The sequence below is a fragment of the Saccopteryx leptura genome, chromosome 6, assembly GCF_036850995.1.
Source record: "Saccopteryx leptura isolate mSacLep1 chromosome 6, mSacLep1_pri_phased_curated, whole genome shotgun sequence".
Classification (NCBI taxonomy): Eukaryota; Metazoa; Chordata; class Mammalia; order Chiroptera; family Emballonuridae; genus Saccopteryx; species Saccopteryx leptura.
Window position 1 is genome coordinate 154,158,108 of NC_089508.1, and position 1,144,140 is coordinate 155,302,247.

The 1,144,140-nt window shown below is 42.5% G+C and overlaps 12 protein-coding genes, 4 long non-coding RNA genes, 9 other non-coding genes and 5 pseudogenes across 48 annotated transcripts; 17 read left to right on the forward strand and 13 right to left on the reverse strand.

Moving 5' to 3' along the window:
* Window positions 1-26,685: 26,685 nt before the first annotated feature.
* On the reverse strand, window positions 26,686-27,912 carry LOC136376455 (ras-related GTP-binding protein C pseudogene; annotated as a pseudogene).
* Window positions 27,913-40,756: 12,844 nt separating this feature from the next.
* On the forward strand, window positions 40,757-46,669 carry LOC136376719 (uncharacterized). Its single transcript, XR_010746230.1, has 3 exons — window positions 40,757-40,927; window positions 43,217-43,375; window positions 45,235-46,669. It is a non-coding gene; the product is annotated as an uncharacterized lncRNA (long non-coding RNA).
* Window positions 46,584-56,792, reverse strand: LOC136376720 (uncharacterized). Of its 2 annotated transcripts, none has more exons than XR_010746232.1 (4): window positions 56,113-56,792; window positions 53,634-54,012; window positions 48,422-48,492; window positions 46,584-46,625 (listed from the first exon to the last, which is right to left on the reverse strand). It is a non-coding gene; the product is annotated as an uncharacterized lncRNA (long non-coding RNA). The 2 variants fall into 2 exon arrangements; XR_010746231.1 differs by lacking the exon at window positions 56,113-56,792 and adding an exon at window positions 55,488-55,641.
* A 71-nt stretch (window positions 56,793-56,863) lies between these two features.
* Window positions 56,864-61,588, forward strand: RACK1 (receptor for activated C kinase 1). Its single transcript, XM_066343013.1, has 8 exons — window positions 56,864-57,112; window positions 58,025-58,196; window positions 58,731-58,878; window positions 59,091-59,186; window positions 59,562-59,672; window positions 60,289-60,429; window positions 60,938-61,048; window positions 61,473-61,588. Exons 1-8 carry the CDS (start codon window positions 57,004-57,006, stop codon window positions 61,536-61,538), a joined length of 954 nt encoding a protein of 317 aa, XP_066199110.1. The 5' UTR covers window positions 56,864-57,003; the 3' UTR covers window positions 61,539-61,588.
* On the forward strand, window positions 57,357-57,424 carry LOC136377898 (small nucleolar RNA SNORD95). Its single transcript, XR_010746510.1, has one exon. It is a non-coding gene; the product is annotated as a small nucleolar RNA SNORD95 (small nucleolar RNA).
* On the forward strand, window positions 58,500-58,578 carry LOC136377864 (small nucleolar RNA SNORD96 family). Its single transcript, XR_010746480.1, has one exon. It is a non-coding gene; the product is annotated as a small nucleolar RNA SNORD96 family (small nucleolar RNA).
* A 603-nt stretch (window positions 61,589-62,191) lies between the features above and the next one.
* LOC136376721 (uncharacterized) lies at window positions 62,192-495,056 on the reverse strand. The gene is made up of 2 exons (XR_010746233.1): window positions 494,994-495,056; window positions 62,192-62,536 (listed from the first exon to the last, which is right to left on the reverse strand). It is a non-coding gene; the product is annotated as an uncharacterized lncRNA (long non-coding RNA).
* On the reverse strand, window positions 63,493-73,062 carry TRIM41 (tripartite motif containing 41). Of its 2 annotated transcripts, none has more exons than XM_066343002.1 (6): window positions 72,251-73,062; window positions 68,355-68,450; window positions 65,923-66,153; window positions 65,356-65,378; window positions 65,051-65,115; window positions 63,493-64,628 (listed from the first exon to the last, which is right to left on the reverse strand). In XM_066343002.1, exons 1-6 carry the CDS (start codon window positions 73,034-73,036, stop codon window positions 64,024-64,026), a joined length of 1,806 nt encoding a protein of 601 aa, XP_066199099.1. In that variant the 5' UTR covers window positions 73,037-73,062; the 3' UTR covers window positions 63,493-64,023. The 2 variants fall into 2 exon arrangements, with proteins under 2 accessions (XP_066199099.1, XP_066199098.1); XM_066343001.1 differs by having other exon boundaries at window positions 65,051-65,178; window positions 72,251-73,059.
* Window positions 75,243-75,315, forward strand: TRNAV-CAC (transfer RNA valine (anticodon CAC)). The gene has a single exon. It is a non-coding gene; the product is annotated as a tRNA-Val (tRNA).
* Window positions 75,690-75,762, forward strand: TRNAE-CUC (transfer RNA glutamic acid (anticodon CUC)). The gene has a single exon. It is a non-coding gene; the product is annotated as a tRNA-Glu (tRNA).
* Window positions 80,795-80,867, forward strand: TRNAV-AAC (transfer RNA valine (anticodon AAC)). The gene has a single exon. It is a non-coding gene; the product is annotated as a tRNA-Val (tRNA).
* On the reverse strand, window positions 88,198-88,270 carry TRNAK-CUU (transfer RNA lysine (anticodon CUU)). The gene has a single exon. It is a non-coding gene; the product is annotated as a tRNA-Lys (tRNA).
* TRNAA-UGC (transfer RNA alanine (anticodon UGC)) lies at window positions 88,846-88,917 on the reverse strand. Its single transcript has one exon. It is a non-coding gene; the product is annotated as a tRNA-Ala (tRNA).
* Window positions 90,471-102,476, forward strand: TRIM7 (tripartite motif containing 7). 2 transcript variants are annotated; one of them, XM_066343004.1, is made up of 7 exons: window positions 90,472-91,560; window positions 92,430-92,525; window positions 97,479-97,709; window positions 98,743-98,765; window positions 99,034-99,149; window positions 99,581-99,616; window positions 101,050-102,476. In XM_066343004.1, the coding sequence occupies exons 1-7, from the start codon at window positions 91,045-91,047 to the stop codon at window positions 101,559-101,561; spliced, it is 1,530 nt and encodes a 509-aa protein (XP_066199101.1). In that variant the 5' UTR covers window positions 90,472-91,044; the 3' UTR covers window positions 101,562-102,476. The 2 variants fall into 2 exon arrangements, 1 of the variants encoding a protein (XP_066199101.1); XR_010746224.1 differs by lacking the exon at window positions 98,743-98,765 and having other exon boundaries at window positions 90,471-91,560; window positions 101,050-101,145.
* LOC136376718 (uncharacterized) lies at window positions 122,506-124,880 on the forward strand. 5 transcript variants are annotated; one of them, XR_010746228.1, is made up of 5 exons: window positions 122,506-122,779; window positions 122,919-123,159; window positions 123,874-124,113; window positions 124,202-124,280; window positions 124,459-124,880. It is a non-coding gene; the product is annotated as an uncharacterized lncRNA (long non-coding RNA). The 5 variants fall into 5 exon arrangements; XR_010746226.1 differs by having other exon boundaries at window positions 122,511-122,821; window positions 123,870-124,113; XR_010746225.1 differs by having other exon boundaries at window positions 122,516-122,779; window positions 123,870-124,113.
* Window positions 122,805-122,877, forward strand: TRNAT-UGU (transfer RNA threonine (anticodon UGU)). Its single transcript has one exon. It is a non-coding gene; the product is annotated as a tRNA-Thr (tRNA).
* Window positions 132,560-133,627, reverse strand: LOC136376493 (platelet-activating factor acetylhydrolase IB subunit alpha2 pseudogene; annotated as a pseudogene).
* LOC136376012 (olfactory receptor 2V2-like) lies at window positions 138,648-152,339 on the reverse strand. Its single transcript, XM_066341777.1, is given in 5 exon segments — window positions 138,648-139,005; window positions 141,895-141,967; window positions 144,513-144,647; window positions 151,398-152,087; window positions 152,090-152,339. Coding segments are annotated over 5 exon segments (1,506 nt in total).
* On the forward strand, window positions 294,672-295,619 carry LOC136376519 (olfactory receptor 2V2-like). The gene has a single exon (XM_066342623.1). The coding sequence runs from the start codon at window positions 294,672-294,674 to the stop codon at window positions 295,617-295,619; it is 948 nt and encodes a 315-aa protein (XP_066198720.1).
* Window positions 381,865-408,292, reverse strand: BTNL9 (butyrophilin like 9). Of its 5 annotated transcripts, none has more exons than XM_066341941.1 (11): window positions 408,155-408,292; window positions 395,899-396,030; window positions 393,904-394,248; window positions 392,022-392,303; window positions 388,853-388,984; window positions 388,709-388,741; window positions 388,403-388,423; window positions 387,595-387,615; window positions 387,339-387,365; window positions 383,621-383,647; window positions 381,865-382,729 (listed from the first exon to the last, which is right to left on the reverse strand). In XM_066341941.1, exons 2-11 carry the CDS (start codon window positions 396,008-396,010, stop codon window positions 382,101-382,103), a joined length of 1,629 nt encoding a protein of 542 aa, XP_066198038.1. In that variant the 5' UTR covers window positions 396,011-396,030; window positions 408,155-408,292; the 3' UTR covers window positions 381,865-382,100. The 5 variants fall into 5 exon arrangements, with proteins under 5 accessions (XP_066198038.1, XP_066198037.1, XP_066198039.1 ...); XM_066341940.1 differs by having other exon boundaries at window positions 393,904-394,251; window positions 408,155-408,291; XM_066341942.1 differs by lacking the exon at window positions 383,621-383,647 and having other exon boundaries at window positions 393,904-394,251.
* Window positions 437,659-457,794, forward strand: ZFP62 (ZFP62 zinc finger protein). Of its 3 annotated transcripts, XM_066342998.1 has the most exons (3): window positions 437,659-437,706; window positions 451,613-451,690; window positions 453,916-457,793. In XM_066342998.1, exons 2-3 carry the CDS (start codon window positions 451,633-451,635, stop codon window positions 456,630-456,632), a joined length of 2,775 nt encoding a protein of 924 aa, XP_066199095.1. In that variant the 5' UTR covers window positions 437,659-437,706; window positions 451,613-451,632; the 3' UTR covers window positions 456,633-457,793. The 3 variants fall into 3 exon arrangements, with proteins under 3 accessions (XP_066199095.1, XP_066199096.1, XP_066199097.1); XM_066342999.1 differs by lacking the exon at window positions 451,613-451,690 and having other exon boundaries at window positions 437,667-437,706; window positions 453,916-457,794; XM_066343000.1 differs by lacking the exons at window positions 437,659-437,706; window positions 451,613-451,690 and adding an exon at window positions 438,358-438,435 and having other exon boundaries at window positions 453,916-457,794.
* Window positions 443,405-445,704, reverse strand: LOC136376014 (ribosomal L1 domain-containing protein 1-like; annotated as a pseudogene).
* Window positions 461,819-463,455, reverse strand: LOC136375768 (activating signal cointegrator 1 pseudogene; annotated as a pseudogene).
* Window positions 495,057-498,203: 3,147 nt separating the features above from the next.
* On the forward strand, window positions 498,204-498,408 carry LOC136377724 (small nucleolar RNA U3). Its single transcript, XR_010746381.1, has one exon. It is a non-coding gene; the product is annotated as a small nucleolar RNA U3 (small nucleolar RNA).
* A 4,728-nt stretch (window positions 498,409-503,136) lies between these two features.
* MGAT1 (alpha-1,3-mannosyl-glycoprotein 2-beta-N-acetylglucosaminyltransferase) lies at window positions 503,137-530,041 on the forward strand. 5 transcript variants are annotated; one of them, XM_066343008.1, is made up of 4 exons: window positions 503,137-503,281; window positions 506,427-506,911; window positions 508,076-508,506; window positions 524,858-530,041. In XM_066343008.1, exon 4 carries the CDS (start codon window positions 524,977-524,979, stop codon window positions 526,318-526,320), a length of 1,344 nt encoding a protein of 447 aa, XP_066199105.1. In that variant the 5' UTR covers window positions 503,137-503,281; window positions 506,427-506,911; window positions 508,076-508,506; window positions 524,858-524,976; the 3' UTR covers window positions 526,321-530,041. The 5 variants fall into 5 exon arrangements, with proteins under 5 accessions (XP_066199105.1, XP_066199104.1, XP_066199106.1 ...); XM_066343007.1 differs by lacking the exons at window positions 503,137-503,281; window positions 506,427-506,911 and adding an exon at window positions 506,925-507,219; XM_066343009.1 differs by lacking the exons at window positions 503,137-503,281; window positions 506,427-506,911 and adding an exon at window positions 507,467-507,636.
* Window positions 530,042-726,728: 196,687 nt separating this feature from the next.
* Window positions 726,729-774,438, forward strand: FLT4 (fms related receptor tyrosine kinase 4). Of its 2 annotated transcripts, none has more exons than XM_066342122.1 (30): window positions 726,729-726,847; window positions 741,599-741,695; window positions 742,336-742,580; window positions 742,780-742,892; window positions 743,018-743,180; window positions 743,361-743,500; window positions 743,822-743,990; window positions 744,314-744,431; window positions 747,069-747,223; window positions 747,316-747,478; window positions 749,067-749,190; window positions 750,327-750,435; window positions 751,404-751,766; window positions 752,003-752,149; window positions 752,247-752,378; window positions 752,530-752,636; window positions 752,885-753,020; window positions 753,490-753,594; window positions 753,906-754,019; window positions 754,173-754,261; window positions 754,363-754,513; window positions 754,976-755,070; window positions 755,419-755,541; window positions 758,057-758,168; window positions 759,261-759,360; window positions 759,643-759,748; window positions 760,597-760,748; window positions 761,657-761,777; window positions 766,990-767,075; window positions 772,578-774,438. In XM_066342122.1, exons 1-30 carry the CDS (start codon window positions 726,781-726,783, stop codon window positions 772,774-772,776), a joined length of 4,101 nt encoding a protein of 1,366 aa, XP_066198219.1. In that variant the 5' UTR covers window positions 726,729-726,780; the 3' UTR covers window positions 772,777-774,438. The 2 variants fall into 2 exon arrangements, with proteins under 2 accessions (XP_066198219.1, XP_066198220.1); XM_066342123.1 differs by lacking the exon at window positions 726,729-726,847 and adding an exon at window positions 735,274-735,400.
* An 11,463-nt stretch (window positions 774,439-785,901) lies between these two features.
* Window positions 785,902-787,340, forward strand: SCGB3A1 (secretoglobin family 3A member 1). The gene is made up of 3 exons (XM_066343479.1): window positions 785,902-785,997; window positions 786,536-786,852; window positions 787,205-787,340. The coding sequence occupies exons 1-3, from the start codon at window positions 785,943-785,945 to the stop codon at window positions 787,226-787,228; spliced, it is 396 nt and encodes a 131-aa protein (XP_066199576.1). The 5' UTR covers window positions 785,902-785,942; the 3' UTR covers window positions 787,229-787,340.
* Window positions 787,341-824,045: 36,705 nt separating this feature from the next.
* CNOT6 (CCR4-NOT transcription complex subunit 6) lies at window positions 824,046-893,346 on the reverse strand. 6 transcript variants are annotated; one of them, XM_066343543.1, is made up of 13 exons: window positions 892,990-893,346; window positions 875,491-875,587; window positions 873,226-873,339; window positions 847,446-847,632; window positions 845,449-845,534; window positions 837,794-837,898; window positions 837,643-837,711; window positions 835,622-835,779; window positions 834,685-834,839; window positions 833,937-834,091; window positions 832,777-833,007; window positions 829,507-829,709; window positions 824,046-827,521 (listed from the first exon to the last, which is right to left on the reverse strand). In XM_066343543.1, the coding sequence occupies exons 3-13, from the start codon at window positions 873,335-873,337 to the stop codon at window positions 827,309-827,311; spliced, it is 1,674 nt and encodes a 557-aa protein (XP_066199640.1). In that variant the 5' UTR covers window positions 873,338-873,339; window positions 875,491-875,587; window positions 892,990-893,346; the 3' UTR covers window positions 824,046-827,308. The 6 variants fall into 6 exon arrangements, with proteins under 6 accessions (XP_066199640.1, XP_066199641.1, XP_066199639.1 ...); XM_066343544.1 differs by lacking the exon at window positions 875,491-875,587 and having other exon boundaries at window positions 893,056-893,346; XM_066343542.1 differs by lacking the exon at window positions 875,491-875,587.
* A 116,431-nt stretch (window positions 893,347-1,009,777) lies between these two features.
* On the reverse strand, window positions 1,009,778-1,010,416 carry LOC136376185 (histone H2A.V-like; annotated as a pseudogene).
* Window positions 1,010,417-1,076,617: 66,201 nt separating this feature from the next.
* Window positions 1,076,618-1,135,333, forward strand: GFPT2 (glutamine-fructose-6-phosphate transaminase 2). Its single transcript, XM_066343549.1, has 19 exons — window positions 1,076,618-1,076,700; window positions 1,088,415-1,088,522; window positions 1,089,309-1,089,407; window positions 1,090,280-1,090,405; window positions 1,109,464-1,109,522; window positions 1,110,172-1,110,306; window positions 1,113,911-1,113,972; window positions 1,117,187-1,117,266; window positions 1,117,702-1,117,819; window positions 1,118,111-1,118,274; window positions 1,119,638-1,119,733; window positions 1,119,816-1,119,913; window positions 1,120,193-1,120,313; window positions 1,122,547-1,122,704; window positions 1,122,847-1,122,961; window positions 1,126,800-1,126,927; window positions 1,129,222-1,129,389; window positions 1,131,477-1,131,638; window positions 1,134,442-1,135,333. The coding sequence occupies exons 1-19, from the start codon at window positions 1,076,694-1,076,696 to the stop codon at window positions 1,134,484-1,134,486; spliced, it is 2,049 nt and encodes a 682-aa protein (XP_066199646.1). The 5' UTR covers window positions 1,076,618-1,076,693; the 3' UTR covers window positions 1,134,487-1,135,333.
* Window positions 1,135,334-1,144,140: the final 8,807 nt, after the last annotated feature.

Genomic DNA, 1,144,140 nt, shown 5'->3' on the forward strand with positions numbered 1-1,144,140 from the left:
TTTGAAATGTATGAGAATGTGGGCCTCACTGAAAGAGGGGAGGAGCCAGGTCCACGGTCAGTGAATCCTTTCCAACCAGTACCCTGTGATCATCTCCCAAAAAGAGTTAGACACAGCTCTTCCCTCTCTTCCTTGCTCTCATCTCGCCTCCTAGCTGCCCATCCTGTCTCCAGCTCCGTGGGAAGCCTGTGTGAGCTGCATCACAGGAGCAGCCAGATAGAGGCACTGCTTGGGGTCACTGGATGATTTTCCTGACTTGAGGACACTTGAAGAGGGCTGCCCACACATTCTGAGTCCTCCGTGCCTCCTGTCTCCTGCTGCCTTCTCTGCAGGGACAGAGAGTAGTGCCCAGCCATAGACACAAGTGTGGAGGGGCAGCACTGAGGACAGAGGTTGGGATAGATGACCTTTCTAGAGCCAGAAAGCACTGACCTCAGACTTGCCCTTCAACATGGAGCTAGCCTTTCCAAGACTGTATGTCCCACCAGGTTTGCAAGGCCCCAGCCGTGTCCTTTGCTATCTGAGGCCAAGTTTGCTGCCATAAAGCAAGTTTCTCAGCATGAATTTGCCAAGACCACTACAGATCACTGTAGTTTCAAATCTTCTCTGAACAGGATCCATTGTCAACTCATACTTCTCTCTCCTTACCACCCCACCCATCCTGAGCATCCCTCCTGATTGTGGACTGTACAACCTTTCATACTTCTTTTCTTGACTCATCCTTTTCAGGGGGGCCAAACCAACTCTGGGAGGTGAAGGTTGGAAGAGAGGGCAACAGGTCCAGCCCAGAGCACTGTGGTGCCCTGTTGCTCATGAGCAGTAGCAGCCAGCGCTCCTACACAGGGAGACACCATGCTCCCTGAACCAGCAGGCATCACTTAGAACAAATATGTCTTGTTTGCCATCTTCCGTGCTTCCTCCTCCTTGCAAAGTTCTCAGGCCAAAGCAGTGAAGACCATAGCCAGAGGGCCTGTCATTGGCAGGTAACACTTTAGCCAGAGGTTGTGAAAGGTGAGAATTAATAGCTCCCATAGGCTATTAATAACAAGAAACCACAAAACCTTTGTGATCATCAACCAGTGACAATTCACTCCAGCAACCACACTTCTGAATATTAGCCCATTATCAACCACTGTGCATTGGCATCACTCTCAAGCTGAATGTAAGCACTCACAACTCTGAAGATGTCCCAGTCCCTAAGTACAGTGCTTCCCCAAATTTTCAGGTCATCAGCTTGGCTCAAAAAGACAGTTTCACAAGCTCGCTGGTGCTTAAGCACATAATGATGCAGCTTTCCATGTCAACATTTTTTTTTAATTAAGTGAGAGGCAAGGAGGCAGAGAGACAGACTCCCGCATGCACCTCTCTCGGGATCCACCCAGCAAGCCCCCTATCTGGGGGTGCTGCTCCATTGCTCAGCAACTGAGCTATTTCAGTGCCTGAGGCGAGGCCATGGAGCCATCCTCAGTGCCAGGGGCCACCTCGCTTGAGCCAATTGAGCCATGACTGCAGGAGGAGAAGAGAGAGAAGGGGGAGGGGAGGGTTGGAGAAGCAGATGGTCGCTTCTCCTGTGCGCCCTGACCGGGACTCGGTGAGGGACTTCCACATGCTGAGCCGATGCTCTATTGCTGGGCCAACCAGCCAGGGCTCATGTCAACTTTTGAGTGGCTCTTTATTTCTTACAAGGGGTTTTTACAATCAAATCAGGTACCCTGAAAGTCTGAGTTTCCCTGGTTCTCTCTGCAAAGGCTGACACACGTTGCAGGAGCCTGTGTAAGTCCTGACTTGTCTTTAGTTTATTTGTCTTTAGTCCTTGGGGCCAGGGCTCTGAGACCTATAAAATAATTCATTTTAATGACCTGACTTTGATGATGAGCCTCCCATTTGCTAAGAGCAGGCCTAGTATTCTGCTCCAGGACCTGGATCCTTAGCCCTGTAAGGTAAGTTGTCCCGTTGTCCCATTGGGAAGGACCTGGGGAATCTGAGATTCTCAGATGCAGCTACAGGAGGAAACAGTGGGAGAATCCCCGTGGATGTGTGGGCAGGAGATGGAGGAGAGTGAAGCCAGGGATGGGGGAGAGTTTGGCCAATGTGCCTGGAACACTATCAGGCACTTAGGATAGGACCTCCCATTAATTTTCAAATAGGAGAAAGTGCCCAGCTAAAAACTGTTGTCCTGAACATGGAGTCCCTGGTCAGAATTCAAGGGGTCTTGATGGGAAAAATAACCTAGACTTTCATTAAGCTCTGTCATTGAGCCATTCTTCTCGTGATGAACAGAGGTAGCAAAACGCAGTAGGATTAACATGCCTCTGACCTTGGTCCCCAACAGAAACCACAGGTGTTTTCTAATCACAGGAGTAGTTGTGGCAGACACCTGCCCTATTTCCCAAATGACAGTAAGGTTGTTTGGGCTCCACCGCTAGGTCTCGTTTCATGACGTAGTGAAGAAGGGTATAAGCCCTATTTCATAATTATCAACATGATTGGTTTTCTTTCATATTTTTCTTGGTTTACGCCTTCCAAAAACCAGCAGAGGGGATCGTGGAGGATCCACGGGAGCCGGGAATCCGAAGTAGGGCCAAAGCTGGGGCGGGGTCGGAGCGGGGGCGAAGGCAGTGCCGGCGGTGGGGGGGCGGGGTGCAGGGGGGTGCAAGGGCGGGGCGAGAGCGAGGCGGCGGTGCCCCGGGGCGTGGTGCCCGTGGGGGCGGGCGGCATTCTGGCCGCTGCGGGGCGTGTGCCTGAGCCGAAGTCGGGAGGAGCTTAGTGTCCTGCGACTAGAGACTTCGGTAACGTGGCGTCCGTGGTCTGACTGCTGCGAGTGTTGACGCAGGGCCATCACCCCCACAGCTGAAGATGGACTCTACCGGGACCAGCACCCTGGGTCAGCGCGCGAGGCTGGCGCCGGTGGCCCGCGGAGCCCCGCTTGCGCGCCGCCGCCGCTGCTCCTGCTGCTGTTGGAACTGGTGTGGGACAGCACGATAGGTGACAGGGAACAGAGGGGCGGGGGTGGCGGAGCGCGCTCCCTACCACCTCCCATCCGAGTGTGGTGGGGGTGGAGGTAGACGAAGGAGAATAGCTGAGACTGCGGAGGCCGCCGCCGGGTTGGTGCGATGGTGAGTTGGAGAGCTGACCTAGAATCTGCGAGGGGCACTGAACCCTGAGCTAAGCAGGGCTTCTGTTTGCCGTCTCCCACTGCGGCCCCCGTATTGGGGTGAGCGGCCTGTGGGTGGGGACCGTAGGGGACTGGCGGTGAACCCCTGGGACCCCGCCGACGCCACAGCTTCCTGGGGGTCCCTGGGGGTCCCTCCGAAGGATGCCGGTTGCGCTCGCACTTGACTTTTGGGGCCGGGTCCTCCAGAAAGGCCCCAAACACCTTGGCTTGGAATTTCCGATCTTTCTCCGTTTCCATTTGTCCTCAGAGCTCGCCCGGCCTGACTTCATCCTGAATTCCCCGCGGCTCCCAAAGGGCACCGCCCACCGCAGCCTCACAGATATCCAGTGTTTATTTGCAGAGGCGAGGAGATGTCCGGCATTGTGGCAGTAATAATAGCTGGAGTCCTTTATGCCAGCCTTTGTTAAAAGAGTTTCACTTACAAGAAGTCATTGCCGCCTCTTAGAGCATCCTCACCTTAACAATCCGGAAATTTAAAATAGGTAATCCCCAGAGCGGACACTAGGTGGCAGCACTGGGACCTGGAGTTGAAGTTCTTAAGCCTTTCTTGTGCCTTGGGTCCTAAGGCTTAGGAGACCACAGCTGTATTCCCAACATATACTCTCACAACAGCCCTAATATCCCCCACTTTCTGATGAAGAAACAGGCATAGAGAGGTGATCTAGTCCCTTCTCTCCTCCCCAGACTCATCTCTTGAATTTTCAATCTACCCTTGACCTTGGTTTTCCTGGATACAGTTTTTCTCTAGACATTCCTGCTTTGCTAGTTATTATTGCCAAGAGCAGTGGTTTTCAAACTTTAGGATGACCTGATTTCCTGGCTGGATAGCTTGGTTGATTGGAGCATCATCCGGAAGTGCACAGGTTGCTGGTTCAATCCCTGGTCAGGGCACAAACAGGAATAGCTAGATGTTCTCTCTCTCTCTCTCTCTCTCTCTCTCTCTCTCTCTCTCTCCCCCCCCCACCCACCGCCTCCTCTCTCGCTGAAATCAATAAATAAAAAAAAATTTTTTTTAATGATCTGAGTATCACCCAGAGGGCTTATGAACTACAGAAAGCTGGTCCCCAGCGGTAGAGCGTCGGCCTGGCATGCAGGAGTCCTGGGTTCGATTCCCGGCCAAGGCACACAGGAAAGGCACCCATTTGCTTCTCCACCCTTCCCCCTCTCCTTCCTCTCTGTCTCTCTCTTCCCCTCCCTCAGCGAGGCTCCATTGGAGCAAAGATGGCCCGGGTGCTGGGGATGGCTCTGTGGCCTCTGCCTCAGGCGCTAAAATGGCTCTGGATGCAACAGAGTGACGCCCCAGAGGGGCAGAGCATCGCCCCTTGATGGGCATGCCGGGTGGATCCCGGTCAGGCGCATGCGGGAGTCTGTCTGACTGCCTCCCCGTTTCCAGCTTCAGAAAAATGAAAAAAAGAAAAAGAAAAAAAGAAAAAGAAAGCTGGTCCCCCCACCTGAGTTTTTAATTTTATAGAGCTGGGGCCTAAGAATGTGAATAGCAAGAAAGAGGGTTAGACAGGGACGGGCAGACAGGAAGGAGAGAGATGAGAAGCATTAACTCTTCATTGCGGCACCTTAGTTGTTCATTGATTGTTTTCTCATATATGCCTTGACTGGGTCACTTCAGCCAAACCGGTGACACCTTGCTCAAGCCAGTGACTGTAGGCTTCAAGCCAGAGACCTTTGGGCTCAATCCTGAAACTATAGGGTCATGTCTGTGCATCCACACTCAAGCTGGCAAACCTGCGCTGGTGAGCCTGTGCTCAAGCCGGATGAGCCTGCTCAAGCCAGTGTGACCTCTGGGTTTCCAACCTGGGTCCTCAGCATCTGGGGCCACTGTGCCACTATCTGCTCAGGCAAGAATGTGCATTTCTAACAAGTTTCCAGGTGATGCTGATATATCTGGTCCAGGCATAACTTCTAAAGACTCCCTACCCATAATGTTCTTCCCTACTCATCCACCCCACTGCCTGGAAACTCGCAGCTGGTGAGGTTTCCTCTGGTCTCAGCTGACAACACCCCTGACCCAAGATCTGCCTGTCCTCAGGATGTTACCAGCACCTGGTACCTCCTGCACCCAATGCTCATCAGTTCCCACTCACCTTACTGGATCTGGTTAATTGTTCAGTCGACCCCCTCTCCCTGTCAGACCTGACCCCCCTTGAGGCCAGTCTGCCTCAGGCCATCTGTGTCCCTATACCCTCCCCCAACCGGGGTCAGAGCTGGAACCTGGGTCAGGGCTGGCAGAGCTGAGCAGGTAAGCATGCTGGCCAGGAGGTGCAGGCTCTCCACCTGGCAGCACGTGAGCATGCCAGTGTCCAGTCTCCCTCCACCTGGAACAACTGGATCTATGTCAATGACAGGATTATCAGAGCTGCTGGTGGTGCTGGGACAGAAGAGGGAAGCCTGGCTTTCCTCTTCTTTTTTTTCTTTTGGTGAGAGAAAGGGAGACAGAGACAGACTCCCACATGCACCCTGACCGGGATTCCACCCACTAGGGGGCGATGCTCTGCCTATCTGGGGCCATTGCTCCGTTGTAACTGAAGCCATTTTTTAGTGCCTGAGGCAGAGGCCAAGGAGCCATCCTCAGCACCCAGGGCCAACTTGCTTTAGCCAATAAAGTCATGGCTGAAGGAAGAGAGGAGAGGGAAGGTAGAGAAGCAGGTGGTCACTTCTCTTGTGTGCCCTGGTGCCGCGGACCAGCGCAGCTCCTAATAACGGTGCGGAATTGAGGAAACACACTTTGTCAGAACAAAACCGATGGGACCGGGAGGACTCCTCAAACTGCCTGGCAGTATCTGAGTGCCTCATAGCCCCAGTTCGCTTTATTATATAGACCTATGCAAATCAAGGACCCTGATACAAAGTTGCACATCAAAGGCTAAGACAAGAACTCTCCCAAGGCAAAAACAGGATACATTAGTGAAATTTACAAACATCTGAAACAAACAAATAGTCAGAGGAAGGGCATGTATATTGCTTCCAGCAACCCAAGGAAGCAAGTGGAGTGGGTGCAAATACTCAGCATCAAAGCCAAATATGGAGATGGAGGGGGGAGAACTTAGCCTTTTGCTAAACCTCGAATCTATAATGGCTTTTTGCCATTAACAGTCCACAGCATATCCCCCTTTTCTTTTTAATTTGTGTGCTGAGATTTGCACTCATCTGATTTTCTAATTTGGAGGCAGACGGAAAAAATACAGAACAAACACAAAATTAGTATAGCCAATGCTAACAGATACCCAAAACAAGTATACTAATACATCACAGTGATTAAAGCCTTTAAGCAAACTCTTTAAGCTAATACAACAAGAATCTATAAAAGAGTAATGTCCTTAAAGTGTTCACCAAGTCCAAGTTGGCACCAACACCATTCCAAATCTCTGCAAATGCAACCCAACCCTAGTTCAGTCCATCAAAAACTGTCACAGGAGTCCAGGAAAAGTCCACATTCAGGAAAAGTCCACATGGCACTGGAATTGCTGTCACACTTCCACACTCTGCAGTTAGCGTTCAAGTCCCAATGACCACTGCTCCCAGCTGGCAATGACCCAGGTAGACTGGAAAAGTCATCTGCAGCACACATGAAGACAGAGCTTCCGTTTTCTTTAAACTGGAAAGATGAACCCAGGGGTCCTATACTGGAGCTTTACAGCCATTGGGTGGTGAGGAGAACCTTGGGATACACTAAGCTGGGTGGCAGAGGTAAATTTGTAAGTTGGCAAAAAAGGGAAAAAGGAGCTCTGAATTAGGAGTAGGTCCTAGCCTAAAATAGGCATTGAGGCAGGAGGAATAAAGGAAAGACTATATATTAAACAAAGCAGCAGAAAATAGGACTATCAATACCCACAACAGAGATCTTCGAGGGAAGAATGAAAAAAACCTGAATATTCAGGCAAGACATAGTTAAGTGGCCCTTGTGTAAATGAGACCAGTCTACCGGCTACTTGGAAGAAATACCCCAGGCTCATCCACAGTGTCGTAGATGGGGCCGATGGCCCTGGGCACCTTTTTAGCCTTCAGTGGCAAATCCCAGTATTCTGGGCAAGGTTAGGTCACAGGTGGCTGGAGCAGGGCTGGAAGAGACTGAACCCTCCCTTAAAGGAGCGAGGGGGAAGCCTACCTTCCAGTGTGTCCCTTCTTCCTCACAGCAAAGGCATGTAAGCCTGGCAGGCTTTGGCTCAAATGACCATCCTTTCCACAATTGAAGCAGGGCCCTGATGAAGTTCCAGGTGGAGCGTTGGAGCCTCTGAGGGTGTATGCCAAGAGCTAGTATTTTACCTGATCTCCTTTGGGCTTTTTCGGCCTCTTGGTACCTTAAAAGCCATGCTCAGAGGATCTCGCTGAGGGGCTTGAGAGTCCCTATCTGCTTATATATCTGGAGCTATTTGGGAAAAGACAAAACAGTGTTATTAGCTGGAATCAAATAAAAATTAAAAAGGGGGTAGTAGTTTGCAGGACAAAAAAATTTGGCATCTCTTGTACATCAGCATTCAAAAGAAACTGGACCTGCAGGAGCTCCAGGACATGACTCCCCCCCCCTTTCTTTTTATATTATTTACAATTGAATCTTCAAGCAAATGTTAAGCACACTTTATAATATTTTGACTTCAAAGATTGCAAGAAATTCTTGACTTTGTTAACTTTTAACAAAAATAGAGTAAATGCACCTTCAAGCAACATTCCCACACTTATCAAAACACCCCCTTAATATTAATTAACAGGCACCTTAAAGGGTACATATCAAAACTGAAAAATCCCAGTGTGATCTTCATTATTCTCCTATAGTAAAAAAAATCTTTACACTTTTATTATATAAATCTATGCTGCTTCAAGCCTTTCACTTGCAGCCTGGAGCAGCCTGGCCAAACCAGCAAGTCTTTTGGATCCAAAATGAGCATGCTTTACTTATTCCAAACAAAATTATATTTATGTAGGGAAATGAAATTATTTTTATTTTGTTTTTAATACTAGAGCCGGCATTTCCAAAATTATTATTATTATTACTTTTCATGTAAGGACTTAATTCAGGCCTTATAAACAAAGACACTTAGACATTAAACAAAGACTTCACATATAATCACACAAATCAAGAGTGAAACCGGGGTTTTAGAGATTAAACTATGACCTGCTTGATCTTAAGTAGGGCTACCTTAATAGGAACGTAATAAGGATATATATCAATACTAAACAGAGATCTCTCTCGAAAAATCTCAAGACGGCCGTATGAGATTTCTGTTCAGCAACACCCAAATCAGGCCCGCCTTTCACCCTCTTTTCAAGCAATGGAGCAGGAAAGAAATAAAATGATCTAAAACATTTTTAAAAAATTAGATAATAGGCCTGACCTGTGGTGACGCAGTGGATAAAGCGTCAACCTGGAAATGCTGAGGTCGCCAGTTTGAAACCCTGGGCTTGCCTGGTCAAGGCACATATGGGGAGTTGATGCTTCCTGCTCCTCCCTCCTTCTCTCTCTCTCTCTCTTCTTTCTAAAATGAATAAAAAAACAAACAAAAAAATTTAGATAATAATAATTGAGAAAGGGAAGAGAGCATAGTAAGTCTTATGCAACTGCTCTTGTGAAGTGAGTCTCTCATCTAGAATCATGGTGTCTCACCAGTCATTCAGGGATCCACCGAGGAACTTCAGCAGACCTAGGAAAAACACACACATATCCTCGGCCCCATAAGAGAACAGGGTCTTGCCCTTGCCAGATTCCTGTGAGTGGGTCCCTCCATTGCACTTCAGGGAAGGCTTTCCTTGCAGGGTTCCAGAGTCTCTCTGCTGCTGAATGACCCTGTACATCAGTATTCAAAAAATTTAAAGTAAAAAGAGCATAACAAAGAAGATTTGCAGGAGTTTGAGGGTATAATTCCCCTTTTTTTATTTTTTCCAATTGGTTTTTAAGAGTTTGATGTGCACGCTCTACAATGCCTTGACTCTGGGGATTATAAGGAATTCCCATCCTTAGGTCAAGTCCGAAAGTCTGACAAAATGTAGTAAGTGCTTTTCCTACATATGCAGGAGCATTGTCAGTTTTAATCAGTTTAGGAAGTCCAATAATAGAAAATGCATACAAGCAATGAGCTATAACATGCTTAGCAGCCTCTCCTGTTCTGGCAGAGGCTACTATAAATCCAGAATAAGTATCTACTGTAACATGGACAAAGGACTGTTTGCCAAATGAAGGTATATGAGTAACATCCCTTTGCCAAAGTTGTCCCGGTAGGAGTCCTCGAGGGTTAATTCCAGATGAAGGGACAGATAGTAGTATAGGACACCTTAGACAAGATTTAACAATCTGCCGTGCTGCTTCCCGAGAAAGTTGAAACTGTTTACGCATGGCTGCAGCGTTCTGGTGATGGATAGTATGAGACTGGATTGCTTGATCTGTCATGGTTGCTCCAATAATTTTCTTTTGGGTAGCTTGATCAACAAGGGCATTCCCTTGTGCTAAAGTTCCAGGGAGCATGGAGTGAGCTTGAATATGTCCTATAAAACACGGAGCTGTATGTTGATGTACAAGTCTTTGAAGAAGGAGAAACTGCTGAAATAGTTCCTCATCAGCAGTTGTCCCTAAGATAGCAGTCTCTATAGTGAAAACAACCATAAGTAAATATCTGCTCTCTGTATATAGGTTAAAGGAGGAACATGGCAAATGCTGAAAAGCCATGATAATGGCATGTAATTCTACTCTTTGAGCTGATTTTAAGGTGACTGTTTCAGTATAAAGCTGTCCATTGATTATTAAGCCTGCTATTCCTGAGCTGGATCCATCAGTAAAGATTGTAGGTGCTTCAGGAATGGGCTCATTAACAATTGTCTTAGGAAATATAAAGGTAGTAATTAATGAAAATTGAACTATTTTATCAGCTGGGTAGTGAGAATCAATTTGGCCTGTAAAATTTGCAAAAGCGATTTGCCATTTTGTGGAAGTTTCCCAGAAGCCATTGTTGTTGATCCTTTGAAAAAGGAACAACAACAGTCTGTGGCTCAAAACCTATAAGCTGTAAGAGTCGCCTACGCCCCTTGATAATCAAGGAGGCAACAAGATCAAAATATGGAGATAAAACTTTCTTAGGAGAAACAGCTAAATGAATCCATTCAATAGGACCTGAAGCTTGCCACAATAGTCCTGTTGGAGTGTAACTCGAGGGACATATTAGTAAGGCAATTGATTCCTCAGGATTTATGCGTTTTAGTTGTGCTTGCTGCAAGGCCTTTTCTACAAGCTTTAAAGCTTGTTGTCCCCCAGGTGTAAGTAGCCGAGGAGAAGCTGGTTCAGCTGAGCCTCTAAGAATATCAAAAAGTGGCTTCAGTTCTCCAGTAGTTAATTTCAAGGAAGGTCTAAGCCAATTAATGTCTCCTAACAGTTTCTGGAAATCGTTTAAAGTTTGCAAATGATCTGTCCTGATTTCTATTTTCTGTGGGCGAATTTGTTGTCCCTCAATAATTTGTCCTAAATAAGAAAAAGGTCAAGATTGCTGTACCTTTTCAGGAGCTATATAAAGTCCTGATTTTTTTCAGAGAATATTCTAGTTGTTGCAAAATGGTCAACACAGTGTCTTTATCTGGATGAGCAATAAGAATATCATCCATATAATGAATTATGTATGCCTTAGGGTGCTGCCTTCATACTGGAGAGATGGCTTGAGCAACATATTTTTGGCACAAGGTAGGACTATTAGCCATACCTTGAGGCAAAACTCTCCACTGATATCACTCCATGGGAGCCTGGAAATTAAGTGAAGGAACACTGAATGCAAAATGCTTGCAATCATGAGGGCTTAAAGGAATAGTAAAAAAGCAATCCTTCAAATCAACAACTACAAGATGATAATTCCATGGAATGGCAGTAGGAGAAGGAAGTCCTAGCTGGAGAGGACCCATAATTTCCATAGTCTTATTTATTGCTCTCAAATCTTGTAATAGCCTCCAGTTTCCTGATTTCTTTTTAATGACAAATATAGGCGTATTCCATGGACTATTAGATGGTTCAATGTGCCCAAGCTGTAGCTGTTTCTGTACCAACTGAGCAGCTGCCTTAAGTTTCTCCTGAGAAAGGGGCCATTGGTCTACCCATACAGGATTATCTGATTTCCAAGTAATTGGGTCGCACAGTGCATTATTAGGGTAGCAGGAGCTACCAAGGCCCCTATGCTAAATTTTGATATCCTAATCCATGCCTTCTGGTATTGGGTGCCACTTCTATGGGGGTGAGAATTCCTCGCTGTTCTTTCCCTAAACCCTTAGTGGGCAAAAATCCCTGATCAAGCATTTGAGTGCTAACTAAACTATTAGGACTGACAAGCAACGCCCCCATATTTTCCAAAACATCTCTACCCTACAAATTAACTGGCAATCCAGGGAGCACATAAGGCTGAAAACCCCCCGAATGACCTTCTTTATCTTCCCATTGTAAAAAACTAGAACTTTGTTGAGGGGATTTACTCTGCCCTATACCCTGTAATTCTGTGGCTACTGCATGAGTGGGCCAGGAAGGAGGCCAATGTAGCTTAGCAATAACAGATACATCAGCCCCAGTATCTAAAAGCCCTTTAAATTTACACCCTTGTATTGTTAGTTCCATTTCAGGGTGTTCCTGACCTATTTTTTGAATCCAATAGGCAGTATCAGTGGAGCCAAATCTTTGATTCTCTCGGGGTCCCTTTAGCAGGGTTTGGCCTTGTCTTAAAAGAGGTAAAAGGATTAATTGAGCAATTTTAATATCAGGGGAGATAGTGACTATATTTCTCAAAGTGTGAGCCATTACTTTAATTTCCCCTGTATAATCAGAGTCTATTACTCCAGGAAGAACAAAGAATTCCCTCATAGTTAAACTACTTTTGCCTAACAAGATTCCTACTGTGTTACTGGGAAGTGGCCCAAAAATTCCAGTGGGTATGGCTTGAGGTCCCATCTCTGGAGTTAATACGAATTGGGAGGTGGGACTGAGGTCCAGTCCTGTACTGCCTGTTGTTGCCTGGGATAGTTGGGCAATGTTTGGCCTGCTGGAATCTGAATTTGGTGAGGAAACACTGACATTGCCCCTATTGTTTGATGGGGCCGGGGAGGGCCCCATTGTCCGTTTCCCTGCCCTCCGGTAGTACATTTAGGCCTCCCCTTATTCTTCCAATGTTTCCCTTGTCTACAAAGTGGACAGAGGTCCAGAGCCTTAAGGGCTGGCTGTCCTTGAGGGAGAGGCCGAAACCAATATCCGGGGAAAGCAGGGCAGTTTCTAGCAAAATGCCCCAAACCCCCGCATTAAAAACAGCTTCCACTGGCAGAAGTACTTCCCTGACCTTCCTTCCTTTGCTTGTTCTGTCCTTTATCAAAGTTTTGTCTTGAAAATCTTGCCTTATTGCCTGTGGTAAAAGCAAGACCTTGCATGTATGAAGGCCCAACATTGGCGCATATTCTAATATAGTCCTCTACATCTCCCTTCTTGCGGTGAGGCCGAAGTGCAGCCTGACAAGCAGAGTTAGCATTTTCATAGGCTAGTTGTTTTATTAAAACCTTTCCCACATTTTTATCCCCTACTATTCTTTCAACTGCTTGAATTAGCCATGAGACAAAGTCTTGAAATCGCTCGTCTGCACCCTGCCTAATTTTACCAAATTCTTCTGGTTTGGTCCCTGGAATAGGCAGGCATTTCCATGCCTGTGTGGCTATCTGATTAATTATATCATAAATAGCTGGTCGATACTCTAATTGAGTTGCTAATGGGCATATTGTCCTTCTCCAGTTAACATATCTACAGTAATAGCAACCTCCTCTTGCTGATTTTTCTCATCCTGCTCTATAGCCTTTTCATGAAAGTTTGACTTCCACAACAAATAATCACCTCCAGAGAGACAAGCACGAGCAATCGCCTTCCAGTCATTTGGGGGAAAAGCTTTTGCACTAATAGTATCTAATAAACCAAGAGTAAAAGGGGCAGTAGGCCCATACTGAGCACAAGCAAGTTTAAGCTCTTTCAGAGTTTTAAAAGGTACAGGTTCATGTTCTCGCACTAGTCTCCCTGTATCATCCTCTCTTTCCACAATAGGAAAACAGGCAAAGCCATCTATTGTTTCCCCTATATTTCGAGCCTGGTCTATAGATTGTTGGAGAGGGGATTTCCCAGATTTTGAGCTATAGACTATGGAATCAGCCCGATAAGGGAATGGAGGAGCAGAGGGTTGAATGTAGGAAGGAGCTGAGGGCAGCAGAGGCCCCGCGGCTAAGACAGCCATAGCCACGGATTTTTTATCCCCCCTGTCATCCTCAGACTCCAAGTTATCCTCATATTCACATCCCTCTGTTTCCAGCTTACCCTGATACTCTTCAGACAACGATTTGTCTTCAGACGGAAACATTTTTACAAAAAGGTCCCTTATTTTTGACCCTATCTGTCCCATATTCTTTTACTCCCAACTACACTTTCCCCAAAAACTTTCTTTACTCACTGTGCACACTTCACTTTGGGGAGTTCCATCACCCTCCTTCAGTTTTACTTTCCTCATACTCAAGTCCCTGTTTGGGCGCCACTTGCCATGGACCAGTGCAGCTCCTAATAACGGTGCGGAATTGAGGAAACACACTTTGTCAGAACAAAACCGATGGGACCGGGAGGACTCCTCAAACTGCCTGGCAGTATCTGAGTGTCTCATAGCCCCAGTTCACTTTATTATATAGACCTATGCAAATCAAGGACCCTGATACAAAGTTGCACATCAAAGGCTAAGACAAGAACTCTTCCAAGGCAAAAACAGGATACATTAGTGAAATTTACAAACATCTGAAACAAACAGAGTCAGAGGAAGGGCATGTATATTGCTTCCAGCAACCCAAGGAAGCAAGTGGAGTGGGTGCAAATACTCAGCATCAAAGCCAAATATGGAGATGGAGGGGGGAGAACTTAGCCTTTTGCTAAGCCTCGAATCTATAATGGCTTTTTGCCATTAACGGTCCACAACACCCTGGCTGGGAATCGAACCCAGGACATCCACACACTGGGCTGATGCTCTACCACTGAGCCAACCGGCCAGGGCTCTGGCTTTCCTCCTCTTTAGGTTGGAACAGTCGGGGCCTACCTTACAGGAAACTCCAATGAAAACACCGTGAATCAATATTTACAAAGCTCAGGAAGCACACCTGGTACTACGGCCTGGACTCGTCTTATTGGCTTTGCACTTGTGCTGGGGAAGTTTCCAGTGATTCCTGAGGCCGGCCCCCGCATCCCTCTTCCCTTCCAACATGCCTCTCATTGCCATTCCATACCCTCTCTCCCAAAAGACACGAGGCTGTGCAGGATAACTATGCCTGGAGATTCATAATTCTTTTTTCATTTCCCCCTTGCAGAGAGTCCCTGGCGGCTGCCTGTGGTGGTTGATGGCCCAGCTTCCAAAGGTTATGATGGCAGAACTGGCCAGCCTGAAGTTAAACAACAAGCCAAGGCCTGGAGGTAAGACCATTCCCACTTGCTGGAGGGACAGGATGGCAGAGACCAGGAGCCCCCAGTCTGGGAGTTTGGTGGACTGTGTCAGGGAGGGGACTCTGCTAGGGCAGGGAATGCAGAGGCCTCCGGAAGGTGCCAGGGGGGCGGGGGGGGGGGAGTTGGACCTGGTCTCTAGAGGGCTGTCTCCTCACTCAAGCAGCTTCGCCCACCCAGCTCTTACCTTCCCAGGCCCACTTCCCCCTCCAAACAGGATGGGGAGACTGGAGAGATGATGTCTGGGGGGCCCTTCTCCTGTGCCTGTGCTGTGCCTCATGTTCATTATCTCAGTGAATGCTCCAGTGCTGTGCGAATTGCCACTTACGGTAGAGGAAAGCAGGGCCTGGAACTGTGATATAACTCCCTCACAGCCACACAACTACAGCATTGCAGTGCCACGTGGATTGTGGAGAGGTGGAGCAGAGGCAAGAAAAGTCTCCTGGGGAGCAGGGAAGGATCCAGGTACCTCCCTCTTCACCACAGTCAGAGGAAGATGGAAACTGCTTAAGACAGAGATCAGGAACCTTTTTGGCTGAGACAGCCATGAACACCACATACTTTAAAATGTAATTTCGTGAGAGCCATACAACGACCTGTGTACGTTACGCATTGTCCAATAAAAATTTGGTGTTATCCCGGAGGACAGCTGTGATTGGCTCCAGCCACCTGCAACCATGAATATGAGCAGTAGGAAATGAATGAATTGTAATACATGAGAATGTTTTATATTTTTAACGTTATTAGTTTTTTTATTAAAGGTTTGCCTGCGAGCCAGATGCAGCCATCAAAAGAGCCACATCTGGCTTGCGAGCCATAGGTTTCTGACCCCTGGCTCAAGAAGTACAGCCCAGGGACCAGGGAGGGACTGTGGGGGGCTGTGGGGGGACACAGACAGGCCACAGCAGCAGTGGGCATGTGGCCACTTAGGCTATGTCACAGCAGGGTCAACTTCCCCTGCACTGCTGCCACGTGGCCCTCACTTCCTCCTACTGTGGCTCCATGTTGCCTGGCACTGACCCCAACTTGGCAGGGGTGGCACCTGGTACCTTCAAAGCCAGGGAGGTGGCCTGATGATTGCTCCCTCAGCTTATTTTGCCCCACTCTGGGCTGGAGCCAAAGGCATGATGATCCCTCCTGGGTCCCGGGAGCAAATGGGAGTCTAGTTAGAGCTCCTGGGGCAAAAAAGGGTGGAGGCAGTATGTGAGGTCCCACAGAGAACAGGCTGGCTGGGCCCCAGGTTCATCTGGTAGGTAGCAGACAGTGGTGGGATTGTCAGGGCAGGAGGATGGCAAGCTCCTCACTGGGTACCTGTGAGACAGTACCTAGAAGTCAGCTGAGTGAAGGGCTACAATAATGACCTTGTCCCTAACCCTCAGGATGGGCATCTAATGCCAGGGAATATGCCATAGGTGAAGCAATCTAGAGTGGAGCCGAAGTCAAGGCCTGGTAGGGAGGGCTAGATGAGAGGCTGTGTTCAAGCCATTCCAGCTTCCACCTGGACAAGCCTGAGAAGTTAGCATTCAATCTCTTCTTTCATCCCTGTTACTGCACTGAATCATACCACCATTTACTTTACCCTACGTTATTACAGCAGTTTCCAGCACCCTCTTGCCTCAGGATCTTTGCACTGGCTTTCCTTCTGCTGAAATGTTCTCACCATGATTTTTACATGGCTGGCTTTTTCAGGTCTTTACTCAGAAGTTGGTTTTTGGTGTGGGGGGGGGGAGCATTCCTGACTGTTCTATCTAAAATTTTAAATCCCTCCCCTAACATTTCATATATCTTGCTTTATTTTCACCCTTCAGCACTTACTGCCAGGCAGCCTACCTACATTTTGGTCCTTTCTCTTGTCAGCTTGCTGAGAGCAGGCACCTGGGGCTGTTCTGCTTACACCAGCATCTCCAGCACCTTGGAGAGGGTCAGGTAAACAGTAGGTGATCAGAAAGTCCTTACCAAAGGGTCGTAGGGAACTCCCCACTGAGCTGCCATGGTGGGCAGAGTTCAGCCACAACTGTGTTCACTAAAAGGTGGGTGACCTCAGGAGTCGGTGTGCTGTCTCTGACTTTAACGGTCTGTGACTCAGTTTCCCCATATGTAGATATAATAGTACCTGCCTATTGAAGTTGTTATGAGGGTGAACTGAGCCAAAATTTTGTAAAGTACTTGGAACAGAGCCCAGCACCTGTTTTATAAATTTTAAAAATAATACACTGATAGCCTGACTGGTGGTGGCACAGTGGACAGAGCATCGACCTGGGACACTGAGGTAGGTCCCAGGTTCGAAACCCCAAGGTTGCCAGCTTGAGCACAGGCTCACCAGCTTCAGCAAAGGTCATTGGCTTCACATCTCTGGCTTGAGCAAGGGTCACTGGCTCGGATGGAGCCCCCTAGTCAAGGCACGTATGAGAAGCAATCAATGAACAACTAAGGTGCCACAACTATGAGTTGATGCTTCTCATCTCTCTCCCTTCCTGTGTCTGTCTGTCCCTGTCTGTCTGTCTCTGTGTCTCTCTCACTGTAATAATAATAATAATTAATAATAATAATAATAATAATAATACATTGGTTAGATTGTCCTCATTTTTAACCAAAAATAATTGGCCATTAAAGTAGCTAGCCTTAATAAATACTGTAGTCCCCCTTGTCCATGGGGGATACATTCCCAAAGCATCAGTGGATGCCTGAAATCACTGATAGTACTAAACACTGTGTATGCTAGGTTGTTCCTGTACTTGCTTCCTCTGATAAAGTCTAACTTACAAATTAGGCAATTTCACTGACAAAAGATTCACTCTTACTGTGGATCTTAGCAAACTCAGCATACAATTTCTTTTCATTCCTTACGTTGAAAACTTTCACCTGTTCACTTAAAGGAAGCATTTCCCAGGTTCTCTTCGGCATATCCAAATTGCCGGCATCACTGCTTTTGTGCTTCAGGGCCGTTAAGTAAAATAAGAGCTTCTTAAATACAAGCACTGAGATACCTGAACAGCTGATAACCAAGACAGCTCCTATGTGACTACAGGCAGGGAGTTGAAATAGCATGGACAAAGTGATGATTCACATCCCAGGCAGGGTAGAGTGGGATGGATAGAGATTTCGTCACAACTACTCAGAACAGGTGTACAATTTTTTTATTTTATTTATTTATTTTTTTTAGCAAGAAAGAGACAGACAGGAAGGGAAATGAGAAGCATCAACTCATAGTTGCAGCACCTTAGTTCATTGATTGCTTTCTCATACATGCCTTGACAAGATGGCTCCAGCCAAGCCAATGACTCCTTGCTCAAGCTAGTGACCTTGGGCTCAAGCCAGCAACCATGGGGTCACATCTGTGATCCCACACTCAAGCCAGATGAACCCGCGCTCAAGCCAGTGACCTTGAGGCTTCAAACCTGGGTCCTCTGCATCCCATGCTGACTTTCTATCCACTGTATCACTGCATGGTCAGGCCAGATGTGCAATTTAAAACTTACAAACTGATCATTTCTGGAATCTTTCATTTAATACTTTTAGAATGTAGTTGACTATAGGTAATGTAAGAATGAGACGGCACTCCATCACCAGATGTGCAGGCTTTATTAGAGAAGAAAGACCTGCCGGGGCACTCCTCCAGGAGAAGTGCACCGGGTTACAGACTAGGGGCGAGTTATATAGAGCCTGAGGGGATACTGAGGCAAAAGTCCTGGTATGTCCGGAACGCTCCTCCTTGGGGGGCTTCGAGCATGTGGGTATTGAATCAAAAATCCTGGTATGTCTGGAGCCCCTCCTTGGGGCGGCTTCTCAGCTTTTTGGAATTCCTCTGTCCAGTAAGGGTGAGGTCTGACAGATAAGCGGAACATCAAGAGGGCAGTTTGGAATACACATATCTATCAGGTAACTGGAATTGTAGAAAGTGAAATCATGGATAAGGGGGAACTACTATATAGTAACATGACCAAGTAAGCAGATTGTCCACCTGCCCTAACAGAACAACCAGGTGTGTGTAGCTCCCTTTCCATCCAAGCCTGACCTTGGGATTACTTGCTCTTTGTTACCTTCCCACACCTGGGGAAGAGCATGTAAGCACTTCTGTGGCCTGTTTGCTTCCATGGAGAAACACCAGGGTCCCTGCACGCTACACTCCCATCCCTTGGGCCTCGGTTTTGGTGGTGACTGGGACTGGACTCGCTGCGGCTTTCAGAGGACATCCTTCCTTCCAGACTGTGCCTCCTCCTCGCGTTGTCTCAGGGCAGCAGCCATGACCTTCAGGGCTCACTGGTTTGAACTGTCCACCAAACTCACAGGGCGCAACCATATGTGTTCATTTCCTGTAGCTGATCTAATAGATGACTACAACTTGGTGGCCCAAGACAGAACACATTTATTCTCTTACAGTTCTAGAGGTCAGAAGTCCAAAATGGACTTTGCCAGGCTGAAACCAAGGTGTCAGCAAGGGCCGGCTCTCTGCAGAGGCTGGAAGGAAGGGTCCATTTCCTTGCCTTTTCCAGCTTTCAGAGCTGCATTCCTTGGCTTGTGGCACTTCCTGCATCCTTTTATGCTCCATCTTCATATCACCTTGTCATCTGACAGCCAGGGAATCTCCCTCTGCCTCCCTTTGATAAGGACACATTAGGACCTATCTAGACAATCAAGATAATGTCCTCATTATTTAATCACATCTGCCAAGTTCCTGTTACCATAGAAAGTAATATGCACAGGTTCCAGGGACATCTAAGGGGCCATTATTCATCCCACCCACTGTGCTTACTGTGGAGACAGAGACAGGCAGGAACTCCAACTGTATGGGAGGCTGCTGCAGACCAGAGCCAAGGAGAAGCTGCAGCCTCTGTTCCCCTAAGGTCTGTGTACCCATTCTCAGCTCCCAGTCCAGAAGCTTCCTCAGGGATCTTGACTCAGTGATTTGCAAGGAAACCTGAGAGAGATTCCAGTCACTTCCCAGGAGGCCTGCGCCTGCCAGGTCAGATAACCTTTCACTCAAAGACTCAACATTGCCTGACCAGGCGGTGGCACAGTGGATAGAGTGTCAGACTGGGATGTGGAGGACTCAGGTTCAAGACCCCAAGGTTGCCAGCTTGAGTGCAGGCTTATCTGGTTTGAGCAAAGCTCACCAGCTTGGACCCAAGGTCGCTGGCTTGACCAAGGGGTTACTTGGTCTGCTGAAGGCCCACGATTAAGGCACATATGAAAAAGCAATCAATGAACAACTAAGGTGTTGCAACAAAAAACTAATGATTGATGCTTCTCATCTCTCTCTGTTCCTGTTTGTCTGTCCCTATCTATCCCTCTCTCTGACTCTGTCTCTGTAAAAAAAAAAAAAAAAAAAGACTCAACATTGACCTCTCACCTCCACAAGGAAGTTGTCTGTCCATGAGAAGAGAGCTCCCTTTCTTTAGCTTAGCAGAAGGCAGCAGCCTATGGGAAAGTCAGGCTTCCATCTTCCTAGTGCATGCATTTGGGAGCTATGCTTGGCCTCACCTGAGCCTTGGTTACCTCATCTGCAGAATGGGGCCAATCACACCGACTTCTTAGGTTTATCCTTAGGATCAACTGAGAGAGTGAATGAAAAGCAGCTAGACCAATGCAGGGCACACAGCGGTAACTCCACAAATGGCAGCTGTGATTACTGTCACTGCCATTCGTGTTCTTTTTTGTCCAGTTGAACAAATGCAGGAAGTGCCCCCCAAGGCCTGTGGAAACAGCAATGACGGATGCATTGCCCACTGTCGTGGAGCCCATAGTCATTTCCAGGGCACTCAGAGACCCCTCTGAGGGATGTCGGGTGGAATCAGGGACTTCCTGGAAGGAAGAGGAGATCTCAGCCCAGAGAAGAGAGGGCAGTGCCTGGGGCTGAGAGAACCTCAGGTGGGGAGGGCTTGGCAGAGACTAGCAGGAGTGGAGCTGTAGCTGTGCGACATGTTTGACTCCTTTCACGTTTGAGCAAACATGGAGCACCTAGTGTGTGCAGAAAGCTGTGCTGGTGCTGGGGAAAAGAGAGTCCTGACAGGATTCCTGTCCTTGGAAGACAGACAATTAACAAGGTAAACAAGTGCAAAGATCCTCTAGGAGTTGGTAATGCTCTGGAGAACAAGAACTCAAAGACCCGAGTGGGGAGAGAGTAGATATTTCTGGGGTGGGCTAGGAAGGCCTTGCTGACAAGGTGGCATTTGAGCAAAAGACTTCTTAAAAAATTGGTTAAGGAAGTGAGCTGTGGCTATCTCTGAGAAAGGTGGGTCGAGTTGAGTTTTTAAAGATACAGCATTTGTTTTAATAGCTTGAGTCGGGACTGGCTGCTTAGTTGACTTTGTCTCCAGCACCAAGCTGAATGGATGACTTGGCACTTCTGGAGCACCAGAGAGAATAACCTGAGGCAGCACTGGAGCCCAAAGAGATCAGCAGGAATGTCTGCTGTGAGGGTGGGGGGGGCGGGAGGGAAGGCTGGGTGCCACCAGCTCAGCAGCCCTGATTCCAGCCAAGAACGATGGCCAACCTTCATTGGCTTCTCTGTGGAATGAATAATTTCACATAAAACCTTCCAAACAAACAACTTTTTAAAAATCATAACCTTTTACATTATGAGATGGGAAACCATGCGATCACACTTACTAGAGCTAGGTGTAAAGTATGAGAAGTAGACCCTGAGTGAGGGCGAAGAAAATAACTCTTTAGGAGTAAAGTCACGAGCCTTAGCACATAAACTTTGGCCTCAATGTTTGACTTATCAATTATTTAAACCATTCAGATGCTTTATTTTTGTAACTGGAATTGCCAGTTCTTGCTTTTCCTCAAGATAGCAAATACTCTGGGTAGGTTTTTACCCAACCCCCGAGCAGAGCCTGACAGTGCGTGTGAGCCTGAGACAATGCGTGTTTCCACAGGGATGCACCCCCTCCACTACCACTACCTGCCCTGTCAGAGCTGGGCCAGCCTCTCACAGGTCCTGGCTGTAGGCTATGTGGACGACCAGCCCTTCATAGGGTATGACAGTCCTGTGGGCGGGGCCAAGCCCCAGGCCCTATGGATAGTGCCCTTGGATGTGCAGTACTGGGAGACGGAGGCCCAGAAGCAGAGGGCCTGGACAGGGGTGCAGCAGATGGAGATGTAGACAGTGATGGGCTACTACAACCAGAGTGGCGGTGCTTTGGGCTGGCTTCCCCTACCCCTCCTCCTTCTTTCTGTTAGGGGACAGGGGTGCAGGCACACTCCTGAGACATGGCTCTTCCCAGTTCCTTCCCCCACAGCCAAACAGGAGCCACAGGGACCTTCAGAATCAGTTGTGACATCAGCAGCTGGCCAATGGGCCAGTGCAGGAAGCGTCCACAATAGCTGAGGGCTCACAATGTCTCCTCCTCGGTGTAAGGTCGGTGGATAATGGGGGATGGTCACGTGGGGAACTCAGACCCGCAAACTTTGGCTAGGACCTCCCACAACCAAGTGCACCAAAAGGAGGCTTTTTTCCGTTTGGAAAAAAGCCATCGTCTGCCAGCCAGTGGGATTTCACCATGTCATGTTAGCTCCACTTCCCTAGAGGGACCCTTTAAATATCTCCCACGCGGTTTAATCTTTGCAACTTCCCTAGCCTCCATCTCCTCCATCTTTCTTTCTTTGGGGCCAGGGAACCTTGCCGGGCGGGATGCACACTCTGTACTCAATAAAGCCATTTGCTATTCCACACTTTGTGGCTCTGGCCTGTTCCTTCCTTCTCGGCAGGGAAAAATACCTTACACTCAGCATCCTGGTGCTCCAGACCTCAGAAGTACGACAAGGCTTACCTGGAAGGCCTCTGCCTTGCCTCTCTGAGCAGGTGTCTGGAGCTGGGAGGCGAGAGCCTCACGTGGAGAGGTAAGGCCCAGCCTGTGGGAAAGCAGAAGGTGGTCCCCTGTACCCATTCTCAAGAGCTACCCCATTTGACACAGAAGCATGGGAATAGGGTTGGAGGGGCAGCCTGTGTCACTCTGGCTCAGACAAGACCTCTGGGGCCCAAAAAGATGGCTAATCACTGGAGCAAGAAGAGAACCGGGACCTCAGGCCCTCACTCCAGGTGAGGTGGAGGAGCTCTGGAATCCCCTGTCCAATGTGGTCTTGGGGAATAACCCCCATCCCCGCCAACTCAGCCTCATTTTTTTCATTTATAGAGTGGGTGGGTTAAACTTAATGGCTCATGAAGTCCTTTTGGGGTTTAATATCCTGTGGTTCTGCTCTTTGGGAAATGACACTAGGCCCCAGGGGATAGTGTCCTTCACTACTCCCAGGACCAGTGGGGACTTCTGGGGAAGCTGAGGCCTTTTGCCCTCACTCCTTCCACACAGCCTCATACTAAAACATGCTCCCCAAACCTGGGTGCATCCTAAACTTCTCCTGACCCTGGCCAGCAGGGTTGGAGGTATAAGGGCTGGGAGGGACACTAAGGAAGGAGGGTGCTTGGGTGCAAGGCAGAGGCTTCAGGCTGCCTTGGCATGGGTCTGGTCAGAGCACTCGGCACTCTGTGGATGCCTGCTGAGCGGTGAGGTGTGCATCAGCTGAGGTAATAGAGAAGATATTCCTCAAAGGGGAGGTTAGCCCAATACTGTCAGGGAGAGAAGACGTGATTATGAGAGAAAAGCATGGTCATTTAGAGTTCGGGTACTTGAGCCCAGCCTCCAGTTCCACATCCTGGCTCCAAGACTTGCTGACTATGTGCCTCAGCTTGCTGACTTTGAGCAAGCTGTTTGCTTTGTGCCTCAGTTTCCTCATCAGTATAACGAGGATGGTAGTTATACTTCATCCTGGCAGATTAGTCAGGTTATCCACAGAAACAGAACCAGCAGGGTTTGTATGGAGAAAGAGATGTAATATAAGGAATTGGCACATGTGATTATGGAGGCTGAGAAGTTCTAAGATCTGCAGTCAACAAACTGGAGGCCTGGGGTAGCTGATGGCCTGGTTCCAGTCCAGTTATTGACAGGCTCAAGATCCATGAAGAGTCTGAAGTCAGGAAATGACCAGTGTCCCAGCTCAAACAATCAGGAGGAGGAGTTCCCTCTTATCAGCCTTTTTATCCTAGTCAGACCTCCAGCTGATTGGATGAGGCTTACCTACATTGGAGAGGGAAATCTGCTTTACTAAGTCCACAGAATCAAATGTGAATCTCTCCCGGAAGCACCCTCACACCCCCAGAAAACTGACCAAATGCACCCCCATGCCCATTTGACTTGACATATAAAATGAACTGTCACACCTAGATTATGGATTCAGAACAACTCTGGGAAGAAGAAACAGTGGATCCCCATTAATCCCTGAGAGACAGAGGGTTGTGGATAGGAGTCCAGCCGGGCTTCAAACCCAGGCTGTCCAGCTCCAGAGTCCATACTCATAGCCATGTTTGTTCTAAGGTGAAGGAAGGGATGGGACATCATTTGTGGGTTTTTTTGGAGGGTGTAAATACATTTATTGATACCCATTTTATATAGTTCAATGAAATAATCTATAAATATAAAAGCATTTTTTCTTTTGGATATTACCATGGTCCATGCAAATACACAGCAGTCATCTACAAGAAGCACTCCAAGTCACACTGTTAGATTTACAGACCTGCATAGACATATTTAATTAAACAGTGGCACTTATGTACTCAAGTGATCCATTGACTTTGGAATACATGACTACTGGGTTTGTGGAGTAAAAATAATGTGTAAGTTTAAGTCAACAGAAAGGGTATCAACCACCAACAAAAAGAAACAATTATGCCTGACCAGGCGGTGGCGCAGTGGATAGAGCGTCAGACTGGGATGCAGAGGACCCAGGTTCGAGACCCCGAGGTCACCAGCTTGAGCACAGGCTCATCTGGTTTGAGCAAAGCTCACCAGCTTGGACCCAAGGTCACTGGCTTGAGCAAGGGGTTAGTCGGTCTGCTGAAGGCCCAAGGTCAAGGCACATATGAGAAAGCAATCAATGAACAACTAAGGAGTCACAATGAAAAACTGATGATTGATGTTTCTCATTTCTCTCCGTTCCTGTCTGTCTGTCCCTATCTATCCCTCTCTCTGACTCTCTCTCTGTCTCTGTAAAAAAAAATAAAAAATGAATTAATATGCTAGAGAAGGAAGTACCACAGTGACAATTGGTGTCAGAAAACTGGAGAGGAAGTATGTTGAACGACACGTGCTCTCTCCCACTCCCAAGGGACAGTCCACCAGTGCCTTAGGGTCATTCATGGTCAACAAAACAGCTGTACTTGAAGAATCTAGAATCTAGATCACTAAGAATAAAACATATGTAGCTGCTGATATCAAGTTTAAAGAAAAATGAGTTCAGTATTTCAATGACATAATGAATTCCTTCCCCAGGAGGAGACTGTGGGAAAAACAATTTTTTTAATTCCCTTTGTTACATTACCCATGATCATTCATTTTATGCAGGAGAAAGAGCACAGATATCTTGTACCCAAAACACAGGTGCAAAATTTTCTTGTTTTAAAATTATTTTCCTCAATACTTCCACTGTTGAACTTTGCCCTTGACCTGACACAACATAAAATTTTCTCATTTCTTCAGTTACAAATATAGGAATGTCATTTGCTGCAGTCAGACCATGAGTCTTCAGAGTTAGCAAGCAAATGCATTTAGAACAGGGGTCCCCAAACTACGGCCTGTGGGCTGCATGCGGCCCCCTGAGGCCATTTATCCGGCCCCCACCGCACTTCTGGAAGGGGCACCTCTTTCATTGGTGGTCAGTGAGAGGATCCACATCCTGTGATCCTGGAGTACTGTATGTGGCAGCGCTGCAAAGCGCCGCGTTGCTCACGTATAGTACTGCTTCCAGTGACGCAGGACGCAGTCATCATGGCTCCAGAAGCGCGTCATATCACTTGTTACGGCTAGCAGTGACAAATATAGAACTGGACATTGACCATCTCATTAGCCAAAAGCAGGCCCATAGTTCCCATTGAAATACTGGTCAGTTTGTTGATTTAAATTTACTTGTTCTTTATTTTAAATATTGTATTTGTTCCCGTTTTGGTTTTTTTTACTTTAAAATAAGATACGTGCAGTGTGCATAGGGATTTGTTCATAGTTTTTTTTTATAGTCTGGCCCTCCAACAGTCTGAGGGACAGTGAACTGGCCCCTGTGTAAAAAGTTTGGGGACCCTTGATTTAGAAGGTCTTAGGTACTCAATGTCCAAAACTGAAATCTGAGAGGCAGTGTTAGAACTTAATTTAAGCAAGGCAGCATTTTTAGAAACTACTCAAAAGAAAACCTAAGTGAAGCATATAAAAACTCAGTTCTATTATTTTCGACCAGTAAATGATGGCAACAGTCCCTGGAAAGGATGGGTAAGTGGTGTTTGTTACCTGCAGGTCCAAAATATCCCAACTACTTAAAAGTAGAACCCCAACTACTTAAAAGAGAGCAGAAACACACACTTGAGTTCTATGGTCTCTAAAATTCTTTTTTGCCATTTTTAAAAAAGAAGAAATAGTAACTTCACTTGCAGACCACTGGTTAGGCCCTGGCCGGTTGGCTCAGTGGCAGAGCGGTGGCCTGGCGTGCAGGAGTCCCGGGTTCGATTCACAGCCAGGGCACACAGGAGAGGCGCCCATTTGCTTCTCCACCCCTTCTCCACCCCTTCCCCTTTCCTTCCTCTCTGTCTCTCTCTGTCTCTCTCTTCCCCTTCCGCAGCGAGGCTCCATTGGAGCAAAGATGGCTCCGGCGCTGGGGATGGCTCTGTGGCTTCTGCCTCAGGCGCTAGAATGGCTCTGGACGCAGCAGAGGGACACCCCAGAAGGGCAGAGCATCGCCCCCTGGTGGGCATGCCGGGTGGATTCCAGCCGGGCGCAAGCGGGAGTCTGTCTGACTGCCTCCCCGTTTCCAGCTTCGGAAAAATGAAAAAAAAAAAACCAGACCACTGGTTGAAGGGTTTTCATTCCTACCCCTCGTATCTAGTGGGACAGGCACCAGATTCCCACAAGTGGCAACTCCCATGTCCTGTACCAATTGGCATCTGACCCAGGAGTGAAGAGTAAAGGCCAGCACAGAGCCCCAGCCACTGGAATTCAGGCTAGATGGCATTTCGCGGTGTGCCATTGTGTGCCAATGCTTTCAGGCTGGGAGCACTGGTCTGGTGACCACACCCCCTGTGAGAAGTCACACCCACTTCAAAAACCCCGTGAAAAGCTTTTCGGAAACAGTGGAAGTTGTAGTCTATTAAACCTTTTTGTTCAAAACTTTCTTCCCTAAGAATGCAGACAAGTGCTAAAAATTTAGTCACCTACTTTAAATAAAGGACAGTTGTATTATTCAGCTTGATAATTGCCATAGATTCTTTGTCATAAGCACTTCCACTGCCATCTTCCTTTAAGCCATATATACAAGACACATCAATTACAACATCAATCATGTCACAGCAAAGTTCATAAGATTGCATGTCCACAGGAGAACTGTCTGTTGCAATGTAGATTTTGCTGACCACATTGAAGAGAAAAGCTTTTTTAATACCTGAATTTGATATAAAAATATTTAATAGGTTTTCCAAGGTTGGCAGTTGTGGAATGAGTTTCTGTGCCACCTTACTAAAGACTTCAAATATTGAGTGGTCATAGATACTAGTCAAATAAAAGGTAAGGTGGAGTTTTTCTAGCCCAGCATCTGCAAGGTCATCATTGGCCTTTTGATGAATGTCCCTCTATGTTTCTATTTTGTGATCATCAGACAGACCATCAACTTTGTGAATAAAAACCTCAAAATTCATGTCTGGGTTAACTTTGTAGGCTTTAGAAACAGTAATGTGGAGTCTTGTTAAAGCCTCCATGTAGTCATCCTGCACATCAATGACATATACCAACGCTCCTGTTCCCCTGAAGATCATCTCGTAGTCAAAAGTGGAGTAAAAAAAGTCCATTTGCCCAGGAAAATCCCACATTTGGAAATTCACAAAGGAGCTATTGGAAATGTCATCTTTATATTTCTTGTTGGTATTTTCCAAAAAGAGGGTTTCGTTGGGTGACATTTTATGAAACACCATCTTCTGGATGGAGGACTTGCCGCTGCTCCGAAGGCCCATGAGCAGAATCCTCAGCTTGGAGCTGTCAGCAACCTCCCCACTCCCCCACTCCAGCCACAGCCTCCACCAGCCCCCGCCCCAACCAGCTGCCCAGGGCTGCCGCCTCCTCACCTCCTCTTCCTCCTCCTCCACACAGTAGCCCAAGTCCTTTGGGAATGAATCCCCTGGGGGCCGGCCGTAACTGCTGGCGAGGGGTGCCTCCTCCACCCCATACTGCAGGGACATGGTGCTAGAGCCTCGCTTCCGCACCCTGACAGGCCAGGCTCCACCCGGCCAAGCCAGGCCGCCGCCTCTGGGACATCATTCTTGACTTCATTTAACAACCTCTTATAATGCACCTGCTGTATACAGGAGGTTCAGGAGGGAAGTATGTAAAATTTCTAAGAAAACCCTAGGATCTCTGTGGGAAGAAGGGGGTGGTCAATATAGGGCCCGATAGCCCCACCCAGGACCCTCTTGGAAGTGGGGGTAAGGAAGTCACCTCTCCACCATGAGAATTCCAGGACATTGCCCCTTTGGCACTGCTGGCAATGGGTTGTCCCTGCCTCTGATGTTGGTTGAATGCCTTCCCTGAAGAGAGACCTGTCCCTGTCTCCCCTGTTCTCCACATGGAAGATGCTGAAGGAGCCCAGGTCAAACATGGGGGACAATCAGAGGGGGGCCACTCACTAGTCTCCCTCTCCACCTTTCTCTGCAGAACCACCCACAGTGCTGGTGACTAGGCACATGACCCAGAACAAGGGTGTCACACTGAGGTGCTGGGCCCTGGGCTCCTACCCACAGGAAATCTCACTGAGCTGGTGGCTGGGTGAGGAGGAGCTGGCCCTGGAGATGGAGTACGTGGAGACACACCCCAGTGGAGACGGCACCTGACAGACGAGGGCCGCTGTGTGGGTGCCGGCCAGGGAGGAGGCTGGGTACACCTGCCACGTGCAGCACTCTGGCCTGAACCACATGCTCACTGTGACTTGGGGTGAGAAGCTGGGCTTGGCTAGGAGGGGTCAATGAGGGCAGGGAGGGTTCCAGGGCCCCCCAGAGATAGTCTATGGTCTGGAGTGCCCCTTTCCTCTGCCTTCCTTAGAACCGCCATCTCATCAAGGACTCACTGCCATGATCATCTGCCCCATCCTGTTTATGCTGGTGGGTGGAGTTGTGATCTTGACCAGGACGTACCTTCAAGGTAGGTGGGATAGAAACAAAGTAGGAGGCCCTCCGGCTGGTCCAGCACCACAGAGCAGAACTCTGTCCTGTCCTTTCAGTTACAACTGTTCCCCTCGGGGGCCCTGGTCCTGCCCCACAGCCGCACCCCATCCTAGGGCACTGAGGATCACACAGCCAGGGGACTGCTGGGCCTGACCTTGGAAAGGACCCGGAGTAAGAGGGAGAGAGGAAAGGTGGAGACTCAGGCCACCACCTCTACCCACCATTCATCTCATCTCTGGTTTCGTGTTCTTTTTCCCACAGCCGGGACTAAGGAGTCTTACAAGCAAGCCCTGGGTGATTGTGGGATGGGCGGTTGGAGGGAGGAAGCCCCAGGTGCTCCTATGTGTGGCTGAGGTGCCTTAAACCACAGATGGTGGCAGAGCACTGGGGCAGGTGGTTTCCCTTTCTTCAGCCTGGCCTCAGCCCCTTCTCCCTCCCACAATCCTGAAGCCAGTCAGAGGGGGCGTGGTAAGGGAATTCCTGGGAACCACCACCTGGGTTTGGTGGGGATCAGGAGCAGCTAGGGGTCACCTTCCTTCTTCCTCCTTTCTCCCTGCAAGTGGAGAGCAACCCCCATAATTCCCAAAGCCCAGCGGGAGCAGAAGCTGCTCTGCTCCTCTACTGACAGAAGTTCACTGTCACAGACGAAGGAGGTGTTCCATGGGGGGTTTAGTAGCCTGGAAGCCCCTGCACTGGCTGGCTGGTGGATGTGATCCAACCATGATGGGCCTATCTTGGCCCAGAACTGAACCCTCCTCACCGTTGTTACACATGGTCTGTGCCACTGAGATGCCTTTGTCATCTTCCTGATGTAGTTGTTTCCTGTTTGGGGAGTGGGGAGGAGAGCAGTAATAATTCGTCAGATCTTTCACACTTGACAGTTTGCAGAAGGACTTCATGTTAAGTGTAAATCTCACTAGAGCCTCTCAGGTACCCTGTGAGTTTGGCAGTGTTATTCTCAACCCGACTTCCCCAACATAGGTGTGTGCAGTGTGATTGTGTAGGTGAGTGTAAGCCTGTATAAGGGTGTGTGGGTTATGTATGTGATGTGTTGGTGATAGTGTGGGTGTCCTTGTGTATCTGAGAGGGAGCTTAGAAGGAACAGATGCCTAGGGGCCTGTCACTTAACCCTGGATGAGAAACAACCTGGTCCATATTTTTTTTCTGTCCTGAATGGTTTGAATGTTTACAGTAAGCACATGTTACTATTACAGTAACATTTTTGCTATGTCCTATAGAAACATTTAGGGTATGTCTGTGATGGCCCAGTCTCACCTCTCTTAATTTCAATAGAGCAGAAACTGCCCTGGTCGGGGGTTTCAGAATGTTATCCTGTATGCCAAGGTTGCAGGTTTGATCCCCAGTCAGGGCACATACAAGAATCAACCAATGAAAAAAAAAAAAGAATCAACCAATGAATGTGTAAATAAGTGGAAATCAGTTTTTCTCTTCCTAAAATCAATACATTAAAAAAAAAAGAAACAGTACAAAAAAACCATGTCTTCTTTATCAATAAGAATGTCCTTAGGACTACACGGGACTGCATGTCTTTGTTTATTCAACAGATAGTTCCGATCTCTTCTTGGCTGCTTGATGGGCAGGTGGCTTGGATAGGGTGAGGGAGCTCCACTGTCATGAAGCACACAAAGCCAGGCACCCTCTGCCTCTCCTGAGGGGACATCTGAAATCTCTGCCAGCAGCCCTGGGAGGCCCAGATCCCAGGGTGTGAAAGATGTGATACTAGAAAAAGATTCCGTCTGCCCTGTGGCCTGCAAGACCTCAGCAGGGAGCTCAGAACTGTCAGACTGTGCTGAGGACATGTGTCTATCTCACGATGCCATCACATGTCATCTATGGAACCAGGTGCTAGGCAAGGTTCCAAGTGTTACCAGACAGCTTCTGCACTGGGGGCTGGCCCTGCCCAGACGTGGTTTAGTACCTTTCCTGTGTCGGGTGACCTCCAGGTTCTAGACTCACCCAGGATGAGTCAGTGTGAGAACAAGCAAGTTTTATTTGGGTAGAGAGAGGGCAGGGCGCAGGCATGACTGTGAAAGAACCAAAATGAGTTGCATGCATGATCAGTTCTTGGGATTGTGTGTGTTTCCAAGCAGAGTAGGGGCATCTCTAAGCTTTGTGGTACCAAATTCTGACTCCGCCTTCTGGTTTGGAGGGCATCTTGTTCCCTAATATGAGGCAAGTTTCCTGGTTTCTTACTAACCAGCCTCATAAGCACTTTCCATGTACTAAGCCTGTTTAATCTTCCTAGCACATGTGTGCACCAGGTGAGGAAACTGAGGTGCAGGGTCCTGTGGCTGGTTCATGCCAGAACTGGAACAAGCCATTCCATAAGTGGCAAATAAGTACAGGTCTGCAACCCCTTATCCATAATTGTGAATTCTAGAACACCTCCACAAGCCAGAAGTTTCTTCCTAACTTTGGCATCAAAACCTGACCTGAAGTGAAGCTATCTGTCCTCTTCATTTACATCCTCTAGTGTGCCTTTGTGCCTTTTCCCAGTTTTTCATATAAATACTGATACATTTGATTGTGGGATGTCACCCCAGGTCCCCTGGGAGTGTTATGCAATATTCGTCATCCACACCGTGGCACCTTTCTAAAGCCCAAAGAATCTAAATTCGGAAAGATCTGGCACTAAGGGATTTAGGTAGGGGATTGCAGACCTATTTTAATAATATTTTATGGTAATAAACATGTTATTTTTATAGCTTTCTGGCTGTACAGTGTCAGGGTGTGAGGCCGGGGTGGGCCCTCAGGGCTCCCTCAGCCCCAGATGTGCTTAGGCCCTTCCTGAGCAGAGATCAAAGCTTCTTCCTTGGGGAAGGGTGGGAGCCCGGTGTGTTTGGGAAGAAGCAGACTGGAGGAAGCTCATGGCCAACCAGTCTTCACTTTTAAGTGGTACAGTTGTGTCACTTTTCTGCCCCTCCAGCCACCCAAGATCTCAGGCTCCTCCATGGATCCCACAGGCCCACCCTGAGCTTTGGTCCTACCTGGCAAGCACAGACCTTAGACTGGTGGCTTGAGGACTTTTATGCAGGGGGATGTAAGGTCAGAGAGCCCTCCACAAAGGGACTGGCTTCTGTAAGGGCGAGGCCTGGCAGAATGGGCTGGAAGTTCCTGTCCAGTTCTGCAGTCGTCTCTGTCCACGACCCTGAGTACTACCTCTGGGGCTGTGGGATTATAGGACCATTTCTCCAGATGAGGGAAAAGGACCAAGAGGCCATGGACTGGGATAGGTGAGGACAGGAGCAGAGCCCTGCCCACCTGTGACCCAAAGGGCATTCATTTCCCTCTTCCTATTGGCTTCCTTGACTGCTTGGTTTAGAAACTGCCTAAGGGCAAGGGCCATGCTGTCCACATCTGTCCTGGATGTCCATCAGCAAAATCTTGTCTTTTGCAACTCACTGCCTTCTCCAGGTGGCTTTCCTCATCCTTCTCCCATCTGGCTTTCTGCCTTCTGGTCACAACATGACATCTACCAGGAACCTGGGCCTCAGGGGACAAAAGAGTAGTAGACAGAAGTGTCCAGAGGAGAGGTGTTGCCGTAAGAACATCCAAACCTATAGAGAATTTTCATAAGAGTTTATCTTAGCCAAACTGTTGACATGTGGGGAGAAAGATCTCAAATGCTCTGGGGAAAGGCAGTTTCTCTGTTTCTTTTATGCATTTGGCATTAAGGAGGGAGCTAAGGAACATGACTGAGGGGAGAAAGCAAGGTGGGGGTTGCATTACAGGGTAGTTAACAAGATCATGTGCTTTCCTAAGGGTGGTTATGCCTTCAATGGGTATTGCTTCTGGCATCAAAAGCTGTGTTAACCTAGAAGAACAAGAACAATGGACAGGACTGCTTAAGGCAAATAAACCTTTTACTGAAGAAGTTATATGTCTGGGGTGTGACTATCAGGCATGACCACCAAGTTAGGAATTTATGATCACCTGGTGAGGTTACTTTCCATAGAACCCCTTTTTCATCCACAGAGGGTGTGCTGCTACACTGCCCTCCTGATTTGGGCGGTCTCCCTCTCCTCTCCTGAGTCCTACTAACCTCGCCCTTGCTGGAGCCTCCCCCAGCCTGACATTACAAACTAGGGAGAATCTATCCATCTTCCTGCTGCCAAGAGCATTGCCATCCTGGCCTTCAGGAAGTGTCTACTTTGGAACTAGATTATGAGATCCTTGGAAACTGGGCATCACTTCACCTTTTTAAAATCATATTTCTCTTAAGGGCTAGTTCAGTGTTTTTTCCCATAGTACCATAAAATGGAGCTACAGGGGTCCTATACTGGCCCCTGATCACTGGAGACACTCACTCCCCAGCCGCCATCACGCTGCCTCCTTCCACGGAGGTCTGGTCAGGTTCCTTCCTGCCAGCTGTGAGCTCTCTCGAGTACATACCTCTCTTACTTCCCACCCAACCTCTGGCACAAATTGATCTGAGTCTGGTGCACCTGCAAAAATGAGGCCATGAAACATGAGTCAACCACCACCTCATAGCCAGGTAGGAGGTGAACCCAGGTTCCTAAGTCTAATTCCATAGAGGGATGAACGGGCCCAGAAAGCATGGTGGTCCCACCTGACCCAGGCCTTGCAATCATCTCCATTTTTGTTTCCTTGATTAGAAAAGGCTTCCAAAGATGGGGCTCTGGACTCAGCTGGACCAGCCTGGATGCCTGCTTCTTCCCTACTTCCTTCCTTGGTCTCCTGCCAGGAGAGAAAATTGTGAAGGGACAGAGCAAATGCAGGAGTTCATCTTAGCCTCGAGTGTTCCCCTAGATGCCACCAACAGCCACCACACTCTCAAGTGGATGAAGGGAGAAGACCCTGGCTCCCTTAGAAGCAGAAAAAAGGCCTGAAAATCTGGCAGGGGTGGGACAACAGCTTTGCAGGGGCTCTTTTCTCAAATCTCAGACCCATGGCAAAGCAGCCTTCCCACCCAGCAGGGCAATGACTTTGTGTCCTGGATCCAGACAGGGCTGACCTTGGCTCAGAACCATGGGATCTCCACCCAAAAACCTGCCCCTGGCTCAGAGGGCAGGGCATCACCCTTTGGGTGAAGTGCTAAGTCAGACTTCTAGTCTTTAAGCCACTCTGATCACCTACTCCCCAACCCGCACCACTAGCACAAATCTCATCTGCTGACCAACCTAGAGTCTCGTTCCAAACCTCGACTTTCTAGGACCCTCATATTCAGAACAGAATTCTCTGTCTGGAGTCATGCTTTTTGATTATGTACTGAATTAATGAATTCATTTATAAAAATGAATTGTGGATATTTAATAAATAATATTAGAATTCATACCCACAAAATGGCAAGGTTTTTAAAAACATTTATATATTAATTTTAAAGAGAGAGAGAGAGAGAGAAACATCACTTTGTTGTTCCACTTATTTATGTGTTCATTGGTTGATTCTTGTATGTGCCCCAACTGGGGATGGAACCTGCAACCTTGGCATAGCAGGACAGCGCTTGAACCAACTGAGCTACTTACCAGCCAGGGCAGCAAGGCTTCTTACAAGTCACCTTTCGGGCATCCTCACTCTCCCCATTTACCCCCCAGTTCCAGCCAAGCCTGCCTGTCTGAGACTTCCCAGAACTCTTCAGAATTCATGTTCAAGCCACCCTCCGGGAAGCCCTTCAGACATCTATGCTATAAGACCCCAAAGTGCCCACATGCAGATCTGCAGGATGCCATGATGAGTAATGCAGAGCATGCCCAAGCAGCCAGAAGCTGGCCTTGAAGATGGCACCAAAGCCAGCAGGAAGGCCTAGCCCTGGGCTCATCTTTTTCTTCACTTCTAACTTCCTGCAGAATCTCACAGACCAGGGCAGAAGCAGAAGAGTGAGGGAACAGGCTGTCTCACCTTTATCTTTTTAGCCTCTCCTTGCCCCTGAACTGTCACATAACTGAATAATAAGATCTAGAATGGACACACAACTCTCTCCTCAAGGGAAACACCGAGCAGGGAGTCAGCCTGTGGCCTGCCTCTGACCAAGGGCTGACCCTCCCTCAGTCAGGCCCCTCTTGGCTTCCTCGCTGCACAGTGACCCAAGGAGCCAGAGCTAACCACTGATACAGCTGGGCTTAGTTAAGGAAGAGAGAGGCTGTGCTGAAATCCCTCTTCCTCTAGAAGTTTCTGGAGGGTTTGCGGATGAACTGCAGGCTTCAAGGTGGATCTCCCACCCAGGGACTAAAGCCTGGGCCCTGCCTTACCTTGCTCCTGAATCAGATGGGGCTGAAAGCAGGAAGTGCCCAGAACTGGTCTTCTCAGGGGCTCTCCAGTGGGTTCTTTTTTTCCTCATTGATTTGAGGTAGTGGGGGGCAGGGGGGAGAAAGAAAGAGAAGCATCAACTCGAGTGTTCCATTTGGTTGTGTATTCATTGATTGCTTTTTATATGAACCAGCAACCTCTGGCTTGCCAGGTTGACATTTTATCCACTGAACTACCTGGCCAGGGTTCCAGTGGGTTTTTAAGCACACAGCTTGTCTGCTCTTCCCTGCCCACGCACCAGGGGAAAGAGTGCAGGCAGAACTGTCCTGGCTCCTGGTCTTCCATCCAGCCCCCAGCCCTCTCAGGAGATGAGGTGCCTGGCACTCATCATCTTCAACTCCTAGGGCAGCTAGGCAGGTGACTGAAGAGAAAGCCCACTGAGGACAATGAGTCAGGAAACAGGCTGAGCTAAGGTCTCCCCAAAAATCACTGATGGTCAGAATACTCCCCCTCCTGAGCTCCCTGTTTGTTTGCTACCTGAGCAGTGATGGTAGGTGCGAGGCTGGCCTGGCCTGCTCTGGGAGGTGCCTAGCAAGGAGGGACTTGGGCATGCACTCCAGCTCTCAGCCTCGGCGCCCCAGCCTGCTCCAGCCCAACCTGCCCCAGTAAAATTATCTAAGTGCAAGGGGACTTGAAGTCCAAGTTTTAAACAATAAGTAAGATGTACTAAAAACTAAATATATGTATCCCTCTGACCCAGCAACTCTACTCCTAATTGTCATGCCCAGAAGGAAATGCGTACTTATGTTCACCAAATTACAGAAGCATTGTTTTTATTTTATTTTATTTTTATGTTAAGAGGATGGGGGGATAGAGAGACAGACGCCTGCCTGCATGTGCCCTAACTGGGATCCATCACAATGGAATATTTACACCAAAAAGGAATAAACAATGATTACATATAATGACATGGATGAATCTCCTGGACATGAAGTGAAATGAAAAAAGCCAAGCATAAAAGCATGCATAGTATGATAGCAAGCATCCTACTGTATGACTTCATTTCTATGAAGTTCACCAATAGACAAAACTAATCCGTGGCTACAAAAGTCAGGATAGTGGTTGCCTAGGGGTGGGAAATAGGTGGAGGTGGACCCGGGATTTCTGGGAGTGCTCCATTTCTTCTTCTGGATGTGCACTTTGAAAATGTATTGGAGCCATATATTTATGATTTGTGCATTTCTGTGTGGATGTCACATTTCAAGGAGAGCAAAGAGACAGAACTACCAGTTTCCAGAGTTTATAACTGTTAAACCAGCCAAAACCTCACGACCAGACCTGAGGCTAACCCTTGGTCGCAACCTGTCCCACCACGACCTCTGGAATCCGACTGGGGGAGGGAATGCCAGGGGCAGGAGAAGAGCCCGAATCTTGTATCCAGTGGGGAAGAGAACAAGCTGCAATCGTAACATCAGAAGGCACTCTGGTGGTCCTGTATTCAGCTTTCTATCCCAGGGGTCAGCAAACTTTTTCTGTAAAGTGGCAGATAGAATTTTTTTTTTTAATTCAGTGAGATGAGGGGAGGCAGAGAGACAGACTGCCGCACATGCCCTGACCAGGATCCACCAGGCAAGCCCACTAGAGGGTGATGTTCTGCCATTTGGGGCATTGCTCCAGTGCTCAGCAACCCAGCTCTTTCTAGCACCTGAGATGGAGGCCACAGAGCCATCCTCAGCACCTGGAGCCAACTTTCTCCAATGGAGCCATGGCTGCAAGAGAGGGAGAGAGAGAGACAGATAGAGAAGTGAGAGGGGGAGGGGGAGGGGTAGAGAAGCAGGTGGACACTTCTCCTATGTGCCCTGACCAGGAATTGAATCTGAGACATCCACATGCTGGGTCGACACTATACCACTGACCCAAATGGCCAGGGCCAACTATTCTTGAGAATGGGTGTCCACTCTCTGTTCCTTTAGATCTCACCAGTTCCTTTGAGATGCCCCCTCTAGCCTTCTTACTATTTTCTCCCACCTTCACTCCACCTGGGCTCAGGTCCCCCCAGGAACTTGCTTTTGAGTAGCCCCCTCTTCCCTCCATTTGCTCCCCACCTCCTGTGTGCAGGAACAGAGATGAGAAGCTCGTAGTTGTGGCACTTCATTGATTGCTTTCTCATACGTGCCTTGCTGGGGGTGGGGGTGGGGCTCCAGCTGAGCCAGAGACCTTGGGTCATGTCTATGATTCCACACTCAAGCCAGCGACCACATGCTCAAGCTGGTGAGCTCACTTTCAAGCTGGATGAGCACACGCTCAAGCCAGCGACCTTGGGTTTCAAACCTGGGTCCTCAGTGTCCTGTCAATCTCTATCCACTGTGCTACCACCTGGTCAGACTCAGTTCCAGCTCTTGTTGCTCAGATTTCCCCACCACCCCACACCCTACCTCTTGCCCCTGTGGCTCCTTAGGTTCCACCATGACCTCCAAGAAGACTCCCAGATTCTATACTGTTAGTTCCCTAACGAATAACATCATGGATAGGAATCCTGCTTTAGACAGGTCAGGCCTGAGTTTCAACTTCTACCCTCTCCAGATATAAGGGTCTTAGAACCGTTAGGATGACACATGGCAAGCTATTATTCACTAGAGTCCCAATTACTTGACTTTACTCAAAGTGGGGAAAAAATAGTCCCGGCTGGCTACATAGCTCAGTTGGTTCGAGTGTCATCCTAATAATAATAAGCAAAGGTTGCAGGTTGTGCTCTGATCAGGGCACATACAGAAACAGATTGATGTTTCTGTCTGTCTCTCTCTCTCTCTTTCTCTCTCTAATCAACTTTTTCTTTGTCATTTTTCTGAAGAGAGAAGCAGGAAGGCAGAGAGACAGACTCCCGCATGTGCCCAGCCAGGATCCACTTGGCATGCCCACTAGGGGATGATGCTCTGCCCATCTGGGCCATTGCTCCATTGCAACTGGAGCCATTATGGCACCTGAGGCAGAGGTCATGGAGCCATCTTCAGTGCCTGGGCCAACCTTGCTCCAATGGAGCCTTGGCTGCAGGAGGGGAAGAGAGAGAGAGAGAGAAAGGAGAGGGGGAAGGGTGCAGAAGCAGATGGGTGCTTCTCCTGTGTACCCTGGCCAGGAATCAAACCTGGGACTTCCACACACCGGGCTGATGTTCTACCACTGAGCCAACCAGCCAGGGCTTTAATTTTTTTTTTTAAGTGGGAGAAAATAGAAGATGCAGGAGGGTTTCTTCCAAGGCACATCTACTACAGGACAGAAATATAGTGGCAGGTGATGAGAATTCAAAGATAACCCCAGTGAGCATTGTTCTGATCACTTCACAGATGTCAGTTAATACAACTTCACAACAACCCATGGCATGTGTCCTACTATCATCTTCATTTTGCAGATAGGAAACTGTTGCACAAAAATGTTAAGAAACTAATGCAAGTGGGTACTTGAATTATCAAGGGGAGGGGGGGGATCAATTTGTAAATTATATAATTGTCTTACCACTATGTTATACACCTGAAAGTAATATAATTTTGAATATCAAGGGTAATAAAAAGTTTTTATTGATTGATATTTTAGAGTGAGATCAATTTATTGTTCCACTTATTTATGCATTCATGGTTGATTCTTGTATGTGTCCTCAACGAGCATCAAACCTGCAACCTCAAAGTATCAGGAGAAGGCTCTAACCAACTGACTTAACCTGCCCAGGGCTTGAGGGCCAGTGATCCTTTAGGACAGTGGTCCCCAACCCCCCGTACAGGTCCATGGGCCATTTGGTACCGGTCCGCAGAGAAAGAATAAATAACTTATATTATTTCCGTTTTATTTATATTTAAGTCTGAACGATTTTTTTTTTCTTCTTTCTGAAGCTGGAAATGGGGAGAGACAGTCAGACAGACTCCCGCATGCGCCTGACCAGGATCCACCTGGCACACCCACCAGGGGCGATACTCTGCCCCTCCGGGGCGTCGCTCTGCCGCGACCAGAGCCGCTCTAGCGCCTGGGGCAGAGGCCAAGGAGCCATCCCCAGCGCCCGGGCCATCTTTGCTCCAGTGGAGTCTTGGCTGCGGGAGGGGAAGAGAGAGACAGAGAGGAAGGAGGGGGTGGGGAGTGGAGAAGCAAATGGGCGCTTCTCCTATGTGCCCTGGCCAGGAATCGAACCCGGGTTCCCCGCACACCAGGCCGACGCTCTACCGCTGAGCCAACCGGCCAGGGCTGAACGATGTTTTATTTTTTAAAAATGGCCAGATTCCCTCTGTTACATCCATCTAAGACTCACTCTTGACGCTTGTCTCGGTCACGTGATATGTTTATCTGTCCCACCCTAAAGGCCGGTCCGTGAAAATATTTTCTGACATTAAACCGGTCCGTGGCCCCAAAAAGGTTGGGTACCACTGCTTTAAGAAACTTTTTGATCAGTTGGAAGCTAATGGGGTCAGATCTAGAATGGCAAAACAGGGAAGAAGAAAGCCTCGATTTGAGAAGATAAAAATAAGCATGACTTGATTCATTTATGTACTCAGCAGATATGAAAGTACTCACTGTATACTCATCTCTATAATAGAGAATTTGCACACAATGAACAGCACATTTACCATCCTTGCTTAGTGATGCTTACGGTTCAAGTTTAGTCCCAGAGTTGGAAAGGAGGGGTTCCAGGGTGCATTGATGATTCCATTTAGGCAGGTGATGTTCCTCGGTGACCAATTACCCAGGGGTGCAATCACTCCAATGGATCCTGAACAGCATTTTATTAAAGTAAAATAGGACATACCAGGGTGCTTTCAATGTCATAAAGAAAAGAACAATTTCCAGAAATTTTGTTTCTCTTACACATGTGGATCATTATGTGCAATGTAGTTCTTACTGAAGGTCAAGTAAAAATAGAAAAACAAACCTTGTAAAACCTTCGATGAAAGGTAACCACAGTCTGTACTCCTTGGGGGGACTAATTATGTCTTAACTCTTTTTACTTATTCCTATAACTTGAAGAGATGAAAGCGGATGGTTAAATGAAGGGATGAATTACATATGCCTAAAATGAATGGCTAGATGAAAGAATAAAAAATGCATGGACGGGTGAGTGCATGGTGAATGGAAGGAGAGAGAATGGAGGAAGAAAAAGGATCTACAGGAGTCGGCATAGGGCATGAAGAATCTGAGGTGTCTGCGGGGTCGCGGAACAGTGGAGATGAACACAGACGCTAGGTCTGGGAGAAATCAAAACTAGGAGGCCCAGGCTCTGTATATGGCAAGAAAAGGGTACATCAGTCTAAAAATTAAAGTTGGAGGTACGCAAATCCCAGGGATACGTTGACCCCGCCTCATTGATACGTAGCACGTCCCCCCGCGCGACGAAAGGCCTCTGGCTAGAAGGACCGGAAGTATACGAGAGCACCCGAGCCGCTTTCACACCCTTCTATGTCCGTTTCGGGAAACCGGATCTACTGAGCGGCTGCTGGACCCTGAATCTCGATTATTAGAGAGCGTCTAACGCCGCTCAATGGCTTCGGACTCTTTCCGCCTCCGCGCACTTTCATCAGATAGCGTCTTACGTGGGGCGGCGGGGTGCACGCCGGGCGTCACGGCTGGCGCGTCTCCGGGAGGACACCATGGAGTTGCGGTCCGCCGTGGGCTAGACCACCCTCCCAAGTTGTAGGGTAGAGCGCCTGCGTCATTTTTGGTCGCCTCGGGCTGGGAGAGGAAAGTGGGCAGTTGTTGCTGACGCCGAGTTAGGCAAATTTGGCGGGAAGCGGGAAAAGTGCTGGGATATGTGTTTGCACGCTGCTCCTCGAAGGTAAGCGGGGGGTTGCAGTCTGGTGCTGCGCTCAGCGGGCGGTTGTGAATCTGGACCTGGGGCCTTCGCGCCTCGAGCTGCGAAGAGCCTGAGAGAGGAGAGCAACGCTTCTCTGCTGCCCTGAGGAGGGCTGAGGAGTCCTGGGTCACCACGTCCCCTGCCCCCAACTCCACGCTGACGCATCCACACCTGCCGACAGCGTATTAAAATAGCTGTTTATTCCATTACTCCCAACCCCATGCAGACCCTGCAGAAGGAGGCGCTGTGCGCCATCTGCCTTGTTTACTTCAGGGATCCCGTGTCTGTCGGGCACAACTTCTGCGGACAGTGTGTGACCAAGCTGTGGGGCAAGGAAGAGGAGAAAGACAGTGATGAAGAACAGGGTGAATGGGAGGAGGAGGATGACGACGACGTCTAGGCAATCAGTAGATGAGACAGCTCCACTTGAGAGGTTTTATACCAGGAAAGCACTGACGAGTTGTTCCAGGACCAAGAGAATGATAAATCCTGGGTTTTATCCTCCACCACTGGAGGAGGCGGTGCAGGAGTACAAGGTGAAAGGCGTGAGGGAATATGGGGATTTGAAGGGAGCGACGAGGAAACAAGGGGAGTGGGAGGGATGGTTAGCTGAACCTTTTTGTGAGGGATGGGGGGTACACTCCATGAGGGGGGTACAGTAGAGAGAGGGTACTTGTGGACAAAGGAGACATATTGGCTGAGGCCAACTGGCTTCCCCAGAGGAAGCTGAGAAAAAGTCATGACAGTCACCAGAAGCTGACCACTGCTGTAATTCCCTTTCAGTCTGCCCAAGTATGAGGGGTAGAGGGACAGATCCCTAGTACTTCATTTCCCTCTGATGTGAGTCCTGAGTATATCCCTAACCAAGACTCCAGGACCCTTAGCACACAGGAATGGAAAGCCACAGTACTTGAAGATAATAGACATTTGGGACTTGAGCACACAGGCAGTGTCAAAAGGGATGGCTGGTATTGGTAAACTGAAATGCCAGGTGTGAGTCCTGGACTAGTAAGAGCAACTGACCATGTCCCACTACTATAGTTTGTTTTTTTGTTTGTTTGTTTGTTTTGTTTTTGGGTTTTTTTTGTATTTTTCTGAAGCTGGAAACGGGGAGAGACAGTCAGACTCCCGCATGCGCCTGACCGGGATCCAACCGGCACGCCCACCAGGGGCGATGCTCTGCCCCTCCGGGGCGTCGCTCTGCTGCGACCAGAGCCACTCTAGCGCCTAGGGCAGAGGCCAAAGAGCCATCCCCAGCGCCCGGGCCATCTTTGCTCCAATGGAGCCTTGGCTGCGGGAGGGGAAGAGAGAGACAGAGAGGAAGGAGGGGTGGGGGTGGAGAAGCAAATGGGCGCTTCTCCTATGTGCCCTGGCCGGGAATCGAACCCGGGTCCCCCGCACACCAGGCCGACGCTCTACCGCTGAGCCAACCGACCAGGGCCGCCACTACTATAGTTTGGAGTTGCTTCCCCACCTCAGTAGGGCCCACTTTCCCTGTAGAGAAAGGCAGAGGACATAAACATCTGACAGATAATAATAAACATTATGTTTAAAAAGGCCCATGGAGTGTCCTTGTGTCCTCATCACTTTGCTTTCCTGGTAGGGTATTGTAATGGGAAGAGTGAAGGATTTAGGAAGAGATGACCTGGCTCTGCCACTTACTGTCTATAATCTTGGGCAGGTTTCAGACTGTTAGCTTTACTTTTCTCCTAGGCTTGTTACAATGAAAAGATATCGTGTATGTTAAAGTGTTTTATAAATCATAAGGCACTAATCAGATATTTGCTTTTTTGACTTTTCTCTTTGTCCTCCTTTCTTTGGGTTTTGACTTGGTTAATGCCCTGCTTTTTAGTTCTCATGAGAGTATCAGAGTTGACTCAGTGACAGTGAACACTGTCTTCCATACCAGAAGCCTAGGTGGATATGACTCCTAATAGTAACCAAGGAGGGAGAGTTGTTGTCAAGCCCCTAAAGTCAACCTGGCTATTCAGTAGCAGATGCTGTCATCACAGTAGTGCGTTAGAGTTTGCAAATTTATTTCCTCATGTTTTTCTACATCAGTGGTTTTCAAACTGGGTTTTGACCAATTAGTAGGTCTTAAAATAAATAGGTCATGCTCAGCATTATTTTAAAATGAAATAGAAGAGAAACTGTCAGAGTAAATGGAACATAAGAAGGGTAAGTAATGTTTTTTTGTTTTTTTAAATAAAGAACCATTCATGCAGTCATTGGTGGATTCTTTTTTATTTATTTTTTATTATTCACTTTTAGAGAGAAAGAGAGGAGAGAGAGAGAGAGTGAAAAAGGTGGGGAGGAGCAGGAAGCATCAACTCCCATATGTGCTTGACCAGGCAAGCCTGGGTTTCGAAACAGTGACCTCAGCTTTTCCAGGTCAACATTTTACCCACTGCGCCACCACAGGCCAGGCGGGTAAGTAATGTTTATAAAACTTAATTTATACGTACACATATGTACATACACTTGGTCTCAAAGTAAAATGTATTACTTATTCTGGGTTGCAGTCAAAAGAAACAGAACACTGCCCTGTGGGCATCATGTTAGATATTATCATCATCGCCCCCCCCCCCCCCATTTTACAATAACTATTGGTAAGTGCCCAGTTAAGACACAAATCTTAACTACAAATCACTGCTAATTCCTTCATAGTAATCTGAGTTTAAGGACAAACCCAAGCACCATGCTTTCCACCAGGGTAATAATTAAATTTGCCTACAGAAGAAACTACGGTTTACACTTCTGGGGTTTAGTACACCAAAGCTGAGGAAAGGATGTAACCTTTGAATCCTCTGCTAGAATTTTTCTGGAAATGATCTGAAACCAGAATCTTAATTAAAGGCCAATTTAAACAAGAGAAAAGAGATCATCTCTTCAACAGGGGAGGCCAAGATAAAGTTCATTTGAAACCTGAAAGTAACTTATAAACAGCAAATCAAATTTAAAAAATTGGGGATAATCCCTTTTGAAATATAGAATCTTTAAAAGAAAATAAAACTTTTACTTTCAAATACATATGTATATATACCAGAATGTAGGTAGATGGTGTTGCCAAATATAGGAATTACATTGAAGAGGTAAACATTTGATGTCAGTTGTGTAAATTAATAGTAACTGGCATAGTCTTTCATTCTTTATCTAGTTCATAGTTTTGTAACTTTCATTGGTGAATGCATGTTACAGTAGCCTGTTTAGAACTTTACTGAACCAAAGTCTTATTTAAGATGTACATTATCCATCACATACTTCTGGTTACACTACATTCTCTCGTCAACTTCTAATTCAACACAGTTTTTTTCATCTACTTTGGAGTGATCAAACTCTTTACAATAGTTTTAGGAGCTATGAGTACAAAGTTGTTACTCATCAGCAATTTTTAGGAATAGGAGAGAAAGGCATTCTTTTCTCCTCCCTCCACACTTATATCAGCATTGGCAGGGTAAAGGGAGTTATGTAAATATGATAATGTAAAATTTAGAAGAAAAAGAAGTTAATTTTTCATAATAAAGTTGGAAAGAACTCCTTGGCTGGTGGTAATACAAAGATAGCGCAAGAAACATTCAGAGTTAGACATTAATGAGTTGTAATGACATGCTGGGTAGCCACAGATGTTCATTTATACTATTCAATATCCAGGACAGTTACATTGTTTTGAGGTCAGTGTTCTTTTAAAAGTTTAATTTTGCATAAGAAGCTTTTTAGCTATGAAAACTTACTTATTTACATCTTCCATTTTGACCATCCCATGAGTTAGAGTTCATCTGTACTCATCAGGTTTCGGGCGGCAGATGGGTATGTAAAAAGAAAATGAACAAAGAGTTCCATTTACTGGGGGCTAGGCGTATCTTGATGCCTGGACTGCCCTACCACCTAGCTGCCACCTATAAAATCATTCATCACTCTGCAAGAGGGACCAGATGCTTCTGTCATCAGTACTTATTTATGTTTTCTCCTTTGATATAGCTAAAGATGGCAGCCAATTTTTTTTTGAGGTTTTGATCAGGTGTATATTCATATGATGCAGAAGACAGGATCAACTTCTTCAGTAGTTACCTGAAAGTATTGGGCAGTGACACCATGCCAAACACTGTTAACTTTATGCCATTAAGAATAGTGGACTGGGCCCTGGCCGGTTGGCTCAGCGGTAGAGCGTCAGCCTGGCGTGCAGGAGTCCCGGGTTCGATTCCCGGCCAGGGCACACAGGAGAAGCACCCATCTGCTTCTCCACCCCTCCCCCTCTCCTTCCTCTCTGTCTCTCTCTTCTCCTCCTGCAGCCAAGGCTCCATTGGAGCAAAGATGGCCCGGGCACTGAGGACGGCTCTGTGGCCTCTGCCTCAGGTGCTAGAATGGCTCTGGATGCAATAGAGCGACGCCCCAGAGGGGCAGTGCATCGTCCCCTGGTGGGCATGCCGGGTGGATCCCAGTCGGGCGCATGCGGGAGTCTGTCTGACTGCCTCCCCGTTTCCAGCTTCGGAAAAATGGAAAAAAAAAGAATAGTGGACTGTTCTGCAAAGCACAATTCTCTGCAGCTTTAAGACTGATCAGTATTGGAATATTAACAGGAATCTTAGAGGCAATCATAACTTATTAAGTAGCCCTTTTAACTGCAAAGGAGAAAAAAATGGAGAATCTTGTGAAACCCTGGATTCCAAGTGCTGAAGTTTAAGAGGAAATTGAAGAATTCCAGAATTTCTTTATCTTCTGCAGTTTTAAATCTGAAATGATGAGTGAGCATATCATTCTTCAGGTTTTTAAAAACATCAGTTCATCCTTCTTTGCTATTTAGTTGAGCTGACTCTCCTGATGAAGACAATTGTGTTTTTCTTAAGATTCACAATTAGGCTTTAAAAACCTTGGATGTAACTGTTGTCACAAACCTAGTATTTTACCACTAATGATAATATTTTTAGGTGAGTGGGGGCAAAAAATTGAAGAAAATTGGCATTCAAGATGTACTGCAATCAACACCAAGCATTGACTTCCATCAGTCTGCCCACAATTTACTGGAGATCTTTAGCCTTGCTGTCAACAGAACCGTGTGAAAAACAGTACCTTTGATCTCAGTTTACCCTGGGTTTTAAAGATCTGAATGATGCTCAGTGTTGTCCATTACACGCCAAAGAACTATATTTGGCTGAATTTATGGACAGAACAACTGAATTTGGAATACCAATGACAGAACAACCCTGATTTTGGAACACCAACAAAAAAGAATCTGTATTTTGAAATCTCAAAATTTAACACATTGAAGCTTAAAATTTGCTCCTGAAACGTCAAGGAGCAAAACTTCCCAAAAATCTAGCTACAAATAGTAAACTGATGCTAGGAATGTCTAATTTTCTTGGTTAGTCTTTTGAGGACCAGATTCATGAATGTTATTTGAAGAAAAAAATGAAAATATCCAGAACTATTTTGGGTGATGTGTTCTTGATCTTATTATTAAAACTTACCTATGGTAGCTTTTGGGAAGAAGTGTGTCACACAATGTTCACTGGAAGAACTTCAGAAGGATTTTTTTGAAACTCAAAGTCTGGTGGTTTTTACTAGCAACTTCCAGATACGCTAGAGAAATCTGGAGGTAAAATGTATAGACATTTCATTCCATTTGTTATTCCATTTTCTCCTCACCTCTTAAAAGCCTTTTTTGTTTCTTTGCTAGATTTAGCTGTGGGGAGAAAACAGTAAAAAAAAAAAAAAAAGTTGTTAAAACAGCTTGTGTTTCATTGCATTTTCTACAACGCCCAGGAAAAAAGTTAAGGTGTAACTGTGACATGGTTATACTATCACCTGAATAAAGTTTTGCTTTCCAAAATTACCATTTTTTTTGGATTAATTTTAGTTGAAGGAGAATGTAAGATTTTTTAGATATATGAGAAGTAGAGGTGTGGGTTACAAAAATGTTGAGGAAAACTGGTATATCCATATCCACCAGATGCTCATCTGTTTGCTGAATGTCTTCCCTACTAGGTTTAGCTGTTGACCACTGTAATCACCGGTCAGACTTTTTAAACTCCTCTCATCTCCTGTGGCTGTACCTGGGACCTCATCTTCACAGACTTGCTACACATCTGAAATCCTCAACTACACTTGCACTATGACCTTAGCTATTACCCTTCTGATGCAGTTAAATACACTCCAGTTATACCTGCCCTTCTGCTGCATGGAGGCCACTGTTCCGTCAACTCCTAATTTTTCCCCTAGCTTCTCAGACACTTGCTAGCTTTACTGTTCTACTGAGCCTAGGCCTCATGATTACTCTTGGCATGAAGAACTGATCCATGACCAGGGTTTCTCAACCTCAACATTGTTGACATTTTGAGTAAGATAATTCTTTGATGGTGGAGGCTGGGTCTTGCATTATAGGATGCTTAGCAGCATCTCTAGACTTTAGCTACTAAATGTGTAAGTAGCACCTCTCCATCAGTTGTGACAACAGATGTCTCCAGTCATTGCCAGATGTGATGATGGATGGAGGGTACAAGATCATCTCTGGTTGAGAAGCAATGGACGAAGGGAAACTGGTCATATCCACAGACATGCCATTGCCAGCATCACTTAGGCCCTGTAGCAGTGCCTTGCATAGGTGATCAGAGATGTTCAGTGGAAGAATAGCCTCACCTAGCTGGAACTTTACTAAATGTACTTTTTTTTTTTTTTTTTTAATTTGAGGGAGTGTGAGGGAGAGACAGGAAGGGAGAGAGAAGGTGAGAAGCACCAACTCATAGTTGCTTTCACTTTAGTTGTATTGTACATTGAGCTTCTCATATGTGCCTTGACCTACCTTGACAAGGTCGTGCCAGTGTCCCTTTGCTCAAGTCAGTGACTTTGGGCTTTTCATGCCAGCGACCTTTGGGCTCAAGCTGGTAAGTGCTGGGATCCCACACTGAAGATCCTGTGCTCAGAGCTTGTGACCTCAGCATTCTGGGTCAAAGCTTTACCCATTGTGCCACCATCAGTCAGGTTAAATGTAGTCTTAACACATGTAGTCTTATTTTTTATTTTATTTATTTATTTTTTTTCTGAAGCTGGAAACAGGGAGGCAGTCAGACAGATTCCCGCATGCGCCCGACCAGGATCCACCCGGCACGCCCACCAGGGGGCGATGCTCTGCCCACCCGGGGCGTCGCTCAGTCATGACCAGAGCCACTCTAGTGCCTGGGGCAGAGGCCAAGGAGCCATCCCCAGCGCCTGGGCCATCTTTTGCTCCAATGGAGCCTCGGCTGTGGGAGGGGAAGAGAGAGACAGAGAGGAAGGAGAGGGGGAGGGGTGGAGAAGCAGATGGGCGCTTCTCCTGTGTGCCCTGGCCGGGAATCGAACCCAGGATTCCTGCATGCCAGGCCGACGCTCTACCACTGAGCCAACCGGCCAGGGCCAACACATGTAGTCTTAATTGATAGGATCCAGGCTTCTCTCAGCTCTTGGTGTGCAGGTGGCAGGATCAGCAAGCCTTTTTAAACATACCTGCCCACTCTGGCCAAGTAGCTCAGTAGGTTAGTGAATCACCCTCATAATCCAAGGTTGTGGGTTTGATCCTGGTCAGGGCAAATACAGAAATCAACAAATAAATGTATGAATGACTGGAAGAACAAATTGGTATTTCTCTCCCTCTCACTAAAAAAAAAATTTTTTTTAATTAAAATTTAAAAACCAGTAAGAGCTACCTATGTCACTGCCATTTGGGAGAACAGAACTTGACAAACAGCAGTATATGATGTTAAGATCTAGAAATGATTAAGTAATAGAAGGCAATCACTTTAGCTACTCAGTTTCAGCAAGGCCACAGGGCAGGCTTTTTTGCTTTATTTTTTATGTATTATGCAAAACTAATACATAAGACCAGAGCTTATCTACTCTTGTTAGAGTACAAGTAGGTCTGGGCTGACAACATACAAACAGCCCCTAAAGTATTTCCGTAGGCCCTGGTTTGGGGGCTCCGTGGATAGAGCATCCTCCAGTGGTGCCAAAGTCATAGGGCTTGATCCCTGGTCAGGGCGCATATGAGAAGCAACCAATGATTGTACAACTAAGCGGAACAAGTTGGTGCTTCTCTCTCTCTTTCACTCTCTCTCTCCCCCATCCCCTTCTTCTCTCTCTCTTAAAAAGAAAAAAACAAAAAACCCCAACTTCCTTAAAAGCTAATACTCCCTTGGCATTGGCCATAACCTCTGGCCACTACGCTATGCCTCCTGAAACTTTTATAAGAACTACAGATTTCATGCTATATCCTGCCTCCATTCCCTGACCCTCCACTGAAAATTTTAACAGTTATTACAAATATTAATTGACTGATAAATGGGATTACAAAGAGGAAGACAGGGATACTAGTTCTCTACACCAGGTCTAAAAGGACTTTCTGTACTGATGGATGCGTTCTAAATCTATGCTGTCCAATACAGTAGGTACTGCTAGCTACATAAGACATTTGAGCTCTTAAAATGTGGCCAATAGAACTCAGGAACTGAATTTGTGTGTGTGTGTGGCAGAGACAGAGTCAGAGAGAGGGACAGATAGGGACAGACAGACAGGAAGGGAGAGAGATGAGAAGCATCAATTCTTTGTTGAGGCACCTTAGTTTTTCATTGATTGCTTTCTCATATGTGCCTTGACCAGGGGGCTACAGCAGACTGAGTGACCCCTTGTTCGAACCAGCGACCTTGGGCTCAAGCTGGTGAGCCTTGCTCAAACCAGATGAACCCGCGCCCAAGCTGGCGACCTCAGGGTCTTGAACCTGGGTCTTCTGCATCCCAGTCCGACACTCTATCCACTGCGCCACCACTTGGTCAGGCAGGAACTGAATTTTTTATTGTATCAATATTTTATTTTAATTGACTTTAAATAGTTATACTTGGCTGGTAGCTAACAAATTATAAGGTCTACCAGAAAGTTCTGTCCGTTTTTGGAATAAAAATATAAATTTTTCTTACCGTCAATAAACTTTATTAAGTGATATATTTCCACACCAATCCTATTTTCCGAATATGGTCCAAAATGGTTTGCTGAGCTGAATTAAGCCTTTCTGCGATCTCCGATGTTGTCAGAAAAGGATTTTTGCTCCAACATGGTCTTAACATCGTCATCGATCAAAGATGGTCGCCCAGAACATGGCTTATCAGAAAGGTCGAAATCACCTGTTTCAAGTTTTTTGAACCATCTTCTGCATGTCCTATCAGAAACTGTACCTTCACCAAACACTTTCAATAAATTTCTACATGCTTCTGTAGCATTTCTTCCTTGTTGAAATTCATATAAAATACAGTGGCGTAAATGAACTTTATCAGTAGCCATGGGTACACTATCGCTTCACACATAAGACTAACGTGAATCAACTTTGTTTTAGTTAATTTGCTATGTCAGTATGTATACATTAAGTGATAAAAATAAGCACACATGCGCCAAATAAACGTGCTTACGTGTCAAAACTTATTGTGATAGAAACAGACAGAACTTTCCGGTAGACCTTATATATTAACTACAGTTCTATGCAAAAGCAGGTTGAATTCTGCTCCTTCCTGGGACCCTAAGTGTGGTAGCAAGTAAAAAGGAAAGATGAAAAGAAATATGAGGGGAAAAAAGCATGACATCTTTTTTTCCCCTAATCAGGAGAGGTACGCTGTAAGATGATATTTTTAGGCATAAAAGTAGAAAATTTTTATAAGAAGGCTTTCTTGGATTTCTTTTTCATGTTAGAGTGGGGAAAAGAAACATTGATCTGTTGTTGCATTTATTTATATATTCATTGGTTGATTGCTGTATGTGCCCTGACCAGGGATCATGCCAGCAACTGTGGCATATGGGTTGATGCTCTAACCAACTGAGCTAACTGGCCAGGTTTCTTGTATTTTTTTAAAATCTAACCAAAATGTCACTGAGCTGGTTTCACTTGTGGGGGATATGACAAGGGAAAAACTAATGGGAACTAGTTAAAAAACCAAATTGTATTACCCCTTCCCCAAAATTCCTGTGGGGCTGCATCCTCAGAATAGGAAGGATATAAATATAAATAAGATTTTATATTTTGAAAATGGAATGTGGGGCAAAATCTAATATTAAGCAGGTAAGTGAGTTCTTTCTCATTTCACAACAAATCCTGCAGAGGATGTTGATGAGGTCCTGCAGTCTAGAAAGGAAAGCAGTTTGTGCTGGCAGTGTTAATGAGAGAAGTGAAAGGTTTAAGGAAAACAGGGCCGAAGAGACCATGACAGCTAACGGTGATGATGTTACACTTTTTTTTTTTTTTTAACATTTTACTTTATGATTTTAGAAAGGAGAGAAAAAGGCGGTGGGGCGGGGCGGGGGGGGGGGGGGCATCAACTCATAGTTGCTTTTCACATGTGCCTTAACCAGTTTGAACTGGCGACCTCAGCATTTCAGGTCAATGGTTTATCCACTCCACCACCACAGGTCAGGCACATTACACTTTTAATGATAGTCTTGGCCCACAAACCAGAGTCATCAGAGGTACAGTATGAGAATTCCTGTGCTTGGAGAAATGGCTCCTCTCTGCATATAAGTACAGGACAAGAAGCGACAGGCTCCTGTTATCAAGAGACCTGCAAAGGAGGAAGGAAATGGCATCCCCCCCACCTCCACCCCTGCCCTCTTCCTAAAGGGGGAAAATGGACACCTCAGGGATTTGTATTAAAGAACAGGGAGACTCAACTCCTTAACTATTCTACCCACTGAGGTTCATATTTTGGTCTTCCTAACCTTTTCCTTCATTCTAATGTACTTGGATCCAGAGTTGGTCTGAGCCTTCTGGCTGACATTTCCACTTGGCACCAAGCAGGGCCCAAAAAGATAAAGGGGGATCCAGGTGGCCTAGAAGAGGCTCCCTGAAGGCCAATACTACCTTCTGCCTGCCATTTCCTAGGCACATGGAATCCCCTCTCCCCTATAGCAATGGATGGAATTTCTCAGCAGGTTCTGACTTGGTAACCCAAGTGTGATCAGAGAGGACTGACTCCATTTCAGCCCTCATTATTTTGTGGTAAGCTAACCAGCCTCAGTGTTCCATTTCAACATTCTTCTCACCCCAGTTGATATGAAATTCTCTTCCTGGTAAAAAGCTCAGAAAAATCACCTTGGGTCCACTTTTATTTCTCCCTATCACCGAATGCTACTTTAAATCCTTTAACAAGGCCAGAAACTTGCTTTGTCCCTGCATTTCTTATAGTCCTGTCTGGGCCATGCCCACTTCCACAGCTTCTGACCGCATATACGCTAAAGCAACCAAGGCCCAGGAAATCCTACAGTCCATCTCCTAGGGAAGAAGACCCAACAGAAACACTTAGGATCTGTTTTCTGGGGGCCTGTTAGATCTCAGACTTCTACCTAAGATGGTCACTGAATCTTTATCAAGAGGAAAGAAAAGGCATGTCATTTTTTGTAAGATCTGCTCTCTGCCACTGATTAATGCCACAGCCCCACAGCTCACTAGAAAGAATGAAATAGACCCTATAATTATTCTCCCATGTTTCCTTGTCACCAACCTTTTCGAGCTAAATTCTTTAGGTGTCAATCATTAAGTAATTGCTATATACAATCAAATTCTAGACTGTGGAGTGAAGAGGTAGGATAGGTGAGAGAGATGGATTGGAAGAGATATCCACCCTTCATTCACAATATCTTTAGTAAGTCCTCAGTCCCTTCCTTCATAGGACAATCATAAGCCTCCTAGAGACCCTCCTATTCAGCTTTAGAACACTCTTATTTTTGGTCTTACTCCAACCTAGCCTCCACTGTGACAACAAATGCCTTTTAGCAAACTTTCAAGTCTAGGCAGGAGAGGGAAGAGAATCCTAAAGAGAACTCCCTAGCCTGACCAGGTGGTGGCGCAGTGGATAGAGCATCAGACTGGGGCACAGAGGACCTAGGTTTGAAACCCTGAGGTCACCAGCTTAAATGCAGGGTTGCTGGCTTGAGCCCAAGGTCACTGGTTTGAGCAAGGGGTCATTTGCTTTGCTGCAGCTACCCCCCGCCCCCCATCAAGGCACATATGAGAAAGCAGTCAGTGAACAACTAAGGTGCCACAAGGAAGAATTGATGCTTCTCATCTCTCTCCCTTCCTCTCTGTCCCTATCTGCCCCTCTCTCTCTGTCTCTGTCACAAGAAAAGAACTCCCTAGGTTTCAGGATAGCCTCCAAATTCCTTAGCAGTCAGTTCCCCCTGGACTAGAGCTCCCTGCCCACCTCAGGTTTCCTTTTCTCCTACCTTCCCTCCTGAAACTATCCCCCTTGAAACCGTTTCTCCCAAACTTTTGCATGCTACTTATACACTTCCTCCCTGTGCTGACCTGCTGATCCTGGAACACCCTCCCTCCCATTAGCTACTTCCCTTTTACTAAGTCTGAGGTTGGCCACCAAAATTAAAACTCTTCCACATGCCAAACCCTCTACCTTTTGCTGGAAATGCAACAGAAACAAAGCAGTACCTGGCCTCAGAGCACTCGGGAGAGCCCCAAAGGATTCAATGGCAAGTTGAGCTAAGTGCTATGAAGGCTCAGCACACTGTGAGGGCATGGTAGAAAGGAGCCTGACTGAGACTAGAGGTCAGAGAGTACTTCCTAATTTGGCAGCCTGAGCTGACACCTTAAAGAAGCTTAGATTTAACTAAGAAAGGGAAGAGGGGAGGGATACAGTGGGCCTTCCTTTCCTACCACCTAAATAGCCCTCACCTGAGCATTCAGTGGAAGACCTCTCTCACCGGAATGCTGGCAGGACGCGATGAAGCTCTCACGGGCCTCTGGCAAGAAGCCCAAGAGGCTCTTTCCAGCTGTACAGGTGTGGGGGCTCCAACAAGAAGTAAGTGAGACCAAGTTGAATTCCCCACTAGGAGTGGGGGGCTGAGTCCAGCCCAGAAGGGTTCTGCCTACAAGGGTGCTTGGGGGTGGGGGAGTTGGGGAGGCTCTGAAGACAGTTTGAGTCTTCTGCAAAGGCCAGTTGGTAGGCATGTTGGAGGCACAGCTGATTCTCAGACTCATCCCACAGCTGGGGGCATCATCCTGCTGGTTGGTGCTGAGCTCTTTTTGCTGACAGAGAGTGAATCCACTGATCCTGGTTGAGAGGAGTGAAGAGTACAGGTAGGTCCTTGAGCTGGGCCAGCTGGGAGCCTGTATACCTAGCAGGGCACCATGGGGCCCCTGCGGGAAGCAAGTGTGGATGGGGCTCAACTCCAGCTGGGCCTGACTGGGAAAGGATGCCCCACTCCTGTCCCCACACCTAGCTACACCCAAAGTGGTCCCCAGGGTTGAGAAGACACCTTCCTTGGCTCAAGATTGTCCCTCAGTGGCACTGTGGTCCACCAGCACCCCTCTGAGAGAGCAGCCAGGCAGTGGTTGGAGGAAAACTCCAAAGTGGAAGGCTCAAATTCTGCAGGCTCTCGCCCACAAAGTCCACTGTACTCCATTTCTCCCTCTCCTCCGCTGGCGTGGCCAGCTTGGACTTGGTGGGCTCCAGGACAAAATCCAAATTTCCTCCTGGTCCCCCATATGAGCGAGCACTGCCAGAATCATCTCATAGAGTAAAGGAGAGGCCCATGAGTGTGCGGGAGGCAAAAGGTATCTATTGCAATCACAGTCTAGCTGTCAGAAGCAATGCAGGGAACACATAGGGAGATAAGGGATAGCTTGGAAACCACCTGCTTCTGGAAAGGGGCCTGGTGGTATAGAAAGGCTCCATCCTTGCAAATGAGTGAGGGACTGGGAGGCTTGTTTTAAACCTGGTCTCCTGACCCTACCTCAGGGAGGCTGATTCCACAGGGACTCCCTGGGCAAAGTTCTAGAATCAAATGAGGTTTCTCAAGAGGGAAAAATATGACTGAGTTTTGATGTCTTTAAAAACAGAGGTAAGGTGTGGAGGAAGGAGCATGCTTGAGGGCAGAGCAGAAATCCCCTGTGTGTACATACCAACAGCCAGGGAACCAGGGAAGCCCTTGTGCAGCAGCGCATTTACAGACCCAGATACACAGAGCTGCTGGCCTGACCATAGTTATGGGCAGTGAGCTGATATTGGGGTGGGTAAAGGAGAAACAAAGCATGGGGGTTGGGGCAGGCCACAGTGTTAGAAAAGGAGAAGGACAGCCAGTTGGGGGTGCAGATGGCTACCAGGATGAGTCATCAAGCTGTGGAGGAGCACAGCCAGGACAGTGCCCTGAGGAGGCAGTGGAGTCTGCAAGACCACCAGGAGAGCAAGTGCTCTCAAGGGAGGGATCATGGCCTTCTCCACACACAGGAATGGCCATAGCCCATGGCAGCTTTGCCTTTACCCCTTACCTAACTTCTGCCCTCCTTCCTGCAGGCCACCCAGCATGTGTTGCCAGGGTCATAACCAAGGCTGTGAGGTCCCCTGACCTCCATCTCATTTTCAGTCTCAGCTTCTCCAACATTCCAGTTCTCGCCCACAGACATATTTCCTTTCACGTACATTCCCTCCAACTGGAACATTATCCCCCCCTATAGCCACAAGGTCTGTCCCACATCTCGTCTTTGCTCCAGTCTGCCCCCAACATCCCTTTCCCAAGTCCCACCTACCTCCAAAGAATTGGTCCATCCTCTCAAGACCCACAATGGAGCCTGGTCCCCAAGAGGTGTTAAGCAAGCTGCGTGCATTTACTCTGCCAAGCATTGTTCTGGGCGCTTTTTCTATTTTATTTTATTTGCTCTCCACAGCAACTTGTGAACTGGGTACTATGTCCCCATGTATAAGACGCACCTTAATTTTGGGGCCTGAAATCTGAAAAAAAACAAACTGTATTACATAATTATTGAACTCAAGTTTTATTCATCATAAACTTCATACAACTCCTCATCACTGTCAAAACTCCCATCCATTAGCTTGTCCTCATCTGTGTCTGATGACGAATCAGTCTTCAACAATGAGCGCAAAAACAAGAGCAAAAAAGCGGGTAATGAAAATAAAATACTTTACAACCACCTTATAAGACACACCCAGTTTTTAGACCCCAAATTTTTTTGAAAAGGGGTGTTTCTTATACATGGGGAAATACGGTAAATACTTATGTATTAGTCCCCCTCTATTTTGTTCCCCATCCTTTGAAAAAGCATATGAGGGGGCGCTGCCAGCATTGTCCCTTATCAGGCCGGCAAGCTGCCGAGTAATATTAAAGTGCTTATCTGTCCAGGGGCACGTCCTTACCGGACTGTCTGTAAGGTTAGGCCCGGAGCTGGCTTACGACTTGAGTTCCCAGAAGGTCAGAAACCGGAGGTCCTTCCCCTCTGGGCCTTTTGGTTTCCTGCGAGAGCTCTCGGCGCTCTTGCCGCGGCCGGAGCAGGTGACCGTCCAGCAGCCCACAGACCGATTTTTCTTTCATCCCGGGTTTCCTGCTCTTTGTTCTATTGTGGCCTTGATCCGGCGTGGACTGAGTCCTTCCGGACGTGGAGTGTCTCAGCCGAAACCATCAGAACATAAACCTTTTGAGGGATGACCCGTCCACTGCGCATGGAAACCTTTTTGGGTTTACTAGTCCTCCTGAGCACAATTTATATTAAAAATGTAATACCGTACTTGTCATATCGCCCACTCTTAACTCACAGCTGCGACCCCGAAATTGATTCTCTTGCGTTGCAGTCTGAGCCTCCAAGAGGATAAGGCGGGGCTCGCTCTACCGCACCCTGGGACAATGAAGCCCGCAGGCAGTCCTCAGGAGAATGTCTTGCAGGTCCCCTCTTCCGCTTCTTAGACATCATGTCCCAATCAGCGTTCGAGCAAGCTTTTTAAACGCGGTGGTTTTAGTTTCAGAATGTATTTGTATTTGTAAGTACTGCCAAATTATGCTGCGTGCCGAGGGAATCATAAGGTCTTATTATTTTACTTCGCCCTATGCTCTACAGGGCGCCGCCATCTTGCGCAGAACTGAATTATGGGGGCTGCCATTTTGCAAGAGGGGCGGGTATTTCCGGTTTCGGCCGAAGGCTGCTCGCTCTTTTCCTCCGCAAGGCCCGCTGCAGGAGTGGCGGTTCTGTTCGTTACTCTGGGGTATCCAGGTTCATCCTCGTCCCTGCGGCGACATCCGCACCCACCGCCACCATGACTGAGCAGATGACCCTTCGTGGCACCCTCAAGGGCCACAACGGCTGGGTAACCCAGATCGCTACCACTCCCCAGTTCCCGGACATGATACTGTCCGCTTCTCGAGGTAAGGGTTGAGATGCGGGGCAGAGGATTGGATCAATGGCACGCGTATTGGCAGCCGGGAAAACTTTGGGTATAAGTTGGGTATACAGACCTGTAACTAGGCCTCAGCCGGAATGCAGAACAGACATCGAGACATAGATCAGCTAGCGGCTGCCAGGAAGATTGCAGGGTTGGGAGGCTTTTTTATTTCTTGCTCACCTCCCCGCACGTATGTTTAAGTGTGCTCAGGAGCCTATGGGTTGGGCGGTGCGGTGATGACACCAACATGCCATCTGAGTGCTCGTGCTGAAACCCAGAGGCTGTTTCTGAGCTGTCGCCCGGCCCTCTGCTCGATGGGAAGTGGGTGGACTCCAAGGGGACAGAGCATAACTAGTTTTCCCATCTCTACCTGACTGAGTTTGGAAGCTTCTTGTCCCTTCCGTTTGCGCCCACACTATTAAAGATGGTCTGAGGTTAGGATGATGTCTGGCGCTCAATCGGAAAGCACCATCTTGTAGCATTCAAAGGAGTTTACTAATTCCAGCGCTTTTAGCAGCCCTCAGCTGTAGTTGCAGGAGGCCCTCAGCTGGTCTTCCCTCCCACATTCAAGCTGCTGTGTTTTGCATTAGACGTCAGATAAGATGGAAGTAGATGTTGATTTGGTCTCAGTCTCAAAAAGGCATCCATCTTTTCTGGTCGGTTTCTGCACACCTGAGTTAAATTCTTACCATACTGCTTAGCTCTACCTGACTCTTCTTTGGAGAGTGAGTCACTTGGCCTTGGCTAGTATTAGCCGGTATTGACCCTCCTTCCCTAAGTGTCTTTAATTTGTTAGAACCACCAGTGACCTTGAGGCATCCCAGATTATCAAATAGGTGTGTGTGTGGAGTGGGGTTCCTCACTGAGATTCCTTTTCGCTTTTACTTACCCTTAGATAAGACCATCATCATGTGGAAACTGACCAGGGATGAGACCAACTATGGGATCCCACAACGTGCTCTTAGGGGTCACTCCCATTTTGTTAGTGATGTGGTTATCTCCTCAGATGGCCAGTTTGCTCTCTCTGGCTCCTGGGATGGAACCCTTCGCCTTTGGGATCTCACAACGTAAGTAGCTACTCACTTAGTTCTGGGCATTGGGGAAAGCTAAGCAGAAATGAGGTATAGTAGATTCTGTTTGAAGATCGTTTCCCATGGGCCATCAGATCTTTGTGGAAATTGTAAGTCAGGAGACTACCTAGAGAGGATAGATGGAGTGTGACCTCCCTCTTTGTTGCTTTCAGTTAGTTGGAAGAAGTTCTGAGGAGCGTTCTGGTTGAGCAGTTTTGCTAGATACTGTTAGGAGTAGGGAAGAGTTTGAGCACGTTTTATCTTAAGAGCTCAGTCTTTGGCTAGTCGGGCATAATGGAGGATCCTGGTGATGACAGGTGACATTGTCATCCAATCCCCACATGGGAGTGAGGACATGTCCTGCAATTCTGAAGGGATCCCCTGACATTCTCAGCCAAAGGCCTGCTATGAACAGAGCCATCCATGTCCAGGATTGTGTGAGTAAAGGCAACTCGACTGGAGCAGGAACCAGTCTAATTGGAAGAAAATTTGCAAAGTCTGTCTAGACAATGACCAAGTCCTTCCTTTCAGGGGTACCACCACACGCCGATTTGTAGGCCATACCAAGGATGTGCTGAGTGTGGCCTTCTCCTCTGACAACCGGCAGATTGTTTCTGGCTCCCGAGATAAAACCATCAAGCTATGGAATACTCTGGGTGTGTGTAAATACACTGTCCAGGTAAAGTGAAGGTGCATGTTAAGGTTCTTTCCCACCCTTCTTAACCTGGGCCTTATGTGGTTATGTCAAGCCCCATCTGGAATCTAAAGGTTTCATTGATCTTGAAGGTTGGGTTCGCAGTGTGAAAGCAAGATTGTCATTATAACTGATGGGTGGGGGTCAATATTTTCAGGGGACAAGATGGTTGCCCCTAATTTCCTTTTCTTCCGTAGGATGAGAGTCACTCAGAGTGGGTGTCTTGTGTCCGTTTCTCACCCAACAGCAGCAATCCCATCATTGTGTCCTGTGGCTGGGATAAGCTGGTCAAGGTAAGCTTGGAGCCATGGTGTAGGGTCTTTGCCAGCTGGGATGTGTTCCCACTGTCTCCTACATGGCCACAGGCTCCAACTTTGAAAGATTCATTCCTCAGTATACTTTTTTACTCTTACTAGTTGGTCTAAAGTAGCTAATTGATGAGCCTGAGTCCCTTATAAGGCATTTGTTATCTCTTTTAATCCTGATTGTCCACAAGTGGCCAAGGTACTTGTTGGGGGTAAAGATAGAATGAAAAATGGTCACCTTATCCAGGAATGCTTTTAAACAAGGTTTAAAAAGCCCTTTCTGTTTGACATTAGCCGGTCTGACTCCGGCAGATCCAGAGATAGGTTCTTTACCTATAATCACCACTACCACCCCAAATATAGGTATGGAACCTGGCAAACTGCAAGCTGAAGACCAATCACATCGGCCACACAGGGTACCTGAACACTGTGACTGTCTCTCCAGATGGATCCCTCTGTGCTTCTGGAGGCAAGGTACTCAGTGCCTAGGACTCTTCTATTCAGTGGAGACGGTGTCTTAGAAGACTTAAGCCTAACCTATGGTGGCGCAGTGGATGAAGCATAGACCTGGAATGTTGAGGTCTCTGATTCAAAACCCCAGGGATGCCCAGTTGGGGCACATAGGAGAAGCAACAGTGAATTGATGCTTCCCCCTCCCTTTCTCTCTCCCCCTCTCTAAAATCAATAAGTAAAATCTTCTGATAAAAAATACTTAAGACAATGACATACCAATCTAAATAAGCATTTCTAAAGATCGCATTCTGAAAATGACATAAATAATGTGTACTGTTTAAAAGAAAAAGATTGTCTTCTATAAATCTGGTTTCTTGAAGCTAGTGCTGAGATTAGGATCATGATTTTCAAACTTATCGTAGTATGTTAGAAGTCACAGGCTCTTGGTAGTGTTGGTGAGGTGATGCATTAAAGGAAAGGTATAAAGTGGTAAAAATATTGGTACTTGAATCATTAGTTTGGGGGAAGTTCAAGGTATGGGGAGTAGGAATGGTTAAGAATTAGGACAGTCTGAGACAACTGGGATTAACATCTGGAAGAGATCACATTGCTCTGACTCATCTTTTTTCTCTCCCAGGATGGCCAGGCCATGCTGTGGGACCTCAACGAAGGCAAGCACCTTTATACACTTGATGGTGGGGACATCATCAATGCCCTGTGCTTCAGCCCCAATCGTTACTGGCTCTGTGCTGCCACTGGGCCCAGCATCAAGATCTGGGTGAGTATGGGCTACAGTTAAGACCAGGTGCCTATCTGTACTCTGTAAGCCCTGGCAACAGTGTGGTTCCTCAACAGCTATTGTTAGGGTATTCATGGAGACCTGGGAAGAGCTAGTTAAAACTTCCGAGTTTAGGATTTGCATTGTTTAAGAGACCTTTGCCTACCAAAGAGGATGGCCAGTTATAGCAGCTTATTCAACCTCAGCATGGTTGACATTTTGATCTGAGTAATTTACTTGGGGGTAATGGGCAATCCTGTTTCTTTTAGGATGTTTAGCAACATCCCTGGCCTTTACTCCCCCCTAAATGCCCATAGCAAACTCCCTTTAGAAACAACTAAAAGTGCTTCTAGACATTGCCAAATAGAGGAATGTGGCAAAAAATATCTTATTAAGAAAACTGAGTTATAAAGGGGTTTTTGAGAGGGGACCTATGTTTAGTTTATTTTTTAGTGTCAGTGGCATTCAGGTACCAAGTTTCCTTACCCTGGTTTTATTCCTTCCCCAGGACTTGGAGGGCAAGATCATTGTAGATGAATTGAAGCAAGAAGTTATCAGTAACAGCAGCAAAGCAGAGCCTCCCCAGTGCACCTCTCTGGCCTGGTCTGCTGATGGCCAGGTAAGTGCATGTGTCCTCGGGTGACTTGGTTTCTACTTTTTCTTTTCTTCTTACCTTCTTTTAGTGTAGTGTGTCTCATCTGCCCATTATATAAGACCAGCATCTTTGACATAAAGTAAAATGACAACATTAGGATGATTTGGAAGGACCTATATAGATATGCTAGTGAACAGAGAGAATGTGTTCTTGCATGGGAGAGAAGGTTGTGGCTTGTACAGCAGTGATTACATGTCTTCCATTAACATTAACTTGACCAGTTTATGAGTGTATGAACCCCTTAGTACTAGCTGTTGCTTCTTCTAGGAATAATCACCTCCCATAATCAGGTAGTTAGAAGAGTGGGGATCTTAAGAGCCATCTTTGCTGCACTAGTGGGACTGCAGTTGCATGCCTCAGACCTATAACTGTCATTTCTTCTTTGCAGACTCTCTTTGCTGGCTACACAGACAACCTGGTGCGAGTGTGGCAGGTGACCATCGGTACCCGCTAGAAATATATGGCAGAGCTTTAGAAATAAATTGGTTTCCTGGCTTGTAGAAAGTGTCTCCCTGATTAGGAAAAAAGCTGCTTTCTCTGCTGTGCTGCTTACAAATTTAGTTAAGATACTGGCAGACTGGGAGCATAGGCCAACTAAACAAGGTTTAGGGGGGAGAAGAGGGTAGATGTCAGTCAGTTATGGTCCCTATCACAATGTCCTATTTCTGATACATATTCTTAGGGTCTTAAAGGCTTGAGAAATTTTTTAGTGAAAGGTACTGATTATTCTGGTGGTCGCAATCAATTTAAAATTAGCAGAATCCTCAGGACTGACACAAGAATTGAACAAAGATGCATTTTATCATTCTTCTAAAGGGAAGATTATAATGCAGAAAACTTTCTGAAACTCAACAGGTTAAGTTAGCATAGTCTACATCAGTGGTTTTCAACCATGTCATATTTAGGAACCAGTGAAAATTGAATTATTTCACGTACCGCTAAGGCAGAAATCACCCTCTGCATAAGTGAATATGACTTAAGATTATTGGGTCTATAATCTTCTTACAGTATCAATGTTTAACTTGCAGACAGGCAGTTAAGAATCATTGGTCTACATCCCATTGGGCCTTTTGTTAAAATGGAGGGGTTTTTTTTCATTCTTGAAAGCAACTACCCAGGAGAACTGCTACTTCATAATTCCTTTTCACTCCTTCCGTAATTGGAGATTTTACCTTGTTTTGAGTTGTGTGGAGGTATTTTAAATCAGAGTTGGCTAAATGACAAACAGCATATTGAAGTAGCTTGTATATAACCTCCACTTCACAAACGGTAATGCAGGATCTCTGGCATTCGCTCCAATGTTGAGACTTCTAGATAAATTCACTAAAAAAAATAAAGGAAAACTTGACGAATGTATTTTCTAGGTTCTGGGCCTGAGACCCACGGATGGAGACTTGGGGAAACCAGACTCCTTGGGGAAAGCCTCAAAACAGTAGGGTAGAGGTCGGAAACCTTTTTGGCTGAGAGAGAGCCATGAACGCCACATATTTTAAAATGTAAGTCTGTGAGAGCCATACGACGACCCATGTACCTTATGCATTATCCAATAAAAATTTGGTGGTGTCCTGGAGGACAGCTGTGATTGGTTCCAAACCATGAACATGAGCAGTAGGAAATGAATGGATTGTAATACATGAGAATGTTTTATATTTTTAACATTTTTTTTTATTAAAGATTTGTCTGCAAGCCAGATGCAGCCATCAAAAGAGCCACATCTGGCTCGCGAGCCATAGGTTCCTGACCTCTGCAAGTAGGGGATAGAACTCAGCAAATCATCTTCAAGTACAGTCTGAAGTGTGTGCCAATAAATAAGTCTTAACAATGCTAACCAGAAAGGACAGGTGTGCAAAAGGCAGGTATCGAAGAGATGTGTGATTAACTATCATTTAGTGGAGGGGACTGGCTCCAGTGGAAGAAATGAAGGTTTCTAAGTTACATCCTGTTTATGCTTGTAAAGGAATAGGCTCCACAAAAGCAGCAAATAAGTTTATTTCCACAACACAACCCAACTTCCCTTTTCCCCAGGAACCTAAATTGACCTGAGCCATCAAAGCACAGGACAAAAGCTGGTAAGTGACAGAAGGCAAAGGGTTACTAGAAAAATAGATTATACCCAAGGCTTTCCTGGGAACCCAAACCCTGCTCCCCATCAGGGCTCATCAAATGGAACTAAAGACAGGAAGAGGATGGAAAGTGACAATAGGAACTTAACTGAACACAGGAGAAAGGAGCCCAGCAGTGAGAAGGGTAGGATGAGCTGGCTCCTAGATTAAGTGCTGGGAAAGAAGGGTAAGAAAATAATTTATTGGGGGATGTAATGGTATGTAGTTTCAATCATATCGACCATTCCAGATTTTTCACTGAAGCTAAATTCTGGCTAGTCTATGGAGGTAGAAATTGGGGATGGAAGAAGGTTTAGAATACCTCCTTCCCCCAAATAGATGGTTCTTTATTATCCAGCTCTACCCTTTGCCCAGCCTGTCTCCACCCCACTCCCCAAAAAAGCTTCCAAATCCCTTAGCTAAACCTTGCAAGAGAAATGGAATTGGAATGGGGGTGGTCATGAGTCTTGACCAAGTCTTCCAGCCTGGGAACTGACATGAAGGTTGAAGAGCAGGGGTGGGGAAAGAAGTTGATAAAATTAAGTATTCCCTCCCCTAGTCAAACTCAGGCCCTGGGCAGAAGGAAGGAGAGAAGACTAGGCAGTTATCAAGGGACCCATGCAGACCTGTTGGACAGATAGGTGAGAGGAAGCTGAGCTGGAGGCCAGAAGGGTTCGTTAGGCTCCTAGAGGGAGAAGCAGTGTCCTGGGGTCAAGGAAAAGTAAGAATGCAGTAACAGTTTTGGGAGCCTTTCAACCCCCAAACTTATGGGCCACCATCCACTACCACCCGCCCCACCAGTGCTGACCAGAGGGGCCCCTGCGGGTGGCAGGCTGATCAAGGGCACAGCTTGATGCGGGTGCCCTTGGAGAGCACCCGGAAGAAGGGGAAGACACGCTCGCCCAAGAAGGCAGCCGAGAAGGTGTGCACGTGGGCCAGAGTCTCTGCATTGTAGAAGCCCAGGCGCCCAGCCTCATAGTCCAGGTACACGCCAAAGCGCCGTGGTTTCTCAATTGGGCTCAGCAGTGTCTGCTCTGTTGAGCTCTGTGCCTGGTAACGCTTGCCATTGGTGCCCACACACCATATTTCCCGCTGGAGCAGGGACTGCTGGGGTAGATGGAGCCGGCGGCGGCGGTGGTGATGGCGTGAGGAAGAGCTGGCATCCCCAATGACCACAGAGGAACCCCCAGAGCCCACCTTCTCCTTATGACGGGGTGATTCACGGGCAGCACCCACCGCCCAGCCCCGCCGCCCACCCACCTCTACCTCCCAGTAGTGCCGGCCAGAGCGGAAGCCCTGGGCCCCCAGTACGCAGCAGTCGGCTGAGAAGAGCTTGGAATGGTCAGCAACCTCTTGCCGCCGCTCTGCGAGGCGGACCCCCCGGCAGTCAGGAGACAACATCAGGGCTGGGTGAGCCGTTTCGGGGTCCAGCGTCAGGTCCACTTGGGAAGGGGGAGGACAAATAGGCCAGCGATGGACCCAGTGTTCCCCATCAGCAAAATCCAAGGTGCAGCTTTTCCTAATGCCCTTCCTCCTCCGCATTCCCGATCACCAGCTGTCCTTAGTTCCCCACCCCTTCCTTCATGGAGGCCAGGCTCAGGCTCCTACGGATTCTACCTCTTTCCCACTCTTGTTTCCAAAACACTGGATAGGCCTTCCCTCAGGCCCTGCCTCTTTTTGCCAGCCTTCACCCCTAACACCTACCTGGGCTGGGCCAGAAGTCCTGACTTGAAGTCCCAGGTGGCCTGCCTGTAGCCTGTTCCATCAGCCCCCATTCTTCCCCTGGGGCCCATCTTCCCTCAGAACCCAATCTCAGGTCTGTGAAGGGAAAAGCCAAGGAAGGTCGTATAGGTGACCTCCCTACCTCGAGCAGCCTGACAGAACATCCGGCTCATTTTCCTCACGATGGCGTCTGTCAGGAAGTCATGGCTATGGGGTTGACACGGGTCAGGGGACCAGATCTCTGGGGGCTGCAGCTGTACCTCTTCACACCTGGAGGAAGGGGACCAGGTAGGGGGTGGGACCATAATATTCCCAGAGGGGAGAAGAGAAGCTGAGGAGAAGGAGAGGAGGGTATAGGAGGCAAGGAGAGGGGCAGGACAGCCAAAAGAGGCAGGGATGGGGAACCAGATGCCACTGGGTCACAAAGGATCAACAGTGGGAACACACCTATTGAAAGTCTCCTTGATGTCCTGGGAATAACAGAAACACAGAGAAGGAGAGGGAGAAAGAGAGAAAAAGAGAGTCAGCTGTGCAGGGATGGCTCCTTTCTCCCAGTCTGATTCCAGCTGGAGAAAGACTGAACTTAAACAGGACTGAGAAAAAAATACCTCAAGGCCCTCAATAAGCATGCATCCAATTCAGTCTTCCCTATGCCTCAGCACACCTAACTCACCTCCTTTTCTGTGAGCCCAGGAATAGAATTTCCAAACCCAGTTAAATAATTTTCACACTATGACTTGATCATCTTTTCAGGATATCATTCAAAAATTCTTTCAACTCTCATTTAAAATCCTCCTTTTACAACTGAATCTTCTTTATTTTCATTGGGTATAAATACACACACACACTTGGCAGTAACTATCTTCAGCCTCAAAAGACCTTTGGGTCTTTAGGTGAAATCCCTTTGGGTTCCTCCCAATGAGAAAAGGCAGCTATGGACAGGTGTTTGGTACACAATGCCTGACACAGCAAACAGGGTGCTGGGGAGCAGACATGGAAGGGGGCACTGCTCACCTGGAGCAGCCGCAGGCCTCCCTGTTGGCTCCGCTCCTGGGCCTCAGCCAGCAGGCGGCTCAGCTGGGCAGCCTGCTCCGCTAGACGGTTGGCCACAGCTCCCGTGCGCCCCAGTTGGGCTTCATGCATCTCTCGAAGGCGCCGCTCCAGCCCTGCCTGCTCTTCAGCCAGAAACCTTGTCAGCCGCCCAAACTCCGAGGCCACAGCTGCCAGCTCTGATTTCATCTGATTCTGGGATGATGCAAAGGGGATGGTGGATACCACCTCAACACACAGAAACATAAACCTCCAATTTTGCAACTGCTGCCCCTCAATCCAAGGCAAAGGAGCCCTACATCCCAAATGGAAAGAAGTATCTTACCCCTTCTCCACCTCCCAGCCCTACCAGGCAGGGATCACTCCCCCATTCCCACCACACTGTTCCAAAACTCATCCACCTCTGTCTGCAATACTTATCTCTAGGTTGGCTACTTAATTTGACTCATTCTTCAAGTCTAAGATATTCCCTGAGACCAGCCTTCCCTCCTCTCCAGATATAAATCGGGACCACCCCCATAAATATCAGTGTCTGTCTTCATGGTATTTACCTATTTTGAAATGTTATGTTTACATTGTAAGTATCCTTTAATATCCTTTTCCCTCACGGTACTGTAAATTTTGTTTGCCAGAGTCCTTTGACCCTGCCACAGTACTGACCACAGAATTAGTACTTGGTAAGAATTTCTTGAAATGAATAAAAAAAAACAAATCAAAATATGAAATTAGGGTTCTAATATACCACTGGCGACTTTGGCAAAGTCACCTAATTCTAGACCAGGAATTGGCAAATGTTTTAAAATTTTTATTTATCGATTTTAGAGGGAGAGAGGAAGGAAGAGAGAAACATGAATTTGTTGTTCAACTTATTTATGCATTCATTGCTTGATCCTTGTATGTGCCTTGACCGGGGATGGAACCTGCAACCTTGGTGTATCGGAATGACTCTGCAGCCAACTGAACTACCCAGGCTCATGGGAAAACTATTTCTGTAAAGGGCCACATAATATTTTATACTTTAAGGGTTAAGAGGCAAAATCAAGGATATTATTCCGTAAGTACTTATAATAAGAGAAAACACCGATCCACTCCCACCTCAGTTGCCTGGGCTGGGCAATCCCAGATAGTGGGCACACTTTTTGCCCGTGTATCATCAGCTGAAGACATTCTTGGAATAGAGAGTGACAGGCCAAGTAAAAAGTCAGTTTCTCTCTGTCCCAGGGCACTCAAGATTCTTATACCTTTTCTGCACACCAGGAGCCCAGAAGTCTCAATTTGGACAGCTGGCTGGAGGCAAGATAACTCCCCAACTCTGAGACCCAGATTCTACCACTCAATGCCAGGCAGTTGCCAGCAGCAGAGTCCCTAAAATGCAGGTGGGCAACAAGCACAGGCCCTGGGAAGTGGTAAGGCCTAGCCACTGGCCAGGGTGACAGGCACAGAAGAGATGGGGGGAAGGCATCTAACCAGAGCGATGTCCTGGATTTGGTCTCTAAAACTCAGCACCAGGCTATTCCAGTGCCTGGGGCCTTACAAAATCAGATGGGAAGAGAGATGGAAATTGGGGGGAAATACCTAAAAATACCATATTTCTCCATGTATAAGACACAACCTTTTTCAAAAAAATTTAGGATCTAAAAATTGGGTGCGACTTACACAGTGGTTGTAGATTTTTTTAACTTGCATTTCCCTCTTTTTCACGCAGATGAGGAGTTATATGAATTTTATGATGAATAAAACTGGAGTTCAATAACTTTATGTAATACATTTTTTTTCAAGTTTCGAGCCCCCAAATTAAGGTGCATTTTATACATGGGAGCGTCTTACATATGGGGAAATACGGTACTCTTTGAGGTGAAGTGAGCAATAATGAAAAATGGCTGTGAAACAGTGTACTAGAATATATCAGATGTCTATAATTCTAACATTCACCAATTCCTTCCCTCCATTATCTATGCTGGCCCCCTCTTCTCATGCTCCAGGCTGTTCTACCCACCTATCAGCCATCTATCCTGGGATCTGGGCTTCTCTGACAGCTACTATATGGATGTTGCCTTGCTCCCTTTCTGCCCTCTGCTATCCAGTGCAGTACACAGAGCATGGTGGAACACTGGCTCTGGGGTTAGCCTGAGGTGGTAAGCCTGCTCTGCAGCTTTCAGTTAGACATCCAACCTCTCCAAGCCAGGCCTTTCACCCCATTCTGGAACCTGAGAATGTACATACCTCCTGACCATCTAAGGCCCCTCTCTTCTCAGGACCCTGGGAGGGTGTCTATCTCTCTCCCAGGCCTTGGCTGCCCCTCTTCAGGAGATCAAGTCACCTCCTGTGAGTGGGCAGGCCATCATCCCTGCCCTGACCATAGAGCCAGTTAGCCCCTGTCAAGAACATTCACCCACCTTCAGCTCTGTCACCCGCCTCTCTTCCTTGGCTTTCATCTTCTGCACAGCCTCCAGGTGCTTCCTCAGAGGTTCCACATGCCTCTGCAGTTTGGCCTGAGGGAACAGTAAAAGGAAGGCTACTGGCCTAGCCTAGGAGAGCCACCTGCTCTCAGAACCCACCTCCCCTATCATCCTGCAGTAAGTTGGGTCTCAAAGCCTGATCCTCATCCCAGTTATCAAATGAGCATCATACTCCCTTCCTTGACTTCCAACTGATGACAAAACCTCCAACCCTCCACCTGCACTCATGTCCACAGCCCTTGATGTGTTCTCTAAAGGTTGGATCCAGATGGCCAGAGAGCCCCACACACACAGGTGGAGTGGGCCTGGCTTCAGCACCTCACCACACAGTCCTTCCATATGAATGTTCCTGCCTATGGTCCCTTACCCCTCCTAAGATATCTTCCTCATAACTTTCATCTCTAAGGACTTTTCTGATAATTTTCATGTGATAAAAATCCATCAGTCGTTCTCCATCACTTGCAAAATATGAGGCTCTACTCCTACAGTTTTAGCCTGCCCCGCCTGTATCTACTCCTTCTACAGACTCTTAAGTTTTAGCCACATAAGACACCTTGTCTTTTCCTGAGTATACTTCCATACCTTTATCTATGCTGTTCCCTCTGCCTGGGAATGATCTTCTCCACTTGGCCCGAGGCATTCTCTTAAAACCCAGCTACCTGACTATGGCCCTGATCCTCCCTGACCCCAACTTCCTGTGGGATCCTGAGAGACATAAAAACAAGCTTTATGCTTGACCTGTGGTGGCGCAGTGGATAGAGAATCAACCTGGGACACTGAGGTCACCAGTTCGAAACCCTGGGCTTGCCTGGTCAAGGCAAATGATAAGCAAGGAACAACTAAAGTGAAGCAACTATGAGTTGATACTTTCTCTCCCCAGCCCTCTGTAAAATCAATAAATAAAAGACAAACAAAAGGAAAAACAAGCTTTGTAATACTTCCTAGGCACTGTAATCATTACAAGTGTGCCTGCCTTCCCCAGGACACAGGGACTCATGGGGACAGGGTTGCCACTTTAATTTCTATGTTTCTCTCTGTCCATCTGCTTTCTCTTCCAATCACTTGCTAAATGAAAAACAAAAACCCTCTCCTCCTAAGTTTTAACCTTCACAGCAAATATGCACTCAAGCTCTGTGTTCAATCATTTGTAACAGTCTTTCTCTTTAAAGGGCTGGTAGAGAGACCAGAATGGGTGAGGCAAGCACAACCTGTTTATTATTTCCATTTTTATGTCCTCTGCTTTTGTGTTTCTCCCTCCTTTTCCTTGAGGGGTAACAGAGGGTAAAAGAGCTGAAGCCTAGAATCCAATCTGATCCTAAATGCAGCCAGGTGACCTGAAGCAAGCCAGGATTCTGTTTCCTCATCTTAAAAAAGCAATTGGGATAACAGAATCTACCCCTTGGACAGTCCCTTAGACAATAAACTTAGCATAGTGTCTGCCATGTAGCAACAGATCAGTAAATGTTATCTAGTATTCCCTATCCACTCCTTAAGCTGCCAATGACAACATGATAATGACCCTTGAACTAAAGAAGTTACTGACCCAGAGTACAAAGGCAGTTAGTCGTTGCACAAGAAAGTGGATGTAGAAAAAGTTTACAGTAATAATAAGATTAGAATCAATCCATAACATGAAAATAGCAAAAACTACACAAAATTTTGCGTTTCGATATTACTTTCTACTTTTCTCCAATACTGTCAATAATTTGAACTCTACTAATACATAATTTTTGATGCTTACGTTTTCCATTAAATATTTTTCCTAAATTGTTGACAAAAAATTCATAAGCAAAAGTCCAAATAGAGTACTATTTAAGAGAAATTTTCAAAGATCTTTCATTTTTTTGGAGATTTATACATCCCTTATGAGTTACTACCTATTGTTTTCTATCTATAAAACAACACAATGCCAAGCTAGTGCTTGTTAGTGTACATATCTGAACAGAATAAACTACTTGCCTGTAAAATAGCCTGTAACTTAGAAAGGGAATCACTCAAATTAGTTTTATGTAATAAAACTTACGTATAGACGTTTGTTGATCAATTAATGTCAGATTATTTGTGTCAGTGACCTCCCTAAATTGCAAAGCCCTACTGGACTGGCATTCAATAAATGTGGTTAACAAATTAAAATCCAGATTCAGAAGCCTTTGAAAGTCCTGCCAGGGGAGTGTGAGGAGAAAGGGGTAGAATGCCCACGGATATTCCATCCTGGGACCCAGTTAACAAAATGGCTACACATTGTTTGATGGGTACAGCTAACTAGCAACTGAAAGGATAAAAGAAGGGAAGGACAAAAAAAGTTCACAACCTCCCCTAATAATGCAGGGCCTAAAAGGCAAAGCAATATTACCAATGCAGTGAGTCCCATACGAGGCTGGGCTTTCTAAAGATACTCTCCTCATCACAGATTCAGAATCTCTATGGGTAGGGTCCACTCCAATTTTGAAAACCTCCACTAGCAATCTGGCCAAGTGGCCAGCTTTGCAATCACTGTGTGGAAGGAATTGTTAACCTGTCATGAGGGGGTGTAGGTGTGCCTCAGCTACCACTCGTAGCTGAGCTCTAGACACATTACTCTAAAATTGGGGTAATGATAATAACATCTAAATGAGGTTACTGTGGGAATCAGGTGTGAAAACACAAGTCATAAAATGAAAAAGTTCTGTGCCGATCACACAGAAGCTACCTTCTCCTTATCCCGGTTCCACTGCTTCAAACACATCCAGGCTTCACTAAGTAGTGATATTTGTGCTGGCTGTCTCACAGCCAAGTCTCCTTTACCTACGTCCAGAAAGAATCAGGGTCAGAAGTAGGGGGTAAGATACTAACCAAAACAGAATCAGACTCAAAGATGAAGTTGTATGTCAGAAAACCAGATAAACATCCAAATAGTTGTTAACAGTACTGTGCAGACCAGGGGTGGGGTAGGGGTAAGGAATAGGTCATAACCAAGTCCATCACTTACTAGTAGCTGTGTGGCCCTGCGTATATTACTTAAATCTGTTTCCCGATCTGTAAAATGGGAATAGAAACCATATCAAACTCACAGGGTTGTTTGGAGTTTTAACCAAGACAGTTCATGAAAAGTGCTTAGTACAGTGCCTGGGGTACCTAGTTATATATTCAATAAATATTAACTTTTAATCCTGAAGACAATAAAATTCAAAGACATTCAGAGACTTGCCCAACTGAATAAATGCATAGCTAGGACTTATGTTTTAAAAGTCTCTCCTTTTTTCTGAATTCTCAGGAAACATAAGAAGTTCTGGCCAGTACAAAAGACTGATGCAGATCCAACAATCCTCAGGGGGAGAGAGAACTCATCAGAAGTTCAGTGCATCTGGGTCTGACACTAGGAGTCATTACTATGCACCAAAGTCATTACTATGCAGTTCCTCAAAGCCCTTTCTTGTTCTTTGAGACCCTAAGTTCTTCCCATCTCCAGGGGTCTTAGTCAAGGATAGACTTAAGATCACCCAAAGGAAAATGGAACTGGTGGTAAAGCCCTAGTGGCCTGTCACCTGCACTCCACTTAGGCACAGCGAAGTGTGAAACAGCAATAGCTTTCCCCAGGGGTCACAGCCCAGTGATACTGAATTGCCAGCTTTGCCCAATTTCCTCTGAAGAAGCCAGTCTTACATAGTCTTCACTGTGTCTGATGTCTATGTACCAGATCCTTCTCACTCTAACCCTTGATGCCAGTAAATGCTAAGGTACGAGTCAGCTTACCAGTACATGAGTTTCTTTGGAAGAGGGAAGACATTTCCTTTTCACAGCTCCACTTACTTCCCCTCTTCCTCTACTAAACTACCACCTTCTACTTCTCTCACCTTGTATTCCTGCACCACCTCCTCCAATGGCACCACGCTGTGCTGTTTGTGGCTTCTGGATTCTCGGCACACCACACAGATGGCCTCTTCGTCCACCTCACAGAAGAGCTTCAGAGCTTCTTGGTGTTTGGGACAAATGCCCTGCTCATTCCCACGGCTCCCCCGACCAGGTGCTGGATGCATCTGCCTAATCACCTGGACCATGTTGGCCAGCTGCAGGTTGGGGCGGAAGCTCCGCCTGGGAAAGCTCTTTCGGCACTGGGGGCAGGTGAAGCACCTCCGAGGGGCTGGAAGCGGGGGCAGGGACGTGACAGGGTCTAACTCCTCTTCCTCGTCCTCCTCCAGAACTTCTTCCTCGTCCTCCTCCATGTCCCCCAAGTAGTAGTCCAGGTCTTCTTCCTCCTCCTCCTCTTCCCAAACGTAGTCCATGTTGTCCCAGCTGGACCCGCCCATGCCACCGGTCCAGAACACACCTTCCTCTTCCTCCTCGACTTCTTCCTCCAAGTCTCCCTCATAGTCTTCATCCCTCATGGGGGTGTCCCAAACCCCACCGGCCCCCACAGCCTCCACTTCCTCCTCTTCTGCGTCCTCCTCTTCCTCCTCCCGATCTAACTCGTCCCTGTCCTCCTCATCCTCTCCTCCCCACAACTGGGTTACACACACTCGGCAGAAGTTGTGTCCGCAGCCGATGGACACGGGGTCCGTGAAGTAATCAAGGCAGATGGCGCACACCGCCTCCTCCTGAAGGGTCTGCACCGGGTTGGGTGCCATGGCAACGGCAGCCATCTTAGTGTCCACTTAGTCAGTGTAGATGGTTGGGGGCGGGGGGAGTAGGGGGGATAGGGGTGGGGACGGGGGGGGGGGTCTTGCTTCAAAGACGCCCTGACGACCCGGCCCCACCCCCAGCCCTGCCTCCCCACACTTGCCTCAAGCGCAGGCAGAGAAATGTTCTCCCGACAACCCACCCCTCCACAGTTTCCTACTCTTAGACGACACCCGTATCTCTGCGAAGGGAGATGACACAGCTCAGCAGTACCGCCAAGTCCCTCAGGTGGCCCTGAGTGCAAATTTGCCCCAACGCTCCCTTGGCCTTCTCATAAACCCCGCCCCTCATCTCCTGGCTCCGCCCCCTTACTTCCGGTCTCCCTACCAACACTTCCTGTTTCAACTAGCACGCAAGCTAGCATGTTCCTTCCGCGGTCGCGCAACGCTCCCTTTCTCCCGCCCCGGGCCCCGGAGGGCAGGAAACGACGAGGAGACGCTCTAGCACCCACTTGGGAACAGGATGAGAGGGTTAAAGTAATGGAGGCCCACATTTCTCTGGTACGGGGGGAGCGAGAAACGCAGACGAAACAGGACAGGCTGCCCTCATCCCCCGCCACCGGGGATAAACTTTAGGAGACATTGGAAGCCTTTGGGGCTGTCCGTTGTCGATGCTGTGACCGCATCGGCCCAGCGCCACGCTACCGGCGGGACACGAAGCACTTCATCGAAGACACCCTAGCAGGCGTCCCCAAACTACGGCCCGCAGGCCGCAATCCGGCCCCCTGAGGCCATTTATCCAGCCCCCGCTGCACTTCTGGAAGGGGCACCTCTTTCAATGGTGGTCAGTGAGAGGACCACTGTATTTGGCAGCCCTCCAATGGTCTGAGGGACAGTGAACTGGCCCCCTGTGTAAAAAGTTTGGAGACCCCTGCTTGCCGGAAGCGGAGGGGTGGGTCCTAGTGAGCGTCCTAAAGTATTTCCGGCCATTCTAGGCAAGGACTTTGTTGTTTGAGGACTTAGAACGTCCCTAGAATCTAGGGCCTATGACCATCGGGAGGCGGGGTCTGAAGAAGCGCAGTGGGTGGGACCAGAGACCCTTCCCCTCCTCCCCTCTATAGTTGGCATTTCCACACCCATTTTAGAAACTGCCATTTGGTTACTGTCGCATTGAGGAACTTTCATAACTGCACATCAGTAAAAGGATAGTGGCAAGTCGTTACATGTACATTCATATAGTGGAACACTTCAGCTGTAAAAAGGACAACAAGGTACCGAACAGCGTGTAGTGTACTGCCATCTGCAAAAGAGGAAGAGGGGGGAGGATATTAAATGCATTTGATATTTTTATAATTCTGTTTATCCATACAAAATAAGGATAATAATTCCTATCTTAGAGAGTTTTGTAAAATTGAAGTAATGTCATACAAAGCGATAGAATGTTGATTAAAACATAGTGAGATAATAAGATTTAGCTACCCGTTACTATCATCATCGTCGTGTTTGGAACAATATTAGTAGCAGAGGTTCTCTGGGAATGCCGAAGGTCCGGGATAAGAAAGCTACTTTTTCATATATGTCATTCTGTATCTTTTGAATTTAGAACCAAATAAATCTATTGCCTCAAATTAAAAAAATAAAAAATAAAATAAAAACACGAAAAACTTCTAAGTCCATCGATTCATTGAACACTTCCTGAACTGTGCACCACTCCTGCTTCGCGCCCAAAATACCTCGAGGTCTGTTTTCATGAGGTCCCAGTCTCAGAGCAGGGACTCGGAATGGATTTGTGGTTATTGATCTTACTTCAGAGAATTCTATTAGTAAAGATATCGCTGTGAGCATCTCTGTCAAATAGATTATTAATGCGAGAGAAATAATATTTGATGCTTTTAAAAAAAGAATCGTTTAATTAAAAAAAACTGCGGTGGAAGTTGCAGGACTGTAATTCTTGTAGAGAATTCCCAATGAGTGCCGGCGCTGCATGACCCCTGCGGGGAAATTCCAAGTGAACCCATGCTTTTTAAGGGGGTGATGCCAAAACTACATACGAATCCTCGTGGGTGAGCTATATTAGACCATTCTGGGAGCTGCGGACTCTTCGGGAATATAAAAGTGCGGCCACAGCACTGCTCAGTGGGCCGGTTCAGGGAACTAAACCTTCTTGGTACCCTGCCATTTGCGGTCATGGATAGATTGGGATGTTATCAAGCAACTCCCAGAAATAAAGGTTTCCGTAGTGTAGTGGTTATCACGTTCGCCTCACACGCGAAAGGTCCCCGGTTCGAAACCGGGCGGAAACAAGTTTTTGGTCGTTTCCATTTGTACAGTAAATTCTTCATCCCAGCATCAAGGACAGGTGGTTGTCACAGGGAAGGAAGGAAGGTCGTGTATTTGGGGTTAGTGTTTGTCCGGGATACAATGACTGAAGAGAGACTACAGCAGGCACTCCATAAATGCTCGCAATACAAATTCAGGTCTCCAACCGCAAATAATCTTTTTTGATTGTCCCCTCGGAAGCCCGCAGGGCCATCTCTCCCAAGTCGAGGGACCTAATGACTAGGACAGAGTCAAACGCACAGCGGGAGCTTCACAATACCTGTGCAACTAATTCTCAAGATGTATTCATAGCCTTGTGTATGAATCTGTCTCTTGAAATAAAAAGTGAAATGTGTTTGCCCGACTAGTTCAGTCGGTAGAGCATGAGACTCTCAATCTTAGGGTCGTGGGTTCGAGCCCCATGTTGGGCGGAATAATTTTATAGAAACTACTTTCCATACAAAAGTAACGTATTTCCCAAAGGTGGGAGCCAAAAGTAGAAAGGTTCGATCACCAGTGGTTGAGCAAAGGACCCCAAATTGATATACAACCTACCCTAAAGCCCTCGTCAGGCCTTGAGGGATTGAGCGAGGAATTGGTGCCAAGAGTCGGCGGACAAATTCCAGGGTCCGGTCTCTCTGGCCTGCATTCCGCTTGCTGAAATCCGCCAAATTCAACATGTACCTGGCTCCTTCTCTACCAGAAGACTCGTCTGGGTGTCCGGGACAAGAAGCGTTGGGAGGAAGGCCACGGATCTTCCGGAAGCTGCGGTGGTACCCCAGGACGCGCCCTGGACGTTCATCGGTCCAAACCGTAGCTCTGTGATATGCTAGCACCTTTCTAGGTGATAACAGAGTTCAGGATTCTGCGCTCTCACTGCCGCCGTCCGTTTTCCAGGTCAAGAAAGACGGGAGTCCTTTGTAATCTGAGACCCTCACTTCAGGATATTCTCTTTACGCTCGATTTTAAGCACCCATCTTTTGCGAAATGTTGCCCCACGCATTCCAGCCTCCACATTTCACCCACACGCAAAGGAATGTAAAAATATCCTTTACTCTGGAACATCCTACCTAACATGAACGCCCTCAGTTTACTGGTCTTGTCACAAAATTTTTTCTTAACTGCAACTGAAATTCATTTTTCTTTGTTTACTGTTTCCTTAATCAGCCCATTTTCTATTATCCGGCCGGAGAAGTCTCCACACATACATAGCGGACCACATGAGAAGTCTACTGATCATGTAAAACTGGTTTATTAATCTCACTAAGCGAAGGATAGCCGAAATGGGGGAGTTTGGGAGGCGGTAGCATGACGCCGCACCTTCAGGGCAGTCGTCTGCAATGTTGCCAGCTAAGTCCTTGTGTATGCGCCCTTAGGGAATTACTGTCGCTATAGTCTTACCTTGCGATCTGGTATTGGAAGAGTGGACTTTAACATTTTGTCTTGCACAAAAGCTTGTGGAGTCAATTGCAAATTGCGGTTTCAGAATTTATCTATTTATTTATTTATTTATTTATTTATTTATTTATTAATTTTTACCACCTTCACTGGAACTGGAAATTCCTTCAAAAAATGCTTTTTAATTAAAGGGAAAATATAGTGGACAGGCTTCTCTTTCCTGTCTCCTAATAAACCTAGGGCTCCGCTGCTTTTTACTACAATCCCTGCTTTTCTCTCCTTTCCACACCTTCGGCCACAACCCCTCCTGCCAGACCGTTTGAAATGCCCCCTCTGAGTAAATGACCTACACTGCTCTTGGCACAACGAAGTCAAGTCCATCAGTTCAGATGTTCAGCAAAAGCATGGGATCTTTTGCCTTTGTCCTCAGTGCTGATGATAGTCTGCAGAGGCAGAGGGATTCGCTCTGGTTTACATTTTAGAGTTACCCTGAAGTGTACAAAAGAAAGGCTCTTAACATTAATAATTTTTGGCAAAACTTACTTTCTCTAAGACAAAGAGACTTTTAGTAGAACTTACTTTTTCTGAAAAGACTCCCTATTCCTGGCCTTGAGGCTGGTTTCCCAGATTGTGGCCTTAAACTAGCTTTGCAAAGTTGCAGATATTCTCAGAATGTTTCTCCCTGAATTAATCCTATAGATCAGGGGTCGGGAACCTATGGCTTGCGAGCCAGATGTGGCTCTTTTGTATTTTTTTTTTCTTTTTGTATTTTTCTGAAGTTGGAAACGGGGAAGCAGTCAGACAGACTCCCGCATGCCCCGGACAAGGATGCACCTGGCATGCCCACCAGGGGGCGATGCTCTGCCCATCTGGGGCGTTGTTCTGTTGCAACCAGAGGCATTCTAGCGCCTGAGGTGGAGGCCACAGAGCCATCCTCAGCGCCCGGGCCAACTTTGCTCCTGTGGAGCCTTGGCTGTGTGAGGGAGAGGAAGGAGAGGGGGAGGGGTGGAGCAGATGGGCGCCTCTCCTGTGTGCCCTGGCCGGGAATCAAACCTGGGACTCCTGCACACCAGGCCGACACTCGACCACTGAGCCATCCGGCCAGGACCTTTTTTTTTTTCTGAAGCTGGAAACAGGGAGGCAGTCAGACAGACTCCCGCATGCTCACCAGGGGGGGATACTCTGCCCATCTGGGGCGTCGCTCTGTTGCTACCAGAGCCGTTGCCATTTTAGCGCCTGAGACAGAGGCCACAGAGCCATCCTCAGCACCGGGGCCAACTTTGCTCCAATGGAGCCTTGGCTGCAGGAGGGGAAGAGAGAGACAGAGAGGAAGGAGAGGGGGAGGGGTAGAGAAGCAGATGGGCGCCTCTCCTGTGTGCCCTGGCCGGGAATCAAACCTGGGACTCCTGCACGCCAGGCCGATGCTCTACCACTGAGCCAACCTGCCAGGGGCCAACCAGCCAGGGCCCAGATGTGACTCTTTTGATGGCTGCATCTGGCTCGCAGACAAATCTTTAATAAAATTTAAAAATATAAAACATTCTCATGTATTACAATCCATTCATTTCCTACCACTCATGTTCATGGGGTGGCTGGAGCCAATCACAGCTGTCCTCCGGGACAATACCAAATTTTTATTGGATAATGCGTTAGGTACACAGGTCGTTGTAGGGCTCTCACGGAATTACATTTTAAAATATGTGGTGTTCATGGCTCTCTCAGCCAAAAAGGTTCCCAACCCCTGCTATAGATAAACGTTGTAAGAAAGCTTGTTTCACTGTTTTGTTTTACTGCTATGCTTCCTCTCCTCCCTATTCCTTAGTCAGTATGTAATTTTCCTTTTAAAAGCCAGCCCCAAGCTGTGTTCCCCACCGCATTGATTTGAACAACTTAGGTCTCCATGTGGTTGCGTAGCCATTTAATTAAAGACTCCTTAATTTCTTAATTTGGCTAATTGATTGTGTGCGTGGCAAGACGTTTGTTTCTCACTGTTCCGATACAACAATCCTTCAGAAATGATGAGCAGGAGTGTGGCTGCATCAGGAACAGAGGCTGCAAGGACAGCCATAATCCAGACAAAAGGCGGCTGACCAAGGGTCAGGCCTCAGCAGGTAAAGGAGTTGGATGCATGGTTTGTACCCTGGACTGGAGAGGGGCTACTGGATTTCTGCTTTAGATGGTTTAGTAACGGAGATCAGAGACTGAGTATCAGGGGTGGGGAGTGACAGGGGAGAGGGAAGTACAGTAGTCTCCCTTAAGAGTAATTTCCCTTTCCCTGCTTTCAGTTACTCAGGGTCAACTGTGATCTCAAAATATTAAATGGAAAATTCCAGAAATCAACAATTCATAACTTTTAAATTGCTCGCCATTCTGAGTAACTAGATGGAATCTCATGCTATTTCAATCCCTTCCACCTAGGAAGTGAATCATCCCTTTGTCCACTGTATCCAAGCTGTATATGCTACCCTTGGTTAGTCAATTAGTAGCCATCTGGGTTATCAGAGCAAATGTCAGGGTATTGCAGTGCTTTTGTTCAAGTAACCCTTATTTTACTTCATAATGGTCCTAAAGCACAAGATTTCTGGTGCTGGCAATTCAAATATGCCAAATGAATTTCCTATACATTCTCCTATATATACATGACGCACCTTTAGGGCAGTCGCTACGAGCACAAATTACAGTTTGCAAAATCTGCAGTGTTGCCAGATCAGTTCTCGTTTCTGCGTCCTTGTGGAATTACTGTTACTATAGTCTTACCTTGAGATCTGGTATTGGAAGAGTAGATTTGAACATATCCCTTGCAAATAAGGGGGTACTACTGTAGTGAGTTCAGCCTTCAACGAGTTGGGAGACGTCTAAAAGGACATGTCCAAGATACGTGGATCTGAAGCTTGGGGAGAGCAGTCATTGGTGGAGCCACAGCTGTGAGGACAAGGAGGTTGGGTCAGGCTGTGAGCATAGATCTGACTCTCGAGGTAAATGGCCTCCGGTAGACCGAGGAGGAATTGGGAAAGATGGAAAGCCAGCGGGGAAGTTTCCACCAAGGCCAAGGAAATAGAAATGTGCAAAAAGGGAGTTGGGGGTGTTGGGGACACAAATCAGTAGCATCAAATTATGGTCTAGAAAGGGAAAGAGGTAAAGCTTTCAGAGACTGGGCCATCTTGTGGTTCCTGGCGAATTGAATTAGGCTCAGACAAGAAATCTTCCCGCCTACGTTCTGGAGGAGGGAACTCTGCGTCAGACACATCAAGGATTCCTACTTGGTAGGACTCAGATTGTTCCAATTCTTGACTACCCAGGTCTACAGGAATAAGCCTAATAGACGGGAAAACAGTCTGCAATATTAAGCCATAGCTACTACTCTTAAATTTGCATATTATGTAGATCTATGTGTAACGTGTTAAAACTCACCCCAATTCTGGACATTAAATGGTCAGATCAATTAGTTTTATTTTCATAAAATTTCATTATATTTTCAAATTTTAATGAAATTTTTACCTTTACTTAAATATCAGTGATTTGACATTTGATATTCATTAATTTCCATCTCCCCTTTTAAAATAGATAATTTTACATACTTTTATTTTTACCTATTTATATTTTAATTTATATTTCAAAGAAAATGTATCCAAATTTTACATACTTTGAATGCATTTTCTGTCTTTTTAAATTCTTTAGATCGTAACTGTTGATAGAGCACAAATTATGTGAAATTTTAAACCCTGAAATTGTCTCCCTAGATAAAGAAATGGACAGAATTAAACCAGTCTCAAGCCTGCGGAGCTACATTTTCGGAGCTACATTTTACCTTCCCTCCTGAGAGACCCGCTGCTTTTATTCACTTTTTTTTTCTTTTGTAATTAGTAAACTTGACTGATTTCACGAACCACTAACGGGTTGCGTACTACAAGTTTGACAAAAATTATTACTCAGAGACACAGGAGTATTTATATTCTGGGGTGGAATGGTGCGGAAGACACTGACCTGGCAGATGTAACTGAGAAACTTGGGAGGGATCCATGATACAGATCTTATAGCATGCAAAGAAAGAAGCTCGGCATGCCCGTTTCCGTAGTGTAGTGGTTATCACGTTCGCCTAACACGCGAAAGGTCCCCGGTTCGAAACCGGGCGGAAACAGTTGGTAGTGGAAGTACTTTTTACCACCCACAAGGAGGTTTTTCCTGAACAGCGAATTTGCCTGATTTCGTTATTTGGGGTCGAAATGTATGTGTGCGTAATTATACGTGTTTTATTACAGTTTTATCTGTACTCTTGTCTTTTCCAATGCCTTGCCAGTTTGCTTCAACCAGGACATTACAGGTCTCTAGTTTTGTGGCGCTAAGAAGGTGGCCTATGTTGTTAGAAACTGCTTTTGAAGGGTTTACAGTCCTGGCCGATAAAAAGGCAACAAAAGGCTGGAATGCCACGCAACGACAAATGAAATATTAAAACGTGTAAAAAGGAATGAGTGGGAAATACATGGTGGAAGTGAGTCCAGGGAAAAGATTTTTTTTACAGGACGCTGGGAGTGGTCGCAATAGCACCTCGTGTGGCTGCTGTACCTGGGCCTGCGGCAGGTGTGCCCCTCAGAGGAACCCGACAGTCCTGTTCCCACGTGAGCCCCGAGGCTCAGACGCGTCCCAGGGGAGAAAACGCAGGCTAGGGAAATGGTAGATGGAGACAAAGGACGGAGAAGGGGAAAGAAAGAGGCCACCGGGAAAAATTTGAGTCAGCACAGCGGGGAACGTAGCTGGTTCCGCCCGCCGGCTCCTGGGGACCCGGGGTGGGGATGGGGGTGGGGCGCGCGCCGATGACTATCGCGACATCTTCCACACGAAGACACCGCCGCGAGCGAGTCCAGGATTCCAGGCGGACCGGTTTCGCTCCCAGCCCGCACCTCCTCACCCAGAGGTCCCCAGTGCGGTCATCTCCGCTTCTCCGCGGGCACCGGACGCGCCGGCTCCCCGCGTCCCCGGAGCCAGGGCAGGAGCACCTGGCATCCACCCTGCCACCCTCCCACTGTTTGGTGTCTTGTCAGCGGCGGTGCAAAACACAGGGACCGCCAGGGTCTCTCTCTTCACCGATCCTTGCCGGCCTCGGCTCGGGACTGTGGGACGCCCCAGGTATGCTGGGAAGCAGGGTTCCGAGGTCAAGGCGAAGAGGCAGAGAAAGCCTCAGAGAGCAGCCAGCGGCGCGCGGCGCCCCTATTCCCGAGCTGCTGCTGGAGAGATGTCAGTAGAGACACCGTGTGGACCCTGCCGACACAGCCTGCGTCCGCGCCTGCAAAGTAGGGTGCACGCTCTCGCACACCTACCTGTCGGGCAGACTTCCACATCTGACAAGCGACTTTCCTAGCACTTCTGCCCAACTTGGAAGTCAAATAAATAAAACATCAGAGTGGTGAATCAAATTCTCTTTAATGTTTCATATATCTTAAAGGTAGGCAAAGCATGACTCAAAGTATAGCCCAGTGATGGTAAAACTTGTGAGGCCATCCGCATTCTGTAAACAATAATGTAAAGTAAACGGAACAACTTTAAAATGGAGCTGGAGCTGCCTTACCAGAGCAACTGCCTTTCCATCTTATCCTTGGACCCTTTAGGATGTTAAAACAAGGCAAAATAACTTTGGACTGGGTCTAAGCAAACTTGTGCTTTGCAAAAGAACTGTTAGCAAAGATAACAAGAAAGCAGTTAGTATGATGACTGCCAGACAGGAAATTAAAAACGTTCCTTCTATTGATGTAACTGTTCTCCTTCTTATAAAAATACTCCTTGCTTTTGCCTCCTAATCTGAACATTATTTGGGCTTCTGCCTGACTAAATGCTTCACAAATAGCTATTCTTACTGAACTCAAATAAATGTTTGTTGTCTCTCACTTTGAAAGGCCTTTTTATTTGTTAACAATTTGAATAACTTACATGCAAAAATCCATATTGTGCTCATTTCTTTATTATTAATATTCCATACTTATTTGCATAGCTTCCCAGAACTTATAGACATACTCACCCAAAGAGGAGGGCCAAGGCCCAGCCATGGAACTTAGAGGCTAAGAGGAGTAAAGAGTGAAGAATTCTGCCCCACTCCTTGGGGAGAATTCTCCAAGTTCCCCTGCTGATTAAATTTATTTTTTCCATCATGTTTTACTGATTGGTTTGAGATGAGTCAGTACAGCTCCCCACCAGGCTTTGGACTGCCAGAGTGTTTCCTGACACACACACACACACACCATCCACAAGCTGACCTCCTTGGTGGCCCCAGGACTCTAGGAGGCCTGAACTGTAACTCAGTCCTGGCACTTTTTTCCAGGTCGATTTTGTTAGCCTCAGCTAACAGGAGTTCTCATCATCTTTTGTTTACTGTGGAGACAGTAAACAAGTCCAAAACAACGCAGTTAACCTCAGTGCACGACTAGGCTGGGCAGCAAGCTTGTGTGAGTCATATTTCTTTTGAGTTACACTTAATGGCAACTTGTCATTACAGCTTTGTAGCTTTCTTAGACTCATCTTGTTTCAATAACACTATTATTCTCTTTTTGAGGCTGAAATTGAAGCTGCTTAGCCTCGGAAGCCCCTTTCAACCGCCCCTTTGTCCTCTCAGCAGTGGCCAATTTGAAAGCATAATTGTTTCCTGGCAGCAATCACATTTAGGGCCTAACTCTAACTTTACTGGCCCTAGGATGCAGGCGGATGTTCAGTGAAGAGTAAAAAAAAAAGAGCCAAAGCTGGGTGTCAGGGCAGTACATGAGGCTGAAGGTCCCTGGCTCCCACTTTCAAGTTACCCTAAGGAAATGGTTTAATGCATGTGAGTTCACATTGAGGGTTCTATATAGTTGTAACTTTGTTAAATCTTTTAAAGATTTTAGTTATTGATTTTACAGAGAAAGGAAGGGGTGAGGAGCAAGAAGTACAACTCATTGTTGGTTCATTTTAGTTGTTCATTGATTACTTATCACATACGCTTTGACACAGCAGGCCTAGGGGTTCCAACCAGTGACCTCAGCATCCCAAGTTGATACTTCATCCTCTGTGACACCACAGGTCAGGCTTGGCTAGCTGTTCAATTTTTTTTTTTATCAAATAAACATTATAGCATCCTTACCCTAAAAAATTTTTAGCTAAATTTTTAATCTCTCACTAAAAAGTAATTGTATTACTTTTTGTTTGATTTTTAAACCTATTTATTAAGAAATTCAAAATAGACAAAATGGTATTATAAAACTCCAAGTATCCATCACCCAGCTTCAATAATTTTCTCTTTTCCACCATTTCTGTTTTACCTCTACCTCCACAACTTCCTACCTCCTCACTCTTTTCTTTATAGTTCTCAGGGTCCACAGATTATCCTTCTATAATCACTCTAATGACCACTGCCCCTTTCATCTGGTAGTTCTGGTCCTCTGTAGACCTTCAAAGTTTAGAGAAATAGCATTAATAGCTACAGATCTCATGTACTGGGCCCTAGTATGGACTAGGCACTTGCAATAAACCTATGCTGTGCCACTATTAGAAGGAAACTTTGACTATTTATTTGTTACATTGCAGTAAGAAATAGGCTAGGTTACAACCTGCCTGTTAATCTTCTTATAGCCGATTGAAATAACAAACAAGTAAACAGATACAGAAATAACCTCAGAGAGTTATAAGGACTGTGAGAAAATTAAAGACTATGATCTGATAAAGTGGCAGATAAGCAAGCGACAGCATTGGAGAAATGGGCAAGGAAAGATACATCAGAAGAGGTGACAAAGAGCTGAGGCAGCCTTCCGAAGATATTAGGGGAGAGGCCCAGAGTTAGGAGAGAGCTTGGTATGTTCAAGGACAGAGGAAAAATCAGGAACTTGGAGAATAAAGAGCCACAGCTATACCTCCTTGACTCTGTATCCTGATGACTCCATTTCCACCATTTGCTCTTTTTCTTTGCAAGTAGATTGAATAATGAGTGGAGGACACTGCATACACAGTCTTGGAGGACTTCCAGGCCAATGAGAAACACAGTAGGACCTCAATGTGGAGTTTTTAAGAGCAGATATATGAGCAAATAGGTTCATTCAGAAGACTGAAAATAAGCAATACACTGGGGATTTTTAGGTGCTGTGAGTTGGTGGTTAAAGGAAACAGTCTGCAGCAGCAATTAAGGTTCAGATACCAGCTCTGCATTCCAGCTGTGTGACCTAACCAGTGCCTCCCTCTCCTCCCACTAAATGAGGGTTCAGATAGATAAGTCTGTAATTGTCATTTGAAATGTCTAAGAGAATATCATCAATGGCTTAGATGTTCAAGATGACACCCTATTTAATGAAAGCGTTCTTTAAAAAATTGCTAGTTTATAAGACAAACATTAATATATAAAATCTTAAGAATAATTCAGCTTTAACATTTACAACTGTAATGTATTGAATATTAATCACAGAACAAGTATGCATTCTTTTTCATATTAAAAAACCTCCCCTTTGCCCTTAGACACTAAACATCTCAAATGACAACAGAGAGGGTTTCCCAAAATACCCAGTGATTTTAAGCCAGTTGGTCCTGATACAGAATGAAGGAGCAGGTCACTTGGGGTCATCTTTCTGGCCACTCTTCCTTTCGAAGACAGTCTTCCAGAATTAGGTTGCTCTGATTGGCATTTTGTCTTCCTCCTTACTCAGACCTTACACTCCCCAGGACATCAGCATGTGACTGAGACCTGTCTTTTATCTGAAGTCTTGTGCCCTAAAACTCATGTGATGTGACATAATCGGCAATGAAATAACAGGTTGAGCATATATGTAGGTTGGGCTATATCTCCTGATGCTACACAGATCCTAGAAGAATGACTTGGTAAAGTCTAGTAAAGGGAAACCAGTGACTATTTAAGAAAGAGCTAATACTATGCTGACTGAGTAGCTCAGTTTCTGGGCACATCCTCCTGATACACCAAAGTTGTAGGTTTGATCCCTGGCTAGGGCAAATGCGAAGAGTAACCAAAGAATGCACAAATAAGTGGAATAACAAACTGATTTTTTAAAATCTCAAATCAACAAATAAAAAACATTAGGCCTGACTTGTGGTGGCACAGTAGATAGAGCATCGGCCTAAACCCCAAAGTTACTGGCTTGAACACAGGTTCACCAGTTTGAGCACAGGGTTGCCAGCATGGCATCATCAACATGACCTCCATGGTCGCTGGCTTGAAGCCCAAGGTCGCTGGTTTGAGTCCAAGGTCACTGGCTTGAGCAAGGTGTCACTGGCTCCACTGGAGCCCCCCACAAGGCACATATGAGAAGCAATCAATGAACAACTAAGGTGCTGCAACTATGAATTGATGCTCCTCATGTCTCTCCCTTGTTGTCTCCCTGCCCCTCCACTCTGACACACACACACACACACACACACACACACACACACACACACACACAGCTGATACTGGAGTATTAGACTCATTATAAAATAGGAATGAATATATTAAACTTGGAGAGGATTTTCTGATTCAAATAAGTTTTTTTTAAAGACTTTATTTATTAATTTTAGAAAGAGAAAGGGGATTGAGGAGCAGGAAGCATCAACTCATAGTAGTTGCTTCTTCTATGTGCCTTGATCTGGCAAACCTGGGGCCTGGAAATGGCAACCTCAGCATTCCAGGTCAAGGTTCTATCCACTGCATTACTGCAGGTTGGGCTCAAATGAGGTTTTTAAATGAAAATATTTAAGTGGATGGTTGATTAATAACTTATATATAAATTATGTGTAATCATTATTCTTAGACCACTTTACAAACTACATGCATAATCTAAAAATTTGTATATGCCTTATGTGACACCAAAAAGTAAAAAAAAAACACACCACATGTATATATATTTAATTTCTTATATCTGGTTGGATTCTTCCTGTCCAAAGGAGAAAATTTGCAAAATAAGAAATAACTGTGTAGGCCTTTTCAATGATGTGGCTTTGCAAGAGAAGAAAATGTGATGGCTTCTACAGAAGCAGGCCCTATAGAATTAGATTATAAACCATAAACGAGAGTGACTGTGATTTTTAGACTCTCTTGTTTGAGTATGCCTCTGTGAGTGGCAAAAGAAGGGTTATTTCCCTGCCAGGTGGTGCCCTGCAGGCCCTGCAATGGGTATTGTCTTGTAGGATAGGCAGTGAGGAGCTCTGTTTAGATTTTTTGCTAAAGCAGCCCATTGCTACCAAAGCAGTGGAGAAACAGGCAAGCTCATTGACTATTGGTGGGAGGAAATATTAGCCAGTAGGATTCATAGCTGGGTTATTTGCCTATTTCTATAAATTGCAATAACATATATACCCTGACCCACACTTCTGGGAATTTGCCCCACAGATATGAGTGCAAAATTGCAAAATGACCATGTTACATGCTTACCAACTGCAGTATTAATTGTAATGACAAGAGATTGGAAATAATATAAATATCCATCAGTAAGTGATAAACTATGATTCATCTACAGCAGAATAATATGAGGCTGCAAAAAGAGACTGAGAAAATTTTATGTCTTGAGATAGAAAGATCTTCAAAATATAACAGCTATAATTATACTTTTGTGTGAAGAAAAATAAAAATATATTTTCATCAAAAAACTCTGGAAGAATATGCACACAGGTATACAAGTTGTTACCTAGAGAGGGAAGGTGGAAGTTAAACACTTTTTACTGTATATATTTATAGATAGTTCGATTTTTAAACAGTATTAGTGCATGTGGAAAATAGTATGCGGATTTCTCAAAAAATTAAACACAGAAATACCATGTGATCAGCAATTCCACTTCTAGTACATACCCAAAATAAGTGAAAGTAGGAACTGAAATGAATATTTGTACACCCAATGTCATAGCAACATTGTTCACAATAGGCACAATGTGAAAGGAACCCAAGTGTCCATTGATAAATGAGTGGATAAGCAAAATGTAGTACATATTTAAAATGGGTTATTATTCAACCTTAAAAGAAAGAAAATTTTTCCAGATGCTACAACATGAATGAATCTTGAAGACATTATGCTAAGTGAAATAAGCCAGTCACAAAAGAACAAATATTGTACGATTTATCTTATATGAAATACCTAGAGTAGTCAAATTCATAGACAGTAGAATACAGATGGGCTGGAAGGACAGAGTGGGAAGTAATTGTTTGCTGGGTCCAGGGTTTCAGTTCTGGAGATGTAAAAGTTCTGGAGATGGATTGTGGTGATGGCTACACACCAATGTCAACATATCTAAAGCTGCAGAACTATACACTTAAAGATATTTATAATGGTAAGTTTGTTTTGCATATTCTACACGTTTTCAAAGCTCATTCTGTTCCTAGATACAGGCTGGGTTAATGGATGAACAAGAATGAAGCCGTTAAATGTCCTAGCGAATATTGCTTACAGTAAATGTTCACTAGAGGGTTTCTTTGTTTTTCAGAGATGGGTCAGGCAACCAATTATTTCACATGAAATATTTAAGGACAAAAGTTATCACCTCGCCCAACGTGGGGCTCGAACCCACGACCCTGAGATTAAGAGTCTCATGCTCTACCGACTGAGCTAGCCGGGCGCCTGGTATTTAGCAACCTATATTTGCTATTAACAACTTTTTACTTCATAAATTATCGAGCCTATGTCCTAGTTGAGGTTAGCAGTTGAGTACGATCTGGCTATTAAAAGGCTCTGGGCAGCCGGAAACTCTGCGGATCTTGCTTTACAGTCCCTCCCACTTTCGTCTGTTTTCTCCGTGTTGTCCTTGGGAGCGATGTAGCGTTTTTCCATCCCTGGGAAGCACACGCTTGCGAAGGGAAACCGTCCGCATCCCGATGCCACTGAAGTGCTCACCCTGTGATTTTTTAATCTGAAGTTAAAAGTTGGCGTCAGGGGATCGGAGTGGGTGAGGGCCGCAGCCGACCCATCCTATGTGGGCAGAACGCTAAGATCCAGGGGCGGTGAACACATTACAATATATAGATGATGTATTATAAAATTGTACACTTGAAACCTATATAATTTTATTAACCAATGTCACTCCAATAAATTCAATAAATAAATATAAAAAAGAAAATAGGACTCGGCGTTTTCCCCAGAGCGGTAGAAACACAGGTTTTAAGAAATTGGGAAACGCAACAAAATGTCACCAAATGGAGATGCCGGGGATCGAACCCGGGGCCTCATACATGCAAAGCATGTGCTCTACCACTGAGCTACATCCCCTACCCCGATAAAAGTTCCCTCCTGTGTCTTCTTAGCTATTTATTAGCATAACCTTGGGTTGATGACTTTGGGTACGACAGTGCAGAGGCTGCGGTTCCCAGCAGGCAGTGTCGCCAGGGTTTCCAGGGTCCTCTTCTAAATGACCACTGAAGCACGGAATTCAGCGGAAGGACGCACGTCTTTCTGACGTGTTGCAGAAATAGCAAAGAGGTACACGTAGCAGGAGGAGAGTCAATAAGGGAGAATGATAAAAGATGAGAGTAGAGAGGAGGCCCGTGCAAAGGAGGGGAACAAACAATGGGACAGGGCTTTTAGACAATAGTAAAGACTAGAATGCCCTGCCGGGGTAGCTCAGTTGGTCAGTGTCCTCTGGATAAGCTAAGGTTGCCATTCGGTCAGAGTTAGGGAACATAAAAGAAGCAGCCAATGAGTGTACAACTAAGTGGAACAAATCGATGTCTCTCAGTGTCTCTCTCTAATCAATTAAAATTTTTTTAAAAAAAGAATAAAAAAAGAGACTGCTACTTTTACTCTGAAAAGTGGGAGCCACTGGAGGGTTTGAGCAGAGGAGGGCCATGACTTTACTTAAAAATATTTTAACAGAATTGTTCTCACATCTGAATGGAGAAGATAGGACAGGGGAGTGGGACAGAAGGGGAAAGACTATTACATCCCTCCAGGTGTAAAGGAAAGAGTGAATGACTGAGGACATGCTGAGAAACGGGGTGAGGTGTGTGCAATTTTTTCCTCTTGTAGTCACAGAGGACTCCCTGCTTTTGTCCTCAGCACCTGGAGGAATGGAGTTGCTGTTAAGTGGGGTGGGGTGGGGAAGGCTGTGGGAGGAGCACGTGCTGGGGCAGATCAGAAGTACAGTTTGTGGACACGGTGATTGTGTGGTGCCCCTTAAAACACACAAGTGGAGATGCTATCCTGGAGTTGGATGTGGAAGGCAAGCATCATAGGGGTCCTGGGCTGGGGTTGTGTACTGTGGTGTCAGCAGGGAAGGATCTTCCGGGATGGTAAAGAGATCACAAAGGATTGAGCGCAGACAGAGGCCCAAGGACTGAGTCTGGGCAGGGAGAAGAGATGAAGGTAGCAGGCCATGGAACTACGGGGGGGAAAGCCTGGAAGGCGCCCAGAAGGGGTGTCAGGAAAGAGGAGGCATCAGAAGAGAGGGCAGCTAAGGTGATGCCTGAGAAGGGGCTTTTTGCCTTTGGGTTAGAATCTCTGAGGTCACTGATGATTTTGGCCAGAGAGATTTCTGAGGAGGGTGGGGCGAAAGCTTGACCCCATTGGCCTTCCGAGGGCGTAAGAACACAAAGGACGGAAACAAATAATACTAGCAGCTCTGGAAGGGGGCTGTGGAGATAAGCTGGAGGGACAGTAGAGGACTGGGTTGTTTTTTTTTGTTTTGTTTTGTTTTTTTCAGGAGTGGGGGAATAACACCGAGTAAACTGGGAAATTTTATTGTGAATGTGTTATTTGTTTTAAAAAAGATAAAGAATAAACAAGGGGAAGGGAACTATCACAGGAAAGGTAGCTAGCTACAGAGGTGGATACAAGGCCATGATGGGGGGTGAGGAGCAAGAGCCAGTTTCCAGACTCCAAATTTAGCTCAGCCTAGAGCCGGGACAAACTGGCACTCCGGGAATCTGACACTGCGGTCCGGGCGCCAGGTCCTTGCCCCGGCGGTGCTGAGTCGGCCTCAGGCGGCAGCCGGGAGTGGCGCCCAGCTGGGCCTGTGCGCCCACCTGCCCCGGCCCGTTTCCCACGGCTGACTAGGTCAGGCTGGGGCGGTCCGGCCCGGCCCGCAGAGGGGCTGAGCGAGGGGGGCGACGGAGAAGAGGGTTGTCGCGGGGACTGAGGGGTCCAGAAGCAGGGCGCAGGGCGCTAGCTTTCACTTGGATCCCCCCTCTGCACCGCGTGGCCCACCCTCAACGCGCACCCTCCCGGCAGGCTTCCCCGCCGGACGCGCCCCAAGTGCCAGTCTCCGCCTGCGCGTGCCAGCCGCGCCCTTCCTCTCAGTGGGCGCCGGGAGGCCCGCCCCAGCCGCCGCGCTGCCAGCCGCACACAGTTGGGTCTCTGGCCTCCCCGGCGCCGCCAGACTTGTGTGCGCTGCGGCCGCGCATGGCGGCGGTGGGGCAGCGGACGGGCCCGGGCTCCGGGGCCGAGGCCCTGGCACTGGCGGCAGAACTGCAGGGCGAGGCGACGTGTTCCATCTGCCTGGAGCTTTTCCGAGAGCCGGTGTCGGTCGAGTGCGGCCACAGCTTCTGCCGCTCCTGCATCGCGCGCTGCTGGGAGCGCCCCGGCGTGGGTTCCGCCGCCTCCTCCCGCTTGCTGCCCTGCCCGCTGCCCTGCCCTCAGTGCCGCGAGCCTGCGCGCCCGAGCCAGCTGCGGCCCAACCGGCAGCTGGCCGCGGTGGCCTCACTGCTGCGGCGCTTCAGCCTGCCCGCCGCCGCCGCGCGCCGCGACAGCGACCGCGGGGCCCCGGCAGTGGCGGCGGCTCGGTGCGCACAACACGGCGAACCTCTCAAACTCTTCTGCCAGGACGACGGTCGTGCCATTTGCGTGGTGTGCGACCGCGCCCGGGAGCATCGCGAGCACGCCGTGTTACCGCTCGATGAGGCTGTGCAGGAGGCTAAGGTGAGCGCCCACCCCACCTCTGCGGGTCCCCGCGACTCCGGGTCCCAGTCCAGCCTTTCGGCTCACTCAGTGCAGACGACAGACAGGCAGGTAGACCGGAGGTTCAGGTGAGCTCCTATGTCTTTTCTCCTGCTCAGCACTGGATCTGGGGCTGAGCGTGACTGTCCCTCTGTCATCCCCACACCACCAATACCCCCGAACTCCCTCGCGTTTCTTTCTGCCGTCCATCGCTGGGGCGATGTTCCACGACCTGGCGATTTTCTTTCTGTGCCCGTCCTCTAGCGGATACTAGGGCACACCCACACATACACTGCCCCCACTCTCAGCTCCTTCTCCGAGTGAGACGACCTTTCGAGGAGGTGGGGGAAGGGTGGGTGGCTCCAGGGGACAAGGAGAGAGGCGTCTGGGTTGTGTCAAAGCCGTTGATCCTGGGCTTCTTTCTTTCCTGCCTCTTTGCTGGGGCCTCAGCTGAGGTGTCTGTGGAGGCCTTGGGCACACAGTACCGTCTTCCTTTGCTCGCTAAACTGCTCCAACCCTTCCATACAGATGTATTTCTGATGGTGGAGAGGGAAGAGAAGACAAGGTGGGTTGGGCTGCTGAGGAGTGGGAGGAGCTTGTGTTTCAGCCTGAATTGTGCATGGATGGTTGGGGGAAGAGAAACCCTTGGGCTTTTGGCGTCTCCCGGAAGTTGCCCTGTCCCTCAGTGTGAAGTCTGCGCAGGCTGTATCCATGGTGTCTGGAGATGGCTTCAACCTGGTCTCCTCCGCAATGAGCAGGGCCTTTTCTTTCTCCTGGATGGCTCTAGGAAGGCACCAGTAGGGGTTTCAGAATCTTTTCCCCACAATGTCTCCCTTCTCACTCTCCTGCAGGAGCTCCTGGAGTCCAGGCTGAAGGTCTTGAAGAATGATCTGGAGGACTACGAGATGTTTCGTTCCACCGAAGAGAAGGAAAGCAAGGAGCTCCTGGTGAGCCCTCCGCCCCACCCCCTTCCTAAATAACAGAGGGCCATCCACCACCCTGGCAAGGTTTTAGTGTGTGGCGTTGGAGTCTGTGCCTGTGAAACAGCAGAGGTGTGTTTTTTTAAAAATAATAAGATACATATTATAAAGAGTGACTGTATAACCAGAACTTTTTTTCCCCAAACTTTTTTTTTTTAAGATTTTATTTATTGATTTTAGAGAGCGAGAAAGGGGGGAGAGGAATTGGAAGCATTAGCGTGTAGTAGTTGCTTCTTGTATGTGCCTTGACCCGGCAAGCCCAGGGTTTTGAACCGGTGACCTCAGCATTCTAGGTCAGCGCTTTCTTTATCCACTGCGCCACCACAGGTCAGGCTATAACCAGAACTTTTGAAAGTAAAAATGCTAAAATAATCCTTCTGGAATAGCTGGCTTAAACTGGAACTGTCCCAGGGAATCAGAATATATAGTCATTTTAATATTACATAAACCCCAGTTCGTGCCTTGGAGCATCATAACTGAATGCAGTGTTTCTGCAGAGAAACATGAATATTCACACTAAGTGAAAACATAAAAATGGTAAATAGCCTCATGTTAGCCCAGGACATTTTTTGCCACCAGAAGAGTTATGAAAAAACTTTTTTTCTTTCATTTTTTGTTTTTTAGATTTTGAAGTTAGGTTACGGGGAAGGGAGCTCACTGAGTGTCAGACCTGCTAAGGGTGGAGGTTTGGCGACTGATTTCCAGCCGCCCCTGCTGCGCAGCCCAGTGTTCTCAGTGCCCCTGGTCGGTAGCAATGATATTTTGTCTTCTTTACAAAGGAACAGGAATGTGAATTGGAGCTCATTTTGATTCAGGCAGGCAACAGAGGTCACGAACTGTAATTTTCTACCTCGCAAAATCAGTTCTTAGCTCGATAAGTAGGTGTTAAAAGAATGAAAGTGTCTACTGGGGTCTGTTAGGATAAGACCATTCAGTTCTGGAGTTGGAAATTGGAGCAAGAAGAACTTGAGGACCCTCCTGTGCTCAAGGTGGGATGCGAGTAGTGTGGAGGGGAAGACCTTGAGTTCAGTTGCCCCCTTCTTGACCCTGAGCTGCACCTTGTGCACCTACCTCTAATATGCATCCCAGACTTTCCCTTCCCAAAAAAGGGCTCAATCTTCATCTCCAGACTTCTAGGAAGGAGTAAGTATGTAAGCTCTTCCACTCATGAGCTAGAGGGCCTGCCACAGCATGGGCAGCTTTGTCGTCTTTGGCCCACTTTTATTTTCTTTTGTGAGACAGAGAGAGGGGCAGGGAGAGAAATGAGAAGCATCAATTTTTTGCAGCTCCTTCGTTGTTCATTGATTGCTTTCTCATGTGTGTTTTGACGGTGGGGGGGCCTACAGGGGGCTAGTAAGCCCTTGCTCAAGCCACTGACCTTGGGCTTCAAGCCAGGAACCAGGGGTCATGTCTTTCTATGGTTCCATGCTCAAACTAGCAATCCCTTGCTCAAACTGGTAATCCTGCGCTCAAACCAGAGATCTTGGGGTTTCCAACCTGGGTCCTCTGTGTCCCAGTCCAACGCTTTATCCACTGTGCCGCCACTGCCTTGTCAGGCCCACCCTTTCTTTAGAAATATAAAATACCTGCTTACTGGGCCAGTGGTAGAGCAGTGGATAGTGTGTTGACCTGGTTCGCCCAGGTTCGAACCCCCACCCCCCTTCCAGGTCGCAAGATTGAGCACAGACTCCTCGGCCTTGGGTGCAGCTCACCAGTTTGAGTGCAGGGTTGAGGGCTTGTGGGTAGGATCATTGACATGACCCCATGGTCATTGACTTGAGCCCAAGATCACTGGCTTGAGCAAGGGGTTACTGGCTCAGCTGGACACCCTCCTCCCCCATCATGGCATGCATGAGAAGCAGTCAGTGAACAACTAAGGTGCCACAACTATGAGTTGATGCTTATCTCTCTCCCTTCCTGTCTGTCTGTGTCTCTTTGTCTGTCTCACTAAAACAAAACAAAACAAAACAAAACAAAAATACCTGCTTAATGAAACTGGAGGTAGAGGACAACTCTTGCTGCATGATAACAAAAAGATAATGAATATTTTTATTTGAAAATGCTCTTTCCACTTAGTAGTACGTCTCAACTGGGGGCAGTTTTGACCCCCAAAGGACATTGGGCAATGTCTGGATAGACTTCTCATTGTCAATACTGGGGCAGGAGTGCTACTGGCATTCAGTGGTAGAGGACAGGGTGCTGATTAAGCATCCTGCAATGCACAGGACAGCCCTCCAGAACAAAGAATTATCTGGTCCCAAATATCAATAGTGCAGAGGTTTGGAAACCCTGATTTAGAATATTTTGGCTAATATTATTCCACTATGTTATTTCTTTGGAGGGCCATGCGATATACACTGCTCACGAAAATTAGGGAATCAGAACATCCAGATACTCTAGTACTTTCAGCCTTTTGTACAGTGCGTTTTCACCAATGAAATGAAAGTTGGTTTTGCATCTCATCTGCATAATCAAACAACTTTCTTTGACTTGTCATTTGCTTTTCTGATGTTCTTGTTTAATAATAAAAATAATCAAATGTTTCTTTTTTTTTAATCGCTTCATATCCCCTAATTTTGAAATATCCCCTAATTTTTGTGAGCGATATAGTGGCAAGAAATTCCGATTCTGGGGGCAGACTTCCTAGGTTAGAATTCCGGCTCTCCGCTTGCTGGTGATGTGTTTCTCTGTCTCTCACCTCACTGGTAAAATGGGTTGAGAGTGCTCCCACATCACTGAGTCGTTGTCAGCCTTGAGTGGGTTAACACCCATACACACCAAACAACAGCCACCTGCTTGCCCAGTGTTCAATGGCGAAGGTCCTAGGGGAGCCATGGCCTGAACCCAGGACTCCTGACTTAATAACCCACCCACAGTCTCCTCTTCCAGCCATCCTTTCCTCCCTCAGAGTTTTTTTGTTTGTTTGTTTGTGGTTTTTGTTTTTTTTTTGTATTTTTCTGAAGCTGGAAACGGGAGAGACAGACAGACTCCCGCATGCGGCCGAGCGAGATCCACCGGCACGCCCACCAGGGGCGAAGCTCTGCCCACCAGGGGGTGAAGCTCTGCCCCTCCGGGGCCTCGCTCTGCCGAGACTAGCGCCACTCTAGCGCCTGGGGCAGAGGCCAAGGAGCCATCCCCAGCGCCCGGGCCATCCTTGCTCCAATGGAGCCTTGGCTGCGGGAGGGGAAGAGAGAGACAGAGAGGAAGGGGGGGGAGGGTGGAGAAGCAAATGGGCGCTTCTCCTATGTGCCCTGGCCGGGAATCGAACCTGGGTCCCCCGCACGCCAGGCCGACGCTCTACCTGTGACAGTCAAGCTTGCTTTGGAGGAACGAGTCCTTCTCACTTTTCATTAGGTGTGAGAGACCTGGCTTATTATATTATGTACAGTCCTTCTCACACATTCATGTAGGATTAGGAACATGCATCTGTGTCTTAAAACACAGGAATGAGAATCCTGTGGATAATGGCAATGGATATAATATGAAGCCTGCACATAGCATATCCTCACTTGGGTCATGTGGGTGTGCTGCTACCTCTGGTCACTGCCGCTGATTTTCCTTCCTTCCTCCCACTTTTCTGCAACTCCCAGACTTTATACATATTATGAGCATGTGTTACCTTCGTATTTGCTAAACAGAAATGGTGCTCTTTAAAATGAAGTACAGTGAGGAGTGAAAGTTGGAGGGGTGACAAATGTTAAAAAACAAAATCCAACTGAGTACATTTTAAAGATCTTATTGGCTTATTCAGTGATTGATGAGTTGGCCAGCATCTAATCTAGCGATAGAAAGAAGGCCTAACCCTGGCCGGTTGGCTCAGTTGGTTAGGGAATCATCCTGAAGTACAGAGGTTGTCAGTTCTCTTCTCAGTCAGGGCACACACAGGAACTGATGGATGTTCTTCTCTCTCTCTCTCTCTCTCTCTCTCTCCCTCCCTCCCCCCCCCATAACCTTTCTCTCTAAGATCAATAAAATAAACATAAAAAAGAAAGAAAGAATCCCCAAAGAGCTGAATAAGGTCAGAGATGATATAAACAGAGGTAGCAGGAACAAGGAAGTTATATAGGGCAAAACAAACAAAAAAGCAAAAACCCAACAAATGAAAACAAAAAATAAACTGGATTGCAAAGTTGCCCTCCCTATAGAGAATGGTAGGTTACTGACCAAAGGCAATTCCTGTGGACTGGTTTAAGATTCCACTTCTGGGAGAGCTGAAACTATGATGAAGTCTGTTTGATGAGGTGAAGCTTAGCATAAGCAACTCTATTTAGGCCCCGTTTTCTTGTCTTTAACATATAATAAATGTGTTTGGGAAAGAAATAGTGACCTCAGTTTAATCTTTATAGTGGCCCCAGGAGGCACTACTTTATCTCTCCCACTTTTCAAATGAGGAAACTGCAGCCATGAGCAGTTCTCTGGTGAGTCTGAAATTGCCCTACATTGATGGGAGAACTTAGGTACAAAGAGACACATGACACATTTGTGACATGGGAAGTGAGAGCATGTGTTGAAGCTGCTGTGCCCTTAGAGTTGGGAATATTTAAAGATTTTACTTATTGATTTAAGAGAAAGGGGCATGAGAGAGAGAGAGACAGACAGACAGAAAGATGGAGGGAGGAGCAGGAAGCATCAACTATAGTATATTCTCATATGTGCCTTGACTATGCAAGCCCAGGATCTCTAATTGGCAACCTCAGCATTCCAGGTTGACACTTTATCCACTGCGCCACCACAGGTCAGGCAAGTTGGGATATTTAAATTAGAGCTACACAGGGTGTGCATGCCTGGGTGAGCATGTGACCCCTGAGCAGTGAGGCAGATGAAACTCTGCCCTGTGGGATGGCTCAAGATCCCCGTCTAAATGCCAAGTCTTGATGCTCATGTCCCCTCACCTCTCCAACTTCTTCTCTCCTGGGACAGAAGCAGATGTCAACTGAACAGGAGAAGGTAGGGGCAGAATTTCAGGCACTGCGGGCCTTCCTGGTGGAGCAGGAGGGCCGGCTCATGGGCCGCCTGGAGGAGCTGTCCAGGGAGGTGACACAGAAGCAGAATGAGAACTTAGCCCAGCTTGGAGGTGAGATCACCCAGCTATCCAAGCTCAGCAACCAGATCGAGGAGACAGTTCGCAAGCCTGACCTTGACTTTCTCCAGGTGAGTCTGAATCCCCAGGGCTTTGAGTCATTTATGGTGAGGCATTGTGAGGACAGAGTTACATCCTGCGAGTTTAGTAGACTCACACAATCTGGAGCCAAAAGGGACTGGAGAGAGGTGCCCTGATTATCCTTTTAGAGGTCTGAAAGGATCTGATAAAACTTTCCTGACCATGAATAACAATATATCTTATATCGTATTCCAGTATGTACACACTTGAGATAAAAGTCTCAAAAAATAACACCTTTGCTAATGTGATGCATGTTGATGTTTTATATTCTATTTTATTTCACTAAAATATACAATGGTCTCTTGTCTATTGCAGGGGCTAGGTTCCAGAACTGCCCGCGATAGGCGAAAATCCACGAAGTAGCGACCTTATATTTATTTTATTATTTATATACATTTTAAGACTTTATAAACCCTCCCCACACTATTTCCCACACTGTTATTAACCTTTCCCACACTTACTTTGCTTACTTTACCGCAAAAATAATTAAAATAATAAATATATAAAAATACCTATATACCACAAAGTTGTGCAATATAGCAAAAAATCCGTGATACAAAATTAGATATATAGAATTCAAAAATCAACAATACAGTGAGACCACGAAAAGTGAACTGCGATATGGTGAGGGACGACTGTAGTCACACTCTACTAAATAAACTTCAGAAGTCACAAACGGGTCAAGAAGAGTCATTTAAAAGACACTCATCTGAATGAGCAGTCACTGCATAAAGGCTATGACTTGTCTTGGTGGTGTCCAGAGCAGAGGCAACGTGGCTCCAGTGATGATTCTGTAATAGCAGGAACATTTGTGGAGCTGTGGGCAGGGTCAAGGGATCCACCACGTTGATAAGATGCCAGCCACACTAGGAAGTCCTTGACACCCAGGCCCATGCAAGCAGGCGGTGTGGATACCTACCTATTGCTATTCCTCTGGAAGTAGGGCAGGGGCGATTTTATTTTTCCAAAGGCAAACGAAAGGTACCTGATGTTGATTTGGTTTTCTTTCATCTTTCTTTCTAGGAATTCAAAAATACACTAAGCAGGTGAATGGACCTAACAGTTCCTTGGGCCCCTCTAAGCTGGTTTTTCCTTCCCACTGCATGCTCTCTTTATTCCCTGCCCCTTACTTCTCACTTCCCAATTCCCAGTGCCTTATCTGCATTCCTTCTAAGGCAGAAGTCCATCTGTCTGGGTGCGGGTATCAGCATGTGATCAGGCTCTCCTTGTCCTATCTCTTCCCACCAAGAGGATCTCACCGTTCTAACTGTGGGAGTGGGACAATATTGGTGGGCCTTCCTCCTCATCCTGCAGGTGCAGCAGTGTGCCTGCCCCCAAGCCAACTACAGTCTCCTCTGAGATGAAGAATAAAGTCTGGAATGTTTCCCTCAAGACCTTTGTCTTAAAGGGGCTGCTCAAGAAGTTCAAAGGTAGAACACGTGTGTGGGACTGGGCCATGAGATGCCAGTGGCAGTGGTGTGGTTCTGGTTTTTCGGGGTCTGAAGATGGGCCTTTCCAAAAGCTGTGTGAGAAAACCAGAGCTGGGGTGTGTGGTGGCTAATTTATTCAGGCCCCCTCAGGGCATGGAGTTTCCTCTGGGGACAGACAGGATAGAGGGGCATTGGGGTAGAAAGAGGGATGAGGAAGAAGATCTCAGCTCTGACCAGCTCCAGGCAAAAGTGGCGGAAGCTGGACTGGGAAAGCCGGAGTACTGCCTCCCCACGTTGGGCCCAATGCTCGGGCCTATCTGGGGAGTAAGTGAGCCAGTGGGGCCATAAGTGTCAGAGGATGTGGTGTCACTGTTATTGCCAGATAGACAATTTCCTATCATTCATGCACACCCTGCTTTGTTTCTCCTCAGAGGATCTTCGTGAAGAGCTGGAGAAAGAGGAGAAAGGTATGATGGTCATGGTGATTGTGTCTGTCTTTTGGCCACATAGAGAATTCACTTTCTTGTGACTGTCTCTCTGGGCTTTGTGTGTGGTTGGTTCCTTCTGCCCACCCAACTCAGTGACTCTGCCATAAACTCCCTTTTCCCCCTGTCCTCACCTCACAGTGCTGACTCCCTCAGGCCACAATGGGGCCTGTAGGCTTATGGTCCAGAGCATGAGTGCCCTGCGCTTCAGGATATTTAGATTGGGGAAGGCTTGTCAATCACCTGAATAAGCCTCTTTCCCCTGTCCCCACTCTCAAAATTACTGAGACTTTGTACTGAGACATTTTCTGGGGACTGGAGTTGTCTGCAGTGATGAGGAGAAACAGGAGGAAACTGAGGACAAGATGGGTGGTTCTTACTCCTGCAGAGCTCTGGGGTGAGTGGTACCCAACCCCACAGGGAGGGGAGGGGAGGGCTAAGTCAGACTTTGCCTGGAAAGAATCTAAACCAGCTGAGTGAGACCATGCCCCTCCTCTGCTTAGAACCAGAACTGGCATCTTTCACTCAGTAAGGGCTGGAGTTCTCACAGTGACCTTCCAGGCCCCAGGGGATCTGGCCTTACTGCATAGTCTCCCCTGGTGCATGCACTCTGTGCACCACGCACACACTTACTGCGCCTGGAATGCATTTCACCAGGCAGCTGCCTGTCTGGTCTTTTCACCTTCTGTATATCTTTGCTTAAATGCATGTCAGTGAAGCCTTCCCTGGGCTCTCTAGAGTTGAAATCACAGCCTGCTGTCCCAATCCCTCTTATCTTCTGTTTTTTATTATTTATTCTCTCTCTTCCCTTCCCCCCCCCCCCGAAATGAAACTGCAGAGAGCTGGGAGACCCAGGGCCTAGAAAAGGCCTGGAAGACTGTAGTACATACAAGTGTGTTTATTAGAGCTTTTTATTATGGAAAATTTCAAACATACACTAAAGTAGAGAAATGAGCATAACAAATCTTATATATTCATCATACACACTCAGCGATTATTACTACCACCCCAACCCATTTCTTTAAAAGTCCATTTCTTCCCACTGGATTATTTTGAAGCAAGTCATAGATAATTTCATTGCTATAAATATCTCAGTATTTGGTTTCTAATGCAATAAATTTTTAAAAATCAACCATAAAATCATCATAATTAGAAAAATTAAGCGGCCCTCTTAGCGCAGCAAGCAGCCTCATAATTAGAAAAAATGATGATTCTTCTCAGTATCTAAATATTTAATATCCTCCAATTGTTTTTCAATTCGATTTGTCCATGTGTTCGAATTGAGAGTGAAATTAGATCCACGTGTTGCATTTGTTTGATTTCAGCATGTACTTGGAGGGGGGTAGGAATAAGGGGTGGGGGCTAGCAAGGAGCCTGCATGGGTTGTCTGTCTCTTGCTGCCTTCCCCACTGCAGTGGAGCTGACCTTAGATCCTGACACGGCCAACCCCCGCCTCATCCTCTCTCTGGATCTTAAGAGTGTGCGCCTTGGACAGAGGGCCCAGGACCTGCCCAGCCACCCGCGTCGCTTTGATGTCAACACACGAGTCCTGGCATCCTGCGGCTTCTCCTCTGGACGGCACCACTGGGAGGTGGAAGTGGGTTCCCAGGATGGCTGGGCCTTCGGCGTGGCCCGCGAGAGCGTGCGCCGCAAGGGCCTCACGCCCTTCACTCCCGAGGAGGGTGTCTGGGCGCTGCAGCTCAATAGCGGGCAGTACTGGGCTGTGACCAGCCCTGAGCGGACACCCCTCAGCTGTGGCCACCTGTCTCGCGTGAGGGTGGCACTGGACCTGGAGGTGGGCGCCGTCTCCTTCTATGCTGCAGAGGACATGCACCACCTCTACACTTTCCGTGTCAACTTCCAAGAGCGTGTGTTCCCTCTTTTCTCTGTCTGCTCTACTGGCACCTACTTGAGGATCTGGCCTTGAGAGACATTGCCTGGCCTCCCAAAGAGGGTGGGTCAATCAAGCGTGAACTCGTCCTGGCTGCCCATGGGAAGGGATGCTGTTCTGTTCTCCTTTGGAGCCTCCTGGTCACTTTGCGTCTGCCCTTCACTCTCCTGCCCCAGGCTGACTGAGAGAAGCTTCTAGAGACTGGGAAGTCTGGGGAAGGGGCTCTATGTTCAACTGAGAAGAGGAAAAGATGCCTCTGGCCCTGGGGTCTGTCCCCTTTCTGTTGTTCCTGGCATGTGGATTTGGTTCCAGGTGTGTGGAGGTGGAGGCTGGTGAGGATAGGAGCCCAGCTGTTGACAGGGGTGCTTCCTTTGGATCCCTGGAACAACACCAAGCCCTGGTCCTGTGCTGTCCTCAGTTGCAAGGGGCACGTTTAGGGCCAGGCCAGCCAGGTTTATGTTCACTTCTGTTTTGCCTTCTTGTCAGTTGCCAGCTCTGCCTTCAGAGACCTGAACCTAGCTTGCCTGACCAAATCATCTACTCAGGGAGGAGCACTATATTCCCAGCTAAGAGGGGAATCTGGGTCAGGACTGGAAAGAGATCCTTGATCTGTACATGAGGGGAAAGTTTCAGACAACAGTATAAAGGCATGGCTACCCTCTAACCTCTGAACTGATGATACAGAGTGATATATGTACACAGTGTAGTATCCTCGGCCACAGTGACAGCCATGTATTCTTACAGATGCCTAACCCCTTTCAAGTGCCAAAGTACAGTCTCCCTGAGTAAGGAGACCAAAGGTGTAGGAGACGACCCTGCACCAATATAAACGGCAGTTAGCTGCAGAGCAAGGGCTACTTGGAGACAAGAGATCTTGGAGTGTGTTAGCAATAAGGAGACATTGGCCTGGGGTACTTGAATGCAAATACGCAGGATTCTTGGAGGAATGCCTCCAAGAACCAGATGTCCTTTATGATTGATAAGCTCTGAGACTCTGATTCATCTGTGTCCTTGTTCATGAAAGAAACAATAGATGTGCAGGGTTGGGGATGAAATGGATGGGAAAAAAGTTTCCCTTGTGTAACTTTCTAGTTTTATCTGCTGAGCTGTGGCTTTTGGATCTCAATAAATATGCAGTGGCACAGTTTCTCGGGGCTGGATCCACCTAAGAGTTTCAGGCCTCTGCCCATTAACTTGCATCTGATGTGTCTTTTGCCTCGCAAGTCCTAACCATAAATAAATTTATAACATCTGGCACCCAACGTGGGGCATGATCCCACGAACAGGGGCTCGAAGAGGTCAGAATTTGCAGTCTCAGGACCATCAGACCAAAGGGGGTATAAGACCGCTCGGTAGGTAAGCAAATCCTTCGGGAGGCAGAGTAATGGGGAATTCTCATGCCAATTCCTCATCAATAGAGACCCAGTATATGAAACTATTGCAAGCATTATTAAAAGGGTCTGGTATAACTGTTAAAAATAAAAGTAAAAATATTAAGTTATTATTTAAAAATATAAAGAAGCATTGTTACTGGTTTTAGCCACAAAAGGCTGCGTTAAGTTTAAAAACCTGGAACCAAGTAATAAAAGCTTTATGGCGTGCTCTACAACAAGGAGACACTATTCCTCTTTCTGTTTGGTCTCTCTGTAATTTCATTTCCTTGGCTTTGCAATCTTTGCAGTCTGATTCTGAATCCTCATGGCCTCCAGCTCATCAGGTAATGTCTGATATTGATATAGGTTGAGCAGTAACTGTTAAAAGGAGAGAAGCTTGAAGCATTACATCAATTAGTACAAACTCAATTAGAATTAGGACATATAAAGAAATCATAAAGTCCTTAGAATTCTCCAGTCTTTGTAATAAAGAAATAATACTGATTTTCTTTGGTGTTTTGGCTATGATCCTCTGAGCTATCATTTTGTTTCTTTCTTGTTCTTTGCCTGGAAATTTGGACAGGGGACTCCTGATGGATCTGATTACAAAATCTCTTAGTGGTCACCGAGTTTTATTTTCTTCTCGGGAGATTTTGATTAGTTTCATTCATCCTTAGTCTCTGTCAGAAAATACCCTGACTAGAGTCAGGCAGGCATCTTTCTAGTCTGATTGTACTCTGAAATCCCAGGTTTCTCTCTGGTTTGTCTGAATCTAGTTTCTGTTTAGTTTTTGTTTGATGTTGTCTAAAATGTGATTTTTTAAGGCCTGAATTAAGTTCTTGCATGCAAAAATTGGAAATGCCGGCTCTTATATTGAAAAAATAGTTTCATCCATATATTTTTTGTTTTAAAATTAGAAATTGTAAGGAGCGCTCATTTAAATTTAAATTGAATAGAATATAGATCCTGCCTGACCAGGAGGTGGCGCAGTGGATAGAGCGTTGGACTGGGATGCAGAAGGACCCAGGTTCGAGACCCCGAGGTCACCAGCTTGAGCGCGGGCTCATCTGGCTTGAGCAAAGCTCACCAGCTTGGACCCAAGGTCGCTGGCTCCAGCAAGGGGTTACTCGGTCTGCTGAAGGCCCACGGTCAAGGCACATATGAGAAAGCAATCAATGAACAACTAAGGTGTCGCAATGAAAAACTGATGATTGATGCTTCTCATCTCTCTCCGTTCCTGTCTGTCTGTCCCTATCTGTCCCTCTCTCTGACTATCTGTCCCTGTAAATAAATAAATTAAATTAAAAAAAAAGAATATAGATCCTTAAGACTTGCTAATTTGGTTAATGCATTGTAAGGTGTATTCAAAGTTTTAAGTCAAATAGTAATTCAAGTATTAGGATTAATCAAAGTTATATGTTATACTTGTGTTTCTGTGCTGAAAATTGTCTTGTTTGTGTGTAAAGATATGCTCAGATCTGTAAAACAAAGGAATTAAGGAAAATTAAGTCATTTCAAGAATTTATCTCAAGCTGCTTCAGGCAGTTGGCTGCTTGTCAGACCTATTCTGCAAAAGGGGCCCTGAGGAAAGTGGGAATTTAGCTCCTCTGATGCCCTATAATAGTCTTAACAATACAAAAGACTTTTAGATATAGAAGCTAATGCATCTGTTATTACTAAGCAACATTAATTTTCTTTCTAGCTCACTTATGCAGTGTTCACTAAGCTGCAAGGCTTAGGGCAAAATCCCTAACAAAGCTCTAAGTTTTTGTTTTTTTTTAATGGGAAGATAACGAAGGTCATTTAGTCTCTAATGAAGAAAAACATTTATCTTCTAAACAATTAAAGGAGCGACTTTTTAAAGTACAGTCTAAACTTTCTAACAAGGAGTTTTTTATAGTCAATATGACCAAATCCCTGTCAAAACTCTTAAAGAATTAAAAATGGCTTGCTCCCAGTATAGAACTAACTGTCCTTATATGCAGGAACTGCTATCCTCCTTTACGGACTCTGAATTGTTTTATCTCAAAAAATTTAGAAATGTTAGCTCACACTGTTCTTTCAAAAGTGAAATAATTTATAACTTAGTAGGAGGATCAGGCTCGTATTCAAGCTAATTGGAATGCTAACGTTAACTGTTTTGTTAATATTACACAAGATGAACTTTTTAGACAGGGACAGTTTGCTAATTTACAACAGCAATGTAGGCAAAATATAGGGGCAAGGATTTGCTCTTATCTCCATAGATACGGAAGACCAGGAGATACCTTCCAGAAAATTGAAGCCTTAGCATGAGTCGGAAATCGAAGAAATAAAGAGACTAAGCCTAGAGAAATAAAGATAAAGGCAACTGCAACAAAGCAATCAATGAACAATTAAGGGGCCACAACAAAAAATTGATGCTTCTTATCTCTCTCCCTTCCTGATTGCCTGTCCCTATCTGTCCCTCTCTCTGACTGTCTTAAAAAAAAAAAAAAAAAAAAAAAAGATAAAGGCAACTACAACACAAAAAGCTGAACTGCATACTTAGGGGCAACTAAACAAACTTATCCAGGAGGCAAAAAATGTTTTAATTAGGACTAAGACTTCAAAAACATCCTTGACTCTGTTTCTAGCAATGTTAGCTGTTGTCTCTATAACAATAAGCTGAACTAACTATTCTTACTAAGTTTATATTCCTTCCCCAATGAATGTTAAATAACCTGACATTGTGTCAAAATTATGTAAATCAACCTTTAGAAAAAATTTGTCAGAAATATTCTCAATCTATGATAATCATTATATGAATGACATACTGATAGCTTGTGAAAATAATGATGAACTTTCAGTCCTCCTTAAAGATGCTTCTGAAACCTTGAATCAGTAGGGTTTAATTATAGCTGAAGACAAAATTCAAACATCTTGTCCTTTTACATATTTAGGGAATATAATTGAAAATCGAAGAATTATTCCTCAAAAGGTCAATTTACGAACTGACTCTTTAAACACCTTAAATGACTTTCAAAAATTATTGGGTGATATTAATTGGTTGAGACCCTCCCTAGGAATCCCTACTTATGCACAGATTTATTTAATATACTTCAAAGAGATCCTGATTTAAACAGTCCCAGAAAGTTAACAGAAATGTCTAAACAAGAGTTATCACTTATTGAAAAAATTATGCATACTACTTATTTAGATCAAATTGATACACATCAAACTATTCAATTAATTATTTTTCCCTCAGAACATTCTCCTTCTGGCATCATATACCAAGAAAACAAGATATTAGAATGGCAATTTCTGCCACATAAGACTCAAAAGAAATATGTACTTACTTAGAGAAAAATCTATACTTTACTAAAAGTAACTACTAAAAGTAGAATAAAATTATTGTACCTTTGACAGGTAATCAGATTTCAGACAACCAGAAGTTAAATGTTGATTGGCAAATTGCATTGGCTGACTATTTTGGTATTGTAAGTAATCAATATCCTACAAATAAAATAATCTAATTTCTAAAAAGAACACAATAGATTTTGCCGACTAAGGTATCGGCTCAGCCAATTCAAAAGTCTTCTACTTTTTATACTGCTGCAAATAAATTAGGTATCGCTAGATATACTGGGCCAGTGACAAAAGTGATAAAGACTCCATATACATTAGTTCAAAAGGCAGAGTTATCTGCTGTATTATTATTACTTCTTAGTGATTTTTCTTGCCTTATTAACATTGTTACTGATTCACAATATGTTGAACATACAGTTAAACTTATAGAAACTGTTTACATTTCAAATGATGGTTCTGAATCACACAAATTGTTTCAGGAGTTACAACTTTTATTGTAGGAACGAAATTCACCTGTCTATATAACTCACATTCATCCTCATACAGCTTTACCAGGACCTATGTCTACTGCAAATAATAAAATTGATCAATTACTCATTGGATCAATAGAAATAGCCACTAAATTTCAAGCAGAGACTCATACGAATAAAAAAGGTTTAATGCAAAAATTTAAAATAACCAGGCAAGAAGCTCAAAATATTGTTAGAAAATGTTCTCAGTGCAGTATTATAAACACTCCTCCATTACCAGGAGGAATGAATCCTAGAGGACAAAACAGCAATGATCTGTGGCAAATGAATGTTACTCATATTTTTTCTTTTGGAAAACTATCTTATGTACACTGTTCTACTTTTTTTGTTGTTTTTTTTTTATTAATTTTACTAGGGTGACAGCAATAAATCAGGGTACATATGTTCAAAGAAAACATGTCCAGGTTATCTTGTTGATCAATTATGTTGCATACCCATCACCCAAAGTCAGATTGTCCTCCGTCACCTTCTATCTAGTTTTCTTTATGCCCCTCCCCCTCCCCCTTCCCCTCTCCCCCCCCAACCACCACACTCTTGTCAATGTCTCTTAGTCTCATTTTTATGTCCCACCTACATATGGAATAATGCAGATCTTGTTTTTTTCTGATTTACTTATTTCACTCCGTATAATGTTATCAAGATCCCACCATTTTGTTGTAAATGAACCGATGTCATCATTTCTTATGGCTGAGTAGTATTCCATATAGTGTATATGTGCCACATCTTTATCCAGTCTTCTATTGAAGGGATTTTTGGCTGTTTCTATGTCTTGGCCACTGTGAACAATGCTGCAATGAACATGGGGCTGCATGTGTCTTTACGTATCAATGTTTCTGAGTTTTGGGGGTATATACCCAGTAGAGGGATTGCTGGGTCATAAGGTAGTTCTATTTTCAGTTTTTTGAGGAACCACCATACTTTCTTCCATAATGGTTGTACTACTTTACAGTCCCACCAACAGTGAATGAGGGTTCCTTTTTCTCCACAACCTCTCTAACATTTGCTATTACCTGTCTTGTTGATAATAGCTAATCTAACAGGTGTGAGGTGGTATCTCATTGCAGTTTTGATTTGCATTTCTCTAATAACTAAAGAAGATGAGCATCTTTTCATATATCCATTGACCATTTGTATTTCTTCCTGGGAGAAGTGTCTGTTCATGTCCTCTTCCCATTTTTTTATTGGATTGTTTGTTTGTTTGTTGCTGAGTTTTATGAGTTCTTTGTATTTTTTGGATATTAGGCCCTTATCTGAGCTGTTGTTTGAAAATATCATTTCCCATTTAGTTGGCTGTCTGTTTATTTTGTTGTCAGTTTCTCTTGCTGAGCAAAAACTCCTTTATTTGATGTAGTCCCATTCATTTATTTTTGCCTTCACTTCCCTTGCCTTTGGAGTCAAATTCATATAATGCTCTTTAAAACGAAGGTCCATGAGTTTAGAACCTATGTCTTCTTCTATGTACTTTATTGTTTCAGGTTACACTGTTCTATTGATACTTATTCTTCCTTTTGATGGCCACACCTTTGCCTGGAGAAAAGGCTGATTGTGTCATTCAACATCTTATAGAGCTCTTAATGTTATGGGTATTCCTAAAGCAATTAAAACTGACAATGGTCCTGCCTATACATCTGCTAAGTTTCAACAATTCTTAACATTTTGGAATATTAACCATACTACTGGAATTTCACATAATCCACAAGGACAGGCGATTATTGAGCACACTAGTAGCATTCTGAAAAATATGTTACTTAAACAAAAGGGGGGAGAAGGAAGGAGATTATCCCATAGATTTATTTATTTTTTTAATAATTTTTTTTTAGATTTTATTTATTCATTATAGAGAGGAGAGAGAGAGAGAGAGAGAGAGAGAGAGAGAGAGAGAAGGGGGGAGGGGCAGGAAGCATCAACTCACATATGCGCCTTGACCAGGCAAGCCCAGGGTTTCGAACCAGCAACCTCAGTGTTTCCAGGTCAATGCTTTATCCACTGTGCCACCACAGGTCAGGCCTATCACTTAGACTTATGTTACATAAAGCTTCATTTACTTTAAATTTTTTAAATACAGGAGAAGATCATTTGACTGCTGCAGACAGACATTGGACAAAAAAATAATAGTTCTAAGATTAATTGACCTGTGCATTATAAAAATGAGTTGGATCAATGGGTACCTGGTATAGTGCAACATTGGGGAAGAGGGTTTACTTGTGTCATTTCAGAATCTGGCAAAGTCCTTTGGATCCCTGCCCACAGAATTAAACTAACAACATGAGTAAGAGAAATAGATTCTTTCCATATCCACCCACTGCTGAGATGGAAGCATTGAACCTCAGAAGAAAAACCTTAAAGGTGCCGCTGCTTGGTATTGAAAAGGCTAAAATACCAAGTTGGGGTCAACTTAAAAAACTGACCTTTGAGGGTAAAAAGATGCTAAAAGCTACTAGAAAAGAACAAAATGCTACTAATCTGTTCTTAGTAATGATTGCTTTGGTAACAATTCTGGTAAGTAGACTGAAAATTTTATTTACTGAGCATACATCCCTAATCCTCCATTAAATAGAGCTGTTTATTGGGAAGATACTGCTGTTCCTATTTTTGTTAATGATTCTAATTGGCTTCCAGGACCTTTTGATGATAGAGGTCTCTTAGTACCTTTGGAAGAAGGCATGAAATTAAAAAATTATACAACAGGAGTTGAGGGATTACCTATATGTATAGGACATGAGCCACATTGTTTAGAAGCTCAAGCTTGGCTCTCTATTGTAAAAAATAATAGTAAAGGAAAGGAAAAAAAGTTTGTTTTTGTTACAAGGATACGTATTTAAAGGTAATACATCCGTACATGATCCAGAACCTCCACCTGATTTACTGCCCTGTCAAACTGCAATTGTTAATCAGCTAAGTGAATGGGTTCATTGGGAAAATTGCAGAGGAGAAACTGCTTGGGTTTTACTTAATATTTCCTATGGAAACATCATAGATTGAAGCCCTCATGGTTCCGCCCGAGTTAAAGGGCAGGGTGCTGATTTAATGTGATATAAGAACAATGGTTCAATTACAGCTGATGGTCAAGGTAATCATACTATCATATGGCATGGAGGAGGGATGTCACCTCAAGCTCCTCACATAAACTTTGGTCCTATACAATATCATTTGTGGAAAGTAGCCACAGCACTTAAACAATGTCCGTGAAATCTGGAGGAATTATCCTTCTAATCATACTATGTTAACCTTTAAGAAGAATGAGACACATTTTATATCTGCCTGTGTTAGATTGCCTTGTATGTTTATTATAGGTGAAACCAGATGGACAGCTGTAAATTATAACTTGCAATAAGTGTGCTTTTTATACATGCATTAACTCTTCTATTCTTTTTAATAAAAATAGTCAAAGTCTAAACACTTTAAGAGCCTGAACAGGAGTCTGGATTCCAGTACAGATGCATTGGATGTGGCCAGATACCCCTTCTATGATGCTGTTACAACATCTTATTAAGTCTTTGAAGCGAACCAAGAGACTGGTTGGACTGATCATTGTCATCATTATAGGACTAATAGCTGTAACCACCCTGGTTGCTGTATCTGGAATTGCATTACATCGAAGCATACAGACTGTAGACTTTGTACAAAAATGGCATGAAGGGTGACGTCATGGAAATGGCGCCGTGAGCAGCACGTCCAACAGATCTCCCCAAAATCTCAACAAATTTATCAACTAGAAACAGAAAAATATATCCTCGGAGCATCCCGGAGTTCCACACACACACTGAAAGTGAAAGGACTGTTGCCGAGGAGAGAATACGCCTGTGGTGAGTCAACCCACATGTGCAGCTGCCCGCGCCGCGGTTCGGAGAGTCCTGGCCACCGGAGTGCACTAAGAAGTGGAGCGCGCACCCTGTGCCGTGGTCCGGGGAGTCCTGGCCACCGGCGTGCACTGAAAAGCCACGCGCGCGCGCCCCTGTGCGGCAGTCCGGGAGGGGCGCCAAACCTGTCTTTCCTAGTCAGGAGATTCTCTCCGTGGGCGGGGCACTTCACCCAGCCATTCAAGATAACAATCAAGCGTTGGGGGAGGGGCGCGCAGGCAGCCTGAAATACTCTCTGGAGCACAGCTGCGGATCCAATCACTGAAATTAGCTTAACCCATGAAATTTGCGCAGCCACGGGGCTCTAATTGATAAGATCTCTTCCAGTTCACCGATCCAAGACAAGAGGCATAATATTTTTCAGTGCCGTTCGCTAAAGGGGCGGGGGCAACTTCTGATTGACAGAGCCTCCATATTCAGGATATACCTAACAAGAGGGACTTGGCAGATATTAAGATCTATACAGCAAGCAGCGAATAGTGCATCTTCTTCCCAGCCAAAACAGGCTACAAAGTGTGGAAAGCCTGGGTTGAGTGGTCCAACTGAATGGTAGGTGCTGAACAGTCACCTTGACAACAATTGACTCCCAGCCCCACCTGATTACACTGGAGGCTCTGACTGCCAGAGCCTTACCCAGAGCCTTGCGCTGAGTGAGGATAGAGTGGGGATTTCCCAGCTCTTTGAGCCTCTTACTCCCCAGACAGAAGCAGTGGCAGCCTCATAGCTGGATCACCAGGCTGCTAATTCAGGAAGGGGAGACTAGGGGAGAGACTCCAGGAAAGCAAACTCTCTCATTGTTGGACTCTGCAAATGCCAACACACCTTGACTACCAGCGAGACTAAAGCCAATTATATGACATTGCCATAGAATCCCATCAACTGCAAATCCCTACCTAAGCGTGACACAGGGGCAGAACCTGGGGTACAGAGTCACCGACTAGGAAGAGGGAGAGAAAAGAAAAAGGAAGAAGTTAAATAAAAATCCACAGACTTTATAACTTGTTCCACTAATTCTTTGTTGTTGTTGTTTCTTTCTTCTTTCTTATTGCCTTTATTATTATTTGTATTTCCTCCACCTCGGACCTTTTATTCTCTGCCTATCTTATGCTACACTTTTCTTGAACTACACTACCCATGAGTGTTGCATTTTATTTCTTTTCTTCATCCTTACTATCCTTTAGGGTTACACTCCAAAACCCTTAACTCTCACTCTCTCCCCTTTTGTTTTCTTTTTGTTTTTTTTTCCCTTTCCTTTTTTTCTTCTTTTGTTTCTCTCTTTTTCTTATTTTTTCCTTTCTATTTGTTTCTTCTTTTCTCCTTTTACTTTTCCTCCCAGTTAATCCTCAATCACGAACAAATTAATTAATTTGGGACTCAAGTTTTTTTTGTTTTTTTTTTGTTGTTTGTTCTTTTTTTTTTTCTTTTTTCTTTTCTGCTTTTGTTCTTGGTTTTCCTTTATTTGTTTGTTTTTGTGGCATTTTGGGTACTTTTTACATTGCTTTTTAACTCACTAGCATTCCTCCCAACCCAAAGTCTCCATTGTATTTAGTCTTCGCTCCACTTAATACAACAGATTTTTACTTAATATTTTTTCTTCTTTAAATATTATTATTTTTTCTCTCCTTTTTTCTGTTTCCCTTTTATCCCTCTCATTATATCTCTTAGTCGACCATCACTTACAAGCAAATCATTTTATGCTTGTCTAAGATATTCTCACATTTTTTTTTTTTTTTTTTGCATTTAGTAGGTCCCTACTCCCTTTTTTGCCCCTTGAACTCTTCACCCCAAATCAGGCCCTCAGTTATAGGCAGTTTTTGTTCTATTTAGCATAATATAATTCACAGGTCATCACAATATTTCCCTAAAGAGGTGAGAGGAGGGGAGGAGAAGAAAGAAAAAAGGGGGAAATAATAAATTATTACTTTTTTTGTGTGTGAAGTGTTTTCCCTTTTTTTCCCCCTTTTTATTCTTTATTAATTCTAATTAACACTATAAACAAGACCACCTTCAGATGCCAATAAGAAAAAGGAAATAGAATATTATGGATACAAAAGATAGAGAGGTAACACAAATAGATGTGGAAAAATCTATGGAGAAAAGATTTAACATATTGGAAGACTTGGAGCCAAATGACAGAGAAGTTAAAATAGAAATCTTAAAAATACTCAGAGATATAAAAGAAAACACAGAAAGGCAATTTAGGGAAATCAGAAAACAACTCAACGATCACAAAGAATATATTACCAAGGAAATTGAAACTATAAAAACAAATCAAAGAGAAATGAAAAACTCAATTCACGAACTGAAAAATGAAATAACAAGCTTAGCTAATAGTACAGCCCAGATAGAAGATAGGATTAGTGAAATAGAAGACAAGCAACTTGAGGCACAACAGAGAGAAGAAGAAAGAGACTCAAAAATAATAAAAAATGAGAAAGCCCTACAGGAATTGTCTGACTCCATCAGAAAGAATAACATAAGAATAATAGGTATATCAGAGGGAGAAGAGAAAGAAAATGGAATGGAGAATATACTCAAACAAATAATAGATAAGAACTTCCCAAGCCTGTGGAAAGAACTAAAGCCTCAAATTCAAGAAGCAAACAGAACACCGAGTTTTCTTAACCCCAACAAACCCACTCCAAGGCACATCATAATGAAGATGACACAAACCAATGACAAAGGAAAAATTCTCAAGGCAGCCAGGGAAAAGAAGAATACAACATATAAAGGAAGACCTATTAGATTATCATCAGATTTCTCAGCAGAAACTCTACAAGCTAAAAGAGAGTGGACCCCAATATTCAAAGCCCTGAAAGAGAGAAACTTTCAGCCAAGAATACTATACCCATCAAAGCTATCCTTCAAGTACGAAGGAGATATAAAAACATTCACAAATACAGAAAAGATGAGAGAATTTATCAGCAGAAAGCCCCCACTCCAGGAAATACTAAAGGGGGTTTTCCAACCAGATTCAAAGAACAAAAGAAAACAAAACCACAAGTAACAGCTCCTCCAAGAAAACAATAAAACCAAACTTAAACTGTGACAACAAAAGAAAAAAAGGGGGAGAAAAGATGAAGTTTAACAGTAGCAAAGGATGATGAAGCGCAGAAATACTCATAAGAAAGGGTACTACAATGAATATGGCAGGTACCCTTTTCATTACTTAATGGTAACCACCCTTGAAAAAACCACCACAAAAACACTTGACTTAAAAAAGGTAGCAACAGAGGAAAGAAGTATGGAATACAAACAAACAAAAACAAATGATAGAAAAACAAAAGAGAAGAATCAAACAAGATAAAAAACTAACAGAAAGCAATTTATAAAATGGCAGTAGGGAACCCACAAGTGTCAATAATTACACTAAATGTAAATGGATTAAACTTACCAATAAAAAGACACAGAGTAGCAGAATGGATTAAAAAAGAAAATCCAACTGTATGCTGCCTACAAGAAACTCATCTAAGCATCAAGGATAAAAACAAATTCAAAGTGAAAGGCTGGAAAACAATACTCCAAGCAAACAACACCCCAAAAAAAGCAGGTGTAGCAATACTCATATCTGATAATGCTGACTACAAGACAGAAAAAGTACTCAGAGACAAAAATGGTCATTTCATAATGATTAAGGGGACACTGAATCAAGAAGACATAACAATCCTTAATATATATGCACCAAACCAAGGAGCACCAAAATATATAAGACAGCTACTTATTGATCTTAAAACAAAAACTGACAAAAATACAATCATACTTGGAGACCTCAATACACCGCTGAAGGCTCTAGATCGGTCATCCAAACAGAGAATCAATAAAGATATAGTGGCCTTAAACGAAATACTAGAACACCTGGATATGATAGACATCTACAGGACACTTCATCCCAAAGCGACAGAGTATACATTTTTCTCTAGTGTACATGGAACATTCTCAAGAATTGACCATATGTTGGGCCACAAAGACAATATCAGCAAATTTAGAAAAATTGAAATTGTACCAAGCATATTCTCTGATCATAAAGCCTTGAAACTAGAATTCAACTGTAAAAAAGAGGGGGAAAACCCCACAAAATTGTGGAAACTAAACAACATACTTCTAAAAAATGAATGGGTCAAAGAAGAAATAAGCGCAGAGATCAAAAGATATATACAGACAAATGAAAATGAAAATATGACATATCAGAATCTCTGGGATGCAGCAAAAGCAGTAATAAGAGGAAAGTTCATATCACTTCAGGCCTATATGAACAAACAAGAGAGAGCCGAAGTAAACCACTTAACTTCACACCTTAAGGAGCTAGAAAAAGAAGAACAAAGACAACCCAAAACCAGCTGAAGAAAGGAGATAATAAAAATCAGAGCAGAAATAAACGAAATAGAGAACAGAAAAACTATAGAAAAAATCAATAAAACAAGGAGCTGGTTCTTTGAAAAGATCAACAAAATCGACAAACCCTTGGCAAGACTCACCAAGGAAAAAAGACACAGGACTCAAATAAATAAAATCCAAAATGAAAGAGGAGAAATCACCACAGACATCATAGATATACAAAGAATTATTGTAGAATACTATGAAAAACTATATACCACCAAATACAACAATCTAGAAGAAATGGATAAATTCCTAGAACAATACAACCTTCCTAAACTGAGTCATGAAGAAGCAGAAAGACTAAACAGACCAATCAGCAGGGAAGAAATAGAAAAAACTATTAAAAACCTCCCCCAAAATAAAAGTCCAGGCCCAGACGGTTATACTAGTGAATTCTATCAAACATTCAAAGAAGACTTGGTTCCTATTCTACTCAAAGTCTTCCAAAAAATTGAAGAAGAAGCAATACTTCCAAACACATTTTATGAGGCCAACATAACCCTCATACCAAAACCAGGCAAGGATGGCACAAAGAAAGAAAACTACAGACCAATATCTCTAATGAATACAGATGCTAAAATACTAAACAAAATATTGGCAAATCGAATACAACAACATATTAAAAAAATAATACATCATGATCAAGTAGGATTCATCCCAGAATCTCAAGGATGGTTCAACATACGTAAAACGGTTAACGTAATACACCATATCAACAAAACAAAGAACAAAAACCACATGATCTTATCAATAGACGCAGAAAAGGCTTTCGATAAAATACAACACAATTTTATGTTTAAGACTCTCAACAAAATGGGTATAGAAGGAAAATATCTCAACATGACAAAGGCCATGTATGATAAACCATCAGCCAACATCATATTAAATGGCGTAAAACTGAGGACTTTCCACCTTAAATCAGGAACACGACAGGGTTGTCCACTCTCTCCACTCTTATTTAACGTGGTGCTAGAAGTTCTGGCCAGAGCAATCAGACAAGACAAAGAAATAAAAGGCATCCATATTGGAAAAGAAGAAGTAAAGGTATCACTTTTTGCTGATGATATGATCCTATACATCGAAAACCCAAATGACTCCACAAAAAGATTACTAGAAACAATAAACCAATACAGTAAGGTCGCAGGATACAAAATTAACATACAAAAGTCCACAGCCTTTCTATATGCCAACAATGAAATATTAGAAAACGAACTCAAAAAAATAATCCCCTTCATGATTCCAACAAAAAAAATAAAATACCTAGGAATAAACATAACAAAGAATGTAAAGGACCTATATAACGAAAACTACGAGGCATTGCTAAGAGAAATAGAAAAAGACACAATGAGATGGAAAAATATTCCTTGTTCTTGGATAGGAAGAATAAATATAATTAAAATGGCCATATTACCCAAAGTAATATATAAATTTAATGCAATTCCCATCAAAATTCCTATGCCATTTTTTAAAGAAATAGAACAAAAAATCATAAGATTTATATGGAACTATAAAAAACCCCGAATAGCCAAAGCAATCCTAAGGAAAAAGAATGAAGCTGGGGGCATTACAATACCTGACTTTAAGCTATATTATAGGGCCACAATAATCAAAACTGTATGGTATTGGCAGAAAAATAGACACTCAGACCAATGGAACAGAATAGAAAGCCCAGAAATAAAACCACATATATATGGTCAAATAATCTTTGATAAAGGGGCTAACAACACAAAATGGAGAAAAGAAAGCCTCTTCAACAAATGGTGTTGGGAAAACTGGAAAGCCACATGCAAAAGAATGAAACTCGACTACAGCCTGTCCCCGTGTACTAAAATTAATTCAAAATGGATCAAAGACCTAAATATAAGATCTGAAACAATAAAGTACATAGAAGACATAGGTACTAAACTCATGGACCTGGGTTTTAAAGAGTATTTTATGAAGTGGACTCCACAGGCAAGAGAAGTGAAGGCAAAGATAAATGAATGGGACTACATCAGAATAAAAAGTGTTTGCTCAGCAAGAGAAACTGATATCAAAATAAACAGACAGCCAACTAAATGGGAACTGATATTTTCAAACAAGAGCTCAGATAAGGGCCTAATATCCAAAATTTACAAAGAACTCATAAAACTCAACAACAAACAAACAAACAATCCAATAAAAAAATGGGAAGAGGACATGAACAGACACTTCTCCCAGGAAGAAATACAAATGGCCAACAGATATATGAAAAGATGCTCAGCTTCATTAGTTATTAGAGAAATGCAAATCAAAACTACAATGAGATACCACCTCACCCCTGTTAGATTAGCTATTATCAACAAGATGGGTAATAGCAAATGTTGGAGAGGCTGTGGAGAAAAAGGAACCCTCATACACTGTTGTTGGGAATGTAAAGTAGTACAACCATTATGGAGGAAAGTATGGTGGTTCCTCAAAAAACTGCAAATAGAACTACCTTATGACCCAGCAATCCCTCTACTGTGTATATACCCCAAAACCTCAGAATCATTGATACGTAAAGACACATGTAGCCCATGTTCATTGCAGCACTGTTCACAGTGGCCAAGACATGGAAACAACCAAAAATCCCTTCAATGGAAGACTGGATAAAGAAGATGTGGCACATATACACTATGGAATACTACTCAGCCATAAGAAATGATGACATCAGATCATTTACAGCAAAATGGTGGGATCTTGATAACATTATACGGCGTCAAATAAGTAAATCAGAAAAAAACAAGAACTACATGATTCCATACATTGGTGGAACATAAAAACGAGACTAAGAGACATGGACAAGAGAGTGGTGGTTACCAGGGGTGGGGGGAGGGAGGACGCAGGAGGGAGGGAGGGAGAGATTTAGGGGAGGGGGAGGGGCACAGAGAAAACTAGACAGAGGGTGATGGAGGACAATCTGACTCTGGGTGAGGGGTATTCAACATAATTTAATGACAAGATAACCTAGACATGTTTTCTTTGAATATATGTACCCTGAATTATTAATGTCATCCCATTAACATTAATAAAAATTTATAAAAAAAAAATGGCATGAAGATTCTGAACAACTGTGGACTTCTCAACGTATAGATAGAAACATTAATGCTAAAGTTAATGATTTAGAACAGACTATAATTATGTTAGGAGATCAAATTGTTAGCCTGCAAAAACAAATCAAGCTAAAATGTGATTGGAATGTAACTACTTTTTGTGTTACTCCTATTCCTTGGAATCATACTTATTTCCCTTGGGAAAATGTTAAAACGCATTTGTTAAAACATAGAAACTTAACTATAGAAATTTTACATTTACAAAAGCATATTGATGCTACTTTTAAGGATCAGTTGAAATTGACTGATGGAGAAAATTTATTAACTGCTATTTCTGATGGAATCAAGTAACTTGTATCCTCTAAAACAATTTAAGATTTTTAGAGGAACTGTAGGAGGCATTGTACTAATCATTTGTTTTATATTTCTTTTATTATATATAGCTAGAAGAAGAGACAATTAGCATCAAAGCAAAATAGAGCAACAATCTGCCATGTTATCTCTTATGCTACATAAAGGGCAAGCAAAATAGCCTTTTATAGCATTCAGCTCTAGAAATTAGAAAGGAAATGTAGTATAAGTTTTTTAATAGGTAGAAACATCAGCTGCTAAAACTAAGCATTTCGGAAGGGACGTTGCTCCTCCCTCCCTCACATAACTATAACTAACACTGTTTGGCCTCTAAAATGGCTGGTTAGCCAAAGACAGGTAAAATTCCTGAAGGCAGGAACAACCTAAGATAGGCACAAAGAGGGGCCATCAGGAGAAGGCTTAAGAGCTAACAAGGGTGAGGTTCAAACCCTCACCCTGGAGAATACTGGAGACTGCTCCACTGAAGTAGTGGCCATCATCCACTGTCCAGGGCACCTAAAGAGGAAGACTCCGAAGAAACTCTAGAAAAACCAAGTAGCTGATGATACTACCAATAAGGTAGCCCTAAACCAGCAGGGTTTTTAGGAAATTTTAGTAACTTTTCTAGAACCCTTGTTGCATAAGGTTTTTTTTTTTTTTTTTTTTACAACCAATTAGAAAAAGATTTTTCCAGCAACAAAGGGATGACTAAAGATAAGAAGAAATGATTAGAAAAGTGAGTGCAAGCTAAATAAAAAAGAAATAAGGGCCCTGGCCAGTTGGCTCAGCGGTAGAGCGTCGGCCTGGCGTGCAGGAGTCCCGGGTTCGATTCCCGGCAAGGGCACACAGGAGAGGCGCCCATTTGCTTCTCCACCCCTCCCCCTCTCCTTCCTCTCTGTCTCTCTCTTCCCCTCCCGCAGCGAGGCTCCATTGGAGCAAAGATGGACCGGGCGATGGGGATGGCTCTGTGGCCTCTGCCTCAGGCGCTAGAATGGCTCTGGATGCAACAGAACGACGCCCCAGAGGGGCAGAGCATCGCCCCCTGGTGGGCATGCTGGGTGGATCCCGGTCGGGCGCATGCGGGAGCCTGTCTGACTGCCTCCCCTTTTCCAGCTTCTGAAAAATGAAAAAATAAAAATAAAATAAAATACTTTAAAAAAAAAAAGAATTAAGGGCGATATGTAGGAGACGACCCTGCACCAATATAAACGGCAGTTAACTGCAGAGCAAGGGTTACTTGGAGACAAGAGATCTTGGAGTATGTTGGCCATGGGGAGACATTGGCCTGGGGTACTTGAATGCAAGTACGCAGGATTATTGGAGGAATGCCTTCAAGAACCAGATGTCCTTTATGATTGATAAGCTCTGAGACTCTGACTCTTCTTGTGTCCTTGTTCATGAAAGAAACAATAGATGTGCAGGGTTGGGGATGAAACGGATGGGAAAAAAAGCTTGTGTAACTTTCTAGTTTTATCTGCTGAGCTGTGGCTTTTGGAACTCAATAAATATGCAGTGGCACAGTTTCTCAGGGCTGGATCCACCTAAGAGTTTCAGCCCCCTGCCCATTTACTTGCATCTGGTGTGTCTTTTGCCTTGCGAGTCCGAACCATAAAGAAATTAATTCATAACACAAAGGTTCTAGAATTTTGAAACACAAGAAAACACTTGTAATTTTACAGGTGCAATTCTCACCTGGATGCAGAGTAGAAACATGCCCCTCATATTTGAGGAAGAGAGAGAAAGACAGAGAGAGAGAGATGAGAAACATCAACTCATAGTTGTGGCACCTTTGTTGTTCATTGATTGCTTCTCATACATGCCTTGACTGGGGCTCAGCTGAGCCAGTGACCCCTTGCACAAGCCAGCAACCTTGGGCTCAAGCCAGTGACCTTTGTGCCTAAGCCACGGACCATGGGGTCATGTCTATGATTCCATACTCAAGCCAGCAACCCTGCGCTCAAGCCAACGACTTTGGGTTTTCAAACCTGGGACCTCAGTATCCCAGATGAAAGTTCTATCCACTGAGCCACCACCTGGTCTGGTGCCCCCTGACATTCTTTCTGGAACTTGCTAATATATGCCAACAGGAGAGGACACTGGTGCCAAGGCCAGCTCAGCCCATGTTGTAATGGCTATTATCACCTTTGCTAATTGTTCCCCAGTTTCTGTAAGGCTAAGCTTCTGGGAGGGTGTTGGTAGGCTGTTCCTGCTTAGTGCTTCCTAGGGAGGGGGGACGAAGATGGAAATACAGACTATGAGCTCATTTCTACTGTGGCTTATCTCACTGTTGACTTACCTAGACTGAGTGCAAGAGCACAAGTATGAGCAAGGATTTCTGCCAGACCAGGTGAGCACGGGGGCTTCTGCATGTAAGAAATATTTATATAAACACACGTGTTTATATCAGATTGCAGGGGCAGAGGGTGTGTGGACCTTGGAGAGGGCATGTGTGAGCACATGCATAAGGTCTTAAGTGTTGAAACAGACCTAGGTCAATTAGTCATACCCTATTATTGACTTCTTGTTAATTATTAGCCACCCCATAGTTAGGTGATGGGGCATAGGTTTCCAATCCCACTAATGGGCTGCCCCTCTAGATGAAAACCAGTTTCAGATCTAATTCTGTCCTGCTCAGATTGTTTAGACAGATACAGGGATGGTGATGGTCAAATAGTCTTGTCTGCACAAATCAGGGAGCTTCTATACTCTGTCCCTTGAGATGCTTTAAGTATACTTTACATACAAGTTTCTTGTTCTGTATGTAACATGTTCTAGAGGTGGACACAGTGTATACAGCATCAGGCAATCAGAATCCAGTGTCCTACAGGCTGGGGACAGGACCATTTAAAAGTCTACTCTATAGCAGCATTTCAGAAAGTGAATCTTATGCCCTGTTCATGCACGGAAAATAGCTCTAGAACACTGTAGCCAATCGACATATTGAATACCACTGATTTCCAAAAGAAAAACCCATTTCTAACATTCCTTTGCTAATTCAATTGCCTAATGTTATCATCAAGCCCTAATGTTATCTGGGATTGTATTGCTTTTGAACTGAGTACCACAATTACCCTTTATGTTATGTAGCAACTGGGCTGAACAGTATTAGAACACATATTACAGGTCACAGAAGATAGGGTGACTGGTGGACCACAGAGGTGGCTGTCTGTATGTATATTTTCAGTTTTTGTGTTTGTGTGTCCATCAGAGTTTGTAAAATAACTACACAGATATCTCTGTATCTGAAGATATGTTACTACAGTTACATAATAACTGCACTTGGAGGGTAAGAGAGATGCTCCCTCTTTGGTCACCAGGGCTGCTTGGTGACTTCAGATGTCTCAGTGATGGTGTGAGTATGGGTGCACATGTGCGTTTTTCTCTTCTGTCCTTTGGGCATCATAAGATCTCTGAGATCAAGGACTGTCCTAATGTGGACCCTTCTGACACCACCCATTAAATCCCAGATCCTTGTGAGCAGCAGAGCTGTGAGAACTCAGGTCCTTGCCGCCAGAGTTTCACACACCTCTTCATACAGACTGGATGTCACTGAGGGGTCTGCTTTTGGCCTGGCCATCCAGTGATCTAAGTCATCTGGCCTCGCAGGGACCAGAGGGCAGGTTGGTCAACCAGACCAACGTCCACCACCTACAGCTGCCCATTGCAGGGCTAGGGCTAGTGTCTCTCACCTGGGCTCTCACCCTCTCTCCCTGCTCTCAACCCCGTGGGCCCTTTTGGGGGTCCTGCCAGAACCAGCAACCCAAGAATCCAGGACGGGCCCTAAGACTCCCCTTTTCCTAAGTTGTCTAACGCTGCAATAGGGGCTAGGACCCCAGGCCCTAACCCGGTCCTTGGCATAGCACTTCCTCACACCCGGGCATTCTGATTTCTCCACCACTCCCAACCATCCTCTCCCTCCCAGTCCCCTACTACTGCTCCTTCGCGGTCCAGTCTCCCTTCCCAGCTCCTCGAATCTGGATTCCGGCCAGGACAGGCCTACTGACATAGCTTCCCTTTACTTCTTCCTCGCAACCCAGACCTAGGACTCGAAGGCTCATACACCAAAAGCCCAAGACGCCTCCGCTCTAGGAGTACTTGTCGCTGACCCGGCACTTGCACGGTTGACTGGGAACCTCTTTCCAGCCCCGCCCATCGGGGCCCCGCCCTCACAGGCTCAGCTCGGGCGCGTAAGTCGGCGGTCTCATCGTGGGGCTACTTCACGGGATTTGCTGCTACGGACGCGGCACCAACACTTACACAGGCTAATTCGCGGCGGCCGAGTAGGGCTCTTAAGGGCCTAAAGACGCTGGTCCCATCTATTGCTGTTTAGTTTCTCTGTGCTTGTCTGCGGCTGCGCGGAGACTGTTGCGGCATCAACTATGTGTAGGCAGAATAATCACTCACCGTTGGCTCCATAGCTCAGGGGTTAGAGCACTGGTCTTGTAAACCAGGGGTCGCGAGTTCAAATCTCGCTGGGGCCTAGCTTGGGTTTTGGTGTTTTTTTTGTTTTTGTTTTTTTTAGACGAAAAGGTGAATCAGCCTAAGATGCGCAAACCAACACGAATTCCGCCTTTCTCGGAGACCAGACCCTGGCGAAGCTTCCAGTTCTTTGCACCGTAGGTGAGCTGACACCTCCCATCGCTTCGCTCTGGAAGAGGCACATCCACTGCGTCCTTGGCCTTGTGATCACAGGCTCCGCTGTCCTCGAGCGCCTTCAACACCGTGGTCCTTCGCTCGATTCCTTTTGCGCGCGCTCCCGGCAAGTTCGTGGCGGTCTTTCCGTACCCCTCCTGGGCGGGGGGTCCAGTGGCTCGCCCCTCCCCATTCGCTCTTTTAAATAATGTGGGTACCACCTGTCAACACCTCTTTCCACCCCCTAGGAACCTACTGTTTTAACTGGGAGGGAGTAAAAGTTCCGAAATAACTCGCTGTGGGCGCTCGCAATCTGGCTTCTATAGAGAGGCGGCCTTCGGGTGGGTCGGCACGTGGGGGCCGACAAATCCCGGGAGACCAGGGCGCCGAAGTGGGGGCGGGAGCCTCCTCCTCCACGAACCCCAGCTACTCCGTTCACCCCCTTCTCTGGCGTCTGCACGGTTGTCCGTGACGGGATCTCTCCTTTGGCGCACTCGGCCCAGGTTCTGTTTTGTAACCCCGAGCCGCGCTGGAACGCTGTCCGGAGTCAGCAGTGTCCCCACTGGGAGCTGCGACTCGCACAGGAGCATCCAGAGGGTCCACTCTGGCCTGAAAGAAGCTCCTGCGGTCGGGCCACACCTCTGCCGAGGCCGAGGCGCCCCGGCGGCTGGGCGCCCGAGACCCTCTGCGGGCCTGGCAGCGCCCCCTCCGTTGTTCATTGGGATTTGGGCTCATTTGTACACTTGAATTCGTTGACAGCATAAATAAAAGTTAGAAGGTCAGCATGTATTATTCGTGTGGGGTTCAAATTTGTGTGCACTTTTCTTTATAATTCCATTAGGAAGAAAAGCAAATGCTTACAACGCGGAGGCGGTAATGCCCGGGAGGCCGCACGCTGGCGGGAGCGGAGGAGCGCCGCCCGAACCCAGTGAGCGCGGCAGAGGCGCAGACCAGGCCGGGAAGGGGGAGCGCTAGAGTCGCGGTCCCCGAGCTAGAGGCCGAGAGGAGCAGCGAGGAGCGGCAGCCCCGGGGGCTAAGCGGTCCGCGGAGAGGGGCAACGGAAGAGTGCTGCACCTCTTCTCCGAGTAGGTTAACCACCTCGCATTTCCTACACTATTTGGGACAAAAACAAACCTTTGGGCCAGCTCTAAGTGAATTCTGTGAAATTTACAGAATTACTGTTTTACTCTTAACCAACTAGTGCAATGAAAGCCTTTCGGGAGAGCGCCCGCACAGCCTCTGAACCCTCCAGGTAAGGGTGGCTGCTCCAGGGCGGGGGCCGGGGTGCACGCCAGCCTTGGGGGCCCGGGTTCCCAGGGATCTCTTTTCTGCCTTAGACGTCCCTACATTTCCTAAACACTTTGCAAAAAAATAGGTTGTTTAAAAAAGTTTTTTTAAACGATAAAGAAAAGTTCCTTCCCCTTTACCAGGCGCCCGCACAGGAAGAGACGACTCCGGGTTTCATTGCGCCAGTCGCGGCTGAGGCCCAGTCCGTGCGGCGTCCGGTTCTGCCCAGGAAGCTTCCGCCTCTTCCGGCCTCTGCGTCGGGACTTGGGCCTCCGGACTTGTCTTATTTAGGCTCCCTTGGGAGGGGGCTGCTAGTCCCCAAACGCGGAAGGATGTTCCTACTTGCTGTCTGGGTAGCCAGAGCAATCACCTGCTCATTTGGATTCCAGGACTTCTCAGAGGGGCCGACAGGGACGGAGCGCTGGCACTGCCCGAGTTACCTGCGGCTGAGGGTTAATGGCGGACGCCCAGGTGGCTGAGAGGAATGGGACAAGCATGGGAGACTCCGATATCCAAGGGGTTCTATTATGTTAGAAATAAAAGTCTACCTTCCTAGGGATAAAAATGACGCCACATAATGTCAACTTAAGGAATAAATAGGTGGGTTTGTCACCGCCTGGTTCGTTGGTCTAGTGGTATGATTCTCGCTTTGGGTGCGAGAGGTCCCGGTTTCAAATCCCGAACGAGCCCAGTTACAATTTTTTTTTTTTGTATTTTTCTGAAGCTGGAAACCGGGAGAGACAGTCAGACAGACTCCCGCATGCGCCCGACCGGGATCCACCCGGCACGCCCACCAGGGGCGACGCTCTGCCCACCAGGGGGCGATGCTCTGCCCCTCCGGAGGGTCGCTATGCCGCGACCAGAGCCACTCTAGCACCTGGGGCAGAGGTCAAGGAGCCATCCCCAGCGCCCGGGCCATCTTTGCTCCAATGGAGCCTTGGCTGCGGGAGGGGAAGAGAGAGACAGAGAGGAAGGAGGGGGGGGTGGAGAAGCAAATGGGCGCTTCTCCTATGTGCCCTGGCCGGGAATCGAACCCGGTGCCCCTGCACGCCAGGCCGACGCTCTACCGCTGAGCCAACCAGCCAACCGGCCAGGGCCTTTTTTTTTTTTTTTTTTTTTTTTTTTTTTTAACAAAGTTTCTTGTTATATGGACATTTTTGGTACTGGACCGGCGGTGGGAATCACCGAGTTCCAACACGGCCTCAGAATTTAGAGTCATCAGTGAGGGATTGAGTACAGAACCTCCGCTGTGTGATTGAAAGGATCGGTCCTTTCAGTTAAGGCATTACAAGAATGTACTGTAGTCATCCTAGGCTTTCGTAGCAATCTATTGATATATATAGAACTGCCGTTACCTGTCCTCAGTTTCCGTTGTGTAGCGGTCATCACGTTCGCCTAACACGCGAATGGTCCCCGGCCAGAAACCGGGCGGAAACAAAGTTTGGCGTTAGTTGTTTTTTTGTTTTTTTTTGTTTGTTTAGTTTACTATTTGAAACTTATTACACTGGGGTAAATTTGGAGCTCTATGAGACAACCTTCCTACCAGTCCAGTATATCATGTCATCATTTCTTGTTACAAAGGCGCGTGGTATTTAAGGGTATAGAACAGGAGCACACCGACGATTTGCCTCCTCAGCCACTGGCACCTGTAAAAGACTTTGTGCTCCACTTTTAGTGAAGGACACTGGTACGCACGTGAGCACACAGAACCCCATATAATCCTTCTTTTGTGACCAATGGGAAAAAATACTCAAAAGGAATGAACGTGCAAAAACCCTGACAGCGATAGAATTCAAGCCCACACCTCCGAAGAGACTGGATCCTTAATCCAGCGCCTTAGACCACTGGACCACACTACCTCCTCCGTTAGACAGTTTGGGCATCTTTTTTTCAGTGTCTATAACGTCCCCAGCACCCTCCTGAAAAAAAATTTTTTTTTTTTGGTATGGAATTTAAAACCAAGGGCAATAGGCCAAGGGGTGGTGAAGGGGTAGCCTTTAAAAAACAAACTGAAGAAGCTCATTTAAATATACTTTTGGGTAATCGTTCCTCAACACCTTCTAAGAAACTTCAGATGCCTTTAAAAGAGCTGTTAACTTTTACCCACAGAGGGCCAGCCTAAGTAATACTGCAGCCAAATGAAGGTCTGTGTGAAGGATCAGGGAAGTTAGGAGACTCGTGTGTTGAGACTGTTCACGAGTATGACAGAGACCAATCAACTGGCTGATTTTCTTAAATAAAGGCAAATGTAGGATTTATTGAAGAAAGAGAAGAGAAAGGAGTCTTGAACCTTACAGCGAGTCTTGAAATGGTCGTTTTTTTCCTCCTGGGTAAGCTAGTTGGCTGTTGGCTGTTGGCTGTAGGCTGTAGGCTGTAGGCTGGAGTGTGCCCTGGATGGGCTAGCGAGCCTTTGAGCAAATGATTATTTTGGTTCTACAAAAAAACAAACAAACAAAAACAACAACCCGAGAGGATTCAGCTGTGGGGCATGCTGTAACTCTGCAATGCCTGCAAAATTTGGGTTGTGTCAGCAGTTTTCCTCATTACAATTCTTGGAGAATTACACAAAATTTTATTTATTTTTTACTCAAGTCAACTTTGAAGCAACAAAACAGTGTGAATGAAAAGGGGACTGTGCTATAAACCTGACAAACTCAGGGGGCTAGGTGGCAAGCCTGACATGGCATTTCCTGACACACTCAGCGACCAAAAGTAACCTCACAGGATGGTCTGATCGCAAATTTCTAACCGGGAAGGTCAAGACGAGTAATCATGTTGCAGGCCTGAAGCTTCCTTAGCAAAGGAAGTGAGCCCCCTTCATTGTTCTTATGCTTCTAGGATAACATACCTTTGACATGTCAGGGTAATTTTCTTTTCCTCCCCTTCTAAGGCACAACTGCTGGCACCAGAACACAAGACCACCAACAAGAGAACACAGAACCCCTCATTGCTATCTTCTTGCCCACATGTTATCTCTATAAATGTTAAATGTTAACCACCCTTTACCACCAATGTCAAAAAAGTATGTGTTTCTCCATTTGCCTTTCATCCAATCCTAGCAAATTCCTCCCACTTTACTTTCTCCTACTTACTTAAACTATAAACAATAGATTTCATGTACCTTCCTTTTTTAAAAAATGTTTTTGATGTCTATTTATTATGGCAATGATTTTATTTTTAATTTAGAAAATTAAATTTAACAGGGTGACATTGATCAACAAGAGCACATAGGTTTTAGGGAAACATCTCTATAGCTTTTGAACTGTTGATTGTGTTGTGTACCCATCAGCCATGGTCAAATCACTCTCCATCACCACATACTTGTCCCTCTATTCTTCTCTTTCACAGTCCTCTTCGCCTGGTAACCACTCACTTTTATCTATGTCCATGAGTCTCAGTTTTATATCCCACCTATGTGTGAAATCATACAGTTCTTAACTTTTTCTGATTTACTTATTTCACTCAGTATAATGTTCTCAAGGTCCATATATGTTGTTGTAAATGGCACTATGTCATCGTTTCTTATGGCTGAGTAGTATTCTATTGTATATATGTACCACTTCTTTATCCAATTCTATATTGAAGGACACTTTGGTTGTTTTCATGTCTTGGCCACTGTGAATAATGCTGCTATGAACCTGGGGTTAAATGTGTCTTTACATACCAATGTTTTCAAGTTTTTTTGGGTAGATACCCAGTAGTGGGATTGCTGGGTCCTATGGTAGCTCTATTCTTAATTTTTTGAGGAACCACTGTACTTTCTTCCATAATGGCTGTACCAGTTTACATTCCCACCAGCAGTGAATGAGGGTTCCTTTTTCTCCACAGCCTCTCCAACACTTATTGTTACCGGTCTTGTTGATAATAGCCAATCTAGTATGTATGAGGTGGTATTTCATTGTAGTTTTGATTTGCATTTCTCTAATAGTGAAGATGAAAATTTTTTTATTTATCTGTTGGCCATTTGTATGTCCTCTTGGAAGAAGTGTCTGTTCAGGTCCTCTTCCCATTTTTTAATTGAAGTCTTTGCTTGTTTGTTGCTGAGCTTTGTGAGTTCTTTATATATTTTGGATATTAACCCCTTATCAGAGCTAGTGTTTGTAAATATCATCTCCCATTTTGTTGGCTGCCTTTTTGTTTTGTTGTGTTTCTTTTGCTGTGCAGAAGCTTTGTAGTTTGATACAGTCCCACTTATTTATTTTTGCTTTTACTTCCCTTGCCTTTGAGGTCAAATTAATAAATTATTCTATACGGCCAATGTTTATAAGTTTAATACCTATGTTTTCCTCTATGTAATTTATAGTTTCAGATCTTATATTTATGTCTTTGATCCATTTGAATTAATTTTTGTGTAGGGGGACAAAATATAGTCAAGTTTCATTTTTTTGCATGTTGTTTTCCAATTTTCCCAGCACCACTTATTGAAGAGGTTTTCTTTTTCCATTGTGTGTTTTTGGCTTCTTTGTCAAGATGATTTGTCCATATTTATATGGTTTTATTTATGGGCTTTCAATTCTGTTCTATTGGTCTTGGTCTGTATATCTGTTTTTCTGCCAATACCATGCTGTCCTGATTATTGTGGCTCTGTAGTATAATTTGATGTCAGGTAGTGTGACACCTCTGGCTTCATTCTTTTATCTTAGGACTGCTTTGGCTGTTTGGGGTTATTATACTTCCATACAAACCTGGCAATTTTGTGTTCTATTTCTTTAGAAAATGACTTTGGGCCTTACCAGGCTGTGGTTCAGTGGACAGAGTATTGGCCTGGGATGCAGATGACCCAGGCTCAAAACTCCAAGGTCTCCAAACTGAGCACAGTTTCACCAACATGAGCGCAGGGTCACTGGGTTGAGCATGAGATCATAGACATGACCCCATAGTCACTGGCTTGAGCCCAAAGGTCACCGGTTTAAAGACCAACATCGCTGGCTTGAGCCCAAAATTCCTGGCTTGAGCAAAGGGTCACTGGCTCAACTGGAGCCCCCTAGTCAAGGCACATATGAGAAAGCAATCAATGAACAACTAAGATCCCACAATGAAGAATTGATGCTTCTCATTTTTCTCCCTTCCTTTCTGTCTGTCCTATCTCTCTCTTGCAAATAAATAAATAAAATTGACATTGGAATTTAAATGGGAATTACATTAAATTTATGTTGCTTTGCCTAATATTACTATTTTAACTATATTGATTTTTCCAATCCATGAACATAGAATATTTTTCCATTTTGTTGTCTTTCTCAATTTCTTTCAATAATGCTTTGTAGTTTTCCGTATATAAGTCCTTCACATCCTTTGTTAAGTTTATTCCTAGTATTTTGTTGTTGTAATTGTGAAAGAAAATTTTTTTGAACTCATTTTCTGAAGTTTTATTGTTGGTGTATAGGAAAGCAATAGATTTTTGTATATTGATTTTGTACCCTGAGACTTGACTTTATTGGCTTATTTTTCTTTTTTTTTTTAAGTGAAATGTTTACATTTATATTGAAATATGCACTAAAACAGAATGAGTTCTACTAGTCAATGAAACTTTGCTAGAGCAGAATCACAAACTTCTGTCAGGAGGTCCAGTTAGCTAAGCAGCAGCAATCCCCAAGCAGGAACACTGAGGAGAAGCCTGGGAGACCCCATTCCAAAGAGCCTCCTTCTAAGAAACCCCAGCGCACTCCTCCCATATGCACCCACACAGACTCAGGAGCATGGACGTGCTCTAGTTTCATGTTTTTAGTTTCTCAGTGCAATGAATATAAACTTGGTAATGCTCATACACCATAGCACAGACAATATTTCAGGCTTTAGCATACAACTGTAAACAGTGACTAGGTCAAAAAATAAAAAAGAAAGTTGGACTTTAACAAGAGGCAGGATTCTTAACAGCAGGCCATAAGCTGCTCTAGATTAGTTTTTGGTGGGTTCATGTTTCTGATGAAAGATACAGTCCAAATAGGCCTGTGATGGTCTAGAATACAGTGGGCAGCAAAACGACAACCCCAGGTCACCCCTAGCAATACATCTATCACCTGCCACATTCAAGACGTGAACACAAAAATCTCTACAGTGCCATCACCAGCTGCTACTTAATTAAAATTTGCTGGGAGAAGAATAGAATAAGACCTCTGCTAGCTTCCTGGGAAGTTGGCCCTTTAATCACAATGACAACTAGGACTTTTACTTGGACAGTGCATTAAGTAGAGAGATAGAGAAATCCAAAGATTAAGCATTAAGTTCTGTCACTGTACCAAACTGGATGTCAATGAAAGAAAAATGGATGAACATGTCTGCCTAAAGCAGTGCAAAGAAAGCTGGCAGGAAATGAGAGCGGACTCAGTATCTGCACATTAACAATGGGCCAGACTTTTATTTAAAAGGCTAGTGGTTCAATACAATTGCTCGAATAGCTCTGGTAGACAGAAAATGTAGTAACATCTCAGGTCTATAAATACAAGGGAAGGAGTTGAAGGTCAGCTCACAAAGGGATTTAATCCTCAGGAGCAACTCAAAGCCCTGACACTGTCGGAGAGACCTCAGGGGTTCGTCTGGGCCACTTTCCCACCCTCCCACCCTGACAAACAAGAGGCCTGGCTGAATTATTCTCCCTAGAACTATACCCAGCTGAGAAAAAAAATATTTATCTGTCTTGAAAAATTCAAGAACCTGGGCTACTAAAAATAAAAAAGAAAACTTTTAATATAGTGAACTTAAGTTTAGTAAACACCATGTGTATTTTCTTTTGTTAATAAGACATGATACATTCAGAAAAGCATGCATTAAAAAAAAAAGACAAAATACCAAAACGATGTAATTCCTAGAAGGAGGCTTGACAAGAAAAAAAAATCGACCCAAGTTCTATCTCTCTCAATCAGAAGCACTGTTAGCACAACCAGCAATGCCCCTCGACACACACAAGCACTGCGTTCCCTCGCAGGTAGAACTTAAACCCGAGCCTCAGTTATGGAACTTGAACAGTAAGCAGGATCACTGCAGAGCACATCTGGATGGGTCACTGCAATATCCACCTGGTCCAGTTTAAAATATCTTTTTGTAGATCCAGTTTGTACACATTTCATTAGGTATATTGAGCAACAAACCATCTACTCTCCCATTATTTTTTAAATGGCAGTTCTGTAGCCCAAACCAACCATTAAGATTATAAAAAGCTCTCGTGAAAGATATTCTCAGATGAAAATACATTAAGGAGAAATCCTGAAAGTTAAACAAATCCAGTTCTTTATCACTAAAATGGTGGGATCAAGTAGGATGTCTATTCTGAAGATCAGCTTCACTTATTTCCCTATAAGAAAAGACCAAATTTTTCTGGACTGATATAATTTAAAAACTAAGACAATAAAAAAATAAAATGTACACCTTAAGATACTATAAAACTTGAAATAAGATCAGGCTAGGGAATCGAAATTAAGAGTTCTAATTCTGTAACAAGTTTTAAGGGACAGACAGAATAGAGCAGGACTCTGCATGTGGACAGCACAACAGTCTCTACAACACACAGTACCACACAGAAGGAGTCACACATTGGAAATACTGTGAGAGGAGCTGTTGGAGATTTATACACCCAACAGCAGAGCTCCTAGGTAAAAAATGTGTAATGTCAACAAGGATAAAAAAAAATAAAAGAAAATAAAGGGGGTGAGGTTGCATGTATGGGTCAGTTATAGACATGATACTCAACAGCATAAAAATAAAACCCTCCACAGAGTCCCCTAAATGTGGCAAAACCTATTTTTCATTGCTAAGCCTGGGAAAGATTAAGAGAGTGGAACAAATTCACTTGTAACTACAGCATCTCCCATATTTGAGTGACAAGTATGTCCAATATGATGCCATATATTAAAACATTGAGAATATATGAGTAAAGGAAAATAAAAACAAAAGACGAAAATATGATCCTTTAAAACTGAAAATATGTTTTAAAGCCAAGTAGGTGTGATTCTGGTCATTATTATATATGACATAATTCATAGAAAGGCTAAGAAAGGAATCTTCATTTTGTTCAGTACTTAGGCTGATAATTCAGTACTTAGTGATAATTCAATGAATGTGTCACACATACAACTAAAAATCCCCTCTGGTTTCAAATGAATTTCAACAACACTCTTCCTTGACTAATTTTTCTCCTGTGTCAAACAAACCTATGTACAGGACCAGTTTAAATCCCTCTTCCCTTTCAAACACTAGATATGAACATCCAGGAATATTCTACAATGCAAAGTGCCTTAGGAAAGAGAAGGATTTTGTAGTGTGAGTGACATAACTGATCTGAGGAAGCCGGATGTAGTGAACACTGATAGGAGCCAGTCACGCAATGGTGGTTTGTTTCTCCTTGGGGGTTTCCTCCAATAACTGCATGATCAGTTCATGGAGGGGTTTGCAGATATTGGTGTATCCCCCTCCTGTGAGATGCAGAAAATCAAACATGTTGTGGCAGGAGATGGCACTGTCCAGATGCATGAAACCCCCATCTATATCCAAGAGCTGAACATTGGCAAGCTTCGGCAGGGAGACCTTGAGGAGTTGGTTCATCTTGGCATTATTTTGCCTCAAAGGGTTGGGTTTCTCACCTCGAGGTAACAAACCCAGTAAATGATCTTGGCCTGTGGCTGCCTTGTGTTGATAAGTTGTACGATGTCCTCAATTCCACCTGCTACTTCTTCTGCCATATTTTCATGGTTGTTTGTTCCTACCCAGACAACAATGACCTTTGGTTTAATATTCTCCAGCTCTCGGTTCTTTAGCCTCCACAAAACATGTCTCATTGTATCCCCTCCAATTACAAAGTTCAGTGTATGAAGTAGGGAAAAAAGCTCATGCCATATCTCATTCTGCTGTATCAACTGCTCCATGGAGTCCCCCACAAACAGTACATCGAGCTCTCTGTCTTCACAGTCCAGGACAAATCTGTTGTGCTGAGACATCCATCTGATGTCTCCTTGAATATCTTCTGCTGCATGTGGAATGGCTGCTGGGTTTGAGTCTCCTTGGCTCATTCTACACTCAGATGGAGGGTCTGTGCGGGCCCCAAGCAGCTGCAGTGTCGGCGGGTGGCCCGTCTGTCACTCGCTCAGTCCCAGCAGCCGCGCTCTGGCACCTACCTCCTCAGCCCAAGCACCAGCAGCAGCCTGGCTTATTTTTCTTCAAAATATTTCTTAAGTGCGAAGCAGGGAGGCAGACAGACAGACTCCCATATGCACCCCAACCAGGATCCACAGGGTGATAATCTGCCCATCTGGGGCTGTTGCTCTATTGCTCAGCAATCGAGCTATTTTAGTACCTGAGGTGAATCTCAGTGCCCAGGGCCAACTTGCTCCAACATAGCTATGGCTGTGGGAGGAAAAGAGAGAGATAGAGAGAGGGGAGAGGAGGAGGAGTGGAGAAGCAGATAGTTACTTCTCCTGGGTGCCCTGATTGAGAACCAAACTTGGGACATCCATACACTGCGCCAACACTCTATCACTGAGCAAACTGGCTAGGGCCAGCTTATTTTTCTAATAGGTTTTCAATGGAGTCCTTGGGTTTTCTATATACAGGATCATGTCATTTGCCACCTTTACTTTTCTTTCCCGACATGGATGACTTATTTCTTTCTCTTGTCTGATAGCCCTGGCTAAGACTTCCAAAACTACATTGAATATGATGAGAGTGGGCAACTTTGTCTTGTTCCTGATTTTAGAAGGAAAGCCTTCAGTTTTTCACCATTAAGTATGATATTAGCTGATGGTTTGTCATATATGACCTTTATTATGTTGTGCTTTTCTTCTATATATATTTTATTCAGTGTTTTCACATAAATGGATATTGATATACTTGAATATCTTTTCTGATTTTTTTGATAGGATCATATGAATTTTGTTCTTTGTTTTTTTGATATGGTGCATAACTTTTATTGATTTTAATTTATTGTGTTTACATAGATTCTAGTGTCACCACAAATGCATGCCCCCCACCCCACATTCCCCTCAACATCTTCCTTGCCCCCTCCTCATAGCAGCCTCCCCTCTTCCCTTCAGGTTTATCCCATTCTATCATCCCCTTTCCCTCTGTCCTCTTTTCCTCTGGTCCCTTTGATCTCTCCTCTGTCTCAATTTCATCCCTCAGTTCACATTGTTCATTGGATTTCTCAAATGAATGAGGTCATATGATATTTTTCTTTCTCTGACTGCCTTATTTCACTTAACATAATAGTTTCCAGGTCCATCCATGTTGTCACAAAAGGTAAGATTTCCTTTCTTTTCATGGCCCCATAGTATTCCATTGTATATATGTACCATTGCTTTTTAATCCACTTGTCCACTGATGGGCATTTGGGCTCTTTCCAGATCTTCGCTATTGTGAACGATGCTGCCATAAACATGGGGGTGCATTTCTTCTTTTGAATCAGTGATATGGTGTTCTTGGGATATATTCCTAAAAGTGGGATGGCTGGGTCAAAAGGCAGTTCCATTTTAATTTTTTGAGGAATCTCCATACTGTTTTCCATAGTGGCTGCACGAGTCTGCATTCCCAGCAGCAGTGTAGGAGGGTTCCCTTTTCTCCACATCCTCGCCAGCACTTATTCTGTGTTATTTTGCCAGTACCAAGCTATTTTGAGTACAATGGCCTTGTAGTATAACTTGATATCAGGAAGTGTGATACCTCCCACTTTATTCTTTCTTTTCAAGATTGCTGAGGCTATTTTTGTTTTTTTTTTTGTTGTTGTTCAATATAAATTTTTAGAATATGTGTTCTATATCTTTGAAGTATGTCATTGGTATTTTAATTGGTATTGCATTGAATTTATAAATTGCTTTGGATAATATAGACATTTTAATGATGATTATTCTTCCTAACCATGAGCACAGTATATGCTTCCACTTGTTTGTATCTTCCTTGACTTCTTTTATCAATGTTTTATAATGTTCCGAGTACAAGTCTTTATCCTCTTTGGTTATATTTACTCCTAGGTACTTTATTATTATTATTTTTGTTGCAATAGTGAAGGGGATTGTTTTCTTAATTTCTCTTTCTGACAGTTTATTGTTGGTGTATAAAAATCCCTCCAATTTCTGAGTATTAATTTTATATCCTGCCACCTTGCTGAATTCATTTATCAGGTCCAGTAGCTTTTTGACTGAGACTTTAGGGTTTTCTAAATACAATATCATATCATCTGCAAATAATGGTAGTTTTACTTCTTATTTTCCAATTTGGATGCCTTTTATTTCTTCTTCTTGTCTGATTGCTGTGGCTAGGAATTCCAGAAGTATGTTGAATAAGAGTGGTGAAAGGGGGTACCCCTGCCTTGTTCCTGATCTTAAGGGGATTGCTTTTAATTTTTGCCCATTGACTATGATATTGGCTCTGGGCCTGTCTTAGATGGCCTTTATCATGTTGAGGTATGTTCCCTGTATTCCCACTTTGCTGAGAGTTTTGATCATGAATGGGTGCTGGATTTTATCAAATGTTTTTTCTGCATCTATTGAAATTATCATGTGGTTTTTCTCCTTCCTTATGTTTATGTGATGAATCACATTGATTGGTTTGCAAATATTGTACCAGCCTTGCCTCCCCAGAATAAATCCCACTTGATCATGGCGTGTGACTTTTTTCACATAATGCTGGATCCAGTTTGCTAATATTTTGCTGATGATTTTAGCATCTAAATTCATCAGGGGTATTGGCCTATATTTTCCTTTCTTTGTGTTGTCTTTGCCTAGTTTTGGAATCAGAATTATGCTCGCCTCATGAAAAGTGCTTGGAAGTCTTTCTTCCTCTTGAATTTTTTGAAATAGGTTGAGAAGGATAGGAGTTAGTTCTTTGAATATTTGGTAAAATTCACTTGTGAAGCCATCTGGCACAGGGCTTTTGTTTGTTGGGAGTTTTTTGATAACTGTTTCAATCTCATTTGTTGTAATTGGTCTGTTTAGGTTTTCTGATTCTTCCAGATTGATTTTTAAAAGATTATATGTTTCAGGGAATTTGTCCATTTCATCTAGGTTGTCTAATTTTTTGGCATAGAGTTCTTCATAGTATTTTCTTACAATCCTTTGTATTTCTTTTGTGTCAGTTGTTATTTCTCTATTCTCATTTCTAACTTTATTTGAGTCCTCTCTTTTTTTTTCTTGATGAGTCTGATTAAAGGTTCATCGATCTTATTTACCTTTTCAAAGAACCAGCTCTTGGTTTCATTGATCCTCTGTATTGTTTCTTTAGCCTCTATGTCATTTATTTCTGCTCTGATCTTTATTATTTCCTTCCTTCTACTACCTCTGGGCTTTACTTGCTGTTCTTTTTCTAGTTCTTTTAGATGCAGGGTCAAGTTGTTTATTTGAGCTTTTCCTAGCTTCTTAAGGTATGCCTGTAATTCTATGAACTTCCCTCTCAGGACTGTTTTTGCTGTGTCCCATATATTTTGAATTGTTGTATGCTTATTATTATTCATTTATAGGAATTTTTTTCTTTCTTCTTTGATCTCATTCTTAATCCATTCATTATTTAACAACCTGCTATTTAGTTTCCATGTGTTTGAGTACTTTTCTGTTGTGGTTGATTTCTAGTTTCATGCTATTGTGATCAGAGAAAATGCTTGATATGATTTTAATCTTCTTAAATTTGTTGAGACTGCTTTGTGCCCTAACATGTGGTCTATCCTAGAGAATGTAACATGAGCACTTGAAAAGAATGTATATTCTGCTGCTTTAGGGTGAAAGGTTCTGAAGATATCTATTAAATCCAGTTGATCTAGTGTTTCCAATAAGTCTGCTGTTTCTTTGTTAATTTTCTTTCTTGAGGATCTATCTAGTGATGTTAGTGGGGTATTAAAATCCCCTACTATTATAGTATTGCTGTTGATCTCGCCCTTTATATTCATCAAAGTTTGCTTTATATATTTAGGTGCTCCTATATTAGGTGCATAGATATTTATGATGGTTATATCTTGCTGTTGTATTGCTCCCTTTATCATTATGTAGTGACCTTTTTTATCTCTTACTATAGCCTTTGTTTTAAAGTCCATTTTGTCTGATATAAGTATTGCTACCCCAGCTTTTTTTTCATTTCCATTTGCCTGAAATATTTTTTTCCATCCTTTTACCTTTAGTCTATGTGTATCTTTTGGTTTGAGGTATGTCTCTTGTAGACAGCATATGAATGGGTCCTGTTTTCTTATCCACGTAGCTACCGAATGTCTTTTGATTGGATCATTTAATCCATTTACATTTAAGGTTATTATTGATATATAGTTGTTTATTGCCATTTTATTCTTTAAAGCTATATTCCTCTGTTACTATATTCTTTTTTTCCTTTGATTTGTTTACAACAAGCCCCTTAACATTTCCTGCAGCATAGGTTTGGTTGTAATAAATTCCTCAAACTTTTTTTTTTTTTTGTTCTGGGAAGCTTTTTATTTCTCCTTCAATTTTAAACGATAGCCTTGCTGGATAAAGTAGTCTTGGTTGTAGGCTCTTGTTCTGCATTACTTTGAATATTTCTTGCCATTCCCTTCTGGCCTCAAGTGTTTCTGTTGAGAAGTCAGATGTTATCCTTATGGGGGCTCCTTTGTTGATGATAGCCTTTTTTTCTCTAGCAGCTTTTAATATTTTCTTTTTATTTTTTAGCTTTCATATTTTAATTATGATGTGTCTTGGTGTTGTTTTTTTGGGGTTTCTCTTTAATGGAATTCTCTGTGCTTCTTGAACTTTGTGACTTTTCCTGCATCAGTTTATGGAAGTTTTCAGCTATGATTTGATTGAACAAGGTCTTTATCCCTTGTTATTTCTCTTCTTCTTCAGGAACCCCTATGATGCTGATGTTATTTCTCTTCATGTTGTCACAGAGCTGTCTCAGAGTTTCCTCAGACTTTTTGAGTCTCTTTTCTTTTTGCTGCTCTGCTTACATGCCTTTGTTTATTTTGTCCTCTAACTTGCTGATTCAATCCTCAGCTTCATCCATCCTGCTTTTAATTTTTTCCATTGTGGTCTTCATTTCTGATATTGTATTTGTCATTTCTGACTGATTCTTTTTTATTATTTCAATGTCCTTTTTTATAATTGCTATCTCTCTATTTAGGTGTTTGTTATGTCCATCTATTGTTGTTCTAATATCTTTGAGCATTCTAACAATCATTATTTTAAACTCTGCATCCAGTAATTTGGTTACATCTGACTCATTCAAGTCCTTTCCTGGAAATTTCTCTTTATTCATTTGAGTTGCATTTTTCTGCCTTCTCATTTTGTCTGTGTATAAGAATGTTGTGGTCACTGGAGTCCAATGGGTGTTGCCTCTGTGTTCCCTTGTTGTGGTCTGTCTGCAGGCACATAACCTGTTTTTCCAGTGCCTCAAGCTTTCAGATATAGGCGTTGCAGACGCCGGCCTGCTGCAGCAGTTTCTGTAGTTTCTGCCTCTCCTCCATGGGCAGGGCTGTGTTCATATGCCCTGGTCTACAAGCCTTGCCTAGCCTTGGCCTTTGCCCCGCCCCCATTGGTGGGGCTGTGTGCTGTGCCTGGGCCGCAAGCCAACACACCATGGGCAGGGCTGCACGCCTATGCTCAGCCACGAGTCTCTGCCTGTTCCTCGGCTTTTGCCCCACCCCTGCCAGCAGAGCTGCGCCCACATACCTGGTTGCAAGCCCTGGCCCCGGGGGTGGGGCTGTGTACCCGCGCTTCGCCACAGGTGTCTGCTGTTCCCTGGCTTTTGCCTTTCCCCTGTGGTTGAGATGCAGGTGAGACTACTTTTGCTCACCCAGCCTGCAGCTGGGTTGGACCGCTTTTTGCACCCCTTCTGCCCCTGCCGGTTGGGACTGAGCTCATGCCGGGCTTCAGTCGTGGCCAGCCTGGCTTCTGCTCCCACTGATGGAACCGCACTTCTGCATCCCGCCACTACCCACCCTCCAGAGAGCCCTCAGCAGTGTGGGTGGGGGTGATGCAGCTCAGACTTTAGCACTCAATACTGTATCTCTGATGGCTCCCTCCTTCTAAGTGACTCTGCTCTGAGTGCTGTGGGAGAGCTTATTTTGCTGGAGTCCTGCTTCCCTTTGTTGGTATTGCTTGTTCCAGGGGAAATATTCACTTTAGATTTGGGGGGTGACTCAGCCCAGGAGTTAGGGTGGCTGTCTTTCAAAGTGTTTCTCCCTGTGCCTCCTAGATTACACTCTCTTCCTGCTACTCCAGTCCTCTCATCTGTCCCCATTCCCCAGAGTCTTGGGTGAGTGGTTGTGAAAGAGGTTTTTGTGCAGTCCCTTTAAGAAGAATCCTGGGTCTGAGAAATCTGTCTCTTTCTCACAAACAGTATCCTAGCTTGTTTTGTAGTTAAATACTGTCCATACACCTTTTCTAGGCCCTGGGGCTGTAGGCTGGGGCTTTGTTCCTGGGGTCCAGGACCCTCCCCTCTCCGCTAAACTCAATTCCCACCATGCAAGTCCCTCCAGGCTGCTGTTCGCTTCCAGAAGTTGGGTAACCCTCTCCACGTTTCCACTTTTCCTACCAGTCTCAGTGTGGCTTCTTCAGTGATCCTTGATTAAAGAGTCCCCTTAGTTTAGTCCAAAGTTGGTTTTTTCAGATGATGGTTCTTAAAATTAAGTTGTAATCCAGTTTGGGTGGATTACTTTGGTTGTGGGACACTTTGGTTGTGGGTGGTGGAAGTTTGTACGTCTGCCTACTTCATCGCCATCTTGTCGCTCCTAACTTTTCTTCTTTAAAAAAAATCACTCTCTCAGTTTTTTAAAATCATGAGACTCTCCCCTCTTCTTTATGTAGTGTCTCTAGTTGCTGTCTTCAATCTCACTGATTATTTTCTCTATCTGGCTTTTTTCTTGCTGAGGTGTTTGTTTTGTTTTCTGAGCTCATTAATTTGCCTATTGGTGTCTTCTTGCATCTTATTGAGTATTTTCAGAACTTAAAATTTGAATTCCTTATCATTTAACTCCAAGGTTTCCATTGAAAAACCTTGAGATTTTTTTCTGGAGATTTTAAATTTTCTTTCTGAACTACATCTTTGTCTTGTGTAGCAATGGAGTTCGATTTCTTCTTTTTGATGGCATTTGAGAGTGGTATTGTTAAGAACCCTAACCAAGAAACAACTAAAAAAAAAAATGAAAAATTAGAAAAATCAATAAAACATATTGTTTAAAACGTTATGCCAAGTAAAGAAGAAAAACCAGAGATAAAAGATCAAAACCAGGCCCTGGCCGGTTGGCTCAGCGGTAGAGCGTCGGCCTAGCGTGCGGAGGACCCGGGTTCGATTCCCGGCCAGGGCACACAGGAGAAGCGCCCATTTGCTTCTCCACCCCTCCACTGCGCTTTCCTCTCTGTCTCTCTCTTCCCCTCCTGCAGCCAAGGCTCCATTGGAGTAAAGATGGCCCGGGTGCTGGGGATGGCTCTGTGGCCTCTGCCTCAGGCGCTAGAGTGGCTCTGGTCGCAACATGGCAACGCCCAGGATGGGCAGAGCATCGCCCCCTGGTGGGCAGAGCGTAGCCCCTGGTGGGCATGCTGGGTGGATCCCGGTCGGGCACATGCGGGAGTCTGTCAGACTGTCTCTCCCTGTTTCCAGCTTCAGAAAAATGAAAAAAAAAAAAAAAAGATCAAAACCAATAAGAAAAAAATCAAAAACAAAACACCCAGAAAAAAGTAAGAATAAAATATATAAAAATTAAAGAAAATAAAATTTAAAAGAAAGAGAGAGAAAAAGAATAAATGGAAAAGAAAAGAAAAAAGGGAAAAAAATGAAGGAAAAAAGGAAAAATAAATTTCTATTTTGAGAGGCTTCTTTCAGTAGGTGTCACTGTATTACATGATTTAGTGCTGTGAAGTTCCAGGACTGTCCCCGCTGAGATGTTGCAGTCTCAATGATGGGTGGGACATGTTGTGAGGCTTTACAGCTTTGGCTTTATGGATTTACATCTCTAGCAATGGTGATCTCAGGCTTCTGAGCACTCCTCCCCATGTCACCACAGACCTAGCGACCAGACACGGAGCACCTCTGTTCTTCAGGGAAGAGACTGGCTCTGGAGAGCTAGCTGTGGGGTTTGTCTCTGCCACTCTCCATACTTCAAGGTGAGTGAGGGGGGATCTGGGATGCTGAGGGGCTGCACTTTAGCTTTCTTTGTCTCTGCCAAGTGTGGGCTGCAGGCAGGCTGCAGGAACACTGGCCATGATCCTGCGCTCTGATCCTCTGTCTTTGATTTATCTCTCCCTCTGCCCCTCTGTCTCACCTCTCCTCCCAGTAGAAGGAGACCCAGTCACTCTGACTTTCCCACTCCATACCCCTGAGACAAAATCCAAATAGCCTGTGCCTCCCTCCTCCCTGTAGTCTGGCAGAGAAAAAAATAATCCAGACTGGGTTTGTCTCGTCCACAGAGGAGACCACAAATGTGTTTTATTTTCCGCCCCTCTTTTTAGCCTGTCCCAGCTTTAGTTCATTTGGTGCATGGATCTTTCAGGCACACCTGTGAGCCCAGCTGGCCCTTCTTCACTGCATTTTGTTGTTCAATTTGTTGAAATTTCAAGGGGAGAGATCAGGAGTATCTCTCACTCCACCATTATTCTGATGTCATTTTTTCTAGTTTTCTTTTTCTTTTTTTCTTCTAGTTTTCTTACAAAAGCTCTTTGGTGGCTGTTTTCTGCAGGCCCAGTGTGATGATGCAAGATGCTGCTAAAAGGAGAGGCCTCCCTAATTTTAATGAGGGTTATGGGTTATTAGAGTAACAGGGGCCTGGTGACAAAAATGAACTGCCAGAGACAAGGTGGATGCAATTGTCATCATGTACATGGGGGATGTACTGGCTAACTGAATTGCAAGGATGACTGGTAGGTAAAATACTTAGGTCCTGAGAACTTCTTTTGGTGGCTAATTAATCACAGTGTTTCTTAAAATGAAATGAAAAGTCTTTATCTACATATTTGGAAAAAGTCAAGGTCTGGTACTAGAAACTTGATATGTTATTACAACGGTGAGTCATGGCCTCTTACGTAGTTTCCAGACATAAGCCAGTTCACAAACCTGCAATGTCCTAATGAAATTGGGTCCTCTTAGAAAAAAACAAAAAACAAACTTAAAACATCACCAGAAATATGTACTGTTAATTTCCTTCTAACCCTTCAGCAAGAAGTATCTGTCGCCAGTAAATAGAATGACTGTGCATGGAGGAAAACACTCCAAACATTCAGGAATTAAAGCTGTTGTCTGATGAAGAGTGAGAGAGAAAAAGGCTGTGCTTCCATCAGGCCCACATAGAGAAGACAAGGGCAGAACCAACCTAAGAAACAGGCTGGACTGTGAGAAGTCCTACTGAATCAACTCGAAGGAAGTGTGTAATAACAGGGAGTTTTCATGGCTACAGGGAAGGGACTGACATGTGACATTTCTGATCTCACAGAGACAGAGTAGATTACTCAAGGCCTGAAACATGCAGAAGCAAAAAATGATTTGGAGCTGGGGAAAGAACCACTGAGGTGACCCTCTCTGTAAGCCTTACTAAAAACAACTTCAGTTCAAGATTCTGTCTTGCAGGAACAGTGTGAGCTGAGACCAAGGGTTTTTCAAAACAAACAAACAAGCCAACAAATAAACAACTGTTGTCTGTTGACTTTCCCAGAAATAGACACCAGAATAACCTGCTGGTCAAACAAGGCCAAGTTTATTTATTTATTTTTTTAAATTATTTATTTATTTATTTATTCATTTTAGAGAGGAGAGGGAGACAGAGGGAGGGAGAGAGAGAGAAGGGGGGCAGGAGCTGGAAGCATCAACTCCCATATGTGCCTTGACCAGGCAAGCCCAGGGTCTCGAACCGGCGACCTCAGCATTTCCAGGTCGATGCTTTATCCACTGCGCCACCACAGGTCAGGCAAGGCCAAGTTTATTACTTAAGTAGTAAAGGTAAACACTATCTTGACAGAACTGAATGTTTCAGGAGGGGAAGGTCAAAGATAAATTATAGAATTTAACTTTGTATATTTGAGTGATTTGAAGTACCTTCTGCAATGCAAAGATCTGACTGAAGTTGGTCAAAATTCATGGTACAATGAGATTGGTGGACAGAGTGAGTATGAGTTGTGGAGAAATCTTAATGAGAGAATAATTGTTTGGTAAGCAGTTGAGTTTGACCAATTATGTCATCTCTTGTTCTGAAAAGAGGGCTGACTGAGAAGTCCATTGCTCAGATAAAGCTAACAAGAAAGTTAGGTTCTGATTTACAGCCTTATCCTCCTGGGCAGAATTTCCTGAAATAAACAGTACAGTCTTATTGATGTAGAAGCTCTCGTTTTGAGTCTCTATAATTAAGGTATTTGAATGCAAATGGCCTTAAATTGTCATTAATTCTTTGTGACCAAACACCACTGTGGCCCACCAAAGTGAAAATTCATGATGATGAGGTGATAAATGATTTCAATTCAAATCACAGTGGTCAAACTGACCGTGTGTTTATTTCCCAGATTTTCAATGTGTTCTTGGAATTAACATACTCAGAAACTGGAAGAAACAGATTGTCTCTCTGAATTGTAGAGTGAGTTCCATTATGGTAGAAAGAGCAAGTGAAAGTTCAGGAACTTCCATTCTTTACCAGAACAGTAAACCAAACTCCATAATGTATTGCTGGGGGGAATTATAGGTATTGGTATCACCATAAACTTGAAATATGCACATCATTTTTTTTCCATTAAAGGAGATGAAAAGATCTTTAAAAATTACTGTAGATTATTATAAGTTAAACAGATGGTGACTCTAACAGTGGCAGTTACAATTGTGGTCATCTTTATTGCAATAAATAAACATAGCCTTTTGACAGCTGGTAGGCAGCCTATTGAAAATTCTTTTTCTCTGTAACAACTTGCAAGGAGCCCTCAAAGCAGGTTGCTTACCTTCCAGGTCCAGCAGTCATCTTAACAATTGTGATATGTAATTACATCAATTCTTCTGCTCTACAGTGTAGTATAAAGAGATCATGATCTTTCTAAATTTTTTTTAAATTTATTTATTCATTTTAGAGAGGGCAGAGAGAGAGAGAGAGGGAAAGAGAGAGAGAAGGGAGGGAGGATCAGGAAGCATCAACTCCCATATGCGCCTTGACCATCCAAGCCAGGGGTTTCTAACCGGTGACCTCAGTGTTCCAGGTCAATGTTTTATCCACTGTGCCACCACAGGCCAGGTCTATTGTGATCTTCTTAACATGCCATATGCAAATATTGATCAACTTATGACCTATGCAACTTACGACCATTAGACTTCACAACCACAATTGCTAGCCATGACTGCTCTGCCTCTGGCAGCACAAGCGTTGCCCAGCTGGGCGTACGATAGTGTGGACCAGCTTCCAGCAGCACTACCATTTCCGCCTGCACCGTTTCAACTGTTATCCCAGACTCGGTTCAGCAATTTGTGTTTTGTGTCTTGGATATTTTTCATCAAACCCCTCCCAAGATGTCTACCAAGAGGAAATTTTCTTTGCAAATATTAAACCAGTTGTACTGGTAATGCAGTGTTTTACTTAAACCTGATGAATGTAAAAATAAGAAACAAAATGGTGTAGAGATGATACAAACAGCATAAAATGAACAAAGAAAATTATAATATGTAACAATAATGAAAGAAAATTATGATAAGATATAACTTAAAGATTTTTATAACATCATTTCACAGTACTGTACATATAGCCTACACAACTTACGACCAAATCATGTTACGACTAGTCTGTTGGAACCAACCGTGGTCATAAGTTGAGCACTAGCTGTATCATGTTCTGTGGACAACTCTGGTACTTTTTTAATGGACAAGGGACAAAGGAGCAATGGTGGTAGGAACAGAGGTTATGCACAGGCTTATCAACATAGAGTTATCCTCACTATATTGCCGTGCCTAAACTCCCATCAGCAGAAACCGAGTAAAAAATTTAAAAAAGAATTTCTATTACCATTGATATACAATATTATATTATATTCAGGTGTACAATATAGTGATTAGACATTTATATAATTTACAAATGGATCAACTTGATAAGTCTAGTACCCATCTGGTACCACACATATTTGACATATATAATATTTAGTACATATACTATACTGTACTTTCAGTGGAAATTAATATTCAGTTACAACATGGTGTCTTTCCTTTGATGAATCACCTATCACCTAGTATCAGGTTATTTATATTTGATCCCTTTTGTCACAAACAAGATAGCAATTTGGCTTCACTGGAATAAACATTTATTCTAAAAATGAATTGCCTTTCATTGCCTTTAATGCTTCAAAAAGCACCTCATCTACATACTTATAGAATGCCTAGGATATTCTCAAAGTATTCTGTATAATATTGCATCTGATCAAGGAACTTGTTTCAAAACAAAAGTAACAATGGACGTGTGTCCATGGAACTGACAGGTCTTAAATACATCCCATCACCCAAAAAACAGCTGGTCTGTATTATGATAGCAACTCATTTATAGTATCAGTTCAGAAACAAGACCCTAAACAGATAGGGTTCTGACTCACAGAATGCAATATGAGCCAAAATGTATGGTACTATTTCTTCCATAACCTTATGTCAATGTTCACCTGGTCATTTTGGACTCCTTGTGCCTAGGAACCAACAGGCAAATAAGACACCAGTTCTGTTGGAGTCAAGTGGGGTGATTGATATTGACAACCAAGAGGAAATTAAGTTACTCTAAGCAGAAAGGCTATTTTCTGAGACAAGGGATTCTCTGAGTACTTTCATGTTCAAGAGTAAAAGATAATGGAAATATATAGCAATCAACCAAAGGCAATTTCATTGAAGATTCAGGTCCTTATGAAATGAAGATGTAGATTATACCACCAGGTAAATCATCCTAAACAAATAAGGTTATAGCTAAGAGCAAAGGAAATAGGTAGTAGAAAGTGGAAGAAGACAGTTATAAATAACAAGTATGGTGTCATGATCAATGGGGGTATTGTGAGTGTGAGTGTACATGTATGTAAGCTAATTTGTTCTCTCTCATTATTCCTATTATTTCTTACACACTGAGTGCAAGCAATGGCTAATCTTTTTTTTCCTTCTGAAGTGAGAATCAGGGAAGCAGAGAGACAGACTCCTACATGTGCCCAACCAGGATCCACCCAGCATGCCCACCAGGGGGCGATGCTCTGCTCATCAGGGGCATTGCTCTGTTGCAACCAGAGCCATTCTAGTGCCTGAGGTGGAGGCCATGGAGCCATCCTCAGAACCTGGGCCAACTTTTTTTTTTTTGCTCCAATGGAGCCTTGGCTGAGGGTGGGGAAGAGAGAGAGAGAGAGAGAGAGAGAGAGAAAAGAGGGGGAAGGGTGGAGAAGCAGGTGGGTGCTTCTCCTGTGTGCCCTGGCTGGGAATTGAACCCGGGATATCTATATGCCGGGCTGACGCTCTACCACTGAGCCAACCAGCTATGGCACAATGGCTAATCTTCAGAGGTATAACTGACATTGCCCAGAGATGAATACCATGACTAGTGAAGAATACCATGACTAATGAAGAATAGTTATATGTTGTCATCTTGCTGTTGCTCTTTCACAGAAGTTCAAATACAGATGAAATAATCTGGATGCTGAGTAAACAAAAGGGTGGACTGTGCCAGATGTTAAACCGTTTCCTCAGCTCCAAACCCACAACATCTACACTTCAACTTGTGATGCTGGGGCCCTCTGTCCTCAAGGTTCACGTTAGGATCTGCCAATAAGGGCACTGGAAGGGACTGTAAGCTAGGAAGAGGGCAAAGAAAGCAAGATCCTTCTTCATGTCCTGTTTTGTTTTCTTTTGTTTTCTCAAATCATCCCAGAAATGATTTTTCATCCTGGCAGTTGGTTCCACTTTGCAGATTTTATTTTCACACTCCCATAACCAGACTCATCCTGCCCTTCAGTAGAACAAGTACTGGCTGACCAACATTTATTCCTTGGCAGTCTGGAAACAGAGAGTGTCCTCTGAACTCCTGAGAAACTAGAACCAACAACACAACACCCACTTGTCAGAAGTCTGAGCCCCAGCTATGCACATCCCTCTTCTTCCTCTCTGGGCTCTGGAAGAACCACCATAAAACAGAGCAGGGAAGCCTTCTCAGAGGTCTGAGGGACACTTCATAAAGTTCCCTCTGAGGTATGAATGCCAGCTGGTCAGTGTCTCTTCAGATGATTGTGTCAAGATTTCAGGTTTTAATCACTCCAACTTCTCCGTTTACATCCCCAGGTCTACAAATAGTAACTTTGTTCTGTAGGCATTTTACTTGGCAATCCTTAGTGTTTGTTGTGCCATTTCAGTTTTCAAACATATGGTTAGCATCTCTTTATAGAGGAGGGAAGATACTCTTACTCCCTCTCGCCCCCCGACTGGCATCCACCCGGCAATCCCTGTCTGGGGAGGATGTTTTTGAATCAACCGAGCTATTCTAAGCACCTGGGGATGACCCTTGAAACAATTGAGCCACTGGCTGCAAGAAGAAAAGAGTGAGAAAATGGAGAGGGGAGAGGGAGGGGGAGAGAAGCAGATCATTCATTCTCATGTGCGCCCTGACTGGGGATAGAATCCAGGACATCCATACACCAGGCTGATGCTCTATGCACGGAGCCAACTGGCCAGGGCCTGTTAAAATATTTGATGTGAGTCTTTTCCTCACTGGATCTTGACTGATATATGCTTTAAAATAATGGCTCAAATTCTGTCTTTGTTTCTGTTCTAATCTTCATCCTTCAACCAGATACCTATGTAAAACTTGAAGTACTAAAGTTATCACAGCTGTTAAAGCAATTTGGCATGTGAACACAGTGCTTTTAAAAATGTTTTATGTCAGTACCAGGCTGTTTTGAGTACAGGCATATAGATCAATGGAACAGAACAGAGAACCCAGAAATAAACCCACACCTTTATGGACAACTGATATTTGACAAAGGAGGTAAGAGCATACAATGGAGTAAAGACAGTCTCTTTAACAAATGGTGTTGGGAAAATTGAACAGCTACCTGCAAAATAATGAAACTAAAGCCACCAACTTACACCATTCACAAAAATAAACTCAAAATGGGTAAAAGACTTAAATGTAAGCCGTGAAACCATAAGCATCTTAGAAGAAAACATAGGCAGTATGCTCTTCAACATCTCTCGCAGCAATATATTTGCTGATTTATCTCCACGGCAAGTGAAATAAAAGACAGGATAAACAAATGGGACTATATCAAACTAAAAAGCTTTTGCACAACTACAGACAATAAGAGCAGAATAAAATGACAAACTACACAGTGGGAGAACATATTCGACAATATGTCTGATAAGGGGTTAAAAACCAAAATTTATAAAGAACTTGTAAAACTCAACATCAGAAAGACAAACAATCCAATCAAAAAGTGGGCAAAAGAAATGAATTGACACTTCTCCAAAGAGGACATACAGATGGCCAATAGGCATATGAAACAATGCTCAACATCAATGATTATTAGAGAAATGCAAATTAAAATCACAATGAGATATCACCTCACACCAGTCAGAATGGCGCTCATCAACAAAATAACACAGAATAAGTGCTGGCGAAGATGTAGAGAAAAGGGAACCCTCCTGCACTGCTGGTGGGAATGCAGACTGGTGCGGCCACTATGGAAAAGAGTATGGAGATTCCTCAAAAAATTAAAAATCAAACTGCCTTTTGACCCAGCTATCCCACTTTTACAAGTATTCCTCAAGAACACCATAGCATTGTTTCAAAAGGAGAAATCCACCCCCATGTTCATCACAGCATTGTTCACAATAGTGAAGATCTAGAAACAGCCCAAGTGTCCATCAGTGGACGAGTGGATTAAAAAGCTTTGGCACATATATACGATGGAATACTACTTAGCCTAAGAAATGATGACAGTGGATCATTTACAACAACATGGATGGACCTTGATAACATTATACTGAGTGAAATAAGTAAATCAGAAAAAACTAAGAACTATATGATTCCATACATAGGTGGGACATAAAAATGAGACTCAGAGACATGGACAAGAGGGTGGTGGTTATGGGGTGTGGGGGAGGGGAGGAGGGCAGGGGCACACACACAAAAAAACAGATAGAAGGTGACGGAAGACAATTGGACTTTGAGTGATGGGTATGCAACATAATTAAATGTCAAAATAACCTGGAGATGTTTTCTCTGAACATATGTACCCTGATTTATCAGTCACCCCATTAAAATTAATAAAAAATGTTTTATGTATTTTATCTCATTCAATGCTTTATTCTTGCATTCAGTTAATAAGGTTGATACCTAACACCTGCTATCTATTTATTTTTTAAATCACATTTCACATTCAATATTATTTTGTATTTGTTTCAGGTATATAACATAGTAATTAAACAATTATATACTTTACAAAAGGTTTTCTCTGATATTTCCAGTACCCACCTGACATCATACATAGTTATCACAATATTATTGACATATTTCTTATGCCATTCTTTACATCCTTGTGATTATTCTGTAACTACCTATCAGTATGTGCTCCTTTCACCTTTTTTTCACTCAGTCTCTCAATCCCATTTTTCTCTGGCAACCATCCCTCTTTACTCTATATCTATGAGTCTGTTTCTGTTTTGTTTGTTAGCTTCTATTGTTCTTTAGATCCACATAGAAATGAAATTATATGGCATTTGTCTTCCTCTTACTGACTTATTTCACTGAGCATAACACTCTCTAGGTCTGTTAAAAATGGTAAGATTTCATTCTTTTTCAGGAATGAGTAATATTCCACTGTGTAAATTTAGCACAGCTTTTTTATCCACTGGTCTACTACATACATACTTTGGTTGCTTCCATTGCTTGGCCATTTTAAAAAACATGAGCAACTGTAATTTATAAGGCATGATAATGTACAAATAAACAAGACAGTACCATCACGGAGATAACTTCTAAATAGTAAAACTACCATTTTATTTTTTAAGAGAAGCTTTTAAGCCTCCAGTGGAATATGGGGAAAAGGTTGAAACTAAGCGAAATTATATAGGTCATTTCTGCCATCTAGAAAGTTTTTATTTAAGTTACCCGTGTTTATTATGTTGAATTATCAACTAATGTAGAGCTACGTAAAGGAATGAGACAGTGCCTATCAATTAGTAAGCGCTCAAGAAAAGATGTAATAACCACCTGACTGGTGATGGTACAGTGGTTAGAGCATCGCCCTGGGAATGCAGAGGACCCAGTTTCAAAACCCCGAGGTTGCTGGCTTGAGCACAGGCTCACCAGCTTGAATGAGGGGTCACTGGCTTGAGCATAGGATCATGGACATGATCCACTATTGCTGGCTTTGCTCAAAGGACACTGGTCTGAAGACCAAGATCACTTGCTTGAACCCAAGGTCACTGGCTTAAGCAAGTGGTCTCTCACTTGGCTGGTTCCGCCCGCCCCACTCCCCTTTCAAGGCACATATGAAAAGCCATCAGTGACCAACTAAGTGCCACCAGTATGAGTTGATGCTTCTCATCTCTCTTCCTTCCTGTCTCTCTCTCTCTTTTTCTTGATTAAAATAAAAAACAGTGTAATAACTAAGAAAGTTAAAAAATAGAGTGAATTTTCTTCAAGAACTTTATAAATGATGATTAATGACAACAATAGCAATGCATTGTTTCTCCATGGGACTTTAGAATTACATGTAGTGATCCCTTAGAAAATCCCTGTGTCATTATTCTCATTTATTTAAAAGAAAACATACTGACAAATGGTGAGTGACTTACCAATATTATGTAACCAATAGGTGTCAATACCAGACATAGGATGTCCTGGCCCTTCAATTGATGGCTGTTAATCTTATAACAGTCCAACCTTTTCCTCAGAGCCCCTATCACAGGGGTCAGGAATCTTTTTGGCTGAGAGAGCCATGAGTGTCACATATTTTAAATGTAATTTTGTAAGAGCCATACAATGACCCGTGTACGTTGCGCATTATCCAATAAAAATTTGGCATTGTCCCGGAGGACAGCTGTGATTGGCTCCAGCCACCTGCAACCATGAACATGAGTGGTAAGAAATGAATGGATTGTAATACATGAGAATGTTTTATATTTTTAATGTTATTATTATTTTTTATTAAAGATTTGTCTGCGAGCCAGATGCAGCCATCACAAGAGCCATATCTGGCTTCCGAGTCATAGGTTCTTGACCCCTGCCCTATCACATTCTGATTCCTTAAGACGTAAGTAAGGGGGTTGAGCATTGGGGTAAGGTCTGTATAGAAGATAGAGGCCACCTTGTCATGGCTGGGTGCCCTGTAGTGCCTAGGCCTCAGGTAGATGAACATGGCTGCCCCATAGAAGAGGGAGACAACTGTCATGTGGGAGAAACAGGTGTACAGAGCCTTTTTACCAGCCTGAGAAGAGAGTACATGGAGCACAGCCTTAAGGACATGAGCATAGGAGGCCATGATGATAGAGAAAGGAAGGAGCAGCATGAACACACAGCAAGCAAATATCACAGTCTCAAAAAGGCAAGTGTCTGCACAGGCCAGTTTCAACAAGGATAGCATTTCACAAAAGAAGTGGTTAAGTTCTCTTGAGCCACAGTAAGGGAAAATCATTGCCACCATCATCTGGATTAAACCATCTACTAACCCAAATACCCAGGAACTCCCTATAATCTGGAGACAGACTTTCTGACTCATGAGGATAGGATAGCGTAGTGTGTGACTAATTGCCACATAGTGGTCATAAGCCATGAGTCCCAGTAAGAGTCCCTCAGATCCCACAAGAGAGACAAGAAGGCCAATTTGTATGGTACAACCCACAAAGGAGATGGACTTCCTGCCAGACAGGAAGTGATTGCCATCTTTGGCACATTGCTACAGATCAATATGAGGTCCATGATGGAAAGTTGACTGAGGAAGAAGTACATGGGCATATGAAGTTGAGGTTCTTTGTAGATGAGGAAGATGAGAAGGAAATTTCCACAGAGGGCCACTGTGAACACCATCATAATCACAGAGAAGAGAACAAGGTCAGTTGGACTGTGGGAAAAGATGCTCAAGAGGATGAAGTCATCTGTGGATGACTAATTCAACCACATCTCCATGGCTAGGTTATTGTTCCTGGTCACCTGAGAACATGATAAAAAATATTGGACTACCTGGCATATTTAAAAGAAATTTTATGAGTTTATTGGAGCCAAACCAAGGACATGATTGGCATTTCTTTATTGACCTCTGCATTGCACACCTTCAGCCAGCTCTTTTGTTTATCACTCCTTAGACCTTAACAACATAAGCTTTGGGACTTGAAGAGGGTACACCTTTATATCTCTATGACACAGCAATAGAAGCCCTGCCAGTTTATAGAATGGTACACATGTCTTTATTGATATGTATTCTTACCAACAAGAATAGAAACTGAGTTATTTTATGTCATAGGACTTTTTTTTTTTTTTTGTATTTTTCTGAAGTTGGAAACGAGGAGGCAGTCAGACAGACTCCCGCATGCGCCCGACTGGGATCCACCCGGCATGCCCACCAGGGGGTGATGCTCTGCCCATCTTGGGCATCACTCTGTTGTATCCAGAGCCATTCTAGCACCTGAGGCAGAGGCCACAGAGCCATCCTCAGCGCCCGGGCCAACTTTGCTCCAGTGGAGCCTTGGCTGCAGGAGGGGAAGAGAGAGACAGAGAGGAAGAAGAAGGGGAGGGGTGGGGAAGCAGGTGGGTGATTCTGTGTGCCCTGGCCAGGAATTGAACCCGGGACTCCTGAACATCAGGCTGATGCTCTACCACTGAGCCAACCAGCCAGGGCCATTTTTTTTTTCTTTTAAAAATGTTTAAAAACGTTTTCTGTTGATGTGTGTGTGTGTGTGTGTGTGTGTGTGTGAGAGAGAGAGAGAGAGAGAGAGAGAGGGAGAGAGAGAGAGAGAAGCATCAACTCATTGTTCCACTTAGTTGTTCCATTTTGTTGTGCACTTATTGGCTGCTTCTCGTATGTGCCCTGACTAGGGATCAAACCCAGATATCAGCATGGTGGGTGGACACTCTATTCACTGAGCAACCCAGCCAAGACCATCATAAGCCCTTTTTGCAAGCAAAATTTTGGCTTTATTATATGACATTGAGTCTTTTATGTTATCACACAGACCCAGCAAACACCCTCTAACCAGGTTGAACAATTTAGTACAAGAGACCATTTGGATATGCTACAGAAAGGAAAAGGAAAAAAGCGTGAGTTGCACATTAGTGTATGTATTTCTCTATGTTCTGAGGGTTTTTCCAGGCTTGCCATTTGTTATATTTATAATATAGATAAACTGCTCTCTAGTGCCTCACATGAGAAGAGAGTTATGTTTGGATGCCATTGCTCTCTCAATTATGTTGGGTTGACATGAAAGATGCAGCACTAATGGGGAGAAGCAATGGTTTGGTGCTCAATCCTCAAGAACAGTAAAGTCTTGAGGAGAAAAAGATGGCAGCGGAGTAGGCGGACGCCCAGATGCCCAGCTCTCACCACCAAACTGGAATACAAATCAATTTAGGAAAAATCAGCATGAAAAACCAACTCTGAACTGTAAGAACAGCTCTCAAAAACCAAGGAGCAAAGCAGAAGCCACAACAAACCCGGTAGGGAGCGCCTGAATCTCCTCTGCTTACAGGAACAGAGGGGAGGGGGGTGAGGCTGAGAGCCCATAGGGGATCTCACACAGGGAAAAGATCAGAAACTACTGCTCACAGCCACTTGCCTGGCGACCAGGGAGCGAGGTGTGTTGAAAAGACTAGCTTATCTCCCAAGTGGAAAGGACAGGGAGAGGGACAGACTGTGAGGGGCTAAGGAATGCAGGAAATGAACTAAAAAACCTGACTCATTCATGCTGGAGGCGGCCATAGCTGGGGGAGGGACTGAACCTTTCACAAAACAGAGCTGAAGTGCTTCCGGATCAGAGATCTCTGGACATCTATCCAGCTCCAATCAGCGCAACAAGACACAGCTGAAAACAAGAAGTGGGGAGGAGGGGTAGTAACTCAAGTCTCCTTGGAGATCTGAGATACACCTCCCCCTACTGAATCTGAGAAAACATCCTGCCCCCAGTGAGATTAGCTGGCTAAAGAGGCCTTCAGAGTCTCAGGTTACAACCATCACATTCCTGGATACAGTTTCAAGGAAGCCCCCTGCTGAGATCAGTAAACAAGACTATCACCTGTTAAGAAAACAAACAAATCAAGACTTCAAAGCTGCCCAAATCCAAAAGTGGATTACAGATAACAGCTGATACCAACCCAAGAAGACCTAGAAATAACAACTGAAAACTGGAGGCAGACAACACCAAACCTAGACTCAACTAACTCTACAAATAAAATACCCAAAAACAGATAATGAGAAGACAGAGAAGTGCAATCCAAATGAAACCACAAGAGACACCTTCAGGAGATGAACTGAGTGATATGGAAATAATCAAACTTCCAGATGCGGAGTTCAAAATAATGATTGTAAGGATGCTAAGGGATCTTAGAACAACAATGGATGGTCATTATGAACACCTAAATAAAGAAATAGCAAGTATAAAAAAGAATCAGTCGAAGATGACAAATACAATATCAGAAATAAAGACCACAATGGAAGGAATTAAAAACAAGATAGATAGAGCTGAGGATCGAATCAGCAAGTTAGAGGACAACTGGAATGAAGGCATGAAAGCAGAGAAGAAAAGAGAAAAGAGACTCAAAAAGTCAGAGGAAACTCTTAGAGAGCTTTGTGACAACATGAAGAGAAATAACATCTGCATCATAGGGGTTCCTGAAGAAGAAGAAAAAGAACAAGGGATAGAGACTTTGTTCAATCATATCATAGCTGAAAACTTCCCTAAATTAATGCAAGAGAAACTCTCACAAGTCCAAGAAGCACAGAGGACTCCATTAAAGAGAAACCCAAAGAAACCTACACCAAGACACATCATAATTAAAATACCAACGCTAAACGATAAAGAGAAAATATTAAAAGCTGCAAGAGAAAAAAAAGTTATTACCTACAAAGGAGCCCCCATAAGGATGACATCCGACTTCTCAACAGAAACACTTGAGGCCAGAAGAGAATGGCAAGAAATATTCAAAGTAATGCAGAACAAGAACCTACAACCAAGACTACTTTATCCAGCAAGGCTATCGTTTAAAATTGAAGGAGAAATAAAAAGCTTTCCAGACAAAAAACAACTCAAGGAATTCATTACAACCAAACCAATGCTGCAGGAAATGTTCAGGGGCCTGTTGTAAACAGATCAAAGTAGGAAAAGAATATAGCAAAAAAGGAATACACCTTTAAAGAAGAAAATGGCAATAAACAACTACATATCAATAATAACCTTAAATGTAAATGGATTAAATGATCCAATCAAAAGACATAGGGTAGCTGCGTGGATAAGAAAACAGGACCCATACATATGTTGTCTACAAGAGACACACCTTAGAACAAAAGACACACATAGATTGAAGGTAAAAGGATGGTATCACACTTTCTGATATCAAGTTATACTACAAGGCCATTGTACTCAAAACAGCCTGGTACTGGCATAAGAACAGGCATATAGATCAGTGGAACAGAACAGAGAACCCAGAAATAAACCCATAGTTCTATGGACAACTGATATTTGACAAAGGAGGTAAGGAAATACAATGGAGTAAAGACAGCCTCTTTAACAAATGGTGTTGGGAAAATTGGACAGCTACCTGCAAAAAAATAAAACTAGATCACCAGCTTACACCACTCACAAAAATAAACTCAAAATGGATAAAAGACTTAAATGTAGGCCATGAAACCATAAGCATCTTAGAAGAAAACATAGGCAGTAAGCTCTCGGACATCTCTTGGAGCAATAGATTTGCTGATTTATCTCCAGGGGAAGTGAAATAAAAGACAGGATAAACAAATGGGACTATATCAAACTAAAAAGCTTTTGCACAGCCAAAGACAACAAGAACAGAATAAAAAGACAAACAACACAATGGGAGAACATATTTGACAATACATCTGATAAGGGGTTAATAACCAAAATTTATAAAGAACTTGTAAATCTCAACACCAGGAAGACAAACAATCCAATCGAAAAATGGGCAAAAGAGATGAATAGAAACTTCTCCAAAGAGGACATACAGATGGCCAATAGGCATATGAAAAAATGCTCAACATCACTAATCATTAGAGAAATGCAAATTAAAACCACAATGAGATATCACCTCACAGCAGTCAGAATGGCGTTCATCAACAAAACAACACAGAATAAGTGCTGGCGAGGATGTGGAGAAAGGGAACCCTCCTGCACTGCTGGTGGGAATGCAGACTGGTGTAGCCACTGTGGAAAACAGTATGGAGATTCCTCAAAAAACTGAAAATTGAACTGCCTTTTGACCCAGCTATCCCACTTTTAGGAATATACCCCAAGGACACCATAGAACGGCTCCAAAAGGAGAAATGCACCCCCATGTTTGTGGCAGCATTGTTCACAGTAGCAAAGATCTAGAAACAGCCCAAGTGTCTGTCAGAGGACAAGTGGATTAAAAAGCTTTGGTACATATATACTATGGAATACTACTCAGCCATAAGAAATGATGACATCGGATCATTTACAATAACATGGATGGACCTTGATAACAGTATACGGAGTGAAATTAGTAAATCAGAAAAAAATCTAAGAACTATATAAATCCATACATAGAAGGGACATAAAAATGAGACTCAGAGTCATGAACAAGAATGTGATGGCAACAGAAGTGGGGGGTGGGGGGAGGGGGGATGGGGTGAAGAAGGAGAGAGGGGTTGGGGGAGGGGAGGGGCACAAAGAAAACCAGATAGAAGGTGACAGAAGACAATTTAACTTTGGGGGAGGGGTATACAGCACAATCAAATGTCAAATTAATCTAGAGATGTTTTCTCTCAACATATGTACCCTGATTTATGAATGTCACTGCATTAAATTTAATAAATAAATTAAAAAAAACTAACTCAAAATGAATTAAAGACTTGAATGTAAGACCTGAAACCTTATAACACCCAGAAGAAAACAGTTGATAAGCTCCATGACATAGTGTTGGTTGTACATATATACTATGGAATACTACTCAGCCATAAGAAATGATGACATCGGATTATTTACAATAACATGGATGGACCTTGATAATCTTATATGGAGTGAAATAAGTAAATCAGAAAAAACTAAGAACTATATGAATCCACACATAGATGGGACATAGAAATGAGACTCAGAGACATGAACAAGAATGTGATGGCAACGGGGGGGGGGGGAGGGGAAAGGGGGGATGGGGCGAAAAATGAGAGAAGGGGTGGGGGAGGGGAGGGGCACCAAAAAAAACCAGATAGAAGGTGACAGAAGACAATTTGACTTTGGGGGAGGGGTATACAGCACAATCAAATGTCAAAATAATCTGGAGATGTTTTCTCTCAACATATGTACCCTGATTTATCAATGTCACTGCATTAAATTTAATTAAAAAAAAATCTGACACCAAAAAAAAAAAATGAACATTAAAGTCTTCAATTGTATGGCTATTTTAAAAATAACCCAGGATACAGACTCAGTAGGTCTTGGCTAATAAACACATACATGTAATATCTGCTTACTAAGTTATCTTCACTAGGAACCAAAGAGCCTTCTTTATAAAAAAATTTCCAATATCTTTCACATGACTTTCTGAATAAATGAAACACTTACTCTTGGTGTTACCTGTTTGAAATCCTGGGCTTGTCAGGTCAAGCCACATACTAGAAGCAACTACCATGAGTTGATGCTTTCTGCTTCGCTTCCATCTTTCTTTCTTTTTCCTTCCCACTCTCTAAAAATCAATAAATAATACTTAAAAAGAAAAATGATGAATTCAGTCACAAAATTCAACCCATTCTAGTGTGCGGGGGGGACACAAAAGCATCAATACCAGGAAACAGGAACCAATGGGGACCGTCTTAGAATCTGTTTACCACATCTTCCCATGTTTCATCTCAAGTCATGATTACTGATATAAGTAAACTGGACTCTGATTAATTTTATCTGACAAGAAAGGTGGTGTTTTCCAAGTTGCTTAGAAAACAAAGAATCATAGATGTAGAGTTTGTCAGCCTATCTCTCATCTGCTGAGAAGAGGCAGGACTTTGCCTGGCCTAAAGACAGGCAAAATTCAATCAGTAAAAATATATGACTTTTCACCCACAGTTCTCACATTCATTTTTAATTTGGCCTTATAATTGTCTGTAATGAAAGTATCCTGAGATTATTAACATAGAGATGGGGAAACTGAGCCTCTGAGGAGTTGGCTGCATTGCACAATGTTACATGGTTAGTAAATGTAGGACCAAGACTCAAAAACGGGCCTTTGAAATCTCCACTCTGGATATTTCACATTATTTCAGGCTGTTTTGAGTCAAAAATATCCATAGAAGAACAAGCTACCTTATTTTGGAGAAATTCTTAGTTAAGTGTTTCCAGTTTTTTTTTTCTGTGATTCCTGGTTCACCCATCAGCCTTCCAATAAAAATATGGACTCTTAAAAATTGGCGATACTTTTCTAAAGAGCAGTACATATTTCCTGTCAGATACAGTGTTCATCACTGTTAAATTAATTATACAAGGAGGCAAATAGGCTAGTTGGTCATTATATCTTAGTAGACTATAAAGCAAACCACATCTAAGCCCATGAATGTCTCAAGACCAAGCTAGTAAAACCTAACAAACAGCACTAGGATTTTCCAGTAAGTACAAAGACTTAAATATAACCAATTAAATAATTCCCTTGCTTCTGCATTTTATCTATAAAATTCTTTCCTCTGGTTCCTGTGTGTGTAGCCCTCCTGATCACGTTCTGTTTGATGTAGCTCAATTAAAATAGATTTTTGCTCAGCCCTGGTTGGATAGCTTGGTTGGTTAGAGCATCATCCTCAAGCACATAGATTGCTGGTTTTATTGCTGGTCAGGGCACATACAGGAGCAGCCCAATGTTTCTGTCTCTCTCTCTTCCTCTCTCACTAAAATCAGTAAATACAAAAATTTAAAAATCCATTGTGATATCAGAGAAATGGTGGTGTGAGAGATACTTCTGAGCTCTTCCTTTAAAATTTCAACAAATTGAACAACTATGATGCAATGAAGGAACGCTAGCTGAGCTCATAGCCATGCTTAAAACATCCACACAATGATGACTGAATGTGAGAAAGGATGAAAAGGGGGGTAGAAGATAAAATGCTTTCCTAATGGAAGCTGGACAGGAGATAAGGCAGAGAACTGAATATTTCTTTCTCCTTGCTGGACTCAGGGAGAGAGTTTTATTCTGAGCCAGGAGAGGTGGAGAGACTGAGAGGCAGTGGGGAAGGAGCTGATTAAGGCAGGCACAACCAGGCATAGGGTTACTGAGGACTGGTCATGTTGCTTGGCTTGTGATCAGCTGCACGCTGCCTGCACTCAGCCTGCAGCTCTCAGTGTGAGCTGGGCACAAAGTACTTGACTATTGGGATCATGACATGTGCTCCATTGTGCACTGGGCCCATGGGGCCAGGCTCACATGGAGAAGCACATGCTCCATCGGTGTATGTTTAGTCCACAAAGATCAGTCCATGCAGTGCTGCTCATGTTAGACCCACAACACTCAAGTACACTCTCCACAGCTGGCACTTTATCAGCTTCCCACACACTTGGCAGTGTAAGGAAAGACCAAAGTGTATCCCAGAGCCTTCTAGGTCACACCTCCCTAACCTCGCCAGACAAAGAGGGCCTGTGGTGGCCCCCTACAGCTGACTTTCTGAGGCCACTCCCTCCCCTGAGAGGTGGAAAAGCTCTCCGTCTGATCTCCTAGTCAGTTGAGATGTGGGGAAGAATGACCAGAGACCTGAAACTGTCACTGCTAAAGACATAAAGCTGAAACTGTAATGCCCCCACAACATGCCCCACCCAGGAATGGGACTGCTGCCCTACCTACATCATTAAGACTGTAGAGGTCTGCTAAAGAATTTTACAGAGCCAATACTTGTAGTATAGTGACACTTACTAGAAGAAAAAGTTCCTTGTTAGATTCTTTTTTTTTTCTTTTTTTTTTTTTTAAATAAATTTTTATTAATGTTAATGGGATGACATTAATAAATCAGGGTACATATATTCAAAGAAAACATGTCTATGTTATTTTGTCATTAAATTATGTTGCATACCCCTCACCCAAAGTCAGATTGTCCTTCGCCACCCTCTATCTAGTTCTCTGTGCCCCTCCCCCTCCCCCTAACTCTCTCCCTCCCTCCCTCCCATGTCCTCCCTCCCCCCACCCCTGGTAACCACCACACTCTTGTCCATGTCTCTTAGTCTCGTTTTTATGTTCCACCAATGTATGGAATCATATAGTTCTTGTTTTTTTCTGATTTACTTATTTCACTCCGTATAATGTTATCAAGTTCCCACCATTTTGCTGTAAATGATCTGATGTCATCATTTCTTATGGCTGAGTAGTATTCCATAGTGTATATGTGCCACATCTTCTTTATCCAGTCGTCTATTGAAGGGCTTTTTGGTTGTTTCCATGTCTTGGCCACTGTGAACAGTGCTGCAATGAACATGGGGCTACATGTGTCTTCACGTATCAATGTTTCTGAGGTTTTGGGGTATATACCCAGTAGAGGGATTGCTGGGTCATAAGGTAGTTCTATTTGCAGTTTTTTGAGGAACCACCATACTTTCCTCCATAATGGTTGTACTACTTTACAGTCCCACCAACAGTGAATGAGGGTTCCTTTTTCTCCACAGCCTCTCCAACATTTGCTATTACCCATCTTGTTGATAATAGCTAATCTAACTGGGGTGAGGTGGTATCTCATTGTAGTTTTGATTTGCATTTCTCTAATAACTAATGAATCTGAGCATCTTTTCATATATTTGTTGGCCATTTGTATCTCTTACTGGGAGAAGTGTCTGTTCATGTCCTCTTCCCATTTTTTTATTGGATTGTTTGTTTGTTTGTTGTTGAGTTTTATGAGTTCTTTGTAAATTTTGGATATTAGGCCCTTATCTGAGCTGTTGTTTGACAATATCATTTCCCATTTAGTTGGCTGTCTGTTTATTTTGATATCAGTTTCTCTTGCTGAGCAAAAACTTTTTATTCTGATGTAGTCCCATTCCTTTATCTTTGCCTTCACTTCTCTTGCCATTGGAGTCAAGTTCATAAAATGTTCTTTAAAACCCAGGTGCATGATTTTAGTACCTATGTCTTCTTCTATGTACTTTATTGTTTCAGGTCTTATATTTAGGTCTTTGATCCATTTTGAATTAATTTTAGTACACGGGGACAGGCTGTAGTCGAGTTTCATTCTTTTGCATGTGGCTTTCCAGTTTTCCCAACACCATTTGTTGAAGAGGCTTTCTTTTCTCCATTGTGTGTTGTTAGCCCCTTTATCAAAGATTATTTGACCATATATATGTGGTTTTATTTCTGGGCTTTCTATTCTGTTCCATTGGTCTGAGTGTCTATTTTTCTGCCAATACCATGCTGTTTTGATTATCGTGGCCCTATAATATAGTTTAAAGTCAGGTATTGTAATGCCCCCAGCTTCATTCTTTTTCCTTAGGATTGTTTTGGCTATTCGGGGTCTTTTATAGTTTCATATAAATCTGATGATTTTTTGTTCCATTTCTTTAAAAAATCTCATAGGAGTTTTGATGGGGATTGCATTAAATTTGTATATTGCTTTGGGTAATATGGCCATTTTGATTATATTTATTCTTCCTATCCAAGAACAAGGAATATTTTTCCATCTCATTGTATCTTTTTCGATTTCCCTTAACAATGATTTGTAATTTTCATTATAAAGGTCCTTTACATTCTTTGTTATGTTTATTCCTAGGTATTTTATTTTTTTTGTTGCAATAGTGAAGGGGATTATTTTTTTGAGTTCGTTTTCTAATATTTCATTGTTGGCATATAGAAAGGCTATGGACTTTTGTATGTTAATTTTGTATCCTGCGACCTTACTGTATTGGTTTATTGTTTCTAATAATCTTTTTGTGGAGTCCTTCGGGTTTTCGATGTATAGGATCATATCATCAGCAAAAAGTGATACCTTTACTTCTTCTTTTCCGATATGGATGCCTTTTATTTCTTTGTCTTGTCTGATTGCTCTGGCCAGAACTTCTAGCACCACGTTAAATAAGAGTGGAGAGAGAGGACAACCCTGTCTTGTTCCTGATTTAAGGTAGAAAGTCCTCAGTTTTATGCCGTTTAATATGATGTTGGCTGATGGTTTATCATATATGGCCTTTATCACGTTGAGATATTTTCCTTCTATACCCATTTTGTTGAGAGTCTTAAACATAAAATTGTGTTGTATTTTATCAAAAGCCTTTTCTGCATCTATTGATAAGATCATGTGGTTTTTGTTCTTTGTTTTGTTGATATGGTGTATTACGTTAACCGTTTTGCGTATGTTGAACCATCCTTGAGATTCTGGGATGAATCCCACTTGATCATGATGTATTATTTTTTTAATATGTTGTTGTATTCGGTTTGCCAGTATTTTGTTTAGTATTTTAGCATCTGTATTCATTAGAGATATTGGTCTGTAGTTTTCTTTCTTTGTGCCATCCTTGCCAGGTTTTGGTATGAGGGTTATGTTGGCCTCATAAAATGTGTTCGGAAGTATTGCTTCTTCTTCAATTTTTTGGAAGACTTTGAGTAGAATAGGAACCAAGTCTTCTTTGAATGTTTGATAGAATTCACTAGTATAACCGTCTGGGCCTGGACTTTTATTTTTGGGGAGATTTTTAATAGTTTTTTCTATTTCCTCCCTGCTGATTGGTCTGTTTAGGCTTTCTGCTTCTTCATGACTCAGTCTAGGAAGGTTGTATTGTTCTAGGAATTTATCCATTTCTCCTTGATTGTTGTATTTGGTGGCATATAATTTTTCATAGTATTCTACAATAATTCTTTGTATATCTATGATGTCTGTGGTGATCTCTCCTCTTTCATTTTGGATTTTATTTATTTGAGTCCTATGCCTTTTTTCCTTGGTGGGTCTTGCCAAGGGTTTGTCAATTTTGTTGATCTTTTCAAAGAACCAGCTCCTTGTTTTATTGATTTTTTCTATAGTTTTTCTGTTCTCTATTTCATTTATTTCTGCTCTGATTTTTATTATCTCCTTTCTTCAGCTGGTTTTGGGTTGTCTTTGTTCTTCTTTTTCTAGTTCCTTAAGGTGTGAAGTTAAGTGGTTTACTTCGGCTCTCTCTTGTTTGTTCATATAGGTCTGAAGTGATATGAACTTTCCTTTTATTACTGCTTTTGCTGCATCCCAGAGATTCTGATATGTCGTATTTTCATTTTCATTAGTCTGTATATATCTTTTGATCTCTGCGCTTATTTCTTCTTTGACCCATTCATTTTTTAGAAGTATGTTGTTTAGTTTCCACATTTTTGTGGGTTTTTCCCCCTCTTTTTTGCAGTTGAATTCTAGTTTCAAGGCTTTATGATCAGAAAATATGCTTGGTACAATTTCAATTTTTCTAAATTTGCTGATATTGTCTTTGTGGCCCAACATATGGTCAATTCTTGAGAATGTTCCATGTACACTAGAGAAAAATGTATACTCTGTCGCTTTGGGATGAAGTGTCCTGTAGATGTCTATCATATCCAGGTGTTCTAGTATTTCGTTTAAGGCCACTATATCTTTATTGATTCTCTGTTTGGATGACCGATCTAGAGCTGTCAGCGGTGTATTGAGGTCTCCAAGTATGATTGTATTTTTGTTAGTTTTTGTTTTAAGGTCAATAAGTAGCTGTCTTATATATTTTGGTGCTCCTTGGTTTGGTGCATATATATTAAGGATTGTTATGTCTTCTTGATTCAACTTCCCCTTAATCATTATGAAATGACCATTTTTGTCTCTGAGTACTTTTTCTGTCTTGTAGTCAGCATTATTAGATATGAGTATTGCTACACCTGCTTTTTTTTGGGTGTTGTTTGCTTGGAGTATTGTTTTCCAGCCTTTCACTTTGAATTTGTTTTTATCCTTGTTGCTTAGATGTGTTTCTTGTAGGCAGCATATAGTTGGATTTTCTTTTTTAATCCATTCTGCTACTCTGTGTCTTTTTATTGGTAAGTTTAATCCATTTACATTTAGTGTAGTTATTGACACTTGTGGGTTCCCAACTGCCATTTTATAAATTGCTTTCTGTTAGTTTTGTATCTTGTTTGATTCTTGTCTTTTGTTTTTCTATCATTTGTTTTTGTTTCTTTGTGTTCCATACTTCTTTCCTCTGTTGCTACCTTTTTTAAGTCAAGTGTTTTTGTGGTGGTTTTTTCAAGGGTGGTTACCATTAAGTAATGAAAAGGGTACCTACCATATTCATTGTAGTACCCTATCTTATGAGTATTTCTGCACTTCATCGTCCTTTGCTACTGTTAATCTCCATCCTCTCCCCCCTTTTTTTCCTTTGTTGTCACAGTTTAAGTTTGGTTTTATTGTGTTCTTGGTGGAGCTGTTACTTGTGGTGTTGTTTTCTTTTGTTCTTTGAATCTGGTTGGAAAACCCCCTTTAGTATTTCCTGGAGTGGGGGCTTTCTGCTGATAAATTCTCTCATCTTTTCTGTATTTGTGAATGTTTTTATATCTCCTTCGTACTTGAAGGATAGCTTTGATGGGTATAGTATTCTTAGCTGAAAGTTCCTCTCTTTCAGGGCTTTAAATATTGGGGTCCACTCTCTTCTAACTTGTAGAGTTTCTGCTGAGAAATCTGATGATAATCTAATAGGCCTTCCTTTATATGTTGTACTCTTCTTTTCCCTGGCTGCCTTGAGAATTTTTTCTTTGTCATTGGTTTGTGTCATCTTTATTATGATGTGCCTTGGAGTGGGTTTGTTGTGGTTAAGAAAACTCGGTGTTCTGTTTGCTTCTTGAATTTGAGGCTTTAGTTCTTTCCACAGGCTTGGGAAGTTCTCGTCTATTATTTGTTTGGGTATATTCTCCATTCCATTTTCTTTTTCTTCTCCCTCTGATATACCTATTGTTCTTATGTTATTCTTTCTGATGGAGTCAGACAATTCCTGTAGGGCTTTCTCATTTTTTATTATTTTTAAGTCTCTTTCTTCTTCTCTCTGTTGTGCCTCAAGTTGCTTGTCTTCTATTTCACTAATCCTATCTTCAATCTGGACTGTTCTGTTAGCTAAGCTTGTTACCTCATTTTTCAGCTCGTGAATTGAGTTTTTCATTTCTGTTTGATTTGTTTTTATAGTTTCAATTTCCTTGGTAATATATTCTTTGTGTTCATTGAGTTGTTTTCTGATCTCCCTAAATTGCCTTTCTGTGTTTTCTTGTATATCTCTGAGTATTTTTAAGATTTCTATTTTAAATTCTCTGTCATTTAGCTCCAAGTCTTCCAATATGTTAAGTCTTTTCTCCATAGATTTTTCCACATCTATTTGTGTTACCTCTCTTTCTTTTGTATCCATAATGTTCGATTTCCTCTTTCTTATTGGCATCTGAGGGTGGTCTTGTTGATAGCACTAATTAGAATTAATAAAGAGTAAAAAGTAAAAAAAAAAAAAAAAAGGTAAAACACCCCCCCCACACACACAAAAAAAACAGTAATAATTTATTATTTCCCCCTTTTTTCTTTGTTCTCTTTCCCTCCTCTCCCCTCCTCAGGGAAATATCGTGATGACTTGTGAATTATATTATGCTAAATGGAACAAAAACTGCCTATAATGGAGGGCCTGATTTGGGGTGAAGAGTTCAAGGGGCAAAAAAAGGGAGTAGGGACCTACTAAATGCAAAAAAAATAAATAAATAAAAAAAATAAAAAAAGGTAGAAAATCTTAGACAAGCATAAGATGATTTGCTTGTAAGTGATGGTCGACTAAGAGATATAATGATAGGGATAAGAGGGAACCAGAAAAAAGGAGAAAAAAAAAGAATAATAAAGAAGAAAAAAATAAAAATAATAAGTAAAAATCTGTTGTATTAAGTGGAGCGAAGACTAAATACAATGGAGACCTTGGGTTGGGAGGAATGCTAGTGAGTTTAAAAGCAACGTAAAAAGTACCCAAAATGCCACAAAAATAAACAAACAAACAATAAAAAAAAACAAAAACAAAAGCGAAAAAGAAAAATAAAGCAAAAAAAAAACCTTGAGTCCCAAATTAACTAATTTGTTCGTGATTGAGGATTAAATGGGAGGAAAGTAAAACGAGAAAAGAAAAAACGAATAGAAAGGAAAAAACAAGAAAAAGAGAAAAACGAAGGAAGAAATAAAAAAAGGAATAGAAAAAAACAGAATAAAGCAAAACAAAACAAAAACAAAACAAAAGAGGAGAGAGTGAGAGTTAAGTGTTTTGGAGTATAACCTTAAAGGAGGGTGAGGATGAAGAAGAGAAATAAAATGTAACACTCATGGGTAGTGTAGTTCAAGAAAAGGGAAGCATACGATGGGCAGAGAATAGAAGGACCGAGGTGGAGGAAATAGAAATAATAATATTAAAGGCAATAAGATAGAAGAAACAAACAACAACAAAAAAATTAGTGGAACAAGTTGTAAAGTCTGTGGATTTTCTTGATTTTGAGAGGTTAAGTTCTTCCTTTTTCTTTTCTCTCCCTTTTCCTGGTCAGTGACTCTGTACCCCAGGCTCTGCCCCTGTGTCACACTTAGGTAGGGATTTGCAGTTGATGGGATTCTATGGCAATGTCATATAATTGGCTTTAGTCTTGCTGGTAGTCAAGGCTTGTTGGCGTTTGCAGGGTCCAACGATGAGAGAGTTTGCTTTCCTGGAGTCTCTCTCCTAGTCCCCCCTTCCTGAATTAGCAGCCTGGTGATCCAGCTATAAGGCTGCAACTGCTTCTGCCTGGGGAGTAAGAGGCTCAAAGAGCTGGGAAATCCCCACTCTATCCCCACTCAGCGCAAGGCTTTGGGAAAGGCTATGGCAGTCAGAGCCTCCAGTGTAATCAGGCAGGCAGGAGTGGGAGTCAATTGTTGTCAAGGTGACTGTTTAGCACCTAGCATTCAGTTGGACCACTCAACCCAGGCTTTCCACACTTTGTAGCCTGTTTTGGTTGGGAAGAAGAGGCACTAGTCTCTGCTTGCGACTAGTGTAGTATAGATCTTATTATCTGCCAAGTTCCTCTTGTTAGCATTTATCCCTGAATATGGAGGCTCTATCAATCAGAAGTTTCCCCTGCCCCTTTAGCGAGAGGCACTAAAAAATATCATGCCTCTTGTCTTGGATCGCTGAACTGAGAGAGATCTTATCAATTAGAACCCGTGGGTGCGCAGATTTCATGGGTTAAGCTAATTTCAGTGATTGGGTCCGCAGCTGTGCTCCCGAAGGTATTTCAGGCTGCCTGAGCGCCCCTCCCCCAACGCTTGATTGTTAGCTTGAATGGCTGGGTGAGGTGCCCCGCCCATGGAGAGAATCTCCCAAGTAGGGGAGACCGCCTTGGCGCCTCTCCTGCTCGCCCTGCCGCTGGTGGCTGGGACGCACTGGCCGCAGGATAATGGGGCACCCTGGGTGTGCGGGCCAGTAGGGCGCTCTGGGCGCGTGGATTACCCAGGGCACGTGCACGAATGGGGTGCTCCAGGCACCGGTGGCTGGGGTCTCTCACTCGCAGTACGTGAGCCGATGGGAACATTAGCGGTGCTCGGTCTGCAACCAGACCGGGCGCGCACCGGCAGCTGCTCACGGCTCCCGAGTGTGGGCGGTACTCGCTCTGCAACCGGACCGGGAGCGCGCTGGCCGGCGGCTGCTCGCCGCTCCCGAGTGTGAGCGGTGCTTGCTCTGCAACCGGACCCGGCGGCTGCTCCCCGCTCCCGAGTGTGGGCGGTGCTCACTCTGCAACCGGACCGGGAGCGCGCCGGTGGGTGCTCGCCGCTCCCGAATGTGGGCCGACTCACCGTAGGCGCACTCCCTTCACGGCTCCCGAGTGTAAGCCGTACTCGCTCTGCAACCGGACCGGGCGTGCGCCAGCGGCTGCTCGCCGCTCCCGAGTGTGGGCTGACTCACCACAGGCGCCTTCCCTCTGCGGCTTGAATGAACGTCTCTGCGGTAGCTTCCTCTACACCCTTGTTTCTCAAATTCAAGTGATAACAGTCCTTTCGCTTTCAGTTTGTGTGGAACTCCGGAGTGCTCCGAGGATAAATTTTTCTGTTTCTAGTTGATAAATTTGTTGTGATTTTGGGGAGATCTGTGGGACGCGCTGCTCACGGCGCCATTTCCGTGACATCACTCCCCTTGTTAGATTCTTAATACCATTCTCAAATTCCATCAAGGAAGAAGAAATCAAACATCATGGATACACAAGGCAGAGCTATAGTTCAGATTGATAATAAAAAATCTCCAGAAAAAAATCTCAATTACATGGAAACATTATAGGTAAATGACAGAGAATTCAAAATTGAAGTTCTAAAAAATTCAGTAAGTTCTGAGAAAACATTGATAGACAATTTAATGAGCACAAAAAAATTAATGAACAAAAAGAGTATTTCAACAAGGAGATAGAAACTTTATAAAGAACCAAAAAGAGATGAAGAACTACATACATGAACTAAAAATGAAGTAACAAGTTTAGCAAATAGAACAGGCCAGATAGAGGAAAGATTCAGTCACATCAAAGACAGGCAACTAGAGATACTACTACATAGAGAAGAAAAGGAAGACTACAAATTTTAAAAAATGAGAGAGCTCTACAAGAACTGTCTGACTCCATCAGAAAAAGCAATATAAGAATAGTAAGTATATCAGAAGGAGAAGAGAGGGAAAAAAGAATGGAAAACCTATTTAAACAAATAACTGATGAGAATTTCTCAAGCCTGTGGAAAGAGATAGAATCTCAAATCCAAGAAGCAAACAGAATACCAAGTTACCTCAACCCAAACAGACCTACTCCAAGGCACATCAAATTGTCAGAAATAAATGACAAAGAAAGAATCCTCAAGGAAGCTAGAGAAAAAGAAAGAATATAAACATATAAGGGAAAGCTCATTAGGTTATCACCAGATTTCTGAGAAGAAACCCTACAAGCCAGAAGAGGTGGACCCAGACATTTAAAGTACCAAAAGAGAGGAATTACCAGCCAAGAATACTATATCCATTGAAGCTATCCTTCAAATATGAAGAAATAAAAACTTTTATGGACATAGAGAAGCTGAGAGAATTTATTACAAGAAAACCCCCACTGCAGGAAATATTCAAAATGGTTATTTGACCAGATACAAAGAACAAAACAAAACAAAACAAAAACCTACAAGTAAAAGCTCCAACAAGATCACAATAAAAACAAGGACAATCTGTGACAACAATAACATAGAAGAGGAGAGGATAAAGATCAGCAGTATCAAAAGATGATGTAATGCAGAAGCACTCATATGATAATGGATTCTTGTAAAAATGACGATTTTTAAAAATAACTTAAAGGTAACTACCCATGAAAATGACATTACTGAAACAGGTAGTTAAAAAAAATAAACAAGGAGATAAAGTATAGAATACCCTCAAACAAAAACAACTGACAGAAACACCAAAAAGAAGAACGAAATGCAACAAAGAGCTATCATAAAACAAAACATAAAATGGCTAAAAGAAATTCTCAAGTATCAATAATTATACTAAATGTAAATGGATTGAACTCACCAATAAAGAGACATGAAGTAGCAGATTAGATCAAAAAGCAAAACCCAACCATATGCTGTGTTCAAGAGACACATCTAAGGTGCAGGTAGAAAAGTAGACTCAAAGTGAAAGATTGTAAAATGATTTTCTAAGCAAATAATATCTAAAGAAAAGCAGGTGTAGCCATACTCATATTTAACAATGCTGACTACAAGACAACAAAGGTAACCAGAGAAAAAGATGGTCATTTCATAATGATAAAGGTGACAATGTATCAAGAAGACATAACACTTTTTTTTTTTTTACAGAGACAGAGAGAGAGTCAGAGAGAGGAATAGATAGGGACAGACAGAAAAGAATAGAGAGAGATGAGAAGCATCAATTATCAGTTTTTTGTTGTGACACCTTAGTTGTTCATTGATTGCTCTTTCATATGTGCCTTGACTGTGGGGCTTCAGCAGACTGAGTAACCCCTTGCTCAAGCCAGCGACCTTGGGTCCAAGCTGGTGAGCTTTGCTCAAACCAGATGAGCCCACGCTCAAGCTGGTGATGTTGGGGTCTTGAACTTGGGTCCTTCGCATCCCCATCTGACACTCTATCCACTGCGCCACCACCTGGTCAGGCTGAACATAACACTTCTTAATATATATGTACCAAACCAAGGAGCACCAAAATATAAAAGACCTCTAACTGATCTAAAAACAGAAACAGACAACATATTTATACTTGGAGATCTCAGTACATCATTGATGGCTCTAGATAAATCATCCAAACAGAAAATCCATAGATATATCAGCATTAAATGACACCCTAGAGCAAATGGACATAATAGACATTTACAGAACTTTTCATTTCAGGACCTCAGAATACACATTTATCTCCAGTGTACATGGACATTCTCCTTTTCTTTTAAAATAAATTTTTATTAATGTTAATGGGGTGACATCAATAAATCAGGGTACATATATTCAAAGAAAACATGTCCAGGTTATCTTGTCATTCAATTATATTGCATACCCCTCACCTAAAGTCAGATTGTCCTCAGTCACCCTCTATCTAGATTTCTTTGTGCCTCTCCCCCTCCCCCTTCTCCTCTCCCTCCTTTCCTCCCACTCCCCCCCCCCCCCGGTAACCATCACACTCTTGTCCATGTCTCTTAGTCTCGATTTTATGTCCCACCAATGTATGGAATTATGTAGTTATTGTTTTTTTCTGATTTACTTATTTCACTCCATATAATGTTATCAAGATCCCACCATTTTGTTGTAAATGATCTGATGTCATCATTTCTTATGGCTGAGTAGTATTCCGTAGTGTATATGTGCCACATTTTCTTTATCCAGTCTTCTATTGAAGGGCTTTTTGGTTGTTTCCATGTCTTGGCCACTATGAACAATGCTGCAATGAACATGGGGCTGCGTGTGTCTTTACGTATCAATGTTTCTGAGTTTTTGGGGTATATACCCAGTAGAGGGATTGCTGGGTCATCGGGTAGTTCTATTTTCAGTTTTTTGAGGAACCAGTATACTTTCTTCCATAGTGGTTGTACTACTTTATAGTTCCACCAACAGTGAATGAGGGTTCCTTTTTCTCCACAGCCTCTCCAGCATTTGCTATTACCTGTCTTGTTGATAATAGCTAATCTAACAGGTGTGAGGTGATATCTCATTGTAGTTTTGATTTGCATTTCTCTAATAACTAATGAAGATGAGCATCTTTTCATATATCTGTTGGCCATTTGTATTTCTTCCTGGGAGAAGTGTCTGTTCATATGGACATTCTCAAGAATAAACCATATGCTGGGTCACAAAACTAACATCAACAAATTCAAGAAGATTGAAATTATACTAAGCATTTTTTCTGACCATAAGGCTTTGAAATTAGAATTCAACTTCAAAAAAGAAGTAAAGAAGTCCACAAAAATATGGATATTTAACATACGTCTGAAAAAACTAGGTCAAAGAAGAAATAAAAGCAAAGATAAAAAGATATATACAGACTAAGAAAAATGTCAATATGACATAATCAAAATTTCTGGGATACAGCGAAAGCAGTAATAAGAGATAAGTTTATATTATTACAGGCTTATATCAAGAAACAAGAGAGATCTCAAGTAAACAACTTAACATTACATTTTAAGGAACTAGAAAAAGAAGAACAAAGGCAACCCAAACTCAGCAGAAGAAAGGAAATAGTAAAAGTTAGAGCAGAAATAAATAAAATACAGAGCAGAAAAACTATAGAAAAAAATTAATACAACAAAGAGCTAGTTCTTTGAAAAGATCCATAAAATTGATGAACCCCTGATTAGATTCACTAAAGAAAAAAAAAAAGAGGAAGGACTCATATTAACAAAATCCAAAATAAAAGAGAAGAAATGACCACAGACATCATTGAGATACAAGAGATCATAGTAGAATGTTATGAAAAATTATATACCATCAAATTCAACAACGTAGAGGAAATGGATAAACTCCTAGGACTATACAATTGCCTTTGACTGAATCACAAAGAAGGGGAAAGTCTAAATAGACACATAAGCAGGAAGAAAATAGAAACGACTATCAAAAACCTTCCCAAAAATAAAAGTCAAGGACCAGATAGTTATGCTGGTGAATTCTACCAAACATTCAAAGAAGATTTGGTACTTATCTTTCTCAAAGTCATCCAAAAAATAGAAGAAGAAGCAATACTCCCCAACACATTTTTTGGGGCCAACATAATCCTCATACCAAAATGTGACAAGGACATTACAAAAGAAAGAAAACTATAGGCCAATTCCACTAATGAATACAGATGCAAAAGTGCTAAACAAAATACTAGCAAATCAAAAACAACAACACAATAAAATATAATACATCACAATCAAGTGGGATTCATTGCAGGAGCACAAGGATAGTTCAACATACAAAAATCAATAAATGTTATATACCATATCAACAAAATAAAGAACAAAAATCATATGATCTTATCAATAGATGCAGAGAAGTTACTTGATAAGATACAACATCTTCTTATGTTTAAAACACTCAATATAATGTGTATAAAAGGGAAGTACCTAAACATAATAAAGGCAAACCATCTATGACAAACCATCAGCAAATATCATACTAAATGGTGAAAACCTGAAAGATTTTTCTCTAAAATCAGGAACAAGACAAGGCTGCCCACTCTCTCCATTCCTATTCAACATATTGCTGGAAGTTTTAGCCAGAGGGATCAAGCAAGAGAAAGAAATAAAAGGCACTCAGATCTGAAAAGAAGAAGTAAAGATTTCATTTTTTGCAGATGACATGATTCTGTATATAGAAAACCCCAAAGACTTCACAGAAAGACAAATAGAAACGGTAAACCAATACAGTAAGATCACAGAATACAAAGTCAATATACAGAATTTTATTGCTTTCATATCAATATATGCCAACAATGAAACTTTAAAAAATGAACTCAAAATATAATCCCTTTTACAGTTGCAACAACAACAATAAAAAAACACAAAATACCTAGGAATAAACTTAACAAAGAATGTATAGGATCTATATACTGAAAATTACAAAGCATTGGAAATTGATAAAGATACAATAAAATGAAAAAATATTCCATGTTCACGAATTGGAAGAATCAACATAGTTAAAATGGCCATATTACCCAAAGCAATATAGAAATTTAATGTGGACTTCAGAGTAATGGCGGGGTAGGGTAGGAAGCGATACCGATAAATCTCCCCCAAAACTCAACAAGATCTTCAACCAGAAACAGAAAAACCTATACTTGGAGCTTCCAGATGCTTCGCAATACACCCAAAGGTATGATTGAGTGAAAAATTGGCTAAATATATAACCAAACCCCGAAGGAAATAGGGAGTAAGAAATGCTCCGCCTTCCTCACTAACCTAAACAGGGCGGCTTTCTCTGGTAACTGTGAATATAGAAACTGAGGCGGGCAAAGGGGGTGAATACAAACGGCCGAACCAGGCTGTGGCACGGAGATCCAAGCCGAGGAAAATCTGATCCTGTGGCAACCTGGGCAATACAAGCTAATACTCGCGCCAAACCCAAACAAAGAAAGACAAGCGGCGCGGCCATTTTACCCGGTCTCCTGGCTGGTGCGCAGTTAGTGGGCGAGAGATTTCTTCCTAGGCCCCGGGAGTCAGTGCCCGTGTTGCCCCACGGAGAGGCAGGGTCAGAGGCCTTTCTGTGGGCCGAGGGCAGAGTCTCTGGGCAGCCCCAGCGCCCTGGGAAAGCCACGCATGGGAGGGAGTGAGAACTAATTCCAACGGTGGAGATTTTCCGTACTGGAGGGTGTTTCACTCAGAGGGAATCGCGGCCGGCCTCATATCCTGGTTTGCGCGCGCAGATAAGGAGTGAGCAATTCCTCCGAGTGCTTCGGCAGTGCGCACCCGTGTCATCGCACAGAGGAGCAGAGTCAGGGGCCTTTGTGTGGGCCAAAGCGGAATCTCGGGCCGCCCCAGCGCCTTGCAAAAGCTGCGCACGGGGACGGAGCGAGACTCAATTCGAACGCTGCAAATTTTCCCTGCGGTCGGGGGTTTCACTCAGAGCGTGAGACTGCTGGCCGGATATCCTGGTCTGCGCGCGCAGCCAGTGAGTGAGAGTTTCCTCCAAGCGCCCCGGAAGTGGGCACCCGCTTGTGTTACCGGACAGAGTGGCAGAGCCAGAGGTCTTTGAATGGCCGGAAAGCCCGCCTGATTATGCTAGCAGCTCTGACTGACTGAGCCTTACCCAGAGCCCTGTGCTGAGTGGAAATAGAGTGGGGAGTTGCCAGCTCTTTGAGCCTCTTACTATCCAGGCAGAGGCAGCAGCAACCCCATAGCTGGATTATCAGGCTACTAATTGAGGAAGGAAAGACTAGGAGAAAGGCTCTAGGAACACGGACTCTCTCACTGTCGGAGCCTATAAATGCTAATAGCCTAGACTGCCAATGAGACTAAAGCACAATACATGACATTGCCATAGAGACTTATCAACTGCAAACCTCCACCTGAGCGTGGCAAAGGGGCAAAACCCGGGGTACAGAGTCACCGACCAGGAAGAGGGAGAGAAAAGAAAAAGCAAGAAGATAACCTCTCAAAATCAAGAATAATCTGCAGACTTTATAACCTATCCCATTTTATTATATTTGTTCGTTTGTTTCTCTTATCTTCATTCTTGATACTTTTTTTTTCCTCCTCCAATTTGGCCGATTAACTCTCTACCGGTCTTACTCTCTCTTCTCCTTGAACTACACTACCCATAAGTGTTACATCTCCCATTATCTTTTCTCTTCTCTTCCTTTCTCTCTATGAGGCTTGCACTCCAAAACCCTTAACTCTCTCTCTCTCTCTCCTTTCTTTTTTCTTCTTTTAGTGGTTCCCTCTTTTTTTTTTCTCTCTCTCTCTTTCTTTTCTCCCTCTATATTAGTTTCTTCCTTTCTCCTTTACATCTCCTCTCACTCAAACCTCAATAACAAACAAATTATCTTATCTGGGACTCAAACTTATGTTTGTGGCATTCTGGGGGGTTTTTACTTCACCTTTTTAACTCACTAGCAGTGCTCCCATCCCTGGCTCTCCATATTATCTAGTTCTTGTTCCACTAAATACAATAGTAATTTTTTAATTTGTCCCCCCATTTTTCCGTTTTCCTCTTAATCCTCTCATCATAACTCTTAGACAACCAACACCTAAAAGCAAATCATTTTATTCTTGACCCAAATTTTTTCCTTATTTGCTTTTTGTGGGTCCATACGCTCTTTTTTTTTTCTTCTTTTTTTTTTTTTTGTTTGTTTGTTTGTTTGCCCCTTTATTACTTTTCCCCAATTCAGGCCCTCCATCACAGGCATTGTTTGTTATAATTCACAGTCCACCACAAGATTTTATCAAGCAAGAGGGGAGAGGAGAGGAGAGGAAAAAAGGAGGGGGGAATAATTTCCCTTTTTTTTTTTAATTTTTCTTTTATTATATTTTTCTTTATTTCATTATTAATTTTTTTTTAAAAAAAACAACTTTTTTCGATTTTTTTTTTATTTTTTTAAACTTTTTATTCTTTATTAAATCTCATTAATACTATCAACAAAACCACCCTCAGATGCCATTAAGGAAGAGAAAATCAAATATCATGGATACAAAAGAAAGAGAGGTAACACAGCTAGATGAGGAAAAATCTATGGAGAAAAAATTTAATATATTGGAAACCTTGGAGCTAAATGACAGAGAATTCAAGATAGAAATCCTAAAAATCCTCCGAGATATACAAGAAAACACAGAAAGGCAATTTAGGGAGCTCAGAAAACAACTCAATGAACACAAAGAATATATGTCCAAGGAAATTGAAACTATAAAAACAAATCAAACAGAGATGAAAAACTCAATTCACGAGCTGAAAAACGAAGTAACAAGCTTAGCTAATAGAACAGGTCAGATAGAAGAGAGGATTAGTGAAATAGAAGACAAGCAACTTGAGGCACAACAGAGAGAAGAAGAAAGAGACTCAAAAATTAAAAAAAATGAGATAGCCCTACAAGAATTATCTGACTCCATCAAAAAGAATAACATAAGAATAATAGGTATATCAGAGGGAGAAGAGAGAGAAAATGGAATGGAGAACATACTCAAACAAATAATAGATGAGAACTTCCCAAGCCTGTGGAAAGAACTAAAGCCTCAAGTTCAAGAAGCAAACAGAACTCCAAGTTTTCTTAACCCCAACAAACCTACTCCAAGGCATATCATAATGAAATTGACACAAACCAACAGCAAAGAAAAAATTCTCAAGGCAGCCAGGGAAAAGAAGAATACAACATATAAAGGAAGGCCCATTAGATTATCATCAGATTTCTCAGCAGAAACTCTACAAGCTAGAAGAGAGTGGACCCCAATATTTAAAGTCCTGAAAGAGAGGAACTTTCAGCCACGAATACTATACCCATCAAAGCTATCCTTCAAATATGAAGGAGAAATAAAAACATTCACAGATACAGAAAAGATGAGGGAATTTATCATCAGAAAACCCCCACTCCAGGAATTACTAAAGGGGGTTCTCCAATCAGATACAAAGAACAAAAAAAAACAGAGCCACAAGTAAAAGCTCCAAGAAGAACACAATAAAACCAAATTTAAACTGTGACAACAACAAAAAGAAAGAGGGGGAGAAGATGGAGATTAACAGTAGCAAAGGACGATGGAGTGCAAAAGTACTCACAAAATAGTTCGCTACAATGAACAGGGTAGGGACCCTTTTCATTATTCAAAGGTAACCACCATTGAAAAAACCACCACAAAAGCACATGAGATAAAAAAGATAGCAACAGTGGAAAGATGTATGGAATACAACCAAATAAAAACAAAAGATAGAAAAACAAAAGAGAAGGATCAAACAAGACACAAAACTAACAGAAAGCAAGATATAAAATGGCAATAGGGAACCCACAAGTATCAATAATTACACTAAATGTAAACGGATTAAACTCACCAATAAAAAGGCACAGAGTAGCAGAATGGATTAAAAAAGAAAATCCAACTGTATGCTGCCTACAGGAAACTCATCTAAGTAACAAGGATAAAAACAAATTCAAAGTGAAAGGTTGGAAAACAATACTCCAAGCAAATAACATCCAAAAAAAAGCAGGTGTAGCAATACTCATATCGGATAATGCTGACTACAAGACAGGAAAAGTACTCAGAGACAAAAATGGCCATTTCATAATGGCTAAGGGGACACTGAATCAAGAAGACATAACAATTCTTAATATATATGCACCAAACCAAGGAGCACCAAAATATATAAGACAGCTACTTATTGATCTTAAAACAAAAACTGACAAAAACACAATCATACTTGGAGACCTCAATACACCGCTGACGGCTCTAGATCGGTCATCCAAACAGAGAATCAACAAAGACATAGTGGCCTTAAACAAAACACTAGAGCACCTGGATATGATAGACATCTACAGGACATTTCATCCGAAAGTGACTGAGTATACATTTTTCTCCAGTGTACATGGATCATTCTCAAGAATTGACCATATGTTGGGCCACAAAAACAACATCAGCAAATTCAGAAAAATTGAAGTTGTACCAAGCATATTTTCTGATCATAAAGCCTTGAAACTAGAATTCAACTGCAAAAAAGAGGAAAAAAATCCCACAAAAATGTGGAAACTAAACAACATACTTTTAAAAAATGAATGGGTCAAAGAAGAAATAAGTGCAGAGATCAAAAGATATATACAGACTAATGAAAATGACAATACGACATATCAGAATCTATGGGATGCAGCAAAAGCAGTGATAAGAGGGAAGTTCATATCACTTCAGGCATATATGAACAAACAAGAGAGAGCCCAAGTGAACCACTTAACTTCCCACCTGAAGGAACTAGAAAAAGAAGAACAAAGACAACCCAAAACCAGCCGAAGAAAGGAGATAATAAAAATCAGAGCAGAAATAAATGAATTAGAGAACAGAAAAACTATAGAAAAAATTAATAGAACAAGGAACTGGTTCTTTGAAAAGATCAACAAAATTGACAAACCCTTGGCAAGTCTTACCAAGGAAAAAAGAGAAAGAACTCATATAAACAAAATCCAAAATGAAAGAGGAGAAATCACCACGGACACCGTAGATATACAAAGAATTATTGTAGAATACTATGAAAAACTTTATGCCACTAAATTCAACAACCTAGAAGAAATGGATAAATTCCTAGAAAAATACAACCTTCCTAGACTGAGTCAAGAAGAAGCAGAAAGCCTAAACAGACCTATCAGTAGAGAAGAAATAGAAAAAACCATTAAAAACCTCCCCAAAAATAAAAGTCCAGGCCCTGACGGCTATACCAGCGAATTTTATCAAACATTCAAAGAAGACTTGGTTCCTATTCTACTCAAAGTCTTCCAACAAATTGAAGAAGAAGCAATACTTCCAAACACATTTTACGAAGCCAACATAACCCTCATACCAAAACCAGGCAAGGATGGCACAAAAAAAGAAAACTACAGACCAATATCTCTAATGAATACAGATGCTAAAATACTAAACAAAATACTAGCAAATCGAATACAACAACATATTAAAAAAATAATACATCACGATCAAGTGAGATTCATCCCAGAATCTCAAGGATGGTTCAACATACGTAAAACGGTTAATGTAATACACCATATCAACAAAACAAAGAACAAAAACCACATGATCTTATCAATAGACGCAGAAAAGGCTTTCGATAAAATACAACACAATTTTATGTTTAAGACTCTCAACAAAATGGGTATAGAAGGAAAATATCTCAACATGATAAAGGCCATATATAATAAACCATCAGCTAACATCATATTAAATGGCACTAAACTGAAGGCTTTCCCCCTTAAATCAGGAACAAGACAGGGTTGTCCACTCTCTCCACTCTTATTTAATGTGGTACTAGAGGTTCTAGCCAGAGCAATCAGACAAGACAAAGAAATAAAAGGCATCCATATCGGAAAAGAAGAAGTAAAGGTATCACTTTTTGCAGATGATATGATACTATACATCGAAAACCCCAAAGAATCCACAAAAAGACTACTAGAAACAATAAGCCAATACAGTAAGGTCGCAGGATACAAAATTAACATACAGAAGTCAATAGCCTTTCTATATGCCAACAATGAAACAACTGAGAAGGAACTCAAAAGAACAATCCCCTTCACGATTGCAACAAAAAAAATAAAATACTTAGGAATAAACATAACAAAGAATGTAAAGGACTTATATAATGAAAACTATAAACCATTGTTAAGGGAAATCGAAAAAGATATAATGAGATGGAAGAATATACCTTGTTCTTGGCTAGGAAGAATAAATATAATCAAGATGGCTATATTACCCAAAGCAATATACAAATTTAATGCAATTCCCATCAAACTTCCAATGACATTTTTTAAAGAAATAGAGCAAAAAATCATCAGATTTATATGGAACTATAAAAAACCCCGAATAGCCAAAGAAATCCTAAAGAAAAAGAATGAAGCTGGGGGAATTTCAATACCTGACTTCAAACTCTATTATAGGGCCACGACAATCAAAACAGCATGGTATTGGCAGAAAAATAGACACTCAGACCAATGGAACAGAATAGAAAGTCCAAAAATAAAACCACATATATATAGTCAAATAATTTTTGATAAAGGGGCCAACAACACACAATGGAGAAAAGAAAGCCTCTTCAATAAATGGTGCTGGGAAAACTGGAAAGCCACATGCAAAAGAATGAAACTGGACTACAGTCTCTCCCCCTGTACAAAAATTAACTCAAAATGGATCAAAGATCTAAACATAAGACCTGAAACAATTAAGTACATAGAAGAAGACATAGGTACTCAACTCAGGGACCTGGGTTTTAAAGAGCATTTTATGAATTTGACTCCAATGGCAAGAGAAGTGAAGGCAAAAATTAATGAATGGGACTACATCAGACTAAGAAGTTTTTACTCAGCAAGAGAAACTGATAACAAAATAAACAGAAAGCCAACTAAATGGGAAATGATTTTTTCAAACGACAGCTCAGATAAGGGCCTAATATCCAAAATATACAAAGAACTCATAAAACTCAACAACAAACAAACAAACAATCCAATAAAAAAATGGGAAGAGGATATGAATAGACACTTCTCCCAGGAAGAAATACAAATGGCCAACAGATATATGAAAAGATGCTCATCTTCTTTAGCTATTAGAGAAATGCAAATCAAAACGGCAATGAGATACCACCTCACACCTGTTCGATTAGCTGTTATTAGCAAGTCAGGTAACAGCAAATGTTGGAGAGGCTGTGGAGAAAAAGGAACCCTCATACACTGTTGGTGGGAATGTAAAGTAGTACAACCATTATGGAAGAAAGTATGGTGGTTCCTCAAAAAACTGAAAATAGAACTACCTTATGACCCAGCAATCCCTCTACTGGGTATATATCCCAAAAACTCAGAAACATTGATACGTAAAGACACATGCAGCCCCATGTTTATTGCAGCATTGTTCACAGTGGCCAGGACATGGAAACAACCAAAAAGCCCGTCAATAGATGACTGGATAAAGAAGATGTGGCACATATACACTATGGAATACTACTCAGCCATAAGAAATGATGACATCGGAACATTTACAGCAAAATGGTGGGATCTTGATAACATGATACGAAGCGAAATAAGTAAATCAGAAAAAAACAGGAACTGTATTATTCCATACGTAGGTGGGACATAATAGTGAAACTAAGAGACATTTATAAGAGTGTGGTGGTTACGGGGGGGGGGAGGGGGGAATGGGAGAGGGATAGGGGGTGGGGAGGGGCACAAAGAAAACAAGATAGAAGGTGACAGAGGACAATCTGACTTTGGGTGGTGGGTATGCAACATAATTGAACGACAAGATAACCTGGACTTGTTATCTTTGAATATATGTATCCTGATTTATTGATGTCACCCCATTAAAAAAAAATAAAATTATATATTTAAAAAAAAAAAAAAAAAAAAAAAAAAAAAAAAAGAAATTTAATGTAATTCCCATCAAAATTCCAATGTCATTTTTAAAATATAGGTTTGTATGGAACCATAAAAAACCTCAACTAGGCAAAAAAAAAACCACAAAAAACAACAACAAAAAAAACAACTCCTGAGAAAAAAGAAAAAAGCTGGAGTTATAACTACCTGACTTCAAATAATACTACAGAACCACAATAATCAAAATAGCATGATATTGACAGAAAAATAGACACACAGACCAATGGAACAGAATTGAAAGTACAGAAATAAAACCACATAAATATGGACAAATCATCTTTGACAAAGAAACCAGAAACACAATAGAGGAAAAAAAGCCTCTTCAATAAATGGTGCTGGGAAAATTGGAAAGTCACATGCAAAAGATTTAAAGGACTACAGTTTGTCCTCCTTTACAAAAATTAATTGAAAATGGATCAAAGACCTAAATATAAGATCTGAAACAATAAATTCTATAGAGGAAAACATAGCAACTAAACTCACGGACCTTGGCTGTAGAGAACAATTTATGAATTTGACCCCAAGGCAAGGGAAATAAAGGCAAAAATCAATGGATGGGACTATATCAAAATAAAAACCTTCTGCACAGTAGAAACAAACTGACAACAAAACAAATACCCAACAAAATGGAAGATGATATTTGCAAACAGCAGCTCTGAAAAGGGGTTAATATCCAAAATATATAAAGAACTCACAAAGCTCAGCAACAAACAAGCAAGGGATCCAATTAAAAATGGAGAGAGGACCTGAACAGTCACTGCTTAGAAGATATACAGAAGGCCAACAGCTACAAATAACTCCAGATTCTCCATCAGATGACAACACCCCTCCTCAGTCCCAGCACTGGCCCCAAATTCCCAACTTCCTGAGGAATGTATGATCGTCTTCCTGACACCTCGAACAGAAAATAACAATCCTTACATGCATTTACCAAAAAATTGATACCTTCTAGTCTCATCTTATTTTTTTAAATAATACTTTAGTGTTTGAATTACTCAGGTTCAAAATGACCCACACTCCCTATCAAACAATCCCCTGGCCCTGTTGATTTGCCCTTTATGGAGACTCTAATCTTTGTAATATTTTCTATTTTCACCCCTGGTGTCACCATTCAGAACATCACCGTTTTGCCAGCATTTGTGCGCTGGCCCTGACTGCATCTCCTTACAAACCTCATGCTGTAGGCACCTCACAGAGTATCCCCGTGGGTCACGTCCCCATTCAAAACTGAGCAGAGCTCCACCTCTAACAGATTGATGTCCCCAATGGTCTGTTCCCCTTTTCTACCTTTTCATCCAACCACAGTTCTAACCAAGCCCTGCACTCCACCTAAACTTATATCTGCAGCTTGCCAAATACAACTTCTGTTTGCCCCTTTTGGATTTGCTTATGCTATTCCATTCATCCAGCATATCTTCCTTTGACCTGCTTCTGTTGACAAGGGGCCCCCAATTGCCCTTACACTAGGAGATGCCTTTCCCTGCGGTCTCCCACATCACATGCATTGACACAAGAACATTCCCCATGGGTGCAGTTGTAGTTCAGAGCTGCCTCAAACTGGGCTCCCTGCTTCCCCATCCAGCAGCAGGAGGATTAACCTCATCAAAAATTCAAGACAGATCATGTCACTTTGTGCTCTAGCTACACCATCACCATCAGGTCCCAACACACTCAGGGCCAGGCCAATCCCTACAAAGTCCCAAGCCATACAAGACCTGCCACTTACCCATCACTGTGGCTGCCATTCCCACACTCAATGCTAGGACAGCGGCTTCTCCCTCTTCCTCCCTCAGGGTGCTCAGTTACAGGAACCTCTTAATTTGTTCCTGGAGCTGCCAGACACATTCTTACCTTAGGGTCTTGACCTTTCCCTCTCAATGGAGTGTTCCTCCTCCCATTATCTCCATGGCTCCCCTGATTTCAGATCTGGTGCCATGGAGAACTCTTCTCAAATGCCCCACGTTTCTATACAGATGTGTGTTGACCAAATAACATCGTGCATTATTAATTGACATGGAACTGCAACCTCCGTTTCGAAGATCAAAGGGCCTGGACCTTTCACAGTAGGACTTGTTCTTGACCCAAATAGGAGTTAACCATTGGATTTCTTCATATGATGGACAGTGAATGATATAGTAAGAATTATCCTCAGATATTTACACAAGACAAGAATGTTCTACACAAATGAATGATAGTCACATCTGGAAGACATTTATTTTGGGTGTATTCATGTCTTCCTTATCTTCCTGCAAGTGGGAAATAAGGGCATGCCACAGAACATAATCTCTGTAGATATAACCAGGGTAATTTTTTAAACTAAAAAGGGCCTGCCCACATTCACACCAGGGAAGCAGGCCCCTGCCCCAGATGTGCCCTTGCAACTAATCACATGCAGGTGTGGTGTTGGGAGTGGTCTGCAAGAGTGACTCACTGCTCCTACAGCCTTCAAACCATCTTGGCCATATCAAGACTCAACCACTCAATTGAACTCACAGCAGAAATTCCTTCTCCTGTGCTGAGGACACTCAATCCTACATACTGTGCGCACACCTTCAAGGAGATACATGCCACACCTCTCCTCTCCCCCACCTGTCTTATGGTACTATGTAGTTCATTAATGACACTTCTCTCCCTATTCAGGATGGCTCCTTTCAACTATGAACTTTGCAGGGGTCCAGCCCCGGGGGGAATCCAAGGATCCCACAGGAAGAGACAGCATTGGCGCGAATCGAGTGAGAGAGCCAAATTCTTTTCTTTCTCTTTATCCTCTGGTTAGCATTTACTGCCAGGCATCTCTGCCAAATGCTATTATAGCTCCCTTTGTATACACACACACTGAGTTACAATTACATGGTATTAATCATTGCTTCTGTTTCACTATGTTTACATGTTTCCGGATAACAGTTAATTTATATCTATAAATCACAAACCAGGTAGCAAGTCATTCAAAGTAAAAAATAACTTGAATAGCGATAACAACATTGGTAAAAGCTTTTAAGGTATTAGTACTAATGTTAACTAACTTTACTGCTTTTGTGAGTCAAGGGGCAGAGAGAGATTAGCAGACGAAATCATTAAGGACTAACAATGGACCACCGCTTGCTCGGGTAAATGGCTTTGAGTTTATGCAGTGTCCTACTTTTTCTCACAAGATTCTAAAAGGCTTGTCTATAAAGAAATTGACATAACATTAAGAGTAGCTTTCACCCAAAGATATACAGAGTGCACTTGCAAGATAGCCTAGTAGCAACATAATTTCAGAAGACATTAACTGTTATTACTTCTATGGATTCCCCTACATTCCTCTCATTATCAAAGAATTTTGGAAAGTATATAAATCTCATGAGAACATCTCATTGAGAAAGCCTAGCAATTGCCTTTAGTCAAAAGACAATTCTCTTAGTAAAACATTCTTTTCTTGCTGACTGTGCTCTCATTCTAGGCCACACAATGGGCCATTCTACTATACCTTACCTAAGATACTATTGTCTAGTCAAATATTACTTATTTATTACATTTAAACATTAGTTAAGCTCGAACTCTATTCTTCTCAGAATGTACCACTATCTGCAGATCAAATAAGCAAGAAGAAAGGAATGTTTCTCTACTCTATCACATGAAAAGGCTAGGGAGGAAAAATGTTGAATTAAGTGAAGGCCGAAAGGTGCTCTGTGCACAGCCACTGCCTCCTACCCATTCACAAGTTACAATCTATTCTTTCTAACATGAATAAGAAGGAATTCTCCTACAAACTTAACCCTTTACGAGGAATATCATAGCCAGCCTCTTATGTCTATGAGCCCAGCTCAAGGGGCCCACAGGCTTTTCTGTGGAACTCACACCCTCTATCTTATTTTCAAAGAAATTACTACGAATCTACAGGGAAAGCACGGTACTATTATCCCTGTGCCATAAATAATAGCACACACCCAGAAAAGGGGGGATATAAGGCCAGATTAATTCAAAAAGTCAAAGGGGGAAGTATCGTTGTGTCTCTCCTTTGGGTGACTTTGTCAACCCGCAGCCATTGGTCTTCTCTGCTGTGACTTTGTCAATCAGCAGTTTTTGATCTTCTTCTGCTGTGACCTTGTCAGCCAGCAGTTGTGGATCAGCTCCCGACAGAACTTTATACCCACTGAGACCTCAAGATTTCCACCTGAATGGCTACTGGGCACGTTCCACCCAAGTGGCCAATTTTAGCCCTTGGTTTCCCCTGGAGAAATACCTCCTCTCAACTTTTTCCTTTTTAATTAAGGGCAGATCTGTTCAGTTGCCCAGGACACAGCACCTGAGTCTCCTCAAATCTCCTCTCTCACGTCCCAACCATCAGAAACCTCGGCTGGCTCTTCCTCCAAAATACATTATTCACCTCTGAGTACTTCCCACTGCTGCCTGCTCCACCTGGCCACAGTGTCATCTCTACTCCCCGGGATGATGATGATGGCCCCTAACTGAGCTTGCCTTCTATCTCCTCCCTCACCCCTACCCCAGTCTTTTGCTACATAGTGCTAGAATGAACACACGTCATCAAAATGGAAAGCTCAAAGGCTTCAATAACAAAGCCAGACTGTACTGGCGTGTCTCCCATCAAGACTTAGACCTCTTTTCATGCTGCTTTCCATGAAATTCCAACTCAGGGCTCACCTACTTCCTGTGTTTCCTCTCACACAACAGGCAGACACCAGGCTCAGGGGGCCTTACCACGCACTCTACCCACTTCACAGAAGGCTCTTCCCAGGTATGCTTCATATTATTCCATCATCTGTGCCTCACTTTCTCAGCCAGCCTTCCTCAGAACTTGAAATCCTTCTTCCCTCCCATTCTTTTTCTGCTGTGTGATTTTCATAGCAGGCTGCACAATGAGCATGCCATGTTTTATTCTTATGGATTTGTCTGACTTTTACTTTCTCAGCTAGAACCTATGTTCCCTGATGTCACTTTGCCCACTGTGGGATCCTAGCTCCTAAGACAGTGTCACCAGACATTATGTTCTCAGTAAGTTCATGTTAAATGATTAATTGTATTATTCAAAACATCTAAGGAAATTATTCTAGCATCTCACATGATCAATTTTCCTGCTCTCTAACTTAATTTCTTTTTCTGCATGTTTAGCTAATGGCATTTCTTCCTAGAAATCACATCATAAAAGAAACCATCTTGTCTCTACACTACTTTTCCAGGGATGGGGTGACTCTGTGCCCCATATCAGCCCTCTCTTTTCTCTTCCTCACTCCTGCACACTCACTCATCCTTTGTCTTTCTGTTTCAGCCTCCCAGAATTCATCACTAATCCTCCATCCAGACAAAGCGAAGAAGGAGAAGAAAAGCCCAATGAGACATTAAGGAAAAAAAAGACAAAGATAGGTCAAAAGAAGAGGACTAGAAATGTGTGAGATGAGATATAACAATAGAAAATGCATACACAACACCCTCCCTTACGCCTCCCCAAAAGTTCCCTGATAGAGGTCGTCAATAGAAGAAGACATGAAGAAATGAACCAGAAAGCAGTAACAGGAACTGCAAGGCAGAGACAAGAGGGGTTAAAGGAAAATGGCCACACTTACCTTAAGCTGGTTTTTCTGGAGGAAAAAAAAAATCAGCAGATATTTTGTGGAGGAGTTTCTGGGATAAAAGTCATCTCATTGTCCCTGCCATGTGTGCACTCACTGGGTCAGAGGGGACAGGGGATGCCTCTTCAGCTCTGACCTCCTACCTCTGCCCCTATCAACCTCCCGGCCTTGCTGTGGACTCTCCAGTTCAGACAGACAAGAGTCTTCTCTCAGCCACAGGGGGAGAGAGAGAAAGGAAACTTACTTAGTTAAAGACACAGTGTTGGGCAGATGGAGTCAGAGCCCTCAGTCTAAGGTGCAGAACTGGCTCCCACTTCCTACTTAGGTTCTTAACACAGAAATTGATGGAGGAGGGTAAAGCTGTCCCCTCCAGGGGAGCCCACAGGCTGCAGCGCAAGAATAGGAACTCCCAAGAGCACAATTAAAGAGACTCAAGGAGTTGGGGACAGAACCAGAAGGAAGCCCCTTGGAGACAGTGTGAGGAAACCTGGTCAGGGGAGAACCAGGGGAACGCAGCCAGGGCACAGGAGGGGGACAAGTTTCTGCGTGTCCAAACCTGACCACAGACACAGTCTATACTTTCCCAGTGATCCCCAGGGCCCTCATGACGTCCCCCCTGTGACTGCCCTACTTGTCTGTCTCCACACTCCACAATCCACACCTGTTCTTTACAAGCCCGCTGAGGTCAGCTCACATCGACTGAAGGTCCATGATATGCGGAGTACTGGGTGAGGTGTGTTTGATTCAAAGTGGGGCCTGAACACAACCCTGGCCCCAGCAAGTGTATAACCTGATGGGAGGGAGAGGACAGCACCCACCTTCATGAGTGTCAGATGGTGGCACTGGAGCTGGGTGTCACTCCCAACACTGTCAGGTGTTTCTCTAAGATCAGCACCTTCGAAGTTTGCTGTGGTTTGCAGTTGTGCCTGCTCTACCAGTGTAACCCTGAAAAGCAATCTCTTCACTCTCTAGATTGGCGTCGGTTGGAAGATAAAATTTATGGTCATTTTATTTTTGGCTTTATGTCCTACAGAAGGTAGTTGATTTTTTCACTGGCTAATACCATTGTATTTCACTTGCCAAATGGCAAAGTCATCTATCTCATTTGCTTCTTCTACATTTTTATTTGTTAGGTATCTTTGTTATAGCATTTTTTTGGTATGTACCTCTTTCTGTATTTCTGCCTCAGCTACTGTACCAAAGAGGTGGAAGCAGGAAGACCAGGGAGCACAGAGAGGAAGTGAAATGGTCACCTAGCAAACTGGGTCTAGGCACATTGACTTTTGAGAACTTGACCTAGAGCATTTATCACTCTTCTCTCTTTTCATTCTTCTCTTGTTCCCCTTATGCACCTGATGTTTTCCCACATCCATACCGTTGCTCAAGCCATTTTTCCCTACCGAAATTTACTTTGTCTTATTCCTATGTTCTTCTTCAGTCATTGCTAATTCTCCAGTATTCAGTTTAAATTCATCTTCTCCTTTCAAACTTCCCAAAACTCTCAACCCACACCGATTTCCACATGCTGGAAACCCTGAGGGCTCACTGTCTATACCTGGAGCAACATATGCTTTATTGCCCTGGGACATCTCCTCTCACCACTGATTGTGCTGACCAGGCTGAGATTGGCTATGTACAAACAGAGAAACTTCTTTATTTTTGTAGAAATCACCACTTTTAAATGTGATATCTCTTTTTTTCCCCCCACACTATCCTGTGCAGATTAAAGAGCCAATTAATACTCATTTAGCTATAACAAAATCCGGTCCACTGAAAATCAAACCTTCTCACCCATATCTAATTCAGTGTTTCTCTCCTTGACCCCCGCCTGAATCAAGATTAAGGAGGACCTGGGAGACCCCTAGTGGGAAAGAGAGGAGTCTGTTAATAGGTACTGCTTATCTTTTAAAATTGTAAAGACTATAAAAGTAGTCTTTGAAATGTCTCATTTTCTTCAATAAATTACTAGGAAGTCAGAACTGATCCTTTCTTTCTTACTTTGCAAACAGCCTTGTATTTAGAGAGGCATTTCCTTTTACTTTAATTTGTAAGTCTAATTAAAAACAACAGCGAGAGATGACGTCAGAGTAATGGCGGGGTAGGAAGCGATACCGATAAATCTCCCCCAAAACTCAACAAGATCTTCAACCAGAAACAGAAAAACCTATCCTTGGAGCCTCCAGATGTTTCGCAATACACCCAAAGGTATGGTAGAGCAAAAAATTGGCTAAATATATAACCAAACCCCGAAGGAATTAGGGAGCAAGAAATGCTCCGCCTTCCTCACTAACCTAAACAGGGCGGCTTTCTCTGGGATCTGTGAATATAGAAACAGAGGCGGGCAAAGGGGGTGAATAGATCCAGGCCGTGGCACAAACGGTTGAACCAGGCTGTGGCACGGAGATCCAAGCCGAGGAAAATCTGTTCCTGTGGCAACCCAGGCAATACAAGCTAACACTCACGCCAAACCCAGACAAAGAAAGACAAGCGGGGCAGCCATTTTACCCAATCTCCTGGTCGGCGCGTGCAGATAGTGGGCGAGAGATTTCTTCCAAAGCCCCGGGAGTGGGTGCCCGTGTTACCCCATAGAGAGGCAGAGTCAGAGACCTTTGTGTGGGCCGAAAGCAAAATCTCTGGGCAGCCCAAGTGCCTTGGGAAAGCCGCGAACGGGAGGGAACGAGAACTAATTCCAATGGTGGACCTTTTCCGTGCTGGTGGGGGTTTCACTCAGAGGGAAACGCGGCTGGTCTGATATCCGGGTCTGCGCGCGCAGATAGCGAGAGATTCCTCTGAGTGCCTCGGCAGTGCACGCCCGTGTTATCGGGCACAGAGGGGCAGAGTCAGGGGCCTTTGTGTCGGCCAAAGCAAAATCTCAGGCTGCCCCAGCGCCTTGCAAAAGCCGCGCATGGGGATGGAGCGAGAGCCAATTCCAACGCTGGAATTTTTCGATGCGGGTGGGGGTTTCACTCAGAGCGTGAGACTGCTGGCCAGATATCCTGGTCTGCACTCTCAGATAGTGAGCGAGAGTTTCCTCCAAGTGCCCTGGGAGTGGGCGGCCGCCTGTGTTACCGGACAGAGTGGCAGAGCCAGAGGTCTTTGAGTTGGCAGAAACCCTGCCTGATTATGCTAGCAACTCTGACTGACTGAGCCTTACCCAGAGCCCTGTGCTGAGTGGAAATAGAGTGGGGAGTTGCCAGCTCTTTGAGCCTCTTACTATCCAGGCAGAGGCAGCAGCAACCCCAAAGCAGGGTTATCAGGCTACTAATTGAGGAAGGAAAGACTAGGAGAAAGGCTCCAGGAACACGGACTCTCTAACTGGTGGAGCCTATAAATGCTAATGAGCCTCAACTGCCAACGAGACTAAAGCATAATACATGACATCGCCATAGAGACTTATCGACTGCAAACCTCTACCTGAGCGTGCCAAAGGGGCAGAACCTGGGGTACAGAGTCACCAACCAGGAAGAGGGAGAGAAAAGAAAAAACAAAAATATAACCTCTCAAAATCAAGAATAATCTGCAGACTTTATAACCTATCCCATTTTATTATATTTGTTCGTTTGTTTCTCTCATCTTCATTCTTGATACTTTTTTTCCTCCTCCAATTTGGCCGATTAACTCTCTGCCGGTCTTACTCTCTCCTCTCCTTGAACTACACTACCCATAAGTGTTACATCTCCCATTATCTTTTCTCTTCTCTTCCTTTCTCTCTATGAGGGTTGCACTCCAAAACCCTCAACTCTCTCTCTCTCTCTCTCTCTCCTCTCTTTTTTCTTCTTTTAGTGGTTCCCTCTTTTTTTCTCTCTCTCTCTTTCTTTTCTCACTCTATATTAGTTTTTTCCTTTCTCCTTTACATCTCCTCTCATTCAAACCTCAATAACAAACAAATTATCTTATCTGGGACTCAAACTTACGTTTGTGGCATTTTGGGGGATTTTTACTTCACCTTTTTAACTCACTAGCAGTGCTTTCATCCCTGGCTCTCCATTTTATCTAGTTCTTGTTCCACTAAATACAATAGTAATTTTTAAATTTGTCCCCCCATTTTTCTATTTCCCTCTTATTCCTCTCATCATAACTCTTAGACAACCAACACCTAAAAGCAAATCATTTTATTCTTGACCCAAATTTTTTCCTTATTTGCTTTTTCTGGGTCCATACCCCGTTCTTTTTTCTTTTTCTTTTTTTTTTTTTTTGCCCCTTTATTACTTTTCCCCAATTCAGGCCCTCCATTACAGGCATTGTTTGTTATAATTCACAGTTCACAACAAGATTTTCTCAAGAAAGAGGGGAGAGGAGAGGAGAGGAAAAAAGGAGGGGGGGAATAATTTCTTTTTTTTTAATTTTAATTTTATTTTAGTTTTCTTTATTTCATTATTAATTTTTTTTAAAAAAACAACTCTTTTTGATTTTTTATTTTTTTAACTTTTTATTCTTTATTAAATCTCATTAATACTATCAACAAAACCATCCTCAGATGCCATTAAGGAAGAGAAAATCGAATATCATGGATACAAAAGAAAGAGAGGTAACACAGATAGATGAGGAAAAATCTATGGAGAAAAAATTTAATATATTGGAAACCTTGGAGCTAAATGACAGAGAATTCAAGATAGAAATCCTAAAAATCCTCCAAGATATACAAGAAAACACAGAAAGGCAATTTAGGGAGCTCAGAAAACAACTCAATGAACACAAAGAATATATGTCCAAGGAAATTGAAACTATAAAAACATATCAAACAGAGATGAAAAACTCAATTCACGAGCTGAAAAACGAAGTAACAAGCTTAGCTAATAGAACAGGTCAGATAGAAGAGAGGATTAGTGAAATAGAAGACAAACAACTTGAGGCACAACAGAGAGAGGAAGAAAGAGACTCAAAAATTTAAAAAAATGAGATAGCCCTACAAGAATTATCTGATTCCATCCAAAAGAATAACATAAGAATAATAGGTATATCAGAGGGAGAAGAGAGAGAAAATGGAATGGAGAACATACTCAAACAAATAATAGATGAGAACTTCCCAAGCCTGTGGAAAGAACTAAAGCCTCAAGTTCAAAAAGCAAACAGAACTCCGAGTTTTCTTAACCCCAACAAACCTACTCCAAGGCATATCATAATGAAATTGGCACAAACCAACGGCAAAGAAAAAATTCTCAAGGCAGCCAGAGAAATGAAGAATACAACATATAAAGGAAGGCCCATTAGATTATCATCAGATTTCTCAGCAGAAATTCTACAAGCTAGAAGAGAGTGGACCCCAATATTTAAAGTCCTGAAAGAGAGGAACTTTCAGCCATGAATACTATACCCATGAAAGCTATCCTTCAAATATGAAGGAGAAATAAAAATATTCACTGATACAGAAAAGATGAAGGAATTTATCATCAGAAAACCCCCACTCCAGGAATTACTAAAGAAGGTTCTCCAATCAGATACAAAGAACAACAGCAACAAAAAAAACAGAGCCACAAGTAAAAGCTCCAAGAAGAACACAATAAAACCAAATTTAAACTGTGACAACAACAAAAAGAAAGGGGGGGGAGAGGATGGAGATTAACAGTAGCAAAGGACAATGGAGTGCAAAAGTACTCACAAAATAGTTTGCTACAATGAACAGGGTAGGAACCCTTTCCATTTCTTAAAGGTAACCACTATTGAAAAAACCACCAGAGAAGCACATGAAATAAAAAAGATAGCAACAGAAGAAAGATGTATGGAATACAACCAAATAAAAACAAAAGCTAGAAAAATGAAAGAGAAGGATCAAACAAGACACAAAACTAACAGAAAGCAAGATAAAAAATGGCAATAGGGAACTCACAAGTGTCAATACTTACACTAAATGTAAATGGATTAAACTCTCCAATAAAAAGGCACAGAGTAGCAGAATGGATTAAAAAAGAAAATCCAACTGTATGCTGCCTACAGGAAACTCATCTAAGTAACAAGGATAAAAACAAATTCAAAGTGAAAGGCTGGAAAACAATACTCCAAGCAAATAACATCCAAAATAAAGCAGGCGTAGCAATACTCATATCTGATAATATTGACTACAAGACAGCAAAAGTACTCAGAGACAAAAATGGCCATTTCATAATGGCTATGGGGACACTGAATCAAGAAGACATAACAAATCTTAATATATATGCACCAAACCAAGGAGCACCAAAATATATAAGACAGCTACTTATTGACCTTAAAACAAAAACTGACAAAAATACAATCATACTTGGAGACCTCAATACACCGCTGACGGCTCTAGATCGGTCATCCAAACAGAGAATCAACAAAGACATAGTGGCCTTAAACAAAACACTAGAGCACCTGGATATGATAGACATCTACAGGACATTTCATCCCAAAGTGACTGAGTATACATATTTCTCCAGTGTACATGGATCATTCTCAAGAATTGACCATATGTTGGGCCACAAAAACAACATCAGCAAATTCAGAAAAATCGAAGTTGTACCAAGCATATTTTCTGATCATAAAGCCTTGAAACTAGAATTCAACTGCAAAAAAGAGGAAAAAAATCCCACAAAAATGTGGAAACTAAACAAGATACTTTTAAAAAATGAATGGGTCAAAGAAGAAATAAGTGCAGAGATCAAAAGATATATACAGACTAATGAAAATGAAAATACGACATATCAGAATCTATGGGATGCAACAAAAGCAGTGATAAGAGGGAAGTTCATATCACTTCAGGCATATATGAACAAACAAGAGAGAGCCCAAGTGAACCACTTAACTTCACACCTTAAGGAACTAGAAAAAGAAGAACAAAGACAACACAAATCCAGCCGAAGAAAGGAGATAATAAAAATCAGAGCAGAAATAAATGAATTAGAGAACAGAAAAACTATAGAAAAAAATTAATAGAACAAGGAGCTGGTTCTTTGAAAAGATCAACAAAATTGACAAACCCTTTGCAAGACTTACCAAGGAAAAAAGAGAAAGAACTCATATAAACAAAATCCAAAATGAAAGAGGAGAAACACCACGGACACTGTAGATATACAAAGAATTATTGTAGAATACTATGAAAAACTTTATGCCACTAAATTCAAGAACCTAGAAGAAATAGATAAATTCCTAGAACAATACAACCTTCCTAGACTGAATCAAGAAGAAGCAGAAAGCCTAAACAGACCTATTAGTTGAGAAGAAATAGAAAAAATCATTAAAAACCTCCCCAAAAATAAAAGTACAGGCTCTGACCTCTATACCAGCGAATTTTATCAAATATTCAAAGAAGACTTGGTTCCTATTCTACTGAAAGTCTTCCAAAAAATTGAAGAAGCAATACTTCCAAACACATTTTATGAGGCCAACATAACCCTCATACCAAAAGCAGGCAAGGATGGCACAAAAAAAGAAAACTACAGACCAATATCTCTAATGAATACAGATGCTAAAATACTAAACAAAATACTAGCAAATCGAATACAACAACATATTAAAAAAATAATACATCACGATCAAGTGGGATTCATCCCAGCATCTCAAGGATGGTTCAACTTATGTAAAACGGTAAACGTAATACACCATATCAACAAAACAAAGAACAAAAACCACATGATCTTATCAATAGATGGAGAAAAGGCTTTCGATAAAATACAACACAATTTTATGTTTACGACTCTCAACAAAATGGGTATAGAAAAAAAATATCTCAACATGATAAAGGCCATATATGATAAACCATCAGCTAACATCATATTAAATGACACAAAACTGAAGGCTTTCCCCCTTAAATCAGGAACAAGACAGGGTTGTCCACTCTCCCCACTCTTATTTAATGTGGTACTAGAGGTTCTAGCCAGAGCAATCAGACAAGACAAAGAAATAAAAGGCATCCATATCAAAAAAGAAGAAGTAAAGGTATCACTTTTTGCAGATGATATGATCCTATACATCGAAAACCTCAAAGAATCCACAAAAAGACTACTAGAAACTATAAGCCAATACAGTAAGGTCACAGGATACAAAATTAACATAGATATATATAGTCAATAGCCTTTCTATATGCCAACAATGAAACAATTGAGAACGAACTCAAAAGAATAATCCCCTTCACTATTGCAACAAAAAAAAATAAAATACTTAGGAATAAACATAACAAAGAATGTAAAGGACTTATATAATGAAAACTATAAACCATTGTTAAGGGAAATCGAAAAAGATATAATGAGATGGAAGAATATACCTTGTTCTTGGTTAAAAAGAATAAATATAATCAAGATGGCTTTATTTCCCAAAGCAATATACAAAGTTAATGCAATTCCCATCAAACTTCCAATGACTTTTTTTAAAGAAATAGAGCAAAAAATCATCATGTTTATATGGAAGTATAAAAAACCCCGAATAGCCAAAGCAATCCTAAAGAAAAATAATGAAGCTGGGGGCATTACAATACCTGACTTCAAACTATATTATAGGGCCACGACAATCAAAACAGCATGGTATTGGCAGAAAAATAGACACTCAGACCAATGGAACAGAATAGAAAGTCCAGAAATAAAACCACATATATATAGTCAAATAATTTTTGATAAAGGGGCCAACAACACACAATGGAGAAAAGGAAGCCTCTTCAATAAATGGTGCTGGAAAAACTGGAAAGCCACATGCAAAAGAATGAAACTGGACTACAGTTTGTCCCCCTGTACTAAAATTAACTCAAAATGGATCAAAGATTTAAACATCAGACCTGAAACAATTAAGTACATAGAAGAAGACATAGGTACTCAACTCATGGACCTGGGTTTTAAAGAGCATTTTATGAAGTGGACTCCACAGGCAAGAGAAGTGAAGGCAAAAATTAATGAATGGGACTACATCAGACTAAGAATTTTTTGCTCAGCAAGAGAAACTGATAACAAAATAAACAGAAAGCCAACTAAATGGGAAATGATATTTTCAAACAACAGCTCAGATAAGGGTCTAATATACAAAATATACAAAGAACTCATAAAACTCAACAACAAACAAACAAACAATCCAATAAAAAAATGGGAAGAGGATATAAACAGACACTTCTCCCAGGAAGAAATCCAAATGGCCAACAGATATATGAAAAGATGCTCATCTTCTTTAGTTATTAGAGAAATGGAAATCAAAACTGCAATGAGATACCACCTCACACCTGTTCGAGTAGGTATTATTAGCAAGGCAGGTAATAGCAAATGTTGGAGAGGCTGTGGAGAAAAAGGAACCCTCATCCACTGTTGGTGGGAATGTAAAGTAGTACAACCATTATGGAAGAAAGTATGGTGGTTCCTCAAAAAACTAAAAATAGAACTACCTTATGACCCAGCAATCCCTCTACTGGGTATATACCCCAAAAACTCAGAAACATTGATACGTAAAGACACATGCAGCCCCATGTTTATTGCAGCATTGTTCACAGTGGCCAGGACATGGAAACAACCAAAAAGCCCGTCAATAGATGACTGGATAAAGAAGATGTGGCACATATACACTATGGAATACTACTCAGCCATAAGAAATGATGACATCGGATCATTTACAGCAAAATGGTGGGATCTTGATAACATGATACGAAGCGAAATAAGTAAATCAGAAAAAACCAGGAACTGCATTATTCCATACGTATTTGCGACATAAAAGTGAAACTAAGAGACATTGATAAGGGTGTGGTGGTTATGGGGGGAGGGGGGAAAGGGAGAGGGAAAGAGGAGGGGGAGGGGCACAAAGAAATCTAGATAGAAGGTGACAGAGGACAATCTGACTTTGGGTGATGGGTATGCAACATAATTGAATGACAAGATAACCTAAACTTGTTATCTTTGAATCTATGTATACTGATTTAATGATGTTGCCCCATTAAAAAAATAAAAATTATAAAAAAAAACAAAACAACAACAACAAAAAAAACAACAGGAACAATTTTTAAAATGGTTAAAGGCATTCAAATTATTTTCCAAAATTTGAAACACTATATGAAAACATTAACTGTCACGTAAATGTTCATGAGATGTCTCTATTACTTTTAGAAATCTTTTTAAAATGTTTATCATAATACCAATTTTAATGTCCTTACATCTTAAGGAAAGAGCATAGTGCGTACTGAGTAAGTTATTAGATTTCTGAAATTGTTTCTAAGTAATTCAGAGGTGAAGGATGCAATGAGAAATGGGTAGGAAAGTAGATAAAACTATCTAGGGCATTATTTAATTTTGAAAACTAAGTGATGGGTACATAAAAGTTTATTATACTATTCTTTTTTATTTCACATGCATAGCTCAAATTTTTCATAAGAACAAAAATCTAAAAGCTCACTCTAGGTGATCTGAGTAAACTATACAGACGACTTGAAAAAAGTACTACATAACCATAAGCAGGAACATGAAGTATTTCTATTGCTGTACTGGAGTGATCTTCAGAATATAACCTTGAATGCAAAACAGTATACATAGTGTAAGAAGGGATGATAATTATATACATATTTGTTTAAATTTCAAAATTAAGCAAGGTAAGGATCACTAAAATAAACTGTGGAGATGAGGCAGATAGAAACTAGGAATTTTAAATGTACTTTATTTTATTTTATTTATGTATTTTAAATTTTATTTAGAAATTAACTTTAACAGGGTGACATTGATCAATAGGAGTACATAGGTTTCAGGTGAACATTTCTATAGCATTTGAGCTGTTCATTATGTTGCATACCCATCACCCACAGTCAAATCATTTTCTGTCACCTTATATTTGTGCCTCTTTACACCCTTTGCCCCACTTATTCCCCCTTCCTTTTTCTCACCTAACCACTTCACTTCTATTTATGTCCATAAGTCTCAGTTTTATATACCACCAATGTGGGAAACCACAGAGTTCTTAGCTTTTTCTGATTTACTTATTTCACTCAGTATAATATTCTCTAGGTCCATCCATGTTATCATAAATGGCAACATGTCATCATTTCTTATGGCTGATTAGTATTCCATTGTATACATGTACCACTTCTTCTCTATCCCATCCTCTGTCAAATTGTTTCCATGTCTTGGCCACTGTGAACAATGCTGTGATGAACATGGGAGTGCACGTATCTTTACATATCAATGTTTTCAATTTTGGGGGGGGGGGGATAGATACCCAATAGAGGGATTGCTGGGTCATAGGTAATTCTATTCTTAATTTTTTGACAAACCATCATATCATATTTTCTTCCATAATGGTTGTACTACTTTATGTTCCTGCCAGCACTGAATGCGGGTTCCTTTTTCTCCACAGCCTCTCCAACACTTGTTATTACCTGTCTTGTTGATAATAGCCAATCTAACAGGTGTGAGGTGGTATCTCATTGTAGGTTTGATTTGCATTTTTTGAATAGCTGGTGAAGATGAGCATCTTTTCATATATCTGTTGACCATTTGTATGTCCTCTTAGGAGAAGTGTCTGTTCAGGTTCTCTCCCTATTTTTTAATTGGATTGTTTGCTTGTTTGTTGCTGAGCTTTGTGAGTTCTTTATATATTTTGGATATTAACTCTTTATTTGAGCTATTGTTTGCGAATATCATCACCAATTTAGTTAGCTCCCTATTTGTTCTTATTTGTTTAGTTGCCAGTTTTTTTTTTTTGTTGTTGTTGTTTTTTTTTTTTACAGAGACAGAGTCATAGAGAGGGATAGATAGGGACAGACAGACAGGAACAGAGAGAGATAAGAAGCATCAATTATCAGTTTTTTGTTGCAACACCTTAGGTATTCATTGATTGCTTTCTCATATGTGCCTTGACTGTGTAACACCTTGCTCAAGCCAGAGACTTGGGTCCAAACCAGTTGAGCCCATGCTCATGCTGGCAACCTTGGGGTCTCGAACCTGGGTTCTCCACATCCCAGTCCGACGCTCTATCCACTGCGCCACCGCCTGTTCAGGCATCAGGTCTTATATTTAGGTCTTTGATCCATTTTGAATTGATTTTTGTGCAGAGGAACATACTGTAGTCAAGTTTAATTTTTTTTTGCATGTGGTTTTTAAATTTTCCCAGCACTATTTATTGAAGAGGCTGTCTTTTCTCCATTGTGTGTTTTTGGCTCCTTAGTCAAAGATGACTTGGCCATATATATATATGGTTGTATTTCTGGGGTCTCAATTCTGTTCCATTGGTCTGTGTGGCCATTTCTCTGCCAACACCATGCTGTTTTAATTCTCATGGCCCTATAGTCTAATTTGAAGTCAGGTAGTATGATATCTCCAGCTTCATTCTTTTTTCTCAGGGTTGAGTTGGCTGTTTGGAATTTTTTGTTTCCATACAAACCTCATAAATTTTTGTTCTACTTTTTTAAAAAGTGCTATTGGGATTTTGATGGAAATTGCATTACATTTGTATATTGTTTTGGGTTATATGGCCATTTTAACTATGTTGATTCTTGCAATCCATGAACATGAACTATTTTTCCATCCATTGTGTCTTTTTCAATTTCTCTCAATAATGCTTTGTAGTTTTTCATATATAGGTCCTTCACATACTTTGTTTTGTTTATTTATTTTTATTTTTTGCAATTGAAAAAGGTACCTTATTTATTTTTTGCAATTGAAAAAGGAATTGTTTTTTTGAGTTCATTTTTTGAAATTTCATTGTTGGCATATAGAAAAACATTAGACTTTTGTATATTGATTTTGTATTCTGCGACTTTACAGTATTGGTTTATTGTTTCTAATAGTATTTTGGTGGAGTCTTTGGGCTTTTCTATATACAGGATCATGTCATCTGCAAAAATTGAAACCTTTACTTCTTTCTCAATATGAATGCCTTTATTTTTTTTCTCTTGCTTGATCATTCTGCTAAAACTTCCAGAATTGTGTTGAAAAATGTGGAGAGTGGGTATCCTTGCCTTGTTCCTCATTTTAGAGGAAAAGCCTTTGTTTTTTCACCATTTAGTATGATTTTAGCTGATGGTTTGTCATAGATGGCTTTTATTATGTTGAGGCACTTTCTATTTCAATTTTATTGAGTGTTTTAAACATAAAGGGATGTTGTATCTTATCGAATGCTTTTTCTGTGTTTATTGATAAGATCATATGATTTTTGTTTTTTGTTTTATTTATGTGATGTGTTACGTTGACTGATGTTCATATGTTGAACCATCGTTCTGCTCCTGGAATGAATCCTACTTGATTGTGGCGTATTATTTTTAAATGCGTTTTTGTATTTGATTTGCTGGTAATTTGTTTAAGATTTTTGCATGTATATTCATTAGAGATACTGATCTGTAGTTTTATTTTTCTATGTTGTCTTTTCCAGGTTTTGGTATCAGGGTTATGTTGGCCTCAAAAAAAGTGTTAGGGAGTAGTGCTTCTTTTTCTTTTTCTTTTGAAAGACTTTGAGAAAAATAGATACCAAATCTTCTTTGAATGTCTGGTAGAATTTACTAGTGTAACCATCTGGTCCTTGAATTTTGTTTTGGGATGGTTTTTGATAGTTGTTTCTATTTCCACACTGCTTATAGATCTATTTATGTTTTCCACTCCTTTGTAACTCAGTGTAGGAAGATTCTATAGTTCTAGGAATTTATCCATTTCCTCTAGGTTGTTGAATTTGGTGGTATGTAATCTTTTATAACATTCTACTATGGTCCTTTGTATATCTATGATGTCTGTAGTAATTTTTCCTCTTTCACTTTGTATTTTGTTTATATGAGTCTTTTCTCTTTTTCCCTTAGTGAGTCTAACCAGTAGTTGGTTGATTTTATTGATCTTTTCAAAGAACTAGCTTTTTGTTATATTAACTTTTTCTATAGTTTTATTTTTGTTGTTGTTCTTTGTTTCATTTAGTTCTGCTCTAATTTTTACTATTTTCTTTGTTCTGCTGACTTTGGGTTGCCTTTGTCCTTCTTTTTCTAGTTCCTTAAGATGTGATATTAGGTTGTTTACCTGGGATCTCTTTGTTTCTTGATATAAGCCTGTAATGCTATAAACTTCTCTCTTATTACTGCTTTCATTGCATCCCAGAAATTTTGCTATTTTGTGTGTCATTTTTATTTGTCTGTATATGTTTTTTGATCTCTGCTTTTATTTCTTCTTTAACTCAGTCTTTTTTTTAGAAGTATGTTGTTTTTTTTGTTTGTTTTGTTTTGTTTTTTGTATTTTTCTGAAGCTGGAAATGGGGAGAGACAGTCAGACAGACTCCCGCATGCGCCCGACCAGGATCCACCCGGCACACCCACCAGGGGCAACGCTCTGCCAACCAGGGGGCGATGCTCTGCCCCTCCGGGTCGTCGCCCTGCCGCAACCAGAGCCACTCTAGCGCCTGGGGCAAAGGCCAAGGAGCCATCCCCAGCGCCCAGGCCATCTTTGCTCCAATGGAGCCTTGGCTGGAGGAGGGGAAGAGAGAGACAGAGAGGAAGGAGGGGGGGGGTGGAGAAGCAAATGGGCGCCTCTCCTATGTGCCCTGGCTGGGAATCGAACCCGGGTCCCCCGCACGCCAGGCCGATGCTCTACCACTGAGCCAACCGGCCAGGGCTGTTGTTTAATTTCCACATTTTTCTGGGTTTACTTCCTCTTTGCTTTGAATCCTAATTTCAAAGCCCTGTTATCTGAAAATATGCTTGGTATAATTTCAATCTTCCTGAACTTGCTGATGTTAGTTTTGTAGCCCAACATATGGTCTATCCTTGAGAATGTTTCATGCATACTGGAGAAGAATATGTAATCTGATGTTTTGGGAGTAATGTCTGATAAATGTCTATTATGTCTATTTGGTCCATACTGTCATTTAAAACCGATATTTCTTTATTGATTATTTGGATTATCTATCTAAAGCAGATAATGATGTGTTGAAATCACTCAGTATAATGTTATCAAGGTCCATCCATGTTGTTGTAAATGATCCGATGTCATCATTTCTTATGGCTGAGTAGTATTCCATAGTATATATGTACCAAAGCTTTTTAATCCACTCGTCCACTGACGGACACTTGAGCTGTTTCCAAATCTTCACTATTGTGAATAATGCTGCCATAAACATGGGGGTGCATTTCTCCTTTTGGAACAGTTCTATGGTGTTTTTAGGGTATATTTAGGTGCATTTCTTCTTTTTAATCAGTGATATGGTGTTCTTGTGATATATTCCTAAAATTGGGATGGCTGGGTCAAATGGCAGTTCCATTTTTAATTTTTTGAGGAACCTCCATACTGTTTTCCACAGTGACTGCACCAGTCTGTATTCTCACCAGCAGTGCTGGAGGTTTCCCTTTTCTCCACAGCCTCTTGCTCTTATTATGTATTGTTTTGTTAATAAGCACCATTCTGACTAGTGTAAGGTGGTATCTCATTGTGGTTTTAATTTGCATTTCTCTAATGATTAGTGATGTTGAACATTTTTTCATATGCTTATTGGCCATCTGTATGTCCTCCTTGGAGAAGTATTAATTCATTTCTTTTTTTTTATTAAATTTAATGCAGTGACATTGATAAATCAGGGTACATATGTTGAGAGAAAATATCTCTAGATTATTTTGACATTTGATTGTGCTGTATACCCCTCCCCCAAAGTTAAATTGTCTTCTGTCACCTTCTATCTGGTTTTCTTTGTGCCCCTCCCCTCCCCTAACCCCTCTCTCCTTCTTCACCCCCTCCCCCCTCCCCCAACGTCCCACCCCTGTTGCCATCACATTCTTGTTCATGTTTCTGAGTCTCATTTTTATGTCCCTTCTATGTATGGATTCATCTTAGTTTTTTTTTTTCTGATTTACTTATTTCACTCCGTATAATGTTGTCAAGGTCCATCCATGTTATTGTAAATGATCCGATGTCATCATTTCTTATGGCTGAGTAGTATTCCATAGTATATATGTACCAAAGCTTTTTAATCCACTCGTCCTCTGACGGACACTTGGGCTGTTTCCAGATCTTTGCTATTGTGAACAATGCTGCCACAAACATGGGGGTGCATTTCTCCTTTTGGAGCCGTTCTATGGTGTCCTTGGGATATATTCCTAAAAGTGGGATAGCTGGGTCAAAAGGCAGTTCGATTTTCAGATTTTTGAGGAATCTCCATACTGTTTTCCACAGTGGCTGCACCAGTCTGCATTCCCACCAGCAGTGCAGGAGGGTTCCCTTTTCTCCACATCCTCGCCAGCACTTATTCTGTGTTGTTTTGTTGATAAGCGCCATTCTGACTGGTGTGAGGTGATATCTCATTGTGATTTTAATTTGCATTTCTCTAATGATTAGTGATGTTGAGCATTGTTTCATATGCCTATTGGCCATCTGTATGTCCTCTTTGGAGAAGTGTCTATTCATCTCTTTTGCCCATTTTTGGATTGGGTTGTTTGTCTTCCTAGTGTTGAGTTTTACAAGTTCTTTATAAATTTTGGTTATTAACCCCTTATCAGACGTATTGTCAAATATGTTCTCCCATTGTGTAGTTTGTCTTTTTATTCTGTTATTGTTGTCTTTAGCTGTGCAAAAGCTTTTTAGTTTGATATAGTCCCATTTGTTTATCCTGTCTTTTATTTCACTTCCCCGTGGAGATAAATCAGCAAATCTATTGCTCCGAGAGATGTCCGAGAGCTTACTGCCTATGTTTTCTTCTAAGATGCTTATGATTTCACGGCCTACATTTAAGTCTTTTATCCATTTTGAGTTTATTTTTGTAAGTGGTGTAAGCTGGTGATCTAGTTTCATTTTTTTGCAGGTAGCTGTCCAATTTTCCCAACACCATTTGTTAAAGAGGCTGTCTTTACTCCATTGTATTTCCTTACCTCCTTTGTCAAATATCAGTTGTCCATAGAACTGTGGGTTTATTTCTGGGTTCTCTGTTCTGTTCCATTGATCTATATGCCTGTTCTTATGCCAGTACCAGGCTGTTTTGAGTACAATGGCCTTGTAGTATAACTTGATATCAGGAAGTGTGATACCTCCCACTTTATTCTTCTTTTTTAAGATTGCTGAGGTTATTCGTGTCCTCTTTTGGTTTCATATAAATTTTTGGAATATGTGTTCTATATCTTTGAAGTATGTCATTGGTATTTTAATTGGTATTGCATTGAATTTATAGATTGCTTTGGGTAATATAGACATTTTAATGATGTTTATTCTTCCTAACCATGAGCACGGTATATGCTTCCACTTGTTTGTATCTTCCTTGATTTCTTTTATCAATGCTTTCTAATTTTCCGAGTACAAGTCTTTAGTTTCCTTGGTTAAGTTTACTCCTAAGTACTTTATTTTTTTGGTTGTAATTGTGAAGGGGATTGTTTCCTTAATTTCTCTTTCTGACTGTTCATTGTTGGTGTATAAAAATGCCTCTGATTTTTGATAATTGATTTTATATCCTGCCACTTTGATGAATTCATTTATCAGGTCCAGTAGTTTTTTGACTGAGACTTTAGGGTTTTCTATATACAATATCATATCATCTGCAAATAATGAGAGTTTTACTTCTTCTTTTCCAACTTGAATGCCTTTTATTTCTTCTTCTTGTCTGATTGCTGTGGCTAGGACTTCCAGGACTATGTTAAATAAGAGTGGTGAAAGGGGGCACCCCTGCCTTGTTCCTGATCTTAAGGGTATTGCTTTTAATTTTTTCCCATTGAGTATGATGTTGGCTGTGGGTTTCTCATAGATGGCTTTTATCATGTTGAGGTATGTTCCCTGTATTCCCACTTTGCTGAGAGTTTTGATCATGAATGGGTGCTGGATTTTATCAAATGCTTTTTCTGCATCTATTGAAATTATCATATGGTTTTTCTCCTTCTTTTTGTTTATGCGATGAATCACATTGATTGATTTACGAATATTGTACCAGCCTTGCCTCCCCAGAATAAATCCCACTTGATCATGGTGTATGATTTTTTCCATATATTGTTGGATCCGGTTTGCTAATATTTTGTTGAGGATTTTAGCATCTATATTCATCAGAGATATTGGCCTATAATTTTCTTTCTTTGTGTTGTCTTTGCCTCGTTTTGGAATCAGAATTATGCTCACCTCATAAAAGGAGTTTGGAAGTCTTCCTTCCTCTTGAATTTTTTGAAATAGTTTGAGAAGGATAGGAGTTAGTTCTTCTTTGAATTTTTGGTAGAATTTCGTTGTGAAGCCATCGGGCCCTGAAATTTTCTTTGTTGGGAGTTTTTTGATAACTGTTTCGATCTCATTTGGTGTAATTGGTCTGTTTAGGTTTTCTTATTCTTCCAGATTGATTTTTGGAAGATTGTATGTTTCAAAGAATTTGTCCATTTCATCTAGGTTGTCTAGTTTTTTGGCATACAGTTCTTCATAGTATTTTCTTACAATATTTTGTATTTCTGTTGTGTCAGTTGTTATTTCTCCTCTCTCATTTCTAATTTTATTTATTTGAGTCCTCTCTCTCTTTTTCTTGGTGAGTCTACTTAAAGGTTCATCAATCTTGTTTACCTTTTCAAAGAACCAGCTCCTAGTTTCATTGATCCTCTGTATTGTTTCTTTAGCCTCTATGTCATTTATTTCTGCTCTGATCTTTATTATTTCCTTCCTTCTACTAGATTTGGGCTTTACTTGCTGTTCTTTTTCTAATTCTTTTAGATGCAGGGTTAAGTTGTTTATTTGAGCTTTTTCTAGCTTCTGAAAGTGTGCCTGTAGTGCTATGAACTTCCCTCTCAGCACTGCTTTCGCTGTGTCCCATAAATTTTGAGTTGTTGTATGCTCATTGTCATTCGTTTCTAGGAATTTTTTTATTTCTTCTTTGATCTCATTCTTAATCCATTCATTATTTAACAACCTGCTATTTAGTTTCCATGTGTTTGAGAATTTTTGAGCTTTTCTGCTGTGATTCATTTCTAGTTTCATGCCGTTGTGATTGGAGAAGGTGCTTGCTATGATTTCAGTCTTCTTAAATTTGTTGAGAGCAGTTTTGTGCCCTAACATGTGGTCTATCCTAGAGAATGTACCATGAGCACTTGAAAAGAATGTGTATTCTGCTGCTTTAGGGTGAAAGGATCTGAAGATATCTATTAAATCGAGTTGATCTAGTGTTTCCAATAAGTCTGCTGTTTCTTTGTTAATTTTCTTTCTTGAGGATCTATCTAGTGATGTTAGTGGGGTATTGAAATCCCCTACTATTATAGTATTGCTGTTGATCTCGCCCTTTAAATCCATCAAAGTCTGCTTTATATATTTGGGTGCTCCTATATTAGGTGCATAGATATTTATAATAGTTATATCTTCCTCTTGGATTACTCCCTTTTTCATTATGTAGTGGCCTTCTTTATCTCTTACTATATCCTTTGTTTTAAAGTCCAATTTGTCTGATATAAGTATTGCTACCCCAGCTTTTTTTTCATTTCTGTTTGCATGAAATGTTTTTTTCCATTCTTTTACCTTCAATCTATGTGTGTCTTTTGTTCTAAGGTGTGTCTCTTGTAGACAACATATGTATGGGTCCTGTTTTCTTATCCACGCAGCTACCCTATGTCTTTTGATTGGATCATTTAATCCATTTACATTTAAGGTTATTATTGATATGTAGTTGTTTATTGCCATTTTCTTCTTTAAAGGTGTATTCCTTTTTTTTTTTTTTTTTTTGGCTATATTCTTTTCCAACTTTGATCTGTTTACAACAGGCCCCTTAACATTTCTTGCAGTGTTGGTTTGGTTGTAATAAATTCCTTGAGTTGTTTTTTGTCTGGGAAGCTTTTTATTTCTCCTTCAATTTTAAACGATAGCCTTGCTGGATAAAGTAGTCTTGGTTGTAGGTTCTTGTTCTGCATTACTTTGAATATTTCTTGCCATTCCCTTCTGGCCTCAAGTGTTTCTGTTGAGAAGTCGGATGTCATCCTTATGGGGGCTCCTTTGTAGGTAATAACTTTTTTTTCTCTTGCAGCTTTTAATATTTTCTCTTTATCGCTTAGCTTTGGTATTTTAATTATGATGTGCCTTGGTGTAGGTTTCTTTGGGTTTCTCTTTAATGGAGTTCTCTGTGCTTCTTGGACTTGTGAGAGTTTCTCTTGCATTAATTTAGGGAAGTTTTCAGCTATGATATGATTGAACAAAGTCTCTATCCCTTGTTCTTTTTCTTCTTCTTCAGGAACCCCTATGATGCGGATGTTATTTCTCTTCATGTTGTCACAGAGCTCTCTAAGTGTTTCCTCTGACTTTTTGAGTCTCTTTTCTCTTTTCTTCTCTGCTTTCATGCTTTCATTCCAGTTGTCCTCCAACTCGCTTATTCGATCCTCAGCTGTATCCATCCTGTTTTTAATTCCTTCCATTGTGGTCTTCATTTCTGATATTATATTTGTCATCTCTGACTGATTCTTTTTTAATATTTAAATATCCTTTTTTATACTTCCTATTTCTTTATTTAGGTTTTCAAACTGCCCCTCCATTGTTGTTTTAAGATCCCTAAGCATCCTTACAATCATTATTTTGAACTCCGCATCTGGAAGTTTGATTATTTCCATATCACTCAGCTCATCTCTCAAAGGTGTCTCTTGTGGTTTCATTTGGGTTGCACTCCTTTGTCTTCTCATAATGGTGTTTTATTTGTAGAGTTGTTTGTGTCTAGGCTTGGTGTTGTCTGACTCAAGTTTTTAGTTGTGTTATTTCTAGGTATTCTTGGGTTGGTATCAGCTATTATTTGTAATCCACTTTCGGATTTGGGCAGCTTTGAAGTCTTGATTTGTTTGTTTTCTTAACAGGTGATAGTCTTGTTAACTGATCTCAGCAGGGGGCTTCCTTGAAACTGTAACCAGGAATGCTGTGGGTGTAACCTGAGACGCTGAAGGTCTCTTCCACCAACTAATCTCACTGGGGGCAGGGATTTTTCTCAGCTTCAGTAGGGGGAGGTGTATCTCAGATCTCCATGGAGACCTGAGTTACTGCCCCTCCTCCCCACTTCTTGTTTTCAGCTGTGTCTTGTTGCGCTGATTGGAGCTGGATAGATGTCCAGAGATCTCTGATCCGGAAGCACTTCAGCTCTGTTTTGTGAAAGGTTCAGTCCCTCCCCCAGCTATGGCTGCCTTTAGCACGAATGAGTCAGCTTTTTTATTTTGTTTCTTGCATACCTTAGCCCCTCACAGTCTGTCCCTCTCCTTGTCCTTTCCACTTGGGAGATAAGCTGGTCTTTTCAACCCACCTTGCTCCCTGGTCGCCAGGTAAGTGGCTGTGAGCAGTAGTTTCTGCTCTTTTTCCTCTGTGAAATCCTCTCTGGGCTCTCAGCCTCACACCCCCCCCCTTCCATTCCTGTAAGCAGAGGAGATTCAGTCACTCCTTACCAGGATTATTGTGGCTTCCTCTTTGCTCCTTGGTTCTTGCAGTTAGTCTTGGTTTTTCATGCTGATTTTTCCTAAATTGATTTGTATTCCAGTTTGGTGTTGAGAGCTGGGCGTCTGTGCATCCGCCTAATCTGCTGCCATCTTCAAAAGCCCTATTCATTTCTTTAGCCCATTTTTAATTGGATTATTTATCTTTCTGCTATTAAGTTTTACAAGTTCTTTATAAATTTTGATTATTAACACCTTATCAGACATATTGTCAAATACGTTCTTCCTTTGTGTGGTTTGTCTTTTTAATCTGTTCATATTGTCTTAAGCTGTGCAAAAGCTTTTTAGTTTAATATAGTCCCATTTGGTTATCCTATCTTTTATATCACTTGCCCTAGGAGATAAATCAGCAAATATATTGCTGTGAGAGATGTTGGAGAACTTACTACCTATGTTTTCTTCTAAGATGATTATGGTTTCATGACTTATGTTTAAGTCTTGTATCTATTTGGAGTTTATTTTTGTTAATGGTGTAAGTTGATGGTCTACTTTCATTTTTTTGCAGATAGCTGACGAATTTTCCCAACACCATTTGTTGAAGAGGCTGTCTTCACTCCATTGTATGCTCTTAGGTCCTTTGTCAAATATCAGTTGTCCATAAAGATGTGGGTTTATTTCTGGGTTCTTTGTTCTGTTCCATTGATTTACATGTCTGTTCTTATGCCAGTACCAATTTGTTTTGAGTTGCAATAGTGAAAAAGATTGTTTCCTTAATTCTTTTTATGACAGTTCATTGTTGCTGTATAAAAATGCCTCCAACTTCTGAGTATTAATTTTATATCCTGCCACCTTGTTGATTTTATTTATCAGGTTCAGTAGTTTTTTTACTGAGACTTTAGGGTTTTCTATATAGAGTATCATATCAACTGCAAATAATGATAGTTTTACTTTTTTTTCCCAATTTGAATGCCTTTAATTTCTTCTTCTTGTCTGATTGCTGGGGCTAGGACTTCCAGAAGTATGTTGAATAAGAGTGGTGAAAGGGGGCACCCCTGCTTTGTTCCTGATCTTAAGGGGTTTGCTTTTAACTTTTGCCTGTTGAGTATGATGTTGGCTGTGGGTTTGTCATAGATGGCCTTTATCATGTTGAGGTATGTTCCCTGTATTCCCACTTATGCTTTGATCATAAATGGGTGCTGGATTTTATCAAATGCTTTCTCTGCATCTATTGAAATTATCATGTGGTTTTTTTCCTTCCTTTTATTTATGTGATGAATCACATTGATTGATTTACAAATATTGTACCAGCCTTGCCTCCCCAGAATAAATCCTACTTGATTACAATGTATGATTTCTTTCATATATTGCTGGATCCGGTTTGCTAATATTTTGTTAAGGATTTTAGCATCTAAATTCATCAGGAATAGTGGCCTATAATTTTCTTTCTTTGTGTTGTCTTTGCCTGGTTTGGAAATCAGAATTAGGCTTGCCTCATAAAAGGCATTTGGAAGTCTTCCTTCCACTTGAATTTTTTGAACTAGCTTGAGAAGGATAGGAGTTAGTTTCTCTTTGAATATTTGGTAGAATTCACCTCTGAAGCCATCTGCCCCAGGGCTTTTGTTTGTTGGTAGTTTTTTATAACTGTTTCAATCTAATTTGTTGTAATTGGTCTGTTTAGGTTTTCTGATTCTTCCAGATTAATATTTGAAAGATTATATGTTTCAAGGAATTTGTTCATTTCCCCTAGGTTGTCTAATTTTTTGGTATGCAGTTCTTCATAGTATGTTCTTACAATTCTTTGTATTTCTGTTGTGTCAGTTGTAGTTTCTCCACTCTCATTTCTGATTTTATTTATTTGAGTCTGCTCTCTTTTTTTCTTGGTGAGTCTGGTTAAAGGTTCATCAATCTTGTTTACCTTTTTAAAGAACCCTCTGTTGGTTTTATTGATCCTCTGTATTGTTTTTTATCCTCTGTGTCATTTATTCCTGCTCTGATTTTTATTATTTTCTTCCTTCTACTACCTCTGGGCTTTACTTTCTGTTCTTTATGTAGTTCTTTTATATGTAGGGTTAAGTTGTTTATTTGAGCTTTTTCTAGCTTCTTAAGGTATGCCTGTAGTGCTGTGAACTTTGCTCTCAGTACTGCTTTTGCTGTGTTCTATAAATTTTGAGTTGTTAGCTCATTATCTTTCTTTTCTAGAACTTTTTTATTTCTTCTTTGACTCATTGTTAATCCATTCATTATCTAATAACATGGTATTTAGTTTCCAAGTGTTTGAGTACTTTTCGGTTTTTCTGTTGTGGTTGATTTCTAGTTTCATGCCATCGTAATTAGAGATGATGCTTGATATGATTTCAATCTTCTTAAATTTGTTGAGACCGCTTTTGTGTCCTAACATGTGGTCTATCCTAAAAAATGTACCATGAGCTCTTGAAAAGAATGTATATTCTGCATTTTTAGGGTGAAAGGTTCTGAAGATATCTATTAAATCCAATTGATCTAGTGTGTCCTTAAGGCTCCTGTTTCTTTGTTAATTTTCTTTCTTGAGAATCTACCTATTGATTTTAGTGGGGTGTTAAAATCTCCTACTATTATAGTATTGCTGTTGATCTCACCCTTTATATCCATCAATTTCTGCTTTATTTATTTCGGTGCTCCTATATTAGGTGCAGATATTTATAATGGTTATATCTTCCTGTTGGATTGCTCTTTTTATCTCTAACTATAGCCTTTGTTTTAAAGTCTATTTTGTCAGATATAATTATTGCTACCCCAGCTTTTTTTTCATTTCCATTTGCATGAAATATGTTTTTCCATCCTTTTACTTTCAGTCTATGTGTATCTTTTGTTTTGAAGTGGGTGTGCTGTAGACAGCATACTGTTTTTTCATCCATGCAGCTACTCTATGTCTTTTGATTGGAGCATTTAATGCATTTACATTTAAGGTTATTATTGATATGTAGTTGTTTATTGCCATTTTGTTCTTTAAATCTACATTCCTCTTTTACTATATTCTTTTTTCCCTTTGATCTGTTTACAACAGGCCCCTTAACATTTCTTGCAGCATTGGTTTGGTTGTAATGAATTCCTTGAGGGTTTTTTTTTTTTTTTTTTTTTTTTTTGGTCTGGGAAGCTTTTTATTTCTTCCTGAATTTTAAATGATAGCCTTGATGTATAAAGAAGTCTTGGTTGTAGGCTCTTGTTCTGCATTACTTTGAATATTTCTTGCCATTCCTTTCTGGCCTCAAGTGTTGCTGTTAAAGAAGTTGAATGTCATCCTTATGGGGGATCCTTTGTAAGTGATTGACTATTTTCTCTAGGATCTTTTAATATTTTCTCTTTATCTCTTAGCTTTGGTATTTTAATTATGATGTGTCTTGGTGTAGGTTTCTTTGGGTTTCTCTTTAATGGAATTCTCTGTGCTTCTTGAACTTGTATGACTTTTTTTGAACTTGTATGATTTTCTCCTGCATTAATTTAAAATTTTTTCAGCTATAATTTCTTTGAACAAGGTCGCTATCCCTTTTTTTTCACTTTTTCTTCAGGAACTCTTATGATGTGGATGTTTTGTAACTTTCTGATTTTATCTGCTCAGCTTTTGCTTTTGGAACTCAATAAATATGCAGTGGTGCAGTTTCTCAGGGCTGATTCTGCTTCTGAGTTTCAGCCCTCTGCTTGTACTACTTTAATCTGATGTGTCTTATTTCTTGCGAGTCTGAACCGTTAAAAAAATCTTAACAGTTACCAAGAAGAGGGGAATATGGGGGAGAAGAAGAGGGTAAGGGTAAGGGTGTAAAGATGGACAATTCAAATATAAGGTGATGGAAAATGATTTGACTTTGGGTGATGGGTATACAACATAATTCAAATGCTATAGAAATCTTTACCTGAAACCTATGTATTCTTATTGATCAGTGTCACCTTGTTAAAATTAATTTTCTAAATAAAATTTAAAAAAGAGATGCAAATCAAAGCCACAATAAGATGTCACCTTATAACTGTCAGAATGGTCATCATCAATAAAGGAATAAACAACAAGTGTTGGTAAGGATGTAGAGCAGGGGTTGGGAACCTGTGACTCGTGAGCCAGATTGGGCTCTTTTGATGGCTGCATCTGGCTCACAGACAAATATTTAATAAAAATAATAATAATGTTAAAAATATAAAACATTCTCATGTATTACAATCCATTCACTTCCTACTGCTCATGTTCATGGTTGTGGGTGGCTGGAGCCAGTCACAGCTGTCCTCCAGGACAACACCAAATTTTTATTGGATAATGTATAATGTACACAGGTCAGAGTGAGGTCAGGAAGTAAACTTTCCTCCTTTTAATCAAGAAGTCAGCTAGCTAATTGCAGAAACCTTTTTGATGAAGAAGATGGCTAAAAGAAAAAACAATGAAGAGTATTGTACTTTTCAGCAGAAATAGAGGAATTCACCTTTGTGGAAAGAGCAGGTTCTGCAGTGTGTCTAATATGCAATGATAAAATTGCATTGATGAAATGGTCAAATATAAAGCCATTCTTCAACACACACCACACATTTGCATCAAAATATCCAGTGGGGGACAGCAGAAAGAAAGCATGTTAAGAGCTACTGTGCAGAATGAAAGCTAGTCAGCAGCAACTCCATGTTCGAACCCAACAAGGTGACTGGAATTCAGCTAGCTTTGCTGGTGCTTTAGCAATTGTGAGAAATGGAAAGCCATTCACAGATGGGGAGTATGCCAAAGCATTCATGCTTGATGTTGCCAATGAATTTTTTGACAACTTTTTGGGAAAAGGCAAGATAATCAAATGAATAAAAGACATGCCTCTTTTGGCAAGAACTGCTCACAATCGTACCATCATAATGGCAAATCAAATTGAGGCAACACAAGTGAAGGACATAAATGCAGCATCATTCTTTTCTCTTGCTTTGGATGAGTCAACAGACATAAGCCATTTATCCCAGTTCAGTGTGATTGCAAGGTATGCTGTCAGTGACACACTACATGAGGAAAGTCTTGCTGTTTTGCCTATGAAAGAGACAACAAGAGGGGAGGATTTATTCTTTCACTGAGTTCACTAAAGGAAAAAATCTACCAATGGATAAACTTATTTCCCATTGTACTGATGGTGTACTGATGGTGCTCCGTGCATGGTGGGGAAAAACAGAGGTTTCGTAGTGCTTCTTCATGAACATGAAAAGAGATCCATCCTAAGTTTTCACTGCATCCTACATCAGGAGGCATCTTGTGCTCAGATGTGTGGCAAGCAGCTTGGTGAGGTGATGTCGCTGGTCATTTGGGTGGTCAACTCTATTGTTGCCCAAGCTTTAAATGATCGCAATTTAAAACATTGCTGGATGAAGTTGGGAATAATTATCCTGGTCTGCTTCTGCACATCAATGTGTGTTGATTTTCAAGAGAGAAGGTGCTCAGCCATTTCACGGCTTGTCTGAGTGAAATTCAGACTTTTCTTGAAATGAAAAACATCGAGCATCCTGAGTTAGCTAACACTGAGTGGCTCCTGAAGTTCTACTATCTCGTGGACATGACTGAACATCTGAACCAGCTCAATGTGAAAATGCAAGGTGTTGGAAATACAGTCTTATCCCTTCAACAAGCAGTGTTTGCATTTGAAAACAAGCTGGAACTCTTCATCGCTGACATTAAAGCAGGTTGTTTACTACACTTTGAAAAACTGGGAGAGTTTAAAGATGCATGCACAGCAAGTGACCCTGCTCAACTTTACATCTAATCTCCTGCAGTCATTCAAAGTGCACTTTGGAGAATTTCATGAGTGCACTCATTTTTAAGTTTGTCACCCATCCACATGAGTGTGCAGTGGAGAGTGCCAACATGAGTTACATCCCTGGTGTCTTCGTCAGATATTTTGAGCTATAAGCTTCTGACCTGAAGGCCTCAGACATATGGGTGAATAAGTTCAAGTCACTGAATGAAGATTTGGAAAGACTTGCACGACAGCAAGCAGAGTTGGCAAGCAAACACAAGTGGGGAGAAATGAAAAATCTTCAACCTGCAGACCAGCTGATTGTCAAAACTTGGACCATGCTTCCCATCACATACCACACACTGCAGTGTCTCAACGCCTATATGAAGCATAACCTCATCACGTATCAACCAGACTACAAAGCCATCAGCAAAACCATGAAGCACCAGAAGTTGCATTAATGGTAAGAAGTACTTTATTCTTCATTGGTTAGCAACAACATAACAATGTTATTAAAAAGAATTCAGAGACTTATTGTACTTTAAAAGTGTTGGTCTTACATAAAATGCACACATTTACTTGTATTTAGTGTTAAACATATTGTATGGCTCTCACGGAATTACATTTTAAGATATGTGGCGTTCATGGCTTTCTCAGCCAAAATGGTTCCTGATCCCTGATGTAGAGAAAAAGTGAGATTTTAAGTTGATGGAAAACAGTATGATGGTTTCTCAAACATTAAAAATAGAACTACCATATGACCTAGCAATTCTACTTTGGAGTATTTACCTAAAGATATCTTAAAAACTAATTAAAAAAGATGTATACAGTCCTATGTTTTTTGTCACATTATTTATACTAACCAAGATATGAAAGCAACCTAAGTGTTTATTGATAGAAGAATGGGTTTAAAAAGAACTGATACATATATACAATGGAATACTACTTAGCTATCAAAAAGAATAAAATCTTGCCATTTGTGACAACGTGGGTGGACTTAATGGGTATTATCTAAGTGAAATAAGTCAGACAGAGAAAGACAATTACCATGTGATTTCACATATATGTGGAATCTAAAAAACAAAATAAATAAAAAAAACAAAATACTGTAGAACAAACTCATCGATACAGCGGACAAACTGATGGTCTCCAGATGGGAGGGTCATTGAAAGAAATGGGTGAAACAGGTGAAGGGATTAAAAAGTACAAATTTCCAGTTATAAAAATAGCTATGAGGATGTCAAGTACAGCACAGAGAATATTGTAATAAGTATGCATGATGTCAGATGGGTTGTTGAGGTGATGACTTCATAAAGTATTATATATAAATGTCTAATTACTATGTTGTATACCTAAAACTGATATAATATTGTATGTCAGCTATAATTGAAAAATAAATTTTAAAATGGAGAAGTCCAAGAGAGCGCTCTATCTCATGGCCAAGTGAAGATATAGAGCTGCCTGTAAGCCAGGAAACAGGAACTCAGCAGACAATAAATCTGTTAGTGTCCTTTTTAAAACGTTTTTTAAAAAGATTTTATTTATTGATTTTATAGAAAGAGGAGGGAAGAGAACAAGAAGTATCAAGTCATAGTTGCTTCAATTTAGTTGTTCACTGATTGCTTGTTGTATGTGCCTTGACCAGGCAAGCCTGGGGTTTTGAACCAGCATCCTCAGCATTCCAAGTCAATGCTTTATCCACCATGCCACCACAGATCAGGCTGTTGGTGTCTTTTTTTTTTTTTTGTATTTTTCTGAAGCTGGAAACGGGGAGAGACAGACAGACTCCCGCATGTGCCCGACCGGGATCCACCCGGCATGCCCACCAGGGGGCGATGCTCTGCCCCTCTGGGGCATCGCCTTGCCGCAACCAGAGCCACTCTAGCGCCTGGGGCAGAGGCCAAGGAGCCATTCCCAGCGCCCGGGCCATCTTTGCTCCAATGGAGCCTTGGCTGCGGGAGGGGAAGAGAAAGACAGAGAGGTAGGAGGGGGTGGTGGAGAAGTAAATGGGCGCTTCTCCTATGTGCCCTGGCCAGGAATCAAACCCGGGTCCCCCGCACACCAGGCCGATGCTCTACCACTGAGCCAACCGGCCAGGGCCTGTTGGTGTCTTGATCATGAATTTCCCAGCCTCCAGAGCTATGAGAAATAAACTGTTTTTCAAAAGTCAGAAGAAAGGATAACTATGTGAGGTGATGGTTATGTTAATTAGCTTGATTGTGGTAATCATTTTATATTGCATACACATATAATAATATTAGGTTGTACAGCTTAAATATATAACATTTTTGTCAATTAAACCTTAATAAAGCTAAAAAAGATATGCAATTATTATTTAAAAAACCCTCCAACAAAGAAAAATACAGACCCAGATGTTGAAGTCTAATCAATGTTTAAAAAAGAATTGACACAAATACATCTCAAATTCTTCCAAAAATAGGTCAGAAGGAAATACTTCTTAAGTAAATTTATGGAGCCAGTAGTATCCTGATACTAAAACCAGTAAAAACACATTATAAGAAAAAAACTTAACAGACCAATACCTCTTATAAATATAGATGCAAAAATTCTCAACAAAATACCAGCAAACTTTGTCTAAGAGCACACGAAATGGAGTATACACTTTGAACAAGTGAAATTTATTCCAGAATGCAAGGGTGGTTCATCATATAAAAATTTATTAATGTAACCCTCCCCATTAATGGAATAATGATATGGAAACCACAAGATCTTCTCAATTGCTGCAAGAAAACCATTTGACTATATCTAACATTCTATCATGATTTTTTTAAGTACTCAGAAAACTAAGAATGGAAGGAAATTTACTCAACATAATAAATAAAAATTTTATTATTTTTTATTAGTATACAATTTATGAAAAATCCACAGCTGACATCATATTCAATGATGAAAATTTAAGCCTTTCTAAGATCAGGCACATGACAAATATGCCCACTTTCACTGCTGCTATTCAACATTGTATTAAAAGTGCTATCCAGAGAAATAAAACAAGAACAGTAAATAAAAGGCATACGAATTGGAAAGGAAGAAATAAAACCATCTCTACTTACAAATACCATAATAGTATATAAAGAAAATTTCACAGTATCCACAAAAAACTACTGGAACTAATAAACATTCTGCAGAGGTTCAGAGTATTAAACCAACATGCAAAAATTAGCTATATTTTCATACATCAAAACTGAACACCCTCCAAAAATAAAAAACAATTTTATTTACAAAGAGCATCCAAAGAGCATCCAAAGAGTAAATTTTAAAAGGAGGTGAAAGATTTATATCCTGAAAACTATAAAACATTGCTGAAAGAAATGAAAGACCTAAACAAATAGAAAAATATCCCAAATTAATGTATTAGAGATTTGATATAGTTAAGATGTTTGCCATGTTAACATTACCCAAAGTAATCTACAGTTTTAGTGCAATTGCTATAAAAATTCCAATGCCCTTTCTCACAGAACCTATAAAGCCAATTCTCAAATTTATGTAAAATTTCAAAAAGACCTGAATATCTAAATAATATTTAAAAAGAAAAAAAATGGAAAGATTCATACTTTCCAATTTCACAACTTACTACATATTTATAGTAATCTAAATAGTGTGGTATTAACATAAGAATAGACATATAGACCTATAAAATAAAATTTAGATCCATAAATAAGCCTACATCCGTGGCAAATTGATTTTTTTCAGATTTTTAAAAATGTATTTATCAATTACAGCTTTCATTCAATATTATATTAGTTTCAGGTTACAACATAGCACTTAGATATTATTATACCTAATGAAGTAATCACCCTGATAAGTCTAGTACTCATTTGACACTATACATGGTTATTACAATATCACTGACTATATTCCCTATATTGTACTTTACATTCACATCCCTATTTATATAACTGGCAATCTGTACTTCCTAATCCTTTTCATCTTTTTCACCCATTCCCCAAACACCCCTGCCATCTGGTGACCATCAATTTGCTCTCTGTATCTATGAGTTTGTTTCTGGGTTGTTTGTTCATTTATTTTGTTTTTTAGATTTCACATGTAAGTGAAATCATATGGTATTTGTCTTTCACTGTTTAACTTATTTCATTTAATGTTACAAAAACCTCCTAGGTTCAGCCATATGGAAAAGTGATTTTTGATGAACATTTTAAGACTATTCATAAAGGAAGAATACACTTTTCAACAGATGATACTGAAACAAAAACTATCCATCCATATATTATACAAAAGAATAAAATTAAACCCTTACCTCAAACCATATACAACAATTAATTCGACATTGTTCATGACCTAAATATACAAACTAAAGTTGTAAAACTTTTAAAGAAAATAAAGATCAATCTTCATGATATTGGGTTTGGCAATGAAGTCCCAGGACACTAAAACCACAAAGAACAAAATGGAAATTAGATAAAATTCACTGCAAAAATTTTAAAACTTATGTGCATCAAAAAACACTATCCCAAAAGTAAAAGGACAACAAATAAATGGGAAAAAATATTTATACTACACATATTTAATAAGAGCATATTTTCCACAATATATAAAAAACTCTTAGAACTCATGAAAAAAACAAAAATACAATTTAAAAAATGGGCAAAAGAGCCCTGGCTGGTTGGCTCAATGGTAGAGCATTGGCCCAGCTTGTGAAAGTCCTGGGTTAGATTCCTGGCCAGGGCACACAGGAGAAACACCCACCTGCTTCTCCACCCTTCCCCCTCTCCTTTCCTTCTATCTTTCTCTTCCCCTCTGGCAGCCAGGGCTCAATTGAAGTAAAGTTGGCCCAGGCACTAAGAATGGCTCCATGACCTCCTCCTCAGGAGCTAGAATGGCTCCGGTTGCAGTGGAGCAATGCCCCAGATGGACAGAGCATCGCCTCCTGGTGGGCATGCCTGGTGGATCCCAATTGGGCAGATGCAAGAGTCTGCCTCTCCCCTGCTTCTCACTTCAGGGAGGAGAAATGGGCAAGATTTTTGAATAGACGTTTCTACAGGGAAAATGTGCAAATGGCCAAGAAGCACATAAAAAATCGCTCAATATCATTAGACAATAGGAAAATTTAAATAAAACCACAATGAAATAACACTGTACACCCACTGGGATGGCTATAATCAAAAATTAAAAAAATAACAAGTGTTGAGATAGTGAAGAAATTGGAACCCTCATACAATGCCAGTGAGAATTACAATAATTTAACCACTGTGGAAAATATTTGGTGATTCCTCAAAAAAAGTTAAACATAAAACTATCCCATAGGACCAGACAATCTAGCAATTCCACTCTTTCTTTTTAATTTTTATTAATTTTATTTTATTGTGTTTACATGAATTCAAGTGTCCCACTGAATATAACACCTTCACCCCCACCCCCCATGTCCCTATGTATACCCCCTTTGACCCCCTCTCCCTAGCCCCCTCCCCCCTTCCCTCTGGGATTTGCTGTCCTGTTATCTGTATCTCTGTGTTATGTATATAAAATTGCACTAATCCCTTCACCTTCTCTAATCTCCCCTCATCTCCCTTCCCTGTGAATGCTGTCCCTTTGGTCCCTGTGACCCACCTCTGCCTCTATTCCGTTCCTCACTTCACTTTGTTCCTTAGATTTCACATATAAGTGAAATCATATATTTGTCTTTCTCTTCCTGGCTTAGCAATTCCACTCTTAAGAGAATTAAAAACAGGTACTCAAGCAAATACTTGTACACAAATGTTTACAGCAGGTAATAGTGGAAATAATCCAAATACTCATCACTAGATCAATGAATAAACAAATTTTGGCATATACATACAATGAAACGTTATTCAGCCATAAAAGAAATGAAATGTTGATACATGCAAAATATGGATAAACATTATGATAAGGGAAAGAAGCCAGACTTAAAAGGGCACTTTGGACATCAGAGAAATGGTGCCGTAAGGAGTGATACCAATAAATCTCCCCAAAAATTCAACAAGATCTTCAACCAGAGACAGAAAAATCTATCCTTGGAGCCTCCAGAAGTTCCACACTAAACACGAAGGCAGAGGCAGCAGCAACCCCATAGCTGGATCATCAGGCTACTAATTCAGGATGGAAAGACTAGGAGAGAGGTTCTGGGAACATGGACTCTCTCATTGGCAGAGCCTGCAAATGCTAATGAGCCTCGACTGCCAACGAGACTGAAGTCCAATATATGATATCGCCATAGAGACTTATCAACTGCAAACCTCTACCTAAGCATACCACAAGGGCAGAACCTGGGGTACAGAGTCACCGACCAGGAAGAGGGAAAGAAAAGAAAAAGCAAGAAGATAACCTCTCAAAATCAAGAATAATACACAGACTTTATAACCTATCCCATTTTATTATATTTGTTCTTTTGTTTCTTTTATCTTCTTCTCTTATTTTCTTTCTCTTCCAATTTGGTCATTTAATTATCTGCTGGTTATACTCTCTCCTCTCCTTGAACTACACTACCCATAAATGTTACATCTCCCATTATCTTTTCTTTCTTATTTCTTTCTCTCTATGAAGGTTGCACTCCCTCCCCCCCTCTCTCCTTTTACTTTTTTCTTCTTTTTGTGTTTTCCTCTTTCTTTTTTTTCTCTCTCTCTGTATTAGTTTCTTCTTTTCTCCTTTACCTTTCCTCTCATTCAATCCTCAATCATGAACAAATTATTTTATCTGGGACTCAAATTTTTCTTTGTGGTGTTTTGGGTATTTTTTTTTTACTTCACTTTTTTAACTCACTAGCAGTGCTCCCAACCCTGCCTCTTCATTTTATCTAGTTCTTGCTCCACTAAATAATATAGTAATTTTTTAATTTTTTCCCTCTTTTTCCTGTTTTCCTCTTATTCCTCTCATCATATCTCTTAGTCAACCATCACCTAAAAGCAAATCATTTTATTCTTGACCCCAATTTTTTTCTTTTTTGCATTTTGTGGATCTATACTCTTCTTTTTTGCCCCTTTATCACTTCTCCCCAACTCAGGCCCTCCATTATAGGTAGTTTTTGTTCTATTTAGCACAATATAATTCACAGTTCACCACAAGGTTTTTCTAAAGAAGGAGGGGAGAGGAGAACAGAGGAAAAAAAAGGGGGGGGGAATAATAATTTTTTTAATTCTTTTTTATTTTTAATTTTTATTCTTTCTATTTTTTATTTTATTTTATTAATTTTTATTCTTTTTATTCTTTTTATTTTATTTTATTAATTTTTTCAACTTTTTATTCTTTATTAATTCTCATTTATACTATCAACAAAACCACACTCAGATGACATTAAGAAAAAGAAAATCGAATATCATGGATACAAAAGAAAGAGAGGTAGCACAGACAGATGAGGAAAAATCTATGGAGAAAAAATTTAATATATTGGAAACCTTGGAGCTAAATGACAGAGAATTTAAAATAGAAATCCTAAAAATACTCAGAGATATACAAGAAAACACAGAAAGGCAATTTAGGGAGCTCAGAAAACAACTCAATGAACACAAAGAATACATTACCAAGGAAATTGAAAGTATAAAAACAAATCAAACAGAGATGAAAAACTCAATTCACAAGCTGAAAAACGAGGTAACAAGCTTAGCTAATAGAACAGGCCAGATAGAAGGTAGGATTAGTGAAATAAAAGACAAGCAAATTGAGGCACAACAGAGAGAAGAAGAAAGAGACTCAAAAATTAAAAAAAAATTAGAAAGCCCTTTAGGAATTGTCTGACTCCATTAAAAAAATAACATAAGAATAATAGGTATATCAGAGGGAGAAGACAGAGAAAATGGAATGGAGAACATATTCAAACAAATAATAGACGAGAACTTCCCAAGCCTGTGGAAAGAACTAAAGCCTCAAGTTCAAGAAGCAAACAGAACTCCGAATTTTCTTAACCCCAACAAACCTACTCCAAGGCACATCATAATGAAATTGGCACAAACCAATGGCAAAGGAAAAATTCTCAAGGCAGCCAGGGAAAAGAAGAATAGAACATATAAAGGAAGGCCCATTAGATTATCCTCTGATTTCTCAACAGAAACTTTACAAGCTAGAAGAGAGTGGACCCCAATATTTAAAGTCCTGAAAGAGAGGCACTTTCAGCAATGAATACTATATCCATCAAAGCTATCCTTAAAATATGAAGGAGAAATAAAAACATACACAGATACAGAAAAGATGCGGGAATTTATCATCAGAAAACCTCCACTCCAGGAATTACTAAAGGGGGTTTTCCAACCAGATAAAAAGAACAAAACAAAACAAAACCACAAGTAAACCTCCACCAAGAACACAATAAAACCAAATTTAAACTGTGACAACAACAACAACAAAAAAAGGGGAGAGGACAGAGATTAACAGTAGCAAAGGACGATGGAGTGCAAAAGTACTCTCAAGATAGTGCACTACAATGAACAGGATAGGAACCCTTTTCACTACTTAATGGTAACCACCATTGAAAAAACCACCACAGGGAGATGACGTCAGAGTAATGGCGGGGTAAGAAGTGATACCAATAAATCTCCCCCAAAACTCAACAAGATCTTCAACCGGAAACAGAAAAACCTATACTTGGAGCCTCCAGATGCTTCGCAATACACCCGAAGGTATGGTCGAGTGAAAAATTGGCTAAATATATAACCAAACCCTGAAGGAATTAGGGAGTAAGAAATGCTCCGCCTTCCTCACTAACCTAAACAGGGAGGCTTTCTCTGGTAACTGTGAATATAGAAACTGAGGCGGGCAAAGGGGGTGAATAGATCCAGGCCGTGGCACAAACGGCCGAACCAGGCTGTGGCACGGAGATCCAAGCCGAGGAAAAACTGATCCTGTGGCAACCCGGGCAATACAAGCTAACACTCGCGCCAAACCCAAACAAAGAAAGACAAGCTGGGCAGCCATTTTACCCGATCTTCTGGTCGGTGCGCAGTTAGTGGGCGAGAGATTTCTTCCTAAGCCCCAGGAGTGGGTGCCCATGTTACCCCACAGAGAGGCAGAGTCAGAGGCCTTTCTGTGGGCCGAAAGCAGAATCTCTGGGCAGCCTGAGCGCCCTGGGAAAGCCGCGCACGGGAGGGAGCGAGAACTAATTTCACTGGTGGAAATTTTCCATGCTGGTTGGGGTCTCACTCAGAGGGAAACGCGGCCGGCCTCATATCCTGGTCTGCGCATGCAGATAATGAGTGAGAGATTCCTCCGAGTACCTCGGCAGTGCGCGCCCGTGTTATCGCACAGAGGAGCAGAGTCAGGGGCCTTTGTGTGGGCCAAAGCGGAATCTCGGGCCGCCCCAGCACCTTGCAAAAGCCGCGCAAGGGGGATGGAGTTAGAGCCAATTCCAACGCTGCAACTTTCCATGCGGTTGGGGGTTTCACTCAGAGCGTGAGACTGGTGGCCGGATATCCTGGTCTGCACATGCAGATACTAAGCGAGAGTTTCCTCCAAGCGCCCCGGAAGTGGGCGCCTGCCTGTGTTACCAGACAGAGTGGCAGAGCCAGAGGTCTTTGAGTGGGCGGAAAGCCCACCTGATTATGCTAGCAGCTCTGACTGATTGAGCCTTACCCAGAGCCCTGTGCTGAGTGGAAATAGAATGGGGAGTTGCCAGCTCTTTGAGCCTCTTACTATTCAGACAGAGGCAGCAGCAACCCCAAAGCTGGATTATCAGGCTACTAATTGAGGAAGGAAAGACTAGGAGAAAGGCTCCAGGAACACAGACTCTCTCACTGGTGGAGTCTATAAATGCTAATGAGCCTCAACTGCCAACGAGACTAAAGCACAATACATGACATTGCCATAAAGATTTATCAACTGCAAACCTCTACCTGAGCGTGCCAAAGGGGCAGAACCCGGGGTACAGAGTCACCAACCATGAAGAGGGAGAGAAAAGTAAAAGCAAGAAGATAACCTCTCAAAATCAAGAATAATCTGCAGACTTTATAACCTATCCCATTTTATTATATTTGTTCATCTGTTTCTCTTATCTTCATTCTTGATACTTTTTTTCCTCCTCCAATTTGGCCGATTAACTCTCTGCCGGTCTTACTCTCTCCTCTCCTTGAACTACACTACCCATAAGTGTTACATCTCCCATTATCTTTTCTCTTCTCTTCCTTTCTCTCTATGAGGGTTGCACTCCAAAACCCTTAACTCTCTCTCTCTCTCTCTCCTTTCTTTTTTCTTCTTTTAGTGGTTCCCTCTTTTTATTTCTCTGTCTCTCTTTCTTTTCTCCCTCTATATTAGTTTCTTCCTTTCTCCTTTACATCTCCTCTCATTCAAACCTCAATTACAAACAAATTATCTTATCTGGGACTCAAACTTATGTTTGTGGCATTTGGGGGTTTTTTTTCTTCACCTTTTTAACTCACTAGCAGTGCTCCCATCCCTGGCTCTCCATTTTATCTAGTTCTTGTTCCACTAAATACAATAGTAATTTTTTAATTTGTCCCCCCATTTTTCTGTTTTCCTCTTATTCCTCTCATCATAACTCTTAGACAAACAACACCTAAAAGCAAATCATTTTATTCTTGACCCAAATTTTTTCCTTATTTGCTTTTTGTGGGTCCATACCCCCCCTTTTTTTTCTTTATTTTTCTTTTTTTTGCCCCTTTATTATTTTCCTCAATTCAGGCCCCCCATCACAGGCATTGTTTGTTATAATTCACAGTTCACCACAAGATTTTCTCAAGAAAGAGGGGAGAGGAGAGAAGAGGAAAAAAGGAGGGGGGAATAATTTCCTTTTTTTAAAATTTTTATTTTATTTTATTTTTCTTTATTTCATTATTAATTTTCTTAAAAAAAACTCTTTTCAATTTTTTATTTTTTTTAACTTTTTATTCTTTATTAAATCTCATTAATACTATCAACAAAACCACCCTCAGATGCCATTAAGGAAGAGAAAATCGAATATCATGGATACAAAAGAAAGAGAGGTAACACAGCTAGATGAGGAAAAATCTATGGAGAAAAAATTTAATATATTGGAAACCTTGGAGCTAAATGACAGAGAATTCAAGATAGAAATCCTAAAAATCCTCCGAGATATACAAGAAAACACAGAAAGGCAATTTAGGGAGCTCAGAAAACAACTCAATGAACACAAAGAATATATGTCCAAGAAAATTGAAACTATAAAAACAAATCAAACAGAGATGAAAAACTCAATTCACGAGCTGAAAAACGAAGTAACAAGCTTAGCTAATAGAACAGGTCAGATAGAAGAAAGGATTAGTGAAATAGAAAACAAGCAACTTGAGGCACAACAGAGAGAAGAAGAAAGAGACTCAAAAATTTTAAAAAATGAGGTAGCCCTACAAGAATTATCTGACTCCATCAAAAAGAATAACATAAAAATAATAGGTATATCAGAGGGAGAAGAGAGAGAAAATGGAATGGAGAACATACTCAAACAAATAATAGATGAGAACTTCCCAAGCCTGTGGAAAGAACTAAAGCCTCAAGTTCAAGAAGCAAACAGAACTCCAAGTTTTCTTAACCCCAACAAACCTACTCCAAGGCATATCATAATGAAATTGACAGAAACCAACAGCAAAGAAAAAATACTCAAGGCAAGCAGGGAAAAGAAGTATACAACATATAAAGGAAGGCCCATTAGATTATCATCAGATCTCTCAACAGAAACTCTACAAGCTAGAAGAGAGTGGACCCCAATATTTAAAGTCCTGAAAGAGAGGAACTTTCAGCTATGAATACTATACCCATCAAAGCTATCCTTCAAATATGAAGGAGAAATAAAAACATTCACAGATACAGAAAAGATGAGGGAATTTATCATCAGAAAACCTCCAATCTAGGAATTACTAAAGGGGGTTCTCCTATCAGATACAAAGAACAAAAAAAAAAAACAGAGCCACAAGTAAAAGCTCCAAGAAGAACACAATAAAACCAAATTTAAACTGTGACAACAACAAAAAAAAAGAGGGGGAGAAGATGGAGATTAACAGTAGCAAAGGACGATGGAGTGCAAAATACTCACAACATAGTTCGCTACAATGAACAGGGTAGGGACCTTTTCATTACTCAAAGGTAACCACCATTGAAAAAACCACCACAGAAGCACATGAGATAAAAAAGAAAGCAACAGAGGAAAGTTGTATGGAATACAACCAAATAAAACCAAAGCTAGAAAAATGAAAGAGAAGGATCAAACAAGACACAAAACTAACAGAAAGCAAGATATAAAATGGCAATAGGGAACTCACAAGTATCAATAATTACACTAAATGTGAACGGATTAAACTAACCAATAAAAAGGCACAGAGTAGCAGAATGGATTAAAAAAGAAAATCCAACTGTATGCTGCCTACAGGAAACTCATCTAAGTAACAAGGATAAAAACAAATCCAAAGTGAAAGGCTGGAAAACAATACTCCAAGCAAATAACATCCAAAAAAAAAGCAGGTGTAGCAATACTCATATCGGATAACGCTGACTACAAGACAGCAAAAGTACTCAGAGACAAAAATGGCCATTTCATAATGGCTAAGGGGACACTGAATCAAGAAGACAACAATTCTTAATATATATGCACCAAACCAAGGAGCACCAAAATATATAAGACAGCTACTTATTGATCTTAAAACAAAAACTGACAAAAATACAATCATACTTGGAGACCTCAATACACCGCTGACGGCTCTAGATCGGTAATCCAAACAGAGAATCAACAAAGATATAGTGGCCTTAAACAAAACACTAGAGCACCTGGATATGATAGACATCTACAGGACATTTCATCCCAAAGTGACTGAGTATACATTTTTCTCCAGAGTACATGGATCATTCTCAAGAATTGACCATATGTTGGGCCACAAAAACAACATCAGCAAATTCAGAAAAATTGAAGTTGTACCAAGCATATTTTCTGATCATAAAGCCTTGAAACTAGAATTCAACTGCAAAAAAGATGAAAAAAATCCCACAAAAATGTGGAAACTAAACAAGATACTTTTAAAAAATGAATGGGTCAAAGAAGAAATAAGTGCAGAGATCAAAAGATATATACAGACTAATGAAAATGACAATACAACATATCAGAATCTATGGGATGCAGCAAAAGCAGTGATAAGAGGGAAGTTCATATCACCTCAGGCGTATATGAACAAACAAGAGAGAGCCCAAGTGAACCACTTAACTTCCCACCTTAAGGAACTAGAAAAAGAAGAACAAAGAAAACCCAAAACCAGCCAAAGAAAGGATATAATAAAAATCAGAGCAGAAATAAATGAATTAGAGAATAGAAAAACTATAGAAAAAATTAATAGAAGAAGGAGCTGGTTCTTTGAAAAGATCAACAAAATTGACAAACCCTTGGCAAGACTTACCAAGGAAAAAAGAGAATGAACTTATATAAACAAAATCCAAAATGAAAGAGGAGAAATCACCACGGACACCGTAGATATACAAAGAATTATTGTAGAATGCTATGAAAAACTTTATGCCACTAAATTCAACAACCTAGAAGAAATGGATAAATTCCTAGAACAATATAACTTTCCTAGACTGAGACAAGAAGAAGCAGAAAGCCTAAACAGACCTATCAGTAGAGAAGAAATAGAAAAAACCATTTAAAACCTCCCCATAAATAAAAGTCCAGGCCCTGATGGCTATACCAGCGAATTTTATCAAATATTCAAAGAAGACTTGGTTCCTATTCTACTCAAAGTCTTCCAAAAAATTGAAGAAGAAGCAATACTTCCAAACACATTTTATGAGGCCAACATAAGCCTCATACCAAAACCAGGCAAGGATGGCACAAAAAAAGAAAACTACAGACCAATATCTCTAATGAATACAGATGCTAAAATACTAAAAAATACTAGCAAATCGAATACAACAACATATTAAAAAAATAATACATCACGATCAAGTGGGATTCATCCCAGAATCTCAAGGATCGGTCAACATACGTAAAACAGTTAACGTAATACACCATATCAACAAAACAAAGAACAAAAACCACATGATCTTATCAATAGACGCAGAAAAGGCTTTCGATAAAATACAACACGTTTTATGTTTAAGACTCTCAACAAAATGGGTATAGAAAAAAAATATCTCAACATGATAAAGGCCATATATGATAAACCATCAGCTAACTTCATATTAAGTGGCACAAAACTGAAGGCTTTTCTCCTTAAATCAGGAACAAGAAAGGGTTGTCCACTCTCTCCACTCTTATTTAATGTGGTACTAGAGGTTCTAACCAGAGCAATCAGACAAGACAAAGAAATAAAAGGCATCCATATCAGAAAAGAAAAAGTAAAGGTATCACTTTTTGCAGATGATATGATCCTATACATCAAAAACCCCAAGGAATCTTCAAAAAGACTACTAGAAACAATAAGTCAATACAGTAAGGTCGCAGGATACAAAATTAACATACAGAAGTCAATAGCCTTTCTATATGCCAACAATGAAACAATTGAGAACAAACTCAAAAGAATAATCCCCTTCACAATTGCAACAAAAAAATAAAATACTTAGGAATAAACATAACAAAGAATGTAAAGGACTTATATAATGAAAACTATAAACCATTGTTAAGGGAAATCGAAAAAGATATAATGAGATGGAAGAATATACCTTGTTTTTGGCTAGGAAGAGTAAATATAATCAAGATGGCTATATTACCCAAAGCAATATACAAATTTAATGCAATTCCTATCAAACTTCCAATGACGTTTTTTAAAGAAATAAAGCAAAAAATCATCAGATTTATATGGAACTATAAAAAACCCCGAATAGCCAAAGCAATCCTAAAGAAAAAGAATGAAGCTGGGGGCATTACAATACCTGACTTCAAACTCTATTATAGGGCCACGACAATCAAAACAGCATGGTATTTGCAGAAAAATAGACACTCAGACCAATGAAACAGAATAGAAAGTCCAGAAATAAAACCACATATATATAGTCAAATAATTTTTGATAAAGGGGCCAACAACACACAATGGAGAAAAGAAAGCCTCTTCAATAAATGGTGCTGGGAAAACTAGAAAGCCACATGCAAAAGAATGAAACTGGACTACAGTCTCTCACCCTGTACAAAAATTAACTCAAAATGGATCAAAGATCTAAACATAAGACCTGAAACAATTAAGTACATAGAAGAAGACATAGGTACTAAACTCATGGACCTGGGTTTTAAAGAGTATTTTATGAATTTGACTCCATAGGCAAGAGAAGTGAAGGCAAAAATTAATGAATGGGACTACATCAGACTAAGAAGTTTTTGCTCAGCAAGAGAAACTGATAACAAAATAAACAGAAAGCCAACTAAATGGGAAATGATATTTTCAAACAACAGTTCAGATAAGGGCCTAATATCCAAAATATACAAAGAACTCATAAAACTCAACAACAAACAAACAAACAATCCAATAAAAAAATGGGAAGAGGATATGAACAGACACTTCTCCCAGGAAGAAATACAAATGGCCAACAGATATATGAAAGGTGCTCATCTTCTTTAGCTATTAGAGAAATGGAAATCAAAACGGCAATGAGATACCACCTCACACCTGTTCGATTAGCCATTATTAGCAAGACAGGTAATAGCAAATGTTGGAGAGGCTGTGGAGAAAAAGGAACCCTCATACACTGTTGGTGGGAATGTAAAGTAGTACAACCATTATGGAAGAAAGTATGGTGGTTCCTCAAAAAACTGAAAATGGAACTACCTTATGACCCAGCAATCCCTCTACTGGGTATATACCCCCAAAACTCAGAAACATCGATACGTAAAGACACATGCAGCCCCATGTTTATTGCAGCATTGTTCACAGTGGCCAGGACATGGAAACAACCAAAAATCCTATCAATAGATGACTGGATAAAGAAGATGTGGCACATATACACTATGGAATACTACTCAGCCATAAGAAATGATGACATCGGAACATTTACAGCAAAATGGTGGGATCTTGATAATATGATACGAAGCGAAATAAGTAAATCAGAAACAACGAGGAACTGCATTATTCCATACGTAAGTGGGACATAAAATTGAAAATAAGAAACATTGATAAGAGTGTGGTGGTTACGAGGGGGAGAGGGGAATGGGAGAGGGAAGGGGGGAGGGGGAAGGGCACAAAGAAAACAAGATAGAAAGTGACAGAGGACAATCTTACTTTGGTTGATGGATATGCAACATAATTGAACGACAAGGTAACCTGGACTTGTTATCTTTGAATATATGTATCCTGATTTATTGATGTCACCCTATTAAAAAAATAAAATTATTAAAAAAAAAAAAAAAGAAAAAACCACCACAGAAGCACATGATTTAAAAAAGAGCAACACAGGAAAGATATATGGAATACAACCAAACAAAAACAAAAGATAGAAAAACGAAAGAGAAGAATCAAACAAGACAAAAACTAACAGAAAGCAATGTATAAAATGGCAATAGGGAACTCACAAGTGTCAATAATTACACTAAATGTAAACGGATTAAACTCACCAATAAAAAGGGCACAGAGTAGCAGAATGGATTAAAAAAGAAAATCCAACTGTATACCGTCTACAAGAAACTCATCTAAGCAACAAAGATAAAAACAAATTCAAAGTGAAAGGCTGGAAAATAATACTCCAAGCAAATAACATCCAAAAAAAAGCAGGCATAGCAATACTCATATCTGATAATGCTGACTACAAGATAGCAATAGTACTCAAAGACAAAAATGATCATTTCATAATGATTAAGGGGACACTGAATCAAGAAGACATAACAATTCTTAGTATATAAGCACCAAACCAAGGAGCACCAAAATATATAAGACGGCTACTTATTGACCTTAAAACAAAAACTGACAAAAATACAATCATACTTGAAGACCTAAATACACCACTGAAGGCTCTAGATCGGTCATCCAAATAGAGAATCAACAAAGACATAGTGGCCTTAAACAAAACACTAGAGCACCTGGATATGATAGACATCTACAGGACATTTTATCCCAAAGTGACAGAGTATACATTTTTCTCCAGTGTACATGGATCATTCTCAAGAATTGACCATATGTTGGGCCACAAAAACAACATCAGCAAATTCAGAAAAATCGAAGTTGTGCCAAGCATATTTTCTGATCACAAAGCCGTGAAACTAGAATTCAACTGCAAAAAAGAGGGAAAAACCCTCACAAAAATGTGGAAACTAAACAACATACTTTTAAAAAATGAATGGGTCAAAGAAGAAATAAGTGCAGAGATCAAATGATATATATATAGACAAATGAAAATGACAATACAATATATCAGAATCTATGGGATGCAGCAAAAGCAGTGATAAGAGGGAAGTTCATATCACTTCAGGCCTATATGAACAAACAAGAGAGAGCCCAAGTGAACCACTTAACTTCACACCTTAAGGAACTAGAAAAAGAAGAAAAAAGACAACCCAAAATCAGCCCAAAAAAGAAGATAATAAAAATCAGAGCAGAAATAAATGAAATAGAGAACAGAAAAACTATAGAAAAAAATTAATAGAACAAGGAGCTAGTTCTTTGAAAATATCAACAAAATTGACAAACCTTTGGCAAGACTTACCAAGGAAAAAAGAGAAAGAACTCATATAAACAAAATCCAAAATGAAAGAGGAGAAATCACCACGGACATTGTAGATATACAAAGAATTATTGTAGAATACTATGAAAAACTTTATGCCACTAAATTCAACAATCTAGAAGAAATGGATAAATTCTTAGAACAATACAACCTTCCTAGACTGAGTCAAGAAGAAGCAGAAAGCCTAAACAAACCAATTAGTAGGGAAGAAATAGAAAAAACTATTAAAAACCTCCCCAAAAATAAAAGTCCCGGCCCAGACAGTTATACTAGCGAATTCTATCAAACATTCAAAGAAGACTTGGTTCCTATTCTACTCAAAGTCTTCCAAAAAATTGAAGAAGAAGCAATACTTCCAAACACATTTTATGAGGCCAACATAACCCTCATACCAAAACCAGGCAAGGATGGCACAAAAAAAGAAAACTACAGACCAAAATCACTAATGAATACAGATGCTAAAATATTAAACCAAATACTAGCAAATCGAATACAACAACATATTAAAAAAATAATACATCATGATCAAGTGGGATTCATCCCAGAATCTCAAGGATGGGTCAGCATACGTAAAACGGTTAACGTAATACACCATATCAACAAAACAAAGAACAAAAACCACATGATCTTATCAATAGACTCAGAAAAGGCTTTCGATAAAATACAACACATTTTATGTTTAAGACTCTCAACAAAATGGGTATAGAAAAAAAATATCTCAACATGATAAAGGCCATATATGATAAACCATCAGCTAACATCATATTAAATGGCACAAAACTGAAGGCTTTCCCCCTTAAATCAGGAACAAGACAGGGCTATCCACTCTCTCCACTCTTATTTAATGTGGTGCTAGAGGTTCTAGCCAGAGCAATCAGACAAGACAAAGAAATAAAAGGCATCCATATCGGAAAAGAAAAAGTAAAGGTATCACTTTTTGCAGATGATATGATCCTATACATCAAAAACCCCAAGGAATCTTCAAAAAGACTACTAGAAACAATAAGCCAATACAGTAAGGTTGCAGGATACAAAATTAACATACAAAAGTCCATAGCCTTTCTATATGCCAACAATGAAACATTTGAGAATGAACTCAAAAAAATAATCCCCTTCACTGTTGCAACAAAAAAATAAAATAAAATACCTAGGAATAAACATAACAAAAAATGTAAAGGACTTATATAATGAAAACTACAAACCATTGTTAAGGGAAATCGAAAAAGATACAATGAGATGGAACAATATTCCTTGCTCTTGGATAGGAAGAATACAATATACAAATTTAATGCAATTCCCATCAAAATTCCAATGACATTTTTTATAGAAATGTAACAAAAAATCATCAGATTTATATGGAATTATAAAAAACCCCGAATAGCCAAAGCAATCCTAAAGAAAAAGAACAAAGCTGGGGGCATTACAATACCTGACTTCAAACTATATTATAGAGCCACGACAATCAAAACAGCATGGTATTGGCAGAAAAGTAGACATTCAGACCAATGGAATAGAATAGAAAGTCCGGAAATAAAACCACATATATATGGTCAAATAATTTTTGATAAAGGGGCAACAATACACAATGGAGAAAAGAAAGCCTCTTCAACAAATGCTGTTGGGAAAACTGGAAAGCCACATGCAAAAGAATGAAATTCAACTAGATTTTGTCCCCTTTTACTAAAATTTATTCAAAATGGATCAAAGACCTAAATACAAGACCTGCAACAATAAAGTACATAGAAGAAGACATAGGTTCTCAACTCATGGACCTTTGTTTTAAAGAGCATTTTATGAATTTGACTCCAAAGGCAAGGGAAGTGAAGGCAAAAATAAATGAATGGGACTACATCAGACTAAGAAGTTTTTGCTCAGCAAGAGAAACTGATATAAAAATAAACAGACAGCCAACTAAATGGGAAATGATATTTTCAAACAACAGTTCAGATAAGGGCCTAATATCCAAAATATACAAAGAACTCATAAAACTCAACAACAAACAAACAAACAATACAATAAAAAATGGGAAGAGGACATGAACAAACACTTCTCTCAGGAAGAAATCCAAATGGCCAACAGATATATGAAAAGATGCTCATCTTCTTTAGTTATTAGAGAAATGCAAATCAAAACTGCAATGAGATACCACCTCACACCTGTTAGATTAGCTATTATTAACAAGACAGGTAATAGCAAATGTTGGAGAGGCTGTGGAGAAAAAGGAAACCTCATTCACTGTTGGTGGGAATGTAAAGTAGTACAACCATTATGGAAGAAAGTATGGTGGTTCCTCAAAGAACTGAAAATAGGCCTGACCAGGTGGTGGTGCAGTGGATAGAGCGTCGACTGGGATGCGGAAGATTCAGGTTTGAGACCCCAAGGTCACTGGCTCGAGCAAGGGGTTGCTTGGTCTGCTGAAGGCCCACGGTCAAGGCACATATGTGAAAGCAATCAATGAACAACTAAGGTGTTGCAACGAAAAACTGATGATTGATTCTTCTCATCTCTCTCCGTTCCTGTCTGTCTGTCCCTATCAAATCCTCTCTCTGACTCTCTCTCTCTCTGTTCCTGTAAACAAACAAACAAAAAAAAAACACACAACTGAAAATAGAACTATCATATGACCCAGCAATCCCTCTACTGGGTATATACCCCCAAAACTCAGAAACATTGATACGTAAAGACACATGCAGCCCCACGTTCATTGCAGCATTGTTCACAGTGGCCAAGACATGGAAATAACCCAAAAGCCCTTCAATAGAAGACTGGATAAAGAAGATGTGGCACATATGTGGCACACTATGGAATACTACTCAGCCATAAAAATGATGACATCAGATCATTTACAACAAAATGGTGGGATCTTGATAACATTATACGGAGTGAAATAAGTAAATCAGAAAAAAACAAGAACTGCATTATTCCATATGTAGGTGGGACATAAAAACGAGACTAAGAGAAATGGATAAGAGTGTGGTGGTTACAGGGGGGAGGGGCATAAAGAAAACTAGATAGTAGGTGATATAGGACAATCTGACTTTGGATGATGAGTATGCAACATAATTGATTGACAAGATAACCTGGAAATGTTTTCTTTGAACATATGTACACTGATTTATTGATGTCACCCTAGTAAAATTAATTTTAAAAAAAGGGCACGTTGTATAATTTCATTTACATAAAATATCTTGGATTGGTAAATCCATAGAGACAGAAGGCAAGATATGGTTGCCAAAGGCAAAGAGAATTCACTATAGGAGTCACTGATTAATGGCTGTGGGCTGCCCTTTGGGAGATAGACATTCTAGAAGTAGACAGAGCACTGGTTGCACAGCATTGCAAATGTACTCACTTCCGTTGAATTACTCGCTTTAAAATAGTTTATTTTATGTTACATAAAATGTCATCTCAGAAAAAATAAGTGACAAGAGACTAAGGCAGAACTTATACAGCTGGACACAGGAAAAAATGTGAAGGTTTTGAGAAGACTCTGCATTAAGTTGCTTTGCCAGGGGATGTCTAGTCTTCTCTACATCCACCAATCTCTTCCCTTGTTGCCTATGGCTTCACCTAATGTCAGATCTCAGCATGCTTCAAGGGGACAAATACAAAGTCCAACCCAGAAGAAAACAGATTTTATTTTAAAAGAATCATAAATTTGCCCTGGCCGGTTGGCTCAGCGGTAGAGCATCGGCCTGGCGTGCACATAGGAGAGGCGCCCATTTGCTTCTCCACCCCCCCCTCCTTCCTCTCTGTCTCTCTCTTCCCCTCCCGCAGCCAAGGCTCCATTGGAGCAAAGATGGCCCGGGCGCTGGGTGTGGCTCCTTGGCCTCTGCCCCAGGCGCTAGAGTGGCTCTGGTCGCGGCAGAGCGACACCCCGGAGGGGCAGAGCATCACCCCCTGGTGGGCAAGAGCGTCGCCCCTGGTGGGCGTGCTGGGTGGATCCTGGTCGGGCGAATGCGGGAGTCTGTCTGACTGTCTCTCCCCGTTTCCAGCTTCAGAAAAATACAAAAAAAAAAGAATCATAAATTTTGCTAATTTATACTTTCAAAAGCAATAGGAAATATATTGTGGAGTTGCTAAGAGTATTAGAAAAAGAAGAACAAAATGTAACTATGAGCTTATTGATATGAATATCGACGTAATGGGTAAGTTCAAGGAACTGAAAATCCCACTAACACTTTTCTTGATTAGTTGGTTAGTATTTGGACTTATGTGTGGCACACACTCAATGAAGTTTTCTTTCTTTTTCTTTCTTTTTTTTTACAGAGACAGATAGATAGTCAGAGAGATGGATAGATAGGGACAAACAGTCAGGAACAGAGAGAGATGAGAAGCATCAATTATCAGTTTTTTGTTGCGACACCTTAGTTGTTCATTGTATGCTTTCTCATATGTGCCTTGACTGTTGGCCTTCAGAAGAACGAGTAACCTCTTGTTCAAGCCAGTTACCTTGGGTCCAAGCTGGTGAGCTTTTGCTCAAACCAGATGAGCCCACAATCAAGCTGGTGACCTCGGGGTCTCGAACCTGGGTCCTCTGCATCCCAGTCCAATACTCTATCCACTGCGCCACTGCCTGGTCCGGCTCTCTCTCTTTTTTAATGTTTATTTTATTGACTTTTGAGAGAGAGGAGGAGAGAGACAGGAACATCTGCTCCTGCACCCTGACCACTGACCAAAGAGGCAACCTCCGCACTTTGAGGCAATGCTCCAGTCAAATGAGCTATTCTGCCAGGGCTCAATGAAGTTTTGACAAGACAGTACCTCTGCAAGGATACCTTCTAAGTAGTAAATTTTTGTTTCTTTTTAAATAATTTTTAAATTTTCAATTACAGTTGGAAAACAATATGATATTAGTTTCAGGTATATGCTACAGTGATTAGACATTATATAACTTACTAAGTGATCATCCTAATACATTTCATACCCATCTATCACCAAACTTAGTTATTAGAATATTATTGACTATATTCTCTATGCTTTACATCCCCAATACTATTTTGTAACTACCAAATTAGACTTCTTAATCCCTTCACCTTTCTCACCCATCTCTCTGCCCCCTCCCATCTGACAACCATCAAAATGTTCTCTGTATCTAATAGTCTGTTTCTATTCTGCCTGTTTGTTTATTTTGTTTCTCAGATTCAATTATTTTGTATGTGACAGAGACAGAAAGAGACAGAAAGAGGAACATACAGGGACAGACAGACAAGAAGGGAGAGATGAGAAGCATCAATTCTTTGTTGCAGCTCCTTAGTTGTTCATTGATAGCTTTCTCGTCCCTTGACGGGGGATGGGGCTACAGCACAGCAAGTGACCCCAGGGTTCAAGCCAGCGACCTTGGGCTCAAGCCAGTAACCATGGGGTCATGTCTATGATCCCACGCTCAAGCTGGTGAGCCCGCTCTCAAACTGGTGACCTCAGGGTTTCAAACCTGGATTCTCTGCATCCCAGTCCAATACTCTATCCACTGCGCCACTGCCTGGTCCGGCTCTCTCTCTTTTTTAATGACTTTAAGCATCCCAGTCTGATGCTTTATCCACTTCACCCCCGCGTGGTCAGACTCAGATTCAATTTTTGATAGATATATATTTATTACCATTTTATTGTTCATATTTTTTATTTTTTTTCTCTCTTCTTTTACTTAAAGAAGACTCTTTAACATTTCATGTAATATTGGTTTGGTGGTGTTAAACTCCTTTACCTTTTTCTTGTCGGAGAAGTTCTTCATCTGTCCTTTGACTTTAAATGATAGACTTGCTGGATAGGAATGTTGGTTGTAGGTCTTGCTTTTCATCACTTTGAATATTTCTTGCCACTCCATTGTGGACTGCAAAGTTTCTGTTAAGAAAACAGCTGATACTTATGTGTGAAAACATAATTTTTAGCTTTTTCTGATTTACTTATGAAATCTATGTACACTTATTGATCAATGTCACCCTGTTAAATTTAATTTTCTAAATAAAAAAAGAAATAAAGAAAGAAATTAGCTGACAGTCTGACCAGGTAGTGGTGCAGTGGATAGAACATTAACCTGGGACACTGACCCATGTTCAAAACCTTGAGGTCACCTGCTTAAGTGTGGACTCATCCAGCTTAAGCACAGGTTCACCAGCTTGAGCATGGGATTACAGCCATGACCCCATGGTCCCTGGCTTGAGCCCAAAGATCGCTGGCTTGAAGCTCAGTGTTGCTGGCTTGAGTCCAAGGTCACTGGCTTGAGCAAGGAGTCACTGGAGCCCCCGGTCAAGGCACATATGAGAAAGCAATCAATGAACAACTAAAATGATACAACTATGAATTGATGCTTCTCATCTCTCTCCTTTTCTTTCTCTCTCTCCTTTCCCCCTCCCCACCTCGCACCGCATGCATGCTAAAAAAAAAAAAAAAAAAAAAAAAAAAAAAGGCCATTTGTATTGAAAAGCTACTGGAAACAGCTTGGGTGGGCCTACAAGTTGGGTGGGGAGGGGCCTGGGCGAACACTGTAAGCCAGGTTAATAGAAACTCTGATATGGTGCCCACCTGTCAGTTCTGTGGGGATGTCTCAGAAAAGGAACAATGGCCTCTGCCAGCACTTTTGTCTGGCAGAAAGCTGTGCCCCACACCCAAGTTTTCACCTTGAAGTCAAGTAATTCAGTTCCTTCCCATATGTCCCTGGTTCCTTTCAAGCTGCTTCCTCAGAGCTGGAGCTCAATGGGATTGAGTCCATATGTGTGTGAGCCCTTTAAGAGGAACTGCCTGGGACACCTGAATCTCTCTGTCTCACTCAGCTACAGTCTCTGCTGGTTTTTTACATCCAGAAGTTATGGGAACTTCTCCTCTTGCCTCTGGAGCCCTACCCTGGGAGTCCTGGTGTGTTCTTGGGACCCCTTGCTCCTAAAGGGGGAACCTCCACAGCCAAGAGAACTCTTAGTTTTTCTCTGCCTCATGTGGGTGTGGGACTGCTTGTCCTGCATCTCTGCTCCTTAGAATAGTCTCAATGTGGTTTCTTCTTTATCCCTAGACATAGGACTTCCACTCAGCCAGACTCGAGATGGTGCTGAATGACAGTTGTTCTGTAATTTAGTTGTGAATTTGTTGTGGCTGTGGGAAGATGCGAGTATCTCATTTATGCTGCCATCTTGGCCAGAAGTCCCATGTTTATTTCTTAAATGAAGTTTTTAAACCTCCAGTGGGTAATGAGAAGTGGATACGACCTACTCAAGAAGTATTATAAAAACAATTTCTGCCATCTAGAATATATTTATTTAAGATATCCATGTTTATTGTGTTGAATCATCAACTAAATAATATAAAGCCATGTAAAAGGAATAGGACAGTGCCTAGCATCTAGTAAGCACTCAATAAAAGATAGTTATAATCAAGAAAAGTTAAGAAATAGAGTAGATTTACTTCAAGGACTTTATAAATGATGATCAATGACAACAATAGCCACACATTGTTTCTCCATAGGGCTTTAGAGCTACATGTAGTGATTCCTTGGAAAATCCCTGTGTAGGGCAGGTGTCATTATTCCCATTTATCAGTAAGGAAACACACTGACAAACGGTGAGTGACTTACTGACATTATGTAACCAAGAGGTGGCAACATCAGCCATAGAACACTCTGGCCATGCAGTGCAAAAAAGCCAATTTGTACCAGAACCCACAAAGCAAATAACTTCCTGCCAGACAAGAATTGACTGTGATATTTGACACAATGTTACAGACCAACATGAGGTCTGGGAGGAAAAGCTGACTGAGGAAGAAGTACATGAGTGTATGAAGTTATAGATCTGTATGGATAAGGAAGATGAGGAGGAGGTTCCCACAGAGAGCCATTGTGAACACCACTCTAACCACAGAGAAGAGGTCAAGATCAGCCTGGCTATGAAGAAAAATGCCCAAGAGGATAAAGTCATCAATGGATGATCGGTCCGGCCACATCCTAATGGCTCTGTTGTTCACAATCATCCTGAGAATGTAGACAGAAATATTCTGAATTAAGTGATATATCTTTATCTTCAAATTCTTCCCTGCCTTGTGTTTCTCACAGCACTCAACACATGGGCATGCTACATTTAATTCGTATGGGTTTGTTTCTGCTTTTCCAACTAGAACCAACCAGTTGGTTCCCTGATGTCACTTTGCTCATTGTGGGATCCTTTGCTCATAGAACTGTACCAGCATATATTATATTCTCAGTAAATATTATTAAATAATTAATTGTAACATGAAAAACAACTAAAGAAATTACCATCTCATATACTCATTTTTCCTTCTCACTGTCTTCACTCCTTTATGCTGGGTATTTAATTAATGGTGTTAGTTTTCTTTTTAGAAATGAAAAAAAAAAAGCCCCATTGGCCCTGGCTGGTTGGGTAAATGGATAGAGTGTCAGTCTAGTGTATGGACATCCCGATTTGATTCCTGGTCAGGGCAGACAAGGGAAGTGACCATCTGCTTCTCTCCCTCCCTCTTCCCCTCCCGCAGTCAGTGGCTTGATTGGTTTGAGCATCAGCCTGGGGCACTCAGGATAGCTCGATTGATTCGATCATTGGCCCCAGACAGGGGTTGCCAGGTGGATCCTGGTAGGGGTGCATGTGGAAGTCTGTCTCACTATCTCCCTTATTCTAAGTAAAAAAATAAAATAAAATAAGAAGCCCCCTTGTCTCTATAATATGCTTTCAGGGATGGGGTTACTTTATGTCTCATATCATTTTGAAAAATTCAGACTGAAGCACAAATAGGAAAAACTAAAGAATATAGAAAAACTATAAAAATATGTCAGAAGGGCCTGGGCCAGTTGGCTCAGTGGTAGAGCATCAGCCTGGAGTGCAGGAGTCCTGGGTTCGATTCCCGGCCAGGGCACACAGGAGAAGAGCCCATCTGCTTCTCCACCCCTCCCCCTCTCCTTCCTCTCTGTCTCTCTCTTCCCCTCCCACAGCCAAGGCTCCATTGGAGCAAAGTTGGCCCGGGTGCTGAGGATGGCTCCATGGCCTCTGCTTCAGGTACGAGAATGGCTCTGGTTGCAACAGAGCAATGCCCCAGATGGGCAGAGCATCGCCCCCTGGTGGGCATGCTGGGTGGATCCCGGTCGGGCACATGTGGGAGTCTGTCTGACTGCCTTCCCTTTTCCAACTTCAGAAAATTTTAAAAAAAATGTCAGAAGAAATTGGGGTCAAGATGTTAGAGAAAAAAAACCTTGCACTCACCTGCTCCCATGGAAACACTAAAATTACATCTGCATGTAGGAAAACTACACTGCTCACAAAAATTAGGTTATATTTTATCACTTCATATTCATTTGGAAATATCCCCTAATTCTTCTCACAAAAATTAGGGGACATTTTATAGCTTCATATTTATTTTGAAATATCTCCTAATTTTTGTGAGCAGTATATTGTTGCAAACAGATTACCTGAAGACTGGAAGAACAGATTTTCTAAAACTATGGATATACAGAAAAAAGCCACATTGAGATGAGTAGAAGGGACAGAGATGTGGTCTAGTTGGGACTCACACCACTAGTGCAGCAACTCACAAGTAGGAGGGATATCATTATCACAGAAGTATACTCTGAAGAGCGAGGGGTCCAATTCTTGTATCAGGCTTCCCAGCCCATGGGACCTGCACCAGGAAAAGGAAACCCCATAACATCTGGCTTTGAAAACAAGTAGGGCTTACATCTAGGGAAAGCCAAATGGTTGTAGAAAACTGAGATTTCACTCTTAAAGAGCTCACATACAAACTCACTGGATTTGAGTCCCAGCACAGAGGCAGCAGTTGAAAAGCACCTAGATCATATGTAAAGGAGATACATTGACTAATATTAGGGAGTTCTGAAAGAGCAGGGATCTATTGGAACTTTCCCCAAGGTCAAAAGTGCTGGCAGTGGCCCTGGCTGGTGCTTCAGTGTATAGAGTGTCAGTTGGGTATATGGATGTCCCAGGTTCAATTTCTGGTCATGGCACACAGGAGAAGTGACCATTTGCTTCTCTCCCCTCCTTGTCCCCCTCTCTCCCTTTTCCTCTACTGCAGCCAGTGGCTCGATTGATTCAAGTGTGGCCCAGGTACTGAGAATAGCTCTGTTGGAGTGCATAGCCTCAGGCATTAAAAATAGCTTGATATTCAAGCATCAACCCCGGATGGGGTTGCTGGTGGATTCTGGTCAGGGCACATGTAGAAGTCTGCCTCACTATCTCCCCTCCTCTCACCTAAAAAAAAAAAGTACTAGAAGTTACTATATTTTTCTTTCTCTCCTTCTACCTGGGTGGCCTGGCATCATTGGGCACCATTTTTAATGCTGTCCATTAACCTAACTAACATTATTTGCTCCACTCTGGAGTTCTCTTGAGGACTCCCTTGCCCAACCTGGCCACCCTGGATGACAACCAGAGCCACTCCAAAGTGACTCAAGCCATGCAATACACAGCAGGCAGCCTCAGGTGTCACTAGAGCCCCTTCAAATCAACTCCTACCTTGGCACATCTGACAAGCAGCCTTGACTAAAATCAGCACCTCTCCATAGTGGCTCCCATTTCAGGGAACCAGTCCTTGCTCTCCAGCTCACCTGCAGCAGTTGCAGATGAGCCTTACAGACTGCTGTGCCTTGGACCAACCCCACATATCAATATTAATACACCCACAGCAGCCACATCTGGGCCTCACAGACAGTAGAGCTGAGGGCCAACCCCACCCACCATGTGCTTGAAGCAATTGAGGCCCAACTACAATAGGTGGGTACATACAACCTACACAGGCAATAACCCTGGAATACCTTGCTCTGGTGACCTGAGAAAATTGTACCACCATGCACCATAAGACATCTTCTATACAAGGCCACTCTTTCAAGACAAGAAGATGTAGCTAATACACAAAATCAAACACAGAAATCTAGGCAAAATAAGAAAACAAAAGAATATTTTTCAAAATGGAAAGACAACTCTCTCTTTTTTCTTTAAAGTAAACAAAGTCTTAAAAAATGTTTAAAAAATAAAGCCTGACCTGAGGTGGTGCAGTGGATAAAGTGTGAACCTGGAATGCTGAGATCGCTGGCTTGAAACCCTTGGCTTGCCTAGTTAAGGCACATATGGGAATTGATGCTTCTTGTTCCTCCCTTCTTCTCTCTCTCTCTCCTCTCTAAAATGAATAAATAAAGTCTTTAAAATGTTTAAGAGGCCCTCAGGCCCCAGCCGGTTGGCTCAGCAGTAGAGTGTTGGTCTGGTGTGTGGAAGTCCTGAGTTTGATTCCCGGCCAGGGCACACAAGAAAAGCCCCATCTGCTTCTCCATCATTCCCCCTCTCCTTTCTTTCTCTCTCTCTCTCTCTCTCTCTCTCTTTCTCTCTCTCTCTCTTCCCTTCGCACAGCCAAGGCTCCATGGGAGCAAAGTTGGCCCAGGCACTGAGGAAGGCTCCATGGTCTCCATCTCAGGCACTAGAATGGCTCCAGTTGCAGCAGAGAAATGCCCTAGATGGGCCAAGCATCACCCACCGATGGGCATGCTAGGTGGATCCTGGATGGGCATGCAGGAGTCTGTCTGCCGTCTCCCACTTCTCACTTCTGAAAAAAAATGTTTAAGAAAGACAAAACAAAAACTTCACAGAACTAAATAAGATAGAGATGAGCAGTCTACCAGATAGTTCTAAGTAGTGGTTACAAATATGCTCACCAAACTTGGGAGAGGAATGAATGAACTGTGTGAAAACTTCAACAAAGAAGATGAAAAATATAAAAAGAACCAATGACAACTGAAAAATATTATAACTGGAATAAAAATACACTAGAGGGAATTAACAGCACATTAGATGGTGCTGAAAAGGAATCAGCAAACTAGAAGGCTAGAAATACCTCAATCAGAGTAACAATGAAAAAGTAATTTAAAAAATAAAGATAGTTTAAGGGACCTCTGTCACAATATCAAGCATGCCAATATTTGAATTATAGAGTTCCCAGAAAGAGAAGAGAGAGAGGAAAGGATATAAAACCTATTTGAAGAAATAATGACAAAATGTTTCTAACGTGGTAAAGGAAACAGACATATAAGTTTAGGAAGCACAGGAAGTCCCAAACAAGATATACCCCAAGGACCCTACAAAAAGACACATACTGAAAACAAAAAAGCCTAAAGTCAGAAGAAGAATAGAAATAATAAAAATTAGAGGAAAATTAAATGGCATAGACAAGAGAAAAAATTAATGCAACAAAGAGCTGGTTCTTTGAAAAGGCAAATAAAATTGACAGACCTCTGGTTAGACTCATTTAGAAGAGAAAGAACAGATTCAAATACACAAAATCAAGAATGAGAGAAAGAAAGTTACAATAGACACCACAGAAATACAAATGGCTCTACAAGAATATATGAAAAACTATACAACATCAAGTTTAGTAACCTAGAAAAATATAAAGTTCCTAGACTGAGATATGAAGAATTAGAAAATCTGAAGAGGCTGATCAATAGTAAGAAAATTAAATAGTAAGAATCACCACCACCCCAAAAAAAAATTCTAGGGCCAGATGTCTTCAGTAGTGAATTCTATCAAATATTCAGATTTAATACACCTCTTTTTCAAACACTTCCAAAAAATTTTTAAATTTATTGTGTTTACATAGATTCTAGTGTCCCCTCAAATATACCCTCCCCTTCCCTGTATTCCCCTGTACATCCCCCTTGTCCTCCTCCCCATAATGCCCTGCCCCCTTCCCTCCAGGATTTGCTTTTCTGCTCTCATCCCATCCTATCACCCTATCATCCCCTTTTCTTCTGTCCACTTTCCCTCTGGATCCTTTGAATCTGCCTCTGTCTCCATTGAGTTCCTCAATTCATATTGTTCATCGGATTCCTCAAATGAGTGAGGTCATATGATATTTATTTTTCTTTGACGGGTATATTTCACTTAACATAATAGTTTCCAGTTCCATCCATGTAGTCACAAAAAGTAATATTTCCTTCTTTTTCATGGCCCCATAGTATTCCATTGTGTATATGTACCACAGCCTTTTTATCCACTCGTCCACTGACAGACACTTGGGCTGTTTTCAGCTCTTGGCTATTGTAAACAATGCTGCCATAAACATGAGGGTGCATTTCTCCTTTTGAATCATTGATGTGGTGTTCTTGGAATATATTCTTAAAAGTCGGATGACTGGGTCAAAAGGCAGTTCAATTTTTAATTTTTTGAGGAATCTCCATACTGTTTTCCACAGTGGCTGCACCAGTCTGCATTCCCACCAGCAGAGCAGGAGAGCTCCCTTTTCTCCACATCCTCACCAGCACTGTGTTGTTTTGTTAATGAGCACCATTCTGAATGGTGTAAGGTAATATCTCATTGTGGTTTTAATTTGCATTTTTCTAATGATTAGTGATGTTGAACATTTTTTTATCTGCCTATTGACCATCTGTATGTCCTCTTTGGAAAAGTATCTATTCATTTCTTTTGCCCATTTTTTGAATGGATTGTTTATCTTCCTGGTGTTGAGTTTTACAAGTTCTTTATAAATTTTGGTTATTAACCCCTTGTCAGATGTATTGTTGAATATGTTCTCCCATTGTGTGGTTTGCCTTTTTATTTTGTTCATATTGTCTTTAGCTGTGCAAAAACTTTTTAGTTTGAGATAGTCCCATTTGTTTATCCTAGGGGTCCCCAAACTACAGCCCATGGGCCGCATGCAGCCCCCTGAGGCCATTTATCTGGCCCCCATTGCGCTTCAAGAAGGAGCACCTCTTTCATTGGTGGTCAGTGAAAGCAAAGTGTGGTGTGGCTCATGTACAGTACTACTTCTGGTGACGCGGGACGCACGCGTCATGGCTCCGGAAGTGCATCATATCACTTGTTACAGCGAACAGTGACAAATATGGAACCAGACATTGACCATCTCATTAGCCAAAAGCAGGCCCATAGTTCCTATTGAAATACTGGTCAGTTTGTTGATTTAAATTTACTTGTTCTTTATGTTAAATATTGTATTTGTTCTCATTTTGTTTTTTTACTTTAAAATAAGATATGTGCAGTGTGCATAGGGATTTGTTCATAGTTTTTTTTAATAGTCCAGCCCTCCAACGGTCTGAGGGACAGTGAACTGGCCCCCTGTGTAAAAAGTTTGGGGACCCCTGGTTTATCCTGTCCTTTATTTCACTTGCCCTTAGAGTTAAATCAGCAAATATTATATATTGCTGCGAGTGATGTCAGAGAGCTTATTGCCTATGTTTTTCTCTAGGATGCTTATGGTTTCATAACTTACATTTAACTCTTGTAACCATTTTGAGTTTATTTTTGTGTATGGTGTAAGTAGGTGGTCTAGTTTCATTTTTTTGCAGGTAGATGTCCAATTTTCCCAACACCATGTGTTAAAAAGACTGTCTATATTCCATTGTATGTTCTTACCTCCTTTGTCAAATATCAATTGTCCATAAATATGTGGGTTTATATCTGGGTTCTCTGTTCTATTTCTTTGATTTATATGCTTGTTCTTATGCCAGTACCAAGCTGTTTTGAGTACAATGGCCTTGTAGTATAACTTGACATCTGGAAGTGTGATATCATCCACTTTATTTTTCCTTTTCAAGATTGCTGAGGCTATTCGTGTTCTTTTCTGGTTCCATATGAATTTTTGGAATATTTTTTCTATCTCTTTGAAGTATGTCATTGGTATTTTATTTTATTTTATTTTATTTTATTTTTTACAGAGACAGAGAGAGAGAGTCAGAGAGAGGAATAGACAGGGACAGACAGACAGGAACGAAGAGATGAAAAGCATCAATCATTATTAGTTTTTTGTTGTGCGTTGCAACACCTTAGTTGTTCATTGATTGCTTTTTCACATGTGCCTTGATCATGGGCCTTCAGCAGACCAAGTAACCCCTTTCTCGAGCCAGCAACCTTGGATCTAAGCTGGTGAGCTTTGCTCAAACCAGATGAACTCGCTCTCAAGCTGGCTACCTTGGGGTCTTAAACTTGGGTCCTCCGCATCCCAGTCCGACGCTCTATCCACTGCACCCTGCCTGGTCAGGCTGTCATTGGTATTTTAATAGGAATTGCATTGAATTTATAAATTACTTTGGGTAATATAGACATTTTAATGATGTTTATTCTTTCAAACCATGAACATGGTATATGCTTCCACTTGTTTGTATCTTGCTTGATTTCTTTTATCAATGTTTTATAATTTTCTGAGTACAAGTCTTTAACTTCCTTGGTTAAATTTACTCCTAGGTACTTTATTTTTGTTGTTGTTGCAATAGTGAAAGGGATTGTTTTTTAAATTTCTCTTTCTGACAGATCATTGTTGGTGTATAAAAATGCCTCTGATTTCTGAGTACTAATTTTATATCCTTGCTGAATTCATTTATTAGGTTCAGTATTTTTTACTGTGACTTTAGGGTTTTCTATGTACAGTATCATATCATCAGCAAATAATGAAAGTTTTACTTCTTTTCCAATTTGGATGCCTTTTATTACTTCTTGTCTGATTACTGTGTCTAGGACTTTCAGAACTATTTTGAATAAGAGTGGTGAAAGGGGGCACCCCTGCCTTGTTCCTGATCTTAAGGGGATTGCTTTTAACTTTTGCCCATTGAGTATGATATTGGCTGTGGGTCTGTTATAGATGGCATTTATCATGTTGAAGTATGTTCCCTGTATCCCCACTTTGTTGAAAGTTTTGATCATAAATGGGTACTGGATTTTATCGAATGCTTTTTCTGCATCCATTGATATTATCATGTGGTTTTTGTCCTTCCTTTTGTTTATGTAATGAATCACATTGATTGATTTGTGAATATTGCACCAGCCTTGCCTCCCCAGAATAAATCTCACTTGATCGTGATGTATGATTTTTTTCATATATTCCTGGATCCAGTTTGCTAATATTTTGTTGAGGATTTAAGCATCTAAATTCATCAGGGATATTGGCATATAATTTTCTTTCTTTGTGTTGTCTTTGCCTGGTTTTGAAATCAGAATTATGCTTGCCTCATAAAAGGAGTTTGAAAGTCTTTCCTCCTCTTGAATTTTTTGAAATAGCTTGAGAAGGATAGGAGTTAGTTCTTTCTTGAATGTTTGGTAGAATTCCACTGTGAAGCCACCTGGCCCAGGGCTTTTGTTTTTTGGGAGTTTTTTTGACAACTCTTTTGATCTTATTTGTCTTTAATCAGTCTATTTAGGTTTTTTTATTCTTCATGATTAATTTTTGAAAGATTATATTTTTCAAGGGATTTGTTTATTTCACCTAGGTTGTCTAATTTTTTGGCATATAGTTCTTCATAATATTTTTTTAGAATTCTTTGTATTTCTGCGTGTTTGTTGTTACTTCTCCACCTTCATTTCTAATTTTATTTATATGAGTCCTTTCACTTTTTTTCTTGGTGAGTCTGGCTAAGGGTTCATTAATCTTGTCTATCTTTTCAAAGAACCAGATCTTGGTTTTATTGATTCTCTGTATTGCTTTTTAGTCTCTGTGTCATTTATTTCTGCTCTAATCTATATTATTTTCTTCCTTCTACTTCCTCTAGGCTTTACTTGCTGTTCTTTTTCTAGTTCTTTTAGTTGCAGGGTAAGTTGTTTATTTCAGCTTTTTCTACCTTCTTAAGGTATGCCTGTAATGCTATAAAATTCCCTCTCAAGACTGCTTTTGTTGTGTCCCACAGATTTTGAGTTGTTGTATGTTCATTTTCATTTGTTTCAATAAAAATTTTTATTTCTTCCTTAATTTTATTGTTGATCCATTTGTTATTTAAGAACATGCTGTTTAGTTTCCAAGTGTTTGAGTGTTTTTTAGTGTTTCTATTGTAATTGATTTCTAGTTTTATGCCACTGTGGTCAAATAAGATACTTGATATGGTTTCAATCTTCTTAAATTTGTTGAGACTTGTTTTATGCCCTAACATGTGGTCTATCCTAGAGAATGTACCATGAGCACTGGAAAAGAATGTATATTCTGAAGCTTTAGGGTGAAAGGTTATGAAGATATCTATTAAATCCAGTTGATCTAGTGTGTCCCTTAATTCTGTTTTTTCTTTGTTAATTTTCTTTCTTGAGGCTTTATCCAGTGATGTTAGTGGAGTATTGAAATCTCCTACTATTATAGTATTGCTGTTGATCTCTCCCGTTATGTCCATCAAAATCTGCTTTATATATTTAGGTGCTCCTATATTAGATGCATAGATATTTATAATGGTTATGTCTTCCTGTTGGATTGCTTCCTTTATCATTATGTAGTGACCTACTTTATCCCTTACTATTATATTTGTTTTAAAGTCTATTTTGTCAGATATAGGTATTGCTACCCCAGCTTTGTTTTCATCTCCACTTGCATAAAATATTTTTTTCCATCCTTTTTCCTTCAGTTTATGTGTATCTTTTGTTTTGAGGTGGGTCTCCTGTAGACAGCATATGTATGGGTCCTGTTTTCTTATCCATTCAGCTACCCTATGTCTTTTGATTGGATCATTTAATCTATTTGCATTTAAGGTTATTATTGATATGTAGTTGTTTATTGCCATTTTATTCTTTAAATCTACATTCCTCTTTTACTATGTTCTTTTCTCCCTTTGTTCTGTTTACAACAGGCTGCTTAACATTTCTTGCAGCATTGATTTAGTTGTAATAAATTCTTTGAGGTTTTTTTTGTTTGTTTGTTTTTTGTTTTTTTGTCTGGGAAGCTTTCTATTCCTTCTTCAATTTTAAATGATAGTCTTGCTGGATAAAGAAGTCTTGGTTCTAGGTTCTTGTTCTGCATTACTTTGAATATTTCTTGCAATTCCCTTCTGGCCTCAAGTGTTTCTGTTGAAAAGTCAAATGTCATCCTTCTGGGGGTTTCTTTGTAGGGATGGACTGTTTCTCTCTTACTGCTTTTAGTATTCTTTCTTTATCTCATAGCTTTGGAATTTTGATTATGATATGTGTTGGTGTGGGTCTCTTTGGTTTTTTTTTACTGGGATTCTCTCTGCTTCTTAAACCGGTGTCACTTTTTCCTGCATCAATTTAGAGAAATTTTCAGCTATAATTTCTTCTAACAATTTCTCTATTCCCTTTTCTTTTTCTTCTCCTCAGAAACCCCTGTTATGCGGCTATTGCTTCTCTTCATATTGTCACAGAGCTCTTAGAGTTTCCTCAGACTTTTTGATTCTCTTTTCTTTTTGCTGTTCTGCTTCTGTGTTTTCATTTATCTTGTCTTCTAAGTCGCTGATTCAATCCTCTGCTTTATCTAGCCTAGTTTTTATTTTTTCTAGGGCAGTCTTTATTTCTGATATTGTGTTTGTCATTTCTATCTGGTTCTTCTTTATTATTTTCATGTCCTGTTTGATGCTTACAATTTCTTTATTGAGGTTTTTATTAAGTGCATTCATTGTAGTTGTGAGATCCTTAAGCATCCTAACAATCAGTATTTTATACTCTGCATTCAGTAATTTGATTACTTTTGTTTCATCCAGGACTTTTTCTAAGGATTTGTCTTGTTGAAGAATATGACTTATGTTCTTTTGCCTTCCCATTCTGTGTTTGGCTTGTAGGCTTTTTCAGTTGTGGTCTCCTTTTCTAGTAGAGCTGCTTTGAAGTCTTGATTTGTTTGTTTTCAGATTACTTAACACAGTGGTAATCTTGTTTACTGATTTCAGCAGGCGGCTTACTTGAAACTGTATGCAGGAATGTGGTGAGTGTAACCTCTGAGAATCTGGAGGCCTCTTCTGCCAGCTGCTCTCTGGGGGCTGGGCACTTTCTTAGCTTCAGCAGGGGGAGGTGTATCTTAGATCACCCTGGAGACCTGAGTTACTGCCCCTCCACCCCACTTCCTGCTTTCAGCTGTGTCTTTTGCACTGATTGGAGCCAGAGAGCTTTCTGTAGGTGGGTCACCTGGAACCACTTTAAGCTTGTGCTGTGTGAAGGGATCAACCCCCCCCCCCCAGCTATGGCCACCTCCGCACTGGATGAGTCAGCTTCTCAGGTCATCCCAGGCATTTCTTTGCCCATCACCATCTGTCTCACTCTCCCCACTTTCCTTTTGGAAGACAAGCCAGTCCTCTCAACCATCCTTGTCCCCAAGGCCCCAGGCAAGTGCTGTGAGCAGTATTTTCTGTTCTGTCCCTTTAAGGCGCCCCCACTTCTTTCCACTCACAGATCTTTGCTCTTTTCATCTGTTTTCTCCAGACTCTGGATTTGTAGGCTGGGTCACTGGTTCTGAGACTGAGGAACCCCATCTCTCAGGGTCTCTCTCCTTGTAGTGAGAATCCTTCTGGGCTCTCAGCCTCACCCTCTTCTGCTCCTGGAAGCAGAGGAGCCCACACTACACCTCTGCACTCTCTATCAGGCTTGGTGTGGTTTTTGAGACCTGTCTTTTAGTCTAAAGTTGGTTTTGCATGCTGATTGTTCCTAAATTAATTTATAATCCAGTTTAGTGGTGTGAGCTGAGAGTCTGTGTGTCTGCCTACTCAGCTGCCATCTTTAAACTTCTCTTTTTCTTGCAAAAATAAAAAATTAATACTAATGATAGCTGTTGTTTACCAAGTTAGCTCTGTCTCAGGCACTTCTGTGCAAGGTCAACCACACCAAGTCAACACAGGACTTTAGAACATTTTATTTTTATTAACCTCACCCTTCTTTTGTGCCATTGTTTTTATATAGTCACATTCTACATATACTTTAAACCCCACACAACTTAATTAAGATTATTTTTTTTATCTTACACAGTCAGTATTCAATTATATCAATGCACACATGCCATTACTATTGCTCTTTAGCCCTCTGAATTCCCACACTTTCCCTCTGGAACCATTCTCCTTTTGCTTCTGCTTGTAGAATTCTCTGTAAGGTTTGTTTTTTTTACATTTGGTGCAGGTCTTTTTTTTTTTTACATTTTATTTATTCATCTTTTTAGAGAGAGGGGACACAGAGAGAGAAAGAGACAGAGAGAAGAAAGATATAGAAAGAACAGAGGAAGAAGCAGGAAGCATCAACTCCCATATGTGCCTTGACCAGGCAAGCCTGGGGTTTCGAACCGGTGACCTCAGCATTCCAGGTCGACGTTTTTACCCTCTACGCCACCACAGGTCAGGCCTGGTGCAGGTCTTTGAACAGAAAATTTTCTCAGTTATTGTTTGCACAAACTCATCTTTATTTTACCTTCACTTATGAAGGTTTTTTTCAAAACATAATTCTAATTGGACAGAAATTTAATTCCAAGACTTTAAAGATGGCATTTTATTGTCCTTTAGGTTTCATCATTAAAAAGAAAGAATAAAACAACTATTAATCTTTTACTGTGCATTAAAAAAAAATGTAATGTCTTCTTCTGGATATTATTAAGTTTTTCTCTTTGTTTTAATTATTAGCAGCAGTTTTATTTTCGTGAATCTGGCTATGTTTTTTTTAATATTAGTCTTGTTTTTGGTTAATAGAGCTTATTAATCTGTAGTGCAGTGTCTTTCATTATTTTTAGAAATCTATCTACAAATATTTTCTTTAAATATTGGCTCTCCCCCATTCTATTTTTTTCTTTTGATTTTGGGACTTCAGGTATTCTTAAGTTAGACCTTACTGTGTTCATATCTTTCTTACTCTCTTTTTCATGCTTTACATTCTACATTCTTATTCCTCTGTGTTTCAGCTTTGATTTTTCTATTGACATATTACTTAACTCACTACTCTTCATGTATGTCTAAACTGTTGCTAAATCCATGTATTAAGTTCTTAATCTACCTTTTTATTTTTTCAGTCTTAGAATCTTATTTTATTTTATTCATAGATTATAAATGTCTAATGAAATTATTCTTCTTGCTTTCTTTTATCTTTAGCACATTAATAATAGTTATTTTAAAGTCCATGAATGATAATGTCAATATTTGGGTCTCCTTTGGGTTTGTTTTTTTATCTTCTCCCTTGATTTTTGGTCCTTTTATCTTGTTTCTGGAATGTTCGCTAATTTTTCCTTAAATGGAAGGCACTGTGATTACAAATTATACAGAAAATCTAAAGTTTCATGTGATAATCTTTTCCTCCAGAGATGATGGTTTTCCTTTGTCATGTAGCTAAATTGGCAGCAAATTACATGAATCTAGCCCATGACTAAGCTGTGTGAAGCTGAGGCTGGGTTCAATATTTATGAAAATTTGATTATGATCTGATTAATCAGTTATTTTTAAAGGTCTTTGCAGAAACATTAGGATGTTTTTCAGGGCTCTGAACTTTAATTTTTTGTCTCCAAGTCTATGAGATTACAAAGAGCTCTGCTCAGATTTCTGGCCATTAAGCTTTGTCCCATTAGTATTCAGCAAAAACCTTGAAAGGAAAGGCTTCCCAGAATGTCCAACTCATGTCAGAGCATTTCCCGTCTCTCTGGAATCTCAGTCCCTCAAGTTATGGTTATGTTTGTGTTGTTATTGTTACAATGCTTTCAAAAACTTTTGTTTTCTTGTGTTTATTCAGCTTCTATAAATGTTCTCATTATGAAAGTTGTTCTGATAAACACTAGTTTATAATAGCTAAAATATTTTTCTTATTTAATTTTGGTTTTTAATTGTGTGAAGTATATGCCAAAATTTAAACTATAAAAGAAAGTAGGAGATGGTATCAGAGTAATGGTGGCATTAAAGATACTCCTGATCTCTCCCCTTGAAATTTCAACAAATTGAATAAGTATAATGCAATTAAGGAACCCCAGCTGGGCTCAAAGGTGCATCTGAAAGATTCATGCACCAAAATACTAAAGGTGGGCTTGACCTGTGGTGGCGCAGTGGGATAAAGCGTCGACCTGGAACACTGAGGTTGCCAGTTCAAAACTTTTGGCTTGCCTGGTCAAGGCACGTATGGGAGTTGATGCTTCCTGCTCCTTCCCCTTCTCTCTCTCTCTTTCCTTCTCTCTCTTTATCACTCCTCTCTCTCTAAAAATCAATAAATATTTTTTAAAAAGACTGAAGGTGGGGTGGGATAATAAAGGGGGCAGAAGATAAAACACATTCACAGTGAGCTTTGGAGAGGAGAAGAGACAAACCTGAAGTGACTGAATTTTTTTTTCTTTGATGTACTACAGGAAGAAGGGAAGTCTCTGGACTTGTTTGAGGAGTAAAAAGAGAAAAACTTGGAGTGACTGGGTCTCCTTATGTGGAGAGGAACAGTGAGATAGAGGGGCAGAAGGGGATATAAAACAAAGCAGCCAGAACATGGGGTCATAGCCAGTGTTCTCATCGTCTGCCTGCAGCCTGCACTTGGCAGAGACAGAGCCTACAGCCTACACTCAGCAGAAGTAGAGAAAATTAAACTGTGGTGCCAGCCTCCTAGATCCTGCTTCCCTCACTTTACAGTAAGAAAAGTGAGAGACAAACCCCAAAGCTAGCTCTTCAGAGCCACTCTCTCCCTTGAAGAACCAAGGTTCTCCACATCTGGTCCCCAGGTCTGATGAGATGTAGGGAGGAGTACCCAAAAGGTTGAGAGCACCTTTGCTTGAGCCTTAAAGCTGAAGAGCTGAAGATGACATCAGAGTAATGGCGCCATAAGGAGCGATACCGATAAATCTCCCCCAAAACTCAACAAGATCTTCAACCAGAAACAGAAAAATCTATCCTTGGAGCCTCCAGATGTCCCACAATACACACAAAGGTATGGTCGAGTGAAAAATTGGCTAAATATATAATCAAACCCCGAAGGAAATAAGGAGGAGGAAACACTTCGCCTTCCTCACTAATCTAAATAGGGGCTGCTTTCACTGGGAACTGAGAGTATAGGAACTAAGGCGGGCAAAAGGCATCCAGGCCACGGCAAAAATAGCCAAACCAGGCTGTGGCACAGAAATCCAAGCCGAGGAAAAACTGTGCTTGTGGCAACCCAGTCAATACAAGCTAATGCTCGTGCCAAACCCAGACAAAGAAAGGCACTTGGGACAGCTATCTGCCCCAATCTCCTGGTTGGCACATGCAGATAGTGGGCAAAAGATTCCTCCTAGAGCCCTGGGAGTGGGTGCCCGTGTTACCTGACAGAGGGGCAGAGTCAGAGGCCTTTGTGTGGGCTGAAAGCAGAATCTTGGGGTTGCCCCAGTGCCCTGAAAAAGCCGTACATGGGGAGGAAGTGAGAGCTAATTCCAACGCTGGAACTTTTCTGTGCAGGCAGAAGTCTCACTCGGAGTGAGAGGCAGCCGGCCTGATCTCCTGGCCGGTGCACACGAAGAGTGGGCAAGAGATTCCTTTGAGTGCCTCAGGAGTGGGCGCCTGTGTTCCCGGAGAGAGGGGCAGAGTTAGGGGCCTTTGTATGGGCCAAAAGCAGAATCTCGGGGCCTCCCCTGAAAAAGCCACGCATGGGGAGGGAGCAAGAGCTAATTCCAACGCTAGAACTTTTCCGTGTGGGCGGGGGTCTCACTCGGAATGAGAGGCAGCCAGCCTGATATCCTGGTCAGCGTGCACGGAGAGTGGGTGAGAGATTCCTTCGAGCACCCCGGAGTGGGCACCTGCCCATGTTACCGGACAGAGGGGCAGAGTCAGAGGTCTTTGTTTGGGCAAAAGCCCCGCCTGATTATGCTAGCAGCTCTGACTGACTGAGCCTTACCCAGAGCCCTGCGTGGAGTGGGAATAGAGTGGGGATTTGCCAGCTCCTTGAGCCTCTTCCTCTCCAGGCAGAGGCAGCAGCAACCCCATAGCTGGATCATCAGGCTACTAATTCAGGAAGGAAAGACTAGGAGAGAGGCTCCGGGAACACAGACTTTCTCACATTCAGAGCCTACAAATGCTAATGAACCTCAACTGCCAATGAGACTGAAGCCCAATATATGACATTGCCATAGAGACTTATCAACTGGAAACCTCTACCTAAGCATGCCACAGGGGCAGAACTCAGGGTACAGAGTTACCGACCAGGAAGAGGGAGAGAAAGAAAGAACAAGAAGATAACCTCTCAAAATCAAGAATAATCCACAGACTTTATAACCTATTCCATTTTATTATATTTGTTCATTTGTTTCTCTTATCTTCGTGTCTTGATTATTTTTTTCCTCTTCTAATTTGGTTGTTTAATTCTCTGCCAGTCTTACTCTCTCCTCTCCTTGAGTGTTACACCTATCCCATAAGTGTTACATCTCCCATTATCTTTTATTCTTCTTCCTTTCTACCTATGAGGGTTGCACTCCAGAACCCTTAACTCTCTCTCTCTTTCCTCTTTTTCTTTTTTCTTCTTTTAGTGGTTCTCTCTTCTTTTTTCTCTTTCTTTTCTCCTTCTATATTAGTTTCTTCCTTTCTCCTTTATGTCTCCTCTCATTCAATCCTCAATAATGAACAAATTATTTTATCTGCAACTCAAACTTATGTTTGTGGCACTTTGATGGTTTTTTACTTCCCTTTTTTAACTCACTAGCAGTGCTCCCAACCCTGGCTCTCCATTTTATCTAGTTCTTGTTCCACTAAATACAAAAGAATTTTTGAATTTTTTGCCCTTTTTCCTGTTTCCCTCTTATTTCTCTCATCATATCTCTTAGTCAACCAACACCTAAAAGCAAATCATTTTATTCCTGATGCAAATTTTTCCTTATTTGCATTTTGTGGGTACATACTCCCTTTTTTTCCCCTTTATTACTTCTCCCCAACTCAGGCCCTTTATTATAAGTATTGTTTGTTCTATTAAGCACAATATAATTCACAGTTCACCGCAAGATTTTCTCAAGGAGGGGAGAGGAGAGGAGAATGAAAAAAGAGGAGGGGAATAAAATTTTTTTATTAATTTTTAATTTTCTTTAATTCTTTTTTATTTTTATTTTTTAACTTTTTATTCTTTATTAATTCTCATTACTACTATCAACAAAAGCACCCTTAGATGCCATTATGGAAGAGGAAATTGAATATCATGGATACAAAAGAAAGAGAGGTACCACAGATAGATGAGGAAAAATCTATGGAGAAAAAATTTAATATATTGGAAACCTTGACGCTAAATGACAGAGAATTTAAAATAGAAATCCTAAAAGTACTCAGAGATATACAAGAAAACACAGAAAGGCAATTTAGGGAGCTCAAAAAACAACTCTATGAACACAAAGGATATATTACCAAGGAAATTGAAACTATAAAAACAAATCAAACAGAAATTAAAAACTCAATACACGAGCTGAAAAACGAGGTAACAAGCTTAGCTAATAGAACAGGCCAGACAGAAGGTAGGATTAGTGAAATAGAAAACAAGCAACTTGAGGCACAACAGAGAGAAGAAGAAAGAGACTTAAAAATTTTAAAAAATGAGAAAGCCCTACAGGAATTCTCTGACTCCATTAAAAAGAATAACATAAGAATAATAGGTATATCAGAGAAAGAAGAGAGAGAAAATGGAATGAAGAACATATTCAAACAAATAATAGATGAGAACTTCCCAAGTGTGTGGAAAGTACTAAAGCCTCAAATTCAAAAGGCAAACAGAACTCCAAATTTTCTTAACCCCAACAAACCTATTCCAAGGTACATCAAAATGAAATGGGCACAAACCAACGACAAAGAAAAAATTCTCAAGGCAGCCAGGGAAAAGAAGAATACAACATATAAAGGAAGGCCCATTAGATTATCATCAGGTTTCTCAACAGAAACTACAAGCTAGAAGAGAGTGGACCCCAATATTTAAAGTCTTGAAAGAGAGGGACTTTCAGCCACAAATACTATACCCATCAAAGCTATCCTTTAAATATGAAGGAGAAATAAAAACATTCACAGATACAGAAAAGATGCGGGAATTTATCATCAGAAACCCCCATTCCAGGAATTACTAAAGGGGGTTTTCCAACCAGATAAAAAGAACAAAATGCAACAAAACCACAAGTAAAAGCTCCACCACGAACACAATAAAATCAAATTGAAACTGTGACAACAACAACAAAAAAAGGGGAGAGGACAGAGATTAACAGTAGCAAAGGACGATGGAGTGCAAAAGTACTCTCAAGATAGTGCACTACAATGCACAGAGTAGGAACCCTTTTCACTACTTAATGGTAAACACCATTGAAAAAACCACCACAGAAGCACATGATTTAAAAATGATAGCAACAGAGGAAAGATGTATGGAATACAACCAAATAAAAACAAAAGATAGAAAAACGAAAGAGAAGAATCAAACAAGACACAAAACTAACAGAAAGCAAGATATAAAATGGCAATAGGGAACCCACAAGCATAAATAATTACACTAAATGTAAACAGATTAAACTCACCAATAAAAAGGCACAGAGTAGCAGAATGGATTAAAAAAGAAAATCCAACTGTATGCTGTCTACAAGAAACACATCTAAGCAACAAGGATAGAAACAAATTCAAAGTGAAAGGCTGGAAAACAATACTCCAAACAATTAACATCCAAAAAAAGCAGGCGTAGCAATACTTATATCTGATAATGCTGACTACAAGACAGCAAAAGTACTCAGAGAAAAAAATGGTCATTAAGGGGACACTGAATCAAGAAGACATAACAATTCTTAATATATATGCACCAAACGAAGGAGCACCAAAATGTATAAGATAGTTACTTATTGACCTTAAAACAAAAACTGACAAAAATACAATTATACTTGGAGACCTCAATACACCACTGATGGCTCTAGATCGATCATCCAAACAGATAATCAATAAAGATATATGGGCCTTGGCCTTGGCCAGTTGGCTCAGCGGTAGAGTGTCGGCCTGGCGTGTGGGGGACCTGGGTTCGATTCCCAGCCAAGACACATAGGAGAAGCACCCATTTGCTTCTCCACGCCCCCCCTTCCTCTCTGTCTCTCTCTTCCCCTCCCGCAGCCAAGGCTCCATTGGAGCAAAGATGGCCCAGGCACTGGGGATGGCTCCTTGGCCTCTGCCCCAGGCACTAGAGTGGTTCTGGTCATGGCAGAGCGATGCCTCGGAGGGGCAGAGCATCGCCCCCTGGTGGGCAAAGCGTCGCCCCTGGTGGGCGTGCCGGGTGGATCCTGCTCAGGCGCATGCAGGAGTCTGTCTGTCTCTCCCCATTTCCAGCTTCAGAAAAATACAAAAAAAAAAAAAAGATATATTGGCCTTAAACAAAACACTAGAGCACCTAGATATGATAGACATCTATAGGACATTGCATCCCAAAGTGACAGAGTATACATTTTTCTCCACTGTACATGGATCATTCTCAAGAACTGACCATATGTTGGGACACAAAAACAACATCAGCAAATTCAGAAAAATTGAAGTTGTACCAAGCATATTTTTTTATCATAAAGCCTTGATACTAGAATTCAACAGCAAAAAAGAGGAAAACCCCCCACAAAAATGTGGAAACTAAACAACAAACTTTTAAAAAATGAGTGGATCACAGAAAAAATAAGTGCAGAGATCAAAAGATATATATGGACAAATGAAAATTACAATACAACATATCAGAATCTATGGGATGCAGCAAAAGCAGTGATAAGGGGGAAGTTCATATCACTTCAGGCCTATATGAACAAACAAGAGATGGACCAAGTGATCCACTTAAGTTCACACTTTAAGGAACTGGAAAAAGAAGATCAAAGACAACCCAAAACCGGACAAAGAAAAGAGACAATAAAAATCAGAGCAGAAATAAATGAAATAGAGAACAGAAAAAGTATAGAAAAATTAATAGAAGAAGGAGCTGGTACTTTGAAAAGATCAACAAATTTGACAAACCCTTGGCAAGACTTACCAAGGAAAAAAGAGAAAGAACTTATATAAACAAAATCCAAAATGAAAGAGGAGAAATCACCACGGACATTGTAGATATACAAAGAATTATTGTAGAATACTATGAAAAACTTTATGCCACTAAATTCAAGAACCTAGAAGAAATGGATAAATTCCTAGAACAATACAACCTTCCTAGACTGAGTCAAGAAGAAGCAGAAAGCCTAAACAGGCCTATTAGTAGAGAAGGAATAGAAAAAACTATTAAAAACCTCCCCAAAAATAAAAGTCCAGGCCCTGATGGCTATAGCAGCGAATTCTATCAAACCTTCAAAGAAGACTTGGTTCCTATTCTACTGAAAGTCTTCCAAAAAATTGAAGAAGAAGCAATACTTCCAAACACATTTTATGAGGCCAACATAAGCCTCATACCAAAACCAGGCAAGGACTGCACAAAAAAATAAAACTACAGACCAATATCTCTAATGAATACAGATGCTAAAATACTAAACAAAATACTGGCAAATTGAATACAACATATTAAAAAGATAATACATCATGATCAAGTGGGATTCATCCCAGAATCTCAAGGATGGGTCAACATACGTAAAACGGTTAACGTAATACACCATATCAACAAAACAAAGAACAAAAACCACATGATCTTATCAATTGACGCAGAAAAGGCTTTCAATAAAATACAACACAATTTTATGTTTAAGACTCTCAACAAAATGGGTATAGAAAAAAAATATCTCAACATGATAAAGGCCATATATGATAAACCATCAGCTAACATCATATTAAATGGCACAAAACTGAAGGCTTTTCCCCTTAAATCAGGAACAAGACAGGGTTGTCCATTCTCTCCACTCTTATTTAATGTGGTATTAGAGGTTCTAGCCAGAGCAATCAGACAAGACAAAGAAATAAAAGGCATCCATATCAGAAAAGAAGAGGTAAAGGTATAACTTTTTGCAGATGATATGATCCTATACATTGAAAATCCTGAAGAATCCACAAAAAGACTACTAGAAACAATAAGCTAATACAGTAAGGTCGCAGGATACAAAATTAACATACAGAAGTCAATAGCCTTTCTGTATGCCAACAATGAAACATTTGAGAACAAACTCAAAAGAACAATCCCCTTCACGATTGCAACAAAAAAAAAAATAAAATACTTAGGAATAAACATAACAAAGAATGTAAAGGACTTATATAATGAAAACTATAAACCATTGTTAAGGGAAATCGAAAAAGATATAATGAGATGGAAGAATATATCTTGTTCTTGGCTAGGAAGAATAAATATAATCAAGATGGCTATATTACCCAAAGCAATATACAAATTTAATGCAATTCCCATCAAACTTCCAATGACGTTTTTTAAAGAAATAGAGCAAAAAGTCATCAGATTTATATGGAACTATAAAAAACCCCGAATAGCCAAAGCAATCCTAAAGAAAAAGAATGAAGCTGGGGGCATTACAATACCTGACTTCAAACTTTATTATAGGGCCACGACAATCAAAACAGCATGGTATTGGCAGAAAAATAGACAATCAGACCAATGGAACAGAATAGAAAGTCCAGAAATAAAACCACATATATATAGTCAAATAATTTTTGATAAAGGGGCCAACAACACACAATGGAGAAAAGAAAGCCTCTTCAATAAATGGTGCTGGGAAAACTGGAAAGCCACATGCAAAAGAATGAAACTGGACTACAGTCTCTCCCCCTGTACAAAAATTAACTCAAAATGGATCAAAGATCTAAACATAAGACTTGAAACAATTAAGTACATAGAAGAAGACATAGGTACTCAACTCATGGACCTAGGTTTTAAAGAGGATTTTATGAATTTGACTTCACAGGCAAGGGAAGTGAAGGCAAAAATTAATGAATGGGACTACATCAGACTAAGAAGTTTTTGCTCAGCAAGAGAAACTGATAACAAAATAAACAGAAAGCCAACTAAATGGGAAATGATATTTTCAAACAACAGTTCAGATAAGGGCCTAATATCCAAAATATACAAAGAACTCATAAAACTCAACAACAAACAAACAAACAATCCAATAAAAAAATGGGAAGAGGATATGAACAGACACTTCTCCCAGGAAGAAATACAAATGGCCAACAGATATATGAAAGGTGCTCATCTTCTTTAGCTATTAGAGAAATGCAAATCAAAACAGCAATGAGATACCACCTCACACCTGTTCTATTAGCTGTTATATATCCCCAAAACTCAGAAACATTGATATGTAAAGACACATGCAGCCCCATGTTTATTGCAGCATTGTTCACAGTGGCCAGGACATGGAAACAACCAAAAGGCCCATCAGTAGATGACTGGATAAAGAAGATGTGGCACATATACACTATGGAATACTACTCAGCCATAAGAAATGATGACATCGGAACATTTACAGCAAAATGGTGGGATCTTGATAACATGATACGAAGCGAAATAAGTAAATCAGAAAAAAACAGGAACTGTATTATTCCATACGTAGGTGGGACATAATAGTGAAACTAAGAGACATTGATAAGAGTGTGGTGGTTACGGGGGGGAGGGGGGAATGGGAGAGGAAAGGGGGTGGGGAGGGGCACAACGAAAACAAGATAGAAGGTGACAGAGGACAATCTGACTTTGGGTGGTGGGTATGCAACATAATTGAACGACAAGATAACCTGGACTTGTTATCTTTGAATATATGTATCCTGATTTATTGATGTCACCCCATTAAAATAATAAAATTATTAAAAAAAATTCCAATGACATTTTTTAAAGAAATGGAGCAAAAAATTATCAGATTTATATTGAACTATAAAAAACCTCAAATAGCCAAAGCAATCCTAAAGAAAAAGAATGAAGCTGGGGGCATTACAATACCTGACTTCAAACTTTATTATAGGGCCACGACAATCAAAACAGCATGGTATTGGCAGAAAAATAGACACTCAGACCAATGGAACAGAATAGAAAGTCCAGAAATAAAACCACATATATATAGTCAAATAATTTTTGATAAAGGAGCCAACAACACACAATGGAGAAAAGAAAGCCTCTTCAATAAATGGTGCTGGGAAAACTGGAAAGTCACATGCAAAAGAATGAAACTGGACTACAGTCTGTCCCCCTGTACTAAAATTAACTCAAAATGGATCAAAGATCTAAACATAAGACCTGAAACAATTAAGTACATAGAAGAAGACATAGGTACTAAACTCATGGACCTGGGTTTTAAAGAACATTTTATGAATTTGACTCCAATGGCAAGAGAAGTGAAGGCAAATATTAATGAATGGGTCTACATCAGACTTAGAAGTTTTTGCTCAGCAAGAGAAACTGATAACAAAATAAACAGACAACCAACTAAATGAGAAATGATATTTTCAAACAACTGCTCAGATAAGGGCCTAATATCCAAAATATACAAAGAACTTATAAAACTCAACAACAAACAAACAAACAATCCAATAGAAAAATAGGAAGAGGACATGAACAGACACTTCTCCCAGGAAGAAATACAAATGGGCAACAGATATATGAAAAGATGCTCATCTTTGTTAGTTATTAGAGAAGTGCAAATCAAAACGGCAATGAGATACCACCTCACACCTGTTAGATTAGCTATTATTAACAAGACAGGTAATAGCAAATGTTGGAGAGGCTGTGGAGAAAAAGGAACCCTCATCCACTGTTGGTGGGAATGTAAAGTAGTACAACCATTATGGAAGAAAGTATGGTGGTTCCTCAAAAAACTGAAAATAGAATTACCTTATGACCCAGCAATTCCTCTACTGGATATATACCCCAAAAACTCAGAAACATTGATACGTAAAGACACATGCAGCCCCATGTTCATTGCAGCATTGTTCACAGTGGCCAGGACATGGAAACAACCAAAAAGCCCATCAATAGATGACTAGATAAAGAAGATGTGGCACATATACACTATGGAATACTACTCAGCCATAAGAAATGATGACATCGGATCATTTACAGCAAAATGGTGGGATCTTGATAACATTAAACGAAGTGAAATAAGTAAATCTGAAAAAACCAGGAACTGCATTATTCCATACATAGGTGGGACATAAAAGTGAAACTAAGAGACATTGATAAGAGTGTGGTGGTTACGGGGGAGGCAGGAGAGGAAGAGGGAAAGGGAGAGTGGGAGGGTCACAAAGAAAACTAGATAGAAGGTGACAGAGGACAATTTGACTTTGGGTGATGGGTATGCAACATAATTGAACAACAAGATAACCTGGACATGTTATATTTGAATATATGTATCCTGATTTATTGATGTTGCCCCATTAAAAATAAAATTATTAAAAAAAAGAGATAAATTTCTCAGACTCAGGATTCTTCTTAAAATGACTGTGCAAAAAGAGCTCTTTTACAACCACTCACCCAGGGCTTTGGGGCAGAGGAAGAACTGAAAGGAACAGAGTATCAGGAAGAGAGTGCAATCTAGGAGGCTCAGGGAGAAATACTTTAAGAGACAGCTACTCTAACCCCTGGGCTGAGTCACTCTCCAAATCTAAAGTGAATATTTTTCCTGGAATCAGCAATACCAGCAAAGGGAAGCAGGTTATCAACCAAACAGAAGCTCTCCTGCTGTACTCAGAGCAGAGTTGTTTAGAAGGAGGGAGCCAGCAGGGGTACAGTATTGAGTTCTAAGGTCTGAGCAGCATCACCCCCACCCACACTGCTGAGGGCTTGTCGGAGAGTGGGAGGTGGTGGGATGTGGAAATGTGGTCCCATTGGAGGGGGGTTGGAGCCAGGGCTGGCCTCGACTGAGGCCTGGCCTAAACTCAGTCTTGCCTGGTGGGGGCAAAGGCTGTGAACAGGTGTGGCAGCAGAAGGGGTGCACAAAAGCGGTCTGACCCATGGCTGTGGGCCGGGTGAATAAGAGCAGTCCTGCCTGCAGTGGCAAGGTGAAAGCCAGGGAGCTGGCTGAGGCCTGCAGCTGAGTTCAGGTACACAGTCCTGTTTGGGAGACCAAAGCTTGTGGCCACGCCCACAGGGGTGTGGCAAAGGTCAAGACCAGCCAAGGCTTGGAGCCTGGGCATGTGAACACAGATCTGCCTGAAGAGTTGAGGTGAAAACCACAGCAACTGCCACAGTGGGCCTGTGCAGACAATGCCTGTACCCAAACACTTGAGGCGGCGGCAGAGGAAGTGGCAGGCCAGCAGACAGACCACATTTAAGGAACACAGAGGCCACACGAATCAGACTCTTGTGGCCATATCCTTCTCATACACAGACAAAATGGGAAGGCAGAGAAATGCAACCCAAATGAATCAAGAGAAATCCCCAGAACAGGACTTCAAGGAGTTGGAAATAACCAAATTACAGGATGCAGAGTTTAAAATAATGATTGTTAGGATGCTCAAAGATCTTAGAGCAACAATGGATGGACATAACAAGCACCTAAATAAAGAGATAGCAAGTGTAAAAAAGAACAATGAAATAATAAAAAAAAAGTCAGTGAGAAATGACATATACAATATCAGAAATGAAGACCACACCAGAAGAAATAAAATGCAGGATGGATGGAGCTGAGTATCAAGCCAGAGAGTTAGAGGACAAGATAAACAAAGGCATGGAAGCAAAGCAGCAAAAAAAAAAAAAAAAAAAAAAAAAAAGGCTCAAACAGTCTGAGAAAACTGTAAGACAGCTCTGTGACAACATAAAGAGAAATAACATCCACATCATAGGGGTTCCTGAGAAGAAGAGAAAAGTCGAGGGATAGCAACCATGTTCAAAGAAATCATACCTGAAAACTTTCCTAAATTGATGCAGGAAAAAGTCACACAAGTTCAAGAAGAATAGAGAATTCCATTAAAGAAAAACTACAAGAAACATCATAATTAAAATACCAAAGCTATGCCTGACCTGTGGTGGCGCAGTGGATAAAGCGTCGACCTGGAAATGCTGAGGTCGCCAGTTCAAAACCCTAGGCTTGCCTGGTCAAGGCATATATGGGAGTTGATGCTTCCAGCTCCTCCCCCCTTCTCTTTCTCTGTCTCTCTCTCTCTCTCTCTCTCTCTGTCTCTCTCTCCTCTCTAAAAAATGAATAAATAAATAAATTTAAAAAAAACCTAAGCTAAGAGATAAAGAAAAATATTAAAAGCTCCTAGAGAAAAATAATCAATCACCTACAAAGGAGCTTCCATAAGGATGACATCCAACTTCTCAAGAGCAACACTTGAGGCCAGAAAGGAATGGCAAAAAATATTCAAAGTAATGCAGAACAAGAGCCTACAACCAAGACTTCTTTATCCAGCAAAGCTATTGTTTAAAAGAGAAGAAGAAATAAAAAGCTTCCTAGAAAAAAAAAAAAACCTCAAGGAATTCATTACAACCAAACCAATGCTGCAAGAAATGTTAAGGGGCCTGTTGTAAACAGATCAAAGGGAAAAAAGAATATTGTAAAAGAGGAATGTAAATTTAAAGAATAAAATGACAATAAACAACTACATATCAATAATAACCTTAAATGTAAATGGAGTAAGTGCTCCAATCAATAGACATAGGGTAGCTGCGAAGATAAAAATACAGGACCCACAGATATGCTGTCTACAAGACACCCACTTCAAAACAAAAGATACACATAAACTGAAAGTAAAAGAATGAAAAAAATATTTCATGGAAATGGATATGAAAAAAAAAGCTAGGGTAGCAATAATTATATCTGAAAAAATAGACATTAAAACAAAGGCTATAGTTAGGGATAAAAGGAGCAATCCAACAGGAAGATATAACTATTATAAATATCTATGCACTTAATATAGGAGCACATAAATATATAAAGCAGACTTTGATGGATATAAAGGGTGAGATCAATAGCAATACTATAATAGTAGTGAATTTTTATACCCTACTAATATCACTAGATAGATCCTCAAGAAAGAAAATTAACAAAGAAACAGCAGAATTAAAGGACACACTAGATCAACTGGATTTAATAGATATCTTTAGAACCTTTCACCCTAAAAAAGCAGAATATATACATTTTTTTCAAGAGCTTTTAGTACATTCTTTAGGATAGACCACATGTTAGGGCACAAAAGTGGTCTCAACAAATTTAAGAAGATTGAAATCATATCAAGCATCTTCTCTAATCACAATGGCATGAAACTAGAAATCAACCACAACAGAAGAAACTGAAAAATACACAAACATTTGGAAACTAAATAGCATGTTATTAAATAACAAATGGGTTAACAATGAGATCAAAGAAGAAATAAAAAAACTTTCTAAAAACAAATGATAATGAGCATACAACAACTCAAAATTTATGGAACACAGCAAAAGTAGTACTGAGAGGGAATTTCATAACATTACAGGCATACCTTAAGAAGCTAGAAAAAGCTGAAATAAACAACTTAACCCTGCATCTAAAAGAACTACAGAAAGAACAGTAAGTGAAGCCCAGAGGTAGTGCAAGGAAGAAAATAATAAAGATCAGAGCAGAAATAAATGACATAGAGGCTTAAAAACAATACAGAGGATCAACGAAACCAAGAGCTGGTTCTTTGAAAAAGTAAACAAGATCGATGAACCTTTAACCAGACTCACCAAGAAAAAAAGAGAGCAGACTCAAATAAATAAAATTAGAAATGAGAGTGAAGAAACAACTGACTCAACAAAAATACAAAGGATTGTAAAAAAAAATACTATGAAGAATTGTATGCCAAAAAATTAGACAACCTAGGTGAAATGAACAAATTCCTTGAAACATATAATCTTTCAAAAATCAATCTGGAAGAATCTGAAAACCTAAAGGGACTGCTTATAATAATTAGATTGAAACAGTTATCAAAAACTACCAACAAACAAAAGTCCTGGGATAGATGGCTTTACAGGTGAATTCTATCAGACATTCAAGGAAGAACTAACTCCTATCCTTCTCAAGCTATTTCAGAAAATTCAAGTGGAAGGAAGACTTCCAAATGTCTTTTATGAGGCAAGCATAATTCTGATTCCAAAACCAGGCAAAGACAACACAAAGAATGTAAATTATAGGCAAATATCGCTGATGAATTTAGATCAGGAGTCTCAAACTCGCGGCCCGTGGGCCGCATGTGGCCCACTGAACAATTTTGTACTGATTTTTTTGTTGTTGTTTTCAACTGCAGTGAGAAAAGTGTTGCGTAACAGTTGCCTTTTGTAGACCTAGTGCGGCCCGCCGAACAGCTGTGATCTTGCTCTGCGGCCCACATGCTGAGTTGAGTTTGAGACCCCTGATTTAGATGCTAAAATTCTCAACAAAATATTAGCAAACCGGATCCAGCAATATATGAAAAAAATCATATGTCATAATCAGGTAGGATTTATTCTGGGGAGGCAAGGCTGGTACAATATTTGCATAGCGATCAATGTGATTCATTACATAAATAAAAGGAAAGACAAAACCACATGATAATTTCAATAGATGCAGAGAAAACATTTGATAAAATCCAGCACCCATTTATGATCAAAACTCTTAGCAAAGTGGGGATACAGGGAACATACCTCAACATGTTAAAGGCCATCTATGAAAAACCCACAGCCAACATCATACTCAATGGGCAAAAGTTAAAAGCAATCTCCTTAAGATCAGGAAAAAAGCAGGGGTGTCCCCTTTCACCACTTTTATTCAACATGGTTCTGGAAGTCCTAGACACAGAAATCAGACAAGAAGAAGAAATAAAAGGCATCCAAATTGGAAAAGAAAAAGTAAACCAATCATTATTTGCAGTTGATATGATACTCCATATAGAAAACCCTAAAGTCTCAGTCAAAAAAACTACTGGACCTGATAAATAAATTCAGCAAGACGGCAGGATATAAAATCAATACTCAGAAATTAGAGGCATTTTTATACAGCAGCAATGAACTGTCAGAAAAAGAAATTAACAATCCCCTTCACTATTGCAACTCAAAAGAGCTTGGCACTGGTATAAGAATAGGCATGTAGATCAATAGAACAGAACAGAAAACCCAGAAATAAACCCACACCTTTATGGACAACTGATATTTGACAAAGGAGGTAAGAGCATACAATGAAGTGAAGACAGCCTCTTCAACAAGATTGGTCAGCTACCTGAAAAAAAAAAAAAAAAAGAAAAAAAAAAAAAGAAAGTAGACCACCAACTTACACCATTCACAAAAATAAACTCAAAATGGATACGAGACTTAAACGTAAGTCGTGAAACTATAATCATCTTAGAAGAAAACATAGGCAGTAAGCTCTCTGACATTTCTCGCAGCAATATATTTGCTGATTTATCTCCTCAGAAAGTGAAATAAAAGATAGGATAAACAAATGGGACTATATTAAACTAAAAAGCTTTGGTCTGGCTGGTGGGCTCAGTGGTAGAGCGTCGGCCTGGCTGCAGGAGTCCCAGGTTCAATTCCCAGCCAGGGCATACAGGAGAAGTGCCCATCTGCTTCTCCACCCTTCCCCCTCTCCTTCCTCTTTGTCTCTCTCTTCCCCTCCCACAGCCAAAGCTCCATTGGAGCAAGGTTGGCCCGGGCGCTGAGGATGGCTCCATGGCCTCTGCCTCAGGTGCTAGAATGGCCCTGGTTGCAAAAGAGCAATGCCCCAGATGGGCAGAGCATTACCCCCTGGTGGGCATGCCAGGTGGATCCCAGTCGGGCGCATGCAGGAGTCTGTCTGACTGCCTCCCCATTTCCAACTTCAGAAAAATACAAAAAAAAAAAGCTTTTGCACAGCTTAAGACAATGTAAACAGAATAAAAAGACAAACCACACAAAGGAAGAACATATTCAACAGTATGTCTGATAAGGGGTTAATAACCAAAATTTATAAAGAACTTGTAAAACTCAATACCAGGAAGATAAACATTTCAATCAAAATATGGGCAGAAGAAATGAATAAACACTTCTCCAAAGAGGACATACAGATAGCCAATAGGCATATGAAAAAATGTTCAACATCACTAATTATTAGAGAAATGAAAATTAAAACCACAATGAGATACCACCTCGCACTAGTCAGAATGATTCTCATTAACAAAACAACACATAATAAGTGCAGCAAGGCTGTGGAGAAAAGGGAACCCTTCTGCACTGCTGGTGAGAATATAGACTGTTGCATTCACTGTGGAAAACGTATGGAGGTTGTTCAAAAAATTGAAAATGGGCCCTGGCCAGTTGGCTCAGGGGTAGAGCGTCGGCCTGGTGTGCGGGGGACCCAGGTTCGATTCCTGGCCAGGGCACATAGGAGAAGCGCCCATTTGCTTCTCCACCCCCCACCCCCTCCTTCCTCTCTGTCTCTCTCTTCCCCTCCCGCAGCCAAGGCTCCATTGGAGCAAAGATGGCCCGGGCGCTGGGGATGGCTCCTTGGCCTCTGCCCCAGACGCTAGAGTGGCTCTGGTCTCGGCAGAGCATCGCCCCCTGGTGGGCGTGCCGGGTGGATCCCGGTCGGGCGCATGCGGGAGTCTGTCTGACTGTCTCTCCCCATTTCCAGCTTAAAAAAAAAAAAATTGAAAATGGAACTGCCTTTTGACCCAGCCATCCGATTTTTAGGAATATATCCCAAGAACACCATGTTACTGATTCAAAAGAAGAAATGCACCCCCATGTTCATCGCAGTATTTTTCACAAAAGCAAAGATCTGTAAACAGCTCAAGTGTCCGTCAATGGACGAGTGGATTAAAAAGCAATGGTACATATATACACACACACACACAATGGACGAGTGGATTAAAAAGCAATGGTATATATATATATATATACACACACACACACACACACACACACACACACACACACACACTGGAATATTATGGGGCCAAAAAAGAGAAGGAAATCTTACCTTTTGCGACATGGATGGACCTGGAAACCATTATGTTAAGTGAAATAAGCCAGGCAGAGAAAGAAAAATATCATATGGCCTCACTCATTTGAGGAATCCAATGAACGGTGTGAACTGAGGAACAGAACTGAGACAGAGAAGGGATCAAAAGGACCAGAGGAAAAGAGGATATAGGGAAAGGGGATGATAGGATGGCATAAACCTGAAGAGAAGGGGAGAGAGCATTCAGGGGAGGGGGTAAGGGAAGTGTTGAGGGGAATACGGGTAGAGGGGATGCATTTGGGCAACACTAGAATCTATGTAAACAGAACAAATTAAAATCAATAAGAAAAAGAACTGAAGGAAATTACCAGCCAAGAATACAATATCCATCAAAGTTATCCTTCAAATATGAAGGAGAAATTAAAACATTTAACACACATACAGGAGCTGAGGGAATGTATCACTAGAAAAACCCCACTACAGAAAGTACTCAAGGGAGTTATTAAACCATACACAAAGAACAAAACAAATCAAAATGACAAGTAAAAACAGCAACAAGGTCACAATAAAAATAAGATTAATTTGTGACAATAATAACCTAAAAGAGGAGAGGATAAAGATCTGCAGTAACAAAGGAGGATGGAGTGCAGCAGCACTCATAAGACAAAGGACTCTTGTGCATATGAACATTTTTTTCTTAACCTAATAATAACCAACCATGAAAAAGCTGCAAACGAAACATACAACTTAAAGAAGAAAAAGTGGAAAGGAATATGAAATACCATCAAACAAAAACAACTGACAGAAACAAAAAAAGACACAGAGCTACCAGAAAACAAAACATAAAATGGCTATAGGAAATCCTCAAGTGTCAATAATTATACTAAATGTAAATGAACTGAACTCAGCAATAAAGAGTCACAGGGTACCAGATTGGATCAAAAAGCAAAACCCAACAATACGCTGCCTTCAAGAGACACATCTAGGCTGCAAGGACAAAAATAGATTCAAAATGAAAGGTTAGAAACAATTCTCCAGGCAAATAATATCCAAAGAAAAGAAGATGTAGCCATACTTATATCTGACAATGCTGACTTCAAGACAACAAAGGTAACCAGACACAACAATGATCCTTTCATAATGACAAAGGAGATATTGTATCAAGAAGACATAACAAACACTTTCTAATATACAGTCCTCTCTAGCCATTGCAGTTCACTTCACGGTCTCATCGTATTGCAGATTTTTAAATTGTATATATCTAATTTTGTATCATAGATTTTTTTGCTGTATTATGGGATTTTACATAGGTTTAAGAGTGTAGAAAATGTTTAAGAGTATAGGAAGTATTTATAAGAGTGTGGGAAAGGTTTATAAAAGTGTGGAGGGTCTATAAAGCCTTAAAAATATACAAATAATAAATATATATAATAATAATAAATAATATATAAATAATGAAAAATATATTAGGTTTCTACTTTGCAGATTTTCACCAGGGGGTTCTGGAACCTAACCCCTGTGAGAGATGAGGGACCACTGTATATGCACTGAACCAGGGAGCACCAAAACATATAAGACATCAACTAACTGATCTAAAAATAGAAGCAGACAACACAGTTATACTTGGAGATTTCCACACATCATTATCTGCTTTATAGATAATCCAGCAGACAATCAATAAGAAATATCAGTTTTAAATGACAGGCTGGAACAAATAGACATAATAGACATTTAAAGGACACTTCATCCCAAAATGTCAGATTATACATTCTTCTCCAGTGTGCATGAAACATTCTCAAGGATAGACCATATGTTGTGCTACAAAACTAACATCAGCAAGTTCAGGAAGATTGAAATTATACCAAGCATATTTTCTGATAGCAGGACTTTGAAATTAGGATTCAACAGCAAAGAGGAAATAAACCTACAAAAATGTGGAAATTAAACAACATACTTCTAAAAAAAAGACTGAGTTAAAGAAGAAATAAAAGCAGAGATCAAAAAACATATACAGACAAATAAAAATGACACACAAAATAGCAAAATTTCTGGGATGCAATGAAAGCAGTAATAAGAGAGAAGTTTATAGCATTACAGGCTTATATCAAGAAACAAAGAGATCCCAGGTAAACAACCTAATATCACATCTTAAGGAACTAGAAAAAGAAGGACAAAGGCAACCCAAAGTCAGCAGAACAAAGAAAATAGTAAAAATTAGAGCAGAACTAAATGAAACAAAGAACAACAACAAAAATAAAACTATAGAAAAAGTTAATATAACAAAAAGCTAGTTCTTTGAAAAGATCAATAAAATCAACCAACCACTGGTTAGACTCACTAAGGAAAAAAGAGGGAAGACTCATATAAACAAAATACAAAGTGAAAGAGGAAAAATTACCACAGACATCATAGATATACAAAGGATCATAGTAGAATGTTATGAAAGATTATATGCCACCAAATTCAACAACCTAGAGGAAATAGATAAATTCCTAGAACTATATAATCTTCCTACACTGAGTCACGAAGGAGTGGAAAACATAAATAGACCTATAAGCAATGTGGAAATAGAACCAACTATCTAAAACCTCCCCAAAACAAAAGTCTAGGACCAGATGGTTACACTAGTAAATTTTACCAGACATTCAAAGAAGATTTGGTACCTATTTTTCTTAAAGTCTTTGAAAAGAAAAAGAAACAGAAGCACTACTCCCCAACACTTTTTTGAGGCCAACATAATCCTGATACCAAAATCTGGCAAAGACAACATAGAAAAAGAAAACTACAGACCAGTATCTCTAACGAATATACATGCAAAAATCTTAAACTAGCAAGCCAAATACAACAATGCATTAAAAAAATAATATGTCACAATTAAGTGGCATCCATTCCAGGAGCAGAAAGATGGTTCAACACATGAAAATCATTCAATGTAACACACCACATAAACAAAACAAAGAAGAAAAATCATATGATTTTATCAATAAACACAGAAAAAGCATTCCATAAGATACAACATCCCTTTATGTTTAAAACACTCAATAAAATGGAAATTGAAAGAAAGTATCTCAACATAATAAAGGCCATCTCTGGCAAACCAGCTAAAATCATACTCAGTGGTGAAAAAACAAAGGCTTTTCCTCTAAAATGAGGAACAAGGCAAGGCTACCCACTCTCTCCACTTTTTTTCAACACAATTCTGGAAGTTTTAGCAGAAAGATCAGGCAAGAGAAAGAAATAAAGGCATTCATATTGGAAAAGAAGAACTAAAGGTTTCACATTTGCAGATGACATGATCTTGTATATAGAAAAGCTCAAAGACTCCACCAAAATTCTGTTAGAAACAATAAACCAATACTGTAAAGTCGCAGGATACAAAATCAATATACAAAAGTCTAATGTTTTTCTATATGCCAACAATGAAATTTCACAAAATGAACTCAAAAAACCAATTCCTTTTTCAATTGTAACAAAAGAAATAAAGTACCTAAGAATAAACATAACAAAGAATGTGAAAGACCTATATATGAAAAACTACAAAGCATTATTGAAAGAAATTGAAAAAGACACAATGAAATGGAAAAATAGTCCATGTTTATGGATTGCAAGAATCAACATACTTAAAATGGCCATATAACCCAAAGCTATATACAAATTTAATACAATTCCCATCAAAATCCCAATAGCATTGTTTAAAGAAATAGAACAAAAATTTACAAAGTTTGTATGGAAACATAAAAAATTCCAAATAGCCAACCCAATCCTGAGACAAAAAGAATGAAGCTGAGGTATCATACTACCTTACTTCAAATTAGACTATAGAGCCATGAGAATCAAAACAGCATGTTATTGGCAGAAAAATGGCCATATAAACCAATGGAACAGAATTGAGACCCCAGAAATAAAACCACATATATATGGCCAAGTCATCTTTGACTAAGAAGCAAAAAAAACACACAATGGAGAAAAGACAGCCTCTTCAATAAATAGTGCTGGAAAAATTGGAAAATCACAAGCAAAAAAATGAAACTTGACTACAGTATGTTCCTCTGCACAAAAATCAATTCAAAATGGATCAAAGATCTAAATATAAGACCTGATGCCTGACCAGGCAGTGGCGCAGTGGATAGAGAATCAAACTGGGATGCGGAGGACCCAGGTTCGAGACCCCAAGGTCACCAGCGTGAGCGCAGGCTCATCTGGTTTAAGCAAAGCTCACCAGCTTGGACCCAAGGTTGCTGGCTCGAGCAAGGGGTTACTCAGTCTGCTGAAGGCCCATGGTCAAGGCACATATGAGAAAGCAATCAATGAACAACTAAAGTGCCACAATGAAAAACTGATGATTGATGCTTCTCATCGCTCTCCATTCCTGTCTGTCTGTCCCTATCTATCCCTCTCTCTGACTCTCTCTCTCTCTCCCTCTGTTGCTGTAAAAACAAACAAACAAACAAAAAACTGAAAACAAAAAATAGGGAGCCAACTATATGGAGATGATGTTTGCAAACAACAGCTCAGATAAAAGGTTAATATCCAAAATATATAAAGAACTCACAAAGCTCAGCAACAAAGAAGCAAACAATCCAATTAGAAAATAGGGAGAGGGCCTGAACAGACATGTCTCCCAAGAGGACATACACATGGCCAACAGGTATATGAAAAGATGCTCATCTTCACTAGCTATTCAAGACATGCAAATCAAAATTATAATGAAATACCACCTCACACCTGTTAGATTGGCTATTATCAACAAGACAGGTGATAACAAGTATTGGAGAGGCTGTGGAGAGAAAGGAACCCTCATTTAGTGCTGGTGGGAACGTAAAGTAGTACAACCATTATGGAAGAAAATATAGTGTTTTGTCAAAAAATTAAGAATAGAATTACCTATGACCCAGCAATCCCTCCCAAAAAACTTGAAAACATTGATATATAAAGATACGTGCATACCCATTTTCATCACAGCATTGTTCACAGTAGCCAAGACATGGAAACAACCAAAGTGTCCTTTGACAGAGGATTGAATAGAGAAGAAGTGGTACATACACACAATGAAATATAACTCAGCCATAAGAAATGATGACATATTGCCATTTATGACAACATGGATGGACCTAGAGAATATTATACTGAGTGAAATAAGTAAATCAGAAAAAGCTAAGAACTCTGTGGTTTCCCACATTGGTGGTATATAAAACTGAGACTTATGGACATAAATAGAAGTGAAGTGGTTATGGGAGAATAGAGAGGGGGGGAATAGGTGGGGAAAAGGGTGTAAAAAGGGACAAATATAAGGTGACAGAAAATGATTTGACTGTGGGTGATGGGTATGCAACATAATAAACAGTTCAAATGCTATAGAAATGTTCACCTGAAACCTATGTACTCCTGTTGATCTATGTCACCCTGTTAAAGTTAATTTCTAAATAAAATTTAAAATACATAAATAAAATAAAATAAAGTATATTTAAAATTCCTAGTTTCTATCTGTCTCATCTCCACAGTTCCTTACCTTGCTTAATTTTGAAATTTAAACAAATATGTATATAATTATCATCCCTTCTTACACAAGAAATAGCACACTATGTATACTGTTTTGCATTCAAGGTTATATTCTGAAGATCACTCCAGTACAGCAATAGAAATACTTCATGTTCCTGTTTATGGTTATGTAGTACTTTTATCAAGTCGTCTGTATAGTTTACTCAGATCACCTAGAGTGAGCTTTTAGATTTTTGTTCTTATGAAAAATTTGAGCTATGCATGTGAAATAAAAAAGAATAGTATAATAAACTTTTCTGTACCCATAACCTAGTTTTCACAATTAAATAATGCCCTAGATAGTTTTATCTACTTTCCTACCCATTTCTCATTGCATCCTTCACCTCTGAATTACTTAGAAACAAATTTCAGAAATCTAATAACTTAACCGTACACACTATGCTCTTTCCTTAAGATGTAAGGACATTCTATTCCCAGCCAGGGCACACAGGAGAAGCGCCCATCTGCTTCTCCACCCCTCCCCCTCTCCTTCCTCTCAGTCTCTCTCTTCCCCTCCCGCAGCGAGGCTCCATTGGAGCAAAGATGGCCTGGGCGCTGGGGATGGCTCCTTGGCCATTGCCCCAGGCGCTGGAGTGACTCTGGACGCAAAAGAGCGATGCCCTGGAGGGGCAGAGCATCACCCCCTGGTGGGCAGAGCGTCGCCCATGGTGGGCGTGCCAGGTGGATCCCGGTTGGTTGCATGTGGGAGTCTGTCTGACTGTGTCTCCCCGTTTCCAGCTTCAGAAAAATACAAAAAAAAAAAATTAAAAAAATAAAAGATGTAAGGACATTAAAATTGGTATTATGATAAACATTTTAAAAAGATTTCTAAAAGCAATAGAGACATCTCATGAACATTTATGTGACAGTTAATGCTTTTGTTATAGTGTTCCAAATTTTGGAAAATAATTTGAATGCCTTTAGCCACTTTAAAAATTGTTGCTGTTGTTTTTAATTAGACTTACAAATTAAAGTAAAAGGGAATGCCTCTCTAAATACAAGGCTGTTTGCAAAGTAAGAAAGAAAGGTCAGTTCTGACTTCCTAGTAATTTATTGAAGAAAACGAGACATTTCAAAGACTATTTTTATAGTCTTTACAATTTTAAAAGATAAGCAGTAACTATTAACAGACTCCTCTCTTTCCCACGAGGGGTCTCCCAGGTCCTCCTTAATCTTGATTCAGACAGGGGTCAAGGAGAGAAACACTGAATTGGATATGGGTGAGAAGGTTTAATTTTCAGTGGACTGGATTTTGTAATAGCTAAATGAGTATTAATTGGTTCTTTAATCTGCACAGGATAGTGTGGGGGAAAAAAAGAGATATCACATTTAAAAGTGGTGATTTCTACAAAAATAAAGAAGTTTCTCTGTTTGTACATAGCTAATCTCAGCCCGGTCAGCACAATCAGTGGTGAGAGGAGATGTCCCGGGGCAATAAAGCATATGTTGCTCCAGGTATAGACAGTGAGCCCTCTGGGTTGCCAGCATGTGGAAATTGGTGTGGATTGAGTGTTTTGGGAAGTTTGAAAGGAGAAGATGAATTTAAACTGAATACTGGAGAATTAGCAATGACTGAAGAAGAACATAGGAATAAGACAAAGTAAATTTTGGTAGGGAAAAATGGCTTGAGCAACGGTATGGATGTAGGAAAACATCAGGTGCATAAGGGGAACAAGAGAAGAATGAAAAAAGAGGAGTGATAAATGCTCTAGGTCAAGTTCTCAAAAGTCAATGTGCCTAGACCCAGTTTGCTAGGTGACCATTTCACTTCCTCTCTGTGCTCCCTGGTCTTCCTGCTTCCACCTCATTGGTACAGTAGCTGAGGCAGAAGTACAGAAAGAGGTACACACCAAAAAAATGCGATAACAAAGATACCTAATAAATAAAAATGTAGAAGAAACAAATGAGATAGATGATTTAGCCATTTGGCAAGTGAATTACAATGGTATTAGCCAGTGAAAAAAATCAACTACCTTCTGTAGGACATAAAGCCAAAAATAAAATGACCATAAATTTTATCTTCCAACCGACGCCAATCTAGAGAGTGAAGAGATTGCTTTTCAGGGTTTCACTGGTAGAGCAGGCACAACTGCAAACCAGAGCAAGCTTCGAAGGTGCTGATCTTAGAGAAACACCTGACAGTGTTGGGAGTGACACCCAGCTCCAGTGCCACCATCTGACACTCGTGAAGGCAGGTGCTGTCCTCTCCCTCCCATCAGGTTATACACTCGCTGGGGCCAGGGTTGTGTTCAGGCTCCACTTTGAATCAAACACACCTCACCCAGTGCACCGCATATCATGGGCCTTCAGTCAATGTGAGCTGATCTCAGCAGGCAGGTAAAGAACAGGTGCGGATTGTGGAGTGTGGAGACAGACAACTGGGGCAGTCACAGGGGGGACGTCATGAGGGCCCTGGGGATCACTGGGGAAGTATAGACTGTGTCTGTGGTCAGGTTTGGACACCCAAAAACTTGTCCCCCTCCTGTGCCCTGGCTGCGTTCCCCTGGTTCTCACCTGACCAGGTTTCCTCACACTGTCTCCATGAGGCTTCCTTCTGGTTCTATTTCCAACTCCTTGAGTCTCTTTAATTGTGCTCTTGGGAGCTCCTATTCTTGCGCTGCAGCGTGCCGACTACCCTGGGAGGGGATGGCTTTATCCTCCTCATCAGTTTGTGTTAAGAACCTGCATGGGCAGCGGGAGCCAGTTGTGCACCTCAGGCTGAGGGCTCTGACCCCATCTGTCCAACACTGTGTCTTTAACTAATTTTTCTCTCTTTTTCTGTTGCTGAAAGAAGACTCTTGTCTGTCTGAACTGGAGAGTCCACAGCAAGGCCGGGAGGTTGATGGGGGCAGAGTTAGGAAGTCAGTGCTGAAGAGGATTCCCCTGTCCCCTCTGACCCAGTGAGTGCACACATGGCAGGGACAATGAGATGACTTTTATCCCAGAAACTCCTCCACAGAATATCCACTGATTTTTTATTTCCTCTAGAAAAACAAGCTTAAGGTGAGTGTGGAACCCCTCTTGTCTCTTCCTTGCAGTCCCTGTTAGTGCTTTCTGGTTCATTTCTTCATGTCTTCTTCTTCTATTGATGACCTCTATCAGGGAAATTTGGGGGAGGGGTAAGGGAGGGTGTTGTGTATGCATTTTCTATTGTTATATTTCATCTCACTTATTTCTAGTCCTCTTCTTTTGACCTATCTTTGTCTTTTTCCTCCTTAGTGTCTCATTGGGCTTTTCTTCTCCTCCTTTGCTTTGTCTAGATGGGGGATTAGTGATGAATTCTGTGGGGTTGAAACAGGAAGACAAAGGATGAGTGAGTGTGCAGAAGTAAAGGGAGGGCTGATATGGGGCACAGAGTCACCCCATTTCTGAAAAAATAGTGTAGAGACAAGATGGCTTCTTTTATGATGTGATTTCTAGGAAGAAATGCCATTAGCTAAACATCCAGAAAAAGAAATTAAGTTAGAGAGCAGGAATGCTAATCATGTGAGATGCTAGAATAATTTCCTTAGATGGTCTGCATAATACAATTAATCATTCAACATGAACTTACTGAGAACATAATATCTGGTGACACTGTATTAGGAGCTAGGATCCCACAATGGGCAAAGTGAAATCAGGGAACATAGGTTCTAGCTGAGAAAGTAAAAGTCAGACAAATCCATAAGAATAAAACATAGCATGCTCATTGTGCAGCCTGCTGTGAGGAGCACACAGCAGGAAAGGAATGGGCGGGAAGAAGGATTTCAAGTTCTGAGGAAGGCTGGCTGAGAAAGTGAGGCACAGATGATGGAATAATGTGGATCATACCTGGGAAGAACCTTCTGTGAAGTGGGTAAAGTGTGTGGTAAGGCCCCCTGAACCTGGTGTCTGCCTCTTGTGTGAGAGGAAACACAGGAAGCAGGTGAGCCCTGAACTGGAATTTCATGGAAAGCAGCATGAAAAGATGTCTAGGTGGTGATGGGAGACATGCCAATACAGTCTGGCTTTGTTATTGAAGCCTTTGAGCTTTTAATTTTGATGATGTGGGTTCATTCTAGCACTATGTAGCAAAAAGACTGGGGTAGGGGTGAGGGAAGAGTTAAAAGGCAAGCTCAGTTAGGGGCCATCATCATCATCCCGGGGAGTAGAGATGACACTGTGGCCAGGTGGAGCTGGCAGCAGTGGGAAGTACTCAGAAGTGAATAATGTATTTTGAAGGAAGAGCCAGCCGAGGTTTCTGATGATTGGGACGTGAGAGAGGAGATTTGAGGAGACTCAGGTGCTGTGTCCTGGGCAACTGAACAGATCTGCCCTTAATTAAAAAGGAAAAAGTTGAGAGGAGGTATTTCTCCAGGGGAAACCAAGGGCTAAAATTGGCCACTTGGGTGGAACGTGCCCAGTAGCCATCCAGGTGGAAATCTTGAGGTCTCAGTGGGTATAAAGTTCATAGTTGAAGGGAGCCATCCTGAATAGGAAGAGAAGTGTCATTAATGAACTACATAGTACCATAAGACAGGTGGGGGAGAGGAGAGGTGTGGCATGTATCTCCTTGAAGGTGTGCGCACAGTAAGTAGGATTGAGTGTCCTCAGCACAGGAGAAGGAATTTCTGCTGTGAGTTCAGTTGGGTGGTTGAGTCTTGATATGGCCAAGATGGTTTGAAGGCTGTAGGAGCAGTGAGTCACTCTTGCATACCACTCCCAACACCACACCTGCATGTGATTAGTTGCAAGGGCACATTTGGGGCAGGGGCCTGCTTCCCTGGTGTGGATGTGGACCGGCCCTTTCTAGTTTAGGAAATTACCCTGGTTCTATCCACAGAGATTATGTTCTGTGGCATGCCCTCATTTCCCATTTGCAGGGAGATAAGGAAGATATAAATACACCCAAAATAAATGTCTTCCTGACGTGACTATCATTCATTTGTGTAGAACATTCTTGTCTTGTGTAAATATCTGAAGATAATTCTTACTATATCATTCACTGTCTGTCATATGAAGAAATCCAATGGTTAACTCCTATTTGGGTCAAGAACAAGTTCTACTGTGAAGGGTCCAGGCTCTTTGATCTTCGAAACGGAGGTTGCAGTTCCATGTCAATTAATAACACATGATGTTATTTGGTCAACACACATCTGTATAGAATTATGGGGCATTTGAAAAGAGTTCTTCATGGCACCAGATCTGAAATCAGGGGAGCCATGGAGATAATGGGAGGAGGAACACTCCATTGAGAGGGAAGGGTCAAGACCCTAAGGTAGGAATGTGTCTGGCCTGCTCCAGGAACAAATTAAGAGGTTCCTGTAACTGAGCACCCTGAGGGAGGAAGAGGGAGAAGCCCCTGTCCTAGCATTGAGTGTGGGAATGGCAGCCACAGTGATGGGTCAGTGGCAGGTCTTGTATGGCTTGGGACATTGTAGGGATTGGCCTGGCCCTGAGTGTGTTGGCTTGGGACATTGTAGGGATTGGCCTGGCCCTGAGTGTGTTGGAAACTGAGGGTGATGGTATAGCTAGAGCACAAAGTGACATGATCTGTCTTGATTTTTTTTTTTTTTTCTGAAGCTGGAAACGGGGAGAGACAGTCAGACAGACTCCTGCATGCGCCCGACCGGGATCCACCCGGTACGCCCACCAGGGGCGACGCTCTGCCCACCAGGGGGCGATGCTCTGCCGAGACCAGAGCCACTCTAGCGTCTGGGGCAGAGGCCAAGGAGCCATCCCCAGCGCCCGGGCCATCTTTGCTCCAATGGAGCCTTGGCTGCGGGAGGGGAAGAGAGAGACAGAGAGGAAGGAGGGGGAGGGTGGAGAAGCAAATGGGCGCTTCTCCTATGTGCCCTGGCCGGGAATCGAACCCGGGTCCCCCGCATGCCAGGCCGACGCTCTACCGCTGAGCCAACCGGCCAGGGCCAATCTGTCTTGATTTTTGATGAGGTTAATCCTCCTACTTCTGGGTGGGGAGGCAGGGAGCCCAGTCTGAGGCAGCTCTGAACTACAACTGCACCCATGGGGAATGTTCTTGTGTCAATGCATGTGATGTGGGAGACCACAGTGAAAGGGATCTCCTAGTGTAAGGGCAGTTGGGGGCCCTTTGTCAACAGAAGCAGGTCAAAGGAAGATTTGCTGAATGGATGGAACAGCATGAGCAAATCCAAAAGAGGCAAACGGAAGTTGTATTTGGCAAGCTGCAGATATCAGTTTAGGTGGAGTGCAGGGCTTGGTTAGAACTGCGGTTGGATGAAAAGGTAGAAAAGGGTAACAGACCACTGGGGACATCAATCTGTTAGAGGTGGAGCTCTGCTCAGTTTTGAACAGACATGACCCACGGGGATACTCTGTGAGGTGCCTACAGCATGTGGTTTGCAAGGAGAAGCAGTCTGGGCCAGCGCACAAATGCTGGCAAAATGGTGATGCACTGAATGGTGACAGCAGGGGTGAAAATAGAGAATATAGAAAATAGAAAATAGAGCAAGAGTCTCCATAAAAGGCAAATCAACATGGCCAAGGGATTGTTTGATAGGGAGTGTGGGGAGTATTCAAATGGGTCATTTTGAACCTGAATAATTCAAACACTAAAGTATTATTTTTAAAAAATAAGATGAGAATAGAAGATACCAATTTTCTGGTAAATGCATGAAAGGATTGTTATTTTCTGTTTGAGGTGTCAGGAAGACAATCATACATATTCCTCAGGAAGTTGGGAATTTGGGGCCAGTGCTGGGACTGTGGAAGGGTGTTGGCATCTGATGGAGATTCTGGAGTTATTTGTAGCTGTTGGCCTTCTGTATGTCTTCTAAGCAGTGTCTGTTCAGGTCCTCTCCCCATTTTTAATTGGATCTCTTTCTTATTTGTTGCTGAGCATTGTGTGTTCTTTAAATATTTTGGATATTAACCCCCTTTCAGAGTTGTTGTTTGCAAATATCATCTCCCATTATGTTGGCTATTTATTTTTGTTGTCACTTTGTTTCTGCTGTGCAGATGGTTTTTATTTTGATATAGTCCCATTCATTTATTTTTGCCTTTACTTGTTGTATTCAGGGTCTCATGAAGAGGAGCTGCAAAGGAAAGAGGCAGCAACAATACTGCAAGTGAAGGACCCCAATCTCTCCAGGATTGAGGTGCCTTAGAGAGATCAGTTATCCAATTTATTAAGCAGAAACATGACATCATGGGTAAGAAACTAACAAATACAATACAGTGTACAATTTTGTTATTTAGTTTTGCAAAATTGATTAAATTGCTCTTGCCCTTTCTGAGACATAACACCACCACACTATCTGTTGTCTGATTCCTGCCCTGCAGATAGCTCCAGCAGGGCCAAGCATCACGTCCTTGGGCCTTCCTTGGATGCAACAGCCTTCAGTCATGTATGCTTGGTCTCGACTGTCACTTTCTCAGGATGGGAACAGAAAGTCACTTGGTGCTTTGGCTTTCCTCCAACATCTCCCCCCTTTTTCTTTAACTCGTTCTGCAACATTATGGTTTATATGAAGGCTCATCCTTCGGAATGACACAAGTTGCTTCTGCTCTTTCTCTAGACTAAGCAAATACAAAAAACATAAAACAGCAATGACAATTAATGCACTTATTGTAGAAGCTTCTAATAATTGTAAATATTTAACAGGGTTTAATCCAGATAATTTATCAGCAATATTACTTAATAAAGGTGTACTAAAAAGCATTTTGGTTTTTCTCTGAAAGTGTCATATATATCTTGTTGCAATTTTTGTATTTCTATAGACATATTACCTTGATTAAGAAAATATCTTCTAATTTTATCCCAAGGAAAATTATAAACAATCCTGTGATTTTTTTTCTTTAAGCAATAATTTCTTACACCTATACAAATGGGTAATCTATCTGAGCTCACAATATAATTTGATGTAACCTGTCTTTCTTCTTCAGGCCTTAAGGGTCCATGGCTGTCAAATGGTCCTGGAAGCCAAACAGAATTATTAAGATAAACAGAAAAAGGGGATGTCTTTCCAATGAACAGATCTATTTAAAGGAGGACTAGGAATATAAATCCAGTAAGAATAGTTAGTTCCGCTTACTGTTACAGACACAACAGCCAACATTGACAGAAACAGAGTCAAAGATGTTTTTGGAGTCTTAGTCCCAATTAAAACATTTTCTGCCTCCTGGGTAAGTTTCTTCAGTTGCCCCAAATAGACGGTTCACCTTTTTGTGTTGCAGTTGTCTTAATCTTCACTTCCCTGATAACCTTTGGCTCTAGATTTAGTCTCTCCATTTCTTCTTCTGATGGCTTAAAGATATCAAATCTCCCTCTCTTTCACTTCCAACTCATACCAAAGCTTCAATTTTCTGGAAGGTATCCACTGGTCTCCCATATCTGTGGAGATAAGAGCAAACTCTTGCCTCCATATTTTGCCCATATTGCTGTTATAAATCAGCAAACTGTCCCTGTCTAAAAAGCTCTTCTTGTGTAATATTAACCTGAGGGCTAGCGTTAGCATTCTGATTAGCTTGAATACAAGCCTGATCCTCCCACCAAGTCATAAATTGTAAATATTCTGCTCTTGAAAGAACAGTCTGAGCTAACATCTCCCAACAACAGAAGGAGGAGGCAGAAAGAAATTATCTTGGTCAGTTTTGAAAGGGTTAGTACTATGTCAAATCTCCACGTCAGAAAGTTTAGACTCATCAGTAATCATCTGGGAAATGCAAATCAAAACCACATGGAGATAACACCTCGCAATTATTGGAATAGCTGCTACCAAACTGACAAGAAATAAGTGTTGCGGATGTGAAGAAAAGGAAGCTCTTGGTGCACTGTTATCGGGAATGTCAACTGGTACAGCCACTATGGAAAGTAGTATGATGATTCCCCCCAAAAAACAAAAATAGAACTGCCTTGGGTATTTAGCTAAAGAAAATAAAAACACTAACTGTGAAAGATATCCGCACATCCCACTCCCACATGTTCACTGAAGCATTATTTACAATAGTCAAGACACGGAAACAAGTGTTCATCAGATGAATGAATAAAGAAATGTGGTGTATATGTATACAATGGAATATTATTCAGCCATTATAAAGGAAATCTTGCCATATGATCTTACTTATATGTGGACTATTAAAAATAAAAAGCTCTAATTGGTTGTCAGAGGGGTCGAGGAGGTTAGGGAAATAGGTGAAGAGGGTTAAAATGTACAAACTTCCAGTTATAAAATACCATTGGGGTGTGATATACAGAATTTTGTCTATTGTTAACAACAGTAACAATATTATTCACAATGGCATAAAAATTCCCTTCATAAAAAAAAAAAACTGGCCTGACCAGGCAGTGGCACAGTGGATAGAGCATCGGACTGGGATGTGGAAGGACCCAGGTTCGAGACCCCGAGGTCACCAGCTTGAGCGCGGGCTCATCTGGTGTGAGCAAAAAGCTCACCAGCTTGGATCCAAGATCACTGACTTGAGCAAGGGGTTACTCAGTCTGCTGAAGGCCCACAGTCAAGGCACATATGAGAAAGCAATCAATGGACAACTAAGGTGTTGCAACGAAAAACTGATGATTGATGCTTCTCATCTCTCTCCGTTCCTGTCTGTCTGTCCCTATCTATTCCTCTCTCTGATTCTCGCTCTGTCTCTGAAATAAATAAATAAATATTAAAAAAAACTCCATCTATCTATCTACCTACCTATACCTACCTACCTACCTACCTACCTACCTACCTACCTATCTATGTCTATCTAAAAAAAAAAAAACTGTGTAACTACCAGTATGTATGGTGATAGGTGTTAACTAGACTTACTGTGGTGATCATTTCACTATACATACAACTATACTGCTCACAAAAATTAATGTTTTATTTTTATCCCCTAATTTTTGTCAGCAGTATCAGTGCAAGTCATTATGTTACACACCTGAAAATAATGTTATATGTCAATACGTCAACTAAAAGAAATAAATACCTTTTTGGTCTTGAAAAAAAAAAAAAGAAAGTTTAGACTGTAATTCAGAAAGTTGCTCCTTTTGCAGGATGTGGCCTGGCAAGCAGCCAACTGCCTGAATCAGCTTGAGACAAATTCTTGAAATTACTTATTAGGGCCCTGCTTAATTTTGCTTAATTCTTTTGTTTCACAGATCTGAGCACATCTTTACACACAAACAAGACAATTTACATCACAGAAACACAAGTATAACATATAATTTTGATTAATCCCAATACTTGAATTACTACTTGACTTCTTCTAATTCTGAATATATCTTATAATGCATCAACTTAATTAGCAAGTCTTAAGGATCCATATTTTCTATTCAATTTAAATTTAAATGACACTCCATACAAGTTCCAATTCTAAAGCAAAAAATGTAGGGATAAAACTATTTTTTCAATATAAGAGCCAGCATTTCCAATTGTTGCATGCAAGAACATAATTCAGGCCTTAAAAAAAATCACATTTTAGACAACATCAAACAAAAACTAAACAGAAACTAGAATCAGACAAACCAGAGAGAAACCCGGGATTTCAGAGCACAATCAGACTAGAAAGATACCTGCCTGATCTCAGTCAGGGCATTTTCTGACAGAGATTAACAATGGATGGACTAATCAAAATCTCCCTGAGAAAAAAACTCGCAGCCGCTGAAAGATTTTGTAATCAGACCCATCAGGAGTCCCCCGTCTAAATTTCCAGGCAAAGAATAAGAAAGAAAGAAATGATAGTTCAAAGGATTATAGCTAAAATATTAAAGAAAATCAGACCATAACAGAAAAAGCTATAACTTTCCTGGTACTGGAGTCTCCTATCCATTCTCAAATCCTATAGCTGCTGCAACTGACAGTTCAGGTTGATCATGCTGAGACCTCTCCTCCACCCCAATTCCAGCTGAGTGGCAAACTAAGTTAAAAAGTTCTGATAACCCACTACCATCAAACCAGCCTTTTAAAGGAATAATTTCTCCACTCTGATGAGCTCTCTGGAGAGACTTCATTACTAATCTCCACTGTTGTATATTAAGTAAATTTTTTTCCTGTGGGGGTAAACCAATAACAATGCCTTCTAACTAAATACCAGAGTTCCTTTCTTAACTTTGACTTTGAAACTATATAACAATGTCTTAAGCAACTGTGAATAGGCAAAGGCTTTGTAGTCACTTGATGGGAAATTCCCCATTGCTCTACTATCCCAGAGTAGGGAATTACCCATCCACACAATCCCTCTAGTTCCTTTGGGTTGAAAACCAAAAGTAGTCTCAAAGACTTACTTCCTCCTCACGTCCCCTGTTCAGGCGCCATTTATTGTTAGTATTCAGGGTTTCACGAAGAGGAGCCACAAAGGAATGAGGCAGCGACAATACTGCAAGTGGAGGACCCCAATCTCTCCAGGATTGAGGTGCCTTAGAGAGATCATTATCCAATTTACTAAGCAGAAATATGACATCATGCATAAGAAACTAACAAACAGAATACAGTGTACAATTTTATTATTTAGTTTTGCAAAACTGATAAGATTTCTCTTGCCCTTTCTGAGACATAACACCACACCATCTGCTGTCTGATTCTTGACCTACAGAAAGCTCCAGCAGGGCGAAGCGTCCATGTCCTTGAGGCCTTCCCTGGACGTGACTGACTTCAGTCATGTATGCTTGGTCTTGACCTTTACTTTCTCAGGATGGGAACAGAAAGCTACTTAGTACTTTGGCTTTTCTTCAACATTTACTTTTCTTACCTTTGGGATTAAATTCATAAATTGTTCTCTACAGCCAAGGTTTATCAGTTTATTGCCTATGTTTTCTTCTATGTAATTTGTTTCAGATCTTAATGTTTAGGTTTTTTATCCATTTTGAATTAATTTTTTGCAGGGGGAGAAGTTGTAGTCAAGTTTCATTCTTTTTCATGTGGCTTTCCAATTTTCCCACCATTTATTGAAGAGGCTTTCTTTACTCCATTATGTTTTTGGTTTCCTTGTTGAAAATGATTTCTCCATATATATGTGGTTGTATTTGTGGGCTCTTGATTCTGTTCCATTGGCCTATGTGTCTGTTTTTCTGCCAATACCATTGTGTTTTGATTACCATGATTCTGAAGTATAATTTGAATTCAGATATTGTAATACCTTCAGCTTTGTTCTTTTTTCTCAGGATTGCTTTCGTTATTTGAGGTTTTTTATGGTTCCATACAAACCTGTCTTTAAAAAATGACAAACCTCTCTTTAAATAATGACATTGGAATTTTGATGGGAATTGCATTAAATTTGTATATTACCTTGGATAATATGGCCATTTAAACTATGTTGATTCTTCCAATCCATGAACATGGAATATTTTTTCATTTCATTGTATCTTTTTCAATTTCCTTTAATCATGCTTTGTAGTTTTCAGTATGTAGATCCTTTACATTCTTTGTTAAATTAATTCCTAGTTATTTTTTTGTCATGGTTATTGCAACTGTAAATGGAATTATTTTTTTAGTTTATTTACCAAAGTTTCATTGTTGGCATATATGAAAACAATGGATTTCTGTATATTGATTTTGTATCCTGTGATCTTACAGTATTGGTTTATTTTTTCTAATAGTCTTTCTTTGGAGTCTTTGGGGTTTTCTATATAGTGGATCATGTCATCTGCAAAAAGTGAAACCTTTACTTTTTTTTTTCAATCTGAATGCCTTTTATTTCTTTCTCTTGCCTGATTGCTCTGGTTAAAACTTCCAGAACTATGTTAAATAAAAATGGACAGAGTGGGCAGCCTTGTCTTTTTCCTGACTTTAGAGAAAAAGCTTTCATTTTTTTCACCATTTAGTATGATATTAGCTGATGGTTTGCCACGTCTGGCCTTTATTATGTTGAGGCACTTTCCTTCTATACCCATTTTATTGAGTGTTTTAAACATAAAGGGATATTGTATTTTATCGAATGCCTTCTCTGCACCTATTGATAGAATTATATGATTTCTGTTCTTTAGTTTTGTTGATATGGTGTATAGTGGTAATCTATTTACATATGTTGAACCATTCTTCTGCTTTTGTAATGAACCCCACTTGATTGTGATGTATTATTTTTTAATGTGTTGTCGTATTTGATTTGCTAGTATTTTGTTTAGTATTTTTGCATCTGTATTCATTAGAGATATTTGTCTGTAGTTTTCTTTTTTTGCAATGTTTTTGCCAGCTTTTGCTATGAGGGTCTGTTGACCTCATAAAATGTGTTAGGAAACATTGTTTCTTCTATTTTTTGGAAGACTTTGAGAAGGATAAGAATCAACTCTTCAATGAATGTTTGATAGAATTCCCTAGTGTAGCCATCTGGTCATTGACTTTTATTTTGGGGGAGTTTTTTTGGGGGGGGTGATAATTGTTTCTATTTTCTACCTGCTTATGGGTCTGTTTAGACTTTCCATTTCTTTGTGACTCAGTCTAGGATGATTGTATAGTTCTAGGAATTTATCCATTTCTTCTAGATTGTTGAATTTGGTGCCACATAATCTTTCATAGTGTTTTACTATGATCCTTTGTATATCTATGATGTCTGTGGTCATTTCTCCTCTTTTATTTTGGATTTTGTTTATATGAGACCTTTCTCTTTTTTCCTTAGTGAGTCTAGCCAGGGGTTTATCAATTTTGTTGATCTTTTCAAAGAACCAGCTCTTTGTTGTATTAATTTTTTCTATAGTTTTTCTGTTCTCTATTTCATTTACTTCTACTCTAATTTTTTACTATTTCCTTTCTTCTGCTGATGATAAACTAATGGGCCTTCCCTTATGTTATAGTCTTCTTTTCCCTAGCTTCCTTAAGGATTCTTTGTCATTTATTTCATTATGATGACAATTTCATTACAGTGTGCCTTGGAGTAGGTCTGTTTGCATTGAGGTAACTCAGTGCTCTGTTTGCTTCTTGGATTCAAGACTCTAACTCTTTCTGCAGGCTTGGGAAGTTCTCATCAATTATGATATACCAATTTTTTATTCTGATATACCAATTACTCTTATATTGCTCTTTCTGATGGAGTCAGACTGTTCTTGTAGAGCTCTCTCAGTTTTTTAAATTCATGACTCTTTTCTTCTCTCTATAGTATCACTAGTTATCTGTCTTCGATGTCACTGATTCTGTCATCTATCTGGCCTGTTCTGTTTGATAAACTTGTTATGTCATTTTTCAGTTCATGTATTGAGTTTTTTATCCTGTTTGGTTCCTTTTTAAAGTTTCAATATCCTTAGTGAAATACTCTTTTTTGTTCATTAATTTTGTTTTGAGCTCATTAAATTACCTATCAGTATTTTCTCACAACTCATTGAGTTTTTTGGAATTTTAATTTTGAATGCTCTGCCATTTAACTATAATGTTTCCATGTAATTGAGACTTTTTTCTGGAGATTTTTTATTTTCCATCTGAACTACATCTCTGTCTTGTGTATCCATGATGTTTGATTTTTTTCTTCCTTGATGGCATTTGAGAATGGTATTGTTAAGAACCTAACAAGAAACAATTTTTTTTAAGTAGGTGTCACTGTACTACAAGTTTTGGCTCTGTGAAATTCTTGAGCAGTCCTCTGCTATCCTAGTGAGGTAGGCAGGGACGCAGCTGCATTAGTGAGTGGGGCATGTTGTGCGGGCTTTACAGTTTCAGCTTTACAGCTTTGCAACTTTATGGCTTTAGCAGTGGCAGTTTCAGGTCTCTGCTCATTATTCCCCACATCTCAGCAGACCAGAGGGTCAGAGCTGATCCATTCATCCTCTCAGGGGAGGAATTGTCCTCAGAGAGTCAGCCGTGGGGGACCCACCACCACCCCTCCTTGTACCGGGTGGGGAGGGAGATGCAATCTAGGAGGCTGGAGAGATGCCCTTTGGTCTTTCCTGACACTGAAAATAGTGTGGGCAGCTGATAGAGTGCTGGCTGTGGTGAGTGCACTTGAGTGCTGTGGGTCTAGTGCAGTAGTTCTCAACCTGTGGGTCGTGACCCCAGCGGGGGTCGAACGACCAAAACACAGGGGTCACCTAAAGCCATCAGAAATACATCTTTATTTTTAAATGTATAAAATTGTATTATTTTATAATGTAATATTTTAAAATATTTTATAATGTAATTATTTTAAAATGTAATAAATATGTATTTTCCAATGGCTTTAGGCGACCCCTGTGTTTTGGTCATTCGACTCCCACCGGGGTCGCAACCCACAGGTTGAGAACCGCTGGTCTAGTGTGTGCAGTACCACATGGGCCAACCTCCATGGGCTAGGCATCCACCAATGGAGCACACATCTCTCTGCATGAGCCTGGCCCAATGGGTCCAGTGCACGACAATAAAGCACATGTCTTGATTTGCGAAAGCCCAGCACTTTGTGCCTAGCATGCATTGAGCACTGCAGGCTGAGTGCTGGTATGCCCAGATGATCACAAGCCAAGCAAAGTGGCCAGTCCTCAGTAACCCTGTTCCTGTTGTACCTGCCTTATATCAGCTTCTTCTCCCCTCAGTCTCTCCACCTCTCTTGGCTCAGAATAAGATTCCCTTCCTGAGTCCAGAAAGGAGAAAGAAAAATTAAGTTCTCTGCCTTATCACCTGTCCAGATTCCACCTTTAAAGCATTTTATCTTCAGTCCCCCTTTTCAAAGCCTTTCCACCTTCAGTCCATATGTTGTGCAGATCTTTTAGGCATGGCTGTGAGCATATCTAGAGTTCCTTCACTGCATTATAGCTGTTCAATTTGTTGAAATTTTAAGGGGAGAACTCAGAAGTATCTCTTACACTGCCATTTCTCTGATGTCACAATAAATTTTTAAAAATTATTTATTTTAGCAAGAGAGGGAGAGAGAGAGAGAGAGAGAGAGAGAGAGAGAGAGAAAGGAACATAGGTCTGCTCCTGTATGTGCCCTGACTAGGGATTAAACCAGCAACACTCTGTGCTTCAGGACATTGCTCTAACCAACCAAGCTACCCAGAGCTGAGCAAAAATCAATTTTAATTGGGCTACATCAAACTGAAAGTGATCAGGAGGGCTCCAAACACAGGAACCAAAGGACCAACTTTTATAGAAAAAAAGGCAGAAGCAAGAGAATTATTTAATTGGCTAAATTTAAGCCTTTGGACTTACTGGAAAATCCTAGTTGCTGTTTGTTAGGTTTCATTATCATGGTCTTGTGTGAGAAGCTTAGGTTTGGTCTGCTTCATAGTATATACTAAGATATAATAGCCACTTAGCCTATTTGCCTCCTTATTTAATTAATTTAACAGTGATGAACACTGTATCTGACAAAAGACACATACTGCTCTTCAGAAAAAATATCTCCAACTTTTAAGGTCCATATTATCATCAGAAGACTGCTGGGTGAGCCAGGAATCACAGAAAAGAAAACTGGAAACACTTAACTAAGAATTTCTCCAAAATAAGGTAGCTTGCATTTCTATGGATATTTTTGCCCCACAACAACCTGATATAATGTGAAATATTCAGAGCGGAGATTCAAAAGGCCCATTCTCAAGTCTTGGTCCCACATTTACTAACCATGTAACATACAATGTAGCCAACTCCTCAGAGGCTCAATTTCCCCATCTCTATGTTAATAATCTCAGGATACTTTCATTACTGAGGACTATAGGCCAAATTTAAAATGGATGTGAGAACTGTAGGTGAAAAGTCATATATTATTTTTACTGATTGAATTTTGCCTGTCTCTAGACCAGGCAGAGTCCTGCCTCTTCTCAGCAGATGAGGTAGGCTGATAAACTCCACATTTTTTATTCTTTGTTTTCTGAGCAACTTGAAAACACCATCTTTCTTATCTGATAAAATTAATCACATTCCAATTTATTTATTTCAGTCATCATGGCTTGAGATGAAACATGGAAGGATGTAGTAGATAGACTCTAAGATGGTCCCCATTTGTCCTTGTTTCCTGGTATTGATGCCTTTGGTCCTCCCCTCCCCAGCAGAAGGGGCTAAATTTTGAGACTCACACCTTTTTTTTTCTTTTTAGATTTTATTTATTGATTTTTAGAGAGGAGGGGGGGAGATAAAGAAAGATGGAGGAGAAGCAGGAAGCATCAACTCATGGTTGTTGCTTCTCACATGTGCCTTGACCCGGCAAGCCCAGGATTTCGAACAGGTGACCTCAGCATTACAGGTCAATGCTCTCTTCACTCTGCAACCACAGGTAAGGGAACTTCTTTTTTAACTTAAATTTTTACTTATTGATTTACAACAAGAGAGGAAGAAGGAGAGAGAGAGAAGAACATTGATCTGTTTCTTTATGTCTTCGGAGATCAAACCACCAACCTCTGTTTGGTGATTGCTCTAACCAACAGAGCTATTCAGCCAGGGCCTCACTTCTAAAAAACAGAATTCAGCAGAACTCATGTGAAATCATTTTCAGCATTAGGTTTTAAGACTGCTGCTTATATGCAAGGTGTTTTTCCTTTAGATCTGTCTTTGATTACCTTCATTGGGAGAAGTAAGTAAGTAAGGTTTCTCTGCAGTGAGGCAGCTCTGTGAAGAGGATGAGGGGCCCACTAACAGCCAATGAGTGATCTTGGAATGTAACCTCCTCTTCACCACCCTTGGCAGGACTGCAGCCTGGCCAAGAGCTTTGTGGTAACCTCCCCTGGGGCCTAACACCAGAGGAAACCAACAAAGTTACACTCACCTTCCTGACCCACAGAAAATGTGAAATAGCAAATGTTTCTTATTTTATTTGAAGCTGCTAAATTTGGGGGCTATTTGTTAAATAGCCGTGGATAGCTAATACAAATTTAAGAAAAAAACACTTCATTTTTATGCTACTTGTAGAACCACGGAAATGCTTGATAGTTCAGTCCTGCATGGATAAAGGGACAGGTGAAATTAGAAGAGGATGATTAGAGAGAAAAAGGGAGAAGCCTGAAAACTAGAAATGCCTTTGATGATGAAGATAAGATAACTGAATGAGAGTGTGAAAACAATAAAAGAGTTGTGGTTAGAATATGTAGTTATTTATAATTATATATTCTCTCTTCCCTTGGGTTTAGCTATTGTTACGATCTTCAAAGGAGTTATGTTAATATACACAACATTGATTCCTTAATTTGCTTATTTTCATGTAAAATTAGGCCATGTGTCTGGTTTCCTTTCATGTAACATATTTAGAAAATTTTCTTGACCAAAATCAAGAGAAACACCATTTCATTGACATGTTCCAAATAAATTAATTGCAAATTTTATAACACAAAGATTAAGTGCTTCATTTATTCAGAAAGTCATGTGGAAGATATTGGAAATTTATTTATAAAGAAGGCTCTTTGGTTCCTAGTGAAGATAACTTAGCAAGCAGATATGACATGTATGTGTTTATTAGCTAACACCTACTGAGTCTGTATCCTGGGTTATTTTTAAAGTAGTCATACAATCGAAGACTTTACTGTTCTTGAGGATTGAGCACCAAACCATTGCTTCTCCCCATTAGCGCTGCATCTTTCATGTCAACCCAACATAATTGAGAGAGCAATGGTATCCAAATGTAACTCTCTTCTCATGTGAGGCAATAGAGAGCACTTTATCTATATTATAAATATAACAAATGGCTAGCCTGAAAAAATCCTCAGAACATAGAGAAATATATACACTAATGAGCAACTCATGCTTCATTCCCTTCCCTTTCTGTAACACATCCAAATGGTCTCTTATACTAAATTGTCCAGCCTGGCTAGAGGGAGTTTTCCAGTTCTGTGTGATATCATAAAAGACTCCATATCATATAATAAAGCCAAGATTTTGCTTTCAAAAAGGGCTTATGATGGTCTTGTCTGGGTTGCTCAGTGAATAGATCATCCACCCAGAACGTTGATGTCTGGGTTTGATCCTTAGGGCACATAGGAGAAGCAGCCAATAAGTGCAAAACAAAACAGAACAACAAGTTGACACTTCTCTCTTTCTGTCACTCAAATCAACAGAAAAAGTTTTAAAAAGAAAAAAAATGTCCTATGACATAAAATAAACTCAGTTTCTTTTTTGTTGGTAAGGATACGTACCAATAAAGATATGTGTACCATTCTATGAACTAGCAGGGCTCCTAATGCTGTGTCATGGAGATATAAAGGAGTACCCTCAAGTCCCAAAGCTTATGTTGTTAAGGTCTAAGGAGTGATAAACAAAACAGCTGGCTGAAGGTGTGCAGTGCAGAGGTCAATAAAGAAATGCCAGTCATAAAAATAAAAGAAATGCCAATCATATCTTTGCTTTGATTCAAATAAATTCTTATAAAATTTCTTTTAAAAATGCCAGATAATCCAATATTTTTTATCATGTTCTCAGGTGACCAGGAAAAACAACCTAGTCATGGAGATGTGGTTGAATCAGTCATCCACAGATGACCTCATCCTCTTGGGCATCTTTTCCCACAGTCCAACTGACCTTGTTCTCTTCTCTGTGGTTATGATGGTGTTCACAGTGGCCCTCTGTGGAAATTTCCTTCTCATCTTCCTCATCTACAAAGAACCTCAACTTCATACACCCATGTACTTCTTCCTCAGTCAACTCTCCATCATGGACCTCATATTGATCTGTAGCAATGTGCCAAAGATGGCATTCAACTTCCTGTCTGGTAGGAAGTCCATCTCCTTTGTGGGTTGTACCATACAAATTGGTCTTTTTGTCTCTCTTGTGGGATCTGAGGGACTCTTACTGGGACTCATGGCTTATGACCACTTTGTGGCAATTAGCCACCCACTATGCTATCCTATCCTCATGAGTCAGAAAGTCTGTCTCCAGATTATAGGGAGTTCCTGGGTATTTGGGTTAGTAGATGGTTTAATCCAGATGATAGTAGTAATGACCTTCCCTTACTGTGGATCGAGAGAAGTGAACCACTTCTTTTGTGACACACTATCTTTGTTGAAGCTGGCCTGTGTAGACACCTCTTTTTTTGAGAATGTGATATTTGCTTGCTGTGTCTTCATGCTGCTCCTTCCTTTCTCTATCATCATGGCCTCCTATGCTCACATCCTGAAGGCTGTGCTCCATGTGCACTCTTCTCAGGCTGGTAAAAAGGCTCTGGCCACCTCTTCCTCCCACATGACAGTTGTCTCCCTCTTCTATGGGGCAGCCATGTTCATCTACCTGAGGCCTAGGCACTACAGGGCACCCAGCCATGACAAGGTGGCCTCTATCTTCTATACAGTCCTTACCCCAATGCTCAACCCCCTTATTTATAGCTTAAGGAATCAGGATGTGATAGGGGCTCTGAGGAAAAGGTTGGACTGTTATAAGATTAGCAGCCATCACTAAAGGGCCAGGACATCTTATGCTTAATGTTGCCACCTATTGGTTACATAATGTTGGTAAGTCACTAACCATTTGTAAGTGTAGTTTCCTTTTTAATAAGTGAGAATAATGACATCTGTCCTACACAGGGATTTTCCAAGGAATCACTACACATAGATCTAAAGCCCCACGAAGAAACAATGCATTGCTATTGTTGTTATTAATCATCATTTATAAAGTCCTTGAAGAAAATTCACTCATTTCTTAACTTTTCTTGGTTATTACACCATTTTTTCCTTTTTTTTTTTGGTGTGTGTGTGTGTGTGTGTGTGTGTTTGTGTGTGTGTGTGTGACAGAGACAGAGATAGGCACAGATAGGGACAGACAGACAGGAAAGGAGAGAGATGCGAAGCATCAATTCTTTGCTATGACACATTAGTTGTTCATTAATTGCTTTCTCATATGTGCCTTGACTGGGGTACTACAGCAGACCGAGTGACCCCTTGCTCAAGCCAGCGACCATGGCCTCAAGCTAGTGAGCCTTGCTCAAACCAGATGAGCCCACACTCAAGCCAGCAACCTTGGGGTTTTGAACTTGGGTCCTCCACATCCCAGTCTAATGCTCTATCCACTGCACCACAGCCTGGTCAGGCCTTTTTAAAAATCTTACTCAAGAAATAGAGACAGCCTGACCAGGTGGTGGTGCAGTGGATAGAGCATTGGACTGGGATGTGGAGGGCCCAGGTTCGAGACCCTGAGGTTGCCAGCTTGATCACAGGCTCATCTGGTTTGAGCAAAAGCTCGCCAGCTTGGACCCAAGGTCGCTGGCTCAAGCAAGGGGTTACTCAGGCTGTTGAAAGCCTGTGGTCAAGGCACATATGAGAAAGCAATCAATGAACAGCTCAGGTGTCGCAATGTGCAACAAAAAACTAATGATTGATGCTTCTCATCTCTCCATTCCTGTCTGTCTGTCCCTGTCTATCCCTCTCTCTGACTCTCTCTCTGTCTCTGTAAAAAAATAAATAAATAAATAGAGACAAAGACCAGCCTGAAGAAAGAGAGATGAGAAGCATCAACTCATAATCGTGGCACATTAGTTGTTAATTGATGGCTTTTCATATATGTCTGAAAGAGAAATGGCAGAGGCTCCAGCCGAGCCTGAGACCCCTTGCTCAAGCCAGAGATCTTTGGCTCAAGTGATTGATCTTGGGCTTCTAACCAGTGACTTTTGAGCTCAAGCCAGCAACCATGAATCATGTCAGTGATCCTATGCTCAAGCCAGTGACCCATCATTCAAGCTGGTGAAGCTGTACTCAAGCTAGCAACTTGGGATTTTGAAACTGGGACCTCAGCATCCCTGCAGTGATGCTCTAACCACTACACAACCACAAGTCAGTTAGTTATTTCATCTTTTATTTAGTGCTTATTCGGTGCTAAGCACTGACCTATTCCTTTTACATATCTCTATATTATTCAGTTGATACTTCATCAGAATAAACATGGATTACATAAAAACTCTAGATAGCAGAAATCTGTATAATTTCTCTTAGTTTCAACCCTTTTCCCATATTCCACTGAAGGTTTAAAAGCTTCTTTTAAGAAATAAAAATTCGGAGCCCTGGCCGGTTGGCTTAGTGGTAGAGCATCGGCCTGGCGTGCAAGGGGTCCCGGGTTCGATTCCCGGCCAGGGCACACAGAAGAGGCACCCATCTGCTTCTCCACCCCTCCCCCTCTCCTTCCTCTCTGTCTCTCTCTTCCCCTCCCGCAGCGAGGCTCCATTGAAGCAAGGATGGTCCGGGCGCTGGGGATGGCTCCTTGGCCTCTGCCCCAGGTGCTGGAGTGGCTCTGGTCACGGTGGAGCGGCACCCCGGAAGGGCAGAGCATCGTCCCCTGGTGGGCAGAGTATCGCCCCCTGGTGGGCATGCTGGATGGATCCCAGTTGGGCGCATGCGGGAGTCTGTCTGACTGTCTCTCCCTGTTTCCAGCTTTGGAAAAATACAAAAAAAAAATAATTCGGGGTGGCAAGATGTCAATGGAGTGGGCGGACATACCAACTTCCACCTCCCAGAACCAAAGTGGTTTACAACTTAATTTTAAGAACCATCATCTGGAAAAACCAACTTTGACTAAACTAAGAGGACTCTTTAACCAAAGATCACTGAGGAAGCCACACTGAGACTGGTAGGAAAAGTGGAAATGCGGAGAGGGCTGCCCAGCTTCGGGAGTGGACAGCAGCCTGGAGGTACTCATGTGGCAGGAAGTGAGTTTAGCAGAGTGGGAAGGGTCCTGGGCCCCAGGACCAAAGCCCCAGCCTGCAGCCCCAGAGCCTAGAAGAGGCATATGAACAGTATTTAGTTGCAAAACAAGCCAGGATACTGTTTGTGAGAAACAGACTGATTTCTCAGACCCAGGATTCTTCTGAAAGGGACTGCACAGAAAATCTCTTTCACAACCACTCACCTGAGATTCTGGGGGTCAAGGAGAAATGAGAGGTCCAGAGTAGCAGAAGGAGAGTGTAATCTAGGAGGCACAGGGAAAAACACTTTAAGGGACAGCCACCCTAACCACTGGGATGAGTCACTCCCCAAATCTAAAGCGAATATTTTTCCTGGAACCAGCAATACCAGCAAAGGGAAGCAGGATGCTAGCCAAACAAGCTCTCCCAAGAAACTCAGAGCAGAGTTGCTTAGATGGAGGGAGCCATCAGAGATACAGTATTGAGTGCTAAAGTCTGAGCTGCATCGCTCCCACCCACACTGCTGAGAGCTTTCTGGAGGGCAGGGGGCAGCAAGATGCAGAAGCACAATCCCATCAGTGGGGAAGGAAGCCAGGCCGGCCACAACAAAGGCCCAGCATGAGCTCAGTCCCACCTGGTGGGGGTGGAGGCTGAGGATGGCCATGGGGGCAAAAGGGGCATATGAAAGCAGTCTGACCTCGCTGTGGACCAGATGAGCAAGTGTGGGTCCTGCCAGCAGTCCTGCCTGCAGGGGCAAGGCAAAAGCTGGGGAAGATCTGTGGCTGAGCAAGGGTGCACAGCCCAGCCTCTGGTGCCGAGGCTTGCTGGGTGAAGGCTGAGGCTGGCCAGGGCTTGTAGCACCAACAAGTGAACACAGCCCCACCTGTGGAGGAGAGGAGGAAACTGCAGTGACTGCCACAGCGGGCTGATGCCAGCAATGCCCATACCCGAATGCCCAAGGCAGTGGCAAAGGGGGTGGAAGGTCTGCAGACTGGCCACACCAATTGGACTCCTGTGGCCAAAACCTTCTTATACATAGGCAAAATGGGAAGGCAGAGAAATGCAACCTAAATGAATCAAGAGAAATCCTCAGAAAAGGATACAATGAGTCAGATAAAACCGAATTACCAGATGTAGAGTTTAAAATAACGATTGTTAGGATGCTCAAAGATCTTAGAATAACAATAGATGGACATAATGAGCACCTAAATAAAGAGATATCAAGTATAAAAAAGGACATTGAAATAATAAAAAAGAATCAGTCAGAAATGACAAATACAATATCAGAAATGAAGAGCACAATGGAAGGAATTAAAACCAGGAAGGATGAAGTTGAGGATCAAATCAGTGAGTTAGAGGACATGATAAACAAAGGCACAGAAGCAGAGCAGCAAAAAGAAAAGAGACTCAAAAAGTCTGAGGAAACTCTAAGAGAGCTCTGTGACAGCATGAAGAGAAATAATATCCGCATCATAGGGGTTCCTGAAGAAGAAGAGAAAGAACAAGGGATAGAGACCTTGTTTGAAGAAATCATAGTTGAAAATTTTCCTAAATTGATGCAGGAAAAAGTCACACAGGTTCAAGGAGCACAGAAAATTCCAAAGAAATCTACACCAAGACAAATCATAATTAAAATACCAAATCTCAGAGATAAAGAAAGAATACTTAAAGTCATAAGAAAAAAGCAGTCTATTACCTAAAGAGGAGCCCCCATTAGGATGACATCTGACTTCTCAACAGAAACACTTGAGGCCAGAAGGAATGGGAGGAAATATTTAAAGTAATGCAGAACAAGGGCCTACACCAAGACTTCTTTATCCAGCAAGGCTATCATTTAAAACTGAAGGAGAAATAAAAAGCTTCCCAGGGACTACATCAGACTAAGAAGCTTTTGCACAGCAAGAGAAACTGACAACAAAACAGACAGCCAACTAAATGGGAAATGATATTTTCAAACAACAGCACAGACAAGGGCCTAATATCCAAAATATACAAAGAACTCATAAAACTCAACAACAAACAAGCAAACAATCAAATAAAAAAAATGGGAAGAGGTCATGAACAAACACTTCTCCCAGGAAGAAATACAAAGAGCCAACAGATATATGAAAAGATGCTCATTTTCATTAGGTATTAGAGAAATGCAAATCAAAACTACAATGAGATACCACCTCACACCTCTTAGATTAGCTGTTATCAACAAGACAGGTAATAACAATTGTTGGAGAGGCTATGGAGAAAAAAAACCCTCACCCACTGTTGGTGGGAATGTAAAATAGTACAACCATTATGGAAGAAAATATGGTGGTTCCTCAAAAAATTAAAAATAGAACTACCATATGACCCAGCGATCCTTGTACTGGGTATATACCACCCAAACTCAAATACACTGCTGCATAAAAACACTTGCAGCCCCATGTTCATTGAAGCATTGTTCACATTGGCCAAGACGTAGAAAAAACCAAAGAGCCCTTCAATAGAAGATTGGATAAAGAAGATGTGGTACATATGTACTATGGAATACTACTGAGCCATAAGAAACAATGACATAGGATCATTTATAACAACATGGATGGACCTTGATAACATTTCACTGAGTGAAATAAGTAAATCAGAAAAAACTAAAAATTGCTTAACCAGGTGGTGGCGCAGTGGATAGAGCATTGGAGTGGGACACAGAGGACCCAGGTTATAGACCCTGAGGTTGCCAGCTTGAGCGCGGGTTCATCTAGTTTGAGCAAGGCTCACCAGCTTGAGCCCAAGGTGGCTGGCTCAAGCAAGGGGTCACTCACTCTGCTATAGCCCCCGGGGTCAAGGCACATATGAGAAAGCAATCAATGAACAACTAAGGTGCTGCAACAAAGAATTGATGCTTCTCATCTCTCTCCCTTCCTGACTGTCTGTTCCTATCTTTCCCTCTCTCTGACTCTCTCTGTCTCTGTCACAAAAAGAAAAAACTAAGAACTATATGATTCCATACATAGGCAGGACAGAAAAATGAGACTCAGGGACATGGACAACAGTGTGGTGGTTATCAGGGGTGGGAGGAGAGGGAGGACATGCGAAGAGGTGAGAAGCCCAAAGAAAACCAAATAGAAGGTGATGGAAGACAATTTGACTTTGGGTGATGGGTATACAACATAATCAACTGTCAAAACAACCTGGAGATGTTTTCTCTGAATCTATGTACCTAATTAATCAATGTCACCCCACTAAAATTAATAATAATAAAAGAAAAACTTTCCAGACCAAAAAAAAAAAAAAAAACTCAAGGAATTCATTACAACCAAACAAATGCTGCAAGAAATGTTAAGGGGCCTGTTGTAAACAGATCAAAGAGGGAAAAGAATATAGTAAAATAGGAATGTAGCTTTGAAGAACAAAATGGCAATAAACAACTACAGATAAATAATATCCTTAAATGTAAATGGATTAAATGATCTAACAAAAGACCCAGGGTAGCTGCATGGATAAAAATACAGGACCCATACATATGCTGTCTATGAGAGACATAGCTCAAAATGAAATGCACATAGACTGAAAGTAAAAGGATGGAAAAAATATTTCATACAAATGGAAATGAAAGAAAAGCTGGGGTAGTAATAATTATATCTGAAAAAATAGACTTTAAAACAAAGGTGATAATAAGAGATAAAGAAGGTTACTACATAATGATGAAAAGAGAAAATCAACAGGAAGATATAACCATTATAAATATCTATGCACCTAATATAGGAGCACTTAAATATATAAAGTAGACTTTGAAGTATATGAAGGGCGAGATCAACAGCAATACTATAGTAGTAGGAGATTTCAATACCCCACTAACATCACTAGATAGATCCTCAAGAAAAAAAATTAACAAAGAAGCAGCAGACTTAAAGGACACACTAGATTAACTGGATTTAATAGATATCTTTAGAACCTTTCATCCTAAAGCAGCAGAATATACATTCTTTTCAAGTGCTCATGGTACATTCTCTAGGATAGACCACATGGTAGGGCACAAAAGCGGTCTCATCAAATTTAAGAAGATTGAAATTATATCAAGTATCTTCTCTGACCACAATGACATGAAACTAGAAATCAACTACAACAGAAAAACTGAAAAATACAAAAACAACTGGCAACTAAATAGCATGTTATTAAATAATGAGTGGATTAACAATGAGATCAAGAAAGTAATAAAAGTATTCCTAGAAACAAATGATGAGCATAAAACAAGTCAAGATTTATGGAACACAGCAAAAGCAGTACTAAGAAGAAAGTTCATAGCATTACAGGCATACCTTAAATAGATAGATAAAGCTGAAATAAACAACTTAACCATGCATCTAAAAGAACTGGAAAAAGAACAGCAAGTAAAGCTCAGAGGTAGTAGAAGAAAGGAAATAATAAAAATTAGAGTGGAAATAAATGACATAGAGTCTAAAGAAACAATACAGAGGATCAATAAAACCATGAGCTGGTTCTTTGAAAAGGTAAACAAGATTGATGAACCTTTAACCAGACTCACCAAAAAAAAAAAAAAAAAAGCGGACTCAAATAAATGAAATTAAAAATAAGAGTGGAGAAATAACAACCAACACAACAGAAATACAAAGAATTGAAAAAAAAACTATAAAGAACTGTATGCCAAAAAATTAGAAAACCTAGGTGAAATGGACAAATTTCTTGAAACATATAATCTTTCAGAAATCAATCTAGAAGAATCAGAAAACCTAAACAGACTGATTACAAGAAATGAGATTGAAACAGTTATCAAAAAACTTCCAACAAACAAAAGCCCTGGGGCAGATGGCTTCACAGGTGAATTCTACCAAATATCCAAAGACGAACTAACTCCTATCCTTCTCAAGCTATTTCAAAAAATTCAAGAGGATGGAATACTACTCAGTCATAAGAAATGATGACATCAGATCATTTACAGCAAAATGGTGGGACCTTGATAACATTATACAAAGTGAAATAAGTAAATCAGAAAAAACCAGGAACTGCATTATTCCATACATAGATGGGACATAAAAGTGAGACCAAGAGACATTGATAAGAGTGTGGTGGTTATGAGGGGAGGGGGAGAGGGAGAGGGAAGGGGGGAGGGGCACAAAGAGAACTAGATAGAAGGTGACAGAGGACAATCTGACTTTGGGTGATGGGTATGCAACATAATTGAATGACAAGATAAACTGGACATGGTATCTTTGAATATATGTATCCTGATTTACTGATGTCACCCCATTAAAAAATAAATAAAAAATTAAAAAAAATTCAAGAGGAAGAAAGACTTTCAAGCTCCTTTTATGAGGCAAACATAATTCTGATTCCAAAACCAGGCAAAGACAACACAAAAAAGAAAATTTTAGGCCAATATCCCTGATGAATTTAGATGCTAAAATCCTCAACAAAATATTAGCAAACCAGATCCAGCAATATATGAAAAAAATCGTACATCATAATCAAGTGGGATTTACAATATTCACAAATCAATCAATGTGATTCATCACATAAACAAAAGGAAGGAGAAAAACCACATGATAATTTCAATAGATAAAGAAAAAGCATTTGATATAATCCAGCACCCATTCAAGGTCAAAACTCTCAGCAAAGTGGGAATACAGGGAACATACCTCAACATAATAAAGGCCATGTATGACAAACCCACAGCCAACATCATACTCAATCAGCAAAAGTTAAAAGCAATCTCCTTAAGATCAGGAACAAGGAAGGGGTGCCCCCTTTCACCACTTTTATTCAACATAGTTCTGGAAGTCCTCGCCACAGCAATCAGACAAGAAGAAGAAATAAAAGGCATCCAAATTGGAAAAGAAGAAGTAAAACTATCATTATTTGCAGATGATATAATATTGTCCTTAGAAAACCCTAAAGTCTCAGTCAAAAAACTACTGGACCTGATAAATGAATTCAGCAAGGTGGCAGGATATAAAATTAATACTCAGAAGTCAGGGGCATTTTTATACACCAACAATGAACTGTCAGAAAGAGAATTTAAGGAAACAATCCCCTTCACTATTGCAACAACAAAAATAAAGTACCTAGGAGTAAATTTAACCAAGGAGATTAAAGACTTTTACTCAGAAAATTATAAAACATTGATAAAAGAAATCAAGGAAGATACAAACAAGTGTAAACATATACCATGTTCATGGATAGGAAGAATAAACATCATTAAAATGTCTATATTACCCAAAGCAATTTATAAATTCAATACAATACCAATTAAAATACCAATGAAATACTTCAAAGATATAGAACACATATTCCAAAAATTTATATGAAACCAAAAAGGAACACGAATAGCCTGAGCAATCTTGAAAAGGAAGAATAAAGTGGGAGTTATCACACTATCTGATATCAAGTTATACTACAAGGTCATTGTAACCAAAACAAATTGGTACTGGCATAAGAACAGGCATGTAGATCAATGGAACAGAACATAAAACACCAAAATAAACCCACACCTTTATGGACAACTGATATTTGACAAAGGAGGTAAGAGCATACAATGGAGTGAAGACAGCCTCTTTAACAAATGGTGTCGGGAAAATTGGACAGCTACCTGCAAGAAAATGAAACTAGACAATCAACTTACACCATTCACAAAAATAAACTCAAAATGGATAAAAGACTTAAATGTAAGCCGTTAAACCATAAGCATCTCAGAAGAAAACATCGGCAGTAAGCTCTCCGATATCTCTCGCAGCAATATATTTGCTGATTTATCTTCACAGGCAAGTGAAATAAAGGATAGGATAAACAAATGGGACTGTATCAAACTAAACAGCTTTTGCGCAGCTAAAGAAAATAAGAACAGAATAAAATGATAAACTACACAATGGGAGAACATATTCAACAATACGTCCGACAAGGGGTTAATAACCAAAATTTATAAAGACCTTGTAAAACTCAACACCAGGAAGATAAACAATCCAATCAAAAAATGGGCAAAAGAAATGAATTGACACTTCTCCAAAGAGGACATACAGATGGCCAATAGGCATAATGAAAAAATGTTCAACATCACTAATCATTAGAGAAATGCAAATTAAAACCACAATGAGATATCACCTCACACCAGTCAGAGTGGCGCTCATCAACAAAACAACACAGAATAAGTGCTGGCGAGGATGTGGATAAAATGGAACCCTCCTGCACTGCTGGTGGGAATGCAGACTGGTGCAGCCACTGTGGAAAAGAGTATGGAGATTCCTCAAAAAATTAAAAATTGAACTGCCTTTTGACTCATCCATCCCACTTTTAGGAATATAGCCCAAGAACATCATATTACTGATTCAAAAGAAGAAATGCACCCCCATGTTTATGGCAGCATTGTTCAAAATAGTGAAGATTTGGAAACAGCCCAAGTGTCCATCAGTGGATGAATGGATTAAAAAGCTATGGAACATATATAAATGGAATATTATGCGGCCATGAAAAAGAAGGAAATCTTACCTTTTGCGACAAAATGGATGGACCTGGAAATTACTATGTTAAGTGAAATAAGCCAGGCAGAAAAAGAAAAATATCATATGACCTCACTCATTTGAGGAATCCAATGAACAATGTGAACTGAGGAACGGAATTGAGACAGAAGAGAGATCAAAGGGACCAGAGGAAAAGAAGACAGAGGGAAAGCAGATGATAGGATGAGATAAACCTGAAGGGAAGGGGGGAGGGCGTTCTGGGGAGAGGGCAAGGGAGATGTTGAGGGGAAATGGAGGAGGGGGGATGCATTCAGGGCAACACTAGAATCTCTGTAAAGACAATAAATAAATTAATTAATTTAAAAAAACTTCAGGAGATTAAATTAAAAAAGAAAATAAAAATGCATTTTTACTATTTAGAAGTTATCTCTGCAATTGTACTGTCTTGTTTATTTGCATATTATTAATACCTGGCCCCATGCCTTATCGATTACAGTTGCTCATGTTTTTTACAATAGCCAAGCAATGGAAGCAACCAAAGTACACATGTAGTAGACAAGTGGATATAAAAGCTGTGCTACATTTACACAATGGAATATTACTCAGCCCGAAAGAAGAATGAAATCTTACCATTTGCAACAGACTTAGAGGGTGTTATGCTCAGTGAAATAAATCACTCAGAGAAAGACCAATGCTATATAGTGGATCTAAAGAACAATGTAAGCTAACAAACAAAACAGAAACAGACTCATAGATACAGAGAAAGGATGGATGATTTCCAGAGGAAAAAGGAGCTGGGAGACTGGGTGAAAAAAAAAGTGAAAGGAGAACGTACTGATAAGTAGTTACAGAATAATCATGGGGATGTAAAGAACAGCATAAGAAATATGTCAATAATATTGTGATAACTATGTATGGTGTCAGGTAGGTACTGGAAATATCAGGGGAAACATTTTGTAAAGTATGTTATTGTTTAATAACTACACTATATACCTTAAAAATACAGAATAATATTGAATGTGAACTGTAAATGAAAAAAAATAGTAGCTGCTATTTAACCTTATTAAATGAATGCAAGAATAAAGCATTGAATGAGATAAAATACATAAAACATTTTTAAAAGCACTGTGTTCACATGCCAAATTGCTGTAACAGCTGTGATAACTTCAGTACTTCAAGTTCTACATAGGTATCTGTTTGAAGGATGAAGATTAGAACAGAAACAAAGACAGAATTTGAGCCATTATTTTAAAACATATATCAGTCAGGATCCAGTGAGGAAAAAACTCACATCAAATATTTTAACAGGCCCTGGCGAGTTGCTCAGTGGATAGAGCAATGGCCTGGCTCATGGATGTCCCAGGTTTAATCCCCAGTCAGGCCACATATGAGAAATGACCATCTGCTTCTTGTCCCCTCCCTTCCCCCTCTCTCTTCCCTCTCTCTTTCCTTCTTGCAGCCAGTGGCTCAATTGGTTAGAGCATCAGCCCTGGATACTGAGGATAGCTCAGTTGATAAGAGCATCTGCCCCAGATGGGGGTTGCCGGCTGGAGGCTGGTCAGGGCACGTGAGGAAGTATGTCTCTCTATCTCTCCTCCTCTGTAAAGAGTTGCTAGCCATATGTTTGAAAACTGAAATGGCACAACAAACCTGAGGAATGCTAAGTAAAATGCCTACAGAACAAAGTTACTATTTGTAGACCTGGGGATGTAAAGGGAGAGGTTGGGGTGATTAAAACCTGGAATCTTGACACACAATCATCTGAAGAGACACTGACCAGCTGGCATTCATACCTCAAAGGGAGCTTTATGAAGTGTCCCTCAGACCTCTGAGAAGGCTTCCCTGCTCTGTTTTATGGTGGTTCTTCCAGAGCCCAGAGAGGAAGAAGAGGGATGTGCATAGCTGGGGCTCAGACTTCTGACAAGTGGGTGTTGTGTTGTTGGTTCTAGTTTCTCAGGAGTTCAGAGGACACTCTCTGTTTCCAGACTGCCAAGGAATAAATGTTGGTCAGCCAGTACTTGTTCTACTGAAGGGCAGGATGAGTCTGGTTATGGGAGTGTGAAAATAAAATCTGCAAAGTGGAACCAACTGCCAGGATGAAAAATCATTTCCGGGATGATTTTGAGAAAAAGAAATACAGGACATGAAGAAGGATCTTGCTTTCTTTGCCCTCTTCCTAGCTTACAGTCCCTTCCAGTGCCCTTATTGGCAGATCCTAACGTGAACCTTGATGACAGAGGACCCCAGCATCACAAGTTGAAGTGTAGATGTTGTGGGTTTGGAGCTGAGGCAACGGTTTAATATCTGGCACAGTCCACCCCTTAGTTTACTCAGCATCCAGATCATTTCTTCTGTATTTGAACTTCTGCTAAAGAGCAACAGCAAAATAACAACATGTAACTATTCTTTATACACATGGTATCCTTCATTAGTCATTGTATCCATCTGTGGGCAATGTCAGCTATACCTCTGAAGAATAGCCATTGCTTGCACTCAATTTGTAAGGAACAATAGGAAGAATGAGAGAGAACAAATTAGCTTACATACATGTACACTCACACTCACCAATACCCCAATTGATCATGACACCATACTTGTTATTTATAACTGTCTTCCTCCACTTCCTATTCCTTATTTCCTTTGCCCTCAGCTATAACCTCATTTGTTTAGGATAATTTACATTTGTTTAGATAATTGGTGGTATAATCTACATCAGGGGTCGGGAAACTTTTTGGCTGAGAGAACCATGAATGTCACATATTTTAAAATGTAATTCTGTGAGAGCCATACAATGACCCGTGTACATTACACATTATCCAATAAAAATTTGGTGTTGTCCCAGAGGACAGCTGTGATTGGCTCCAGCCACCTGCAACCATGAACATGAGCGGTAGGAAATGAATGGATTGTAATACATGAGAATGTTTTATGTTTTTAACGTTATTATTTTTTTATTAAAGATTTGTCTGTGAGCCAGATGCAGCCATCTAAAGAGCCACATCTGGCTCGTGAGCCATAGGTTCCCAACCCCTGATCTACATCTTCATTTTATAAGGGCCTGAATCTTTAATGGAATTGCCTTTGGTTGATTGCTATATATTTCCATTATCTTTTACTCTTTAACATGGAAGTACTCAGAGAATCCCTTGTCTCAGGAAATAGTCTTTCTGCTTAGAGTAACTTAATTTCCTCTTGGTTATCAATATCAATAACCCCACTTCACTCCAACAGAGCTGCTGTCTTATTTGCCTGTTGGTTCCCAGGCATGAGGAGTCCAAAATGACCAGTTGAACACTGCTGTAAGGTTATGGAAGAAATAACACCATACATTTTGGTTTATATTGCATTCTGTGAGTCAGAACCCTATCTGTTTAGGGTCTTGTTTCTAAACTGATACTATAAATGAGTTGCTATCATAATAGAGACCAACTTTTATTTGGGTGATGGGATGTATTTAAGACCTGTCAGTTCTATGGGCAGACATCCATTGTTACCTTTCTTTTGCTTTGAAACAGGTTCCTTTATCAGAAGCAATATTATGCAGAATACTTTGAGAATATCCTAGGCATTCTGTAAGTATGTAGATGAGGTGTTTTCAGAAGCAATACAGGCAATGAAAGGCAATTCATTTTTAGAATAGATGTCTATTTCAGTGAAGTCAAAATGCTATCTTATTCATGACAAAAGTGATCAAATATAATCAACCTGATACTAGGTGATAGCTGATTCCCCAAAGGAAAGACACCATGTTGGAACTCAACATTAATTTCTTCTGAAAGTACAGCATAAGAAATAGAGTAAATAACATGTATGTATGTGAAATATGTGTGGTGTCAGATGGGTACTAGACTGATCGAGGTGATCCATTTGTAAGTTATATAACTGTCTAATCACTATGTTGTACACCTGAATATAATATAATATTTTATTTCAATGGTAATAGAAAAATTGTTTAACATTTTTAAATTAGTTTTTGCTGATGGTGATAAGCCTATGCATAACCTCTGTTCCTACCACTATTGCCCCTTTGTTCCTCATCCATTAAAAAAATAGTACAGTTGTCCACAGAACATGATACAAATATTGATCGACTTGTGACCTATGCAACTTACGACCATTTGACTTTACGACCACAATCACTAGCCATGACTGCTCCACATCTGGCAGTGCAAGTGTTGCCCAGCTGGGCGTGTGACAGTACAGATCAGCTTCTGGCAGCACTACCATCTCCACGTGCACCATTGCAACTGTTATCCCAGAGTCGGTACAGCAATTTGTGTTTTGTGTCTTGGACATTTTTCATCAAACCTCTCCCAAGATGTCTACCAAGAGGAAATTGTCTTTCCAAATATTAAACCAGTTGTACTGGTAATGCAGTGTTTTACTTAAACCTGACGAATGTAAAAATAAGAAACAAAATGGTGTAGAGATGATACAAATGGCATAAAATGAACAAAAAAAATTATGATATATAACAATAATGAAAGAAAATTATGATAAAATATGACTTAAAGATTTTTATAACATCATTTCACAGTCCTGTACATACAGCCTACTCAACTTATGACCAAATCGTGTTATGACCAGTCTGTCAGCACCAATCATGGTCGTAAGTTGAGCACTAGCTGTATATGGCATCTTAAGAGGACCACAATCTCTGTATACTACACTGTAGAGCAGAGAAATTGATGCAATTATGCAACAAGATTGTTAAGATAACTGCTGTACCTGGAAGGTAAGCAACCTGCTTTGAGTGGTCCTTGCGAGTTGTTACAGAGAAAAAGAATGCTCCAGGTCAATAGGCTGCCTGCCTGTTGTCAAAGGCTATGTTAATTTATTCTAGTAAGATCGCCACAACTATAACCATTACTGTTAGAGTCACCATCTGTTTAACTTATAGTAGTCTATAGCAGTGGTAATCAACCTGGTTCCTACCGCCCACTAGTGGGCATTCCAGCTTTCATGGTGGGCGGTAGCAGAGCAACCAAGTATTTATAAAAAGATAGATTTAACTATAGTAAGTTGTTTTATAACAATTTATTCTGCCAAACTTAGTGAAAATCCAACATAAAGTACTTGGTAAGTAATTATTATTATATGCTTTTGTAAGGTTGGTGGATAAAGGGATGTTCACGTGGAGAACTCAGACCCGCCCAACTTTGGCTAAGACCGCCCATAATCAAGCCCGCCAAAGGAAGCTTCCCAGGAACCATTTGGAAAGAAGCAATCATCTGCCAGCCAGTGGAATTTTACCACGTCATAGTAGCTTCACTTCCCTAGAGGGACCCTTTAAATATCTCCCACGCGGTTTAATTCATGCAACTTCCCTAGCCTCCATCTTTCTTTCCTCAGGGCCAGGGAACCTTGCTGGGCGGGATGTGCGCTCTGTACTCAATAAAGCCGTTTATTACTCCACACTTTGCGGCTCGGACCCATTCCTTCCTTCTCGGCGGGGAAAAATACCTTACAGCTTTAACTTGCGTGTAACTCTGCTTTATAAATTTTATAAAGTAAAGTTACTTCCCTGTTTATAAATCACCATTACTGTGGAACCAGTGGGAGGTTAGAAAATTTTACTACTTAACAGAGATACAAAAGTGGGCGGTAGATATAAAAAGATTGACTACCCATGGTCTACAGTATTTTTTGTGTGTGACAGAGACAGAGAGAGAGACAAAGAGAGGAACAGAGAAGCAGGAAGAGAGAGAGATGAGAAGCACCAATTCTTTGTTATGGCTCCTTAGTCTCCTTCTTCTTAGTTGTTCATTGATTTCTTTCTCATATGTGCCTTGACTGGGGACCAGAGCAAGTGACCCCTTGCACAAGCCAGCGACCTTGGGCTTCAAGCCAGCAACCTTTGGGCTCAAGCCAGTGACCATAGGGTCATGTCTTTGATCCCATGCTCAAGCTGGTGAGCCTCTGCTCAAGCTGATTAGCTCGTGCTCAAGCGGGGCGACCTTGGGGTTTCAAACCACGGTACTCCATGTTCCAGTCTGATGCTCTGTCCACTGAACCACCTCCTGGTCAGGCTACAATAAATAATTTTTAAAGATCTCTTCATCTCCTTTAACAGCAAAAAATATATAAAATTAAAATTTTTTTTAAATGTGCATATTTCAAGTTTATGGTGGTACTAATACTTACAATAGCCCCAGCAATACAGTATGGAGTTTGGTTTACTGTTCTGGTAAAGAATAGAAGTTCCTGAACTTTCACTTGCTCTTTCTACCATAATGGAACTCACTCTACAATTCAGAGAGATAATCTGTTTCTTCCAGTTTCTGAGTATGTTAATTCCAAGTACACATTGAAAATCTGGGAAATAAACACACGGTCAGTTTGACCACTGTGATTTGAATTGAAATCATTTATCACCTCATCATCATGAACTTTCACTTTGGTAGGCCACAGTGGTGTTCGGTCACAAAGAATTAATGACAATTTCAGGCCATTTGCATTCAAATACCTTAATTATAGAGACTCAAAACGAAAGCTTCTACATCAATAAGACTGTACTGTTTATTTCAGGAAATTCTGCCCAGGAGGATAAGGCTGTAAATCAGAACCTAACTTTCTTGTTAGCTTTATCCGAGTCCTCTTTTCAGGACAAGAGATGACACAATTGGTTAAATTCAGCTGCTTACTAAACAATTGTTCTCTCATTAAGATTCCTTCACAGTTCATACTCACTCTGTCCACCAATCCCGTTGTACCATGAATTTTGACCAGTTTCAGTCAGATCTTTGCATCGCAGAAGCTGCTTCAAATCACTTAAATATACAAAGTTAAATTCTATAATTTATCTTTGACCAGCAGGTTATTTGGGTGTCTATTTCTGGGAAAGTCAACAGACAACAGTTGTTTATTTGTTGACTTATTTGTTTATTTGTTTTGATAAACTTTTGGTCTCAGCTCACACTGACTCTGCAAGACAGAATCCTGAATTGAAGTTGTTTTTAGTGAGGCTTACAGAGAGGGTCATCTCAGTGGTGTTTTCCTCAGCTTCAAATCTTCCTTCGCTTCTGCATGTTTCAGGCCTTGAGTAATCTACTCTGTCTCTATGGGGTCAGAAATGTCACATGTCAGTCCCTTCCCTGTAGCCATGAAACTCCCTGTTATTACACACTTCCTTCGAGTTGATTCAGTAGGACTTCTCACAGTCCAGCCTGCTTCTTAGGTTGGTTCTGTCCTTGTCTTCTCTATGTGGGCCTGATGGAAGCACAGCATTTTTTCTCTCTCACTCTTCATCAGACAATAGCTTTAATTCCTGAATGTATGAAATGTTTTCCACCATGCATGGATATTCTAGTAACTGGTGACAGATCCTTCTTGCTGAAGGGTTAGGAGATTTTCAGTACATTTCTGGTGAATCTGCCTGGCCTCGGCCACTGGCATTACATAGGGCAAAGGCAACTTTTAAAAGCCACCCATGTGATTCTGATTGGCAGCTAATAGTTTGGAACCATTGCTCACAGTGACCTCTTCCTACCGCTCAATCCTGGGCCTAGGAGGGTGAGTTGAGGTGACCACCAGTTCACTTGGAAAAGCAGGGCTATACAGCCACCATTCCCTGTGCACTGTCCACAACTCCAGAAAGGCCCATAATCTGTGGGCCTTGATTATGGGTCTCTTCAGGTTGACCATGCTTAAAAGTCACCCAAGCTGCTTTTTGATTGAACCCCCTTTGGGGGTTTATCCCAAAGTTCTGATTTAGTACATCAGGATTGGGCTCACCACGTCATTTTCCCAAAAGCCTCTGGGACAATAGCAGTGCAGGTGAGCCACCCACACCTGGAGACCTTGCATTCCTTGGTAACTCCTGCCCCTCCCCTCTGCAAAGCTGACCTAGTGCCTCCAACTAACTCAGCATCTCTCATTCTCACACTGGGAAGCCCCAGTTCCTCCATGGCCCTCCTGACATCAGCTGCCTCCAACAGCTTTCTCTGCCTTGGGGTGGGGGGGGTGGAGCATGTGGAGAAAGGAAAAATACCAACTCCTGAGGAAAAAGACCCATTCACCACCCATTACTTTTAGTAAGAGCTAAAGAAGGTATAAAACTCAATTCTCCTGTCCTCTGACCTCTCCCTGGCCCACCCTAGAAGCTTCAGGTCCATGACCTCCAGCCCCACCCCTCTTCCTGTGCTCAGTGACCACCATGCCAGTCATGTCCCCCAGGTCATGTATTCTCTCTCCCGCCCTCCACGCAGCCAGGCCTCATCCTGCCCTCCCAGTCCACACTGCCCTGGGCTCTGTGGCCTTTATCTCACCTTCCACCTGCTGAGTATCTTCCCCAACTGTTTTTCTCAGAAAAATCATCAGTGAAGGAGGAGTCAGTCAGTCCATCCTGGAGTTTGACGTGGGTAAGTATCTGACCTCATCTGTCTGTGGGGGCTCCTCTGAGATTTTTCAACTCCTTATTCGGAAACTCCATGCAGGTTGGGAAAAAAAATTAAGCCCTTAGCCCTAATTCCCAAGGGCATCTTGTGTTTGTCCTTTTTGTAGTTCAAAGACCAGCTGCTGATGGGAGCCTCAAGCGAGGCAGGACTGAACTGAGAAGTCAGAGAACCCAGCATTGGTGTGGAGAGCTGATGAGAATTGGGCACCCAAACTGTTAGCTCCCAGGAAGGGATGTGTGAAAGAAGAACTCATCTGCTCTAGAGAAGTGACCAGAATATCAGATGTCACTCACTGAGTCCCTCTAGAGGGTGCACAGTACCCTCACCCCTTGAGAACATCCAAGATAGTGTCTTCTTTTTACACTCATCCTTGGACCTCTGTCATTCATGGCTGCCTTTGGCCTCACTTGTTAGTCTCTACCTACAGTCCTTACACACCCCATCTCCAGGCCCTTCCCTTGACCCCACTGCGAACTGCTAGGAGCTGTACTGGGGCTCCAGACCTTCCCAGGCTGTGGTAATGACCATCAGCTGGTGGCTCCCCTACCCCGCAGCAGTGATTCTTCAAGCTTTTAAAATAAGACCACCTGAGTTAGTATCAGCCTGACCCTTCAGGTTCCAGGGCTCCCCTTCAGACCACCTGACCAGAGTGTGTAGAGTGGAGCCCAGGGACCTGCATTTCTGACTAGCTCTTAGGTGATCCCAAAGCACTTCCCCAAAGGGTGAAGACCAGGCCCCAGCATTGGTGCTGTGGGGGCTTCCCAAGCTCTGCTCCTTGCCAATTCCCTCACTTCACTTGTCCTGGGTCTCATCACTGAGCTACAATTGTTTCTTGCTTTCTCTCTAGCTTGGCACTCTTTGCAAACAGCATTTCTCTTTGGCCCCCAGTGCCTGGCACTTAGTGGGTTCTGATCAGTGCCCAACCAATAGCAAATGCCTGATAAAGTCTCTGGCACAGGCTTGTGGTGGAGGTGCAGAAAGTGGGCTGTAAGAAGAGCAGGAAACTGTGTTTGTGACTCGTTGATCACAGTGGCTCAGAATGCCTCTTCAGTGAGGACTCCAGTAGTCCCACCCAGCTCCACAGTCTGCAGGAGATGCTGAACCTACAAATAGGACATGTGAGTGAATACCACTGAAATGAAGCAGGCCCTCCCTCAAGAGCAGAAATAGAATTCCTAGTGAAAGTGGTTCAAATTGGAGATGAATGTGATAGGATTCAGTCTGAGGGTCCATATGGCCATAGAACCAGTGAACATCTCCAGGGAGGTGGGAAGGTAACAAAATAATAGCCAGGGTAAGACTTGATACAAACTCTACTTGAGCTGAGTAACATACTTCCCTGTTCCCCAGACTAACCAACAAAGTTACCGATGTAAATCCTGCTGCATTGACCAGAGCACATTCTGAATGTTTGGAATGAAGTGATGGTGAGCTTACTTCATTCCAGAAGCTGTAGTGGAAGGCAGGCAGCGGGCCTAGTACTGTATCCCAGTACCCTGAGGAATAGCTTGGTGTAGGTGTAAGGCCGAGGAAGGAAGGGACCATAGCCATGAAGTGTGGAATAGCAAAGGCTTTATTTAGTACAGCGCATCCCACCCAACAAGGTCCTCTGGTCCCAGGGGACAGAGGCCAGAAGAGTCACATGGAGTAAACTGCATGAGGGATATTTAAAGGGGTCCTCTAGGGTGGGCGAGCTAATATGATATGGTGAAATCTCACTGGCTGATGGACGATAGCTCTTTTCCCAAGGACCTCTGGGAAGTTTCTTTTGGCGTGCTTGGTTGTGGGCAGCCCTAGCCAAAATTCCCGGGTCTGGGTTCCTCACATGACCGTCCCCCATTGCTGACCACCCTACAGTAGGGAAAACAGCTTGCTTGTACTTTACATGATTAGTGCATGAGCACATGGCAGAAGCACATGTGTATAGCTTATGCTTTCCTTTGCTGTGGATTGTCTGCCCAATGCTGCAATGGGCCATTTTGCTGTGGCCTGCTGCCTAAAGAAGTGGTTTTCCCTTCCTGTTTGCTTGTTCATGGCTGGGAGACTATTATAAAGGGGAATGGCCCAACACTTTCTGGCTCCGCAGTTCCTCTACCATCTGTCTGAATCCACTGTGAACCTGCCTGGCTGTGTCCACTGGCATTACACTTGTCAAAGGGGGTTTGGCCTGAGGCAGGCTGGGAGACCAGAGGAGCTGCTGCTGTCATCCAGGTGCCAATGAGTGTCTAAGTGGTTCAATTCTGGGTTTATTTGGAAGGTAAAACTGACATAATTTTGTTGGAGACCAAATAAGCCAACAGGGTATTTTGCAATTGGGACAGAGGTGTTGGCCCAACCCCCCGCCTCACCTGCCTAATTAAATTAACAAAGGGCTGTGCTTCTCTGCTCTGCCCACCCATGTTCCCTGGAAGGACTGGAAACTAGTTACTTCTTTGTTTAAAGTCAAGATGGTGGGGGTTTTTCTGCACCTGGTGGTTTTCTTGGGTTGCCTTGGAAACGTCATTGAATTGTTAATGGCCCATCTTACCCAGAAAATAAAGACGGATGTCTTTCTGGGAGCAGCCATGTTTTTGCAGCTAGACCAAAACAGCAGTGATTGTGGGCAATGAGCTGTGGCATCCTACTGAACCAATCCTGTATATATCTTTAAGTCTCTATTTTTCATTCAATTTCATACCATTTCCCACTCGAGACCCTGGAATAGACTTGTTGCGCAGATCGCGGCAGAATTTGCTGACAGTCTAGGTTGGGATGTGACAAGGAGAAGTTAAGGATGACACAAAGGCTGTGTCTTGAGAGACAGGAAGAATGAAGGGAGTTAGCATTACCTGCAGTGGGGAGAGCAAGCTGGTTTTGGGAGGGGGAATGTAAGGGGCTCACTACTTGTGTTCAGGCTCTGTTTGCAGTACCTCTTACACATAGTTACTCTCGCTGCCACCTCAGCCACCATTTCCTTGTGCCTAGACCTGAGAAATGACCTGTCTCCCTACACTCACTTTTTCTATCCAGACAGTTCATCTTCTAACTTCTGTAGCCTGAAAGAATGCCTAAAAGTGAAAATCTGATTAGAATTGTGGGTTTGACTAATCTTCCATGCTTTCCATGTTGCCATTTGAGGAACACCGCTCCCTTCACATGGTCCCCAAGGCTTCAATTGTCTGGCCCCCAGAAATGGAATTACTGGATCATATGGTAGTTCTGTTTTTAATTTTTTGAGGAATCTTAATACTGTTTTCCTTGGTGACTGCATCATTTTGCAGTCCTACGAACTATCACTAGGGTTTTCTTTTCCCAACATTCTTGTTAACTTGTTATTTGTTGATGCATTAATTGTTAAGCCTAATCCGGAGGGACCCAAAACATTAAAGACACTAACGAAGTCCATCGATTACACATCAAAGCTTTATTGTCTAGCTTGGCCAAGCGGTGGCAACTCCGACAGAGGTCTGAGGGAGAGCGTGCGCCGGTCCTTTGTTCTACTTAGTTTTTATAGTTTTGTAACTGGGAAGTACAGAAGCAAAAATTGTAATTAGGAGCCCCTTACCACTATTGGTTATAGTCATATGTCCTTTTTTTTTTTTAAATTATTTTATTTGTCTGTTTTTTTCAGATAAATTTTATAAAAGCTTAGTGACTGAATTATTTTTTTAATAATTTTATTTATTTATTTTTTTAATGGGGTGATATCAGTAAATCAAGATACATATATTCAAAGATAACATGTCCAGGTTATCTTGTCGTTCAATTATGTTGCATACCCATCACCCAAAGTCAGATTGTCCTCTGTCACCTTCTATCTAGTTCTCTTTGTGCCCCTCCCCCTCCCCCCTTCCCTCTCCCTCTCCCCCCTCCCCCCCCCCCCAACCACCACACTCTTATCAATGTCTCTTGGTCTCACTTTTATGTCCCATTTACATATGAAAAAATGCAGTTCCTGGTTTTTTCTGATTTACTTATTTCACTCCGTATAATGTTATCAAGATCCCACCATTTTGCTATAAATGATCCGATGTCATCATTTCTTATGGCTGAGTAGTGTTCCATAGTGTATATGTGCCACATTTTCTTATCCCAGTCATCTATTGACGGGCTTTTTGGTTGTTTCCATGTCCTGGCCACTGTGAACAATGCTGCAATGAACATGGGGCTGCATGTGTCTTTACGAATCAATGTTTCTGAGTTTTTGGGGTATATACCCAGTAGAGGGATTGCTGAGTCATAAGGTAGTTCTATTTTCAGTTTTTTGAGGAACCACAATACTTTCTTCCATAATGGTTGTACTACTTTACATTCCCACCAACAGTGGATGAGCGTTCCTTTTTCTCCACAGCCTCTCCAACATTTGCTATTACCTGTATTGTTAATAATAGCTAATCTAACAGGTGTGAGGTGGTATCTCATTGCAGTTTTGATTTGCATTTCTCTAATAACTAAGGAAGATGAGCATCTTTTCATATATCTGTTGGCCATTTGTATTTCTTCCTGGGAGAAGTGTCTGTTCATATCCTCTTCCCATTTTTTTATTGGATTGTTTGTTTGTTTGTTGTTGAGTTTTATGAGTTCTTTGTATATTTTTGGATATTAGGCCCTTATCTGAGCAGGTGTTTAAAAATATCATTTCCCAATTAGTTGGCTGTCTGTTTATTTTGTTGTCAGTTTCTCTTGCTGAGCAAAAACTTCTTAGTCTGATGTAGTCCCATTCATTAATTTTTGCTTTCACCTCTCTTGCCTGTGGAGTCAAATTCATAAAATGCTCTTTAAAGCCCAGGTCCATGAGTTTAGTACCTATGTCTTCTTCTATGTACTTTATTATTTCAGGTCTTATGTTTAGATCTTTGATCCATTTTGAGTTAATTTTAGTACAGGGGGACAAACTGTAGTCCACTTTCATTCTTTTGCATGTGGCTTTCCAGTTTTCCCAGCACCATTTGTTGAAGAGGCTTTCTTTTCTCCATTGTGTGTTGTTGGCCACTTTATCAAAAATTATTTGACTATATATATGTGGTTTTATTTCTGGGCTTTCTATTCTGTTCCATTGGTCTGAGTGTCTATTTTTCTGCCAATACCATGCTGTTTTGATTATCGTGGCCCTATAATAGAGTTTGAAGTCAGGTATTGTAATGCCCCCAGCTTCAGTCTTTTTCTTTAGGATGGCTTTGGCTATTCGGGGCTTTTTATAGTTCCATATAAATCTGATGATTTTTTGCTCCATTTCTTTAAAAAATGTCATTGGAATTTTGATGGGAATTGCATTAAATTTGTATATTGCTTTGGGTAATATGGCCATCTTGATTATATTTATTCTACCTAACCAAGAACAAGAAATATTCTTCCATCTCATAATATCTTTTTCGATTTCCCTTAACAATGGTTTATACTTTTCATTGTACAAGTCCTTTACATTCTTTGTTATGTTTAGTCCTAGGTATTTTATTTTTTTTTGTTGCAATCGTGAAGGGGATTATTCTTTTGAGTTCCTTCTCAAATGTTTCATTGTTGGCATATAGAAAGGCTATGAACTTCTGTATGTTAATTTTGTATCCTGTGACCTTACTGTATTGGCTTATTGTTTCTAGTAGTCTTTTTGTGGATTCTTTGGGGTTTTCAATGTATAGGATCATATCATCTGCAAAAAGTGATACTTTTATTTCTTCTTTTCCAATATGGATGCCTTTTATTTCTTTGTCTTGTCTGATTGTTGTAGCTAGAACCTCTTGTACCACATTAAATAAGAGTGGAAAGAGTGGACAACCCTGTCTTGTTCCTGATTTAAGGGGGAAAACCTTCAGTTTTGTGCCATTTAGTATGATGTTTGCTGATGGTTTATCATATATGGCCTTTATCATGTTGAGATATTTTCCCTCTATACCCATTTTGTTGAGAGTCTTAAACATAAAATTGTGTTGTATTTTATCAAAAGCCTTTTCTGCGTCTATTGATAAGATCATGTGGTTCTTGTTCTTTGTTTTGTTGATATGGTGTATTACATTAACCGTTTTACGTATGTTGAACCATCCTTGAGATTCTGGGATGAATCCCACTTGATCATGATGTATTTTTTTTTTTAATATGTTGTTGTATTGAGTGACGTCACGGAAATGGCGCCGTGAGCAGCGCGTCTGACAGATCTCCCCAAAATCACAACAAATTTATCAACTAGAAACAGGAAAATTTATCTTCGGAGCATTACGGAGTTCCACACAAACTGAAAGCAAAAGGACTGTTATCACTCGAATCTGAGAGACGAGGGTGTGGAGGAAGCTACCGCAGGGACGTTCATTCAAGCCACGAGGAAGTGCGCCTGTGGTAAGTCATCCCGCACTCGGGAGCCGCGAGCAGCAGCCGCCGCCAGCCGCCGCCGCCAGCCGCCGCCGCGAGCCACCATGAGCAGCGCCCGGGTCGGTTGCAGAGCGAGCACCGCCCACACTCCGGAGCGGCGAGCAGCCGCTGGCGCGCGCCCGGTCTGGTTGCAGACCGAGCATTGCAGACTGAGCACCGCTAACGTTCCCAGCGGCCCGCGCATGGGGAGCGGGAGAGGCCCCAGGGCGGTATTCCCTACTTGGGAGATTCTCTCCGCGGGCGGGGCACCTCACCCAGCCATTCAAGCTAACAATCAAGCGTTGGGGGAGGGGCGCGCGCAGGCAGCCTGAAATACCTTCGGGAGCACAGCTGCGACCCAATTACTAAAATTAACTTAACCCGTGAAATCTGCGCACCCTCGGTTCTAATTGATAGGATCTCTCTCAGTTCACCGACCCAAGACAAGAGGCGTGATATTTTTTAGTGCCTCTCGCTAAAGGGGCGGGGGCAACTTCTGATTGATAGAGCCTCCATATTCAGGGATAAACGCTAACAAGAAGGACTTGGCAGATAATAAGATCTATACCACACTAGTCGCAAGCAGAGACTAGTGCCACTTCTTACCAGCCAAAACAGGCTACAAAGTGTGGAAAGCCTGCGTTGAGAGGTCCAACGGAATGCTAGGCACTGAACAATCACCTTGACAACAATTGACTCCCACCCCCGCCTGATTACACTGGAGGCCCTGACTGTCAGAGCCCTTCCCAAAGCCTTGCACTGAGTGGGGATAGAGTGGGGATTTCCCAGCTCTTTGAGCCTCTTACTCCCCAGGCAGAAGCAGTGGCAGCCCTATAGTTGGATCACCAGGCTGCTAATTCAGGAAGGGGGGACTAGGAGAGAGAATCCACGAAAGCAAACTCTCTCATCGTTGGACCCTGCAAACGCCAACAAGCCTTGACTACCAGCAAGACTAAAGCCAATTATATGACATTGCCATAGAATCCCATCAACTGCAAATCCCTACCTAAATGTGACACAGGGGCAGAGCCTGGGGTACAGAGTCACCGACCAGGAAGAGGGAGAGAAAAGAAAAAGGAAGAAGTTAACATCTCAAAATCAAGAAAAATCCACAGACTTTACAACTTGTTCCACTAATTTTTTGTTGTTGTTGTTGTTGTTGTTGTTGTTGTTTGTTTCTTCTATCTTATTGCCTTTATTTCCTCCACCTCGGTCCTTCTATTCTCTGCCCATCTTATGCTTCCCTTTTCTTGAACTACACTACCCATAAGTGTTACATTTTATTTCTCTTCTTCATCCTCACCCTCCTTTGGGGTTATACTCCAGGACACTTAACTCTCACTCTCTCCTCTTTTGTTTTTTTTTGTTTGTTTGTTTGTTTTTGCTTTATTTTGTTTTTTTCTCTTCCTTTTTTATTTCTTCCTTCGTTTTTCTCTTTTTCTTATTTTTTCCTTTCTATTTGTTTTTTTCTTTTCTCGTTTTACTTTCCTCCCATTTAATCCTCAATCACGAACAAATTAGTTAATTTGGGACTCAAGGTTTTTTTTGGCTTTATTTTTCTTTTTTGCTTTTGTTTTTGTTTTTTTCTTGTTAGTTTATTTTTGTGGCATTTTGGTTCCTCCCAACCCAAGGTCTCCATTGTATTTGGTCTTTGCTCCACTTAATACAACATATTTTTACTTATAATTTTTATTTTTTTCTTCTTTATTATTCCTTTTTTTGTCCTTTTTTCTGGTTCCCTCTTATCCCTCTCATTATATCTCTTAGTTGACCATCACCCGCAGGCAGATCAACTTATGCTTGTCTAAGATTTTCTTCCTTTTTTTTTTTTTTTTTTTGCATTTAGTAGGTCCCTACTCCCCCCTTTTTTTTTTTTTGCCCCCTTGAACTCTTCACCGCAAAACAGGCCCTCCATTATAGGCACGATATTTCCCTGAGGAGGGGAGAGGAGGGAAGGAGAAGAAAGAAAAAAAAAGGGGGAAATAATAAATTATTACTGCTTTTTTTTGTGGGGTGTTTTACCCTTTGTTTTTTTTTTTGGTTTTTTTTGTTTTTTTGTTTTGTTTTGTTTTGTTTTACTTTTTACTCTTTATTAATACTAATTAGTGCTATCAACAAGACCACCCTCAGATGCCAATAAGAAAGAGGAAATCGAATATTATGGATACAAAAGAAAGAGAGGTAACACAAATAGATGTGGAAAAATCTATGGAGAAAAGACTTAACATATTGGAAGCCTTGGAGCTAAATGACAGAGAATTTAAAATAGAAATCTTAAAAATACTCAGAGATATACAAGAAAACACAGAAAGGCAATATAGGGAGATCAGAAAACAACTCAATGAACACAAAGAATATATTACCAAGGAAATTGAAACTATAAAAACAAATCAAACAGAAATGAAAAACTCAATTCACGAGCTGAAAAACGAGGTAACAAGCTTAGCTAGCAGAACAACCCAGATTGAAGATAGGATTAGTGAAATAGAAGACAAACAACTTGAGGCACAACAGAGAGAAGAAGAAAGAGACTCAAAAATAATAAAAAACGAGAAAGCCCTACAGGAATTATCTGACTCCATCAGAAAGAATAACATAAGAATAATAGGTATATCAGAGGGAGAAGAGAAAGAAAATGGAATGGAGAATATACTCAAACAAATAATAGACGAGAACTTCCCAAGCCTGTGGAAAGAACTAAAGCCTCAAATTCAAGAAGCAAACAGAACACCGAGTTTTCTTAACCCCAACAAACCCACTCCAAGGCACATCATAATAAAGATGACACAAACCAATGACAAAGAAAAAATTCTCAAGGCAGCCAGGGAAAAGAAGAGTACAACATATAAAGGAAGGCCTATTAGATTATCATCAGATTTCTCAGCAGAAACTCTACAAGCTAGAAGAGAGTGGACCCCAATATTTAAAGCCCTGAAAGAGAGGAACTTTCAGCCAAGAATACTATACCCATCAAAGCTATCCTTCAAGTATGAAGGAGATATAAAAACATTCACAAATACAGAAAAGATGAGAGAATTTATCACGAGAAAGCCCCCACTCCAGGAAATACTAAAGGGGGTTTTCCAACCAGATTCAAAGAACAAAAGAAAACAACACCACAAGTAACAGCTCCACCAAGAACACAATAAAACCAAACTTAAACTGTGACAACAAAGGAAAAAAAAAGGGGGGAGAGAATGGAGATTAACAGTAGCAAAGGACGATGAAGTGCAGAAATACTTATAAGATAGGGTACTACAATGAATATGGTAGGTACCCTTTTCATTACTTAATGGTAACCACCCTAGAAAAAACCACCACAAAAACACATGACTTAAAAAAGGTAGCAACAGAGGAAAGAAGTATGGAACACAAACAAACAGAAACAAATGATAGAAAAACAAAAGAGAAGAATCAAACTAGATACAAAACTAACAGAAAGCAATTTATAAAATGGCAGTAGGGAACCCACAAGTGTCAATAATTACACTAAATGTAAATGGATTAAACTTACCAATAAAAAGACACAGAGTAGCAGAATGGATTAAAAAAGAAAATCCAACTATATGCTGCCTACAAGAAACACATCTAAGCAACAAGGATAAAAACAAATTCAAAGTGAAAGGCTGGAAAACAATACTCCAAGCAAACAACACCCAAAAAAAAGCAGGTGTAGCAATACTCATATCTGATAATGCTGACTACAAGACAGAAAAAGTACTCAGAGACAAAAATGGTCACTTCATAATGATTAAGGGGACACTGAATCAAGAAGACATAACAATCCTTAATATATATGCACCAAACCAAGGAGCACCAAAATATATAAGACAGCTACTTATTGACCTTAAAACAAAAACTAACAAAAATACAATCATACTTGGAGACCTCAATACTCCGTTGACGGCTCTAGATCGGTCATCCAAACAGAGAATCAATAAAGATATAGTGGCCTTAAACGAAATACTAGAACACCTGGATATGATAGACATCTACAGGACACTTCATCCCAAAGCGACAGAGTATACATTTTTCTCTAGTGTACATGGAACATTCTCAAGAATTGACCATATGTTGGGCCACAAAGACAATATCAGCAAATTTAGAAAAATTGAAATTGTACCAAGCATATTTTCTGATCATAAAGCCTTGAAACTAGAATTCAACTGCAAAAAAGAGGGGGAAAAACCCACAAAAATGTGGAAACTAAACAACATACTTCTAAAAAATGAATGGGTCAAAGAAGAAATAAGCGCAGAGATCAAAAGATACATACATATGAAAATGAAAATACGACATATCAGAATCTCTGGGATGCAGCAAAAGCAGTAATAAGAGGAAAGTTCATATCACTTCAGGCCTATATGAACAAACAAGAGAGAGCCGAAGTAAACCACTTAACTTCACACCTTAAGGAACTAGAAAAAGAAGAACAAAGACAACCCAAAACCAGCCGAAGAAAGGAGATAATAAAAATCAGAGCAGAAATAAATGAAATAGAGAACAGAAAAACTATAGAAAAAATCAATAAAACAAGGAGCTGGTTCTTTGAAAAGATCAACAAAATTGACAAACCCTTGGCAAGACTCACCAAGGAAAAAAGGCACAGGACTCAAATAAATAAAATCCAAAATGAAAGAGGAGAGATCACCACAGACATCATAGATATACAAAGAATTATTGTAGAATACTATGAAAAATTATATGCCACCAAATACAACAATCTAGAAGAAATGGATAAATTCCTAGAACAATACAACCTTCCTAGACTGAGTCATGAAGAAGCAGAAAGCCTAAACAGACCAATCAGCAGGGAGGAAATAGAAAAAACTATTAAAAACCTCCCCAAAAATAAAAGTCCAGGCCCAGACGGTTATACTAGTGAATTCTATCAAACATTCAAAGAAGACTTGGTTCCTATTCTACTCAAAGTCTTCCAAAAAATTGAAGAAGAAGCAATACTTCCGAACACATTTTATGAGGCCAACATAACCCTCATACCAAAACCTGGCAAGGATGGCACAAAGAAAGAAAACTACAGACCAATATCTCTAATGAATACAGATGCTAAAATACTAAACAAAATACTGGCAAACCGAATACAACAACATATTAAAAAAATAATACATCATGATCAAGTGGGATTCATCCCAGAATCTCAAGGATGGTTCAACATACGCAAAACGGTTAACGTAATACACCATATCAACAAAACAAAGAACAAAAACCACATGATCTTATCAATAGATGCAGAAAAGGCTTTTGATAAAATACAACACAATTTTATGTTTAAGACTCTCAACAAAATGGGTATAGAAGGAAAATATCTCAACGTGATAAAGGCCATATATGATAAACCATCAACCAACATCATATTAAACGGCATAAAACTGAGGACTTTCTACCTTAAATCAGGAACAAGACAGGGTTGTCCTCTCTCTCCACTCTTATTTAACGTGGTGCTAGAAGTTCTGGCCAGAGCAATCAGACAAGACAAAGAAATAAAAGGCATCCATATCGGAAAAGAAGAAGTAAAGGTATCACTTTTTGCTGATGATATGATCCTATACATCGAAAACCCGAAGGACTCCACAAAAAGATTATTAGAAACAATAAACCAATACAGTAAGGTCGTAGGATACAAAATTAACATACAGAAGTCCATAGCCTTTCTCTATGCCAACAATGAAATATTAGAAAACGAACTCAAAAAAGTAATCCCCTTCACGATTGCAACAAAAAAAATAAAATACCTAGGAATAAACATAACAAAGAATGTAAAGGACCTATATAATGAAAATTACAAAGCATTGTTAAGGGAAATCGAAAAAGATACAATGAGATGGAAAAATATTCCTTGTTCTTGGATAGGAAGAATAAATATAATCAAAATGGCCATATTACCCAAAGCAATATACAAATTTAATGCAATTCCCATCAAAATCCCTATGAGATTTTTTAAAGAAATGGAACAAAAAATCATCAGATTTATATGGAACTATAAAAAACCCCGAATAGCCAAAACAATCCTAAGGAAAAAGAATGAAGCTGGGGGCATTACAATACCTGACTTTAAACTATATTATAGGGCCACAATAATCAAAACAGCATGGTATTGGCAGAAAAATAGACACTCAGACCAATGGAACAGAATAGAAAGCCCAGAAATAAAACCACATATATATGGTCAAATAATCTTTGATAAAGGGGCCAACAACACACAATGGAGAAAAGAAAGCCTCTTCAACAAATGGTGTTGGGAAAACTGGAAAGCCACATGCAAAAGAATGAAACTCGACTACAGCCTGTCCCCGTGTACTAAAATTAATTCAAAATGGATCAAAGACCTAAATATAAGACCTGAAACAATAAAGTACATAGAAGAAGACATAGGTACTAAACTCATGGACCTGGGTTTTAAAGAACATTTTATGAACTTGACTCCAATGGCAAGAGAAATGAAGGCAAAGATAAATGAATGGGACTACATCAGAATAAAAAGTTTTTGCTCAGCAAGAGAAACTGATATAAAAATAAACAGACAGCCAACTAAATGGGAAATGATATTTTCAAACAACAGCTCAGATAAGGGCCTAATTTCCAAAATTTACAAAGAACTCATAAAACTCAACAACAAACAAACAAACAATCCAATAAAAAAAATGGGAAGAAGACATGAATAGAAACTTCTCCCAGGAAGAGATACAAATGGCCAACAGATATATGAAAAGATGCTGAGCTTCATTAGTTATTAGGGAAATGCAAATCAAAACTACAATGAGATACCACCTCACCCCTGTTAGATTAGCTATTATCAACAAGACGGGTAATAGCAAATGTTGGAGAGGCTGTGGAGAAAAAGGAACCCTCATTCACTGTTGGTGGGACTGTAAAGTAGTACAACCATTATGGAGGAAAGTATGGTTGTTCCTCAAAAAACTGAAAATAGAACTACCTTATGACCCAGCAATCCCTCTACTGGGTATATACCCCAAAACCTCAGAAACATTGATACGTGAAGACACATGTAGCCCCATGTTCATTGCAGCACTGTTCACAGTGGCCAAGACATGGAAACAACCAAAAAGCCCTTCAATAGAAGACTGGATAAAGAAGATGTGGCACATATACACTATGGAATACTACTCAGCCATAAGAAATGATGACATCAGATCATTTACAGCAAAATGGTGGGATCTTGATAACATTATAAGGAGTGAAATAAGTAAATCAGAAAAAAACAAGAAATACATGATTCCATACATTGGTGGAACATAAAAATGAGACTAGACATGGACAAGTGTGTGGTGGTTACCAGGGGTGGGGGGAGGGAGGACAGGGGGAGAGTTAGGGGGAGGGGGAGGGGCACAGAGAACTAGATAGAGGGTGGCGAAGGACAATCTGACTTTGGGCGAGGGGTATGCAACATAATTTAATGACAAGGTAACCTAGACATGTTTTCTTTGAATATATGTACCCTGATTTATTAATGTCATCCCATTACCATTAATAAAAATTTATTTAAAAAAAAAATATGTTGTTGTATTCGATTTGCTAGTATTTTGTTTAGTATTTTAGCATCTGTATTCATTAGAGATATTGGTCTGTAGTTTTCTTTTTTTGTGCCATCCTTGCCTGGTTTTGGTATGAGGCTTATGTTGGCCTCATAAAATGTGTTTGGAAGTATTGCTTCTTCTTCAATTTTTTGGAAGACTTTGAGTAGAATAGGAACCAAGTCTTCTTTGAATGTTTCATAAAATTCGCTGGTATAGCCATCAGGGCCTGGACTTTTATTTTTGGGGAGGTTTTTAATGGTTTTTTCTATTTCTTCTCTACTAATAGGCCTGTTTAGGCTTTCTGCTTCTTCTTGACTCATTCTAGGAAGGTTGTATTGTTCTAGGAATTTATCCATTTCTTCTAGGTTGTTGAATTTAGTGGCATAAAGTTTTTCATAGTATTCTACAATAATTCTTTGTATATCTACGATGTCCGTGGTGATTTCTCCTCTTTCATTTTAGATTTTGTTTATATGAGTTCTTTCTCTTTTTTCCTTGGTAAGTCTTGCCAAGGGTTTGTCAATTTTGTTGATCTTTTCAAAGAACCAGCTCCTTGTTCTATTAATTTTTTCTATAGTTTTTCTGTTCTCTAATTCATTTATTTCTGCTCTGATTTTTATTATCTCCTTTCTTCAGCTGGTTTTTGGTTGTCTTTGTTCTTCTTTTTCTAGTTCCTTAAGGTGTGAAGTTAAGTAGTTCACTTGGGCTCTCTCTTGTTTGTTCATATATGCCTGAAGTGATATGAACTTCCCTCTTATCACTGCTTTTGCTGCATCCCATAGATTCTGATATGTCGTATTGTCATTTTCATTAGTCTGTATATATCTTTTGATCTCTGCACTTATTTCTTCTTTGACCCATTCATTCTTTAAAAGTATGTTGTTTAGTTTCCACATTTTTGTGGGATTTTTTTTTCTCTTTTTTGCAGTTGAATTCTAGTTTCAAGGTTTTATGATCAGAAAATATGCTTGGTACAACTTCGATTTTTCTGAATTTGCTGATGTTGTTTTTGTGGCCCAACATATGGTCAATTCTTGAGAATGATCCATGTACATTGGAGAAAAATGTATACTCAGTCACTTTGGGATGAAATGTCCTGTAGATGTCTATCATATCCAGGTGCTCTAGTGTTTTGTTTAAGGCCACTATATCTTTGTTGATTCTCTGTTTGGATGACCGATCTAGAGCCATCAGCGGTGTATTGAGGTCTCCAAGTATGATTGTATTTTTGTCAGTTTTTGTTTTAAGGTCAATAAGTAGCTGTCTTATATATTTTGGTGCTCCTTGGTTTGGTGCATATATATTAAGAATTGTTATGTCTTCTTGATTCAGTGTCCCCTTAGCCATTATGAAATGGCCATTTTTGTCTCTGAGTACTTTTGTTGTCTTGTAGTAAGCATTATCAGATATGAGTATTGCTACGCCTGCTTTTTTTTGGGGGGGGGGGTATTTTTCCGAAGCTGGAAATGGGGAGAGACAATCAGACAGACTCCTGCATGCGCCCGACCGGGATCCACCCGGCACGCCCACCAGGGGGCGATGCTCTGCCCCTCTGGGGCGTCACTCTGCCACAACCAGAGCCACTCTAGCGCCTGGGGCAGAGGCCAAGGAGCCATCCCCAGTGCCCGGGTTATCTCTGCTCCAATGGAGCCTCGGCTGCGGGAGGGGAAGAGAGAGACAGAGAGGAAGGGGGCGGTGGAGAAGCAAATGGGCGCTTCTCCTATGTGCCCTGGCCGGGAATCGAACCTGGGTCCCCCACACGCCAGGCTGACGCTCTACCGCTGAGCCAACCGGCCAGGACCTACGCCTGCTTTTTTTTTGGATGTTATTTGCTTGGAGCATTGTTTTCCAGCCTTTCACTTTGAATTTGTTTTTATCCTTGTTACTTAAATGAGTTTCTTGTAGGTAGCATACAGTTGGATTTTCTTTTTTTGATCCATTCTGCTATTCTGTGCCTTTTTATTGGTGAGTTTAATCTGTTTACACACTTGTGAGTTCCCTATTGCCATTTTATATATTGCTTTCTGTTAGTTTTGTGTCTTTGTTTGATCCTTCTCTTTCGTTTTTCTATCTTTTGTTTTTATTTGGTTGTGTTCCATACATCTTTCCTCTGTTGCTATCTTTTTTAAATCATGTGCTTCTGTGGTGGTTTTTTCAATGGTGGTTACCTTTAAGTAATAAAAAGGGTTCCTACCCTGTTCATTGTAGTGCAGTATTTTGTGAGTACTTTTGCACTCCATTGCCCTTTGCTACTGTTAATCTCCATCCTCTCCTCCCTTTTCTTTTTGTTTTCACAGTTTAAATTTGGTTTTATTGTGTTCTTCTTGGAGCTTTTACTTGTGGCTTTGTTGTTTTGTTTTGTTTTTTTTGTTGTTGTTCTTTGTATATGATTGGAGAAACCCCTTTAGTTTTTCCTGGAGTGGGGGTTTTCTGGTGATAAATTTTCTCATCTTTTCTGTATCAGTGAATGTTTTTATTTCTCCTTCATATTTGAAGGATAGCTTTGATGGGTATAGTATTCGTGGCTGAAAGTGCCTCTCTTTCAGGACTTTAAATATTGGGGTCCACTCTCTTCTAGCTTGTAGAGTTTCTGCTGAGAAATCTGATGATAATCTAATGGGCCTTCCTTTATATGTTTTACTCTTCTTTTCCCTGGCTGCCTTGAGAATTTTTTCTTTGCTGTTGGTTTGTGCCAATTTCATTATGATATGCCTTGGAGTAGGTTTGTTGGGGTTAAGAAAACTTGGAGTTCTGTTTGCTTCTTGAATTTGAGGCTTTAGTTCTTTCCACAGGCTTGGGAAGTTCTCATCTATTATTTGTTTGAGTATGTTCTCCATTCCATTTTCTCTCTCTTCTCTCTCTGATATACCTATTATTCTTATGTTATTCCTTTTGATGGAGTCAGATAATTCTTGTAGTGCTATCTCATTTTTTTTAATTTTTGAGTCTCTTTCTTCTTCTCTCTGTTGTGCCTCAAATTGCTTGTCTTCTATTTCACTAATCCTCTCTTCTATCTGACCTGTTCTATTAGCTAAGCTTGTTACCTCGTTTTTCAGCTCATAAATTGAGTTTTTCATCTCTGTTTGATTTGTTTTTATAGTTTCAATTTCCTTGGAGATATACTCTTTGTGTTCATCGAGTTGTTTTCTGAGCTCCCTAAATTGCCTTTTTGTGTTTTCTTTTATATCTCTGAGTATTTTTAGGATTTATATTTTAAATTTTCTGTCATTTAACTCCAAGATTTCCAATATCTTACATTTTTTTTCCATAGATTTTTCCTCATCTATCTGTGTTACCTCTCTTTCTTTTGTATCCATGATATTCGATTTTCTCTTCTTTAATGGCATCTGAGGGTGGTTTTGTTGATAGTATTAATGAGATTTAATAAAGAATAAAAAGTTAAAAAAAATAAAAATAAAAATAAAAAATTGAGGGTTTTTTAAAAAAAATTAATCATTAAATAAAGAAAAATAAAATAAAATAAAAATTTGAGAAAAAAGGGAATTATTCCTTCCCCTCCTTTTTTCCGCACCTCTCCCCTCTTTCTTGAGAAAATCTTGTGGTGAACTGTGAATTATATTGTACTAAATAGAACAAACAAAACCTGTAATGGCGGGCCTGAATTGTGGAGAAGTAATAAAGGGGTAAAGGAAAAAGAAAAAAAGAAAAATAAATAAAATAAAAAATATATATATATAAAGGGGGGGCGGTAAGGACCCACAAAAAGCAAATAAGGAAAAAATTTGGGTCAAGAATAAAATGATTTGCTTTTAGGTGTTGGCTGACTAAGAGTTATGATGAGAGAAATAAGAGGGAAACAGGAGAAAGGGGAGGGAATTAAAAAATTACTATTGTATTTAGTGGAACAAGAACTAGATAAAATGGAGAGCCAGGGATGGGAGCACTGCTAATGAGTTAAAAAGGTGAAGTAAAAAAACCCCAAAATGCCACAAACATAAGTTTGAGTCCCAGATAAGATAATTTGTTCGTTATTGAGATTTGAATGAGAGAAGACGTAAAGGAAAAAGGAAGAGACTAATATAGAGGGAGAAAAGAGAGAGAGAGAGAGAGAGAGAAAAGATGGAACCACTAAAAGAAGAAAAAAGAAAAAGGAGGAGAGAGAGAGAGAGTTAAGGGTTTTGGAGTGCAACCCTCATAGAGAGAAAGGAAGAGGAAAGAAAAGATAATGGGAGATGTAACACTTATGGGTAGTGTAGTTCAAAGAGAGGCGAAAGTAAGACTGGCAGAGAATTAAACGACCAAATTGGAAGAGGAAAAAAAAAATTCAAGAATGAAGATAAGAGACACAGACGAACAAATATAATAAAATGGGATAGGTTATAAAGTCTGCGGATTATTCTTGATTTTGAGAGGTTATCGTCTTGCTTTTTCTATTCTGTCTCTCTTCCTGGTCGGTGACATTGTACCCCGGGTTCTGCCCCTGTGGCACGCTCTGGTAGAGGTTTGCAGTTGATAATTCTCTATGGCAATGTCATGTATTGGGCTTCAGTCTCGTTGGCAGTCAAGGCTCATTAGCGTTTATAGGCTCCAACAGTGAGAAGGTCCGCGTTCCTGGAGCCTCTCTCCTAGTCTTTCCTTCCACAATTAGAAGCCTGATAATCCAGCTATGGGGTTGCTGCTGCCTCTGCCTGGATAGTAAGAGGCTCAAAGAGCTCACAACTCCCCACTCTATTCCCACTCAGCACAGGGCTCTGAGTAAGGCTCAGTCAGTTAGAGCTGCTAGCATAATCAGACGGGGCTTCCGCCCACACAGAGACCTCTAACTCTGCCCCTCTGTGGGATAACACGGGTGCCCACTCCTGAGGTGTTCAGAGGAATCTCTTGCCCACTCTCCATGTGTACCGACCAGGATGTCAGACCAGCCGCGTCACACTTTGAGTGCAACCCCTGCCCGCACGGAAAAGTTCTAGCGTTGGAATTGGCTCTCGCTCCCTCCCCATGTGCGGCCCCCTCAGGGTGCTGGGGCGGTTCGGAGATTCCGCTCCTGGCCTGCTCACAGGCCTCTGACTCTTCCCCTCTGTGGGAAAGCACGGGCGCCCACCCCTGAGGTGTTCGGAGGAATCTCTTGCCCACTCTCCGTGCGCACCGACCTGGATATCAGGCCAGCCATCTCTCAATCCAAGAAAGCCCTCCGCCTGCACGGAAAAGTGCCAGCGTTGGAATTGGCTCTAGCTCCGTTCCCATGTGCGGCTTTTTTAGGGTGCTGGGGCGGTTCGGAGATTCCGCTTTTGGACCACACACAGGCCCCTGACTCTGCCTCTCTGTGGGATAACATGGGCGCCCACCCCTGAGGTGATCGGAGGAATCTCCTGTCCACTCTCCGTGTGCGCTGACCAGGATATCAGGCCAGCCGCCTCTCACTCCTCCGAGAAAGCCCTCCACCCGCACAGAAAAGTTCCAGCGTTGGAATTGGCTCCAGCTCCCTCCCCGTGCGTGGCCCCCTCAGGGCGCTGGGGCTCCTAGGAGATTCCGCTTTTGGCTCTGACTCTGCCTCTCTGTGGGTTAGCACGGGCGGCGCCCTCCCCTGAGGTGTTCGTAGGAATCTCTTGCCCACTATCCATGCGTGCCGACCAGGAGATGGGGAAAATGGCTGCCCCACTCGTCTTTCTTTGTCTGGGTTTGGCGCACATGTTAGCTTGAATTGCCCGGGTTTTTCCTCGGCTTGGATCTCCGTGCCACAGCCTGGTCCGGCTGTTTGTACTGCGGCCTGGATCTATTCACTCCCTTTGCCCGCCTTAATTTCTATATTCTCAGTTCCCAGTGCCCAGTGAAAGCCGCCCTGTTTGGGTTAGCGAGGAAGGCGGAGCATTTCTTACTCCCTATTTCTCCCGGGGTTTGACCATATATCTAGCCAATCTTTCGCTCAACCATACCTTTGGGTGTGTTGCGAAACTTCTGAAGGCTCCAAGGATAGGTTTTTCTGTTTCTGGTTGAAGATCTTGTTGAGCTTTTGGGGAGATTTATCGGTATCGCTTCCTACTACGCCATTACTCTGACGTCATTTCAGTCATATGTCCTTTAACATGATAGGACCACGTTCAATTTGCTAGCCATACATTATTTTGGAGAAAACAAAATTTACAAGTCAACACAATGGTAGAAAGATGTCTTTTTACATATTAAAAAGCATTCCTATGTTATCTAGTGTTTATCTGCTATCTCTCTGTCCAGAGTCACACGTGTTAACCACACGCATTTACATAGGAGAGGTAGTTTCTGTGGGGACAAATGCCCGCAAATGGTTCATTGCTATAAGAAAAGGTTTATTTTGGCTTTTCTCTCCCTGTACCTGGCTAGCCATTCACCCCTTTCCCCACAGGCATGGTGGAATGTCTGGGAATCCATGTTTTCCTCCCCTTTGCATTTACAGTACAATGCCAAGGGACATCCTGGTCATGCCAATCACACAGTACAGAGACTATTTCTCACAATTTCTCTGCACACCTTAACCCAAATTAATAAAATGTTCTTCAAGCCTCCCAAAATATTAATATTAATTCTGTAGCTTTTGGTACTTTACAACACCTGCGGGTGAGGTGGCACAGTGGCTCCTCATTAATAACAGCCATTCTGACAGGTGTGAGGTTGTATCTCATTCTGGTTTTGATTTATATTTCCCTGATGATAAGTGATGTTGAGCACCTTTTTATATGTCTATTGGTCTTCTGTATGCCCTCTTTTTTTATCAATGTTTATTTTATTGATTTTTTTTTTTTGTATTTTTCTGAAGCTGGAAACGGGAAGAGAGAGTCAGACAGACTCCCGCATGCATCCAACCGGGATCCACCCGGCACACCCACCAGGGGCGACACTCTGCCCACCAGGGGGCAATGCTCTGCCCCTCCGGGGCGTCGCTTTGCCGTGACCAGAGCCACTCTAGCGCCTGGGGCAGAGGCCAAGGAGCCATCCCCAGCGCCCGGGCCATCTTTTGCTCCAATGGAGCCTTGGCTGCGGGAGGGGAAGAGAGAGACAGAGGAAGGAGGTGGGGGTGGAGAAGCAAATGGGCGCTTCTCCTATGTGCCCTGGCCGGGAATCGAACCCGGGTCCCCTGCATGCCAGGCCGACGCTCTACCGCTGAGCCAACCGGCCAGGGCCTATTTTATTGATTTTTAAGGGAGAAATACAGAGAGAGACAGGGACATCAATCTATTCCTGTATGTGTCCTGACAAAGAAATGAACTGGCAACCTCTGTGCTTTGGGACACTGCTCCAATCAACTGAACTATCTGGCCAGGGCCATCTGCATGTTCTCTTTAGAGAAATCTCTTCATGTCCTCTCATTTTTTTATTGATCTTATGAGTTCCTTATATATTGATATTTTAGATATTAACCCCTTAATGGCTATATCATTTATGAATATCTTCTTCTGTTCAGTAGGTTGTCTTTTCATTTTGTTGGTTTACTATGCAGAAGCACTTTAATTTATGTAGTACCATTTGTTTATTTTTGCTTTTCTTGCCTTTGTCCAAGGAGATATATCCAAAAAAATATTAAGAGTGATATCAAAGAGTTTAATTCCTATGTTTTATTTAGGACTTTTTTGGTTTCAGATTTTAAACTTAATTCTTTAAACAATTTTGAGTTTATTTTTGTATATGTTGTAAGAGAATGGTTTATTTTCACTTTTTTGCATCTATTCGTCCAGTTTTTCCAACACAACTTGTTGAAGAGACTCTCATTTCTCCACTGTACATTCTTGCCTTCTTTTTCATAGATTAATTGAACATATAAGTGAGGGTTTATTTCTGGGTTCTCTATTCTGATCCATTGATCAATGTGTCTGTTTCTCGCTTGTGCTATACTGTTTTAATTATTATAGCTTTGTAATATAGTTTGAAGTCAGAGAGCATGACACCTCCAACTTTATTCTTTCTCAACATTGCTTTGAACTTTTGGGGTCTTTTGTGGTTCCATATAAATTTTAGGATTATTTGTTTTGGATAAAGAATTCTAGGTTGGTGGTTTTACCTTTCCACATTAAATATTTCCCCTCATTCAATTTTTGCTTGTATGGTTATGACAAGATCTCTGGTGTAATTCTTATCCTTATTCCTCTATAGCTAAGATGTTTTCCCCTCTGGCTTCTTTCAAGCTTTTCGTTTAGATCTTTGGTCTTCTGTAATTTGAATATAATAGGCTTAGGTATAGATTTTTAGTTGTTTCTTTTATCTTACTTAGTGTTCTCTGAGATTTCTGAATTTGTAGTTTGCTATTATTAATGTGAGTAAATTCTTAGCTGTTATTACTTCAAATATTTATTTTGTTCCCTTTTCTCTTTCTCCTCCTTTTGGTATTTTTTAAAATAACTTTTTTATTTTTCAATTAAAGTTGACAAACAATATTATATTAGTTTTAGGTGTACAAGATAGTGACTAGTCATTTATATAACTTACAAAGCGATCCTCCAATAAGTCTAGTACCCATCTGACACCATATATAGTTATTACAATATTACTGACTATATTTTATATGCTGTATTTCCATCTCTGAGACTTTTTATAACTGGCAATGTGCACATCTTAGTCCCTTCACCTTTTTTACCTACCAACCACCCCTCCTCTCCCTTCTGGCAACCATCAAAATGTTCTCTGCATCTGTGAGTTTATATAGTTCTTTAAAATCCATATATGAGTGAAATCATATGGTATTTGTCTTTCTTTGTCTTACTTATTTCACTTAGCATAATTCTCCTTTTGGTATTCTTTTTTTGTATTTTTCTGAAGTTGGAAACAGGGAGGCAGTCAGACTCCCGCATGTGCCCAACCGGGATCCACCCGGCATGCCCACCAGGGGGCGATGCTCTGCCCATCTGGGGCGTTGCTCTGTTGCAACCAGAGCCATTCTAGTGCCTGAGGCAGAGGCCATGGAGCCATCCTCAGCACCTGGGCCAACTTTGCTCCAATGAAGCCTTGGCTGCAGGAGGAGAAGAGAGAGACAGAGAGGAAGGAGAGGGGGAGGGATGGAGAAGCAGATGGGCGCTTCTCTTGTGTGCCCTGACCGGGAATCGAACCCAGGACTCCTGCATGCCAGGCCGATGCTCTACCACTGAGCCAACCGGCCAGGGCCTCCTTTTGGTATTTTTATATGCATATGTTATGCCTTTTGTATTGTCTCACAGTTCTTGAATATTCTGTTCTGGGTTGTTTTTTTTTTTCCTTCACTTTTTTTCTCTTTGTATTTCAGTTGGGAAGTTTCTGTTGATGTAGTCTCAAGCTCAGAAACTCTTTCCTGAGCCCTGTCCAGACTACTGGTGAGCCCATCAAAGGCATTCTGCATTCTAGTATAGTGTTGCTGTTTTTTTTAATTTCTAGCATTTCTCTTTGATAGTTTCTTAGAGTTTCAATCTCTCTACTTACAATATCCATTGTTCTTGAAATGTTGTCCACTTTTTCCATTACAATCTTTAGCATATAAATCATTGTTTTAAATTCCTGGTGTGATCATTCAAGAAACATTGTTATGTATGAGTTTGGTTCTGTTGCTTTCTTTTCCTCTTTAGACTGTTTTTCTTCAATTTTAGAATGCCTTGCACTTTTTGTTGAAAACCAGACATGACGTATTGGGTAATGGGAACTAAGATGGGTTGCATTTAGGGTGATAGTCTGTGTTGATCTGACCAGGACAGACTCCATGTTTACTGTTTGCCACAGCTGCAGTTGTTTGAAACTTCAGTTTCCTCTGGCGTCCTCATTTCTTTCTCCTCTAGAAACTCCTTCTTAAACAGAGTCTGAGCCTTGCAGTTTTTTCAACTATGATTCTTTGTTATTGTGCAGGAGTCCTGGTGCTATGGTGGTAGGTGTTGGGGGGCGAGCATTCTAGGGTACTATAATGAGGTCTCAGTCTGTTTGGGGGCCTGGGACCCAGGGATCTGACCTTCACAAATGTTTCTTAGTACCCCCCTTTCTGTCCTAGGATGGCTACTTACCCTTCCCCAGGTCAGATAAAGTAGTTTCCCTCAAGTGCTGGTCTTTGTTCCAAAGAGCTGGAGGAATAACAGAGTGCATGGTGTATTTCAGAGCAGTTGGTTTCCTTTTGCCTCTGCTGAAAGCATAAGGGGATTTCTCTGTAAGCTTCACAGTGAGAACCGGGTTACACTTTTGTAAGTGAAACTCAAGAAAGTGTGGAGACCTGCTAAAACTCACCTCCTGGAGTTTTGAACTCTCAAGCTAGTCCACACTCTGCATCCAGCAGTTGGTCAACTCCCGTTTATGTTCTGTGGGTACTGGCTCCACAAGCACGCTTTTCCTAGGCCTCTGAACCTAGTAAAATGATTCTCTGTGTCCACGTCTGTCTTCACTTTTCAGTACAACAGTCTGCCCCATGACCTCAATTCTCTGGTAGCTCTAAAGAGAGTTACTGTTTTTTAGTTTATCTAGTTGTTTTCTTATTGTAAGGATGAGAGTGATGCTTCTTAGCTCTTGGCATTGCAGAGCAGAAACCTAAAGTCTCAGCACTCTTGTTACTGCATCCCAGGTTCCCTCCCAGAAATACCCACAGAGGGACCTGATTTCACTTAAACAACCCATTTCTTTGCATTGATCTTGCTGAGTTTTAATGCTATTGGTTCCTTCTCTTGCTTCCTTGACCTACTGATAACAACTTGTTCAACAATAAAGTTTAAAATGTTTAAACAGACAGGTAAGTACCTGGACTTACAATGAGGTTGTGAGTTCCCAGGTTAGTAGAAGACAGATGAGAAGCGAGCCCCAACTTGTTTGAGTTTACCCTTCTCCAGGCCCAACAGGACTCCAGCCAGCCCCCACCCTTATCCCCATGCTGCTCAACTCACCGCTGCTTCTCTGTCCCCCAGTCCTAGGGGTCTCCCAGGTCTCTCACTGACCAGCTTTGCTCCAAGGTCACCCTCCAAGGGAAGTTTGGAGACTATCATAAGGCAGCAATGGCAGTGACAGATACAATGACATGGTTCTGGACCTTTGTCTGCAGAATCTTCTCCAAATTGTTGCTGCGAAAGACAAAGACAGTAAGAGTTCCTCGGCCTGATATGGACTGTGGCAGCCAGTATGCAGGGGTCTGCTGGCTGGAGAAGGAGCCCCCCAAGTCTGATCAGTACAGGGGGATTCCTAAGCTTTGGCCCCTGTGGGACGGAGTTCCAGGCCAGGACTTTGGAAGCAGGTGCAGTTACCAGCCAGAATGCTGTTTGGATCCAAGGTGCAGCTGCCAGTGGAGCCTGGGAAGGAAGCAAGCAGAGTGGTGGGATGGTGGTGAAGCCTTGCCCAGAGCCTTGGAGGCAAAACCAGAGATGACAGATGATGCCCATGCTAGAGTAATGCTGGGAAGGCACCGGCATTAAATTTGCAATAATTCTTTTAAATTATTCTTGAAATACTTTTTTTAACCTTTAAGAATCAAAATAGTTTACTTTGGAACATCAGTTTACTTTGGAATCAGTCAGTTTTATGTAAGTGTATCATTTACAACAGTTTTAATATAGAAAACATTTATAGATACAAAGTATGGTTTATTTGAACACACACTGATGAGCAGAGGCATCCTAGTGTCTGAGGTGGCCACTGTCTTCACGAGGAAAAGCGAGTGTGTTGTCCTTTGGAACACCTGTTGGATCTCATGCTGGTGTGTGTGTGTGTGTGTGTGTGTGTGTGTGTGTGTGTGTGTGTGTGTGTGTGAAACTGCTTTTATGCTATATTTTTTGTGTTGAATATCTGTTTTGGATTTGTATAGTTATGTTTTAATTTTTTTATAATTTTACATTTTATGGAGTAGTTTTGCATTGACTATAAGTTATAAATAAAAGAAAGAAATATGTGAAATGAGTGGTGAAGAAAGGAGCTGATTTCCTTTTAGGAGTGGGGGATGGGAAGGAGACTAGAGTCATTTGGAGGCCCTGGGGGGTGGAACATTCATGGGGAGAGGCATTTTCCTGCCCTCCATGGAGAGGATGATGGGGGTACTTGCCACTGCTCCAGCAGACCCAAATCATATGTAACTGGGGGATGCCTGCAAGAAGAGGAGCTTGGTATCTTGATTGATAGGATTGTTGATCTGCCCAGAGGAAGAGAAAACTGGAAGATGTGGCCCTTGGAGAGAGCCTACCCGACCCCTACTCAACAAAGCACACACAAAGTGGACGTTTCCTGGGGGGTCAAAGATCATTTGGAAAGCTGGCCAAAATGAGCCCCTCTGCTGCATCCTTCCCAAGCATGCTGTCTGTGGTGAAGGGCCAAGCATCACAGAAGCACTGGGCTGTCCTGCATGAACAGATAGAGTGGAGGTGAGGGAGACTGGGCAATGGAGAGGGCCCTGGGGATGGTGGCTGCATCTCTCCTGGATTCAGTGCAGAGGGAACAGAAAGTCTGTTAGAGGAAGAGGAGTTTTCTGGAGGTAGAACAACCCCCTTTTCACTGCAGGTCTCCAACCTGATGGGGGTTGGAATTGAATATGAGACAAGAGTTTGCAAACTGGACAGATTATTTAACAATGAAAGTTATATGAACACTATGAGCTCTGCCCAAGATGCTGTCAAGGGACAGAGATTATCAAAGGTAGCAATTTGAATACCAAAAACATGAAAACATGTCATGTCACTACTCCTGAAGTGTTAAGACTCTTCAGTCAGATAGCTTCAGTTGAATATTTTAAAAGGATTTTCTTGTGATTGTTTCCCATTGACACGAGGCAGAAAAAAAAGAATTGACATGCTTATTTTAATTATAAAAGCAATACATGATCCCTGTAAAAATTGATGTACACAATAAAAATGTATGCTGCCATAGTACGCCATAGTATGAACAGACCATATTTTATTTCTCTTTTCTCCCAGTAGCAAGTAGGTGATTTCCATTCTTGCTTTCACACTGATGCAGTGAATACACTTCTGTGTCTTTAGGTGTGAATATCTCTATAGTACAGATTCCTGGATGTGGAACTGTTCGGTCAGAGGATGCTCATATTTAGAAATTGGTTGACCTTACCAAAGTTGACTTCAAAATGGTTGCACCAATTTGTGAGCCCACCAACAATGTGTGGGAGTGCCTGCTCCTTGGGGGTCTTTGTCTCCCATGTAAGATTCCTGTGGGGCCAATGATAACTTCCCTGCCCCCTGCCTGCTGCCTCAGCTCTGCCAGGCTTTGTGCTTTAGTTGTTCCAGGCTGCCTCACTGGACTCATCACATGTGTGTTTGTACACTGGATTGGGATCCATAGGTAAGTACTGAGTTCACCTGCCACCACTCTGAGGGAGAGCAGCATGGAAAATGTAAACAGTAGGAAAAACTAAATATGTCATGTCCTATTCTTATAAACTTATCAGAGGGTCATGGGGCAGAGCTGAATGGTCCCACCTCTTGAGTGGCCTGCAGCACAGCCTTTATGGTTCACAAAACAAGAAGAAATGTGGCCCTAGCCAGTTACTCAGTGTTAGTGCATTGGCCCTGTGTATGGATGTTCCAGACTCGATTCCCAGTCAGAGCACACAGAAAAAGTGACAGTCTGCTTCTCTACTCCTCCTCCTCCCCCTTCTCTCTCTCTCCCTCTCTCTTTTCCTCCTGCAGCCATGGCTTGATTGGTTTGAGTGAGTTGGCCTTGGGCACCAGAGATGGTTCCATGGCCTTCTCCTCAGGACTAAAAAAAAATGACTCAGTTGCTGAGCAACAAGCAACATGCCCCAGATAGGCAGAGCGGCCCATCTTCACCTCCCAACCCCCCACCAACCTGGGCTTGCTGGATGGATCCTGTTGGAACATACATGGGAGTCTGTCTCTCTGCCTCCCCAACTCTCACTAAAAAAAAAATTAAAAAAAAAATAAATAAACAAGTAGATTATAAACAAGTATTCCTAAAATGCCCTCCAACCTTAAGATTGGGCTTCCTGTTATTTAAATGCACTAGAATGACTGGTTATTTTTTTTATGTTGATGTTATGTCCAATTACTCCTTTTTTCCTTTTATTGTGTTGACATGGTTTCAAGTCTCCCACTCAATATAACAGCCTCTACACCCTGCATCCTGCCCCCAGCACCATGCAAAGTCTCTTTCCACTCCCATTTCATCCCCTTTACCACCCTTGCCCCTGCCTCCACTCCCCCCTTCCCTCTGGGACTTGCTGCCCTGTTATGTGTATCTATGTGTTATGTGTATATAATTTGGCTAATCCCTTCACCTTTGACCCTCTTTCCCTTTCCCTGTAACAACTGTCCATCTGTTCTCTGTGGCCCTGCCTCAGCTGCTATTTTGCCTCCTTTGCCTCCATTGCAGTTTATTGTGTTCATTAGATTCCACAAATAAGTGAGATCCTACAGTATTTGTCTTTCTCTACCTGGATTATTTAATTTAGCATAATAATTTCCAGATCTATCCATGCTTTTGCAAAAGTTAAGATTTTTTTATAGCCATGTAGTTTTTTGATGGACACTTGGGCTCTTTTTAGGTCTTGGCTATTATAAACAGTGCTGCAGTGAACATGGTGGTAAATATCTTCTTTTGAATTAGTTTAGAATTTTTAGTGGTTTGAGCAAAAGCTCACCAGCTTGAGCCCAAGGTCGCTGGCTCGATCAAGGGGTTACTCAGTCTGCTGAAGGCCCGCAGTCAAGGCACGTATGAGAAGGCAATCAATGAACAACAATTAAGGTGTTGCAATGCGCAATGAAAAACTAATGATTGATGCTTCTTATCTCTCCATTCCGGTCTGTCTGTCCCTGTCTATCCCTCTCTCTGACTCTCTTTCTGTCTCTGTAAAAAAAGAAAAACAAACAAAAAAACATAAGATGATTTTTAGGATATATTCCTAGAAATGGTATCATTGGGCCATGAGGCAGTTCCATTTTTAATTTTTTGAGAAAACACCATAGTGTTTTCCACAGTGGCTTCACCAGTCTGCATTCCCACCAGCAGTGCAGGAGGGTTCCCTTTGCTCCATACCCTCACCAGCAATTGTTTGTTGATTTGTTAACAAAAGCCATTCTGGCTGGTGTGAAGTGATCTTTCATTGTGGTTTTAATTTGCATTTTTCTGATGATTAGTCACATTGAGCATTTTTCATATGCCTATTAGCCATCTGTATGTCCTCTTTGGAGAAGTGTCTATTCAGATCCTTTGCCCATTTTTAAATTGGATTGTTTGTTTTACTGGTGTTGAGTTTTAGAAGTTCTTTATAAATTTTGGTTATTAGCCCCTAATATAATAATATAATAATAATGTATATTATTGAATACATTCTCCAATAGAATGGGTTGTCCTTTTATTTTTTAATGGTATGTTTTGCTGTGCAAAAGCTTTTTAGTTTGATATAGTTTCATATGTTTATTGTGTCCTTTATTTCACTTGCCCTAGGAGATATAGCAACAAAAATATTATTTTGAGAGATGTCTGAGAGTCTAATGCCTATGTTTTCTTCTAGGATTTTCATGGTCTCATGACTCACATTTAAGTTTTTTATTCATTTTGAGTTCATTTTTGTGAATGGTGTAAGTTGGTGGCCTAGTTTCATTTTTTGCATGTACCTGTCCAGTTTTACCAACACCATTTATTAAAGAGACTGCCTTTACTCCATTGTATGCTCTTACCTCCTTTGTCAAATATCAATTGACCATAAAGACGTGGATTTATTTCTGGGTTTTCTGTTCTGTTCTATTGATCTGTATGCCTGCTCTTATGCCAGTACCAGCCTGTTTTGATTACAATGGCATTGTAGTATAGCTTGATATCAGGAACTGTGATGCTTACCCCTTTGTTCTTCATTTTCAAGATTGCTGAGGCTATTCCTGACTGGTGGTCATGCAATAGATAAAGGATCAACCTAGGGTGCTGAGGTCCCGGGTTTGAAACCCTGAGGTTGCTGGCTTGCTGGCTTGGGCATGGGCTCATCTGGCTTGAGTGCAGGCTTGCCAGCTTGAGTACAGGGTCACTGGCTTGAGTCCAAAGGTGACTGTCTTGAAGCCCTAGATCACTTCCTTGAGCAAGGAGTCACTGGCTCAGCTAAAGTCCCCCAGTCAAAGCATGTATGAGAAGCAATCAATGAACAACTAAAGTGCCACAACTACAAGTTGATGCTTCTCAACTCTTTCCCTTTCTCATCTCTCTCTCTCTCTCTCTCTTTCTCTCTCTCTCTCTCTCTCTCAAAAAAAGAAAAATATTGCTGAGACTATTTGGGTTCTTTTTTGGTTCCATATAAATTTTTGGAATGTTAGTTTAAGATCTAATAAATATTCCATTGGTATTTTAATAGGAATTGCATTGAGTCTACAGATTGCATTGGATAGTATGGGCATTTTTTATTTTTGTTTTTTTTTTTGTATTTTTCTGAAGTTGGAAACGGGGAGACAGTCAGACAGGTCCCGTATGCGCCCGAACTGGATCCACCCGGCATGCCCACCAGGGGGCGATGCTCTGCCCAGCTGGGGCGTCGCTCTGCCACAACCAGAGCCATTCTAGTGCCTGAGGCATAGGCCACAGAGCCATCCCCAGCGCCCGGGCAAACTTTGCTCCAATGGAGCCTTGGCTGCGGGAGGGGAAGAGAGAGACAGAAAGGAAGGAGAGGAGGAGGGGTGAAGAAGTAGATGGGTGCATATCCTGTGTTCCCCAGCTGGAAATCGAACCTGGGACTCCTGCACGCCAGGCCGACGCTCTACCACTGAGCCAACCAGCCAGGGCCAGTATGGGCATTTTAATGATGTTAATTCTTCCTCTCCATGAACATGGTATATGCTTTCACTTGTTTGTATCTTCCTCAATTTATTTTTTCGGTGTCTTATAATTTTCTGAGTACAAGTCTTTTACCTCCTCAGTTAAATTTATTCCTAGGTACTTTATTTTTTATTGTTGTTGCAATAGTGAAGGGGATTGTTTCCTTAATTTCTCTTTTTGACAGTTCATTTTTAATGTATAAAAATGTCACTGAATTTTGGCCTGACCTGTGGTGGCACAGTGGATAAAGCATTGACCTGGAAATGCTGAGGTCGCCGGTTCAAAACCCTGGGCTTGCCTGGTCAAGGCACATATGGGAGTTGATGCTTCCAGCTCCTCCCCCTTGTCTCTCTCTCTCTCTCTCTCTCTCTCTCTCTCTCTCTCCTCTCTAAAATGAATAAATGTCACTGAATTTTTTTGAATAGTAATTTTATATCCTGCCACTTTGCCAAATTCATTTATTAGCTCTAGTAGTTTTTTGGCTGAGACTTTAGGGTTTTCTACATACCATATCATGTCCTCAGCAAATAATGACTGTTTAACTTCTTTTCCAATTTGGATACCTTTTACAGTATTTCTTCTTATCTGATTGCTGTGGCTAAGACTTCCAGTGCTATGTTGACTAAGACTGGTGAAAGGGGATATCCCTGTCTTGTTCCTGATGTGAAGGGAATTGTATTTAATTTTTGCCCATTGACTATGATGTTGGCTGTCAGTTTGTCATATACTGCCTTTACTATGTTGAAGCATGTTCCCTGTATTCCTACTTTGCTGAGAGTTTTCATTGTAAATGGGTGCTGAATTTTATCATATGCTTTTCTGCATCTATTGATATGATCATGTAATTTTTATCCTTCATTCTGTTAATGTAATGAATTATGTTTATTGATTTGCAAATATTGTACCAGCCTTACCTCCCCAGAATAAATCCCACTCAATCATGATGTGTGATCTTTTTAATGTATTGCTGGATTTGGTTTGCTAATATTTTGTTGAGAATTTTAGCATCTATATTCATTAGGGATATTGGCCTATGGTTTTCTTTCTTTTTAAGTGAGAGAGAGAGAGGAGAGAGAGAGGGGGGAACAGGAAGGGAGAGAGATGAGAAGTATCAACTTGTAATTGTAGCACTTTAGTTGTTTATTGATTGCTTCTCATATGTGTTTTGACTGGGGGGCTTCCGCCGAGCCAGTGACAGCTTGTTCAAGCCAGCAACCTTTGGGCTTAATCCAACAACCATGGAGTTATGTCTATGATCCATCCCATGCTCAAGCCAGTGACCCTGTGGTCAAGCTGGCAAGCCTGTGCTCAAGCCAGATGAGCCATGCTCAAACTGGTGATCTTGGTGTTTCAAACCTGGGAACTCAGCATCACAGTTCATCACTCTATCCACTGCACCACCACTAGGGAGGTGGCCTATGGGTTTCCTTCTTTGTAGTGACTTTACCTAATTTTGGAATTAGAATAATGTATGCTTTTGTAAAATGAGCTTGGCAGTTTCCTCTTACATTTTTTGGAATAGTTTGAGAAGCACAGGCATTAGGTCTCCTTTGAATGTTTGGTAAAATTTGCCTGTGAAGCCACCCAGTCCAAGGCATTTGTTTGCTAGAAGATTTTTGATAACTGTTTCAATTTCATTTTTTGTAATTGGTTTGCTCAGGTTTTCTGATTCATCCAGATTCAGTTTTGGAAGATTGTATGTTTCTAAGAATTTATCCATTTTTCCCAGGTTGTCCAATTTTTTGGCATATAGTTCTTCACAATATTTTACAATCCTTTGTATTTCTGTGATGTCAGTTGTTACTTCTCTTTCATTTCTGATTTTATTTGAGTCTTCTTTCTTTTTTCTTGATGAGTCTGGTTAAAGGTTCGTCATTCTTGTTTATCTTTTCAAAGAACCAGCTCTTGGTTTGTACTCCTTTTTAGTCTTTATGTCATTTATTTGGGCTCTGGTCTTATTACTTCCTTCTTTCTACTTCTTCTGGGCTTTGTTATTCTTTTTCTATTTCTTTTTGGTGCAAGGTTAGATTGTTTATTTGAGATTTTTCTTTCTTCTTGAGGTATGCCTGTAATACTATGAACTTCCCTCTCAGGACTTCTTTCACTGAGTCCTATAGATTTTGAGTTGTTCTGTGTTCATTTTTATTTGTTTCAAGAATCTCTCTTGATTTCTTCCTTGATTTCATTGTTAACTCATTTGTTATTTAATAACATGCTATTTAACCTCTAAGTTTTTTAATATTTTTTGGTAGGTTTGTTTTGTTTTGTTTTGTTTTTGTAGTTGATTTCTAGTTTCATGCCATTGTGTTCAGAGAAGATACTTGATATAATTTCAATCTTCTTAAATTTATTGAGACTTATTTTGTGTACTAGCGTGTGTTTTATCCTAGAGAATGTACCATGAGCACTTGAAAAGAATGTATATTCTATTGCTTTGGGGTGAAATGATCTGAAAATATCAATTAAATCCAGTTTTCTAGTGTGTCATATAAGGCCACTGTTTCTTTGTTGATTTTCTATCTGGAGGCTCTGCTGTCAATCTCTCCCTTTATGTTCATGAATCTGCTTTATATATTTAGGTGCTCCTATATTGAGTGTACAAATATTTACAATGGTTATATTCTATTGTTGTATTGTTGTATTGCTCCCTTTTATAATTATACAGTGTCCTTCTTTGTCATTATAGCCTTTGTTTTAAAAATTATTTTGTGAGATATAAGTATTGCCATCCCATCTTTTTTTTAATTTTTTTTTTTTTTAATGAGAGGAAGGGAGGCTGAAACAGACTCTTGCATGTGCCCCAACCAGGATCCACCTGGCAAGCCCACTAGGGGGCGATGCTATGCCCATCTGGGGCTCTTGCTCTGTTGCAACCAGAGTCATTTTTTAGCACCTAAGACGGAAGCCATGGAGCCAGTCTCAGGAACCAGGGCCAACTTGCTCCAATTGATCCATGGTTGCAGGACAGGAGAAGAGAGAAAGAGATAGAGAGAGAAGTCAGAGGGGGAGGGGTGGAGAAGCAGATGGGCACCAATCTTGTATGCCCTGACCAGGAATCTAATCCGGGACATCCACACACCAAGCTGACATTCTACCACAAAGCAAACCAGCCAGGGCCACCCCGTATTTTTTTATTTACATTTGCATGGAATATTTTTTTCATCCCTTCACTTTCAGTGTATGTGTATCTTTTGTTCTGAGGTGGGTCTCTTGTAGAAGGCATATAATTTGGTCATGTTTTCTTATTCAGCTACATTATGTCTTTTGATTGGAGCAGTTAATTCATTTTCATTTAAAGTTATTATTAATATGTATTTATTTATTGCCATTTTATTCTTTAAAATTATAATCCTCTTTCTCTGATTTCTTTTTTTCTCTTTTCTCTTCTTATAGCAGGCCCCTTAACATTTCTTGCAATACTGGTTTTGTGATAATGAACTCCTTTGGCTTTTTTGTTTGTTTGTTTGGGAAGTTCTTTATTTCTCTTTCAATTTTAAATGATAACTTTGCTGGATAGAATTGTCTTAGTTCTAGGTTCTTGTTTTGCATCACTTTGAATATTGTTTGCCAATCTCTTCTGACCTCAAGTGTTTCTGTTAAGAAGTCAAATGTCAGCCTTATGGAGGATTCTTTGTAAATAATTAACTGCTTTTCTCTTGCTGCTGTTAGGATTCTTTCTTTGTCTCTTATCTTTGACATTTTAATTATGATGTGTTGACTGGGTCTCTCTGTGCTTCTTGAACTTGTCTGACTTTCTCCATTACCAGATTAGGGAAATTTTCAGCTATGATATCTTCAAAGAAGTTCTCTATTTGTTGTTCATTTTCTTCTCCTTCAGGAACCCCTATGATACAGATGCTTTTTTGTCTGATCTTGTTGCAGAGATCTCTTAGAGTTTCCTCAACCTTCTTGAGCCTCTTTTCTTTTTGCTGCTCTGCTTCTGTGCTTATATTTATCTTCTCCTCTAAATCACTGATTCAATCCTCCACTTCATCCCATCTGCTGTTGATTTTATTCTAACACAGTCTTCATTTTAGATATTGTATTTGTCATTCCTGACTGGATCTTTTTTTATATGGAATCAATGTCCTTTTTTAATGCTCATTATCACTTTGTTTAAGTTCTCACTGTGATAATTAATTCTTACTGTAGATCATTGAGCAAACTAATAACCATTATTGCCATGAACTAGCACAGCTAGTAGTTGTCCAGGTGCTGAGTGAGAACAGTGCAGAATGATGAAATAGACTCAAAGAGGAAAAGGATGGGATCAGAGGTCTCTGCATAGCCCATAGCTTGCAAGAGCAAAAGCAAAGCCCCCAGTTTGCTTTATTATATAGTGTAGAGCCATATGCAAATAAGGAAGTCTCTGAAACAAAGTCACACATCTGAGGCATAAATGGGAATCCTCATAAGACTCTACCCCCTCCCCACCATGCAATAGTCAAGGAAGTGGGGAAGATCTTACTCTTAGAAGGGTGTGGGAAAGAGCTTAGTCTTAAACTAAGCCCTAGGCTATAAGGATTTTGTTAGCTAACAGCCTGTATCCCACACATTATTTTAAACTGTATCTGGTAGTTTGGTTGTTTCCATTTCTTTTCATTCTTTTTCTGAAGATTTCTCTTGTTGATTCATTTGTGGCATATATCTTTGTCTTCCCATTTTGTCTGTGTATTAGGTAGCTCTTCTCTGACTCTCAAATTTGTTGTGATGTGTTTATGAGGAAGGTAAGCCCAGTGGTATAACCTCTAGGCCACCTGAGCTCTTTGCTCTAGGAATGTTTCTTCAGAGTCATATTTATCCTCTTGTTGTATGTGAGTCTTGGATGTTATTGGCCTCTTTGTGGGTGGAGTTAACCCTTCAGGCTGGTTGACTTTAAGGGTCAACCTTGATCATGTGTATTAGATGCTGTACAGTGTCTGTTCTCTGGAGCTAGTTATTTTCAATAGGGTCTGGTGCCTGCTGGACTCCTCCTTTGGGCATGCAGCATATATGGCTAGTTGAGTTTTGCATTGGTACAGTCTGCAACCCACTACTGGTTGTGTTGGTTCTGGGTCCTCTTGGGTGGAATTCAGGTATTGGTTGATGCAGACATTTGTAATCCACCATGAGCTACCTGTCTGGAGCTACAGCTTTATTCCCTGTTTGTGTCTGCATTTTCCATGCCTAGGTGTGTGGGGCAGGAGCCAACCTATGTATAAGGATTGACTTTCTCCTCCCTAGAGCTGACAGCAGCTCTATAAAAGGACCCAAATTCCTTAAGATTTGCTTCCCCTTTTCAGCTGCTCCACCCTCCTCTTGCAGTTGCCTGGTCTTCCTGTAGAGTTTTCTGTAGAAAGACTTTAGAGTGGGCTAAGACTGGCCTCACCCCACCAACCCCTCCACAGGTTGCAAGCTTGGTGGGTTAGGACAACTGAGGTCAGGACAATGTTAGTTGAACCCCCTACTTGGGATGTCTCTTAGTCAGTAGCTCAGTATGAAGAAAATTTCCCCTACCCCAGGGCCTAATCCCTCAGACACTGCTGGATACTTCAATTCTGTTTCTTCTCAGAGAATTGAGCAGCTGGTTCAGGTTAGGTGGGGCCAATAGTCCTCTCTGAAGAATTTCTTTTAGCTGAGGAGCCCCTGGGCTCAGGCGGGAAGATTGAAAGAGTCTTCCCCTGGGGCTGTTTGTGACCCTTTTCTTGAAGGTGGCTAAGCCCCTGGACCATTCCCAACAATAGTCTCCAAGGAACTCACATTTTGAGTGTCTGAGCTCTAAACCTCTCTCTTTTCCCCTGTGGAACTGAACCCAGTGAGGGTGGGTATCTGGAACTTCAGCTGACTGACTATGAGGCTCTACCTTGTCTAATGTGTGCAAGCTGCTGTGAAGGTGCTGACCACAGAAAGCAAAATTTGCCTCAGCTGGGTTTGGTGAATGGTCATTGGGTCTTTCTAATGTTGTCTTTAGCTGGGCACTTTATGTGTTGTTTTGGGGCCTCTGATGAAGGAACCTGGTGCAGACCAGTAAGACACTGTCCATCATTTGCCCTTAGCAACCTTTTTGGAGATAAAAGCTATTCAGAGTTTGTGGCTGCCTCTGCTGGGCTTAGTTGCACATGAAAGAACCAAGCTGCATACCTAGGCTGGCTTTTACAAGCATTGGGCCTGGGGACAAGTCAGCATAAGACCAAGGTTCCCTGAGATCTGCTTCCTGCTGCCTCTGTCTTCTGACTGTGGGATGCTTGGAATCTGCCAGACACTAAAAAAGATTGTGGGTATGGTTCCCACCACAGGGCCCCAGGTATTCATCTGTCCTGAGTTTTTTCATAGACCCAGTAGGGTGTGGCCACTAGGAGTCCAGTGGGTGTGGCCTCTGAAACCCAGAGATTTTGTCTACCCACAGTCTAGACAGTTTCTTAGGAGAGTATGTGTGGGAGGAGGGAAGTCCCAGCCTCAATGCCATAAAATTGAGTCACTGTCACCCCTGAGTCTTCTCAGCCCCCTGCTTACTGACAAAGGCTGCTTACTTTTCAGCAGGGCCCAATCTCCATAGCGTGGGGCAAAAGAGATTCTTGAGGGTGGGGCAGTTGCTTTCTCCCAGGCTGCTACTGTTCTACCCAAGAAAGACCGAAGTGACTGAGGTATTAAAGAGTGATTCAGCATAGGGGTTCTGGTTGCTGTCCTCCATTGTGCCTCTCCCCAGGCTGCCAATTTTACACTGTTCTCAAGTGACTCTAGTCTTCTCAGTTCTCCCTCCACCAGAGCCCCAACTAAGTGGCTGTGAATGAGATTTTCTGCATTGTCCCTTTAAGAGGGTGCCTGCATCTCTGAGATCTCCGATCTCTTTCTTGTACACAGAAAATTCACCTCTTTTTACTGCCAAATGCTATGTGGGCACCTTTTCTAGTTTCTGATGCTCTAGGTTGGTACACCCAGCTGGGGCTTAGGACCCACACCTCTCAGGAAACACTTCCCTACAGCTGAGATGTTTCTCCAGACCCTCAGCTGCCACTCGCTCCTCAGAGCAGGGACGGCTCTTTTCATATCTGCACCCTTCCTCCAGTCTCAATATTGCTTCTTCTGTGAAATCTTGGTTATAGACTCCTCTTCATTTAGTCCTGAGTTGGTTTTCAGGATGATTGTTTTTAAATATAGCTATAACTCCAGTTTGGTTCTGGGAAGAGGTGAGTGAAATGTCCATCCACCTACTCCATTGCCATCTTCTTTTCCAAATGACTGGTTATTTAAAAAGAATTTTTTTAAATAAATAAATTTGTATTAATTTTAATTGGGTGACATCAATAAATCAGGGTACATATATTCAAAAAAAACATGTCCAGGTTATCTTTGTCACTCAATTCTGTTGCATACCCATCACCCAAAGTCAGATTGTCCTCTGTCACCTTCTATCTAGTTTTCTTTGTGCCCTTCCCCCTTCCCCTCCCCCTCTCCCTCCTTCCCTCCCCCCACCCCCTGTAACCACCACACTCTTGTCCATGTCTCTTAGTCTCATCTTTATGTCCCACCAATGTATGGAATCCTGCAGTTCTTGTTTTTTTCTGATTTACTTATTTCACTTCGTATAATGTTATCAAGATCCCACCATTTTGTTGTAAGTGATCCGATGTCATCATTTCTTATGGCTGAATAATATACCATGGTGTATATGTGCCACATCTTCTTTATCCAGTCTTCTATTTTTTTTTACAGTGATTAAAGCCTTTAAGCAAACTCTTGGCCAATACAGCAAGAATCCATAAAAGAGTAGTGTCCTTAACATGTTCACCAAGTCCAAGTTGGCCCCAACACCATGCCAAATCCCTGAAAAATGCAACCCAACCCCAGTTCAGTCTGTTAGGAGCTGTCACAAGGAGTAGGAGTCCAGGAAAAGTCCGCATGGCACTGGAATTTTTGTCACAATTCTATACTTTGCAGCTCATGTCCAAGTCCCAATGACCGCTGCTTCTAGCTGGTAATGATTCAAGTAGACTGGAAAAGCCATCTGCAGCATGTATGGAGATAGAGCTTCTGTTCTCCTCTGCCTGGAGAGATGAGACCAGGTTGCTTTTCCTAAAAAGAATTTAATGTTGTTTTGTGTATCAGCTATATGTTCGCTTTTCCTATTTAATACATAAAAATGATCTTAAAGGAATAGATAATGGTTGCATACAGCCAAGGAACATATTTTTAATTTAAAAATATATTAGTGAGTTGGACCTCAAAATATTTGCACACTAGTGCAAATGATTATAGAAAATAAAACTTCTATTTTCTGAATATTATACATGCTATGCTAATAAAGCTAATATTTTCTCATAACAGGTGGCTAACATATTTTTATGGGCTCCAAAGTGTATTTATTTCACTTGTTAGAGAAACAAACCACAATAGATGGTCAAATGCCTTGTGTGGAATTGCATAGAACCAGTGGTATGCTGGAGCTGGGGTCTCACAAGAGCCCATCCTGTACATCTCTTCCCAGTTCTATCAGTGATGTCACACCTGCAGCTTGAAATCATTGGAGTATTGACAACATGGAAATTAACAAATGCTACACATTTTTTCCAAAACAAAGCTAGTTATTAAACATTTATCAGACACCACTTCATTCCTTTATCATTTTCCCTAATATCACTATATTTTTAATCAACCACTTGAGACAAAAGTATAAACATCATGTTCCATTACCCCCTAATACTTAAGAGTCTATTTTCTTGAACTAAGAACATTCTTTTACATAAAAATCAGGAAATTGATATTTACCCAATATTACTATTTGATTTGAGCCATTTTTCAAGTCTTTTTTTTTCCAAATAATGTCATTTATAGACTCCAGATCCCATCCAGGGTCAGCTATGGTGTTTAGTTATATTGATTTAGTCTCCTTCAATCTGAAACAATTCCTTTTTCTTGTCTTTTATGACCTTGACATTTTTAGAGCATCAGCCAATTTAACTGATGTTTCTTCATGATTTGTGAAATTGGGAGCAGAAATATGTCCAAAATGATGCTATTATAGCAGCACTTTATGTTGTTTTCACTGCATTGTATCAGGAGACATGTGGTGTAAATTTGTTGTATCTGATAATATGTAAATTTGTTGTATCTTTTGTCACTTGGTTAAGATGGTGTCTGCCAGGCTCCTTGCTGCTGTTACCAATCATTATAAAGTTGATTGATAAGTGTTTTGTAACTAAATTAATACAGAGATGGGTAAAAGTAGGTTTAGAGTTGTGAGTACATGAAACAATTTATTCTTGTATTATAATTTTATTAATTAGTGTATTTTTTATATGAACAACTGTAAACCTACTTTTGCCACCCCTGTAAGTAGTCAGTACTTTCTGGGGAAGATATTTTGAGACTTCAATTGCAGAGTATAGCCTTCTCTTCTCCCCATTTATTTATTTATGCATTTATTTACATATATCAGTGTAGATATACATACTCTGGGTTCTTATTTTCTCTGTCATTAATTACTTTGATGTTCAAATTTGGCCAGTGGGAGTCCCTTCAAGCTGAATTTTCTGTCTAATTGACATCTCCCCGTCATTCTTTGAGCATTTTCTTCTGGTACAAGAGTGTTCTAGACACATTTCAGTTAGTATTTTTCTTTCAACACCAACAAACTATTAACTCAATTTTGACAACTATTTACCTAGCAATAGAGTCAGATCCTACAAGAATGCTCCCTACCTCACATACCAGTTGCAACCTGGTCCACATTGTTACCTGTATTTCTGACCAACTGGCTATAAATTGGAGGTTCCTACAACACCCTAATTGGGTTTGATTAATTTACTAGAGTGGCTCACAGAACTCAGGAAAAAGTTTACTTACTAGATTCTGGTTTATTATAAAAGTAAATAATTCAGGTCTGGCCTGTAATGGCACAGTGGATACAGCATTGACCTGGAATGCTGAGGTCACCAGTTTGAAACCCTGGGCTTGCCTGGTCAAGCCACATACATCAAGCAAGCAAGGAAAAACTAAAGTGAAGTACTAAGCATTGATACTTCCTGTTCCTCCCCTCTCTGTAAAATTGATACATAAAATCTTTAAAGAAAAAAAATGTACAGTGATACCTTGAGATATGAATTTAATTTGTTCTGTAACTGAGCTTGTAAGTCAGTCAACTGGTATGTCAAACAAATTTCTCCCATTTAAAATAACTGAAATAGATTTAATCCATTCCAGCCCTGTGAAACATCCCCAAACCATCCTAAATTATGAAAAAAGACATTTTAATTAAAAAACACACATGTATACTTTACCAATGCATAACAAAATATATGAAATAAAAGAAAAAAGTGTTATTTAGTACAGTACTGTATTGTTACCTTGGAGACAGACGAATGCAGCTAACGGAGGTAAATGGCGGAGGAGGAGGGAGGGAGGAAGGGATGCAGGCACTGTAGACACATAAACTAAAATTGCACTTTCTTAACACTAAACGTAAACTAAAACTTCATTTTCTTTACTTTAAACAAAATTAAAACTCCACTTTCTTTACTTAAAATGAAACCACAAAAACTTAATTGTAAAAAAATGCACTTTCTTAACTTTAAACTTAACCTAAGCTTAACATTATGTATTTTTCATTTAATCATTACCTGCTTTTGCCTTTTTGGCTGCACTTTCACTTGCAGAACTTTTGAATAAAAATCTATCCAAAGAGGTTTGCTTTTGCCTGCCTTTTAAAATGTTATGGAAATGTGACAAACAAGTGTCATTAAAAAGCGCTGAAGCATGACCAGTTGAAACTTTTTTGGGTGTTTCTTTTCAGTGAAATTTAAAAGCTTCTCTCACATTGCCAGCATGTCTTTAATTTCACTTGTAGAAATCACTTCCATGTTTATGGCAGCATTGTTCACAATAGCAAAGATCTAGAAACAGCTCAAGTGTCCATCAGTGGACGAGTGGATTAAAAAGCTTTGATACATATATACAATGAAATACTACTCAGCCATAGAAATAATGACATTGGATCATTTACAATAACATGGATGGACCTTGATGACATTATACTGAGTGAAATAAGTAAATCAGAAAAAACTAAGAACTGTATGTATATGATTCCATACATAGATGGGACATAAAAATGAGACTCAGAGACATGGACAAGAATGTGATGGCAATGGGGAGGAGGGGGAGGGGCACAAAGAAAACCAGATAGAAGGGGACAGAAGACAATTTGACTTTGGGTGAGGGGTATGCAACATAATCAAGTGTCAAAATAATCTGGAGTTGTTTTCTCTGAACATATGTACCCTGATTTATCAATGTCACCCCATTAAAATCAATAAAAAAATAAAATAAAGGGAAAAAGTAAAAAAAAAATAGAAATCATTTCCTCTGACTCTACCTCCTCCTCACTACTAATCTCTTGCAGAAGCTCCGTATGTTGCATCATCTGTAGCTCCTTCAACTCCTCAGTTGAGAGTTCCTCCTCATGTTCCTCAACAAGATTGTTTATGTCACCCTCATCTACCTCCAGACCCATTGACTTTCCGAGGGACACAATCTCCTCCAACGCTTCTACCTCAGTCTCGGTCTCTGATTCAAATCATTTGAAGTCTCTATCTGCAACAACATCAGGCCATAACATTTTCCATGCCGAGTCCAAGGTTCTTCTTGTATCCTCTTGCCATGCCAAGTCAATAATGCATAAACATGTCATAATGTTGTAGTAATCTTTCCAAAATTCTCGAAGGGTTAGAATTGTATTCTCAGTCACCTCAAAATAGCAGCAGAACAAGTGCTTTGTGTAAAGCTTTTTAAAGTTGGAAATTACCTGTTGATCCATAGGCTGCAAGATTGAAGTCATATTAGGTAGGAGGTAGAGGACTTTTAGAAATTTGAACTCATCGAGAATGTCATCTTCAAGACCAGGTGGGTGGGTTGGAGCATTATCAAGGATTAGTAATGCTTTCATTGGGAGTTTATTTTCTTGAGGATATTTCTTCACTGCAGGACCAAAGATGAGGTTTACCCATTCAATAAAAAGCTGCCGCGTAACCCATGCTCTAGCATTGGCACACCACATAACCTGCAGTTTTTCTTTAAGCATCTTGTAAGTCTTAAAGGCTCAAACATTTTTGGAATGATACAATAGCAGTGGCTTTACTTTATAGTCACTGCTAGCATTTGCATTTGCACACAATGCAAGGATCAGACAGTCCTTCCTGGGTTTATGGCCTGGCAGCTTCTTCTCCTCTGCGGTGATGAAAGTCCTCTGGGGCATTTTTTCCAAAACAGTCCTGTTTTGTCACAGTTGAACATTTGTTGGGGGATGTAGCCTCCTTTGTGATAAGCACAGCAAAACATGTGATGTACTCCTCAGCTGCCTTAACATCAGCATTTGTAGCTTCACCATGCCTCACCACAGAGTGGGTGCCAGATCTCTTCTTGAAATTTTTAAACCAGCCATGACTTGCCTTAAACCTATCTTCTGCTGCCTCTTTTGAGGTTGATGGTTCTTTCTTCTTCAAGTCGCCATAAATAATTCGTGCCTTTTTGCATATTAAAGTCTTCGTCACTGTATTTCCTGCCAGCTCTTTCTCTTTCACCCACACCAGCAGAAGCTTCTTCATTTCTTCATGGATATTTGTCCTTAATTGGGACAGAATTGTAGTTCTTTTCACTGGATTTGCACTTTTGATGGCATCCTTTTGTTTAAGGATGGTACAAATTGTAGATGTATTGCGGTCATAGAGCCTTGCCAGTTCAATGATTTGTACACCATGTTCATGTTTTTCTATTGTTTTACTTCTATTAATATCATTCTCTTCGTCTCACCACTGTCCTTTACACTCATTTTCTTTGGCCCCATGATAGCACACACAAAAAAGTTAATAAAAAATGCAAAAATTGCCTGACCTCTGGTGGCACAGTGGATAAAGCATTGACCTGGAACACTGAGGTCGCAGGTTCAAAACCCTGGGCTTGCCTGGTCAAGGCACATACGGGAGTTGATGCTTCCTGCTCCTTCCTGCTTTCTCTCTCTATCTCTATCTCCTCTCTAAAATAAATAAGTAAATAAACAAAAAAATGCAAAAATGATGCAAGAACAAGTACAGCACACAAGATTCGACTTGATTCTGCAGGTAACACATGAGAAAGAACGAGATGCTGGTATTGTGTTGCTGATACTTGACCCGTGCACCAATGCGCCAACTAGAGGCAGCTTCCTGAATCACGACTCTTATGTCGGAATTTTGCTCAGATCTCAAACAAAAATATGGACCGAGTCGCAGCTCATATATTTAAAAACTCATATATTGGTCTACTTTTATCTCAAGGTACCACTGTATATAATTAAGAAATAGCCAATTTGAAAAAAAATTGCTTAGGACAAGGTATTTGGAAAGGGGCATAGAGTTTCTGTTCTCTGGGTGTCACTTTTTCTTCATCTCTGTATTCACCACCCTGGAAGGACTGAAACCCAGTCCTTCTGGACTTTTAGGGAGGTTTTATTACATCTGTATGTTTTATTAAATCATTGGGCACTGGCAACACAGCTTAATATCCAGCCCCTTCCAGAGGCTGGGATGGGGTGGGGCTGTTACAATTCTCTAATGATTGATTACTTGGTTTCCCAGGCAGCCATACCAGATTCTCAGGGCCTTTCCAAGAGCCTTGTTAAGAATATTAAAAGACATCCTTATTACTCTTACTACTTAGGAAATGACTAGGGTTCTAGGATCTCTGTGCCAGAACCTAGGTAAAAGAATATATAGATATATAAGTAAAATCTTGTGTTTTCCCTACCTAAGCCCTAGAGCTCATCATTTTTTTCTTTTTCTAGGAATTAAATTTAATGGGGTGACATTGATCAGTAAGAGTATACAGATTTCAGGTGAACATCTCTATAGCATTTGAATTGTTTGATTGTGTTATGTGGTGTGCTGTGCAGGAGGTATGGTACAGAGATGAAATTATTCACATGGATTTTAGGGGGAAATTTATTAAAATTAATAACAAAAATAATCAAGGCAAAATCAAAAGGGGTTTGAACTTATGTAACCTAAAGTAGAATAAAGGAAAAGGTTAGTATAATCAACACAACAATAAGCTATACAACATCAGCAGATGGAGAAACATCAGCCTGGGCTTTATAATAATAGCTAGTTAAAGCAATAGACTAAGGAAAAGAAAATTATGAGTATGCACAAATCCCCCAAACCATGGAGGAATGCATCACCAGACCAAGAAGCCTCAGCCTGGACTCCAAAGTCAGCCCCTCGCCCTGCACATTGACAAGAAAGAGTTCTCTAGAGCCTCAGAGTTAATCTGGGACCATGCCTGTTTTATGGGAAATTTTTGGCTGGAGGTCATTACACGAGGGCCTTTCATGCATAGCCTCTAGGAACAAAGAAATGTCACCAAATTCCAGAATAGTTAACTAGGCTTATAGTCAAGTGATAAGAATACAGTATCCCACTTGGCTTCAGGGGAGACTGCACACCTGGGCAGCCTTTGGGAAAGCAAAATGTCTTGTCTCATCCTGAGTAAATGACTCAGCAGTTCCTGTAACCATTTTTGTGACCCTTATTGTTCATGTTCAAATGAGTTCAAATTCATATTTTTATGTAATTTTCCTCCACATGTGCCCATCACCCCAAGTCAAATCATTTTCTGTCACCATATATTTGTCCCACTTTACTCTCTTCCCCCCACCCCTCCTTTCTCACATTTCCCCCCTTGTAACCACTTCACTTTTATCTATGTCCATGAGTCTGTTTTATATCCCTATAAAACACCTAAGTGTGAAATCATATAGTTCTTAGCTTTTTCCAATTTACTGTATTTCCTCATGTATAAACCGCTCTCATGTATAAGATGCACCTTAAGTTTGTGGTCCAAAATTTGGGAAAAAAATGTATTACATAAAGTTATTGAACTCAAGTTTTATTCATCATAAAATTCATACAACTCATTCACGTGAAAAAGCAGAAAATGCAAGTAAAATAATCTACAATCATTGTATAAGACACACCCAGTTTTTGTATATACCACCAAAACTTGAAAACATGGGTGATAGATACATGAATTGACCAGGAATTACAACTGCCCTTTTTCTGTTCCACTTGGCTGCCTGACCCCACCCTTAATTACCGGACAATCGCCCGTGGGACAGAGGGGTTCCAGGAAGCTGGTCGATCACCCCAAGGAAGAGTATTCCAGAAAGCCAAACATACCAGCACACCTTTGCTTGAGGTTATTCCCAACCCTCTAAAATTTTGCCTTAGTCTGTTTTAGGGGCCCTTCTTTTGAGAAGTGCCTCAGCAGGTCTTTCTCCTGTAATAAAGCCTGTACACCTGGTGTTCGAGTGCTGTCTCATTCTTACATCTGGTGCCGAAACCTGGGACAGGGTACTAACTGCCTGGATGATCCCTCTTTGCCGTCCAAAGTTACAACCAGGGAAGCAATGGGCAGCAGCAGCTCGTCCCGGGCTTACTCCCAGATTCTGTTTGGACATTGTAGGTTGATTGGCCAGCAGTCTAACCCTGTCCTGAACCCCTACTGGACCAGAGAAAGATAAGGAGTTTCTCCCTCCCCCTTCCCCGGTTGGCCTCCAAATTTCTCTCTAAAACACCCCTTCCTGGTCAGACGCTTTTGACTTTGGACCCCATATCTACGCGTGTTCTGCCTCTACTCCTTTATGGACTTTTATGAAAGTCTAGGCACACCTAGCCAGGCCCCTCTCCTACGTCTCAGGATCTCAGCCTTGGGGTGATGACCTCCTGTCTGAGACTCTCTTTCTATGGAGATTTTCTCCTCTTGGAACTGTGACTGAAGGCGGGGACGCCCCCTTCTCTCACCAGTCTCCTCTACTGTGGGCTTCTCCCAGTCCAAACCATCCAGCCAGACTCCCCTTGGAACATAGGCTCCTCCCAATCTCAGGCCTTAGAAACTATTCCTCTACTCCTTCGAGACTACTCCTTTGGGACTCACTCTACTCTCTGAGGTTCACAGTTTGGGAGGATTCTACTCCAAGCAGTCTGCTTCTACGGACTTCCTCGAAAGTCTAGGCACCTAGCCAAATTGCTTTCTACTGTTGTAAGGCCAGAGGCGCCATCATGGCCATTCACATGCAGGTTCCCATTGGATTCAAGCAAACAGTAAAGAAATGGCAGAGTTGGCGGATGGTGGGCCATTCTATTTATTGGTGTCTCACCAAGACAGGCAAACCACAAGAGAAGACAAGGGAAAAGCAGAAAACCAGCTTTTTCCATGAAGGGAAAGAGATCAGGGAGGCCCCTGCAATCATGATAGCAGGAACCGAGAGAGCAAGCTCCCAGTCTGCCCCACTTTATAGTGTAGAAACCAAAACCTTTAATCCAGTATACAAACAAGAAAGTCTCTAACACAAAGTCACTTATCTGAGGCATAATTGGATTCCTCATGAGAGTGCACTACCCCACATCATGCAATCAGTCAAGGGTATGGGAGAAAGCTTAGTCTTAAAACTAAGCCTAAGGCTATAACAACCCGGCCTGCTTACAGCCTGTCCCCCACACCCAATACAGACTATAAGAGAGCAAACATATATATCATATTTATAAACTTATTTGACCAACATTCCACCCCTTTTTCTTGCTTCACAATCTAAACTACAGATATCTTCCGTGATGGTCACTGTGCAAGGAGTGGGATACATTGCATAAACAGAAACAGTACCAACTACAGCAATAGGATTAACAAATCAAAAGCTATGGGTGAAATGAGAGAGCTGTCAGCGGCACCAAGAGAGGCAAATCTTTTCCCTCTGGCAGAATACAGGCCAGAGTTTTGTCTGCAGACAGCACTGTAGCTGGTACCAGAGGCCACCCTGAGCAGGCATACCAAACCTTACTGGCCAATACACCAGCATCTGCTGGTTCTATGTGTAGTAAAATAGAACTAGTTATTGGCCATAAAGAAATTACAAAGGTGCCCTTCATAATGCTGCCCCCCTGAGCACTCAAGGGATAATACACTTTTAGGTGGCCAGGTGCTGGTTACACAAGGAGTTAACTGGAGGTCCACCTCTAGCCCCTTTCTCCATGGTGCCAAGAAGGCCACCCATCTCAGATGGGGGGCCTGTACAGTCCAGGGCCAAGTCCATCGAAGCTATTGGCCTTTAAGAAGGGCTGTTGGAGGAGGCAAGAGCACGTTGCCCTGCTGTCCAAAACCTGGCTTGAGTAAAATGTCCTTAGTGTGTATCTGCAACTCAATGGGGGCAGCTGCCCAATGCAGGAGGGCCTCTACTGGAGCTGGGCTCCCCCATCAAGGTCTCTCACTCAAAATCCGGAATACTGTCCATAAGCAGCGTGTCCATCCAGGAAGGGAGCCGGTGCCCCCCTCCTGTCGCAATCCCTGCTTTAAGAGTCCATTATACCGCTTAATGATACCAGCAGCCTGGGGGTGGTAGGGAACATGGTACTTCCAGTCCACCCCCAGCTTTTAAGCCCATTGCCTCACCGGTTGAACCAGTGAAGTGGGTACCATTGTCACTTTCAAGGACCAGCAGTCGCCCGTATGCAGCACTCAGGCAGTCCAGAACCTGTGTGACTGCCTTCTGGTCAGGGTTACGGGCAGGGTAAGCAGCAAGCAGACCGGTGGCAGTATCTACACAGGTGACTGCATACTGGTACCCTTCTGACTTTGGTAAGGGTCCAATGATGTCTATCTGCCATCATGTCAGTAGAACATGACTTCTTTGGATCTGTCCAGGTGACACCAGTGGTCTCCGATGGTGCTCCTTGGAACATACTGCACATTGCTCACAGGCTGCAAGTACCTCTGCATAGGACACAGGCAAGTTCCATGCCTTAACCGTAGCCCACATAGTTTTCTGTCCCGCATGGAGCAGGCACTGGTAGAGCCACTGCGCCACATCACCTGCAGGTACAGTCTCCAATCATTGTACCCTTACCAACGTATCTGCCTCATCATTCCCAGGATGGGCTAGAGGGGCATGCCCCATGACATGATATACTGTCACCTGCTTCTGGTGTTCTATTTCCCCAAGTCCTGCCACATGGCTTGACCCCATAGTGGATGGTGCATTATCATCCACTGGTTAATGTGCCAAGTAGCAATCCAAAGGGTCAGTCCACAATAGACAGCCCAGCTGTCAGTACAGATCACCAGAGCTGAAGGTTCATTATGGGCAACTAGCCAAACAGCTCTTAATTCTGCCCATTGGCTGCTTTGGCCTGTACCCGTGTCCATCCAAATAGTCTCAGTGGCTGGATGGAAGGCTATAGCCATCCATTTGGCAGGTTGGCCCCTGCTGGAACCATCAATATACCAGGCATCCTCGGGGATGGGCACCCGCCCCCCCTGGTAGGGACTGACTTCAGGTTCTGCCTCCTGAGCCCCAGTTGCACCTGATTCTAAGGTCGCATAGGTGACTGGACCCAAGACTTCCTGCAGTTCTGCCCTCAACGGGCTGGTGCTAAGAGCACAGCGTTGTTGTAGGTAGGCACCCCACTTGGCCAGGGTGAACATTTGGGCCATACCACTACGTGGTTTGGTTGCCCAATCTCTCACCCATCCAGCAATAGGGTATGTTGTCTTGACTGTAACTGGTATTGTGGTTGTAATACTCTCAGTGGCCAGGAGAGCAGCATACACAGCAGCCAGCAGCTTCTCCACTAATGAGTAACAAACTTTAGCACCTTTCCACAATTGGGACCAAAACCCAATAGGTTGCCACAAGCCCCATCCAAACCTCTCCAAGGTTACATGAACATCCAGCTCACAGGGCCTGGCAGGATCAAACACATTCAAGGCCTGTGCCACCTTGACAGCTCTCTTAGCTGCTGCAAGTAAACCTTGTGCCTGCTCAGTCTAATCCCAACAAACCCCCTTCAGAATTAGGTTGTACAAGGGGCATAGTAACTGAGCCAAATAGGGTATAAATCCTCGTCAATACCCTAACAAACCTAAGAATTCCTGTAACTGTTTTACTATAGTGGGTACTTGGATCTTATCTATAACTGCATTAGGGATAACTTTTGTCTTACCCGACCAGACAACTCCCAAGAATATAACAAATAACCCAGGTCCTTGTAATTTGTTCTCATTGACTGCTCAGCCACATGCTTTCAAATGGGATAGCAGGGTAGGGACTGCTTGCTCCAATTCTGGAAGAGAATCACTAGTTAGCATAATATCATCAATATAATGGTACATGCTAACTGTCTCTGGCTGTGTCCATTTAGCCAGGTCAGCAGCCACCAGCCCATGGCACAAGGTGGGGCTATGCAAATAGCCCTAGGGTAACACTGTAAAGGTCCATTGTCTCCTTCCTAACTGAAGGCAAATTGGTCTTGACACTCTGCAGCTATATCAAGAGAGAAAAAAGCATTGGCCATGTCTGCCACAAAGTGGTCTGTCCCCAACTCATGGCTTGGCCGATCCATCATGTTAGCTATCGAGGTAACAGCAGCATGCAACAGGGGAACAACTTTATTAAGTTCTCTGTAATCCACTGTCATTCTCCAAGTTCCATCTGGTTTGCATACAGGCCATACTGGGGAGTTGTAAGGACTGTGTGCTGGCCTTTTCTAGTTGGAGGATTGTCCCTGTGACTTCTTCATAACCACCTGGCAGGCGGTACTGCTTGGTGTTAGTCACACGCCGAGGGATGGGTAATTGCAAAGGGGAATGTGATGCGTGTCCCTGCAACACTGCCTTCACAACCCTGATCCACAGCCGGAACTCCCTGGCTATAGTTTCCAACCACAGTCCTTGCAAGACATCTACCTCAAAAATATATTCAGGAATAGGAGATACATACACCTTATATGGCTTAGGAAGCAGTCTTCCTATCCCCAATGGAATAGTTATTGGCTTCACTTGATCAGTTTGGCCCCCATAACCGTCAATGGCCACTGGGGTCCCAGCAAACTGCTCTGGGTTCCCATAGAGGAGGGAACATTCCGCACCTGTATCCACCAAGGCCAACACCCGTTGTACATTGGAAAGGGACCAGTGGATAAACAGTTCCACGTGTGGCCTCTGGTCCCTGCCCATCTCTGTCAGACAGATCCTTTGGCCCCTTTCCTATTCAAACTGGTACAATGGGTCTTGGGAATTCTCCTCTCCCTCAGCCGTCTCTGTCATATAATCTTGTAACCAAGCTGCCCACGCACCAAAAGTTTTATTGGTAGCTGCTGGGGCCTTTAGTCTCAGTGGTTGAAACTTCTGTTCTGGTTTAAGCTGCCACCAAAGCTCCAAAAAATTTTTATTACACTGGCTAATTTCCCCTTATCTGCTTCAGCTGCAATCAAGTCTACCCACATCTGTTCGGGTAACCTTTATAGGCCCATTTCCCTTGTCGGTGGGGGAGAGGGACATAGACAGCAGCCCTCACTGCTTTATGATCCCGAGCGGCGCCTAGCTCTTCCAAATCTGCTACCATCTGTGTAACTGCATTGATGGGCTGCCCCACATAGGGGCCCAAGATAGCCACAAGTGACCCAAAAAGGGCTGACAGGGCACTAGCAAGGATAAAGTCCCTCATTTTTGCTGTAAACACTTCCTCATCTGGCCCACAGGACCCCAGGTTGAAAACAGCATTTTTCATACTTTTTTTCATAGTTCCCGAAGGACTTTACTAACTCACTGTAGCACAGCCACCAACTCACTGCCCCCAGCAATTCTCCAGCATTCTGCAAGACCATACGAATGGCGGCCATCGCCTATTCTAATAGGATATGGTCTCCTGGGTTGCCATGGCAGTTCTGAAGATGCTGCCTCAACGAGGAGTGTGTGGTAATGGCAGCCAATTTCTCCATCTCTGTTCCGGAGAGCATGATGCAATCCACCCCTATGTCCCATAATCATAATAACCAGACTACCAGGGATTCAGTAGGTTTCTGCCTAAATTGTGCCCCCAACTCCATAGCTCTGCCTGGGTATAGGGCCAGACCACAGAGTGTTCCATTGCCTGGGCAGGAGGCTGTGGCTGCCTCTGAGGGACTCTTTTTTTTTTTTTTTCCATTTTCCCAAAGCTGGAAACGAGGAGGCAGTCAGACAGACTCCTGCATGCGCCCAATCAGGATCCACCTGGCATGCCCACCAGGGGGCGACGCTCTGCCCCTCTAGGGCGTCGCTCTGTTGCATCCAGAGCCATTCCAGCGCCTGAGGCAGAGGCCACAGAGCCACCCTCAGCGCCTGGGCCATCCCCACTCTAATGGAGCCTCAGCTGCAGGAGGGGAAGAGAGAGACAGAGAGGAAGGAGAGGGGGAGGGGTGGAGAAGCAGATGGGCGCTTCTCCTGTGTGCCCTGGCCGGGAATCGAACCTGGGACTCCCGCACACCAGGCTGATGCTCCACCGCTGAGCCAACCAGCCAGGGCCTCTGAGGGACTCTTTGTTGCTGGGTTTTTACCTTCTTGGCGACCATTGGTCGGGCTCTCAGTGTGCATATGCAGCTTCAGCTTGAGCCTTCTCATCGTCAGAAGAGAAGTTGGAATCACCTGCTTCTGCTGACTCGAAGCTAGTCCATGCTCCTTTGGCAACCGTTTAGGCTCCTGTGGCTGCTGGCCTCTGGCCAGAAGCTGAGACTCGAGCTCTTAATGTTGTAAAGTACTATACCTCACTTCTGTAGGTTTAAGTAGAGACACCAAGTCCAGATAAATTTTGAAGGATTTTATTAAAAGGAGAAGATTTATTAATATGCTGGCTGCATATGACTGACATGGGGCATATCTGACCCAAATCGTGCAGCCCCAAATGTATCTCAGAGACTGGTTATATACCCTTTGACCACACACAGGTTGGGGGAAGCATGACAGCATGACACAATTGTTAACAAGACTATAATATTTGTCTAGGGGATTTAAAAAAAAACGTTTAAAACTTTCAAGATAATACAATCAAAGACATTCACAAATTTTTTAGCATTTATCTCCCCTCCTTTGCCTAGAGGTACATGTTAATCTCAGGATTCCAGGAAGGGAGGGAGAGCCAATATCAGTGTAGGGTGGTATGTAAATTTTGTCTCTTATTGAAAGGGAAAGGAAGTTCTTTAGATAACCTTAATCCTTTCAGAGAACAAAACCAAAATGATCCAGTTATTCTTGTAAGTCAGGAGACTTTCATATTCTTTTCCCTCCATTTTCCAAAGAAAGGACAGGACAGAAAGCCTGACTTTTCCTCTTTAAAATGGTGTAGCCAATACTAAGTTTTACAGTTCTCTGGCACCTTACCACATTGAATGCACAGTTCTTTCTTCAACAGCTGCTGGTGCAAACGTTCAGCTTCCAGGGCAAACTGCAACTCATGAACCCGTAATTCCTTCTCCAGTGCTCGCTCCAATTCCAGCCTTTTCTGCCTTTTGATTTGCAATTTATCCTGGAGCTTTTGACCTTGAGCAACTTCTTGCACAAAACTCCTGGTTTCCTCTTGAGTAAAAAACACCCAGCCCATGGCCCCTAAAAGGACAGCCATGTGGAGTCTTAACAGCAACCAGTCCTCTACTCCACTCCTCAAGGGAGGCGTCTCCATACCATCTCCGAATCCTGCTGACTATGCCAGTTGTATGGCCAGGGACTGCCATCATGGCCATTTACATGCAAGTTCTCATTGAATTCGGGCAGATGGTAAGGAAATGGTGGAGTCGGAGGATGGTGGGCCATTCTGCTTATTGGTGTCTCACCAAGACAGGCAAGCTATAAGAAAAGCAGGTTGTCTGCTTTTCCCATGGAGGACAAGGGATCAGGGAGGCCCCTGCAATGCTGATAGCAGGAACTGAGAGAGAATACCCCTGGTCTGTCTCATTTCATAGTGTAGAAAATTAAAGCCTTTAAGCCAATATACAAATAAGGAAGTCTCTGATACAAAGCCACTTATCTGAGGCATAAATGGGATTCCTCATTGTTGGGCAGATAAAATATATTGTGCTCACTTTGTTAAAGATGGCACTGCCCACATGGAAGCCTGTTGCCCAGGTGATATTAGTGTGTGTTGGGGGCAGGCTCTGGGCAGGCAGGATTCTTGTAGCTTGGGGCTTGGTTTTAGGACTAAGCCTTTTCCACCCTTTTTGATGTGGGGTGGTGCAATCCCATCATGCCTCAGATAAGTGACTTTGTATTAGAGACTTCCTTATTTTGTACTAGAAAGCCCGGCAGTCATACGAAATGACTGCTGTTCTAGATATTATAAATTGTAATTAAAATGATTTGTGCAAAGATGTCTGCTAATTCAAACTGAATTACCCAGGGCAGGCGGCGAGGACGCCCCTTTGCTTACTGCCCCATGGGGTTTCCCCCTTCTACTTGCTTAATTGCTTAAAGTAGAGTGCAATGAAGGAAACCACTGGCGGTACATTTCTTAAGAGCCACCGCTAGCTCAATAAATAAAGATGATTTAAATAATAAAATGTTAATTCACATGTCAAAGATCTCTTTGTACACATTTCTTGTGTAGATCTTTCCATCATTTTTAAGCTCACCTTGCAGAGGACCATCAATTATTTTTAATTTTACGTCCGTTCTTTCACGAACTCTTGAACAGGCAACATAAAGTTGACCGTGTCCAAATGCAGGCTCAGGTAAAAAAATGCCAACACGCTTAAGCGTTTGGCCCTGAGACTTATTGATGGTCATAGCAAAGGCAAGTTTTACAGGAAATTGTCTACGTCTCAATTGAAATGGCAACCCTGTTTGAGATGGAGCCAAATCAATTCTTGGAATGTGTAAAGCCAGAAGTCAGGGCCACCATCACAGCAGCCCAGCCCATGCAGGTTTGCATTGGATTCAGACAGTCGGTAAAGAAACAACGGAGCCAAAAACTGATGGGCTGTCATCTTTAATTCTAGCTTGCACCCAGCAGGCAAGTAAAAATACACACTGGGCTCCAAAACCCACTCACATTCAGTGCTCACAAAGCCACTGACTTATCCGAGTTTCCTAGAATCAAAGGTTTCTAGCTCACCAGCCTTATTCTTCTCAGTTCCCCATCTCCTTCCTTATTCCAGATACAAACTCTGTATAAACTGGCATCTCACTCAGCACTCCGCTATCTTGGCTGCTTCTCCTGGCCACATGGCCTCTTTCTGCTCTCTGCTCTGCTCCCTCTGCTCTCTCATGCTAATCATCCCAGGAACCAAGAGAGCAAACTCTCGTTCTGCCCCCATTTTATAGTGTAGATTCAAAACCTTTAATCCAATATACAAAATAGGGAAGTCTCTAATACAAAGTCACTTCTCTGAGGCATGATTGGATTGTACTGCCCCACATCAAAAAGGGTGGGAAAGGCTTAATCCCAAAACCAAGCTCCAGGCTACAATGATCCTGCCTGCCCCCCAACACACATTAATATCACCTGGGCAATGGCCTCCACGTGGGCAGCGTTATCTTTTACAAAGTGAGCATAATACATTTTATCTGCCCAACAGAATGACATGTATTTCACCTTTAGAGGAGCCAGTCAAAGACTTAGCTATTATGACATTATTTTTCCATTGGAGAACCTCTAGTCTTGTACCATGTACTGTTTGCTATTTGGATGCTAATTAGTCAATAATTTATTCAAGAGCGGTGGATAATTCTCAATTAGTAGAACTACAATGTTTCCATACTTGCAACATTAAGAAAATCCTTTCTTGCCATGGTCAAATCGATTAGTTTCTAACTTGAAGTTTAAGGACTGACAGTGTTCACATTTAATATTCATGTCACCAGAGGAATGCTCAAAAATTAAAGTTTCTCCGTTTGAAACTGTTTTAATCCTTTTTGCATTTCGGTCAGCATTACTCTGTTTTGTTTTGTTTGTATTTTTCTGAAGCTAGAAATGGGGAGAGACAGTCAGACAGACTCCTGCATGCGCCTGACAGGGATCCACCCAGCACGCCCACCAGGGGGCAACGCTCTTCCCACCAGGGGGTGATGCTCTGCCCCTCCGGGCATCACTCTGTTGCGACCAGAGCCACTCTAGCGCCTGGGACAGAGGCCAAAGAGCCATCCCCAGTGCCCGGGCCATCTTTGCTCCAATGGAGCCTCGGCTGTGGGAGGGGAAGAGAGAGACAGAGAGGAAGGAGAGGGAAGGAGATGGGCGCTTCTCCTGTGTGCCCTGGCTGGGAATCGAACCCGGGACTTCCACACGCCAGGCTGACTCTCTACCACTGAGCCAACCGGCCAGGGCCTTACTCTGTCGGGTTTTTTGCATTTATCCCCTGCCTTTGTTCAAGGGACTCATTTTGTCTTGCATCTGAGGCAAGCCTTGTTTCTCTATGCTCATCAGTCTCATTTTGCCAAGAAAGACGCATTTGCTCTGCGACTGAAGCAAGCCTTGTCTTTCTCTGCTCAGTGGTTTCTTTTTGTCGAGAAAGCCGTTTTTGTGCAGCTTTAGCTCCTTTTCTCTCCTCTTCAGTGCTGTATTTTCTAGGAGGCATTCTTAAAAGAAATTACGTTAAGACGTAGTTTTTATGTAAAACAGATGATTGCCAATGCAAACAAATGTTCACCTTCCCCCTGACCCGCTCAATTTGCGTTCAGCCATGGCAACTTCACCCCATTGGCTAGTACAGTTATGCAAGCAACCAATAAGTTATCTGCGACAAACAGACACTTAAGCTGCATATAATAAAGAGATATTGGATTAAAGGTTATGATTTCTGCACTATAAAGTGGGACAGACCAGGAGCTTACTCTCTCAGTTCCTGAGATTAACATTAGAGAGGAGAGCAGAGAAAGGCCATGTGGAGGAGGCCAGGAGAAGCAGCCAAGATGTCAGAATGCTGAAGGAAAAGCCAGTTTGTGCACAGTTTGTGCAGGGAGAAGGAAGGAGATGGGGAACAGAGGTGAATAAGTCTGGTGAGCTAAAACCCTTTGATTCTAGGAAATTCGGGTAAGTCAGTAACTTTGTGAGCACTGAATGATTGGGTTTTGGAGCCCAGTGTGTGTTTTACTTGCCTGCTGGGTGCAAGCTAGGATTAAAGATAATGGCCCACCAGTTTGTGGCTCTGTTGTTTCAAAACCAACTGTCCGAATCCAATAAGAACATGCATGAGCCAGGTGGCTGTGATGGTGGCTGTGTATACTGGCCTTACACTCATAAAAGTGCACCACCCCACATCATGCAAAAGTCAAGAGTGTGGGAGAAAGCTTAGTTTTGAGAAGACCTTAGTATCAGAAGGGAGGGAAAGGCTTAGTCTTAAAACTAAGCCTTAAGCTATAATGACTTTGCCAGCTTACAGCCTGTCTCCCACACCCAAAGTGAGCAAACATATATATTTACAAACTTATTTGACCAACACTTTCCAAGTATTTAAGTCCTTTTATAAGGAAGCAACTGAACCCCTACCTCCACCCCTACAGTCAACTAAGAACTTATTCCTTAGGATGATTGAGGAAATAGCCCATTCCCTAAATGTCACCTCTTGCTATGTATGTGGGGAACTCTAATGGAGGGTAAATGGCCATGGGAAGCCAAGGAACTAGTTCCCATTAGGGCTAGGCCAAATGTAACAACCCCCCACACCTCTGATGACAGCCAGTGGATTTTGAAACATGCTATCATAGGGCAGTACTGCTTAGCCAGAGTAGGAGGAGATCTGACTCAATCAGTGGGGGAACTGACTTTCCTTGGGCAATGGTATTATAATGCCACCTCCAAACAAAGTGTGTGTTGGGGAAACCAGATGGAGAGAAATCCGTTGGCCAGGTTCCCCGAGCTAACTGGAGCCTGCAGGACCCAGGCAGGGCCAGAGACTAGATAGCGCCACGTGGACTTTACTGGATCTGTGGGAACAGGAAATCTGTCTCCCCAAGAATTGGGAAGGAAGCTGTAAAATAGGTATGGTAAAGCCCTCCCTTTTTCCTTTTGCCTTTGGAAACAGGGGAATTGCTTGGCTATCCAGCTCCACAACCCTTACAATGGGTAAAAAGGGAACTCCAGATAGGAGACTGGAAAGATAATGAATGGCCCCCAGAGTGGATAATCCAATACTATGGACCTGCTACCTGGGCAGAGGATGGATCTACCCCCATTTACATGTTAAACTGTATTATCCAATTACAGGTAGTTTGGGAAATCATTACCAATGAGACTGGGAGAGCCCTAAACCTCCTTATGTTATAAAGTACTGTACCCCAGATTCTGAAAGGCACCGTACCTTAGTTCATCGGGTTTATGTAGAGACACCAAGTCCAGGTGAATTTGAAGTTTTATTAAAGGAGGAGATTTATTAAATATGCCAGGGCATAACACACCCAAATCGTGTGCTCTGAGTATGTTTCAGAGGCTGGTTATATTCCCTTTGACTACATACAGGTTGAAGGGGCATGACAGCATGACACAATCATTAATAAGATTAACATTTTTCTAGGGGATTTACAAAGAATGTTAAAACTTTCAAGGTAATGCAATCAAAGACATTCACAAATCCTTTTAGTGTCTATCTCTCCTTCTTTGCCTAGAAGTACAAGTTAATCTCAGGATTCCAGGAAGGGAGGAAGAGCCAAGATCAGTGTAGGGTGGTATGTAAATTTTGTCTCTTATTGAAGGAGAAAGGGAGTCCTTCAGATAACCTTAATCCTTTCAGAGAATTTAAAATCAAATGACCCTAGTCATCCTTGTAAATCAGGAGACTTCTATATTCTTTTTCCTCCATTTTCCAAAGAAAGGACAGGAAAGCCTGACCTTTTCCTCCTAGAATATCAATATTAATTTTGCAGCTTTTTGGTACCTTACAACAATTTTTCACATCAGCAAACTCAGATGAGAAACACCATCTACCAAAACAAATTGGCACTAGACTATCTGTTAGCAGCAGGAGAAATGTGTGGGAAATTCAATCTCACTAATTGTTGCCTGCAGATAGATGACCAGGGCCAGGCAGTTGAGAACCTTGTCAAGAAAATGACAAAACTGGCACCTGTGCCTGTGTAAATCTGGCATGGATGGAACCCCGATAGCCTTTTTGGGAGACGGTTCTCAACCTTTGGTGGGTTCAAAACCCTAATAGGAACCATCTTACTGCTCCTGGGAACTTGCCTGATAGGCCCATGTCTGTTGCCACTGCTAATGAACAGCATAAAGAACAATAAACTACAGATTAATGATCCTCCAAGGTACTTACACTCCCTCCTCCCATAGAGGAGAATGAGTCAAGGATCTGACCCATGATGTAAAACCAGTGGGGAATGTGATAAGGTGATAAGGAACTATAAAACTTAGCATTAGCAACACCATTTTAAAGAGTAAAAGTCAGGCCTCTTACCCTCTCCTTTCTGAAGAGAAAGTAAAGAGAAGAATGTAGGAGCTTCCTGGCTTGCAAGGGCAATTGGGTCAGATAAGTCATAACTTAACTACAGAGCAGGAAAGATGGAACTTACCTGAGAATCCCTTCACTTCTCTTTTCTTAAAAGCCTTTAGGGCCTGACCTGTGGTGGTGCAGTGGATAAAGCATCAACCTGGAATACTGAGGTTGCTGGTTCAAAACCTTGGGCTTGCCTGGTCAAGGTACATATGGGAGTTAATGCTTCCTGCTCCTCCCCTCTTTCTCTCTCTCTCTCTCTCCTTTCTTTCTAAAACTGAATAAATAAAATCTAAAAAACAACCAACAGATTTATTTGATTATTAAAATTTTTTTTGATGTTAAAAAAAAAAGCCTTTAGGGTGTAGCGGTGTTCTCCTTTTTTTTTTTTTAACAAAGACAGAGAGAGAGAGTCAGAGAGAGGGATAGACAGGGACAGACAGACAGGAACAGAGAGATGAGAAGCATCAATTATTAGTTTTTCGTTGCGCATTGCAATACCTTAGTTGTTCATTGTATTTCCGATGGCTTTAGGCGACCCCTGTGTTTTGGTCGTTCGACCCCCACTGGGGTCACGACCCACAGGTTGAGAACCGCTGCTCTAAATCTATGTACTCTGGTTGATCAATGTCATCCTGTTAAATTTAATTGCCTAAATTAAAAAAAAAGTTTTTAACCAGTTTTTAAACCCCAAATTGTTCAAAAAGGTGCATCTTATACATGGGGAAATATGGTACTTATTTCACTTAGTATAATGTCTTCAAGGTGCATTTATATTGTCATAAATGGCAATATGTCATTTCTTATGGCTGAGTAGTATTCCATTGTATATATGTACCAAATCTTCCTTATCTAATCCTCTGTAGAAGGACACTTTGGTTGTTTCCATGTCTTGGCCACCATGAATAATCCTATGATGAACATGGGAATGCATGTGTCTTTACATAGCAATGTTTTCTAGTAAAGGCATTAATGGGTCATATGGTAATTCTATTCTTAACTATTTCAGGCATCACCATACTTTCTTCCATAGTGGCTGTACTAGTTTAGTCAAACCAGCAGTGAATGAGGGTTCCTTTTCTCCACAACCTCTCCAACACTTTTTACCTGTCTTGTTGATAGTAGTCGAACAGGTGTGAGGTGGTATCTCATTGCAGTTTTTTTTTTTGTTTTGTTTTGTTTTTGCTTTGTTTTTGTTTTGTTTTGTTTTGTTTTGTTTTGTTTTGTTTTGTTTTCCAGAGAGAGAGTGGTAGATAGGGACAGACAGACAGGAACGAAGAGAGATGAGAAGCATCAATCATCAGTTTTTCATTAGGATACCTTAGTTGTTCATTGATTGCTTTCTCATATGTGCCTTGACCATGGACCCTCAGCAGACAGAGTAACCCCTTGCTCCAGCCAGTGACCTTGGGTCAAGCTGGTGAGCTTTTTGCTCAAGCCAGATGAGCCCGTGCTCAAGCTGGCGACCTCAGGTTCTCAAACCTGGGTCCTCCACATACCAGTCTGACACTCTATCCACTGTGCCACCACCTGGTCAGGCTCTCATTGCAGTTTTGATTTGCATTTCTCTAATAGCTATTAAAGATGAGCATCATTTTATATGTCTGTTGGTCATTTGTATTTTGGGGGGAAGTGTTCAGGTTCTCTCTCCACTTTTAACTGGATTCTTCGTGTTTGTTGCTGAGCTTGGTGAGTTTTTTATATATATATATATTTTGAATATTAACCCCTTATCTAAGCTGTTTGTGAATATCATATCTCATTTGGTTGGCTGCCTTTTTGTTTTGTTGTTGGTTGTATTTGCTGTGCAGAAGCTTGAGTTTGGTACAGTCCTATTCATTTATTGTTGTTTTTACTTCCCTTGTTTTGGGGGTCAAATTCATAAAATGTTCTCTATGGCCAAAGTCCATAAGTTTAGTACCTATGTTTTCTTCTATAATTTATTGTTTCATATGTATATTTAAGTCTTTGATTTTTTTTAATTAATTTATGTGCATAGGGACAAAATGTAGTCAGATTTCATTCTTTTGCGTGTGGCTTTCCAATTTTCCCAGTACCATTTATTGAAGAGGTTTTCTTTTCTCCATTGTGTGTTTTTGGCTCCTTTGTAAAGATTACATGTCGATATATATGTGGTTTTATTTCTGAGCTGTTGATTCTGTTCTATTTGTATGTCTGTTTTTCTGCCAATACCATGCTTTTTTCATTTGATGTTGCTTTGGCTATTCAAGGTCTTTTATGGTTTCATACAAATCTGGTGGTTTTCTGTCCTATTTCTTTAAAAAATTACTTTGGAATTTTAATGGGAATTGCATTAAATTTGTATATTGATTTGGGTATTATGGCCATTTTAACAATGTTTATTCTTCCAACTCATGAACATAAAGTATTTTTCCATTTCATTGTGTCTTTTTATTTATTTATTTATTTATTTATTTATTGTATTTTTCTGAAGCTGGAAACGGGGAGAGACAGTCAGACTCCCGCATGCGCCCGACCGGGATCCACCCGGCACGCCCACCAGGGGCGACGCTCTGCCCACCAGGGGGCGATTCTCTGCCCCTCCGGGGCGTCGCTCTGCCGCGACCAGAGCCACTCTAGCGCTTGGGGTAGAGGCCAAGGAGCCATCCCCAGCGCCCGGGCCATCTTTGCTCCAATGGAGCCTTGGCTGTGGTAGGGGAAGAGAGAGACAGAGAGGAAGAAGGGGGTGTGGAGAAGCAAATGGGCGCTTCTCCTATGTGCCCTGGCCGGGAATCAAACCCGGGTCTCCCGCACGCCAGGCCAACGCTCTACCGCTGAGCCAACCGGCCAGGGCCTCATTGTGTCTTTTTAAATATCTTTTATTTTATTTTATTTTTTAATGTGCCTTGACCACAGGCCTTCAGCAGACCAAGTAACCCCTTGCTTGAGCCAGCGACATTGGGCTCAAACTGGTGAGCTTTTGCTCAAACCAGATGAGCCCTCGCTCAAGCTGGCAACCTCGGGGTCTCAAACCTGGGTCTTCTGCATCCCCGTCCAATGCTCTATCCACTGCGCCACCACCTGGTCAGGCTTAAATATCTTTTAATGATGCTTTGTAGTTTTCAGCATATAGGTCCCTCACATCCTTTATTAAATTTCTTCCTACCCTGGCCAGTTGGCTCAGTGGTAGAGCATCGGCCTGGCGTGCAGGAGTCCCTGGTTCGATTCCTGGCCAGGGCACACAGGAGAAGCGCCCATCTGCTTCTCCACCCTCCCCCGCTCCTTCCTCTCTGTCTCTCTCTTCCCCTCCCGCAGCCAAGGCTCCATTGGAGCAAAGTTGGCCCAGGTGCTGAGGATAGCTCCATGGCCTCTGCCTCAGGCGCTAGAATGGCTCTGATTGCGGCAGAGCGACGCCCCAAGATGGGCGAGCATCACCCCATGGTGGGCATGCCCGGTGGATCCCGGTCGGGCGCATGCAGTAGTCTGACTGCCTTCCCATTTCCAACTTTGGAAAAATACAAAAAAAAAAAATTTCTCCCTAGCTATTTAATTAATTATTTATTTTTTGTTGAAATTGGAAAACAATTTTTTTTTTTTCAATTCATTTTCTGAAGTTTCATTGCTGGTGTATAGAAAAGCAGTAGACTTTTGTATATCGGTTTTGTATACTGAAACTTTACTATATTTGTTTATTGTTTCTGATAGGTTTTTGGTGGAGTTTTTGGGCTTTTCTATATACAGGATCATATCATCTGCAAAAAGTAATACCATTATTTCTTTCCCAATATAGATCTTTTTTATTTCTTTCTCTTGCCTGATTGCTCTGGCTAGGACTTCTAGGACTATGTTGAATAAGGGTAGAGAGAGTGGGCATCCCTCTCTTGTTCCTGATTTTAGAAAAAAAGCTTTCAGTGTTTCACCATTAAGTAGATATTGGCTGATGTTTGTTATTTATGGCCTTTATTATGTTGAGGCACTCTTCTTCTGTACCCATTTTACTGAGTGTTTTAACATAAATGGGTATTGTATTTTATTGAATGCCTTTTCAGCATCTATTAATAGGATCATATGACTTTTGTTCTTTGTTTTGTTGATATGGTATATTACATTGATCCATTAGCACATGTTGAATCATCCTTGTGCTCCTGGAATGAATCCCGCTTGATCATGATGTACTATTTTTAATTATTTTTTATTTATTTATTTTTAGATTTTATTTATTCATTTTAGAGAGAGGAGGGAGGGAGGAGCAGAAAGCATCAACTCCCATGTGTGCCTTGACCAGAGAAGCCAGGGTTTCGAACCGGTGACCTCAGTCTTCTAGGTTGACACTTTTACCCACTGCGCCACCGCAGGTCAGGCGATGTACTGTTTTTTAAAATGTACTGTTGTATTTGATTTGCTAGTATTTTAGAATTTTTGCATCTGTATTTATTAGAGATATTGGTCTGTAGTTTTCTTTTTTTTATGTTGTCCTTGCCAGGTTTTGGTATCAGGGTTATGTTGGCCTCATAAAATACTCTCATAAAATGGGAGTATTGTTTCTTCTTCTATTTTTTCAAAGACTTTGAGAAGGATAGGTACCAAATCTTCTTTGAATGTTTGGTAGAATTCACTAGTGTAGCCATCTGGTCCTGGACTTTTTTTTTTTTTTTTTTCTGAAGCTGGAAACAGGGAGAGACAGTCAGACAGACTCCTGCATGCGCCCGACCGGGATCCACCCAGCACGCCCACCAGGGGCGACGCTCTTCCCACCAGGGGGCAATGCTCTGCCCCTCTGGGGCATCGCTCTGCTGCGACCAGAGCCACTCCAGCGCCTGGGACAGAGGCCAAGGAGCCATCCCCAGCGCCCAGGCCATCTTTGCTCCAATGGAGCCTTGGCTGCGGGAGGGGAAGAGAGAGACAGAGAGAAAGGAGGGGGAGTGGAGAAGCAAATGGGCGCTTCTCCTATGTGCCCAGGCCGGGAATCGAACCCGGGTCCCCCGCACGCCAGGCCGACGCTCTACCGCTGAGCCAACCGGCCAGGGCCAAGGTCCTGGACTTTTATTTTAGGGGATGTTTTTGATAGTTGTTTCTATTTTCACCCTGCTTATAGGTCTATTTAGGTTTTTCACTTCATTTTGACTCTGGCTAGAAAAATTGCATAGTTCAAGGAACTTATCAGTTTTTTCTAGATTGTTAAATCTGATGGCATCTAATCTTTCATAGTATTCTACTATGATCCTTTGTATATCTATGATGTCTGTGGTAATCTCTCCTCTTTCATTTCAGATTTTGTTTAGATGAGTCATTTTTCTTTTTTCTTTGGTTATTCTAGCCAGAGCTTTGCCAATTTTATTTATCTTTTCAAAGAACCAGGTTTGTTGTATTATTGTATAGTGTTTTTGTGCTGTCATTTAGTTCTGCTCCAATTTTTAATATTTCTTTTCTTCAGCTGACTTTCCATTGCTGTAGTTCTCCTTTTTCTAATTCTTTAAGATGTGATGTCAGTTTGTTTACCTGGGATCTCTCTTGTTCCTTGAAATAAGCCTGTAATGATATAAACTTCCCTCTTATTACTGCTTTCACTGCATCCCAGAAATTTTGATGTGTCATGTTGTCATTCTCATTTGTCTGTAATCTTTTGACCTTTCTTTATTTCTTTTGTGACCCATTTTTTAGAAGTGTGTTTGTTGTTTAATATTCATATTTTTGTAGGTTTCTTTACTTTCTTTTTAAATTAAATTCTAATTTTTAAGCCTTATGGTCAGAGAATATGCTTGGTATAATTTCAATCTTCTTGAATTTTTGAGGTTAGTTTTATGACCCAACATATGGTTTATCCTTGAGAATGTTTCATATACACTGGAAATAAATGTATAATTTGATGTTCTGGGAAAAAATGTTCTGTGTCTATTATATCCTTTTCATTTATTGTGTCATTTAAGGCCAATATTTCTTTATTGACTTTCTGTTAAGATGATCTATCTAAAGCTGTCAATGGTGTGCTGAGATTTCCATATATGATTGTGTTTTTGTCTATTTCTATTTTTAGATCTGTTAGTAGATATATTTTGGTGCTCCTTGATTTTGTGCATATACATACATTAAGAAGTGTGATGTCTTCTTGATATAGTAATCCCTTTACCATTATGAAATGTCCATCTATGTCTCATTACTTTTGTTATCTTGAAGTCATTATTGTCAGATATAAGTATGGCTATACCTGCTTTTTTTTGTATATTATTTTCTTGGAGAATCATTTTCCAACCTTTCACTTTGAGTCTACTTTTGTCCCTGCAGCTTAGATGTGTCTCCTGAAGCCAGCATATTGTTGGGGTTTGCTTTTTGATCCAATATTCTATTCCATGCTTCTTTATTGGTGAGTTCAGTCCATTTACATTTAGCATAATAATTGATACTTGAGGACTTTCTATAGCCATTTTATGTTTTGTTTTCTGGTAGATCTGTGTCTCATTTGGTTCTTTTCTTTTGTGTTTCTGTCAGTTGTTTTTGTTTGGTGGTATTCCATGCTTCTTTCCTCTATTTCTTCTTTTTTTATGCTTTGTATTTCATTTTTTTTCATGAATTGTTACTATTAGGTTTTGTTTTTGTATTTTTCTGAAGTTGGAAATGAGGAGGCAGTCAGACAGACTCCCGCATGCACCCGACCGGGATCCACCCAGCATGCCCACCAGGGGGTGATGCTCTGCCCATATGGGGCATTGCTCTGTTGTGACCAGGGCCATTCTAGTGCCTGAGGCAGAGACCATAGAGCCATCCTCAGCGCCCAGGCCAACTTTGCTCCAATGGAGCCTTGGCTGTGGGAGGGGAAGAGAGAGACAGAGAGGAAGGAGAGGAGGAGGGGTGGAGAAGCAGATGAGCGCTTCTCGTGTGCCCTGGCTAGGAATCGAACCCAGGACTCCTGCACGTCAGGCCGACACTCTACCACTGAGCCAACCGGCCAGGGCTACTATTAGGTTTTTGAGAAAAAAAAGTTTCATACATACAAGAGTTCATCTTACGAGTACTTCTGCACTCCATCCTCCTTTGCTACTTCAGACCTTAGTCCTCCCCCCTTTTATTTATTTATTGTCACAGGTTATCTTTGTTAATATTGTTATTATATCCTTGTTGGAGCTTTTACTTGTAGTTTTGTTCTGATAGAATAATCCCCTTGCATATTTCTTACAGTGGGGGTTTTCTGGTAAAAAAACTCCCTCTGCTTTTATATGTCTGGAATTCTTGAGAATTATATCTTTGTCATTGACTTTTGACAGTTTTATTACAATGTACCTTGGAGATGGCCTGTTTGGTTGAGGTAACTATGTGTTTTGTGTGCTTCTTGGATTTGAGATTCTCTTTCTATAGCCTTGGGAAGTTCTCAATTATTTGTTTGAATAAGCTCTCCATTCCCTTCTCTCTCTCTCTTCTGAAATACCCATTATTTTATATTGTTCTTTCTGATGGAGTCAATTCTCATAGAGCTCTCTCATTTTTTTTAAATTCTTTAGTCTCTCTCTTCTTTCCTTTATATTATCTCTATTTGCCTGTCTTCAATGTCATTGATTCTCTCCTCTACCTGGTCTGTTCTGTTAGCTAAACTTGTAGCTAATTTTTCAATTCATGTATTGAGTTCTTTATCTCTTTTAAAGTTTCAATCTCTTGCCTATCACTGTTTTCTCACATCTCACTAAGTATCTTCAGAAATTCAATTTTGAATTCTCTACTGTTTAACTCCAACTTTTTTCTGTAATTGAGATTGATTTCTGGGAATTTTCATTTTTTTTCCTAAACTGTCTCTCTTTCTTGGGTAGCCATGGTATTCATTTTTCCTGCCTTGAGGTCATTTGAGAGTGGTATTTTTGGATACCAAGCTAAGAACAAAAATAAAGAAAACCCACAAAAATCAAAGAATATAAACCAAAAATACAATAATAAAAAAAACAACAGCAAAGAAACACTAAATAAAGAGAAAACAATTAGAAGAAAAATCCTTCCAAAAACTCAAGTAAAAAGAGGTTTTCTATTTTTCTATTTTTACCAGTAGGTGGCACTGGATTACAACTTTTAGCTCTGTGAAATTTCCAGGCTGGTTTCTGCTGAGAAGCTGCAGTTGTGATAATGGGTGGGCCATGCTGTGAGATTTATGGCTTTAGCAAGGGCAGTCTCAGGCCTCTGGGTGCTCTCCTCTGCATCACTACAGGCCAGGGAACTAGACACAGAACACTTCTCCTCAGGGGAAAGAGCGGCTCTGTAGAACCAGCTGCAGGGTATGTCTCTGCCACTCTTCCTACCCATGAGGAGAGGGAAGTAGGATCTGGGTGGCTTGGGGGCTGCACTTTGTATTTCTGTCTCTGCCCAAGTGTGGGTTGTCAGCCAACTGTGGGAACAGTCACAGTGACCCATGCTCTGCCGCTTTGGTTCAGTATCTCCCCAAGTTCCTTCCAATCTCCCTAAGTTCCTTCCAGCAGAAGGAGACCCAGTCATTCCAGGTTTCTCCTCTCCAGAGCCCCAGCAGACAAAAACCCAGACAGTCTGGGTTTCTCTCCTCTCTGGAGCCAACTGCAAGTTTTCAGTTCCCCTTCTCAACCCTTCCTACCTCTAGTCCATTCAGTGTACAGATCTCTCAGGCATGACTGTGAGCCCAGCTGGGGTTCCTTCAGAGTTATAGCTGTTCAAGTTGTTGAAATTTCATGGGGAGAGATTAAGGGTATCTCTCATGCTGCCATTACTCTGATGTCATCCAAGTATATCCCATAACTTCTTTTAGTGGAAAAGAGTAAAAAAAATAGTAAGTTCTGATTGCTATATGTGCTCATTGGTACTGGGGTATTACTGTTTTTAAGCCTTCAAAGCAAGAGCCAAGAACAATATAAATGCATAGACACACACATCTATCCATCTATCACATGTGTGTGTCCCATCTATTTATACATAGCAAAAACTGTGAGTTCTTTCTTTCACTCTCTCCTTTCCCCTTTCTATATCTTTTGTATTTTCTTTCTCTGAGAAAGATGACTCTCAGCACACTTAGTGAAATTTATTTGCTCAACCCCTTGTTGAGCAAGTCTTGTCCTTATTCATTCTTGTCATTATGGGGACAATCTGTCATTAATGTTCAAATTGTCCCACAATTGGTCAGTGGAGCCTCTTTGATTGTGGGATTGTGGGATTCCCATCAGCTTTTGAGGACATTTGTATTTTAAGGCACAATATGGTCCAGATTCACTTTGTGCTTTCTCAGTCCTAGCCCAGGGATCAGCCATTTCCCAAATTCATGTTAGTGAGAATTGACATTTAAAACTGGGATATGAGCCCTAGTTCATTTCTAATGAACTAAAAATGTACAGAAACAGATAAAATTTGCAAATTAACTGTTCCCTTTAACTCAATCATGTTTCTCCCTTCTTTCCCCCCTCCTAACTTTCTCCCCTTTTCCACAGTGGACAAACACCCTGGGCCCCAGCAACATCAACATATTTTTACTCATTTGCTCAATCCTTTGATACACATAGATGAGCTTTGGGATTGCCTCTTTTTCTTAAAGAAAATTATAAACACACACATACACATCTATATTGGCCAAGTCCCTCTTTCTGTTCCCCTTCTCCTGCACTGGGTCTGTCACCTTTGCTGGCAATTTGGTAGTGCTTCCACCAACTCAGACAAAGTCCCTCAGGCCCAGGCCCTGAGACCTCACCACAGGTCCAGGGCAGGGTCCAAGGGCTCATAGGGCTGTGCCCAGGTGTCATTATCATCCTCTTTAGGGACACATGCCCTTTGAACTGGCAATGGGCAGATGGTGAGCGGATTCGAGTGTTCACTGCCGTCAGGGGCTCTGGGTCTGAAGTATGCACAGAGCGGCCCCGAGAAGGTGTCAGTGAAGGTAAAGATGTGGGAGCCGTCAGACACGTTGAAGAAGGACAACTTTCCGGCCTCACAATCCAGGAAGATGCCCAACCTCCGGGGTGGCACACGCAGGGACAGCGCCACACGCTGCGGCTCCAGGACAAAGTACTCACAGCTGTTCCACAGCCCCATCACCCAGTAGCCGGTGGCTGGGCTCAGGCACACCTGCCCTGCACGCGCCACTCCCTCCAGGCAAGCACCCAGGAACCAGCGGCTGCGCCGGCCCACGTCCACCTCCCAGTAGTGGCGGCCGACCTGGAAGTGTTCCCGGCTCAGCACGCATGTCTGCTCCAGGAATCGCTGTGGGTCTCCCAGAACCGCCGGAACCGGCACTGATCCGCAGGAAGACACACTCCTGCCATCCTGGGAGATCTCCAGGCTGGGATGCGCTGAGGCCGGATTCAGGGTTATGTCCACTGCAAAGGCACTGGGTTAGTCACACAAGGATGGTTCTAGGTCCTGTCTCTTCCCTGGACAGACTAACCTCTAGTTCTGTCAGTGAAGCAATTGGTGGAAAATTCACTCCCACCCTCAATGGGAAACACCCTGGGATTGAAGTGGTATACAGTCACCCTGGAGCCTTGAAAGTGATAAGAGGAATCCTATTTCCTTCCTGAACTGGAAGCTTCCTGAATTCTCTATGGGTGCCATGGAGAGGAGAGATAACAAACAAGGAAGTCTCCTGGTGATGGATGAGGGCTCACTGCCCTCAAGTCCTGGTTAAGGGGAAGGAACCCATGGTTGGTGCTAGTCCACACTGGTCTCACCACCAGTGTGACCTAGAGACTATCACATGAGCTCTGGGCCTCGGTTTTACACAAAGTTTCGAATTTTGAAACTGAAGGGGACTTCTGAGATCATCTAGGCTAGTGCCCTGTACTCCAAACCACAGCTGCTAAAACACACTCATTTACTCATTTGATAGATGGAAACCCAAAGGTTCCCTTCCTGTCCAACCATGTAAAAAATTCCATACAAATGGTGTTCCCTCCTGCAAACAGCCTTCCTGCCAGATGGAAAGACCCATTAAACCCAGAAAGCTATATGCTTGCAGGAGCATGTGTGTACACACCAATATATGGATGGGTAAGTCAATCATATGTACACACACAAGCATGTATGTGTACATGTGCACATGCATGTGTGTGGGTCCTGTCATGTGTGTGTAAGTGAACTTGTGTGTTTGTGTGTGCAGGCTCATAGTTGGCTTCTGGACAGATACTTCCTCTAATTTCAGATCTCGCCACCTCCCTATGTTTAAGATCCAGCCAACCCAAGTCATGTCACAGTTCTTTGACTTCAGTTACCTGCGTATTGTTGGGCTGCTCTCCACTCTGAAACCGAACAGAGAGGAAAAAGAAGCTCAGAGAGCTATCAGTAACCCTGGAACCTTGAAAGAGGCTCAAGATGCATGAAAGACACCATAACACTGAGTGACTCCATTCCCACCATGACAGCTGGTTTAGGTCCAGATTGGCCTGGGTCCACAATAGCATTTTTCCCGGGACTCAAGATTGAGTAAGAGGCAAGTGTTCATGCTGGGTTATACCAAAGCTGCATGCAGACTGAAGTTGTACTGGAAACGGCAGAGAATAGAGTATGTGAGCAAAAAGAACTAATACAGGCAGCATGGGTTCCCTAAAGCATGAAAATAAAGCCTCAATCTCTGACTGGCAACCTCAGTCCCCAAGAGGCCCAGCTGTGGCTGGCTCCTGTCCTATACACATTCTCATGGAGGATACCCTATCTTGCCTACTTTCCTAATGTGAGCCATTCTGGGTGGATTTCTGCTTAATTACATCTTGTTCTGTTTTATAACAGAGAAATCACCAAGTCATAAAACAGCACAAGCAATAGAAGACATTTCAGTGCTCCATAAATTTATAGCAGGCCTTTTCAACCCTGGTTTTACATGGAAATAACCAGTAGAACTTTATATACACATAGCTCTTGCATAGAATATCTCAATTCTAGAAATATGTTGATTCTCCCTAAATTTAGCTATAAATTCAATGCAATCCTACGCAAAGCTACTTTTGAATTATTTATTTGTTTATTTATTTATGGAGAGAGATAGAAAGAAAAAGAAAGGAAGAGAGAGATGAAAAGCATCAACTCGTAGTTGCTTCACTTTAGTTGTTTATTGACTGCTCCTCATACATGCCTTGACTGAGGGCTCAAGCCAGCAACCTTAAGGTCACTGATATGATCCTACGCTCAAACCAGTGACCCAGGGCTTGAGTTGGCAAGCCTGCACTTAAGCCAGTGAGCCCATTCTTTAGCCAGTGACCTTGGGGTTTCAAACCAGGGCCTTCAGTGTCCCAGGCTGATGCTCAATCCACTGTGCCACCACTGGTCAGACATACTTTTGGATTTTTTTTAAAGGAAATTCATGAATTTATCCTTAAATTTACATTTGAAAAAGATTCATTAAGTTTAAAAAGAAAGTGGAAATGGAGAACTTTTTATAGTACTTTCAAGTACTATAAAAGCAATAGCAGCCTGATCAGGCCATGGCACAGTGGATAGAGCATTGGACTAGGATGTGGAAGACCCGGGTTCGAGACCCTGAGGTCACCAGCTTGAGCGCAGGCTCATCTGGTTTGAGCAAGGCTCACCAGCTTGAGCCCAAGGTTGCTGGCTTGAGCAAGGGGTCACTCAGTCTGCTGTAGCCCCCTGGTCAAGGCACATATGAGAAATCAATCAATGAACAACTAAGGAACCGCAACAAAGAATTGATGTTTCTTATCTCTCTCCCTTCCTGTCTGTCTGTCCCTATCTGTCCCTCTCTCTGACTCTCCCTGTCTCTGCCACACACACACACACACACACACACACACACACACACACACACACAAAAGCAATAGTAGTAGAAGCAATGACATAACAGGTGACCAACAGACAGACCCATCTAAACATGGAAAACAAATACGCACTAAAGGTGACACCCACATAATGGGGAAATCACAGATGGTGTAGTAGATGGCACTGGGAAAATCAGCTCTCTATATGGAAAGAAATCACTGGATTATCACTGAACACCACATATAATGGCAAAATTCAGACGAGTTAAAGACCTACACGTATAAAGTGAACAGAATCTTTGTGACTTAAGTTGAGGAAGTTTTACTTCAACAAAACTTCAGAAGAACAAGCCATAGATTAAAATGTCATGAATTATATTTTATCAAAAGTAATGACTTCGCCCTGGCCGGTTGGCTCAGCGGTAGAGCGTCAGCCTGGCGTGCAGGAGTCCCGGGTTCGATTCCCGGCCGGGGCACACAGGAGAAGCGCCCATCTGCTTCTCCATCCCTCTCCCTCTCCTTCCTCTCTGTCTCTCTCTTCCCCTCCCACAGCCGAGGCCCCATTGGAGCAAAGATGGCCTCTGCCTCAGGCGCTAGAATGGCTCTGGATGCAACAGAGCGATGCCCCAGAGGGGCAGAACATCGCCCCCTGGTGGGCATGCCGGGTGGATCCCGGTCGGGCACATGCGGGAGTCTGTCTGACTGCCTCCCCGTTTCCAGCTTCAGAAAAATGAAAAAAATGAAAAAATGAAAAGAAAAAAAAAGTAATAACTTCTTTTCAATAAGAAGCACCATGGACAACGCTAATAGAAGATGACAGAACAGAAGAAGGAATTCACAATATTTAATACCAATGAAAGATTAAAATCGTGTGTGTGTGTGTGTGTGTGTGTGTGTGTGTGTGTGTGTTCTGTGACTCAATATGAAAATAGTAGCCCTATGTGAAAAATGGGCAAAGGGACATGAACAGTCAATGTTCAGGAGAGGGATCTCCAACAGCCAAATAGCATGTAAGAGATGCCCAGACTCCTTGGTGTTCAGAGAGGTATAGACTGAAAGAAGAGTGAGAATCACTCCTCCCCACTGACTGGCAAACTTTGAGAGCTCACATGGAATGTGGCCCGTGGAGCCTCCATGCAGTGCCTATAGCAGCATGATGGCACTACCTTCAGGGATCCCTCTGTCCCACTTAGTGACATACCACTGTGGGCCAGCAATTCCCTTCCTGGATATATATCCCAGAAAAATCACCAAACAAGGCCAGAAGATGACATGCTTGTGTTATTGTCTGTGGTGGGGTGGAGTTAGAGGCAGGCTGGGTGCCTACTCCGGGAGGGTAGCTGGCTAAAAGGGAGGCCTTGGCAACAAGAAGGAAAAACAGAGCAGATGCGCATGTGGGGGCAGGCTGGATATTAATACACTGTGATAAGGTGAGAAAAGCCAGGAACAGCACAAGACTGTAAAACTAATTTACATAGACTAGGCGGTGGCACAGTGGATAGAGCATTGGACTGAAACACGGAGGACCTAGGTTCTAAATCCTGAGATCGCTGGCTAGAGCATGGGCTCATCTGACTTGAGTGCGGGGTCACTGGCTTAAAACCCAAAGTCGCTGGCTTACACCCAAGGTCACTGGCTTGAGCAAGGAGTCACTCACTCTGCTGTATACCCCAGGTCAAAGCACATATGAGAAAGCAATCAATGAACAACTAAGGAGCCGCAACAAAGAATTGATGCTTCTCATGTCTCTCCCCTCCTGTCTTTCTGTCCCTCTCTCTCCCTCTTTCTGTCTCTGTCACACACAAAAAAGTAATTTACATAAACTAAAATTCATGTGTACAAAGCAGAAATTCACATTTTTCCAGAATACATATAATATAAATATGATTGACTAGTTCCTTTATGGGAGAATGGACAGAGATACAGGGAGAAATGTCCACATGTAGGGTAACATGCCCACCCCAGAAGTCAGTCTGAGAGTGGGCACCAGGAGCCTAGAAGATTCTTATGTACAACCAGGATTGGCACCAATGGTTTACAGTATGCTTACACCTCAGGAAAATATAAAAAAAAAATTATGAAAGCAAAACTCGAATATAACCTCTATCAGTGACACAAAAGTAATTCATGCTGAGTGAGGCTGTGGAATAAACTGGATGAAATGTGGTTAATCAGGGAGAGTGAGGTGATGAGAGGTCAAAAAGAGACAAGCTTCACTCACCAGCCTGGCCTTCAGCCCTTCTCCAGTCTGAAGCAGTTAAAGAAAACTGAATTAGAACACTAGGTTCCTGTAGCTTCCCTGCTTACATATCCAGTTTGCACCCAACTCTGCCCCTCCTTCCTCTTCTCCTGCCACCCACAGAGCGAGAAGGATTCCAGCCTGGCCATGTACCCAACTGGAAGATGAGAAGAACTTACACGGATAACAGGTGCTAAAAGCTGGACAAGAAGAGATAGTTCTAAGAGGGGTCACTTACCAAGCTCCATCTGCAGTTCCTCTATAAGCAGAACACAGAAAAAACATCAGCCTTGTGTTGGCTAGAACCACCTTCAGTTACCACAATCCCATCTGAGTCATCATTAGCAGGATTCTACCACCTCATCCTATTCTTTGCTCTAGGGCAGAAATCCCTACAGAAGTGTGGTGGGGGTGGGGAGTGCAGGTCTTGGCACAAGAAGCCTCTTCTCAGGGCTCAGGGCTGGTTTGAAGGGGCTACTGCTCACCTGACCTGAAATCACCAGCTCTCCCAGGTAAGTCCAGACACTGAGCACAGCCTGTCTGAGCCTCAGGGTCACTTATGGAGTGCATTATTTAAAGGACTGGGTGGATGTCACAATTATTTTCCCTGGCTGGAGGCCAAGAATGATAATTTGCCACTAGAAATGCATTCCTTTGATTTCTCCACCCTATGTCTTTTAAAGGTAAATGCTCCTGAGAAAGGCAGCACTAGACACTAATTTGGGCTAATCTATATTTATGCTATACTCACTTTAGTGCAAATTCGAGATGCTACCCTTCCCAGTGGCATTTGAATTAAAAAGGAAGGTGAAGCAATGGGAGTAAACGTTTCATGGTGTAATTGTAAGTAAATCGAGTATTTGGCATGGAAGAGGGTTCGTTTGGAAGAGAAGAGGTGGAAGGCGCAGAGAAATGGATTAAGAATTAGGTCCTTGTCATCTACCGCTTTTCAAAGGGAGCCTAAAGTCACTGAAACCCTCCTTCCTCTGCCGCGCGTTACCCCACTACCCCGCAGCAGCGCTGTGTGCACAGCATCCAGAACATACCCAGCTCTGCTGTGAGTTTCCCTGGAGAAAAAACGAAAAAAAAAGAGGAAATCTCGATCAAAGAACACGGACGACTCGCTTCCCCAAAATGCAAAGACTCAATCCCCGTGCGTTCTGGGGACCAGGTTGGGCAGAACGAGCAGGAGGAGCGGGCTCTGAGGGGAGGGAGGAGGAAGCGCAAACCCGCCGCGTACCCCACCGGCTCCCAAGCCTCCGGGTCTGACTGCTCCCTCTCCCGGATTTGCCCCAGGGTCCCTTTCTGCCAGGCAAAGATGGGAGCGGAGTGCTCACCTCACCCTTGCTTACCTTTGTCCTTCTCCGCCTGCTTCTTCAGCTTCTCTGAAAAGAAAAGTCAAGGGGGCGAGCGTGGAGGCGCGCTGCCGGTGGTTCCACGGTTGCGCCCCGCCCCTCTCCTCCCCACAGAGCTGCCGGGGCCCACTCTGCGGGTACCTTGGGACCGCTGCTGCTTGTGGACGACGTACAGCGCCAGCATCGCGATGAGGCCCAGGAGCAGCGGCAAGCCACCCAGCAGAGTCCCAAGGAAAGCTGTCTTCCATGGGGAAGATCGAGGTAAAAATACGTCTGGAAAACACCCACAGGAGTTGTCTTGATATAGGTGCCACTAAACAGTTACAGACGCTTCTGGACAGTGTGCTGGGAAACCTCATGTGAAGAGCTGGCGAGTTAGGCCTCCTGGGCCCTGCATAGTCATCTGTAAAATGGGCGTGACAGCGGGGAATGCAGGGTCCCGAGGAACCGCGGAACATGGACCTGCTCCTCTGAAAGGGGAGGTGCTGCAAGGGAGGGAGGGAAAAAGAGAGGCGCTGGACGCCCTACCCACTCCCCAGCTTCCACCTGCTGTGACCAGGCCCTGACATCTCTCTGCTTCTTCCCACTCTTGTCCTGGGTCTGAATCCAAGGTGTTGCTGTCTGCCTGAACTGTTGAATTCACAAACCCCCTTGGTTTCTACTTCTCATCACACCATTGAAAGAATTGATAGCAAAGGAGCGTGGGGCTGACTGACTGACCCCTCTTACCTCCCCAGATTCCCTAGGGAGGCCTCTGCAGACAGTAAACTGATAGGTGCAAAATGGAGACTAACTCTTTAGAAACTCTTGTGGCAATTTCACAGAGTAATTTTGTGTCTGTTGAAGATGACTATTTTAAAATGGTAGTTTTATCTCAGTTGACCTTTTAAAGTATTTATAATTTTTATTGTGGTTAAATATACATAACATAGAATGTACCATCTTAAGCATTTTTTAAGCTTACAGTTCAGTGGCATTAAGTGCATTTGCATAGTCTGCAACCTACCGCCACCAGAACTTTTTTCATCTTCCCCAACAGAAACCTGTCCGCATTAAACAACTAACTTCCCATTTCCCCCTCCTCCTAGCTCCTGGTAACCTCTATTCTACTTTCTGTTTCTATGAATTGACTACTCTGAGTACCTTATAAATGTGGAATCATACAGTTTTGTTCTTTTGTGTCTGGCTTATTTCACTTAGCACAATGTGCTCTTTTGTTCTTTTTTTTTTTTTTTTTTTTTTTGTATTTTTCTGAAGTTGGAAATGGGGAAGTAGTCAGACAGACTCCCGCATGCGCCCGACAGGGATCCACCCGGCACACCCACCAGGGGGCGATGCTCTGCCCATCCGGGGTGTCGCTCTGTTGCAACCAGAGCCATTCTAGCACCTGAGGCAGAGGCCACAGAGCCATCCTCAGCGCCCAGGCCAATTTTGCTCCAATGGAGCCTTGGCTGCAGGAGGGGAAGAGAGAGACAGAGAGGAAGGAGAGGGGGAGGGGTGGAGAATCAGATGGGTGCCTCTCCTGTGTGCCCTGGCAGGGAATCGAACCCGGGACTCCTGCACGCCAGGCCGACGCTCTACCACTGAGCCAACCGGCCAGGGCCCTCTTTTGTTTTTTAAAAACTTTCTTGCCATGCATTTTTATTGTCTGGTACAAAACTATTGGGCCACAATGAATTGGTCTTTCACCAGATGGTTTGCTAAGCACTGACATAGGGGTTGAGAGCAAAGGTTCAGGGTCTGATACCACCCTGACCAGCTACCCTTGATCTTGTCTCTATTCCCTCCTATCCCACTTCCTTCTGCTCCTCCAATAGCCACACAGATTCACATCTCAGAAGCTTTGAGCTTGCTGTTCCCCCTACCTAAATGCCCCACTAACAGATAGATAGCCATGTGACTCACACCCTTTATAAAGGAGGAACACAAATCTAAAAGAGAAGAATTGGAATTTCTCTGGTGCAAGAAGGGAAAGAGATATACCTATTCCCCATTCTTAGACCATTTCCTTTGGAAAACTTGTAAATGTTTTCTCTATCCTATTGAGATGTATGCAAATCCTTTTGAAAGTTAAATAAGCTTCTTGCTGGCTTTATAATTCAGGAAATGTTTCTCTTCAGGAGCCTGGAGCCATTTCTTTGAAATGTAAACATCAAGGAGAAAGTACTTCTATCTCTGTGTCCTGGGTTTTAACTGAGGCTACTAGCTGCAAATTTTAATTACATTCTTATCATAAAGATAAGAAATGTTTTATTTTGAGACTTGTTTGGAGGTTCTAGCAGGGGAGCACAGCTACTCGTATGCCCTTGACCGAAGAACAGTCCTCTCCTCTAGTGGGGAAGGTCGTCCTTTTCGACCGAGGACCGAGCATGCAGCTTCGGAAGGGACGCACATGGAGTGGTGAGGGAGGAAGAGGACACCTGCTTAGCCAGCCAGATCAGCCAAATCAACCCTGGCGACCAATGGGGTGACAGATGTCACAGCCAGATCGCCCTCACATCCGAGATTTTTTTATCTTGTCTTTGGATAAAGACAGCTAACACAGATGGCCACCTCTGCGATGAACCAGCCATATTGTGCTGTCAAGTCCTCTTACCTGAGGACAAGTTATCATTTATAAGGCTGAGATTTCTTTCTGTTATTATAACTATTGATTTGGAACTATGTGGAAAATGGCTCATAGGTTGGATTTGTCCTCAAGACTTGAAATAATTAGAGCCATGAACATTAAACCTTTCAGTGGGTGCCTTATAAAAAGACTGATGTTAGATAGTGGCCTCACCTTCAGCCCATTGCCTAACTAATTTCTTTCCTTATCTACCACTTTTAAATCCACACACACACCCCACCATGTCACCATGTCCTATCACTCTTCCTTGCTTCATTATTTTCTATAGCACCTAACACCTTCTAATGTACAATGTAATTCACCTTTTTGTTTGTCTGTTTCCCTCACTGGAATGTGAACTTGAGGACAGGTATTTGGGGCACATTGAGAGCTTAATAAATATTGTTTGAAGGATGACAATAGGAACACTTGCCTCCAGTGAGTAGTTTTTGGGTTTCAGGTCATGGCTTTGTAATAATGTTGGATCTCTGGGGCCTTCCCTGCTTATTGTTTGGGTTGTCAGTTGTCTTCTTAGTAGGCTTCTGATATCTGAGCTGCCAACTTTCCAGATGTCAAGGTCAGCTCACCTCATACACAGCCAGTCCCTACCCCATTATGTGTCCTTATAGATGGCCTTTGTTTGGGACAAGGACCTAGAGGGTGTGATGATGAGGAAGATAAGGGTGAGCAGCACTCACTGACCTGCTATTTGGAGCACAAACTCTTTCTTCTGGAACAGAAGGGGGTTCTGGATGGAGCAGGACACGTTGCTGTGTGCCCCTCTTTGGATGACCACAGATGTTTCCAGACTGAACAGGCCCTGGGCATCCCGGATGATGGTCTTGAACTCTGAAGGCAGGCACTGTCCCCGATGGTCTGTCCATTGAGCCTGGGGCCTGGGGTACCAGCCACTGGAGCTGCACCTCAGTTGAATGCCTCCTTCCTTGAAGCCCACAAGGGAGATGTGAGGGTCTGACCCCATTGCTGGGAGAGGTGGGGAGGGGGGAGAATCAGGCTTCTTCCAGAAGTTGTGGGTGAAGCTCATCATTTGCAGTCACCAGAAGGCATCACAAACTGTGACTGCTCTTAACAAACCTGTGGGCTCATAGCCCCCACCCATGAACTGTAAATAACAGTCTGAATCAGTGTTGGCATGTGGGGCAGGTACTACTCCTGAGGAACATTCGTAAATATGGAGGGGGGCATTTGATTAGAGAGGGCTGTGGACATTTAATCATATTATGCAAAGGACAGTCCCTAAGAATGAATAATAATCTCTCCAGATTTCAACAGATTGTCTTCTCTTTTTCTCCTGAACCCCACCAGAGCTCAAGTACCTGTGATGCACTCCTTTATTGTCCCATCCTCGTGTGCTAGCTTTTTGTTTTAAATATGCAAAACATTTATATGGTTTAAATGCCAATACTGTAAAAACTGTATGTCAGGACAGCCTCACCCCCTTACTCTATCCTTTCTGTCCCGTTGCACCCCCTTCTTTACGTAATTAATTTTATTTGTTTCTAGTTTATCTTCCCTGTGTTTCCTTTTGTGTAGTGTTTCTCCCTCTTTCTTACACAAAAGTTTGTGTACTATAGAACACTGCATCTTGCTCACCTAGGTTGTTTCTGCTGACTTGCAATTACAAATAATGCTACAAAGATTAAATTTATACATATGCCTTTTTCATATTTAGCTGTGGGAGGTAGCGCTTCAGGGTAAACTCCTATAGGTGGGATTGATGTTCAAAGGTAGGTGCACAGACAATCCTGTTATTGACAAATTCCCAGACCCTGGAGCTTTGTAACTTTGAACTTTATCAATTTGGTGCAGAGCAGAGGGCCTGCTTTCCTGCACAGCTCCACCAAGAGTGTGTGGTCAAATTTTTAAAAGTTTTTGCTAGCCTGAGAGGTAAAAAAATCACACATCAGTGTGAATTTAATTTGCCTTTCTTTCATTATAAGCAAAAGTGATTGCCTTTTCATATGTTTAAGGAACATTTGTGTATCTTTTTTCATGAACAACTTTTTTTGTTCATTTTCTAATGGATCTTTCTTTTTAGTGTGTGTGTGTGTGTGTGTGTGTATGGTCTTTTTGTGGTTTTTTTGTGTGTTTTTTTTACAGAGACAGAGAGAGAATCAGAGAGAGGGACAGACAGACAGGAACAGAGAGAGATGAGAAGCATCAATCATTAGTTTTTTGTTGTGACACCTTAGTTGTTCATTGATTGCTTTCTCATGTGCCTTGACCGTGGGGCCACAGCAGACGGAGTAACCCCTTGCTCAAGCCAGTGACCTTCGGTCCAAGCTGCTGAACTTTGCTCAAACCAGATGAGCCTGTGCTCAAGCTGGCGACCTCAGGGTCTCGAACCTGGGTCCTCCGCATCCCAGTCCCATGCTCTATCCACTGTGCCACTGGCCAGTCAGGCTGTGTGTGTGTGTGTGTGTGTGTGTGTGTGTGTGTGTGTGTGTGTTTTAATGGAGCTCTTCCACTGTTCTCGGTGCTGCCTATCTACTCTTGAGCAAAGCAGCTTTGTCCAAATAGACCTTCTCCTCTCGCCCTGCTCCCGCTGTGCCAGGTCACGCACCTGCTACCTCCAGCTCCCAGAGAGCTTCCACAGAGAAGTTTCTGGAGAGAAAGTGACACCCATAGGGGCCCTCATCGGTGGGAACTACATTGGAGAGATGCAGGATCACGGTGCCATCAGCGATCTCGTCCTTGATGAGTTTGGTCCTGTTCTGGAACTGTGCCATCTGCCGCTGGCGGGGCTCCTGCCCCGCCTGGTACAGGTACACCACCTCCGAAGCCTGGCTTCGGAACCAGCGTATCTCCATGTGCTCTGCGTCCTGGTACGAAGACAGGTGGCACGGGAACTCTACCTCATCCCCGACGTTCGCCAGGATGTATTCCCCAGGGCCAATCACCTTGACCTCTTCTAGGATGAGAAGCCAGAACAATGGACAAAAATAGCTCTCCTCAAATATAAGTTTTGTGGTTTTTTTACAGGGACAGAGAGAGAGTCAGAGAGAGGGATAGATAGGGACAGACAGACAGAAACTGAGAGAAATGAGAAGCATCAATCATCAGTTTCTCGTTGCCACACCTTAGTTGTTCATTGATGGCTTTCTCATACATGCCTTGACCACGGGCCTTCAGCAGAACAAGTGACCCCTTGCTCAAGCCAGCGACCTTGTGTCCAAGCTGGTGAGCTTTTTTTGCTCAAGCCAGATGAGCTCGCGCTCAAGCTGGCGACCTCGGGGTCTTGAACCTGGGTCTTCCGCATCCCAATCCGACGCTCTATCCACTGTGCCACTGCCTGGTCAGGCTCAAATATGAGTTTTTATCATGTCCCTTTGCAACTCAGAAATCTATAGTAAAGTATTCAAAGGAGGAAGGTGAGACATTTCACAGGACAGCCTGCCAGGTTTCTCAAACAAGTGATCGTCATGAAAGAAGTGAATTGGATTGGTAATTTCTGCATAATGGGAATAGAATAGATTTTAGAATAGGTTGTTTTGTTGTTGTTGTTTTTTGCTTTGTCTGATTTTCTATTTTTTATACCATACACATACACTGCTCCTGTAACAACAGGGGATATTAAAATAATCTATGGGGGGGTTCCTTGTCTGATTTTTTTTTTAATCTAAAGGTCAAATATTGCCTTGGAACTGACTATTCACCAGGCTCTTTCATTTGATTGTCCTCTCTGATGGTGTCTACATCTGGTTCCTCCAGCTCCCCCCCCCCCCCAGCTAGCCTGTTTTCTGTAGTTGTCTGCTATCCCCTCTGCACCTGCTGTTTCCTGCCATCCCACATGCCTTGCTCTTGCCTCTGCCCTCTGTGTACCTCCTTTCTTTCCTTGGAAGATCAGCTAAAAACTATATCATCCCAAGCTTAGCTTCCCCCACACACACACAAGCTCTCCCTTCATGGATCCTTCCTACCCTTGACCTTGCAAATGGAGCATGGTGGTGTCTTTCTTTGTTCAACATCCTTCCAACCAGCTTCCCTCTTCACCTCTTCTCCCCACACCTGATGCCTGGCCCTCTTCCTGGGTGTACCCTGCCTCAGTTTACCTTTAATCTGCCATCTTTCTGGAGAATATGTATCCTGCAAGGCTCTGCTCCCACAATTACTCCTATCTAGGGCTCTTCTTGGCTTTCTGGGGAAAACCACGTGTTTTAGCTGTGCTTCTAAATCCTTGGGTACATTTCTCTTGCAGCCTGATCACACACAGTTGGACAGGTGGATTTAAAAGTATTTTCCAACTGGTTGGTTCAGCCCAAGCACAGGCTAATAAAAGTTTCCTGGCACCCTCTTGCTCTGCCCCTGCCATGCTTGTGAGCCAGCTGCAGGGTCGTTGGGAGTGTGTAGGAACACTGGGTGGCTGGAGAGATTGTAGAAGAGCACTGTGGGGCTGGATGGTGCTTGGGGCCAGCGGTTCTTTAATCATTGGGAAAGGTGTATATTCTAACACCTGGCATGGCTACAGATCTCAGCACTGGGAGCACCTGCAGGAGGGGTAGACAGAAGATGATGTGCTCATGTTCTGGCTGGCTGGGCTACAGATTGGATACATTACCTGAGTTCAGCTCCCCAGGCCGGAGGAGGAGGAGGAGATGGATAAGAAAGACGAGACTGCTGGGTGGAGGTACCCACTGAAAGGATTCCAGGGAGACTGGGAACTCTATCATGTCCTCAGCAGTAGGGCCACCTGCCGGGAAACAAGCAGATGCTGGGGTGACACAGGAGAGGTGGAACCTGGCCCATCAGGCCAGAGGTCCATCAGTGCCTCAATTATCTTTTGTCTGGTTCTTATCACACACAGTGCCTGACTTCTTTTAAACCATAGCCGGATGTGAGAGCTGATTCTAAATTTACCAGGGAACACTGCTAATGGGATTACTGGCTCCGACTCACAGAGCCAGATGGGGACAGAGCCAAAGGGTCCCAGAGGAAGCAGCTTCTGAGGTTCCCATTGTTTCAGAGCCAGAAATAGAGCCACACAGTGTATTGGGGCTCAGCTAGGAATTAGTGACTTTCTACAAACAAAGGGAAATCTATAAAAAAAAAAAATTCTCATGTGCGTTTTACTCTCCCTGCCCAACCTTGCTCCCACTTCCCTTGGCCTGGAACATCAGGTCCACAAAACAGAGGAACAAACACAGAGTGCTAATCTTTCAGAAATGGAACACATGCCTGACAGTTCCTGGTCAGCTTCAGACACCTTCCTCTGGTCTTAGAACCTCAGGGGTAGCCTGCAGGGGTTTAGCTGGTGTTTGTCCCTGAGTCTATAGTGTCCCAGTAGAGCCTGAGCTCTATGTTGATCAGGTGTCCCTGATTTGACTTCCCTGTGCAGTGGGACACTCCTGCTTAACGGCAGGACTGGCAGCCTCTTCGAGACTACTCTTGAGGTGGCCGTGAGGATTCTACTTATTGGTGCTGAGACCAATCACCACCAGAAGAAAGAAATGACCGACATACAAGTTAGTTGCAAGAATTACACAGGCAATTTATTACTCATAGATCCTATGGCATGCCTGGGTACAGCTTAAGGGGGCCCGTTGGCGTGTTCCTCTCGGTTGTCCTTTTTTATCTATTTATAATTTCACACACACACTAACTGGGCCCTGCACAGAGGGCATGGTCTTACCCAGGGGTCCCCAAACTACGGCCCGCAGGCCACATGTGGCCCCCTGAGGCCATTTATCCGGCCCCCGCCGCACTTCCGGAAGGGGCACCTCTTTCATTGGTGGTCAGTGAGAGGAGCATAGTTCCCATTGAAATACTGGTCAGTTTGTTGATTTAAATTTACTTGTTCTTTATTTTAAATATTGTATTTGCTCCCATTTTGTTTTTTTACTTTAAAATAAGATTTGTGCAGTGTGCATAGGGATTTGTTCATAGTTTTTTTTATAGTCCGGCCCTCCAACGGTCTGAGGGACAGTGAACTGGCCCCCTGTGTAAAAAGTTTGGGGACCCCTGGTCTTACCTATCATATCTCTACACACTAGATTAGCTCTTACCCAGAGGATGTAGCCCTGTTCACTTGCCCTAATGGCTTTTAATATTATATTCTAACTTATTTCCATATATTTTCTATATTTCTATACATTTAATTACTATAAAATTATATTACTATAACATATAGCATCTTTGAGACCACACAGTGGCGGTATGGTCCCATCTAGCTGTAAAGCCAGCAGCCAGGGCCAGGGCTGCCATCACAGCCGCCCAGCCCATGCAGGTTCGCATTGGATTCGGACAGTCGGTAAAGAAACAATGGAGCCAAAAACTGATGGGCTGTCATCTTTAATCCTAGCTTGCACCGGCAGGCAAGTAAAAACACACACTGGGCTCCAAAACCCACTCACATTCAGTGCTCACAAAGCACTGACTTATCCGAGTTTCCTAGAATCAAAAGTTTCTAGCTCACCAGTTTTATTCTCCTCAGTTCCCCATCTCCTTCTTTATCCCAGATACAAACTCTGCATAAACTGGCATCTCACTCAGCACTCCGCCATCTTGGCTGCTTCCCCTGGCCACATGGCCTCTTTCTGCTCTCTGCTCTGCTCCCTCTGCTCTCTCATGCTAATCATCCCAGGAACCAAGAGAGCAAGCTCCCGCTCCATCCCCATTTTATAGCGTAGAAATCCAAACCCTTAATCCAATATACAAAATAGGGAAGTCTCTAATACAAAGTCACTTCTCTGAGGCATGATTGGATTGTACCACCCCACATCAAAACGGGTGGGAAAGGCTTAATCCCAAAACCAAGCCCCAGGCTACAGGGATTCTGCCTGCCCATAGAGACACACATTAATATCACCTGGGCAACGGCCTCCACGTGGGCAGCGCCACTTTAACAAAGTGAGCATAATACATTTTATCTGCCCAACATAGCTCTCCTCCCTTCCCATCTGTGGACCAGGAAATCCAGCCACAATATAGGAGAGGACTGTCCCCTCTTACTCCTGACACTTGTTTGGGACTTGAGGAATGTCTCACTATCTGATAATCAGTGAGTGTGATCAGCTGATATATCTTGGGAGATATATAATCTTTCCACATTTGTTCTGTTTAGTTGTGGGACTTCAGGCAGATTTTGTAACTGGCAGAACCTCAATTTCTTTGCTTTGTGAACAAAGAAAAAAAGGAGGGCTATATGCTAAACTTGACAGGCTCAGATGAGGCCTGCTTGGTGGCCTTACAAACTCAGAGACTCAAAGTACCATATTTCCCCATTGTATGGCCAGTAGCCAGGGCCACCATCACAGCCGCCTGGCTCATGCAGGTTCGCACTGAATTCGGACAGTCGGCAAAGAAACAATGGAGCCAAAAACTGGTGGGCCATCATCTTTAATCCTCGCTTGCACCCGGCGGGCAAGTAAAAACACACACTGGGCTCCAAAACCCACTCACATTCAGTGCTCACAAAGCTACTGACTTTATCCGAGTTTCCTAGAATCAAAGGTTTCTAGCTCACCAGACTTATTCACCTCTGTTCCCCATCTCCTTCCTTCTCCCTGCACAAACTCTGCACTAACTGGCTTCTCACTTAACACTCCACCATCTTGGCTGCTTCTCCTGGCCTCCTCCACGTGGTCTTTCTCTGCTCTCCTCTCTGCTCTCTCCTCTAATGATAATCTCAGGAACCAAGAGCACAAGCTCCTGTTCTGCCCCCATTGTATAGTGTAGAAATCAAAACCTTTAATCCAATATACAAAATAGGGAAGTCTCTAATACAAAGTCACATATCTGAGTCATGATGGAATTGTACCACCCCGCATCAAAAAGAGTGGGAAAGGCTTAGTCCTAAAACCAAGCTCCAGGCTACAAGGATCCAGCTTGCCCACAGCCCGCCCCCAACATACATTAATATCACCTAGGTGACGAGTCTCTACATGGGCAGCGCCATCTTTAACAAAGTGAGCATAATATATTTTATCTGCCCAACACCCATGTATAAGACGCTCTAATGTATAAGACACACCTTAATTTTGGGCCTGAAATTTGAAAAAATATATATTACATAAAGTTATTGTGTGGTAAGGTGCCAGAGAACTGTAAAACTTAGTATTGGCAATGCCATTTTAAAGAGGTAAAGTTAGGCTTTCTGTCCTGTCCTTTCTTTGGAAAATGGAGGGGAAAGAATATGAAAGTTTCCTGACTTACAAGGACAACTGGATCATTTAGTTTTAGTTCTCTAAAAGGATTAAGGCTATCTGAAGAACTTCCTTTCCCTTTCAATAAGAGACAGAATTTACATACCAACCTACACTGATTTTGGCTCTCCTTCCCTTCCTGGAATCCTGAGAGTAACACACCTCTAGGCAAAAAAGGAGAGATAGACACTAAAAGATTTGTGAATATCTTTGATCTTATTACCTTGAAAGTTTTAAACGTTTTTTATAAATCCCCTAGACAAATGTTATAAGCTTGTTAATGGTTGTGTCATGCTGTCATGCTCCCCTGTTGGTCAAATAAGTTTTTAAATATGATATATGTTTGCTCACTTATAGTTTGCATTGGGTGTGGAGGACAGGCTGTTAGCAGGCACAGTGGTTATGGCCTACGGCTTAGTTTTAAGACTAAGCTTTTCCCCACACCCTTGACTGATTGCATGATGTGGGGTGATGCACTCTCATGAGGAACCCATCATGCCTCAGATAAGTGACTTTGTACCAAAGACTTCCTTGTTTGTATATAGAATTAAAGGTTTTGATTTCTACACTATAAAGTGGGGCAGACCAGGAGCTTGCTCTCTCTGGGTTCCTGAGATTAGTATTAGAGAAAAGAACAGAGAAAGGCCCCTTGGAGGAGAGGAGAGCAGAAAATGGCCACATGGAGGAGGCCAGGAGAAAAGAAGCCAGTTTGTGTTGAGTTTGTGCAGGAGAAGGAGATGGGGAACAGAGGTGAATAAGGCTGTTGAGGTAGATATCTTTGATTTTAGGAAACTCGGATAAGTCAGTGGCTTTGGGAGCCCTGAATGGAAAGGGAAGTGTTTCCCACTGTGTGTATTTCTTACCCGTCGGGTGCAAGTTAGGATTAAAGGTGATGGACCACCAGTTTTTGGCTTCGTTGTTTCATTGCCATCTGTAAAGCCAGTATTCATGGCCACCATTACAGCAGCCTGGCCCATGCAGGTTGTTGGGCAGATAAAATGTATTATGCTCACTTTGTTAAAGATGGAGGCCATCGCCCAGGTGATATTAATGTGTGTTGAGAATCCTTGTAGCCTGGGGCTTGGTTTTGGGATTAAGCCTTTCCCACCCTTTTTGATGTGGGGTGGTACAATCCCATCATGCCTCAGAGAAGTGACTTTGTATTAGAGACTTCCCTATTTTGTATTTTGGATTAGAGGTTGTGAAGCTACAATATAAAATGGGGACGGAGCGGGAGCTTGTTCTCTCGGTTCCTGGAATAGCATTGGAGAGCAGAGCAGAGAGAGGCCACGTGGATGAGGCCAGGAGAAGCAGCCAAGATGGCGGAGTATTGAGTGAGAGGCCAGTTTGTGCAGTTTGGAGCTGGAGAAGGAAGGAGATGGGGAACAGAGGAGAATAAGGCTGGTGAGCTAGAAACCTTTGATTCTAGGAAACTCGGATAGTCAGTGGCTTTGTGAGCATTGAATGTGAGTGGGTTTTGGAGTCCAGTGTGTGTTTTTACTTGCCCACCGGGTGCAAGCTAGAATTAAAGATAATGGCCCACCAGTTTTTGGCTCTGTTTTTTCTTTACCGACTGTCTGAATCCAATGTGAACCTGTGTAAAGCCAGAAGCCAGGGTCAGTATCACAGTAGCCCGGCCCATGCAGGTTCGCATTGGATTCGGACAGTCGGTAAAGAAACAACGGAGCCAAAAACTGACAGGCCATTTTCTTTAATTCTAGCTTGCACCTGATGGGCAAGTAAAAACACACACTGGGCTCCAAAACCCACTCACATTCAATGCTCACAAAGCCACTGACTTTATCCGAGTTTCCTAGAATCAAAGGTTTCTAGCTTACCAGACTTATTCACCTCTGTTTCTCATCTCCTTCCTTCTCCCTGCACAAACTCTGCACAAACCGGCTTCTCACTCAACACTCCACCATCTTGGCTGCTTCTCCTGGCCTCATCCACGTGGCATTTCTCTGCTCTGTCCTCTAGTGTTAATCTCAGGAACCAAAAGAGCAAGCTCCTGTTTTGCCCCCATTTTATAGTGTAGAAATCAAAACCTTTAATCCAATATACAAAATAGGGAAGTCTCTAATACAAAGTCACTTATCTGAGGCATGATGGGATTGCACCACCCCACATCAAAAAGGGTAGGAAAGGCTTAGTCCTAAAACCAAGTCCCAGGCTACAAGGATCCTGCCTGCCCACAGCCCGCCCCCAACACAATATCACCTGGGCGACGAGCTTTCACATTGGCAGTGCCATCTTTAACAAAGTGAGCACAATATATTTTATCTGCCCAACACTGTCCGAATCTAATGAGAACCTGCCCTGGCCAGGTGGTTATGATGGTGGCCATGGCTACTGGCTTTACATCCCCCCCAACATGTATGTGGTCAAAGGGTATATAACCAGCCTCTGAGATACATTTGGGGCTGCATGATTTGAGTCTGCTATGCTCCGTGTCAGTCATATGCAGCTGGCATATTAATAAATCTCCTTCTTTTAATAAAACCCTTCAAAATTCATCTAGACTTAGTGTCTCTATGTAAACCCGTGGAAGTGAGGTACAGTACATTACAACATTTGAGGGTATGGTACTTTACAACAATTGAACTCAAGCTTTATTCATCATTAAACAATGAGCACAAAGACAACAAGCATGAAAAAGCAGGAAATGCAAGTAAAAAAAAAAAATCTACAACCACTGTATAAGACGCACCCAGTTTTTAGACCCCAAATTTTTTGTTAAAAATGTGCGTCTTATACATGGGGAAACACAGTAACTACATAGGATGGCCTGAAAAATTAAAACTTTTTAAGTGAAAGCAGTGCGTGGTAGGTAGCCAGTTTCTAGGGCAGTATTTCTCTAACAAAGGTCAATGCTTAACTGAGCCTGTCTGTTGTTGTTTTGCATCCTGATAACATACCATTGAAATGTAAAATAATCTTTTCCTGCCCCCTCATGGCACAACTACTCAGAGCAGGAACCGCTAATTCCCCCATTGTTATTATTATCATGTTAACTGTTAACTATTTTAAGCAAGAAGTTTAGTCTTTTTATCCAATCCCAGGGATTTCCCTGTTTTGTTTTCTCCCACCTCCCTAATCTATCACTAATGGATTTCATGTAACCCCGCTTAAGTCTGCCCCTTTGATTCTGATGTATAAAATAAGGGGTAAAACTGTCATTTTCCGGAACATTTTCTCAATCCATTGAGATTTTGTTTCCTGGCAATTGTTGTCAGTTTAGTTCAAATAAACTCATTAAGAAATCTTACAGGTTTGGATATTTCTTCTGTCAAAGCTTGAACAATGGAAAAAAAACAATGCTAACTCAGAAAGTCACTAAGCCTCCCCTGGCTTGGATGAGTGCTCTAAATAAAAGTCAGCACCCCCTCCTTCTGCCTTGTTGGGCAGATAAAATGTATTATGCTCACTTTGTTAAAGATGACGCTGCTCACGTGGAGGCCGTTACCCAGGTGATATTAATGTGTGTTGGGGGCTGGCTGTGGGCAGGCAGAATTCCTGTAGCCTGGGGCTTGGTTTTGGGATTAAGCCTTTCCCACCCATTTTGATGTGGGGTGGTACAATCCCATCATGCCTCAGAGAAGTGACTGTATTAGAGACTTCCCTATTTTGTATATTGGATTAAAGGTTTTGAATCTACACTATAAAATGAGGGCAGAACGAGAGCTTGCTCTCTTGGTTCCTGAGATTAGCATTAGAGAGCAGAGAGCAGAGAAAGGCCATGTGGAGGAGGCCAGGAGAAGCAGCCAAGATGGCAGAGTGTTGAGTGAAAGGCCAGTTAGTGCAGAGTTTGTGCAGGGAGAAGGAAGGAGATGGGAAACAGAGGTGAATAAAGTCTGGTGAGCTAGAAACCTTTGATTCTAGGAAACTCGGATAAATCAGTAGCTTTGTGAGCACTGAATGTGAGTGGGTTTTGGAGCCCAGTTTGTGTTTTTTACTTGCCCGCCGGGTGCAAGCTAGAATTAAAGATGGTGGCCCACCAGTTTTTGGCTCCATTGTTTCTTTACCGACTGTCCGAATCCAATGTGAACCTGCATGGGCCGGGCAGCTGTGATGGCGGCCCTGGCCCTGGCCATGCCTACTGGCTTTACATGCCTCCACTTTCCAAACAACCACACTCTGCTCTGCATTTTTCTCCCAGAGCCCGCACTCTCTCCCTTCACTTCATTATAGCTCCCCAGGTTGGATTAAGTTTCTACTCTCAGTGTTCTCAGCATCCCTCCCCCTCCTCCTGCTAGCTCACGCCACTGTTTTGTTTTCATTTTCACACAGACCTGTGACTGCACGTGCTCCTGGGTGCTGTGGCTGCAAAGCCCCAGCTACACTGTCAGAAGTGCGGTTGGCAGGGTTTAGAAGAAGGACTCGAAAACTACTGGGTCATTCAGCAGAAGAGTGGCCAGAGGAGGTGTGCAGGTGACTTAATAGGAGAGAGAGACTTCCCAGGTGACCCCTGAGCTGGAAGGTCCTGGGTGGATGAAAATACAATGGGGGTGGGGAGTGATAGCCTATGAGGAGCTCTCATGCATGTGGGAAAGTGGAAGTGGGCAGCAAGTTGGACCAGCTTGATCTGTACTTCAGTAGGGGCCTCTGTAAAGCCAGAGTCCCTTCTTGAGTGGTCCTGGTTGTTTTAATAGCCAACAGCTGTTGGAATTACTATTCACACAACAACCAGCAGAACAGAAGCCTTGGGCCAGGGGCCAGGCTCTGGCCAGACAGTTGACTCTAGCCTCTCATCCTTTTGGCTGATGGCAGGAATGTGCATGTGTCAGGCTTGGAAACCAGAGCAAAGAACCCCAGAGCAGGGCTACACACTGTCTTTGCAATTTATTCTCCCTCTCCCTTTTCCCTTCTCTTCTCTTTTGGGCCTAGTCTTTTCCTATGGACTCTCAAAATAGAGCCTCAGGAGGGCAAAGCCATGAGTGTCTATCAGCACCAGCCAATGCCTTCCAAACAAGAGGGCTCAGGACACCTCACAGATCCATTTGGATTGGCTGGGTTCTTAGGAATTAAACTTGTTAGTTGTTAACTTGAGTCCTTGCCATGGCCATGGCTCATTAGGTCCACAGCTGGGCAGGTGCACTTTACAAGAGGAGTGCCAGCCTGTATCCCTGAGCCCCAACGCTCAGAGGTGTCAGCTTGTATTCCAGACTCTAAAATTGTCTGTTGTTATACACCCATGTGACTTCTGTCACTGAGGCTGCAAGAAGAGGAGGTTGTACACACACACAGAGTAATAAAAAAATTAGCATTAGCATAAATCAAGAGCTTAGTATCTCAATCCTTGTTGGTACCAGAAGTATTAATATTATGGCCCTGGCCATTTTGCTCAGTAGATAAAGCATCGGCCCAGCGTGCAGATGTCCTAGGTTCGATCCTTGGTCAGGGCACACATGAGAACCGACCATCTGCTTCTCTCCTCCTCCCTTTCCCCCCCCTCTCTCTCTTCCCCTTTCACAGCCAGTTGCTCTCGGTCCTGGGTGCTGAGGCTATAGCTTGGTTGGTCAGAGAATCAGCCTTGGGTGCTGAAGATAGCTCACTTAATTTGGGCATCGGCCCCAGACGGGGGTTGCTGGGTACATCCTGGTAGGGGCATATGCAGAAGTCTGTTTCTCTATCTCTCCTCCTCTTACTTGAAAAAAAAAAAAAAGATTATTATTGCCATAGGACCAAATCACAGATAAGGAAATGAGGCACAAGGAGGCGGTGGTAGAATGGGGCTTCACTCCAAACTTTGTGTTTCTATGATTACAGATTCCTTATCAGCTGTGCTGTGTGTCAGGACTGGGTGACCCTCAGTCTCCTGTCCCCTGGACCATCACAATCCCTGTTAGGGACCACTTGACCACAGACCACAACACTTGCCCTGGTAGCATCTCTCTTGCACTGAAGAAGATTGAGTCCCCAGATGCCAGGCCCAAGACCAATGACCAACCAACCAACCAATTAACCAACAAATGAATAAAAATTTTAAAACCCCACTTAAAACCAAAGTTTGCCTTAGAGCTTGTGAGCAACCATCTTCTCAAACAGAAGACACATGCTTTGTGAGTCCTTTGCTTCCAACACTCATGGATATGCCTTTAAAGACTTTAATCAGAGAGAGAGGATCTGGCGATTTCCTGAAGGGACTTCAGAGGGGCTGAACAACGCATGGTGCTCCCAAAAGCATCCATCTCTCCAGCGGCTGTCTGAAAGTTACCCTTTTCAACCTCTGTGGTTTAAAGGCTCTGGTTTTCCCTGGAGAGCAAGTACCCTGCTGAGGAAGGATCAAAGGCTCCCTTCTGCTTTGTGAGGGGAGAAACCAGAGAATACATGGAAAGGAGTTAACAGGGACAACTGACTCAGCCAGTTGTAAATTAACTACATCCCATAGTTCTCTGCATTTGCTTAGAACCACTTGCAACACAAAGCAAAAAAAGCAGGATCTGTATGTAGCTATGAGCAGTGAGCTGGAAACTCCTCCCCACTGCTGACCCCGCTGAAACTCCTCCTCCTTTCTCCTTGAGTCCTGGGAAACCTTAAACGAAGAAATCACGCGCCCATTGCTTAGATACTGTAAAGGTGTATAACCTGTGAGAACATCTAATTCAGGAAGCTCGTATTGTGGAGCTACTAATCCTACATGCTCTGCCAGTTACTAATAAATTCTTCTCCCTCCATTAATTAAGTTGTCAAAGTGTCTTATCCTCTGTCAGAGTCACTCCTGCAACACTGTGAGGGGGAACACTTTGCCACCTCAGCTATTCACACCACAGTGTAAATGGATTTCAGATCCTGGTTCCAGTGAGGAGGTTTTGCTGGGGAAAAGGTGAGGGTCAGGGTAAGGCCAGTAGCCACAACCACCGTCACAGCCACCTGGCCCATGCAGGTTCACATTAGATTCAGACAGACGGTAATGGAACAACAGAGCCAAGAACTGGTGGGCCATTAGCTTTAATCTTAGCTTGTACCTGGCAGACAAGAAATACACACAGTGGGAAAACAATTCCCTTTCCATTCAGGGCTCCCAAAGCCACTGACTTATCCGAGTTTCCTAGAATCAAAGGTTTCTACCTCACTAGCCTTATTCACCTCTGTTCCCCATCTCCTTCTCTCTGCACAAACTGCACAAACTGGCTTCTCCTTCAGCACTCCGCCATCTTGGCTGCTTCTCTTCTCCACATGGCCTTTTTCTGCTCTCCTCTCTAATGCTAATCTCAGGAACTGAGAGAGCAAGCTCCTGGTCTGCCCCACTTTATGGTGTAGAAATCAAAACTTTTAATACAATATACAAGCAAGGAAGTCTTTGATACAAAGTCACTTATCTGAGGCATAATGGGATTCCTCATGAGAGTGTACCACCCCACATCATGCTATCAGTCAAGGGTGTGGGGAAAAGCTTAGTCTTAAAAACTAAGCCTTAGGCCTGACCAGGCGGTGGTGCAGTGGATAGAGCGTCGAACTGGACCCAGGTTCGAGACCCCAAGGTTGCCAGTTTGAGCGCGGGCTCATCTGGTTTGAGAAAAGCTCACCAGCTTGGACCCAAGGTCACTGGCTCGAGCAAGGGGTTACTCGGTCTGCTGAAGGTCACGGTCAAGGCACATATGAGAAAGCAATCAATGAATAACTAACGTGTCACAACAAAAAACTAATGATTGATGCTTCTCATCTCTCTTCATTGCTGTCTGTCCCTTTCTGACTCTCTCTCTGTCTCTGTTTTAGAATAAAAAAGAAAAAACAAACAAACTAAGCTTTAGGCTATAACCACCCTGCCTGCTTACAGCCTGTCCCCATACCCAATGCAAACTATAAGCGAGCAAACATATATATCATATTTACAAACTTATTTGACCAACAGTCTAGATGTGTTGAATATTTGGGGAAGATAGAGGAGCCAGTGAGGGAGACGGCAGCCAGTAAAGGCGTCTCAGGCTTGAGCTAAGCTTTGCTGATGGGTACATTCTCTCCATTCTCCAGGGAGCCTCTGGCATGTTCCCTCACAAAGACACAGGGAGGAGTAAGGGTTGTGCACACTGGTGCCACAGAAATGCCACTACCTTACACCCAGGGGAAGCCATGTCCCCCCTTCTTCCTTTCCTTCTCATTTTCCCCCTGGCTTCACTCGACCCCATTCCAATTTTCTCCTCCTGCACCTCCAGTTCCTGAAAAACATTAGATGGTCTCTTGAGTGCCAGTCAGTCAGTTCTGGAGTATCTCTTCAGAGGCTACATTTTGCTTTAGCTAGTTTCGTGGATGTGGCTATGTCTCAGCAGTGTGTCTCGCCCTTCTCTCACCCCAGGGTCCCAAGCAGTAAGCCCCAGGGGTAGGGCTTTTGCACTCTTGCACCTGGGCCTTCTGTAGGCTATCTAGTGATGCCCACTGGCTTGCTCTGGTTTGATTTCAGTGAGCCCACAAGAGAGTTCCTAGTCTCTAAGGGACATGAACCTCTCCAAGAAGGAACCCTCAGTGAGGCTGGAAGGAAAATGTCAGATTCCTGCCTCGCTGTCAGATTCTGGGCATCTCCCTGTGACCACATCCCGAACACCCCATCCTGAAGCCAGGCTCCACTGATAAGATGGGGCCAGCTCATCTGTGCTCTCTCCAAAAGTCATTATTTTCTGCTTCCCATTTCTGAAAAGTGAAGGTTTAGACAGACACTGAGAATGAGCCACAAACCTGGCAGGTTGCACCAAAAGGTCCAAAATGGCAGATGAGTCCTGGCGATCTGAACTCTGCTGCAAGGGAGAGGATTGTTGTGAGGAGTCTTGGTCCCAGTTAGGGGGCCAGCTTATCTGTGACAGGATTATTCACCTACTTTCCACCTTAAGACACACGCTGCTTGCTCTACCCTTTGCTATAAAAAAAAACAAGAAAGATAGACAAAAGGAGGAAGTCCCTGTCACATCCTGTCTCTGTGAAGCAAATCATGAATTAAATTTCTATGGAAAGTGTCCCTCCAAGGTCTTAAAAAGAGGGGAAAGGTATCTGTGAGTTTTGTAGAGATTACAAACTGCAGCTACTCAAGAGTGGCAAGGGTTGAGAGGATGCTCAGCTGGCTGCCTAAGGTTTGGGGCTCCAGGAAGGCAGGATAGCCATCCCTAGGTAGCCCCTCGTTCTTCACTATCACAGCAGAAGATACCAACTGGACTGAAATATCACTACTACGGGTTAGGAAAAATCTGGAGTCCAGCACTTAGCCAGCTCTACCCTTCTTCACCGGGCAAGGGCATATGATAGACTGCGGTTATTGCCATAAGTAAAACTGCAAGAGCTGGGCACATACAACTTAGAAATTAAGTGGGGCACTGTTTTGGGATTTCTCTAATGGAGTGGAGCTCAAAAAAGAAGCAGTAGCCAATATCCCACTCTATCCCATTGCGCCGTAAGCCACTGTACTGTACAACTTTAGAATTAATGAGAGAGGCACAATGTGTCACGGTGCCAGCCACCTGGCTGCACCCCACACTGACATCCTCCCTAAGGGGTAGGTCAGAGCAGTGGCATATGGTAGTCTAGCACCTGTAGGACACACAGTCCTAGAGATTCCCAGAAATGCTCACTATTTGGGGAGGGGCCTGTGCAGGTGCTAGACTCTGGGTGAGCAGGTAGAGTAGGTGGCCCTTCATGTCCAGGCAGCTGTGCATGCATCCTAGGTTTATGCATGCATAAAGATATCCTGGGATGCCCTGGACAGTTGGCTCAGTGGTAGAGTGTCAGCCCAGTGTGTGGAAGTCCCAGGTTTGATTTCCGGCCCAGGGCACACAGGAGAAGTGCCCATCTGCTTCTCCACCCCTCCCCGTCTCCTTTCTCTCTGTCTCTCTCTTCCCCTCCCGCAGCCAAGGCTCCATTGGAGCAAAGTTGGCCCAGGCGCTGAGGATGGCTCCGTGACCTCTGCCTCAGGCGCTAGAATGGCTCTGGTTGCAAAGGAGCAACGCCCCAGATGGGCAGAGCATCGCCCCCTGGTGGGCATGCCAAGTGGATCCTGGTAGGGCCCATGCGGGAGTCTGTCTCTCTGCCTCCCTGCTTCTCACTTCAGAAAAAATAAAAATGTCCTGAGACAACACAAGGGACTGAGTGGTGAGCTCAAGTGGTGGGTGCAGATTTCCAGACTGGGAGGCCCAGGTGGGCTCAGAGACAGATTAAATTTACAATGGACCAAAGAGGAGAATCAGAGAAGTGATAAGGTGCAGGGAGGAGGACAGCCATTCTGAGGGAAGGGAGTGGTTAGCATGTGTGGGGTAGGACAAGGCTCTGGGCTTGCTAGGAGAAGGTATGAAAATCGCCAGTGGAAGGGAAGGCTGAATAAGAATAGGTGGAACCAAACTGCAAAGGTCTCTTCATGCCACACAAGGAGGAGCATTGTTCTACCAGCAACCAAGAGCCCATTGGAAGTTTGAAGGACCTGAAGTAAGTCAGGCTAAAGAAAAAATATGGCAACTGTGTGGAGGAGCTATTTGGAAATGTTAATCCTTTTCATTGCCCTTCCTCTGGGGTCCTCCATGCTACCTGGGGAGAGGTGAGACCATCACAGCAGGAACCCAAAGGCAGCACGCAGAGTCCACTTCTGTGACCCAGGACACAAATCCTGCTGGGATGTGGGAAAGACCCATCTGCCAGTGTGTGCACATTAAGGTACTCCATCCCAAAGCCCCAGGAAATGCATAAAGGCCCAGCATCCAAAAAGAACAAAGGTTGAACTCCCAGAGGGCTCTAAGTGGGAAGGGAAGGACCCTCATCTGCCCTTGGACAGTGAAGAACACAGCCATTACATCTTCATTGGGCCATTTAAGTAGATTCTCCTTGGTGTCCATCAGCCTTATCATGAGGTTGTTTGAGGGATGGGGGGGGAGGTAGCACGAAGGCCATTTTCACACATAGCATGGGACACTAGAGGAGATGGGAAAAAGTAACAGCAAACTCACAAGAAGATGACTTAATCTTTCTCTTCTGAGAGGAAATGATGGGAAAAGAAATGGAAAGTTAGAGCAGTTTAAGATAAATTTGTGAGCAGAGGTGGGCTTGGAACAGTGGAGAGTAACCTACTGTCCTGAGTTTGAAAATAAAATGTCTTCCCTCATCTTCAGACCCATCCAGGAATTTGTGTCAGCTCTCTCTCCACCTCTCAGTGCTCATCCTAGGTTTCCTACCTTCTCACTTTTTATTCTTGGCTCCTAACCTTCACCAGCCACACACATGCAGCTTTCACCCCCATGTTTTTGCACATGCATCCTGCCCACCTCTTCTCTCTTCCAATCCATGCTCTCTTTCTCCAAGAGCCTACTCAAAACTCCTTCTTCCAGTATCTTCATGAGTGAACTCCACCCCTCTGTGTAGACACCTCTTCCTTCTCTTCAAGTGCCTGATAAAGTTATAACTTACATAAATGTCTCATGGGACACATCTGCAAATGTCTTTATGTGACTGTATTGTTGTTTCTTTTCATCTACAATTCTGGCTCCTGGCATTCAGGGACCAAGCCTGCTTGGCCCTTGGTGTACTTTCACAGGTACCAGCAGAGATTCTTCCTTACAAGAATGCTAGCCAGCTATGTGGGTTGACACACAAAAGAGGAGACCATTGTTAAAGAAGATGGGTGTTTTCTGCACTGTTCATGGGCAGAAAGAATGGATTTACTAATTTCTCAATCTCTCCTCTCACCAACCCAAAGCATGGGCTGCTGAACCTTCATCGTTACATACATTCTTGTGTTGTTCTCCAAGGAAGTCAGACAGACAGTCCTGTGCCTATCAGTTGGCATGGCACCCACCCTTGTGCTTTTGTCACGCAAGTGGCAAAGTGCACACATGCGTGGAGAGAGAGGAAGAAGCCCACTGACACTTCCCTGAGCTGTAGGCGCTCATCACCAGCTGGGTCCTGAGGGATGTGAGGGGTGGGAAAAGCTGCACACACCCTTCCACTGCCCAACCAGCATGAACTCTCCAAGGTCAACAGGCATTCCACACCTCAGAGGAATCGCTATGAATTAAAGAACCAGCAACCTCTCTGAACTTGCCCAAGTGGCTGGGACAGGGACCTTGGGCTCCACACCTGACGGCACGTAGAATAAGGCACCATCAGCTGAATGCAGGTCCTTTGAGAACACTGCTCACAAAAGTCCTGTCCATTTGGAGGGGACAGTGGACTGGCTTGATGATGCTTTTTCAAAGAGCCAGCCCAAACTCAAAGTTTGGCAGAGACTGAGTTACATAAAAAAGTTGTAATAGGAAAAAATGATTAGATCATTTCTTAACGTGGGCGCTTCACATCCAAGGGCAACAACCCTTCCCCAGCCAGGGGAGGGCAGCACTGTATCAGCGGCACCCTCTCCTGGCTCCTTCAACAAACACAAGCACCTGTTTGTTCTGTTAGGAGAAAAGCATTGTAAGAAAAATTACTTAAAATTTCCAAATGAGGCAAAAAGGTGGGCAATGTGTGCTTTCAATGTGCTGTGGGAGCACTGGCACAGCCAAGGCTTATGTACTTATTGGAATGGACTTTTTTGACCATTGTTTACTATTACTGAAGATCCCAGGTTTAGTGTACTTGCATACCTAACTTGTAGATTTTTGTCCAGTAGAATTTCAAATAATTTCTGTCTAATAGGAAAGAATTCCCCAAATGTATTGTCCTGTGGAACATCAACTGTTAGGTTGAAGCTGCGGGTGGCAAGTTCACTGGGGAAGAGAAAGGCCTCCTTACAGCTTCTCTGGGCGACTGGCAGGTCAGTATAAACCCCCAACTAGGTCAGACCTGGAGAGAACCCTAGTGGACTGCCTTATCCCATATGAGATAGCTGACAGGCTAAACCCCTTCCCAGGTCTATGGGTGGGCACCAGGGAGAGCTGAACTGAAACACAAGGCTGGTGTATTCCAAAATAAAAATTTATTTTAAAAATGCCTGGATGCAAGCATGCAAGCGGGCTGAAACCAACAAGTGTCAGCCCCGAAAGGAACTGCGGGAGGGTGCATTAGATATAGGGGATTTGCTGGCATGGGGTCTTTGCACCTGGGCAAGCTTAAATTAACATCTCGGGGGTTTTGTGTCCTGGTTACTGACTTAAAGAGGGGAATTCTGCTGCAGACACAAGTTTTTTTGATATAGTACAGACTTAGTGTGCTGGGTAACTCCTGAAGACAGCCAAGAGGTCAGTCTCTCGGTAATAGCCGGGGGCCTGAGTCTGTGAGCCTGCTTTCACAATCAACTATTGTGATTCAAAGCTCCCCTAATTGTCAGGTTCCTCCCCAATGCAGACTTTTTAGACATTTCAAAGTGAAGGCCAGGCAGCTGTTAGGAGAGAGAATAGCAAGCAAATTAACTCTATCTTTACAAAATGTTTGGGTGAGGAGAATAAGAGTTTTACAGGGGCTAATTTAACCCTAACATTCCAGCCTTTTGTTGTTTATGGAAAAGGGCCTGAAGGTCTCTGTCTTTTGTATTGATAGTTTCTTCCTGCTGGTTAGGGCCAGTGAAGTATTTATGGGGAGAAGGATGCTTGGGAATCAGCTGATTGTTGATAGCGAGATTTTAGGGTCTGGTATGGGTGGCAGCTTGAAGCAGCACAATCTCTTCGATGGACTGGTTTGTAAATGCCCTTAGGCAGTCCTGGAGGAAAGCAGAAAGGAGATGCACAAGACATGGTCTGAAAATTCGAGTGTGCGATTGTTGGTGGTTATATTACCATTGAGAGAGAGATTTGTTAAAGTACAGATTCCTGTCCAGTTAGTTGGAAGGCAAAATTCTCATTGTAAAGAAAAATATTCCCTGTTGTGTTAGGCAGGGAGAGATATGAATTGAGAAGAGGTGAGAAAGAGGATAGGGAGGTATGTTTTTTGGGGGGTGGGGATTCTGCTGTCCCAGAGTGATGTGTGGTACCTTGTCAGGTGCAGTGAAAATGAGAGGTGACACCAGGGGGAAAGGTGATCCAGGGGGAAAGGGAGACGGATAGATAAAAGTAATTAAAAGGAAAGGTTTGTAATGTAGGAAAGGAGGAAAACCAGACTGGCTGGAGGAAGTGGTTGTTTGCATCAGGAGAGACCTGATAGTCTATCCCAGGGGTCCCCAAACTACGGCCTGTGGGCCACATGCGGCCCCCTGAGGCCATTTATCCGGCCCCCACCGCACTTCCAGAAGGGGCACCTCTTTCATTGGTGGTCAGTGAGAGGAGCACATTGACCATCTCATTAGCCAAAAGCAGGCCCATAGTTCCCATTGAAATACTGGTCAGTTTGTTGATTTAAATTTACTTGTTCTTCATTTTAAATATTGTATTTGTTCCTGTTTTGTTTTTTTACTTTAAAATAAGATATGTGCAGTGTGCATAGGGATTTGTTTATAGTTTTTTATTATAGTCTAGCCCTCCAACGGTCTGAGGGACAGTGAACTGGCCCCCTGTGTAAAAAGTTTGGGGACCCCTGGTCTATCCATTGAGACCAATGTGTGGTTGGAAGTTGCAGAGTAGTAAAGTTCCATGCTGTTTTTGGCAGATGGCCCACTAAAGTGTTTCCTGAAGTTCTGGAGAAGCATAGGGGGCTTGATTTAGTAGGGGTGTATGTAAATCAATAGGGTCTTTTATAGGGGGAGAGTTAAGAATGAATATTTTTTAAACTATTGACATAAGTCTGGAAAAAGAGGGAGGCTTGATAAGCACGGGCAGTTATATAGTTATTAAGAAGGGAGCTTGTCACTTCAGAAAAAGTAGTGGTACCATTTTGTTCTGTATGGGCTAGGGCTATTTTAATGGTATCCCATTGAGCAAGAGGTACTGGAACAGCAGTAGAGGCAGAGGACAACAGGGAGAGACAGAGCCAGCAATCCTGAGTTAAAGTAGGATTTGTTAGGAGGGAGTATATGAGATTAAGAGTCTGTTCTAAATTTAAAGGAGTTAGGACTTTAGAATGGTGTCAGACTTTGCATTGTTGAGACTACTGAAGAGGAGGAGGAAAGGAATAAGGGTGGAAAAGTGACTAGATGATTGGGGTTTTGTAGTCGGAAGATTGCTTTCCCAGGCTAGTCTAAATCCCCCATGAGGTAAGAGTCCTGTAGGAATGTGAAGATATGAACCCTTAATGGGAGAGGTGTGTAGAAAGAACAGAGAGAATTTGTTGAGACAGTAGGGTGGGGGAGGGGGGGGTTTCAAGCTCCTGGGATCAGATAGAGGAGTACAAAAGGGACAGTCACAAGGAATTTTACTTATCTGTTATATGTTGGATGGTAGTGGTTAGATTAGGGTGGATGACAAGAGGTTTCAAAAATTGTAGGAGAGGTTTATTCCTATATGAAAAGAATTATGAATAGACTGTAGGATAGAGAGAGCTATAAATTAAGTTTGTTGGTATAACTTCTAAGGGGAGGGATTTGGTCTTGAATAGTTTGGTGGAGGGAAAGGCTTGAATTCAGAAAGGAGAAAGAGTTTGTGTAGTTTCGTGAGATAGTAAATCAGAAAGATGGTAGGAGGAAAAAACTGTTGCTCATTGATTAAAAATGAAGTTTTTTGCTCTCTTATCTCATCCTAGAATGGGGAGTTGATCAGCTGGGAATAATGAGGAAAGAGTGGGTAATGGGGTGATTTCTTAGACAACAGAGGAGAGAGAGGGGGTAATAAGTGGGTTGGAGGAATACTGTGGACCCCTATAATTGAAATGGAGGAAGGAAACAGCAGTTTTGAAAACTTAAAGAGTGTCAAAAGAGTAGCCCTCTTATCTAACAGGAAATTAACGGCCTTCCCGGTGACCTGAGGAGCTACCTGAGGCTGTGCCACTCAGATGGTGGAGCTGTTTGCCTGTGGTGAGTCTGGGCCGTGTCAGTCTTCCCTTTCCCCCAGGATGACAAGAAGTGCTAGTACATCCAGGCCAGTGCCAGGGAGAGGCCTGGACAAGAAAGGACGGCTCTCATGTTTTGAGGGGCTTGTGGGCAGACTGAATTTCAATGGCCCATACAACTATAGAGAGGAGAGGGTCTGGCCGGTGGACTGGGATTGGGACAGGAGCAGTTCCAGTGTGCCTCCTGTTGCATTTAAAGCTGGCCCCAGGAGGAGGGTTAGTTTTATTGTGATTATAATGTTGGGGTTAGAGGAGAAGGTGACTATATTAAAAATGTTATTACAGGTAATATTGATACAGAAATGGCTGGAAACATCCTAGCAGGTAGTGTTCTGGCCAGGCCAACACTGAATTTTAAGACCACCTGCCGAGGTCCAGCCCCGGGGGGGATCCAGGGGTCCCACAGGAAGAGACGGCGTCGGCGAAATCAAGTGAGAGAGCCGAATTCTTTTCTTTCTCTTTATTCTCTAGTTAGCATTTACTGCCAGGCATCTCTGCCAATGGCTGGTCTAACATTACTTTTTATGCACACACACTAAGTTACAATCACATGGTATTTTGAATACATCATTGTTTTAGTTTCACTATGGTTACATATTTCTAGATAACAATTAATTCATATCTATAAGCTACAAGTCAGGTGGTAAGTTATTCAAAGTACAGTTATACAATAACTTGAATAGTAATAACAATATCGGTACAAACTTCTAAAAGATTAGTACTAATTAATAACTCTATTTTACTGTTGTTGTGAGTCAAGGGCGCAGAAAGAGATAGCAGACAAAATCATCAAGGACTAGCAAAGGACCATCGCTTGCTCAGGCAAATAGCCTTGAGTTCATGTAGTGTCCTAATTTTATTTTCACAAGACTACAAAAGGCTTGCTATTTAAGAAACTAACATAGCATTAAGAGTAACTTTTACTTAAAGATACATAGAGTGCACCTGCAAGATAGCTAGTAGCAACATAATATCAGAAGGCATTAATTGCTATTGCTGCTATGAATCCCACCACATTCCTCTCCTTATTCTTGGAAAATACAAAAATCTCATGAGAATGTTTTACTGAGAAAAGCCCAGCAACTGCCTTCAGTGACAAAACAAGTCTTTTAACAAAACATTCTTTACTTGCCAGCTGCACTCCTATCCAAGGCCACGCAACAGGCCACTCCACTACACTTTACCTAAGATTCTAATGTCTAGTTAAACTTTATTCATTTACTATATTCATACACTAGTTAAGTTCTAACTTTTCTTTCTAACATGATTAATAAGAAGAAATTCTCCTACAAACTTAACCCTTTATGAGGGATATCATGGCCAGCCTCTTATGTTTATGAGCCCAGTTCAAGAGGCTTACAGGCTTTTCTGTGGAACTTACACCTTCTGTCTCATTTCCAAAGAAATTACTACAAATCTACAGGGAAAGCATGGTACTATTATCCCTGTGCCATAAATAATAGCACATACCCAGAAAAGGGGGGAATTTAAGGCCAGATTAATTCAAAAGATTAAAGGGGGAAGTATCGTTGTGCCTTTCCTTTGCGGTGACTTTGTCAACCCACAGCTGTTGGTCTTCACTACAATGACTCTATCAACCAGTAGCTGCTGATCTTCTTTTGCTGTGACTTTGTCAATCAGCAGTTGTGGATCTTCTCCTGCTGTGACCTAGTTAGCTAGCATTAGTGGATCGGCTCCCGACAACCACCAGTGTCTAGATTTAATGTGTATAGAGTATAACTGTAGTTGAAGTGAGTTGGGACCTGTCCTATGTGCAAAAAAAAAAAAAAAGTAAAGTGGATCAAAACAGAGATGGTAATTTATTTAGCAGGCATTACAGTAACAGGGATTCCTGGATTGTGTCCAATATTAGGGGATTTTGAACTAGTCCAATATGCTTTTAGTTTAAGTATAATATATTGGTGAAATTAGGAGGGGCCCCCATACAATATGAAAAATTGGAGAGGATGGCTGATGATGGCATATTCAATGGTTGGAGTTTAAGGCAGGAAAGGTTTGGTGGCTAAGAATTGCTGTGGTGAGAAATAGGGAATGATTTCCCCATGGCTGGAGAGGGAACAAAGCAGACCAGGAATTTATGGACTTATAGAGAGGATAAAACTTAGACAAAATAAGAAATGCATCATGGATCTGGTATAGAAACAAGGGAAGAACAAGTTGTGACTATGTGGGATTTTGGGGAAGTGGAATAAAATGATATATGATATGTTCTTAATTGTGGTCTATAAAACTGTTTTGTAAATACTTGTTCCTCTGCACAAACCTTCTATAATTAAAACCACACAACTTTTTTCCATTAATCAGAATTCTGTTTTCAAAAATATTTTTTTTTTATTTTATTTTATTTTATTTTATTTTATTTTATTTTTACAGAGACAGATAAATAGGGACAGACAGGAACGGAGAGAGATGAGAAGCATCAATCATTAGTCTTTTTTTTTTAATTTTTTTTTTTAAGATTTTATTTATTCATTATAGAGAGAAGAGAGAGAGAGAGAGAGAGAGAGAGAGAGAGAAGGGGGAGGAGCAGGAAGCATCAACTCCCATATGTGCCTTGACCAGGCAAGCCCCGGGTTTTGAACCAGCAACTTCAGTGTTTCCAGGTTGACGCTTTATCCACTGTGCCACCACAGGTCAGGCAATCGTTAGACTTTTGTTGTGACATCTTAGTTCATTGATTGCTTTCTCATATGTGCCTTGACCATGGGCCTTCAGCAGACGGAGTAACCCCTTGCTGGAGCCAGCAACCTTGGGCTCAAGCTGCTGAGCCTTGCTCAAACCAGATGAGCCCAAACTGGTGACCTCAGGGGTCTAGAACCTGGGTCCTCTGCATCCCAGTCTGATGCTCTATCCACTGCACCACCGCCTGGTCAGGCTGTTTTCAAAAATCTTAACTTTTAGCGAGGACTATGTCACTAGTAATTTTAGATTGATACTTTTATGAACTGTGGGTGAAAAATAAAAGACGGGATTATGAGCTAAACCTGACGGTAGGTAAAAGCTGTGGGTGGCTGGTCTACTGGGGAAGGGGAAAGCCTCCTTTCAGCTTCTCTTGGCAACTGGCAGGTTGGTATAAACCCCCAACTAGGCCTGACCTGGAGAGAACTCCAGGTCTGGACTGCCTTCTCCCATATGAGATAGCTGACAGGCTAAACTCCTTCCCAGGGCTATGGTTGGGAACCGGGAGAGCTGAACTGAAAACACAAGGCTGGTGTATTCCAAAAGGATTATTTATGTAAAAGGCTTGGGTGGAAGCGTGCCGAGATGGACCCAAATGCTGCGTCGGCCCCAGGTAGGGTTGGAGTAAGGTATTTATAGTTTAGTCAGGGGTCTTGGAAAAAATGGCTGACATCATTGCCTCTATAGGTACAAAGTAATATTTTTTTCACATGTGGATTAGAGGGGCATCACAGTTTCTCCAAATCGTTCATCTCCCTGCTCAACTTTCTAAAGGAAGCCCATGCTAGTTCAAAAGGTCTCCGGCCGCCAGGCAGGCCGAGGCTTCAGGCAAACCAGTCCTCCCTCCTCACATTGGTTTGCACTGCCCTTGGAATGGGGGTGGGGGCTGCTCCCTTAGAAGACTGCTTATCAGAAGACAGTGCCCAATGTGGGGCCTATAGCTAGACTATTATAAACACTTATTGTGACTTAAACTCCTCTAATTGTCAGGTCCCTTTCCCTGACTAAAGATAAATTTTTTGCTGCATTTCAAAGTGAAGGCCAGGAAGCCACTAAGAAGAAGAATAGCAAGTCAATTAACTACAACCTCACAATGAAGGAGGAAAATGTGCTGCTTTGAGCCTGGGTAAGAAATTGGGTGAGGGGAATTTTAGTTTTAAAGGGGGCACTGGTTTTAAAAAGCTGCTCTGAACCCAAACCTTATACCCGACAGGCTCAGATGAGTCCTGCCCAATGGCCTTGTAAATTTAGAATTTGTCCTTTGCAGCCTTCCTGGATGACTGCAGAGGGGGGAGGCTGATCAGTAGCTGCTGCTTGATTTTAAAGGTGCTTCTTCTTTTTTTTTCTTTACACTGACTTTTTACTGTCTGGAAAGGGGGAGTGAGAATTTTTCCTCTGAGCTTTGTAGGAGAAGTAGGAGGGAAGCCTGAGCCGAAACAGGAGCACAGGTTGAAGAAAGTAAGGGTGGTATTTAATGTTAAAAGAACATCTCAGCTCCAGTAACGAGATAAGTAAAAAGATGTACGTGAAAGTGAGGGACCCTAGTGTGCGCTCTAGGAGTGTGGTCGGCATGTGTGGGGAAATTTGGCCACCAGTCTCCATAACAGAGACCACAGGCTGTTGGAGGGGACCTTCATATTTCAGTAAGCAGAATAAACTGTCTTGGTGTTTATAAGGAAATAATTAGCCTACCTGTCACCACCAAGTTTTTCCCCCCTGAGGCTCAGAAGGTGGGCATCAGTCCTCAGGCACCTTCAGTCTTCAGCAGCCAGGCCTATCAATTCTGGAAAGGAGGAGCCAGCCAGCTGGAGCAGGGATGGGGTCTTACCTAGAGACCTGCGGTCACAGTCTGACTTCAATAGGGCCACAGCAAAGGGGACAAGGTTTTGGGGGCTGGCCTGGATTAGGGCACTTGCTGGCCCAGTGACCGTCATTGCCACACTTGAAGCAAGCACTGGGCACAGCATTACTGCTATCTTGGCCCTTGGCCTAAAGTCTCTTTTGAGCTTTTGCGGGCCCTTGGTGGCAGAGGCTAGCCTTTGAAAGTGAGCTAGTTATTGCATTGGGGATTCTTTGTCCCTATTGTTAAAGACCTTGAAGGCCAGATTTAAAAGGTCCCATTGGGGAGCTTGAGGACTGCTTTCCAGCTTTTGTAGCTTGTGCCTGCTGTCAGGTGCTGATTGGGAAATGACATTCATGTGAAGGACTAGTTGCCCTTCTGCGCTAGAGGGGTCTCTGGTGGTATATCTCTGCGATAGGTTGGCTAAGGGAAGAGGGATGGACTTGGACAAGGCCCTTGACCCCAGCTACCTTGCGTAAAGGGCACCCTAAGACGGGTCGAGGTAAGGGAGGGAGCAGGGCCTAAGACCGTCCCAGAGCGGGTGTGTGCTGGAGAAGAAAGGGTCTGTAGTGGCGGCACTGAATAGGGAGGCAGCTCTGGTTGTGATGGGGATGACTCCTGGGAATCAGGAAGTTGAGGAGCAGAAGGAAGAGGAAGAGAAAGAGGTCCTTAGTCGGTGGGATAGCAGAAGGAAACATTAGAGGAGTCCTTCAGAGCAGGGGGCTCCTTCAGTTTTAAGTGGAGAAGGAATATCTGAGAGGGAGAGCAAGAATCAGAGAGTGGGTTGTGATCTGAGTGCAAAAAGGCCTGGACATAAGGAATTTCGGATCATCTCTCATTTTGCTGACAGCCTGAGATCTTGTGTAAGACTCAGCATTTGGAGAATATTTTTTAAGGGAATCAAAAGTGGTTGTCTTGGGGATGGTGGATTAAGAATTCCCCAATTCCCCATGATGTGGTGGGTGAGCATCTAACCATCTACAAGGAGGGAACGGACCATCCTGGATGGTGGGATGAGCATTTGGACAAAGCAGGCGTCTCCACTGTCTTAGGCCCAATGGAAATGGAGTCCAGCCAAGGCAAGTGCCTGACAGTGCCTGCAAACCCTCCTGACCAATGCTGGAGTTTTGGAACCGTCCTAGGCGGTGGAATGAGAGATGCAGGAGGGGATGGAAACTCCCACTTACAGAACTGCTAGGTTCACTCACCCGTATGATGATTGCCCAGTGTGGATGTGGCTAGGCGAAATGGGAGGGCAGTGTTTATCCCAATGTCTGCTTTTCTTTTGTCTCCATGCAGGAAAAAGGAGTTTCCCTTCTTGGTGGGTTCAAGAGGTGCAGCCAGAGGGTCAGGGAACTAGTCCTGCAACTCCACAGGCAAGGGAGGCAGGATCCTGGGGTTAGCCTGAGATGAGCTGCCTCCTCTCACCGCTTCCAGGGTGGCAAAACCTCACCTCTCCTGGAGTTGGGGTTTGACCCTCAACTTTTCTCTGGCACAATCACCTCCTGGGTTTCTGCACCAAAATGTTAGGTTGAAGCTGTGGGTGGCACATTCACTGGGGAAGGGGAAAGGCCTCCTTACAGCTTCTCTTGGCAACTGGCAGGTCAGTATAAACCCCAACTAGGTCAGACCTGGAGAGAACCCCAGCAGACTGCCTTATCCCATATGAGATAGCTGACAGGCTAAACCCCTCCCCAGGTCTATGGGTGGGCACCAGGGAGAGCTGAACTGAAAATACAAGGCTGGTGTATTCCAAAAGGAAAATTTATTTTAAAAACTCCTGGATGCAAGCATGCAAGCAGGCAGAGACCAACAAGTGTCAGCCCCGAACTGAACTGCAGGAGGGTGCATTAGATATAGGGGATTTGCTGACACACACCTGAAAGCTTAGATTAGCATATTGGGGAGGTTTTGTGGCCTTGGAAAGGACTTAGCCAGAGGAATTCTGTTGCAGAGACACAAGTTGTTGTGTGTTTTTTTTCTAGGGGAAAGTAGCAACAACCAACAGAATAAATAAGGATCTATTTAGCTTAATTTTTTTTTTTTTTTGTATTTTTCTGAAGCTAGAAACGGAGAGAGACAGTCAGACAGACTCCCGCATGCGCCCGACCGGGATCCACCCCCAGCGCCCGGGCCATCAGCCATCTTTGCTCCAATGGAGCCTTGGCTGCGGGAGGGGAAGAGAGAGACAGAGAGGGGGGGGGGGGGGGGTGGAGAAGCAAATGGGCGCTTCTCCTATGTGCCCTGGCTGGGAATCGAACCCGGGTCCCCCACACGCCAGGCCGACGCTCTACCGCTGAGCCAACCAGCCAGGGCCACAAGTTTTTTGATGAAGCACAGACTTAGTGTACTTAGTGTCCTGGGTAAATCCTGAAGACAGCCAAGAGGTCAATCTCTTAGTAATAGCTGGAGGCCTGAGTCTGTGAGCCTGCTTTCACAATCAACTATTGTGATTCAAAGTTCCCCTAACAGTCGGGTTTCTTCCCGATGCAAACGTTTCAGATATTTCAAAGTGAAGGTCTGGCAGCTGTTAGGAGAGAGAATAGCAAGCAAATTAACTCTATCTTTACAAAATGTTTGGGTGAGGAGAATATGAGTTTTACAGGGGCTAATTTAACCCTAACATTAACCACTTCCATATTTAAGCCAGTATCTCCTCTCAACATTTCTGTATTGTAACCTCTAAAATCCAATCCTTCAAGTGATTTTTGAGCCAGTTTTACCATATTATTGGTTCCATTATAAATTAATTGGTTGAATAAAATCTTTGACGCATTTTATTTTATATTTGAATGACTCTTGTTGTAATCTTTTAAAAATTATACTTTGACAAATCATTAGCCTAGACCAGGGGTCCCCAAACTTTTTACACAGGGGGCCAGTTCGCTATTCCTCAGATCATTGGAGGGCCGGACTATAAAAAAAACTATGAACAAATCCCTGTGCACACTACACGTATCTTATTTTAAAGTAAAAAAACAAAACAGGAACAAATACAATATTTAAAATAAAGAACAAGTAAATTTAAATCAACAAACTGACCAGTATTTCAATGGGAACTATGGGCCTGCTTTTGGCTAATGAGATGGTCAATGTGCTCCTCTCACTGACCACCAATGAAAGAGGTGCCCCTTCCGGAAGTGCGACGGGGGCCGGATAAATGGCCTCCGGGGGCCGCATGCGGCCCGCAGGCCATAGTTTGGGGACCCCTGGCCTAGACATAGCTTTTCTTGACAGGGCCCTGACCCTGGCCCTATAGGACCTGACAGGACTAGTCAGGATGCCTCAGCAGCAGCGCGCACTCATTCCTGCCTTGGCTCCAATCCTCTCCAAGGGAGCCAGGATAAAACGGGCTCACCAGGAAAATGTTGGCAGAAAAACTGGGCTTCAAACAAAGGATTTTTTTAATGGACTTCATTTTTCTCCCCAAAGGACCTTCTTTCACTAGAGGTCCTTTGTAGGGGACCCTTCTGTCTTTCAGGATTAGCTTTCTACACGTCTAAGTAAGATTGACAGTGTCACTATAAAAACTTTTTTAAAAGGATTCATAGCCTGAGTTGTTCACCCAACTCTGCACTTAAATCACTAGGCCTGGGGCCTGGTAAGTATGCAAATTCTCTGCTAAAATTGAGCAGGTATGTTCCCTTTACAAGGCCCAAGAGGGCAAATGGTAGCCCCTTCCCAAGTTTGAGACTAAGGATCAAGCTATTTTGAGCAACTGTCTCAGGAGAAAAACAAAAGGGGAACATGATTCAGAGTTGACTTTGTCTGGGAATGACTAAAATATTTGCCCACTATCGGGTGGGGGGGGGGGGTGATGAGGGGCCACTGGAAATGTGGGGAAGCCTGCAGCAGATGTAGGTAGCAAGCCAGGGCCCTTTCCTCTGCTCATGAACCACTGTCCTCAACACCCACATCTGGAACAACACACCAAATCTTGAGTAGACCACAGGAGGGAAAATGGAAGTGGGAGGAAGAGGCTAGAAAGAGAGGTGAACTCCTCCACAGAATTTAGGAGACAAGGAGACCAAGCCCTTCGTTGCACAATCCAGAACCAAAGGTGAATGAGTGTGAGTTCACAGGCACAATAGGGAGGCAGAGCTTCCAGGTGACCACAAACCTAGAAAGGTGCACACCATATGTGTGGGTTCATTTCTGAGAACCTGCTCCAGGAGGGGCAGAAAGGCCTAGCCATGGGCCCAGTGTCCCTGTTCAGACTTGACTCTGAAGCAGGGGTCCCCAAACTACAGCCCGCGGGCCACATGCGGCCCCCTGAGGCCATTTATCCGGCCCCCGCCACACTTCTGGAAAGGGCACCTCTTTCGTTGGTGGTCAGTGAGAGGAGCATAGTTCCCATTGAAATACTGGTCAGTTTGTTGATTTAAATTTACTTGTTCTTTATTTTAAATATTGTATTCGTTCCCATTTTGTTTTTTTACTTTAAAATAAGATATGTGCAGTGTGCATAGTGATTTGTTCATAGTTTTTTTTTTTAGTCTGGCCCTCCAATGGTCTGAGGGACAGTGAACTGGCCCCCTGTGTAAAAAGTTTGGGGACCCCTGCTCTGAAGCCTGCAAAGGTCATTCCATACTGCTCCATTCCTGTTGCTCTATTCCTGTTGCCCTGTGTACTATTTCTGTCATCTTGATGCCTGATATGCAGAAATTCATTGTTATAAAAATGCTGCAGTAAACATGTTCTGTGCATTTGTGTATTTATTTCCTTGGAACATATGGGGATTGCTGGATAACAGGGGGCATGCATATGAGGTTTTGATGACTACCCTCCAAAAATATTGTGCCAATTAATGTTTCTAGCAGCAGAGTTTAATGGTACCCATCTCTGTACACATATTAAATATTGATGTTGTATCTTCTGCATTTTCCTAAATTTATTTTAGTTTGCCTTTTCCTATCCTTAGTGAATTTGAGCATCTTATCATGTTGATAATCTATTTGTATTTCAGGTCTGTGAGTTGCCTATTCTATCTCATGCTTGTATTTATATTGGATTGTTTATTTTTCTTATCAAGTTGTGGGCATTTTTAAAATATCTTGGATACTGACTAGAATTATAGTCTCTAGTAATTAAGGCAGATATTTAACCCACTGTTTGTGTTTTAACTTTATTAATGGTCTCTTTCATCTTAGAGAGATGTAAAATTTTCATGTAGATAAATATGTTAATAATTTATTTAATAGCTTCTGGGTGTTTTATGTTTAGCATAAAAATATTATTTAAATGGTAAGCATACTATACAAATATTTCTAGTATTTTCTTCTAATAATTCTATAGGTTTTATTTCATTTATATTAATCAGAGGGGTGTGTGTGTGTGTGTGTGTGTGTGTGTGTGTGTGTGTGTGTTAGAGAAATATAGTTTCCAATGGAAAGCAAATGTCATATCCCTTTTTGGAAAAAAACACCAGTTTTCCCCATTTGAAGTTGCAGTTTTATTACTTACTACATTTCCATAAACTACGGGAATGCCTGCCTCTATTATACCCTATTGACCCACATCAGCAACACACTGTCCTAGTAACATTTTGATATCTGAAGGGCATCTCACTTCTGATTATGCTTCCTTTTCTAAAGTGTCTTAGCTATACAGTCATGTGCCACTCAACAATGTTTTCATTAACAAGGAACCACAGACTGACCAGATAGAGTGTCGAACTGGGACACAGAGGACCCAGGTTCGAGACCCCGAGGTTGCCAGCTTCAGTGCAGGCTCATCTGCTTTGAGCAAGGCTCACCAGCTTGAGCCCAAGGTCACTGGCTCGAACAAGAGGTCACTCAGTCTGCTGTAGCCCCCCGGTCAAGGCACATATGAGAAAGCAATCAATAAAAAGCTAAGGTGCAGCAACAACAAAAAAAAAGAATTGATGCTTCTCATCTCTCTCCCTTCCTATCTGTCCCCACCTGTCTCTCTCTCTGACTGTCTCTGTCACCAAAAAAGCAAACAAACAAAAAAACAAGGAACCACAAATACCACGGTGGTCCCGTAAGATTTTAATGAGGCTGACAATTCCTATTGCCTATGACTTAGTAGCCCACTGCATTGTTGTAGCAAAACACATTATTCATGTGTTTGTGATGATGCTGGCATAAACAAACCTACAGCTCTGCCAGTTGTATAAAAATATAACACATGCAATTATGTTCAGGATATAATACTTGATAATGATAATAAATACACATTGGTTTATGTACTTACTATACTTTTTATTGATATAGAGTGTACTCTTTCTACTTATAAAAAACTGTTTGCTGTAAAACAGTACACTGTTACACTGGCAGAAGCCTCGTGTATCTCTTATTAATCATTTCTCCTGATTGCATCATGTTCTCTTGTGCTTTATTTAATCCCATGTTGTTTTGTATGGTAACATGTTGTACAGGCTTGTAGCCTAGAAGCAACAGTCTATCCCACATAACCTCGGTGAATGACAGGCTATATATACTATCTGAGTTTGAGTAAGTGTACTGTATGATGTTCTCACAATGATGAAATTGCTTAATGATGAATTTCTCAGAACATGTACCTGTTGTTGCAAGCCTTTATTTACATATTTGCTCTTCTGTCTGAACTTCATAATCATCTCTATTTTTCAAAATAAATATCCTGGGATTTGGATTGAAATGACTGACATTTTTATGGTAGTCTCCTATTTGAGAATATAGTTGACTTTTATCCTTCAGTACAGTTTTTAGTTTTCTTCTTCAGGTAATTAATTTTTAAGCCCCACCCCCTGAGTTTATCTCACAGATTGTATGGGCATTATAAATGGGATTTTAAATAAATGTTCTAAACACTTCACAATGTATGTAAAACATATCAGTATGCTCTGCCTTAAACTTACGTACAATCTTTTCTCAATAAAACTGCAAAAGGGTGTTTTTATTCTTCACTGCATGTGTCTTTACATACCAGTCTCTTTGAGTTTTGGGGGTATATACCCAGTAGAGGGATTGCTAGGTCACATGGTAGTTCTATTCTTAATTTTTTTTGGAACTACCACATTTTCTTCCATAATCATTCTATTAATTTACATTCCCACCAGCAGTGAATGAGGGTTCCTTTTTCTCCACAGCCTCTCCAACACTTGTTATTAACTGTCTTGTTGATAATAGTCAATATAACAGGTGTGAGGTGGTATCTGATTGTAGTTTTGATTTGTATTTCTTGAATAGCTAGTGAAGATGAGCATTTTTTCATATATCTGCTGGCCATTTCTATTTCTTCTTGAGAGAAGTGTCTGTTCATGTCGTCTTCCCATTTTAATTGGATTATTTGCTTGTTTGTGGCTGAGTTTTGTGAGTTCTTTATATATTTTGGATATTAACCCCCTATCTGAGCTGTTTGCAAATATCATCTCCCGTTTGGTTGGCTATCTGTTTTTGTTGTCAGTTTCTTTTGCTGTGCAGAAGCTTTTTAGTTTGATATAGTCCCATCTATTTATTTTTGCCTTTACTTTCCTTGCCTTTGAGTCAAATTCATAAATTGTTCTCTATGGCCAACGTATATGAATTTAGTGCTTATATTTTCTTCTATGTAATTTATTGTTTCAGATCTTGCATTTAGGTCTTTGACCCATTTTGAATTGACTTTTGTGCAGGGGACAAACTGTAGTCAAGTTTCATTCTTGTGCACGTGGCTTTCCAATTTTCCCAGCACCATTTATTGAAGAGGCTTTCTTTTTTCTGTTGGGTGTTTTTGGCTCTTTTGTCAAAAATGATTTGCCCATATATATGTGGTTTTATTTCTGGGCTTTCAATTCTGTTCCATTGGCCTGTGTGTCTATTTTTCTACCAATACCGCACTGTTTTGATTATTGTGGCTCTGTAGTATAATTTGAAGTCAGGCATTGTAATGTTTCCAGCTTTGTTTTTTGTTTGTTTGTTTGCTTTTTTCTTTTTCCTCAGGACTGCTTTGGCTATTTGAATTGGGGGGTTTTATGGTTCCATAAAAACCTGGTGATTTTTTATTCTATTTCTTTAAAAAATGATATTGGAATTTTGAAGGGAATTGCATTAAATTTGTATATGGCTTTGGGTAATATGACCATTGTAACTATATTTATTCTTTCTACCCAAGGACATGGGGTATTTTTCTATTTCATTGTCTTTTCAACTTCCTTTAATAATAAATAGTTTTCAGTATATAGGTTCTTTACAGCAGTGGTCCCCAACCCCCAGGCCGCAGACTGGTACTGGTCCGTGGGCCATTTGGTACCAGTTCGCAGAGAAAGAATAAATAACTTACATTATTTCTGTTTTATTTATATTTAAGTCTGAACAATGTTTTATTTTTAAAAAATGACCAGATTCCCTCTGTTACATCCGTCTAAGACTCACTCTTTTTTAAAAATTATTTTTATTTATTTATTCATTTTAAAGGAGACAGAGAAAGAGAGAGAGAGAGAAAGAGAGAGAGAGAGAGAGAGAGAGAGAGAGAGAGAGAAGGGGGAGGAGCAGGAAGCATCAACTCCCATATGTGCCTTGACCAGGTGAGCCCAGGGTTTTGAACCGGCGACCTCAGCATTCCAGGTCGAAGCTTGATCCACTGCACCACCACCACAGGTCAGGCAAGACTCACTCTTGACGCTTGTCTTGGTCACGTGATACATTTATCCATCCCACCCTAAAGGCCAGTCTGTGAAAATATTTTCTGACATTAAATCGGTCCGTGGCCCAAAAAAGGTTGGGGACCACTGCTTTACAGTCTTTGTTATGTTTATTCCTAAGTATTTTTGTTGTTGTTGCAACTGTAAAAAAGATTTTTTTAGTTCATTTTCAGAAGTTTCATTGTTGGTGTAGATAAAAGTAATAGATTTTGTATATTAATTTTGTATCCTGTGACCTTACTGTATTGGTTTATTTTTTCTGTTAGTCTTTCTGTGGAGTCTTTGGGGCATTCTGTATACAGGATCATGCCATCTGCAAAAAGTGAAACCTTAACTTCTTCTTTTCCAATCTGAATGCTTTTTATTTCTTTCTCTTGCCTGATTGCTCTGGCTAAAACTTTCAGTACTATGTTGAATAGGAATGCAGAGAGTGAGCAGCCTTGTCTTTTTCTTGATTTTAGAGAAAAAGCTTTCAGTTTTTCACCATTTGGTATGATATTAGTTGATGATGTGTCATATATGGTCTTTATTATGTTGAGCTACTTTCCTTCTATACCCAATTTATTGAGTGTTTTAAACATAGAGGGATGTTGTATCTTATCAAATGCCTTCTCTGCATCTGTTGATAGGGTCATATGATTTTTTTCCCCCAGAGATAGAGAGAGAGTCAGAGAGAGGGATAGATAGGGACAGACAGACAGGAATGGAGAGAGATGAGAAGCATCAATCATCAGTTTTTCGTTGCAACACCTTAGTTGTTCATTGATTGCTTTCTCATATGTGCCTTGACCATGGGGCTACAGCAGACCGAGTAACCCCTTGCTCAAGCCAGCAACCTTGGGTCCAAGCTGGTGAGCTTTGCTCAAACCTGATGAGCCCGCGCTCAAGCTGGCGACCTCGGGGTTTTGAACCTGGGTCCTCTGCATCCCAGTCAGAAGCTCTATCCACTGCGCCACCACTTGGTCAGGCGGGTCATATGATTTTTGTTCTTTATTTTGTTGATATGTTATATTACATTAATCGTTTTATGTTTGTTGAACTATCCTTGTACTCCTGGAATGAATCCCACTTGATTGTGATGTATTATTTTTGTAATGTGTTGTATTCAATTGCTAGAATTGTTTAGGATTTTTACATCTGTATTCATTAGAGATCTTGGTCTGTAGTTTTCTTTTTTTGTAATGTCCTTGCCAGGTTTTGGTATGAGGTTTATGTTAAAATGTGTTAAGGAGTATTGCTTCTTCTTCAATCTTTTGGAAGACTTTGAGAAGGATAGCAATACTTCTATGAATGTTTGTAGAATTCACTAGTGTAGCCGTCTGGTCCTGGACTTTTATTTGAGGGAGGTTTTTGATAGTTGTTTCTATTTCCTCCCTGCTTAGGGGTCTATTTAGGCTTTCTACATCTTTGTGACTCAGTCTAGGAAGATTATATAGTTCTAGGAATTTATCCATTTCTTCTAGATTGTTGAATTTGGTGGCATATACTTTTTCATAGTATTCTATAATAATGCTTTATATATCTATAATATTTGTGGTAATTTCTCCTCTTTCATTTTGGATTTTGTTTATATGAATCCTTTCTCTTTTTTCCTTAGTGAGTCTTGCCAGGAGTTTGTTGATTTTATTAATCTTTTTAAAGAGCCAGCTCTTTGTTGTATTAATTTTTTCTATAGCTTTTCTGTTTTTTTTTTTCATTTATTTCTGCATTATTATTATTATTATTGTATTTTTCCGAAGTTAGAAGCAGGGAAGCAGTCAGACAGACTTCTGCATGAGCCCAACCGGGATCCATCCAGCATGCCCACCAGGGGACGATGCTTTGCCCATCTGGGGTGTTGCTCCACTGAGGCTGGAGCCATTCTAGCACCTCAGGCAGAGGCCATGGAGCCATCCTCAGCAGCCGGGCCAACTTTCCTCCAATGGAGCCTTGGCTGCAGGAGGGGAAGAGAGATACAGAGGAAGGAGAGGTGGAAGGGTGGAGAAGTAGATGAGTGCTTCTCCTGTGTGCCCTTACTGGGGATTGAACCTGGGACTTTCACACACCAGGCCGTCGCTCTACTGCTGAGCCAACCAGGCAGGGCCTTTGCTTTAATTTTTATTATTTTCTTTCTTCTGCTGGTTTTGGGTTGCCTTTGCTCTTCTTTTTCTAGTTTCTTATAATGTGATGTTAAATTGTTTACTTGGGATTTGTCTTGTTTTTTGATATGTCTGTAATGTTATAAACTTTCCTCTTATTGCTGCTTTTGCTGCATCCCAGAGATTCTGATATGTTGTGTTGTGATTTTTGTTTGTCTGTATATATCTTTTGATCTCTCTGCTTTCATTTCTTCTCTGACTCAGTCATATTTTAGGAGTATGTTGTTTAATTTCCACATTTTCATTTTTGCAGTTGAATTCTAATTTCAAAGACTTATGGTCAGAGAATATGCTTGGAATAATATCAATCTTTCTGAATTTGTTGATGTTAGTTTTGTGGTCTAACATATGGTCTATTCTTGAGAATGTTCCATGTACACTGGAGAAAAATGTATACTCTAACATTCTGGCATGAAATGACCTGTAGATGTCTATTATGTCCATTTGTTCTAGTGTTTCATTTAAGGCCAAAATTTCTTTATTGATTTTCTGTTTGGATGAATGACCTAGAATCATCAATGGTGTATTGAGATCTCCAAGTATGATTGTGTTTTTTGTCTGCTTCTATTTTTAGATGTTAGTAGATATTGTATATATTTTGGTGCTCCTTGGTTTGGTGCACATATATTAAGAAGTGTTATGTCTTCTTTTTTTTTTTCCTTAGTTTGTTACAGAGACAGAGAGAGGGGCAGATAGGGACAGACAAACAGGAAGGGAGAGAGATTAGAAGCATCAGTTCTTCATTGTGGCTCCTTAGTCTCCTTAGTTGTTCATTGATTGCTTTTTCATATGTGCCTTGACAAGGAAGCTACAACAGAGCAAGTGACCCCTTGCTCAAGCCAGCAACTTTGGGCTCAAGCCAGCAACCATGGGGTCATGTCTATGATCCCACACTCAAGCCAGTGACCCTGTGCTCAACCTGGTGAGCCCACACTCAATCTGAATGAGCCTGTGCTCAAGCCAATGACCTTGAGGTTTCAAACTTGAGTCCTCTGCATCCCAGTCTAATACTCTACCCACTGCACCACAGCCTGGTCAGGCATGTTATATCTTCTTGATACAATATCCCTTTTATCATTATGAAATGACCATCCTTGTCTCTGGTTACCTTTGTTGTCTTGTAGTCAGCATTATCAGATATGAGTATGGCCACACCTGCTTTTCTTTGGATATTATTTGCTTGGAGAATCATTTTCCAACCTTTCACTTTGAATCAACTTTTGTCCTTACAGCTTAGATGTGTCTCTTGAATGCAGCATACAATTGGGTTTTGCTTTTTGATCCAATCTGCTACTCTGTTTCTCTTTCATTGGTGAGTTCAATCCATTTAGATTTAGTGTAATTATTGTCACTTAAGAATTTCCTATAGCCATTTTATATATTGCTTTCTGATAGCTCTGTGTCCTGGTTGGTTCTTTTTTGTTTTTCTGTCATTTGTTTTTGTTTGGTGATATTCCATACTTTTTTCCTCTGTTTTTTTCTTTTTTTAAGCTATGTGTTTCAGTAGTGGCATTTTTCAGGGGTGGTTACCTTTAGGTTATTGAAAGAAAAATTCTCATATTTATAAGAGTCCATTATCTCATGAGTGCTTCTGTACTCCATCCTACTTTGCTACTGCTGATCTTTGTCCTCTCCCCTTTTATGTTATTGTTGTCACAGATTATCCTTGTTTTTATTGTGATCTTGTTGGAGCTTTTACTTGTACTTTTGTTTTGTTTTGTTCTTTGTATCTGGTTGGATCACTCTCTTTAGTATTTCCTGCAGTGGGGTTTTCTGGTGATAAGTTCCCTCAGCTTCTCTATGTCTGTAAATGTTTTTATTTCTTCTTCTTTTTTTATTTCTTCTTCATATTTGGAGGATAGCTTTGATGAATATAGCACTCTTGGCTGGTAGGTCCTCTCTTTTAGTACTTTAAATGTTTGTTTGGGTCCACTCTCTTTTGGCTTGTTAGAGTTTCTGCTGAGAAATCTGATGATAATATAATGGGCCTTCCTTTATACGTTATATTCTTTTTTTCCCAAAGTGCCTTGAGTATTTTTTCTTTGTCATTGATTTGTGATCATTTCATTATGATGTGTCTTGGAGTAGTTCTGTTTGGGGTGAGGTAACTCAGTATTCTGTTTGCTTCTTGGACTCAAAGCTCTAACTCTTTCCACAGGCTTGGGAAGTTTTCATCAATTATTTGTTTGAACATGTTCTCCATTCCCTTTTCCCTCTCTTCTTCTGATATACCCATTATCCTTATATTGCTCTTTCTGATGGAGTCAGACAATTCTTGTAGGGCTTTCTCATTTTTTTTAAATTCGTGAGTCTCTCTCTTCTTCTCTCTGTAGTATCTCATTTTTCAGTTCATATACTGAATTCTTCTTCTCTGTTCAGTTCTTTTTTATAGTTTCAGTTTCTTCGGTTCTTTTTTTATAGTTTCAGTTTCTTCAGTTTCTTTTGTTCATTAATATTTTTTTTGTGCTCATTAAATTGCCCGTCAGTGTTTTCTTGTATCTCATTGGGTAATTTTAGAACTTCAATTTTGAATTCTCTGTCATTTAGCTTCAAGTTTTTCATGTAATGGAGATTTCTTTCTGGAGATTTATCTGAGGTACATCTCTGTCTTGTGTATCCATATTTGATTTCTTCTTCCTTAATGGCATTTGAGAGTGGTATTGTTAATAATGCTAACAAGAGATAACTAAATAAAAATTGAAATAATACAGTGAAAAAAAGTAAATTCTATTAATAATGATAAGTAGAACAAAAACTACAGAGAACAAGGAACAAGAACTGAGGGAAAATGAAAAAAGAGGAAAAATGAAATTAAAAGCAAACAAAAAGTCTGAATAAAAATTTGAAGAAAAATGAAGATCATATGAGAGGGAAAAAGAAAAAAGAGGAAGAAGAAGAAAAGAGAAGGGAGAAAAAAGGAGTAAAAGAGAAAGGATCAGAACTAAAAGTCTCATAAAAAATAAAAAATATAATAAGTAAGGATAATGAAGTTCAAACAATAAAAAGAGAAAGAAAAAGAAGAAAAAATTGAGAAAAAGCAAAAACAAGTATTTTTTTTGTTTTGAGAGGTTACTTTTTCCTTTTTCCTATAGGTGGTGTTGTACCACAAGTTTTACCTCTGAGATTCTGGGGCGGAGTCCCGCATAGGCATTGCTGTAGTAGTAATGTAGGCAGGTCCACAGTCGTGTTGGTGGTGGTAGCTTGTTGTTAGGGCTTTGAAATTTTATGGCTTTAACAATGGCAGTCTCGGGTCTCCAGTTGCCTCTCCCTATGTTCCAATAGAGCAGGGAATTGAACGCCAGGCACCTCCACCTCTCACAAGAGAGAGGGATCCTGGAGAGTCAGCTGTGAGGGATTCGCCACCACCACTCTTCACACAGTGAGGGGAGCAATGTGGGACCTGGGAGGCTGGGAAGGGCACCCTGATCCTCTCTCTGATACCACTCACTCAAAGTGTGGACCATGGGCAGGGCAGGGGTTGTATGCTATGAGCCAGTGGCACAAAAGTGCCCTGGCACCCTGAATTTCATGAGTGTTACGGGTGCAGGTCACAGATCAAGTGTGCCTTGGTGCCACACAGGCCAAACTGCATGGACTGAGTGCTCAGATTGTTGGATGGGTCCCTCAGCCTTCTCCCTATTCAAACTGGGATAACAGGTTTGGGGATCCTCCTCTTCCACGGCTGTCTCCAACAAGGAATTTTGCAACTATACAACCCGAACACCAGCCATTTTCTTGGCAGCTGCTGGGACTGACCACTACCCCCACTTTTTCAGCAGCTGGAACCTCTGTTCCAGCTCAAGCTGCTGCCAATGTGCTAACAGGATTTTCATTAGACCTGCCATCCAATTTCTATCTGCCTTACCTCAATCCAATCTACCCACATCTGTGTTTGGACAGCCTTTACAGACCCGTTTCTCTTGTTAATGGGGTGGGGGAGCAGCACAGGTAGCAGCCCTCACAGCCTTATGGTCCCATGCTATCTCCAGCTCCCTGAAATCCGCTACCATCTGTGTAACCATGTTGATGAGCTGCCCTGAGCTCAAAATAGCATAGGGGCTCAAGATAGCTACTAATGACCCAAAAAGGGTAGACAGGGCACTATAGGGAATAAGGTTCCTCATCTCTGCCATAAACACTTCCTCATCTGGCCCACAAGACCTCAGGTTAAAAGCAGTATTCTCTTTTTTTTTTTTGTATTCTGAAGTTGGAAATGGGGAGACAGTCAGACAGACTCCCACATGCACCCGATCGGGATCCACCCGGCATGCCCACCAGGGAGCGATGCTCTGCCCATCTGGGGCGTCGCTCTGTTGCGACCAGAGCCATTCTAGTGCCTGAGGCAGAGGCCATAGAGCCATCCTCAGTGCCCAGGCCAACTTTGCTCCAATGGAGCCTTGGCTGTGGGAGGGGAAGAGAGAGACAGAGAGGAAGGAGAGGGGGAGGGGTGGAGAAGCAGATGAGTGCTTCTCCTGTGTGCCCTGGCTGGGAATCGAACCTGGGACTCCTGCATGCCAGGCCGACGCTCTACCACTGAGCCAACCGGCCAGGGAAAAGCAGCATTCTTCATACTTAGTTTCCAAAGGATCTGGGGCAGTTCTGTATATGTCTGCTACTGACTCACTGCCCCTGGCAAGTCCCTAGCATTCTGCCGAACCATATGAATGGCAGCCATCAACCATTCAATAGGGTATGGTTTCCTGGGTTGTCATGGCAGTTCTGAGGATGCTGCCTCAGGGAGGAGTGCATGGTAATGGCAGCCAATTTCTCCATTTTCTGTTCCAGAGAGCATGATGCTATCCACCCCCTTTATCCCACAACTGCAGCAACCAGGGGCTCAGTGGGTTTCTGTCTGAATTGTGCCCCCAACTTCATCAGCTCTGCCTAGGTGTAGGCCCAGACCACAGAATGCTCCACTACCTATGGAGGAGGTTGTGCCTGCTCCTCAGGCACTTTTGGCTGTGGGGTTTTTACCTTCTGGGCAACCACCAGTCAGGTTCTGAGTCCACAGAAGGCAACTTCAGCCTAAACCTCCTTCTCAGAAGAGGAGGAGTTAGAAATGCCTGCTCCTGATGACTCAGAGCTACTCCGCCAGCACAGATGCTGCTCCTCCTTCTTTGGCAACCATTTCAACTCCTATGGCTACTGGCTCTCAGCTTGAAGCTGAGACTCGAGCTCTTGAACCCGCAGTTGTTCCTCCAACAACTGTTGCTGCTAACCTTCAGCTTCCAGGGCATATGGCAGCTCGCAAACCTGTAATTCCTTCTCCAGAGACCATTTCAGGCGCCATTGGTGCTCAGCCTGCATCTCACACTGCAGCCCTCAAACCTGGTTGGCCTTTCCTCCAGTGCTCATTCCAGTTCACACTGTCATTGGCATTCGGTCTCTTCTTACAGAGCTGTTAAGAACACCTAGCACCCAGCCCCCAAAATGACAGCCATGAAACATATTGGAGAACAATGACCTCTCCTCTAACCTACCCTTCAAGGGTGTTGGTGGCTCCATTCCAATCTGCTCTGAATCCTGCACACTATGCCAGATGTCATGGCAGTGGCCGAGGCCAGGCAGGTCCACATTGGATTCAGGAAGATGGTAGAAAATCTGCAGAGCCAGAAAGCAGTGGGCCATTACTATTTAACAGATTCTCATAACACGGAGGAGCAAACATGCAGGGGAAAACCTCTTCTCACGATAGCAAGTGAATGAACAGCAAAGATACCTCACAGTGGCAGGCAGACCATCCACAATCTGCCACAACCCTCCCTGAGCACAAGCACCCATAGCCTTACATAGACTATCCACACATCGCACTGCCACATGCTCACACACTAATCAAGCAAAGAGCTTACAGCGGTAAAACAGGGAGCAAGCCTAACACAGCTGTTTTCCCCACAGTGAGATAGATGCATAAATAGATGATAGATAGATATCAATAGAAATATTACTCAGCTATATAAGACAAGGAAATACTAAGTGAAATAAGTCAGAGAAAGACAAATACCCTATGATCTCACTTATAGGTAGAATCATAAAATAAAATTAAAAAAAGAAAAAAACCCTCAGATACAGAGATCAGATTTGTGGTTGGTGGTTGCCAGGAGTCCTGGGGATAGAACATACAGCACACCAACTAAAGTTAATAATACTATCCTGTGCCCTGGCTGCAGAGCTCTGTTGGCTAGAGCATCATCCCAAAGCACAGAGGTTGCCAGTTGGATCTCCACTCAGGGCACATGCAGGAATGGATCAGTGTCTCTTGCTTTCTCTCTCTCTCTCCCTTCCGCTCCCTCTAAAATAAATAGAATAAACATTTAAAAAATAATAACACTATATTATATATTTGCAAGTTGCTATGAAAATAAATCTTAAAAGCTCTCATCACAAGAAAAAAGTATGTGTATGTGTGGTGATGGGTGGTAACTAGACTTACGGTGGTGATCACTTCACAATATATACAAATATTAAACATGTTTTACAGCTGAAACCAGCATGATATTAATTTTTAAGTGGTTGATAAACCATTGTGCACTTAGATCCATTAGATGCACTTGAACAAATGATAAGCAGTTGTTTTTTAAATGTCCATATTAACAGTATGCAAAAACAAATTTTTTTTTTAGATGTTAACTATAAAATAAAGGATTGTTTTCTAAGTCATTTTAGGCCAAGGGTTTGGGAGCCAACCTCGGGGAGCAGTGCCTCCCCCCCCCCCCCCCCCTCCGCCGGGATCTCTAAGGCGAGTAGCGCCCCGCCTCACTTTGTAAGAGTTCTGTGTTTAGGTACACGGGGCGTTATGTGTTTAGGCTACCTACTCACGTATTTGCTTTATTGTCAGCCCTAAGTAAAATGTAAAATCCACAAAAAACAAGAAGTTTCGCCTATATGTCTCCGGACGCACCCCAGCACTTAATAAATAGTAAGCGAATAACCCGCTCCTAACGCACCACGGGTCACGTGCCCCAATAGAGAGATTACCATCGAGTTAGTTCTCCAGCTTCCCAGAGAGGACTCGGAAGTGCCCCGGCGCCAGCGCGGGTCCTTCCGGCCGGGCCGTCTGCTCTTTTGTCCCGCCGGCGGCCGGACTCCTGCGGCGCCGCCTCAGCCAGTACGTGAGTACGCGGCTGCCCGCGCTCCCGCCCCTGGCCTTCGCTTGCCACGCCTTTCCCACTTGGCCTGGTTCTGGATGCCCCGAGGGTCGCGGGCGGGATCTGGGATGAAGCTGCCCCTCTCCATGCCCCTCGGCCGGCGCGTCGGGGAGAGTGGGAGGAAAGGAAGACAACAGGCTGGCCGAGGGGTGTGGGGGCGCCCCTGGAGCAGCCCGGACTCGCTGAGGGCGCCACTTCCGGCCGGCCGAGCGGCCAGGGTTAGGTTGGGGCTGCCTTATGTCCAGAGCAATGCCCCGTTCTCGTGTTTCTCAACTCTTTTATGCTGTCTCGGGTGGAGGAGAGTCGTGAAAATGAGCTCTTTAAAACGCCCTCCCCTCTGTGGCGTCCCGGTTCCAGCTGAGCTTGGCCCTTGGACACGAGAGTACATTAGGAGACTTGGAGGGACCCCTAGGGGTGATCTGATTCGTTTCCCTCTACCTAACTCCCACCCCCTCTTTTTTTTTTTTTTTTTTTTTTTAATTTGGTGGAAGGATGATATTGAGAGTCCTGGTTCAGGTGCGGGTCGAACCCTGGTGAGGCCCTTTTCTTGGGGAAGCTCACCGTATGCAAACGGGTGCTCCCGGAGGAGGCGGCCTACTGCGGGCTCCGGAAAGTAGGAGTTGACCGGAGAGAAGGCTCAGGAGGCTGCTCGACCCGGGACCGTCTGCGGGAGCCCAGGTGGTGGGAAGGTGAATGCTGTCAGGCTGGGTGTGCTGCTCTAACGTCTGCACTAGTTGCCCACTAAGCGTGTTTCTTTTTGAAAGCACAAGTGTTTGTTTTTTTATAGTAAAAGATGTAAATATATTCATACGGTTTAGATATTTAAAATATAAAAAGTTGTCAGCCGAAAGGTTTCCTCCCGTGCAGCTATCTTTAGGCCCAATCTCATTAGATAATCACATTTAATTTTATTAGTGTATCCTTCCAGAGTTTCTTTATGCAAATACCAGCAAATGTGAATGTAGTTAGTTCCCCATTTTCCCACATAAGTGGTAGGTCACTCTTCCAGGTTTTGCCCCTTGCTTCTTTCACTTAGAGATTATGAGAACACAAAAGGCTTTTTAAAATAATAATAACAGCGCTGTGGTATTGGATTAGCCATCTTTCGATGTTTTAGATAAAGTTCCATAATTTTTTAGGTCTAGTCAGGAACATTTGGGTTCTTTCCAATTTTTGTTACCTTATTTATTGTTCTCTCTTTTCTCTCTGAAGAAGGAAGAGATGGCTTGGTTATCTCCAAGTCAAATACAGTATCCAAGAACTTAAGATACAGAATCCATCTGTGACACTTGAGGGTAGATTGATTTGTGGAATATGGTTGGTACTCTAGAAATCCATTAGCTGCTGGCTTGCATGTTGCACCTGTTGCTTGCTGCAGAAAGTTGTTAATAGGCAGCAATTTATGCCAGAGGTGGTGAGTTATCCAGCCTCTTAAGAAGCGGCTCCTGACTATGGGGGCAGGGATAGCAAGAATTAAGGGCAGGTCCATACTGTTTGTGCAAGCTTTTCTAGGCATTGGTGGAAGAACATGAACAAGTGCAGAGGTGCCCAGAGGTTGTGGGTCATATGTCGTTTGGAAGGAAAAGACAGCTTTCTGTAGCTGACACTTTTGACTTATATAGCCAGGCTATTAGGTCATGCTTCCTGTTGAGAACTGGCTAGAGAGGAATTTCCAGTCTATCCTTTAGTACTGGTAAGAAATTAACTTTTCTGGCCCTTTGTATGCAGGACTTGTGCTTTTGGAGTGATTCTTTTCTTGTGTCATGGGGAACACATGACACAGCCACCACATCAGTTGTCTTGTTTGGATTATAATCTCCCAGGCTCTAAGACTCTGTTCTCTGTCCCCTCACTTCATTCATCCACTGCAACTAGTATAAGTAATCTTTCTTTTAAAAAAAAAATTTATCATGAAAAAAATTGAAACATACAGAAAAGTAGAATAGTGCAATGAACCGCATACACCCATAACTCAGATTCAACAGTTTCAGGATCTACATACTATATTTGTCTCATCTTTCCCTTTTTATTTTTGATTTGTTGAAAATTTTTTTTTGTATTTTTCTGAAGTTGGAAACGGGGAGGCAGTCAGACTCCCGCATGCGCCCAACTGGGATCCACCCGGCATACCCACCAAGGGGCGATGCTCTGCCCATCTGGGACATTGCTCTGTTGCAACCAGAGCCATTCTAGCGCCTGAGGCAGAGGCCATGGAGCCATCCTCAGCGCCTGGGCCAACTTTGCTCCAATGGAGCCTTAGCAGCGGGAGGGGAAGAGAGAGACAGAGAGGAAGGAGGAGGGATAAGGGTGGAGAAGCAGATGGGCGCTTCTGTGTGCTCTGGCCGGGAATCAAACCCTGGACTCCTGCACGCCAGGCCGATGCTCTACCACTGAGTGCCAACCGGCCAGGGCCTAATTTGTTGAAATATTTTAAAGAAAATTATAGACATCATGCCATTTTACCCTAGCATATTTCAATCTAAAAAAAAAAAAGGATACTTTTAACATAGCCAAAATGCTGTCACACCATTCCTAAATTAACTTATCCCTTGATATAATCTAACAGGTTGGCAAACTGCTGGACCTGTGGTCTGCTTTTGTATGGTCTGCAAGCTAAGAATAGTTTTTACATTTTTAAAGGGATACTAAAAAGCAGATTAAAAAATTACAGAATTAAATGTGGCCCACAAAATCTACAATATTTTCTATATGGTCCTTTATAGAAAAGTTTACCAGTTCCTGATTTAATGGAGTAAGTGATCATCCAAAGTGCATATCTGAGTTTGCTACTTCTTTGCCGAAAACTACTCATGATTGAGTGTGGACTCCGTAGTGTGATGCGCAGACGCTGGTACAGCCCTTGTGTTGCCCACCTGTCCGTTGTGCCCTCGCCCTCTGCCGCATATGTCCTGAGGGTGAACACTCCCTTCACTCCAGCTCTTCCCTCTGCTGGAAATACTCTTCCTGAAGCTCTTCCTAACCCTTCAAAGCAGTTCCGTCCTTTCCACCTCCATCGTCATGTGTGCCTTGTGTATGCCTCAGCCATTTTCATCATGTGTTAGTTATTTTTCTGCCAGACTCACCTACTCAGCAAGCTCCTTGATGGCAGGACCTTGTCCTTTCCATCTTTGAGTCCCTAGGACTGGTCCAGTGCCTAAGGAAAAAGCAGGATATAGATCATGATCTTAAATTCCTTGGGCAACACTCAGACTCAGAAATAACATATTAGAATGCATCTTCAGTATTGTTTATAAGGATAATGATATTTTATTACATTCTCTTCATTATGTTTTAGTGGCTGAGTCCATTCAGGCCACTATAAGAAAATACCACAGATTTGGTGCTTATAAACAGAAATTTATTTCTCACAGTTCTGGAGATTGGGAAGCCCAAGATCAAAGCACCTAGGGATCTCTGTGGGGGCTCTTTTATAAGAACACTCATCCCATTCATGAGGGCTCAACCCTTATGTCCTAAGCACCTCCCAAAGGCTTCCCTCTTAATGCCCTCATCTCTGGAGGTTAGAATTTTGTCATGGGAATTTTGAAGGGACGCAAACCATATTGGCAGCATTTATTTTACTGCTAGTTTTATATGTGTTGGTGCTTTTCTGCCTGTATTTTTGAACTTGGTCTCTGTTGATTAATATGAATTTCATTACAAACCGTCTCTTTTCATGAAGACATACATTTATATTGATCTGTTTTAATTTCAGTCATTAAGAGGAGTGGGTGAACTACATTGGATGATGGTACACTGTGCCCCCACCCAAACAGAAGAGGTTAAGTAGGGCAGAAACAAGGAGACTGCTAGATTCTGCTTGTCAGAGGGCTAAGCTGTGAGGTATTTGTGACACCAGGTCATCAGCAGCCAGCCAATCTAATAGCGAATCCCAGAGAACATGAAGGGGACTGAGAATTAACCTGTCAAGAGTCCAGGGAAAGGTCCTTTAGGGCCAAGGACTAGTGAGTACAGTGACAGAGAGGGATAATTTAGCATGGTCCATTTGGTGTCTAGCAAGTCACTTCAGGTGGCTGTATGCAAAATGCATCAAGTGCCACACTAGGTAGCCTGGGAAGATTTGGCGTTGGGGATTGACCATTTGTGCATTTTTCAAAACTCTTGACAGTTATTGGAGGAAGAATTGGATTGGGGTAAGAATGTAGGTAGGGAGACTATGGCAGGAGTTCAGAAGGGACTTTAGAAGAGCCTAACCTAAGGCCTAAGCAGTGGGAATGGAGAACTGTAAGCAGTAGGATCAGCTGGTCGTAGAAGCTCTTTCAGATGTGGAGGAGTGAAAGAGTCTACTTTTGATTTAGGCAAATGGGGTGGGGAATCAGGGATGGATATGAGGGTCTATAATTAAAGAGAGCGATCTGGGCCAGAGATGAGGCTCTTCGAGATAGCTTTTTATAGTGATAGGAGTCACGCATATAGATGGAGCTGCCCAGAAAGAGTATGTTGGATTAGGAGAGGAATGGTTCTAGGTGGAACAGGGCCAGGAACATTCAAGAGCCAGCAGGCTGAGGGGTGGGTTGGCTGGCCCAGAAGATCCTGCAGTATGGTCTGAGAGGAGGTGGGGACGTGAAGACTGCTTTTCACGACAACTGTGAATAAGAGGCAAGGTGGCAGAAGTAGTACCTGAAGGGAAAGATAGAGCTGAAGAAAATTTATATTTACTTTTTGACATTTTTTTAAACTTTATTTTGGAAATAGTTTATACTTTCATTTCCTTTTTTAAATTTTTTATTGAATTTATTGGGATGATATTGCTTAACAATATATAGGTTTTAGTTGCACAATTCTATAATATGTACATCATCTGTATGTTGTAATGTGTGTTCATAACCCCGTCAAGTCTCTTTCCATCACTGTTTATCTTGGAAGTAATTTCAAATATATAGAAAAATTTTAAGAGTAAAAATAGTGAAAAGATACCCTTAACTCATATTCACCAGCACTTAACATTCTTTTATTAGTTTTAATGGAGTGACACTGATAAATCAGGGTATATATGATCAGAGAAAACATCTCCAGATTATTTTGACATTTGATTATGTTGCATACCCCTCACCCAAAGTCAAATTGTCTTCTGTCACCTTCTATCTGGTTTTCTTTGTACTTAACATTTTATTTCATTATCTCTTTCTTGCTCTTTTATACATGTATATTTTTTACCCTAAAGTGACTTTAGGGCCTAAACCACATATTATGCCCTTTCCCCCTAAGTGCTTCAGTTTGTATTTACTAAGGATAAGAATATTCACTTAAATAAGTGCAGTACAGTTGTCAACTTCAATAAATTTGAAGCTGATACTACTTTTGTCTAACCAACCACATTCCAATTTTGTCAGTTGACACAGTTTACTTAGAAGCAAATGTTACACTTTAATAAAAGCACTGAATTTTCTATTACAATAGCAAATACATGGAAGAGCAATTTAAACATGGATTCAAAGTACTGATTTTACACGCACGAATATATATCAGCATTACTTGTGGAGGTTTTAAATATATGTATGTCTAGGCCTCACTCTTAAAGAAGGTTATTACAGGGGGTTAGGACCCAGGTGTTTCAAAAGCTTTCCAGGCAGCTCTGATGTTCCTCCTGGTTGAGTCACTGATTTTAGGTCAACTGGGGCACTTTGGGTTTGGGGGTCATTGTTTGGGCATGTGAGGAGATTTTCTTTCAGATTTATTAGCTGTAGTGAAGAACCTGGCCTCAAGCTCTTTTGGAGCATCTGTCTTGGGCCCTTTTTCCCCAACGGAGAGTTTCTTCCCTTCTTTTCTTCGATTCTTGGCTTCTTCCCTGAGCCTTTACCTGGGATTTTGGGCTCCACTGCTTTCAGGATCTCCAGAATTGGGAAGGCTTTTTTCTTCTTCCCATGAGGTGTGTTTAGACCAGGACTCTGTTTTGGAGACTTCTTTCCTATGGCATGCTTTTGTACCTCTGCATTTTCTTTGGCAAGAATTTTTCCTGTTGGAACTAGTAACGGAATTTCTTTTTTGGATTTGTCTTGCACTTTATTTGGGGCTTTCACTCTATGAGTCTCTTTCTTCTGGGGTCCAGGATTCTTCACTGGAAGACCACTAGTTTTAGGGGCTGCCTTCTCTGTAGTTAGGGCTGATGTAGCCTTTCTAGTCTTTATCATAGCCTTCTGTTTCTTCTCCTTTTGTTTTTTATTATGCTTTTTTTTTTTTTTACTTTGCTTCTTTTTTCTTCTAACTAGGAGTGCACACTCGTTTGCCTTCATCCTGACTGCTGACATATGAAGAAAAGATGAGATGGACAACTGATCTCTCAGTTTTCACATACAAGAGTTTCATGCTCTCGTACTTCTCTCAAAATTTCTGTGAAAGCTTTATGGGACAACAACATTTTCAGTGATGCACTGAACCTGCGTTCCAGTGTGACCAATGTGTGTATCGTGCTGCTCTTCTAGAGATGTTAAGACAGTTCTGGCCCTGGCCGGGTTGGCTTAGCAGTAGAGTGTCAGCCCAGTAGAGTGTCTGAGGGTCAATTTGGGTCAGGGCACACAGGAGAAGGGACCATCTGTTTCTCTACCCCTCCCCCTCCCTCTTTCTCTCTTTCTCTCTCTCTCTTCCTCCCCTCCCCTGCAGCCATGGCTCAGTTGGAGCAAGTTGGCCCAGGATGGCTCCATGGCCTTGTCTCAGGCTCTAAAATAGCTCAGTTGCCAAAGAACAGAGCAAGGGCCAGATGGGCAGAGCATCGCCCCATAGAGGGTTTGCTGGGTGGATCCCAATGGGAACACAGGCGGGAGTCTGTCTCTCTGCCTCCCCACTTTTCACTTAAGAAAAAAAAGGGCCCTGGCCGGTTGGCTCAGCGGTAGAGCGTCGGCCTAGCGTGCGGAGGACCCGGGTTCGATTCCCGGCCAGGGCACACAGGAGAAGCGCCCATTTGCTTCTCCACCCCTCCGCCGCGCTTTCCTCTCTGTCTCTCTCTTCCCCTCCCGCAGCCAAGGCTCCATTGGAGCAAACATGGCCCGGGCGCTGGGGATGGCTCTGTGGCCGCTGCCTCAGGCGCTAGAGTGGCTCTGGTCGCAACATGGCGACGCCCAGGATGGGCAGAGCATCGCCCCCTGGTGGGCAGAGCGTCGCCCCATGGTGGGCGTGCCGGGTGGATCCCGGTCGGGCGCATGCGGGAGTCTGTCTGACTGTCTCTCCCTGTTTCCAGCTTCAGAAAAATGAAAAAAAAAAAAAAAAAAAAAAAAAAAGGACAGTTCTGCCTATCAATGTTTTAATCTCTTTGGAAAGATTCTTGGTTTATTGGTTTACAGGTACTGGAACTTTCTCTTACAGAAATTTCTCCTGAGGTGTGAGGGTAAGAATTGCCTGATTCTTACATAAGTAAAAAAGAAGTCGAAACTACCCAAGAGGCCAAGCTTGGCTTTATAGTCCTTTTTTAAAGTTCGGGGGTGTGGGTAATCTGAAAAATGGTTTTAATTCCATGCTTGTTCAAAAGTTTATAAAAATGTTCCATTTTTTTTACCACTCTATTTTTTTATTGATTTTTTTTTTTTTAAGAGAGAGAGAGAAAAACATAAACATCCATCTGTTCCTATATGTGCCCTGACTAGGGATCCAACAGGCACCCTTTGCATATCGGGATGATGCTAACCAACCAAGCTTTCCATCTTTTCAGAAGTCACATTGGGTATGTTCTTAGTTTATTTACAGTTATCTGCTAAATCTGATTGAATACTGTGAGGCAAGAACAATCTGATCCTCGGTTCTTTACCTGAAGTTTTCTGTAATACCACTATTAAAAAGAAATTTTCATTCTCATTCAAAAACAATCCACTCGTGTTTTTTCTGGACCTGGAATGTGTCAGCTTTCAGTGCCTTTTATCCAGTTGTTCCAGTGCAGCTGGGATCACTGAGGTGGAGGCTGAGGTCATGGTTGAGGTTGTGGGTGGGGTTGAAGCTGAGATTCACATGAGGAACCCGACTAACACAATTATTTTTATTTTTATTTATTTATTTTTTTGTGTGGCAGAGACAGAGTCAGAGAGCGGGACAGACAGGCAGGAAGGGAGAGATGAGAAACATCAGTTCTTCGTTGTGGTTCCTTAGTTGTTCATTGATTGCTTCTCATATGTGCCTCGACGGGGGTGGGGTGGGGGGGGGGCTACAGCAGACCAAATGACCCCTTGCTCGAGCCAGTGACCTTGGGCTCAAGCTGGTGAGCCTTGCTCAAACCCGATGAGCCTGCGCTCAAACTGGCGACCTCGGGGTCTCGAACCTGGGTCCTCCTTGTCCTAGTCCGATGCTCTATCCACTGCGCCACCGCCTGGTCAGGCTTATTTTAATTTTTTAAAATTTTATTTATTTATTTTTAGAGAGGATTGAGAGAGAGAGAGAGAAAGTGGGGAGGAGCAGGAAGCATCAACTTCCATATGTGCCTTGGCCAGGCAAGTGCAGGGTTTTGAATCAGCAACCTCAGTGTTCCAGGTCGACACTTTATCCACTGTGCCACCACAGGCCAGGCCCACAATTATTTTATTTATTTATTTTTTTTGTATTTTTCTGAAGTTAGAAACGGGGAGGCAATCAGACAGACTCCCACATGCGCCCAACCGGGATCCACCCGGCACGCCCACCAGGGGGTGATGCTCTGCCCATCTGGGGTGTCGTTCTGTTGCAACCAGAGCCACTCTAGCACCTGAGACAGAGGCCACAGAGCCATCCTCAGCGCCCAGGCCAACTTTGCTCCAATGGAGTCTTGGCTGCGGGAGGGGAAGAGAGAGACAGAGAGGAAGGAGAGGGGGAGGGGTGGAGAAGCAGGTGGGCGCTTCTCCTGTGTGCCCTGGCCGGGAATCGAACCCGGGACTCCTGCACGCCAGGCCGATGCTCTACCACTGAGCCAACCGGCCAGGACCCACAATTATTTTTTATAACAGTTTTTCCCTCCAGTACGGATTGACTCCGGGTCATGTACTGAATTTAGTAGTCAAGTGTCCTAGCTGCCTTTAATCTGGAACATTTCTGTAGCCTTTCTTTGTCTTTTATGACAGTGATATTTTTGAAGAATACAAATACCTTTTAGTGGAATAGTCTTCATTTTGGATTTACCTGATGTTTCCTTGTGATTTAATTCAGGTAGGGCATTCTCATAGATGATATATCTTCACTTCGGGAAACATGATCTCCATCTGCCACCATTGGTGATCCTAATTTACACTTGGCCAAGGAACCGTCTAATTTCTCCAATGTGTAACACTGTTTTTCTCCTTGCAGTCTTTGGGGGAAATATTTTTACTACTCCTTGTCAAAATTTCCCCCTAGATTTAAAATCCGTTGATTATTCTCCCCAATTTGTTCTTATCTCCAATAGTTGCAGAATGCTAATTTTGTTTTTTTTACCAACTCTACTACTTGCTCTACTTTTACTACCTGCCCTGGCACTCTGCTGTAAGCAGGAGGCTTCCCTTTCTCTGCTGTTTGTATGGAATCATGAAATCCTATTTTCATTGGTTTAGAACTCATTACTGTACTTAATTATTAACCCTGAATTGGTATTCAAGCTGGCTTTTGTGGTCTGCTGACATGCCCTATCATTTTTTGAGCATCTCCTTACTTGCTAGTATAACAGGATGCCCCAGGTCATCTTGTCTGTATCCTGCCGTTAGCCTGTAACCCACCTGGTTCCTTTTAGTAGCAATGGTAGTAGAAACCGAGAATAGGTTGTTAGGGCTCCTTACCACTGAGGTGTTTTTGCTTTTTGGCAGACAAAACTAGGGAATATATGTACATAGCTATACCATAAGGTCACCAAATGAGGGACGCGCAGGGCCTAATAAGTTTTATAAGAAGTTTATTTATGCATCTGCAAATGGGCTGAGACCCTAGTGGCATCAGTGGAAAGCTGCAGAAAGAGAATGGCTGATACAGGGACCACTGCAAGCATCTGCTAATGTGGGTGTTGGTGCACCAGGAGTGCTCAGATTAGCATATCCTTGGGAGGGGGGTTGGCCTTGGCCACAGACTGCCTGTTTTTTCAATTTTGGGGCTCCTTCTGAATGCCTTGCCCCAAGGACGAAGGCTCCTCCTCGTGTGAGGGGATTTACTTGAGGGGGGTGTTGGATGAGGGAGATAATGAGGAAGTTGTCCCAGCAGGAAGTTGGGTGAGGGAGTTTGAGTTTAAAGGGGCCTTGGACCTAAACCTAACATATATAAATATACATGTGAAGGTACATACATACATACATACATACATTTATTTATTTATTTTTATTTTTTAAGTGAGAGGAGGGGAGATAGTGAGACAGACTTCCACCTGCACCCCAACTGGGTTCCACCCAGCAACCCCATCTGGCAACAATGCTCTAATCAACTGAGGTATTTTTAGCATCTTATGCTGATACTCCAACCAATTGGGAGGGGACGAGGGAGAGAAGGGGGAGAGGGAAAGGGACAGAACAGATGGTCGCTTCTCCTGTGTGGCCTGACCGGGAATTGAATCCGGGCCGTCCCCATGCAGAGCTTATACACTCTATTCACTGAGCCACCAGCCAGGGCCTGTATATACGTTTATATATGTATATACACACACATATAATTCAGTACCTCTATTTCACCCCCACAAGGTTCTTTCTTGCCTTCCCTATTCCATATTTTTATGCCCCTTTTCCTCAAGGAGAGCCCTGGCTCACAACTAAACAGACTTGCTGAGTTCCATAACACCTCTAAACTGCTTTGCCCAACACCACCACAGAAAACAAACCTGCTGGAGTCCATTTGTTTGTAGCTCTTTCACCCCCACCCCGATCCCTTCCAGGTTTCTGTGAACTGAGGGTATACAGCCTATAGTCACATGTTATGTCTGTAAGTCACATGGGTTTGCTCTTTTTGTTTGTTCTCTTCCTATGGTTGTGGTATTTATGAGAAACACAAATGAGTGCCTTTTCATTTGCTTTCTGGCTTAGTGGCTTTCCCCCTTTCCTGCTCTCACTGATTTAATTTTATTCTTCAAACTTGGAGAACATAATCATGCTTCAATAAGTAAAAACTATACAAAAAGCTATTCACAGAATGTCTTTCTCCCCTGTCCCTTCGCTCTATTCCCCCTCCCCACCTCTGTAGGTTTCTCTCATTACAGTTAAAAACAAAACAAGCAGATATGTGCTTGTTTTCTCATTTTTCTTATACAGAAATGTAGCATGTATGCTTTTTCACTTTACAATATATCGTTGAAATTGCTCCCTATCAATCAATTTGTAAAGATGTTTCTCACTTTTTTCTTGTACTCCATTATATATATGTGCCATATTTTATTTAACCATTCTTCTGTTGGTGTACTTGTAGGTAGTTTTCCAGACTTCGTAGTCACACATAACGTTGCAATGAATAACTTTGTATGTACATACTTTTGTATTGTTGGAAGTATATATTTTATCTTTTTAAAAATTTTATTTTTATTTTTTGAGAGAGAGGGGGAAAGAGATGAAGAGCATTAACTCATCGCTGTATCACTAGTTGTTCAATGATTGCTTCTCATATGTGCCTTGACTGGGGGTGGGGGAGGGGCTCAAGCTGAGCCAGTGACCCCTTGATCAAGGAGAGTTACCTTGGCCTCAAACCAGTGACCTTAGGCTTCAAGCCAGTGACCTTGGGATCATGTTGATGATCCCATGCTAAAGTTGGATGAGTCCAGCCTCAAGCCAGCTACCTTGGGGTTTTGAATCTGGGACCTCAGCATCCTAGGTGGACTAACCGCTGTGCCACCACTAGTCAGGCTAAAATTTAAATTTTAATTTATTATGTTGCCATGGTTTCAAGTGTACAACTCAATATAACACCACCTATATACCACATCATGCCCCCCTCACGCCCCACAAAAAGTCTCTTTCCACTCCATTTACCTGCTTTGCCCTTCTCCCCCTGCCTCCTACCCACCCCTTTTCCTCTGGCTATTGCTACTCTGTTGTCTGTATATATATGTTATAAATATGTGCTTTTTGGCTAATTCCTTCGCCTTTGATCCAGTCTCCTCTTTCTCCTTCCCTCAGACCATTTTAATGTTTCTTTTAGTAAACTGTCTTTTGCCTACTATTCTGTAGGATTTTTAGTCTATTTTTCTTAAGTTTTTGAAAATTCTTTACATATTAAGGGTATTAGCTTTTACATATGAGGTATGGTGTAAATGTTTTCTTCTGTGTTTTCATATCTTGATTTGCTTATGGTTTTTTTTTTTGTTGTTTTTTTTTTTGTACTTCTCTGAAGTTGGAAACGGGGAGGCAGTCAGACAGACTCCCGCATGCGCCGGACAGGGATCCACCCGGCATGCCCACCAGGGGGCAATGCTCTGCCCATCTGGGGTATTGCTCTGTTGCAACCAGAGCCATTCTAGCGCCTGAGGCAGAGGCCACAGAGCCATCCTCAGCGCCCAGGCCAACTTTGCTCCAATGGAGTCTTGAGTGTGGGAGGGGAAGAGAGAGACAGAGAGGAAGGAGAGGGGGAGGTGTGGGAGGGGAAGAGAGAGACAGAGAGGAAGGAGAGGGGGAGGGGTAGAAAGCAGATGGGCGCTTCTCCTGTGTGCCCTGGCCGGGAATCGAACCCGGGACCTCTGCACGCCAGGCCGATGCTCTACCACTGAGCCAACCGGCCAGGGCCGCTTATGGTATTTTTAACATACAATTTTTATTTATATAGTAAGAAATGTCAATATTTTCTTTTATTGCATCTGGGTCATAGTTAGAAAGCTTTCTATATAGCCAGGTTATAGAGGCTTTCACTCATATTTTGTTCTAGTTTTATGTAGTATCACCTTTTTATATTTAGAGTTCTGCTCCATTTATAGTTTATTCCTTTGTATGGTTTAAAGCAGTGGTCCCCAACCTTTTTTGGGCCATGGACTGGTTTAATGTCAGAAAATATTTTCACGGACTGGCCTTTAGAGTGGAACGGATAAATGCACAAAACAAAATTATATGACCAGCATAAAAACTGTGGTATTTTTAAATATAATTGTCGAACTTACGAGACAAGCATCAAGAGTGAGTCTTAAACGGATGTAACAGAGGGAATCTGGTCATTTTTTAAAAATAAAACATCGTTCAGACTTAAATATAAATAAAACGGAAATAATGTAAGTTATTTATTCTTTCTCTGTGGACTGGTACCAAATGGCCCACTGACCAATACCGGTCCGCGGCCCGGGGGTTGGGGACCACTGGTTTAAAAAATGGATTTTATTTATTAATTTATTTATTTATTTAGTAACAGAGACAGAGATAGGGACAGACAGAAGGAAGGGAGAGAGATAAGAAGCATCAATTCTTTGTTGCAGCACCTTGCACCTTAGTTGCTCATTGATTGCTTTCTAATATGCCTTGACCGGGGGGGGGGGGTGTGTGGCTACAGCAGACTGAGTGACCCCTTGCTGAAGCCAGCGACCCCGCTTTTCAAGCTGGTGAGCCTTGCTCAAACCAGGTGGGCCTGCACTCAAGCTGGCAACCTCAGGGTTTCGAACCTGGGTCCTCCGCGTCTCAATCTGACATTCTATCCACTGCGCCACCGCCCGGTCAGGCAGAATGGATTTTATTTTATCTTTTATCCAAATGGCTTTGTAGTTGCTCTAACACTAATAAAAAGATCATCTTTGCCAATAATCTGATATATTATCTTTATCATATATTTGATTTCTATATGTAATTAGGATTATTCTGGAATTTCTATTTAATTCCATTTGTCTGTCAGCTGAACCAATACCATGCTGTTTTGATTGTAGAGGCTTTGTGATATATTTTAATATCTAGTATGGCTGATCTTCTCATGGCTCTTCTTTGCTTTTTCTTTAGCAATTTTTGTATGTTTATTTTAGGGGATTTGGTTTTATGTCTGTAGGAACATAAAGGCCAAAGAGAATGGATGGAGCAGAGACCCTGGTGTGTGTGGAAGCAGGATTCACAGCACAGATAAAAGGTGTGTTGCTGGTGATGGTTCTGGAATCTCACTGCTCACTCAGTGACATGGGTAGCAAGGAACTGGGCCATGCCACCGTTTCTAAGTGACGTCTGAAGATCTCTTACTTGATACCACTTTTTACCACCTGTTAGTTTAATGTCTGCTGAGTGATGCTTTATTTTATTGTCCTGGTGATATTGAGTTCCTAGCTTCTCTTTTTCTGTGTATTTTAATTGAATCCATCATTATAGTCCCATAAGCATAAGTTGGATCATAAGTGTCATTCTTTATACATGTTCACTCCACAATGTATATCTTACTTTTCTTTTATTGCCCGTGCTTTCTCCTCACAGTAACATACAGAGTTTCTAACTAGGATTGACAGAATTTCAGAGCACTGACCCAAGAGAGTCAGATACCTGGGATAAGAGGAGAAATCCATATTTTAACTAAGTCTAATCACAAATGTCTAGTTGTCGAAGGTTGGGGGATAAGGAACTTTGAAATGTTTCTTTTGTTCTTAGAAGTCAGTTTGTCAGTAGGTGGATACTGATGGAGTGCCAGCTGTGTGGAGAGTACCTTCATGGGGACAAAATGACCCAACTTGGCTTCTAAATGCTTTTGGAAGTTTACCTTTCCTGAGTCCTGTGCTTTATCTTCAGATTCCAACCCTGATCCAATAACCTGACCTTGAATAAATAACAAAATAAATAGTAATAACAGCATATAGCACTCACTAAGTGACAGACATTGTTCTCAACACTTTACATATGGTCTTTCCTTTAATATTCACACCAGCAGTACTGATCTCATTGTACAGACAAGGAAACTGTGGCACAAAGAGGTTAAATAACTTTCTCAATTAGGTATTTACCCTAGGCAGAACTATTTCCTTTGCCTAATGGTTTGTGTTTTTGTTTTTGATTTTTGCTATTCTCTGACTGCAGTTAGCTTGTTCATCAAGTATGAGTGAAAGTCTCTTTACATGGCAGGCTGGAGTGTCCTCTCTCATACTAGAGTTCCTCCCTGACTACCCTGCCTAACCATTTTCCAGGGTCAGAGTTTTCCTTAGAGGAGAAATCCAGGAGGCCAAACCAACAGACTTGTTTCCTTTATCATCTCTATCATGATTATCCACATGATTTTATAACCACCTCCCTAATACTTCTTCTACCCAGGTACTGGTTTCTCCTCTCCTTTAGTTTTGCCTATCTTCTGTGATTATATCTTTTTTTTTTTTTTTGTATTTTTCCAAAGTTAGAAGTGGAGAGGCAGTCAGAACAGACTCCCTCATGCGCCCGACCAGGATCCACTGGGCATGCCCATCAGGGGGCGATGTTCTGCCCATCTGGGGCGTTGCTCCGTTGTGGTCTGAGCCATTCTAGCATCTGAGGTGGAGGCCATGGAGCCAACCTCAGGGCCCAGGCCAACTTTGCTCCAGTAGAGCCTTGGCTGTGGGAGGGGAAGAGAGAGACAGAGAGGAAGGAGAGGGGGAGGAGTAGAGAAGCAAATGGGCGCTTCTCCTGTGTGCCCCAACTGGGAATCGAATCTGGGACTTCCATACACCGGGCTGATGCTCTACTGCTGAGCCAACCAGCCAGGGGCTGTTGATTTTATCTTTTTATCTGTTGTCTTATTAATCTGTCTACTCTTCCTCAAAGATTTCTTTTACCCTCTGTTTTTCCATGACTTGGTATCATTTTTTTTTTAATTTTTTAAAAAATTTTATTTATTCATTTTAGAGAGGAGAGAGAAAGGGAGAGAGACAGAGAGGGAGAGAAAGAGGAGAAAGAGACAGAGAGAGAAGGTGGGGAGGAGCTGGAAGCATCAACTCCCATATGTGCCTTGACCAGGCAAGCCCAGGGTTTTGAACCGGTGACCTCAGCATTTCCAGGTCGACGCTTTATCCACTGCGCCACCACAGGTCAGGCTTGGTATCATTTTTTAAAAATTGATGTTGTCCTTGGTTTTGTACATCATTTTAAATCGTTCCAACTTACCCTCATGCTAAGCTGTTAAGCAAGAATAGAAAACCTCTCTGTTTCATTGAAAAATCCAGGGTTCTAGCATTTTAACATTAGCTTCACAGGGACAGAAGTTTTGGCATGTCCACCATTTATCCTAGTTGTTAAAAATGGTACCTATCACATAGCATGCAGTCAGTAAACACTTGAGTGAATGAGTGAATTTGGATGTAATTCTAAACAAAGTGAACAGGTATCATTTTCATTTTCTTGGTTTAGTGTCACATTTCAAGATGCGGAGCACTGAGGATGATGAATCAAGTGAAAAGTGTGAAAACATTGGAAATGCAGAACCTCTGTGGCTAAATGTGGAAGGTCTTCACAAGGAGCATATACAGGAATCTAAGGTTGGTGAAACTTATGATTGGGATAGCAAGGTAGAGAACCAAGTGGAAAAACCTGAGGGAAAAGGAATGAAGGAAGATAAAAGTAACATCAGGGAAAATATTGGAAAAGCCAAGAACACAGCAAATATAAAGACAGAACCTGAAGATGAGACATTTGAGAAAGGCTTACATCTGAGCTCAAAGCACATTACACACCAGACCATCCCTATAGAACAGAAAAGCAGTGAAAAAGACAAATGTGTGGAGAACATTAATGGAAACTCTTATCCCTATCTGAAGCAGAAAAGCAGTACTGTTAAGAAATCCCATAAATGTGATGAGTGTGGGAAATCCTTCAAATATAATTCTCGCCTTGTTCAACATAAAATTATGCATACTGGGGAAAAACGTTATGAGTGCGATGACTGTGGAGGGACTTTCCGGAGCAGCTCAAGCCTTCGAGTTCACAAGCGGATCCATACTGGGGAAAAGCCGTATAAGTGTGAGGAATGTGGGAAAGCCTACATGTCCTACTCCAGCCTTATAAACCATAAAAGTACCCATTCTGGGGAGAAGAACTGTAAATGTGATGAGTGTGGAAAATCCTTCAATTATAGCTCTGTTTTGGACCAGCATAAGAGGATTCACACGGGGGAGAAGCCCTATGAATGTGGTGAGTGTGGGAAGGCCTTCAGGAATAGCTCTGGTCTCAGAGTCCACAAAAGGATCCACACAGGGGAGAAACCCTATGAATGTGACATCTGTGGGAAAACCTTCAGTAATAGCTCTGGCCTCAGAGTTCACAAAAGGATCCACACAGGTGAAAAGCCCTATGAATGCGATGAGTGTGGGAAGGCTTTCATTACTTGCAGGACACTTCTAAACCATAAAAGCATCCACTTTGGAGATAAACCTTATAAATGTGATGAATGTGAGAAATCATTTAATTATAGCTCTCTCCTCATTCAGCATAAAGTCATCCACACTGGAGAGAAACCTTATGAATGTGATGAATGTGGGAAGGCCTTCAGGAATAGTTCAGGCCTTATTGTGCATAAAAGGATCCACACAGGAGAGAAACCTTACAAGTGTGATGTCTGTGGCAAGGCATTCAGCTATAGCTCAGGCCTTGCAGTACATAAAAGCATTCACCCTGGGAAGAAAGCTCATGAATGTAAGGAGTGTGGAAAATCCTTCAGCTATAACTCACTGCTTCTTCAACATAGAACCATTCACACTGGAGAAAGACCTTACGGATGTGATGTGTGTGGGAAAACCTTCAGAAACAATTCAGGTCTCAAAGTCCACAAGAGGCTCCACACTGGGGAAAAACCATACAAGTGTGATGTGTGTGGGAAAGCCTATATCTCACGTTCTAGCCTTAAAAACCACAAAGGAATTCATCTTGGGGAGAAGCCCTATAAATGTAGCTATTGTGAGAAATCCTTCAATTATAGCTCTGCCCTTGAACAACATAAAAGGATTCATACAAGGGAGAAACCTTTTGGGTGTGATGAGTGTGGAAAAGCCTTCAGAAATAATTCAGGCCTTAAAGTACATAAACGAATCCACACTGGGGAGAGACCTTACAAATGTGAAGAATGTGGTAAAGCCTATATCTCACTCTCAAGCCTTATAAATCATAAAAGTGTACACCCTGGGGAAAAACCCTATAAGTGTGAGGAGTGTGAAAAAGCCTTTATCACATACCGAGCCCTTATAAACCACAAAAAAATTCATCTTGGGGAGAAGCCCTACAAATGCAATGTGTGTGAGAAATCTTTTAATTACACCTCACTCCTTTCTCAACACAAAAGGGTTCATACTAGAGAGAAGCCCTATGAATGTGACAGATGTGAGAAGGTCTTCAGAAACAACTCGAGCCTTAAAGTGCATAAAAGAATTCATACTGGGGAGAAACCCTATGAATGTGATGTGTGTGGAAAAGCCTACATTTCACACTCAAGCCTTATTAATCATAAAAGTACCCACCCTGGCAAGACACCCTATACATGTAATGAATGTGGAAAAGCTTTTTTCTCAAGCAGAACTCTTATAAGCCATAAAAGAGTCCACTTTGGGGAGAAACCCTTCAAATGTGTTGAGTGTGGGAAATCTTTCAGTTACAGCTCACTCCTTTCTCAACACAAGAGGATCCACACAGGGGAGAAACCCTATGTATGTGATAGGTGTGGGAAGGCATTCCGGAACAGCTCAGGCCTCACAGTGCATAAAAGGATCCACACAGGCGAGAAACCCTATGAATGTGATGAGTGTGGGAAGGCATACATCTCACACTCGAGTCTTATCAACCATAAAAGTGTCCACCGTGGGCAGCAGCCCTATAATTGTGAGTGTGGGAAATCCTTCAATTATAGGTCAGTCCTTAACCAACACAAAAGGATCCACACTGGAAAGAAGCCATACTGGTGTAATGAGTGTGGGAAGGCTTTGAATAACAGATCAGATCTCACCAAGCATAAAAGAATCCATACAGGACAGGAATCTTTAAATGTGCCAAATATGGGAAGTTATAGTGGCACATCACAAAAGAGAACTTATGAGGGTGGGGATGTTCTGGATGGGACCAGGATGAGCTGGTCTCTGTAGGAGGCAGAACTTAAAAGTCTCAATTCAAATGGAAGAAAAACTTTATGAATGTAAGACTATCTGAGGTCCTTGTTCATGACTTATAATTGACATAGTACAAATGAAACAAGTAATCTTTTCTATGCTGCAATCATAGCCAGCAAGGAAACCTACATTGTGAAGGTAGTTGAGCTCTTACGGAATATAAAATAGTTCATACTGGGGATAAAAACTTTCAAAATGATAGAATGTTAAAATAAAACCTTCAAAATAAGCATACATTTATGTACATAAAAGTGAACATATGGATGAGGAAATGATTTCAATTATAAGTCACACAGTTGCCATTAGAAAGTTCATATTTGGGTAAATTCTGAGAAACTTAATGTGGGACATTCAGGTGTGGCTGTGAGTCCCAGTTGTACATTGGCTAGTGGGAAAAACCAAAGAACCTCCAACAAGCAAATTCAGGAAGAGATAGGTGTCAGAGAATAAAGTTTATTTAATAGTAGTGATCATGATATAATTGAATGGCTTGGGGGAGGTGATGACAAATTCTGAAACAATTTGAATTTTGTTGAAGGGAAAGTAAAAAGTATAGACGTAATTTAACAGATAAGAGTCACTCCAAAAAAATAAAAAATGCCGGTTGATTGGACTATATTGTTGTAAGGTGATATACTAGTTGAGTGGGTGAAACTTTTAAAAAATTTCAGGTGAACCCTCTCAATGAATGGTAAATGTGTGGTGAGTGAAAACCTCATACAGTATGCTACAAATAAAAGATTCTACCATGGAGAGAAATAACAGCACATTCAGTAACTAATGGAACATGTCTTCAATATGAATTTGCACAAAAAGAATTGTATCAGGGTCTCCTATGAATAGGAATGCTGAGCAGGAAGGCATTTTATTGCAGGAGCTAAAACACTAAGTAACTACCAATATCTGGGGATGGGAGGAAATTCATGCTTCTTAATCCTGTTAAATGATCAATTATTTTGGACTGTTATTGTTAAGATTTCATGCACTACATATGTGTGTATTGTCTATTGTAAAATGTAATGAATATTTTGTTCAGGGCTCACTCTCTTGGCCATGAAGAGCCAGATAGTTGTGGCAAGGTAAGGTGGTACTCCAATAAAGAAATTCCTCAAAAGTAAGCAGGCTGTGCTGGACTGTAGATGGAGCAGTGTGCAGGGAAAGCCATTTGTGTCACATCTTTGTGCTGGACTGTAGATGGAGCAGTGTGCAGGGAAAGCCATTTGTGTCACATCTTTGTGGGGCACGTTATGCCAGATACAAAACAGATGGGGCAGCAAGGGCTCATCCTCCAGGGCTAGCGGCTCCAGTTTCTCTAGAATTTAGGTGGTACTTCTACCAGGAGAAGTACAGACTGAATAATAAGTCCTGGGAATAGGCAGGCTCTGTGAAAGGTAGTCACCACACAGAAACAGTTCTTTTGGTGACAGATGGGATTTAACAAAATACTTTGTATAAAACTGTTAACTAGGTAGCTCCAAGGGTAAAGGAGAGTCTTCTGAGAGTAAGTAATCTGTCAAGAATCAAGGGGCAAGGGGGACTATCTGTAGAGGCTGACGTCTTCATCAGGTCCCTCTGGCTCCAAAATCCACTCTTTTTACAAGAAAACAATCTTTAGCCAGATAATTTCCTTGCTCTCTCTAAAACTTTTTGTAACTAGCCACAAAGTTCACAGGCCTCTCTCTAGGAGTGCAATTCTTTCACTTTGTCTCCAAACCCTCACCAGTAAATTTTGACGGAGGGAGTAGGGATGGGACTAGGAAAGGGAGAGGTAAAGCATTCCTGCCACTCAGCTCCACTTTGGAGTGTCACAAGCACACTGCTGTTCGTCCTCTACAACATGCAACTCTGGCAAACATGAACCTCTCTCCAGACCAGGTTTAATTTATTCAGAAAATACTTGTTGAGGATGTGCTAGGCACAGTCCACTGTTCTAGACACTAGGCAGCGGGAGTAAATAGTGGATATATAAGGGGAAAAGTCCACAAGCAAAACTCCAGTGGATGCTGAACTAAAATGCAGCATTTAGAGGAAAGTGAGCACCACCAATGGTCAGGAGGAGGAAGGTAACAGTGACATCTGGGCAGGACAGTTGAATTTTTCTTTTTTTTTTAAGTGGAAGGAGTGAGAAATGGGTTGGCCTGCTGAAAGGCAGCATCAAGAAAGCTCACAGGTCCTCCAGAGTGGCCAGTCTCTAGTAGGGCTGGTGCTCAGTGGGCAGAAAGGGAAGCCATGGAGTCACCAGGTATACTGATTCATTTTTCATTTACTAAAGATAAAAACAATGCTGTTTTAGATGATTGTGTTACCTGAGGTTTTTGTGTGACCAGGGTTGTCAGTGTGCCAGTGGCTCGAACCCCCCCCCCCCACACACACACACACCTACACCTGTTTGAGCTCCAACCTGAACTAATGCACCGCCTACTTTCAGGAGAGGCACAGGTTTAATAGGGGAGAGGATGGCCACCACTCAAATGGGGATTCTGAGTGCCCCAACCCACTGAGCATCGGGAAACTACTACAGATACCTCCATTGACTGATCCACAAGAAACGCACCCTTGGGCCTCTTGGCCTTGAGGCTGTCTAAGGATAGTTACACATAGCTCACGATGACCCCAGACAAGGAGGGGGTTTGGGGTCTCCAGCCATTCCGGGTGGACATATGGCACAGATCCAGTGGGATGGTGTGGCTGCATCTGTTCAGGCCCACTTCTAGACTTGAGCCAGTTTAGGGACCTCCATCCCCAACCTCTTTTCAGAGAAAATTTCTGATCTGCAGGAAGAAAAATAAAACTGCCAACATTTAAGTAAACCAAAATTTTTTTTAAAAAACAATGTCTAATTCAAAGCTAAAAATAGAATTGAAATGGGCCTGACCTGTGGTGGCACAGTGGATAAAGCATCGAACTGGAACACTGAGGTCGCTGGTTCGGAACCCTAAGCTTGCCTGGTCAAGGCACATATGGGAGTTGATGCTTCCTGCTCCTCCCCCCCCCTCTCTCTCTCTTGCCCCCTCCCTTTCTCTAAAATGAATAAATAAAATCTTTTAAAAAAATAGAATTGAAATGTTGGACAATAGCAAGTAAATCAAAAGCTGGAAGATCTGCATGAAAGCAGCCTACGGTGTTTGTATTGTTTGGAAGGAGGGTAAAGATGTCCAGGTTTAGTGCTGTTAACTGTGTATGATAAATTGTTATGGGCAAGCAGTAAAGGGATAGCAATAAAGGAAATGAGTTTAAAAATCTGGGCTGGAAAACCTCAAAGTCTAGAAAAGAAAAAACGTTGAAAAAGGACAATACTTTCTGGTAAAGATAGCCTAGGTTATTTGGGTCAATTTCCCACCAAAACAAAAAAAGACATTAAAATGTGGATAGTATGACTACCCTTTTGAGAACATTGAAAGTGAGAATACTGCAGTTTAAATAAGTAGGGCAGTTTAAAAATGGGATCCTGTCATCAGAGAGGGAAACACCAAAGCATCTTATGCCCTAGAGTGTTTGCTGATGCTGCACAGTTGTGCACCACTGCATTCACAGGGGGAGAGAGAAGGTCAGGACCAGGCCCATCTGTGGTGATAAATCTTATAGGAGACCTTTTCAAAGTTAAACTGTGTTCCCAAAGTGCTTTACTCTCAGGAAAGATAAACTAGGTTTAAACCCAGTTCCAAGGGACTGTAGAGACAGTGGCCCTATCACTGAAGAGAGTAAGAGAGGAAAAAGTAAGAGAAAAGAAAACATCTCTGACATACTGTGGTCACTTAGAACCTAGGTAAAACACACCTGGTAGAAGCAACACAAAACTTTGGAAGAAGACTCCTTCAATCTCAACTCAAGTAACCAGTCTACATAAATTTTCAGGGGCAATTAATAAAAATAATCAGGCACATAAGAGATAAAAGACAACATGACCGAAAGCCAGCAGAAAAGAACAGACCCACCTAGACCTCACACATTGAATTATTGGTTGCATTGGGGTGGTGGGGAAGAAACTGTCTTTAATTTTTTTTTTTTAAAGATTTTTATTTACTCACTTTAGGGGGCTAAAGAGGGGGGGGGGAGCAGGAAGCTTCAACTCCCATATGTGCCTTGACCAGGCAAGCCCAGGGTTCTGAACCTGCGACCTCAGCATTCCAGGTCAACACTTTATCCACTGCGTCACCGCGGTCAGCGTAAAGAACATTTTTTTAAGCACAGTGGTGGAAAACCTGCTGCTTAAAGTAATTATTCAAAGAACAGGAAAACCATAATGTTATGTAAAACTTTTCATGCTTCCAGGATGGACCTTCCCATTTTGGATTTCTCTAGTCTGAATCTTAAAGACTCTAAATTTCAAGTTTTCCAATTAAGCTAAAGTCCTTTGGCTCCCTCTGCTGTTCAAAAATGTACTTTAGTTATGTCAGTTCAATCTTTAATGATCAAAATAGAAATATGTTAAATGCACACATATGTACAAACACCACACCCCAAAATTTGGCACAGTCCCAGCAATCAGAGTTCAAATATTCCAGAATAAGTAATAACAAATTCTACCAATCCCACCCGTAATTGAAATAATTCAGTGGATAATGGAGGGTTTCTTCACCAAAAGCAGCAAACATAAGAAACATCAATTCTTCATTGCGGTTCCTTAGTTGTTCATTGATTGATTTCTCATATGTGCCTTGACCATGGGGCTACAGCAAAGCAAGGGACTGCTTGCTCAAGCCAGCGACCTTGAGCTCAAGCTGGTGAGCCTTGCTCAAACCAGATGAGCCTGCGCTCAAGCTGGCGACCTCGGGGTCTCGAACCTGGGTCCTCCACATCCCAGTCCAACGCTATATCTACTGCGCAACCACCTACTCGAGCAGCAGCAAACTTTTAAGGCATAAGGACCCTATATGTATTAGCTGAATTGTGGCAAATGCTTTTTATGCAGAAATGTGTATATACACGTCTTTCAAATACCAGAACCCAAACCATCACTACATTTTTTCTGTTTCTACCTTGGTCTTTTCTATCCCCAATGTTTCCTAATTAAGAGATTCTTTTCACAGCCTGACCTGTGGTGGTACAGTAAACAGTGTCAACCTGGAACACTGAGGTTGCCAGTATGAACCACAGGCACGTATGAGAAATAATCACTGAGCAATTAAAGTGATGCTCCTCTCTCTCTCTCTGCCCTGATCCTTAAATTGATTCTGGGACAAGCAGTCAATTAGGTCCACTCAGCCCAGTAGACAACCTGATGGATATTCGTTGGGAAATTCCACATCTTTCCCACGAAGAAAACGATATGTAGTCTGGAGTTCTGAGACTTCTTGAGGGGAGGGTCTTTTGGCTGTGGCTGCAATCCAAAGGCGTCCTCTGTGAGGGGTGTACCAGCTTCTGCCTTCCACCCTTTTAATCCCTCTGACAAGCAGAGAAGCCCAGGGCTGATGCATAGAGAGGCGCCAGCCACCATCGAAGCCTTGAAATTCATTATCCTGGATTCGCAACTGGTGCCGATTTGAGTTGAACTCTAGATCTGATTTTCCTGAATGGAAAGCCTTCTTCTGTGAGGCTGTAACTGTCGGGTCTATCCACTGGGGAGGGGGCTGGTACAGGTTGGGATTCACAAGAATTCCCAAAGGCTCTTCAGAAGATCTGTCCAATTGGGTCAGTGGTTGGTTCAAGGTTCCACTGGCAATGGCCTGTATTGTCTCATCTAGTTTGCTATGATACTCAGCTAGTGGATTTTCATCTTCCACGATCTTCCTTCCTGCAAAGTCAATGGTGATCTTCTTAGAGAGCCGAGAAGCATGTCGAAATTCTCTCAGTTCTTCCTCTCACTTCTGCAGAGTTTCCCGCTCAATTTTGGACAACCACTGGTTAGAATCACTGGCAAAGTAATCTGATTCATCATCAATTACCTGGGTCCTTCGAATGCTAGTTCTGTCAAATTCTAACAGTTTGTCTTTATGCTTGATAGCCTTTTCTAGACCAGACTTAAATCGCAATTCTTGATGAGGAAGAAGGTCCTTGATAGAGATGTCCACCTTTCTAGAATTTTCTGTCCCTGACATTAGCTTCCTGAGCAATTTCTGGCTCTTGTTTGAGTCACGCTGTAAAATATCCTGTTCTTCACGAGTACATACCAGAGTACCACAGAATAAGCAAGGGCCAGAACCCTCCTGTTCACAGACTATACGCCCACAGACCAGACCGTTATTGATCAGCTTGTGCTTCTGGCTCAGGCAATCACAAGGGTGGCGACCTGGGATCAGGACTGCAAGCTTGTCTTGTCCCTCTTTTGTGTATAAACTGACAAACTTCGTCTTCTTTTTTAAGGAGTTGCTGTTCTCTTGTGCCTTGGCCAAATCAAAATGGGTTTTGACCTCTACGGTTGTATCAGGTTCAGCAAATGCAGGAACTTCCTGTCTGTTTCTCCCTTTCTGCCTGCTCCTCTTTAGCTGGTCTCCTGATCGCTGCCCATCTAAAATTTCATCTTTTTTGAAGGACTGCTGCAGAGCACCAGAAATCAACTCCTGATCATTCTTTTGCCATTTGTCTATAAGCTCTTATATGAATTGACCTTTTTTGCCCTCACTTCCCTGAATGAGATCAGTAACGTATTCTCGTATCTCTTCAGCACTCTCAATTGACAAAACATACTGCATGATCTCCTCACTGACATCCAGGCCAAAAGTTTTCCGCAACTGCTGGGTGCACCACCCCACCAGCTGCTCCCGAGACACCGCCCCAGCCACCGCCATTTTCCTCAGCCGGAACCAGCTGGGCTGAGAAAGCCTTGAGTCCTGCACCGGACTAGTCCCTTCGCAACACCGACTTCGCTTGCGCGGGTTCCGCCAGGCTGCACCGCCTCGCGCCGTTGCTGTCTTTAAATTTTTTAAAGATATATTTGGTAACAGATTATGACAGGAAAAAAAGAATTAGTGAAAAAATATGAAATATAAGGGTGAAGAAATTACCCAGAATGCAGCATGGAGCTAGAAAAATATGGGGAAATGCAGAGAAGGAAAAGTTGCATTGGGAAGCTTAACATAAATATTTAATAGTTTCAGAAGGCAAAGACAGAATAAAAGGTGTAAAAAGAATGGGGCTGAGAAATTTCTAGAGCTGATGAAATATACATAGCAGGAGACATTAAAAGTCACACCTACACACATCATAGTGTAACTACAGAAAACCAAGGAGAAAACAGCTGAATAACAAAGAAATCCCTTCAAAGAAACAATAGACTTCAGCTGCAACAATGGAAACCCAAAGATTGGTGTGAAAACATCAGCATAGAGATAGAAAATAACTGTTAACCTAGAATTCTATACCCAGTGAAAATGTTTTTCAAGAGTGAGGACAAAATAAGCACATTTTAAGACAAAAATTTGTTTAATTTTTCACTGCTGACCCTCACTAAAGGAAATTCAAAACAATGCATTTTAATACAAAAGGACAGTGATTCAGATGGGGTTCTGAGATAGAAAAAGATGAGCAAAGAGGATAAGAAATAGTAGACAGACTGATCAGGCGGACCAGTGGATAGAGCATCAGACTGGGACACTGAAGACCCAGGTTCAAGGCCCCGAGGTCGCCAGCTTGAGCGTGAGCTCATCAGATTTGAGCAAGAGGTCACTCGGTTCTCTGTAGCCCCCCTGGTCAAGGCACATATGAGAAAGCAATCAATGAACAACAAAGGTGCCTCAATGAAAAATTGATGCTTCTCATCTCTCTCCCTTCCTGTCTGTTCCTATCTGTCCCTCTCTCTGTCACAAAAAAAGAAAGAAATAGTAGACAAATGTAAATGAAGGTTTTATATAAAACAAAATCTGGAGCCTGATCTCTGGTGGCGCAGTGGATAAAGCATCGACCTGGAAATGCTGAGGTCGCCGGTTCGAAACCCTGGGCTTGCCTGGTCAAGGCACATATGGGAGTTGATGCTTCCAGCTCCTCCCCCCTTCTCTCTCTCTGTCTCTCCTCTCTCTCTCCCTCTCCTCTCTAAAAATGAATAAATAAAAAATAAAAATAATAAAATGAAAATTTTTTAAAAATCTGGAATTAAAATAAGATAGACTTAAAATGTCAGACAACATCATAAGTCGAGTAAAAAGGATTGAAATATGTGATGGTAAAGGTTTTAATCTAAGTATATTGTAAAATCTAGAGGATTCAAAATAGAATGTAATTTTAATACTAGTAGATTAAAAATGAATTTTTAAAAAGTCAATAAAAAGTCTGGTAAAAAGTGGTTGTGACAGAGGGATAACAAGATAGTAGCTCTTAAGCCAAACATACCAGTATATACATTATGTTTAATTTCATTAAATGACAAAGATTATCAGTGTCTTATTCTCTCAGACTGCTATAACAAAATACCACAGACTGGGGGCTTATAAACATAGAGATGTGTTTCTGGAGGCCGGGAAGCCCAAGATCATCAGGGTGGTTGGATGAGGGCTCTCTTCCTGTTATTAGATTTCTAATTGTATACTCACGTGGTAGAAAAGACAGAGGTTCTATGAGGTCTCTTATAAGAGCACTAATCCCATTCATGAGGATTCCACCCTCATAACTTAATCACTTCCCAAAGGTCACACCTCCCAACACCATCACAATTAGTATTCCAACATGTAACTTGGGGGAACACAAACATTCTGACCATAACAGGACAAAAGTACAAAATACGCTGCAACAAGAAACTCATCTTAAAAAACAACAACAAATAATCAACCAAGTCCTGGCCAGTTGCTCAATGGATAGAGTGTTGGCCTGGTGTATGGGCATTCCAGGTTCGATTCCCAGTCAGGGCACATAGGAGAGGCAACCATCTGTTTCTCTACTCATTCCTCAACCTCTTCCCCTCTTGCAGCCAGTGGCTCAATTTGGTTCGAGCATTGACCACAGGTGCTGAGGATAGCTTGGTTGTGACCATCTGCCTCAGGCACTAAAAATAGCTTGGTTGATTAGAGCATTGGCCTCAGACAGGGATTGCTAGGTAGATCCTGGTTGAAGTGCATGCAGAAGTCTATCTCCCTACCTCTCGCTTAAAAACAAACAACTAAAATCATGGCCTTGGCTGGGTAGCTCAGTTGGTTAGAGAGTCATCTGATACACAAAGGTTGCAGGTTTGATCCCCAGTCAGGACACATACCAATGAATGCATAAATAAGTGGGACAGCAAATCAGTGTTTCTCTCTTCCCTTCACTCTAATATCAATCCATAATTTTTTTTTTCTAAAGACACAAAGCAAATAGTAAACAATAGAAAACTGGTGTAAGTAGCTCTATTTATGTTAGATGAAATAGAGGCTTTAAGTCACAAACCATTCCTAGAGACAAAGGGAATCATTACATTTTAAAAATAAAAGGTTCAGGAAAGGAAAACAGTGGGAAGGTAAAAATTTTAAGTTAGTATCTACCTAATGACATAACTTAAGAGTTGGCCAATATATTCAAACAAAGGAGAAATATAAAATCCAGTTACGATGGGATATTTGACACCTCTTGGTAATAGGACAATTAAAGTAAAAATTAATAAAGATAGAAATTTAAACTATGATTGAACAAGTGATCTAATAGATATATGTATACAATACTGCATCAATATATCAAACTTTTTTTTTTTTTTGAGAGAGGCAGGGAGAGAGAGAGATAGTAACATCGAGCTACTCCTGTACGTGCCCTGATTGGGGAATTGAACTGGCAACCTCCATGCTCTTGAACAATGCTCCAACCAACCAAGTTATCCAGCCAGGGCTTAATTTTTATTGATTTTTAGACAGAGGAGAAGGGGGAGGAGGAAGGGGAGCATTTATTGTTCCACTCAGTAGTGCGTTTTCTTTTATTTCCTTTTTTTGTTTTGTTTTTTGTTTCTTCTTGTGTGTGCCCTGACTGAGGATTGAATCTGCAACTTTGTTGTTTTGGAATGATGCTCTTAATCAACTGAGCTAATTGGCCAGGGCCTCAAGGGTAAATTTTTATTTTTGAGGAGGAGAGATAGTGAGACACACTCCTCTTGCATGCACCCTGACTGGGATCCACCCAGCAACCCCATCTAGGGCTGATGCTCAAATCACCCAAGCTTTTTTTTGGTGCCTGAGGCTGACACGCTTGCTTGGACCAACCAAGCTATCCTCAGCACTTGGACCAACACTCGAACCAAACAAGCCACTGGATGAAGGAGGGGAAGAGGGAGAGAAGGGGAAAAGGGAGGGGGAGAGAAGCAGATAGTCACTTCTCTTGTGTGCTCTGACTAGAAATCAAACCCAGGACATCCATAAGCTGGGCCAATGCTCTAGCCACTGAGCAAACCAGCCAGGGCAAATTTTTATTTCAAGCACACATAAAACATTTTCATAATTTGACCTACACAATGATACAAGTCAATTATATTTCAATAAAGCTGGAAGAAGAATATGCTAGCCCATAAAGTAAATCTCAAATTTTTTAAAATTAAAATTATACAGAATATGTTCTTTGTGCAATTAATTTAGAAAGTAATCAAAGATACCTTGGACATCCCCGTTATATTCAGAAAATTACAAATACATTTCTTAGTGATAATTCAAAAAAAAATATTTTGAGTGAATGATAATGAAAATACTACATATCAAGACTAGTGGGATATTGCTTAAGCAATACTTAGAAATTTATAGTCTAAAAAGATATTTTAGAAAACCAGAAAACCTAGGACCATCTGAAAAAGTTGGAACAATCAAGATAAGTCCCAAATAAGTTAAAATAAGGAAACAATAAAGGAAAGACATTTATGAAATAGAAAAACATACAATATAGAAGATCAATTAAGCCGATTGTGTGTGTGTTGGAAAAGACTAATAATATTGACAAACCTCTGGTGAGATTAATCAAGGGGGAAAAAATGCACAAATACCCAAAGTCAAGATAAGGGGACATATAGAAGACTAAATTCTTCCCTGTGGACATACATTGACTTTCTCCCTGATGCTGAGAAAATAACCCACTCCTAAATTCCTTGAGTCAGTTCTGAGAATAGAATGTAAGAAGATGAGCCTAGGTGGTTGGCTTGGTGGATAGAATGTGGCCCAGCATGCAGATGTCCTGGGTTCGATTGCTGGCCAGAACAGACAGGAAAAGCGACCATCTGCTTCTCTTTTCCTCCCTCTCCCCCTTCTCTCTCTCTCTCTTCTCCTCTTGCAACCAGTGGCTCCATTGGTTCAAGCATCGGCCCCAGAGTGGGGTTGCCAGGTGGATCCTGGTTGGAGTGCATATGGGAATCTGTCTCTAGCTCTCCTCCTCTCACTTAAAAAAAAAAAAAAGCCAAATTACAAAGAAATGACTAATTTCTGTAAGATTGTGATATCTACTTGACCAACGTCCACCAAAATTGCAGTGGGCACTGCTGCTGTTTCCCCTATAAAACCCCTCACATTCCTCACATTTGTTGAGACATTCTCTTTGAGGACTTGACTTGTTGCAACCACTTGAATAAAGCATTCGTTCCCTTGTAGTTGAAGTCTCAGAGAATTTCTAGTTTGATGTTATTTTACAATTTTATGCCAATAAATTAGAAATTTTAGATGAAATGAGGAGATTCACACTTGCTTTTCCAGCTTAGGCAGCCTGCCCACTCATGCTGTATGCATTTCGCTCCCTACCCCTTGGCAACAGGTGTGCTGGAAATTACTGCCGGTAAGGTTGGTGAAAGCCAAGCTTCCACCATCTTAACCATGACTGGTTTGGGTGAGTGTCCCTTAAGAGATCAAAGGATAGAGATCGTGGGGTGGGCAAGGTGAAACTCTGGAGGAGGGCAGAAGTTCCTCTGGTTTCGGATACAAACTTTAGAACCAATATTTCAGTGAATGCAGTAATTATGAATGTATTTATTTTCCTGCCAATAATTTCTCCATCTGGAAAATGAGGGAAAAGACCCAACTCACAAGTTTACTTTAAGAATTAATAAAAACACATTTTGTATTTTGTAAATCTCCATACAAATGTTATTGTAGACGACCTTATTTTTAAATGTTAAATGAACAAGATAATGAGAATGAGAACAAAAATTAATTAAACATTAAATAACAAAGTAGAAAGGATCAAAAGTAAGGTTGATATTTTGAGAACAGTATTAAAATCGATAAACCTCTTGTGTGATAAACAAGAAAGACAAAGTACTAATAATCACAACAGATCCCATAGGTTTTTCAGAATCATTTTTTAAAATTTCTAAACATAGACCCAAGGTCTTTGGCTCGAGCAAGGGGTTACTCGGTCTGCTGAAGGCCTGCGGTCAAGGCACATATGAGAAAGCAATCAATAAACAACTAAGGTGTTGCAACGAAAAACTGATGATTGATGCTTCTCATCTTTCTCTGTTCCTGTCTGTCCCTATCTGTCCCTCTCTCTGACTCTCTCTGTCTCTGTAAAAAAAAAAAAAAAAAAAATTCTAAGCATACAGGAACTTCCTAGTTATATTTTTGTTATTGCCTTGTGGCAAAAAAAAACCCTACTGTCTATGATTTCTATCCTTTGAAATTTGTTGAGACTTGCTTATGGCTCAGCACGTGTTTGACTTTAGTGAAGGTTCCATGGACACTTGTAAAGAATATATTCTGCAGATACTGGTGCTGTCACCTAAAGCCATTAGATCAAGTTTGTAATGCATTGTTCAAATTTTCTTTCTCTTAATGAATGGTTATCTGCTTGTTTTATCAATTAATGAGATAATTGTTGAGTTATCCATTTCTACTTATAATTCTGTGAATTTTGCTTTATATTTGAGGCCTTGTTATTAGGTGCATATTAATATGGAATTGTTATAGGTGAATTGAAACTTTAAGAAGTAAACATTTATCTGGCCTGACCTGTGGTGGCACAGAGGATAAGGAACTCTGAGGTCACCAATTGAGGCCCTGGGCTTGCCTGGTCAAGACAAATACAAGAAGCAACTATGAGTTCTGCCCCTCCCCTCTGCCTTTCTCTCTCTCTCTCTTCTCTCTAAAAGTAATCAGTAAAATCTTTAAAAATAAAATAAACATCTATCTGTAGTAATGATTTTGTTTACTTAAGCTCTCTTTAATTCTGGCAGTGATGACATCAGCTTCCTTTTGACCCTGTTACATGGCATATCTCCTTTTTACTTTCAGCCTTTCTGAACCTTTGTTTCAGATGTGCCTATTGAAAATAGCCTATAGTTAGGTGTTCTTTTAATTCAGTCTGATAACTTCTTTTAACAGGAACATTAGCCCTTTAATATATCATTTCTGATATTTAGGCTTAAGCTTATTCACTGCTTTCTATGTACCCCACCTGAACCAAGTTGTTATCTTTTTTCTTGCTCTCTTTCAGGTGAGTTAGAATTATTCTTTTAGAATTACAGTTATCTTATTATTCCATTTTCCCTAAATTGTTTTGGAAGTTATATACCTTATCTCTTCTTTTAATGGCCAAGAAATCAAAAAATTCATTCTTGACTTATCAAAGTCTAATGTTAATTGGTACTTTTATCTTCATCCTAGACAATATAAGATTAGAATTCTTTAACTTGATTTATCTCTCATCTTATATGCTATTGTTTTTGTGAATTTTAATTATATATATATGAAGGTATATAGCTATGTATTGCAATACATTATTACTGTTTTCAACACAAATTTTTATTTGGATTTATCCACATATTTACTATTTTAATTACTTCCCAGTGCCTCTTCAAATTTCCATGTGGGGTCATATTTCTTCTGTCTGAAAAACATCCTTTAGAACATTCTATCCTGTTACAGATAAAACTTAAAAATAGCTTTATTCCACCTTTGTTCTTAAAATATATTTTTGCTGGGAATAGAATTCTAGGTTGAGCATCACATTCTTTTGTCACATTGCAGGCATCAAGCCACCAATTTTTGACTTCCATTCTGGTGGGTGAGCAGTCCACTGCTAATCTGCCGGTTTAATGTAGTCTTTTTAAATGGCTTCTTTTAATATTATTTTCCCTCTGTTTTTGGTTTATTTCAGTTTTACTATAGGTTTAGATAAATCCTGCTTGGGGTTCTGTGGGCTTTTACATTTGTAGATTGTTCAGATGTTAGCTCTATAACATTCTCTTTATCATTTCCTTCTGGGACTCCAAATAAAGCTACTAGACATCTTTTGTGTCTCCTATGCCTGTTAACCTCTCATTTCCATCTGTTTGTCCTCCAATCCCACTCAGACTTCACTCTGGATATGACTTACCTTCTAGTTCTAAGTCTCTCCTTAGCTGTATAACTGCCATCAAATATATATTTTATTTTTCACTTATAGACTTTCTATTTGCTTTCCTCTTTTATAGCATGCCAAATTCTCAAACTTGTTGTTGTTTTTTTCCTTGAATGTTGCTATTTTCTTTCCTCCTTTTCCAAGTGAGAGGAGCAGGGAGATAGAGAGACAAACTCCTGCATGCACCTCAACCGGGATCCACCCGGCCATCCCTAACTGGGGCCGATGCTCTACCCATCTGGGGCCACACTCACCACCAAACTTTTCTTAGCACCCGAGGCGGAGGCTCTACGGAGCCATCCTCAGTGCCCAGGCCAATGCACTGGAACCAATCAAGACATGAGGGGAGGAGAAGGAAAGAAAGAGAGATAAGTGGGAAGGGGAGGGGTGAAGAAGCAGATGGTCTCTTCTCCTGTGTGCCCTGACTGGGAATCAAACCCAGTACTTCCACATGCTGGGCTGATGCTCTACCGCTGAGCAAACCGGCCAGAGCCCTTGAAAGCTGTATCTGAACATGTGTCAGTGGCTTTCTCTGATGCTGAGTGTGTCATACACCCCTGCATTAAATTCCTCTGTTCAAATACTTAGAGCTGTTTCTGTTTCCTGGCTAGCACCTGACTGCCAAGCTCTCAACCCTGAGTCTTACAGCTTTCCACAGTTCTTTCCCAGCTTACTACCCCTGTGTGTATGTGTGTGTGTGTGTGTGTGTGTGTGTCAAGACAGAGAGTTAGAAAGAGGGACAGACAGAAGGAAGGGAGAGAGATGAGAACCATCAATTCTTCATTGCGGCACCTTAGTTGTTCATTGATTGCTTTCTCATATGTGCCTTGACGGGGGGGGGGGGGACTGCTACAGCAGACTGTGTGACCCCTTGCTTGAGCTGGCGACCTTGGGCTCAAGCTGGTGAGCTTTGCTCAAACCAGATGAGTCTGCGCTCAAGCTGGCAACCTCGGGGTTTCAAACCTGGGTCTTCCACATCCCAGTCCAACGCTCTATCCACTGTCACCGCCTGGTCAGGCCCCTTCTTTATATTTTGTTAACTTTCAGCAAGAGGTAGTTCAGGAGAAAAAGTTGTGGTCTAAAGTCAAAATTTTCAAGTGCACCTAAACTGGGGTAAATTCTTTCTCAAAAGGCCCCTGGCCTTATTAAATAGTTTTTTAAATAACACTTGTGCGGCACACTGCCACATTTCCAATTCTTTTTCAGTTGGTCTGTTGTCCAGCAAGTTCATCTTCATCTTTCCACAAAACAATATCTGAGATACAGAGGTTAGCTATTTACTAATATCTAAGTCATCTTGAAAGCATTTTAACTATATAATATTTAAACTTTTTTTATTCAGAAGTCACTTATCAAAAAACAAAACAAAACTTTTTAGACCCTATCCTCTGAAGATACCATAAAACAGAAGGAAACAAGACACCTCAATGAGCACAAACCATGGAGCTCCTAGGTCAGGAGGCTTTTCTCCTCGCAAGACAAAGATCCACTCAAGCAGTTACAACAGAAATACTTGATAGCAACATTATGACTAATATTTTTCTTTATGCTGTGATCTTATCATGCTCCCCCTATCAAAACACATTTTCTAGTCATTTAGTTTATTTTGTTAGGACATATGCTGACTGGTGGGGCTTTAAGGGGCAACTTCAGAGCCTTCATCATCCCCACCTGCTCCTGTCATGGCCAGTGCATTTAGGAGAAGCCAGGGATCTGCCCTTGGACACACCAGCCCGTGGCTCAGACCACTCTCAACTGTGCCTAATTTGTCAAGAGTAGGGGACAGTGGACAAAGGCCATGTTGTAACATCACAGAACACAGCTTTGAGACTCAGTAGCCTTATACCTTTTGCTGTGGGGCCTCCACCTGGGGATCCCAACTCACCTCTCTTGCCTTTTTGACACCCTTTCTTTCAGATAATCCCATAAATGCGGTATTTCAAGTGGGCTCTGGATTGGTGAAAAGGGACCACAAAAATGCACCCTTGTAAGGTCACACTAAGTTTCTCATTAATTAACCAGGGATTCAAAATCTTATCAGAAGCAAGATTCTGGCTGAGGTGGGAAAGAAGCAGATTCAGCGCATCTTATTGAAGTTCCCCTTGGTGCCCAGGGGCCCTGATGGGATAGGATTCTATCAGATCTGGAACATTCATTTCTTGTCAGGACACAACCATTTTAAACTCATGGAAACATAGCTGTTCTAAAGCAGTAATCTCTGCATTTACACTTTAAGAAATGTATACAAACAGCAGGCTCTCACTGGTCCTAAACCAGACACAGTAAGTAGCATCAGGAGCATGGGAGGGGAAGTGCTGCCAACCATTTGCTTTTTTTTTAAAAGGTTTTATTTATTGGTTTTATATATATAGAGAGAAAGCCAGGGGAGAAGGGAGCAGGAAGCATCAACTCATAGTTGCTCCTTATAAGTGCCTGACCAGGCAAGCCCGGGGTTTTGAACCAGGGACTTCAGCATTCCAGGTCGACATTATCGACTGTGCCACCACAGGTCAGGCCCAACCATTTGCTTTTGTTTTTTTAACACAAAGGAACCTCACTGTAAATAACATTGATACATCTACATTTATATAATATTTTCCTTTCTGCAAAAGGACAAATACATCTTTTGACTTCTTTCTCATAATTTATTTAACCAGTCTCCTAATAAACATTTTGGTTGTTCTAGTTTTTTGCTACTGTAAACAGTGCTGTAATAAAATATATGTCCTCATCCTTTTCTGAAGGATAACTTTCTAAAGGAGGGATTGCTAAGTCAAATATATGCTTTTACATTTTTTGATAGATACTATAAAATTGCCCTCCAAAATTACTGCAAGAAGTTAGACATCCAACAAGAGTGTATCAGCCATCTATTTCCCCAAACCTTCCCCAACACTAGGTATTACCATTTTTCACTTTTGCCAAGCTAATATTTGACAAATGGTATCATGCTATTTAAAAACAATTTTTTTTATCTTGAAACAGTCTCAAAGAAGACTGCAAATACAGTGTAAAACTTTTTTGTCCTGAACCATTTGAGAACGGTTCTACAAGCATGGACCTCCAATTTCACCACCACACAACCATGAAAATTAGGAAATTAACATTTATTCATTACTACCATCTAATGCTCAGACCCTATCCAAGTTTATTAATTGTCCCAATAGTGGCCTTTGGAATAAGAAGATCCAGTTCAGAATTGTGTATTGCTAATAGGTTTTCCATCTTATTTATCTTCTTCAATCTAGAATAGTGCTTCAGTCCTAAAATAGTGGCTCTCAACTTGAGCAAGGGTCAGAACCATGTGTAGGGCTTGTTAAAATAGACTGCTGGGCCAAGAGTTCCCAATTCTGTAGTTTTGGGTGTCTGAGAATACCCATTTCTAGAAGTTATTAGGTGATGCATTTTCTTTTGGACTGGGGACTACATTTTGAGAACTGCTGTTCTAGAACTTCTTTACATTAAAGTCCACCAGCCCTGCTGGTCCCCAGGGACCTTATGAGGCAGTCAGTAGACCTGTGCACAAAATGGAAAGTGGAGATGTAGTCTTCTTAGAATGTAAAATAATGCTTCACACTACCAATAGGTAGTTTTTTGAAAGAGGAATTACCAAATGTGGTGTATTAGTTTTCCCATGCAGTTGTAACAATTTTTCATAATTTGGTGTCCTAACACAACATAAATTTATTATCTTAGAGTTCTGGAGATGAGAAGTCAGAAATGGGTCTGATTGGCCTAAAATTGTGTCAACATGAGTTGCATTCTTTCTGGAGGCTCTAGAGGAAAATCCATTTTTGCTCTCCCGGCTTCTACAGGCTGCCTGCCTCCCTTGGCTCATGGCCCTTTCCATCTTTAAAGCCAGCAAGTGCCAGACAATTCTTGCTCATGGTGCACATTGATACCGACCGATGTTCCTGCCTCCACCTTCAGTGATAAGGACCCTTGTGATTAGTTGAGACCCACTAGGAAATTTGAGAATGACACCCTCACTTCAAGATCTTAAATACCTGCAAATTCCCTTTGCCATATTCACAGGTTCTAAGGATTAGGATGTAGCCATCTTTGGGGTCTGCTGATCACAGTGGTGAAGACCACTAGCTGTCTACGAAATGATGTTTTTCCCTTCTTTGGGCACATAGCTAGACTACATTTTCCAGCCTTCTTTGTAGTTGGTTGAGGACATGTGACTAAGTTCTCTCCAAAAGAATGTAAGCAGAATTTTGAGTTCCTTCCATGCCAGGTCCTTGAGAACCTCCTGTGCATACTCCATATGTTCTTTCTGTTTTCTGGGGCCCTTGGAGGAGGGTGGAACATGGGTGCCTGAATGATCACCAAGGAAGGGACCACCCATTGAGCTGAACATCCATCTTGGAATGTTAAGTGAGCAACAATTAATTTTCTATACCATAAAAACTACACTACAAAGCCATTGTATTTTGGGTCTGCTTGTTAGAGTACTAATACACCAACAAATGAGAATATTTCTTCATATACCCCTGATTCCCAATGCCCATTTCTCATAAGGTCCAACCTCCTACTTCTCTAAAAAACTGAGGTAACCTGACCAGGCTGTGGCGCAGTGGATAGAGCGTCAGGCTGGGATGCGGAGGACCCAGGTTTGAAATCACGAAGTCGCCGGCTTGACCACGGGCTCATCTGGTTTAAGCAAGGCTCACCAGTTTGAGCCCAAGGTCACTGGCACAAGCAAGGGGTCATTCGGTCTGCTGTAGCTCCCTGGTCAAGGCACATATGAGAAAGCAATCAGTGAACATCTAAGGTGCCACAACAAAGAGTTGATGCTTCTCATCTCTTCCCTTCCTGTCTGTCCCTATCTGTCCCTCTCTCTGTCACAAAAAAATTAAAAAAAGAAAACAGGTTATCTGAAATAGACAACAACATTTTCACCTCTCTCTTTCAAACATTCGTTGACCAACAGGTACAGGGGAGATACACTGCTGAGACCTGTGCCACCTGCTTCCTTTGTCTCGAGGCATACATATCTTACTTCCATGTTGCCTTTTCTAAAACCAGTCTTTTTCAGCTATACTGCTCTATCTTCTCCAACTTTCTCCTCTCACTGGCTCCTCAGCTTCCACTTTCAAACCTGCTGGCCTTGATCCCAATGTTAAGTTGGTCTTGCCTTCACTCCACTGTACCATCAAACTCCTCCTCTATTCCTGTTTCCTTATGCTGTCAGACTCCAGGAAAGTCTAGGTGAAGCTCAGGCCTCAGCCCCCTCCCCACCTGTTTTCCACTGTTCAATCAGCTCTCCACTTATTTTTTTTTACAGAGACAGAGAGAGAGTCAGAGAGAGGGATAGACAGGGACAGACAGACAGGAATGGAGAGATGAGAAGCATCAATTATTAGTTTTTTATTGCATGTTGCAACACCTTAATTGTTCATTGATTGCTTTCTCATATGTGCCTTGACCGCAGGCTTTCAGCAGACTGAGTAACCCCTTTCTTGAGCCAGCAACCTTGGGCTCAAGCTGGTGAGCTTTTGCTCAAACCAGATGAGCCCTCGCTCAAGCTGGCGACCTCAGGAGTCTCGAACCTGGGTCTTTCGCATCCCAGCCCCAGGCTCTATCCACTGCACCACCGCGCAGGCAGGCCAGCTCTCTACTTTTGCTTATCAGATTTCCTGAGCCCTTCCTTGGTACTAAGGATTTGGCAAGAGTGAGAGGGTCCCTGCCCTTGTGCTGCTTCCTTCCAGCATATAAGACCATTCATTGCACAGGACAGGACAGAGGGTCAGAAAGTCTGGAGGGGCAGGGAGCAGAGACTGACCTGGTCTGGGGCTCAGGGAAAAACAAAATCTAGAGGCAGCCTTTAGGCCCAAGACTGATGGCTAAGGCAGAGTCTGCTTGGCCAAGCAAAGGAGGAAAACTTACAGCAAGCACTGCTGGAAGAAGGCTAAACTTGGAAGGCACCAGCAAGTACACGTGGTAACTGGGGTCAAGGACGTGTGCGAAAAAGAAAAGGAAGGTGCTCTGAGGGCAGGGTAGGTTTGGAGGTGGGGTAAACAGAAGAGTTGGTAGCGAGTGAGGCTCGCGGGGAGTGGCTGGACGAGTGGCTGGACGGCGAGTGCAGGCCGGAGTTCCACTGAGGAACTGGGCAGACTCGGCCCCAGGCCTGCCCGAGCCTCCCGGCCCCGCCCGCTTCGACCGCTCCGCTCTGAGGTCCAAGCTCCACAGGTCCCCACTGCCCCGCCACCTGCCCTAGGAAGCGGGGGCTCGAGTTTTGAGTAGGCCCGTTCGAATCCATAAAAGCATGAGAGAAACCAAGAAGATGGGGCAGCTGGGGCTCCCCTTCTCCCGGCTGGAATGGGAACGCTTTCTTCCTTAGCCGCCCCCCTTCTCGTGCGGTGGAGAGGGCAGCTCTGCAGCCGAGGAGTCCTGGATCTGTCGGCTCCCCCGGAGCCTCCCCAAAGATCTCAGATGTGAGCAGCGCAGAAGAGCTCTCGGCACCTCAAGTCTCCGCGCAAACCCTGTGTCAAGGGACTGAAACGCTGGCAGTCTGGCAGCTCGAGGCCACGTTCCTAGGGTGACGACTCCACCCTGTGAAGTTCCTAACTGGGAAAAAAGGCTGCCAAAAGAACGCGCTGTTTGTTCCAGCCAGCGCTTGAACGTGGGCTCCCCGTTTCCCAGGCTCTGTAGGGTAGGAGCCAGTTAGGTTCCAGCTAGCAAATCCTGGTGGTCTAATCCCGTGTTTGATTCTGCTGGCCTCTCTCATTTCCCCTCCCCACTCCCTTTTCTCCTTATTAAAACTCCCAGGTATCTCAAACACAAATGGTCGGTTCTTGTTGGACCCTCTCCCCTATTGCAGTCATTACTTAAAATTTATTCTACCACTTTAGTGTCAGCTGTGCTTTTCTTTGACATGGAAAGCAGTACTCCACCCCCATCCTACCCCCATCAATCAGGGGATGATTAAATCAGACCCTAAGGGACAGTGGCTTAGACAGATGAAGGTACTGAACTGCTGCCGTGGTGGACTGCAATGATCAGGGACCCGGAAGTGGGGCAACCTGAGACCCGTCAAACAGTATTCTTGTGTTAGATGAGGAGGATGAATATGGGGACAGCGAGCCCCCACCTCTACCCCATCCTAGTTTCTGGGTGAGAGGGGACTTTCGTGGTATTTACTGAGGAGTGAAGATAAAGCACATCCACTGTGAAGGCATTTCATGGGAACACCCAGTGACTACACTTGAAGCAAGATGGGATTTTTCAATCTTGGGATTCTTATTTTCTCTTGAAATTCAGAATTGTTTGGGGAATGTGGAAGTGTGGAAGTCAGATTGGGAGGGGGGAGTGGTAAAGCAGATGAGAGCTTCCTGCAGGAGGAGGTGGGGCCTGGCTCTGGACAGCAGCACCACCTCTCACCTCAGGTTCCCCTTGTTGAGTCAGAATGGCAGTGGCCAGGGACTTCAGGTACAGCCCTGAAGTGGAACAAGTACTTTTGCCTAAGTCACCTCAGTGATTTGAGCTTCTTTTTCCACTCTGGCAAACTAATCTTACCTAAAATGGTATTTAAAAAAAAATTTTTATGCAGAGAAACTTATTTATTTTTTATATAAATTTTTATTAATGTTAATGGGGTGACATCAATAAATCAGGGTATATATATTAAAAGAAAACATGTACAGGTTTTCTTGTCATTCAATTATGTTGCATACCCATCACCCAAAGTCAGATTGTCCTCCGTCACCCTCTATCTAGTTTTCTTTGTGCCCCTGCCCTTCCCCCTTCCCCTCTCCCTCCTTCCCTCTCGCGCCTCCCCTCCCCCCCTCCCCCCGGTAACCACCACACTCTTGTCCATGTCTCTTAGTCTCATTTTTTATGTCACACCAATGTATGGAATCATGTAGTTCTTGGTTTCTTCTGATTTACTTATTTCACTCCGTATAATGTTATCAAGATCTCACCATTTTGTTGTAAATGATCTGATGTCATCATTTCTTATGGCTGAGTAGTATTCCATAGTGTATATGTGCCACATCTTCTTTATCCAGTCTTCTATTGAAGGGCTTTTTGGTTGGAGAAACTTATTTTTTAAATACAAATTTAGATAGCACCCAAAAACAAGTGAGAGTGGTACTTCTTGGGTAGAGAGTGGGGTTGGGGGGTTGCCCACTGAGTCTTATGAACTCAAGGGATATGAATCACCTCCACAGACCCTCCTCTTTCCACTAGTAATCAGACCCCTTCAACAGAGTTTTGTCATGGCACATGCCCAGTGTCCCTTTAAGCTTCTGGTCAATGGGATGTGAAGCCAAATGGCAACTCTCAGGTGGTATCATGTTTTCTTTCTTTCTTTCTTTCTTTCTTTCTTTCTTTCTTCTTTCTTTCTTTCTTTCTTTCTTTCTTTCTTTCTTTCTTTCTTTCTTTCTTTCTTTCTTTCTTTCTTCTTTTTTCCTCCCTCCCTCCCTCCCTCCCTCCCTCCCTCCCTCCCTCCCTCCCTCTTTCTCTTCCTTTCCCCTCCCCTCCCCTCCACTCCCCTTCCCTCCCCTCCACTCCCCTCCCCTCCTTTCCTTTCCCTTCCCTTCCTTTCTTTTAGTAAGAGGAGGGGAGGCAGAGACAGACTCCCACAGGCTCCCCAACTGGCATCCAGCCAGTAAGCCCTCTAGGGGCCGATGCTCTGCCCATCTGGGGCTGCTATTCCATTGCAACCAGAGCCATTTTAGTGCCTGAGGTGGAGGCCATGGAGCCATCCTCAGTGCCTGTAGCCAACTCACTTGAGCCAATTGAGTTATGGCTGCAGGAGTGGAAGAGAGAGAGAGAGAGAGAGAAGTGAGAGAAGCATATGGGCACTTTCCTTTGTGCCCTGACTGGGAATCAAACTCGTGACATCCACACTCTGGGCCAACACTCTACTGTAGAGTCAACTGTCCAGGGCCTTTTTTTTTTTCTTCCCCAAGTGGTATCCTTTTCTTTAAAAAAATAAAATAAAATAAAAAATAAAAGCTGTCAGCCCTCTACTTTATCTGCCCCTTCTACCTGGCTGGGAAAAGGGTCAACTAGAGTGGCATCTTGAACCCACAGGTGGATACCATGTTATTGAGATGGCAAAGCCAACATACATGCCTTGGTCCCCAGGTGACTTCATGTACCAGTGCAACTACTGGTCTAGACCATCCACCTACCCAGCTCTGTACTGTTACCTGAAAGAGAAACAGGCCTGTCTTTTTAAAGCTACTGTGTTTGGGGATCTTCATGTACAGTGACTTAGCCAGTTACCTAACTAGGAAACCAGTGCTCAAAGGGGCACAATTTGATGACCTCTACATTACTTGCTCCAAGCCTTTAGCAGTGCTCAACTTATGGAAAGACATTTATTTATTAAGACACAGGTCCCCATGTGCCTTTGGCCCACTTTTAAAGTTTCCTCATCTCCTCTCCAATAAAGAAACCTGCAGCTTTGTTGCATGAGACAATCAGAAATCTGGTTCATCCAGTCATAAATGTAGATGGTAATTTATAAATTGATATAAGAACACAAAGCACATTAGTAGAAAATCTGATTTCTGTTCACTTTTCTCCTTGCATCATTTCCTGCCTACTCCCACCTTTCCTTTATTCTTACCACTCTTTCTCACTCCACCTTCCCCTTGGATTTCCTCTCCAGTGCCTAAATAAGTTGCTCAAACATATGACAGTCCATGGGTCATCAGCGATGGCTCATGGGACAGGAGAAAGGCAAAGCATCTAGGATGCAGCTGACTGCTGGCAACTCAAGCACCAGGACATGTTGAAACCACGTACGTGAGAGCTACACACTGTGGCAGGGAACTTTCTTCCTGTTGAGACATTGATAAACCTTAGAAGGAAAATGAAAAAGGTTGAGAGCCACCTGCAAATAAAGAGCATCAGTAAAAAGACAACTGTAAAATTGATAGATACGTGAATTCACCAGAACTTCCAACTGCCCTTTTGCTGTTCCGCTTGTCTATCTGACCCCACCCTTGCTTACTTACTTTCGCCCCTGAAGCAGAAGTTCTAAGAAGCTGGTCCACCGCCCCAAGGAGAAGTGTTCCAGGAAGCCAAAATCGTAAAACTGCAGAAGGGAGCATACCAGAACTGCTGACTCAACGCACACTTGCTCAAAGCTCTCCCCACCTTAATAAATTTTTGCCTCAGAATCTGTTTCAGTGCCCTTCTTCCCGGGAGAAGTGCCCGGCAGGGTTCCTTTCTTCCTTTCAATAAAGCCTGTTACTCTGGTCTTTCGGACTCCCATGGATTCCAACAAAAATGTTCAATGAACACTTTTTTCAAGTTGAACACATAAGAATTTCCACCATTTGTCAGGCATAGCTCCAGGTGTCTCACATATATGATCCCCTATAACAGAGTCAACAATACAATGGCTTAAGAATAAAGTACCAACTGATCTATTTACATAACCTGAGCTAGTATAATTATTTTCTTAGGTGTCTCAGTGTGGCTGATGAAAGATATAGAAACCCTACTTAAAGAGCAAAGGACTTTCTATCTACTCACTTTACATTCCAAAGTAAGCATTCCTGCCCTCAGTCCTTTTACAGATTTGCTCTGCAGACTTCAGAGAATGACCATCTGAAGCTGGGCTGCCCAAGTGGAGCTTATCATCAGTGCTTGCTTGCTTGCTTGCTTGCTTGATTTATTTATTTATTTATTTATTTATTAATGATAGAGAGATAGACTCCTGTAGGCACCCCGTCCAGGACCCACCTGGCAACCCCTGTCTGGGGCCAATGCTGAGACAAATGAAGTCACTGGCTTCAAGGGGAGAAGTGGGAGAGAAGGAGGGGGAGAAGCAGATGGTTGTTTCTCCTGTGTGCCCTGACTGGGGATCGAATCTGGGACATCCACATGCCCGGCTGATGCTCTATCCACTGAACCAACTGGCCAGGGCCGATTTTTAAAATGTTTTAATGTTAATCTAATTCCAATTATTAAAGAAAAGGCAAAGTGGAGGCTACAGTTTGAACATAGCACTAAACCAAACACTCATGAAATAAAAATTTCCCTGAAATGCTGATTCTGACCTTAAACAAAACTTAAGCTTTCTTAATTTCAGCATGACTTTATAGCTTCCTAAGAAGGAACTTCCTTACTTTACATGAGTATACAGTGCTCCTACCCTAAAAAGAATGTCAGTTTCTAGTAACCAATCATAATAGACAACAATGTATTTCCTCATTCACGCTTTGTAAATTGAGCTGTAACTACTGAACACCAAACTTCTAACCAATTCCAGTTTGAAGTCTCCCTGTTCACAATATTTTCTTGCTCTATAAAATATTCCTAACAGTAAAGCTCTCTAGATTTTCTTTTGACACCATTCTAGACTGTAAGCACAGAGACCAAGGGTTTTTCTTTAACTTCTTATTTTGAGATACTTTAGTCACACTCAGTTGTAAGAATACAGAGATGCTTTACCATATTTTTCCTCAAAAATAATATCTTGCAAAACTATAATACATTATCATGACTAGGATGTTGACACCAGTACAACCCGAAGATCTTGTACAGATTTCCCCAGTTGTATTTGTACTTGTATATTTGGTTCTATGCAGTGTGCACATTTGTAGGGTTGTGTACCACCAGTCACGATACAGAATAGCCAAGTTTGTTTTTTTTCCCCACTGTCATTTCCTCCAAAACATAGTACAATACCTGTCACAAAGGTTGAATGAATGAACGAATGAATGAAGTGGTATACTAGCTCAGGTTCTAAGATGCCATAAACCAGCAGTGCGAATATGATATATGTAATAGCCCAGAGGCAGAATTAGCAGGACAGCTGTGCCATCTGCCTTTTGGCCGGGTGACTGGGCATCCCAGTGTCCCTAGCTGATGGGTAGGGGGTGGCAGGTATAACCAGTCCTTACAAGGGCAACACATGAACGTGGCACACATTGCTTCCCATTACATCCCACTAGCCAGAACTTAGTTGCAAGGACAAGTGGCAAAGGAAGCTGAGGTCAATTTTATTATTTGCCTGCAATTCTTCCTCCCCTCCCTGCCCTTGGCAAGGTTCACCAAGATGGAGAGGGTTTCCCCATCCCATTGATGTTGGGCTTTGGCCAGTGGAATGTGGGTAGAAGGGACTATGTCAGTTTTGAGCTGAGGCCTTAAATAGCCCACTGTTTCTGCTTGTCCCACTGACACAGCTGCCTCCCTCAATAAGAGCGTGCCCAAGTTAGCCATTGGTCCAGAGGATGCGATACAAGTGGAACAGCCTCCATTTGTTCATGGCCTGCTGACCTGCAAGAAAAATAAATGGCTTTTTTGGTAAGCCCTGAGATACTGGAATTGCTTGTTATGCCTCTTTAGTGCCAAAGAAACCTAATGGTCATGAAGTCAGCCAAATGAGGAGTTCTATTACTGAAGAAGGAAAGCACCAACATGGATGGAGCAGAGACAACCTGACCTGTGGGGGATCTGTCAGGCGTCCAGAGCATTGCCTAGCCAGCTTTGCTGGCCTGAATACAACATAAGGAGGCCTGATATCCTGAGACTAACTTGTGGGTGGAGGCACTGGAGATGGGCTGACCTGGTGTCGGCTAGCATGGAAAGAGCAGACCAGAACACCACTGTAGAGGCATCTTGGGAAGGGAGGGCTGGTCGGGGATGGGAGGAATGGTGATAATGCAAAACTGTCACCTTAAAAGGAGTGTGGGAAGAGTTTTCCTGGTGAGTCAAGAGGTGGTATTAACAGAGGCCTGAAATAATGGTGCATTTTACCATATTAAATAGTTAATCAGTGTTTGCTTGTTGCCAATACAGCTGTAGAGAATAATGCCATTCCAATCTGCATCCTATACAAGATTAGGAGTGCTTGAAAAAGATAACTGACGCCTCTACCAGATCAATCAAGATGCACCTGTAAAGCCTCCTTTCCTGCTGTGCTGGGGCCTTGACACGCACTCTGCACACTAACGGCCGTCTTTTCGATACTACTTGCTGATCATTCGGCCAACAAGAATTTGGGTGTGCAAAAATGACATCCAAGTTTTTCCACCTGGGAAATTGCTAGAGACATGCAAAAGGTAAAATCTTTTGAAAGCATAGCAAATTTGGGTGTGAATATCCATTTTGAAGTGGATGAATTAGTTCCTGATAAAGTATTGGCTACTTACTTGAAATGAATTGAGGAAAATAAAACATAGTTAAAATAAAATATATTCTAAATTTTACCTAGTTTTTGTATTTATCTTCTTACTTTTATTATGAAATATTTAACACACTTAAAAATGTTAAAAGAATAGAGGTATATGTTTTACATTTGCTTTCTTTCCTTTCTTTCCAACTCCCGCTAACACAATGACAACACACATTTTCAAAATAAGTTAGGATGACCTCACGACCCCTAAATACTCTAGCATGAATCTCCCAAGAATGGCAATTTCCTGTATAACCACAATGCACTACCACACCTACAAAAGTTAACTATCATTTTATAATCACAACTAATAGCCAAACTTTCCCAACTGTCCCCTAAAGATTTCTGTGCACTTCCCTTCAGGAACTAATCAAGATTTGTAGATTCTAGAAAACCACTCAGCCTAAATTCTGCTTGATTTTGATTTATGACATTGGCTTTTAAAGAGTTCAGGCCAGGGGGTTCATAGAAAGCTGTACATTCTTCATTTGACCTGATTGCTGCTGCTTTCATCTTTTTTTTAGAGAGAGAGAGACAGGAAGACAGAGAGATGAGAAGCATCAACTTGTAGTTGCGGCACTTTAGTTGTTTGATTGCTTCTCATATGTGCCTTGTTGTGGGGGGTGTTCAAACCAGCAACCCTGGGATTATATCTGTGACCCTACGCTCAAGCCAGCAACCCTGTGCTCAAGCTGGCAACATCAGGGTTTCCATCCAGGACCCTCAGCATCCCTGACACTCAGTCCACTGTGCCACCACCAGTCAAGGTCAACCTTATTGCTTCTTGAAGGTGTCCTTTAACTTTTACTTTTAAGCCTGTATTTCCCTTAAAATACAGGAAGTAAGGTTTGGAGGCTTGATTAAATGTGATAAAACTTTTTTTTTTTTTAATTTGTAAGACTACTTCAGAGACATCTCAAGAGAAAGTTCATATGTTGGGTGTTCTTACTACTATGATCTAAGGGTGATTGATGACTTGGCTGGTGAGTGACTGGCATATCTCCATGGAGAAAAATCTGTCTGGAAACAAAGACTGAGGCAAGGTTTACAGGCTAATATTTTATGACAAGTGCAATCTTATGAAATCAGAAAGGGGAAGAACTAAGGCAGAAAAGACAGATGCAAGGGGGGGGGACAGCTTCATAGGCAGCTTGTTGGGTGTTTGGTCATGTGGGACATCTTCCATGGCACAGTGTGACATCACCACATCCTGGAGGAGTCCTACAGAACAAAAATTAAATACCTGAAACAATAAAGACCAAACCATCATAGGATACAATGTGTCATAACACTGGATGATAAAACAGTTTTATTTGTAATTTCTGAGTCAAGAGCTCATTGTTATATTTTTAAAGTTCAATGTAAAACCATAAACATACTTTTTTTCCTCTTCTCAAGTAAAAGCATGAATGAAATAATGACTCTTTCAATCGGGATAGCTCTGATGAATGAAGCCAAGTAATCTTCAAGGATTGCAAAATTGAAAATCCTTCCCTTTAGAGGAGGAAATAAAACAAATTTTAAAAGCCCCATGACTGTTGGACAGCGCCTTAATCCCACATCATCACTTATGTTTATTGCCCAAGATTGGGTGCAACAATATTAGGTTCTGATTATACTTTTAGGAAGTGACCACGGCAAAATGAACAAAAGGACAAAACTGGAAACTCAGAGTTTAGTGAAAAACTGGCTGTCCCTGTGCAGGGACTACCGACTCTATGAATAGGTGAGGTGGTTGCAGAAGGTGATTTTTCCAGAACAATGCCAAGCTTGCCCTCACCTGAGAGTATGACACTAACTCATCCAACTCATTTTTACATAGTAATGCCTAAAAGTCTCAATACCATACCAGAACTTTCAAATATTCTGGACTCTGACGACAGTAAGAATTATCATTAGCCATGTACACACACAGTCACTCACAGAAACAAATTTTTGAGACAAAATACAGGCAAAATACACTGATGTCCTCCTCCGACCCCTACCCTAGCTAAATGCTGGCTTGACCTGGAATCACACCTGTAGTCGTGGCTGGCTGATCACACCAGCCTGGGCAGAATATTTACTTTCCCTTCTTGTCCCACAAGACAAGAGGGAAAGGAATTGTCCCAGCTCCCAGAGGGAAGAGGAATTCAGTGCTATCAGAGGGAATCAGTAACCAAACCTTGGAGCCTGGGGGGGCTCAAAACCATTTGTGTAAGTTGCCACTACTGCTTTAACACCATCTTCAAAGATACTGAGGTTGCTTAGCATGTGATCCTGCCTCTAGGAATGACAGCTTTAGCAACAAACAAAACCGGGATGCCTAGTTACATTTGAATTTCAGATAAACAATGAAGACTATTTTTAATGTATGTCCCATGCAGTGACAGTAATTCCTCATTTATCTGAAGTTCAAATTTAGCTGGGTGTCCTGTATTTTATCTGACAACCCAATTGGTTCTATGCCCGGCCTATCCTATTTTATCTATTTTTTTAAAGATTTTATTTATTGATTTGAGAGAGAGAGCGAGAAAGGCAGGGGGAGGGGGAAGAAGGAGTAGGAAGCATCAATTTGTATTTGCTTGTATGATGTGTCTTGACCGGGCAGCCCTGAGATTTTTTTTTTTAAGATTTATATTTATTCATTTTAGAGAGAAGAGAGAGAGAGAGAGAGAAGGGGGAGAGGAGCAGGAAGTATCAACTCCCATATGTGCCTTGACCAGGGTTTAGAACTGGCAACCACAGCGTTCCAGGTCGACGCTTGATTCACTGCGCCACCACAGGTCAGGCTGCCCTATCCTTTTTCTTTGAAGGTCCTAAATCTTACAGATGGGTCCAGACTGGACAGGATGTGGGCACTGCTGCTAGGAGGAAGAGAGACATCCGGCTGGGCCTCCTTCTGTTCCCGTTTCCATTCCTGGCCACATACCCTGCAGCCCCCTGCAGGTTTCCTCATCTGGTGGGCACCCTCGCAGATAGGAATTTGGATTGGCAAGGTGGTGCAAACCCTCCTCCTGCTGTGTCCACTGACCCTGGTGTCCTGGAACCTTGGCATCCAAAGTTCAGGGATGCAGACTTTGCCACTGCCACCTCTAGCTCCTATGCCAAAGGCACACTGGCCAGCTGTAGTACTTACTCCAGCCCGCTAGGAACTACCAGTGTCACATGGAAAAAACATACTCAAGACACAAACTTACGTCAAGAGGAAGAGGGGGAAGCCTCCCACGGAGGCAAAGAAGACCTTATGAATTTCCTTCTCCCTCAGCTTTTATGGATCAGTAGAACAGAGGTAACAGGATTACAAGAGGAAGGCCAGGTGATCAGGGGAAAGAATAACTAATGGCTGTTTTGCTGACATGGAGAAAGGGCTAATTTGGGTTGGTACATCTTTTTTCTTTTGCTAATTAACACGCACAAAGGAAGGGGCAATCTAGAACCTCTAGGCTAATTTTCTAAAGCCTGTTCACATGCATTCCTTTGTGTGTGCACAAAGGTCACTCACTCACACAGCTTTTTGGTGTTTGCATCCAAGAGACATTCACTCAGGGCTTTTAATTAAAGTTCCCCAATCCAAGTCATAGAGGGTTCAAGGTTAGATGGTTGCTTCCTACAGCCAGCCCTATCCAGCTGTTGAACAGAATCCCATTTCTCTCTCCTACAGTCACTCCAGGCTCTACAAGCGACCTCTCCATGAGAAAGGGGTCACAGGGAGGACAGGAATCCTGTCCTACTGTACTCCTCAAGTCTACATCCCCTCTCCCTCCTGCCTCCATTGCTATACATCCCATCGTAAGTGTGCTTGCCTTTCCATCAAAGCACACTGCCTGCCCACATAGGCCAGCTGTTTATCTCCTCAGAATCAGGACCTTTGGACTTAGTTTTTCTTCTCATTCTCCTTTCCTCCCTACTGCCTCTGTCCCTTCTACCCCCAGCAGAAAACTGATCATTGTCTGAAATTGCTGACAGATGGTTTAGTGAAGGACTCTGACCTTCCCTGACTTTTTGCTGTTCAGGTGGTTCCCTTAACATCTGCTTAATAATAGCAAGGAGAAATGTTAGCTCCTGATCAAGGCTTCTCAAAGATGCCTGGCACTCAGACCCGGACTGAGTGCAGAGGCCTTGCAGGGCCTCCCTTCCCAGCCTGGATTGTGCTGGGAGGCTGTTGCAGCACCAAGAGAGGGAGTCCATATTTTCGATCAGCTGCTGCAGCTGGGCAAAGAGGAGCAGTTGAAAAGTACAGGCTATGATCCTTGCCGTCCTTTCCTTTTGCTTTTATCAAACTTTTTCAGGAAACATCTATCTTCTTCCCTTTGACTGCCAAGACTTATTGTGACTGCTGCCCAGGCCACAATTCCTCCTGGGCCTTCTCACCCTTTTTAAAAACTTACTTATCCATACTTTTCTCTCAGGGCCATCTGGGTCTTCCAAAGTAATAGATATGTGTATTCCAAACTGCCCTCTTGATGTTCTGCTTATATGTCAGACCTCACCCTTACTGGACTATTGCCCCTGAGACAGAGGAATTCCAAAAAGCTGACAAGCTGCCCCAAGGAGGGGCTCTGGACATACCAGGACTTTTGATTCAACATCCACATGCTCAAAATTCTTCTTGACTCCATATAATTTGTCCCTGTGGGGCAGATAAAATGTATTATGCTCACTTTGTTAAAGATGACACAAGGAGGCCGTCGCCCAGGTAATATTAATGTGTGTTGGGGGCAGGCAGGATTGTTGGAGCCTGGGGCTTGGTTTTGGGAGTAAGCCTTTCCCACCTTTTTTGATGTGGGGCGGTACAATCCAATCATGCCTCAGAAGTGTCTTTGTATTAGAGACCTCCCTATTATGTATATTGGATTAAGGGTTTGGATTTCTACACTATAAAATGGGGGCAAAACGAGAGCTTGCCCTCTTGGTTCCTGAGATTATCATTAGAAGAGAGAGGAGAGGAGAGCAGAGAAAGGCCACGTGGAGGAGGCCAGGAGAAGCAGCCAAGATGGTGGAGTGCTGAGTGAGATGCCAGTTTGTGTAGAGTTTGTATTTGGGATAAGGAAGGAGATGGGGAACAGAGGTGAATAAGTCTGGTGAGCTAGAAACCTTTGATTCTAGGAAACTCGGATAAGTCAGTGGCTTTGTGAGCACTGAATGTGACTGGGTTTTGGAGCCCAGTGTATATTTTTACTTGTCCGCCGGGTGCAAGCTAGAATTAAAGGCTATGGCCCACCAGTTTTTGGCTCTGCTGTTTCTTTACCGACTGTCCAAATCCAATGCGAACCTGCATGGGCTGGGCTGCTGTGATAGTGGCCCTGGCCGTGGCTTCTGGCTTTACAGTCCCCCTAGCTAGTACTGGTGCTCTTCTCCCGGAGAAGTGCCCTGCAGGATTCCTTTCTTCCTTTCAATAGAGCCTGTTACTCTGGTCTTTTGGACTCCCATGGATTCCAACACAAAGTGGCAAGGAAAGAAGGAAGGGAGGGAGGGAGGGAAGGAGTGGTGTGGAATGGAGGAATCAGCAAAGGAGTAGGATAAGGAACAGCTCTACCACAGTGAATTTCAATACCAGGCAAAGAACCAGCACTGACAGCTACTGAGGTTTCAAAAAGGAAGTGGCATTTGAGCTGGTAATAAAAGACTTCAGTGGACTTTTGGGGGTAGACAAGGAAGAGATGGCACCACCATCCCTGGCCTCTTCCACAGAACAAAGTACCGGTGGTGTGCCAGGCATTGTCAAAGCCCAGAAAAAAGTAAATCAAAGACATTTTTGAAATATTCTCCTCACTCTGGGTTATAGCTGAGTCATCTGATCCATTTCACACATCATACCCAGTTCTTTGCTGAAATTCCAATAGTTTTTCACCCATTCAAGATATGTCAGAATGTAAGTAAGCTTGCTATTCCCCCAATAAGACCTCAAATGGGTCTGATTTATTTAGAAATCAATCATCTGAAAGGTCAGCCCCTTAAGTCATTAGGGATGAACCAGTGACACAGCAGAGAGGTGATTGTCACACAGCAATTAGAGAACCTGGAGCTGGCAGGCAAGAAGTATTACTATCAAAGCCAGTGGCCTGAACAGTTTCCAAATAATCCCTAATGAGTGCTCATTGGAGGTGTTGGATTGCCTTTAACTTACATACTTTCATTCTTCTGAAAGAGTCTAGTGTTGGATCTGAAGAGGGGGGAGGGCATATGTGGACCACATCTTTGTCCCAAAATAAGGTGTAAAACAGTGAATCTAACAAGAGATCAGAGATAGCACTTTTAAAACATTAATGTATGTTTCCCTTTCTGTTATTAATAAATTACCATAGGACAAATAAACTGTGCCTAGTAATTAGAAATGATGCCCTGGCCAGTTGGCTCAGCAGTAGAGCATCGGCCCAGCGTGTGGAAGTCCCATGTTCGATTCCCGGCCAGGGCACACAGGAAAAGCACTCATCTGCTTCTCCACCCTTCTCCCTCTCCTTCCTCTCTGTCTCTCTCTTCCCCTCCCAAAGCCAAGGCTCCATTGGAGCAAGTTGGCCCGGATGCTGAGGACAGTTCCATGGCCTCCGCCTCCAGTGCTAGAATGGCTCCAGCTGCAATGGAGCAATGCCCCAGATGGGCAGAGCATCACCTCCTGGTGGGCATGCCTGGTGGATCCTGGTCGGGCGCATGCAGGAGTCTGTCTGACTGACTCCCTACTTCTAACTTCGGAAAAATATATATAAAAAAATAGCTGTCTGACTTAAACCCCATTTCAAAAAAAGATAACAGAATCATGGTTTGGGAGTAACAGTTGTCATCATTTTCTCCAAAGTCCTTTCCAATTGCTCCTCTACAAGGAGCTGCTGTAAAGGACTGGGAGGGTGACAGCTGGCCACTGTAGTCTGCCAGCATTCAAGATCAGACACAGGCCCAGCTTAGAGTACAGAGTACACATATTCCTACTGGAGCTCAGTTCTCCTTGAATAAAGGATTTACTACTCCCAAACCAGGGATTCTGCTCTGTTTCCCTTCAAGACCTTCCTGGTGTGAAAAGTGGACATAAGTGGAGCCATTTAAAAACAGAACCAGGGCAGCCATCCCAGAGGAACTGCTTGCATGTCTTGCTCCTTGAACCTTTTGTCACTCTAGGAAACTTCTGAACCTGTAAGAATTCTTATGAGTTTATTTGGGCCAAACTGTCGACAGTTGTTGGAAAGCAAAGTCTCAACGAATTGAGAAAAGGCTCCCGGAAAATGGTGGTTTTACCACTTATTTTATACATGAGCATCAAAGAGAAGGATGAAAGGGGGGAGGGTTTATATGAAATTGATTGGTAATAGATTACAGAGGCAGGAGAAAGCAAAGGGGAAATCTCTGGGATTGGATAAAAAGTAAAAATATATAATATATACTGAAACTTCTTTTACATAGGCAGGAATAAGACATTTAAAGAGTTAACAATTAACAAAACAATGAGGCCGTTTTTTGGTCCTGCTCTGGTGGGATGCTGCACTCAGAGAGGCAGGAAAAGATTAGTCTTACATTTTATTTATTTTTTGCGAGACAAGGAGGGAGATGAGAATCATCAACTGGTAGTTGCAGCACTTTAGTTGTTCACTGATTGCTTCTCAAATGTGCCTTGACGGGGGTGGGTGTGGGGGTGGGCTCCAGCTGAGCCAGTGACCCCTTGCTCAAGTTAGAAACCTTTGGGCTCAAACCAGCAACCTTGGGGTCATAGCTCTCACCCCATGCTCAAGCTAGTGAGCCCATGCTCAAGCTGGATGAGTGACCTCAGGGTTTCAAACCCGTGTCCTCAGCATCCCAGGTTGACACTCTATCACCTACACAACCACCTGGTCAAACCAGCCTTAGTTTTAAAGACATGTTATCAGGTACGTTACTGTTGATGAGCCACTGCGCTACCTTACCCGCAGGTGTTGTAAAGTACCAAAAGCTACAGAATCAATATTCATATTTTAAGAGGCCTGAAGAACATTTCTTTAATTTGGGTTAAGGTGTGCAGAGAAATTGTGAGAAATAGTCTCTGTACTGTGTGATTGGTATGACCAGGATGGCCCTTGGCATTGTATTGTAAATGCAAAGGGGAGAAAAACATGGATTCCCAGACATTCCACCACGCCTGTGGGGAAAGGGGTGAATGGCTAGCCAGGTACAGGGAGAGAAAAACCAAAATAAACCTTTTCTTATAGCAATGAGCCATTTGCGGGCATTTGTCCCCACAGAAACTACATTTCCTATGTAAATGCGTGTGGTTAACACGTGTGAATCTGGACAGAGATGGCAGAGAAACACTAGATAATATAGGAATGCCTTTTAATATGTAAAGAGACATCTTTCTACCATTGTGTTGGCTTGCAAATTTTGTTTTCTCCAAAATGATGTATGGCTTGCAAATTGAACACGGTCCTATCATGTTAAAGGACATATGACTATAACCAATAGTGATAAAGGGCTCCTAATTACAATTTTTTTTTTAAATCTTAGAGCTTCTTTTATTTATTTATTTATTTTGTATTTTTCTGAAGTTGGAAACGGGGAGGCAGTCAGACAGACTCCCGCATGCGCCCGACCGGGATCCACCGGGCATGCCCACCAGGGAGCGATGCTCTGCCCATCTGGGGCGTTGTTCTGTTGCATTCAGAGCCATTCTAGCGCCTGAGGCAGAGGCCATAGAGCCATCCTCAGCGCCCGGGCAACTTTGCTCCAATGGAGCCTTGGCTGCGGGAGGGGAAGAGAGAGGCAGAGAGGAAGGAAAGGGGGAGGGGTGGAGAAGCAGATGGGCGCTTCTCCTGTGTGCCCTGGCTGGGAATCGAACCTGGGACTCCTGCACACCAGGCCGACACTCTACCACTGAGCCAACCGGCCAGGGCACAATTTTTGCTTCTGTACTTCCCACTTACAATACTAGGTATTGTAGTAGAACTAGGTAGAACAAAGGGCCAGGCGCACTCCCTCAGATTTCTGTCGGAGTTGCCGCTGCTTGGCCAAGCTAGACAATAAAGCTTTGATGTGTAATCGACGGATTTTCTTCGTGTCTTCAACATTTCGAGTCCCTCCGGATTAGGCTTAACACTGTAGATGCAAAAGACAACAGACAATCGTTTTGAGAGGGGAGAGACCAGAAGAATGCAGAAGGGGCCTGCAGGAATGACTGGCTCAGCCAGTTCAAGACTATCCATATCTTTAACTCTAACAGGATATTTCTAACTGATCTCTTGGAGACTCTTATGTGGGACAGCTGTTAGGCTTGCTTGCTGGTGTACCAGCTGCAAGCACTTTGCTTGACTAATGCATGAGCATGTGGCAAAGGCACTGAGCATGTGGCAAAGGCATGTGTATATAACCCCATATAAGGCTATAGGTACTTGGGGGGAGGAAGAGGGGAGAGGGGAAGAGGGGAGAGGGAGAGAGATATGGGGGGCTGCAGATGCGTGAACTACCTGCTCGCCACTGTGAGAGGCCATTTTGCCATTTGTTTGCCTGAGAGGCAGTTTCCCCTGCCTGTGTGCTTGTCCACCACTGTGAGACTTCATTAAATGAAAAGGCCCAACGCTTTTACCGCTCTGCAGTTTTTCTGCCATCTGCCCAAATCCAAAGTGGACCTGCCTGGCCTCGGCCACTGGCATTACACTCTCACAATACCTACAAGAGAAACAAGATCTGTAAATATATAGATAGGGCCAGGGGTCCAGAAACCCCTTCCCCCTTGCTCTCCCACCCCACCTTGAGCCAGGAGGTGCATATAGGACCTCAGACAAAGGAATCACACGCCCCTTGCATGGACACTGTAAAACAGTGGTCTCCAAACCCCAGGCCACGGACCGGTACGGTCCGTGGGCCATTTGGTACTGGTCTGTGTTGCATCCACCAAGCGTGAGAACAAACGTCAGAGACTTTCAGGGGTTTAGATCTTACTTTATTGGCCAAGTTTAACCTGCGCAGGGGCAAACTCTCAAGGCGTCCGGAGACACCGTACCCACAAGGGGCTGCAAACAAGAGTCGCGCCTGGCGCTTACAACTAGGTCCTTATATATCAATAAGTGAGCAAGCATTATACAGAAGCAGATGTGGCAGTTCGCTATTCGCTAGGAGGGTTGTGCAGCATAGCAACAGGGGAAGGGTTTCGCTCAGTGGCGAATTTCAAACATAAACTTCTGATAAGGGTCTCTGACTCATAAATGCAGGATGTTTGCCCAACTCTGTGCTGATCAATTTGTTCTCGGCCTCACAGGGACCCTGTCAGCACTTCCCTGTTCCTGCTCCTCCAAGAGTTAGACTCTGGCAGCCACAGCACACCTCCCCGAACCTAACAGTCTGCAGAGAAAGAATAAATAACTTACATTATTTCTGTTTTATTTATATTTAAGTCTGAACGATGTTTTATTTTTAAAAAATGACCGGAATCCCTCTGTTACATCTGTCTAAGACTCACTCTTGATGCTTGTCTCAGTCACGTGATACATTTATCCGTCCAACCCTAAAGGCCGGTCTGTGAAAATATTTTCTGACATTAAACCGGTCCGTGGCCCAAAAAAGGTTAATGACAACTGCTGTAAAAGGTATATAAAAATGTAAAAAATCTAACTTTGGGGAACTCATGCTTTGGTGCTACTATCCCCATGTGCTCCATTGGTTCTTCCTTCAATGAGTTGTTTGGGCATCTATTATCCTCTATTTGCAGGCCACTTCCTGCTACAGTTTAAGGTAAGCATCAGCCTTTGTTTAGAGAAATATACCACCTGTTGGGTAAACAAGTGTTTTTCTTAGGTTTGCTCATTTGTATTGGGGCAGTGCTGTGTGTGTGTGTGTGTGTGTGTGTGTGTGTGTGTGTGTGTGTGTGTGTGTGGTGTCTATGGAAGGCTGCAGGGTGCTTCCCCTCAGGGCAGCAGATTGCAAATTGCAGACTGCCTTCCTGCTTGGGAGGGGCCATTGTTTGCTGGAGAGTGCAGAGAGAGGCTAAAGAGAGTGCTAAGGCTGGTGGGGCCCTGAGCCCAGAGGGTGAGTCCAGAGCAGGGGTCGGGAACCTTTTTGGCTGAGAGAGCCATGAACGCCACATATTTTAAAATGTAATTCTGTGAGAGCCATACAACGACCCGTGTACGTTATGCATTATCCAATAAAAATTTGGTGTTGTCCCGGAGGACAGCTGTGATTGGCTCCAGCCATTCACAACCATAAACATGAGTAGTAGGAAATGAATGGATTGTAATACATGAGAATATTTTATATTTTTAACATTATTTTTTTTATTAAAGATTTGTCTGTGAGCCAGATGCAGCCATCAAGAGCCATGTCTGGCTCGTGAGCCATAGGTTCCGATCCCTGGTCCAGAGGAAGAGTCTGAGTTGTGGCGCCTGAGACCAAGGCGGGGTTGGGAGCCCTGAGGGAGGGAAGTAGTTTTCCCTGCCTATTTGCTCGTCTACCATCAGGAGACTTTAATAACAGAATGGCCACCATTTTCTGGCTCCACAGTTCTTTTACTGTCTGCCCAAATCCAATGGGAACCTGAACTTGCATCTTTCGTGGCCATGGCAGCAGTGGCCACTGGCCCTACACCATCCTAGGACATTGCCTACCATGCACTGTGTTTAGTTAGAAAGTTTTCATTTCAGACCATCCTGTGTGGTTACTTTTAGGTCTCTGAGTTTGTAAGGACACCATGCAGGACTCACCTGAGCTTCTCAGGTTTATCTATAGCCCTGTTTTTGGTGGTTGTTTTTTTAGTGTCTGTTGGGCAAATGAGTTTATAAAATGTGTTTTTTGAGTTTGCTCACTTTTATTGTTAAAAATGGCACTGTGAAGTTGCAAATTACTTTCCTGCTTGGGAAGGGCCACTGACTTGCTAATATCTGCTGGAGAAGAAGTGAAAGAGGAAGAGTGCTGAGAAAGAAGCCAAGATGGCAGGAAAAGAAAGATAAGGCCAGTTTTGTGCAGAGAGGAGACAGTGTGCAGATGGGGAACTAGAGGTGAGAAGCTTTTGCAAGCTCCGCTGAGACTGGTGGGGCCCTTGATTCTAGGAAAAATCGGAGAAGATTCTCCTGGTTGTGGAACCGGGAAAAGTGTTGGTAGCTTTGGGAGCCCTGTGTTTGCTCGTCGGCCAGTGCAAGGTTTGAATAAAGGAATGGTCCACTATTTTTTGGCTCCACTATTTCTTAACCATCTGTCCGAATTCAATGAGAACCTTCATGATCATGGCCATGACAGCCACAACTATTGGCCACACAGTGTCCACACATTAGACTGCTTGAATTGGACAAAATAATCTTTGGACTGGGCCAAAGCAACACAACCTTACAAATAACTGTTTGTAAAACTAACAGGAAAGCAGACATCCTGACCACATGGGCGGGTGATTGTGGAATCATTCTGAAGGTGGAATCAGTAAGCAGCCATGTGTAGCTGAAGAGTAACACAGCTTTTCAACACCACTGGGAATTCTTCTCTTGTGTCGTTATTTCCCTTCCTAGTCTCATAAAAACCCCTTCCCTTCACCTTATAATGGAGACACAATTTAGGTTCCTGCATGAATCTTTGCCCACAGATTACAATTCTGGGATCTCAAATAAATACTTGTTGTCTCTCACTTAGGCTTTTTTTTTTTTTTTCCCAGAGACAGAGAGAGAGTCAGAGAGAGGGAGAGAGGGATAGACAGGGACAGACAGACAGGAACAAAGAAAGATGAGAAGCATCAATCATTAGTTTTTCATTGCGCGTTGCAACACCTTAGTTGTTCACTGATTGCTTTCTCATATGTGCCTTGACCGTGGGCCTTCAGCAGACCGAGTAACCCCTTGCTCGAGCCAGCGACCTTGGGTCCAAGCTGGTGAGCTTTTGCTCAAACCAGATGAGCCCATGCTCAAGCTGGCAACCTTGGGGTCTCGAACCTGGGTCCTTCGTATCCCAGTCTGACGCTCTATCCACTGTGCCACTGCCTGGTCAGGCTGGCTTTTTATTTTTAGGTTAATATTGATCCACCTACACCCTGAGGTATAGCTAATTAACTTTATATCCCTCTAAATAATTTTTTAATTTTAATTTTTGTTAATTTTTCTGAAGTGAGAAGTGGAGAGGTAAAGAGACAGACTCGCGCATGCGCTCAACTGGGATCCACCCGGCATGCCCACTAGGGGGCCATGCTCTGCCCATCTGGGGTGTTGCTCTGTTGCAACCGGAGCCATTCTAGCACCTGAGGTGGAGGCCGTGGAGCCATCCTCAGCGCCTGGGCCAGCCTTGGCTGTGGGAAGGAAAGAAAGAGACAGAGAGGAAGAAGAGGGGGACTGGTGAAGAAGCAGATGGGCGCCTCTCCTATGTGCCCTGGTGGGGAATTGAGCCCAAGACTGCCACACGCCGGGCCAACACTCTACCACTGAGCCAGCCAGCCAGGGCTAAATAATTCTTTACATCAGCACTTCTGAATTGTCTTCATTTTTTGCTTGTAAGTTTCTTTGTTCTTTGTGGAGAATGAATCTCCTTCCTGTGAGCAGACAGATTCTGAGGGCAAAAGACACTTCCATTTTGACCTACGCTCCTTTGACTGTTCCCTTCTCCCTCTCCTCCCCTCTCTCCACCATCCCCTGCCATTGGAAGCCCAGTGCAGGAAAAATAGGATTCAAGGTTTCAAATACTCAATAGGTAACTGGACAACCCCCACTGAGGGAGCTGATCTAAGGAAATACTGAACTGAATGCAAATTTAAAAGCCAACCCATCAACCCAGTATTATAACCAATGTATAATACAGTTAAACAAAGGTGTTTAAAGCATGCTGGCTTTCGGTATGGCATAGTCATATTTTGAGAACCCTGAAAAACAGTTGAGACACAGGAGCAGCTTTCTAAGGGAAGGGATGCTCAGGGCTGTTCTCAGGTAGAGGCACTGAGCGACCCCCTGAAAGCTCAATGTGACCCAGCACCTGGCCTTTGATTGCTCTCTATAAATTTCTGAACACCATATTTACATAGCTCTTTCAATTTTAAAGGGGTTCCAACATCCTTGGTTTAATCTGATACTCTTGAATACCTGGCCAGGCCAAGGACAGCTTTTAGTGTCCTCACTTTGGTGGAAGAAACCCAATCTCCCAAGTCCACAGAAATCAAGAGGAGCCAGGACCAGAGCCCACAGGTGATATTCACTGAATTGAGTAAATGCAGAAAGAGTGTTTTAAGATAAACAGAATCTCTTCTCTTATGAAACTCAAAATCTAATTGGGGAGAAATGCCCCAAATTGGCAGTACGAAGACTATGCTCTTTCAGGGATCATTTCTATAAGTTGTTACTAAAGAGGATTCTCCAAATGTGTAGGGCACCCAAAACCAGGAGGAGGCAGCATTCTTCCCTGAGCATGAAGCCGGCTCTTGGTGCTGCTTTTGCAACTGCTATTGGCCACTGATGATTGTTCTTCCTTTTCTTTGGGAGAAGGAAAGGATGCAGTCTGAGTGGTTAAAAAAATTTTAAGGCAAGACTGGACACTAGACAAAAACGCACTGTGCAAGGAGGCATCAGTGCTATGATTTCAAGTGTACTTAAATAACTTCCAGTTCTTGACTGAACTGAAATTCCCCTGTGTCCTCGACCTGCCAGTCACCTTCATCCCAAGTTTCTGCTTCATTCCCTGGGTTTCACTCAGATCCCTTACAACACCTATGTGGTCTCCAGCTTCACTCCTTAGCTACGGGGAAGTCTGGCCTGGTCACATCCTCTCAGTCCTGCACGTGAAGAGTAATTCCGGTCCTTTTCTTTTAAAGCCACAAGGGACATGAAGACAGCTGTGGGAGATAGGCCGTCAGTACTCCAGAGAAGCCCACCTGCACACTCTGGAACTGCTGAGAAGAGCAGGTTTTATAAAACGGTCTGAAGACTAAAGACTTACACACAAAGAAAAGGACAGAGGAGAAAGGCATTTCAGGAAAGCATACTGACAGGCCAGGGGAGGCTGAGTGAGAAGACAAGGAGAAAGTCAGAACACGCCCATGGTCAGGCCTGTCTCTACCTGACAGAACACAGTGTGTGAGGGTTATGTATATACTACCAGGAACAGCATTTCCAAAACCTAGGATAGCACTGGCCCACACCTACTGCCCTCCAAAGAGCACAAATCCCCCCAACCACCGTCCAAATACCTCCTCTTTCATATGGGATTCTGTACCTTTTATGGAGGGATTGTGGTCGTTTCCTATTCACTCTTTATATCACATTGGCAAAAACAGATGCACAGTGGAAGCAACTCAAATGTCCATCTAAATGAAAAAAAAAAAATTGGTACATCCGTAGAATGGAATTGCTATTCAGCCACAAAAAGGAATGAAGTGCTGATACATGCTATAACATGGATGAACTCTGAAAACTAGGCTAAGTGAAGGAAGACAGAAGTATATGTATGATTCATTTCCAACAAAGTGTCTAGAATAGGCCAAGTGGTAAAAAGTCAATCAGTGGTTGGCCAGGGAATAGGGGAGGAATGGGGAGTAACAGCTAACGGGTAGGGAGTTTCTTTCTGGAATGAGGAGGTGTTCTGGAGTTTGTGATGATGGTTGTACCACTCTGAATATACTAAAACCCCACAGATTTATACACTTTTTAAAGGTGAAAAAAAGAGAAACGAAACAGTTTTAAATTTAATGAAAATGTGGGGAAAAGAATTATTTCCCTAGAAATATTAGACATAAGAAACAAAGATATAAAAATGTATGAAAGATAATTCAAATGAATCCCAACATATTGGTATTCCGAAAGAGAATATAACTTTTTAAAGTGCTACATTGAAACTTTCTGAATTAATCATAAAAATAGAAACTGACATTTATTAAACACTTACTAAATATTCTGGGTATAGTTTTAAACACTTGACATGTATGATTTCATTTATGCTCACAACTATTGAATACGGTTAGATCTATTACCATCCTTATTGTATTCATGACAAAACTAAGGCATAAAGAGGTTTAGTAAATTGCCAAAGGAATAAAATAAAACTTGAACCTGCATATTTAATGGGTATAACGTATCCAGGAAAAGGTAATTTTACTAAATCATTCTGGTAAAGTTTATGGAACTTCATAGACAGCCACAATGGAAAATTCAAGTTTCTCCCAAAGGGAAACATTAACTTGGCTTCAGCTTTCTGCTCAGCATCAAAGAGTATCAGAAGGTTGAGCAAAGCCAACAAATCCTAAGGAAGTATGACTCAAGACTTTTATGGCTGGCCCTGTTGTCCTTCAAGTAGAAGGCTGAAACTATGAGGTTTGCTGCCTGAGAGAAAATTCTTGAAATCAGTACATCTTGGGAAGAAGCTGGTTGGCCAGGCACGGTCTTATGCCCCTCAATTCCCATGACCCGAGCAAGAGATATCATGACCAGCCAGCTTGGGAAGAGCACAGGGTCATTAAACAACCGGGAGATGAACTTCACAGGGTGTATTGACTGACAAGATGTGGGAACTCTGGGTAAGACTTCTGGGTTTCTGACACAATCAATTGGTTTCATGATGGAGCCACTCACTGAGAAGCAGAATATTAGGAGAAGAGCTGAGAGGCATACTGTTGGGTTGAAGTTTGGACACTGTAGTCAGAGATATCCTGGAGAGGACCAAGTTGAGAAGTCAAGCAGGCAAGTGGGTATATAGGCCTTGAGGGCAGAGGAGGAGGGGCTTGGGGGACTTATTTGAGTGTCCCTAGCACAGAAGTAATAATGGAAACCGTATGACTTCTGTGGGATCACCTAGAAAGAAAGTTGAGTAGAGAAGAGAAAGGCATGAGGGAAAGCTAGTTAGGAAGGCTGAGGAGTGGTCAGAGACGGAGGACATCCAGGAGAATGGTGGCATGAGAGTCCAGGACCAGGAGTGTTGGAAAGAGAAGTGCACCATCAACTGCGTCACAAGCTGCTTAGAGGTACAATAAGATAAAAGGAGAAATGAGTGAGGCTATTTCCTTAAGTCAGAATTTTAAAATATGTTCCAGGATAAAAAAGCATATGACAAATGGTAAACATACAAACTGCCTCTTGTACCTATCAGATTTTGGACTAAAAGCAGTACAAAGAATACTTGCCAAAGTAAGGAAAAGCCCAGTAAATCATAAAACAGTTCTAGTTTTTTTCTTTTTTTAATTCAAAATTATCATCCTCTGAAAAATATACCTAAAAAGATATATATATCTAAAAGATAGATTTGTGAAAATGGCCAAGAAAATATCGAAAAACAAGGCAGCATGAGAAGAGTCTTCCTGCCAGGTGACAGAAGAGATAACGATCTAACCAGGCTGGAAGCCTGCGCATTAGTTTGCTGGGGACTGGATTCGCTCCTTGGTCTCTGGCTACCTTCTTTCTAGTTGGAGAGCTTAGAAATCTAAGTCCCTTGCAATTAGGTTTGGCCCTTAAGTGAGATCTGGAAGGCAGAAGAAAGGTGGAGGCCATTTCCCCGCTGCTTCTGGTAGAAATATGAGGCTCCATGGGGAGGAGGGAACTACCTGGTGCAAACAGCCCTTAGGTCCCCCCAATCCAAATGACAGGCCAGGAGACTGCCTGCTGGTCCTCTTGGTGGAGTCTCTGGTACAAAAATCTCTATTTATTGATATTTTAAGTTTATTTGAAAGCAGAGCATGTGCAGAAGACTTCTTTCTGGCTCAGGGGCTTAGGCTCCTGCAATGTCAACAGAGCACACAGACATAATTAAAAGGTAAGTAACAAACTGAGAAAACATCAGCAACAAACAAAGAGTTCTTGCAAATGAGTGAGACAAACACCAGTCTAAATGGGAAAGAGATGAGCAGGCAATTCACATAAGGGATGCCTAAGAACAACTTTGACTTTACTAGTTATTAATGAAATAAAACTTGAAACAGCAATGCACAACCACTATTCTGAGATTAACAAAGATGACAAATGATTAAGATGGTCTGGCAGGGTGTAGATAAAAGGAACCTTCTGCCAGCTGATGTCAAGCAGTTCCACATTTCTGTAGGTCTGATGACAGCATGATTCATAAGCCTCTACAATGAGTGCACCAGTTCCAGAATTTTATTCTGAAGAAAGAACTAGAGATGTGCACAGGGATTTAGCTATAAGATTCTCATGTTCTGCAAAAGTGAAAAGTTGGAAACAACATAAATATACAACAGGGATGATGATTTTGGTTCATTTGCATAATGGGATATAATGCAGTCATTAAAAATGCCATAGGAAAAAAATTTCAAAAAAGTATATTTTGTGATATGGAAAAATGTTTGCCATATATTAAGCAATAAAAGCTATTTTTTAAAATAATTTTTTAAAAGACTATTCATTTTAGAGAGAGGAGAGAGAGGGAAAGGGGGAGAGAGGAGAAAGTGAGAGAAAGAGAAAAGGGGGAGGATCAGGAAGGATCAATACTTTATCTACTACACTACCACCGGTCAGGCCCAATAAAGCTAGTTATAACATGATCCCCAAAATGCATCTATATGAACAGAATAAATCTAGAAGGCTTGATTATTTCTGGCTGCTGCATTTCCATATGGTTTTTATTTTTTCATTTCTCTTATTTATAGTTTAATATTTTCCTGTGATGAGTGTCCATTTCTTTTATAATAAGTTTTAAAAACTGGCAATTAAATGAAGGTGAAAGAAAGGATATTAATAAATTCTGAATTCACTGGAATTAAACTGTATCTGACCACTAATAAAGAAGCAAATTATTAAGTGGTAGCATTTACCTTGCATTAACTAGATTTAGTTTTTGCCATCAGAGGGAATGAGGCCTAAAACAGAAAGTGACTTGAGTTATAGAAAATAAAGTTATAATTCAGGCATACTTGTATTTGAGCTGTGAAATTTACACCTGTTGCATATGTATGTGTGTGTGTATAGAGAATATTTGAAAGGATACCCACTAACTTTTAAAATGGTTCCCTTCAGAAGGGTGGGATTAGAGGAGGAGGGAAGATATGTTTCTTTACACAACTCTGTATTGTTAGACTTATTATAACAAGCATGCAATAATCTAAGTACATTTAAAAAGCAAAAAGTTATAACTATGAAAATACTTAGAAACATGGATAATATCCACGATTTGATGATACAAAAATCATAACGCAAAACATGTAAACTATGTTTATAACTATGTTTATGTATCTGCATGTGAGAGAGGCCTGGATGGGAATACTCTATCATGCAAGTAGTTGTTCACGTTCATTCATTTATTCCACAGATGTCTGTTGAGCACCTTCTATGGGCCATGCACATGGCCATTCTAGGAACTTGGGCGTCAGCAAGGAATCAAACAACCAAATACACCTCCCCTCGTGGAACTTATTGTACATTCCAGCAGGAAGAGATAGACAGTAAGCAGTAAACATAATAGTTGATTGAGTGCTGTGAAAAAAATGGAACAGGGTAAGAAAGACTGGCAGTGTGGTGGGTGAGGCCAAGGTTAAATAGGTTAATCAGGGAAGGTCTCATTGAGAAGGTGACATTTGAAAATTGATTCAAAAGAGGTGAAGGAGTGCTATGCAAATATCTTTTTTTTTTTTTTTAACTTTTTTTTTTTTTTTTGTATTTTTCCGAAGCTGGAAATGGGGAGAGACAGTCAGACAGACTCCTGCATGTGCCCGACCGGGATCCACCTGGCACGCCCACCAGGGGCGACACTCTGCCCACCAAGGAGCGATGCTCTGCCCCTCCGGGGCGTCGCTCTGCCGTGACCGGAGCCACTCTAGCACCTGGGGCAGAGGCCAAGGAGCCATCCCCAGCGTCCGGGCCATCCTTGCTCCAATGGAGCCTTGGCTGCGGGAGGGGAAGAGAGAGACAGAGAGGAAGGAGGGGGTGGGGGGTGGAGAAGCAAATGGGCGCTTCTCCTATGTGCCCTGGCCAGGAATCGAACCCGGGTCCCCCGCACACCAGGCCGACGCTCTACCGCTGAGCCAACCGGCCAGGGCCTATGCAAATATCTTGAAGAGTTTTATACCCAGAGGGAACAGCTAGTGCAAAGGCCCTGATGTTGAGTTCAGGGAGTAGAAATGAGGGCAGTGAGCCTGAGACAGTTAGCAAGGAGAGAGCAAGTCAGAGGGAAGCAGGCTAGTTAATTAGTTTTGCGTTCTGTAAATCACCCTAGGGTCTGTGGCTTTTTATTCCAAATGAAGTGGGGAGTCACTTTGGGGTTTTGAGCAGAGAAATGCCAGGATCTCTCTGGCTGCTGTGTGGAGACTAAGGTACTGGGATTGAAAGTGCGGAGAGGGCAGAGAGATCTGGTTGTCCAGGTGAGGGATGAAAGTGGCTGAGCAGATGCTGAAGTGTAGGATCCTAGACACAGTTTTGAAGGTAGAGCCAACAGGACTTCTAGACAGATTGGGTACAGGATATGAGAAAGAGGAGTATAAAAAAGGCTCTTGAGGTTTTGGCCTGAGTAAGTTAAATGGAGTTGATATTAATTAGGATAAGAAAGGCAACTGGGTGGAATACCTTTGGAGTTGGGGAAAGATCAGGAACTTATCTGTGGACCTGTTATTTTTGAGGGTAGCAGCAATATAAATTTTGTTTGCAGAATGTTTTAAGGGGAGAATAAAGGTAAGGAATATATAAAATGAAATCACTTTAACCAAGCTGCTATAATTATTCACATTATGAAGACTGAGGCATGAGGAAAGACTATTCTTATTCTAAGTAGTCTGGGAACTTAAAAACTTTTTGAACTTTCCAGTCCTGTGTCAATGCCTGGACATGCATGTGGATATACACCAGACCTCCAGATGGCCCTAAGTCCTGGCAAGATTCCATATGTCAGTAAGTGGATGACAAATGAACTCCAGAAATTAGTAGTAGTTCCTTGAGAATTCAGCTTGAAGAGAAGGTGAGACCAATATACAGGGTGGGGCAAAAATAGGTTTAGTTGTTCATACGGAAAATAATAAACAATACAAAAATAGACTGTTTCTACTACTCACAACTGTAAACCCATTTTTGCCCCACCCTGTATGTACTGGAAAAACTAGTCTTTCCTCCTGTGTTGCCTTTACTACTCAGAATACTTCACTTCTGACACCAAATTTGTGGAGTGTCAATCATTACTCTGTGACACCAACTGGTTGTCCTACAAGTTAACTCAATTCTGACACTATGCACTTGGAAACATCTAGCGTCAGATCCCACAGGGATAAAAGTCACCCCAATATATTTAGGAAAAAGCAACGAGGGCAATTTCAGAACCTCAGTCTCATTAGACTGCCCCCACCTTCAGCTGCCAATCCCAAGTAGTGGGTCCCCAGGTTATTCATAACTTCTGTACAACTTGGGATACAATTCAGAGGTTCCCATGACCCACTTCCCCTTGAATTTCATTATTTGCTAGGACAACTCAAAGAACTCAAGGTAACATTTATGCTACTAATTTATCAAAGGATATAAGGGATACAGAAGAACAGCCAGATGAAGATACATAGGGCAAGGTCTGGAAGGGTCCTGGGCACCAGTTTCCTTTCCGGTGGAGTTTGGGTGCATCACCCTCCTAGTAAGTTGATGTATTTACCAACCCGGAAGATCTCCAAACCCCATACTATCGGGATTTTAACGGAGAGTCCATCACATTAGGCATGATTGGTCACTGACTCCATTTTCAGGACTTCTCCTTTCTCAACAGACTGATAGGCGGGGCGGTTGAAAAATCCAATCCTGTAATCATGGCTTGGTCTTTCTGGTGACCAGCCCTGATTCAGAAGCCATCTAGGAGGACACCCAGTCACTTCATGGCAACAAGACACTCCTATCACCCAGAAATTACAAGTATTTAAAGAGCACTGGGTTAGCAACAGCAGTTAAGACCAAATATTAGAACAAAAGATGCTCCTATTGCTCTTATCTCTTATAAAATCTCTATAGTTTTAAGAGCTCTATGTGAGAAACAGGAAGGGTGGGTAGGATGGGTGGACTAAATACATATTTCTTAAAATTAATCACAACATCACAGAAGATATGCCGGAAGAGTGAGGTTTCAGTTTTCAAAAAGGGGAAAACAAAACAAAACAAACAAACAACACAGGGCTTGCTAATCGACCCATAGTCCTGGCAAGAGTCTAGAACATGTCATTAAAGGATGACATATGAACTCTAAAAATTACCAGTAACTCCTCTTGGATTCAGCTTGAAGGGCTGAAAAGTCACCCCAATATATTTAGGAAAAAGCAACGAGGGCAATTTCAGAACTTTTAAATCCAATGTTTGAAGGAAGGCAAAGGTTTCTTTGGAACAGACAAGTCTCAGGTGCAAGCAACAGTGGCACTGTTGGCTAGTGTTTCCGACGTGGCCGCCAACCCAATGGGAAGTTCGCCTCCCGCCTCGAAGTCTTTCCAGTCACCTCACCGTGGGCAAAGCTCTGCTGCTCAGGGGATGGTAACCATGCTCCCGATGTGGCTGGACAGAGAGGGGCTGTCCCGTTGGAAAGGGAGAGTTATTTTGATTATTCTTATCTTTTCCTTTCTCTTTTTACATCCGAAGGAGATCCTGCCACAGCAAGAAGTGCAGAGAGAAAATAAGCGAAAAGAAAACTTTCCTCTGGTACTGCCACAGAGGTCTCAACACAGGAACGGTAAACACAGGCCTTAACACTTTCTGAATAGTTTTTCACCGTGAGAGACCGCCTTCCAGAGACAGGAGCAGCCTGACGCTTTTCCAGAACCGAGGTCAAGCGGGCAGTTGCTAGGCGACCTTAGTTCCGAGGGAAAGGGACTCGAGGGCACCGTGCCGGCTCCGCCCCCACTTCCGCCCTCCTTGCCCGCCAAAATCCCGTATCAACGCTGGCGACTAATCGAGGCGCCTGACGCATGCGCCCTCCTTCCCGCGAGCGGCTGGAGGCGAGGCGCCCTCCAGTCTTGTCACGCTCTCTGCCCCGCCCCTTCTTGCTCTGCAACAACTGTCTCCCCTTGCTCTGTTCTCACCTAGACCCATTCCTGCCCACACCTTGACTTCAGTCCCGTTAACAGGTACTGTAGAACAACCTCAAGCCTTGCAGACCCACGTCCCACACCCCATGTTGGCAGTGGTGAAAGGCTGGGGCTCTGGGGTAGAAGAAGGAGGGATGAGGGGAAGTGACAGGTGCTGCGGCCTCACTTCCGGAGGACGGGCGGAAGTGGCTGCGGGGGATGAGAGTGGGGCGGAGCGCAAGGGGAGGGCCGGCCCGCCGGGGGTCGAGGGGTGGGGCCTGGGCCAGCCTTGGGGATCCGTGGAGGTTCCTGGACTCCGACCCGGGCGGGCGACGACTTCCTGCAGAGACGGGGCGGGCGGGATCCAGGTACCGACCCCTCGGAAGACAGGGCGAGGGTCGTCTGGGCGGTGGAGAGTTAAGGGTCGGCGTCTAGGGAGAGTCTCAGTCTAGGGAGGGTCGCTGTTATCTTCCCGGTGAGCACGGAGCACGGCGTTCTGAGAACAGAGTGGGAGGAGCTAAATTCTTAATGGAGGGGCGGAGGGGTGTCATGTGGACGCCACGCCTCTACAGGAAGGAAATGAGGGAGAGAAAGGATTTAGAATAATTTAGAAGGGAGGGGCGACCCGATGGGATTCCGGACTGAGGAACTGGAACCCTGGAGTTACTGCAGGCTGGACCTGGGCCGCAAACATTCCGGGAGTGTTCTTGGGAGTAGCCCCGGGAAGGAGTTTGACAGCGATTAGGAATTATATCCCTGGCACAGTTTTGGAAGCAGAGGGGGAGGTGAGGGGAAGGGAAAATAGCAAAGAATGCATGTGGAAGGTGCCAGCTACTAGGTCTGGAATGCATATATTTCAGTCGGGAGAGCTAGCAGATGAGAACACTGAACACCTTAAGCTTGGGAGATAGGGCGGATAATGTGTGGCACTAGCAAAACAAGGAGGATGTATATTTCCACATTTCTTAGAAGACAATTTTCACACAAGTCCGTGCTTTCGGTTACTTTTCTGTTGTGAGAGTAGGTGCAATCCTTTTTATCCTGAGCCGTATATGTATATACATATTGATGAGGTGACTGTTTTGTAGGGCAATGTGTGAGCGAAGTAGGGACTTGTATACCTTGTTTTCATGGTAGAGCATAGTAAAGGGATCAATTTAGGTAAGGAGTCTTAGGAAAACATTTGGGAATATAATAGTGTCATAATGTTTAAATATTCTGCAGGTTAACACAGAAATCAGCCTCCTGGGCCATGCCGGTTCTAAGGCCTGTTTCTCCTCATAAGCCCCAGCAGAGGACAGATGAGCGAGTTCTCACAGTGGATGACTTCCCCTCCCTGACCAAGAGATGGGATAGTACCTGGGATCTGCCCATCGCCAGACTCTGGGCTTAATAAACCAGCTGAATGAAGGGATATAACAGATCCCTGGGAGGGACACTGAAGCCTGCAGTGGGGGGAAGGGGCCTGGGCATACCCCTTCCCCCCCAGACTCCTCCCCCTCAGAGTACACTCAGCCATGGACTTTGGACTTGGATCAGAGGAGAAAAAGCTGCACTTTGTCTGGTGTCTCTGATTTGGGATTCTCAGTTTTGGAAATGGAGTGCTGGATGGGGGTTTGATGATCTCCAGGGAGCCCTGAGAGAAGAGAAGAAAGGTAAGGTTCCTGTCTCATTTTTCACTTGTTGTCTTGGTGCTTCTGTGCAGTGTTGAGTGGGGCAAGTCTGGGGTCACTGCCATTGAGGAAGTACCCTGATGAGAATCCTTCCCCTGCTGGGTACACTGGAAGCTTCACCTCCTCTCCCTCTCCCTCAACCTCTCTCTCTGTGCAGACTTGCTCCCAGCTCCTCTCACCCAGGAAGTAGTACTTTGTAAAGGGGTTGTGAGCAATGGCAATTTTAAGGTTAGACCAAGGGGAACATGAAAAGAATTCAGCCCTCTGAAGGTAGGTTGGATTAGGTTATCTGTAAGGGCCTTTGCAAAACTGAGATAAATAGGATTCCAAATCTCTTGGGGTTAAACTAAAGCTCTGGAATGGATTACCCAGGCAGAGGCAGGCTGTTCTGTTTTCAGGAGCGGAGTAGAACTGCCTTGAGGGGGTGGTAGGACATGGTCTAGATCAGTGGTTTTCAATGTTTTTACACTTGGGGACCGGTGAAAATAGAATTATTTCAGGGACTGCTAAAGTAGAAATCACTCTGAGCATAAGCAGATTCGACTAAGATCATTGGATCTAAACTCTTCTTATGACATCAGGGTGGTTAACTTGTGGACCAGCATGAAATTTCTGGCGAATCAGTTGAAAAACACTGGTCTAAATAATCTCCTAACTTGTTTCTCCTCCTCCTAAAAGGAAGTTTAGGCCATGAAACCTCATGGAAAGAGCAGAGGAACAGGACACAGGATTGGGCATCAGTAGGATTTGTGTTTTAGCTGTAACTTTCTTATTGTAGAACTCTAGATATGTTGGCTAATCTCTGCTGTGTTCGCGTCACCTGCAGCATGAGAACAACTAGCTTTCCAGGTTCTCACAGATTGTTAAAAGGAGCAAAGGGAATGATAGATTTTGAAGTGTCCAGAGCCATGCAGTACATATAATTCAGTAACATTGACATTGCTTGATATGTTTGTATAATTAAAAAGCTCTGTTCTTTTTTTTCATCAGAGACGCTTTCATATTTATTATTATTAATATTTTGTTAGCATTCATCTTTTTTTGACTCATAGCTGCCTGGTTTTTTTTGTTTTTTTTCTGACCCATTTTTTATTATTATTATTAATTTTAATGGGGTGACATTGATAAATCAGGGTACATAGGTTCAGAGAAAACATCTCCAGGTTATTTTGACCTTTGATTATGTTGCATACCCATCACCCAAAGTCAAATTGTCTTCCGTCACTTTCTATCTGGTTTTCTTTGTGCCCCTCCTTCCCTCCCCTCCCCCCCTCCCCCGGAAAAGCTCTGTTCTTTTATTGAATTAGTTTGCTGGCAAAGCTTTAGATGGCCTTAATTAAAGCCTACCCTGAATTTGTCTCTTCTTGTTGTTATTAAACAATACCTGGGATCACTGAGTTGAGGAAAGGTGTATGGGTCCAGGAACTTCGATTGAGGGACGCTGGTCCTCAGGGCTCTCCAGTCAGTGTGACAAGTGTGCCTTTTCAGGAAGGGGGAGGAGAGTTTAAGTTCCAAGGCCAAGTTTCTGGTTAGGAGCCGGAGCTCCATTTCTTGCCCTGAGCCCTCGGCTTTTTCTTCCTGTGCCATATCCTAGTTAGTTTTCTCTCTTGCTCTTTAAGATGACAGGTTCTTTTCTGACTGGCATCTAGTACCCCTTTTTATTTTCAAAGCTCCGTTCCCACTTAAAGGACACTTGTTCAGAGTTATCTTCTCACCTCCTGCCTGTTCTTTCTTGGAACTTCAGTTTAACTGGGCCAAGATACCTGTTTTTCTCAATGACAACAAAGGAGAAAATATTGGGAGAAAGGAGAGGTGTTTGGAATTCTGGTAGACAGTGGGGTATGGTGGCCTGGGTGAGGGGTAGGAGGCTTGGCTTTTAGCATCTTTTTGCCTTTCACTAGCTATGTAAACATCTGGGTGGAGTCACTTGTCAAGAGCTGTTCCTTCTCCTGTGGTCTCATGTCTAGGGGAGCCACTTTGGAGGCCAGGTTTCTATTTTAGAAGGTCCACATTTTAGGGAGGACACCTCTCCCAGCTTTGCCCAGCATATTACTGGTGTCAGTCATTGCTTAGGCACTGGGATCACAGCAATCCCTCAGGTAGGTGTGGTTTCCAGGATGCCACTGTGGCCTTCATCCTACCTGGGAGGCCTGTGAGTACTTCGAAACACTTGAAGTATCATGTAGTTGTGCTGTATTTGTATACTGTTTACATTATGTGAAGTGTCAGTTCTTGTTACCACATTGTTGTGAAGAGAAAGGAGAGGGGTTATTTCTCTGGTTTGATATATGAGGGGAAGTTACAGAAGCACTGAGCAGGAAGGGCTTGCCTGAGTATGGAGTAGCAGGCCTGTGATTGCCTGCCCAATGCTGTGCTGCTCCTGCAAACCCTCAGGGACAGGAACTTGGTCCCTTCAGGCAGCCTCTCTGGTAAGACATTTCCTTTTTGGAGAATTCCTTTTACCTATCACTTCTACTAGAAGCACTAGTGCTGCCCTTTGCCTGACCCTTCCACAAGACCACCTTCTCAAGACATCTGTTAGCCTTCTTACAGGGGCGCCAAGGATGCTCAGGCCCGTAGCAAGGCCCGGTGACAGACTGGACTAAATGTGGTATGTTTTAACTGAACTTATTTATACCCTGCTTTTTTCCAAAAGAAATTGTAGGTGGCTCATGAAAAGTTTCACTTCACACACATTGCTCAGTAACAATTGCTAATTGTTTCTTCATTTGATCTGGATGAGTTGAGTTTCTGGGTCTTCATGGGGAGTGGGGACCTTGGGAGGAAGGAAGAGGGAAAAATAGAAACAATATTGATTTAAAACATTACTTTTACTTCTGATGGTTTCGAGTCAAGATCTGTCTTAAGTGCGGAGCATGAATTCTTTCCAAATTGTAAATAAATTCCAGTTACATTGGCATGGTTTCTGGAAGGCAGTTTCCTGGAACAGTTTCACTTCCTTCTTATCTCTCTGGTCATCTTATGGAAGTGGTCAGAGGTGGACAGGATACAATATTACCCCTTCTATTCTCACTTACCCTATAACCAAATTTTTCTATTTTTTTCATTTTGACACAATCCAAAGCCAAGTTTCATCCCCGGAATCAGCCTCCTTGTTTCTTCTGTTCTTTTTCCCCTATAATTCCTCCCCATGAAACTCCATCAAGAGTCCAGAGCCTTGCCTGACCAGGCAGTGGCACAGTGGATAGAACATCGGACTGGGATGCAGAGGATTCAGGTTTGAAACCCTGAGGTTGTCGGCTTGAGCATGGGATCAAAGACATGGCCCCATGATCACTGGCTTGAGCCTAAAGGTTGCTGCCTTGAAGCCCAAGGTCGCTGGCTTGAGCAAGGGGTCACTCACTCTGCGGTAGCCCCCCCCCCCCCCACAAGGCACATATGAGAACGCAATCAGTGAACAACTAAGGAGCTGCAGTGAAGAACTGATGCTTCTCATCTCTCTCCCTTCCTGTCTGTCTGTCGTTATCTGTCCTCTCTGTCTCTGTCACACACAAAAAGAGTCCAGAGCCTCTTTAGTTTGGCACTCATCATCCTGCTCTCAGATCAAATTTTTCCTCTTGCTTCCATCTAAAAATTAAGACCATCCCAATTCTCTGAAGGACCTTTCTGCTTGGGACAGTCCTCTTGCAGTTGGTGAATTTCTACTTGGGTCTTCCTGTGAGGTTTGGAATTTAAACAGAGGTGTGAGTGCTGGTGCACAGTCCTCTATCTTGTTCCCATTGAACTGCCTTTGATGGAGAAGAATTATTGTTAGAGGTTGGTATCTGACATCTCATAGGCTGCTATGTCTTTTGTCTTGGAGAGTTATTTTTTCTGCTGATATCTTGAATCTACAACCAGGTTTCCCAACTTTTCACACTGTTAGGAAATTTTATTATTTTCTTTCTTGGCTTGACATGGAGTGTGAGAGTATAGGCCTCCCATATCCCCTACATGAGGAAAAGCTTAGAGAGGACAGGTACAGACACTGGTGGTTGACTGGCAAGTGAGTGTAGGCTCATATCTCCTGTTGCAGTCCGCATAATCAGCTAAGCTGGAGACCTTGGACACACACACACAGTCTAGCCTCACTGATGTGTCAGCTGTCCTGTCGGCACTGAGCTCCAGCGGCTTCTACCAAGATTTCCCTGCTGCCCCACTCTGTGCCTGTCATGCTGGACACAGCATCTTAGAGAGCACCTGCACTCAAGGATGCATGAGGACTCTGGCTTTGGAGGCACAGGTACCTGGACCTAAAACCCAGCCTGATCCCCTGCTAGGTCCTTTGACCTCCCACAGTTGGCACTTACCTGAGCCTCAAATTCCTCATCTGTAGAACAGGATGGTAATGCATACTCTGCAGAGCTGCTGGGAGGGTTAAAGGAGATAGAGAGAGGCTGAGGGAAGGTCTGGCATGAGGAGGCCTCAGTGTAATTTTGTTTTAGCAGCTTATGTCCATGCAGGCGCCTTTAGCATGCTCTGCCTTTTTTTTTTTTACTTTAGAACCCTGCATAATTCCAGTTTCATGTAGAAACAAGTTAGCCAGCAAAGTCAGTGAGTAACCACACAGCACAGAGCTTACGCTTGCTCTCTTCACCACCAGGGAGGGAAGAGGATGGGGGAGGGTCTGCTGACAACCACATGTTAGGGTTGGCCCTGGACTCAATTCTTCTCAGAAAAGTCATCTACAGAGCAGCCAATACTCAGCTCCTCACCCTCACTTCTCAGGGTCCGATACAGGCATCTGGTTTTTCTGGATTCTGTCCCCATCCTCTTCACAGGGCTACTACAAAATTCTGTCATTGAGTGCTTTCCTCCTTAGTCTGGGTCTTGGGGACAACATGCCTGTCTCTGCTTACATTCAGAACTAACCGCTCTCATTCCCCACCCCCCACCAGCTGAATGGAAAGAAACCACAGCTGGCCCTCCCCTGCCTTTGGCAGCAGGTGTTTCCCCCACCGGTTTCCCTTTTGGCGCCCTAGTTACTGTTCTGACATCCCTGCACCAGGGCCACTTTGTTGTCCCTGACTCCTTTTTCCCGGAAGCTAGCATTTGGGGGCGTTCTAGAGAGCTGTCCCCAGACCCTTGGCCTGGAGTTTGGCGAACGCGCTTCCCAGGGCTGCTCGGCTTCTCAGGCTGGGCTCTCCGCAGGTCCTAGGCTCTGGGCTCCAGGGCCGGGGAGGGAGAGATGCCAGCGCAGTCTGGACTGGAGGGGAGGGGCTGAGGGTGTGGTTGTGGGTGGGTATCGAACGCGCAGTTGCAGTCGGGAGCAGTAAAGGGCCCAATGGTAAGAGCTGTCTCCACATCGCCTCCCGAAGTTGGGGACCCGGGAAAACTTGGGCTATCGGGGCGAGAAGGCGGGCTCGTGAAGGGCGGCCCTGGCGTGTCGCGGTGGATGGCCCCGCCCCGCCTCCGGGGAAGGGCCACATTGCCCGGCCCCGCCCCCCCGGGGGAAGGGCCACGTTGCCGGGCCCGCCCCGCCTTCCCGGGGAAGGGCCACGTTGCCCGCCCGGCCCCGGCCCCGGCCCCGACGCGCCGCAGGGAGGGCGGGCTAGGCGGAAGGCCCCGGCAGCCGCGCTAGCTCCGGGGACGCGCCGGGGCGCTAGGCTCGCTTCCCACGGGCCGGAGGCGGGCCGAGTTTCGAGCCGTGAAGTTGGAAGGTCCTGGTGAGTAGGGGCTCCGGGAAGCCGACGTCCGGCCCTCGGTGGTCTGTCCCGGAGAGGGGACGGGGTCTGACTGAGTGGAGAGGGCGCTGCAGGGCTGTGCTCCCGGCTTGAGCAGGGGCATCTTTCCGAGCCCTTCGTGTCCCCCGACAGTCCCGGTGTCCATGAGCCCCGGCCGTGAGAGCCTGGCCCGGTCAGCCCGAGTCCCGTCGCCCCTCCAGACCTGGGAAGTGGCACGGTGCGTCCCGCTTTGGGAATCTCTAGCCTCCAGCTGTTGGAGGGCGGGCGGGCTCCTCGGGAAGGGAGGCCGGTTTGGGAGGCGGAGGTGGGGTCGCTGGAGAGGGCTCTGGTAGCCAGAATGGAAGGTGGCCTTTCCCCAAACCTACCCCAGCGTCCTATCCACAAGTTATAGGGGCTCTTAATGTGGAAGTGTGTTGTCAAAACTTTTTTCCTGTTTGCTAATGTGTGTGGAGTAGGGGCCTCTAAGACATGTAAGGTCCTTATCTTGTAAACCCTGGAGCAGAGGAACTGTAGCTGTTTTGTGGAGACACAAAACAGTAAAGACCCTGGCGTGTGGCTCCACCTTGGTTAGCCTGTGCCCCTGTAGTGTGTTTAATTAGTCTTTACTTTAGAACATTGATTTTCAACCTTTCTCATCTCATGGCACACAAACTAATTACTAAAATTCTGCGGCACACCAAAATGTATATATTTTTTGCTGGTATAATTTTGACTCATTTACACTGGACAGCTATTGTTGTATGGGCTGTTTTTATTTTTTAATTTCACAATCTAAGGGAAAGAGGTCAGAGCCCCTGGGTAAATCGTTGCATGTTTTAAAAATTCTTGCAGCTCACTTTCCAGAACATGTAGCCTTTCCTCTAAGATGCTCATACCCTCCGGAATCTGCCTCCCCTGGTGTATCATTGCCGCCTGACCCCATTACTGGAGACCATTGAACTCTCCGGGGCCCCACTTCCGTGTCCTTTTTCTCATAGTGGTACATGTGACCAGTTAAACTCACTTCCTGTTTGGGATTCAGAGAAATTGTCACTGTCCTTCCTCTTCATCGTTAGAGACCAAGGACCTTGATAATCCAGATCATCCCTCTCCCTGTTTAAATGAGGGAATCAAGTCACAAGGGGGTCAAGTGACTTGCCCAGCCTTACCTGGTTTGCTGGTAGTGGATTGCCTGAATCCCAGGACTTCATGCTCTTGCTGTGCTAGCATCGTACTTCCCCCTTGCCTTTTCTTTTCCAGGATGAATAACCTGCACCTCGTCTATCCTAGGTCTTAGTCTCTAAGCCTTGAATTATTTAGTATATCTTCTCTGACTCCCTTTCAGTTCTTCCATCCTTCTGAAATTATGGAGCCTGGTATGTGATAGAGAAGTCTAGTGGAAGTCTAATAATGAACAGGAAAGTAATTCAGTTAGGTTTCCATTACCTAACTGTGTTCTGTGCTTTCTGGATATTTTAGGCAGTGCTTTTTAACATATGAAGCAAGACAGAGATAGTCTTGTCAGTATTCCTTCAATCCTATGCTTTTTAAAAGCTAAATATGACATCTCCATTATTGCTCACAACGGGAAGTTGACTATGTGGGGTTGGTTGTCTTGCTGTTTAAGAAACATTTTTACCAGAGAGAAGGAACTGGCTAGAGAACGCCATGGAATCAGAATGTTAGGAAGGGATTTCACAGTCCGTACACAGCCCGTACATACGTCCTTCACATGAAGAAACGGAGACCCATAGGGGTTGGTGGGACCTGCCCATTACCTCCTGGGTTTTGACTGAGGGTTTTATATACTAAAAAAGTTCCCATCACGGTACAGGTGTCTTTGTACTTGGTGGTGTGGACCAGCTATATGTCATTTCCCTAAAGAAGTTGTGAAAACTCTAGCAAGTCAAAAACAGGTTTGTTTTTTTACAGAGACAGAGAGAGAGAGTCAGAGAGAGGGATAGACAGGGACAGACAGACAGGAACAGAGAGAGATGAGAAGCATCAATCATCAGTTTTTCGTTGCGGCACCTTAGTTGTTCATTGATTGCTTTCTCATATGTGCCTTGACCGCAGGCCTTCAGCAGACCGAGTAACCCCTTGCTTGAGCCAGCGACCTTGAGTCCAAGCTGGTGAGCTTTGCTCAAGCCAGATGAGCCCATGTTCAAGCTGGCGACCTCGGGGTCTTGAACCTGGGCCCTACCACATCCCGGTCCGACGCTCTATCCACTGCACCACCGCCTGGTCAGGCAAAAACAGAAAACAGTTTTAGCCTGACCTGTCGTGGCGCAGTGGATAAAGCGTCTACCTGGAACGCTGAGATTGCTGGTTCAAAACCCTGGGCTTACCTGGTCAAGGCACATATGGGAGTTGATGCTTCCTGCTCCTCCTCCTCCTCTCTCTCTCTCTTCTCTAAAATGAATAAATAAAAATTAAAAAAACAGTTTTAAGTCTGTGTCTTGCAGACAAATGTCATTAACAACAGAACAAATGTCAATAACAACAGAACATTAGAGACTCAGGTCAGAGTTATGGACTGTTGATTTATTTTAGAAAAGGAAGGTGTGGCAGATTATATTTTCCCCAAATGGCACACCCATAAATATCCCATTCCATGTGTTGTTACAACTGTACATTGTCCTCCTCCCACCCAGTGGTGGGATTCGTGTTTCTCTTGCCTTGAATGTGGGCAGGGACTGGTGATTCCCCTGGCCTGTATGTAAGGCAGATGTGATCCAAGGCCTTGAATTCATGAAAAGGATACTTGGCTTGCTGTCTTCTTGGGACTCTCACCTTTGAAACCCAGCTGTCATGTTTAGAGGAAGCCCAGGCCACATGGAGAAGCCACGTGTGGAAGGTTCCAACCAGCACTCCAGCTACTATTTCAGCGCACGCCAACATCAACCTGCAGACATGTGAGAGAATATGCATGTAGGGAAGTCCACCCTCCAGCTTTTGCATTTTCCAGCTGAGGTCTCAGACATTGAGGAGCAGAGGCAGGTCATCCCCTCTATGTCCCACTGTCCAAATTTCTGACCCATGGAAAAACTGAGAGGGAATAAATGATTGCTATAGTTTTAAGCCAGTAACTGTTACCATTATTCAGCAATGGATATCTAATAAGGAAGGAGATGTGAGTAGACACAGGCCCTCAGAATTTGGATGTGGAGCCTAAGCACAGAAGGCAAGAGAACTCTTGTCCAGCTTGGCAAGGCTACATAGATTCTTTTATTCATTATTTCAGGTACTTATTTCTTCATAACAAATCACCCTAAAAATTAGTGGCGTAAAACAACAGAATCATTTTAGTCCTACCTCAGCAACATAGTTCTTGCTCCTGGTCTTTTGTACATTTGCAGGCAGATGAACTGGGATCATATGCAAGACTTCCTTCATGTCTAGTGGTTGTAGCTGGCTTTCAGCTGGGACCTTAACTGGGGTTGTCAACCGGAATCCAACAGGTGTCCTGTCCATGTGGCTTGGGCTTCCTCTTGTGTTAGTGACTGGTGTACAAGAGCAAGCATCTCCGGAACGCCAGGTAGAAACTGTATTGCCTTTCATGAACTAGTTTCACAAGTCACGTATCAAAGAGAGGGAACACAGACCCCCACCTCCCTTACCTGTAGAGAGAGGACTATCCTTACCTTATAAAAGAAGCTTGGGATTTATGGTAGTCATCTTTGGAAAATGTAATCCTTCATTCTCATGCTGCTGATTTGGTCTTATTGTGCCCTAATTTAGTTAATGCTAGCAAGTCTCCTTCTAACTATTTGAATTTCATTCATGTGGCAAGCACTGTGATAAACTTTAGAAGTCATAGAGCCATTTTTCTAAGGAGCAATGTGAGAGCAAGGTAAGACACGGCCACAGATTCTGTTATAGTGTGGAGGAGAGAGACAGGAGGTATGGAGAGAGTGTGGAAAGAGTGTAGTCATGGGAAGGCCTGGCTCTGCAAGGGATGTTACAGAAGGGCTCACCTGACCTGGGCTCTACAGAATGTGTGAGTGCTTGTATGTGGGGCTGTGGACAATACTTCAGGATGAGGGACCAACCAGAGCAAAGACAGCCGCATTACAAGTATACTTATGGGCAAGTACATAGCCTGCTGAAGCCCAAGTGTGGGGTTCATGGAGAGTGGTTGGAGGTGAGTTTGGAAAGGGATGCTTGAGTCAGTTTGTTGTGAAGGCTGTGTGTGTCATAATAATGAGTTTGAGTTTTATTCTGCGGGTAGTGGCAGCCTCATGGTTTTTAAGATAGGTGACCAGACATGTACTTTAAGGAGGATGATCTGTTGCTTCTAGGAAGGTTGCTTAGAGGAAAGCAAGGTTCGTGATAGCTAGGTAGGCTCCATCAATAATTCAGGCTTAAAATAATGGAGGGTTTGAGGGCTTGAAATGGGATGGTGGCAATGAGTAACTTTCTCTTCCATTGTCATGATTATGAAATTTTTGGGGCTGGATATGTTTCAGAATTTAAATTTCTTTTGGATTTAAAAAATAAGATCTGTTGCATTTATGATGTAGTGTAAGGTCTAGAGCAGCACACCATAATCCAATAGATTTATTTCTGTAGCAAAATGTATGAATAGTCACACTAACTGGGATAAATAAAAAAACTAAATAGCTCGTATTTGATTAGATTATATTTCACCAAATGAGATTAAGTCAGATTTTACTGCCAAATGAGTATAGAAAACTTCTGTTTTTCAGCTCTTTTTGGACTTGGGAATTGCAGTTAAGGGATTGTGGAGGTGTGTGACATCTACACTGAAGTCAGTTTTTAGGTTACAGGCAAATCTCTGGAATATTAAGGATCCCAGCACAGCAGCTTGGGACACTGGGGCAACTGTCCCTCATCCTCAAGAGCTTGTAGCCAAGAGGAGGTCTGACAGATGTTGAGCAAGAGGTGCTGGTGTTGATGGTTTGAAGGGGAGGTGGACCTCACTTAGTCTTAAGAAATCTGGTAAAGTGTCCTAGTAGCCACATGAGTTAGAGTTTACCAGCTAGAAATCAAGGAGAAGCAGATCAGGCACACAGACATGTACAAAGGCCTTGAGGTGGGCTTGGTTGTTTAAGGGCCTGGAGGAAAGCTAATGCATTGAAGCAAAGAAAGTCACCAGAAAGGGCACAAACGAGGGACTGGCTAGTGTTTATGTTGTCATGTGCCAGGAACTGTTCCAAACATCTGATGTGGATTATCTCAACCCAGTGAGGTATTTGATGAGATTAGAAAATTGAGATGTGAAGAAACGTGGGGTGATGCCCAGCATTGTCCTAGGCTGTCTGGCTTGCCCTTATTACTCCCATGTCCTTATGATGGTAGGACTCAGAGTAGTGCTCTCTGGAGGAGGATGTGGGCTCTGCTGACCAAAAGCCTGGCCTTCTGGGCTTGCTCATCTGTTGGGGCACAGCCAGTTACTGGAGAGTACATGCTTGTGTATGTGCATGCACCACTAACTTCCAAAAAGAGTGGGCAGTTTTGCTCTGAAGAATATGTGGATAAGCAGTAAGAGATGGCACTGGGACTCTGGAGGAGCCTGTGGGGAGAAGCTGTGGGGCCTGGGATTGGGTGTGTTGTGTTCTTTTATGGGAAGAGGAGTAAGTTCTATTTGGGAAGTTAGAGAAAAGGATTATGAGCTGGAAAACAAGGGCCTGAGTGCTCAGGTGGAGGCCTGGCTGAACTGTGGCTGCTGTTAGCCTGTGGTCCATTAGGCCACTCACATATTTACAATTGTGCTGAGAATCCAGTCTGCTGAGGAGCCTCCAAAGATCACTTGAATCTGCATGGTAAAAGTTCCAACACTGACCACATCCTGAGGAAGAGACTGGCAATCCATGGGTCTGTCTTTCCTAGGAAACCCTGATGTGATCACTGATAAAATGTAAGTTTATGACACTGTAAAACGAAAATGGACTTCAGGTTTCGGAGAAGACTGGTGTTGTGGAGTTGTAGGATGGGTGATTTCTGGGAGGAAGACGGGTGTTTTGGTGCTGGCAGGCACTGGGGAAGTCTCTCCCAGGAAGGAGACAGAATCTAGTCCTAGAGGCCTTCAGGATCAGCCGTTGGGTACTGTCTGCCTACTTGAGAGCCAAGGCTAGCAGAGATTACATCTATGACCAAAGTTTTGACTAGGATTACAAAACTGGGTTGTGAGGCAGAGTAACTGGCAGAGCAGCTGGCATAGCAGGGCACAAACCTGAAGGTTTGGGGTGTAAAAGGATGAGACCAAAGGCAGGAAGGTCAAGGAGAGAGTCACATGGTCAGGAACAGCAGCTATCCAGGAGTTGGAGGGTATGGTAGATCCTTTCAAGTAATGAGTCTGACAGAGTGAGGGGGGTGGTGGAACATGCTTTTCTTTCTTCCTTCCTTCCTTCCTTCCTTCCTTCCTTCCTTCCTTCCTTCCTCCCTCCCTCCCTCCCTCCCTCCCTCCCTCCCTCCCTCCCTTCCTTCCTTCCTTCCTTCCTTTCTTCCTTCCTCCCTCCCTCCCTCCCTCCCTCCCTTCCTTCCTTCCTTCCTTCCTTCCTTCCTTTTATAGAGACAGAGAGAGTCAGAGAGGGATAGATAGGGACACACAGGAACAGAGAGAGATGAGAAGCATCAATCATTAGTTTTTCGTTGCTCAGTTAGTTGTTCATTGATTGCTTTCTCATATGTACCTTGATCGTGGGGCTACAGCAGACCGAGTAACCCCTTGCTCAAGCCAACGACCTTGGGCTCAAGCCGGTGAGCCTTGCTCAAACCAGATGAGCCTGCGCTCAAGCTGGCGACCTCGGGGTCTCGAACCTGGGTCCTCTGCATCCCAGTCTGACTCTCTATCCACTGTGCCACCTCCTGGTCAGGCTGCTTTTTTCTTGTTGGGTGTGTGTCCCAGTCCCTTTCCAGGGCCTGGCAGACAGCAGATGTGTGATGCATGTCATTGAGTGATTGAAGAATTCAGGCCAGACGGATTGTCTCATTGCTCTTAACTGCTGTGTCCAGCTGGGGTCATTTTGATGGATGAAGCTAGTCAGCACTGTGGGCCATTCCCCATATTTGATTTTTAAAGAACTTTATTTGGAAATAATTTCAGACTTACAAAAAATTACAAGAATTAAAATGGTATAAGGACACGCATACTCTGTACTCAGCTGCAGATACTGTTAACATTTTGTACCGTTTGCTCTCTCCATATACATGTATGATATTTTTGTTCTGAACCATTTGAGAAGTTTCATCTATTATGGCCTCTACCCCTGGTTACTTCAGTGTGTATAACCAAAGAATTAGGATGTTCTTTAAAACTGTCTATATAGGGGTGCGCAAACGTAGCTTTACAGTTGTTTGTATGGAAAATAGTACAATAAATAATACAAGAATAAACTGTTCCCTTGGATTCACAATTGTAAAGCTACTTTTGCCCACCCTGTACTCCAGTTTTGTCACTTGACCTAATATCTTTTTTTTAAAAAATATTTCATTGAGGTACAATTGATACATAGTAAAATGCACATATTTATCTATTTATTTATTTGTGACAGAGACAGAGAGAGAGAGAGGAACAAATAGGGACAGACAGGAATGAAGAGAGATGAGAAGCACCAATTCTTCGTTGTGGTACCTTAGTTATTCATTGATTGCTTTCTCATATGTGCCTTGACCAGGGGGCTACAGCTGACGGAGTGACCCGTGCTCAAGCCAGCGACCTGGGGCTCAAGCTGGTGAGCCTTGCTCAAACCAGATGATCCTGCGCTCAAGCTGGCGACCTCAGGGTTTTGAACCTGGGTCCTCTATGTCCCAGTCCAGTGTTCTATCCACTGTGCTACTGCCTGGTCAGGCAAAATGCACATATTTAAAAAGTATAATGTGATAAGATTGGACAGTTGTATACACCCATGAAACTATTGGCACATATCCACCCCCCCAAGTTTCCTCATCCCCTTTGTTATACCACCCCCACTGTCCTCACTGCCCACATCCCCAGGCAACCCCTGGTTTGCTTTCTGTCACTATAGATACTTTGTATTTTATTGAGATTTCTGTAAGTGGAATCATAGTGTATGTGCTTTCTTTTAGTCTTTCACATCTTGCTTAACTATTAAGTATACAAATTATCCATACTTGACTTGTGGATATCAATAGTTTCTTCTTCTTTTTTTTTTTTTTTTTTTTTTTTGTATTTTTCTGAAGCTGGAAACGGGGAGAGACGGTCAGACAGACTCCCGCATGCGCCGGACCAGGATCCACCTGGCACGTCCACCAGGGGCGACGCTCTGCCCTCCAGGGGGCAATGCTCTGCCCCTCCGGGGCGTCGCTCTGTTGCGACCAGAGCCACTCTAGCGCCTGGGGCAGAGGCCAAGGAGCCATCCCCAGCGCCCGGGCCATCTTTGCTCCAATGGAGCCTTGGCTGTGGGAGGGGAAGAGAGAGACAGGGAGGAAGGAGAGGGGGAGGGGTAGAGAAGCAGATGGGCGCTTCTCCTGTGTGCCCTGGCCAGGAATCGAACCCGGGACTTCTGCACACCAGGCCGATGCTCTACCACTGAGCCAACCGGCCAGGGCCAATAGTTTCTTCTTTTTTATTGCTGAATTTTATTTCATTTCATGGGTAAATACAATTTGCTTATTCATATTCCCCAGCTGATTGACTTTTGGATTGTTTCCATATTTTGGCAGTTATGAATAAAGCTGCTGTAAACATTCCGTATAGGCTTTTGTTGGGCATATGTTTTCATTTCTGTTGGGTATCTCAAGCATGGACTAGCTGGCTCATGTGGTACCTGTCTAGCATTTTGACAAACTGCCATAAAAGGATGTTAGTTCCATACCTCACACCATATACAAAGATTAACTCAAAATGAATTAGAAACCTAAATGTTAAAATTAAAACTAAAATTAAAAAAAAAACAACCCAGAAATCTTTGTGCCTTTTCAGTGGTTGGCAAACTCATTAGTCAACACAGCCAAATATCAACAGTACAACGATTGAAATTTCTTTTGAGAGCCAAATTTTTTAAACTTAAACTATATAGGTAGGTACATTCCTTATCAAGGTAGTGCCTGCACATGGTATTTTGTGGAAAAGCCACACTTACAGGGCCAAAGAGTGCATGTGGCTTGTGAGCCACGGTTTGCCAACCACTGGTCTATGGAGTATTGGCTCTTTATCTGTGTTGTATGTTGCAAATATTCTCTCCCAGTTTGTCATTTTACTTTTTACTTGGCTTATGTGTTTATTTTGCATCAGGATTTTGAATCGTGCTTAGGAAGCATTTCCCTGTATTTAGGTTATAGAGGAATTGACCCAGGTTTTCTTCTAGCACTTGTTCAGTTTATTATTTTTTTTATGTTTAGATCTCTGAGCCACTTGGAAATTGTTCTTGCACAGATCTAATTTTATTATTTTTTCCAAATAGCTATGTAGTTGTTATGACACTGTTGAAAAGACCTTATTTTGCCCCAGGATTTCTAAATATCATCTTTATCATACATTAGATTTCTATGTGTAGTTGGGTTTCTGGAGTTTAAATTCTATTTCATTGAATCATTTGTTTATTTATATACCTGCACCACATAATTTTAATTAGAGAGGCTTTGTAATGTATAATATTTTACTATCTGGCAGGGCTAGTCCCTCTTTGCAGCTCTTTTTATTATTTTCCTAGATGTTCTTGCAGGTTTATTTCTTTCATGTGAACTTTAGTATCAGTTTCTCTAGCTCCATAGGAAAGTATTATTTATTGAGATTTTTGATGATGCTGAGATGTCCTATGCAAGAATAAGGAATTTTTAAGTCTTTTGTGTCTTTCAGGAACTATAGTTTTATTTGTATAGGTTTTGAATAGTTCTTGTTAAGTTTATTGTTTTCACGGTTATTGAAATAAGGTTTTCTCACTCATTATTTCTTCTAATGAGATATTTGTAAAAATAAAGACTATTGACTTTTGCATGTTAATTTTTATATCCTGTTATCTTGGTTAATTCTTTAATTGTTTGCATTGGTTTTATCATGGATTCTCTTACAGTTTTTTAGGCACAACTCACAGAGTCAGCAAATAGGGATCGTTTGCCTCTTTCCCACTCCTTCACCTTTAATTATGTTCTGTATTCCAGTTGCACTTGCTTATCTCTCCAGCAGAATGTTAAATAGCCATGTAGATCATGGGTGCTTGGCTTTGCTCCTAACTTTTGTGGAATGCTTCTGGGGTTTCCTTATTAGTTAAGGTGCTGGCTTTAGTCCTGAATTGTGATATTTGACTTTTTAATTCAGTGATCTGTGGGCAACCTGATTTGATAATGGGAGGCAGATGGTCTCACCCACCTCTCCCCCTGAGCTCCGGATAGGAGATAGGAACTGAAATCTGTCAGGTAGGGAAGGGGACGTGGGGTTCCTTTGCTCCTTCTCTTCTACTAACATCCTTCTACTTCCCCTTCAAACATAGGCGTATTGCTTTCCTGAGGACCCAGGTACTCATTTTGGAGTAAAGAAGCATGTTGTCCCAGCCCTATTGTCCCACTCAGCTGACCACTCAGATTAGGGGACAGGCCAATCTTTTCTAAGAGAGCCCTGGAGTTACCTCCTGGCTTCCTGCCTTCTGCACTTTTCCCCTGTTCCTGGAATAGTGTCCCCCACCCTGCCACCCCAGGGCTGCCCATGTCTTTGTGATGATGGTTCCTTTTCTCACTTCTTTCCCTAGGTGCATGGCTGCTTACTAACCCCAAAGCCCAGAGAACACATCTCTAGAACCGTGGGGAGTCAGCCCAGCCAGCAGGGCAGCTTGGAGCCCCCTCCCGTGCCTCCCCCGCGGGGGCCAGGATGCTGAAGAAGCAGTCTGCAGGGCTTGTGCTGTGGGGCGCTATCCTCTTTGTAGCCTGGAACGCCCTGCTGCTGCTCTTCTTCTGGACACGCCCTGCGCCCAGTAGGCTGTCTTCTGATACTGCTCTGGATGACGACCCTGCTGGGCTCACCCGGGAGGTGATCCGCCTGGCCCAGGACACTGAGGTAGAACTGGAGCGTCAGCGGGGGCTGTTGCAGCAAATCTGGGAGTATCATGTACAACGGAGCCAGCGGTGGAGGGCGCCCTCTGCTGTCCCGCCTGCGCTGCCACACAGACCTGCGACCTCGCCACCAGCTGTGATCCCCATTCTGGTCATCGCCTGTGACCGCAGCACTGTCCGGCGCTGCCTGGACAAGCTGCTGCACTACCGGCCCTCAGCTGAGCGCTTCCCCATCATCGTCAGCCAGGACTGTGGGCATGAAGAGACAGCTCAGGTTATCGCCTCCTATGGCAGCGCCATTACGCACATCCGACAGCCCGACCTGAGCACCATCGCGGTGCCTCCCGACCACCGCAAGTTCCAGGGTTACTACAAGATCGCACGCCACTACCGCTGGGCACTGGGCCAGGTCTTCCACAAGTTCAAGTTTCCCGCGGCGGTGGTGGTGGAGGATGACCTGGAGGTGGCCCCTGACTTCTTCGAGTACTTCCAGGCCACATATCCGCTGCTGAGGGCTGACCCCTCCCTCTGGTGTGTGTCTGCCTGGAATGACAACGGCAAGGAGCAGATGGTGGACTCGAGCAAGCCTGAGCTGCTCTACCGCACCGACTTTTTCCCCGGCTTGGGCTGGCTGCTGTTGGCCGAGCTGTGGGCTGAGCTGGAGCCCAAGTGGCCCAAGGCTTTCTGGGATGACTGGATGCGGAGACCTGAGCAGCGGCAGGGCCGGGCCTGCCTGCGGCCAGAGATCTCCAGAACTATGACCTTTGGCCGCAAAGGTGTGAGCCACGGGCAGTTTTTTGACCAGCATCTCAAGTTTATCAAGTTGAACCAGCACTTCGTGCCCTTCAGCCAGCTGGACCTGTCTTACCTGCGGCAGGAGGTCTACGACAGGGGCTTCCTTGCCCGTGTCTACCGCGCCCCTCTGCTGCAGGTGGAGAAAGTGAGGACCAGTGAGCTGAATGAGCTGGGGGAGGTTCGGGTGCAGTACACCAGCAGGGACAGCTTCAAAGCCTTCGCTAAGGCCCTGGGAGTCATGGACGACCTCAAGTCGGGGGTTCCAAGGGCCGGCTACAGGGGTATCGTCAGCTTTCTGTTCCGGGGCCGCCGTGTCCACCTGGCGCCCCCGCAGACCTGGGACGGCTATGATCCGAGCTGGAATTAGCAGCGCCTGCCTGGCCCTCCTGGGCCCCTTCCTTGCCACCTGATGTGCTGAGACAGACCAAAGGTCCTGGGCTGCATCTCTTCTCCGTTTCTCTCTTGGGCTCTTTTATCTTTTCTTTCTTTTTTAAATTTTTTGAGTGGCATTCGAGTGCACAGATGATAAGGTGGAGATGATTCTCCCATTCTCGAGGTCGAATCAGGGGAAACATTCTGGGGTTGTTGGGAGGTATGAAGCAGGAACTCACTGTATGGTAGGGAGAAACTTGGGCTTTCTGGGGCCACAAACTTCTATGTGCCAGGTTTTCTCCCAAGCATCTTTTCCCTGTCCTGGCTCTTAACAGCCAGGGGATGAGCCCCCCTCGTGTACCTGACCCCTCCCCCCAGTTTGAGGGGGAGCTGGGATAGGTGAGAAGGGAACATATTTGTGGTCAAAAAGAGAGTAACCAAAGGGGTTTTATCGCCAGTGTCTGGGTAGAGCTGTTAGGTTGTCAGGGTGAATGCCTCCTGCCCATGTCAACCCTCTGTCCCTCTTTCCTGTCCCTAACCCCCTCACCACTTTTCTTTCCCTGCAGCCTAAAAGTTCATGATTCCAAGATGAAAACTTGAAGGGGGAAAGCAAGACCTCTCCCCAACTCATTCCTTGCAGTGGAGGAAGGTGGGGGGGGGGGGAGTCTTGGTATACTGGAGCATCTTCCCTTATCCTGCCTCAAAGAAACAGACTGTTCCCACTCCTGTCCTTCCTAAAAACTGGTCCCTTCCCTGTCACTCTGGGAGGGTTCTGTGCTGGCTAGGTGGAAGAGACATTAGCTTGTGTTCCTTTTCCCCTGGGGTTTGCTGCACACGCTCCTCCCTGAGACCGTGGTTTCTGCAGGCCCTCTCAGCGTAAAGCAGAGAAGCCAGGAGGGTGGCCGGCCTCTCTCCCCTCCCCCCAGACACCCTGTGTCTGTTCAGATTGAGATGCAGATGGCAGGTTGGAGAGCAATGTCTGTTTTTGTTTTTTGCCTGACCTCAGTTCTTGAAAGAAAGTTGAAGTTGCAGAATTATTTTCAAAAATAAAAGGCTGACTTGTCTGAAAAACATTGTGTGTATGTGTCCTGGAAAAGGAGGTGAAGGGTAGAAGGAAGAAAGGAAAAGGGAAGAATGAAGACTATAGGAAGGTGTGGGCAGGCAAGAAGAAGTGGATCAGTTGAAGGTAGGAAAACAAATGACTGAGGGGTGGGAGTGAGCCACAGGAGAGCCGAGGAGGAATCTAGTGTGAAATAGTCCAGCATGGCCTGACCTGTGGTGGCATAGTGGATAAAGCGTCGACCTGGAAATGCTGAGGTCGCCAGTTCGAAACCCTGGGCTTGCCTGGTCAAGGCACATATGGGAGTTGATGCTTCCAGCTCCTCCCCCCCTTCTCTCTCTCCTCTCTAAAATGAATAATAATAATAAAAAAAAATACAAAAAAAAAAAAAAGAAATAGTCCAGCGTGAAGGTGGGCAGGTTCAAAGCTACCCACCCCTATGGCCAGTCTTTTCTAAACGTGGGCTGTGGGGCTCCAGTGGACTTGGGCTTGCTCTGAGCCTTGGAGTGGGGGAAGTCTCTCAAGGACTGGGTGCTGTGTGCTCAGGCAGCATTTCCAGGACCTGCCCGAGCTCCAGAATGCAGAACTGATACCCTGGTAAGTTCTGGTAGTGGCACTTAGTGTCCTGACTTGACCCCATGCAAGTCAGAACACACATAATAGCAATTCTGAGAGTGTCTGCCAGGTTTTTAAAATTCTCCTTGTGACCTACCAATTTGATTTCATTAATGGATTTGAAAACCCCAGGCTAGTTGACTCTACTGATAGAAACCATTGGGAATTTCACACCAGATGGTCAGCCATCAAGGAGGTAGGAATCACTTGGTCACTACTGGGAGCAGCTCAGGAATTCCCAGTATCCTCAGGGAATTAGAGTCAGACATTTATTTTAACCTTAGGTTTTTGTAGAGCTAGTTTTGTTTTCCCATGTGCTTCTAAATGGATTATTGAACTTTATTTAACCCTGTTTTGGGTCTGTGGATAGGGAAAGCGGTCTTAATGGGGCACTGAGTCCCCTGGCCCAGGGCAGCTGCAGGGCTATTTAATCATTATTCACCAAGCGCACTGTTCTGGGTGCTTTATGATTAATATTAATTTATTTAATCCACAAAGCAGTTGTGGGTAGTAAATATTGCTCCTGTTTTACATGTGAGGGCATGGACACATCTCAGAGGTTCCCTTGCTCAAGGGCACACTTGGTTGGGTAGAGCAGGGATCTAAATGGAACCCACACTGGAACTACTACCTAGTACTGGATTGTTCCTTTCTCTCCTTTTCTATCCTTTTCCACCTTCATCTAAGGCTGCCTCCGCAGCCTCCCTCATGCTCTGGTCTCCCCTCTCTCAGGCCACAGGGTGGTGGTAGGTCTAGATTTCCAGGCCAAGCAGCAGGTGGTCTACTGGGACTGGGCAGGGGCAACCCTCCCAGAGAGGCTGCCAAGGAGGAACCTCTCAGAAGATACAGGCTATTCTCTCAGATTTCTCCTAGAGTGAGAAGCCCTTTCAGGGGTTTCTGTGTCCTTTTTTCCCTTCCCTTTGTGTGGGTCCCAGAGAGCCCACATTCACCATGTCAAAGCATCCTCAGGTTTGGTTCATGTGTGTATCACTGACACCCCTTAAAATCCCTGATCCTCCTGTGAAAACAAAGCAAGCAGAAATACCAAATAGTAAAGTACCATACTGTTAAATACGATGAAATTCTGTTAAACTTGAGTTGGAAGATTTTTAAAGACAATTTCACTGAGCTCAACAGGCTCCTCCAGCTCCCAGTCCCGGAATGACAACGGCAAGGAGCAGATGGTGGACTCGAGCAAGCCTGAGCTGCTCTACCACACCGACTTTTTCCCCGGCTTGGGCTGGCTGCTGTTGGCCGAGCTGTGGGCTGAGCTGGAGCACAGCTTGTACTGGTTGCAAGACTCCATAGTGGGAGGTCTCAACTTCCTGTAGGCAGCCTCTTGGGGACTCACTCTGTTTGTGGGCCCAACAGCAGCTTGGGCCAGCCCACCATCCTTCACCTTGACCTTGGCATTTCTGCCTCTTTCCAGACCCACAGTCTTTTCCTCCACTACTTCCTTGCCATTCTCCTGCTGCTGGTTCCTGAGAACTGCTCTTTCCACCTTCCCTCCACTCAGTGTGCCTCGCAGCCTTTGCCCTCCCCCTTTACCAGGGTGAATCTGACAGGATCTCACTTGTAGCGTGAGTCATCCGCAGTGTGGACAACTTGTTGGGTGGGGTCTCAGGGCAGGCCTCCCAGATCATTCAGTTCTATGTCTCATACCTTCCTCCACCAAAAAATATATCCTGTTTTTTACATGTAATCATTTTGCTTTATTCTCATTATTTTCCAGTGGTTTGTAAAAACCATTTTTAATTTTGATAAAGGAGCTTACACAGCAGTTTCTATTGTTAAAAGGTCATTTTCCCCCTTTTGTTTCTGTGAGCAATGTTTTGGGTATTTACATTTCAAAGACATGATAGATAGGACTTAGAATTTTCAGAGAGGCTAAACTTTTTTGCATTTATATTAACATATCTATGTAGATGTAATCAAAGGTTTAACATAATTCATTTGACAGTGCTTTCCATGTAAATTAACATAGCAAATAAGCCTAATTAGTTTAATTTCTCCCTCATATAAAGAGAGAAGTTTATTTTAAGGTGTTATAGGAATTATTCTGAAAAACTCCAAAGATCTTAAAAATCTCAAAGGTCAAGAAGAAGATTATATTTTAAATCTTGGGATGTCTGTCAATTATAACAAAAGTTTTAAACATTTGGTTGAATAAAGTCATAGGTCATTGTGGAACAAAAGTTAATTGTTTAATCATGGTGACAATGAATGACTTTGCAGACAAATAGAGAAAATTAAATAGTTGTAAGAAAAATTTAGCTCTTTAATATTAAGAAGACTCAGTTTACTTAAGCAATTCAAGACCTGATTGATAAGGAATACAGAATATGATTTAAATAAAATGAAATATTTGTTTTCCCTTTGTAACCTCTTAAGAGTATGCTAATAGTATAGGAAATTATGGTTTTTTAACAGAAATCACACTAAGTTTTAGTTTTATATAAGTACATCATTGATATTAAAACTTGATTTTTAAAAGCCATTATAATAATTTAATTTTAGCCAGAATACTTCTAAGGCAAAATTCTGTTTTGAAATAACCAAGACAAAATTCTTTTTATTTTTCTCAATGAAAGCATATCTCCATATCTTATCCCATCTTTTATTGAAAACACATATCAATTCTTTCCACATTATTTAGAATTTTTAACCCTAACAGAGATAGCATGAACTTATATTTTTGTATATCCAGATAAAATAAAAATATTAAATGTTGCTAACTTTAAAGACATATTTGTTTTAATTAAACCAACAAACAAGTTATCTTTAATATTAAATAATTTCCCAGACCTTATGATCCTGAAAAGCATACCGGGAATTTATGTAAACAGTTTCTTTAAAGCAAACGAGCTCTTCAAATAAACTGCTTCTAATAATTTCCTCTGGAGATAGACACATTTATAGACAGACACAACCAGATAGTTTCACTAAAAAAAATTTGTCCTGGCCGGTTGGCTCAGTGGTAGAGCATTGGCCCGTGTGTGGATGCCCTGGGTTCAATTCCCAGTCAGGGCACACAGGAGAAGCACCCATCTGCTTCTCCACCCTTCCCCCTCTCCTTTCTCTATCTCTTGCTTCCCCTCCTACTGAGTGGATCCCGGTTGGGCACATGCGGCAGTCTGTCTCTCTGCCTCCTCGCTTCTCACTTCAGAAAAATAAAAATAAAAAAAATTTTTTAGACCCTGGCTGGGTAGCTCAGTTGGTTAAAGCATTGTCCTAATACACCAAGGTTGTGGGTTCAATCCCTGGTCGGGAAAAACAAATTGATGTTTCTCTGTCCCTTCTGCTCTCTAAAAAAATTAAAAATTTTAAATCATGAGAGAACTACAATAAAATAAAACTTACTAGCTTATAACAGTTGGAGTAAATTATTACTTTAGATGGCTGTTTTTAAGATTTTTATTTGTCCTTGACAGTTTGCTTCTTTTCCAAGTGAAAGGAGGGGAGATAGACACCCACATGCACCTGACTGGGATCCACCCGCACCCCCTCCCCCCTTTTAGGGCTGCTGCTTTGCCCATCTGGGGCCATGCTCACAATTTTTTAGTGCCTGAGGCGAGGCTCCAGGGAGCCATACTCAGCACTCTCAATAATGCTAGAACCCATCAAGCCATGGCTGCGGGGTGGAGAGGTGGCTGCTCCTGTGTGCCCTCACTGGGAACTGAATGCAGGACATCCACATGCCAGGCAGTGCTCTACTACTGAGCCAAATAGCCAGGGCCCATGAACAGTTTTTAAGGAGATTGGGTGGGGTGGCGGCTGCTTAGGCAAGGGAACCTTTTCAGCTGCTTATGACTTTTAAACTTTTTTTCCATTTTATTTCCTTTGGTTGGTTGTCTTAGGCAGTGGTAGGCTGTGTTTATATTTCTGGTTATGGGTAAGAACTTGAAGGTTACTAAGAAGACTTTGAAAGAATTCTAATCAGCTTCTAATTTTGCCAGATTTATCATCATGGTTTTCAAAGTTTTCGAAATATCTTGTCAGGTTTCAGGCAGGACAAACAGTAAGCAATTTTAAACTACCCAGATGGGAAATTATTTTGTCTTTTAGAAACTTCCACTTAGTAACCGAAGAATGTATTCCATTATCCAGGAGAGGTTTGGATTCCTCTCCTTATAAAATTTCTTTTTATGACAAACAACATAACAGACAAGAAAGGAAACAAAGACGCACAATTAAATGAGCACTTACTTATCCGGAAAATGGCATCTCAGAGGCTTAGCTCCAGAGGCATCTCACAGGAGATGGTACCTGGGGCAGTTGCGACCGCCTTACAGGAAAAAAAACAAACAAACCCAGTAAAGGAGGGAGAGCCAGACACAAGAGGGCTTCCGGGTCAGGGAGACAGCAAGCACTATATGAAAGCAAGAGCACAGAGAGGCTGTGTAGATACATACTGATTTCAAGGACGCTGGACCACTTTAGGTTCCTCTGTAGTCGCCAGTTATGCTAACCTAAAAATAAAGGCTTTTCAAATTTAGAGGCAATAAGCATTTATTTGGATCATATGAAGAGCTGTTCAGGAGTCACTGATTCAGGAAGAAACCTGATGTTCAGATTAAGAAACAAAGGCGATAGATATTTTTGAAAAAAGGAAAGGGAACAATTACATCTGTAGCTGGAAGGCATTTGATGCAGAGGACACAGCAGTGATGTTAATTCTAAACATTGTTTTTACTTTTCAGTCTCAACCTAGTAGTGATAATAACTGCTTTCTCATTAGCTTTGCAAACAGCTTTGGGGCACAATAGTGCTTTAGGCCCAGTCCAAAGTTATTTTGTCCTGTTCCAACATTTCAAAGGTTTGAGGTGTAAGATGTGCAAGGCAGTTCCTCTGACATGGCAGTTCCAGCTCCATTTTAAAGTGGCTCCATTTATTTATTTTTTTGACATGTGGAAGGTATCATTTTTTTTTTTCTTATTACAAAAGTAATGTATGTGTAAAAGCAACAGCCCAAGTTTAGAGAAATCTGTCCCAGTGCTCTCCTACTTTTTCACTTTTGATCCCTGCTTTGGCCTTCTCTGCATAGATATTGAGAGAAAGGAACCAGAAAAGTCTAAAGATGCCTGACCAGGCAGTGGTGCAGTGGGTAGAGTGTTGGACTGGGACGCTGAGGACCCAGCTTCAAAACCCTGAGGTTGCCGGCTTAAGTGTGGGCTCACCAGCTTAAGCCAAAGGTTGCTGTCTTGAGCATGGAGCCTGAGGTTCTATGTGTCCATTCCCAAGAGATTTAGTTGTTGACCCCAAGAATGAATGCTCCTGTAGAGAAAGGCTCCTGGCAGCTAACTGGGCTCAAACTTAAAAACAGAGCCTAGCAGCCATGTTTCAACAGGGCCTCTCACTGTGTTCCTGCCACCTGAGCTAGCCCTTATAAAGGAATTCCTGGAATCTTATTTCAACCAACAGGACTATGTTCCCGGTCCAATCAGAACTGCATAGCAATAGTCCCATTAGCACCTTCACTGATCAATCAGAATGTTTGCACTAATTGGGACTGTGCTTTTTGAAGCAATCAAACTGAGGATTTGGAGTCCTCATTTACATAAATATAGACCAATCAGGGACTAGGGATGGGGACTTCTTTCTACATACCATATTTCCCCATGTATAAAATGATCCCATGTATAAGACGCACCTCAATTTGGGGGCCTGAAATTAGAAAAAAAAAAACAAAACAACGTATTACATAAAGTTACTGAACTCAAGTTTTAGTCATCATAAAATTTATACAACTCATCACTGTGAAAACTATCCGTTAGCTGTGCTGATCTGTGTCTGATGACGAATCACCGTCTTCAACAATGAGTGCAAAATCAAGTGTGAAAAAGCAGGAAATGCAAGTGAAAAAAATCTAGAACTATTGTATAAGACGCACCCAGTTTTTAGACCCCAAATTTTTCCAAAAAATGTGTGTCTTATACATGGGGAGATACGGTAAGTCATGTCCTCACTCAGAGAGTGCTCTTTCCCTTTATATCAAAGAGTAAATCTTGCAATAGTGGTTGGAACTGAAACACTGATGTTGCATTGCTGGAACACAGTAGAGCAGAGCAGGAGGAATGGAGCAGAGCAGAGCTGCCTAACCAGAGTCCCCCTCACCCAGTGGTTGTCTCACAGCTATGCTGTTCCACATCCATTCTGTATCATAATTGAGCTGTAACAATATTGAACTCTTCTATAGCCCTGTTCTTCTGCAGCTGTGTTATATCAATTGAACTGTTTGCACCGAGTAAAGTTTACTCCTTCATCACACGCCAAATTGGGGATTCCTACTGGTGTTGAGTTGATGCCAACAAACAGGGGTTGACACATAGTACACCTGTATTGAAAACAGAGGACCTTTATCTGATAGGGTATCAGTTTGGCAGCTAGAACAGAAACCGAACATAATTGTGGCCTAAGTAATATGGTTTATTTCTCATCCACTCAAAAGTCCATGTGGGTGGTGTTTTGAGGATTCTACAGCAGATCTATACCCACCAGGGACCCAGTCTTCTATTTTATTATCCTACCATTTTCAACACATGGCTCCTAGCTCTCAGTTGAAGATGGTGCCCTAGTTCCAATCAGGAAGGAAGAAAAGAGACAAGGAGGGCAAGACTCTTTCTTTTTAGAATGAAACCAAAAACTTGTGCATACCATCTTCCCTTACTCCCCTACTCACCAGAACTTGGTCTCATTCCACTAGTTGAGGGAAAACTGGGAAATGGAGTGGCAGCCACATGTTCAATGAAAACTTACCATTAAGAATTGTCTGCCAGGCCCTGTCTGGTTGGTTCAGTGGTAGAGTGTTGGCCCAGTGTGTGGAAGTACCAGTTTCAATTCCCAGTCAGGACATGCAGAAAAAGCGCCCATCTGCTTCTCCATCCCTCCCCCTCTCGCATCTATCTATCTATCTATCTATCTATCTATCTATCTATCTATCTATCATCTATCTATCTATCTATCTATCTATCATCTATCTATTTATCTATTATCCATCATCTTCCCCTCCTGCAGCCTTGGCTCAGTTGGAGTAAGTTGGCCCCAGGCACTGAGGATAGCTTCATGACCTCCACCTCAGGCGCTAAGAAGAGCTCAAACCTGAGCAACAGAGCAATGACTCCAGATGAACAGAGCACTGGCTTCAGAATGGGGTTGCTGGGTGGATCCTGGTCAGAGCACATTGGAAAGTCTGTCTCTCTGTCTCCCCTTACCTCACTTGGAAAAGAAGACGAAGAAGAAAAGAAGGGTCTGCCTTCTCTGGGTTTGAGCAATATGCCAAAAGCTGTCAAAGCTTCTCCTCAGAGTTTATGTTTGCTTACTTTTCAAAGTTTCTTTTTAGAAAAAGGCAGCAGTCCATCAGGATCCCAGAGTGGGTGTGTAAGTGGCAATCAGGCTCACCAGGGCGCTTGATGCCTTCCACAGTGGACCAACCGACGAGGCCTCTGTGAAGCTGTGTGGTAGGCTGCAGTGAAGTCAGGTCATGAGAGGAGACCAGGCTTCTGCTCGAGCCTGAAACTTGTGTGAAGTTTCCAGGTAAGAAGTCGGACAACCCTGAGACTGCCTTGGTGGAGAGGTCACAGCCATCTGACTGAGCCACCTGTATATCCAGGCCAGGACCTGTCAACAGCCCCGCCACTGTGTGGTAGACATGGCCCTTGAATTAATGGGTGTGAATTCCTTGTTTTTACTCCCAAAACTTTTTTCAATTTTATATTAAAAGTATTCCTCGAGTTTTTATTAAGAAAAATTTCAGGCCCTGGCCAGTTGGCCCAGTGGTAGAGCGTCGGCCTGGCGTGCGGAAGTCCCGGGTTTGATTCCCGGCCAGGGCACACAGGAGAAGCGCCCATCTGCTTCTCTTCCCCTCCCGCAGCCAAGGCTCCATTGGAGCAAGGATGGCCCGGGCGCTGGGGATGGCTCCCTGGCCTCTGCCTCAGGCGCTAGATCCCCGTCGGGCGCATGCTGGAGTCTGTCTGACTGCCTCCCCATTTCCAGCTTCAGAAAAATACAAAAAAAAAAAAAAAAAAAGAAAAATTTCAAACCCATAGGGAAGTTCAAAGATTAGTACCAAGAAGACTCACTTCTTTCCTTGAGGTGGTACGACAATGAATATTTTGCCATGACAAATATATACAATTTTCTTTATTATTTGACAGAAAGTTGCAGAATAAATATCTTATGTTTAAATAACGTTTTCACGATTATGTAACGAATATAGGATCATTGTATAATCTTGTAAAATATAGAAAAATAAGAGGGAAAGAAAGTTTATCCAAAGCCCCGTTGCCTATGAACTGTCCTGATTCTTGGCCTAAGGAGCATTTCTCATCTGAATTTGCTTTTCATTGAGCAGGGCTGCCCTCTACTGTGAGCTGGGGGAATTGTCAGAAAGTGGGACATTTACACAGCCTTTTGTGTATTCTGGTTAAATTGTTTCCTCAGACTTATGAATGATTTTTTTTTTAAATAGGTTTCTTTTTTTTTTTTTAACTTTTCTGTTTTTCTTTACAGAGACAGAGGGAGAGTGAGTCAGACAGAGAGAGAGAGTCAGAGACAGGGATAGACGGACAGACAGACAGGAACGGAGAAATGAGAAGCATCAATCATTAGTTTTTCGTTGCACGTTGCAACACCTTAGTTGTTCATTGATTGCTTTCTCATATGTGCCTTGACCGCAGGCCTTCAGCAGACCGAGTAACCCCTTGCTTGAGCCAGCGACCTTGGGCTCAAGCTGGTGAGCTTTTGCTCAAACCAGATGAGCCCACGCTCAAGCTGGCGACCTCGGGGTCTCGAACCTGGGTCTTCCGCATCCCAGTCCGATGCTCTATCCACTGCGCCACCGCCTGGTCAGGCTGAATGATTTTTTTTTTTTTAATCTGAGTTTCTGAAACCACAGAACAATCTTCCATAGCCCATACCTGAGAATTTATCAAAGTCTTGGCTGAGGGCTCATCTGAAACAGTTTGTCTGACTTACCTGTCCTTGCTATCCTGCTCTCTTTAATTGGGGCCCAAAGTACTTTTTCTAGATTCTTTTTCTTCCTTTGGTTTATCTGTCTTATCCTTTTTTCTCCCCTATCATCTTGTCTTGTTTATACTTTCTATCTTTTCGGGCGTCTGGTGTAAATTCACTTCACTTTTATTCTTTTTTCATTCTACCAATTTATGTCTCATTGCAAATTAATATATTCAAATATTTGTGTTCATGTAACAAAGATCTATAAAATTTATAAAAGAATCTTCTCTCTCTCTCTCTCTCTCTCTCTTATTCTTTCTGCAGGAAGTCACACTCTTCCTGCAAGCAGTAAATAAAGTAATTTACAGATGTCAAGGTTTACTGTTATTCCTCCTACCAGGGAAATAATTGGCTTTGTTGGAGTGTGGGGAATGGAGTGAAAGAGGAAGTGAAACATCTGAAGATTTAAATCACTGGCAGCATTAATTTAGAGTGGGCTGAAATGCAGTGAAGAGCTAGGATCAGTCACTCTCAGCTTTTTTGGTCAACCATCTTTTCTCTTTGCCTCATTTTTTAAAAATTATTTTTAATCATTGATTTTTAGAGAGACAGAGGGGGGAGAAGTGGGAAGCATAAACTCATAGCAGTTGATTCCCATATGTTCCTTGACTGGGCAAGCTCAGGGTTTTGAACTGGCGACCTCAGTGTTCCAGGTCAGTGCTTTATCCACTGCACCACCATAGGTCAGTCTCACTGCCTCATTTTGACTTATGTCAGATAGCTCCTTCTCAAGGGGATCCAGAGCCTCATTCAATGGAAGATGAGATCTCTAACCCTCTACTTTCTTGGCCCAATCAGAGAACCATGATGTGACTGCCAAAACAGTGACATGACTGCTCGAACAATGACATTGTCACTAGAGGAGATGCATTTCTCCTGGTGCTCTCCACTCAAGCTAACCTGAACATGCTCTAACCTTCCCTCCACTAGCAGGTGGGAAACCTTCTTAGATACTTGACCTCTGTCACTGCCCACAATGTCGTACTTAGTTTTCAGTGCGTCCTAGACAATTTCCCTGCTTCAGGTCACCCAGAGTTCTTTGAATTTCAAACATGTGGAGATAAATAAGCTTCATTTAGACAGGTATCAGGTCCCTGTTCTTGTTTTTCAAAATATTCTCCTTCCATCTTGGTCTGTCTGATGTTTGGCAGAGTGATATACATAAAAAATTCTATATTTGACCCTGAGTGAGAGGTCATATCAACTCAATAATTGTGATTTCCATTGAGCATCTTCATGTCTGGCCCTGAATAATGCTGAGGATCCATCAGTGAAGCCACCAGCCCAACCTCATGGAGTTCACAGAGCTTGGTGGGACTGGGTTGAAAAACACCAATGAAAATTCTAGAAATAAAAACGGTGATTTTAGAGATTTAAAACTAAATGAATGGATTACATATATCTCTATCCTTGGGATGAAGAAAGATTTCCCCTGCAATAAACTCTACTCATAAACAGAATGATGGCTAAATCTGACCTTATTAAATGTAACCTTGGTTGTCTAAACATACCTTTAAAGAAGTGAAAAATCAGGTCACAAGCTGAGATATGATCATTGTAATATATAGACAAAGGATTAGAACAAAAAAATAAAGAACTCATATAGATCCAGAACTATTCAAACAACTCAATATTCTGAAAAGAGAAAAAACTTTTAACCTGTAAATATATGAAGTGATCCCTAATTCTTTATTAATCAGGGAAATGAAAACCAAAACCACAATAAGGTAATTATATAGGCAATTCATTGGTAAAATTATGATGTTTGAAATGACCAAACATTATAGAAGTAGATCCATTGTTGGGGGTCAAGAAAACGTGAATTGGTGTAACCTCTTGGAAAACAATTTGGCATTATTTTGGATGGTTGAACATTCACAGTATGAAGTATTTGGTTAACACTTTTATTTTCATGAAAACATTTTATTTGATTTTCTTTGAAAATTACAAAAGACCATAGATTCACACACACCTCATACACAAATATTTCATAGCAATGTTATTCATAAGAGCCAAATGGTGGAAACAACTCTACTGTCCATCAACAGTTGAGCAGGTAGAGAAAATGTAATATATCCTGTTAACCAATAAATATTTGAGGCTGTAAAACAATTTAAAAGTTTACTTGGGGTCTTCAAAGAGTCAAATCCAGGAGACACAGATTCAGGGAAAGGCTTGCAATGTGCTCCGGGGGTGATAAGGAAAGGCAGGATTGATAAGGGCAAAACCACAGTGTAGTTCCTTCATACAAATTAAGGATTTCTGGCTAGGTCATCATGGCTTGATTAGTTCCAATATGCAATTAAGAGAGGTGAAAACTCCAAGGGAGAGGTCAAGTCTATGTGTGTCCATGCAGCTGTTCCAGGATGTTTATGGCTCAGTCTTGAGCTGAGTTTAGAAACAGATGAGCAATTTAATAGCAGCTCTGTGAACTGAGGCACAAGATGTGCATTAGCCTCACTTCCTTAAAAGACTCACAGCTTCATTTAAGTGAGTTTCTTAGCAATGCTGATTCCATCTTATTTTTTTCCATTATTAATCTATACAATGGAACATTATTTAGTCATTAAAAAGTAATGAAGTGGTGATCCATGCTACTACATGTATAAACCTTGAAAACCTTATAACTAAGAAAGAAGCTAGACACAAAAGATCACATATCTTAAAAGTTCATCTATGTGAAATGTTCAGAAAAGGCAAATCTGTATAAGTTACATCAGTGCTTGCCTGAGGCAGAAATTGAGGACAGGAAGTGATTACAAATGGGCGTGAGTTTTTTTGTTTTTTTTTTTTCCCCAGAGTGATGGAAATGTTCTAAAATGATGATACACAACTCTGAATATACCAACAGCCATTAAATAGTACACTAAATGAATGAATTGTCTGGTATGTGAATTATATTTCAATAAAGATGTTTAAAGTAATATATGCTAATTTTTGCAAATAAAAATGTTGTATAAAGAAATATTCATCAATATCTCACCACCTCTCGTATGCAAGACCTTTCAAATAAGAGCATAATTATGATAAGTGTGGGGGTCCACACTTATGCTTGTATAATAGCCCTCTCTCTCTCTCTCTCTCTCCCTCTGGCTCTCAGACAACACTGTATACATATATCACCAGATGCCTGTTTTGCTTATTCATACCTGGGTTTAGAGTCTAACATTGGGATTTCAAAGCTATGCAACTGTGAAAAACTTAAACTCTTTGTTTTACAGTGCCCTCTTTTTTTGAAGTCATTTTTAATTTTTAAATTATAGTTAATATATAATATATTAGTTCCTGGTGTACAACCCAGTAATTAGACATTTATATAACTAAGTGATCATCCTGATAAACCTTGTACCCATCTGACACCATACATAGTTATTATAATATGACTGGCTATATTCCCTATGTCATGGTTCTGGGAGATCAGTCCATTCTCAGCAGAGTCCTGAGGGTTAGGAAGCAAAACATATACCCCAAGGAGGGTGGCTCACGAGAGGTCAGGCAGGTGTCAAGACCTTGGCTGGGCAGGAGAAAGTCGGTGTGATGGAGCAGGAATAGAAAATAAAACAAACTTGATTCAGAGGCTTTGTAGATATCAGGATGCTTTTCTGACACATCATATTCCAGATAAAAAGCACTGGCTGAGGAAGGAGGGCTACACCTCATCTCACTTACTAAGTAGGACTGCAAGGCTTCTTGCCTTTCTAAGGACACATTACAGAGCTGGTGCAAGTGAGTGCCTGCAGGCCTCAGGGACTTTGTTGAGCACTTCTGTGTGCCAGTCATTGTTCTAGGTACTAAAACCATAATATTGAACAAAAGGACACTGCCCTGCTCTCTGTATGCTCTATTGTTGGTGGGATAGAGGAATAATTAAGCCAGAAACTAAAGTCAAATGTGGTAAATTTTATATAGGAAAGTACAATGCACCACAGGACCACAAAGTAGCGGGCTTGTAGCTCAAACAGGAGTTGAAGAATACATTTTAGAGGAAGATTTCTCAACCTCAGCACTATTGACATTTTTGATCAGATAATTTGTGTGTGCATGGGGCAGGGGACGGGGTGAGGGATGTCCTGTGCATTGTAGGATGTTTAGCAGAACTCTTAGCCTCAATCCACTAGATGCCAGTTATGTCCACCAAAAATGTCTCCTGACATTGCTAAATGCCCTTGAGGGGTAAAGTTGCTCCTGGCTGAGAACCATCATCTTTGAGAATGTGACATCCAAGATGATACTGAATCCAAAGGGAGGGTATAGAGGCTAATGACCAGTTCTCCAGTTTGGTAACATGTGTACCTGAGTAGTGCCCTTCCCTAAGAAAGGGCACACAGAAGGAGAAACAGTTTTATAGGGGGAAAAGGTGAGTTCAGGATTATACCTGCTAAGTTTGCAATAGTGAACGGGATTGTTTTCTTAATTTCTATTTCAGACAGTTCATTGTTGGTGTATAAAAATGCCTCTGATTTCTGAATATTGATTTTATATTCTGCTGTCTTGCTGAATTCATTTATCAGGTCTTGTAGTCTTTTGACTGAGATTTTAGGGTTTTCTGTGTACAGTATCATATCATCAGAAATAATGATAGTTTTACTTCCTTTTTTCCAATTTGGATGCCGTTTATTTCTTCTTGTTGTCTGATTGCTGTGCCTAGGACTTTCAGAACTATGTTGAATAAAAATGGTGAGCCTGACCAGGCGGTGGCACAGTGGATAGAGCGTCGGACTGGAATGCAGAGGACCCAGGTTCAAGACCCCGAGCTTGCCAGCTTGAGCGTGGGCTCATCTGGTCTGAGCAAAGCTCACCAGCTTGGACCCAAGGTTGCTGGCTCCAGCAAGGGGTTACTCGGTCTGCTGAAGGCCCACGGTCAAGGCACATATGAGAAAGCAATCAATGAACAACTAAGGTGTCGCAACGAAAAACTGATGATTGATGCTTCTCATCTCTCTTCGTTCCTGTCTGTCTGTCTCTATCTATCCCTCTCTCTGATTCTTTCTCTGTCTCTGTAAAAAAAAAGAAAGAACAAAGGAGAAATAGTACAACAATTGCCATTTCTTTCTCTTCTACATCCTTTCTCTCTTGAAAAAAAATAGTGAAAGGGGGCACCCCTGTCTTGTTGCTCATCTTAAGGGAATTGCTTTTAATTTTTGCCCATTGATTATAATGTTGGCTGTGGGTTTATCATAGATGACTTTTTATCATGTTGAGGTATGTTTCCTTATTCTCACTTTGCTGAAAGTTTTGATCATAAATGGGTGCTGGATTTTATCAAAGGTTTTTTTCTGCATCTATTGATATTATTATGTAATTTTTCTCCTTCCTTTCACTTATATGATGAATCATATTGATTGATTTGCAAATTGTACCAGCCTTGCCTCCCCAGAATAAATCCCACTTGATCATGATGCATGATTTTTTTCATGTATTGCTGGATCTGGTTTGCTAATATTTTGTTGAGAATTTTAACATCTAGGTTCATCAGGGATATTGATCTATAGTTTTCTTTCTTTGTCGTGTCTTTATCTGGTTTTGGAATGAGGATTATGCTTGCCTCATAAAAGAAGTTTGTAAGTCTTACCTTCTCTTGAATTTTTTGTAATAGCTTGAGAAGGATAGATGTTAATTCTTCTTTGAATATTTGGTAAAATTCACTTGGGAAGCCATCTGGCCCAGGGCATTTGGTTGTTGGGAGTTTTTTGATAACTGTTTCAATCTCACTTCTTGTAATTGGTCTGTTTAGGTTTTCTGATTATTCCAGTTTGGTTTGAAAGATTATATATTTCAAGGAATTTGTCCATTTCACCTAGGTTGTCTAATTTTTTTGGCATATGGTTTTTATATTATTTTCTTACAATCCCTTTTATTTCTGCTGTGTTAGTTGTTACTTCTCCACTCTCATTGCTAATTTTATTTACTTGAGTCCTCTCTCTTTTTTTCTTGGTGAGTCTGGTTAAAGGTTCATCAATCTTGTTTACCTTTTCAAAGAACCAGCTCTTGGTTTCATTGATCTTCTGTATTGTTTTTTAGCCTCTATGTAATTTACTTCTGCTCTGATCTTTATTATTTCCTTCACTCTACTTCCTCTGGGCTTTACTTGCTGTTCTTTTTCTAGTTCTTTTAGATGAAGGTTAAATTGTTTATTTGAGCTTTTTCTAGCTTGTTTTTTTTTTTGTATTTTTTTTTTTTTGTATTTTTCTGAAGCTGGAAACAGGGAGAGACAGTCAGACAGACTCCCGCATGCGCCCGACCGGGATCCACCCGGCATGCCCATCTGGGGTGTCACTCTGCCGCAATCAGAGCCATTCTAGCGCCTAAGGCAGAGGCCACGGAGCCATCCTCAGCGCCCGGGCAAACTTTGCTCCAATGGAGCCTCGGCTGCAGGAGGGGGAGAGAGAGACAGAGAGGAAGGAGAGGGGGAGGGGTGGAGAAGCAGATGGGTGCTTCTCCTGTGTGCCCTGGCTAGGAATTGAACCCAAGACTCCCACACACCAGGCCGACACTCTACCACTGAGCCGACCGGCCAGGGCCTTTTCTAGCTTCTTAAGGTATGCCTGTAATGCTATGAACTTCTCTCTCAGGACTGCTCTTGCTGTGTTCCATAAATTTTGAGTTGTATGTTCATTTTCATTTGTTTCAAGGAAGATTTTTATTTCTTTCTTGATCTCATTGTTAACCCATTCGTCAATAACATGCTATTTAGTTTCCAAGTGTTTGAATATTTTTCAGTTTTTTTTACTGTAGTTGATCTCTAGTTTTATGCCAATTGTGATCAGAGAAGATGGTTGATATCATTTCAATCTTCTCAAATTTATTGAGACTTGTTTAATGTCCTAGCATGTGGTTTACCCTAGAGAATGTACCATGAGCACTTGAAAAGAATGTACACCCCACTACTTTGGAGTGAAAGTTCTGAAGATATCTATTAAATCTAGTTGATCTAGTGTGTCATTTAAGGCTGCTGTTGCTTTGTTAATTTTCTATCTGGCAGATCTATCCATTGATGTTAGTAGGGTACTAAAATCTCCTACTATTATAGTATTGCTGTCCATCTCACCCTTTATGTCCATCATAATCTGCTTTATATATATTTAGGTGCTCCTATATTAGGCACATAAATATTTACAATGGTTATATCCTCCTGTTGGATTGCTCCCCTTACCATTATGTAGTGATCTTCTTTATCCCTTACTATAGTTTTTGTTTAAAAGGCTATTTTGTCAGATATAAGTATTGCTAGCCCTGCTGTTTTCTCATTTCCATTGGCATGAAATAGTTTTTTCCACCTCTTCACTTTCAGTCTGTGTGTATTTTTTGTTCCAAGGTGGGTCTCTTATAGACAGCATGTGTATGAGTCCTGTTTTCTTATCCATGCAACTACCCTATGTCTTTTGATTGGATCATTTAATCCATTTACATTTAAGGTTATTATTGATATGTACTTATTTATTGCCATTTATTCTTTAAATCTATAATCCTCTTTTTTTCTATTTCTTTTGCTCTTTTTATAGCCAGCCCCTTAACATTTCCTGCAGTACTGGTTTGGTTTTAATAAATTCCTTGAGTCTTTTTTTGTCTGGAAAGCTTTTTATTTCTCCTTAAATTTTAAACAATAGCCTTGCTGGAAAAGTAGTCTTGGTTTTAGGTTCTTGTTTTGCATTACTTTGAATATTGCTTGCCAATCCCTTCTGGCCTCAAATGTTTCTGTTGAGAAGTCAGATGTCATCCTTATGGGGGCTCCTCTGTAGGTAATTAAATGTTTTTCTCGCATCTTTTGGTATTCTTTCTTTGTCTCTTATTTTTGGCATTTTAATTATAATGTGTCTTGGTATAGGTCTCCTTGCATTTCTCTTTAATGGAATTCTCTGTGTTTCTGAACTTGTGTGACTATTTCTTTCATCAGTTTAGGAAAATTTTCAGCTCTGATTTCTTCCAATTTTTTATCCCTTGTTTGTTCTCTTTTCCTTCAGGAACCCCTGTGATGTGGATTTTGTTTCTTTTCATGTTGTCACAGAGGTCTCTTAGTTTCCTCAGTCTTTTTGAGCCTCTTTTTGTTTTGCTGCACTGCTTCTGTGCTTATATTTATCTTGTCCTCTAAATCACTGATTTGATCCTCCACTTCATCCAACCTGCTGTTGATTCCTTCTGGTGCAGTCATCATTCCTGATATTGTATTTGTCATTTCTGACTGGTTCTTTTTCTATGATTTCAATGTCCTTTTTGATGCTTCCTGTCTCTTTATTTAGGAACTCATTATGACCATCCATTGTTGCTCTAAGTTCCTTGAGCATCTTAAAAATCATTATTTTAAACTCTGTGTCTAGTAATTTAGTTACTTCCATTTCATTTAGTTATTTTTCTGAGGATTTCTCTTATTGATTCATTTGGGTTGTATTTCTTTGTCTGCCCATTTTGTCTTTGTATTAAGTAGTGCTGTCTGACTTTGAAATTTGTTGTGGTGTCTTTATGAGGAAGATGGACTTGGTGGTACTGACCTCCAGGCCACCTGATTTTCTTGCTCTAGGAATGCTTCTTGAGGGTAGTATTTTCCCTCCTATTGTATGTGAGTATTGAATGCAGATGGTTTTTTTATAGGTGCAGTTACCACTTCAGGTTGGCTGGCTCTAAGGATCAACCTTGATCATTGTCTTAGACACTGTGCAGTGTCTGTCCTGTTGAGCCTATTTATTCTCCACAGTGTCTAATGCCTGCTGGACTCCTCCTTTGTGTGGGATGCTTGTGTAGTTAGCTGAATCTAGGGTTCATGCTCTCAGCTACTCATTTCTTGTTGTGTTGGTTCTAGGTCTTCTTGGGTTGGCATCAGCCATTATTTGTTACCTGCTGTGGGCTACCTTTCTGGAGCTACTGCTCTGTTTTCTATTTGTGTCTGCATTTCCTCTGCCTGGGTAGTGTGGATTGGGCCAACCTGTACATAAGGATCAGGTTCCTCTTGCCTAGAGAGGTCAGCAGCTCTGTATAAGCCCCAAGATCTGTAAGATTTGCCTCCACTTTTCAGCTGCTCTTCATCTTCTTGCAGCTGCCTGGTCTTCCCACAATCTTCTGTGGATAGACTGTAGTATGCAGAGATGGGTTTAATGGAGGGCACATTGGGTGCACACCTGGGCCCCAACTTTTTTTTTTATAGGGATGGAGAGAGAGTCAGAGAGAGGGATAGATAGAGACAGACAGGAATGGAGAGAGATGAGAAGCATCAATCATCAGTTTTTCGTTGTGACACCTTAGTTGTTTATTGATTGCTTTCTCATATGTGCCTTGACCATGGGCCTTCAGCAGACTGAGTAACCCCTTGCTCGAGCCAGCAACCTTGGGTCCAAGCTGGTGAGCTTTTTGCTCAAGGCAGATGAGCCCACGCTCAAGCTGGCGACCTCGGGGTCTCGAACCTGGGTCCTCTGCATCCCAGTCTGATGCTCTATCCACTGCGCCACTGCCTGGTCAGGCTGGGCCCTGACTTCTGAAGGGCTCTGCAAAACCCCCAACTTTACACTTTTTTCTAATGACAAGGGGCCCAAGATTTTCTTCTGTGCCCAGGGCCTCAACTGACCTTAATCTGCCTCTAGTAGTATGAGCTCAGACTGGCCTCATCCAACCAACCCCTCTACAGGTTGCATGCTTGGTGGGTTAGGGAAGCTGAGGTTGGGAATACAACTTTAGTGAGACTCCCTACTTCAGGGTCTCTTGGTCAGGAGTTGAGTATGGGGAAAGTGGCCCCTACTCCAGAGCCTAATCCCTCAGCCACTGCTGGATACTCAAATTGTGAGCAGCAGGTTCAGATTAAGTGGAGCCAACAATCTCCTCTGTAGAAGTTCTTACAGCTGGTGAGATCTTTATCTCAGGGAGGTAGAGTGAGAGAGTTATCTCCTGGGGCTGACTGTGCCCCCCTAGAAAGTGGCTAAGGCCCTTGACCAGACCCAACAATAGGCTCACAGGGACCCATATTTTAAATGTCCATGCTCCAAGCCTCTCTCCCTTCCCCCTGTGGAATCCAGCCCAGTGGGGCAGGATATCCAGCACCCAGGCTGGCTGACTGTGAAGCTCCACCCTATCCAATGCACATGAGCCACTGTGCAGGTGCTGATCACAGGAAACGGTACTCGCCTCAGGCCAGGTGTGAGGAGCCCTTTCTCAGGACACACCACTAGCAAGGGTTGTTAGGTCCTGAGCCAATGCTCTCTGCAACTGGCCACTGCATGTGCCAGCCCTGGATTCCCTGGAGGGAACCCGGCACAGACCAGTGGGAGACACTGCCTGTGACTAACCCTCAGCAACCTTCTTAAAGCTACAAGCAATCCAGAGTTTGTGGCTGCCTCTGCTGGTCCCAGGTGCACATGGAAATACCAAGCTTCACACCTAGGCTGGCTTTTACCCACACTGGGCCTGGGAGAAGGTCCACTTAAAAGGTCAAGGTTCCCTAAGCCCTGCCTCCTACAGCCTATCTGCTGGCTGCTTATTGGGTTTGGCCACTAAAAAAAATCTCTGGCAGGGGTCGTCAAACTTTTTATAAAAACCACCCACTTTTGCAGTGCTGGTCAACCTGGTCCCTACCGCCCACTAGTGGGTGGTCCAGCTTTCATGGTGGGCCAATCGTAGCGCTGTTTGGTTGCATAGTAGGGACCAGGTTGACCAGCACTGCAAAAGTGGGCGGTTTTTATAAAAAGTTTGAAGACCCCAGAGTCCTGTGGCAATTCAGGGATTAGGAAGGATGTGGGGGTGGCTCCACCCCTCAGCCCCAGTCAGTCTGTCCAGACTTTTTTCATAGACCTCAGTTGGGTGTGGCTCCAGGAGTCTGGTGGGTGTAGCCTCTGAGACCCAGAGGTGTGGTCTTCCCACAGTGCAGACAGTTTCTACTGAGTCTCCCATGAGGTGGAAGCACCAGTCATAGACTCAAGAGAAAGTGTACAAGGCAGGGTGGGGGGAGCTTCAGCCTCAACACCAGAATACTGAGTCACTGACATGTCCCCCTGCTTTCTGGCTATCTTCTCAGAACAGCCAGATCTCCGTAGGAGAGGGGCAGGTGAGACTCCTGAGGGTGGGGCAGTTGCTTTCCCCCAGGCTGATGCCGCTCAGGGGGGACTGCTCCAAGCAAGAAAGATGGCCACTGCAGCATTGGAGAATTACTCAGCACAGAAGTCCTGTTGGCCATCCCCCACAGTGTCTCTCCCTGAGCCTCCAACTTCACACTTGCCTCATGCAACTCTAGTCCTCTCAGTCTTCAGTCCTGTTGGCCATCCCCCACAGTGTCTCTCCCTGAGCCTCCAACTTCACACTTGCCTCATGCAACTCTAGTCCTCTCAGTCTTCCTCCACTGGAGCCCCGGGTAAGTGGCTGTGAACAAGATTGTCTGCACTGGCCCTTTAAGATGAAGCCTGCATCTCCAAGAGCTCTGTCTCTTTCTCACAGAGAGAAATCTCAGCTCTTTTCATTGCCAAATGCTGTGTGGGTGCCTCTTCTAGGCTCTGGGGCTCTAGGCTGGGGCACAAGGCCTGCGGTTTAGGTCCCTCCTCTCTCAGGATGACCCTCCCCACAGTGAGAGTCCCTCCGGACCCTCAGCTGCCGCTCACTCCTGGGAGCAGGGAAGCCCTTTCTGTGTGTCCATCTTTCCTACCAGTCTCGGTGTGGCTTCTTCTGTGATCATGGGTTATAGACTCTTCTTTGTTTAGTCCAAAATTGGTTTTTCAAGATGATAGTTCTTAAATTAACTTGTAATCCAGTTTGGTCCTGGGAGGTGGCAGCTGGAACGTCCACCTACTCCATGGCCATCTTGGAATCTCTCTCCATTATATACCAACTTTCATCATCATATCTCTGCAAATGTTGTTACCCCATTGGTGTTCATAAGCTCCCTCTCACCAAATCTGTCAGTTCTCCAGTCTCAGCATTGAATTTATGTGTTACCCATTCCACTGCTGCTCAGCCCTTATTAGCATCTGAAGTTATTGCACTTGCCATCAGTCTTTGGAGGTAACTACAGAGACTGACTCCTTTCACAGTGATTATGGCCTCTTGAGTCAAAACAGTTTTTTCTTGCCCTGAGGATGTGGTTTACATATGTCTTTCATCTATTGAAATCATACTTGTAAATGAAATATTAGTAGATTTAAGTTCCATTGTTTTCTTTACAGCAGGTGTCCCCAAACTTTTTACACAGGGGGCCAGTTCACTGTCCCTCAGACCGTTGGAGGGCCAGACTATAAAAAAAACTATGAACAAATCCCTATGCACACTGCACATATCTTATTTTAAAGTAAAAAAACAAAATGAGAACAAATACAATATTTAAAATAAAGAACAAGTAAATTTAAATCAACAAACTGACCAGTATTTCAATGGGAACTATGCTCCTCTCACCGACCACCAATGAAAGAGGTGCCCCTATCGGAAGTGGAAGTGCGGTGGGGGCCGGATAAATGGCCTCAGGGGGCCGCATGCGGCCCATGAGCCGTAGTTTGGGGACCCCTGCTCTACAGGATCAACTACAGAATATTCTTGCTTATGTTTTGGTTCTTGCTACACTAATAAGAGACTTCACAATGGAAGGCAGTTTACACTTTGTGCTGTGCAATCTCCATGGCTGTACAACTTTGCAGAAGGATCTATATGTCTGTTCAATACATCACCTCCAACCACACTTGGGTTCACAGGATTTGGGTATTTCTGCATTGCAGTCATTGTAACAGTTTCCCATGGCTGGTCAAAGATGTGCTCTGAAGTCCAGATCTTCATGGTGCTGGTAGCCTGCACAGTGTCCTAGAGGCACAAAGAGGCAAAGAAGCCACATAGACCTCCACCTTACCCTTTCTGGTTGTACAGTTGTAATTTTGATGTGGGTGTGGGAGGAGGTGAACACAGTGTTTACCTATACCACCATCTTGACTGGAAGCCATCTACATTAGATTCTTAAAACCCAAGGGGTAAAGTCAGATCCTGTGTTGACAAGTGTACAGTACCTTTTGGGAACTAGTTCACACTCCTGGCTTCTCATCACCCATTAACCCTGATTTTTAGTTCACCAATTTCCCTTACTGTGAAATAATAGAAATATCTATATATTGGTTTCTAACCCTGATTCCGGGCACACAGTCTCTAAAACCCTTGTAATTTCCTAAGTGATAAATGCAACTAGAATATCTTTTATTTTTACTTTATTTTACTTTTTTCTTATTCAGTGTGAGGAGGGGGAAGCAGAGACAGACTCCCACATGCACCTGACCGGGATCCACCCAGCAAGCTCACTAGAGGGCATACTCTGCTCATCTGGGGCGTTGCTCCATTGCTCAGCAACAGAGCACTTAGCACCTGAGGCAGAGGCCATGGAGCCATCCTCAGCACCCAGGGCCAACTCACTCCAATTGATACATGGCTGTAGGAGGGGAAGAGAGAGAGGCAAGAGGGGGAGGGGTGAAGAAGCAGATGGACACCTCTCCTGTGTGCCCTGACTGGGTATCAAACCTGGGACATCCATTCACACACTGGGCTGACATTCTATCACTGAGCCAACTGATCAGGGCCAACATCTTTTATTTTAATATTTGTTCTAATATCAGGAATCAGGTTCCTGACACTGAGTTCCTAAATCTCTTGAAATTTTCTGGGTGGCAGCAGTGTCTTTTGTTTTAAAAAAGTGAGTCAGAGAGAGGGATAGATAGGGACAGACAGACAGGAATGGAGAGAGATGAGAAGCATCAATCATCAGTTTTTCGTTGTGACACCTTAGTTGTTCATTGATTGCTTTCTCATATGTGCCTTTACTGTGGGCCTTCAGCGGATAGAGTAACCCCTTGCTCAAACCAGCAACCTTGGGTCCAAGCTGGTGAGCTTTGCTCAAACCAGTTGAGCCTGCGCTCAAGCTGGCAACCTTGGGGTCTCGAACCTGGGTCCTCTGCATCCCAGTTCGACGTTCTATCCACTGCACCACCGCCTAATCAGGCTAAAAAAGTGACTCTTGCTGGACTGCTGGATGGGGGCAGGTCACTAGAAAGATCAGGCCATGATTAAAAGCTTGGCACTTGCAGCTCCAACCCTCATTATCCAGAGAAGGGCTGGAAATTGAGTCAATGAGCAATCATGCCTTGGTGATGAAACCTCCATAAAAATCGCAAAGGTATGAGGTTCGGAGAGCTTCCGAGTTGGTTAATACCTGGAGGTGCTGGGAAAGTGGCAGCTCTGAGGCAGCATGGAAACTCTGCTCTCCTTCCCAAATTCTGTGCCCTCGGTATCAGTTCCATCTTGGTGTCCATCTAAATCCTTTATCATATCCTTTTTTATAATAAAAAAATAGACTGAAGTAAGAAAAGTAAACACAAGTAAATGTTTCTCTGAGTTCTGTGAGCAATTCTAGGAAATTATCAAATCTAAGGAGGGGGTAGTGGAAACCCTGATTTATAACCAGTGGGTCAGAAGCACAGGTGACAACCTGGGACTTGTAGTTGGCATCTGAAGTGGCAGGTCTTGTAACCTGTGGGAGCTGACACTGTCTCCAGGTAGACAGTGTCAGAATTGAGTCAATTATAGGACACCCAGCTGGTGTTATATACCTGGTGTGGGGAAAAACCCCACACATTTGTTGTGAGATGTGCTCTGAGTGGGATAATAGTGTAAGGGTAAAGGAGAAACACACAGGAGAAGTGAGTTTTTCTTAACACTTAAATTTTTATTTTATTTTATGCATCACTGAAATCATCTAACTTCTTTGAATTCCACTGAGGATACAAATAAAGAGAACAAATGGATTATTCATCCTCTACCTGAAGGTGGAGCTAGATCCACTAATTCCTTGATTCCCCCCCCCCCCCCCCCCCCCCCCCCGCCAGCTCTTAGGAAAACTACTGATTAATTCCTGCATTTATTATCAGAGGCATTTTTGAACACAAATAATACATTTAAAAAAACCAGTTTCTTTCACGATTCCATGCATCGACTGCCTCCAGCTTGAGTGTTTTAAATTCTGAAGAATTCCTGCCCTGTACTTCTGTTGCTGACATTACTGTGTTCTTCCAGAATCTCACCCACCACCCACCCACACTACTTCCCTTAACACACACTTTTTAGTCTGACATGTTAAAAGGCATGTCCTTGTCCAATTCTTTATCATCCATTTACAGTTCTCCTAGGGAGAGATCTGAACTCTTGGGGAGAGGAGAAGTGCTTTGCTCCAAACAAAATCACTGCTGCAGTTGCCAAGGTGCGGAGCTATGTTTTCTCTTCACCAAGACCACGAAGCCTCCAGACTGTGTAAATTTATGTGCCACATGGCAGGGTAAGACCAGGGGCACCGATTGGGATTTGGCAAATCTACCAGTGCCTGCCTTTGTTTCTCTTCCTATTACTCTTCTTCCTTTAGCATACCAACCATTTGCTTTGTCTGGCTCTCAAAAGTGCGTGGAGCACCTACACTGTGTCCTTATTGTCTGCTCTCATCCTCCATCATCCCAGAGGTGGGGACAAGACATGACCCTGAGTCTTTAAAAAGGGTCTGTACTGTATCACAGGATAATGTATGTCTAGTACACCCAGGGCTCTATTAGCTAAGTCTACTGTAAACCTGTGCACTGCGCCCAAAGGCCCAGAAGACACTCATTTAACCACGTGACTGTGGGCTCTCTCTGCCTGTCCAAAACACTTAGTTTATGACTGCAGGCAGCTTTTATACTAAGTCTCTAAGGACCTGTGAGAAACGTGTTGAACCCACATGTAAATCCATGAGCAACCTTTACTTGTTTACTCCTCAGAAAGTTCTCTGAAGGAAGCACCCCAAAGTGATCAATTAGTGTAGAAAAGTGAGAGGCTCTGGGGAAGAAGAGGAAGGTGCTAATGGAAATGAAATAACTGAGGGCAATAAAGCCTATTTCTTCACACTTCCTCTGAAATTTAAAAAATTTTAGGTGAATAAACATTTTATTAAATTCTTAGAAGTATGTAAGTGGTCACCAGCATTTTATTAGTTCAAATATAAGGAAACTAGAAAGCCCGGTGGTCATACGAAATGACCGCTGTTCTAGATATTATAAATTATAATTAAAATGATTTGTGCAAAGGTGTCTGCTAATTCAAACTGAATTACCCAGGGCAGGCAGCGAGGACGCCCCTTTGCTTAGTGCCCCACGGGGTTTCCCCCTTCTACTTGCTTAATTGCTTAAAGTAGAGTGCAATGAAGGAAACCACTGGCGGTACATTTCTTAAGAGCCACTGCTAGCTCAATAAATAAAGGTGATTTAAATAATAAAATGTTAATTCACATGTCAAAGATCTCTTTGTACACAACATTTCTTGTGTAGATCTTTCCATCATTTTTAAGCTCACCTTGCAGAGAACCATCAATTATTTTTAATTTTACGTCCGTTCTTTCACGAACTCTTGAACAGGCAACATAAAGTTGACCGTGTCCAAATGCAGGCTCAGGTAAAAAAAATGCCAACACACTGATTAGTCAATAATTTATTCAAGAGTGGTGGATAATTCTCAATTAGTGGAACTACAATGTTTCCGTACTTGCAACATTGAGAAAATCCTTTCTTGCCACGGTCAAATTGATTAGTTTCTAACTTGAAGTTTAAGGACTGACAGTGTTCACATTTAATATTCATGTCACCAGAGGAATGCTCAAAAATGAAAGTTTCTCTGTTTGAAACTGTTTTAATCCTTTTTGCGTTTCGGTCAGCATTACTCTGTCGTTTTTTTGCATTTCTCTCCTGCCTTTGTTCAAGGGACTCATTTTGTCGAGACAGGCTTTTTTGTCTTGCATCTGAGGCAAGCCTTATTTCTCTATGCTCATCAGTCTCATTTTGCCGAGAAAGACGCATTTGCTCTGCGACTGAAGCAAGCCTTGTCTTTCTCTGCTCAGTGGTTTCTTTTTGTCGAGAAAGCCGTTTTTGTGCAGCTTTAGTTCCTTTTCTCTCCTCTTCAGTGCTGTATTTTCTAGGAGGCATTCTTAAAAGTAATTACGTTAAGACATAGTTTTTATGTAAAACAGATGATTGCCAATGCAAACAAATGTTCACCTTCCCCCTGACACGCTCAATTTGCGTTCAGCCTTAAATTGTTTCAAAAGCAGATGATTGCCAATGCAAACAAATGTTCACCTTCCTCCTGACCCGCTCAATTTGCGTTCAGCCGTGGCAACTTCACCCCATTGGCTAGTACAGTTACGCAAGCAACCAATAAGCTATCGGCGACAAACAGACACTTAAGCCGCATATAATAAAGATATAATACACTAGAAACAGGGAACAGTGGTAAGGAATCAACAAAAATCAAGTAAGACAGACTCCCTATTTATAACACAGTTTTTGTGTTCTTAATAATAATAGTAGTAAGATATGTGGTATTTATTGTAGCAATTTTGGGCTGCATTTACACAAATAAAATAGTTTGAAGGGAAAAAATGCTAAAATAAAGTTAGGTTTCAAAACTTTATACAGTTTCTGGTATGTCCTTTAATTTTCCCAATGAAAATTGGCATACTTTTCATTTCCATACAAGCATTTCCTTTGCATTAAGACTAGGAAGGCAGGCATTGAAACCGACTCACAAAATTCTGCCTACTTTTTATTAAAATTGTATACACTTACACCTTAAACTCTACTTGAAATAAGAAAATAACCTCAGAAAGCAAGTTATTCTCAACACTACCATGTTGCTTAACTGGAGGTAAAAGCAGTGCGGATGTCCTCTGACTGCGTAAATTTAAGTTTCGGGTTAACTGTTCTACTACCTGGTGAACGTGTCTCTTCACTTAAAATTAATAACATGATAAATTCACCTAAAAGAACTCTCTGCATGAGGGTGGGTGTTGGGGGTCATTCCTTTCATTCATTCTCTCTCTGTAGTCAGTGAGTTCCACTGTCCACAAAGCCGATTCATTTCCACTTTGCCTAAGTAGGCAATCTAGCCCCCGGGCAGGCAAGCCCCAGGGAGCAACCCTTTTGTGCTGCCCTAAAGCTAAAAACGGAGTCTACATTTTAAAGTGGTTCATTAAAAAAAAAAGTAAAATAATAATAATAATATTGCGACAGGTGAAAACTATATGAAATTCAAATGTCAGTGTTCATACATTAAATTTTTTTGAAACAGCCACATCCTTTCTGTGATTGATGCATGAATGAGTAGTGGTTGCCATAGAAACCGCATTGTCCACAAAGCCTAAATTTTTACAGTTTGGCTTTTTATAGAAGTTTGCACATATCTGCTCTAAAACCCAGTTTAAAAAGTCCAGCTTTTTATTTTATATTTTCAGAAGAAGTTTAATAAGTTATATTTTTTTTCTGGAATATATACATTTCATCCAAATTTCTAAATATCTTGACATAAAGTTATTTTTGTCTTTTTAATGTCAGTATTTGTTTTGATATCCCTTTTTATTCCCATACTGGCTATTTTATCCCCTTCTCTCTTACCTTTCTCAATAAACAATTATTTGTCAATTTTAATAAGCTTTTCAAAGAAAATGGCTTTTTGTCTGTTTATTCTTCCACCTACTCTGTGTTGTGTATTTCATTAGGTTATGCTTGTGTGTTTATTATTTCATTCTCAATTTTGGATGCTTTGCTCAAATTTTCCAGCTTCATTTCTATTGAAATGTTCCATTTAAGGCTACAAATTTCTGCCGAAGTACTTTTTAAAGCTCCATGCAATGCCTTCATCATATATTAGTTCCCTTATCTTTTAGTTTAAAATATTTTCTAATGTCCATTATGATTTCTTCTGTCTTCAAGAGGTTATTGGGAGTGTGTTTCATAATGAATTAGTTCATAGAAGGAGACATTAGAGGGAAGATCTGATGAATAAGGGCTTTTGGCAAGGGTAGAGGTCAAGCTGGCACCTGTGACCCCTGCATACTTCACACAGTGGATAGCCAGCTGGTCAGCTGAGTCCATCCTAAGAACATGAAAGCAGGAAAGCACAACATTTGTAATTAGGAAATTAGAACTCAAATGTGAGACAAGGGACTGAGAACCATAAAGCTGTTAATTTTCTGTACTTTTATTTTGTCTATTTTATCTTTTCTTCCATTTCTTTCCCACACACCCACATCTCCACTGAGGTAATGAACACAATTATCTATTCAATAAATATTGCTGATCGCCTATTTATGGGTCAATCACTGAAGAAGACAGACTTATATTGAAGTGAGCATCCAGTGAGATGATTATTATAGAGTTCGAACCAGAGTTCACAGTGATCGTGAAGATAAAGTGTTCAACATTTGAACAAAAACGAGTTGTAACAGTTGAGAAAGGTGTTTTGAAACAGAACTTGCTCAAGCAGAAACAGTGGAAAGGTCTCTTCATGTGAGAGCCTTGGAAGTTGGTAAAAGCATTTCACTTTGTGGAAATGCTAGAGAGCAGGTAGTGTAGTAAGAATTAACAGATAGGTATCCAAAAAGCTATCTGCAGAGACAAATCAGAGAACAACTGTGTGTTACACAATTGGATTTTGTGTTTCAGATCATGGGGAAAGACTAAATAATTTAAGTAAGATGGTGTTCTGATCAAAGTTATTATTTTTTTTTATTTATTTATTTATTTATTTATTTATTTATTTATTTTGTATTTTTCTGAAGCTGGAAACGGGGAGAGACAGTCAGACAGACTCTCGCATGCGCCCAACCGGGATCCACCCGGCACGCCCACCAGGGGCAACGCTCTGCCCACCAGGGGGCGATGCTCTGCCCCTCCGGGGCGTCGCTCTGCCGCGACCAGAGCCACTCTAGTGCCTGGGGCAGAGGCCAAGGAGCCATCCCCAGCGCCCGGGCCATCTTTGCTCCAATGGAGCCTTGGCTGCGGGAGGGGAAGAGAGAGACAGAGAGGAAGGAGGGGGGTGCGGGGCTGGAGAGCAAATGGGCGCTTCTCCTATGTGCCCTGGCCGGGAATTGAATCCGGGTCCCCCGTACGGCAGGCCGACGCTCTACCGCTGAGCCAACCGGCCAGGGCCTCAAAGTTATTTTTCAAAATATAATTTTTTTTTTTGCAGGACCAGGCGGTGACCCAGTGGATAGAACATTGGCCTGGGATGCAGAGAACCTAGGTTCAAAAGCCTGAGGTCACCAGCTTGAGCACAGGCTCATCTGGCTTGAGTGTGGGTGCTGCGGACCAGTGCGGCTAGTAATTGTCCAGGTCCTGAATGAGAACAGTGCGGAATGAAGAAATAAACTTAGAGAGAAACAGGATTGGTTCAGGAAGTCTCTGCACAGCCGATAGATAGCTTGCAAGAGCAAATCTCGACCCCCAAACCGCTTTATTTATAGAACAGAGTAAAGTCTTTAGCAAATCAAAGAGATCTCTGATACAAAGTCACATTTTTAAGGCAGCCCAAGAATTCTCCCCAGTGCAGAAAACCCCACCATACATAACATCTTAACTTCACAAAACAAAGGATAAAAAGAAAACTGCCTCTAGTCTTTCCGAAGGACATGGGGGACAGGATGAGTAAAAAACAATCCAGCATCACAGCTAACATGAAGGTGTAGGGAAAATCTTAGCTCTTAGCAACTTAACCAAGCAAGTGAGGTGGGGGGTTGGACAGATTGTCAGCTTACTGCCAGTCCCCCACACTTCTGTCCCCCAAAATCTAAACCACAAGGACCCTGTCAGCTTGTAGATTTCAACACGCAGGATCACCAGCTTGAGCAAGGGGTCGCTGGCTTGAGCGTGAGATCATAGACATGACTCCATGGTCACTGGCTTAAAGCCCAAGGCTGCTGGCTTGAGCCCAAGTTCTCTGGCTTGAGCAAGGGGTCACTCGTTCTGCTGTAGCCCCCAGGTCAAAGCACATATGAGAAAGCGATCAATGAACAACTAAGATGCTGCAACAAAGAATTGATACTTCTCATCTCTTTCCTTTCTTGTCTATCTGTCCCTATCTGTCCCTCTCTCTCACTCTGTTAAAAAATATATATATATATAATTTTTATATTAGAGAGAATATATATTTTATATTATATATATATATATTTTTTGTCCATGCAAAGAGTTCTAAGGAGGAAAAGTTTACATAGAGAAAGAGAGCTCCAGAAATTTGCACAAGATCATCTTAAGGTAGCAGAAAAGACTGAGCTTCACTCATAATCATGTCAGAGGTTCTCCCTCAGGCCAAATAACAGCCAGCAGAAGGCTGTCAGCCAGACAGCCCCAGAGCTCACACAGGTAAGGAGACATGCCAGACCAGACCACAGAGACAGGAAAGACCTCACACACACACAAAACTGTGTACTCACTGAAAATATTAAACATCGAATTACCATACGATCTAGCAATTCCACTCTTGGGTTTATATGCCCAAAAGAATTGAAAGCAGGAACTCAGAGAGTTGTCTGTATACTTATGTTCACAGTAGCATTATTCTCAATAGCATAAAGATAAAAACAACCCAAATATCCATCAAAAAATGTCATATATATATAATGATTTTTTTAAATTAAATTTAATTTTTTTAGTGAGAGGAGGGGAGGCAGAGGCCGACTCCTGCATGTGCCCTGACCAGGATCCATCTGGCAAGCCTGCTAGGGGCAATGCTCTGCCCATCTGGGGCCCTTGCTCTGTTGCAACCAGAGCCATTTTTTATGCCTGAGGCTAAGGCCATGGAGCCATCCTCAGTGCCTGAGACCAATTCACACCGATTGAGCTATGGCTGCAGGAGGGGAGGGAGAAAAAGAAAAGGAAGGGGAGGGGGGGGAGAGAAGCAGATGGGTGCTTCTCCTGGGTGCCCTGACCAGGAATCGAACCTGGGACATTCACACACCAGGCCGACGCTCTACCACTGAGCCAACTGACCAGGACCTACAATGAAATATTAAGTTTAAAGAAAAACAAAATTCTGATACATGCTACAACATAGAATAAACATGAATGCATTATGTTAAGTGAAATAAGGCAGATACAGAAAGATAAATACTGAGGTAACTAGAATAACAAAATTCATTGAGATACAAAGTAGAATAATGGTTACCAGAAACTGGGGGTGGGGAATGGGAAGTTAATGTTTAATGGGTGAAGATTTTCAGTTTGGGATCATGAGAAAGCTCTGGAAATAATGGTGGTGGCTGTTACAAAAGTGCACGATGTACTTAATGCCACTACACTGTGCACTTCAAATGTCAAAAAATGGTAAGTGATGTTATATATATTTGACCGTAATAAAAAAACACTGGGGCATTCAGTACAGAAACCCAAAGTGTCTAGCCTTAATAGCAAGACTAAATTGGGCTTGAAGTAAAAGCTATTCTTAACCTACCCTAGTGAAACATAAAAACAAGACTTGAAAAGATAAAGCTAAATGATCGACTTCATGGCCTGTCCAAACTAAATTATCATTCTTTACAAGAAAAGAAAACAAAATTCAGTCACATGAGTTATCAAGCATATCTGCAGAACCAACCCTCAATAAACACTCTGGCCATGAAGGCTCAAGTGAGGCTTCCACAGTTAGCATACTGCTTGCGTGTTGCCACCAATATTGATGAAAGAAACAGCCGTTTCTGCACAAACCCTTTGGGAGAGGACAACTAGAAGCCTTGTGCCTGATGTCTCCGGGGCTCTATCCTGGGTACCTCTTCTCTCTGCTGATTTTAATCTGAATGCTTTCACTGCAATAACTGTAGTCACAAATGTAAGGCTGCACTCTGAGCTATCCTAGTGAATTACTGAACCTGACAGTGGTCTGGGAGATGCTCAAACAATTAAACAATGCCCAGGTGTTGGTCAAATAAGTTTGTAAATATGATATATATGTTTGCTCGCTTATAGTTTGCATTGGGTGTGGAGGACAGGCTGTAAACAAGCAGGATTCTTATAGCCTAAGGCTTAGTTTTAAAACTAAGCTTTTCGCCTGACCTGTGGTGGCGCAGTGGATAAAGCGTTGACCTGGAAATACTGAGGTTGTCGGTTCAAAACCCTGGGCTTGCCTGGTCAAGGCACATATGGAAGTTGATGCTTCCAGCTCCTTCCCCCTTCTCTCTCTCCTCTCTCTCCCTCTCTGTCTCTCTCTCTCTCCTCTCTAAAAAAAAAAAAATGAATAAAACTAAGCTTTTCTTTGTGCCCCTCCCCCTCCCCCTCTCCCCGCTCCCCCCGTAACCACCACACTCTTATCAATGTCTCTTAGTCTCACTTTTATGTCCCACCTACGTATGGAATAATGCAGTTCCTGGTTTTTTCTGATTTACTTATTTCACTTCGTATAATGTTATCAAGATCCCACCATTTTGCTGTAAATGATCCGATGTCATCATTTCTTATGGCTGAGTAGTATTCCATAGTGTATATGTGCCACATCTTCTTTATCCAGTCATCTATTGATCGGCTTTTTGGTTGTTTCCATGTCCTGGCCACTGTGAACAATGCTGCAATGAACATGGGTGGGTGATGGGTATACAACATAATTGAACGACAAGATAACCTGGACATGTTATCTTTGAATATATGTATCCTGATTTATTGATGTTGTTCCATTAAAGAAATAAAATTATATATAAAAAAAGAAGTGATACAGCAAAAATAAAGCTTATTCAAAAATTAAAACAAACAAAAAACTAAGCTTTTCCCCACATCCTTGACTGTTGCATGATAGGGGGTGGTGCACTCTCATGAGGAATCCCATTATGCCTCAGATGAGTGACTTTGTATCAGATACTTTCTTACTTGTATATTGGATTAAAGGTTTTGATTTCTACACTATAAATGGGACAGACCGGGAACTTGCTCTCTCTCGGTTCCTGAGATTAGCATTAGAGGACAGTAGAGAAAGGAGAGCAGAGAAAGGCCATGTGGAGGAGAGGAGAAGCAACCAAGCTGGCGGAGTGCTGAAGGAAAAGCCAGTTTGTGCAGAGAGAAGGAGATGGGGAACAGAGGTGAATAAGGCTGGTGAGGTAGAAACCTTTGATTCTAGGAAACTCAAATAAGTCAGTGGCTTTGGGAGCCCTGAATGGAAAGGGAAGTGTTTTCCCACTTTGTGTATTTTTGCCCACCGGGTACAAGCTAAGATTAAAGCTAATGACCCACCAGTTCTTGGCTTCGTTGTTTCATTACTGTCTGTCCAAATCAAATGCGAACTTGCATGGGCCAGGCAGCTGTGATGGTGGCCATGGTTACTGGCCAAACACCAAGATTTGGTTTTAAACATTCCAGAAAAAAATAGGTGAACATAGACTGAATCAATATTAGTCAACAGCATCAATGCATTTCTAAAGTTGGGTGATGTGAACATAGCCTTCATTATTCTAATGTTCTCTACAACAAAAATTAGATAAAACAAATAAGGCAAAATTATAATTGTTAAATCAACATGTGGATGAAAAAGGGGCCACATATTAAAAACCTGACAGATTTGGGGAAGGTAACTCAGAGACCTAAAGTAACCACATAGGACAGCATGAACATGAAAACACCTAACCGAAAGGGCGTCATGTCGGGAAGTCCTGTGGCTTCCTTGACAAAGGTGAGCCTGTCCGTTGTCTCTTTTCATCGAAGATAACATATCGTTGAAATGTCAGGGTAATCCTCTTTTCCAAACCCCTCAGGGTACCAGAGTAGAGACCACAGAACCCTCATTGTTTCCTGAATACCATCTCTTTGGCTGTAAATGTAAAAAAAGTTGTGTCTCTGGTTTACTTTTTATCCCATCTCAGAGTATCTCCCCACTCACTTTGCTTTCTCCTGCCTTCCTAATCCTAATCTAGCACCAGTGAATTTCATGTAACCCATTTATATCTCTTCCTTTGATTCTAAAGTATAAAATAAGCTGTAAAACTGCCATTATTCAGGGCATCTTCTCTATCCTTTGGGATTTTGCTTTCTGCCAATTAACTCAAATAATTTCATAAAAATTCTCTACAGGTGTGGATATTTCTTACATTGACAAAGACAAGGGTTATTGTGATAAAATAAGAACTATATTTGGTCATTGTCCCTAGTTTATGGACAGAGTTCCTAAAACCTTTGGAATGTCCTGAGTGACAGGAGTGTCTTTCATTATTCATAAAGACCCCATTTGAGATCATACCTATTTATGTTAATGAAATAAATCAGACGGGGCCCTACATAGTCTCAGTATGAGGCTAGAGATTAAGCTCTGTAAAAACTCTTGAACAACAAGATTTGCTGAGCTTCTGGTTTGGTGAGCACACAGGTAGTGGGAGGGTGGCACAGAGAGCATGGAGCTCCAGTCCCCCAGCCTGTCATACCTTGCCCTATGCATCCTTTGCATCTAATAGTTCCTGAAATTTATTTTTACAAGAAAGAGAGGGAGAAAGACAGGAAGGGAGAGAGATAAGAAGCATCAACTGGTAGCTGCATCACTTTAGTTGTTCATTGATTGCTTTTCATATGTGCTTTGGCTGGGAGGCTCCAGCTGAGCCAGTGACTCCTTGCTCAAGCCAGTGACCTTGGGCTCAAGCCAGCAACCATGGGATCATGTCAACAATACCACGCTCAAGCTGGATGAGCCCGTGCTCAAGCCTGTGACCTCAGGGTTTTGAACCTGGGACTGTAGCATCCCAAGTTCATGCTCTATCCACTGGTCAGGACTGAATTGTATGCTTTTATAATAAATCCTAAATGTAAGTAAATGTTCCCTAAGTTCTGTGAGGCATTCTAGCAAATTATCAAACCTAAGGAGGAAGCTGATCAGATTTGTAGCCTGTCAGTCAGAACTTCAGGTAGCAACCAAAACTTGCAATTGACATCATTTGGATGAGGACATTCTTGTGAACCGGAGCCCTTAACCTGTGAGAACAGACACTATTTCCTGGAAGATAGAGAACTGAGTTAAATTATATGACACTCAGTCAGTGTCAACTGAGAATTGAAAATTTTCTTGGTGTGGAAAAAGTCCCAGAAGTGTTAAGAGGAGAAAAAAACAAAACAAAATAGTTTTCCCTCTAGAATTATAAGCAATGTTCACACTATCTTTTCTACTTTTCTTTATGTTTGAAAAATCGTCGTTATTATTATTATTTTTTTGTATGTTTCTGAAGCTGGAAATGGGGAGAGACAGTCAGACAGACTCCCGCATGCGCCCGACCAGGATCCACGCGGCACGCCCACCAGGGGCGACGCTCTGCCCACCAGGGGGCGATGCTCTGCCCCTCCAGGGCATCGCTCTGTTGAGACCAGAGCCACTCTAGCGCCTGGGGCAGAGGCCAAGGAGCCATCCCCAGCGCCTGGGCCATCTTTGCTCCAATGGAGCCTCGCTGCGGGAGGGGAAGAGAGAGACAGAGAGGAAGGAGAGGGGGAGGGGTGGAGAAGCAGATGGGCGCTTCTCCTGTGTGCCCTGGCCGGGAATCGAACCCGGGACTTCTGCACGCCAGGCTGACGCTCTACCACTGAGCCAACCGGCCAGGGCCGAAAAATCGTCATTATTAAAGGTTAAAAAGAGTCATTATTAAAGGTTTAAAAAAGTACACTTTTTTTTAGAGTTTCAAGCTAAATTATTTATTTATTTTTAAATTTAAGTACAATTGGCATACAATCTTACATTGATGATACTAGTTTCAGGTGTACAATATGGTGACTTAACATTTCCATACCCTACAACTTTATCACTCCACCAACTCCATAAAAAGTTACACCTTTTTAATGGGTTAATCAAGACAGGGAAAACATTAAAGCATTAACAAGAACCAGTGCAAACAGAAATAATAAATTTGAAAGTTATCACATGCTTGTGATCATTAAATTAAAAGACAAATCTTGCCATTAATTTGGCAATATTGAGGTTATATTTAAGGTAAAACTCATGAATATTGCACAAAAGGGTCAGAGAAAGAAATAAAATTGTAAATCTTCCATTAAAATGTGGAATCCGTGATCCTCCGTTGAGCTCAGGCTCCCTGCTTCACTGGGGCTCGCAGGACGCAGCATACAAAGTACTCGCAGGTGTGCTTTATCACAGAGGAAGGATGCAGAGCAAAATCAGCAAAGGGAAAAGGATCATGGGAAGAGGTCTGGGAAAAGCAGGCACAAGCTTCCAGGAGTCCTTTCCCTGTGGACTCACACAGGACATGCTTAATCTCCCTAGCAGTGAGTTGCAATGACACATGTAATATGTCACCAGGTTGGGAAGCTCATTGTAATCTCAGTGCCCAGAGTTTTGATTGAGGCTGGCCAGAAGCACAATTAACAATTTCAGACTCCTAGAAAGAAAAGTGTTCAGTATAAACCATCTTATTTTTACAAACAGCTATGACATAGTGAGCCACCCTTATCTGGAAATGATGGGAACCCTCCTAAAATCCAAATTCCCAGACCTAGCCAAAGGCCATATGTATAAGCAGGCCTTTCAAAAGATAGCAGTGAGGCTTGCCATGTTAACTGTTTTCTGTACCAAAGTCTAAAGACATTTTTTATATAAATTTTTATTAATTTTAATGGGGTGACATCAATAAATCAGGGTACATATGTTCAAAGAAAACATGTTCAGGTTATCTTGTCATTCAATTACGTTGCATACTCATCACCCAAAGTCAGATTGTCCTCCATCACCTTCTACCTAGTTTTCTTTGTGCCCCTCCTCCTCCCCTCCCCCTCTCCCTCCCTCTCCTCCCCACTCCCACCCCCCCTTGTAACCACCACACCCTTGTCCATGTAAAGACATTTTTAAAGAAATTTATTTATTAAATTTTCTTCTTTGAATTACACAAATAACATCTTAGTGTCAGAAAGAATCCTGAAAATACAGGAGTAGACCAAGCTAAAAGTTGAGTTCTCCTTTGGAACTCTCTTTTATTGCTCTTCCAATCCCTTGAGTATCTGTTTGTACTTTTCAGCAAAACTAAGATCTTTATGCATTTTTATCTATATATTTGCATTCCCATACATACAAATAATGTCCATTCTTATAATATGCACTGCTGTGTAATTTGTTGTATTCATTTAACTCACATTACTGCTGTCCTGACAAGAGAGCTTTGAAGAATAAGAACACTGCAATAATTGCAATAATCCAAAGAGGAGATGATAGTGGTTTGAACCAAGATAGGAACAGTGGAGGTGCAAAAGCTGTCTGGATTCTGTATTTCCTTTTGGATGTGGGATATGAGAGCAAGAAAGGAGTCAAAGCTGAAGAAAAGCTTGGCCCTGAGCAACTGGAAGGATGGAGTTGCCAATTCCTGGGAAGGGGTGCTGGGTGTGGAGCAAATTCAGGGTAGAATCAGAAGGTTGGTTCTGGGCATGCAGGTTTGGTTACCTATTCAACATCCAAGGCAACTGTGGAGTAGGCCACTGGGTATTATGTGTCTGGAGTTTAAGAACATAGTCTAACCTGACCTCACAGATGCCCTGTAAAACCCTGAGAGTAGATAGGATCACCATAGGAGCAAGCAGAAAGAGAAGAGGAGAGCTGATGCCTTTAGTGTTCCCCTGTTCTAGGAAAGAGGGGAGCCAAGAAGGAGAAAAGAAGCCTGTAAGTTAGGAGGAACATGAGAGTATGATGTCCTGGAAACCAAGTGCAAAAGTGCTTTAGGGAGGATGGCGGGATCATTGCATCAGGTACTGCTGAAAGAACAGGTCAGGCAAAAACTAAGGTGTGAGGACCCTCATGATGAAATCCAGGGTGTGAGTGCTGGGTCTCATGAGAAACTGAAAGTAGCACCAGCTCTCCTGTCCTAGCAGCCTGCCTGGGTGCCAGCTCGCCTTCATATTTGGGCTAGTTTAGCCTTGGTTTCCAGGCACATCTAGGTCAGGTGCCCAGAAGATTGCCTTTTAGGGCATGAGCTAACACAGCAAGTTAACATCACCACACCACCTAGCCATTGTTGTCTGCAAACCCCATATATACCTGAGCCTGCACTGGTAGCCTAGGAGCAGCAGAATAAAGCAAGAATAAAGACTCAAAGCATGTATCACTTGCCCACAGCTCCTCGGGCTTTTTTCACCTTGGGGATCTCACCGCCGAAATTATCCCTCACAGAGCAGGTGTGATCCAACATAGGAACACTAGAAGTAGCAACATGGCAAGCCCTGTTGACTTGAACAAGAACAGTCCCTGGAGCAAGGCAGAAAGGCTGCAAAAGCTTGACTGTCATGGGGTTCAAAGGAAATGAGAGGATGGGAACTGGAGACAGCAAATACAGACAACTCTTTCATGGAGTTTTGCTCTAAAAGGGAACAGGGGAATGAAACATTAGCTAAAGGGGGAAATCTCATCACCTCTCTGCTCAAAAACTTTTCATGGTGACCCACAGCCCCCACAACAGCCTATACTTAGAGCCCTTCTGACAGTGACCCAAGCCCCCTTTCCAATTCAAGCTTCTATTGAAACCAGAAAAATATCTCTGTTCGTGCTGCCTGTCACCACTCAGCCAAATAAGTAGAGACAAGGATTGAATCTTTTTCTTTTTAAGCAAGAGAGAGAGACAGAGACAGATAGGAAGGGAGAGAGATGAGAAGCATCAACTCGTGGATATGGCACTTCTAGTTGTTCACTGATTTCTTCTCATATGTGCCTTGACCAGAGGGTTCCAGCCGAGCCGGTGATGCCTTGGTTAAGCCAGTGACCTTGGGCTCAAGCCAGCAACCTTAGGCTTCAAGCCAGTGACCTTTGGGCTTCAAACTAGCATCCTTTGGGCTCAAGCCAATGACCATGGGTCATATCAATGACCCCATGCTCAAGCCAACAACCTTTGAATGCTTGGAGACTCTATCCACTGCGTCACCATTGGTCACGCAAGGATTGAATCTTTATGGGTGCTTTATTCAGATGGCCGGCAACCTGAGAAGATGGGGTGCCATAACTATTGTTAATACTTTGTCTCAGCCAATCTTTTTTATAAGGAGAAGAAAGGGATAAGTAAGGGTTTTGGAATTTAGGGAAAAGTTAATTAGATAAAAGTTTTACTCCAGGGATTCTTCTAGTGTTTCTTCATCTGCTGACCAGTACTTCTTTATCTGCATCCTTGTCAGCAGCGTTCTGTCCTTGGAGCACCAGGGCTCAGATAGCATCTTATTTGTGGATCTCCTGGGCCTGGGACACAAAGGTGGGTTTTTTGCAGCCTCATGAAGTCACATATACCTGTTCACATATCCAGTTCCTGGAACAAGGTTTTTTATTTGCATTAATCATTAATCCTATTGATTATAACTAAAATCTACTATTAATAAAGTTAAATTTCCAACTCTTAAGTTTCCCCGATCATTCCCCACTATAAATTTTATCTACTCATATCTCTGAAATTAATTTCATATGAAGATGGTCAGTTTTCTTGCAGATGTCTTCTACCATTGAAGGGTTTAAATTTCCTCCTAAGAAAACTAGGAATTAAGGCATGGCATAGCAATAAGCATTGACTATAACAGCAAGTAAACATACCTATTATAAAAAGAAGGACGGCCCTGGCCGGTTGGCTCAGTGGTAGAGCGTCGGCCTGGCGTGCAGGGGACCCGGGTTTGATTCCCGGCCAGGGCACATAGGAGAAGCGCCCATTTGCTTCTCCACCACCCTCCCCTCCTTCCTCTCTGTCTCTCTTTCTTCCCCTCCCACAGCCAAGGCTCCATTGGAGCAAAGATGGCCCGGGCGCTGGGGATGGCTCCTTGGCCTCTGCCCCAGGCACTAGAGTGGCTCTGGTCGCAGCAGAGCGACACCCCGGAGGGGCAGAGCATTGCCCCCTAGTGGGCAGAGCGTCGCCCCTGGTGGGCGTGCCGGGTGGATCCTGGTCGGGCGCATGCGGGAGTCTGTCTGACTGTCTCTCCCCGTTTCCAGCTTCAGAAAAATACCAAAAAAAATAAAAAAATTAAAAAAAATAAAAAGAAGGACAATTAAAACAGCCTCCTTTGAACCAGCAAGACTGGGCAACCAGGAGGTGAATGCAGAAACATTGAGTCAAAACAACCCTTCTCTTTGGGTGATTTTAGACACTTCTTGCTGAATCTAGTGAACCTTTTGTTCTATTAGTTGGGCATTGTCAGACAAATCGAAACAACACATACCTTTAAATTCTTCACAACCATGATTATGTCTAAGTAGTAAATAGTCAATAGCTGCTCTATTTTCTAGTCCAGTTTCTCTAATCTGCCTTATTTCTTGACCAATGGTCGAAATGGCCTGCGAAGTAGCATTTAAAGCTTTAAACAGCCCTGGCCGGTGGGCTCAGCGGTAGAGCGTCGGCCTAGCGTGCGGAGGACCCGGGTTCGATTCCCGGCCAGGGCACATAGGAGAAGCACCCATTTGCTTCTCCACCCCTCCACGGCACTTTCCTCTCTGTCGCTCTCTTCCCCTCCCGCAGCCAAGGCTCCATTGGAGCAAAAATGGCCCGGGCGCTGGGGATGGCTCTGTGGCCTCTGCCTCAGGCACTAGAGTGGCTCTGGTCGCAACATGGCGATGCCCAGGATGGGCAGAGCATCGCCCCCTGGTGGGCAGAGCGTCGCCCCTGGTGGGCGTGCCGGGTGGATCCCGGTCGGGCACATGCGGGAGTCTGTCTGACTGTCTCTCCCTGTTTCCAGCTTCAGAAAAATGAAAAAAAAAAAAATAAATAAAAATAAATAAATAAATAAAGCTTTAAACAAAGCACAGGCTAATCTACTGATTTCTACATTCAGGACAGTAACCATGGCTAGCATGACTAATATAGTCAGGGAGATGTAGTCTGCCTGATAAAACAGATGTAGATCATCTCAGTAATCAGGTGCAAGTGGAAGTTCCTGGCGGGCCCTGGTTGGATGTGCTTTCTGTGGCACAAAAGCAATTAGTCTGCCTAAAGAACAGGAACCACTGGAGCTGTTAGTTGGGATGTATCAGTAAGCAGTCTGTCAACAAATTAGAAACCAGCCAGCAGGTAACTTAACACGTGAATTGCTATATGATATTGAAGTGGCCATATTACAAGTCATGCAGTGCTGCAGATTGACACATTTCTTGTTGCAGTCTATAAAAATAACAGTCATTAGCCAGAGCTATGTTGGCTACCTTGAAAAAGACCATTCTTTTGTCTTTCTTGGAGTAACAAGCCCCCAATCATACATCTCACTGTAAGTAAAAGGTTTATCAACCTATTGAAACAGTGTAATTCCATAGACTTTCTAGAGGAGTACAGACACCTACAAGGCATGACATAAATGTTTATTCTACATAAGTTCCTCCTGCAAGACAGAAATATTAAGTCAGAAATATTAAGAACATTCTTTGTGAGATAGATCCAGATGCTTTCATCTCACTGAAAAGGAATAAGATCACTACAATATGGATAGTAAGGTAAACTGACAAAAAATATTGCAATCTATAGAGGGTCAATTTTAGCTTCCCCTGAGGTCTGGCAGCCCACATCTCTTTGGGTGGTGTCTTGATCCCAGTGTGATGAATCCATGGTTTCATGCCTACAATCTTGACTGCAGTTGGAGTAGTCAGCAAGATGTCCCAGGATCCATTCCACTTCTCTTCTAGCTGGTCCTTAGGAGAGTTGGTTTTCCATGTTTTTAATAGGACTTTATCACTGGTTTCAAAGATGTGCCAGGGTGTTGCAGGAGAAAATTTCTCCTTTCTAGCAAAATTGTGAATAGCAGTTAACATTTGACCTAGGTGCTATACCTACCTTCTAACTTTTATTTTCTGGTCTAAAAAGGCATCCCTTGTGCCTATGATAGCCTGAAAAGGTTGCCCATGTTTTATAGGGACTCAAATGAAGCCCACTTTGAGGGGCTATTTGTATTCTGAACAGGGCAATGGACAAGACCTGATCCCAATGAAGATGAGTTTTTTGACATAGTTTGGCTACACTTTTCTTTAGAGTGTGGTTCATTTTCTCTACCTTTCCAATGATTGTGGTCTCCATGCAGCATACAATTTCCAATTAATTCCTAATGTTGGCCCTGGCCAATTGGCTCAGTGGTAGAATGTCAGCCTGGCATGTGGATGTCTTGGGTTCAATTCCTGGTCAGGGCACACAGGAGAAGAGACCAATTGCTTCTTTACCCCTCCCCCTCCTCTTCTTGCTCTCTTTCTCTTCTCCTCTCGAAGCCATGACTCAACTGGTTTGAGTGAGTTGGCCTTGGGTGCTCAGAATGGTTCTGTGGGCTTCACCTCAGGTGCTAAAAAGTGGTTCAGTTGCTGAGCAACTGAGCAATGGCCCCAGATGGGCAGAGCATTGTCTGCTGGGCTTTCTGGGTGGGTACGGTCAGGGTACATATGGGAGTCTGTCTGTCTGCTTCCCCTCCTCTCACTAAAATAAAAAAATTCCTAATGTTGAGTTTAACTTCTGTATAGCCTCAGAAACAAAAGCCAGACCATTGTCGCTCTGAATACTTTTAGATAGTACAAATTATGGAACAATTTCTTTTAATGACACTTTAACTACTTCAGAGGCCTTTTCTGTTCTGGTAAGGAAAGCTTCTACCCATCCAGAAAAAGTAACTACAAAAACTAATAAGCATTTCCATCACTATACTCTAGGCATCTGTGTAAAGTCTATTTTGCCAATCCTCAAATGGATGTTGCCCCTGATATTGTTGTCTCCTGGCTTTCTGATGTGGGTTTGTCTTTGGGTTGTTTTTTTCTGGCAGAGTGTACAAGCAGCTGGTACCCGATGTAAGGCTCTAGAGATACCCAGTCCTGTCAGCCAAGGTTTTATATAATCTGCCAGGGTGTCCCTCCCATAATGAATAGATTCATGTAGGTATTTCATGACTGGCTTTACAGGGTGTTCAGGGAGTAAAATGACTCCTTTCTTGTTCCCATTCCCCAGCTCTTTCTTTTTTTTTTTTTAATTTTTTTTTTTTTTTTTGTATTTTTCTGAAGCTGGAAACGGGGATAGACAGTCAGACAGACTCCCGCATGCGCCCGACCGGGATCCACCCGGCACGCCCACCAGGGGCGACACTCTGCCCACCAGGGGGCGATGCTCTGCCCCTCCGGGGGGTCGCTCTGCGCGACCAGAGCCACTCTAGCGCCTGGGGCAGAGGCCAAGGAGCCATCCCCAGCGCCCGGGCCATCTTTGCTCCAAAGGAGCCTTCGCTGCAGGAGGGGAAGAGAGAGACAGAGAGGAAGGAGGGAGGGGGGTGGAGAAGCAAATGGGCGCTTCTCCTATGTGCCCTGGCCGGGAATCGAACCCGGGTCCCCCCGCACACCAGGCCGACGCTCTACCGCTGAGCCAACCGGCCAGGGCCATTCCCCAGCTCTTTCTAAGACTGCCTTTGAACATTCTGGGAAGAACTAGGATGAGTCTATTGCAGGCATTAAAGGCATTACATAGGGCCTTTGAGCTGTCTCCTTAATGGCCTTATCTGCTATGGTGCTATGGCATATCTGCTAGCAACATCAGAGGTACTTTTCTGATGGTCCAGGCAATGCATGATGGCAACTTGGTGTGGTCCTTGAACAGCCTCTAAATTGTAGGATCTCAGCAGTGTGTCTGATCTCCTTTTTATTAGTGGTTACCAGTCCCCTTTCTTTCCAAATGGAGCCATATTCACGTAATATTAAAAATTCATACCTGGAATCTATGTACACATTCATCATCTTCTTCCCTCAAGACAGTTTCAGTGCCTTGTGGGTGCAGTTAGCTCTGCTCTCTGCGCTGAAGTTCCTCAATGAAGTGCCTGAGCTTTCAATGGTTTCATCAAGGGTGACCACAGCATATTCAATTTTTATGATGTCCTTTTTCTCTCTGCTCCCATCTATATACAGAGACAAGTTTGTATCTTCTGGAGGTTGATCTACAAGTCAATCCTGCTGGAATAAACCTCATCAGTGATCTTAGCACAGTTATGTGGAGATAGACTCACTTCCGGCAGCAAAGAGGCAGGGTTCAAAACAGTGCTGACTTTCAAGATGATGTTGGGGTTGTCTAACAGTATTGCCTGATATTCATTCATTCAGCCAGCAGTCAGCCAAAGGCTTTTGTTCTAATAAACTAAGCACTATGAGGTACTAATATAGTGATCAGTTGCTCTAAGGTGAATTTCTCAGTTTCTTCCAGTAAGCTACAGGTGACGGCTACTGCTCGTAGGAATGCCGGCCATCCAAGAGCAGTATGGTCTACCAGGGGTCCCCAAACTTTTTACACAGGGGGCCAATTCACTGTCCCTCAGACTGTTGGAGGGCCGCCACATACAGTGCTCCTCTCACTGACCACCAATGAAAGAGGTGCCCCTTCTGGAAGTGCGGTGGGGGCCGGATAAATGGCCTCAGGGGGCCTCATGCAGCCTGCGGGCCATAGTTTGGGGACGCCTGGTAGACTACTGACTGGCTCAGGTCTCCTATCTGCTGGGTGAGCACTCCTAAGGCACATATAACTGGAAAGGTTTTAACAAGTTAGGCAATCCAAGAGCAGGTGCTGAAACTAGAAGAGACTTAAGTTTTACAAAAGCTTGACTGCATTCCTTTGACCACTCAAAGGGACTACATTCTATTCCTTTAAGGGCCTCATACAGAGGCTCCAGCAATACTCAGTCATCCCTAAGAATCCCCATAGTTGCTTGTGAGTCTGGGGAACTCTCAGTTGGCTAATGAACGCCTTTCCGTTTCCTAAAAGACTTCTCTTCCCTGGTTCTATTAAGAATCCAAGAAATCACTTGACCTGTGGTGGCATAGTGGATAAAATGTCAACCTGGAATTCTGGTTTGAAAACCTGTACTTGCCCTGGCCGGTTGGCTCAGCGGTAGAGCGTCGACCTAGCGTGCGGAGGACCCAGGTTTGATTCCCGTCCAGGGCACACAGGAGAAGCGCCCATTTGCTTCTCCACCCCTCCACCGTGCTTTCCTCTCTGTCTCTCTCTTCCCCTCCCGCAGCCAAGGCTCCATTGGAGCAAAGATGGCCCAGGCGCTGGGGATGGCTCTGTGGCCTCTGCCTCAGGCACTAGAGTGGCTCTGGTTGCAACATGGCGACGCCCAGGATGGGCAGATTATCGCCCCCTGGTGGGCAGAGCGTAGCCCCTGGTGGGCGTGCCGGGTGGATCCCGGTCGGGCGCATGCGGGAGTCTGTCTGACTGTCTCTCCCTGTTTCCAGCTTCAGAAAAATGAGAAAGAAAAAAAAAAAAAGAAAACCTGTACTTGCCAGACCAGGCGGTGGTGCAGTGAATAGAGCATCAGACTGGGACGCGGTGGACCCAGGTTTGAAACCTCGAGGTTGCCAGCTTGAGCACCGGCTCATCCAGCTTGAGCGCAGGCTCACCAGCCTGACTACGGGGTCGCTGGCTTGAGCATGGGATCATAGACATGACCCCATGGTTTCTAGCTTGAGCCCAAAGGTTGCTGGCTTGAAGCCCAAGGTTTCTGGCTTGAGCACAAGGTCTCTGGCTTGAGCAAGGTGTCACTCACTCTGCTATAGCTCCCGGGTCAAGGAACATATGAGAAAGCAATCAGTGAACAACTAAGGAGCCGCAATGAAGAATTGATGCTTCTCATCTCTCTCCCTTCCTGTCTGTCCCTCTCTCTGTCTCTCTCTCTCTGACTCCTGTCACAAAAGAAAGAAGAAACTGCGAGTCTTATGAGAAGCAACTGCAAGTTAATGCTTCCTTCTCCTCCCCACCCCCACTCTCTTCTCTCTAAAATCAATAAATAGAATCATAAAAAAAGGAATCCAAGAAATCTTACAGCCTGTTGACTGAGTTAGACTTTCTAAGCTGACACTTTATAGCTACAATCTGCTAGATGATTTATTTATTTTTGTTTGTTTTTTGTTCTTATATTCATTTTAGAGAAGAGAAAGAAAGAGACAAAGAAAGAGACAGAGAGAGAGAAGGGGGAAGGAGCAGGAAGCATCAACTCCCATATGTGCCTTGACCAGGCAAGCCCAGGGTTTCAAACTGGCAACCTCAGAGTTTCAGGTTGATGCTTTATCCACTGCACCATCACAAGTCAGGCTGCTAGATGATTTAAAGTGGCAACAATATTAGCTAAGAATTGTTCAAAGGTAGGTCCTGTGATTAAGAGGTCATCAACATTTGTAGTAAAAGTCCATCTTTAAATTTCAATTTTACTAAACCTTCACTGAGAACTTTCCTAGAAATAGTGGGGAATTCTTAAATCCTTGAGGCTAGACAGCCCAACAAAATTGAGTTTTTACTTGGGAGACGTGGTCTTGCCATTCAAATGCCAAAAAAGGTTGAGACTGAAGCTCTCTGGATGCAAAAGTATGTGTTTTTAAGATCTAACATGGGAAACTATTTGCTGTCTCTGGGAATGTTATTAATTAATGTATACAGGTTGGGAGGCATTGGGTTTTTGTCTTGCATAATTTTATTAATAGCCCACAGGTCTTGCACAAAAAAGATATTCATCAGAGTGGGGCTTAACCAGCAGGATAAGGATATTGTAAGTTATTGGCAAAACTTATTGCGTCCACAGTCACAAAACCTCTGAATGACTGGGTTTATGCCCTCTAAGGTGTCTTTCTTCAGGGAGTATTGTTTCTTATTGGGGGGTCTTAGCTCACAGCCTCAACTGAATATGAATGGGCTCCACTCCTTTTGCCTGTCCTGAGGACCCAGGGATTTCCCTGTTCTTGTATTTCCTGTGGCCAGAAATCATTCCCGGTGCCAGTCTCTCCCCAGAGCTTGACAAGCAGTTGCCAGGAGAGCTCTGAGGGAAGCTGAAGATGAAGCTGCTGTTCCTCCAGAACAAAGGTTATTTGTGCTCTTAATTTAGCAAGTAAATCCCTCCCTAGTAAAGGAATTGGGCATTCTGGAATGTACAAAAACTTGTGTCAATATTGTCTCTCCAATTGGGTATTCTAGCAGTTCAAGGAAAGATTGTTTTTCTGGTCTATCAGAAACTTTAGTTACAGTCACTGCCTGTTTAGAGGCTCCAGTTAAAGATGTTTTGACTACAGAATGTGTAGCCCCTGTATGAGGAAATTTACAGAATTATCCCCCACTGTTTGTTGTATCCGAGTTTCTTGGGGGTGAAATTAATTGGTCATAGCAAAAGGACCACTGGCATTTGAACTGTTGATTGCATTGTGTGCTCATCACCCAAAGTCAAATCATTTTCCATTACTGTATATATGTCCCTCTTTACTCCCCTTCCCTCTAAATGTTCACTCTAAAACCTACGTACTCTTTTTTTTTTTTTACAGGGACAGAGAGAGAGTCAGAGAGAGGGATAGATAGGGACAGACAGACAGGAATGGAGAGAGATGAGAAGCATCAATCATCAGTTTTTCGTTGTGACACCTTAGTTGTTCATTGATTGCTTTCTCATTTGTGCCTTGACCGTGGGTCTCAAACCTGGGTCTTCCGCATCCCAGTCCGACGCTCTATCCACTGCACCACCGCCTGGTCAGGCTAAAACCTACATACTCTTATTGATTAATGTCACCCTATTAAATTTAATTTCTAAATTTAAAAAGTGTCTTTAATCAAATTACCAGTAACCTGAGAAGGCAGAAGGCCTCACCACATCCAAAGTCTGTCTTAACAATCTTGGCTGACTGGTCTGTAGATATATTTTGGGGAGGTTAGTGACTTATTAAAGAGCATACAGTTAGTCATGTAGCAGTATGAAGGATGTGGGAGACAGATCCTCAGGAGTGCCTTCCTGGAACATTCTCCTGACACTAGCTCAGGTCTATCTGGCATACTTGTTATCTCTAGAACTGGGTTGTAATGCCTTTGGGAACTATCTGCAAGAGAACTCCCTGTAGGCAACAAAGTAAAGAACTAAACAAAGTCTGTGAACTAAGCTTCTAGCCATCTACAGTGACTTAATCCCTTACAAGAATTACTGTGACTTAACCCCTATACATATTCCTCATTGTTAGTTTTAACCATCTTCTATCTATAAGATTAGTTTTATATGGAAATAATTGTTTTATTGCTTTTCTCTCTCACACTAAAAAAAAGAGAATTATGATGAATGATTTAATGCAGGAAAACTAGAGAAATTCACAATCTAGTCTAGTTTCTGATATTCATAACTGTGTTAATGGATTCTACTGAAATATACAGCGGTCTGTATTGCGGGGTTAGGTTCCAAAACTCCCCCCTACCCCCACGCGATAGGCGAAAATCCACGAAGTAGTGACCTTATATTTACTTTATTATCTATATATACAGATCTCAGCACTCTGGTTGGTCACCTCCCATCCATCAGCCAATAGTGTGTGCTGGGTACGATTTCACGTGGGCAAACTAGCTCAAGCAGAAGCTGCTGTAGCTGCGTTTTCCATATGTGCAAGTTTTTGTCTACTGATCTGCTGTACGCTACATATTTTATTTCGATTTAATATTCTTTTAATATGTTTTAATATTTTAAAATCTTTTTTCATATTGTTATCAATTTCTTAGGTTAAAAATGCTTATTTTAACCCAAAAATAATTAAAATAATAAATATATTAAAATACCCATATACCGCAAAATCCCACAATATAGCAAAAAATCTGCAATACAAAATTAGATATATACAATTTAAAAATTCATGATACAGTGAGACCGCGAAAAGTGAACCGCATTATGGTGAAGAATCACTAATTTTTCTCCTTAAAATTACCCTCATTTTTATTGAAGAGCCAAATTAAGACCAACACATTAACTGTATCGAGTTTCAATTTGCCTGGTAATTTGCATAAGTCCAAGAATAGTAATTGATTATATAAACTTTCTTAAATCTGCTCTGCTGGAATTCCATAAAGAATTTTCAGTTTGAGTTTTTCTGTTTGTTTGTTTGTTTGTTTGTTTTGACAGAGACAGAGAGGGTCAGAGAGAGGGGCAGATAGGGACAGACAGGAAGGAAGAGAGATGAGAAACATCAACTCTTCCTTGCAGCCCCTTAGTTATTCATTGATTGCTTTCTCATATGTGACTGAACTGAAGGAACTACAGCAGAACGAGGACTCCTTGCTCAATCAGGTTGAGTTTTAATTAGCCCTTTGGAGCACAATAAAAAGTCAAACCACACACTTGCTTTCAGGCTTTGCCTGCAACACCTATAAGTTTGGGTGAATTCCTCAAGTTTTTGGGTTACCAAAATGTCTTGAGGTTCTTTTCTTGCTATATCTCAGGAAAACGACCTTTGTCCCTTACAAAAAGAAAAAAAAAGGAAAAGGAAAAGAAGAGAAAAGAACAGAGAAAGAACCTCTGGGACTTGTCATTCATCCTAGTCTTCTCAGCTCTCACCCAGGAACGCATTAGCATTTTCAGTCAAAGTCCTGCTCCCCTCTTTTCTGGCACTCTTTTCCCAATATCCTTTTCTTTTACAGTATGAGCATTGATTCTTGCTAACATTCCAGGATAAGAACTTCACCCTCTCCCCTTGGGTTGAGCTACTGTAACCAGATTGAGGAAAACAATGACTGCCTATGCTCTCTTGTGCTCTTGGCTGATAAACACCTTGAAAATTATGTCTACTAATTGAGGGAGGAATTCATTCCTAGTCCCCCTTCTAACTTCTACAATTTTTTCCTGATGTCTGGGGTACTCTGAGAAATAAATGTCACATTGACCATACGGTCACTTTCAGGAGCTTGAGGGTCTATGTCCTTATATTTTCAGTAAGCCTGATAGACACACTCTAAAAATTCAGAAGGATCTTCAGTCGGCTTCTGCTGGACAGCCTGGACTATGTTGAGACTTTTGTTTGGATACCCCCTTTGTCAGTCCTTCTAAAATACAACTCTTATACTGTTCTAGCCTGGGCAAATCTCCATCATTTGGGTCCCAATTAGGCTCAGCAAGAAGAATGGCCATTTCTTTTTTTTTTTTTTATTGTATTTTTTTTTAAATAAATTTTTATTAATGTTAATGGGATGACATTAATAAATCAGGGTACATATATTCAAAGAAAACATGTCTAGGTTATCTTGTCATTAAATTATGTTGCATACCCCTCGCCCAGAGTCAGATTGTCCTCCGTCACCCTCTATCTAGTTTTCTCTGTGCCCCTCCCCCTCCCCTTAACTCTCTCCTTCCTTCCCTCCTGCGTCCTCTCTCCCCCCACCCCTGGTAACCACCATGCTTTTGTCCATGTCTCTTAGTCTCGTTTTTATGTTCCACCAATGTATGGAATCATGTAGTTCTTGTTTTTTTCTGATTTATTTATTTCACTCCATATAATGTTATCAAGATCCCACCATTTTACTGTAAATGATCTGATGTCATCATTTCTTATGGCTGAGTAGTATTCCATAGTGTATATGTGCCACATCTTCTTTATCCAGTCTTCAGTTGAAGGGTTTTTTGGTTGTTTCCATGTCTTGGCCACTGTGAACAGTGCTGCAATGAACATGGGGCTACATGTGTCTTTACGTATCAATGTTTCTGAGGTTTTGGGGTATATACCCAGTAGAGGGATTGCTGGGTCATAAGGTAGTTCTATTTTCAGTTTTTTGAGGAACCACCATACTTTCTTCCATAATGGTTGTACTACTTTACAGTCCCACCAACAGTGGATGAGAATTCCCTTTTCTCCGCAGCCTCTCCAACATTTGCTATTACCCGTCTTGTTGATAATAGCTAATCTAACAGGGGTGAGGTGGTATCTCATTGTAGTTTTGATTTGCATTTCTCTAATAACTAATGAAGCTGAGCATCTTTTCATATATCTGTTGGCCATTTGTATTTCTTCCTGGGAGAAGTGTCTGTTCATGTCTTCTTCCCATTTTTTTATTGGATTGTTTGTTTGCTTGTTGAGTTTTATGAGTTCTTTGTAAATTTTGGATATTAGGCCCTTATTTGAGCTGTTGTTTGAAAATAACATTTCCCATTTAGTTGGCTGTCTGTTTATTTTGTTATCAGTTTCTCTTGCTGAGCAAAAACTTTTTATTCTGATGTAGTCCCATTCATTTATCTTTGCCTTCACTTCTCTTACCATTGGAGTCAAGTTCATAAAATGTTCTTTAAAACCCAGGTCCATGAGTTTAGTACCTATGTCTTCTATGTACTTTATTGTTTCAGGTCTTATATTTAGGTCTTTGATCCATTTTGAGTTAATTTTAGTACACGGGGACAAGCTGTAGTCGAGTTTCATTCTTTTGCATGTGGCTTTCCAGTTTTCCCAACACCATTTGTTGAAGAGGCTTTCTTTTCTCCATTGTGTGTTGTTGGCCCCTTTATGTGATTTTATTTCTGGGCTTTCTATTCTGTTCCATTGGTCTGAGTGTCTATTTTTCTGCCAATACCATGCTGTTTTGATTATCGTGGCCCTATAATATAGTTTAAAGTCAGGTATTGTAATGCCCCCAGCTTCATTCTTTTTCCTTAGGATTGCTTTGGCTATTTGGGGTTTTTTATAGTTCCATATAAATCTGATGATTTTTTGTTCCATTTCTTTAAAAACTGTCATAGGAATTTTGATGGGAATTGCATTAAATTTATATATTGCTTTGGGTAATATGGCCATTTTAATTATATTTATTCTTCCTATCCAAGAACAAGGAATATTTTTCCATCTCATTGTGTCTTTTTCTATTTCTCTTAACAATGCCTTGTAGTTTTCGTTATATAGGTCCTTTACATTCTTTGTTATGTTTATTCCTAGGTATTTTATTTTTTTTGTTGCAATCATGAAGGGGATTATTTTTTTGAGTTCGTTTTCTAATATTTCATTGTTGGCATATAGAAAGGCTATGGACTTTTGTATGTTAATTTTGTATCCTGCAACCTTACTGTATTGGTTTATTGTTTCTAGTAATCTTTTTGCGGAGTCCTTCGGGTTTTCGATGTATAAGATCATATCATCAGCAAAAAGTGATACCTTTACTTCTTCTTTTCCGATATGGATGCCTTTTATTTCTTTGTCTTGTCTGATTGCTCTGGCCAGAACTTCTAGCACCACGTTAAATAAGAGTGGAGAGAGTGGACAACCCTGTCTTGTTCCTGATTTAAGGTGGAAAGTCCTCAGTTTTATGCCATTTAATATGATGTTGGCTGATGGTTTATCATATATGGCCTTTATCACGTTGAGATATTTTCCTTCTATACCCATTTTGTTGAGAGTCTTAAACATAAAATTGTGTTGTATTTTATCAAAAGCCTTTTCTGCATCTATTGATAAGATCATGTGGTTTTTGTTCTTTGTTTTGTTGATATGGTGTATTACGTTAACTGTTTTACGTATGTTGAACCATCCTTGAGATTCTGGGATGAATCCCACTTGATCATGATGTATTATCGTTTTAATATGTTGTTGTATTCGATTTGCCAGTATTTTTTTTAGTATTTTAGCATCTGTATTTATTAGAGATATTGGTCTGTAGTTTTCTTTCTTTGTGCCATTCTTGCCAGGTTTCGGTATGAGGGTTATGTTGGCCTCATAAAATGTGTTTGGAAGTATTGCTTCTTCTTCAATTTTTTGGAAGACTTTGAGTAGAATAAGAACCAAGTCTTCTTTGAATGTTTGATAGAATTCACTAGTATAACCGTCTGGGCCTGGACTTTTATTTTTGGGGAGGTTTTTAATAGTTTTTTCTATTTCCTCCCTGCTGATTGGTCGGTTTAGGCTTTCTGCTTCTTCTTGACTCAGTCTAGGAAGGTTGTATTGTTCTAGGAATTTATCCATTTCTTCTAGATTGTTGTATTTGGTGGCATATAGTTTTTCATAGTATTCTACAATAATTCTTTGTATATCTATGATGTCTGTGGTGATTTCTCCTCTTTCATTTTGGATTTTATTTATTTGAATCCTGTGCCTTTTTTCCATGGTGAGTCTTGCCAAGGGTTTGTCAATTTTGTTGATCTTTTCAAAGAACCAGCTCCTTGTTTTATTGATTTTTTCTATAGTTTTTCTGTTCTCTATTTCATTTATTTCTGCTCTGATTTTTATTATCTCCTTTCTTCGGCTGGTTTTGGGTTGTCTTTGTTCTTCTTTTTCTAGTTCCTTAAGGTGTGAAGTTAAGTGGTTTACTTGGGCTCTCTCTTGTTTGTTCATATAGGCCTGAATGATATGAACTTTCCTCTTATTACAGCTTTTGCTGCATCCCATAGATTCTGCTATGTCATATTGTCATTTTCATTAGTCTGTATATATCTTTTGATCTCTGCACTTATTTCTTCTTTGACCCATTCATTCTTTAAAAGTATGTTGTTTAGTTTCCACATTTTTGTGGGATTTTTTCCCTCTTTTTTGCAGTTGAATTCTAGTTTCAAGGCTTTATGATCAGAGAATATGCTTGGTACAATTTCAGTTTTTCTAAATTTGCTGATATCGTGTTTGTGGCCCAACTTATGGTCAATTCTTGAGAATGATCCATGTACACTGGAGAAAAATGTATACTCTGCCGCTTTGGGATGAAGTGTCCTGTAGATGTCTATCATATCCAGGTGTTCTAGTATTTCGTTTAAGGCCAATATATCTTTATTGGTTCTCTGTTTGGATGACCGATCTAGAGCCATCAGCGGTGTATTGAGGTCTCCAAGTATGACTGTATTTTTGTCAGTTTTTGTTTTAAGGTCAATAAGTAGCTGTCTTATATATTTTGGTGCTCCTTGGTTTGGTGCATATATATTAAGGATTGTTATGTCTTCTTGATTCAGTGTCCCCTTTAGCCATTATGAAATGGCTATTTTTGTCTCTGAGTACTTTTGCTGTCTTGTAGTCAGCATTATTAGATATGAGTATTGCTACACCTGCTTTTTTTTGGGTGTTGTTTGCTTGGAGTATTGTTTTCCAGCCTTTCACTTTGAATTTGTTTTTATCCTTGTTGCTTAGATGTGTTTCTTGTAAGCAGCATACAGTTGGATTTTCTTTTTTAATCCATTCTGCTACTCTGTGCCTTTTTATTGGTAAGTTTAATCCATTTACATTTAGTGTAATTATTGACACTTGTGGGTTTCCTATTGCCATTTTATAAATTGCTTTCTGTTAGTTTTGTATCTTGTTTGATTCTTCTCTTTTGTTTTTCTATCATTTGTTTTTGTTTGTTTGTAATCCATACTTCTTTCCTCTGTTGCTACCTTTTTTAAGTCAAGTGTTTTTGTGGTGGTTTTTTCAAGGGTGGTTACCATTAAGTAATGAAAAGGGTACCTACCATATTTGTTGTAGTACCCTATCTTATGAGTATTTCTGTGCTTCATCGTTCTTTGCTACTGTTAATCTCCATCCTCTCCCCCTTTTTTTCTTTTGTTGTCACAGTATAAATTTAGTTTTATTGTGTTCTTCTTGGAGCTGTTACTTGTGGTTTTGTTTTGTTTTGTTCTTTGAATCTGGTTGGAAAACCCCCTTTAGTATTTCCTGGAGTGGGGGTTTTCTGATGATAAATTCTCTCATCTTTTCTGTATTTGTGAATGTTTTTATATCTCCTTTGTACTTGAAGGATAGCTTTGATGGGTATAGTATTCTTGGCTGAAAGTTCCTCTCTTTCAGGACTTTAAATATTGGGGTCCACTCTCTTCTAGCTTGTAGAGTTTCTGCTGAGAAATCTGATGATAATCTAATAGGCCTTCCTTTATATGTTGTACTCTTCTTTTCCCTGGCTGCCTTGAGAATTTTTTCTTTGTGATTGGTTTGTGTCATCTTCATTATGATGTGCCTTGGAGTGGGTTTGTTGGGGTTAAGAAAACTCGGTGTTCTGTTTGCTTCTTGAATTTGAGGCTTTAGTTCTTTCCACAGGCTTGGGAAGTTCTCGTCTATTATTTGTTTGAGTATATTCTCCATTCCACTTTCTTTCTCTTCTCCCTCTGATATACCTATTATTCTTATGTTATTCTTTCTGATAGAGTCAGACAATTCCTGTAGGGCTTTCTCATTTTTTATTATTTTTGAGTCTCTTTCTTCTTCTCTCTGTTGTGCCTCAAGTTGCTTGTCTTCTGTTTCATTAATCCTATCTTCTATCTGGGCTGTTCTATTAGCTAAGCTTGTTACCTCGTTTTTCAGCTCGTGAATTGAGTTTTTCATTTCTGTTTGATTTGTTTTTATAGTTTCAATTTCCTTGGTAATATATTCTTTGTGATCGTTGAGTTGTTTTATGAGCTCCCTAAATTGCCTTTCTGTGTTTTCTTTTATATCTCTGAGTATTTTTAGGATTTCTATTTTAAATTCTCTGTCATTTAGCTCCAAGGTTTCCAATATGTTAAATCTTTTCTCCATAGGTTTTTCCACATCTATTTGTGTTACCTCTCTATCTTTTGTATCCATAATATTTTATTTCCTTTTTCTTATTGGCATCTGAGGGTGGTCTTGTTGATAGCACTAATTAGAATTAATAAAGAATAAAAAGTAAAAAAAAAAAAAAAAAGGAAAAATGAAAAACACCCCACAAAAAAATAAAAACAGTAATAATTTATTATTTCCCCCTTTTTCTTTCTTCTCTTCCCCTCCTCTCCCCTCCTTAGGGAAATATTGTGATGACCTGTGAATTATATTATGCTAAGTGGAACAAAAACTGCCTATAACGGAGGACCTGACTTGGGGTGAAGAGTTCAAGGGGTAAAAAAGGGAGTAGGGACCTACTAAATGCAAAAAAAAAGGAGAAAATCTTAGACAAGTATAAAATGATTTGCTTGTAAGTGATGGTCGACTAAGAGATATAATGAGAGGGATAAGAGAGAAACAGAAAAAAGGAGAAAAAAATAATAATTAAGGAAGAAAAAAATAGAAATAATAAGTAAAAATCTGTTGTATTAAGTGGAGCAAAGACTAAATACAATGGAGACCTTGGGTTGGGAGGAATGCTAATGAGTTAAAAAGAAAGTAAAAAGTACCCAAAATGCCACAAACACAAACAAACAAAAGAAAACCAAAAACAAAAGCAAAAAAAAAAAAAACCCCAAAAAACTTGAGTCCCAAATTAAATAATTTGTTCATGATTGAGGATTGAATGGGAGGAAAAGTAAAAGGAGAAAAGAAGAAACGAATAGAAAGGAAGAAATTAGAAAAAGAGAAAAACGAAGGAAGAAAAAAAGGAAAAGAAAAAAAAACACAAAAGGGGAGAAAGTGAGAGTTAAGGGTTTTGGAGTGTAACCCTAAAGGAGAGTAAGGATGAAGAAAAGAAATAAAATGTAACATTCATGGGTAGTGTAGTTCAAGAAAAAGAAAGCATAAGATGGGCAGAGAATAAAAGGACCGAGGTGGAGGAAATAGAAGTAATAATAATAAAGGCAATAAGGTAGAAGAAACAAACAACAACAACAACAAAATAGTGGAACAAGTTATAAAGTCTGTGGATTTTTCTTGATTTTGAGAGGTTAACTTCTTCCTTTTTCTTTTCTCTCCCTCTTCCTGGTCAGTGACTCTGTACTCCAGGCTCTGCCCCTGTGTCACACTTAGGTAGGGATTTGCAATTGATGGGATTCTATGGCAATGTCATATAATTGGCTTTAGTCTCATTGGTAGTCAAGGCTTGTTGGCGTTTGCAGGGTCCAACAATGAGAGAGTTTGCTTTCCTGGAGTCTCTCTCCTAGTCTCCCCTTCCTGAATTAGCAGCCTGGTGATCCAGCTATGAGGCTGCCACTGCTTCTGCCTGGGGAGTAAGAGGCTCAAAGAGCTGGGAAATCCCCACTCTATCCCCACTCAGCGCAAGGCTCTGGGTAAGGCTTTGGCAGTCAGAGCCTCCAGCGTAATCAGGCGGGGCTGGGAGTCAATTGTTGTCAAGGTGACTGTTCAGTGTCTAGCATTCAGTTGGACCACTCAACCCAGGAGAATGGCCATTTCTGGTGAAAGAACGTTATTGGGGTTTTCCTGATGATGCTTTCCCGCTTCTTCTCTAGCCTTGTCTGTTACTAGCCTGCATGCACCCCCAGTCAGCAAAATATTGAGTAAGGCTTGTATATCTTCCCAGTTAGGAGAGTGGGTAGCAAAAAATAGAAGTAATTAAATCAGTTTGTTGGCAAAAAAAAATAGAAGTAATTGAATCAGTTCATTCTTCCTGGAACATCCCGATGTGAGGGGCTTGAGGTTTTCCAATTAAGTAAGTCAGATGTTACTACTGGGTGTGTTCCCAGTAGTAACCTGCCGGCTGCCCATTCTATCCGACTCTGACAGGCAAGTGCCTCAGCAGATACTGTCCTGCCACAGGAAAATCTACCCCCACTCCAAATCAGGTAACCTATTTGGTATGCGATGGTGATGCTGTGTCAGGCTCCCTATTATCTTCCCCTGTATATGGGGTGGGGAGCCAGTTCTTCAGCTGAGTGCCAAGGCCACCATAGAAACTTGGCCCTGACTGGTGGCTAATATTCAATCTTGATCTTCCCATTTCTTTTCTTCCTGGCTCTTACTATCAGGTAATAGGGCTTTAATTTCTCTCTAAACCATTAGTTGATTACCCTTTCTCCCTGAATCCTGGTTATGAAGTGCCATAAAAGCCTGTACATATGGAATCTCATCCCATTTTCCTGATCTTTGACAAAACAACTCAAGCTGATAAATAGTGTAATAATTAAGAGAACCATTGAGCAGCCAGCACGCTTCAGAATCTAAAGCATACATAGGGCAGGCAGACTTACAATAGAAAACCTTTTCTTGTTCTTTTCCATTGGATCATAAGCATAAGTAGACCAATCATCCAGAATTCATCCTAATGAACTGTCACTGAGAATGAAGGCAGTGCCACCCAGACAGAGCTCTATAAAACCAAAAATGAGAAACCATAAGGGACCTTAACCTGATGACCAATCTAAGCCATAACCCAGATTCTAAACCTAAAAGTGAAGTGATTCAATCAAAGGTGAAGGTGACAGAGGGTCCTGGGAGCTGGAGGAGATGTCCCGAGTGAATTCACTTGGCAGTGGCTAAGGAGTCTCCAAATCCACACCCCACAGCTCCCAGTCCCGGAAGCCAGTGGTACTCCCCGCCAAATACCCAGCCTTATTGGAGAGTCCTGAAGCTGTCTTGGCATGGAGTCACCAAAAGAATAAATAAATAAAATCAGAAAAATATTCGTGTTTGTGCTACCTGTCACCACTCAGCCAAATAAGTAGAGACAAGGATTGAATCTTTATGGGCACTTGAGTCAGATGGCCAGCAGTCTGAGAAGATAGGGGTGGTGTAACAAAAAACCACCTTAACACTTTGTCTCAGCCAAACTTTTTTATAAGGGGAAGAAATGGATAGGTAAGGGGTTTGGAATTTAGGGAAAAGTTAATTAGATAAAAGTTGTACTCCAGAGATTCTTCTAGTGTTTCTTCATCTGCCGACCAGTACTTCTTTATCTGCATCCTTGTCAGCAGCGTTCTGTCCTTGGAGCACCAGGGCTCAGATAGCATCTTGTTTGTGGATCTCCTAGGCCTGGGGCACAAAAGTAGATATTTTGCAGTCTCATGAAGTCACGTACACCTGTTCATGTATCCAGTTCCTGGAACGAGGCTTTTTATTTGCATTAATCATTAATCCTATTGATTATAACTAAAAACTACAATTACTAAAGCTAAATTTCTAACTCTTGAGTTCCCCCTATTACTATTACTCCCCACATAAACTTCCTGTTCCAGCCAGGACAGCTCCTTGAGAACTCACAGCCTCACCCATTCAGTCCACCCAGGCACTGTGTCATGCACCTGGGGGAGCCAGACAAGGTCCCCAAACCTAAGGGGCAGCCTCCCAACCCAGAGTTTTCATCAGTAAAGTGTTTTTGACATCAAAGGAAAGGAAATGATTCTGCATAGAAGAGGCCTGCTGTAGGCTGGGTAAGCCGGGGCACTGAATCCTTCCTTGCGTGCCTGCTACCACTGTTCCTCAAGCAGCCAGAGGTCAGCGCTGTTACAATTCTGAAAAGACAGGAAAAGGGAACACCGACTACGGATTAGACAATGTTAAGAAATTATTTGCTAATTATGTTGGATGCAATCATGGCATTTTAGTTACATTATTTAAAAATAACTTGTCTATTGGAGATGTATACTAAGTACAAATGAAATGATGATCCTGGAGAGTTGCTTCAAGAACTTTCCCCGGAGAACGGAGAAAAAAACGCTGGGGAGCTGCATGCAACCGGAGCAGCGTGGCTATGACACAGAAGCTGGCAGAGGTTCACATGGCTCATATGCTTTTCCCGTCATATTCATGGGTATTTTAACATTTTTCCAGAATAAATTATTTTGAAATAATTGAATAACTCTGCTCCTCCTCTAAAAGCAGGAGGAGAGTAAAATGAGAAAAATACTTTATTTCTAAGTTTTAAGGAGGGAAAATTAAAAACAGTAGTAGCATGTTGAGGTGAATTGGAGTAAATATCACAAAGAGGTTGAGACCAAGGGACAGAAAAAGTGTTTTATTTTCATCAGCATTAAGTGCATAAGGTAATTTGAAAAATATAGCTCCTTTTTAAAAATTATATAAACACTTTGAAAAAAAAGGCAGTTAGCACCAAATCCTGCTTTCACCTTATCTTTTTTAATATATATATATATATTTATCTAATATATATATATATATATTAGAAAATTAAATTTAACAGGGTGACATTGATCAACAAGTGTACATAAATTTTAGGTAAACATCACTATATCATTTGAATAGTCAATTATGTTGTATATCCATTACCCAAAGTCAAATAATTTTCTATCACCTTATATTTATCCCTCTTCACACCATTCCCCCAATCCTCTCCCTTCCCTCCTCCCCTAGTAACCACTGCACTCTTATTTATGTTCCTGAGTCTCACTTTTGTTTCCTATCTATATGTGAAATCCTACAATTTTTAGCAAAAGGGAAAGGACTCATATAACAAAATTCAAAATGAAAGAAGAGAAATTACCACAGATATCATCGGTATACAAAGGATCATACCAGAATACTGTGAAAACTTACATGCCACAAATTCAACAATCTAGAAGAAATGGATAGATTCCTAGAATTATACAATCTTTCTAGACTGAATCATGAAGAGGTAGAAAGCCTAAATAGACCCATAAGCAGGGAGGAAATAGAAACAACTATCAAAAACCTCCCCAAAAATAAAAGTCCAGGGCCAGACGGCGATACTAGTGAATTCTACAAACATTCATAGAAGAGTTGGTTCCTATCCTTCTCAAAATCTTCCAAAAAAATAGAAGAAGAAATACTTCCTAACACATTTTATGAGGCCAACATAACCCTCATACCAAAACCTGGCAAGGACATCACCTGATCTTAATCATGTTGTTATATAGGGAAAATATCTTTACCTTGCTAATAAACCACTTTCTCGTCTGCAAAATAGGTTTTTGATTCATAATGAGAACTCACGAGAGGGCAGTGAGTGCAAGCCCATGCCTGGCTTGGGCTCTGCTGTGTTTTCACAGTGCTGGCGGCCCAGGAGTGCAGCACCCCAGAAAGAATGTGACAACAGCTGGGCACTACTTCTTGTGAAAGCCCTTGCCTTTGGGACTGTTTTGTTTCCTGAGGATCACGTAGGGTGCCAAGCTCTGAATGAGGCACTGTAGGCACAAGAAGGAAAGGACTATCGAAGGCAATCCACCTGCTATTTGGACACTGCAGGACCACAAAAGGTAAGTGGTTCACACTTGAGAATGGGCTGTTGAGATCCTCCTTCCCAACAAGCCATTCTATCCAGGAAGGCAGGAGCCTGAGAAGGCTGACCTAGGGAAGAGAAAGGAATGTGAGCTTCAGAACTGTATCTGGGTTTCCAGATTCCACGTTGGAAATCTCCAAGTCTCATCTTGGGGGTGGAACTGGGGTTGGGGAGGTAAAAAGTAAAGGTGTCAGAAGACCTAAGACAGAAAAAAAGAGCTCTTTATAGCTTCTAGGAGAGAGCTGGGACTGGGCACTGGTACACAGACTTCCCTGATATGCTACAGAGAGTATAAGTATTCTCTTTGCAGCTTCAGTGCCTCAAGGTTTATTATGAATAATGAGTTAATACTCACTGAGTATTTAGACTGCTCAGTAATTGTGCAAGTTTGATCTCATTCAGGCCTCACAACAGCTCCATTTATCATCCTCTTTTTACAGATGAAAAAATCAAGGCATTGTAAGATTAAGTATCTTGCTCAAGTTAGCTCAGCAAGAAAGTGGTTTAGCCTAGGCTTCGAACTCTGGCTATAGAAGGTCAGGCACTTACCCAGTCAGCTCGGCTGTAAGGGTATAATCATTCTTAAAGGGTGTTCTCAAATGAAGTTGGGGGTTTGAATGCAACAAGATTGGCCATAAGTTGGTAAGTGTACCTTGAATTACTTTCTCTACTTTAGGGAGTACTTGATTTCTTTTTTCATACTATCAAGTTAAAAATAAAAGCCCCAATGCCTAGGCATCACCAGAGATACCTGAATTAGTGAATTGGATGTCAGCTCACAGTTACCAGGGGCTTTAACAGAGGCCTGGACTCATCTAACCTCCTCCAGGCAACTGCCCCAGACCCCACAGTTCTAAGCCCCAGAGCCAATTTTGACCCATTACCCAAAGAAAAACCAGGCAAACTGAACTGGCCACACAGGCATCCAACTGTGGACCCTAACAAATAAGATACCAAGAAGGACTCCTGATGGCTAACTAAACTTAATTTTTTTTTATTTTTCCGAAGCTGGAAACGGGGAGACAGTCAGACTCCCGCATGCGCCCGACCGGGATCCACCCGGCATGCCCACGAGGGGGCGATGCTCTGCTCCTCTGGGGCATCGCTCTGTTGCGTCCAGAGCCATTCTAGCGCCTGAGGCAGAGGCCACAGAGCCATCCCCAGCGCCCCGGGCCATCTTTGCTCCAATGGAGCCTCGGCTGCAGGAGGGGAAGAGAGAGACAGAGAGGAAGGAGAGGGAGAGGGGTGGAGAAGCAAATGGGCGCCTCTCCTGTGTGCCCCGGCTGGGAATCGAACCCGGGACTCCTGCACGCCAGGCTGACGCTCTACCGCTGAGCCAACCGGTCAGGGCCTTAAACTTAAATTTAAAAACAGAGCCTAGCAGCCATTTCTATACAGGGGCCTCTCACACAGGCTGTGCTTCAGGGAGAAGCCTGCACTGAACTGTCCACTTCTTACGTTGAACTGCCTGCCTGCACTGTGTTCTTGCTGGCTGAGCCAGCCTCTATAAAGGAGTTCCTGGAATTGCATTTCAATCAGTAGGACTGAAGTTTTCCCCATCTACTTGGTGCTTATTAACATCTTCACCTACAATCAGAGTGTCTCCATTTTGACCAATCAGGACAGTGCTTTTTGGATCAAACTGAAAATTAGTAGTCCTCATTTATTTTAAGATGAACCAATCAGGGACCAGTGGCAGAGACTTCTCTCTATATAGAGTCAGCTCCCCTCTGGCACTTTTCCTTTCCCTAAAGATGTTTAGCTAGAGCATAGCTGACTGGAGCAGAACTGACTAGTGCAGAGCTGTCTAGCCAGAAAGGGGTCTTGCTTAAAGTCTGCCACAGTCATCCTTGTTCGTAGTTGATCTGTAGCACCATTAAGCTGCTTCCTAGCCATGCTGTTTCACAGCTAGTGCTGTATCACAATTAAGCTGTTTGCACTAAATAAAGTTTCTTTCTCCACCACACCCCAAATTGGGGATTCCTGTTGGTGTTGATCAGACCTCTTCCCACTATAGCATTACTTGACATTGAATGTGACAAATAGAAAACAACACTCATAAAAAAAACCTCTATAATAAATTATGAATTATCATAATTTTTCTCTCCCCTCTTCCTAAAATGAATAAACAAATTCTTTTTTTTAGATTTTCTTTATTCATTTTTAGAAATAGAGGAGAGAGAGAAGATGAGAGAGAGAGAGAGGAGAGAGAGAAAGGGAGGAGGAGCAGGAAGCATCAACTCCCATATGTGCTTGACCAGGCAAGCCGGGGGTTTCGAACAGCTGACCTCAGCGTTCTAGGTCAACACTTTATTAACTGCGCCACCAAAGGTCAGGCAACAAATAAAATCTTAAAAAAAAATGCCATATTGACATTTTATTTAACTAGATGTTTCTGAGTATGTGCTCCTTACTAGTAACAACTCTATGTTAAGAGCCTCTACTTTGTATTATATATACTTTTAGCAAAATGAGAAGAGTGGCCAGAAATAAAGGCCAGAGAAGATCTTACAGAATCATGAGGAAAATGGAGACAGGTCATATCTTAGAATATTCAAGAACATAGTGGTACTTTCTGGTTTGACACTTTAAGATAATAAAAAACATGGAAAGAGTTTAACCATGGCTGTATCTATGAGCACAAGGCTGTGATAAAGTTTAACATTGTCATCACACATATCAATAATACATTCCTTTTTATTGCTAAATAGTATTCCATAGTATAAATCAGGGGTCGGGAACCTTTCTGGCTGAAAGAGCCATGAACGTCACATATCTTAAAATGTAATTCCGTGAGAGCCATACAATATGTTTAACACTAAATACAAGTAAATGTGTGCATTTTATGTAAGATCAACACTTTTAAAGTACAATAAGTCTCTGAATTCTTTTTAATAGCATTGTTATGCTGTTGCTAACCAATGACGAATAAAGTACTTCTTACCATTAATGCGACTTCTGGTGCTACATGGTTTTGCTGATGGCTTTGTAGTCTAGTTGATACGTGGTGAGGTTAAGCTTCATGCAGGCGTTGAGACTTTCATCCATTAAACGTGATCGTAGGTTGGTCTTAACGTTCTTTAGATGTGAGAAAGACTGCTCACATGCATACATAGAGCCAAACATTGTCAGTACAGCAATACTCACCTGCTGCAGTGTGTGGTATGTGACGGGAAGCATGTTTCAAGTTTTGACAATCAGCTGGTCCAAGGGTTGAAGTTTTTTCATTTCTCCCCACTTATGTTTGCTCACCAACTCTGCTTGCTGTCGTGCAAGTCTTCATTCAGTGACTTGAACTTATTCACCCACATGTCTGAGGCCTTCAGGTCAGCAGCTTGTAGCTCAAAATCTCTGACGGAGATACCGGGGATGTAACTCAGGTCCACACTGTCCACTGCACACTCGTGTGGATGGGTGATGAACTTAAAAAGATGAGTGCGCTCACAAAATTCTCCAAAGTGCGCTTTGAATGACTGCAGGAGATTAGATATAAAGCCTACTAGCTGCTGGAGATCAAGATGTTGAGCAGGGTCACTTGCTGTGCATGCATCTTTAAACTCTCCCAGTTTTTCAAAGTATAGTAAACGACCTGTTTCAATGTCAGCGATGAAGAGTTCCAGCTTGTTTTCAAATGCAAACACTGCTTGTTGAAGGGATAAGACTGTATTTTCAATGCCTTGCATTTTCACATTGAGCTGGTTCAGATGTTCAGTCATGTCCGCGAGATATCAGAACTTCAAGACCACTCAGTGTTAGCTAACTCAGGATGCTCGATGGTTTTCATTTCAAGAAAAGTCTGGATTTCGCTCAGGCAAGCCGCGAAACGGCTGAGCACCTTCCCTCTTGACAACCAACGCACATTGCTGTACAGAAGCAGACCAGGATAATTATTCCCAACTTCATCTAGCAGTTTTAAACTGGCAGTCATTTAAAGCTTGGGCAACAATAAAGTTGATCACCCGAATGACCAGCGATATCACCTCACCAAGTGCTCGTCACACATCTGAGCAGAAAGCGCCTCCTGATGTAAGATGCAGTGAAAACTTAGGATGGGTCTCTTTTCATGTTCACGAAGAAGTGCTACGAATCCTGTTTTTCCCCACCATGCACAGTACACACAGAAATAAGTTTATCCATCGGTAGATTTTTTTCTTTAGCGAACTCAGTGAAAGACTTGAATAAATCCTTCCCTCTTGTCTCTTTCATTTTTCCTCATGTAGTGTGTCACCAACAGTATACCTTGCAATCACGCTGAACTGGGATAAATGGCTTACGTCTGTTGACTCATCCAAAGGGAGAGAAAAGAATGGTGCTGCATTTATGTCCTTTACTTGTGTTGCCTCAATTTGATTTGTATCGTGAGCAGTTCTTGCCAACAGAGGTATGTCTTTTATTTGTTTGATTATCTTGTCTTTATCCGAAAAGTCATCAAAAAGTTCATTGGCAACATCAAGCATGAATGTTTTGGCATACTCCCTATCTGTGAATGGCTTTCCGTTTCTCACAATTGCTAAAGCACCAGTAAAGCTAGCTGAATTTCAGTCACCTTCTTGGGTCCAAACACGGAGTTGCTGCTGCCTAGCTTGCACTCTGCACAGTAGCTCTTGACATGCTTTCTTCCTGCTGTCCCCTGCTGGATATTTCGATGCAAAATGTAGTATGGCGTGTGTCAACCTGCCGCTTTATATTTGACTGTTTCATTGATGCAGTCATTTATCATTGCATATTAGACACATTGCAGAACCTGCTCTCTCCACAAAAGTGAATTCCTCTGTCCATTCCTGCTGAAAAGTACGATACTCATCTTTTTTTCTTTTAGCCATCTTCTTCATCAAAAGGGTTTCTGCAAATAGCTAGCTAACTACTTGATTAAAAGGAGGGAAGTTTACTTCCTGACCTCACAACAACCAGTCTACTTAACGTATCCAATAAAAATTTAGCGTTGTCCGGAGGACAGCTGTGATTGGCTCTAGCCACCTGCAACCATGAACATGAGTGGTAGGAAATGAATGGATTGTAATACATGAGAATGTTTTATATTTTTAATGTTATTATTATTTTTATTAAAGATTTGTCTGAGAGCCAGATGCAGCCATCAAACCACATCTGGGGCCCTGGCCGATTGGCTCAGTGGTAGAGCATCGGCCTAGCGTGCAGGAGTCCTGGGTTCGATTCCTGGCCAGGGCACACAGGAGAAGCGCCCATCTGCTTCTCCACCCCTCCCCCTCTCCTTCCTCTCTGTCTCTCTCTTCCCCTCCTGCAGCGAGGCTCCATTGGAGCAAAGATGGCCCGAGTGCTGGGGTTGGCTCCTTGGCCTCTGCCCCAGGCGCTAGAGTGGCTCTGGTCGCGACAGAGCGATGCCCTGGAGGGGCAGAGCGTCGCCCCCTGGTGGGCGTGCCGGGCGGATCCCGGTGGGGCGCATGCAGGAGTCTGTCTGACTGTCTCTCCCTGTTTCCAGCTTCGGAAAAATACAAAAAAAAAAAAAAAAAAAAAAAAAAAAAAAAAAAAAAAAAAAAAAAGAACCACATCTGGTTCGCGAGCCATAGGTTCCTGATCCCTGTTATAAGTATACCATATTTTATTCAAACATTTACCCATTGAAAAATATTTGTGTTGTTTCTAGGATTTGACTAATAATAAATTTGCTATAAACATTCTTGTATAGATAGATATTTAGGTGAACATAAATCTTCCATGACTATGGAATAAATGTCCAAGAGTGTGAGGGCTGGATCATATGGTAAGCATGTGTTTCATTTTGTAAAAAATTGTTATGACAGAAAATAGAAATTAAAAGTAAGGGCATTAATTCTCCCTAAAAATTTTCTTCTGGTTACAAGCTATAGAAGAAAATTCACATGATTTTATCAATAGATGCACAAAATACTTGAAAAAAGTCCAATACCCATTCATGATTAAAAACTTTAATTGAATTAAGAGTAAAGGGAAACTTTCTTGACAGGATTTTGAAAAATCTTCAAAAACCTTACAGCTACCATCATATTTAATGCTTAAAAACTCAAAGCTTTCTCATTAAGCTCAGGAACAATGCAAGAATGTATCTTCTCACTGTGGCTTTCAGCATCCTATTGAAAGTTCTAGCCAATGCAAGACAAGAAAAAGAAATAAAAATATACAGATTTAAGGGAAAAAATAAAACTTTTTGTTTGAAGATAATGTTATTATCTATTTAGAAAATCTCAGTAACTGATTTTAAAAAAACTTCCAGGACCTAATAAGCAATTATATCAAGGTTATATTATACTAGGTTAATATTTAAAAGTCAATTACTATACTATATGTCAATGATGAAAAGTAGAACTTATAATCAAAACACATTACAATAATAGATACATGTCATTATACATTTGTCCAAACCAGTAGGATATACAAGACCAAAAGTGAACTATAATGTTGTAAGGTATTTCCCGCCGAGGAAGAAAGAAGGACGTAGCCACCAAGTGGGGACAAGCAAAAGCTTTATTTAGAGCGCATCCCGGTGACTTTCACTGGTCTGCAAGACAGGGGCCAGGGAAGTCATGCTGATTCCCTCACCCAGGGGGTAATTTATAGTGTCAGTAGGGTGGTGGCAGGTTGATATGTCTTGGTGAAATTTCATTGACTGACAGATTTTTCAAAATTTTCCTGGGCCGTTTCTTTTGGCGGTCATGGGTGTGTGTGGTTTCAGCCAACGTCCCTCGACCTGGTTCCTCATGTGACCTTCCCCCATTGCCAACCGACTTCACAAATGTAAATTGTGAACTTTGGGTGATTATGTGTCAATATAGGTGCATCAATTGTAACAAATATACTACTCTGATGAAAAATGTTGATAATGGGGGAGACTATTTATGTTTGGTGACAGAGAGTATATGGAAAATATCTGTACCTACCCTCAATTTTGCTGTGAACTTAAAGATGTTCTTTTCTTTTTTTTTTTTAAAGCTGTTCTTAAAAAATAAAATCAACCTGACCTGTGGTGATGGAGTGGATAAAATGTCAACTTGGAACACTGAGGTTGCCCGTTCGAAACCCCAGGCTTGCCTGATGAAGGCACATGTGGGAGTTGATGCTTCCTGTTCTTCCCCATCCATCTCTCTCTTTCTCTCTCTCTCTTTCTTTCCCCTCCTTAAAATGAATAAATAAAAAATATAGAGAAAAATAAATAAATAAAATCACATTATCATTTACATTGACACCCTCAAAATAAGATACTTAAGTATAAATCTAACAAAATATGTAAAATACTGTATCTATATAGGTACAACTATAAAACTTAGATGAACTATATAAAAAAGAGACTTAAGAAATGGAGAGATGTTCCATAGATAGCTATATTACTTTCAAATGAAGCCAAATTCAGAGCAAGGAAAATGATCAGAAATATGATGATAAAGGAGCCAATTTTCTTACCTTTTTTTTTTTAATGTTATTGATGAAAGTTCAGGCTTCGGTGTTTTTTTGAGAGAGAGACAGAGAGACCAAGAGAGACATTGATTGCTTCTCATACATGCATTGACTAGGAGGGCTCAAGCCAAGCCAGTGACCCCTTGCTCAAGCTTAGCAACCTTTAGGTTCAAGCCAGTGATCTCACGCTCAAATTGGTGAGACTGCACTCAAACCTTTAACTTGGAGTTTCAAACTGGGACCTCAGCGTCTCAGTTGACATTCTATCCACTGTGCCAACACCAGTCAGACGGGGTCAATTTCTAAGAAAAGATAACAATCTTTACTCTAACAAGACAGTCTCAAAGTACATGAGACACAAACTGATAAAACTACAAGGAGAAAGAAATGAATACACTATTACAGTTGGAAACTTCAATACTCTCCTATCAGAATCCAGCAGGTAGAAATCAGGGAAGATAGAGTTCAACTGAACAGCACCATCAATCAACTGAATCTACTTGGCATTTTTGGAATTCTTCATCAAAAAACAGCAGAATACACATTCTTCTCAAGCTCACATAGCTCATTCACCAAGACAGACCACATTCTGGGCCATAAAACATGTGTCAACACACAGAGTATGCTCTCAGACAATGGAATTAAACTAGAAATAAGCAACAAAGAAAGAGTGGGAAAATCCCAAAATACCTGGAGATTAAACAACACACATCCAAATAACACATGGATCAAAGAAGTCTCAAGAGAAAGTCACAAGTAGTTTGAAGTAAATGAAAATGAAAACACCTTTGTCAAATTTGTGGATGCAGCAAAAACAGTGCTTGGAGGGAAATTTATAGTATTGAATGCATACATTAGAAAAAAAGAAAAGGAAGATCTAAAATCTATAAGCCTGCACCTTAGGAAGCTAGGGGGAAAAAAACAAATAAAAGCTAACTTAAGCAGAAGCAAAAGAAACAATGAAAACTAGAGCAGAAATCAATAAAATTTAAAACAGAAAATATATAGAGAGAAATCAACAAAACCAAACTGATTTATTGAAAAGATCAATAAACGTAATAAAACTCTAACCAGGGTAACTATGACAAAAACTCTAGGGACAGAGAAGACATGAATTACTAATAACAGAAATGAAATAGAGGTCATCACTGTTGATCCCATAGACATTAAATGGATAATAAAGGAATATGATTAAAACTCTATTGTTCACAAATATGATAACCTAGATGAAGTGGCCCAGTTTCTTGAAAGACACAATCTACCTAAATTCATATAGGAAGGAATAGACAATCTGAATAGGCTTATATCATTAAAGAAATTGAATTAATAACTAATAACTTCCCTAACAGAAACCACCAGGCCAAAGGGGTTTGTAGGTGAATTCTACCAAATATGATACTTAAGGGGAAAAAATTTCTCTACATTTTCTTCAAGAAAATAGAAACAAAAGGAATACTTCCAAACTCAGTCTATACCAGGGGTAGTCAACCTTTTTATACCTACCGCCCACTTTTGTATCTCTGTTAGTAAAATTTTCTAACCACCCACTAGTTCCACAGTAATGGTGATTTATAAAGTAGGGAAGTAACTTTACTTTATAAAATTTATAAAGCAGAGTTACAGCAAGTTAAAGCATATAATAATAATTATGTACCGAGTACTTTATGTCGGATTTTTGCTAAGTTTGGCAGAATAAATCTTTATAAAACAACTTACTATAGTTAAATCTATCTTTTTATTTATACTTTGGTTGCTCTGCTACTGCCCACCATGAAAGCTGGAACGCCCACTAGTGGATGGTAGGGACCAGGTTGACTAACACTGGTCTATACTAACATCATTATTCTAATACCAATACCAGACAAAGACATTATGAGAAAGGAAAACCATAGACCAATACCTTTCATAAATACAGATGCAAAAATATTTAGAAAAATATTAGCAAATCAAATCTAACGTGCTAGAGAACACCTTGGGTTGCAGTCAGGCACATCTAGAGAGGGGACAGCACCCCTGTGGAAGCCAGTCCTTGGAGGAGTGAGGGGCTAGTGCTGTGATCAGCCTCCCAGGGGCCTGGACCCTACACAAGAGCTGCCTGACATGGGTGGCCCAGGGGACTCTGGACCCCAGCTTTTGGTCTTCCCTGCCCAGAGGTATGTGAGATGGCCACCAGCGGAGCCAGGATGGGAAGGTGGAGGCAGGTGGGAGGGCTGCCTGGAGCAGTGGTGCTGTAGCCCCGTGTGTCATTTCCAGGTGAGGAGGAGCAGGGGATAGCAGAAGCCTGGGCATTTCTCTTGGCTGTGAGTGGCTCCCCTCCTCTTGGCAATGCAGGATTCATCAGTTGGGCAGGAATCCATGGAGCAAAAATTAATGCCCATCCTTTAGCAAGACCCCTATAAAGTACCTGCCAAATGCAGTGTTTTGCTCCCAGAAGGTTAAATCCAGTGAGAAGGCCAAAGAGGGAGTAATCCTGGAGAGAGTGGGTCCTCACATATGCCTTCCTTCGGGAGCCAGGACAGGTTCGAATCCCAGCCAGAGTTCTGAAACTGGGCCTCCTGTTCCAGGTGGTCTGTCCCACTGAATAGAGCTCCAGCAGGACTTAAGAGGGCAGCTCTTATCTCTCAGACAACTCCTAGCCCCCATAGCTTTGAGTGCCAGCCCGGGAATCTTGGCCAGCCTGGGAATCTCCACTCCGTGGAGACTGCTTGCCCCCAGATGGTTCTGTCTCTGAGCAAGGCCTTCATTCTCATCCTCCCCCCACTCTCCCCTGGCCCCAAGCAGAAGGCCTCTTGAATGCCCCGAATAAGGCAATCCACAGACTCCCCTGGAAAGACTGTCCACACAGTCCTGCATTCATGCCCATTGAAAGGCCAGGAGCCGCCATTGTGGTCATTCACATGCAGGTCCACATTGGATTTGGGCAGATAGTAAAGAAATGGCAGAGTCAGAGAATGGTAGGCCATTCTGTTTATTGGTGTCTCACCAAGACAGGCAAGCCACAAGAGAAGACAAGGGAAAAGCAGAAAACCTGCTTTTTCCATGAAGGACAAGAATCAGGGAGGCCCCTGCAATGGTGATAGCAGGAACCAAGAGAGCCATCTCCCGGTCTGCCCCACTTTATATTTATATTTATAGTATAGAAATCAAAACCTTTTAATACAATATACAAACAAGGAAGTCTCTAATACAAAGTCATTTATCTGAGGCATAATGGGATTCCTCATAAGAGTACACCGCCCACATCATGCAACAGTCAAAGGTGTGGGGAAAAGCTTAGTTTTAAAACTAAGCCTCAGGCTATAATGACCCAGCCTGCTTACAGCCAGTCCCCCAAATCCAATGCAAACTATAGGCGAGCAAACATATATATCATATTTACAAATTTATCTGACCAACACCTATGCAGCCTGGCTCCAGACCCCATGGCTCCATGGCCAACAACTCAGGGATCTCTGCTTCCCGTCTCAGTTTCCCCATGCATATAATAGGGTTCTCAGAGCACTGTTGGTACAAAGATGAATGAGATGAAGCCCGTGCGTTAGTGTGGTGGCATGCAGGAAAAGAGATTAGGGATTCAGATACAAGAGGGGATGTGCCCTTTCCAGCTGGGAGGTCATGGAGTGGGAGGAACGAAGTGCACATCCTGGCTGCAGGAGATCTGAGGTCGGGATTTGGGGATCCCCAAGGCCTGGATGCCATTATACAGGGAGAGGCACCATGGTGGTGGGGGAGGGGTAGAGGTTGGCTCTGTCCAGTGTCCTGGAGACCTTGAGCCCCAGTGCCACCAGGTTGCTCCCTAGGACTCACTTTACCTGGGTTCTGCTTCTGATGGAAGCACTACTGATAAGGGGAACACAAGCATCTAAATTTTAGCTTGAGTAATGGTGGCTTTGGTTATGGTCAGTGGTTATAATGGTTAATGCAAGGAAAAGATTTGTTCCAGAAACTGGGATACCAGATTAAGCCTACAGGATTTAATGAGATTTGTGAGATCTGTGAGCAGCAGGAGACTGCAAGCAAAACCTTTGTAATCCAAGGACATTATACCTGCTGACTATATAATCCAATTAGCTTTGACTATGATATGATTAACTCTCCCTTGAAATCCCAAAACCCATACTTAACCTTTTCTTCTCCTATAAAAAGGTTAGCTGGGGAAAAGAAGTTGAGGTGATTTGAGAATGTAACCCATCTCCCCGGATTGCCAGCCATCTGAATAAAGCACCCCAAAAGATTTCATCTGTCTCTGAATTGGTGACAGGCAGCAGGAACTCTATATCTTTTCCGATTTATAAGGTGACCATAAAAAGGTCCTTCTTTTGTAAGGTCTATCCTCCCTTGAAAAGTGCCTTCCTACATGTCCTCCTTTTTGATATTGGAAGACTAATCTGTAAATGTCCGTATTCGATTGATGCAGTCAATCTATTGCGTGTGATGTGACGGATTTGTATTTGACATGATGATTCGTCAAGGATCAGTACAGAGCAGTGAGATGCAATTATGAGATGCATGCGCTCCTCACGGGAGACCTTGAGAGAGCATGCACGATATACCAAGTGCACAAATGGCTTTGTGTACTTCTTACTGAAACACGACACGGCACATACAACATTGTAGACTCACGATTATTTCTTTCTCAGTGAGTATTCAATCATAGACAAGTAAGCACAATTCACATTTTATTAATTCATTACCTAATAATTTCCAAATATGTATAATTTTATTTACAAGTTTTTTCCCGAAATTCAAGTTTTAAAGTGGAAATCTAACCTCAAACGATATCTATTAATAATGCATTTTGATTAAATAGTTGCATAAAACAGACTTTTTTAAATTAGAAAATGATAAATACACCTAAAGATCACTTCAAATTTAGTGGTTTTGTTTGATATTTAGTTTTGTTAATTTAGCTTTTGGAAAATTCACCTACCATGATATAACGTTTTCAGTTCCTAATGTGCTTGCATCATTTGTGTAGTTCTATATTTTATTTTTAATTTCAAATTTCATTTAAGGGATGGAAAAATAAAAAAAGAGAAAATGCCATTTCAATGATAAATTGAAAAAAGAATTTCCATTCCTCATATCAAAGAAAGATACCATTGTTTTCTGCAATATTTGCAGTGGAGAATTTTGTATTGCAGTTGGGGACAGAGCAGCAATAATGAAGCACTTGACCAACAAACATAAGCAATCATTAGATGTATCAGCTTCCATTTATAAAGTAACAGGTTTTTTAAAAACCTCAAATTATTCTGAAGATGAAAAACAGTTGGCTGCAATGGAGAGAACATTTGCATTTCATACCATAATTCACAAAGTTTCATAGTATGGATTGTACAACTAAATTATTGAAAAAGTTTCACAATGTAAAATTTTCATGTGCCAGGACAAAATGCGAGGCTATTTTGAAATCAGTATTTAAAAATTACTGTGACAAAATACTTACAGAGGACTTGGAAACTGCAGCATTTGTAATGATTTTATCTGATACATCAAATCATAATGAAATTAAATTGTATCCAATAATAGTAAGATATTTTAATGTTACCAAGGGCATTCAAGTAAAAATTTTAAATTTAGAATCCATTGAGAGTGAAACTTCTGAAATATTGTCAAACCATCAATACAGAGTAATAAGTAAAAACAATTTGAAACCCAAAGTTGTTGCACTAACGGCTGATAATACAAATACAAATTTTGGTGAGTGAAGACACAAAGGGATGAATAATGTGTATATAAAATTACAAGAGTTACTTCAAAAGAAAATACTAGGAATAGGTTGTAATGCACATATTTTGTCAAATGCAGTCAACACAGCATCATGTGCCATGCCAATTGATGTAGAAGTAACAATAACTACAATTTATTTGCATTTTAGTCGTTTTACAGTTCGTGTTATACTTTAAAACAATTTTGTGAAGAAGCAAATGTTGAATATAAAAACTTTTAAGATATTCAAAAGTTAGATGGCTTGCTCTAACACCTGCTATAGAGTGTGTTCTACAATTATTTGAGCCTCTCTGTTCATATTTTTTAAGTTTACACAAATGTCCTAAAATCCTGGAATCATTTTTCAATAATAAAATATCTGAGATATTAATGTATTTTGTACATAATTAAGCATCTATTTTTCACAAAACAATTCAAAAGATTGAAAGTAAACACACTTCAGCTATGGAAGTTAGTCTTATTTTGAATGACTTTATCCTTCAATATAAATCTCGTTTTGAAGAAAAATTTCTTCCTTTAATTATAAAAAGAAAATTGTCATACTTAGAGGAATCAAATCCAGGCATAACAGAAAAGTTTATCAAAGAAGTGCAGAATGTTTACCAGACATGCTTTCAATATATTGAAGAATGATCTGAAACAAACATCATGGGAAATAAGTTTTCAATGGTGTTTTTTTACTTCATCGCAAGTATATTGGACAGATACTGAATCTTGTCTTGAGTTTTTATCTAAAGAAATGCCAGACATCAAAATAGACAATTGTCTCTTTGAAGAAATTAGAAGACTGAATGTATATTTAAATTCTGAAAAATTAATACAATGGGAAAATGAGCACATCAAAATTGATAAAAGATGGGTGGAAATATTCAGCCATTTCAAAAATGAACATATTTCATGTGAAAATTTATTTATTCTTTTTCAATTTACCTTGTGCTGCCCTGGAACTAATGCAGCAGTTGAAAGTGTTTTTTTTTTTTTTTTTTTTTTTTTTTTTTTTTTTCCTTTTTTCATTTTTCTGAAGCTGGAAACAGGGAGAGACAGTCAGACAGACTCCCGCATGCGCCCGACCGGGATCCACCCGGCACGCCCACCATGGGGCGGCGCTCTGCCCACCAGGGGGCGATGCTCTGCCCATCCTGGGCGTCGCCATATTGCGACCAGAGCCACTCTAGCGCCTGGGGCAGAGGCCGAGGAGCCATCCCCAGCGCCCGGGCCATCTTTGCTCCAATGGAGCCTCGGCTGCGGGAGGGGAAGAGAGAGACAGAGAGGAAAGCGCGGCGGAGGGGTGGAGAAGCAAATGGGCGCTTCTCCTGTGTGCCCTGGCCGGGAATCGAACCCGGGTCCTCCGCACGCTAGGCCGACGCTCTACCGGAAAGTGTTTTTTTAATTGCTAATGATTTTTGGACAAGTGAGAAATCAAGATTGAATGTTGATACTCTAGCTGCAGCACTTGCAGTAAAATTCAATATGAAGGATATTCCTTGTTCAGATATTTCCAATATATTGTTACAAGATGATACATTGACAAAAAAATTCGTTCAATGGAAATATTTTTCTTACAATTATTATTAAAAATTAATAGGTATGTAAGCATAATTACAATATAGACTATTACAAATGTTTTTATTATGCATTTATCATATTATAGTGTATTATTGTTGCAATGAATAAAATGTTTCTTTTATTTACGATATTTTCTTCAATTTATTTTTGTCTTCCTTTTCATTGTAAAAAGTTGGGTCACCTTCAGTTTCACTATGTGAGGGCCTTAGAGAGACAGACATGGGAGGGGGAGCAGGAGCAGGACCTTGGGAGAGGTAAGGGACAGCATGGTCCAGGTGGGAACGTCTAGGAAGGTAGCAGAGGAGGAAGAGGAGAGTAAGTAGAGGAGGAGGAAGTAGGAAAGGAGAGGAGTGCAGGAGCTAGGTTCTTGCCCTCTCCCTGGCCGGGGGAGGAAAACGCCTCCAGTGGGCAGGGTTGGACACCAGGCACCTCAGCTAACTCTATTCCTCCCAGGAAGAAGAGTCCAGAAGACCCACGTTGGCCCCAGAGGTCTGTAAACAGCAGTTTTGATACCTGTGCCCCTGTGAGGCATCTTTGTTGAGTACCCAGTTACAAATACTGCCTCCCACAGGCTTCTGGTTAGAAAGGAGCCCCAGCCAGCTGTTCAGGGTCTCCAGTGTCCTGGAGTGGGGATGATAATAGAAAGGGCTGTGGTCCCAGCAGTCTTTTCCTCCTGCAGTCCTTCTACAAGAGCACCTCTGGCAGGGAATTTGGCTTTTTCCCAGACACGCTCCTCTGATAGGAAATCCAGGCTGTACATCGAGGCTCTCCTTGATGGATCTCCAGTGTCCTCATGTGAGCCAGCAAGCCTCCCCTGGTAGGCTGAATGACGGGCTGGCAAATATGTTCTCCTCCTAAACCCCAAGACCTGGAAATATGTTACCTTGGGCAGCACAAGGACTTTGTAGATGTTACCAGTTAAGGATTCTGAGATGTGCAGATCCCCATGGATAATCTGGGTAGGCTGCAGGTCTTAGTAAACGGGAAGCAGGAGGAATCCATCAGATCTAACGGGATGTAATAAGGAAGCAGAGACCGGAGTAGCGTGATCTGAAGATGGAGGAAGAGCTCACAAGCTCAGGAGCACAGGTGACACTAAAAGCCTGGAGAGGGTAAGGAAATAGATTCTCCTTTAGTTTCCGGAAAGCACCAGCATGGCCAATACATTGACTTCAGCTCAGTAAAACTCATTCTGGACTTCTGACCACCACGGTTGAAAGAATAAATGCATGTTTTTTAAGCCAGCCATTTGTTTCAGCAGCAATAGGAAATTTACACATGCCTCCGGAGCCAGAGGCAGGCTGCTCTGCCCTGGGTGACACCAGGAGACCCCGCTCTCCCTCTCCAGTGATGACCCTGTCCTGGTCTGATGTTCTCCTTCCGGGGCGAGGGGGGCAGTCTACAGGGACCCGCTGAGAACGTTAACATGGGGAGTTGGAGACACCGTTTCTCCAATCTGTTTTCTCTTTGCGGATTAGCATCTCGGGAGGGGTTCCTGCGTCTCCTGAGCCCTTTTAGGTTTTCGAACGAGTGGTGGCTACCTGTGCCCCCACCTGCCTTCCCTGGTTGGTGATTAACTTCCAGTGTGCAGAAGTTGGAAGTGATAAATCCTATTTCTGGTGGTGACACAGCAAACAGGTGTTCTCACACGTCGCAGAAAGGAAACAATTCTTTTTTTGGAAAACAGTTTGGCTACTGCCAGTAGCATTAGGCTGTATCTGCCCCTATACCCAATTATCTCACTCGTGGAGCCCCTCCCGGAAAACGTCAGGAAGATCACATACAAGGGAGTTAGTGCCAAAACTTTCTTGGTGCTCCCTGATCGGGAGTGCACAGCACACTGCAGTTCATCTCCGCTGTGGACGAGGGCCTCAGCGTCAGTGTTAAGGTTGTTGGGATTCAGGCATAAGGATTAGGGTTCTGGTGAGGGCCTTACTGTTAGGGCTGGAGTTAGGGTTGGGCTAAGGCCTCACAGTTAGGGCCTTGGGTTTAGGCCCTGAGTATTAGGATTTGGCTTGTTGCCTTAGGGTTAAGGTATCTGTCAGGATTGGAATTAATAAAGGGAATGTGTGATTCATACAGATCTCTCAGATGTGTTGAAAAAAAGAAAAGATGCAGAGAAATGCATATATTATAATTCCATTTTTGTAAAAGAAACAGTGACCAAATTTTCTTAGGTATCATAGTAAGGGCTGAGCAAAAGTAGATTTACAGTTGTGAGTAAATGAAACACCGTTTATTCTTGTGTTATTATTTATTATATTATTTTCCATAAGTACAACTGTAAACCTACTTTTGCCTACCCTGTATATTTATATATATACATTCATGTCAGAATGTCATTAACATTGGATAAAAGGCAGGAAGAGAAAAAAAAAGATTTTTCTTGAAGATGTATTTTTTTAAAAACGACACCCACCTTTTTTGACCTCCCAGAGAAACAACCACTGGCCCCCAGCCTTCCCTCATCTACCTGAATCCGCCTGCTTTTCCGTATCCAGTCACCTGTCTATGGACATCTTGATTTACAAGGTTAGAAATACAAATGATATCCACATTCTGCCTCTTATGGCCACGACAGTCAGAACAGAATACAATACAAAATACAACATCTCAGATCATAAAACTAAGTCCCTAAAAGAGAGTTTCATCTTTAAAAGCCACTGTCTTACTTCTGTGGAAAACCATTCAGAGGGGGTAGCTGTGGCAGACACTAGCCCAGGTCAGCACTTGCCTCACCCAGGACGCTGCTGCTCCAGGAGCCCAGGGTCTCTTAAGTTGTCCTGCATACCCCCTTTGCAACTAAGCCTTATAGGATTTGGTATGTGTCCCCTGAATCACCTATCACATGTGAGTGCCCTGGAGCTGCCACCCCCTGTTGCTCAGCTTTGGCTGTAGAAAACAAATGGCAGGCTCTAACCCTAAGCAACAAGGGTCATATTTTGCCTGTCTGGTGTCTATCATTCCACAGTGAGTGACTAGCCCAAGACAGTCTGCTGCAGGTCCTCCTTTAGACCTATGAAAGGGTGTCTGCGGGATGACTCAAGCTGCAGTCATTTTTCTCTCTAACGCCAGATTATCCCCTCACCAAATCTGTTCCTCCCTTATCTAAAACAGTCTAACCCAGGGGTCCCCAAACTTTTTTCACAGGGGGCCAGTTCACTGTGCCTCAGACCATTGGAGGGCCGGACTATAAAAAAAACTATGAACAAATCCCTATGCACACTGCACATATCTTATTTTAAAGTAAAAAGACAAAACTGAAATAAATACAATATTTAAAATAAAGAACAAGTAAATTTAAATCAACAAACTGACCAGTATTTCAATGGGAACTATGCTCCTCTCACTGACCACCAATGAAAGAGGTGCCCCTTCCAGAAGTGCGGCGGGGGCCGGATAAATGGCCTCAGGGGGCCGCATGCGGCCCGAGGGCCGTAGTTTGGGGACCCCTGGTCTAACCTCTTCTGACACTAGCCTCACAGAACCTTCTGTGGATGGCACATCTGGCCTCAGCCTTCTCCTCCTCTTTCAAGATCCATCTCTGATTCAGGTCTTGGCCTCTTGTTTTCTTTCTTTTTTTTTCTTGAACTGCTGAAGCTCTGCTCTCACTATCCTAGAGCAGCAAATTAAATTGGACTCAACAAAACTGAGAATGGAGATGAGTGGCTAGGAGTTGAGCAGTGTGATGGGAAGACATGTGAAATGTGGAGGAACAGAGGCAGGAGAGAAGGAGGAGAGTGTGTGCAGGACAATGGACTGGCACCTGTCCTCCACCTGGTCGTACATGTCTGACTCAAGCGCCTACATAGAAAGAGGGATCAGAGGTTGAAGCTGATGGTGCCGTGGACACAAGTACAGATAGATGCTTCAGTGGCACAAGGCAGTGAGTGGTTCTGGGAGGAGAAGGGGCATATCGCCCAGGCTCTGCCTTGGTACTAGCAGCACTGTGGCACACGGAGGAAGAAAGGATTGAGAAACACCCTGAGCCAGGGCCTCAGCTGACACATGAGCATTCTCTTGATGGCCAAGGGAAGTGGAGGATTCTCTAAGGGGCTGTTTGGACCACTGATGTGGCCAGCAGAAAGAGAAGGAAGTTGTAATAAGAGATAACATGCACAAACACTTAAGTATAAGGCAGACACTACAGTTAGCACTTTAGGTGATTATATTTTAAGTATCAAAATGACCCTACATGGAATGTGATATTATATTACAAGAATAAAGTACAGTGTCAGGTTATGGGTTGGTTTATATGTCGATGAGTCAAAATGTTGCCATCCTCACGTTATTTAATTGCTCTGGGTCTTAGCTCCATCACTTAGCTCCATCACCTGTAAAAAAACAAAAATAATGATTATACTAGTGAGAAATAAAAGGAGTAATACACACAAAGCACTGGCACCATGGAGGGCTTATAAAAGCACTATGTAACTCTCACTTATTATGATCATCCCAATTTTATTTATAATTAAACAGAAGATCAGTAACTTACCCAAAACATATACTGGGATGTACAGCATCCACATTTGAATGACTGATCCTGGCACCAGAGCACAAAATCTTATCCACAAGAGTGTACTTAAGTGTACATGTCCAATAGAGTCAAAACTTATACTGTCTTCCGATGACCACACATTACTATCAAGGTAGTAAAGACATTTGTGTATTAATCCAAAAACTTTATACCTATCTATAATATTTTTCAAAACTGAGGGCTAAAAAGAGTCACTTAGGATACAGAATGATTGAGAGCTCATTTCCATACAACCTTACTAAGAGAACTGTTGAGAAACAATTACAGCAAGAACAAAGGTAAATCTAAAGAATATATTAGGAATGCATGAAAAATGATCCTAGAAATGCACAATTAGATAAGTAATTCCTTTACTTATTTTAAAAACACAAATGTCTAAATAACAATTATAAGTTCATGGGAATAAATGGGTATTTGAACTGTGCTAGAATCTTGGAGGAGGCTGCATAGAGAATAAATGTAAATTTTGTTAGAAAATGTTTATTTAAACTGATTTTAGGATGGGACTTCCAATGGCAGTGTGAGAAGCTCAACAAATCCTCTCCTCTAAAGCAATGTTAGAGACACCAGTTCCATAACAAGATGCTGTAGATGGACTTTTCTCTGCTTCCTGACTCTAATGCCTTGGGAATAATTACACAGACACATAAAGGACTCTGAGGCTGGGGAAAAGAAAGAGACTAAGGACCTTAAAATTTGAGGTGTGGCAAACCACACAATGGGAGAACATATTCAACAATACGCCTGATAAGGGGTTAATAACCAAAATTTATAAAGCACTTAAAAAACTCAACACCAGGAAGATAATCCAATCAGAAAATGGGCAAAAGAAAGGAATAGACACTTCTCCAAAGAGGCCATACAGATGGCCAATAGACAGATGAAAAAATGTTCAACATCATTAATCATTAGAGAAATGCAAATTAAAACCACAATGAGATACCACCTCACACCAGTCAGAATGGCGCTCATTAACAAAACAACACACGATAGGTGTTGGCGAGGATGTGGAGAAAGGGAAACCCTCTTGCACTGCTGGTGGGAATGCAGACTGGTGCAGCCACTGTGGGAAACAGTATGGAGATTCCTCAAAAAATTAAAAATCGAACTGCCTTTTGACTCAGCCATCCCACTTTTAGGAATATATCCCAAGAACACCATTATAACTGATTCAAAAAAAGAAATACAACCCCATGTTTATGGCAGCATTGTTCACAATAGTGAAGATTTGGAAACAGCCCAAGTGTCTGTCAGTGGACTACTGGATTAAAAAGCATATACACAATGGAGTATTATGGGGTCATGAAAAAGAAGAAAATATTAACTTTTGCAACAATATGGATGGACCTGGAAACTATTATGTTAAGTGAAATAAGCCAGGCAGAGAAAGAAAAATATCATATGACCTTAATCATTAGAGGAATCCAATGAACAATGTGAACTGAGGAACGGAATTAAACCTGAAGGGAAGGGGGGAGGGAGCTGTTGGGAAGGGGGCAAGGGAGAAATTGAGGGGAATATGGGGGAAGGGGGGATGCATTCGGGGAGACACTAAAATCTATGTAAACACACAAAAAAAACTTGAGGTGTGGCATGCAATGAGGTGTGTGTATGTGTGTGTGTGTGTGTGTGTGTGTGTGTATGTTTAAAACCTTTCACATAATCGGGGCTTGGAGTCAGGGAAGTCTGAATCTGAAATATGGAACTACCCATAAACATAGAAAAATAAAAAAGAAAAGAAAAGAAAAGAAGATGATGAAGAAGAAAGAGGAGAGGAGGAGGAGGAAGAAGGGGAAAGGAGGAATAAAAGGAAGAAGAGGAGGAGGAGGAAAAAGAAGGAGAAATAAAAACAACCCAACAATAGTAAAAGCTCATGGTCTCCCTGCCTTTCATCAGTGACAAAAGGAGACCCAGAAACAATGGCTTCTGAACCACCCCCCTCTTCAACAGAAGGTGGTCCAGGGATACCAGGAAACCTAGGTAACACTTTCTATACCTAGCAGGGATTGAGCCAGGAGCCCCAGAAGAATGAGGCAGACCAGAACAGCATTACAGGGCTATGAAAGTTAAACTCAAGCTTACAAAAAAATGGTCAGCTCTTATAGGCTAAATCTAAATAGCAAAACTGTCTGTTAAATATAAGATTGAAAAGGATAAAATGTCTCTTTATTTATTTATTTATTTTTATTTTTTTATAATAATTTTATTTTTTTAATGGGGTGACATCAATAAATCAGGATACATATATTCAAAGATAACAAGTCCAGGTTATCTTGTCTTTCAATTATGTTGCATACCCATCACCCAAAGTCAGATTGTCCTCTGTCACCTTCTATCTTGTTTCCTTTGTGCCCCTCCCCCTCCCCCTTTCCCTCTCCCATTCCCCCCTCCCCCCCCGTAACCACCACACTCTTATCAATGTCTCTTAGTTTCACTTTTATGTCCCACCTACGTATGGAATAATGCAGTTCCTGGTTTTTTCTGATTTACTTATTTCTCTTCGTATCATGTTATCAAGATCCCACCATTTTGCTGTAAATGTTCCGATGTCATCATTTCTTATGGCTGAGTAGTATTCCATAGTGTATATGTGCCACATCTTCTTTATCCAGTCATCTATTGATGGGCTTTTTGGTTGTTTCCATGTCCTGGCCACTGTGAACAATGCTGCAATAAACATGGGGCTGCATGTGTCTTTACGTATCAATGTTTCTGAGTTTTTAGGATATATACCCAGTAGAGGGATTGCTGGGTCATAAGGTAGTTCTATTTTCAGTTTTTTGAGGAACCACCATACTTTCTTCCATAATGGTTGTACTACTTTACATTCCCACCAACAGTGTATGAGGGTTCCTTTTTCTCCACAGCCTCTCCAACATTTGCTATTACCTGTCTTGCTAATAATAGCTAATCGAACAGGTGTGAGGTGGTATCTCATTGCCGTTTTGATTTGCATTTCTCTAATAGCTAAAGAAGATGAGCATCTTTTCATATATCTGTTGGCCATTTGTATTTCTTCCTGGGAGAAGTGTCTGTTCATATCCTCTTCCCATTTTTTTATTGGATTGTTTGTTTGTTTGTTGTTGAGTTTTATGAGTTCTTTGTATATTTTGGATATTAGGCCCTTATCTGAGCTGTTGTTTGAAAATATCATTTCCCATTTAGTTGGCTTTCTGTTTATTTTGTTATCAGTTTCTCTTGCTGAGCAAAAACTTCTTAGTCTGATGTAGTCCCATTCATTAATTTTTGCCTTCACTTCTCTTGCCTGTGGAGTCAAATTCATAAAATGCTCTTTAAAACCCAGGTCCATGAGTTGAGTACCTATGTCTTCTTCTATGTACTTAATTGTTTCAGGTCTTATGTTTAGATCTTTGATCCATTTTGAGTTAATTTTTGTACAGGGGGACAAACTTTAGTCGAGTTTCATTCTTTTGCATGTGGCTTTCCAGTTTTCCCAGCACCATGTATTGAAGAGGCTTTCTTTCTCCATTGCGTGTTCTTGGCCCCTTTATAAAAAATTATTTGACTATATATATGTGGTTTTATTTCTGGACTTTCTATTCTGTTCCATTGGTCTGAGTGTCTATTTTTCTGCCAATACCATGCTGTTTTGATTGTCGTGGCCCTATAATATAGTTTGAAGTCAGGTATTGTAATGCCCCCAGCTTCATTCTTTTTCTTTAGGATTGCTTTGGCTATTCGGAGTTTTTTATGGTTCCATATAAATCTGATGATTTTTTGCTCTATTTCTTTAAAAAATGTCATTGGAAGTTTGATGGGAATTGCATTAAATTTGTATATTGCTTTGGGTAATATAGCCATCTTGATTATATTTATTCTTCCTAGCCAAGAACAAGGTATATTCTTCCATCTCATTATATCTTTTTCGATTTCCCTTAACAATGGTTTATAGTTTTCATTATATAAGTCCTTTACATTCTTTGTTATGTTTATTCCTAAGTATTTTATTTTTTTTGTTGCAATCGTGAAGGGAATTATTCTTTTGAGTTCGTTCTCAATTGTTTCATTGTTGGCATATAGAAAGGCTATTGACTTCTGTATGTTAATTTTGTATCCTGCGACCTTACTGTATTGGCTTATTGTTTCTAGTAGTCTTTTTGTGGATTCTTTGGGGTTTTCAATGTATAGGATCATATCATCTGCAAAAAGTGATAACTTTACTTCTTCTTTTCTGATATGGATGCCTTTTATTTCTTTGTCTTTTCTGATTGCTCTGGCTAGAACCTCTAGCACCACATTAAATAAGAGTGGAGAGAGTGGACAACCCTGTCTTGTTCCTGATTTAAGGGGGAAAGCCTTCAGTTTAGTGCCATTTAATATGATGTTAGCTGATGGTTTATCATATATGGCCTTTATCATGTTGAGATATTTTCCTTCTATACCCATTTTGTTGAGAGTCTTAAACATAAAATTGTGTTGTATTTTATCAAAAGCCTTTTCTGCATCTATTGATAAGATCATGTGGTTTTTGTTCTTTGTTTTGTTGATATGGTGTATTACGTTAACCGTTTTACGTATGTTGAACCATCCTTGAGATTCTGGGATGAATCCCACTTGATCGTGATGTATTATTTTTTTAATATGTTATTGTATTCGATTTGCTAGTATTTTGTTTAGTATTTTAGCATCTGTATTCATTAGAGATATTGGTCTGTAGTTTTCTGTTTTTGTGCAGTCCTTGCCTGGTTTTGGTATGAGGGTTATGTTGGCCTCATAAAATGTGTTTGGAAGTATTGCTTCTTCTTCAATTTTTTGGAAGACTTTGAGTAGAATAGGAACAAAGACTTCTTTGAATGTTTGATAAAATTCGCTGGTATAGCCGTCAGGACCTGGACTTTTATTTTTGGGGAGGTTTTTAATGGTTTTTTCTATATCTTCTCTACTAATAGGTCTGTTTAGGCTTTCTGCTTCTTCTTGACTCAGTCTAGGAAGGTTGTATTATTCTAGGAATTTATCCATTTCTTCTAGGTTGTTGAATTTAGTGGCATAAAGTTTTCATAGTAGTCTACAATAATTCTTTGTATATCTACGGTGTCCGTGGTGATTTCTCCTTTTTCATTTTGGATTTTGTTTATATGAGTTCTTTCTCTTTTTTCCTTGGTAAGTCTTGCCAAGGGTTTGTCAATTTTGTTGATCTTTTCAAAGAACCAGCTCCTTGTTCTATTAATTTTTTCTATAGTTTTTCTGTTCTCTAATTCATTTATTTCTGCTCTGATTTTTATTATCTCCTTTCTTCGGCTGGTTTTGGGTTTTCTTTGTTCTTCTTTTTCTAGTTCCTTAAGGTGGGAAGTTAAGTGGTTCACTTGGGCTCTCTCTTGTTTGTTCATATATGCCTGAAGTGATATGAACTTCCCTCTTATCACTGCTTTTGCTGCATCCCATAGATTCTGATATGTCATATTGTCATTTTCATTAGTCTGTATATATCTTTTGATCTCTGCACTTATTTCTTCTTTGACCCATTCATTTTTTAAAAGTATGTTGTTTAGTTTCCACATTTTTGTGGGATTTTTTCCCTCTTTTTTGCAGTTTAATTCTAGTTTCAAGGCTTTATGATCAGAAAATATGCTTGATACAACTTCGATTTTTCTGAATTTGCTGATGTTGTTTTTGTGGCCCAACATATGGTCAATTCTTGAGAATGATCCATGTACACTGGAGAAAAATGTATACTCAGTCACTTTGGGATGAAATGTCCTGTAGATGTCTATCATATCCAGGTGCTCTAGTGTTTTGTTTAAGGCCACTATGTCTTTGTTGATTCTCTGTTTGGATGACCGATCTAGAGCTGTCAGCGGTGTATTGAGGTCTCCAAGTATGATTGTATTTTTGTCAGTTTTTGTTTTAAGATCAATAAGTAGCTGTATTATATATTTTGGTGCTCCTTGGTTTGGTGCATATATATTAAGAATTGTTATGTCTTCTTGATTCAGTGTCCCCTTAGCCATTATGAAATGGCCGTTTTTGTCTCTGAGTACTTTTCCTGTCTTGTAGTCAGCATTATCCAATATGAGTATTGCTACACCTGCTTTTTTTTGGGTGTTATTTGCTTGGAGTATTGTTTTCCAGCCTTTCACTTTGAATTTGTTTTTATCCTTGTTACTTAGATGAGTTTCCTGTAGGCAGCATACAGTTGGATTTTCTTTTTTAATCCATTCTGCTACTCTGTGCCTTTTTATTGGTGAGTTTAATCCGTTTACATTTAGTGTAATTATTGACACTTGTGAGTTCCCTATTGCCATTTTATATCTTGCTTTCTGTTAGTTTTGTGTCTTGTTTGATCCTTCTCTTTCGTTTTTCTATCTTTTGTTTTTATTTGGTTGTATTCCATACATCTTTCCTCTGTTGCTATCTTTTTTATTTCATGTGCTTCTGTGGTGGTTTTTTCAATGGTGGTTACCTTTGAGTAATGAAAAGGGTCCCTACCCTGTTCATTGTAGAGAACTATTTTGTGAGTACTTTTGCACTCCATCATCCTTTGCTACTGTTAATCTCCATCTTGTCCCTCCCTTTCTTTTTGTGGTTGTCACAGTTTAAATTTGGTTTTATTGTGTTCTTCTTGGAGCTTTTACTTGTGGCTCTGTTTTTTTTTGTTCTTTGTATCTGATTGGAGAACCCCCTTTAGTAATTCCTGGAGTGGGGCTTTTCTGATGATAAATTCCCTCATCTTTTCTGTATCTGTGAATGTTTTTATTTCTCCTTCATATTTGAAGGATAGCTTTGATGGGTATAGTATTCGTGGCTGAAAGTTCCTCTCTTTCAGGACTTTAAATATTGGGGTCCACTCTCTTCTAGCTTGTACAGTTTCTGCTGAGAAAGCTGATGATGATCTAATGGGCCTTCCTTTATATGTTGTATTCTTCTTTTCCTTGGCTGCCTTGAGAATTTTTTCTTTGCTGTTGGTTTGTGTCAATTTCATTATGATTTCCTTGGAGTAGGTTTGTTGAGGTTAAGAAAACTCGGAGTTCTGTTTGCTTCTTGAACTTGAGGCTTTAGTTCTTTCCACAGGCTTAGGAAGTTCTCATCTATTATTTGTTTGAGTATGTTCTCCATTCCATTTTTTCTCTCTTCTCCCTCTGATATCCCTATTATTCTTATGTTATTCTTTTTGATGGAATCATATAATTCTTGTAGGGCTATCTCATTTTTTTTAATTTTTGAGTCTCTTTCTTCTTCTCTCTGTTGTGCCTCAAGTTGCTTGTCTTCTATTTCACTAATCCTCTCTTCTATCTGACCTGTTCTATTAGCTAAGCTTGTTACTTCGTTTTTCAGCTCGTGAATTGAGTTTTTCATCTCTGTTTGATTTGTTTTTATAGTTTCAATTTCCTTGGAAATATAGTCTTTGTGTTCATTAAGTTGTTTTCTGAACTCCCTAAGTTGCCTTTCTGTGTTTTCTTGTATATCTCAGAGGATTTTTAGGATTTCTATCTTGAATTCTCTGTCATTTAGCTCCAAGGTTTCCAATATATTAAATTTTTTCTCCATAGATTTTTCCTCATCTATCTGTGTTACCTCTCTTTCTTTTGTATCCATGATATTCGATTTTCTCTCCCTTAATGGCACCTGAGGGTGGTTTTGTTTATAGTATTAATGAGATTTAATAAAGAATAAAAAATTAAAAAAATAAAAAATCAAAAAGTTGTTTTTTTAAAAAAAATTAATAATGAAATAAAGAAAAATAAAATAAAATAAAAATTAAAAAAAAGGAAATTATTCCACCCCTCCTTTTTTCCTCTCCTCTCTTCTCCCCTCTTTCTTGAGAAAATCTTGTGGTGAACTGTGAATTATAACAAACAATGCCTGTGATGGAGGGCCTGAATTGGGGAAAAGTAATAAAGGGGCAAAAAGAAAAAAAAAAAGAAAAAAAAAAGAAGGGGGTATGGACCCACAAAAAGCAAATATGGAAAAAATTTGGGTCGAGAATAAAATGATTTGCTTTTAGGTGTTGGTTGTCTAAGAGTTATGGTGAGAGGAATAAGAGGAAAACAGAAAAATGGGGGGACAAATTAAAAAATTACTATTGTATTTAGTGGAACAAGAACTAGATAAAATGGAGAGCCAGGGATGGGAGCACTGCTAGTGAGTTAAAAAGGTGAAGTAAACCCCCCCCAAAATACCACAAACATAAGTTTGAGTCCCAGATAAGATAATTTGTTTGTTATTGAGGTTTGAATGAGAGGAGATGTAATGGAGAAAGGAAGAAACTAATATAGAGGGAGAAAAGAAAGGGAGAGAGAGAAAAAAAGAGGGAACCACTAAAAGAAGAAAAAAGAGGAGAGAGAGAGAGAGAGAGAGGGAGAGAGAGTTAAGGGTTTTGGAGTGCAACCCTCATAGAGAGAAAGGAAGAGGAGAGAAAAGATAATGGGAGATGTAACACTTATGGATAGTGTAGTTCAAGGAGAGGAGAGAGTAAAACCGGCAGAGAGTTAATCGGCCAAATTGGAGGAGGAAAAAAAATATCAAGAATGAAGATAAGAGAAATAAACGAACAAATATAATAAAATGGGATAGGTTATAAAGTCTGCAGATTATTCTTGATTTTGAGAGGTTATCTTCTTGCTTTTTCTTTTCTCTCCCTCTTCCTGGTCGGTGACTCTGTACCCCGGGTTCTGCCTCTTTGGCACGCTCAGGTAGAGGTTTGCAGTTGATATGTCTCTATGGCGATGTCATGTATTGTGCTTTAGTCTCGTTGGCAGTCGAGGCTCATTAGCATTTATAGGCTCCGACAGTGAGAGAGTCCGTGTTCCTGGAGCCTTTCTCCTAGTCTTTCCTTCCTCAACTAGTAGCCTGATAATCCAGCTATGGGGTTGCTGCTGCCTCTGCCTGGATAGTAAGAGGCTCCAAGAGCTGGCAACTCCCCATTCTATTTCCACTCAGTACAGGGCTCTGGGTAAAGCTCAGTCAGTCAGAGCTGCTAGCATAATCAGGCGGGCTTTCCGCCCACTCAAAGACCTCTGGCTCTGCCACTCTGTCCGGTAACACACTTCTGGGGCGCTTGGAGGAAACTCTCGCTCACTATCTGCGCGCGCAGACCAGGATATCTGGCCAGCAGTCTCACGCTCTGAGTGAAACCCCCAACCGCATGGAAAAGTTGCAGCGTTGGAATTGGCTCTCGCTCCGTCCCCGTGCACAGCTTTTGCAAGGCGCTGGGGCAGCCTGAGATTCCGCTTTGGCCCACACAAAGGCCCCTGACTCTGCCCCTCTGTGCCATAACACGGGCGTGCACTGCCGAGGCACTCAGAGAAATCTCTCGCTCACTATCTGCGTGCGCAGACCAGGATATGAGGCCGGCCGCGTTTCCCTCTGAGTGAATCCCCTACCAGCATGGAAAAGTTCCTCCGTTGGAATTAGTTCTCGCTCACTCCCGTGTGCAGCCTTCCCAGGGCGCTGGGGCTGCCCAGAGATTCTGCCCTCGGCCCACAGAAAGGCCTCTGACTCTGCCTCTCTGTGGGGTAACACGGGCACCCACTCCCGGGGCTTAGGAAGAAATCTGCGCGTGCCGACCAGGAGATCGGGTAAAATGGCTGCCCCGCTTGTCTGTCTTTGTTTGGGTTTGGCACGAGCGTTAGCTTGTATTGCCCGGGTTGCCACAGGATCAGTTTTTCCTCAGCTTGGATCTCCGTGCCACAGCCTGGTTCGGCCGTTTGTGCCACGGCCTGGATCTATTCACCCCCTTTGCCCGCCTCAGTTTCTATATTCACGGATCCCAGAGAAAGCCGCCCTGTTTAGGTTAGTGAGGAAGGCGGAGCATTTCTTACTCCCTATTTCCTTCGGGGTTTGGTTATATATTTAGCCAATTTTTCACTCGACCATACCTTCGGGTGTATTGTGAAACATCTGGAGGCTCCAAGGATAGGTTTTTCTGTTTCTGGTTGAAGATCTTGTTGAGTTTTGGGGGAGATTTTTCGGTATCGCTTCCTACCCCACCATTACTCTGATGTCATCTCAAAATGTCTCTTTAATAACATAATAACCAAAACATTGAGGATACAACAGATAATCATTCCTCATACCAAGAACCAGAGAAACCACAATTTGATAAGAAAGGACAACTAACTGATGCCAGTACTAACACAAATAAAATGTTGGAATTGTCAGACAAGGACTTTAAAGCAGGAATCATGAATACACTTCAATAATCACAAATTTTCTTGAAATAAATGTAAAAATATAAATTTAAGCAATGATATAGAAGTTACAAAAAGAAAAATGGGAAAAAGAAACAAATTAAAAACCTATAACTGAAAATAGAATAAAGATTTTAAACTTGGTAAATAGACTCAACTGAAAGTGAAGGTAACAGAATATAGACTCAATGAATGAGAAAATAAATCAGAAGAATTAATATGAACACAGAGCATAAAACCAAACACACACACGCTCTCAGGACCTGAAGGACTATAACAAAGGGTCTAGCATTTATATCATCAGAGTCCTAGAAGGAGAGGACAAAGTGTGGAACTGAACAAGTATCAAAAGAAATAATGGTTGAAAATATCCTAAATTAAAAGACATAAATGTACAGATTCCAGAAGCTGAGCAAATCTCAGAAGAATAACAAGACAAAACAAAAAAATCCACACCAAGATCCAGCATAATTAAATTGCTGAAAACTGTCTCTGCCAGTTGGCTCAGTGGTAGAGTGCAGGTCAGTGCATGGATGTCCTTATTGGATTCCCAGTCAGGGCACACAAGAGAAGCAACCATCTGCTTCCCCTCCCCTCCCCTCCCCTCCCGACTCTTCTCTTCTCTTTTTTCTCCTCTTTTCCTCTTCTCTCCTCTCTCCTCTCTCTCTCCTGAAGACATGGCTCAGTTAGAGAAAGTTAGCCCAGGCACTGAGGAAGGCTCCATGGCATTGCCTCAGTTGCTAAAATAGCTTGGTTGCCAAGCAATGGAGCAACAGCTCCAGATGGGCAAAGCCTTGCCCTGTAGGGACCTTGCTGGTGGATCCCAGTTAGGGTGCATGCAGGAATCTGTCTCTCTGCCTCCCCACTTCTCACTTAAGAAAAAAACAAACAGCAAACAAAAGTCCTGAACCAGATGGCTTCACAGGCAAATTTTACCAAACATTCAAAAAACTAACACCTATCCTTCCCAAGCTATTCCAAAAAATTCAAGAAGGAGAAAGACCTCCAAGCTCATTTTACAAGGCAAGCATTATCCTAATTCCAAAACCAGGTAGAGACACTACAAAGAAAGAAAACTATAGGCCAATATTCCTGATGAACATATATGCTAAATTTCTCAACAAAATATTAGGAAACTGGATCCAGCAATACATTAAAGATATCATACATCATGATCAAGTAGGACTTACTCTGGGGAGGCAAAACTGGTACAAAATTCACAAATTAATAAACGTGATTCATCTCATAAACAAAATGAAGGATGAAAATCACATAATCATATCAACAGATGCAGAAAAAGCAGTTGATAAATTCTAGTACCTATTTATGATCAAAATTTTGAGCAAAGTGGAAATACAGGGAACATACCTCAACATTACAGAGGCCATATATGACATATCTAGTGTTAACATCATACTCAATGGGCTAAAACTAAAAGAAGTCCCCTTAAGATCAGGAACAAGACAGCGTGTCCCCTTTCACCACTCTTAGTCACCATACTTCTGGAAGTTCCAGCCACAGCAATCAGACAAGAAGAAATAAAAGGCATCCAAATTGGAAAAGAAAAAGCAAAACTATCATTATTTGCTGATGACATGATGCTGTACATAGAAAACCCCAAAGTCTTAGCCAAAATCTTCTAGACCTGATGAATTTGGTAAGATGGCAGGATATATAATTAATATTCAGAAATCAGTGGCATTTTTATACACCAATAATAAACTGTTAGAAAGAGAAATTAAGAAAACAATTCCCTTTGCTACTGCAACAAAATAATAAAGTATCAAGGAATAAATTTAAGCCAGGAGGTAAAAGACTTGTACTCAGAAAATTATAAGACATTGAAAAAAGAAATCAAAGAAGATACAAACAAGTGGAAGCATATCCCATGTTTATAGATAGAAAGAATATACATTATTAAAATGTCTATACTACTCAAAGCAACCTATAGATTTCATGCAATTCCTATTAAAATACCAATGGCATACTTCACAGATTTAGAACAAATATTCCAAAAATTTATCTGAAACTAAAAAAGAACTAGCCTCAGGAATCTTGAAAATGAAGAACAAAGTGGGAGGTATCACACTTCCTGATATCAAGTTATACTACAAGGTCATTGTACTCAAAACAGCTTGGCACTGGTATAAGAACAAGCATACAGATCAATGGAACAGAACAGAGAACCCATAAATAAACCCATGCCTTTATGGTCAATGAATATTTGACAAGGGAGGCAAGACTATATAATGAAATAAAGATAGTCTCTAATAAATGGTGTTGGGAAAATTGTACAGCTACATACAAAAAAAAAATGAAACTAGACTGACAATTTACACCATTCACAAAAACAAATTCAAAATGGATAAAAGATTTAAATGTAAGTCATAAAACTGTAAAAATCTTGGAAGAAAACATAGGCAATAAACTGTCCAATATCTCTTGTAGCAATATTTTTATTCATATATCTCTATGGGCAAGTGAAATAAAGGACAAAATAAACAAATAAGACTATATCAAACTAAAAAGGTTTTGCACAGCAAAAGACACCATTAATAAAATAAAAAAACAACTCACAATGGAAGAACATATTCACCGATTTGTCTGAAGGGGTTAATAATCAAAATTTATAAAGAACTTCTAAAACTTAACACTAGGAAGGCAAACAATCCAAATAAAAAATGGTCAAAGGAACTGAACAGACACTTCTCCAAAGAGGGCATACAGATGGCCAAGAGACATGAAAAAATGTTCAACGTCAGAGAGACCTGAAGATGGCAGTGGAGTAGGCAGACACACAGACCCTCAGCTCACACCACCGAACTGGATTATAAACTAATTTATGAACAATCAGCATGAAAAACCAAATCTGGACTACAAGAACAGCTTTCAAAAACCAAGGAGCAAAGAAGAAGCCAAAAAAAAAACCTGGTAGGGAGTGCCTGAATCTCCTCTGCTTATAGGAACAGAGGTGGGGGGTGAGGCTGGGCTCTCACTCCAAGGAAAAGAGCAGTAAATACTGCTCACAGCCACTTGCCTGGCGACCAGGGAACGAGGTGTGTTGAAAGGGCCCACTTGTATTCCAAAAAGAAAGGAGAGAGAGAGAGACGGATGGTGAGGGGGAGAGGAATATAGGTGATGACATGAAAAGCTGACTCATTCAGTGCTGGAGGTGGCCATTACTGGGGGAGGGGCTAATCCTTCCACAAAGCAAAATACAAAAGTACTTCCAGGTCACAGAAATACAGACATCTCTCTAGCTCCAATCAGTGAAACAAGACACAGCTGAAAACAAGAAGTGAGGAGAAGGGGCAGTAACTCAGGTCTCCATGGAGATCTGAGATACACCTCCCCCTACTGAAGCTGAGAAAGCAACCCACCCCCAGAGAGATTAACTGGCAGAAGAGGACTTCAGAGCCTCAGGTCATACCTACTGCATTCCTGGATACAGTTTCAAATAAGCCCCCTGCTGAGATCAGCAAACAAGACAATCACCTGTTAAGAAAACAAACAAATCAAGACTTCAAAGCGGCCCAAATCCTAAAGTGGATTACAAATAATTGCTGATGCCAACCCAAGAAGACCTAGAAACAACACAAGTAAAAACTGGAGGCAGACAACACCAAGCCTAGATTCAACTAGCTCTACAAAGAGAACACCCAAACACACAGACACAATGAGAAGGCAAAGAAGTGCAATCCAAATGAAACCACAAGAGAAACTTTCAGATGAACTGAGTGATATGGAAATAATCAAACTTTTGGATGCGGAGTTTAAAATAATGATTGTAAGGATGCTTACAGATCTTAGAACAACAATGGATGGTCATCACAAACACCTAAATAAAGAAATAGCAAGTATAAAAAAGGATATTGAAATATTAAAAAAGAATCAGTCGGAGATGACAAATACAATATCAGAAATGAAGACCACAATGGAAGGAATTAAAAACAGGATAGATAGAGCTGAGGATTGAATCAGTGAGTTGGAGGACAACTGGAACGAAGGCAAGAAAGCAGAGAAGAAAAAAGAAAAGAGACTCAAAAAGTCTGAGGAAACTCTTAGAGAGCTCTGTGACAACATAAAGAGAAATAACATCCGCATCATAGGGGTTCCTGAAGAAGAAGAGAAAGAACAAGGGATAGAGGCTTTGTTCAATCATATCATAGCTGAAAACTTCCCTAAATTAATGCAGGAGAAACTCTCACAAATTCAAGAAGCTCAGAGAACTCCACAAAAAGAAACCAAAAGAAACCTACATCAAGACACATCATAATTAAAATACCAAAGCTAAGTGATAAAGAGAAAATATTAAAAGCTGCGAGAGAAAAAAAGGCTATTACCCACAAAGGAGTCCCCATAAGGATGACATCAGACTTCTCAACAGAAACCCTTGAAGCCAGAAGGAAATGGCAAGAAATATTCAAAGTAATGCAGCACAAGAGCCTGCAACCAAGATTAATTTATCCAGCAAGGCTATCATTTAAAATCGAAGGAGAAATAAAAAGTTTCCCAGACAAAAAAAAACCTCAAGGAATTCATTACAACCAAACCAATGCTGCAAGAAATGTTAAGGGGCATGGTGTAAACAGATCAAATTGGGAAAAGAATATAGCAAAAGAGAAATACAGCTTTAAAGAATAAAATGGCAATAAACAACTATATATCAATAATAACCTTAAATGTAAATGGATTAAATGATCCAATCAAAAGACACAGGGTAGCTGCATGGATAAGACAACAGGACCCGTACATATGCTGTCTACAAGAGACACAGCTTAAAACAAAAGATGCACATAGGTTGAAGGTAAAAGGATGGAAAAAAACATTTCATGCAAATGGAAATGAAAAAAAAGCTGGGGTAGCAATACTTATACCAGACAAAATGGACTTTAAAACAAAGAATATATTATAGTAAGAGATAAAGAAGGCCACTACCTAATGATAAAGGGAGTAATCCAACAGGAAGATATAACCATTATAAATGTCTACACACCTAATATAGGAGCACCTACATATATAAAGCAGACTTTGATGGATATAAAGAGCGAGATCAACAGCAACACTATAATAGTAGGGGATTTTAATACCCCACTAACATCACTAGATAGATCCTCAAGAAAGAAAATTAACAAAGAAACAGCAGACTTAAAGGACACACTAGATCAACTCGATTTAATAGATATCTACAGAACTTTTCACCCTAAAGCAGCAGAATATACATTCTTTTCAAGTGCTCATGGTATATTCTCTAGGATAGACAACATGTTAGGGCACAAAAGTGGTCTCAACAAATTTAAGAAGATTGAAATCGTATCAAGCACTTTCTCTGATCACAATGGCATGAAACTAGAAATCAACCACAACAGAAAAGCTCAAAAATTCTAAAACACATGGAAACTAAATAGCAGGTTGTTAAATAACGAATGGATTAAGAATGAGATCAGATGACGTCAGAGTAATGGTGGGGTAGGAAGCGATACCGATAAATCTCCCCCAAAACTCAACAAGATCTTCAACCAGAAACAGAAAAACCTATACTTGGAGCCTCCAGATGCTTCGCAATACACCCGAAGGTATGGTCGAGTGAAAAATTGGCTAAATATATAACCAAACCCCGAAGGAAATAGGGAGTAAGAAATGCTCCGCCTTCCTCACTAACCTAAACAGGGCAGCTTTCTCTGGTAACTGTGAATATAGAAACTGAGGTGGGCAAAGGGGGTGAATAGATCCAGGCCACGGCACAAACGGCCAAACCAGGCTGTGGCACGGAGATCCAAGCCGACGAAAAACTGATCCTGTGGCAACCCGGGCAATACAAGCTAACACTCATGCCAAACCCAAACAAAGAAAGACAAGCCGGGCAGCCATTTTACCCGATCTCCTTGTCGGTGCGCAGTTAGTGGGCGAGAGATTTCTTCCTAAGCCCCGGGAGTGGGTGCCCGTGTTACCCCACAGAGAGGCGGAGTCAGAGGCCTTTCTGTGGCCCGAAAGCAGAATCTCTGGGCAGCCCCAGCGCCCTGGGAAAGCCGCGCATGGGAGGAAGCGAGAACTAATTCCAATGGTGGAAATTTTCTGTGCTGGTGGGGGTTTCACTCAGAGGGAAACGCGGCCGGCCTCATATCCTGGTCTGCGCACGCAGATAGGGAGTGAGAGATTCCTCCGAGTAACTCGGCAGTGCGCGCCCGTGTTATCGCACAAAGGGGCTGAGTCAGGGGCCTTTGTGTGGGCCAAAGCGGAATCTCAGGCTGCCCCAGCACCTTGCAAAAGCCGCACACGGGGACGGAGCGAGAGCCAATTCCAATGCTGCAACTTTTCCATGCGGTTGGGGGTTTCACTCAGAGCGTGAGACTGCTGGCCGGATATCCTGGTCTGCGCGCGCAGACAGTGAGTGAGAGTTTCCTCCAAGCACCCCGGAAGTGGGCGCCTGCCTCAGTTATCGGACAGAGTGGCAGAGCCAGAGGTCTTTGAGTGGGGGGAAACCCCACCTGACTATGCTAGCAGCTCTGACTGACTGAGCCTTACCCAGAGCCCTGTGCTGAGTGGAAATAGAGTGGGGAGTTGCCAGCTCTTTGAGCCTCTTACTATCCAGGCAGAGGCAGCAGCAACCCCATAGCTGGATTATCAGGCTACTAATTGAGGAAGGAAAGACTAGGAGAGAGGCTCCAGGAAAACGGACTCTCTCACTGGCAGAGCCTATAAATGCTAATGAGCCTCGACTGCCAACGAGACTAAAGCACAAAACATGACATCAACATAGAGACTTATCAACTGCAAACCTCTACCTCAGCATGTCAAAGGGGCAGAACCCGGGGTACAGAGTCACCGACCAGGAAGAGGGAGAGAAAAGAAAAAGCAAGAAGATAACCTCTCAAAATCAAGAATAATCTGCAGACTTTATAACCTATCCCATTTTATTATATTTGTTCGTTTGTTTCTCTTATCTTCATTCTTGATACTTTTTTTCCTCCTCCAATTTGGCCAATTGACTTTCTGCCGGTCTTCCTCTCTCCTCTCCTTGAACTACACTACCCATAAGTGTTACATCTCCCATTATCTTTTCTCTCCTCTTCCTTTCTCTCTATGAGGGTTGCACTCCAAAACCCTTAACTCTCTCTCCCTCTCTCTCTCTCTCTCTCCTTTCTTTTTTCTTCTTTTAGTGGTTCCCTCTTTTTTTCTCTCTCTCTCTTTCTTTTCTCCCTCTATATTAGTTTCTTCCTTTCTCCTTTACATCTCCTCTCATTCAAACCTTAATAACAAACAAATTATCTTATCTGGGACTCAAACTTATGTTTGTGGTATTTTGGGGGGGTTTTACTTCACCTTTTTAACTCACTAGCAGTGCTCCCATCCCTGGCTCTCCATTTTATCTAGTTCTTGTTCCACTAAATACAATAGTAATTTTTTAATTTGTCCCCCAATTTTTCTGTTTTCCTCTTATTCCTCTCATCATAACTCTTAGACAACCAACACCTAAAAGCAAATCATTTTATTCTTGACCCAATTTTTTTCCTTATTTGCTTTTTGTGGGTCCATACCCCCTTTTCTTTTCTTTTTTTTTCTTTTTTTTTTCTTTTTTTTTTTTTGCCCCTTTATTACTTTTCCGCAATTCAGGCCCTCCATCACAGGCATTGTTTGTTAAAATTCACAGTTCAACACAAGATTTTCTCAAGAAAGAGGGGAGAGGAGAGGAGAGGAAAAAAGGAGGGGGGGAATAATTTCCTTTTTAAAAATTTTTTATTTTATTTTATTTTTCTTTATTTCATTATTAAATTTTTCTTAAAAAACCAACTCTTTTCGATTTTTTATTTTTTTATTTTTTTTTAACATTTAATTCTTTATTAAATCTCATTAATACTATCAACAAAACCACCCTCAGATGCCATTAAGGAAGAGAAAATCGAATATCATGGATACAAAAGAAAGAGAGGTAACACAGCTAGATGAGGAAAAATCTATGGAGAAAAAAATTAATATATTGGAAACCTTGGAGCTAAATGACAGAGAATTCAAGATAGAAATCCTAAAAATCCTCCGAGATATACAAGAAAACACAGAAAGGCAATTTAGGGAGCTCAGAAAACAACTCAATGAACACAAAGACTATATGTCCAAGGAAATTGAAACTATAAAAACAAATCAAACAGAGATGAAAAACTCAATTCACGAGCTGAAAAACGAAGTAACAAGCTTAGCTAATAGAACAGGTCAGATAGAAGAGAGGATTAGTGAAATAGAAGACAAGCAACTTGAGGCACAACAGAGAGAAGAAGAAAGAGACTCAAAAATTAAAAAAAATGAGATAGCCCTACAAGAATTATATGACTCCATCAAAAAGAATAACATAAGAATAATAGGGATATCAGAGGGAGAAGAGAGAAAAAATGGAATGGAGAACATACTCAAATAATAGATGAGAACTTCCCAAGCCTGTGGAAAGAACTAAAGCCTCAAGTTCAAGAAGCAAACAGAACTCCGAGTTTTCTTAACCTCAACAAACCTACTCCAAGGAAATCATAATGAAATTGACACAAACCAACAGCAAAGAAAAAATTCTCAAGGCAGCCAAGGAAAAGAAGAATACAACATATAAAGGAAGGCCCATTAGATTATCATCAGCTTTCACAGCAGAAACTGTACAAGCTAGAAGAGAGTGGACCCCAATATTTAAGTCCTGAAAGAGAGGAACTTTCAGCCACGAATACTATACCCATCAAAGCTATCCTTCAAATATGAAGGAGAAATAAAAACATTCACAGATACAGAAAAGATGAGGGAATTTATCATCAGAAAAGCCCCACTCCAGGAATTACTAAAGGGAGTTCTCCAATCAGATAATAAAAACAAAAAAAAAACAGAGCCACAAGTAAAAGCTCCAAGAAGAACACAATAAAACCAAAATTAAACTGTGACAACAACAAAAAGAAAGGGGGGGGGGGGAGAAGATGGAGATTAACAGTAGCAAAGGATGATGGAGTGCAAATGTACTCACAAAATAGTTCGCTACAATGAACAGGGTAGGGACCCTTTTCATTACTCAAAGGTAACCACCATTGAAAAAACCACCACAGAAGCACATGAGATAAAAGAGATAGCAACAGAGGAAAGATGTATGGAATACAACCAAATAAAAACAAAAGATAGAAAAACGAAAGAGAAGGATCAAACAAGATACAAAACTAACAGAAAGCAAGATATAAAATGGCAATAGGGAACTCACCAGTGTCAATAATCACACTAAATGTAAACGGATTAAACTCACCAATAAAAAGACACAGAGTAGCAGAATGGATTAAAAAAGAAAATCCAACTGTATGCTGCCTACAGGAAACTCATTTAAGTAACAAGGATAAAAACAAATTCAAAGTGAAAGGCTGGAAAACAATACTCCAAGCAAATAACATCCTAAAAAAGCAGGTGTAGCAATACTCATATTGGATAATGCTGACTACCAGACAGGAAAAGTAATCAGAGACAAAAATGGCCATTTCATAATGGCTAAAGGGACACTGAATCAAGAAGACATAACAATTCTTAATATATATGCACCAAACCAAGGAGCACCAAAATATATAATACAGCTACTTATTGATCTTAAAACAAAAACTGACAAAAATACAATCATACTTGGAGACCTCAATACACCGCTGACAGCTCTAGATCGGTCATCCAAACAGAGAATCAACAAAGACATAGTGGCCTTAAACAAAACACTAGAGCACCTGGATATGATAGACATCTACAGGACATTTCATCCCAAAGTGACTGAGTATACATTTTTCTCCAGTGTACATGGATCATTCTCAAGAATTGACCATATGTGGGCCACAAAAACAACATCAGCAAATTCAGAAAAATTGAAGTTGTGCCAAACATATTTTCTGTTCATAAAGCCTTGAAACTAGAATTAAGCTGCAAAAAAGAGGAAAAAAGTCCCACAAAATTGTAGAAACTAAACAACATACTTTTAAAAAATGAATGGGTCAAAGAAGAAATAAGTGCAGAGATCAAAAGATATATACAGACTAATGAAAATGACAATATGACATATCAGAATCTATGGGATGCAGCAAAAGCAGTAATAAGAGGGAAGTTCATATCACTTCAGGCATATATGAACAAACAAGAGAGAGCCCAAGTGAACCACTTAACTTCCCACCTTAAGGAACTAGAAAAAGAAGAACAAAGAAAACCCAAAACCAGCCGAAGAAAGGAGATAATAAAAATCAGACCAGAAATAAATGATTTAGAGAACAGAAAAACTATAGAAAAAATTAATAGAACAAGGAGCTGGTTCTTTGAAAAGATCAACAAAATTGACAAACGCTTGGCAAGACTTACCAAGGAAAAAAGAGAAAGAACTCATATAAACAAAATCCAAAATGAAAGAGGAGAAATCACCACGGACACCGTAGATATACAAAGAATTATTGTAGAATACTATGAAAAACTTTATGCCACTAAATTCAACAACCTAGAAGAAATGGATAAATTCCTAGAACAATACAACCTTCCTAGACTGAGTCAAGAAGAAGCAGAAAGCCTAAACAGACCTATCAGTAGAGAAGAAATAGAAAAAACCATTAAAAACTTCCCCAAAAATAAAAGTCCAGGCACTGACAGCTATACCAATGAATTTTATCAAACATTCAAAGAAGACTTGGTTCCTATTCTACTCAAAGTCTTCCAAAAAATTGAAGAAGAAGCAATACTTCCAAACACATTTTATGAGGCCAACATAACCCTCATACCAAAACCAGGCAAGGATGGCACAAAAAAAGAAAACTACAGAGCAATATCTCTAATAAATACAGATGCTAAAATACTAAACAAAATACTAGCAAATCGAATACAACAACATATTAAAAAAATAATACATCATGATCAAGTGGGATTCATCCCAGAATCTCAAGGATGGTTCAACATATGTAAAACGGTTAACGTAATACACCATATCAACAAAACAAAGAACAAAAACCACATGATCTTATCAATAGATGCAGAGAAGGCTTTTGATAAAATACAACACAATTTTATGTTTAAGACTCTCAACAAAATGGGTATAGAAGGAAAATATCTCAACATGATAAAGGCCATATATGATAAACCATCAGCTAACATCATATTAAATGGCACAAAACTGAAGGCTTTCCCCCTTAAATCAGGAACAAGACAGGGTTGTCCACTCTCTCCACTCTTATTTAATGTGGTGCTAGAGGTTCTAGCCAGAGCAATCAGACAAGACAAAGAAATAAAAGGCATCCATATCGGAAAAGAAGAAGTATAGGTATCACTTTTTGCAGATGATATGGTCCTATACATCGAAAACCCCAAAGAATCCACAAAAAGACTACTAGAAACAATAAGCCAATACAGTAAGGTCGCAGGATACAAAATTAACATACAGAAGTCAATAGCCTTTCTATATGCCAACAATGAAACAATTGAGAACGAACTCAAAAGAATAATCCCCTTCACGATTGCAAAAAAAAAAATAAAATACTTAGGAATAAACTTAACAAAGAATGTAAAGGACTTATATAATGAAAACTATAAACCATTGTTAAGGGAAATCGAAAAAGATATAATGAGATGGAAGAATATACCTTGTTCTTGGCTAGGAAGAATAAATATAATCAAGATGGCTATATTACCCAAAGCAATATACAAATTTAATGCAATTCCCATCAAACTTCCAATGATGTTTTTTAAAGAAATAGAGCAAAAAATCATCAGATTTATATGGAACTATAAAAAACCCGAATAGCCAATGCAATCCTAAAAAAAAAGGATGAAGCTGGGGGCATTACAATACCTGACTTCAAACTATATTATAGGACCACGACAATCAAAACAGCATGGTATTGGCAGAAAAATAGACACTCAGACCAATGGAACAGAATAGAAAGTCCAGAAATAAAACCACATATATATAGTCAAATAATTTTTGATAAAGGGGCCAACAACACACAATGGAGAAAAGAAAGCCTCTTCAATACATGGTGCTGGGAAAACTGGAAAGCCACAAGCAAAAGAATGAAACTGGACTACAGTCTCTCCCCCTGTACAAAAATTAACTCAAAATGGATCAAAGATCTAAACATAAGACCTGAAACAATTAAGTACATAGAAGAAGACATAGGTACTCAACTCATGGACCTGGGTTTTAAAGAGCATTTTATGAATTTGACTCCACAGGCAAGAGAAGTGAAGGCAAAAATTAATGAATGGGACTACATCAGACTAAGAAGTTTTTGCTCAGCAAGAGAAACTGATAGCAAAATAAACAGAAAGCCAACTAAATGGGAAATGATATTTTCAAACAACAGCTCAGATAAGGGCCTAATATCCAAAATATACAAAGAACTCATAAAACTCAACAACAAACAAACAAACAATCCAATAAAAAAATGGGAAGAGGATATGAACAGACACTTCTCCCAGGAAGAAATACAAATGGCTAACAGATATATGAAAAGATGTTCATCTTCTTTAGCTATTAGAGAAATGCAAATCAAAACAGCAATGAGATACCACCTCACACCTGTTCGATTAGCTATTATTAGCAAGACAGGTAATAGCAAATGTTGAGAGGCTGTGGAGAAAAAGGAACCCTCATACACTGTTGGTGGGAATGTAAAGTAGTACAACCATTATGGAAGAAAGTATGGTGGTTCCTCAAAAAACTGAAAATAGAACTACCTTATGACCCAGCAATCCCTCTACTGGGTATATACCCCAAAAACTCAGAAACATTGATACGTAAAGACACATGCAGCCCCATGTTCATTGCAGCATTGTTCACAGTGGCCAGGACATGGAAACAACCAAAAAGCCCATCAATAGATGACTGGATAAAGAAGATGTGGCACATATACACTATGGAATACTACTCAGCCATAAGAAATGATGACATCGGAACATTTACAGCAAAATGGTGGGATCTTGATAACATGTTACGAAGAGAAATAAGTAAATCAGAAAAAAACAGGAACTGCATTATTGCATACGTAGGTGGGACATAAAAGTGAAACTAAGAGACATTGATAAGAGTGTGGTGGTTAGGGGGGGGGAGGGGGGAATGGGAGAGGGAAAGGGGGAGGGGGAAGGGCACAAAGAAAACAAGATAGAAGGTGACAGAGGAATATCTGACTTTGGGTGATGGGTATGCAACATAATTGAACGACAAGATAACCTGGACTTGTTATCTTTGAATATATGTATCCTGATTTATTGATGTCACCCCATTAAAAAAATAAAATTATTAAAAAAAATGTCTTATAAATGGATGACATAACCCTGCTGAAGGGAAACTGAAATGAGTTAAATAAAAAAATTTTGTAAAGCAATGTTTGAATACTGAAAGCTAAACAAAGAAAGAATTATACATCAACACTTCAGTATGTTGCTTACAGGGTTGGCAATGTTGAAACTACTTTATTTGTATACTGAGGTTACAAATAAGTAAATATATTGCAAATAAAGAGACCAGGATGTACTTGGGAAATTATTAGAGAAAAAAGTTACACACAAACCAAAAGGGACATATCTAGAATGAACCCTGTGGTTCTGATTTATTCTGAGATATCAGCATGAACTCATTTACACACACAAGCATGCATAAATAAATATAGAAACATAGGTACTATATGTGTGTATGAATGGGCTAGAATATTTATGTATATTTCCTAGTTCTGTCTGCTAGATGACCTAGAAGCAGAGATGCCCCAACAGCTCTGAGCACACCTGAGTTCCCAGATCTTGATTTTTAAATTTCATTTTTTAACCTGACCAATGGTGGCACATCTACCTGGGACACTGAGGTCTCAGGTTCAAAACCCAGAGCTCACCAGCTGAAGCATGGGCTCATCTAGTTTGAGTGTGGGCTCATCTGGCTTGAGTGGGAGTGCAGGGTCACCAGCTTGAATTGGGGAACACAAGCTTGAGCATGGGATCATAAACATGATTCCATGGTTGCTGGTTTGAGCCCAAGGTCGCTGGCTAGAGCAATGGGTCACTGATTCAGCTCGACCCTCTTCCCTCTCAGGCCAAGGCACATATGAGAAGCAATTGATGAACAATTAAAATGCCTCAACTACGAGTTGATGCATCTCATCTCCCTCCTTTCCTCTCTCTCTTTCTCAAAATAAATAAACAAATTCCATTCTTCAATGAAAAGAACCAAAGCTGCTTGGAGAAACATTTGACTCCAGAACAGAGTCAGGTAAAATACAATAGCAACTTGTGGGACTAGAAAATAAAGAAGTGTTTTAACAAGAGGGAGTGGAGAGGTGCACATATGTGCAAAGGAATCAGGCATTAACCTGAAAGCAAAAGCAAAATCGTCAAATCGAGAACAATTTCAGTAACAAATTTAATAGTAATAATATTAGATAATAGCTGACCAAATAAAATGATTATTGATAAATGATTGAATAAAAAATAAATTGAGAGAACTTTTCCTTAAAAAAGAATTCCAATGAAATGTAGAAGAAATGAAGTATAAACTCACCATTAGAACATAGCAATAGTCATTGTTGCAGGCAAGATTCACTGACAGCGCCAAAAGGTTAAGTTTTGTGTAACATGAAAGTATGACTCCTCAAATATCTATAAACTAGCTCACATCACTTTTACCAGGTGACCACAGTTAACATTTCCTCTAAGAAATATGGATATTATGAGATAATGTGTTGAGAAGGGTACATAGCTTCTGCGAAATTCTTCTTAAAAATCCTTAACTTCAGTGTGTTCATGAGAAAACACTAGAGAACTCAAAATTAAGAAAAACTCTACAAAATACCTACCTAGTACTCATCAGACATATCAAAGTCACAGAAGAGATTAAGATGGAGATATGGTCACAGTTTGGAGAAGACATGACAAACGCAATGTTGGATTCTGGATTGATGCTGAGACAGAATGAAACTTGACTAGAAAAACTAGGGGAATCCAATTCAAGTCTGAAGTTTAGCTAGTAGCATTATATCAGTTAATTTTCTAGTTTCAGTAATTGTTCTGTAAGATATTAATGTAAAAAGTCTGGTTAAGACTAGATGGGATACTCTGATCTTTGCAGCTTATATCAAATTCAAAAAAAAATAAAAGGCCTGACCTGTGGTGGCACAGTGGATAAAGCGTCGACCTGGAAATGCTGAGATCGCCGGTTCGAAACCCTGGGCTTGCCTGGTCAAGGCACATATGGGAGTTGATGCTTCCAGCTCCTCCCCCCCTTCTCTCTCTCTCTGTCTTTCCTCTCCCTCTCTCTCTCTGTCTCTCCCTCTCCTCTCTAAAAAATGAATAAATAAAAAAAAATGCGGATGATTTACTGGCATCCTTTTTAAATAAATAAAAAATTTTAAAAAAATAAAAAACTAAAGTTGTCATGAATCATTTCTTAACAGACACTCGGCATGATCTAGCTCAAGGTGAGGTCAAGTGAGCAGGTGAGAAGAAGCAGGAAAGAGCAAATGCATGGGTTGCCATCCTATACACAGAAATCAGGAGTCAGCATCTACAGGCATAAAGTGGTGCTACTTTCCCATCAGCTGGGCCACAGAAAACCTGACAGTTAAGTCTAGACCCAAGTCAATTCTTTCACTGTGCATTCAAAGAAAGACATAGAAACATGTAGACTCAAAATGTATTATATGTACTACAATACATATTATATATATATGCATGTGTTATGTATACATATCTGTAATGTGTATATATACAACATGTTATATGGATGCAATATATAAATATATAAATATTAATTATATATACACATAGTGTATAATCACACATATGCACATAATACATGTGTGAGGCTGAGGGTGTGGCAGTTAGCAAAGACTTGACTTACTCTTCCAAGATCTTGTTGATCCACTGGAACCCAGCTCTCTTCTCTAAGTCAAGGTCTTCAGCCCTGACTTGATAGCCTAGCTGTGGCGGTGGAGGCAGGATCAGTGGGTCATTTCTCCTGCAGGGCAGCAGCAGTGGAATCTTGCGCTTCTGGGGCCTGGAACTGTCGCAGGCGGGTGAACAACTCATGTTCTGTTTCTGCCCTGCAGAGACATCTGCAACCTTGTCAGGCGTGATCATTAGTGGTTCCGCCGAGGACGAAGCTGAATGGCTTTCCCCATGGGCTTTCCTTGCGGTCACTTGGGGAAGAGAGGAGCCTGGGTCCCAGAACCTCTGCAAGGGTGAGGAACCTCGGCTGGAACTGTAGGAACTGGTGATGGCATTTCGTTTGCTGCATGAGCTCAAAAAGCAGGTCTGGGATCTATTAATCAAGCTGATTTCGGGGCTCTCAGAACAAAAGTCTCTCCGCAGAGGCCCAGGCCTGGGCACGAAGGAATAGAGGACTCCATTAACCATCAGGCACCTAAATGCGGACTGGGCGCCCCTGCTGCCTTCGGAGCTCCTTCTCTGTTGGTCTTGACTCTCAGGGAGTGGGTGCCCCTCCTCCTGCTGCGCTAGCTCTGTCTTGCTGTCTACCAGGGCAGTCGCGTCCTTCTCTACCTTGACTCTCAGTTGACAACCGTGTTCAAGGGCTTTCACCTCCTTTACACCACGGTTGGAGAGGTGACCCGACAGTAAAGACCACATGCATATGACGCTCTGCTCCAGAGCCAAACGAAGCATCCTTTTGCCTTTCGCAGATGCTATCTTCAAGATCAGCGCGGTGTAGAACATCTTGGAGCTGCAGGCAGGCAGCGCTGGTTTCTGAGTGTTACCCTTCCGCACGGAGGAAAAGATACCCAGGAACAAGCGGCAGACCTGCTGGACTGGATATTGCTGCCGCAGATATACTATGACAAACGTCCACTGGTGCCTACGTCGACGCGACGAAGCCGCAAGATCCTCGTAGGACAGCCTGCGAACCATGTCCAAGGTCGGGGCCCCCGAATGAACTTGTCTAGTGGGGGGATCAGGGCCGCCGGGGGACGCGGCCCCGTAGATCTGGGCTCTCAACCGCGGATCCCCGCCCGGCAGAGAGGAGGGCAGCGGCCGGGGACGAGACCGGCTCAGGTAACTGCCCATGGGACGCAGTTCTGCACAGTGCGGTCCTGCGGCTGGAGTCAGAGGCTCAGGGAGGTTTCCGTTGGCTGCGGAAGGGGACACAAACAAGGCACGCACTAGTAGGTGGCCGCCTGTGATGCGTGGGCCAAACGCCCGCGAGAAGAAAGGGGTGCGCGAAGCCCGCAGAGAAAGGGCGCGCGTACCCAGGGTGCCTCTGGGCCCCACTCCCTGCGGAGGGTTTGGTGATCCGGGCGGAAGAACACCTACGTGCTCAGCAATGCCAGCTCGCTTGAAACTAGAGCTTAGGGGTTAGCACCACATGTCCGTAGGTGCTTCCGCTTCCCTCTCGCATACAGAGAGGAGAGTGACTCCGCACCCGAGCCCACCTGCGCTGTTGCCCCCCTGACGGAGCACGCAACCCCCCCCCCTCCGAGGGGCGTCCAGGGCCAGCCAGGACCCCAGGAGCCGAGTCGCAAGGCTCAAGATACCTGAGCAGAGTCCCGGCTACCTCTCCACCTCGACTTCTTCCCCTTCCTGGAAAATTTTGGCTCCTCTTCTCCTTTCCGAGGAAGCAAGAATCCCACACCAATATGACCAGAAATCAGAATTCAGAAGCAGTAACGTGATTTCATTTTAGGCAGCGATGACAGCTAAGAGCAGTGTTATCTGGCATCTAAAACTTGAATTCCTCTTTTGAAGCTTATGCTTTGCCATAACCCTGATCTTTGTGTTCTGCCCCTCAGCTCCTCCTGTGGGGTTTTGTGTTATTCCTTTTCAGTAAGTCTATGCCTACGTGTGGGAGAGGTGACCTGGCAATTCAAGCCTGGAACTCAGAATTTGGCTCCCTATAAACATTCTGATTAAAGTTAATATTATTAGTTGAATAGTGAATATATTAGGATATTCAGAGTATTTAAAATCTTTTAATCTAGTAATTCTACTTATCTGTGTTTTGATATTTTTATTTATTTATTTATTTATTTATTTATTTCTGAAGTTGGAAACGGGGAGGCAGACAGACTCCCACATGCGTCCGACCGGGATCCACCCGGCACACCCACCAGGGGGCGATGCTCTGCCCATCTGGGGCGTCGCTCTGTCGCGACCAGAGCCACTCTAGTGCCTGGGGCAGAGGGCAAAGAGCCATCCCCGGCGCCCGGGCCACCTTTTGCTCCAATGGAGCCTTGGCTGCGGGAGGGGAAGAGAGAGAGAGAGAGGAAGGAGAGGGGGAGGGGTGGAGAAGCAGATGGGCACTTCTCTTGTGTGCCCTGGCCGGGAATCGAACCCAGGACTCCTGCACGCCAGGTCGATGCTCTACCACTGAGCAAACCAGCCAGGGCCTGTTTTGATACTTTTGCTTTCTTTTGGATTGTTATCACTTAGTGAATGTTTTGCATCATTTTACTAGGCCAGGTAGTTTTTCAAAGAAGTTATACCACTAGGGCCTGGGGCCACTTAGAAAGAGGTCTGGGGCACACTGAGGTCCTCTGCTGCTTGTGTGAGATTTTAGGAAAGTCTGAAGCATGAGCCAAGACAGGCCATTTGTATGGTAAAGTCACTAGAAATGACCTGTGTTAGCTTTAAAATTGGGTAAGGCAGGGTCTCAGGGAATCATCAGGACATGGCAAACAGTGTTAGCCAGGTTGATGGAGACTCAGATACAGCTTTGTGTAGGGAAGACTCAGCAAAGGGGCAATGGCCTCTGCTAGTATTTATGTCTAGAAGAAAGCTGCCTCTCCAGCTGAGTTCTGATGCTAGACAATTCATTTCCTCCTTGTAGGTCCCTGGTACCTTTTGAGCTGTTGTCCCAGCACTGGAACTCAGAGCAAGTGAATCCAAGTAAATGTTTGTGGGCTCTTTAAGAGGGACACCTGGTTGTGCTTAAAACAGCTTGGTACTGGCATAAGAACAGGCATACAGAACAATGGAACAGAACAGAGAACCCAGAAATAAACCCATGCCTTTATGGCCAATTGATATTTGACAAAGTTGGTAAAAGCATACAATGGAGTAAAGACAGTCTCTTTAATAAATGGTGTTGGGAAAATTGGACAGGTATATGCAAAAAAAAAAAAAAAAAAAAAAAAAAGAAACTAGACCACCAACTTACACCATTCACAAAGATAAACTCAAAATGGATAAAAGACTTAAATGTTAAGTCATGAAACCGTAAACATCTTGGAAGAAAACATATACAGTAAACTCTCTGGTATCTCTCATAGCAATATTTTTGCTGATTTAACTCCATGGGGGGGGTGGGAGGGGGTGTGAAATAAAGAACAGGATGAACAAATGGAACTATATCAAACTGAAAAGCTTTTGCACAGCAAAAGACACCATTAACAAAATAAAAAGGCAATCCACACAATGGGAGAACATATTCACCAATACATCTGATAAGGGGTTAATAACCAAAATTTATAAAGAACTTCCAGAGAGGTTTCAAGATGGCCACAGAGTAGGCAGACGCTCCAACTCCCACTTCCCAGAGCCAAGGTGGATTACAACTTAAATCTGAGAACACTCATCGTGAAAAACCAACTTTGGACTAAACTAAGAGGATTCTATAATCGAGGACCACCAAAGAACCCACATAGATCCTCTGTGTTGTTTCTTTAGCCTCTATGTCATTTATTTCCACTTTGATCTTTATTATTTCCTTCCTTCTACTACCTCTGTGTGTTACTTGCTGGGTTTTTTTAAAATTTCTTTTAGATGCAGGGTTAAGTTTGAGCTTTTTCTAGCTTCTTAAGCTATGCCTGTAATGTTATGAACTTCCTTCTCAGTACTGCTTTTGCTGTGTCCGATAAATTTTGAGTTGTTCTATGCTCATTATCATTCATTTATAGGAATTTTTAATTTCTTCTTTGATCTCATTGTTAACCCATTCATTATTTAATAACATGCTATTTAGTTTCCAAGTGTTTGAGTACTTTTTAGTTTTTCTGTTGTGGTTGACTTCTAGTTTCATGCCACTGTGATCAGAGAAAATGCTTGATGTGATTTCAATCTTCTTAAATTTGTTGAGACCACTTTTGTGCCCTAACATGTGGTCTATCCTAGAGAATGTACCATGAGCACTTGAAAAGAATGTATATATATATTCTGCTGCTTTAGGGTGAAAGGTTCTGAAGATATCTACTAGATCGAGTAGATCTAGTGTGTCCTTTAAGTCTGCTATTTCTTTGCTAATTTTCTTTCTTGAAGATCTATCTAGTGATGTTAGTGGGGTATTGAAATCCCCTACTATTATAGTATTGCTGTTGATCTCGCCCTTTATATCTATCAAAGTCTGCTTTATATATTTAGGTGCTCCTATGTTAGGTGCATAGATATTTATAATGGTTATATCTTCCTGTTGGATTGCTCCCTTTATCATTATGTAGTGACCTTCTTTATCTCTTACTATAGCCTTTGTTTTAAAGTCCATTTTGTCTAAGGATTGCTACCCCAGCTTTTCTTTCATTTCCATTTGCATGAAATATTTTTTCCATCCTTTCACCTTCAGTCTATGTGCATCTTTTGTTTTAAGGTGTGTTTCTTGTAGACAGCATATGTATGGGTCCTGTTTTCTTATCCATGCAGCTGCCCTATGTCTTTTGATCAGATCATTTAATACATTTACATTTAAGGTTATTATTGATATGTAGTTTATTGCCATTTTATTCTTTAAAGCTGTATTCCTCTTTTGCTATATTCTTTTTCCGCTTTGATCTGTTTACAACAGGCCCCTTAGCATTTCTTGCAGTATTGGTTTGGTTGTAGTAAATTTCTTGAGTTTTTGTTGTTGTTTTTTTTGTCTGAGAAACTTTTTATTCCTTCTTCAATTTTAAACAATAGCCTTACTGGATAAAGTAGTCTTGGTTGCAGGCTCTTGTTCTGCATTACTTTGAATATTTCTTGCCATTCCCTTCTGGCCTCAAGTGTTTCTGTTGAGAAGTCTGATGTCATCCTTATGGGGGCTCCTTTGTAGGTGATAGTCTTTTTTCTCTAGCAGCTTTTAATATTTTCTCTTTATCACTTAGCTTTGGTATTTTAATTATGATGTGTCTTTGTGTTTCTTTGTGTTTCTCTTTAATGGAGTTCTCTGTGCTTCTTGAACTTGTGAGACTTTTTCTTGCCTTAATTTAGGGAAGTTTTCAGCTATGATATGATTGAACAAAGTCTCTATCCCTTGTTCTTTCTCTTCTTCTTCAGGAACCCCTATGATGCAGATGTTATTTCTCTTCATGTTGTCACAGAGCTCTCTTAGAGTTTCCACAGACTTTTTGAGTCTCTTTTCTTTTTTCTGCTCTGCTTCCATGCCTTCATTTATCTTGTCCTCTAACTTGCTGATTCAATCCTCAGCTTCTTCCATGCTGCTTTTAATTCCTTCCATTGTGGTCTTCATTTCTGATATTGTATTTGTCATTTCTGACTGATAGTTCTTTTTATTATTCCAATGTCCTTTTTTATATTTTCTATGTCTTTATTTAGGTGTTTGTAATGACCACCTATTGTTCTAAAATCTTTGAGCATTCTAACAATCATTATTTTAAACTCTGCATCTGGTAATTTGGTTATATCTGACTCATTCAAGTCCTTTTCTCTTGATTCATTTGTGTTGCATTTGTCTACCTTCCCATTTTGTCTGTGTATAAGAAAGTTTTAGCCACTGGAGTCCAATGGGTGTGGCCTTTGTGTTCCCTAGATGTGGTCTGTCTGCAGACCCGCCACCCACTCTGCCACTGCTGCCTAGGGCATTCGGGTATGGGTGTTGCCAGTTCTAGCCCACTGGGGCTGTTGCTGCTGTTTCCGCCTCTACTCCATGAGAGGGGCTTGATCATGTACCTGGGTCTACAAGCCTCGGTGGCCTCGACCTTCACCCCACCCCTGCAGGTGGGGTTATGCGCTACGCTTGGGCTGCAGGCCTCAGCATCGCAGGCTGGGGTGAGCACCTTTGCTCAGCTGCGGGTCTTTTCCTGTTCCGGGATTTCGCCCCACCACCGTGGGAGGAGCCCGCTCACAAATTGGCTGCAAGCCTAGGTTCCGCAGGCCAGGCGAGGCTACGGCCTGTGTGCCCTTACTTAGCAGCAGGTCTCTGTCCCTTCTGGGGCTCCCGCCCTTCCCCCACAGGCGGGATTGCAGATGGGCCTGCAGCTGGGCCTGACCACTTTTGCGCATCCCCTCTGCCCCCACTGGGCACAACTGAGTTCACACCTAGGCCTCAGTCGTGGCCAGCCAGCTTCTGCCCTTGCTGATGGAACCACGCTTCCACGTCCTGCTGCCGCCCACCCTCTGGCAAACCCTCAGCAGTGTGGTTGGGGGCAATGCACCTCAAACTCTAGCACTCAATACTGTATTCTTGAAAGCTCCTTCCTTCTAAGAGACTCTGCTCTGAGTGCCATGGGAGAGCTTGTTTGGCTGGTGCCCTGCTTCCCTTTGCTGGTATTGGTTTTCAGGGGAAATATTCACTTCAGTATTGGGGAATGCCTCAGTCCAGGGGTTAGGGTGGCTGTCCCTCAAAGTGTTTCTCCCTGTGCCTCCTAGATTACACTCTCTTCCCACTGCTCTGGTCCTCTCCTCTCCCCTGTCCCTTGGAGCCACGTGTGGGTGGTTGTGAGAGAGGTTTTCTGCATGCTCCCTTTAAGAAGAATCCTGGGCCTGAGAAATCTGTCTCTTTCTTACCAACAGTATCCTGACTTGTTTCACAGCTAAATACTGTCCATACGCCTCTTCTAGGCTCTGGGCCTGCAGGCTGGGACTTTGTTCCTGGGGCTCAGGACCCTCCCCTCTCCGCTAAACTCACTTCCCACCATGCAATTCTCTCCGGGCTGCCATTTGTTCCCGGGAGCTGGACAGCCCTCTCCACATTTCTGTTTTTCTACTACTCTCAGTGTGGCTTCTTCGGTGTTCCTTGGTTAAAGAGTCCTCTTAGCTTAGTCCAAAGTTGGTTTCTCCAGATGATTGTTCTTAAAATTAAGTTGTAATGCACTTTGATTCTGGGAGGTGGAAGTTGGTACATCCTCCTACTCCATCGCCATGTTGCCGCTCCCCTAGTGTTAAGTTTTAAAACTTTTAAAATAAATTTTGGTTATTAACCCTTTATCAAATGTATCAGCGAATATGTTCTCCCTTTGAGTTTGTTGTCTTTCTATTTTCTTAATGGTGTCTTTTGCTGTGCAAAAGCTTTTTAGTTTAATATAGTCCTTTTTGTTTATTTCTATTTTGTCCTTTATTTCACTTGTCCACAGAGATATATTGTCAAATATATCTTCAAGAGATGTCTGAGAGTCTATTGCCTATGGTTTTTTCTAGAAATTTTTATGGTTTTCCAACTTACACTTGAGTCTTTTATCAATTTTGCGTTTGTTTTTGTGAATGGTGTATGTAGGTAAACTAATTTTTTTTGCATGTACCTGTTCTATTTTCCCAATACTATTTTTTTAAAAAACTGTCTATATTCTATTGTATACTCTTGCCTCCTTTGTCAAATATTAATTGACCATAAAAGCATGGATTTATTTTTGGGTTCTCTATTCTATTCTATCGATCTATATGCCTGTTCTTATGCCAGTTCCAGGCTGTTTTGATTATAATGGCCTTGTAGCATAGCTTGATAACAAGAATTGTGATATCTCCTATTTTATTCTTCATTTTCAAGATTTCTTAGGATATTTGAGTTCTTTTTGGTTCCATATAAAATTTTGGAATATTTGTTCTATATCTGTGAGGCATGCTGTTGTTATTTTAATAGGAATTGTATTGAATCTATAGATTGCTTTGGGTAGTATGGACATTTTAATGATGTTAATTCTTCCTATCCATGAACATGGTATATGCTTCCACTTATCTATATCTTTCTTGATTTTTTTTGTCAATGTCTTATGATTTTCCTAGTACAAGTTTTTTACCTCTTTGATTACACTTATTTCTAAGTACTTTATTTATAATAGTGAATAGTGAAGATGATTGTTTCCTTAATTTCTCTTTCTGACAGTTTATTGCTGGTGTATAAAAATAGTAGTGGCCTGATCAGGTGGTGGCACAGTGAATAGAGCATTGGCCTGAGATGCTGAGGACCCAATTTTGAAACCCTGAGGTTGCCGACTTGAGCACAGGATCATCCAGCTTGAGCTTGGGCTCACCAGTTTGAGTGTGGGATTGCCAGCTTAAGCGTGAGATCATAGACATTACCCCATGGTCACTGGCTTGAGCCCAAAGGTTGCTGGCTTGAAGCCCAAGCTCACTGGCTTGGCTGGAGGCCTCACAGTCATGGCACATATGAGAAAACAATCAATGAAGGTGCCACAACTATGAGTTGATGCTTCTCATCTCTCTCCCTTCCTGTCTGTCTGTTCCTGTCTCTCTCTCTTGCTTAAAAAAAAAAAAGACACATTTCTAAATATTAATTTTATTCCCTGCTATTTTGTTGAATTCATTTATCAGGTCTAGAAGTTTTTTGGTTGAGACTTCAGGGTTTTTTATGTACAGTATCATGTGATCAGCAAATAATGGCAGTTTTACTTCTTTTTTTCCAGTTTTGATGCCTTTTATTTCTTCTTGTTGTTTGATTGCTATGGCTATGACTTCCAGTATTATGTTGAATAAGAGTGGTAAAAGGGTTTGATTCTGATCTTAAGGGAACTGCTTTTAATTTTTATACATTAAGTTTGATGTTGGCTGTCAATTTGTCATACATAGCCTTTATTGTGTTGACTTATGTTCCCGGTATTCCCACTTCTTTATTATTAATTTTAATGGGGTGACATTGATCAATCAGGGTACATAGGTTTAGAGAAAACATCTCCAGGTTATTCTGACATTTGATTATGTTGCATACCATCACCCAAAGTCAAATCGTCTTCTGTCACCTTCTATCTGGTTTTCTTTGTGCCCCTCCCCTCCCTCCACCCTCTCCCTCTCTTCCCTCCCCCCCCCCATAACCACCAACTCTTCTCCATGTCCTTGAGTCTCATTTTTATGTCCCACCTATGTATGGAATCATATAGTTCTTAGTTTTTTCTGATTTACTTATTTCACTCAGTATAATGTTATCAAGGTCCATCCATGTTGTTGTAGATGATCCAATGGCATCATTTCTTATGGCTGAGTAGTATTCCATAGTATATATGTACCACATCTTCTTTATCCAATCATCTATTGAAGGGCTTTTTGATTGTTTCTACGTCTTGGCCACCGTGAACAATATTGCAATGAACATGGGCTGCATGTGTCTTTTTCTTTTCTTTTTCTTTTTTTTTTTTTTTACAGAGACAGAGAGAGAGTCAGAGAAAGGGATAGATAGGGACAGACAGGAACAGAGAGAGACAAGAAGCATCAATCATTAGTTTTTCATTGTGACAAACTTAGTTGTTCATTGATTGCTTTCTCACATGTGCCTTGACCATGCGGCTACAGCAGACCGAGTAACCCCTTGCTCAAGCCAGCGACCTTGGGTTCAAGCTGGTGAGCTTTGCTCAAACCAGATGAGCCCGTGCTCAAGCTGGCAACCTCAGAGTCTCGAACCTGGGTCCTCTGCATCCCAGTCCGACACTCTATCCACTGCGCCACTGCCTGGTCAGGCTGCATGTGTCTTTATGTACCACTGTGTTTGAGTTTTGGGGGTATATACACAGTAGAGGAATTGCTGGATCATATGGTAGTTCTATTTTTTAATTTTTTGAGAAACCACGATACTTTCTTCCATAATGGTTGTACTACTTTACATTCCCACCAACAGTGGATGAGGGTTCCTTTTTCTCCACAGCCTCTCCAACACTTATTATTACCTGTCTTGTTGATAATAGCTAATCTAACAGGTATGAGGTGGTATCCCATTGTAGTTTTGATTAGCATTTCTTTAATAGCTAATGAAGATGAGCATTTTTTCATATATCTGTTGGCCATTTGTATTTCTTTCTGGGAAAAGTGTCCATTTCCCTTTCCCATTTTTTATTGGATTATTTGCTTGTTTGTTGTTGAGTTTTATGAGTTCTTTGTATATTTTGGATAGTAGGCACTTATCGGTGCTGTTGTTTGAAAATATCAACTCCCATTTGGTTGGCTGTCTATTTTGTTGTCAGTTACTCTTGCTGTGCAAAAACTTCTTAGACTGATGTGGTCCCATTCATTTATCTTTGCCTTCACTTTCCTTGCCTTTGGGGTCAAATTCATAAAGTGCTCTTTATGGCCAAGGTCCATGAGTTTAGTACCTATGTTTTCTTCTATGTAATTTATTGTTTCAGGTCTTATATTTAGGTCTTTGATCCATTTTAAATTAATTTTAGTACAAGGGGACAAGCTGTAGTCGAGTTTTATTCTTTTGCATGTGGCTTTCCAGTCTTCCCAGCACCATTTGTTGAAGAGGCTTTCTTTTCTACATTGTGTGTGTTGTTGACCCCTTAATCAAAAATTATTTGACCATATACATGTGGTTTTATTTCTGGGTTTTCTATTCTGTTCCATTGGTCTGAGTGTCTATTTTTCTGTCAATACCATGCTGTTTTGATTATCATGGCCTTATAATATAATTTGAAGTCAGGTATTGTAATGCCCCTAGCTTCATTCTTTTTCCTTAGGATTGCTTTGGCTATTCGGGGTTTTTTATAGTTCCATATAAACCTGATGATTTTTTTGTTCCATTTAAAAAAAATGACATTGGAATTATTTTATAAATTTTTATTAATTTTAATGGGGTGACATCAATAAATCAGGGTATATATGTTCAAAGAAAACATGTCCAGGTTATCTTGTCATTCAATTATGTTGCATACCCATCACCCAAAGTCAGATTGTCCTCCATCACCTTCTATCTAGTTTTCTTTATGCCCCTCCCCTTCCCCTTTCTCCTCTCCCTCCCTCTCCCCCCACCAGTAACCACCATACTCTTGTCCATGTCTCTTAGTCTCATTTTTATGTCCCACCTATATGGAATCATGCAGTTCTTGTTTTTTTCTGATTTACTTATTTCACTCCATATAATGTTACCAAGATCCAACCATTTTGTTGTAAATGATCCGATGTCATCATTTCTTATGGCTGAGTAGTATTCCATAGTATATATGTGCCACATCTTCTTTATCCAGTTATCTATTGAAGGGCTTTTTGGTTGTTTCAATGTCTTGGCCACTGTGAACAATGCTGCAATGAACATGGGGCTGCATGTGTCTTTATGTATCAATGTTTCTGAGTTTTGGGAGTATATGCCCAGTAGAGGGATTGCTGCGTCATAAGGTAGTCCTATTTTCAGTTTTTTGAGGAACCACCATACTTTCTTCCATAATGGTTGAACTACTTTACATTCCTACCAACAGTGAATGAGGGTTCCTTTGAGAATTGCATTAAATTTGTATATCGCTTTGGGTAATATAGTCATTTTGACTATATTTATTCTTCCTATCCAAGAACAAGGAATATTTTTTCATTTCATTATATCTTTTTCGATTTTACTTAACAATGCTGTATAGTTTTCATTATATAGGTCCTTTACATTCTTTGTTATGTTCATTCCTATGTATATTTTGTTGTTGTTGCAACCATGAAGGGGATTATTTTTCTGAGCTCGTTTTCTGATGTTTCATTGCTGGCATATAGGAAGGCTATGGACTTCTATATATTAATTTTGTATCCTGTGACATTATTGTATTGGTTTATAGTTTCTAGTAGTCTTTTTGTGGAGTCTTTGGGTTTTCAATGTATAGGATTGTATCATCTGCAAAAAGTGAAACCTTTACTTCTTCTTTCCCAATATGAATGCCTTTTATTTCTTTCTCTTGTCTGATTGCTCTATCTAGAACTTCCAGCACTACATTGAATAAGAGTGGAGAGAGTGGACAACCTTGTCTTGTTCCTGATTTTAGGGGAAAAGTCCTCAGTTTTATGCCATTTAATATGATATTAGCTGATGGTTTATCATAAATGGCCTTTATCATGTTGAGATATTTTCCTACTATACCCATTTTGTTGAGTATTTTAAACATAAAATGATGTTGTATTTTATCGAATGCCTTTTCTGCATCTGTTGATAAGATCATATAGTTTTTGTTCTTTGTTTTGTTGATATAATGTATTATGTTAACCGTTTTACAAATGTTGAACCATCCTTGTGATTCTGGGATAAATCCCACTTGATCATGATGAATTATTTTTTTAATGTGTTGTTGTATTTGATTTGCTAGTATTTTGTTTAGTATTTTATTATTTGTATTCATTAGAGATATTGGTCTGTAGTTTTCTTTTTTGTGTGTTGTCCTTGCCAGGTTTTGGTATGAGGGTTATGTTGGCCTCATAAAATGTGTTTGGCAGTATTGCTTCTTCTTCAAATTTTTGGAAGACTTTGAGTAGAACAGGAACCAAGTCTTCTTTGAATGTTTGATAGAATTCACTAGTATAGCCGTCTGGGCCTGGACTTTTATTTTTGGGAAGGTTTTTGATAGTTGTTTGTATTTTCTCCTTTCTTATGGGTCTGTTTAAGCTTTCTGCTTCTTCATGATTCAGTGTAGGAAGATTGTATTGTTCTAGGAATTTATCTATTTCTTCTAGATTGTTAAATTTGGTGGCATACAGTTTCTCATAGTATATTAAAACACACAAAATTTATTTGGAATATCAAAACACTTCCAAAAGAGAAAAATAAAGGGTGTGATGTGCTATACTAGATATCAGGATTTATTCTGAACCCAATAATTATGATAGTTGGATGCTGGCACAGAGGTAGGTGCATTAACAATGGAATAGAGCAGAGAACTCAGACACAAACCTAGTTCAGGTGTAACTTTAAAGTATGTCATAAGTGACAGAGCTTGACAGTTTCGAGGGTCTGGGGGCTACTCAATATATGTGTTTTAAAAACTTGGCATTTTTTGGCCAACAAATACCTAAGTCTTACTTAATTTCATGAAGATTCAGTTTGTGAGACTTCTGAGACAGACAGTTTGTGTCTGTCATCAAATAGAAAGGGAAGTTTGGCTTGTTCCACCAGCTGCTTTACAAGGGCTGAGCCCTCTGTCACTGAAAGTGTACAAGCCCAAGAACCCCCTGCAGGGACTGGGGGTTATGGGGCAAGCTGGATCACCTCTCAAGGTTCTTCCAACTCAAAGCTCCTTTCAGTAGCCCTGATAATGTCCATATGTGTGTCTCCAAGAGCTCCTTATACAGGACTGATGTGTTCCTTTTGAATGAGCAAGTGAGTGGAAAATCCACAGATGATGGATGCATGTGGAGATTCAATGTGCCATGCAGCACTCCTCCCATCAGTGACCCTTCATGATCACATGATGCATCCCTCAAAAGATGGCTTCTGCTGGGGACCACAGAAATCAGAGGCATCTTCAAACCACTGACCCGAGTCATGCCATGGGGCATGTTGGTTCACTGGTCCATGTCTCAGTTTCCCAATAAAGAAAAGGATGACTAACACAGTACATACATCACAGGATTGTGGTGAAGCCAATAGATTACAGAGAAGAAATAAGCTCCTCCTGCTTTTTCATTCCAGTATCTTGAATGCCTGCCACGTGGTAGGAGTGCAAGAAATAACTGTTGAACAAATAATAATTAAATAAAGGCATGAAGTGCTTAACACAGAGGCTGTCACAGTCAGTCTCTGGTAAATATAATGACCATTACAGAATCTGTCATCCACTCTAAAGAGTGCTTTTCTTCTCTGAGCAGAAGTGGAAAGAGGAAGGACAGTCCCTCTTGTCTCATGTTGTCTACACAGCTCTTCCTCAAAGTAGGTCAGGTCAAGTCTCTCCTCATGAATTCTTATTTTCTATAAGTATAAATTATGTGAATTGGAAATTGCCTGCTAAATCCATTCATAAAGTCTCACCTTGTACACTATTTTTGAAGATAATGTGAATCCCTCTAAATTAAAAAAAAAATTAGCAGATTTCAACAATGACCAGTCTTGAGCACATGACTCCATGGTGGCACCAGTTAGGCAGTAACCAAACTGTTGCCATGGTTGCCTCATACTTGTAACCCAGGCTACTGTATTTCACCTCTATGAGAGGTTTCTGTGACTATGCTGTTTTTAAATTATTGTAAAAGTGTAAACTTGGTATTCATTAGGTAGCAGCATTAGTGTCAAAGCTGAGAAACACAAACAAGAATCAGAGCCAAGACATGGAGACAATCAAAGTGTTCTTCAATAGCAGATAGGATAAAGGAGATGTGGTGTATACATACCATGGAATGCTAGTCAGCCAGCCATAAGAAAAGATGAAATACTGTAATTTGCAACAATATGGATGGACCTTGAGAATAGTATGCTAAGTGAAATAAGTCAGTTAGAAAAAGTTAAACACTATATGATTTCACTCATATATGGCTATAAAACTGAAAGTAGTAGACACAGACAGTATGGGGTTACCAAAGTGAAGGGGATGTGTTGTAGACTGCAAATGGCAAAAAGCCTCTGTAGATTTGAGGCTTAGCAAAAGGCTAAGTTCTCCTCCCACCACTTCCATATTGGCTATGATGCTGAGTATTTGCACCCACTTCACTTGCTTGCTTAAGTTGCTGAAAGCAATTTACATGCCTTTCCTCTTACTCTTTGTTTGATTCAGATGTTGATTGATTTCCCTTATGCATAATGGAGGTATTCCTGTTTATGCCTTGGGAGAGTTCCTGGTTTTGTTTTGTTTTGTTTCATTTTTTTTCCCGAAGCTGGAAATGGGGAGGCAGTCAGACAGACTCCCACATACGCCCGACCAGGATCCACCCAGCATGCCCACCAGGGGGCGATGCTCTGCCCCTCTGTTGCATCCATAGCCATTCTAGCACCTGAGGCAGAGGCCACAGAGCCATCCTCAGTGCCCGGGCCATCTTTGCTCCAAAGGAGCCTCGGCTCGGGAGGGGAAGAGAGAGACAGAGAGGAAGGAGAAGGGGAGGGGTGGAGAAGCAGATGGGCGGCTCTCCTGTGTGCCCTGGCCGGGAATCGAACCCGGGACTCCTGCATGCCAGGTCGACGCTCTACCACTGAGCCAACCAGCCAGGGCCGAGTTCCTGTTTTTGACTCAGATGTGTAACTTTGTATCAAGGACTTCCTTGATTTGCATATAGCTATATAATAAAGCAAACTGGGGCTATGGAATGCTTGGATATTGCCATCAGCATTGAAGAGGCCTTCTGATCCCATCCTTTTTTATTAATGAGTCTGTTTTCTTAATTCTGCACCATTCTCCCTCAAGACCCGGAATTACAAGCTCCGCTGGTCTGTGGCAAGTGACGCCCGAACAGGGACTTGAGTACGAGAAAACTAAACTGAAGGCAGGTGACGGAACTCCCCAAGTGTTCACAGTGAGTAAAGAAAGTTTTGGGGACAATATAATCAGGAGTAAAAAATTATGGGACAATTAGGGTCAAAAGTAGAGGACCTTTTCGTAAGAATAGGTATGCAGCTACAATGCATTTTGCAATATGTTCAAGATGTGTGCCCCTGGTTCTTGGAGGAGGGAATGGTTATTTCTGCTACAGGGGAGCAAGTAGGTAAAGTTCTGAGAAGGCAATGGTGTGAGGAGACTATGGTAGGAGGAATAAAAGTGGAAGTCTCTCTGGCAGTTGGTGCTGTACTTTGTGGCTTGGGGGCAAGAAACATAGGACAGTCTGGCTGCCTCTGGTTCTCTCCAGCTGCTTAGTCTGCCACTCAGCTGAATTTGAGGTAGGGGAGAAATCTCAGCATAGTCAACCTGAGCCACCAGTTACAGCAACTATAGAATTTGAAAATGGATAGGAGACTCAGGTATTAGGAAAGTTACAGCTTTTCCTGTTATGGTCTGATTTTCTTTAATGTTTTAACTACAATCTTCTGAACTATCATTTTGTTTCTTTCTTATTCTTTGCCTAGAAAGAGGGTGAAGGGAGCTCCTGTTTGGATGTTGCTAAACAGAAATCTCATACGGCTGTCTTGAGATTTTTTGAGAGAGATTTCTGTTTGGTATTTATCCTTATTAAAATAGCCCTACATAAGATCAAACAGGCCACATTCTAATCTCTAAAATGCTGGGTTTCACTCTTGATTTATGTGATTGTAAGTAAAGTCTTTGTTTAATGTCTAAATGCGTCTTTTTTGAGGCCTGAATTGAGTTCCTGCATGCAAAGATTGGAAATACCAGCTTTAATATTGAAAAAGTAAAGTGGTTTTAGAACTTGTAAGGAGCATTTATTTAAATTTAAATAGAATAGAATGTAGATTCTTAAGACTTACTAATTTGGTTAGTGCATGGTGAGATGTGTTTAGAGTTAGGAGCCATATAGCAATTCAAGTATTAGGATTAATCAAAGTTATATGTTGTACTTGTGTTTTTTGTGTGTAATTGTCTTGCTTATGTGTAAGGCTATATACTCAGGTAGGTAAAACAAAGGAATTGAGCAAAATTAAGCAGGACCCTAATAAATCATTTCAAGAATTTGTCTCAAGCTGCTTCAGGCAATTAGAAAAATATTTATAGTATAAGGATGCTAATTCTGTTCTCAGGCCACATCCTATAAAAGGGACCCCGAGAGAATCAAGGAGTTTTGGCTCCTCACCTGACCAGGTGGTGGTGCAGTGGATAGAGTGCTGGACTGGAATGTGGAGGACCCAGGTTTGAGAACCCGAGGTCGCCAGCTTGAGCGTGGGCTCATCTGGTTTGAGCAAAAGCTCACCAGCTTGGACACAAGGTCACTGGCTCGAGCAAGGGGTTACTCAGTCTGCTGAAGGCCCGTGGTCAAGGCACATATGAGAAAGCAATCAATGAACAACTAAGGTGTTGCAACGAAAAACTGATGATTGATGCTTCTCATCTCTCTTGTTCCTGTCTGTCTGTCCCTATCTATCCCTCTTGCTGACTCTATCTCTGTCCCTGGTATAAAAATTAAAATTTTTTTTTTTAAAAAAAGGATTTGGCTCCTCTGATTTTGACTATTGGATTCAAAAAATAGGTCAAGAATGCTCTGAAATGGAATTAACAATATAAGGGTATAAATTTAAAGGACTTTTAGATACTGGAGCTGATGTATCTGTTATTACTAAGCTACATTGGCCTCCTTCCTGGCCCACTTATACAGCAGCCACAGAATTACAAGGTATAGGGCAGAGTAAATCCCCTCAACAAAGCTCTAGTTTTTTACAATGGGAAGATAAAGAGAGTCATTCTGGTCTTTTTCAGCCTTATGTGCTCCCTGGATTGCCAGTTAATTTGTGGGGTAGAGATGTTTTGAAAAATATGGGAGCATTGCTTGTCAGCCCTAATAGTGGCTGACAAGTATAGTAGTTTAGTCAATACTCAAATAGTTTAGTCAATACTCAAATGCTTGATCAGGGAGTTTTGCTCACTAAGGGACTAGGGAAAGAACAGCTGGGAGTTCTCACCCCCATAGAAGTGGCACCCAATGCCAGAAGGCATGGATTAGGATATTAAATTTTAGCATAGGGGCCTTGGTAGCTCCTGCTACCCAGTAATACATTGTGCAGACCCAATTACTTGGAAATCAGATAATCCTGTATGGGTAGACCAATTGTCCCTTTCTCAGGAGAAACTTAAGGCAACTGCTCAATTGGTACAAGAGCAGTTACAGCTTGGGCACATTTAACCTTCTAATAGCCCATGGAATACGCCTATATTTGTCATTAAAAAGAAATCAGGAAACGAGGCTATTACAAGATTTGAGAACAATAAATAAGACTATGGAAATTATGGGTCCTCTCCAGCTAGGACTCCCTTCTCCTACTGCCATTCCATGGAATTTTCACCTTGTAATTATTGACTTGAAGGATTGCTTTTTTACTATTTCTTTAAGCCCTCATGATTGCAAGCCTTTTGCATTCAGTGTTCCTTCACTTAATATCCAGGTTTCAATGGAGCAATACTAGTGGTGAGTTTTGCCTCAAGACATGGCTAACAGTCCTACGTTGTACCAAAAATATGTTTCTCAAGCTATCTCTCCAGTAAGAAGGCAGCATCCTAAGGCATACATAATTCATTATATGGATGATATTTTTATTGCTCATCCAGATAAAGACACTGTGTTGACCATTTTGTAACAACTAGAATATTTTTTGAAAGAATCAGGACTTTATATAGCTCCTGAAAAGGTATAGCAATCTTTACCTTTCTCTTATTTAGGAAAAATTATTGAGGGACAGCAAATGTGTCCACAGAAATTAGAAATCAGGACAGATAATTTGCAAACTTTAAACAATTTCCAGAAATTATTAGGAGATATTAATTGGCTTAGACCTTCTTTGAAATTAACTACCAGGGAACTGAAGCCACTTTTTGTATTCTTAGAGGCTCGGCTGAACCAGCTTCTCTTTGGCTACTTACAGCTTCAGGACAGAAAGCTTTAAAGCTTGTAGGAAAAGGCTTGCAACAAGTACAACTAAAACACATAAATCCTGAAGAATCAATTGCCTTACTAATATGTCCCTTGAGTTACACTTCAATGGGACTATTGTGGCAAGCTTCAGGTCCTATTGAATAGATCCATTTGGCTGTTATTCCCAAGAAAGTTTTATCTCCATATTTTGATCTTGTCACCTCCTTGATTATCAAGGGGCATAGGCAACTCTTACAGCATAGGATTTGAGCCTCAAATTATTGTTCCTTTTTCAAAGGATCAATAACAATGGCTCTGGGAAACTTCCACTAAATGGCAAATTGCTTTTGCAAATTTTATAGGCCAAATTGATTCTCATTACCCAGCTGATAAAATAGTTCCATTTTCATTAATTACATTTGTCTTTCATAAGACAATTGTTAATGAGCCCATTCCTGAAGCACCTACAGTCTTTACTGATGGGTCCAGCTCAGGAATGGCAGGCTTAATAATCAATGTACAAGTTTATACTGAAACACTCACCTTAAAATCAGCTCAAAGAGTAGAATTACATGCCATTATCATGGCTTTTCAGCATTTGCCATGTTCCTCCTTTAATCTGTATACAGACAGCAAATAATTACTTATGGTTGTTTCCACTATACAGACTGCTGTCTTAGGGACAACTACTGATGAGGAACTATTTCAACAATTTCTCCTTCTTCAAAGACTTGTACATCAACATATAGCTCCATGTTTTATAGGACATAAATTACAGGTATTACTTACAATCTTTAAACTCAAGGTATTATTAAAGTGTACCCAGCAAATATTTAAAGTCAATTTTAAAAAATATAAAAAGGGGAGTCATATCCTGGAATCATGCTTTTTACTTTAAAATTTTTTCTTTTTAATGCTGATGTACAGGAGACGCCAAACCTCTTTCTCCTGCAAACTTCTACCCTTTTTTATTTGATCCAGCTAATAACACTATTTTGTCTTTTTCCAAATAGCTCCAGATATAAAGAAAAAGTTTATATAGGCAGATGAGGACCCTCAAACCCCTCAGCGAGATCTTCTGAGCATGGCTTTTAAGGTCTATAATGACCAAGAGGCAGACAAAGCCCAAAAAAGATCAGGTAAAATACCAGCTCTTGGCATACACCCTTAAAGGCTCCAACACCCCAACGGGGTCTCATAGGACTCCATCTGGGCCCTGCTTCAATAGTGGAAAGGAAGGTCATTGAGTTAAAGACTTCCAGGTTTCTCAGCCCCCACCAAGGCCATACCTTTGCTGTGGGAAGAAAGGAACACTGGAAGGTAAGCTTCCCCCTTGCTTCTAGAAGGGAGGGTTCAGTCTCTTCCAGCCCTGCTCCAGCCACCTGTGACCTAACCTTGTCCAGCCTGCTGGGACTTGCCATTTAAGGCTAAAGGTGCCCATAGTCATCGGCACCATCTCATGTCACTGTGGATGAGCCTAGGGTATTTCTTCCAAGTAGTAGGTAAACTGATCTCATTTCTTACAGACACAAGGGCCACTTACTATGTCTTGCCTGACTATTCAGGTTTTTATTCATCCCTCGAAGATCTCTGTTGTGGGTGTTGATAGTCCTATTTTCTGCTGCTTTGTTTTTCTCTTTTATTCCTCTTGCCTCAATGCCCCATTCATATTTTAGGCTGGGACTTACTCTTAATTTAGAGCTCTTTTTCTCCTTTTTGCCAAATTCTGTTACAAATTTACCTCTGCCACCCAGCTTAGTGTATCCCAAGGTTCTCCTCACTACCCCACAGCTGTAAAGCTCCAGGAAAAGGCTCCCTGGGTTCGTCTCTCCAGTTTAAAGAAAACGGAAGCTCCCTTTCCATATGTGTTGCAGATGGCTTTTCCAGTATACCTGAATCATTACCAGCTAGAAGCAGCAGCCATTGGGACTTTGACGTGAGCTGAAAAGTATAGAAATGTGACAACAATTCCAGTGCCATGCGGACTTTTCCTGGACTCCTGCTCCTTGTGACAGCTCTTAATGGACTGAACTGGTGTTGGGTTGCATTTGCAGGGAATGAAGAATGATGATGGTGTCAACTTGGACTTGGTGAACATGTTAAAGACATTCAAAACAGCAAAGACTCTTTTATAGATCCTGTTATATTGGCGAAGAATTTGCTTAAAGGCTTTAATCCCTGTAATGTATTAGAATACTTGTTTGGGTATCTGTTAGCATTGGCTATACTAATTTTGTTTATTCTGTATTTTTTTCAGTCTGCCTCCAAATTAGAATCTGGGAAACTAGGAAATCAGATGAGTGCAAATCTCAACACACAAATTAAAAAGAAAAAGAAAAGGAGGATATGTTGTAGACTGCAAATGGCAAAAAGCCTCTGTAGATTCAAGGCTTAGCAAAAGGCTAAGTTCTCCCCTCACCACCTCCATATTGGCTATGATGCTGAGTATTTGCAGCCACTTCACTTGCTTGCTTAAGTTGCTAAAAGCAATTTACATGCCCTTCCTCTAGCTCTTTGTTTGATTCAGATGTTGGTTGATTTCGCTTGTGTGTGATGGGGGTATTCCTGTTTATGCCTTGAGAGAGTTCCTGTTTTGACTCAGATATGTAACTTTGTATCAAGGACTTCCTTAATTTGCATATAGCTATATAATAAAGCAAACTGGGGCTATGGGGTGCTCAGATATTGCCATCAGCATTGAAGAAGCCTCCCGATTCCATCCTTTTTTCTTAATGAGTCTGTTTTCTTAATTTCCCATCGTTCTCCCTCAAGACCCAGAATTACGAGCTGCGCTGGTCCAAAACAGGGATGGGAGGTTGGGGGGGCATAGAGGGCCAGATATATGGTGATGGACAATAGTTTTACTTCGGTGGTGGGTACACAAAGCAATATACAAATCATACATCATAGAAATGTACACTTGAAACTTATATAATCTTATTAATCAATCTTGTCCCAATAAATTTAATTTCAATAAAGGAAAAAATAAGAAATCAGAGCTTGAAATTACCTGTGGTAAAATGTTATAAAGTAGACAAAACTTATACACAGTAAGTCATGCTAAAATCCAAGAGCTGCAGAAAGTCAGGCACCAAGAAGACACACTTACAGGTCTAACAGAAAAACTGTCTTTATAAATGCATTTTCAGTTATGCAGGGAAACACACTATTTCATACAAAATGGAACTACTTGGAAATTTGATTGTGTTCTTAAATCTCTCCCCCAGAGACAGACAGAAGGAATCAAATCCTGTACCCACAACAGCCATTTAGTATTTGAGGATAGGGTACTGTCCCCCTGTGAGCGAATCTCAAGGAAATAAAGTCACAGTCATGCCCAGTGCACTGAGAGGGAATGAGGACCAACAGGTGGGGTGGCCTGTGAGAGTGGTCTCAGTGTTGCTGATGTTCGACAGAGGGATCTTCCTCTTCCAACATTCAGATCAGCCCAGAGGCCTGAAGCAGCAGCACCCTGACCATGATACAGGGCACAGTATCAGGTCACGTCACCCGTTCCTCCTGCCTGCCTGTCTCTCACCCTGCCTTCCTTATTTTTTTTTCCTCACTTAAAGGGAATCACACTACACATTTTGCTCAGTCACTTGCTTTCTTTTTCACTTAACAATATCTCATGGGCGTCTTTCCACATCAGTACAATCACCTTTTAAAATTCTTTTTGGATTTTTCAATTACAGTTGACATTCAATATTATATTTGTTTCAGGCATACAGCATAGTGGTTATACTTTTATACAATTTATGAAGTAATTCCCCAGTGAGTGTTGTATCAACCTGACATCATATATAATTATTGCAATATTATTGACTATATTCCTTAAGCTATACATCCCCTCACTGAACTGCAACTACCAATTTGTACTTCTTTTTTTATTATTATTGATTGATTTTAGAGAAAGAGCAAGAAAGAGACAGAGAAAAACATCAATTTGTTATTCTACTTATTTATGCATTCATTGGATGATTCATTGGTTGCGGGATTGAACTTGCAACCTTGACATATTGGGATATCACTGTAACCAACTGAGCTACGGTACATCTAGGGCCCAATTTGTACTTCTTAAACCCTCTACCTTTTTCACCCAGACCCCAAACTTCCTCCCATCTGTCAATTATCAGTTTTTTTCTCTGTATCTATGAGTCTGTTTTATTTGTTCATTTATTTTGTTTCTTAGACTCCACATATAAGTGAAATCATATGATATTCATCTTTCTCTGTCTGACTTATTTCACTTAGCCTCTAGGTCCATCTATGTTGTTTCAAGTGTTAAGATTTCATTCCTTTTATGGACAGGTAATACTCTAATTGAATACCTTATCCAGTCATCTTTTGATTGGAGCACTTAATCCATTTACATTTAAAATAATTATTGATAGGCATGTATTGTTATTTTATTAATTGTTTTCTGATTGTTTTTGTAGTTCTTCTCTGTCACTTTCTTAGTCTCTTGCTTTCTTCTCTTGTATGTTGATGATTTTCTGCAGTGTTGTGTTTGGATTCCTTTCTATTTATTTTTCTGTATATCTGTTGTAGATTTTTGGTCAAGTGCTTCATATATGCCAAGCTATGTCTAAGCAGTCTATTTAAGTTGATGGTCACTTAAGTTCAAACACATTCTAAAATCATTCCATTTCTACTCAACCCTTTGACATTTATTTTTTGTCATTCGTTTTTACTTGTTTTGTGTGAATCTCTTAATTTATTGTTGTATTTACACATGATCTATCTACTTTTGTCTTGTGATCTTTGTACTAGCTTTGGTGTTGGTTGGTTCACTACTTTGGTTATGTGTTTGCCTTTGTCACTGAGAATTATTTTCTTTGCAATATTCCCTTATTCATATTTTTAATTTTTTTCTACTTCTTTTAAAAAGTCCCTATAACATTTCTTTTAATACTGGTTTGATGGTGATGAACTGCTTCAGGCTTTTCTTGTCTAGAAAACTCTTTCTTTCTCCTTCAATTCTAAATGATAGTCTTGTTGTATAAAGTGATCTTGATTGCAGGTTTTTGCTTTTCATCACTTTGATTTTGAGTATTTTGAGCTAATTCCTTCTGGCCTGCAGAGTTTCTATTGAGAAATTAGCTGACAGTCCTTTGGGAGCTCCTTTGAAGGTAACCAACTGCTTTCAAGATGTTCTCTTTGTCTTTAACCTTTGGCATTTTAATTATGATGTGTCTTGGTGTGGGCCTCTTTGGATTCAACTTGTTTGGGACTCTGTCTGCTTCCTGGTTTGGATGTCTATTTTCTTCACCAGGTTAGGGAAGTTTTTGGTCATTGTTTCTTCAAATAGGCCTTTGATGCCCTGCACTTTCTCTTTTCCTTCTGATACCTCTATGATGTGAACGTTTTTATACTTGATGTTGTCCCAGAGGTCCCTTAAACTATCCTCATTTTTAAAATTCTTTTTGCTGTTCTGATTTGGCATTTTCTGCTACTTTGTTTTCTAAGTTACTGATTTGATCTTCTGCTTGATGTCATCTGCTATTGATTCCCTGTGATGTAGCCTTCATTTCAGTTAGTGTAGTCTTCATTTCTGACCGGTTCATTTTTATGTTTCCTATCTCTTTAAGTTCTCACTTAGTTAATCTATTCTTCCCCTAAGTTCATTGGGCATCCTTATAAATTGTATTTTAAACTCTGTATCTGGTAGATTGCTTGCCTCTGTTTTGTTTAGTTCTTTTTCTGGAGTTTTATCCTGTTTTTTTCCTTTTAAGACATAGTTTTTGCCCCCTCATTTTGGCAGCCTTTCTGTGTTTGTTTTTAATGTATTAGGTAGATGTGATACATCTTTCAGTCTTGGAGGAGTGGCCTTATGTAGTAGATGTTCTCTGGGGCTTAGTGGTATAGTCTCCCTGTTCACCTGAACCTGGTGCTCCAGGGATGTCCCTTCTCTTGCAGTTGAGTCTTAATTGATGTTGGCACATCAGTGGGTAAGACTGACCTTCAAGATGACTGCCTGTGAGGACTGGCTGTGACTTTAGTGGGAAAGCGGTTGTGCAGGAGCTGACCCCATGGAGCAGGATTCACTTTAGCAGGACTCTGGTGCCTGCTGAGTCCACCCTTTAAGTGTGTCACTGTGGCACTAATTGGGTGGTGCATTTGTATGGTTTGAAGCCAGCCATGGGGTATGTTGGCTCTGGGGCCTCTTGGAAGGGGCTAGAGCTGGCCAAGGTCAGCTGCTGCCTCTATCCCACCAAGGTTCACTGGCAGGAACTACAAAGTGATCTGCAGTTGGTTTCTGAATGGGTTTGAAGGCACCTGAAAGAGGCTATGCTACAAATTGAGGCTGACTGCCACTAGTTTTGGGTTTAGTGCTGCTTAGCAAGAGGTATAAGGCATGCCATGCCAGCTGCTGCTTGTTTGGTGTTTGTGAATCTTTGAAAATTTTTGGAAAAAAATCCTCGGCATGGGCCCAGACCAGCCACTTGTATGGATTAGCCTCTGAAAGAAGTTTGGGCCAGGCATGTGAACTCAGTGTGGCAGAGACTCAATCACTGAATAGGCCAAGAACAGAATCACCTTTTAATGGCTTTCTGGCATTCCACATGGCATAGCTTTGTTAATTCATTTAACCAAATCTTTCTTGGGACTTTCTCACTCACAATTGTGGAATGACATATACACATTATAATTCAGAGGCACAGAAAAATAAATTTCCTAATCCATAATTGAATGAAATTACTCTCAGACACCATCTCCCATTTCCACAAAATGGTGTAAACATACTAACCTGTGCCTACACATTTGTTCAGCCATTCTTAGATTGACTCTCAGAGCTTCCCAAGCTAATTCAGGCTCCTTTGAGTGAACACTTGATCTGAATCAAACAAAGAGTAAGAGAAAGGGCATGTAAATTGCTTCCAGCCACTTAAGCAAGCAAGTGAAGTAGGTGCAAATACTCAGCATCATAACCAATATGGAGGTGGTGGGGGGAGAACTTAGCCTTTTGCTAAGCCATGAATTTACAAAGGCTTTTTGCCACTTGCAGTCTACAACATATCCTCCTTTTCTTTTTTATTTTTATTTTGAGTGTAGTTTTTCATTTCTTGTTATAATTTTGTTTAGTTTTGGTATCAGGGTAATAATAAACTCATAAAATGAGTTGAAAAGTATTTTCTTATCTCCTATATTTTTGAATAGTTTGTGGACAATCAGTATTAATTTTTCTTTAAATGTTTAATTGATTTAGTAGAGAAGCCAATTCGGCCTGCGTTTTTTCTTTGTAGGTAGTTTTTAGATTCCTAATCCAATCTCTTTACTTATAGTAAAGAGATATAGTCAAATTATCTCTTACTTCTTGAGTCAGTTTTTGTAAGTTTGTGTCTTTCTAGGAATTTGTACGTTTCCTCTCAGGTATCTAATTTAATGGGCTACAATTGTTCATAGTATTCCTTTATAATTCTTTTTATTTTTGTAAGGTCAGTGGTAATGTCCCTTTTAACATTTTTCTGATGCTACTAATTTACATTGCCTCTCTCTTTTTCTTTTATTGGTCAGTCTAGCTAAAGGTTTGCAATATTGTTGATCTTTTCAAAGGATCAATTTTTTGTTTCACTAATTTTTCTATTGTTTTTCTTTTCTCAATTTCATTAATTTCCACCTTAAATTTTATTATGTTTTAAATTTATTTATTAATTTTAAAGAGAGGATGCGATACACAGAGAAAGAGAGAGAGAGCGAGAAACATCAATATTCTTCTATATGTGCCCTGACTGGAGATCTAATTAACAACTTCTGCATATCAGAGAGCCCAAGTGAACCACTTAACTTCACACCTTAAGGAACTAGAAAAAGAAGAACAAAGACAACCCAAAACCAGCCGAAGAAAGGAAATAATAAAAATCAAAGCAGAAATAAATGAAAAACTATAGAAAAAATTAATAAAACAAGGAGCTGGTTCTTTGAAAAGATGAACAAAATTGACAAACCCTTGGCAAGACTCACCAAGGAAAAAAGAGAAAGGACTCATAAACAAAATCCAAAATGAAAGAGGAGAAATCACCACAGACATCATAGATTTACAAATTATTGTAGAATACTACGAAAAACTATATCTCACCCAATTCAACAATCTAGAAGAAATGGATAAATTCCTAGAACAATACAACCTTCCTAGACTGAGTCATGAAGAAACAGAAAGCCTAAACAGACCAATTAGCAGGGAGAAATTGAAAAAAACTATTAAAAACCTCCCCCAAAATAAAAGTCCAAGCCCAGATGGTTACACTAGTGAATTCTTTTTTTTTTTTTTTTTTTTTTTTTTTTTTTTTTTTTTTTTCATTTTTCTGAAGCTGGAAACAGGGAGAGACAGTCAGACAGACTCCCGCATGCGCCCGACCGGGATCCACCCGGCACGCCCACCAGGGGCGGTGCTCTGCCCACCAGGGGGCGATGCTCTGCCCATCCTGGGCGTCGCCATATTGCGACCAGAGCCACTCTAGCGCCTGAGGCAGAGGCCACAGAGCCATCCCCAGCGCCCGGGCCATCTTTGCTCCAGTGGAGCCTTGGCTGCGGGAGGGGAAGAGAGAGACAGAGAGGAAAGCGCGGCGGAGGGGTGGAGAAGCAAATGGGCGCTTCTCCTATGTGCCCTGGCCGAAGTGAATTCTATCAAACATTCAAAGAAGACTTGGTTCCTATTCTACTCAAAGCCTTCCAAAAAATTGAAGAAGAAGCAATACTTCCAAACACATTTTATGAGGCCAACATAAGCATCATACCAAAACCTGGCAAGGATGGCACAAAAAAAGAAAACTAGAGACCAATATCTCTAATGAATACAGATACTAAAATACTAAACAAAATGCTGGCAAATCGAATACAACAACATATTAAAAAAATAATACATCATGATCAAGTGGGATTCATCCTAGAATCTCAAGGATGGGTCAACATACGTAAAACGGTTAATGTAATACACCATATCAACAAAACAAAGAGCAAAAACCACATGATCTTATCAATAGATGCAGAAAAGGCATTCGATAAAATACAACACAACTTTATGTTTAAGACACTCAACAAAATGGGTATAGAAGGAAAATATCTCAACATGATAAAGGCCATATATGATAAACCATCAGCCAACATCATATTAAATGGCATAAAACTGAGGACTTTCCACCTTAAATCAGAAACAAGACAGCGTTGTCCACTCTCTCCACTATTATTTAACGTGGTGCTAGAAGTTCTGGCTAGAGCAATCAGACAAAACAAAGAAATAAAAGGCATCCATATCGGAAAAGAAGAAGTAAAGGTATCACTTTTTGCAGATGATATGATCCTATACATTGAAAACTCCAAAGACTCCACAAAAAGATTACTAGAAACAATAAACCAATACAGTAAGGTCACAGGATACAAAATTAACATACAAAAGTCCATAGCCTTTCTATATGCCAACAATGAAATATTAGAAAACGAACTCAAAAAAATAATCCCCTTCACGATTGCAACAAAAAAAATAAAATACCTAGGAATAAACATAACAAAGAATGTAAAGGACCTGTATAACGAAAACTACAAAGCATTGTTAAGGGAAATCGAAAAAGATACAATGAGATGGAAAAATATTCCTTGTTCATGGATAGGAAGAATAAATATAATCAAAATGGCCATATTACCCAAAGCAATTTATAAATTTAATGCAATTCCCATCAAAATTCCTATGACATTCTTTAAAGAAATGGAATAAAAAATCATCAGATTTATATGGAACTATAAAAAACTCCGAATAGCCAAAGCAATCCTAAGGAAAAAGAATGAAGCTGGGGGCATTACAATACCTGACTTCAAATTATATTATAGGGCCACGATAATCAAAACAGCATGGTATTGGCAGAAAAATAGACACTCAGACCAATGGAACAGAATAGAAAGTCCAGAAATAAAACCACATATTTATGGTCAAATAATTTATTTTTATTTTATTTATTTTATTTATTCATTTTTAGAGAGGAGAGAAACAGAGGAGAGAGAGAAGGGGGGAGGAGCTGGAAGCATCAACTCCCATATGTGCCTTGACCAGTCAAGCCCACGGTTTCGAACCAGCGACCTCAGCATTTCCAGGTCGACGCTTTATCACTGTGCCACCACAGGTCAGGCCCAAATAATTTTTGATAAAGGAGCCAACAACACACAATGGAGAAAAGAAAGCCTCTTCAACAAATGGTGCTGGGAAAGCTGGAAAGCCACATGCAAAAGAATGAAACTCGACTACAGCTTGTCCCCTTGTACTAAAATTAATTCAAAATGGATCAAAGACCTAAATATAAGACCTGAAACAATTAAGTACATAGAAGAAAACATAGGTACTAAACTCATGGACCTTGGTTTTAAAGAGCATTTTATGAATTTGACTCCAAAGGCAAGAGAAGTGAAGGCAAAGATAAATGAATGGGACTACATCAGACTAAAAAGTTTTTGCTCAGCAAGAGAAACTGACAACAAAATAAACAGACAGCCAACTAAATGGGAAATGATATTTTCAAACAACAGCTCAGATAAGGGCCTAATATCCAAAATTTACAGAGAACTTATAAAACTCAACAACAAACAGACAAACAATCCAATAAAAAAAATGGGAAGAGGACATGAACAGACACTTCTCCCAGGAAGAAATACAAATGGCCAACAGATATATGAAAAGATGCTCATCTTCGAGAGAGACAAGATGGCGCTGGAGTAGGCGGACGTACCAGCATCTACCTCCCAGAACCAAAGTGGATTACAAACTAATTTTATGAACTATCATCTGGAAAAATCAACTTTGGACTAAACTAAAAGGACTCTTCAACCAAGGAACGCTGAAGAAGCCACACAGAGACTGGTAGGAAAAGCGGAAACGCGGAAACATGGAGAGGGCTGCCCAGCTCCTCGGAGCGAACGGCAGCAGGGAGAGACTCGCGTGGGGGGAAGTGAGTTTAGCAGAGGGGAAAGGGTCCTGAGCCCCAGGAACAAAGCCCCAGCCTGCAGCCCCAGAGCCCAGAAGAGGCATAAGGACAGTATTTAGCTGGAAACAAGTCAGGATACTGTTTGTGAGAGAGTCTGATTTCTCAGACCCAGGATCCTTCTTAAAGGGATTGCGCAGAACATTTCTCTCAAAAACAATCACCTGGGGCTCCTGGGGACGGGGGGAGAGAGGAGAGGACCACAGTAACAGGAAGAGGGTGCAATCTAGGAGGCATAAGGAGAAACATTTTGGGAGATAGCCACCCTAACCCCTGGGACGAGTCACTCCCCAAAGCTGAAGTGAATATTTCCCCCAGAAACAGCAATAGCAGCAAAGGGAAGCAGGAGAGCAGCCAAACAAGCTCCCCTGCAGCATTCAGAGCAGAGTCGCATAGAAGGAGGGAGCTTTTGGGTCTACAGTAGTGAGTCTTAGGGTCCAAGCTGCAACGTCCCCACCCACGCAGCTGAGGGCACATCGGAGAGCGGGCGGCAGCGGGACACAAAAGCATGGTTCTGCTGGCAGGGGCAGAAGCCGGCTGTCCACCACTGGGCTCAGGTGTGAGCTCAATCTTGCCCGGCTGGGGAGAAGGGGGCATGCAAAAGCGGTCAAGCTCAGCTGCAGGCAGCCTGTAATCCAGCCTCCGGGAGAAGGGTGGGAACCCCGGAAAGGGTAGAAACCAGCCCCGGAGCAAGGGCAGAGGAGCACAGCCCTGCCCCACCCGTGCAACCCAGGCTTGCGGTCTGCCTTGGTAGCCAGCTCCTCCCGCAGGGGTGGAGCCAAAAGCCCAGAAGAGGCGGAGTTCCACTACGGAACTGAGCTTGGGCACGCAGCCCTGCCCGGCGGTAGAGCCAAGGCTAGCAGCTGTTCCTTGAGTGGGATCATCTTGCAAAGGCAGGGCGAAAGCTCAGAAACAGGCGGAGACCCACAGCTGAGCAAAGGTGCCCGCCAGTGCCCTGAGGACCAAGCATAACGTCACACACGGGGACGGGGCAAAGGCCAAGGCCACCAACCCTTGTGCACCCGAGCACGTGATCACAGCCACTCCAGTGAGGAGAAAATGCGGAGACAGAGAAATACAACACAAATAAACCAAGAGAAATCCCCAGTAAAGGACCTAAGTGAATCAGATATAACCAAATTACCAGATGCAGAGTTTAAAATAATGATTGTTAGGATGCTCAAAGATATTAGAACAACCATAGATGGCCATTACGAAAACCTAAATAAAGAGATAACAAATATAAAAGAAGACATTGAAATAATAAAAAAGAATCAGACAGAAATGACAAATACAATATCTGAAATAAAGAATACAATGGAAGGAATTAAAAGCAGGATGGAGGAGGCAAAGAATCGAATCAGTGAGTTAGAGGACACAATAAATAAAGGCATGGAAGCAGAGCAGAAAAAAGAAAAGAGACTCAAAAAGTCTAAGGAAACTCTAAGCTCTGTGACAACATGAAGAGAAATAGCATCCGCATCATAGGGGTTCCTGAAGAAGAAGAGAAAGAACAAGGGATAGAGACTTTGTTCAAACACATTATAGCAGAAAACTTCCCCCAATTAAGGCAGGAAAACATTTCACATGTTCAGGAAGCACAGAGAACTCCATTAAGGAGAAACCCAAAGAAACCAACACCAAGACACATCATAATTAAATTACCAAAGCTAAATGATAAAGAGAAAATATTAAAAGCTGCTAGAGAAAAAAAGACTATCACCTACAAAGGAGCCCCCATAAGGATGACTTCTGACTTCTCAACAGAAACACTTGAGGCCAGAAGGGAATGGCAAGAAATATTCAAAGTAATGCAGAACAAGAACCTACAACCAAGACTACTTTATCCAGCAAGGCTATCATTTAAAATTGAAGGAGAAATAAAAAGCTTTACAGACAAAAAAAAAAAAAACAACTCAAGGATTTCACTGCAACCAAACCAAGGCTGCAAGAAATGCTAAGGGACCTGTTGTAAACAGATCAAAGGAAAAAAAGAATATAGCAAAAGAGAAAAACAGTTTTAAAGAAAAAAAATGGCAATAAACAATTACATATCAGTAATAACCTTAAATGTTAATGGATTAAATGATCCGATCAAGAGACATAGGGTAGCTGCGTGGATAAGAAAACAGGACCCATACATATGCTGTCTACAAGAGACACACCTTAAATCAAAAGATGCACACAGGCTGAAGACAAAAGGATGGAAAAAAATATTTCACTCAAATGGAAATGAAAAAAAAAGCTGGGGTAGCAATACTTATATCAGACAAAATAGACTTTAAAACAAAGACCATAGTTAGAGATAAAGAAGGTCACTACATAATGATAAAGGGAGCAATCCAAAAGGAAGATATAACCATTATAAATATCTACACACCTAATATAGGAGCACCTAAATATATAAAGCAGACTTTGATGGACTTAAAGGGCGAGATCAACAGCAATACTATAATAGTAGGGGATTTCAATACCCCATTAACATCATTAGATAGATCCTCAAGAAAGAAAATTAACAAAGAAACAACAGACTTAAAGGACATATTAGATCAACTCGATTTAATAGGTATCTTCAGAACCTTTCACCCTAAAACAGCAGAATATACATTCTTTTCAAGCGCTCATGGTACATTCTCTAGAATAGACCACATGTTAGGGCACAAAAGCGGGCTCAACAAATTTAAGAAGATTGAAATCATATCGAGCACTTTCTCTGATCACAATGGCATTAAACTAGAAATCAACCACAATAGAAAAATTGAAAAACATTCAAACACTTGGAAACTAAATAGCACGTTATTAAACAATGAATGGGTTAACATTGAGATCAAAGAAGGAATTAAAAAATTCCTAGAAACAAACAATAATGAGCATACATCAACTCAAAATTTATGGGACACAGCAAAAGCAGTCCTGAGAGGGAAATTCATAGCATTACAGGCATACCTCAAGAAGCTAGAAAAAGCTCAAATAAACAACTTAACCCTGCATCTAAAAGAACTAGAAAAAGAACAGCAAGTAAATCCCAGAGCTAGTAGAAGGAAGGAAATAATAAAGATCAGAGCAGAAATAAATGACATAGAGGCTAAAGAAACAATACAGAGGATCAATGAAACCAGGAGCTGGTTCTTTGAAAAGGTAAACAAGATAGATGAACCTTTAACAACACTCACCAAGAAAAAAAGAGAGAGGACTCAAATAAATAAAATTAGAAACGAGAGTGGAGAAGTAACAACTGACACAACAGAAATACAAAATATTGTAAGAAAATACTATGAAGAACTGTATGCCAAAAAACTAGACAACCTAGATGAAATGGACAAATTTCTTGAATCATATAATCTTCCAAAAATCAATCTGGAAGAATCAGAAAACCTAAACAGACCAATTACAACAAATGAGATTGAAACAGCTATCAAAAAATTCCCAAAAAAGAAAAGTACTGGGCCTGATGGGTTCACAAGTGAATTCTACCAAATATTCAAAGAAGAACTAACTCCTATCCTTCTCAAGCTATATCAAAAAATTCAAGAGGAAGGAAGACTTCCAAACTCCTTTTATGAGGCGAGCCTAATTCTGATTCCAAAACCAGGCAAAGACAACACAAAAAAAGAAAATTATAGGCCAATATCCCTGATGAACTTAGATGCTAAAATCCTCAACAAAATATTAGCAAACCGGATCCAGCAATATATGGAAAAAAATCATACACCATGATCAAGTAGGATTTATTCTTGGGAGGCAAGGCTGGTACAATATTCGCAAATCAATCAATGTGATTCATCACATAAACAAAAGAAAGGAGAAAAACCACATGATAATTTCAATAGATGCAGAAAAAGCATTTGATAAAGTCCAGCACCCATTCATGATCAAAACTCTCAGCAAAGTGGGAATACAGGGAACATACCTCAACATAATAAAGGCCATCTATGAAAAACCCACAGCCAACATCATACTTAATGGGCAAAAATTAAAAGCAATCCCCTTAAGATCAGGAACAAGGCAGGGGTGCCCCCTTTCACCACTCGTATTCAACATAGTTCTGGAAGTCCTAGCCACAGCAATCAGACAAGAAAAAGAAATAAAAGGCATCCAAATTGGAAAAGAAGAAGTAAAACTATCATTATTTGCAGATGACATGATATTGTATATAGAAAACCCTAAAGTCTCAGTCAAAAAACTACTAGACCTGATAAATGAATTTGGCAAGGTGGCAGGATATAAAATCAATACTCAGAAATCAGAGGCATTTTTATACACTAATAATGAACTGTCAGAAAGAGAAATCAGGGAATCAATCCCCTTTACCATTGCAACCAAAAAAGTAAAGTACCTAGGAATAAATCTAACCAAGGAGATTAAAGACTTTTACTCAGAAAATTATAAAACATTGATAAAAGAAATCAGGGAAGATACGAATAAGTGGAGGCATATACCATGCTCATGGTTAGGAAGAATAAACATCATTAAAATGTCTATATTACCCAAAGCAATTTATAAATTCAATGCAATACCGATTAAAATACCAATGACTTACTTCAAAGACATAGAACACATATTCCAAAAATTTATATGGAACCAAAAAAGAACACGAATAGCCTCAGCAATCCTGAAAAGGAAGAAAAAAGCGGGAGGTATCACACTTCCAGATATCAAGTTATATTATAAGGCCATTGTACTCAAAACAGCATGGTACTGGCATAAGAACAGGCACATAGATCAATGGAACAGAACAGAGAACTCAGAAATAAACCCACAGCTCTATGGACAACTGATATTTGACAAAGGAGGTAAGACAATACAATGGAGTAAAGACAGCCTCTTCAACAAATGGTGTTGGGAAAATTGGACAGCTACCTGCAAAAAAATGAAACTAGACCACCAACTTACACCACTCACAAAAATAAACTCAAAATGGATAAAAGACTTGAATGTAAGCCGTGAAACCATAAGCATCTTAGAAGAAAACATAGGCAGTAAGCTCTCTGACATCTCTCGCAGCAATATATTTGCTGATTTGTCTCCACAGGCAAGTGAAATAAAAGACAAGATAAACAAATGGGACTTTATCAAACTAAAAAGCTTCTGCACAGCTAAAGACAATAAGAACAGAATAAAAAGACAAACTACACAATGGGAGAATATATTTGACATAGCGTCTGATAAGGGGTTAATAACCAAAATTTATAAAAAACTTGTAAAACTTAATACCAGGAAGACAAACAATCCAATCCAAAAATGGGCAAAAGAAATGAATAGACACTTCTCCAAAGAGGACACACAGATGGCCAACAGGCATATGAAAAAATGTTCAACATCACTAATGATTAGAGAAATGCAAATTAAAACCACAATGAGATATCACCTCACACCAGTCAGAATGGCGCTCATCAATAAAACAACACAGAATAAGCGCTGGCAAGGATGTGGAGAAAAGGGAACCCTCCTGCACTGCTGGTGGGAATGCAGACTGGTGCAGCCACTGTGGAAAACAGTATGGAGATACCTCAAGAAATTAAAAATAGAACTGCCTTTTGACCCAGCTATACCACTGTTAGGAATATACCCCAAGAACACCATAGCACTATTTGAAAAGAAGAAATGCACCCCCATGTTTATGGCAGCATTGTTCACAATAGCAAAGATTTGGAAACAGCCCAAGTGTCCATCAGAGGACAAGTGGATTAAAAAGCTTTGGTATATATATACTATGGAATACTACTCAGCCATAAGAAATGATGACATAGGATCTTTTACAACAACATGGATGGGCCTTGATAACATTATACTGAGTGAAAGAAGTAAATCAGAAAAAACTAAGAACTATATGTTTCCATACATAGGTCGGACATAAAGATGAGACTCAGGCCTGACCTGTGGTGGCACAATGGATAAAGCGTTGACCTGGAAATGCTGAGGTCGCCGGTTCAAAACCCTGGGCTTGCCTGGTCAAGGCACATATGGGAGTTGATACTTCCAGCTCCTCCCCACCTTCTCTCTCTGTCTCTCTCTCCTCTCTCTCTCCCTCTCTGTCTCTCTCTCTTCCTTTCTCTCTCCTCTCTAAAATGAATAAATAAAAAAAAAAAAAAAAAAAAGATGACACTCAGAGACATGAACAACAGTGTTGGGGTTACAGGGTGGGGGGAGGAGAGGGAGGGGGTTGGGGGAGGGGAGGGGCACAAAGATCATGGCTTTTCAGCATTTGCCATATTCCCCCCTTAATCTATAGACAGACAGCAAATATCTACGTATGGTGTTCCCACTATAAAGACTGCTGTCTTAGGGACAAATGCTGATAAACTATTTCAGCAGTTCCTCCTTCTTCAAAGACTTATATGTCAACATAGAGCTCCATGTTTCATAGGACGTACTCAAGCTCACTCCATGCTCCCTGGAGCTTTAGCACAAGGGAATGCCCCCCCCCTTTTTTTAAGTATTTTTTCTTTTATTTATTTATTTTTTGTATTTTTCTGAGGATGGAGATGGGGAGGCAGTCAGACAGACTCCTGCATGCGCCTGACTGGGATCCACCTGGCATTCCTACCAGGGGGGAATGCTCTGCCCATCTAGGGTGTTGCTCTGTTGCAACCGGAGCCATTCTGGCGACTGGGGCGGAGGCCATGGGGCCATCCTTAGTGCCCAGGGTGGCTTTGCTCCAGTGGAGCCTTGGCTGCGGGAGGGAGGAGAGAGACGAAGAGGAGGGAGAGGGGGAGGGGTGGAGAGGTAGATGGGCGCTTTTCCTGTGTGCTCTGGCCAGGAATCGAACCCGGGAATCCTGCACACCAGGCCAATGACTCCGACGGGTCTACCATATCATGCTTTTTATTAAAAAAAAAAAAAAAAATTACATTTCTTTTGAATGCTGATGAACAGGAGACACCAAATCTTTTTCGCCTGCAAACTACTACCTTCTTTATTAGATCTAGCTAATAACACTGTTCTGTCTTTTTTCCAAATAGCTCCAGATATATGGAAAAAATTTATATAGGTGGATGGGGATCCTCAAACCCCTCAGCGAGATCTTCTGAGAATGGCTTTTAAGATACCTAGAGGCAGAAAAAGCCCAATAGAGATCAGGGGAACTACCAGCTTTTAGGATACACCCTTAAAGGCTGCAACACCCCAAAGGGGTCTCATAGGATGCCATCTGGGTCCTGCTTCAGTAGTGGAAAGGAAGGTCATTGAGCTGAAGCCTGCCAGGCTTACATGCCTCTGCTGTGAGGAAACAGGGACACTGGAAGGTGGGCTTCCCCCTCGCTCCTCTAAGGGAGGGTTCAGTCTCTTCCAGCCCTGCTCCAGCCACCTATGACCTAACCTTGCCCAGAAAACTGGGGTTTGCCACTGAAGGCTGAAGGTGCCCAGGGCCGTCGGCCCCATCTACGACACTGTGGACGAGCCTAGGGTATTTCTTCCAAGAAGCAGGTAAACTGATCTCATTTGCACAAGGGCCACTTAACTATGTTTTGCCTGAATAGTCAGGATTTTTATTCTTCCCTCAAAGATCTCTGTTGTGGGTGTTGATAGTCCTATTTTCTGCTGCTTTGCTTAATATATAGTGTCTTCTTTATCCCTCCTACCTCAATGCCCCACTCATATTTCAGGCTGGGACCTACTCCTAATTTAGAGCTCTCTTTCCTCCTTTTGCCAACTTCTACTATGAATTTATCTTTGCCACCCAGCTTAGTGTATCCCAAGGTTCTTTTTACCCGGCCACAGTCACAGAGCTCCAGGGAAAAGCAACCTTGTCTCAACTCTCCAGGCAGAGGAGAACAGAAGCTCCATATCCACGCATGCTGCAAATGGCTTTTTCCAGTCTACCTGAATCATTACCAGCTAGAAGCAGCAGTCATTGGAACTTGGACATGAGCTGCAAAGTATAGAATGGTGACAACAATTCCAGTGCCATGTGGACTTTTCCTGTGGGGAACTTTCATGGACTCCCGCTCCCTGTGACAGCTCCTAACAGACTGAACTGTGGTTGGGTTGCATTTTTCAGGGATTTGGCATGGTGATGGGGTCAACTTGGACTTGGTGAACATGTTAAGGACACTACTCTTTTAGGGATTCTTGCTGTATTGGCCAAGAGTTTGCTTAAAGGCTTTTAATCACTGTAAAAAAAAATAGAGGACTGGATGAAGAAGATGGGGCACATATACACCATGGTATACTATTCAGCTAGGAGAAATGATGACATCGGATCACTTACAGCGGAATGGTGGAGTCTTGGTAGCATTGTGTGGGGTGAAATAAGCGAATCAGAAAAAACAGGAACTGCAGAATTCCATACATTGGTGGGACATAAAAGCGAGACTAAGAGGCATGGACAGGAGTGTGGTGGTTACAGGGGGTGGGGGGAGGGAAGAAGGGAGAGGGGGAGGGGGAGGGGTACAGAGAGATCTGGATGGAGGGTGGCAGAGGATGATCTCTCTTCGGGTGATGGGTATACAACAGAACTAAATGACAAGATAACCTGGAAATGTTTTCTTTGAATGTATGTACCCTGATTTATTGATGTCATCCCATTAAAATAAAAATTTATTTATAAACTCCCCCCCAAAAAAAGATGCTCATCTTCATTAGTTATTAGAGAAATGCAAATCAAAACTGCAATGAAATACCACCTCACACCTGTTAGATTAGCTATTATTAACAAGACAGGTAATAGCAAATGCTGGAGAGGCTGTGGAGAAAAAGGAACCCTCATTCACTGTTGGTGAGACTGTAAAGTAGTACAACCATTATGGAAAAAAGTATGGTGGTTCCTCAAAAAACTGAAAATAGGAATACCTTATGACCCAGCAATCCCTCTACTGGGTATATATCCCCAAAACTCAGAAACATTGATATGTAAAGACATATGTAGCCCCATGTTCATTGCGGCATTGTTCACAGTGGCCAAGACATGGAAACAACCAAAGAGCCCTTCAATAGAAGACTGGTTAAAGAAGATGTGTCACATATACACTATGGAATACTACTCAGCCATAAGAAATGATGACATCGGATCATTTACAGCAAAATGGTGGGATCTTGATAACGTTATATGGAGTGAAATAAGTAAATCAGAAAAAACCAAGAACTACAAGATTCCATACATTGGTGGGACATAAAAACGAGACTAAGAGACATGGACAAGAGTGTGGTGGTTACTGGGTGTGGGGAGGAGGGGGGGCATGGGAGGGAAGGAGGGAGAGGGAAGGGGGAAGGGGAGGGGCACAAAGAAAACTAGATAGAGGGTGACGGAGGACAATCTGACTTTGGGTGATGGGTATGCAACATAATTGAATGACAAGATAACCTGGACATGTTTTCTTTGAATATATGTACCCTGATTTATTGATGTCACCCCATTAACATTAATAAAAATTTATTAAAAACAAACAAACAACTTCTGCATATCATGACGATTCTCTAACCAACCAAGATATCCAGCCAGAAAAAATTTTTATTATTTATTTTCATTTTCTTTCTGTAGGCTTAGTTTGCTGTTCTTTTTCTATTGTCTTAGAGGAAAGGTTAGGTTACAAGTGAGATCTTTTTTCTTTTCTAATACATGCATTTACAGCTATTAATTTACCTGTAAACATTGCCTTAGCTGCTATCAATTAGATTTGGTATGTTGTGCCTTTATTTTCATTCACCTCAAAGTATTTTTTTTATAAATTTTTATCTTGTCATTAAATTATGTCGCATACCCCTCGCCCAGAGTCAGATTGTCTTCCGTCACCCTCTATCTAGTTTTCTCTGTGTCCCTCCCCCTCCCCCTAACTCTCTCCCTCCCTCCCTCCCACGTCCTCCCTCCCCCCACCCCTGGTAACCACCACACTCTTGTCCATGTCTCTTAGTCTTGTTTTTATGTTCCACCAATGTATGGAATCATGTAGTTCTTATTTTTTTCTGATTTAGTTATTTCACTCCGTATAATGTTATCAAGATCCCACCATTTTGCTGTAAATGATCTGATGTCGTCATTTCTTATGGCTAAGTAGTATTCCATAGTGTATATGTGCCACATCTTCTTTATCCAGTCTTCTATTGAAGGGCTTTTTGGTTGATTCCATGTCTTGGCCACTGTGAACAGTGCTGCAATGAACATGGGGCTACATGTGTCTTTACGTATCAATATCAGCAAATTTAGAAAAATTGAAATTGTACCAAGCATATTCTCTGATCATAAAGCCTTGAAACTAGAATTCAAGTGTAAAAAAGAGGGGGAAAATCCCACAAAATTTTGGAAACTAAACAACATACTTCTAAAAAATGAATGGGTCAAAGAAGAAATAAGCGCAGAGATCAAAAGATATATACAGACAAATAAAAATGAAAATACGACATATCAGAATCTCTGGGATGCAGCAAAAGCAGTAATAAGAGGAAAGTTCATATCACTTCAGGCCTATATGAACAAACAAGAGAGAGCCGAAGTAAACCACTTAACTTCACACCTTAAGGAGCTAGAAAAAGAAGAACAAAGACAACCCAAAACCAGCCGAAGAAAGGAGATAATAAAAATCAGAACAGAAATAAATGAAATAGAGAACAGAAAAACTATAGAAAAAATCAATAAAACAAGGAGCTGGTTCTTTGAAAAGATCAACAAAATCGACAAACCCTTGGCAAGACTCACCAAGGAAAAAAGACACAGGACTCAAATAAATAAAATCCAAAATGAAAGAGGAGAGATCACCACAGACATCATAGATATACAAAGAATTATTGTAGAATACTATGAAAAACTATATGCCACCAAATACAACAATCTAGAAGAAATGGATAAATTCCTAGAACAATACAACCTTCCTAAACTGAGTCATGAAGAAGCAGAAAGCCTAAACAGACCAATCAGCAGGGAGGAAGTAGAAAAAACTATTAAAAACCTCCCCAAAAATAAAAGTCCAGGCCCTGACAGTTATACTAGTGAATTCTATCAAACATTCAAAGAAGACTTGGTTCCTATTCTACTCAAAGTCTTCCAAAAAATTGAAGAAGAAGCAATACTTCCAAACACATTTTATGAGGCCAACATAACCCTCATACCAAAACCTGGCAAGGATGGCACAAAGAACGAAAACTAGAGACCAATATCTCTAATGAATACAGATGCTAAAATACTAAACAAAATACTGGCAAATCGAATACAACAACATATTAAAAAAATAATACATCATGATCAAGTGGGATTCATCCCAGAATCTCAAGAATGGTTCAACATACGTAAAAGTATTTTTTAATTTACCTTTTGATTTCTTCTTTGACGTATTGGGTATTTAGGAACATATTGTTTAATTTTCACATTTGTGAGTCTTCCAAATTTCTTTCTGATTGATTTTTAATTTTTACTGTTGTGGTCAGAGAAAATGCTTTATATAATTTCAATCCTTTTAAATTTATAGAGGATTTATTTGTTTTATGATCTAGCATATGGTCTCTTCTAGAGAATCATACATATTCACTTGAGGAAAATGTATGTTTTGCTGTTGTTGGGTGGAGTGTTCTATATAGTTTCTATGGGTCTGGTTGGTTTATAATGTTCAAGTCTCTAGTTCCTTGCTGATCTTGTGCCTAGTTGTTTCATAATTGTTGAAAGTAGGATATTAAAGTCTCCAACTTTAGAATATTTATTTACTTATTTATTTTACAGAGACAGAGAGAGAGAGTCAGAGAGAGAGATAGACAGGGACAGACAGACAGGAACGGAGAGATGAGAAGCATCAATCATTAGTTTTTCGTTGCACGTTGCAACACTTTAGTTGTTCATTGATTGCTTTCTCATATGTGCCTTCAGCAGACCAAGTAACCCCTTGCTTGAGCCAGTGTCTTGGGTCCAAGCTGGTGAGCTTTTGCTCAAACCAGATGAGCCCACGCTCAAGCTAGTGACCTCGGGGTCTCGAACCTGGGTCCTCCGCATTCCAGTCCAATGCTCTATTCACTGCGCCACCACCTAGTCAGGCTATTTTTTTTATTATTAAGTGAGAAGCGGGCAGGCAGAGAGACAGACTCCCGCATGCACTCCAGATGGGATCCACTCAGCAAGCTTCCTACAGGGGGATGCTCTGCCCATCTGGGGCCACTGCTCCATTGCCCAGAAACCAAGCTATTCTAGCACCCTGAGGCAGGCCATGGAGCCATCCTCAGCACCTGGAGCCAAGTTGCTCAAATAGTTTGAGCCATGGCTACAGGAGGGGAAGAGAGAGAAAGAGGGGAGAGAGAGAGAGAGAGGAGGGAGGAGTGAAAAAGCAGATGGTCACTTCTCTTGTGTGCTCTGACAGGGAATTAAATCTGGGACTTCCACAAGCTGGGCCAGTGCTCTACCGCTGAGCCAACTGGCCGAGTCCTTCCAACTTTATAGTTAATAGTCTATTTATCCCTTTATTACTGTATAGTTTTGATTTATGTATTTTAATGCTCTGTTGTTAGGTGAATATATGTGTATAATTGCTATATCTTTCTAGTGGATTAATCCTTTTACCATTATAAAATGTTCCTCTTTATCTCTGGTAACATAATTTGTTTTAAAGTCTAATCATTTGTCTAATATTAGCAGAGCTACTCAGCTGTCTTGTGGTTGCTTTTCCCATGCTATATATTTTTTCTATCTTTTTACTTTTAATCCATTTGCATTTTTGAATTTAAAGTTTGCCTTCTGTGGACAACATATAGCTAGATCCTTCCCTATTTTTGAACAATCTGACAGTCTCTACCTTTTGATTGGATTATTTAATCAGGTCAAATTTAATGTTATTAATATAGATTGATTTACATCTTATACTATTGTTTTTTTATATCTCATATATTTTTGTTCTATTGCTTCTCTATTTTCTTAGACAGTCAATGAATATTTTCTTTGTTAACAATTTAATTTCTTAAATTATTTTTTATCTATATTGTTTTTACTACTCTTGGGCTTACACATACAATTTAACCAATCAGAATCTGCTCATATTTAAACTAACTTAATTCCAGGAAATATAGAAACATTACTACTACATAGCTCTATTTCATTTTCCCCTTCTTGTAATATTATTTTTTAAATATTTCATTTGTTACAAATACAACACACTGTTATAACTTGACATAATTTTATGTCCTTTAAGGAAACTTAGAGAAGAAAGGATAACAAGTATATAGTTATAGATTTTTTTCATATTAGCCTTCTTATTTATCATTTCTGCTTCTCTTCATTTGTTCCTATGGCTCCAAGTTACCATCTGGAGTCATTTCCTTAGCCCAAAACAATTTTTATCCCACCCTCCTCTTTTGTGCTATTGCAAAAATATTGCACATCTGTGTTAAAGGGGTAACAAGACAATTATATACATAGTCTTATATAATTGACTTCTTTTTTATCTGTTAGAAATGGGAAGGAAAAGAAATATACATTTATACTGTCTTTTAGAGTTACCTTTACTGGTGTTCTTTGTTTTATGTGGAATTGAATTACTGTCTGGGATCACTTGCTTCCAGCATTTTTCATAGGTGAAACACAACAAATTTTCTCAGCTTTGGGGAATGTCTGTTATGCCTTCATTTTTGAAAGAATGTTTTATTGGATACAGGATTCTTGGTTGACAATATTTTTCTTGAGAACATTGACTATGTCATTCAAGTGCCTCTGGCATTGATTGTTTCTGCTGAAAAGTCAGTTCTTAATTTATTGGAGTTACCTTGTAGGTGATGATTCATTTTTCTTTAGCTACTTCAAAGATTTTTTATCTTTCTCTTTCAGCATTTTTACTAGAATGCTTCTGCTTCTGGATCTCTTTGTGTGTTTTCTACTTACAATTTATCCAGCTTCTCAAATGTATAAAGTTTTTCTTCAAATGTGGAAAAATTTCAGCCATTGTTTATTCAAATATTTTTTTATTGATTGATTGATTTTTAGAGAAAGCAAAAAAGGGGGAAGAGAGAGAGAGAAAAAGAAATATCAATTTGTTATTCCACTTATTTGTGCATTCATTGCTTGATTTTTGTATGTTCTCTGTCCAGAGATCAAACCCACAACCTTGACATGTCAGGACAATGTTAACCAACAGAGCTACCCTGTCACAGCTTAAATATTGTTTTTGTTTTTGTTTTTCTGTTTTCACTGTCTCTTATCCTTCTAATGCTCATTACACATGCATTGGCACATTTAATGGTATCCCACATTTCTATTAGGCTCTGTTCATTTTTCTTTATTCTTTTTTCTCTCTGTTCTTCAGGTAGTGAAATCTTTATATGTCTATCTTTGAGTTCATTAATTCTTTCTTGTGATAGTTCAAATATACTGTTAAGCCCACCATAGTGAATTTTTTATTTTAGTTATACTTTTCTGCTCTAGAATATCTTTTTAATCATTTGATTCTTTTTATGAGGCTGACACGCTACCTATTGCACTAACAAGGCACCTCATTTGATTCTTTTTAATCACTCATACCTCTTATTGCTATTCTTTATTCAATTAGACATTGTCATCATACCTACTTTATTTTAAAAATGATTTAGTTTAGTTCTTTAAAGATATTTGTGACTATTTTGAAGTCTTTGTTAAATCAGACATCTGGTTTTGCTCACAGGAAGTTTCTGTTGCCTGATTTTTTTTTTTAATGTATGGATCAGACTTTCCTGGGATTTTTTATTTTTTATTTCTTGTGATATTTTTGTTGGAAACTATGAATTTTAGGTAACATATTGTAGCAACTCTGGGAACTGGTCTCCATCCTGCCCCTTTCCTGAGACTTCTTGTTATTTGTTGTTTATCTGTTTATTTTAGTGACATCTCTTTCTCTTAGAAGAGTAAGATTATGTTGCTACTTGGAAGGTACAACCTTGAACATGTGAAGTCACCCTGGAATGACAGTGATTTTGGCCTCTTTGATTGTCTCTCTCTCTACCCACATCCAGATGTTAAGTTCCATTAATTGTAGATTGCTCTATTGTTTCTTACAATGCCCTGGGGCTTCAACTGTTGCACAGATTGATTAAATTAAATTTGGGTTCCTTTACAAGGATAGATTTTTTTTTCTTTTTTCAGTATTTTTCCAAAGCTGGAAATGGGGAGGCAGTCAGACAGACTCCCGCATGCACCTGACCAGGATTCACCCAGCACGCCACCAGGGGGTGATGCTCTGCCCATCTGGGGCATCGCTCTGTTGCAACCAGAGCCATTCTAGCACCTGAGGCAGAGGCCACAGAGCCATCCTCAGCGCCCGGGCCAATTTTTGCTCCAATGAAGCCTCGGCTGCAGGAGGGGAAGAGAGAGAGACAGAGAGGAAGGAGAGGGGGAGGGGTGGAGAAGCAGATGGGCGCTTCTCCTGTGTGCCCTGGCCAGGAATCGAACCCAGGACTCCTGCACGCTACGCCAACGCTTTACCACTGAGCCAACTGGCCAGGGCTACAGGGATAGATTTTGAAGTCAGTATTTGAGATTGGTTCTGGCCCCAGGAGGCCTCTTAGCTGTTTAATTTCCTGGTTCTCTCTGGTAAACTAGGAATCTTATAGTTTAACTTATATTTCTAATAAATCTACTAGTATCCCCTTTTATTATTTTTAACCATAACATACCCTTAGGCTTGAACATTCTTACTTTCTATCGAAAATAAAAAGTTCTTTTTGTAAGAGCTTCAAAGTAGCCTCTTGGTCCCTATAGGTAAAATCTCTGAGCCGTGCCTCTAGAGCTAAGGGAAGGAGCAGTGGCATGTTTTTCTCTGGGAGTAACACCTGCTTTAGGATCTCAGTGCTCCATCATATAAACAAAAGGAAGCTGCAGTCTCTGTACTATGTGGCTTGCTTCTCCTGGCATGAGACCTTTGCTTCACAAATTAACTATGGAAAGGATAATCAGGACCCCTGTATTCTAAATGCACCATAAAATGATTGGGGGATAGACAGAAGACAGGAGCCCTATCTCTTGGCCACACTCACTCATGCCTTTGCAATACATAGCAATAAGCAGAATGAGAAATGCTGATGCCCTGCCTCTCCAGGGAAGATACAATACGCCTCCAACTGAGGGTGGGGGGTGACGGTGCCTTTTTTCACTACATTTGTCTAGAGTGGAATTTCTATCACTGAGTTCAAGTAGAGGAGAAAGAGAACAGGTTGTTATTCAGTTGCCACAGACTCTCACTGTTCTTACTGAGTTTTAGTAGGTTTTTCTGAATAAGTGTTTCTTTTTTTTTTTTTTTTTTTTAATATAATTTTATTTTTTTAATGGGGTGACATCAATAAATCAGGATACATATATTCAAAGATAACAAATCCAGGTTATCTTGTCGTTCAATTATGTTGCATACCCACCACCCAAAGTCAGATTGTCCTCTGTCACCTTCTATCTTGTTTTCTTTGTGCCCCTCCCCACCCCCTATCCCTCTCCCATTTCCCCCCTCCCCCCCGTAACCACCACACTCTTATAAATGTCTCTTAGTTTCACTATTATGTCCCACCTACGTATGGAATAATACAGTTCCTGTTTTTTTCTGATTTACTTATTTCGCTTCGTATCATGTTATCAAGATCCCACCATTTTGCTGTAAATGTTCCGATGTCATCATTTCTTATGGCTGAGTAGTATTCCATAGTGTATATGTGCCACATCTTCTTTATCCAGTCATCTATTGATGGGCTTTTTGGTTGTTTCCATGTCCTGGCCACTGTGAACAATGCTGCAATAAACATGGGGCTGCATGTGTCTTTACGTATCAATGTTTCTGAGTTTTTGGGATATATACCCAGTAGAGGGATTGCTGGGTCATAAGGTAGTTCTATTTTCAGTTTTTTGAGGAACCACCATACTTTCTTCCATAATGGTTGTACTACTTTACATTCCCACCAACAGTGTATGAGGGTTCCTTTTTCTCCACAGCCTCTCCAACATTTGCTGTTACCTGACTTGCTAATAACAGCTAATCGAACAGGTGTGAGGTGGTATCTCATTGCCGTTTTGATTTGCATTTCTCTAATAGCTAAAGAAGATGAGCATCTTTTCATATATCTGTTGGCCATTTGTATTTCTTCCTGGGAGAAGTGTCTGTTCATGTCCTCTTCCCATTTTTTTATTGGATTGTTTGTTTGTTTGTTGTTGAGTTTTATGAGTTCTTTGTATATTTTGGATATTAGGCCCTTATCTGAGCTGTCGTTTGAAAAAATCATTTCCCATTTAGTTGGCTTTCTGTTTATTTTGTTATCAGTTTCTCTTGCTGAGCAAAAACTTCTTAGTCTGATGTAGTCCCATTCATTAATTTTTGCCTTCACTTCTCTTGCCTGTGGAGTCAAATTCATAAAATGCTCTTTAAAACCCAGGTCCCTGAGTTGAGTACCTATGTCTTCTTCTATGTACTTAATTGTTTCAGGTCTTATGTTTAGATCTTTGATCCATTTTGAGTTAATTTTTGTACAGGGGGAGAGACTGTAGTCCAGTTTCATTCTTTTGCATGTGGCTTTCCAGTTTTCCCAGCACCATTTATTGAAGAGGCTTTCTTTTCTCCATTGTGTGTTGTTGGCCCCTTTATCAAAAATTATTTGACTATATATATGTGGTTTTATTTCTGGACTTTCTATTCTGTTCCATTGGTCTGAGTGTCTGTTTTTCTGCCAATACCATGCTGTTTTGATTGTCGTGGCCCTATAATAGAGTTTGAAGTCAGGTATTGAAATGCCCCCAGCTTCATTCTTTTTCTTTAGGATTGCTTTGGCTATTCGGGGTTTTTTATAGTTCCATATAAGTCTGATGATTTTTTGATCTATTTCTTTAAAAAATGTCATTGGAAGTTTGATGGGAATTGCATTAAATTTGTATATTGCTTTGGGTAATATAGCCATCTTGATTATATTTATTCTTCCTAGCCAAGAACAAGGTATATTCTTCCATCTCATTATATCTTTTTCGATTTCCCTTAACAATGGTTTATAGTTTTCATTATATAAGTCCTTTACATTCTTTGTTATGTTTATTCCTAAGTATTTTATTTTTTTTGTTGCAATCGTGAAGGGGATTATTCTTTTGAGTTCCTTCTCAGTTGTTTCATTGTTGGCATATAGAAAGGCTATTGACTTCTGTATGTTAATTTTGTATCCTGCGACCTTACTGTATTGGCTTATTGTTTCTAGTAGTCTTTTTGTGGATTCTTTGGGGTTTTCGATGTATAGGATCATATCATCTGCAAAAAGTGATATCTTTACTTCTTCTTTTCCGATATGGATGCCTTTTATTTCTTTGTCTTGTCTGATTGCTCTGGCTAGAACCTCTAGTACCACATTAAATAAGAGTGGAGAGAGTGGACAACCCTGTTTTGTTCCTGATTTAAGGGGGAAAGCCTTCAGTTTTGTGCCATTTAATATGATGTTAGCTGATGGTTTATCATATATGGCCTTTATCATGTTGAGATATTTTCCTTCTATACCCATTTTGTTGAGAGTCTTAAACATAAAATTGTGTTGTATTTTATCGAAAGCCTTTTCTGCGTCTATTGATAAGATCATGTGGTTTTTGTTCTTTGTTTTGTTGATATGGTGTATTACGTTAACTGTTTTACGTATGTTGAACCATCCTTGAGATTCTGGGATGAATCCCACTTGATCATGATGTATTATTTTTTTAATATGTTGTTGTATTCGATTTGCTAGTATTTTGTTTAGTATTTTAGCATCTGTATTCATTAGAGATATTGGTCTGTAGTTTTCTTTTTTTGTGCCATCCTTGCCTGGTTTTGGTATGAGGGTTATGTTGGCTTCGTAAAATGTGTTTGGAAGTATTGCTTCTTCTTCAATTTTTTGGAAGACTTTGGGAACCAAGTCTTCTTTGAATGTTTGATAAAATTCGCTGGTATAGCCGTCAGGGCCTGGACTTTTATTTTTGGGGAGGTTTTTAATGGTTTTTTCTATTTCTTCTCTACTGATAGGTCTGTTTAGGCTTTCTGCTTCTTCTTGACTCAGTCTAGGAAGGTTGTATTTTTCTAGGAATTTATCCATTTCTTCTAGGTTGTTGAATTTAGTAGCATAAAGTTTTTCATAGTATTCTACAATAATTCTTTGTATATCTACGGTGTCCGTGGTGATTTCTCCTCTTTCATTTTGGATTTTGTTTATATGAGTTCTTTCTCTTTTTTCCTTGGTAAGTCTTGCCAAGGGTTTGTCAATTTTGTTGATCTTTTCAAAGAACCAGCTCCTTGTTCTATTAATTTTTTCTATAGTTTTTCTGTTCTCTAATTCATTTATTTCTGCTCTGATTTTTATTATCTCCTTTCTTCGGCTGGTTTTGGGTTGTATTTGTTCTTCTTTGTCTAGTTCCTTAAGGTGGGAAGTTAAGTGGTTCACTTGGGCTCTCTCTTGTTTGTTCATATATGCCTGAAGTGATATGAACTTCCCTCTTATCACTGCTTTTGCTGCATCCCATAGATTCTGATATGTCGTATTGTCATTTTCATTAGTCTGTATATATCTTTTGATCTCTGCACTTATTTCTTCTTTGACCCATTCATTTTTTAAAAGTATGTTGTTTAGTTTCCACATTTTTGTGGGATTTTTTTCCTCTTTTTTGCAGTTGAATTCTAGTTTCAAGGCTTTATGATCAGAAAATATGCTTGGTACAACTTCAATTTTTCTGAATTTGCTGATGTTGTTTTTGTGGCCCAACATATGGTCAATTCTTGAGAATGATCCATGTACACTGGAGAAAAATGTATACTCAGTCACTTTGGGATGAAATGTCCTGTAGATGTCTATCATATCCAGGTGCTCTAGTGTTTTGTTTAAGGCCACTATGTCTTTGTTGATTCTCTGTTTGGATGACCGATCTAGAGCCGTCAGCGGTGTATTGAGGTCTCCAAGTATGATTGTATTTTTGTCAGTTTTTGTTTTAAGATCAATAAGTAGCTGTCTTATATATTTTGGTGCTCCTTGGTTTGGTGCATATATATTAAGAATTGTTATGTCTTCTTGATTCAGTGTCCCCTTAGCCATTATGAAATGGCCATTTTTGTCTCTGAGTACTTTTCCTGTCTTGTAGTCAGCATTATCCGATATGAGTATTGCTACACCTGCTTTTTTTTGGATGTTATTTGCTTGGAGTATTGTTTTCCAGCCTTTCACTTTGAATTTGTTTTTATCCTTGTTACTTAGATGAGTTTCCTGTAGGCAGCATACAGTTGGATTTTCTTTTTTAATCCATTCTGCTACTCTGTGCCTTTTTATTGGTGAGTTTAATCCGTTTACATTTAGTGTAATTATTGATACTTGTGAGTTCCCTATTGCCATTTTATATCTTGCTTTCTGTTAGTTTTGTGTCTTGTTTGATCCTTCTCTTTTGTTTTTCTATCTTTTGTTTTTATTTGGTTGTATTCCATACATCTTTCCACTGTTGCTATCTTTTTTATCTCATGTGCTTCTGTGGTGGTTTTTTTAATGGTGGTTACCTTTGAATAATGAAAAGGGTCCCTACCCTGTTCATTGTAGCGAACTATTTTGTGAGTACTTTTGCACTCCATCGTCCTTTGCTACTGTTAATCTCCATCTTCTCCCCCTCTTTCTTTTTGTTGTTGTCACAGTTTAAATTTGGTTTTATTGTGTTCTTCTTGGAGCTTTTACTTGTGGCTCTGTTTTTTTTTGTTCTTTGTATCTGATTGGAGAACCCCCTTTAGTAATTCCTGGAGTGGGGCTTTTCTGATGATAAATTCCCTCATCTTTTCTGTATCTGTGAATGTTTTTATTTCTCCTTCATATTTGAAGGATAGCTTTGATGGGTATAGTATTCGTGGCTGAAAGTTCCTCTCTTTCAGGACTTTAAATATTGGGGTCCACTCTCTTCTAGCTTGTAGAGTTTCTGCTGAGAAATCTGATGATAATCTAATGGGCCTTCCTTTATATGTTGTATTCTTCTTTTCCCTGGCTGCCTTGAGAATTTTTTCTTTGCTGTTGGTTTGTGTCAATTTCCTTATGATATGCCCTGGAGTAGGTTTGTTGGGGTTAAGAAAACTTGGAGTTCTGTTTGCTTCTTGAACTTGAGGCTTTAGTTCTTTCCACAGGCTTGGGAAGTTCTCATCTATTATTTGTTTGAGTATGTTCTCCATTCCATTTTCTCTCTCTTCTCCCTCTGATATACCTATTATTCTTATGTTATTCTTTTTGATGGAGTCAGATAATTCTTGTAGGGCTATCTCATTTTTTTTAATTTTTGAGTCTCTTTCTTTTTCTCTCTGTTGTGCCTCAAGTTGCTTGTCTTCTATTTCACTAATCCTCTCTTCTATCTGACCTGTTCTATTAGCTAAGCTTGTTACCTTGTTTTTTAGTTCGTGAATTGAGTTTTTCATCTCTGTTTGATTTGTTTTTATAGTTTCAATTTCCTTGGACATATATTCTTTGTGTTCATTGAGTTGTTTTCTGAGCTCCCTAAATTGCCTTTCTGTGTTTTCTTGTATATCTCGGAGGATTTTTAGGATTTCTATCTTGAATTCTCTGTCATTTAGCTCCAAGGTTTCCAATATATTAAATTTTTTCTCCATAGATTTTTCCTCATCTAGCTGTGTTACCTCTCTTTCTTTTGTATCCATGATATTCGATTTTCTCTTCCTTAATGGCATCTGAGGGTGGTTTTGTTAATAGTATTAATGAGATTTAATAAAGAATAAAAAGTTTAAAAAAATAATAAAAAAAATCGAAAAGAGTTGTTTTTTTAAAAAAAAATTAATAATGAAATAAAGAAAAATAAAATAAAATAAAAATTTAAAAAAAAAAAAAAAAAAAAGGAAATTATTCCCCCCCTCCTTTTTTCCTCTCCTCTCCTCTCCCCTCTTTCTTGATAAAATCTTGTGGTGGACTGTGAATTATAACAAACAATGCCTGTGATGGAGGGCCTGAATTGGGGAAAAGTAATAAAGGGGCAAAAAAAAAAAAAAAAGAAAGAAAAAAGAAAAGAAAGAGCGTATGGACCCACAAAAAGCAAATAAGGAAAAAATTTGGGTCAAGAATAAAATGATTTGCTTTTAGGTGTTGGTTGTCTAAGAGTTATGATGAGAGGATTAAGAGGAAAACGGAAAAATGGGGGGACAAATTAAAAAATTACTATTGTATTTAGTGGAACAAGAACTAGATAATATGGAGAGCCAGGGATGGGAGCACTGCTAGTGAGTTAAAAAGGTGAAGTAAAACCCCCCCAAAATGCCACAAACATAAGTTTGAGTCCCAGATAAGATAATTTGTTTGTTATTGAGGTTTGAATGAGAGGAGATGTAAAGGAGAAAGGAAGAAACTAATATAGAGGGAGAAAAGAAAGAGAGAGAGAGAAAAAAAGAGGGAACCACTAATAGAAGAAAAAAGAAAGGAGAGAGAGAGAGAGAGAGAGAGTTAAGGGGTTTGGAGTGCAACCCTCATAGAGAGAAAGGAAGAGAAGAGAAAAGATAATGGGAGATGTAACACTTATGGGTAGTGTAGTTCAAGGAGAAGAGAGAGTAAGACCGGTAGAGAGTTAATCGGCCAAATTGGAGGAGGAAAAAAAAAAGTATCAAGAATGAAGATAAGAGAAACAAACGAACAAATATAATAAAATGGGATAGGTTATAAAGTCTGCAGATTATTCTTGATTTTGAGAGGTTATCTTCTTGCTTTTTCTTTTCTCTCCTTCTTCCTGGTCGGTGACTCTGTACCCCGGGTTTTGCCCCTTTGCCACGCTCAGGTGGAGGTTTGCAGTTGATAAGTCTCTATGGCAATGTCATGTATTGTGCTTTAGTCTCGTTGGCAGTCGAGGCTATTAGCATTTATAGGCTCCGACAGTGAGAGAGTCCGTGTTCCTGGAGCCTTTCTCCTAGTCTTTCCTTCCTCAATTAGTAGCCTGATAATCCAGCTATGGGGTTGCTGCTGCCTCTGCCTGGATAGTAAGAGGCTCAAAGAGCTGGCAACTCCCCACTCTATTTCCACTCAGCACAGGGCTCTGGGTAAGGCTCAGTCAGTCAGAGCTGCTAGCATAATCAGGCGGGCTTTCCACACTCACAGACCTCTGGCTCTGCCACTCTGTCCGGTAACACAAGCGGGTGCCCACTTCCGGGGCACTTGGAGAAAACTCTCACTCACTGGCTGCGCACGCAGACCAGGATATCCGGCCAGCAGTCTCACGCTCTGAGTGAAACCCCCGACCGCAGGGAAAAGTTGCAACGTTGGAATTGAGTCTCTCTCCGTCCCCGTGCGCGGCTTTTGCAAGGCGCTGTGGCGGCCCGAGATTCCGCTTTGGCCCACACAAAGGCCCCTGACTCTGCTCCTCTGTGCGATGACACGGGCGCGCACTGCCGAGGCACTCGGAGGAATCGCTCACTCCTTATCTGCGCGCGCAAACCAGGATATGAGGCCGGCCGCTTTCCCTCTGAGTGAAACACCCTCCAGTACGGAAAATCTCCACCATTGGAATTAGTTCTCACTCCCTCCCGTGCGTGGCTTTCCCAGGGCGCTGGGGCTGCCCAGAGACTCTGCCCTCAGCCCACAGAAAGGCCTCTGACCCTGCCTCTCCGTGGGGCAACACGGGCACTGACTCCCGGGGCCTAGGAAGAAATCTCTCGCCCACTAACTGCGCACCAACCAGGAGACCGGGTAAAATGGCCGCGCCGCTTGTCTTTCTTTGTTTGGGTTTGGCGCGAGTGTTAGCTTGTATTGCCCGGGTTGCCACAGGATCAGATTTTCCTCGGCTTGGATCTCCGTGCCACAGCCTGGTTCGGCCGTTTGTATTCACCCCCTTTGCCCGCCTCAGTTTCTATATTCACAGTTACCAGAGAAAGCCGCCCTGTTTAGGTTAGTGAGGAAGGCGGAGCATTTCTTACTCCCTATTTCCTTCGGGGTTTGGTTATATATTTAGCCAATTTTTCACTCAATCATACCTTTGGGTGTATTGCGAAGCATCTGGAAGCTCCAAGTATAGGTTTTTCTGTTTCTGGTTGAAGATCTTGTTGAGTTTTGGGGGAGATTTATCGGTATCGCTTCCTACCCCGCCATTACTCTGACGTCATCTCTCGAATAAGTGTTTCTTAATTTTCTGTATACTCTTAGTATCATTTCTAGAGACTTTAAATGGTTGTTTTAAAATAATTTTTACCAGCATCTACATAGCTTCTTATGTCATCATACTAGAAATAAAATCTGTGCTAGCATTTTTACTAAGTTCTTTTTTTTTTAAGTGAGAGGAGGGGAGATAGAGAGACAAGACTCTCATATGTGCCCTGACCGGGATCCACCCAGCACCTGAGGCTGACACTCAGACCAATCAAGCTATCCTTAGTGCCTGAGGCTGTGCTCGGACCAATCGAGCCATTGGCTATGAGAGGAGAACAGAGAGAGAACGAGGAGAGGGTAGGGTAGAGAAGCAGATGGTCATTTTTCATATATGCCCTGACCGGGAATCGAACCTGAGACATCATTTTTCTTTTACGTGTTGCTTGCTAATGATGATTTTGAGTGTTGTACCACATCTCTTATTTCCCCCATCTGCTCTATGGTTTTTATTGAGATCTGCAGCAGTGTGGTAATTTTTTAGAAATGCATACGTTGAATTAGAGCAGAATTGACTACGGGTTGGAAGTAAAAGGATGGTAAAAGATGGACCACACATATAATAACCAACAGAAAGATGCTGTGGCTATAGACCTTAAGTTACAATATATTACAAAAGAAAAAAGTTACAAATATCACATACAACTAAAAGGGTAAACTCAGTAGGAAGATATATCAATCTTAAACACTATATTCATGCCCCTAATAATATTCTATCAAAATACATAAAATTGATGAGTGGAACTTTCAAGTCACACTGAGAGAGCATAGATAAAGATAGCAGAAAAAAAATGGTGGCTATCTTTGCAATCTACCACATTAATGGAAGAAAAAAATGTGTAACAATAAAAACACTTGATTAATATGTTGAAAAGCAAAATAAAAACACTTCATTAACACATTAAAATCAAATACATAATTATATATATTTAAATTACATGTAGCAAAAGTTAACAAAACTGAGAGGAAAATTGACAAACCTAAATTATATAGGCATGGATGGACCTAGAGGGCATTGTGCTAAGTGAAATAAGTCAGTCAGAGAAAGACAAGTACCACATGATTTCATTCATATGTGGAATCTAATGAACTAACATGCAAAATAGAGACAGATTCAGAGATTGAAAGTAGGCTGACAGATGTGGGGGCAGAGGTACTAGGTGAGGGTGTGGAGGTATTGAGCAAAAAAAGGACAAAAAATGGACATGAAAAAGTGTGATGATTGCCCTGGGGTATGGGGATGAGGCAGAGGAGAGTATAGGGGGGATAAATGATGATGGACAGATATACTTGACTTGGGGTGAACACAAAATACGGAGTACAGAGATGTGTTGTAGAATTGGGCACCTGAAACCTGTATAATTTTGTTAACCTATGTCACCTCAATAAATTCAATGTAAAATAAAGCAATTAGTCTTTTTATTTTTGGTGAGATGAGGGGAAATAGTGAGGTAGACTCCCACATGTGCCCTCACTGGCATCCACTCAGCAACCCCCTCTAGGGGGTTGATACTGGAGTGACTGATGTGCTCCAAGGAGCCATCCTCAGTGCCCAGGGTGATGCTGAAACCAATTGAGAAGGTAGAAAGGGAGGGGGAAAGATGCAGATGGTCTCTTCTCATGTGTGCGCAGACTGGGAATTGAACCTGGGGTGTCCATATGCCAGGCCAATGCTCTATCCACTGAGCCACCAGCCAGGATTGCTAATTAATCCCCCTTTTATTATCAAGTGAGAGGCTGGGAGGCAGAGAGACAGACTCCTGCATGCACCTGCACTGGGATCCACCTGGCAACCCCCATCTGGGGCTGATGTTCTGCCCATCTGGGGCCGTTGCTCCATTGCTCTGCAACTGAGCTATTTTAGCACCTGAGGCAAGGCCATGGAGCCATCCTCAGTGCCTGAGGCCAACTTGTTCATTTGAGCCATAGCTGCAGGAAGAGACAAAGGAGAGAATGAGAGGGGGAGGGATGTAGAAGCAGATGGTCACTTCTCTTGTGTGCCCTGACCAGAAATCAAACCCAGGACTTCCATACACCAGGCTGATGATCTACTGCTGAGCCTAATTAACCTTTAAAAAGACAAATTATAAGTAGAATTTTTGCATACCTCTTTCAGTAATAGACAAAAGAAGAAAACAAACAAAGTTAAAGGCAGTTGAGATTTGAACATAATTAACCAACTTGAGTTAGATGCCATGTATAAGGCCATGCTACACTAAACAAAATTTTCAAGTATATTATTTCCAAGTACATATCAGATGTCTACCAAGATAGACCATATACTGAGCCTAAAAGCAAATTCAGTGAATTTCATAGAATTCAACTAGGTGAGAATAAATTTTCTGATCACAGGCAAATTAAACTAGAAATCAATGGTAACTCAAAAATCCCCAAATATTTGTAAAATAAACAACATATTTCTAAATAACCCATAGTTCAAAAAAGGAATTATATTCAAAATTAGAAAATGCTATGGTCTGAATTATAACAAAATATAACAAAGCAAACTACAAAATATTATATATAAAAATGAAAAATAAACTAGGTAAATGAATGAACATAGAATTTTCATGATTGAAAATTGTCAAGATGTTAATTTCTCCAAATACATTCAAAATAATTTCAATCAAAGTTCTAGCAGATTTTTTATTTCTGAAAATTACCAAGCTTATTCTAAGTTAATATGAAGGCCCTGGCTGGGTTTCCTAATGAAGAGAGCATCATCTCAGTGTGCCGAGGCTGAGGGTTCAATCCCTGGTCAGGGTATATATGAGAAGCAACCAATGAATGCACAACTAAATGGAACTAAGTGAAACGAATTGATGCTTCTCTCTCTCTCTCTCTCTCTCTCTCTCTCTCTCTCTCTCTCTCTCTCCCACCCGCGCTCTCTGAAATCAATGGAAAAAACTTTTTAAATAAAATTAATATGAAATCGCAAAGAGCCAATTACAAATAGGATGCTTTGAAAAAAGACACATAAATTTCAAGGACTAACATTCCCAAATATTGAAAGTTATTATAAAACTATGGTAACTACAACTGTGTGGTATTGAGACAAGAATAGGCAAGTAGACAAATGAAATATAACAGTTCATAAACAGATCCATCCATATAAGGTGACGTTTATGACAAATGTACCTTGGCAATGCATGGGGAAAAGCTAGTTATTTCAATAAAATATACTGTCAATTAAATAGCACGATGACAAACTGAATATTGATACCTACTTTTTACATCATACACAGAAATAAATTCTAAATGAATTGTCAATCTATCTGTTCAAAAGAAAAACTAACATATTGAGAAAAAAATGAAAAAAATATTGTGACTTTGGAGTAAGCAGAAACATTTTAGAATAGAACACAAAAAGGTTATGCAGAAGCAGAAAAGATAAAAAAAAATAGACTATCAAAAAGAGGATTAAAATAATGCAAAGACAAGTCACTGAGTAGATGATTTTTGAAATGCATGTGCCCATCAAAAGATTTGTATATAGAATATGTAAAGAAGTTCTACAGATTAACAACAGAGAATCAATAGAAAATAAGCCAAAAAAATGAACTGACACTTTAAAACTGAGACTATCCAATTAATCACCATACATATAAATACAAATTCAGTCAAAATGACAAATTTTTATCATGACAAATTTTTCTCCTACCATAAACATCTAGAGAATTAGACAAATCTTTTGTAATAATACCTTTCTGACATTAAACAACGAACCAGGTTATTCCTACATAAATTTCAGCTTTATGGCTGGGTGTGTCCTACACAGTGTCCTACACATTGCTTACTTTCTAGATCATGGCACATGAAGAATAAACCTAACTAAATAAAGCACGGTAGATCTGCCAATTTGAGATCACAGACCTTAGAATTAGGAAGGCCAAGGCAGCTGGAATTTTTGATACAAGTTAGAGTTATGCAAAAAAAGCACCCCAAGATCTGAAAATGAGTTACCTTATGGCTTTTCCTGAATGCTAAGCTGTATTTTCCTTTGCACGAGGCAAAATTCCAAGAGGCTTGGGTCTTCAGGCTGAGCAATCCCAAGAACTCAAAAGAGATGGAAGTGGCCCTGGCTGGTTGGCTCAGTGGTAGAGCATTGGTTTGGTATGCGGAAATCCCGGGTTCGATTCCCGGCCAGGGCACACAGGAGAAGCGCCCATCTGCTTCTCCACCCCTCTCCCTCCTTCCTCTCTGTCTCTCTCTTCCCCTCCCGCAGCCCAGGCTCCATTGGAGCAAAGATGGCCCGGGCGCTGGGGATGGCTCCGTGGCCTCTGCCTCAGGCACTAGAGTGGCTCTGGTCTCAACAGAGCGATGCCCCAGAGGGGCAGAGCATCGCCCCCTGGTGGGCGTGCCGGGTGGATCCCGGTCAGGCACATGTGGGAGTCTGTCTGACTGCCTCCCGGTTTCCAGCTTCAGAAAAATACAAAAAAAAAAAAAAAAAAGTATGGAAGCAACAGTCAAAATGAAGACATTTTCTTGCTCACCTGAGGCATTCAGTAGAAACCCAAAAAGAGTAAAGCTTTAGATGGAAAGTGCCATATAGCCACGAAAAAAAAAAGCTTAAAAATAAGTGTTAAAAGAAACAATCTGATCTACAAGTCAACTCTCTGCCAGAACAAATATTGGTACCCTTTGAAGGAACATAACAAACCCAGACATTCATCATTGTAATATTAAAAATATCCAACATTCATCCTGGCTGTGTGGTTCAGTGGATAAAGCACTGACCTGTGTGCCAGAGGTCATAGGTTCAACCCCTGGTCAGGGCACATATAAGAAGCATTCAATGAATACACAACTAAAGGGAACAATTAAGTGAAACAATGAGTTGATGCTTCTTTCTCTCTCTCTGACTTCCTCCCCTCTCTCTCCCTTCCTCTTTCTCTCAAATCAGTAGAAATTTTTTTCAAATGTCCAACATCCAATAAAAATTACTACACATGCAAGAGATTCCAAGGTGGCTGCAGAGTAGGTGAATGCTACACTCATATGCTCCCAGCCCCAAACCAGATTTACAGCTAAAATATAGAGTAATCAACTGTAATAACCAATGGAAACCTAGCTAAATTCAAATATTACAAGCAAATATTTACAGAAGAAGCTACAGAGACTAGTAAAAAGGGTGGAGCCATGAAAAGGGCTAGCCCCTGCACCCACACGCAGTGCCTAAAAAGCCAGGGGGATATTGCAGCTATGGACTCCCCCTTCCCAGGAGAGTGGAATCTCAAATTCACGTGGTGATCCATAACCCAGAACAACAGACATAGAAAGAAAAGCTCACATAGCTTCTGGCACTACCTTCCCAAGTACCAGCACTTTTATTCCCACTGAAACAACCAGGGGAGTGCACAGCCCATCCCTGACTGCCCATGAGGCCACTTTGCCATTCTCAGTCCTAGCAGTATCTTTTTCAGTGCCCTTTTTGGGGAGGCTTTTGGTGAAGACCCAGACAGTGACTAAACTGTGTGACCTTGGAAAGAGGATTAGCCTTCCTCACCTTTAGTACACAGCTATCTCTGGAAAACCTTTTGCCCTGGAACCAGACAGGCGGGAGCTGGAATGTGTGGAGACCTTGCACAGGGATGCAACTCCATCTCTCTGGTGAACACAGACCCTGTTATCCCTGGAATGGTAAAAGGTCCCAGCCCCCATTTCTACAGGCTTGTGGGCATCACCCCCAAAGGGGGAATGTTGCTGGGGTCTTAGATAGAAAACATGGAGCTCTGGGATAACAGAGTGTCACACAGAAAGTCAGGACTTTAGGACCTGGACCTGGCCATGTCCACAAGTTCATGGAGCACTGAGAGAGCAGAGTGCTGTGCAGAGAGCCAGGCCTTTCCTTGCCTATCACCCTGAGGAAGCTTTGGTCCAAGAGCCAGATGGGTGGGTGGTGTAGCCAGTGGTGGGGCGGGGAGACCTCTTGCTTCTTCTGTGAGCTTAGCCATGCTACTCCAAGAAGGGGAAGAAGTGCCTGCCACCCTTCTACAGGCTTGTAAGCACCATCCAAAAGGGGAACTTAGAGAGAGAGAGCACAGCTCACTGGGAGAGCAGAATTCTGTGCACAGTGGCCTCACACATGGAGAGTAGAGAGCCATGACTTTCCAAGCCCATTGCACTAGGGAAGCTTTGGTCTGGGAGCTAGACAGACAGGTGGAGGGGTGTGTGGAAACTCAGCAGTGGTGGGGGGGTGACTCTTCCCTTCCCTGTGAGCTCAGCCCAAGCTACCCTGGGAAGGAGAAGAAGTGTCTGACCCCCCCCCCCTTTTTACAGGCTTGCATGCACCACACCCAAGGGGAAGCTGTTTGTTTTTCTGTTTTGGGGTGTGTTTTTTTTTAGATTTTACTTATTCATTTTAGAGAGAGGAGACAGAGAGAGAGAGAGAGAAGGGGGGAGGAGCAGAAAGCATCAACTCCCATGTGTGCGTTAACTAGGCAAGCCCGGGGTTTTGAACTGGCAACCTCAGTGTTCTAGGTCGACACTTTACCCACTGCACCACCACAGGTCAGGCTGTTTGGATTAGCCCTACCAAGGCCCAGATTCCTCACCCTGTTAAGCTCATTTCCACAGGGAGAAGGGTGAGAGTCTTAGAGCTCAGACATTCAAAGTGTGAGTTCATTGGAGCCTGCTGACAGGAAATGAAATGAAGTGTTTAGTCCCCTCCTGTGGCCTGGGCCACAATCAGCTGCAGTGAGACACTCTCTCAATCTGCCTCCTTAAACCAATGGCTCCTCAGCTGAAAGTAGTACTTTTGCAGGGGTACTGCTGGTCCCACTCAATTTAAAGCTGTGGCTCACCCTTCCTAGGGTAAATAGTGTTGGAGTCTCTGTCAGTGACTCAGGAATTTGACTCTGGAGTACGGACCACTTTTCACTTACTGAGTGCCTGAACAGTGATTCTCAAGTATGGGAACCACCAACCCTGTCTTCCCAACCACAGTTGCCCTGCCCTACAGAGCTTGCAACTTGTGGAAGGGTCTGTGGGGTGAGGCCAGTCTGGGCAGTCTTTCTGCAGAAGGCTCTGTGGGAAGACCAGGCAACTGAAGGGGAAAGTAGAGCAGCTGACTGATGGAGGTGGACCTCAAGGATGGCACTTCTACAGAGCTCCCCTCAGCTCTAAGAAGGGGTAAGTCAACCCTTATACACAGACTGATCTCTCCCATGAACCTAGGCACAGTAGATGCAGCCACACAGTTAACAAAGTGGTAACTCCAAACAGGTAACCTACAGCTCATTACAAACAATGTCTGACATTGACCCATACCTGAAGCCCACCTAAGTGGACCAGGACTCAACACAACCATTGGTGGGCTTCATAACACACCAGACCTAGACTCAACTAGCCACACAAGCAGCACACTGAAATGGGGAGTCTAGCAGGCAGTAGACACTGATGGAAACAACCCTGCTCCAGGGGGTAGCCAATGCACAGCATCTTATACACAGTTATCAAGGTTGACCATTAGAGACAGTCAGACAGAAGGGTTAACTCCACCCAAGAAAGGGCCAAGAGCATTCAAGACTCATACACAACAAGAGGGTGCATATAACCCACAAGAAACATTCTCAAGGCCCTGGCCGGTTGCCTCAGCGGTAGAGAGTCAGCCTGGCGTGCGGGGCACCCGGATTCAATTCCTGGCCAGGGCACATAGGAGAAGTGCCCATTTGCTTCTCCACCCCCACCCCCTCCTTCCTCTCTGTCTCTCTCTCCCCCTCCCGCAGCCAAGGCTCCATTGGAGCAAAGATGGTCTGGACGCTGTGGATGGCTCCTTGGCCTCTGCCCCAGGCACTAGAGTGGCTCTGGTTGTGGCAGAGCGACGCCCCAGAGGGGCAGAGCATCGACCCCTGGTGGGCAGAGCGTCGCCCCTGGTGGGCGTGCCGGGTGGATCCCGGTTGGGTGCATGCGGGAGTCTGTCTGACTGTCTCTCCCCGTTTCCAGCTTCAGAAAAATACAAAAAAAAAAAAAAAGAAAGAAAGAAACATTCTCAAAGCAAGAAGCTAAGGTGATCTGGAGATTTGTACCATTGAGCCCAACAAAGCACCTTCATCACAAAGACATCATAACAAGTTATGGAGTTATAGCAGAGCTACTAAATACACAGAAAAAAAATGCTCAAAGAAATATGCCCCAAGTAAAACACAAATCAAAATCCCAGAAAAAGATTTAAGTGAAATAGAAGCAATAAAATATCAGATGCAGAGTTTAAAACAATAGTTTTGAAGGATGCTCAAAGATCTTAGGAGAAGAATGGATAATTTCAGTGAGAGTTTAAACAAAGATAGTAAGCATTAAAAATGACATAGAAACTATAAAAAATGTCAGAAATGACCAACACAATATCTGAAACAAAGAATAGATGAAGAAGAGGAGCAAGTCAGCAATTTAAAGGACAAAATAACATTAAGCATTCAAGCAAGGCAGCAAAGAGAAAAGAGAATTAAGAAAGTTGAGGATATCTGATAATGCTGACTACAAGACAGCAAAAGTACTCAGAGACAAAATGGCCATTTCATAATGGCTAAGGGGACACTGAATCAAGAAGATATAACAATTCTTAATATATATGCACCAAACCAAGGAGCACCAAAATATATAAGACAGCTACTTATTGACCTTAAAACAAAAACTGACAAAAATACAGTCATACTTGGAGACCTCAATACACCGCTGACGGCTCTAGATCGGTCATCCAAACAGAGAATCAATAAAGATATAGTGGCCTTAAACGAAATACTAGAACACCTGGATATGATTGACATCTACAGGACACTTCATCCCAAAGCGACAGAGTATACATTTTTCTCTAGTGTACATGGAACATTCTCAAGAATTGACCATATGTTGGGCCACAAAGACAATATCAGCAAATTTAGAAAAATTGAAATTGTACCAAGCATATTTTCTGATCATAAAGCCTTGAAACTAGAATTCAACTGCAAAAAAGAGGGGTAAAAACCCACAAAAATGTGGAAACTAAACAACATACTTCTAAAAAATGAATGGGTCAAAGAAGAAATAAGCGCAGAGATCAAAAGATATATACAGACAAATGAAAATGAAAATATGACATAGCAGAATCTCTGGGATGCAGCAAAAGCAGTAATAAGAGGAAAGTTCATATCACTTCAGGCCTATATGAACAAACAAGAGAGAGCCCAAGTAAACCACTTAACTTCACACCTTAAGGAACTAGAAAAAGAAGAACAAAGACAACTCAAAACCAGCCGAAGAAAGGAGATAATAAAAATCAGAACAGAAATAAATGAAATAGAGAACAGAAAAACTATAAAAAAAATCAATAAAACAAGGAGCTGGTTCTTTGAAAAGATCAACAAAATTGACAAACCCTTGGCAAGACTCACCAAGGAAAAAAGACACAGGACTCAGATAAATAAAATCCAAAATGAAAGAGGAGAGATCACCACAGACATCATAGATATACAAAGAATTATTGTAGAATACTATGAAAAATTATATGCCACCAAATACAACAATCTAGAAGAAATGGATAAATTCCTAGAACAATACAACCTTCCTAGACTGAGTCATGAAGAAGCGGAAAGCCTAAACAGACCAATCAGCAGGGAGGAAATAGAAAAAACTATTAAAAACCTCCCCAAAAATAAAAGTCCAGGCCCTGACAGTTATACTAGTGAATTCTATCAAACATTCAAAGAAGACTTGGTTCCTATTCTACTCAAAGTCTTCCAAAAAATTGAAGAAGAAGCAATACTTCCGAACACATTTTATGAGGCCAACATAACCCTCATACCAAAACCTGGCAAGGATGGCACAAAGAAAGAAAACTACAGACCAATATCTCTAATGAATACAGATGCTAAAATACTAAACAAAATACTGGCAAACTGAATACAACAACATATTAAAAAAATAATACATCATGATCAAGTGGGATTCATCCCAGAATCTCAAGGATGGTTCAACATACGCAAAACGGTTAACGTAATACACCATATCAACAAAACAAAGAACAAAAACCACATGATCTTATCAATAGATGCAGAAAAGGCTTTTGATAAAATACAACACAATTTTATGTTTAAGACTCTCAACAAAATGGGTATAGAAGGAAAATATCTCAACATGATAAAGGCCATATATGATAAACCATCAGCCAACATCATATTAAACGGCATAAAACTGAGGACTTTCTACCTTAAATCAGGAACAAGACAGGGTTGTCCACTCTCTCCACTCTTATTTAATGTGGTGCTAGAAGTTCTGGCCAGAGCAATCAGATAAGACAAAGAAATAAAAGGCATCCATATCGGAAAAGAAGAAGTAAAGGTATCACTTTTTGCTGATGATATGATCCTATACATCGAAAACCCAAAGGACTCCACAAAAAGATTATTAGAAACAATAAACCAATACAGTAAGGTCGCAGGATACAAAATTAACATACAAAAGTCCATAGCCTTTCTATATGCCAACAATGAAATATTAGAAAACGAACTCAAAAAAATAATCCCCTTCACGATTGCAACAAAAAAAAATAAAATACCTAGGAATAAACATAACAAAGAATGTAAAGGACCTGTATAACGAAAACTACAAGGCATTATTAAGAGAAATAGAAAAAGACACAATGAGATGGAAAAATATTCCTTGTTCTTGGATAGGAAGAATAAATATAATTAAAATGGCCATATTACCCAAAGCAATATCTAAATTTAATGCAATTCCCATCAAAATTCCTATGATATTTTTTAAAGAAATGGAACAAAAAATCATCAGATTTATATGGAACTATAAAAAACCCCAAATAGCCAAAGCAATCCTAAGGAAAAAGAATGAAGCTGGGGGCATTACAATACCTGACTTTAAACTATATTATAGGGCCACGATAATCAAAACAGCATGGTATTGGCAGAAAAATAGACACTCAGACCAATGGAACAGAATAGAAAGCGCAGAAATAAAACCACATATATATGGTCAAATAATCTTTGATAAAGGGGCCAATAACACACAATGGAGAAAAGAAAGCCTCTTCAACAAATGGTGTTGGGAAAACTGGAAAGCCACATGCAAAAGAATGAAACTCGACTACAGCCTGTCCCCGTGTACTAAAATTAATTCAAAATGGATCAAAGACCTAAATATAAGACCTGAAACAATAAAGTACATAGAAGAAGACATAGGTACTAAAATCATGGACCTGGGTTTTAAAGAACATTTTATGAACTTGACTCCAATGGCAAGAGAAGTGAAGGCAAAGATAAATGAATGGGACTACATCAGAATAAAAAGTTTTTGCTCAGCAAGAGAAACTGATATCAAAATAAACAGAAAGCCAACTAAATGGGAAATGATATTTTCAAACAACAGCTCAGATAAGGGCCTAATATCCAAAATTTACAAAGAACTCATAAAACTCAACCACAAACAAACAAACAATCCAATAAAAAAATGGGAAGAGGACATGAACAGACACTTCTCCCAGGAAGAAATACAAATGGCCAACAGATATATGAAAAGATGCTCAGCTTCATTAGTTATTAGAGAAATGCAAATCAAAACTACAATGAGATACCACCTCACCCCTGTTAGATTAGCTATTATCAACAAGACGGGTAATAGCAAATGTTGGAGAGGCTGCGGAGAAAAGGGAACTCTCATCCACTGTTGGTGGGACTGTAAAGTAGTACAACCATTATGGAGGAAAGTATGGTGGTTCCTCAAAAAACTGAAAATAGAACTACCTTATGACCCAGCAATCCCTCTACTGGGTATATACCCCAAAACCTCAGAAACATTGATACGTAAAGACACATGTAGCCCCATGTTCATTGCAGCACTGTTCACAGTGGCCAAGACATGGAAACAACCAAAAAGCCCTTCAATAGAAGACTGGATAAAGAAGATGTGGCACATATACACTATGGAATACTACTCAGCCATAAGAAATGATGACATCAGATCATTTACAGCAAAATGGTAGGATCTTGATAATATTATAAGGAGTGAAATAAGTAAATCAGAAAAAACCAAGAACTACATGATTCCATACATTGGTGGAACATAAAAACGAGACTAAGAGACATGGACAAGAGTGTGGTGGTTACCAGGGGTGGGGGGAGGGAGGACATGGGAGGGAGGGAGGGAGAGAGTTAGGGGGAGGGGGAGGGGCACAGAGAACTAGATAGAAGGAGGCGGAGGAAAATCTGACTTTGGGCGAGGGGTATGCAACATAATTTAATGACAAAATAACCTAGACATGTTTTCTTTGAATATATGTATTCTGATTTATTGATGTCACCCCATTAAAAAATAAAATTATAATAATAAAAAAAAGAAAGTTGAGGAAAATCTAAGAGATATCTGGGACAATATCAGTGAAACAACATTCGATCATAGAGTTACCTGAAGGAGAAGAGAGCAAACAAGGGATAGAGAATCTGTTTGAAGAAATAATAGCTGAAAACTTCCCTAACCTGGAAATAAAAAAGTCACACAATTTCAGTAATCACAGAGACTCACAATCAAGATGAACCCAAAGAGGCACACACCAAGATACATCATAATTAAAATGCTAAAGGTTAAAGACAAAGAAAGAACACTAAAAGCTGTAAGAGAAAAAATAGTTACCTACAAAGGAGCCCCTGAGAGGCTATCAACTGATTTCTCAACGGAAACACTTCAGGCCAGAAGGAATTGGAAGAAAATATTTAAAGTGAGGAAAAGCAAGAACCTATAACCAAGGCTACTCTATCCAGCAAACTGAAGGAGAAACAAAGAACTTCCCAGACAAAAATGGCTTAAGGAGTTCATCACCACCAAACCAGTATTGCAACAAATGTTAAAGGGCCTGCTTTAAGGAGAAGAAAGGAAAAGAGAAATTGAGAAAGAGGGGATTATAGGTTTAAAGAATAAAATGCAATCATATCAATAACCTTAAATGTTTATTAACATATAGCATCGATTAAGTGCTCCAATCAAAAGACATAAGGTAGGTAAATGGATATGAAAACATGACCCAGATATATGCTGTCTACAAGAGACCAACCTCAAAACAAATGATACACGCAACTGAAAGTGAAAGGATGGAAAAAATATATACATGCTAATAGAAACCTCCCCCCCAAAACATCTGGGATAGCAATACTTATATCTGACAAAACAGTCTATAAAAACAAAGGCAATAGTAAGAGACAAAGGAGGCCACTACACAATGATAAAAGGGAGCAGTCCAACAAGAGGACATAACCATTGTAAACATTTATGCACCTAATGTGGGAGTACCTAAATATATAAAGAAGATTTTTATGGACATAAAGAAAGACTGACAACAATACAGTCAGAGGAAGGGATTTTAACACCACATTGACATCAATGGATAGATCTTCCAAACAAAAAATCAACAAGTAATCTGTAGCCTGAAATGACACACTAGGTCAACTGGATTTAATAGATCATTTCACCCCTCAAGCAGGAGAATATACATTCTTTCAAGTGTACATGGTACACTTTCTTTTTTTTTTATTTAGAAGTTCTATTTAATGGGGTGACATTGATCAATAAGAGTACATAGGTTTCAGGTAAACATTTCTATAGCATTTGAACTGTTGATTCCTTTGTGTGCCTATCACCTGAAGTCAAATCATTTCCCATCATCATATATTTGTCCCTCTTTATTCTCTTCCTCTACCACCTCTCCTTGGTAACCACTTTACTTTTATTTATGTCCATAAGTCTCAGTTTTATATTCCACCTATGTGTGAAATCATATAGTTCTTAGCTTTTTCTGATTTACTTATTTCATTTTGTAAAATGTTCTCAAGGTCTATCTATGTTGTTGTGAATGGTAATATGTCATAATTTCTTATGGCTGAGTAGTATTCCATTGCATATATGTACCACATCTTCTTTATCCAATCTGCTATTGAAGGATATTTTGGTTGTTTCCATGTCTTGACCAGTATGAATAACCGCTACAATGAACACGGAAGCATGTGTCTTCATGTACCAATGTTGTTAAGTATTTCAGATTGATACCAAGTAGGAGGATTGTTGGGTCATATAGTAGCTTCTTAATTTGGGGTGGGGGGGAATCACTAATCCTACATTTTCTAGAACAGACCACATGTTAAGACACAAAACAAGGCTCAATAAATTTTAAAAAATTGAAATCATATCAAGCATCTTCTTGACCACAATGGTATAAAATGAGATATCAACTACAATAAAAAAACCTGAAATAATTCAAACACATGGAAGCTAAATAACATGTTAGTAAACAATGAATGGATTAACAATGAGATCCAGGAAGAAATAAAAGATCTCCTTGAAACAAATGAAAATGAACATACAGTAACCCATAATCTATGAAACACAACAAAAGCAGTCCTGAGAGGGAAGTTCATATCTGAAAAAAAAAAGAAAAATCTCATAAAAAATATAACCATATACCTAAAAGAAGGAAGGAGAGAAGGAAGAAAAAAGAGCAACAAACAAAGCCCAGAGGAAGGAGAAGGAAGGAAATAATAAAGATCAGACAGAAATAAATGACATTGAGGCTAAAAAAAAAAAATACAAAAAATCAGTGAAGTCATAAACTGGTTCTTTGAAAAAATAAGTAAGATTGATTAACTTTTAACCAGATTCATCAAGAAAAAAAGGGAGTGGACCCAAATAAATAAAATTAGAAATCAAAAAGAAGTAACAACTGACATCACAGAAATACAAAAAATTGTAAGAAAATACTGTGAAGAACCATATGCCAACATATTGGACAACCTGGGTGAAATGGACAAATTGTTAAAAACATAAATATCTTCCAAAACTGAATTTGGAAGAAACAGAAAACCTGAAAAGACCAATTACAACCAAGGAAACTGAAGCAGTAATCAAAAAACTCCTCAAACATTCTGGACTGGATGGCTTCACAGATAAATTTTAGCAAACATTCAAAGAAGAACTAAAACATATCCTTCTCAAACTATTCCAAATAATTCAAGAGGAGGGAAGACTTTGAAGCTCATTTTACAAGACAAGCATTGTCCTAATTCCAACACCAGGTAAAGACACTAAAAACAAAGAAAACTATAGCCCAATATCCCTGATGAACATCGATGCTAAAATTCTCAACAAAATATTAGCAAACCAGATCCAGCAATACATTTAAAAAATCATACACCATGATCAAGTGGGATTTATTCTGGGGAGTCAAGGCTGGTACAATATTGACAAGTTAATAAACATGATTCATCACATAAATAAAATGAGGAATAAAAAAATCACATGATCACATCAACAGATGCTGAAAAAGCTTTTGATAAAAATCCAGCACTCATTTATGATCAAAATTATGAGCAAAGTGGGAATACAGGGAACATACCTCAACAAAATAAAGGTCATATATGACAAACCAACAACCAACATCATATTCAATGGGCAACACTAAAAGCATTTTCCTTAAGATTAGGAACAAGACAGGATATCCACTTTTACCACTCTTATTCAATATAGCACTGGAAATCTTAGCCCAGCAATTAGACAAGAAGAAGAAATAAAAGGCATCCAAATTGGAAAAGAAGATGTAAAACTGTAATCGTTTGCTGATGACATGATAATGTACACAGAAAACCCTAGTCTCCACAAAGAAACTACTAGATCTAATAAATGAATTTGGCAAAGTGGCTAATATTTAGAAATCAGTGGCAGTTTTATACCCTAATAATGAACTATCGGACAGAAAAACTAAGGAAACAATACCACTTATAATTGCAACAGAAACAATACCATTTATAATTGTCCCTACCCCCATTCCAAGGAGCAAGCAGAGGTTGAGGATCCTGAGGGACTCCTGGCTGTAAGTTTTACCCTGAGAGGTGTGGGTGCTAAGTCCCAGGCCAGGCACCCCAGCCTAGAGTACCAGAGATTAGAAAAGTTGCCTACATAGCATTTGGTGGTGAAAAGAGGCAAGGTTTCTGTCTGTAAGAAGAAAGAAAGAAGAAAGAAAGAAAGAAAGAAAGAAAGAAAGAAAGAAAGAAAGAAAGAAAGAAAGAAAGAAAGAAAGAAGAAAGGAAGGAAAGAAAGAAAAGAAAGAAAGTAAGTAAATTAGTTCCTAGGAATAAATTTAAATGAGGTAAAAGACTTGTCCTCAGAAAATTATAGGACATTGACATAAAAAAAATTTGAGGAAGATACAGAGAAGTGGAAGCATATACCATGTTCATGGATAGAAAGGATTAATATCATTAAAATGTCCATACAACTAAAAACAATCTATAGGGATTCCATGATAGCTATGGAGTAGGCAGATGTTCTAACTGCCACCCCCCCCCCTGGACCAAGCTGAAGTTATAACTAAATTTAAGAAAAATCATCCTGGCCCTGGCCAGTTGACTCAGTAGATAGAACATTGGCCCAGGGTATAGATACCGTGGGTTTGATTTCCAGTCAGGGTACACAAGAGAAGAGACATCTGCTTCTCTCTTTCTCTCTTTTCCCCCCTCCCCCTCCTGCAGCCAGTGGCTCGTTTAGTTTGAGCATAAGCCCTGGGCACTGAGGACAGCTCAGTTGGTCCGAGTGTGTCAGCCTCAGATGCTAAAAATAGCTCAGTTGATTCAAGCACCGGCCCAAGATAGGGGTTGCTGGGTGGATCCTGGCCCAGGTGCATGGGGTGGGATCTGTCTCACTATCTGCTCTCCTCTACTTAAAAAATAAAAAGGGCAATCATCCTGAAAAATCAATTTAGGATTAAATAAAGAGGAGTTCATAACCAAGAAGTCACAGAAGGCACATAATGGCTGGTAGAAAGGGTAGAGACACAAAAAGGGCTGTCCCTACCCCCATTCCAAGAAGCAAGCAGAGGTTGAGGATCCTGAAGGACTCCTGGCTATAAGGAGGTTTTACCCTGAGAGGTGTGGGTGTTAAGTCCCAGGCCGGGCACCCCAGCCTAGAATACCAGAGATTAGAAAAGTTGCCTACACAGCATTTGGTGGTGAAAAGAGGCAAGGTTTCTGTCTGTAAGAGATAGGAAACATCAGAGATGCATGCACCATCTCAAAAGGCCAATGCAGAAAATCTCATTTAGAGCCATTTACCTAGGGTTCTGGTGGAGGGAAGATTGAGAAGACTAGAATTGAGGGAGGAGAGTGTGAAGTTGGTGGCCCAGGGAGAGACACTGTGGGGGATGGCCATAGATCCCCTGTGCTTAGTCATTCTCCAATACTGAAGTTGCCATCTTTCTTGAGTGGAGCAGTCCCCACTGTGCAGCATCAGCCCTGGGGGAACTGCCCCACCCCAGGAATCTCTCATGCCCCACCCTATGGAAACTGGGCCCACCTGAGAAGTAAGCAGCCTTGCCCAGGAAGCAGGAGGAGTGACTGTGGCTCAGTTTTCTGGCATTGGGGCTGGAGCTTTCTCCACATTCTCCCAATAATATGACAGTGCTTCCGCTTCACAGGAGATTCAGTAGAAACTGTCCGGACTGTGGGCAGACCAAATCTCTTGGTTCCAGAGGCCACACCCACTGGATTCCTAGTGGCCACACCCTACTGAAGCCTGTAAAAAAATTAGGACAGACTGATACCTGGGACCCTGGGAATGGAAGCCACAACTACCACCCTTCTTAATCTCTGAATTACCCCAGGCTCTGGACTCTACAACCTGGGACCCTGGGAATGGAAGCCACAACTACCACCCTTCTTAATCTCTGAATTACCCCAGGCTCTGGACTCTACAAGAAGTTTTTTCAGTGGCAGAGCCCACAAGCAGACAGCAGACAGAGACAGCATAAGGCAAGTCTCAGGGAACCTTGGGCCTTTTGCTGACTTTCTCCCAGGCCCAGTGTGGGTAAAACCCAGCCCAGGTGTACAGCCTGGTATTTCCATGTGTACCTGGGCCCAGCAGAGGCAGCCACAAATTCTGGTTTGTAGCTCCAAGAAGGTTGTTGAGGGCCAGTCATGGGCAGTGTCCTATTCTGGTCTGCACTGGCTTTCCTCTTAAAAGGCCCAGGGTCGGCACATCAGTGGCCAGCTACAGAGAGCATCAGAGCAGGATTCAACAACTCTTGCTGGTAGTGTGTCCAAATGGATGGCTCATTGGACACCAGGCCCAGGAGAGGCAAGTTTTGCTTTCTGAGGTGACCACCTACACAGAGGCTCATATGCAAATTGGACAGGGTGAAGTGTCATAGTCTGCTGGCCTAGGTCCCAGTTATCCTGACCCACTGAGTTAGGTTCAACAGTGGGCAGGGAGAGAGGCTTGGAGCACGGACATTCAAGGCGTGGGTTCCTTGGAGCCTGTTGTTGGGACCAGTCAAGGACCTTAGACATTTTGTGAGCAGAGCACAGTCAGCCCCAGTGGAAGACTCTCAATCTTCCTCCCTGAGACAAGGAGCTCCCCAACTGGAAGAACTTCTGCAGAGGGGACTGTCGGCCCCACCTAATCTGAACCTGCTGCTCATCTTACTGGAGAGAAATAGAATTGGAAGATGAGAAGTAACAAATGACATCACAGAAATACAAAGGAGTATAACAACATACTATGAAGAACTATATGCCAAAATATTAGACAACCTGGGAGAAATGGATAAGGTCTCAGCCAAAAATCTACTAGACCTGATAAATGAATTTGACAAAGTGGCAAGATATAAAATAAATATCCAGAAATCAGTGGCATTTTTATACACCAATAGTAAACTGTCAGAAAAAGAAATTAAGGAAACAATCTCCTTCACAATTGCAACAAAAAAATAAAGTCCCTAGGAATAAAATTAACCAAGGAAGAAGAAAAGTTTATACTTGGAAAATTATAAGACATTGAAAAAAGAAATTGAGGAAGATACAAACAAGTAGAAGCATATACCATGTTCATCAATAGGAAGCATTAACATCATTAAAATGTCCATACTACCCAAGGGAATCTATAGCTTCAAGGCAATTCCTATTAAAATACCAAGTCATACTTCACAGATCTATGAAAAACATTCCAAAAATTTATATGGAAGCAAAAAAGAACCCAAATAGCCTCAGCAATCTTGAAAATGAAGAAAAAAGTGGTTGGTATCACACTTTAACAAACAACAAGTGTTGGAGAGGATGTGGAGAAAAGGGAACCCTCCTGCACTGCTGGTAGGAATGCAGACTGGTGCAGCCACTGTGGAAAACAGTATGGCGTTTCCTCAAAAAATTAAAAATATAACTGCCTTATGACCCAGCTATCCCATTTTTACGAATATATCCTAAGAATCCTAAAACACTAATTCAAAAGAAGACATGCACCCCCTTGGTAATCACAGCATTGTTTACAGTAGCTAAGACCTCAAAAGAGCCCAAGTGTCCATCAGTGGATGAGTGAATAAAAAGGCTGTGGTTCATATATACAATGAAATGCTATGTGACTGTGAAAAGAAAGGAAATATTATCTTTTGTGACAACATGGATGGACCTGGAGATCATTGTGCTAATAATCGAGGCAGAGAAAGACAAATAACATATAATCTCACTTATACATGGAATCAAACACAATAAACTGAGGAACAAAATAGAAACAGAGCCAGGGTCACTGGGAACAGATAGATAGATGTCAGAGGAAAGGAAGAAGAAGGGACTGGATCAAAGAAGGTGAAGGGATTAGCCAAATTATATATGCATAACACATAGATACAAATAACAAGGCAGCAAGTCCCAGAAGGAAAGGGGGGGTGGAGCTGGGGGAGGGAGTGCAAAGGGGGTGAAACAGGGTGGAAAGAGACTTAGCATGGGGCATGGGGGGCACGATGTGTGGGCTTGAGGCTGTTATATTGAGTGAGACACTTGAAACCATGTCAACACAATAAATTAAAAATAAAAATTTCAAAAAAATCAAGAGTGTTGATACTTCAACTTAAATTCAAAAATTAAAAACAAAAGACTGATATTCTAGGTGATGTAATTGGTGATGTAACCAAGAAATAGCTTCACACAAAAATGCCAAATGTCTGTACCCTGATGAAATATAGTTTTTGTATATTAAAATAAATAAGTAAATAAATAAATAAAACCAGTTGACAGGTTCAACGCAATTCCTAATAAAATATCAATAGCATACTTTACAGATCTAGAACAAATATTCCAAAAGTTTATATGGAACCAAACTAGAACCCTAATAGCCTCAGAAATCTTTTATTTTCTCATTGATTTGAGAGAGAGGAGAGGAGAGAGAGACATCAACTCATTGTTTCACTTAGTTGTGTATCCACTGATTGCTTCTCATACATGCCCTGACTAGGGTTGGAATGTGTGACCTCAGGGTTGAGCTGGTGCCCTTGGGATTGAGCCAGTTACCCTGCGATTGAACTGGCAACCCTGAAATCAATCCAGTGAACCAGAGGCAGAATAAGGTTGGTTGAGCCCTAGACACAGAATAAAATATTGGGCCCCTTAAAAAAAAGAGAGAGACAGGGAAAATAAAAATACATGTTAACCATATTTTTAAATAAATAAAAGATGTTATGTACTATTAATGTTAAAATTGCACATATAAAACCAAACTTGGTGTCAATAGAAAAAAGTGTAAAGTTGTGGTTTTGTGGGGCCCTTCAGAAGTCGGGGCCCAGGGCACACACCTGGTGTGTCCACTGTTAAATCTGCCTCTGTGGTGAACTCATATTTGAGCTGGCAACCCCAGGATCGAGCTGGTGACCATAGCACTCCTGGACAACTATGTATCCCCTGCACCACTGGCCAGAGTGCCTCAATAATTTTGAGAATGAAGAACAAAGTGGGTATATCACACTACTTTATATCAAGCTATACTACAAGCCTGTTGTAATCAGTACAGCCTGATACTGGCATAAGAACAGGCATAGAGATTAATGTAACAGAGCAGAGAGCCAAAAAATAAATCCATGTCTTTATGGTCAATTGATATTTGACAAAGGAGGCAAGAGCATACAATGGAGTAAAGACAGTCTCTTTAACAAATGGTGCTGGGAAAATTGGACAGTTACATGCAAAAAAATGAAACTAGATCACCAACTTACACCATACAAAAAAATAAACTCATAAAGGAAAAAGGACTTAAATATGATATAAATCACAAAACCATAAAAATCATAAAAGAAAACAGGCAGTAGAATCTCAGACATCTCTGATAGCAATATTTTTGCTAATATATCTCCTCAGACAAGAAAAACAAAGGAAAAAGTAAACCAATGGGACTACATTGAACTAAAGAGCTTTTGCATAACAAAAGAAACCATGAACAAAATGAAAAGACAGGCCCTGGCCAGTTAGCTCAGTTGGTTAAGAGTCAATCAGTTAAGAGGTAGTCCCAAAACAACAAGATTTCAGGTTCAATTCCCAGTCAGGGGACACATGGGAAGCAACCAGTGAATGCATGACTGAGTGAAACAACAAATGAATGCTTCCCTTCCTTCTCCCCTCTCTCTCCCTTCCTCTCTCATGTCTAAGGAAAAAAAAAATTAAGCCCTGAACGGATAGCTCAGTTGGTTGGAGCATTGTCCTGGAGCACAGAGCTTGCCAGTTCAATTCCCTCATCAGGGCACATACAGGAGCAGCTCAATGTTCCTGCCCCGCCCCCTCTGCCTCTCTCAAAAAATAAAAATACAAATGAAAAGACAACCCACTCAATGGGAGAAAATATTTGGTGATACATCTGATAAGGGGTTAACAAGCAAAAATTATAAAGAACTTACAAAACTCAACACCAGAAAGACAAACGATCCAATTTAAAATAGGCAAAGGACTTGAACAGACACTTCTCCAAAGAGGACATACAGATGGCCAATGGGCATATGGAAGGATGCTCAATGTCACTGATCATCAGAGAGATGTAAATTAAAACCACTATGAGGTATCACCTCCCCCTTGCCAGAATGGTTATCATAAACAAATCAACAAACAACAAGTGCTGGCGAGGGTGTGGAGAAAAGGAAACCCTCCTGCACTGCTGATGGGAACGTAGACTTGTGCAGCCACTGTGTAGAACAGTATGAAGTTTCCTCAAAAAATTAAAAATAAAACTGCTTTATGACTCAGCTATCTAGGACTATATCCTAATAAACCTGAAACACTAATTCAAAAGAGGACATGCATCCCCATGTTCATTGCAGTGTTGTTTGCAACAGCACAAGTGTCCATCAGTGTACAAGTGGATTAAAAGGTTGTGTGGTACATGTACACAATGGAATACTTCACAGTCCTAAAAAAAGAAGGAAATCTTACCTTTTGTGACAGCATGGATGGACCTGGAGAATATTATGCTAAGTGAAAAAACTACACAGAGAAAGACAAATACTATATGAACTCACTTAATGTGGAATCTAATGAACACAATAAACTGATGAAAAAATAGAAACAGAGGTATGGACACAGGGAACAGATGGACAGTTGTCAGAGGGAGGAGGGAGAGGGGACTGGATGAAAGAAGATGAAGGGATTGGCCTAAAAAGACATATACATAACACATCCATGGGGGGTAGAGGTTGGAGAGGAGGGCAAAGAGGGGTGAATGGGGATGGAAAGAGACTTTTGGGGGGTGCAGGGTGATTGATGCAGGGTGTAGATGATATTATATTGAGTTATACACTTGAAACCTGTATGATTTGGTGAACCATATCATACCAATAAATTAAATCTTTTTTTAAAACCATAATTAAGAGGTACTAAAGTTTTTTTAAAAATTAAAAATTGGCCCTGGCCGGTTGGCTCAGCGGTAGAGCGTCGGCCTGGCGTGTGGGGGACCTGGGTTCGATTCCCGGCCAGGGCACATAGGAGAAGCGCCCATTTGCTTCTCCACCCCCCCCTTCCTCTCTGTCTCTCTCTTCCCCTCCCGCAGCCAAGGCTCCATTGGAGCAAAGATGGCCTGGGCGCTGGGGATGGCTCCTTGGCCTCTGCCCCAGGCGCTAGAGTGGCTCTGGTCACCGCAGAGCGACGCCCCGGAGGGGCAGAGCATCACCCCCTGGTGGGCAGAGCGTCGCCCCTGGTGGGCGTGCCGGGTGGATCCTGGTCGGGCACATGCGGGAGTCTGTCTGACTGTCTCTCCCCGTTTCCAGCTTCAGAAAAATACAAAAAAAAAAATTACTAGACATGCAAAGAAGCAGAAAAATGTGACACAAAACCAAGAGAAAAACCAGTCAACAAAAACAAACTCATGGCCCTGACCTGTTGGCTCAGTGGATAGAGCATCAGCCCAGCGTGCTAAAGTCCTAGATTCGATCCCCAGTCAGGGCACACATGAAAAGCGACCATATGCTTCTCTCCCCCTCCCTCTCCCCTTTCTCTCCCTCTTCCCTTCTCGCAGTGGCTGGACTGGTTTGAGCATCAGCCCCGGGCGTGGAGGATAGCTCGGTTAATTTGAGGACTGGTCCCAGACAGGTTGCCAGGTGGATCCTGCTACGGGTGCATGTGGGAGTCTATCGCCTCTCCTCAAAAGAGAAAACAAATGAACAAAATGAGTATAAAAATTAAATATATATAAAACGATCAAACAGGAATCCTGGAGCTAAACATTATAATACCAGAAATGAAAATTTTATTGGGAGGGCTTAATAACAGATTAGCAAAAGAAAAAACCAGGAAATTTGAAAAATAGTGATAAAAACTATCCAACTGAAACACATAAGGGAAAACAACTAAAAGAAAAGTACCAACCCAATTTAACAAATGGACAAAGGACTTGAATAGACATTTCTCCAAAGATGTACAAAAGACCAATAAGCATGTGAAAAGATGCTCAAATCATAAACCATTGGGGGCATGCAAATCAAAATCACAGGAAGATACTACTTCACACTCATTAGGATAACTAGCTGTCAGGAAAATATAGCAGAAAATAACTAGTGTTGACAAGGATGTGGAATGATTGGAACCAATAAAATGGTACAGCTATTGTGAAAACTGTATGGAAATTTCTTTAGAATTTAAAAATAGAATTATCATATGATTTAGCAATTCTTTTAGGTATATACCCAAAGGAATGAAATATAATGCAGCCTTGAAAAAGAAAGAAATTCTGCAATACACTACATGGATGAACATTGAGGAAACTATGCTAGGTGAAATAAGTCAGTTATGAACCTACAAAGACTGTATGATTCTACTTACATGAAGTACCTGGAGTAGTTAAATTCATAAAGATGGAAAGTACATAGTGCTTGGCAGGGGCTAGGGGGAAGGAGAATGGGGAGTTATTGTTTGATAGGAACAGAGTGTCAGGATTCCAAGATGAAAAGCGTTCCAGGGCTGGATGGTGGTGATAAGTACCAAAAGAATGTGAGTGTACGTAATTCCACTGAACTATACACTTAAAAATAACTAAGAACTATATGAACCCATGCATAGATGGGACATAAAAATGAGACTCAAAGACATGGACAAGAATGTGATGGTAACAGGGAGTGGGGTGGAGGGGTGGGGAGGGGGAGAGGAAGGAGAGGGAGGGGGTGGGGGGAGGGTAGGGGCACAAAGAAAACCAGATAGAAGGTGATGGAGGATGACTTGACTTTGAATGAGGGATATGCAGCATAATCAAAGGTCAAAATAATCTGGAGATGTTTTCTCGGAACATATGTTGTACCCTGATTTATCAATGTCACTGCATTAAAATTAATAAAACAAACAAACAAAAAAAATAGTTACGATGGGACCTTGTTGGTTTGCTCAGTGGTAGAGCATCAGCCTGGCTTGTGGATGTCCCAGGTCTGATTCCCAGTCAAGGCACACAGGAGAAGTGCCCATCTGCTTCTCCACCCTTTCCCCTCTCCCTTCTCTCTCTCTCTCTCTCTCTCTCTCTCTCTCTTCCCCTGCTGCAGCCATGGCTCAATTGGGGCAAGTTAACCCCAGGTGTTGAGGATGGCTCCATGGCTTTTGCCTCAGGCGCTTAGAAGAGCTCAATTTCTGAGTAATGGAGCAACCCCTCCCCCCCAGTGGGCTTGCCAGGTGAGTCCCGGTCAGGGCACATGTGGGATCTGTCTCTGCCTCCCCTCCTCTCACTGAATAATAATTTTAAAAAATAGTTAAGATGATAAATTTTCTGTTACATGCATTTTACCACAATTCTTTTAAAAATAAAAAGGTTAAAAAATATTGAAGACAGTCTCAGGAAACTCTGGGACAATATCAAGTGGTCTAATATTCTTGTAATTGGAATCCCAGAAGAAGAGAGAAATAGAGACTTTCAGACATACAAAATCTGAAAGAATTCATCACTAGTTGATCTACATTAACATGTTAAAAGAAATCCTCCAGGCAGCCGAAAAAATGATATCTGACAAAAATATGAGATCATAAATGATAAATATACAATATTCTTCTTATTATTTAAAATATAAGTGACTGCTTAGACAAAAGTAATGGCAATGTATCATGGGGTTTATAATGTGTACAAGTGAAATTAACAGCAACAATAAATTATGCACTAAGAGGGGAGAATAGAGCTAAACTATTGTAAGAGTTTTATACTGTGCATAAAGTGATATATTATCACTTGAGGGTAGGTTATTATGAGTTAAAGATGTATACCATAAATCATAAAGCAACATCTAAAGTCAGAAAACCAAGAGATCTAACTAATAAGCCAACAAAGGATATAAAATGAAACCATAGAAAATACTCAATTCAAAAAGAAAACATACAAAGGAAGAGGAAAAGGGGAACAAAGAATAGGTGAGACATATAGGAAATAATTATCAAGATGACAAATTTAAAACAGACCATGTCAATAATCACTTTGAATGTTAGTGGACTAACCAACCCAATTAAAAGGCAGAAATTCTCAAATTGAATAAAAAAGCAAGACCTAAGTAAATGCAGCCTATAAAAAAACACACTTAATATATAAATACACAAATAGGTTAAAAGTAAAAAGTTGTAAAATTTTTTTACATCATGCTAACACTAATTTATATTAATATTGAACAAAGTACAATCCACAATAAAAAAATTTATAAATTATATTGCATCAAAATTAAAAACTTGCTGTTCAAAAGACACTTTGAAGGGAAGAAAAGACAACTGGGAAAAAATATTTTCAAATCACATTTCTGATAAAACACTTGTATCTAGAATATATAAAAACACTACACTAAAAACTCAGCATGAAGAAAACAAATTACCTCATTTTTTGAAACCAATTTTTTATATACAAAGAGCAATCAATTAGATATGTGAAGTATTAACATATGATTATCTTTTTTTTTTAATAATTTTATTTTTTTAATGGGGCAACATCAATAAATCAGGATACATATATTCAAAGATAACAAGTCCAGGTTATCTTGTTGTTCAATTATGTTACATACCCATCACCCAAAGTCAGATTGTCCTCTGTCACCTTCTATCTAGTTTTCTTTGTGCTCCTCCCCCTCCGCCTTTCCCTCTCCCTCTCCCCCCTCCCCCCGTAACCACCACACTCTTATCAATGTCTCTTAGTTTCACTTTTATGTCCCACCTATGTATGGAATAATGCAGTTCCTGGTTTTTTCTGATTTACTTATTACACTTCGTATAATGTTATCAAGATCCCACCATTTTGCTGTAAATGATCTGATGTCATCATTTCTTATGGCTGAGTAGTATTCCATAGTGTATATGTGCCACATCTTCTTTATCCAGTCATCTATTGACGGGCTTTTTGGTTGTTTCCATGTCCTGGCCACTGTGAATAATGCTGCAATGAACATGGGGCTGCATGTGTCTTTACATATCAATGTTTCTGAGTTTTGGGGGTATATACCCAGTAGAGGGATTGCTGGGTAATAAGGTAGTTCTATTTTCAGTTTTTTGAGGAACCACCATACTTTCTTCCATAATGGTTGTACTACTTTACATTCCCACCAACAGTGTATGAGGGTTCCTTTTTCTCCACAGCCTCTCCAACATTTGCTATTACCTGTCTTGTTAATAATAGCTAATCTAACAGGTGTGAGGTGATATCTCATTGCAGATTTGATTTGCATTTCTCTAATAACTAAAGAAGATGAGCATCTTTTCATATATCTGTTGGCCATTTGTATTTCTTCCTGGGAGAAGTGTCTGTTCATGTCCTCTTCCCATTTTTTTATTGGATTGTTTGTTTGTTTGTTGTTGAGTTTTATGAGTTCTTTGTAAATTTTGGATATTAGGCCCTTATCTGAGCTGTTGTTTGAAAATATCATTTCCCATTTAGTTGGCTTTCTGTTTATTTTGTTATCAGTTTCTTTTGCTGAGCAAAAACTTCTTAGTCTGATGTAGTCCCATTCATTAATTTTTGCCTTCACTTCTCTTGCCTTTGGAGTCAAATTCATAAAATGCTCTTTAAAACTCAGGTCCATGAGTTTAGTACCTATGTCTTCTTCTATGTATTTAATTGTTTCAGGTCTTATGTTTAGATCTTTGATCCATTTTGAGTTAATTTTAGTACAGGGGGACAAACTGTAGTCCAGTTTCATTCTTTTGCATGTGGCTTTCCAGTTTTCCCAGCACCATTTATTGAAGAGGCTTTCTTTTCTCCATTGTGTGTTGTTGGCCCCTTTATCAAAAATTATTTGACTATATATATGTGGTTTTATTTCTGGACTTTCTATTTTGTTCCATTGGTCTGAGTGTCTATTTTTCTGCCAATACCATGCTGTTTTGATTGTCATGGCCCTATAATATACTTTGAAGTCAGGTATTGTGATGCCCCCAGCCTCATTCTTTTTCTTTAGGATTGCTTTGGCTATTTGGGGTTTTTTATAGTTCCATATAAATCTGATGATTTTTTGCTCCATTTCTTTAAAAAATGTCATTGGAATTTTGATGGGAATTTGCATTAAATTTGTATATTGCTTTGGGTAATATGGCCATCTTGATTATATTTATTCTTCCTAACCAAGAACAAGGTATATTCTTCCAACTCATTATATCTTTTTCAATTTCCCTTAACAATGGTTTATAGTTTTCATTATATAAGTCCTTTACATTCTTTGTTATGTTTATTCCTAGGTATTTTATTTTTTTTGTTGCAATCGTGAAGGGGATTATTCTTTTGAGTTCGTTCTCAAATGTTTCATTGTTGGCATATAGAAAGGCTATTGACTTCTCTATGTTAATTTTGTATCCTGCGACCTTACTGTATTAGCTTATTGTTTCTAGTAGTCTTTTTGTGGATTCTTTGGGGTTTTCGATGTATAGGATCATATCATCTGCAAAAAGTGATACCTTTACTTCTTCTTTTCCGATATGGATGCCTTTTATTTCTTTGTCTTGTCTGATTGCTCTGGCTAGAACTTCTAGTACCACATTAAATAAGAGTGGAGAGAGTGGACAACCCTGTCTTGTTCCTGATTTAACGGGGAAAGCCTTCAGTTTTGTGCCATTTAATATGATGTTAGCTGATGGTTTATCATATATGGCCTTTATCATGTTGAGATATTTTCCTTCTATACCCATTTTGTTGAGAGTCTTAAACATAAAATTGTGTTGTATTTTATCAAAAGCCTTTTCTGCGTCTATTGATAAGATCATGTGGTTTTTGTTCTTTGTTTTGTTGATATGGTGTATTACGTTAACCGTTTTATGTATGTTGAACCATCCTTGAGATTCTGGGATGAATCCCACTTGATCATGATGTATTATCGTTTTAATATGTTGTTGTATTCGATTTGCTAGTATTTTGTTTAGTATTTTAGCATCTGTATTCATTAGAGATATTGGTCTGTAGTTTTCTTTCTTTGTGCCATCCTTGCCTGGTTTTGGTATGAGGGTTATGTTGGCCTCATAAAATGTGTTCGGAAGTATTGCTTCTTCTTCAATTTTTTGGAAGACTTTCAGTAGAATAGGAACCAAGTCTTCTTTGAATGTTTGATAAAATTCGCTGGTATAGCCGTCAGGGCCTGGACTTTTATTTTTGGGGAGGTTTTAATGGTTTTTTCTATTTCTTCTCTACTAATGGGTCTGTTTAGGCTTTCTGCTTCTTCTTGACTCAGTTTAGGAAGGTCGTATTGTTCTAGGAATTTATCCATTTCTTCTAGGTTGTTGAATTTAGTGGCATAAAGTTTTCATAGTATTCTACAATAATTCTTTTTATATCTACGGTGTCCGTGGTGATTTCTCCTCTTTCATTTTGGATTTTGTTTATATGAGTTCTTTCTCTTTTTTCCTTGGTAAGTCTTGCCAAGTGTTTGTCAATTTTGTTGATTTTTTCAAAGACCCAGCTCCTTGTTCTATTAATTTTTTCTATAGTTTTTCTGTTCTCTATTTCATTTATTTCTGCTCTGATTTTTATTATCTCCTTTCTTTGGCTGGTTTTGAGTTGTCTTTGTTCTTCTTTTTCTAATTCCTTAAGGTGTGAAGTTAAGTGGTTCACTTGAGCTCTCTCTTGTTTGTTCATATATACCTGAAGTGATATGAACTTCCCTCTTATCACTGCTTTTGCTGCATCCCATAGATTCTGATATGTCGTATTGTCATTTTCATTTGTCTGTATATATCTTTTGATCTCTGCACTTCTTTCTTCTTTGACCAATTCATTTTTTAAAAGTATGTTGTTTAGTTTCCACATTTTCGTGGGATTTTTTTTCCTCTTTATTGCAGTTGAATTCTAGTTTCAAGGCTTTATGATCAGAAAATATGCTTGGTACAACTTCAGATTTTTCTGAATTTGCTGATGTTGTTTTTGTGGCCCAACATATGGTCAATTCTTGAGAATGATCCATGTACACTGGAGAAAAATATATACTCAGTCACTTTGGGATGAAATGTCCTATAGATGTGTATCATATCCAGGTTCTCTAGTGTTTGTTTAAGGCCACTATATCTTTGTTGATTCTCTGTTTGGATGACCGATCTAGAGAGACAATCAGACAGACTCCCGCATGCGCCCGACCGGGATTCCTGCATGCCCACCAGGGGCGACGCTCTGCCCACCAGGGAGTGATGCTCTGCGCCTCCGGGGTGTCGCTCTGCTGCGACTAGAGCCACTCTAGCGCCTGGGGCAGAGGCCAAGGAGCCATTCCCAGTGCCCGGGCCATCTTTGCCCCAATGGAGCCTCGCTGCGAGAGGGGAAGAGAGAGACAGAGAGGAAGGAGCAGGGGTGGAGAAGCAAATGGTCACTTCTCCTATGTGCCCTGGCCGGGAATCGAACCCGGGTCCCCCGCACACCAGGCCGACGCTCTACCGCTGAGCCAATGGGCCAGGGCCAAATAGCTGTCTTATATATTTTGGTGCTCCTTGGTTTGGTGCATATATATTAAGAATTGTTATGTCTTCTTGATTCAGTGTCCCCTTAGCCATTATGAAATGGCCGTTTTTGTCTCTGAGTACTTTTCCTGTCTTGTAGTCAGCATTATCAAATATGAGTATTGCTACACCTGCTTTTTTTTGGATGTTATTTGCTTGGAGTATTGTTTTCCAGCCTTTCACTTTGAATTTGTTTTTATCCTTGTTACTTAGATGAGTTTCCTGTAGGCAGCATACAGTTGGATTTTCTTTTTTAATCCATTCTGCTACTCTGTGCCTTTTTATTGGTGAGTTTAATCCATTTACATTTAGTGTAATTATTAACACTTGTGAGTTCCCTATTGCCATTTTATATATTGCTTTCTGTTAGTTTTGTGTCTTGTTTGATCCTTCTCTTTCATTTTTCTATCTTTTGTTTTTATTTGGTTGTATTCCATACATCTTTCCTCTGTTGCTATCTTTTTTATCTCATGTGCTTCTGTGGTGGTTTTTTCAATGGTGGTTACCTTTAAGTAATGAAAAGGGTTGCTACCCTGTTCATTGTAGCGCACTATTTTGTGAGACCTTTTGCACTCCATCGTCCTTTGCTACTGTTAATCTCCATCCTCTCCCCCCCCTTTCTTTTTGTTGTCACAGTTTAAATTTGGTTTTATTGTGTTCTTCTTGGAGCTTTTACTTGTGGCTTTGTTTTTTTTTTATTCTTTGTATCTGATTGGAGAACCCCCTTTAGTAATTCCTGAGTAGGGCTTTTCTGATGATAAATTCCCTCACCTTTTCTGTATCTGTGAATGTTTTTATTTCTCCTTCATATTTGAAGGATAGCTTTGATGGGTATAGTATTCGTGGCTGAAAGTTCCTCTCTTTCAGGACTTTAAATATTGGGGTCCACTGTATTCTAGCTTGTAGACTTTCTGCTGAGAAATCTGATGATAATCTAATGGGCCTTCCTTTATATGTTGTATTCTTCTTTTCCCTGGCTGCCTTGAGAATTTTTTCTTTGCTGTTAGTTTGTGCCAATTTCATTATGATGTGCCTTGGAGTAGGTTTGTTGGGGTTAAGAAAACTTGGAGTTCTGTTTGCTTCTTGAATTTGAGGCTTTAGTTCTTTCCACAGGCTTGGGAAGTTTTCATCTATTATTTGTTTGAGTATGTTCTCCATTCCATTTTCTCTCTCTTCTCCTTCTGATATACCTATTATTCTTATGTTATTCTTTTTGATGGAATCAGATAATTCTTGTAGTGCTATCTCATTTTTTTTAATTTTTGAGTCTCTTTCTTCTTCTCTCTGTTGTGCCTCAAGTTGCTTGTCTTCTATTTCACTAATCCTCTCTTCTATCTGGCCTGTTCTATTAGCTAAGCTTGTTACCTTGTTTTTTAGTTCGTGAATTGAGTTTTTCGTCTCTGTTTGATTTGTTTTTATAGTTTCAATTTCTTTGGACATATAGTCTTTGTGTTCATTGAGTTGTTTTCTGAGCTCCCTAAATTGCCTTTCTGTGTTTTCTTGTATATCTCGGAGGATTTGTAGGATTTCTATCTTAAATTCTCTGTCATTTAGCTCTAAGGTTTCCAATATATTAAATTTTTTCTCCATAGATTTTTCCTCATCTAGCTGTGTTACCTCTCTTTCTTTTGTATCTATGATATTCAATTTTCTCTTCCTTAATGACATCTGAGGGTGGTTTGTTGATAGTATTAATGAGATTTAATAAAGAATAAAAAGTTAAAAAATAAAAAATCAAAAAGAGTTGTTTTTTTAAAAAATTAATAATGAAATAAAGAAAAATAAAATAAAATTTAAATTTAAAAAAGGAAATTATTCCCCCCCTCCTTTTTTCCTCTCCTCTCCTCTCCTCTTCCCTCTTTCTTGAGAAAATCTTGTAGTGAACTGTGAATTATATTGTACTAAATAGAACAAACAATGCCTGTAATGGAGGGTCTGAATTGGGGAGAGGTGATAAAGGGGCAAAAAAAAAAATAAAAAAAGGGGGGGTATGGACCCACAAAAAGCAAATAAGGAAAAAATTGGGTTAAGAATAAAATGATTTGCTTTTAGGTGTTGGTTGACTAAGAGTTATGATGAGAAGAATAAGAGGGAAACAGGAAAATGGGGGGACAAATTAAAAAATTATTATTGTATTTAATGGAACAAGAACTAGATAAAATGGAGAGCCAGGGATAGGAGCACTGCTAGTGATTTAAAAAGGTGAAGTAAAAAAACCCCAAAATGCCACAAATATAAGTTTGAGTCCCAGATAAGATAATTTGTTCGTTATTGAGGTTTGAATGAGAGGAGACGTAAAGGAGAAAGCAAGAAATTAATATAGAGGGAGAAAAGAGAGAGAGAGAGAGAGAGAGAGAGAGAGAGAAAGAGGGAACCACTAAAAGAAGAAAAAAGAGGAAAGAGAGAGAGAGTTAAGGGTTTTGGAGTGCAACCCTCATCGAGAGAAAGGAAGAAGAAAGAAAAGATAATGGGAGATGTAACACTTATGGGTAGTGTAGTTCAAGGAGAGGAGAGAGTAAGACCGGCAGAGAGTTAAATGACCAAATTGGAGGAGGAAAAAAAAATCAAGAATGAAGATAAGAGAAACAAACGAACAAATATAATAAAATAGGATAGGTTATAAAGTCTGCAGATTATTCTTGATTTTGAGAGGTTATTTTCTTGCTTTTTCTTTTCTCTCCCTCTTCCTGGTTGGTGACTCTGTACCCTGGGTTCTGCCCCTTTGGCACGCTCAGGTAGAGGTTTGCAGTTGATAAGTCTCTATGTTCATGTCATGTATTGTGCTTTAGTCTTGTTGGCAGTCGAGGCTCATTAGCATTTATAGGCTCCACCAGTGAGAGAGTCCGTGTTCCTGGAGCCTCTCTCCTAGTCTTTCCTTCCTCAATTAGTAGCCTGATAATCCAGCTATGGGGTTGCTGCTGCCTCTGCTGGATAGTAAGAGGCTCAAAGAGCTGGCAACTCCCCACTCTATTCCCACTCAGCACAGGGCTCTGGGTAAGGCTCAGTCAGTCAGAGCTGCTAGCATAATCAGGCAGGGCTTCCACCCACTCAAAGACCTCTGGCTCTGCCACTCTGTCCGGTAGCACGGGCGGGCGCCCGCTCCTGGGGCGTTTGGAGGAAACTCTCGCTCACTATCTGTGCGCGCAGACCAGGATATCAGGCCAGAAGTCTCATACTCTGAGTGAAACCTCCGCCTGCACGGAAAAGTTCCAGCGTTGGAATTGGCTTTCGCTCTGTCCCCGTGCGTGGCTTTTTCAAGGTGCTGGGGCAGCCCAAGATTCTGCTTTTGGCCCACACAAAGGCCCCTGACTCTGCCCCTCTGTGGGATAACACAGGCGCCCATTCCTGAGGTGCTGGGAGGAATCTCTCGCCCACTATCTGCGCACGCTGACCAGGGGATCGGGGAAAATGGCTGCCCCACTTGTCCTTTTTTGTCTGGGTTTGGCACGAGTGTTAGCTTGTATTGCCCGGGTTGCCACAGGCACAGTTTTTCCTTGGCTTGGATCTCCGTGCCACAGCCTGGTTCGGCCATTTGTGCCACGACCTGGATCTATTCACCCCCTTTGCCCGCCTTAGTTTCTGTATTTTCAGCTCCCAGTGAAAGCAGCCTTATTTAGGTTAGTGAGGAAGGCAGAGCATTTCTTACTCCCTATTTCCTTCGGGGTTTGATTATATATTTAGCCAATTTTTCGCTCGACCATACCTTCGGGTGTATTGCAAAACATCTGGAGGCTCCAAGGATAGGTTTTTCTGTTTCTGGTTGAAGATCTTGTTGAGTTTTGGGGGAGATTTTGGTATCGCTTCCTACCACGCCATTACTCTTACATCATCCTCACATATGATTATCTTTACAACAGCATAAGAATATTAAATATCTAGGAATAAATCTAACAAAAAATGTTCAAGAACTCCACAGGAAACAATAAAACATCCCAGATAGAGGTTATGAGAATGCCTAAAAGTGGAGAGGTATACCATATTTATGGATGGAAAGAAAATCAGTTTTCCCCAAATTGGTCATAGATTAATTGTAACCCCAATCAAATTCCACCATAGCACATGTATGTGGAAACTCACAAGGTAAATTTAAAATTTAAGTGAAAATGTCAGTTGTCAAGAATTGCAAAGTTCCCTGGCCAGGCAGGTCAGTTAATAAAGTGTTAACCCAGTGTACCAGAGGTCGTGGGTTCACCCTCCAGTCAGGGTACATATGAGAAACAACCAATGAGTATACAACTAAATGAAACAACTAAGTGAAACGAGTTAATGCTTCTCTCACCCCACCTCCATCAATGGGAAAATTAAAAAAAAAAAAAAAAAAGAATTGCAAAGACACTTCTGAAGCATAATTAGAGAGATCTACACTTCAAGATACAAAGACTTTTATAAAGCGAAGGCAATTAAGACATGATATCAGTACAAAAATGGATTACTTAGCCCCACAGGCAACCAGACAAAGCCCAGAAAATGACCCTAGCAATGTATAATAATTTATGACTGTAATTGATGACCAATGTGGAACTAGAGAACAGTGTGAAAAGGTCTTTTCTTAAATAATCATGGGACAATTAGCTATCCTTACAGGGAAAAAAAGAAACTTGACTCCGCTTCTTCACAGGACACAGAAAGGAGTTACAGGTGCCTGAAGATCTAAATGTAACAGACAAAACAGCTAAAATTTGTAAGTGATAAAAAAATCTTCATGACATCAAGATAAAGATTTATTTAAAAGGCTACAAATAGCAAGGAAAATAACTTATAAGTATTCTGTATTAAAACTAAGATCTTCCATCGTCCCCACCAATAAAAAGGGTACCATCAAGAGAATGAAAAGTTAAGACTCTGAATGGGAGAGAGGATTTGTAGCACACTGTGGTCAAGTATGTTTTCCAAAGACAGCCTCAACACTAATTCCCATTTCACATGTTCTTCGCAGTGTGACTTTGAGATCCGCCTCCAAGAATTGGACAACATGTCACCTGGGCAGGCTGTGACTACTTCTTTGAAATCATATCCTACATGAGGGTCACCTTGGGGAAGCCAATTCAGCTACCCTGAGACCGCCATGCTGGAAAGGCCATGAATGGGTTGGCCAGGTGACAGCCTCAGCCAAGCCCTTGGTAGCTGAAAGTAATGGTCTGAGAGACCTCAAGAGAGAAATACCTAGCCAAACTCTTCCCAAATTCCTGACTCTCAAAAGTATGAGCAAAGCCAAAAAAACACTGCTGTTTTACACCACTACATTTTGGAATAATTGGCTACACAGCAATAATAATCAGAACTGGCAAGGACTCATATCCAAAATATATAAAGAACTATGAATCAATAAGAAAAAGACAATGGGTGGTACTAAGGAGCAAAAGACTGGACATCCATATGGCCAATTGCAAAAATGTGCTCAACCACAACAGTAATTAAGGAAAAGCTAATGAAAACCATAATGTGATCAATAAATACCATTACAAGCCAACAAGAATAGCTAAATTTTAAATATCAAAACTGACAGTATTGTATTGGTGAAGATGTGGAGCACAGGGAACTAGTTACACTGCTATGGAGTGCAGAACGGTACAAATAATGAAAAAATAGTTGTCCTTGTTTACAAAGTTGAAAACACGTATTCTAACACCTAGCGATGTCACTCCTAGACACATGCCCTAGAGCAGTGGTCCCCAACCTTTTTTGGGCCATGGACCGGTTTAATGTCAGAAGATATTTTCATGGACCAGCCTTTAGGGTGGGACAGATAAATGTATCACGTGACCGAGACAAGCATCAAGAGTGAGTCTTAGACTGATGTAACAGAGGGAATCTGGTTATTTTTTAAAAATAAAACATCATTCAGACTTAAATATAAATAAAACAAAAATAATGTAAGTTATTTATTCTTTCTCTGCAGATCAGTACCAAATGGCCCACGGACTGGTACCGGTCCGCGGCCCGGGGGTTGGGGACCACTGCCCTAGAGAACTGGGCACATGTACACCAAGAAACCTGTGCAAGAGTGTTCATAACAGTAAAACTTGGGAACTGGTACTAGCCCAAACTTCCATCGACAGTATAGTATAATACATAGACAAATAAATTGTTTTTACACAGTGGAAACCTATGCATTAATGAAAAGGAGAAAAACATAGGTTAGCACAGCAGTACACATGAATCTCACAGGAGATGCTGAGCAAAAGAATATATATGAAATGAATCCATTTAAATAAGGTTTAAATAACAAACAAAACATGTATTTGGGTAATAAAATGACAAAGAAAAACAGGAGAATGATAAAACCAGTATTTGGGAACTGGGAAGAGGTTTGCGATGGGAAGGGGAATTTCTGGTATTCTAGTGTCGTTCTATATCCCTTGTTCTCAGAATGGACACATAGGTATTTGTTTCAAATTTGACATTTATAATACATTGGTGCATACTTTCCATATGTGTTACATCTCACAAGAGTTTTTAAAACTTTAAAAAATATTGGAAGAGCCTGGCCTGTGGCGCAATGGATAAAGTTGAGGTCCTGGAACACTGAGATCGCAGGTTCAAAACCCTGGGCTTGCCAGGTCAAGGCACATATGGGAGTCGATGCTTCCTGCTCCTCCTCCCTTCTCTGTTTCTTTCTTTCTCTCTCTCTCTTGTCGGGAGCCGATCCACAACTGCTGGCTGACAAGGTCACAGCAGGAGAAGACCCACAACTGCTGGCTGACAAGGTCACAGCAGGAGAAGACCCACAACTGCTGGCTGACAAGGTCACAGCAGGAGAAGACCCACAACTGCTGATTGACAAAGTCACAGCAGAGAAGACCAATGGCTGCGGGTTGACGAAGTCACCCAAAGGAGAGACACAACGATACTTCCCCCTTTGACTTTTTGAATTAATCTGGCCCTATATCCCCCCTCTTCTGGGTGTGTGCTATTATTTATGGCACAGGGATAATAGTACCGTGCTTTCCCTGTAGATTCGTAGTGATTTCTTTGGAAATGAGACAGAGGGTGTGAGTTCCACAGAAAAGCCTGTGAGCCCCTTGAACTGGGCTCATAAACATAAGAGGCTGGCTATGATATCCCTCGTAAAGGGTTAAGTTTGTAGGAGAATTTCTTCTTAATCATGTTAGAAAGAATAGATTGTGACTTGTGAATGGGTAGGAGGCAGTGGCTGTGCACAGAGCACCTTTCAGCCTTCACTTAATTCAACATTTTTCCTCCCTAGCCTTTTCATGTGATAGAGTAAAGAAACATTCCTTTCTTCTTGCTTATTTGATCTGCAGATAGTGGTACACTCTGAGAAGAATAGAGTTAGAACTTAACTAGTGTTTAAATATAATAAATAATATTTGACTAGACAATAGTATCTTAGGTAAGGTATAGTAGAATGGCCCATTGTGTGGCCTAGGATGAGAGCGCAGTCAGCAAGAAAAGAATGTTTTACTAAGAGAATTGTCTTTTGACTAAAGGCAATTGCTAGGCTTTCTCAATGAGATGTTCTCATGAGATTTATATACTTTCCAAAATTCTTTGATAATGAGAAAAATGTAGGGGAATCCATAGAAGTAATAACAGTTAATGTCTTATGTTGCTACTAGGCTATCTTGCAAGTACACTCTGTATATCTTTGGGTGAAAGTTACTCTTAATGTTATGTCAATTTCTTTATAGGCAAGCCTTTTAGAATCTTGTGAGAAAAAGTAGGACACTGCATAAACTCAAAGCCATTTACCTAAGCAAGCGGTGGTCCATTGTTAGTCCTTAATGATTTCGTCTGCTAATCTCTCTCTGCCCCTTAACTCACAACAGCAGTAAAGTTAGTTAACTATTAGTACTAATACCTTAAAAGCTTTTACTGATGTTGTTATTGCTATTCAAGTTATTTTGTATTTTAAATGATTTGCTACCTGGTTTGTGATTTATAGATATAAATTAACTGTTATCCGGAAACATGTAAACATAGTGAAACAGAAGCAATGATTAACACCATGTAATTGTAACTCTGTGTGTGTATAAAAAGGGAGCTATACTAGCATTGAGCAGAGATGCCTGGCAGTAAATGCTAACCAGAGAATAAAGAGAAAGAAAAGAATTCGGCTCTCTCACTCGATTTCGCCGACGCCATCTCCTCCTGTGGGATCCCTGGATCCCCCCCTCCCCTCCCGGGGCTGGACCCCGGCACTCTCTTTCTTTTTCTTTTTTTTTTTCTTCTCATTTTTCTGAAGCTGGAAACAGGGAGAGACAGTCAGACAGACTCCCGCATGCGCCCGACCGGGATCTACCCGGCACGCTCACCGTGGGGCGATGCTCTGCCCACCAGGGGGCTATGCTCTGCCCATCCTGGGGGTCGCCATGTTGCGACCAGAGCCACTCTAGCGCCTGAGGTAGAGGCCACAGAGTCATCCCCAGCGCCCGGGCCATCTTTGCTCCAGTGGAGCCTTGGCTGCAGGAGGAGAAGAGAGAGACAGAGAGGAAAGCGCGGTGGAGGGGTGGAGAAGCAAATGGGCGCTTCTCCTGTGTGCCCTGGCCGGAATCGAACCTGGGTCCTCCGCACGCTAGGCCGACGCTCTACCGTCTCTCTCTCTCTCTCTCTCTCTCTCTCTCTCATTTCTCTAAAACTAAATTTTAAAAATCTAAAAAAAAAATGGAAGAAAATCACTATATGGGTGAGAAAAAAATGTTAACTTCATTTACTATTTCGTTGCCTAGTTTCCCCCATTTTATTTATTAAATCATCAAAACTACCCCTACTGATTTGTGATACTAATGTAACAACATATTCAATGCTTACTTATTCTTGAGAGTTGGTAATAATTTTATCAACAAGCTGGTCTGGGTTTTTGGTTAGGATGAACGGATTGGGGGGACCGGGTGAGAAAATTGTGAATAAAGTAGAATAAAAGCAAGGGAGGAAAACAGTCATCGTCATGGGATTTATTTTTAAATAGGAAAATTCTAGATACAGAACTGGAAAGAGAAAGGAAGTCTGTGGGACGGTTGCCAAGTCAGAGAGTAAAGTGTCACCTGATAAAAAGGACTTATGAATGAGCTCAGAGCAAAAACATTTGGGAGCGATCTAAAGAGGAGTCCGTGCCTGAAGGGTGGAGGTGGATTGCGTGGGGTGGCTGGTCCAAAGGTACACACAGGCTTCGTCCACACCATGGAGGTCGTAAGATAAAGTCTGTGGAATGTTCTAAAAGAGTTGACATATAGTCATTTTTAAGTTATATTTATTGCTTTTTTTCTTACTTTAAATGCAGTATTTGATTGAAGAAAATTACAGAAAAATAGGCGCTGACACATTTTCTTCTACCTTGAATGCCGGGATCCCTTCCAGCGTAAGCGCACAATGGACATGATCGTTACCTGCATTCTCCGCGGGACCGGCCCGGGGGGCTCCAGGGCGACAGTTTATCCCAAAGCGGTCATTAACCAGCCTCCCAGCCACAGTACAGAGCAGTCACGGTCTAGTCCAGGCCGGTCGCCCCCTCAGCCAAGGGTGGAGCTGAGAGGTGCGAGGGGGCGGTCCGAGACCTGGCCCGCCCCCAGAGCCACGCCCCTGCCCCGCCTGGCCCGGGCCTGCGCTCACACTCGAATCCCCTAGTTGAGCCCGGGCGGTCGGAACCGCGCCGCAACGGCCGGAGATGCAGCGGGGCGCCGCGCTGTGCCTGTGTCTGTGGCTCTGCCTCGAACTCCTCGGCAGGGACCGCGGTGAGTTCTCCGCCCGCCAGTGCGCGGTTGACCGCCAGCGGGGACGCTCTCCCGGGGCGAGTGGTGGTACCGCACCGATGGGGTGCGGGTGGGGGCTAGGGCACCCTCAAGTGTGGGCCACCTGGGGAGACGGGCGGGGAGCCAGGGTTGTGGACATCGGACGGAGCACGGCGGATGAGCACAAGCCGGGTGGGAACTGAGGCCGGCTCAGAGATGGGGCTCCCGTGGCACCGCAGCGCAGGGACAGTGTCCGGGTTCCGACCTCGCTCCGCCGTCTGTGGTTCAGCCGCCTTGAAGCCGGGCCCGGTCGCGCTGCATTCTTATTCTGGATCCTTCGCTTCCTTACTCGTTCCCGGGCATAGTCCTAGCCCTTCCACCCGCGTGCACCCACGACGGTCCCAGGGCGACGAGGCGGCAATCCGCGCCGGGCCGCAGACCTGGGTGCGCACTTCCCGACGCCTCCCGTCTGCGCTCGAGGGCGGCCCCGCAGAGGGCGCTCCCGGCAGGCTCCCACCTTCCCCAGGTTATGGAGAGGAGAGGTCGGGATGCAAATACCGGGAGGGCGCAGGTGCATGTTGGAATTGGAGGCGAATCTTGAGTTGGCAACTTGTAAGCGATAAGCATGAAAGAAGAGGCAGGAGGCCGGCCTCCCCGTATTTGGGGGTGCAAGGATCTTGAAGACTGAGTTAAGGAGCCTGGACCATAAGGCAAGGGTCACTACGGAAGGGTCTTAAGCTGAGGAGAGGCTAGGTTCCGTCTGTGATGGGAACATGACCAGAGGTTTCCCATATAGGGTTGGAGAGAAAGGAGAGTGGGGCTGAGGAAGGGGCTGGTTGGCTGGAGATGTCAGGGATAAAGCACCGGTTGTGGAGGGGAGATGAGACCTGATGACCCCGGAAACCAGAGGGTAAGAGGGGGGATCATGGGTCCCCAGTGGTTGGAGGAGGAGTGCTGGGAGGGCTAAAGGGAGAGCTGGGGCTCTCACCATTTTGGGAAAACCTGGGCATTAAATACTGGCTTTAAATGCTTCAGCTTTTTCAATTCTTACAAGGCAGTGTTAGGTCCATTTTTCAGTTGGGGACGCTTAGAACAGGACATATGTAACTTCTCCAGTTTCTCTGGAGACCAGTAGTAAAGGAAGTTGTCAGCCTAGGTCTTTGGGATAACAAAGCCTTCATGGGCTGAAGGAGGTGTGGATGAACCTCCAGGAACGCAGAAGGGCATCTGTCTGGACCTCAAGTTGGGCCAATCTGATCCTGCTGTCTCTGGGCCCTTCTCACTCCCCCGCACTCAGCCTAGGACTGGACTCTCTCACAGGTGCTCAGCATGTGTTTGTTGAGTGACTGAATGAGTGTGGGAGAAGCGAATGGATTTCTGGTTGGACTGTGGGACTGAGGGGGTGGGAGACCCTGCCTTGAGACATCTGGCTGGCAGCTGGGTATAGTATATGAGAGGCTGGCCTGGGGAGCTGTAGAGGGAGCAGAGCAATGGGTCCAGGATGGGACACCCTCTCACACAGAGGACCAGGGAAGGAGGGGCTTCCAGGGAGATGGCAACGTTCTGCAGGGTGTAAGAACCAGGAGAGCCTGGTGGCCTGGTGCTCGGGAAGTGGAGGAGGAAAGGTGGTGAAGCCAGTCTTGCTTTGAGTACAGGTGATTCTTACCAAAGCTAGACAGTGAAGGGGAAGAGAGAGGATGTTGGCTGAAAAGGTCCATGGAAGCAGTGGCCCAGGCTGCATTTGGGTTTGGCTGGTGGGAAGATGCTCACAGATAGTAGAGACCATTGCTGCCTTCTGTGAGCATTTGCCTCACCCACTGCTAGGTGAGGAGGACTCAGCCTTATGGGGGGTTCTGGAGCAAAAGCATATACACTTCAGATGAGTGTCAGTGCAGCCAGAATCAAGTCAGGTGCTGGCAGGAAAGAAGCCTAGGGACCCTGAGACTGGCCCATCAAAGGTGCGCTGTTGGCCCTAGAACCAGGCCTTTGTCCCAGCCTTCCCCCTACATTATTTTCTGTGTTGCCTGGGCCCCTTTTTCCTCTCCTTGCACATCAGTTTCCCCAGGCATAGCAGTGCAGCAGGTTGGCAAATACTCAGGGACTTTGTGGCCAGGTATTTTAGCCTGGTTTCAAAAAACCTTGCTCTGGCAGTGACCCTGTAGAGAGGTCAGGTGGCAGAGGTCAGCTCCAAGATGCTGTCTCTTGGGCTTAGTCTAGAGAGGCTGTTTGCACCTCTGGACAGTGGGCAGTCAGCTCAGGGACATGCCAGGGAAGCAGGCAACAGCTGGGCACTGCATTGGTTTGAGGGCAGTGGCCCCTGCCACGAGCCGAGTTCCACATGGCCATCCCGGCTCTCCACTGTCCCAGCTCTTCATCCTTAAGCCAGACCAGCTGGGTGGCACAGAAGAGTGAGTGTGAGGCAGGGATGCAAGTCAGTGCAGGCAGGAAGATGTGGGGCCTGGGCCCACATTACTTGGTGCCTGTGGACCACTAGCTCAGTGCTCCAGGGATGCCAATGTAGGTGCTGCTCATGTGCCTACCAGGCCTCCAGGCTCAGTATGGCCGAGGGGCCTTGTCTCTCCAGAACACAGTGGTCATGAGGTATTACAAGGAACTGTCTGGCTGGCTTCTGGCTTTGCCTTCTCCACCCTGCCCCTAGGCTGTGGCACCTTGATCCAGACAAGGAAACTACAGTTCTGTGCAAGTCACAAGCTATGGTGCTCAGGATAGTCCAACGGGAACTGGACCTGCAGGGTGGTCCAGGGGGAATTGGACTTGCAGGGGTTTCCTGAGTGTCAGACCAACAGGCATACAGATGTGACATTGGATGTCTAGCACAGGGACAGAGTGCTCAGTGACCTCAGTGAGGCCCAGCTGGTGGCTGTAACTGCACAGGAAAGCAGCAGCACTTTCAGTTTAGGGCTTCTTGGAGGGTCTGCAGACTCCAGGAGGCAAAGAAATCCTCCAAGACCAAGAGGAAAGAAAGTCCCGACTGTATGGGGACATGTTTGTGGTCAGATGAGGCTAGAGTCTGGGGTGGGGGCAAGACAAGGCAGGTGCACGTGGCAGGAGCCAGCAACACATCTGGAAAGAGGAGATTCTGAACAGGGAGCCACCTGGCCAACATCCATGAAGACATCACCAGAGGCACAGACCAGATGCAAGCCTGTAGCAAGGAGGCCATGAGTGAACCCAGGAGCTCCACCAGGGGAGCAGGCAGCAGTGACTGAGGATGATGGGGAGAGTGGGACAAGGGCATACCAGATCAGCATCTTCACCAGTTTCTGGCTTATGCAACAGAACAGATCACGAGGTTATTTACCAGATGGGAATTGTGGGAGAGAGGATCAGGTGTGGGGAAAGAGAAGGTTCTCCACTGGGGAGGCCCGTCCTCTGGTGGAGATGTCCCATAGGACTTCCAAAGAAACCCAAGTTGATGCAATTCAGCCAGATAAGGAAAGAAGACAGTTGGTAGCACTTAAGTATGATGGGACTGAGGAGAAGCAGGGAACCCAGGGAAATTAAGTGGGGTCTTAGCTGTGAGAATAAGTTCTTCTCTAGGTCTAGCTTACACCTCTCCTGCTATCATCTGGGTATTTTCCTCCATGTGGCAGTTTCTTTCTACCCTTCCCTAGCCGCTGCCCCACAGCCATCTGAGATGCCCCTTGAAGAGGGGGTAGGCAAGTAGAGTGGCTCTCTGGAGAGCCACTCATACTCACTACACTGATCTCTGAGCAAGACCCTACTGACACGTCTGTCTGGAGCCAGGGATTCCTGAATTTCAATCCTTTTCAGACACTGGCTTCCTCTGGGATCTTGGTTTTCCGGTCACACCGAAGGCAGAAGTCTGGGAGAGGAAGGTGTGGGTCTGCATTGCGTTGGCAGCTGAGGCTGGGTGGGCAGACAACAGGCACTCCTGGCCCCACATCAGGCCGGGTGTGGGTGGCCTCTCCAACAGGCACAGGTCAGGGTGGTGAGTGGGGGAGCCCCGCCACGTGGCCAGCGAGGTCAGCAGGGGTTCATGGGAAAGGACTTGTCTGCCATAGGAGAGGACATCCTGACTGCATTTCCCTCTTCCTGCTGCAGGAGCCCACGGCCCGATTTAGCAGCACTAGGGGGCCACCTCTGAGCCAGCTGGGCAATCTGATAACACCGCCTGTCCTGACCCCAGGCAGGCTGGAGCAACTAACTGGCACAGCTGTGCTGTGCTGTGCTGTGCTGTGCTGTGCTGTGCTGAGAGCTCAACATCTGCCAGAGTTCCCACCTCCCTACCGCTCCCACTCCAGGGTACCCAGGCAGCCTCACTCCCACTCAGCCTCACCACTCTCTCTCCTTGCTGAAATTGCCTCTGTGCTGCCCCAGAGTGACCTCTCTAAAACAGATGCTTGAGCTTCCAGTGGCCCCCCTCAGTGGTCAGCACCCATTTCCTACACAGGTGGTATAGGACCTCATGTTGGGGTCCCCAGGGCATCCCTACCCATGTCCACCTAGCGTGCACCCCAGCCTCAGTGCATTCCAGATCGGCTCTGCCCTTCACCTTGCCTTCTTGATGACTCCAGGCAGGGGGCTGGCTGCTGCTTTAAGTAAGAGGGACCTTCTGGGAGGGTGGCTTCATTTCCACTGCTGTGTGCCCTGAAAGCCCAGAATCCAGGTGTTCAGGTGAGCTTGGGGGAAGCTCTTATTCTCAACCAACCTAAAGCACTATCCTCAAAACTCCCCTAAGCTTAACTGATGGAGATCTGTTAGCGTTGAGCAGCAAGTGCACCTGCGCCCAGGCAGACCAGTAGGCTTGGACTGCCTGGAGACAAGCCACACCTGCATATCAAATGGTTAATCTAATTGCTTTACGCCATGGTGTGTGAAGGTTTTAACATTGTGACATAGACTTCTTGTGCCCATTTTTCAGATTAGAAATTAAGGCCAGAGGGATGAAGTGGCTCAGAGCAGCTTTGAGGGAGGTGACAGGTGTCTGGTTCCAGGTGGCATGGTCGCCAAGGGAGTAAGACGGAGCAAGCACACAGATGGTTGTCCACATTCCCTGGGCAAAGTTCTAGAAAAGTGGGTATGTGGGATCTTAAATTTCTGACCACGTCAGGGACATTATCATCTTGATATCCCATAGACCAGTGGTCCCCAATCCCCGGGCCGCTGACCGGTACCGGTCCGTGGGCCATTTGGTACCGGTCCGCAGAGAAAGAATAAATAACTTACATTATTTCCGTTTTATTTACATTTAAGTCTGAATGATGTTTTATTTTTAAAAAATGACCGGAATCTCTCTGTTACATCCGTCTAAGACTCACTCTTGACACTTGTCTCGGTCACATGATACATTTATCCATCCCACCCTAAAGGCTGGTCCATGAAAATATCTTCTGACATTAAACCGGTCCGTGGCCCAAAAAAGGTTGGGGACCACTGCCATAGACCTTTCAAAAGGTCACACCGCACAGACATACTACCTTCTCTCAGGTCTACCCTGACTGATGAACTTATCTCAGTGCAGGGCACCTGTGCCTCCATCCCTCACCTCCATACCTGTCCACAAACTGTGTGCTGTCCCTTTGTCCCCCAGATTCTCAAAGCCAGTCGGGGCAATCACTGGTCAATTCCCATGCTGAGGATGACACCATGAAAAGGCCGTCCTAGTCTTTGAATTAAGGAACTGTCAAGACCAATGAGCCAATCTCTGCCTGGAGTCATGGGCTATGGGCATGTGCAAGGGGTCCATGGGAGGAGGTTTCAGCTTGCAATTCTGGGGCTGGAGTGGGTACCAGGCAGCTGGTAGGTGACAGATCTGGCTGGAAGGTCATGGGAGGAGCTCAGATTCTGCCTTGAAATATCAGGGAAGCAAGGAATAGTTTTAGACGGGAGAGGGGCTTGTGCTCTAGAAAGACTCTCTGATCACTGAATAAGGTCTCAACCAGTGAGGAGACACTGGAGTGTTGAGTCAAGGAAGGGACATTGAGGCTGGCCAGATAGTGGGGAGGAGAGGGGAACTGAGCAGGGGCAGCCTAGGATGTCTAGAGTGACCAGAAGGGATCCACTGCAAAGCGTTTGAGCGCTGTGAGTGCAAAGCTGTGCCAGGGTGCCAGGGAGAGGATAGTGGCAGAGTGGTATGGGACCCCGGCCACCCTGTCTTTTTTTTTTTTTTTTTTTGAAGCTGGAAACGGGGAGAGACAGTCAGACAGACTCCCGCATGCGCCCGACCGGGATCCACCTGGCACGCCCACCAGGGGCTACGCTGTGCCCACCAGGGGGCGATGCTCTGCCCCTCCGGGGCGTCGCTCTGCCGCTACCAGAGCCACTCTAGCGCCTGGGGCAGAGGCCAAGGAGCCATCCCCAGCACCCGGGCCATCTTTGCTCCAATGGAGCCTTGGGTGCGGGAGGGGAAGAGAGAGACAGAGAGGAAGGGGGGGGGTGGAGAAGCAAATGGGCGCTTCTCCTATGTGCCCTGGCCGGGAATCGAACCCGGGTGCCCCGCACACCAGGCCGACGCTCTACCGCTGAGTCAACCGGCCAGGGCCCACCCTGTCTTTGATACTGGACCCGAGAATGGACGTGACTTGGTGACCAGTTGGCTGTGAGGAATGAATGAAATCAGGGACTGCCACTAGGATGGCGAACCTCGCAGAAGGGAAAATGTTTCCAAGTGTGTGGAAGAAGGATGAGTCCATTGGTTTAAGGCCTTTACATTCCATAAACTGCAGAAATGCAAATAATGCAGACCTGTATGGAGTAAACAGTAGCTTCCCATAATCTTGCCCCCAAAAGTAATCTCTGACTAGCAAGTTAACTTCTGTACCTTAGTTTTTCTCTTCTGCAAAATGACAAGAAATGTATGAACTGGATGGGGGGTGGGGCGTTATAAATCAGAGGACTGCTGTGTGCATAGCAGGCCAGCACACAGAAAGTGCTAAATACACATTTGCTGTTATTGTCGTAACAGGATATATTGGGGTAAGCAGAATTAGGGATCAGAGTGTATGAGCATTTTTATTACTGCGAGGCCTGTTTGCCCACATCCTTGCCAACGCTAGAAATTCTCCATCTTTTTAATATTTTCTCATTTGGGAGGGCCAGTGGACAGCATACGCCCTGTGGCTCCAGTTGTCTTCCCTAGTGGTGGGTGTGTTCTGGTTGGGGTCTGAGGGCTCAGGAGTGCCCAGCAAAAGACATCTTAAACCACAGCCTCCCAGGACAGAGCTGCCAGGGGCAGGGGGGAGCTCAGAGATGGCCTTGAAGTCCTGGGCATGGGCCATCTCCAGAAGGAGAGAGCACATGGATGAGAAGAATAGAGCCCTGAACACAAGGAGCTGGCCAAGACTCTGAGGCTGAGCCTGTGACCTAGGCCCTCTTCTGTGGCCTCATTGCCCCACACTGTGCTCCATCTGTTCCGTAAACCTTACAGCCCAAGGTCACCTGCACTCTGGCCTTTGTACCAGTTCCTCTGTCCTGTGTGTCCTTCAGGGCCAGCAAACTCCTACTCAGTCTACAAAGCCCATTTAAACTCACATGAACATGCCTCCCTCCAGCAAGGCTTTCTACGACCCCCCACCTCCATACTGTAACCACGACTCAGGCTCACAATGAGATGCAACAGCTGTGACAGGCAATGCGTTCAGCAGGTGGCAACAAAGAAGGGCTCGGTGTGCATCAGCCAATGACAGTTTGTTCTTACAATTGTACTTAATGTTATGCTATTTGTGGTCTGTGGTTCCCAGTAATTCGACGGACACTCTACATTTTACAAGTGGGAAAATTGGGCTTGGAGGAAGTGACTTGCCCAAGTCCACACAGCTAGAGGGTGGCATTGTGGTGCACACAGCCAGGCTTGGGAAACCCTTTCACCCCAGCCATTGCAGTCCTGCAAGGTCAGGGGTGAGGTGACTGATGGCCTCTTGACGCCCACCCTTCATCTCTGAGGACACAGAGGCTGCCAGACAGGTCGGGGATTCTCCAGTACAGAACACCCCATACCTCCTCCCAGGTCTATACACAGGCGAGGGCTCTTGAGCAGGTCTCCCCACCCTGCCCAGCCACGGGGTCAACGTATGGATACTGTCAAGCCTGGTTTCACATAGCCAAGCTGTCCCTTATGCTTCTACATCAGTTCACCTCCAGTCTACAGTCACTGGCTTGACCCTGACCGTTTCTGTCCTCCTGGGCACAGACAGATGCTGAGAGAGTGTAAGCCAGACTGACAGGACTGCCACACAGCACTGTCACCCACAGGACATGGCCTACAGTAATGCAATAACTGCTACTGCTACAGAGCTAGGGCATGGAGGGGTGCCTCTGTGGTCCAGGCCATCCTGATGTCATCCCTGGTCAGTCTCCTGGACCTGGGGACAGAGCCATGAGCTGTTGACATCTTGACCCCCAGGAGAAGCCCAGTGACACAGTCTCTCCCTGTGTGGCATGTCAGGGCCCAGGTGGGGGATGCTCTCAGCCCCCAGTCTGGGGCACACTGCACGGGCTCTGGAGCAGGAATAGCAGCTCTCCAGGCATGGAGAGCAGGAAGAACAGAGGATACAGCCCAAGCCCAGCTGGGAGGTAGGTCAGGGTCTGGCGTGCTCTGCAGGTGGACAGTGCGTGTGGCTGGTGTGTTGGGAGGTGAAGCTGGCCGGGAAGGTGGGGATTTTTGGGATGGGCTTTACCCTGGAGGCCAGGCCAAGGTCATGTACAGCTCTAGAGGGCCAGGAAGACCCAGTGAAGGTGGCTGAGGGCTGCTCCTCTAGGTTGAGGGACAGACTGGAGGCCAGAAGGAGTCTGCCAGGGGCAGGGGGCAGGCTGGCTCTCAGGGTGATTGTTGGAGAAGGAGATGGAGATGTGTGAGGCGTCAGCAGACATGGGCTCCCGCTTAGCTACCGGCCGTCCCTGCTCTGGGGCTGGGAGCTTCACTTTCTTTGTTGGCTGAAAAACGAAGACCCCTTCCTCTCAGGCTGTGTGAGGATCAAATGAGGCAGTGACTGCTGGGCCATGGTCAGTGCCTAATCCACAAGACTTCCCACCCCTGCTGCCCACCCCTCACCCAGGATCCCAGTGTGCTGCTCCCAGTTAGCCTCCTGTGGCTGATGCCAGGGGCCCTGCTGCCCAAGGCTGCTGACAGTACAGAGAAAAGGTATGCACTTTGGCCTCCCTGACCTTGGCTCGGCGCCTGCCCCAACTGCTCTGCTGTAGGTTGGGGGGCCAGGGCCACTGGCCAGGGGAAGGAAGAAGCAGTTCCTGGGCCAGGAAGAGGAAGGCAGGGGGATTGCGGCAGAAGCCAGGATGACAGTGCTTCCTGTTGTGGGAAGGGAAGGACAGTAGGGAAGACAACAGCCAGAGAGGAAGGATGCACCTTCCTCAGAGATGTAGGTGGGGGCTGGGCAACATGGAGCCTCTGGACATGGCAGCCCTCAGGCCCAAAGCTGCCCCAGCTACTGAGCAGCCTAGAGTACACATGGTCACCAGGGATCCTAGCCTTTAAAACTACAGGTCCAACCCAAAGAAAGACCTCAGAAGTTCATTTAGCCATCCAGTCAGCCATCCCCCTATCGTTCCATCCACCCATCCACCCTGTGTATCTGTCCCTCCATCCTTCTATTCTTTTATCCTTCCATATAGCCATCCTTCCTTCCATCTTTCCACATATTCATCTACCCAGCCAGCCAGCCACCCATTCATCCTTTTATCCATCTGCTTGTCCATCTGTCCTTCCATCTAGCCACTTTCTTCCATACTTTCATCCAATCATCCATCCACCCATCCATTATTCATTAAACAAATATTTAAGGAACCTTGGCTCTGTGCCAGGTGCCATGCTAGGGACAGGATTGTGTTGGAAAGAAGACCATCTTCGTCCTTACCCCACTGAGACTTACTGTCTAGCAGAGAAAATGGAAAAACATAACTTCAATAAGAAAATAATATAATTACAAATTGTGACAAGAACGATGAAGTTAACAACCAAAAGGCTGAGATGGGAGCTCACAGGAGGACTTAGGTTTTGGGGAGGTGAGTTCATGTCTAAACTGAAGGTTAGAAGCTGGCTGTGCAGGGCGTGTGAGAGGAGGCGAATCAGGAGGAGAGGTTTGTGCAAAGGGCTGGGGTTTGGGGGAAGCAAAGCAAGTTATGGAAGAGCGTGCGGGCCGTGGTGGCTGGAGGATGGGGACACAGCCAGTGGACAAGGTATCGAGAGTGGGCAGGGCCAGCCCAAGGTCAGGAGTTTGGATTTTCCTGAAGGTTCAGTGGAAAGTCACTGACAGGAAAGTCCAAGCATGATTTTAAACCATCACTAAGGACTAGGTGAGGGGTGAAGGAGGGCAGGAGCAGCCTCAAGAAGCCATGTTGGAGCTGACTGCTGTGGTCAGGTCCCGGTCCTCAGAAGGAGAGCAGGATCTGGCTCTGGGATGCTTTGGTGGTGGACAGAAGGGCCAGGTGGGAGAGGCTGGCATCTGCTCCCATCTGTGGAGATGAAAGCTAGCAAAGAGGAGCCTTTGGCAGCATTAGAAAGGGTGTGAGTTTTGAGTTCAGCATCAGAAATGTGGACTTAGGTGTCTATGGGGTGGCCAAGCACAGTAACAGCTGGATCTTTTACGCTGGAGGGGAGAAAAGGGGTCTGGGTGGGAGACAGAGAAATTGGGGGTAGCTGGACACTTGGGAGAGAGATCAGTGGAGAACAGAGTGAGGAGCACGGCGCTTGTTGCTAGGCAGAGGGCGGAAGACGAGGGAAGAGCTAACTCACAGAAGGCAGCAGAGAAGGCACAGCTTCGCTCCCTGCCCATGGGTGCCACTCAACCTGCAGCCTGGGGGTTACGGGAGACTGTGAAGCAGGGAGTGGGCTGCACCCCAGTGGGAGGATGAGCACATGTGAGAGGAGGGAACAGTGAACAGGGATTTTGCTGTGAAGGGGAACTGGAAAGGGATCAATGGCTGGAGGGGAATATAGGATCGAGGCATTGGGGTTTTATTTTTGTTTATGAGACATGAAATGATTCTATAGAGAAATATTGGTGATCAGAAGAGAAAGAAATTAACTGCAGGAATCAGGTCCAGGGGACTGGGATCCTTGACACATTGGAGGACTTGACCCTGCGAGTGGAAGTGTCAGGTTTTGGGGCCTCGTTGGGGGTGTCTCCATCTTATGGCCTCACTGTTAATGCTGAGAGGGTAGGTGGGGTGGGAGGGGCACCCTGAACCACAGCCCCAGGATCCCGTTAGGGTCTGCCAACAGGAAGAGAAAGGGGAGCTGCAGTATGGGGCTCCAGCTTTGTCCACAGTGCTGCACACTGACGGGTGTGGTGGGCTCACAGGGTTGGGATGGAGAGCGAGAGGCAATAATGGACCATGACCATACTGTGCCAGGACACGAGGGAGGCCAGGAAGGAGTGGCATTGGGGAGGGGCCCCTGGCCTGGGAGTTTTGATGTGGCTGCAGGACTTGGCAGCGGTGGGACACGGGAACCTAGCAGGAGGCAGAGGAGGCAGGAGAAAAACACTCAGGAAAACTGGCACCTGGTGATGGTGAAGCTTCTGGCCCAGGGTGTGCCTGGGAAGCAAGGGGCTCAGGGAAAGTGTGGGGAGGACAGTGGAGATGAGGACCAAAAAGCCCAGGGCACTCGTGAGTCATCCGTGTGGGTGCTGAAGTTATGGAGAATGGCCTGAGTTGAGGTGGAGGGGGCTGGAGAGCCAGAAGCAGAGAATGGGGGAAAGTGACTGAGACAACAGCTGATGACAGGTTTAGTGGGGAAGGGGCGGTGCCCCTGGAGAAGGGGAGGTGGCCACATGGAGTTCTCCAGTGTCAGGCATGTGCAGGGAAGAGCAGGAGTCGCCGCAGGGCAGTGTTGTCCTCAGAGAGCCAGGTTTCAGTTAAGGCAGGAAGGATAGAGGAGGACGGTGACATCCACAGCATTCTGCTGATCACGCAGGTCCCAGTGGAAGTGAGTGAAGACAAAAGGGCACTGAGGCAAGTCAGGGAATATGGCAGCAAAGAAAAGACTCAGGGATGAGTAAGAGGGTAGGCAAGCACAATGGATGGTTCTCCATTAGTATAGCATTAGTACAGGAGGCAGATGCTTCCTTTGGTGCAATGGTGGTCTCTAGGGATGAAGCTCTCATAGGCTCCATTTCCCCATCCATCCATTCACCCCCCCATCCATTCATTCACTCACTCTCACATCCATCCATCTTCCCACTCCACTATCACTCACCCATACTTCATTCATCCATCACCTACACATCCAACCACTTCCCATCCATGCCCCCCATCCATCTATCCATCCATCCACCCACCCACCCACCATTCATCCAGCCATCCATCCATCCATCTACCCACGCACCATATGTCCATTTATCACCCACCATCCATCCATCCATCCATCCATCCATCCACCCACCCACCATATGTCATCCATCCATCCATCCATCCACCCACTCACCATATGTCATCCATCCATCCATCCACCCATGCACCATACGTCCATTTATCACCCACCATCCATCCATCCATCCACCCACGCACCATACATCATCCATCCATCCATCTACCCACCCTCCATCCATTCGTCCATCCACCCACCATATATCCATCCGTCCATCCATCCATTCAGCAGGAGCTCTGAGGAGGCTGATGCTGAGTAACTGTGACTGCTCCATAAGAAAGGGAAGCATGAGCTAGACCCTCAGCAGACATCTTCTCAGGAGCGAAGGGACAGAACGTTCTGGGCATGAGACTTCCAGATGTGGAGAGCTAGGCACTTTGGGATGATGGTAAGAGGCCCATGCCTCTCGGAGATGTGTCAGATGAAGCTGGAGAGAAGAGGAATGGACAGGATGTAGAGGCTGGGCATGCCCTGCTTTATCTCAGAAGCAAAGGGGAGCCTTTGACACATGACACCTGCCACAACTTCATAGCTAGGGGTCCCAGGGGTGTGCCTTGGACGTGCACCCCAAAGAGGGAACCCTCAGCCTCTCTGGGGACACCAGGACAACATGGCAGGTATCACCATAGGGAATGCATGGTCCCAGGCAGGTGGGTGCCGGCTGCTGAGGCTCTCCTCACACCCACATGCTGGCTGTTAGGGGGCCAGTTCTTTCATCCCCCCAGGTCCAAACCCAAGCCCCTCACATCCCCTTTTCTGTAGCTCAGAGGCCAGTGGTCTGCCTAGGGTGGCTTTTATTCACTTTCCATCGCCTGGGAAATCCTACTTTTCCTTGAAGACAAGTTCAGAGCCGCCTTCCTGGGTTTCTTCCCAGCCCTTCACAACCCCAGGAGGGCCAACCCACTGCGGATGCCCCTCGCCAGCAGCCCGGGGGGTGCACAGTGGGGAGCTGGTGTGCATGGAGGGCGCAGCATCCACCTGGAGATGAGTGGGCCTGGTGGTAGAGCACACACAGAGAAGACCCCTGGGAGCAGAGCCCAGGGCCACTTTCCTGCTTTAGGGCCCCAGGGTGGCACTGCTGGCCAGAGTGCTAGGAGGGGACACTCTGAGTTCAGGCTAAGGAAGGACTTTGCAGCAGTCACAGTGTCAGCCAGGTCAGAGGCTACCATCTGAGGACTCTGCTGGCCTCAGTTTCCCTGTCTGTACAGTAGAACTGGATTCTTGGTGAGGGTTTCCCAGCCCTGGCCACCTTGTCCATGTGTCTGAAATGAGATCTTGTATGGAGGGTACCGCCCAGGTGCCTCTTCCTTGGGCAGTTTGGGGTGTGGAGGGTTAGGGGAGTGTTGAACCAACTGGGGTGAGGCCCCAGGCCTCAAGGAGCTGGGTTGATGGAAGGGGCTGGGGGTTGGGCAGGATAGTGGGCTCTGCCCCCTGGAGGACAGGGATTTGAGGAGGGACAGGACACAGCCCTGGGCCTCCAGCCATGCAGCCCTCTCTTCCTGTTGTCTCAGGACGGTCCTGGCAGGATACATCTGCCAGAGTTCCAGGTCCAGACCTCCCCAGGCCAGCCAAGATCACACACACATACTGACATGCCAAAGACATGTCACATATACCCCAACCCCACAAACAGATCCATGCCCACAGATAGAGACAGATACATGGAGCAATGCACACTTAGATACATGCACACGCATGCACACACATGCCATCATGCTGGGCGGAGGATGGTAGGTGAGGAGCTGTGGGGGCAATGGCCAAGGTCCTGGGGGGCTGTGGAGGGGTTTTCAACTCGGGAGGTAGAGTTATTTGTGTTTTTGGGGACAAGCCCTTTGAGAAGAATGGAGGCCGAGGTGGGTGGAGTTGGAAGGAGCTGGGGCAGCCAGCAGAGGCCTGGAGGGCGGATAGAAGTTGTAGGAGCCAAGGAAACATGAGTGGGCTCTGTGGGACCTGGCAGAGCATGAATTCACAAGCAGCATTTGATGGGGAGGCTGAGGCCCTCAGTTCTGAGCATGTTTGGGGATGGTCTGCACTGTGCAGGATCCCTTCACAAGCAGGGGCTCTGAGTCTGAAGAAGGGAGGGGCTTTCAGGCAGGTATGTGGAAGTCACAAGGCTAAGGTGACATGCTGCAGTCCTCCCGCAATGTGGGATGAGGTTTACAATATCCCGTCAACATCATGTTGGCAGCTCAGCGCATGTGGGGCCTGAGGGCTGGGCTTATTCCAGAGCCCCGTCAGGGCTCGCTTGGGTGGGACCCAGTTGGTAGCCCAGGCAGGGAGCAGCCTTGTTTGTGCTGCTCAGAGCCCCTGCTCTGGGGAAGGGTCTGCATCTGACTGACGTCATGTGAACTCATGACCGAGTGCCACACTAACCTTGTCTCCCACCCCAGGCCTGGTGAGTGGCTACTCTATGAGCCCCCCGACCCTGAACATCACAGAGGAGATACACATCATTGACTCCAATGACAGCCTGTCCATCTCCTGCAGGTACTCAACCCCCTGCTGGAAGAGTAGAGGCCTGGGTCCCCCATCTCTCAGACTAAGGAGATGATATAAGTGAGGCAGGAGATGGTGGCAGAGAGCCCAGAGGGCAGCTCTGCATAAGGACAGAGGCCTTGAGGCTTAGGGGGTCCCCTAGGAGCCTGCGTGTAGAAGCTTGCAGACCTGGCAGACACAGGCACTTTGCACCCCTCCCCAAAGCCACCTCTTGTCATTTCACATGGATCACAGACTGGTCACCCTGCACCTACACCTGGGTCACCCCACGCTGAGCCCATGCCACCCCATGCCCACCATTGGATCACCCTGTACCCACTTCAGCAGGCACTGTTCAGCCCAGGCCAGTTACTTTATTTCACAGGCCCCAGACCTGTTACCCTCCCTGCAGCCCAGCTATGACCAAGGCCCAAGCTTCTCTGCAGGCTGACCCGCCACACAGAGGCCCAGGAGCCAGGCAGACGTCCCAGGGGACTCAGAGTGCCCCACTGAGGCCTGGATCCATGGTGTGGGTCCACGATGTGTGCTCTAGCACTGGGCTGTCCTGACCTCTGGGTGGGACAACCTGTGGGCAAGTTTTGACCTCTGGGACTGCATTGGGGTCCTTCTTGACCTCCGTGTCCTCTGCCAGGGGGCAGCACCCCCTCCAGTGGGCCTGGCCAGGGGCTCAGGAATTGCCAGCCACGGGGGAGAAGGACAGCGAAGACACAGGGTTCATTCAAGACTGCGAGGGCACAGATGCCAGGCCATACTGCAAGGTGCTGCTACTTCCAGAGGCCCATGCCAGCGACACGGGCAGTTATGACTGCTACTACAAGTACATCAAGGCCCGCATTGAGGGTACCACCGCGGCTAGCACCTATGTGTTCGTAAGAGGTGAGGGGCCCAGCCTGTGCACTGCTGCAGCCAACGAGGTGGCCGGCGAGATCCTGGGTCCTGAGGGTGCATCTGGCACACACCTCCCCTCTACCGCTGGCCTATGGACCTTATGGGTCTGCCCTCTGCCCCCATCGCGGACAGGGAACGCCCCCCCCAAACCCCACTGCCCTTCCCACAAACTGCTCCCTCTCTGCAGACTTGGAGCAGCCGTTCATCAACAAGCCAGGCACACTCCTGGTCAACAGAAAGGACTCCACATGGGTGCCCTGCCTGGTGTCTATCCCCGGCCTTAACGTCACACTGCGCTCGGTACATCGCCCCCACCCCCCCTTCCCTGGGACCCAGCCTTCCTATCCTGTCCCTGAGAAAAGCAGCGGTCCATCTGGTCAAGAGGAGGGGGCAGCCGGGTGCTGACAGCCACCATATCCCTTCAGCAAAGCTCGGTGCTGTGGCCTGACGGGCAGGACGTGGTGTGGGACGACCGCCAGGGCATGCGGGTGTCCACTTCACTGCTGCGTGACACTCTGTACCTTCAGTGCGAGGCCACCTGGGGTGGCCAGGCCTTCCTGTCCAACCCTTTCATTGTGCACATCACAGGTAAGGTCGCCTGGGGCCGCAGGGGCATGGCCCAGTGACTGCTCCCAGGTCCTGGGAGGAGGACTGTAGGGGGAAGACAGGGACTCCCAGTTCCCAGTGAGGATGCCATAGGTCCCACAGCTGGTCTCAGCATGTGCACTGTCCTGTAAATGGCGGGGGTCACTGTTCATATATCACCAGGCAATGAGCTCTATGACATCCAGCTGTTCCCCAAGAAGTCGATGGAGCTGCTGGTTGGGGAGAAGCTGGTCCTGAACTGCACCGTGTGGGCCGAGTTCAACTCTGGTGTCACCTTTGACTGGGAATACCCAGGGAAGCAGGTGAGGCCAGCAGCTCTGCCAAAGGTTGTGCCTGTGCCACCCAGGAGTCCCGTCACTGTCCATGCCCACACTGTCAGGAGTCCCCACCACTACCCACACTGGCCCAGGCCTGGCACACAGGCCTTTGTATGGAAGAGGTGCAGACCCAGTTATGCCCCAGGAGCCCTGGTCTGATGGGGAGATTTTCCTACCCCAAGGAGAACTTTGGGCCTGGGTCCCAGGCTCCCACAACCACTGCTGGCTGCATTGGCTATGTGTGTTTGGTGGTCGGCTCTTCCAGAGCCTGCCTGCCCTAACCCTGGACCTGCCCTGGCACGGCAGGCTGAGCGGGGGAAGTGGGTTCCAGAGCGGCGCTCCCAGCAGACTCACACAGAGCTCTCCAGCATCCTGACCATTCACAATGTCACGCGGCAAGACCTGGGCTCCTACGTGTGCGAGGCCAGCAATGGCATCCAGCAGTTCCGGGACAGCACCGAGGTTATTGTGCACGGTATGTCTTGGGTCTGATCAACATGCCCAGAAGGGCCTGGGTGGACAGGGAGTCAGTCATCAAGCTTGGGGAACAAGGGTCCTTCTGCAGCTTAGACCCAGGGTCAGAGGTCATAGTGCACCAAGCAGTGTGGAGTCTAGCCCAGGGAAAGGGAGAGCTGTGAGTGGATGACCTACCTGGCCCCCACACCTTGGTGGGTAGAGTGAGACCAGTCTGCAAGTGTCTGTCTTCTAGGGGTGCAGGGCCATGGCTGGGAACCCCTGGGCAGTGGTGGGTGAGTAATGCCAGGCCCTGGATTTATTCTGATGCCTCCTATCTGGCAGAAAAGCCTTTCATCAGCGTCGAGTGGCTCAAGGGCCCCATCCTGGAAGCCACAGCAGGAGACAAGCTGGTGAAGCTGCCTGTGAAGCTGGCAGCGTACCCCCCACCGGAGTTCCAATGGTACAGTCCGGGTTCCTGCCCTTCACTGCCTGCCAGGCCTAGCTCGAAAACTGACCTTGGGGTGAGAAGGACATCCTCCCAGGCAGGGCCTGGGCCTGAGGACCTGTGGGGACCCCCCCTGAAGACACTCTAAGGAACATGCATAGAATGTGATAATTCAGCCAGAAGGAAGGTTGTCCTGGGTTGCTGCTAAACAGAAAACTTGTAAATGCCAGCCTCCTCTTACAGTGTGGGTGTGGTGGGCACAGCACAGGGCTCTATCTAACTTCTTCCTGCACCCGCTCAACACCTCTGAGGCCCCTGCCCCTGGAGCACATCACAGAGCTTGCCCTGCCCTGCAGCAGTGGCTGCAGGTTTCCTAGGTCTCGCTCCAAACAGGTTGCCACCCCAGGACCATCCTATCTAGAAAGTCAGAGATGCCACAGGTCACAGAGCCAGGCCTTCAGGCCTGAGTTATGTGGCAGTGAGTGAAAGCCCCAGGGAGGCCTGCAGGCTGCTGGAGCCCCACCTGCAGTCTGAAGTGCATGTAAGGGCACACTGAGGATCAAGTGAGGGGGTCCTGCAGTGGTGGATATGCCTCACCACGGCACCTGCACACACCCTCAGGTTGTCTGCACAGTCTGCATGGCCCAACCCGTGGACGTCATGCTCTAGCCTGATCCCCATCATACAGTTGAGGGTACAGAGGCCAGGAAAGGGGAAGGGCATTCCTACCTGAGCTAGAGCCTCCTGGGAGGCCCTGCTCTGTCCTTTCCCAGCTGACCAGAGGAGCCTTGCCCTTCCCAGCCTGGAGCACCTCCTTATAGGCAGAACAGCCTTTTCTAAAAGCCTGGGTCTGGTTAAGCAGATATTTTCAACCAAGAGCCTAGTTTGCTGGCCGTAGGTCAGAGCAGGCTTCTACTGGGAGGGCCTAAGGATCTCCTGGTCTTGGGCCAGGAATGACCCTGCTTCTGGGGCCACAGAGTTTGGGGTCCATCGAGGACACTTGGTGCAGACCAGGGCCCCTAAAGACACTGATGCAGGCTGGAGCCTCCCTCAAGGCGTGGTCTCCTAGAGACACCCGGGGCCCTGTCCCCTGTCCTCCAGGCCATCAGGATTGACCCTGCTCTGGGTTGGTGGCTGGCTCTGCTGTGCCTGGGGTTTGTCTGGTCCAGGCTTCATCCTCAGACAGCTGGCTGCATGTCACTATTCCCGCCACATCTGGCCTTTCTCTTCTCACAAGAAGTGCTCAAGTGGCCCCACTGTTCACAGAGACACTTGCCCCAGGGCACTAGTGGTCAACACAACCCCACAGGGACCCAGCCCTTGGGTATGTGATGATTATGAGTGAGTGAGTGGGTAGAAACCTAGTGGACAGACAGGCCAGTCCTCAGCTCCCAAAGCTCCCTCCATGTGCACAGCGGGAAGCTGTTAGACCTCACAACCCCTGCCAGAAGGTGCATTTCATTTCCCGTTTTCAGATGAGAACACAGGGCTTAAGGTGGTGCAGGGTTTTGCTAGGATCACAGATGTGGCGAGCGGCAGACTCAGGACTGCACCAGAGCTGCATGGCTTTGGTGTTGCCCTGCCCTGCTCTGCCCTTGGACCCTAGGTGAGTCACATCCCTCCTAGTTGGGCTGTGGTGTCAGTTGAGAAATGGCCCCTGCATGCCCCTCACTGTTGGTCTCTGCCGAGCCTGGGCCTCTCCCGAGTACACCGGGGAAAGCACCTGCCTGAGTGGGGACCGTCTGTTTCTAGGTTGAGTCTGGAACTGGTTGCAGAGGCAGCCGCCTGAAGCACTACCAGCTCAGGACTAGGGAGGAGCCACCCTCTGGGGTGTGTGGCACCCATCTGCTCACATACGTAGCAAATATGCATTGGGGACCTACACATGCCCAGCACTGACTGCTCTCTGTGTAGGAGACATGGCAGTAAGGGGCCAGTCCCTGCAAGACTCACAGCTCAATGGGGGGGGGGGGGGGGGAGATGGACGATATGAAAACCAGAGTGCAGATGAGCAGGCAGCAGAAAAGGCCTGAGGGCCCCACTGGTTTTCAGGACAGGCTGGTCTGAGTGGGTACCTGACTGCATAGAGGAGGGAGTGGGGGACAGTGTGATGCAGCTCCAGGAAGGGCAGAGCCAGGAGAGAGCGAGACAGGGCCCCGCGTGGTAAGGGTCCAAACTGTGCTCGTCGGGGATTCACCTCCCCTCCTTCACCACCGGCATCACACACCTGTGAGAAGGAGACGGTCTATTGAGAAGGTGGACAGGACACTCCTGGGTTGGGCCTCTGAGCCTGGCTCCCAAAGGCTGGCCCTGGCCACAGACAGGCCTGAGGGAAGGTAGCCACACTGGGCGGTCCCTCCCTGCCAGTGGGAAGCCCTAGGGGTTGTCATACATGCTGTCGCAGACCTGTGTTCTCAAGCTTGTCGGGGCTGTGGTCCTGCCTGGAGACACCTCCACAGCCATCGGGCCGTCTGCTTCCCAGTGCAGGTTTGGCTGCCTTACCCTTTACCCAGCATCCTCCTGGTCTGGTCTGGAAGGGTCCTGCGTCCCACAGTACCTTCCAGCTGTAGGGGCTGGGATGTGGCCAGGAAAGAGTGCCGGGATGGGGCTGGGCGGGTCCATGAAGTGCCCTTAACTCCCTTCCTGGGTCAGGTACAAGGACAGAAAGGCTGTGTCGGGGCGCCACAGCCCTCATGCCCTGGTGCTCAAGGAGGTAACAGAGGCCAGTGCAGGCATCTACACCCTCGCTCTGTGGAACTCCATGGCTGGCCTGAAGCACAACATCAGCCTGGAGCTGGTGGTGAATGGTAGGGGCAGGTGGAACAGGGGAGGGCTGGGTGGGTTGGCGGGTAGGCGTGGTCAAGTAGCCGGCTGACCAGCTGCCTGCCTGTGCTCCTAGTGCCCCCCAATATCCATGAGAAGGAAGCCTCCTCCCCCAGCATCTACTCCCGCCATAGCCGCCAGGCCCTCACCTGTACCGCCTATGGGGTACCCCCTCCTCTCAGTGTCCAGTGGCACTGGCGGCCGTGGACGCCCTGCAAGACCTTCACCCAGCGTAGCCTGTGAGTGTGGTTCCAGCCTGTTTTCCTACTTCCCAGTCCTGTCCCCAACCTAAGCCATGACCTCCACTCACTGCCCACACCCCTCCTCAGAGCCCTGCTCTAAACCCAGACCCTGACACAATTGTCAAGGATTGTAGCCAATCCCTGACCTCATCCCATCTGAGCCAAGCTCCAACCCTGCATCAGGCCCACCTACCCGCCTGGAGAGCAAAGCCCTCAGACGCACACAGGTATCATCAGAGAGATGCCTCTGGGTACCCTGGACGACATCTGCGGAGCGGGCAGACCGGGCCATTTCACAAGACTCGCACTGAGTACTGAGGCACACCGCCCATGCCCCACTCTGCGCTCCTCTGTGCAGTACTTACACTCACCCCGGCCAGAGCAGTAAACAGGGTCCCAGAAAGGATGTGATTTGCTCAAGATCACAGCTTTAAGCCACAGAGCCTGCCCACCTGTTGAGCCATGCTCCCTTACACTTAATTCAGCACCAACACGACAGACAGGCTGGGAACAACTTGGACAAATGAGACTGGAGGGGAGGGTGCAGAAGAGGGCAGAGGTCTGGACGGCCCTAGGAAGCCAGGGAAGAGTGCTGAGCAGAAGAGTGCCAGGTCGTACCATATTTCCCCATGTATAAGACGATCCCATGTACAAGACACACCTTAATTTGGGGGCCCAAAGTTTGAAAAAAGAAATGTATTACATACTCCTCATCACTGTCAAAACTCCCATCCATTAGCTTGTCTTCATCTGTGTCTGATGACGAATCACTGTCTTCAACAATGCGCCCAGAAACAAGCGCAAAAAAGCAGGAAATGCAAGTAAAAATACCTATAACCACTGTATAAGATGCACCCAGTTTTTAGACCCCAAAGTTTTCCAAAAACAATGCATCTTATACATGGGGAAATACGGTTTTTGCCATTTAGCAAGAGATCTTGTAAGCAGGTTGGTGGGTCACAGGCTAGGGAGGGAAGGAAGCTGGGAACCAAGGCAGGAGACAGGGAGCAGTACCAGTAGAAGGGCTGTGTTCCCAGCATGCTGTGCAGGAGGTCTGAGCCAGCCCCCAGTATCCAAGGATCACAAGAGATTCTTCTAGATCACAAGGCTGTGGGTTACTGCTGACACCTCCAAATTTGCTTCCCTCTGGTGCTTGACCATTATGCTCTGTGCCAGCAGACAGTGCCCTGGGGCCACTTTGCTCTGCTAGGGCCCGAGACCCTAGTGAGAGACCCAGATACCACTTGGCCCAAGAGGGTCTGCAGCTCTGGACAGGGAGGGAGAGAGGGCTTCCTGGAGCAACAGTGCTGACTTTGCTGCTCCAGGTGGACTTTGTAAGAGGGGTATGTGCAAGCAGGAGTCGGTAGGCACAGAAGTTGGAGGGCAACCACAGAGCTGCTGTGTGCCACTCAGCAGGCAGCAGGCCCTGGCCTACTTGGAAAGCCTGCGTCCGGCAGCCCCTGAAGGATAGGTTACAGGGCCCTGAGCATAAAGAGTAAGAGAGTGTTCCAGAAGCCAGTGCCCCCTCCCTTGTTCACCCCAGCCAAAGGCCCTACTCATTGTGGGCCCTCCCTGTCCCCAACAGCCGGCGGCAACAGCGAGACCGCATGCCACAGTGTCGGGACTGGAGGGCGGTGACCACGCAGGATGCTGTGAACCCCATTGAGAGCCTGGACACCTGGACCGAGTTTGTGGAGGGCAAGAATAAGGTACAGGCCAGCTGTGCCATTGACTGGCGGAGAGAAGGGAGGAGGGAGTACCCCTGCCCTGGCCTTCTTGGTTTCTACTCGGCCTGCAGGGCTCTGGGGGTAGCAGGGTTGGTACAGACCCAGCACGACCAGGCCCCTGTCCATTCCCCAAATGGCCATAGCCTGAGCCCATCCACAGCCAGCAGTCTCTCTGGCCCGCACTGTCTACACCTCAGCTCCCCTGCCTGCATGAGGTGTGGGGGCAGGACCTCCGTCTGCTTCCCAAACAAGGAAGATAAAATTCAAGGCTGCCTGGCCAGGCCATGGGCTCCAGCTGCCCACAGGCTCCCGGCTGGGGGCTGGCCTGGTCCCCACCAAAGGCCACTGGCCCAACCTGGGGGCAATACTTAGAAAAGGCCAGGCAGGGGAAGGGACTGAACAAAGGCACCCACTTCCTACAGTCACTTCCTGTTTTCCTACACACCTCCAGAGCCTCTTCCTGTTCCATGCCTGGCCAGGAAGTACCCAGCTTAGAGTAGGGGGAGGTTTTGGATGGTAGGCAGGGCTTATGACCCTCTCTCCTCCCCTGCTTCCAAGCTTCCTACTGCCCCAGGCCAGAGTCCTTCTAGAGGTCTAGGGCCCAGTCCTTCTCATTGCCACTATCCAGGGCCCTGGGAGAGGTGTTGTGGGCAGCTCTGGAGTGAATGTGTGCATATCACAAGTATCTCACTCAGTGACCTGCTAAGCAGCTGAGGCCACAACCTGACCCTCAGTGTGACCCCAGCCTGAATCTTAAGCCTGGCTTGGACTGACCCAGCACCACCAGGCTCCTGTCCCCTCCTCAAACGGCCCCATTTACAGACGCCAGTCTTTCTGGCCTGCCTTATGCCACCCTCTGACCCCAGCCACAGCTGATGCTAGTTGTCCACAGCACAGTCCCTAACTTTTCCAAGGAGCCCCTTCCCTGTGTTGCCAGAAGGCCTCACTTTCTCTTCTGTGACTTATATTCCTGGTCCTGTCTCTGAACGCTGTCACTGTAAGCTCAGAGCCTCAGTTTCCCCGTTACCCTGGTGGGTGCAGCAGCCCCCTTGCAGAAAGGGAAGGTTGGGCAGGGAAACTCAGGCGGGAAACGGATCCTCTGTCTCTGCTTTGCCCAGACGGTGAGCAAGCTGGTGATCCAGGATGCCAATGTGTCTGCCATGTACAAATGCACGGTCTCCAACAAGGTGGGCCAGGACGAGCGGCTAATCTACTTCTACGTGACTAGTGAGTGACCTGGGTGGGCCTGGTGGAGGTCAGAGACAAGATGGGCACAAGAGGAGAACAGGCTTGAAAGAGGAGGATAAGACCAGGTTGGGGCTCACTCAGGTTCTGGTGACCATGGGGCACCCAGGAGTAATATCCAGGGCCCAGTGGGCCTGGGCAAGAGGGATCAATGTGGAGACCACGGCATGTAGATTGGGGGCTGGTCCACTAGGATGGAATAGCACCCTCTGCCCTCAGCCCTGGAAGTGCCTCCCCTAGAGATGCCATCCTGAAGCTCTGCCTCCCTCCGCCTCCCTACCATGCTCTTCCCAAGCCTTGAATCTGAAGAAGTGGCTCATGAGTGTGTTTTGTCCTGAGAAGGTCCCTGCTTTCCTCAGATTTTCGAATGTGTTAGTGACCTGAGAAAAGCTAAGAAGTCCATGAAAGGAAAGTCACTGGGCCCAGCGGTGTGGGGTGATGGGGACTTAGAAGAAAAACAAAGCCAGAAAGAAAACTTGGGGCGGGGGGAGCAACTGGAGCCCAACAAGGAGTGGTCAAAGGAAATCAGAGTGAGAATGCTACTGCTGAACGCTAATGAAACAATGAGATTGGTTCAAGGGAAGACAGTGGTGGGGTGTGGTAAACAGCAAAGCAGGATGGGGACTTGGGCCCCTACCGAGTCTGCTGAAAAGGAACTCACTGATAATGGGGCTACTGGGAGAGGTGGGGGCAGCTGGGAGAAGTAGGAACAGCCAGGAGAGAGCTGGAAGGAGGCAGGAGGAGGAGAGCCTGTGCATTGGCCCCAGTGGTCAGTAAGGGGAAGTGAAAGGAGTGAAGTGGGCTCTGGGTGGTGTCCCTGGCCTAGATCTGCATGATGCATACCTTTGGTTGAGAGCTAAGTCCAAAGACCAATGGGAGGTGAATTCACCTGGCAGGTGAATCACAGTGTCACTGGTACCATGTCACAGCAGCTCTTCCTTATACTCCAGCCATCCCCCATGGCTTCAGCATTGAATCAGAGCCATCAGAAGAGCCCCTAGAGGGCCAGGCTGTGCACCTGAGCTGCCAGGCAGACAACTACACTTACGAGCATCTACGGTGGTACCGCCTCAACCTGTCCACACTGCACGATGCACACGGGAACCCATTGCTGCTCGACTGCAAGAACGTGCACCTGTTTGCCACGCCACTGGCCGCGAGCCTGGAGGAGGCTGCGCCGGGGGTGCGCCACACCACGCTCAGCCTAACAATCCCTCACGTGGCACCCGAGCATGAGGGTGACTATGTGTGCGAGGTGCAGGACCGTCACAGCCACGACAAGCACTGCCAGAAGAAGTACCTGTCAGTGCAGGGTGAGGCAGGCAGAGCCAGCAGGCATAGCGGGCAGCGCTTTCCAGGTAGCCTTCTCCCACAGCCCAGCAGGAGTCTGGGCGCTCCCCCTATGAGCCCAGTCTGCGGGAACATCCTCTCCCCAACCTGCTTAGAAACCCTTCCCCTTCTTTCAGCTTCTTGCAATCAGTCTCTACCCTCTGCTCCCTGGAGGTCCCCTTTCTGCTCCACTTACGTCCCTCTTGACTCTTGCACCCAGCCCTGGAAGCCCCGCGACTTACGCAGAACTTGACCAACCTCCTGGTGAACGTGAGCGACTCCCTGGAGATGCAGTGCCTGGTAGCCGGGACGCACGTGCCCAGCATCATGTGGTACAAAGACGAGAGGCTGCTGGAGGAAGAGTCCGGTAGGGGGTGGACCAGGGCAAAGAGGTGCGTGTGGAGGCTCAGGGCACCAAGGCCTGAGGCGCATCTAAACTTGAACCTGCACCCCATCTCCTGCAGGAATCGATCTGGCAGACTCGAACCAGAAGCTGAGCATCCAACGCGTGCGTGAGGAAGACGCAGGCCACTATCTATGCAGCGTGTGCAACGCCAAGGGCTGCGTCAACTCTTCTGCCAGTGTGGCTGTGGAAGGTCCGGTCTCCCCCGCACACCCCTCCATCTACCTCCTGCCCACACTTACCAAGTTATTGCCACCTTACCAGAGGGGCACTCCAGGGGGTTGGGGGTGCACCCTCTAAATGCACGCATGCATGCACACACATGGCTATTTTTGCCCACTCAGGCTCCGAGGATAAAAGTAGCATGGAGATCGTGATCCTCATCGGCACCGGGGTCATCGCTGTCTTTTTCTGGGTCCTCCTCATCATCATTTTCTGTAACATGAGGAGGGTGAGCACTCCTCTCCCCAGCTCCTTGTGGGGTCTCTCTCCACCCTGGCCAGCCCATAAGATAAGGAGTAAGGTCCTTTCCTGGCTCACCTGGAAGCCTCAATCTCCCTGACACCTCCGTGCTGTTTGTCTCACTGTCCTCTCCTTACCTGAGAGCCCCGAAGGAGATCCCACCTGCGCCGGACAAAGTTTTACCCAAGTCACAGAGGAATGGCCTAACCAATGCGTTGTGCCTGCCCCCACCCCCAGCCAGCCCACGCAGACATCAAGACTGGCTACCTGTCCATCATCATGGACCCTGGGGAGGTACCCCTGGAGGAGCAGTGCGAATACCTATCCTATGATGCCAGCCAGTGGGAGTTCCCCCGGGATCGACTGCACCTGGGTGAGACCAGTACCCATCATGCCCCACCCATCCTGTCCTGCCTGGCAGAGGCACTTCAGCTGCTGTGGGGCGGTAGGCTGTAGCCCTACTCAGAACCACTCTCAGAACTCATGCCAGAAAGTCCCGCCTGGACTCCACCTGGCCTTACCTTTCCGTTGGGAGTGCATCCCCAGAACCACAGCCAGGGTTCCCAGTTCCCAGGCCCCAGAGGTCACATCCTGCTGCTCTGAGCAGGGTGAACCCACCACACCTGCTAGGAGAGGATGCAGGCCTTCCTGTCTGCCTCTCTCCTCCCCTCTCCCTCTGTCCCTCTGCTCCCCAGGATCTTCCTGTTTGGCAGGGGGGTTCCCGACCTTCCTCCCCTTCCTGGGCCTTCCTTCCTGGCCCTCCACACAGGTTGCCCTGCTGCTCATCCCTCTCCACCTCACCTCCGTGCAGCTCACCCGGAATCATCTCCCTGCCTCCACAGGGAGAGTGCTGGGCCACGGGGCCTTCGGGAAGGTGGTGGAAGCCTCAGCTTTCGGAATCAACAAAGGCAGCAGCTGTGACACTGTGGCTGTGAAAATGCTGAAAGGTGTGGGGTCAGCTGGTGGAGGGGCCGCGGAGCTAATACATAGCAGCAACTCTTGCAGGAAGAAAAACTGAGGCTCAGAATCAGGGTCTCACAAAAGGTTCTACAGGGAGTCCATGGGATTCAGAGCCAGGCTTGGGGCTCAGGTCTGAGTAATCCTTCCCAATCCCACCTGAACCTCCTGCCTCAGAGGGGCAACTGGCGGTGCTGGGGACCTGCACCCCTGCTGTCAAGAGCGCTGAAGGTGCCTTAGCTAAATGCAGAGATTGGGGCGGGCGGAACTGGCACACGCAGAGCTCCTATGTTCCCTCCAGAGGGCGCCACAGCTAGCGAGCACCGCGCCCTGATGTCGGAACTCAAGATCCTAATCCACATCGGTAACCACCTCAACGTGGTCAACCTCCTGGGGGCGTGCACCAAGCCTAATGGTACGGATCGCGGGCCCCCTGGGTCTGCGGGTGCGAGGGGCTGGCTGAACTTGATGCAGAGAAGGGCAGGTGGGCGGAGACCTTGCTGCGGTGCTGACCCTCCCATGTGCCCTCGATTACCAAACACTTGGCTCCTGCCGTCCCCTGCCCCAGGCCCCCTCATGGTCATCGTGGAGTTCTGCAAATACGGCAACCTCTCCAACTTTTTGCGCGCCAAGCGGGAGGCCTTCAATCCCTATGCAGTAAGTGGGCGCCCTGCCAGGACCAGAGCTCTGCGGTGAGATCGCGGGGTGGACCGGCGGGTAATACCTCTGCCTTCTTTGGACGCTTTGTGTGTCCACAGGAAAAATCCCCCGAGCAGCGAAGACGCTTCTGCACCATGGTGGAGGGCGCCAAAGCTGATAGGAGGAGGCCCGGGAGCAGTGAAAGGGCCATCTTCACAAGGTTCCTGATGGGCAAGGGCGGGGCAGAGCCGACCCCTCCAGTCCAAGAAGGTAAGAGCCTGGCTTCTTCTTGCCCAAGATGTGACCAACACCGTGATACTTCATCATCAGGGGACTTTTGGATGAGCAGGCCTGGTGTCTTCCTAGGGGCTTCCATGGGAGAGGGGCTTATGTGGGGAGAGCATGTAATGGTTCTGCCTTAGGAGGGGAGGACACCTTGGGTGTCACTGGATGAATAGAAGTTTGCCTTGCAGATAAGGAGGGGGAGCAAATGAGCAGAGGTAGCAGGTGCAGTGGTCCACTGGTGTAGCAGCATTCACTGACTGGGACTAGTGGATGTTGCAGAGTGGAGGCTGAGGGGCAGAGAGTGGGCTCATGTGCTTTTTAGCTAGTGCTAGGGGCCCCAGGAGAGATGCAGCAAGGGTTGGAGAACAGACACTCACTTTGGGGTGGCATGGAAGATGAGGACCCTCGAAGGGACCCCTCCTGAGCCTGCTTTGCCACCTTATGCAGCTGAGGACCTATGGCTGAGCCCACTGACCATGGAAGACCTAGTCTGCTACAGCTTCCAGGTGGCCCGAGGGATGGAGTTCCTGGCCTCCCGCAAGGTGACTACCCTAGCAGGCCCTTCAGAGTGGAAAAGAGTGCAGACCCACCAGCATGCCATGGTGGGAGCAGTCCCAACTCACCCCACAGTGACCCTGAAATAGAGGCATGTCTCTCCCACTTGGCAGAAGAGAAAACAGCCCACAGCATGGAAATGACTTCCCAAAATGTACAGCTCATTAGCGGGAGAACTGGATATGGAATTAGAGTCTGTCCACCTTACAGTTCTCTCTTCTGTCCCCATAACTTCACAAGCCCTCTTCATGGCAAGTCCTGGGGGTCCACAGAGACCTGTGGTGGAAGGACCAGGGCCCTCGCTGACTGCCCCTTGCACCTCCTTGTGCCCCTAGTGCATCCACAGAGATCTGGCTGCTCGGAACATCTTGCTGTCAGAAAGCGACGTGGTAAAAATCTGTGACTTTGGCCTGGCCCGGGACATCTACAAGGACCCTGACTATGTGCGCAAAGGCAGTGTGAGTGCTGGCCATGAGTCTCCTGTCCCAGAGCAGGGTGGGGGACTCCCTGCTATCCACGTGGAAGGTCTGAGGGCCTGCAGGAACCCAGGTGACCTGCTGAGGCATCTAGGGCAGGAGAGTAGGGACAGAAGCTGAGGATCAAGGACCATGGCACTCCTGTTGGATCTTGTGTCTGGCCTGTGCCTTGGTCCATTAGTTGGACACTGGCTACCATGCCTTTCCTGTGGGGGCTGCACATGGAGAGGTGTACCCTTCATAGTGTCCATCCTGGAGGTAGACTGGCCAGGTAGGTGCAGGGCAGTCACAGAAAGTTTGAGGGAGCTAAGTGCAGTGTGTGATTGGTGGTGGCACTTAGAGGTGGTCAGGCATGCACCTGAACAAGTATCCTTAGCTGATTAAGAGTTTTCTCCAGAGGAGGAAGAAGGAGGGCTGGAGGGAGGCAATGGCTAGATGGGCCATCTGTGTTAGGCCACACAGACATAAAAAGGCTTTATGCCAGGTGGCCCGAGGGATGGAGTTCCTGGCCTCCCGCAAGGTGACTGCCCTAGCAGACCCTTCAGAGTGGAAAAGAGTGCAGACCCACCAGCATGCCATGGTGGGAGCAGTCCCAACTCACCCCACAGTGACCCTGAAATAGAGGCATGTCTCTCCCACTTGGCAGAAGAGAAAACAGCCCACAGCATGGAAATGACTTCCCAAAATGTACAGCTCGTTAGCGGGAGAACTGGATGTGGAATTAGAGTCTGTCCACCTTACAGTTCTCTCTTCTGTCCCCATAACTTCACAAGCCCTCTTCATGGCAAGTCCTGGGGGTCCACAGAGACCTGTGGTGGAAGGACCAGGGCCCTCGCTGAGGTGTGTGGTGTGTGCAGAGGTGAGGGACAGGTTTGCGGAGGTGAGAGACAGGTGTGTGAGGTGTGTGGAGGTGAGAGGGAAAGTGTGTGGAGTGTGTGGAGGCGAGGGGCAGGTGTGTGAGGTGTGCGGAGATGAGGGGCAGGTGTGTGGGGTGTGTGGAGGTGAAGGGCAGGTGTGCGGGGCAGGTGTATGAGGTGTGTAGAGGTGAGGGGTAGGTGTGTAGAAGTGAGAAGCAGAGGTGAGGGGCAGGTGTGTAGAGGTGAGGGGCAGGTGTGTGGAAGTGAGGGGTAGGTATGTAGAGGTGAGAAGCAGGTGAGGGGCAGGTGTGTAGAGGTGAGAAGCATGTGTGCAGAGATGAGGAGCAGGTGTATAGGTGTGCGGAAGTGAGAGGCAGGTGTATGAGGTGTGTGGAGGTGAGGGGGAGATGTGTAGAGGTGAGAGGCAGGTGTGTAGAGGTGAGGGGCAGGTGTGTGGAGGTGTGCAGGTGTGGAAGTATGCGGAAGTGAGGGGCAGGTGTATGAGGTGTGTGGAGGTGAGGGGTAGATGTGAGAGGCAGGTGTGTAGAGGTGAGGAGCAGGTCTGCGGAGGTGAGGGGCAGGTGTGCAGGGTGTGTGGAGGTGAGAGGCAGGTGTGTAGAGGTCAGGTGCAGGTGTGTGGAGGTGTGTAGACGTGAGAGGCAGGTGTGTAGAGGTGACGGGCAGGTGTATGGCAGTGAGGGGCAGATGTGTGGGCTATGCAAAAGTGAGGGACAGGTGTGTGGGATGTGTGAGGTGAGGTTCATATGTGGAGGTGAGGAGCAAGAGAAGCCGCCTCTGGGGATTATGAGTGGATAGGAGTGGGGGTGCACGGATGGATACAGTAGCCACTCAGGAAGGGCTATGGCCCTCAGGGAACCCGAGTAGAGGTCATCAGTGGGAGAGAGACAGGATGGGAAGCACATCAGGAGCCACAGTAGGAGGGGTCAGAAGTGACACCAGGCTACCAGGCTTCCGGGCTTCCAGTGAGGAGACCAAGTGAGTAGATGAGGTGGGGAAGGGAGGGCCTGCAGGGACCTGGTTCCTCCAGAGGCCAGGCTGAGGCTCTGGAGCTAGAGGAGGGGTACATGAGCTCTGGGAGAGTGCAGAGGCCAAAAGGGGCCACAGGGACCCAAGATAGCAGCAGAGAGGAAGTCTTCAGGGAGGTGCCAAACATCTTTGACAGGTGGAAAGGAGCAGGGCAAATTGCAGGAGCCCGGCCCTGGCGGGTTTGCTCAGTGGATAGAGTGTCAGCCCAGCGTGTGGAAGTCCCCAGTTCAATTCCCAGTTAGGGCACACAGGAGAAGCAACCATCTGCTTTTTCCCCCTAGCTTTCCCCTTTCTCTCTCACTCTCTCTTCTCCTTCTGCAGCCATGGCTCTATGTACTCTTGAGTGCATTGGCCCCAGGCACTGAGGATGGCTCCATGAAGCCTCCGCATTAGGCGCTAAAAATAGCTCAGTTGGGAACATGAGTATATCTATCTACCCTCCTCTCATTTAAATAAATAAAAATAAAAATTGCAGCCAAAAGCCTTCCTTGGGTCATGGCCCAGTCCAGGACAAGGGACTGGAGGGTGGCTGGCTAGGATTTGGCCCCCCTCTCCTCTCCCCTATGGGGACATAGTTCCTCTGCCTCCTGCAGGCCCGGTTGCCCCTGAAGTGGATGGCGCCTGAGAGCATCTTTGACAAGGTGTACACCACGCAGAGCGATGTATGGTCCTTTGGGGTGCTGCTCTGGGAGATCTTCTCCCTGGGTGAGTGCAGGGGAGGGGACAGGCAGGATCACAGGCTCCAGACACCACCATCCCCTGTGATGCAGGGGGCTGGGTAGACCTGGCACATGCAGCCCAGGTGGTTCTGAGGCAGGTGGTTGGATAGATCCCCTTCTATGCCCTGCGTGGGCCACCCTGGCACCTCTGGAGGCTGTTAGGCCACAGCCTGTGCCAAGGCAGAGCCTGTGTTCACTGGGCAGTCCCCTCTGACCACAGGTCCCAGAGGGAGAGGCATAGTGGGTCCTCCAAAATCCTTCCCCCTGACTGATCCTCCTTCGCCTGCTGTCTGGATGCTGCTCCTGCTTCCAGGGCTGGAGAAAGGACTGCAGGAGGCTGGGTGCTCATGTGGGACCCATCCACCTATGCAAGCCCCACGGCGGAGCCTGGGCCCCACAGGACCAAAGTGAAATCCCTACACGAGGGTTGGAGGGAGGCAGTGAGCAAATGGGACAGTGAAAGCACTGAATGGCCACAGTGGTGATGCTGCTCCTGAAGTAGGAGCATGGAGTGCCCAGGAAGGATGTGTGCTGTGGGCAAGAGGGCCTGGGCAGGGCGGACTGGTGAAGGGGTAGGGTGAGGCAGGGGGGCCTGGGAGGACCACAGCCTGGGTGGGGCTGGGGGGCAGCCAAGCCCACAGTCCCTGCATGTTAGAGGTGGGCAGGGCTGGCGTCAATAGACTCAGCCAGAATTAGAAGAGGTGGCCCTTGCAGCTTCTTTGGGCTGTTCCAGTCTGGGTAAGTACCTTGAAAGTCCAGTTCAATGCGAGCAGTGCAGGGCTTTGAGCAAGGATGGAAGCAGTCTGACCCGTACTACCCTGGGGGCAGAGGGAGATTAAAAGGCTCCTAGGAACCCTGTTAATCCCTGAATGCTGTTTTTGTTATGCTTGCTGCAACCTTAACAGGCGGTGCCACCTCCCATTTTAACCAAATAAAGAACTGCTCCTGGGGGAAGGGATGCATTGCCAGGCCCCTCCAGGAGCTGCAGGGGGCCAAGGCAGAGGCTGTTTGGGAGGCTGGGTTGAGCAGCAGCCAACTGCTGCCCACCCACCCACCCGCACCCCATTCCTGCTATCAGGGGCCTCCCCATACCCTGGGGTGCAGATCAACGAGGAATTCTGCCAGCGACTGAAAGAGGGCACCCGAATGAGGGCCCCAGAGCTAGCTACTCCCGCCATGTGAGTCCTCTGCTGGCCAAGCAGGCTTTGGGGGTCAGGAGAGGTTGGCACAGTGGGGGGTATGCAGGTGGAGGCAGGAGTAGGAAGGTGGTACAGTCAGGGGTAGGGGTAGAGGCCTGCAAACGTGTCACTCCACTACTGTCTTCCCTGAAGGCAGGAGGGACAGCTTGTGCCTGAGCCCCCCTGGGGTGGGGGGCAGGCAGGTGGCTGTGGGGGCTGAGGTGGAGGGACTGGGACGGGATGCAGGTCCTCAGGCCCCAGTTCAGCTGTACTTTTCCACAGACGCCGCATCATGCTGAGCTGCTGGTCTGGGGACCCCAAAGAAAGGCCTGCATTCTCGGAGCTGGTGGGGATGCTGGGGGACCTGCTCCAGGGTGAGGGCCAGCAGGTGAGTGCCTGTCCACCGTGTCCTGCTGCAGCAGTCCCTGACCCCTACCCTGGGGTTGTCATACTGTGTGGTCAGAGCCTGTCAGAGCCCTTGAGGAGTCCCTTGCTCCTGCTCCAGGCAGAAGAGTAATGTGCTGCACCCCCCAACTACACCTCTGCCTCTTGCCACTCTGCCCCTGCACCTGCACTTGCCTGTGTCTCACCCCTTGGGGAGCTGAGGGCTGGCTCAGGGCCACACAGTGCTCTGGGACTTGGAGCAGTGAGCACAGAGACCTGCTGCCACGGCACCCCGCATCCATTTCTGCCTCAGGAAGAGGGTGGGTGGCCCTGGCTGGTGGCTCTGTGGATAGAGCATCAGGCTGGAGTATGGACGTCCTGGGTTTGATTCCCAGTCAGGGCACACAGGAAAAGTGACCATCTGCTTCTCTCCCTCTCCCTGTCCCCCTTCTCTTTCTCTTCCCCTCTCACAGCCAGTGGCTCTGTTGGCTCAAGAGTTGGCCCTGGGTGCTGAGGGTAGCTTGATTGATTCGAGTATTGGTCCCAGACAAGGGTTACTGGGTGGATCCTGGTGGGTGCATGTGGGAGTCTGTCTCACTATGTCCCCTCCTCTCACCTAAAAAAGAAGAGGGTGGGAAGTGCTGGTGTGGTGCTGGCTCCTGAAGCTGCGGGGTGGGTGCCGTGGGGATGATGCTACTACTGTGCCTGCCTCCTCCAGGCTCACTTAATCCCCAGAGCCCACAGAGCCAGGTGCTTCTCGGGTCAGGAACCCCAGTAGTCCTAAGTGCAAGGGTGGGGCTGAAGGGCACAATGGCCTTCTACCCTGGCCATCTCTTCCATTCCTGCCACCAGGAGGAGGAGGAGGATCACATGGCGCCCTGCAACTTGAGTTTGGAGGAGGGCAGCTTCTTGCAGGCATCCACCACAGCCCTGCATGTCACCGAGGCCACCGCCACCGAGGAGGGCAGCTGGCCAAACCTGCACCGGCACAGCCTGGCCGCCAGGTCAGCTGCCCTCCCCAGGCCCAGGGGTTCTCCCAACAGGAAGAAAACAGTTTGGATACGGTGTGTTTTATCCTCATTAGTCATCAAGGAAAAAGCAATGCGAAACCACTATATGTCAACTCAAATTGCAAAGTGACTTTCGATGCCAGTGCTGGTGTCAGGGATGCCCTCTTGGTCAGCCTCGAGGGCCCTGCAGGACACGTGGCCTTTCAACTTTGCTCCTTGCTGTGTCTCCTCAGTTCTCTGCCCTCCATCTTCCCTGTACTCCCAGCCCCTAAGAGACTCCAATTTAGAGGGACTGCCCATCTGGGGTACAGTGCCCAGGTCAGCTCTACTCGCAGGAAGAGAAAGAGGGGTGATGAGCCACATGGGCCACTGGCAGAGACCCTGGGAGCAGGGCAGGCCACCCACCAACTGGACTCCAAAATTGAGAACGTAGCCTGGGGTCCAGATCCGAGGTCTCGTAGCTGCTCACACTCCACATTCCCACTGGGGCTGGGAGGGTTCTGCGAGTCCTGCCCACCTGCCCCAGTGTAGATCAGGGCCAGCCTGGGGGCAGGAATGCCAGTGGTTTTTGCCAGGGTGCTCCTATCCACCCCTAACATGCACATGCAGGCCAGGCAGTGGCTCACAGCTCCAGGGCTGCCGCCTTGTGCAGGGTGGCCCATTCTAGGATGAAGGGCTCCCCGGTCTCTCACCAAACCCAGCTGGCTGCGCTTCACTCCCCTGCTGCACCCTCCCCACAGTGACCTCCGGAGGTTTAATCCTCTTGCAAAAGAAGTGTGAGGAGCCCAAAGCAGCACTGTAGCCCCAGCCTTGGGTCCTTCCCAGGAGGAGACAGGGTGGCCAGAGCTTTCGGAGGGATTCTAGGGTGTGTTTCTTCAGCATTTCCTATTTTCTCCCCACAGATACTACAACTGTGTGTCCCTCCCTGGGAGCCTGGCCAGAGGGACTCAGGCGCAGAGTCCCTCCAGGATGAAAACGTTCGAAGAATTTCCCATGACCCTAACAACCTACAAGGCCTCGGTGGTAAGTGGGAGACCAGGGCCTCCGGGCTCTTTGCAGGGAGGCGAGCGGCAGGAACACCTGAAGTGGGCACAGAAACCAGCTCGGGACAGGGAGCCAGCCCACTGCCATCTAGGCCGCACCTGAGATTGTCAGGGCTGGCTGCTCCTGTAGTGTCCAGGTCTCAGCTGCTGGCGCCGTGCCCTCCTTGCTCACAGCCCCAGTCCTCCGTCCCAGCAGCTGCAGGTCCCGGCTCCTCTCAGCCCTCTCTGGCTTCTGGGCTCCTAGAGAAGAAGGCCTCCCAGGTTGACCCCACCCTGTTGCAGACAGGTGTGACTGTGAGAGACAGAGGACAGGCCCAGGATGCCTGATTTCCCAGTTTGGCTCACCTGCCACAGTGTGCTAAAAAGAAGGTTCTCCGTGATGTGACCACCCTGCCCCCATCTCCCGTCTAGCTCCCAACTCAGCTGTGCAGTGTTCTGCCCCTAAACTTCCTTGGCTGCTCTGCTGTGACAGAACCCTGGGCTGCTGTCCCCTGCTTCCCCCACAGCCAGGTCAGCCCGTTCCACTGCCAGCCAGCAGACTCCCAGGGCCATGTAGGCCAGTGCCCAGGCTGTGGGGACCACTCCCCAAGGTCGGGACACAGGTTAGCCTTAGACATACCTTTTCCTGCCTGTAAATACAAAGAGTGAGCCCTTTTACCTTGCCCTGTGCCCCTCAGCTTTGGAGGAGGGAGAGAGAGATGATGGACCACTCAGAAAAGAAGCTGAGGTCTCAGAAGTCTTCCTGCCTTGACAGGGTTCTGACACAAGGGGGAGTGTGTGCCTGTTCACATGCCCAGAGTCGGTGACCTTAAAACCATCCTAGTGGGCCCTGGCCGGTTGGCTCAGTGGTGGAGCGTCGGCCTGGCGTGCGGGGGACCCGGGTTCGATTCCCGGCCAGGGCACATAGGAGAGGCGCCCATTTGCTTCTCCACCCCCCCCCTCCTTCCTCTCTGTCTCTCTCTTCCCCTCCCGCAGCCAAGGCTCCATTGGAGCAAAGATGGCCCGGGCGCTGGGGATAGCTCCTTGGCCTCTGCCCCAGGCGCTAGAGTGGCTCTGGCCGCAGCACAGCAACGCCCCCGAGGGGCAGAGCATCGCCCCTTGGTGGGCAGAGCGTCGCCCCTGGTGGGCATGCCGGGTGGATCCTGGTCGGGCGCATGCGGGTGTCTGTCTGACTGTCTCTCCCCGTTTCCAGCTTCAGAAAAATACAAAAAAAAAAAAAATTTATAAAAAAAAAAAACACAAAAACTATCCTAGTGGATGAACGAACAGGGAACCAGTAAATTCCTTCTTAAGACCCCTCTGAAGTCTTGCTAAAACAATTCACTTCCTGCCTGACCAGGCGGTGGCGCAGTGGATAGAGCATCGGACTGGGATGCAGAGGACCCAGGTTTGAGACACCGAGGTCACCAGCTTGAGCATAGGCTCATCTGTTTTGAGCAAAAGCTCACCAGCTTGGACCCAAGGTCGCTGGCTTGAGCAAGGGGTTACTTGGTCTGCTGAAGGCCCACGGTCAAGGCACATATGAGAAAGCAATCAATGAACAACTAAGGTGTCGCAATGCGCAACGAAAAACTAATGATTGATGCTTCTCATCTCCGTTCCTGTCTGTCTGTCCCTATCTATCCTCTGACTCTCTCTCTGTCTCTGTAAAAAAAAAAAAAAAAAAAAAAATTCACTTCCCTATGTCATTTCCACCTTTCTCCCACACCATGTGGCTAGGAAGCCCACCCTTTTGGCTTGCTACTCAAAATACTACATACATATGGTTGATTCTACCTGCTTCGTTTTGCAAGTCCAGTAAAACTGACTCATAGCAGGTTGTACTTTCTTTTTCTGACACCAATGCAATCAGGGAATCTTAGGGGATTTTTGTGTTTCTTTTTCTTCTTTTTTTAAGCGAGAGAAGGGGACCCAGCAGCCTAGACTGGGGCTGATGCTTGAGTCAGCTGAGCTATCCTCTGCATGCAGCCCACGCCCGAACCAATCGAGCCACTGGCTGTAGGAGGGGAAGAGGCAGAGAAGGGGGAGGGAGAGAGAGAAGAGAAGCAGATGGTCACTTATGTGTGCTCCGACCAGGGGTCAAATCTGGGATGTACATATGCTGGGCTGATGCTCTATCCACTGAACCAACCCGCCAGGGCCCATTTTTCATTTTCAATACTCCTAGATTATTTGACCTGTGTTAAATTTCTGAAATCACATCTGGTAATAGAACATCTTATGTCAATGAGACTCTTTGAAGAGATGTAACATGTAATTTTTTTCCTTATCCTTCAGAGGAAGAGAAACAATAGGAGTCTTACTCAAAGAGCTCATAGATAAAACCAGTATTACCTCCCATATAACCCCAAGCATATATTTTTACATCATTAGCCACAGACTGGCCCGAGTCCCACAGCCACACTTTTGCTTAGCCCTGCTTGTCCCACGTCACCTCCACTGGAAACCATGTGCTCACTGGCTTGTCCCCTTCCATGAAGGTGGTGTGGCCTGTTGATGAGAACCCCGCTGCTGTTCAGAGAACTGCTGGGGTGCCTTTCCTGTTTCCCATCGAGCTCCACCCTGATATGCTTGCTCCAGAAAGCGCCCTCTTTGATGGAAGCGGGGAGAAGCTTCTGTGTGTATGGGAAATGCTGCAACCTTAGGAAACAAAGAAGCTGCACTTAGAAAGTTTGCCGCCACATCCATGGTTGAGTCCCAGCCTGGGGCAAGGACAGGACAGGCTGTTTCCTACCATTGACCCATTTGTTCTATTTCTTAATTTATGTAAATGTTTAATTTTATCATTATTATTATTATTAGTAGTAGTAGTAGTAGTATAGTAGTAGTATTAAATTAGAGGTGGGGAGGCAGAGACAGACTCCTGCATGCTGCCCAACCTGGACCCACCTGGCAAGCCCCCTACCAGGCAGTGCTCTGCCTGTCTGGTCTGCTGCTCTGTTGCTAGGCAACCGAGCTATTTTTAGTGCCTGAGGTGAGGCCATGGAGCCATCCTCAGTGCCCAGGGCCAACTTGTGTGAACCATTCAAGCTATGGCTAGAGGGGGGAGAAGCAGATGGGCACTTCTGTGTGCCCTGACCTGGAATTGAACCCAGGACTTCCACGTGCCTGGCCGATGCTTTACCACTGAGTCAACTGGCCAGGGCCAGTGCTTAATTTCTTTAAACCAAGTTAACAGAACTCTTTTTATCCAACCTGAACAATGCACCCCAAGAGGCTACATTTGGGAATTGAATTTGAGTTTCCCATAGCTGCCACATTTACATGTAAGACAAACAAGGCACAAATAAAATCCAACTCCTGCAGGACAGACAACCAGATCAGAAATGGTCACTGTAGGGTTAGTGGTCGCCGCCATGGCCATGCAGGTTCTCATTGGATTCAGGCAGACGGTAAAGGATCTGTGGAGCCAGAAAATGGTGGGCCATTCTATTTATTAAAGTCTCGTAAGGGCAGACAAGCAAACAGGCAGGGCTCCCAAGCCCCTCGGCATTCCAGACTCACAGGCCCCCACCAGCCTCAGCACTCCCCAGCCAAACAGGCTGGGTGGAAATCAGGGCTCCCAATCCCCGACTTGGTCTCCAGTTCCACAACTGGTAGAAACCGGACTCATTTTCTGGACTCACAGGCCCCTACCAATCATCTCAGCGCTCTCTCTTGCTCCCCTAGCCAAAACCGGCAGGGTGAGGGACCTCTTTTCCAGCAAACAATAGCAAACAATGGCTCCTCCCAAGCAGGAAGGCAATTTGCAATCTGCCACCCTGAGGGCAAGCACCTGCAGCCTTCCATAGACTATACACATATGGTGCTACCCCAATACAAGCGAGAAAACCTAAAAAACGCTTGTTACAAACTTGTTTGCCCAACAGTCACCCAAAGACATACTGGGTTGTCCTGCTGGTGGTCCCAACCCTCCACAGTTAGACCAAGAATCCGGCGCCCGGGAGACTGTTCCCATCTGACCAACCAGAAACCAAGTGCACACCAGAACTGAAACTACCTGTCTGACAATTATACCCAGAACAGGAATAGGAATACTAAATAAAGCAACTACAGAAGCTGACCTCCCCACCTCCCTTCTGAAGCGCTAAATGAAACAGGTTCGGGTGGGCCCTCTGCTTCACTGTAGAAGCAGCCAGGCTATCATGCTGATGGTCCCCCTGAGCGGAAGCCTCCCACAGAACAGACCCTCCATCCAGTGGAGGTGCAGGCGGCTAAGTCCGGGACCAGTTGCTGCTGCCCACTGCTTCACCAAGTGTCCACACCAGACTGAAAGGGAGTGTTCTTTTAGGAGAATTCCTCCTGAGTCACCAAATCTGTTACTGAATGCTCTTTGAAGAGCCACGTGTGGTTGTCTTACAGCAAGTAAAGGAAACCGGCTCATATCTAAAGCTCTGTTTTAGCAGTTGCTTGTACCGACTGTTTGGCCAATTACATGTTGATTTCTTTGCAGTTGGCTACATTTATTTCCTGAGTTCTTGTCAAGCTCATCCTGTTTACAGCAGATCTGCAAAATACTGTGCTACATGTAACATATAGCAAGAATAGCACTTAGTAGGAAGTGCCCAGACCAGGGGTCCCCAAACTTTTTACACAGGGGCCAGTTCACTGTCCCTGAGACCGTTGGAGGGCCGGACTATAAAAAAAAAAAACTATGAACAAATCCCTATGCACACTGCACATATCTTATTTTAAAGTAAAAAAACAAAACGGGAACAAATACAATATTTAAAATAAAGAACAAGTAAATTTAAATCAACAAACTGACCAGTATTTCAATGAGAACTATGCTCCTCTCCCTGACCACCAATGAAAAAGGTGCCCCTTCTGGAAGTGCGGTAGGGGCCGGATAAATGGCCTCAGGAGGCCGCATGCAGCCCGCGGGCCGTAGTTTGAGGACCCCTGGCCCAGACCTTGTCCTAGCTAACACCCTGACCACATGCATGGCTGCCTTATAGGCCCCTCATCCTGGGGCGTCTCAGCTTTTCTGGCACCTAAGCATAGGCCAGGTGTGCCCCAGGCCTCAGTTTCCTCCTCTGTGGCAGGGTGTATGACCCTTGCCTGCATGCTCCAGTGAGCATGCTCCTGTTTCCTGCTCACGAGATGGGTGTTAGGTAGACAGCAGTGCAGTCCTCGCAGCCCCGTCCTGGCTTCCGTAGGGCCCACAGCCTTGGTTTCTTCTCTCCACACAGGATAACCAGACAGACAGTGGGATGGTGCTGGCCTCTGAGGAGTTTGAGCAGCTGGAGAGCGGTCCCAGACAAGAAGGCGAACTCAGGTACAGCTCCCTGAGCCTCCTCTCCTGGGCTTGTGTGTGCCCAACACTCTGTTACCAGAAATCTTTCATGGCTCCCAATTGCCTTTTTGTGTGTTCGAGGCAATCCACTGTGGGACTTCAGGCCTTTGGCCAACAGCCTTCTCAAAAAAGTACCCTCTCCTATAATTGTCCTGACCCAGCACACCTGGTTCTGTCCTCCACATCTCCCTGCATGTGACAGATGCTCAGACACCACCTCTTTGTAAAACCAAGTGTGCTCCACCATGTCTAGTGTGCATACACAACCCATCCTCAGCCAGGGAAGGCCATCCCCTGGGCCTGCAGAACTTAGCCCAGTGGTGTCTGGAGTGAGACAGATCATGTGACCTGGAGCTGACTGACTGATATCCTATTTTGATAAGAATACAGTTACAAAGAAATCCTCATGTGTGCCTGTGCATTGAGTGACCTGGATAGAAGGTGACCATTTGCCCAAGAAGATAGCCCCCTGAAAATACTGAATATTTAAACTTTTAAGGGTATAGACAAAATAGCTAAATGTCTACTGATTGACTTTATTAGTTGATTTGCACATAGCTGTTTAAATAGCAGAACCTACAATATTACACAAAACAGGGCTCTTCTCGGCCCCTTTGTGGGTTGCCTGGCACAGTTGCCCAATGCCAATGTTGGCTTATTCCTCTGCTTTTTTTTAAATCGATTTATATGTTGCCATTGAATATTTTACCCTAAACCATAAATATTTGTGTCATGTTAGAGTAGATGTCCTTTTTCACCTGTTAGGTGTATTTATGACCTCTACAACTTAACCACTGTTAACCTATGATTGCTGCTGTCAATTCAATGCCAGTAGGAATCCCCAACTTGGGAAGCAGTGAAGAGGGAGACTTTAATCAGTGAAAACAGCTCAATTATGATACGGACAACTGTGGGACAGCTCAGTGATGTCACAACTCAATTATGATACAGACAGCTGTGGGACAGCTCAGTGATGTCACAGCTCAATTATGATACAGACAGCTGTGGGCCAGCTCAGTGATGTCACAGCTCAATTATGATACAGACAGCTGTGGGCCAGCTCAGTGATGTCACAGCTCTATTATGATACAGACAGCTGTGGGCCAGCTCAGTGATGTCACAGCTCTATTATGATACAGACAGCTGTGGGCCAGCTTAGTGATGTCACAGCTCTATTATGATACAGACAGCTGTGGGCCAGCTCAGTGATGTCACAGCTCTATTATAATACAGACAGCTGTGGGACAGCACAGCTGTGAGGAGGTCCTGGACACAAGGACCTCTTCTGGTTAGATAGCTGCTTTGCGCAGCTCTGGTCCAGTGATGAATTTTTGGCGTTCTGGACCTAGAGGAGATCCAGCAGTTTGCAGGCTTCTGTTAAAAGGGAAAGTGTACTCTCCGAGTCAGAGGGAAGCTGACTTTTTTTTTTTTCCTGTTGTGGCACTTGAGTTGTCTCATATGTGCCTTGACCGGGGGGCTACAGCAGACCAAGTAACCCCTTGCTCAAGCCAGCGACCTTGGGTCCAAGCTGGTGAGCTTTCGCTCAAACCAGATGAGCCTGTGCTCAAGCTGGCGACCTCGGGGTCTCGAGCCTGGATCCTCCGCATCCCAGTCTGATTCTCTATCCACTGTGCCACCGCCTGGTCAGGCAGGAAGCTGATATATATATAGAGAAGTCCCTGCCTTGGTCCCATGATTGGTCTGTTTTCATGCAGTAAGAATTTTTAAATCCTCAGTGTGGTCCTGACAACACTGTCCTGATTGGTTGGAATGGAGCCTATCTGATTGGTTGGTGAAGACGCTTATGATGAAATAGATGGGCAGCTCTGATTACACAAGAAAATTCTCAATCCTATTGGTTGAAATAGATGTCCAAGAATTCCTTTATAGGGGTTGGGTCAGCCAGCAGAAACACGGTGCAGGCAGGCAGTTCAGTGCACGCTTCTACCTAAAGTACAGCTTGCATGAAAGGCCCCTATTTAGCAACAGCTGCTAGGCTCTGTTTATAAATTTGAGCCCAGTCAGCCACCAGGAGGCCTTCTCAACAGGTACATTCACTCTTGGGTCAACACCAACTATTGCATGTTTTCCTGGCAACCTATAGAGTAAGAGTTTGCAGGACTGAGAACACTGACATTTGTGGGTTCATGTGCCCGGGAATAATTTTGCTTCTGAATGGGGCAGGTTGGCCTCTGTTTTTGCTTTTCCTCTATCAAGTGGCCTCTATTAGTAACATGGTTTTGGAAAAGTAATGCCAATTGCATTGACAGAAATAGTTTCTGGCTAATGTTTGTTTACCAAACAATATTATATCTCTCAAAAATAAAGTAATTCAGTAAGAGGATGAATAAGGGGATGATAGCTACTTAAATTCAAATCTTCACACATGGAATAAAGCTGTCCAGAGCCTGAGACAGAACCAGGAGAGAGACTCTGGTCTGTGTAAGAGGAGGGAACTCAGCATCAGAACAAACAGAGCTACGCCTGACAGAAGGAGTATCAGACGAGGACTGCCCCAGGACAGGAAGTTATGACAAGGACCTGGGACAGTGGCCCCTATCAGGGAGATAATGAGGAGGCTCAAACCTGGTAGGAAAAACAGGGCTTTCTGGGAAAGTCTGAGGTACAGGGGCTGCCGTCTTGGGAAGGCATTACTTCTAATGGGCAGTGAGCAGGACGGGAGTGTGTACCTCAGATGCTTGCTGGTGAAGGAAGGAGGAAGCCACAGACGATGAGCATTCTACAGAGCAAGATGATATTAAGGACTCAGAAGACAGACCACACATGGTGCAGCAACCTCTGTGCACAGGTCCCTTTAGAAGCACAGCGTGACAACCACAGAGAAGTGCAGCAGTCACCTGTCAGGTGCATGCACTTGGCAGATAGACTGTTCGCCAAACAGGTGCCTGCACAGACTGTGCCTCAGAGGAATCTGTGGGAGGAGGAGAAGGCAGGCATTTATCTTCCCAGTCCTCTCCTGTTTTCTGTTCACCACTGGTCAGCACCCACCCCACGGGGAATCAGCCCGTCCTCATTCCCAGCTTGCTCACCCAGCCCTTCAGGGGCGCTCAGGATGCAGAAGCCATGCCCGGCAGTGTGGCATATCATCCACTTCGCAGGGGAAAGGGCAGTCTAGGACCCCTGGGCTGGGGAGGTCAGCATGGCAGCAGCCAAGAGGGGCCCAGAACTCCAAGCTGAGTGACTGGTAGTCCCTGGTGACAATATTAAAGGATGCAGGACATGAATGGAGCCCTTGAAAGAAGGACACAGCTGAAGGCATTCAAGGTGACACCAAAGAAGTGAGTCAAATAAAGCACTCCTGAATGAAGAAATCTAGGAAGCTACCCACATCCCTGGCCCTCCACAGCCACTCTGGTCTAGGACATCTCAGTGTGATTAATCATGTGCAGAAAAAATAAGCATTATCCATACAGAGTCATTATAAGAACAAAAAATAGAAACAGAATAAAAACTTTTGAGTAGATATAAAACTCAAAAATTGAAGCAGAGCCTGACCAGGCGGTGGCACAGTGGATACAGCATCGGACTGGGACACGGAGGACCCAGGTTTGAGGCCCCGAGCTTGCCAGCTTGAGCGCGGGCTCATGTGGTTTGAGCAAAGCTCACCAGCTTGTACCCAAGGTCACTGGCTTAAGCAAGGGGTCACTCAGTCTGCTGTAGCCCTCTGGTCAAGGCACATATGAGAAAGCAATCAATGAACAACTAAGGTGCCGCAAGGAAGAATTGATGCTTCTCATCTCTCTCCCTTCCTGTCTGTCCCTATCTGTCCCTCCCTCTGTCTCTCTCTGTCTCTGTCACAAAAAAAAAAAAAGAAAAAGAAAAATTGAAGCAGAGAAGAACGGTGATAAAGGCTCCAACATAACTTAAACACATCACCAGACCAGCAGCTGCGCCAGGAATCAGAAACTAAAAAATGTAGAACAGAGGTGAACAGTGTGAGGATATCAAATAGAAGTTGACTAAATTCAGGAAAGAAGCTGAAATATGAAGACCAGGGTGTCTCAGAGATGACAGATGAGAGCAGACTTACAGTGGGGAACATGGTGGACACAAAAGAGTCAAGAAAATAAAATGACAATATTTTAGAGATAAAAAGACTAAAAAGTAAAGTGGTATAAAATTGAGTAGAAAAAGACCCAATATGTGTAAATTGGAGTCTGAGGAAGAAAATGCTTATAGTGGAAGAGAATTAATATTTTGAACTTGTAATTCAAGATACCTCTGCTAGATAAAAGACCTGAACCCAGAGCTGGGGAAGCCGCACAGAAATTAACTCTGAGACATGTCCTACTCAAACTATTAGACTTTAAAGATAAACATTCTAGGAATTCAGGCAAAAAGACCAGCTCATGAAGCAAATAAGAATCAGACTGGGCCCTGGCCAGTTGGCTCAGCGGTAGAGCGTCGGCCTGGCGTGCGGGGGACCCGGGTTCAATTCCCGGCCAGGGCACATAGGAGAAGCGCCCATTTGCTTCTCCACCCCCCCCCTCCTTCCTCTCTGTCTCTCTCTTCCCCTCCCGCAGCCAAAGGCTCCATTGGAGCAAAGATGGCCCGGGCGCTGGGGATGGCTCCTTGGCCTCTGCCCCAGGCGCTAGAGTGGCTCTGGTCGCGGCAGAGCGACGCCCCGGAGGGGCAGAGCATCGCCCCCTGGTGGGCAGAGCGTCGCCCCTGGTGGACGTGCCGGGTGAATCCCGGTCGGGCACATGCGGGAGTCTGTCTGACTGTCTCCCCGTTTCCGGCTTCAGAAAAATACAAAAAAAAAGAATCAGACTGACATCAAGCTTTTCAATAGTGAAGTCAAAAACAAAAGAAAAAAAAGAGCAACATTTTCAAAGAAAGCCAAAGCTAAGGAGGGAGGACCCCAGGGTCATCAGAGGGGCGGCGGAGGCCCAGTGTGCAGGGCTCCTAGGCCAGGGCCAGAAGCTTGGCTTTCATTCTGACAGTGATGGGAAGCGAATGAAGGGCCTGCTGGATGGAGAAAGACATCTCACTTTCTCTGAAGAGTAGACTAGAGGGAAGGACACATGAGAGAAGAGGGTGCCCCAGAGTCGGGACAGGATGTGGAGAAAGGGGCAGGGATGTATTAGAGCAGACAAGATATGTGGATGGATTAGATAAGAGTGGTGAAGAGAGGAGAGGAAGCCAGGATGACAGGCAGGTGCCTGAGCCACAGAGTCAGTGCTGGTGCCATTTATAGAGATGGCAAGACTGGTCACAAAGCAGGTTTGGGGGATTGAAGTTAGGCGTTCTCCATTGTCCCACACCTGGTGTGAGGTGGAGAGAACTAGTGTTTGCTAACAGTCACATCAGTCTGAATTGCTGTTTAAGCTGAGCCGGTGTGTATTGCCATTGGCTTTGCGCTCAGTTAGCTCAGTGTGTCGTTGGTGATTCCCGTCAAACCTACCCCAGGTCCAGCCCTTCCTCCTTCGGTTCCTACTGACGCCACCTTCTCTTTCTCGGCAGCTGTAAAGCATCCGGCTGGAATGTGGACATGACCAGAGGACACCCTGACCCCCAGGGGCGCCGGCGCTGGCCCGACCGGGGGGCATTAGGCGGCCAGGTGTTCTATAACAGCGAATACGGGGAACTGGCAGGGCCACGCCAGGAGAGCGACTGCACCCCATTGGCCCGTGCACCTTTCTTCCCAGACAACAGCTACTAAGGAGTCTCTGGCAAGGCCCCCATGGCCCTGGGTTCCCGCAGGTGGTGGGGCTGTGCCTAGAGGGGAAGCAGAGGGCTGGAGGCCCCAGCCAGGAACTCATCTTCTTTGGTTCAGCTGGGAGACATTTCCTCCTCCATGTCCACCCCTGTCTAGCTATGAAGAACAAAACCCAGGTTCTAGGGCCCCCCAAACTCCATCACCACATCTGCCCAGGACCTCCCCCAGGACCCTTCTTCCCTTCCTAGTGATGCCTCAACATCCTAAGGGCCCAGCCTGGGCTAGACGCTTCCAATGGAATGTCCCTTTGATTGCCTCCTCGGTGGGTGGCAGCGTGATCCCCATTTTCTGATAAGGAATTTGAGGGTCTGACAGTCACAAATGATGCAGGTGAAGCCAGACCTGACACTGCAGCTTCCCAAACCCTCCCCAGATGCTGTCTCTCCACACAGTCCTTCCTTGCCCTGGGGAAGGCCTTTCTCCCCTTGCCTCTCCAGGGCTGAAGAGAGAATACCACATTCACATCTCAAAGCACAAATGAGGAATTGTGTGTGTTTTGGTGGGAGGGTGCCCTGTCCTGGGCCTGCCAGACAGCTCAGCATCTCAGGAGCACTGTCTCTGCAGTGCGCCTGTTAACAACACACCCTCCCCGGAGTGTGAGAACAAGTCTACAGATTTTTTTCATTAGAACTTCAGAAACTGAGCTGCTGTGAAGAATTTACTATTCAAATTTTCAGTCTGAAGGGAGGCCAAGGAAGTTCCCTCTGAGTCTTTAGACGGTTCTGGTCCCTGGTCCCCAGCTGGTGCCATCCTAGCAGGTGCAGCATGGCCTTTCCTAGAGGAGGCTCCAGCCCACCTGCCTGGCCCAGGATTGGAAGAAGCAGCTGATGGTGGCAGACCCATTTGGAAAAAATGCTTGGTTCTTTGGTCTGACATCTGGGTCTGTCGTCTGAGGCCCCTCCCACACTGGGAGATTCTTAGGAGAGGTGAAGCCCAGGGATTCCACCCAGGCAGGTTTCAGGGCTGGCTAGAGGACCCACCCAGCATCCCTCCAGGCCACCAGGCAATCAGCCAGAGTTTGTGTGGCCTTGGGGACTCTGTCTTCAGCCCCCTGGTCTCTGCCTGGTATTGGTGCCCTGACAGTTCAAGCCTCTCTCGTCACAAGAAAACAGCCAAGGACCCTCTGGAGGCTGGAGCTATTCGCCGAGGCCCATCCCAGCTCACACTGCCCAGCCACCCCACCTTCAGAAGGAGAAGGACCCTCTTCCCAGTTAGCACCACAGAGATTGACACCCCACCCCCACCACAAGAGACACTTGCAGGACAGGCCCACAGACCCTCCTCCGCCCCGCCCTACTGTGTATTGTTTCTTTAGGATATGTGCAGTGCACATGTGACTGACCTTTGCTGGCAATGTCACCTGACTGTGAGACTCGGGTCTCAGGTTTACCTCGTAGAGGGGTCCAGAGGCTGTTAGAGGAGCCACACATGTAATAGAGGTGCAAAGCCTGGCCCCCCAGGACCCTCCCTGTGCATACCACCTCTGCACCTCTCCTTCTGTTACAACTGCACACACAAAATGTACCAGGAAGAAAACCTACCATGCCCTTGTACACCATCTCCAAAAACATCTGACATATTTAACAAAAGATAATAAATTTGATGCCAGTCTCTGAGTTACAATGAATGGGTTTTTAGTTAATTCCCAGCTCTCTTTGAATATTTGATTTCAGCATTCTTCCCCGTGGTCGTCAGCCCCACAAAGCCACTGGACAAGCCACCAAAAGAAAGGGTGGCAGAGGCAGCTGAGCCTGGACACACCTCTGTAACCACCAGCAGAGGGCGCAGGGAGGCACCACCAGGACACCTGAAAGCACCCATCCTGGTTTTGGATGGGTACAAAGGCAGTCCCCTGTCTACTTTATGTCTAAAGTGACATGCCAGGTGGATCCCATTTGGAGTGCATGCGAGAGTCTGTCCCTGCCCCCCCACTTCTCACTTAAAAAAAAAAGGCCAAAGGCACGCTTGTGTCCCCCGCTGCCTTGATTCCATCCTGCTCTTCGGCATCTGGAGCTCGGAGCTCCTGGGCCCTGCTCTGAGCCACACACGCACTGTGTCTTGGGACAGGGAGCTCACAAGCCAAAGTCCCTGCTGTAAGGAGGCCCGTGGACAGAGCACTGCACAGGAGGAAGATTCCACTTGGAAGGAAGAAGGGACCGTGAGGGGAGGTCGGAGGTGAAGAAGAGTGGTTGGCAGGGGCCATCCTATAAGGCCTAGAAGCCCAAAATTAGGAGCTGGGTTTTTACTTTAGGGAAAGTAAATGGCCAGAGGGAAGTTTGGGGACAGGGTGATGTGCTTGGACTTACAGTTACGCTCAGAGAAGCACAAATCTTGAAGGAACCGAATGGGGCCTGGAGAGACCTGGGTAGGCAGGCTGGGTTGCACTCGGCACTCTGAGGAGCAGGGGAGGACGGCTGTGGGAGACAGGGACAGGGAAGGGGAGCTCCGCTGTTAGCTGGCGCTTATTCAGGTTGGACATGAAGAAAAAAATCCCTTTTCCTAAGTGGCCTATCAGAGCCATCCCCCACCACAAATACTGGCCCTCCATCCTCCCGGTGGCCCCCAGGCCATTCCTCCTCAGCAGGTCCAGGCCAGCTCTTGAGGCCCAGGGCTCAGCCTATATAATAGACCACAGAGTGCCTGGGGTCCTGGCCGGCACCCACTCCACAGGGTCCCTCCACATGCAGATTCAGAGAGGGGACTGTGGCATCACCAAGAGTGATGTCTGCCCTGTGGACCACCGAGCAAGGCCCTGGTGCTGCTGGACAGAGAGCCTGCGCAAGGCTGGGGTCTGGGGGCCGCTCAGAGCCGAGAGTGGAGGATGTGGTACCTGAGTCTGGGTGGCCCTACAACATCAGGCTCTGCCCTCAGTGCCTCATGTTCTCATCTGTGAATTGCCACCTTGTAGAGCTTTGGTGATGCCATGATAGTTGAAATGCCACTAGGTATGGCCACTGAAAAGGAAGCCCCTAACCCTACCAGGTCATGTCCTTCCAAAACAGCAATAAGTTAACTGGGAAAGACCCCATTCGCAGGGATATCCAAGCCAAACTCCTCCCTTCCATTGACTCACCCCTCTACTCCTCCCTCAGACCATCCATCTATCCATCCATCCAGCTCCCTATCCACAGACACCCACCCACATAAACACCCGTCAGGGATCACAGAGAGGCCTTTGGGGGCAGCTGCCACTGAGGATAGGGACATGGCATTCTCAGCCAGGGCAGGACCTTTAGTGAAGGCAATAAATAGGCAGGGAAGGTGGGAGGCTTGTTTTTAGAAGGATTCAGGTCAACGTGATGTTAATAGGGAAATATGCCTTTTCTGTATGAGACCCACTGGGGTGCTCTGGAAGTCAGCAAGTACCCTCTGTGCTCTTCTATAATTTAGGAGCTGCTGGCTGCAGCCATCAGTGCAGAGCAAGTGAGTCATTGTGGTCCCAGACCTCAGCGGGGCACCCCTGCGCTTCAGAGCCAGCACTGCAGGGAGAGACAGGAACCCCTTCACTTTCCAGCTGGAGCCAGAGCCAGCGAAGTTTGCCAAAAACCACACGTGAGCGTGGGACATACAGAAGGGGCTGCTACAGTGGCCGGGGGAAGAACTCGGAGCCCGGAGAGAAGGAGCCAGGGATGTGGAAGGCAGTGGGCAGCATCGTGAAGGTCTGATTAGCATGTGTGTAAGGCTTCCTGACGATGTCTCAGTGCTGCTCTGGGACCCACTTGAGTCCATCAGAACTGGTTTTCGTGCAGCTGGACAACTGAGTGTGGCCCTCTTTGAAGGAGTAGCAGTTCCTTCCAAGAATGGAGGGCCTGGCCCCTTTGGCCATGGCCAAGTTTCATGGTCTCTCCTGTGGCCTTTGAAAGACAGAAGTAACAGAAGAGATTGCTCTTAAATCCTCAGCTTTAATGTGTTGAATCAGCTTTGAACAGGACTCACTGAGTACATCTCTCTGTGGGTGGGGCCATGGCCTGGAGTCTGGGCTGGGACACCCCTGGGTCTGATCCAACTTCCCACCCCTCACCTGGCCTGGGAAGAGACCCAAGGGACTTTGGGCAGGTCACTAATGTTCTCTGAGCTACCTTTCTTCTGATGGGAAGGGCATGCTCCCTACGCTCCCCGACCCCCTTCCATTTAGGGAACTACCACTGGCCGCACCTTCAGTCCATGGGTGGTGGGGCCCCATGCTCGCCCTGGCTGATGCATGTAAACTGATTATATAAGACATGGCTTGGCCAGAGCGGGCTGTGGTCAGCTCAGCCACTTGGAGTAGGGACCTAGTGCAGCTTGTTCCCCTGAGCCCAAGTCAGTGTCTGAGGTTTGGAACTGCCAGTGGCCAGCTTGTAACCCCAAGGAAGACATCTCTCCGAAAAAACTGAATTTCAGACTTGGCTGAATTTAAGTCATGCAAGCCAACTTTTCTGTCACTTTGACCCAGAGCCCACACAGCAAAAAAACATGTGGACAATAGCTGACCCTGCCCCTGTCCCCGACGCAGGGCCCTGGACAGGGAAGGGGCAAAAGGAAGTACTCAGAGGAGCCAGATCAATATTGACCCAAGTGAAGGTGCTCACAGAGGCAGGAAGAGGACACGCTGGTGACACTGCCAGAGCCCCAGGGCCCCGCTGACCGAGCTATGAGGAAGAGGAAGGAGCTGCAGTGGGTGCTGGCAGAGGGTCATGGGTGACCTCTGGGTAGGACACCCAGCTCTGCCCCTTGCGGGCAAGCCCAACAGCCCTCCTGCTTGGGCCCTGCCCCTGGCCTGCCTCTATTAAAGCCACTTCAAGACCACTGAGAAGGCTTCCTCTCGGCTCCCAGAGGAGCCCTGGGCGTGCTGCGTGCCCACTTGTTCTTATGGTGACAACTCACGGCAGGAGAGGGAGCTTCTCACTGGTTAGTCCTGGCCCAGAAGGATTTCCCTTGGAGGGCAGTTGTGTGGCCAGGGGTTCTCCAAGACCAGGCTATTGGGGGGACTCCCTTTAGGCTGCCTATCCGTGCCCACCACCATGGCACCAGGGGGCTGTTTCTGGGCCCTGGTGTGCACCAGCCGCAGAGATTGAAGTAAGAGCAGTTAATCCTTAAGCAATACCACAGACACAGTCAACCCCAGGATCATCACACTGAACAGGGCTGTTTGAAAGACAGTTACTTCTGTCTTTCAAACCAGCCCCCCTTTAGTGACCACCAGGAGAATACACGACAGTGAGTTATCATAGAAGAACAGGTGGGCATCCAGGATCCCCCAAGAGAACTCTGATGATGCTCAGTAATGAAGCTGAGACCCTGGAACAGGGACTCCCGCTGTCCACAGGTATGGTCAGGACCGGCCTCCTCCTCACGAACAGGTGGAACTGGGGTCCACAGCCTGCACCTGCTTGCTAGTAACTCACTCAGCAGGCTCTCAGACAACACTCCAAAGTATTGACGCTGCTCTGACAAAAAGAGAATGAGAAGAAACTGAAAGAACCCCAGGATCTCAGGGGCGGTGTGCCATGCGTGGCGGCCCCATCAGTGCAATGGCACAGGGTCGATTGCCACATGCTCTCTGCAGGTGTTTGCTGATATCAGAGACACAAGGGAAGCCCAGGCAGAGGCAGCTGGCATGGGCCCCGCAGCTCCCTGTCTCAGCACCCCCTCTGAGTGCCTGGTTACTGGGGCCTGGTATTTGGCCCACGACCCTGGGCCACCAAATTTCTTGTCTACCTCCAGAACCTCATTCCCAGAGGAGCAGGCCAGGTGCCAATGTTTGTTTTGGCACAAAGGATGTCCTGCAAACATTGCCCAGAACAGGCTGACCATGAGGTCTGCAGGAGGGGGAACCTCAGTGTCACCCCAGCCCTCCTCTCCCAGCAGGAAGTAGTTTGTAGGAACCAGCTCACCGGTGCCGGGGCGGATGCTGATGGCTGCTGCCCATCCTTGTACCTTCTCCTGTGTCAATGGGTTCTGACACCCATCTTCCATCTGGCCACTCATCTGCTAGCCTGGAAGGGGAGGAAGCCACACAGAGCTTGGGGCTGTGGTAGGCTTAGAAGCACCCCACAGTTATCCAGGATGAACCTTAGAATGTTACTGTATATTAAAAAAAAAAATCTTGCCTTGTGGCAGGATAGTTCAGTTGGTTAAAGCAGTGGTCCCCAACCTTTTTTGGGCCACGGACCGGTTTAATGTCAGAAAATATTTTCACGGACCGGCCTTTAGGGTGGGATGGATAAATGTATCACGTGACCGAGACAAGCGTCAAGAGTGAGTCTTAGATGGATGTAACAGAGGGAATCTGGTCATTTTTAAAAAATAAAACATCGTTCAGACTTAAATATAAATAAAACGGAAATAATGTAAGTTATTTATTCTTTCTCTGTGGACTGGTACCAAATGGCCCACGGACCGGTACCGGTCAGTGGCCCGGGGGTTGGGGACCACTGGGTTAAAGCAACATCCCAAAGCACAGAGGTTGTTGGTTCGATTCCAGGTCAGGGCATCTACAGGAACAGAACAATGTTCCTGTCTCTTCCTCTATCTCCCTTCCTCTCTCACTAAAATCAATCAAATTAAAAGAAAAGAAAAAGTGTCTTGGCAGATGTAACAAAGTTGATTAACTTGAGATTATATTCTAGATTATCCAGTGTAGAAGCCCTGAATAGGAACATAGAACAGGAACAGAGTTCAGTGCCCTGAGGCAAAGGCCACAGTGGCTTTACTGACAAAAGTACTGAACACAGCACAATAAGGATAGAATTAGCAATTCTGATTAATCAATAGGTGGGGTAAATATCTCAAAAGTGAGCTACTTCTCTTGCCCTTTTGTCTGCTCTAAAAATGTTCCCCTTCCTGAGTTCCTTATCCTTGACTCTGCTTCTATTTGTGTATATCAATAAATACCCATTAGGACTGGGGGTTGGAGCTTTCTCATAAAATCTGCATATGGCATTGTGAATCGGTCTCCCCTAGGCCCCTTGGAGCACTCCGAGTAGTCATTGTCTCCATGAAAAGTGGTGTCCCCCACTCCCTCCCTCTCCTTCCTCGCCCCTTCCCCTCCCCTCCACCCCACTCCCTGTTACCATCACATTCTTGTCCATGTCTCTGAGTCTCATTTTTATGTCCCATCTATGCATTGGTTCATATAGTTCTTAGTTTTTTTCTGATTTACTTATTTCACTCTGTATAATGTTATCAAGGTCCATCCATGTTATTGTAAATGATCCGATGTCATCATTTCTTATGGCTGAGTAGTATTCCATAGTATATATGTACCAAAGCTTTTTAATCCACTCGTCAGGGGCACAAAGAAAACCAGATAGAAGGTGACGGAGGACGATTTGACTTTGAGTGAGGGGTATGCAGCATAATCAAAGGTTAAAATAATCTGGAGATATTTTCTCGGAACATATGTACCCTGATTTATCAATGTCACTGTATTAAAATTAATAAAAATAAGATTTAAAAAAAGTGGTGTCCCGTGTGAGGAAAGGGAATCAAACAACAATCCAGTGAGCCCTGAAAGCAACCATACATAATCATAGAGGCTGAGAGAGAGAGAGAGAGAGAGAGAGAGAGAAGGCCATGTGACCACAGCAGTAGAAACTGGAGTGACGCTTCCACGAGCCAAGGAAAGCTGGCAGCCACCAGAACCTGAGAGTGGCCACAGCGCCTGTGGAGGGAGCAGAATCCTGACAACATCTCGATTTTGGCCCAGTGATACTGGATTTCTGGCCTCCAGAACTGTGAACAAATAAATGTGTGTGTTTTTCAGTCACCAAGTATATGGTGAGTTGTTAGTCACCCCAGGAAACTAATACAGAGGTGTCTCCTGGCCCACCAGGCTAGCCAGCAGGGCTCAGGCCAGACCCTTAGCTGCCCTGCTGCAGATGATTCAGAGGGGGCAGTGTGGAGACCCAGCATGGGGTGAAGGGCTGGGTGTTGGGCAAATGAGTTTGTAAAATTTTTGGGTTTTTGTTTGCACACTTTTTTTTTTTTTGTATTTGTCCGAAGTTAGAAGCGGGGAGGCAGTCAGATAGACTCCTGCATGTGTCAGACCAGGATCCACTCGGCATGCCCACCAGGTGGCGATGCTCTGCCCATCTGAGCGTTGCTCGGTTGCAGCCAAAGCCATTCTAGCGCCTGAGGCAGAGAATATGGAGCCGTCCTCAGTGTCTGGGCCAACTTGGCTCCAATGGAGCCTTGGCTGCGGGAGGGGAAGAGAGAGATAGGGAGAAAGGAGAGGAGGAAAGGTGGAGAAGCAGATGGGCGCTTCTCTTGTGTGCCATGACTGATAATCGAACCCAGGACTTCCACACATTGGGCTAACGCTCTATCACTGAGCCAACTGGCCAGGGCCTAGTTTGCTCATTTTTATTGTTAAAAATGGCGCTGGTCTGTGAAATTGCTAATTACCTTTCCTGCTTGGGAAGGGTCATTGTTATGCTAATGTTTACAGGAGGAGGGATTTTTTTTTTTTTTTTTTTGTATTTTTCCGAAGTTGGAAATGGGGAGGCAGTCAGACAGACTCCCGCATGCACCTGACCGGGATCCACCTGGCATGCCCACCAGGGGGCGATGCTCTGCCCATCTGGGGAATTGCTCTGTTGCAACCAGACCCATTCTAGCGCCTGAGGCAGAGGCCACAGAGCCATCCTCAGCACCTGGGCCAACTTTGCTCCAATGGAGCCTTGGCTGTGGGAGGGGAAGAGAGAGACAGAGAGGAAGGAGAGGGGGAGGGGTGGAGAAGCAGATGGGTGCTTCTCCTGTGTGCTCTGGCTGGGTATTAAACCCAGGACTCCTGCACGCCAAGCCAACACTCTACCACTGAGCCAACCGGCCAGGGCCCAGGAGGAGGATTTTGAGCGAAAAAGTTTTAAGTAGAGAAAGAAGCAGAAGGAAAGGAAAGAAGAAAGCCAAGTTGGCAGGGTGCTAAAGGAGAAGCCAGTTTATGCAGAGAGGAGAAGGGAGAAGGTGTGCAGATGTGCAGAGGTGACTGAAACTGGTGGGGGCCTTTGATTCTAGGAAAAACCAGAGAATGTGCCAGGGTTTTGGAGCCCTGTGTGTGCTTACTCGCCTGCCGGTGCAAGGCTAGAGTAAAGGCATGGCCCATATAAAGCCAGTAGCCATGGCCACCATCACAGCCACCTGGCCCATGCAGGTTCGCATTAGATTCAGACAGATGGTAATGAAACAATGGAGCCAAGAACTGGTGGGCCATTACCTTTAATCCTAGCTTGCGCCCAGCGGGCAAGTAAAAATACACACTGGGCTCCAAAACCCACTCATTCAGAGCTCACAAAGCTACTGACTTATCCAAGTTTCCTAGAATCAAAGGTTTCTAGCTCACTAGCCTTATTCACTTCTGTTCCCCACTCCTTCTCTCTGCACAAACTAGCTTTTCCTTCAGCACTCTGCCATCTTGGCTGCTTCTCCTTTACTCCACGTGGCCTTTATCTGCTCTCCTCTCTGCTCTCCTAGCTAATGCTAATCTCAGGAACCGAGAGAGCAAGCTCCTGGTCTGCCCCACTTTATAGTGTAGAAACCAAAACCTTTAATCCAATATACCAGGGGTCGGGAAACTTTTTGGCTGAGAGAGCCATGAACACCACATATTTTAAAATGTAATTCCGTGAGAGCCATACAACGACCCGTGTACGTTACACATTATCCAATAAAAATTTGATGTTGTCCCGGAGGACAGCTGTGATTGGCTCCAGCCACCCGCAACCATGAACATGAGAGATAGGAAATGAATGGATTGTAATACATGAGAATGTTTTATTTTTTTAATGTTATTATTTTTTTTATTAAAGATTTGTCTGTGAGCCAGATGCAGCCATCAAAAGAGCCACATCTGGCTTGCAAGCCATAGGTTCCCGACCTCTGCAATATACAAACAGGGAAGTCTCTGATACTTATCTGAGGCATAATGGGATTCCTCATGAGAGTGCACCACCGCACATCAAAAAGGGTGAGAAAGGCTTAGTCCCAAAACCAAGCCCCAGGCTACAAGCATCCTGTCTGCCCACAGCCTGCCCCCAACACACATAATATAATCACACCCATCCCAAGCAAGAAGGGCAACCAATACCATCACCTGAGCGACGGGCTTCCACGTGGGCTGCACCGTCTTTAACAAAGTGAACATGATATATTTTATCTGCCCAACAGCCCACCAGTTTTTGGCTCCACTGTTTCTTTACCGTCTGACCGAATCTAATGGGAACCTAGATGTGTATGGCAGCAATGGCAGCGACTACTGGCCATACACTGAGCCAGTCTGGAGTGAGTCCTGGCTTTGACCATTATGGCTCAGGAGCCAGAGGCAAGCCCGTTGGTCTCCTTGGTGGAAAAATGGGGACACAATGAGACACATTTTTTAGGGTAACTGTGGGGATATAGTTTTGAATTAGAAATCTTGAGGTGCATGTGAGGAGGCTTGCCATCACTGTGCAGGCTCATAAGAAGCCAGGGACAGGTTCTTCCACCCACTGTAGGCCAGAATGAGGGTGAGGGTATTTTTTAAATAAAGGCCAGCAAGGGGAAGCAAGGGGACCACTGGAATGCTTGCACCCAGAAAGCCAGTGCTGCTGGGGACACATAGATGGCAGCCTCACTTCCTTTTGGCCTCCATTCTGTTCTGTCCCTGCAGTCAGTTTTCTCTGGTCCTATCTGCATGGTGGACAGTGCCTCCCACCCATCGGCTCCCAATATCTTCATATCCTGATCATTTGGGCCAAGGATCCGCTGACTCCGGTTTGGAGGGGTTTACACCCAGACAATGCCTGATCAGGAGAACAGTGCCACCTGCAATCCCCACCCGAAATGTTCATTGGCGAAAGTGTGACTCAGATTCCCACAGCAAATGAAGTTCTGTCCTCAGCCTTTCTAGGGAGACCCCCATGGCCACCAAGGCCCTGTGGTTCCGGATCCTTCAGTGGCAGCTGGGTCTGCGTGGTCGGGAAGCCCTGGGCACTGCCAGTGCTTCTTGCCAACCTCATCACTGGCATGAACCACGCCAACTCTTGCAAGGCCCCTGTCGCCAAGTGTCAAAGGGATGAGAGGACAATGAGAACATCTGGCATCAGCACCCCCACACCCGCACACATTTAGTAAACTTTACTGACAATTCTCAACTGCCATGGCAACTTCTCCTCAGAGCATGTGTCCTCCCCACCCCCAAGCAAAGGTGGCATTCCTGGAAGGGAACACGGGCAGGGGTCACCATAGCCCTGTGCTGGGCCTGAGGTCACCCTCGTGGAAGGGGGCAGACACAGTCTCTCTGGTTTTAATCTGGAAGAAACCACTTAGCTGTGCCTACGTTCTCCTTACCTGCCTTGCGCCACAGTGTAGTGGAATAACCCATTGCATGGCCTTGGATGGGAACACAGACAACAAGAAAAGAATGTTTCTCCAAGAGAATTGTTTTGTGACTTGAAGGCAGGTCACTGAAACAGGTCTATGTGACTGAAGGCAGTTGCTGGGCTTTTTCTCAGTAAAACATTCTCATAAGATTTCTGTTCCTTTCAAGGTGATCCCTTGAGATAAAGAGAGGAATGTTGTGGGAACCATAGAAGCAATAGCAATTAATGCCTTTTGATATTATATTGTTATTAAGCTATCATGCAGGTGTACTTCATGTATCTTTAAGTAAAAGTTAAGCTTGATGTTATGCCAATTTCTCAGTAAACAAGCTTTTTGAAGTCTTGTGAATAAAAATAGGACACAACACAAACTAGAGGCCATTTGCCTGAGCAAGCGGTGGTCCTTTGCTAGTCCGTGATGATTTCGTCTGCTGATCTCTCTCTTTGCGCCCCCGACTCACAACACCACCACAGCTTTCTCATCCTCAAAGCAGCCTCCACTTCAGGGAGCCCTCAGGCCTCCATGGGGCCATGGAGAAACCCTCTGTCATTCCTCAGGCTCCAGTACCCTCTGCTGTGGGGGCGGGCAGGGTGACCCTGACTGCTGGGAGAAGCTAAGCAGCCTGCTGGGCCAGGCTTTCCAGAGGGGCTGGCCAGAGCAGCGTCCTTCAGCAAGTGTCCCCGTGAGAGGACGAGACTCAGGCACTGCGGGTATGGCCACCGAGCTGCTGCATCACGTACCTTTCCGCACCCACAATAACACGGTGATCCCCTCCCCACCTTGTGAGCAGATTTCCTTCTAGAAAATCCCTTGGAAGATGAATTTACACAAATTGAAAATGTGTGTCCCATTAAAATTATTTCCATAATAGCCAACAAAATATACATTTATAATGCAAACCTCCCAAACCAGTGAAGGAAAAATATTCAAATGAGTGGAGACCACATGCATGTGCGCACATGTCATCATGGCTGCTCATAAGCCACACGCCATCTGCAGGTGGGAAAGCAGGAGGTCCTGCAGAGGTGAGCGTGGCCTCAGGACTTGGGGGCTGGGGACCCCTGGTGGCCCCGGTGGGGTATCCAAGGACTCTCCCTGGAAAGTCATGTCTCTGGTGAACCTGACACTGGCTAACTTTGTTTTTCTTGTTCTCCACTGTCATGTTCTGTGACAGATGTGTGAAAATCACATCAAGACTGATTTCAAAGATGGAAAAATATTCCAGGTTCTTCTGTTGTCATTGATAGCTGTCCGTGGCCCTATCAGGGAAGTGGCCAGGAGTGAGGGCTGACCACTCAACCTCTGTGGCCTCCCTGGGGCCAGAAGGAACCAGGAAGACCCTACTGCATGGCCTTTCCAGGCTCTGGAAACAAGGAAGGCCAGGAGTCACAGTGCTGCCCTTTCTCACCCACCGGCCTTCAGCACTGCCAGATGGGGTCAGGCCAGAAAACTCCCTGGAAGGGCAGAGGCCTGGGTGGGCCAGGTGCAGACAAAACACAGCCTCGTTTCCACGCTTGCAGAGGGCCCAGCCAAGAGGAAGTCCCGAGACCGGGCAGGGTTGGGGGCATGGGCTTCCCAGGGCCCACCAGCCTAAGCAGGAAGTTGGCCAGGACTCTGCCTGTTAGCTAAGCAAACATCACCTTTCTCAGAACAGGGTGGGTGAAGCCCAGCCTTGGGGAGGGGTGAAGATAGAGTATATGAACCCACAGGGCCAGATTCTGAGAAGCGTGTCTTTGGTTCCAGGAGCATCCACTGAGCGCCAGCCTGCCATGAAGCTTACCACCGCCTTCCTGGTGCTCTGTGTGGCCTTGCTCAGCCAGTGCAGTGAGTGCCCTTGGCCTTGGCTTCCCACCCCTCGCCATGAGGCTCTGGCAATGGCTCTGCCTGTACCCAATGCCATTCCAGCTGGTCATCTGCATCTGTGTCACCAGGCTCTTCGGGCCAGTCCTGTGGGGTCCCCTGCCTGAGCCCTCAGGGCTCTCATGCCCCTGCCTGCCCAGTTTCTCTTCTTCACCCACCAACTGCAGGCTCTCCCAGCCCTGGGCTGGTGTGAGCACTGGCCTGGTCTGGAAACATTGTCTCCTCTGTGTGTCATCCTCTAAGCTGTGGAGTCTAAGGTGTCCTTTCCTCTGGGAAGCCTGCCTGGGCCTCCACACAGAGCTCACCTCTCCTCTTTCCACCCTCATGCTGCCTCCTAGGACCTCTGTCCAACCAGCTCCTTGCTGGACCACAGTTCTCTGCAGCTATTCAGTGAGGGGGTGGGTGGTCAAGGGTTCTAGCAGGTTCCAAGGGGCCCACCTCCTGGAGGAGAGGGGTCCTTGGCAGCTCTCCTGGGGACAACTCTCCTCTACTGTGTTTGTAGCTGAAGCCTTCTTTTTGCCCCGGAGGGCAATGACTGTAGCCACCCTCAAGCCTGCGGCCCCAACTGCAGTCACCCACAAGCCTGTGGCCCCGAATCCCATCGGCCTCAAGCTTGCGGTTCCAAATCCAGCTGCCCTCACCTCTGCTATGAAAGCCACAGCTGGGGCTATGCTCTCCCCTCCTCTCCTCAAGAGACTCAACCCCCTGAACCTCCTACTGGCCAGCCTGGGCATCCCTGTGGAGCACCTGGTGGAGGGCTCCAGGAAGTGTGTGACTGAGCTGGGCCCCGAGGCCGTGGGAGCCGTGAAGGCGCTGCTGGTAAGGGAGCACTTGCAACCTCTCAGTGTGCACCGCCCTCCCCTGTTGGAAGCACCCCATCCACTCTTTTAAACCCTATGCCAGGGCCACCTCGTGTTCCACCCCTGGGAGAAGCTTGGTAGCCCTGAGTGGGAACCGTATCTGAATGACACAGGGTTGCGGAGGATCTGAGGGAGTAAGATCTGGGTGCACCTGTCAAGGGGACACCAACCATGCCTGTCCCAGCAGAGTAGGCGTCATGACCTGCCCAGAAACCTGGTCAGCATGAAGTGTGCTGGTCCCTGTAGTCCCTCGCTGTGCAGGGCCTCACCTGCTCTCAGGGCAACACACTCAAACTGGGCTTCCTTTCCAGGGAGTCCTGACTTTCTTTGGCTAAGCAGCAGCTGGAGTATCCTTGCCTGGGGACAAGATGCTGCCACCTCCAGGCTGGGGACCTACACCAGCCCCAGCAGTGCACCCTTTCCTCCTCTCAATAAACAGTTAAGAGCAGCTTTGGGCGATGTCTTCTTGCTTCAATGCCAGCCTAACTCCTCCCCCGCTCTGTGTGTGCGTGTGCGTGTGCGTGTGCGTGTGCGTGTGCGTGTGCGTGTGCGTGTGCGTGTGCGTGTGCGTGTGCGTGTGCGTGTGCGCGCGCGCGGGCGCGCGCGCGCGGGGGGGGGGCACAAAAGAGAGAAAAAGAAAGAGAAGGAAAAAGAGAGAGAGAAGGGGGGGGGTATCAAATTAGATTGGATTTGAAAACTAATTTGGGAATTTCCCTCATTATGGTCTGTAGTTATTTATGAAACATGGGAATTATCTAACCTTTAAAGATTGGTAAGAACTCTCCAAACAAAGCCATTTTTTTGCTAATATTTGAAAGTATTTGTTTTCCTCCCTTAATCTCAATTTCCACCTTAGAAGGGTCAGGATTGAGGGCCACAGGAAGTCTACAGATGTTTGCTTTCCCCTGGTTTCAGTGAAATAACCTCATGGCTGTGATTCCTTCTGTTCTGCCAGAGGACTGATCCCCAGAGCTGGTGGGAGGTGCCCAGAACGGGAGCACTGATGTCCATTTTAAGGGGAACATCCCAGTAAATGCCTTTGTTGCTGATAAATTACAGCCCTCTTGTTTCCTGGGAAGGGCTCTCCCTGTCTTGTCTATCAACACACTGTGGACAAACTAAATTCATGTTCATCTATTTTATATTAAAACGCAGGTCTGGACCTTTTTCGGGTCCTATTTTGACAAGGATATTCAGGGATTTAATTTTTGGCCATTTTGACATATTCACAAGTCATACTAAAACAGGCCACTGGATCCTGACTAAATGTGTTGCCTTGAGAGTCTCAAGGGTTCTGAATCTTTGTGTAAAGCTCTGGTCTGGACAAAACTGAAGCAATGTGAGACAAATCACTATGCCTCCCCATGGAGAAGCAGTAGGGACATGACCTGGCTGGCTGATTGCTCCCAACATCACACATCCAGGCTCTGGCAGGCTGTCTGGTAACAGTTCCTCAGTTAATGCAGTGGATTAAAATACTCAGCGTAATCACTGGAAGAACACCATATGCTACAGGAATTGTCGAAACTACTGGTGGGCTCCGGGCTTGACATCAAGTCCCATCCTGGGATGGCCCGGCATCTGCCTGGGGACTCTTCCCAGGAAAACCCTAGAGCAGTGTTTCCCAACCTTTTTGTGCCATGCTCCACCTTAACCTTTCTAAACTTTTTATGTCCCCCCCTATGTAACATACATAATTTTTAACATTAAAAAATTGATTTGTTCACTTAATAAACATAAATGATAGGTTCTAGGAAGAAATCACTATGAAATTGTTAACAAAACACAGTAAGTAAAATTTCAAAACATAATGAAAAACAAATTTAAATTACAAATTATTTTAATACAGATTTTTCTATATTAATTTATTATTTTAATTTAGTGTGATCCTTGCGCTTGATGCTTGCTGCACAGAGATTTTATATTAGGTTCCAATTTGGTTAGCTTTAGTCTCAAGTCTCCACGTTGTGTTATATCCAGCTGATTTCTTTTTTCTACCAGTAAATAATTTACAGCATTAAATCCACATTCAGCTAAAAATGAAGATGGAAACGGTAGCAATAGTTTTCTTGCACATTTGGTTGAATTTGGGTATTTGATTTCTGTTTCCTCACAAAGCCATGCCATCGCTCCTTTGATATTAAATAAAGTTTTAACTGACTCATCGTTTTGCAATTCTGTGAGTTCTTCTTGATACTGCATATTTGATATATCAGACAAATCCACTAACATTGGCTGCATCATCCATGTTGGGAAATCAATTTGTTTTAAATCAGAAAATCTTTCTTTTAAATCAGCTGATAGAATATTCAAATGACTGACAATAACAAGTAAAGCGGTATCAGTTACTTCACATTTTTGGAGCCAATGAAACTGTTTAAAGTTTTTGTTGTTAATATGTTTCTGACATAACTCAATATTGGTAATGAAACCAAATATCTTTGCTTTTGCATCGACAAGAGTTTTATTTGTTCCTTGAAGTTGCTTATTTAATATATTTAGTTTTTCAAAGATATCGGCTAAATAACTCACAAATGCTTTACCATCTATTGTTAACAGATACTTCATTTCAGGTTTGTCTCTTAAAAAATCACTAAGAGTATCAAACAGTTCCATAAATCTTTTCAAACAGTTTCCTTTAGATAGCCATGTTACTTCAGTATGAAGTAAAAGTCTCACATGGTCTTCATTTTGTTCTTCACAAAATAGCTTGAAAAGACGCTCACATTTGGCACTAGGTTTAATAGCATTAACACACTTTATTACTGTATGTAATACTTCATTCAGAACAGGCTAGATGTTTTTAGCTACCAAGTTTTCCCTATGAATAACACAATGCACAAGAATCATTTCTGGATTCGCATCTTTCATCAATTTTAAGCAGTCATTTTTCTTGCCCATCATATTGGGAGCACCATCTGCAGCACAAGATGTTATCTTTTTCATTGGTATATCATTGACATCTAAGTAGTTTTTTAGCTTATTATATATATTTTTGGAGGTAGTGGTGCTTTCTAATCTTTTACAGAACAACATTTCTTCAGCAAAATGTCCTTTATCAATATATCTTACGTAAGTTATCAATACTGCCTCACTGTCTCTCAAAGTTGATTCATCCATTTGCAAGGAGAATTTTCTTGTTTTCAGCTTTTCAATAAGTTGTTTTTCAATATCCTCACTCATTTCGTCTATTCTTCTGCTAACAGTATTGTCACTGAGTGGCACAGCTTTTACATCTTTGTCATCTTTTTCAAGAACCATTTTAAGAAATGCTGATATTGATGGTTTTATTAAATTCTCTCCTATAGTGTGATTTTCTCCAGTTTTAGCGATGAATAAAGAAATTTGATAACTAGCCTCAAGAACACGATTATTAGTTGAAGTATGAGCAGTAAATAGAGACTTTTTTTAAATTTTTATTTATTTACTTTTTTAGATTTTATTTATTCATTTTTATTAGAGAGAGAGAGAGAGCGGGAGAGATAGAGAGAGAACAGGGGGAGGAGCAGGAAACATCAACTCCTATATGTGCCTTGACCAGGCAAGCCCAGGGTTTTGAACCGGCGACCTCAGCATTCCAGGTTGACGCTTTATCCACTGCGCCACCACAGGTCAGGCCTAAATAGAGACTTTAATGTTGTTCTTTTTTTCAAAATTTTTCTTTAAAGTTTTAAAGTAACTCAAATCTGAATTGATATGAGCACTATGTTTCGCCTTCAAATGCGCCTCAAGACGACCTCGTTTCATTGATTCGTTGGTCAAGCATTGCTGGCATAAAAGACAAAAAGGAATCCGCTCATCGTGAACAGTGGGTATGAACCCAAATTTTTAATATTCCTCCGAATATTGATGAGTTTTTTTCTTGCTTGCACCACTCATTTTACTATGGGCTATAAGAAATAAAAATAAGATCAATTAAAAACTAATATTAAAATGTGTGTTAAAATATATTCAATGTGACATAGAGTAAATGTATACTAAAAATTCATATTTATTTAAATGTATATAACACATTTACTACACTACCACTGCAAATCAAAAGGTATCTATATTTTTTCCACTTGACAAGATTTTCTGGAAAGTTATGTTTCTAAAATTAAAATTGTCGTGCATGCACTATTATAGCCCCAATAATATTTATAAAATATTAGTGTTTTCTAGCCCTGATGCAAGAAGTACTTAATAAAGAGTTTAATATTGATAAAAATAAAATCAAATACTTACCAATTATATCTATACAATATATATATGTATATTTATTAAATCAACGAGCTTTTACAACAGTTTTGACTGACACTTATTTCAAATTAACACCAACTGAATGATGTGAAACACTACAGAAGTTGCGATGGGCCAATTAGGTGAGAATAACTGCGTTGTTTAGCGAGTTTTTAAAACGTCTGGGGTTCCCCGCGGCAGACGGCACGCTCCGTGGTGAACCGAGAACGAAGTTTACTTGACGACGCCAATCACCCAGTTGATATTTTGGTCTCGTCAAACGAAATTATACTTAATAATTATTTACCGCAATTATTTAAGAATTGCATTTTTTGTTAAATTTGGCACCGATATCTAGCATTGCATTTAAATGGCCTGGGGCGAAAGAGTTAAAGTTGTGTCGAGTCCATTTTCAAATTGCCCCACTTAACTATCGAATTGCCCCCCTGTGGGGCGTGGGCCCCACGTTGGGAAACACCGCCCTAGAGGGAAATCACAATCTTTACAAGAGGAGAAAGACCATGAATATGATCTGAAGCCCAAGGCTACCTGCCATGGCTACCTTCCCACCTTCTGCAATTTCCTGGGAAGAGACCAACCATAATCCTGGGAAGTGGAGATATGGGGGAAGAATGCTGATGGATACATGAATTTACCAAAACTTCCAAACTGCCCTTTTGCTGTTCTGCTTGTCTATCTGACCCGACCCTTACTGGACTATCACCCCTGAAACAGAAAAGTTCTAGGAAGCTGGTCAGCTACCCCGAGGAGAAGCGTTCCAAGAAGCCAATATTGTAAAACTACAGAAGGGAGCATACCAGAACTGCTGACACAACACACACTTGCTCAAAGTTCTCCCTTAACCCTACAAAAAATTTGCCTCAGAATCTGTTTGAGTGCACTTCTCCTGGAGGAGTGCCCCAGCAGGTCTTTCTCCTCTAATAAAGTCTGCACACCTGGTGTTCGAGTGCCGTCTCATTCTTACATCTGGTGCCAAAACCCAGGACAGGGTACTAACTGCCTGGACGATCCCTTTTTGCCGTCCAAGCTTACAACCAGGGAAGCAATGGGCAGTGGCAGCTCGTCCTGGACTTACTCCCTGATTCTGTTTGGATGTGTAATTATAGGTTGATTGGCCGGCAGTCTAACCCTGTCCTGAACCCCTGCTGGACCAGAAAGGTAACGAGTTTCTCCATTCCCCTTCCCCGGTTGGCCTCTAAATTTCTCTCTAAAAACACCTCTTTCTGGTCGTATGGTTTTCTCTGACACGCCTCACATTTTGAGGGGTTTGACTTTCATTCTCAGTGGACTGCACGGAAGACTAGGCGCCTAGCCAAACCTCTCCACTCTCTCGGACTTCTTGTCCTCGGAGCTCCCTGACAGTTGGTGACAACCTCTATCAGGGACGACTCCCCCACACAGAGATTCTCTCCTCTTGGGACAGTGACAAAAGGTGAGGATGCCCCTTTTTGCTCACCTGTCTCCACTATGGGCTCTTCAGAGTCTAAGCCTTCCGACCAGACCTCTCTAGAATGTCTCATAAAAAACCTAAGTTAGGCCTTTCTGTCCTTAAGCCAAAAAAATCTCATTTTCTTCTGTAATACGGCATGGCCTCAGTACAAATTAGACAATGACTCCCATTGGCCTGAAAACAGGACATTCGATTACAATATCCTAAGAGATCTTGACAATTTCTGCCACTGGACGGGAAGGGCATCAGAAATTCCTTACGTGCCGGCTTTCTTCTCCCTTCTCTCCTGTCCTTAATTTCTGTGCCTTCTGTTCTACACGCAGGCCATTTTTGGCTAAAGAAACCTCACCTAAAACCTCTGCTCCTAATCTCTACTTCTCCACGAACTCCCAACTCTCTCCTTCTCCTGCCTGACCCCAGGGCACCCCTCTCTCGGGACCCCTCTCTAGTCCCTCACCAAAGCTTTTTTGTTGGAGTCTCTTTCCTCCAGAAAGCCCCCTCCCTTCACTAAATTCTGTTTTCTCATTCACCAGTCTCTCTTTCTCCTCCTCTGCTGGCCGGGGGCCTCTCCCTTCCCTGTGTTCTTCATTCCCTCCCCCCTCCTTAGAAGCTGTGGCTCTGGCTGCGGTGCCTGTCTCCTCTCCAACCCCTCCTCCCTCCTTACAAACTGTGACTGTGCCTCTTTCCTCCTTGTCCTCTCCCCTCTCCTCAGAGCTCTAAATCTTTTTGACTCCTCTGACCATGTGGCGCCACACCAATACTTTGCCCTCCTCCCCCTCCTCCTGCAGATTCTGACCCTCCTTCTTTTCCAACCAGCTGCTCACACTGTCCATCCATCTGCTTTCTCTCTTCCTCCCCTCTTTGCTGGCAACTCCCTGCCATCTCAAAAAACTTTGAAAAACAGAATTGTCTATTAAGCTTTTTAAGTAATCCATCTTGTCTCTTTGTTAGAAAATATCTCTAGTATAATTTGAATTGGAACAAGTAAAGCACGCTCATTTAAATTCCTTAATTCATAACTTTTATGTAAAGTCTTTGTTTAATGTGTAACTGTGTCTGTTTCTAAGGCCTTAAACCAGCGGTTCTCAACCTGTGGGTCGCGACCTCGGCGGGGGTCGAATGACCAAAACACAGGGGTCGCCTAAAGCCATCGGAAAATACATATTTATTATACAATACATTTTTAAATAAAATATATATTTTCCAATGGCTTTAGGTGACCCTGTGTTTTGGTCGTTCGACCCCCACCAGGGTCGTGACCCACAGGTTGAGAACCGCTGCCTTAAATCAATAATTACTCACCTCTTAAACCAGGCTTACACATCCCCATGGACTCTCCCTGCAATACCTCCACCCTTCCTGTTCAAAAACCTTCAGGGGCTTATCACCTCGTACCAGACTTACACTTAATCAATGAGGCAGTAGTTCCCCTCCATCCAGTAGCCCTAATCTCTAAAAGTTATTGTCACACATTCCCTCAAACACCACTCACTTCACAATCCTAAACCTCAAAAATGCCTTTTTTACCATTCCTCTACACCCTGACTCCTACTTTCTGTTTGCATTCACCTGGACTGATTCGGACACTAATGCAGCCCAGCAACTTACGTGGACTGTCTTACCCCAGGGGATCAAAAACAGCCCACACCTATTTGGGCAGGCACTAGCTCAGGATTTAACAGCATACAGTCTTAAAACTAGTACTCTCTTATAATATGTAGATGACCTACTCCTCTGTGTTAGATTCAGGGAGATGTGCTGTGGCTGCCAGAGTGTAATTATTGAAGGAGCAGGAACAGGGAGTGCTGAAGTGCTGTGGCTGCCAGAATGTAACTATTGAAGGAGCAGGAACAGAGAGTGCTGATAGGGCCCCTGTGAGGCTGAGAACAAAGAAGGTCAGAGACCCTTATCAGAAGTTTATGTTTGAAATTCGCCACTAAGCTAAACCCGGCCCCTGTTGCTATGCCAGCCCCTGTTGCTATGCTGCGTGCGACCTCCCTAGTGAATAGCTAACTGCCACATCTGCTTCTGTATAATGCTTGCTCACTTAGGATATATAAGGACCTAGCTGTAAGCACCAGGCGTGACTCTCATTTGCAGCTCCTTGTGAGTATGGTGTCTCTGGACATCTTGGGAGTTTGCCCCTGCACAGGTTAAACTGGCCAATAAAGTAACATCTAAACTCCTGAAAGTCTCTGACGTTTGTTCTCATACCCGGTGGATGCAACACTCTGCAGCCCCTCCCTGCCTGCCTCAAGGAGACACACCTCCACCCTTCTTAACTTCCTCACCATGAAGGGATATCGTGTCTTCTCTGCTAAGGCTAAACTTCATTCTCAGTCCGTAGTCTATCTGGTCATCTCCTTAATCCCCACCACCTGAAGTCTCACCCTAAATCTAACTCAGACCCTCCACAGTCTCCAACCACCTACCACTGCAAATCAAATCTTTTCTTTCTTCAGTCTAATAGGCTTCTTTAAACACTGAATTCCCAATTTTGCTCTCTTAGTCAAGCCCCTTAGTGAGATCTTCTGAGCATGGCTTTTAAGGTCTATAATGACCAAGGAAGTAACAGAAAAGGCAAATAAGGCCCAAAAGAAGTCAGGAAATACCAGCTTTTGGCTCCAGCGCCCTAAAGGGCTTCATAGAATTCCATCAGGGCCCTACTTCAAGAGTGGAAAAAAGGTCATTGAACTGAAGCCTGCCAGGCTTCCTGGCCCCATCAAGGGACACACCTCTGCTGTGGAAAGAGGGACATGAGAAGGTAAGCTGCCCCCCTGCTCCATGGAGGGAGGGTTCAGTCTCTTCTAGCCCTGCTCCAGCTACCTGTGACCTGACCTTGCCCAGCGTGCTGGGAATTGCCACTGAAGGCCCAAGGACATTGTTCATGAGCCTAAGGTATTTCTTCCAAATAGCAGATAAGCTAATCTCATTTCTTGTAAACACACGGGCCATCTACTATGCCTCGCTTGAATATTTAAGTTTTATTTATCCCTCAGAAATCTCTACTGTGGGTATTGACATTCTGATTTTGTTACTTTATTTAATGTATAGTATCTCCTTTGTTCCTCTTATCTCAATGCCCATGCCTATTATAGGCTGGGACCTGCTGCTAATTCCAGCTAGAAGCAGTGGTCAGTAGGACTTTAACTGCAAAGTGTAGAAATGTAACCACCCTTTCCCTAAGTACTTGCAGGATTTATAGGTTACTCAGCAAACTGTTCAAAGACTGTCCAAGAAGCACTTCCAGCATTACATCACCCAAGGACTGACTTTCACATGATCCTGACAACTCCCACTGCTGCTAAAATAGAAAAACGACATGCCTTATTCCAACCACAAACTGGAAGCTGGTTGGTCTATGTATGATGAATATATGATAAAATTAAGGACTCTTTTAATCAGGCTTTGGAAAAAAGGGAAAATAGGGTAAAAAGAAAGTCAACTTAATTATCACTAAAGGGTAAAGATTTTTAAATCAAGAGTTCTGACTAGAAAGGAATTGTATGGTTTTGATAATAGAAGGTATAGGTATGGAAATACTTTTGAAAGAAAAAAGAAAAAGGAAAAGCAAGTTGTTATGAAGGCCAGTTATTTCTGGATAAGAAAGTGCATGAAAGCTGAAGGTTTATGTAAGTTGTAGAAGGTTTGTGGAGGTTGTAGGAGTTTTGTACCAAGATAAAAGAATTAGTACAGTCAGAAAACTGTTTTTCAAAGAATGTTTAATCAGTCACCCTAGCTAACAATCCTCTACTCTCCCTACTTATTGGGATGACTCTTTCCTCTACCCTGACCATCTGGAGCTTAGAAACAGGGAAACAAAACCGACTCCTTGTCCTTCCATTCTCTATTCACCTCTCAACCTGCCTTAACCAATCAGGTGCTTTCTACTCATGTGGGACCACAAGTATATGTATCTCCCTACTAATTAGACAGAAACTTGTACCCTAGTCTATCTCACCCCAAATATCAACCTAATCCCACCCCATGAGCCTCTTTCAGTTCCTAGTATACTACCTGTCAATCTAAGGATCAAACGAGCTGTACAGGTAATCTCTATTCTTGTTGCTTTAGGAATCTCTACAAAAGTAGGTCTAGGGGCAGTGGGACTGGCCACTTCCCTGTCTTATTCCTACTCTCTCTCTCTCTCTCTCTCTCTCTCTCTCTCTCTCTCTCTCTCTCTCTGAAGCCCAGCGAATTTGTAAACATGGAATCAGTGGTTTCACACAAACTGGGTGTCTTCACTATTGCCTTTCATTAGTCCACTCACTCTCCTATTTATTTTTCTAACTTTAAAACCCTGCCTTTGACATTTGTTCACTAGTTTCTTACAGAACCGCATGCAGACCTTCGCCAATCAGAAAATTGGAAAAATCTACCTAACCTATACACCAACCCTGAAACCTGCGAAACAGAAAAATCTAAAACCCTGTATCAACAAACTCCCTAAATCCTATCTTTCAACCCCTACAGGTACCCTAACCCTAAAGCTCTCCCGTATCCCTGAAGAACTAGGAGAATGAATAGCACCTCTTAATGCTTCTCAATCTTTTTATCCTTCACATAGTAAGGGGACAAGACTGCTGTGTTTTCTTGGCTGAAGAAGAGCCTACAAATGGACATGCAGCATTTCTTTTAGCTCAAACTAACTGCTCTCTCCAGGGCTGCCAGGAAAAAATATCTCTACCTTTACCATAGAAGAACTTTCACCACCACCACCCCCACCCCCCGCCCGCTATACAACCCTCCTTATCTCTGCATTCCTGATCTCCAAATACTTGCCCCATTCTTTATCAAATTCCTACAGGCCCGGATGAGAGTAATCTCCAGGATTGCCTACAATCAAATGCTTTCGCAACCCCTACTCCAACTGCCCCAGGGAGAGGTCCACGAAGGAGGCCCCAATAGGGATAACAGCAGGAAGTAGCTCCAGAAGATAGCCGGCTGAGACAAACCTCCTTCCTGGACCTCATACCCCCTTATTTTTCTTTTCTTCCCCTCACCTTTTTTTCTTTTATCATACCACAGAGTTGAGAAATGATGGATACATGAATTTACCAAAACTTCCAAACTGCTCTTTTGCTGTTCTGCTTGGCTATCTGACCCGACCCTTACTGGACTATCACCCCTGAAACAGAAAAGTTCTAGGAAGCTGGTCAGCAACCCCGAGGAGAAGCGTTCCAAGAGGTCGATATCGTAAAACTACAGAAGGGAGCATACCAGAATTGCTGACGCAACACACACTTACTCAAAGCTCTCCCTTAACCCTATAAAAAATTTGCCTCAGAATCTGTTTGGGTGCACTTCTCCTGGAGGAGTGCCCCAGCGGTCTTTCTCCTCTAATAAAGCCTGCACACCTGGTGTTCCAGTGCCGTCTCATTCTTACAAATGTTATTTATTTTGCCAAATTCACTTTGTAACCCTGTAAAGATTTTTCATGCTATTAAAAGAAACAAATTTTTTTAAGCAAATTAAAAAATTTTAAATTATAAAAAAGAAGCAAATAAACTTAACTTTGTTTCCAAAGTATAACTGAGTGATTATTCTAAGCAACACAAAACTATAGTAATTTGACTCCAGTATATCCTGGGGTTGGGGCAAGAACTGTAAACAGGAACTTTTCTTCTGGGGGCATTGCTACACTGAAGCCATTCTCTGCATATTCTGTGATAAATCGAATAAGTCAACAGGTGACAGTAATTGAAACCTGAGATGTCTGGCACAGTTGAAAAGATATAAGATCATTAAGGTTGCCTGAACTTTGGTGACATCAACTTGAAATTCTGAGGTTGCTGGCGCAAAACCCTAGGCTTACTCTGCCAAGAAACATGAGAATCAACTATGGAGTTGATGCTTCCTGCTCCTCCCCTCAACCCCTTTTCCTCTCTCTAAATATCAATAAATCTTTTTCTTTTTTTTAAAGATCATTAAGATGAAAAAATTATAGCTTGGTCTGAACTGGAAGTATAATTGTCTGATGTATTTTATCTTTAGGGGGAAAATCTCATATTTGTCTTCTGCAAGGACCTAGAAACTGACCAACCCAGCAGCAATGAGAATCTTTGCATCCAGGTAATGACCTCTAGATAAAATTTCCCATGATAGGAACCAGGAATCCTTGCAGGAATGGCCAGTTCCAGATCTGGAGCAGTAAATGTAAAAGATGCACCTGGGACGTCTTTTCACACCAGAGTAGATGGAGGCTGCCAAATACTATCAGGATTGTGTCCAAAAAACCACAGTGTGAATAAATCTCCCACCAGCCAGTGATGTGGATAATTCAAATATCATTGATGGCAATAAGGGCAAGTGATGAAGCTCCTCAAATATGATTAAATCATGTGTTTAATACAGGGAAAAAACTAGTCTGTATGGTAATCTCCGGAGGACACAAGGAAATCCAACCCATTACTTTAAACTCATTATTTTTTTAAAAAAAGAATGTTTATCATTTTAAAATATACAATGAGGACCCTGGCCAGTTGGGTCAGCAGTAAAGCATTGGCCTGGAGTGTGAAAGTCCCAGGTCTGATTCCCAGTCAGGGCACACAGGAGAAGCACCCTGCTGCTTCTCCACCCTTCCCCCTCTCCTTCCTCTCTGTCTCTCTCTTCCCCTCCTGCAGCTAAGGCTCCATTGGGGCAAAGTTGGCCCGGGCGCTGAGGACGGCTCCATGGCCTCCATCTCAGGTGCTAGAATGGCTGCAGTTGCAATGGAGCAATGCTTCAGATGGACAGAGCAACCCCCTAGTGGGCATGCGGATGGATCCTGGTTGGGCACATGCGGAAGTCTGTCTGACTACCTCCCCGCTAACTTCAGAAAAATACAAAAAAAATACATATACTAAATTATTTATAGATGAAATTATATGATGTTTGGACTCTGCTTCAAAATAACCCAGGGTGTGCATAATGGGACTTGTTGAGTCACGACCTGCCACATAATGGAAACTGAAGCTTGGTGATGGGTGAATCACTCCATTCGGTTGTTCTCTGCACTTCGGCATGTCAGACACACTTAGAACACAAAGTTTAAAAAGGAAAAATTAAAAGAAAACTGAGAGAATACATGTAACACACAACTGATAAAGGATAAGTATTCTGAGAATGTAAAGAATGAGTCAATTGGAAAGGGCAAAATCCTCCAGAGGTATAAAATCATAAGAACCCAAAAAAGAAAAAAAAAACAGCACTTTTTATTAATAAGGGGAATATAAATTGAAACCATAATGAAATGTATTATACCCATCAGATTACCAAAAATTAAAAGTTGAACAAAAACAAGCATTGGCAAAGTTGTGGAACAATGAAAAAAATCATCTCATAAACTGCTGGAGGGAGAGAGTAAGCAGGAACACACACTTTGGACACAGTGAACCAACATAGTAACTGCATATGTACCTACACATAGCAAGCCCAACCCTAAGGTTTATACTCCAGAGAAGCCCTCATAGCACCAACCAGAATGTTCAGGGAAGAATGGTTTGCAAGGGTGCAGGAGAACAGGAAGAAAGCTAGAAACAACTCAATATATTTGCAGAGAAGAATGGATAAATATATTTTGGAATGTCCACACAATGCAATATCACACTGTAGTGAAAATAAATTAACTAGAGCTATCATAACTATATGCATTTACATGAATGAATCTCAACAACATATTGACCAAATAATTCAAACTCCACAAAAATGATACCAAAAAGTTTTGATACTTTATACACCATTAAAATTCACTCCTTCACAAATTGAAGTTTTCAGACTATTCAATGTTGTACAACCATCATCACCCTCTAATTTCAGAACATTATCACCCCAAAAAGAAACTCCATACCCATTAGAAGTCATTCTACTTTGGAGAATTCAAATCCTTTTATCCATTGTCTAACTGGGTTGTCTTTTCATTGGATGAAAAGACTTATCAGATGTATGGTTTGCAAATATATTTTTTCCCACTCTATGGGTTGACTTTCTTTTTCTCTTCGAAACACAGGTTTTTAATTTTGATAAATGCTAATTAATCTACCTTTTCTTTGGTTGATTATCCTTTAAGATGAGATACCTAAGAAACTAGTGCCTAAACCAAGGTCATGATCATTTATATCTATGTATTTCTATAAGGATTTTTAAAAGTTTTAGCTCTTATGTTTAGATTTTTTTTTTTTTTTGTATTTTTCCGAAGCCAGAAATGGGGAGGCAGTCAGACAGACTCCTGCATCGCCCGACCGAGATCCACCCAGCACGCTCACCAGGGAGCGATGCTCTGCCCATCTGGGGCGTCGCTCTGTTGCGACCAGACCCATTCTAGCACCTGAGGCAGAGGCCACAGAGCCATCCTCAGTGCCCGGGCCAACTTTGCTCCAATGGAGCCTTGGCTGCAGGAGGGGAAGAGAGAGACAGAGAGGAAGGAGAGGGGGAGGGGTGGAGAAGCAGATGGGCACTTCTCCTGTGTGCCCTGGCAGGGAATCAAACCTGGGACTCCTGCACACCAGGCTGACACTCTACCACTGAGCCAACCGGCCAGGGACGTTTAGATTTTTTTATTCATTTTGAGTTAACTTCTGTATGTGATGTGAGATAGCGGTCTAACTTCATTCTTTTGCTTGTGGATTTTCAGTTGTCCAGCATCATTTGTTGATGCTATTCTTTCCCTTATTGAGGTATCTCGGTAACTTTGTCACAAATCAAGTGACCATAAACATAAGGGTTTATTTCTTTGTTCCCAATTCAATGCCATTGAGCAGTATGCCATCCTTATGTGACTATCACACTGTAGCTTTTTTTTTTAAGTGAGAGGAGGGGAGATAGACTCCAGCATGCACCCTAATCAGGATCCACCTGGCAACTCCCACCTGGGGCTGATGCTCTAATCAACCAAGCTATCCTTAGTGCCTGAGTCTGATTCTTGGACCAACCGAGCTATCTTCAGTGCCCAGGGCCAATGCTTGGACCAACTGAGCCACTGGATGCGAGAGAGAAGAGAGAAGGGAGTGAGGGAAGGAAAGAAAAGCGGATGGTTGCTTCTCATGTGACCCTTGACTGGAAATTGAACTCAGGATGTCCGTATGTTGAGCAGACACTCTATCCACTGAACCAACTGGCCAGGGCCTCACTGTAGCTTTTTAATGTTTTGAAACCACAAAATTTGAGTCCTCAAACTATGTTTTTTCAAGATTACTTGACTATTTTGGGTCTTATAAATTTCCACATGATCAGCTTGTCAATTTCTGCAATAAACAAAAGGCCAACTGGGCTTCTGATAGGTACTGCATTGAATCTGTGCATTAATTTGGGGAGTATCACCATCTCAACAGTATGAAGTGTTTCAATTCATGAACATAGAATGTCTTCCATTTATGTCTCCTTTCAATGTTTTAAACTTTTCAGAGTACATGTAGTTTCATTTTATTAAATTTATTTCCAAGTATTTACTATTTGCTATTGTAAATAAAATTGTTTTCTTAATTTTATTTTTGGTTTGCTCATTACTAGTGAACAATTGATTTTTGTATATTGATCTTGTATCTTCTAACCTTGCTGAACTCACTTACTAGTTTTAATTTTTTTTTAATGTATGGATATACTTAAGATTTCCTATGTACAAGGTTATGCAATCTGTAAATAATTTTACTTTTTCCTTTCCAAGATGGATAACTTTTGTCTAATTTCTCTGGCTAGACAACGCTAAATAGACGTGGCAAGACTGGACATCTTGTCTGTTATTTTTATCTTAAAGGCTTCAGTCTTTCACCATTAAGTAGGATGTTAGCTGTGGGTTTTGTAAATGCCCTTTATCATTCTTAATTTGGTGCTTTTGTTATTTATATTCTATTTATTTAGTGAGTGAGAGAGACAGGAACACAAAGAGAGAGAAATGAGAAGCATCAACTCATAGTTGCGACACCTTAGTTGTTCATTGATTGCTTTTTCATACGTGCCTTGACATGGGGGCTCCAACTGAACCAGTGACCCCTTGCTCAAGCCAGTAACCATGGGGTCATGTCTGATTCCACAGCCATGCTGGTGAGCCAGCACTCAAGCTGGATGAGCACTTGCTCAAGATGGTAACATCAAGGTTTCAAAACTGGTCCTCAGTATCCCAGCTTGATGCTCTATCCACTGTTCCACCACCTGGTTAGCCGGTGTTTTGTTATTTTTAAATGGATTGTAGAATTTTGTCAAATATCTTTTCTGTGTCTAAAGAGTTGATTCCATTGCTTTGTTTATCCTACAGCTATATAGTATTATGACATTAAGTGGGGATACTAAGCCAACCTTGCATCCTGGGATAAATCCCACTTGGCTATGGTGTATATCTTTTTCTATGTATCTCTGGAAAGTTTTGCTAGTATTTGTTGAGGATTTTTGCATCTATATTCATAGATGATTGTTAGTATTTACTTTTCTTTCTTGTGATATCTTTGGCTAAGATATCAGGGTATTATTGGCGTCATAGAAAGAGTTAAGAAGTATTTCCTCTTCTGATGTTTGGAAGAGTTTGTGAAGTTTATATTTATTCCTAAGTATTTGGTAGAATTCATCATGAAACCATCTGGGCCAGGGATTTTCTTTCCATGTAGTTTTTTCATTCCTAATGCAATCTCTCATTATAAATTTATTCAGAACTCTATTTCTTCTTGAGTCAATTTTGGTAGTTTATGTCCGGGAATTTGTCTATTTCATCAATGTAATCTAATTTATTAGCATACAGTTGTGCATAGTATTGCATGATAATCCTTTTTATTTTGTAAGGTTGATAATGTCCTTTTCATTTCTGATTTTAGTCTGGTCTTTCCAAAAACTGGTTTTGATGAGTTTTCTATTATTTTTTTATTCTTTCATTATTTTATGCTTTAAATTTTTATTGGTTTCTTCTTCTGCTTGTGTTTACCTTGTGCTGTTTTCAAGTGTCTTAAAGCTAGGTTATTGGTTTGAGATTTTTAATGCAGGTATTTATAGCTATAAACTGTTTTTTAAGCACTGCTTTCACTACATCTCATAAATTTTGGTATGTTGTGTCTTCATTTACTTCAAAGTATTTTCTTTTTTTATTTAGTGAGAGGGAAGGCAGAGACAGGCTCCCATATGTGCCCCAACCAGGAACCACTGGCAAGTCCATTAGGGCGCAATGTTCTGCCTACCTGGGGCCCTTGCTCTGTTGCAACTGGAGCTATTTTTTTTTAGCGCCAGAGGAAGAGGCCATGGAGCCATCCTTACCACCAGAGGTCAACTCACTTCAATCAAGCCATGACTGCAGGAGAGAAGAGAGAGAGAAGCAAAAGGGGGAGGGGTGGAGAAGCAAATGGACACTTCACCTATGTGCCCTGACCAAAATTGAACCTGAGACATTCATATGCCAGGCTGACGCTCTACAACTGAGCCAATCGGCCAGGGCTCAAAGTATTTTCTAATATATTTTTCTCTTTGACTCACTGGTTATTTAGGTGTGTAATATAATTTCCACATATTTGCAAATTTCCAACTTCCATTTTTACTTCCTTATAATTGGGGAATATACTTCACACAATTTCAATTCTTTTAAACCTACTGAGGCTTTTTTTATGACACAGCCCATAATCTATTAAAGCACGTTCCATATGCACTTGAGAAGAATGTGTATTGTATTGTTAAGGTAGTATTTTCTTGTATATGTGTGTGTGTGTGTGTGTGTGTGTGTGTGTGTGTGTGTGTGTGTGTGTGTGTGACAGACAGAGGGACATATAGGGACAGACAGACTGAAAGGGAGAGAGATGAGAAGCATCAATTCTTCTTTGTGGCACCTTAGTTGCTCATTGATTGCTTTCTCATATGTGCATTGATGGGGGGGGGCTACAGCAGACCAAGTGACCCCTTGCTCAAGCCAGTGACCTTGGGCTCAAGCTGGTGAGCCTTGCTCAAACCAGATGCTCATACTGGCAACCTCTGGGTTTCGAACCTGGGTCCTCCATGTCCCAGTCTGATGCTTTATCCACTGCGCCACTGCATGGTCAGGCTTCTTTTTGTATTTTTCTGAAGTGAGAAGCAGGGAGGCAGAGAGATTCTCACATGCACCTGACCAGGATCCACTCAGCATGCCCACCAGGGGTGATGCTTTGCCCATCTGGGGCACTGCTTGGTTGCAACTGGAGCCATTCTAAAGCCTGAGGAAGAGGCCATGGAGCATGGAGCCATCCCCAGTGCCTGGGCCAACTTGGCCCCAGTGGAGCTTTGGCTGTGGGAGGGGAAGAGAGAGAAAAGAGCAGGGGAAGGGTGGAGAAGCAGATGGTCACTTCTCCTGTGTGCCCTGGCTGGTAATCGAACTCAGGACATCAACCCTCTGGGCCAACACTCTACAATTGAGCCAATCGGCCAGGGCAAGGTAGTATTTTCTACATGTCTATTAGGTCTAGTTGGTTTATAGCAGGGTAGTCAACCTTTTTATACCTACTGCCGACTTTTGTATCTCTGTTAGTAGTAAAATTTTCTAACTGCCCAACGATTCCACAGTAATAGTGATTTATAAAGTAGGGAAGTAACTTTACTTTATAAAATTTATTAAGCAGAGTTACAGCAAGTTAAAGCATATAATAATAATTACTTACCAAGTACTTTATGTCAGATTTTCGCTAAGTTTGGCAGAATAAATGTTTATAAAACAACTTACTATAGTTAAATCTATCTTTTTATTTATACTTTGGTTGCTCTGCTACCACCCACCATGAAAGTTGGAATGCCCACTAGAGGGTGGGAGGGACCAGGTTGACTACCACTGGGTTATAGTGTTGTTCAAATCTATTCCCTTGATGTTTTGCCTAGTTGTCCTATTCATTGACAGTGGAGTATTTAAGTGTCCAATTATAATGAATTGTGCATCAAATCCTTCCATTCTATCAGTTTCTACTTCATGTAGTTCGGAGTTCCTTACCATTGTTTAGTGTTCGTCATCACTATAAAATGTCTCTTTATCTTTAGTGACATTCTTTGATTTCAAGTCTCTTTTGTCTATTAGCACAGTACCTCAAACTGTGTTTGCTTGAAACCTTCCAGCCTTTTACTTTCGACCTGTAAATCTAAAGTGCATCACCTGTTGAGAGCATATAATTGGATTGCTTTTCATCCAGTTTAATGTCTTTTATTTGTTAATCTACTCACATTTAATGTTATTGGATTTATGTCTTACATCTTACTTTTTTCAATATCATGTTGTTTTCTCTATTACTCCTTTACCAGTATTTTTTGCATTAATCTTTCCTAGTATAACATCTCAATTTCTTTAATGATTTGCATACTCAATTTTATAATGCATAATAGAAAAAGTAGATTCATAGACCCAAAATTTTCCAAATATATGTAAGTTTCTCCATAACAGAATTAAATCCTTAAAAACAAGTTAAGGACATACAAATAACACAACTGAAAATTGGAGGCAGACAACACCAAACCTAGACTCAACCAGCCCTACAAACAACATACCCAAAATGCAGACAAAATGAGAAGACAGAGAAGTACAATCCAAATGAAACCACAAGAGAAATCTCCAGAAAAGGAACTGAGTGATATGAAAATAACCAAACAGACAGATGCAGAGTTTAGAATAATGATTGTTAGGATGCTTAGGGATCTTAGAACAACAATGCATCATTATGAACACCTAAATAAAGAGATAGTAAGTATAAAAAAGGACATTGAAATATTAAAAAAGAATCAGTCGGAGGTGACAAATAAAATATCAGACATGAAGACCACAACGGATGGAATTAAAAGCAGGATGGGTGAAGCTGAGGATCGAATCAGCGAGTTGGAGGACAAGATGAACAAAGGCACAAAAGCAGAGCAGAAAAAAGAAAAGAGACTCAAAAATTCTGAGGAAACTCTTAGAGAGCTCTGTGACAACATGAAGAGAAATAACATCTGCATCATAGCGGTTCCTGAAGAAGAAGAGAAAGAACAAGGGATAGAAAATTTATTCAATCAAATCATAGCTGAAAACTTCCCTAAAATGATGCAAGGAAGGGTCTCACAAGTTCAAGAAGCACAGAGAACTCCATTAAAGAGAAACCCAAAAAGACCTATACAAAGTCACATCATAATTAAAATACCAAAGCTAAGTGATAAAGAGAAAATATTAAAAGCTGCTAGAGAAACGAAGGCTATCACCTACAAAGGAGCCCCTATAAGGATGACATCTGACTTCTCAACAGAAATACTTGAGGCCAGAAGGGAATGGCAAGAAATATTCAAAGTAATGCAGAACAAGAGCCTACAACCAAAACTACTTTATCCAGCAAGGCTATCATTTAAAACTGAAGGAGAAATAAAAAGCTTTTCAGACAAAAAAAAACAACTCCTCAAGGAATTCATTACAACAAAACCAATGCTGCAGGAAATGTTAAGGGGCCTGTTATAAATAGATCAAAGTGGGAAAAGGATATAGCAAAAGAGGAATACAGCTTTAAAGAATAAAATGGCAATAAACAACTTCATATCAATAATAACCTTAAATGTAAATGGATTAAATGATCCAATCAAAAGACATAGGGCAGCTGCTTGAATAAGAAAACAGGACCTGTACATATGCTGCCTACAAGAAACACACCTTAAAACAAAAGATGCACATAGACTGAAGGTAAAAGGATGGAAAAAAAATTTTTCATGCAAATTGAAATGAAAAAAAAAAAAGCTGGGGTAGCAATACTTATATCAGACAAAATGGACTTTAAAACAAAGACTATAGTAAGTGATAAAGAAGGTCGCTACATAATGATAAAGGGAGCAATCCAACAGGAAGATATAACCATCATAAATATCTATGCACCTAATATAGGAGCAACTAAATATATAAAGCAGACTTTGATGGATATAAAGAGTGAGTTTAACAGCGATACTATAATAGTAGGAGATTTCAATATCACACTAACATCACTAGATAGATCCTCAAGAAAGAAAATTAACAAAGAAACAGCAGATTTAAAGAACACACTAGATTAACTTGATTAAATAGATATCTTTAGAACCTTTCATCCTAAGGCAGCAGAATATACATTCTTTTCAAGTGCTCATGGTACATTCTCTAAGATAGACTACATGTTAGGACACAAAAGCAGTCTCAACAAATTTAAGAAGATTGAAATCATATCAAGCATTTTCTCTGATCACAAATGGCATGAAACTAGAAATCAACCACAACAGAAAATCTGAAAAATATTCAAACACATGGAAACTAAATAGCATGTTATTAAATAATGAATAGGTTAACAATGAAATCAAAGAAGAAATAAAAAATTCCTAGAAACAAATGATAATGAACAAACAACAACTCAAAATTTATGGTACACAGCAAAAGCAGCCCTGAGAGGGAAGTTCATAGCACTACAGGCATTCCTTAAGAATCTTGAAAAAGGTCAAATAAACAACCTAATCTTTCATCTAAAAGAACTAGAAAAAGAACAGCAAGTAAGGCCCAGAGGTAGTAGAAGGAAGAAAATAATAAAGATTAGAGCAAAAATAAATTACATAGAAGCTAAAGAAACAATATGGAGGATCAATGAAACCAAGAGCTGGTTCTTTGAAAGGGTAAACAAGATCAATGACCTTTAACAAGACTCACCAAGAAAAGAAGAGAGAGGATTCAGATAAATAAAATTAGTAATGAGAGTGGAGAAATAACAACTGACACAACAGAAATACAAAATACTGTAAGAAAATACTATGAAGAACTGTATGCCAAAAAATTAAACAACCTAGGTGAAATGGACAAATTCCTTGAAACACATAATCTTCCAAAAATCAATCTGGAAGAATCAGAAAACCTAAACAGACCGATTACAACAAAAGAGATAGAAACAGTTATCAAAAAGCTCCCAAAAAACAAAACTCCTGGGCCCGATGGCTTCACTGGTGAATTCTACCAAACATTCAAAGAAGAACTAACTCCTATCCTTCTCCTTCTCAAGCTATTTCAAAACATTCAGGAGGAAAGAACACTTCCAAGCTCCTTTTATGAGGCGAGCATAATTCTGATTCCAAAATCACGCAAAGACAACACAAAGAAAGAAAATTATATGCCAATATCCCTGATGAATTTAGATGCTAAAATCCTCAACAAAATATTAGCAAACCAGATCCAGAAATACATGAAAAAAATCATACATCATGATCAAGTGGGATTTATTCTGGGGAGGCAAAGATGGTACAACATTCGTAAATCAATTAATGTGATTCACCACATAAACAAAAGGAAGGAGAAAAACCACATGATAATTTCAATAGATGCAGAAAAAGCATTTGATAAAATCCAGCACCCATTTATGATCAAAACTCTTAGCAAAGTGGGAATTCAGGGAACATACCTCAACATGATAAAGGCCATCTATGACAAACCCAGAGCCAACATCATACTCAATGGGCAAAAATTAAAAGCAATTCCTCTAAAATCAGGAACAAGGCAGGGGTGCCCCCTTTCACCACTCTTATTCAACATAGTTCTGGAAGTCCTAGCTACAGTAATCAGACAAGAAGAACAAATAACAGGCATCCAAATTGGAAAAGAAGAAGTAAAACTATCATTATTTGCAGATGATATGATACTATATATAGAAAACCCTAAAGTTTCAGTCAAAAAACTACTGTACCTAATAAACGAATTCAGCAAGGTTGCAGGATATAAAATTAATACTCAGAAATCAGAGGCATTTTTATACATGAACAATGAACTGTCAGAAAGAGAAATTAAGGAAACAATGCCCTTCACTATTGCAAAAAAAGAAATTCAGTACCTAGGAGTAAATTTAACCAAGGAGGTTAAAGACTTGTACTCATAAAATTATAAAACATTGATAAAAGAAATCAAGGAAGACACAAACAAGTGGAAGCATATACCGTGCTCATGGTTAGGAAGAATAAACATTATTAAAATTTCTATATTACCCAAAGCAATTTATAAATTCAATGCAATACCAATTAAAATACCAATAACATACTTCAAAGATATAGAACACATATTCCAAAAATTTATATGGGACCAAAAAAGAACACAAATAGCCTCAGTAATCTTGAAAAAGAAGAATAAAGTGGGAGGTATCACACTTCCTGATATCAAGTTATACTACAAGGCCATTGTACTCAAAACAGCTTGGTACTGGCATAAGAACAGACATATAGATCAATGGAACAGAACAGAGAACCCAGAAATAAATCCACATCTTTATGGACAACTGATATTTGACAAAGGAGGTAAGAGCATACAGTGGAGTTAAGACAGTCTTTTTAACAAATGGTGTTGGGAAAACTGGACAGCTACCTGCAAAAAAATGTAAGTAGACCACCAACTTACACCATGCACAAAAATAAACTCAAAATGAATAAAGGACTTAAAAGTAAATCGTGAAACCATAAGTATCCTAGAAGAAAACTTTGGCAGTAAGCTCACCGACATCTATCGCAGCAATATCTTTGCTGAATTATCTCCACAGGCAAATGAAATAAAAGACAGTATAAACAAATGGGACTGTATCAAACTAAAAAGTTTTTGCACAGCTAAAAACAATATGAACAGAATAAAAAGACAAACCACACAATGGGAGAACATATTCGACAATACATCTGATAAGGGATTAATAACCAAAATTTATAAAGAACTTGTAAAACTCAACATCAGGAAGGAAAACAATCCAATTAAAAAATTGGAAAAGAACTGAATAGACACTTCTCCAAAGAGGACATACAGATGGCCAACAGACAAATGAAAAAATGTTCCACATCACTAATCATTAGAGAAATGCAAATTAAATCCACAATGAGATACCATGTCACACCAGTCAGAATGGCACTCATTGACAAAACAACACATGATAGGTGCTGGCGAGGATGTGGAGAAAGGGGAACCCTTCTGCACTGCTGGTGGGAATGCAGACTGGTGCTGCCACTGTGGAAACCAGTATAGAGATTCCTCAAAAAATTAGAAATTGTGGAGAAGTCCTGCCAGGGGTGAGGACAACGGAGACACAAAGACCCGACTCCGGGGGTCAGGTTCAGTGACACAGATCCACTTTATTCAGGAAGTAAGCTAGCTTATATACATGGGTTCAGACAATAGGATGTTACAGTGTGTCCTTCATAGCCAATGGCTGAAAAGATGAGGGAGCTGCATGGTTGGCGCTAAGTCACTTCCCTACAGTGGGCGAGCTCCCTTCCTGGGTATGCCCAGGAGGGTTCTTGGAGCTGGAGTATTCTCACAGCATTGCATCAGCCACAGCTGCTAGGAATGCGCTCTGCACTCCACCTACAAGAAATGGAACTGCCCTTTGACACAACCATCTCCCTTACAGGAATATATTCCAAGGACACCATATCACCGACTGAAAAAAAGAAATGCACCCCCACTTATGACAGCATTGTTCACAATAGTGAAGATCTGGAAACAGCCCAAGTGCCTGTCAGTGGATGAATGGATTAAAAAGCAGTGGTACATATACACAGTGGAATATTATGGAGCCATGAAAAAGAAGGAAATATTAACTTTTGCGACAACATGGATGGACCTGGAAACTATTATGTTAAGTGAAATAAGCCAGGCAGAGAAAGAAAAATAACATATGACCTCACTCATTTGAGGAATCCAAGGAATAATGAGAACTGAGGAGTGGAATTAAGACAGAGGAGAGATCAAAGGGACCAGAGGAAAAGAGGACAGAGGGAAAGGGGATGATAGGACAGGATAAACCTGAAGGGAAGTGGGGAGGGCGCTGTAGGAAGGAGGACAAGGGAGATGTTGAGGAGAATAGGGGGGAGGCATTCGGGGTGACCCTAGAATCTATGTAAACACAATTAATTTTTTAAAAAGGCGAATAAAAAAAAGACTTAAAGAATTAGCTTTTCTTCATTTTGCCAATAAGATCAGTATGACAACAAATGCCCCTGGTGCAGAACACTGACTGACCCCAGACTTCCTGTGCTCTTCTCCAATTACTCAAAGATAAACGTGATGGAATATAGTGTTTGAGTGGCACTGAGGCTCCTCCAATCCAGTAGAAAAAAAAAACAAGTTAAGGACCTGGCCACTTGGCTCAGTGGCAGAGCATCAGCCTAGCGTGTGGATGTCTCAGGTTCAATTCCTGGCCAGGGCACACAGGAGAGGTGCCTGCTCTCCACCGCCCTCTGCCTCCTCCTCCTGCAGCCATGGCTTGACTGGAGTGAGTTGGCCCCAAGTGCTGAGGATGGCTTCATGGCCTCCATCTCACGTGCTAAGAAGAGCTTGGTTGCTCAGCAATGGAGCAACACCCCAGAAGGGCAGAGCATCATCCCTTGGTGGGCTTGCTGGGAACATCCCGGTCGGGTTACATGTGGGAGTCCGTCTCTCTGCCTCCCCTCCTCTCACTGGATTAAAAAAAAAACAACTTTTAAAATCTACATCCAGTAAATTTTCATTAGATGAACCTACTTAATTTCACAGCAAAAACTTATAAATTTCTTTCCCAGTTAACTTTTCTAAGTACTAATTTTGTTAACTCTAGACTAACATCAGACTCAAAGGAAGTACTTGGCATAATTTGAAAAGCAACTCTAAATTTATATCAACAGTGTTCTTCAAATTTTTCTTGTAGACTTTGCTGCCAATTTACAAAATGCTAGTAAGTTAAAATTTGTAAGTGTTAGAAAATGTGAAAATCAGCATTTATGGTTTGTATGATGAAGTTTCAACATAAATTCTTGTATCTGTGCAGGTGACAAATAAGACTTTCCTTTCTCTGGAGCTTGTTTAGTTCAACTTTAGCAGTGTGCTATCAGTGAGAAAATGTGTTATCACACTGACAAATCATGCTTTTGATTTACTGAACAGTTGGCAAGCATTCCTTTTGTTGCAAGAGAATCTTAAATTGGAATTGTCGACATAAAAGCAGCTAAATACTAAATCTATGAAGCTCACTGGAGGCCTAGAGGGCAGGCCTTACAAACTCAGACTGAAAGCAACTACATAGGATGGTCTGAATAGAAAATTCCGTAACTAAAAGAAGTGGTAGTCATGTCCTCAGCCAGTAACTTCAACAAAGGTCAGTCTTTATCTTAGGTGAGCCTATCTGTTGTCTCTTTGTACCTAAGATGACATATGTTTGGAATGTCAGAGTAACGTCCTTTCCAGACCCCTCAGGGCACCAGAGCGGAGACCACAGAACCCTTATGATCTGTTCTCCCTGAATACCATCTCCTGTACCTACCAATACAAAAGAACGTTTCTCCATTTTACTTTTTATCCAATCCCAGAGATCTCCCCACTTTGCTTTCTCCCGCCTCTTTAATCTACCACGAATGGATTTCATGTAAACCCATTTTAGGCTTCTTCCTTTTATTCGAATGTATAAAATAAGCAGCAAGACTGCCATTCTCAGGAAGATTTACTCAATCTATTGAAATTTTGCTTTCTTGTAACTCGTCAGTTTGGCTCAAATAAACTCATAAAAATTCTCTACAGGTTTGGATATTTCTTACTTTGACAGAATAGTACAGTAAGCCATTCTTAAAATTTCTTCACAATTCAAACAATGAGCATTAGTAAAAAAGAAAATCATTGAGTTGTCTTCCATTTCTATTCCTCTGAGCAGTTTCCATGAACAGTGATGGCCCTTGATTTAAACCTACATATACTGAACAATTTTAATAACCATGACACTTTTCAAAGTCTCTATCAGAACACTGAGTGCAACTATTTACAATAAGCAAAGTTAAAAGGGGGGGGGGGGAGCATGGCTCCTTTAAAAATTCCAGTGAATGCAGATTTTTTACCTATCATAGCTGGAGCACTATCTGCAGTGAAACTGTTTTAAACTATATCTAGCAAAAGATGTGAAAGATGCAAAATACCTGTCATAAGTTTAATTATTTTAGGGTAAGAATTCACATTTCTTTGTAAAACTGTAAGTCCTTTAATACAACGTGCACACAAAGTACTAAGTGGGCAGTGTCCTTGATATCACAGAACTCACCTAAAGCTAACAAGCACTTTCAATTTTTCAAATTTTGAATCAATTATCCTTAGGAGAACTAGCTTTTGTATTTGAAAATAACTCTTGGCTTAATTAAAGAATTCATTTTTGTTAAAAGTTCTGTCTTTTCCTAATTTTCCAACAAAATTTTCATAATACCTAAAAAAAGTGTATTAGAATTTTTTTTCTGTGCAAGAATACAAGACAAATATACAAGCCTATAACCTGTTATAAGTTGTCAAAAAACTTTGTTGGATATTTCAGATGATTAATTTCATCTCTTATTTTTTGAAGAAACATTTTTTTTTTGTTTTTGTTTTTGCTTTGGTGCAGCAAATGGCAATTGTCGTTCATTATGAAATTTATAATATGCCCTCCAGTCTTTCTCTGTTGTGGGCCAGTGCAGTTCTATATCAGAGCTTTCAGTTTAGTAATTTGTCCGTACTTCTCTTACATAGGTACAGGGAATTCATCCTGTTTGCATAAAATATTCAACCAACACATTATAATACTACTTTGGTAAGTAAACACTGTTAGAATGAAATCAATGATTTGATATCAACCAGTGATGTTTATGTGCAATGCAAACAAGCAATACACTGGTTCCATATCTTACATAAAACAACAGATACAGGGAAATATGTTTCTATCAAAATAATGTTTCATTTAACAGAGAAACATTTTAGTTTCTGTTACGTTAGCCACATTTTGAGTACTCAAAACCCACTTGTGGCTAAAGTCTACCACATTGAACACCAGTCTAATCCACTGTATAAGAGAAACTTAACTGGTTTTAGAATTCTTGGGGTTGCCTGACCTGTGGTGGCCCAGTGGATAAAGCGTCGACCTGGAAATGCTGAGGTCGCCAGTTTGAAACCCTGGGCTTGCCTGGTCAAGGCACATATGGGAGTTGATGCTTCCAGCTCCTCCCCCTTCTCTCTCTCTGTCTCTCCATCTCTCCTCTCTCTCTCTCTCCCTCTCCTCTCTAAAAAATTGAATAAATAAAAAATAAATAAAAATAAAAAAAAAACCTTTAAAATAAAAAATAAAAAAAAATTCTTGGGTCTTTTCCATTTGTGTTGCTTTATCTAAGTACCTTCTAATGTCTAGTCTTACCTGGTAACCTCTAATGGGCAGTCTTTCTACACTTAAATCATTTTCAAGAATATAAGAGTGCAGAAGAAATAGGCTAAAGTATTAAATTAGCATCAAATGTTATCTTTTATTATTTTCTGGATTTACCCAACTGTGTAGTAGGGGCATACTGGATCTCTCTTGTAGACTAAAATCTGAATGAAAAATAATGGGGAGATAAAACGCACCTAAAGAAACAAAATTCTTGGCCCTGGCCGGTTGGCTCAGTGGTAGAGCGTCGCCTGGCGTGCAGAAGTCCTGGGTTTGATTCCCGGCCAGGGCACACAGGAGAAGTGCCCATCTGCTTCTCCACACCTCCCCCTCTCTTTCCTCTCTGTCTCTCTCTTCCTCTCCCGCAGCTGAGGCTCCATTGGAGCAAAGATGGCCCGGGCGCTGGGGATGGCTCCTTGGCCTCTGCCCCAGGCGCTGGAGTGGCTCTGGTCGCAACAGAGCGACGCCCCAGAGGGGCAGAGCATCGCCCCCTGGTGGGCAGAGCGTCGCCCCCTGGTGGGCGTGCTGGGTGGATCCCGGTAGGGCGCACGCGGGAGTCTGTCTGACTGTCTCTCCCCGTTTCCAGCTTCAGAAAAATACAAAAAAAAAAAAAAAAAAAAGAAAGAAAGAAACAAAATTCTTTGATCAAATGTTTCTGTTAGCTGAGTAAAATAAAATTAAAGCCTTGCTGGTAAACACATGAGGGGTGTTGAGTCAGGGTCTCCCTAATGGAGAAAATGAGCGAACAAAACTCATGTACTTGTCTTTTCACACTATAGTGAGTGAAGCAGAAATCAAGATTCTTATTGAGTCTATTTCCTAAACATTTCAATTCCCTTCCTTTCTCCTCTTACTGCCCTGCAAGCTGTCCTCAGTTTATCTTCTGTCAACTGAAACATGACAGAACACAATTTACTAGCTTATTCTTTTAATCCATCCTCCCCAGTGCTGCTAGAGCGACCTTTCTAAAACACGTTTTAAACCCTGTATGGCTTTTTACCACCACCTACAGAACTCAGTTCCGGCTTCAGCATCCACCGTGTTGCAGCCACTCGAGTGCACTCCCCACCAGAAACCCACTCCCTTCGCAAGGGCACTTTCCCATACCCTCCCCGGCACCACTGCTGAGAGTCAGGCACCTTTGTCTGTATGAATGGTAAACAGAAAGGAAGTTCTGAATCTTGCAGATTTCTTCTATCTGGCTTTGGTCACAGACTCATTCCTATTTTCGATGTATTTCATGGACCATGTTTCCAAAAATCCTATCAACTTTGGTGTGGACAAGTCCTGCCGGGGGTGAGGATGACAGAGACGCAAAGACCCAACTCTGGGGACCAGGTTCAGTGATGCAGATCTACTTTATTCAGGAAGTAAACTAGCTTATATACATGGGTTCAGCCAAGAGGATGTTATACTAGGACAAATGGCCAAAAAAGGTCAGGAGGCTGCCTAGCTAGCACTGAGTCATTTCCGTATAGCGGGTGAGCTCCCTCCGGGGTATGCCGGGGAGGGTTTATCCTTGCTGGAGTGTTCTCACAGCATAGCATCAGCCACAGCTGCCAGGTAAATGCTTTGCACTCTACCTACATCTCCCCCTTCTCTTTTAATTAAGGCCAGTTGAACCTGCTTGATGACTGCTTGTTGCTGTTGTAGCTTCTGAATGCTACGCATTATGCAACAGAACCCTAGTAGAACTAAAACAACTATAATACCTATTATACTATTGATATATGCTAATAGATTAGCTGGATTAAACAGTGAGGCAAGCTTCTGTAATGTTTGACTAGTTAGGAAATAGAACAGGGGTCTTAAACAGGGGATTCCTCCTAGGGGTCGGGATGTCATTTCCCTCCCATTGTTACAGAGACCTTCTAGGTGCCGTTAAACACAGTTCCATTTTGATTGTAAAAAACGGACGTAGGTCCATGCACGCCCCCTTCCCACAAAGTTCCTTGCATCCAAACATGGAACGGATGGCTTGCCACAGGCTGCATACTGCATATGGTTGCATTCCGTCTCTCAGCTTCCGATGCCAAACTCTGAGGTTGATGGTCTGCGCATCCAGGCCAGAGGCAATGCAGCAGTCTCTCCAGGGAATTCCTTCTCTCGGGAGTGTTCTTAGATGTTTGTCATACAGGAATGGGCAAAGAGGCAACCCTGGGAAGGCAAGGTTAGCGGGGCAGGCCCAGCTGTTGGTAGCTAGGGGGAGGGGGGCTTTTAGGCCAAGTACTGAGCCTTGGTTGATAGTACCATTTTCAGCAAAGTCCCCTGTAGTATGATTTCGAAAGAGGACCCATCCCTCCGAGGGGATGATGGTGTTATTATTCAGAGTAAACTTAAGTATGGGCCACTGAGTTTACCCCATATAGTGCTGTTCTACTGTTGGGATTCCCGGACACTATTGTCACAAGGGAGACTAAGGGAGCAGTTACTGGAGTATACTACTGGAAACTGTGGGTTATTAACTTCAACAGGCATAATTATGCCCGGGGGGGGGGGGACAGCCGCCCAGACGTGAGGATCTCCTCCCACCTGGGAGTTCGCTGTGATAATGGCACACATGAGGAAGAACAGAGTGAGGACCTCCTCCAGGCTGCTGTTCAAGGCTGAGGCTGGCCATCACCTGAACTGGAGGGTTCGCAGGTGTTGGAGGCATCATCAGTGGGGTCATTTTGGGACACCGAGAGTGGCTGTACATTCCTTTCTGGGATCCAAATTGGATGCTATTTTCTGGAAAAAACGTAAGCATAACCTCTTCCTTGTGTTAGAAGGGGGTGCAGTCCCTGCCACTGAGCTGTGGCTGGGTCCTTCCAGCGTACCAACGGTAAAGGGGTTGGGTGGCTATGAAAGCCTCCCCAATGTTTGTAGGCTGGGGTTATACCATCAGAATCAAAAGTTAAATAATTAAGAGTGAATACAGCACTGAGGAGCACTTCTCTGGGTGAGGCCCGGGGCTTTTCCCTCCCCCTTTCTTTTTGAATTTGAAGCTTAATGTCTCTGTGTCACTGTGCTACAATGGCTTGTCCTTGGGGATTATAAGGAATACCAAGATGGTATGTGATTTGCCATTGAGAACAAAAGGCTTTAAATTGGCTGCTCATATAACAGGGCCCATTGTCAGTTTTAATTTCCCAAGGTACACCAAGGCAAAGCATGGCCTGTTGAAGGGCACGAATTGCGTGTATAGTTTTTTCTCCTGCTAGGGCCGTGGCCGAGACGGCTCCAGAGGTGTCTACTGCTACGTGTATGTAGCGGAGTTTGCCAAATTGGGGGACATAAGTGACATCTATTTGCCACACAGTATTAGGCTGTAAGCCTCGAGGATTGACACCCTGTAGTTGTAGGGGGCCTAAGGGTAGTAAGGGCCCGCACTGTTTACATACATGAACAAGGTGTTTGCAGGTAGCATGAGTGAGATGGAGAAAGAGAGATTTGAGAGAATGGGCAGACATATGAAACCGGGCATGAAGTTGTCTGGCTTGCCCAATAGGGGAGACTGTTAAAACTAGATGATCAGCTTGTGTGTTGCCTGCTGCTAGGGGGCCAGGCAAGTCAGAATGGGAGTGAAGATGCTGAATATACCAAGGGTGTTGATGCTCCTCTAACAGTTCTTTAAGCTGGCTGAGAGCCCTATCTAGTAATGTCTGCTTGGGCTGGAAGGTGGAATGGGCAAGGCCTCTGATTGTACTGCATAAACACTATCTGAAAAAATGTTAAGGGGGCCATGTTGCCAAAGGTGTAGCGCATAGTAAATGGCTAGTAGTTCCCCTACTTGTACGGATCCCTTATAACTAAATCTATGGAATTTAGTGCCTTTCATTTGTGCTTTGAACACTATTCCACAATAGGACCGGCTGGCATCTATAAAAGCAAGCATGCTATGCGGAAGAGGGGTAGATGCTGGATATGAATTGGGTGGTTTGTAGGGGGATTCTCTGTAGGGTCTGTAAGAGTCGATCCAGTACAGTTAGCTAAGAGTGTCTGCATTTCTAAATCATTGGCTAAGAGAAATTGTATATGGTTTAGGGGAATTGGCAGAATAAGTACATCAGGCTCTTGGCCATACAAGGTAACACAAGCTCCCCGCAGCTTCTGGCCAAGAATGCAGATTGCAGTCTTGCTGGGGGTGAATTTAGATAGCTGACTATATGCCAAATGTACCCAATAAAGGGGTTTGTTTTGAAACAGGACACTGGTAGGAGTGCCTTTTGTGGCTAAGACAATAGCTGAGATTGGCTGATCAGGTTCTAATTCTAGCTGTTGACACAGAGTCAATAGCAGTGTTGATATTCACTATAGCCTGTTTTGCTGCTGTAGTTAGCAGACGCTAGTAGGCTCTATGTCGCCCTCAAGGAGGGAGAATAGGGGCTCTAATTCGGCACTGGAAATAGATAGGTATCCACGTATCCAGTTTATTTGGCCACATAGCTCTTGTAATTCATGTAAAGAGCATTGTTGAGGGGCTGCAAGCATAGGGGAAATAGGTGTAATTTCTTCTCCTATGTGGTACCCTAAGAAAGTAAAGGGTGGCAAGGTCTGCACTTTCTCTGGTGCTACAGAAAGCCCAATGGCATTCAGATTAGTTAAGAGCTGCTGGTAACATTCTTCTAAGATTGTAGAATCGACACAAGCTATTAATATGTCATCCATATAATGGTAGATGAGGCACTGCTCCTGTAATGGTTGCGTTGCCGTGCTTACATAGTACTGGCAAATGATGGGGCTATTCTTCATGCCTTGCGGTAGGACTGCCCATTGATACCTTTGAGCTGGAAGGGCATGATTAATAGAAGGCACAGTAAAAGCAAAATAAGGCTTGTCCTCTGGATGAAGGGGGATTGAGAAAAAACAATCTTTGATGTCTAGAATTTTAATATGGGCAGCCCGTGGCACCACAGAGGGATGTGGCAAGCCTGGTTGTAAAGTGCCCATCTTTGCCATGTGCTTGTTAATAGCCCTTAAATCATGAAGGAATCTCCATTTTCCAGATGCCTTTTTCTGAATTACAAAAACAGGCGAATTATGAGGACTAGTGGAAGGCTCAATATGTTTGGCTTCTAAGTGTTGCTGAACTAGTGTGTGTAATTCTTTTAATTTAGAGGCTGTTAATGGCCACTGCTCAACCCAAATTGGTTGGTCAGTATCCCATGTAAGTTTGATGGGTTCTGGAGTTTTTAATTGATCAGTGGCCTTTAGAATTGAGGGGGGGGGCTGGCTGGTAATAGAGACACGAGGTAAAGACAGCCCATCCAGTCCCCAAAGTGTATGTGGCAATTCAGTCATAAGTAAAGGACTGAAAACTCCAGACACCCCGTCAGGATCTGTCCAATGGAGTGGCTGGCTGGCTTGTTGGGCCGGTCGTACTCCATTAACTCCTTGTACTAAAGGTCTGGGCCCCGTGGCCCAGCCTTCCTTTTTATCTTCCTCTGATTACAGAAACATCAGCACCAGAATCTATGAGTCCAAGGATGGGATGACCCTCTACTCGCAGGGTTAGAAAGGCCTTATTCTGGGTTAAGGGTAAGGTCCGATAGACTCCTGTGTGGAGTTGCTCTCTTATGGGCGGGGCTGAGAGCTGACCCACTTCCTGTTTAAAGGCTCTAGGGGCTTTCGATCCGCGGTGGTGGTTGAGCGACAATCTTGTGTCCAGCGAAATCCCCTTCTACAATGGGGGCACACAGAAGGTGGCTTTTTATCGTTCTTTCCTTTCCTGTTAGGGCACTGCCGCGCAAAATGTCCTGTGCCCTTGCATTCAAAGCAGGCTCCTGTGTCAGTTGGCTTCCCTGATGGGAGACACTTAACTGGGCTGCAAGAGCTGTAGCGAGGGCCACGCTGAGTTGCTGCCTGCATCTCGGCAGGCGAGGACCCAATCATCTAGGGACGCGGCTCTAATTGACCCTATTGCCTGTCTACACTCTCCATTGGCACCTTCCCACATCAATTCTTTAGTTAGAGCATCAGCCAGAACCAGCGTGCCTAACTTGACGCTTAATAAAGCTTCTTGGACCCTTCCTAGGAAATCTGAAAAAGGCTCATTGGGACCCTGAAGCAATTTGAAAAGCTTTAAGGACCTTCCATGAGCTTTAGTTTTGGTAAAGGCTCTAGTGGCACATAAGCGCACTTGATCAAAATACTGAGGGGGTCCTGTAGCCTGTACAGCGGGGGAGGCAAATTGCCCTTCTCCTTTGAGGGCTTCCAGGGGGAGGTTAATACCAGCCCTTTGATTTCTTTCACCTATTATTTCACATTGCTTGCTGTATAAAGCTTTCCATTGAATTAAGTCTCCCATGGTAAGGACTGCTCGGGCTAACGTTTTCCAATCATGGGGACAATTTAAATCAATATGGATATTTTCAAGTAACTGCTGAACATAGGGAGAATGAAGGCCATCTTCGTGGATAGGTTTTCTGAAAGTAACAACTGTTTTTGGTCACGTGGATACCAAGCTTGCGGTTGTGCAGTGGTAGGGTTAATATTGACTGGAAAAAGTCCTGATGCTGCACAGGAAATATCTCTTTGCTGACACATGGGGGCGTATAGGCTGGCCCATGGGTCTGCAGCAGGAACACGTGTAGGAGTTAAAGCTGGGGTAGAAAATGGCATCTGAGGCTGGGGTGGGGCATTGAGCCCCGGGAAGAAATGTGGAAGTAGCGACTTCTGCTTCTTCGGGTGGCACGATTTCTGCACGCTCAGCTGCAAGTCCATCAACTCGGTGGCCCAACCCTTTTCTTCCTCTACAGGGGGAGGCAAATACAGAGGTAGGGGTTCCTCTGAAAGAGGAGTAGCCTGTAGGACCTTAGGGTCCGGCAGAGGGTCCCCAGCAGGAGCATCGGTCAAGCAGGCGTGTATTGCCAATAAGGCAGGAGTGAGTCCAAGAGGGAAGGTTTGCCCCCCATGCATCTCAGCCGAACAAACGCGTCGGAGAGCTCAGGCCCAAGTATCTGGGTCCCAGATCCAGGGATTGAGACCAGAGAGAATCTCCCAGTAAGTATAGAGATCCTCTTCACAAACTTCAACTCACCTACTCTGCAATAGGGCCTGTGGGGCTCGAGAGTGGGGGAGGTTTCCCATTGCAGAAGGTCAGTCACCCGTCCCTTGGATGCCAGTTAGGTCCCTGTTTGGGTGCCAGTTGTGGACAAGTCCTGCCGGGGGTGAGGATGACGGAGACACAAAGACTTGACTCCGGGGACCAGGTTCAGTGACGCAGATCCACTTTATTTAGGAAGTAAACTAGCTTATATACATGGGTTCAGCCAATAGGATGTTATACTAGGACAAATGGTCAAAAAAAGGTCAGGAGGCTGCCTGGCGCTGAGTCATTTCCATATAGCGGGTCAGCTCCCTCCGGGGTGTGCCGGGGAGGGTTTATCCTTGCTGGAGTGTTCTTACAGCATAGCATCAGCCACAGCTGCCAGGTAAATGCTCTATGCTCTACCTACACTTTGGAAATGGCACTAGCAGGATGGCCACGAAGGAGAAACACTGAATTCAGCAGGGCTGAGGGGCTGGCAGTGAGAAGCCACTAACTGGTGAGGCTGCAGTGCCACATCCACTCAGACTCACTGTACTAGAAAGGCTGGGAAGTCCTGGTGCTGAGAGCCTGAGACCATCTCATCACCCTGGTGAAGTGAGCCGTTTCTCGTGAATGTAATATGCTTCCCAATAGATTAGCGTGTCTTGAAGTTTGTAAGTCAAAGAAAATGAGAAAACTGACATCTCCTTACTCACTTGATTAAAAATGTTAATGTTACTAAGAAAACTATAGAATCGGGTCTTCAAATCACCTTTTATGGTTCAGCAGCTTTCCCAAGTCCTACCCTCAGACTAGCTGGTTAGACTTGTCGAGGGGAACAATCTATTTAGGACATTTAGGATTTTATTATTTGCAGGAAATTAACTTACAGAAATATTCCTCAAATTCTTGTAAAAATCATCTTTTGATATGTAACTTGTATACTATAATTGTCTTTATAGTATTTGTGAAAGCTTATTTTAAATACCTAAATACTCCAAAAAGGGAATTCTGAGTATATGTAACATCATTACTTAAAATCTGAGAACTTTATTCTAAATCTATTTCAGTTGTTTCCTCAGAGGAAAGAACATTAACTGGCATTTATCAAGTATTATGAGCACACTTCATTGACTTTTGTACACATATTTTTGACAGTTGTAAGGAGGAACAGGATTTATTATACATAGAGGTAAAATGATATATTAAGGTATTCATAGAAAATGTCTACTTTAAAAACTGGACATCCCAGCAAACTTTAATTTTATCTAAATTGTCTTCTGATTTTAAATGATTTTCCAACATCTTCATAAAAAATTTACCTTTATTTGTTATAGAAGTAGTTGCTAAAAAGCAAATGCAGTTAATAATGTCCTGAAGAGTTCAGAAATCACATATTTTAAGTTTATATACAATAAAACATACATGTAACAAGTAAAACATTTAGTGAATTAGTATAACCCCATCAACACGTTTGCTACTATATTTAAAAACATTTATTTAAAATGTCAACTTCCTTCCAAAAGATGGAAGAAACACGAGCTCATCATGAGGTATAAGGTAACACCAACAATCCTAAAAGCAAAAGGACCACCAAGTTATCTAAATATGAAACTGAACTTTGGCAAAGATAGGAGTGTTAACACAGAACAACACAGCCATCAAGTAATCCTTAAGTTTATGCCATTTCTACAATATCATGGCCTGTTCCCCAATCGTTCACTCTTCCCTTCCAAAGGGTGAGTTATAACCCTGTCCCAGATGACTAAGAATTTTAAATATGTGGTCTGCTGATTAACATTTTTCTCAAACCTCATTACTACAGGTATACAAATTACACTTTTAAAATATTTGAAACAGATATTGAATTTATTGGTTGGCTATGAGTAGGAAAATACATTGGTAAAGAAAAGAGACCCTGTATATAAATATAATACTAGCTAGTTACAATTTGACCAAGAAGGTTCCACTGAAAAGAACAGAAAAAGCCCTTATTACCTCCAGTCCATAGATACATATTCAGTTTCCCATTACCCTTATCAAAGAGCTGCCTAGGCAAATGCGACATTCTTTGAGCGTAGTGCAGATAATGTGCTGGGTTTTGTTACATGAATGGTAAACAGTAGTCCAGTGCATTACACAAAATAATGTACTGTGAAGAAAAACTAGATGCTCTATTTTAGATACTACTTCAACATACTGGTTATAAATTTAAGTAACCAAAGAGAAAAGCAAAGAGAACATCTGGAGACACTGTTTATAAGGGGGGAGAAACACCTGCTAAAGGTGTTTTTTGAATTATCTGCAGCATTTGTTCTGTGCATTCTGACTGTTCATTAAAGAACACATTGCTCTGGTGATTTTGCCTAGGTTGGCTTTGTTCTTATATGGCATGACCCCAAAACCTTAAAAATCATTATGGAAACAAATCCCATGAGTTTAAATAGTAAAAATAAAATAGTAAAAAATGGAATACTAAAACTTGAATTTATTACTGAAAACCTGTATATTAGAAGAGTTTTGAAATTTTAATTCCAACATTTAGAAGTTCATTCCACCCTATTAATAATGTCCTTAGTTTTCAAAGTGCTAACTCAAAATAAGTATTCCTGGTTGTCAGCAAATCAGCTAAAAATAGAAACACATTTCTTGGAGATGTTCCTTGCCTATCTTCCAGGATGCTTAAAGTTGCATCTACATTTTATATTGACAACTTTAGTTTAAATTATGTCATAAATTAATTTTAATGAACATAATTTAAATTCTCAAAGCATAAATAATTACCAGTAATACAGTATAAACTGTACTTCAGAAGGTTTACAATAAGGAACTGAGTGCCTCCAATTTCTGATTAAAACAGAAAAGAAAACCCAAGTTTCCTGTAAAACATTCTTAAGATGGATTTATCCAGCAAAAACAATGAAATTATATATGGCAACACCACATTAAATATATTTGTCATAGAATTTCTGAAAAGAAATCTATACTGTGAAAAGATACTAGTTTTTATTACATTTTTGGAAATTATTCAGGACACAAATATTTAAAACACAAAACCTTGCTCAACAAAAGTATCAGTCTACTTGGTGTGACTGTTTATTCCCTACAGATTCAAAATATTTCTTTCTTTTGAAGTTTACTGTCGTGAATCTACACTCTTGGTTCAATTCATCACTACCTCAATAAGGTGGAGAAACTGTTCAACAAATTGATCCACAGAATGCAACATGCCTAGAAGAGGCAGGAACAAATATTTTCAAGACATACCAGGCCATTCATTTTATGTTACTATTCTTCCCAATTCAAACATATTGTAGACAGTAACAAATACAGATGAGAACATTTTCTGTAAAGCTCAAACCTTTAGCATCTAACAAGTGCACTCTAGTTCCAGCATCTATGAAAAAAATATACCTTCCATTAACAAATACAAAATCAGTTAAGTGCTGCTCCCTGTCCTCTTCCATTAAGCTCTCTGGACCTGTTATTACATAATGCAGATCACAGGGAAAGCAGTCTCCTTGTTTCATCAGTCCAACCAGCTCCAGCTTGCCTTCACTGGAAATTGTCATGATGCACATTACCGACAGTAGGAAAAATGAGTAAACACACCTTTATTCACACTTTACAAAAAAATAAAAACACACCCCCACCCCACCCCTGAAAAAAGTTATGCATTGGTTCTACATCAATAACCCTAACTTTTCAATGTACTGATTATAAACTGGATGTGTTTGGTGTCAGCACAACATAAACAAACAAAAAAAAATCTATCACAACAAAATCTTTTAAAAACTTCAAAAGAGAAACCAGGTCCCAGACAAAGATTCAAGATCAATAGCTTTTGGAGAATATTTTTTAACAAGAAAAAAAATCATTTAAACACTATGTAAATTTTATTGTCTCTTATAAACAGAATAAGCACATTTAAGTGCTGAACATTTTTCATAAAATTTTAAGTCATTATCCAAAATGACTAATTCTCTGTGTAAAACTTGTTAATTAACATTCAACAATATTTTCCCTAATGCTCACATGGTGTTTGTCCTTTTGCTTTCTTGCCTGCAGTTGAACCAAGTTCCCTCAGAATTCATTTGATTTTTGAGATAAGAATAAATGATGAAACCAGAATATGTATGAGTTAACTTTGCAAAGTTAAAGCTGGCTTTAACTCTAATCTATTAATGGCACTATGGGAAAAATACACCGGGTACAATATAACTTTTACCTTGGTTGACATATTAAAATGACAGTCACTATAAAAATGATCTGAAGAATTGTCTTAAGGACCTGTTTTGAAATACATCTCGCTTATACTGCTTCATAAACGGAAAAGTACTTTTTTAAAAAATGGGAATGATTTTAAAAAAACCCACAGACTAAGGAGTACATGGAAAACAAAAAGAATTCACATGATAGCAGTATTCTGGGTGACAGCACTATGCAGTGACACCAAGAACAGTGCTGGGGTCCTGTGAGGAGAGACTCAGGGGTTCACCCTAAGAACACGTTCCAAAATGTGATATTCAATGCTTCACAATGGAAAGAAAGTCACAGCTCATACAAAAGCATTTTCATAAAGTCCTCACAAATGTTAAACAGTATCTAAAATCTGTAAAAGAGGATGCACAGGTTCTCTCTGCATGCACAGGCAGTGAGTGTCTGGTGAGGACAATTTCGGCAGGCACAGTGGAGATAGGAGGTGTCTCAAAAAGAAGTTAAAAAGCTGTACCTAAGCAGCTGTAATATTTTTTAACTTAAAAAAGTTAAAGATTTAAAAATATCAGAATGTACATATATATCAACCATTATATTCAGTCCATAAATGCCTACAGATCATTACTGCTCAGCTTATCTGCCCCGGGACAGAGAGAGTTTTTGTAAAAAACCCAGGAGCTCATGAATAAGCTTACCTTTGTTCCGAAAAAAATGTCCTAAGCTTTAAACAGGTTTAAAGAGCAATGTTCTCCATTTCAAAACAAAGTAGTACAAAAGGGCCAAGAAAACCCTAACAGTGCAAATCATCAGCAGAGAAAGTCTGTTGCAACTTCTTTTACAAGCTGGCCTTTATAACACATGAAACAGATAAAAAAAACTTAGCCTTAGTTTACAATATAATCATTTCCAAATCTGATTTTTTTTAGTACAAAATTTAATAAATCAGGTCTTCTGTGGATCATATACAATCATAAAGGCTAAATTCAAACTCTGTACTTTACAAACATGTCTGAGAAAGGCGGGAGTGAAGTATGGGAGTGGTCTCTGGATGTCATTACTGGCCTCAGAAAAGTCGTGTTGCAGATTCCTGTGCAAAGAGAGTCTGCTGTCCAAACATTTCCCTATTTCAAGGCATGAAAATATTATATTGGATAGAAGAAACAGGAAAATTACTTGTGACAAATTAAAGAGAGGTGCAAACATACCAATCCCTGTCTAACAGTATATAAAGCATATTGGGCTCAGAATTTGTCCGTTGCTAGCACCTGGCTTTCATACTATATCCTTATCAAATAATCAGATTGAAAACTCAAATCATCATTAAAAAATAAATTCCCTAGTGGCCATACCTCACTCCTCTTTATTCAGATTTTTTGTAAGTTTACAAGTGAAACTGAGGTCGTCTTCTGAAGGTACTGGACTACCTCCTGCCAGGAAGGTGAATGCCATTAACTTGGGGCAGGAAAGGCAGTAAGAGCTCCAGTTGTGCAAAAAGTGAGAAGTGGTCGGAGGGGATGAGTGGGTGTGGGCAGCCGCTGATATTATTCTCAACTAGCCAATGGTGGTCCAGAGGTCCCAGGATGCCTAATGTGTTCAGCTGAGGCTTAGAATAGAAGATGTAGTCAATTATACCCTGAAAATCAGAAGGAAATAAAAAAGACAAGACCCCACGTAAGATAATACTGAAATACTGAAAGCTGAAGACACACCCTTACAGTCATGTTTGGTAAACAAAGAAACTTAGTGTATGGGAAGAGACAGGACCACCTAAGCCAAATGGTCCCCCAAACATCAAATCTCGCAGAATGAAGATGGTTTAGGCATGATAATCATTCACTCTTCCTCCTATCAGGATCCTTTCAGAATTTTTAACGAAACCTAAAGGATCTTTCACACTACGGCCTCTGTTTCTCTTTACTCACTTAATCAATGCCACTTCCCCTAGCTCACTACTCCTTTGCCATACTAGCCTTTTTGGGGGGTGTGCGGGGGAATATGACTGGGGTACACTCTTTGCACGTGCCAGTCTCTTTCCTGCCCCAGGACTTTGAAACACGCTGCATCCCTGCCTGGAACACCTTCTTCTACTTATCATCTGTTTAATTCATTTTCAACCTTCAAGTGTTGAGCTCCATCAATTTCCAAAGACCCTCGCCATCCAGTTAATACCTCCCACCAGCTGGTTCTTTTCCCTTGCTACGTGCACCCACTGCACACTCCCTGATGTGGCTGTGACTGGCTGGCCCTGCCCTGCCTCCCTGCCTGTCCGCAGCAGCACCAAGCACACAGCTAAGTACCTCCTGTAACTTCACAGGCTCCTCTACATGTTTTTGGCCAAAAGTATTTCAGCTCATTCAAATGTCTTGCCTATCTCTACATCATCAACAGGAACAAGAGGAAAAACATCCCTAATCTCTCCCATCTTTTGGTTATCACCCTCACCTCTTTTTCAGGCACCCAATTTGAAATAATCATCTCCAAGTTGGTTTTTACTACCTCATTGCTCAGTTATTCAACTCCTATACACAAGTCTTTCTGCCCTGCCCTCCCGGGAAACAGCTCTCACCAAGGTCTTCCTGAAGCTCCCCTCACGGCTCTTTTCCCAGAGAGGCTCGGCTGCCTATAGTCCTGGTTTTCCTCCTCTCTGGTTATGGTCACTTATGTGTCAGTTTTCCCCAAAGTCTACTCCAGCCTCTCTTCAACTCGAAGAACACTCATCTGTTTCCAGGATTAAATCATTGTCTACAGTACTGGGGGTTGCCCAAAGTCAAATAAAAAACCGTTGCTGTTTTCAACAGTTTCTTTATGGAGTCTAAAAAGCCCTCCCCTCCAAATTAAGAACCAGTTAACACTAGTATTTGCACTCCAGTAGACGATCTAATTTGAATATTCTTATTTCATTAGGTTAGATGTGGAAATCTAGGACTGAAGAAAGCAGAAATACAAGAGGTGGCTAAAAGGACAGATAACACAAGCCCGAATCACCACTGACTCTAAAATGAGGAGAATCACTAAGGAAAGGGTCCATGCTGTAAGCTGCTAACTACAAGATGGCACATAAATATATTCTAGCAACTTAAAGTGGCCAACAACAAACTAAATTTTGGCACCCAAGGAGTAGGTTTCAGTTAAATTAACATGGAGACAAAACACCTCACCACAACTGATACCAAATTAGATACAGTAAGTCCTCACTTAACGGCTCAATAGGTTAAGAGAAACAACATATAAGGAAACCAATTTTACCATAGGCTAATTGATAAAAACAAGTTAAGTTCCCATGGCATCTCATCAACACTATAATAAAATGATGTTGAAAGGAATGACATTTTTCTGAGGATCTGCTGCACTGTAGTACCACAAATCCAGCTGTTAGTACTGAGTCTGTAAGAAACATAATTAACCCAAAAAGTGAGAGACAGTTAACTCAGATTTACTATTATTATTTCACCTGATTTCTACCCTGCAAATTATTCTAACAGATATCTGGAATACTACTGTCAACTAACTCAAGATGGCCTAATCTGAACACATAGTCACATTTTAAAGATATGATAAAGTAATAAGACTCTACCTGAAAAATAGAGGTTTTAAAAGTTTATCAATTTCAAAACTCACCTTGAAATCAAATGTGTAATTTGTGTAAGGCATCAGGCCACGTTCATAGGCACTCTTTAACTTGAAACCATGAGTGATCCTTCCATTGGTTGTCCCATTTTTCCCGTTACAGCTGAAGTTTGTAAGACTTTCATTATATCTCAGTTCCTTAAAGTCTTTATGATTTGTTTCTACTTCACCGGTGCTCAAATATTCTACAACACCTAGAATGAAAATAAATAGTACAAAACATAACTAAAAAGATAATTCAATAGTAAGTAGTTTTATACCATACTTTCTAAAATTGTGTGTGTGTGTGTGTGTGTGTGGCAGAGACAGAGAGAGTCAGAGAGAAGGACAGATAGGGACAGACAGGAAGGGAGAGAGATGAGAACCATCAATTCTTTGTTGCGGCTCCTCAGTTGTTCATTGATTGCTCCCTCATATGTACCTTGACCAGGGGGCTATAACAGACCAAGTGACTCCTTGCTCGAGCCAGCAACCTTGGGTCCAAGCTGGTGAGCTTTGCTCAATCGAGATGAGCCCATGCTTAAGCTGGCGACCTCAGGGTCTTGAACATGGGTCCTCCTCCACATCCCAGTCCGATGCTCTATCCACTGCGCCACTGCCTGGTCAGGCCTAAAGTGTTTTTGTTGTTTTTTTTTTTTACATTTGCCAGAACTTGTCTAAATCCATTTTACATGGTTTTAATCATAGTATACTGAATATTTTACACACTGCTTGACTGCTTCACATGAACTCATGTGTCTTATCAATTATCTTTTTTAAATGGTTGTATAATACAACATGCAGGGCTGGTGTATAACACGTGTTAAACTAGTTTCTTTTCCTTTCTTTCCCTCTTTCTTTTCTTTTTTTAAATTTAGATTGTTTCTACTTTTTAAAAAGACTTAACATTACAATCAACATCTTACTATGTAGCTTTCTACTTATGCTGTTATTTACTTGGTATAAAATATCAAGATTAGGATTCACTGTCCCATTATATGTGTATGGTGGCAACTAAGAAAAGAGACTGCCACCCGTTAGAACCAGAGGAAGCTCACCATCCCTGGACCCTATTCTCCCAGTTTCCTAAGCACAGGATGGGTTCTGCAGATACTTATTTTAGTTTTCATTAATTACTTAGCAAGATTATACATTTTCCTTTGTGTTTCCTATTAAACTACTACTGTGTTTTTCAACACTGAAATGGGTTTTAAGATCTGTATGATTTCACAAGTCTCTCTTTGCCCCTCAGATACTCTGTAGCTAAACAGAGGGTGGAAAACAGAGAAATTGCCAGGAAATAATCCTCAACTGCTTCAATAGCAGTAATCCCCTGAAAGCTTGATGAGATACCTTTATTTCCCAGAACAAACTTTAACATAGTTCCTATTTAATTAATAGCTCCCATCTATTGTAATGGCAGCTGTTCCAAACATGTGTACACACGTGCTCATCCATGCATAGTATGAAAAAGAGAGTAAACGAGGAGTTGAAATACAAAAAAGAGGAAATACTTAGATTAGATATTTTACAAAGGTTATGGTTTATTCATTGTACCATCTATGGAAAAATATTCAAGAATAAGGCTTTTAGTACTCTTCTATTATGTGATAAAAATCAAAATCCCTGTTCTTTTTTGTTAATATCAATTATCACTTGCCTGACCTGAGTAAATAAATGAAGGGTTTCAATTTCCACTTGAGGTGGATTTTTCTAATTAAGCTCAGCAAAGTTTGAGAACATGTACTGTACTATATAGTCAAATTTAAACTAGATCATATTACTTTGTTGGAATTCAAAGAATCTATCTTAAAACCCTTTTAGGCCCTGGCTGGTTTGCTCAGTGGACAGAGCATAGCCCACTGTATGGACATCCTAGGTTTGATTCCTGGTCAGGACACACACGAGAAGTGAACATCTGCTTCTCTTCCCCTCCCTCTTCTTCCCGTCTTGCAGCCAGAGGCTCGATTGGTTGAGCATTGGTCCAGGTGCTGAGGATAGCTCAGTTGGTCCCAGTGTGTCAGCCTCCAGTGCTAAAAATATTGTAGGTTGATTCGAGCATCGGCCCCAGAGGTTGCTGGGTGGATCCCGGTTGAGATAAATGTGGGAGTCTGTCTCACTTGAAAAGAGGGAAGGAGGGAGGGAGGAAGGAAAAGAAAAGAAAAAAAGAGCCCTGGCTGACTGACTCAGTGGTCGATTATCAACCTGGTGTGTGGGTGTCCTGGGTTCGATTCCGGTCAGGGCACACAGGAGAAAAGTCCATTTGTTTCTCCACCCTCTCTTCCCCTCCTGAAGCCATGGCTGGATAGTTCAAGTGAGTTGGCCCTAGGAGCTGAGGTTGGCTCCGCTGCCTCTGCTTCCGGCGCTAAAAATAGCTCAGTTGCCAAGCAATGGAGCAATGGCCCAGATGGGCAGAGCATCACCCTTAGGGGTTTCACCTGGTGGATCCAGGTCAAGGTGCATGCGGGATTCTATCTCTCTGCCTTCCCTCCTCTCAATAAAGAAAAAAACAAAAACAAGAACAAAACCTTTTTAGTCTGGATTATTAGACAGGGGAGGCAAAAGTAGATTTACAGTTAGTTGTGAGGATGCAAAATTGCACTTATTCTTGTATTAGTTATTAATTATTGTACTGTTTTCCATATAACTGTAAACTACTTTTGCCAACCCATGTATAACCTGGGGATAATGAAACAATCAACTATATGTTCTTTAATAAGTTACTTCAAGTTATTACTTATATGTTTATCAAAGGTGATTAAATGTCCTTTCTTCTGAGGTTTTCATACCATTTCAGTTTCAAAATGGCCCCTATTATATTCCAAACATTAAAATTTAAACCTGATACATAGCTGCCATTATAAACTGAATGTTTTCACTAAATTTGGAATGATCAGAAACAATACATCAGAAAATCATTATAGCCTGACCAGGTGGTGGCACAGTGGATAGAGCGTCGGACTGGGATGCGGAGGACCCAGGTTCAAGACCCCAAGGTCGCCAGCTTGAGCATGGGCTCATCTGGTTTGAGCAAAGCTCACCAGCTTGGACCCAAGGTCGCTGGCTTGAACAAGGGGTTACTTGGTCTGCTGTAGCCCCCCAGTCAAGGCACATATGAGAAAGCAATCAATGAACAACTAAGGTGTTGCAACAAAAAACTGATGATTGATGCTTCTCATCTCTCTCCATTCCTCTCTGACACTCTCTGTCTCTGTAAAAAAAAAAAAAAAAAAATCATTTTAAGTCAAAAAGCCTTCTACATAAACTGAACACTTTTCTTACCAGAGTCAGGCAAAGAATTGAGATCTGCACACAACACCAGTGGAATATTTCCAAATTCTCCCAATACACTGGACTGGAGGCTTCGTGAGGCTTTATCAATAATGTTCTTCACTTCTGAGAGAAACATCATTGTTTGAACTAACTTCACATCGGAATATTCAGGGTCCCAATGCATATGAGCATTAGCCACGAGAATAAGTTGTTTTTCTGTTCCAAGATGTAGCTTTCCAGCTGTATTTGATAAAAAGAAAACAAACAGACAAAACCCAATCTGTCAGTCCACATATTCTTACAGACTCTAAAAGCAAGTAATACCCCAGCCTCAGGAATAAAAGAAGGACCCTCAAATTTACCTAGCAATCTCCCACCTGATGACTTATTTATTTCCCCCCTGATGACTTAATCTACCCTATAACAAGCCTGAGAAATAAACATTTAAACCTCAGATTGTGTGTTTCCAGCATAGGGTATTCGTTACCCAACAAAGACAGCCCTTTCTCTTTGGAACAGCTTGGTTTTTAAATAGTTGTGTCTCCTTGAAACTTTGGTCTTAGTTCAGATGTACTAAACTGAAAAACTAAAACTATACCCTTTTCCTTGGCTGTATTTAAAATGGTCACTAAGTTCCATTTTTCATTTTCCTATTCTTTAGGTTAAATAGCCCCACTTCCAACTATTCTTCAAGTGCCAGAAATTTCAGTTCTCAACATGATGGTCATTCTAAATAATGCTTTTTAATTTGAAATAAGTATAGTAGTTGATTTCTCCAGAACTTAAGACCTTTAAAATCATGATCACAAGTAGGTCAGGAAGAGAAGTTAGCTCAGAATAACCTTGCTGCCAAGAAAATATAGAAGTGCATGGAGTTCTCTCTGAGTAGTTATTTCAACTAGTTATTACTTCAACCTTTATTTTATGTGAGATTCTGGGAGCAAAAAACTTTTTTCTTTTGACTTTATGTCTTTCATGGTTTGCAATCTTTTTCTTGGCAATGCTTTCTCACATTAAGCTTTTTTGGTAGAGAAAATGGGATATATTTTTGTAAGGATTTAAATTCTCACTGAGTTTCTTCAGGTGTTAGACAGACTATTATTATGTAACAAATTCTTTTTTCCTATTAAATTTTGGAGGTCAATTCTACAGGAAGTGAGGTCACTCACATGACATTTCAAACAATTCCTTTCGAAGTTCTAGTAGTACTGCAACTCCAATGTTATCTTTTGTCATGACTCTGTTCAGCATAGCTTCAGACCCTTCTGAATTTGCCATTGCTAGCTGATTAAATTCAACAGTGTGTTTCTGAACCAAAGTAAATCTAAAACAAAAACAAACACACACACACACATAAAATTGGGAACACCAGAATATTAGCTTTGTGGGAAATGCAGTTTTCTCAAACTTCCCTTACAGAAACAATGGCATGTAAATCACATTATAAAAAATTCTCCTCACTTAACACCAAGATTCCAACACCCATTTAAAGTTGTTCTCAATTTGTTACTGATACTAATAGCCTCTTGATTTCAACTTTTACAATTTAAGATAACAAAATAATCTTCTGTTTAGATTTTGTGTTAGAATATTCCATCTTATAATTTTTAAATATTCTTTTCCAAAGTATGGGTTTAAAATCCCTTAGCATCCTGGCGGGAATGTTAATTACAAGGTGTTTCAATTAACAATTTGAGTTAAACCCTCTAAACACCTGAAGAAACAGCAGCACTTTGAACACATCTCCAAAATAAGATCTGATGATTTAAAACAAAGCAAAACCCTCTAAGTCAAAAGTACTGTTTTCTTAAGTAATAATAGAATACCTCATTCTTTTATTTGCATACAGAAATTTCCATACTCTGTCTCACCCTGCAAATGGGGAAAATTTACTTTTCTAAAAATAAGATGACTTACTTTTCTGTCTTGAAGAATATTGCACAGCCATCAACATGTTTTCTCTCTTGTTCTGACATTGTCCTAGCTCTAGATTTAGGACTAAAGAATCCATTATAGCCACGTTCTTTCAGTTCTACCAGGAAAAAACTGTAATACTGTTCCGTTTCAACCTCCTGAAAAATTGTAAACAGCAAAGTAATTTCACAAGACAAAATGAGTCACATGCATTAACTTTATATATACAGTCTGAAAACTTAGTATCATTTCAAAAGACCGATCTACAGAATAAAGTATCTTTTTAATATAATTTATCTGAAACCAATCAGAACATGTACTTGTCATTGACAGATACCAGTTGACCAGGCCAATTCCTTTTGTTCAAGAGTAAAGACTGGAAAGACATACATCTCTGTGCATGTATATTTCCTTATATTTTAGAACTGATGTGGAATAGAAAGAACTTCACAGATATTAATTTCAGGTCACACAGAGAAAGTGACTCGCCCAAGGTCATGTAAGTTAAGAGTAACAGACTGAGAACCTGAAGTTAACTGTGCATCTTAGTTTAATGTTTATTCCACTATGCCCTAATTATTCTATTATCTATAGTGGTAAAGTAAAATCATCTCTCAATGCCACAATTTCAGTAACAATGCCACCCAATTAAAAATAGTGTGCAGGGGCACTAGGGAGGGAAAGGTGAGTATTCAGCCGTGATAGCAAATGCTCAAACCCAGCTTATCCCATATGCTTAATTTAGCAGCACATTGCTGCAGAACAAAGCAGGCAGGGAATGTACGCAGGATACACTAAACACAGAAAAAGTCACTATTTTAAGAATTGCTATAGGTGAGACTTCAAATGTGTCAATGTAATGTATTCCCAGGTTGTTTCCTTGCTTTATCAATGTTGGGTCATTTGTGCAATTTAAACAAATATTCTTCTGATGACTTACCTGAAGACTTATGATATCAGCACTGCAGCTCAAGATTTCTTGAATAATGGCCTTTTTCCTATAATCCCAACTTAGTGCCCATGATGGACAGTAGCCATATAACTGCCGGGTTGCATATTTATCGCACAGAACATTATAGCACATGACAGAAAACAAGGCTGTAGGAAAGATAACTACTTATTCAACACATGGCAGGAAAAAAAAAAGCACACAATTATTTTCAATAGTCTTCACTTAAATGCTAAGTTTGACTTTATTCATTCAATATATATTCATTAAAAAGCTACTATATGGGCCCTGGCCAGTTGGCTCAGCGGTAGAGCGTCGGCCTGGCATGCGGGGGACCTGGGTTCGATTCCCGGCCAGGGCACATAGGAGAAGCGCCCATTTGCTTCTCCACCCCGCCCCCTCCTTCCTCTCTGTCTCTCTCTTCCCCTCCCGCAGCCAAGGCTCCATTGGAGCAAAGATGGCCTGGGCGCTGGGGATGGCTCCTTGGCCTCTGCCCCAGGCGCTAGAGTGGCTCTGGTCGCAGCAGAGCGATGCCCCGGAGGGGCAGAGCATCGTCCCCTGGTGGGCAGAGAGTAGCCCCTAGTGGGTGTGCCGGGTGGATCCCGGTCGGGCGCATGTGGGAGTCTGCCTGACTGTCTCTCCCCGTTTCCAGCTTCAGAAAAATACAAAAAAAAAAAAAAAAAAAAAAGCTACTATATGCCCGACAGAGAGGATGTAAAGTCGAATAATGAGGACAGACAGATACATGAACAAATTATAAAACGATGTGTTACTTTTCACAGAGGTATACATACAAGGTCTGGCAACTAAGACTAAGATCTTGTGCCCTCAGCCTCTGTGTCCAGGGCTCATCATTGCTGTGCTCCCTCCACCACTTCATCCATTGTTAATGTAGAATATGGAAATCTGACAGGTATTTTTCTAAATACAGATGTCTAATCTTCTTATATAGAGCAATTATTATTAACCCATACAAAAGAAAGGGATATTGTAGACCAAATCTTCTTATACCTGTAAGTTCCCAAACTATTTTCATACAATTTAAGTTAAAACATTAGAGGGCATTCGTTCAATTTCTCTCCAGTAAGTGTTTTGGCTCTCTTACAATTTTGAAGTGTCAAATACATTTGGAACATACTACTAGGGTTTAGAAACTCACAATATAAGAAAGAATTTTATATATTCATTATAGTGTTGAATTTAATCAACACTTCATAGATGGTTTCTCAACAGTGGCACTACTGACACTGTGGGTGGGTCAATTCTGTGTTGTAGGGGCTGTACTGTGCATTGCAGAATGCTTAGTAGCATCTCTGAGATGCCAGTAGCACTTTCTAAGTTGGGGAAATAAAAAAAATGTTTCCAAGGCCCTGGTCTAAGTTGGGGAAATAAAAAAAAATGTTTCCAAGGCCCTGGCCAGCTGGCTCAGTGGTAGACTGTTGCCCCGGCATGTGGATGTCCCGGGTTCAATTCCAGGTCAGGGCACATAGGAGAGGCAACCATCTGTTTCTTCACCCCTCCTCTCTCTCTCTCTTCCTCCCCCATGGCCATGGCTCAATTGATTGAGCACATCAGCTAAGAGCTGAGGATGGCTCCATGAAGACTCTGCCTCAGGTGCTAAAAATAGCTTTGTTACAAGCATGGCCATAGATGGGCAGAGCATTGGCCCCAGACAGAGGTTGTGGGGTGGATCCCGGTTGTGGTGCATGTGGGAGTTGATCTTTCTAGCTCTCCTCCTCTCACTTGATAAAAGAAAAAAAAAGTTTCCAAATATTGTCAAACAATCCCTGGGGCATAAAATCACCTCTGGTTGAGAAGCACTGCTTTATAGCATACTTTCTATAGCATAGTAGAGAGGCAGATGAGCAAGAATTAAGTCTCTATTATCTCTTAAACCAGATCAACTACAAGCATTCTACTGAAACATTGCCCATAATGTAAACCATACCAACAATACTGTTAGATTTATAAAGACCAAGTAAAAATAAGAGTTAAAACATTACGCTACCAACCAGTTGGCCTCGTTCTGTCTGGTTCTTGTAACATAATCCAAGATCTTGGAGGTGGTTGCTCTGTTGAAACTAGTTGAATATATAAGACACAAAATTAAGACATATTTTACATATCTTCCTTTAAAAATGATTTAAATAAATGACTACTTACTTCTTTTTGCAGTCCCTGCCAAATTATCAAGCAAATAGTTTAATAGCCTTTTTGTTCCATCTGGTTCCTGATAGAGTTTCAATATATCCTGGGTAAGTGGATTTCCTGTAAATATTTTAAAATAAGTAAAATGAAACCAAGACAAATACTAAAGTATTTCAAAATTGAAAAATATATCAAATGTACCAGATAATCTAAAACAAGGTATATAGTTACTAGTAACATACCAAACTAGAAAAAAATTTTTTTTTGTTTTTGATGTGAAGAGCAAAAATGATTTATACCATCTTGTACAAATGTATCAAAAAATGACTATTAATGGGTGAAGCCAACGTAGAAGATCTCTCAACAGCACTTTCATCACAGTCCAAACCAAGTGAAAACGGACTGGGGAAGAGTGGGGAGAGGGACTGGGCAAGGAAAAGGTTAACAGCCACTGTAATAAATCAGAGAATCTAAATTTAAGAATACAACAAAGCTAACAGGAAAGCTCCGTAAATAACAAATGTAGTCACCCCTAGATTTTTAAAAATTCTATTGAATAAAAAAACAAGATAGGGCAAACTTGGTTTATTTATAAATACCTAAAAAAGGGGGGAAACCCCAGGGCTGTGAGCCATCTGTAAATTCAATGACTGTTTCTTAAGTACCAAAGCTGAGAGCAAAAGCAATGATTTACATGTACAAGAATCTCAATCCTCAAAAGGACTTCTTATGCACATATAAGAAAAAACAATACAGTGTACTGTTTTCAACGGTGCCTAGCCACGCCATACAAATGGTGTGTATTGTCCTGGATGCCACAGTTTCACTTAAAGACCAATAATTCTACAAACTGAAGAAGGCAGCTAAAATGATAAAAGATCTTTTTTTTTTTTTTTTTGAGAGAAGATCTATGGTAATTTTATTAGGGATTAAGACAGTATGAGGCAGTATTTCCTTCTTCTTTCAAAGCCAAGTTAATAATCCAAGGCTTGTGAGTTTCTCCAAGGAACAGAAACATACACATCTTCCCAGGAACTGGAAGTTTGGGAACTGAACCATGTATCACTTCTGCCTTTCAAATCACGGCCTGGAATGGATGGCTTGTCGTGGGCTGCGTACTGCATATGGTTGCATTCCATTTCTCAGCTTCCAATGCCAAACTCTGAGGTTGATGGCCTGCGCATCCGGGCCAGAGGCAATGCGGCAGTCTCTCCAGGGAATTCCTTCTCTCAGGAGTGTTCTTAGATGTTTGTCATACAGGAACAGGCAAAGAGGCAACCATGTCCCTTGGATGCCGGTTAGGTTCTTGTTCGAGGCGTCAGAATGTGGACAAGGCCCACCAAGGGTGAGGACGATGGAGACCCACAGACCCGACTCCAGGGACCAGGTTCAGTAATGCAGATCCACTTTATTCAGGAAGTAAGCTAGCTTTTATCGATAAAAGATCTTAACTATGCTGAATGGAAATAAAAAACCCACAAGAGAAGGATATGAAATATAAAAATCACAACCTAGAGAAAAAAAATGTCTTTTTTCTCTTGTGAAAGACTACACTTAAATGGTATAACGAAGCCCAAGAGATGGGATCTAACAGGAAAACAAGTTCACAAAAGTGGGTCAGTGAACAGCAGAACTACTTAAGATGAAATGCCGTTTCTGTGAGAGCCAAGTATCCTTCATAACAGCTGAATTACATGGATGGCAAGATCAGCTACACTGATTAACACATAAGATCTATTTAATTTTAAGATTCTAAGAATTATAAAGGTAAAAATGTGCTCCTGTAAGTGTAGAATGTGTCTTTGCAGGAAGACAAGTTACAATAGTCATCATTTCCCCATGTGTGTACAGTTTTCATTTTTGTTTTTTTAGGCCAGAGAGAGAGCGAGGGAAAGAGACAGGAAGGGAGAGAGATGAGAAGTATCATATCAGCTCGTAGTTGCGTCACTTTAGTTGATGGGGGCGCTCCAGCCAAGCCAGTGTGTGACCCCCTGCTTAAGCAAGCGACCTTGGGGTTAAGCTGGTAACTCTGGCAGCTCAATCTGATGTGCTCACACTGGAGCTGGTGACCTCAGGTTTTGAACCTAGGTATCAGTGTCCCAGGTATCCACTGGCCACCACCTGGCCAGGCATATGCACAGTTCTTTTTTTTTTTTTAAATTAAGTGAGGCGCAGGGAGGCAGAGACAGACTCCCACATGTACCCTAACCCGGATCCACCTGGCAAGCTCCATTCCAGGTGATACTCTGCCCATCTGGGGCCACTGCTCTGTTGCTCAGCAACTGAGCTATTTTAAGCACCTGAGGCGAGGCCATGGAGCCAGCCACAGCGCCCGGGCCAATTTGCTTGAAACATTCAAGCCATGGCTGTGGGAGAAGGAGGAGGGGAGGGTGCTGCAGATGGTTGCTTCTCCTGTGTGCCCTGACCAGAAATAGAACCCAGGACTTCCACACACCTGGCCAATGCTTTACCACTGAGACAACCCACCAGGGCTGTGTACAGTTCTTGACAGCTACCAAAGCCCTGAAATTTTTTAGTCACAATCCCATGAGACAGGTTCAGTCATAACCTGTAAGTTAACATAACCATTTGGGTAAAGATAGCTTGAGAAAATTAAGTCAACTAGAAATTTCTCAGTACCAGATAAGCAGCCCATTCTAATTAGACCTAAACTAATGTAAACTTTTTACTACTTCCTAGTGCAAAAATATTTAGAGGCAACCACTGACTACTTATAACTATGTTATCCTCCCTTCTAAGATCTTTTTTTTTTATAAATTAAAAAGCACCCCAAACACAAGCATCTACTGATGACTCCAATAAATGCAGCTGAAGCCAAACAGTGTACTTTCCCCAATGTTGGCTGGCTCTTTGAAATTTCTTTAAATTTCAAATCAATCTACTCTTCATTGCCTGGAAAAACAATATACAGGGGTGGGCAAAAGTAGGTTTACAGCTATAATACAAATGATAAATAATAATACAAGAATAAACTGTTCAGTATATTCAACTGTAAACCTACTTCTGTCCACCTATGTGGACAGGACAAAGTTAACAAGAACAGCAACACAATTCTGAGATTAAAACATGAAGAAGAGAAGTCACTTCTAAAAAGATGGAGTAGCCATAGTTTTCTCTATTCCTCCTGCTAAGGCACAACTAAAATCCCTGTACCTTATGTATTAAAACAAACACAAGACTCTGAGGAACCCTGTAGCAGTGAATTCCCTGGGTTTGATGTTTTCCTCATATATCCCAGACATGGAGCCAAGGAAGCCAGCAACATGGCAATACCAATAGATGAAGAAAAAAAAGATCCCAACAAAAGCCAAAGGACCAGGAAAGGACAGACTAACTGACAAAACTTTCAGATAACAACAGCTCTGCTCTAGCTAAACATCAAGGAAACATATGTGCTGCTATCTCCACCTATGTCAGCAAAGGCTAATAATCAGGGAGCCTAGACTTCCACCCTTGTAAGGAAGTAAGAAGATGCCCAACATCCCTAGTGGAGTAGTATCAAAGAAGGCCAAGTAGGCAGCTGGAGCTTTTATCCCCTTTGGGCAGTAAGACCTGCTCTCCATCCTGTGGTGTCAGCAGACACGGACTCCCACCTGAACCTACAGAGATGAGGTGGCTCTCCACATCCCTTCTGGGAGCATGTCAGAGGAGGCAGAGGAGAGTCAAGGCTTTTACCATTTCCCAGCAGTAAGAAAGTCATCTCAAGGCAATAACTGTGGAGACCACAGAGAAAGCCAAAATTCACATCTCCACGCCACTGACCCTCAACAGAGGCCTAAGGGGAATCTGAATTTCTACCTCTGGTGGCAGTAAAAAGATAGTGCTCCCACTTTCCCTTGTCAGTGCAGTATTAGAGAAAGCTAGCAAAATAAGATTTAAATAACATATTATTAATATGTCTAGTTTCAAGTAGAAATCACTCATTACACTAAAACCTAGGATGATTTCAAACTGAATGAAGAAAGGTACATAAAAGATTCGAACACTGAGCCTGACCAGGCGGTGCAGGGGGTCAAGTGTCGAACTGGGACGCAGAGGACCAGGTTCAAAACCCCAAGGTTGCAGGGTTAAAAAAAAGGGTGTCTGCTCTTACAATGCTCATTCAACAGAGTGCTAGAAGTTCTAGTAAGGGCAATAAGGCAAGAAAAGGAAAGAAAAAGTATAGATATTGTAAAGGAAAACACAAAGTTGTCCCTACCTACAGATGATACAATGTTCTACATAGAAAATCCCCCCAAATTTACCCAAAAACCCTAGAAAAAATGAAAAAGCAACTCCTAGAATACAAGTGAGGTAAAAAAAGGTAGAAGAACGCAAGATAAAAAAACAAAAAGTCATTGCATTTCTATATGATAGAAATGAACACATAGAAAACAAAGTTTAAAATACAGTATTACTTACAATCACTCAAAAATAAAAGCATAGAAGAACTTAGATATAAATATAACAAAACATTTATAGGACTTACACACCAAAACTATACAACGAAAAAAAGCAAGAGCTAAAATACATGGAGAGACAGCATGTTCATGAATTAAAAGACTCAGCATAGTGAAGATGTCAATTCTCCATGTTTAATATATACACGTTCGATACAATTTTGATAAAAATCCCAGGAATATTTTTTGTAACTCTATGTTGAAAGTCAAAAGAACTAGAATAGCTAAAACCGTTCTGATAAAGAAGACTGTATGGTCATGCACCACATGACAGGGATCTGTTCTAAGAAATGTGTCCTTGCCCTGGCCGGTTGGCTCAGCGGTAGAGCGTCGGCCTAGCGTGCGGAGGACCCGGGTTCGATTCCCGGCCAGGGCACATAGGAGAAGCGTCCATTTGCTTCTCCACCCCTCCGCCGCGCCTTCCTCTCTGTCTCTCTCTTCCCCTCCCGCAGCCACGGCTCCATTGGAGCAAAGATGGCCCGGGCGCTGGGGATGGCTCTGTGGCCTCTGCCCCAGGCGCTAGAGTGGCTCTGGTCGCAACATGGCGATGCCCAGGATGGGCAGAGCATCGCCCCCTGGTGGGCAGAGCGTCGCCCCATGGTGGGCGTGCCGGGTGGATCCCGGTCGGGCGCATGTGGGAGTCTGTCTGACTGTCTCTCCCTGTTTCCAGCTTTAGAATAAATGCAAAAAAAAAAAAAAAAAAAAAAGAAATGTGTCCTTAAGCGATTTTGTCATTGTGTGAACATCCTAGAGCACACTTATACAAATTTAGATGGTAGAGTCAATTACACACCTACGTTATATGGTAAACCATTATTGCATAAGATGATGTGATCGTCAACTGAAACATCCTTATGTGATCCATAATTAGTGGATAAATCAGTCTATCTTATTACAAGACGTTATTTCAAGGCTTATTACCGTATTTCAAGTTTCAAATGACTGTGGCATTCATTGGCAGACAAACAAACACATAGCTCAACAGAGCAGAATAAAGAATTCAGAAATAGATCCACATAGATATGTTCAACAGAGTTTTGAAAAAAGTGCAAGAACAAAGCAATTCAATGGAGGACAGACTTTGCAAAAAATGGTGCCAAAGCAATTGGACATCCATTCATCCAACCCCCCCCCCCAAAAAAACCTTATTTCTTTTAACTCAATTTAATTAAAGAAATTTTTTTCCCACTGATTTGAGAGAAGTAGGGAAGGAGGGATGGAGGTAGGGAGAAGAGAAAAGGAAGGGGAGAAGCATCAACTCGTCATTTCCCTAAGTAGTTCCATTTAGTTGTGCACTCACTGAATGCTTCTTGTATGTGCCCTGACAGGTGATTGAACCCATGACCTCTGGTGTGCTGGGTCAACGCTTAATCCACTGAGCAACCTCTTGAGTGTCTTAACTCAATTTTAACTCAAAATGGACCACAGGCTTAAATGTAAGACACAAAACCATAAAGCTTAGTATAGGCCCTGGCCGGTTGGCTCAGTGGTAGAGTGTCGGCCTGGCATGCAGGAGTCCCGGGTTCGATTCCCGGCCAGGGCACACAGGAGAAGCGCCCATCTGCTTCTCCACCCCTCCCCCTCTCCGTCTCTCTCTTCCCCTCCTGCAGCCAAGGCTCCACTGGAGCAAAGTTTTCCCGAGCGCTGAGGATGGCTCTGTGGCCTCTGCCTCAGACGCTAGAATGGCTCTGATTGTGGCAGAGCGACGCCCCCTGGTGGGCATGCCGGGTGGATGCCGGGTGGATCCCGGTCGGGTGCATGCGAGAGTCTGTCTGACTACCTCCGTTTCCAGCTTCGGAAAAATACAAAAAAAAAAAAAGCTTAGTATAAAACATAGGAGAAAATATTTGGGATCTAGAGCTATTCAGAGTTCCTCATACTTTGACACCCAAAGCAAGATGCACAAAAGGAAAAATTTAGAAACCAAATTTCATCAAAATTAAAAATTTTTTGCTAGATAAAAGACCATGTGTTAAACTGTGATTTATAAAAAAAAATATTCAGGGTGGGGCAAAAGTAGTTTTCTAGTTGTAAAACATAGTTTATTTTTGTATTATCAATTACTAACTACTGAATTATTTTCCATATAAATAAGTATAAACCTATTTTTGTCCCACTCCGTATATTTGGTCTTCCTACAATGTTCCTGGCACAGAGCTCCCCAAAATCTTGAAATCTCCTAAGTAATTTTATAATGTTCTAATTCTTTTGCATTAAATAGCTGACAAAAAAAAAGTGACAATATTGTTAATTCTGGTGGTCAGTATATGAATATAATTTACTCATTTTATATTTTTGTTTATCAAATTTAAAAACAGAACACAAAAAAGTTAGTCTTACCACAGGGATAGTTCATGTTTCCCTGACCTCTATTTTAAGAAACCTCAGCAAGTCCAGTCCCTACACACAAAACTTTTCAGAGAACCATTTACAAAGCTAATGTTTGTTTAATATGGTTTTACATACATTTGTAACTGTATTATTTGTATTATTCCATTTTCTGTTTTTGTGAACAATATTATTTTCTTGATATAAATTTATAGAAATAAAACCTTTTTAACTGTATTTTTAAGGAATAAATAGTGCAATTTGTAAAGACTTCATTATATAACTTTTTAAAGAAATCAATTACAAAGTTAGATACAATACTGGTGAAGGATCACTTAATGTGATCAAACATTAGTAGGTATTGACATATTACATATTAAAATGTGACTTTTAATCATGCTGGTTTTAAGAAAATATTTCCTAATAATTCTTACTAGGTCAAATTCTAATACTATTAAGGAAGTCTTCATAAATCAAGTTTTTAAAAAATGCTTAAATACTATACTTTATTAATAGGTCCACATTTCCAACACTTTGTGAGAGTCCCCATTTTTTTGAGAGTTGAACACAAAAAAGCTATTTTACAGCATGATGATGTAAGTAAAGTATAACCTCAGGAATGCATCATCAGAACAGAGGCGATTCAAACAAAGGCTAGAAAAGCAATGCTAGACTAGAAGTTAAACAGAATACAAAAACTAGCAGGCAGTTTACAGGTGGACAAGAGAGAAAACCACTTGATGGACCTAAGAAATTGAAGAAGTCTGAGGAAGAGTTAGCCTACAAATCAAATCCGCAGGCAAAAGGATTCTCTCTTATGGCTTCTTTAGACTCAAAGACATACATACAAACCAAAAGAAGCACAAATAAGGGAAGTTATACCTTTCAGGCCTAAAGTCTGCAACTGAAACAGTTTCCCCAGCTCAAAAGGTAGAACTCGTAACAGGTTGTCATTTAAACGGAGTTCCCTGTTGATGTAAAAATTTCAGGGAGTCAGAAGACATATTAACTTTTAACTAAACAGCTAAAATCAACAATGTAATTTCTGGGAACATAAGCCCCCAAGATTGACAACATTTTCTGTTATATAGAAATGTCTATCTAGTACAGTGCTCCGCAAATCATATGTAGTAAAACACAAATAAAAACTCAAACTGGTACATTTTTAAAATACAGGGCAACAATGAGTTGCTAAAAAAAATGAGATGAGCAGGGGGAAAAAAAGACCAACAAAATACAAGCCCATTTTTTAAGAGTATTAGATTCAAAAGATACAAAATCTCACTTGCAGGTTGTATATTAATTTGCAAACTGGCAGTCCACAGACCACCCAGAGAGCAGTGCAGCACTGGTCTAGCACACATATGGTCTACTACTATACATGTTTAAGAAAGTGAAAATGACAAAATAGCTTAACATCTGAATTCTTTAGAGAATGAAAATTATCATGTAATAGCAACTCAAAATAGCTATTAATAGCTATACAATTAACTTATGATCCAATTTTACTAAAGTTTTATGTTAGGAATCATGGCAGCTATATTATAATTATACTAATTATACTAATGATAATTTTAATGACTTGTTTTGTACAGATTACTAAATAGTAAACAAATAAAAAACAAAGCCCCAACAATGAGGTACTGGTAATTTCTTCAAGAAGTTTTATTTCTCAACTTTTATATATGAAGGAGAACTATTTCTATAATCCTTCATTCTTAGAATTTAAAGAAACTTTGGTTATCAGTGAGTAAACCAGAAGTTGGGGAGGTCATAAAATGACCAAGAAGAACATTCTAATTGGTTCCTATGTATGTATTTCCAAATATATCACATGGGAAGGAAGGGCCTTTAAGTAAATTTAGTTTAGGAGAAATGGTCATATACACAATAAGCCTAAAAAAATGTCAAAAGGCTAGACTGAGGAGAGCAACAGAAGTAGTCACTCTCAGAAGATCCTTACTCTTTTTGCTATACAACAAATGGTAGAGGGCAGCAAAAAGCCAGTGAAATCACAGAGAAAAGGCAGGTAACATGAATTGGGGCAAGATTTTTCATTGGAATTAACATAACTGCTAGAAATTGGCTTTATGTTTAACTTGGATAGATTTTGTCTATCTTACAAAACAGAATTTAGAGAGAGAAAGAGAGAAAGAGAGAGAGAGAGAGAGAGAGATTCCATTTATTAAATACAGTATGTGCCAGGCAGGCTGCCAGTTGTTTTTTAGTCATTATCTCAAATATCTTTAATCTCAGCATTGGCTGGGTAGGGATTATAGCAACTTTACAGATAATGAAACACTTGGTGAGGTTAAGAAGCTTGTCCCAAGTCAGGATTCCAATCTGAACTCTGGGACTCCCCATCCCATCCACCTCCTACACTCACACCGTAGTTGCTCAATTTCAACGAATAATTCTAGCTTTTCGCAAGTCCAGGCTTTTATTATTACCATGCACACAAGCCCTGGAATGGCCAAAAGGTTTCACTCACTGGCAACAGCTTCCTGGATGATGTGCAGGGTGCCCAGAATTTAGTGGGGGAAAAGCACAACTGTTTGTCATAGGTGAGTGCCTATGTGGGATTAACACAAGTAATCTTCTATTTGTTTACCACCACTTTGTCCAAAAATTTTGATTAAATCATAAAGTATATTATGCAAAACACAGCAATATAACAAATTTTAGGCAATGGATCTATTTGATTTATCATTATTACTTGATATTCAATTTTCTAAGAGAATTTTATATAAAGGATATTAGTCATGTTTACATTTGATGAAATACCATCAATTTGATAGTGTTGTTTTCCTAACAAAGTGAATGTTCTAGTATTTTGTTTTAGGAGGTATACAATAAGGTATTAAGTTGAATCTGCATACCTGAGTGATACCATGTTTCCGAGTTCTGCTGGTAAACTCTGGATTTTGTTCGAGGACAGGTCCAAATATACCAGATTGTGAAGCTTGGCAATGTCTGAAGGAATGCAGGACAGGAAATTGTCACTCAGATGCAAAGCTGTCAGGTGAGTTAGTGACCACAAAGATGAGCTTAAGCTTCTTACTCTTCCTGTAAAAAAACAAAAACAAAACAACATGGCAAGAATTTTAATACAGTATTCTGTATAATTAGGTGCCTGAATAAAGAGCATTTAGGTGTTTCAATGCATAATAATTTACCATACAAAAAAATTGTGAGAAAATGGTTAACAGGAGAATCTTACCTATTCTAGGACAATTCACCACTATGATTAAGTTACAAACTCTATGCTTAGCAGACTAAAAAACACATTTTAGGGCAATGTATCAATATTTAGATGGTATCATTATTATTAAGAGCACAATAGTTAAGACCATATCCTTTAAAGTGGCTTCAGCTATGACATAAAAGAAAAAGTAAATTAATTTATAGCAGTGATAAATACCCTATTTCAACATGGTTGATTTGGACTTAAGCAAAATAAGTAAGTCAAATCCAGTATCCAAGAGGCTGTTCATACCTATGCTCCAGAAAACAGGAGTTATGTCTCAAAACAAGAGGTAGACAAGATGTCTTCATATGGCAAAGTTTTAAGACCAGATTGCCCAAGTGCTAACTGCATCAAGAATCAAGAATCATGTAATAGCCCTGGCTGGTTGGTTTAGTGGTAGAACATTTTCCTGGCATGTAGACGTCCCAAGTTCGATTCCCGGTCAGGGCAAACCAGAGAAGCGCCCATCTGCTTCTCCTCCCTTCCCCCTCTCCTTTCTCTTTATCTCTCTCTTCCCCTCCCACAGCCAAGGCTCCACTGGAGCAAGGTTGGCCTGGACGCTAAGGTTGGCTCCATGGCCTCACCTCAGGTGCTAGAATGGCTCCGGTTACAACGGAGCAATGCCCCAGATAGGCAGAGCATGTCCCCTAGTGGGCATGCCCGGTGGATCCCAGTCAGGTGCATGCGGGAGTTTGTCCCTTTGCTTCCTGGCTTCTCATTTAAGAAAAAAAAAAAAAAAAGAATCATGTAACCAAGCTGTACTATATAATTAAAGATAAAAATACTTGCCCAGAAACATTTCAGGTAAGTCATAATTACATAATCAAACAGTAACAGAAACAGGACTCAATGACTAAGAACAGAATAATTTCTTTCAATGCAATATTAAATCTGTACTTTGGCACTTCATGATAGTATGTCAACCATTCTTACAATCTAGGAATTTTCCTCATAATTTTTTTAATGGTCTAGGACAGGGGTAGTCAACCTTTTTATACCTATCGCCCACTTTTATATCTCAGTAGTAAAATTTTCTAACTGCCCACCAGTTCCACAGTAATGGTGATTTATAAAGTAGGGAAGTAACTTTGCTTTATAAAATTTATAAAGCAGAGTTACAGCAAGTTAAAGCATATAATATAAATAATACAATTACTTTCCAAGTACTTTATGTCAAATTTTCGCTGTTTGGCAGAATAAATCTTTAAAAAACAACTTACTATAGTTGAATCTATCTTTTTATTTATACTTTGGTTGCTCCACTACCACCCACCATGAAAGCTGGAACGCCCACTAGTGGGCGGTACAGACCAGGTTGACTACCACTGGTCTAGGATCTAGTATGAGAGAAAATGAAACAAACAGATGTAATGTAACTACAGTGGTACCTTGAGATAGAAATTTAATTCGTTCTGTAAACAAGCTCGTAAGTCAGTCAACTCGATATCAAGCTGCCGATACTGGACCTGTGCTCCAACGTGTCAACTAGCAGCAGCTTCCCGAATCATGACTCATATCTCGGAATGAGTCTCGAACAAAAATATGGACTGAGTCGCAGCTTGTATCTTAAAAAATTTGTATGTTGGTCTGTTAGTATCTCAAATTACCACTGTATACCACTCTTGGATCTACTTGTTTATGCAGTCATTGGTTAATTACTGTATGTACCCTGACCAGTGATCAAACCTATAACCTTGGTCTATCAGGACAACACTCTTAACAAAATGAGCTACCTGGCCAGGACTGCCAGTCTTTGATAACTGATTTTCTATTGGCTGAAAAGCAAATGTGAGACTTCAACTTCTAATTAAAATGAACTAACAGGGACCAAATTTACCATCCCACCTGAACAACTTCAGAACTAGAAATACACATGAATCAACAAATTTCAGATATGAGACATCAACCAGTGCAGGAGAGTGATCTCTGAAAAACAGGAAACAAACACTATGAGACCTACAACTGTTTCAGCTTACCGTATTTCCCCATGTATAAGACACACCTTTTTTGAAAAATTTGGAGTCTAAAACTGGGTGCATCTTATACAGTTGGTTATAGAAGTGTGGCGTTTCAAATGTCATAGATGGAACTGAGGATGAGACAATGTATGAAGACAGTGATTCGTCATCAGACACAGATGAGGACAAGCTAACAGATGGAAGTTATGACAGTGATGAGGAGTTGTACGAATTTTATGAATAAAACCTGAGTGCAGTAACTTCATGTAATACATTTTTTTCAAATTTCAGGCTCCAAAATTAAGGTGCGACTTATGTATGGGAGCGTCTTATACATAGGGAAATATGGTGCTTCCTGACAGCAGTAAAAGGAGGAGGTTTCAGGGGAAACCAAGAGATTCCTCCATCCCCACCAGCAAGTTTTAGGTCCAGGGAAGCCAAGATAACTAGAGTTGACAAAGGCAGAGTACCAGAGAAGAGAGATAAAAAGACAGAGGGATCTGGTGAACTAAAGAAAGCTCCCGTCAAGTTTTCAAGTATTGACCAGCATATATACATACATGTGAGAAACTGCCTGAAACAGAAAGGGGGGAAAAAAACCCCAAAAGGTAGAGGCAACAGAACTGAAACTAGCTGGTGTTCCCACCTGCCAGAGGGAAAATCTGGTAACTCATAAGGCATTTAGTAGTATAAAATCAGCCCTAAAGGCTGCTCTCATTTTGCCTAAGAAAATTTAAGTCTGAAAAGATACAAACTGTTTCCAAGTAACTGCATCCCAAAACAAAGATCAATACTAATTACAGGAATACAAAAACATGCATCACCCCACAAAGGTAAAAATTCACAGTATCTGGAGCCCAATAAGAAATTACCAGGCATGCAAAGAAACAGGAGAATAAGACTCAAAATGAAGAGAAAAATCAATAAAAACTAGTCCTCAAGAGATGATCATAAAATTATAGACAGGCATTAAAAGTTGTATGTGTCCTAGGCCCTGGCTGGATGGCTCAGTGGTAGAGCGTTGGCCTGGCGTGCAGGAGCCCCGGGTTCGATTCCCAGCTAGGGCACACAGGAGAAGCGCCCATCTGCTTCTCCACCCCTCCCCTTCTCCTTCCTTTCTGTCTCTCTCTTCCTCTCCTGCAGCCAAGGCTCCACTGGAGCCAAGTTTGCCCAGGCGCTGAAGATGGCTCTGTGGCCTCTGCCCCAGGCGCTAGAATGGCTCTGACTGCAGCAGAGCGACGCCCCAAGATGGGCAGAGCATCGCCCCCTGGTGGGCGTGGCGGGTGGATCCCAGTCGAGCGCATGCGGGAGTCTGTCTGACTGCCTCCCCGTTTCCAGCTTCGAAAAAATACAAAAAAAAAAAAAAAAAAAGTTGTATGTGTCCTATATGGTAAGAAACTACACAGAAGACTAAACATGTTAAGCAGAGACACACAGATAGCATATACATACAGCCAAACTAACTCTAAGTTGAACACTCAGTCTAAAATGACAGTACAGCAATAGACCTATTCAAGTTAAAGAGAAAAAAAACACTGGAAAAAATTACATCAGTGAACTCTTGAACAACTTTAAACAGCCATTGTGATATTCTTTAATATTCTTTAATAGTTAATAAAACCATTGTAATAACCATAACCTGCATATCTTTTCCATACAAACAACTGTGAACCTAATTTGCCGCCTCCTGCATATGTAAATTGAAAGTCTCCAAAACATGGATGGGCTGGGAACAACAAAAAAACCTGAAGAAATAAAGGCAAGAGAGAAAGAAACAAAGGTGGTGTGAGAAATACCCTTGATCTCTTTCCTTGAAATTTCAACAAATTGAATAGCTATAATGCAGCAGAGCAACCTTTACTGGGCTTGCAGACACGCCTGAAAGATCTGTGCACCAAATGGACTAACAGTGGGAAGGGTTGAGAAGGGGAGCAGAAGATAAGATGCATTCCTGGTCGTCTTCAGAGAGAAACGAAACCTGGGCTATCTATGATTTTGGCTGCCTGGGCTCCAGTGAGGGGAGAAACCCACAGTGACTATGTGTAATTCTGCTGGAAGAAATAGTAAGATTGAATCAAAGCAGCCGAGTGTAGGGTTACCACCACTGTTCCCACAGTCTGCCAGTAGCCCATACTTAGAAAGACACAAAAATACAAAATGTAGCCAGCCCCCAGCCTCCCACCCCTTGTGGGTATGTAGAGTGGCAGAAAGACCCCAGAGCTAGTTCTATAGTCAATCTTTACCCTGAGGAACAGAGGTGTTCTGTGTCTGCTCCCATGGTCTGTTGGGATGCAGGAAGGAGCACCTAGAGGCCTCTAATGCCATTGGTAAAGGCGTAAACTTCACAGCACACCCCCACCCATCATCACGACTGCAGCCCTGCCTCCATCATCCTGACAGCAACTTCTCAGTGGAGGCCAGCCTTGGAATTTCACAGCTAAAACTTGTAGTCCAGAACCCCCTACAGGAACAAAATAGAAAACTTTTTTTTGCTTGGGAGTTCAGGAGGGATTTTTCTTTTCCTCTAATTTTTTCTTTTTTTTTCAGTTATTCTTTGTTGTTGCTGTTTTGTTTGTTTTCAATTATTGTCTTCTGGGTTTTGTTGTTTATTTTATGGTTTTCCTTTGTTTTTTATTTTATTTTCAGTTTTATCATTTTTATTTTTCATTGTTGTTTTTTGCTTGATTTATTAACAATACCACTCCTAAATGCCCTCAAATGCAGGAAAATATAATATACCTAACCAATAAAAAGACAAAATTCAGAAAGAAAATGAATACTCCACAGAAAGCAATCTCTATCACATGGAAATCTTGGAGTTAAACAACAGAGAGTCAAAATTAAAGTTCTAAAAATACTCAGCAAGACATGAGAAAACACCATTAGGCAACTTAATGAGCTCAGAAAACAAAATGAATACCTGACCAAGGAGATTGAAACTTTAATAACAAAGGTGAAAAACTCAATACATGAATTGAAAACTGAGCTAGCAAGTTTACCTAATAGAAAAGGCCAGATAGGGGAGAAAATTAGTGACGTCGAAGACAGGCAACTAGAGATGATACAGAGAGAAGAGAGACACTCCAGAATTTTTTAAAAAGAGAGAGCTCGGTCCTGGCCGGTTGTCTCAGTGGTAGAGGGTCAGCTTGACGTGAGGAAATCCCGGGTTCAATTCCCGGTCAGGGCACACACGAGAGGCACTCATCTGCTTCTCCTCCCACCCTCTCTTTCTTTACCTCCCGCAGCCATGGCTTCAATGGTCCAAGCAAGTTAGCCCTGGGCACTGTGGATGGCTCCATGGTCTTGCCTCAGGTGCTATGCTAAAATAGCTCAGTTGCCAAGCAACAGAGCCATGCCCCAGATGGGTAGAGCATCATCCCATAGTGGGCTTGCCTGGTGGATCTTGGTTGGGGTGCATGTAGGAGTCTGTCTCTCTGCCTCCCCAATAATAATAATAATAATAATAATAATAACAAAAATAAAAGAGAGCTCTATGAGAATTGTTTGACTATCAGAAAAAGCAATTTAAAAAAATTTAAAAAAAAAAAGAAAAAGCAATTTAAGAATAATGGGTGTTTCAGAAGAAGAGAGGGAGAAGGGAATAAACTATTCAAACAAATAATTGATCAGAACTTCCCAAGCCTATGGAAGGAGTTAGATTTTTGAATCCAAGAAGCAAACAGAACACCTAGCTACCTCAATCCAAACAGACCATCACTTCCAAGGTACATTGTAATAAACATGTCAAAAAATCAATGACGAAGAAAGAATCTTCAAGTCAGCTAGGGAAACAACAACATAACATATAAAGTAGGTCCATTAAGTTATCAGATTTCTCAGGAGAAAGTCTACAAGCCAGAAGAGAGTAGACAAAAACGTTCAAAGTACTGAAAGAGGCATTACCAGCCAGGAATATTATATCCATTAAAATTATCCTTCAAATATGAGTGTGATATAAAAACTTTTAGACATATCACCAGAAAACCCCCACTGCAGGAAATACTCAAAGGGAGGTATTGTACTGGTCACAAAGAACAAAACAACACAAAACTACGAGTAAGAACTCCAACAAGATTTTAATAAAAACCAAGGATAATCTGAGACAACAAAAGCATGTAAGAGGAGAAGATAAAGATTTGCAGTAGCAAAGGAGGATGGAGTGCAGAAGCACTCATGAGACAAAGGACTCTTGTATATATGAAATTTTTTCTCAATAGCCCAACGGAAATGACTCATGAAAAAACGGAAACTGAAAGACATACCTTAAAAAAAGAATAGATGACAGAAGCATGGAATACTACCAACCAAAAACAACAGACAGAAACACAAAGGAAAAGAACCAAAGGAGACAGAGAGGTACCAGAAAACAAAACATAAAATGGCTATAGGAAATCCTAGTGTATCAATAATTACCCTAAATGTAAATGGACTGAACTCACCAATAAAGAGGCACAGAGTAGCAGATTGGATCAAAAAGCGAAACCCAAACATATGCTGCCTTCAGGAGACACATCTAAGCTGCAGGGACAAAAGTAGAATCAAAGTGTAAGGTTGGAATACGATTCTGCAAGCAAATATTACCTAAAGAAAAGCAGGTATAGCCATATTTATATCTGACAATACTGACTTCAAGACAACAAAGGAAACAGAAATAGATGGACATTTCATAATGATAAAGCGATACTATATCAAGACCTAATAGTTGTTAAAATATATGCATCACATAAGAAAGCACCAAAATATATAAGAAATCTACTAACAGAACAAAAAAGCGAGATACACAATAACAATCACATTTGGAAATCTCAACACAACTACTGACAACTTTAGACAGATCATCCAAACAGAAAATCAATAAAGAAATATTGATTGGCCTTCCCTGGCCAGATAGCTGCTGGTTAGAGCCCTGTCCAAAAGCATGGAGGTTGCTAGTTCAGTCCAATCAGGGCATACACAGGAACACATGTTCCTGTCTCTCTCCTGATCTCTCCAATCCTCTCTCTATAAGCAATAAAATAAAAATAAATAAATAAATAAATATTGGTCTAAAATGACACATTTCCTCCCAGAACATCAGATTATACATTCTTTTTCCAGTGTGCATGTAACATTCTTAAGTATGTTAGGTCATAAAACTAAAATCAACAAATTTAAAAAGATTAAAATGATACCAAGAATCTTCTCTGATGATAAACCTTTAAAATTAGTAACCAGCTGCAGAAAAGAAGTAGAGAAATCAACAAAAATGTGCAAATTAAACAACATACTTCTAAAAATGACTGGGTCAAAGAAGAAATAAAAATAGAGATCAAAGGATAAATACAGACAAATGAGAATGACAATATGACATATCAAAACTTCTGGGATGCAGCAAAAGAAGTACTAAAGGGAAATTTATATTACTATAGGCTTCTATTGAGAAACAAAAGAGATCCTAAGTAAACAACCTAACTTCACATCTTAACTAGAAAAAGAAGAACAAAGAGAGCCCAAAGTCAGCAAAAGAAAGGAAATAGTAAAAATTAGAGAACTAAATGAAATAATGAAGAAAAAACTATAGGAAAAATTAATACAACAAAGAGCTAGTTCTTTGAAAAGATCAATAAAATTGACAAATCCCTGGCTATACTCATTAAGGAAAAGAGAAAAATGACTCATATAAACAAAATCTGAAATGAAAGAGAAATTACCACAGACATCACAGATATAATACAAATAACCGTATTAGAATACTATGAAAGATTACATGCTACCTAATTCAACAATCTGGAAGAAATATGTAAGTTCCTAGAACTATATAATCTTCCTAGACTGAGTCACAAAAAAGTGAAAAACCTAAATAGACCTGTAAGCATGGAGGAAATAGAAACAATCAAAAACCTTCCAAAAAATAAAACTCAAGGACCAGATGGTTACACTAGTGAATTCTACCAAACATTCAAAGAAGACTGGTACCGATCCTTCTCAAAATCTTCCCCAAAATAGAAGAAGCAATACTCCCTAACACATTTTATGATGCCAACATAACCTGATACCAAAACCTAGCAAGGACAACACAAGAAAATACAAACCAATGTCTCTAATAAATATAGCAAAAATCCTAAACAAAATACTAGCATGTCAAATACAACAATACATTAAAAAAGTAACGATCAGGCCGTGGCCGGTTGGTTCAGTGGTAGAGCATCGGCCTGGCGTGCGGAAGTCCCGGGTTCGATTCCCGGCCAGGGCACACAAGGAGAAACGCCCATCTGCTTCTCCACCCCTCCCCTCTCCTTCCTCTCTGTCTCTCTCTTCCCCTCCTGCAGCCTAGGCTCCATTGGAGCAAAGATGGCCCGGGCGCTGGGGATGGCTCCATGGCCTCTGCCTCAGGAACTAGACTGGCTCTGGTCGCAACCGAGTGACGCCCCGGATGGGCAGAGCATCGCCCCCTGGTGGGCGTGCCGGGTGGATCCTGGTTGGGCGCATGCGGGAGTCTGACTGCCTCCCCGTTTCCAGCTTCAGAAAAATACCAAAAAAAAAAAAAAAAAGTAATGATCAAGTGAGATTCGTTCCAGGAGCACAAGGATGGTTCAACATATGTAAATCTATCAATATAATACACCACATCAATAAACCAAAGGACAAAAATCATACAATCCTATCAATGGATGCAGAAAAGGCATTTGATAAGATACAACATCCATTTATGTCTAAATACTCACTATATATAACAAACACAAAATGGTGAAAAACTGAATGCTTTTTCTCTAAAATCAGGAATAAGACAAGGCTGACCACTCTCCAATTTTATTTACCATAGTACTGGAAGTCCTAGCCAGAAAAATCAGGCAACAGAAAGAATTAAAAGACATCCGTATTGGGAAAAAAAATAAAGTTATCACTTTTTGCAGATGATAGTATCCTGTACATAGAAAACTCCAGGCCCTGGCCAGTGGCTAAATGGATAGCATCGACTCAATATATGGACGTCCTGGGTTCAGTTCCCAGTCAGGGCACCCAGGAAAAGCTACCATCTGCCTCTCCCCACCTCCTTCTCTCTTCCCTCAGCCAGTGGCTCAATTGGTTTGAGCGTGGCCCTGGGTGCTAAAGATAGCTCCATTGGAGCGCATCAGCCTCAGGTGCTAAAGATAGCTCTCGGCATCAGCCCCAGATGGGGTTGCCAGGTGGATCCCAGTCTGGGTGCATGTGGGAGTTTGCCTATCTTCTCTCCTCTCAAAAAAAAAAAAGAAGAAAGGCAAGAGTCAACTTGTTATCTTCAGCCTAAAGAACGAAGATGGATTCTTTAGTCACACCAAAACTCAAGAATTTTGGAACATAAACACACACACATAAAATAAAACAAACATAAATCTTGGTGACCTAGGATTATGCAATTGTTAGCTATAACACTAACAGCATAAACAAAAGAAATACTAGATAAACTACTTCAAAATTAAAACCTTTTGTGCCACAATGAACACCATTAATAAAGTAAAAAAAAAAAAACTAGTTAAAGGGAGAAATTATTTGATAATCATAAATCTGATAAGACAATTGCATCCAGAATATATACAGAACACTTAAAACTTGGTAGTAAAAAGACAAATAAACCAAGTTAAAAACAGGCGCCCTGGCCGGTTGGCTCAGCGGTAGAGTGTCGGCCTAGCGTGCGGAGGACCCGGGTTCGATTCCCGGCCAGGGCATACAGGAGAAGCGCCCATTTGCTTCTCCACCCCTCCGCCGCGCCTTCCTCTCTGTCTCTCTCTTCCCCTCCCGCAGCTAAGGCTCCACTGGAGCAAAAATGGCCCGGGCGCTGGGGATGGCTCTGTGGCCTCTGCCTCAGGTTCTAGAGTGGCTCTGGTCGCAACATGGCGACGCCCAGGATGGGCAGAGCATCGCCCCCTGGTGGGCGTGCCGGGTGGATCCCGGTCGGGCGCATGCGGGAGTCTGTCTGACTGTCTCTCCCCGTTTCCAGCTTCAGAAAAAAAAACAAAAAAAAAAAACAGGCAAAGATCTATATACTTCTTCAAAGAAGATACACAAATGGCCAACAAGCACGTGAAAATATGCTCCACATAATCAGCCTGTAAAGAAATGCAAATCAAAACCACAATGATACACTACTTCACATCCACTAGCATGACTATAAACAAAAAGACAGACGGAGGAAAAAAAAAAAGGCTGACCAGACAGTGGTGCAATTGATAAGAACATCGACCTGGGATGCTGAGAACCCAGGTTCAAAACCCCAAGGTTGCCAGCTTGACGCGGGCTCATCTGGCTTGAGTGCAGGGTCACTGACTTGAGCATGGGATCATGGACATGACCCCATGGTCGCTGGCTTGAGCCCAAAGGTTGCTGGCTTGAAGCCCAAGGTTGCCAATCTGAGTCCAGGGTAGCTAGTCTGAGCAGGGGCTACTCGCTTTGTTGGAGCCCCCAGCAGGGCACATATGAGAAAGCAATCAATGAACAACTAAGGTGCCGCAACAAAGTGTTGACGCTTCTAGTCTCTCTCCCTTCCTGTCTGTCCATGTCCCCCAACCACTCCCACTCTCTCTCTTAAAAATAAAACACACACACACACCAAAAAACAGACAGACAATAACAAGTACTTGCAAAGTAGGGAGAAACTGGAACCTTCACATGCTGCTGGTGGAAAGGTAAAGACACCAGGCACTTGGGAAAATAACCTAGCAGTTCTTCAAAAACATTAAGATACAAGTTACCACATGAGCCAGCGATTCACAGGTATGTATCCAAAAGAGATAAAAACATCCACACAAAAACTCAAAACATGAATGTTCATAGCAGAATTACTCTTAAGAGTCAAGAAAACAATCCTGTTCCCTGGGCGGATAGCTCAGCTGGTTAGAGCATCGTCCCAAAGCACAGAGGTTGTTGGTTCAATCCCCAGTCAGGGCACATGCAGGAACAGACTGATGTTTCTGTCTCTCTCTTTCTCCCCTCCTCTCCCTCTAAAAATCAATTAAAAATAAAATCCATCAACTGATTAATAAATAAAATGTGGTCTACTCATACAACAGATTACATGAAGTACTGATACACGCTACAACATAGTTGAACACTGAAAGAAGTTGGTGACCATATGTTACATGACCCCATTTATATAAAGTATCCAGAAGGGTCAAAAATCCATTGAGATGGAAAGAAAATTGACGTTAACAAGGGCTGGCTATTTGGAAAATGACTGCTAATGTGTATACAACTCTGGCAATACACAAAAACCACTGATGTGCATTTTAAGGGAATCGTGTGAATGATATCTCAGGCTTTTATCAAAAAGAGATACAGGTAAAAAATTTTCCACACTTGATGAAATCTACAAACCCACAGACACAAAAAGCTCAGTAAACCCCAAGCACACGACAATTCCACAAAGAACAAAAAAAAAAGACTGTATACAGGAACATTTTAAACAAATGCCTTAAAACAAATGATAAAATCTTAAAAGCAGTCAGAGAAAAAATAATTCTATTTCACACAGAGAAATAAAAATAAAATGTCTGCAGATTTCTAGTTGTCATCAATATAAGAGATAAGACTGCAGAGCAAAATCTTTAATATACTGAAAAAAAAAATCCTGTCAACTTAGCAACCCAGAGAAAATATCTTTCAAAGGCAAGTTACAAGATAAACAGCCACAGCAACGGATAGTATAGTGACAGCTGCACAACACTATGAATGTATTTGATAGAAACCTTCCTACAGCCTGACCAGGTGGTGGTGCAGTGGATAGAGTGTCGGACTGGAATGCGGAAGACCCAGGTTCGAGACCCCAAGGTTGCCAGCTTGAGCACAAGCTCATCTGGGTTGAGCAAAAAAAAAAAAAAAAGCTCACCAGCTCGGACCTAAGGTCACTGAGCAAGGGGTCACTCGGTTTGCTGAAGGCCCATGGTCAAGGCACATATGAGAAAGCAATCAATGAACTAGGGTGTTGCAACGAGAAACTAATGATTAATGCTTCTCATCTCTCTCCGTTCCTGTCTGTCTGTCCCTATCTACCCCTCTCTCTGACTCTCTCTCTGTCCCTGTAAAAAAAAAAAACAACAAAAAACAAAAAACCTTCCCACAAAGAAAATTCTATAACCTGATGGATTCATTGGTGAAATAATTTAAGAAATAATATCAATTCTACAAAAATTCATCCAGAAAACTGAAGATGATACTTTCCAACCCCTTCTATAAGACTAACATCACACTATTGCCAAAATAGTGCAAAAAAAAAAAAAAAAAAGATCCTACAACCCAATATCCCTCATGAACACAAATGCAAAATTTAATAAAATCTTAATAAATCAAATTCATCAATATATTAAGAGGACAACTACCAAATAAGATTTGTGCCAGGAAATCCAAGGTTCACTGAACATTACAAAAAGAAATCATTCAAAAATTTTTTTCTTAGAAAATAATCTAAGTAAAATGCAGAAAGAGCAGTTGGCAAAAATCAGTAATACCTACTACTGATTAAAAAACAAAAAACTCAGTAAGCTAAGAATAGAACTTCCTCAATTTTTTAAGTGAGAGGAGGAGGGATAGAAAGACTCCCACATGCGCCCTGACCGGGATCCACCCAGCAACCCCCGCCCTGCTCCGTCTAAGGCCTCGCACTCAGACCAACAGAGAACTCAACACAGAGAGAGAAGGGGGAAATGGAGGAGAGAGAAGCAGATGGTTGCTATTTCTGTGTGCCCTGACCGGGGATCAAACCCAGGACGTCCACAAGCCAGGCTGACTCTCTATCCATTGAGCAACCAGTCAGGGCCTTCCTTAATCTTGAAAAAGGGAATCTACAAAAACCTTAGTGATAAATGACTGCTTTCCCCCCAAGATTAGAAACAAAGCAAGAATGTGTCCTCTAACCACTCCCATTCAGCATTATACTGGAGGTTCTAGCCATTGCAGTGACCAGAAAAATTAAAATTTCTCAGGAAAGGTAGAAATAAAGCAACCTTTATTTCCAAATGGCACAATCATCCATGTAAAAATCCTATGAAATTTATAAAAATGCTACTAATAAGTGAGATTAGCAAGGTCATAGCAATGGCCCAATATACAAAAATATCTATTATACTTCTATATACTAGTCATAAACAGAAACCAAATTCCAAAATGGCAACATTTACAATACCATCAAAATTAAGAACTGCTTCGGGGCAAATTTGACAAAAAAATAATAAAATGTGCAGTACTTGTATATTAAAAACAAAACTGCTGAAAGAGATGAAAGAAGTTCTAAATAAGTGAATAGATTTATAGTGTTCATACAGATGTTCATAAGATGTCATATCTCTCCGAATCAGTTCTGAGTCAACACAATACCAATCATAATATCGGCAAGTTTGAAACTGGCAAGATGATTTCAAAATTTCGATGAAAATTTAAATGACTTAGAGAAGGCAAAACAACAAAAAAACATAGCTGGAGGACTAACATGATATTATAATACCTGATTTCAGGACTTACTATATAAAGAACTCTCAAAATTCCCTAAGAAAAAACCAAATTTTCAAAATGAGCAAAAGATTTTTTTTTTTTAACAGAGACAGAGAGAAGGATAGATAGGGACAGACAGACAGGAACGAAGAGAGATGAGAAGCATCAATCATCAGTTTTTCGTTGCAACACCTTAGCTGTTCATTAATTGCTTTCTCATATGTGTCTTGACCATGGGCCCTTCAGCAGACTGAGTAACCCCTTGCTCAAGCCAGCGACCTCGGGTCCAAGCTGGTGAGCTTTGCTCAAACCAGATTAGCCTGTGCTCAAGCTGGCGACCTCAGGGTCTCGAACCTGGGTCTTCCACATCCCAGTCCAACGCTCTATCCGCTGTGCCACTGCCCGGTCAGGCATGAGCAAAGATTTTTAACAGACACTTCACCCAAGAAGATAAACAGCAAATAATAACAAAAAAATTCTTGACATCAGCATTTATTAGGGAAATCCAAATCCACAATGAGATTCCATTACACATCCCACCCAGGCTAAAATTAAAAAGCTTGCTTGACCAGGCAGTGGTACAGTGGACAGTGTTAGACTGGATGCAGAGGACTTGGGTTTGAAGCCCCGAGGTCACCAGCTTGAGTGCAGGCTCATCTTACTTGAGCACAGGGTCGCTGGCTTAAGTGTGGGATCATAGACATGATCCCATGGTCTCTGGCTTGAGCCCAAGGTCACTGGCTCTGCTGCAGCCCCCCAGTCAAGGTACATATAAGAAAGCAATCAATGAACAACTAAGGAGACTAAAGAGCTGCAACAAAGAATTGATGTTTCTCATCTCTCTCCCTTCCTGTCTGTCCCTATCTGTCCCTCTCTCTATCTGTCTGTCTCTATCACAAAAATAAATAAAATACAATGCAATACAATAAATACAGTACAATACAATGCTTGCCCTGACCTAACCAGTAGTGGTGCACTGAATAGAGTGTTGACCTGAGACGCTGAGATCTCAGGTTTGAAGCCCTGAGGTCACTGGCTTGAGCCCAAATTCCCTGGCTTGGCTAGGGCCCACAGGTCAAGGCATGTATGAGAAGCATTCATGAACAACTAAAGTGACACAACTACAAATTGATACTTTTCATCTCTTTCCCTTCCTGTCTGTCACTCTCCCCCCCCCCCCACCCCCCCACAAAAAAAAGTCAGGATTAGGTAAGTTGATTCTGAATTTCATCGTTAAAAAGAAAAATAGCCAGCCCTGGCCAGTTGGCTCAGCAGTAGAGCGTGGACATGGGTAAAAAACTATTCCCAATACTTGACTGTTTAAAATAAAAATTACACTTTATGAGATTTATAACATATGTAGAAGTAAAATATATGACAGCAATAGCACAAAGTCTAGGAGAAGAGAAATAGAAGTATATTGCTGTTAGGCTCATATTTTAAGTCAGCGGTCGGGAACCTATGGCTCGCGAGCCAGATGTGGCTCTTTTGAAGGCTGCATCTGGCTTGCAGACAAATCTTTAATAAAAAAAATAACATTAAAAATATAAAACATTCTCATGTATTACAATCCATTCATTTCCTACCACTCATGTTCATGGTTTCGGGTGGCTGGAGCCAATCACAGCTGTCCTCCGGGACAACACCAAATTTTTATTGGATAATGCGTAATGTACACGGGTCGTTGTATGGCTCTCACAGAATTACATTTTAAAATATGTGGCGTTCATGGCTCTCAGCCAAAAAGGTTCCCAAACCCTGCTTTAAGTGAAGTGGAAGTGGTATATTACTACTGATACACCTTATATTATAAACTCAAAGCAACCATTGTTATTTGTTAAAGAGTTACATAAAACTAATTAGATAACAAAGGAGATAAAATGCAATTTTATAAAAAATACTTTACCTAGTTAATCCAAAAGAAAAAAAAGGAAAGAAAAAAAGCAACAACAACAAAAAAGAAAATATAGTTGACCCTTAAACAATGCAGGGGTTAGGGTGCCAACCCCCTTGACACATGAATACTGCAAACATATAACTTTTGACTCCCCCAAAACTTAAGTTGCCTTTTGGAATCCAGAAGGGTGTGGGGATGGGGAGGACTGGAGTTGGTTCCAGGCACCAAAATCCATAGATGCTCAAGTACTCTTTACAAAATGGTATAGATCAATGCATATAGTCAGCCCTCTGCAGCCACAGACTCCAAACTATGGATTCAAAACAGTACAGACATTTATTGTTAAAAATCTGTATATAGCTTGACCAGGAAGTGGTACAGTGGTTGGAGCGTCAGCCTGAGACACTGAGGTCCCCAGTTTAAAACCTTGAGGTCACTGGCTTGAGCACAGGTTCATCCAGCTGTGGGGTCACCAGCTTGAGCATGGGATCATAAACATGACCCCATGGTCACTGGCTTGAGCCCAAAGGTCGCAGGCCTGAGCAAGGGATCACTGGCTTGACAACTAAGGTGCTGCAATGAAGAGTCAATACTTCTCATCTCTCTCCATTCCTGCCTGCCTGTACCTCTCTTTTTCTCTCTCTCTCTCTCTCTAAAAAAAAAGACACCGGTATGCTGGGATGATGGCATGCCCAAAGAGAGTACCTATGCATCTCTTCCATCTGGCTATTCCTGAGAGGTATGCTTTATAATAAATCATTGACAGTAAAGGAAAAAATAAATCTGTGTGTAAGTGGACCCATGCAGTTCAACTCCACTTTGTTCAAGTGTTAACTGTTAATCAAGTGACAGCTGACTTAAACCCAACCATATCAATAGCAGCATGAAATGTAAAAGTATTTAAAGGAACTGAAAATAGAGAAACTAACTAGTATCTAATGGGAAGTACCAATCTGAGAACATCATTGCAACTGAGAGGGTTTTAGTACAATTCAATAACAAGTACCAAGTGTCCACAGTAAGTCTGAAGGCATTCTATTCTAGGCCCTAGAACTCTACAAATTGATCAGCCAAGGCCCCATTCTGAGGTCAAAGCTCTAAAAATGAAATTAAAATTAAGTAGGACTACAGTAAAGGTGATAAGGAAAAAAAGGTCCAGAAAGAAATGAAGGAAGGAGGCCTTTCCAGATGGCTCAGTGGATAAAGCATTTATCCAGTGCGCCAGAGGTGGTAGGTTCGACCCTCAGTACAGATGTGTATAAGAAACAATCAATGAGTACACAACTAAAAGTTAATAGCTAAGTGAAAACAATAAGTTGATGCTTCTCTCTCCCAATCCCTTCCTTCTGTCTCCCTCTCAAATCAATAGAAAATAAAGTGAGGAGGAAAGTCAAAGTCTCACACAGAGAGAAAGCTCAGTAGTTAGAAAACTTTCCTGATCACACTTTTTTTTTTTTTTTAAGTGAGAGGATGGGAGATAGTGAGACAGACTCGCACATGCATCCCGACCGGGATCAACTCAGCAACCCCCACCTGGCGCCGATGCTAGAACCAACAGAGCTATCCTCAGTGCCTGAGGCCAACAATCGAATCAAATGAGTCAGTGACTGCAAGAGGGGAAGAGAGAGAAAGGGGAGAGGAGGGAAAGAGAAGCAGATGGTCGCTTCTCACATCTGCCCTGACCAGGGACTGAACCTGGGACGTCGGCACGCCAGCCTGATGCTCTATCCACTGAGCCAACCAGCCAAGGCCTGATCACACATTCTAAAGTTCAGAAAATCTAAATTAAAGAAATAATAACAAAGGTTATTAGGTCAAATTTCATAAATATTATATTTTTAAAAAGTCATTATAAGAAAAACCAGAATAACTCCTTACAAACAAGAAAAGCATACCTATCGCAAATACATACAAAAAGCTATTATATACAATTTCAAAATAAGCCAAAACATATTAAGAAAATGATAAAAGCACTAAAAGAATATAAGATTTAGAAAAAAACCCAGTGGACAAAAATTAAACTACAAAGAAGTTCATAATGAATAACTGCAAAAAAACATTTTTAGAAAAGTTTGAGAAAAAAAATTTAGATCACAAATAAATAAACGGTTCAAGATCAATTGCTTTTCTGTATACCAGCAATGAACAATTGGAATGTGACATTAAAACTACAAATACCACAGCCCTGGCCGGATGGCTCATTGGTAGAGCAAATGCCTGGTGTGTGGAAGTCCCGGGTTCGATTCCCATCCAGGGCACACAGAAGAAGCGCCCATCTGCTTCTTCACCCACCCCCCCTTTCCTTTCTCTCTACCTCTCTCTTCCCCTCCCACAGCCAAGGCTCCACTGGAGCAAAGTTGGCCCAGGCACTGAGGATGGCTCCAAGGCCTCTGCCTCAGGTGCTAGAATGGCTCCAGTTGCAACAGAGCAACATCCTAGATGGGCATGCCCAGTAAATCTGGGTTGGGCACATGCGGGAGTCTGTCTCTCTGCTTCCCCACTTCTCACTTCAGAAAAATACAAAAGAAACCCACTCCAAAACTACAATACCATTATCATCCCCTAAATGAAATACTGAGATATAAATTAACAAAATATACACAGGATCTACTTGATGAAAACTGAAACTGATTAAAAAAAAACACTAAATAAATGGAGAAATATTCTATGTTTATAGATAGGAAGATTCAATGCTGTCAGTATGTCAGTTCTTGACTTGATCTACAGATTCAATGCCAAAATCAACTACGAGCCCAGCAAGTTATTTTGGACATACCAACAAACCAAATCTAAGTTTATATGAGGCAATAAACACAAAATAACCAACACAAAATTGAAGGAGAACAAAGTTAGAGGACAGATAGTGCCAAATTTCAAGACTTACACAAAGCTACAGCAATCAAGACAGTATGGTATTGATGAATGAAAAGACAAACAGATCACTGGAACAGAATAAGAGAGCTCTGAAATAAACCCACACAAATAGAGGTGTTGGCAAAAGTAGGTTTACAGCTGTAATACAAATAACTAATCCAATAATTAATAATACAAGAACAAATTGTGTTTTGCATACTCACAACTGTAAACCTTCTTTTACTCACTCCTTTATAGTCAAAATGATCTTTGACAAAGAAGCAACAGCAATAAAATAGAAAAAACATAGTCTTTAAACAAATGGTTTCAGAACACGGGACATTCACAGAAAAAAACAAAAAACAGAAAAAATAATCTTACACCCCTCACAACAATTAGCTCAAAATAAATCACAGACCTAAATGTAAAACACAAAACTATACAAAGTCCTAAAGATAACACAAGAGAAAATCTAGAGGACTTTGGGCATGACGATGACTTTATATATACAACACCAGAGACATGATCCATAAAAGAAACAATTGAGAAACTGGACTTCATTAAAATGAAAAATGTCTGCTGTGTGAAAGACACTGTTAAGAGACTGAGAAGGTAAGATGTGGAGTGGGAGAAAACATTTGCAAAGACTTATCTGATAAAGAACTATTACCCAAAATATACAAAGAAACAATAAGAAAAAAAGAGCCAATTTAAAAATAGGCAAAGGACCTGAACACACACTTCATCAAAGGAAAATATGCCAGTAGTAAATAAGCATATAAAAAGATGCTCTTAATCATATATAAGCAGAAAAATGAACATTAAGAAAACACTGAGATCCCACTACACACACACACACACACACACACACACACACACACACACCTATTAGAAGGCCAAAATTCAGAACACTGACAACACCAAATGTTGGAGAGGGTGTGGAACAACAGCAAGTCTCATTTACTGCTGATGGGAATGCAAAATGGTTCAGTCACTTTGGAAGAGGTTTAGCAGTTTCTTACAAAACTAAACATAGCCTTACCATATGATCCAGCTATTATGCTCCTTGGCATTTACCCAAAGGAGTTGAAAATTTGTGTCCACAAGAAAACCTGCACACGGACATCTGTAGCAGCCTTATTCATAACTGCTACAACCTGAAAGGAGCCAAGTTGTCCTTCAGTAGGTGGCTATATAAACTATGGTACATCCAGACAATGGAATATGATTTAGCACTACAAAGAAATGAACTACCCAGTCATGAAAAGACATGGAGGAACTGAAATCATTAAGTGAAAGAAGCCAATCTGAAATGGCTGCATACTATATGATTCTGTCTATATGACGTCCTGGAAAAGGCAAAACTATGGATGGAGACAGTAAAATGATCAGTGGTTGCCAAGAGTTCAGTTCAGGGAAAGAGAACGAGGAATAAATTGAAGCACAGAGGGTTTTTAGGGAAGTGAAAACACTCTGTCTGATATTGTAACGGTGGATACATGCCATTATCTTCATCTAAACCCACAGACCATACAAGAGTGAACCCTAATGTAAACTATGGACTTGGAGTGATAATGACGCATCAACACAACTTCATCAACTGTTAACAGATGCACCACACTGGAGGGGGATGTTGATAGTAAAGGGGTCATGCACTGCACTTTCCTTCAAATTTGTCATGTGCCTAAATCTGCTGTAAAAACCCTCCAAAAACTCGTCTATTAAAAAAAAAAAGATCAGTGGTTGCAGAGGCTGGGAGAGGGGCAGCGGGTAGGAGGGAGGTTCACTACAAAGGAGTATGGGGAAGTTTTTTGGGGTGATGAAACTACTCCATACTGTAATTGTGGTGGTGATTACACAAATGTTTATTTGTAAAAGCATTCTACACAAGAGTGAGTTTTACTGTATTTTATCTTTATTTTACTATAAATTATATCATAATAAAAAATGTTTCAAGTTATTTGTAATGAATATGCAAATACAGAAAACAAATCTCTGGGGCACACATACATACACAAAAAAAGCAACGGATCTGAACAAATACTAAAATTAGGCCCTAACCAGTTGGCTCAGTGGACAGAGCATCAGCTAGCATATGGACATCCAGGGTTCGATCCCCCATCAATGCCATCAGGGCACTGATTCGAACATCGGCCCCAGGCACTGAGGATAGCTCAGTTAAGTCGAGCATCTGTTCCAGACAGGAGTTGCCAGGTGGATCCTGATCAGCATGCATGTGGGAGTCTGGCTCACTATCTCCCCTCCTCTCACCTTAAAAAAAAAAAACTAACTAAAAATTATTAGCCAAAAAAGAATTTTCCTGAAATTAAAAGAAAAAATTTCAAGCTACACAATTAAAAAACATACTATACCTGATAATACCAAGGCAGAACCAACACCAATATATACATACTCTAGTAAAATTACTTATTTTAAGGGAAATAAATGCTTTTGGCATCCAGGCAAAAATAACTAATAAGGGGAAAAAAAATTAGACTGTCATCAAGCCTATAGCAAAACTGGTTTAACATTCTTTTTTTTTTTTTTTTTTTTTTTCTGAAGCTGGAAACGGGGAGAGACAATCAGACAGACTCCCGCATGCGCTCGACCAGGATCCACCCGGCACACCCACCAGGGGGCGACGCTCTGCCCACCAGGGGGCGATGCTCTGCCCCTCCGGGGCATCACTCTGTTGCGACCAGAGCCACTCTAGCACCTGGGGCAGAGGCCAAGGAGCCATCCCCAGTGCCCGGGCCATCTTTGCTCCAATGGAGCCTCGCTGCGGGAGGGGAAGAGAGAGACAGAGAGGAAGGAGAGGGGGAGGGGTGGAAAAGCAGATGGGCGCTTCTCCTGTGTGCCCTGGCCGGGAATCGAACCCGGGACTTCTGCACGCCAGGCCGACGCTCTACCACTGAGCCAACCGGCCAGGGCTGGGGTAACATTCTTAAGATACTTAAAGGTAATAATGTAAGCCAAAGGTTTTACTTTCAACAAAACTGATTTTCAAATATAAAGGGTACAAACTGTTACCGACATGCAAGAGAGTCAAAGAATATTGTTCCCATGAGCCCATTCTCAGGAAACAGAGAATACGGTTCCAAAAACACCAAAATCATCAGAGACAAGTGAACTGGTGGGAGGCAAGGAATAGTTACCTACAAAACTAGGTCTACATGGGAGTTTATGCAAGTTATATGGGAAAGCTGACAGTAGATATGGATACATACTCTGACAACATAGAGTGTAACTATTATGGGGATGACAGGCAAGTATTTTCCTGTTCTCAGTATTCATATTAGTAGTATTTTTAGTACTGTTATTCTGAAAAGTTATATATGTAATATGGGATATAGCAAATAAATAATTACAGGGTTCCGAGGGTCAACAGCTTGAGCGTGGGCTCATCTGGCTTGAGTGTGGGGTTGCTGGCTTAAGTGTGGGATCCTAGACATGACCCCATGGTTGCTGGCTTGAAGCCCAAAGTCGCTGGCTTGAGCAAGGGATCATTGCTTGGCTGGAGCCCCCCCCCCCGCCCCCCCCCCCCCCCCCCCCCCCGGTCAAGGCACATATGAGAAAGCAATCAATTAACAAGTAAGGTGCTGCAACTATGAGTTGATGCCTCTTATCTCTCTCCCTTCCTGTCTCCCCACCTTGCTTTAAAAAAAAAAAAAAGCTGTAAGAAAACATAGTATATGATTACTATAGAAATCAGGATAATGGTTACTTCTGGGAGCAGAGAGAAGGTTATGATTTGATGTTGAATATGGAGGGGATTCTGAGGTAAGCGAAAAACTTCTTGACCTGGGTGGTTAGTTACAAGGTTTTTGGCCTTATAATAATTCGCTAATATATTTTGTCTCTGTGGTTTTCTTTATCTGTGTTTCATTTTACAATAAAAAGGTCTTCCTTATATGTAAATGATTAACAGTCACTTGGCTTATCTGGTTGCCTCCAAATAGCACAAGGAACTAACCATTCATCTTCTTGGAACCATAAGAACATATGCACTTTGTATCACAGGATCTTAAGGTACTGATGGTACAGCATGTAAATGAAATAACTGTCTTAGCACAAAATGAGTTTAGCCTTGACAATTGCTACACATAGCTTATATATTGAGGACCAAGACTATAAGGGAACCCTGGTGCACTATTGATGGGAACTCAGACTGGTTCAGCCAACTGTGGAAATCAGTATAGAGTTACCTCAAAATATTACAAATGGAAATGCTTATGACCCAGAAATTCCATTTCTGAGAATGTATTCGAAGAAACCTGAAACACTAATTTGAAAAGAGATATGCATCCCATCCCTTTGTTCACTGCAGCATTTACAATGACCAAGATTTAAAAGCAGTCCAAGTGCCCATCAGTAGATGAGTGGCTAAAAGACCTGTGGTACATCTATACAACAACAGATTACTACCTGGCAATAAAAAAAGAAGGAAATCTTACCCGTTGAAACAGCATGAATGGATCTGGAGAGCATTATGCTAAGTGAAGTCAGTCAGTCAGAGAAAAATAAATAACGTGATTTCACATATACAGGGAATCTAGTGAACAAAATGAACTAACATGCAAAACAGAAACAGACTTATAGAAAGAACAGACTAACAACTATCAAAGGGGAGGGGGGAGGGGGGCTGAGTAAAAAAGGTGAAGAAATTAAGCAAAAACAACAAAAAACACCTCACAGACACAGATAACAGTGTCGTGACTCCAGAGGAAAAGGAGAGTGGGGGAGGTAGAAGAGGATAGGGGATAAATGGTGATGAAAGGAGACTTAACTTGGGGTAAAAAACACACAAAACAATATATTGGGTTCCATTTTTAATTTTTTGAGGTAATTCTATACTGCTTTCCACAGTTGGCTGAACCAGTCTGTACACCCAAAACCTATATAGATTTTATAACCAATGTCACTCCACAAATTCAATTTAAAAAAAGGAGGCCCTGGCCACTTGGCTCAGCAGATAGAGCATCGGCCTGGCATGTGGACATCTTGAGTTCAATCCCTGGTCAGGGAACACAGGAAAGCAATCATCTGCTTCTCTTCCCCCACCCCCTTTCCTTCTTGCAGCCAGTGGCTTGACTGACTCAAGTGTCAGCCTCAGGTACTGAGGACAGCTTGGCACTCAAGTATTGGGCGGGGGACGGGACTGCTGAGTGCATCCCGATCAGGGCACATGCGGGAATCCATCTCTATCTTCCTTCCTCTCACCTAAAAAATAAAAACTAAATAAAAAGACTATAAAGTAACCTTCCTTATAGTGGCTTTGTGAACTACAAGGTCCTGTTCTATAGTCACCCAACAGCAGTATATCCTCTATTATTCTTGCTAAAGATAAGCCTATTTGTTAAGATCGTTACCTTAAGAGGAATCTCTCTTTCCTTCCCATCCTGTATAAAGACTTCCAAAGTTCAGAGTAAACAGAGAACAGTGACCCAAAGTCTTACATTTTCTAGCTTTTCCTGATGTTATAAGGGGAAACTTCCCTACATGCAAAGAACTTGTTATTCAAAAACTGCTAATACAAACTTAACAAAAGAAAAAAATACAGCTAAATACTGGGCCTGCAGAAAGTAAAAGGGCAAAGCACAGTGCCTGCCTGTGCTTTGAAGGTGACTGGTAAGTGAGAGAGCCTATTTCTTTTTGGGCTCTCCTAACCCAGAAAGTCAAATATGACAGGAGAAGTACAAGAGAGAAATGTCACTCTCCACCACATGTACTTTATGAAACTGAGCTTGGCTTAATTAAGGCCAGGAGAGTTAAACCAAGAGAGACTCACGTAGGTACCAACCTTCATGGCTGCAGAGGTGGGAGTTTGGATTTACACACTCATTAGAATAACTAGAAATTTTGAGCTGGCAAGGGAAGAATACTATTATCACTACTTCCTTTCTGCTTCCTGTATAGCTTTCTACCTAGACCTGGCAGTTATATTTCGTCTATTAGTTATTTATACTGGTACACTCCTCCCTTCTACTCACTCCCTAAAATGCTGTAAGCTCCAGAATAACAGGACTGTGTTTTTTTATTTATGTATCTTCCATATGCCTAGTACAGCACCTGGCAAAATAGCACATGTATGCTTGCTACATTACGTTAAAAATATAAACCAAGGACAGAAAAAAGTAAACTTGCTCTGTATAATTTCAGGAAAGTATGGGGAGGCATATTAGGCCAAAATCAACATAAAACTTCTTTAGCACTGTATGCTTCAGAAGTAATGACTCTTCACTACTTCTGAAATATATATATATGTATAAATAAAAGAAGGCTGCACGTGCACTGAAAAAAATGCTGGAGATATCCTCTGTGGGTCTGGGGCTCATATGTTTCTTGGAAAATGTCAAGAAAGCATGAATGGTAAAAGGGAACTTTGAGATCTGCTTCAAACTTATAAAAGTTTGTTTCTGAATAGGGCTGTCCTTAGACTCAGACTAAAAAAAAAAAAAAAAAACAAATGAAGAAAAGTGAAGAAAAACAAATTTATCCCAGAACTTTTATTAACACAAGCAGTTCCATGCCACTGGAAAGCTGTAACCTGGTAATACAAAAGCTCAATCCTACTCTCAGAGAATTAAGTACCAGAACAAACCTTTGCACATGAAGCATTTCACATGCGTTATTTTCATTTCATCCTTGATACTATTATTATTATTACTTTTTGTGTGTATTTTTCTGAAGTGAGAAGCGGGGACAGAGAGACAGACTCCCGCATGCCCCCGACTGGGATCCAACCGGCATGCCCACTAGGGGACGATGCTCTGCCCATCTGGAGTGTTGTTGCTCTGTTGCAACCAGAGCCATTCTAGCGCCTAAAGTGGAGGCCATGGAGCTATCCTCAGCACCTGGGTCAACTTTGCTCCAATGCAGCCTTGGCTGCAGGAGGGGAAGAGAAAGATAAAGAGAAAGGAGAAGGGGAAAGGTGGAGAAGCAGATGGGCGCTTCTCCTATGTGCTCTGGCCAGGAATCTAGCCCAGGACTTCCACACAGTGGGCCGACACTCTACCGCTGAGCCAACCAGCCAGGGCTCATCCTTGATATTATCTTGATTATATAAAAGGACACTGATACTGAAAGAATAAACAATGAATGGATTTTGAACTCAAACCCTGTTCTTCCCACTGGACCTTCCTACTTCTAAGATAAATTAGCACTGGTAAAATACAACATAGCTTCTTTTGTTTGCTGGCATTAAAAACTTAATTTTCTCCCATGTCTTGATTTCTATACCATAAATTTATGCTTGCATGTCTTACCACTTATTTCAAGCTCTGCCCAATGTGATTTCTTTCCATTTGCTGCTTCCTCAGAGGACATAATTGTGTACATCCTCCGAGGGTCAGGGGGCTCGTATTTTTCTTTGGGCATGCCTGTTGAATTAAGGGGAAAAAAAAAATCAGTATTATGAAGAATCAAATAACTGAAAATAACATCTTAAAATGTAGACCCCTATATTAGATCTCCAAATACCATTTCCCATTAGGAGCTCCTTGGAGAAATGGAGGACTGAAAAAATTAACTGTAAAAAAACATTTCTGAGCCCAAAGGTCGCTGGCTTGAATGGGGTCACTGGCTCAGCTTGAGCCAACCCCCCCGCCTCAAGGCACATATGAGAAGCAATCAATAAACAACTAAAGTAATGCAACTATAAGTTGATGCTTCTCATAGCTCCCCTTTCCCTCTTTCCTGCTTGCAACAACAAAAACAACAAAAAAGGCCAAATACAAGCCTAGAGCGGGAATTTTATAAAATGAGTCTGGGAGATCCTTCAGTGCCAAAATGCTAAGTCTAATGGGGTTTTCATGTCATGTCAACATGATACAGAAGCCAGCTAGAAGAAGCCCTCAGTGGCCAAAGTTGTGACAATTTGAACAAAAACAATCATAATTATAATGGAATGAAATACACCTGATCAGTAAAAATTTATGGATAACACTGATTATTTTCTGTGCTGCAAAAAACAGAGCTGGCAATGATGTAAAAGAATAGTAATCAAAGAAAGTTGCAGTAATCAAGGCAAAAAGCAAGCAAGAGTGGGGAGGAAAAAGGGAAGGGAAGGAAAAGCTACATACAGGCACAAAGAGCTACCAAAATTGTGGCAGCTATTAAACTAAAACAATTGGTAACTTTGTGTAGCCTGACCTGTGGTGATGAAGTAAAGTGTTAACCTGGAATGCACAAGTCACCAGTTTGAAACCCTGGGCTTGCCCATTCAAGGTACATACAAGCAGCAGCTACTATGGGTTGATGCTTCCCGCTCCTCCCATTGCCCTTATTTCTCTCTCCCTCTTCTCTAAAATGAGTAAGTAAAATCTTAAAAAAAAAACCCCAAAAAACACTTTGTATCAACAAACCTGTTTCTACCAAGACATGCAAGACATTTAAGATCTCACATAAATACAATCACTTGGTATTTTTAAAAAATAAAATATTTCAAAAATTTAAATTTGTATTAATTATGGTTGAGATGGCAAGCCATCTTTAATATTCACCTGTTTTTACCTGTTATTAACTGAACTCTAATAATAAAAAATATGGTGTTATTCTACTGTAAATAAAACCAGTGGCTCTCTTAGACTACCATTCCTAAGTTGTTTCTTTTAATTGAGAGGAGCAGAGATAGTGAGACAGAGTCCACATGCGTCCCTAACCGGGATCCACCTAGCAACCAGTCTGGGCTGATACTCGAACCAACTGGGCTATCCTCAGCACCCAAGGCCAATGCTGGAACCAACGGAGTCACTTGCTGCAAGAGGGGAAGAGAGAGAGAGAGAAGGGGGAGAGGGAGGGAAAGAGAAGCCAAAGGTCACTTCTCATGTGTGCTCTGACCAGGGACTGAACCGGGGACATCTGAATGCCAGCCTAAACTTTATCTGCTGAGCCAACTGGCTCAATGCAGTTAAGGCACTTCTACATCTCACTTTAAACCCAAATCAACCTGACTCTCAATATCGTCATACTTATTTTCTTCCATTTCCACCTATTTTCCACCACAATTAAACATTTACATGAATGATAAACCTCATAAGGAGCTGTCCTTAGTAAAATGTCTATCCCTAGTACCTTTCTGGCAAAACAAGCACATATTAAAAACCTCTCTAAAATATTACTCTTATTTAAAAAGCAAAACAAATCCTAACTGTGGATTTGTGGATTTCAAGGCTACTACTATAAATAGCCAATGATACTACTGCAGGTCTCTTATAAGTCAAGCTAATCTCTCAAAACAAGGTACAGGGGGTCCTCGGGTTCCGACAGTCTCAACATAACGACGTTTTGAGTTTACAACACTTACTCCTAATTTTTAAAAACTGAGATGTGTTCTGGCTTATGCCATTAGCATCGTACTTACGGACTACGTACATGGGCAAACTAGTTTGCGCAGCGGAAAAATACACAGTAATGAGAAAAATGAGTGAGGGAGTTGGCGCACTGTCCCCCAGTATGCTTACCTAGCCATTTTGGACTGTTAAAAGCACAAGTGTTCTGTTTGCGTTAGGCTAGCGTGTGTTTTGACTTACACCAAAATGGGGCTTACGTCACTGTCATAGGAACGGAACTGTGTCATAACTCAAGGACCCCTGTATTTGAATTGTCCAGGAGACAGAGAATAAAAACCTAGTGAAAGAAACAAGGTATCTAAGAAGTGAAATTATCTTCTTGATTTTCAAACCTGCCCCCCCTCCTATAATCCCTACTCCATTTTCCAAGCCAGAAATATGAATATTATTCTTGGCTCTTTCCCAGCTAATCACAGCCCTCACAATCAATCTTTAGTGCTAGCCCATTTTACCTACTAAATCTTTCACTCACTTGGTCTTACTTCCCTGCAGTCTCATCCATGTTACCCCAGCAGTCACTTGCTCATGTTTTCTTCTCCACTTCCCCACTTTAATGCATCCAAAATGATACTGTCCAAAATGATTTCCTAAAAACACAGGTATTTACCTCATGGTTCTAAAATTCCACCTCCTTTATCTCTGTATCCCTGCCACTCTAACAAAGCATGTAACACAAAAGTGGTTGATACATGTGTTACACTAACTAAACAAGAGAAAAAGCAGGCTCATTTACAAAACAAAGTGTATCTATACCTGGGTCCTTAAGTGCCTCTCCAGCTTCATCATCTGGGTCTCCCCAGTTCCCACTTACCTCTTACAAGCCTCCATGCTTTAGCATTGGCTATTGGTTCTGCCCTATCTCTCCCTCCCTCTAAAAACCTTGGGGCCTCTAGTCATCCCTCAAATGCCAACTCAAGTAACCAACTTTAAAAAAGTCTTTCTTCCCTATTTCTCCCATATACAGGAGTTTATTATTCCCTGCTTTGAGTTATTCTGAATCTTGAAAATAATTTCCACTGTTCTATTCTTTAACCCCTCCTTAATTTTTTACGTCTCACTTACCTACTCTAATGTAGGTGCTTTGCACTTATATTTTAAATACTTTGATATCTTCAGAGCCTGGCAAATATTAAGGACTCAGTAAATACTTATAACAAACCAAGGAGAGAAGCTGTGATAGAAAAGAAAAAAAAAATTTGTAAGAGACAAGTGTGCTAACAGAAGCAGTGCCCATCTTACCAGAAATAAAACAAATATCTAGGCTTCTAATCTTGAAAGCAAAATCTAGAGAAACCAGACAGAAGTCTCTTAGAGACCAAAGACTGAGAATACTGATTCTGTAATAGCCTAGGATAAAAATACAAGGGAACAAACTTAAAGGTTAAACTGTATAAAAGTAATGAGTGAATGCTATGGCAAAATATGAGCAAACCTCAAACAGAGTAATGGTAAAACTATGTTGCGTGCCTATCTGCCCCACTTTGCACTGGTAACCCGTGAGCACGCACCACCTGGCAGGCCTATCAGTCCCTTCTCATGCATTATCTCATTTTAATCCTCAGGACTCCCAGCAAGTAAATAGTATAATTCTCCTTACATAAAGAAAGGGAGGGGCTCTAGCTGGTGGCTCAGGGCACAGGGCGTTTGCTCAGCACATGGTTGTTCCAGGTTCGATTCCCAGTCAGGGCACACAGGAGAAGAGACCATCTGCTTCTCCCCACCCCCTTTTCTTACTTATCTTCTCCTGCAGCCAGTGGCTCAATTGGCTCAAGCATGGCCCCAGGCACTGAGGATAGCTTGGTTGGTCCAAGCGTGTCAGCCTCGGGTGCTAAAAGTAGCTAGGTTGATTCTAGCATCAGCCCCAGATGGGGTTGCCATGTGGATCCTGGTTGGGGCGCATGCAGGAATCTGCCTCACTATCTCCCTTCCTCTCACCTAAAAAAAAGAAAAGAAAGGGAGGTCCAGAGAATGAGCACTGTTCCTGAGATCAGAGACACTAGTGCCACATTGTGATTTTTCATCCAAAAGTCTATGCTTTCAACCATTATGCAATAATTTACTTGATTTTCTCAATTTAATTCTCTTGCAATCCACGACATAGATGCAAACTTAATTTTATTTTAGTTGAGGAAGCTTAGACTTAGGGTTTAAATAACTTGTTCAAGGTCACACACACTTGGTAAGTAGCAGAGCTGGGATTGGAACCTGGGACAATCTAGCTGCAAAGACATACTCGTCACTGCCTCACACATCTCTCTAGTATTCTGTCCCTGATAAAAGAGTTCATGTTCATTTTCCAAATATTATATTGCTGAGATTACGAGCCCTCCAATTTCCTTTTCAGATGAATCATCTTCTCCAAGCTACTGCTCATCTGTACTCTCCCAAATCTGCCTAATACTTTAAGACAGCAAATCGCAAACTCTATCTTCTCAGGACCCTTATACATTTTTAAAAGTTAATGAGTACTTCAAAGAGCTTTCATTTATGTGTGTTATACCTATCAATATTTATCACAGTTGAAATTAAAACTAAGAAATTTTAAATTATTAACTCACTAAATAAAGCTATCACGTTAATAAACATTTTTTAAAGTAACTGGTTGCAAAAACAAAGAAAATTTTGTGAGCAGAATGACACTGTCTTGCATTTTTGCACATCTCTAATGTCTGACAGACTAGAAGACACTGAATTCAAATATCTGCTCTGAATTCAATCTGATCAGATATCACATTATGTTAGCCTCTGGAAAACTCTATCCATATGCAGTAGTCGGCAAACTCATTAGTCAACAGAGCCAAATATCAACAGTACAACGATTGAAATTTCTTTTGAGAGCCAAATTTTTTAAACTTAAACTATATAGGTAGGTACATTCCTTATCGAGGTAGCACACTCATGTGGTGTTTTATGGAACAGCCACACTCAAGGGGCCAAAGAGCCACATGGAGCTCCCAAGCCGCAGTTTGCCGACCAGGGCACTAGAGTAAGAGAATGAGAATGAAAAAGGCAAATGACATCTTGGTAATATTCCCAAAAACTTAAGGTTAAAAGAGGTATAATTATAACACCCCCAAATCCTCCCCACCCCCAAATGTCATACCAATTTCCTTAAATCCTTTTCTCTAGTACAAAAATAAATTTCAGTCCAAATTGGTTTAAGTGAAATTTCCAATCAATAAGATCTCTGTGAAAACAGAGATTTTTTTTTTTTTTTTTTTTTTTTCATTTTTCTGAAGCTGGAAACAGGGAGAGACAGTCAGACAGACTCCCGCATGCGCCCGACCGGGATCCACCCGGCACGCCCACCAGGGGCAAAGCTCTGCCCACCAGGGGGCGATGCTCTGCCCATCCTGGGCGTTGCCATGTTGCGACCAGAGCCACTCTAGCGCCTTGGGCAGAGGCCACAGAGCCATCCCCAGCGCCCGGGCCATCTTTGCTCCAATGGAGCCTTGGCTGCGGGAGGGGAAGAGAAAGACAGAGAGGAAAGCGCGGCGGAGGGGTGGAGAAGCAAATGGGCGCTTCTCCTGTGTGCCCTGGCCGGGAATCGAACCCGGGTCCTCCGCACGCTAGGCCGACGCTCTACTGCTGAGCCAACCGGCCAGGGCTAAAACAGAGATTTTTATATTATGGTGAACTATTCCTCCAAACATAAGAGCTAGATAGCATATGCAATAGTCAATACTGAGTCCAGAAGGAAAAGATGGCACACTCATTTGCATCCACAATGCCCAGCTCATAACAGTTTACTAGACTGCTGTTAACATGCAATTCTAAACGAGTGCATGTACCCAACTGTACAAGTGAACGAATATAAAATAGTCAGAGGAAGCCCAACATGTATGGCCAACCACAATTTTAAGTGTCAAAAACGTTCAAAACTAGCAATTTAATCCAACCCAATAAATTAAATTCAAAATACAACCATAGAGGAACACCAAGTTTAGGTCACCACAAATTCCAACTAAAAATAAATACAAATATTTATTAGCTTAGAAATGTTAATTCTATTTAAAGTCAAATATAAAGTATAGAGCAAAAAAATATTCAGACAGGATTTGTAAACTAATCGGCAAGAGCTGATTGCCCACAAACATGCAGGGTGTTAAAACCATGATTTGTGTGATAAAATCTCACCAAGATAAAAAAGGTAAGGAAATGGGAGCCATCAATCTTAAATCTGCTCCTTAGCACAACACAAGCAACCACACTGGGTTTACAGCTTCAGCACCAAATGATGGCTGCCAGCAGAAATCTCTTCATTTCTCTTTATCTTTTCCCAGATTTTTCCATCATCTATTTGCTCCTCCCTCTCTTACAATGAATCGTATTCTAGCTACCACTATCTAATGGGAATTTTGGCCTTCTGAGGGAGCTACATTTATTCTAGCTGCTAATTCATGTATATACTGTAATAATTTTACCCAATAGTCCTCCTCCTCAAAAAAAATTAGAAAGAAAATTATTCAGGAAATCTTGACCTTAAAAAAATAAAAATGAAGAAGCCTTTAATAACACCAAAATATTGTTCTAAAGCCACTGAAGGACATTTCAGAAGACTTAAGAAAGAAAACTAAAGCAAATGTGTTGAAATGGGAGTTCTGTTGTACACTGTTTTTGATGACCTAAGTGATTGCCTTTGCCTAAAATAGTGAAATGCTTTAAAACTGGATTTGTGGCCAGCAAATAGTATTCTTACATGGCCTCTCATGAGGTTTTTGATCCATAACCAAAAAAAGAATCACAAGTATTGATAGAGATGCTGGACCTAGCCAGCGGCTCAGTGGATAGTCGGCCCAGTGTATGGATGTCCCAGGTTCAATCCCCAGTCAGGACACACACGAGAAGCAACCATCTGCTTCTCTACCCCTCCCTTTTCCCCTCTTGCAGCCAGTGGCTTGATTGATTCCAGCCTGGCCTCAGGCACTAAGGATAGCTTGTTTGGTCCAAGGGTGTCAACCTCAGGCACTAAAAGTAGCTCAGTTAATTCAAGCATCGGCCCTGTATGGGGTTGCCAGGTGGATCCCAGTCATCAGGGCGCATGCTGGAATCTGTCTCACTATTTCTCCTCCTCTCATTTAAAAAAATTAAAGATTCTACCCATTTGCTCTACCATGTCAACATGATCAGCTACTAACCTCAGTGCTTATAAATGTGTGGCAGCAATAGGATCCTGCTATATTATCAAATCTATATCAAAGGCCCAATATAAGCCACAACATCATGGCAATATGACAGGAGAGAAGAGGGAGGGAGTACAGTAAAATGCTATTAAGAACACAAACTAGAGTCCCTGGCTGGTTAGCTCAGCGGTAGTGTGTCAACCCAGCATGTAGATGTCCCGGGTTTGATTCCCGGCCAGGGCACACAGGAGAAGCAGCCATCTGCTTCTCCACCCTTCTCCCTCTCCTTTCTCTCTCTCTCACCCTCCTGCAGCCAAGGCTCCATTGGAGCAAAGTTGGCCTGGGTGCTGAGGACAGCTCCATGGCCTCTGCCTCAGGCGCTAGAATAGCTCAGGTTGTAACAGGGCATCGCCCCCTAGTGGGCATGCCGGTCGGGCACATGCAGGAGTCTGTCTGCCTCCCTGCTTCTCACTTCAGAAAAATAAAGAAAGAACACAAACTAGAATCAAACAGACTTATATAAACTCCCAGCTCTGCAAGCATGTGTTTACATTCTTTAAGGCTAAATTTCCTCATTTATAATATAGCTCTCTCACAATTTTGGTGTGAGGATTAAATGAGGTAACACATGTAATGCATAGTGCCTATTTCATCATCAGTATTCAATAAAATTCTTTCTTTCTGTGACTACAAATCCCTAAATCCGAGTTTACCTAAAATTAGAAACCATATGACAATTCTTTAGATGTCCCAAATAAACTAATTTCATCTTCAACAATTTTATATGAAAATATATGAAGTTATTGGTCTAAAACAGTGGTTTCAAAGTGTGCACCAGGTGCGCCCTATGGTATTCCAGAGAAATATGTGCCTGTTGGGGACCAAAAAACCAACAGGGTTTTTAAAGTTTAGATTTTTGGGGGACAGAGGTGTGGGGAATTGGCTGTAAACTGATAGTTTGCCCAACCCCACACCTCACTTGCCTGATTAGGTTGTAAGAGGCTGTTAAGCCATGGTGCTGGATTGCTTATGCTACCCCCATTTTCCCCAGAAAGACTGGAGGCAAGTTTCTTCTATCCTTCGTTTGGTGTCAAGATTTGCTAATGGCCTCACTTTGCCCTATAAATAAAGCAAGATGCAGTTTTTGGGTGCGCTTTGTTCTTGCCAGCAGCAATTACAGGGACCTCTTGACCCTGTATTTTCTTAATTCCGCGTATTTTCTTTTTTTTTCCCCTTTTTTGTACTTTTCTGAAGCTGGAAATGGGGAGAGACAGTCAGACAGACTCCCGCATGCGCCCGACCGGGATCCACCTGGCACGCCCACCAGGGGCGACGCTCTGCCCACCAGGGGGCGATGCTCTGCCCCTCCGGGGCGTTGCTCTGCTGCGACCAAAGCCACTCTAGCGCCTGGGGCAGAAGCCAAGGAGCCATCCCCAGCGCCCGGGCCATCTTTGCTCCAATGGAGCCTTGGCTGCGGGAGGGGAAGAGAGAGACAGAGAGGAAGGAGGGGGTGGGGGTGGAGAAGCAAATGGGCGCTTCTCCTATGTGCCCTGGCCGGGAATCAAACCCGGGTCCCCCGCATGCCAGGCTGACGCTCTACCGCTGAGCCAACCGGCCAGGGCCCACGTATTTTCTTAATTCCACACCGTTCACACTCAAGACCTAGAATGACTAGCTGCACTGGTCCGTGGCATGTGCCCAGATATAAAAATATAGTTACTCTATTATACCATTTCATTATGGAAATATCGCTTTTTTTTTTTTTAATTTATTTTTTTCATTTTTCTGAAGCTGGAAACAGGGCGAGACAGTCAGACAGACTCCCGCATGCGCCCGACCGGGATCCACCCGGCACGCCCACCAGGGGCGGTGCTCTGCCCCCCAGGGGGCGATGCTCTGCCCATCCTGGGTGTCGCCATATTGCGACCAGAGCTACTCTAGCGCCTGAGGCAGAGGCCACAGAGCCATGCCCAGCGCCCGGGCCATCTTTGCTCCAATGGAGCCTTGGCTGCGGGAGGGGAAGAGAGAGACAGAGAGGAAAGTGCGGCGGAGGGGTGGAGAAGCAAATGGGCGCTTCTCCTGTGTGCCCTGGCCGGGAATCGAACCCGGGTCCTCCGCACGCTAGGCCGACGGAAATATCGCTTTTTTTTAACGCATCATCATTATATATATTATTAACACATCATTATATTATTTTTAGATAAATACACCCAAATAAAATGGATAGATTTCTCAAAAAGAAATGTGATATTGAAGAATCCAATTCTGGAAGTGAGCAAAAGTTAAGTGCAAGTAAGAAAGCAATATCGCAGCCTACTTGCAAATACAATGAAAGTTATTTAAGGTTTGGTTTCACTTGGACCAGAAGTGAAGATCATCCTTTACTGCTATGTTTAGTATGTGGATGTAAAATGGCAAATGAATCACTGCTTCCTAGTAAATTGGGTAAACATTTAAAAACTATACACTCTAATTTACGAGATAAATCTGTAAGTTTTTTCAAGAGATTGTCTGAATAGCAAACAAAAGCGGCAAATTCTTTTAAAAGTATAATGAGCCCTGGCCGGTTGGCTCAGCGGTAGAGCGTCGGCCTAGCGTGCGGAGGACCCGGGTTCGATTCCCGGCCAGGGCACACAGGAGAAGCGCCCATTTGCTTCTCCACCCCTCCGCTGCGCTTTCCTCTCTGTCTCTCTCTTCCCCTCCCGCAGCCAAGGCTCCATTGGAGCAAAGATGGCCCGGGCACTGGGGATGGCTCCTTGGCCTCTGCCCCAGGCGCTAGAGTGGCTCTGGTCGCAATATGGCGACGCCCAGGATGGGCAGAGCATCGCCCCCTGGTGGGCAGAGCGCCGCCCCATGGTGGGCGTGCCGGGTGGATCCCGGTCGGGCGCATGCGGGAGTCTGTCTGACTGTCTCTCCCTGTTTCCAGCTTCAGAAAAATGAAAGGAAAAAAAAAAAAAAAAAAAAGTATAATGACTGTTTCTGATAAAGCTCAAATCGCTTCTTATAAAGTCTCAGAACTGATAGCAAAAAACATGAAAGCTCAGCCTGACCAGGCAGTGGCGCAGTGGATAGAGCACTGGACTGGGATGCAGAGGACCCAGGTTCGAGACTCCAAGGTTGCCAGCTTGAGTGCAGGCTCATCTGGTTTGATCAAAGCTCACCAGCTTGGAGCCAAGGTCGCTGGTTTGAACAAGGAATTACTTGGTCTGCTGAAGGGCCCATGGTCAAGGCACATATGAGAAATCAATGAACAACTAAGGTGTCGAAACAAACTGATGATTGATACTTCTCATCTCTCTCCGTTTCTGTCTGTCCCTATCTATCCCTCTTTCTGACTCTGTCTCTGTTAAAAAAAATATACACACACATATATGAAGGCTCATACTTCAGGTGAGTCACTTATTTTGCCTGCATGCAAAAAAAAAAAAAAAAAAAAATGGTCATGACAATGCTAGGAAATAAGCAGCAATGAAAATAAGCAAGATTCCTCTGTCCAACAATACAATTCACAGACCTATTATAGAAATGTCTTCTGATATCAAGAAAAATGTATGCAGTAATAAGCTTCAGTATTCAAATTTTGCAGTGCAAGTTGACAAGTCAACAGACATTACCAATATGGTGCAACTCTGAGCATTTGTCCGTTTTATTAATGAAGATCAAATAGTAAATCGGTTTCTTTTTTGTAAAGATTAAGTGTCTACAAAAGGTGAAGACGTATTTAACATTTTGAATAACTATCTTGATAAATGGCAGTTAGCATAGAAGTCATGTGTAGGCATTTGTACAGATGGCGCTCCTTCCATGGTAGGCTGTATTAAAAGGTCTTACATCTTTTGTAAAAAAACAAAATGAGAATGTTGTCGTAATTCACTGTTTTCTTCAGAGAGGCCTTGATGGCAAAAACATTGGGAGAAAAATTAAGAAAAGTTTTAGATCAAGTTGTTCAGATGGTAAACTTTATTAAAACAAGATCAGTCAAATCGTGTTTATTCAAAAAGCTTTGTATCAATATGGATTCACAACACAGGCGTCTGGCTGCTTTTACACACTGTTATGAGATGGTTGTCAAGGGGAAAAGTACTTACCCCTGAGCTAGGACAAGAACTTCTTGCATATTTTGAAGAGATGAAACAGTTACATTTTTGTAACCTCCTAACTTGCTTCCCTCCGAATTTTGGATTGCCAGGTTACAGTATTTGGCTGATATATTTCAGTAGCTCAATATTTTGAATACTACCATGCAAAGGAAAGAAGAAAATATTTTCACATCCACTGACAAAATGAAAGTGTTTCAGAGAAAACTACAGATTTGGGAAAGAAAAGCTGTTGAAGGTAATTTAGAAATGTTTCTTTCCATTGATAAATAACACTTGCATAAATAAAACACTTCCAATAATAGTTGAACATTTAATAAGTTTAGAAGAAAAATTACGTTCTTATTTTCCATCACTTCACACTAAACAATATGATTGGATTAGAAACCCATTCATGGAAGCTTCAAGTGATTTTGGTTTAACATTAACAGAAGAAGAACTGGCAGCTATATCCACTGATCGTGGATTGATGACTAAACATAAGGAATTGTCTCTTGAAGCCTTTTGGATTTCTATAAAAGAAGAATATGTGGCAATATCCAAAAAGCTTGGAACATTTTACACTTTTCAACATCCTATTTATGTGAATTAGGATTTTCTACCCTCAACACAAGAGTAAAAAGAGAGAAATTCTTCAATGTATTGATGAGGAAATGAGTTTGCCTTTCAAATATATGCCCAAGCATTGAAGAAATCACTAGGACACATTAGGCTCATGTTTCTTATAAACATAAGAATGAAAAAATTTAACACAATTGCCCCAGGACCTGCCAAATCACTAAATCTTACTAAGAATGTATCTATATATTTATATAGATATAGATATAATGTATCTATATCTATATAAATATATATAAAAGGATAACTTTTTTGTTTTTTTTATTTTTTAACCCCTCTTTTTTACGAATTCTAAAAAGCATAACTCCAAAAATGTAACATAAAAATGTTTTTTTGCCCTGGCTGGTTGGTTCAGTTGCGGAGCGTCGGCCTGGCGTGCAGGAGTCCCGGGTTCAATTCCCTGCCAGGGCACACAACAGGAGAAGCGCCAATCTGCTTCTCCACACCCCCCCTCCTTCCTCTCTGTCTCTCTCTTCCCCTCCCGCAGCCAAGACTCCATTGGAGCAAAGTTGGCCCGGGCACTGAGGATGGCTCCATGGCCTCTGCCTCAGGCACTAGACTGGCTCTGGTCGCAACAGAGCGACGCCCCGGATGGGCAGAGCATCGCCCCCTGGTGGGCGTGCCCGGTGGATCCCGGTCGGGCGCATGTGGGAGTCTGACTGCCTCCCCGTTTCCAACTTCAGAAAAATTAAAAAAAAAAAAAAAAAAAAAGTTTTTTAATGTCAGAATAAATTTAATTTTGTTGTATTTATTTGGTATAATTACCATAAAAGCATGCTTGGACTTTATATTTTTTTAATATTTGACTTATTATAACATATTTCTCAGAAATTTGTATATAGTGCGCCTACCATTATTTGTAGGATTTTAATTGTGCCCCGATTTCAAAAAGTTTGAGAACCACTGGTGTAAAACAGAACAGTTAGCTTCATCAGCTATTGCTTTATGATGTTGTGGTGTTTACATACAATTGTATCCAATCTTATGGAAGAAAAATATTTGCCCTCCCAAATATCAAGTGCAAATATATTTCTGACTTGATTTTAATAAATCTCCATTTCTGTTTGGTCTTTACTTAGCAGGGACTTCTTAATAATCCCTATTCGAAATATGCCTAGTAAAAGAAATCTACATGCAACTTCTTGAAGTATCTACAGAATTACCTAAACCCTCTGTCTGGATACAAAGACCACTGTCTAAGTTTAGTTTTATTAGGACAGCTGTTTACTTTGTGAGGCATATATTTGTAGCAAATAACTTTGAAAGAAAATAACTATGCATAATGATTCCCTTTTTGCTACTTTTAAAAGTGCATCAAATATTTAACTGAATTTTGGGCTACTGAGCACAATGGAAGTACAAACCTAGCATAGGGAATATGAAAGGCAAATTGTAGTCTTCTAGTAACTGAAGACTGAAAGTTCTAACAGTATTTTACATCAGATAACCCTCACCTCCAATGAAGAAGAATTAATTCCCTTTACCATTTTTGAAATCACATAAAACTTCAAAAAAAAAAATTTTATGTGAACCAATAAAAAGCCAATCATTTCAACCAACATATCAGGGAAAAATCTGAAGTACACATATAATATATATTAGAAATTTATTCACTAACTTTTGAACTTAAAGGAAACTGACAATACAGGTGCCCACCTTGTGTAGAGCCTGTCTCCTCTTGAAATTGTTACCCATTTTTCCTTCTCTTCCCCTTTAAACTTTCCAAAACCGCAGCATAGTTGTTTCCAGCCCAACCTATATACAATCTAACTTCTACTTCTCTGGTCCCAGAAAAATATGCTCTGCTGATACTCACCTAACTGCCAAATCCTATCAATCCATTCTCAGGACGCATCCTATCCTAAACGTGAGCACCATTTGTCACCAATGGAAACTCCCTCCTACTCTTAGCATCTTTTAGTAATGCTGTTCTCTCCTGTTCTCCTACCTCTTTAATTCCTTTATTGAAATCCCACCTGAAACAAAAAGCTGGAGTCCCTTCAGTTCTCTCATCTTCCAGTATCATTAACCTGTGGCCCACGACTGTTTCGCACTTGTATGTTCATATTGTCATTCTCTTCAGCGGAGTCTTGAATTCTCAACTGATTCTCAAATGGGCAACCTACTTCTCAAATTGATGAAAAGCATTTGCTCCTATACTCTTCCTGAATAATTTCCTAACTCCCAATGCCAGGTATTCAATGACCAAATCTATAAAATCCCAACCACCCTCTGGTCCAGATACCTATCAGACATATCCACGTAAATACCCAACAGACACATCAAACTTAGAATCAAAATCAAACTACCCCACTTTCCATGCACAAATCTGCTCTTCGTCTTTTATTTTCCAAGTGAAATCATACAAATAATTTCCTAAGCTAAAGAAGTTCTGAATCATACTCAACTCCTTCCTATTTTTAGGAAGCTCATTGCTTGTCTGTCCCTAATTCTGGTATCTTTCAAGTTTATCCTAATATTTCTTAGCTCCAATGCTGATGTCCTTAACCTGTCACATGGACTTAAAATGAACTGTCCAACCCCAGTATCTTGATATCTTTCATCCAGCCTCCACATTTTTATTGTTTCCTTAAAAAAGTATGTCACACACACAAGTTTCTCATCACTATCTAACTCTAAATGGATCCCCATTATACACAGACTGGAGTCACCATACTTTAATTAGAAAAAGCTTAAGACTATTCACAAGCTACTTCTGGCCACTCCTTCTATCCCTCATATCCTTGTATCCTGTTTCACAGCCTAAGCTGTACGTAACACAACTTTGCATGTCATTCCTTCTCCATGAAATGCTCTACTCAACCTGACAAATCCAGTTACCCTTCAAAACTCAGCTTAAAAAGCCTCTGAGTCAACTACTTCAAGCTTAACAAACAGAAGTTAGTTGCTCTTTGTATATTGCTCATTACTATATAACCTGATGAAGACTGCGTTGGTTCATTTGTCTTTTTCTCTACGCCAGTGGTTTTCAACCTAGGGACCAGTAAAAACAAGAATTATTTTGGGGACCACTAAGGCAGAAATTACCCTGAATATGTGAATTCAACTTAGATCACTGGGCCTGTAATCTTCATACAACATCAGGTGTTTAAGGCTTTTGCAGACTAGCACAAATTTTCTAGACCAGTCCAACAGTTGAAAAACACTGCCTTACACCACTGTAAACCTACTTGGGACAAAGCCCATCAGCCTATAGCCCAGGCACTATATACCCAGTGCCTGGCATGTGAGTATTTTTGGAACCAAGTTTTATAGTACTATTTTAAAATGCTGTATTCAGGTATAATCAGGCATGCTATATTGCTTGTTCTAAATGTGTGAATTTGTTCCAATGTGATTGATATTTATGAGCACAGTGAAATTCCCAACAGTTTGTAGAAAATATCAGATGAAGGTAGAAAACTATACCCCAATGAACTGAGCTGCAAAACACACAGACCTCAAACACCTACCTACAAGTATAGTTCACTGTGTGTGTGTGTGTGTGAGATGTGACATACCCACCCATATCTGGTATTATTATAACATTCCATCTTAGTTCAGGTAATCTTCCACCACTTCACAATAACTCACAAGCAGCAACCATTCTCACCATTTCCACAAGCAAACCAGGTCCTTTTCAAGGGAATGTGCCACATTTTCTGTAGAAATTGTATACTGCTTAACCATTTAACGTGAAAAACTGTGCTACCATTTTTATGAGTTTCTTTTTAAAAATAAATCATTGATAAAGTTTTTTGTTTGTTTTTTTACAGAGACAGAGAGTCAGAGAGAGGGACAGACAGTCAGGAAGGGAGAGAGATGAGAAACACCAATTCTTTGTTGCAGTTCCTTAGTTGTTTCAGTGATTGTTTCCTTATATGTGCCTTGATGGGGGAGGGAGAAGGGAGCCTACAGCAAGGTAAGTGACCCTTTGCTCAAGCCACTGACTTCGGATTTCAAACCTGGGTCCTCTGTGTCTCAGTCCAACGCTTCATCCATTGTGCCACCACCTGGTCAGGCCGATACAGTTTTCTGAGTGTTGTGCCCCATTACCTCTTCCCCTATAAGGACTGTAGTTTTAACTGCACAATTTTGCATACCATAATGATTTTTTAGCAACCTATGTTGTTTTACAGCAGAATTGATTACATAAAGTTCTTAGGCTTTAAAAGAAAGTTTCAATATTCTAATTCCAACAATTAACTGGAGAGAAAACTGCCCTCCCCTCAAATTTCACAAAATATTTACAGCCCATGTCCTAACAGAGAATCAAGGTAGTCATAGCCTTTAAACTTGGTGGCTCTCACTTCTGGTAAGCACAGGGTTGATTTTTCCACCTGAAGGTTAACATCCTGCCTAAGACAAACTCAGATGACAAGTTCTAAATACCTGAACTTTCATATGTAAAATTTTATGGGTTTCAATGATTGGACTGCTTTCAACTTCCTCCAAAACATCCTGACATTTTTATTTTAAATTACCCTGAATTATAGAGCAATCAAGCAGAATCCTCAAGCCCACTAGAGAAGGGACCACAGACACAAGACACTATATCCAAACTAAAAATAGATTCAGAGCTATCAATTCCATACTACCTCAAATGTGACATTTTTACATATAGGGCCTCCATGCAATCCTCCACGCTAATGCCAAAGTGACCTCTCAATCATCTTATTCCTCTACTAAAAATTAATGGTTCCCTCCTGTGCTGTAACATAAAGATAAAAACCTAGCTTTTAGCTTAGCAGGCAAGGCCCTTCAAAATCTATGTTAGATACCCCTTTGCAAGTTCATCTCCAGTCACTCTCCCTGTTCCAGTAACACCTTACCATTGGCCTTACCCCAACACTTGGCACCTTAGTGCAAATTTAATCATTCTTTCTTCTTCCATTTTCCTACTACTAAGCCTATAAATATAAACTACAAAGCAAAAACTTGAGTATTAGATCAGCATAAACTATTCCTTGACATGTAACTTACCAAGAAAACATAAATGGATGAGGAAGGGTCAAGTTAAGGCAGCCTAAATGATTCCCTATCTTGGATGCAAATAACCTTCTCCTCTCTAATTACTAGTTAAAATACTAAAATATAGTGTATTCCATTGTACTCTAATGCAGTGGTCCCCAACCTTTTTTGGGCCATGGACCGGTTTAATGTCAGAAAATATTTTCACCAGACCGGCCTTTAAGGTGAGTCGGATAAAGTATCACGTGACCAAGACAAGCGTCAAGAGTGAGTCTTATGGCCCGGGCGCTGGGGATGGCTCTGTGGCCTCTGCCCCAGGCGCTAGAGTGGCTCTGGTCCCAACATGGCGACGCCCAGGATGGGCAGAGCATCGCCCCCTGGTGGGCAGAGCGTCGCCCCTGGTGGGCGTGCCGGGTGGATCCCGTTCGGGCGCATGCGGGAGTCTGTCTGACTCTCTCCCTGTTTCCAGCTTCAGAAAAATGAAAAAAAAAAAAAAAAAAAGATAAAAAAAAAAAAAAAGATTAAAAAAAAAAAAAAAAAGAGTGAGTCTTAGACGGATGTAACAGAGGGAATCTGGTCATTTTAAAAAAATAAAACATCGTTCAAACTTAAATATAAATAAAACGGAAATAATGTTAAGTTATTTATTCTTTCTTGCGGACCAGTACCAAATGGCCCACGGACCAGTATCAGTCCACAGACCAGGGGTTGGGGACCACTACTCTAATGCACACAGGCTGTGCATACAGAAAGTTTTACTGTTTAAATTTATTCAGCATTTCTTAATTTAACACAGTGTTTTATTAATCACAGTTTGTTGTAAAATGGCTACCTTCTTAAAGGAAATGGTAGGTTAAAGAAAAAAGTACATCAATAAAAGATTTTGTGGAAGCTAAAGACTTGAAAATTAAAATTGAAATTTTTTTCAACATTAAGTTCCAACCACAAATGTGTAAATAATAGCATTACATATCCATAAATCCAGGTAATTTCTCCATTAAAATATGTTCTTAGCTGAATCTCTTTGGATTTTCCGAAAGTGATAAAACACTTTAAAAGCAGAGCTTCCCAGCCAGTGTTCCATGCATATGGGAAAGTTACAGGTAAGCTGAAGGTATCGGTCCTCTCATCCCTCATAACCCAAAGATTATAGCTGTGAGCAGCCTTGGCCCCTTTTTCCAGGACATCCCTTTCTGTTGCACTATATGAAAAAGGTCTATGTTTTAAGGATTAATGAAGGCTGATAGCAAAATATCTAAGTATTAACCAAAATGCACATTTATAAGTTAAAAGTATAGCAGGCAGATTCCTACAATGCCTTTACTTGTAATCAGGACCAAATTCTATAAACACTTTCCTGTCTGTTCAAAAGAACAGTCTGAAATTTCCCAAGAACTGTACTCTGCCACTAAGATTCAAGAAACCTGAAAATACGTACAAATTGAATAGGCCTTCAAAAGAGCTTCTTCATCTACATTACCACTAATCAAGACACTTTTGAAATTGTGCAAGAATCAACTTTCAGAACAAATCTTCTGAGCCTCATAAGAAAACCAGTCTTTTGCCACACTCTTGTTTTTGACCATTTCATTGTATTGTTTATCTACTGAGACCTGACCAGACTCACCTACCTCAATTAACTTCCATCCTTTAAAACACCCTCTGCCCTCCCAAAAGAACTATAATCTCCAGCAATTACATCTCATTCTAGTGTGCTCTCCCATTCACACACAGCCTGGTCCTCTTCCTCTTGACTATTATGTTTGGGTGAGTCACTAACCTTTCAAGGTTTGCTTCCTCAGCTATTCAAATATTTTGTTTAAAACAAGTCCACTGAACTAGATCACTGGTCAAAAAATACTAACCAACTTTTAGTCTAAGCCATATATTTCTAAAGACTGCGATTAACTGTCGATGGCAATTAACCTCCCCCACACCCCCCAATCTTCAAAACCTTTGGACCAACACCTTCATCAGTTCCTACAGCATACAAAACAGTTTTGGAACGGTAAATCTCAGTCAGTGTATTGTGAGAAACACAAAGTGCTATTACATGCCATTTCATTTTTTACTTGGTCATATTCACTCTCTTCCTCTGCCAAATTAAATTCCAGATACAAGGAAGCAAAAGGATTCGCACTACAACTAATGGAACAATATATCTGGAAAACAGATTAAGTATGAGAAGTTAAATTCAAGCAGATTACTGAAACAACATCAGCTCAACATTACTGTCATTTGCAGCAAGGTTTACCAGTGTTAGCAGGATTCTTTGGGGAAGGTGAAAGAGGAAAAGGGTCAAAGAAAAAAAAATCTCTACAGAAAATAAACGATCGACCTTTAGTAAGAGATGTGATTACGGTTACTGGAGAAAACTGCTTTTACATTAGGACTATCAGTGAGTCCTTAGCAATATCGTAAATCACTTTATTCTGTGCTTCTTTAACCAATGCCATGCCCACCTGACCCCCCTAAACCTCTGCCTTAAACTGAATTTTAAATACTTTGGGGGGGAGGGAATAACAGTCGGTTTCCCGCTTTGCGATAACTACTTAATTCCACGCTGCGCAGCGCGCAGACCCACAGCCACTCCTCCAAAGCTGCCACCCATCCTGGCCACGAGTCCGGACACCGACCCGCCTCCTCCGGTGAACGGAGCCGAACGGAGCTGGGGTCCGCGGGCCAGGACGCCCGCCCCGCCACCGCCGTCAATCAACGCGCCCCGGCCCCCAGTCTGGTTGCGCGGACGCGTTGTGGGGTCCAACAGCCGCCAGCTCGCCCGGCCGCGGGCCCTCGCCCCTCGAGCCCAGCCCCGGGCCCGAGCGCGGCCAGTGCGGAGCGCCCGGCGGGCCTCGGGCCGTCTCGCTCACCGGGCCGGGTGCGCCGCCCTCCTCCACCGCTGCCGCCTCCTTCCTGTCAGCGCAGCGGGCTCTGACCTGTGGAACCACCATACCAGTCCCGCCCGCCGCTGCAGCGCCGCCGTCGCCTCAGCCGCCGCTCTTTGTTCCCGCTCCGCGCGCCACCGCCGCGGCCGCCCCGCGGGCCGCCACGCCCTTCCGCCCGCTCAGCGCCCGGCCGCGCCCTCCTCGCTGCGCCCGCCGCCGCCTTCGTCTCCGCGCCGCCACCGACGCCGCCGCCTCCTCCTCCGCGACCCCCTCGCTTTCATTGAAAGCAAACAAGCATCATGGCGACGGCGCCGTCCCCCAGCCAGCTAGCGCCCCGACCGCCGCCGCCGTTCCAACATCCCGGTCGCCCATTGGCCGCCGCCACCGGCCGCGACCATTCGGCAACGAGGGGTGGGCTCGCCCCCCCCCCCCGTGCCAAGCCCCGCCCCCACGCCCAGCTGCGACCGGAGCCTGCGCGGCAGTCCCTGCGCGTCCGACCCCTCCGCTTCCCTCTCGTGGCTCTGGTCCTTGTCTCCTTGCTCTCCTCGAGCTCTTGTTTTTCATGCTGTTCTCTTTTGTTTGTCTCGGGCCGTTTGCTTCGTCTCCTCTCTTCCCTCTTTTTCGTTGAGGTTTCTCCCCGACATTTTGCCTGTCAATCACGTGGAAACACGGACAAGCCCTCAGACTTTTTGCCTTAGCCAGTATCTTATTTTGACTTAAAGACGAAACATTAAGTTGTCAACAGTTGAATGATTCTTTCTGCCTGGAATAGCCAGAAGTTACTTAATGGCCGTGTCGGTCCATTAATGGACATTTAGTCCAGTAAATTGAAGTATAGAATTCTGGTGGTGGGATCCTAGCTGGAGGAACCGACGGCGGCTGCGTTCAGACTTCAGGGTGTCCTATTCTGGCGGTGACTGAAGATAAGCAGAAGAAGGGCTGATTGATGAGGGCGTGAGCACCTTAGTTGACTGCTGGTCAAGACCCGGTGCTGAGAGATGCATCAAGCCCCACCCTGCCCTCAGCAAGCTTACAGTCTGAGTGCGAGAGAAACATCCAACAGATTTAGAATCCATTAGAGATACTTGAGGACAGGCTTGGCCTGAAGGAAAAGGGGCAGAGGTTCACCTGCATGGTAAATTAGGATGGGCTCCTTCCTGAAATATCAACCTTGAAGAAATAATAGTGAAACGGATTCCAGTAATTAACAATAGCAATAAAGTGAGATACTCTTCATTGAAGGTTGTCTTGGGCTACTGTATATGGGACATGGGTGGGTGCTGGAAGGGCAAGGAAGAGATTGAGGGACTAAAGCTCCTCTCCGAAGCATGGCCTTAGGTTGGTTATTGTCTGCCACTTGCCAAGGAGTCAACATGACAGCCCTGTCCTCTAATGCCAGAGGACACTGAACAACGGCAGGGCAACATGAAAGCCCAACAGGGGTGAGGGGTTGATAAAAGAAAGTCCAGACTGAGAGGCTACCTGTGGGCATCCCTCCACATCCTCTAACCAGGCAACTGAGTACTGGGATTAAGCAGCCCCCGCTGCTGTGCATCCAGCTGGGCCTCTGCCCCCAGGTGATAGCTGTGTCCTGGCAACCTGTGCTCCAGCCTGGGGCGAGGGGTATCTTTTTGTAATTCATCTGCCCAGAAGGAGCTACATTTTGTGATTGGCATGATGTGTATAAAGGAGAAGTCCAGCTTCATAACAAAAGACTTAGTGGCATAAAACAAGTTTATTATTCATGATTCTGGTGCTCAACTAGACAGTTCTGCTAGTCTCACATGGGGTCTCTCATGCATCTAATGAATGGTGGTTGGGGCTTGGACGTCTGGCACTTTGATGTACCCAGTGAGGCCTCTCTCTAGGTGCATCTCATTCTCCACTTTTCTTTACAGTTTCTCCCTCCAAGAGGTGATCCTGAATGTCTTGCATGGCAACCTAGGACTCTACAAGGGAGGAAGTAGAAGCTTTCAGCCAGGCCTTCTGGACAATGTCACTTCTGTGTTTTGACTTACACCAAAATTCGGGTTAGGTCACTATCATAGGAATAGAACTGTGTCATAATCCGAGGCCCCCTGTATACTCATAGATATAGAGAACAGACTGACCATTGACAGTGGACGAGGGTTGGGCAGCTAGGTGAAAAAGGTAAAGGAATCAAGAAGTAGAAACAGGTAGTTATAGAATAGTCACAGAGATGTGAAGTACAGTATAGGGAATATAGTCAATAATAACTATATATGGGGCCAGGTGGGTACTTGAAATATTGGGGGATCCCTCTGTAAAGTAGATGAGTAACTACTGTCTGTACATCTGAAACTAATATAGAATAATATTGAGTGTAACTGAAAAAATTTAAAAATTGGCATAAGAAAAGTTTAGGGAAAATTGACTCTTAAGTTTGAGATAGGTAACATGAGGCCTGTACAGTTTCCAAAAACTGATATTTTCAGTGGGCCTTTGAGGTCCCCGGGAAACCACAGTGGAATGGTGCTTGTCTGGAGGATACCCACATGGGCATTGCCCCTGAACTGATGGCCATTGGGCAACTCCTCTTCCACAGTGGGCATTTCATCAGCCTAAAGGAAAATGTTGAGGATGTCTTGAAATATCATGTTCATTCATTTACTACTTTGAAAATTGGTAGATATATATTAAACCCACCAGTAGATCTTGTTTTTTGATATGCTATTTAAGCTCATAAATCTTATCATAATACTTAAAAATATTTTGGTAACTATTTCAATATAATTAGTTTCCTTTGTAATCTTATGGTTTTTATTTTATGCTTTTAGGCAGCGTTATTCTGAGCAGGGGTCTATAAGCTTTAACAGTTTGCCAAAGAGGGCTGATGGCATAAAAAGTATCACGAATCTCTGCTCTGGACTCTGGAGCCCTCTGTTTACCCTGTGAGGAGGGTAGAGATGCAGAGAAAGGACAAGTGCTTCTTAACCGAGTAAGTCACCCTAATCACGTCTCACCTTCCATTGCCAAGAGCTAGTCACTAATCCCTTCCAAATGCAAAGAAGTCTTGGGAAAGAGTTCCACAAGTTTGGAAATAACTTACTCAATTCTGCCCAAGCAGCTGCTTCTCAGCAACAAATCTACACAATAAAAGGAACCTCCATAACTTTTTAAACCATGTAACCATTTCTGCCCCTGTCCACCCCTCTGGCTACTCAATAGCCTCATGTATACCTCTTCCAATAAATGGTACCTACTCTTCCTGTCCCCAAGGAAACCTCCATCCATCTCTGCCTCTTTGCCCTGCCCCTTCCTCTACCTTCCTGCCTGGAAATGGAGCTGCCATCTTGGACCATGAGAACGAGGCACAAGATGACAACAAGAAAGGGGGCTGGATGAAGCCTGTTTTCCAAGCATTTTGTGGACCGGACATACATGCTAGCTCTAGGCTGAATACCTCCAGAATCAAGGGATATATTTGGCAAGACATGTGACTGATGATCTGCCATGCAGAAACCAAAAGCTTGCTGGCAGAAAGTAGATTGAGGGAATTGCCTTTAAGTTGATTATTTCAAAAATGGCCTCAGATTCCCTAAATTGTGAAATTGGTAGTAAGCAGACCACAAAGGCAAAAGACTCATGTATTAAAATTTGAAAACAACGTCCAGGCAAGATCCTTGGCTATGGCTACTGTTGGGTAAACAAATGTTTTTTAAGTTTGCTGGCTGGTATTGGGGCAATGCCCTGTGTGTGTAGTCTATGGAAAGCTGCAGGTGCTTGCCCTCAGGGCGGCAGATTGCAGATTGCCTTCCTGCTTGGGAGGGGCCATTGTTTGCTGTTGTTTGCTGGAGAAGGAGTTTTTTCCCTAGCCTGTTTTGTCTGGAAAGTTAGAGAGAGAGAAAGTGAGAGATAGAGAGAGAGAGCGAGCACGCTGAGGGGCTTGGGAACCCTGATTTCCTCCCAGCTGTTTGGCTAGGGAGTGCTGAGACTGGTGGGGTCTTGAGATGGGAGAAAGGGAAGCAGTCTTCCCTGCCTGTTGCTTGTCCGCTATTACGAGACTTTAATAAATGGAATAGCCCACCATATTTATCTCTGCCAAATCCAATGGGAACCTCAGCCATGGCGGCAGTGGCCATGGCGACAGCCCCTGGCCTTACATCTGGTGCAGCCGACAGGATTTGGATCAGATCAGTATGGAGCCACTACCGCACTTGAGGGGTTGGGGTAGAAGACTGGTTGTTGTTATGGTTCCCCATGGCTGTCCTTTTGGGAACCGTGGGCTGGCTGTTTTTTACAGTGCTGCAAGAGGCTGCCCAAGGTAGAGAGCTCCGGAATGAGCTGCAAACCGAGTGGCAGTTACAGTTTGAAGTGGAGAAGGAGGCTGACTGGGTCAGAGAGCTGCAGATGCAGGCTGAGTACCCACAGTGCCTGGAACTGGAAAGGTTTCTGGAGAAGCAGGCTGAATGGGTTCGCAAGTTGCAGTTTGCCCTGGAAGTTGAATGTTGGCAGCTGCAGTTGTTGGAGGAACAACTTTGGGTTCAGCTTCAGGCCAAGAGCCAGCAGATGCAGGAGCCAAAGATGGAGCTGTGCCAGCGGAGTGGCTTCTGGCAGTGGGAACAGGCATTTCCAGCTCTTCTGAGGATGAGGATGCTCGGGCTGAAACTGCCATCTGCACACTCAGAGTTTGGCCAGTGGTTGTCCAGAAGGTAAAAACCCAGCAGCAGAGAGTACCTACTGAGTCTCTGGTAGCCTCAGGGATGGGTGGCATCATGCTCTCCAGAGCAGAGGTAGAGAGGTTGGCTACTGTTGCCATGCGCTCCTCCTTGGGGCAGTGTCTTCAGAGCTGCCATGATGGCAGGGATGGTGGGAATGCCTGAGGCCCTATGTGAACTCAGTTGCCTGTAATGGACCTTTACCTTGGTGATTTGCACAGATAGCTGGGCTGTCTACCATGGACTGACTCTTGGCCTGAGACCAGAGGGGGGCACCAGCTCCCTTGTTGGATGGACATGCTGCCTTTGGACAGTATGAGAGACCCAGATGGGGAAGGGCAGCTCCAGTGGAGGCCCTCCAGCACCAGAAAACTACTCTCATCCAGTTGGAGAGATACAACAAGGACACTTTAAGGTTTCCATGGAGTCTAGGGACAAGATGGCGCTGGAGTAGGCGGACGTACCAGCATCTACCTCCCAGAACCAAAGTGGATTACAAACTAATTTTATGAACTATCATCTGGAAAAACCAACTTTGGACTAAACTAAGAGGACTCTTCAACCAAGGAACACTGAAGAAGCCACACCAAGACTGGTAGAAAAAGCGGAAACGCTGAAACGCGGAGAGGGTTGCCCAGCTCCTCAGAGCAAATGGCAGCAGGGAGAGATTCGCGTGGCGGGAAGTGAGTTTACCAGAGGGGAAAGGGTCCTGAGCCCCAGGAACAAAGCCCCAGCCTGCAGCCCCAGAGCCCAGAAGAGGCGTAAGGACAGTATTTAGCTGGAAACAAGTCAAGATACTGTTTGTGAGAGAGTCTGATTTCTCAGACCCAGGATCCTTCTTAAAGGGACCGCGCAGAACATCTCTCTCAAAAACAATCACCTGGGGCTCCTGGGGACGGGGGGGGGGGGGAGAGGAGAGGACCAGAGTAACAGGAAGAGAGTGTAATCTAGGAGGCATAGAGAGAAACATTTTGGGAGATAGCCACCCTAACCCCTGGGACGAGTCACTCCCCAAAGCTGAAGTGAATATTTCCCCTGGAAACAGCAATACCAGCAAAGGGAAGCAGGAGAGCAGCCAAACAAGCTCCCCCGCAGCATTTAGAGCAGAGTCACATAGAAGGAGGGAGCTTTTAGGTCTACAGTAGTGAGTCTTAGGGTCCGAGCTGCAACTCCCATACCCACGCGGCTGAGGGCGCACCGGAGAGCGGGCGGCAGCGGGAGACAAAAGCGCGGTTCTGCTGGCAGGGGCAGAAGCTGGCTGGCCACCACTGGGCTCAGGTGTGAGCTCAATCTTGCCCAGCTGGGGAGAAGGGGGCATACAAAAGCGGTCAAGCGCAGCTGCCGGCAGCCTGTAATCCAGCCTCCGGGAGAAGGGCGGGAACCCCGGAAAGGGTGGAGACCAGCCCCGGAGCAAGGGCAGAGGAGCACAGCCCTGCCCCGCCCGTGCAACCCAGGCTTGCGGTCTGACTTGGTAGCCGGCTCCTCCCACGGGGGTAGAACCAAAAGCCCAGAAGAGGCAGAGTTCCGCTATGGAGCTGAGCTTGGGCACGCAGCCCTGCCCGGCAGTAGAGCCAAGGCTAGCAGCTGTTCCTTGAGTGGGATCCCCCTGCAAGGGCAGGGCGAAAGCTCAGAAACAGGCAGAGACCCGCAGCTGAGCAAAGGTGCTCGCCAGTGCCCTCAGGACCGAGCATAACGTCACACACGGGGGCAGGGCAAAAGCCAAGGCCACCAACCCCGAGCACGTGATCACAGCCACTCCCGTGAAGAGAAAATGCAGAGGCAGAAAAATACAACACAACTAAACCAAGAGAAATCCCCAGAAAAGGACCTAAGTGAATCAGATATAACCAAATTACCAGATGCAGAGTTTAAAATAATGATTGTTAGGATGCTCAAAGATATTAGAACAACCATAGATGGCCATTACGAAAACCTAAATAAAGAGATAACAAATATAAAAGAGGACATTGAAATAATAAAAAAGAATCAGTCAGAAATGACAAATACAATATCTGAAATAAAGAATACAATGGAAGGAATTAAAAGCAGGATGGATGAAGCAGAGAATCAAGTCAGTGAGTTAGAGGACACAATAAATAAAGGCATGGAAGCAGAGCAGAAAAAAGAAAAGAGACTCAAAACGTCTGAGGAAACTCTAAGAGAGCTCTGTGACAACATGGAGAGAAATAACATCCGCATCATAGGGGTTCCTGAAGAAGAAGAGAAAGAACAAGGGATAGAGACTTTGTTCAAACATATTATAGCGGAAAACATATTATAGCGGAAAACTTCCCCCAATTAAGGCAGGAAAACATTTCACATGTTCAGGAAGCACAGAGAACTCCATTAAGGAGAAACCCAAAGAAACCAACACCAAGACACATCATAATTAAAATACCAAAGCTAAATGATAAAGAGAAAATATTAAAAGCTGCTAGAGAAAAAAAGACTATCACCTACAAAGGAGCCCCCATAAGGATGACTTCTGACTTCTCAACAGAAACACTTGAGGCCAGAAGGGAATGGCAAGAAATATTCAAAGTAATGCAGAACAAGAACCTACAACCAAGACTACTTTATCCAGCAAGGCTATCATTTAAAATTGAAGGAGAAATAAAAAGCTTTACAGACAAAAAAAACCAAAAAACTCAAGGGTTTCACTGCAACCAAACCAAGGCTGCAAGAAATGCTAAGGGACCTGTTGTAAACAGATCAAAGGAAAAAAAGAATATAGCAAAAGAGAAATACAGTTTTAAAGAAAAAAAATGGCAATAAACAATTACATATCAGTAATAACCTTAAATATTAATGGATTAAATGATCCGATCAAGAGACATAGGGTAGCTGCGTGGATAAGAAAACAGGACCCATACGTATGCTGTCTACAAGAGACACACCTTAAATCAAAAGATGCACACAGACTGAAGATAAAAGGATGGAAAAAAATATTTCACGCAAATGGAAATGAAATAAAAGCTGGGGTAGCAATACTTATATCAGACAAAATGGACTTTAAAACAAAGACCATAGTTAGAGATAAAGAAGGTCACTACATAATGATAAAGGGAGCAATCCAAAAGAAAGATATAACCATTATAAATATCTACGCACCTAATATAGGAGCACCTAAATATATAAAGCAGACTTTGATGGACTTAAAGGGCGAGATCAACAGCAATACTATAATAGTAGGGGATTTCAATACCCCATTAACATCATTAGATAGATCCTCAAGAAAGAAAATTAACAAAGAAACAGCAGATTTAAAGGACATATTAGATCAACTCGATTTAATAGGTATCTTCAGAACCTTTCACCCTAAAACAGCAGAATATACATTCTTTTCAAGCGCTCATGGTACATTCTCTAGAATAGACCACATGTTAGGGCACAAAAGCGGGCTCAACAAATTTAAGAAGATTGAAATTATATCGAGCACTTTCTCTGATCACAATGGCATTAAACTAGAAATCAACCACAATAGAAAAATTGAAAAACATTCAAACACTTGGAAACTAAATAGCATGTTATTAAACAATGAATGGGTTAACATTGAGATCAAAGAAGAAATTAAAAAATTCCTAGAAACAAACGATAATGAGCATACATCAACTCAAAATTTAGGGACACAGCATAAGCAGTCCTGAGAGGGAAATTTATAGCATTACAGGCATACCTCAAGAAGTTAGAAAAAGATCCAATAAACAACTTAACCCTGCATCTAAAAGAACTAGAAAAAGAACAGCAAGTAAAGCCCAGAGCTAGTAGAAGGAAGGAAATAATAAAGATCAGAGCAGAAATAAATGACATAGAGGCTAAAGAAATAATACAGAGGATCAATGAAACCAGGAGCTGGTTCTTTGAAAAGGTAAACAAGATCGATGAACCTTTAACGAGACTCACCAAGAAAAAAAGAGAGAGGACTCAAATAAATAAAATTAGAAACGAGAGTGGAGAAATAACAACTGACACAACAGAAATACAAAATATTGTAAGAAAATACTATGAAGAACTGTACGCCAAAAAACTAGACAACCTAGATGAAATGGACAAATTCCTTGAATCATATAATCTTCCAAAAATCAATCTGGAAGAATCAGAAAATCTAAACAGACCAATTACAACAAATGAGATTGAAACAGCTATCAAAAAACTCCCAAAAAAGAAAAGTCCTGGGCCTGATGGCTTCACAAGTGAATTCTACCAAATATTCAAAGAAGAACTAACTCCTATCCTTCTCAAGCTATTTCAAAACATTCAAGAGGAAGGAAGACTTCCAAACTCTTTTTATGAAGCGAGCATAATTCTGATTCCAAAACCAGGCAAAGACAACACAAAAAAAGAAAATTATAGGCCAATATCCCTGATGAACTTAGATGCAAAAATCCTCAACAAAATATTAGCAAACCGGATCCAGCAATATATGGAAAAAATCATACACCATGATCAAGTAGGATTTATTCTTGTAGGCAAGGCTGGTACAATATTTGCAAATCAATCAATGTGATTCATCCCATAAACAAAAGAAAGGAGAAAAACCACATGATAATTTCAATAGATGCAGAAAAAGCATTTGATAAAGTCCAGCACCCATTCATGATCAAAACTCTCAGCAAAGTGGGAATACAGGGAACATACCTCAACATGATAAAGGCCATCTATGACAAACCCACAGCCAACATCATACTCAATGGGCAAAAATTAAAAGCAATCCCCTTAAGATCAGGAACAAGGCAGGGGTGCCCCCTTTCACCACTCTTATTCAACATAGTTCTGGAAGTCCTAGCCACAGCAATCAGACAAGAAAAAGAAATAAAAGGCATCCAAATTGGAAAAGAAGAAGTAAAACTATCATTATTTGCAGATGACATGATATTGTATATAGAAAATCCTAAAGTCTCAGTCAAAAAACTACTAGACCTGATAAATGAATTTGGCAAGGTGGCAGGATATAAAATCAATACTCAGAAATCAGAGGCATTTTTATACACTAATAATGAACTGTCAGAAAGAGAAATCAAGGAATCAATCCCCTTTACCATTGCAACCAAAAAAATAAAGTACCTAGGAATAAATCTGACCAAGGAGATTAAAGACTTGTACTTGGAAAATTATAAAAATTGATAAAAGAAATCAGGGAAGATACGAATAAGAGGAGGCATATACCGTGCTCATGGTTAGGAAGAATAAACATCATTAAAATGTCTATATTACCCAAAGCAATTTATAAATTCAATGCAATACCGATTAAAATACCAATGACTTACTTCAAAGACATAGAACACATATTCCAAAAATTTATATGGAACCAAAAAAGAACACGAATATCCTCAGCAATCTTGAAAAGGAAGAAAACAGCGGGAGGTATCACACTTCCAGATATCAAGTTATATTATAAGGCCATTGTACTCAAAACAGCATGGTACTGGCATAAGGACAGGCACATAGATCAATGGAACAGAACAGAGAACCCAGAAATAAACCCACAGTTCTATGGACAACTGATATTTGACAAAGGAGGTAAGACAATACAATGGAGTAAAGACAACAAATGGTGTTGGGAAAACTGGACAGCTACCTGCAAAAAAATGAAACTAGACCACCAACTCACACCACTCACAAAAATAAACTCAAAATGGATAAAAGACTTGAATGTAAGCCATGAAACCGTAAGCATCTTAGAAGAAAACATAGACAGTAAGCTCTCTGACATCTCTCGCAGCAATATATTTGCTGATTTGTCTCCACAGGCAAGTGAAATAAAAGACAGGATAAACAAATGGGACTTTATCATACTAAAAAGCTTCTGCACAGCTAAAGACAATATGAACAGAATAAAAAGACAAACTACACAATGGGAGAATATATTTGACATAGCGTCTGATAAGGGGTTAATAACCAAAATTTATAAAGAACTTGTAAAACTTAATACCAGGAAGACAAGCAATCCAATCCAAAAATGGGCAAAAGAAATGAATAGACACTTCTCCAAAGAGGACACACAGATGGCCAACAGGCATATGAAAAAATGTTCAACATCACTAATGATTAGAGAAATGCAAATTAAAGCCACAATGAGATATCACCTCACACCAATCAGAATGGCGCTCATCAATAAAACAACACAGAATAAGTGCTGGCGAGGATGTGAAGAAAAGGGAACCCTCCTGCACTGCTGGTGGGAATGCAGACTGGTGCAGCCACTGTGGAAAACAGTATGGAGATTCCTCAAGAAATTAAAAATCGAACTGCCTTTTGACCCAGCTATACCACTGTTAGGAATATACCCCAAGAACACCATAGCACTGTTTGAAAAGAAGAAATGCACCCCCATGTTTATGGCAGCATTGTTCACAATAGCAAAGATTTGGAAACAGCCCAAGTGTCCATCAGAGGACAAGTGGATTAAAAAGCTTTGGTATATATATACTATGGAATACTACTCAGCCATAAGAAATGATGACATAGGATCTTTTACAACATGGATGGGCCTTGATAACATTATACTGAGTGAAAGAAGTAAATCAGAAAAAACTAAGAACTATATGATTCCATACATAGGTGGGACATAAAGATAAGACTCAGATACATGAACAACAGTGTTGGGGTTACAGGGTGGGGGGAGGAGAGGGAGGGGGTTGGGGGAGGGGAGGGGCACAAAGATCATGGCTTTTCAGCATTTGCCATATTCCCCCCTTAATCTATATACAGACAGCAAATATTTACGTATGGTGTTTCCACTATAAAGACTGCTGTCTTAGGGACAAATGCTGATAAACTATTTCAGCAGTTCCTCCTTCTTCAAAGACTTATATGTCAACATAGAGCTCCATGTTTCATAGGACATACTCAAGCTCACTCCATGCTCCCTGGAGCTTTAGCACAAGGGAATGCCCCCCCCCCTTTTTCTTGTAGTATTTTTTCTTTTATTTATTTATTTTTTGTATTTTTCTGAGGATGGAGATGGGGAGACAGTCAGACAGACTCCTGCATGCGCCTGACTGGGATCCACCTGGCATGCCTACCAGGGGGGAATGCTCTGCCCATCTGGGGTGTTGCTCTGTTACAACCAGAGCTATTCTAGCGACTGGGGTGGAGGCCATGGGGCCATCCTTAGTGCCCGGGGTGGCTTTGCTCCGGTGGAGCCTTGGCTGTGGGCGGGAGGAGAGAGACGAAGAGGAAGGAGAGGGGGAGGGGTGGAGTGGTAGATGGGCGCTTTTCCTGTGTGCTCTGGCCAGGAATCGAACCCGGGAATCCTGCACACCAGGCCAATGACTCCAACGGGTCTACCATATCATGCTTTTTACTTAAAAAAAATTTTAGATTTCTTTTGAATGCTGATGAACAGGAGACACCAAATCTTTTTCGCCTGCAAACTACTACCTTCTTTATTAGATCTAGCTAATAACACTGTTCTGTCTTTTTCCAAATAGCTCCAGATATATGGAAAAGATTGATATAGGTGGATGGGGATCCTCAAACTCCTCAGCGAGATCTTCTGAGAATGGCTTTTAAGATACCTAGAGGCAGAAAAAGCCCAATAGAGATCAGGGGAACTACCAGCTTTTAGGATACACCCTTAAAGGCTCCAATGCCCCAAAGGGGTCTCATAGGATGCCATCTGGGTCCTGCTTCAATAGTGGGAAGGAAGGTCATTGAGCTAAAGCCTGCCAGGCTTACACGCCTCTGCTGTGAGGAAACAGGGACACTGGAAGGTGGGCTTCCCCCTCGCTCCTCTAAGGGAGGGTTCAGTCTCTTCCAGCCCTGCTCCAGCCACCTATGACCTAACCTTGCCCAGAAAGCTGGGGTTTGCCACTGAAGGCTGAAGGTGCCCAGGGCCGTCGGCCCCATCTACGACACTGTGGACGAGCCTAGGGTATTTCTTCCAAGAAGCAGGTAAACTGATCTCATTTGCACAAGGGCCACTTAACTATGTTTTGTCTGAATAGTCAGGTTTTTTATTCTTCCCTCAAAGATCTCTGTTGTGGGTGTTGATAGTCCTATTTTCTGCTGCTTTGCTTAATATATAGTGTCTTCTTTATCCCTCCTACCTCAATGTCCCACTCATATTTCAGGCTGGGACCTACTCCTAATTTAGAGCTCTCTTTCCTCCTTTTGCCAACTTGTATTATGAATTTACCTTTGCCACCCAGCTTAGTGTATCCCAAGGTTCTCTTTACCATGCCACAGTCACAGAGCTCCAGGGAAAAGCAACCTGGTCTCAACTCTCCAGGCAGAGGAGAACAGAAGCTCCATATCCACGCATGCTGCAAATGGCTTTTTCCAGTCTACCTGAATCATTACCAGCTAGAAGCAGCGGTCATTGGGACTTGGACATGAGCTGCAAAGTATAGAATGGTGACAACAATTTCAGTGCCATGCGGACTATTCCTGTGGGGAACTTTCCTGGACTCCTGCTCCCTGTGACAGCTCCTAACAGACTGAACTGTGGTTGGGTTGCATTTTTCAGGGATTTGGCATGGTGATGGGGCCAACTTGGACTTGGTGAACATGTTAAGGACACTACTCTTTTATGGATTCTTGCTGTATTGGCCAAGAGTTTGCTTAAAGGCTTTTAATCACTGTAAAAAAAAATAGAGGACTGGATGAAGAAGATGGGGCACATATACACCATGGTATACTATTCAGCAAGGAGAAATGATGACATTGGACCACTTACAGCAGAATGGTGGAGTCTTGGTAGCATTGTGTGGGGTGAAATAAGCGAATCAGAAAAAAACAGGAACTGCAGGATTCCATACATTGGTGGGACATAAAAGCGAGACTAAGAGGCATGGACAGGAGTGTGGTGGTTACGGGGGGTGGGGGGAGGGAAGGAGGGAGAGGGGGAGGGGGAGGGGTACAGAGAGAACTGGAGGGAGGGTGGCGGAGGACGATCTCTCTTCGGGTGATGGGTATGCAACAGAACTAAATGACAAGATAACCTGGAAATGTTTTCTTTGAATGTATGTACCCTGATTTATTGATATCACCCCATTAAAATAAAAATTTATTTATATTTATAAAAATAAGGTTCCCATGGACACAGCCCTGAGGCCCTTCCACCTACCATGGAGTAGGGGGCTAGAGATGGACGTCCAGTTAGCACCTTGGGCAGAATGCTCAGAGAGACATTGTGAAGGGCACCTTTGTAATTGTTGCACTTGTATAACTTGTGCTGTTGCTATAGTTTGTCAGAGTACTTTTACCTGGAACCAGTAGGATAAGAACAGACTGGAAGCCCACTGGGTTTGGGGGGATATGTCAGAAAAACCACCGTTGTGGTTGCCATAATTATTTATCCTCCAAAGCAACATCCAATCTCCTAAACCTGTATCATCAGGAAGCAGGTGCTCTCATTTCCAGGTCTTATGTGACCATGAAAGGGAATATGCCTTCCAGAGGCAGGGACAAAGCCATAGAGGCCAGTGGACAAAGGCCTCAGGTGATCTTACCAATAACTTACTCTTCCTCCAAAGAAGGGAGACCCCAGTATTCCTGGAAAACCAAACAGGAAAGAACCTGTGACTATGGTATATCTACCTCTTCCCACATTCTGAATTAGATTGTGTTTGTTGGTTTGCTGCAACTGTTCTATTCCTACCACTAATTTATATATTCTGTGTATTGAAGGCACATGTCTTTTAGTTCCTAGGTTACTGAACCACAAGAAGCCATAGTCTGAGCTGAGGGCCCCGGCCCTCAGGGTGGGGAGAGAGTGGGAGTACCTCTCTGTGTGGGAAGAAGGCTGGGTGTGGCTATAATAGTAGGACAAAGGGGTAAATTGTACCAGGACTGCAGAATAACTTCTTCCAGAATAAATACAAATTTCCCAACTTCCCTTTACTTGCCAGCATCCTTGGAACTGAGTAGGAAGAAATATCTAGAACCTCTCTGCTGTACTCTCAACAGAACAAACTCCTGGGGTGGGGGAGGGGCAGACACCTAGTTGAGCAGAGTGGGGGAAGGGAACTGGGATCTATTTCTTCTCAGAGAGCTTTCTCTATCTTGATTTTTATCTCCCCCCACACTTAAAAAAATTGTAACTTTCAGTTTCAGATGTAGCTGATAACAATTTGAGATTTTTGAGGATTTGTTTTGTTTCATTTGTTTTCCTTCTCAGGAGTACCTTTCCTCTTTTTTTCTCTCTCTTTAATGTATTGATTTAGAGAGAAAGGAAGGAGAAGAGAGAAAGAGAAACATCGATTTGTTGTTCCACTTATTTATGCATTCATTGGTTGACTCTCGTATGTGACCTGACCAGGGATCAAATCCACAACCTTGGCATTTGGGGACGATGCTCCAACCAACTGACCTACCCAACCAGGGGCCTCTTCCTCTTTAAAAAAAAACAACTTTTCATTTTGAAGTAATTATAGATTCACATGAAGTTACAAATAAATGTTCAGGGAGGTTCTATACACCCTTCACCCCACAGCCCCAGTATTAATATCCTGTATAACTGCAGTACAATATCAAAACAAAATTGGTATTAGGTACAAACCATTGAACTTATTCAGATTTCACCAGTTATACAAGCACTGTGTGTGTGTGTGTGTGTGTGTGTGTGTGTGTGTGTGTAGCTCTGCAGTTTTGTCACACCACCACCACAAGTAAGACAGTTAACTGTACCACCACCTCAAGACTCCCTGATGCACCTGACCTGTGGTGGCGCAGTGGATAAAGCGTTGACTTGGAATGCTGAGGTTGCCAGTTAGAAACCCTAAGGATGCCTGGTCAAGGCACATATTGTTGATGCTTCCTGCTCTCCCCCCCCCCTTTTCTCTAAAATGAATTAAAAATATTAAAAAAGAAAGACTCCCTTATGCTTCCCTTCACAGCCACATCCTCCCCTCCACCTGCTAAATCAGTAATCTCATCGCTAAAATTATGTTCTTTCACAAATAATGTATATATAAGTGGAATTATGCAGTATGTATCCTTTTGAGATTGGCTCAGCCTAATTTTCTTGGGTTCATCTGAGCTGTTACATATATCAATAGCTCCATCTTTTTTATCACTGATTAAAAAGGTCTATGGTCTGGACCTACCACAATTGAAACCGTTCATTAGTTGAAAGACAATAGGGCAGGGTCATTTGTAGTTTGGGGCTATTATGAATAAAGCTGCTAGAATATTTGTGTATAAGGTTGTACATGAAAGTAAGTTTTAAATTCTCTGTGTTAAAGGCCCAAGAGTGTAATTGCTGGTTTATATGGTAACTTTATTTTTAGTTTTATTTTTTTTCCTATTTATTTATTTATTTATTTGTATTTTTCTGAAGTTGGAAATGGGGAGGCAGTCAGACAGACTCCCGCATGCACCCGACCGGGATCCACCCGGTACGCCCACCAGGGCGTGATGCTCTGTTGCAACCAGAGCCATTCTAGCACCTGAGGCAGAGGCCACAGAGCCATCCTCAGCGCCCAGGCCAACTTTGCTCCAATGGAGCCTTGGCTGTGGGAGGGGAAGAGAGAGACAGAGAGGAAGGAGAGGGGGAGGGGTGGAGAAGAAGATTGGCGCTTCTCCTGTGTGCCCTGGCAGGGAATTGAACCCGTGACTCCTGCACACCAGGCTGATGCTCTACCACTGAGCCAACCGGCCAGGGCTATTTTTAGTCTTATAAAGAATTGCCAAACTATTTTTCAGAGTGGCTGTATGTTTTAACCATATATACCTTGGGTGAGGTATGGCGAGGCCAGACACAGGTGAAGAGAGGAAAACTGAAAAGAGTTTTATAGTTTTGTTGCTCAAAGTTCAATGGAAAGAACACAGTACTCCAGTCAGGGGCCCATGGGAAGCACCAGGAGGCAGAGGGAGGTGAGACTGTGGGTGAGCATCTTTACTGTAGTTTCTGCAGGAAGGAACATACAAGGCAGGAAGCAGTTTAGGGCTGGCTAATTTGAATAATTTCAGTGGCACTGTGGTATAGTGGCTGTCTTTGATTGTCTAGTACTTTGCCTTGGGGTGGTTAGTGCAGATGAATAGTGGGCAGCAGTGTGAGAGCCCAGTAAGAAAGGTAGTTGAGCATGGAGAACTGACCAGTCTTTAACCGGAACTTTAAAACTGGGTCAAGACAGCTCGTAAGAATATTACATTATACTGTATTATTTTACATTCCCTCCAGCAATGTATGAGTGATCATTTCTCCACATCCTTGCTAGCATTTGTGTTATTACCAGTTTTTATCTTGGTCATTCTGATAGCTATGTAGTGATGTCTCATTTTTTTAAATTTCTTTTTTTTTTTTTTATTCATTGATTTTAGAGAAAGGGAGAGAGAAAGAAATATCAATTTGTTCCACTTATTTATGCATTTATTTATGCATTCTTGTATGTACCCTGACCAGGGATCGAACCCACAATGTTGGTGTATTGGGACGATGCTCTAGTAACTGAGCTACCCAGCCAGGGCTTACATTGTGATTTTAATTGGCATTTTTATTTTTTTAATTTTTAAAAATTTTTTTATTTTTTCCTGAAGTTGGAAATGGGTAGGCAGTCAGACAGACTCCCACATGCGCCCGACCAGGATCCACCTGGCACACCCACCAGGAGGCGATGCTCTGCCCATCTGGGCCATTGTTGTGTTGCAACCAGAGCCATTCTAGCGCCTGAGGCAGAGGCCACAGAGCCATGCTCAGTGCCCGGGCCAACTCTGCTCCAATGGAGCCTTGGCTGTGGGAGGGGAAGAGAGAGACAGAGAGGAAGGAGAGGGGGAGGGGTGGAGAAGCAGATGGGCGCTTCTCCTGTGTGCCCTGACCGGGAATCAAACCTGGGACTCCTGCACGCCAGGCCGACGCTCTACCACTGAGCCAACTGGCCAGGGCCTTAATTGGCATTTTTCTAATGGCTAATGATGGTGAACATTTTTTCATGTGCTTATTTGTTATCTGAATATCTTTGATGAAACGTCTATGTATGTCTTTTGTTCATTTTCTAATTGGATTTTTTTAATGTTGGGTTTTCAAAATTCTTTATATATTCCAGGTGCAAGTCCTTTCTTAGATATGTGATTTGCAGGTATTTTCTGCCCATCTGTAATTTATGTTTTTATACTATTAACAGGGTCTGTTGTTGAGTAAAAGTTAAAATTTGGTGAAGTCCAATTAATTTATGTTTCCTCCGCCGCCACCACCACCGCCGCCGCCGCCGCCGCGAGCAGTGGGTCGGTTGCAGAGCCAGCGGCAAACAGCCGCTGGCGCGCTCCCGGTCTGATTGCAGACGGAGCATTGCAGACCGAGCACCGCTAACGTTCCCAGCGGCCCGCGCACGGGGAGCGGGAGAGGCCCCAGGGCGGTATTCCCTACTTGGGAGATTCTCTCCGCGGGCGGGGCACCTCACCCAGCCATTCAAGCTAACAATCAAGCGTTGGGGGAGGGGCGTGTGCAGGCAGCCTGAAATACCTTCGGGAGCACAGCTGCGACCCAATTACTAAAATTAACTTAACCCGTGAAATCTGCGCACCCTCGGTTCTAATTGATAAGATCTCTCTCAGTTCACCGACCCAAGACAAGAGGCGTGATATTTTTTGGTGCCTCTCGCTAAAGGGGCGGAGGCAACTTCTGATTGATAGAGCCTCCATATTCAGGGATAAACGCTAACAAGAAGGACTTGGCAGATAATAAGATCTATACCACACTAGTCGCAAGCAGAGACTAGTGTCTCTTTTTACCAGCCAAAACAGGCTACAAAGTGTGGAAAGCCTGGGTTGAGAGGTCCAACGGAATGCTAGGCGCTGAACAATCACCTTGACAACAATTGACTCCCACCCCCGCCTGATTACACTGGAGGCCCTGACTGTCAGAGCCCTTCCCAGAGCCTTGCACTGAGTGGGGATAGAGTGGGGATTTCCCAGCTTTTTGAGCCTCTTACTCCCCAGGCAGAAGCAGTGGCAGCCTTGGGGCTGGATCGCCAGGCTGCTGGTTCGGGAGGGGGGGACTGGGAGAGAGAATCCACGAAGGCGAACTCTCTCGTCGTTAGACCCTGCAGACGCCGGCAGGCCTTGACTACCAACAAGACTAAAGCCAATTGTGTGACATTGCCATAGAACCCCATCAACTGCAAGTCCCTGCCTGGGTGTGGCGCAGGGGCAGGGCCTGGGGTGCAGAGTCGCCGACCGGGAAGAGGGAGAGAGGAGAAGGAGGAAGAGGTTGACATCTCAAAATCAGGAAAAATCCACAGACTTTGCAGCTTGTTCCACTGTTTGTTGGGTTTTTTTTTATTTGTAGTTGTTGTTTGTTCCTTCTATCTTATTGCCTTTATTTCCTCCACCTCAGCCCTTCTATTCTCTGCCCATCTTATGCTTCCCTTTTCTTGAACTACACTACCCATAAGTGTTACATTTTATTTCTCTCCTTCATCCTCACCCTCCTTTGGGGTTATACTCCAGGACACTTAATTCTCACTCTCTCCTCTTTTGTTTTTTTTGCCTTATTTTGTTTTTTTCTCTTCCTTTTTTATTTCTTCCTTCGTTTTTCACTTTTTCTTATTTTTTCCTTTCTATTCGTTTTTTCTTTTCTCGTTTTACTTTCCTCCCATTTAATCCTCAATCACGAACAAATTAGTTAATTTGGGACTCAAGGTTTTTTTTTTGGCTTTGTTTTTCTTTTTCGGTTTTGTTTTTGTTTTTTTCTGGTTGGTTTGTTTTTGTGGCATTTTGGGTCCTCCCAACCCAAGGTCTCCATTGTATTTGGTCTTTGCTCCACTTAATACAACGTATTTTTACTTATTATTTTTATTTTTTCTTCTTGATTATTCCTTTTTTTTGTCCTTTTTTCTGGTTCCCTCTTGTCCCTCTCATTATATCTCTTGGTTGACCGTCACCCGCAGGCAGATCAACTTATGCTTGTCTAAGATTTTCTTCCCTTTTTTTTTTTTTTTTTTTTTTTTAATTTATTTATTTATTTATTTTTTGCCCCCTTGAACTCTTCACCGCAAACCAGGCCCTCCATTATAGGCACGATATTTCCCTGAGGAGGGGAGAGGAGGGAAGGAGAACAAAGAAAAAAAAAAAAAGAGGGGGAAATAATAAATTATTACTGCTTTTTTTTTTTTTTTTTTTGTGGGGTGTTTTACCCTTTGTTTTTTTTTTTTTTTTTGTTTTGTTTTTGTTTTTTACTTTTTACTCTTTATTAATTCTAATTAGTGCTATCAACAAGACCACCCGCAGATGCCAATAAGAAAGAGGAAATCGAATATTATGGATACAAAAGAAAGAGAGGTAACACAAATAGATGTGGAAAAATCTATGGAGAAAAGACTTAACATATTGGAAGCCTTGGAGCTAAATGACAGAGAATTTAAAATAGAAATCTTAAAAATACTCAGAGATATACAAGAAAACACGGAAAGGCAATATAGGGAGATCAGAAAACAACTCAATGAACACAAAGAATATATTACCAAGGAAATTGAAACTATAAAAACAAATCAAACAGAAATGAAAAACTCAATTCACGAGCTGAAAAACGAGGTAACAAGCTTAGCTAGCAGAACAACCCAGATTGAAGATAGGATTAGTGAAATAGAAGACAAACAACTTGAGGCACAACAGAGAGAAGAAGAAAGAGACTCAAAAATAATAAAAAATGAGAAAGCCCTACAGGAATTATCTGACTCCATCAGAAAGAATAACATAAGAATAATAGGTATATCAGAGGGAGAAGAGAAAGAAAATGGAATGGAGAATATACTCAAACAAATAATAGACGAGAACTTCCCAAGCCTGTGGAAAGAACTAAAGCCTCAAGTTCAAGAAGCAAACAGAACACCGAGTTTTCTTAACCCCAACAAACCCACTCCAAGGCACATCATAATAAAGATGACACAAACCAGTGACAAAGAAAAAATTCTCAAGGCAGCCAGGGAAAAGAAGAGTACAACATATAAAGGAAGGCCTATTAGATTATCATCAGATTTCTCAGCAGAAACTCTACAAGCTAGAAGAGAGTGGACCCCAATATTTAAGGCCCTGAAAGAGAGGAACTTTCAGCCAAGAATACTATACCCATCAAAGCTATCCTTCAAGTATGAAGGAGATATAAAAACATTCACAAATACAGAAAAGATGAGAGAATTTATCACGAGAAAGCCCCCACTCCAGGAAATACTAAAGGGGGTTTTCCAACCAGATTCAAAGAACAAAAGAAAACAACACCACAAGTAACAGCTCCACCAAGAACACAATAAAACCAAACTTAAACTGTGACAACAAAGGAAAAAAAAAGGGGGGGGAGAGAATGGAGATTAACAGTAGCAAAGGACGATGAAGTGCAGAAATACTTATAAGATAGGGTACTACAATGAATATGGTAGGTACCCTTTACATTACTTAATGGTAACCACCCTTGAAAAAACCACCACAAAAACACATGACTTAAAAAAGGTAGCAACAGAGGAAAGAAGTATGGAACACAAACAAACAGAAACAAATGATAGAAAAACAAAAGAGAAGAATCAAACTAGATACAAAACTAACAGAAAGCAATTTATAAAATGGTAGTAGGGAACCCACAAGTGTCAATAATTACACTAAATGTAAATGGATTAAACTTACCAATAAAAAGACACAGAGTAGCAGAATGGATTAAAAAACAAAATCCAACTATATGCTGCCTACAAGAAACACATCTAAGCAACAAGGATAAAAACAAATTCAAAGTGAAAGGCTGGAAAACAATACTCCAAGCAAACAACACCCAAAAAAAAGCAGGTGTAGCAATACTCATATCTGATAATGCTGACTACAAGACAGAAAAAGTACTCAGAGACAAAAATGGTCACTTCATAATGATTAAGGGGACACTGAATCAAGAAGACATAACAATCCTTAATATATATGCACCAAACCAAGGAGCACCAAAATATATAAGACAGCTACTTATTGACCTTAAAACAAAAACTAACAAAAATACAATCATACTTGGAGACCTCAATACTCCGCTGACGGCTCTAGATCGGTCATCCAAACAGAGAATCAATAAAGATATAGTGGCCTTGAACGAAATACTAGAACACCTGGATATGATAGACATCTACAGGACACTTCATCCCAAAGCGACAGAGTATACATTTTTCTCTAGTGTACATGGAACATTCTCAAGAATTGACCATATGTTGGGCCACAAAGACAATATCAGCAAATTTAGAAAAATTGAAATTGTACCAAGCATATTTTCTGATCATAAAGCCTTGAAACTAGAATTCAACGGCAAAAAAGAGGGGGAAAAACTCACAAAAATGTGGAAACTAAACAACATACTTCTAAAAAATGAATGGGTCAAAGGAGAAATAAGCGCAGAGATCAAAAGATACATACAGACAAATGAAAATGAAAATACGACATATCAGAATCTCTGGGATGCGGCAAAAGCAGTAATAAGAGGAAAGTTCATATCACTTCAGGCCTATATGAACAAACAAGAGAGAGCCGAAGTAAACCACTTAACTTCACACCTTAAGGAACTAGAAAAAGAAGAACAAAGACAACCCAAAACCAGCCGAAGAAAGGAGATAATAAAAATCAGAGCAGAAATAAATGAAATAGAGAACAGAAAAACTATAGAAAAAATCAATAAAACAAGGAGCTGGTTCTTTGAAAAGGTCAACAAAATTGACAAACCCTTGGCAAGACTCACCAAGGAAAAAAGGCACAGGACTCAAATAAATAAAATCCAAAATGAAAGAGGAGAGATCACCACAGACATCATAGATATACAAAGAATTATTGTAGAATACTATGAAAAATTATATGCCACCAAATACAACAATCTAGAAGAAATGGATAAATTCCTAGAACAATACAACCTTCCTAGACTGAGTCATGAAGAAGCAGAAAGCCTAAACAGACCAATCAGCAGGGAGGAAATAGAAAAAACTATTAAAAACCTCCCCAAAAATAAAAGTCCAGGCCCAGACGGTTATACTAGTGAATTCTATCAAACATTCAAAGAAGACTTGGTTCCTATTCTACTCAAAGTCTTCCAAAAAATTGAAGAAGAAGCAATACTTCCGAACACATTTTATGAGGCCAACATAACCCTCATACCAAAACCTGGCAAGGATGGCACAAAGAAAGAAAACTACAGACCAATATCTCTAATGAATACAGATGCTAAAATTCTAAACAAAATACTGGCAAACCGAATACAACAACATATTAAAAAAATAATACATCATGATCAAGTGGGATTCATCCCAGAATCTCAAGGATGGTTCAACATACGCAAAACGGTTAACGTAATACACCATATCAACAAAACAAAGAACAAAAACCACATGATCTTATCAATAGATGCAGAAAAGGCTTTTGATAAAATACAACACAATTTTATGTTTAAGACTCTCAACAAAATGGGTATAGAAGGAAAATATCTCAACATGATAAAGGCCATATATGATAAACCATCAGCTAACATCATATTAAATGGCACTAAACTGAAGGCTTTCCCCCTTAAATCAGGAACAAGACAGGGTTGTCCACTCTCTCCACTCTTATTTAACGTGGTGCTAGAAGTTCTGGCCAGAGCAATCAGACAAGACAAAGAAATAAAAGGCATCCATATTGGAAAAGAAGAAGTAAAGGTATCACTTTTTGCTGATGATATGATCCTATACATCGAAAACCCGAAGGACTCCACAAAAAGATTATTAGAAACAATAAACCAATACAGTAAGGTCGCAGGATACAAAATTAACATACAGAAGTCCATAGCCTTTCTCTATGCCAACAATGAAATATTAGAAAACGAACTCAAAAAAATAATCCCCTTCACGATTGCAACAAAAAAAATAAAATACCTAGGAATAAACATAACAAAGAATGTAAAGGACCTATATAATGAAAATTACAAAGCATTGTTAAGGGAAATCGAAAAAGATACAATGAGATGGAAAAATATTCCTTGCTCTTGGATAGGAAGAATAAATATAATCAAAATGGCCATATTACCCAAAGCAATATACAAATTTAATGCAATTCCCATCAAAATTCCTATGAGATTTTTTAAAGAAATGGAACAAAAAATCATCAGATTTATATGGAACTATAAAAAACCCCGAATAGCCAAAACAATCCTAAGGAAAAAGAATGAAGCTGGGGGCATTACAATACCTGACTTTAAACTATATTATAGGGCCACAATAATCAAAACAGCATGGTATTGGCAGAAAAATAGACACTCAGACCAATGGAACAGAATAGAAAGCCCAGAAATAAAACCACATATATATGGTCAAATAATCTTTGATAAAGGGGCCAACAACACACAATGGAGAAAAGAAAGCCTCTTCAACAAATGGTGTTGGGAAAACTGGAAAGCCACATGCAAAAGAATGAAACTCGACTACAGCCTGTCCCCGTGTACTAAAATTAATTCAAAATGGATCAAAGACCTAAATATAAGACCTGAAACAATAAAGTACATAGAAGAAGACATAGGTACTAAACTCATGGACCTAGGTTTTAAAGAACATTTTATGAACTTGACTCCAATGGCAAGAGAAGTGAAGGCAAAGATAAATGAATGGGACTACATCAGAATAAAAAGTTTTTGCTCAGCAAGAGAAACTGATATAAAAATAAACAGACAGCCAACTAAATGGGAAATGATATTTTCAAACAACAGCTCCGATAAGGGCCTAATTTCCAAAATTTACAAAGAACTCATAAAACTCAACAACAAACAAACAAACAATCCAATAAAAAAATGGGAAGAAGACATGAATAGACACTTCTCCCAGGAAGAGATACAAATGGCCAACAGATATATGAAAAAATGCTCAGCTTCATTAGTTATTAGGGAAATGCAAATCAAAACTACAATGAGATACCACCTCACACCTGTTAGATTAGCTATGATCAACAAGACGGGTAATAGCAAATGTTGGAGAGGCTGTGGAGAAAAAGGAACCCTCATTCACTGTTGGTGGGACTGTAAGGTAGTACAACCATTATGGAGGAAAGTATGGTGGTTCCTCAAAAAACTGCAAATAGAACTACCTTATGACCCAGCAATCCCTCTACTGGGTATATACCCCCAAAACTCAGAAACATTGATACGTGAAGACACATGTAGCCCCATGTTCATTGCAGCACTGTTCACAGTGGCCAAGACATGGAAACAACCAAAAAGCCCTTCAATAGAAGACTGGATAAAGAAGATGTGGCACATATACACTATGGAATACTACTCAGCCATAAGAAACGATGACATCAGATCATTTACAGCAAAATGGTGGGATCTTGATAACATTATAAGGAGTGAAATAAGTAAATCAGAAAAAAACAAGAACTACATGATTCCATACATTGGTGGAACATAAAAATGAGACTAAGAGACATGGACAAGAGTGTGGTGGTTACCAGGGGTGGGGGGAGGGAGGGCAGGGGGAGAGTTAGGGGGAGGGGGAGGGGCACAGAGAACTAGACAGAGGGTGGCGAAGGACAATCTGACTTTGGGCGAGGGGTATGCAACATATTTAATGACAAAATAACCTAGACATGTTTTCTTGAATATATGTACCCTGATTTATTAATGTCATCCCATTACCATTAATAAAAATTTATTTAAAAAAAAAAAAAAAAAAAAAAAATTTATGTTTCCTTTTATGCATCATGCTGTTAGTTATTTTAAGAATTCTCCCCCAATACTATACTAGGTTACAAAGAGCTTCACCTATTTTTTTCTAGAAGGTTTATAGCTTTACATTTTACATTTAAGTTCATGGTCCATTTTGAGTTAAAGTTTGTATAAAATGGGAGGATTAGTTCACAATTCTTTTGTTTTTGTTTTTGCTATGAGTATCTAATTGCTCCTGCACCATTTAATGAAAAGGCTACCCCTCCCTCACTGAATTGCTTTGTTTCTTCATCAAAAATTAATTGAGCCTGGCCCTGGCTGGTTGGCTCAGTGGTAGAGTGTTGGCCTGGCGTGCAGGAGTCCCGGGTTCGATTCCTGGCCAGGGCACACAGGAGAAGCACCCATCTGTTTCTCCACCCTTCCCCCTCTCCTTCCTCTCTGTCTCTCTCTTTCCCTCCTGCAGCCAAGGCTCCATTGGAGCAAAGTTGGCCCGGGCGCTGAGGATGGCTCCATGGCCTCTGCCTCAGGCGCTAGAATGGCTCTGGTTACAACAGAGCAACGCCCCAGATGAGCAGAGCATCGCCCCATGGCGGGCGTGCCAGATGGATCCCCGTCGGGCACATGCGGGAATCTGTCTGACTGCCTCCCGTTTCCAACTTCAGAAAAATACAAAAAAAAAAAAAATTAATTGAGCCTGACCAGGTGGTGGTGCAGTAGATAGAGTGTCAGACTGGGACGCAGAATACCCAGGTTCGAAGCCCGAGGTTGCTGGCTTGAGTGCGGGCTCACCAGCTTGAGCGTGGGGTCGCTGGCTTGAGTGTGGGATTATAGACATGACCCCATTGTCCCTGGCTTGAGTCTAAAGGTTACTGGCTTGAGCCCAAGGTCGCTGGCTTGAGCAAGGGGTCACTCGCTCTGCCATATCTCCCCCCTCATCAAAGCACATATGAGAAATCAATCAATGAACAAATAAGGAGCTGCAATGAAGAATTGATGCTTCTCATCTCTCTCCTTTCCTGCCTGTCTTTCCCTATCTGTCCCTCTCTCTCTTTCTCTCTCTCTGTCTCTGTCACAAAAAACAACAAATTAATTGAGCATATTTGTGTAGCTCTATTTCTTCATTGTCTATCTGTGACATTAATCTATGTGACTATCCCTCTTTTAATTCCTGTAGCTAATAGTAAAGACTTAACATCTGGAAGAGTGATTACTCCTACTTTATTTTTCCTGTTTAAAAATTATTTTGGCTATTGAAGAGCTTTTATTTTTTCCATCTAAATTTTTCAATAAGCTTTTCTATATCTAAGAAATATAAACTTTGCTAAGATTTTTACAGGAATCAGGGTAAACCTGTAGGTCAGTTTGGGGAGAATTAACATCTTTACTAGGTTGAGTCTTTTAAATCTTGAACATGGTATGTCTCTCCGATTATTGAGGTCTTCACTGATTTCTCTCATCTGCATTTTATAAAGTTTATCATATAAATCTTGTGTGTTTTGTTAGATTTATACCTAAGTAATTAATTTATTTGGAGCAATTTTAAATGGTATTTTAAATTTTGATTTCTAGTTGTTTATTGTCAGTATATAGAAATACAATTGATTTTTGCATGGAAATTTTCTATCCTACCACCTTACTGAATTCACTTATTCTAGGAGATTTTTTGTACCTTTTTTGGAATTTTCTGTGTAAACAATCATGTCATCTGCAAGCAGAGGCATTTTTATTTGTTTTCAATCTAAATGCCTTTTTCCCCCCTTTCCTTTAACAGTAGTTAGAACTTCCAGTCGTTTGTTGAATAAGAGTGGTGAAAGCAGACATTCTTGCCTTGTTCTCAATCTTAGAGAGAAAGCATTCAGTCTCCACCATTGAGTATGATGCCAGCTATAGGTTTTGTATACGTTCTTTATGAGGTTAAGGAAGCCCCCCTTTATTCCAGGGGGATTGAAAACTTTTATCGTGAATGGTTTGGTTGCTGGATTTAGTCAAATACTTTTCCTGAATAAATAGAGATAATCATATAACCTTCCTTCTTGATTTTCAAATATTAAACCAATTTTACATACCTGGGATAAATCCCACTTTGTCCTAGTTTATTATTCTTTCTATAGATTCTTGGATTTGATTTGTTAACATTTTCTTGAGGATTTTGCATCTAAGTTCATGAGGGTTATTGGTCTGTAGTTTTCTTTGTTGTGCTATCTTTGTCTGGTTTTGGTATCAGAATAACACTATCATATAAAATCAGTTGGGAAGTGTCCCTCTCCAATTTTCTGCAATAGATTGTGTAAAATTGGTTTGGTAAAATATTCTGGTGAAACTGTCTGGCTTGGAGATACCATTTTTTTCCATACTTTTACTTTGAACCTACCTATGTCATTATGTTTGAAGTGAATTTCTTATATACAATACATAGACAGTATAGACAATAATTCACTCTTGAAATCTCTTTCAGTTGCTGTGCTTTGACTATTTACATTTAAAACAATTATTGACCTTTGGGGGTTAAGTCTGTTGCTTTTTTGTTTTCTGCTTGTTTTCTCTCTTTCTCATTTTTTTGTTTCTTTCTTCTTGCCTGTCAGTTACTTGAACATTTTCTAGAGTTCCATTTTCATTGATTAAGTTTTTGAGTGTATTATTTTGTATAGTTTTCTCAGTGGTTTGCTATATTATCATATATGTAAGTAACTTAATCATAACCTACTGGTGTGGAAGTTTCACTACTTTGAGTAAAGTATAGAACACTATGTACATTATGTTCCTTTACCCTCCCCCCTTTAAAATATAATTTTCTTAAGTATTTGCTCTACATGCACTGAACGCCTCATTAGGTGGTGCTATAACTTTTGCTTCAACCTGAAAATATTATTAAGGAAACATATGAAGTGAAGAATAATCTATTGTATTTACTTTTATTTATCCATTCCATTGTTTTTTCTTCGTTTCTGAAGATCCTCATCTCCTGTTATCATTTTTTTCCTTTCTGGAGAGACTACCTTAGCCATCCTTTAAGGATAGATCTGCTAGCAACAAATTTCTCTTTGTTCCTCATTAGAAATATCTTTATTTTCCCTTCATTTTTGAAGAATTTCATCAGATTTAGACTTCAGAGTTGACAGTTTTTCTTTCAGCACTTGAAAAATGTTCCACTTCCTTCTGGCCTCCATGACTCCAAATGAAAAATCCACTGTCATTTGAATTGCTGTTTCTTTGTAGCTGTTTTTACGATTTTTTTCCCCTTTGCTTTTAGTTTTCAGAAGTTTAATTATGTTGTGTCTTGATATGGATTTATTTGGAATTCTCTCTGATTCTTGAATATGTAGGTCTTTCACCAAGTTGGAGAATTTTTCAGCCATTATTTCTTTGAATATCTTCTCAGTCTCATGCTTTTTCTCCTCTCCTTCTGGGACTCCAGTGATATGAATCCTTTATTATAGACCCACGGGTCCCTGAGTCTTTTTTTTTCCAGTCTGTTTTTTCTCTAATGTTCAGACTGAGTAGGGTCTATCAATCTGTCCTCAAGTTCACCCATTCTATCATCTACCAGTTCCACTCTACTATTGAGTCTATCCAACAAATTGTTAAATTTGGGATATTGTATTTTTCAATTCTATAATTTTCTTTTTTTGTATTTTTTTTGAAGTGAGAAGTGAGGAGGCAGACAGACTCCCGCATGTGTCTGACCAAGATTCACCTGGCATGCCCACCAGGGGACGATGCTCTGCCCATCTGGGGCATTGCTCCTTTGCAACCAGAGCTATTCCAGCACCTGAGGCAGAAGCCATGGAGCCATCCTCAGTGCCCGGGCCAACTTTTGCTCCAGTGGAACCTTGGCTATGGGAGGGGAAGAGAGAGATAGAGAGAAAGGAGAGGGAGGAGGGTGGAGAAGCAGATGGGTGCTTCTCCTGTGTACCCTGACCAGGAATCAAACCCGGGACTCCTGCACGCCAGGCCGATGCTCTACTGCTAAGCCAACTGGCCAGGGCCCTATAATTTTCATTTGATTATTTTTTATAACTTTGCTGAGATTTTTCTATTTTTTTATTTGTTTCAAGAGAATTTGTAATTGATTATTCAAGCATTTTTATGCACTGTTTTAAAATCCTTGCCAGAAAATTCCACCAATTCCAACATCTGATTAATCTCAGTTGATTGTCTTCTCTCAATCAGATTGTGGTTAGCCTGGTTCTTGGTACTACAAGTGATTTACTATAGCACTCCTCCATTCTGGTTATTATGTGAAAGGACTCTTGCTCCCACTTAGATCACTTATGTCAGCAGGCTGTCACCCAGTTCAGCAGATAGGTTCTGTCTGATTTTATGGACTTTAGTTCTGACCACAGTTCGGTTTCCTGAGTCCTTGCTGTGCTATTATGGTCAGCTTTGCTCTTTTGGACCCCAAGGCTCCTGCTCAGTGCTGCATGGAGGCACTGTTCAGGTTCTTTTTTGCTCTTTCTGGGTGACCTGTTTGCAGGGGATGAGGATGAGCAGAAACCAATGGGCCTGGGTCTCCTTATGCCATTGGGCTGAGAGCAGACAGATATTGCTGCTTTGCTAGTGGTGCCATTATCTGGTTGTAGAGCAGGGTCTAGGGTATGGGACACCCCAAGACTTTACCACTGCTGCTGCTACAGGCAGGTAATGCCATCATCAGTGTCCTGGTTTTACAGTGGGAGTTGGAGTGGCTGGGACTTCCTTGCTCTGCTCTGCTGCTGTGGGATCACATGGCCTGTGTTGTGCAGGGGCTAGATTTTGAGGCTTTAATATGATTTATCAGCTATCCCCACTCCTGACTTAGTTTCTATTGTCTGGAGTCTAAGTCAGTTACTACTCAAATATCTGCTTTCCAGCTTCCAAATATTATTGCTTTTCTCCTCTCTGTTCTCCCCGGTTTTGTTTTGTAAGCTTATTTTGTAAGCTCACCTCATCCATTTATTAGAGTTTCTGTGGCATTTCATAGGAGTGAAATCAGATGAGTGAAGTCAGCACTCGATCTTAAACAGGAATTTTACAACTTTTATACCACATCTGTATGATCATATCTTATTCCTCATTTCTAATAATTCTTGTTTCTGTTTCTAGCTGTTTTCCCCTCAAACATATCCTTGTCTGAGTTTAGTCCCTTTTATTGGCATTTAAAAAATAGTCAATTATTGGTGCTACTGTGTTTCTTATTTAGTTGACTTATTTTTTATTAATTTTCTCCTACTTTTTTCAGTATTTATTTTATTCTATTTCTAGAAGTGAATGCTTAGCTCAGTTTTAAAAATTTTCTTTGTTTTCTAGACTTTCATAAAATTATGGTCTTTAAAAGTTTTCTTTGCATATATTCAATGGCTTTTAATATGTAATATTATCATTGATACTACTTTTTTATTTTTTTCAGAGAATATAATTTATTATTATTTCTAATCTATTGGGATGACATTGCTTCACAAAACCATAGTTTTCAGGTTGTAACTCAACACAACATCATCTGCACACTGCAAGGTGTGCCCGTTGTCCTGAGCAGAGTCTCTTCCATTCCCATTGCTTCTCCTTTGCCTGCCTCCACCTGCCCCTGCCACCCTCATTGATGTTACTTTATAAATTAATATTTCACTTTGTTTATTTTTTTTAAAAAATAGATACTTATGAAATTTAAAATATTCTGGATGGCTCTGGAATTCTGGTAGGTGTGGGCGGGTGTGGGTGGGGCAAGAAGAAGCTCTCCTGTAGTTAATTTCTCCGTCATTGCTTCATGGTAAGAATGTTCTCTGTACAACTTCTGCATCTATAATTTACTGAGGTGTTCTTTATGACTGAGTAAAACCATTTTGGTTAATGTCCCATGAGTATTTAAATTTCCATTAGAGTCTCATGGCTGTATATAGATGATAAGAAGAATTTTCATTGCAGCTCTTTAAAAATAACTAATACTTACTGAGTGCTTATTTTCTGCCATGCGCTATTCTCTATTTTGGCATCACTGACATTTTGAACTGGGTAATTCCTTATGTGTGGGGGCAGTCCTGAGCATTGCAGGACATTTGGCGGCATCCTGGGCTTCTATCCACCAGATGCCAGTAACAGCTATTGCCTCCTTCCCCAAGTTGTAAAAACCCAAAATGTACATTCAGGACTTCACTTAGTCCTCATCTCAAACCTGTGTGCTCGAGTCTACGGTTACCTTATTTTACAGATAAGTATCTGTAAACTGAGTGTCTGTAAACAGAAGTCCAGAGAAGTGTAAAGTAACATTCCAAAGTCACAGGGCATTATTTATAATTGTAAAAACAAAACAGAACAGAACCAACCTCAATTTAATCCAATAAATTGTGGAAATGCATACAGAGGAATGTTGGAAAAGTCAACTACTTGATTTATTTATGGTGAAAAAATCTCAATATCAACGCATAGAAAAGAGCAAGTTGCAAACAACTTTCAGGTGAGAATAAAATATGCAATATTGTCTGTAACCATTCTGAGAACTCTAATTAGTTTTCCTTTAAGATTCCTTTCCCATTCCTGGAATTGTCCCTGTGTCTGCAGGAGTCCCTGAAGTCCACAAGGCTGGATTTCATCATGTCTGGTGGCTCTTGATCTTCTATTCAAACAGGTGAGGAAGAAACGACTGGGATATTGGGGACAGGGCTTTCTGGCTGGCAATCATCATCACAGACCTGACTTTGTTCTTGGAGACCAGGTTGCAGAAGGTAGATGTACCTGGCCTTGGTCAGCTTGGCACTGTTGGGACCCACCATGCAGCTGGGTAAGACACCCAGCTACGCCCTGAGCTGGGTGCCCTTGAGGACCCCAAGGGGTGCTGCGCCAGCCTGATTTACCCCTCCCTGTTCCTTTATGAGAACCCTTAACTGTCAACACCCCTTTTCTGAAACTGAGGTATAGTTGATATATAACATGTTAGTTTCAGATGTACAACATAATGATTCAATATTTGTTAATATTGCAAAATGATCACTGCAACGTGTCTAGTTAATATCTGTCACCACACATGGTCACAACAATCTTTTTTCTTTCAATGAGAACTTTTAAGATTTACTCCGTTAGCAACTATCAAATATGCAATATAGTAATATTAACTATAGTCATTATGTTGTACATTTCATTCCCAGGATTTATTTATTTTATAACTAGAAGTTTGTACCTTTAAACCACCTTCACCCATTTTGCCCACCGCACTCCCCTCCTCTGGCAACCTCCCATCTGTTCTTTGTATTTTTGAGTTCAGGTTTTTTGTTTGTTTTGTTTGTAAGTTTCTACATATAAATGAGATTGTGCAATATTTGTCTTTCTCTGTCTGACTTGTTACACTTAGCATAATGCCTTCAAGGTCTACCCATGTTGTCTTAAATGGCAAGATTTCCTTCTTTTTATGGCTGAATAATATTCTATTGTATATATACCACATTTTCTTTGTCCATTCATCTATTGATGGACACCCTCTTTTCATGGTGTTAGGCTCTCATAGGGCTTTACTCTTATGTTGACAGGGTCTTGGGAAAACACCTAGCCAATGCGCACTGCTAGGTCAGTTGCCATTCAAGTATCTGCTTTCCAGCCTCCAAAATTGTATTGCTGTTGTTCCCTCTTCTGTTCCCCCCATGCTTGTGTTTGTTTTTATACATATAATATATATGTATATGTATTATATATATGTATCAATTAAAATATGTCAGTTTAAAATATATAATAAATATATATTAAAACTCAGTGTTTTAATATTTCCTTTCTGGTTGATAAATGATGTTGCTCTGAGTCCTCAGGTATCCCTCACAGTTGCTTCCCTGAAACCTCCAGGTCCCTCCAGTTCAGCAACTTATGGTGTGAGGCCTGGTTAAGCTGGGGGGGGGGGACCCAGACTTCTCCAGCTCCAGGCCAGCCTCTGCCCTGGGTGTCCACAGTCTTCCTGCCTTTGACTATCCTGTGTGTCACTCTTTCTTGAGAGGGCAAGGAGCCACATGCATGAGGCTGATCCTGAAACTTCATCTTGAGTTTGAGGAGGCTCCCTGGGTCACTGGCTACCAGCCAGATTTACAAGCCATTAATTAGCATGGATGGCAAGGCTGGGGTTTATATAGACATGGTGCCCCCTGACTCCTCCACTTTCCAGATGTGTGATTTTGGAGATATACCTTCACTTTCTGAGTCTCAGTTTCCCAATTAGTGACATGGAGATGAGGATCTCTCATGCAGGGAGATTCTGGGAAAATTAGAAAAGATACTGTGTGTAGAAAGCTTATCCCCTGTCCAGGAAGGGGGTGCACTAGGAACCTCCCTTTAGGAATGCATGTAACTCACCCAAAGGCCACCAGGTGGAGCCATTGACATGGTGAGAAAGAGCAGCCTCCTGCAGACGGGTGCTCCTGCAGACTTGCATCTCCAAAGTAGTTTTTGTTTTTTGTTTTTTCTTTTAAAATAATGGCTCCCCAGGGAGACAGAATCACAGTCTCTGGGATTGAGGGTAGGGCATCTGTATTTTAACAAGTAATTTTAGTCCACACTATAACAATCTGAGACACACTGATTTTGAGCACCTGGTGCTGGGTCCAGACCTCCATCCCTCCTCTCGGGAGTGGGGCCTCACCCTCGGCTTTCCATTGCTTTGCTCCAGAGCCTTCAGGCCTACTGGAAAGAGACCTAAGGGTTGATGGGCTGACCTCATAGGAGCTCACTGCCAGGCTTTGGTCTTGGCAGTCCCTCCAGGGTGTCACTGTATTCCTGTCTCCCAGCCCCATGTACAGGGTCTGTGCTGAGGAGACTCTTGGACTCTGTGACCTGCTCTTGGCTTAGACAGCCCCCCTCACTCTGTTGGAAGCTGACTAAATAAAACTTACCATGGAACTTTCGGCCTTTCCCAGGAACACTGCTCAGCAACATGAACCAAGGGGTGATGAGTCGAGAGGTGGCTGCAGTGACCCAGGTTAGAGACAACAGGACCTGGTGGAGGAGGGTAGCAGGGTGGCTCAGGGGTATTCAGCATGTGGGGAGAGATGAGGAAGGATAGGAAAAGTGCAAGCTTCCAGCTGTACTCCAAAGACCTGCAGCGCCTGAGCTTGTCTGAAATGGGGGATCTCTGGCCTCCCAGACCTTCTGGATCAGAACCTGCGTTTTAACAAGACCACAGCTGATTTATGTGTATCTTCAAATATAAAAGCTCTGCTCTACAGTGCCAACTACATTTCTGGCTGCCGCACTGCTGCTAGAGGACGCAGGAGCAGGAGTAGGGGCAAGGGCGGGCAGGGAGCTGGGGGAGAATATGAGAGTTTCGTGTGGGTTAGTGGGATGTATGGGTGCCTGAGGACGCCCAGGTGCAGTGTCTGGGAGGGGTTGAGCATGTCCTGGTGTGGGGGGAGGGTGGATTTGGTAGGAGGGACAGGTGTTGGAGCTGGGTCACACCTGTGGTGGCCGAAGTCCTGAGTGCAGACGAAGTCTCTCTGCATGGGTTGGGGTCAGTGAAAGTGTCCCAGTCGCCCAGCTGATATGTGGGGTAGACTTGAAGTTAGCTCTTCTGATTCTGTGGTGAGAGCCAGGATGTGCTTGTGGTTCAGACAAGTGTCCTTTCAAGTTTATATCATCTGTCTGGAACCCCTCCTCAGATTGCAGACCCTTTGACAATTATGCACCTGCCATCTTCACCCATTCCTTGACTGGTATCTCATACTGTGGTCCCGACAGAGCTCACAGGGTTGCCATTGCCCCCGAGTCTGCTGCTGTCTGAGGTTCCTCTCCGTGGATGTTGGCCGATCTGAGCATTCCCCTTCCCCTACCCAAGTCTTACTGATTCTGCTCCCCAGGTCCATCCACTTCTCATTCTCACGACCGTGTCCTGGTCCAGGAACACCGCCTTAAACCAGACTACTGCCATGGCATCCATGTGGTGTCCTAGAATTCAGTTCCAGCCTCTCCAATCCTCTTTGCCCACAGCAGCCAGAGGGAGCTCTCCAAACGCAGACTGGTCAAAATACACTTCCACATAGGTATCCAGGAGAAGGTGACTTCTCCTTGTTCTTAGAATAGAGTCCAGACCTGCCATTGGGTCCTCAGTGCATGAGCATCCCCGCACCAACGTCCACCTTCCTTTTGCACCCCAGGTCTACTCTGGGGCGCTGGCAGATCACAGCAGCCCATCCTGGCTGCGCCACCTCAGAGAGGCCTCGTTCTCACCTCCATCCTCAGCATGCTGAGCATTCCCTTCCTTACGGTGCACGGGTGGTTGCCACGCTGTGTTTGCTTCTGTCCCTGGTGGTACTGTCTCCCCTACAACGGTCATCTCTGAGAGGCAAGGATTGTGGGTGCCCAGCACTCTTTCTGCTGGTGCTGAGTGACTGGCTAACATGTTCCAGACCTAGAGAAATTCTAGGTCCCTGTGGCTGGACTGGCCAGGAAATGTTTCCTAGAAGGCCTCCTGAGATTCAGCCGAGTGGAAGGGCAAGAGATCAGGGCTTGGTAACTGAGATAATATTGAAATGTGCTCATGGAGAGGGAAGAGATTGATGGTCGAAAGGAGGGACGGTGGGAAACAGGGTGAGAATGTGAACATACAGACCCTCCAATACCAGGGTGACGCAGCCAGACCCAGGAAACCCCAGAGGCCTCTGAAGGGAATTCAGGCCACCCTGCTCTGGCCCTGGTGCCCAGCTTTCTGACTCGGCCCTGCCCTCTGGGCTAGTCTGCAGCCTGGCTCGGCCCTGCCAGCCTGTGTTCCTCTGCGCCTGATCTCAGCTCTGCTTCTCTGCGCTGACTCCTGTTGGCCTTCTTGACTCTCAGGTCTCCCATTCTCCAGGTCAGTATTGACATCTGCCCCCAGGTAGCTCTTTCCCACCACAGGCCCATGGGTCCCTCTTCAGCTCAGTTAGCACCTGGGCCACTCCCACCTGCCCAGCTTCATGAATGCTCTGTCTTCTACCTGAGCCCCAGTTTTCTTATCTGTAAATGGGTCCGAAATCTCCTCTCTGTCAATGAGTGTGAAATGCTTCCTCCACTGTCCCCACTTTAGATCTTCTAGGGCAGGGGGTTGAATACTTACTGGGGCTGCCCCAGGACCAGAAAGCAATCCCCACTGTCCCTAAAATTTGACTGGAAAAATGCCTTTCTTCCTGTACAGCAGCTGGAGGAAGAGGTTGAGCGGTGGGGGCTTTGCCAACTCTCCCATAGCTTTCCATATTCTTATCTGGAGTGCAGGTCCGAGCCTTGGCCGGGGTGCCAGGGTACCTCTCCTCCCTCTCTCTAGTCTTCCAGCCTTCCTCCAATCTTTGCCCAGAGTGTAGTGTGCCAGCTGCCTGTGGGCACTGCCCAGGGCTTATCAGCTTGGCCAGTACAGGAGGAACAAGACAGATGGGACAGCCTACTCTGCCCTGGCTCCCTGGTTTCTGGGAAGCCTTGAGCTGCCACACCACAGCCTCCCCCACAAGCACATCTACCACTCCCCATCCTCTCAGCCCTAGGCCCAGCTTCCTCCTGGGCGGGGGAGCTTCCTCAATGAGTCCTTGCCCAGAGCTGTCTCCCTCTGAGGACCAGGCTCCAGTTATCTGTACCACTTGAGATCAGGCCTTACAAAACATTTCATTCATTGATTTGGTGCTTTGTGAGGTGTAGGGTCTCCCTTAGGTACTTGCCCAAAGGCTCAGTGTTTGGGAGCTGCTGAGTGCCCATCTCCCACTGCTGCACACGGATGAGGCCTTGTGCTCTCAGCATCCCCAGGCCCTCCTGCTGTCAGGGCGGGATCAGAGACACAGGAGCTGTCCTGTCGGTTTATGCATGGTGGACAGAACGGTTTGGGAACTCTCAACCCTCCAGTCCTGTTCTCCTGGGAGAGAATTAGGCTGACATTTAGAATGTTGAAGCTTGAGTGGAGTGTTAATCAGCTACCAGAACCAAAACAAACACTGCCCAGCCCAGCTCTGCCAGGAACAGGAGGCAAGTCTCCAGCGAGCCTTCCAAAGGTGACGTTAGTGGACTGATGTGTATATTGCTGAAAATGAACAGGTGGCCATCTGGTTCACAGGGACCAATGAAACCTGGAGCTGCTGATCTGTGGACCACATCCTGATCCAAAGCACATTCCCCCAGCTCAGTGCCAGTTTAGGGGAATTTCCAAGGACCCCTGTTGGCCAGCTCACATTTCACAGTGCCATTAGCCTGCAGAGCCTCCTCCTACAGCTATCCTCGCAATTTGCAGACAAGTAAGCAGGAATCATTACCCTCTATTTTGAGATCAGAGAGTTTGCGACTGAAATCTTCAGGGTGTTAAATGGCATTCCTGGCTTCCTATCCTGCTGCACCTCACTGTCTCTTCCAGATGGGGAAGGTGAGGAAGGCTGCATGGCAGGGCTTGGCTGCCTCAGTCTGGTTTCTACAAAGGGCTGAGGCTATTGAGCTGAAGATGGGGCAGTAAGGCCCTGCAGCCCAAATGGCATGCCCAGGGGCCAGGATACCCCACAGCTGGGTCTGGGTGGCCTGTTGGCAGTGGAACATGGGGAGGAGGAAGGATGCCACAGGAACACACAACAGATGTGGCATCTTTTGGTGAAGCATCTGCCCTTTCTGCCTATCCAGCATCCACTGTATCTTAGTGGGTTTCCCTTGGGGATCACCCACCCCAGAGCAGACCTTTGCTATGCAGACAGACCAATCCAAAGCCAGACCTCCTGTACCTGACCCCACACCCAAGAGGCAGTGTTGCTATGCCTTAGTTATCCCAGGACCAAAGGCCTGACACCTATAGCTTCCGGGCCGACCCAGCCAATCATGAACTCTTCCCTCAGCCCTGCCTTGCCTTTCCCAAGGAAACCCCATTAAAGGCTGTGGTCTGACCTCCTGACCACCCTACTGTTCTCCCGTGTGGCCCTCCCTCCTGTCTCTAGGACCTGTGAGAATAATAAATTTTGCTTTCCTGAGTCTCCCTTGTGTCTGCTCTGGAGCTATACCTGACAGACCAGCATGCAAATGAACACAAAATAGCTTTCTCTCACTTCATACCAGAAGTCTTTTCTCGTATGTAAAACTCTTTCTTATTCTTTAGATCCAGCTTGAATATCAGCTTCTCCAAGAAGCCTGCTGCAGCTGAGTCTTAGAGGGCTCCCTCCTCTGGGGTCCTTCCACCCACAGCTGGGTAGTCAGACTTCAGGCCTTTGGGGCAAAGAAGCTCAACACTGGTGTTACCTAGAGCCTGGTGCAACATGCAAGTCCAAGTCAGAGCAAATGGCTCACAGAACAGAGTTGATACAACCCTTTAGCTAAGAATGTAGCAAAACTGGAGCAAGGCACACCATTGCCCCAACACTCCCACTTCTAGGAATCAACCTTATGGAAGGAATCCTTAAAAATTAAAATAAAATTAACAAATTTCCACCTAGAAGCACTCATCACAGAGTTATCTGTTTTACATGTACTATTGGTCATCAAGTTACACATGCATACAATGTAAAGACATGAGAAATGGGCAAGATTATACAAGGAACAGCAGTCCCTGTCCCTCCATTTCCTGTTCAGTTCTTCTGGGTGACTCTTTGAGTGTTAACTTTCATCTCTCTAAATGGCATGCTTATATTGCTTCTTTCTGGTTGTTTCATTTTAAGCTTCATTTATTGTGTTTCCACAATACAAGATGAAAATTTATCTCCTCTCTTCCTTCTCTGAACACAACCCCCAAACCTACCTTTAACCCCTCATCTTTCTTCCCACTCTGTGAAGTTTATTGTTGTTTTGGTAGATTACTATTCAGGACATATCATTATGTCTATGTAAATGCTGTTCACAGCTAAACCATGTAGTACCATAATTACTTTTCCCTTTCTAGATCAACTTTTTGTTTGCACTAGAGGTAATGACAGCCATCTATTTCTCTGTGTACCCATCATTAATATTATCCCAAACCTTCCTCCAGTTAGGTAAATCTCCTTTTCATTGTGTAAAAATATATTACAATAGATGTCTTTGCAGACTAAATTTTTGAGTAGCTGTCCCCCAGCCTGGCAGGTGGCTTACACCCAGGGACCTCTCTTTGCCATCACCTTGGCACTCTCCTCTGCCTCACTCCCAAGTTTAGAGCCTCTCTCTTTTGGATCCTGTGTTTTCCTCTTCCCTGTTTTTCTTCCTGGTAGTGTAAGCACATTCTCTAACAGCTTCTAGAAATCAGAAGCATGAGAGGTAATTACTCTGAGACCTTACATGTCTGAAAATGTCTTTGATCTACCTTGTACACAACTGGCAGTTTTGTTAAGACAGATAGCTAGTTTGGAGACGTGTTCCTCCCCCCACCCCACTTTTTTTGAAGGTTTCTACTTCTTCCTGAGCTGTTTTTGAGACATCTGAAACATTCTAATCCATTCTCTTGTTTTTTTAATGGAACCTCATTTTGTTCTTTTCTCTTTCTATCTGGGAGCTTATAAATACATGCTTTTTATTCAGTGTGCTAAAATTTCATAGTGATGTACTTTGGTGTTGGTGTGTTTTCGTCAATTGTGCAAAAACACTGTTGAGTGGCGTGTTCTTTCTCTGGAGGATTGTGTTTCTGGGAAATTTCTTGAATTATTTCTTTGGTCTTTCTATCTACCTCTCTCTCCTCTTTCTGAAGTTCCTGTTATTTAGGTATTAGACTTCTTGGACTGGATTAACAAATTAAAATTTTTTTCCTCATATATTTTTAATCCCTTTGTGGAATTTTATATTTCTGGAAATATTTTTGTTTTCTAAAAGTAATTTTGTTCTCTGAATTATTTTCTACCCTTTAAAAAATGTAATTCTGTTCTTGGATCATTGATTCAGGATCTTCCTGGGATATTAATAATAGGTTTTCCCCCCACTGATTTGAAGGAGGAAAAGGAGAGAGAGAGAGAGAGAGAGAGAGAGAGAGAGCCTCAAGTCATTGTTCCACTCAGTTGTGCACTCATTGTTTGCTTCTGTATGTGCCCTGACTGGGGATTGAACCCACAACCTCAACATTTTGGGATGGCGCTCTATCCACTGAGCAACCAGGCCAGGGCCAATAATAGTTTTCTTTTTTAATGTTTTCCTTCCATGCATGTTTCTTACTCTTTCCAGTGGTCTGTTTGCATGGTAGTTTTGGTCTCTTAAATTAACATAAGAAAAGTTCCTCATATGTGTGAAAACACTGGGGAACAAAATCTTTGTTGCATCCACAAAAACACTTGTTCTTATGTAATTTGAGTGTGCTGATCTCAAATCTAAACATTAGTTTTTCTCTGTAAGCTACAGTTTTTTTGCAATTCAACATTTTAGATTTTCATCTTATTGTAAAATTTTCAACATTTAGTTTAACATAATAAAGTAGAATGTCTTCTTGGGCATCATCTTTGTGAAAATATAATAATTTATATAATGCAGTAAATACACTAATACACTAAAAGATATGGTTGCATCAGAATTTGTCTACAATTTCAAAATAGAACATATTAAAACACTTATTTTAGTCATAAAATTTGTGCAAAACTTATTTAAATTCTATTCAGGCAAAAATTTGCATTTGTAGCTCTTGCCTTTGTGTACTTGTTGAGGACAATCTCATTTGATGCTCCAGCAGTAGTCTGATCATCACTAACAGCTCCAAGATTTTTGGGTAACTTATCAAGGTGACTGTTCAGGAAGTGAATCTTAATGCTCATGTTACATCCAATATCACAGAAAGCCAACAGCATCCTTTGAAACAGAAGTTCATAGTTTTCTGCTTTTTTGTTGTCAAGGAAGTTTTTTGTAACTGCCACAAAAAACTACCATGCTGCTTTCTCCTCCTTATTCATCTTTCTGGCAAATTCTTCATCACGTATGAGGGTTTGAATTTGAGTTCCATTGAATACACCTGCTTTTATCTTCTCAAAAGACAAGGCAGTAAAAGCAGAAATAATATGTTGAAAGCATTCACTTTCTCTATTCAAAGCCTAAACAAACTGTTTCATTAAGCCAAGTTTGATGTGAAGTGGGGGAAAAATGATTCTATCTCGATTAACTATAGGTTCATTCACAATATTTTGCATCCCTACTTCCAGAGCTTCATGTTTCTGCCACTCTTTCTGTGTCCAGTGTTTCTCCCGAGCTTGGCTATCCCACAAACACAGAAAGCAAGGATACTTTGTGAAACCTCTCTGTTATCCTAGCAGGAAATTTACCATTTTAAGATCCACACAAATGATCCAGTTATGCTCCTCATACTTCAGAAAGTCGAGGATAATTTTTATGTCATTATAATCTTCTCGCAGATGAGTTGAATAACCAGTTGGAACGGCTGCATAAACATTATCGTTGTGTAGGAGAACACATTTCAGACTCCATTTAGAGCTGTCAAGAAATAGCTGCCATTCTTTTGGACTGTAAGTGGAACACCTACCTGGCTGAAAAGACTACTGATATCATGAAAGTAAACAAAGTGTTTGTCTTCGGAAAAAAAAGTCCACAAAAATTTGTTCACGCTTCCTGAAATGGGATACTTTAGCTGACCAATGAAGTACATTCTTTTCTTGAAGCCTGGAGCCTAATAACTCAGCTGCTTTCTTTGATAGGCCCAAATCTCTTACTAAGTCATTCAATTCGGGTTGGCTAAACTGCTGAGGGGTTAATGACTGCTTGGCATCAGAAGACCCTTCAGATTCTACAACCATTTCCTCATGCATCTTATCAAAATACACTTGATCACCATGTTCAGTTTCTTCATCCTTAGAAGAAATAAAACCATTGAAAACTGAACTGGGAGTGTCTCAGAGTGTGGGATAGGTCATTTTGCTGAAGGAAATTAGGATATTCAACCATATGCTCTTTTTTCTTGCTGATGCCCTTTGTATGGATCAGACAGAAATAACAGTCACTGCTGTGGTCCTTAGGTTCATGCCAAACCATGGAAATACCAAAAGGAATTCCTTTGAATTTTCCTTTTGTCCAGTCACCAAGCATTTCCTCACAATTATGACACATAATATGAGGAGCTCAATTCTTGTCTTGATCGCCAAGGGGAACTTGAAAATAGGCAATATATGCACGTGTCACAAATGATGAAATATTGTGCCTTTAACGTTGAAGTGTGTAACAGCCACATAATATAACAGAAGGTGTCAAGACTATTTTTACATTTATGCCTACTCAAAGAAGCCATAATTCAGTCTTAAAACAAAATAAAAGGGTGTTTTTATCAGATAATAATTTTTTACATTTAAAAACAACTATATAAGCTTTGCGCAGTGGCAGTATCGTAGCCAATGAGGTTTAAAAACAACTATAATTATGTAAAAGTGATGTTTGTAAAACATTAATTGCCTTGTGGTTATGTTCAATCCAAGAGTCGTTGCCCTTTAACTCCAATTTAAAAACCAATGCATGCCATTAACTGTAACAAAAAGAAATTAAAATTGCATAAAAACTAGAGCATGCACCAAAAAACGGACTTCAGATTTGGAATCAGCAATGCAGAAATATATAGAAAAAGTTCTAAAACCTCATGCAACAGAAAATAAAAAAAAATTATTCCCCAGTGTAATCCTTGACTATCCATTCATGTTTTAAAATGGGGAAAGCAGAATGGAGAATTTTTTATTCCAGCCATCACAGAGAAACAGGTGATAGATTTACCTCCCTCCCTTAGACAACCATTACACTGTGAAAATACAGTGTGTCCGTAAAGTCATGGTGCACTTTTGACCGGTCACAGGAAAGCAACAAAAGACGATAGAAATGTGAAATCTGCACCAAATAAAAGGAAAACTCTCCCAGTTTCATACCTATTCAGTGCAGTTTGATGTGGGCTCACACACAGATTTTTTAGGGCTCCTTAGGTAGCTATCCCATATAGCCTCTACAGACTCGTCACTGACTGATGGCCTACCAGAACGGGGTTCCTCCACCAAACTGCCGGTTTCCTTCAACTGCTTATCCCACCGAGTAATGTTATTCCTATGTGGTGGCGCTTCGTTATAAACACGCCGATATTCACGTTGCACTTTGGTCATGGATTCGAATTTAGCGAGCCACAGAACACACTGAACTTTCCTCTGTACCATCCACATCTCGACTGGCATGGTGGCTGTAGGCTGCTCCGCTGTATACACGGTGTTATGTCATCATCTGCGCATGCGCACATGCTGCCACATCATCCTACAGAAACTGGGAGGCTTTTCCTTTTATTTGGTGCAGATTTCACATTTCTATCATCTTGTTGCTTTCCTGTGACCAGTCAAAAGTGCACCATGACTTTACGGACACACTGTAGATGAAGCACACTACCCGGATCTTTGGGAGAGGGAAATGTGGGATAAGGTTTACATTTACCCCAGCTTTCTGCCTGTGGCATTTTCCAAAATGCAAAGTATCACTGGAGTTTTGGGTCAGTGGTTGCACTGGGTGGAGGAATGGACATTGGACTTTAGAACTGTTGCAGCAGCTGGGGTTTGTGGGGCTGGATAATGGGACGGAGCTCTGCAGAGAAGGAAACTTAGGAAGCTGCACAAGGGTTCTCTCCAGTCTTTGGCTCAATACAGGGGTGAGCAAAAGTGAGTTTACAATTGTGAGTACACAAAATGATAGTTTACTCTTGTATTATTATTTTTATTAATTATTATATTATTTAATATTATCATTACTAACTTACTTTTGCCCACCCCTGTACTCAGCTGGAATGCTCAGGGTGAGACTCTGTGAGGCCAATTAGAGAACAATGATTGGGAAATTAAGCTAAATAGAGATTCCTAAATAAATATAAAGGTATACCTTGTTCATGGGTAGGAAGATTCTATATTAATAAGATGTCAATTTTCCCCAAGTTCATCTATTCAATCAATCATTACACCAAAGAAAATATATGGATGTCAAATAAGCACATGAACAGGTATTTGCCATCATTGATTATTAGAGAAATACAAATTATAAGCATTTGTAATGAGCAATGATGAGATGCTCCTCCTCACCTATTAGAATGGAGTATTGTAAGGTCTGCAATTCTATGTGCTGCCTTGGCATCTTTGAGCCTTATAAGACCCTAAAGGCCTAACCATAAGTTCCCCTGCTCTTACCAGATATACCCCCATCCAGAGGGAAAGGCCCCTACCTGGCGAGCTCCCCTATTAACTGGACCAACTACACCCCACCCAATCCTTAATCTAGTTAGTGTCATCTCCCTGCTACCTCATAGAATTATTCAACAAGCCAATCAGATCCTGCCACAGTAGCCAAGGGCCATTCCACCCTCTTGTCACTACAAAGCCCACCTCCCACAGCCCCTGCTGGTTCACTCTACTCTTTAGCATATCCTCAAGTGGCCTGGCCCGTTCCTCCTAGACTGTGAATAAATGGGAATAATAGACTGTTGTCTAGCTTATCTGTTCATTGTCAGGAGTTGGGTGTTCAGCCATCTCATATTATTTAGAGTGGGGAGCCCTCCGTCACCACAGGGTGAACAGGAGGCAATCAGAACAAGTGGCTAAAATTAAAAGACTGACCATACTAAGTGCTGACGAAGGTATGGAAACACTGGAACACTTAATGCTATTGGTAGAAATATAAAATGATACAATGACTTTGGAAAACATTTTGGTGGCTTCTTTAAAAAGTAAAATGAAGAAGTAGGGAACTCTGGGGCCTGTCCCTCTTCCCAAACACTGAAAAAAGTTTGGCAGAGATTAATGGTGGCCAGAGCTTAGGGGCAGGGAGGAATGAAGAGTGACTGCTATTGGGTATAGGGTTTTCATGAAGATAATGAGAAAGTTCTGGAGCTAGATAGTGGTGACGAGTGAACAACACTGTAAATGTACTTATGGTCACTAGATTTTATGCTTTGAAACTGTTTAAATAGTAAATTTTATATGTATTTTACCATACAAAAACATGAAACGTGTAGTTACCAATACTATACACACATTCCACCTCAAAAGCCCAGCCTCAAATCCTGATTCCTCCACTTTCTGCTGGGAGACCCGGACACTTCCCTTCTCTGAGTCTCTTCTCTGTGACCCTCAGAGGGTCTAGTGCGATTGGCAAATTTTGTCAGCTTTAAGGCCATACTTCAATGAAACAGAGGGCGCAGCACCCTGAGGGCAGGATCTGAAATCAAACCCTGAGACAGTGCATGGCCGACTTGACCTTTTGTCTGAGAAGTCACTGGGGTTATCATAGAAAGAGGAACAAACAACCTGGGGAGGCTGGTTCTTCATATCAGTTTACCTTCAGTTCCTGCTCCCAAGAGCCTGACCCTAGAGACACAGATCCAGGTTAGTCTCTCAGCTTTATACCGAAAGCCAGTAACCTTGGTGAAATCACCAGTCCCATGGAGCCTCAGACTCTTAATCTGTGAAATGGGGGTGCAGACATCAGCCATGGACCATGATGAGCCACAGTGGAGAGAGACTCCTACTACACTTCACTCTGAACAGGTCTTGAGGCAGCCAGATGACAGGTACCCAGGGCTGGCACTGGTGACTTCCCTCCTCTGCTCCCACTCTCTCCCCAGTCCCTGTCTCCCCCCCTCCACACCTCCCCAGACCCTCTTCCTTCAGGATGTCACCCTTTCTCCAACCCAAATTTCAGGAAAGGGTCTGATCATCCCACTGCAGGGGAGGAGCTTGTATATGTGTGAACAGACTCCCAAGACTGGCAGAGAAGGGCTCCTTGGAGTCGATGAAAGAATATCTGAATCTATAGAAAGTGTTTGTGTGTGTTTATTCAAGCCAAATCTGGGGACATGCCTGAGAAAGCAAGATCTCAATGGATTGAGAAAATGCTCTGGAAAATGGCAGTTTTGCAGTTCTTTTTAAGTCTTTAGATTTAAAAAACAGGTTATGTGAAATCCATTGGTTGTAGATTAAGGGAATGGAAGAAAGCAAAGAGGGGATATTTTGAGAACTGGATAAAAAGTAAAAAAAAAGAGACACATACTTCTTTTACACCAGCAGGAACAGAATAGTTAACATGTACAGCACCTGGAGGTTGGTGTGCAGGGAACAAGTAACAGGGACTCTGTGGTCATGGGCTGTGGTGCCTGTGGCTGTGCCTCTGAGGGGTCTAGAAAGGAAAACCATTCTGACATTTCAAAGGTATATTATCCGCACAAGGACAATAGACAGGGCTGACTTAAAGTAAAGACAGACCTTTGCTAAGGAACTTATAGGCCTGGAACATGACTAACCTCTAGGATTTGCCCAGTTAAGAATTTGTGATCAGACATCCTGTGTGGCTGCTCTTGGTCACTGAACTTGTCAGGCCTGCCATGTAGCCCATTTTTTCATTTACATGGGAGGAATAAGGTGAGGTCAGGGTCTTCTCAGGACCCTTGAAAGCCTGGCTTTGCCCTGTGGAAAGCCATTGTGTTGGGTTCTCACTGGGTAAGTGATCACAGGCCACTGTAGGCTCACAGTCCAGGAAGGAAGTTGTACTTGCAGCCAAGACAGTGGGGTATTCCTGCCCTTGCTTCCTGGAGCTGCACTACTGAGCAGTGGTAGCCATCGGTCCTGTGCTGGCCAGGGCCTAGGCACTCATGCCTTCCTGCCTGTTAGGCTGTAAGCATACCGCACTTCCCAGCGCACTCCTTAGCCTCCAAGTTTCGACATAGCTCCCAGCACCTCCTTCCCAACACCATCAAGCCAACGTATGTAAGCCAGTGGTAGTCAACCTTTTTATACCTACTGCCCACTTTTGTATCTCTGTTAGTAGTAAAATTTTCTAACCGCCCACCGGTTCCACCGTAATGGTGATTTATAAAGTAGGGAAGTAACTTTACTTTATAAATTTATAAAATTTATAAAGTAAAGTTACAGCAAGTTAAAGCATATAATAATAATTACTTACCAAGTACTTTATGTCGGATTTTCGCTAAGTTTGGCAGAATAAATCTTTATAAAACAACTTACTATAGTTAAATCTTTTTATTTATACTTTGGTTGCTCTGCTACCACTCACCATGAAAGCTGGAATGCTCACTAGTGGGCGGTAGGGACCAGATTGACTATCACTGATGTAAGCCAAGAAGTCGTGCCCATGCTATGAGGGGTTCCTGCCTCCAACTCCCTTTTGGATTATTTCATCAAAATAAATTCCCAGAGTGAGTGTCTGGGCCAGAGGATAGGAATATTTTATTTCTCTTTCTGCTTATTGCCAAGTTATATTCCCACTTGTACTATTGATAAATGGGTGATCTGGTTCCACTGCAGTGTTGCTAGCACTGATTCTTATCACGGACTTTTCAAAAACCTTACAGATAGCTTTATTCTTTCATTTTTAGAAGTAAAAAAATTGCTTGTAAAATTCTTATACAATAGGCAAACAGAAAGGTCACTAGTTATTAGGCAGCTTAATAAAAACAACTAAAGGTTTGGTTTGCCAACCACTCTGTAGGCTGCTCCTTAGCCTTCCCGTCATCCAACCAAGAGAGCCAGGTTCCATGTGTAGGGAAAGTCAGCCCTGGCCCCCTCACTTCTGGAATGGCAGGAGCTTCCTACGTGCTTGAGCTGGACTGTGCTCTAAGGGACGCTCTCTCCAAGCTCTGGCTAGCAGTCCCCACAGGTGACACTGTTGCTGCCGTGTTTGTGTCCCCTATTTCAATTCCTGTCCTGCCTCACGGGGCAGCTATAACCTGAAAAGTTATATAGTCCTCACAAAATGCCTCTCAGAAACTTGGCCTCTGCCTCTCCCAGGCAAGATCCCAAAAACCAGTCCCAGGGGGCACCCTACACCCTCCACTTCCTTCATCTCCTCCTGTTCCAGCTCCAGTCTCTGCAAGTCCAACAACTATGAAAAAATGCAAATAAGACAGCAGTTCATGCAAATAAGTGCACAAGTCCATTAGTCAGCAATTCGGCTGACAACCATGCTCTTTATCTTGGTTTGGGTTCATCCTAAATGACTCACCAGATGTGCAACTGACCCAATCCTGTGCCTGGAACTCAGAAATATAATCACCATCAACCACCCCACCTCCACAGACTATACCTCCTTCCTCAGCACCTTCCACCATCTCCGGCCCCCACCTCATCATCTACCGACTAATGCAACACAAACAGTATAAAAAAGAGCCTATCTCTCGGTAAGAAAGCAATAGAGTAATTCATGGCACAATTCTTTTATGGAAGTTTAAGCAGTCTAGAAAAAAGAATGAAATTCAAGACAATTCACGTGGAGAAAAGCAGGACACAGAGAACTAAATACAACATATTGTTTTTGTGGAGCGAACAAAACAAAATAAACCACAAAACCATCTGGGTGTGTGCCTCATAGATGAATGAATGTACAGAGAAAGGAGGGTTGTATATCATATGATTAGAAAGGGAACCTGGTGGGGGAGGGAGCCAAGGGAGAGAAGAAAGGGCACTGGAAATGACCTCAGCAGGATGCTGACAGCTCAGCAAGTACCTGGAACTGTGCAGGGTGGTCCTGTCACATGCTGAGGCCCCGTGGCCCAGTGGGACAAGGTGTAGAGCTGCCTCAGATCCTTTCCTGGGCTGTACAGACAAGGCAGGAGTATCAAGACAAATCTCGGACACACATGTGTCCATTCTATCTGCTGTACACACGCATAGTATAGAACATCTGTACAGAACACTTAATTTATTTTCTTTTTCTTTTTTGACAGAGACAGAGAGACAAAGAGAGGACAGATAGGGTCAGACAGACAGGAAGGGAGAGAGATGAGAAGCATCAATTCCTCGTTGCGGCACCTTAGTTGTTCATTGATTGCTCTCTCATATGTGCCTTGACTGGGGTGATAGTGACCCCTTGCTCAAGCCAGCAACCTTGGGCTCAAGCTGGTGAGCCTTGTTCAAATCAGATGAGCCGGTGCTCAAGCTGGCGACCTCAAGGTTTTGAACCTGTGTCCTCCACGTCTCAGTCTGATGCTCTATCCACTATGCCACCACCTGGTCAAGCTACAAAATACTTAATTTAAAATGTTTTCTATAATGCATAAAAAACACATATCATACAGCCTGACTGGTTGGTGGTGCAGTAGATAAAGCCTCGACCCAGGACACTGAGGTTGAATATCTACGATGCATTGAGTACTACTCTAGATGTTGAGGATACAGCACTGAAAAAGATCCTTGCCCTGATGGAGCATCTTGGTGATACTCTGAGAACCTAATAATGATATCAGAACATAAATAGGATTTCTTGTGATGTTACACAATTTACACAAAAAGCATTCTTGCTATCTAATAATCATTTCATGCCTAAAGTCAAAACTTTAATATACTAATTTTATTCAATGATAAAAAGTGAATTTGACCTCCTTACTGCTTTAAGACCATTTCTCATTGAAAAGGTATCTTTATAGTCCTTTTGTATTGTAGTCTATGCAAACATGACATAGTCATTCAATATCAAGAATAAAACAAAAATAGTTCTGTCATAAAATTACTTCTATTGTGGATTGTGGATACATAAATAGTTTTGAAATAGCTCAGATAAATTTTAATTTTGTTAATATACCTAGTGATTTTGTAGCACACTCTAAAAATGTTTCTTTAAAAACTTACGGTTGCAGGAACAAAGGAAGCGACTCCAAGAGGACAAAGATGCTCAGACAATGTGCTGGAGGAAGAGGATTTATTAGCTGGTGAAGCAGTGTGGCCAAATATCGGCACCAAGACATGAGCTCCCCAAAGTTAGCTTTTTTGAGTCTTATATACCCCTTTATTGCTTCAGCTTTCATGTGAAAGGCGTCTGATTTCTCAGACCTATGTGTCCCTTGTGTCTCCAGGAGAGAAGGGGGCGTAAAGGGGAGGTTCGGATCATTTGTCTTTGACTATTCAAATATCCCGTTTTCCTTACTTGTGTTGCAAGTTGCTTCAGGAAGCTGATAGAGGTGCTGCATGGCTGTGCTTTGCTACTTTTTAAACTGTCTTAATCAGCTTTTCATGCCCTTCCATCCTCACTACAAGTACAACTATGCATATTCTCTTTATATTGAATTAATAAATTTAAAAACAAGAAATAGTATACTCATTTTAGTATACATTTAGCAACTGATTAGTATTAATAAACTCAGGTAATTAGAGAATTTGCTTTTGCACATTCATTTTTATCTTAAAAAGAGTTTTATAATAGACAAGTATAGTGATTTAAATTCTTAAATGCTACATAAGTGTTTACCAAATATGTATAACATTTAATTTTAGTTCTAATATAACTTACAGTTTAAAATGTAGATAAAATCACAGCTAATCTCAAGATTGCCATACTGATTGCAGAAATCTTGGTACCCAGATCAGGGACAATGTATTCCTGTGACGGTATATACTTGGTTGGTTGTACAATGTTAGAAATTTCTGAGGTAAGATTGTCTTCACTGATGATTTGAATTGCAATATAGAGTTTGGTGCCTTTTTCTATTTTAAAAGGGTCTGGTTTAAATTCAGATTTTTCTATTGAGTGAGCCTCCTTAGGTATCAGACTAGAAGTATTCACTAACGTAGCATTGTCAAAATCTTCTTGGAGCTCCAGGAGATACTTCTTAAAATGTAGTGGTTGGCTTTCTATTTATCAAGGACATTTCTGGGGGCAGACCATGAAACTTGAATGTAATCTTCTTTAAACTTAGCCTCCAGGTCTTTAATTTTGCCAGGTGAAAAAAACCTAAGTATGATCACCAGAAGGAAGAACTCTGGATACAGTAAACCAGTGTTTTTCAACTGTGGGTTTGCAAACAGGTCTGCCAGAAATTTCATGCTGGTCACAAAACCACCCTTATAATGCCAGTTTCAAGAACAGGAAGGTTCACATTGGATTCGGGCAGATGGTAGAGCAACTGCGTAGCCAGAAAGCATTGGGCCATTACCGTTTAATAGAGTCTCACAACAGTGGATGAGCAAACCAGTGGGGAAACCTCTTCTTACTGCAATAGGCAAATGAACAGCAAAATGACCACTCACAGTGGTGGGCGGGCAGGAAATCTGCAATCTACCATCCTCCACCCTGAGGGCAAGCACTCATAACCTTATATAGACTATATACATATGGTGCTGCCACGTGCTCACACACTTATCAAAGTCTCTCATAGTAATGCCCACAGGTGGTGCGTCCATTCAGCAAGGGAACTGGTGCTCCCCTCTGGCTACAGTCCAAGAGTCCATTACACAGCTCAATGATCAGTCCATGATAGCCAAGCTATCTGTGCAAATCACCAAGGGAAATGTTCATTACAGGCAACTAACCATACAGTTCTTTGTTAATGGATATCAGTGCCTTTCCATAAGTGCTCTGTCAGCCGCCCTCTTAGCGCAGCAGGCAGCCCGTCAGTCTCATAAGTGCTCTGTCCATTGCCGCAAGTACCATTCAAAACCCTGAGAGGTCCAAGCTCACAGGGCCTGGTGAATTCCGACACACTCAAGGCCTCCTTGACAGTTCTCTTTGCTGCTGCTGCAGCAAAAAAAAAAAAAGCACCTATTATTTTCTAAGGCCAACACCTGCTGCACATTAGAAGGGGACCAGTGGGTTGCCAATTTCACACGAGTTCTCCAGCCCCCGCCTATCCCTGTTAGATGGGCCCCTCAGCTTTCCCCCTATTCAAATTGGAACAACAGGTCTTGGGAATCCTCCTCTCCCTCAGATGCCTTCAACAAGTAATCCTGCAACCGTGCCACCCAAACGCCAGCCATTTTCTTGGCAGCTGCTGGGGCTGCCTGCTTCCCCCACTTTTTTAGTGGCTGGAACCTCTGCTCCAACTTAAGTTGCTGCCAAAGCTCTAATAGTACTCGATTAAATCTGCCATCTAATTTCTCCTTATCTGACCCGGCTGCAATCAAATCTACCCTCGTCTGTGTTCAGGCAACATTTACAGGCCCGTTTCTCTCATTAGTCGGTGTGGGGAGGGGCAGCACAGGCAGCAGCCCACACAGCTTTACAGTTCCATGCTGTCTCCACTGCACCCAAATCTGCCACCATCTGTGTAACCATGTTGAAGGACTGCTCCACATAGGGGCTTAAGAGAGCCACTAGTGACCCAAAGAGGGAAGATAAGGCATTACAGAGAATAAGGTCCCTCATACCTGCCATAAGTACTTTGTCATCTGGCCCACAGGACCTCAGGTTGAAAGCAGCATTTTTCATGCCTAGTTCCCAGAGGACTTGCTGCAGCTCTGTATATGTCTTCTACTGACTCACTGCCCCCAGCAAGTCTCCAGCATTCTGCCAGCATGAATGGCAGCCATTATCCATTCTAATAGGATATGGTTTCCTGGACTGTAATGGCAGTTGTGAAGATGCTGGGGAGCATGATGCCATATACTCCTGCATCCCACAACCACAACGACCAAGCTGCCGGGGGATAATGGGTTTCTGCCTGGATTTTACTCCTAAGTCCATCAACTCTCTCTGGGTGTAGGGCCAGACCACAGAGTGTTCAACTACCTGTGCAAGGGATAATATCTGCCTCTGAGGGTCTCTTGGCTGCTGGGTTTTTACCTCCTGGATTACCACCGGCTGGGCTCTGAAGTCTGCAGATGGCAGTTACAGCCCAAACCTTCTGCTCAGAAGAGGAGGAGTTGGAAATGCCTGCTCTCATTGACTCAGAGCCACTCCACAGGCACAGATGCTGTTCCTTTTGTGCCCTCTTTGGCTCCTGCAGCTGCTGGCTCTTAGCCTGAAGCTGAGACTTAAACCTGCAGTTATTTCCCTAACAATTTTTGCTGCCAACATTCAGCTTCTAGAGCAAATTTTACTTTGTGACCCCATGATTTCTTCTCCAGCAACCATTCTAGTTCCAGGCACCATTGCTATTCAGCCTCCATCTCACAATGCAGCTCTTGAGAGTGGTCGGCCTCCTTCTCTAGCATTCACTCCAGTTCAAGCCATCACTTCTTCTCAGCCTATAGCCTGATCTGCAGTTTTCAAATCTGCAACTCTTTCTCCAGTGACTGTTCTGGCCTATGCCTTTGTTGATGCTCAGTCTGCAGCTTATCCTGGAGCTTTTGACCTTGGATGGCCTCTTGCACAGAGATCTTTGTTTCTTCTTGCAAGGCTGTAAAAAACACCTAGCCCACAACCCTAAAAGGATAACCACAGGGAACCATGTGCTAGAGAACAAAAACCACTCCTGTATACTACCCTTCAAGGGTGTTGGTGGCTTCATACTGATCTGATCCTAATCCTGCCCACTACACTAGATATAATGCTGATGACCAAGGCCAGGCAGGTTCACACTGGATTTGGGCAGACAGTAGAGAAGTGGCAGAGCCAGAAAGCATTGGGCTATTCCGATTTAATTGAGTCTCACAATGGTGGACGAGCAACCCAGCAGAGGAAAACCTCTTCTTACTGAAGTAGGTGAATGAACAGTAAAATGGCCCTTCACAGTGGCGGGCAGGCAGGCAATCTGCAATCCGCCATCCACCAACCAGAGGACAAGCACCCGTAGCCTTACATAGACTATATACATGTGCTGCTGCCACATGCTTATGCACTAATCAGGCAAAGTACAAACAAGCAAGCCTAACACAGCTGTTTTCTTAACAACCCTGATGTATGAAGATTAAAGACCCAGTTTTCATTCGCTACCCGGACATCACTGTGTGCCACAGACCTGCCTGGTCAGCTCCATAGTGTCTTCAGCATGCACTTTTATTATTTCCCACAAGTTTGAACATAGTTTCAATGACTGCACCTGTGAGAATGGCAATGAAAATGCAAAAGAGAAAGTTGAGCATCAGTCAAGCCCTGAAAGAATTTTAAAAGCATTATCACTGGGGAATGTCAGAGTAATGTCAGTGTGAGAGATGCCCTTGATCTCTCCCCTTGAAATTTCAACAAGTTGAACAGCTCTAACTCAGTAAATGAATCCCAGCTGGGTGCTCAGTCTTGCCTAAAAGATTCACAAACCCAAATGACTAAAGGTGGGAAGGGTAAAAAAACCAGAGGGGACAATAAGATGCACTTGCCAATTGCTCAGAAGAGGGGAGAGGCCCAGACTGGTTAAGCTTTCATTTGACCAGGCACCAGAGAGAAGAGAAACCTAGAGTAACTGGGTCTTCTTCTCCCAGGAGGAGTGGAAAGATTGGGGGGGGGTAGAATTTGGTGTGATACTGAACCAAAGTGGCAGAGCGTGGGTCACTGCCAGTGTTCCTAGGGTTCCATCCCGCACTCAAACAGCGGCACAAAAATATAAAGTGTGACCCCACAGCTTCCCAGTTATGGCCTCTCTCCCCTCGCTGGTACAGAGAGTGTGAGAAACATAACCTATAGCTAAAGAACAGAGGTTCTCTGTGTCTGGTCCCCGTCTAGGTTTGGATGCAGGGAGGAGCACCCAGAAGCCAGAGATCGCCATTGCTAAAGCCATAAAGCTCTCATAAGTCCCACCCATCATCACAACTGCAGCTCCACCTCCACGTTTGTGACAGCTGCTTTGCAGCAGAGGTCAGCCTGTGATTTTACAGAGCTAAAACTTGTAATCCAGTGCCACCTACTGGAAGAAGATAGAGAAACCTCTTGAAAATATTTTCTTCTCGTTTTTTGTTTTTCTTTAGTCTTTTTGTGGTGATGGTTGTTTCATTTGTGTTTGATTATTACTTTTATTGTTTTGTTTTTTGTTGTTTGTTTTGTAATGTTTCTCTTTAGTTTTTAATTTAATTTAGTTTAGTTTAGATTAACTTAATTTAATTTTTTTTAAGTGAGAGGAGATGGGATAGAGACAGACTCCTGCATGCACCCTGACTGGGATCCACCCAGGAACCCCCATCAATGGCCAATGCTCGAATCAGCTGAACTATCCTTTTCTCCTTAGGCTGACACTCAAACCAATTGAGCCACTGGCTGTGAGAGTGTAAGAGAGAGAGAAGGGGGAAATGGAGGACAAGAGAAGTAGATGGTTGCTTCTCATGTGTTCCCTGACCAGGATGTCCACATGTCAGGCTGATGCTAAATCCACTGAGCTAACCAGCTGAGGCCATAATTTTATTTTTAAATTTATTTTTACATTTTTGTTGTTGTTTTTTGTTTGCTTTCTTAACAATACTACTCTCAAATGCCCTCAAAACAGAAAAAAATACTATAACTACCTAAGAAAGAGACACAGTTCAGAAAGAAAATGAAAAGTCTCCATAAAACAATCTCAATCACATGGAAAACTTGGAATTAAATGATAGAAAATTCAAATTTTTTCAATTCCTGGCCAGGGCACATAGGAGAAGAGCCCATTCTTCACCCCCCCTTCCTTCCTCTCTGTCTCTCTCTTCCCCTCCCGCAGCCAAGGCTCCATTGGAGCAAAGATGGCCCGGGCGCTGGGGATGGCTCCTTGGCCGCTGCCCCAGGTGCTAGAGTGGCTCTGGTCGTGACAGAGCGACGCCCTGGAGGGGCAGAGCATCGCCCCTTGGTGGGCAGAGCGTTGCCCCTGGTGGGCGTGCCGGTGGATCCCGGTCGGGCGCATGCGGGAGTCTGTCTGACTGTCTCTCCCCGTTTCCAGCTTCAGAAAAATACAAAAAAAAAAAATTCAAATTTGAAATTCTGAAAATATTCAATGAGATGCAAAAAAGCAGCAATAGGCAACTTAATGAGCTCAGAACACAAAACAAATTCTTCACTAAGGAGATTAAAACTTTAAAAACAAAGATGAAAAACTCAATACATGAATTAAAAAATGAGCTAGCAAGTTCAGCTACTAGAACATGCCAGACAGAGGAAAGAATCAGTGACATCGAAGATAGGCAACTAGAGATAATACAAAGGAAGACAAGAGAGACTCAAGAATTTTTTTAAATGATAGAGCCTTAAAAAAATTGTCTGAGTCCATTAGAAAGAGCAGTATAAGAATAATGGATATTTCAGAAGAAGAGAAGAAATGTAGAGCCTATTCAAACAAATAATTGAGAACTTCCCAAGCCTATGGAAAAGTTAGATTCTCAAATTGAGGAATGAAACAGAACACCTAGTTATTTCAACCCAAATAGGCTTTCTGTAAGTTGTAATAAAAATGTCAAAAGTAAATGACAAAGAAAGAATCCTCAAGGCAGCTAGGGAAAAGAAGAACTTAACATACAAAGAAAGGCTCATCATATTATCAACAGATAATTTCAGGAGAAACTCTAAAAGCAAGAAGAGAGTGGACCCAAATATTCTAAGTACTGAGAGAGAGAAATTACCAGCCAAGAATACTATATCCATCCATCAAATTTATCCTTCAAATATGAAGGAGAAATAAGAACATTTTCAGACAGGAGCTGAAGTAATTTTTCACCAAAAAACTCCCACTGTAGGAAATACTCAAAGAGGTTAATCTAGATACAAAGAACAAAACAATTTCAAAACCACAAGTAAAAGCTCCAACAAGGTCACAATATAAACAAGAATAATCTGTGACAACAAAAACATTAAAGAGGAGAGAAAAATGGTCTGAAGTAGCAAAGGAGGATGGAATACAGAAGCACTTATAAGACAAAGGACTCATATGTATGAAACCTTTTTTCTCAATAACCTAATGATAACCACCCATAAAGAAAGCAAAACTGAAATACATAGCTTAAAAAAATAAGAAGAAACAAAGGAAAGAAGTATAGAATACCACAAAAAAACAAACAAACAAACAAAAACCTGTCAGTAACACAAAAGAAAAGAATGAAAGGAGACACAGAGCTACCAGAAACAAAACAAAATGGCTATAGGAAATCCTCATATGTCAATAATTTCCTTAAATGTAAATGGACTGAACTCATCAATAAAAAGGCACAGAGTAGCATATTGGACCAAAAAACAAAACCCAACCATATACTACCTTTAGGAGACACATTTAAGCTGCAGAAACAAAAGTAGAGTCAAAGTGAAAGGTTGGAAAATAAGTCTCCAGGCAAATTACATCCAAAGAAAAGCAGGTGTAGCCATACATATATCTGACAATACCAACTTCAAGATAACAAAGGTAACAAGAGATGGACATTTCATAATGATAAAGGGGATATAGCATTTCTTAATATATATGCACCAAAATATATAAGACATACTAACTGATCTAAAAATAGAAACAGAGAAAAAAATCATATTTAGAAATCTCAACACACCATAGACAGCTTTAGCTAGATCATCCAAACAGAAAATCAATCAGGAAATATCGGCTTTAAATGACACATTAAACCAAATGCACTTAATAGACATTTACAGAAAATTTTGTCCTAGAACATCAGATTATACATTCTTTTCCAGTGTGCATGGAACATTCTCAAGGATAGATCATGTGTTGGGCCACAAAACCAACCTCAACAAATTTAAGAAGATTGAAATTATACCAAGCAAGAGTAATAGTGGCATGAGAAATATTCCCGGTTTCTCACCTTGAAATTTCAACAAATTGAACAATTATAACACAGCAAAAGGACCTCAGGTGGGCTTTCAGATGCACTTGAAAGAGCCATACACCAAATGGACTAAAGGTGGGATGGGATGAAAAGGGGGACAGAAGATAAAATGCAATTGTGGTGGGCTTTGGAGAGGAGGAAGGACAAATATGGAGTGACTGGTTTTTTTTTCTCTGCTGAACTACAGGGAGGAGGGAAGCTTGTGGCTCTCTGGATTTTGTCTGAGGGGTATGGAAAAGGAAACTTGGAGTGACTGGGTCTCCTTCAGCTGGGAGGAGCAGTAAGATTGAGGGGCAGAGAGGTAGATAAACCAAAATGGCCAGATCATGGGGTCACGGCCAGTGTTCCTGTGGTCTGCCTACAGCCCGCACTTGGCAGAGACAGAGAAAGCTAAAATGTGGCCTCTAACCTCCCAGATCCCATCTCCCTCACCTTGTAGTACGAAGAGTGGGAGAGACAAACCCTATAGCTAGCTTTCCAGAGTTGCTTTCTCCCTTGAAAAAATAGGTGCTCCACATTCAATCCCCAGGTCTGTTGAGATGTGGGAAGGAGAACCTAAAGGCCTGAGATCACCATTGTTGGAGTCATAGAGCAGGAAGGCTGAAGCCATAAAACCAAAACCATAAGGCCGAACCTGCAAAGCCCTCATGACATACTCCAAACACCAATGCAACTGCAGCTCCAGTTACATCATTGTGATAACATCTCAGTAAACAACCCACGAATTTCACAGAGCTAAAAGTTGTAATACAGTGGCACCTACTGGAAGAAACCTCTCAAAACAAAAATTTATTCCCTCCCTCTTTTTCCTCTTTTTCTTCCTATTCTTTTTACTCTTTTTCAATTTTGAATTTCATTTTTTTTATTTTGTATATTTTTATTCTTATTTTTGTGGGTGTTTTGTTTTTGATTATTTTCTTTGCTTTTAATATTTTTTCCTGTGGTTTTTCTTCTTTACTTGTCCTAATTTTTTAAATTTTTATTTTTTTTGTATTTTTTATAATTTTAATTTTTCGTGGTTGTTTATTTTTGTTAGAATTATTAGCAATACCACTTCCAAATGCCATCAAGGAAGGAGAAATCGAATACCATGGCTGCACAAGAAAGATGTATTTCAGAAAAACCCCCTGAAAAATCTCCAGAAAAATATCTCAATCATAGGGAACCCTGGAGTTAAATGATAGAGAATTCAAAATTGAAGTTCTGAAAATACTCAATGAGATGTGAGAAGACACCAACAGGCAACTTAATGAGCTCAGAAAACAAATCAATGAACAAAATGAACCCTAACCAAGGAGATTAAAACTTTAAAAACAGAGGTGAAGAATTCAGTACGTGAATTGAAGACTAAGGTAGCAAGTTCAGCTAATAGAACAAGCCAGCTAGAGAAAAGAATCTGTGGCACCAAAAACAGGCAACTAGAAATTCTACAGAGGGAAGAGGAGAGAGATTCACAAATTAAAACACTGAGAGAGATCTACAAGAATTGTCTGATTCCGTCAGAAAGATCAATATAAGAATAATGGGTATATAAGAAGAAGAAGAGAGGGAGAAAGCAATGGAGAGCCTACTCAAACAAGTGATGAGAATTTCCCAAAACTATGGAAAGAGATAGAGCCTTGAATCCAAGAAGCAAACATAATGCCGAGTTACCTCAACCCAAACAGACCTACTCCAAGGCACATCATAATAAAATTGTTAAAAATCAATTGCAAAGAAAGAATCCTCAAGGCATTTAGGGAAAATGAGACCATAACATATAAAGAAAAGCCCATTATGTATCGTCAGATTTCTCAGCAGAAACAGTATAAGCCATAAGAGAGTGTACTCAGACATTCAAAGTACTAAAAGAGAAGAATTACCAGCCAAGAATACTATATTCATTAAACTTATCCTTCAAATATGAAGGAGAAATAAAAACTTTTTCAGACATATAAATACTGAGAGAATTTATCACAAGAAAGCCCCCACTACAGGAAATAATCAAGAGTGGCTATTTAACCAGACACAAAGGACAAAACAAATCAAAACTACAAGTTAAAGCTCCAACAGGGACACAGAAACAAGGATAATCTGTGACAACAATAACATAAAAGGGGAGATGATAAAGATCTGCAGTAACAAAGGTGAATGGAGTGCAGAAGCACTCATATGGCAAGGGACCCATGTATATATCAACTTTTTTTCTTTTTTAATTCTCAAATTATTTCATATTTTTTCATTATTATATTTGCTATTGTGACCTATGAGTCATGATTGTGTGTGTGTGTGTGTGTGTGTGTGTGTATGTGTGTGACAGAGAAGACAGAGAGAGACAGAGAGGGACAGATAGGGACAGACAGAAAGGGAGAGAGATGAGAAGCATCTATCTTTCATTGCAGTACCTTAGTTGTTCATTGATGGCTTTCTCATATGTGCCTTGACTGGTGGGGGGCTACAGCAGACCAAGTGACCCCTTGCTGAAGCCAGCACCAAGCTGGTGAGCCTTGCTCAAGCTGGCGACCTCGAGGTTTCAAACCTGGGTCCTCCACATCCCAGTCCAACGCTCTATCCACTGTGCCACCACCTGGTCAGGCTCAACCTTTTTTTCTTAACCTAATGGTAACCACCCATGAAAAAGCCAGTACTGAAACACACAGTTTAAAAAAGAATAAACAGGAGAAAGAAGTATGGAATACCACCAAACAAAAACAACTGACAGAAACAAAAAAGAGAAGAAGCAAACAAGACACAGAGGTACCAGAAAACAAAACATAAAACTGCTATAGAACACCCTTGTGTGTCAATAATTACCCTAAATTTAAATGGACCGAACTCACCAATAAAGAGGCACAGAGTAGCAGATTGGACCAAAAAGTGAAATCTAACTGTATGCTGCCTTCAAGAGACACATATAAGCTGCAAAGACAAAAGTAGATTCAAAGTAAAAGGTTGGAAAACAATTCTCCAAGTAAATAATATCCAAAGAAAAGCAAGGGTAGCCATACTCATATCTGATAATGCTGACTTCAAGACAACAAAGGTAACCAGAGACAAAGATGGTCTTTTCATAATGATAAATGGGACATTGTATCAAGAAGACATAACACTTCTTAATATATATGCATTGAACCAGGAAGCATCAAAATATATAAGACATCTACTAACTGATCTAAAAATAGAAGCAGACAAAAACACAATCACACTTGGAGATGTTATCACACCATTGACAGCTATAGATAGATCATCCAGATAGAAAATCAATAAAGGAGATGACGTCAGAGTAATGGCGGGGTAGGAAGCGATACCGATAAATCTCCCCCAAAACTCAACAAGATCTTCAACCAGAAACAGAAAAACCTATACCTGGAGCTTCCAGATGCTTCGCAATACACCCAAAGGTATGATTGAGTGAAAAATTGGCTAAATATATAACCAAACCCCGAAGGAAATAGGGAGTAAGAAATGCTCCGCCTTCCTCACTAACCTAAACAGGGCGGCTTTCTCTGGTAACTGTGAATATAGAAACTGAGGCGGGCAAAGGGGGTGAATACATCCAGGCCGCGACACAAACGGCCGAACCAGGCTGTGGCACGGAGATCCAAGCCAAGGAAAATCTGATCCTGTGGCAACCCGGGCAATACAAGCTAACACTCGCGCCAAACCCAAACAAAGAAAGACAAGCGGCGTGGACATTTTACCAGGTCTCCTGGTTGGTGCACAGTTAGTGGGCGAGAGATTTCTTCCTAAGCCCCGGAAGTGGGTGCCCGTGTTGCCCCACGGAGAGGCAGGGTCAGAGGCCTTTCTGTGGGCTGAGGGCAGAGTCTCTGGGCAGCCCCAGCGCCCTGGGAAAGCCACGCACGGGAGGGAGTGAGAACTAATTCCAACGGTGGAGATTTTCCGTACTGGAGGGTGTTTCACTCAGAGGGAAACGCGGCCGGCCTCATATCCTGGTTTGCGCGCGCAGATAAGGAGTGAGCGATTCCTCCGAGTGCCTCGGCAGTGCGCGCCCGTGTTATCGCACAGAGGGGCAGAGTCAGGGGCCTTTGTGTGGGCCAAAGCGGAATCTCGGGCCGCCCCAGCGCCTTGCAAAAGCCGCGCACGGGGACGGAGCGAGACTCAATTCCAACGCTGCAACTTTTCCCTGCGGTTGGGGGTTTCACTCAGAGCGTGAGACTGCTGGCCGGATATCCTGGTCTGCGCGCGCAGCCAGTGAGTGAGAGTTTCCTCCAAACGCCCCGGAAGTGGGCGCCCGCTTGTGTTACCAGACAGAGTGGCAGAGCCAGAGGTCTTTGAATGGCCGGAAAGCCCGCCTGATTATGCTAGCAGCTCTGACTGACTGAGCCTTACTCAGAGCCCTGTGCTGAGTGGAAATAGAGTGGGGAGTTGCCAGCTCTTTGAGCCTCTTACTATCCAGGCAGAGGCAGCAGCAACCCCATAGCTGGATTATCAGGCTACTAATTGAGGAAGGAAAGACTAGGAGAAAGGCTCCAGGAACACGGACTCTCTCACTGTCGGAGCCTATAAATGCTAATAGCCTCGACTGCCAACGAGACTAAAGCACAATACATGACATTGCCATAGAGACTTATCAACTGCAAACCTCCACCTGAGCGTGGCAAAGGGGCAAAACCCGGGGTACAGAGTCACCGACCAGGAAGAGGGAGAGAAAAGAAAAAGCAAGAAGATAACCTCTCAAAATCAAGAATAATCTGCAGACTTTATAACCTATCCCATTTTATTATATTTGTTTGTTTGTTTCTCTTATCTTCATTCTTGATACTTTTTTTTTTTCCTCCTCCAATTTGGCCGATTAACTCTCTACCGGTCTTACTCTCTCCTCTCCTTGAACTACACTACCCATAAGTGTTACATCTCCCATTATCTTTTCTCTTCTCTTCCTTTCTCTCTATGAGGGTTGCACTCCAAAACCCTTAACTCTCTCTCTCTCTCTCTCCTTTCTTTTTTCTTCTTTTAGTGGTTCCCTCTTTTTCTCTCTCTCTCTCTCTTTCTTTTCTCCCTCTATATTAGTTTCTTCCTTTCTCCTTTACATCTCCTCTCATTCAAACCTCAATAACAAACAAATTATCTTATCTGGGACTCAAACTTATGTTTGTGGCATTTTGGGGGTTTTTTACTTCACCTTTTTAACTCACTAGCAGTGCTCCCATCCCTGGCTCTCCATATTATCTAGTTCTTGTTCCACTAAATACAATAGTAATTTTTTAATTTGTCCCCCCATTTTTCCGTTTTCCTCTTAATCCTCTCATCATAACTCTTAGACAACCAACACCTAAAAGCAAATCATTTTATTCTTGACCCAAATTTTTTCCTTATTTGCTTTTTGTGGTTCCATACGCTCTTTTTTTTTTCTTTTTTCTTTCTTTTTTTTATTTTTTTTTATTTTATTTTATTTTTTTGCCCCTTTATTACTTTTCCCCAATTCAGGTCCTCCATCACAGGCATTGTTTGTTATAATTCACAGTCCACCACAAGATTTTATCAAGAAAGAGGGGAGAGGAGAGGAGAGGAAAAAAGGAGGGGGGGAATAATTTCCTTTTTTTTTTTTTTTTTAAATTTTTATTTTATTTTATTTTTCTTTATTTCATTATTAATTTTTTTTAAAAAAACAACTCTTTTCGATTTTTTTAAATTATTTTTTTAAACTTTTTATTCTTTATTAAATCTCATTAATACTATCAACAAAACCACCCTCAGATGCCATTAAGGAAGAGAAAATCAAATATCATGGATACAAAAGAAAGAGAGGTAACACAGCTAGATGAGGAAAAATCTATGGAGAAAAAATTTAATATAATGGAAACCTTGGAGCTAAATGACAGAGAATTCAAGATAGAAATCCTAAAAATCCTCCGAGATATACAAGAAAACACAGAAAGGCAATTTAGGGAGCTCAGAAAACAACTCAATGAACACAAAGAATACATGTCCAAAGAAATTGAAACTATAAAAACAAATCAAACAGAGATGAAAAACTCAATTCACGAGCTGAAAAACGAAGTAACAAGCTTAGCTAATAGAACAGGCCAGATAGAAGAGAGGATTAGTGAAATAGAAGACAAGCAACTTGAGGCACAACAGAGAGAAGAAGAAAGAGACTCAAAAATTAAAAAAAATGAGATAGCCCTACAAGAATTATCTGACTCCATCAAAAAGAATAACATAAGAATAATAGGTATATCAGAGGGAGAAGAGAGAGAAAATGAAATGGAGAACATACTCAAACAAATAATAGATGAGAACTTCCCAAGCCTGTGGAAAGAACGAAAGCCTCAAGTTCAAGAAGCAAACAGAACTCCAAGTTTTCTTAACCCCAACAAACCTACTCCAAGGCATATCATAGTGAAATTGACACGAACCAACAGCAAAGAAAAAATTCTCAAGGCAGCCAGGGAAAAGAAGAATACAACATATAAAGGAAAGCCCATTAGATTATCATCAGATTTCTCAGCAGAAACTCTACAAGCTAGAAGAGAGTGGACCCCAATATTTAAAGTCCTGAAAGAGAGGAACTTTCAGCCACGAATACTATACCCATCAAAGCTATCCTTCAAATATGAAGGAGAAATAAAAACATTCACAGATACAGAAAAGATGAGGGAATTTATCATCAGAAAACCCCCACTCCAGGAATTACTAAAGGGGGTTCTCCAATCAGATACAAAGAACAAAAAAAAAACAGAGCCACAAGTAAAAGCTCCAAGAAGAACACAATAAAACCAAATTTAAACTGTGACAACAACAAAAAGAAAGAGGGGGAGAAGATGGAGATTAACAGTAGCAAAGGACTATGGAGTGCAAAAGTACTCACAAAATAGTTCGCTACAAAGAACAGGGTAGGGACCCTTTTCATTATTCAAAGGTAACCACCATTGAAAAAACCACCACAGAAGCACATGAGATAAAAAAGATAGCAACAGTGGAAAGATGTATGGAATACAACCAAATAAAAACAAAAGATAGAAAAACAAAGGAGAAGGATCAAACAAGACACAAAACTAACAGAAAGCAAGATATAAAATGGCAATAGGGAACTCACAAGTATCAATAATTACACTAAATGTAAACGGATTAAACTCACCAATAAAAAGGCACAGAGTAGCAGCATGGATTAAAAAAGAAAATCCAACTGTATGCTGCCTACAGGAAACTCATCTAAGTAACAAGGATAAAAACAAATTCAAAGTGAAAGGCTGGAAAACAATACTCCAAGCAAATAACATCCAAAAAAAAGCAGGTGTAGCAATACTCATATGGGATAATGCTGACTACAAGACAGGAAAAGTACTCAGAGACAAAAATGGCCATTTCATAATGGCTAAGGGGACACTGAATCAAGAAGACATAACAATTCTTAATATATATGCACCAAACCAAGGAGCACCAAAATATATAAGACAGCTACTTATTGATCTTAAAACAAAAACTGACAAAAACACAATCATACTTGGAGACCTCAATACACCGCTGACGGCTCTAGATCGGTCATCCAAACAGAGAATCAACAAAGACATAGTGGCCTTAAACAAAACACTAGAGCACCTGGATATGATAGACATCTACAGGACATTTCATCCCAAAATGACTGAGTATACATTTTTCTCCAGTGTACATGGATCATTCTCAAGAATTGACCATATGTTGGGCCACAAAAACAACATCAGCAAATTCAGAAAAATTGAAGTTGTACCAAGCATATTTTCTGATCATAAAGCCTTGAAACTAGAATTCAACTGCAAAAAAGAGGAAAAAAATCCCACAAAAATGTGGAAACTAAACAACATACTTTTAAAAAATGAATGGGTCAAAGAAGAAATAAGTGCAGAGATCAAAAGATATATACAGACTAATGAAAATGACAATACGACATATCAGAATCTATGGGATGCAGCAAAAGCAGTGATAAGAGGAAAGTTCATATCACTTCAGGCATATATGAACAAACAAGAGAGAGCCCAAGTGAACCACTTAACTTCCCACCTTAAGGAACTAGAAAAAGAAGAACAAAGACAACCCAAAACCAGCCGAAGAAAGGAGATAATAAAAATCAGAGCAGAAATAAATGAATTAGAGAACAGAAAAACTATAGAAAAAATTAATAGAACAAGGAGCTGGTTCTTTGAAAAGATCAACAAAATTTACAAACCCTTAGCAAGACTTACCAAGGAAAAAAGAGAAAGAACTCATATAAACAAAATCCAAAATGAAAGAGGAGAAATCACCACGGACACCGTAGATATACAAAGAATTATTGTAGAATACTATGAAAAACTTTATGCCACTAAATTCAACAACCTAGAAGAAATGGATAAATTCCTAGAACAATACAACCTTCCTAGACTGAGTCAAGAAGAAGCAGAAAGCCTAAAGAGACCTATCAGTAGAGAAGAAATAGAAAAAACCATTAAAAACCTCCCCAAAAATAAAAGTCCAGGCCCTGACGGCTATACCAGCGAATTTTATCAAACATTCAAAGAAGACTTGGTTCCTATTCTACTCAAAGTCTTCCAAAAAATTGAAGAAGAAGCAATACTTCCAAACACATTTTACGAAGCCAACATAACCCTCATACCAAAACCAGGCAAGGATGGCACAAAAAAAGAAAACTAGAGACCAATATCTCTAATGAATACAGATGCTAAAATACTAAACAAAATACTAGCAAATCGAATACAACAACATATTAAAAAAATAATACATCATGATCAAGTGGGATTCATCCCAGAATCTCACGGATGGTTCAACATACGTAAAACGGTTAATGTAATACACCATATCAGCAAAACAAAGAACAAAAAGCACATGATCTTATCAATAGACGCAGAAAAGGCTTTTGATAAAATACAACACAATTTTATGTTTAAGACTCTCAACAAAATGGGTATAGAAGGAAAATATCTCAACATGATAAAGGCCATATATGATAAACCATCAGCTAACATCATATTAAATGGCACTAAACTGAAGGCTTTCCCCCTTAAAACAGGAACAAGACAGGGTTGTCCACTCTCTCCACTCTTATTTAATGTGGTACTAGAGGTTCTAGCCAGAGCAATCAGACAAGACAAAGAAATAAAAGGCATCCATATCGGAAAAGAAGAAGTAAAGGTATCACTTTTTGCAGATGATATGATACTATACATCGAAAACCCCAAAGAATCCACAAAAAGACTACTAGAAACAATAAGCCAATATAGTAAGGTCGCAGGATACAAAATTAACATACAGAAGTCAATAGCCTTTCTATATGCCAACAATGAAACAACTGAGAAGGAACTCAAAAGAATAATCCCCTTCACGATTGCAACAAAAAAAATAAAATACTTAGGAATAAACATAACAAAGAATGTAAAGGACTTATATAATGAAAACTATAAACCATTGTTAAGGGAAATCGAAAAAGATATAATGAGATGGAAGAATATACCTTGTTCTTGGCTAGGAAGAATAAATATAATCAAGATGGCTATATTACCTTGTTCTTGGTTAGGAAGAATAAATATAATCAAGATGGCCATATTACCCAAAGCAATATACAAATTTAATGCAATTCCCATTAAACTTCCAATGACATTTTTTAAAGAAATAGAGCAAAAAATTATCAGATTTATATGGAACTATAAAAAACCCCGAATAGCCAAAGCAATCCTAAAGAAAAAGAATGAAGCTGGGGGCATTTCAATACCTGAGTTCAAACTCTATTATAGGGCCACGACAATCAAAACAGCATGGTATTGGCAGAAAAATAGACACTCAGACCAATGGAACAGAATAGAAAGTCCAGAAATAAAACCACATATATATAGTCAAATAATTTTTGATAAAGGGGCCAACAACACACAATGGAAAAAAGAAAGCCTCTTCAATAAATGGTGCTGGGAAAACTGGAAAGCCACATGCAAAAGAATGAAACTGGACTACAGTCTCTCCCCCTGTACAAAAATTAACTCAAAATGGATCAAAGATCTAAACATAAGACCTGAAACAATTAAGTACATAGAAGAAGACATAGGTACTCAACTCAGGGACCTGGGTTTTAAAGAGCATTTTATGAATTTGACTCCAATGGCAAGAGAAGTGAAGGCAAAAATTAATGAATGGGACTACATCAGACTAAGAAGTTTTTGCTCAGCACGAGAAACTGATAACAAAATAAACAGAAAGCCAACTAAATGGGAAATGATATTTTCAAACGACAGCTCAGATAAGGGCCTAATATCCAAAATATACAAAGAACTCATAAAACTCAACAACAAACAAACAAACAATCCAATAAAAAAATGGGAAGAGGATATGAATAGACACTTCTCCCAGGAAGAAATACAAATGGCCAACAGATATATGAAAAGATGCTCATCTTCTTTAGCTATTAGAGAAATGCAAATCAAAACTGCAATGAGATACCACCTCACACCTGTTCGATTAGCTGTTATTAGCAAGTCAGGTAACAGCAAATGTTGGAGAGGCTGTGGAGAAAAAGGAACCCTCATACACTGTTGGTGGGAATGTAAAGTAGTACAACCATTATGGAAGAAAGTATGGTGGTTCCTCAAAAAACTGAAAATAGGACTACCTTATGACCCAGCAATCCCTCTACTGGGTATATATCCCAAAAACTCAGAAACATTGATACGTAAAGACACATGCAGCCCCATGTCTATTGCAGCATTGTTCACAGTGGCCAGGACATGGAAACAACCAAAAAGCCCATCAATAGATGACTGGATAAAGAAGATGTGGCACATATACACTATGGAATACTACTCAGCCATAAGAAATGATGACATCAGAACATTTACAGCAAAATGGTGGGATCTTGATAACATGATACGAAGCGAAATAAGTAAATCAGAAAAAAACAGGAACTGTATTATTCCATACGTAGGTGGGACATAATAGTGAAACTAAGAGACATTTATAAGAGTGTGGTGGTTACAGGGGGGAGGGGGGAATGGGAGAGGGATAGGGGGTGGGGAGGGGCACAAAGAAAACAAGATAGAAGGTGACAGAGGACAATCTGACTTTGGGTGATGGGTATGCAACAGAATTGAATGACAAGATAACCTGGACTTGTTATCTTTGAATATATGTATCCTGATTTATTGATGTCACCCCATTAAAAAAATAAAATTATATAATAAAATAAAAAAAAACACCTTTATAAAATAAAATAAAAAAAAAAGAAAATCAATAAAAAATATTGGCCTTAAATGACACTCTGGACCAAATAGACATAATAGACTTATAGGACATTTCACCTCAAAATGTCAGGTTATACATTCTTCTCCAGTGTGCATGGAACATTCTCAAGGATAGACCATACGTTGGGCCACAAAACTAACATCAACAAATTCAGAAAGATTGAAATTATACCAAGCATATTTTCTGATCATAAGGTTTTGAAATTACAATTCAACTATAAAATGGAAGTAAAGAAACCTACAAAAATGTGAAAATTAAACAACACACTTCTAAAAAATTACTGGGTCAAAGAAGAAATAAAAGCAGAGATCAAAAGATATATGGACAAATGAAAATGACAATATGATATATCAAAATTTCTGGGATGTAGAGAAAGCAGTAATAAGAGGGTTAAGTTTACAAATTTAACAAAGGATGTGAAGGACTTATATACTGAAAACTTCAAAACATTACTGAAAGAAATAGAAAAAGATATAATGAAATGGAAAAATACTCTGTGTTCATGGATTGGAAGAATCAACATAGTTAAAATGGCCATATTACTGAAAGCAGTATATAAATTTAATGCAATCCCTGTCAAAATCCCAATGTCATTTTTAAAAGAAATAGAGCAAAAAATTACCAGGTTTGTATGGAATCATAAAAAATCCTGAATAGCCAAAGCGATACTGAGGAAAAAGAAAGAAACTGGAGGTATCACACTACCTGACTTCAAATTATACTATAGAGCCACAATAATCAAAAAAGCATGGTATTGGAAGAAAAAAAAGACATACAGACCAATGGAACAGAATTGAAAGTCCAGAAATAAAACCACAAATATATGGACAAATCAGTTTCGACAAAGGAGCCAAAAACACACGAGAAAAGAAAGACTCTTTGATAAATGATGCTGGGAAAATTGGAAAACCACATGCAAAATAATGTAACTTGACTAGTTTGTTCCCCTACACAAAAATCAAATGAAAATGAATCAAAGACCAAACTATAAGATCTGAAACTATAAATTGCATAGAAGAACACACAGGTACTAAGGTAATGGACCTTGGCCATAGAGAACAATTTATGAATTTGACCCCAAAGGTCAGGAAAGTAAAGGCAGAAATAAATGAATGGGACTATATCAAACTATGAAGCTTCTGCACAGCAAAAGGAACTGACAATAAAATAAACAGACAGCCAACTAAATGGGAGATATTTGCAAACAACAGCTCCAATAAGAGGTTAATATCCAAAATATATAAAGAACTCACAAAGCTCTGCAACAAACAAGCAAACAGAACAATTAAAAAATGGGAAGAGGACCTGAACAGACACTTCTCTCAAGAGGACATACAAATGGCCAACAGGTACATGAAAAGATGCTCATCTTCACTAGCTATTAGAGAAATGCAAATCAAAACTACAATAAGATACCACCTCATCATACCAGTTAGATTGGCTATTATCAACAAGTGTTGGAGAGGCTGTGGAGAAAAATGGACCCTCATTCACTGCTGGTGTGAATGCAAATGAGTACAACCATTATGGAAGAAAGTATGGTGGTTCCTCAAAATATTAAGAATAGAATTATCATATGACCCAGCAATCCCTTTACTGGATATCTACCCCAAAACTAAAAAACACTGATACATAAAGACACATGCACCCCTATGTTCATCACAGCATTATTCACAGTGGCCAAGACATGGAAACAAACATTGTGTTCCTCAATAAAGGATTAGATAAAGATGTGATACATATACACAATGGAATACTACTCAGCCATAAGAAACAATGACACAGTGACATTTACAACAGCATGGATGGGCCTTGAGACTATTATACTGAGTGAAATAAGTAAATCAGAAAAAGCTAAGAACTTTATGATTTCACACATCGGTGGGATATAAAACTGAGACTTATGGACATAGATAAAAGTGAAGTGGTTACCAGGAGGAAGGGAATGTGGGGGAGGGGGAATGGGACTTGAGTGAATAGGGAGGGGGTGTGAGGGTGTAAAGAGGGACAAATATAAGGTGACAAAAACTGATTTGTATTTGGATGATGGGTATACAACATAGTCAACAGTTCAAATGCTATAGAAATATTCACCTGAAACCTATGTACTCTTATTGAGCAATGTCACCCTGTTCAAGTTAATTTTCTAAATAAAATTTTAAAAAGGAAATTATACCAAACATAGTCTATGACCATAAGGCTTTGAAATTATAATTCAACTGCAAAAAGGAAGTAAGAAATCCCACAAAAATGTAGAAATTAAACAACAAACTTCTAAAAAATGAGTAGGTCAAAAAAGAAATAAAAGCAGAGATCAAAAGATATATACAGACAAATAAGAATGACAACATGACATATCAAAACTTCTTGGATGCTGTGCAAGCAGTAATAAGAGGGAAGTTTATATCATTACAGGCATATATCAAACCACAAGAGAGATTCTAAGTAAACAACCTAATATTACATCTGGAAGAACTAGAAAAAGAAAAACAAAGACAAACTTGGCCAGTTGGCTCAGTGGTCGAGTGTCAACCTGGTGTGTGCAAGTCCCAGGTGTGATTCCTAGTCAGGGTACACAGGAGAGGCAACCATCTGCTTTCCCCCCCTCCCCTCCCTTTCTCTTCCCCTTTCTCTCTTCCCCTTCTACAGCCATGGCTCTACTGATTTGAGCACATCGGCCCCAGGCACTGAGAATGGTTCTGTGGAGCTTCCACCTCAGGTGTTAAAAATAGTCAGTTGCGAGCATGGCCCCAGATGGGCAGAGCATCGGCCCCCCATACAGGGGTTGCTGGGAGGATCCTGGTCAGGGTTGTGTGGGAGTGTGTCTCTGTATTTCCTTTACTCTCATTTTTAAAAAAAGAAAAGAACAAAGACAACTCAAATTCAGCAAAGAAAGGAAATTATACTATAGTGCCACGATAATCAAAACAACATAGTATTGGTAGAAAAACAGACAAACAAACCAATGGAACAGAATCAAGAGCCCAGAAATAAAGCCACTTATACACGGACAAATAATCTTCAACATACAATGGAGAAAAGAAAGCCTCTTCAATAAGTGGTGCTGGGTAAGCCACATGCAAAAGAATAAAACTTGTCTACGCCTTGTCCCCCTACATGAACATTACCTCAAAATGGATCTAACATCTAAATATAAGATCTGAAACAATAAATCACATAAAAGAAAACATAAGTACTAAACTCTTGGACCTTGGCCACAGAGAGTATTTTATGAATTTGACCCCAAAGGCAAGGGAAGTAAAGGCAAAAATAAACGAATGGGATTATATCAAATTTTAAAACTTTTGCACTGCAAAGGTAACTGACAACAAAACAAACAGGCAGCCAACCAAATGGGGGTTGATATTCATAAGCAAAAGCTTTGATAAAGGGTTAATGTTCAAAATAGATAAAGAACTCAGCAACAAACAAACAAACAATCCAATAAAAATTTGGGGAAAAGACCTGAACAGACACTTCTCCCAAGAAGACAAACAAATGGCCAACAGTTATATGAAAAGATGCTGATCTTTGCTAGCTAATAGAGAAATGCAAATCAGAACTACAATGAGATACTCCCTCACCCCTGTTAGATTGGCTATTATCAACAAGACAGGTAATAACAAGAATTGGAGAGGTAATGGAGAAAAAACAACCCTCATTCACTGCTGGTGGGAATGTAAACTACTACAGCCATTCTGGAAGACAATATGATGGTACCTCAAAAAATTAAGAATAGTGGCCCTGGCTGGTTGGCTCAGCGGTAGAGCGTCGGCCTGGCGTGCAGGGGACCCAGGTTCGATTCCCGGCCAGGGCACATAGGAGAAGCACCCATTTGCTTCTCCACGCCCCCCTCCTTCCTCTCTGTCTCTCTCTTCCCCTCCCTCAGCCAAGGCTCCATTGGAGCAAAGATGGCCCGGGCACTGGGGATGGCTCCTTGGCCTCTGCCCCAGGCGCTAGAATGGCTCTGGTCACGTCAGAGCGATGCCCCGGAGGGGCAGAGCATCACCCCCTGGTGGGCAGAGCGTCGCCCCTGGTGGGCATGCCGGGTGGATCCCGGTCGGGCGCATGCAGGAGTCTGTCTGACTGTCTCTCCTCGTTTCCAGCTTCAGAAAAATACAAAAAAAAAAAAAAAACAAAACCAGAAAACCATTTTGTGGATCTTTAAATTAAAACAATTTTAAATTTCATTTGTTCACTTCTGGTTTTTAATTTCAAATTTTATTTGTTCATTAGTGGTGTACAGCAAAGTTGTTGAATTTTTGAATTTTGTGTATTAACATTGTATCCTGAAACCTTGCTATAATTGCTTATTAATTCCAAGAGTGTTTTTTGTCAATTCTTTTGGATTTTCTATATACACAAATATGTCACCTGTGAACACAGATAAGTTTTATTTCATCCATTCCAATCTTTGTACATTTTATTTCCTTTTCTTATCTTATTGCATTAGCTAGGACTTCAAGTATGATGTTAAAAAGCAGTGATGTGATAACACATCCTTGTTTTGTTCCTAATCTTAATGAAAAAACTTTGAGTTTCTCATTATTAAGTATGATGTTAGCTGTAAGGTTTTTGTATATGTTATTTAGCAAGTTGAGAAAGTTTCTCTCTTGTCTTAATTTTCTAAGAGGTTTTATCATGAATAGGTGTTAGATTTTGCCATGTCCTTTTTCTGTTATATGATCATGTGATTTTTCTTCTTTAGTTTATTTAAGTGATGGATTACACTAATTGATTTTAAAATGTTGAACTTGTTTTTCATACCTAAGATAAATACCACTTGATTGTGATGTATAATTTTTTACACACATTGTTGAAATGCTAATATATTTTGAGGATTTTTGCATCTATGTTCATGGGAGATACTGGTATATAGTTTTTATTTCTTGTAATGTTTTTGCTTGGTTTTGGTATTTGGGTAATGCTGATATCAAATAATAAATTTGGAAGTATTCCCTCCGCTTCTATCTTCTGGAAAGCATTGAAAAGAATTAGTATACAGTGATACCTTAAGATACAAATTTAATTCATTCTGTAACCGAGCTCGTAAGTCAGTCAACTTGTATATGAAACTGCTGATACTGGATCCGTGCACCAATGCAGCAACTAGCGGCAGCTTCCCGAATCACGACTCATATCTTAGAATTTCTCTCGGATCTCGAACAAAAATACAGACCGAGTCGCAGCTTGTATCTTAAAAATTCATATGTTGGTCTGTTTGTATCTCAAGGTACCACTGTAGTTTCTCTCTTAAAAGTTTGGTAGAATTCATCAGTGAAATTGTCTGGGCCAGGTAAGTTCTGTTTGGAAGGTTATTACTAATTCAATTTATTTTATAGATATATGCCTATTCAGGTTATTTGTTTCTTCCTGTGTGAATTTTGGTACATTCTGTCTTTCAATAAATTGCCCCCCTTTGTCTAGGCTATTGAATTTGTGGCACAGAGTTGTGCATTATTTCTTTTATTATCCTTTTAATGTCCTTGTGCTCTGTAGAGATGTGATGTTCCCCTTTTTATTTCTAATGTCAATAATTTGTGTCTTCTTTCTTAGCCTGGCTAAAGATTTATCAATCTTACTAATCTTTACAAAAAAATCAGATTTTGTTTTTTTTTTTTAATTTTCTTTACTGGTATCTTGTTCTCAGTTTCATTATTTTTTACTCTAATTTTTATTATTTCTTTTCTTCTGCTCTCTTTGATATACTTGTTATTTCTTTACTAGTTTTCTAAAGTTGAAACTTACATCTTAATTTTAAATCTTATTTCCTAATGTATGCATTCAGCATTATAAAATTTCCCTCTAAGCACACTTTTGCTGTATCCCACAATGTTTGATAGATTTTTTCATTTCCATTTAGCTCAATATAAATTTTTTTCTTGATATTTCTTTTTTGATCCATGTTTTATCACCAATATTTTGGGATTTTCTTTAAATATTTTAGGATTTTCCACCTGTCTGTCTGGTACTGATTACTAGTTTAAATCCACTGTGATCTGAGGGCAGACATTGTACAACTTTGATTCTTTTAAATTTGTTGTGTTTTATGGCCCAGAATATGGTTTATCTTGGTGAATGTTTCATGTGAACTTGAAAAGAATTTTTATTCTGCTGTTGTTTGATTAAGTAGTCTATAGATGTGAATTGTATTCCAGTCATTTGATGGTTCTATTCAGTTGAACTAAATCCTTTTAATGATTTTCTGCCTGCTGGATCTGTTCATTTCTGTTAGGGGATATTTGAAGCCTCCAAATATAATAGTAGATTCATCCATTATCCTTGCAGCTCTGTCAATTTTCCCCTCACATATTTTTATGTGCTGTTGTTAGACATAAACACATTAAGGACTGTTATATCTTCTTAGAGAATGGACTCTTTACCATCATGTAATGCCTCTTTTTATCCCTGATAATTTTCCTTGCTCTAAAATCTACTGTCAGAAATTATAGCTACTCTTTTTTTTATTAGAATTAGTATGGCATATCTTTCTCTACCGCCTTATTTTTTATCTACAAGTGCCTTTATATTTAAAGTGGGTTTCTTACAGACAAAAAAATTTTTTTATTCACTTTATCTTTGTCCTTTATTTGGTGTATTTATGCCACAGACTCTTCAAGTGATTATATGGTTGGAATAACATCTACCATATTTATTATTGTTTTCTATCCATTGCCTTTGTTTTTCCCCCTATTTTTGTACTCCATTCTTTTTCTGCTATTTGTGATTTTAACTGAGTATTTTATATAATTCCATTTTTCCTCCATTTATAACATTATCAATTGTACTTTTTTAAAAACATATTTTTAGTGGTTGTCCTAGAGTTTGCACTATACATTTACAACTAATCCAGTTTCCTTTCAAATGACACTGTACCTCTTCATAAGTAGTACAGTACCTTATAAAAATAAAATATTCTAAAAATAAAACATTCGTTTTACTTATACATACACTATAATCACTGAATTCATTGTTGCTAGTATATTTTAATAATGTTAAATTAATTAAGAGTAAAGGAAACAATGTTTGTTTTACCTTCACTTATTACCTTCACTCTAACATTTTTCCTTTCTTTATGTCGGTCCTAATTCAGATCTATTTAATTATTCTTCTCTCTGAAAAACTGTGAACATTTCTTACAAGACAGGTCTACTGGAAACAGATTCAATTTTTGTTTGTTTGAGAAAGTCTTTGTTTCTCTTATACTTTTTTTTGTATTTTGTTTTATTATTAATTTTACTAGGGTGACATCAATAAATCATGGTACATATGTTCAAAGAAAACATGTCCAGGTTATCTTGTCGATCAATTATGTTGCATACCCATCCTCCAAAGTCAGATTGTCCTCCGTCCCCTTCTATCTAGTTTTCTTTGTGTTCCTCCCCCCCCCCAACCACCACATTCTTGTCAATGTCTCTTAGTCTCGTTTTTATGTCCCACCTACGTATGGAATAATGCAGTTCTTGTTTTTTTCTAATTTACTTATTTCACTCCGTATAATGTTATCAATATCTCATCATTTTGTTGTAAATTATCTGATGTCATAATTTCTTATGGCTGAGTAGTATTCCATAGTGTATATGTGCCACATCTTTTTTATCCAGTCTTCTATTGAAGGGCTTTTTTATTGTTTCCATGTCTTGGCCACTGTGAACAATGCTGCAATGCTGCATGTGTCTTTATGTATCAATGTTTCTGAGTTTTGGGGGTATATACCCAGTAGAGGGATTGCTGGGTCATAAGGTAGTTCTATTTTCAGTTTTTCTAGGAACCACCATACTTTCTTCCATAATGGTTGTACTACTTTACATTCCCACCAACAGTGAATGAGGGTTCCTTTTTCTCCACAGCCTCTCCAGCATTTGCTATTACCTGTCTTGTTAATAATAGCTAATCTAACAGGTGTGAGGTGGTATCTCATTGCAGTTTTGATTTGCATTTCTCTAATAACTAAAGAAGATGAGCATCTTTTCATATATCTGTTGGCCATTTGTATTTCTTCCTGGGAGAAGTGTCTGTTCATGTCCTCTCCCCATTTTTTTTATTGGATTGTTTGTTTGTTGTTGAGTTTTATGAGTTCTTTGTGTATTTTGGATATTAGGCCCTTATCTGAGCTGTTGTTTGAAAATATCACCTCCAGAGATGACGTCAGAGTAATGGCGGGGTAGGAAGTGATACCGATAAATCTCCCCCAAAACTCAACAAGATCTTCAACCAGAAACAGAAAAACCTATCCTTGGAGCCTCCAGATGTTTCACAATACACCCGAAGGTATGGTCGAGTGAAAAATTGGCTAAATATATAACCAAATCCCGAAGGAAATAGGGAGTAAGAAATGCTCCACCTTCCTCACTAACCTAAACAGGGCGGCTTTCTCTGGGAACTGTGAATATAGAAACTGAGGCGAGCAAAGGAGGTGAATAAATCCAGGCAGTGGCACAAACAGCCGAACCATGCTGTGGCACGGAGATCCAAGCCGAGGAAAAACTGTTCCTGTGGCAACCCGGGCAATACAAGCTAACACTCGCGCCAAACCCAGACAAAGAAAGACAAGCGGGGCAGCCATTTTACCCGATCTCCTGGTCGGCGCGCGCAGATAGTGGGCGAGAGATTTCTTCCAAAGCCCCGGGAGTGGGTGCCCGTGTTACCCCACAGAGAGGCAGAGTCAGAGGCCTTTGTGTGGGCTGAAAGCAGAATCTCAGGGCAGCCCCAGTGCCTTGGGAAAGCTGCGCACGGGAGGGAGCGAGAACTAATTCCAACGGTGGAACTTTTCCATGCTGGTGGTGGTTTCACTCAGAGGGAAACGCGGCCGGCCTGATATCCTGGTCTGCGTGCACAGATAGCGAGAGATTCCTCCGAGTGCCTCGGCAGTGTGCGCCCGTGTTATCGCACAGAGGAGCAGAGTCAGGGGCCTTTGTGTGGGCCAAAGCGGAATCTCGGGCCACCCCAGCGCCTTGTAAAAGCCATGCACGGGGACGGAGCGAGAGCCAATTCCAACACTGGAACTTTTCCATGCGGTTGGGGGTTTCACTCAGAGCGTGAGACTGCCGGCCGGACATCCTGGTCTGCGCGTGCAGATAGTGAGCGAGTTTCCTCCAAGCACCCTGGGAGTGGGCGCCCGCCTGTGTTACCGGACAGAGTGGCAGAGCCAGAGGTCTTTGAGTGGGCGGAAAGCCCGCCTGATTATGCTAGCAGCTCTGACTGACTGAGCCTTACCCAGAGCCCTGTGCTGAGTGGAAATAGAGTGGGGAGTTGCCAGCTCTTTGAGCCTCTTACTATCCAGGCAGAGGCAGCAGCAACCCCATAGCTGGATTATCAGGCTACTAATTGAGGAAGGAAAGACTAGGAGAAAGGCTCCAGGAACACGAACTCTCTCACTGTCGGAGCCTATAAATGCTAATGAGCCTCGACTGCCAATGAGACTAAAGCACAATACATGACATCGCCATAGAGACTTATCAACTGCAAAGCTCTACCTGAGCGTGCCAAAGGGGCAGAACCCAGGGTACAGAGTCACCGACCAGGAAGAGGGAGAGAAAAGAAAAAGCAAGAAGATAACCTCTCAAAATCAAGAATAATCCACAGACTTTATAACCTATCCCATTGTATTATATTTGTTCATTTGTTTCTCTTATTCATTCTTGATATTTTTTTTCCTCCTCCAATTTGGCCGATTAACTCTCTGCCGGTCTTACTCTCTCCTCTCCTTGAACTACACTACCCATAAGTGTTACATCTTCCATTATCTTTTCTTTCCTCTTCCTTTCTCTCTATGAGGGTTGCACTCCAAAACCCTTAACCCTCTCTCTCTCTCCTCTTTTTTCTTCTTTTAGTGGTTCCCTCTTTTTTTTTCTCCCTCTCTTTCTTTTCTCCCTCTATATTAGTTTATTCCTTTTTCCTTTACATCTCCTCTCATTCTAACCTCAATAACAAACAAATTATCTTATCTGGGACTCAAACTTATGTTTGTGGCATTTTGGGGTTTTTTACTTCACCTTTTTAACTCACTAGCAGTGCTCCCATCCCTGGCTCTCCATTTTATCTAGTTCTTGTTCCACTAAATACAATAGTAATTTTTTAATTTGTCCCCCAATTTTTCTGTTTCCCTCTTATTCCTCTCATCATAACTCTTAGTCAACCAACACCTAAAAGCAAATCATTTTATTCTTGACCCCAAATTTTTCCTTATTTGCTTTTTGTGGGTCCATACCCCCTTCTTTTTTCTTTCTTTTTTTCCCCTCCTTTATTACTTTTCCCCAATTCAGGCCCTCCATTACAGGCATTGTTTGTTATAATTCACAGTTCACCACAAGATTTTCTCAAGAAAGAGGGGAGAGGAGAGGAGAGGAAAAAAGGAGGGGGGGGAATAATTTCCTTTTTTAAAATTTTTATTTTATTTTATTTTTCTTTATTTCATTATTAATTTTTTTTTTTTTAAAAAAACTCTTTTCGATTTTTTATTTTTTTAACTTTTTATTCTTTATTAAATCTCATTAATACTATCCACAAAACCACCCTCAGATGCCATTAAGGAAGAGAAAATCCAATATCATGGATACAAAAGAAAGAGAGGTAACAGCTAGATGAGGAAAAATCTATGGAGGAAAAATTTAATATATTGGAAACCTTGGAGGTAAATGACAGTGAATTCAAGATAGAAATCCTAAAAATCCTCCGAGATATACAAGAAAACACAGAAAGGCAATTTAGGGAGCTCAGAAAACAACTCAATGAACACAAAGAATATATGTCCAAGGAAATTGAAACTATAAAAACAAATCAAACAGAGATGAAAAACTCAATTCACGAGCTGAAAAACGAAGTAACAAGCTTAGCTAATAGAACAGGTCAGATAGAAGAGAGGATTAGTGAAATAGAAGACAAGCAACTTGAGGCACAACAGAGAGAAGAAGAAAGAGACTCAAAAATTAAAAAAAATGAGATAGCCCTAAACGAATTATCTGACTCCATCAAAAAGAATAACATAAGAATAATAGGTATATCAGAGGGAGAAGAGAGAGAAAATGGAATGGAGAACATACTCAAACAAATAATAGATGAGAACTTCCCAAGCCTGTGGAAAGAACGAAAGCCTCAAGTTCAAGAAGCAAACAGAACTCCGAGTTTTCTTAACCCCAACAAACCTACTCCAAGGCATATCAAAATGAAATTGGCACAAACCAACAGCAAAGAAAAAATTCTCAAGGCAGCCATGGAAAAGAAGAATACAACATATAAAGGAAGGCCCATTAGATTATCATCAGATTTCTCAGCAGAAACTCTACAAGCTAGAAGAGAGTGGACCTCAATATTTAAAGTCCTGAAAGAGAGGAACTTTCAGCCATGAATACTATACCCATCAAAGCTTTCCTTCCAATATAAAGGTGAAACAAAAACATTCACAGATAGAGAAAAGATGAGGGAATTTATTATCAGAAAACCCCCACTCCAGGAATTACAAAAGGGGGTTCTCCAATCAGATACAAAGAACAAAACAAAACAAACAAACAAACAAAAAACACAGAGCCACAAGTAAATGCTCCAAGAAGAACACAATAACACCAAATTTAAACTGTGACAACAACAAAAAGAAAGAGGGGGAGAAGATGGAGATTAACAGTAGCAAAGGACAATGGAGTGCAAAAGTACTCACAAAATAGTTCGCTACAATGAACAGGGTATGAACCCTTTTCATTACTTAAAGGTAACCACTATTGAAAAAACCACCACAGAAGCACATGAAATAAAAAAGATAGCAACAGAGGAAAGATGTATGGAATACAACCAAATTAAAACAAAAGCTAGAAAAACGATAGAGAAGGATCAAACAAGACACAAAAGTAACAGAAAGCAAGATAAAAATGGCAATAGGGAACTCACAAATGTCAATACTTACACTAAATGTAAACAGATTAAACTCACCAATAAAAAGGCACAGAGTAGCAGAATGGATTAAAAAAGAAAATCCAACTGTATGCTGCCTACAGGAAACTCATCTAAGTAACACGGATAAAAACAAATTCAAAGTGAAAGGCTGGAAAACAATACTCCAAGCAAATAACATCCAAAAAAAAGCAGGCGTAGCAATACTCATATCTGATAATGCTGACTACAAGACAGCAAAAGTACTCAGAGACAAAAATGGCCATTTCATAATGGCTAAGGGGACACTGAATCAAGAGGACATAACAATTCTTAATATATATGCACCAAACCAAGGAGCACCAAAATATATAAGACAGCTACTTATTGACCTTAAAACAAAAACTGACAAAATACAATCATACTTGGAGACCTCAATACACCACTGACGGCTCTAGATTGGTCATCCAAACAGAGAATCAACAAAGACATAGTGGCCTTAAACAAAACACTAGAACACCTGGATATGATAGACATCTACAGGACATTTCATCCCAAAGTGACAGAGGATATATTTTTCTCCAGTGTACATGGATCATTCTCAAGAATTGACCATATGTTGGGCCACAAAAACAACATCAGCAAATTCAGAAAAATCGAAGTTATACCAAGCATATTTTCTGATCATAAAACCTTGAAACTAGAAATCAACTGCAAAAAAGAGGAAAAAATTCCCACAAAAATGTGGAAACTAAACAACATACTTTTAAAAATGAATGGGTCAAAGAAGAAATAAGTGCAGAGATCAAAAGATATATACAGACTAATGAAAATGACAATACGACATATCAGAATGTATGGGATGGAGCAAAGCAGTGATAAAAGGGGAAGTTCATATCACTTCAGGCCTATATGAACAAACAAGAGAGAGCCCAAGTGAACCACTTAACTTCACACCTTAAGGAACTAGTAAAAGAAGAACAAAAAAAACCCAAAACCAGCCGAAGAAAGGAGATAATAAAAATAAGAGCAGGCCTTGGCCGGTTGGCTCAGCGGTAGAGCGTCGGCCTAGCGTGCGGAGGACCCGGGTTCGATTCCTGGCCAGGGCACACAGGAGAAGCGCCCATTTGCTTCTCCACCCCTCCGCCGCACTTTCCTCTCTGTCTCTCTCTTCCCCTCCCGCAGCCAGGGCTCCATTGGAGCAAAGATGGCCCGGGCGCTGGGGATGGCTCCTTGGCCTCTGCCCCAGGTGCTAGAGTGGCTCTGGTTGCAATATGGCGATGCTCAGGATGGGCAGAGCATCGCCCCCTGGTGGGCAGAGCATCGCCCCATGGTGGGCGTGCAGGGTGGATCCCGGTCGGGTGCATGCGGGAGTCTGTCTGACTGTCTCTCCCTGTTTCCAGCTTCAGAAAAATGAAAAAAAAAATAAGTAAAAAAAAAATAAAAAAAAATAAGAGCAGAAATAAATGAAATAGAGAACAGAAAAACTATAGAAAAAATTAATAGAACAAGGAGCTGGGTCTTTGAAAAAATCAACAAAATTGACAAACACTTGGCAAGACTTACCAAGGAAAAAAGAGAAAGAACTCATATAAACAAAATCCAAAATGAAAGAGGAGAAATCACCACGGACACCGTAGATATACAAAAAATTATTGTAGAATACTATGAAAAACTTTATGCCACTAAATTCAACAACCTAGAAGAAATGGATAAATTCCTAGAACAATACAACCTTCCTAGACTGAGTCAAGAAGAAACAGAAAGCCTTAAACAGACCAATTAGTAGGGAAGAAATAGAAAAAACTATTAAAAACCTCCCCCCAAATAAAAGTCCAGGCCCTGACGCCTATACCAGCGAATTTTATCAAACATTCAAAGAAGACTTGGTTCCTATTCTACTCAAAGTCTTCCAAAAAATTGAAGAAGAAGCAATACTTCCAAACACATTTTATGAGGCCAACATAACCCTCATACCAAAACCAAGCAAGGATGGCACAAAAAAAGAAAACTGCCGACCAATATCTCTAATGAATACAGATGCTAAAATACTAAACAAAATAATAGCAAATCGAATACAACAACATATTAAAAAAATAATACATCATGATCAAGTGGGATTCATCCCAGAATCTCAAGGATGCTTCAACATACGTAAAATGGTTAACGTAATACACCATATCAGCAAAACAAAGAACAAAAACCACATGATCTTATCAATAGACGCAGAAAAGGCTTTTGATAAAATACAACACAATTTTATGTTTAAGACTCTCAAGAAAATGGGTATAGAAGGAAAATATCTCAACACGATAAGGGCCATATATCATAAACCATCAGCTAACATCATATTAAATGGCACAAAACTGAAGGCTTTCCCCCTTAAATCAGGAAAAAGACAGGGTTGTCCACTCTCTCCACTCTTATTTAATGTGGTACTAGAGGTTCTAGCCAGAGCAATCAGACAAGACAAAGAAATAAAAGGCATCCATATCGGAAAAGAAGAAGTAAAGGTATCACTTTTTGCAGATGATATGATCCTGTACATCGAAAACACCAAAGAATCCACAAAAAGACTACTAGAAACAATAAGCCAATACAGTAAGGTCGCAGGATACAAAATTAACATACAGAAGTCAATAGCCTTTCTATATGCCAACAACGAAACAATTGAGAACAAACTCAAAAGAATAATCCCCTTCACGATTGCAACCAAAAAATAAAATACTTAGGAATAAACATAACAAAGAATGTAAAGGACTTATATAATGAAAACTATAAACCATTGTTAAGGGAAATCAAAAAAGATATAATGAGATGGAAGAATATACCTTGTTCTTGGCTAGGAAGAATAAATATAATCAAGATGGCTATATTACCTTGTTCTTGGTTAAGAAGAATAAATATAATCAAGATGGCCATATTACCCAAAGCAATATACAAATTTAATGCAATTCCCATCAAACTTCCAATGACATTTTTTAAAGAAATAGAGCAAAAAATCATCAGATTTATATGGAACTATAAAAAACCCCAAATAGCCAAAGCAATCCTAAAGAAAAAGAATGAAGCTGGGGGCATTACAATACCTGACTTCAAAGTATATTATAGGGCCATGACAATCAAAACAGCATGGTATTGGCAGAAAAATAGACACTCAGACCAATGGAACAGAATAGAAAGTCCAATAATTTTTGATAAAGGGGCCAACAACACACAATGGAGAAAAGAAAGCCTCTTCAATAAATGGTGCTGGGAAAACTGGAAAGCCACATGCAAAAGAATAAAACTGGACTACAGTTTGTCCCCCTGTACTAAAATTAACTCAAAATGGATCAAAGATCTAAACATAAGACCTGAAACAATTAAGTACATAGAAGAAGACATAGGTACTCAACTCATGGACCTGGGTTTTAAAGAGGATTTTATGAATTTGACTCCACAGGCAAGAGAAGTGAAGGCAAAAATTAATGAATGGGACTGCATCAGACTAAGAAGTTTTTGCTCAGCAAGAGAAACTGATAACAAAATAAACAGAAAGCCAACTAAATGGGAAATGATATTTTCAAACAACAGCTCAGATAAGGGCCTAATATCCAAAATATACAAAGAACTCATAAAACTCAACAACAAACAAACAAACAATCCAATAAAAAAATGGGAAGAGGACATGAACAGACACTTCTCCCAGGAAGAAATACAGATGGCCAACAGATATATGAAAAGATGCTCATCTTCTTTAGCTATTAGAGAAATGCAAATCAAAACTGCAATGAGATACCACCTCACACCTGTTCGATTAGCTGTTATTAGCAAGACAGGTAATAGCAAATGTTGGAGAGGCTGTGGAGAAAAAGGAACCCTCATCCACTGTTGGTGGGAATGTAAAGTAGTACAACCATTATGGAAGAAAGTATGGTGGTTCCTGAAAAAACTGAAAATAGAACTACCTTATGACGCAGCAATCCCTCTACTGGGTATATACCCCAAAAACTCAGAAACATTGATACGTAAAGACACATGCAGCCCCATGTTTATTGCAGCATTGTTCACAGTGGCCAGGACATGGAAACAACCAAAAAGCCCATCAATAGATGACTGGATAAAGAAGATGTGGCACATATACACTATGGAATACTACTCAGCCATAAGAAATGATGACATCGGATCATTTACAGCAAAATGGTGGGATCTTGATAACATGATACCAAGCGAAATAAGTAAATCAGAAAAAACCAGGAACTGCATTATTCCATACGTAGGTGGGACATAAAATGAAACTAAGAGACATTGATAAGAGTGTGGTGGTTACAGGGGGGGGGGAGGGGGGAAAGGGAGAGGGAAAGGGGGAGGGGGAGGGACACAAAGAAAACTAGATAGAAGGTGACAGAGGACAATCTGACTTTGGGTGATGGGTATGCAACAGAATTGAATGACAAGATAACCTGGACTTGTTATCTTTGAATATATGTATCCTGATATATTGATGTTGCCCCACTAAAAAAATAAAATTATATATATATATATAAAAGAAAATATCATCTCCCATTTACTTGGCTGTCTGTTTATTTTGTTGTCAGTTTCTCTTGCTGAGCAAAAACTTTTTATTCTGATTAAGTCCCATTCATTTATTTTTGCCTTCACTTCCATTGCCTTTGGATTCAAATTCATAAAATGCTCTTTAAAACCCAGGTCCATGAGTTTAGAACCTATTTCTTCTTCTATGCACTTTATTGTTTCAGGTCTTATATTTAGGTCTTTGATCCATTTTGAATTAATTTTAGTACAAGGGGACAAACTGTAGTCAAGTTTCATTCTTTTGCATGTAGCTTTCCAGTTTTCCCAGCACCATTTGTTGAGGAGGCTTTCTTTTCTCCTTGTTGGCTTCTTTATCAAAAATTATTTGACCATATATATGTGGTTTTATTTCTGGACTTTCTATTCTGTTCCATTGGTCTGATTGTCTATTTTTCTGCCAATATCATGCTGTTTTGATTGTCGTGGCTCTATAATATAGATTGAAGTCAGGTATTATAATGCCCCCAGCTTCCTTCTTTTTCTTTAGGATTGCTTTGGCTGTTTGGGGTTTTTTATACTTCCATATAAACTGATGATTTTTTGTTCTATTTCTTTAAAAAATGCCATTGGAATTTTGATGGGAATTGCATTAAATTTGAATATTACTTTGGGTAATATGTGCCGGGGTCCAGCCCCGGGGGGGATCCAGGGGTCCCACAGGAAGAGACGGCGTCGGCGAGATCGAGTGAGAGAGCCGAATTCTTTTCTTTCTCTTTATTCTCTAGTTAGCATTTACTGCCAGGCATCTCTGCTCAATGCTAGTATAGCTCCCTTTTTATACACACACACTGAGTTACAATTACATGGTGTTAATCATTGCTTCTGTTTCACTATGTTTACATGTTTCTGGATAACAGTTAATTTATATCTATAAATTACAAACCAGGTAGCAAATCATTCAAAATACAAAATAACTTGAATAGTGATAACAACATCGGTAAAAGCTTTTAAGGTATTAGTACTAATAGTTAACTAACTTTACTGCTGTTGTGAGTTAAGGGGCAGAGAGAGATTAGCAGACGAGATTATTAAGGACTAACAATGGACAACCGTTTGCTCAGATAAATGGCTTTGAGTTTAAGCAGTGTCCTACTTTTTCTCACAAGATTCTAAAAGGCTTGTCTATAAAGAAAGTAACATTAAGAGTAGCTTTCATTCAAAGATATACAGAGTGTACTTGCAAGATAGCCTAGTAGCAACATAAGACATTAACTGTTATTACTTCTATGGATTTTCCTACATTTCTCTCATTATTAAAGAATTTTGGAAAGTATGTAAATCTTATGAGAACATCTCATTGAGAAAGCCTAGCAATTGCCTTTAGTCAAAAGACAATTCTCTTAGTAAAACATTCTTTTCTTGCCGACTGCGCTCTCATCCTAGGCCACACAATGGGCCATTCTACTATACCTTACCTAAGATACTATTGTCTAGTCAAATATTACTTATTTATTATATTTAAACACTAGTTAAGTTCTACCTCTATTCTTCTCAGAGTGTATCACTATCTGCAGATCAAATAAGCAAGAAGAAAGGAATGTTTCTTTACTCTATTACATGAAAAGGCTAGGAGGAAAAATGTTGAATTAAGTGAAGGCCGAGAGGTGCTCTGTGCACAGCCACTGCCTCCTACCTATTCACAAGTCATGATTAAGAAGGAATTCTCCTACAAACTTAACCCTTTACGAGGGATATCATAGCCAGCCTCTTATGTCTATGAGCCCAGTTCAAGGGGCTTACAGGCTTTTCTGTGGATCTTACACCCTCTGTCTCATTTCCAAAGAAATTACTATGAATCTACAGGGAAAGCACGGTACTATTATCCCTGTGCCACAAATAATAGCACACACCCAGAAAAAGGGGGGATATAAGGCCAGATTAATTAAAAAAATCAAAGGGGGAAGTATCGTGCCTTTCCTTTTGCAGTGACTTTGTCACCCCACAGCCATTGGTCTTCACTGCAGTGACTTTGTCACCCCGCAGCTGTTGGTCTTTACTGCGGTGACTCTATCTTCTTTTGCTGTGACTTTGTCAACCAGCAGTTGTGGATCTTCTTCTGCTGTGACCTAGTTAGCCAGCATTAGTGGATCGGCTCCCGACATCTCCCCCTTTTTTATTATTTAAATAAAGCTTTTGTATTTTCACCGCTATTTCCCTGTGATTGTTGTTTAAAAGTCGGAACATGACTGGAAGGACAAGAAGAGTGATAATTGCCACAGCTATTATTATGCCTATATCAGTAGCCAGAGAGGTCAGGCCATGCATAGAAAACATACTTTTAATGTTTTCAACAAATTGATCAGCTACTTCTGAGGCAGAGACTAAAGAGCCTGAATGTCCTAAATTTTGTATCTGCTGATGTAATTCCCTCAAATCTAAACTAATATCACTATTATTCCATACACCTAACAAATGATTCTGTACATTATTCTATGCTATGATAGACTGATTGTATTCTAAAGGAGTCACACATATCCACCTGAATCCTGCATGGCATCTAAGAGTCATTCTAGCTTTCATAGCTAACAACTCATTACATATGTGAATAAAAGCCTCTTCTAAAGCATTCACTTTCAATTCTAACTTCCTATCTATAGTCTCCTGTACTGCTAATGCAAGAGATATATTACGAGATAAACTATCCACATGATTTGCAGTGTGAACTGATTGAGCTAAAGCAGTGGTGGAAGCAGCTACAGATCCTATAATAGCAATAAGAGCAGTAATTCCCAAAATCAATTCGGCAACAAATCGCTTTCCTCGATGGTGAGCAAGCGCTTCAGAAGCAGCCTGTAGTGCATGCAACCCTGGGTCATCATACCAAGGCTGAGACAGACTAACAGGTAACATCACATAAGGTGGCTGTCGCAAAATAAACATAACTTGAGCTTTGGTGTCATAAGATAGACAGTTTGTTAAAACACAGCGAGAGCAGGAAATGCTAAATATAGAATTATAAGTACTAACAGAAAGATTACTGTCCATTGTAGCAATCAAGAGTACATAAGGAGCCTGTACACAAGCCTGAACAAAAATATTCTGAGCAGGATAAGGGTAAGGCCTAACTAAATATGCTGGTGCAGCAGCTGCAATTAGCTGCCAAAGCTTTGTTTGATACCTGGTGATTAATTCATCCTGATAAGTCAGCTGTGCAGGTATCCATCCAGCAGACTGCCAACGTGTGACGATTTTATTTAAAGGATTATATTTATCTGACCAACTGTAATCGTCTTTCATTTTCTGTACTAATTTTCTATAATCATATTCAGAATAAGGACTAGACCAATCTTGTACAGTGAAATTAACAGCATATGTAGTATAATTCATATAATTGTAATATGCACATTCTTGCCATGGGGGAAAACCAAATCTATTCTCCACAGACCACCAGTAAGGTTCTTGAGTTGCCTTTTTTGGAGGATAAAGTTCACATGGGTGAAATCCCTTAGGAGGCAATGTAACAGGATTATACTCATGGGTGTCAGGGCCTCCAGGCATTAAAATTGTGAGAGACCATAAGTCTCTTGTTGGGTGTCCAGGTTTATTACTTTTAGGAGAGTCAGTCAAAATAGTCTTAAGTGTAGTAGGAAAACACCCAGAAATCTTGTGAGTATTATTAAACATAAAACATATAGGTACCTTATCCGTTTTCCTATGAAATGAGAAATTTGAATTAGTTTTATGCATAATAAAAGAACTACATGATCCTCCCAAAAACTTAGTATGATTATTAAACACAGGTATATCATCTCCTCCCCAAGTAACAGGCTTAACTAATGGTGGATTTGGAATATAAGCCCAATAAGATTTGTTTTGTCCAGTAGCCTCAACATTAAGTACCTGAATTGAAAGTACAGCTAGCATAACAATAAACATATTAGCAGGGTTACGATGTATGTTTTGTCGATGACAAATTAAATCAGCCCTCTCAGTCAATGCCTTCAACTGGTTCCAGGTTGGTGGGTTGACAGTTCGAGTAGAGCGAGCCATCCGTTGATAGGGAGGTCGTCTAGCTTCCTGTAGTGACAATCGCTGTATCACTCGAGCAACAGGATTATACAGAGAGTTCCTTGATGACCTCTGCTGGGAAGTCACTGATGACGCGGGTGGCACAGAAGTCTCCTCCGGACTGGATGGTGTATAAGGAGGAGGAGGAGGGAGATAAGGAGGGGGCGGCAGCGGCAGCGGAGACCTCCGGCGAGGCATGGCGAATCAGCCGGTCTGGGATCCAAAGAGGCGAGTCAGCGTCCTGTGGAAATATACAAGCATACCCTCTCCCCTGAGTTAGAATTACATCTGGACCTTTCCATTGACCTGTCAATAAATCCTTCTACTTTGCCATTGGTTTAGGCTTATCCCGATTCAGATTCCAGTGTCTCAGGTGTTGAATAATCCTGTATATTAGTATTCAAAAGAAATTTTTTTAAAGTAAAAAGTATGATAAAGAAGATTTGCAGGAGTTCCAGTATATGAGTTTTCTATATTCATAAAAACATTTCTACTTCATTAATTAACAGGCAATTTAAAGAACACATTAAAGCTGGAAAACTCTAGTGACTTTTATTATTTTTCTATAGTAAAAAAACCTATACCTTTGTTAGGTAAATCTACTCTGCTTCATGCTCTGCAGTGGCAGCAAGAGCCTGAAGCTTGAAGCAGTTTAGTCAAAATTAACAAGTCTTTAGGATTTATATTTCATACTATTTAAATTTAAATGAGCGCGCTTTACTTGTTTCAATTAAAATTATAAATTGGTAGGGATGATATTTTATAATATTAGAGCCGGCATATTCAATTTTTGCATGCAAGAACTTAAAAAATCACATTTAGACAACATTAAACAAAGACCAAACACAAACAAGAATCAGACAAAGTAGACAAATCAGACAAATTGGAGAGAAACCCGGGATTTTAGAGATTAGAGTATGGCCTGCTTGATTTTTACACAGGGCTATTTTGATTGGAACATATTGGATAGAAACTAAACAGAACTCTCTCTTGAAAAGTTTCAAGAACGGCCGCTTATGAGATTTTGTTTAGCTATATCCAAACAGGTGTTCCCTTTGCCCTCTTTTCAGGCATAGAACAGGAAAGAAATAAAATGAGTTGAGAGAAAGAGGAGAACAAAAAAAAACTGTAATTTTTCCAAACTCTTAAGTCCTTCTATTTTACTAAAGAAAATCAGATAATAACACAACTTTAAAACTCATCTCAGTCTTCTAATCATTCTTGACTTCTAATAGCTGCTGCAACCTGCAGCCGGAATCCCTCCATTTCAACCCCCACAAGAGGCTTGCTTCTCATATTTTGCATGGAGGCATGGGTGGTTCAGTGGTAGAATTCCCGCCTGCCACGCGGGAGGCCCGGGTGAGGTCTGAGACAGACCGGAGTTGACAAATGGATTCAGGCTGGCCCTAATTGTTATCGGGGCCTGAGGCTGGCCCCCTTGCCAGTTTCCCTGATTGCTACTTTGATTACTTGTCAGATTTGAATTATGTGGGGGCTGCCATTCTATTCCTAAATTTGGTCCTAATGGCTGTCCGTTTTTGTGAAATTTAGAACGGCACTGCTTTGCCCAATGATATCCTTTTTGACAGCGTGGACACAAAGTCTTAGGCAATGGGACATTATTATTAGCATTATTAATTACGGGAGCTGTCCCTTGCACTCCTGGGCTTGCTTGCCCACTCTTGTTAGGGCATTGTCGGCTAAAGTGACCCGTTTGATTACAAGTAAAGCAAGTAAGACTTCCCTTAGAGGAAGCTTCATTGACAGAAGGCATTTTTCCTTGATACATAGTCTTAATAAATTGAGGATACGTTTCTCCTTTTAAAGCTGCAGCAATAGTTACTCCCTGAACAAAAGCAGGATTTACATCCTGACAGGCTTTGATGAAATCTCCTATCGTTCCTTCTCTCCTCACTGACCGCAACATAGCCTGGCAAGTGGAATTAGCATTTTCATAAGCCAACTGTTTAATTATAATATCTCCTGCCGCCTCATTTGAAATAACTCTTCTTACTGCTTGAATCAACCGAGCAACAAACTCCTCATAAGGTTCATCACCTTTCTGTTTTACTCCTACCACAGTAACATCTCCACCAGACAAAGCTGGTAACTTTCTCCAAGCTGATATAGCACAATTATTCACTTGTATCAAAGCTGGTTTAGAAAGTTTTAACTGTTCACTAACATCAGCAAATTCTCCTTCTCCCGTAATCATTTCTCTAATCACAGGATTATGTGTCCTCCGATTCCTAACTGCCTGTTGTTTAGCTTGCTCCTCATATTCAGCTCTCCAAAGGAGATAATTTCCTCCAGATAAACAAGCTTTAGCCACTTGTTCCCAATCATAAGGAGTCATCCAATTATGAGAAACTGTTTCCACCAAAGACATAGTATAAGGAGAGGTGGGTCCATATTGACTGCAAGCCATTTTCAACTCTTTCAATAATTTATAAGAAAGCGGCTCCCATGTAGGATCCTCCTCATCAAATTCACCAGCCACAGCCACAGGGAAACATAATGCCAAATCAGTTTCCCCTTGGTCGCAAGAAGCTTGAATTGCCTTCTGCAACCCTGTTAACCCTGATGATTTTTTCTTTTCATTAACATCTGGTGATTGTACTGGTAGAGGCAAAGACATTTTAATAGCCTTATTTTCATCCTTTTTGTCAGTCTTGGAGGGATATAATATGGGCAAGACTGTTTTTGACTTCCAATCCTCATTATCCCTATTATATTTAGCTGCCTCATCTTCTAATTCAGCCTCATCTTTTGGAGATAAAAGATTTTCACTATCATCCTGATGTTTACTTAATTTTAAAGAGGCCATAGCATGATTTGTAGTATCTTGAGACTGCCTTCTATTTCTAATTAACGGAGTCTCTTCTTTTGGAGGAGCAGTTGCCTTAGAAAGTTTATGCATCTCATGTTCTGGATTTAAGGCATCTTTAATCAAGCTCCATAAAGCAAATGTATCAACTGGAACCTTTTCTGGTCCATGTACCTCATAATAAAGTTTTAAATCTTCTCCAACTTTAACCCATTTCTCAAAATCAAGCGTTCCCTCATCTGGAAACCATGGAGAACATTTTTGTACGAATTTCATAAAACGAGCTACTTGTTTAGTGGAAACATTAACTCCTTTTTTAGAAAGTGTATACTTAATGACTTTTATAAAGAGTCTTCTTTCTTTAGACTCAGTATGGCCCATGACTTCTCAAAATCTTAAGTTCTGAAATTCTCCACCTATCCTCACCCTGTCTTTCTTACAGGGGGGTCTGCAGCACCCTAAGTGGAGTCCTAGCCGTCCCGAGACAACGAGGGGGGATTACCTGTAGGTCCCTGTATCGGGCGCCAAATGCCGGGGTCCAGCCCCGGGGGGGATCCAGGGGTCCCACAGGAAGAGACGGCGTCGGCGAGATCGAGTGAGAGAGCCGAATTCTTTTCTTTCTCTTTATTCTCTAGTTAGCATTTACTGCCAGGCATCTCTGCTCAATGCTAGTATAGCTCCCTTTTTATACACACACACTGAGTTACAATTACATGGTGTTAATCATTGCTTCTGTTTCACTATGTTTACATGTTTCTGGATAACAGTTAATTTATATCTATAAATTACAAACCAGGTAGCAAATTATTCAAAATACAAAATAACTTGAATAGTGATAACAACATCGGTAAAAGCTTTTAAGGTATTAGTACTAATAGTTAACTAACTTTACTGCTGTTGTGAGTTAAGGGGCAGAGAGAGATTAGCAGACGAGATTATTAAGGACTAACAATGGACAACCGTTTGCTCAGATAAATGGCTTTGAGTTTAAGCAGTGTCCTACTTTTTCTCACAAGATTCTAAAAGGCTTGTCTATAAAGAAAGTAACATTAAGAGTAGCTTTCATTCAAAGATATACAGAGTGTACTTGCAAGATAGCCTAGTAGCAACATAAGACATTAATTGTTATTACTTCTATGGATTTTCCTACATTTCTCTCATTATTAAAGAATTTTGGAAAGTATGTAAATCTTATGAGAACATCTCATTGAGAAAGCCTAGCAATTGCCTTTAGTCAAAAGACAATTCTCTTAGTAAAACATTCTTTTCTTGCCGACTGCGCTCTCATCCTAGGCCACACAATGGGCCATTCTACTATACCTTACCTAAGATACTATTGTCTAGTCAAATATTACTTATTTATTATATTTAAACACTAGTTAAGTTCTACCTCTATTCTTCTCAGAGTGTATCACTATCTGCAGATCAAATAAGCAAGAAGAAAGGAATGTTTCTTTACTCTATTACATGAAAAGGCTAGGAGGAAAAATGTTGAATTAAGTGAAGGCCGAGAGGTGCTCTGTGCACAGCCACTGCCTCCTACCTATTCACAAGTCATGATTAAGAAGGAATTCTCCTACAAACTTAACCCTTTACGAGGGATATCATAGCCAGCCTCTTATGTCTATGAGCCCAGTTCAAGGGGCTTACAGGCTTTTCTGTGGATCTTACACCCTCTGTCTCATTTCCAAAGAAATTACTATGAATCTACAGGGAAAGCACGGTACTATTATCCCTGTGCCACAAATAATAGCACACACCCAGAAAAAGGGGGGATATAAGGCCAGATTAATTAAAAAAATCAAAGGGGGAAGTATCGTGCCTTTCCTTTTGCAGTGACTTTGTCACCCCACAGCCATTGGTCTTCACTGCAGTGACTTTGTCACCCCGCAGCTGTTGGTCTTTACTGCGGTGACTCTATCTTCTTTTGCTGTGACTTTGTCAACCAGCAGTTGTGGATCTTCTTCTGCTGTGACCTAGTTAGCCAGCATTAGTGGATCGGCTCCCGACAAATATGGCCATCCTGATTATATTTATTCTTCCTATCCAAGAACAAGGAATATTCTTCCATCTAATTGTGTCTTTTTCTATTTTTCTTAACAATGCTTTGTAGTTTTCGTTATATAGGTCCTTTACATTCTTTGTTATGTTTATTCCTAGGTATTTTATTTTTTGTGTGTGGCAATCGTGAAGGAGACTATTTTTTTTGAGTTTGTTTTCTAATATTTCATTGTTGGCATATAGAAAGGCTATGGACTTTTGTATGTTAATTTTGTATCCTGTGAATTTACTGTATTGGTTTATTGTTTCTAGTAATCTTTTTGTGGAGTCTTTGAGGTTTTCAATGTATAGGATCATATCATCTGCAAAAAGTGATACCTTTACTTCTTTTCCTATATAGATGCCTTTTATTTCTTTCTCTTGTCTGATTGCTCTGGCCAGAACTTCTAGCACCACATTAAATAAGAGTGGAGAGAGTGGACAACCCTGTCTTGTTCCTGACTTAAGGTGGAAAGTCTTCAGTTTTATGCCATTTAATATGATGTTGGCTGATGGTTTATCATATATGGCCTTTATCATGTTGAGATATTTTCCTTCTATACCCATTTTGTTGAGTGTCTTAAACATAAAATTGTGTTGTATTTTATTGAATGCCTTTTCTGCATTTGTTGATAAGATCATGTGGTTTTTGTTCTTTGTTTTGTTGATATGGTGTATTACGTTAACCATTTTACGTATGTTGAACAATCCTTGAGATTCTAGGATGAATCCCACTTGATCATGATGTATTATTTTTTTAATATGTTGTTGTATTCGATTTGCCAGTATTTTGTTTAGTATTTTAGTATCTGTATTCATTAGAGATATTGGTCTCTAGTTTTCTTTTTTTGTGCCGTCCTTGCCAGGTTTTGGTATGAGGGTTATGTTGGCCTCATAAAATGTGTTTGGAAGTATTGCTTCTTCTTTAATTTTTTGGAAGACTTTGAGTAGAATAGGAAGGAATTAAGTCTTCTTTCAATATTTGATAGAATTCACTAGTATAACCGTCTGGGCCTGGACTTATTTTGGGGAGGTTTTTAATAGTTTTTTCTATTTCTTCCCTACTAATTGGTCTGTTTAAGGCTTTCTGCTTCTTCTTGACTCAGTCTAGGAAGGTTGTATTGTTCTAGGAATTTATCCATTTCTTCTAGGTTGTTGAATTTAGTGGCATAAAGTTTTTCATAGTATTCTACAATAATTCTTTCTATATCTCTGATATCCATGGTGATTTCTCCTCTTTCATTTTGGATTTTGTTTATATGAATCCGTTCTCTTTTTTTCTTGGTAAGTCTTGCCAAGGGTTTGTCAATTTTGTTGATCTTTTCAAAGAACCAGTTCCTTGTTCTATTAATTTTTTCTATAGTTTTTATGTTCTCTATTTCATTTATTTCTGCTCTTATTTTTATTATCTCCATTCTTTGGGTGGTTTTGGGTTGTCTTTGTTCTTCTTTTTCCAGTTCCTTAAGGTGTGAGGTTAAGTGGTCCACTTGCGCTCTCTCTTGTTTGTTCATATAGGCCTGAAGTGATATAACTTCCCTCTTATTACTGCTTTTGCTCCATCCCCTATATTCTGATATGTCGTATTGTCATTTTTATTTGTCTGTATATATGTTTTGATCTCTGCGCTTATTTCTTCTTTGACCCATTCATTTTTTAAAAAGTATGTTGTTTAGTTTCCACATTTTTGTGGGGGTTTTTTTTCCTCTTTTTTGCAGTTGAATTCTAGTTTCAAGGCTTTATAATCAGAAAATATGCTTGGTACAACTTTGATTTTTCTGAATTTGCTGATGTTATTTTTGTGTCCCAACATATGGTCAATTCTTGAGAATGATTCATGTACACTGGAGAAAAATGTATCCTCTGTCACTTTGGGATGAAATGTCCTGTAGGTGTCTATCATATCCAGGTGCTCTAGTGTTTTGTTTAAGGCCACTATATCTTTGTTGATTCTCTGTTTGGATGACCAATCTAGAGCCGTCAGTGGTGTATTGAGGTCTCCAAGTATAATTGTATTTTTGTCAGTTTTTGTTTTAAGGTCAATAAGTAGCTGTCTTATATATTTTGGAGCTCCTTGGTTTGGTGCATATATATTAAGAATTGTTATGTCTTCTTGATTCAGTGTCCCCTTAGCCATTATGAAATGACTATTTTTGTCTCTGAGTACTGTTGCTGTCTTTTAGTCAGCATTATCAGATATGAGTATTGCTATGCCTGCTTTTTTTGGATGTTATTTGCTTGGAGTATTGTTTTCTAGCCTTTCACTTTGAATTTGTTTTTATCCTTGTTGCTTAAATGAGTTCCTTGTAGGCAGCTTACAGTTGGATTTTCTTTTTTTTTTCTTTTTTTTTTTTTTGTATTTTTCTGAAGCTGGAAACGGGGAGAGAGAGTCAGACAGACTCCCGCATGCGCCCGACTGGGATCTACCCAGCAAGCCCACCAGGGGTGAAGCTCTGCCCACCAGGGGGTGATGCTCTGCCCCTTCGGGGCGTCGCTCTGCCACGACCAGAGCCATTCTAGCGCCTGGGGCAGAGGCCAAGGAGCCATCCCCAGCGCCCAGGCCATCTTTGCTCCAATGGAGCCTTGGCTGCGGTAGGTGAAGAGAGAGACAGAGAGGAAGGAGGGGGTGTGGAGAAGCAAATGGGGGCTTCTCCTATGTGCCCTGGCGGGGAATCAAACCTGGGTCCCCCGCATGCCAGGCCAATGCTACACCACTGAGCCAACCGACCAGGGCCTGGATTTTCTTTTTTAATCCATTCTGCTACTCTGTGCCTTTTTATTGGTGAGTTTAATTCATTTACATTTAGTGTAATTATTGACACTTGTGGGTTCCCTATTGCCATTTTATAGATTGCTTTTGGTTAGTTTTGTGTCTTGTTTGATTCTTCTCTTTTGTTTTTCTATCCTTTGTTTTTGTTTGGTTGTATACCATACTTCTTTCCTCTGTTGCTATCTTTTTTAAATCACGTGCTTCTGTGGTGGTTTTTTCAAGGGTGGTTACCATTAAGTAATGAAAAGGGTTCATACCCTGTTCATTGTAGTGCACTATTTTGTGAATACTTTTGCACTCCATCGTCCTTTGCTACTGTTAATCTCCGTCCTCTCCCTCCCCCTTTCTTTTTGTTGTTGTCACAGTTTAAATTTGGTTTTATTGTGTTCTTGGTAGAGCTTTTACTTGTAGTTTTGTTTTGTTTTATTCTTTGTATCTGGTTGGAAAACCCCTTTAGTAATTCCTGGAGTGCGGGTTTTCTGATGATAAATTCCCTCATCTTTTCTCTATCTGTGAATGTTTTTATTTCTTCTTCGTATTTGAAGGATAGCTTTGATGGGTATAGTATTTGTGGCTGAAAGTTTCTCTCTTTCAGAACTTTAAATATTGGGGTCCACTCTCTTCTAGCTTGTAGAGTTTCTGTTGAGAAATCTGATTATAATCTAATGGGCCTTCCTTTATATGTTGTATTCTTCTTTTCCCTGGCTGCCTTGAGAATTTTTTCTTTGTTGTTGGTTTGTGCCAATTTCATTATGATGTGTCTTGAAGTAGGTTTGTTGGGGTTAAGAAAACTCGGAGTTCTGTTTGCTTCTTGAATTTGAGGCTTTCGTTCTTTCCACAGGCTTGGGAAGTTCTCATCTATTATTTGTTTGAATATGTTCTCCATTCCGTTTTCTCTCTCTTCTCCCTCTGATATACCTATTATTCTTATGTTATTCTTTTTGATGGAGTCAGACAATTCCTGTAGGGCTTTCTCATTTTTTTTTTAAATTTTCGAGTCTCTTTCTTCTTCTCTCTGTTGTGCCTCAAGTTGCTTGTCTTCTCTTTCACTAATCCTACCTTCTATCTGGCCTGTTCTATTAGCTAAGCTTGTTACCTTGGTTTTCAGCTCATGAATTGAGTTTTTCATCTCTGTTTGATTCGTTTTTATAGTTTCAATTTTTTTGGTAATATATTCTTTGTGTTTGTTGAGTTGTTTTCTGAGGTCCCTAATTTCCTTTTCTGTGTTTTCTTGTATTTCTCTGGGTATTTTTAGGATTTCTATTTTAAATTCTCTGTCATTTAGCTCCAAGATTTCCAATATATTAAATTTTTTCTCCGTAAATTTTTCCTCATCTATCTGTGCCACCTCTCTGTCTTTTGTATCCATGCTATTCGATTTCCTTTTCCTTAATGGCATCTGGGGATGGTTTTGTTGATAGTACTAATGAGAATTAATAAAGAATAAAAAGTTAAAAAATATTATTTTTTTTCCCTCTCCTCTTTTCTCCCCTCCTTGAGAAAATCTTGTGGTGAACTGTGAATTATATTGTGCTTAATAGAACAAAAACTACCTATAATGGAGGGCCTGAGTTGGGGAGAAGTGATAAAGGGGCAAAAAAAGGTGGTATGGACCCACAAAATGCAAAAAAGGAAAAATTTGGGTCAAGAATAAAATGGTTTGCTTTAGGTGATGGTTGACTAAGAGATATAATGAGGGGAATAAGAGGGAAACAGGAAAAAGGGAAAAAAATGTAAAAATTACTATTGTATTTAGTGAAGCAAATACTAGATAAAATGGAGAGCCAGAGTTGGGAGCACTGCTAGTGAGTTAAAATAGTGAAGTAAAAAACCCCCAAGGCACCACAAAGAAATATTTGAGTCCCAAATAAAATAATTTGTTTGGGATTGAGGATTGAATGAGAGAAAAATTAAAGGAAAAAAGAAGAAACTAATATAGTGGGAGAAAAAAAGGAAGAAGGAAACACAAAAAGAAGAAAAAAGAACAAAAGGAGAGAGAGAAAGAGTTAAGGGTTTTGAAGTGCACTCCTCATAGAGAGAAAGGAAGAAGAAAGGAAAGATAATGGGAGATGTAACACTTATGGGTAGTGTAGTTCAAGGAGAGGAGAAAGTAAGACCGGCAGAGAATTAAACGACCAAATTGGAGAGGAAAAAAATAATCAAGACATGAAGAGAAGAGAAACAAATGAACAAATATAATAAAATGGGATAGGTTATAAAGTCTGTGGATTATTCTTGATTTTGAGAGGTTATCTTCTTGCTTTTTCTTTTCTCTCCCTCTTCCTGGTCAGTGACTCTGTACTCTGGGTTCTGCCCCTGTGGCATGCTTAGGTAGAGGTTTGCAGTTGATAAGTCTCTATGGCAATGTCATATATTGGGCTTCAGTCTCGTTGGCAGTCAAGGCTCATTAACATTTTCAGGCTCTGACAATGAGAGGGTCCATTTTCCCGGAACCTCTCTCCTAGTCTTTCTTTCCTGATTTAACAGCCTGATGATCAAGCTATGGGATTGCTGCTGCCTCTGCCTGGAGAGTAAGAGGCTCAAAGAGCTGGCAAACCCCCACTCTATTCCCACTCAGTGCAGGGCTCTGGGTAAGGCTCAATCAGTCAGAGTCGCTAGCATAATCAGGGAGGGGGTCTGGGAGCCAATTGTTTTCAAGGTGCCTTTCTATGCACCTCTAGGCGTGTCCTGAATGCCTCAGCACTCTGTGGGACCACTTTCTCCAGGCTTTTGGCACTTTGTAACCTGTTTCGGCTGAGTAGAAGATGCCCTAGTCGCTGTTTGCAAAGCAGGAAGACTTACAGGCTGCCAAATCTCTTTTTTTTAACATATAGCCCTGAGTATGCAAGCTCTGCCAATCAGAGGTTGCCCCCACCCCATGTGCATAGCATAACAAGAGGTAATAAAAAAATATCTCCCCTCTTGTCTTAGATCGCTGACCTGAGAGAGATCTTGTCCATTAGGGTCGCATAGGTCAGTTGGGAGGTGAGCGGACTGTGGGTTAAGCTAATCCTTCATGGGTCTGTTTGCTTGTATGGCTGGGTGAGACGCCCCACCCACCCGGAGAAGTTTGAGCATAGGGAATTTCGCTCCTGCTCACTCCCCGTGTGCTGCTTTTCAGGGCGCAGGGGCAACCCTGAGACTCCAGTTTCGGCCCACACAAAGGCCTCTGACTCTGCCCCTATCTATGTCTGGTAACACAGGCACCCACTCTCGAGGAGGAATCTCTCGCACACTATCTGAGCTCGCTGACCAGGAGATCAGGGCCGATGGCTGCCCCATTTGCCTTCCTTTGTCTGGATTTGGCACGAGCATTAGCTTGTGTTGACTGGGTTGCCACAAGCACAGTTTTTCCTCTGCTTGGATTTCTGTGCCACAGCCTGGTTTGGATGTTTGTGCCTCAGCCTGGTTCTATTCACACCCTATGCCTGCCTTAGTTCTTATACTCTCAGTTCCCGGTGAAAGCAGCCCTTATTTATGTTAATGAGGAAGGCGGAGTGTTTCTTTCTCCATCTTATTTCCTTCGGGGTTGGTTATATATTTAGTCAGTTTTTCACTAGATCATACCTTCGCGTTTAGTGTGGAACGTCTGGAGGCTTCAAGGATAGATTTTTCTGTCTCTGGTTGAAGATCTTGTTGAATTTTTGGGGAGATTTATCTTAAAGAGAAAATCCTTACGGCATCATTTCTCTGACATCACTTTCTCTTATACTTTTTAAGGATAATTTCACAGAATATAGAATTCTAGCTTGGTGGATTCTTTTTCTCTCTCAACATTTTAAATATTTCACTTTACTCTTCTTGCTTGCATGTTTTTTGAGAAGTCAGAAGTAATTTTTGTCTTTCCCCTTCTATAGATGAGATGATTTTATCCTCTGGTTTCTTTCATGATTTTTTCTTTATCTTTATGTTTCTGCAGTGTGAATATCATATGCCAAGTTGTAGTTTTTTTGTTTGGCATTTGTCCTGCTTGGTGTTTCTGAACTTCTTGGATCTGTGCTTGATTCTGACATTAATTTTGGGGAAATTCTTAGTCATTATTGCTTCAAATATTTTTTCTCTTCTTTTCTCTCTTCTTCTGGTATTCTCATTCCATGTATGTTGCACTTTTTGTAGTTGTCTCACAGTTCTTGGGTTTTATGTTACTTTGTTAGTCTTTTTCTCTCATGGCTTTTCCATTTTGGAACTTTCTAATGACATATCTTCAAGTTTAGAAATTCTTTCCTTAGCCAGGTCCAGGATACTAAAGAACCCATCAAATGCATTCTTCAAGTATGTCACAGATTTTCATCTCAAGTATTTCTTTAGATTTTATTTTTGAATTTCCATCTCTCTGCTTATGTTGAACATTTGTTCTTTTATGTTGTCTACTTTTCCCATTAGAACCCTTAGCATACTAATCATAGCTGTTTTAAATTTCTAGTTTGATAATTCCAACATCCCTTCCATATCTGAATCTGAGTCTGATACTTTCTCTGTGTCTTTAAAATCTGGTGAGGTATTTTGCCTTTTAGTACATCATGTAAGTTTTTACTGTAAGCAGACATGGTGTGTTGTGTAAAAGGAACTCCAGTAAATAGGTCTTGAGCTATAAGATGGTGAGGTGTGGGAGAGGGGCAATGTTCTATAGTCTTATGATTAGGTCCTAAACTATTAGTGAGCCTTTGCCCTTCAACTGTGAATTTCTCTTTTTTCACTTCCTTTGGTGGGATAGAGGAAAATGTGGTTGGATATTTCTCCTCCTCCATGTATAGGGCTAGTGGGCCCTGGTGGTAGGTATTTTTCTACCTTTAGGTCAGTCAGACTCTACTAAAATGCCACTAGGTTAGGCTCTGGGAAAACAGTTTATCTTGAAGAAAGGTTCTGCGGACCAGCACAGCTCCTAATTTTGGATTTTAAGTGAGAACGGTGTGGAATTAAGAAAATAGATTCATTAAGAAAAAAGGATGGGATCAGGAAGACTCTTCAATGCTGATGGCAATACCCAAGTGCCCCATAGCCCCAGTTTGCTTTATTATATAGCCATATGCAAATCAAGGAAGTTCTTGATACAAAGTTACACATCTGAGGCTAAAACAGGAACTCTCCCATGGCATAAACAGGAATCCCCCCACCACGCATAACTGAAATCAACCAACAAACAAATCTGAACAAACAAACAGTAAGAGGAAGGGCATGTAAATTGCTTCCAGCAACTTAAGCAAGCAAGTGAAGTGGATGCAAATACTCAGCATCATAGCCAATATGGAGGTGGAGGGGGAAGAACTTAGCCTTTGCTAAGCCTCGAATTTACAAAGGCTTTTTTGCCATTTTCAGTCTACAACATATCCCCTTTTCTTTTCAATTTGTGTGCTGAGATTTGTACTCAATCTGATTTCCTAGTATCCCAGATTCTAATTTGGAAGCAGACTGAAAAAATACAGAACAAACACAAAATTAATATAGCCAATGCTAACAGGTATTCAAACAATTATTCTAATACATTAAAGAGATTAAAGACTTTTAGATTATCAAGCAAAGTTTTAGCCAATATAACAGGACTATAATAAGAGTCTTTACTGTTTTAAATGTCCTTAATATGTTAATGAAATTTCACTAAGTCCATGTTGATACCATCACTAAATTCCTTGAAAATGCAACCTAACCCCAGTTCAGTTCATTAGGAGCTGAGACAAGGAGCAGGAGTTCAGGAAATACATCCATGAAAAGTCCGCATGGTTGTCACATTTCTACACTTTGCAGCTAGCGTCCAAGTCCCTATGACCACTGCTTCTGGCTGGTAATGATTCAGGTAGACTAGAAAAACCATCTGCAGGCATGTGTGGAGATGGAGCTTCCATTTTCTTTAAAACTGGAGAGATGAACCCAGGGGGCCTTTCCCTGGATGCTTTATAGCCATGGGGTGGTGAGGAGAACCTTGGGATACCCTAAGCTGGGTGGCAGAGGTAAATTTGTAACAGAAGTTGGCAAAAAGGAGAAAAAGAGCTCTAAATTAGGAGTAGGTCCCAGCCTAAAATATTCATGGAGCATTGAGGCAGGAGGAATAAAGGAAACACTATATATTAAACAAAGCTGCAGAAAATAGGACTATCAACACCCACAACAGAGATCTTTGAGGGATGAGTAAAAAACCAAATATTCAGGCAAGACATAGAAAGTGGCCCTTGTGTCTGTAAGAAATGAGATCAGTTTACCTGCTACTTGGAAAAAATACACTAGGCTTGTCCATGTGAGATGGGGCTAACAGCCCTGGGCACCTTTAGTCTTCAGTGGCAAGTCCCATTAGGCTGGGCAAGGTCAGGTTACAGGTGGCTGGAGCAGGGCTGGAAGAGACTGAACTCTCCCTTAGAGGAGCGAGGGGGCAGCTTACCTTCTAGTGTCCCTTTTTCCTCACAGCAAAGGTAGGTAAGCCTGGCAGGCTTTGGTTTAATGACTTTCCTTTCCATTATTGAAGCAGGGCCCAGATGGAGTCATATGAGGCCCCTTCAGGGCATTGGAGCCTTTAGAGGTGTATGTCAAGAGCTGGTATTTCACCTGATCTCTTTTGGGCTTTGTCTGTCTCTTGGTCATTATAGATCTTAAAAGCCATGCTCAGAAGATCTTGTTGAGGAGTTTGAGGGTCCCCATTCGCTTAAATAAACTTTTTCCATATATCTGGAGCTATTTAAAAAAACCCCACAAAACAGTGTTATTAGCTGAATCAAATAAAAGAGGGTAGATGTTTGAAAGAGATTTGATGTCTCCTGTACATCAGCATTCAAAAGAAATTTTTTAAAGTAAAAAACATGATAAGGGATATTTGCAGGAATTCTAGGACATAACTCCCCCTTTTATATTTTTTTAAATTGACCTTAAATATTTGCTGGGTACACTTTAATAATACCTTGACCTTAAAGATTGTAAGAAATACCCATAATTCAAAGGTTTGACAAAACATAGTAAATGCTTTTTCTACATATGTAGGAGCATTGTCAGTTTTAATCAGTTTAGAAATAACAATAATAGAAAATGCGTACAGACAATGAGCTATAACATGCTTAACAGCTTCTCCTGTTCTGGCAGAGGCTACTGTAAATCCAGAATAAGTATTCATTGTAACATGGACAAAGGACAGTTTCCAAATGAAGGTATATGAGTAACATCCATTTGTCAAAGTTGTCTGGGTAGGAGTCCTTGAGGGTTAATTCCAAACAAAGGGACAGATTGTAGTGTAGGACACCTTGGGCAGGATTTAACAATCTGCCATGCTGTTTCCCGAGAAAGTTGAAACTGTTTACGCAGGGCTGAAGCATTCTGGTGATGAATAGCATGAGACTGAATTGCTTGATTTGTCATGGTTGCTCCAATAATTTTCTTTTGGGTAGTTTGATCAACAGGGCATTCTCTTGTGCTAAAGCTTCAGGGAGCATGGAATGAGCTCGAATATATCCTATAAAACATGGATCTCTATGTTGACATATAAGTTTTTGAGGAAGTAGAAATTGCTGAAATAGTTCCTCATCAGCAGTTGTCCCTAAGATAGTAGTCTCTATAGTGGAAACAACCATAAGTAAATATTTGCTGTTTGTATACAGATTAAAGGAGGAACATGGCAAATGCTGAAAAGTCATGATAATGGCATGTAATTCTACTCTTTGAGCTGATTTCAAAGCTACTGTTTCGGTATAAACTTGTCCATTGATTATTAAGCCTGCTATTCCTGAGCTGTACCCATCAGTAAAGACTGTAGGTGCTTCAGAAATGGGCTCATTAACAATTGTTTTAGGAAATACAAATGTAGTAATTAATGAAAATTGAACTATTTTATCAGCTGGGTAGTGAGAATCAATTTGACCTGTAAAATTTGCAAAAGCAATTTGCCATTTAGTGGTAGTTTCCCAGAGTCATTGTTGTTGATCCTTTGAAAAAGGAACAACAATAATCTGAGGCTCAAAACCTGTAAGCTGTAAGAGTCGCCTATGCCCCTTGATAATCAAGGAGGCAACAAGATCAAAATATAGAGATAAAACTTTCTTAGGAGTAACAGCCAAATGGATCCACCCAACAGGACCCAAACTTGCCACAATAGTCCCATTGGAGTGTAACTCGAGGGACAAATTAGGCAATTGATTCTTCAGGATTTATACGTTTTAGTTGTGCTTGCTGCAAGGCTTTTTCTACAAGCTTTAAAGCTTGTTGTCCTGCAGCTGTAAGTAGCCCAGGAGAAGTTGGTTCAGCCAAGCCTCTAAGAATATAAAAAATGGCTTCAGTTCCCTAGTAGTTAATTTCAAGGAAAGTCTAAGCCAAATAATATCTCCTAATAATTTCTGGAAATAGTTTAAAGTTTGCAAATGATCTGTTCTGATTTCTAATTTTTGTGGACGAATTTGTTGTCCCTCAATAATTTTTCCTAAATAAGAGAAAGGTAAAGATTGCTGTACCTTTTCAGGAGCTGTATAAAGTCCTGATTCTTTCAAAGAATATTCTAGTTGTTGCAAAATGGTCAACATAGCGTCTTTATCTGGATGAGCAATGAGAATATCATCCATATAATGAATTATGTATGCCTTAGGGTGCTGCCTTGTACTGGATAGCTTGAGGAACAGAATTTTGGCACAAGGTAGGACTATTAGCCATACCTTGAGGCAAAACTCTCCACTGGTATCGCTCCATTGGAGCCTGGAAATTAAGTGAAGAAACACGGAATGCAAAACGCTTTCAATCATGAAAGCTTAAAGGAATAGTAAAAAAGCAATCCTTCAAGTCAATAATTACAAGATGAAAATTCCATGGAACAGTAGTAGGAGAAAGGAGTCCTAGCTGGAGAGGACTCATAATTTCCATAGTCTTATTTATTGCTCTCAAATCTTGTAATAGCCTCCAGTTTCCTGATTTCTTTTTAATGACAAATATAGGTGTATTACATGGGCTATTAGATGGTTCATGTGCCCAAGCTGTAACTCAGGGTCAGGAACCTATGGCTCATGAGCCAGATGTGGCTCTTTTGATGGCTGCATCTGGCTCGCAGACAAGTCTTTAATAAAAAAGGTAATAACGTTAAAAATATAAAACATTCTCATGTATTACAATCCATTCATTTCCTACCGCTCACGTTCATGGTTGCGGGTCACTGGAGCCAATCACAGCTGTCCTCCGGGACAACACCAAATTTTTATTGGATAATGCATAATGTACACAGGTCATTGTATGGCTCTCACGGAATTACATTTTAAAATATGTGGCGTTCATGGCTCTCTCAGCCAAAAAGTTTCCTGACCCCTGTTCTATATGCAGTAAGGCACACGTTCCCCCTTGGGAAGCAGTTAGACAGTCTAAGGCCATTCTATTCTGTAACACTACTTTTTTTATCTGAGTGGCTTCATCAAGCAGCAGGGAAAGGGCCTGCCAAGTAACATTCAAGGCTAAGGCAATATGCTAGGCCAAGGCTTCTACCTGTAATTCCACATCAATTGTTCCTCCTCCAGGGAGAAATATTGCTAAGGGGTAAAACTACTAGACAGCCCTCTTCGCCCGATGCCAGGGTGATAGACAGTGTTCCAAATGGAGGGCTGTTGAGTTAGTGTATGGAGAATGTGTCTCTTGATGTATGGGTGTCCCCAAGTACATCGACCAATCCAAGTCCAGATAAGTAAGGCCAGCCATAATGTCTAAAAACTTATAAGTATCTAGCCAGAAACCAGTGGATTATGTCCCAGTCGATGTCTGACCATCCCATTATGTAGTGGGGTCATGAATTACAGAAATGTTGAGACATAGTTCACAAAGGGTGCAGCCAACTATTTGGTTGGGGATGGGATCATGCTGTTATATAGAAAGGCACCTGCTTTAACAATTCCACATGTTCCCCAACTAACCACCCCTAGCCATTATAAATGGCACAGCCCAGGAGTGCTGGGGGATTATGATGATCACACCAGAGAAGGGCTTCCACAGCCTGTCACCACTGGTTCTATCCTTGGTTGGTCTGATCCCAGTGCTTCAAAACAACCCAATTGGTTAGGGTAGCTGGAGAAATTCACCATGGCAGTCCCTTCACAGCTTCAATGGGCAGCCCTCTGCATACCCAGCAATGAGAAACATTGTGCACATGGGCGAAGGTAATGGGCCCACGACAGCAAAATATTTCAAGCTGGTTGGAGAGAAAGGACAGATAGTGAAACCATTAGAGGTAAGTCCTTCTATCTTGGAGTATACATGCTACTTTCCCATCCTGGGGCAGAAGGGTTGCCGGGAGCAGTGCGGCTCCAGGACTATGGTACCCAAACATTTTCCTAGTGGCAGAGACAAGTATGGAGGAATCTCCTGTATTGTTAGCAAGGATAGAGGCCACAGGCATACTAGGGGTGTCCCTCATGAAATGCTTCCCTTTCCATCAGAGAGTAAGGTAACAGTGAGCAGTTCAGGCTATTGACATGAATGTGGACATACAGTCACTTGTCGCTCTACCCTTCGTCCCCAAGGCTCTAACAGGTCCACCCAATGGACCTGCAATTTCCATGGTCAGGTCCATTGTTTCCATTGTCGTTCAGTAAGGATCTCAACTGCAGGTAATAAGAGTCCACCCTGCTTAGATAGAGGCAATAGCTCTTTCAAGACCTCACCTGCTGGTATGTGCACTCGAACAGTTTAGGAAGTCCTTGCATCAGGCACTCTAATGGGAACTATCTGGTTTTCTGGGGCTGCTCATTCAATAGCCTGATAGATAAAGGGAAGTGGGCAATTCACTTGGCCCAGCCAGGCATGAGACTGCTAAGTCTCAGGTTCTCCTTCAGTAGGCCAGTTACGGTATATCGCTCTATTATTCCCACTACCTGGGGTTAGTATGGGCCATACAGCCTCAATTCTATATCTTGTTCTTTAGCCCAGGTCTGTACCTGTGCCCTGCAAAGTAGGTTCCCCAGTCACTACTGATCATGAGGGGTCTCCTATAAGCAGCACACAAACTCTCCAGGGCATGAGTAGTGTCAGCCTGGCTGGCTGCCTGAGCAGTGTTAATAGCAGCAAATGCACACCTGTACCTTCATATAGCAGGCAGGGGATCGATGTCATCAAACTGCCAATGCTGCAGGGGTCTTAACTCCTTCTCCGTCTGTCCCAGCACAACAGGCAGTCTCTGGCGGTGCAGGAAATGTTTGGCACAAGCCTCATATCCACACATGGCAGCCCATAGGTTAGTGGTACTGAGAGTCAAACCCCAGCACTCAGCCAAGGCCCACATGGCTCAGGGCCCTATATGACCTGTCTTCTTATGCAGCTACACAGCTTGGTCTTCCCTAGGAAGGATGAGACTCCTAATTCTAGCCAAGGCATCTGCCTTATCATTTCTGGGAGTCTGCAAAGGGCAGTGCCTGGAGACATGGTATATCATTGCACCCCTCCTTCTGCCCTCTTTCCCAGAGCTCTTCCCACATGGGTTGGCCCCATAGTGGTCGGCCCCTAACAATCTATTGCTGGGCAGCCCATTAAGGAAGCCACAAAGCAAGGCCATGATAGACGACCCAGCTATTGAACATGCACTTGGCCTTGATCATGCATCAAGACTAGCCAGACAGCCCGCAGTTCTGTCCACTGGCTGCTCTGGCCTAGCCCTGTCTCAAACTACAGTTCATCTGTGTCCAACCACGCTCCCACTGCAGGCTGGGTGGGAAGGTTGCCTCAGTTGGATCTAACCGTACACCAGGTATTTGGTGATATGGGAGGCGTCCCTTCACAGTAGGGGCTGGGGATGACATCAGCCCTCCACACAGCATCTGTCAACTCAGCAAAGGTAATGGGGTCCAATACCTGTTGAAACTCTTGAGTCAAAGGGCTAGTACTCAGCACAGCCCTCTGTTCCAGATAGGCACACCACTTAGCCAAAGTGGGGGTTTGTGCTATACCTGACTTGGGCGTGGACACCCATGGGTGCACCCATCCTGCAATTGGGTAGGCAGTGTGGACCTGCACCTGTTCCTGCAAAATAATAAGCTCACAGACCTGCAAAACTGTATAGACAGTTGCTAGCTGTTTCTCCACCAAGGAGTAGCAGAGGCTTCAGCACCTTTCTACAAGCAGGGCCAGAAGCCTATTAGGGTACATCTCTGTTCTTCTGCATGGGCCCTATCTAAACCCATCAGGGTTTATAGTAACATCTAACTGAAAAGGCTTAGTGGCATCAACCACTCGTAGGGTCGGTGCCTGGACCACCGCCCACTTGGCATCCTAGAAGGCCTGTTCTGCTTCTTCATACTAATCCCACACTGCCCCTCTCCTGCACAGCTGGTGCAGGGGGCAGATGATCTGGACTAGATGGGGAATGAACACATGCAAATACCCCAAAGACTAACAAAGGTCTATAACTGTTAGACCATCTGTGGTCAAGGGAAAGCTTGAACTTTATCTATTACAGCATCAGGGATCACTTTAGTCTTACCCAAGCAGACAACTCCCAAGAATTTGACAGACAATCCAAGCCCCTGAACCTTGGGGTCATTGACTGCCCGTCCCCATTCCTGAAGTGCTTGCCGCAACCTGGTTACAGCTGCTTCTAGATCTGAAAGAGAATCAGAAGTTAGCATCAAGTCATCTGTGTAGTGGAACAGTGACACCATAGGGGGTTTCTTCCAGGTGGCTAAGTCATTGGCCACCAGACCATGACAAATGGTTGGGCTATGCAAATTGCCTGTGGCAAAACAGCAAAAGTCCATTGGTGACCTTCCCAAGTGAAGACAAACTGTCCCTGGCTCTCCAGAGCAATGTCTATGGAGAAAAATGTATTTGCCAGGTCCACTACATAGTGGTAAGTTCCCAGGATCACACTGAACTTGTCCATCAAGTCTAAAATAGAGGGCACCATTGCATGCAACGGTGGCGTGACCTTGTTCAATTTTCGATAGTAAACTGTCAGGCTCCACGTTCCATCTGGTTTCCATACCAACCATACTGGGGAGTTGAAAGGGCTATGGGTTGGTCGGATGATACCTGCTCCTTCCAACTTCAAGATAGTCTGCTCAATCTCGAGTCCTCCTGGTAGCTGATATTGTCAGATCCACACAACGTGTCAGGGTTGCGGTAGCCCTACTGGGGCGTGGTGTGAATTCCTTATATAACAGTCTTCATGACCTGCATATGCAACTGGAACTCTCCGTGTGTGGTAAAGACTGTAAGGCCCTGCAGAAAACCAATGCCCAAAATATACTCAGGCAGGGGAGAAATGTATACAACATAAGCTCGAGGGGGCAACCAGCCAATACCCAAGTCCAAGTAACCCTTAATACTCTGGTCTGTTGGCTTCCATACCCTTCAATATATGAAATTAGGCCTTCAAAATGTTCTGGGTTACTATAGAGAAGGGTGCAGTTAGCTCTAGTGTCCACCAAAGCTAGGCCACCCTGGACATTGCAGGGGGACCAGTGGATCATCACTTCTATGTATGGCTTCTTGTTACGGGGCGCCCCCACCAACCTGGTGGCTTGGCCAGCACCTCAGTCCAGCAGGGAATATGGTTCCACAAAACCTTGGAGTCTTACTTCCTGGGTATTCTTTGGCTCTTTGGCTTTCTTTGGGCATGCTGCTTAGGGCATATCAGAAAACGTTGCTCTGGATGCAGCTGTCGCCATAAAGCCAGCAAGACTTCATTCGGCTCCCCATCTATCTTCGATGGGGTCACCCCTGCAGCTACCAAATCAATTCACATCTGCTGTCTAGACACCTTCACTGGCCCCTCAGAGGTTCAGCCTTCGATTGTCACCTCTTTGAGTGGGTAGCAGGATCCAAAGCACACACTGCTAACCCCCTTTCTTCTGCCGGACCTCTACATCTCCCAAGTTGGTCATGGAGGAGGTCAACTCCCCAATAGGGCACTCTACAAATGGGTTAGAAGGGCTGCCGTGGACCCTAAGGTGCCATGTGGGCCTATTGAAAGTACCATATCTTTTATACGAGTAGTACATACTTCCTCATCAGGACCCCAATGCTGGTCCTTGAACATCATCTGCCTCATGTCCATTTCCTGTATGATCTTCACAAGTCCATGTACATGTTTCACTTACTCACAGTTTTTGGTAGCTCTCCCATAGTCAGTACATTGACATGAGCCAGTTGATCAGGGTTCTGTTCCCGTGACCAGCAGCCAAGTGTTGGCAGTTCTGAATATGCTTTCACAAAGAGGGTGTCACCATTATTGCCAACAATTGAGCTATTTCCTCGGGTGCCAGCTCTATGTTGTCTGCACCATCATCCCACAGAAGCAATAGTCAGGCAGGCATGGACTCTCCAGCCTGCTGACGATACTGCTTACACAGATCCTGGAGCTCTGCAGGAGTATGCTGCATATATTTCATGTGCTGGGTGACATCTGCAGGTCTGGCAGCACCTACTCCTGGTGCCAGGGGCTGATCATGCTCTAGCTGCCTTTTGATCAGTGGACAAGCCTGTTACCTGTCAAAGGGGACTTGGGGACCAAGAGGGAGGTTTTGGAAATATGAGGGCAGACTCTGCTGGCGAGTCCCGACTTGTGTCATGGAAGCCACCTCCATGGCTTGCAGCCGCTGCTCTCAGGTGTTGTCTGACTGCTGCAACTGCTTGAGGACCTGTATGTGATCCACCAGGACCTCCTCTGACTGCTGGAGCTGTATGACATGTGCTGTCTGTTTCAGGAGTTGGAGGTGCAGCTTCCCTATCATCATCAAAAGGAGCCAAGAAACATGCCCTGCAGCCTCCCAAGGCATCTTCAGGAGGTTTGGCTTCAAGTCCTCCAAGGCCTTCCTCATGGCCTCAGGGGTGGGCTCCACATCCTCCCAGTCCACAGAAGCCACCCACGTTGACAGGACAGCTGCTGGGTGCCAGTACCTGGTCGGTGGATACATGTTGCCGCCATCCTCCGGGGGTGTAAGGTTCAAGGGGATATTCATCTGACCTTGCCAATTATGCAAGGGATGATTTTGGTGGTGAGATTGTCAAAGTGGAAAAAGCTCACAGAGCTGAGCCGAGGGCAAGTGATACATGCTTCAAGTCTTTATTCTTGCTTCTTTCTGCTGATCCTAGGCTACCAGTGCAGGCACGGATATATATATAGGGCTTACAGACAATAGTAGCTAGGTACTAACATTACATCAACCATTACATGAGTGTGGTGATGTCAACTTGCTGTGTTAGCTAGTCCATGCCCTAAAAGGCAATCTTTGGCACTTAATCTAGAAGCACCTGGAAACCAAGGCTAAACTAGCTCAAATATGCAGGGGAGCTGGCACCAGGGCGGGCTGCCCAGCACAAGAGAACTGGTACTGCTTGCAGTTTCTCATAAGAACCAGAGCTCATATCTTGGCTTTCTCTATGAGGATCCTCACAATCGGTGTTCTCAAAAATGTCATGCCCTAGTCCCCAGAAGCTATGTATATGACCTTATTTAGACAAAGGGTTTTTGCAAATGTAATTAAGTTAAGGATGATGAGATGAAGAGATCTTTATGGATGATCTGGGTGAACTCTAAATCCAATGACAAATGATCTTCTTAGAGATACACAGAAAAGAACACAGACACAAAGGAGAAGGTGATGTGAACATGGAGGCAGATATTGGAGTGAAGGGGCCACAGGGCAAGGAAGATGGCAACTACCACAAGTTAGAAGAGGCAAAGGATGGATTCTCCTCTAGAACTCAAGGAGAAATATGGCCTTGCTGATACCTTGATTTTGGACTCCTGGCCTTCAGAACAATGAGAGAATGAGAGAATAAAATTCTATTGTTTCAAACTTCTAAGTTTTTGGCAATTTGTTACAGCAGCCCTAGGAAATTAACAGAGCTTCAGACAGGCCGGACTATTGGCTGGTCATCCTGCTCAAGCCAGCTCAGACCAGCAGACCCAGTCAGACTGATATAAGGTGAGCTGCAATCTGATGTGGGAAAAGCAGGAATGTGCAGGTAGGGGTCTCACCAGAGACAAGATTTATAACCATGGAGGAGCCCAGTGTGCTCTGAGAAAGGCTTCTTGGGAGACCTGTCGAGCTACTCTATTTAAGTATTTCAGTAGTGTTGCTCAACTTAATGTTATATCCTTTGGCAAAGATGTACATCAATCAGGATAAAGGAGGCTGGCTGAAATAACAAAGAGCCCTAAATTCATAGTAAATTATAATGACAAAGGTTTGTTTCTTCCTCATGTACATGTGTGTAGTGGGTTATACACAGGTTTGTGCCATATTTTCTGTCTCCATGACTCAGGCTGAAGCAGCAGCCACCACATGAAACATTAAGTCACCATGGCACAGGAAAAGAGAATGTTGGCAGATCCTGCATAAGTAATTAAATGTTCCAACTCTTTTGTCTGACTCAATAGTTATTCAAACCCAACCAAACAAGAAGGTCAGAAAGTGTGACCCTTGTCATGTGCCCAGAAGGTGGAGAGCTAAAAGTATTGAGTAAACGGTATTAACAACTAACATATTTCCTGTGAATCCAGAGGCCCTATGTCTTATTGATTTTTCAGTGATCACTGCCCAGTATAAGGCCTGGCTCAGATTGTTGAATGGAAGGATAGAAGAAAGAAAGGAAAGAAGGAAGGAAGGAAGAAAGGAAGGAAGGAAGGAAGGAAGGGAGGGAGGGAGGGAGGGAGGGAGGGAGGGAGGGAGGGAGGGAGGGAGGAAGGAAGGAAGGAAGGAAGGAAGGAAGGAAGGAAGGAAGGAAGGAAGGAAGGAAGGAAGGATCACCAGAAAGGGACGACCAGGACTGAGGAGGGTCTGCCTAAACATGGTCTGGAATGTGTGGGCTCTTGACTTCATGCAGGAAAGATTTCATGACATGAGTCCAGGTGATTTTGTAACTACATTTATTAAAGCTGGGGACAGTGAAACAAAGGAAGGGCTTAAGATAGAAGAGGCAGGATCACTCGCTGCAATGGCAGTGAGCCTAAGCTGGGCTGCCTAGCCCTAGATGAAGAAAAGGAATTTACAGTAACAGAAGTGATCCACACTGGTCTGCGTAGACTCAAGAAACAAGTAATAGAGGCTAACACAGGGCCCTTGGACACAGTTTCAGGGGTTAGCCTGGGATAAGCTGCCACTGCCCACTGCTCCCTTGGTTTCAAGTCTTTTGGGGACCCTTAGAGCTTAGGAGAGAGAGAGCAAAAGTACATGCCTGAGGATGTATAGGTGTGCTCAGGGGAGAGTGCACCAGCAGCCTTTGTCTGTTTTCTAAAGGCTGGAGTTCTAGGGGAGGTCCTTGGGGAGGGTCTCAATAGATCATTCTTTTTTTTTTTAATTGATTTTAATTTGTTGTGTTTACATAGTTACAAGTGTACCCTGAATATATCTCCCCCCCGTGTTCTCCTTGATACCCCTTTTGCCCCTTCCCTCCATGATTTACTATTCTGCCTTCTATCTTTCTGTGTTATGTGTATATACTTTCACTAATGTCTTTCCTTTCTTTGATCCCCTCTTCTCATCCCCTTTCCTTCTGCCCACTTTCTCTCTGGACTCTTTGACCCCTTCTCTGCCTCTCTTCCGTTCCTCAGTTCACATTGTTCATTGGCTTCCTCTTATGAGTGAGGTCATATAATATCTTTCTTTCTCTGCCTGGCTTATTTCGCTTAGCATAATAGACTTCAGGTCCATCCATGTTGTCACAAAAGGTAAGATTTCCTTTTTCACTGCCATGTATTCCATTGTGTAAATGTACCACTGCTTTTAATCCACTCATTTACTGATGGACACTTGGGCTGTTTCCAGATCATGGCTATTGTAAACAATGCTGCAATAAACATGGGAGTGCATTTCTTTTTTTGAACCAGTGATTTGTTATTCTTAGGATATATTCCTAGAAGTGGGATAACTGGATCAAAAGGCAGTTCGATTTTTAATTTTTTGAGGAATCTCCATACTGTTTTCCACAGTGACTGCACCAGTCTGCATTCCCACCAGCAGTGCAGGAGGGTTCCCTTTTCTCCACATCCTCTCCAGCATTTATTCTATGTTGTTTTGTTAATGAGCGCATTCTGACAAGTGTAAGGTGATATCTCATTGTGGTTTTAATTTGCATTACTCTAATGATTAGTGATATTGAACATTTTTTCATATGTTCATTGGCCAACTGTTTGACCTGTCTGGAGAAGTGCCTATTCAGTTTTTTTGCCCAATTTTTGATTGGATTATTTACTTTTCTGATGTTGAGTTTTACAAGTTTTGTAATTTTGGTTATTAACCCCATATCAGATGTGTTGGCGAACATGTTCTCCTATTGTGTGGGTTGTCTTTTTATTTTGTTCATGTTGTGTTTTGCTGTGCAAAAGCTTTTTAGTTTGATATAGTCCCATTTGTTCATCCTGTCCTTTATTTCACTTGCCAATAGAGTTAAAAATGAAGCAAATATCTGTGAGAGATGTTGGTGAGTTTACTGCCTGTGTTTTCTTCCAAGATGATCATGGTTTCATGACTTACATTCAAGTTTTTTATCCATTTTGAATTTATTTTTTTGAATGGTGTAAGTTGGTAGTCTAGTTTCTTTTATTTTTATTTTTATTTTTTTGCATGTATCTGTACAATTTTCCCAACACCATTTGTTAAAGAGACTGTCTTTACTCCATTGTATGCTCTTACTTCCTTTGTCAAATATCAATTGACCATAAAGGTGTGGGTTTATTTCTGGGTTCTCTGTTCTGTTACGTTGATCTGTATACCTCTTCTTATGCCAGTACCAAGCTGTTTTAAGTAAAATGGCCTTGTAGTATAACTTGATATCAGGAAGTGTGATACCACCCACTTTATTCTTCTTTTTCAAAATTGCTGGCTATTAATGTTCTTTTTGGTTCCCTATAAATTTTTGGAATATTTGTGCTATATCTTTGAAGTATGACATTGGTAGTATAATAGGAATTGCATTGAATTTATAGATTGCTTTGGGTAGTATAGACACTTTAATATTTATTCTTCCTATCCATGAACAAGGTATTTGTTTCCACTTGTTTGTATCTTCCTTGATTTCTTTTATCAATGTTTAATAATTTTCCCAGTACAGGCCTTTGACCGGCTTGGTTAAATTTACTCCTAGGTACTTTATTTTTTTGGTTGCAATAGTGAAGGGGATTGTTTCCTTAATTTCTCTTTCTGACAGCTCATTGTTGGTGTATATAAATGTCACTGATTTCTGAATATTGATTTTATATTCTGCCATCTTGCTGAATTTATCAGTTCCAGTAGTTTTTTGACTGAGACTTTAAGGTTTTCTATGTACAGTATCAAGTCATCAGCAAATAATGAAAGTTTTACTTCTTCTTTTCCAATTTGGATGCCTTTTATTTTTCCTTCTTGTCTGATTGCTGTGACTAGGACTTCCAGAACTATGTTGAATAAGAGTGGTGAAAGGGGGCACCCTTGCCTTGCTCCTGTTCCTAAGAGGATTGCTTTTTAATTTTTTCCCATTGAGTATGATGTTGGCTGTGGGTCTGTCATAGATGGCATTTATCATGTTGATGTATGTTCCCTGTATTCCCACTTTGCTGAGAGTTTTGATCATAAATGGGTGCTGGATTTTTATCAAATGCTTTTTCTGCATCTATTGATATTATCATGTGGTTTTTATCCTTCTTTTTGTTCATGTGATGAATCACGTTGATTGATTTGCAAATATTGTACCAGCCTTGTCTCCCCAGAATAAATCCCACTTGATCATGATGTATGATTTTTTTCATGTATTGCTGGACTCGATTGATAATATTTTGTTGAGAATTTTAGCATCTAAGTTCATCAGGAATATTGGCCTATAGTTTTCTTTCTTTGTATTGTCTTTGCCTGGTTTTGGAATGAGGGTTATGTTTGCCTCATAAAAGGAGTTTGGAAGTTTTTCCTGCTCTTGAATTTTTTGAAATAGCTTAAGAAGAAGAGGAGTTAGTTATTCTTTGAATATTTGATAAAATTCACCTGTGAAGCCATCAGGCTCAGTACTTTTGTTTGTTGGGAGTTTTTTGTTTTTTTTTTTTTTTTTTTTTTTTTTTTTTTTTTTGTAAAAAATGGTTTATCAATGCCATTTTTGTATAAAACACATGGGAGAAATCCAGCCAATCAACACATAACTGTTGCCACGTGAAAAGGTAGTTTTATCAAACTTCGAGTCTAAGAACATACAAATGTTTCTTTTACCATGTCTACAGTAATTATGCTTTTCCATTTAACTGTTTTTAAAAGTCCACATATCCCCATTATTTCTTCTGTCCTAGTTACAGTACAATGACGGGGAGGAAGAGGATTGGTTTAAAACAACTCTCTAAGCAGTTTTCTGCTGTCCCTTCTTTCCAATCAGAGACTTGTGGATGTGAGGGATCACACCACCCCCAGCTATGGTAGCCTTGATAAGAGAATCCAACTCTTCATCCCCATGGATCGCAAGCTGCAAGTGACGGGGAGTGATGCGCTTGACTTTGAGATCTTTGGAGCATTACCTACCAGCTCCAGCACCTGTAGCCCAGCTCTCTGTGAGCGAGACACTGCTTTAGCCTTGGCCTTTCCACTGTCTTTGCCAGCTTTGCCTCCAGCCATGGTCTCGGCCGCTCCGCCCTCGCTCCTGCCGAGCCGCCGCCGCCGCCGCTGCTCCCGCAGCACCGACCGCTGCCGCCACTGCCGCAGACGCCGCCGAAGACCGGACAATCTGTTGGGAGTTTTTTGATAACTGTTTCAATCTCTTTTGGTGTATCTGTCTGTTTAGGTTTTCTGATTCTTCCAGATTAATTTTTGAATGATTATATTTTTTCAAGGAATTTATTCATTTCATCTAGGTTGTCCCATTTTGGGGTATACAGTTCTTCATAGTATTTTCTTATAATCTTTTGAATTTCTGCTGTATCAGTTGTAACTTCTCTACTCTCATTTCTAATTTTATTTATTTGAGCCCTCTCTCTTTTTTTCTTGGTGAGTCTGATTAAAGATTCATCAATTTTGTTTACCTTTTCAAAGAACCAGCTTTTGGTTTTATTGATCTTATGTATTGTGGTTTTTTTTTTTTTTTTTTTTTTTTTTTTTGCCTCTATGTCATTTATTTCTCTCTGATCTTTATTATTTTCTTCCTTCTACTTCCTCTGGGCTTTACTTGCTGTTTTTTTTCTAGTTCTTTTAGGTACAGGATTAATTTGTTAATTTGAGCCTTTTCTTGCTTCTTAAGGTATGCCTGTAAGGCTATGAACTTCCCTCTCAGGACTGCTTTTGCTGTGTCCCATAAATTTTGAGTTGTATGTTCATTTCACTTGTTTCTAGGAACGTTTTGATTTCTTCCTTGATCTCATTGTCAACCCATTTATTATATAATAGCATGCTATTTAGTCTCCAAGTGTTTGAATATTTTTTAGTTTTCCTATTGTAGTTGATTTCTAGTTTCATGCTGTTGTGATCAGAGAAGATGCTTGATATGATTTCAATCTTCTTAAATTTATTAAGACTTGTTTTGTGTCCTAACATGTGGTCTATTCTAGAGAATGTACCATGAGCAGTTGAAAAGAATGTATATTCTGCTGCTTTGGGGTGAAAGGTTCTGAAGATATCTATTAAATCCAGTTGATCTAGTGTGTCATTTAAGGCTGTTGTATCCGTTAGTTTTCTGTCTGGAAGTTCTATCCATTGATGTTCTTGGGGTATTAAAATCCCCTACTATTATAATATTACTGTTGATCTCACCTTTTTTGTCCATCAAAATCTGTTTTAGATATTTAAGAGCTCCTATATTAGCCACATATATATTTATAATAGTTATATCTTCCTGTTGTACTGCTCCTTTTATCATTATGTAGTGACCTTCTTTATCTCTTACTATAGCCTTTGTTTTAAAGGTTATTTAGTCAGATATTAGTATTGCTACCCCAACTTTTTTTCCTTTCTGTTTGTGTGAAATATTTTTTTCCATCTATGTGTATCTTTTGTTTTGAGGTAGGTCTCTTGTAGACAGCATATGTACAGGTCTTTTTTTTTTTTTATCTATGCAGCTACTCTATGTCTTTTGATTGGAGCATTTAATCCATTTACATTTAAGGTTATTATTGATATGTAGTTGTTTATTACCATTTTTTTCTTTAAATCTATAATCCTCTTTTTCTTTTTCTTTTCCTTTGCTCTTTTTACAGCAAGCCTCTTAACATTTCTTGCAGTACTGGTTTGGTTGTAATGAATTCTTTGAGGGTTTGTTTTTTTTTGTTTTTTTTTTGGTCTGGGAAGCTTTTTATTTCTCCTTCAATTTTAAATGATAATTTTGTTTGATAAAGTAGTCTTGGTTGTAGGCTCTTGTTCTGCATTACTTTGAATATTTCTTGCCATTCCCTTCTGGCCTCAAATGTTTCTGTTGAAAAGATGGATGTCATCCTTATGAGGGCTCCTGTATAAGTAATTGACTTCTTTTCTCTTGCTGCTTTTAGTATTTTTTCTTTATCTCTTAACTTTGGTATTTTAATTATGATGTGTCTTGATATAAGTCTCTTTGGGTTTCTCTTTGCCAGGACTTTCTCTGCTTCTTGAACTTGTGTGACTATTTCCTTTATCAATCTAGGAAAGTTTTCAGCTATAATTTCTTCAAATAGGTTCTCTATCCCTTGTTCTTTCTCTTTTCCTTCAGGAACCCTTATGATGCAGATATTATCTCTCTTCATATTGTCACAGAGTTCTCTTATAGTTCTCTCAGACTTTTTGAGTCTCTTTTCTTTTTGCTGCCCTGTTTCTGTGTTTTTATTTATCTTGTCATCTAATTCACTGATTCTATCCTCTGTTTCATCCAGCCTGCTGTTGATTCCTTCTAGTGTAGTCTTTATTTTAGATATTGTAATTGTCATTTCTGATTGATTCTTTTTTATGATTTCAGTGTCCTTTTTGATGCTTGCAATTTCTTTATTTAGGTGCTCATTAAGTCCATCCATTGCAGCTCTGAGATCCTTAAGCATCATAACAATCATTATTTTAAACTCTGCATTTGGTAATTTGGTTACTTCCATCTCATTCACTTCTTTTTCTGGGGATTTGTCTTGTTGATTCATATGGATTACATCCCTCTGTCTTCCCATTTTTTCTGTGTGCAGTTTGCAAGCTTGTTAGGGTTGTGGGTCTGAGGTTGGTATATAAAATGCGGCTTCTCCTCCAGGTCTTTATCCTGCAGCCTCTGCTGGTTGCTCGGATTTTAATTCTCCTTAACTAGTAAAGCTGCTAAAAAGTCTTAATTTTTCTGCTGTTTGTTTTCTGAGCCCAGCAGGGAGCTTCTGTGTTTTATGAGCCCAGCAGGGAGCTTCTGTGTTTAGGATAGGGGTAGTGGGAGTTTCTTGTTCTTTGACCTCAGTTGAAACTCTATCCAGGAATGCAATGGCTATGATCTCTGAGAACCAGAGGTGTGGTCTGCCTAGTTACTCTCTGGGGGTGGGGCAAGTTCTCCATATCAGAGGGGGGAGGTGTAGCTCAGGTCTCCCTGAAAACCTGAGTCACTGACCTTCCCCTTTACTTCCTCCTTTCCAAATGGCCTTTCACAGTGATTGGAGCTGGAGAGCTTTTTGGAGGTGGGTCAACTGGCTCCACGCTAGGTTTGTGCTGGACAGAGGGAGTGACCCCCCCACCCCCAGGTATGACCGCCTTGGCCCTGGAGAATGACTCAGCTCAAGTATTCTTCTCCCCATCACTGTTCGTGTCCCCATGCCTCAATCTCCTCACTCTCCTCATGCAAGACTAGTCCTCTCAGCCCTTCTCACCCCTGGAGCCCCAATTAAGTGGCCATGAGCAATATTTTCTGTGCTGGCCCTTTAAGGCTGCAACTTCTTCACCAGCCATTTCCAACAGACAGAAATCCCACTCTTCTCCCCACTCAATGCTTTCAGGCTATCTCCTTCAGTCTCTGAGTTTCTAGGCTGGAGCTCCAGTCCTGGGACTGAGGACCCCCGCCTCTCAGGGTCTCTCTCCTCGCAATAAGAAACTCTCTGGACCCTCAGTGTCCCCTCGCTCCTGGGAGTGGGGGAGCCCTCACCACATCCCCACACTTCCTACCAGGCTCAGGGTGGTTTCTTTTGTGTTCCTTTGTTTTTGAGTCCTGTTCTTTTAGTCCAAAGTTGGTTTTTCATGATGATTGTTCTTAGATTAATTTGTAATCCAGTTTGGTACCAGGAGGTGGCAGTCTGTGAGACTGCCTACTCCGCTGCCATTTTGGAATCTCCTCCCGAATGTACTTCTCTTTGTTGCTGAAATAACTTCTATGCTCAAATTGAAGACCCTCCAGTCTGCGATGCCAAGACAGCAGGCAGAAACTTAAAAAACTTTCATGTCTCTCTGAAGGGTCCAGAACCCGAAATCTCAATAGCTCATTCAAGAGTTTTCCAGGTGAGTCCTTCTCTTTCACCAGGGTGATTTAAGCTATTTGCTCTGTGGTTGCTCCTAAGTGTCCTTGCTTAAAGAAGATAAGATCTTTGGATTTATTAGCAGGCTGTTAATTGCTTGACCTTGTTTAACTACTTTGTTTCTACTTGCCAAGAAATTTCCTAGTTTCTTGTTTTCCTACTTCAGAAGGAAGGATGGATCAGTTTCCTGGAATGTAGAAAGTGTTCAACACAAGTTTTCCAAACCAGCACTAAAAATTGGACGTGGTAGGAGCACTAGATACACGTGCTGAGTTAAATTGAGTTGGCTTTCATTTTTGTCCCTTCTCGTTATGACTTGCAGTCTCTTGCCAAATCCAAGCCCATAGCCAGAAATAGCCCAGGACATATCCTGCAAGCCTGAGGTCCGGAATGAGACTGGTGCTGGAGGAGCTGACCTGAGCAATCAGAATGCAGTGCTAGGTTCAGTGCCCCATGCTGCTCTTTCCTCCCTTGTCTTTGGAGCTGTGTTCCAGTAGCCCAGTGCATTCCCAGTCCTGCATACTGTACCATTTATGCCCATTTGCTCCTCCCTGGAAAACTTTATCTGGGCAAGTATCAGCACCTTGCCTCTAATAAACCCATCTAGATGATAACACAAATCTGTGACCTTACTTTAATTTCAGTCTGACCTTTAATTAGTTATGATTTTTTCTGTGCAAATGTCAAAAACCTTATTCAAAGTGGTTTACAAAAAAGAGTGCAATGGTTTCAGGTATGGTTGGATCCAGCAGTCTAAACCAATGCTCTGCTTCTAAATTTGACTTTCCTTTATGTTAGCCTCATTCTCAGCCTTCCTCATTGTGTCTAAAGGTTATTAGATACAATGGCCTGTGAGCCTAGGCCAGTGCCAGGAATATAGCAGAGGTTTAAGAAATAATTGTAGAATGAATTAACTAATGATGAGCTTATCACTCCAGGTTTACATCTTATCAACTTAATAATTTTAAGAAAAAAAAGTAATGATTTCCAATCCAAAATTTTCAAGGTTAAGTCTGATTAATTTGAAATGGATTTGGGTCATATATTTGTCAGAGTCGGCTGGACTTTGCCATGGTAACATATAAATTTTAAACTCTTTTACTGCTTACTCATATGTGTTGCAGGGGCTGAGGACTTTGCTCCAAGTAGTCATTAATGTGTTCAGGTTCCTCCCATTTGAGTCCCTACCATCGTTAATGCAAGGCTTAAAGGTTACCATGGGAAGACAAGAGAGATAACCTGTGTGGGAGATGTGCAAAGGTGCAGGCTTGAAGAGAGCATCCATTGCTTCTGCCTATATTCCATTGCCCAGAGTTTGCACAAAGGGAGAATGAAGTGGTTTGCAAACCAATAGTTTTGTGGCTTGTTGAGGTGATCTGACTCTTGGAGCCAATCACAGAGGCCGGAAAGCCTCACTGCTCTGACTGGCCAGCCTGGGTTACATGCTAACCCTCAAGTCAGGGAACTGGGTCAGCCTATCAAATCCCTGAACTGGCTGAGGAGAACAGTTGCTCTCCTGTGGGAAACCGGGGTGCCATTACCAGAATCAGGGGTGGGTGCTGGGCCAGAAGAAATAACACAGACCCTAATCCCTGTTGTTGCTTCTTGACCTTACTCACCCCATTCAGTCCCACTCAGGGCCAGCAGACTCTACCTGAACATCCTGAGCAGGCAGAGGCCTGCACCAACTCTGACTGTATTGAAATTATACTTAAATTACTTTCAAACCCCAGTGGCCCATCAAAATATAATTCAATAAGAATATTCAAAACTTGTTTATATAACACAAACTCTTGACAGATAAAAGGATTTGGGGCAACACATTTAGTATCTATAGAGCAATATGTATTTTAATAACCTTTAGACACTAATTATAAAACTCTTGCATATTACTTGTAGGAAACTTGGAAAATAAAGGAAAGCTTTAGCTTTTATTGAGATATGTTACAGTAACAAATGATCTCCCACATCTCCAGCTTACAGCAGCACAGGCTTCTCACTGGTGTCCAACACTGTCAGTGGTCAGCCAGGCCCTGCTCCATGTGTCTGAAAGATGGGTCCCATTGGGATAGGTTGTTCTCACAGCAAGGAAAACAACCCGTGGAACCACAAAATGACTTTTGCAGCTTCTGTGCCAACATTGTTTGTGTCACTCTGCCCACATTCCATTGGCTGAGCACGTCAGTAGTTAGGTCTGAAGTCAGTGGGGTGGGGTAGCATCCTTCTCCCAGAGGGGCCACTAGAGGGTCACAGCAATGGGTGTGGACCTCTCAAAGGGTAGGGGAGAACAAAACAGTGTGAACAAATAGTATGTATCTATGACAAGTATAAAAAATAAAATATAATTATCACAACACCATCATTCTGAAATAACCACCATTAACCTCTTGATGGATCTCTTCAGTATGTTTCCAAGTGTGTGCAAACTAATATTCTTGTCTAATCACAAAAGCAATCAAATCCAGGTAATCAAACCAATTGGCATATCTAATGCCAATTAGATAACCCAGGCAGCCTCCCTAGCCAAACCCTCTTGTTCAGTCCCATTAATTGACTTGGCTGGCGAAACAGATGAATTGGCATGACACTGGTGGAGTGCCCAACTGTGTACCAGACATTGGTATTTGCTGACTTAATTGTGTTGATTTGATTATGTATACTAAGTCCAACATTTTATTTTATATGTAAATATATTTTTCCTAAATATATCTAATTTTATTTTAAACTAATTTGACAAGGATTTTTCTGTGTTGCTAAAAACTTCACAAGGATAATTTTAACAACTACATAAGTTTTTATTGTATGGCTCTATTATAATCTAACCCAAGTCTTGAGCATTTTAAATGCTCTACTCTTTGGTTTTTTAATAACTGTTCTGATCTACATATGTGCTGATAAAATAATTTAATATAAAAGTAACTCACTTTCATCATAGAATATGTAGATGAAGTAAAAATTAATTTTGTCTATAAGTCTACCTCCTAGAGATAATCATTTGGATATACCATACTTAAAAATACACATTTATTTATAAACAAAAATAGGATCAATGAAAATGTATATTGTGTGTTTTGTTCTTTTCTAATGTGTCCTCATGCTTGAGATTCATAGAAAGGAATTAATAGGACAAAGGGTATGTATGCCCTTGTTAAAGTTTCTTGATACATTTTGCAGTCTCAAAATGTTGGGTTAATATGTACTTTCTCCAACAGTGCATGAGTGTAGCCCCACCCCACTACAGTCATTGTTTTATGATTGTCACTTGCTTCTATCTTGCTAGAAGAGATCTTGGCTTGAACCCGCATGGCACCCCAGGTAGACATTGTGTCTAGGTGGCAGAACAGCCCCTGGGAAGTGGGGTGTTTGCGGACCGCATCAGCTTCTATCCTACTGCACCCCTATGGAAACCTGCTCTGGCCCAGCCTCCCTTCTCTGCTCATGAAGTGCCTGCTTGTGCTACCGCTTTTGATTCTTGTCTCTGCTTGGTGAATTTAGATGTGAGCACAGTCCTGTAGCCATGAGAGGGCTGGACATAGTGATTTGCTCCTAAAAAACAAAACACAGCCAAAGTGATGGGTGTCACTTCTGAGATTGGACTGTAAAAGACCGTGACTTCATCTTGCTTGCACACTATTCCTTGGTGGCATGTTCTCAATTGCTCGCTTTGGTGAAGACAGCTGCCATGTAGTGAGCTGCCCTAAGGAGAGGCCGATATGGTAAGGATTTGAGAATGGCCATGAACCAACAGCCAGTGAGGAACTGAGGCCCTTAGTCTAGCAGTCTATAAGTTCTGCTAACAATTATTTTCATGAGCTTGGAAGAGGATCCTTCCCCAGTCAAGCCGTCAGATACCTTGATTGCAGCTTTATAAGTGACCCTCAGCCAGCAACATTCAGCTAAGCCACCCTTGATTCCTGACCCACAATAACAGTGAGATAATAAATACATGTGACTTTAAGCCACTAAGCTTTGGGTTCATGTTTTACACAGCAACAGATAACTAAAGAAAGTTCCCACTACTCAGGGAATGTGAAATGCTGATTAAAAAAAAATCTCATCTATGTGTGAAATCATTCAGTTCTTAGCTTTTTCTGATTTACTTATTTCACTCAATATAATGTTCTCAAGGTCCATCCATGTTGTCATAAAAGTGTAGTGGTTATCAGGGGGAGGTGGGTAGGAGTCAGAGAAAGGAGTCAAGAAGGACAAATATAAGGTGACGGAAAATGATTTGACTTTGGGTGATGGGTATATAACATAATCAACAGTTCAAATACTAGAAATATTTACCAGTTCAAAAACAAATACAGTTCCAAAACAGTAGAAATGTTTACCAGAAGCTTATGTACTCTTATTGATCAATGTCACCTTGTTAAATTTAATGGTAAGTGTTGCAAAGCATTGCTCTAGATGACAGGTTACAAAGTGATAAACCACAGACAAAATTAGCCTGCAGATGGGTTTGCCTTTTCTTTTTCCTTTGAATGGGGGTAACTGCATGTTAAAAAAATTTTTGAGTCAGCATTTAAAACTTGGGAGATTTCACAGCCACACAGATCATTAATGTCTCTGGACTAACTGGAAGCCAGGCAGCCACAGTCCTCATTCCCACCTGGCAACTTATTGCTGCGGCCAAGCAGCACTGTGCTTAGTGGGGCGCGTGTTCTCCTCTTTGCTATATAGAGCACGCTATTCCTTACCATTTTGATTTCTGTGGCCAAATGCTGGCTGTAGTTTATCACTACATTTTCACCATTTCTTATGGTTGAATAAAAGAAAGTTAAAAGATTGGTAAGAGGTCCTGGCTGGTTGGCTCAGTGGTACAGTTTCAGAGCCTGGTGTGTGGATGTCCTGGGTTCGATTCCCAGTCAGGGCACACAGGAGAAGCGGCCATCTGCTTCTCCACCCCTCCCCCTTATCTCTCTCTCTCTCTCTTTTCTTCTTACATCCATGGCTCGATTGATTCGAGTGGATTGGCCTTGGGCACTGAGGATGGCTCTGTGTGGTCTCCACTCCAGGTGCTAAAAAGTGGCTTGGTTACTGAGCAAATGAGCAACTGCCCCAGATGGGCAGAGCAGAGCCCCCTAGTGGGCTTGCTAGGTGGATCCCAGTCAGGGCACATGCAGGAGTTTGTCTCTCTCCTTCCTCTCCTATCACTAAAAAAAAAAAAAAAAGAATGGTAAGATAAGATACAGCAAAATATTTTCTCCACATCTTCATCAAAAGAAAGGTTGAGAGAGGGTCAGGAGTTCAGACAGAGAACACCAGATGGCTCATGTCTGCTCCACCTGACGTCTGCTGAGGCTAGATGTCCAGGGTGGCTTCTTCATTCATCTGATGGTGCATTAGGATGGCTCCAATTGCCAGAGACAGGCTGGTCCAGCTCAGCTGCAGTCTTCTGGAGCCTCCTCTGGTACTGTTAGTTCAGTTCTTTGCTTCTTTTTCTTGTCGTCTCAGGGCCTCTCCCTCTCTGTGGTCTTTCCAAGAAGTCTTTCTAGCAGGAAAGTTGGACTGCTCACATGACAGCTCTCAAGAGTGCAAACATGGAAACGGCCAGGACTTCATAAGACTCAGAATAATAACTGGCTCAGGGTCATTGCTGATTCATCCTGTTGCTTAAAACAAGTCACAGGCTCAGCTCACATTCAGAGGAAAGGGACTGAACAGGGTATGCATACTGGAAGGCCTGATTCACTGGGGTCACCAGTGTTCCAAGTTCTGTTGATACTCCCCAAGAATTCTCAGAAATATGGGATCATACTGAGTTATTTCACTTAGAAATTAAAGGAGGCAAGGGAAGGCGGCCTCAGAGAACTGGAAAACATGGAACCACTTGCATTACACAAAAACCTGAAAATGGTCTGGTAGCTGGAAGCTGCCACAAAGACTATAATGTGTCCAGTCCAGCGGAATGTAAACAACTTCTAATGAATACAACAATAATCAGGCCAGGCCACCCCATAAGCATGGTGGAACCAGACAGAGATAAGCACACAACCACAAAAATAACAAACATCTCCTCTCCTGGCACCCCTGAGTGACTACTGCTTCTTCACCAATGACAACTCTGACTCTCTCTGTTTCTCCTGTCTCCCAGGTAGGTTATTAGGAATCACTGTATAGCTGCTGCTTACCGACAACACCCAGTCCAGAACTGACCTGTGCTCCCCCCAAATCTCCTTGGAATCACCCAGCCAAGCCCCATTCTACAACCCATCTCAACTCCCAGTCCTGGAATGTGTGCCTGCCCTTTCTACTGGCCAACTTTGACTGTATGTTCCTAGTGGCCTTTGATTGGTGAGCTTTGACACCATTCATTCATTCATTCAACAATGTTTACTGTCTGCCCTCAAAGTGTTTTTTTCTTCCCAAGGTTTCAGACCTGCCTCTCCCTCTGAGGGAACTGACTTCCTTTACAACACTCTGGCCCCATCTGGGTATGCCAGTTACACTGATCCCTGCTGGGATGGGAAGCACCATCTTAGCATTGGCCAGAGAAGACCATGTGAAGACGTGGCCTTAGCATGTCCAAAGGGAGGAGGCTCATTCAATCCTTGAAGCCTTCTGAGCCCTTTTCTTCCTTTGCATATCTGCTCTCCTGCCTGAGAACCATGCCTAATCACCTCTCATGGGTACATCCATCAGGTCATGGGTCAGTCTCTTTACTTTGTGTCCCCAGCCAGGGACAGGGCTCAGCCCTGATCTGGGATGCTCCGGTGGGAGGGCAGCTCTGAAGAAGCTATGCAGGAATGAATGCTAAATCCAGTTAGGGAAGCAAAGAGCAGAACACAGGGTCAATATCAAATCCCACCACTGATCAGAGCCAGGAACAGGCTGAAGCCCTAGAGGTGGTAATTCTGGTAGTCATCCCTGTGGAGGCCTACTCCATGTGCTAGCCATAGGCTAACACTTCACACAATTTCCTCCTAAGTCTTTATTTTCAGGGATCTCAGGATCACCCTTGAGTTTGATGATTTGACAGAACTCAGAAGACTTACTTAATACGAGGGTCATAGCTAAGGTTTATTACAGAAAAGAATACAGAGTAAAAGCAATGGTAAAAGATGTTCATTGGTCAAGGTCTAGGAAGGTTGGCTACAGACTTCCAAGTCCTTCCCCCACTGAGGTTACACAGGACATATTTTTCTTTGTAGCAGACAACCACTGGGATGTGAGAAATATCTCTGCCCAAGAAAGCTCACTCAAGTAGCAGGATCTCAGGCTCTTCTAGAGGGCTGATCACACAAGCACATCCTGCTATGACAACTGAAACTCAGAATCCTAAAGGTGAAACTAAATTTGTTAGCACAAAACATTTCTGGGTGGTACTTCTCAGCATCACAATCAGCAAAAAGAAGATTCTGAGGGCCACATTCCCAGGGATTGGTAAGGGTCAAGCTTGGTTCCAGGCTCCGCTAGAGATAGGAAAGGATTGAGCAGACTTACTGTGTTAATTCTTTCCTCCAACCTTATAACATGCTTGCACATGGAGAATGCCAGCCGATGTACAGAGAAGGAAACTGAGGCTCAGGTATACAAAGTGACAGGTTGGACAAGAACTTGAACCCAGAACTGTAAAAGGAGGGAAGGCATAGAATAATTGAAAGCAAGGACTCTGAAGTTAGGTAATATGGATCCCAGTGTTGATTTTGATGGTAGTGCCACAAACAACTTCAGCCCATCTGTGTAACAAAAATGAAAATAGTAGATCTCTCAGAAGACTTTTGCTAAGAATGTGTGAAATAGTTCAGTGGAGGTGCTAAGCACAGTTCACAGCATCATGAATGATGCATCAATATGAAATCTGGGGATTTCAGTGCTGATGACAAGGATGGGGAGTGGCTGATCTGATTCCTGCCAGTAACACAAAAGTTGTTCCAGGTGGAGAGGCAAGAGGCATAACTTCATTCTAAGAAGCCTGCCACATCTCAGCTTGGGACATTTTGGCCTTTGAGCCACCAGGACCCCTCTGTGTTTGGAACAACAGATGGGAAATGCCTGGAAAGGAAATTGTGGCCCTGGCTGGTTGGACTACTGGTAGAGTGTTGGCCTGGTATGTGGATGTCCCAGGTCCAATTCCTGGTCAGGGCACACAGGAAAAGTGCCCATCTGCTTCTCCACCCCTCCCTCTCTCCCTTCTCTCTCTCCCTTCTCTCTCTCTCTCTCTCTCTCTCTCTCTCTCTCTCTCTCTCTCTTCCCCTCCTGCAGCCCTGGGTCAGTTGGAGCGAAGTGATCCTGGGCCCTGAGGATGGCTCCATGGCCTCCACCTCAGGTGAAAGAGCTCGGTTGTTGAGCAATGAGTAACACTCTAGCTGGGCAGAGCATCGCCCCCTGGTGGGTTTGCCAGGTGAATTCCAGTTGGGGCACTTGCAGGAGTCTGTCTCTCTGTCTCCCTTCTTCTCACTGAATAATAAATTAATTAATTAATTAATTAATAAAGGAAATTGTGGCAGCCTTTTGGAGACAAGTTCAAGCTGTGTGTCTGTTGCTGGCATGCCAGCTTCTGATGGGACCCACGGGGCTCAGCCTGTGTATGTGGGGTGGGGTGGCTTGTCTGGGCCTAGGGAGGCCTGGCCTCTAGCAGTGTGTTCTCTGCACAGGAGTCAGTCCCTGGGCCTGCAGGCTTGGGTTTTGGAAACCTCTCTCCAGGCATCTTTGATGAGGTCCTCTGCATCATGCACCAAGCAGGGGCAACAGCAGGGCTGACCATCATGGTTGTGGCCATGATCCAACCTTCAGTGAGGTAGCCGATTGGGCTCTCCATGAGGATCCCTGCCTGGCTGTGCCTTGGTGGGTGGTCACAGCAGGTCTCTGGACCTTGGCAAATTCATTTGTAAATTGGGTGCAAAGTTTTAGTGAAAGGCCATGTGATTCCGAGGGTATAATGGCCACTGGAGGCAATGCCAGCCCACAGATTTGTGTTATTTAATCCTCACTGAACATCTTAACATTTCAAACTGGTTGTCAGCCTTTAACACCAGAAGATATTTGCCTAATATCTGAGTTTCTAGCTTCTCTTTAAGGATGGGAGGAGGCTTCAGTCTGGCCACATGAGACCTGCCACCCAACAAGGGCACAGGTGGTTGAAGCCAGGAAGCAGCCACCCCTACAAACAAGGGCCTCCTTAACTCCCTCCCTACCTGAAGCTACATCAGACTCCAGGTGACTGAGAGATGCTGGGTGCCTGCCACCTGGCCGGGGAAGAGTAGCCAGGATGGAATCCCTTGCAAATCATAGACGCAGGGGATGGCTGGTCTGCCTGGGAGGAGGGTAGTCCTTATCACAGGAAGACAGCAGTACCTGTCAGCACCTCGTGTTTTCCCTGCTTTCAGGAAACTGGAGTGTTCAGCTGCATTGAACCCGTGTGGCTTCAGGGATCCCTCTGGAAGGCGGAATGGAGGAAACCAGAGGCAGATGGGTCAGCAGTGCTCTGGCTCTTAAACTTGGTCTTCTCCCTCTGGAAAATGATCCCAGGTCTCCCTTCCGGAAGTTCTTTCCTTAGCTTTCTTTGGTGAGCTCCTTCAAGACAAAGTTGAAAACTTTTTCCTCCCCAGAAAGTTTCTCTGACCTTTCGGCAGAAGAAACCTCTCAGGGCCTTGGCCAGTGCCTGGTTATCCCTCCAAGCACACACTCTGCATTGTGATGGAATAGTCACAGGCCTTCCCCACTAGGCCCTGAGAGCTAGTGGCAAGGCCACCCCACCCACTGTGTCCCCAGCTAAGGCCTGGCACAGACAAGTGCTTGGTACTTCCACGGTTAATGGAGCAGGACCAGCATGTCCTCTCTGGGTGGCCATGTGTCTCTTGTACTTATGGAAGCCACAGGCCCAACCCCAGAAGCGCATGGCCTTTTGGCGTCAGGGCTTGTGTGCAGTGGGCCTAGGGGATGGGAGGGGTCTGTATGGCCTCAGAGGGGTGTGTGCAGGACGAGTGTGAAGTCATGCTTGTTTACGAGGCTCTGACACAGGGTCTGTCATTTCCTCTCTGTCCAGCCACACAATGACACAGTGCTTTCTCCCTCAGCCGGCCTCTGACTTATTCTCTGGCATCATATGCTGTCACCCTCACCGCCTGTTTCAACAGGGATGATGAGGTCAGAGCTGTTTGTCTGCACTTTGGATAACGAGCTCAGGAAAGCCCTTTGGCCTTAGGAAGAGAGACCCTCCCAGCATCTGTCCAGTTAAGCGTGGCATAGAATAAGTTGGGAAGTGTCCCTGCTGCAGCCCAGCCTCTCCATGAGGAGCACAGGGCAGACAGGGACAGGCCTCAGCCAGGAGTCCCTGACCACAGGGATGGAGAGGGGGATGGCCAACCTTATCTTGTGTTCTGGCCCAGGGGCCTCTCAGAGAAGGGCCTGTCAGGCCCAGAGACAGGTTCCCAAAGAAGGGGTACCAGAAGCAAACAGAGGGCTTCAGTGGGAGGGAGCGAAGGAAAGAGGGAGGATGTGAGTGCATACGGTTCAAGTGGCAGTGAGGGGCTGGCAAGAGTCAGTAATATCACCCCCCCATAAGTGCTGACCCCTGAGGCAAAATACCCTCAGGGTCCAGACAGTGGAGAGAGAAACAGACTTCACAGACTAGAGAGTACCTGCCCTACCTAATGGCATTAACATTCATAAAGGTTAAAACATTTTGCTAGCCAACATGAAAACATGCATAAATACAGACGTACATGCACGTGCACACACACATACACGAACGTTATTCTGCAGTCCTTGCAAGAAGCCCAACAGTCTTCACCTCTTGGGAGCAAGTTCTTTTGTGTGCAATGGTCAGAGACTAGGTTAGCCCATGATGAATAACCAGGTACAGTATTTACGTAAAGAGAGCATGGGGAGGTCTAGTTATTGTCTGGCTTTTGCTTTCTTATTATTATCTTATTGAGAAATAGTTTACATACAGTAAAATGCACAGATCTTAAGTATACAGGTAGTGAGATTTTAGTTCTTCCCACCCATGTGACTTACCCCAGATCAATATAAAGGACATTTTCATCTCTCCAGAAAGATCCCTCAAGTCAACTTATACCCACCTGACCCTCCAGAGGCATCTATGGTTTGTCATATATTTATTTCAACTGTTCTTGAACTTCATAAAAGTTGAATCATACTGTATAAACATTCTTATACAAGTCTACATGAACTTAGAGTATCATTTCTTTCAGGAACATGGCTAAAGTGAGATTTCCGGGTCATAGAGAAGCAACAGGCTTAACTGTATCAGAAACTGCCAAGCACTTTTTCAAAGCTGTTGGACCCTTGTTCACTCCCATCGGCAATGTATGCAAGGTCCGCGTGTTCCCTGTCTTCTCAATATTTGCTATTGCTTGTCTTCTACATTTAATCATTTAACTAGGGGTGCAGATTGGTATTTCTCATTTTAATTTGTATTTTCCGGATGACTAATGAAGCTAAGCACCAGTTTATATGCTCATTGATAATTTTGATATCTTCTTCTGTGAAGTATATATTCAAACATTTCTTTTCATTTTTTATTGGGTTTTATGAGTAGTAGTTCTTATATGTTCCAGATAGCCTATATATTCTAATACTTTGTCAGATATATGTGCTATGGATATTTTCTCCCTGTGGCTTGCTTTTTTCACTTTCTTAATGGTATTTGTGGATGAGCAACAGTTTTCTTTTTATCAAAGTCAAATTTGTCATTTTTTCCCTCTTATGTTTAGTGTTTTTTACATCCAGCTTAAAAATCTTTGTTTATTCTGAGATCATAAAGATATTTTCTTTTTTTCTTCTAGAAGCTTTTTTGTTTTATCTTTTACGTTTAAGTCTATGATTCATTTCAAAATAGTTTTTCTGTATGGTATAAGATCAGAAATCAAGGTCCATTGTTTTATGGATTTCCAGTTGACCCAGTTGCATTTATTGAAAAATATCTTCCTTTACCATTGAAGTACACTGGACTTTTTGCTGAAAATAATGTGACTCTGTACAGTAAGCCCTTGGTATTCATTCCCGGACTTCCTGAGGACACGAAAATCCACAGATACTCAAGTCCCTTATATAAAATGGTTTGGTATTTGCTGATAGTCTATACCTACCCTCTCATATACTTCAAATCACCTCCAGATTACTTATAATACCTAACATAATCTACATGCTGTATAAATTGCTGTACTGTATTGTTTAGAAAATAATGACAAGCAAAAAAATCTGTATAAGTTCAGCACAGATACAGCCATGTAGACCTAGCTGTGTAGTACTCATCAGCAACAATGTAATGTTTATTTTAAATATGTTTGATATACATGGGTGTGGAACCCATGGATACAGAATACTAACTATATGTGAGTCTGTTTATAAGGGTCTGTGTTCTTTCTGTTGGTCTGTTTGTCAGCCCTTACACCAACACCACAGTGTCTTGATTACTGTAGCTTTATAGTAATCTTGATATCAAATAGTCTAAATCTTCTAGCTTTGTCCTTAAAATTCATCTTGGTTGTTATATTTTCATAATCATTTTAGAATAGTTTATTGATTTCTACAAAAAGAGCTTGCTGGAATTTTCATATGAATAACATTGAACCTATAAATCAATTTAAGGAGAATTGATATCTTAATGATATTGAGTCTTATAATCCATGAACATGGTAAATCCATTATTCAGATCTTTATTAATTTCTTTCAGCAAAGCTTCATAGTTTTTAGTGCAAATATCTTATATTTCTCTCATTAAAATTGTTGAGGCTGTTGTACATAATAATTTTTATACCATCTTGGTCTCCTTCTAATGCCAACTTTCATCTGTTCTTCTCTCTCTCTCTCTCAACCACTGTGTACATATGCTCAACCTAAATTTTAAAAAGAGCCAGTCAATTGGCCTATTTAACACCACAATTTTCCTAAACAGATGACTGCCCTTGAGTCCAGGTCTAACTCTATCTCATTACTGAGCTCACTCAATACACTCTTTCCCTGAGCAGGAAGCTTCAGGTTCAATATTTTTTCACAGGAAGGAGGACTTGTGTGTGGCAACCTATGTGACTGACATGCCTGCTATAGTTCTATAGTAGGGTGAATGATCTCCCCCAAAATATATGTTCACCTGGAACCCTAAAATGTGATCTTAATTAAAATAAAAACATTTGCATATGTAATTAAGGTAAAGCTCTTGAGATGAGACCATCCTGGATTAGGGTGGGCCTCAAATAGAATAATAGGTGCCTTTACTAAGACAGAAAAGAGAATACACACAGAAATACAGAGGGAAGAAGGCCATGTGAAGACAGAGGCAAGGACTGGAGTGATTTATAAACCAAGGAACACCTAAGATTGCCACAGCCACCAGAAGCTACAAGAGGCATGGGGTGGATTCTCCCTCACATTAGCAAGAAGGAACCAACCCTGCTGACACCTTGATTTCAAACTCTGGCCCCCAGAACTGTGAGAGAACAAATTTCTGTTGTTTCAAGTCATTCAGATTATGGTAATTTGTTTTGGCAGCCTTAGAACACAGAATAATAACTGTTACATAATAACACCCTGAACTGATGGAGATGACAACCAGTGCACCTCTTTGAATGAAGAGCTGCACTCCAGAGGGTGCAGGCAGAAGCTCCTCCTCTTTCACACCCCAGCTTCCCCTCCATGCTGTGGGGGCTTCCCCTGAACTTCAATGAGGGTGGCCCTATGCTGAGATGCCTGGCTAGTTCCTTCACTGTTCTGTGTACAGTGTTCTTCATGTTCCCCTAAGGGTGGGAAGGGAAGAGGAGAGGCACTGTTCTTACTTGGTATTGATGCCCTCTGGTTGTGGCAGAGATCCAAATACTGTCTTTCCCTGGCTGAGTGCTTCTGGGATTCTCTCTGGACTCCTTACAGACTCATGACAGGGAACCTCTGGCTGCACTGGCCTCCATGTATGGCTGTGAAAGACCCTCCCTCTGCCTGTCTGCAGGTTGTCCTTGCAGACACTTTTTTGGGTCTTGGCAACCTGAGGCTAGTCAATTTCCAGAGATCAAGTGGTCGTGGGGAGTTCACACATCCAGTTGTGCCAGACTGCAAATACAGGCCATTCCCTACATGCTGTTTTAATTACAGTATTTTAAAATAATATGAAACATCTGGTAGGTCAATTCTCTTTATCATTTTATATTAATAATTTCCTTGTACACTGAACCCTTTGCTATAAACTTTTATATCATTTTGTCCAGTTATTTATCTCCCTTCCCAGCTCTTGTCTTTCACTCCTAAAAGGCCAAAGCATATTAAATTAATATTCTAATTTGGGGAATTGACATTTTCATGATATTAGGTTTTCCCATCCAAAAATATAATTTTTTTCCATTTGCTAAACTTTTATTCTGGGGTTTTCTATTCAATTTCATAATTTTTCTCATAAAGGTTCTGTATCTTTCTTTTAAAAATTATCCCTAAGAATTTATATTATTGTGAATGCATTTTTTTCATTTTTATTTCTAGCTATTTTAAAGGAAAACATTGATTCTTCTTAATATATAATTTTCAGCCACTTTAAATTCTTGTATTAATCCTATAAGTCTGTTTTCAAAAATGTCTTGGCTTTCTGGATCTACAATAATTTCTTTTGCAAATAAAGATATTTTTAAATTTTTTCCAAAATATTAAAAAAACAGATATAAAATTTATAATATAAAATAGTCTTGAATTTAATGCTGATAGCAGATATCCACCTTTTGCTGATAATTGTAATAAAAATGATTTCAACTTATCAGTAATTAGTATAATATTTGCTGTTGGATTTGATAAGTATGTTTCTTTTAGTTACCATTATTTTCTTCCATTCTTATTTAATTTGGAATTTTTATTAGGAATGATTGCTGAATTGTATTAAGTGCCATGATGCATGTGTTGATATTGCCACATGATTTTTCTCCCTTGTGTAAATGTTCTGTGATTGTGAATAACTTCATTTTTTATCCTATTTGGCCTCTCTCTCATATATTATATATAATAAGATGTAATATATAACATTTGTAAACCACTTGCAAGATGCATAGTTATAGTGTTAGTTCAGTGATTGGATGTGATACACATCATTCTGTAATGAATGTAGTGAGGTGCTCAAAACACTTCTTAAAGATAAGATTTTAATAAGTCACTGTGTGATGTGTTCAACACAGTGTTATTTCAGGTAATGGAAATGACACACACTTTGTAATTCAAGTAGTGAACTATTTAAGAATATAATTGATGAAGATGTTTCTAATAAGCTACCTTTAAGACACATTCAGCACAGTGGTATTTCAGTGAATAGAAGTAATACATATTTTGTCACACATGCAATAAGGTGTTTAAGAACATTTCTCATAAAGATGTTTCTAAGTGACATCAGAGAAATGGCGATGTGAGAGATACTTCTGATCTCTCCCCTTAAAATTTCAACAAATTGAACAACTAGAACACAGTGAAGAAACTCCAGCTGGAATTGCAAGACAGGCCTGAAAAATCCACCCAAAGAATGGACCGAAGGTGGGACAGGTGAAAAGGGGGGCAGAGTTTTATTCTGAGCCAGGAGAGTTAGAAAGCCTGGGGGGCTGGGAGGAAGGAGCTGAACTAAGGCAGCAGGCACAATCAGATGCAGGATTACTGATGACTGCCCACGTTTCATGGCTTCTGATCAACTTGTGTAGGCAGTGCTCAGCTTGCAGCACTCACTCTATTGGTGCACGCTGAGCCCAAAGTACCCAGCTCTCACAGCAAGGCATGAGCTCCACCAGTAGGCTATGGGATGGTGCTCAGTTTTCATGGTGGGGCATGAGCTTCATCAGTGGGCGCTGGGCAGTGCCCAACTCTTGCCAGGAGGTGCAAGCTCCATTGATGGGTAATTCATCCACGAAGATCAGCCCATGCAGTTCTGCACACTTGCCACAGCCAGCACTGGTGTTTTACCAGCTACCCATGCTCTGTGCAGTGTCAGGTAAAACAGAAGTATACACCCCCAGTCTCCCAGATTTCAACCTCCCTCCCCACATGGTAGAAAGAGGGATGGTGACAGGACCCCCACAGTGACTCTTTGGGGCAACTTTCTCCCCTGAGAGGTGGAAGTGCTCTATATCTGATCCCCCTGGTCTGCTGAGATGTGGGGGAGAATGATAGGAAATGGTAAAGCCAGCCAAAAAGCAGCCCCTACACACACCCCACCCACCAACTCAATTGCTGCCATGCCTACATCACTACCACAGAGGAGGTCCACCTAAGAATTTCTTAAAAAACTCAATGAATTGCAAGAAAACAGGGATATGCAAGTTAATGAGCTCAAAAAAAAAAAAAAACAAATTAATGAACAAAAGGAGTACTTCACCAAGGAGATTGAACCTTTAAAAAAGGATCAAACAGAGATGAAGAACTCAATACATGAACTGAAAAATGAGGTAACAAGCTTAGCTAATAGAACAAGCCAAATAGAGGAAAGAATCAGTGACATCGAAGACAGGCAACTAGAGATGCTACAGAGAGAAGAAGAGAGAAACACATGAATTAAAAAAAACTGAGAGAGCTCTACAAGAATTGTCTGACTCCATCAGAAAGAGCAATATAAGAATAATGGGTAGATCAGAAGAAGAATAAAGGGAAAGGGCAATGGAAAACTTATTTAAATGAATAATTGGTGAGAACTTCCCAAGCCTGTGGAAAGAGTTAGAGCCTCAAATCCAAGAAGCAAACAGAACACACCAAGTTACCTCAACCCAAACAGACCTACTCCAAGGCACATCATAATGAAATTGTCACAAATCAATGACAAAAAGAGAATCCTCAAGGCAGCTAGGGAAAAAAAGAATATAACATATAAGGGAAAGCCCATTAGGTTATCAGATTTCTCAGAAGAAACCTTACAAGCCAGAAGAGAGTGGACCTGAACATTCAAAGTACTGAAAGAGAGAAATTACCAGCCAAGAATACTATCTCCATCAAAGTTATCCTTCAAATATGAAGGAGAAATAAAACTTTTACTGACAAAAAAAGGCTAACAGAATTTATCACCAGAAAATCCCCACTGCAGGAAATACTAAAGGGGGTCATTCAACCAGATACAAACAACAACTACAAAAACCCCAAAAAAAACTACAAGTAAAAGCTCCAACCAGATCACAATAAAAACAAGGATAATCTGTGACAACAATAACATAAAAGGGGAGAGGACAAAGACCAGCAGTAGCAAAGGAGGATGGAGTGCAGAAGCACTCAAATGATAATAGACTCTTATAAATATGATGATTTTTCTTTCAATAACCTAATGGTAACCACTCACAAAAATGCCACTACTGAAACATGTAGCTTAAAAAAAGAAGAAACAGTGGAAAATATGGAATGCCACCAAACAAACACAACTGACAGGAAAACAAAACAGAAGAACTAAATGAGACACAGAGCTATTTGAAAACAATGCATAAAATGGCTATAAGAAACCCTCAATGTTAATAATTACACCAAATGTAAATGGACTGAACTCACCAATAAAGAGACACAGAGTAGCAGATTGGACCAAAAAGCAAAGCTCAATCATATGCTGCCTTCAAGAGACACATCTAAGCTGCAAGGACAAAAGTAGTCTCAAAGTGAAAGGTTGAAAAACAATTTTCCAAGCAAATAATACCCAAAGAAAAGCAAGTGTAGCCATACTCATATCTGACAGTGTTGATTTCATGACAATAAAGGTAACCAGAGACAAAGATGGTCATTTCTTTTTTCTTTTCTTCTTCTTCTTCTTTTTTTTTTTTTTTTTTTTTTTGCATTTCTCTGAAGCTGGAAACAGGGAGGCAGTCAGACAGACTCCCGCATACGCCTGACCAAGATCCATCCGGCACGCCCACCAGGGGGCGATGCTCTGCCCATCTGGGGTGTCGCTCTGTCGCAACCAGAGCCACTCTAGTGCCTAGGGCAGAGGCCAAGGAGCCATCCCCAGCGCCCAGGCCATCTTTTGTTCCAGTGGAGCCTCGGCTGCGGGAGGGGAAGAGAGAGACAGAAAGGAAGGAGAGGGGGAGGGGTGGAGAAGCAGATGGGCTCCTCTCCTGTGTGCCCTGGCGGGGAATCGAACCCAGGACTTCGGCATGCCAGGCCGATACTCTACCACTGAGCCAACTGGCCAGGGCCAAGATGGTCATTTCTAATGATAAAGGGGACATTGTATCAAGAAAACATAAGACTTCTTAATATATATGCACCAAACTATTATTAATTTTAGACAGCTAGAAGAAGGGTGGAAGAGAGAGAGAAAGAAACATCAATTTGTTGTTTTACTTACTTAGGCATTCATTAGTAGATTCTTGTATGTGTCCTGACCAAGGATCAAACCCACAACCTTAAGTGTATTAGGACGATGCTCCAACCAACTGAGCCACCTGGCCAGGGCTTCAGAAAATAGTCTTAACAGCACCTTCCTTCCAGTGCTTTCCTTTGGGGAGCAATCTTCCCTCTTGTGATTTGAAAAGAGCCAACCTCACAGAGATGAGCAAGTGATCTGGTACACCAGGATACTCAGCAACTGCATCTTGCTTACTACATACCCCACGCACTCAGTCCTGCTGTCCAGGGCCAAGAATCTGAAGGCAGTGCATGTGGGAAGGCCTTGGGGATGTGGGGCCACTGGCACAAGAGGGGAGAACTGATACTGGAGGGGTAAAAGGTCCCATTCTCAAGACCCCCCTGAAGGCTACAGCCTGGGGGCAAATTAGCCTAACAGTTTCCCTGGGTCTGAAGAGAAGGCCACAGAAGGCATTGTGAGGGCAGGATCTGTGGGCATGATGGCCTTGGACACAAAGGGCTTCCCAAAGGCCTTGAAAGAGGGGTGAAGGAGTGTTTCCCATAGAAGGCTCGGCCTGGAAGCAAGGATGTGGGGATAAGCAACAGAGACCAACACTGCTGGGGAGGACAAGGTAGGGTCCATTAGGGGTCCACATGGAACAACAGATGGTGTTGGCTGGGGAAGGGCATGAGGGAGGAGCCCCAGTGCACAGCCCCAGCTCCAGCAGACATGTGTGTCCTGACCATGTGGCCCTTCCTGCAGCTCCTTCTCCCTTCCAAGGGGCCTGCTTTCCCCCACCCATCCCCACCCTGCCTGGTCTTGCTGCTCAGTTGCACATTAGGCAGTGCTCAAAAGTCATTAGTGGACAGCAGGGCTCTCCTGCTGTCTGTGTCCAGCTGGGAAGGCAAGCCGAGTTGTGTGTGTGTGTGTAGGGGTGAAAGTGTGCTCATTCCTGGGCTGGGAAGGAGTGGGAGGATGTGCAGATTTGGGAGGATATAAGGTGAGCATCTTTGCAAAGAAGAAAGGGGTCTAAGCGGCCCCAAAAGGAGGCAGGTGGTGAGGCTAGTAATGATGAGGGCTCCCATGGGTTGATTATCCACAGCTCTGTGAAGTTGACACGACCACCTGTCCCTCACAGAGAAGGATACAGGGCTCAGAAAGGTTAAGGGGCTTCTCCAGGGGACCTGGTATGATGGAGCAAAGCTCTGCAGCCTTCCTGAGATGCCCACTCTGGGCCTTTGGCTACTGAGGCATTTGGGGAGGTGATATACAGAGAAGAATGGGGTGGAGAGGAGTCTGCAGGTGTGGAATCTGAGGGCCAGGCCCTAGGGAGGCATGCTGAGGCCTGGCCACCAAGCTGCAAGCAGAGAGCGCTGCCCAGACCTACTGACTGTCTAGAGAAATAGCACTTTTTGGACTTTCTCATTGCACAAGAAATCCAAAGGTACTGGCTGCCAATCTGAGCTCATGTTTAGGGGAATAAAGCTTTTACTGGAATGCCAGCCTGAGGCAGGTGCTTTTATACCCACCTGGATGCTATCAGCTCATTTTATAGATGGGAAGCTATGTCTCAGAGAAGAGGTTGCCTATGAATGTCACAAGCCAGGACTGCAGGGGCCATGGTTCTTTCCTCTAACTCCCCATTCCTGGGAAAGAGGAGGACAAGCAGAGGTCCTCTGAGAACACAGGAGGGGTGGGAGGCCAGCCAGCAGGGCTGCAGAGTGAATGCCTGCACTTCTCCAGATAGGCAGCCCCAGTCCCTCCTACCTCCCTGTCCCCAGGGTGCTGGCGGATTTCTCCAGCACGTTCTTGGCAGCATCTTGTTCAATCTCCTCAGAGAAAAACCTTTCCTAGTGCCTTCCTGTTCGAGTTCATGGGCGTGGGATGCAGACTCACAGTTGAAAGGCCCAGATGGGTGAACCTGGATGAACAGCTTCTTTTCTTCCTCCTCAAGGAGAGTGAAGGCCAGATCTCAGGCTTCACAGCAGTGAGGGGAGTGGTTAGGCCCAGCCTAGGGCTCTATCAGAGAAGGGAGCACCGGGTTCTCATGTTTTCAGATGGAACTTTGCTGCAGGTGCCTGCCGTTCCAACTTCAAACTAGTCTCTGTGTTCCTCTTTGAATTATTGGTAAGGGCTGGCATTAGCTTCCAGGACAGGGGGCCTCACACATGTCACCAAGATGACTCTAGGACTCTCTGAGCTGCTTCTCTGACTCATGTACTGCCCTGAGGAAAAACACAGAAAGCAGAACTGCTCACTGGCCTTCCCTCTGAAAAAGTATTTGATGAATTTTCTTCTTTATTGTTTTCTGTTTGGTTTCTATTTTTTGTATTTTTCCAAAGTTAGAAGCAGGGAGTCAGTCAAACAGACTCCCACATGCGCCCAACCGGGATCCACCCAGCATGTCCACTAGGGAGCGATGCTCTGCTTATCTGGGGCATTGCTCCATTGTGGTCGGAGCCATTCTAGTGCCTGAGGCAGAGGCCATGGAGCCGTCCTCAGCGCCTGGGCCAACTTTGCTCCAATGGAGCCTTGACTGCGGGAGGGGAAGAGAGAGAGAGAGAAAGGAGAGAGGGAAGGGCGGAGAAGCAGATGGGCACTTCTCCTGAGTGCCCTGGCTGGGAACCGAATCCGGGACTTCCACATGCCTGGCTGATGCTCTACCACTGAGCCAACTGGCCAGGGCCCTTTATTGTTTTTGTATGGCTTTCATTGATTACAGTGAATCACACTTTTATAAAGAGCAAATGCAAAACAAATCATTATTTTCAAAGATAAATCCCTGAGTGTGTGTGTGTGTTTCACCTAAAGCATGTGGAAACCATTGGGAAGTTTCATAATGTGTAAATAGATAGAATCTCTGCCTTTCTTACATTCTAAGAAAAATAAAAGAAGCAAGACTAGAGTCTCAAGTAAAAGGTGGATGAAGAGCCTGCTATAGACCAACACAGGGACAGGGACAGTTATTCTTGGTGGCCAACCAGATGCTGCAGGTCCTGGGTTCGCTCTCCACCCCTATTCTTTAGGCTGGGTGGGCTCTAGAGTTCCCCGACCTCACTGTACCCTTCTTATCAACACCCCCCAACTGTTCAGTCAACATATTTACTAAGCAGCTACTACAAGTCAGGCACTATTCTAGAATGTAAGGCAGTGGACAGACAGATGTGCTCATGAGGGAAGCAGACTGCTGCCTGCTGATGAGAGGTCTGAAGAAAGGGAGCTGGGAGGAAGGAGAAGAGATGGCTGGGTGTGGGGGAGCACCAGCAGAGCCACCATGTTATTAGGCATGATATTCAGGCAAAAATTTCATTAAGAAGGTGACAGGGGAGCAAAGACCTGAAGAAGTGAGAGAGGATCCCATAGATTCAGAGGGAGGAATGCTGCAGGCAGAGGGAACAGTGTGGGCAGCAACAAGCCTGGCATGTTCTAGAAGCATCCAGGCACTGCTCATTCTGTGTGGGTGAAGTGAAGCAGTGAGTGAGAGAGTAGAAGGAAGGGGAGGGAAGGGGCTGCATGGCTCTAAGCAGAGGAGGAACAGAACTACTTGTAGTGGGCTCCCTAGAAAAGACATGTCCACATCCCAGAACCTGTGGATGTGACTTCATTTGACAAAACAGTCTTTGCAAATGTACTGAAGGCTCTTAAAATGAGATCATCCTGGATTACCCAGGTGGGCCCTAAATTCAATGACAAGTGTCCTCATAAGAAACACACAGAGCTTGACCAGGCGGTGGTGCAGTGGATAGAGCATCGGACTGGAATGTAGAAGACCCAGGTTCAAAACCCTGAGGTCACCAGCTTGAGCGCAGGGTCATCTGGTTTGAGCAAGGCTCACCAGCTTGAGCCCAAGGTCACTGGCTTGAGCAAGGAGTCACTCGGTCTGCTGTAGCCCCCCAGTCAAGGCACATATGAGAAAGCAATCAGTGAACAACTAAGGTGCCGCAACAAAGAATTGATGCTTCTCATCTCTCTCCTTTCCTGTCTGTCTGTCCTATCTGTCCCTCTCTTTGTTTTTCTCTGTCTCTGTCACACACACACAAAAAAAAAAAAAAAAAAAAAAAAGAAAGAAAAGAAAAAGAAACACACAGGGAAGAAGGGAAGAGTCACAGGGAGAGGAGGAGGCAACATAAAGATGTAGGCAAAGAGGAGAGTGACACAGCCACCAACTGAGGAAGGCCGGCAGCACCAGGAGTTGGAAGAGGCAGAAGGATCTACCCCAACAGCCAAAGTACAGAGCGTGGCCTGCCCACACCTGGACTTCAGCCCAGTAGACTGTGTAGGAATACATGTGTGTTGTTTTAAGTCACCCATTTCTTAGTGATTATTTAAGGCAGCCACAGGAAACAAATACACACTGTGTGGGACCAGGGTGAAAGTGAGGAGACAAGCCTGGAGTCACTCCCAGACTCCCCAAAGTCCATCGGCCTGCTTGTATACCAGGTTGGCCATGTTTATTCACCTCCTGTGTTTTTTTTAGTGTTCTTCCTTGTTTCAATTTAAATAACATTATTTTAAAATGCAATATTAGATCACTAAGTTAAACATAAAACTTGATTCATTTTCCATAAATAGAGGGTAACCATGAAAATAAATTCAAGGGAAACTAAACCATTACTACATTCTAATGCCACACCCTGCTGCCCGCTGAGCTCTGAGTCTGTGGCTCCTCTTTGTGTAAAATAGTGTCAGAGAGAGTTCCTGCAGCGCCGTGCCTGTCCCTGCTCCTGAGGTCAGCATAGCTCTGCTTTCCACAGGCCACACATGGACAAGCAGGACCCTCATCACTTGTGTCCTCAAACCCTGGTGGCCCAGTTTCTTGGATGACCTTGGTCTGTGCTTCTGACCTCGTGGGCGGGGGGAAAGGATCTCGGTGATGGGCTGGGCTGGGGGTCAGGAGATTCCCATCCTAAGGAGGTTGTCAGGAAAGGCATCCTAGAGGGAAACATGAAGAGGGCCATGGGAACCAGGCAAGGACATGGGCTTGCCCACATGTCCCTGGGACAATAGACAGTTCTGGGATGAACCCAGTATTGCTAGTGTTTTTACATCTTGAGGTACAGAATGAAGTGCATGGATATGTAGTTACAGGCTGATTGTGCTCAGCATGTTTAAACCATGTGCACATATGATTCTGACTTGAGTTTTCCAAGACATAGGGAACACACAAAGGAATAACCTCACAAGCACAAATTAAATACTTGTCAGGTTCAGAAAAAGTCATAGGAAACCTAAATCTCCAGCCAGGAACTCAGAAGTGCAAGAAATGAGAGCTGGTGACCAGCCACCAACTTCCAGGGTAAATCACAGGCCTTCCCCAGTGGAGAGCAGAGGGAAGGGTGTTTTTTCTGAGGTTCTCTCCCAGCAGAGTCATCCTGGGCTGGCTGTGTGCCTTTGCCAGAGGCCTGGCTCCTGGCCACCCTTCTCTGAACAGCCCCCCTCCTCTGAACAGCCACCTCCTTAGGTTTCTGATAGGAGCACTGTTCATGTCCCTATGGGCAGAAGGTAGCAGCACTTTGCTGTAACTTTCCCTTGTGGCTTTTCTGCACCTTCTCCACACTTGACAGAGTTTTTTTTATTAAACCATCCTCAACTTACCCTGTTTGAATGAAAATGGTCGCTGGGATTTGGTTGTTCACATATTCAAGGAATACACAGATCACCCCTCCTTGCCAGGGGGAAAAGGACATGGGGTAACTGGCATGCAGTGTCATTGTGTTTCCCCAAAAGATGGCTGGTGGTGACATGAGATAAGTGCAGGTGTAGGGGAAGACATTGGAGCATCAGGTGGCTGTGACAGTTGCTATAGCAACTATGACCCAAGAATATTAAGGACCCTAGAGTGACAATTGTCAAAATGTGGCACTCTGATCTCGGACCCGTGCCATCCACTGACTGCTTGTTGCTGGTCAGAGAGGAGATAGGTTTAGAAATTGAGTGTGTTTGGAAACCTTTGTAGTATTTTGCTCAAGCATGACCCATGCTCTTATTGCACAGGGCAGAGACGTGTTTGAACATTGTCAACGTAAAACAGGTGAGTCATGTGTGGTACAGAAGTGCCCTTGACGTGCACAGCAGGACCATGCCACCACATATGAATTTTTTTTTTTTGTATTTTTCTGAAGTTGGAAACGGGGAGGTAGTCAGATAGACTCCCGCATGCACCCAACCGGGATCCACCCAGCATGCCCACCAGGGGGCGATGCTCTGCCCATCTGGGGCGTTGCTCTGTTGCAACCAGAGCCATTCTAGTGCCTGAGGCAGAGGCCATGGAGCCGTCCTCAACACCCGGGCCAACTTTGCTCCAATGGAGCCTTGGCTGCAGGAGGGGAAGAGAGAGACAGAGAGGAAGGAGAGGGGGAGGGGTGGAGAAGCAGATGTGTGCCCTGGCTGGGAATCGAACCTGGGACTCCTGCACGCCAGGTCGACACTCTACCACTGAGCCAACCAGCCAGGGCCCACATGTGAACTTTTAAGGTTGCTACTAGGCAAGGACTGTGCCCGGAGTCCTTGGCTGGCCAGTAGTGAGTGGGTTCTTGACTTCGTGCAGGAAATAGTTGGACCCATCAGTAAAGACGGTAGGTGCTTCAGGAATGGGCTCATTAACAATTGTCTTATGAAAGACAAATCTAGTAATTAATGAAAATTGAACTATTTTATCAGCTGGGTAGTGAGAATCAATTTGGCCTATAAAATTTGCAAAAGCAATTTGCCATTTAGTGGTAGTTTCCCAGAGCCATTGTTGTTGATCCTTTGAAAAAGGAACAACAATAATCTGAGGCTCAAAACCTGTAAGCTGTAAGAGTCGCCTATGCCCCTTGATAATCAAGGAGGCAACAAGATCAAAATATAGAGATAAAACTTTCTTAGTAGTAACAGCCAAATGGATCCACCCAACAGGACCCAAACTTGCCACAATAGTCCCATTGGAGTGTAACTCGAGGGACAAATTAGTAAGGCAATTGATTCTTTAGGATTTATGCATTTTACTTGTTCTTGCTGCAAGGCTTTTTCTACAAGCTTTAAAGCTTGTTGTTCTGCAGCTGTAAGTAGCCGAGGGGAAGCTGGTTCAGCCAAGCCTCTGAGAATATCAAAATATGGTTTCAGTTCCCTGGTAGTTAATTTCAAGGAAGGTCTAAGCCAAATAATATCTCCTAATAATTTCTGGAAATAGTTTAAAGTTTGCAAATGATCTGTTCTGATTTCTACTTTTTGTGGACGAATTTGTTGTCCCTCAATAATATTTCCTAAATAAGAGAAAGGTAAAGATTGCTGTACCTTTTCAGGAGCTGTATAAAGTCCTGATTCTTTCAAAGAATATTCTAGTTGTTGCAAAATGGTCAACACAGTGTCTTTATCTGAATGACCAATAAGAATATCATCCATATAATGAATTATGTATGCCTTAGGGTGCTGCCTTCGTACTGGAGAGATAACTTGAGCAACATATTTTTTGTTACAAGGTAGGACTGTTAGCCATACCTTGGGGCAAAACTCTCCATTGGTATCACTCCATTTGAGCCTGGAAATTAAGTGAAGAAACATGGAATGCAAAATGCTTGCAATCATGAAAGCTCAAAGGAATAGTAAAAAAGCAATCCTTCAAGTCAATAACTACAAGGTGACAATTCCATGGAATGGCAGTAGGAGAAGGAAGTCCTAGCTGGAGAGGACCCATAATTTCTATAGTCTTATTTATTGCTCTCAAATCTTGTAATAGCCTCCAGTTTCCTGATTTCTTTTTAATGAGAAATATAGGTGTATTCCATGGGCTATTAGAAGGTTCAATGTGCCCAAGCTGTAACTACTTTTGTACCAATCGAGCAGCTACCTTAAGTTTTTCCTGAGAGAGGGGCCATTGGTCTACCCATACAGGATTATCTGATTTCCAAGTAATTGGGTCTGCACAATGCATTATTGAGGTAGCAGAAGCTACCAAAGCCCCTATGCTAAATTTTGATATCCTAATCCATGCCTTCTGGCATTGGGTGCCACTTCTATGGGGGTGAGAATTCCCTGCTGTTCTTTCCCTAGTCCCTTAGTGAGCAAAAATCCCTGATCAAGCATTTGAGTATTGACTAAACTATTAGGGCTGATAAGCAACTCTCTCATATTTTTCAAAACATCTCTACCCCAAAAATTAACTGGCAATCCAGGGAGCACATAAGGCTGAAAAAGTCCAGAATGACCTTCTTGATCTTCCCATTATAAAAAACTAGAGCTTTGTTGAGGGGATTTACTTTGCCCTATACCTTGTAATTCTGTGGCTGCTGCATGAGTGGGCCAGGAAGGAGGTCAATGTAGCTTAGCAATAACAGATATATCAACCCCAGTATCTAAAAGTCCTTTAAATTTACACCCTTGTATTGTTAGTTCCATTTCAGGGTGTTCCTGACCTATGTTTTGAATCCAATAGGCAAAATCAGTGGAGCCAAATTCTCGATTCTCTTGGGGTCCCTTTTGCAGGGGTTGGCCTGAGAAGCAGAATTAGCATTTTCATACTATTCTTCTAACTGCCTGAAGCAGCTTGAGATAGGGCCCTGCTTAATTTTGCTCAATTCCTTTGTTTTGCCTACTTGAGTATAACCTTACACATAAACAAGAAAATTTATGCACAAAAACACAAGTATAACATATAACTTTGATTAATCCTAATACTTGAATTGCTAATTGGCTCCTAACTCTGAAAATACCTCACAATGGACTAACCAAATAGTAAATCTTAAGGATCTGATTCTATTCTATTTAAATTTAAATGAGCATTCCTTACAATTTCTAAAATCATTTTATTTTTTTTATATTAGAACCAGCATTTCCAATCTTTGCATGCAAGAAATCAATTCAGGCCTCAAAAAAAGACACATTTAGACATTAAACAAAGACATCACATACAATCACACAAATCAAGAGTGAAACCCGGGATTTTAGAGATTAGAACGTGGCCTGCTTGATCTTATGTGGGGTTATTTTAATAAGGATAAATACCAAACAGAAATCTCTCGAAAAATCTCAAGACGGCCATATGAGATTTCTGTTTAGCAACATCCCAACAGGCACCCCCTTCACCCCTCTAAAGGCAAAGAATAAGAAAGAAACAAAATGATAGTTCAGAAGATTTTAGTTAAAACATTAAAGAAAATCAGACCATAACAGGAAAAGCTGTAACTTTCCTAATACCTGAGTCTCCTATATATTCTCAAATTCTATAGTTGTAACCGGCAGCTCAGGTTGACTACGCTGAGATTTCTCCCCTATCTCAATGGCCTTTTCATGAAAGTCTGACTTCCACAGCAAATAATCACCCCCGGAGAGACAAGCAATCTCCTTCCACTCATTTGGGGGGAGAGCCTTTGCACTAATAGAATCTAATAAACCAAGTGTAAAAGAGGCAGTAGACCCATACTGAACACAAGCAAATTTAAGCTCTTTTAGAGTTTTAAAAGGTACAGGTTCATGTTCATGCACTAGTCTCCCTGTATCGTCCTGTCTTTCTACAACAGGAAAACAGGTAAAGCCATTTATTGTTTCCCCTATATTTCAAGCCTGGTCTATAGATTGTTGGAGAGTGGATTTCCCAGATTTTGAGTTATAGACTCTGGAGTCAGCCTGATAAGGGAATGGAGGAGCAGAGGGTTGAACGTAGGAAGGAGCCAAGGGCAGTGGAAGCCCTGAGGTTAAGGCAGTCATAGCCGCGGAGTTTTTATCCCCTGAGTCATCCTCAGACTCCATGTTGTCCTTGTATTCACATCCCTCTGTTTCCAGCTCACCCTGATACTCTTCAGACAATGATTTGTCCTCATACGGAAACATTTCTATAAGAAGGTCCCTTATTTTTTACTCTAACTGCCCCATAATTTTTTACTCCCAACTATACTTTCCCCAAAAACTTTCTTTACTAACTGTGCACACACTTCACTTGAGGAGTTCCATCCCCTGCCTTCAGTTTAGTTTTCTCGTACTCAAGTCCTCTGTTCGGGTGCCACTTGCCGCGGACCAGTGCAGCTGGTAATTCTGGGTCTTGAGTAAGAATGGTGTGGAATTAAGAAAACAAACTTATTAAGAAAAAAGGATGGGATTGGGAGGCCTCTTCAATGCTTCTGGCAATATCCAAGTGCCCTATAGCCCCAGTTTGCTTTATTATATAGCCATATGCAAATCAAGGAAGTCCTTGATACAAAGTTACACATCTGAGGCTAAAACAGGAACTCTCCCAAAGCATAAACAGGAATCCCCCCTACCATGCACAAGTGAAATCAACCAACATCTGAACAAACAAAGACTGAGAGGAAGGGCATGTAAATTGCTTCCAGCAACTTAAGCAAGCAAGTGGGTGCAAATACTCAGCATCATAGCCAGTATGGACCTCCATAAGAAGAGGGGAGAATTTAGCCTTTTGCTAAGCCTGGAATTTACAAAGGTTTTTTGCCACTTGCAGTCTACAACAGATAATTCCAGGATGAGCTGCTGCTGCTCGTTGCTCCCCTGGTTGTAAGTCTTATGGAGACCCTTAGAGTAAGAGAGACAGGGATGGGTATACTCTAGAGCAGGGGTCCCCAGACTTTTTACACAGGGGGCCAGTTCACTGTCCCTCAGACCGTTGGAGGGCCGGACTATTAAAAAAACTATGAACAAATCCCTATGCACACTGCACATATCTTATTTTAAAGTAAAAAAAAAAAAAAAAAAAAAACAAAAACAAAAAAAAAACAGGAACAAATACAATATTTAAAATAAAGAACAAGTAAATTTAAATCAACAAACTGACCAGTATTTCAATGGGAACTATGGGCCTTCTTTTGGCTAATGAGATGGTCAATGTGCTCCTCTCACTGACCACCAATGAAAGAGGTGCCCCTTCTGGAAGTGCAGTGAGGGCCGGATAAATGGCCTCAGGGGGCCGCATGTGGCCCATGGGCCATAGTTTGGGGACCCCTGCTCTAGAGAAAGCATGCCTCTGGGCCCTTTTTCCTGAAGCTTTTTGTCTTTCTTTAGCAGGTGGTAATCCCAGGTAAATCTCAGGAGGGTCTCAAAAGCTAAAATTTATGAACTTTCCAGGTGTGGCCTTTGATCTGTTGATTCATCAAAATGTGTGTTTAGAGATGTCAGGGTTATTATCTGGTTAGTTTCATTTTTAAAGACTGTCATCAAAGAGGGACTGGACTGAAGCTCATCTGCCCAGGGATTGTCTGGAATATGTAAACCATTTGCTCCTAAGTGTCCCTGCGTAGGGAAGATTTAACCTGTGACTCATTAGCTGGCTGTACATTACTCAATTTTTTTTGTTTAATTATTTGTCTTAGTTTCTTTTATTCTACTTATCAAGGAATTTCCTTAGCTTCTTACTATATATATTGCCTAATGACCACTATGATGTACACCTGAAACTAATACTGAATATTTAATGTAAACTGTGCTTTTTAAAAGATACAAACAAAACAAAACAAAACAAAAACCACTGGAGGGTTAAACCAGAAACTCAAAAAAGTGATTATCTATGGGAGTTAGAACAGGTTACAGGAGTATAGAAAAAGCAAGATTTCTCTAATATTTGCTTATGTACTTTTGAATTCTGTACCATATATTTCACATACTCAAAAAATAAAGTTAAAAAAATAAGAAAAAAATTGCTAAAGCAGACTAGAAAAAACTTAGTTGTATATTACTCCCTGTATCAGTTCAATCTGGATTAGATACCTTAGCAAATCAGAAGCAAATGCACTGAAACCTTCAAAGACAAAACCATCCTTGGACTCACTTTTGTTTATTTACAGTTGCAGAATGACAAAAAGTTATTGGTTAATTACGATACTTTATAGTAATTACCTATATGTAAACTTTTGGTGAAATGCAGTTTTTATGATTTTCATTATTTTTCCTATGCTATGTTTGTTTTAATCAAATTATTGAAAAGTAGTTTGATGTATGTCAAATCTAATGTTTTGTAAGTCTTGTATTTTATATGTCTTATTTAAAAAAATTTTTTAGTAAATTATTTTTATTATGTTTTATATAACTGCCAGTCTGCAATGGATTGGAAATTTTGTGAATGATCCTTCCCTACAGAACAGCTTGAGAAGCACCATGTTACAGAAGGCTCCTACTGATAGAAATTCAGCTCTGAGATGTACTTGAGAACTCAGGTGGAGGGTCGTGAGGCTCAAAGCAGATGTGGCAGAAGACTATGCCCAGAACCTGATTGTGAGGGTCCCTGAATTGCAGTGACAATTAAATGCTCAACTCTGCTGACATCAGTTACACAAGAGAGAGGGGGAAACCCTGAGACATGACATAGGCAGTTGGACAGACACAAGTGAGACTGAACTTGGAATCCCTGGATGTCCCCAACCTCCTGCCTGGGAATGACCCTCTCCTGTGTGCAGGCCTCTCAGTGACCCTGATGGGCATACCTGTATCCTCAGGACTACAGGCCCACAGTGAGTCACAGTCCACACAGTTAGAGCAGTCAAGGTCCTGATCCCCAAGGAGGGAGCCTGAATTTTCCAAAAGTGACATGGCCTTGCCAATCAATCCAGATAGCCAGAAGCCCAGGGAATATTAGCGGGGAGGTGGGGGGGGCACACAGATTCTAATGCATTCGATCAAGGAGATGAATGTAAGACTCAACCAGCCCTCATTCATTCATGGATGTAGTTCATAGTCCTGCAGGATGGGATGTGATGCCATCAGTTAACCAATGGAAGTTTGAAAGATTGGAAGCTCCTGGCACACTGAGCCAGGGATCTGGAGGCCTAGGAAGGTGGGCACCTGGAGTCACATGATAGATACAAGCTGCTTCACCACTCACCAACAACCACCCCTAGAAAGTCCTGGAATTAAGCCCTTCACCAAGCACTAAAAGAGGCTTTGGTGGGTGTTTGGTGAGTCATTTACATTCTTGGAAAATTTGGTGGTGGCTGTTTCTGTGGGACAGACAGTGGGGGACACCACAGTGGAACTGGGTTTCCCAAACTCAGTGGTAATAATAAGATCCTAGAGAAGTAAAAGCCAGATGGCAGCACGCAGTCAGCACTAACGATATCCAGGTGGCACAATGACCACAGGCACAAAGTGGTAGCAGAGGGGTCTGACCGCGGAGACCTGTGGTGGTTAAATAACTACAGAGCCCTGGAGATGAAATGCAACTGAGCTGGCAGAGCATAAATTCACAGCCTCTTCCAAGGTCCTAGACCACTTGGTGGACAGGCAGGCAATACTTCCTCCAAGGAAGAAGAACCCTAAAATACCAGCATTATACCACAAATCTCTCCTTCCACCTTTCCCACTGGGACATGCTGCCATTTGCCAGAATCACTATGCATCACAAGGAAATACCTAGGACTTCCAGAAATTAGATACAAGCTCTGAATTGATGCTAATCCTTGGAGACCTGAAATGGTCCACTGGTCAGAGTGGCTTATGGAGGTGAGAGTGGTGTCTTGGCAAGGTCCATCTCATAGTGGCTGTTAGGTTTAAGTTGGCTCCTTTAAATCCAGAGCCCCTTTAAAACTCAAATTCCCCTTACCCAACTTCCCACTAGGGCAACTTGTTCAGTAAGCATCTCCCTTACCCAAACTCCCCCTCCCCTTAAGCAACTCCTCCCACCCTGGGAAGGTTCTGAAAAATGTCCTTGAGACAAGGCCATCATGAAGGACCTGAGGGTTGGGAAAGGGACACAGTCTGTAACCAAGGCAACAAAACCCTGATATGCTAATCTGAGTATGTCAAGGTTCAGGCAACCCCATGCCAGCAAATGCCTGCAGCCCCTATATCGAATGCTCCCTCCCGCAGCTTGGGGCTGACACCCCTTGCTGGTCTCAGCCCGCTTGCATCCAGCCACTTTTAAAATAAACTTTCCTTTTGGAACACACTAGCCTGGTGTTTTCAGTTCATCCTCCAGTTTCTGCCTTTCAGTGGGTTGAATCATTATTTTCCCAGTCCCAGCTTGGATAGTGACTGTGACATGCTTACTGTGCAGTGGAATCACCATGAGGATGTGCTGACTCAAAGCTGTAATAGTGAAAGTATGTCACCTTGGCACAATCCCACCAGGGTGGTATACCTAAAGCTGTGGTATGTCATTGGGGGGCATGCAGAGATTGGCCCATCCTCGAAGAAATATAGAGTGATGATTTCCACCAGAGCTACTTAACTCACCTATATTTTCAGGGCAAACATTGTGTGTGGTGGGGTGGGAAATAACAATAGATTATCAGAAACTCCACCAAGCAGTGACACTGATGAATCTGCAGTTCCATGTGTGGAATTTTTTTTAAGTGAGAGGAGGGAAGATACTGAGACAGACTTCGCATGCACCCCAACTGAGAATCACCCAGCAACCCCATTTAGGGCCGATGCTCACAACCGAGCTATTTTTAGCACCTGAGGCTGATGTACTCAGACCAACTGAGCTGTCTTTAGCACCCAGGACTGATGTTTGAACCAATGAAGCCATCAACTAGCTATAGGAGGGCAAGAGGGAGAGAAAAGGGAGAGGGAGGGAGAGAGAAACAGAGGTGTGCCCCAACTGGGGATTGAACTTGGACGTCCATATGCCAGGCCAATGCTCCATCCACTGAGCCAGAGCCCATATGTGGAATATTTATCAAGCAAATGAACTCAGCTTCTGACACCTATTATCCATGTAGTAGCCAGAGAATTTGTTTGTCCTATTCCCTATCAGTAAAGGAAACTCAAAGCAGCTTGTCCTCACAGGTTTTGGGGCAATATCACTTTCATCTTGAAATCTCACAAAAACAATGCTGGCCATGGCACTGATCACATCATACTCCAGGGTTCTGAAGGACAGGGAGCAGCAAATGTCCTAATGACAGATTCCTGGCAGAGAGTGGAAGGTAACCAGAGGCAGATTCATGGTTCTCCACAATGGCAAAGTTTCTAAGGGACAGTAACCTTGGATCTAATCTCTGAGGTGCTCCACTCACCAGGCAAAGGAAGGGCAAAAATCTTTGGATTTTGGAGCAACACATGTCACCTTTGAATACCTGTTTCAACTCATTTCCTGGGTAACCTGTGGTGTGGGTGGAGTCTGGAGTAGGAAAGAGCCCCTCCTCTTCTGCATGGAGGCGAGGGTCCTGGAAATGCCTTCTTCTGCCAACACAATTCTGCACGTGAAAACAATTTGCTGGTCCCTGGGCGAGCATGCCTGCCTGATGTCGGGATAGCAAGTGTTCCAAATAACCCAAAATGCCCATCAGGAGCTGAGTATTATTTGAACTAATGAATAACAAAATAGCATGTACAAAATAGCTTTTCATCTTAAAAGCAGAAAGAGTACGTGCAAGCAGGCCTGAAAGGTACATTGTACCATAGAAACAGGAGGCTGGCACCTAGTGCATCTGTCCCCACTGCTGCCCTGCCACTGCACCAACCCACAGGCTCCAGAATGAAGTGAATGGCAACCCTGTCAGAAGCGTACTCCCAGCTGACTTGTGGATACTGTGTCTAATGAGGTCATGGTGACCAGGATGGAGGCTGGGTATAAAGTGGCTATGGTAACAGGGGTAAAAGCCAGGTTTAATGTGGTGGTGACAGGGATGGAAGCCAGGTATAAGGTGACCATGGTGACAAGGATGGAGACTGTGTCTATGTGGCCGTGGTCACAGGCTAATGTCAGAGCCCCCATCATGGCACCACTCCTTGGGGGATCAGCTGGCCATTTTCTGACAGATATGTTACATTGGAAACCTGCTTTGTCCTTCTAGAATGACGCATAATCTAGATGTATTCTCCCTCCCCTGCCTTAAGACCACCTTACCTCCTGCATGATATCCCACACAACATTGCTTCCCACAAAGGGATATATTTTATGACAAAGAAATGTGTCAGAGGGCTGTCACACCCCCACCACTGGGAAGCACTGTGGGGACAGTGGGAGGGCTTGTTGAGGGCTCCATTAGGACACCCTCTGAGAGATGATACTTTTTTAAGATTGGAATGCTGGCTGTAAAGTATATTACAGGGGGTCCTTGAGTTACGACAGTCTCGACATACAATGTTTTGAGTTTACGACACTCCTGTACAAATTTTTAAAAATCGTGAGTGTTTTGGCTTATGCTGTTAGTGTTGTACTTATGGACTATGTAGGCACACTATTCTCACAAAAATTAGGGGATTTTCTATTGCTTCATATTCATTTTGAAATACCCCCTAATTTTTGTGAGCAGTATACAGTAGTCCCTTGTCTATTGCGGGGGTTAGGTTCCAGAACCCCCTGTGATAGGCGAAAATCCGTAAAGTAACGACCTTATATTTATTTTATTATTTATATATATTTTAAGGCTTTATAAACCTCCCCACACTCTTATAAACCTTTCTCACCTTATTTTGCTTATTTTACTGCAAAAATAATTAAAATAATAAATATATAAAAATACCTATATACCGCAAAATCCTGTGATATAGCGAAAAATCCACAATACAAGATAGATACTGTATATACAATTTTAAAATCCGCAATACAGTGAAACCGCGAAAAGTGAACCGCGATATGGCAATGGACGACTATGGGTTAAGGTTGCGTTCAGCAGAAGAATATGCAGTACACGGCATATGAGTGAGGGAGGTGGTGTACCCTAGTATGCTTACCTGTGCCATTTTGGACTGTTAAAAGTGCAAGTGTTCTGTTTGTAGTGCTTTGTTTGGCAACTTTTGGGCCCTTATCATGGCTCCTAAACAAAAGTGTTTCATGTTCTAGATTATGATTTTACAACTGTGTTAGGATAAATAAGTGACTCAGGCTAGGGTGTGTTTCGACTTACACCAAAATGCAGGTATGTCACTGTTCTGGGAACGAAACTGTCTCCTATATACCTCAAATGGCACCAGAATACAGGCTGTCTCTCCCTTATGCAGAATTCACAGGCCTGGAAGCCAGCGGCAGAAGTAGAAGCGGCCCCTCTCACTATGTCACTGACAGTTTCTTAATGAAGTTTTGCTTTCTCTCCCAGTCACTTTAGACTCTGTGGGAACTTACAGGTCCCGGTGCCCAGGGGAGGAATATTTTAGTTATGGTTCTCACTACTGGAAACTGAGAGTGTCCCCTTGCCACTTGAGCTCTCCGCTCATTGCACCAAAAGGCAGATGGAAGGAGACACTGCACTGGGCAGGGGCCTAGCCCCAGTTACCAGGAAGGAGTTTTGTTGTTGCTGCACAGAGGGAGCAAATAGGACTCTGTGTGAATCCAGCAGCTCCATGGTGCCTCCTTGGGCAGATAGTGCTTGTTAATGGAAGTGCACCCCCAGCGAAGGCAGGCCTATGGCCTATGAATGAAGGACATAGACACTATGAGTGGAAGCTCAGAAAAGAATCACCAAATAAAGAAGCCATCTGGTCAAGGTTTGGGCAGGGGGTGATGGGACACAGAAAAGGGAGCTCTGATGATCAGCTTAGGTCTCCTGGCCAGCTACAAAGCAAGGACTTTGGGCAACTATAGTTTAATTAGTTGTTTCTCCACTGTCCCACCACCTACTTTTTTCCTGCTATCACGCAGGAAAAACACTGATGTTGGTAAGCATTTTAGGTTTCCAGTAGGACCAGATTGAAGACCCAACCCATCTTGTATTAATACTATAGCCGAGGGGCTGGCAGACTATGACCTATGAACCAAATCCACTCTGCCACCTGTTTTTGTAACTGAATTTATTGAGGTGACATTGGTTAATACAATTACACAGGTTTCAGGTGCACATCATCTGTATATAGTATTGTGTGTTCAACACCTCAACGAGTTTCCTCCCATTACCATTTATCCCACCTCTACCCTCCTGCATCTCCCCAGCCTCCTGGTGTTGAGTTTTATAAATTCCTTATAACTTTTGGGTATTAAGCCTGTATAAATGTATCAGCGAATATGTTCTGCCATTCAGTGGGTTGTCTTTTCATTTTTTGATGGTTACCTTTGCTGTCCAAAAAACTTATTAGTTTAACATAGTCCCTTTTGTTTATTTTTTTCTGTTGTCTCCCTTGCCCATGGAGATATATTAGAAAAAAATACTGCTCTGAGAAATGTCTGAGATTTTACTGCCTATGTTTTCTTTTTGAATTTTTATGGTTCCAGGTTTAACATTTAAGTCTTTAATTCATTTTGAATTTATTCTTCTGTATGATGTAAGAAGGTCATCCAATTTCTTTTTTTGCCATGTATCTGTTCAATCTTCTAATACCATTTATTGAATAGATTATCTTCATTCCATTGTATGCTCTTGCCTCTTTTGTCAAATATTAATTAACCATAAAAACGTGGGTTTATTTCTGAGTAATCCATTCTGTTCCTTTGACCTATATGTCTGTTTTTATGCCAATCCCATGTTGTTTTGATTATTATGGCCTTGTAGCACAGTTTGATATCAGGTAGTGTGATTCCTGCAACTTTGTTCTTCTTTCTCAAGATTGCTATGGCTATTTGATGTCCTTTGTAGTTCCATATAAATTTTAGGAATATTTGTTCTGGTTCTGTGAAATATGCCATTAGTCTCTTCATAGAAATTGCATTGAATCTATAGATTGTTTTGGGTAGTATGAACATTTTAATGATGTTAATTCTTACTATCTATGAACACAATATATACTTCAACTTATTTGTATCTTCTTTAGTGTCTTATAATTTTCCAACCACAGATCTTTTACATCTTTGCTTAATTTATTCTTAGGTATTTTATTCTCTTTGAAGCAATTGTGTATGAAATTGCTCCTTCTGATAGGTTTTTTTTTTTTTTTTCCGAAACTGGAAATGGGGAGGCAGTCAGACAGACTCCCACATGCACTCGACCGGGATCCACCTGGCATGCCCACCAGGGGGCAATGCTCTGCCCATCTTGGGGAGTCGCTCTGCAGCAATCAGAGCCATTCTAGCGCCTGAGGCAGAGGCCACAGAGCCATACTCAGCACCCGGGCCAACTTTTTGCTCCAGTGGAGCCTTGGCTGCGGGAGGGGAAGAGAGAGACAGAGAGGAAGGAGAGGGGGAGGGGTGGAGAAGCAGATGGGCGCTTCTCCCGTGTGCCCTGGCTGGGAATCGAACCTGGGACTCCTGCACGCCAGGCCGACGCTCTACCACTGAGCCAACTGGCCAGGGCCTCCTTCTGATAGTTTTTTATCAGTGTATAAAAATACAACTGATTTCTAGATATTCATTTTGTAACCTGTGACTTTACTGAATTCATTTCTTAGTTCTAGTAGTTTTTGATAGAATCTTTAGGATTCTCTATGTACAGAATCATGTCATCTGCAAATAATGACAGTTTTACTTCTTTCTTTCCAATATGAATGCCTTTTATTTCTTCTTCTTGTCAGATTGCTGTAGCTAGGACTTCCGGTACTATGTTGAATAAGAATGGTGAAAGCAGACATCCCTGTCTTGTTCCCAATCTTGAGAGAGACACTTATAGTTTTTGTTCATTGAATATATTGCTAGCTGTGGGTTTGTCATATATGGCTTTTATTACATTGAGATATGTTTTATCTATTCCTACTTTGATGAGAGTTTTTAACATAAATGGGTGCAGAATTTTATCTAATGCTTTATTGCATCTATTGATATGATATTGTGGTTTTTATCCTTCATTTTGTTTATGTGGTATATCACATTTATTGATTTGTGGATACTATATCAACCTTACATCCTTGAAATAAACCCCACTTGATACAGTGTATGTATTTTTAAAATTTTTTTATTAATTTTAATTTATTGTGTTAACATGAATTCAAGTGTCCCACTCAATATAATTCCTTCACCCCCACCCCCTTCCAAGGTGTATGTATTTTTAATGTATTGCTGGATCTGGTTTGCTAATATTTTATTGAGAATTTTAGCATCTATGTTCATCATATAGGGATATTGGCCTGCAATATTCTTTCTTTGTAGTGTCTTTATCTGGTTTTGGAATTAGAATAATGCTGGCCTCATAAGATGAGCTTGAGAGTCTTCCTTTCTCTTGAAATTTTTGGAATAGTTTGAAAAGAACAGATATTAATTTTCTTTGAATATTTGGTAAAATTCACCTCTGAAGCCAGGACTTTTGTTTGTTGGGAGTTTTTTTATTACACTTCAATTTCACTGGCTATAATCTATCAGTTCGCATTCTCTGATTCTTTCTGGTTCAGTTTTATTTATTTGTTTGTTTATTTATTTATTTATTTATTTAGTGACAGAGAGAGAGAGAAGGACAGACAAACAGGAAGGGAGAGAGATGAGAACAATCAAGTCTTCGTTGTGGCACTTTAGTTGTTCATTGACTGCTTTCTCAAATGTGCCTTGACTGGGGGGCTATAGCAGACCAAGTGACCCCCTGCTCAACCAGTGACCTTGGACTCTAGCCAGCGACTTTGGGCTTCAAGCCAGTGACCGTAGGGTCATGTCTATGATCCCATGCTCAAGCCAGGGACCCTGCGCTCAAGCTGGATGAGTCCAGGCTCAAGCTGGTGACCTTGAGGTTTCGAACCTGCATCCTCTGTACTCCAGTCCAACGGTCTATCCACTGCACCACCGCCTGGTCAGACCTGATTCAGTTTTAGAAGATTGTATGTTTCTAAGAATTTATCCATTTTGTCCAGATTGTCCAATTTGTTGGCATATAGATCTTCATAGTATTTTCTTACAATCCTTTGTATTTCTTTGGTTCTGTTGTTAATTCTCCTCTTTCATTTTTTATTTATTTGGGTCCTCTCCCTTCTTTTCTTGATGAGTCTGGTTAAGGTTTGTCAATCTTGTTTATTTTTTCAAAGAACCAGCTCTTGATTTCATTGATCTTTTGTATTTTCTTTTTTAGTTTTTATTTTATTTGCTCTGATATTTATTATTTCCTTCTTTCTACTCGCTTTGGGCTTTGTTTGTTGTTCTTTCTCAAGTTCCTTTAAGTGTAAAGTTAGATAGCTTGTTTGAGATATTTCTTGTTTCTTGGGATAGGCCTGTCTAGCTACAAACTTACCTCTTAGGAGCTTTCACTGTATTCCATAGATTTTTGAGTGGTTGTGTTCTCATTTTCATTTGTTTCAAGGTATCCTTTGATTTTCTTTCTTGACCTCATTGTTACCCCATTCATGGTTTAGTAACATGTTATTTAGCCTCCAGGTCTTTGTGTGGTTTTCTTTTCTTGTGATTTATTTCATTTCATACCAATGTGGTCAGAGATGATGCTTGATATGATTTCAATCTTCTTAAATTTATTGAGACTTGTTTTGTGTCCTAACATGTAGTCTATCCTAGAAAAGTTTCATATGCATTTGAAAAGAATGTATATTCTGCTGCTTTGGGGTGAAATATTCTGGAGATATCAATTAGATTCATCTGATCTAGTATGTCATTTGAGTCTGCTGTTCCCTTATTGATTTTCTTTCTGAAAGATCTAGCCATTGATTTTAATGGAGTGTTAAAATATTGACTGTATTACTACTATTGACTGTATTACTGTCATTCCCTCCCTTTATGTCCATCAAGGTTTACTTTACATATTCAGGTGCTCCTATGTTGGGTACATAAATGTTTACAAAGATTATATTCTCTTGTTGGAGTGCTCCCTTTTATCACTATATAGTGACCTTCTTTTCTCTTACTATATAGCTTTTGTAATAACGTCTATTTTTTCAGATATAAGTATTGCTTTACCTACTTTTATTCATTTCCATTTGCATGAAATACCTTTTTACATCCCTTTACTTTTAGTCTGTGTGTATTTTTTGTTCTGAGGTGGGTCTCTTGTATATGGGTCTTGCTTTGTTATCCATTCAACTACCCCATGTCTTTTGATTGGAGCAGTTAAGTGACTTACATTTGAAATGATTATTGATAGGTCCATATTCATTGCATTCTATTCTTTTAACTATGCCCTTTTGTTGTTGTTGTTTTCTTATTCTTCTTCTACTTCTTAAAGCCAACCTTTTAACATTCTTTTGTAATACTGGTTTGGTGGTAACAAACTCCTTTAGTTAGCTTTTACTTATCTGGGAAGCTCTTTATTTCTCCTCTAGTTTTAAACGATAGTCTTGCTGGTAAGGTAGTTTTGATTATAGGTCCTTGCTTCCCATCACTTGGAATATTTTATGCCAGTCCCTTCTGGCCTAAAATGTTTCTGTTGAAAAATCAGCTGACAGTCATATGGGAGCTTCCTTGTAGGTAACTAACTGTCTTTCTCTATGGTTTTTAAGAATCTCTCATTGTCTGTTGATTGTTTCTCATATGTGCCTTGACTAGGGGGCTCAAACAAACTAGTGATCTCTTGCTCAAACCAGCAAACTTGGGATCATGTCAATGATCCTGCACTCAAGCCAGTGACCCTGTGCTCAAGCTGGAAAGCTGATGAGCCTGCACTCAAGCCGACAACCTCAGGGCTTTGAACTGGGAACCTCAGCATTCTGGATTGATACTCTATCCACTGTTCCACTACTGGTCTCTTTGTCTTTATCTTTGCCATTTTAATTATGATGTGTCTTGGTGTGGGCCTCTTTGGATTCATCTTCTTTGGGTCTCTCTGTGCTTCCTGGACTTGTGTGTCTTTTTTCTTCACTGAGTTAGGAAAGCTTGGGGTCATTATTTCTTTAAATAGGTTCTAAATCCCTTTCTCTCTTTTTTCTCTTGTTGGTACCCTTATGGTGTGGATACTGTTATGCTTCATGTTGTCCCAAAGTTTCCTTAAACTATCTTTATTCTTTGTAATTCACTTTTTTTTCCTGCTCTGTTTGGGCATTTTTTCTACTCAGTCTTCCAAATCACTAATTCAATCCTTTGCTTTATCCAACCTACTGTTTATTCCTTCCAGTGTATTCATGATGTCTGATATTGTATTCTTCATTTCTGAGTGGTCCCTTTTAACGGTTTTTATGTTCTTTTTCATGCTGTTGTCTTTCTTACTAAGTTCCTTGAACAACCTTATGACCATTACTTTGAACTCTATATCTGATAAATTGCTTGCCTCCATTTCACTTAGCTGTTTCTCTAGAGACTTCTGCTTTTTCATTTGGGGACTGTTTCTTTGTTTCTTTATGTAGGCTGTCTCCTTGTATTTGTTTCTATATATTAGATAAATATACTATTAATCTTAAGCTCTGTGGGGTGGCCTTACATTGTAGGTTCCCTGTGGGATCCAGTGGCACAATCTCCTTGATTAATTGATCTGGGTGCTCCAGGAAAGTTTTGTGTCGGTTATGTGGGCCCTCCTGTTGTAATCAAGTCTTGATTGCTATTGGCCCATTTGTAAATGGGATTGCCCCTCAGGCTGGCTGACTGTGAGGCTCAACTTTGACCAAGGCTGCTGTATATGTGCTGAACACATGATGCAGAATTAGCCTTAGTTGGGTTTGATGCCTGCTGAGCTCTCCCTTTATATGCTGCTTGTGAAGCTTATTGGATCCTTTTTTAATGTTGTCAGAATCTGGTCATTGGGTATGTTGGTTCTGGGCCTCTTGGAAGGGACTCTGGTGTCAGCCAGTTTCAGATGTTGTTTGTGCCTGGCCCTTGGCAACCTATTTGGGGCTACAAGAAATTCATAGTTTGTGGCTGCCTCATCTGGGTTTGTGTTGTGCAGGAATGACCAAATTGTGCACTAAGGTTGGTTTTTACCAGCACCAGGCCCAGGGGACAGGTCACCAAAAGTTCCAAGACACCCTGAGATCTGCCTCTGGCTGCTGGCTGCCTAAGGTCAGTCACTGAAAGAGCCTCTGGTGGAATTGGGAGGATGGGGTTAGTGGGTCTCCCATGTAAAGGAGGTGCTGTTTAGGTTTCAGGGCAGGTGGTGGGTGTGTCCCTTGCTCCAGAGCCACAGGACTCAGTCTGACCTAGATTTTTCCCTGACCTCCACAAGGCAGAGCCACAGGAGTTTGGTGGATGGGGTCTTCGGAGCCCAAAGGGTGGGTCTGCTGGAAGCTGGGAGGGTGGTTCTACCAGATCTCTGATGAGGGGGAAAGGCCAGCCAGGTTCACAGTAAAGTAGGGAGAATAGCCCCCATTCCAAAGCCAGGCAACTCAGTTACCGACATCCCGTTAATCTGACCAGACCTCTGTGCCCTGGCCAGGGCAACTGACTCCTCAGCAGGGCCTAAGCTCCATAGGGTGGGGCAAGAGGGAGTCTAGAGGATGGGGCCATTGCTTTCCTCCAGGTTAATGCCACACAGAGGGGAATGCTTCACCCAAGAAAGATGGTGTCTGCAGTAATGGATACTGACTCAGAACAGGAATCTTGGTGGCTACCCCCTCAGGTCTCTCCCCAGAGCCACAAACTCTAGAATCTCCTCATATAACTCTTGTCTGTTTTGCCCTCCTCCTGCCAGAGCTCAGGGTGAGTAACTGAGAACTAAATTTTTGTGCATTGGCCCTTTAAGAGGGTGCCTGTGTTTCTAGCAGACTCCCATCTTCCCTTGGCAGAGAGAATCTTTGCTGCTTCTCACAGTCAGACATTATGTGAGCACCTCTTCCCAGCTCTGGTGCTCTGGGCTAGGGAGCCTGGCTTTGGGTTTAGGCCTCACATTTCTCAGAGGAATCCTTTGTAGCTGAGATACCTTTCCAGAACCTTAACCACTGCCCATAGGAGTGGGGTCAGCCCTTTTTCATCTTTTCCCTTCACCAGTCTAGATGTGGCTTCTTCTGTAAATCTTTGGTGGTAAGACTTCTCCTCAGTCTAGTCTTAATGATTATTCAGGCTGATTGTTTTTTAATTTAGTTGTAACTCCAGTTTGGTCCTGGAAGGAAGTGAGTGTAGCTTCTGCCTACTCCACAATCATCTTGAAAAAATTCTGCAAATAAATAAATAAAGTTTTATAAATACAATTGTATTGGGACACAGCCCAATTGTTTATGGATCATCTGTGGCTGCTTCAGCAGAGTTGAGTTGTCACAAAGATGGTATGGTTCACAAAACCTAAACATTTACTACCTAGCCCTTGATAGAAAAAGTTATACTGTATACATGATAATGTGGAGAAAAGAGAACTCTTGTGCACTGTTGGTGGGAATATAAAATGGTGCATTATAGAGGTTCCTCAAAACATTAAAAATAGAACTACCTTATGACCCAGAAATTCTACTTCTGGGTATATATCCAGAGAAACTGAAAACACTAACTCAAAAAAATATGTGCATCACCATGTTTATTGCAGCATTATTTACAATATTAAAGATGTGGAAGCAACCTAATTGTCTATTAGTGGATGAAAAGATAAAGAAAGTGTGATATATTTATATATACATACATACATTTATATGTGTATGTACACAATGGAATGCTCTTCAGCCATAAAAACAAAGAAAATTTTGCCCTATGTGGTAACATGGGTAGACTTGGAAGCATTAAGCTGAGTGAAATAAGCCAGACAGAAAAAGATAATTACCATTAATCTAACTTTCATGTGGTATCTACACAAACAGACAAAACTGAATTCATAGATACAAAAGAACAGATTGGTGTTTGTGAGAAGCAGGGGGTAGGAGGTGTGTGTAAAGGGAGAAGGGGTTCAAGAGGTACAAACTTCTACTTAAAAATATGTAAGTCCTGGAATCATTGTGTTGTATATCTGAAACTAATATAATGTTATATGTCAATTATATCTCAATTTTTAAAAAAGGAGAAAAAGTTGGCTAATCTCTGCTATCACTACTGAAATTATTGGGCCCCCTGTGGGGGACACAAACTTTTCCCTGAGTAATGAATGTTGAGGGCAAAGGGGTGGACTGTTTGGAGTACCTTCTATTTGGCCATCTTCACCTTCTCTGTCCTGTTTTAGATCCCAGGAAGCCAGTCTGCATGGGCCCCTCAAAAGGTACACCGTTTCTTTGACTTCCATTTGGGTCTACAATGGGAAACATTTAGCAGGAGATTGAAGGGTGAGAGGAGAGTGATGTCTTTCTTGCAAAGTCACCTGCATCCCACAACCCAAGGTCACAGATTCTATTCAACAACTTTTTCCCTACAGCCCTTCCAGTATCAGAATTCCAGAAGTTTGATTACCCTCACCCCTACTCTTGCTCATTCAGGCCCAGGAACAGTTCCCTGCTGTTACTAGCACCAGAGTGCTGCCTGCTGTTTTCCTATACCCTGTACACACCTTCAAAAAGGGCCTTTTAAAGATACTCTTCTCCAAATACTCAGGTTGAGGGTGCTTTCTTATCCTGCAGTAACCCTGACTGGTACAAAGTATAACTTTATTTTTCTACAACTAAACTTTTTTTGAATCCATCAGGATTGGGTTCGATTTTAGTAGTTTCTGTTAATTTCCATTAGTGCAGGGTTTCATACACAAAACATCACAAACACTTGCCCCTGCCTTCTCTGGGCTTTGTGTAAGTACAGTGATTTGTAAAGGATAGTCCCAAGTGACACCTGTTGCCTTAACGTCATTATTAGTGGTGCCCTCCTTCACTCTCTGAGTCTTTACTTTGGTGAACCTACATTCAAGGCGCTGATTAGTCCAGAGGACAATCATATTCCTTGTCCAGACTCTCTGGCTGACATCAGCCACATTACTCCTCATCTGGCCTGGCCTGAGCTGTCAATCCTTACAGTTCCCAGCAGGATCCTCCTCCTCCCCTCCCATGACGGGAGAGCCTTCCTATTCTTTCTGTCAGCTTCTTCTGTCTATCAGTGAAGAAAAAAAAAAAAAAGCCATGCTTGCAAAGGTTTTTCTTTCTGATTTCTTTAAAAGATGTTTTTAAGATTATACATTTTCCTCTGAATATTACTTTGTACGCATCTCACAGGTTTTTTTTTTTCTCTCAAGTGAGAAGCAGGGAGGCATGAAGATAGACTCTCATATGCACCCTGACCAGGATCCACCTAGAAAGCCCCCTAATCAGGGGGTGTTTTGCCCATTTGGAACTGTTGCTGATTTCTTGGCAACTGAGCTATTTTTAGCACCTGAAGTGAGGCCATGGAGCCATCTTCAGTGCTCAGGGCCGACTTGCTCCAACCAACCCATGGCTTCAGGAGAGGAAGAGAGAGAGAAAAGAGAGGGGAAGGGATGGAGAAGCAGATGGTCTCTTCTCCTGTGTCCTGACCGGAAATTGAACCCAGGATGTTCATATGCCAGGCCGATGCTCTACTACTAAGCCAACTGGCCAGGGCTCACAGGTTTAAGATATATGTTCTTAAACAATTTTTGTTTTAATTCCTTTCCTGCCTTATGGCTATTTAGAATAATTTTTTCAAATAAAAGATATTTTATCTTTTTATTGTATTCAGTAAAGTATTTTATTTAGCTTCTGCCTTTTGAAAATATTTAAATTTATCACAAATTTCCATGAATGTTCCTTTCTCTTCTCAATTAATCCTCACAACTCATTGAGGTAAAGAGTATCATTCCTATTTCACATGTGATAAAATGGAGGCCAAGAAAGGGCCAGCAGTTAAGAGTCTCAGGAACAGAGGGACACTGCTTTCCTGCCATGAGAGAGTCTGTGGCAGGGAAGCAGAGCTCTGCAGGAAGAGCCTGGTTCAGAGTTGCTTCTTAGCCTGTGCTTTGCATCGTCTCAACGGATGATAGCAGAAGAGTGGGGTTGTCCAGTTAAGGTTGTATGGTCACCCTCGCAGGCTTGAAATCCCAGTGGCAGCCCAGGGTCTATATGGCCCTTTCTCCACTGCAAGAAAGAGCTAGGCATTGGCAGGGAGACTTCCTACAACTTTGCTCACTCAGCCCCATCCTCCCAGAGGCAGCAGGGTGACCAAAGCTGGGGTTGGTCCACAAGGGACCAAGGAACACTGGGTGGGTGGTGGCAGTCAGGCAAGTAGCCAGGACCATTGAGTTTTAGCCCACTTTCAGTAGAGGAGGCTTCTCTAAGGGGTGATATAAGCCAGTTCTGCATGGCAATTGGGATAGGGAGCCTTCCAGGCTGAGGGAACAGCAAGAGTCAGAGAATCAAGTTCACACTTCTGAGCACAGCCCTTGAGGTCTTTCACACTATCTTCTGGCTTCCAACTTGTGCTTTGTTCTCACACACAAACATGTGTGCACATATACACACAACTTCCCAGAACATGCTGGATCCCTCTGATCACATGCTGAGCCAACATGGGCTGTGGGTAGGTTTGGAGGAAACTGCAACATGGGTCAAATCTGGGAGTATGTCCACCTGAAGGACCAGTGTCAACACCAACGGTGATCACTTGAGGACCCCCAATCAGCCAGATGATTGTATGATGTACCCAGCCTCTCTGGGTCTCTCCCAACCTGTCCAGTGGGTAGACTGGCCCAGAAGACCCCAGTGTTCCCATAGCTCACTGTGGTCTGCCTCACTTACCCTCTACAAACAAACAACATACTGCTCATTTTCTTCTCTGTTGATGATGTGATGATCTCCAAAATCCCATTGAGCTGGGGGGGGGGGGGTGACAAAAAGGTCATCTGGCCAACACCCATCTCTATGGCCAGTGATGATTTATTTTCCTGCTGTGTTTTTAGAACAAATAATTAAGTCTCCATATGCTGCCAACAGGGCCGTCCTTGGAAGTGACCCTGTAGCAGAACCCCACTTATTAGGCTCCTTTCCCTGGTTGGAATCCCACCTTTTGGTCCTTGCTGAGGCCACTTTAGTTCAGCTCATGAGGCACCAGAAGCAGCAGTCCCATCTCTGTGAATGGCCCCTGCCCATCCTGGGCTGCAGGTCTCATACGCTCTCTAGGATCACCACTGCAGTCCACTTCCCACTGTCCTCTGAGCACCTACACAGTTCAAGCCTGCAGAGCCATCCTGTCTGTCTTCATAACTGCCTGAGAGTCATCTCAGTCCCATTTTACAGATGGGGAAACTGGGACTCAGAAAGAAGAAGGGGCTTGTAGGGTCACAGGCCAGCAAAAGGTGAACCAGACTCTGAGCAAGCCTCTGGGTTCCTCAGCATTGTCTCCCTTCCCCCACACCCTCTACCTCTTCAAATCCATGTCCTGGGCCTGGCCAGTTGGCTCAGTGGTAGAGTGTCAGGCCAGCATGTGGATGTCCCAGGTTCTATTTGGGTCAGGGCACACAAGAGAAATGCCTATCTGCTTCTCCTCCCTGCCCCCACTCACTTCTCTCTCTCTCTTTCCTCCTCTCCTGTAGCCACGGCTTGATTGGAGCGAGTTGGCCCCTGGTGCTGAGGATTGCTCCATGGCCTCTGCCTCAGGAGCTAAGAAGATCTTGGTGGCTGAGCAACAGAGCAGTACCCCAGATGGGCAGAACATCATCCCTGCAGTGGTCGGCAGATTCACTAGTCAACAGAGCCAAATATCAACAGTACAACGATTGAAATTTCTTTTGAGAGCCAATTTTTTAAAACTTAAACTATATAGGTAGGTATATTCCTTATCGAGGTAGCGCCCACATGTGGTATTTTGTGGAAGAGCCACATTCAAGGGGCCAAAAAGCTGCATGTGACTCGCAAGAGCCTCAGTTTGCTGACCAGGGCCCTAGTGGGTTTTCTGTGTGGATCCTGGTCAGGGCTTGGGGTGTATGCGGGAGTCTATCTCCTTCCCCTCCTCCCACTGAATTAAAAAGATATATATCCATGTCCTGACTCCAAACCCTGTCTCCAGCACAGTCCTCTCTCTGAGCTCCCCACTCACATCCAACAGCCTGCAGACCTTCCACTGGTGGGGCAGGTGTCTACCACAGGCACCACAGATTCAACGAGGCCCAAGCAGACCTTCCACTGGCGGGACAGGTGTCTACCACAGACACCACAGATTCAATGAGGTCCAAGCAGACCTTCCACTGGTGGGACAGGTGTCTACCACAGGCACCACAGATTCAATGAGGCCCAAGCAGTCACCCCCATCCCCCTAGCCTTCTGTCATCTTGTCATCCAAAGACCAGGAAATGGCTCTCCTGTCACCCCCAGAGCTGGACACTGGGGGCAGGCCACATGGCTCTCTTCCTCCCACCACCGCCTACTAGTAGCGTGGGCAACCCTTCCCTCCTGCAGCCTCCCCTCTACCCCCGGCCTGCACCAAAGCCCACTGACCTACAACCTACTGCCCCAGGGAGCATCTTAAAGTTAGAAGCTGCAGGACACTTCTGCTAAAATTTTCCACTGTGCATCTAATCACAGAGGGGTCAGGGAGGCTATGCCCCAATTCCTTATGTTCTACCCACTCACTCAATCTGAAGTCTGGTCTTGGCTGAGCAGTCTCCCCACATATCTCCCTCTGCCTGACCCAACCTGTCCTACCCATTTGTGATGGACAAAAGGTTTTACAACCCATTAGCCATGCCTTTAATCTGGTAACAGCACCTCAGATTTTACTTAGGGATGGTCACCCCCACCTCACCCCCACTGTAACCCAGACCCATGATGATATGTGCAGGGATTAGATGACATCCCAATACCTTGCTGGACTTTCTGGGGAAAAATGCTAAAGTGCACTAGGGTTGCTGAGTCAGCAAGAGATAAGCTTGGAGCTGCCGGGGACCACTGGGTAAGGAAAGCCAGACTGAAGCCCGTACAGAGAAAAGCAGTGCTGAGAGATTGAAAGAGATGGATATATAGTGTGAACATCTGGATCCAGCTGTACCTGCACCAACCCCTGCATCTTTGAGTTATGTGAGACAATAAAAATCCCTTTTTGACTTGTACCAGTTTGATTTTTTTTCTCCCGGTTGCAGACCATCCAGATCAGTTCACATGACTCTCTACTTCCAGGGAGAGTCAGCGGCTGTCTTAACTTGTTCCCCATAACCTGTTGTTCTTTGCAACACAGTAAGTATTCACCTCTGTCTCCCAGCTTGACCATGAGCTGTCAAAATCAAGGATGGAGCCTGGCTCATCACTGTCCCTCAGTGCCAGCACAAGTTGATGCAGAGTCAGCCCCGGAAGAGCTCAGGGGTGAAGGAAGGACAGGAAGCCACAAGAGAGGCTTCTTGAGCAGAGTCTCAGCCTCTCCCCTAAGGAAAGAGTCAAGTTCGTTCCTCTCTTGGAAAAGAGGAGAGCTGAGGAAGGAAGGTTCTCATTTCCTCTGCAACCTCTCCCAGTATGAGCCAACCTGTGGCCCCCAGACACTCAGTGAGTTTGATGGGTAGACGTTGTCCTGGACCACTCAGCACTTTCCCTTTCCCATCAGGCACCCTCTCTTTCACCTCTCCTTCCAGGTGGTTTCAGGGTGGGCCCCAGCTGCCAGATCCCAGGACTGGTCCATGACTGGGGGAGTAAATTCACTTCTTACCCCTTACCAGGGTGGCTCATTATATAGACCCCAGCCACCAGGACTGGGCACCCTGGCTGAGCCCTGAGATCACACAGAGTCAGGCTAAGTGAAAGACAGCACCATGAAGACAGTGTCTGAGCCCTGGGATCTATTTTCTCAGGAACAGTAAATTTCCTTTCTTTTTTTACCTAAGCTGATGTCTTGGCTCAGGCTGCTATAGCAAAATAACCATAGATCAGGTGGTTCAAACAACAGACATTTATTTCTCACAGTTCTGGAGGTTGGGGAAGTCAAGATCAGGTGTCAGCAGATATGATTCTTTTGGTTCTTGTTGAGGGCTCTGTTCCTGACAGACAGCCACCTCCTCTCCGTGTGCTCACACAGCCCTCCCTCAGTGCACACATGCGCAGAGATCTCTCTGCTCCTCTTCCAGTGAGTGCACTAATCCCCCATCTAACCCAATCACTTCCCAAAGGCCCCCTCCCTCCAAAGATCATCACAATGAGGTTAGGGTTTCGACATATGAACTTTAGGGGAACAATAACTTTCAGTCAAATAGTTTGAGGGGCGTTCCTGCTCCATGAACTGAGCAGAGGTCTGAGACCAGCACAAGTGGGACTCCAAGCTGGCCTCTTGGTTGAGGTGGGGGTTGGGGGACAGAGGCAGGTGGTGTATCTAGTCAGAGTCCTCAAGGTCCCATCACAATAAGACATTGAGGTCACTGGTGTACAAAGATTTTCTTGACTGCAAATGGCAGAACACCATGTCCAAATTATCTTTTGTCACCTGGGATAAAGTCACATAAAAGCCATGGGCCCTGGAACAGGTGGTCTTCATGACCTACCTGTGTGTTTGGAGTCAGTGAGAGTTAAAACAGAGTTAGAGTGTCCCTTCCCAGAAGGCTTCTGTGGTCTCTGGGTATCAGTATCTTTGCCACAATTCCATCTGCGCACACAGATATGCTAGACTGGATGGCTAGGAATCTGGATGTAGGTCTATTTTCAGTTATTTTTGCTCACCAACATCTACAGACCTACAAGAAGATCCAATGCATTACAGTTTACTGACTGAGATTAGTCAGCTTTGTGAGTGGGACAATTTGCATTCCTAGAGGACACAGAGCCCTTGTTCTAACTGTCCTGGCTTTCCTGTGCCAAGAGGCCCTACACTTCAGCTTAGCAGATGAGTGCAGGTGGATGAGGCACCAGTGGCCACAGACACTTCTGTCCTTCCAAAGAGCTTGTGAAGGCCCCAGAATGCAGGGACATGGTTCCCAGAGAGCTTGCACGTGCTCCATAGCCCAGAGTCTGAGTCACGTGCCTGTACCAGCCACTTTGCAGGCAAGACAGGAGGCCTACACTGCTCCTCCAGGCCAGGGCTGGAGCTCTGCTTCCCAGGACTCCAGGCCCTTTGGACTAAGTGCCTTTCCTGCCAGGCTTTGGAGGTTCTTGATTTGATATTTGCAGGAGGCTGATGAAAATGTTCTCAAATTGGTTGTGCTAATGGTCATACAACTCTGAATATACTACAACCATTGAATTGTGGGCTTTGAATGGGTGAATTGCATAATCCAGCGGTCAGCAAACTCATTTGTCAACAGAGCCAAATATCAACAGTACAACGATTGAAATTTCTTTTGAGAGCCAAGTGTTTAAACATATAGGTAGGTACATTCCTTATCGAGGTAGCGCCCGCACGTGGTATTTTGTGGAAGAGCCATACTCAAGGAGCCAAAGAGCCACGGTTTGCCAACCACTGGCATAATTGATGTATTATAGCTTAATAAAGCTATTACATATAAAACAATACACAATGATGATTATACACTCCACAGCAGCTTTGCAGCCCTCCTTCCCTACTAAACAGCACAGCCTGTGCACACCTGTGCCATCATCTGATTTTCAGGGCTGCCCATCATCTCAAGGTGGATGTGTCCTACCCTTCTGTAACTGGTCCCGTGAAGATATATATCTCCAGATTTCTCTGAAGAAGATTGTATCCATTGACACCTTCTCGGGAAGTGTATGAGAGTGCCTGCTCTCAATTTTGTGGAAGCCCACACCTTGAGGCTGCAGACAGCCAGGGCTCAAACCTAGCCAGTCTACCCCAGACCAACGCGCCCTCTGCCTCCCTCCCCCTGCTGCCTCTGTCTTGTGCTGGTGTCGTCTTCCCTCTCTGTTCTGCACAGCTCCTGTTAGGACCTCGGGGCTGCCGCTCTTCCAGCAGCACATGGTCCCTGTACAGCATCATGCCTGCTCTGAACCTTGAAGAAGAGCCGTCCGAGGCAGCATTGTTATGTGGGTCCTTGCAGGGTATAAAAATAGTTGCTAATATCAGGCCATCCCAGAGCAATGGCATGAAGGAGGTGGTGTACATTTTATGAATTATATATTTAAAAGTCTCAGAGGCAGCTAAAGGCAATGTGTAGACACTGTTGGTATCCTGATTTGAACCCACAAGCTATATAAAAAGACATTTTTGAGACAATTGAGAAATATTGAATGTATTCCAGAATTTATCAGTCCATATTGATATGAAGTGAGTGTTAGATAATATTAAGGTATTGCTGTTAATTTAGTTTGGTGCAATACTGGTATTGCAGTTGTAGAGCCTGTATTGGTAAATACATATAATAAATTATTAATCAAATTATATCATGATGTGTTCCAGCAAAACCAAACCAAGCAAAGGCTGAGGTAGGTGAGGCAAGGTGGAGTAATTGTCAAGGATTGTTGACTCTGAATGATGAACATTAGACCATTTTTGAAATTTTTCCTAAGAAAAATAGTTGTGTACATGCATGTGTGAGACATATCTGCTAAGATCAAAAAGATTTTCTAAAGATAATACTGCTAAGGGAAGGAAGTTAAAAACTGCACAGTCTGGTTTCTATTTATAAGAAAAAAAAGATGGTAGTTGGGTTAAGGTTAGAACATATGCAGGACATCATCGTGCCAACAGAACGGAAAGCACTCTTATTGTCTCTGTCATCTTGTCTCTGAAGGAGGCATTTAGCAACTAGAGACATCAAGGACCCCCCTCGTTTTGACTTGGGCTGGGCAGAGCAAACTTCTGTCCGTAGCAACAGAGGCAGCTCATTGTTACAAAGAGGGAAGACACCAGCAGGCAGCCTTGCATTCTTGGCAGGTTTCCTGGAATACCATAAGCTGTAGGACCCCCCACTCCCCACACTCCACTGAAGTTCCAAGTTATGGTAACAATGAGCTCACAGGTGATATAAACAGGCGATAGCACTACCCTCATTCTGTGAGAAACTCAATGTCTTTCACATAGATCAGTCCTTGGCGGGTCCACCACCACAGTACACTGCATGGAAAGGTAATGCAAGCCTACTCAGTTACTGGGCAGGTTACCTGGAAGCCCCCAAACCCGGCCAAGTATTAAGCAGCTGGGGCCAGAGAAAGCACTGTAAGCAGTGCAGTTGCCCCTGGGGGAAAGGGTCAACCAAACCAAGGAAGCTAGGAACCCCACCCAAGCATGAGCAAAAGGGCTGGACCCAGGTGCATAGATCTGTTTTCCTCTGTTTTATCTCTACACTTGGATTCTTCCCACTGTAGTCAAGCCAGCCACAGTGACATCTCAGTCTTACATTCTAATACTTTGGTAACTTCACTGGGAGAAAAAAAAGCTCTTTTTTTCTGATAGGTACAGCAAAGCTCCTCCAGAATGACACTCACTGGTCTTCCTGGCCTGATTTAGGTCCCTAGCCCAGCTCAAACTTAATTCCTATGTTTCAGAGTATGGGGCCCTCATTGTCCAAGCCTGGGTCCTCCACCCCAGAAGCCAGGAGACAAGCCAGCCCCATGTGACCCAACAGGCTGAGAATAGAGAAAGGGTGATTCCACAGAGGAATCCAGGGTATTGTCCCCAGAGGGGAGAGAACCAGGCCAAGATGGCCTCTCTCTCCACTGGTCATTCTAGAGGGTGCCATTGCCTGCATGCCTGGTAAACATCCAGGCAGCCCTCTTGGGAGCCTCTTTCCCATATCAGCAGGGCTTGGAGGGTCTTATGTCTACACTGAGTCAACAAACTTGGAAAGGAGGCCAGGCATGCTCTGGGGCCCATACCCCTGCCCTGTGGGGCTGGGTGGACCTTTTGTAGGATCCCCTCTGTTGCCTTGTCTCTATGGCCCACCCAGAAGCTCTCTCTTTCCATTGCCTAATACAGAAGGACACCAGAAAAGTCTTAGACCTCAAACATTTACCCTCTGTCCTTGCTGTGGGCCTGAAGAATCACAGATGACTTTGAGGGTACATTCACCACCACCCTCAGAGAACCCCTCCTCTGTCCTCCCTCAGGGAATCTGGAAGGGGCAGCAGTGTACAGAGTAGTGGCTCAGCTTCCTGCAGGCCAGGCAGGAAAACCAGGTGGTAGGACAGCCATTATCAGCCTGAGGGAGGACAAGAGAACGTGGAGACAAGCCCCTCTAAGGACACAGACACACTCAGCTCCAGGCAACTATTGCCCCTCAGGTTGGGGCCAACTCTTCTAATTGGTTCTGAGAACCTGGAAGTCCAGGACACAGCCTGGAAACTTCTTAATCTCAGTTTAGGAGACAAGAAGGCAAGGAAGGCAAGGAAGGAAGTGAGAATGTAGGTCAGAGTCTCTGCAGGAATCGTCCCAGTTTACCCAGGACTCAGGTCCATGGGAACTTCGGTGCTAAAATCAAGATAGCCCCGGGGGCAAACTCAGCCGGTCACCCTGGGTGACCCTCAGACTGGGTGATTGAGAGTGTTTTCTGAAGGGAGTGTGCAGGGTTAAGAGAGACCAGTGGATTGACTCAGCCTTGGGATGTCCAGGCAGAGAATAACCACCCCAAGACCTGAAGGTGCTGAACCCAGACAGGGCTGCTATGGGGGTGCCACCAGATAGAACCTGAGGCTCTGGGGAGATGGCAGCCCTGACCTCTAATCTCCTGCTGGCTGTCTCCATTGACTGGAGTCAACCAGAAGTCTGGGATCCTAATGAAGCCTAATCCCTGGGCCACAGAGGAGAGAATAAAGAGTAGACCTGCAGGGAAAAAGGTTTACTCTGCCAGAGGCAAAATCTACTTAGCCAGAAGCAAAATCACCAGAGATGACAAGATTGGACACAGGCCCCACAGAAGAATGCAACTTGCCTAGGCAAGGTCCATTTGATCCTTGACCTCTATCTCTTTCAATCACGTGATGGCTCAGTGACCTAGGCAATTCTGTGCTCCCCAGCTTGCGTCAGAAAGCTCCTCTCAGGAGGATGTGCTCTGGTAAGCCTTGGGTTCCCCATACTTGGGGCTCCTTCCCCAGGGGTCTCCTGGACAGAGCTGCTCTGATTCCCTCTCCCAAACTGCCTGCAGAACAGGCCCAGCAGTATGCATGCACCTTTCTTGGGAAAGCACACAGACCTGGTCCTCTCCAGGCCATGGTAGCCCTTGTGCAGCCCAGGAGTCCGTTGGCACATTTGGGAGGACTCTGACAGCCTGGCTCCCCATGAACCCTGCTCATTTCCCGAGTCTGCTTCTCAGGACTTCCCATTGAGTATGTCAGCTCCTCACCCCACCAAGAGCAGCTGCAGTTGGGGTGGGCTGTACACACCATGCAGCGGACCAGTGCAGCCACGCTCTACTAAGCACTGCCATCAGAGCGCCAGGCAGCTAACCCATCCCAGAGGCCAAGCCCTGGCCCTGGCTTGTCTTCATATTCCCAGCAAGCTAAGAATGGCTTTCATATTTATAAAGGATCATAATAAGCAAACAAAAAGAACATGCAACATAGAGAGCTTCTGTGGTTCACAAAGCCTAAAATATTTACATAGTCAATTCTCTGCTGTGTCACTGCCCAGCTTTAAGCCACAGGCCAACCTTCCAAGTCAGGCCAGCCACAGCCATTGCCCTGGCTGGTAAGGCAGCCTTCTCTCTGGGATTCCACAGGGAAATGCCCCCAGCAAGGAAGAGGCTCTGATAGAGCAGGGGACTAGCGTGCACTGCCTGCCACCCCCAGCTTTCTGAGTGTCAAACTGCAGGGCTTTCCTGCTGCTCTTTGGGCCAGCGCTTGCCACCAGAGCTCTGTCCCAGAAGCACCCTGCTTTGGCTTTCCAGGAAAGACCTGCTTATAAATAAAATCTGAAACACCTACTGTTGTTGGTGAAAATAGGACTCTTCCATGGCGTCACAAGAAAAGCATTTCGGTGATCCAAGCATGGGTGTAGAGGATGTATTGGTAAGATTTATTGCAGTAGAAATAAAAGACTTCCTCCTGGTTCCCAGGGTCTTGTCCATGGCCAGGTGGCTTAGTTCCATCCGCTGTGGAAGATGTTCAGCTTTGTCTTCACTAAGCCCAGAAAAGGACCAGCATCCAGAAATTCTGTGCCACTGGTTTGGCATGGGCAGGGTGTAGTTCAGTTCAGTCCATGCCAAAGCTTAGTCCAGCTCAGTCTCTGTCCCCATCCAGCTATCTTAGTCTCTGTTCTTGGCTGTGCTCTGGTCAGCTTTGTGTTGCTGTACCCAGGCCCACACTTGGGCCCACGCAGCTGCTACAGAGAGAGAATGCACCAATAAATGGGCGAAAGCATGCTACCAGAGAGACCTTTGTTAGCTTTGTTATATTACCTCTGGCTTGAGAAATTAGGAAAGACCAGGTGCTTTTTCAAACTAACTAATCTCTCTCTCTCTCTCTCTCTCTCTCTCTGTCTCTCTCTCTTGTGAGAGAGCAAGACAGATAGGAAGGAGGGGAAATGAGAAGCATCAACTCATAGTTGTGGCACCTTAGTTGTTCATTGACTGCTTTCTTATTCGTGCCTTGAATGGGGGGCTACAGCAGACCCAGTGACCTCTTGCTCAAGCCAGCGACCTTAGGCTCTAGCCAGCAACCTTGGGCTCAAGCTAGCAACCTTTGAGCTCAAGCCAGAGACCATGAAGTCATGTTTATGATCCCATGCTCATGCCAGCAACCCTGTGCTCAAGCTGATGAGCCTGTGCTCAAGCCGACAATCTTGGAGTTTTGAACCTGGGTCCTCAGCATCCCAAGCCCACACTCTATCCACTGTTCTACCACCTGGTCAGGCACCACTCTCTTTTTCAATCCTCTGTGAGCTTGTGCTGAGCTTTCCCCCTCATCAATCTGGTCTTTTTCCCAGATTGGACACCTCCCCTTTATGGCCACCATCTTGGTTCTTACTGCACATGGCTCAATAGAAGCACCTCTCCCTGTGTCCCTTTGGCTTCTACTTGGCATGTGCCTAGCAGAGTAATTTCCTCTTTATTGTTTTATCTTTCCCTTGGTAACCCAGGGTAATGGCCCGCTGTCTCACCCCCCTCAACGCCCCCACCCCCAGAAGATTAGAAAGCCTGCAGAGAGGATGCAGTAGTCTCCTGGGAAGCCTGAAACTATAACTACCAGACTTAATTAGGCTTAGCCAGTTTTGCTCCCTTCTCTTTTGTTATTATCTAAGTAGCTGCCTATGCTAACATTACCTTGAATTTTTTTTAAAAAGAGACTCTTACAAGCTTTTGGGTCCTCCTTTCCCTAGTTGAACTCTACATGACCAGTGTGGATGAAAAAGGGCCACGTGCCAAACCTGACAAGCTCAGGGGAGGCCTGCATAGTGGCCTTACAAATTCAGAGACCTAAAGTAACCACATAGGATGGTCTGAAGTTAAACCTTCTTAACTAAAAGTGAATCATGGCAGGTGGTCATGTCCTAGATCAATAACTTCCCTGACAAAGATCAGCTTTAACTGAGCTTGTTCATTGTCATTTTGCATCTACAATAACATACCTTTGGAATGTCAAAGTAATTTCTTTCTTGGACCTATCAGGGCATAATCACTGCACCAGAGTGCAGACCAAAGAACTCCTTATTGCTGTTATCATGGTAATTATCCTATATCACCAATGTAACAGAAGTACAGGGTGGGCAAAAGTAGGTTTACAGATGTTCATATGAAAAATAATCAATAATTAATAAATAATAATACAAGAATAAATTCTGTGGTTTGCATACTCACAACTGTAAACCTACTTTTGCCCCCCATAACTGTCTCTCCATTTTACGTTTTATTGAGTCTCAGAGATTTCCCCTCTTTGCTTTCTCCCATCTCCCTAATCTATCACCAGTGGATTTCATATAACCTCGTTAATCTCCTCCTTTGATTTTAATGTATAAAATAAGGTACAAAACTGCTATTCTCAGGATCATTTTCTCAATTGATTGAGATTTTGCTTCTTGGCAATTGTTGTCAGTTTATGAGTTAAACTTATAAAAATTTTCTGCAGGTTTGGACAGTTCTTATGTGGACACCAGCTTCATGTCTTTTTTTGGTATCAGGAAACATTATTCTGGTGTCTGCAGTTCCCACGGTTCTCCATCATCCCGTCATCTCCTTATCTCCATTCACCTTCCTTAATGCGTTACCTGCTTGGACCTGGTGCACTAGTCCTAAACAAGGTGTAGCAGATTAACGATTATGCAATCCTTACTTCCTATTCTCACGTGCTTTTCCCACCCCTGGGTCTTTGCATGTGCCATCCCCTCTGCCTGAAATGTTCTTCCCCACTAACTTGCCAGTTCACTTTCTCAACTTATACAATTCAGCTAGAATCTGAACCCACCTGCTATTTTCTCTGTGTGTGTGTGTCTGTGCATGTGTATGTGCATGTGTGTGTTGGTGTATGTGTTTAACCACGAAGACTATGAGATCTTCCAGGATGGACACACAATTGGTCTCCCCTTTGCACCCCCTGGCTTAGCACAGAGCAGGCATGAGGAAGTGGCAAGAACATTTGTGGGATAAATGCCTAACCATGCTTTATTTCACCTCATGGTCATGAATGTGAGGCCTCCGCCAGCTCTGGCAGGAACCCCAAGATGTGCCTTTGACACTGAAGAGATATGTGTCTGAAAAAATTGAGCCTGAAATATTGCACTGCTCGGAGTGGGATGAGTGTCCGTGGTACCATACAGGCAGGCACAGGCAGGTACAGCCATCTCCAGCCCCTGCATTTCCACCAGAGCCTCGGGGCTTGTTTGACGCTCCCCACTGCTTCCCACTCAAGGCTGGCCCAGTGCTCAGTGCAATCTCAAATTTCTGATTGTCCCACACAGACCTCCGCCTTCTCCCAGCCAGCTGAGCTGAGCAGAGCAGAGCAGAGCAGAGCAGGGACCCAGGTCTCCCCGGGTGCAGTGGCGTCAGCGGTGCAGCGGAGACAGCGCTGGCATCCCTGGGCCAGGGCCAGGCTTTGCAGCACGGCTTAAAATTCTAGTCAGAAACCAAACTCCAGCTTCAAGACAGTATTTACAGTATGACCATATGTTGTTTAAATAATGACTGTGCAAAGAATAGCGTTTAGGGAGTATAAAAATTGACAGAGATTAACCTTAAAATTTTTATTTTTTCTTAAAATGAATATTCATATCTTCTGTGAGAAAAAAAAGTTACACAGGTTGATAAGTAGCCTTATATTTAAAAAAAAAAACTTACAATCATAAAAGAACACTTTGGTCTGGCCTTGGGGCAGAGACCTCCTGTGCTGAAGGAGAGGGAGGTCCTCTTTGGACTCAGGGCTGGGCTAGGCTGAGTGTGGGGTTTCATCTGGAGCGAAACCCTGAGCTGTGTGGCTTTCCCCCTTTACTATGTCATAGTCAAGCTCCTGAGGCCCTCATTTTTTGAAAGAAGTCCTGCCTCAGTTTCCCACTCAACTCTCCATTTCTGGCTGTCCTTAAACCCTGGCCAATCTCTCAGACCCTCCCTAACCATGGGCCTTTTGCACCTCACCCACTGCCTACCCACCCCATCCCAGCTCCACAGGAGGGAGAGGGGAGAAGGCCAACAAGGTGGCTTCCTACCTTGCTATTCCTTGTCCTCCCCATCTGAGGTCTGAGCTAAGGGTTAGTGGCTCCATATGGGTCAGGACACTTGGGGTGTCTGGCCTGAAGTCCTCAAACCCCATCCACTGTGAACACCATTTAAGGACCCACTAGAACCTCCTGCTCAACCCAGATGAAGTGATCCAATGCAGGGCTCCCAGCTACAGGCCTCAGCACATTGCGTACCCATCCCTCTGAACCCTCTACTAAAGCCCAGAAAGCCCTGTGCTCCATGGCTTTGGGCTGAGTTTCTGGACTAAAGGAGCTGCCACTGAGGTCTGCCTGGCATTTATGCTTTCAGAGAGGTATAAAGAGATCAGGAGGAACAGGTGACCACCCCTGATTGTAGCAATGCCCAGCTGAGGCAGTTGGAGACTGGTGGGATAGACTCTAATGACAACATGGGAACTTCAAAGCCCAGTCAGGACTCCCACAAGGAGTTAGAGGACAGTTCTCAACATCCATGGACCCTCCCCAAACCACAGTGGAAATGTCATAAGGAAAAACAGCTGAACAGGGCCTGTGGCAGAGTGATAGCAGGTACAGTCCATATCTATAGGACAGCCATGGGGCTTAGACAGACTGGGGGTAGATGTTAGGGGAATAGATCTCTGAGTGGTTTGGTAGAAGCCAGATCAATGAAAGAATGTCCCAACTATATAAAACCTTTACTTGAGGTTTGAAAAAAAACTGCAGGTGAAAAATACATGTCTGTGACTGCTATTTGAAATTCCCAGAGCGTGGTCCCACCCTCCTAGCTAGAGGGGTCAAAGGTCATTCTTGAAAGTGGGGCCTGAGCCAGACATGGAGAGCATCCTTGATACCTACACCACAACCTTCCCCACCAGGTCTGTGGGGCCTCTGTCTCCAGCTGTTCAGGCTTATTCTCCTGGAAGCATGAGTGTGGGGCCAGGCTGGGGGAGGCATTAATACCTGGTCCCACCCCTGGTCTCCTGTCCAGACCAGCCCGTTACTTCCCAGGTATATGACTTTGGGCATATTGCTTAATATCACCAGACCCCAGGGTTTGCTTGGACTATACCAGGACAGGTCCCTGAGAAGTTGGAGGTCAGGAAGGAAGCTTCAGCCTGTGGGACCTTATGGGTTGTTGCTACCACCTGCTTAACCAGTTTCCTTAGACCTCAGCTTGCAGTTCCAGTAGGTTGAAGGAATCAGGACTCTACTTGGTTGCAAATAAAAGACGTCATTTCAGAGTGCCTCAGACAGACAAGAATTTACTGAGAAGTTCAGGGATGCATCCTGGCTTCACATCTGGCTGAACCCAGGGCCACCAAAAATGACAAGAAGATCCCCAGCATCACTACCTACTCTGCAGCCACCATGAAGGGGACAAGCTCATATTTTCTGCTGGTTTCCCTCATCAGAATAGCAGGGAGATCTAGTGGCTACGTAGCCCAGCCAGGCCACTGTCCTCCCAAAAAACTCTCAGGGGTTGGTCCCCATAGTCGGGGAGATGCTGGGCCAGCAGCAGTTTCAGTTACCACCATAGAGGGTCCAAGCATTCATGCCACTCCCATTGGGGAGCTATGAATCCCAGAGAAAGATAGGGGACAGATCTGGACCCTGTTAGAACCTCAAGGTTCCTGGTGTCAGGGTTCTGGAAGAAGACCTGCAGACATCATCCTGTCCTCACTCAGTCACAGAGAGTGGAGGCTGGTCTGGGGCAGAAAAGCCTGACAGCAGATTCCAGTTCTAGCCCCCAGCATGGGACCTTTGCACATGCCTCTCTCCCACCCCTCCATTCGGACATCTCTTCCTCTGATAACTGTCCTGGCTCAGCTCTCACCTGCACCAGCCTCAAATCTAGCACAGTCCTGGAAGAACCTGGCAGCCTCCCCATCAGCCCCACCTGCCTCTTACTTGTATTCCACCTGAAATTGTCTGGCTCTGTGTGACACTGGACTAGTGTTTGCTTCCCACCACTTATAAAGTGCCAAATGGGCCCAGGCTGGATCTATTTCCACTCAGTATTAAACCCTTAGCACCAGGAAGGGCATGAAGCTGCAGCTCAGGAATGAGGGTGACCCTGCAAATGGAGGCTGAGTTCGAATGCAGAGACTCCTGAACGAGCTGTGCCATCTCCCATCAGGATGATACAAACCAGACTCCCTCCTTATTGTCACCGAACCTCAGTTTCCTCGATAGGCAACTATGTACAATAGACACCTCCTCCCCCCAGGGCCTGTTGAGCCAACGAGAAGATAATTAGAGATTACATCAGTAAACGCTCTAGACACGACGGAAAAAGCTTCGTTTTGTTCTCTAACATGAATGGGAGGATCTGTTTAGGGTTTCAGGATTTTTTTTTAAGTAAAGTAAAAAACACCAGATGGCTTCAAAGTACGCAAGTGCTGGGCCAGTCCTCGTGACCTCCCACAGGAGACCAAGGCCCGGAGAGCAGTGGGGAGGAGAGGGGACAGCCGGGAACCAGGGCGGAGAGCGTGGGCCGCTGTGAATCACAGCGGGCGGGATTGGGGCTTTTGGCCCTGGGATGGAGGAATCCCTGGTGCGCGCCGGACAGCTGCGCGGAGGGCAGCCCTCTCTGTATGCTCGGAGGTGGGGCGGCTTCCTGGGTCGTCACAGCCTGGCTCTGGACCGGGGAATCCCCGCCTCCGAGTTCCAGTTCGGCAGTAGAGAACGGGTTCGAATTCTGCCACCGCCTCCACTGCCCAGTTTTGTCAAAGTCCCTTTCCGACTCCGAGGAGCTTCTGTTTTCTTATCTGTCAACCAGGCGCCGGAGTTCTCTTCTCAGAGGGTGGGGACCGGGTTAAAGGCTACCGTGTGCCGCATCTCAGGTGTCGTGAGGAGTCTCGCCCGCAGAGGGGCGCACACCGGACCCCAGAGCCCGCGTCTCATGCCCGACAACATGCTCTGTGTCTTATACAGACTGTCTTAATCCTCACCGCGACCCAGAGTTCGGTTCCATTGTCACCCCCTTTTACAGACCGGGAAACAAGCACCTCCCCAAGGTCCCGCGCCTTCAGTGTTTGAGGCCAAGTCCTCCGTCTCCTCGCCCTGCGTCCTTCAGCCCCTCTCCAGGACCCAGTGCCCAAAGCCCGCTTTCCAGACGGGATTGGCGCCTGCAGCGGCCTCTCGTCCCCTTCTTTGACTCCAGGGGGCCCAGTCCCCGCCGTTGTCACGACAACCTGAGGCCAATGGGGAACAAGGAGGGGAGGAAGCTCCGCCCCGGCCCCACCCCGGCCCCGCCCCTGACGGAGAGATCTTGGCCATAAGGGCCCGGGCCAAGCGGCGGGAGCTAGAGTCCGAGAGCGCTAGGCGTGCGCTGAGTGCAGTGTTTGCAGAGCGCAAAAGCCGGGAGCCCGGAAGGGCGCGAGCAGCGGCCACCATGTGCGGTGAGTGCGACCCCTCCTCCCTGGTAGCCACGAGTTCCGGCGCCCCAGCCTCTCAGCGCTTGAGCCCGAGAGTGGGTTGCCGGGGACCTGAAAGCGTCGCGGGACAGGGGCGTCGATAGACCTAGGCCCCCGAGGGCGTGTCCCAGGGTGGTGGAGTGAGGAGAGTGCCCAATCCCGGTCTTGCATTGGTGAGGGCCACCTGGCTTGGTCAACACAGAAGGGAGGGAATTGGTTCTATCCTGCTCCTGGACGTTTGCAACACAGTGGAATCCGCATCCCCTATCCAGTGGCGCTTTTCTCTGCTTGCCCCGAGTCTCCCACAAAGGCAGCCGCGCGCATCTCCGGCGCGGGGTGTCCAAATCAGCTCTCGGTGCCCCGCGCCCATCCCGATTCATACTTGCATCAGTGACCCCATATGCGCCCTCGCGGCAGTGTTGAGAGCAGCCTCTGGTGCGCTCGGGACAGGCCTATGCGCCCTCCTTGCGTCCCAACATGAACCCCTTGTCCCAAGAAGTGTGGATTCCGTGTTGCTGCCTCTTTGCTGGAACGGGCTCTGGGCGAGACACGGGGAAGAAGTAGCAATGATCGCGAGCCCAGGACCAGGAAGGGGTCGGGCTCTGGGCTTCCTGATCTGTCCGGCGATGTAGCTCTGCCTTGGGGAGGGCAGCCGCGGCCCTGCGTGCACATCTGCAATCCCTTACTCCTCTGTATGTGCCGCCTCCATGGCTGGGGAGAGAGCTGAGAACTTCTGTTGGGACAAAAGGTCACTGTGCCCTTTTTTTTCCTTGAGTAGGATTCAGTTACCCATTCCAGCCTCCGGTGGCTGGAGGACCTGGTGGAACTTTTGAAGCCATGAAAGGCCTCTGTTTCACTTCGCGGAGGGCTGCGGGGTGCGGTGTGCCAGCCTGAGCCTTGGGCCAAAGTCTGTACAGACCTTGTTCTGAGACCAGACTCTTCTGAAAAAAGTGAAAAAGGAACAACCAACCAAGGAGCAGACATTGGGTTGTTACCTTCCCCAGGCCGAGGAGGTATCAGTTTCAATTCCTGAAGCCTCCACTGAAGTCTAGGGACTCCCAGCATCATCTGTAATTTGTAGAGCTGTCTGTGGGCAATTCTGGGGAGAGAGACGAGGCAAAGGTGGTAGTTTTGTCACCATCAGGTTCTAAATCCATCGGTGTGGCATTCAAGGCCCTTGGCCAACTGGTGACCTGAGAACAAACTAGTGTACCAAGACCCTGGCACTAGGAGGATCTGTTCTCCAGTGCCAGAGCTACTGTCCTTCCTCTTCCAATGCCCTCCACCCCCATGACAGCTTAACCTTCCATCCTGATTCATAACTTGCATCCACTTTTCTCCCTGTTTTTCTTTCTGAGTCCTGGGTGGGGGGAGGCTCTACCTTGTTCAACTCTCAAAATCACAAGTTTTGTTCTGCTTTTTAAAAATGCTACATGTTTTGTCTGCTGGGGAAAAAGATGAATGTGAAGTCCAAACTACCTGTGTCCTTACATGAGAGCACCACGCCAGCACACCCCACCCTGCAACCCTCAGGGAAGTTAGGGAGCCACTGTGGAATTCCCACATGATAAAGTTATTTGCTTTTCCAGTAGCCAGGAGAATGTCTCAGCTGGGTGCTCCTGTGTCTTTTACATCTCTCTGACACCCGCCTAGCACAGAGGAAGCTCCCCACTCAGAGCTCACAGCAGCAGCTGGCTACACTCGGACAGACTGGTTTCTTTGCATTATGGTTTGTGTATGAATGGCAAATGATGCTGCTTTTCCTTCTACGTTTTTTTTTTTTTTTGTAATGAATCCATTTAAGTTTTCAAAATACAGTCAATTCTACAGAAAATCATTGGTACAAGGATACTGCAAAATTGCCAAGATGCACCTGGAAATAACGACTTACGCTCTTCACCTTACATTTGGGGAAATTGAGGCTCAGAGAGGTCTCCACACACCTTGTCTGAGCAGGAGTGGTTTGAGCTCTTTTCTCTGGGTTGGCAGTGGCCATGCTGAGATCTGCTATTTCTGGGATGTTCCCACAAAGATCAGCAGGAGTCCCACTCATGGCCTTTCCTTGGTAGGTGCTGATGACCATGCTCAGACTGGCCCTGCCTGTCCCTTCTCTTCACTGCTTCTCCCACAGACAGCTAGTCCCAATACTACTTGGTCCCCCACACACTAAGCAGATGACCCTCAAAGCTTTCAGTGCATTGAGCATGTAGTTGAAATGGCAGCTAGAAATTCATGGTGGTTTTGTTTACATCTGAGAGTTGCTGGCATTTTGCTGGCTTTTTGCCAATGGATAGGTTACTATAGTTCCTCCCTACCTCCGTTCCCTCCTTCCTTCCTTCTTCACTCAGCCACTACTGGCTGAGACCCTGTGTTTTCCAGGCCCTGGGGCCTCATGGGCATGATCCCCCCCCCCTTGGATAAGGGATAGGCATTTGAAGGGGGAATTCAGAGGCGGGTCACTGAGCAGGAACCAGGGAGCTCCTGAGGTAAATGCCATCACAGAGGCAGACCTCGGGATGAGCCACAGCCTGGCAGCCCAGTGCCAAACCAGCAGGTAGACCTCTCTCTCTTTGGTGCACAGGACTTAAACTTCATTTTTAAAATTAGTTACCAAATTATAAAATTGGGAAGATTTCACATGAGAAGGTGGACTTTTCTACTTCTCTTTAAAAAATTTAGAGGTGAGCAATCCTGAGTTTATCTTTCTGACTAGTGCACAGTGACCCTTAAGGGGGGGAGGTGCAAGCTCCTTAACTCTCCCAGCTCCCACCCCGCAGATGGTGTCCATGCAGTCTGAGCTTGGGACTCCAGCATGGTGGAGGTAGGGAGCGCCGACTGGCCCAGGCAGAGAGGGGATACCAGGGGCACTACCATAAAGGACTAGCTTCAATTCAAAAAGAGCTCCACAGAAAAGAAAGAGTGACAGACTGGTATGCCAGGACAAGGGTTGTAGCATGTGCAGGGTCATGGCAGCATGGAGCATGCACGCATGGAGTGCTGGCTGACTTAAAAGGATTTCAGTTCCTAGCCATTAATTCTTAAGTCTTGTCCTTCACTGCTGAGGGGGGAAAAAAAGACTTGGTTATGGAGAATTGGTGAATTCTTAGTTTTTGCTAAAAGGTAAAGCCCTTGCCTTGAATTTATCATCTTTTATCTTGTTTAGTATGTTAGTTTCCTCTGGCTGCTGGACAAATTACCACAAACGTGCTGGTTAGGTCCTGGCCAGTTGGCTCAGTGGATAGAGCATTGGCCTGGCATATGGATGTCCTAGGTTCAACTCCTAGTTAGAACACACAGGATAAGCGACCATCTGCTTCTCTTCCCCTCCCGCTCCCCCTTCTATCTCTTTTTTCCTCTCTCGTAGCCAGTGGCTCAATTGGTTTGAGCGTGGCCCCAATTGCTGAGGATAGCTTGGTTGATTCAAGCATTGGGCGCAGACAGGGGTTGCTGGGTAGATTCTGTTTGGGGCTCATGCAGGAGTCTGTCTCTCTCTCCCTTCCTTTCACTTAAAAAAAAAAAAATATATATATATATATATATATTTAAAAACAACAGTTGCTGGTTTAAAGCAACATAAATTTATTCTCTCACAGATATGGAGACTAGAAGTTAAGAAATCAGTTTTACTGGGCCAAAAGCAAGCTGTCAGCAGAGCCCCACTTCCTCTGGAAGCTCTAAGGGAGAATCTGTTCCTTATCTCTTCCAGCTTCTGGTGGCTACCAGCTTTCCTTGGCTTGTGGTTACTCACTCCAGTCTCTGCCTCTGTGGTGAAACCACCACCTTGTCTTGCAGGTGGAATTTCCCTCTTTATAAGGACACTTGTGACTCTATTTAGAACCCAACCAGATAATTCAGGATACTCTTCTATCTTAATATCCTTACCCTAATCACATCTTTAAAGACCTTTTTTATATAAAATTTCATATAGAGATGCTAGCAATTAGGACCTGATGTCTTTGGAGGGCATTAATCAACCTGCAACAGTTGGGTTCTTGCTTTCAAGTGCCTTTCCCAAGAATAGCAGAGGGCTGCCAATTCCAGATGCTCAAACCACGGCCACAGAGACATTGTCGGGACCCTGCCCCCTCCACCTGTCCCCAAGTCCACCAGGCACAGCACTGTCAGAAAGTGAGCCTAGGCATCTGTTAAACACCCTGTCCTTCACTGGAATGGTATAACATACGCAGTTTGACCAAATAGTTTGTCTCTGTGTCATAAATGTGGCTGTCACAGCACCTTGCCCTTCAAACATGTACATACCCTTCCCACTTATCTTTTCCCTGCAAGAAGCAGGCATAGTTTTATCTCCCAGAATCAAGTGGGGCCAGGATGCCCACACACAGTCTGTTGCTTGTATAGCGGTTTTCAGGGAACTTGTCAGGAGTTCACGGAGTCTCGTGCCTGGGCTCAGCTGAGGAAACAGCAGTCCAGGGAGATGACGTGACTCAGGGGAGAGCTCACCCTTTTGTTCAAACACTCGGGAAAAAATTTTGAAGATTAATTCAGTGCGCAAACAGTTAAGCAATTTAATCTGATTATCTGCTTTTTCATTTGCAACGGAAGTATTTCTCTCACTGAAAATAAAGTCTGGCTTTTTTTATAACCAAATTTTGGCAGTTTAAACAAGACCTCTATTTTTTTTTTCTTTACATTTTAAAGTATATGTTGCTTCCCCTTTGATGTTGGTGAAATCCTAACCTGACAAAGACACTAAGAGCTTTTATATTAAAAATAGAAATGCCTTGCCCATGCTTACTACAGGAAGCAGTCTCCTGTTATCTTAGGGATTCCAGTGGGGCCCTAATGTTAACCCCTGGAGTCCCAAGGAGGCCTGGGGCAGTGCAAGGCTGTCCCTAGAGGGGCCAACCCCCTCTTGACCCTGAGCCACTGTATAAGACCCCTCCCCCCCACTTGTGGGACCTTTGCTCTCTTTTTGAGAGGATGCAGGAGGAATTTTCCCCACTTCATGAAAACAGTAGCACTCCCCAGTCTGTGTGAGTGAAGACTGGACCACCAGAGAGCCTGCAGCCTCCTCTGCAGCCCTTGCGCTTAGCCCAGTAGCCTCCCCTTCCTGGGGCCTCACCCAGAAGAGTAGATAGCCTTACCTACCCCGGCATGCTACACACGTACACACTCACACACATACACACTCACATACGTACACTCTCATACACATACACTCATACCAGGCATCAGGCTGTCCTGGTCCTCAGCCACCACAGACAGCACAGAGCAGCTGCTTTCATGGAAGCACACTGGTGTCTCTGCAGAGATATCTGTTGGAGACAGTCCTAAAAGTACAACAGCTACAACAGCTCTGGTCAGCAGATGTGCACCTTTTAATTTTGAGAGATTGTCAAATTGCCTTCCCAAGAGGGTGCACAAATTTAAACTCTCACTTACTGTCAAACTGATCTTTACTGATCTCATAGGTAAAAAATGGATTCTCATAGTAGTTTTTATTATAGACAGAAGGGATTTTAGCAGGGAAGGGATTCTGATGTTAATAGCACTGAGAAATTCCCGGGAAGGCAGCTTTATTTCATTATGTTTAAAAAACAGCAAGAGCACGGTGTAAAAAGGCTTGTTTATTCACTTCATCACAATAGAGGGCAGGGACAGTCAAGAGGGTGAGCTGTGAGGGGATAGATGCTGTGCTTAGTTAATGAAAAGACTTACTGAATAGAAGTCGGCATGCCAGAGAGTTTATGTTGAAAATTATATTAATGGTTCCTTGTGCAAAGACCTCAAAAACCAATCCTTGGCAGTAATCTTTCAAATAGTGCCCTCTTTGCTGCTGAGACTCCCAACTAGGTGTGGACACAGCTGGTGATCCCAAGGACAAGGACACTTTAACTGTCCCAGCCCACAGGGGGCTGTGGTGGCAACCCCCACCCCCAACAAGGAGGCTGTTCTGGGTCTGAGAGCCAGAGCTCTGTTGAAGAACATACGGGCCTGCCGTGAGTTCAGAGTGGAGTTTGGCCCAGAAGGAGGGAAGCGCCAGGGAGAACAGGGGAGCAGTGTCATGGAGCGCTCTTGTAAATGCATCAGATGTAGAGCCTTTCCAGAGTTGGTGCATGGGCCTCTGAGCCATCTGCAGTGTCTTTCAGCTCCCCTTCTTGAGGTGCAGGGGTAATTCTAGAACAATTTCTAGAAGGCCAGCAAAGATCCATAGCTTAAAAATGATCTTCAGAAATGATCTGAGTTGCTCCTTCCTTCATGTAACCATCTTCCAGAGCTAGGTGGTCTTTATAAGTGATTGGAATTTGATCATGTCACCCCAGTGAACTTTCTGAATTTTTAAAGAAACGTTAATGGTACACAAAGTTTCATCTAAACATAGATTATACTGATAGTTGTACAACTCTGTGAATATGCTAAAAAACCATAATGTCTTTTTTTTTTCATTGCGACACCTTAGTTGTTCATTGATTGCCTTCTCATATGTGCCTTGACTGTAGGCCTTCAGCAGTCAGAGTAACCCCTTGCTCGAGCCAGTGTCTTTTTTTTTTTAAATAAATTTTTTATTAATGTTAATGGGATGACATTAATAAATCAGGGTACATATATTCAAAGAAAACATGTCTAGGTTATCTTGTCATTAAATTATGTTGCATACCCCTCGCCCAGAGTCAGATTGTCCTCCGTCACCCTCTATCTAGTTTTCTCTGTGCCCCTCCCCCTCCCCCTAACTCTCTCCCTCCTTCCCTCCTGCGTCCTCCCTCCCCCCACCCCTGGTAACCACCACACTCTTGTCCATGTCTCTTAGTCTCATTTTTATGTTCCACCAATGTATGGAATCATGTAGTTCTTGTTTTTTTCTGATTTATTTATTTCACTCCGTATAATGTTATCAAGATCCCACCATTTTGCTGTAAATGATCTGATGTCATCATTTCTTATGGCTGAGTAGTATTCCATAGTGTATATGTGCCACATCTTCTTTATCCAGTCTTCTTTGAAGGGCTTTTTGGTTGATTCCATGTCTTGGCCACTGTGAACAGTGCTGCAATGAACATGGGGCTACATGTGTCTTTACATATCAATGTTTCTGAGTTTTGGGGGTATATATCCAGTAGAGGGATTGCTGGGTCATAAGGTAGTTCTATTTTCAGTTTTTTGAGGAACCACCATACTTTCCTCCATAATGGTTGTACTACTTTACATTCCCACCAACAGTGGATGAGAGTTCCCTTTTCTCCGCAGCCTCTCCAACATTTGCTATTACCCGTCTTGTTGATAATAGCTAATCTAACAGGGGTGAGGTGGTATCTCATTGTAGTTTTGATTTGCATTTCTCTAATAACTAATGAAGCTGAGCATCTTTTCATATATCTGTTGGCAATGGTACACAAAGTTTCACCTAAACATAGATTACACTGATAGTTGTACAACTCTGTGAATATGCTAAAAAACCATAATGTCTTTTTTTTTTTTCATTGCGACACCTTAGTTGTTCATTGATTGCTTCTCATATGTGCCTTGACTGTAGGCCTTCAGCAGTCAGAGTAACCCCTTGCTCGAGCCAGTGTCTTTTTTTTTGTTTTCATTGCGACACCTTAGTTGTTCATTGATTGCCTTCTCATATGTGCCTTGACTGTAGGCCTTCAGCAGTCAGAGTAACCTCTTGCTCGAGCCAGCAACCTTGGACCCGAGCTGGTGAGCTTTTGCTCAAACCAGATGAGCCCACGCTCAAGCTGGCGAGCTCAGGGTCTCGAACCTGGGTCCTCGGCATCCCAGTCCGATGCTCTATCCACTGCGCCACCGCCTGGTCAGGCAAACCATAGTGTCTTCAGTTTTAAATAGGAAACCAGTATGGTATGTGACCTGTATCCCAATAAAGCTCTTAACATTTTTAAAATGTTTATATTAAAAGATAATTACCATTTTTCTCTAAGTGAAATTACGATACATCCCCTGCCCAGCTGTGTTCAGGTTTGAAGTGTAGGGCAGAGGGTGAGCTCCTGAGAAGCTCAGCAAGCACTTTTGTTGGGGAAGCATCCGAACTGCACACACAGCCCTTATATTCTGCACCTCTCACCTGAGCTCCAGTCAGCCGGGGAGACAAAAATAGCAGACTGTCAAAATTACCCGTGGCCGTTTTTTAACAGAAAACATCTGTAACTGCTCAGAAAGCACAGTGTGCATGTTTTTAAATATAAACTCTGTCCCTTAAGATATGTGTGAAAATATATTCTGTGCACAGTAATGTACAGTACATAAAAATGCAAAATATTTTAGTACTGTTTAATTTTATCACCTATTTTTGACTGAGTGTGTCTAGATGAATTTTAGCAATTTAAATGTTCATGTGATTTGACCGTACTTAACTGCTTAGACATATAACACTCATTTAGTTGAAATTTAATCATTCATTCGGATATACCATATTGACTTAAATCAACAACTGGAGATATTACAGTTGGTTTTTCAGCCCTCTAGTAGCTTCAGGTAGCCCTCGGGTAGATAATCCTTTCTGAAGTCATCAAAATAATTACCACATTGTGATTACTTAACATTCATCACCTAACATAGTTAAGATTTTTTTCCTTATTAGAACTTTTAAGAGCTACTCTTTCAGCAACTTGGAAATGTATAGTGAAGTATTAACTATAATTACCATGTTGTACATTACATCTCCAGGACTTATTTATCTTAGAACTAGAGATTTATATCTTTTGACCACCTTTACCCACTCCCACCTCTGGCAATCACCAATCTGATCTCTGTATCCATGAGTTTGGTTTTTTCAGATTCCATATACATGTGAAATCATAGAGTATTTGTCTTTCTCTAATTAGTTTCACTTAGCATTATACTTTCAGTGTCCATCCATGTTGTCACAAATGGCAGAATTTTTTTCTTTTTATGTCTCAGTAATATTCCATTGTATATATAGTGTGTCTGTAAAGTCATTGTGCACTTTTGACCTGTCACAGGAAAGCAACAAAAGATGATAGAAATGTGAAATCTGCACCAAATGAAAGGAAAACTCTCCCAGTTTCAGACCTATTCAGTGCAGTTCGATGTGGGCTCACACACAGATTTTTTAGGGCTCCTTAGGTAGCTATCCATATAGCCTCTACAGACTCGTCACTGACTGGTGGCCTACCAGAATGGGGTTTCTCCACCAAACTGCCGGTTTCCTTCAACTGCTTATCCCACCGAGTAATGTTATTCCTATGTGGTGGCGCTTCGTTATAAATGAGCCGATATTTATGTTGCACTTTGGTCACGGATTCGAATTTAGCAAGCCACAGAACACACTGAACTTTCCTCTGTACTGTCCACATCTCGACTGGCATGGCCGTGGGCTGCTCCGCTGTATACACGGTGTTACGTCATCTGCACATGTGCACATGCTGCCACATCACCCTACAGAAACTGGGAGGGTTTTCCTTTTATTTGGTACAGATTTCACATTTCTGTCGTCTTTTGTTGCTTTCCTGTGACCGGTCAAAAGTGCACCATGACTTTACAGACACACTGTATGTACCACATTTTTTTTATCCATTCATCAATGGGCGTTTACAATGTCTTGACTATGTTGAACAGTGCTGCAGTGAACATGGGGGTGCAGATATCTGGCAGGTTTTTAATTTTGGTCAGATTTTTTTGTCATCCCAGAAAAATATTGGGAAAATAAATAAAAAAGTGTCAACCAATGGTCATTGGCACCAATTCAATGCCAACAGAATCCCTAATTTGGAGTGCAATGAAGAAAATTTTATTTAGTACAGACAGCACAATTGTGATACAGCACAGCTGTGGAACAGCTGAATAATATTACAGCGCAATTATGTAACAGCGCAGCGTGAGGTGGTCCTGGGAGGCAGCCTTGGGGCAAGGTCTGTCTCTGGCTAGACAGTTCTACTCTGGTCTGCCTGCTCTGCTCCACAAATCTGAGCCAGTCTACTTTGTTCTGCTCAGCTCTGGTCTAGTGGGACAGTTTGGTATTTCAGCTCCAGCCAGGAAACTTGGTCTTCAGTCTTCAGTTGAAAAGGAAAAGTGCCCTCTTGGAGCCAGAGGGGAGCTGGCTTATATAGACAGAAGACTCTGCCCCAGTCTCTGATTGGTCCATCCTCATGCAAGAAGGAACTCTAAATCCTTGGAACTTTAATGGTCCAAAAAACACTGTCCTGACTCATCAGAACGGAGCTGCTCTGATTGGTTGTTGAAGATGCTAATGGCGATATAGCTGCACAGCTCTGATTGGAAGGGGAAAGCCTCAGTCCTATTGGTTGAAATATGATTCCAGGAACTCCTTTATAAGGGTTGGCACAGCCAGTAAGAGCACAGTGCAGGCAGGCAGTTCAGTGCAAGCTACTTTCTGAACTGCAGCTTGCACGAGAGGCCCCTGTTTGGAAATGACTACTAGGCTCTGTTTTATTTATTTTTAATTTGACCCCAGTTAGCCACCAGAAACCCTTTTTAGTAGGTATCATCTTTCCCAAAGTTAAAATTGGGAAAATAAACCTTTTAACTCTACCTATCCCTGAGGCAGTGCAGTCCAGTGCTGGGAACATTTAAGTCTTAAAGTCAGGTCTCCTCGGTTGTCTTCCTGATTCTGGCCCAGTCATAGCCTTCCAGGCTTCTAAGTCTGCAATGAGCTTTAATTGACATCTGTGTAGGAATGCTTGGCCCAGTGTCTGACACATGGTAAGTTCTCAATAAGATGAGGTACTACAAATATGCCTGAAGCCCAGTAACTTTCATGATCCATACTATTGCTTCCCTAATTAATACAGATTCAGGGTTGCTCTATTCCACAGTTATTGAACAAGGGCCATGTGCTGAGATACAGTAATAAAGATAGCAGTGCCAGCCTGTGTCCCTGTCAGGGTACATTGATGTCCCAGGATTTCAGAGCACTGGGACATTTCAGAGCACATTTCCTGTGAGTGTAAGAGCCAGGGCCTAGACAAGCCCGCCCTGAGAGGTGGGGTTGGAACTGAGCTTTGAGGAGGGTAGGAGGATGCAAGACAAGGATGACCAGATGGGACACTCACAGGGCAAGATAGAGACAGACCAAGAGTCTGTGGAGGAATTTGGAAAGACCCAGCATGACAACTGTTACTTCCTATTTAGGACAATATTATGTTGCAATAGGAATACAGAAAATAAAGCCAAACAAAATCTTCTTGGCTTGTGGTCCTCCCTGAAAGATAAGGATTCTCTAGGGGCCAAAAGATGGTTTTACTCTTGCTGTTGTCAAGTGGTGCTGATTGATCCAAGCAGCGGGGCTGAGTGGAAAGTGGAGCAAAGGCCACAGGGCCCGTTCTCTCCTACTACAGGAGGCTGCTGTGGCCTCTGTATGACTTTTCCCAGGTGTAGTCTGTGCCAGCCCAGGAGTCCACGTAGGTGGGAACTCCCAGATGTCCACGGGTTGTTGGGTTGTTTTGTTGCTATTTGCTGTTATAAATGTTGCAGTGAAAGCCTCATCTCCTCCATCCATGGAAAGCTTCTCCTTGGTGGAATGGCAAGTCCAAGAGGTGTGCAGGTGTTCTTCACCTGCTGCATAAGTCTTTTTGTCACAGAGGAAGGGATGACACCCTTCCCAAAGCAGGAGGAGAGCGTGACTGTTCCTCTGTGTGCAGCCTGGCTGCACTCCGGGGTGCTGCCTGCGGCCACAGGCCCAGACCATGTTCTAAACACAATCCAGTGTTTAGTAAACGTGTAGTATCTCCCTCTTTTAACAGGAATCTTTGCCTACATGAACTACAGAGTCCCCAGGACCAGAAAGGAGATTTTTGAAACCCTCATCAAGGGCCTGCAGCGGCTTGAGTACAGAGGCTATGACTCGGCAGGTAAGCCCTGCAGGCATCCGCCACAGAAATGAACAGTTTGTTACATTTGAAAACTATAGATAGTCAAGAGAATAAACCAGGGTAAAAGAAGTCTCATCCAGAGTACCCCAATTGGTATCTTATTGGTATCTTTGTGTCCCTCTTCTAGTCATTGTTAGGGTGGTCTCGGGGTGAGGGTGGAGGTGTGATGCATAGAGATTTTTATTTTTACCTAATCATAATTATAGAATTTTGTATTTTATATTTCTTCCACTTATCTCAACATTTTCCATTATCCTAAATTCCTCCTAACGATCTTCCTAAGTGACTGCATAATCTGCTGGGCGACTGTCTCCGAGTTTACTTTGCCAGCTGCCTGACTGGTGGACATTTAGTCTGTTCCTCTGTTTTTAATTAACCTGCCTCAGAAGAGAGAGAGTCAGATCATTCTACATGCCTGTCAGTGCTTAGCAGAGGCAGGCGGCCCTGTGAAAGGCTAAGGAGATGCTGACAGCAGAGGCACCAGCTGAAACTGCAAGGTGCCCACCGCCCTCACTGGTGGCCGCTGTGGTACCTGTCCCCACAGCTCCCAAGGGCCTCCCCCAGTAACTGCCGGGGTCCAGGCACACATTGCCTGCTGGCTGTTAAGTGTTGCCACAGTTACAACCTCCTCTTTCCAAGTCAATTAAGCGACATTTCTGGGGAGCCAAAACTAATAAATGCAGCCCTCACCCTGGATGGTGCCCTGTAACAAAGTCTGCGAGACAAACCCTAACTTCCAATACAGAAAATCATGTTTGCCTACAGGTGTGGCAATCGATGGAAATAATAATGAAGTCAAAGAAAGACATATCCAGCTGGTCAAGAAAAGGGGAAACGTCAAGGCTCTTGATGAAGAACTTTACAGTAAGTGGGAAACACGCCTCTTCAGAGCGGTGAGCACAGCGTGGGTCACTTGGAAACCTCTTTTTCCCGACAGTATTTGAAACAAAAACTGACTTGTCTGAGCGTGGATAAACAGAAGGAGGATTAAGCCCACGCTGTAAAACTGTTTCCCAAAGTACGGGATGGTTTCTTTTAGGTGGTGGTGCATGAATAAATGGTATTTTTTTAAAAAAATTGGGGCCCTGGCCGGTTGGCTCAGTGGTAGAGCATCGGCCTGGCGTGCAGCAGTCCCGGGTTCGATTCCTGGCCAGGGCATACAGGAGAAGCGCCCATCTGCTTCTCCACCCCTACCCCTCTCCTTCCTCTCTGTCTCTCTCTTCCCCTCCTGCAGCCAAGGCTCCATTGGAGCAAAGTTGGCCCGGGCGCTGAGGATGGCTCCGTGGCCTCTGCCTCAGGCGCTAGAATGGCTCTGGTTGTGATGGAGCAATGCCCCAGATGGGCAGAGCATCGCCCCCTGGTGGTCATGCCGGGTGGATCCTGGTCTGGCACATGCGGGAGTCTGTCTGACTGCCTCCCCGTTTCCAACTTCAGAAAAATGCAAAAAAAAAAAAAAAAAAAATTGGTACTTACGTATTTTTTAAATTTTTCTGGCAAGTGATACTGCTTTTTTCTACTTGTAGTAGTGATATATAATTTTCTTTTTAAAGTAAGTTTATTTCAATTAAGTGAGTTAGGTTACTAATAAGTACTATGAAACAATAAGGGGTCTGGCAGCAACACCAGGAGGGGCAGGGCCCTGTGCCACGGCTCGTAGGGTGTGCTGATGGGTCTCTGTGTAGTGATTCCACCTCCGCATGTCAGTACTGTGTCAAAGGGATTTTTCTTTCGTCTAGAGCAAGACAGCATGGACTTAGAGGTGGAGTTTGAGACCCACTTTGGCATTGCGCACACACGCTGGGCCACCCATGGGGTTCCCAGTGCTGTCAACAGCCACCCGCAGCGGTCAGACAAAGGCAATGGTATGTATCAAGGCCCTACTCCCTGTCCTGAGGGTTCTGCCTGGCCCTGACCCATGCCAGGTTGATCCACGCCCACTGCCAGAGGGCTTCTCAACCACCCTGTCATCCCCAAGGATCCAACTGGTGGCACCAGCCCCAGATAGGAGGCAAATTCAGCTGATTCCACCAGGCACCCACAGGAAAGTGAAGGCACTCCTGAGAGTACCTCTGGCTCTTGGGAACCCAGCCTGAGGGGACTTGGCATCATGAGTGGGTGAAAGGCCTAGATGTTGTTCCAAAACAAAGGACTGAAGTGTCCTGGAGGACCGGGCCCTTGAGGAAAGATAGGGTTTCGTCCTCATCCCTAAACGCACCCTGCTGTGGAAGAGCGCAGTCCTGGGCACGGCTCACTGAGGCTTAGGTGCCTGCTCTAAACTGGCCCCTGCACTGAGGGCTTGAGGTTTGGAGGAGAGGCTACAGCTGGCAGCCCAAGAGCTCCTCCCAGCAGCAGGACCCTCCGTGTGACTTGGTTGGCATTTATGAAAAATGAGGATGATTGTGTGGGAAAGTCCAGCCTTCTGGCACCCCTTGACAAACTAGAAGGTATGGTAACTGGCTCACAGAACTTCAGACTTCCACTGACAGGCCAAGGTCACAGAGCAGGGACCCACCACTGCTCATAGCAATCTCATAGGGACACCAGACCATCTTTGGTGGGCTGTAGGCTCCCCAGTTCTCCCAACTGACCCCACCATGTGCCAAGCCGAGCTCATGGGTCCTCAGCACTTGCCTGGTCCTTCAGGACAGTTCTCCATGCCATGGTTCTTTTAAATCATGCCCCACCCCCTTTCGTGGGGTAGATTGGTAGATCTGGGGCTCCCGGTGGTAGCTCTTCGGGACTCTGTGGTCAGCCTCAGGGTTGTTGGTCTTCCTGCAATAGGACACAGTAGGCATGTGAGATAGGGACGAGCATAGCCCTTGACTCCTCCCAGGGCCCAGGCAAGAGCTTGAGAAATCGTTTAGGCCTTCATGGAGGTCTCCACTCTAGGTTGGGCCTGGTCAGGTCAGGAGCACCAAATGCTCACACCTGGGCATGACGGAGGAAGGTGTCCAATAGAGATAATGTTTCCTGGAGTCAGCTGGGACCCCGCTCTGCAACATCCCCTGGCATAGTGCAGATTCTTGTGGAGCCCTATAGCAAAGTAAGGATCAGACACATCAGACAAACTCTGGGTGCTGTCAGTAGGCACTTAGTTGAGGATCAACAAGAACCACTGCAGTTAATCTTCTGGAAATCGGGCCACAGGAGGGAGCCACACCTCCCTGCTCAGTGTCCTTTGCCCCCTGTGGACACTGGTTTCCCAAGGTAGTTCGCCCTGCCCAGCTGGGAAAGGAAGGCCCCCTCTGGACAGCAGGAGAGCCCACTGCACCTCTCTCAGCAGAGCAGCCACTGCAGCGCTGGGGCAAGGCTACATCTGTGTCCACGTGCTCAGTTCCTGGCAGTGAGGTTTTTGCTGAGGACTTTTCCCTGGATCTGGTCCATGCCCTAGACCATAGGGCATTCCACTACTGGGGCAGGCACCTTATACCCAGGAGGGAGGCAGCAGACCCCATGTTGCTAAGGACCTAGAACACATATCCAGTCAAACCCCGAGCTAGACACAGGGGTTGGTCCCTGGAGCAGCAGTTTTGGCTAAGGAAACGTTGTACCAGACCGTGTGCCCTGAGGTATTACGCCCCAGTCATAGCCCCATGCCCATTCAGGTGATAAGGCGAACCCCTACTTCAGCGCAGACGATGAGTCTGTGTCCCCATAGCAGGGAGGATCCCAGGAGATTCCACCCACACCCAAACTGGGAAATGCCTGTCCTGACTCAGGATGAGTAATTAAAGATAAAACAACATGGGAAGTAAGAAAGATTCATAAAATATCTTTAGCAGCTCATCAGTGATAGCTGGAGAGCATCCTTGTAGGGAAGACTTGCCCCCAGCATCAACATTGCACAAGAAAATTAGTTTCCACAAAGTAAACACAGATTCTAGGAAACAAATTAATGCTAAGAAGACAACAGGCCAAAGTAAAAGTAAAGTTTTTTCTTTATTTTCTTTATTGATTTTAACTTATTTTGTTTACATAGATTCAAGTGTCCCACCGAATACATCACCCCCACCCCCAAGTTTCCCTCAACATCTCCCTTGCCACACTCCCCCCAACGTCCTCCCCCCATTCGCTCTAGGATTTGCTTTCCTGCTCTCTATAACGCTATGTTATGTATATATAATTTCACCAATCTCTTTCCCTTCTCTGATTTCATCCTGTCATCCCCTTTCCCTCTGTCCACTTTCCCTTTGGTCTGTTTGATCCCACCTCTGCCTCTGTTCCGTTCCTCAGTTCACATTGTTCATTAGATTCCTCAGTGAGTGAGGTCATATGATATTTTTCTTTCTCTGCCTGGCTTATTTCACTTAGCATAATAGTTTCCAGGTCCATCCATATTGTCACAAAAAATAATATTTCCTTCTTTTTCACGGCCCCATAGTATTCCATTGTGCATTTGTACCACTGCTTTTTAATCCACTCGTCCACTGATGGACACTTGGGCTGTTTCCAGATCTTGGCTATTGTAAACAATGCTGCAATTAATATGGGGGGTGCATTTCTTCTTTTGAATCAGTGTTTTGGTATTCTTAGACTATATTCCTAAAAGTGGGATGGCTGGGTCAAAAGGCAGTTCCATTTTTAATTTTTTGAGGAATCTCCATACTGTTTTCCACAGTGGCTGCACCAGTCTGCATTCCCACCAGCAGTGCAGGAGGGTTCCCTTTCTCCACATCCTTGCCAGCACTTATTCTGTGTTGTTTTGTTAATGAGTACCATTTTGACTGGTGTGAGGTGATATCTCATTGTGGTTTTAATTTGCATTTCTCTAATGATTAGTGATGGTGAACATTTTTTCGTCTGCCTATTGGCCTCTTTGGAGAAATGTCTATTCATTTCTTTTGCCCATTTTTTGATTGGATTGTTTATCTTCTTGGTGTTGAGTTTTACAAGTTCTTTATAAATTTTGGTTATTAACCCCTTATCAGAAGTATTGTCAAATATGTTCTCCCACTGTGTGGTTTGTTTTTTTATTTTCTTCATGTTGTCTTTAGTTGTGCAAAAGCTTTTTAGTTTGATGTAGTTCCATTTGTTTATCCTGTCTTTTTTTTTTTTTTTCTTTTGCACTTTTCCGAAGCTGGAAACGGGGAAGCAGTCAGACTCCTGCATACGCTCAACTGGGATCCACCCGGCATGCCCTCTGGGGCATCGCTCTGTTGCATCCAGAGCCATTCAAGTGCCTGAGGCAGAGGCCATGGAGCCATCCTCAGCGCCCGGGCCATCTTTGCTCCAATAGAGCCTCGGCTGCGGGAGGGGAAGAGAGAGACAGAGAGGAAGGAGAGGGGGAGGGGGGGAGAAGCAGATGGGCGCTTCTCCTGTGTACTCTGGGTGGGAATCGAACCTGGGACTCCTGCACGCCAGGCCGACGTTCTGCCACTGAGCCAACCGGCCAGGGCCCTATCCTGTCTTTTATTTCACTTGCCCGTGGAGATAAATCAGCAAATATATCACTGCGAGAGATGTCGGAGAGCTTACTGCTTATGTTTTCTTCTAAGATTCTTATGGTTTCACAACTTACATTTAAGTCTTTTATACATTTTGAGTTTATTTTTGTGAATGGTGTAAGTTGGTAGTCTAGTTTCATTTTTTTGCAGGTAGCTGTCCAATTTTCCCAACACCATTTGTTAAAGAGACTGTCTTTACTCCATTGTATGCTCTTACCTCCTTTGTCAAATATCAATTATCCATAAAGGTGTGAGTTTATTTCTGGGTTCTCTGTTCTGTTCCATTGATCTACATGCCTGTTCTTATGCCAGTACCGAGAGCTGTTCTGAGTACAATGGCCTTGTAGTGTGATACCACCCACTTTAGTCTTCTATTTCAAGATTGCTGAGGATATTCGTGCTCTTTTTTGGTTCCATATAAATTTTTGGAATATTTGTTATATATATATTTTTTAACAGAGACAGAGTCAGAGAGAGGGATAGATAGGGACAGACAGACAGGAACGGAGAGAGATGAGAAGCATCAATCATTAGTTTTTCGTTGCAACACCGTAGTTGTTCCTTGATTGCTTTCTCATATGTGCTATGACTACGGAGGTACAGCAGACCGAGTAACTCCTTGCTTGGGCCAGCAACCTTGGGTCCAAGCTAGTGAGCTTTGCTTAAACCAGATGATGCACTCAAGCTGGCGACCTCGGGTTCTCAAACCTGGATCCTCCACATTTCAGTCCAACGCTCTATCCACTGCGCCACTGCCTGGTCAGGCTTGTTCAATATCTTTGATGTATGTCATTGGTATTTTAATAGGAATTACATTGAATTTATAAACTTCTTTGGGTAATATAGACATTTAAATGATGTTTATTCTTCCTATCCATGAACACAGTATATGCTTCCACTTGTTTGTATCTTCCGTGATTTCATTTATCAATATTTTATAATTTTCCAAGTACAAGTCTTTAACCTCTTTTGTTAAATTTACCCCTAGGTACTTTATTTTTTTGTTGCAATAGTGAAGGGGATTGTTTTTCTTAATTTCTCTTTCTTACTGTTCATTGTTGGTGTATAAAAATTTCTCTTTCTTACTGTTCATTGTTGGTGTACTGATTTCTGAATATTAATTTTATATCCTGCCATCTTACCAAATTCATTTATCAGGTCTAGAAGATTTTGGCTAAGACTGTAGGGTTTTCTATGTACAGTATCATATTATCAGCAAATAATGATAGTTTTACTTCTTCTTTTCCAATTTGGATGTCTTTTATTTCTTTTTTTTTTTTTTAGTTTTGATTCTAAATGAACTTTATTACATTAATTATTGCACTTAATTGTTTATAATATTTATGCTATTCTATTTTTTTTTTATAAATTTTTATTAATGATAATGGGATGACATTAATAAATCAGGGTACATATATTCAAAGAAAACATGTCTAGGTTATTTTGTCATTAAATTATGTTGCATACCCCTCGCCCAAAGTCAGATTGTCCTCCGCCTCCCTCTATCTAGTTCTCTGTGCTCCTCCCCCTCCCCCTAACTCTCTCCCTCCCTCCCTCCCATGTCCTCCCTCCCCCCACCCCTGGTAACCATCACACTCTTGTCCATGTCTCTTAGTCTCGTTTTTATGTTCCACCAATGTATGGAATCATGTAGTTCTTGTTTTTTTCTGATTTACTTATTTCACTCCGTATAATGTTATCAAGATCCCACCATTTTGCTGTAAATGATCTGATGTCATCATTTCTTATGGCTGAGTAGTATTCCATAGTGAATATGTGCCACATCTTCTTTATCCAGTCTTCTATTGAAGGGCTTTTTGGTTGTTTCCATGTCTTGGCCACTGTGAACAGTGCTGCAATGAACATGGGGCTACATGTGTCTTTACGTATCAATGTTTCTGAGGTTTTGGGGTATATATCCAGTAGAGGGATTGCTGGGTCATAAGGTAGTTCTATTTGCAGTTTTTTGAGGAACCGCCATACTTTCCTCCATAATGGTTGTACTACTTTACATTCCCACCAACAGTGGATGAGAGTTCCCTTTTCTCCGCAGCCTCTCCAACATTTGCTATTACCCGTCTTGTTGATAATAGCTAATCTAACAGGGGTGAGGTGGTATCTACCCATTGTAGTTTTGATTTGCATTTCTCTAATAACTAATGAAGCTGAGCATCTTTTCATATATCTGTTGGCCATTTGTATTTCTTCCTGGGAGAAGTGTCTGTTCATGTCCTCTTCCCATTTTTTTTATTGGATTGTTTGTTTGTTTGTTGTTGAGTTTTATGAGTTCTTTGTAAATTTTGGATATTAGGCCCTTATCTGAGCTGTTGTTTGAAAATATCATTTCCCATTTAGTTGGCTGTCTGTTTATTTTGATATCAGTTTCTCTTGCTGAGCAAAAACTTTTTATTCTGATGTAGTCCCATTCATTTATCTTTGCCTTCACTTCTCTTGCCATTGGAGTCAAGTTCATAAAATGTTCTTTAAAACCCAGGTCCATGATTTTAGTACCTATGTCTTCTTCTATGTACTTTATTGTTTCAGGTCTTATATTTAGGTCTTTGATCCATTTTGAGTTAATTTTAGTACACGGGGACAGGCTGTAGTCGAGTTTCATTCTTTTGCATGTGGCTTTCCAGTTTTCCCAACACCATTTGTTGAAGAGGCTTTCTTTTCTCCATTGTGTGTTGTTGGCCCCTTTATCAAAGATTATTTGACCATATATATGTGGTTTTATTTCTGGGCTTTCTATTCTGTTCCATTGGTCTGAGTGTCTATTTTTCTGCCAATACCATGCTGTTTTGATTATCGTGGCCCTATAATATAGTTTAAAGTCAGGTATTGTAATGCCCCCAGCTTCATTCTTTTTCCTTAGGATTGTTTTGGCTATTCGGGGTTTTTTATAGTTCCATATAAATCTGATGATTTTTTGTTCCATTTCTTTAAAAAATCTCATAGGAATTTTGATGGGAATTGCATTAAATTTATATATTGCTTTGGGTAATATGGCCATTTTAATTATATTTATTCTTCCTATCCAAGAACAAGGAATATTTTTCCATCTCATTGTGTCTTTTTCTATTTCTCTTAATAATGCCTTGTAGTTTTCGTTATATAGGTCCTTTACATTCTTTGTTATGTTTATTCCTAGGTATTTTATTTTTTTTGTTGCAATCGTGAAGGGGATTATTTTTTTGAGTTCGTTTTCTAATATTTCATTGTTGGCATATAGAAAGGCTATGGACTTTTGTATGTTAATTTTGTATCCTGTGACCTTACTGTATTGTTTCTAATAATCTTTTTGTGGAGTCCTTCGGGTTTTCGATGTATAAGATCATATCATCAGCAAAAAGTGATACCTTTACTTCTTCTTTTCCGATATGGATGCCTTTTATTTCTTTGTCTTGTCTGATTGCTCTGGCCAGAATTTCTAGCACCACGTTAAATAAGAGTGGAGAGAGTAGACAACCCTGTCTTGTTCCTGATTTAAGGTAGAAAGTCCTCAGTTTTATGCCGTTTAATATGATGTTGGCTGATGGTTTATCATATATGGCCTTTATCAAGTTGAGATATTTTCCTTCTATACCCATTTTGTTGAGAGTCTTAAACATAAAATTGTGTTGTATTTTATCAAAAGCCTTTTCTGCATCTATTGATAAGATCATGTGGTTTTTGTTCTTTGTTTTGTTGATATGGTGTATTACGTTAACCGTTTTGCGTATGTTGAACCATCCTTGAGATTCTGGGATGAATCCCACTTGATCATGATGTATTATTTTTTTAATATGTTGTTGTATTCGGTTTGCCAGTATTTTGTTTAGTATTTTAGCATCTGTATTCATTAGAGATATTGGTCTGTAGTTTTCTTTCTTTGTGCCATCCTTGCCACGTTTTGGTATGAGGGTTATGTTGGCCTCATAAAATGTGTTTGGAAGTATTGCTTCTTCTTCAATTTTTTGGAAGACTTTGAGTAGAATAGGAACCAAGTCTTCTTTGAATGTTTGATAGAATTCACTAGTATAACCGTCTGGGCCTGGACTTTTATTTTTGGGGAGGTTTTTAATAGTTTTTTCTATTTCCTCCCTGCTGATTGGTCTGTTTAGGCTTTCCGCTTCTTCATGACTCAGTCTAGGAAGGTTGTATTGTTCTAGGAATTTATCCATTTCTTCTAGATTGTTGTATTTGGTGGCATATAATTTTTCATAGTATTCTACAATAATTCTTTGTATATCTATGATGTCTGCGGTGATCTCTCCTCTTTCATTTTGGATTTTATTTATTTGAGTCCTGTGTCTTTTTTCCTTGGTGAGTCTTGCCAAGGGTTTGTCAATTTTGTTGATCTTTTCAAAGAACCAGCTCCTTGTTTTATTGATTTTTTCTATAGTTTTTCTGTTCTCTATTTCATTTATTTCTGCTCTGATTTTTATTATCTCCTTTCTTCGGCTGGTTTTGGGTTGTCTTTGTTCTTCTTTTTCTAATTCCTTAAGGTGGGAAGTTAAGTGGTTTACTTGGGCTCTCTCTTGTTTGTTCATATAGGCCTGAAGTGATATGAACTTTCCTCTTATTACTGCTTTTGCTGCATCCCAGAGATTCTGATATGTCGTATTTTCATTTTCATTTGTCTGTATATATCTTTTGATCTCTGCACTTATTTCTTCTTTGACCCATTCATTTTTTAGAAGTATGTTGTTTAGTTTCCACATTTTTGTGGGTTTTTCCCCCTCTTTTTTGCAGTTGAATTCTAGTTTCAAGGCTTTATGATCAGAAAATATGCTGGTACAATTTCAATTTTTCTAAATTTGCTGATATTGTCTTTGTGGCCCAACATATGGTCAATTCTTGAGAATGTTCCATGTACACTAGAGAAAAATGTATACTCTGTCGCTTTGGGATGAAGTGTCCTGTAGATGTCTATCATATCCAGGTGTTCTAGTATTTCGTTTAAGGCCACTATATCTTTATTGATTCTCTGTTTGGATGACCGATCTAGAGCCGTCAGTGGTGTATTGAGGTCTCCAAGTATGATTGTATTTTTGTTAGTTTTTGTTTTAAGGTCAATAAGTAGCTGTCTTATATATTTTGGTGCTCCTTGGTTTGGTGCATATATATTAAGGATTGTTATGTCTTCTTGATTCAACTTCCCCTTAGCCATTATGAAATGGCCATTTTTGTCTCTGAGTACTTTTTCTGTCTTGTAGTCAGCATTATTAGATATGAGTATTGCTACACCTGCTTTTTTTTGGGTGTTGTTTGCTTGGAGTATTGTTTTCCAGCCTTTCACTTTGAATTTGTTTTTATCCTTGTTGCTTAGATGTGTTTCTTGTAGGCAGCATATAGTTGGATTTTCTTTTTTAATCCATTCTGCTACTCTGTGTCTTTTTATTGGTAAGTTTAATCCATTTACATTTAGTGTAATTATTGACACTTGTGGGTTCCCTACTGCCATTTTATAAATTGCTTTCTGTTAGTTTTGTATCTTGTTTGATTCTTCTCTTTTGTTTTTCTATCATTTGTTTTTGTTTGTTTGTGTTCCATACTTCTTTCCTCAGTTGCTATCTTTTTTAAGTCAAGTATTTTTGTGGTGGTTTTTTCAAGGGTGGTTACCATTAAATAATGAAAAGGGTACCTACCATAATCATTGTAGTACCCTATCTTATGAGTATTTCTGCACTTCATTGTCCTTTGCTACTGTTAATCTCCATCCTCTCCCCCCTTTTTTTCCTTTGTTGTCACAGTTTAAGTTTGGTTTTATTGTGTTCTTGGTGGAGCTGTTACTTGTGGTGTTGTTTTCTTTTATTCTTTGAATCTGGTTGGAAAACCCCCTTTAGTATTTCCTGGAGTGGGGGCTTTCTACTGATAAATTCTCTCATCTTTTCTGTATTTGTGAATGTTTTTATATCTCCTTCGTACTTGAAGGATAGCTTTGATGGGTATAGTATTCTTGGCTGAAAGTTCCTCTCTTTCAGGGCTTTAAATATTGGGGTCCACTCTCTTCTAGCTTTTAGAGTTTCTGCTGAGAAATCTGATGATAATCTAATAGGCCTTCCTTTATATGTTGTACTCTTCTTTTCCCTGGCTACCTTGAGAATTTTTTCTTTGTCATTGGTTTGTGTCATCTTTATTATGATGTACCTTGGAGTGGGTTTGTTGGGGTTAAGAAAACTTGGTGTTCTGTTTGCTTCTTGAATTTGAGGCTTTAGTTCTTTCCACAGGCTTGGGAAGTTCTCGTCTATTATTTGTTTGAGTATATTCTCCATTCCATTTTCTTTCTCTTCTCCCTCTGATATACCTATTATTCTTATGTTATTCTTTCTGATGGAGTCAGACAATTCCTGTAGGGCTTTCTCGTTTTTTATTATTTTTGAGTCTCTTTCTTCTTCTCTCTGTTGTGCCTCAAGTTGTTTTTCTTCTATTTCACTAATCTTATCTTCTATCTGGGCTGTGCTGTTAGCTAAGCTTGTTACCTCGTTTTTCAGCTCGTGAATTGAGTTTTTCATTTCTGTTTGATTTGTTTTTATAGTGTCAATTTCCTTGGTAATATATTCTTTGTGTTCATTGAGTTGTTTTCTGATCTCCCTAAATTGCATTTCTGTGTTTTCTTGTATATCTCTGAGTATTTTTAAGATTTCTATTTTAAATTCTCTGTCATTTAGCTCCAAGGCTTCCAATGTGTTAAGTCTTTTCTCCATAGATTTTTCCACATCTATTTGTGTTACCTCTCTTTCTTTTGTATCCATAATATTCGATTTCCTCTTTCTTATTGGCATCTGAGGGTGGTCTTGTTGATAGCACTAATTAGAATTAATAAAGAGTAAAAAGAAAAAAAAAAAAAAAAAAAGTAAAACACCCTACAAAAAAAAACAGTAATAATTTATTATTTCCCCCTTTTTTCTTTCTTCTCTTTCCCTCCTCTCCCCTCCTCAGGGAAATATCGTGATGACCTGTGAATTATATTATGCTAAATGGAACAAAAACTGCCTATAATGGAGGGCCTGATTTGGGGTGAAGAGTTCAAGGGGCAAAAAAAGGGAGTAGGGACCTACTAAATGCAAAAAAAAAAAAAAAAAAGGAAGAAAATCTTAGACAAGCATAAGATGATTTGCTTGTAAGTGATGGTCGACTAAGAGATATAATGAGAGGGATAAGAGGGAACCAGAAAAAAGGAGGAAAAAAAAGAATAATAAAGAAAAAAATAAAAATAATAAGTAAAAATCTGTTGTATTAAGTGGAGCGAAGACTAAATACAATGGAGACCTTGGGTTGGGAGGAATGCTAGTGAGTTAAAAAGCAACGTAAAAAGTACCCAAAATGCCACAAAAATAAACAAACAAACAAACAAAAAACAAAAACAAAAGCGAAAAAGAAAAATAAAACCAAAAAAAACCCTTGAGTCCCAAATTAACTAACTAATTTGTTCGTGATTGAGGATTAAATGGGAGGAAAAGTAAAACGAGAAAAGAAAAAACGAATAGAAAGGAAAAAATAAGAAAAAGAGAAAAACGAAGGAAGAAAAAAAAGGAAGAGAAAAAAACAAAATAAAGCAAAACAAAAAAAAAAAACAAAAGAGGAGAGAGTGAGAGTTAAGTGTTTTGGAGTATAACCTTAAAGGAGGGTGAGGATGAAGATAAGAAATAAAATGTAACACTCATGGGTAGTGTAGTTCAAGAAAAGGGAAGCATAAGATGGGCAGAGAATAGAAGGACCGAGGTGGAGGAAATAGAAATAATAATAATAAAGGCAATAAGATAGAAGAAACAAACAACAGCAAAAAAAAAAATTAGTGGAACAAGTTGTAAAGTCTGTGGATTTTTCTTGATTTTGAGAGGTTAACTTCTTCCTTTTTCTTTTCTCTCCCTCTTCCTGGTCGGTGACTCTGTACCCCAGGCTCTGCCCCTGTGTCACACTTAGGTAGGGATTTGCAGTTGATGGGATTCTATGGCAATGTCATATAATTGGCTTTAGTCTTGCTGGTAATCAAGGCTTGTTGGCGTTTGCAGGGTCCAGCGATGAGAGAGTTTGCTTTCCTGGAGTCTCTCTCCTAGTCCCCCCTTCCTGAATTAGCAGCCTGGTGATCCAGCTATAAGGCTGCTACTGCTTCTGCCTGGGGAGTAAGAGGCTCAAAGAGCTAGGAAATCCCCACTCTATCCCCACTCAGCGCAAGGCTTTGGGAAAGGCTCTGGCAGTCAGAGCCTCCAGTGTAATCAGGCGGGGCTGGGAGTCAATTGTTGTCAAGGTGACTGTTCAGCGCCTAGCATTCAGTTGGACCACTCAACCCAGGCTTTCCACACTTTGTAGCCTGTTTTGGCTGGTAAGAAGAGGCACTAGTCTCTGCTTACGACTAGTGTAGTAAAGATCTTATTATCTGCCAAGTCCCTCTTGTTAGCGTTTATCCCTGAATATGGAGGCTCTATCAATCAGAGGTTGCCCCCGCCCCTTTAGCGAGAGGTACTAAGAAATATCACGCCTCTTGTCTTGGATCGCTGAACTGAGAGAGATCTTATCAATTAGAGCCCGTGGGTGCGCAGATTTCATGGGTTAAGCTAATTTCAGTGATTGGGTCGGCAGCTGTGCTCCCGAAGGTATTTCAGACTGCCTGCGCGCCCCTCCCCCAACGCTTGATTGTTAGCTTGAATGGCTGGGTGAGGTGCCCCGCCCGTGGAGAGAATCTCCCAAGTAGGGAAGACCTCCCTGGCGCCTCTCCCGCTCGCCCCGCCGCTGGCGGCTGGGGCGCACTGTGCACAGGATAATGGGGCACCCTGGGTGTGTGGGCCAGTAGGGCGCACCGGGCGCAGGATAATGGGGCACCCTGGGTGTGCGGGCCAGTAGGGCACGCGCGCGAATGGGGTGCTCCAGGCACCGGTGGCTGGGGACTCTCACTCGCAGTGCGCGGGCCACTGGGAACGTAAGCGGTGCTCACTCTGCAACCAGACCGGGCGCGCGCCGGCGGCTGCTCGCCACTCCCGAGTGTGGGCTGACTCACCACAGGCGCGCTCCCTCCGCGGCTTGAATGAACGTTCCTGCGGTAGTTAGCTTCCTCCACACCCTCGTCTCTCAGATTCAAGTGATAACAGTCCTTTCGCTTTCAGTTTGTGTGGAACTCCGGAATGCTCCGAGGATAAATTTTTCTGTTTCTAGTTGATAAATTTGTTGTGATTTTGGGGAGATATGTCGGACGCGCTGCTCACGACGCCATTTCCGTGATGTCACTGTCTTTTATTTCTTATTCTTGTCTGATTGCTGTAGCTAGGACTTCCAGAACTATGTGGAATAAGAGTGGTGAAAGGGGGCACCCCCCCTACCTTGTTCCTGATCTTATGGGATTTCCTTTAAATTTTGCCCATTGAGGATGATGTTGGCTGTGGCTTTGTCATAGATAGTCTTTATCATGTTGAGGTATGTTCCCTGTATTTCCACTTTGCTGAGAGTTTTGATCATAAATGGGTGCTGGATTTTATCAAATGCTTTTTCTGCATCTATTGATATTATCATGTGGTTTTTATCCTTCTTTCTGTTCATGGGATGAATCACATTGATTGATTTGCGAATATCGTACCAACCTTGCCTCCCCAGAATAAATCCCACTTGATCATGATGTATAATTTTTTTCATGTATTGCCGGATCCAGTTTGCTAATATTTTGTTGAGGATTTTAGCATCTAAATTCATCAGGGATATTGGCCTATAGTTTTCTTTCTTTGTATTGTCTTTGCCTGGTTTTGGAATGAGGACTATGCTTGCCTCATAAAAGGAGCTTGAAAGTCTTCTCTGCTCTTGAATTTTTTGAAATAGCTTGAGAAAGCTTGGAGTTAGTTATTCTTTGAATATGTGGTAAAAGTCGCCTGTGAAGCCATCTGGTCCAGGGCTTTTGTTTGTTGGGAGTTTTTTGATAACTGTTTCAATCTCATTTGTTGTACTCGGTCTGTTTAGGTTTTCTGATTCTTCCAGATTGATATTTAAAAGATTATATGTTTCAAGGAATTTGTCCATTTCACCTAGTTTGTCTAATTTTTTTGCATATAGATCTTCATAGTATTTCCTTACAATTCTTTGTACATATTTCTGCTGTGTCAGTTGTTACTTCTCCACTCTCATTTCTAATTTTATTTATTTGAGTCCTCCCTCTCTCTTTTTTTCTTGGTGAGTCTGGTTAAAGGTTCATCAATCTTGTTTACCTTTTCAGAAAAGCAGCTCTTGTTTTCATTGCTCTTCTGTATTTTTTTGTAGCCTCTATGTCATTTATTGCCACTCTAATCTTTATTATTTGCTACCTTCTACTTCCTTTGGGCTTTACTTGCTGTTCTTTTTCTAGTTCTTTTCGATGCAGGGTTAAGTTGTTTATTTGAGCTTTTTCTTGCTTCTTAAGGTATGCCTATAATGCTGTGTACTTCTCTCTCAGGATTACTTTTTCTTTGTCCCATAAATTTTGAGTTTTTGTATGTTCACTTTCATTTGTTTCAAGGAAATTTTAATTTCTTTGTTGATCTCATTGTTAATCCATTCATTATTTAATAATATACTATTTAGTTTTCAAGTGTTTGAATGTTTTTCAGTTTTTCTATTGTAGTTGATTTCTAGTTTCATGCCATTGTTTTGAGAGAAGATGCTTGATATGATTTCAGTCTTCTTAAATTTATTGAGACTCATTTTGTGTCCTAACATGTGGTCTATCCTAGAAAATATAACATAAGCACTTGAAAAGAATGTATATTCTGCTGCTTTAGGGTGAAAATTTCTGAAGATATCTATTAAATCCAGTTGATCTAGTGTATCCCTTAATTCTGTTGTTTCTTTGTGAATTTTCTTTCTTGAGGATCTATCCATTGATGTTGGTGGGGTATTGAAATCCCTTACCATTATAGTATTGCTGTTGAACTCTCCCTTTATGTCCATCAAAATCTGCTTTATATATTTAGGTACTCCTATATTAGGTACATAGATATTTATATATCTAGGTATATATTATATATTTATAATAATATATAATATTATTATACAGATACATATAATATACATAATATATATTTATAATAATATATATTATATTTATATATTTAGGTACATACTGTATTTATGGTTATCTCTTCCTGTTGGATTGCTCCCTTTATCATTATATAGTGACCTTCTTTATCCCATACTATAGCTTTAGTTTTAAAGTCTATTTTATCAGATATAAGTATTGCTACCTCAGCTTTCTTTTCCTTTCCATTTGTGTGAAATGTTTTTTTCCATCCCTTTACTTTCAGTCTGTGTATCTTTTGTTTTGAGGTGGGTCTCTGTAGACAGCATATATACAGGTTCTGTTTTCTTATCCATGCAGCTACCCTATGTTTTTTGATTGGAGCATTTAACCCATTTACATTTAAGGCTATTATTGATATGTAATTGTTTATTGCCATTTTTTTCCTTTAAATTTACATTATTATTATATATATAATATATAACAATAATGAAAGATTTTTTTTCCCTTTGTTCTGTTTACAACAGGTTCCTTAATGTTTCTTGCAGCATTGTTTTGGTTGTAATGAATTTCTTGAGGTGTTTTTTTGTTTTGTTTTGTTTTGTTTTGGTCTGGGAAGCTTTTTATTTCTCCTTCAATTTTAAACGATAATCTTTTTGGATAAAGAAGTCTTATATATAGGCTCTTGTTTTGCATTACTCTGAATATTTTTTGCCATTCCCTTCTGGCCTCAAGTGTTTCTGTTGAAAAGTTGGGTGTCATCCTTATAGGGGCTCATCTATAGGTGATTGACTGCTTTTCTCTTGCAGCTTTTAGTATTCTTTCTTTATCTCTTGGCTTTGGTATTTTAATTATGATGTGTCTTGGTGTAGGTCTCTTTGGGTTCCTCTCTAATGAGATTCTCTGTGCTTCTTGAACTTGTATGACTTTTCCTTCATCAATTTAGGGAAGTTTTCAGGTTCTCTATTTCTTGTTCTTTCTCTTCTTCTTCAGGAACCCCTATTATGCAGATGTTGTTTCTCTTCATGTTGTCATAGAGTTCTCTTAGAGTTTCCTCAGACTTTTTGATCCTCTTTTCTTTTTGCTGTTCTGCTTCTGTGCTTTTGCTTATCTTGTCCTCTAAATCACTGATTTGATCCTCTGCTTCATCCATCCTGCTGTTAATTCCTTCTAGTGTAGTCTTCATTTCTCATATTGTGTTTGTCATTTCTGTCTGATTCTTTTTTATGATTTCAATGTCCTTTTTGATGCCAGTTATGTCTTTGTTTAGGTGCTCATTTTGTCCATCTATTGTTGCTCTAAGATCCTTGAGCATCCTAACAGTCATTATTCTAAACTCTGCATCCTGTATCTTGGTTATTTCCATCTCTTTCAGTTCTTTTTCTGGGGATTTCTCTTGTTGATTCATTTGGATTGCGTTTCTCTGTCTTCCCATTTTGTCTGTGTATAGACTGCTCCTTTGGATGTGCTGTTTCTGTAGCTAGCTGAATATAGGGTTGGTGTTGTCTGCTTCCATCTTTCAGTTGTGTTGTTTCTAGATCTTCTTGGTTTGGTTTCAGCTGCTGTTTGTAATCTGCTGTGGGTTACTTGTCTTCTGCTACTGCTCTTTTTGCTATTTGTGTCAGTGTTTTCTATGCCTTGGCCTGGTCAGGTGTGAGGAACCCTTCCTTAATATACCACTATAACTAGGGTTGTTAGGTCTTGAGCTGATGCTCTCCATATCTGGCTGCTGGATGTACCAGCCCTGGACCTCCCTGGCCACAACCTGGCACAGACCAGTAGGGGTCACTGCTTATGACTAGCCCTTAGCAACCTTCTTGGAGCTACAGGTGATCCAGAATTTGTGGCTGCCTTTGCTGGGCCCTGATTCCATTGTAAATATCAACTGCACTCCTAGACTGGCTTTTATCTACTCTTAGTGAGTGGGTGTGGCCTCTCTATTCCTGAGATGTGGTCTTTTCGCTGCCGCCACTGCCTCCTCAGGCAGTAGAGCACTGGCACTGCCGGACATGTGGGTTTGTGAGCCACAGCTCCGGTTGCCCCACATGTGCTTGGGATGCCTCACCCCGCCGGGCTCTGCCCCCCGTGGGCTTTCAGCCCACTGGGCTCTGCCCCCCACCGCCGCGCAGGCTAAGTGCTGTGGCCACCGCCATAGCCAGGCCCTCCCACTCTTTGGAGGGTATTCAGCAGTTTGGGGGGGCAGTGTAACCCAGACCTCAGCACTCAAAACCTGTGTCCTTGATGCATCCCCTGCTTCTAAGCACCTCCTTGCACTGACTAGAGCAGGAGAGCCTCTGGTGGGCAGGGTAATTGCTTCCCTTTGCTGGCATTGTTTTTGCCAGATAAAATGGCCACTTTAGGTTTGAGGAGTGACTCAGTACAGGAGTCAGGGTGGCTGTCCCCCACAGTCTCTTTCTTGCCCCTGAGACCACATTCTCCTCTCGCAACTCCAGTCCTCTTGGCACTCCCCACTCCCGGAGCCCCAGGTAAGTTGCTATGAACGAGGTTTTCTCCGTGGTTCCTTTAAGACAGAGCCTGAGTCTGAGAGTTCTGTCTCCCTCTTGCAAATAGTAACCCAGCTCTTCTTTCAGCTAAATACTGTTTGTACTTCTCCTCTAGTCTCTGGGACTCCAGGCTGGGGTTCCAGTTCTGGGGCTGAGGACTCACAATTCTCTGGGAAACCCACTCCACCGTGAGAGATGCTCCGGGATGCCTCTCACTCCTGGGAGCGGGGAAGCCCTTTCCATGTGTTCGCCCTTCCTACCAGTCTCAGTGTGCTTTCTTCAGTGATGCTTGGTTATAGATTCCTCTCAGTTTAGTCCAGAGTTGGTTTTTCAAGATGATTGTTCCTAAGTTAAGTTGTAATCCACTTTGGTTCTGGGTGGTAGGAGTTGTAACATCTGCCTACTATGTCGCCATTTTCTCTCTAAAGAAAAGTTTTAGAAAATAGTATAAGAAATAGTGTTACAATAGACATGAAAGCACAGGGGAGGAGGATAGCTTGGAGGTAAAGCAGTGGAAGTCTAACAGTTGGGTAACTGTCCCCAAGAGGAACCAGAGCAAATGGAGCAATAAATATACCAATGCTGCCACACAGGTGAGCTGGGCTAGCACACCTGCTGAAAAGGCTTTTTTTATTCAAACCTTCTCATTTTTTTGTGTGACCACACAAAAGTAATTATGTTGTAAAAAATATATAAGAGGAAATTATGGTAAAAATAAAGGAAAGGGTGTTAGCCTGATCAGGCAGTGGCACGATGGATAGGTCATTGGCCTAGAACACAGAGGACCCGGGTTCAAAACCCTGAGGTTACCTTGAGCATGGGCTCATCTGGCTTAAGTGTGGGGTCACTGGCTTGGGCATGGGATCATAGACATGACCCTATGGTCGCTGGCTTGAGCCCAAGGTTGCCTGCTTGAGCAAGGGGTCATTGGCTCTGCTGCAGCCCCCTAGTCAGGGCACATATGAGAAAGCAATCAATGAACAACAAAGGAGACTAATATGCCACAACAAAGAATTGATGCTTCTCATCTCTCTCCCTTCCTGTCTGTCCCTATCTGTCCTCTCTCTGTCTCTCTCTGTCTTGCTTTAAAAAAAGAAAAAAGAAAAAGAAAAGGTTTTAAAAAATGTAACAGAAAAAGATCCGTCCTGTACTGAAGAAAAACTCAAGTTCGAAATCCAGGGTTTCAATGAATAATAGTCAATATTTGTGATGAGCACCCAATATCTAGACACACATCCTGCTGAAATTATTGAATCTCGAGGAAAATAAAGAGTCTTTTCGTTATCTAGGCTGAAGGGGGAAGAAGGATACTTGCCCAGAAAAACTTTCAAGCTGGCCTTAGACCTTTTCTTCAGCAATATATTGAGATGTGCAGTGGCAACTCTGGACTGTCCTCACCTCCCCTACCCCTTTTGGACGGGGAGCAGCTCAAGGGAGCAGGTTTTCTGCTGGTGCAGGAGGTAGAGACACAGCAGGCTTACCTGCAAAGAAGTGTGCTTGCAGCCACACACAGGTGTGCAGGGCCCAGGGATGCCAGAATTTCTGGGGATTTTCTTCTAAAAAGCCCAGGATTTTTAAATGAATACTCAAAAATTTTCAGTTTAATTCTTGTTACAATTCAGTGTGGTTAAACAGAAGCCCATCTGTGGACTACTAGCATGTGATTTCTTGGAGCCAGTTGGGAATTCCTGGAATCATTTCTAGGTAATGATGGATTAATCGTCCTCACCAACATAATAGCAAAATTATTTGGTGGCACTATAGGCCACAATTAGAGCTGGGTGTGTGGTCAGGTTGGTGGGTGCTTTCTATTGCCAGAGGAGTGTGTATTTCCTCAGGAGGAACAGTAGTCACAGCAGACGTCAGCCCTAGTAACCATAAGTGATATTTGCACAACACACATCCTGTAGGAGTGAAGTTTGCAGGGTTTCAAATTGCATAATTGTTTCCCTTCACATCTGACTTGAACTTCACTTCTTTGTAGCATTTCTTTCTTGATGAAACTTTTCTTCTAGAATTTGTTGTCATCCACAATGGGATCATCACAAACTACAAAGACCTGAAGAAATTTCTGGTAAGATACTTCTCCTGGGTAACATCTAAGTCAAGTGGTATTGGTTCCCCAGAAACTTTCCAACCAGCTCATTTCCCTCCGGAAACAAAGGCAGAAGCTGAGTGAGAGCCACTTTTGGCCCTGACACCACATTGGACACAAACCTCAGCCCAGTTCAGCCACCTCTTCAGATGTTAGTGGAGGAGAGAGCAGGGCATCCATGTTCGTGGGCTACTACAGAGTCACCAAATCAAAAGGACATGAACTTTCTCTTATTAAAGTGTCTCCACTAAATTATCAACTCATATACCAAATGGAATGTGGAGTGGGAAGGCAGATGGCTAGTGTCTAAAGTATGAAAAGGTGGTGTTGACTGGGATGTGGGTGGATTTGACTCAACTCATTTGATCACTCTGACTGCTATTATTTTGCAATGTCCAGATTCATGGCAGGAACAAGCTTCTGAGGTGGGGCGATCTTGGGGAATATTGAATGACTCAGAGCTGTGTTGCACTGGGTGATTCTGGCAAACATTTCCCATCCTTTTCAAATTTTTCTTATTCTCTTTTTAATCACTCTGAAGGCAAGTCATAAGGGGAGAGAGGGAGCTGGGCAGGCCAGCATTTCGCAATGACCATTATGTGATACTCTGTCCAACTAAATATTCCAGGAAAGCAAAGGCTATGAGTTTGAGTCAGAAACAGACACGGAGACCATCGCCAAGCTGATCAAATACGTGTTCGACAACAGAGAGGTTGAGGACATCACATTTTCAACACTGGTTGAGCGAGTCATTCAACAGTTGGTGAGTTATGAGTCCCACTTGTCTAAATCATCCCTTCATTTTTCAGAAGCATTTATTAGGTACTGAGGATTCAAGCATCTGGTTTTAAGGTGTTACATCCTTAAAACATTTGGACAAGTTCTGAGGTTTGGGTGGTAAACATCAAATGGAAGTGCTTGCTTCATTTTAACTACTCTGAAGTTGGGGGCGGCCTCCAAACTGTGCTTTCTTACAATCTCAGGTTGTGTGCAGGACCTTGGTGGTGGTGGTTCACATTGGCATCTTTTCAGTTAAATTGTTTGTGCCATCAGTTACATAACCCAGATGCATTTCACTGACGTTGACTTAGGATTTTAGTCTTTTGTACTGTTCCAGTAAAGCGATTATCTGTCCTGGGAGAGAAATGGCTCACGGTCCTTTCTGAGTGCATTGAAGGAAGGAACAGAGGGAGGGAGGGGAGGAGGAAAGGAAGGAAAAAGGAAAGGAAGAGGAAGTAAAGAGAATTGGTGCAGATTGTCAAGAAGTGTGATTGGAGAGGAAGGGTGTAAAGATCTGGCCCAGGGGCAGGGAGGCTTTCTGTTCTAAAAGAGGTTGTGCTTCTGGGATACACATCAGGTCAAGTCTGTGTGCAGAAAGGAATGATCCAAGAGAGATTCATGATGTCCCAGAGGGTTGGACCCACAGAACAAAGTTCCTGCTAAGGGGCATATGCTGGGGGAGTTATTCAAAAGAGGCCCCTCCTTGAAGGAGGAGGTAGAGCAGATCCAGGGCCCTCAGAGGATAATGGGGGAGAAGAAGAGGTCTCCAGACTTTCCAGAGCCCATTCTTGGGCATCAGTGTTGCCCAACTGCCCCTCCAAGATGGGGCCAGCCTGGAGACAGTGTTCAGACTGAGAATGTGGAACACCTGCAGTCAGAGGCTACTGTGGATGCAACTGTGGTTTAAAATATATCACCCTTTGCTGTTTTCAGAGTCTTTTTTTAAATTTTTTTTATTTTTTTATACAGGGACAGAGATAGAGTCAGAGAGAGGGATAGATAGGGACAGACAGACAGACAATAATGAAGAGAGATGAGAAGCATCAATCATCAGCTTTTTGTTTTGACACCTTAGTTGTTCATTGATTGCTTTCTCATATGTGACTTGACCACGGGCCTTCAGCAGACCGAGTAACCCCTTGCTTGAGCCAGTGACCTTGGGTCCAAGCTGGTGAGCTTTTTGGTCAAGCCAGATGAGCCCGTGCTCAAGCTGGTGACCTGGGAGACGTCCCCCGCATCCCAGTCCGATGCTCTATCCACTGCACCACTGCCTGGTCAGGCCGGAGTCTTTTTTTTTTTTTTTTTTTTTTTTTTTTAATAAGTCTACTGTGGAGCTCTTTGCTCTGTGATTCCCATTTAGGGGGTTATAATTTAGAGAATGTGCTCATGAGTAAGAATCTGACCCGTATTTAAAGTACAGTGTACTGTGTAATGTGCGGTAGGATGACCTGGCATGGCAGCACAGTGTTCTCTCCTTTCCATTTGTAATTCTAAATTTCAGAAATACTTCCTCAGTGGTGGCACTTTAAACCCCAGGGAATGAGAAGCATATTCTATTCAGTCTTACTTTGTTGCAGACCAGTGATTTTCAACCAAAGCATCACAGAATTTTTAAAACATGCAATACAGATGGTGCTCGACTTACGATCATGATTGGTTTCGACAGACTGGTCGTAACACGATTTGGTCATAAGTTGAGTAGGCTATATGTACAGTACTGTGAAATGATGTTATAAAAATCTTTAAGTCACATTTTATCATAATTTTCTTTCATTATTGTTATATATTATAATTTTCTTTGTTCATTTTATGCCATTTATATCATCTCTACACCATTTTGTTTCCCATTTTTACATTTGTCAGGTTTACGTAAAACATTCCCAGTACAACTGGTTTAATATTTGCAAAGACAATTTTCTCTTGGTAGACATCTTGGGAGGGGTTTGATGAAAAATATCCAAGACACAAAACACAAATTGCTGTACCGAGTCTGGGATAATAGTTGAAATGGTGCACGCGGAGATGGTAGTGCTGCCGGAAGCTGGTCCGCACTGTCGTACGCCCAGCTGGGCAACGCTTGCGCTGCCAGACGCGGAGCAGTCATGGCTAGCGATTGTGGTTGTAAAGTCAAATGGTCGTAGTTGCATAGGTCATAAGTCAATCAATATTTATACCTGACTAGTCAGGGCACTGACGTCTTTTCCCTTAGCTTGTCAAATAAAAAAATGAGAACAGCCAATACAACAATAGCCGCCTGGTATGAATGAATCGGAATACCTATTTTTAAAAGATCTTATTTATTGATTTTAAAGAGAGGTTAGAGAGAAAGAGAAAAAGGGAGAGCAGGAAGCATCAACTCACAGTTGCTTCTCATATGTGCCTTGACCAGGCAAGCCGGGGTTTCAAGCCAGCAACCTCAGCGTTCCAGGTCAACTCTTTATCCACTGCGCCACCACAGGTCAGGCAAGATTATACATATTTTTGTTGTCATGTCAGCAAAAAATATATTTTTGGTGTGCTGCAGAATTTTAGTAATTAGTTTATGTGTGCCATGAGTTGAAAAAGGTTGAAAATTGGTGGTGTAATGTCAGGCTGCTGATGGTCTGCCTAATGCCCCTTTGTGTCAGGCTGTGTGAGGCCCTTACAGGCCTGAGGACACTGGCGGAGATTGTTTGACTGAAATGGCAAACCGGCTATCGCACGCTGGCTGCATGGGGCCTCGGATCTACCCAGGGTTCCAAACCTTGGAGGGTTCCACATCAAAATGCAGATGTATAGCCGCTCATTCCAACCAAAGTCATCTAGGGTCATGGCAAATGAGTGCAGGATGGTCAGAATGTAAGAGAGAATTATGCACCAAGGATTTAAATGGAAAGCATTTGGAGTCTTGAGGTAGGAGAACTGGATTCCAGTTCTGGTTTGTACTAACCAACAAACAGAAACATAGGGGACAGTTCTCACCATAGAAATAACAATAATTACAGTAATAACAGTTCATGCTTCTGTTGGGTTCTCTATGTGGCAAGCACTGTTATAATGCACTGGTTCACAGGAGCCACACAAGGTAGAAATAGTCTCATTGTCACTCAGCCCAAGGAAAATGGGGCACAAAGAAGGCCACAGTATTGCCAGGTTGAATCCAGGCTCCCATGTGAGTTGAGCTAAGCACAGGTCCGGAGCATTAGCCCCTTTAATCCTCACAGGAGCTCCCTGAATAGGTACTGTCCCAGGTGGCAGAGGCCCTGGCCTTGGCCCTCACCTGGTCACTGGTTCTGATGCACCAGTCCACCCACTTTATTGCAGAGCTGGGACTCATTTCTCATGGGCCTTGACAGGTGTGGTTGCCATTGCTCACAAGGAAGTCCACAAGATCTGTCTTTGTAATTTGGCATGGAACTGTCTATGTCACTTTCCTCCTAATGTCATCCTGCTGTCCTGTATTTGGTGCCCCGAGTAAGCATTGCCAGTGTGACCCCAGGAGCACTCACAGTGAAGAGGGCTCAGGGAGACCGGTCGGGCACAAGCCAGGCTGCAGTGGCCTGGCTTAGCCAGCATGAGTTGTTCCTCACTTTCTTTCCGTGTTTCAGGAAGGAGCATTCGCATTGGTTTTCAAGAGCATTCACTACCCGGGAGAAGCTGTTGCCACAAGGTAAGGCAAATGCATTGGTATTTCCAATAGCAAATAACTAAAATATAATCACTTAGCTTGAAGCACAAGGGGCCATGGAGCCTCTGGAAAACTGGAAGGTACCTGCTATATCAGAAGGAGAACTGTAGCCTAGCCACAGAGAATGCACCCCATCGTCTCTTTGGGCAAAGCTTCTGCTTTTTTAAAAAGAAAACCCAGAGTAGGATTTTTATTTGAAATCTTTTATTTTTAGAAGTTGACAAAATATTCTAGTGGGCTTGGCAGTTGGATTCCAGTTGGGGTGCATGTGGGAGTCTGTCTCTGCCTCCCCTTCTCTCACTGAATTTAAAAAACAAAATCATAATCTAGAACATAAAAACACAACTAAGTCACAGAAAAAGGAAAAGGACATGAATATACTGTACTGTACACTGTACTGTACTGTACTGTAGTAAAAGGAAAAAAATGACCAAAATGAATGTAAAAATTTCCTCACCTTTATTCCCGTGGTTGGCTTGCACACTGGAAGGGGCGTTGCAAGGTGGGAAAGAGTGACCTATTGGGAGGAGGGAGCTGAAGAGGCAGGAGGACCTGAGAAGGTGCTGGAGATACTGGGTCAATGAATCAGGTTTGCCCAAGGAACATGCAGGAGATGCTGGAGATGATCCTACCTGTACTACAGGTGTTTCAGCTGATGTAGAGGGTACAGGATCTGTTGCAGGCCTCTCTGCCTTCTTAAAGAATTGTTCCAGGCTAGTCTGGAAGGTTGATGACTACTTCTCTTCCAAAATCTGCCTATAGATTGCAAGGCATCCATAACAGCTCTGTAGACCTTTCTGAATCTGTCATCACCTGGGTCCTCAGCCTGAAATTTTGCTAACCCATCCTCTACCACAGGAAAACCTTCTGCCAAACCCTTGGTAGTACTCTAGGGTTCTGGGGTTTTTATCTCTTCCTCTTTAATCAGCTGCTTCTCCAGCTGAATGAGATCCACAGCAGACCAAATTAGTTTGCTCACATAGTCCGTAAGTGTGATGCTAACAGTGTAAGCCGAAATACTCACGTCTCAATTTTTTTTAAGTTTTTTTTTTTTTTCTTTCATTTTTCTGAAGCTGGAAACAGGGAGAGACAGTCAGACAGACTCCCGCATGCGCCCGACCGGGATCCACCCGGCACGCCCACCAGGGGCAACGCTCTGCCCACCAGGGGGCGATGCTCTGCCCATCCTGGGCGTCGCCATGTTGCGACCAGAGCCATTCTAGCGCCTGAGGCAGAGGCCACAGAGCCATCCCCAGCGCCCGGGCCATCTTTGCTGCAATGGAGCCTTGGCTGCGGGAGGGGAAGAGAGAGACAGAGAGGAAAGCGCGGCGGAGGGGAGGAGAACCAAATGGGCGCTTCTCCTGTGTGCCCTGGCCGGGAATCGAACCCGGGTCCTCCGCACGCTAGGCCGACGCTCTACCGCTGAGCCAACTGGCCAGGGCCTTTTTTAAGTTTTTATGGGAGTGAGCGTCATAAACTCGAAACATCATATGTCAAGACTATAACCCAAGGACCCCCTGTAATGCTAGTTGATCCTTATCAAGTTTAGAAACCTCTTTTAAAATCTGATATTATCATATTACTATTTCAATTGAATATAGAAGACGGTGTAAAGAAGCAACAAAGCTTTATTTTTCTAAATTGCTTGTAACTAATGGCTCTATAACCTGCAGGACAATCTTTGGAATGTGTTGGGAACATTACATGTCACAAAGTCTGAAGAAGCCACAGAGCTCAATCCATAAAAAGACATTTAGGGGAGACATTTGCCAAGAAATATAGATAACCACAGTACTTTCTCACTGTCATTATTATTAAGACTATTTACGCTAGTTCCCCTTTGGACCCAGAACTATGTGTCTGATACGCTTTTTATATGATAAAAGAGCATCCAAAATATTCAGGGTGCTTACAGCACCTTTTGCAAAAGACAGACTTTGTTCCTGTATTTGGAGAAATCAGAGAGGGGCCTAAAAGGGTGTAATACTACTGGAATACAAGATCTGTTACTGATGAAGAAATATTTAGAGCCTGTATTGAGTCAGGTTAACAGACCAAATGGGTATAGATGAGCTGGTCTGGAGTATGCGAGTTACAAAAGTGAACTCATTACATTGCACACCCACTGTGAATTTGATTTGCATGCTGTAATATATGAGAAAGAGCAAATAATTAGGTTTTGGAAGCAAGATGCCATTCAAATCATGGAATAATTCCTTATAAACACATTAACTACAGAAGTTGCAAGCCAGAAGGGAATACCATAAAGTACTTTATTGAAGATTGCTTTCTGGCACTAGTGGCTGAGCTGGAGTCAGGGTCCAAAAGACCTGAGTAAGGTGCCCTCACTCAGATCAGCTGCAGGAATTGCCTATCACTGTCCCCTTGGTGATGGAGTCTGCCTGTGCAGGTTGGAGATTAGAAACTTCACCGAGGTGTTCCTCAGGCAGAGACAGAACTGCCCTGGAAAGTGCTTTACAGCAGTGGTCCCCAACCTTATTTGGGCCACGGACCGATTTAATGTCAGAAAATATTTTCACGGACCGGCCTTTAGGGTGAGACGGATAAATGTATCACGTGACCGAGACAAGCGTCAAGAGTGAGTCTTAGACGGATGTAACAGAGGGAATCTGGTCATTTTTTAAAAATAAAACATCGTTCAGACTTAAATATAAATAAAATGGAAATAATGTAAGTTATTTATTCTTTCTCTGCGGACCGGTACCAAATGGCCACGGACAGGTACCGGTCCGTGGCCTGGGGGTTGGGGACCACTGCTTTAAAAAGCCCTGCCAAGATGACACCTGAGCTAGATGAAAGGGGGCAGATCCTGGCCCTCAAGGGCTCCCTTTTTAGAAATGGGCAGGAAACGGAGGCAGGTGGAGACCTGAGTGTACCCACTGCTGCCTGGGCCAAACAGGGACTCAGCCTCTGATGCCGGTACTTCATGGGGACTCGCTGGGCAGGTGGGTGGCACCACAGAAGCAAGCTGGGGTTCTCATGTTACCTGTCGGTCCCTACTCCAAGCCTTGGGAACATCTTCTCATGGTCTAGGAGTCCATGGTGTGAGACCTCAACAGGACCATTGGCCTCAGGGAGCTTGCTAGATGTGGGACCGTCCTCAGCGCTCAGAGGACACTCAGCCCATCCCAAATGACGAGGTGATGGCTAACTTAGTCCTCTCTTGTCCTCACAGGAGAGGCAGCCCCCTGCTCATCGGAGTGCGGAGCAAATACAAGCTCTCCACAGAACAGATCCCCGTCCTATATAGAACACGTAAGTCCCTTCAGGAGGACCAGACGGTGCTGCAGCACAGGCAGCCTTGCCCCTGGAGGCCTGATGCCCTCACCATGCCCAAGTGGCCTGGACATGGCACCAGGTCCAGAAGGTTCTCAGGCAACTAAGAATTGGCTCCATTTTTCCAAAAGCTTTTTTATTATGGCTATTTTAATACCCGAGTCAAGGGAGCAGCATGCAGTCTGGTGCATGCAGGCACCGTGCCCAGCTCCCAGCGTTGATTTGGTGTGTTCTCTTTGCGGCTGTTTAAATGCTCTTGCTATTTGGGGATCTTTCACATTATTTGGCTGACGCAGCCAGAGCTAAAAATTGCAGGTTTCTTCCACATATTCAAAGGAAAAATGGTCTCCATGCTTCATGTTATTTAAACAGAAGAGAGTAACAGGATGTGCAGTTCTCTCTTTCATTTGCTAGGTAATATTGAGAATGTGAAGAACATCTGTAAATCGAGGATTCAGAGGCTGGACAGCTCGACCTGCCTTCACGCCGTGGGCAATAAAGCCGTGGAATTCTTCTTTGCTTCTGATGCCAGGTAGCCAAGCTTGTTCCCTTTCTTTCCTAACACTGTGTAATCAGGATTGACTGGCTGCACCCACTGCTTTTTACTCATTCTCCCATATGAGCTGTTTCCTCCCAGCTCAGCAGGGGCAGGAGCAATGGCAGATTTCAGTTCTTGGTGGCCCTCCTCCAGGAAATAAATAAATGTGTGATGTCCCTTCCCTCCTCAAATGCCATCCAGTGCACTGGGGAGGCAGTGAGTGACTGCCATCTTGCAGCTGTTGGGCCATCCCCACCTGTGATGTCTGTGTTTTTCTTGCCCCAGTGCTATCATAGAACACACCAACCGGGTCATCTTTCTCGAGGATGATGACATTGCCGCAGTGGCTGATGGGAAACTCTCTATTCACCGGGTCAAGCGTTCGGCTGGTGATGACCCGTCTCGAGCCATCCAGACCTTGCAGATGGAATTGCAGCAGATTATGAAAGGCAGGTGTCCTCAGAGGGTCCACGGCAGCAGCCTTGGGCCAGGCATCCCCTGGGGAAGCTCCTGAGACTCTCTGACCTGCCCTGTGTGGGTGGCACAGCCCTGCTGCCTGCTGGGGCCTCCAGGAAAGGGCTGCAGGTGGTCTCAGGTTATGTAGGGAACTTGACCTGCCTCCTGTAAGGGAGTGTATGACTATATCCAGGCACCAGGTCCATCTGACCAGTCCATCAGTTGCCTCTCTTCACTGACTCTGGGGGACACATTCCTATGCCCCAGGCGTCATTCTTCTCTGGGCAGGAGACCTGTGATAACAGGGAAACTGGACCATTTTCTCTTTTCGAAGAGAGCCTCTCTCCCTGCACCCACAGTTGTCTCCCTGCACCCTTTTCTACACCGGGCAGCCTGGGTAAACTTTTAAGAACATGAATCAGAACCTTTGTTCTGCTGCTTAAAGCCCTCCAATGGCTTCCTACCATTCTGAAAATAAAATGCACAGCCCCCACACGTGGCCTGGCCCCACTGCACCCCACTGCACTCTTTCCCACTGTGCCCTGCCCACCATGTCCACCCTGTTACTCAGACAGGCCCTGGCTTGCCCACTGGGGGTCATTGCCTTTGCTGCTCCTCTCACAGGACAGGGTCCTTTTGGTCATGTCAGCTGAAATGTCACCCCCTCAGAGAGCCCTTCTCTCTCTCGTGTCTGTAGTGGCCCCGTCTCTCCTCAACTGTCTCATTTGCTTCGTGGCACCTTCTGTACACGTCTTGTGCTGAAGGCGGCAGACAGGGACCCTGAATGGCATGTGTGTGTGTCTCAGAGAACATCTCCACCCTGTCTGGGCTCCTCCAGTTCCTCACACAGTACCTGTCTGGGGCCTTGACATGCGGTGGCCACTTTGGGGCTTATGGTCACTTTGACAGCCAAACCCATTCAAATCAGAGCCCTGAAAATGCCTGTGCCACTGAAAAGGATTTTCTTTCATACAAAAGCTAGGAGGATATTTGTTACAAAGAAAATGGTCTCTTTCTCTGGGCTGGTTTACTTTGTACTTGCCAAAGTAGGTGAGGCTGGGAAGTGAAGCGTTTTACTTCCGTCTGGCCTTGATAAGAGGAGTGCGGCCCAGGGACACCAGCCCTACATTTGTTATCCTTGTCCTTCCCTCCCTCAATGGGAGGGCAAGGTGTATAAAATGAGATAGTAGTTGAACCTGACCTGCTTCCCTCTCACTTGTCACCATGGGAAAACACAGTGGTCTTTACATGTGTCACACAACCACTGCATAATGACTTTTGTCTTCATTGAAAGTTAAGTAGTGAACATATAGCTGAATGATAACTGACCTGTCTTGTTGATGTTTATTTGAGCAGGTAACTTCAGTGCATTTATGCAGAAGGAGATCTTTGAACAGCCAGAATCAGTTTTCAACACCATGAGAGGTCGGGTGAACTTTGAGACCAGCACAGGTAATCCCTGGGCCTTGCCCCAGGCGCCTGCGCAGTTCCTGGGTGACGGGTCTCACACTAACACCCTGTGTGTGCCCTACAGTGCTGCTGGGCGGCCTGAAGGCCCACTTGAAGGAGATTCGACGGTGCCGACGGCTCATCGTCATTGGCTGTGGAACCAGCTACCACGCCGCTGTGGCTGTAAGTGTGAGCGCTGGACCTTGATGGGGCCAGGGAGGTGGTGGCAGTCAGGACAACGGGCGTCTTCATGCAGCCATGCACTTGGCCTTCCAAGTTTGGTTCCTGTGTGGCAGCGTGAGAGCTGGCGCAGAGTCCATTCCCCTGCAGTGCTGCCCAGCATGCCTGAAGTCCCTCCCTACCCAGACACGGAGGCTCCCTTCACACCTGTCCCTAGAAGCCTGCTGCCGGTGTTCCTTTAGCGTCATGACTGACTTTGGTCCTCGTTCTTGTTGGCTTCAGACACGGCAAGTTTTGGAGGAACTGACTGAACTCCCCGTGATGGTTGAACTTGCTAGTGATTTCCTGGACAGGAACACTCCCGTGTTCAGGGATGACGTTTGCTTCTTCATAAGCCAGTCAGGTAAGGGGTACAGGTTTGTGTGAGGTCACCCCAAGCTCTGTCCTCTCAGTAACCCACCACCCTCCTTCCTCCATCATGCAGTGACATGACATGCTCTGTGCACCGGCCACATGTTGCTTTCTCATGAACCTGCTTAGTTAACCCTCAGCCATCAGTTACTGTCCCTTTTCATGGGGAGGACCATGTTGCCAGGGCTTCTTCCTGCTGGTATTTCACATCCAGGCTTACCCACCAAGGTGCCATAAATGTGTGCTGGGTTTAATTGTGAAAGTTCTTCCAAAATCTGCTGGCTCAAGGGCTGTGTGGTTGCCATGCGATGCACATGCTGGCCAGCATGGGGAGGCATGGAGATATACGGCTCCTCCGTGGGGCCCACGGCACCTCCAGCTCCACAAACTCCACTGGGCACCATCCTAACACTAAGCTTGGGAATTTGCTACAGTCGAGCTAAGCAAAGGGTTAGAGAGGTTACTCATGGCCATGTGCGTGGAGTCCCTGTGAGCTCTAGGATGATTTTTTTTAAATTTTAATTATGGAAGATTTCCAAGCCTTTATAAAAGTAGAGATTCCTCTAGCCTTAGCAATGATCTGCTCAGCAGACCTTGTGTCATCCATACCCACATGAATCCCTCCCTTTCACTGGTTTGTTTAGAAGTCAATCCCAGACATCCTGCTAACCATCCATAAGTACTTCAGAAAGTACCTCTTTTTGATAAAATGGGAAAAGATGTAACCACTGAATGGAAGCAGTATCAAAAGTTCCAATAGGTGGTAGGCCTTCTATTTTGTATTTTTAATCCTACTCCTATTTCAATGACAAGTTAAGAACCACTAATACAGACACACCCACCATCCGCTGGGCACCTCATACTCAGATGCTGCCCTGTGACGTCAGTTGCCAGCATTGTGTTTGGTTTATGATCCCATCAAAACCTTAAAATGTTTCATGAATTGGTGGGAGCCACTGAGCAAAGAGCAGAGGTGGATTTACTCTGAAAATAATGTAGTGACAGCTCCTGAAAATTTTCACAGAGGGGTTTGAAGTTTTATTTTGTTTAGCCCTTTCCATTAAGTTTAAAAAATACTGTATCAAATACTGGGGAGCAGGGCTGAGGAAGATAGAGCCATCCTGCCCCCCACCGTCAAGTCCAGAGCTCCCCTGGCACTGAGGGAGGACTGGGTGATACCCTGTGTGCTAGATACAAGTCTGAAGAGGAAAAGGAGAGGAGAGGAGCCGTACGAGAGCACCAGCAGGCACTGCAGAAGAGCTAGGAAGGGCACACCAGGAGCAGTGCTCGAGTGGACATTGAATGAGTTTGATTTTATGGTCGGGATCATATTTAATTTAGTTTGAGTTCTTTAGGATTTGCGAATGTAGAGTTTGTGCTGGCTTATGGGTGGACCTACTTAAGTAGTTTTATTATAAAAATAAGTTTTGTCCACACTGGGAGACTGCAAGAAGTGTTTTGTTTTGGTTTTTTTTGAAACAAGATTGATTTGAGAAATGCCATTTGGGAGCATTCTTGATTTTGTTTTTGTTTTTTAATTGAGAAGAGGGGAGATAGACTCCTGCATGTGCCCCAACTGGGATTCACTCAGCAACCCATGTCTGGGGCTAGATGCTTGAATCAACCAAGCCATTCTCAGCTCCCAAGGCTGATGCTTAAACCAACCAAGCCACTGGCTGTGAGAGAGAAGGGGGGGGGGGGGAGAAGCAGATGGTTGCTTCTCCTGTGTGTCCTGAACAGGGATCAAACCCAGAACATCCGCACGCTGGGCCGACGCTCTATCCACTGAGCCAACTGGCCAGGGCAACATTATTGCTTTTTAAATACTAAATCTCAGCACATTCTGAATAAGGCAGCTTAGAGCTCCAGAAGAGGCATTGTGCTGACTCTGTCATCTGCAGCACATACCTTGAGCGAGCAAGGCATTGATTTCCTTTCCTGAGTCCCTCATCCTCAAGGGGAAAATGGGGAAGATGGCCCCTATGGGATTGCTATGAGACTCAGTAAGACAGTGGGTGAGAAAGAGCTTGCCATAATAATAGTGAAATCTTGAACCTAAGAATCAACAAACAAAACTGTAGAGCATGTTTATTTTTTCTGGCTGCGAATTGGCTTTCTGGGCACCAATTTTTGTGTAAAAGCGGGAAATAAATGAGTGGGGGGCTGGAGGTTCGGGGGCCAGAGCTGTGCACCTGTGAAAACAGCTGAAAAGGTCTGTGTGGCAGGTGAGACCGCAGACACCCTCCTGGCACTGCGTTACTGTAAAGACCGCGGGGCTCTGACCGTGGGTGTGACCAACACTGTGGGCAGCTCCATCTCCCGAGAGACCGACTGCGGTGTCCACATCAATGCAGGCCCGGAGGTCGGTGTGGCCAGCACCAAGGTAAAGAAGCTGCGTGTGCCCCAGTGGGAGGGCCTCAGCTGGCGGTGGACACAGGAGGGCCCTGGTGAGGAAGGCCCTGCCCCCCTCACATGGTTGCCACATGCCCATTCGCCCCTGTGCCAGCGCTGCCATTTGTCCACAGGCCTACACCAGTCAGTTCATCGCCCTGGTGATGTTTGGCCTGATGATGTCTGAAGACCGTATTTCTCTACAAGACAGACGGCGCGAGATCATCCATGGCCTGCAGTCGTTACCTGGTATTTTCCAAAACGACACTGTCTTTAACTTTCAAACCCAGTGGACTATTCTTGGCGCTTCCTTCCTAACTCTGTCAGCAATGCTGTTAATCACACCGCCTCTTCAAAACTTCCTCCTCACCACTGCTTGCCTGCAGCAGCTCCCACTGCACCACGATTGAAGTCCACACTCTTCACCAGGTGCTGGAGCCCTGCTGGGCCCTTGCCATCTTGGACCTCATTGAATGCTCTGCCCTTGTCCCCTCTCAGGGGGGCCTCACTGACCTTTGATCCTCAGCAATGCCAAGCTCTTTCCACCCCAGGGCCTTTGCACTATCTCTTTCCTTTAGAAACACTCTTCCTCCAGCTCTTCAAACAGCTTCTCATCACAAGTCTCAGCTCAGATGTCACCTGGCACCCTTCCCTGTCCACCTTAACAAACAGAGGTTCCACTACCCTAACCCAGCTCTCTATGAAATGTTAGCCAATTTCTTTTCTTTATAGTTCATTCTTTTTTTTTTTCTTTCTATTTTTTCGAAGTTAGAAGCAGGAAAGCAGTCAGACAGACTCCTGCATGTGCCCGACCGGGATCCACCCGGCATGCCCTCTAGGGGGCGATGCTCTGCCCATCTGGGGCGTTGCTCTGTTGTGGCTGGAGCCATTCTAGCGCCTGAGGTGGAGGTAATGGAGCCGTCCTCAGCACCTGAGCCAACTTTGCTCCAATGGAGCCTTGGCTGCGGGAGGGGAAGAGAGAGAGAGGAAGGAAAGGAGGGGTGGAGAAGCAGATGGGCGCTTCTCCTGTGTGCCCTGACTGGGAATCGAACCCGGGACTTTCACACTGGCCAACACTCTACCACTGAGCCAACTGGCCAAGGTCTCTTTATAGCTCATTCTGTGATCCAAAATTACCCATCCATCTGTGTACTGGCTTGTTTCCCCCAACTAAGTCAGCTCAGTGAGCACACAGCCTGTCACAGTCACTGCTGGATGCTTGGTGCCTGGCCAGGACAGGCGCACAGCAGATGCTCAGGAAATACCTGAGAAGGAGCACATGGCCCTGAGTCTCTTCCTGTCCCAGATAGCTCCTTCACAGCCTCACCAGACTCCTCTTTTGCTAGGTTTCATCTTTTACCATCCATGAGATATGGTGTCTGTTGCATAAAATCACAATCTCTTTGGAAAAACATGGTTCCAATCACTCATTCCTCATTAACTCACTGCACATACATGGATTCAGGACCAGCTGGCCTGCCCTGACGCCATCCTTGGATTGCCAGGATAAGCAGCAGCTCCTTCAGCCCACTTGCATTCCAGGGAAGGAGAGAGACCTCTTAGGTTTTCTTTGTGCAGTCCTGAGAGTGTGAAATTAATAGACTTTACCCCAGGAACCAGGAGCCAATCCCAGAGAAAGGAAAGCCACCATCTAACCACACAAAGTCTAGGGACCTGAATCTGGCCAAGGCAACACACTGGAAATGCATGGTCAAGAAAAGCATTCTTAACTCTAAGCAGGTAAAAACCCTGCAAAACAGGACTCTATCCTGATGTCTAAGTCTGTGGTTCTTACAATGTGGTCCACAGGTCCTAGGGCTCTACAAGGACCTTGCAGGCAAAAATATATTCATGGTGTACATTATTATAATAAATAAGACATGTTTGCTTTTTTGCCATGTGGACATTTGCAAAGGCAATGGTGGCTACCATTGGCACCTTATCACATGCCACAGCAGAGGCTTCACAATCTTCAAACACCACGCACCCAGCTTCACTTATGAATGTCCTTGATGAAGCAGTAAAATACATTAGTCTTAGGAAATTGCAATACTTTTTAATATTGTATATGACCAAATGGGACATATATGTAAAGTACTTCTGCTAGACCTTGAAGCACAAGGGTCATTTAAAAAATAAGTGATTGAATAGCAAGCTGACTTGCATATGTAGCAGACATTTCCTCAAAAATGAACAAAGCCTGACACTTTGAGAAAAACAACTGACTGTATTTGTTACCAATGATAAAATTCCAGCTTTCAACCAAAATTTAAGATTTTGGAAAACTGATAGCTTGACTACATTCCCAGCACTTAAAGACATCTCTGATGAGATCATGGTGATTTTTAAAAATGTGAGTTTTTAAAAAATGTTTTATTATGAAATGTGTCCATTTGCATAACTCAGTGAATCAATAGTTTCCAAGTGGCCAACATATAATGTTACAAAATTATGCATGTGTAAAAGATCTATTTAAATAAATGCAAGGTATACCAACACCTTTTAATGTAACAAGGGAGGAAAAGTTATTGATAGATTTCAGATTTCACATTTGCAACTACCCTTTTAAGAAAGTGTTGCTTCTTGGGTTTAGTATCAAAGAAGAATATTCACAATGATTTTTGGAAAAAGATTCCTTCCCTGTCCAACTATAAGTTTTCTGAGATCACATATTCCTATACTTAAACCAAAAGATCATTATCTCAACAGATTGAATGAGGAAACAAATATGAGGTTCTGATTTTTTTTTTCAAGGTCACACAACACCTTTAAAAGATTGCCAAAATCAATATCACTCTTCTCACTGATATATATATATATACATATATATGTATATATATATATATATATATATGATTATTTTTTTAAGTGAGAGGAGGGGAGATAGAGAGACAGACTCCTACATTCAACTTGACCAGGATCCACCCACCAACCCCCCAACTGGGGCCGATCCTCTGGTCAGCCAAGCTGTCCTCAGTGCCCAGGTCTGACGCTCAAACCAATTGAGCCACTGGCTGCGTAAGGGAAAGAGAAGGAGGAGAGGGAGGGAAGAGAAGCAGATGGTAGCTTCTCGTGTGTGTCCTGATTGGGGGTTGAACCAGTGGTGGGATTCAAATAATTTAACAACTAGTCCTCTGCCCTAATGACCATTTTAAGTATAAAAAAAATATACCAAAAGGCAGTTTACTATTTCATGCATTTAATACTTAAATAATAACAATAAAAGAGGTACACAAAACTAGATTATAAGAAAGTTTTAAACTATTAATGAAAAAATATTAAATAATACCTAATAATGAACAATGAAACTGTTATTTAAGATATTTCCATATTGCTTCTTGATTGGCATCCTCACTTGCAATTCTTTTCACTTTTATCCGAGCATCATCAGCTGTGTGATTTATCCTTAACCATCTTTTCACGGTAGGAGTGGGATCCCATTCCTTTAGGTAGGCTGACTAAACTAATAGTCATTCTGTTTGATATATTAGAAACAGGCCACAGAAGTAACAAACATGAGGGAATTAAAATGTAGTATTTCATCAAAGGTATAATGAGTTTTATGAAATGAATAAATAAATATTACAAGCATAGTTCCGTCAAGTTTTTTTCACCTATGGGTGGAATGAACATTACTAAGGGCGCTTAGAATATGCTGTTGCGCAGGTGAACATTAAAAAAGAGTAAGGAATGTCAATTTGTCATTTCCACATTGGGCGCTGCCCAGGCGCCCACCTTGGAGAGAACCCTGAAGACAAGTGCCATTTTAACAACTGGTTCACTGAACTCAACAAAAAATTAGGTATCAGTTCTGCCAAACCGGTGCAAACCGTTTGAATCACACCTCTGGATCGAACCCAGGACGTCTACACGCTGGGCTGATGCTCTCTATACACTAAGCAAACCAGCCAGGGCCTAGTTACCATATTCTGAATTTAAAACTCTTTTAAATTAATACAAGGAAGGCAAGTGTACTAAGTGATAGGAGTTTCCAAAACCTTGTCTTATGCATTATAACTTTTGTTTATGAATCTTGTTTTAAAATCCATATAACTGGCTCTGTCCCTCTGCTGTGTGTATGACTTAGAGCTGATCAAGGAAGTGCTGTCACTGGACCAGAAGATCCATGACCTGGCCCTGGAGCTCTACACACAGAGGTCTCTCCTGGTCATGGGGCGGGGCTATCACTACGCCACGTGCCTGGAAGGAGCCCTGGTGAGCCCCCTTTGCCCAACCCCCACACCACCGGGCCTGCATGAGGGCAGGCATGGGAGACACCCAGATAAACCAGCAAGGAGGGCCGGGCATTGGGCTAGGGTATGGGAGCGCTTGAGGGCCTGTTTTTCACCATTGGAGGCGGCACTGAGCACCAGCTCATTACCAGGTGTTCTAGCCCTGGGGCCATAGAGATAGAGGCTTCCAATCTTTATCTCCCAGGACAAAGGTTGCGGCACCCTAGGGTGAGCCCCAGAGGTGTCACCCTGGGCCAGGCTCCATGTGGATTAGCACACTTATACCTCATGAACATGTGAGTGATTGATGGTTGTTCCATCTTACTCCGGAGGAAACAGCCTCTAAAAAATTCATCTTGCTCAAGATTACATAGCAGAAGTGATCAGCCTGAGATTCAAACTCAGGTTCACATGGGCTTTGCTTTTTCTCCACTGCTACAAGCTGCCTGCACAGGAAGATTTGGGCAGACCACAACAGCGGGGTGGGGTTTCAATAGAATTTTCCGGTTATCCCTCAGACTTTCAAGGGGGACTGGAAATCCTGCAGGAATGAACCGCACAGGCCTTGCATTGTTTAAACTAGTGGCTGGCTGTTTTGCTCCCTGTAGCAGTAAAGATCCACACTGCCTAGCATGAGAGGGAGCTGATGGGGCAGCGGTGAGATGCAAGACATGGACACGGGGCTACTGAGAGGATGGGCAGTATTGTCCAGGGACCTGGGCCTAGTGCTTGCCCTTTACTACTTGTCCTATCAATACTTACTATTGATGCTCAACCATGGGAAATGGGAGACAGTGCTACAGGGGAGGCAGCAGTTGGTACCCAGACAAGGGCATCATCCATGACCCAGCTCGGCTCCCCTCTTGTGGGAGTAAATGCTGCCCCTTTCCCACTACCCTTTCTCTCATTCGAAAGACAATGCCATTCGCAATAGGTTCACAAGGAACATTCAGATAATAACGGTAGCCAAGGGTAGGGTAGTGCAAACCACAGGAGCCTGAGTAAAGTGTGCTCCCACTCCCGCAGCCTTCAGTGGAGGTTCTGACCCCTGCCAAAGGCAGTGAGGGCATGCTGCCTCTCAGAGAGCTCAGTTAAGCAAGGCCCAGGTGAGGTGTGCTTTCAGCTCCCTGCCCCCTGCATGCCTTGGCCATCTCAGCTATAGTGCCTGAGTGCACTGGTGAAAGATGCATATTCAACTGCGTCTCCAAGGTCGTCTTTGGGGAAAGAAAAGAGCTTTTACACTGCTGCTGGCCCAAGTCAATGACCCTCTATGATCACTTGGGAGCCAGCACCCCAAAAATCTGCAGCATTCAGTATGGGGCCCCACTTATAACTGTTTTCCTGACCCAAATAAATAGTTCCAAGCAAGGTGGGAAACCTATTCTTCATCAATCTTACCAGTCCAATGACGGGTTTAATAGAAACTGAATAGAACGAATCCTCCTAAACACAAGGAAAATCCAGTAACAGCCCAGTGCAGGGGTAGTCAACCTTTTTATACCTAACCACCCACTTTTGTATCTCTGTTAGTAGTAAAATTTTCTAACCGCCCACTGGTTCCACAGTAATGGTGATTTATAAAGTAGGAAAGTAACTTTACTTTATAAAATTTATAAAGCAGAGTTATAGCAAGTTAAAGCATATAATAATAATTACTTACCAAGTACTTTATGTTGGATTTTCAATGTTTGGCAGAATAAATCTTTATAAAACAACTTACTATAGTTAAATCTATCTTTTTATTTGTACTTTGGTTGCTTCGCTACCACCCACCATGAAAGCTGGAACGCCCACTAGTGGGCGGTAGGGACCAGGTTGACTACCACTGGCCCAGTGTGTGTGATTTTGCTTGGTATGTAAGTTGGAGCAATCCTTTGCAATTTACTAATAGACTAATGGTCTAGAAATGATTAGTCAGATAATTGAGTGGAGGCATATCTAGATGGTATACAATTCTGTCATTATAAACGCCAGCTGTGGGGAAGGCTAAATTGATGCTGACTTGTCCATCCAAGGGGGGTGCTGCATGAGGAGCTGGTCTGGGGATACAGGCTGCGTGCTGGGCTTTGTATATGCCCTGGACAGCAGCTGGCCCTCTCCCTTGGACCTGGCCTTGTCAGCAGCCTTCAGTGCTATTTGACTGCATCCATCTGTCCTGTGGTTCCCAACTTCCTGCCTTCCAGAGTCCCTCTCTCCCCGCTGACCTTTCCTCTGACTGCTGTGCTCCAGCCCCCTAGCTGCCCACTGTGACACTGATCCCACCTCGTGTTTTCCCAGAAAATTAAAGAGATAACCTATATGCACTCAGAAGGCATCCTGGCTGGTGAACTGAAGCATGGGCCCCTGGCACTGATTGACAAGCAGATGCCCATCATCATGGTCATCATGAAGGACCCTTGCTTTGCCAAATGCCAGAATGCCCTCCAGCAAATCACAGCCCGCCAGGTGAGAGCCCTCAGCTGGGCTGGGGCTACCTTCCTCTTCCTCTCTTCCACACATGCCACCTCACCTATTACCTGCCAGAACCAGCTATGCGTGGGTCCTGCCAGTGAGCAAGTGCAAACACACGCTCTCTCCTAGGCCCCCTCATGAGTGGTGCACACATTCAGAAAGGGACTGTCCAGCTTTCGGCCACACCCACCACAGCTCTTTAGTGAGGCCCAGTGACCCAGAGTGCCTGAAGCTGTCCTGGATCCCAGGCAAGGAGATGAGAGGAGGTACGGCTGTTGGGGAGCCCTGAGGGCCATCCTGACACAACCCACCTGGAGTTAGGTCTATTTCACAGGTAGAGGGCACTGTCCTCCCTCAGACTGCCTTCACCTCAGACACCAGCTACAATTCACACTTCTGGATTTCCTGCTAACCCCTCATGTTCAGTAATTCCATAGAACAACTCATAAAACTCAGGAAAACACATATGACTATTTCAGTTTTATTATGCAGGGTACAAATCAGGGCCAGTTAAAAGAAGAGACTCACAAGAAAAAGGCTCCAAAATATGAAGCTTCCATGTCCTCAGGATGTTCGTCTTCCCTGCAGGAGTGTGCAGCACCAGCCAGGGAGCCTTCCATAGCATCTTAGCTCCAGGGTCCAGAGCTTTTATTGGGGTTTCATTATGTAAGCACAATAGATTGCATCATTGGCCGTGACTAAAGTCCATTTCCAACAATTCTTCTGTCCCTGGAGGTCAAGACGTCAGACTGATATCACATGACTCAAAGCCCCAACTCTCCTAACTACATGGTTGGTATTCCTGGCATGGTCAGCCCCCATCCTGAAACTACCCTTGGGCCCACCATGAGTTGCCTCATTAGCATAAACTCAGGCGTGGTTCAAGGGACCTAACATGAAAAACAAACACACTTCTATCACTTGGGAAAGCCCAAGAGTTTAGAAGTCCCCCATCCCAGGAACTAGGGACAAAGGTCAGCCAAAGTGTTCATTATACCACAACTCTCCTGAGGTGGGAAGATGGAGCCCCCACACATCCATCCAGGAGGGCTCATGAAGTTACAGAGATATAAATATCCAACAATACACATGAGCCAGCTGCTGCCACTCTTGGCTCAGCATGGTGGTCAGAGAGAAGTTATAGAACACATCACTTTGTTGCTTAAAACCTTCCAGCGGCTTCTGACAAACTGCAGTGCCACAAGCCTGCATTATCTGGCCCCTTCCTTCTGTTTCCTGCTCAGACCATCTCCTTGCCTCCAAGCCTGGTGTTGGCTGTTCCCTCTGCCCCACGTGTCTTCCCACATGCCTACAGGGAGCTGGGATCTCATCATCCAGCTCTCAATCCCAATGTCCCCATTTTAGAGAAGCCATCCCAGGCTCCACCACTGTCCCTCAAACATATTACCTGTTTTATTGCCTTTGTGGCACTTTCCTGAAGTTTCTTGTCTGTTTCTCACCACTCAACTGTGAGCCCCATTAGAGCCAGGAGTGGGTGTGCCCAGCCCTCTGCAAGGCACATTGAAGCCACTCAAAAGTGTGTGCTGAATGATTGAAGCAGGAGGGTGATCACCCTGCCAGGAAAGGGAAAGAGACTCACCGAAAAGCATCAGACACTGTGTCCTCTTTATCAGTGGTCCCCAACCTTTTTTGGGCCACGGACCGGTTTAATGTCAGAAAATATTTTCACAAACCGGCCTTGAGGGTAGGATGGATAAATGTATCACGTGACCGAGACAAGTGTCAAGAGTGAGTCTTAGATGGATGTAACAGAGGGAATCTGGTCATTTTTAAAAATAAAACATCGTTCAGACTTAAATATAAATAAAACGGAAATAATGTAAGTTATTTATTCTTTCTCTGCAGACCGGTACCAAATGGCCCACGGACCAGTAGTGGTCCGCGGCCCGGGGGTTGGGGACCACTGCTCTACATGAATCATACACAGCACCTCACCCATAATTCCAACACAAACAAAAGAGCACTGTCTTTATTGCAATAATGTTGATCTTAGAAACTGCTGTGTATGAGGATGCTTCTTTCAGAGATGACCTGCATTTTGTGATCACCTTCTGTTTTAGGGCCGCCCGATTATACTGTGCGCCAAGGATGACACCGAGAGCTCCAAGTTTGCGTATAAAATGATCGAGCTGCCCCACACAGTGGACTGCCTGCAGGGCATCCTCAGCGTTATCCCCCTGCAGCTCCTCTCTTTCCACCTGGCTGTCCTCCGAGGATATGACGTAGGTCTAGAAACTGCCTAACCCGGTGAAGGACACAATGTAACCCCAGAGCTCTTTTTTGTTTTTAAATACTTTGATGTGTCAACTAGGTGTTTCATCAGCAGAAAGAATTTATTTGGGGGGAAAAGAAAGGATTGCAGCTCAGTGCAGGCAAACATGGCAAGCCATGTGCACACTCTGGCTTGTGTGCCAGAATGGAGGGGTATTTTATATAAGGAAAACAGAGGTTTAGGAAAAGGGAAATTAGAACCACAGAGCTTCATTATAATATATAGTATTTATAAACATAGAGTTCTCCGCAGAGGGTTCTTGTGTGTAGGGTTCTTGCGATTACATAGAGTGTGAGAGCTTCCATAAGCCCTAGCTCATCCCACAGACCCTCCCAACTGATATATTTTCTTAAAGTTCCAATTAGTCTTTATCAGGTATAAATAGCACAGAGTAATTTTTTTTTCAGAGACAGAGAGAGATAGAAGGGACAGACAGACAGGAACAGAGAGATGAGAAGCATCAATCATCAGTTTTTCGTTGCACATTGCAACACCTTAGTTGTTCCTTGATTGCTTTCTCACATGTGCCTTGACCGTGGGTCTTCAGCAGACCGAGTAACCCCTTGCTCGAGCCAGCAACCTTGGGTCCAAGCTGGTGAGTGTTACATCCCAGGAGACAGGACACAGCAGACACAAAGTGAATTTTATAAGTTTTATTGCAAACCTGCGCAGGGACTGCAGGCAACCCATGCAAGGGAACACTGCAGCTCCCCAAACCTGCATAGGGACTGCAGGCAACCCACGCCTCCGAAGAGACTAGAGCACTGCAGCCACGAGCTTCTAAAATGGCTCCTTTTTATAGGGTGGCTATCTAGGATGAGCAAGCAAGTAACGTTTACAAGGGCAGGAGAGGTCGTGCACAGCATAACAACGGGGGGGGGGGGGGTATAGCTCAGTGGAGAATTTCAAACATAAACTTTTGATAAGGGTCTCTGACTCATAGCCTGTTTTTCTAAGAGTTAGACAGCATACTTCCTTGAACCTAACAGTGAGCTTTTGCTCAAACCAGATGAGCCTGAGCTCAAGCTGGCGACTTCAGGGTCTTGAACCTGGGCCCTCGGCATCCTGGTCAGGCATAAATATTTTCATTTAAAGTAACTCTTTTTAGCCTGACCAGGTGGTGGTGCAGTGGATAGAGCATTGGACTAGGACGTGGAGGGCCCAGGTTCGAAACCCTGAGGTTGCCGGCTTGAGCGTGGGCTCGTCCAGCTTGAACGCAGGGTCACTTGCTTGAGCAAGGGGTCACTCACTCTGTTGTAGCCCCCCCGTCAAGGCTGATATGAGAAAGCAATCAATGAATAACTAAGGTGCCACAACAAAGAATTGACGTTTCTATCTCTCTCCCTTTCTGTCTGTCTGTCCCTATCTGTCCCTCTCTCTGATTCTTTCTCTGGCTCTCTAAAAAACAAACAAAACAAGACAAAAAAAACCCTCTTTTTAAAGGAACTTATACCCCCTTGAAACAGCTTAGGAACTGTAAGATATACACAGACCATGTTATTAAACCATAAGCTCATCACCCAGAGATTAATAAGCAAGTTTAATCTTTTATTCCAGTCTTTTCTTGTGCTTATTGAATTTCTTAACATTTTTCAAGATTATATCAAGGGTGAAATTTTATATCTTCCTTTCTTTAAAGATTTTATTTACTGACTTTAGAGAGGGGAGAAAGAGAAAGGAGGAAGGATCAGGAAGCATCAACTCATAGTAGTTACTTCTCATGTGCCTTGACTGGGCAAGCCCAGGGTTTTGAACTTGTGACCTCAGCATTCCAAGTCGGCACTTTTTCCACCACACCACCACAGGTCAGGCCTACATCTTCCTTTTTGAGATATTATGAGTATTTTTTCATATCTTGAACTTGTTGCAAGCAACATTTAATCACTGCATAATATTCCACCATAATCTTACAACATCGATTTTAACAATTACTTAACCAATCTTCTACTATTTAAACTATTTCTAAGTTTTCAGATCATCTGTATAAATAACACCTGCAGTGAACATCTTTGTACATACATCTTCATCCCACATTCAAGATCTGTCCTCAGTCTAGCATATAGGTTAACATTTTGAGACTCCTGACGCATATTGTGAACTTATGTTCCAGAAAAGAATCAATTTATGATTTCCCCAGCAAGTATGTAAGAATACACAATTCATTATGCAAAGCAATAGAAGTTTGATTGTAATTTATCTTGAGAAGCTTTAAAAAAATACATAACACAAAAAACAACATAAGAAACACCTAATAGTGTATGTCATCCAGAAGTGACATGTGCTAACATTTTGTCCCATTTCCTCTTTAAGAACATTATTATGAACGAAATAAGACACTGCAGATAAAGCTGAAGCCACTTTATCAGCCATCCCCAGTCATATTTCCTTCCCAGCCCCCACCTTGCACTAAGTCTCATGTGTTTTGTGCATACCCTTTCAAGAAAAGTGAATATTTAACAGTACAAATTGGGCTAGCTGTCTTTAATAACATGAATCATATCCTTTTAATAATGCTACTGCTCAAAACATATCAGGTATACAAATCACTGTTTATTGATTGTACTAAATATTATACAGTTAATTGAAGTTTCTGCAGTACAGAACCACTTCTAAGATGCAGTTCCCAAGGGAGCCATGGTTGGAAGTGACCGGGAACACTGTCTCCTTCAAGTACTGAGATAATAGGTTTTACAGTACTACAGCATGCTAATGAGATCATTGGGATCCTGAACGGTTCCTTTCTATCATTTTAGGTTGATTTCCCCAGAAATCTGGCCAAGTCTGTAACCGTGGAATGAGAAGAACGTGTGGAGACCATTACCACATTTAATCTGGTTCAACACCTGTCCCAGTGATGCCATTCTCATCTCCTAGATCCCAGTAGAGCTTGACAGCTTCCACGTGCCTTGTACCCAAGTGCTTTGCTTCTAGCAGATACTGTTTCTCTGTGTCCTGAAGTTGCCAGAGGAGAAGGGACTCATTGTTTACACATGGGGATCAGAGCGGACTTGTCCACTACTGTGCAATATAAAGCTCTCTTCCGAGTAACTGTGAACCTTTTTTAACCAACACTAGTTAGTTTTAAAAGACAAAATATTTATAATGACAACTGTATAGCTTTTAAGTTATTTTTCTACAATAGTATGTGGCTTTCTGGTGCTGAGGTCATGCCCAGACTGTGCCCGGCTACCCAGTGCACCCAGCTTCCTGGCAGGGGGCATTCATCTCAGATTTGGACACAAGCACTGCCTCTTGACTTCCTTTTCCTTCCTCTTCCTCTCTCTCTCTCGGCTGCTCCTGAATCCAGTCCCCTGATGTCATAGAAGCTCTTCCCACTCTTTCCTTGCCTCCTGTATGTCCTGTTGAAATCTCAGCTTCCTTTAGTGGTTACTGCTTGTCTAAATTCCTCTAATTTTCCAACTTCTGTTTCATTTGATCATGGTTCTTTTTAAGCCCAGGCAGTATTTTTGTCTCTGCTCCTGCCCATAGTATAAAAAAAAAAAAAAAAAAAAAAAAAGGAGCTTGAACTATCTCATGTGAGAGAGTTTCAAGTGGGTTCCCTTGTCCTCCATTTAAAAGTGTGCACAATCAAAGAACTCTGCAATTTTAAGACAATAAAAACAGTATAAGTTTTTTTCCTGTGTATTTGGATTTCTGTTGATCTCATTCTATTTGTGTATAATCTCATTCTTTTTGTGTACTCGGATTTTGAGAGCTCCTCAAAGCAGGACTCAACAGTGTCTGGTGGGAGCAGCCCCATCTGCGGGTACCCACTCTCATGAGCTGTGTGCTTCCAGTATGAAGATGAGGACTATTTCACAGACTGAACGAAAGGCAGGAGATTTGGGACTCTCTGCTGAGAGTCCACTGAACAACTGTTGGAGGGGGTTGGGTCACATGATGCTGCTTGAGATGGTTTCCCAGAGCCTGAAGACAGCAGACAGTGTGAAACTCTCAAATTTGTACTTTTTTCCCCCAATGACCCTATTCTTACCAATTTTGTTAATACAATCAGGCAGGAAAATAGAAATCCAGAGACAGTTTGGAAGGCTTGTGGGGTCGGGATTTAGACTCCCTGTGAAAGTGCTGTCCCAGAGGCTTGTGTGGTGTCTTCATGGCAGCTAGCTAGTGTGTGTGCTCTGGTGCCTCATCAGACCTTTGTCCTGTATCACCTTGAGCCACTGACCAACCGTCCCATTTCTTCTGTGCATTCCTCTGTATCACAGGAACTGGAAACCTGGATCTACATTTCCAGGTTGAGCTCCACCAGTGAAAGTCACTACTGGAAGATTTGGAAAATAGTTTAGAAATGATATTATTCATTAAGAAATTATATTATTTGTTTCTCCTCTGGAAGAGGCAGGCAGAAGAAGCATGACTTCAGCAGACAGGAGGTCCCACTGTGTTGGTGCTCCCCCCACCCCCAAACTCACCTGCCACCCAGTGCTCTAGGCAGCGGGACCACCAGCAGAGGTTTCCTACAGCTCCTCCAAAATCCCAAGTCTGGAGAGTGGGAGGAGCCCGGGCTGCAGTGCTGTGCTCTGACTTTCATTCCCCTGCTCGTCTCATAATTTAACCAGGTGTGTGTCCTGCTGGGAATGCCTGCCTTGGTTTGTCTTTCTGACCAAACCACAGCCAATATGACTCCTGAGGTTAGGAACTTTTTACAAATTAGCTAGACTATTTTTATTTGGACAAGAAACAGAAAAATGAACTTCACCCTATGCCTGAGAGGTGATGACAATCCTGACTTTTCTATTCGTTGTTTTTATTTATTGCTCTTTCACCCTCATGTAATCTATCCCCAAACAACAAACCATCTAGTCCTGAAGGTGTAGGGCAAGCACACACCAGCCGTGCAAGGAGAGGCCAGCACTGCCGTCCTGGACACAGGCTCCAGGAGGAGGTGAGTGCAACTGTCTCAGGGTGGTGGTCTGACTTCCACTTCTCTGGGAGGTGACAAGACCCCTTCTGGGGAAGTCATGAGCTAGGTCAGGAGAGAGTATTGGGAAACAGGGTTCTCCACCTTCAGGCACCTGGCAAGACTACAGGATAGACCAGCGTGCTGGACATGCAGCAGAGAGGTGGTCAGGGGGAGTGGGCTGCTCTGTACTGCGTGCTCCTGAGCACACGAGGCCTACCTCCAGCTCACAGAAAAAACTGAGGGCTTCTGTGAGTATCCTCACGAGAATCTGGCCCACGTTCTCCTGGGCATCTGTCCTCAGGTTAGGAAGATGGCCTGATGGAACTGGGGGTCTTGGTGGTGACAGTCAGTCTCTAGAGTGACTGCCACAGTATGGCTCAGTTGGCCCAGTCTAGTGCAGGGCTGTCATCCTGGGATCACCTTTCACCACCATTGACCCGAGGATCTCTTGTCATTTCTCATATTGGTCTCCTGCTTCCTGTCTCTCCTGTCTTCCTTCTGAGTTATTTTTTTAATTTTTAAATTTATTGTGTTGACATGATTTCAAGTGTCCCACTCAATATAACACTGTCTGCACACTGCATCATACTCCCATCCCCCTGCAAAGTTTCCTTTCACCCCTATTTCCCCCCTTTGCCCCCTACCTCCACCACTCCCACCCCCACCCCCACTTCCTCCTGCTACTGTTGCCCTATTTTCTGTATCTATGTGTTATGTATATGTGTTTTCTGGCCAATCTCATCACTTTCTTTGATCCAGTCCCCTCTTTCCCCTTCCCTCTGACAGCTGTCCATCTGTTGTCTGTTTCTATTTTGTTCCTCAGTTTATTGTGTTCATTAAATTCCACATATATGTAAGATCATACAATATTTGTCTTTCTCTGCTTCCTTATTTCACTTAGCATAATAATCTTCAGGTCTATCTGTGCTGTTGCAAAAGGTAAGATTTCCTTCTTTTTATGGCTGTGTAGTATAATGCTGCAATGAACATGGTAGTGCGTATCTTCTTTTGAATTAGTGTTTTGAGATTCTTAGAATACATTCCTAGAAGTGGGATCGCTGGGTAATAAGGCAGTTCCATTTTTAATTTTTTGAAGAAATATCATACTGCACACAGTACTTTTACAGTGGCTGCTCCAGTCTGCATTCCCACCAGCAGTGCAGCAGGCTTTCCTTTTCTCCACATCCTCCCCAGCACTTGTTTGTTGATTTGTTAACGAGCACCATTCTGGTTGGTGTGAGGTGGTATCTCATTGTGGTTTTAATTTGCATTTCTCTGATGATTAGTGACATCGAGCATTTTTTCATCTGCCTATTAGCCATCTGAATGTCCTCTTTGGAGAAGTATCTATTCAGGTCCTTTGCCCATTTTTAATGGAGTTGTTTGTTTTCCTGGGGTTGAGTTTTATAAGTTCTTTATAAATTTTAGTTATTAACCCTTTATCAGATGTATCAGTAGATATGTTCTCCCATGCAGTGTGTTCTCTTTTCATTTTGTTAATAGTAGTGTCTTTTGCTGTGCAAAAAGCTTTTTAGTTTGATATAGTCTGATATAGTCTCATTTGTTTATTTTGTCCTTTATATCACTTGCCTAAGATTTATTGGCAAAAATATTGCTATAAGAGATATCAGAGATTTTACTGCCTATGTTTTCTTCCAAGATTTTTATAATTTCACAACTGACATTTAAGTTTTTTATTCATTTTGAATTTATTTTTGTGAATGGTTTTAGGTTGGTAGTCTGGTTTCATTTTTTTGCATGTACCTGTCCAATTTTCCTAGCACCATTTATCAGAGAGACTGTCTTTACTCCATTTTATACACTTGAATCTTTGTCAAATATTAATTGAACATAAAGGCATTGGGTTTATTTCTGTGTTCTTTCTTTTGTTCTATTGTTCTATATGCCTGTTCTTATGCTAATCCCAAGCTGTTTTGATTATAGTGACCTTGTAGTATAGCTTGATATCAGGATTCCACTTTGTTTTTCATTTTCAAGATTGCTGAGGCTGTTCAGATTCTTTTATGGTTCCATATAAATTTTTGTAATATTTGTTTTAGATCTGTAAAGTATGCCATTGCTATTTTAATAGGAATTACATTGAATCTATAGATTGCTTTGGGCAGTATGGACATTTTAATGATGTTAATTTTTCCTATCCATGAACATGGTGTATATGCTTCCACTTGTTTGTATCTGAGTACAAGTCTTTACCTCCTTGGTTAAATTTATTCCCACATACTTTGTTTTTGTTGTTGTTGCAATAGTAAATGGGATTTTTTTTTCTTAATTTCATTTTCTTAAAGTTCATTATTGGTATCTAAAATGCCACTGATTTCTGAATATTAAATGTATATCCTACCACTTTGCCCTATTAATTTATCAGGTCTAGTAGTATTTTTGGCTGAGACTTTAAGGGTTTTTTTTGTTTTTATGTACAGTAGTATTATGTCATCAGCAAAGAATGACAGTTTTACTTTTTCCTCTCCAATTTGAATGCCTTTTATTTCTTCTTGTCTGATTGCTGTGGCTAAAACTTTCAGTACTATGTTGAATAAGAGTGGTGAAAGGGGGCACCTTGTTCCTGATCTTAAGGGGATTGCTTTTAAGTTTTGCCCATTGAGTATGATGTTGGCTGTCAATTTGTCATATATGGCCTTTATTATATTAAAATATGTTCCTTTGTTTCCCACTTTGTTGAGAGTTTTGATCATAAATGAGTGCTGGATTTTATCAAATGCTTTTTCTGCATCTATTGATATAATCATGTGATTTTTATCCTTTATTTTGCTATATGTGATAAATTATGTTTATTGATTTGTGAATATTATACCTTGCTTCCCTGGAATAATCCCACTTGATCATGATGTATGATCTTTTTAATATATTGCTGGATCCCATTTGCTGATATTTTGTTGAGAATTTTAGAATCTATGTTCATCAGGGATATTGGCCTGTAGTTTGCGCTTTTTTTTTCTTTGTAGTATCTTTACCTGGTTTTGAAGTGAAAATTATGCTTGCCTCATAAAATGGTGTTGGAAGTCTTCCTTCCTCTTGATTTTTTTTGGAGTAGTTTGAGAAGGATAGGTGTTCTTTGAATGTTTGGTAAAATTCACCTCTGAAGCCAGTCTGGTCCAGGACTTTTGTTTGCTGGAAATTTTTTGATTACTGCTTTGATTTCATTTTAATAATTGATCTGTTCAGGTTTTCTGATTCTTCCAGATCAGTTTTGGAAGATTTGTATGTTTCTAGGAATTTATCCAGTTCACCCAGGTTGTCCCAATTTTTTGGCATATAGCTCTTCACAGTGTTTTCTTACAATCTTTGCATTTCTGTGATGTCAGTTGTTACCTCTCCTCCTTCATATTTAATTTTATTTATTTGGGTCCTCTCTCTTTTTCTTTTGATGAGTCTGGTTAGAGGTATGTCAATCTTGCTTATTTATTCAAAGAACCAGCTATTGGTTTCATCAATCTTTTGTATTTTTTTTTAGTCTCTATGTCATTTATTTCAGCTCTGATCTTCATTATTGCCTTCCTTCTACTTCATCTGGGCTTTGTAGTTATTTTTCTAGTTCTTTTAGGTGCAGGGTTAAGTTGTTTGTTTTAGATTTTTCTTGCCTCTTGAGGCATGCCTGTAACACTATAAATTTCTCTCTCAGGACTGCCTTTTCTATGTCCCATAGATTTGGGGTTGTTGCATATTTATTTTCATTTGTTTCAAGGATTTTTTATTTCTTCCTTGATCTCATTGTTAACCCAGTCATTATTTAATAACATGTTATTTAGCCTTTAAGTGTTTGAATGTTTTCCAGTTGTTGTTTTTTTATTGTAGTTGATTTCTGGTTTAACGCCACTGTGGTCAGAGAAGATGGCTGACATGATTTCAACCTTCTTAAATTTAATGACAGTTGTTTTGTGTCCTAACATGTGGTCTATCCTAGAAAATGTACCATGTGCAGTTGAGAAGAATGTGTATTATGCTGCTTTGGGGTGAGATGTACTGAAGATATCAATTAATTCTAGTTGATATAGTGTATCATTTAAGGCTGCTATTTTCTTGTTGATTTTCTGTCTGGAGGATCTATTCATTGATGTCAGTAGGGTGTTAAAATACCGTACTATTACTGTGTTGCTGTCAACCTCTCCCTTTGTGTTCATCAAAATCTGCTTCATATGTTTGTGTTCCTGTATTGGGTGCATAAATATTTACAGTGATTATATTGTCTTGTTAGATTGCTCCCTTTACCATTGTGTGGTGACCTTCTTTGTCCCCTACTATAGCTTTTGTTTTTTTTAATTATTATTTATTTATTTATTTATTTATTTATTTATTTCTAGAGAGGAGAAACAGAGAAAGAGACAGATAGACAAGGGGGGGGGCATCAACTCCTATATGTGCCTTGACCAGGCAAGACCAGGGTTTCTAACTGGCGACCTCGGCATTCCAGGTTGACACTTTATTCCCTGCGCCACCACAGGTCAGGCTATATATAGCCTCTGTTTTAAAGGCAATTTTGTCAGATATAAGTTTTGCTACCCCAGCTCTTTTTTTAAGTTTTATTTGAATGGAAAATTTTATCCATCTTTTCACTTTCAGTTTGTATGTACCTGTTTTATATAGGTTCTATTTTCTTTTTATTTCTTTTTCTTTTTTTCTAAGTGAGAGGAGGGGAGATACAGAGACAGAATCCTGCATGTGCCCTGACCAGGACCCACCCAGAAACACCCATCTGGGCCTGAGTCTCTGCCCATCTGGAGCCATGCTTGCCACTGAGCTATTTTTAACATCTGAGATGGAGGTTTCACAGAGCCACCCTCAGTGCTCAGGGCTGATGCAATTGCGAGCCATGGTTGTGGGAGGGGCAGAGAAAGAAAGAGAGAAAGAGGGGGAGAGTGAGAGAAGGGGAGGGGAAGAGGTGGGAAAGCAGATGGTCACTTCCCCTGTGTGCCCTGACTGGGAATCAAACCTGGGACAACTGGACCAGTGCTCTATCACTGAGCCAACTGGTCAGGGCAGGTCATGTTTTCTTATCCATTTAGCTACCCTATGTCTTTTGATTGGAGTATTTAATCTATTTACATTTAATGTTATTATTAATGTGTACTTATTTATTGTCATTTCATTCTTTAAACTTACAGTCCTCTTTCTCTGGATTTCTTTTCTTCTTCTTCTTCTTATAGTAGGCCCTTTCACGTTTCTTGCAATACTGGTTTGGTGGTAATGAACTCCTTTAGCTTTTTTTTGTCTGAGAAGCTCTTTATTTCTCCTTCAATTTTAAATGATAGCTTTGCTGAGTAGAGTAGTCTTGGTTGTAGGTTCTTGTTTTTCATCACTTATTAATATTTCTTGCTGATCCTTTCTAGCCTGAAGTGTTTCTATTGGGCAGTCAGATGTCAGCCTTATGGGGTCTCCTTTGTAAGTAATTAATTGCTTTTCTTTTTTTCTTTTAATAATTTTATTTTTTTAATGGGGCGACATCAATAAATCAAGATACATATATTCAAAGATAACATGTCCAGGTTATCTTGTCGTTCAATTATGTTGCATACCCATCACTCAAAGTCAGATTGTCCTCTATCACCTTCTATCTAGTTTTCTTTGTGCTCCTCCCCCTCCCTTTTTCCCCTCTCCCTCTCCCCCCTCCCCCTGTAACCATCACACTCTTATCAATGTCTCTTAGTTTCACTTTTATGTCCTACCTATGTATGGAATAATGCAGTTCTTGGTTTTTTCTGATTTACTTATTTCACTTCGTATAATGTTATCAAGATCCCACCATTTTGCTGTAAATGATCTGATGTCATCATTTCTTATGGCTGAGTAGTATTCCATAGTGTATATGTGCCACATCTTCTTTATCCAGTCATCTATTGATGGGCTTTTTGGATGTTTCCATGTCCAGGCCACTGTGAATAATGCTGCAATGAACATGGGGCTGCATGTGTCTTTACATATCAATGTTTCTGAGTTTTGGGGGTATATACCCAGTAGAGGGATTGCTGGGTCATAAGGTAGTTCTATTTTCAGTTTTTTGAGGAACCACCATACTTTCTTCCATAATGGTTGTACTACTTTACATTCCCACCAACAGTGGATGAGGGTTCCTTTTTCTCCACAGCCTCTCCAACATTTGCTATTACCCGTCTTGTTGATAATAGCTAATCTAACAGGTGTGAGGTGGTATCTCATTGCAGTTTTGATTTGCATTTCTCTAATAACTAAAGAAGATGAGCATCTTTTCATATATCTGTTGGCCATTTGTATTTTTTCCTGGGAGAAGTGTCTGTTCATGTCCTCTTCCCATTTTTTTATTGGATTGTTTGTTTGTTTGTTGTTGAGTTTTATGAGTTCTTTGTATATTTTGGATATTAGGTCCTTATCTGAGCTGTTGTTTGAAAATATCATTTCCCATTTAGTTGGCTTTCTGTTTATTTTGTTATCAGTTTCTCTTGCTGAGCAAAAACTTCTTAGTCTGATGTAGTCCCATTCATTAACTTTTGCCTTCACTTCTCTTGCCTTTGGAGTCAAATTCATAAAATGCTCTTTAAAACCCAGGTCCATGATTTTAGTACCTATGTCTTCTTCTATGTACTTTATTATTTCAGGTCTTATGTTTAGATCTTTGATCCATTTTGAGTTAATTTTAGTACAGGGGAACAAACTGTAGTCCAGTTTCATTCTTTTGCATGTGGCTTTCCAGTTTTCCCAGCACCATTTATTGAAGAGGCTTTCTTTTCTCCATTGTCTGTTGTTGGCTCCTTTATCAAAAATTACTTGACTATATATATGTGGTTTTATTTCTGGGTTTTCTATTCTGTTCCATTGGTCTCAGTGTCTATTTTTCTGCCAATACCATGCTGTTTTGATTGTCGTGACCCTATAATATAGTTTGAAGTCAGGTATTGTAATGCCCCCAGCTTCATTCTTTTTCTTTAGGATTGCTTTGGCTATTTGGGGTTTTTTATACTTCCATATAAATCTGATAATTTTTTGCTCCATTTCTTTAAAAAATGTCATTCGAATTTTGATGGGAATTGCATTAAATTTGTATATTGCTTTGGGTAATATGGCCATTTTGATTATATTTATTCTTCCTAACCAAGAACAAGGAATATTCTTCCATCTCATTATATCTTTTTCAATTTCCCTTAACAATGGTTTATAGTTTTCATTATATAAGTCCTTTACATTCTTTGTTATGTTTATTCCTAAGTATTTTATATTTTTTGTTGCAATCGTGAAGGGGATTATTCTTTTGAGTTCATTCTCAAATGTTTCATGTTGGCATATAGAAAGGCTATTGACTTCTGTATGTTAATTTTGTATCCTGCGACCTTACTATATTGGCTTATTGTTTCTAGTAGTCTTTTTGTGGATTCTTTGGGGTTTTCGATGTATAGGATCATAACATCTGCAAAAAGTGATACCTTTACTTCTTCTTTTCCGATATGGATGCCTTTTATTTCTTTGTCTTGTCTGATTGCTCTGGCTAGAACCTCTAGTACCACATTAAATAAGAGTGGAG

What these genes read in the sequence shown, in the direction of transcription:
- LOC136376519 (XM_066342623.1), top strand. Translation starts at nt 294,672, where the DNA reads ATGGAGATGTGGTTGAATCAGTCATCCACAGATGACCTCATCCTCTTG.
- TRIM7 (XM_066343004.1), top strand. Translation starts at nt 91,045, where the DNA reads ATGGCGGCGGTGGGGCAGCGGACGGGCCCGGGCTCCGGGGCCGAGGCC. An exon ending in AGGCTGTGCAGGAGGCTAAG is followed by an intron (nt 91,561 to 92,429) that starts GTGAGCGCCCAC and finishes ACTCTCCTGCAG; the next exon opens with GAGCTCCTGGAGTCCAGGCT. An exon ending in TTCAAAAATACACTAAGCAG is followed by an intron (nt 98,766 to 99,033) that starts GTGAATGGACCT and finishes CTCATCCTGCAG; the next exon opens with GTGCAGCAGTGTGCCTGCCC.
- MGAT1 (XM_066343008.1), top strand. Translation starts at nt 524,977, where the DNA reads ATGCTGAAGAAGCAGTCTGCAGGGCTTGTGCTGTGGGGCGCTATCCTC.
- FLT4 (XM_066342122.1), top strand. Translation starts at nt 726,781, where the DNA reads ATGCAGCGGGGCGCCGCGCTGTGCCTGTGTCTGTGGCTCTGCCTCGAA. An exon ending in TTTTCTGTAACATGAGGAGG is followed by an intron (nt 752,637 to 752,884) that starts GTGAGCACTCCT and finishes CCCCACCCCCAG; the next exon opens with CCAGCCCACGCAGACATCAA. An exon ending in CAACCTACAAGGCCTCGGTG is followed by an intron (nt 761,778 to 766,989) that starts GTAAGTGGGAGA and finishes CTCTCCACACAG; the next exon opens with GATAACCAGACAGACAGTGG.
- SCGB3A1 (XM_066343479.1), top strand. Translation starts at nt 785,943, where the DNA reads ATGAAGCTTACCACCGCCTTCCTGGTGCTCTGTGTGGCCTTGCTCAGC. An exon ending in GGCCTTGCTCAGCCAGTGCA is followed by an intron (nt 785,998 to 786,535) that starts GTGAGTGCCCTT and finishes CTGTGTTTGTAG; the next exon opens with CTGAAGCCTTCTTTTTGCCC. An exon ending in GAGCCGTGAAGGCGCTGCTG is followed by an intron (nt 786,853 to 787,204) that starts GTAAGGGAGCAC and finishes CTTCCTTTCCAG; the next exon opens with GGAGTCCTGACTTTCTTTGG.
- BTNL9 (XM_066341940.1), bottom strand. Translation starts at nt 396,010, where the DNA reads ATGATAGAGTTCCCAGTCTCCCTGGAATCCTTTCAGTGGGTACCTCCA. An exon ending in CTGGGAGCTGGAGGTAGCAG is followed by an intron (nt 392,304 to 393,903) that starts GTGCGTGACCTG and finishes CACCTCTCCCAG; the next exon opens with CAATGGGGTCAGACCCTCAC. An exon ending in GGAACTGCAGATGGAGCTTG is followed by an intron (nt 387,366 to 387,594) that starts GTAAGTGACCCC and finishes TAACTGCTTCAG; the next exon opens with ACTGGAGAAGGGCTGAAGGC.
- ZFP62 (XM_066342998.1), top strand. Translation starts at nt 451,633, where the DNA reads ATGGATGGAGCAGAGACCCTGGTGTGTGTGGAAGCAGGATTCACAGCA. An exon ending in ATTCACAGCACAGATAAAAG is followed by an intron (nt 451,691 to 453,915) that starts GTGTGTTGCTGG and finishes TTCTTGGTTTAG; the next exon opens with TGTCACATTTCAAGATGCGG.
- CNOT6 (XM_066343544.1), bottom strand. Translation starts at nt 873,337, where the DNA reads ATGCCCAAAGAAAAATACGAGCCCCCTGACCCTCGGAGGATGTACACA. An exon ending in CAATTCTTTGCCTGACTCTG is followed by an intron (nt 829,710 to 832,776) that starts GTAAGAAAAGTG and finishes TTTTCATTCTAG; the next exon opens with GTGTTGTAGAATATTTGAGC. An exon ending in ATTACACATTTGATTTCAAG is followed by an intron (nt 827,522 to 829,506) that starts GTGAGTTTTGAA and finishes TCTGATTTTCAG; the next exon opens with GGTATAATTGACTACATCTT.
- GFPT2 (XM_066343549.1), top strand. An exon ending in AGCGAGTCATTCAACAGTTG is followed by an intron (nt 1,110,307 to 1,113,910) that starts GTGAGTTATGAG and finishes TCCGTGTTTCAG; the next exon opens with GAAGGAGCATTCGCATTGGT. An exon ending in CGTGCCTGGAAGGAGCCCTG is followed by an intron (nt 1,126,928 to 1,129,221) that starts GTGAGCCCCCTT and finishes GTGTTTTCCCAG; the next exon opens with AAAATTAAAGAGATAACCTA.
- TRIM41 (XM_066343001.1), bottom strand. Translation starts at nt 73,036, where the DNA reads ATGGCTGCCGTTGCCATGGCACCCAACCCGGTGCAGACCCTTCAGGAG. An exon ending in AGGTGGTGCAGGAATACAAG is followed by an intron (nt 68,451 to 72,250) that starts GTGAGAGAAGTA and finishes CTGTTCCCTCAG; the next exon opens with GCCAAACTGCAGAGGCATGT. An exon ending in ATCAAGGAGACTTTCAATAG is followed by an intron (nt 65,179 to 65,355) that starts GTGTGTTCCCAC and finishes CCCTTCCTCCAG; the next exon opens with GTGTGAAGAGGTACAGCTGC.
- RACK1 (XM_066343013.1), top strand. Translation starts at nt 57,004, where the DNA reads ATGACTGAGCAGATGACCCTTCGTGGCACCCTCAAGGGCCACAACGGC. An exon ending in TGTGTAAATACACTGTCCAG is followed by an intron (nt 58,879 to 59,090) that starts GTAAAGTGAAGG and finishes TTTCTTCCGTAG; the next exon opens with GATGAGAGTCACTCAGAGTG. An exon ending in GCTGGGATAAGCTGGTCAAG is followed by an intron (nt 59,187 to 59,561) that starts GTAAGCTTGGAG and finishes CCCCAAATATAG; the next exon opens with GTATGGAACCTGGCAAACTG.